Source organism: Giraffa tippelskirchi, chromosome 2, assembly GCF_054371585.1.
Source record: "Giraffa tippelskirchi isolate mGirTip1 chromosome 2, T2T-mGirTip1v1.2.pri, whole genome shotgun sequence".
Taxonomy (NCBI): Eukaryota; Metazoa; Chordata; class Mammalia; order Artiodactyla; family Giraffidae; genus Giraffa; species Giraffa tippelskirchi.
This window is the reverse complement of record NC_137276.1, coordinates 24132399-25285831: the sequence shown is the minus strand read 5'-3', so window position 1 is coordinate 25285831 and position 1153433 is coordinate 24132399. Positions and strand designations below refer to the sequence as shown.

The window sequence follows — 1153433 nt, the reverse complement described above, 5'->3', positions numbered from 1 at the left end:
GATGCCAGTGTCTGTTCACTACACCACTCTGTGCATTCAGCTTGGGAAGGCTAGACTTTCTTCAGCATCAGTATTTGTCCAAAAAGGCCTTCAGGGATATGTGCTTTGGCAAACAACTAGAGCAAAGGGATCATGAAACCACTTAAATCAATTAAATCTCTAAAACTGTTCAGAAGGAACAAAACAGTGGGATCTTTTTCATGATGTAAGAGCAAGAGAGTGATAGAGAGTGATGTGGAGAATTGACAGAGGGAAGATGAAAAGACAGAGGTGTGATGGTCCCAAGGGCAAGGGACAGAAGACCATAAGAATAAACTTTCAATACGTGCAAGTATAAATATCAAAAATGAAAATATTTAGAAGATGGACATCAGAAAATGAAGCCTCATTTGTATGCAGACCTAACCTTGCACAGTATTTTAGCTCAGTTCACCAATAAAGGGCTGAACCAGGAAAAAAATACCAGTATTTCATCTAGAGACCCAGATGCCCTTTTCTGTGCTGTGATATATAAGTAGAAACGACTTTATATTTATGCTTTAATTTCTTGTGTTTTTTCTCTGCTACTGACTCTGTCTATATTTTTTTCTCTTTCCTTTCTTTAGATCATGCTTCTTAGTGATCCTGAGATAGAGAGCAGCATATTGATCAGCTCAGATGAAGGGGCAACCTATCAGAAATACCGGCTCACCTTCTACATCCAGAGTCTTCTCTTTCACCCCAAGCAAGAGGACTGGGTACTGGCCTACAGTCTGGATCAAAAGGTGAACAAATACTGCTTTCATTCACATCCTGTCACCCAGGTACCACCCCGTGAAAAGCACTTGCCTATTTATTCAGTCCATATATATGAGGGTATTCAATGACATTACATTGTTCCAACTACATTGCTGTGTCTGCAGCATCTAACTTTCCTTTTTAGTCTTTCATATCAAAACATGCAGGCGGGTATATTTCATTAATGACAATGCCATTTGTCATTTCACAGGTTTAAGATGGTTTTTTGTGTGATTTTACTCATTTAACCTTTAAAACAAGCCCTGTGCTATAAATGGGAAATGTGTATTCAAAATAATATTATGGAGACTGAAGTAAGCAAAGGTACAGAAAAGCCAAGGTACTTGTTCAAAACCACTCATATGGTAGCTAGAGGAGCCAGAACTTGGAAGCTTATTGTCAGACTTCAAGTCTAGGCATATCCTATCACACCATGCTGCCTTGAATTAGAATATACCATTGTTTTCAGTTTAGCAAAGGGAGGAAAGCCTCAAACATGTCCATTTCATTGTTTTCTAAAAGTACATTCAAGATAGAGTACCCCAATGAGTCCTCACCTTTGAGCTTCAGATCCATACATATATCCAGCTGTGTACTTGACTTTGTCTACTATATGTCTCAGAAGCCTTTCAATTCAACATATTCCAAAGATGAACTCTTGACCTTCCCACATCTAAGCTGGTTCTCTTCAGTATTCCCTAATTATATTCATTCAGTTGCAAAAGTCAGAAACCTAGGAGGTATCCCTAATAGTTCTTACAGTATATGTTCGTCCTATAACTTGAACTATATATTTCCCAAATATAGATCTTTTGATTTCATGCCTTTGCTTAAATTCCTTCTGCATCTTCTCTTTGCTCACAGATTAGACCAAAGTCCTCAGTAGCCTGTAATAGCACCCACTTGGTCTGGTCCCTCCCTCTTCTTCTAACTCACTGTTAGTACTTCAGTGACCATCTTTAGTCCCTCCCCACAACTGTCTCCCTTGCTCCCTTTCCTGGGCCTGGGATCTTCCATACAGTAAACCTCTTCACTGTCAGGTCTCAGACATCACTTCCACAGGACATCGTCCCTAAGCTCCCTGACAAAGTTAAATCCCCCTTGATGTTTCTTACAAGGCTATGCACACTTCCTTTCAGAATACCTGTCATGGTTGAGATTTTTCTGTTGATTGATGCGCACTTGGCCTTATTTGCATTTCTCCCTAGATTGCAAGTTCCAGGACAGCAGAGTTGCATCTACTTACTCGCTGTTGTAGCACCAGTCTCTAAGATAGTGCTTGCCATTTAATAATGATCAGTAAATATTTGTTATATTTGAAAGTTTGGACTTCTTGGGGACTCAAATGGTAAAGAATCAGCCTGCAGTGCGGGAGACCTGGGTCCAATTCCTGGATTGGGAAGAGCTCTGGAGGAGGGCATGGCAACCCACTCCAGTATTCTTGCCTGGAGAATCCCCATGGACAGAGGGGCATGGAGAGCTACAGTCCATGGGATCACAAAAAATCAGACACAACTGAGCTACTAAGCACAGCACAAATATTTGTTAAGCAAATGAATTAGTGATGGATGCATTGCTATGGTAATGAGCCCTTTATAGTTGATCAATGTATATCTATGAGAAGAGAATTTAGTTTGTTCTTTGTATTTCCTGCTTTTTCCAGAACCTTAGGACAGTGTGTGACACCAAACTATTATGTCATAATGTTGTGGAATCAATCAGTGAAAGGGAATGGATACTTATGAGTACTATCTTACGTAGAGTTGTCTACAGAATAATGTTGTTTAAATAGCTCCTTGTCTCTGTTCTCTCAAGTCCTGAAACAGTTGCTCCTCACTGTGTGTTTAAATATGTAATTTGTAAATGTGAGTGTATGTGTATGAGGTGTCAGCACCTTTAAAGAATAATTTCAACATAACCTTTGTATCTCTCATTAATAGAGCCTCAAGGTGGGCATCAGGTGCTAAATGCAGTCCCCTAAGGACACCCACATGACATTTGCAGAGCGAAAACCATTGCAAATACACTTCTTTCATGGCATCAGGTGGATATTGTATGAAAGACTTAGCCAAATGTCAGATAGTCTCTGTTTAAATGCTTAGTATAGCCAGGAATTTTGAATATTATGTTGAAAAAAATAAATCATTTAGATGTTATTAAATGGCTGTATGATAATTTATTTAGATGAAACTCAGAACTCTTAAACCATGTTTTTACTTATGCAGAGACAAGCTAGGTTAGACAAGCTAGGCAGTAGACATCTCATGCCAAGAGGCTGATAAACCAAATGCAATATAGAAGTATTCCTTTTCTCCAGCTCCACAGCACTGAGAACATCTACAGCATTGCTCGTGAAGAACCCTTACAGATATAATGCATTCAAGATAGTTTCTGACTTGGTGGTTGCTTTTTCACCTGGTGAAAATATTTGCAAAGGTGTCAGTGGGCACTGATGGATTTTCCTAACCACACTGAACATTTCCGGATGCATTCTTCCTTAAGTTCTCTTTCTTGTTGACATCTTTTGTGTGAAGTGGCTGAATGTTCTTTAGGCCCATAAAGTTTCTAACTGGTGCCCTGCCACTCTTTTAAATAAATGGTGTGAGAAGGCTGATGATGCCCCCGGCAACATTGGTAGAGATGCCATAAAACATCATCCAGGTATTCAGGTTACAGCAGAATTTTTCTTTATTTGGGGGTAATTTATTGGTTTAGAATCAAGGAGAGGGATGCTCTGGAGCAGCAAATGAAGATGCAAGGGTAGCTGAGATTGATATACAAATGTCTCATTTCAGACTGCAGCCTTCTTTGACAGGCATGCATTGAGGCGTGGGCTTCTTCCAGAGAAAATGAAAAGTGCTTGTATTAAGGTAACTGCAGCATCAAAGGGAGATGTTTGTGGTGAGGAGAGAATCGATGTTTCCATTATTGTACCTTTGATGAAATGCACTAGCAATTTCTTTAGAATCTGTAAGGCTATCTCTTTACGTTGTATGTATTACAAAAGACCTAATTGAATGATATTTTAAAAGGACAATATCCAATTGCTCTACCTTCCAAATTGCTACCCCAAAGCTGCAGGAAACTTGCCAGGAGCTCTCATTCAATAAAGGCACTGCTGGAGAATTAAGGAAATACCTTCTGGAGAGAATAAAATTGTGTTTAGAAATTGAGAGTGCACATAATCTTGTGTTCATTGAGATGATGGCTGGCAGCTTGTGAATCTCCTGGGAAACTTGGCTACCTTGTGCTGGTCAGGGCCAGGTTGGCGGTGAAAGAGATCCAAGCCTTCCAACTTCCAAAGCTATGGAAGGGTGTGGAGGTAGGGCAAATGCACCTTGCACTTAACCCTGATGGGAGGATCATGCCTCTCCAATTCTGATGTGTCCCAGTCTCACAGAGTCTCTCTGTGTCCTTCTCAGTGTGACGTGGGCCTTTGATCAAGTCCTTCTGTTTTGGCTGTACTATGGGTCCTATTACCTCCTATGCCAGCTCCCCTCTGCCTTACAGATTCTCCCACCATCTTGCATTTTAACATTAACTGACTCAGTAAAGATGAGATTCTTTCTTGTGTAGAAGACTTGGAGATGTTTTTATAAGAATCTTGGAGGTTTAAAAAAAGCACAGCAGAAATAATAGGTTATGGTTGACCAAACTGGAAATAATAAACGAAAAGCTACTCCTCTCAGAACCAAAGCTCTAGAACATCTTACGACAGCTGTGTATTTACCAGTTATTTAGAAGGCAGGATTCTCTTTTGCCTCCATCAGACTGTTTCCTTGCTAACAACTGAAACAACTCACTTTGTGATATTTTGAATTAGCTGGAGGGCTCAATAATCTTACTGAAACTGAGAAATTTTGAAGATTTTGAAATAGGTTTTGAGGACATTGCAGTCCTTTAAAAAGATAGGTGTTATTCTCATAGTTACAGAAAGCTGATGTTTAAAAACAATCTCTCGTTTTGATAAGGAACTCAGTATAGTTATTTGAATGGGCACATGCTCGTGTATTCACAGATGCATACAACCTGGACAGGGGGCCTTCCACAGAGATGCAGAGTTGATAATAGCTGTTTTCCTGCATGAGAAGTGGGATTGTAGGGCTCTCTGTTATCGTTTGTCTTCTTGGCAGAATGCAACTTTAACACACCTAGCTGGCTTTGGCCATCAGAAATGAGAATCTCAATGGGATTTCAGACTTGATTGTTTTTCAGACGCTTCTGGGCTAGACTAGTCTAGGATTGCCTGAAATTTCAATGTAAAAACCACTTTCTGAAACACTAGCACACATAATGAAGGGTTGCTATATGGTAACTGGGAGGGAGGTGGGTGTGCAGCTATGGGTGTTTTGTTTTATTGCTGGCCACGCACCAAGTTCAATAGCAGCTGACAGAGTGACAAGCTGGTTAAGAAACTGATGCCATCTTGGGCATTGTTGTTTAGTCGCTAAGTCGTGTCTGACTCTTTTGTGACCCCATGACCTGTAGACCACCAGGCTCCTCTGGGCATGGTCATTGGCAAAACAGGGTCTGCAGTGGAGGGGATGGGCTGCCACACAGGAGCAGGACACTAGTGAGTTAGGGTGTATCTGGTGTGTAGAAGGCCTGAAAACTCAAGGGGAAGTTTAAATTTGTACTTCTGGAATACTGGTACAAATGAAGACGTTTCTTGCATTTATATTCTCATGAAAACCCTCTGATTAGAAAGGTAATTGTGTTCAGAGCCTCCAGATTAGCCGGAGATGGTAACTTTGCTCAGTAGCCTTTGACAGAAAGGCTTCGTGGCTCCGCAGCTGGTTGGGACGACATTGTCGGGAATTACCTTGGGCTGGTCGTGGTGTTGAAGCCTATTCCCTGTGGAATAAGACTGGGACAAAAGGTACCTTTTATTTAGAGAGAGACACTGCATTTTCATTGGGTCCTCGTCCGTGCCTATACAATCACTTGTGTATCACAGAAGAGGAGAAAGGAAAATCCATAGCCCCACTCACCTAGGGTGAGCCCACACCGCCCTCACAGATGTCTCATCCATACAATAAAAATATACTGAATCCGTCACCATAGAAACACCAGTTTCCAGGAGGCCACTTTCCTGAAGGTGAACACAAAAACTGGACTGAGAGAGAATGGCCCTATTTTGTATTAAAAAAAATGGCACAACCACCATATTATTCAAATGTTAGCATTAATTTATTTGAGCTGAGTTCTGAATGACAAAACTGGTTTAATGCACAGTATTAACTTGCGTTCAGTGAGGGTGGTGCAGTAAGAATCTCTAGTCTTTGCAACATTGCTCTAAGGATGCTGGCTCAAAGGAACAGACTTCAACAAAAGTCTTTATCTTCCCAAGCCTGCCTTTTCTATACCGTGTCCCCGGCTTCAGGTCCCTGCTTCTACCTTCTAGGTGTCCCTTTTGGTAACCTGACACCTTTCAGTCAGGAAAAGAACATTTGCTAAAATAATTAACAGAAGATGTAGCATATATATGTATGAAGAAGGATACGCAGGTATTTCTTCTCAGCAACACCTTTCCTGAAACAGTTATGCTCTCATGATAGAGATTCGGGTGTGGCAGTACTTTGGTGAAAGAGGTGACTATAGGAATAGGTGGGCAAGGGCTTGTGTGATGCGGTCTCTTCTGGTTGCCTGCAACCTTCTCTGGGTTCCTCCGCCCCTCCCTGGATGCAGTGACCTTACCTTCACATATACACTGGTCCTTTGTGCTCACGTGGCTGCCCAGTGTCCCTACCTCTCATCCCTTTGCCTAATTCTGACCCTAGGTTTCCAGTTTTCCAGTTGAATCTAGGCGTCCTTCTGCTTATTCCTTCCTTTGCAAGCCTCTCTGGGCTTATGATCTGGCTGATCTGACCTGGCCAAATCTCCTATCCTCCCTCCATTCTCTGCCTCTACCTTGAGCCCTCCCTCTGGTACCTGACCTTTTAAAGTCAGGGTCAGTCTTTAAACATTTTAAATCAAAGTATAATATATATACAGAAAAGTACACATATCATGAGCTCAATGAATTTTCATAAACTGAATGCACCTATGGAACCAGCCCCCTGATCAAGAAGCATAACATGACCGGGATCCCAGCATCATCCCCCTTATGCACTTTTTCAGTTATTACCTTCCGCCCCAAGTCCCACTGCTATCGGTAGGGTCCTCACCTCCTGCCCCAAGTCCCACTGCTATCAGTAGCATTAGAGAATTAGTGTAAGCCAAAGGCAAGAATTCATTGACGTTCAATAAGTCTAGTTAATCCATAGAATTCATGAGGAAACTTTCAGAAGATGCTCATTTAAAATTAATAAGTTTTAATTTAAATATATTTTCCATTCTGTGCCATAAGGAAGACACCCAATGTTGACAAAGTTTTGGTGAAATTCATATTCTGAAATTGTATTGGTGGTCGTGCAAATGAGTTTTCCTTCCTGGAACACGTCTTGGCAATGTATCAGAAGACAAACACGTTTTCATAACTTGATTCAGCTACTTCACTTCTGAGACTGAACCAAGAGAATAATACCAAAAGGCTTTAGGCATAATAATGTTTATCAAAATCACTCATAAAATCTGGATAGAAATTTGCTGAGTGCCCAACACTAAAGGATTTAAAATCAGGGTATATACATTTGCCCAAATATCATGCAGCCATTAAAATGGTGATTATGATGACCATGTAGCAACATGAATACATATTAATATCTATTTAGTACTTATATATCTGATAGACATTATATATATATAAATTCATACACAATTTGTAGAAAATTAAGTAGTATGCTTTGAGTATAAGTATGCAACAATAAGATAAAAGAAGGAAGGAAGGAAGCGAAGAGGGAAGGAAGAAGAAAAAAATTAAAAATGGTAGAAGATATTGCCAAATATTACCTGAGTTCTCTTAAGATGGTGAGATTGTTTGTAGGTTCTTTTTTTAATGCAATTTGTTTTTTATATTTTGTATTATTTCGTTAGATTATTTTTATGATTCAAAAAGTTCAGTTCAGTTGCTTAGTCGTGTCTGACTCTTTGCGACCCCGTGGACTGCAGCACACCAGGCCTCCCTGTCCATCACCAACTCCCGGAGTTTACTCAAACTCATGTCCATTGAGTCAGTGATGCCATCTAACCATTTCATCCTCTGTCATCCCCTTCTCCTTCTGCCTTCAATCTTTCCCAGCATCAGGGTCTTTTCAAATGAGTCAGTTCTTCACATCAGGTGGCCAAAGTTTTGGAGTTTCAGCTTCAGCATCAATCTTTTCAGTGAATATTCAGGACTGATTTCCTTTAGGATGGACTGGTTGGATCTCCTTGCTGCCTTGAATAACTTATGTTTAGTCCCAAATATAAGACAGTGATCTTTAAAAAAAGATTTTAAGTGTGAATAAGGTCAATTAGGTAAAATCACTTGAAGTCATAATTTAATTACATTTTCAAGAGGTGGTGTGGTGTATATGAAAATTTCCCTGGACTGGGAATATATCAAGTCTGAGGTTTTTCTTTTCTTTAGCTTTGCTTCTCACTGTGGTACCTTTTGAACTGTGAAACTCAAGAAACTATGTTTTTTTCTAACACAAATATATTCTTTTTGGATATAACCTCAAGCCATATTATTTACAACTCAGTGATGGATATATGTTTTATTATTTAGAAGCACCCACTATAGTTAGATATTAAGAAAGTGATTTCTTCTGGTGGTTTTTCAGATGAATTTTGTGACTGTATCCTAAAATTGACTTGGCATTTGGTTATTTTATTTGACAGCTTTAATGGAAACAAATACTCTGGAGCCAAGAGGTATAGACATATGCAGTGAATTGTATTTGCACTTAGTAACTCTTATATTCCTCTATTCCTCATGTTATGTTACTCGGTATTGAACATGTAAGTGCCTCTTGGAAACAGAGCAAATATGTCCTTAGGTATCCCTGTGTATGGGCACCAATGGGTGCTTTTATGTACATGGTTACATTGAATTCTCATAGGGATCTGCAAATTGGGTATTGTTATTTCCAAGTTACAGATGAGTATGTGACTCCTGAAAGCAGTATCCATTTGCTCAAGGTCACCCCGACAGTGAGGGGACTGGCCTGCTCTCTGCATCTGGCTGAGACCCTCAACTGTGGCCATCACACCTCACCCTGACTAGTAGATGGACAGACTTTCCGTACCTGGGGCAGAATCCCATAGGGGGCAGTTTACACTGAACGTTAGCCTTAGAGAACACTGTACTAGTGACACAACAAAATCAGCCAGGCAGAGACCAGATTTTCAGATGAATCCAGTTACTTCTAGCACATCCCTCAGCTGATGTCACTTAACCAAGGTGGCACCTTGAATAGGAAAGTCATCAAATTGCTTCCTGATAAGTCATAGGACTGAATAATTTCCCCCTGGCAGAAAATAAACAACAAAGCAGTTGTGTGTGTGTGTGTTTTCAGGTTTCATGCAATTTTGCTCACTTTTCCCATCCGTTTGTTCCAGTGTTTGAGTTAACATATAGATTAAATAAGTCTTTGCCATTCAAATAGGTAATACTATAGTCTCGGTTTTTTAAGGAAGTTTATAGAGACATCTTTAATATGGTAATGATGATAGAAGTTGAAATCATTTAACTTCATTTACAAACCATGAATATGTATTATGCTTTAAATGAAAAGGCTAAAACAGATATAGTGTTTGTTCAATTTGCTAAAGAGAAGACAATTTGTCAAGATTTTTTCCCCAAAACTCAAGCAATATGCAAATATAGGAAAATCAGACCCCCATGTTAATTCCATGGCATGATGAATATTTTTATAATCCTAATTAGTACCAGTCATTTAGTCTAGCAATTTCCCCCAATCTAACCAATTTGAAATTAAAATAGATGCCTTGATTACAAAACTCATTAGCAAAGAAGCACCCTTCTCACTAACCAGTTCATTTAAAATGCACAAACTGAATGAAGTGTGGAATACTTGTGTTGTCAATTGGCATAAGTGAAGTGAGTCTTAATTGGGACCATTGTGAAGTATTTGTATTGCTGCATGTTTCATTGCAGTATAATATATCATTCATTAAATGTAACAAAAGCAGCTTTTAAATGGTTTAATTAAGTGAAGTTGGTGTGCTTGGTAATTTTTATAAAGTCTAATGTCACAATTGTTTGCATTTGGAGTACTGATAGGTATTAATGTCAGGAAGATGAAGTCTGACTCTGCATTTATCACTCCGATTACACAAAGAATGGCAGATTTAATGTCAGAGGAGAAAATTAAATTATAGAACATTGACTTCTTACTGAAAAGTACCCACATGCATATTGTCCTTGTGCATTTGGACTTGGAAACTCCAGAAAGGCCTGATTTATGGTTGAGAATGGAGAGGAAGGGCTGAGGACTTGGAAGTGAAATGAAAGGAGAAAATAACAGTTGGGGATTTTTTTTTTTTGTAATTTCTTTTTTAATTTTCTTTTTTTAATGAAGGGAGGAAGTAGTAGGTGGAGGGAAACTCTATCCAATATATTTTTGTCTACTCAAAAGAGCAATAGAGATGCGCAGCACTGCAGATTGATGTTCTGTCTAAGCCAAATGTGGGAGTGCAAGAGGAGGGGGAAATTGGCTTTGGACCAGGGAAATACTGGAAACAGGGCTCTACAGAAGTCCTGAACCAGGGCCAGATAACAACGAGTTCCAGGCTGGTTTTTTCAGGGACGGAGACTGTACGATGAGTTGCAGCAGTGGCAGGTTTATAGGTATAAAGTATAAGACAAGCACAGAAGTCATTTTCTGTTGTTGCTTCTTCTCTGTGCAATCCAGATGTCAGCTGTTACCTCATATTTATGGACTATTTCAACCCCATATCAATAAGGAAGCAAAAGTCAGCCATGTCACTGATTTCCTTGAAAAATTTAATTTTGACAGTCTTGCCCATATCCATTTGGTGTTTCCACTGTGAAGGAAATGGTCTCATTGACTTCTGATTGCAAGATTTGCATTTCTTTGCTGGAGAGCTTTCTCTGAAGCCTTTTGAGGCTACTCTATCCATTTCTATAGAAGTGCCATGGAATTAACATGTGGGAGCAGCCCTCAGCCAATGACCAACAGAATTTGGTGTAGAGATAGCATAGTTTCTTCTCTTCTCATGTGGAACAACTCCAAAGAGTTTTACTTTTTTTTTTTTTTCCCCAGAATGTCCCAGTGGAATTAAGCTCTAGTTGCCCAGAGTTAGCTGACTTTATAACATATCATTTCTACACTCCATTGGCTATAATTTCTGTACTCCCATACTATTTCCCAAACACACTACTTAGTTCTTTCCTCAGTGTCTGCTCCTGGGGGAACTCTAACCAACTGTGACAAGCGTGTTGCGATTTTGGTAGTGGTATCTGAAGATTTCTAAAGGGAAGGACAGGGGACACAAGTAAGTCTCCTTTGACATTTCTGTGTTCTCAAGTTCCTTCTGGGCTGTGCCACCCTCTCATTTTCCTCATTGTTGCTAACCAAATAATATCCTCTCCCCCAAAATAATGCCCGTCTCTGAACCCTCAGACCTGTAAATACATTTCCATAAAGGGCAAAGGGGGACTTGGTGGATGGGATGAAATTAAAGATCTTGAGATGAGGAGGTATCCTGCATTACCAGGTGTGCTAAGTGTAATCACGGGGGTTTAGTTTTACAAGGAGGAGGCAGAAGAATAAGCATTTAAAAAGGAGATGTGACAATAGAAGCAGATGTTGAAATTATGCTTTCTGAAGATGGGGCCATAGGCCAAGGGATGCAGGCAGTCTCTAGAAGCTAGAAAAGGCAAGGAAATGGGTTCTCTTCCAAAACCTCTGGAAGGAAGACATCCCTGCTGACACTTTGGTTTTAACCCTGTCAGACTCGTTTGAACTTCTGACTTCCAGAAATATAAGATAATAAACTTGAGTTGTTGTAAGCCACTACCTTTGTGGTAATTTGTTACAGCTGTGAGAGGAAATGAACGCACTCACTGACCTTCCCCTAGCTTCAGTGCCTCTTCTGTCTGACAGCAGGCATAATCCTCTAGTTACCTGGCTCTGCTTCCTGGAAGCCCAGGTATCCACAGTTCCAGACACAGGTCATACGTTTGACTTCTCTTGACATTGATCCATGCCATCTTGAAATAAGAAAAGTTCCTTCAAAGAGGAATTACGGTGAAAAGAAATACAAACCTGTTCCCCATCTTGTCACATATTGTATTAGTTTTAGGTCTGCTGTAGCAAAGTACCACAGACTGAGTGGCTTAAACAGCAGAAATGTAAGGTCTCACAGTTTTGGAAGCTGGAAGTCTTAGATCAAGGTGTCAGTGTGGTTGGTCTCTTCTGAGGATGGCTTCTTGATGGCTGTTCTCTTTGTATTTCACAAAATCTTCCCTCTGTGTGTTTCTGTATTCTAATTTCCTCTTCCTATAGTAACATATTTTTTTAGGGCTCACTCTAATTAATTCTTTAAAAGCTTCATCTCCATATATAGTCATATTCTAAGGTACTAGTGATTAGCATTCCCCAAATGGATTTGGAGGAGATACAATTCAGCTGATAAATGCATGTCCAGGTTACTAAGTGATAAAGATCTTCTTGTGCTTTGGGTCTGTGCTGACCTGGAGAGTTTCCTCTGTGTAGCACCATTGCTTCTGAGGCAAATGGAATGTAACCAGCCACCAGGAAGAATGTGTTAGGAGGGTGGGGTGGGAAGTTAAGGAAGTAAGGGTGGGGTTTATCCCTGGAATGAAAACCAAATGCTCATGAGAGTTCCTGAGACTAGTCAGGAAGGTCTCAAACCAGTCTTTGGCTTTGACTCTGGATTAGGGAATCATGGAAGATATGAGAGGAAAGACGGTGCCCAGGCCATGGAGAACACAGGGGAACAGTTTGAAAGAAATCTCTACTAGAAACTTATTTTTGAGAATCATGGCCATTTGCTTGGATAAACTAGATTTGTTGTGTTTGATTTTTGGTTTTGATGTCAAAAGATTTTCGTTTTCTCTTTGCATTTGATACTGTCAGTAGATCTCAGAGAAAGAGGTTTAAATGACCTGAAGGTGTTAAATATGCTGTTTAGTCACTGAATCGTATCCAACTCTTTGCTACCCCATGGACTGTAGATCTCTAGACTCCTCTGTCCATGGGACTTCCCAGGCAAGAATACTGGAGTGAATTGTCATATCCTCCTCCAGGGGATCTTCCCAACCTAGGGATCAAACCCATGTTTCCTACATTGCAGGTGGATTCTTTACCACTGAATCACCAGGGAACCGTACACATCTTCTTACGATTCATCATTGTAATATGTTTCTCCATAGCTTGAAAGATAAAGTCAGCTCAGTGGAGAGGTCATTGTAATTTGAATGCTGTCTCATTTTCTAACCCTTTCCCCAAGGCTTTAGTTCACTCCTGTAATAGGGAAATGTATCCTCTTGGTTCAGCCCAGAATACCTTGGCATAGACACTTCCCTCTGGGAGTCCTTTTCTCCTTCTTTATCTAGTTATCTATCTCTATCTTTTACAACTCAATGCTAATATGACTTTTGAGAGAAAGCTTTCCCTAGACAACCTTACCTATGGAAATATAACTATCCTGACTTTTAAGAAAAATTTAGAAAAAAAGCAATTTTCATGTTAGCACACTCGAAAAGTTTTGATTTTATGATTTTACATACTTTAAGTGCATGAAGGGTGGAGAGGCCAAAATGTTTCTCAGTATTTAGGACACCCAAAGATCTTAAATTTTAAGTCCCTGGACAAGAGATAAAGAAGACCTGAGTTAAGGTAATAATTGTGGAGTTGAAAAAAAAGGAGACAAATTACAGAAGGATTTGAAAATAGGAGCAAACTTGGTGATTATGTAGAAGTCACAGCAAGGAGGGGTGCCTGATAACCCTGATGTGACAGGGATCAAAGGGACATCATTGATCTGATAGTCTGATTGCCTTCAAAAATATGTAAGGTCATAGGCTGTGCCCATAGCACATTTCTTTCCTGACCAAGAAGATGATTGTTTCTCAAACACATTGAGTGGAGAGAGAAGGCCCTGGTAGGCATTGCCACCAAGGTGTAGCTTGGAAGGGACAAAGACTGTCTTTAGTGGTTGCTTTTCCGTTTAGCTGCTTTTCTGACATTTTGCCCATTGCCTCCCTTGGCTGCACTGAGCACTGGAGGCAGCATCCAGCAGTATCTGTCTGAGAAAGTTACTGAAACAGTCTTTTTCAAATGGAGACTTTCTGATTTGAAGTGCTTGGTAGAGATAGCAGGGATCCTAATTCAGAGCTTTGTAATAAGCAGCTGGGGAATGAGTGAGGGAGAAAAGATACATTAACTTTTCTTTCTTCCAGTATTGTTGTTCTAATATTGGACTTGAGTGTTTTCATAATTGAGATGCTGGAAGGTGGCTGAGGTATCTACTCTCTCCTCTTTTTATCTCAGGCAAGGATAGTTTCTGGAACCTTCTAGCCCAGAGGCTCCAGCCCTGGAAGGGAGCTTTCCAATTTCACTAGTAGATCATTACCCTTGATATAACCTGTCTACCCTCAGGTTTATACAATCTCTTCTCTTTTTTGATGCTGAAAAATACCATTTTAAAAATCAGGTAAACAACTGATATTATTCATCTAATCACCATTACAGGTATCACAACTTAATCATTAAAAATAACTGAAAAGTATGCCATGACGTATGTCTTTTTTTTTTTTTTCCTCCCAAGTAACTTATTAACAGATACCACGGCCTAACAAATTCTTTCAAATATTCATGTTTTAGAATCTTGAAAGATTTTTCTCTCAAATGACTATTGACAGAATAAATGGGAAAATGAAGAAAAGCTTAGAGAGCAAAAACCATCTCATATTTTTTAGTATATTGAAAGTATCAACAACCTCCTCCTTAATCACCCAGATAACAAGTCAAAGATAGTATATTCCACAAGTACTTATTGAGCACATACTGTGTACTATGACCTAGGGATGCGATAATGAAGGATACTGATACTATCTCTGCTGTCACGGACAGAGAAGCATTGACCAAATGAGTAATTGATGGCAATGATGATAAGTCTACAAAATAGGGTTCTAGGTATTGAATCTTTTCCCTACCTTCATTGCAGGCAGTTTCACTGCATAACTAATTGAGCAGAAGATAATTTGCTCTAAAAGATAAAATAATGAAAATAAAAGAAGGGCATTAAAAGAACACAATGAAACATGGAAAAATAATAAAATTAGAAAAATATTTTATTGTGAAAAATGAAAATATAAAAAATATTGAATACATTTAAAATGTGTACACTGATGGTTATCATCATATTTGGGTGTATCTTAGAGAAAACTATGATAATTGATTTCTCAAAGTTGATTTTTAAGGCTTCAGGATCTAATGTTGGGCATAAATTCTTCACGATACAGAAAAATCTGCTGTAAATCTCTTCAGATTTCCCTGGAAGGAAAACAGAGGAGGGATGCTGTTATTTTTCATCAATATATGTAATGTGCATAACTGGCAGAACATATGTGGATTTCAGTTAAATGTTCCATCACATGCCCAGTCCTTATATTTCACCAAATCATCAAAGCCAATTTCCATATCAAATGCTGAAATTCTGTTGACATCATGTTGCTGCTGCTGCTAAGTTGCTTCAGTCGTGTCCGACTCTGTGCGACCCCATAGACGGCAGCCCACCAGGCTCTGCCATCATGTTATACACTATCAAATAGCAAAGAATTTTTATCATTTTCAAGAGACTTAAGTTCATCGGGAATCATGTAACGTGTCTTTTGGGGGGGAGTAGGGGGAGCTTGATTTTTCTTCCTTGCCTTCAGTTTCTCATGTTGTGTGATACATTTGGTAAAGATGACATGAGTGAACAAGCTATTGTATCTAAATCAGCCCAAGACTCCATAATTAAAGCTCCCAAAGCCTGTTGTGAATCATAAACAACCTCTTTTTCATTTGCCATAGCTTGGTTTTGACGAGTGGGAAACTGGCTGGGTTTCCCGAAAGATTTGCAGACTGTTTTGTTATTATTTTCTAGTAGTGTGCAGACTGGCTTTATACTCTCTTGTCTCACACTTCCTGTAAGTTTTCTTAGCACCATATTTCCTAAGACCAGAATTGTTATCCACTAATTTAAGGCCATCATGTCCACTCATCACAGTATAGACTATATGAGACTTAAATTTTATATAATATAAAAATAGGAGTAGCATGTCAATGATGAAATGAAACCAAATTGCCGACAGTTATTTTATCTTTTATGTCCAAATTGCTTTTCAACTAATTATTGAATAGTTGCACCGTGAAATTGCTTGTCCCAAAGGTGTTTATGGTGAAAACACTAGGCATGACAAAAATAGAACTCTAGATCATTATGAAAACATATTTAGGGAAAAGGTCTGAGCTAGCTTCAAAAATGGTTTATTTGGCATTTGAAGAGTGATATCTTGAAGATATAGGTATTGAAGAGTTAAGATATTCTTCTGAAGTTAAACATTTTTAAGTACTCATAAACATTAAAGTAAAACTAAGGTCACTCTATGAGTTGCTTTCAGATGTTTATAAAAAACTTTATTGAGGCATAATTGATGTACAATAACTGCACACATTAAAGTGTACTAATTTGATAAGTTTTGACACTAGCATGCCCATGTATTCATAACTAGAGTCAAGAGAATCAGCATATTCATCACCCCATTATGCTCCTTTGTAAGTCTTTCCTCCCACCCCACAGTGTTCACAGTTGGGGATTTGCTGACAGTAACTATAGGTTAGCATACATTCTCCAGAATTTTGTATAAAAGGAACAGAATGTACTCTGTTTTTGCATGGCTTTTTTCTCTTATCATAGTAGTTTGAGATCCATCCATGTTGTTGCATGTATCAGTAGTTTATATTACTTTTTCTGGGGAGTATTCCATTCTATGCCAAAATCGGCTTATCCACTCACCTATTAATAGATTAATCTAGGTTTTGGCTATTATGCATAAAGCTGCTATGACCACTCCTGCACAAGTATTTGTACAGGTATATGTTTTTATTTCTCTTGGACAACTACTTAATACTGCAATGATTGGATGATACAGTAGATGTAGGTTCAAATTTTTGGGAACATGCCAAACTGTTTTCCAAGGTGGTTGTGCCATGTTACATTTCCAAGAGTAGAACATGAGAGTTACAGTTGTGCTACCTCCTCATCAACACTTGTTATAATTAATTTTTAAGTAACTAATTAAATTGAAATATAATTGACATAAAATATTATGTTAGTTTCAGGTATACTGCGTAATGATTTAATGATTTGACATTTGAATATGTTATGGATGGACTTTTCAGGTGGCACTAGAGGTTAAGAACCCACTTGCCAATACAGGCGACATAAGAGACCCAGGTTTCATCCTTGTATGGGGAAGATCCCCTGGAGGAGAGCATGTCAATAGGCTCCAGTATTCTTTCCTGGAAAATCCCGTGGACAGAGGAGGCTGGCAGGCTACAGTTCAGTTCAGTCACTCAGTCGTGTCCGACTCTTTGCTACCCCATGGACTGCAACACACCAGGCCTCCCTGTCCATCACCAATTCCCGGAGTTTACTCAAACTCATGTCCATTGAATCGGTGATGCCATCCAACCATCTCATCCTCTGTCATCCCCTTCTCCTCCTGCCTTTAATCTTTCCCAGCATCAGGGTCTTTTCACATCAGGTGGCCAAAGTATTGGAGTTTCAGCTTCAACATCAGTCCTTCCAATGAATATTCAGGACTGATTTCCTTCAGGATGGACTGGTTGAATTTCCTTGCAGTCCAAGGGACTCTCAAGAGTCTTCTCCAACACCACAGTTTAAAAGCATCAATTCCTCATCGCTCAGCTTTCTTTATAGTCCAACTCTCACATCCATACATGACTACTGGAAAAACCATAGCCTTAACTAGATGGACCTTTGATGGCAAAGTAATGTCTCTGCTTTTTAATATGCTGTCTAGGTTGGTCATAAATTTCCTTCCAAGGAGGAAGTGTCTTTTAATTTCATGGCTGGAGTCACCATCTGCAAAGATTTTAGAGCCGAGAAAAATAAAGTCTGCCACTGTTTCCACTGTTCTCCCGTCTATTTGCCATGAAGTGATGCGACCAGATGCCATGATCTTCGTTTTCTGAATGTTGAGCATTAAGCCAACATTTTCACTCTCCTCTTTCACTTTCATCAAGAGGCTCTTTAGTTCTTCTTCACTTTCTGCCATAAGGGTGGTATCATCTGCATATCTGAGGTTATTGATATTTCTCCCAGCAATCTTGATTCCAGCTTGTGCTTCTTCCAGCCCAGCGTTTCTCATGATGTACTCTGCATATAAGTTAAATAAGCAGGGTGACAACATACAGCCTTAATGTATTCCTTACCCTATTTGGAACCAGTCTGTTGTTCCATGTCTGGTTCTAACTGCTGCTTCTTGACCTGAATACAGATTTCTCAGGAGGCAGGTCAGGTGGTCTGGTATTCCCATCTCTTTCAGAATTTTCCACAGTTCCTTGTGATCCACACAGTCAAAGGCTTTCTAGAACTCTCTTGCTTTTTTGATGATCCAAAGGTTGTTGGCAATTTGATCTCTGGTTCCTCTGCCTTTTCTAAATCCAGCTTGAACATTTGGAAATTCAAGGTTCATGCACTGTTGAAGCCTAGCTTGGAGAATTTTGAGCATTACTTTGCTAGTGTCTGAGATGAGTGCAATTGTGTGGTAGTTTGAGCATTCTTTGGCATTGCCTTTCTTTGGGATTGGAATGAAAGCTTACCTTTTTCAGTCCTGTGGCCACTGCCGAGTTTTCCAAATTTGCTGGCATATTGAGTGCAGCACTTTCACAGCATCATCTTTTAGAATTTCAAATAGCTCAACTGGAATTCCATTACCTCCACTAGTTTGTTGGTAGTGATGCTTCCTAAGGCCCAGTTGACTTCACATTCCAGGATGTCTGGCTCTAGGCGAGTGATCATACCATTGTGGTTATCTGGGTCATGAAGATCTTTTTTGTATAGTTCTTCTGTGTATTCTTACCACCTCTTCTTAATATCTTCTGCTTCTGTTAGGTCCATACCATTTCTGTCCTTTGTTTTGCCCATCTTTGCATGAAATATTCCCTTGGTATCTCAAATTTTTTTGAAGAGATCTCTAGTTCTTTGTACACTTTGGATATTAACCCCTTGTTGGATATATCATTTGCAAATATCCTCTCCCACTGAGTAGGCTGCCTTTTCATTTGTTGATAGTTTCTTTGCTTTGCAAAGACTTTTTAGTTTGATGTACTCCCATCTGTTATAGTTATTTTTTTTTAATTTTGATCATTCTAATAGGTGTGTAGTGATTTTAGATTTCATTCTCTTAGTGACTAAGGATGTTTTGATCATCTTTTCATGTGCTTTTTTGCTTTCTATATTATTTATTTGATGATATCACTGAGCAAATATTTTGCCTATTTAAAAATTTGGTTGTTTTTGTTTTATTATTGAGTATTGAGAGTACTTCTGTATTCTGAATAAAAGTCGTGTATCAGATATAGGATTTCCAGATATTTTTCTCCCATACCATAGTTTGTCTTTTAATCCTCTTAACAGTGTCTTTCCATGAAGAGACTCTTGTCATTTTGATGAAATGTAATTTTTCAGTTATTTGTTATTGGACCATATTTTTGGTATAATATCTAGGAAATCTTTGCCAAAGTCAAGTTTACAAAGATTTTCTCCTCTGCCCTTTTGTAGATGTTTTATAGTTTTAAGTTTTATATTTAGGCCTTATGATCTGTTTTGAGTTAAATTTGGAGATGGTGCGAGATATAAGTCAAAGTTTATTATTATTGCATGTGGATGCCAAATTATTCCAATGCCACTTATTGAAAAGATCATAATGTCTCCATTGAATTGCCTTTGAACTTTTGTCAAGAATCAATTGTCCATATACATACAGTTATATTTCTGGACTCTATTGCATTTTAACCATTTATTTGTCTGTTTGACACCAGTGCTACAATATCTTGATTATTGTAACTTTATAGTGTCTTGAAGTCAGGGAGAAAGTCTGTTAAAGTTCTTATTTGTCAAGGTTGTCATTGTCATTCTAGCTACTTTCAATTTCCATATGAATTTGAATATCTACTTGTTGATTTTGACTCTCCAGAAAGATTCTGGAATTTTCTATTAAGATTACAGAAAGTCTATAGGTCAATTTGAGTATAATTGGCATTTTACAAATATTAAGTCTTCTGATTCATGAACATATTATCTTTATTTATTTGGATTTTCTTTAATATAACTCAGCAATATTTTATATAAATATTTTATAGGTCTTGCATCTCTTTTGCCAGATTTATCTCTAAGCATTTCATAACTCTAATTTTTAAATGGTATTTTAAAATTTAATTTTTGATTGTTAGTTCATAGCACAAGTAGAAAGAAAAGTCAGTAAGGATATAGAATTAAACAACACAGCAACTTGGTCTAACTGATATTGATAGAATACTTCATCCAACAAAGCAGAATACATTCTTCCCAAGTATACATAGAATACTTACCAGGATTGGCCATACTGTGCTCCTTTGTGACCGAGCATACTTATTTTACCTCTTCACTTGTGAAATAGAACTATTTTAACTGGTTTCAGAAAAGTATGAAAATTACCTAGTGTAAGAGAAGATGCTTTGAAGCCATTAAAGGGACTTTGAGAGACAAGAATTAGTAATAGAAAAAAAAAATCCTTACTACTAAAACATAACATTAAAAGGTTAGGTAAGTACAAATTTCTGCCCTCACATCCCAGGGAAGAGATGAAAGTAAATATTTCAGTATTTCAGTGAAGGAAGATGCAGCCAAGGTGTATGGAAAATGAAAAACATGGCTTTTTTTCCAGAGATGGTCCCTGGAAACTGTTAGATTACCACACAGAGAAGATGTTACAGGTGATGCAAAAAGCCTAAGTAATCTTGCAAAGGTGATTTCTTGTTGACGTAGTTCACATGGAGGTTGGGAACTATCTATATTAAAATAGCAAAGGCTATTTGAGTGCATCATTTCTTTACCATAAACTATTCAAAACCTAGAGATAATCTTTAGTTTTGCCTTTCATCAGCTTCATGTAGACTTTCAATTTCATTTAGAATTTATTATGTGCACTTTTCTGTCCAACTCTTTCTCTCTTGGTCTGAGACTTGGACTTTCCATCAATAATCATATCAAGAAATCCAATCTTGATCAGACAGTGACCTGTCTTTATAGTCATAGGGAACAACCCTTTGTGGATGCTTCCAGTCTCTGCGAGGAGAAAGCACATCTGGAGTTGGAGGCGAGAGATGTATAGGTGTGCTTTTTGTTTTCAGGGCACTGTCCCTTAGGGATTATCTATGCAGTAATTAAAATCTGGGATACACAGTGTAGCATGTAATGATTTTTTCTTCAGTGTGTGTTTCATGTGTACAGCTTGGCTCTGTAAAAAGACCCTCATTTTCTTACGCCGGAGGTTGCTTTTCCATTCTACAAAACTTCACTGAGAACTTGAAGGGTTTAAATAATTGTATACAATGCTTATGTGGATATAATGATGAATCAGACTCAGACCTTCCCTGAAGTAGCTCAGTCTAATGAAAGAGAAAAAGTAATGAACTGTTAATCACATATGTTGACATAGGAATCTAAGAAACTAATGACTTTCTGAGACCACCAGCAGGGAAGGGACTGTGGAGACTACAGAATATTGGGGGAAGGAGTTAGCTGGACTTTGAAGGATGAGGGAGATTTCACCAAGGGGGAAACCCACTGGGGTACTTATTAGGTGCTTGACACATGTTGGTGACAGATCAGTTATGGAAAAAGTCTCAGTTAAGGAAACACTTTAGAGGACAATTCATAGTTAATAGTCGGATGAAAGTTGACCCTCTTGAGGGCCACAGAGTTAGGCTCTGCAGAGGATTGGACTTGTACTCAAAAGACCTGGGTTTATAACTCCATGCTTCTCTTTTTTTCCCAGGTGTGTAACCTAGAGTATGTGACTTGACATCTCTGAAATTACTTCATTTTATATAGATGAGAATCCTGATATAAAGCTTATGGGTGTACCGTGAGAGTCCTGTGGGTGGAGGATCCTTAGTTGTGCTAAATCCTTTCTCATTGTGAGCCCTCTGCTTGGCCCTGCAGTCAACCAGATGACACCGATCTCCATGTGATTTGGCCTTTGATTGTCTGAGCTAACTCAGATTCCTTTATCTTTCTTGGCAGGTTTTTTTTTTTTTCCTGTTTGTTTTCTTATTCTGTGTTTTTAAAAAATTCCTTTTCTACTATCTTGAGTTTTAACTTCTCTAGGACTTCAGAGGATATTTTCTCTTGAGTGAAGTTAGCTCCCAAGGTTCTTTGATCCTTCAATCTCCTTAATGCCTACTTCTCCAGACTCAAAACTAGAAAGGCCAGAGGTCTTAGGCCAACGGGGCCACCTGGGCCCCCTTGGGTAATAGGACCATATATCAGTGAGGACAGTTTCCCAGCAGAAAGCATCAGCCCTTGATTAGTATGGAGTGTGGATGGCTGTGATTGGGCTATTTTTGCTCGTTAAGCCACAAGCTGGGATTCTGACTCTATTTGCAATGCATCAGGGCCCATGTTTTCTAATTACAGGGTTGAAGACAGCAGAGCTCGATCCAGCTCTTTCTCATGGAAATATACACAGAGGAGGGAAGTGCTGACAGCGTGGGAACTATGACATTTTTAGCATTTCAGTTGTGCCGGTGTCCCTTGGTGCTGTTCCTTTGGATTGCATGTGTGACTGAGTACTCACCCTCTGTTACGAAACAGGAAAAAGGAAGAGAGGAAAAACACTCTTATTATCGTTTATTTAATTAAATTCTTTTTGTTTTCATTAATACTTCTAGATATGGAATTTCTTTTATATATTCTCATTGGTAAATATTTTTGCAGTGTGTTTGCTGCTGCTTTTAACCTTTTTTCTTTGCCTTTTATCTTCTTAGGCTCTTCTCATAGAATCTGTGAGCTGGACAGGTCTTTAGTCCAGCTCCCAAATCCTTTGTGTATTAGCTCTGACAGCAACCACAGAGCTTCTGTTTACACATTTCCAGTTTCAGGGAGCTCATTTTCTCAAAGCAGCCAATTCTGGTTTTGGAGAATTCTAATTATTAGCTAGGGCCTTATCGCATTAAAGTAAAATCTACCTCCTTTACTCTTCTATCTACTGGAAATAATTTCTCTTTTGATACCACCTCATTCAAACACTGTTTTCCAAAGCTCAGAAGTCCCCTTTCCCTCCTTGTGAAAACCATTCAAATAGGTGGCACAGCTTAGTACTTGCTCCCGTTACTGTTGTCCCTTCCAGGGTGAACATCTCTTGCTCCAGGAGTAACTTCTGAAAACTCTGAACTGTAGCCCTGTTATATAATGGGGGATCAGGAGGATTCATTCTTCTGTGGTCCAACTCTTGGCCTTTAAAACACACGCACAAAGTTTGGAAGGATGCTTTACGCTCCTAAGCTTGGGGACCCAACCCATTAGAATCCACTAGTGGCACTGAAGATTGCTCAAGTGGCTCCCTGCTCTATCCCACTAGCTCTTTCTCTCATACTTATATATATTTTTTAACCACATGGCTACTCTCTTGTTGTAGGCAGATAGATTGCCTTTCCCTTGAACTGCCTGCCTCTGTCTTGGTCCCTGATTCTCCATTATTGCCTTGAATTCTTTTATTCCTTTTTTTGCAATGGTGTATGAGTCAATTTGGTGGTAGCACAAAGGACAGTCTTCCTAAAGCTCAGGTCTGTGCATGGGCTCCTTTGCTGAATGAATGAATGAATAAACTATAACAAAATCAAAAATAAATGTCCCACACAAGGAGACAAGGGCAGACTTTTGGAAGCAATATTTAGGTATTTTAGGGTATAGAAGAAAAGAGGGTGGGGAAATTGGAACTGTTGAATACCAAATATATACTAAGCATTGTGCTGTTTTACTTATACTAATTTTAATATTCTAGCCTCTTTCTGACTCATTCATTAATTCCATTAATTTCAAATATAGAGTTTTATTTGTATGTGTGTGTGTTTGGGGGATGGGAATTATGTATGTGTTTTAAGTAACTAGTTTATCTTCACATGAAGTTTTCTATTCTGAATTCTTAGGAGGTTCCCTGGCTTGTAAAATGTCCCCCATAGGTGGTTTTGCATTTGCTTCTGTTTGATCCCTTAACATATGAATGGATATGCCATATCTATCTATCTGTATGTCTATCTGTCTATCTCTCATGCAGGTTGTATGAATTCAAACTCCAGATCCATAGCAGTAATTGGCCTGGGATTTTGTTATCTTTTGGTGGCTATTCCCACACACCCTAATCCAAGACTTTGATCAGTAGGCAATTTGTTGTTGCTTATCCAGACACTGACTAACATATTTTAAGGCTCTGCCTCACGTCTGATAACACTGCAAACTTTTTAAATGGGCTGTTTCCAACTATTTACCTTGTAGGATACAAAGATTTCTCTTTTCCTTGGATAGATCTTAGAACCCACCCCTCAGTTCCAAGAGCCTATATTTACCGTAGATCATGACTGAGACAGCCCCTGATTATAACTTTGATTTTGAGTTTTCAGTTTGATTTTGACACTTTGGAATTTCCTTCCAAGCTGGGAAACTATTTAAGATTCTGAGTTTTATTTTATTATGTTAAAAGTCTTGTAAAGAGATGAAATACCACCTAGTTATGGCCTATTTCTCCTATATAATCTTTGAACTAACCTTCTGAGGTGTAGGTATCATTACATTGATTTTGTGGATAGTGGTATCAAGGTTCAGGATGGTTAGGTTAGTTTTCAGAGGTCACATGGGCAGTAAGTAGCAGAACAGAGATAACAGCATCCAGCCAAGGAGACAAAGGAAGAATGTTGAATGTTCCTGAGACAGGAAGAAAACCAGAAATGTGTGATGCCATAAGGAAGGAGAGAGGTTCAAGGTTTCGATGAGAATCAAATGCTCTGAGGGATAAGAGCTGAGAAAGCCATTGGGTTTGGAGATTTTCTGAACAGAACAGACTGTGTCTAAGTGATTTTTTGAAATGTGCCTGGAGGGCAGGACTCTGTGGTCTTGTCCTCTTCCTTCATTACTACTTTTGAAGAGGCACTTAAGTGCTTTTTGATGGTGATGGTGATTATCCAAAATTTTCGCTGAACTTGCATTTGCCATTTGAAAAATTTATGCAAAAATATGGATCAGGTCCAGCATTATGCTCACTCTTTGAATATTCTTTTTCTTTGAAAAGTTGCCTGTAGAATCCCCTTAAGGGAAAAACATTGAAAGGAAGGATGGGCTAGTGACAGGCCAACTAGAGGAGGCGTTTGCCATAACTCTAACCTTGCAGGGAGATGTAGAACGTTGTTTCTTGAACAAGTACAACACATTGGGCATTGCACTAAGCTCTTCATACTCAACCTTTCTTTCCACCCTTTGGAGAAGGGCCCTGTTGTTCCCATTTTAAAGATAAGATGACTAAGATATTACAGCATCAATAGACTCAACACACCCAAGCTAGAAACAACAGAACTGGGATTCAACCAGAGGCTGGTCAGACTGCATGCTGAGGTGTCTTAATTTTTCAGGTCCCAGATAGAATGTAAGTGGATTGTAAGTGGATCTTGAAAGTTCTCTAGGCACATGGAGAGATATGTCTACCAGAATCAAAATGAGAGATCAGTGCATTCCAAATTCTCCTCGAGACACTCAACTTACGCCCAGGTAGGAACCAAGTGACCTTTAGGATCTTTATGGCCTCTGAATCTGGCACTTGTTTTTCCTTAAGAGCAGACAAAAACTGAAAGGCTGCAGGCTGAGTAAGGGGTGTCTTCATTATGACAGAGGAGGGGAGACCAGGAGACCCTCCTTGCTTCACATGGAGCCGTTTTCTACCTCACTGAGGTGGCAGTTCATTTATTTATTCATCCATTTTACAGACATTTATGGAATCATCTTAGTTATATAACCCTTTATAGAGGACAGCCTTGTGAAGACCCTAATGTCAGAAAGGTGAGAATAAGGGTTTATATCTCAGAGAGTGAATGGAGTGCCTCCCATAGGTCAGGTACTAAGCTAGGTGTAAAGACTCCAAAATGAGTAAGGTAGTGAAGAGGTCAGTTATTCGATACAGTAGTCATTACTCACATAAGGCTATAAATTACTTACAGATAAATAAGATTAAAAAACCCACTCCCCAGCTGCCCTTGCCACATTTCATAGTTCTCAGTAGCCACATGCAGCTGGTACCCAGTGTATGGGTTAGCACAACTGTAGACCATTTCCACCATCAGGGAATGTGCTATTGGGCAGTATCAATGAGAAGGAATGTTGGCGCCAGAAACAGAAGGCCTGGGTTGGAACCTGGCCTTGTCCTTTAGCAGCTGGGAATCTGTGTGTGTCCTTGAGCACATTTAAAAAATATCTCTCTGCCTTTCTCCCTTTATCTACAAAATACAGAATATAATTAACAACAAAATAGGGAACATCTTAAGAGCGCTTTCTATGTTTTAGGCACCATGGTAACTGCTTTATTTGATTATTACTTAATCATGCAAGCACCCTAGGATATAAATGCTATCATTGCCATTTCGTAGATGTAAAAGCAGGGACAGAAGCAGCTCTTTAATAGAGCTAGATATGAACCCAAGATCTAGAATCTGTGCTCTCAATCTTTTAAATTCCTAACGGGACGGGGGAGCCCGGTGGGCCCCCGTCTATGGGGTTGCACAGAGTCGGACACGACTGAAGTGACTTAGCAGCAGCAGCAGCAGCAGCAGTCCGGAGAAGGCAATGGCACCCCACTGCAGTACTCTTGCCTGGAAAATCCCATGGACGGAGGAGCCTGATGGGCTGTAGTCCATGGGGTCACGAAGAGTCAGACATGACTAAGCGACTTCACTTTCACTTTTCACTTTCATGCATTGGAGAAGGAAATGGCAACCCACTCCAGTGTTCTTGCCTGGAGAATCCCAGGGACAGGGAAGCCTGGTGGGCTGCCGTCTGTGGGGTCTCACAGAGTCGGACACGACTGAAGTAACTTAGCAGCAGCAGCAGCGTCAGTCTCATAGTGATGTTAGGAGATTCAATCATTTACTCCATGGAGATCTTAGCATCTGACTGGCATGGAGGGAGAGCTGACAGGATGTTAGTCATTATTATTCTGGCCTTCAAAGAAGTTAGAAAAACTCGAATTTGTATTCTCTTTAAGAATCTGGTACTGTGTGAGTGGAAAATAGAAAAAAATAAAGCAGGAAAAAGACCTAGTGGAGACTGGGACCCTTACCCCTTGCTCTTCCCCACTATGGACATATCATTCCCCTTCTCTGCTTTAGTTTCCTCACCTAGAACATGTAGGGATTTACTAGAATGTCCCTGGACTCTTGTTTCCTTTTCTAAGTTCTCCGATTCCTTGATAAATGGGGCCTAATTTGCATTGCACAACTACAAGTCATGTATAAATATTAGCTTATGCAGCTGGTTAATCACTTAATGTCAGATAAACGTGCAGAGCAAGGTGTTAATATGTTTACATAAACTGTACAAACCACTTTGTCATTAATTGTGCTTACCCAGCATCCTAGCATGGGTGGGCAGAGGTGGGAACTTGGGCTGGGCACCTATCCCCCACACTGTTCCTATTGCCCAGGCTCTGTTTGATGCTGAGGGCTCCTTCCTGAGGAATTGGGAGCTGGGGTTTGGAAAATGTTTATGCAAACAGTGCAGCCCTCAGAACTGGAGGCCCACGAGGTGTTATCTCTGTCTTCAGACAGCTAAGCACCTCCAGGGCACTTCATTTCTCATCCAGTCATGGAAAAGATGGGAATTACTGCTTGTTTACACCTGGAGGTCAAAACTTCTTCCTTCTTTTTCTTTTATTCATCTCTTTAAGTTTTGCCACAGGAGATCCAGGACAATTTCAGGGCAGTTATGGGAAATTTCTCAGGTGTGATAAAGATTCTCTGGGTTTTTGTTCCATTGATTTTTATGGGACTGCGGATGGCTGTAAAATCAGAGCGAGCATGGTACAGTGGGCTGCCTGACAGCCTGGGCTGTGCAGGGAGGTGGGAGGGGCTGGGGCCAGAGCCAGATGGCACTGAGAAGGGGTGTGCTTTGACCTCATATCAGCCAAGGTTCAGGCCCAGAGGAGGAGGTTGGCCCTAGCTAGAATTCCAGTGAGAACGGAGTGAAGGAACTCTGAAGAGGGGTGTGCAGCATGAAGGGAACAGTGCAGCACAACGAGCCCTAAGAGCCAGCAGTAGGAAGCAGCAGTAGGAAGCTGTCAGACCTCAGAGCCTGCAGGAACAAGCACACTTGAATTCCTGGAGTGAGCTGAAGTGGTCTGGGGCAGCATCCAACAGCTGAAGTCATAGGAGAGGGAGCACCTGCTGAAAATGTGGGGCCAGGCAGGCAGGAAGGAAGTGGGAAAGACAAATCCTGTCATCTTCCTCTTCCTACCTGCCAAACTCTTGCGGGTGCTTTCTTTTGGTTGAATCTACCTGGAAGGTGAGGAATCCAGGTGGGCTGATGCAGTCCACGGTGTGTGGGCCCTGTGAGATCATAAAACAGGCCAGAGAATGGCAGAAAATGGCCACAGAGTAAGGACAAATGGTGACCTTTTAACATAGACAGATGTGCACAGTGTGTAGTGTGTGAGGTAGTGAGTAAGTAAAGGTGGAGAACTTGAGGAGAGGTATGGGGTAATGACCTGGGAAGATGAGGCTTGAGCTTAACAAGTTTCCTCATTTCTTCTACCATTTGTAATTGACTACTTTCTAAAAAGACTAGCATCAAATACTAACTGAACTGCTATGATGTAGGGGCAATATGAAAAGGGCATCTGCTTGGAATTAGATAGACTTGTGTTTTCTTTTAAATCCTGGTCTAGTTGCTTATTAGCAAGATGGCTTTCAACCAGTTACTCAACTTTGTTGTCCTCAGTTTTCATGCCTGCAAAGTGGGAGTAATTTTGTAAACATCACAGTATTGCTATTACATTGAAATTAGATAATGAACATGGGACACCTAGTCAGGAGTCTGATGTTCATTCTTGCATTAATTCAATAATTGCACCCTGGGGTGAATGGGATTAGACTGTGCCCTTGTATGCAGAGGGCTTCCCTGGTGGCTCAGATGGTAAAGCGTTTGCCTGCAATGCGGGAGACCCGGGTTTGATCCCTGGGTTGGGAAGATCCCTTGGAGAAGGAAGTGGCAACCCACTCTAGCACTCTTACCTGGAAAATTCCATGGACAGAGGAGCTTGGTAGGCTATGGTCCGTGGGGTTGCAGAGAGTCGGACATGACTGAGCAACTTCACTTTTCACTTGCGTGCAGACAACCAATAGTCCAGTTAAAGGAGGATATTCATTGTGGTATACATGTAAACAAACATGGAATGTTACAAATTGTCATATCTAATTATATTAATAGAGAAATATATGCACAGACACATACCCAAAATGTTAAGAAGGCGAAGACCAATGTGATATGATTAGTAGGGAAAACTTTATATTGGGGATTAGAGAAGTCCTTTCTGAGAAATTAGTAAGAAGGCTGAGATTTGAAAGATGGATAGAAGTTATACAACAATGCCAGTCAAAAGTGTTCAGCAGGAGGAGGAGTGAGGGATGGTGGGTAATTATATGCAAGAAGGAACACTGTATCTTCTCGCTCACTGGCTCCTCCTTATCAGAAGCCTTTATTGACTCTACCTCATCTTTCTGACCTCTCAAGATACTGAAGAGCCCATGGGGACAATTCTTGGACCTCTTCCCATCTCTGTCCTCATTGATTCCCATTATGATCTCATCCAGGCTCATGATTTTAAATACCATTTATTTATCCTAATTATTAGCCCAGATCTCGCCTCTGTACCCCAGATTTGTTCATCTCCAACTGCCTACTAAACTTCTCAATATAGGTATCTCATAAATAGGTCAAATATTCCATCCTAAAATAAACGTAAAATTTCTATTCATTCCCCTTCACAAATTTGCCCCTCTCACCATTTCATTCTTCCAGTTTTTCAGGGAAAATACTTTAGAGTCTTGGAGCTTCTCTTTATTTCATATTCTACCATCCATCCCTAAGCAAGTCATCTTGGCTCTATTTCTGAAACATATCGAGAATCCTAGTGCTCCTCATGCCCTCCTCCACTGCTCCAGTCTACTCTGTGGCACCATCGTCCCTCCCTCACATTCTCTTCCTCTGTTGTCCACCTACCATCAATTTTGGTTTCATAAAGCAGCCAAATGATCTACTAAATGTAAGTATTATGTCATCCCTGATTAAAAATCTCCAAAGAATACAAAAATACTGATTCAAAAAAGATACATGCATTATTTACAATAGCCAAGTTATAGAAATGACCTAAGTGCCCCTCAGTGGATGAATGGAAAAAGATGTGGCATTTATACACAATGGAATGCTACTTATCCATGATGACAGCATGGATGCATCTTGAGGGTATTACACTAAGTGAAATAAGTCAGATGGAGAAAGACAAACACCGTGTGATTTCATTCATATGTGGAATATAAAAAAAAAAAACAAATGAGCAAACAGAAAAAAGTCATGAATACACTAAACCAAAGAAAAACAAACATTAAGGTATAGATAAGAGAGTAGTAGTTACCAGATTTGAAGGGGCCAGTGGAGGGAAGGGTGAAATGGGTAAAGGGAATAAACTGTATGTGATGATGATAGATGGAAATTAAATTTTTAGTGCTGAGCATGCTATAAGGTATACAGAAGTAGAAATATAGTATTGTACACATGAAACATATAACATGATAAACCAATGTTACTAATAAAAAAAACCAAACTCCAGTACATTCCACCTCACTCAGTAAAACCCTGAAAGTCTTTCACGGCCCAGGCGCCATATGTAGTCTTCCCTGTGTGCCTGCCCATCGCCTGCCCTGGCCCCATCTCCATCTCTCAGAGCCCCCATGACCCAGGCTTCCATTGCTGAGTACAATCCTAGCTCAACCCTCTTTCCTGTCACTCTGTTTGGGATGTAGGGTATTCGCTTGGCTTAGGTTCTTGTTGCCTTCAAGTCTTTGCTCAAATCCTATCTTTTAAAAATGCCTTCCCCAACTGCCTTATGTAAAATTCAGGTTCCTTCTCGTTTTTGCACCGGCACAGCTTCATCTTAGCATCTATCACTTCATATTATAAACATTCTTTCTCTTATTTATATATTTTTTTGCATAGACTGGGTGTACAGTGGAGAAGATCCTTGTCCCTTTGTGAATCACTAAGCATATCACCCAGTGTATACTAAATACCCAATAATCAGTTCTTGGACAAAGGTCTGTATTTTCCTGATGTCAAGTAGAAATTCCCCACGGAGGGATTTTTTTTCCCCATCATCAGTCCTGAATTTATTCCAATCTGGATGAACCTGAAGGCTGTAACAGTATTATGGGTGCATTTATGCTTCTGATGTACTTTTGACCTATCCTTTGATACCTGAATCATGGTTTTTGTTGCATTTGAGTTATCAGAAGAGGCTTGTGGTGAGTACTTTATAGCCAGTGTGTTTTTAGAGGATGTTGTCCATCTTGCTGAATGTTATTGACAGACTAATGGTGAGTAGTTTTGAGAAGTTAGGATTGGATCAAGTTGTGACTGCATAGTTTTTCTTTCTTCTTCTTCTTCTTCTTCTTCTTCTTCTTCTTCTCTTTTTCCCTTGAACCCTAAGGGCAACTATAAACATAGACACATGTTGTTTTATATTCTTGTGTCTAACACATATTTATTGAGCACTTGTTGTATACTAGGTATTATGCTAAGTGCTTCCATGTACTTTTTATACCACATTTACCCAATGAATTGGTAATTTTTAAAATTTTGAAATTGAAGAATTAAAAATAAGTCATAAAGAAGTATGTGATTTGTCCCTACACTGAAAGCTAGTGAATGCCAGAGCCAAAATGACGAGTTGACTTTATTAGGGAAATCTGAAAAAGAAAGAGGAGCTTTAATTGTGGAAGGACAAATTCAAGAAGAAGAACATACTAGAAATGTCTATTAAGGCTTTTAGTGTTACTAATAATAAATAATAAATACTGAGGCACATGTGAAGACGTGTTATTTAGGATCTCTGCCCTCAAGAAACTCACAATCCAGGTGGAGAGAAAAAGTATTCAAGAGGTGCAATATTTGCCCTAAAGAAGAACAAAAAGATAAACCTTCTTCCTTGTAAAAAATGGCAATGAGATAATATATCAGCATGGAAATGTATAGTTGTATGTTGAGGAGACCTGTCAGAGATTATGAGGGAATGAAAACAGTTGATCTATTGGGGTTAATTGGCTAATAACTGATCTTTTAAGATCTGATATTTTATGATGGCATTTTTCTCAGTATGTTTGAGAAAGAAGCAGGAGCGACATTGAAATAAATGCTACCTTTTTCCATGCTGCTGCAGGGTCCTCACAAGGAAGAAAACTAACCATTCTCCTATAGTCATGAAATAAAACTCCCTTTTCTCTGGTTTCCCATTTCTCAGTTTATGAAAGAATATTTAAGAGACTACTAGAATTTAAGAATTAAACGGATGTTGAAATATCCCCTCTGATTACAGAGAAAGAGACTAAAACCCAGAGAGGTTCCAGGATTTGTTCTAAAGCTGGTCATGACTCATGGCAGAATCAGAGCAGCCATCTTACTACAACTCTGTGGTGGTGGAAAGAGCACCGGCCTTGGAGCCAGAGGCATAGGTCTGGCACATCTCTGCTGTTTTCTGTGCCACTTGGGTACCTCATTCACCCTCTGCCTTTTTAGTTCCACAGTCAGAATGGGGGGTAATAACACTTCACAAGCCCCTTAGGAGGAATTCTCTGTATACCATAAAGTAACATGGATGATGGGAGTGTTAACAATATCCCAATCTAATTTTTGTGAAGATTGTAGAAACTGTCTAGCATCTGTCCTTTTTCTGCCTGGTTCTGTGTTTCTTCTAGGGGTGAAAGATGCAATCTTGGTGAGACAACAAGATGAACCACATAAGGTTTTTGGAAATAAACATTGTTTTTTCAGAAGAGACCTATGCAAATTGATAGAGAGCATCTCATCACACTGGACCACTAACCCTGAAGATTATCTGCCTCTTAAAAGCTCAAAAGATCAGGGATCTATAGTTTTAAGTTGCACTCTAGCTAATGTGTGAGTTTCCACTGCATTGCCCCAGCTACTCTTGCATTCAATAAACGTACGTGAGGAATTGCACTGTAATAGCAACCAATGCACCCAGACACACACTTTAATTAAAGGAATACATCACACAATAAAGTGCATTTAAATGAAAAATCTTTCAATTGGAACTATACTTTCTGTTTTTTTTTTTTTTCTTTCTGTGGTACTTTCCTGATCTTCAAACACTTCTAAGAGGACAGTAAGGGGAGGCTAGGGTCAGGGTGAATCTCTAGGGAGATGCTGAGGATTATGGCTGCCTTGGTTCAAACGGAGTGTTGGCTAAACCTTGTATGGTGACAAGTGGCACAAACAACATCTAGGGTGGCCACACAGGTACTGAGATGGATGGAGTGGAACTGTGCATGCTCATATAGAGTTTCAGGATTTCTTCATATCAGGAGGAGGAGTGATGGCTAGAACGGGGGGAAGGGCAAGTGAGAGAAATAATTGAGATTGCATATTGTAGATATCTGGACTGATGATTATACAGAGTTCTGGTTGTTGTTGTTCTTTGGATATAAAACCAAGCTAAAGAACCATCTGCCTCCCCCTGTGCTAGTTATGGTATTATTTTCCTTATCAACTTTATCGAAAAATATTTTATGTCTAATAAACCACATTTATTTAAAGTACACAGTTCAGTGGGGTTTGGTAGTCATAAAACCACTTCCACTTGACAGACTATAAAACCACTTCCAAGATGCAGAACATTTCCATCACCTCTGCCAAAGGTTTCTCATGCCTCTGTGCAGTCCATTCCTCCCTCCACCTATGGCCCCAGGCCAGCGCTACTCTGCTTTTTATCATTGTAGATTAGTTTGCATCTTACACAAATGGGATCCTACAATGCCCACTTCTTTTGTGTGCCTGGCTTTTTTCATTAAACACAGGGATTCTCAGATTCCATCATGTCACTGTGCATATCAGTAGTACATTCCTTTCTACTGCTTTCTATTGATTTTGGTGTTTTTAGGTTAACACAATTCTTATATCTTTAAATAGCTATTCTTGCTGGTTCTGTACTTGGGAAACTCTCTATGCATATCTGAGCTGAGGTCATTTGTCTCCACATTTTAGGAGTATAGACACTGCTCTAGTGACCAACAGTGGTGGTCAGCATGTCCCAATCCGGGTTGCACAGTGAGAGATTGAGGCCAACTTCAGACATGTCTGAGCGACTTCACTTTCACTTTCCTCTCCTTACCTCTCTCCATTCCAGTTTCCTTTTCTCTTTCTATAAGTATTCATGGCACAGTGACTAGGTCCCAGGCACTGCTCTAGGCACCGGGGTACATTAAAGAACAAATGAAAAGCAGACAAAAATTTTCTCCCATCATGAAACTTTCCATGTGTGTCAAATTAAAAATAAACTGCTATAACATTGTTATTGTTGGTTTGTATAGTTGGCCAACTCTTGATATAGAGTTGGCCCTTGAACAATGTGGGGGTCAAGCCGTGTATAATTTATTGTCATCCTTCTGTATCCTTGGTTCTTCTTATCTATGAATTCAGCCAACCACTGATTATGTAACCCTCCCTATAGTATTTACTATTGAAAAATATCTGCATATAAGTGGACCTGGGCAGTTCAAACGTGCATTGTTCAAGGTCAACTGTAGTTGGCTAACTATTGTTAGAATTAGTCTAACAATAATAACATGTGTTGTTAATTAGTGTCATAAGTGCTATAAGGAAAATAGCACAAGAAAGATTAGGGAGAGTCAGGGAGGGAGAGCTGCAACTTAGGGTGGCCAAGAGAGGGCTCATCAAGACAATGTGAGAGAAGCAAAGTTCCAGAGCAGAGATTCCAGTCAGTACTGTGGATCTCCAGCATACCATTAATGCCTAGAACATGATCTCTTGAGTGTGGGTAGGCTTTTAATAGCACCAAAGGGACAGAGCCTCTTGACACCCATTCTTGAATATCCCAAAGCATTTGCCTCCCTTGACCTAGGTTCTTTCCAGTTAGTTTGGGTTCTCTATGGTGTTTGGCTCTAGTGACTGAATTTAGAATAGGATGTGGAGTAACTGGAGTAGGTTGAGAAAACATACATGTTCAAAGTGAAGGAAAAACATGCTTAAGAGGAGACCTGAATTAATTTTTGGACATTGGATGGTTTGGTGAAAGCTTGCCAATTTTTTTTTTCAGTGAATGTCTTTTCAAACTAAAGTATTGAATGATTACAATGGTAAAGGTTCTGATGAGGAAGTGTGTTAGTGCAGGTGGGCTTGGGTAAATAGACTTGATGGATACATAAGTCTATTAATACATAAATGGAAAGAAGGAGATGAGGTCCTTCCCTTCCTTTTAAGATGGTAACCTGATAAACTTAGAATCATTCCCTTTAATAGACCTAAAAGACATTTTAGTCTGCATTTATAATCTTTCCCTCTGGTTTTGGAGCATGTTAATGCCAGAAGTTCAATCATCTGTTCCTCTTTTTACACTCAAACATCTAAAAGGTTGATTTTCAAGGTCCATCAGTTTAATTAAATTAGCCTGTTGGATCTTACTATTTCAGGAGCAAAAAACTAGACTAGTGGACACTATGCAAATGTATGTTGATGCACTTTCATGAGTTGTAGACTTCAAAGGATCCAAAGAGCTATGGCAGATGGTTAAAATCTTGGAGTTTGTGGCCAGACAGGCTTGAGGGCAAGTTCTACCTTTACCCTTGATTATATCACTACTAAATGACAATCTGCAAGGAGACTATAAAGCACCTACTTCATAATGTGAAGATTCAATGGGATAAACTGAATCCAGCAGTGTATGCAAAAGGGAATATATTATTCTAAAATCTAATTTATTTTTAGGATGCAATATCATTTAATGTTAGAAAAATGAAATTACCTATACTATACTAAAGGCTTAAAGAAAAAAACTACATTAACATTTCAGTTGACTCATGAAGGTTCTTGAATAGAATTCAACATCCACTAGTGATTTACAAAACAAAAACAAGAAACAAAACAAACAAAAACCTTTAGCAAATGAGTAGAAGATGAGTGCTTCTTTGACATGATAAAGGTTATCAATGAGACAATGTAATGAATGTTAATATTAAAACTATTTCTTTTAAAATCAGGACTAAGACAAAAATACCTACTTACTATACCTTTGAATTAGTGTTTCACTGGGAATCTTAAGCATCATAATAAGATAAGAAAAAGAAAGTCATCCTTTGATAATATGATTCTCTACATTTAAGACTCGGAACCGCAGATAATTTATTAAACTTAATAAAGCTTATCAATATCAAATGGATTTTTATTCCTCCACAATAATTAGTTAGAAAACATAATTAAAAATATAATTTACACCGTGTAACGTGTTTCACTTTCCAATAAGAGTAAAGTTGTGCAAGACCTTTATGGAGAAAACTTCAAAACTTTAAAAGAAAGTAAACTAAATGGAAAAATATACCATGCACACTTAATGGAAGTCTCAGTAGCATAAAAAAGGCAATTTCTTCAAGTTGCTTTGTTTTAATATAATTTGATCAAAATAACAACATATGCTTGTAGAAACTTATCAAGTTGATTTTCTAATACATGAAAAACAGCAAAGGCCTAAAAATAAGCCAGATTCACCTAAAGGAGAATAAAGTGTATGCTGTTGGGTTAAGGTAGAGAACTTATCAGATATCAACAGTTGCAGTTTTGTTCTGTGTCCGTGTTCGGTTTATACATGCATACACACACGCACACATACACATACATACATACACACAGAGACATGGGCATATTGACGAGTGCTTACAGAACATAGAGCTCAGAAAAGAGTCATGCAAAACATATGGCAAATTAATAATACCAAAGTTGGCAAAATAGAACAGTAGGCATAGAATGAACTGTTTAATGATTATGGCACAATTGTTTATTCAGAGGAAATAAATATGTTTGGATCTGAACTTCTTAACATACATAAAAATAAAATTCCAGATGAATCTAAGAATTAAATGTGAAAGAAAATATTAACCTTTAAGAGAAAATTCTGGAAGTCTTATTTTACACATTATTACAGGAAAGGTTTCTTAATTAAGACCCTAAAAATGCTAACCTAAAAATATATACATTCAAGTTATATTAATTAAAGTTCATAATAATGAGGAATAGTTTTTCACTAAAAAATACCAAAAATAGCATGTGAAAATACAAGCCACAAACTTGGAGGAGATATTTGCAATATCTCTATCAAAGGATAAGGATCTATTTTATATAAATAAAAATTGCAAATTTATAAGTGAACCACAGGCAAATTAACAAAATAATTGCCAGAATAAATGACAAAGCATAACATTTAAGGGGATACACTAATGGAAAATAAACATGAAAAAAATGCTCAACCTCATTAGTAATTAATGCAATGATAATTAAGATGACAATAAGATAGCAATTAATACCAACCAAATGGGCAAAATTATGACACCTCATCATTTCAAGTATGAGAGTGGTTGAAGTTCATTGGGAATCCTAGTACATCCTGGGTAACAGCTTAAATTTGAACAACCACTTTGGGAAACAGTCTGGCAGTAGCTTTGATACCAACTAAATGCAAATCCTATGACTGAACAATCAACTCCTGGTGTAAACCCTGGGGAAACTCTTGCCAGGAGACACACACACGAATGTTCATACATAATTGCTTTTTACAGCAAAAACGCTGGAAATAAGTATCCATTGATAGGCAAATGGACAAATAAATTGTGTTATACTCACACAATAGAATATTATTTAGCCATGAAAATCAACAAGCTAAAACTGCATTGAACAACATGCATGGATGGATCTTGGAAAAATATCCTGGGTAGAAAAAAAATCCTATCCAAGTAGATTTTAAACAGTAATGACTTCATTTTTAAATTTCAGAAAGAAACACTGCCTAACAATATTGTGTTTAGAGTTACATGCTTACGGAGTAGAATTACTTCTAAAATCAAGGGGACAATAAAACTCCAATTCTGGTGAGTGCTTACCTTTGGGGTTCAGGGCGAGCACATAGATAGCTTCAGTGCAATAGGGGAGGTTCTAGTTTTTAACTTTTGGTAGTAGGAATCACAGGTATTTATTCTGTTGTGCTTCAAAACTTAGATTTATGTTATATAATTGCATATTATAAATACTACATACATATTTTATAAGAAGAAAATATTTACAGGACTGTTTAAAAAACTGAAAAATAGCACTGGGAAGAAACTGTAAAGCGAAATAAACTTAGCACCATGTGTTTGACTAATTGCTGTCACTTTTATTATTGTAACTATTTTTGTAAGTAGTCATCAGTTTTGTTGTGCTCCCTCTTATATAGATTATTATCATAAAAGATAAAACCTTCTGAGGGCTCTGTCATGTTGTCTGGAAGGTGGACTCTGACTGCAGCCAGTGATATTCCTTCCTGTCTGCCGCTCCAATTTCTTGCCGTCCCTGGCAAAAGCTGTTTTTTCTCTCCACTCAGCATGTTTGCTCAAAGCTCAAAAAATAAATGTTATTTCAAGTTGGGGTGGGGGTGGGGTGGGGAAAGTTGCATAAAACAACATATACACTGCTATTAATCTTGAAAACTGTCTCAAGGAAGAAATTTTTGAACCAATTTGACTCTTCGAATCAGGAGAGCAGTGTTCTCATTTGGAGGACAATATTTTTAACAATGACTTAGATGTGGTGCTAGAAACTCCATCATATCTCATTTAAAGATTAAGTTGCTTGTTTTCTTTTGCTGGTAATATTTTTTTCTGCCACTTCTGGATAATTATCAAGCTTATTTGTTGTAATGAAAGGAACTTTTTTGAGAGAGCCCTCTGCTTCTTCTGCTGGTCTCTGCATGAAATCGTTGTACCGCTAGGGTGTGTGTAGCCAGAGGCAGGGTAGGGACAGTCATCCTGGCAGTGGTAGAAAGATCCTAACTTGGATAAGTACAGTGTTCCAAGAAGCAATCAAGCAATAGGAAGGTAGTTAGTCACTTCTAACTACCAGAAGTGAAATGAAGTATCAGACAAATGAAGGGTTTTTGCAGACTCAGGGGAGCAAAGAAGATAGATTAACCAAAAGGGCCAGTTGGATGAACCAGGCAGCAAGAGGTTGCTAGGTAGTATAGCTTACTGGTTAAAGTACAGATTTTAGACTAGCCCACTCTAAAACAAAATAGAGGAAGCAGTATTTATGGCTCATATTATTATTATTACTCATGCTTTTGAGAACAGAACTACAGAGATAGAGAAGTTTTAGCATACAGAATGTTGCTCAATAAATGCTTCATTTGAAAAAACACCACAGTCCTCCTTAATTTCACTTGTTTCACAAGGATGGGTCCTTCTCTGTTAGATTTCACTCTTCATCTCCTTAAGCTTTGTTCACTCATTTGTTGAGTTTGGCATGCAGCTGTTTCCTACATGAAATCATGAGGCCCCCAGTAAGCAAAAGCTGCACTGCGATAATTTTTTATATTCCCTGCAGTGCCATATAAAAATGTCATTAGCCAAAGCGCAGAAAACCAACCTCGAAGAACTGGCCTTTTGCATGAAGTATTCACTGACTAGCATAGCCTACAGACCACCTGCCTCTCTCTGGACTTAGTTTCTGTATAATGCAGTGTTACCTATGGATATATATTATATATAGTAAGGAATATTTTGTTTGGAAGTGATGAAATCCCATCTCAAACTGACATAAGCAAATGGAATTTGTGGATTAAGTAGGTATGACATTCAAGAGATGATTTGGCTTCAAGTGTGATTGAGTCTAAGAGCTCAAAACATGCTGACAGTGCTCTCTTTTCCTGTGTCTTTCAGCTCTTCTTTTTTTCTGACTTCATCTTTGTTCTTGAGAAGTACGCTTGCCCCTCAGAGTGGTGGCCAGCAGCTCCATGCCTCTGTCCTAGTCTCTTACAACCCTGGTGGAAAGAGTCTTAATATTAGCTCCAATTGCTTCTGGCTGTGCCACACACCTACCCCAAAACTAATCACCAAGGCTGTTACATTTGTCTTAGGTCTAGATCACATGTTGACCCTGATATCAAAATGAGAATGGGGAAATAGTCACACACAAATCTCATGAACTAGTTGGAGGACAAGTGGTGCCAGGGAATTTCAGGGTTACTGGAAACTGTACAAATGAGCAGAGTAGGAAAGCAACAGACACAAGTCTTACGTTGATTTGGCATTTTTCTCTACTACATTTGAAGGTTATTACATGTGAGGCTGTATTTTCCTCTTTTATCTCTTCTAATTTTAAAACAGAATATACAGTTTTGATCTAATGCAGACTCAACACAGTTGAGTTGAATTGCTTCTCTTGGTAGAGTCTAGAAGAGCCATAGCTATTCATCTAGATTCTCCCTTAACTAATTACAGTTACTATAAACTCAGTTTCTCTCTTCCTCTCTGTATCTTAAACTTCTCTTCATGAGAGCACCGAGGAACTATTTAATTCTTCCACCTTACCTGCTGAACTACAAACTTAATTTTGTTTCTTTTCGTCCCTTGTTCTACCAATGCCCCATACATTCTTCCTGTCACTTAAATTTGGGGCTTCTCTCCATGTCACCTGTGTTGAAATCATTGTATCTTACTGTCTTGTCATTATCTTCACTTCTTTTCTATTCCCACTGTTACCACCTCAGTTTTTGTCTTTGTTTTACAACACTTGTAGTGGCTTCCTAATTTTTCAGATGTCTCTCGGTGTCTCTACCCACTTCCTATGCACTGACCTAAGTTAAAATTCCTACAGAATAACATATTTGATCACTCTTTAGAAGTCATCTCTACCCTTTCCTCATTTTCCAGGCAATAAAACTGAAAAGAGATCAAGATAGCTGTAGAGTGTCATGAAGTCAGTGTGTGGTATTGTGCATATGTCATTCCCACACAGAAGAATAATCAGTTGTTCTCCATTGCTCATATTTTGCGTTAGCATTCGTGTCTTCCATTCTAGACTGCACCTCCTATCTCTACTTTTCCTCTTCATGTGCTTCACATTCTAGACACATATGGGTTCTGTTCACCTCTGTAAAATTTGTTGTTCTGCCTCTTTCCCTCCCTTCTCTTACCTCTCCAACCCACATGCTAATCCTTGAGCAGATGCCATTTTCCCAAGTGCTTCCTTTAGTCATCCCACAGAAAGTGGTCGTGCTACTTCTGAGTCTTGGTGTTCCTTCATCCTTTCGTCTAATACCAAGGGTAGCTATTTATCAGGTGTGTACTTTGTGCCACATCCTGTGTCAAGCCCTTACTTATTCTACCTTGCTCAAAGATGCCCATTAGATGTTGTATCTAATAACCATGCTGGAGTTAATCCATCTGATCATCTTTGTTACTTTTGCATTACTCAGAATAATACCCAGCATGCAGGAGATCATCAGTGGGCATTTGTTGAATGGATGAAAGAGGCAATAAATGAAGGAATGCAATTATTTCTAAATTAAAGATCAGCTTGATGCAAGGGTCCATTATTTCTGATGAAAGTGGCAGATGATCTTTCTGTTCTGTGTCAGAATGGGACTGGTTACCATAGAAATGCATTCCTTTCTCTTACCCGAATTTTGCAGAAGCACCAACAACTTGCATTTGAATGTCAAGGCCTTAGAGCTCTAATACTTCTTGACTTCACCTAAATCAAGTGACTAACGTGAAAGTGAAAGTCGCTCAGTCGTGTCCAACTTTTTGCGACACCATGGACTATACAGTCCATGGCATTCTCTTGGCTAGAATACTAGAGTGGGTAGCCTTTCCCTTCTCCAGGGGATCTTCCCAATCCAGGGATCAAACTCAGGTTTCCTGCATTGCAGATGGATTCTTTACCAGCTGAGCCACAAAGGAAGCCCAAGTGACTAAACCAGAGCCCAAATTTGCTCTCTTGGAAAATCCACTATTTTGTTTCAAGTGCCTTGTATCCATGATCTTATTGCTGTACCAGAGAGCTTTCTGAATCTGTTATTAGAATCCACGGGGTTGCTCATACTTACTTGTCACTGGATGTCCAGGATATGGGATTTGCTCTTTATGGAATGAGAATTTTTTAAGGCAAGGCTCTCATAAGTGTTGACCATATAAGATAGTTTCTTCCAAATGAAATTGCCAAATTTTAAATGGCTCTCCCTTGCTGTCAGGGTGAAGCACAAGTTTGTAACTGCAGAATTCAACCTTTATGCAGTTTATAACATATATGCATCATCCTCTGCTTCTTTCTGCAAACCCTATTCCTTAGATGTATCTTGGATACACAGTAAGTATCTCAGTTTTGGACTATAGTAAATTGATGTGAACATGCCCTGCTTAAAGATAGTCAAACTCATTGAAAAGCTATTTTAGCAAACAAACAAACCAAAGCAACTCCCTTACCTCCCCCAAAACTCTCCACATGAAGTAACAAAAGCTGGATTTGGATTACAGAGTTTGGGGTGAGACACCTGATCTTCAGCATTTCCCTCATCCTCTTTGTGCTGTTCTGTCACTATACCCTTGCTTATGTATGAGTTTCTGCCCTTGCTGAAGAGCTACCAGCTCAGGTATCAGTCAGTCAGAAAGCATCTCCCTTGTCTGAGTTCCCATTACACTCATCTGTACCTCTGTTACTCTAGCACATAATATCCAACATTGTAGTTAATTATTGCAAGCAATGCACTCCCCCAGGAGATCATATACTACTAGAGTGCAGGGCATGTGTCCATATGTCCAAAGTGCATTGCACGAAGCTGTGTCATTAATAGTCTTGGGTAACACCCATTGTCTGGCCCTTGATCCATCAGCATGTGTGTACACTAAAATAGAATTAACCAACCAGTTGCATGACTATCTCTCTGTGCTGTTTTACAGAGCTCAAACATTTTTATTTTCCCACCTGAACTCTGACACATTCTCATTTTAATAATGAATAATTCTAATAACTAGTAATTATAATAATGTTCCCTGAGATGGGATAATTTCAGTTGACTCACTTGACATATCTGTAAACACACTGGATAATATAAAAAGCATCTTTGTGAATTTGCCCTTAATAATGATAGGAAGCACTAGGCTTTTGTTTGATTAGATTTTCATGGTGTCCCCAGTCTGGTTCAGAGCTTACAGTTAAGAGAAGGGAAAGTTGGGAGACATTTATATTTTCCAATATGTATAAGCCAATTTGTATAAGCTACAAATCATAATATATAATTCCAAATATATGAAATTCTGTAAGAGGCAAAGCTATGGAGACAGTAAAAAATCAGTGGTTTACAAGGACTAGGGAGAGAGGAAGGATGAAAGGGTAGAGCATGGAGAATTTTTAAGGGCAGTTGAAACTATTGTGTGCCATCAGTGTATATATATCATTCCTTCTACATTTGTCAAAACTCATAGGATGTACACAAAGAGTAAAAACAATGAGCTTTAGTTAATTATAATCAATGTACCACACTAATGCAAGATATTAATAATAGTGAGAAGGAGACAGGCTGTCTGGGAACTCTATAATTTCCACCTGTCTTTCGGCAACCTAAAACTGCTCCAGAAAATAATCATTAATCATTAATTTGAATAATTAAGATACTAAAATATCCCAATTGTCAAGAGATGACTTCTTAGCTATTTTACCCAAAACAATCCTTTTTGGTCAATGTGGGAGGTTAAAGGCCATTGCAAGGATTTCTATGGTTAAGGAGATGGAGGGTAGACTAGGTAAGCCAAAATGACAGTTAATTCCCTTGAGCACTTTTTCCAAACATATAACTTTTAAAGCAATTATTGCTAAGATGTCATGAAGATCATTAAGTCTGTAATAAAAAGACTTTAGAAGAGACAGGATTAAAAAAAAATAATAGAGCATCTGTGGGTAGTTAGTCCAAGAATGGCCTTGTATTTAAAATGCTCCTTGTTCTACCAACCAATGAAACATATTACAGTTCCCTCTCTCTCCCCCATTCCAGGCTCACTTCTGGTAGGAGCACTGGGATAAGCTATTTCTACAAACTCTCCTGTTGAGTGAAACACTATCATGGAGTTGTCACCAGTTTCAAACTGACAGAATAAAAGTGAAACCAAAGCTAGTAGATAAACGGGTCTATTTGTTTTTATTTCAGCCACTGGTTTCATTTTTAATTATTATTACTGTGAGTAAACAAGGGCTAGAAATAGAAGTACATATGCAGATTTATTTTTTTATTCTCCCAATTCCTGTCTGCTGGCTGCTATTCCTGAAATTGCTTGGCCCATACCGGTGGCTGCCTCTAAGCTCCTGCCAGAAGAAAAAGCAGAGCGTTCCCAGTGTTGGAGTGAGGACAGTTGTGCTGGGGCCACTTTTCTGGCTTAGGAGAACAGCCCCTGGTCTTTCCATCTTTGAAACTGATGGATTGAGTCTTTGTTTTTGGTGCCGCAGCTTTTTGTGTGTGTGTGCCTGAGGCTGTCAGCAGAAAGCTGTTTGTGTCGGAGCTGTGTACCGTGCCATCTTGGCAATTCTGTGTTTTCAGCATTTCATCAACACAAACAGTAAGATAAATTGTAATTGAGGCTGCCTTTCTATAAATCATGCCACAGAGAATGAGCACATCCAAGTGATGGGTCCAGTAGGAACTTCTGTCCCTCGCCTGGGGACAGTGGTGGTGCAAGCGCAGTATTGGAAAATCAGTCTGAAGTATCTCAGTAGTTGATGAGCAATGCAGTGGGGAAGAAATAGAAAATAAATTCTAAGTTTCCTGGCAAAATTATGAATGCTGAACACTGATAGGACTGGGAGAGCAGGGGGCAAATAGCAATAAATTGGCAAACCATAAAATCCAGTTTCAAATGAGAGGAGGAGCTCACAGGCAGGGTAGTTCCTGTGTGCTTACCTAGGCAGACAGGAGCTGGGAAGTCTCCAATTAAAGGAATAGCGAGCCTTCCCTTTTCCTCATTATTTTCATTTTTGTAATTTGACTATGTCATGGCAACACTGTTGGAATTTAGTGTTCTCGGTACGATAATGTTAAAATCAAAAATAAAACAAAATGGCATCTGTATCTATACATGGCTATGTGATATACAGTAGCATAAAAAACCTGACCTCTGGGTGAGAGCTCATTGCATAGCCCCTTGTGTAACTGGTTTTCCTCAAAGATTATACAGACTTTCTTGTTCTCGTGTCTTCTGATGTAGCTGAGAATGCATTTGACTGTTGGTTGTCCGTCACTGTTCTTTGAGTACAAGATGTCAACAATGGAGGGGTATGGGGCCACTTTACCATCAGACAATAATATAATACTCCCATCCCTGGGTTCATAGGGTACTCCTGCATGGTTCCAGCCCTGAAATCCAAAGTTTTCATGAAACAGGATAGGGGCAGGAGAAGTGGAGAAGAGGGGATCCGGTCTTTACCTAACCCCTGTCTTAGCTGTCTTATGTTTCAAGGAATCTGAGTTTTGCCTTGTTCACTCCCCTTGAAGAGGGGCTTCAGCATTCTCAGTACTCGCATATTTTCCTGCCTTTGGACTAGAGTAAAAATTGAAGGCATTATCTAGAAAAGAAGTGGTCAAGGAGTGTGTATAAAAGTGTGTGTGTGTGTGTGTGTGTGTGTGTGAGCATTAAATAGAGCCATTTTCTAAAGCTAGAACTTTCAGACAGAATGTGTAACAAAACAGCCTGTGTGCCTGGTAACATTCTTAGCTATCATGGGGTTAGGAACCTCTGCTGTGTGAGTGCAACAATTTCATGGCTTTTATATTTTCTTTGTTTATTTCCCTCTTGCATTGCTACAGCCTCTACCAGCTGAACTGTGGGGTCTAAGGGAAAGGATTGTATCTTTCAGTTTGGTCTCTGCCAGCACTGAGACCAGAGAAAAAGATAGAAACATACTCAGAGGGAAAAGAATATGACTTACAGCAGAGCTTTTCCTCAAGAGAGCTTTTTTCCCTTTGCTCAAACTTTGGAGGAAATTGTGTTTTGCTTGGCTATGGGGGCATTTCCCTTGCTTGAGGACTTTGAGTTTCGTTGGCATCTCTCTCCAAAGGTTGCTCATGGTTACATATTAAAGGCAACAAACTCAGCAGGTGAATGAATGAACCTGAGGTTCCAGTTCTGGGAGCTGAGGCTGCCCTCTGAGCAAGGAGACATTTATGTGCCACTTGATGTCATGGCAATTATTGGCCTGCCCAGGCTTATCAGAAGCCTTTTCCCAAGGAGAACCTAGTAACAATTTAATCAACAGATGAGCTGAAAACTCTTCACTGTATTTATGAGACTGGCAAAGTCATTCCTTCTCTGGTCTTTCTTTGGAGAACTTGGTGTTTCAGAAGATTAGGATTTTTGAATCTCACTCCAGTGTTCTTTCTGTGTTGCTCTGGGCATTGCCTGTCATTCTCTGGTTTTAGAACCTTTATTGGAAAAAAAATTATTAACAGAATAATCATCTGTTTACTTGTCTGTTTCCCCCATCAAATTTTGAGCTCCTCCATGGTGGCTGTATTTTGCTTATGCCTATCCCCTGGAGAAGGAAATGGCAACCCACTCCAGTATTCCTGCCTGGGAAATCCAATGAGTAGAGGAGCCTGGCTGGGTACATTCCATGGGGTCGCAACATGACTCATGTTGTTATTAGTTAGATATGACTTAATGACTAAACCACCACCACCATCCCTAGTACTTAGCAGAGTATACCCAATAGGTAATATGTACAAGTTTGATGGGTACCTATTACTTCTTTGTAATTTCACTCTTCTCTCTCTCTCTCTCTGTCACATACACACACACACATAAAAATCCAAAGAAGAGTTAAGTTAATGCACGCAACTCTTGACACCCCCACATCCTCTTTCCTTTCCCAGACTGGAATTTTAATAAATGACACTCCTTTCTAAAGGCTTAACATTTTAGAATTGTCTCTTTCTCTCAAGCTCAGCTCTAAGTACAGCAGCGAATCTTGTCAGGTCTACCTGCAAAATATATCCTGAATATGATCATTTCTCTCATCTTCCTCCACTACTCAGTTGGTCGGAGTCCACAATTTTTGAGTTGTCTGTGATGCCTCTTTTATTCTCAGATCTCACAACCCTACCATCCCCAAATCTTATTGACTTTACCTCCAGAATATTTTGCAAATCTCTCACCTTCCCAGTTCCACCACTCACAGGCTAATTCAAGGCAATGTTCCTCTTCCCCGAACTACCTCAATCATCTCTTCTCTGTGGTTCTCCCACTTTCTGCTAATGATCTTTAAAACTTTATTCAAATTTATGGCAGATTGTTCCTGAAGTGCTTCCGTACACTTCCATCATGCACGTTAAGACCCCAGATCCTATTAAAGACAGACATGCCTTATACATGAAGTCCTCCCTGCCTCCTCTCTGACTTTGTCTCCTGAAGCTTCTCTTCTGTGCTCACTGCTCCAGCTACACTGGCCTGGATTGTTCCTCCCACACACCACTATGTTCCCACTTCACGACCTTCACCCTCGCTCTCCTTCCATCCTAGGTCACGCTTCAGATGTTCTTATCACCTGCTCTTACATGTCACTCAGGTTTCTGGTCAAATGTTAGCTATTTGCAGTGGTCTTCCTTGACTGCCTTCACAGAAATAGTACCACTTGTCTTGTTTTAGCCCTTATCCTGCTTTGATTTTCTTCTTAGCAGTTATCTTTGCATGATGTTCGACAGCTGATCGTCATTGTCTCAGATTCTGTATTTGTGAATTTATCTACTCACTAAAATTCATTTCTAACCCCCAAATCAACACTCCGAATTTTGGACATTAGGAAACCTGTGCTGAGTGGCAAAAAAATTGAGTCACCTGATATGCGTGTTCCCAACAGAGGTTGAACAAGGTGATGCTCTGCCTTCTTGTTGAACTCTCAGAGTATAAACAACTGTTTTGTGCCACATTTGTGTGTATTTTTGTGCTTTTCTTTGGTGGTTTCACTATTTACGATGGCACTCAAGCAGAGTACTGGGGACCTGTCTGCTGTTCATAAGCACAAAAGGCTGCTGACCCCTCATATCATGGAGTTTACATGGTAGTGGAAAAAAATGGGCAGCAGGTGGGTAAAATATGTTTAAAATATATCTTTACATGTAGGATCTTATTTCAAGGATTGAACCCACACTCACTGCAATAGAAATGTGGATTCTTAACCACTAGACCACCAGGGAAGTCCCAGTATTTATTTTTTAACAACTGTGTTTTCCAGCATCTTGTTCTTTGCTGAATCCTTAGAATATGGAACCACACATGGTTGAGGTTAAGTGTTCACTAAATTACTGAGTGATTCAATGGATGAAGATAATTAATGAAATATTGTCAAGAATGTCTCCAGAAAAAAGTCTGAAAAAAATGTTTTGGTCTTCCAGATATCATTTTAGTAGGCAGCGATCATGCTACCCCTAATCTTAGCATAACTCTGTAAGACGCGTATTCTTAGAACTGCCCTACCTCTGCCCATGGAAGTGACCTGCCCAAGCTCATGCTGCTGTCTGGCTCAGAAGCTCCACATTTCCATGTTGTCGCTCGTGGCTTGTGTGTTTATTGAGCACACGGGCCATGGAATCAGACAGCCTGGTTTAAATCTGACCTCTACACTTACTCTGTGTTTTCAGACCAGCGACTTAGTCCTCTCCAAAGCTCTGTTTTCTGTTCTGTAAGGTGATGATAACCAGAATTCCTCTCAGGGTAGTTGTAGGATCTAAACTGATGCAAACCTAATCCCTGGCATTATTTGTTATTTTTATCATCATGTACTTTGGGTTCCTGGAGTTGGAAAAATAGGATTAAAGGGTGTGTAACCAAGGCGAGGGGCACTCAGGATAAAATTTCTCTATTGGGACCTCTTAACCCATGTGGAAGATCAGTACCTAAGAGCAGTGGTCAGCAGAGGATTGAATGGTAAATATGTTAGATGTTGCCAGCCATGTGATCTCTGTTGCAACACTCAACTATAGACAAATCAGTGTGGCTGGGTTCCAATCAGACTCTCTCTGTGAAAAAGTATGGATCATGGTTTGCCAATCTGTGCCTTAGACCAGTTGTATTCAAACCTGTCCTCACAATAAAGTTACTCGGAGAGCTTTAAAAATACCTATTCCTAGCTAGTCTATTCCTAGAGATTCTGATTTAAGTTTTCCAAGATGGGGCCCAGGTATTAGTATTGTTTAGAACTTTTAGGCAACTCTAATGAAGAGCTGAGAACCACTGACTTGGGTCACTAAAGCCAAGAACAGAAGAGCATCGGAGCAGTTGCTGGCTTCTGGCTCCATCCCAGCTCCCTCCTCACTCATTTTAGGACCCAGGGATCAGCACTTTTCTGTGCACTCTGGGAAAAGGTTGACTAGGCTGTGGTAAGTCCCCTTTGCTTAATGCCCAGACAGTATGATGTTTGGATCTAGAAGGAAGTCTAATTATCTGTGTAATAAATGCACTGTACTTTCAGGGAGCACAGTCCAGCTGTTACTGTGCATTTTAGCTGAGGCTATGCTGTTTGCTGTTTAATTGTGTTCCAGCACTGGCAGTTGGACAGAATCATTTTGAGTGGAAGCAGTCTGCCCATCTCCTTTTCCAAGGCTCTGATTTCTAGGATGGCGCTAGAAGGGGGTTTCCCAGGAGTCAAAATGTGTCAGACTTAAGGACAAATCACTCTTCTCTAATGGGCCATAGAGTAGTGGTGACACTCCTATTTCTGAGGAGCTCCAAATATTCAGCTGGGCATCATCTACCTGCGACAAAGGTAGAGGTTGACTAAAGACAGCCCAATGAGCTTAGTTACAAATGTCCAAGCTCTCATAAGAAAGACCTAGAACAGAGTTTCTCCATGTATCATTCCTCTGCATTTATGTTAGAATCATCTAATATCTTGGTAAAATGCATATTTTTGGGCTCCACTCTTGACTCTCTGAATCAGAATTTTTAGAGGGTGTGCAAAATATACTTTTTTTTTAACAAGACATCTGAGTAACTTAGCAATTTGAGAGCTGCTATTGTAGAGAAAGCTCTTCGTTATATAAGAACATTGAGATTGAAGAATTTAAAGTCTTCTTCAAAATAGCTCAGTTAGGCCATTGAGAGAGCCAAGACCTATATCTAAGGTTTGTGGATCAGGTAGTTAACGTTGTGTAACCAATTCTCCCTAAACTTATAAGTTTTCAACAGTAAACCTTCATTATTGACTCAACTCTGTGGATTAGTTGGGTGGATTTTTTTTTTTTTTTGGTCTCAGCTAGATTCATTCATGTGTCCATGTCCACTGTGGCTAAGTTCATCTTGGGTGGACTTTCTCTTCTAGTTAGAGCTCAGCTGACTGTATGTAGGTCTGAGATGGCTGTAGACTGGGTTCTGTTCTTTGTGGTCCTTCATCCCCTAGCAGGCCAGCCCAGGTTTGTTCACCTACGGTGGCAGCATTCTGAAAGATTGGAAATATTCACAGCTTCTTAGGGACCACGCTCAGAACTGGGACCATCATTTCTACTGCATTCTGATGCCAAAACAAGGGGTGAAGAAATAAAGACTAGTTCTTGAAGGGAGGAACTGAGAAACCTTTTGCAAAGGTTTTAGAAACAGGGAGGCTGAACGAATTCATCAGAGCTGCCACACAGAGTCCTGGCCTTTTCAACAACATTTGAGTACCTTTGAAAAATGGTCCTCTGCCAGCTTTTACAAATGTTTAGGGAACATCATAAGTGAATATTCCCTTGGGTTCTCTTCCATGATTTTGCTCATGAAATAAGAATCAAAAATCATGAATCTAAAGGGACCTAATAACTCTTTGGCTTAAACCCCATCTGACACTTTAATTTTCTGATGGTATCACCTTAATCAAAGTGATCATCCATTTTCTACTTAAACACATCCAGTAACTCCCTGGAGAACTTGTTGCCATGCGAGGCAGCTTCTTCCAGCATTAGGGAGTTCTTTCCATTAAAATATTATTTCTTATGTCAAGCCAACATTTACTTCTGTCTAGATCACCTCTGGTCCTGCTTCTTCCTTTTGATACAGCAGGGGGAAGTCTCATTGTCCTTCCACAGAACAACTTTTTCCCATATTTGAAAACAGTTATAAACCTCTTTGCTCCTTGGTCAGTTTTTTGTGTCACAAGCCCAAGTTTTGACAACTTTTCTAAGATAGAATTTGCCTCCTTGGTCAGTTTTTTGGGTTGCAAACCCAAGTTCCGAAAACTTTTCAAGGAAAGAGTTTGAGTTCTCTTACAATTCAGGTTGTTTCCTTGGTAATACTCATTTTTTTTCAATGGCAGTATATGTTTTGGAATGAACACTGGTTTTGGAATTAGATGGGTTGGAATTTACTTTGACATCTTGAGCAAGTCCATTATACCCATGGGGCCTTCATGTTCTCCCCCAGGAAGTGTGGACAGAAATAAACATCAAACAGTGTTTATTTTGAATCAGTCAGGCTGTATACGGAAATACCTGTCAGGGGCAGATCCTCCATAAATGTTGGTTTCTTTTTGTCTTTATTATTATTTTTCTGAAAGAATACTTTGAAGTACAAACTAATGTTCCCTTTAGTTCTTGAGTTTTAATGAACTCTTAGATTTTCTGGCCACATATTAATACTAATATCATGAACATCTTTAAATAGTCCACCTGAAGATATATTTCAAATGGTATTTCATATGGCAGGTATAGTGAAGTCTTCATTGCTTCCATGTTGAAAGCAGGTATTGTGTTTTGATACTTAAAGAAAGCAATTTAAATTAAATGACCTGAAACTAAATAATAATAATAATACGTTCTTCCCATCTCTTTTAGATTCGGGTTTTGGGGAAAGAAAAACAAATTTGAACTTGGAAAAGTGGTAAAGACAAATTGAATGCAGTGAATAGCCAGGAAAATAAGTGATAAAGAGGATATTCATTGTAGGATGTGATGTGAGAGCAAAGCAGATGAAGGAGAAAGAACACAGGTACAAGAGGAGAGTTGTGGGTCAGAACAAATGAAGTCTGTTAGAGGAGGAATATCAACATTTGTGTTCAAAAGGTACTGCTTAAAATGCGATGTTTCTGAATCATAATGCATAAAAATGAATAGAATCTGATTGCAAAGGAAAATGGTCAAGAGAATAAGACTATAGAGACAAAAGAATGGATTTTGGTAAATAATATGTGAATTGTTTACAAGATTTTCTTATATGACTGTTAGCTCAGAAAATACTCTTCAGCATAAAAGAGGATAAAATAAATTGTGAAAATGATTTGTAAATAAAAGTGCTGAATAGATTCAAGGCACAGTGTCATTCATGCATGTTATACTCAAATGAGCCATCATTCCTGTGAGGTTATGTGAACTTGTTTTGCTTTTAGATTAAACAGTTGCCACCACCACCACCCACCCCCTCGCCAAAAAAAAAAAGGTAATACAGCACAGTAATAAGAGCATTGGGTTGGGAGTCAAGACCCTAGGTTCAGATTCCAGCTTCACAACTAGCTAGCTGTGTGGTACTAGACAAGTCATGTAGGTTTTCTGAGCCTTAGACTCTCCATGTATAAACAGAATTGGCTACTCTCAGCTATAAAAGTAGTATTCTCTGATTCTGTGTTGTCAAGCAGCTCCGTAGAAGTTTTTTTACAGGGATCATGATTTCAGATGGCTTTCTGTCAGCCAAGGGCCTCTAATTTATTTGAAGAGATTGCATTAAGTGAACAAATGACCAGATTAGTGGTTAAATGGATTATATAAAAGCAATTTGAAAGCTTATAAGAGAAACCTGTTACTACCATTTCCTTCTCTAGGGGGTCTTCCTGACTCAGGCATCAAACCTGTGTCTCTTATGTTTCCTGCATTCTCAGGTGGATTCTTTACCACTCGTGCCACCTGGGAAATCCCCAGATTCCTGGTGGGGTGCTTTATTCCCTTTGGCCACTAGAGGTGTTCTGATGAAAAACTCTGGAAAGCATTGAGTCTTAAACTGTTCATAGGACATCCTGTGCTTTCCCCACTGACTTCTTAGAGTAATGAAATTTATGAACTTGCTTTTAAAAGTAGTCCTTCATTTTTGCTGTTGTAATCTTACCTCTTTTAAGTTTCAAGGGAGGATGTTTCAAATTTGATAAGAAAAGTGTGTATCTACTTACATCTGTCTGCTTTCATAGCCTTCACGCTCACAGCCCATCTTCAAGTCTTCATTTTATTCCTCACACTCACTCTTCTGGAATTGTTTTCTCCTCTTTTTCTTGACTCTTTTACATGACCTTGTTCAGCTCCTTTTCCATCTCTGCTTTCTCCTTTGAGATGTGACAGCTAAACCAATGTACACTGATCCACAGCCAAATGAATTTTACTTTTGTAAGAGGATGAGATAATGTTTGTTTTATTTCCAACATCTTTTCTAATGTCCAGAAATCTTCACCTTTGTTAGCTGCAATGTTTTGGGGGGAACTTATCCTTCAGGCCAACTCCTACTCATCTATTCTGACTCAGATCCTGGCCCAGCGTCAAGTCCGGCAGAACTGACCCCTCCTTCCTTTGAGTTCTCCCAGTCCTCCTCTGCCTCCACTGGCAGGAGTCTCCTTGTGTCCTGATGCACTTAGCTGTTGCCACATCCATTGTATCTTCCAGGCTTTGAATTTCACAGATCAGGGAACCTTGGGTTATTCACCTTTGTATCATCATACCTGGCACTGAATTTAGCACATGCTAGATTGGAGAAGGAAATGGCAACCCACTCCAGTATTCTTGCCTGGAGAATCCCAGGGACAGAGGAGCTTGGTGGGCTGCTGTCTATGGGGTCACACAGAGTCGGACACAACTGACGTGACGCAGCAGCAGCAGCAGTACTCAGTTAACATTAAATAGATAAAGTGAAATGGTTTGAATTAATTGATTTCAGGGAATATTTATAATAATTTTGAGATTCTTTTATTCACTTTCCTGGTGGCTCAGATGGTAAAATGTGTGCCTACAATGTGGGAGACCCGGGTTTGATCCCTGGGTCAGGAAGATCCTCTGGAGAAGGAAGTGGCAACTCACTCCAGTACTTTTGCCTGGAAAATCCCATGGACAGAGGAGTCTGGTGGGCTACAGTCCATGGGATCGCAAAGAGTCAGACATGACTTAGCGACTTCACTCACTTTATTCACTTGGTGGCATCCAGTGTTCAAGAGTAAAGAAGCCCAATGTAAGGGAATGCATCTTATAATCCAGACTTCTAGAATGGGAGGGACTTCAAGGTAAGATTGTCAGATAACTTATAGGATACACAATTAAATTTGATTTTCAGATAAATAACATTAAAAAATAGGCATATCCTTAATGTTACATGGTGTACAGTTACACAAAATAGTTGTTCATTTTTAACTGAAATTTGAATTCTCTGGTCATTCTATATTTTTATTTGGTAAATCTGGCAATTCTACTCCAAGGTCAAATAGTCCTACTCTCTCCTGCAGGCCACTCCAATATTCTTGGGTTTCCCTTGTGGCTCAGCTGGTAAAGAATTCACCTGCAATGCGGGAGACCTCAGTTTGATCCCTGGGTTGGAAAGATACCCTGGAGAAGGGAAAAGCTACCCACTCCAGTATTCTGGCCTGGAGAATTCCATGGACTACAGTCCATGGGGTCACAAAGAGTCGGACCCGACTGACTGACTTTCACTCCTGCAGGCAGTTGTAGGTCCACACTAAGATTTGGTTCACAAATTGGCAGCCCTCAGGCAGCACCTAGTCACCTGGCTTAAAACATATCTTTTTTTGTCCCGTTGTACATTTTAAATTTTTGCCAAAATATGGAAATTTTCCATTAAAAATATAAGAATTTTCAGGTTCTCTTAAAAGTTGTAAAACCTGAACACATTGGCTCAGCTAGGAAATAACTAACCCAATTTTCAGATGGAGCATGAGCTCTCAGGACTACCTGCTTCTCCCCAGGATTGTGGAGAAATATCACCTGCCAAACATCACATATGGTGTTTTCCTTAGAGTTAAGAGAAAAGTGATAATGCTCAAAATTCTCCAAGCTAGGCTTCAACAGTACATGAACCATGAAATTCCAGATGTTCAAACTGGATTTAGAAAAGGCAGAGGAACCAGAAATCAAATTGCCAGCATCCGCTGTATCATAGAAAAAGCAAGAGAGTTCCAGGAAAACATCTACTTCTGCTTTATTGACTAAGCCAAAGCCTTTGACTGTGTGGATCATAACAAAATGTGGAAAATTCTTATAGAGATGGGAATACCAGACTACTCTACCTGCCTCCTGAGAAATATGTATACAGGTCAAGAAGCAACAGTTAGAACTGGACATGGAACAATACACTGGTTCCAAATTGAGAAAGGAGTAAGTCAAGGCTGTATATTGCCACCCTGTTTATTTAACTTCTCTGCAGAGTACATCATTCAAAGTGCCAGGCAGGATGAAGCACAGGCTGGAATCAGGATTCCCGGGAGAAATACCAGTAACCTCAGATACACAGATGACACCACCCTTATGGCAGAAAGTGAAGAAGAACTAGAGAGCCTCTTGATGAAAGTGAAAAAGGAGAGTGGAAAAGTTGGCTTAAAACTCTACATTCAGAAAACGAAGATCATGGCATCTGGTCCCATCACTTCATGGGAAATAGATGGGGAAACAGTGGAAACAGTGTCAGACTTTACTTTTGGGGGCTCCAAAATCGCTGCAGATGGTGATTGCAGCCATGAAATTAAAAGATGCTTACTCCTTAGAAGGAAAGTTATGAACAACCTAGACCGCATATTAAAAACCAGAGACATTACTTTGCCAACAAAGGTCTGTCTAGTCAAGGCTATGGTTTTTCCAGTGGTCATGTATGGATGTGAGAGTTGGACGGTGAAGAAAGCTGAGCGCCAAAGAATTGATGCTTTTGAACTGTGGTGTTGGAGAAGACTCTTGAGAGTCCCTTGGACTGCAAGGAGATCCAACCAGTCCATCCTAAAGGAGATCAGTCCTGGGTGTTCATTGGAAGGACTGATGTTGAAGCTGAAACTCCAATACTTTGGCCACCTCATGTGAAGAGTTGACTCATTGGAAAAGACCGTGATGCTAGGAAGGATTGGGGCAGGAGGAGAAGGGGACGACAGAGGATGAGATGGTTGGATGGCATCACTGACTCGATGGACATGGGTTTGGGTAAACTCCGAGAGTTGGTGATGGACAGGGAGGCCTGGCGTGCTGCGATTCTTGGGGTCGCAAAGAGTCGGACATGACGGAGCGACTGAACTGAACTGAACTGATGGGACCGAATGCCATGATGTTAGTTTTCTGAATGTTGAGGTTTAAACCAACTTTTTCACTCTCCTCTTTCACTTTCATCAAGAGGCTCTTTAGTTCTTCACTTTCTGCCATAAGGGTGGTGTCATCTGCATATCTGAGGTTATTGATATTTCTCCTGGCAATCTTGATTCCAGCTTGTGCTTCATCCAGCCCAGCATTTCTCATGATGTACTCTGCATATAATTTAAATAAGCAGGGAAACAATATACAGCCTTGACGTACTCCTTTTCCTATTTCGAACCAGTCTGTTGTTCCATGTCCAGTTCTAACTGTTGGTTCCTGACCTGCATACAGGTTTCTCAAGAGGCAGGTCAGGTGGTCTGGTATTCCCATCTCTTCAAGAATTTTCCACAGTTTATTGTGATCCACACAGTCAAAGGCTTTGGCATAGTCAATGAAGCAGAAATAGATGTTTTTCTGGAACTCTCTTGCTTTTTCAATGGTCCATCGGATGATGGCAATTTGATCTCTGGTTCCTCTGCCTTTTCTAAAACCAGCTTGAACATCTGGAAGTTCACGTTTCACGTATTGCTGAAGCCTGGCTTGGAGAATTTTAAGCATCACTTTACTAATGTGTTAGATGAGTGCAATTGTGCGGTAGTTTGAGCATTCTTTGGCATTGCCTTTCCTTGTGATTGGAATGAAAACTGACCTTTTCCAGTCCTGTGGCCACTGCTGAGTTTTCCAGATTTGCTGGCATATTGAGTGCAGCACTTTCACAGCGTCATCTTTCAGGATTGGAAATAGCTGAACTGGAATTCCATCACCTTCACTAACTTTGTTCGTGGTGATGCTTCCTAAGGCCCACTTGACTTTGCTTTCCAAGATGTCTAGCTCTAGGTGAGTGATCACACCATCATGATTATCTGGGTCGTACAGATCTTTTTTGTACAGTTCTTCTGTGTATTCTTGCCACCTCTTCTTAATATCTTCTGCTTCAGTTAGGTCCCTAGCATTTCTGTCCTTTATTGGGCCCATCTTTGCATAAATGTTCTCTTTGTATCTCTAATTTTCTTGAAAAGATCTCTAGTCTTTCCCATTCTATTGTTTTCCTCTATTTCTTTGCATTGATTGCTGAGGAAGGCTCAAGGGTTTCAATAAAAATGTGAAAAATCTTCTTGGATAAGCAAAGAAATTTCTTTAGTGCCTTAAATGCCAGCATAATGAGCCTGCATCTAAAGAATACAAGTAAGGGTCTGTTTTTCTTATACCTCCCCTCACATATTCACACAAGAGACTTGAAGGCATTTGAGTTCTTGATCTCCACTGGAATGTATGACTCTTGACAGCAGAGACTTTTTGTCTTTTTGGTTCACTGATATACCTTAAACCCATGGAACAGGGCTGGCTCTTAATAGGTATTTGATCAATATTTGTTAACTGAAGAAATGGATGATGTAAACAATTTGAGAAAGAGAAAACCTTTTTGGCTAGAAGTCTTCAGAAAGTGAAGAAAAATGTTGCCATCTCCATTGGAATGGCATATCTAGGTGACTGTCTCTCTCTTTTTTAAATAAATACCTCTGTGGTGTAGATGCCTTGTACATCCCAAGAGCAAAGGAAAATGGTTGCTCAGGACAAAAATTCTTGTCTCTGTCCCCAGAGCTTAAAGGGGCATTAGGTGAAATTTTCCCCTGGTTATCAAGAAAAGATTTCTTTGGAGAATATCTGAAGAAGGAACCAGGGCACCTGTTGGAGAGGCCTGTCTCTTGCTATGAGATCCTGGTTTCTCTTCTGTCTTCTGCAAATATTGCCACAACCCAGGGGGGTTTTTTCTGTAGCCCTTTGTAGCCCAATTTAGCCCTCCCACTCGCTCTGTGACTACCAAGGAAATAGATACAGAGAACTTATTTTGAGCAGAAACCAGTCTCCTTTTATTAGAAAGACCAGGCTGTCATGACCACAATTCAGCAGAATGCTACATAAACTATGGGTTTTGAGAAAAAAAGTCAGAACAGTTACATACTAAGTTTGAGTTTGCCTATAGACTAGAGCTTCTGTGTAAATGTATTCCAAAGCATCCTTCCCTCTACATGGAAGATCTGCTGGCTCTAGGGAATCTGGCTGGAATACCAAAAGCTGCTATAAAATGTGTGTTTTGTTGCTTCTTCTGATTATGTCTGGTTACCGCCATATGGTCATTATGAATTCAAATATATTCTTAGAAAATACCCTTAAGGGTGTGGTAAAGATACACAGGACAGAGAAATATAGGCAAATGAGACTTTTGCTTTCAACCACAAATTCAACAATCTGGACCTAAACAAGACTTCTGGCCTTACAACTAAATACCTAGTAGTGGAGACAAGAAAACAACAGAGAAATTTAACATAATCTGTCATTATTACTCCTAGTATCAGGTGTAAGAGGCTGCTATAACAAAGTCTCACAAACTGGATGCCCTGGTGCAATAGAAGTCCACCGTACTGCTATTCTGGAGACCAGAAGTCCAAAATAAAGTTGGTAAAAGGATCATGGGCCCTCTAAAACCTATAGAGGAGTCTTTGATTCTTCTTTTCTTTTGGTAATTTGCCAGAAGTTTTTGACATCCCTTGGCTTGTAGATACATCACTAAAACTATCTTCACGTGGTCTTCTCTCTGGGCATCTTCTCATGTCTTCCCTCTGTGTCTGTCTGAGTGTCCAGATTTCTCCTCATGAGAATACCAGTCATAATGGATTAAGGCCCATCCATCCTGACCTCATTTTAACTTGATTACATCTGCAAAGACCTTATTTCCATATAAGGTCACATTTTGAGATACTGACGGTGAGAACTTTGACAGACCATTTCAGGGGAGGAGGAGGATGGGGCATAATTCAACCCATAACCTCCGAACACAATCTTATTATTCTTTGAACTTAAGCTTTCTGTATACAACATGTTGGTTCTGAGAAACATTCCTTAACATTGCTTAAATTGCCTTTTTAGTTCTTCAGCTATCAAATGCTTTTCCCTGGCAGGCTGATGTAATTAGGAAACGAATAACTGAATCAATAAGGAAAAGAACGTGCTCTCTCATATTTTCCAGCTGTGCTGATGATTCATTTAGGTCGTTCTGTGTGTTGCTACTGAATATGTACTTGTTAAGAGAGATGAGACTATGTCATATGGTGAAAGAAGGGAGAGAAGAGGATCTGGATTGTTCTTTGGTAAAAGTCAGGAATGACATCGTTGTAGGAAGAGGCCATCATAAGGCAAGAAAGATATGGAGAACACAATCTCATATGTAACTTTGTATAAACAAGAATGTTTTAAATATGTTTGCTGTTTGGAAAATACATTTTATTTTAATGTTGCATGAAATGCTTTGGGTTGAAGCCATGCAGGACTATATAAACACTAATACATTGCTTGTCCTAGGAAGGATTCACCACTATCTGTGATAATCTCACTGAAATACCACTTTATGGAAAATCCCATATTGCTCTGTCTAATTCCAGTTGCCTAATGGAAAGATTTCAATTTTAATTCTTGGCCTTTTGAAAAATAGGCAAATATATACATTATAAATAGAAAATTATAAAAATATAAATAGAAGAAAGCATAAGTTTATATTACTGTTGAAATATAACATGTATCTATTTTAAAGAAATTTAAAAATGATGAGAAGCTTTAAAAAGTATGTAAATTACCCATCATTTCACAATTAAGAGATAACCACTGCTAATATTTTAGCATAGTCTCTTCAAATATATTTCAAGATATGCAATATTTTAAATATAATTAGCATCAATATATGCATGTTTTGTAACATATTTTTAAAATATTATGAGCATTTTTATATTACTAAAAAATCTTTTAGCACTATCTATTGAATGATTGCCTGTGTACTTCGTCTCTCTGTTAGAGCTTTTAGTCTTTAAATTACTAAAGTAATAGATGTTTGAAATAATTTTAAAAAATCCTAGTAACCAAAAGAAGACAATATCAATTACTCATAATCTTACCATTGCAGAGATAAGTAGTATTAATATTATGACATATAATTTATAGCAGTGTAATTGTCTGATTTTCTGTCTTCCACTGTCCATGATATTTTTAACCTTTGCAATCTGAGAATTTAGTTTAGTGCTTAAAGTATAGTAGTTGTTTTAAACACTTTTAGTGAATGAATGAATGAATTGGAGAGGCTGCAAAGATCCAGCTTTTAGGAGAATAAAATTTGTTTCGGACTCAGCAACTTACTGTAGATTGAGAGACAAGGTAGATAATCCAAGGCCCTTAATGAATAGGAACCTACTGTTTCTGTTCATTCAAATCAGCCTTGAGGCAGAGAATTCAATTTAATTTTTCTCCCATCAGTCAAACTGAAGAGCTGAAAAAGCAAAACCAGAGACGGGGAGGCAGGAAGTGGAACAGGCTTAGATGAGGAGATCGGCAGCTGAGCTCTTGTTCTTTCTATTGGGAAGAGCATGAGATGAGAGGAGTCATGCTTCTCCTGAGGGTATGCTCGAGCAGGAGCTGTGGGGGGTTGCATTCTGCCACGTTCAAGGTCCCCTGTGATGGAAGGGCTGATGATTTCTTGGGGGATGAAGACTCCAGTGGCATCAGTGCAACCTCCAAGGTTTTTCCCTGACCTGTCACTAGATTTTGCAGCAGAGGAAGACACAATCATGCTAGGTTTTACTTGAAGGAATTTGGGGTTCTATTTGCTCATTTAGAATCTGTGTTGACAGAGAGTCTGGTTGATATCTTTGGATAGAAGGCACCAACTGAAGTCTCTTCTATTTTTAATTGAGAAACACCTGTTTTAAGTTTGAGCAATGCCATGAAAAAGAGGGTGGTCCCATTTCTTAAAACCCTGCATGGAATACTCGGTCCAATAAATTATGTAGGTGTATTCTTCCAAGTGGGATGGTGTGGTCCTCACAAACCCTCTCCTTCCACCCAAACACCTCTCCAATGTACAGATTAGATCCGATTAGATATGATAGACGAGCAGCTGAAGAATTATGGATGGAGGTTTGTAACATTGTAACATTGTACAGTAGGTGGTGATCAAAACCATCCCCAAGAAAAAGAGGCACAAAAAGGCAAAATGGTTGTCCAAGGAGGCCTTACAAATAGCTGAGAAAAGAAGAGAGGCAAAAAGCAAAGGAGAAAAGGAAAGGTATGCCCATTTGAATGTAGAGTTCCGAAGAAAAACAAGGAAAGCCTTCCTAAGTGACCTATACAAAGAAAAGGAGGAAAACAATAGAATGGGAAAGACTTAAGATTTCTTCAAGAAAATTAGAGATACCAAGGGAACATTTCATGCAAAGATGGGCACAATAAAGGACACAAATGGTAGGGACCTAACAGAAGCAGAAGACATTAAGAAGAGGTGGCAAGAAGACACAGAAGAACTATACAAAAATGGTCTTCATGACGCAGATAACCATGATGGTGCGATCACTCACCTAGAGCCAGACATCTTGAAATGTGAAGTCAAGTGGGTCTTAAGAAGCATCACAGGAACAAAGCTAGTGGAGGTGATAAAATTCCAGTTGAGCTATTTCAAATCCTAAAAGATGATGCTGTGAAAGTGTTGCACTCAGTATGCTAGCAAATTAGGAAAATTTAGCAGTGGCCACAGGACTAGAAAAAGTCACTTTTCATTCCCAAAGAGAGGCAATGCCAAAGAATGTTCAAACTACTACACCATGGCACTCATTTCACACGCTAGCAAAATAGTACTCAAAATTCTCTAAACTAGGCTTCAACAGTGCATGAACCAAAAACTCCCAGATGTTCAAGCTGAATTTAGAAAAGGCAGAGAAACCAGAGATCAAATTGCCAACATCTGTTGGATCATAGAAAAAGCAAGAGAATTCCAGAAAAACATCTACTTCTTCATTGACTACAATAAAGCCTTTGACTGTGTGGGTCACAACAAACTGGAAAATTCTTACAGAGATAGGAATACCAGACTACCTTACCTGCCTCCTGAGAAACCTGTATGCAGGTCAAGAAGCAGCAGTTAGAACAGACATGGAACAATGGACTGGTTCCAAATTGGGAAGGGAGTATGTGAAGGCTATATGTTGTCACTCTGCTTATTTAACTTATATGCAGAGTGCATCATGCGAAATGCAAGACCGGATGAATCACAGCTGGAATCAAGATTGCTGGGAGAAATATCAATAAACTCAAATGGGCAGATGATACCACCTTTATGGCAGAAAGCAAAGAGGAACTAAAGAGTCTCTTCATGAAGGTGAAAGAGGAGAGTGAAAAGTTGTCTTAAAGCTCAACATTCAGAAACTAAGATCATGGCATCCAATCCCATCACTTCATGGCAAATAGATGGGGAAAAAATGGAAACAGTGAAAGACTTTATACTTTGGGGCTTCAAATCACTGCAGATGATGACTGCAGGCATGAAATTAAAAGATGTTTGGTCCTTGGATGAAAAGCTGTAACAACCCTAGAGAGCATATTAAAAGCAGAGACATTACTTTGCCAACAAAGGGGCTTTGACTATAGTCAAAGCTATGGTTTTTCCAGTAGTCATGTACGGATGAGAGAGCTGGACAATAAAAAGGCTAAGTGCCAAAGAATTGATGCTTTTGAACTGTGGTGTTGGAGAAGACTCTTGAGAGTCCCTTGGACTGTAAAGAGATCAAACCAGTCAATCCTAAAAGAAATCCGTCCTGAATAGTTATTGGAAGGACTGATGCTGAAGCTGAAACTCCAATACTTTGGCCACATAACCTGAAGAACTGACTCATTGGAAAAGACCTTGACACTGGGAAAGACTGAAGGCAGAAGGAGGAGGGGATAACAAGGATGAGGTGTTTGGATGGCATCACTGGCTATGGACATGAGTTTGAGTAAGCTCCGAGAGATGGTGAAAGACAGGGAAGCCTGGCGTGCTGCAATCCATGGGGGAGCAAAGAATCAGATACAAGGGAGCAACTGAACAACAACCACAAAGGTGAAGATAGATATTGATGAGTGGATGAACAGGGAGACAGACAAATAGACAATTTCCATCTGCTTTTCACTAGCAACTGTCATCATGTCCCTTCTTTCTCTTAAAAGCTCCCCAGAACCCAGCTCAGGACCTTCACCATATTGACAACTTTCTTCTTAGTGTCTCACCCTGGAAAATCTTGATCTAACATGCCTCTTTTCCATATCGCCTGTTACAAAACCTAGCTCAAAGTACATTTCTCCAAGAAGCCTCACTGTTCCATTTTTACTCAAATTTATCTTTCCTATCTCTCATTTTCTAGTGCCTTAGCCTTTGCCCCATTTTCCCCTTTGACATGGTTCAGTTCAGTTAAGTCACTCAGTAGTGTCCGACTCTTTGAGACCCCATGAACCACAGCACCCAGGCTTCCCTGTCCATCACCAACTCCCAGAGCCTACTCAAACACATGTCCATCAAGTCAGTGATTCCATCCAACCATCTCATCTTATGTAGTCCCCTTCTCCTCCTGCCTTCAATCTTTCCCAGCATCAGGGTCTTTTCCAATGAGTCAGTTCTTCACATCATGTGGCCAAAGTATTGGAGTTTCAGCTTTAGCATCAGTCCTTCCAAGACTTTTCAAGACTGATTTCCTTTAGTCTATCCTTTAGGATAGACTGACTTGATCATCTTGCAGCCCAAGGGACTCTCAGGAGCCTTCTCCAACACCACAGTTCAAAAGCATCCATTCTTCTGCGCTCAGCTTTCTTTATGGTCCATCTCTCACATCCATACATGACTACTGGAAAAACAATGGTTTTGACTAGAAGGACCATTATTGGCAAAGTAATATCTCTGCCTTTTAATATGCTGTCTAGTTTGGTCATAGCTTTTCTTCCAAGGAGCAAGCGTCTTTCAATTTCATGGCTGCAGTCACCATCTACAGTGATTTTGGAGCTCAAAAAAATAAAGTCTGTCACTGTTTCCATTGTTTCCCCATCTTTGCCATGAAGTGATGGAATCAGATGCCATAATCTTAATTTTTTGAATGTTGAATTTTAAGGCAACTTTTTCACTCTCCTCTTTCACTTTCATCAAGAGGCTGTTTAGTTCTTCTACATTTTCTGCCATAAGGGTGGTGCCATTTGTTTATCTGAGGTTATTGATATTTCTCCAGGCAATCTTGATTCCAGCTTGTGCTTCATCCAGCCCAGCATTTCTCATGATGTACTCTGCATATAAGTTATATAAACAGTGTGATAACATACAGCCTTGATGTACTCCTTTCCCGATTCGAAACCAGTCTGTTGTTCCATTTCCAGTTCTAATTGTTTCTTCTTGACCTGCATCAAGATTTCTCGGGAGGCTGGTAAAGTGGTCTGGCATTCCCATCCCTTGAAGAATTTTCCACAGTTTGTTGTGATCCACACAGTCAAAGGCTTTGGTGTAGTCAATAAAGCAGAAGTAGATGATTTTCTGGAACTCTCTTGCTTTTTTGATGATCCAATGGATGTTGGCAATTTGATCTCTGGTTCCTCTGACTTTTCTAAATCCAGGTTGAACAACTGGATGTTCACAGTTTTCACATAGTGTTGAAGCCTGGCTTAGAGAATTTTGAGCATCATTTTACTAGTGTGTGAATGAATGTGATTGTGCAGTAGTTTGAACATTTTTTGGCATTGCCTTTCTTAGGGATTGGAATGAAAACTGACGTTTTCTAGTCCTGTGGCCACTGCTGAGTTTTCCTAATTTGCTGGCATACTGAGTGCAGCACTTTCACAGCATCATCTTTTAGGATTTGAAATAGCTCAACTGGAATTTTATCACCTCCACTAGCTTTGTTTCTGTGATGCTTCCTAAGACCCACTTGACTGCACATTTCAAGATGTCTGGCTCTAGGTGAGTGATCGCACCATCATGGTTATCTGGGTCATGAAGACCTTTTTTGTATAGTTCTTCTGTGTCTTCTTGCCACCTCTTCTTAATATCTTCTGCTTCTGTTAGGTCCCTACCATTTGTGTCCTTTATTGTGCCCATCTTTGCATGAAATGTTCCTTTGGTATCTCTAATTTTCTTGAAGAGATCTCTAGTCTTTCCCATTCTGTTGTTTTCCTTTATTTCTTTGCATTGATCACCGAGGAAGGCTTTCTTATGTCTCTGTGCTGTTCTTTGGAACTCTTCATTCAAATGGGTGTATCTTTCTTTTTCTCCTTTGCCTTTCACTTTTCTTCTTTTCTCAGGTATTTATAAGGCCTCCTCAGACAACCATTTTGCCTTTTTATATTTCTTTTTCTTGGGTATGGTCTTGATCAGTGCCTTCTATACAATGTCATGAACCTCCGTCCTTAGTTTTTCAGGCACTCTGTCTATCAGATCTAATCTCTCGACTCTATTTGTCACTTCCACTGTATAATCATAAGGAATTTGATTTAGATCATACCTGAATGGTCTTTTGCATTTCTTGTCCATGGGGATGGTCTTGATCCCTGTCTCCTGTACAATGTCATGAACCTCTGTCCATAGTTCATCAGGCACTCTATCAGATCTAGTCCCTTAAATCTATTTGTCACTTCCACTGTATAATCATAAGCGATTTGATTTAGGTCATACCTGAATGGTCTAGTGGTTTTCCCTACTTTCTTCAATTAAAGTCTGAATTTGGCAATAAGGAGTTCATGATCTGAGGCACAATCAGCTCCCCATCTTGTTTTTGCTGACTGTATAGAGCTTCTCCATCTTTGGCCACAAAGAATATAATCAATCTGATTTCCGTATTAGCCATCTGGTGATGTTCATGTGTAGAGTCGTCTCTTTTGTTGTAGGAAGATGGTGTTTGCTATGACCAGTGTGTTCTCTTAGCAAAACTCTGTAGCCTTTGCCGTGCCTCATTTTGTGCTCCAAGGCCAAATTTGCCTGTTATTCCAGGTATCTCTTGACTTTGTGCTTTTGCATTCCAGACCCCTATAATGAAACAGAAATCTTTTTTGAGTGTTAGTTCTAGAAGATCTTGTAGATCTTCATAGAACCATTCAGCTTCAGCTTCTTCTTTGACATGGTGGAACTGTATAGATATTTGAGTGCCAAATGTGGTTACCCTTTTCCTCTCCTCCTAAGTCGCGTCAGTCGTGTCTGACTCTGTGCGACCCCATAGATGGCAGCCTACCAGGCTCCACCATCCCTGGGAGTCTTCCAGGCAAGAACACTGGAGTGGGTTGCCGTTTTCTTCTCCAATGCATGAAAGTGAAAAGTGAAAGTGAAGTCACTCAGTCGTGTCTGTCTCTTTGCGACCCCATGGACTGCAGCCTACCAGGCTCCTCCGTGCCTGGGATTCTCCAGGCAAAAGTACTGGAGTGGGTAGCTTCCTGAATAATTAAATGTGATTGAGTGCTCTTTAATTTAATGGTGTAGATCTATTGCTGTTCAGTCACTCAGTTGTGTCTGACTCTTTGTTACCCCATGGACTACAGCATGCTAGGCCTCTGTGTCCCTCACCATCTTCTGAAGTTTTCCCAAGTTCGTGTCCACTGCATCGTTTTATTCACTATGTTGGTGAATGAAGAAAGAGACTCAGAGCAATGGGACAATAGTGTTGCCCATTTTTCATGTGCAGAGTTGGACACATATAGTATTTGGTACTTCCTGGGTTGGGAAGATCCCCTGGAGAAGGGAATGGCTAGCCACTCCAGTATTCTGGCCTGGAGAACTCTATAGTCCATGGTGTCACAAAGAGTTGGACATGACTGAGCAACTTTCACTTTGACAGAATGAAAGCCCAGTTTTAATGAAAACCATGAGAGCTGGTGGAGTTGGTGTGGTATAGTATAATCCTGGAATCAGCTCAATCAGCTTGGATATCCTGGCTTTCCATATTGTTGCTACAGTCCCTTTGTAGAACTGAGTTTCAGTGTTTTCAGTATCTTTCAGTGTCTTCAGGTTTTATATATACGTCACAGAAACATATCTATTCATTACTAAACTAAAAGGAGACTTCAAAAATGTAGTTCATGGTGACAATGTTCAGTAAATATTTGCTGAATGAAACTGAAATGGGACCAGGCTTCTCCAGGCCCCTCAAAACTTTGTTGAGATTACCAGAAGTTCATACAGAAGTTAATTGTGTATGCATTTTGAGATTTGGGGCTCACAACTTACCGGTGGGAACGTGACCGAGTGTGGTACGCCGGAGGGCACTGGGTCTGCAGCTACCTGTGATTACATGCATGGCCTTCACCTGACCCCTTTCCCATAAACCTGAAGGCCACCTACTTCTGCCTTGCTCAGTTTCCCCACTTGTAGATGTTTGTGGAAAAGTGTAAACATGATGGAATTCTCAGTATAAATTAGGCATTGTGAATCCATGGAAGGACATGTGAGCTATGGCCTCCAAAAACCTAAATCCTATTAGTAGTTCATTTGGCCAAAATGTAATTTCTCTAGGACTGTCTCATTAACTGTGAAACAGGTTTGTGTGCTCTTTGGTTATATACCAGGCATTGTGTAACCACAAAGGTGAATAAGGCATGATCACTGCCCCTCTATTGACTCTCCATCTAGGGAGCGGAGAGCTAACCAGTAATGAGTAAGTGTGAACAGCTTCTTGGAGGCAGATAGTATGTACAGTGGTGGCACTGTGAGGAAGTGGTTAACTGTGCCTGAGTGGATCAGAGAATGCTTGAGAGCAGGGTTTTCCATTAGTAATAATTGTCTTGCCTTCCCTTCCTTGTCCTTGTAAGGCTGAAAGATATGTGAAACAGCAACTCTGTCAGACATTAATAATATACAAATAAAAACATTAATATTATTTCCATTATCAGTCACATTCAGATATTATACTTTTAGGCATTCAATTAAAAATAAACACTACACTCCTGGTGAGTCTCTTACAGGGATGTTGAGTTTTCCCTTTTGTGTTATAAAGGATCAGACTCTGCATTCATAAAATAAGAGAATGTGCAGTCTGAGTCATTTGGCCTTGCAGAGGGTGTTTTTTTGTTTGTTTATTCCAAAGTCCTGGGGCTCTTCTGTTGTTTTTTCTCATTCCATGTGTTGATACCTGTCTTTACCTACCTGTTTTAATTACTGATTTAGGCAATAGATATTTAGTGAATACTTCTTATGAATTCAAGGAGTAAAAATACAACTAAATGATACAGTCAAATCTGAAAGACATACTATATTTTCCCCATGATAAGTGCTCAGTGGAAACAAGTGATGAGTGCAGTGAATTGAGAAGGAAAAATAGTGAATGGGCTAAAGGTCAGAAAAAGCTTTGTGGAGGAAGCCATGCTTGCACTGGCCCTGCATGTGCTCTGAGGCACAAGAGTGGTCTTAATCCTTGGCATCTTACAAAGACATGAGAGTGTGAGTGATCCTGATACCTTGAGTGGCATTGAAAGGTCCATTTCATTTAGATTATATTTAGGAAAGATTGATAAAGTAAGAGATAAAACTGAGAGTACAATATTTTGCATGTAATATTGGCTCAGGTATCAGCTGGTGAGCATTTTTACCCATGTGTCTTATTTTTCCTATGAGCACAGAATCTATCTCTTTCTTAACTTCTTATCCGTCAGAGTGCCTTTCATGTACGAGTTGTTCAGTAAATACTTTTAAAATTAGTGTTGCTGAATTATTTTAGATATAGCTAAAGACTTCATGGAATTTGAAGAAAATAGGAAGATATAATTTTACTAAAGGCTTTACCTCTAAAGGTGAGACATGGATGGCATAAGAAATAGTTTACACTCAGTTCAAAAGCCTCAGTTGATTGGGTATATATTGAGCTAGAAGACCCCATGATAAGCCATGATCATAATATTTTATCTGAATAAGATGGATGCCTACTTGAGTGTGTTAGGCACTCTGGTGGGTTGGAATGTTCATCTCCAGAAGGATGGCACATATGTTTTTGTTAAACAGTATCCCTTGATGCTTATGCTCTGCTTACTTCCTTGTTTTGCAGCTCTACAGCTCCATGGACTTTGGAAGACGGTGGCAACTCATGCATGAACGCATCACACCCAACAGGTTTTACTGGTAAGTCTCATCCACAGTCTCACCACTCTTTTGGATAGGAATCAGGCAACATGGCACTCTGGCAATTCCTGGACACCTTCAGCACTTGAAGTCATTTTGTGTCCTAGCCCTTTGCTACTCTGTTTGGTTCATGGACTGGCAGTGTCAGCATCACTTGGGAAGTTTTAGAAATACAGAATCTCGGGGCCCATTGAAACTTATTAAGCAGAACTCTGCATATAGCATAATCCCTGATGATTTTATGTGCACATTGAAGTGAGAAGCCCTGAGCTTGAGAGCTCCATGATAAGGTCATGACTGGGTGCTCTTAGCTATGTATTAATCTCCCCTCTTTTAGTAAAAAGTAGATATTTTATGAACCTATTCTAGAAAGCAAGCATTTCCTAAAATGTACTATGAAGAACACTAGTTCCATGCAGTGCTTCTCCTTCCAAAGGTGTTTCTATGGTCACATAATTTTAGATAACAGTTATCCAACTCTGCCCTCGTGGAGACTCAGGATTCACATTAGGATATTAGAGCCTTTGGAGAAATGCGGAGTAAAGGAAGCTGTCAAACATGAAGTAACTGATTCCCAAACTCCCTTTACTCTAGAATCCCTTTCTCATGTCATACCTGATCATCCTTTAGAACAACTTCTGTGGAGCACATTTTGACAAGCTTTTCAAGGAGTGAATACATTTCAGCTGGAAAATTAGCCCTTTCCTCTAATCAGAAAGTGTTGTTATTAACTGGCATTTTTTATACACGAATTCTGTTGTTAATTTGGTTGTAGCAGAGTAAACTTGGTTTGGTATGTTTACTTTTTACTCTTCCTAGCTATATGGAATTCTCCTAACATGTATCATGCTTTCATTTCTGCAGAAGCAATGGCCAAATATATCTAGGAATGTGTGTAGGAAGCATACACCAAAGTGTATAATATGCTTACTTATGTGCTTAATTAGAAACAGAAACAAAATTAACAGTACTTAAAAGTACCTATTCCATGTCTCATTTTCAATACTTTAGTTCAGCTTCCTTAAAACGTCATGAGATGGCCTTTCATGCCTTCCACAAGGTGGGGGTGGTGTATGTGTGGGAGGAGTGGTGAGGATGTACATATATGCTTCCTTGAACATATATACACAACCATGCCGGCATCTTTGGAAGCAACATTTCACCCTATCCCCTCTGCACCTACAGAACTGTGTTCAGAATTAAAATGATGATTGCTAAAGCACAATGTAAAAATCAACTGTGTCTTATTATATACAAAGTACTCGGAGAAAAAAGGGAACTGGTAGCCCTGCTTTTACCTCAATACCTGGACTATTCCCAGTCATTTTTCCCTTTGCAGACCAATATTATTTGGTCTATAACTACTATTACAATTATTATTTGGTCTGTATTTAGAATTATATTAAGATTTTTTCAATAGACTAAGACAGAAAAAGGAAATATTTGTTTTTCTGATGTGCTAGTTATATAATTACTGCCTTTTGCTCAGCTAAGATAGACTAGTTTCTCAGTGTACCATCCCTCAAAAAGAAAGTGAAACGTGAAAGTGAAAGTTGCTCAGTCATGTCCAACTCTTTGCAACCTCTTGGAACAATCCATGGAATTCTCCAGTCCAGAATATTGTAGTGGGTAGCTGTTTCCTTCTTCCAGGGATCTTCCCAACCCAGGGATCGAACCTAGGTCTCCTACATTACAGGTGGATCCTTTACCAGCTGAGCCACCAAGGAAGCCCAACCATCACTCAAAAGTCCCTCAAAAAAAAAAAAAAAAAAAAACCCTCTGCTATTTCTGGAACAAATTCTTGAGATGGTAAGGCAGTTAGCTGACCAGGAAGTCAAGTTGATGAAGAAGGGAAGTACAGTAGACTGGATAAGCCTTGTCATCATTCCTGAAGGAAATTAAATTAAGTGGATGAAGGGCAGCATTTTACTATTTGCAGAGGGCAAGAAGGGAATATTCCAGCTTCTGTCTGCCTTCCCCCTTCCTTTATGTAGCAAAAAGAATAAATCCCCAGGTCCTGATAATTATGTTTCATTTCTTTTCCACCCTGTGCTCCTTTCATATATGCCCCTATGGGGAAATATAAAAGTTAGTGCCTGTGCTGGCTAGCCAAGTAGTAGTTAAAAATTCCATTTTTGTAATTATCATCTCTGTTTCTGATGTATAATTGCCATGATTATTCTTTTAGGTGTCACTGGAGTTGTAGAGGAAGAGCTCATTTTACATAGACCTTTTTTTCCCCCAGTGATAGAATCATGATTGTGGAAAACTCTTAATGCTGAAAAGACTTGGCTTGTATGGGTTAGGAGTGGAAATATCAACTCCATACCTCCTTGAGGAAAGACAAAGTGTGCATTTGTCAGGGTATAGAACACAGCTTTGGTTAAGACAGAGCCTCTCAGGGCTCTGGTCTCTGCATCCATATAAACGGGAACACTATTCTTCCTGTCGACTTCATATAGTTATTGAAAGGACAAGATATCATCCTTTCAGAATTGGACTCTTGGCAATTTTAATTCTCTGTTTCAGATTTATAATATGTAAGTTATATCTTTAAGTACTATATTTATTAGTAGTTCTGAATTTATTCAGTTGCTCAGTCGTGTCTGACCCTTTGCGACCCCATGGACTGCAGCACGCCAGGCTTTCCTGTCCTTCACCATTTCTCAGAGCTCATTCAAACTCATGTCTATTGTGTCGGTGATGCCATCCAGCCATCTCGTCCTAGGCCTTACTGAGTTCTCTGTATAACTGGGCTGGCCTCTAAGTGCCTCTGATCCCTGATAGCATTTGCTTGTGTGGTATCATGAACAAGAGAAAGAATGTCTCCTATGTCTCTTTATTACTTCCTGTTAATTGTTCTCTCTCCTGAAAGAGCAGGGTCCCTTTGTTTTTCCTTGATGTCACTGCAGGAGAATATTCTGATAAAGTAATACACCCGAAGGTGCCAGGAACTTAAATTCTTACCCCTTTTCTGGGGTCTTTGGGCTGTAAAATGGACTGGTCTTTAGAGTAGGAGAGAAAAAAAGCCCTATAAGAAGTCAACAGGTGTGGAACAAGCTCTAGATCTGCCCACTTCAGGGCGCTCAAGGAGAGAGGGTTCCTAATGGATGGCTCTTTGGAGCTGCAACAATGCCTGGCTTCAGGCTGAAGAGTGGCTGGCATGCAGGGACAGTCAGGATGGGCTTCACATCTCTACTGTCCTTTGATTTAGTTTGGCTTACTCTTTGTAGATTTCTAATGATGGTTGTGCCAGTAGCTTCTATTTTCTTCTTTCAGAAAGGTCATTAGGGAGGATAGGAAAAATGCAAAAGCAAAACATGTCTCATCTGGTGTATCGAGCTAGAATGTCCTAGGAATATATCTTTTAAAGAAGAAAGGAAGGGTATGGACTAAAAACTCCTTTCATTACAATATTTCCTTTCCAATCTTCCATTGTTCTTTTTTTCCACTCTTTTTGTATGCATATGCTCTTTTATACATAGCTTAAACATTTTGCACGTGAATTTCTATAATCTGCCTTCTCCCCTTTTAATGTCCTATTATAACAATTTTATGATATTATAAAATCTTTACAATCATCATTTTGATTGTCTATGCAACACTTCATTATGTAAAGAGACATACTTTATAACTCTGTTTTTATTGAACATTGGAAATTTTCATATTTTTCATTGTCATAAATAATAGTTTAATATTTTATGCATATTTCCTTAATATCTAGGATTTTTTCCTCGGACAAGTATCCTTGGTAGCCCAAATAAAAAATTGTGTTTTTTCCCAATCTCAACAGAGTGTCACAGTCAAATGGAATGAACAAAAGTCAACACTGAAGCATTTTAGGGAAATAAAGTTTTTTATTGAACGTTTTCTTAAAAGAGTTGCAAAGAAGCATCACAACACACAGCACACAGTGAGTCGTTCTAAAACTTCCTTTGTTCATATCTAACAGCCCGAGATCCTGGTCATCATGGTAGTTACTGTCTCATCTTTTCCTTCTATTTCTATGGGCTCTAAAACTGTTCTCAGTCACAGAGGTTCATTGTCCACAACACAGCCCCTTCCAGAGAATACCTTGTACCCCACACACCTTCCTCCCCAGGTATCCTAGTTCAGTCGAGTCGCTCAGTTGTGTCCAACTCTTTGCGACTCCATGAACCGCAGCACGCCAGGCCTCCCTGTCCAACACCAACTCCCTGAGTCCACCCAAACCCATGTCCGTCGAGTCGGCAATGCCATCCAGCCATCTCATCCTCTGTCGTCCCCTGCTTCTCCTGCCCTCAATCTTCCCCAGCATCAGGGTCTTTTCCAATGAGTCAGCTCTTCGCATCAGGTGGTCAAAGTATTGGAGTTTCAGCTTCAACACCAGTCCTTCCAGTGAATACCCAGGACTGATTTCCTTTAGGATGGACTGGTTGGATCTCCTTGCAGTCCAAGGGACTCTCAAGAGTCTTCTCCAACACCACAGTTCAAAAGCATCAATTCTTCAGCGCTCAGCTTTCTTTATAGTCCAACTCTCACATCCATACATGACCACTGGAAAAACCATAGCCTTGACTAGACGGACCTTTGTTGGCAAAGTAATGCCTCTGCTTTTTAATATTCTGTCTACGTTGGTCATAACTTTTCTTCCAAAGAGCAAGTGTCTTTTAATTTCATGGCTACAGTCAGCATCTGCAATTACTTTGGAGCCCCCCAAAATAAAGGCAGCCACTGTCTCCACTGTTTCCACATCTATCTGCCATGAAGTGATGGGACCAGATGCCATGATCTTCGTTTTCTGAATGTTGAGCTTTAAACCAACTTTTTCACTCTCCTCTTTCACTTTCATCAAGAGGCTCTTTAGTTCTTCTTCACTTTCTGCCATAAGGGTGGTGTCATCTGCATATCTGAGGTTATTGATATTTCTCCCAGCAATCTTGATTCCAGCTTGTGCTTCCTCCAGCCCAGCATTTCTCTTGATGTACTCTGCATATAAGTTAAATAAGCAGGGTGACAATATGCAGCCTTGATGTACTCCTTTTCCTATTTGGAACCAGTCTGTTGTTCCATGTCCAGTTCTAACTGTTGCTTCCTGACCTGCATACAGGTTTCTCAAGAGGCAGGTCAAGTGGTCTGGTATCCCCATCTCTTTCAGAATTTTCCACAGTTTTTTGTGATCCACACAGTCAAAGGCTTTGGAATAGACAATAAAGCAGAAATACATGTTTTTCTGGTACTCTCTTGCTTTTTCGATGATCCATCGGATGTTGGCAATTTGATCTCTGGTTCCTCTGCCTTTTCTAAAACCAGCTTGAACATCTGGAAGTTCACCGATCACATATTGCTGAAGCCTGGCTTGGAGAATTTTAGGCATTACACTACTAGCGTGTGAGATGAGTGCAGTTGTGCTGTAGTTTGAGCATTCTTTGGCCTTGCCTTTCTTTGGGATTGGAATGAAAACTGACCTTTTCCAGTCCCGTGGCCACTGCTGAGTTTTCCATATTTGCTGGCATATCGAGTGCAGCACTTTCACAGCGTCATCTTTCAGGATTTGAATTAGCTCCACTGGAATTCCATCACCTCCACTACCTTTGTTCGTAGTGATGCTTTCTAAGGCCCACTTGACTTCACATTCCAGGATGTCTGGCTCTTGGTGAGTGATCACACCATCGTGATTGTCTGGGTCATGAAGAACTTTTTTGTACAATTCTTCTGTGTATTCTTGCCACCTCTTCTTAATAATCTTCTGCTTCTGTTAGGTCCCTACCATTTCTGTCCTTTATTGAGCCCATCTTTGCATGAAATGTTCCCTTGATATCTCTGATTTTCTTGAAGAGATCTCTAGTCTTTCCCATTCTGTTGTTTTCTTCTATTTCTTTGCATTGATCACCGAGGAAGGCCTTCTTATCTCTCCTTGCTATTCTTTGGAACTCTGCATTCAAATGGGTATATCTTTCCTTTTCCCCTTTGCTTTTCGCTTCTCTTCTTTTCACAGCTATTTGTAAGGCCTCCTCAGACAGCCATTTTGCTTTTTTGAGTCTTTTCTTATATAGAAAAGCTCATTTCACCATCTGTCACTCTCACCCTTCCCTCCAGGAAATTAATCTTTGTTGCACAGCCGTTAGAAAATGTAGGAGGGGGATCTGGTGATTGTTAGAGTTCAATAACTTTGGTTTAATCACTACTAAGAGAAGAATAGTTACATGAAAATATATACATTTTGAGTATCTTTAGTACCTTTCTTTAAAAATGTCAATTGTGTGCTATTGTATGTTCTCACCTAAAACATATGCAAGTGTGAGTCTACTTACAGTTAATATTGACTTCATTCTTGGGGCAGGCAGCTTCCAGATGGTCCCCAATGCCCTCTGTCTTCCGGGAATCTTCCCATTGAGCTTGGGCTGCTTTTAGTGACTTGCTTCTAGTGACTAGAGTGTGGCACAAGTGAAAAGATGACACTTCAGAGATTCATCTACAAAAGTTTTTGTCTTAGGGACCTTCTTGTGATTGCTTTGTGAGCTGCCCTATGGAGAGGCCCATATGATAAGGAACTGAGGGAGGTTGCAGTCAGTAGTCAGTGAGGGCCTCAGTCCAACAGCTCGGTTCTAGCGAGAACCGACTGAACCCTGCCAACAATCATGTGAGTGAGCTGGGAGGCAGGTCCTTCTCCAGTCAAGCCTTCAGGGGAGACTGCAGCTCTGGCCAGCACATCAAGCCTATGAGACACCTTGAGACAGAGGCCCCCAGCTGAGTCATGCCCAGATTCCCGACACGTAGGGACTGTGAGACAATAAACATTTGTTTTTTTAGCTGCTAGGTTTTATAGTGAGACTGTCTGAACTTGTTTCATTATATTCTGTTTTATTCTGTTTTACATTCTGATGGCATGATTTTGCTTTCTGAGTATACTCTTTGATGCCTGTGTGTGTATGTGTGAGGGTGAGCCCAGTGTGCACATTCCCATTCAGAGCTAATCTCACTTACAAAAATCCCATTTATCTCAGTCCTGGACTTACCTAGCTCAGCCTAGTAGTGGCTGTGAGAGTGGAAGGCATAGAGCAGAGAAGCAGTAGGTGAAAATGGCACATGGTTACCTTGAGATAATGGGGTTAGTACGCCTTTACTTCAATTTAAACTCTGAGATCTCACCTGTTCTGGAATGCGTTCTGTGTTTTGCTTCAAGGATAAGCTCCTAAACTATGGTTCCTGAGGAGCTGCACGGCGAGTCACCCTTAGTCTGTTAATACATTACCCACGACAGAAGGAGAGTTAAGGGGTAGGCAGAATGGCCTGAGATTGCTTCCTGGAAAATCAAGGTCTTTTCAAACAAAGTTACCATTATAGGCGGAATTTTTGAAGCTGCCTCTACAATTTTGTAAGCACAGTCATTTGCAATCTCGAATAATGGGATTTAGGCATCGACCTGATAGAATCAGATTTAGAGGCCCTTTGCAAACCAGGGTATGCCACAAATAATATTTAATTCAACTTTCCCTTACATTTTTTAAATGGTACAGCAATTTAAAAATGCATTACATTCAGAATAATACATGCAAGGTCAGAAGGGGAGATGTGAAAGCTCAGCTCACAAGGAGAAATCAGTTTCTACTTTACTGATGGGGCCACCCATATGCTGTATGTCTGGTTGCATCTTGGCCTTGGAAGGGCTATCTTAATGCTGGGAACAAATGCAGTACTTGAAAGCTATTCATGGTTGTCAGCCAGTGCACTGAGGAAAACAGAAAGCTCACCTCTTAGGGTGAATCAAGACCTGTTGGACTCATGTAATAATTATCCTAAGCACAGATGGGTTCTATGAAGGAGGGTAAACAAGGAGATGTAGGTAGCTATAGACTTAATGAACTCTTTACTGTGAAGAGAAGGTGTCATATTTGACCCTGCCTTGGGAACTCTGAAAAGATTTGTGCGTCAAACAGAGAAGTCAAACACTGAGTTAGGTAATGCATCCACTTACCTAATCCAATCTAAGAAAAATTCCAAGATACAAATGGGAAACATAATTTCTTCTTTTCCCAGCTTCTTGGATGGTTTCTCTGGAATTAGAGATGCATGGCTTCCAAATGCTTCTTCACCCCATGACTATGTGGAAAACATGAGAAATAGTTCTTCAGCTCAGAGACAGGGGGATCTCACTGATAAAATGTCAGAGGGTATGAAATGTGATTGTTCTCACAATGGGTGAGACTTCAGAGGTTACTGTCCTTTGAGGAGAGGCCAGGAGAGACCCACATGGAGTAAAGCACTTGGACTAATCTTCCTGAAACTCAAGTTGCCCATTTAGAGCTTCTTCCCCTATATGAAGAAGTGGGGACAGTGAACCACTGATAGTAATGAGCTGTGTTTAGTGGCCTTGACTAGGGCATCTGAGAACTGGAGGGTCAAGGAGAGGTCTAGAGAGAGAAGAAAGAAAAGGATATTGAGCTGAGCAGCCCAAGGAGAAAGCATCCAACTGAAGGGTTGGAGGTTGTTTAATATGCAGGTTGGAGACAGTGTTACAGGCAGGAGGAATCACCCTTTTCCTCACTGAGGAAATCTAAGCTTGCTCTGTTTCAGGTTGGGTTAAGAGTGTGTATTAACCTCAGGCTACCATAACAAACTACCATAGAACTGGGTGGCTTCAACAGTAGACGTGTATTTTCTTCTACTTCTGGGGGCTGGGAGGAGATCAGGGTGCCAGCAAGGTTTCTGGAGAGAGCTCTCTTTCTGGCTTGTAGACTTCTACCTTCTTGCTGTGTCCTCTCGTGCTATTGCCTTTTATAAGGACACTAATGTCATGATGAGGACTCTACCCCCATGACTTCATCTAACCCTAATTACCTCCCAAAGATCTCCTCTCCAGATAGCATTGCCTTAGGGGTTAGGTTAGGACCAGGTGGCTGGTTCTAACAGTAAAGGATCTGCCTGCAATGCAGGAGACCGGGGTTCAATCCCTGGGTCAGGAAGATCCCCCGGAGAAGGGAATGGCACCCACTCCAGTATCTTGCCTGGAAAATCCCATGGACAGAGGAGCCTGACGGGCTACAGTCCATGGGGTCACAAAGAGTCAGACACGACAGAGCAACTAACACTTTCACTTTTACTTCAGAGGTTAAAGCTTCAACATGTAAATGAGGACGAGTTGGGAGTCGGGAACACAGTTCAGTCCACAGCTTGATAAAGCAGGGAAGACATTGAGAAGAAATGCAAAATTTCCAGAGAACTTCTCACCAAGAAGAATCCTGGAGCAGAAGTGCCTCAGGCTTGTAGGAAAAGATGGGAAGGCAATACCGAAAATACAAAAACAATTTTTAAAAGATACAAACACAATATACTACTTTTTTTTCTGATTATAGCATCAATACAAGCTTCTTGTAGACATTCAAAAAAATGCAGGAAAATAAAAAGAAAATAATTACTTCTAATTTCACTGCCCAGAAGACATCACTTAAAAAACTCAAGTACTTTTTCATAGACTTTTCCCTTATTATAATGTAGTATAATTTTCAATATACTTGTTTGTTTGACAATTGAAATCATGCTGTTTATGAAATTTTGTATCTTATTAAAACATACTTGAACATTTTCCTGTACCATTCTGTACTCTCCCTAAACATAATTTAAAATTTGTATTACTTGAGTTGTATTTTAATTGGTGGCTATACAGTAATTTAATCACTCTACTATTATTTTACATTGTTCTTACTTCTAAACATTTACTATTAAGGAAGTTACTGGAATGTTACTTTGAAAGCCTTTAAGTAATTATCTTTCCAACATTGGTTTATTATGAATTTTAAGGATAGACTATGAAAACAATATATATAAATATTAGCATGCCAAATTGTTCTCTGGAAAATTTATACCAATTTTCACTCAAACTAGTGAAATGCCATTTCAACACCTCATAAAAATTTAATTTAAAAAAGTAATCTAATTTAATATGCAAAAATGGATTTCCCTTGTTTTAATTTGCATTTCTTATCAGACTGGTGAGCTTAGACAAGTTTTCATATATTTATTAGCCATTGTATTTCTTTTATGTGACCATCTGTTTTTGCTTCTTCTTTATTATGAGTTTTTTATATAGTCTCTCATTTTGTTTCAATGTTGTCTCCAGTTTGTTCTTTGTATTTTAATTGGCTTATGATATCAAACATACTTTTAAAAAAATTGATCAAATCTTTTTATTTTTTCTGTTATAATATCTCCTATTACTTTATGTTTAGATTACACCCTCAACTGTGATCATGCAAAGGTTAGCTGAAGTTTTCTGATTTGCAGTGCTCCTTTATTAAACAGTATGTATAATACATATATATTATACATTAGATTATATATATTAAAAGACTCTGTATTCTCCTATATTATGCTTCAGAAATCTCCTACTGATAATTGTCTACTTCATCTTATGACTGTATTATAATTTAATCATTTTCTAATTATTTTATGCATATTTTTAGAATTTAGATGGATTATTTAGATGGATAGATACTTTTAGAATTTGTAGGATTTTAATTTTTTTTTAAGTAATTAAAATCTACTGAACATCTTCCTACTTAATTCTGTGCGCATATTTCTGACTACTTCCTCTGATGGTTTCCTGCAGGAGAAACTCTGATCAGAAGTTAGGGACCAAATGTTGGTAACATTTGTCAACAGCCTTTATCGTGCTGGATTGGTCAGTCTTCTGTGCCCTGAGCCAGACCAGACTGTGTTTAGTGATTGTTTGAAACACAACATAGTGCCTAACTGGGCAAGTTTCCTCTCTTACAAAACATAATAAAACATAAAACAAAAATAGAACCTTTTCTTCTTTTCCCAAATATTCTTGGGCTTATTTTACTTATCTGTCCATCCAAATAAATTTATTTACTTATTATGATTTTTTTTTACTTTACAATGTAAATTTAGAATCACTTTGTCATGTTTCAAAATGTCCTGCTTCCCCCCACCACTATAAAGCAGCTGTTTAGATTATTGGTTAGAATTGTGGCAAAGCTATAAATTCATTTGGCAAGAACTGAATGTTTTTCAATATGCAGTTTTCTTTTTCGGCCATATGGTTTGTCTCTCCTTTTATATTACTTCTTTGTCCCTTAGTAAAAGTTGTATAGTTTTCTTTATATCAGACTTACATATTTCTAGTTAATATTATTTCTAGGAATTTTCACTTTTGGTATTATTATAAGTAAATATATTTTGTATGTAACATCTTTATTCAGATTGGCATGACTGAATTGGGTAACCAATTCAGATAGAGGTGTATCTATAATTTGTATACATATAAGAAGTGTATCTATAATCTATAACCAACAGAGGTATATCTATAATTTGCCTACATGCATATATAGTTGGTGCCCTAAGATTCGTTATATTATAAAGAAAATGTGTTTAAGATTTTTAAGTGATCAAGAGAGTGTGATATGACTACAGATTCATTCCTGTGGGAGTTTAGGGATTTAAATAGGAGGAGAGCTTTGCCCTTAATAGCTGTATGAGATTGGGCAATGGTACTTAATCAGCTGGTGTCCTTTCTGACTGGTGGGACATCAGTATACCCTGCCATTGCCTCCTGGCTAAATGTCAGTCTTTTTAGCTTGGAACATCATAAGTGCTCAATAAATATTAGATAGAAAATTAATAATAAAACAACTTTTGATAAGATAATTGGAAGAAATGACCATCCTCATTAATTTAGTGGCAGATAATACTTAGCATCTCTTTAAAACTGAGCAAGGTTGAGCATCTGCTTATCTTAGTTTTCTTCTACGTTCAAATCCCATTCATTACCTAATAGTCAGTGATCATATTTCTGATCTGTTTTTCCAGCTATCAGGATATGTCTTATTATTATACTTGTTAAAGCTATTTTTAGAGAAAAATATTTCTAGCTTGATGTTAATAAAATTCATAAAACCATAAACTAAAGATTGTATTGTATCTTATCCTGTGTACTTTAACAGATGTGATACAAATGTTGAGACATGTCTGTGCAGATTGTGAACGGAGCATGGCTAGAAATGGGAAGCACCAAAAGAATATGAGTAAGAAATGTCATGATTGCTCAGAAGTTGAAGGGTCCAGGTTAGCCTGGTATACCAAGTGAAAGTTTCTTAGAGGAAATGGGATTAATGAACCTTGAAGAGTGGGTTTACTTGGCAAGTAAGAAAGGGAGACAGGTTTTCTTGCAAAGGGAAGCTGACTAGAACAAAGCTGAAGTCACGGGATGTTTGGAGAGCAGTTAGTATATGTGCTGAAATAGCATTTCTCAACCTCAGCATTTCTACCATTTTGGTATGAATAATTATCCTGTGCGTTGTGAGAGATGCTTACAGTATCCCTCTAGTTGTGAAAACCAGAAATATCTCTAATATTCTGATACTGCCTGATCTTCTCTGAGGGGCATCTTCACCCCTGACTAGGAGTCACTGTGCTAGGAAAATAGGATTTGTGTTGAGGGGCAGTGAGAAATGAAGCTGGACATATAGACTAGGTTCAGACTGTGAAGGGCTTCAAATACCGGATAAGTGGTTTAGACATGTCTCTCTGGCTAATGGAGAGAATTCATCTTTTGTGCAGGGAAATGACATGATATTCATATTTTATGAAGATTTATTAACATTTGGCACTTTCCTTGCGATGCTTAAGTGCATTCTGCACAGCTCTCTGTCAATAGATAAGCTACTGATTTTTCTCAAGACAGATGCAGCTCCTCTAACGTATCTTGATCCCAAGTTTCCTTCTCTGGTGGAAAAAGTATGGAATTGTGGACTTTAAAAAATATAAACCTAGTATATATTCTTAAATAATTCATTTCTGTTTATACTTTAATCAATACAACAGCATTATAGATTTTTATTGAATTAATGATGCAATCACTTTAACACACGTTTTATTCTTGTCCTCTTCTAATTTTTGTACATATGAAAGTAATTTTTCCCAAAAATATAGTTGTAATATGTTTCCCCATTTATGTCTTTTTTTCACTTTTTCTTAACCTAAACAATTTTCTGTATATGGGCAGAGTATTTATGATTATATTCACGGTGGCAGAATATCATACTGAATTAATAAACTCTCTTTTATACTAATGAAATATGGAAAAGTTAAAGTAGAAAGGTCCCTAAAAGGTCCAGTGATTTGGGTCTAGTGCTCTTGGAAGTTCTAAGAGGTGATTCTACCTCTAAGGTGATTAGACATCTAAGAGGTGATTAGATCAGGACTAATCACCCTAGTCCAGTGATTTCTTCACTAGTGCTCTTGGAAGTTCTAGGTGCGTTCTGATAAATTGCCCCAGTCAGTCAGTTCAGTCACTCAGTCATGTCCGTCTCTTTGAGACCCCGTGAACTGCAGCACACCAGGCTACCCTGTCCATCACCAACTCCTAGAGCCTACTCAAACTCATGTCCATCGCTTCGGTGATGCCATCCAACTGTCTCATCCTCTGTTGTCCCCTTCTCCTCCCACCTTCAATCTTTACCAGCATCAGGGTCTTTTCAAATGAGTTGGTTCTTTGCATCAGGTTGCCAAAGAATTTGAATTTCAGCTTCAGCATCAGTCCTTCCAATGAATATTCCGGACTGATTTTCTTTAGGATTGACCAGTTGAATCTCCTTGCAGTCCAAGGGACTCTCAAGAGTCTTCTCCAACACCACAGTTCAAAAGGATCAATTCTTTTGTGCTCAGCTTTCTTTATAGTCCAACTCTCACATCCATACATGACTACTGGAAAAAACAGCTTTGAATAGATGGACCTTTGTTGGTAAAGTAATATCTCTGCTTTTTAATATGCTGTCTAGGTTTGTCATAGCTTTTCTTTCAAGGAGCAACTATCTTAATTTCATGGCTGCAGTCACCATCTGCAGTGATTTTGAAGCCCCCCAAAATAAAGTCTGTCACTGTTTCCATTGTTTCTCGATCTATTTGCCATGAAGTGATGGGATTGGATGCCATAATCTTAGTTTTCTGAATGTTGAGTTTTAAGCCAACTTTTCCACTCTCCTCTTTCACTTTCATCAAGAGGCTCTTTAGTTCTTCTTTGCTTTCTGCCATAAGGATGGTGTCATCTGCCTATCTGAGGTTATTGATATTTCTCCAAGCAATCTTGATTCCAGCTTGTGCTTCATCCAACCCAGCTTTTCACATGATGTACTCTGCATGTAAGTTAAATAAGAAGGGTGACAAATTGCCCCAGGAACTACATGATATACGGAGAAGCCTTAGGGGTATTTAGTGATCAGTTCTTTGGCTCCATCATTTTTCCTCAGTCAGAACTACTCAGCTTCTTAATGTTTTATATATTAGGCTATGCATAAGGTTGATTTTGAAGATAGAAGACTATTCAATAAAGAAGCAAAAATATTTATAAAATCACTGATCTGGATTGGTCTTTTCATTTTACACAAGCTGCATACTGGTATAATAGTCTAAAGGTTATCTTTCCTAAGTGCTTGCACCACCCTGAAGTGTTCAGTTCTGTAGTGCGGACACTTATTGAATGGTTAAAATTTTGCCAAAGTACCTAAGTTATTGTGCTAATGAGGATACTATCTGGTGACCCTCCACTCTATCAATGGGCTCAACGTATTTTGGCGAGAAGATAATGGTCCACATTCACATGGAAATGATTTTGACAAGTTAAGTGATAATTCATAGAGCCAGATGTGAGAGTGGGTGAAAGACTGGTGACTGAATTGGAAAAAATGAATACTTTCATTTACTTGGTGGTAAATGGCACTGATCCTAGGTGTTGTGACTACACCCTAGCGTGTTTTGTTCTCAAAGTGAAAGTGAAGTCGCTCTTTGCAACCCCATGGACTGTAGCCTACCAGGCTTCTCCATCCATGGGATTTTCCAAGCAAGAGTGCTGGAGTGGGTTGCCATTTCCTTCTCCGGGGGACCTTCCCAACCCAGGGATCGAACCTGGGTCTCCGGCATTGCAGGCAGACGCTTTACCCTCTGAGCCACCAGGGATGCTTAAAACAGGAAATTCCTTTAGTCAGTTAGGCTTTTTCAGCTGTCAACAAATTACTTTTCAAAGGCAGCAGTTTTCCTTCCATGTACATGTTTGTGTATTTCTGAATCTAGCAACTAACGTATGCTACCACCTTGATCCCCTTTGTTTACAAATACAGTGAGGGACAGAACTGTCATTCAGTTCCTCAATTCCTCCCAAATCAGAACACATTCTCCACCTTTGGGCCTCTTACTTGAATCTGCTCTTTGGAAAGAGGGTCTGGATGATAGATTAAGGGCATGCCCTGCCCCTTTTCATCTCCCCGCTGGCCAGCAGTGTCGTGTTCAGACATTCCAACCTTTTCCTGTAACAGTGTTGAAGACAAGTTGTCAAGTAATTTGGGCAGAACCGTGCACAATGGAGGCAGAGAGAGAGAGAGCCCCAGGGGGTCCCTGCTCTGCCCACTCAGCATTTCATAATGGATGTGGGGAGACTGAAGCTTTGCAAAGGTCAGACCCTGGAGTGAGTCTGATCTATAAAAAGCACCAAAGTGTGCAATAATTGCCAAGGAGCTGGGCCAGAAGCACTGGGGGATTTAAAATGGTGTGGTCATGCACTTGTCCAAGTGATGCTGGGAATGAGAGGTCCAGGATCCTGAGTTATAACCTTTCTTAGCATCACCACCCCCTTGTTTAACATGTGTTGGTAAAAGAAGGGATAGTGGAATAGAACAAATGGAGTTGGGTTTTATGACTATTTTCTACTTTCGTGGAAGAAGAGATTTGAAACATAAATGACATAATAGCGGGAGTGACGCTATGTCTCCTTCTGTAATTTCTTTTCTTTTTTATCCTTTTAATATGGGATTTCTTAGGATTTTCCAGAGCTGAGAGAAACTCAATACACTAGGAAGAGCAAATCTCTGACCTGTGAGGTGTAGTGGAAAGACTCTGAGAAGGAGTCAGGACGTCTGAGTATAATTCTATTTCTGCCACTGGATAGTGGCCAAGCCTGGGATGCTCATGGGATTCCTGTGACTTTCTGCATATTCATCGGTAAAATTCAAAGAGCTGAAGGTCTTGGAGGTTTGGTCCAATGCTTTCTTCCTAGGCATCGATGATCCTCTTGCAGCCTGAGTATTGATCTCCCACATTAAGTGGTGGCAGGAAAGGAGATCCTGTCGGTGCTCTGACAGAGACAATTTTGCTTCTCAGATGGTAGTCAAGGGAGAACCTGAAGTGCATTGACCTAAGCTGCTCATTAAAGCACAGATTCTTGGGCCCCATCCTGAAACCCTCAATTGGAATCAATAGACCCTGGCCTCAGGTATCTCTGTTTCAGCACTCTTTCCCAGCAGTTTCTTTGTATATTAGGTTTAGAAACCAGAGGAGTTAGTTAGGAAGTGGTTTTGAAAACAGAGAGGTTTGGTGGTGGGGTCCTAGGTGTTTTGTTTTGAGTCCTGCAGGCCAGGGTTACCAAAGTTCCCTTACCAGAACCTCTTTTCTTTCTCCTCAGTACTTGACATCCACAGTGAAAGAGTAGTTCCAACCAGTGAAGACATTGCCACCTCCAGGCATCTTTTTAAAATGCATACACTCCATATGCTAAATGAGATAATACATTTAAGTGTGCTTGAGAGCTGTAAGACATTATTAAAATGCTTTGTAACTGTAAAGTGCTGTATAGATGTTAGTCATTATTAAAATAATGCCTCTAGTTTTTGTTAACACTGTGGCATAAATGAGATTATGGATTTTATCTACGTCCATTGTACTTACTAAGGACTTCTATTCATGAGACTGTTTGGGCTCCCTAACACTGTGCATTGTGATACAAAGGACAGTAGATGTGGGTTATTGTTTCAATGCTTAATTATCTCTTAAGTAATAGAATTGCACTTCTAAACTCGTTGCCATGTAACTTTATGATGCCTTTTGACTACGCAGCAGGTACTTTCTCAGCCTGGCTGTGGCTCATCTATTTGACGTGTGTTGACAAGATTTAGCAGATGTAACACAGCAGAAGCTTTCAAGTGCCTTCCTGGTTGGGGCGTGTGTCTTTTGCCTCTGCCATCCCTGGTAGCTGTGACCCTCTCATTCCAGGTTCCATAATGAACAACGAGAGGCACACCTACACCTGTACCTCTGTGCAGAGCCCAGCTCTGCCCCAATCGCTAGTTTGGAGCAGAGCCTTCTATGCAGCCCAGTCTAGACAAATTCCCCATTTATCCCCTGGATGTATGAGCAAAATATATCATTGCTGTTGTAAGCCATTGCATTTTAGCATGGGTTATTATACAGCAAAAGCTACTGATACAGTAGAGCAAAGAAAAGTTGTGACAAATGGACAAGTGCCTGGTACAAAGGACAGTGGTGAAGTGGCACAACAGAGGTACCACCTGAGATTACTGTGGCATCAGTAAAGTCTTCATGGAGGAGGTGGCATTTGAGAGGAGCCCTGACAGATGGCTTCATAGCAGACCTATGTTTGTGCTTATGGGCCTTCTAGTGTGACATAATGGTGGCATTTCAGGCAGAGAAAGGAGCAGGAGGAGAGTCTGAAAGTAGGAGAGTGTAGGGTGTGTTTAGAAAATTGTTAACAGTTCAGTCTATCAGGAAGTTCAAGTTCTATGCTCATGAGAGAAGAGATGCTGATAAGGCTGGGAAAGAAGATTAAAGTGATAACTTAGAGATTTTAAATGCCAGGTTGAAGATTTTGCAGTTAATACAATTGAAGGGCTCTGCTCAGTGATAGGCATACTCAGATTCAGCCTTTAGGAAGGTCATCCTTGCAGTGGGATGAAGGGCAAATCATAAAAGGGAGTGCTGAGGACTAGGTGGCCTATTAAAAGGCTATTACTGGGAGTAGCAAATACTGGAAAAAGGAGGTGGAACTTCAGGAAATTCTGGAAGATGTGCTTTGCAATTAAAAAAGAAAAAGAACATCTTGAAGAATAGAAAATTAACTCCTTCTCCCATTCTAGATTGTTGTTTCCTGTCTTTATAATAACTAAAAACTCAAGTTCTACTTGGAAATAAATCAACAAGTTATAGTGACCACAGATTCAAAGACTTTACAGATACATTTTTAATGAGTATTTAAATTCAGCATGATAGTTGCACACTTCATGGAAAACCATACTCTGGACTTGGGTGTAATTTCCCCTAGTGTAAAAAGGCACTGAAGCAATATTCTCTGTTGTTTTTGTATTTGTTTTTTTGTGTAGTTTTTTTGAGGGGGTGCATGTTATAGGCAGTGCTCCCTTGACAACTAGACTTTGAGTCAGGAATTTGTGGCAGGAGGTTTACTGGAGCTCAGGAATAACACCTCTTTGAGGGGTGAGGGGAGCAGTGTTGGTCAGGGAAGAAGTGTACTGTGATGCAGGTGCAGTTGCTGATGCCGAGAGCTGTGGAGCTGGGATGGTCCTTCAGAGATGTCCAGCCTTGAGCCAAGGAATTGAGCCTTCCTACCTCCACCTTGACCGTCCATAGATGTGGGCTACCACTGGGGAAAAGTGTGACCTTGGTGAAGTGTTGTCATCAGCTGTGTTATATTCCAGAGAGGGACTCAGCTGGGAGTCACCAGCCATTCACACTTCTAGCACTGGAGAGTGAATGCCTGAAGAGAGTGGAGTCTAGATAGCACACCACTGTATCCACTACAGCAGGGGCACAGAGGTTACTCCAAATCCTGTCCTTGTTCCTAAAGGGAAGTGAATTTTGATAATAATAGCAGTAAATAACAAGGCAGTTCATAAACAGCATTGTGAAATAAGTAACAATGATAATCATAAATTATCATTTATTGAGGGCTTATGCTAGGCCAAGTAATGTGCTTCATCAACAGCACCTATTATTGCAATTTGTCTGTTAACAGGCCTGCAGGCAGAACAATGCAGTGGACCAAGGTGGGTGACTGACTGCAGACGCCCAGGTTGGAATCATGATTGTACTGTATATCAGCCGCGTGTTCTTGGGCACCCAGGGCCTCAGTGTCTTCACTTGTAAGATGAGATTAGTACCAATAGTCTGTATGGATGACTGTTATGAACTAGGAAAGGGTGGGGATGATCTTTCTGGGTTAAAATCCCACACTGTCAAGTTTAATTTTTGGTACTTGTGAGAGGATAGGCCAAAGATGGGTGCCACAGCTGGGACCCTGCTCAACGAGAGGGTGTTTGGTGTTTGTGGAGTGGGGGTGTCGGGGCTAAGAGGGCTGTGTGATGGCAGGAGACTGCTGGAGATGGTCAGCTCGCAGAGTCTACGTGCCTTTCCCACAAGAACCCTGCCCCTGAAGAACGAAACCTAGGGAGTCAACACTTCGTTCTTTTGTTTTGAATATCAGCCTTGGTTGTCCGAGGTAGCTCCATGTTTTCTAACTTTCCCCCATGCCACGGAATGTGTCTATTTATTAATAAATGCTTTCATTCAGCCCCAATATGGCTCCACGCTTCTTTGGACAGTTTTTGATGGAGATGAAGACATTTTAGGCTCAGAAATCAACGCTGGTTATAGAAAGAGGCTTGTCACTCCTGGTGTAATTGCTGGACTGGCAAGTGGGTAAGACCAGAGAGAAATAGCCGTAGGGGGAGGTGACCATGGAGAAACTTACTGTTGTATGTCATTAATCACTAATTGCTGAATGATTTTATTATACAGCAGCCATAAAATATCACTTGAGATTTTACAGCCAGTTCTTGCTTTAAGAAAACAATTTCTTATGTCAAAATGACTATTAAATTAAGTGATTCCATATTAAACATCCTTTGGACTCCAGATGATTGATGGGGGTATGTAATGAATAAGAACCTTTCCTTCCAGCTGCTCAGAAGAGATCAGCAGTCATTTCTGAAACAGCCAACGAACGACCTTGGGAACCCAGGCGAAACATACTGGTTTTCAAGATACACATGGAAAATTAAAGCAGAAAGAGAGTCTTGAGAAAGCAGACTTAGCTTATAGATAAGGAAACTGAGGCCCAGAGAGGTAGAGACTCACTAGGAATCATAGTATAGACAGTGGTACGGTGACACTGGTTATCTCATACCGTGGTTACTCTTAATTATATATTGTTCTCATTATTCCCAGTTGGACTAACTATCCCCATTTTATAAATGACAAACCGAGTCTTGGAAAACTCCCTTGTCATTACCCCAAGTACAGCCACTTCTGAGATAGATTGTGTTCCCTTCCAATGACACCAACTTGCATTTTGCCCTAAATTTGCTTGTACATGTGCTAGGTAATGGTAGACTCAGTACAGTGACCTAAAACTAAGTCATTTTGGCCTTTCTAGCTATTTCTACTGAAACATTCACGATTTCAGATTTGAGGTACTCTGGGGACAGTGACTATATACGAGCCTCAATCCCTTCCTTCAAAGAGCTTGTAATTAGCTGAGAGGTCTGATCATCAGGTGTTGAATGCTTCAGTGTTCACCTGTATGATCCGAATAATCTGTGCCTCAGGAAACTAAAGGGTGGGGTAGGTCTCACAGGTGGTGGCACTTGAGCTACATCTAGCGAGGTGAGACCTAGCAAAGCCCAAAGAGGGAGAACATTTCAGCCAGAGCCACAGCAGGAGCTGAGGGTTGGAGACAGAAATAGGGTGATGTTTTGGAGCTTTGCACTTTCTGATGCACCCCGAATACACCTTGGCCAAGTAGTATGCCATCTGATTGTGAAGGGCTCAGAACCTACGCAGAGGAGTTGAAACTCCTAGAACTCATATTGTCTTAATGTTTATCTTTGCTAATTTTTCTCATCAGCTGATCATTTGCGCTTCTCTCTTCCCCCATCTATATTGTAAACTTGCTCGGCAGACGTCTTGCTAGATAGTTTATCCCTGTATACATTGCCTCACACTGAAATAATTAAAGAAATAATTACAAGGAGGACAGAAGAAAGAAATGAATTGATAAAATGCCTCTTGAAATAAGCCTGGAGAAGTTGCTAGGCATGAAGAGCTAAGCTGCCCTGGAGAAAACTTAGCTAGGCTCAGCTCTAAGCAGTCCTAGCGCCCCTGTGGTGGCAGTTCTGGGCATCCTGCTAGCTCCCGCAGCGCCTGCAGGTGGCCCCAGAGTGCTACCCTAGCATGCTTCGCTACTCAATGAATTCTTTCAACAGACATGTGTTCATTAGCTGCTCCGAGTCAAGCACTATGCTAGGCACCAGGCGATGATGGTAGGCAAAACAGATGTGGTCTTTACCCTCTTAGTCTTCATAGCCTAACAGAGAAAACAGATAGTAATGAAATAATCAGATAAAGATGTAATTGCTTACTCTAGTAAAAGCAGTGAAGGACGAGTAAAGGTTGTAATATGAGGGTAAAACTGAGAGACCTAAGCTAGTCTGGGAGTCTGAAAAGCCTTCCTTAATCGTGTACATATAACAAGGAACCTGAACTTGTCAGATAAACAAATATATTTAAAATCAAACTATGTAGGGTGCAGGTAATGAGGACTCTTCGTGTAGGGGTCCATCTTTCTTGATCTCTGCATGAGTGAATATGAGAGATGCAGTAGTTCTGGCTAGCATCAGTCCTAACCTAGCTCTCCTGCAATGACATTCTGTGTTTGTGGTTAATTGCCTCTTCCTCTTACACTTCAGCTTTCTTATGTACATGAGGAAGTTTTTAGCAGCATCACCGCTACTCAAAGTATAGTGCAGGTACCAGCACTGGTCCACAAACTGCTCTGATTTGTGATCAGACAAGTAAAGATAAGCACATTCATTGTGAATCTTCAGAGACATATGGCAGTTTGATGTTCTGTGATTTTTTTTTTATTGCGTTTATAAATATATAATAGTAATAGTTTGGTAATAGTTCAGGAAAATCTATTCATTCACAAGTGGTTTGAAAACCAACTCTACATGATGACCTCTGAGGACCCTTCTGGCACTGAGAGCCTTTGATTTTAATTGGATGAGGGTAAAAACTTCTAGATCACTTTTATAAAATATCCAAGGTGAATTCTAGAGCCTGGAGTTGAGTGATTATGAGTGAGAAGATGTTATTCTAGAAAGAACTCTCCTTCAGCTAGATCTCTGAGACATTAGCCAGGCCAACTCCAGAGTATAGAAGACATGATATCTCTGGAGGCAGGAGTTGGTGGTCTAAGACACAGTCACAACATGTCCTTCTCTGGCAACGCACTGGATTTCCAGGCCAAAGCTCTGGTCTCAGAACTAACTCAGAGCATCTTCACAGAAGAGGTTAGAAGTAAAATTTTTGAAAAAAATCCAATAAACTCAAATGACCCAGTATGTTTGCTCTTTCTTAATCCATTTCACTCCAATCTAACTGCTCAAAAGCTACTTTGATTTATAAATGGAATTTAGGAAGTGAGTAGTTTGAAACATAAGCAATTTAAACTTTGAAAAGTAGCTCCCATGAAGCAGAGTAAAGGTACTTAAAGGATTTCTATTTCCCAAGACCCTGGAAACACAATGAATTAGAGTGTCTCTGTTTAACTACTGTTATGGATGGTCCCCTGGGTAAGCGTTGTGCTTTATAAAAAGCTAATACTCAGAAAAGGTTTTTAAAAATTAATATTCCGGGACTCTTCCAGTGGAACCATCCACTGTTGACATTTTGTGACCATGTTGCACAAAAGACCTGCGTTATTACTAAAAAGCAGCTTCTCTCTGCTGCCCCCTGAAATTTTCCCTGTGAACCTCAATTTCTTGGTTCTCTTCTCCAATATTTCAGGCCTTGGGGGATCTATTCTAGACTTACAGTCTTGCTAGGAAACAGTGGACTTGAGTAAGTTGAGATGGACAATAGAAGGGTCTAGGTTTAGAGGTTGAAAGAGCTGGGGATAAATTAAGGACAGCTTGGGGCTTCATCTCATTGGTCACAGAAGGCTGCTTTTTCCTTGCCAGGAGCAGAGCTGGCATGGGGTTGTGGATTTGCCACCTCACGTTTGGATCATTACTCCTAGAGACCTAACTGGCTTTGTCATTATTGTCTGTCATTCATTTGGTAGGCACCACTGCATGTCACTCCATTCTTGAACAAAGAGAATTATAATAGCTCAACACCAGCCATGAGTTGCTTCCTTCCACTCCTATTTGATTAGCCAAACAGCCCTTGCTCTTGCCACAGAGTGTTTTTTAATTTACTGTTCCTGATGTGGATTTGTCCAACTCTCTCCCATGCCTTCACCACTCACCTTCATTCCTATCCTTCCCTGTCCCTTACTTTCAGCAATCATTGAGCCTTCTGTTTCACCAAAAGCTAGAGACTACCGCATATAAATGCCTCCTACTTTCCTTTGCCCTTCTCCCTGTAAACTTTTCTCTTTCTCTGTATTTCTCTGCTGTGTTGGAAGAGTAACAGTACCTTCTTAGTGAACTTAAATTTCAATTACACCTTTAATCCTGTCTCTTCCAACCTTTTAGGAGTTTTATTTCATCAGTTACTCTCTGGGTCCAGTATCTTCAAAGTCTTGATTCCCTGGCATGTAAGAAGATCATTAATTCTCCTCCATCTAAGAAAAAAAGGGAACAGAACTGTCCTTTCCACTCAAGTGACTTTTCTATTTGTCTCTTTTCTCCATTGCCAAATTTTACAAAACCATGTATAATGAGTGTGGTTCCTCATCTTCAGATCACCTTTAAACCTGCTCAGTCAGGCCTCTGCACCACTACGCCTTGGACCATGGTCCTTGGGGAACTCTTAGTGTTGAATCCTGTGCTTTCTTTTCATTTCTCATTCTACCTCACTTCTGCAATGTTCTCACTGGTGTCAGCTTCCTTCTAGAGCTTGTCCTTCCTTGGTCGCTGTGATTTTCTTCTGTTTTTCTTTCTGACCATCCCATCTTTGTTGGTTCCTCTTAATCTGGGGACCCCACAAATGTCAGTCTTCCCAGGATGTCCTCACCATTTTATTGTCTGCTTTCAAAAAGATTCATTTCCCCAGAAAAGTATATCCACTGTCTTCAAGACTGTTAGTTCCTATAACGATCACCAAATCCTTCCCCTACTCTACTCTTTCCAGAATTTTGTGCTTCCCATGCCCCACTTAGACATCTCTACCCTGATATTGTTCAGACACTGAGGGATAGCCCTACTGAGATATTCCTCATAGACCTCAAAGCCCAAAATCTCCATGACAGGACATAGTGCATTCCTCCTTCCCCCAAGTTAGTTAAATCATTCCTCTTGAGTTCTTGGATTATCTTGGTAAGCAATCTCACCACTCATCTGTCCCAACATGGAAATCTTAAATCACCCTGGACACCGTTCATTCTCTCAATAATCCCCAGCCTCTTGAACCCATGCCAGTTTATGATACTTGCAAGGTATTTTTTTCAGCTGCATCTTCATCATCCCTATGGGCATTTTTTTAAAAAAGCATATCCTCATCATCTTTCACCTAGACCAGCTTCCCTTCTGTCCTCTCTGCCTTCCAGTTTTGCTCCTCTTGAGTAAGAATCTTAATGTTGCCTGGTAAGTTTTGAAATGCACATGAAATGATGTTATCCTTTTGGTTAAAAACTTCTGTTGAAATTAAAAGAGATATGTAAAAGAATTTTAAATAAAAGTGTAATGACACCCTGGTGAGTCATGATTACATGCGAAGTATGTCACAAAAATTTTGTGACCAATAATAAAACCTGATGTTGATGAGTTATCACTTCTTCATTTTTTTTTTTTTTGGGTAAATTTGAGGCAATTCAAGGTTACCAGTAACATTATGTCATTTTTACATACTTGCACTCCTAAATGAACAAAAATCAATTGAGTGACAGCTAATGTATCCCTAGTCATTTCTGTCTTACTGCCCATAGTAATCTGCCTTTTTGGACAAGCCAAAAAGAGATGCCATAAGCATGAATCATTGCTGGGCAATATTTTACTAAAGATTATTTGAGATAGTCTCAAAATCAAGGTATACCCACCAGATTGTGTCTTATATGGTAAACATAACCATGGAATCAACATTGAGAAAAACTAGCATAGAGATTTTTTTATTGAAGTATAGTTGATTTACAACATTGTGATACCTTCAGGTGTATAGCAAAGTGATTCAGTTATATATATGTATATACATATGTGTGTGTGTGTGTGAGTCGCTTCAGTCATGTCTGACTCTTTGCAACCCACTTGACTGCAGCCTGCCAGGCTCCTCCATCCATGGGATTCTCCAGGCAAGAATACTGAAGTGAGTTGCCATGCCCTCCTCCAGGAGATCTTCCCTAGCCAGGGATCAAGCTCATGTCTCTTATGTCTCCTGGACTGGCAGGCAGGTTTTTTACCACTAGTGCCATCAGTTCAGTTCAGTCACTCAGTTGTGTCTGACTCTTTGTGACCCCATGGACTGCAGCACACCAGGCTTCCCAGTCCATCACCAACTCCTGGAGCTTGCTCAAAGTCATGTCCATCAAGTCGGCCATGCCATCCAACCATCTCATGCTCTGTCGTCTCCTTCTCCTTCTGCCTTCAATCTTCCCCAGCTCGTTGGTCTTTTCCAATGAGTCCTTCGCATCAGGTGGCCAAAGTATTGGAGCTTCAGCTTCAGCATCAGTCCTTCCAATGAATACTCTGGACTGATTTCCTTCAGGATTAACTGGTTTGATCACCTTGCAGTCCAAGGGACTCTCAAGAGTCTTCTCCAGCACCACAGTTCAAAAGCATCAATTCTTCAGCACTCAGCTTTCTTTATAGTCCAATTCTCACATCCGTACATGACTACTGGAAAAACTATAGCTTTGACTAGGCGGACCTTTGTTGAGAAAGTAATGTCTCTGCTTTTCAATATGCTGTGTAGTTTGGTCATAGCTTTTCTTCCAAGGAGCAAGTGTCTTTTAATTTCATGGCTGCAGTTACCATCTGCAGTGATTTTGAAGCCCAAAAATAGTCTCTCACTGTTTCCTTGTTTCCCCATCTATTTGTCATGAAGTGATGGGATTGGATGCCATAATCTTAGTTTTCTGAATGTTGAGCCTTAAGTCAACTTTTTCACTCTGCTCTTTCACTTTCATCAAGAGGCTCTTTAGTTCTTCTTCACTTTTTGCCATAAGGGTAGTGTCATCTGCATATCTGAGGTTATTGATATTTCTCCCTGCAGTCTTGATTCCAGCTTGTGCTTCATCCAGCCTGGCATTTCACATGATGTACTCTGCATATAATTTTAATAAGCAGGGTGCCAATATATAGCCTTGACATAATCCTTTCCCAATTGGGATCCAGTCTGTTGTTCCATGTCCAGTTCTAACTGCTGCCTCTTGTCTTGCATACAGATTTCTCAGGAGACAGGTAAGGTGGTCTGGTATTCCCATCTCTTGATGAATTTTCCAGTTTGTTGTGATCCACAGAGTCACAGGCTTTGCCGTGGTCAATAAAACAGAAGTAGAAATTTTTCTGGAATTCTCTTGTTTTCTCGATGGTCCAGTGTATGTTGGCAATTTGATCTCTGGTTCCTCTGCCTTTTCTAAATCCAGCTTGAACATCTGGAAGTTCATGGTTCACATACTGTTGAAGCCTAGCTTGGAGAATTCTGAGCATTACTTTGCTAGCATGTGAGATGAGTGCAATTGTGTAATTGTGTGGTAGTTTGAACATTCTTTGGTGTCATTGCCTTTCTTTGGGATTGGAATGAAAACTGACCTTTTCCTGTGTGTGTGTGTGTGTGTGTGTGTGTGTGTGTAGTTTTTCAGATTATTTTTCCTTGTAGGTTATTACAAAATAATGAATATAGTTCTCTGTGCTATACGGTAAATCTTTCTTGGTTATCTACTTTATATTGAGTAGTATGGATTGTAGGTAGCACAGTTGTAAAGAATCTGCCTGCCATTGCAGGAGATGGAAGAGATGAGGGTTCAATCCCTGGGTCAGGAAGATCCCCTGGAGTAGGAAATGGCCACCCACTCCAGTATTCTTGCCTGGAAAATTCAGTGGACAGAGGAGCCTGGCAAGCTGCAGTCTGTGGAGTCACAAAGAGTCAGACACGAATGAGCACACACACACATATATGTTAATCCCAAGCTTCTAATTTAACCCCCACTTTCATCTCTGGTAACCATATGTTTGTTTTCTCTTTTCTGGATCTGTTTTGTGTATAAGTTCATTTGTATCATTTTTTTTTAAGATTCCAAGTATAAATGATATCATATTATATTTGTCTTTGGCTTGCTTCATTTAGTATGATAATCTCCAGGTCCATCTACGTTGCTGCAAATGGCATTATTTAATTCTTTTTATGGCTGAGTAATATTTCATTGTGTATATGTATCATATCTTCTTTACCCGTTTATCGTCAATGGACATTTGAGTGGCTTCCATGTCTTGGCTAGCCTAGAGATTAAATTCCAAACCCTTTAACATGGTGTAGACTGCCTTCTCACACCAAATACCTGAAACATCTTTCCAAACTCACATTCACCTACTGACTATATTCTACACCCATCACTCATCTCATACATACCAGGAGATTATTTACCTCCAGGTCTTCAGTCATGCCTTCCCTTTGCCAGGATAGTGGAAGCAGAACATTGCACTTCTAGACAAACTACTTAATATCTCCTAAAATTCTGCTCAAAAGTTACCTAACTTTTGAAACCACCTGAACTCTCTCTCATTTCATTTTCAGAGATGTTAAGGGCATGTTTCTAAGATGGGCATGTTTCCTGAGATAAGCATCTTGACTTCTCCATTAAAAGTTCTAATATTTTGGGCCATTTTTCTAAGCCTAAATTTCTTCATCAACCTAACGATGATAATCATGCTGTTCTCTACCTTATAGAGTTACTGTGGAGATGTGTCAGGTAATTAACCATGCCTGGTTGGGGGCGGGTATCTTCTGCAGTCCTTCTACAGGTTCAGGTCAGTTAATGTCTGCAGCTCCTTCAGACAGTACATGGTAATACTATGCTCATCTGGGATCAACCTCACTTTGCATCTCTCCAAAGCACCTCAAGTGTGGAGTAAATTAATTTTCAGCATGTTAGATGCAGTCTCAAGGTAATTTTCCATGATACTTCCCAGCAGGGAGGCTTTGAAATAACATCCCTCTTATAATTAGTACTATGTACTATGCTGCTCTCATCAGCAGATGGGATTTATCCTTGCACATTTGGACTTGACAGAGGTCAGCCCTCATCTCTCTCTACATGTCCTTGTGTGCTCCTGACAAGCTGGCTTCTTTCCTTTCCTTCTTTCCTAGCCCTTCTCATCATACCCTACCTCTTAGTCTAGCCAGATCCTTAGCTCATTGGCTGAAATTAATTACGATATCCGGCTGGAGTTTTGAGACTTGGAAGGACTTCATTCTCTGTTTAGATTTCATTTCTGACCAGAGTCATCAAGCCATCACAGTATCAAAGATGCCATATTTACTGCTCCCAGACAATGGAGGACATGGGAATAGGGACCTTCCCAACCTTTTCTCTGCCCCTTAGAGTCATTCTTGGGTTCAGTTCCATTAAAAAAAAATAATGTAACTAGGATTAATAGCATGAACATTTATTACTATCACTAGCATCTTTGCCTTTCATGTCATTATTAGACCTCTTTCACAGAAGAGAAAACTAAGCTTGAGAGGTTAAGTAAGCAGCCCATGTTCACACAGTTCCCAAGTGGCAGCATCAGAATCCAACCTAGGCTTTACTCCAGAGCTGAAATATTAACCATAATTCCTATACCACCTCTCTGTGTCAGGTGGTTATGTCCTTCAAGGTTATTTTCAGATTCAGCAGGAAGGAGATTTCTGGATCAAGTAGACCTGAATCAGAAATACATGACATCTTCACAGGAGGGGAGAAATCCCAGGACCTTTGTCTAAGGGCTGCTTCCCAGCCTGTGATCGAGGAGCTTCACATCATGTCTTTCAGTGGAACCTCCATCCCCAACCCTTTGGAGAACCCTGCATGGGAGGGAGGCAGCCCGTATTTTCTCCACAAACCACAGGACCCTCCCTTGATGGTTACACAGGATGATCTCAGCAAAGCTGACAAGATGTTTCCATATTTGTTAAACAAGAACCATTTGTTTAGCTCAGGAGCATCTGTTGAATAAACAAGATATCTGATGTGCCATTTGCTCATTGGAAATTAACAAACCCTTTAAAAATGGCAATTTGTCAGGAGTTATATGAGGCAGAATTCATTCTCAGCAAGTGCACAAATTGAAACTTCCTTCCTGGGCTTTCTAGAATCCCCCAGAGCTAGCTGTACAGAAAAAGTTCAATTTAATTCTGCCATCATTAAGGAAAATATGCAGACGTGTTGGAAGTGAAACAAGTGTCCTGTTAAGGAAATGAAGGATCCTGGAGAATGTGTCCTCCAGAACAGTTGGTAGGAGCTAGTCCCCTTCTGGTTTGTTTTTCCATTCGGAGAATATATGTCCTCTGGTTGGGAGGCATTTTTTTTTTTCCTTCTTCCATGCTGTTTCCAAGAATCATTTGGTAAACTTGTCATCAGCCAGCATTATTCCTGTATGTGGCTTCCTGTGGGGAGGGAATGGAGGAGGGGAGGGTTTAACTTACTATAAGAATAAAGGAGATAGGGAAAATAGTGAAATGAAAAGGCTGTCACATCTCTCAGGGATGTAGTGGCTACTACTAGAACACTGGCTAAAATGAAGTCTGAGTATAATCCTATTTTCCCTAAGAAACAGAAGTGATTCACAGTGTTGGTGCATTTTGAATTCATCCTTGAATGACCACAATGAGCTGGCACCAGGTGCCCCAAGCAGAAGGGACAGTGAGTGATAGTTGGCATTTACTAAGTGCAGGTGCCACGCTAAGCACATTACTGGCACCATTTAGTTATATGCCCACAAACCTGTACTCTTACTCCCACCTACAGATGAGGAAACCAAGGCTTAGAAAGATGTAGAAATGGGATTTAGACTCACACAGTCTGAATTCCCATTGATGTGGTCATGATGTTGTACTGTCTCTGTCAGTCTTTGAAGAATCAGAGTCCCTGGGATGCTAGGTGTGAAGACTGAGCAGGGCAGGCTCCATGCTCAGGAGCCCTGCTCTGGGCCAGAGCAGAAGTATATTCAGCAAGATCTTCCTGAGATTCCTGGGAAATGTTGGCTGGCTTGAGGCTGATAAGCTGTTCATAGTGCTTAGTCACTCAGCCATGTCAGACTCTTTGTGACCCCGTGGACTGTAGCCACCAGGCTCCTCTATCCATGGAAATTCTCCAAGAATAGTGGAGTGGGTTGCCATTCCCTCCTCCAGGGGATCTTCCAACCCAGGGATCGAACCTAGGTCTATTGCAGGCAGATTCTTTACTGTCTGAGCCACCAGGGAAGACCAAGAATACTGAAGTGGGTAGCCTATCCCTCCTCCAGGGGATCTTCCCAACCCAGAAGTTGAACTGGGGTCTCCTGCATTGCAGGCAGATTCTTAACCAGCTGAGCTACCAGGGAGGTGATGGAGTTCCAGTTGAGCTATTTCAAATCCTAAAACATGATGCTGTGAAAGTGCTGCACTCAATATGCCAGCAAATATGGAAAACTCAGCAGTGGCCACAGGACTGGAAAAGGTCAGTTTTCATTGCAATCCTAAAGAAAGGCAATGCCAAAGAATGCTCAAACTACCGCACAATTGCACTCATCTCACACGCTAGTAAAGTAATGCTTAAAATTCTCCAAGCCAGGCTTCAGCAATACATGAACCGTGAACTTCCAGATGTTCAAGCTGGTTTTAGAAAAGGCAGAAGAACCAGAGATCAAATTACCAGCATCCGATGGATCATCTGAACCGTGAACTTCCAGATGTTCAAGCTGGTTTTAGAAAAGGCAGAAGAACCAGAGATCAAATTACCAGCATCCAATGGATCATCGAAAAAGCAAGAGAGTGCCAGAAAAATATCTATTTCTGCTTCATTGACTATGCCAAAGCCTTTGACTGTGTGGATCACAATAAACTGTGGAAAATTCTTGAAGAGATGGGAATACCAGACCACCTGACCTGCCTCTTGAGAAACCTGTATGCAGGTCAGGAAGCAACAGTTAGAACTGGACATGGAGCAACAGACTGGTTCCAAATTGGGAAAGGAGTACGTCGAGGCTGTATATTGTCACCCTGCTTATTTAACTTATATGCAGAGTACATCATGAGAAATGCTGGGCTGGAGGAAGCACAAGCTGGAATCAAGATTGCTGGGAGAAATATCAATAACCTCAGATATGCAGATGACACCACCCTTAGACAGAAAGTGAAGAAGAATTAAAGAGCCTCTTGATGAAGGTGAAAGAGGAGAGTGAAAAAGTTGGCCTAAAGCTTAACATTCAGAAAACGAAGTTCATGGCATCCGGTCCCATCACTTCATGGCAGATAAATGTGGAAACAGTAGCTGAGTTTATTTTTCTGGGCTCAAAAATCACTGCAGATGGTGACTGCAGCCATGAAATTAAAAGACGCTTACTCCTTGGAATGAAAGTTATGACCAACCTAGATAGCATATTAAAAAGCAGAGACATTGCTTTGCCAACAAAGGTCCATCTAGTCAAGGCTATGTTTTTTCCAGTGGTCATGTATGGTTGTGAGAGTTGGACTATAAAGAAAGCTGAGCGCTGAAGAATTGATGCTTTTGAACTGTGGTGTTGGAGAAGACTCTTGAGAGTCCCTTGGACTGCAAGGAGATCCAACCAGTCCATCCTAAAGGAGATCAGTCCTGGGTGTTCATTGGAAGGACTGATGCTGAAGCTGAAACTCCAATACTTTGGCCACCTGATGTGAAGATCTAACTCATTGGAAAAGACCCTGATGCTGGGAAAGATTGAGGGCAGGAGGAGAAGGGGACGACAGTGGATGAGATGGCTGGATGGCATCACCGACTCAATGGACATGGGTTTGGGTGGACTTAGGGAGTTAGTGCGGAGAAGGCAATGGCAACCCACTCCAGTACTCTTGCCTAGAAATTCCCATGGATGGAGGAGCCTGGTAGGCTGCAGTCCATGGGGTTGCAAAGAGTCAGACTCGACTGAGCGACTTCACTTTCACTTTTCACTTTCAAGTATTGGAGACGGAAATGGCAACCCACTCCATTGTTCTTGCCTGGAGAATCCCAGGGACGGCCGAGCCTGGTGGGCTGCCGTCTATGGGGTCGCACAGAGTCGGACACAACTGAAGCGACTTAGCAGCAGCAGCAGCAGCAGGGAGTTAGTGATGGACAGGGAGGCCTTGTGTGTTGCAGTTCATGGGGTCGCAAAGAGTTGGACACAACTGAGCAGCTGAACTGAACTACCAGGGAAGCCCCGATTTTTACTGGATTACAATTCAAATTCTTTGTTTAGAGGGGCTTTGTGGATGGGAGGGGCTATTGAGCCAGGCGAGTTCTCAAGCTTTAAATAAGTGAGTCCCTGTGGACTCTAGTTAGAAGCTAAGGAATTAGCTGACTCTTGGCCCAGAGCAACTTGCTGCCTCATCTCCTCACATTAACCCTCTTAGCAATTGATCTTGTAAACTTTCTGAATCAGAGAAATTAAAGATGAAGAAGGGCCTATTAAATGATGTTGCTCCAGCCCTGGACTAAGCAAAATGGCTCCCAGGAGAGGAATTCAGAGCATCTGGTTCAGTTTAATTGTAATTGTCCCAGAGGGTCTGACTTCTTGCTCTTCCCCCAGGCAGCCCTTCTCCAGGCTGGCAGATGCAGGTGTGAGCAGTGTCTCAGAGGAGTACACTGTCCTGTGCCAGGGCTCTGAGTCCTCACTTCAGTCTCAGTTTCTAGGGCCTGGGAGTTTTCATGTGTTGCCTCTGGAATGTGCTGGGGTTTGGGAGGAATTCTGTTTTGAGTGTAAATGAAATAGCTCTAACTGTAGATAGAAGCTGGTGATTTTACCTGTTTCTCCTCTTAGCCACGAGATGTGCCTCCAGCAGTGTCTATGCAGGTAAAAGGGAGTGTGGGGGCTTGGAACAGTAGTGGGAGTCAAAGGCTGACAATACATTGGGAAGACCTGGCATGAGTTGTTGAGTATTCCTAAGCCTAGGAATGTCTTACTATCAAAGCCTTACTATCACAGACTTTGATCCTCACAACAACACTTAGAAGTAAGTATGTTATTATTCTCTTAACAGAGAAGGGGATTCTGAGGCTCAGAGAGGTCAGATGAGTGTCAAGGTCACGTAACTTGGTTGGGGAGCTAGAATCAGAGAGATCTTGGACTGCAAAGCCCCCTCTTTTCCCTGCTTCTTAGTGAAATGTACTGAACAAGATAGAAATGCGGACGAGGAAGAGGCAGGAAGGGACTGGTGCTGACTTTGAGTTGAAATGGCTGATTCTCAGATCAACCAGGTTTGGTGTCCCAAACTGGGAACCCTGGGCATGTGGCACTAGCTCTCTGGGTCTCAGGTGCAGAGATCTTAGAGTGTTTGCAAATCTGTTAGTACTTAGGCTGTGTTCCCTTCCAGGCCTAGGAAAGGGGGTAATTCACTCATACACCCTCTGCTTAGAGAATGAGGCTGCTGGGCAAAGGTGTTCAGTGACTGATCCTTGCATCTTAAGTGCACCTGGTTAGCCTTCATTGGCTCTGCTGCCCCTCCCTAGATCTCACTTGTTACTGAAGGAGATCTTTTCATTCTTTCAGTTACTTTTTTTTGGCTGCTATTGGCTAAGGGTCTGGACATTGCCATGAGCTGCTGGTGGTTGATTTTAGATCCCAGGATATTATTCAGGAAGGGCAGGCCTATGTAGATGACTGTCTTGGGTCCTGGCACACATGCGGGGTGAGAAGCACCCTGAATGTAGAAATCAGAGAAATACAGAAAGGGAACTGGGATCGGGGATGGGGGTGGGAGGGATCATCAGAGAATTTCCTGTGCCACAGTTTGTCCCCAAGTTGTCCCTAAAAGAGTTGTTTGAAGGAACAGGAGACCATACACTTTTATTTTTCATCCATCCATGCCTTGTGTTTCTAGGATTAGTTTGATATATGTCACTGCGTCACTCTTTGGGACGCATGCAGTAAAAGGAAGCTCTGTTGAGGTTAAATTATGGGATTATTTGAATCTTCTCTCATCTCCTTTTCCACCTGAGGAATCTTGGGCAAGCCACTTAAATTCTCAGGATCTCTATGCTTTTTTTTTTTTTGGATCATGCGGTAGTTCTGTTTTTAATTTTTTGAGGAACCTCCATACTATTTTCCGTAGTGTTTGCAATTTAATTCCCAACAGCAATGCAATAAAATTTTCTTGTTCTACATCCTTGCCAACACTTGTTATTTCTTGTCTTGTTGAAAATAGCCATTCTAACAAGTGTGAAGTAATGTCTCATTGTGGTTTTGATTTGTGTTTCCTGATGATTATTGAGTTGAACATCTTTTCATATACCTTTTGGCCATCTTTATATATACGTTTATGCATTTTCAATTTGTGGGCAATACATGATTCATAGATTTCTTTTTAGAATTAAATGATGTAATGATGTAAAGAAATGAGGTGCCTGGCACATTGTAGCTGATGAACACATGTTGGTCATTTTCTCACCTCCCTCCTTCTTTCTCCAGTGAAGAAAGGCAGGCTCTGTGGTGCATCATAGAATGTCCTCCAGGGCCAAGTCCAGTGGACCTGGGTTTAAATCTGAGAGCTGCCATTTATTAGCTGTGATGACTTAGACAAGTCACCAACCTAGCTTCTCTGAGCCTGTAGTCCCTGGCTAGTGAAATTCAGACAAAAATTAGAAGTTTTGATCATTGGTTCAACCTCATGATTAAGTACCAGCTTTATGCTAGGAAGTAGATTCACCATGGTGGACAAAGCAGGCAAGATCCCCTCCCTTTAGGAAACTTACATTCTCGAAGAGAGGCAGGCATTATTCAAATAACTACACCAATTATTATGAGTCTTAAATAGTATCACACGCAGTGCATCAAATCACAGAGACCATAACCTAGCACACACATACTAGCTATCAGTACATGAGCATCAGTGATGCTGTGGTTACTGTCTTCTTCATGAGGGTCCCATGTGATTACAGCCTATTTCCTCACGTAATTTCCTTTTGTCTTCCAGACCTATTTATACACATGAACCCATGTGTATAAAGCAGAGACCACTTTCTCTAACTATTCCTTTTAGCCCCAGTTAGGTCTGGCACAGCCATTAGTAAGGCTTTCCCATGAAGTGGGCTGTCTTTGTAGGCTCTGAGCAAGCATGTCCATGCTACCATAATGTACCAGAATGTGTGCCCCTAACAGTCCTGAGGCAAAGATCAGGAAATTCTGTTTTTATTCTCTTCAGAGCTAAGATACAATTAAAAATGTTACCACAGTAATTGGCAACATCCATTAACTTGATGAGAATTGCCGGAGGCAGCACATTTTTCCCCCTTCTGCACATTATTAGTCTATAAATATACCTGGTTCCTTTCTCTTTCTTCTCTAGAACTTGTACAAAATATCCACCCAAGCTCTCTCCTTAATGCCCTTTGCCTTTTTTAATTAACTCTCTCAGTTCCTCCAGCACTTCCAATCCATACCACACAATCTTGCATCTAATTACATATGCTGATGTGTGGGGAAGCAGCTGGGGAAAGTCCACAGTGTGAGAGCTCTGGGCTCAGAGTCAGCAGAGTCTGGTGGAAACTCCAGCTCCACCTGGTTATCTTGAGTGACTTTGGCTTGGGGTTTGATCATCTGCAAAATGGGAACAATACCTGCTAGGACTAAAGCAGTGAGATTACAGGAGGATGACGGGAAGGTGCTCTGTAAACTGTTACATGTGGGGCCCTCCAGCTCACTGGTCCCCAGCAGTAACTTTGTCTTCCTGCTCCCCCCTTGGTCTTCTGGTCCCCATGGAGATGCAGGGCAGATGTGATCTGGTGGCACAAGAAGAGCCCTCTTCAGCTGCAGCTGCACCCTGCCGGTGGCTAGCAACACCTCAGGGACCGTCCCAGCAGAAGGTTCCTCTCCCTTTTGATGCACTCACTTGATTAGAAAGACATCCCACCCCTGCCTCAGAGAAGTGGGGCAGAGCAGGATGGAATAGGGGCGTAAGAGCTCATGTACCTCCATCTTCCACAGCCACAGAGCCTCTCAGTGCCAGAGAGCAGAGGGGGAAGGGATCCCGGCATCACCCACCCCATACCTGGCAGGCCCTGTGATTTGCAGCGAGAGGAACTGTGCCCAGAGGGGTCAAGTGGCATAGCCAAAGCCACAGTGCTAGACTGAGACCAGAACTGACATCTTTGCCCCAGCTCAGTGCTCTTTCTCCTACACTCCAATGCAAGTTTTCCTTAGACACTTTCTATACAATCAGTGGTGTTCAGATGAGTGTGTGTGCGCACATCTTTGTGTGTGTCTAAATGTAAGATGCCAGGAACCCAGTGGGAATATTCTCTAAATATGTGCATATGCTATTTCAACTTCATCAAGACAAAACAAGGAAGTTTTGACTCTTATGGAAAATTATAGGTTTAGAGAGGCTAAGTAACTTGCTCAAAGTCACACAGCTAATAGATATAGAGCCAGGATTAGAACCTAGGATTGATGATTCCAAAGCTCCTAACCACTGGTCATAGAAGAGACAAGTTCTTGTCCTAAAAACAGACTATGAGTTAAAAATAATACCTAGTGTGATCAGGCAACCCCAATAAACACTGACTGTGTCATCCCAGACTCCAGTTTGGGAAATGTGGGACAGTGAGACTTCTTTTTTTAATAAGATAATGTGATTTTTCTCATTTAAAAAAAGTTATTTACTTTAATTGAAGGATAATTGCTTTACAATATTGTGTTGGTTTCTGCCTTGCATCGTCATGTATCAGCCATAGGTATGCATATATCCCCTCCCTCCTGAACCTTCATCCCAGCTCCCACCCCATCTCACTCCTCTAGGTTGTCACATAGCCCTGGTTTGAGTTCCCTAAGTCACACAGCAAATTCCCACTAGCTATCTATTTTACATATGGTAATCTATATGCTTCCATGCTACTCTCTCTATTTGTCCCACTCTCTCCTTCTCCAGTCCCCTAGCCCCCAGTGAGACTTTTGTTCCTTCTTAGTTGTTTTTGAGCTGTTTCAAATCCTAAAAGATGATGCTGTGAAAGTGCTGCACTCAATATGCCAGCAAACTTGGAAGACTCAGCAGTGGCCACAGGACTGGAAAAGGTCAGTTTTCATTCCAATCCCAAAGAAAGGCAGTGCCAAAGAATGTTCCAACTACTGCACAATTGTACTTATTCACATGCTAGCAAAGTAATGCTCAAAATTCTCCAAGCCAGGCTTCAGCAGTACGTGACTGGTGACATTCCAGATGTTCAAGTTGGATTTAGAAAAGGCGGAGGAACCAGAGATCAAAATGCCAGCATCCACTGGATCGTCAAAAAAGCAAAAGAGTTCCAGAAAAACATATGCTTCTGCTTTATTGACTATGCCAAAGTCTTTGACTGTGTGGGTCACAACAAACTGCGGAAAATTCTTGAAGAGATGGAAATACCAGACCACCTTACCTGCCTCTTGAGAAATCTGTATTCAGGTCAAGAAGCAACAGTTAGAACTGGACTTGGAGCAACAGACTGGTTCCAAATAGGAAAAGGAGTATGTCAAGGCTGTATATTGTCATCCTGCTTATTTAACTTATATGCAGAATACATCATGCAAAATTCCAGGCTAGGTAAAGCACAAGCTGGAATCAAGATAGCCTGGAAAATTATCAATAACCTCAGATGCACAGATGACACCATGTTTATGGCAAAAAGTGAAGAACTAAAGAGCCTCTTGATGAAAGTGAAAGAGGACAGTGAAAAAGTTGGCTTAAAACTCAACATTCAGAAAACTAAGATCATGGCATCTGATCCCATCACTTCATGGCAAATACATGGGGAAAAAATGGAAACAGTGGCTGCCTTTATTTTTTGGGGCTTAAAAATCACTGACTGCAGATGGCGATTGCAGCCATGAAATTAAAAGACGCTTATTCCTGGAAGGAAAGTTATGACCAACCTAGACGCATATTAAAAAGCAGAGACATTACTTTGCCAACAAAGGTCCATCTAGTCAAAGTTACGGGTTTTTCCAGTAGTCATATATGGATGTGAGATTTGGACCATAAAGAAAGCTGAGCACCAAAGAATTGATGCTTTTGAACTGTGGTGTTAGAGAAGACTCTTGAGAGTCCCTTGGACTGCAAGGTGATCAAACCAGTCAATCCTGAAGGAAATCAGTCCTGAGTATTCATTGGAAGTATTGATGCTGAAGCTGAAACTGCAATACTTTGGCCACCTGATGCGAAGAACTGGCTCATTGGAAAAGACCCTGATGCTAGGAAAGATTGAAGGCGGGAGGAGAAGGAAATGACAGAGGATGAGATGGTTGGATGGCATGGCCGACTCAATGGACATGGGTTTGAGTAAGCACCGGGAGTTGGTGATGGATAGAGAAGCCTGGCATGTTGTAGTCCATGGGGTCTCAAAGAGTCAGACACAACTGAGCAACTGAACTGAATTATTTTTGTTTAACTGATCTCTATATCTTTATTATATATTTATAACTATTTCTCTCTCAGATTATACCCTACCCCACTTTCTAACCCCTCCACTACCTCTGGCCCCTGACCCTCATTTTTCTGCTGGAGTCCATGCTGGACACACAAGAAGCATTTGGGAAGCTTCAGGTATTTGCTCAGGACCTCAATGAATGAGGCCATGAGAGGATCCCCACAATGCACTGCCATTTGTGGGTTCACACATGCTCCATGTTGTGATATCTTAAGCATATCCTGTAGAAACCAAAAATAAATAACGATAAAGCAACATTATTAGGTTGTTTTAAGTTTTAAAAAATTTTATTGGAGTACAGTTGATTCAGTTGTCCCTGGTGGCTCAGACAGTAAAGAATCTGCCGGCCATGTAGGAGCCCCAGGTTCAATCCCTGGGTCAGGAAAATCCCCTAGAGAAGGGAATGGCCACTCACTCCCATATTCTTGCCTGGAGAATCACATGGACCGAGGAGTCTGGGAGACTATAGTCCATGGTGTTGCAAAAAGAGTCAGATGTGACTGAGTGACTAACATTTAACTTACAGTTGATTTGCAATGTTGTGTTAGTTCCTGCTGGACAGCAAAGTGAATCAGTTACACATATACACATATCCTCCTTTTTAAAAGATTCTTTTCCCATATAGGTAATTACAGAGTATTGACTAGAATTCCCTTTGATGTATGGCTGGTTCTTATTATCTATTTTATACATAGTAGTGTGTATATGTCAGTCCCAATCTCCTAATAAAACAGTTTTAAAAAGTATAGACTTTTCTAAGTAACAGTTTATAAAAGATGTTTTTAATAGAAATTAATTTCTAAAGAAATAGAATGAATGTACCTACAGAAAGAAAAGGATTTGTCCAGTGTTATGGAATGTCACAGAGTTTAGTTTGCAGGAAGCAATTCATAATTCCTAGCATGGTGGCTTTTCGCTGACTTCAGATCCTTTCTTATTCTGTCTCCAAAGTGGTCTCTTATGACTGCTGCTCAGTATTCTCCTCCCCATCGTGTCTATTTGCACCATCATGCCTTGGGCCATATCATCCCTCTCTCCTTTCTGACTTTCCAATCCCACACATTCTTCAAGCCTGCTCCTTGTTTCCCCATCTCTGTGAAACCCTACCTGATCCACTGCACCTTTCCAACTAGACTGAAATTCCCTCTGTGTGTTACCCCATAAATACCTATTAAAGGTACTCCGAGGAGATAGGTAGTGGGGTCTGAGAATGAACATTCCAAAATCGAATGGCTGGGAATAAGAGCATTGCCAGTTCTCTGCAATCCTTCTACAAATGAGGCAGTGTGCTTGGTCTGTTTAATAGGATCAAATAGTTTTCTGTGAACAACCTTTTCTTAAGCTGTGATCATATGACATGATCTTGTTCTCTAGAGCTATGCTAATCTATAGCCCATGTGTATATAGAAAACAAATGGGCTGTGTGGTAGACTGGTTGGCAGTTTCCTAAGTGCTCACACATAGTGAGTATTCAGTAAGTACTTGCAAAGGGATTACTGGTTGTATTCCTAGCAGACCAGCTATTCAGTTGTATTCAGGTAAAACCTCATGGATTGTCACTATATTAGCACAATCACAAGCTCCAGTGACCAAAGCTTAGCTTCAAATTGCTACTGCCCACATGAGCATGATGTTAGCTATGGTTCACTGAGATTCTTCAGTTGAGTTCAAACTCCTCATCTGTTGCAAGTGACCTCCTGATGTGTGTATGCCTTGTCCTGAAAATAGTTCATGTGACTGCTGAATTTCATTCTAGCCATTTAGAATTTAGAAAGGTATTATATTAAATTAGACCATGTAGTTTCTCTTTCCTTCCTTCCTCCCTGGCCCCTCCCTTCCTTCCTCCTTCCTTCCCTCTCTCTTTCCCTTCCTCCCTCTTTTCCTTCAATACTGCTTCTCTGGTAAGGAATCCTACACTTATGACCCTGTATAAACCTATATCTTCTTATATATCTTTACATGTTATGAAAAATACTTAGTCTACCACATGAGATGCTCTCTGATGCTTCCATTCCATATTTTATAAAAAATAATTGGGATTTGATCCACTAGATGTATTTTATAATCCACCAGTAGAACACAGCCTATCGTTAGATACTGATATAGTAGTCAGTAGCCCTTTTAATTTTCTGGGAGAACCAGAATGCTGAAGGGACAGTAGCTAACCCTTATGTCCAGAAATGGCTCTGCACATGCTGAGCAACTTTTAGAGAGCATATTAATGACGATTCTGGGTATGGGAAACAGTAACTAATTTTGTTGTTGTTCACTTGCTCAGTCATGTCCGACTCTCTGTGGCCCCATGGACTGCAACATGCCAAGCTTCCCTGTCTTTCACCATCTCGCAGAGCTTGCTGAAGCTCATATCCATCGAGTTGGTGATGCCATCCAACCATCTCATCCTCTGTTGTCCCCTTCTCCTCCTGCCTCAATCTTTCCCAGCATCAGGGTCTTTTCCAATGAGTCAGCTCTTCACATCAGGTGGCTAAAGTTATTGGAGCTTCAGCTTCAGCATCAGCATCAGTACTTCCAGTGAATATTTTAGGGTTAATTTCCTTTAGGATTGACTGGTTTGATCTCTTTGCTTATTGAAAGAGAGAGAGAGAGAGAGAGAGAGAGAGAGGCATTATTAGAATCCCAGAAAGGGAATGCATTTAGACCTCACAAAGGTCTCTATCCCATAACATCACGAAGTGCCTTCTTTCTTTCTTTCTTTTCTTCCATCTCTGCTTTTCTCTTCTTTCTGGCTGAATAGTTGAAGGTGTCCCAGACACGTTTCTCTGAGTCTCATGCTACAGTTTCTCAAGGCAGTCTTAAAGTCTGGGAAACGTGTCTTTGAACCAGCTTCGGTGAGGATCTACCCTGGTCTAATCGGCTACAGACAGGGACAGAGCCATATAGTACAACATGGGCATAGGGTTCTACACCTAGAAATCTGTGGATCTGGGAGGATCCAGCAGCTGACAGAGGCAGGGATTATTGTGATGCAGAAAGAGAGCTCCCAGAGTGCCCACTGGAGGAGCCATGCTCATTTGAGCTAGATAAGATCCCTGAGTTTTTGTGGCCCTAGCGTTTTCAAAGGATGGTCGTGCATTTGTCAAGCAAATCACAGATGATTGTGTTTGACAGATCCAATATTGCTTTGAGGATAAATGGTGAAAATAACAGAATAATAATGGAAAATGAAGACTTTATTTACTTAATTGCCTAGAGATTAATTAAACAGATGAAATCTGTTCCACCATATTATGGAACCGTTTTCAACATTTATCCTAAACATACTGTTGGGGTTATTACTATCATTTGTGTGTTCATCTATCTACTCAGCTGATATTTAATAATACAGAGCAGGAAGGCACAATGCTAGGCACTAGTGGAAAAATAATTTAATCAGATCTAAATCCTATCTTTAAGGACAGTACAATAAAGAAGGAGAAAAAAATTGAGGTACACTGATAATTGATGGTGGCATAAAACAAATTACGTATGAATCTAAGATCCATCTCTTTCTCACTCGGTAGCAGTGATTAGGCAATTTGCCATCTCAAAATTTTCATTTCCTCATCTGAAAAAAATTATACTGCCAATTTCAAAAGTTTAAGAATTAAGAGAGATGACATATTAAATTAATAATAAAAGGAGCCTTTCCTCAAGGTCCAGTGATGAGCACTCTGTGCTTCCACTACAGGGAGTGTGGGTTTGATTCCTGGTTGGGGAACTAAGATCCCACATGCCACATGGCCAAAAAAAGTTGATAATAACATTTTTGGTACATTAGATGCTCAATAAATATTACACTTAAAAAGTATTAGTTCCACATAATGTGATCTCTATATTAGTAAGCATTACACAGATTTAGGTGTTGATGTATGGCTCTATTTGAAATGTTTACATGCATTTAGTTCTCATAGAAACAATGAGAAGGGTGCTATTATCATATCCCCAGTGTGCAGATTAGAAAAATGCAGCAAGGAGAGATTGAGTTAATTGCCTATGATCCCACAGCGACTGAGTGATGGAGCCAAGACTCTAACTTGGAGTGTCTGATTCCAAAATGCATGCTTTTAACTACCCCACTGATATATAAAAAGGAAAGGATATTTCAGCTTGGTTTGTGAAGGCTGCATTTCAGTCTCTAATGAGTGATTTTCAACTCTGACTGCACATCCTAATCACCCATGAGCATCTAAAAGCTATCGATTCCTGAATGATACTCCAGGGTAGTGGTTCTCAGAGTGTGTTCCCTGACCATCAGCCTCATATCATTTATGTGTTTGCTAAGAATGTAAATTGTTGAACCCCACCCCAGACCTCTCAAATACAAAACTCTGAGGGCTGAGCCCAGCATCTGTTTTAATAAAAATATTCTGATATAGCTAAAATGTGAGAGGACTATTGCTTCAGACCAATGAAACCAGAATTTACGGGATTGGGACCTGTGCATTGGTATTCAATATTTTTAGAAAGTTTCTCATGGCATTATAATGTTTAGTCAAGATCAGGAAACTTTCATGGAAAGTGGTATTGAGTTGTGCCATCAGTAGGGAATATGCAGAGTGGGGCAGAAGGAAAATTCCAGGTGGAGGGGCAGTTTGAGCAAAAACATCAAGGATGAGAATGTTGGTGTGAACTGGAGAAATGTGTTGAGACAAGATTATCTTGAAATTTAACAGTCTAGCAAATCAGTTTGTCAAGCATTTGTCCTTTGTCGCCTCAATACCTCCCTCATGCATACACCAATATCCAGTTTTCTTATTTCTGGGGAAGATTTTTCTCTTGAATTCATATCCACAAGGAGAGAAAAACACACCAGAATTTAGCTCCGTCACTTCCTCACAGCAGCCCATGTGCTACAAACAGGCAGTCCTGAAGTTCCAAACTGGATTTTAGAGCCAAGTGACCCTGGCTAACTGTGTGTCTTTGGACAGTTGTGTGAAGCTCAGTTTTCTCATCTGCTTAGTGAAGGGGCTGAATGAGATCGTGGTTTCACAGTTGTTGTGCCCAGCTTTCTTGGGCACTATTGTGTCTAAGTGAGATGTTCCTGGTTTCTGATAAGCTTATGCTTGACCTATTGCACATGTTAGAACTTGGAGACTGTGTATGAACAGAGAATTCAGTTGCTAAAAATAAGTTTGAAAGCCACTTGGCCTTTTCCAGGTACTTCCATCAGTAACATCTGCACTTACGTCATAGCATCTGTGAGCATGTGGTTCCAGGAGCCAGTTTCAGTTTCTTTCCTGGAGGCTTGGCTGTGGCTTTTTATGTCCTTTTGTCCCCTGTGTCCTTGGTCCTTGCTCAGATCAAGAACTCTCAATTTCGGAGAAGAATCCCTATCTTTCCCCTTTAGGGTTTCACATGATCCTTGTATGCTGATGCGGAGCTTGGTAATTGTTATAAAACTAAATATCCCCAGGAGGAAGCCACTTCACACATTATTCAGGTCTATGTAGATTTTTTTCTGTTTTCTCACCAGTTGAGCAATTGTCACGATAAAAAATTATCTGGGACGTAGACAGGAAAGTGAGATCTTGTTTGAGCCTAAGAAAAGTTTTAAGACCCAAAAGTGAGTTTGGGGCTTACTCAGGGCCTTATGAAGTTTTGCCTGAGTGAAAGTGTTGTAATCATTTATTCAAAATGTGTTTGTTGATGGTCTACCAAGGATGTTGCCAAAGATTAAAAAAAAAAAGTAGAATCCTACTTCTTTGAAATTTGCATCTAAGTATAGAAGACATACAAATACAATTGCATAAGTGATGTGATTAAACCATGCAAAGCCGTGGTTCTAAGACTTGGCTGTGCATGGAAATCACCTTGGAGCTTTAAGACATGCAGATGACTTGATCCAACCCCAAAGGTTTTGATTTCATTGGTTTGGGGAGGGTTTCAGGCCTCTGGATATTCCAAGGCTCCCCCAGTGACTCTTACGAGCATCCAAGTTTGAGAATCACCAAGGTAAGGAAGCAGATAAAGTTCTTCAGTGAAATGAGGGATACTGCTGGAGGGAAGAGGCCAACCAAGCAGTGAAGGAAGGGTGAGAGGTATCTGGAGAAGAAAAGGGGCAGGGAGAGAGTTAGATACAAGGGCGCTGCAGGCAGAAGGGATAGGAGTCAAGACAGCTGGGGGCTGCTCTCGATGGAGAGCTGTTAGTCAGTCTGTCTAGTTCTGGCCTAGTTCCTGTGTCATCTTAGACACATGTCCATTGCTCTTTGCCACAGTTTCCCATTCACTCAAATATAACTAATGATAACTGTTCTCCTTACCTTAAGTGTTTTGCTTTAAGGTCAAAGGAGATGAGGAAAAATTAAAAGATAGTATGTTGATGATCATTAGGTAAAAAATAAAGCACTAGAATAAAAATCTCTTTCATTCAGTTTCTTTGGGGAAAGAACTATTTCATATAAATGCACTTTCTCTGTTGCTGAGCACAGGCTTTCTCCAGTTTCAATGAGTGAGGGCTACTCTCTAGCTGCAGTGCTTGGGCTTCTCGTTGGAGTGGCTTCTTATGTTGTGGAGCTCGGGCCCTAGGGCGTGGGGCTCAGGAGTTGTGGTGCACAGGCCTAGTTTCCTGGCAGCGTGTGGGATCCTCCTGGACCAGGGACTGAACTCACGTTCCCCACACTGACAGGCGGACTCTCAACCACTGGACCACCAGGGAAGCCCACATAAATGAACTTTTTAAGTAACTAAGTTTAGCCATTCAACACAATAATCATTAACAAAAATCATTTTATTTTTCCTATCATAGGTCATTTGCAGCCCTATTTTCTTAAACTGAGTTAACTGATATCATTAGTCCCCTGCTTCCCGTTTTCTCTGCTTGCAGCCTCTTAGCGCAGATGTCAGATAGTGAACTGTGATATAATAACAGTTAGGGCCTTAGGACCAGAAGATGCATAATAGATTTATGGTGTGGAAGATTGGGTTTTGGGTTCTTTGGTCTGTTTTTCATAAGTTTTCTATTTGTCTTGCTATCTGGGTACCAGCTGTTGATTCTCATTGTTTTAAATTTGACTTTTCCTTTCTAACTTGCTGCCTCTTATCTATTCAGAACTGAAAAAACAGAAAACCAATCTTTGAATGAGATTGAAAATAAGAGTAGAAAGACTAAGTGTCCGATTTTGCTGGAGAGAGTGGGTTATGCAATGTCTCTAGTATGTGAATGTTTTCATGTCTGTGTTGCCTTTCTAAGCTGACTTTCTGGGTCCTCTTCTCGCCTGGATATCTCATGCAAGACTGGGCTCTATATGTGGAAGGTTGGAGGCCCGCAGGAATTAGATTGTAAAGATTCTCAGCCTTCCTTTTTCTGGCTGTTGGCCATAGAATTCTAAGGTTCCCCATTCCTTCCACCAGAATTGTGTCCTTGTCAGATCAGATATTGAATATTTGTTACCAAATATTTATTGTTTACAAGGTAGAGGTAAGGAAAAGTAGATAGGTTCAAACTCAGGAGGGCAGGAGTGTCTGGAAGCAAACAGCCAGAAGGGAGGTTTAACCACTTTCCCCAGGAAGAAGAAAAGTGGTATGGAATATGGCACCTCAGGTGGAAAGGAAGTGACAGAAATTATCGGGTGTGAGATGGTAGAGAGTCAATGACAGAAGTTTAGACCAGCTTTACTATGGGGTACATTACATTATTCTGTGCTCTTTTTGCTTCTACGTTTTTGAGAGTTACTGACTCCCTGGCTGTGCTCCAGGACACCTGAGTTGTAACCATTACAGGTGGCAGCTGCCAGAGGCCACCACTCTGCAGGGCCCGCAAGTCACCATAGTCTGTGGGTCCTCAGTACAAGACAGGCCTCCTTTAGAAAGTAGCTTTCTGAGTAATAACCCTGAATGCCTCCCCACCCTGTTGTCTGCTGTCCTTGTGGTCACTGAGCTTCTGACTCTCCTTTCCTCCCCAGGTCAGTGGCCGGATTGGATAAGGAGGCAGACCTGGTGCACATGGAGGTGCGGACAGCGGACGGATGTGAGTGCTGTGGCCACCAGGCTGGGCGGGGGAAATCTGCCTGCAGGCCTCTCTCCTCCACCCCCACCAATTTGCATTTTAATGACTTGGGAAGATGAAAAGCCCTGAGCTTCCTTACCGCCATATCCATCTTTATTTGCTAGAGTGGGGGAGAGGCCTTCAGTCCCAGGGGAGACGTTTCATTGAAATAAACTCTCAGGAATGAATTTTCTGGGGATGGGAGTTAATGTGATGAATTTTGAGGCTCCTGTTAGTAATTTCCTGGCATCTTCAGTGTAATTCGAATAAGAATGTCCATAGCTCATCGTGGTATTTTGCATTCATGTGGTGAATTGCAGGGATTGCAAGCTTTAAAAAACTAAACCTTTACATAGTCAAGATTACAAAAAAAATGTAACTGGAAAAATTATTTGCAAAGCTATTTGTTCATCTGTTCAGCAAATATTTAGGAATGGCCTACTGTGTGCCAGGCAAGTTTCTCAGCCCTGGAAATACCATGCTGAACAAGACCTCTATTGTCCCTGCAAATTAGTAATTGAATCCAGGATTTCACGCCTGTGACCCCTTTGCACCTATATGCATCTTAAACAGAATTTGACTGATAAAGTATCATTTTGCACCAATTTAAGACTAAACTGAAACTGAAAGTATCCACAGGGCCCTTTCCTGTCCAATTAAAAAAAAAGATCAACTTAAAATGTATTAAATATGTGAATATATGTGATATACATGAAATATGTAAAATATATGAAAACTAATTAGCATATTCTAGGTCATAAATAGACCCAAATAATCCATGAAAATAACAGTGACTTAGCAGTGCAGCAGATCAAAGTACCGTGCTGTGAGTTGAGGTCCTGGATGCTGCCACCCATTAGCTATGAGACCGAGACCCCCTAACCTCTCTGTTCTCCAGCTTCCTGTTATCTGGGGCACTCATCCTTGCCCTGCTCAGCTCAGGGTTATGGGTTGAATGTACAAACATAAGGAGATTGTGTTTGGCCTGTATGCTGACATTAGGGTATCATTCCGGATACATTAAGTAAAGAAGCTGCATGAGCTGTGTCTTTGGGAAATCTACTGCTTTTGAGGCCAAACACAGATGTGTGATAGAAACATGTGCTTTGGGGAATATATTTTATTTGCTTTATTTTTATTTTTAAAAGAGTTAGAAGGCAATTGACATGTTACTCTATGCCATCAGTCTACTGAGTTCCTTCCTTCCTGCCTTTCTTCTTTCCTTTTTCTTTTTTGATTCTTGAATAAATGTAAGTCTCTGAAGCATCCAAGGATGAGGGATGACCCACACTCTTTGTACCTTTTTTTTTTTTTTAACAGAAGAGCTATTTAAGATTTAGGGAGATAATGCCACATATTCAAATTCAGTGATCATAAGTGTGGTGAAACCTGAATTCTAAATTACTCTTACTGCTGAAGAGAAAAAAAAACAAAAAAACAAACAAAACTGGAACACTGGAGGAAGGATGAGATGGAGGGGTTTGAAGGGGTGTAGTAGAGGAGCCAGAGGGGAAGAAGACAGCAGCTCTCAGAAGATGAACCACAGACCAGTTTTCAGGACAAGCCCGGCCCTGGCGTTGATTGCATGTCAACCTTTTTAAGCCATATATGTGACCTGTGGTATCTGCCTGTGTGACCTTCTACCTGATACAGGAATCCCTTCCCAACAACCTCTTATAGTATGTCCTCAGTTTCCATGAGCTCAGGCTTAACACATATCCTTTTCTGTTGCTGGACAACTCCCTTTTTTAAAAAAGTAATTTCTTACCTTAAGCTTAAACTTATTTTCTGAAAGTTCAAGAATTCTGGTCCATATTAGAATAAGGCCTATAGTACAGGATTGCCATGAAATTTTATAAGATTAAAAATGCAAAACACATAGAAAAGTTCCTGGCCTCTTGTCAAAAATTGAAAAAAGCAGAGTCGACTTAAAAAATAGTTACAACCTAAAGTGAAGAGTTATGTTTTATTCGGTGGGAATTTTTAGGACTTCAAGCCTGGGAGACAGCATCTCACGTAACCCTGAGAGAGCTGATCTGAGGAGGTGGGGGAAGTAGTCAGGTTATATAGAATTCTGCAAAAAAGGACAGGTAGTCTGAACATCAAAAGTATTTTGTGAATTAAAGAAAAGCCAGATATCCCAAATTAAAGAATATAGCACTTTTATTCATATGGGAAGATGCAAGAGTCTGGGCTCACTGAAATCATTCCTTTCACATCTGGGGCCAGTATCCTATGTTTTTCACATCCTGAGTTCCTCAGTGTTCACCATAGGGAGTGGCTGCACCCTGGTGCCTGCCAGATCACAGGTATTCTCCTCCATCCTAAGTGTTCTTAGGGCTCAGGAATTCACATTTGGAGGGCAAGAATTGCTGATGATGTGAAATCATTGTGTATTGATATAGCAGGAAACACTCCATTTCTCAGCATACAGAAATATAAACAGGGATAAATGTCATGTGCCATACTTATATTAAAGTATAGTATATATTAATTCTGTGTCAATTTTTAGGTTTTATAAAATCAATTTTTCAACAGTTCAAAGAATCTTCTTTCAACCCAGTGAATTGGTTCTAACCCCCACTATGTTTAGAAAGTGCACATAAGACTGAGCTGAACTGGGGATGTTTTATTTTGCATACAGTAGTGAAATGCATGATTTCTTTCTTCTTTGGTGTGTGGTGAATTCTTTCTTACACACTCATGCATACACATATGTTTCTATCTTTTTGATCATTGCAACATGGTACAAAATATATTTTATTTCCTTCCCCCTCACTCCGACGTTGTAGTTTAGACTTGAATTTGACTTAGACTTGAATTTCACCAAATTCACATGGCTAGCCTAGTGAGAGAATAAAAACATGAACATAAAACTCTCAACACACTACAAATGAAAGAGAACTTCTAATAAAGATCAACTATGAAATAGCCAATGCTAACATCATATTTAATAATGAGATGTTGAATGCTTCCCCTCATAAGTGTAGGAAAAAGGCAGGGATGTTTACTATTAACTCCTCTTTTCAACACTATGCTGAAAGTCCAGTCAGTACATGAAAAGTAGGAAAATGAAATGTAATTCATATAGATTACAAAGGAAAAAACTGAGCTGTTATCATTCTCATTGACATGATTCTCTTTATAGAATATCCCAAGGAATCTGGGGGAAAAAGCTTCTATAACAAATATGTAAAGCAGGGTTGTAGGATACAAAACATTCAGTGGAGAGAGGATGATAATTTTTAATGAATGGCTTTGGAAAAATTTGGGCAACCATATGGGAAAAACAAACCTTTACCTGTGATTTACAACTTATACAAAATCTAACTCAAAATGGATCATATTTCTAAATGTAGACTATAAAATTATAAAGCTTTTGGAAGAAAATAGAGGAGAAAATCTTTTTGACCTTAGATTGACACCAAGAGCAAAACTGATAAAATAGAAGATTGATAAATTAGACTTCATCAAAATTAAAAAAAAAAGAATTGTTCTTCAGAAGACACAGTAAAGACAGTAGGAGAAACTATTTGTAGGTCGTATAACTAACAAAGGGCTTATGCCCAGAACACATAAAGAATATTTAAAACATAGGAGTAAGAAACAACCCATTAAAAAATAGGAAAAAAGGTTGAATAGAACATTTACCAAGGAAAATATAAAGGTGACAAATAAACATAAATATCTGTGTTTGTATATTAAATAATACCTAGATCCCTTGTGTCCTTTTGTAATTCATATATTTAAAAGAGCAATAATGTCTTTGAGAATCTTAAATCAAGGAGGCGGGGCTAAGATGGCAGAGGAATAGGACGGGGAGACCACTCTCCCCTACAAATTTATGGAAAGAACATCTGAACGCTGAGCAAACTTCACAAAACAACTGAACCCTGGCAGAGGACATCAGGCATCCAGAAAAACAGCCCATTATCTTCAAAAGGAGGTAGGACAAAATATAAAAGATAAAAAGAGAGACAAAAGAGGTAGGGACGGAGACCCGTCCTGGGGAGGGAGTCGTAAAAGAGGAGAAGTTTCCAAACACCAGGAAACGCTCTCACCAGCGGGTTTGGGGGAAGATTTCGAATTTCAGAGGGCAACATAACCAGGAGGAAAAATAAATAAAACCTACAGATTACGTGCCTAAAGGCAACTCCCAGCAAAGAACCCCAGATGCTTGCATCCGCCACCAGCAAGTGGGGGCTGAACGGAGAGGAGCGGGTGGCACAAAGACTGGCCCGAATGCCCTGAGGACAATCTGAGGGAGCTAATGTGAGATAGCAACCTAAACTGTGGGACAGCCAGAGAGAGAGAACTATCCCGCAAAAAGCCCAAATCTAAGGCACTGCCGGCCCGCTCACAGAACAAAGGACTGAGCAATACCAGAGGAGAGCTAGCCGGCTGTGGACCGCCCCATCCCCCGCCGGACACAGCGGGCAGGTGGGCCAGCCAGAACCGGAAAGGGGCAAACTCGGCCCCAGAGAGGGCACCCCCTACCAAACTGCAAACAGGCTTCCAGTTTCTAAGCAAAGATTGCCTGAGATCCCAGAGGGTTGACATCCGCCGGGAGGGTTGCAGCCAGAGACCAGCTTCCCAGAACTGACACAAGGCACACCAGAGCCCGGCGCGCCCAGAAACTGAGGCGGGGACCAGGGAGGTGATAAGTCGCACCGCCCAAACAGGGGAGAGCGCGTTCGCTAAACACCTGGCTGCCTGAGCTGCTCCGACCAGGATCGGCACAAACCGCGGGCCCAACCTAGTCTGCGCCTTTGTGGAGTACTCGGGAACCTGAACCTGAGCGGCTTAGACCTGGGAAGTGCACGCATCTCAGGGCCCACTCCCCGGCAGAGTAACCTGAAGCCTGAGCAGGGCAGACTGGGAAAGCACACACACCGTGAACGGGGGCAAACCCAGTGTGGCCGAGACACTGCAAGCTCTCCACACACACGCCAGTGATATTGGTTTGCAGTGTTCCTCCCTCCCCACAGCACGACTGAAAAAGCGAACCTAAAGAGACCACCTCTGCCCGTTTGTGGCAGGGTGGAAATTAGACACTGAAGAGACCTGCAAACAGAAGCCAAATAAACAGAGGGAACCGCTTTGGAAGTGACAGGTCAACAGATTAAAATCCCTGTAATTAACACCGACTACACTGAAAGGGGCCTATAGATCTTGAAAAGTATAAGCAGGAACAAGGATCTATCTGAAACTGAACTGACCCCACACTGTTCACAACAGCTCCAGAGAAAGTCCTGGATATATTTTTACTATTATCATTTTTTTTTTTAATTTTTTAAATTTTTTTCTTTTTTCTTTAAGTCCTCTGTTACACCTTTAATTTTCATTTTTATAACCCACTATTACCTTGCAAATAAAAAAGACCCTATTTTTAAAGCAAACTGCATACACATATCTTATACTTTTTGTGATTTTGTTTTTTTTTCTTTTATATTGTATTTTTTTTAAGAGTCTAACCTCTACTCTAGATTTTTAATCTATGTTTTACATATTTGATATCAATTTTGTACATTTAAGAACCCAAACTTTAGTACCCATTATTACTCAGGAGTGTGCTTACTGGCTTGATTACTCTCTCCCCCACTGATGCTCTTTCTTCTCCCCCAGGGAACCTCTATCTTCCCCCCTCCTCTTTCTCTTCTCAACCCAATTCTTTGAATCTCTGAGGGTATTCTGGGCACTGGAGAACACTTCGGGAACAGAATACTGCCCAGATCTCTCTCTCCCCTCTTGATTCCCCCCTTTCTACTCATGCTCACCTCTATTTCCTTCCTCCCTCTTCTCTATGTATCTCCGTGAACCTCTCTGAGGGTTCCAGACTGTGGAGAGCACAGAGGGAAGTGCTTACTGGCTAGACTGCTCTTTCTGCATTTGAGTCCCCCTCTTCTCCTCCTAGTCACCTCAACACTCCCGTCCCTCTTCACCTCTCCATGTAACTCAGTGAACCTCTCTGGGTATCCCTCACTGTGGAGAATCTTTTCACCATTAACCTAAAAGTTTTATTATCAGTGCTGTATGGATGGAGAAGTCTTGAGGCTACTGCAAAAATAAGACTGAAAACCAGAGGAAACATTAATTAATAAGAGGTCATCCAAAAGCCTCCATACATACACTGAAACCAAGCTCTACCCAAGAGCCAATAAGTTCCAGAGCAAGACATACCACACAAATTCTCCAGCAATGCAGGAATATAGCCCTGAGCATCAATATACAGGCTGCCCAGAGGCACACCAAACCCATAAACATCTCAAAACTCAATACTGGACACTCCATTGCACTCTAGAGAGAAGAAATTCAGCTCCACCCACCAGAACACAGACACAAGCTCCCCCAACCAGGAAACCTTGACAAGCCACCCGTCCAACCCTACACACAGTGAGGAACCTCTACAATAAAGAGGAACTTCAAACTACCAGAATACAGAAAGGCCACCCCAAACACAGCAATCTAAACAAGATGAAAAGGCAGAGAAATACTCAGCAAGTAAAGGAAAATGAGAAATGCCCACCAAACCAAACAAAAGAGGAGGAGATAGGGAATCTATCTGAAAAAGAATTTAGAATAATGATAATAAAAATGATCCAAAATCTTGAAAACAAAATGGAGTTACAGATAAACAGCCTGGAGACAAGGATTGAGAAGATGCAAGAAATGTTTAACAAGGACCTAGAATAAATAAAAAAGAATCAATATATAATGAATAATGAAATAAAGGAGATAAAAGACACTCGGAAGGGAACCAACAGTAGAATAATGGAGGCAGAAGATAGGATAAGTGAGGTAGAAGATATAATGGTGGAAATAAACGAAGCAGAGAGGAAGAAAGAAAAAAGAATCAAAAGAAATGGAGAAAACCTCAGGGACCCCTTGGACAATATGAAACGCCCCAACATTCGAATCATAGGAGTCCTAGAAGATAAAAGGAAAGGCCATGAAAAAATACTCGAGGAGATAATAGTTGAAAATTTCCCTAAAATGGGGAAGGAAATAGTCACAGAAGTCCAAGAAACCCAGAGAGTCCCAAACAGGATAAACCCAAGGCGAAACACCCCAAGACACATATTAATCAAATTAACAAAGATCAAACACAAAGAACAAATATTAAAAGCAGCAAGGGAAAAACAACAAATAACACACAAGGGGATGCCCAAAAGGATAACAGCTGATCTTTCAATAGAAACTCTTCAGGCTAGAAGGGAATGGCAGGACATACTTAAAGTAATGAAAGAGAATAATCTACAACCCAGATTACAGTACCCAGCAAGGATCTCATTCAGATATGAAGGAGAATTCAAAAGCTTTACAGACAAGCAAAAGCTGAGAGAATTCAGCACCACCAAACCAGCTCTCCAACAAATGCTAAAGGATCTTCGCTAAACAGGAAACACAGAAAGGGTGTTTAAACACGAAGTCAAAACAACAAAGTAAATGGCAACGGGACCAACTTATCAATAATTACCTTAAATGTAAATGGGTTGAATGCCCCAACCAAAAGACAAAGACTGGCTGAATGGATACAAAAACAAGACCCCTATATATGCTGTCTACAAGAGACCCACCTCAAAACAAGGGACACATACAGACTGAAAGTGAAGGGCTGGAAAAAGATATTTCATGCAAACAGAGACCAAAAGAAAGCAGGAGTCGCAATACTCATTTCAGATAAAATAGACTTTAAAATAAAGGCTGTGAAAAGAGACAAAAAGACACTACAAAATGATCAAAGGATCAATCCAAGAAGAAGATATAATAATTATAAATATATATGCACCCAACATAGGGGCACCACAATATGTAAGGCAAATACTAACAAGTATGAAAGGGGAAATTAACAATAACACAGTAATAGTGGGAGACTTTAATACCCCATTCACACATATGGATAGATCAACTAAACAGAAAATTAACAAGGGAACACAAACTTTAAATGATACAATAGACAAGTTAGATTTAATTGGTATTTACAGGACATTCCACCCCAAAACAATCAATTTCACCTTTTTCTCAAGTGTACACGGAACTTTCTCCAGGATAGATCACACCCTGGGCCATAAATCTAGCCTTGGTAAATTGAAAAAAATCGAAATCATCCCAATCATCTTCTCTGACAACAATGCAGTAAGATTAGACCTCAATTACAGGAAAAAAACTATTAAAAATTCCAACATATGGAGGCTAAACAACACGCTTCTGAATAACCAACAAATCACAGAATAAATGAAAAAAGAAATCAAAATATGCATAGAAACGAATGAAAATGAAAACACTACAACCCAAAACCTATGGGACACTGTAAAAGCAATGCTAAGGGGAAGGTTCATAGCAATACAGGCGTACCTCAAGAAACAAGAAAAAAATCAAATAAATAACCTAACTCTACACCTAAAGCAACCAGAGAAGGAAGAAATGAAGAACCCCAGGGTCAGTAGAAGGAAAGAAATCTTAAAAATTAGGGCAGAAATAAATGCAAAAGAAACAAAAGAGACCATAGCAAAAATCAACAAAACTAAAAGCTGGTTTTTCGAGAAGATAAACAAAATTGACAAACCATTAGCCAGACTCATCAAGAAACAAACGGAGAAGAATCAAATCAACAAAATTAGAAATGAAAATGGAGAGATCACAACAGACTCCACAGAAATGCAAAGGATCATAAGAGACTACTACCAACAGCTATATGCCAATAAAATGGACAACTTGGAAGAAATGGACAAATTCTTAGAAAAGTGTAACTTTCCAAAACTGAACCAGGAAGAAATAGCAGATCTTAACAGACTCATCACAAGCACAGAAATCGAAACTGTAATCAGAAATCTTCCAGCAAACAAAAGCCCAGGACCAGACAGCTGGTTTAGAGAAGAGCTAACACCTATCCTACTCAAACTCTTCCAGAAAATTGCAGAAGAAGGTAAACTTCCAAACTCATTCTATGAGGCCACCATCACCCTAATTCCAAAACCAGACAAAGATGCCACAAAAAAAGAAAACTACAGGCCAATATCACTGATGAACATAAATGCAAAAATCCTTAATAAAATCCTAGCAAACCGAATCCAACAACACATTAAAAAGATCATACACCATGACCAAGTGGGCTTTATCCCAGGAATGCAAGGTTTCTTTAATATCCACAAATCAATCAATGTAATACACCACATTAACAAATTGAAAGATAAAAACCATATGATTATTTCAATAGATGCAGAAAAAGCCTTTGACAAAATTCAACATCCATTTAAGATAAAAACCCTCCAGAAAGCAGGAATAGAAGAAACATACCTCAACATAATAAAAGCTATATATGACAAACCCACAGCAAACATTATTCTCAATGGTGGAAAATTGAAAGCATTTCCCCTAAAGTCAGGAACAAGGCAAGGGTGCCCACTTTCACCACTACTATTCAACATAGTTTTGGAAGTTTTGGCCACAGCAATCAGAGCTGAAAAAGAAATAAAAGGAATACAGATAGGAAAAGAAGAAGTAAAACTCTCACTGTTTGCAGATGACATGATCCGCTACATAGAAAACCCTAAAGATTCTACCAGAAAATTACTAGAGCTAATCAATGAATATAGTAAAGTTGCAGGATATAAAATTAATACACAGAAATCCCTTGCATTCCTATACACCAATAATGAGAAAACAGAAAGAGAAATTAAGGAAACAATACCATTCACCATTGCAACAAAAAGAATAAAATACTTAGGAATATATCTACCTAAAGAAACAAAAGACTTATATATAGAAAACTATAAAACACTGATGAAAGAAATCAAAGAGGACACAAACAGATGGAGAAATATACCGTGTTCATGGATTGGAAGAATTAATATAGTGAAAATGAGTATACTACCCAAAGCAATCTATAGATTCAATGCAATCCCTATCAAGCTACCAATGGTATTTTTCACAGAACTAGAACAAATCATTTCACAGTTTGTATGGAAATATAAAAAACCTCGAGTAGCCAAAGCAATCTTGAGAAAGAATGGAACTGGAGGAATCAACCTGCCTGACTTCAGGCTCTACTACAAAGCCACAGTCATCAAGACAGTATGGTACTGGCACAAAGATAGAAATATAGATCAATGGAACAAAATAGAAAGCCCAGAGATAAATCCACACACCTATGGACACCTTATCTTCGACAAAGGAGGCAAGAATATACAATGGAGAAAAGACAATCTCTTTAACAAGTGGTGCTGGGAAAACTGGTCAACCACTTGTAAAAGAATGAAACTAGAACACTTTCTAACACCGTACACAAAAATAAACTCAAAATGGATTAAAGATCTAAATGTAAGACCAGAAACTATAAAACTCCTAGAGGAAAACATAGGCAAAACACTCTCCGACATAAATCACAGCAGGATCCTCCATGACCCACCTCCCAGAATATTGGAAATAAAAGCAAAAATAAACAAATGGGACCTAATTAAAATTAAAAGCTTTTGCGCAACAAAGGAAACTATAAGCAAGGTGAAAAGACAGCCTTCAGAATGGGAGAAAATAATAGCAAACGAAGCAATGGACAAAGAATTAATCTCAAAAATATACAAGCAACTCCTGCAGCTCAATCCCAGAAAAATAAACGACCCAATCAAAAAATGGGCCAAAGAACTAAACAGACATTTCTCTAAAGAAGACATACAGATGGCTAACAAACACATGGAAAGATGCTCAACATCACTCATTATTAGAGAAATGCAAATCAAAACCACAAATAGGTACCATTTCACACCAGTCAGAATGGCTGCTATCCAAAAGTCTACAAGAAATAAATGCTGGAGAGGGTGAGGAGAAAAGGGAACCCTCTTACACTGTTGGTGGGAATGCAAACTAGTACAGCCACTATGGAGAACAGTGTGGAGATTCCTCAAAACACTGGGAATAGAACTGCCATATGACCCAGCAATCCCACTGCTGGGCATACACACCAAGGAAACCAGAGTTGAAAGAGACACGTGTACCCCAACGTTCATTGCAGCACTGTTTAATAGCCAGGACATGGAAGCAACCTAGATGTCCATCAGCAGACGAATGGATAAGGAAGCTGTGGTACATATACACAATGGAATATTACTCAGCCATTAAAAAGAATACATTTGAATCAGTTCTATTGAGATGGATGAAACTGGAGCCCATTATACAGAGTGAAGTAAGCCAGAAAGAAAAACACCAATCCAGTATACTAATGCATATATATGGAATTTGAAAGATGGTAACGATAACCCTGTATGTGAGACAGAATAAGAGACACAGATGCATAGAACAGTCTTATGGACTCTGAGGGAGAAGGTGAGGGTGGGAGAGAATAGCACTGAAACATGTATATTATCATATGTGAAACAGAACACCATTCTACGTTCGATGCATGAGACAAATACTCAGGGCTGGGGCAGTGGGATGACCCAGAGGGATGGGATGGGGAGGGAGGTGGGAGGGGGATTCAGGATGGGGAACACATGTAAACCCATGGCTGATTCATGTCAATGCATGGCAAAAACCACTACAATATTGTAAAGTAATTAGCCCCCAACTAAAATAAATAAATTTATTTAAAAAAAATCTTAAATCAAGCGAAATAGTGGATCTTAGATAATTATTTTTTTTTAATTTTTTTTGTTCCTCAGACTTTCCTTCATTATTCCACTTCTTTTGGCATATTGAAAAGTTTACTCATTAATCAGCCTGTTTCAGACCCTTTATTCTATGTTATACATTTGCCAATTGCTATTTTTAAAATTACAGTCGAAGGGATCTCGAGCAGTAAATTCTATTTCTCTTCATCTTCCTGCATCACAGTTCACATGGCCATTTTGCTCAACAGGTAGCATTCATGACCATCCTCTGGTGAGCAGTTTTTGTTGCAGATTCCTGGGGTCTCCCCAGAGGTTTTGGTTTAGGGGATCTGATACAGGACCTGGGAGACTCCATATTATGAAACACACACGCCCAGTGTGATTTTCATCCAGGTGCCTATTCAGGAACACTGCTGTGTGGATCCTGTACCTTGCACGGTACTGAAGTCACAGCCCAGGGACAGTCGTCCTCAATAAGCCTGGAGAAGGAGCCTTGGTACTGGGGTCGGGAATTACTCTGCTCTGTAGCACCCACAGAGCCACATGGCTGAAGTGACTGACCACAGCACAGCGTCTCCACTTGTGTGTCCATTGGACAGCACTGCCCTGGAATGAAGGGACTGCAGGTGTGGCATCAGGGGATGTGGCTCTTCAGTGCCGTGGTGTGGCATTGACAATCCTGTTTCTAAACTTGACCTCCACACTCTGGAACAAATCCAACATCAATAGGCCCCTTTTCTTCTTTTCATGTAAGAATCTCCACTCTTCCCCAGTCCTGGTCCTCCTCTTTGGCAGTCAGATTCCCAGATTAAACTAAAACCATTGAATTCTCTCTTGCCTTGGCACAGTTTAAACAAGGCAAAGCCAACCAATTTGGTTAATAACAGTGTGAAACCTGTTTCTGCTGTGAGATTAAAGATTCAAATGGCATTTTCTCCCATTCTCTTCTGGAAATCATCTCTCTCTGAATGTCATCAATGTCCCCTGTGAATATTCCTATTCATGTTCTCCTTCTCTTTCTTTCTCCTTCACTCACTCACTCAGTCACATACACATTCTCCATCCAAGAGACAACTGAGTGTCAATAGAGTATTAATGTGGTGCCCTAAGAGTTAGGGCTTCCCTGGTGGCTCAGCTGGTAAAGAATCTGCCTGCAATGCGGGAGACCTGGGTTCGATCCCTGGGTTAGGAAGATCCCCCGGAGGAGGGAATGACTACCCACTCCAGTATTCTGGCCTAGAGAATTCCATGGACTGTATAATCCATGGGATTGCAAAGAGTCGGACACGACTGAATGACTTTCACTTAGAGTTAAGTTGGGAAATTAACCCTGTCAGAGTCTATTTGACCTTGGACAAGCTTTTCTAACCTTTCTGTGATCTTCCAGTGTTTCACATGTTTGAAAACACAAATATAAGGAATATTTTTTTGGTATCATTTTTTCATCAGTTGTCTAACAAGGTTCTTATGTGGAGTAAGATTTACAATGAGCAGATTTCAATTCAGTGAACAAATGTGTAACTATTAAGCCAACCCCCAAATGATGCTGACTGCTTTGTGAAGTAGTGAGTTTCTCTTAATTGGAAATTCTCAAGCATAAGCTATGTGTGTGCCTTGTAGAACTCTGAAATAAGTGCACCTGTACATGAGCTAAGGGTTTTTAAATGTCAAGACTTCACATTTCTAGAATCAAAACCCATAGCATGTGTAGTACCATTCCTTGTCTTGGAACCATTATCAACTCTTCATGAATTACTGTACCTTTTCACTAAGCCAAGATTAAACCTACTACATCTTAACAGAGCATTCAGGCAGTCATTAGTAAGACAAATAATTTTGCCTTAAAGAATCCACCTGCAGTGCAGAAGAGAATGGGTTTGATCCCTGGGTTGGGAAGATTCCCCTAGAGAAGGGAAAGGCTACCCACTCCAGTATTCCAGCCTGGAGAATTCCATGGATTGTATAGTACATGGGGTCACAAAGAGCTGGACGTGACTAATTGACTTTCACTTTCACTTGATAAAGGATCTCAGAATTAAAAAAAAAAAAATAGTTGGACTGGATTTGAAGCTTTCAAATTGTATCACTATCCAAAAAGCACCAAGATATATAACAATTGGCCCAAGGTCACACGTAGATAGTTGGTGACAGGGAAAGAACCAGAATGTGGATTCTGGTCTGATTCTCAGCCTGGTTTTCCTTTCACAGTTTAAATACACAATGGTTAGGATTACTGGTTCTGGTGTCCAATTGCCTGGGTGCAAATCCCAGCTCTATCACCTTCTAGAGCCATGGAATTCAGGTACATTTACTTAATCGTTGCTTCAGTTCCCTCTTCTATGAAAAGGAATGATAATAATTGTAACTTCTTACCTGGGTTGCAATAATTCCTGTATGGCTCTTATGTTTTTGTAATAATCAGTTTAACACATATATTTTTTATAGAACCAGACAACAGAGTGAAGGCTCAAAAATGTTACTTATTGCCATCATCATCGTTACCACCTAGTCCCCATATTCACAGTCAGTGTATTTAGTGGGTGGAGCAGATAAAGAGCCTTGAATGGAGCATTAGGAATCCTAAGACATTCAGAATTGCTATGATTTCTAAACGTCTATAACTCTGTGAGATTACCCCCATGCCATAGGAAGGAAAAGACACTAGAATTTACCTGTGGGTACTAAGAAGTTTCACCAAAACTCTAAATCCATAAGCACAATAGGAAGGAATGGTAGCTATCTTTTCTTTTCTTGCTGTTTTGTAGTACCTACCTTGTCTCGGGTGCTGTATTGGGCATTTTTTCGATAATGTCAGTCTCTGTTGTTTTGCACTATGCCTACAAATAGGTTAGCCCCACTCCCCAGGAGAGAAAAGGGAGGCTTTTGGAAGCTAAATAATTTTTCGGAGTTGCTTGAAATCTGCTCCATTTCACTTATTTGCATTTGAGAGTTAATGCTGTTATTTAAAATAAATAGCTCCTCAGTATTTCTCTAAGAAAAGACCTGAAGAGCAGAATTGGCTTCTTGTTCACAATTTTAATTCACTTTTTAAAATTTTGACAATATGTGTATACCCAAAGGGATAGAAGTTGAGAGAATCATGGAAAGTTTTTTGTTTTTCTCTCTGAGATGGCAGGAGGCATGACATTTAGGATAGTTTGAATATTTAGTACTCTTAAAAGCAAAACATACTCGTAAATCTGAATGTAACAAAAATGTAATGTAATTCAGTTCAGCTTAACTTGCATTTCAGTTCAGTTCGGTTCAGTTGCTCAGTCGTGTCCAACTCTTTGCGACCTCGTGGACTGCAGCACACCAGGCCTCCCTCTCCGTCGCCAACTCCCGGAGTTTACTCAAACTCATGTCCATTAAGTCAGTGATGCCATCCAACCATCTCATCCTCTGTCGTCCCCTTCTCCTCCTGTGCTCAATCTTTCCCAGCATCAGGGTCTTTTCCAATGAGTTAGTTCTTCGCATCCGGTGGCCAAAGTATTGGAGTTTCAGCTTCCACATCAGTCCTTCCAATGAACACTCAGGACTGATCTCCTTTAGGATGGACTGGTTGGATCTCCTTGCAGTCTAAGCGACCCTCAAGAGTCTTCTTCAACACCACAGTTCAAAAGCATCAATTCTTCGGTGCTCAACTTTCTTTACAGTCCAACTGTCACATCCATACATGACTACTGGAAAAACCATAGCCTTGACTAGATGGACTTTTGTTGGCAAAGTAATGTCTCTGCTTTTCAATATGCTATCTAGGTTGGTCATAAATTTCCTTCCAAGGAGCAAGCATCTTTTAATTTCATGGCTGTGATCACCATCTGCAGTGATTTTTAAGGCCCCCCAAATAGTCTGTCACTGTTTACTCTATTTTCCCATCTAGTTGACATGAAGTGATGGGACCAGGTGCCATGATCTTAGTTTTCAGAATGTTGAGTTTTAAGCCAACTTTTTTACTCTTCTCTTTCACTTTCATCAAGAGGGTCTTTAGTTCTTCACTTTCTGGCACAAGTGTGGTGTCATCTGCATATCTGAGGTTATTGATATTTCTCCTGGCAGTCTTGATTCCAGCTTATGCTTCATCCAGCCCAGCATTTCGTATGATGTACTCTGCATATAAGTTAAATAAGCAGGGTGACAATATACAGCCTTGCCGTACTCCTTTTCCTATTTGGAACCAGTCTGTTGTTCCATGTCCAGTTCTAACTATTGCTTCCTGACCTGCATACAGTTTACTCAAGAGGCAGGTCAGGTGGTCTGGTATTCCCATCTCTTTCAGAGTTTTCCAGAGTTTGTTGTGGTCCACACAAAGGCTTTGGCATAGTAAATAAAGCAGAAGTAGATGTTTTTTCTGGAATTCTCTTGCTTTTTCAGTGATCCAATGGATGTTGGCAATTTGATCTCTGGTTCCTCTGTCTTTTCTAAATCCAGCTTGAACATCTAAAAGTTCACGGTTCACATACTGTTGAAGCCTGGCTTGGAGAATTTTGAGCATTACTTTACTAGCATGTGAGATGAGTGCGATTGTGCGGTAGTTTGAGCATTCTTTGGCATTTTGCATCTACTGAAGCTTTATAACGTCAGTGCTAGGAGAGAAGCAAAGATGACAAGACTTTAATCCAGGCTTCTAAGGAGGTGATCCTTTTGGAAAGGTTTGACACAGTGAGAAATGCTGGACTTCACCGTGAAACTCATTGATGTAGATGGATGAGAAGCTTGCCTTGCAAATCTCCTGGTGGAGATGCAGCCTACTGGGAAGACTAAAGATGCTGGGGTATCTTCTTCATACTCTTTCAGAATTCCTAAGTTCTCTGATTAGCCTCTATGCAGCACAGATCCCAAGGCATGTTCACTTGTGTAAATATTCTGTCTCTGTCACTGGTCTGGGATTCCTCTGAGGGCAAGAATCAGACTTACATTCTCAGATTTTTGGAACCTCAGGGAGTGTCTGATGCATGCGGCTTCTCTGTACACCATGACCAAATACAAAAGAAGTGAATCAGTGAGTCTAAAGTCACCCCTTCTCACCAAATGAGACCCTTGGTCCACCATCTGCAAGATGGGGAGGCATGAGGCTGGCACAGTGGTGTGATGGTATCACCTCACAGCTAGTCAATAAAGTTATGAAGCAGATCTCTATTCACAGTGCAAGGAACAAAGCTTTTGACTTTTAGTTTTTGTAAGTGGAGGAGTGACTGTACCAAATCTTAGAAATACTTTAGAAGGGCATTTGGTATTTAGAAATACACTAGTCATGAAGATTATGTGATTCTCAACCATTTGGGAAATCCCTGTCGGGTTTTACCGCAAGAGTAACCAAATGAGAATTTCATTCAGTCTAGTCTTTCTGGCTTTAAGTTCAAAAATAAGGATTTATCAATGTCCACCAATTATCATGTAATTATATAATACCTTCCAAGGGCTTTCCCTACCTAAACATCCACATACAGTTTTTACTCTCTTTTTTAAAAATTCCCTTCCCTCATATAACACTTCTCCATCCAGGCTAAACATAAGCACCCTCTCCTTCTTCAAGTCCTCCTTGATTATTCCAGCTCAGGCATGCTTTTTCTTGTCTGAACACCTATAGCATTTAGAGAAAATGAACAGTGATGTCAATTCAGAGTATGACTTTACTAGTAGGACTTGTGCTATCATGGTCTTTTGATTCTCCACAATAAAGCAGAACACTACTTGCTATTAATTGAATGTATGAAGGATACTGAGTGTTAAATCCCCTTCTTTCTCTCTTCATAGTAAAAAAAGAACTAAATTTTTTTGACCTTTTAAAATGTATTCAACTACGTACTAAGCATATTTCATACCTAATCTTATTTAATCCTGATGACAGTCCTGAGAGACAAATACTAGCTTGCTTGCACTTCACAGATGAAAAGTGGTACTACTGCTTAACCAAGGATAATCATCAAGTAGCAAGTTCAGGATTTGAATTTTTCACTTTTCCTTATAGCATGTTAAAAAGCAGAGACATTACTTTGCCAACAAAGTCCGTCTAGTCAAAGCTATGGTTTTCCCTGTAGTCATGTTTGGATGTGAGAGTTGGACCATAAAGAAGGCTGAATTGATGCTTTTGAACTGTGTGTGGGGAAGACTCTTGAGAGTCCCTTGCACTGCAAGGAGATCAAACCCATCAACATTACAGGAAATCAGTCCTGAATATTCATTGGGAGGACTGATGCTGAAGCTGAAACTCCAGTACTTTGGCCACCTAACTCAAAGAGCCAACTCATTAGAAAAGACCCTGATGCTGGGAAAGATTGAAGGCATGAGAAGAAGGGGACAGTGAAATGGTTGGATGGCATCACCGACTCAATGGACATGAGTTTGAGCAAGCTCCCAGAGTTGGTGAAGGACAGGGAAGCCTGGTGTGCTGCAGTCCATGCAGTTGCAAAGTGTCAGACATAACTGAGCAACTTAACAACAACTTTCTTCCTTCAGAGGCCTTTCTCTCACACCACAATATCCTTGAGAGATCTGGACTTCTTCCTTTTTATCAGGCATCTTGTGTTATTAAAACATACAAAAGTGCCACAGGCATGGGACTTCCCTGGTGTTCCAGTGGTAAAGAATCTTCCTGCCAGTGCAGGGGACAGGAGTTCGATCCCCAGTCCAGGAAGATTCCACATGTCATTGGGCAACTAAGCCCTTCTACTGAGCCTGTGCTCTCGAGCTGGAGTCACAGCTATTGAAGCCTGCACACCCTAGGGCCTGTGCTCTACTATAAGAGAAGCCACTGCAATAAGAAGCCCTCACACCACAACTAGAGAAGGCCTGCACGTAGAAACGAAGACCAGTCCAGCCAAAAATAAAATAAATGAATAAAATTTTTTAAAAAATGTCACAGTCATTAGAAGCCTATCTGGGGATCTCAAGTTATATGATAAATATCTGCTTTCAGTTTCATCATAGAATCTTTTTTCAATCTCATTTGGAGATAATGTCCCAAGTCCAAATTTAAGACCTTTGGCAAATTAGAGGCTTGAGCCAAGTGGTGACTCCTGCTCACCTTATGACACCCACAATCCGCTGTGACCTTTGGTCATTTCCACCTGGTAGCCTGGCCCGCCTGACTCATTCCTTTCCCCAGGCCCCCACTTTGGATTCTCCCCGGGCAGCGGGTGCAGTAGCACTTATTATTGTGTTTCTGTGTTTTGGAGAATAAAAGCGTTGAGACTTCTCAAATATGAGTCTGACCAAAGACTACAAGGCCCCTGACTTTTAAATCTCGTTTTAGTGCTGCTTTCCTGGTGACTTGGACCTTTTGTTCCATGCTGGGCATTGGCAAGCATGGTGGGAGCCAGCAAATAGGATAAGTTTGGCACAATAGCTCACCTACCAGGTGCCAAGGTTTAGGTAGGTTTCGGTTTTGTTTGGGGTGGCCTGGAACACACCTGATTCTTTTTTCAAAGTCTCCAAGTGTGGGAGTAAATAATAAATAGACAGGGAGGAAATGAGCCCGTGGGAGGGATAAACAGATGTCCTCCTGTGCACACCTTTGATTACTGGTATAAGGAGCTTTCCAGGGCACTCGCTGGCAAGAAAGAAGCGGGTTGTCATGTCAACACTTGTGGTTTCTTTACATGTATTTATGGCGTTTTGCTGGGTTTTAGTGCTTTATTCTAGGAACAAATTACTCAGGTGGTGTGGGGCCAAGAATATTCCTGGTGGACAGGCCATGTGCTCCAAACGGTAGCCTGGGCTTCTTGCCTTCCCCGTCCTCCCAGCCAGGCGTGCAAAGCCAGGCCACTCTTGGCTGTCTGTGTGGACAGAGACAAAGAGGAAGGGGCCTGCAGGCTGCACTCATGGAATAGGAAGCAAGCTGGTCTTGCTAATGATTCAGGCGTAGGAGGATGGGGCACTCTTTTCTCTGGAGGGTAGGGTGGGACCAAATCACAGAATCAAGATGCAAAATAAATGGCTCCTGGGCTTGTTTGGGCTGTAGGTTTATTTTGTTTGGCCTTGTACTGTTTGGCCTGCATCATATTTTAAATTTAAATTAGCTGTCAATTTTTTAAACATTAGGAAATTTCACATTAAAAAAGTTGAGACCTTTACCTTTATGTAGAAACTCAGCGCATCTTTTTCCTGCATGTCAGTGATGACTGATGCAGAGAAGCAGCTCCCCCATAAAGAGGCAAGTGTTGGACATGTAACTATAGTCCCAGCTGCTCCACAGTGATCCCAGACACTGAGGCCATGTGCCAGCTTCATTCATCAGCTTTCCCCAACTCAGTTTCCTCTTATACGTTATTCGCCTGGCCCCTTAGACATTTGATTTCAATAGGCTAGTTGTAAAAGACCTTCTATTTCACAGAAAAATATCTGAGCCTTGTCCCCTGTCAGTCAGAACTGTTGATGACCCAGGAGGGAGTAGCCGAGGTTAGAGTTGAGAGACGACGCTGGCTTCTTTCCTCAGGTTCACCCAGCTTCCAATTCATCCTGCACCTGCGTAGCAGTTGTGAAATGAATACAGCAAGCAACCCAGATGGGAAGGCCTTGTTGAGGCAAGTAGCAAGGGTCATGGATAGAAGCAAAGAGATTCTGGAAGCACTTTAGGGACAGAATTCAAGGTTTGGACCAGCTGGGTCGCATGTCATGTGGAAGAAAGAAAAGTGAAGAGGCTTGAGCTGCCGGGCAGATGATGAGACTGCTGATGGAGAGAATGAAATCAGTGTTTGATGTGTCTGGGTTGAGGATACCAAAGCAAATTGACTTTGCCCAGATATAGACATTTGAAAAGTAGGGCTGTCACACGTAATGAATTCATTTCCTACCAAAACACGTTTCTTTGTTAAATTAACAGTATGCTCATTAATAAATGTGTGTAATAGCTAGCTACAGATGTATGTGAACCCCTTCTTAGACAGCAGGGCCTTTCAGAATAGAAAATCTCTGCCTCATTCACTGCCATATTCCTGGTGCTTTTAAAATAATATCCACTACGTTATATACACACAAGAAGTACTTGCTGGGTCATTCCGTCAATCACTTAATTAAAGAACACGAGTTAGGGATAGTTGAAGGTACCCTTGTTATAAACTCAGTTATTATAAATTTTTGCTCATTTAAAGTTTTGCCTTCATTTGTCTCTCCTGCTTACCACTCCTTCCAATGTTGCCTCCAGTACTCATGCACACCTGTGTACATATTTAAGTGGGCAAGTGCATTAGGTGTGTGTAGTGATGCATGTCATTTTAGACAATAACAAAGAATTCTCTGCTTTTAATCCTGAAGTGATCTTTACTTTTTACTTTGACCCATTTATTTTTAAACACCATTATTTTTAAAGCAAGTGTATGCAGAGGTTTCTTTATAGAAACGCACCTGTAGACTCCTGGATTTCTCATTCAGTGCATAGATTTCAGGGGTTGATTGAGGAAGGTTCAGCTGCTAGGTCTTTAGAAGATTTTACAAATAATTATATAATAAGTAAATATATTCTTATTGTAGACAAAATAAAGATGTGTATAATATAAAAAGGAAAGGCCCCACTTCAACTCTGTCTCCTTAAGCCCATTCCTTTCCCCAGAATTAATCATAGCTCATTTGTGTAGGTATTCTTTAAAACATTTTATTTCTATGCAGTTATGGCACAAACCTATATTTATAAAGACATCTTTATTTGACTTTTTTGGTCATCAGTTGGATCACGCCGTGGGTGCACATGCGTGCTCAGTCACTTCAGTCGTGTCTGACTCTTTGCAGCTCCATGGACTATAGCCTGCCAGGCTCCTCTGTCCATGGGATTCTCCAGGCAAGAGTACTGGAGTGGGTTGCCATACCCTCCTCCAGGGGATCTTCCTGACTACGGAATTGAACCTGCGTCACCTGTGTCTCCTACATTGCAGGTGGATCCTTTACCACGAGACCATCTGGGAAGTCTCTTTTATTCACAGTGTGATGCTTTGCTACATCTGTACCTTTGATTATTTAAATGTTCTTTAGTTCATGGACATTTAGTCAGTTTCTGGTTTTTCATTGCTGTGAATAATGCCACAATGAACATTTTTGCCCTTACCTCTTTGTGAAGATATATGAGTATTTCTCTAGAAAACATCACTTGAGTTAGAATTATTGGTACAAGATATGTATATTTAAAATTCTGATAGATATTTCAAATTTGTTCTTCCAGAAATCTGTACCAATTTCTCTTTAACTGGTAGGATATAAAATTAACTCTTTGCTGCTCCCTTGCCTGAACTAGATATTCTTTTTAAAACATTATTACAAATTCTGTGGACAAGAAAATGCAGTATCATGGTTGTTTTAAATTGCATCACTGTTCCCAGGAGGTAAAGCTCTGTGTGCTGAGGGCTTTGCTGACCATTGTCCCCTCTGTCTAAGTGTCGTTCTTCCCTCCCCTTTCAGATGCTCACTACCTCACCTGCAGGATCCAGGAATGTGCCGAGACTACTCGGAGTGGGCCTTTTGCCCGCTCGATCGACATCAGTTCCCTAGTGGTCCAGGATGAATATATATTCATTCAGGTGAGTCCAGATGCACCATCACTGGTAGAGGAATGATGCATGGGTGAAGTCAAACTGCTCCCTAGGAATATGAGGATGGCTTTCCAGAGGCTGTGAAGATGTGGAACTTGGGTGCTGTCCCTTCTTTGCTTTGGGTACCCAGTCCCCTGGGGAAACCCCAGACTTCTGGGGAAAGATGAAGGTGTTATGGGTCATTATCATTTACAGGGAACTTTAGTGGCCCTCTGAATCCTTTGGTGGAATTGCCATTTTATTCTATCAATGGGGTGTTGAAATGACCAGGACTTGGGCTGGGGGTTGAGATTACTTGGAATCAAGTCTCATTAGAAATGAGTAATTAGAGATGAGATAGGTAATTTATCAAAGCCACATTCTATTTCTGTCCAAAGTGACTTGTCTAATGTGGGAATGAGAATTTCCAAGAAATTAAGCCTCTCTAGGATTTTATTACTGTGAAAATCTAGGTCTCACTAAATCTTCCCCTTCCTTTCCAGTGCCTATCACCCCCTCAAATGTGAAGCCCCAAATTCTTGACTCCAAGAACTCTATGACTTTTGGAGAAAACTGGATGTAACTAACATTTTTAGGCAGGCAAGGGGAGCCTTGGTTTAGATTTTGAGTTTCACTGGAAGGAGGTGCAAAATAGATTTAAAAATGAGGGAAAAGAAAAGAAGATGCTCTACTGAGTGATGGACTCTGTGTGTGTGTGTGTGTGTGTGTGTGTGTGTGTGTGTGTGTGTGTGTTATTGAGATAAATCATACTTGGATTTGAGAGCAAGTTTGATTCCTCCCAACCCCCGTCTTTCCACCTTTCTCCAGTCCATTGTTTTCCAGACTGCTTCCTTTAGGAAGCTTGACCTTTGAAATCTCCCTAAATTGTCTCTTCCTCACTCCTGGCCTCTCTGTCCATATCAGGACTATCTTCTCTGTGAGACCTTCTGTGAATTTCCAAGCTGGGTACGACTCTTCCTTGAAATTGTGAAGCTCTTATTATCTGCTGTTCCTCTAGCACATAGGCTATTAGGCATTGTTACTTCAGTCTTAGTGGAATTGTCTATTTCCAAATTGTGTTTTGCACTCTCTGAGAATAGGGACAATGTTTTATACACACATTTTACACTGAACCCTCACCCTAACAAGATGTCTTTGCAAATCAAGGATGCTCAATGACTACTTGTTTTATTGATTGACTCTACATGTAGCAGTTACTTTTTTTTTTCTTTTTTACAAATTAGCTGCATAGATTTTTGAGGTCTAATATGATACAGGAGAGGTTTCACAGGTGGCGCTCGTGCTAAAGAACACTCCTAGAAATGCAGGAGACATAAGAGACAGCAATTTGATCCCTGGATCAGGAAGATCCCCTGGAGGAGGGCATGGCAACCCACTCCAGTATTCTTGCCTGAAGAATTCCATGGACAGAGAAGCCTGGTAGACTATGGTCCATAGTGTTGCAAAGAGTCAGACACGACTGAAGCGACTTAGCACACATGCATGCATGCTATAGGAAAAGTAGCCAGCCATTCAAAAACCAGCTTGAAAGAAGGAGTAAAAGAGAGATTTTTGTGTTTACATAATCATTGGTTTCTCAGCTTGATTAAAAGCCAGAGTTTTAGAAATTGTTTTTCTAAATTTTGGCAGGTCATTGATACTACGATTTTCTTATTCATAGACATTTATTGAATACATACAATGCACAATACACAGTAGTAGGCACTACACTTGGGTATTCCCTAGCTTTCTGCCTTTGACCTTCTTAACCACCACCAGCTCCACCACCACCTACCCCTTCCACCCTGCCCGCCACTGTCTGGGAGATCTCATGGTTTTGAGCATCTTTTCCATGTTCAGATAACTCTTAAGTGAATGTGTTATGACCTCTATCATGTACAGCAGACCTACATATCTAACAGCTGTCTCAGTGTAGCTATTATGTAGATAAAATATAATTGCCATGTCCCCTTTGAATTTCAGCTACCCTCAGGGTAGGGTAGTTGAAGGCTGAGTTGAGTTACTCTGCCAGATCATTCAAGGTAGAAACCTGGATGTCATCAGTTAAAATGAAATGAACCCACAGCCTCTGCTAATATCACTGTTAGTTATTTCTCAAGTGTTTCCTTTCATTCTACTACCATTGTTATGGCCCCAGTTTAAGGTTTTATTATTGTTTTCTCATTGTTTAATTTTTCAAGGTAAAAGCTCAGGGATGATTTATGCATTTACCAATCTGATTGCCCTTTTCTTAATGCTAATACTGTGTAGAATGATGAACATGGCAGAATTGTTTCTGGGAAATATGACTTAGAACTTAAAATGTTCAGATTTTTTTTGTTTCATTTCCTTGTATTGCATAGTTTTCTGTAACTGCAGGCAGATATCTATATTTGTTTTCTAAATGTTCTGAAATACTCTTTTTTAAAAAAATATTATTGTTCTGGAAACCAATAGAGTTTTTTTTCTGTTTGATCAGTATTAAAATTTCTTTTGAAAGAAATATGAGTTCCCATTATTCAATAAAGTTTATTGATTCCCTACTACCTTGTAGACCCCCTGTTTTAGGTTCCGGGGTAAGATATTAAACACAATAGAGTTCCTGTTTTACAAGCTGATGGGAGACAGGAAAACTATGTAGATGATGTGTGTGTGTATATATATATATATATATATATACACACACATACTGATATATATATATATATACACACACACTGATATGAAAGGCCATGAAAGGTAGTGGCTAATGAACTGTAGTTTAGAGCCTGACAGCCAGCATTTATTCTGACTTTTGCCAAATAGCTGAATGATCTTGACCTCATTAGACTCATCTATAAAAAGAGGAAAATTGTAGTATCTACTTCATGGGTTGCTAAGAGGATGACATTTGTCAATTAAATCTATAAAGCACCAAAACAATGTTATATAAATGTTGCTTTCTCTTTATCTATCTTCTATATCATCTATTAACTTAGTTATAGACTATATCAGGTAATGGCAGTGTTATGGATCAAAATAAATGAGGGGCCATGAATTTGGGGTGTCTGTAGATACTTCTATTTAGGATGACCTGGGAAGACCTCTTTGGTTGGTGATCAGGGAGAGAATGGCCAGAGTCTGGAGTCAGAGGGGGACGAGGAGCCAAGTCTCTTGTGCTCTATGCTTTCTTGAGCCCCTGATGCAGATGTAGGGTAGGCAGGTAGAAATTGGAGGCTGAGTTTAGAAGCAGGAATGGTGGAAAGGTAGGGGCTGGGGATATAAATTGGGAGGGTGTCAGTGTATTGATATTTTTGAACCACAACATTGAAGTCACCAAAGGAGTAAGCGTTGATAGAAAAGAGAAGAGATCTAAAGACTGGGCCACTGGGTACCCCAATATATAGAGTTCAGGGAGATGAGGGAAGTGGCAAATGAGACTTGAAAAGTTTAGAGATGACATCAGAAAGGCATAAGCTGGTAGATTCCACAGAGTCTTGAAGGGTTTTTAAGGATTTATTATTATTACTAAATAATAAGAAAGAAATGGGAAACAAGAAAATAACAATGCTCCAAATAGCTCTTGAGCAAAACATTGAATTTCATTAATAATGAAGTAAACACAGATTAAATGCTGTTATTTCCAGCTATCAATCAGGTAAGATGAAATGAAATAAAGTCAATGCGTTACAGGTAAACAATAACATGCACTGCAGGTACGGATGTAAGTAGGTTGCCCATCAGTACTTAATCAGAGTCCTTTCCTCCTCATAGGTGGGTTTGAGGGTTGATTTTGATCAATGTGTGAGGTATATCTTAGTTCTGACGGTGTATGCTTAGTTTTTAGTTATAATTGTTTATTTTAAAAAAATTACGTGATCTGGTTCCTTTGCTTCCCTGCATATGTATTTCTTTGAGGATTTTGAACATTTGTTCTAAGACTTATGAATATAATGTTATACAGTGTAGCATATCTTCTGTTTTGTATAATCTATTGATTGCCTCTTGTGAGCAGTTTAAAAGTTAGTGCATTGTCATGCCTTTCTAGTTCCTCTGCTTTCTCTTTAATTCCTCTACCACCCAGTTTTGGTTGGTTACATTATCTTTTAGTGTTTGCTTTCCTATCTTGAAAGGCAATTTTCTATTAGTTTAAATATTTTATTAAGCACTGTTGAAAACAGGTAGAAAAAATAGTATGTATGTTTATGATCTCCTTCTGTCTCCCTTCTGTACAGCCTCAGTTTGCTAATTAAATCATTTGGAACATTTATATTCTGCTCAAACCAGAATTCCTGCATTTATTTTTATTTTAGTTTTATAGGTAAATGAATTCAGTGCTCACCATCAGTCCTTTTACTAGAGTTTCCCATTTATTTCTTGGTTGTCTGAAATTTGTCTTTTAGTAAAGTCTTCAAGAAAGATGAATTCTTGAATGCCGAAAATATGTTTGTTTATCCCCTTTATGCTTTAATATCATCTTTTAAGTATAAAACTTACGTGTTATTTACGTTCCATGAGAACTTTGTTTTGTTAACTTATTGAATGTTACTGTCTCTGGCTAGTCTCACATTTTTGCTTTCTATGCATCTTTATGTATTTTTCGCCCTTGATATGTAAAGATCATATATATATATATATTTGCATACTATTTTATTTTTATTGATGTATGTTTTTTAGTTGGTAATACTATGTTGATTCCTTCCACTGGAATATGTCTTATTTAATTGGCTCGATCTCTCCTTCCTTTTTATTTTCTCAAAAAGTTTCTGTGTTTTGGCTCTCTTCTAGACACTTAGAATGTGTACAATGGGCAAGAAAAACAAAGGGGAGACATCAATTTTTTTTCTTCTAGTATGTTTAACTCCCTGAGCAAAATGAGAGTTATAGAAACAGTTTTATTCATACTATCCTTGAATGAGTATTTAGCCATGTCCAAGCTTCCCTGGTGGCTCAGACTGTAAAGAATCTGCCTGCAATGTGGGAGACCTGGGTTTGATCCCTGGTTTGGGAAGATTCCCTGGAGGAGGGCATGGCAACCCACTCCAGTATTCTTGCCTGAAGAATTCCATGGACAGAAGAGCCTGGAGGGCTACAGTCCATGGGGTCGAAGAGTCAGACACAACTGAGTGACTAGCACACACAGGCTTCTTTCTCCCTTTTTTGCTGCTATTGTTTTTAAGTTTTTTTTCATGCACTTTGCCAGCTTATATTTTATCTATTTTTGTTGTCTCAGCATATCTCCCCTGAGCTCTTGTATTTAGGCTTTGACCTCTTCTCTTATAATGGTGATATCATCATGTGAGTTATTTTGAATCATTAAAATTAACCAGTGTAATTAATCACAGTTTTTATTTACTTCATGGAAACATTTTTTTTTTCTGTATCTGCTCTTTGTTTTTTCTTTTTCGTCTCTTCTTTAATTTTGTTGTGTTATAACTCATGTTTTCTTCCATCTTTATGTTTTTTATTGTTACCTTTTTTTTTTTTTAATGATATGAGCTTTTCCAGCTGAATTATTTGAGGAGGTTTATCTTGGGGATCAGGGCTCTGATCAAGGTTCTTTTTCAGCTTAATAAGAATCCCCCTTGGTTCTCAGTGAGTTTCTATAAAACTAAATTATTCCCCATGGACTATACAGTCCATGGAATTCTCCAGGCCAGAATACTGGAGTGGGTAGCCATTCCCTTCTCCAGGGGATCTTCCCAACCCAGGGATCAGACCCAGGTCTACCCACACTGCAAGTGGATTCTTTACCAACTGAGCTATCAAGGAAGCCCATAAAATTAAATAGTATTAGTCTTTTAGTGGATTTTTCTTATAAGGTAAAACCACCTGAGTGGTTCTCTATCCAGCCATACCTCTCCAGCTTCTCCTTGTCACCAATCAGTTCCAGGAACGTTCCCACTGCCAGTTCCTGGGCTACAATTCCCTTTGTTCCAAATAATAGGTTGTTAGTTTTGCTCCTTTGAAAATATCTTTAGAGAACTCTATTTCTGTAGCTTGATCTAAGATTGTAGCTGCAGGCATTTTTGCTCTGGTGCCTGTCTGTACCCTGTTTGTCCTTCACTGCCTTTGGCTTCATTTCCGCGTATAGTGTTTCAGGGTTATATTTTCCTTAAGTATAGAATTTGTATTTTTCTTTTTGCATGTTTTCTTTGTTGCTCCAGGATGATTTATGAAAGAATAGGGGGAAGCACCATTATTACTTGGCTATTAAAAACCATTTATAAACCCTTATCATATATTTTCTGAAAGGATGCAATAAATGATTTTCTTACTCCCAGATCAGCACACCTCCAATCAGTTCACAACACTACTTCCAAAGTAATTTGTTTAAAATAAAAATCAATGTCCTTGCCTTCAGTGGCTTCGCATCACCTATAGGTTAAAATCCAGTTTCCTTAACGTTGCCTGTAAGGTCTTCTCCGATCTGGATCCTGCCTACTGCATCAGCCTTCTGTGAATTCCTTTCCCACCACTGTCCCCCATGTACTTTCTTTTTCATATTTTACACTTCAGTAAAAATAAACTATTTTAGTCTCTATTCATGCACCACGTTATTTTTGCACTATTGTCATTTCTTGCCTTAATATGCTTTTCTTGTTTTGTTTTGTTTTTCCCAGCTTGGAATGTTCCTTTATCAAACAAACTCAGTCTTTAAAGTTCGACTTAAGCAATGCCTCCTATAGGTATCTTCCCTGACACCCTCAGTCAGATCCTATGCTGATTACTTATCTATGTGCATTAAGCCTCCTGCAACAAGTTCTGTAAACTTTAAGAGGAATGAGACTATGTCTTATTCATCATTGTTTTTCCTGCACTTGCCGTAATAACTGGTGCTCAATAAATGTTTGTTAAACTGAACTGAACTGAGAAGATAAGACACCCTCCTCATTCTCAGGGAGTGTAGTTAGTTATCTTTTTAAAAAGCAAGGGAGTCTTGTTTCTCCAACTAACAATAGAAGACAACTTAGGGTAATTGGCAATTGCTCACTGCATAAGAAATGACCATTTGTAGAATGTCTCTGTATCTTTATAGAACTGCTGCCCAGGAATTATCCATTATGTTATTCAGTGTCTTTTTTATATTCATTCATTTAAATGTATTAAAATACATTCAGCCCAGTGGGGAAAACAGACAATGAAACAAATATAATGGAGTGTGATAAGAGATGTATTTGTGGGAAGCACATGTTTCTCTCAGAGTGAGGAAGAAGAGCTCTTCACCCTGCCCTGGGTCAGTGCAAGCTTCCTGGCAGCTGGGCTGCAAGTATCAGTTAGACAGGTGAAGGACAAAGGGCATTGCAGGCAGGGGAGGCAGGGGTAAAATGAAGGAAGTGAGAGACTATAGTGTATCAGGACCTCTGTCTAAGGACAGTTGTAATTGTAGGAGGAAATGCAGTGGCTGGAAAATAAATTAGAAAACTGTCCTGGAGAGGCAAACCTTTTCTGTTTCCTGTCATTAGATATTGGTAGTTTTGTTTTTCCCTCTTTACAGCTGCTAAAAATTTCAAAACTGATTTTTGTGTCAATTTCAGCATCTTCCCATTAAGCTCTATGATATTGTTTTCCTTACCACTGGTCATTTTTGATGACTTGGCACCTCTCTTCTATTTATTCAGTTTTTTTTTTTTTTTTTTTACACTTTTGCTTGATAATTGAATGGGTAATCAGGAAGGGCTTTATGGAAAAGGTAAGAGTTGCACTTTAGTGAATGAATATCAACCTCTGAGGCAAGGAAAGAGCAAAGATTTCTCATTCTGTTTGTTGAGATAAAGCTGCTTCAGAAGACCTTTCTGTCAGAGCAGCAAACCCTCAGAGACCACAGCAGCCTCCAAAGTTTGAATCCGCAGATTTGTATCTGATCAAACTATCATAGGTTTGGGATAAGTTGTGTTCTTCCTACAGTGGCTAGATGTCTGCCAAAGAACAGTCTTGGGAGAAAAAGCTGTAGCTCACCCAGGCTTGGGTCCAGCCCAGCACTCACGGGTGCCATCCCCATGGAGTCTTCCTAAGGCAGAGCTGGACACTGAGGATTGTGCTGCCACTGACAGGGTCTACCCTCCTTCCATATATGACTTCTGAAGGGGAGATTTGTAAAAGCAGATTATTTACTTCTATGCCGATGACCCAAGGAGCTAAATAACAGCAGTACAGGTGTTAAGTGGCTTTGGTGGGTTTGGTTTTTCACAGTTCTAAGGGACTTACCACTTAAATTTGCTAGCTTTTTAAAGTATTGATATCTTTTATTTTGTTTAGTGCCACCAGAGGTAGAACTCCAAAGGAGGAAAACAAACAAAGCCTTGAAGAAAAGGAGACAAGTCTATCCCTTCACTCTTTCATACCTTTATGTGCCCAGTGGGTTTCTTGATAGTTTGTACATTGGCTCTTAGCATTCTCTTGATGCTAACAAAAATGGAAGAGGTTGTCTGGGAGGGTGGGGTTCCAGGACTCTTAGCCCCTGCTTTAAAGTGGGGCTTTAATCTGCTTTTGTTTGCTCTGTATATCATGGTTCTTAATACTTTTATTTTGCAAAAGGAATCTGCCACTGAGAAATGTTTGAAATCCACTGATGTTTTTGTAGCTGCTGACTGCATAGGTCAAGGTCAGGCATTTTTTGTGTGTGGACAACTGCACCACTAGGAATTCAAGTAATATCCAGGCCTGCATTTGTCTCTTCATATTCATAAATGAGGTGCATGTTTTTGAGGCATAATTATTTACCCACAAGTGAATCATTATATACAAATGTATAGACATTTGAGAGAGCAGGTTGAATAACCCAAAACCTAGCTTACTTCTTCATAATGCACGTCTCATAATATTAATTTTGCTTAAAATATTCACCCTCTCTCATTGCCCCTCTACAGGTAAACTTCCCATGCCCTGTATAATTTCCTTTTTGTAGACATATTATTAGCTTTGATCCTGTATGGAGAAGGGTCCATGTACTTACTCACTCAACTCCTACAGTTTCGAGAGACCCCAAACATTCTGCCTCATCTTGTACTTTTTCATCAACAAAGAGGTAAAGGTAGCCATCTTGATGGTTTTGCCTAGGGAACCTACTGTGTGATCTCCTGCTGTTGGGGAAGGTGAGCTGGAGATGTACAGGAAGCTGTGAAATGTGTTCATCAGACAATGCCTTTTCTGTGCAGGGGGCTCAGGGCCTGGGGTTTCGTAGTGAAATCAAAAGGAGTTAATCCTTCCAGAAGAGCCCTTGTTTTAAAGGGAAAGTGTCTGCCTGAAATGCCTTCGTTCCACATGGATAAAAGAGAAATCAGTTTTCCTCTGTCGGGGTGAGGGTAAAGAGAGATAAATTGATTTCTGTGTTCTGAGCCAAGATGGTTGGAAATCCTGTCTTTTCTCCTTATGGAATAGCTTTTCTGATGATTATCTTGGAGAATAGGTAGCTCAGCAGTGGTTAGCAGTAAAATCACTTCATTGATACGATTCATACCCTGGCTCTTAGGGAGTGTGTTAAAGAAACAGGAGCCACACCCTAATAAGTCATCATAAGAGATTTGTATGTTTCTTAACTTAGTTATATGAAACCTGGTCCTTTCCTCTCTTCTCGCACAGGAGGTAGCCTTGAATGTAATATGAATTCAGCCACTCACTGAATGCTTTAATTGTACATGCAATTGAATTTAAAAAAGAATGTATGATATTGACCTATCTTCAAATGTCTAAAGTATAAGAGAAAAAATCCATAATTAAGATACAAATAAAATACTCTAGAGGGGTGCACAAAGCCAAAACTTCAAAGGAAGGAAGACCACCCCAGCCCTGCCAGGTCCTTCTCCATATCCACAAGGAAACCAGTAATTTAGTGCAGATCCTTCTGCTACTTAATGCCACTTTCATCTTCTGGTGACCCTGTGTAGAGAAGACCCCTCTATAGCAAGAGAATCTGAGGGTGGAGCAATGCCATACATACGGGTGGTTCTTATATAATTCCAATAGTACAATGAAGCCAGGGGGTAGTTTGGATACAAGTTGCTGTTAGTTTTTAAGAGTTCTGTGTATAAATATAGAAAAATAGCACCATTGTATTATTCCTGTGTATTATTTTTGGAGATAGTATAGAAGTATTAGCAATTAACAAGTACAAGTAGCCAAATCACAGATGTTTGTTGAGCCACTAGAAATAAAAACAACAGAGCACGTTAGAGACAGAAGTTGTTGTCCCTCCTCTCAAGTACTTTATGATTTGAAAGCTGGTGGTCTGATATGGGGAAATGAATCCTGAACTCAAAGACCTGGGTTGTAATCAGGAACCTGCCACTTACTAGCCAGAGAACGAACATTGGGCAAATCACTTGGATGATCATAGCTTTAATTTCCTGATCTTTGTAGAATGGAATCATGCTAGTTGCTCTGCCTAAATTGGAAGGTTGTTGTGAAGATCAAACAAGATAATAATGCCTTTAAAATGCTTTGAAAACAAGCCCTGTAAAATGCAAGGTTCAAGAGACTAATCCACGTACAAAAATCAGTGTCACTATATTTTGTGTATGCACCTCCTCTTTGAAGGGTTTTTATAAGCCTATCACATAAAAGATTACTAATCTTTTCCTCATATTCATTCTTTAATTATTCATGGTTTCAACTCATGTATGGATATGTGTGCCTGATAAACTTGTCCCACATACCTTCCATACCCTTAAGCTCAAAGAAACCAACTTTCGTGTATAGATAACTGTAGATATTCTGGGACTTAATTGTCTTTCAAGACTCTTGAGTACCTTCTTGTAGCATCTTGGTCCCCAGATTGCTTGGGTTTTGATACTTTGTTTAAGAGCCTGCTTTATGTACCCACATGCAAGGTAGAAAAGCCTCTATGGTGTGGCTACTATATCCCTAATAAATTTTTGTCTTTCTGAAAGAAAAAAAAAAGCCCTGAGGCAGAAATTAATAGAGTGTAATCATTCAAAGAGAAACTATTTGGCAATACTTTAAATGATGTTAATCTTGTCTTAATGGGAAAGATTTTGAATGTTAGATAAATAGCAATTTCATCATTAGGGATACATTTACGACACAGGAGTTTAAAGAAAAATGAAAGAGTTTCCGAGATGATCTTCAAAAGAAATCCAATAAAGACATCTTCAGGTGAATGTTCTTGAAGCACTTTCAGAATAGTAAGTGTTTATAACAGGCAGCATGAAAGGAAGGTCTTTAGCCTGTATCTGGGATCTGTCTCCATACATAGAATAATTTTAGTGGCTTGATATAAAAGTTGTGGTTAGTATTTTAAACACTTCCATGAATAAACATAAAATAGTAACCTGATTGTGACGTAATAATATTTAATTGACCTTTGTGTAGAATATCCCATTTCCCATGCTTATTGCTCATGTTTGCTCAGCAGTTAGCTGTACACAGTTCAATTCAGTCTCTCAGTTGTGTCCGACTCTTTGGACTGCAGCACACCAGGCCTTCCTGTCCATCACCAACTCCCAGAGCTTGCTCAAACTTATGTCCATCAAGTTGGTGATGCCATCCAATCATCTTATCCTGTGTCGTTCCCTTGTCCTCCCACCTTCAATCTTTCCCAGCATCAGGGTCTTTTCCAATGAGTCAGTTCTTTGCATCAGGTGGCCAAACTATTGGAGTTTCAGTCGTCCCAGTAAATATTCAGGACTGATTTCCTTTCGGATTGACTGATTTGATATCCTTGCAGTCCAAGGGACTCTCAAGAATCTTCTCCAACACCACAGTTCAAAAGCATCAATTCTTCAGCACTCAGCTTTCTTTATGGTCCAACTCTCACATCGATACATGCCTACTGGAAAAGCCATAGCTATGACTAGATGGAACTTTGTCAGCAAAGTAATGTCTCTGCTTTTTAATATGCTGTCTTGGTTTGTCATACCTTTTCTTCAAGGAGCAAGTATCTTTTAATTTCATGGCTGCAGTCACCATCTGCAGTGATTTTGGAGCTTAAGAAAGTAAAATCTGTCACTATTTCCATTGTTTCCCCTCTATTTGCCAGGAAGTGATGGGACTGGATGCCATTATCTTAGTTTTTTGAATGTTGAGTTTTAAGCCAGCTTTTTCACTCTCCTCTTTCATTCTCATTAAGAGACTCTTTAGTTGCTCTGTGCTTTCTGCCATAACAGTGGTGTTATCTGCATATCTTAGGTTATTAATATTTATCCCAGCAATCTTGATTCCAGCTTGTACTTCATCCAGCCCAGCATTTCACATGATGTACTCTGCATGTCAGTTAAATGAGCAACGTGACAATATACAGCCTTGAAGTAATCCTTTCCCAATTTGGAACCAGTCTGTTGTCCCATGTCCAGTTCCAACTGTTGGTTTTTGACTTGCATACAGATTTCTCATGAGGCAGATAAAATGGTCTGGTATTCCCATCTCTTCAAGAATTTTCCACAGTTTGTTGTGATCTACACAGTCAAAGACTTCAGCATAGTCAATGAAGCCAAAATAGATGTTTTTCTGGAACTCTCTTGCTTTTTCTGTGATCCAGCGGATGTTGGCAATTTGATCTCTGGTTCCTCTGCCTTTCCTAGATCCAACTTGAACATCTGGAAATTCTTGGTTCATATACTTTTGAAGCCTGGCTTGGAGAATTTTGAGCATTACTTTGCTAGCATGTGAATGAGTGCAATTGTGCAGTAGTTTGAACATTTATTGGCATTGCCTTTCTTTGGGATTGGAATGAAAACTGACCTTTTCCAGTCCTGTGGCCACTGCTGAGTTTTCCAAATTTGCTGACATATTGAGTGCAGCACTTTCACAGCATCATCTTTTAGGATTTGAAATAGCTCAACTGGAATTCCATCACCCCACTAGCTTTGTTCGTAGTGATGCTTCCTAAGGCCCAGTTGACTTCACATTCCAGGATGTCTGGCTCTAGGTGAGTGATCACACCATCGTGATTATCTGGGTCGTGAAGATATTTTTTGTACAGTTCTTCTGTGTATTCTTGCCACCTCTTCTTAATATCTTTTGCTTCTGTTAGGTCCATACCATTTCTGTCCTTTATTGTACCCATCTTTGCATGAAATGTTCCCTTGATATCTCTAATTTTCTTGAAGAGATCTTAGTCTTTCCCACTCTATTGTTTTCCTCTATTTCATTTCATTTATCACTTAGGAAGCCTTCTTATCTCTCCTTGCTCTTTTTTGGAACTCTGCATTCATATGGATATATCTTTCCTTTTCTCCTTTGCCTTTCACTTCTCTTCTTTTCTCAGCTATTTGCAAGGCCTCCTCAGACAACCATTTTGCCTTTTTGCATTTCTTCTTTTGGGGGATGGTTTTGATCACAGTCTCCTGTACAATGTTACGAACCTCTGTCCACAGGTCTTCAGGCAGTCCATCAGATCTAATCCCTTGAGTCTTATTTTGTCACTTCCACTGTATAATCCTAAGGGATTTGATTTAGGTCATGCCTGAATGGTATAGTGGTTTTCCCTACTTTCTTCAATTTAAGTCTGAATTTGGCTATAAGGAGTTCATGATCTGAGCCACAGTCAGCTCCCAGTCTTATTTTTGCTGACTGTATAGAGCTTCTCCATCTTCTACTGCAAAGAATATCACCTTGTCTTGACTGCTCTTTGGACCTCTTGTTTTTTGTCCTAGGGCTGATTTGTCCCTAAGTAGGAGACTTATGGGAGACCCCTTAGTCATTCTGGTGTAGGTGCCTACCTTGAATTGCAAGGGTATCAAGATCCTCTGCAACGATTTGACCAAGTAGAGTCTTGGGCCAGTGGATAAGAACTCCACTCTTCCTGCATCAGAAGGGCAATTCTGAGCTTCATCCTCTGAATCTTTATAGAGTGCGCAGTAGAGCAGTCCCAGTGGCTTACAGTAATGACCTTGGGGTGGCTCTCTCTCCCTCCTTGTCTCCTGCTTTCTAGTTCCACCCTTCCTGTTCCCTAGGAAACTTGCTGAAAAACAACCAAAACCCAAACAACCTGCACAAAAGCCTTTGTCTCAGACTCTAATTTTGGGGGTAACCCAACTCAGGACCACTTGGAAAGACTCTTTGAGCCCCTGCTATGCATCTAGGATTGCAGATCGGGTGGACTATACGAGACAAGTAGAAAGAATCACCCTCATTCCTGTATAAAATTTCTCAATCCAAACACCCATTCCCATCTCTTCTAACTGTTCAGGGATCTGGATTTATTGCTGATTCTTCTGTTCCCTCTAACTTTATCTTATTCATTCCTCTTTCTGATTTTCCATCAGCCTTTAAATATTTTAAAGTATCTACTATCCTTAAAACAAAACAGAATAGCAAGGCTTTTTTGAACTCTATACTCCTTTCTATAAATGACCCATCTTTCATTCACAATCAGATTTCTTGATCGCAGTCCACATTCATTATGCCTTTTCCTCATTTTCCTCTTTTTTAAACCCACTTGAGTCTGACTCCTGCATCTGCCACTTCATTGAAATTACCTTTGCCAAGTTCATTAAAGGTAGTTTGGAATGGAATCTGGACAACACCCCTCAATAATGACATTGGTGGACTCGTCTGCAGCTTTGAAATCTGACTACTCCTTCCTCCTTGAAGCAGCCTCTCTCATTTGCCCGTTTGATAATGTGCAGCCCGTCTCTTCCCCATACCCCTTCAGTCTCTTCTTCCTTTCCTACACAGGTGCCTCTTCCTTTGCCCACCTTTTAAATGTGGTCTCTTTTCAGGGCCCTCACTAGGTTCCTTCTCTCAGCTCACTTCTTCCCTGCGATCATTCCCTCCCATCTATTCCGATAGCAGAGCATCAATTACCAACCAGATGTTGATGATTCCCCAGTGTCTCCTGCTGAGACAGAGTGGCTCTGGGGAGGGTTTCTTTATTTATAGGATGCCCATCAATCTTTTTGGCATGGCGATCTCTTCACTCTATTCAAAGCTTTGCTGTGCCTGTCTCTAATAAATGAATGCAGTTTGCTTCTTCCCAGGAGATCTGCTGAGGCCTCATGGAAGTTATTAAATACAGTGCTTGTTGCTTGCTAGACCAAAATAGCAAGGAGTGTTTTTCCTTAATCTCAGAGAATTGTTCTGTGATTAGCTATGCGTTAGAACCTAAGTATTTGCCTTTTTAGTAGTACGTGGATGGGATATGTCTGGTTTAGGGGTGTCATTTTTTTTTCATTTTGTGTGTTACCTCTGAGTAATTGGTAATAGCTGCATAGAAAACTGTGTTGCCGTGATTCTGTAGGAAAGACTGATTTTGTTAATTAACAGTATTTCCATGGGCATGAGAGGGAGGGGTGGTGACGTGTCTGCTGTGCAGTGCATCTTACAGGGAGTGGCACTCGGTGTCTTGTTATCCAGGAGCCTCATGGGTTGCATGCAACCTGTGTGTTCTGGTCTGGAAGGTTGGTATACTGTCCAGGGCCACAAACACTTCTAAATTCAGCTCAAAGGAATGAGATCAGCTCCACAACTTTCAAATCTCTTCCGCTATTTGGAAATCTGCAAATTCCTATTTCCAAAGCAGTGATTCTTCAGAATGATTTTCCACTGAGCCACCACACCATTTTTTACCCACCAATCAGAAAATTGGAAGAACTGTTGTCTTTGTGGGAAAAGGACCTCACGTTTATTTAGTGCCAAATTCCTACCTGGCATGTGTGCACTTTATTTTACTTTATTCTACTTTATCTTCATAAGGTCTCAGTATGGTACATAGCATCATCTTTATTTTGCAAAGGAGGAAACTGAATTTCAGGAAATTATAGAGACTCACCCTTTGTTTGTATATATAGCTTAATAAATGGTAGAGTGAGGAGGATCAGGGCTGCCTGGGTTCATAAAGGGTGGCAAAACTGAACCATGATCCTCTCATTCATGTCTCCAATCTGAAGATCTTCACATTAGCACTGTGTATGCTGGTATTCTCAGTAACGTTTCTGGATGATTGTAAAGGTGAAATAGACAGATGCTGCCCCTGTCTTGGTAGATAGCAGTGGCAGGAAAACTTCATTCCACTCCTAGTTCAGTGAGTGGCCTGTTTGTCAGGGTCTGTTTCAATTTTGTTTCAGATCAGAAATTTTCTGCATCATTAACCAAAGAAAGGCTTAATGGAATTCAGTACAAGGTAATCATGCCTGTATCTCTGAGAGTTGTCCCTCAGATACACTTAGAGGATTATTCAAATACTCCTCACTGGGGTGCCAAGGGGGTGAGTGACACCATGGTTAATCATCATTATCATCCCCAGCTCCACTCTTCTCCAGCCTTCCCCACTTGCCTTACACCTCTCCAATGCTTGATCCAATTTCCATGATATATTTCAGGAAACTGTGTCTCTTGTATTCCATTCCAGGGTGCAGAAGAACTGTGGAATCATGACCCGATCGGGTCTCCCTGTTACCCTGCCCTTTCAAGTTCCTGCAGGTCTCTACCACACACTCTGCTAAGCCCAGCTCCCAGGAGGATCCATTTTCTGGAGCCTTCTATTAAAGATAATTGTACTATTGTAAAAACAACAGTGTTGATAATGAAGGTAGTTGGACTGTTGACTGAGAAGCAGACTATTAAGTCCACTTCTCTCCCCATTACCATTCTAACTAGAATATATATTTCAGAGGTTCAGCTTTTAAAAATTTTAATCGCTCTTTGTGTAACTCCTTCACTAGCTAATGGGGTAAACAGACATTTTGGATTTCTGCAAGTAGCTTTTAAGGCTCAGATTCTGAAAATTCTCAGGGTCAGCCAGAATAAGATCTTCTTGGAGTTTTATAGTAGTGGAGCCAGGGGGTAAACAATTAGCTTGATTTGATTGAATGCTTACTATGTACCCAAGGCTGTCTGAGACTAAAGTGTTGTTTGGAGGATTCATTCATTCATTTTCATTTAACAGTCATTCATTGAGCAATTAAGATGCTCCTATTACTGTGCTCAATGAAAGGGGTATAATGGTAGACAAGACTGACAAAGTGGCTGTCTTCAGTTTTGTTAGTTTAGATAAAGAGGTAGGACTGGATGGCCTGACAGTTTCCATGAACGATGCTCAAAGCAGCTCAGTTATGTGAGGCTCCTTCCCAGAGAGAGAAAGACCCACGAGGCATGATATGATCAGGGACATTTCCTAGAGAATGCAAGGCTCAAGCCAGTTCCCAAAGAAGGGAATTGATTTGAGGAGTCCATCTTCAGGACCAGCCAGTGCTGCAAAGAAAAGAAACTTCATGGCAGGAGACAGTGTCCATGGTATGGAGTAGGAAGCTGGGGAAGGGGTGGCAAGTATTCCTGCCTTTAAGTCTGGTCTCACCATAACTCACTCTGTGACCTTGGGTCATTATTTTTCCTCCCTGGAACTCAGTTGCCTTATCACAAAATGGTAAGATGGCATCCAAGTAGAGCTTTCAAACTTTTTGTTGTTGCTGTTCTTAACAATGGGAACCACTTTTCAGACAACAATGTTCAAGGAATTCAAATGTGTAAAACAGATGCAGGTGGAATGGATCTAGTCCTAAGAGAGTGAAGAGTTTTATCAGCTCCCTCATCCACCCAGCCTCCTCTTCACCTTTTTACAGACACTCTCAAAGTATCTCTGTAGAATTCTAGAATGCCATAGAATCCAGTTTGGAAGGCAGTGGACTGTATGATATGACTCCAGAAGTTCCCTTCTATTGGTAAAATTCCACAAGACTGCTCACTCTACCAGGTGGTCCATTGATTCAGACACAGAGAAGGGACTGCTATTTGGAAGTATGTCCCAGCTCATTTCTCCAGTGTCAGAAAAAATTTAGAAAATTGGGATGCAGCTAATTCCTCAACAGAGTTGCTGAATCATTCTTCCTCTCTTTCCTTTCACATCCATTCACTGAGGGCTCAGTATGGAGATAGTGTAGCAGATCAAAAATTAAACAGCAGAAAAACCCAAAAGTTCCTGCCATGGCAGGGTTTGTATTTACTGGGAGAGAGAGAGATAATACATAAGCAAAACAATAAAGAAAAATAATTGCATATGTGAGAAATCTGTGCAGAAATAGGCATAACTGTAAGAGCCAATAATAGCAAGGAGGGGACTTCATTCTTTTTTTGATTCCATTAGTCCCTCAACACATTTTTCTGCAGTTACTACTACTCACAAAGCATGAGGACCCACTGTGGAGATGTTATAGTGAACACAAGACCAACCCTAGTCTTCTCATGGGAGGTAACGAAGTAGATGGATTCTCATCTCTGATAGTCATTAGGAGGCAAAAATAAAATAACGTAAAAGTATAAATTAAGAAAAAATGTGTATGTGTGTGCTTGTGTGTGTGTATAAAATATTCCCTGATTTTGCTTTTGAGGCTGGGACATGCGAAGTGTTTTCATGACAGGCGGGTTCACGCATCCTCGTTCTTCCCCCTTCCTAAACTGGGAGTCAGAAGGTCTGAACAGAAATCAATTCCTGCAATTTATTTTTAACTTCTTTCTCCTTAGCCGGGATTGATTTTTGTCTTTGTGATCAATGGCAGAGAGAATAGCTCCATGGCCTGAGCAGCTGTTGAAGCAGTCAGTCTGGTCGACCCCACATCTATCGAACGGAACTTTAGAAGCTGATTGTGAAAGTAATAGGATGAAGATGTTTAAAGGATGGGCCTGATTACCCCTGCCTTTCTAGTGAAAAATGCCTTCAGGTGGGGGGTAAGGCAGTGGGACACCCTGTCATTCCCAGTAGGTAAAACCTGTCATGGTGAAGCTGGGAAGAGGGGAGGCCTTGGGGATCAGCTTGTTGTTTGCCAACCTGACTCTCTCCCTCCCTTCCTTTTAAGCTCTTTCCTTTTCTTCCTCCTCCTATTTCATCCTTACTACATCAACTGCTGTTAGATTCAGAACTGCAAGCAAAACATCTGTTGCAAAAAAAAAAAAAAAGGAAATTGATTGGTTCTTCTCTCACTGTGTTTCTTGGGCTTTAAAATTGTCTAATTTCTTTAATCTCTGTTCTCTCCTCCTCCTCCCTTGTTTTCTTCTAATCCAGCTTGTGTGTAATGGGAGCAGGAAATTAGACACTTAGCCTCTCTCCCTCTAGCCTTGGAACCTCTCGAGGCTGGGCTAGATTGCTTCCACTTTCTTCTATGAAAAATGTTTTTGGAAGGAATGCGTACCTTGTGATCCTGTATGGTGGTAATTCCAGTGAATGCAATTAGAATGGAGAGGGAGCCATACCCAAGGCCTTCTCTCTGGTTCTCCAGAATAAACGCCTGCAGTTTTACTGCCTGCCCCAGGTGGCAACTGCTTCCAGACTGCAGTGTGGAGAATCATCCCAGGGCTCTTAGTACGTTGTGTTGATTATCTCAGAGCACTGTGTAATTGCTTCTTAGGTGCTCTTGTGGGGGCAGGGAGGGAAGGTGTAGAAGCAGTGACTTTCTTACTTCCTCTGAAATATCTGAGATGAGTCCTGTGAAGCGGACTGAACGTACCTCTTCTGTGTAAGCATTTTCTCTGCTAAGATTTGTCCTCGCCCTTCCTCCATAAGTTTTATCTCCTATTTAATTTTCTCTCTCATTGAATAATCTATAGTTCTTAGAGAAATAATTGCATATAAAGAATCAGCTACCATTTCTTGAGAGGCTAGTATGAGCTAGGCATATTATCAATGAATTGAATTATTCAGTTCAGTTCAGTCGCTCAGTCATGTCCAACTCTTTGTGACCCCATGAACCGTAGCATGCCAGGCCTTCCTGTCCATCACCAACTCCCCGAGTCCACCCAAACCCATGTCCGTTGAGTTGATGATGCCATCCAACCATCTTATCCTCTGTCGTCCCCTTCTCCTCCTGCCCTCAATCTTTTCCAGCATCAGGGTCTTTTCAAATGAGGCAGCTCTTCGCATCAGGTGGCCAAAGTATTGGACTTTCAGCTTCAGCATCAGTCCTTCCAATGAATATTCAGGACTGATTTCCTTTAGGATGGACTGGTTGGATCTCCTTGCAGTCCAACGGACTCTCAAGAGTCTTCTCCGACACCACAGTTCAAAAGCATCAATCCTTCAGCGCTCAGCTTTCTTTATAGTCCAACTCTCAACATCCATACATGACCACTGGAAAAACCATAGCCTTGACTAGACGGACCTTTGTTGACAAAATAATGTCTCTGCTTTTCAATATGCTGTCTAGGTTGGTCATAACTTTCCTTCCAAGGAGTAGTGTCTTTTAATTTCATGGCTGTAATCACCATCTGCAGTGATTTTGGAGCCCAAAAAAATAAAGTCAGCTACGGTTTCCACTGTTTCCCCATCTATCTGCCATGAAGTGAGGGGACCGGATGCCGTGATCTTAGTTTTCTGAATGTTGAGTTTTAAGCCAACTTTTTCACTCTCCTCTTTCACTTTCATCAAGAGGCTCTTTAGTTCTTCACTTTCTGCCATAAGGGTGGTGCCATCTGCAATTTAATTGTTATGACATCGTTATTTGGTGAGTCCTGCTCTTAATTCCATTTCACAGAAGAGGCACAGAGCAGTTAAGTCATTTTCCCAAGATCACACAGCCAGCAAAGAGTGGAACAGAGATTTGACTTAGGCAGACTGACACCAGAGCCTTCTTTCTCAATCTCTGCTCTTGTTCTGATGTTCAAATAAGAGTCACGACTTAAACTTCCTTGTTTGCCTGAAGTAAATTGGGTCAAGAACTGTGTAAGGTGGCATGAGTGGGGGTGGAAAGCTTAACACAGAGTAGATGCTTAAAACAGGTTTGCGGAGTCATTCAATGACGACAACAAAAATAAACTGACAGCAGTGGGCAAGGGTGGGGGAAGGGATAGTAAAGGAGTTAGATCACATGTACACACTGCCGTATTTAAAACAGATTACCAGCAGGGTCCCACTGTATTTCACAGGGAACTCTGCTCAATGTTATGTGACAACCTGGATGGGAGGGAGTTTGGGGGAGAATGGATATACACGTATATGTATGGCTGAGTCCCTTTGCTGTCCACCTGAAACTATCATAACTTTATTAATTGGCTATATGCCAAAATAAAATAAAAGGTTAAAAAAAAGAAACTGACAGCATAGGATCTTAGGAGATAGGAATTGAAGAAAGCATTCATGCTGAGGAAACCAGGACTAGGAAGTGAAATGAGGAGGCGCACAGAGATGTGACATTTTTGAGTCTCTGCTTTTTGTCAGGGGTGTGTTGGGCCTATATTTTGAGGGTTTTTATCTGCTTTGAGGTGAAACTGAGGTGTGGGGCAGTTAAGTGCTTTTTCCTAAAGAGTCCTAATTGCTGATGGTCTGGGGGAAGTTTGGGATCCATGTCTGAACTTCTGCTCTGATGTTTTTCATAAATTTTCATAACAAAGAACTGAATCAGTAACCCCAAAATATGCAGAAAGATAAAATCCCTGATAACCCAGCTGTAACTCGTGGATGTTTCCTTGAAGCAGAATCACATTCCTGACATGAACCACCTCTGCAGAGATAAACAAATAAAATTTTAATAAGGTTATTGAGCAGTGTAGTATAGACTTTTTATTGAAAGTGTCAAGTAAAAATGAAGCAGAGTGTTTATGTCAGATACTGAATGGCAAAAGCCCTTAATAAAACCTATACATACCTACTGTTTCTTGCCCTTCTCCCAAAGTGCCTCTTGTGGAACCGGTCAAGCACCATTGATCCACTCACTTGGATCTCCTGTCCTGCTGTCTCTCCAGCTCTTCTGGCCAGGTCCACCCCCATCTTTTCTCTCCCCATCTCACCTTGGTGTGTAGGTCAGTTCAGCCGTGATCTGGTTTCTCTAGTCTTCTATCCTCAAATCCATCTCCTCATTTGGCAAAGAAGATGTCCTTCAATGTGAGAATCCACTCGCCTCCTAAGGAAGTGGGAGTGTGAATAACACTTAGATGGTGAAGAATCAGCCTGCAATGCAGGAGGCCAGGGTTTGATCCCTAGGTGGGAAAGATCCCCTGGAGAAGGGAATGGCTGCACCCTCCAGAATGCTTGCCTGGAGAGTTCCTTGGACAGAGGAGGCTGGTGGGCTACAGTCCATGGTAGCAAAGAGTCAGACACAACTGAGCAACTAACACTTTTACTTTTCGTACACTTATTACTGGTGTGTGTGTACACACATGCACACCACACTGTGGAGGGTGATACGGAAGAAGGCTTATGCCTACATCTCTGGAGTCGGGCAGATATGGGCTGAAATCCAAGCTCAGCCCTCTACCAGCTGTGTCACTCTTCCATCTCCATGTCTCAGTCATGTTATCTATAAAATGATATAGGATGAGTATGGACTCCACAGTGCACAGCATTGATTTATTGTAATTCTAGAAGGATCATGAGAATAAGTTGAGAAAACTATCGTGGTTCTGGGGTAGGGGTGTTGTAGCCGCGCATTCCGGGAAACAAACTCACTCAGGACAATGCAAATAGTGGAGTGCAGTTTATTACACCAGCGGGCCCAAGGCAGAGTCTCCTCTTAGCCAAGGACCCTGACCAGTTTTTGTGAAAACCTTATATAACCTAAGTGTACGTGCTCAAACCCATCTCCCTAAATTCTCTGAAACTAGTCTGAACAAAGGAAAAGAAAGATACAATCAAAGTTAACCCATGAATCGTATGCCTTAAACCCATGATTCGTATGCCTTAAGCCTAGGTAGCTACCAGTGGACAATTATCAATAGGCCTGTGGTCATACCCCAATAAGCATAATAGAATTTATGATTCTATTCGGTTGCACAGATAATTAGGGTATTTTTTTAGGCGATAGAGAGTCTAGGTACGAGCCCTGGGGCTCTTCTATCTGGGGGGTCTGATTTCCAGTTTGTTTGTCGTTTCCATAGATACAGGGCACGCAGCTCCAAGTCCACGGTCCAGCCCAAGATGGAGTCCTGCTTTCAAGATGGAAACTGTTTTGTCTGTTTCCTCCTTCAGGGGTTTCTCTGTTTTATAATTCTTGGCTTTTGCTCTGCTCAGAGTACCATGGCATTGGCATTCATTCTGCATTGCCGTTGGTACATTTTACTTACATGTTTGGCTTATTTTTACAAAGAAATGGTGAACTCCATGTGGTCACAGCCCATGACTCCTGTGACATCTAACACAGCCTGGGCACAAAAGCGCTGAATAAGTAAATACGTTGATTGATTGATCAATGTAACACGTAGTAGAATTGGGGCTGGTATCCCTAATGAGATATCTGAATGTGATTAATGTTCGAGGAATGATGTGAATTTGGCCAGACCTTTCATTAATCTGTGGATTCGGCAGTGGATAGGGAAAAAAACATCTTGTAATCTGCTTCTTCATGTCCCACAGGAAAGCACTCTTTCTTATGGCCCCTAGTTTTCCATGTTGTGGTGTTGCCAACCACTCAAAGGAGTATTTGATGTAAAATCAAGACCCACTTGTAGAAATCCATGCGATTATCTCCACTTTGTGTTTTTCTAATCTTGATTTAGTGAACACAGAATGACGCAGCCTAGCAACGTGAAAAGAGCCTCAGGCTTCAAGTCAGAAGTTTGGAGGTTGGCTGTGAGCCTTACCTTTTGGTAGCAAGGTGACCTAGTGGGGCCTGTCTGGGCCTTAGGGCCCCTGAATTCTAACATGGGGATGTATTGATAATTAGACCTCCCTGACATGCTTGTGCTCCCGCCAAATGAGATTCAGTCCAGTGATGAAAACGAATGGCACAAAGCAGAATGCTCTACAAATATGAGTTGTGACATGGGTGCCAGGTACCAAGAGGCGGTCAAATGGGAACAGGACATAATGTCTTCCCTCACTGTGTAAGATACCCTCTTCTAGTAATCCCCTCAGCAGCTGATAAGTGCAACAGGAGAGCTACAGAGAGCCCTGAGAATCAGAGGAAGAAAGACTGGATTCCAGCTGGGAAATCTGGATCAGGGAGGATTCTTTAAGGAGGTAGCTTTTGATGTAAGGCAGTGTGAATTTCCTTAATGCTGGTATTTCTAAGGATCTGGGTCAGGATGAATCCCTCCAGGAAATTGGTCCTAAACTAGCTATTCTTTGGAGAGGCTCTGCAGTAGACTCTTTAGACTCGTTCAGGGTTGCACAGGGTAGTGGACATAAATTTAAAGACCCAAGTTCAAATCCAGGCTCTGCTGCTTTGAAGCTGAGCGACCTTATGCATATCATCAACTTCATCAGTAAAGCGGGGCTGTACAGTATCTCTCCACCAAGGTTGCTGTGCATGAGGGCAGACAGTGCATAACAAGAGCACCAAGTCTGACTTTTCAACAGTGATGCTTCTGCTGGTGGAGGACAGGACAGGAATGACACAGACAGTATAATGGGGAAGCTCCAAGAAATGGCAGTTGGCATTTTACAAGTATTCATGGCTCTCTTGGGGAAGTGGTGATGTTTTCTGAAGAAAACAGGTTGACAGATGGTTTAAATCCATCCACTGCTGTCCCCAAATTCACTCAGGAGGGATGCAAATCCCATGTCAGGGAAGTAAGGCTGTTATATCCAGCAGCCCACGTTATCTCCAAGTCTGCCTAGAAATCCCACATCTCAAACATATCCCTGCTTCTCTAGAAAATTAATGGCTTTGTTTGCCTCGCCCGTTTAAGTTCTTTAAAATACTGTGAACATATCAATAAAATTAGTCATTCTCTAAGCAACTATGTGCACCTGCCATTTATCCCATGCGGCTGAAGACACGTCTGTCCTATAGCTCTGCCCGTCCATTCCTTGCTTCTCTTCTCATATTCCATACTGCCTCTAACCTTTCAGTCTGCAGACAACTATAACCCCACAGGGTCTATGTAGCTTCTGCCCCAGCGGCAAATGTTAATGCCCTACACAGTCTATAGACTGGGCATGTCTGGATCATCAGCTTGGTTTCCGTACTAATGCTGCCATAAAAGCTGTAGACTAAGTGGTTTATGAAAAACAGAAGCTTATTTCTCACCAGTCTGGAAGCTGCAAAGTCCAAGATTAAGACGCTGACAGATTTTGTGGCTGTTCATAGATGGTCAGCTTGCTGTGTCCTCATGTGTAGGATGAGAGTGCTCTCTGGGGTCTCTTGGGTAAGAGCACTAGTCTCCTCATGAGGGCTCCACCCCCCTGACCTAATCATCTCCCAAAGGTCCCACCTCCAAATACCGTCACAGTGGGGATTAGGTTTCAACATATGAATTACAGGGGGATACAGAAACTCAGTTTATAGCAATTTGTTAGTGAAAATACTTCTAAAATCTTTGAGTTCCTGGATACATAAACAGGTCGATCATAACATCTTATTCATTGTTCTCATAAAATAATTTACAGATAACGTGAAAACATTTTACTATCTTATCTCATTTACTTTCTGTAAGAGAAGAGTAACTGTTATTTCCATTTTATAGAAAAATAACCTTGAAACTCCAACAGACTACTTACTATGCCTAAAATTGCATGTCTGATACATGATTGAGCTGAAACTAGAATCACTAATGTTACAGATACAGGTACCTTTTACCTTTCTTCTTCCTTCTCCTCTCCCACTCTTTTGTTTTAATTTTCTGAAATTATAGAATGTTATATTAAAGAGGCTGGTGTCTGGATTGGGAATATTTTAGCCAGTTAATTGACCTCATAATATCTACCAGTATAAAGGAAATAGCCTATGTAATATCTCAAAGAGAAAAACTTTTATATAAGTATAGGAAGACTATATAAGCTTGACTCCTTGCAATATCTTTTCTAGCCCTTTCTCAGTCTGTCTTTTATGAAACCATACTACACTCACAGTGTACAAGGAACAGGGACATTTGTGAAAGCGGAAGTCGGGCTCTTTTGATAGTAAGTTGTAATATTTGTCTTTAAGGTTTCCCTAAGTAGTGTTTCCTTTTTCTGTGAAGCTGTGGCATCCTGATTTGGAACACTCAATGTAGACTATCTGAGTTTTAGGTTTTTTTTTTAATCTATTACTTTATTAACTGGGAGTATTCAAATGCTCCCAAATTTTGTACTCCAGGATAACAATTCAAATCCATATCAATTTGATTTATTGATGCACTTACCATCTTTGCCTTTTCATCCACCAACAAAACTAGGAGAGGAAAGGCAACGAACTTCCATTTTTATGGGTAAAGTAGACATCCCAAGAACTTCTTTCTCTCCTTTTAAGTCATAAAAACTAGAACATGAAGACAAGATTTGTAACCATTCATGGTCAAATCTCTGGCACAAAACACATTGGGTTTGCAGTCTCTGTAAGTGAATCTTCTCCACAAAGTCATCCTTGCTGACGGCAACAAGAATTTCAGTCCTCTATCCTCGGTTGATTTTGACCAGGACACCACTTGGCTACCTCAGCACTTCCTGAAGCCTCCAGTTTGCATGTCAACTGTCACCATGGTCAGTCACGATAAACCCTCTGATATATTAGCTGATACAGGCCTCTATTTCAGCAGGGACAGGTAATATGCACTGAGTACTTAGCATGTGCCAGGTTTAAGGTTAAACTCTTTACATGGCATGGTGGATTCAATCCTCATGATAACATATCAAGAAAGTTCCAGAAAAACATCTACTTCTGCTTTATTGATGATGCCAAAGCCTTTGTGTGGATCACAACAAACTGTGGAAAATTCTTCAAGAGATGGTGATACCAGACTACCTGACCTGCCTCCTGAGAAACTTGTATGCAGGTCAGGAAGCAACAGTTAGAACCAGACATGGAACAACAGACTGGTTCCAAATTGGGAAAGGAGTACGTCAAGGCTGTATATGGTCACCCTGCTTATTTAACTTACGTGCAGAGTACATCATGCAAAATGCTGAGCTGGATGAAGCACAAGCTGGAATCAAGTTTGCCAGGAGAAATATCAATAACCTCAGATATGCAGATGACACCACCCTTATGGCAGAAAGTGAAGAAGAACTAAGGAGCCTCTTGATGAAAGTGAAAGAGGAGAGTGAAAAAGTTGGCTTAAAGCTCAACATTCAGAACACTAAGATTATGGCATCTGGTCCCATCACTTCATGGCAAATAGATGGGGAAACAGTGGAAACAGTGACAGACTGTTTTTTGGGGCTCCAAAATCACTGCAGATGGTGATTGCAGCCATGAAATTAAAAGACACTTGCTCCTTGGAAGAAAAGTTATGACCAACCTAGACAGCATATTGAAAAGCAGAGACATTACTTTGCCAACAAATGTCCATCTAGTCAAAGCTATGTTTTTTCTGGTAGTCATGTATGGATGTGAGAGTTGGACCATAAGGAAAGCTGAGTGCCAAAGAATTGATGCTTTTGAAGTGTGTTGTTGCAGAAGACTCTTGAGAGTTCTTTGGACTGCAAGACGATCAAACCAGTCAATCCTGAAGGAAATTAGTCCTGAATATTCATTGGCAGGACTGATGCTGAAGCTGAAACTTCAATTCCTGATGCAAAGAACTAACTCATTGGAAAAGACTCTGATGCTGGGGAAGACTGATGGCAGGAGGAGAAGAGGACAACAGAGAATGAGATGGTTGGATGGCATCACTGACTCAATGGACATGAGTTCGAATAAGCTCTGGAAGTTGGTGATGGGCAGGAAAGCCTGGCATGCTGCAGTCCATGGGGTCTCAAAGAGTCAGACATGACTGAGTGACTGAAATGAACTGAACATTAATATCTCCATTTTCCAGAAGAAGAAATTAGGAAGGTTAAATTACCTGTTCCAGGTCACTAAACCAGCATATGACAGAAGCAGGATTCAACACATGTCTGAGATCCCAACTGATGTACTATAACGCTTAACAATCAGAAGAGTCTTCCTTAAAAATAGATAATTGAAAGCTTATCAAGTCGAACCCCGTTACTGTATTTGAAAAACAATCTCAGAGAGCTAAGCCTCCTGATTCTTATTGTAGTGTTGTGTGTGGTCTAGACATGGTCTTGTAACATGCTTTTCTAACCCATCCCCTGTTCTGCACTTTGCTAGCATTCCCCATAGCTGGTGAAGGCTCCAAGAAGTCTCTTGGAAGGGCTTGTGATTGGGCAGTTGATTTGTCAGTAGTTTTTGGCCAGTTATGTGGTGGACATGCCTTTCCTCCAGCACTGCCCCTCCACATGCATGAGTGTACACACACTCATACACAGAGCAATACTGGTTTCACATCGACTGTCTTATCCCAAATCTATTCTTGATGAAGCTATTTTTGGGGCAACGTTAGGGCCCCCATAAAAATTTTTTATGAACATTCAAAAATGTCCAGACTCAGCAGGAGTGTTGTTAGGCATTAGATCCACTCCTTCTAGAAACAGGCAGATAAAACTGCATATTTCATCAGTAGCCCAGAGCCTCCAGGACACAAAACAAGCAAACACCAGTTTGACAAACATTAAATTCAACATCAAACAGTCTAGCAGGGGAGATGACTTGCTGATAGGTGTCGTGTTGTTCCAAATGCCATACCCAGTTCTGGTTCAGACACACAGTGCAGTGCCTTAGCAGAAAGCTTTCAGAAAATGAGCTCAAGGTGACAGAGGTGATGTAACCTACCATGTAGAAGCTCCCAGGCCATCCTGACACATAGAGCCACAGCCTAATGAGACCAGAGGCTACTTATTGACTCTTGTGACCTGGTAGTCAGAAACCTGTTTCTTTGTTCTTGAAGAAGAAATATGATCTTTAAAGGAATTATGTAGGAGGAGAAGAAGAGAAAGGTCTAACAACATCAAAATGTATTTTAAATAATCTGAATAGAATTAATGAACAAAGAAATTGGAAAAGTTAATTGTGCATCCTAACAACTCCACTGTCCCCTTTCATTTTTTAAGAAGGAGGAAATAATGCAAAGGCTGCAAGAGAAATAAGTAATGTATGCCCATAAAGGTGACCATTTCTCTTGTCTTAGATTCTTCACATCATCCTGGACCTAGCAAGGTCCTCTAGCTGGAGAAACTTCTAAATGTCAACTCCTATGAAGGTGACAGCTCTTGTGTAAGCTGAATTTATTTCCATTATAATCCCTCTCTGTTCACCAATTCCAATAGCAACACCATTGACTCCTATGCAACAATAGAACCTTGATTTCTCAGGGATAGGGAACTGACATGAAAGATCTGCCTTGTTGGTGGGTATTTTAACCAGGAAATTGGGAGTTGAGTGACCAGAATTCATTCCTTTCCATGGAGAGGTATGGAAACCCCACATAGTCTGAGGGACCAGAATAAGGTTTGCAGTCACATAAACTCCAATACTTTGGCCACCTCATGCGAAGAGTTGACTCATTGGAAAAGACCCTAATGCTGGGAAGGATTGGGGGCAGAAGGAGAAGGGGACGACAGAGGATGAGAGGGTTGGATGGCATCACTGACTCGATGGACATGGGTTTGGGTAAACTCCGGGAGTTGGTGATGGACAGGGAGGCCTGGCATGCTGCGATTCTTGGGGTCGCAAAGAGTCGGACACGACTGAGCGACTGAACTGAACTGAACTGAAACTTGGGTTCAAATTCCAGTTCCAGCATTTGCTTGCTGTGTGTCTTTGAGCGTATGGTATAAATTCCCCATGCCTCAGTTTCTCACCTGATTATAAATTGGAAAGCTGGTTCATACGGAATAGTGCTTGGCATATAATAAATGCTCAAAAAATTTATTAATACTTTTACCTTGTAAGGGTACTAATAATGGTTTTAACAATAATAACAGTAATAGTAATATTTATTGTGGATATTGAATAGTAAAATAAATCTGAAGCACTCATTACATGGTAGATATTTGAACATGTTAGTTGCTACTTCTCTTCTCAGAAGCCGTATGTCCACTTATGAATTCTAGAAACATTACAAATTTTCTTCTCTCTGTGACAGAAAAAGGTTCAATATGACTCAAGGCCTTCTGGTTCCAATTTTGAGGGGCAGATTTCTCTCTCTCCTCCAAGACAAGTCATCATCCAGAAGCAAGGAGAAATGGAAAAAATAAAGGATATGTCGGTTTAGACTTGGTTACAGCAGGCATGGGAACAAGTCAGAAGAGACAGCTGTGTTTAATGGCCAATGCATTTGTCCAAAGGAATCATTTTCACTGGCCAGGAGCCCAATTAAACCTGTAAAATGGAAATCCAGAAAATCAGATTAACGAGCCAGTCATTAGTGAGGAAAAGACCCAGCTAATTCTGTGTTTAGCATGACAGATGGGCCCAGAGCAAATAATTGGATGACATTCATCAAATGTAAAATAAAAGGTGTCACTGAAAGGGAAAGTGGTAATAATCTCTGGGATTTACAGTGCCAGCAAATTTGCTTGTAAGGAAGAGAAAAGTTCATCAAAGTAGATTAATAGTCGCTAAACTTTATTCCTTCCTTGTGTGATTGCCAGAGAACTACACAAATAATAGCGGAGAGGCAGCAAATGCACTAGGCTAGTATCATTCAGTGCTGGGAGGACTCTGCTCCCTAGGGGAAGCGCTAGAGCTTCTGTGTGGAGGTGAGTCCCTAGGACCAGCAGGGACTGGGCAGGGATGGCGGGTGCTTCTCTGTAGCCACTGTTAGTCACTAAACAACAGAGAAAATCGAATCTGAAGGCTCTCCGGTTAAGTGAATGGATCACACTTCATTGTTCAGTTGGTCAGTTACGTACTGACCTCCTGCCCTATGCCTGACATTTTTGGGGATGTGTTTATTCCTAGGTATATGTTCAAGCATAGGCTGGAATTGTGCATGGCTGGGTCAATGAAGGGCTGTGTGTTGTTGGACAAATTAGTGACCTCTTAGCCTCTATTTCCTGACCTATAGAGGCTATATCCTCTATGGGTCAGGAATATATAATATAATGTATATGTGTGTGTGTGTGTGTGTGTGTGTGTGTGTGTGTGTGTATGTATATATGTAAATGAAGTATGGTTTAGAAACTGCTTACTGTAGCATCTTCCATGTTATAAGTTTTCACTGCATGGTAATTATTGCTCTTCTTATTTTTATTAACTCATCTCTTCTCTTCTAAGAAGACATCATTTTTAAGATGCAGCATCAATGCCATGACATATTTTCTGGGAATGTAAACATAAACACACACGTAATTACAGAGATTTAAAAGAACATGTTTTAAAGACATTGGAATCAAGGATATGTAGTGCTGAAATTACAATACAGCTGTTGACATGAAGAAGATGAATAGAGGATTTGTCAGTCACAGGAGGAGGAGAGCAGGTTTAGAGCCAAACTTTACTAGGTTCATGCTTGTCTTATCTTGGGCAAGTCATTCCATAGACTCTGAAGGGTTGTCAGTGGGGTTAAACTATTAATAGATGATTTATATAAGGGCTATGTGTGGTTCTGAAGCATGGAAGATGAACCCAATTGATGACAATTTTATCATTATTTTTATCGTCATGCATCCACTGATTGCCTGCCATGAGACCAGCCTTATTTAGGAATTAAGAAATTATAACCTTATAATAAGACATGGAGGGATCACTATACCTATAGTACACCACAGGAGTAAATGTTGAAAGTGCTATAGAAATGGAAATAACAAAATTCAGGAATTAAGAGGAGGGAGAAGTTACAATGATGCTGTCCACACCAAGGCCCGTGAACTCCTGGGCCTTGCATGAGGTGTGAAGCCTCAGGTTGGTTTCTGCAATACAGCCAGTGGCATGACTGGGACAGAGGAAGGGCTGCAGGAGCCAGCTGGGTGTCTCTGGGGGATGCTGTGATGTCAGAGGTAGCAGATAGCCTCTGCGCTCCTTGGGCTTTGTGCAGCTGTTTAATACTTTAGATTATTTCATGGTATTTCTGAAGTGTAGTTCCATCTTTATGATATACTTAAGTGCAAACTCTCCCTGGTGGTATGTGTGAGCTTAACAGAGAGAGAGAGAGAGAAAGGGAGTCTGTGCTTGAATAGGGCTGTAACAGGCACAGCTGGGCTGAGTTCCAGAGTCAGTGGGACTGAACACACTCTCAAGTGGATCACTTTACTTTCCTTCAACCCTCGGTAATTTGAAAACCCCACCGGCCTTGGTCTGTGCTACTGATGAGAAGTCTGGTGGTGCTGTCATCTTGTTCCCTATGGAGGTGACTGGATCTCCTGGGGAAAGGTGTTTTTAGTTGCTGAGTTCTGGCCGGCATTAGTGCTGGGATTTGCCTCTTCTGATGCTGGGCTCATTCACTAAAGGTGAGGATGGTGAGGTTCAGGATGTCTTGTAGAGAACTGATTTTTAAGCAATTGATAGGTAACCAGAGGATGTATTCTGGGGTTTAAAAGCTTTATCACTAGGCAAATGGTCTTCTTGTGGGGATGATAAAAATGATTTAGAACTATAAGACGTGGTGGTAGTATAACACTGTGAATATGCTAAATGTCACTGAATTGTACACTTTAAAATGGTTAACTTTATCTTACATGAATTTCACCTTGGTTAAAAAAAAACAAAATTTTATCATCACTAAACACAAAATTCAGGAAAATAGGTGAGGAGCAGAGAGGCCCAGAGCTGTATGTCAGTTGGCATTAAAGTTCTGCTTCTGTGCTGCTCTAAGGGTGGTCCCCAGACCAGCAGCATCAACATCATCTGGAAACTTATTAGAAAAGGCCTTGGACCCCACCCAGACTGATTGAATCAGAGACTCCATGGACAGGGCCCAGCAGTCTGAGTTTTAACAAGCTTTCCAGGTGATTCTGGTGCATCCTGAAATTTCAAAACTACTGATTTGCTTTTTGGGTTTGCAGGTATGTTTGCATGTGTTGGTTTTACAATTAAAAGTAAAACCAAATTAAGCAAATAAATAGCAAATTAAAGAAGCAAATAATTGCCAGGATTAATGGTGACTGTTTAGAACCAAGGGTTACATTTTAACCAGATTCTATGCAATTGAGATTTATTTTAAAAAGAAAAAAAAAGTTCTATGCAACTCATTGATCTTAATCTGTCAGCATCCCACCTCTAAGCTGACATAGAACAACATAGATTCAGAACAGATGTCTTACCCAGAAAAAAAAAAAAGGTCTTGAAATACAAGACAAGAGTGATTCTAGTTAGAAAATAGAGATGTGAGTATAGCAGTGACCATCAGGCAGAAAGCTGGTCTCTCCTACCGATTTCCAGCCTAAGTCTTTGCACCCAGTTTCTTTCACAGTTCTGCCCTCACACTGACTCAAACAGCTGCTCCCCCTGGCAGCTCGTGGTGCCTGCTTTGTGGGCCTCCAATCTGCACAGGTTAAGGAGGAGCCATGGGAACCATGTCTCAGAGTGAGGAGCAATGGGTGGCTTTCTCTAGAAATGTAACCTCCTCCCACTCTCAGCAGCCGCTATGGATGGGCACCAGGGTTGGACCAGATTGGGGGACTGGCCTGTCTCCAGCAAGTGCTGGGGCCTTAGTGAGCACAGAGCCTGTGCCCCCAGTAATTGCCTCCTCAGCACAGAAGCTTGGTTGCTATTGTCTCCCTGCTATTTTCTCTGAACAGGCTATGTTGTCTTCTCCTGTGAATATTAATATCCCCTGAGTTAGGGTAATTGGACCAAGAGCAGCCATCTGCAGAGCTATGCAATTTGGCAGGCTTTCCAGCAAGTGCAGGCCAGCAACCATTTCTTGCTGTGGTTTCTGGGTTCCTCTAAGAATCTATCTTTCCTCTAGTGAGGTTTCAGACCTTGACATCATCAGTCATGAACTAGTAGAACTGAGATTCAGGCTTTGGATTTCTGATTTTCAAATCCAGAGTTCCTTCTTTGACTTTTGATGCCTTTAATTAACTTGTACATGGAAAGAATCAACAAGTATCTGCTCAGTGCATGGATTTGTAAAAATAAAGGGGAAAAAATTGTGCTCAGATGGGAAGTGAAATTAATTGGAAAGTAACAAGAGCTTTGAGTAATAGTAATTATCCAGATTCAGAAAAAAAGTTTGAGAATCATGTCATCATTGCAATGGATTAAAAACTGTTAAAAAAAAAAAGAATAGAATATGTAGATCATGAGTATAACCAATATCGATAGCTTCTCTGTTTTCTGTTAAAAATGTTTATTGTGTATGAATTCAGAGCATAGTGACCAAGTAGAGAGCCCCTGCTCCCCCAGATATCACCAGCCACGGGGAAAGACTGCTGGAATTGCTCAGTTATTATCTAAGTGCTGTGACAGGGGAGTAACTCAGGGTGCCATGGGATTGGAGGGTCAAAGGCAACAGGGAATATTCCCTTAAAGGATGTCACAAACCTACTGTGGTTATTGATGGAGAGGCTACTACTTTCCACCTTGCCCTGGATCTGTAGCCCCATCTGACCTTTCTGTGTTTCCCCATGATCCAGGTAACAACTGGTGGAAGAGCCAGCTACTACGTGTCCTACCGGAGAGAGGCCTTCGCTCAGATAAAGCTGCCCAAGTACTCACTGCCCAAGGTATTCATCACCTGCTGCCCTGGGTCCTGCCAGACAAAGCGGCAGGGAGAGGCTGTCTTGTTGGGCTGCAGAAGGTTTGATCTCTTTCTGGGAGACAGCAGGCATTCAGCCTGACTTACCACTGGGGGTTTGGCCTCTGCTAATGTCAGTGAATCTGGTTTCTGTGTTCCCCTCCCAGCAGGATACCCAGGCAAGAGTTTTGATTTCCTATGACTCAAACATACAGTACAACCTTGGGTCATTTCCCAGGACTGGTAGTGAAAGGAACACTAGCTTTTGAATATCTTCTGTGGGTCTCTTCTGTGGGTCACTGTCTGAGAGAGAGAGAGAGAGAGAGAGAGAGAGAGAGAGACTGTAGCTGATGGGTACATCTGCAACTGTGATCCTATACAATGGTCCTATAAAGTCAATCACAGATGTTACAGAAAATGAGAAATTAATGCCCGTGGCCCCTGGGGCTACATATACTTACATATATGTAAGGTGCACGGGTGAGTCCCATGTCTTTCAGGCTTCTCTCTACATTTTAATGCTAAATATAAATGCACTACTTGTACTTCCACTCCCTTCGGCCATTATGAGTAATTAAAAAGGAATAGTTTACTATAATGTTAATATCGAATCATGGCATTTTAATTCCTGTTTTGGAAAATAATGGCACTTACTCTGTGGACCTCATCCCTTATGAACAGTGGCTTCTGGGAGGAGACGGATCTTAGAACCTCAGTGTGGACATGGGCAGTCTTTAACTGCATCACGTATTGAGGCTGCAAAGAAGCAAAGTCTCAGGTTGGACATATATCAAATGTAAAGTTACAAAGACTTAGATCTCCAAGCCGGTGCTAGGAAGCATATCATGAACAGTGAAATGAGTACAAAGGTAGAAGGGATTATGGGATAAGAAGGTAGATAACCATCTACCCCTAGTTGCTTTTATCCATTTATTTATTCATATAATCATGCACATATTCATTCATTTTTTTCCTTCCTTTATTCACCCATTGATCTTGTGTTTCTTCCATTTAGGTTTTTACTCAGCGCCATGCATCAAACTAAGCTTTGTGGTTAGAGTGGTAAATAAGACATAAACTTCCCTACCTTCATAAAGCTTGTATTCTGGTAGAGATGGTAAAGAAGCAATTGTGGGTATGAAGGGTGTTATAGGCACAGAAGTTCAAGGTGCATTGTGACATGATAGTTGAAGCTCACCAAATATGGGTAGTGAGGGCTAGTTTTCTAAAGAAAGTGATGCTTAAGATGATTTAAGGAAGATGAGGAGTTAACCCTGCAAGTAAGTGTTCAAGAAGCTGGTAGAAAATACGTACACTGGCCCTATTTTAAGAGAAGGCTTCCCAGGTGGCGCTAATGGTGAAGAGCCTGCCTGCCAATGCAGGAGATGTAAGAGATGTAGGTTCGATCCCTGGTTTGGGAAGATCCTATGGAGGAGGAAATGGCAACCCACTCCAGTATTCTTGCCTAGAGAATCCAGTGAACAGAGGAGCCTGGTGGGCTACAGTTCATAGGGTTAAAAGAATCGGACACAACTGAAGCGACTTAGCATGCACACATGCATGCACATGATTTATTTAACTAGAAGGCCATGTCAAGGGACGGGGTTGCACAGAAGAGGTGGAGACATTGGCAGGGATCGTAGTAAGTAGCCCCAGGGGCCACAGGCATTAATCTCTCACTTTCTGTAACGTCTCTGTGATTGACTTTATAGGACCATTATATAGGATCATGGTTGCAGGATGTACCCATCAGCTATTCTAAACCCAAGCAGTAAAGAGGAACCCTGCTTGCAGAACATGAAGAAGAGGAAGTTGATGATCATGAGAATGACCTTTAGCAGCAATCTGGTGATTTCCGTGTATTGGCCCAGGAAAAGAGTTTCAGGAACTTTCTAAACCACATTCTCTGTGTAGCACCTATTTTGTTTCTTTATGCATGTGTATTGTATGTATTTTTAACCTTCTCAGGAAAACAAACAGTTTGCTCCCCTGGGCAGTATGGCTGCAGGTGGGAACAAATGAAGCCCAGCATCGATCACAACCCTAGAACACTCCATTAATGATTAGCAGCCCCATGGCAATTTACTGCAACGGACTACCATCCACGCGGCTCCTCTGATAGAACTTCATCCAGAGGAGCTTCTCATTAATATGAGGGCTGCTGTGAAAATAGCTGGATGGTTATTGATCCCCTTTATTAGTCGGCACTGACCCGAATTTTTGCAACCTCGGACTAGGATGTGAGGACAGAGTAGGTGGAAGGAGATTGGTTCTTTCCACTGTTTAAAAATTGAAATGGCTTTTAAACAAGTTGTTGCCATTCCATGTAGTGCCACAGCTGCTGCCGTGCATCTTGCTTACATACAAAAACACAGAAAAGCTCCCTGTCGTCATTGCCCTCACACTTCTACTCCCAGTCTGTTCAGAATATGCTCTCCTGGGGCACTCCTTGGCTTTGGAGTGTTTTGCAGGGAAGGAAATAAAGGCCATTAATAATGAGCAGCATTACTAGGGGCAGCGACCTTGTGCTGAGTCCTCCATAACCCAGCCCCTGGGCATCAAGTTGGCACTCTCAGGCCAGTGTCATGAAAAGCACGCACCAGCATTGGAGCCAGATGATGGGAGCCCTGGCAGCCTCAGGAAAAGACAATGGAGCTCATGAAAAGAATGAACAGAAACCAGGGCTTTCATTCCAGCTCTGCCACCTGCTCATCTATGAGCCCAGATCTTCTCATCTGTGAAATGGGTATCATAATACCATGTGGCAAAGTTCTGAGGCTGCAGCGAATGGCTTGTTGTTGATAAAGCATAAAGTGCTGGGAAAGTCTAAGCAACACCTGTGATCAGGGGAAGTACTACTGATGCTCTTAACCTGCCAAGTGAGTTCCTGGTGGGGTCATATCCCAGGCTTCCCTTGCTTTCAGAGTTGCTTGCCTCACTGGACCACTCTGAGTCTCATAGACCTCCACTTGTCTCTTAGATTCTGGACTTATTCTTGACTTCCTATTCTAACAGTCATTTCTGCAAGAGAAAAAATTGGTTTTTGCTGGTTTATTTTTATGTGGAACTCAGTTCATTGAGGGAGAAGGCAATGGCAACCCACTCCAGTACTCTTGCCTGGAAAATCCCATGGACAGAGGAGCCTGGTAGGCTGCAGTCCATGGGGTCGTGAAGAGTTGGACACAACTGAGCAACTTCACTTTCACTTTTCACTTTCATGCATTGGAGAAGAAAATGGCAGCCCACTCCAGTATTCTTGCCTGGAGAATCCCAGGGATGGAGGAGCCTGGTAGGCTGCCATCTATGGGGTCGCACAGAGTCGGACACTTCTGAAGCGACTTGGCGGCAGCAGCAGCAGCAGCAGCAGCAGCAGCAGCAGTTCATTGATGACAATGTTGAACTTGACTTGTGCTCCAAGTTCCTGGAAAACAGCAACATTTAGGAAATCCTCCTACCCTTTTGTGTTCCTGAACATGGTTTACTGCAAACCCCCCACCCCTGCCTTCTCTTAAATGTCCCTTGTGTTTACCTTTGGCAAGACCAGATTCCTGTCCTTTTTCTCATAAATGATTAGCTGAACCATTTGTCCCCACCGACCAATCTGGATAAAATGCTTGTTAATTCAACTGGACCAAACTTAAGTCTGACTCTTTTTCTGAGAATCACCTGACCTTAAGGAAAGCAATTTCCTGTCTACCTTATTCACCTCACTCCCCGCAGTTCATTCCAGCCTTGCTTTAGTTCTCCTTTTCTGCCCTCACTCTGGGGGTGCTTGCAGATATTTTGATTAGAGTGCTTTCCCTATTACAATAGTTTTTTCAAATAAAATCTCTCCTTACCTGAGCCTGGGTTTGTTTCTGACAGTAGAAACCCCACTGTTTTTTTCTAGTTTCCTTTCCTGGATCCCCTTCCCTTGACACCCTTAAAATGTTGACGTTCCTGAGTTCTGCTCACATAAATCCCACGGTTAGTCCCACTTTGAATAATGAAAGAGGAGGGGGGAAATAAGTTTCAGGTTATTTATTGTAATGATAGTGATGTTAACCGTTTCCTTGATTTCCTTAGGAATGTTTTCCTTAATGTTTGCATTTGCCCAAATGCTGATTTAGCCTTCCTTGCTGTGTCACAGCCTTATTTCCTAAAGAGTCATCTGTAGTTCTAACCTCTTTTCTCACTCTCACTCATTCTTGAACTTGCTGCTAGTTTTCCTCAGCTCTCCCACAACCATCTCTCCACTATTCCACTAAAAATCTGTTAGCCCTTGTTACTGCCTACATGCCAAATCCAACCAGACATCTCCATATCTTTATCTTTTGTTCTTTTTTTAAACCTCTGTGGAGCATTTGACACTGGTGGGAGAAAATTAATACTGGGTGTGTAGATTTCCTTTGGCAGTGTTTTTTTTCCCCTCATTTCCTTTCCTGGATCCTCTTGCCTTGCTATCCTTAAAATGTTGATGTTCCTGAGTTCTCCTTGCATCCTTCATGGTTCCTGAGTGACCTCACTTCTTCTCTTCATACCAATGAGCTCTATATCCTCAGATCCTATGCTCCTCTGTGCATTAAATTCTGAACTGCATTGTTAACTCCCTGTTAGAGGTACATCCCCTTAACGGTCCCATTTAACAACTGAGCTCAGAGTCTCTCCCTTTGGTCCCTTATGTCTCCTCCTTCTCACATGTTTACTGATTTATTCCATTTACTTAGTAAGCTTTTGTTGGATGTCTACCACATGCTATATACTCTGGTAAGTGCTAAAAATAAATAAGCGAGACATAGCTTCCGCTCTCTGGGAGCTTAGAGTCTAATGAGAGAGGCAGACATCACATAAATAATTATAGGAGTGATTATTAATCTTGATTGTAATGAGTACTCTAAGAAAAAATAGAAAATTTTGTAATTCAGATATCTGAGATATTAAAGATATGCCCTTCTGCCTTACCCCCTGTAGATGCCACCTCCTTACTACCTCACCAGTTCATTCCATAGGGTTCTTATAGGGAATCTACTTCCTCAGTTCAGCCCTTGTGCACTCCTGCCTAGATGGTTGCCATGACCTTTTAAACCTTCTCCTTGCCTCTAGCATTGCCCCATTTAAATCCACTCTTCGCAGTGCTTCCACACTGAGTATTATCATGTAAAGAACTTGATCATCTTAAACAAAATCTGTGCATTAACCAACTCTAACCCTCTCCTTCTGCTTCAAATCTTGTGTCAACTTTGTACCCTCTTCAGGGTAGAACTTCACTGTACCATACAGAACCCCTTGTAATGTGACCACGTCTCTAGCCTCATCTTTCTCAGAGGAAAATTACCTTCAGGCTCTTCTAGGTTCCATACATTCCCTTGAATGCTCCATCCTCTCCCTCACCTCTAAGCCTTTATACTCCTTTCACCATTTTCAGGATGTCTATTATAGTCCTTAGCCGAGTTCACAAAAGGCTACACAAGTTTGTGATGTCTCCACCACCAAGTGGGCATCTTCTTGAAGTCAGGTCCTATGTTTTGTTCTTCTCTGTATTTATATATGGTGTTTGGCACAAGAATGAAGTTATATTGGGCCCAGATTAAATAAAATGTTTCAATAACACAGAGGTATTTTTATTATTGTTCACCTAGGAAGTTGTAAGTTTAGATTTTTCAAAAAGCAACTATGATTCTTCCTAGTGACTGTATTTGGAGGGTGTAGGGGGAGTGTTATTTATAATCATTTAAATAAGGAAGTGACACATGCTTGGAAATTAGATTGGGGTAGCAAGATGAAAGAAATAAGTTTTATTGTCATTCAGATTCCTATTGGATCAATTTTAAGTAACAATGCTTTTTTGTTGTTGTTTTTCTGGAAGACTTAATATTCTGATTCTTGGTTGACCCCTGTTCAACTTTAAGACTTGTTAGGAGAGAGGACACATCGTTCAGAGTTTTTCAAAAATTGACGCCCCTGATTGCATGCACCAGCATCATCTGGAGGGTTGTTCAGGTGGTAGAACCCAAGGTTTCACACCAGACACTCCGAATCGGAATCTCAGGCATTGGGTCCCACGAGTCTGCATGCTATCAGGAGCTCCAGGTCATACTGATGCACTCTGCATTATACACCCATTGGTAAGGAGTTTAACTTCTCTAGGTAGTCTTAGGCTCAAACCTTAGTAACATAATTTACTAGCTAAGTGACTTTGATTAGCTAAGGAATTCTCAAGCAGAAATCCCATAACTCGATATACTAGAGAGTAGTCTCTCATTCTAGAGCCTGGAATTCCTGCTCACCAGGTGACACAGTCCCAGTGTAGGTCTAAACGAAGCTACACTCACAGCAAATCTGGCTGCTTCTAATCCTGACCATGCCCCAGTGTTTTAAGTTGCTCCCCCCCCCCACTTCTTTTACATTAGTTTAGTCTAAAATAACTTAGCTCATTCATTTTTATGACCAAAACATCTGGGGAAAGCCAAGCATTTCTATTGCATTTTTAACAGGGTAAGTGAATTTAATCCAAATTTCCTGCAGCTGCTATTTCCCCTCCTACTGGGTTCCTGGGCTTTCATTCCACACCAACACAACATGACTTCATCAGATGGTTTTTAAGAGTAAGCCTCATTTCCATTTTCAAGTACCTCAGCAGGAACCTGCAGTTCTACAAGGTGTGTAAACACAAACGGGCAGAGCAAGTGAGGTCTTCGTCAAGGTGACCTCGGAAGTCCAAGGCCAGAGGCTTAGGTTTCATAGAGCATCTCCAATAAAAGATCCAGAACTCGCTTTCTTACTTTTCCCACCTCCCAGCTGTCCAAATCAAATGACTTTGCCTCCCTTAAAAATCAGCTCAGAGGAGCTCTCCATGGTTCTGATATTACAGACATGGCTGCTCCTGTGTTATGTTGAAACCATTTCTGGGAAAGTTTGGTCAAATAAGGTAAAGGCTAGATACCCCCTACTTGTTTACTTACTGTCACTTCACTTGCCTGAGTCCCTGTCACCAGTGCTTTCCACATCAGTGAGAAGGATGCCTCTCTTTTGCTTTTCCAGCATGCTATTACTCCTTGGCATATACACTTGTATATTAATAGTTATTCATTTTAAAAATTACTCTTGTTTTGTCAAATGTTTATCCAGGTCAACATTTCCTCCTGGCAGTATAAGTTATTTAGGTAATGACTTGAGTTTGTGATAATATTTGTACAGTTCCTAGCCACATATGCAAACTGGGTTTTGAAAACTATTTTGAATTCTGAACTATTAGAAATGATTTTAGAAATGATCCAGTCATTTCTAAATAGAATTAGGAATTAGGAATACAAATTAAAGTGGCTTCAAGGATCAAGAAGGTAACATTAATATATAAAGGCAGATGATAGGAATCTTTGGGTATGCAAGGCTAAGACTTCAATGAGTACTGACTTCATCTAAAATATTGCATTTTCAGGTGTATGGTAGAGGCTTGGTCAAACCAAGGGCTTCCCTGGTGGCTTAGAGGTAAAGAATCCACCTGCCAATGCAGCAGATGTGGGTTCAATCCCTGGGTCAGGAAGATCTCCTGGTGAAGGAAATGGCAGCCCACTCCATATTTTTGTCTGTGAAATCCCATGAACAGAGGAGCCTGGAAGGCTTCAATCCATGGGGTTGTGAAAAAGTCAGATAGGACTTAGTGACTGAACAACAGCCACAATAATAGTCAAACCAAACAATTGTGATTCATATTCATTTCATGGGTCATTCATTTGCAACTTCTGATTTAGAGGTTATGTATACAACTAGTTAGAAGCTAACAATTAGGTTAGAGTCATGTGACAGAGGTTCAAAACATGATTTGGCTACTTATGAATTATGCAACCTGAAGCAAGTTGGTAAACCTCTGTGTGCCATATTTTATTTCTTAGTAAAATGGAAACCATCATACTACCTCCACTGTAGAATTATTTGGATTTTTTTAATTGAAATAAGGCATTTAGATGACTTAGAGTATGCCCAAACGTTAGCTGTTTTTATTGGTAGCTTAACCTCTTCACTCTGTTCAGTGAGAAAATGGAAGCCCGGGGAAGCTGACACATCCAATATCATACAGCTGACTTATAGTAGAACATTATTATGACCCAGAACCCTGAATTCAAGGTTAAATATCCTTTCCTCTAAAATCCTTGGTTTTCAAATATTATCCTATTAGCAGTAGAACCCCCCCTAACCTTTTACTCCTAAAACATTGCACAGAACTCCATGATATAACAAATCTAAGTAGTGCTGGTATGTTTGAAACAGATTTGGAAACCCAGAGCCCCACCTATTGGCTGTGCATCTGGGCCACCCTTCTTTCAATCCCCATCTGAAGATTCCCAAGAAAGGCATGAAAACCACTATCCTAAAAATGTTGAAACCATAAATTAAGATCGAGTGAAGGGAGAGGCCCTGTCTTTTTTTCATGTGTGGGTTTCCTCATGCAGGTTGTATGTCTCTGTTAGCACTAACACCAACTTTCAGTTATAAAAATAAAAAATGAAAGTGGATAAATCCCTGGAAGCCATGGAAAATGATACCCACCAAAGCCCCTTACACCCATCTTAGTGTCACTTAGCAAGGAGCGGAAATCTTGAAGCTCATAATTTATAGCCTTGGCCCAACACAGAATTGTTTAACGTTGCCTATAACTCAAGCTTTTCCTCAGCCATTTCGTAAGTCATGGTAATTACTCTGGGTCCCAGTGGGCAAGGAGATATGGAGATCTGCTGCCTTATGGGCTTTCCATCTTCTTACAGGACATGCACATCATTAGCACCAATGAGAACCAAGTGTTTGCAGCAGTCCAGGAATGGAACCAGAATGACACGTACAACCTCTACATCTCAGACACACGCGGGATCTACTTCACCCTGGCCATGGAGAACATTAAGAGCAGCCGAGGTCTGATGGGAAACATCATTATTGAATTGTATGAGGTATGTAGCCAACATTATCCTGCACTTGAATTTGCCTCTCTTTTTCATGAGTTCTAACGAGATGAACACAAGCATTGGCGTCATGAAGTCCTGAGTTCAGATATCAGCTGTGCACTTAGCAGTGGTGGTGATTTGGGGCAAGGGACTTAACTTCTCTATGCCTCAATTCCCTCACCTGTAAAATGGGGATAAAACATTTATCTAATAAAATTATTGTGAGAATGAAGGATAATGTTTGTAAAGCACCTTGTGTGGTAGTTGACTCAATAAGCCTTCAACAAATGGTAGCTAGAGACGATGTCTTAAATATAGTATGATTGCAGGCCAGAAGTGAAGGTGCTTGATGTCAGTGATATCTTAAATACCCTTTTCAAATCTGTGCTTCTTTCTATGAAGTCTAGGTGGAGGGATTAGTACTATTTATATGCTTTAAATTATTTGGAAAATCATGTTTTATGAGCAACTTTATAAGAGAAGAAAGCAAATATCAGTGGTAGGAGTGAAGATTCCTTTAAAATGCCACCAGATGCCAACACCTATGTGTGGGAAAGAACTGGCCTTGACTTAACATTGAAATTTTCTTTTTTTTAAATATGGTCACCTTCATTGAGTCTACATATATATATATATATATGTATATAGATAGATAGATAGATATAGATATACATATATACACACACACCAGTTAAAGAATAATTTATCTAGAAAACCAAGTGTCTCCATTTAGAGACTATATTAAGAAAGCAACCTAATTGTTTCAGTAACCTAAATGATACATTGCATGTCTATACTTCTAGTAACAATGTGTGTGATCTTTCTCAGAGAAAGAACTTGACTGACCACTTCAACTAGATGGATTGATTTGAGCAAAGTAGGTGTGTCACATTATCTCCAACAGTTACTAGTAACTGGTGGTCAGACCCATAAATACTGTGCTGGCGGAGGTCTTTGATTCACAGTTGCCTACCACGGTGGGGGGTAGCTGCAGACTGCTTGCTGAAGCTACTTCCATGTGAGTTTTCCCCTTTGAGAAGTGAGAGTGGCTGTCAAAACAGAGAGATGGGTGCATGAACTTCTGCTTTACAGTGGTCTCTTCTGAGCTTCTCATGTCGAAGTTCCAGTATCCCCTACCCTGGTATCTAAGTTGGTTGCTCATTTACTAACAGTGATGGGAATATATAAGACCCCAATTATTTTACAAGGTAGAAGGAGGATTGCAAAAAGGCATGGGGTGAATGGAAGTATATAAAAAGAAGGAGAGACATGAATGTCAGGGAAGAAATACCCTGATTTTCTAGGAAGTAGACCGGTGCTGAAATAATTCCCTTAGCAACAAGGTTCCAGCTTGGGAAATGACCTAGATTTCTTCCCAAAGTTGTAAAGACCAGTAGAGGTGACTAAAGAGTGTAAATGGCTTTGAGAAGCTTACATTTTCATGCCTCTAATCACACCAGGAGGCAGAACTATACCTTTGTTATTGTGCAGTAAGTCGCATCTGTGGGAAGGTTTGGATGAATGTTCCCAGGATGAAGGCCATTCCTGTTTGCACAAGTAAGCCTATAGAGGTAAGAGGATTATTCATGCTCCTGTGGTCAGAGCCCATTAAGAGAGGTAGACGTTGCTGCAGATGACCTTTAGTTGAGAAATCCCTGTTTCTCAGACTCTGCTGATATGGTATGGAGTGCATTTTGCCACTGTGCTGTTCGTTTTCCTAAAAAAAAAAAATGGTTCCTGAAACTCCTTGGTCATTTAGAACAATGAGACGTTCTGCTCTAGAGTATGAATCAAAATGAAGAATGTGCCAACATACATGTGATTTTTTTTTTAATCTTGCTGAAGTTGGTCTTGTTGAGGGGAAAAAAATTACGTGGTGTCATTGCATTCACATAGAAGCAAGATATATCAGGCAAGGTAACTTCTCTAGAACCAGTTCTGTTGTCCTTGTTCTTCCTTCATTTTTATCAGGGTTGTGTCCCTGTATTGTGTTCAAGCCCATGAGGAAAGCAGGAAAGACAAGGGTCCTTCCCCTCAGGGAGCTTGCAGTCTAGTTTGTTGGGCTTTGAAGGGGTCCATAAATGAATTTCCTTTTCTTCCTGCTCAAGAGTGAAAACAATTAAGATAGAAGCAAAGGGTGAGACAAAAGGAGATCAGATGCCAGCTTTATTGCTTTTAAAAGCATGAAGGAGGAAGTGTTCTTGGTAATACTGCTCTCCAGAATTGAACTCATCCATCCAGTCTTGGACAGAAACTGTGAACCAAAAGCTCTCTTATGGAAGCCTGTCTCCATAACACCACAGCCTTGTGATACAAAGGATGTGATCTTTGCAGGCAGATTCCAAAAATAGTTGAGTTAGGGATACGCTGCACCTGCCCAGTTCTTTTTCTCAATGTTACCAATCTGACTATCAGTACCTTTGCTCTCAGGAGGAAGGGAAGAAGTGGAATGTCAAGAATGACATAAGCCAAGAATTAGAGAGATGATATAAATTTTTAAGTCCATGAGCTAGCCAGTCTAATTGTGTAGAATAGATGGTTGTCAGGTACAACAATGAATGCTGGATAAGTAGTTGGGGTTCAGATTCTAAAAGGTGTTTAATACGAAGGGAATAAATTGTATCCTGACACTATCTGGACTATGACCATATTGAAGATTTTTAGAGGGTGATGCTGTTTTGCACCTGGATATGCATTCTATGATTTGGAGATAAAGCTCAATTTAATTGGTCTCTAGGGATCATTAGACTTTAACTTTCTTCACTGGAGATTCTCGTAGAAACTGAGATTGTGTACCATATGGCCAGTTACCAAAGAGACTACAATCTTTTTGGACTCTAGATGCCCTTGAGTAATACAGCTGGAAAAAAACAGCATGCTTTTACATTCAATTTCATTTAAATTAACACACTTTTGTGAAGTGTATTTTGTTTGATGAGGCTGGTGCATGAGACCATCTACTGGAAAGATGTAAGTGACTCTAATAAGGTTGTGATCATGGTCTAATTTGTATTAGAGGTGTAATTCCTGTATGTTATAGAATTACTGTAAGAGTAAAGCTAATTCTAACTTGACGAATCTGGGGAGTCTTGCAGATGAGTGGGTTTAAATGATGAATTATTAGAGCGTGGGAGTAAGGCCTGCCTGAGTCCCAGCATGAGAAGAGAACCAGAGTCTGATGAGTAGAGGTCCATTTTATTAGAATGTGAGATGACCTTGGAAAATAATGGGGATAAAATTTTAAAGATGCTAGGAAAGAGCTTGACTAAAGAGTTGGACATTTATTCTCCAAGCTACTATATCTCTGTTTTCTCCCTACATCTAGCAAATAAATATATGCATGATTTAGTCCCTGTGCCAAGTTAATTCAAAGATCTATATTATAGTGTAACAGGGTATCACATCTGTTTTTCCTTGTCTGAGATGCCTATAGTTAACAGAGATGTGAACTAAAGATGGCTTGAGCTGACCATGGCCACTTGAAGCTACTGGTGTATCATTCTGTCTTCTAAGTGAACCTTTTCTTGACATTGGAAAGGGAACAAAGAAAGTAAGAATTTATTTGAGAAATTTACCTTCTAGTCCTTGGCACTAAGAGACCTTGGAGACCAATGGGAATCAACCTCACCCAACTCCGTAAACTCTAAAGGGAAATATTGTTCATTTCCTGGTCTGTTGGAGCAGTTTACTGCTAAAGAGGGACTCTTGTCCAGTCCCTGCCTCAGAGTGCAGTATTTTCATGGCTGTAGTTATACAGCCAGGGGAGAAAATAATTCTTGAAGGCCAAATAATAATCTCTTCTTTAAGATAACAGAGCCCATTCCATCCAAGGTTGTTATTGACAATGAATGTAGTTCATTATGTGTGTTCACCATTACTCTTATGACACTCTTTTCATGCAGAGTTCTATTGTTGTTTTTTCATATCTCTAAATATAAACTACATTGCCTCTTAATTGTTCTCCACTGATAAATCAGGTAACAAGTATTATTTCCAACAGTCTCAATTGTATTATGGAAACATGCTTTGAGCTGCTGCATTTTCTTCAGTATTTTCCAACTTGTAAATCTGTACAGTAATAACAATGGTATACCAGATAATTCCTTAAATGCCCTTGTTGAATGAATATGTAACACAAGCTACACAGGCATTTTACAGTCAAGAAAAAAGAAGTAAAAAAGAAACAAGTGAAATTAATTACAGTGTTATATATTATTTAACTGAAAATCTAAAATACTATCATTTAAGTATATGCTTAATATGAAAAATTACTAATGAAATATTTTATATTTTTGTCATACCAAGTCTATAATATCCTGGGTGCATTTTACACTTCCCAAGCATCTCAATTCATATGCTAAATTTTCAGCATAAATACTTCATCAGCATTTACATTTCATAAAATTTATAGTAGAAAAGGTAGATTCACATACCCTGGTTATTCCAAGCATATTTAGAAGTTTGTCAGTAACTGGATCCGATATCAGTTTTAAATTTATATTTAAACTGGTTAAAATTAAATAAAACTAAAAGTCAGTTTCTCAGTCCTACTGGCCACATTTCAAGTGTTCAGAAGCCCTACTGGGCTAGTGGCTATGGTATTGGACAGTATAACCCTTAATAATATATATATATACTTTTTCTTATTTATCTATTATAGCATTTCCATGTGGTAGATATTATTCCCTATTGTGGCTGTGAGAGTACAGAGATGCAGAGAACTTGGTAACTTGACTCAGGTCACACAGCTTGTAAAAGGGAGAAGCTATCTGAACCAACTTATGTCCATTTGACCCAAAAGTTCAGCCTCTTCCTATTACACATTTTTCTTCACATTCATTTTTTTTAACTGAGGTATAATTCATGTGCAGTAAAATTTAACCTTTTTGGTTCTATGAGTGTTAACAGAGGTATGTGCATCTACCACATAATCAAGATATAGAACACTGAGTATATAGGATATTGTCCCAAAACATTCCCTCTTATGGCCCTTTTGTGATCACTCTCCTCCCATCCAAAGTCACTGGCAAGCCGATATGATTTCTCTCCCTCCAGTTTTGCCTTTTCTGCATTTTCATATGAATGAAATTGTGCAGTGGGGAGTCTTTTGAGTCTAGCTTCTTTCACTTATTATTTTGAGATCCACCCATATTACTGAATATCAAGAGATGTTCCTTTCTTTCTATTGCTGAGTAGCACTGCATTACCTGCGTGTATTTTTGTTTGTTCATTCATTTGCCGGTTGAAGGTTATACAGGTTGTTTCCAGATTTGTGTGACTATGAATGAAATTTCTGTAAACATTCATGTGAACATAAGTTTTTCTTTCTCATGGATAAATACCTAGAAGTAGAATTGCTAAGTCCAATGTGTGTGTTTGTTGTTGTTCAGTCGCTAAGTCATGTCCAGCTCTTTGCAACACCATGGACTCCTCTGTCCTTCACTATCTCCCAGAGTTTGCTCAAATTCATGTCCATTGGGTCAGTGATGCTATCTAACCATCTCATCATCTGCTGCTTCCTTCTCCTTTTGCGTTCAGTCTTTCCCAACGTCAGGCTCTTTCCCAATGAGTCAGCTCTTCACATCAGGTAGCCAAAGTATTGGAGCTTCAACTTTAGCACAGTTCTTCCAATGAATATTCAGGATTGATTTCTTTTAGGATTGACTGGTTTGATCTCCTTGCAGTCCAAGGGACTCTCAAAAATGTGTTTATGTTTATAAAAAGCCACCAAACCATTTCTTAAGTGGCAATATCATTTTGTTCTCCACCAGAGATGAAAACAAGTTCTAGTTGCTTCACATCTTTACCAACATTTGGTATTATCGGGTGTGTTTATGGCGGGGGGTGGGGGGAGGTGGGGAGTGTGTGGCACGCATGTGTGTTTAGACATTCTTTTAGAGGCCTAGTGGTACCTTGTTAGTTTTGTTTAGACTTCCTATTGACTAATTATATCTTGACCTCACTATACTTGGTTGGATTGATAAAATGAAACTCTGAACCACCCTTTGTGTTCTGGCCTCTTTGCCCATGTTATTGACGTTTCATTGCTTTCCTTGTCTCTAGTGACTGCCCTCCACCCACTGCTTTATCTTGACCTTACATTACCCTTCTTTGGACAGATGGACAACTACTTATAGACCCTACGGGGACATTTTACCCAAACAAATCTTCTTCAACTCCTCACCACAGGTCCAACTCTAGGGACAGCCCAAGGCACACCATGGTAATTGCTTTTCTCCGCAGAACCCTGGTTTCCTTGTCCTGAGGGCCCAGGGGAGCGAGCGACAGATGAGCATGCCACCTGGACTCAGTGCTCTGCCAAGGGGCTGCTGTCAGTGTCCCTTTGCACCTCAGATTGATTCCCAGGGGGAAAGTGGGTCATGCAGGCCTGAGATCTTGTATCAATACTACCCTCTTCTGTGGGGACTGCCACAAGCTGGTACCTTTCTCCTTGAACTTTTGGGGCCAACAGCAGCAGCTATGCTTCTGATTTCAAACCACAGTGGGACATAGCATGTTTAAGTTTATCAGATTCTAGATGCCTCCTTGAATGGAGAAGCTAAAATGTGTGTCTTATTCTCCAATTTCTTTATACTGCATGTAGTGAAGGAAAGTAGTGTTGCATGGAACTTTTGTTTTGGATATATATATGTAGCTACATGGGTATACATATATGCATATATGGTTATGAGTCTACTAGGTGGCAACAGAAATGGATTTCATACTTGGGCTGTGCTTGAAAAGTTTGAAAGCTATTGGCCTAGGATACAGATAGCAAAGTGCCCTCCAAATTTGCAGTCCATTTGTTCAAGAGATGGAGCCAAGAAGCAATTCAGAAGCAATGATGGGGCTTAGAAGAATCCAAATACAAATGGAAAGTGTTCCTTTCTCCCCCCAGACAAGACTGAGATTTCTTTGGCATTATGTGTAGCTGCAGGAGGAACACCCTCAGAGGTGCAGCTGGGTTCCCTCAAAATCTCTCCTTTCTGTATCTTTTCAGTCTCCATTCTCATGATTTTGCTCTCAGAATAAGTGGAGCACACAGAAAATACCCACCTAAGTGGTGGAGTTCTTAGGGGGAAAATGCTAATGTAATACTGGCATATATTTACCAAGCATGCTTATCCAGAAGGACACAAGCAGCAGCAGAGTGGCTAGTAATTCATGCTAGAATGCATCAAACTAGGAGGCAGGGGGTGCGGGTGACAGACAAGAGCCGGATTCTGACCTGTGTATGTTCTAGAAGTTATATGCCAAGGCCCCGGGTGCACGATGGAGAGGGGCAACTGGCTTAGGTGAGAGAGAGATATGGCATCATTAACTGGTAATACACCAGCAAAGGTACCAGCCCTGTGTCTAAAGAGAATAACAAAAGGCCTCCATTAGGCAGAAGGTTCTAAGGAAACTCAGATTCCATTCCCTGTGAAAAATGATAAGTAACTGGGCTTGAGACAGATACCTTTGCAGTTGGTTTTAAAGACTGAGGTGATCTGAGAGCCTCACAGACCTTGGATGAGTGTGTGAGATACCAGCCTTCCTGAAATGGCACTGTCTCTGAGCAGCTAAGGCAGGGAGGGTACCACTGGGAAAGGGCATAATGCTGACACCACTGCCCCTCACCCCACCCTGGTTTCTGTCCTTTCCCACCCTCTGTTCACAATAGGATTCTAATCAATTCCATCATTGGCCCTTTGTCAAATTCCCCTAGTGATATCCTTCCCAGTCTGTTCTCCTCCAGACATGCCCTGTTCATTTTTTGTTATTTACTTCTTTATTTTGTATTTGGGTTGGCATTCTTTATTCTCTTTCAAGGCCAGTCAGGTTACTCAAAAATAAAAAAAAAGCACTTCTCTTTTCATCAGCTAAATTATGTCATTAAAAAGCAAGCAAACAAACAAACAAAAAAAACAGAAGAGCTGACTTCTATGAAAGTCTTTCCCTTTGCTCCCACTGGGATCCTCTCAGAACTGCAATACACCTCAATTCACAATGACCCTCAAAGAATGGGGGTAAGTATCAATACAATTAAAATTTAGAGATATCTGAGCGTTATCTAGAAAACCTGCTGAAGTCTTGTTTATATGTATCTAAACAATTTGAATTACCTTTCCTTTGGAACTTGAACGGGAAGTCAAGGGAATCTTTCTTTGACATAGATTGCTGTCATTCTAAATATCTCTTCTTATTGCTCAGATGTGGGCAGAGAAGTAATAAAAGGGAGTCAAATCTGTGCTTACTCTTGAACCCTTCTGGATCTCCTCACTCTGTAGCTACTTGTGTTGTGGTGATGCTCTTCTTCCTTCAGAATATCAAGGGTATGCAAATCCCAATATGTGGGGTGCTCTGGGAAGAGTGGTCTACATTATCTGTGGTATCCTTTGCCAACCAACGGAGGTAAAAAAGAAAGGGAAGAGCTTATTCCACCTTTTTTAAAGTGACAATTGGCTGAGACCCAAGATAATATAAGAATTATCCAAAGTCCACAGTGAGCTGGTGATGCAGCCGATGATAGGGGCCAGGTCATCAAGCTGGGTCATCTGAGATGGAAAAATCTCAGTTCAGTCGCTAAATTGTGTTCAACTCTTTGCGACACCGTGGACTGCAGCATGCCAGGCTTCCTGTCCATCACCAACTCCCAGAGTTTACTCAAACTCATGTCCATTGAGTCAGTGATGCCATCCAACCATCTCATCCTCGTCCCCTTCTCCTCCCACCTTCAATCTTTTCCAGCATCAGGGTCTTTTCCAATAAGTCAGTTCTTCACATCAGGTGGCTGAAGTATTGGAGTTTCAGCTTCACCATCAGTCCTTCCAATGAATATTCAGGACTTATTTCCTTTAGGATGGACCGGTTGGATCTCCTTGCAGTCCAAGGGACTCTCAAGAGTCTTCTCCAACACCACAGTTCAAAAGCATCAATTCTTCGGTGCTCAGCTTTCTTCACCGTCCAACTCTCACATCCATACATGACCACTGGAAAAACCATAGCCTTGACTAAACAGACCTTTGTTGGCAAAGTAATGTCTCTGCTTTTTAATATGCTGTCTAGGTTGGTCATAACTTTTCTTCCAAGGAGCAAGTGTCTTTTAATTTCATGGCTGCAATAACCATCTGCAGTGATTTTGAAGCCCCCCAAAATAAAGTCTGTCACTGTTTCCACTGTTTCCCCATCTATTTGCCATGAAGTGATGGGACCAGATGCCATGATCTTAGTTTTCTGAATGTTGAGTTTTAAGCCAACCTTTCACTCTCCTCTTTCACTTTTATCAAGAGGCTCTTTAGTTCTTCTTTGCTTTCTGGCACAAGTGTGGTGTCATCTGCATATCTGAGGTTATTGATATTTCTCCTGGTAATCTTGATTCTAGCTTGTGCTTCATCCAGCCCAGCATTTCGCATGATGTACTCTGCATAGAAGTTAAATAAGCAGGGTGACAATATACAGCCTTGACGTACTCCTTTCCCAATTTGGAGCCAGTCTGTTGTTCCATGTCCAGTTCTAACTGTTGCTTCTTGAACTACATGCAGATTTCACAGGAGGCAAGTCAGGTGGTCCGGTATTCCCATCTCTTTAAGAATTTTCCACAGTTTGTTGTGATCCTTTATCCTTAATTATCTTATTGATTAACTTATTAATTAAGAAAACATCTACCTTACTACTGATCAGGACACTTCAACTTACCACCACTACAGATTTTACCTTGATGCCTTGAAAATCTGTCTACAAGCCCCCTCTGAGCAAAATCCTATGTTCTCTGTTTTTATTTATTTTTAATTTTTATTGAAATATAGTTGATTTACAATGTTTCAGGTGTACAGAAAAGTGATTCAGTTACATATATATATACACACACACACATATGTGTATATTTATACATATATATGTTAGTATGTGTGTGTGCATTCTTTTTCAGATTCTTTTCTATTATTATAAGTTATTGTAAGATACTGAATATACTTCTTGGTGCTATGCAGCAGGTCTTTCTAGTTTATCTATTTTATATATATATTTATATGTTTATATATATATAAATATATATATATATATGATATATATATATTTATATGTTTATATATATATAAATAAATAAATATATATGATATATATATATTTATTTATATATATATATGTCAGTTAATCTCAAATGTTCTCTAGGAGTAACTACTTCAGTTGTTATCAACCACTCCCACCCCAGAGGAAATGTTGCTAGTTAATTAAGGATAAAAATGTTAATAAAGGATAAAGTCCGCTGAACAAAGTACAGAGGTATGTAGAGAGGGGCAAAGAAGATGAGTAAGAGGAGGATTCAATATCGGGTTTGTGGCAGGAGGGCGGGGGGAATAGGGGGGTTGTGTAGAGGCCAGCAGAAATGAGCTTAAACTTCTCCTATAGACCATGTGGAGTATGACATTTCTCACCATGCTTCTCCTCTTTTCTTCTTCTGTACTCCAACGCACTGTGGACAATCCTGGGGTGTTTCTCCCTAGGCTTCTCCAAAACTATAGGCATTTTGGCCCAACATGGTTCTCCATCTCTCACCCTTTTTCCTAGGTAGCAGGTATCAAAGGGATATTCCTGGCAAACAAGAAGGTGGATGACCAGGTGAAGACATATATCACTTACAACAAAGGCAGGGATTGGCGCCTCCTGCAAGCTCCAGATGTGGACCTGAGAGGAAACTCAGTACACTGCCTGCTGGTCAGTGTCCCGGTCTCATGTGAGACCACAGGGCAGACTACTTACCTGGGGATGCTCCATCAGGGGTTTTATTCCATCAAAGAGGCCTTAGGAATGTGCCTGGCGCTGGGCAGGGATTTCCTACAACTCCTAGGGCATTGGTCTGTGGACTCAGACTGCCATATCATCTGGATGGAAAGTTCAGTTGGATTCCACAAGCTTTTACTGAGAATATACCGTGTGCTACAACTTCTAGTAAGAGAAAGAAGCAGAAGAGAAAGCCTGTGCCCAAGGGTCCCAGGCAGAGCTCAGTAGTGGTAAATACCTATTAGCTGATATTGATATGATACCATTTAATAAGTGCTTGATAACGGGCAAGGTAAGTAAAAGCTGCCTTAGAAGCCCAAGAAATACAGGTGGTATGTCCACATGGACAAGAGTTAATCTCTCAGCATTCCCAGGGTTGCTGCTGTATGGAATATTGACATAGGCACATAGAGGATCTAATGTATAAGACATTATCTCTGTTCTCAGACACTGCAACTCCAAATGAGGAGGGAAGACAGATAATTAACAGTGAAATTCACAACCCTCAGTGCCCTCTTAAAGAGGACATATGTGAGAAACATTTCTACAGTCCCAGAAATGATTATGTTTCCCCTTCGCAAAAAAAGTTGCCTTTCACTACTTAATATTCCAGACATTATGTTAAAAACTTGGAATATGGTGGTAAATAGGATTAACATGGCCTTTCCCTTTTGTAGTTTTCAGTCCAGCTCCATGTTTCTGGCTTGGGGTACTAGGAAGGTCAGAGACATATGCCTGCCTGTGTCCAAGAACTGGTCACAGCAAGAATTCCCCACCCCACCCCCCAAACCTTCCCCATGGATTCATCTTATTTTATTAACCTAATTTTCTCTTTTTCCCGATTTCACAATTTTTTAATATTTTTCTTATTATGTGTCTACATCTCTGTAAATCCCTAATCCTTTAAAAGAAACTCAACTAGGGATAAATAAGTAAAGAATACAAACTTATACAAGTTTCAGATAATGGCTTCAGACATTTTAAGTGAAATTCAAAGTAAAATTAGAAGCAGGAACCAAACACATGAAGCAGGAAGAGGGACCATCTGATTGAAGAAGAGGGTAGAGGGTCAAGACCATCTCTGTTCACTTCCCCCTCCACTGCTCCCAGTGGCCCCACAGAGCTCCAAGAAGCAGAGTGTGATGGCCACGGTCAAAGATGGGAGAAGGTCAGTGTCATCCTGTGAGTGGGAAGGAATGGTCAGGAGGCTTCATGAGGCTGACGATGAGCTGGACCTTGATAGACAGAGTGAGGGTGAGAAAGGGAGGGAAAGCATACAGTTGTGATGGGAGCAGGTTGCAATTGGGAAGGGGCCCATGAATGGTGCTCAGGGCAGGTTCTGATGTGATTCTATCAGCTCTTCAGGGAGAGATGACTCCTGCCCCAAGTCATCTCTTGGGGCAGTGAGTGAGTGACTCACATCTAACCCTTGCTGTTCCTGGAAGGTTGGCACCTGGGAGCCCTGTATCTGGTGGGGCAGGGATGCATGTCAGGAGTTCCCTGGAATGAAACTACTTTCTTCTTTTCCATTTTAGCCTTTCTGCTCCCTACACCTACACTTGCAGATCTCTGAAAATCCATATTCCTCAGGAAGAATCTCCAGCAAGGAGACAGCTCCAGGGCTTGTGGTGGCTACAGGTAAAGAAGACTGGGCTTCTTCCTTAGTGAGGGCTTCTGGTGTATGTCATGACCTCTTTATAATCATTTGAGCATCAGGCAAAAGCTGTGGGCGTTCATCCCAGAAAACAGGCAGAATTTGTGGAACTGCAAGGCCAATCTATAACCCAGGCAAAGAGCTCCAGAACCTTGTAACTTTTGGTAAATGCAACATTTCACATGGTCACAGAGCAGTTCCCTGTGTTAGCTAGAGGCCAGAGTTCCAGTCAACTGACTGATCAGAAACGTTGTTTGTAAAAGGGAATTCTTACTTTAAGAAAATGTGATATATGAAATTCTTAGCTCCTCAAGTATAAGTTGGGGTAGTTTTCTCTTTGCACAGAGGATTCTTTACAAAAGGTTTCACCCCAGAGCTGTTTTTAATCAGGAGGTCTCTGGTGTATGTAAAGGTTTGTTTATACATGATTAACCACTTGGCTGAGAGCCTGGGGGAAAGGGCAGAAAAACTCCAGGTTGCATTGTTGGAACCACTGTCCACTGAACATCAATCAGAAATGAAGATAAAACAACTCCAAGATGAAAATGAAAGTCTCCTGGGGAAAGTGTTCTCATTAGCATGCATTTGATTTCCATACACCTTTTCAGGAATACATTAACGGCATAAAGCAAAGCAGGCCTCTAATCTTCGAAGTTCGAGCTCTGGTATGAGGCAGTTTTTTCTAATGAAAGTAGATAAATTCACAGAGACTTGCTGAGATGGTAAACTCATCAACCTGAAGCTCCAGGCCCTGGAGTTACTGCTCTGCTAGCCATGACTTCCTTCTCCAACCCTTCAACCGCATGAACTTTTAAACACCACCAGTGACCATCCACTCGAATTGGGGTGACAGCTAGCATAGCCTTCTGAAGATACCTCGGTCAACTCTCCACCCATAGAAACTGGATCCACCATATTTAACACCACTGGCTTCAGGGAGCCCAGCACAGTGAGAGTTGAAGGGAGGCTCTGGTACTATGTTCCTGACTAGGGGAATGACCCCCACACTCCATCATCCATGCCTGTTGGACCTCCCAACTCTGGGACTGCTATACTTTGCCTCTCCTCCATGCCTACAAGAGGCCCTGGACTGGAATGGAAGGAACACTGGAGAACAGTAATCAATAATAAAAGCTACAGAGCACTGACTTTGGGTTCCCTGTGGGATGGAGTGGAACGCGAGGTGGCAGCGGAGTTCAGCAGGGAGGGGACACATGTATGCCTGTGGCTGATTCACGTTGATGTGTGGCAGAGGTCATCACAATATCGTAAAGTAATTATCCTCCAATGAAAATAAATTGTAAAAGAAGGAAAAAGTAATAATAAAAGTTAACATTATGTAAATACTAACTGTGTAGCCAGGATTGCCTTCTGTGGCTTAACCACTCTAAACATTGGTGTTTTCATCGATGGTGGAAAAATAGTACTGACATAATGGAATTGGAGTATTAAACAAAGCGATGGATTTCAAGTGTTCAAAACAGTGCCTAGGAGATATTGAATGCTCAATACCTGATACCTTTTATAATATCATCATTAATATTGCAGAAATTTAAAACTGCTCTTATTGCACCGGAAGACTATGATTTATACACCTCTTTCAATAGAATCCATAAATAACGTGCATTCAGTGTGCATCTACAGAATGAATGAATGCACTGAGGAACTCTGCAGGCCTGCTTTGCAAGCTGAGCTCTGACACTTAGAAGCCTTATGAATCTGACCCAGTTCCTTAACCTATGTGCTTCATTTTCCTCATCTGCAAATCAAGTTGTCTTTCCCAGTCTTGTGAGCGTGTTGTAAGAATTTGAGACTGGAGAGTGTGCCTACAAGATCCTGCTGAGGACTCAGCACATAGTCAGGAGGGTTAGTTGTGGCCGTTATCACCTATGACCATCAGGGGCCTCTAAATTACTCTAATACTAAGTCTTTATGAGCTGACAAACACAGACATTCAAGACTGGATTCTGAAACTTCTTTTGCCCATATGCATGCGAATCTACTAATACTCTCCCCTTTGTAACTCTTGTAACTTTGTATAGTGCATTGAGAGGGGCATAACATAACTGACAAGATCCTCATGAAAAGCCAGTGCTGGGTCACTGACAGATGCCCCTTCATTCCCAGCTTCTCCTTAGCCTGCTTGCTGGTTCTCCCTGAAGGTCATTTCACTATCAGAAAAATAATTACAAACTTAGCCCAGGATGGCTTCAGTGGTCTGGATGGACCCTTTTCCACACCCATTCATGTCTCCTGCCTTCAGGTGTCAGTGACCCTGGTCCCTCTCATCTTCACTCCTCACTGCCTCCTCCCATCTCTCACTGAGACCGGGGCTTGGGGAAGCTGCATGGATGACAGTGCCTGCAGGGATTCATCTCTTACTCCTGTTGAGACCATCTCTGAAGGCAGATGGAGTTCCAGTCTGGAGAGTTTGGCAATTGCTTTTGGCAGCAGAAGCACCAGGGTACTGAGTATCCTTACACTGTGGTATCAAGCTGGTCATCGAGACCATACATCCTCCAAGGGCCTTAAGGTGTACAAAGCAGTTTTCTGCCATGATTGCAAATGGCCCTGTGATGTAGATTTATGGGTGAAGAGGTGGAGGGCAGGAGGAACAGGTGTCTTGCCCTTGCTCACACTCCCTCTGGCTCCAAGTCTAGTCCATCCAGTAGCCATTTGGCCAGACCTAGTCCCGAGCCCCTTCACCTGCCAGCCCCACAGCTACTGCAGGCTCCCTGACATGCTTCCTGTATACTCTGAATGTTCATACCCTTGAGTTGTCCCCTCCATGGAGGTGCTTTCCTTTCGTGCGGTGACTTCTGTACTGTCTGCTTCCTCTTCCATTTACCCTGAGTGGACATCAGTGATGGTGAGAGAAGCATCTCTAATCTCAGAGCATGTTAAAATTCTTCCCCTGTCTCTTTTCCAGGAGTGTCTAAATAAAGGCTTGGGAGAAAGGTGCCTTGGGAGGACATGAGGCTAAAAGCATGTTGTTAACAGCTGCCCAGATGGGCAGCAGAACCCATGTGATCGACCAGCTAAGCTGTTGTTGAGAGGAGCTCCCTCTTTTCCATGGCTCTCCCCCTTTTTCCCTCCTATCACACCACTCCAGGGGGGACCAGCTGCCTCTTCCTCTAACCTGGCCTGGGGCCACCCTGGGAGCCCTCCTCCAGTTCCACTTTATCCAGTGAGGCACAGCATTCAGATCTTGCTTCTCTCACACCATAATCCAGACTCTCCCTCTCAGAGGTTTCCTTCCTATAGATCCAACTGGGGACTGAATGTGTTCAAAGATCAAGTCATCCTGGACACCCCTTTTCTGTCCTTTCCTATGGGAACTGACTTTTGGTCTCTGTGATCAGTAACATTTCTTTCAAGGATCCTTTCAATTGACCCAAGATATTTCTAAAACAATCTTCACTGAGAACCTTGGATTCTCATCCTCACCATGCCTCCAAAATCAATCTCATTGACCTTTGCAAGAGAGGTTTAAGATATAGGCAGGACCAGCTCATAAAGAGGATGCAACAGATGCTAAGCCCTGACAAGGCCAGCAGATTCCAGCTCTTGGGGGACTATACACCTGCCTCCCTGTCTCCCTACCACCCTTGGTAGATGTTACTAATCAATTTCCAAATTCTATTCTGTTGAAACCAAACATGGGCTCAGAATCTTTAGCACAATGCTCCAGGTGGCCGTGATTAAAGGACAAGTTGATATTCTCTCAAATTGCCAACATCCACTGGATCATCAAAAAAGCAAGAGAGTTCCAGAAGAACATCTATTTCTGCTTTATTGACTATGACAGAGCCTTTGACTGTGTGGATCACAAAAAACTGTGGAAAATTCTGAAAGAGATGGGAATACCAGACCACCTGACCTGCTTCTTGAGAAACCTGTATGCAGGTCAGGAAGCAACAGTTAGAACTGGACATAGAACAACAGACTGGTTCCAAATAGGAAAAGGAGTACGTCAAGGCTGTATATTGTCACCCTGCTTATTTAACTTATATGCAGAGTACATCATGAGAAACGCTGGGCTGGAAGAAACACAAGCTGGAATCAAGATTGCTGGGAGAAGTATCAATAACCTCAGATATGCAGATGACACCACCCTTATGGCAGAAAGTGAAGAAGAACTAAAGAGCCTCTTGATGAAAGTGAAAGAGGAGAGTGAAAAAGTTGGCTTAAAGTTCAACTTTCAGAAAACTAAGATCATGGCATCTGGCCCCATCACTTCATGGGAAATAGATGGGGAAACAGTGGAAACAGTGTTAGACTTTATTTTTCTGGGCTCTAAAATCACTGCAGATGGTGATTGCAGCCATGAAATTAAAAGACGCTTACTCCTTGGAAGGAAAGTTATGACCAACCTAGATAGCATATTTAAAAGCAGAGACATTGCTTTGCCAACAAAGGTCTGTCTAGTCAAGGCTATGGTTTTTCCAGTAGTCATGTATAGATGTGAGAGTTGGATGGTGAAGAAAGCTGAGCGCCGAAGAATTGATGCTTTTGAACTGTGGTGTTGGAGAAGACTCTTAAGAGTCCCTTGGACTGCAAGGAGATCCAACCAGTCCATCCTAAAGGAGATCAGTCCTGGGTGTTCTTTGGAAGGACTGATGTTGAAGCTGAAACTCCGATACTTTGGCTACCTCATGCGAAGAGTTGACTCATTGGAAAAGACCCTGATGCTGGGAAAGATTGAGGGCAGGAGGAGAAGGGGACAACAGAGGATGAGATGGTTGGATGGCATCACTGACTCAATGGACATGGGTTTGGGTGGACTCCGGGAGTTGGTGATGGACAAGGGGGCCTGGCGTGCTGCAGTTCATGGATTCTCAAAGAGTCGGACACCACTGAGCAACTGAACTGAACTGAACTGACATTCTCTGTCCTGTCCCTCTTTACCTTCTTCATTTCTGTGTCTTCCAAAACCTGGATCTGAAGAGTTGAGTTCCAGGTTCTAGACAGAACTCCTCAGAACTGTTCACCACGCCACTCCCCATTGCACTGGTACTGACTGCCTGAGCCCTGAGCCCTAGGGTTATTTTTGGAAGTCTGAGTGTCAAAACAAGTTGGCTAGCTGTGTGCTCCCTGATGCTGATGTGAGCTTGACAAGCTGTAGCCTGGTTTTAATTTCTCATTTTGAAGCATTAAATGTCAGGAGCTCAATTAACATTTTCATTATTGCATTTTTATTGTGCTCTTATTTAGGCTACAGATGTGTGGGAGCTAACATTCCCTTCCTGCTATTTTTAAAGAAAAAATATCAGCCTCAATGATAAATTCTTACATGTTTAGGGTACTTTCCTGCTTCTAAAGACCTCCCCAAACGCACATCAACATCATAACATAATTCAATCACGTGTTTCCTCATTCATCTGTTGTACAATTATTTGTTGAGCAGCTCACTTTTAAGTTTGGGACATTTGTTCTGGACCAGAGGTTTTGTGGGTAAACTTGGGCAATATGGATAGGATAGAAAATCTTAACTACTTTCTTGTTTTTACAAATATAACCACAAGGTGATGCGAAGGGAAGAAAAAGAAAGGAAGAGGAAAAAGGTGTGAAGGAATAAGATAGGAATTGTGGTCAGTCTAGGTGTAATCCCGGTGACTTCTACCATGCTTGACGACCAAGGTGGTGGCTTAGCTTTTAAGTTGCTCAGTCTTGTGATCCTATGGACTGTAGCCCACCAGGCTCCTCTGTCCATGGGATCCTCCAGGCTATAACACTGGAATGGGTTGCCATTTCCTTCTCCAGGTACTTGACGACCATGGTCTGCTGAATATTATCATCTTCTTCTGGAAACTCTATCACTTTGGTTACATATTCTACTGTTGGTTTATCCAATTGCCTGGCACACAAGAAATATTTTGACAGTTTTAAGTTGGAAACAGATATACATATGCGCACACACACACACACACATACACACTCACACATACATCAGTTTTTCTTAACATAAAATTACATATGAGAAGGAAGGTGTTCCTAGAATAGCATAGTTGTTTACTCTTCTGCTCTTTGCCATCAAGATCAATTTTGGAGAGATTAATGGTATACAGAATGAATAGTTCAAGAGATCCAAACCAATCAATATTTGGTCTGTGGGTGTTGCCTTTTAAACAGGCGTCCCTCTTGTGTTACTTATTTATTTGTTTTTTTCCATGTTAGGTTATCTTCCTGCTGGGGTTTTGATATGACACCAAGAAAAAGCTGCATAAATCTACTCTAAACATAACTTGGAAAACCTTCACTCTCTGCTCCCCCTTCCCTCAACCCCAAGCACATGTAATCTGTAAAGTGCCTGACATTTCCAAATAATCTGCTTCTGTTTTAGGCAACATTGGTCCGGAGCTCTCATATACTGACATCAGTGTGTTCATCTCTTCTGATGGGGGCAACACATGGAGACAGGTAACTGAGAGATTTGGGGACAGGGAAGAGATACTTAGGGCAAATTCTGCCAATATTTCTCTTAACTATGGATTCTCAGGTTCATTGTGACTTTTTGTTTATAAAAAAAAAAAAACAACAACTGAAACAGCAGTTCTGTTTGGTCAATGTAGCTGGAAGAATAGATGGGCAATGGGGTAAAATGGGAAGAGCTGGGCAAGGAATAAGAAGAACTGGGGTTTCCCTGGTTTGTTCATTCTTTCATTCAGCAATAGGTATGGAACAGCTACCAGATGCTAATTACCATTCCTGTGTGAGGTGATACCATCAATAAAATAATTTTGTATCATTAATGTGCCATAGGATCTTGGCAAGCAGGTCTCTTTACCTTTCTAGATCTGTTTCTTTATCTATAAGGTGAAGGGTATAGAATACTAAGACCAGCAAAGCCATGGAAGTCTGTGATGGCTTAAGTAATATGTGGTCCCAACCTTAGTTAGGTATGAGACAGCTTAATAGATATATGACCATATGAAAAATTCAATTTTACAAACATTTTTGTTTGCAGTGCTGTCCAATATAACTTCCAGCAATAAGGAAAATGTTCTGTATATATACTGTCCCTTGTGTTTGTTGCACACTTGAAATGTGGCTAGGTTGACAGAGGAGCTGAATTTTTAATTTTATTTTAATCAATATAAGTCTAAATTGTCTCATGTAGCTACTATATTGGACAACACAGATTTATACAATGTCAACTAGGTGTCAAGTATAAACCTGAGGAGACCATTGAGTACTTTTGAGTCCCTTTTCCCATGGAGCTCAAAATTAAGTAGAGGAAACAGGTCCATAAATAACTGTAGTTTAGATTATGTTATTTTAGTGTCATTATTAGCTTGCAGAGAAATGGGAGGGATTAATTCTACTTGGGCAAACTGGGAAAGACTTCATGAGAAGAGTTGACGTTTTACTAAACCTTAAAGATGAGAAGGTTTCTATCTGAGGAAAGAGGATGAGTATTGAATGTCTTAATGATGAAGATGAAGCAACTATCTGAAATCTATTTGCACAACTTTCTGTTTGGGTCCCTTAGTGAAGATTATTTGGAGAAGGCAATGGCACCCCACTCTAGTACTCTTGCCTGGAAAATCCCATGGATAGAGGAGCCTGGTAGGCTACAGTCCATGAGGTCGCTAAGAGTTGGACATGACTGAGTGAATTCACTTCCACTTTTCCCTTTCATGCACTGGAGAAGGAAATGGCAACCCACTCCAGTATTGTTGCCTGGAGAGTCCCAGGGACGGCGGAGCCTGGTGGGCTGCTGTCTATGGGGTCTCACAGAGTCGGACACAACTGAAGCGACTTAGCAGCAGCAGTGAAGATTATATCACCATCACCAACATCATCATCACCACCCCCATTGCCATCACTTTCACTACTACCATGTATCAAAAAAAAAAAATTACCAAGTGCATACTAGACACAACCCCTATATTAACTACTATAAGGCCTACTCCAAAGAATAAATTAAGATTTCTGCCCACAAGGGAATCAACTAGATGAGGAACAGACACATAAATAAGAACATACTTTCAAAATATAAGATACTCTCTTATAAGTGCCAAATGGGGTAGAAACTGGAATGTAAATTCTTCTGGTTCAGAAATTCACAACAGACAAAATATTGTCCCTGAATACAAGAGCTAGCTCACCTGACCAGGTGGCCACTGCAACATTCCTTCCTTGTGTTGTTACCTCTTTGGTTTCCTTGTCTCTTTTCCCAAACAACTAATCATTCCAGCTTCCACTACAGTGCTGGACAGGGCAAGAGTTAGAAGTGGCCAGAATCATATTTTAGAGAGGATAGTATGAAGAAAAATAACTTCTTTCTTCTCCTCAGTACTGAGAATCTTCTTGTAGTCCTTACTCTCAGACTTTGATCCAGTGCTTCTATTCATGGAGTCCACTTTTGAACTCAGACTGAGAGTCTATGTTTATATCTGGTATATATAAAAACAATAACCTTTAAGTCTTCTGTGCATGAAAGCTCACCATTAGTGTGGACATTTAAAGGCAAATATGAGAAAGAAAGCCAATTGAAAGGTTTAGGCCGGAGAGTCCATTTGCTTTTCTCTATGGAGTTCTCTGAGTCATATTTACAGGGGACACCATTCCTCCTATCCCCGCCTTTTTAACTCTGCTTATATCTTCTTACCCCTTCTAGTATGTCTCACTTAACTCACCATCCCAACCTCTCCATCCAGCTTGTAAGAGCCACCATTAGTGGTTAAGAACTGGAGGAATTCTCTAATTCCACTTTTCTCTAGAAGATCTAGAGGAGAGAACTTGTTCTCTGGTGGTGGAGAAAATGTTTTCTGTCTTAGGTTGAAGACTTAAAAGTCATAAATTGTAGAAGTGTTGCTGTATATGGAGTTAGGTCTGAGCTAAGGCTCTGAGACTTGCATCACGGTAGGTGCTTAGTAAATGCTTATGCAGATGAATGGATGGATCACTGAATAAATCAATGAGTGAGTGGAAGGATTGATAGGTAATGGACAAATGAATGAATCAAAGAATGAGTAACTCTGCATCTCAGGAAGCATGGTGTCCCATTGAACATTTAGCATAAGGATCCCCAAGCACTAAACTTAAGTCTTCATTCAACTAGCATAGAAACTTAGAATGTGGTGGTGAAGTCTGAGAACTCAGTTATCATGTAGACTTTAATGTCTACATGTCTAAAAGGGATTGTCCTTTAAGTTCCTAGAAAGTTTATAACCCTACTATAAGATACATCACCAACTCAATGAACATGAGTTTGAGCAAACTCTGGGAGATGGTGAAGTATAGGAAAGCCTGGTGTGCTGCAGTCCATGGGGTCGTAAAGAGTCTGTCAGACTGAATGAGACACAGACCATTTATAAATGAGCAAATGTCTCATTTGAAAAGATGAGAAAGAGAAAGCTGACTAGCAACACACTCAGATGAAAAAGTTTTTTGAAGCTGTGTTTTCCACTGGTTTATCTAGTTGAGCATGGGTCTTGTTGCCTGAATTTCTTGTGGCACACTCAACAGTACTAGGGGAAAGAACCCTGGAAATGCCATTTGAGTGGATTAGGGACAGTTGACAGTTATTTGTTCTCTGCTAGCCCATTTTTTCATCTATTAAACGGGGATGACATTGCTTGTCAAACTTCTTGATAGGATTGTTGGAAGGCTCAGAATCTAGATGAAACAATATATGTGAAAAACTTTGTAAACTTTCAAGCACCATGCAAATGGAAGGTGTTGCTATGATTGTTGTTGTTGTTGTTCCAGATCTTTGATGAAGAGTACAATGTCTGGTTCCTAGACTGGGGTGGCGCCCTCGTGGCCATGAAACACACACCTCTGCCAATCAGGCATTTGTGGTAAGGACAGCTTCCTACCCTATTAATGAAAAACTTTTCAGTGGAAGATATTGAGACAAGTTGTTATGCATGGTTTTATACCCATTTTACTCATTTCTTCATCCATTTCTTTATCCACCTCTTCATTTAATGTACATTACATCATCCAACTCTTAGGTAACAGGAGTAGACCAGATGATTTAGATAAGGAAGTATAATGAATAGTATTAAAATGCAAACATATTAAATACATTATTCAGCTACACAGCTAGTACCTGGCAGCACCAAATTGGGTTTCTATCATCAATATACTTCTCTTTTTCCTGCTAATTTTCCAGATACTTTAATAAGTACACAGAGTGTTATTACATGGTCTCTGTCCTCTGGGAGATCGTAATCAAGGTAAGGATTTTAGATTGTCCACATATTATCAGAAATCTAAGTAAAGCCTGCACAAGGATGCTGACTCTGTGCATTGCTGGAATCCTGAGGGTGGATGGAGCCCGCACAATTCCAGTGTGTGAGCAGGGGTGGAGGTCTTCATACCACAGGTGGCATGAGGGCCGATCCTTGAAGAAAGAATGCCGGAAGCAGGAGTAGAAGTGATGGGAGGAAAGCCAAGGGATGAGAAAACTCTGACCCAGCCTGGAATTCAGGAGACCTAGGGGGTGCTCTGAAGATTGTGTTTGGTTAGAGTCAAGAAAGTGAGTAAGTAAGGATGGGTAGGATTCAGAAGAACTAAAACACAAGTTTAAGGCATTTGAGTTGAATCTGTAGGTAATTCTTCTAGTACCAAGACCTCTCTCTCTGTGGTAGGAAGAGCTCTCTCTGTTGAGGACTGAGTAAGGCTTACACTTCTAGAGAGGACAGCTTGACTCTTAAGTTCATTAAGTTATTTTTTTTAACCAAGAAAAGTAACATCTCTTAGCCCTTATCATTGTAGTCTAAGCATTGCTATCCAACTTGGGAAAATTATTTAATATTCACTCAGGAAAATGTAACAGGATCAAATGTTGTTTCTCAAAGTCATTAATACAAAGTTTGATATTTCCCTTATTCCATGAAATATTTTTTTTGTTGTTGGGAAAATAAATATTTATAGAGCTCAGAAAAAAAAATAGCTACATTCCTATTGAATTTTCTCTTATAATAGTAATGATAATACTATCCTAATTTGTTCACCTGTTCACTTCAATTTACAAAGATTAAAGATGATTGTTCAAACTAAGTTCTTAAAATTTTTTCCACTTAGATGATGTTGATACTGTCGTCAATGCTACAAATATTTCCCTAAAGTTAGTTACCACCCATGGTGTCTGCTTACTTGCCTAGTAAGCTCTTCTGAATGCCCTTCTCTGAAATAGTCCCTGCAATGGTTAAATGCCAGCCACTGAGTGTATCAGCAGACAACAATGGGACTTAACTCATTCAAGAATTCTCTGCATTCCTCTTTCAAAGCTGAGTGAGTGTTTTGTCAGGGCCCGATAGCAGCAGCAGACCTTATCATCAATATTTCCTTATAAACTTCTTGACTTTGTCTCTGGCTGGCTTATGAGTTGCAAGTTTGTGAAACTCAAATGCAATTTCTTCATCACCAGTAGCTTCTAATTAAGTTACAACCTTCAAGGTAAACAAATAGCTTATTATAAGTGGAAGAAAGGTTAAGTAATCAGTCCATTGTTCTTTTCTGTAGTAGGTCTCAGACTGACATTATTTTGGGAGCACCCACAGATGTATATATATTTGCATAAGAAAAAGACATTGGCCTACCCACTCTCCTGCAAGGGTATAGTGGCTCTCAAATTTGAATAATAGCTATATCACCTTTCAGAAAAAATTGGAGCCATAATTGAAAAGCTGGGGAAACTTTAGCTTAGCTAACAAGGCATGCTGTTTTCTATAAATTGAAATGATAGGTAGCTAGATATGCATGGAGACAAAACAGCATACAGATGAACCCATCCATTTGTGACTGTGTACACTTAGATCCATTGAGATTAGAATTTAAGTGCTATTTCAGGTAAGCTGTCCATCCAGTATTATTAGTATTACCTTTGTACCTTAGAAGCATTAGAGTGAAATAAACAATGGAGCCCCATGGAATGCAATGCTTTAATGAAAACTTATAATAGAGTTACTCATCAGCGGGTAGACAGGGATCCTACTGTTTGCTTAGCCCTGACAAACTGTCAGTGTCTCCTTTCGGTGGAATGTTCTTGGAAACTGAAAACAAAACATCACCTGGCCATTTTTGTTCCTTTGCTCTTCTATAAGTGGTTCCGAGCACTGGTGTTTTTGTTCAGAGAAACATTCACATGAAAACAATAGTTCCAACCAGTATGTGCCTCTGTGAAGTGAAAGTGCATGTGCTGTTCTTAAGGACTTCCATGTAGCTTCATTGCCATAACCTCATGCGTTTGGGATAATGTAAAATGGAGCAATATACCTAACCGAAGGGAGGGACATTGATCATCGATGACCATTATAACTCTATTTCTGTGCTAGAGTATTCAGGGGAGGACTCTGATTGTTGTTGAAAGACTTTGTTCCTTTTAGTGGCTCTCATCTCAGTATGATAAAGTCACCAATGCATGGAGTTAGGAAGGGTCTTGGAGGAGACATAGTGTAACAGATACCTCTCTGACAACTCGTGAGACACCCACCTTACCAGGACAGCACAGAGCTGACCCACTTACAGATGGATTCCCACCTTGTATGTCAGCTTTAGTGGTTAGAAAGTTAGCTTTGTGCTGAACAATAATGAATCTACTTGCAATTCCTATCTGTCAGTCCTTGTTCTGCTGCCCAGACCTATGCAGAGTAAATCTGTTCTAGAAATGGGTGTGAATTTTAGAGTCCTACACTTGGAAAGGACCTAAAGAGATGTCTCTGTCTAGGCTTTCGAAGTTGTGGAAAGTGATCAGATATGCAATTCAAGACTGATTCCACACATTTGTTCATTTATTTCTCACATATTCATTGAGCCTATACTATTTCTCCAGTATTAGTGTAGGGGTTGGCATATGCCAAAGGACGAGACAGAATACTCATTTTTTTTTGTTCAAATATTTAACTTTCCTTTTTAGAACAATTATGAGAATACTAATCTTTTCTACCTTATTCTATCTGTATTTTTTAATTGATATTTTCACGCATCTATCCACATTCTAATTTCATTCACAGACATTACCCGTTTTCTGTAGGCAACAATTATTTTTGTGTGCTGAACTATTTGGATCTTTCTTACTTAAAAAGTTAAAAGGCGATGGTAAATTATTCAGCTCTTATTCTTCTTTCCCTTGGCTTGATTCAATTCATAGAACCTATTTCTAGAACAACTTGTTTCTTAATTTTAACCACATTGATTGTCAGTTTTCTACAATAATTGAAACTGAACATAGTGTTTAGGATCTGGTGAAAGGATAATTTCTTCTCTTATGTATGCTAGCTGTCTGTGAACACACCCTAGACTCACAATGACTTGCTTATAACAAAAGTGATCTTGCTGGAAAATATTGATCTTGTGATTGACAATCACCTAAGTTTTTTTTTTTTTTTTTTTCAGCTTGAGCTTCTCATAAGAGTTATTCTTTTTCCTTTCTCTGGCTATAGGAATCGTTGCTTTTTTTTTTTAAATAAAGTATTCTGCTTTAAGTTGGTCCTATCTTATAAGTGACAGCCAAATCTACATCCCTGGCTTTGATCTCTCTCCAGAAATCTGGATGCATCCATCCAAAGGACTTCTTGACAGTGTTGCAGCATGGAAATCCAAAGCACATCTCACCCTAGGTGGACTGAGCAGAACTAAACAACAGAAAGCTTTGCTTCTCCTATTCTTCCCATTTCCCTACCTCAGTTGCTTAACCCCCCAAATTCATGTAGTCTGTGATTTCTTTCTTTTGTTCAAGCAAAAGCCTGTTGATTTTATCTGTAAAAATATCCTAAAAGTCTTATTGACTTTACCTGTAAGAATAGCCTCAATCTCTCCATCTCTTTCTAAATCCACTATTATAACCTCTGTCCAAGCCCCTTCTCTTATTTGGTCTCTTACAATTACCACACCTCCCTTCCCCCCCCCCCCAACACCCCCTCCGCCCTCACACACACACACTGATTCATCTCCCTACATCCTGTTTGGGCCCTGACAGTCCACTCACCACAAAGGAATAAAAGTTATTTTGTAATGGTTAAATCAGATCCTCTCTCTCTCATTTCAGTTTGGAAGCAAAGTCATTTGTAATCTGCCCCAACCTTATTTTCTTGACTCCATTTCCTCCTATCAATCCCTCTTCCACTAATCTACAACCACCTACTGGCCTTCTATTCTTCATTTCACACCAGATCTGCCCTCCAGAATGGCTCTCACCTTGATCTTTGCATAACAAATTCCTTATTATCATTCAGATCTCAGTTTAAATGTCACCTCCTTCCAGAGGACTTTCTTAAATTTTCAATGCAAAGTAGCTTCACTCTCTAGCATATCACTCTATTTTAACTGTCTTCATGACACTTATTTTTAACATATATTTTTAGCCCATTTAGGTACATGTTGTTTGTCTCCTCAAACTAGAATATAATTCCAGTGAAACTAGGGCATTTCTTGTTCACTGCTGTATCCGTACACATAGGCTACTGCCAGACCAGGCACATAATTAAATATTTTTTGGTGAATTCTATGTTTTATAGTCCTGTCTTGTCACTATTTAGAGGTCAATGGAAACTTTACTCCTATCTCCCGGGAACTGGTGTTCTTATCATTTCAGCTTCCACCTGTAGGCCTAAAAGAATTCCCAGTTCCTTTGTCTTGCCCATTAATGAGCTACGAATTGAAAAGGAAAAGGTGGGTCCTGTGGGGTTACCATTTAATATAGTTACTTCAGAACATTAAAAACTCCTAGTTATCTGAAAGAATAGCTCTCACAGATAGACCCAAATTTCTGATACTCAAGAGATTAACTTTTATAATGTTGTATTTTGTGGATTTTCTTTGGGAGTTTTGGTTTTAATAATTATCTCAGTTTGAGAAATTTGAGTGCTAGAAATGACTGATCTCAGAAAGTCACTTGAATGGCACAAACTTGGGCTTCCTAGTAATACGCAGACCATAAATTATAGTCAGAGCATTCATCCCTCAGCCTGGCTCTGGAGATTGTCTCCTTGTTTATGCTCATATTATATCCTCTATCAGTTCAGTTCAGTTCAGTTCAGTTGCTCAGTCGTGTCCGACTCTTTGCGACCCTATGAATTGCAGCACGCCAGGCCTCTCTGTCCATCACCAACTCCCGGAGTCTACCCAAACCCATGTCCATCGAGTCGGTGATGCCATCCAACCATCTCATCCTCTGTCGTCCCCTTCTCCTCCCGCCCTCAATCCTACCCAGCATTAGGGTCTTTTCCAATGAGTCAACCCTTCTCATGAGGTGCCCAAAGTATTGGAGTTTCAGCTTCAACATCAGACCTTCCAATGAACACCCAGGATTGATCTCTTTTAGGATGGATTGATTGGATCTCCTTGCAGTCCAAGGGACTCTATAGACTTTGGTTATTGTCTATGTTAGCCTTCCCACTTGGATGTTGGTATTTCCTAGTTTTTTTGGCTGATTCTATCCTTCCCTTTAATCCGTGCTTTTGCTCCTTCATGTAGATTCAGTTCATGCAGCATGCTTTTATTTTCCAACAACCTATTTCTCCACCTTGAGCTTAGTTTTTCTTTGGAACTTCCATCTCAGAACTCAGAGCTCAGAAGGCTGAGAACAGTCCCTCTGTTTCTACTTTGTGGTATCTTATCTTCACGTATAAAGTAAAGATGGTTGTCCTCTGCCCTATTAATGGCAGTGATTTGAAGGCTTCTCCTTCCCTGGGATGCTGGTGGCACTCACTGCAATTTTTTTCTGCTGGTGTTAATAACTGACCTTCATCATTAAGGAAACTGAGAATGAGACCAGGACAGAGGCCTTTAATAACCACTTGACTTCTTCCTATCAAGACAATAATTAGTCAATCCAAAGTTGTCAAAATAAACCAGGAGCTAAATAAATATGTTTTTTTTACCTCCTGTACTTATCAGACAGAGTTAACTAGTTAGCGGCCATGACATATTTTGAAGCACCTGTGATTCATTAGGAATCAAACCAAGAGGATACATGGCAGGAAAGGTAAACCCATTCCTAATTATACTCTCACTTTCACTTTTAAAAAGAGAAACTCATTTCCATGAGATGCAGTTCAGATTTGCCCAACTTCTTCTGGTTCCACATCAATGATTATTTAGCCTCAGCCTATTAAAAAAATAAGCCAAGTCCATAAAAGTCGAAATAAGATTGTTAACTGTCATCATCATGCTGTGCATTAGATCTCCAAGAACTCATTCATCTTGCATAACTGAAACTTTGTACCTTTGACCATCTCTCCCTCCTGCCCACTCTCCACTCCCACCCCCTCAGAGACCAGCTTCATTATGACCAACCTTTCACTATATCTCTATCTATCTATCTATCAAAATATCATTTCACACTTTAAATATGTACAATTTTTTAATGTCAAAGATATCTCAGTAAAGTTGTTCAAGAGAAAATAAAAATCAAGACTGATGCTGATAATTTAGGAACAACAGAGGATGACATGGTTGGATGGCATCACCAACTCGATGGACATGAGTTTGAGCAAGCTCCAGGAGTTGGTGATGGACAGGGAAGCCTGGCATGCTGCATTCTGTGGGGTCGCAAAGAGTCGGAAACAACTGAACAACTGAACTGAACTGAAAATTTTTTATGACTGCTGTCTGATTTTGTTTATAAAAGCAGAAATATAAAACTTGTCTCGTGACAGATTAGTTTTTCTAGCTGAGTAAAGATATTGACTTTCTCATTTTTAAGATCAGTTTATTTGGGGAGAGAGAATAAAATAGACACATTTGCAGAGACTGGACTGAGTAGGTTGACTAGTAATGGGGATAGAGATTTGTATCTAGTTCATGGATGTTAGCATAAGTCATGCTTGAAAAGTGACTGGATAGATTAGAAGAGTTTTCTTAATCATTCCTTTTTTTAAATTTATATATTCATTTAACATTTATGTAGTACCATGTGCCAATGTTTCTGCTAATTACTAGGAATGCAGAAATGAATAGTATGGTCTTTGACCTCAAAAGATTACAGTTCAGTGAGAGAGTCAGACATAGGTTTTAAAACTGTATGTAACATCAAGTAAGAAGCATTATAATAAAGGTGATATCAAGTGGGTGGGGGAGGGTCAGACAGTGAACGAAACCTATGTGACCCCTGAATTCACACAATTATAATGTTGAACGAAGGGATTCAAGGTGAGTTAAGAATTCATCACTCAGCACTATGATAGGGGAAGGCCTGAATGTTGTAGGAAAATAGAGTTTCTACAGGTGAACTCAGAGAACTGTGTCTTGTGGAGTCAGAGAAGAATTAAGAACTAACCAGGCCAAAAGGATTGCAGAAAATGAAGCAAGTAAAGCTGCTTTGGGGAAGGAGGAATGTTGAAAAAAGCTTCTCAGAGAAGATGGTCTTTGAACTTTGTCCTCTAGTTAAATCACGCAACAGTTGGGAACTCCATAATATCAAGAAAGGGATATTTTAAGGAATTAGCCACTCAAGATTGCTCAAATCTTCTTCACTAAGCAGCATCCTTTTAAAGAGTTTCAGATGCTGTGTCCACAAAGGGCCAGGCCTTCCTCTTCTCACTGGTCGGAAGATGGAACAGTGTTGCCCAGAATGTCTCAGGCACTCAGTACTTGTCCCTAAAAGCCCCTTAAAGTGGCAGCAGGGAGGGAAAATGATACTTCATCCATTCTGAACAAATAGGAAATTGCTATTTTTGATCTGAAAGACACACACCTCCCTTCCCATAGGGTACACCCCACACTACTCAATTTATCTGTGTCAAAAACTCCAGAGACTGAATTGATTGTGTTGTAAATTGAACCTCAGGTTCCATTCTGAGTACTTGAAAGGAGACACTCCATCCACTAAGCCCTCCTGCCTGGCTTTTTTTTTTTTTTTCCAATTCTAAGATGTTGAAATATTTTTGCAGTTCTTAGGGCTGTCTCTGCCTGGGCCAGGAAATGCCGTTTTGATCAAATCTCATAATAATATAGAGAGATGTTGAAGATTAATGCCTATTGATAATCCAGACTGCCATAAAATGAGATAAGAGGAGAATTTAATAACCTGAAAAACAGTTGTGAAAGAGTGTGGTATTCTCTTCAGCTGTCTCTTCCTTGTACTTGTTTCCAACCCAGGGTGAGTTTTGACGAGGGCCACTCCTGGGACAAGTATGGTTTCACTTCGGTTCCTCTCTTTGTGGACGGGGTCCTGGTGGAGGCAGGCGTGGAGACTCAGATTATGACGTGAGTACTTCTTTGTGGCTGAGAGGAATCCAGGGGCTTGGTTTCTGCTTCCACGGAGGCCGTGGGTTTTCCCCAGGGAGGCTTACACCGGAGCATTTCAGACTCTGGGCCAAAGTTTCCTCATCTGTAAGATGCTCACACCCACCAATTCAAACGGCTACTGACGGGATTAGAGAAGCTGGGCTTCTAACAGAAAAGTTAAGTTTTCTCATAGAATTACAGTATTGTAACAAATTTCCATTTATCCAAAACCCAAGCAAACAGAAAACTTAAGGCTTCAGGTGTGTTTTCTCTTTCCAAAACAGCCCAGTAAAGGACTAAGGACGGGGACAGAGGGAATAAAACAGCCAACTTACTGAAAACAGGGACTGTTTGAAGGGAACCTCCTGGAGTCTGTGAGACACATACACACACAGTTACTGTTGTTCCACTTCAGATTCATTTGCTGTGAAAAATTTTCCATAGTCCTTTACAGTGAGAATAGATGGTGGGGATATATATCTGAAAGCTATATAAAGCCCCAAAGTACTTTCTGAATATTAAAGAAGATAACTTTATGTTTTCTAAAAATATATCAAAATCTAATTCTCAAAAAATGGATGACCCACGTGTGTTTGTGTGCACTTGTGTATATAGAGGAGTGTGGGGGAATAGTTATGGTAACACTTCACCAGTAATACCAAACTGCACCTCACCTCACCTCCCCCACTCCCAAGAGACTGGAATACTTTACACTTTAATTATTCGCTGGACACAATGAAGGGAGTCTTCTGAGCAAGATTAGGGGGAATTTGCTGTACTGTGGGGTTGTCACAGAAAGGCTTACAGAGTGCTTCTGGACTGGTTTGGGGGAAGGTTGTCTTTTTACTCTAAGAGACACTGCTGTTCTTTTAAGCATTAATTTCTTTATAGATTGAATCAGTATTCCCAAAGAGACTGATGAGCTTTGAGGAGGAGGCAAATGACTAATTCCTATGCTTTAATTTTCCCTGAGAGTGATGTTAAAAAATTATTTATAACTGTGGATATGGAGTTTCGATCAAATGTTATAATCTAGCCCCAGACTGGACCACTTTTACCATGTTCCTCACCTCCACTTCCATCCTCATATCCAGAGAGTTGTCCAGCCACTACTCTGAGCTTTCAGAAATACAGAAAGAACCCAGCCATGATGGAAAATGGTGCACAAATTTGGGAAAGCAAGTAAACAAAACAAATGGACAAAAGTCCAGTCCTAAGAAATTCAGCAGAAACACTACAAAGGGGTTTCTTGTCTATAGGATTTGTCTACAGCAAGAGTCTTATAGGATTCTCAATGTCCTCATTATTTAAAAAATGTTCATAACAGAAAATTTGGTGCCACAGTATTTCTTTAAAATTATTTGAAACAAATGTAGCAAAGAGCGATTTTAAATTACCTTTAACTCTCTCTGAATTTTCCAAATTGCCTGTACAGACTTCTCTCAAACTTTAAGGATTTGTGAAATGTGTCTTTTAAAGCCTTAACACTCATTTTTGAGCATGTGGTTTGTGTTTGGCACATAGGCCCTATGGTTGGAAAGTGAAAGACATGATGTCAGACCCTATGAGGAACTACTATAAATCTTCCCAGTGGATATATTTTGTTTGTAACTGGTGTCCTTATGTGCAAACCTTTGCCATGACAGGACTTCTCTGGACAGTTCTGTTGTACAGTGTGAGGATTTCCTGTAGAATTTGTTACTCAGGACGTACAGCTTTAATTTGAGTTTTTTCCAGCAATTTCTTTTCATTCTCCTAAAATATCCTCTAAAACAGATATCTTACCATCTAAATTTCTGATTAAACTTTCTATGATAACAAGTGAACTCTGTGGGTAAGCTGGTGAGTCACTTGATTAATTAAGAGTTAACAATATTGTATGCAAGTTTAGCTGTTCAAGCCATAGACAGTATTTAAGATATAGATGTTATTAATGCTTAGCATCTAAAGCTTCATCATTTGGTGAATACATAGCAATGATGTATTGCATAAACACAAGGATTAAATATTCAAAGACACTATCGTAATACAAATTTTATTTCTAAAATATAAATGATTTGAGAAATACATAGATATATTTGTATAGTGAATATATATGTGCAAGTATTTTTGTATATAGACATATGCACACATATACATGTACACATAGATACACATGTATATATGGAGAGATTTAGACAACAGAGATACACAAATGAGAGAGAAATTCCAAGGATCTAGGATTGTGGCAAAACCTTCATAAAGTTATACTACTAAAAAACTAGTGGTACCTTTCTGCCAGATACTCTTATTGATGAGCAAATCAAGAAGAAACCCCTGTCCTTGTGGACTTTGCATACTTGTGCATTAAATAAATATGACACAAATGACTGTCATGTTATGCAGAATACTCTGCCAAGAGATTAAAATATTTTTGTAGGAACTCCAGGAAGCATATCACAAAATACTAGGAATACCGCCTTCTTTTTTCTTAAGCTGACTTTTCCAAATTATTTCCCATACTTTACTTAGTCACTAGCTATGAAAAGAATGCCTTCCTCTCTAGAACCTCTTGTAATACAACCACTAAAGAGTTTTAAATTATGAGTTCCAAGTTCTATAAGGCAAAGGTACCTACACTGAAGAAGATGGTGCAATCTGCTTTGAATTTATCAAGCCAGATGTGGCTTTTCAGATCTGATGACAAGCCCTAGAAGATTGACACAGCTCTAGAAGATTGGGCAGTGACAATACAAGTGGTCCTAAGGTTAGCTTTTCCCTGTTTATGTAGCCAAGAGATATACTAGTCCTCCTTTTATTCTGCGTTCTCCTCATCTCGTTATGTGATTTATCCTGCATGCTCCCCTATGTGGCCACTCTGAACTCATCTCATGCTTCTCTTGGGCATTACTTTGAATAATAGTGCTTATACACCAATCTCTACATGACCTGGCATTCCCCAGCAAGTTTAAGGCCACAGTTTAAATTCTGTATTTATCTAATCATAAACAGTAATACTTTTTTTTTTTCTTAACTTCAGATGGGGTTTAGTTGGTTACATGGATATGAAGAAGGTTGACCTCAAGGCTAAACCATTTACTGAAAAGATGATATAGCCCTTCTGTTTTCCTTTCCTCCCCAGTAAGACTCCAAGGAGTGTGGTAGAGTTTTGTCCCCCTTCTACCTTGCTTATCAAGATCCTTTAAATGTTAGTAAGTAGAAAAGGAAGTAGAATAGTGCATAAGTTTCTTATATGGGATTTGAGATAGGCAGGTGTTTGTCTTTAATAGAATAAAGATGAGTTTTGGAAGCAAATACCCAACTGACTATAAACAATTCAAGCTTCCTATTTTTAAGTTTTCATTAAATTCAAAGTGTCTGTAGTATGAAAATGACCCAGGGCCGTTTAGATAGCAGAAGGGTAGTCTCTGGAATGATTGCCAAGAGGTAATTTCTGTCTCAATTTTAGGTTTAAAAAGGACTTTAAAACCAAGTGACCCACTAAGGATGACCACTGCTTTTCTTCAAGGAATGGCCATGCAAAGACTGAAGCAGGAGTTCAAAAAATTTTATATATCCCTTATGAATTTCAAGGACAGGAAGTCCATTTGGGGACAGGATTGCTAAACCTTGCCATTTAACCAAAAACTTACTAATGATGTAATTCGAATAATGATGTCAGTTATTTGAATTCTGTATCTTTCCTCTTTCTGTTTAACCCTGACTCTGATTCTCAACTAGAGTCACGCAGAAAGAAAGGCTAACTCATTCACACTGAGGTTTTATTGCCTTATCCTGTTACATTCATTTAAATATTTATAAGTTTGTGATGGTTAATCTTATGTGTCAACTTGACTGGGTCATCCGGAGAAGGCAATGGCACCCCACTCTAGTACTCTTGCCTGGAAAATCCCATGGATGGAGGAACCTGGTGGGCTGCAGTCCATGGGGTTGCTAAGAGTTGGACACCACTGAGCGACTTCACTTTCACTTTTCACTTTCATGCATTGGAGAAGGAAATGGTAACCCACTCCAGTGTTCTTGCCTGGAGAATCCCAGGGACGGGGGAGCCTGGTGGGCTGCCGTCTATGGGGTCGCACAGAGTCGGACATGACTGAAGTGACTTAGCAGCAGCAGCAGCAGCAGCAGACTGGGTCATGAGGTACCTAGATACTTGGTCAGACATGATTGTGGATGCTTCTGTGAAGGTGTTTTTGGGTAAGATTAGCATTTAAATCAGTAGACCCAGTAAAACAGGTCATTCTCCCTAATGTGGTGGAACTTATCCAATCAGTTGAAAATCTAGATAGAACTAAAAGGAGCTAAAAGGCTAACTCTTCCCTGGGCAGGAGAGAATGCTTCTTGCCTGGCTGCATTTGAAATGGGACATGGCTTTTTTCTTGCCTTTGACTCCAGCTGAAACTTCCACTTTTCCTGAGGTTCAAGCTTGGGATTCCACCATTGGCCCTCCTGTGTCTGCAGCTTGCTAAACCATAAACCACTCCGCAGGTCTTTGGACATGTCAGCCCCCATAACTGTATGAGCCAGTTCCATATAGTGAGTCTCTCTCTGTCTCTTTCCCATCTCTATCTCTGTGTCTTTTTCTATCGCTATCGCCTATTCATTCTGTTTCTCTAGAGAGCCCTGACTACTACATAGTTAATTGATTCAAAAACATTTAATGAGATTCTAATATATTTTAGACTCTTTTAAGGGGTATTAAAGAGGTAAATATAACTCTTTCTACCTTTAAGGAGCTCTCAGTCCAGCGTGTTAGTGTGGGGGGAAATGAGATACACAATCTTCAGGAAATCCTAGTTAGAAAAACAGGACATAAGTAGAAGGAAGTAAAAACTTCACATATACGAAAGGTGACAGCTGAGTCAGTCTGGAAGTTGCAATAGCAGTTCACCAGTAGAAAACCAATTTATAGGTAATAGAGTGTAAGTTCAAAGAAAGCACACATTTTTAATAGTTTTGCTGAGTACTGTAACTGCGGTGCCTAAAATGGGAGTAGGTGCATAGTAGAAGTCAGTAATTATTGGTTGAAAGAATGAGTGACTTCAAAGCAAAGGAAAGAACCATGAGAGCATATGACTGAGGTTAAGTGATATTAAGCAGTAGAACCTATGACGGGTCTTAGGTTATATTTAGGAATTTGACTTATATTCAGAGTGTTCTTGAAACTGAAAATATGGAAACACCACTCCTCTTCTCAAAACCCTTCTTCAAAACTCTTCTCCAAATTGGAAGGCTTTCCATTGCCTTTCAGATGAAGTCCAAACGCATTGAATGGTCTACGAATACCTACACTGAGTTCTTGTCTAGAACTCATTTCTGGCCCCCATGCTCTAACCTCCCTTCTCTGATTCACTGGTACCTTCCTGCCCCGGGGTCTTTGTCTGTGTATCCATCTGGAATATACCTGTCTTCCCCACTTGAATAACCAAGCTTCTAATTAAGTATCTTCCAGGTCTCAGCTTATGTATTAGTGTTTCTGGCACATCTTCCTTTAGCCCACCGGAAAAGGTTGAGGCCCCATGTTATATGTAGTCCTACTTCATATATTTTTTTCCTTCACAACACTTTAGGCAATACATACTAACGAAAGTGGCGGTTGCTTTAGTAGCTTCCCCTCCCTCTTCATCCACCCTTAAAATACAGAGATATGTGCGTACATGTAAACACACACACAGACAGACATGCACACAAGTGCGTGCACACACACACAGACTTCAAGTTCCCAAGAGGGAAGATCTCTGTGTACCTTATTCTTTGACTACCATTTGCATCAGTTTTGTACTAGCACTGAGGATTTAACCATATATATGTATTGATTGATTGAATGCAGAAATGAATGTTATAGACCCCAGATATTCTGAAGTGCTCTATGTGATCAGAATCCAAGAGTTGCAAATTATGGGAGCCTGGAGTTGGGGAGGAATCCGAGCAGTGCATGTCTCTGCAAATGTGTGTATTGGCAATGATGAAGCAGGGGGTAGAATGGCAGTGGGCATGGAAGGGCAGTTAGAGAATAAGGAACATCCTAGGAATTTCTTATTTCCTCCACCATCCTCAGACTCTTTCCAGCTTCTATTTCTACCAGAAGCCAAAGCTCAGGAGCATGCAACCTTCTAACAACGTGCTTTTATAGAGGAATTTGCGTGGGGGAGACAGTCTCCAGCTTGCAGGCATGGGATTTGCTTGCTTTTATTGCTCTCTTTTCCACTGTCTCTTCAAAGGTTATTATTTCAACATCCCCCAGGTAACCTTGACAGGAACCGTCTAGTCTAGTCTAATTCACAGTGAAATGTGACCATTCTTATTACTTAAGGCTGAGAACGGGGCTGGATGATTGACAAGCCAGAGGGCCTATTGCCGTCTCAGGCAGAGCCTTTCCAGTCGAAGAGATGCCTGTGGCTGTTAGAGTACTTGGGTTTCTTTGGTTCGCTATTGGCCCCCAAATTAGTGTTTTAAGGAGAGCTCTTTTTTTTTTGCTTGGCTCAGATGTGGCATCAGATGGAAAAACACTGCTTTTCTGCAGTCTCAAAGCAACACTTGAAATTCTTTCTTGATATGAAATATTTTAACCAATTGGTTGTGATTTAGTTGATCCTTTGCAAGGCCAAGGAGAACCTGGCAGCCTGTCAGGGGAAAAAAAATCCCTGAAGGGAGGGGTTTAGCTCCCTTGGAAGAAGACAGATAGTCCCTAGCGGGAGCAAGCATCAGCCTGCCTGCATCGGCTCAACTCCTTCCTTTGTGTCAGCTGTCGCGCTGAACTCTCTCTCAAGCTTGACTTCACTGACATCTTACAGTAATCCCACCAGGTAGATTGGATTATTGTCCTTGGGCCAGGGAAAACACTGAAGCTCAGAGAAGTTAAGCGCTCAGCTCATACATTCAGTAAGAGGAAAGCAGAGCAAGGAATGTGAGTTTCACACTTTGGGCTCAGAACTGAAATTTGAAGAAAGGTGCTAGAATTCTCCAAGGATTGTTCACTAAAGGATCACGGTGTTTGGGACAAGAAGGGCAAGGATGTTATTCACCAAGAATTTTACCCACTGTGCTGCCAGACATAAAGTCACAACAGGCCCATTCTTACACAATCTATCTGAAAAAATACGACAAACTCATGAAAACTAGAAACCAAGTAAATGGTAAAAGGGTGGGACAAATTGCAGTTGCCACTAAATATCAAAGATGTGATTAAAATAGAATAGATAGGGCTTTGTGTCTCTGAGGAGAGGGAGGAGCAAAGGAATCCAGGTGCGGGGAGAATATGAGCAAACATGGAAAAATAAGAACTTGTTTGGCCTGAAGAGGGGAAAGCAAGAAATGGGAAGGGCCAGAGATGCTCTCAGCAAATTGTCTAGGGCCAACTGCCTCACTGAGTCCCTGTATAAATCCAGTTCTAATTGGCATAAATCTCTGATCCGTTGTTCCACCAGCAGAACTAATAACCGAAGTGAAGGAGGAGAGATAACATTTTTGTAGAGAATTATGCAAACCCAAAAGCTGCAGAGGTTTTAAAGAAAAAAAAAAAAAAGCAAAGACCTTCTTTCTACTTAAGAGACTGTGACTGAATGCTTAGCAAGAAACATGTTCTCAAATACAGCCCTGGTGTAACACAGAGACCCAGCCCTGAGCTTAAATGTATTGTTTAGCCTCTAGTAACTGCATCCGATAAAGCCATTGGAAATGAACCAGCGCTGCTTCCATTGATCTGTTTTTCAATTCTCTGTTGTTTGCTGGAAGAATCTGATTTTACTTTGCCCAAAGTAAGTCATTCAAGTAATCAGCAAATCCAGTGGAACTCTTAAATCATCACCTCTCAGGCTGGTTGCTAGATTCAGGTCCTTCAGGTTGTCACCAGACTTGCCATCCATTCAGAGGCCTGCTGAGCAGGAGCCAAGGAATACAAAAGCAGAATGCATGCCTACATAGGGGCTTTGGATGATACTCCAAAAGGCTTTGGATGATTCTGGGAGATACTGGAAGCTGGCAGTAGTCTGGAAAGAAAAGGCTTATGTTGACCAGTAGATAGCTGTGTGGGATGAGTGGTGGCTGAGAGTGTGGATTTTGTGGAGTCACACTCCAGGGACAGGTCTCAGATCACCACTTACCATCCCTCTGACCTTAAAAGTCTTATTTACCTTTCTTAGCTTTGGGTTCCTCATGTGAATGTGAGAATTAAGTGAAATAACTAACACTGAGTGACATTTGAGATGCTTCCAGTCTCCATAGTCTAATGATCAAGAAATGGGTCACCTGCAGGAAGAACTTTATCCAACTAGGGGAGAGGTCAGCAGACTTTCTGTGTAAAGATTTTAGACTTTGCAGGGTCTTCCCTGCATCTACTTGGTTCTCCTGGTCCAGTGTGAAAGCCACCACAGGCAATATGCAGTGAATAGATATGCAATACGGAAGAGAGCATGCAGTGTCTTCCGATGAAAGTTCACTTATAGATGCCGAACTTTGAATTTCATACAATTTTCACGTGGTATAAAATGTGATTCTTCATTTTCCTTCCCCTCCAACCATTTAAAGTATAAAAATCATTGTTTGCTTGTAGGCCATCCAGAAGAGGCGTTGGGCCAAATTTGTCCCATTGGCTATAGTTTGTTGACTCTGAACAAGAGGGTACATGCAGTTTAATCTTTTGTGGCTATGTTACAAATATCATTGAATTTTTGAAATGATTTATACAAGCTTCCCTTATCCATAAACTATTTTAGTTGCTTTGTCTTATGAAGGAAGTGATCTCTTGGTATCCACTGGTGATTGGTTCCAGGACACTGCTCACACAGTGAGTATCAAAAATTCACAGATGCTCAAATCCCTTATATAAAATGACATAGTATTTGTATAATATCCTTCTACATACTTTAAATCATCTCTGGATTACTTATATAATATTTAATTCAATATAAAAGCTATATAAATAGTTCCCAGTGTGTGGCAAAGTCAGGTTTTGCACTTTGGAGCTTTCTGGGTTTTTTTCTTTTTTCTTTAATGTTTTGTTCTATGGTTGGTTGAAATTATGGATGTGGAACCAGTAGATATGTTGGGCTAACTATATTGAATTGAAAAATCATTGGAAATGATTTCCTCATTTCCTCATTGAGGAAGTTTCTTCATTTCTTATGTTAGCCATACAGACAAATGTCACCTCTTTCAGGAAGCCCTCCACAGTTCCTCCAGGTCTTACTTATTTTCTTTCGTTAAATTCCTATCTTAAGCTTCTGGGTTTGGACCACAGATAAATAGCTTGGTCTACATTTTTCTTAATGGAACTAAAATTTTCAATCGGAAACATCTTGTGGCATTGAGCCCAAATGCCCATCATCCGACAGGCTGCTGGAGCTATGTGGCAGCTGCCTACTTTCCACTGGTTGAGCTGTTTCTTGCCCGCCTCTCATCTGATGTGTACATCTCCTCCAGCTGTATCAGCTTACTCATTGTTCATTTAAGTTGAACCTCTGGCTCCTGTATGGTTTTGGGTTTGTGATTCCCAATATCGACTCTACATCCTTAATTTTATACCTTTACTTTTTTCCTAATAGTTCTTTTTTGAAAGTTTTTAAAATATAGTAAAGCACACAGAATAGTATTACAAACACTTGTGTGCCAACCCCTTGGAATTTAATACACACTAACACGTTACCATTTTAGCTTTATATTTCAAAAATAAATATGCAGGGTATCCTAGGTATGCTACAAAGTAATGCTCAAAATTCTCTAAGCCAGGCTTCAACAGTATGTGAACTGTGAACTTCCAGATGTTCAAGCTGGATTTAGCAAAGGCAGAGGAACAAGTGATCAAATTGCCAACATCTGCTGGATCATCGAAAAAGCAAGAGAGTTACAGAAAAACATCTACTTTTGCCTTATTGACTGCATCAAAGTCTTTGACTGTAGATCACAACAAACTGTGGAAAATTCTGAAAGAGATGGGCATACCAGACCACCTAATCTGCCTCCTGAGAAATCTGTATGCAGGTTGAGAATCAACAGTTGGAATTGGGCATGGAACAACAGACTGGTTCCAAATTAAGAAAAGAGTACGTCAAGACTGTATATTGTCACCCTGCTTATTTAACTTATATGCAGAATACATCATGCAAAATGCTGGGCTGGATGAAGCACAAGCTGGAATCAAGATTGCTGGGAGAAATATCAATATTGCTGGCAGATGACACCACCCTTATGGCAGAAAGTGAAGAAAACTAAAGAGCCTCTTGATGAAAGTGAAAGAAGAGAGTGAAAAAGTTGGCTTAAAACTCAACATTCAGAAAACTAAGATCATAGCACCTGGTCCCGCCACTTCATGGCAAATAGATGGGAAAACAATGGAAACAATGAGAGACCTTATTTGGGGGGGGGGGGGCTTCAAAATCACTGCAGATGGTGACTGCAGCCATGAAATTAATAGACGCTTGCTCCTTGAAAGAAAAGCTATGACCAACCTAGACAGCATATTGAAAAGCAGAGACATTACTTTATCAACAAAGGTCCATCTAGTCAAAGCTATGGTTTTTCCAGTTGTCATGTGTGGATGTGAGTGTTGGACTATAAAGAAAGCTGAGTGCTGAAGAATTGATGCTTTTGAACTATGGTGTTGCAGAAGACTCTCGAGAGTCCCTTGGATTGCAAGGAGATCCAACAATCCATCCTAAAGGAAATCAGTCCTGAATATTCATTGGAAGGACTGATGCTGAAGCTGAAACCAATACTTTGGCCACCTGATGTGAAGAACCGACTCATTGGAAAAGACACTGATGCTGGGAAAGGTTGAAGGTGTGAGGAGAAGGGGACGACAGAGGGTGAGATGTTTGAATGGCATCACCGACATGATGGATATGAGTTTGAGCAAGCTCCGGGAGTTGGTGACGGACAGGGAAGCCTGGCATGCTGCAGTCCATGGGATCGGAAAGAGTTGGACACGACTGAGTGACTGAACTGAACTGATCCTAGGTACAGCTGGTCTCCTTGGAGTTGCCCATTTCCAAACCCTTTCCCGTTGCTTCCTACACTGATCAACCACTGCTGTGAATTTGGTGTATATCCTTCTAGTAAGGGTATTGATACTTTAGTACATATTTAATTATCTATGGAAATATATGTGGTATTGTTTTATTTTTTACAAATGTCTAATTATCTAAATGCTATTATTCCTCTATATGTGTCTGTCACTGAGTATTACCTATCTTGGGACAAATCCATCTGATACAGACATAAATGCTGTGGCATTCTGTTGTGACATGAATATGCATAGTTTATTTCTCCATTCTCCTATCGATGGACATTTCGATTTTTTTCCAGTTTTGCACTATTGCAAACAATATTGTCCTATCTTTGTATATGTCTCCAAATGCATACACAGAAGTTCTCTGAGCTGCATACCTAAAAATGGAATTGCTGGGTCATGGTGAATTGGTGTTGTCATTTTTATTTTTCACCGTGTTCTAACTGTTTTACATATTGGTCATCTCTGCAGTTATAGTGTGAGGTCTTTTTTAGTCTGAAAGATTCAGGAGGTTGGCAACTGTCTTATTTGTCATCCTCCACAGCCCTGAATGTGGATGCCTGGGCTTAATTTGGCTCAGCAGTTATGTGAAGAGTGAGTAATACTATTATTGAACTGAACTGCAAACTATTTAAGGATAGGAGCTGATTTTTTTTCCTGATTCTTTTTACCCCTTGGTTCAGGATTTGACACAAAGTAGGAGACTGAGAAATGACAAAGGAAAACCAATCCCTCCTTACCCTGTTCTCTAGGGTTTATTTGATTCCCAGATATTTCCTCCTCTCTCAAATTTCATCTTGAACCCCCATCTTCTCCCCTTTGGTTCCATCTCTTAGGTTCTCCTTCATCACCAACTCCTGACTTATCTTTCACAGGTTCATGGAACACACTCCTAATGTTGTGGACTTTAAACATTCAAGCCCACTGAAGGAGCTTACTAAATTTTGAGAAAAGAGTCAAAGTTGTTTGGACATTGAATGATTTCTTTCAATGCATTTAAAAATCAACTTTCTTTCTTTTGCGTCTTCAGGTCCAAAGCCTTTTAGTCTCTTTCTCAATCTTCCCTTCTTCTCTCCCGGTACTTATTTTCAAAACTTTTAATCCCTGCCTCTTTTCACCATCTCACTCATCATCATGTTGTGTAACTAACACAGGCTCCGCATGCAGGATTCCTTGCTGCTGATCCACTGTCTGTTTCTATTAAGGTCTAGTTTGTGTCTCGCTTTTACTCAGTGCAATTCCTCTGTCGCTGCTGACCTCCTTTACCACTAATCCCTTCTGCACCCTAATGGGAAAACAATCAGGCGGCATGGAAGCACTCAGACAGTCAAGGATGTGGCCTGAATTTCTGGAGACCAACAACTGCTGGACTCCAAGCCTCACCTTTCTAGGGCACTGCTCTTTCTGCTTTGATTTGAAATTGGTCCTTGGCAGCTTCCTCCATGGAAGCAGAGAGGAGGGCTTATGGAGGCAGGAGGCAAAGGAGGTGAGGGAGCCTAGGTCTTTCAGAGAGAACTGAACTCTCTAGGAACCCCTGAAGAAGGGCACAGGAATCCACCTGTATCAAGTTGCTATACAAGAACATTGATTATTTCTTTATTCAGTGGTACGTACTGAGTTCCCACTACAAGGTAGACACTGTTCTAAGTGCTCTAGGAGTTGAGCTAAGGCATAAACAGGATAGTCAAGGTCTCTGCTGATGGAAAGGTGCTATGTTCTACAGCCTCTTCTACCCCCTATAAAAGAGCAAATTTGTATGAGGTTTATTTCAGCACTAGTGTTTATGGAATATTCTCCATAATCAAATTTTTAATGGTGGTGGTGATGGTAGTAGTAGCGGTGGTGGTGGTGTTTATGTGTCTGTGTTACAGAGAGAGAGAGAGGTGGGTAGGAGGAGAGAGATTTCAGGATTAATTCTAACTTCCAAAGTCTTTAACTCTAGTTGAGAACTGTGATTATTGCTTATCTCTTAGTCTGAGAAAGAAGAACACTGTCATTGAATGGAAGGAATATCACAGAATATTAAAAGTGGTTACCTCCAGTGAGGTTTTTATGTTCCCATCTATAGATTTTTATAGTTTTCAATTTTTATAATGAGAATGCATTCTTTTTATAATGAGAAAATGGAAATCATTTATCAAAATGTACTCATGAAATAAAAAGTAGCTTCCAGATAATGAAAGAATAGAGGCTGCATTTAGGCATGTGTAGATGATTGTTTGCATCACACTTACTCTACCTTTGAGGTCATGACTTAAAGGAAGGGAGAATCTTAACTACCCACCATCACTCCTCAGTGCTAACTAATGCTCTGACTAAATTAATACTAAGTCATTTCAAATAGGAAAGCTACTAGAACCTAATCAAAGATAAGAAGGAAAAAAGATAAATCCTATTTATAAAATAAAAATTCAGGAAATTACTAGATAGTGGCTTCGGATGAAGCAGTACTCTAAATAATTTTTTTCAAGGTCATCTGGTTAATTTATGCTTCATTTGTAAGTTATTGTGTATTTTAAAAATTAATGAAAGATTTAATTATAGCAGGGTTGCCTGTGACCTTTTGTGAAATGACTTCATCATAAATCTACAGGTATTTCAGAACTGTTTTCCAAGTTTCTAATAATTTGCTCTCAAATTAATGACATCCAGCCAGTGAAAGGTGTCAAGGCAGGGTAAAAGGTTTGAGTTGGGATTTGCGGTTTCCTAGCAATGGCTAATTCTGAATCCTGGACGGAGGTGGCATAGAAGATGGTATGTGACTCACCGGAATCCGCAGCTGGTTTAATTGTTTACTTAGAAGAATGAGAAATAAATCCAGTGTGTCAATAGGGGAAATTGCAAGTAGCCAGACTGTCATTGCAGAGCTTTTGACTTGAAGTGAAATAATAGTCGTTTGGTCGTGTCTGACTCTTTGTGACTCCATAGATACAGTCCATGGAATTCTCCAGGCCATAATACTGGAGTGGGTAGCCATTCCATTCTCCAGGGGATCTTCCCAACCCAGGGATCAAACCCAGGTCTCCCACATTGCAGATGGATTCTTTACCAGCTGAGCCACCAGGGAAGCCCACCTTTGACTTGGGGCATATTTATCTACATGTCAGTGTGGAGGCAACACCTGGACCAATGGAGCATCCTTCTTCCCTAGTACCTACAAGGATTCTCCCTCATTTGTGAACTGAAGGTCTATGCCTTCTTTCTAGCCTCCCCACCACCCATGAAGTCCAATTTATATTCCATCACCCTCTCTAGTATCTCTGACCTTCACCCACCTTAGAAGCTTGATGAGAGCAGCTAAACTGTCCCTGGAGGAGGGCTCATTTCCCAGACACCAGGGTACATCATTGTCTATGTCATTCTGATGACTCATTTGATCCATTAGACTATGCAGAGGAATGCCACATCTTAGCACATCAAAGATAATGCTCTCTTAGAAGAAACTAATAGCTCAGTTTATAGTTCCAGAGTTGCAGGCTAGAGTTTGGAAAACCCAAAACTCTCTAGATTCAAGAGCCTTAAGGAAAAGCCAGCAAAGTGTGGAAAGCAGGTCTTGACTGAAGCCTTCCCTGGTGAACCATAGCTCTGGATGTGATCACCTTTCTACCCTGTGTTCCTCCAGCAATTACTCGTGATACTATTGTCACATATGATGTTCCATGACTCATCCTGCAAGAAGTTTCCCATGAAAAGCAGTCAGTCAGCCAGGAGAAAGACTTGGGGTTCAGGCAACTTGGACTCTAGTACTTTATGTTCTTGAGCAAACCTCTACCTAGGCTTTGGTTTCCCCAGTAGCAGGTGAAGGGTTTCAGCCAAAGGTTTATCCCTAAGGACCCTTAGTCTCTAGCATTAAGACTTTATAGCTTGGTTTGTTCATTTTCATGCCCTAGGGACTTCCAACTAGAGGCCAACCCAATGAAGATTGTCATAGTACAGGTACAGGTACATAATTCTCCATGTAGTAAATGCTTTAGAACTTGAGACAAATTGGGCCATAATTGGAGCTCTCTAGATAACACCTTCTCTGCCTATTTCTCTTTTCTTATTTGCAACAACTGTGCTTTCAGTTTTATATATTTCATGGTGTTTCTGTCTTTTATTTAAGCAACCTAATAGACCCCCATACTCATACATCTGTGTCAAACAGTGCAGTCAGATGATTGCTAATGAGTCACAAAATGCTTGAAAAGGGATATGAAGTCTTGTTGAAAGCACAGTGCTGAGAACCATGTTATAACATCAGCAGCAATCACCTCAATTGGACTCCTGGCTCCAACACCTATTCACTGCATAACCTTTTTATATGAGCTATTTAGCTTCTTTGAGCCTTAGCTTCCCTATCTGTTACATGGGAGCAATAAATTAGATAATTCACACAAAGTGGTTAGTACATTATATGTTTCAATAAATGATCACTAATATTGGTGTTTTTTATCATTATTGCTGTTATTTGAATGACTTCTGCTAGAATACCTACTGTTTGCAAGGTCTTAAAGTAGAGATCAGTTCAGTTCGGTCACTCAGTCATGTCCGACTCTTTGTGACCTCATGAATCGCAGCACCCCAGGCCTCCCTGTCCATCACCAACTCCCGGAGTTTACCCAAACCCATGTCCATCGAGTCGGTGATGCCATGCAGCCATCTCATCCTCTGTCGGCCCCTTCTCCTCCTGCCCCCAATCCTTCCCAGCATTAGGATCTTTTCCAATGAATCAACTCTTCACATGAGGTGGCCAAAGTATTGGAGTTTCAGCTTCAACATCAGTCCTTCCAATGGACACCCAGGACTGATCTCCTTTAGGATGGACTTGTTGGATCTCCTTGCAGTCCAAGAGACTCTCAAGAGTCTTCTCCAACACCAACACCACAGTTCAAAAGCATCAATTCTTCAGTGCTCAGCTTTCTTCACTGTCCAACTCTCTCATCCATACATGACTACTGGAAAAACCATAGCCTTGACTAGACAGACCTTCGTTGGCAAAGTAATGTCTCTGCTTTTAAATATGCTATCTAGGTTGGTCATAACCTTCCTTCCAAGGAGTAAGTGTCTTTTAATTTCATGGCTGCAATCACCATCAGCAGTGATTTTGGAGCCCAAAAAAATAAAGTCTGACACTGTTTCCACTGTTTCCCCATTTATTTCCCATGAAGTGATGGGACCAGATGCCATGATCTTAGTTTTCTGAATGTTGAGCTTTAAGCCAACTTTTTCACTCTCCTCTTTCACTTTCAAAACCATTCAATATCACGGTAATCCAAGTCTATGCCCTGACCAGTAACACTGAAGAAGCTGAACTTGAACAGTTCTATGAAGACCTACAAGACCTATTAGAACTAACACCCAAAAAAGATGTCCTTTTCATTATAGGGGACTGGAATGCAAAAGTAGGAAGTCAGGAAACACCTGGTGTAACAGGCAAATTTGGCCTTGGAGTACAGAATGAAGCAGGGCAAAGGCTAATAGAGTTTTGCCAAGAGAACGCACTGGTCATAGTAAACACACAACACAAGAGAAGACTCTACACTTGGACATCACCAGATGGTCAACACCAAAATCAGATTGATTATATTCTTTGCAGCCAAAGATGGAGAAGCTCTATACAGTCAGCAAAACAAGACCGGGAGCAGACTGTGGCTCAGATCACAAACTCCTTATTGCCAAATTCAGACTTAAATTGAAGAAAGTAGGGAAAACCACTAGACCATTCAGGTATGACCTAGATCAAATCCCTTATGATTGTACAGTGGAAGTGACAAATAGATTTAAGGGACTAGATCTGATAGACAGAGTGCCTGATGAACTATGGACAGAGGTTCGTGACATTGTATAGGAGACAAGGATGAAGACCATCCTCATGGAAACGAAATGCAAAAAAGCAAAATGGCTGTCTGAAGAGGCCTTACAAATAGCTGTGAAAAGAAGAGAAGCGAAAAGCAAAGGAGAAAAGGAAAGATATTCCCATCTGAATTCAAAGTTCCAAAGAATAGCAAGGAAAGATAAGAAAGCCTTCCTCAGCTATCAATGCAAAGAAATAGAGGAAAACAACAGAATGGGAAAGACTAAAGATCTCTTCAAGAAAATTAGAGATACCAAGGGAACATTTCATGCAAAGATGGGCTCGATAAAGGACATAAATGGCATGGACCTAACAGAAGCAGAAGATATTAAGAAGAGATGGCAAGAATACACAGAAGAATTGTACAAAAAATATCTTCACGACCCAGATAATCACGATGATGTGATCACTCACTTAGAGCCAGACATCTTGGAATGTGAAGTCAAGTGGGCCTTAGAAAGCATCACTATGAACAAAGCTAGTGGAGGTGATGGAATTCCAGTTGAGCTATTTCAAATCCTGAAAGATGATGCTGTGAAAGTCATGCACTCAATATGCCAGCAAATCTGGAAAACTCAGCAGTGGCCACAGGACTGGAAAAGGTTAGTTTTCATTCCAATCCCAAAGAAAGGTAATGCCAAAGAATGTGAAAACTACCGCACAATTGCACTCATCTCACACACTAGTAAAGTAATGCTGAAAATTCTCCAAGCCAGGCTTCAGCAATACGTGAACCGTGAACTTCCAGATGTTCAAGCTGGTTTTAGAAAAGGCAGAGGAATCAGAGATCAAATTGCCAACATCCAATGGATCATCGAAAAAGCAAGCGAGTACCAGAAAAACATGTATTTCTACTTTATTGACTATGCCAAAGCCTTTAACTGTGTGGATCACAATAAACTATGGAAAATTCTGAAAGAGATGGGAATACCAGACCATCTGATCTGTCCCTTGAGAAACCTGTATGCAGGTCAGGAAGCAACAGTTAGAACTGGTCATGGAACAACAGACTGGTTCCAAATAGGAAAAGGAGTACGTCAAGGCTGTATATTGTCACCCTGCTTATTTAACTTATATGCAGAGTACATCATGAGAAACGCTGGGCTGGAAGAAACACCAGCTGGAATCAAGATTGCCGGGAGAGATATCAATAACCTCAGATATGCAGATGACACCACCCTTATGGCAGAAAATGAAGAAGAACTAAAGAGCCTCTTGATGAAAGTAGAGATAATGGGAATATAAAAGCATAAGATGTACTACTATCTGCCTACAAATCCTCAGGCAGCCACCAAAAGATATGAAATGAATTGTCATATTTAAGTCCTATTATATAAAATATGAATGGTAGTTTAAAGTATTCATTTCTTAATTTCTACTAAATATTATAAATATACAACACATTTAAACCTCAGAATTCTGCTAGGTCATGCTATTATCTTCATTTTGCACATGAGAAAACTGAAGTCTTATTAATATGTATACAGAACTTCCCATTGGTCCAGGACCGGGGCTCACATACTGGCTCATATGAAGTCAGCATCTTTTATGTTGGACCATTTCCCAGACAACATATGATACTGTGACAGGCAAAATTTGTGTAAGTTGAAGACTTGTAAGAGTTTAAAATCTAGTGAAGACAATACTATATATAGGGACACATTCTATGAATTATGATACCTGTTGGAAGTGCTAAGGATGATACTCAGAAAAAAAATGCTACAAAAATTCAAAGTGAAGAGATCATTTTTTCTTTATAAGAATGGAATAGAGGAAGAAGAAAGATACAGACAGCACAGTAGAAAAGTTAGCCTTTAAATTAAAATCAAAAAAGGATAATCCATCAAGAAGATAGAAAAATCTCAAAATCTGTAAAGTGCTATGATTACACAATACAAAAACCTGCAAAGACTCAAGGAGAAATGGAAGATTTAAAATATCATAGAGGAATAGTTTAATAAACCTCACATAGACCAAGCAGTCCCAAAGTTTATGTGATTTTGGGTATGAATAACACTATTAAGAAACCTGATTTAAAAGAACTGTATACACCCCTCCATACAACAAATAGAGAATACATTTTTAGAGATAACATTTAATACATTTTTTTAATTGACTACATACTGGGACGCATAGAAAGGCTGGACTAATTCCAAAGAACTGATATCATTGAGATTATATTCTCTTTAAACGTTACAAATTGATCAACATCTTTAAATGATAAGAAAATAGATTTTAAAACCTTCATCTGTTTAGTTTTATTTTTGAAAAGAGAAATCAATATGGTTACTACAAAATACTTAGATTTGAACAGTTTTCCTCCCCCTTAATCTCCCTCCCAAGAAACACTGCATATTATTTGCCTTGAGACTTGCAGAATGGGAAGGAGTTGGACATATAAGATAAGATGTTGGGGAAGGCATCCCAGGCAGAAAAAGAGCAGGCATTAGGAAGTCATGTTTCTTTTACTGGAACAAATGGAATTCTGTCTGAGCATGAAGAACACTATAAAGTAGCAGGACATAATACTACAAAAGTAGATAGGGAGGCTGTTATATCAAATTCACAGTTCTTAGTGTCATATTCATGACTAAATCTTGTAAGAGTTCAGGAACAAGAGTAGGTGCCTTGGGAGTTTTCTGCATAGAAGTTGAAGTTGAAAAGATGAATGTCATAGAGGGACATTAGGGGACCTCTTGACCCACATGTGAAGCACAAATGCCAAGTGTAGGGACAGAGAAAAAGAAGGCTTAAGCTACCAGCAGAGTGAAGAGGAGGGGTGAGGAGAGAAGTCCACTTAGAGAAGAGGAAGGTGGAAAGTATGGTGTTTGAAAAACTGAGTAAGCCCTCTGCCTGGAGGAGAAGATTACCATCTGTTCATACAGGAAATCAAAAGTTTAGAAAAGAGATCTTTTAGACTTTGACTAGATTAGGAACACTTTTAAGAGGAGATGGCCTTTAAGTCAGAGCTGTGTTGGTTTTAGAGCAAGCAAAGACCATAGGAGGATATTTCTAATGAAAAACATGGAAAAAAACAAGGTGTGTAATCAGGAGTATGTGTGGGTGTGTGTTTGTGTGTGTGTATGTGTGTATATGTGTTTGCTAGAGACTCTGATAAGCATTCCACAGCTATTATCATCAGCACATGTATGTACACACAAACACAAGTACCTATGTAGAGTAGGCACCTGTAGAAAGGGAAAGAGACCAGTTTGGGTAGGACAGAAAGGGGAGAAGGAAGAAAGTTTGGAAAGGAATATGATGGAATGGCATAGGATGAAATGCTAGTTCTAGGAATGTGGTTCCTATTCTATAACCTGCAATTTCTGAGCAGGTTTGTAGTGTCATTGAAATAATGCTCTAAGACAACAGTCTGGGAACAGGTGGGGGATAGGTTTCATGAAGATGTAGGTGTAAACTACTGGGACAGGAGGTACGGAGAGCCTGGGATATAGTCTTCAGCAGGAGGAAGCACAGCCAGTAAGAGCTTTGGCTTCACATGAATGTCAACTTAATTCCCAACTCAGTCTTGACCTTGAGCATGGTCCTAGGGCCACAGTTTTCCTCATCTGAAATGGCCGTACCTAAGATTCTCAGGTAGTCTCTGGAGGATTCAGGATGATAATAGCTGAGGAACATTCAGCAGAGTCCCTGGAATCTGATAAGCGTGCCATCAATGGTAGCCATCAATGGTAGCCATTATTAGTTATCAAGCCATAGGAGTGGAATACAGAAGTTGGTGGATATGAGAGATTTTGTAGAAGTGTAAGAAAAGGATTGAGTGCCAGGCTAGAGTTTAAGAGCAAGGGCAGGCTGAGGGCTAAGTCTCTGCTAATGCAGAGGTTTCTAGCCTAATATTAACAGAAAGAGGAAAATCAGGAAGAAACTGACAGAGTCAATTTTGGCCTTGTTCTCTTTCTTGAGGCAGATAGAGATGAGAGAGCTGGTGGTTCCAAGAATTCACGGTGCTAGTGCTGGAGTCACCGAGGGAGATAAAGGAAGGGAGTCCTGGGGCAGGTTGATGACAGCATAATATTATCCTAGTTGAGTTTGCTCAAATGTTTCCTCAAAAGTCAGTCTGCAGTGACATGCCTGCTAATCTGACTCCCCAAGAACTGTTCTTTCGTTTACATATTTCCAGTGGTTTCCTAGTAATGAATTCTTGTCTTTTTCCTCTTGGAAGAATTGTGGTCAACCAGTCTCTCCTTGAAATTTCTTTCAGCTTTTACAACTGCATATAAAGTTGGTACATTTGGAGGTTGAAAAAAGCACCCAGTTACTATGCAGGGGAGAATCAGGTGACCCAGAGTTGCTCTCCAGTAAAGAGGAAAACATCTTACAGAGCCTGCTCCTCTAATTACACTTAGTGTGGCATTGTTTCCACCTAAATTATAGCAATTATATACCAAGATCCCCTTTGAAATCATTTAATTAATGAGTAGCTAACCCTCTGTGTGGATGGAATTCTAATGAAGTCTTTTACTTTTATAAACTACCTCCCTCCCTCAAATTAATCACTTCCCTCCCCGCAAGGCCTACTCAGGTCTGGATAGTGGATTAGAGAAGGTGTGTTATTTAGTGTCCCAGCAAATCACAGATGTTTGTGGAAATCCTAGCGCAGTCCATGATAACAAGATGTAGAGATAGATACTGCTGCTATTTTTCCTGAGATTGTTTTTGTTTAAACCCCAAAGGACATACAACTCAACCATGTTCTTTGGCCCAGAAATAAGGCCAGATAAAGCTATCACCCCAATTTTGGAAGAAGTAGACAATTTTGATAGATTAATTCTACCCATTAATCAACCCAGAACTATTTATTGAGCATCTGTTATATGAAAGAAGTGCCAGTGGAGACAAAGATTAATGACTCTAATTGTTAAATCCTTTGTGTATGGGGTCACCAGGAGATAGTTTGTTCACTTGAAAGTAGACATAAGGATTAAAAGAAAATAAACTCTTGGAAATTGTTTTTAACAAGCCATGTTTCATCTAGACAATGTTTGCATCCTATCCTTTCAGTATATGTGTCACTGAATAAAAAATATTGTGTAAGGAAGCTGAAAGCTTGAGAGATGAAGTGATTTGCTCCAAGTCACCTAGCTAATTTAGTAGTAGACAAGGACTAGGGAAAGACAAGTCTTCTATTTCCTTACCTGGTATTGCCATGCCCAGACTTCCTGTATGTTAAAAGTTAAACCACCACACAAGAGCTTAGGAGGATACTTTGTGACCAGAGTCACAGCAGCACAGACACAGCAACAGAAGAGGTTAAAAAAGGAGAGAGATGCTCTCAGGTTTGTAAAGCCCAAGTAGAAGGTGAATCTTGAGTGGAGCCAAAAACTCTCATGAAAAAAAAAAAAATACAGGTGACAAGGTAAAAAGAAAAAGAAAAACAGAAGTAATAAATTTTAATTGATTTTTCCTGAAAATCCGTATTGTGAGAAATGGCTCTGAGAATTCATTTATTTGGTTTGGTGGTTGGGAGCAACTTCTTCAGAGGAACTAAAGGGTAGCCTACCCTTTCCAGACAGTCATCTGAATTTTTGTATGAATTATCTACTTTCTCCAAGGCTGTATAGAAGATGTCACACACACACACACACACACACACACAAGACAAAGAAAGCCCCTGCATTTGAAGTTAGTATTTACCTTGGAAAGAGGATTTTGAGCCAACCTTATTGAAACCTCTTGATGAGCAGGGCCTTGGGTATGAATCTGTAGGGGTCCCAATAATGAGAATGATGGAGATAGGAATGAACACTTATTATCAACTGGAGTTTTCAAGATATTTCCGTACATTATCTCAGGGTTTTGATTATGTTGATGAAAATATGCTTTGGGTTAAGAAGGGGGACTAGGAATACATTTCTGAAAAAAAGAGGTCAGAATAGTTTATCTTGATAATGGCAAGAAAGTATGGCTGTGGATGACCATGGTTTGGCTATGCTAGGAATTGGCTTTTTTTGGTCAAAGACTTGAAAATGAAGCCACACTCTAGAATTGCTTTGTTCCACTAGTACTCAGGAGTCAGCCATTATTTGTCAAGCAACTACAATTGCAAGGCTTTATGTGGTCCAAAGAAGTATAAGAACCTTTCCAGCTTTATGGAGCTTCCTAACTCGTTGATACAAATTTGACCAAAAATACAAGAAAATTAAATACAATTAAATTAAACTTTTTGTTTCCCCAAAAGTTACCACAAGTGGGATGAGTGTGCTATTCCTAGTTTATTGGTCATAAGCTTAGGGGAACGTTTCCTTAAGGAGATGAGGAGTTTTTATCTGAGAAATTTTGTTCTTGCACTATTATTTAGAAGCAGTCTAGGCTTTCTCTTTCTCCAATCCAGGACCAAGTAGATCTAATTAGTGTTTATCACCCAAAGTGAGGGGCTTGTTTTCTAATTCCTCTGACTTCTCTACTGGGTTCTCACTTCTACAGATCCTGTTGTGAATATTAACATATGGTCTAAGGTTAGATATGAAAAGGGTTGAGAAATGCTTGCACTTAAGTAAGTCCTTATTTTATCTCCTACTTAGTTTGCTGTGCTTCTGTCATTTCATCTTCCACGACTCTAATCAGAAGATCAGTGAGTGAATTCAGTATTGAACAGAATTAGGGAAGCCATATCTCTGCAAAAGAGAGACCCTGTATCAGAGTCACTCATGCCCCACAGGAAGGAGTCTACCATGAACTGATAATGGATAGAGAGATGGAAAATACATCAGTGAAAGTTGCCAAGAGATTTTACCCTACTAATCTTAGTTGGGGTCCAGTGAGAAAATGAACAAAGCTAGTAATGCTAGCATTAAATGTTTAAAATTTTGCATCTGGCACATGAAAGTGACCCCATGGGAGAAGCAGACTAGCCAGCTTTCAAATGGAAATATTAGTGAGTCAATTTAGAGTTTGGGGAAAGACCTAGGAAACTTGGTCCAAGGAAATCTGTCATAGAAACCAAAGAAATGTAGATGAAAGGAAGTGACCTGCCGAGATTGCAGAAGAGAAGAATCTGAATTAGTCCCCAAGCCCCGACTGGGCACCTATTGTGTTCAGTTCTGATATGAGCACCCTGGGATCAGAAACAGATATCCCAAAGAGTTGGGAAGACCAACACCATGGACCTGCTTAGAGGCTCAGTGTCAGTTCAGCTGTGTACTTGGATGTTGCCTGCATCCTCCTCAGCATCAGCCCTGGGAAATGATGAAGTCTGAGGGTGAGATTCTCTGGTTACTAACTCTTGAGCTATTCCTTTCCTGTGTGGGCAACTTTGTCTATTAGAACAATCTCTCCTATTTTGTAAACTTCTGAACTTTTATTTTCTGTTATTTTTTAATACTGAAGACATCTCCCTAGAGTACCTATTTATTGGTCTTCACTTCCCTGACCCTTCCTAAGTCATCTCCAGGTTAACCAGCCATAGTGTTTACACCACTCCTTGGATTGGTAGCTGAAAATTGGCCTTAAATCATAGCACCTTTTGTATTATTTCTTGTGCCTCCCATAACAAATTACTACAAATTGGGTGGCTGAAAAAAAAACAGAAATTTATTCTCTAGTACTCCTGGAGACCAGAGTCCAAGGTCAGAGTGGTAGCTGGGCCACACTCCCTCTGGTGCACTAAAAGAATTCAGTGTCCTTATTTTTAAGGTATTTGACACATGGAATTGTTGTAAAGAGTAAACATGATGTAAATGGTAAAGTTTCAGGTATAAAATATATGCCCAATACATATTATATCAAAGTAATGGAGTTACATGCATTTAAGAATAAACTTTAATTTAGATGAAACTGAAAAAAAAAAAGAGAATTCATTCTAGGCTTGTTCCATCTTTTGGTGGCGCCAGGTGTTTCTTAGCTTATGTCTGTGTAACTCCAGTCTTCACCTCTGTCTTCACATAGGATTCACTTCTCTGCATGTCTCTCTTCTTTGTATCTCTTATAAGGATTCTTGTCATTGGACTTAGGGCCAGGATGATTTTATCTTGAGATTCTTAACCCACATCTGCAAAGACTTTTTTGCAGTTAACCTGTCACATTCACAGGTTACAAGGAATAGAATGTGGTCATATCTCTTTGGGGATCCACTATTTAATCTAGTACATCATCTTAATCCCTCTGTTTTTCAATGGTCCTTAAACTTTGGGAACTGTGAACCCTTTTGAAAATCTGATAAAAGATATGTAACTTCTCCATAGATAAATAAACACATCCCAATAAATGCATATTTTTGTTTAAAATTTCAAGAGATTAAAAACTCCACCACCATCACCACCACCACCACCAAAGCCCCCAAGTACTCTGGAGATACTCAGTCTATTCTCTGCATTAAAGCGGACACCCAACACTAAGTACAATTTTCCTCTGTGATAGAGTTAATGTAAAACAGACCAGGACATTGCCTCTTTGTTCTAGACAATATACAAAATTCTTCATTCATTAATGCATTCTAAGATTACCTTAAGTATTTTTGGTCTCTGAAGTGTTTACTTATGTTAATCACATTGTATATGAAAATTCTTAAGCTACCATCCTCATTGTCACCATCATCATTATTTATCCTGAGCTGCAACAAGTCGCATTTCTTTTATCCAATACTTATGTAGTTGCCAGGGAAGAACCTGACAATTTTTTATGTTACGTCACATGTTATTAAATTCAGCCTGTCTCTTCAGTCTGTCAAGACCTTTTTGGTTCCTTATTCTGCCATCAAGCATATTGACTGTTTCTTCCAGTTTTGTGTCATCAGAAAATGCAATTTCCAATGATGACCATTATTTCCATGTCGTAAAGTCATTAATAAAAGTGATGAACAAGAAAGAGCAGACAGCTGCAGATAGCAGCTGAGTACACACCCCCTCCCTCCTGGTTGATTTTAATGCCTTAATTGGGTACTGTTCAGCCACATAATTTTACTAGCACCTGGCTTATATTTTTCATCTTTTCTTCAAGACTGCAACAGTAGACTCTGTAGATGCCTCATTGATATCCAGGTAAATCATGTGCCTCATATTTCCTTCTTCTGTCTGCCTAGTTATCTTACCATAGTAAGAAATGGGATTCATCTGACATAATGTATTTTGTGACCCGTACAATAACTGTAAACTATTCAGAGTAGGCAGAAGTGTTTATTTTTTGTTTAGCATCACTAATATCCTGTTACTCAGGGTACTCCAATCAGGGAAGACTTCCTAGAGGAGGTGGCATTCAAATGTGGGAGGATTTAGATAGGTTGGATAAAGAGGGAAGAAGACATTCATCAAAGTTTCTCCCACTGTTTGTTTTTTGATGAGCTCTTACCCTTATTCTCCTCTCTTAAAACAAATAGAAACTTTTTATAAAAGATAAGTGTTTTGTTAAAGATTCAAATTTGATTGACTCATGACCTTTCCATGAACTGAATCAGATCTATTAGTAAATGGTAGAAATACCTTAATATAGACTTGGCATGGATATATTATATTTGCTACTAAATGTAGCAAGAATGTGATAGAACAGAAGGAATGGCAGAGCAGGTACCCCACATAGTACTGGCCACACAATCTAGGATATTCTAACTCCTCAGCTCCTACTAGTCAGGAGTGAGGTAAGGTTCATGCAAAGACCATACAGTTTTACTAAAGGAGAAAACCAGTCTTTCCCTCAGTCTGTTTAATCTTTTTTTTTTTTTCAGACGAAGATCTAAAAAACTTTATTTAATGTATAAATGATTATTGTTGTTGTTCAGTCTCACCCAGTGGTGTCTGACTCTTTGTGACCCTATGGACTACAGCACACCAGGCTTCCTGGTCCTTCACAATCTCCCGAAGTTGGCTTAAGTTTATGTCCATTGAGTTGATGATGCCATCCAATCATTTCCTCCTCTGTCGCCCCCCTTCTCCTTCTGCCCTCAGTCTTTCCTAGCATCAGGGTCTTTTCCAGTGAGCAGACATTTTGCATCAGGTGGTCAAAGTATTGGAGCTTCAGCTTCAGCATCAAGCTGAAGCTGAAGCTGAATATTCAGGGTTGATTTCTTTTAGCATCTACTGGTTTGATCTCCTTGCTGTCCAAGGGACTCTCTATAAAGAGTCTTCTCCAGATCACAGTTTGAAAGCATCAATTCTTTGGCACTCAGCCTTCTCTATGGTCCAACTCTCACATCCATACATGACTACTGGAAAAACCATAGCTTTGACGATATGGACCTTTGTTGGCAAAGTAATATCTCTGCTTTTTAATACACAGTCTAGGTTTGCCATAGCTTTTAAACATTAAAAGTCATTTCCTACAGTGTATTTTAAGTTATATAATGTACAAAACAATTCTTACTGCATTTCACAGGTTTAATCCACTCCACCCCTCCCAAAGCTTCCTAATCTTTCAGATAGCAGAAGGAAATGTCTCTTGAGGGAAGTTAGTATTTTAGGTGTCACCATAAGAATATTTGAACTTGGGAAAAGGAGAATTCAGATCTAGGACTCTGATTAAGTCTTACTGGGATGGAAGCCATCCAATTCCTTGAAAGACTTCAGTGGGTTTTGGTTCCGGGCATGACCGGTCTCTCCTTTACATCACTGTGATAGATGCCTTGCATTGTAATTATGAGACATGCCACCCGAGTGGTATATGGGTGATCAGTCTTTTTTTCTATTTTTCTAGAAATGATTGATCATTCATATTTATAGGGCTATCAACTGCTGGACTTTGAAAAGGTCAGTATTGATTATCTAAGTCATGTAGACAGTGTGCTTCTTTGCTTTACATAAATATGAGTTCCTTTTATGAGAAGACTAATTTTTCAGGGAAGAGGGAGAGAAGGTGATATTCATGTGAGTTAAGTGATGAGAATTTCAACTAAAACATGCTTAGATTCAGTCAGAATTTTGGAGTTGGCAGGATCATACTTTAGATTAGCTAATCCAACCCCCCCCCGCCAAAAAGCACACATATAAAGTTTACTTTACAGATGAGAAAACTGAGGCCCTGCCTTTGGACATCAGTGGATATAGTAGTAGTGCTTCCATTAAGAAGAAGGCTGGCTATATGTCAAATTACTAGTAATAGTTCTACCTGTGTAGAAGATTATAGACAACTGGGAAAGTTTTTCCTTCTGTATACCTTTTTATACTTCATATTCTTCCTATAAAGTACATATATTAATTTTGCAAATATATATATTTAAAAGCAATCATATATTCATATATATATATATATATATATATAATTTTAAATCCACAGTGAATACTGTGTCAGTTGGCTGGAGTTGTGTGGGCAGTGGGCTTTCCTGTCAATGGACTTCCAACACTTGGCTTTGGAAGAATCATTAAAATCTAGGCTGTAATTCAGTCCTCTCTCTCTCTAGTCTTTGCATTTTAGTGACTGACTATGGGGCTCTCTGCTTGTCTTTCTCCTTCCTCCCATAAACACTTAGAGTTTTTGGCCACTTCAGCCTCCGCTCGGAATGGCAATTGGTGAAGGTGGACTACAAATCAGTCTTCAGCCGGCACTGCAGCAAGGACGACTATCAGACCTGGCACCTGCTCAATCAGGTACAACACCGGGTTGGGAATCCTGGCTCCTAGAAACAGGGGCCACTGCAAGCCCTGTTTGGTCCCATTGGGTCTTCCTATTTGCAGGAGGGAAGTAGTGGGCCATCTGAGGATAATGGTGAATTATGGGGGTGGGATTGGAATTCATACACCAGATTGAGCAGGGGCATATGATATTTTGGAACCACTGTGCACCCGGGAATCCTGATCTACTCACTGAAATCACCGAGCAGCCTGGAAGAGAGGCAACACTGATGACCTGGGGTTTTAGTGCTACCCATGGAAAATGAAGCCCAGAAAACCAGGACACCCTCCAATGGTTTGATCATCTTACCTTCTAATGGAAACAGTGGGAGCATTTCTCAGACCGTCCTGAAGTCAGGGCCCAGGAGCACTGGGAACAGGACTCCAAAGAAAGCTGAGGGTGAGGGACTGTAGCAAGGCAGATATTTAGTGCTATGCAACACAGGCAAAATTCTTTTGTCTTCAGAACCATTGAGTCCTTATAATTTGTACCAATTTCTTCTCTTTTTGTTCTTGACTAGGAATAAGGACTTGGGCATGGTTGTTTATCGTAGAGAGGGAACATATTGAGTCTACTTCAGTTTCACTCTGACGATGATGTGAAAAAGATGCCAACATGGGTTGGCATAAATCCACTGGAATTTATGGCAAATCAGGCAATTGCTAAGTGGTCTGTGTGGATGTCTGGAGTGTTTGCATTTTCTGTAGAGGTGGAGAAGCAGATATCACTGGCCAGGTTGGGTGGAGGGACAGTAATAGGCCAGTCTCCCACAGTGTCCCTCTTGCCTGGCAGTAAAAGATCAATCTTAATCTTGGATACACCTCAATGGTTCCTGGGAGGGAGATTTCTACATAAAGTGACCAAAAGAGAATGCAAAGGCAAATGCTGGCTTATTTCACTGTCTTTTGTGTTTTTCTGCCTCTCTCACTGTGGACTTTCTTCCTAAGGGGGAGCCTTGCGTCATGGGAGAGAGGAAAATATTCAAGAAACGCAAGCCAGGAGCTCAGTGTGCCCTGGGCCGAGATTCCTCAGGGTCAGTGGTCTCAGAACCCTGTGTCTGTGCTGACTGGGACTTTGAATGGTGAGTCTCTTTATGTCTCATCACCAGTTCCAGCTGGACACTGACTGGTTTGGGGGATGAGACTGAAGATGAAGTTGAGGAGGTAGGCATGACTTAGCTGGCCTGCCAGCCTGGCTGCCTCAGGTCCTGGCCAGATGGGATGTCTACAGCCCCAGAAGGAGGAGGGGGAAACTTTTCACAAGGAAGGTCACTGTCCTACCAGAGCGGTGTGTCCCAGGGGGCTTCTCGTCTTCAGTTAGCAGCTGTCCTGGGAAGTCCCCACGAGGCGGGGCTGGGCATGGAGAGCTTAGAGAGCTGCCACCATGGGCGGTCACCCCCACACCAGTGAGCTCGAACTGCTCTCTTTCCAGTGAACTCTCTTATCACCATTTCTTTTTTCCTCCCTCTAATGACAACCAGAGAGAATGACTTTGGATCTCCCCTCTTAGCTAATGACTCACAAATTTCCAAATATTTACCTCCAGCTCCAGCCTGTCTCTCCTCTTAGATAAAGACATTTGTGTCCATCTATTTACTCAGCATCCATCTTCCCTTGAATTGGTGGCAGGAATTTCAAACTTTATGTTGCCAAGCAGAGTTCTTCCTGAATGCCCACTATTAGAAGCAGTTTTTCAACTTCTCTTGAGCACTCCCAACCCAGACCAGGTTTTCCAAATTTAGTAAAACACAGACATCCATTCAGTCCAAATCCCAAGAGAGCTTAACTTTTCCCTTTACCCTCAGGTGCAGGCCACCCAGAAGTCCTTGCAAATCTCTATTTCCAAAACACATTCCAACACAAAGCACCACTACCCATGTCCATGGCAATCTGGATCACCCCAACAATTTACTAATTCACTCTCTATGTCCATTCTGGTCCCTTTGAAATCCATCCTTGTTGTTCAGTCACTAAGTCATATCCGACTCTTTGTGAATCCATGGACTGCAGCACAGCAGGCTTCCCTGTCTTTCACTGTCTCCTGGAGTTTGCTCAAACTCATGTCCATTGAATCGGTGATGCCATCCAACCACGTCATCCTCTGTCACCCCCTTGTCCTGCGCTCAATCTTTCCCAGCATCAGAGTCTTTTCCAATTAGTCAGCTCTTTGTATCAGGTGGCCCAAGTATTGGAACTTCAGCTTCAGCATCAGTCCTTCCAGTGAATATTCAGGGTTGGTTTCCTTTAGGATTGACTAGTTTGATCTTCTTGCTGTCCAATGGACTCTCAACAGTCTTCTCCAGCACCATCCATCCTTAGAACAAATAAAATTATATTTTAAAAACCTAAGTCAGATCTTATCATTCCTATGTTTTAAATACCCCAGTGGCTTCCCCTCTCCCTTAAAATATAATATAACCTTCTTTCTTTGCTCCACTGTAGATTATTGACCCAGTAGTACTGTTCCTTAACTTCTCACTATTCTCTCTTCATTCACCGTTTTGCAGCCATACCACTATCTTCTGCACCTTGATCAACCCAGACTCATTCCAAGCAAAGGAAACAGCAAGTACAAACATTTCTTCCAAATCTTAGTATGACTGGCACTGTTGGAGCACTGATACCTCAGCAAAAATTGAAGCTCCTCAGAAATGCCTTCTGAGACCATCTAACCTCACCTCTACCCTGGCACTCTCAGGCACATCACCATGTTCAACTGTCATCTTAGTATTAATCATAAATAGATTGTGTTTTTTGATTGCTTTATAATTTGCCTGTCTTTCCCCAGTAGAATGTAAGTGCTGTGAGTGCAGGAATTTTTAACTTTATTTTTGTATGCTCAGTGCCTCCCCAATATAAGGACAAAACAGTTGTACAATGTTGTTTCTTTTAGGAGAGGCAAAAACCTTCCCAAACGTGGAAATGAGTGATCTCATTAGTTATCGCAGAGTGATCCCATGCTAATCCCAATTGGATGAATTCTTCCTCTGTGTCATATTCAAAAGCTGAAGTTCAGTTTATATATTTTCATTATATCTATTATAGGTTAAAAGACAAAGCTAAGGGCTCAGGTAACAGCCAATAAACATGGAAGGGGCAGGACTATGACTGAGTTGCATTACTCAGTTATTTTGTTATTGTTTTTTGGTCGCTAAGTCATGTCTGACTCTCTGTGATCCTGTGACTGTGGCCCACCAGACTCCTCCGCCCATGGGATTTCCCAGGCAAGAATACTGGAGTAGGTTGCCATTCCCTTCTCCAGGGGATCTTCCCAACCCAAGGATCGGACCCATTTCTCCTGCATTGTGGGTGGATTCTTTACTACTAAATGATGTCTAATAGCTAAATTAAGTCCACATAGGCACAGAACGGCTGTCCCTGCCCAAAGCCTCATGCCCTTCATTCTCATTTCATCCAGCTTGTTTCTTGATTTTGTTTGGGAATCCATCTTTCATTTCCAGCTTTCTACTAGGGCTACACTGGTAATAGCAAGCCCAGTAGATGATCATGACTGCTCCCTACCTGCTCTTCATCCCTGCCTCGAAAAGCTTGACTTCAGGAAGAATTATCCAAATGGATTGTGCCAAGTTGAATTTAATTTGAATGACAGGATCCTATCTGTGATATTTTTGGCACTTTGGAAACAAAGGCTATTTTCATATTTGGGAAGAATAATTTTAATTTTTAACCGCAATCCAGAAGAATAGTCATAGCAGTATATAGAGTGGCCCACTCAGATTTATGGTACATGACATATTGATGTCAATCTGAGTGTTCAGAATGTCAGCATTAGGCTTCCTTGTGTCCTGCAGACTCACTCCACAGAGGAACACTGTCTTTCTGTATGTCATACCACATTTTCTCCTGTGTCCCTCTGAGTTGTTAGACCCTCACCCATTTTTGGGAAACCTCACAGTTGAGGGAAGAATTGTAACATAAATATTTTTCCTTCAGCAATCTGGAAAAAAAAAAAATCCCAGCTCTGATATTCAATTTCTTACCTTAGGAAATTTTTTAATCTGTACGACTTCACATTCTGAGCTGTAAACTGCAAACGTATAACATGTATCTCATTGGGTCCTAGGGAGGAATAAATGAATTCATATTCATCGTTAATGTAAATAAGGAATTTATCCTAATGGTGTACATAGCTTTTGCTGTTGTGGTTATTGTTAATCTTATACCCCAGGGTTAAGTGGTCCCCATGGTATTTTTAGCAAGTAAACTAGAGCTTATATATCCATATAAGCACTATGTTCAGAGTTGCACCTTTGGGTGTTATCCATTTATTTCAATGGTGATGGCTTTGCTTAAACTACTTCTAAATGCTTCTTTGGAAACTGCTGTCAAAATGCATCTGTAAGTGAAGCAGTGGAGGAAGGGAGCCCCTGGACCTAACACCCTATAATGTCAGCATCATTACTATGATATTTTAATGAGAGGAAAATTAGCATCTGGAATATAGGTTATTTGACTGAGATCACATAATCTGGGAGAGAAAGAGATGAAGAGCAAAAGCAAATCTAGCTAAATTCCACATTCTCTTCTCTATATTATGCCATTTCTCAAGAAATCAAACAAGTCTTTGTTATTTTAGATTTACTTTATTTTTCAAAAGAAATAGAGTCCCCAAATTTGGTTATTCTAAAATTAAAACTCATCCTCAAATGATCTAGGTTAACTGCTGGTGATGAGGTTTAATATAGAATGTGCCATTAACTCTAAACCAACGCCAAATCAAATAGTTTAGGCCATTGGTACTAGAATTGTAAAGTCTGTGGAGTTGCAAAAGAGTCAGACTTGACTTAGCAACTAAACAACAATAGTTAGAATTGTAATAAGTATATGGCATTCAAGTAGACTTTATAGAATTCTAAGAGGAGATATATAAGATATGATACATTTGCCTTTCTATAGCCCATCATGCCTCATTTTTTTAATTTATTTTTTTATTGAAGGACAATTGCTTTACATAAATATGGATGTTTCTACTTAATAGCCTCATAAATCCCCCAGCCTCGGGTTTACTGTAGAGAACCACTCTGAAGCATCCTCCATCATGGCACTGGTGAGGGGCCAGGGGCAAATCCTCCCTGAGAAGTAAGCAGACTAGTGGGTAGTCAGAAAAGGGAGAGTAAGAGGTCTCCTCTCAAGTCCTGTGGGGTCTCCTAGGAAGTAGTTGACCCCCGGGAGGTCCAAGTGCATTTGTTCAGTGACAAACCGGTGTGGGCTAGAAACTATGCCTAACAATTCTCTTTTATTACTCACTCATCCAACCGCTCACACAGCAGTAGTTTTGCTGAGCACCTACTGTGTGCCAAGATTTTTAGATGGATAATCTCACTTAATCTCTCAACCAGAAGGAGAGTCTGTTATTTTAGACATTTTATAGGTGAAGAGATGGAGATACAAAAAATGTTAATGTATTTACTCAAAATTATAATAGTCTGACTCCAGAGTCCTGTCTCAGTATGTCTTAGTGTTCACCTTCCATGTCCAGTATGGCTCCAGATCCACAGAGTGTGTTTATCAAGTAGTAATGTCAACGAGTGAGGGGAAGACACTTGGATATGCCATAGTACATAAATCCAGGCATGTCTGAAATCTACTCAACCTTATTATTCTGCATATAGAGTCTAATCAATTGTATTTTTTCTATAGACAACACATTGTAGAAAAATCGAAGATGCGTAAACCAGAGTTATGGGATGCAAAGAAAGCATGACAGCAAATAATAAAGAGTATAATTGAGTGTTGAATTTCATGATCCAGACCTATGCTGTACAGTATAGCATCCACTAGCTACACGTGGTTATTTGCATTAAAATTAAATATAGTGAAGCATTCATTTCTTCAGTTAGCCATGTATTAGGTGCTTAATGGTCACATGTGGCTAGTGGTTAGCATACTGGATAGCACAGATGTAAAGCATTTCTTTTATCACAAAGTTATTTAGTACAACATTGGTCCTACCTGAAAGTATTGGGAGTATTCAAAACAAAGAGACCACCAAGGACTGAAGTAATGATGGAAGACTTCCTGCAGGAGGTGGTGATGGAACTATGTAGACTTGCTGCTAAGTAAGTATGAGGAAAATGAGCAGCATATCTAAGAAAGCAGTTACATGAAGGCTGTTGATGCAGAGAGGGGTAAGGGCAGATAGGTAGCTTGGTGTTAGATTAAGAGAAATACTTGAGCCATGATTGTTTGGTTTTTCAAACCATTTCTAAAATGGTTTGGATATAATTATCTTTCTATTTCTATGGCTGCATTTAGGCTTTTGCCTTACAAAATGATGATTTGTTAATTATTAGTCCATTGTTTTTGTTGTGATTGCTTCTCTTTGCTGAGTGTTCATGCTGTGTCTGCTAAAAACCTCTATCTAATCCCAAATCAACCACACTCTATTGTCTCCTAAAATGAGACAGACATCTGTGAAACACTCATCCTAGAGCCTTAAATCCCAAATGGGAGACTGGAAGAACTGGGAATCAGTGAGTCTTGATGGGACTGTGCATGGTCTGAGAGTAGGATACTCCATACCCCTGGGCCAGCAGAGACCGTGACTTCTTGGCCAGCTCCAAGGAGCTCAGAATGACATTGGGCCTCAAAGCTGGCTTAAAACTCAACATTCAAAAAACTGAGATTATGGCATCCAGTCCCATCACTTGATGGCAAATAGATGGGAAAACAATGGTAACAGTGACAGACTATTTTCTTGGGCTGCAAAATGACTGCAGATAGTGACTGCAGCCATGAAATTAAAAGATGCTTGCTCCTTGGAAGAAAAACTATGACCAACCTAGATAGCATGTTAAAAAGCAGAGACATTATTCACAAAGGTCCATCTAGTCAAAGCTGTGGTTTTTCCAGTAGTTATGTATGGATGTGACAGTTGGACCATAAAGAAAGCTTAGTGTCAAATTATTTATGCTTTTAAACTGTGGTGTTGGAGAAGATTCTTGAGAGTCCCTTGGACTGCAAGGAGATCCAACCAGTCAATCCTAAAGGAAATCAGTCCTGAATATTCACTGGAGGGACTGATGCTGAAGCTGAAACTCCAGTATTTTGGCCACCTGATGTGAAGAACTGACTCATTGGAAAAGAGCCTGATGCTGGGAAAGATTGAAGGCAGGAGGAGAAGGGGATGACAGAGGATGATATGGTTGGATGGCATCACCGACTCGATGGACATGAGTTTGAGCAAGCTCCAGGAGTTGATTATGGACATGAAGCCTGGTGTGCTGCAGTCCATGGGGTCACAAAGAGTTGGACATGACTGAGCGACTGAACTGAACTGATAATTAAATGGGTATTTCATGGGCTTATAGTAATGCCAAGCCAGGGGTCAAGAGTCTCAGTTATCACCTTTGGACCCAACAACTGTGTACAATCTTTAACAAGTCATTTTTTCTCTTTTTCTTCTCCTTCCATTCTGTGAACTGAGGGGATTGGTTCCAAGTAATACTAGTGTCCCGTCCTTTTCTGACATGCAGACATTTTTTGGTTTCTGAGCCTTTCCTTATCTATCCCCTCTCTGGATTGTCTGAGGCTTCTCTCTGGGTCGGATTTTGAGGACACACACACCCCTGGAAATGGACAATTTCCCCCTCAACTTTTAGAAGTTCTCAACCCATTTACAAAGAAGACACAGATGTGACTTACTTCTTAAAGAAAACTACCTGTGTGTTTGCAGAAGCTGTGGAAGCTTCCTTCCCTGAGGCAAATCAAACTTTCTGGTACATTCTCTCCAAATGTCACAATTCAAGAGAAAAACACCTTTCCCCAGGAAGCTGGAGCGGCAGCTGGCACTGCTTATTTGCTGAAATTGTAAAAACTTCAGAGCTGGGAGGGGAGTTGGACAGGATGAGAGATTTTATTCAATAGTATACATTTAGCAGGAGGTAATGAAGAAGTCCACAGCTTGGGGGCAGCTAGTGATGTTTCCATTAATGCTATTGAATATTAATGTGATGCTTTTTCTCTTTGGGGCAAGGCAGCGTGGCTGATACACCTTCTTTTATTACTGCATCACTAACAGGCAACAGAGCTGAACATGACTGCTAAGATGGTTACACTGGACAAGGAGCATATGACATTTCTCTCCCTCATAAAGCTGCTTGGGAGATCACCCTTCCTTCAAAAATTACAAATATTTCTGGGATTAACAGGACATTCAATAGATTTACTTCATAAAGCTATCAGGGGATTTTCTAGTAGTGCAGGCCCATCACAGTCCAAATCCTTCTACAGGTAAATAATACTTCGAAATCAGATATTCAGTACTGTGCTGGAAAATATTTAACTACTGGCTCTCTGGGCTTCCCTTGTGGCTCAGCTGGTAAAGAATCCACCTGCAATGCGCGAGACTTGGGTTTGATCCCTGTGTTGGGAAGATCCCCTAAAGAAGGGAAAGACTACCCACTCCAGTATTCTGGCCTGGAGAATTCCATGAACTATGTAGTCCATGGGGTCGCAAAGAATTGGACACAATTGGGTGACTTTCACTTTCACTTTTCTCGGGAACAAAGAAGTAAATAAGCCCTTATTAATAGTGATTGGTGATTGCTGTAAATATTCCCATGATATACGATTTCATGCTGCCAACATGACATCACTGAGTGAGGAATTAGGAAACACAACATGTATTTCTATGTACACAGGTACACAGACATAAATGACCTCAAGAGCATATAATGATTATATCATGACATTTTATATGTAGTATTTATTGCATATAGTAATAACAAATGCAGCAAAATAATGGGGAATTTCTGTGTTTTAGGTATTATCTTTTGAATATAATGTAAGTAAAATTTTATATAAATTTTAAATCATTATTTAAACTCTATTTAACAACCTTAACTAACTCACAAAGTTCCTGGAATTTTAAGTAGGCTCTCATGGGCTGTTAGCAGCTAGCACAATACTAAGTCCATATGAACTCTCAGGGGGAAGATCTTGAATTATTAATTGGGAGGCATGGCAAAAGATTACCTTGACAAACATGTCCCATTCTCCTTTTCTTCCAGTTTCATTTAAACTCACCTTATTGAAGCTAGTATTGAGCTTCACCTTTCCGTGTAGCCATCTGCAGTGATTCAAGCTCATACTCACTCCACAGGCATGTTTTGAACTCCTGGGATGCTTTGTGGTACACACTGGGAAGTTAACCATGGGCTCACAGTCTCCCTGCAGAAATAGACCAATCAGTTCAGTTCAGTCGCTCAGTGGTGTCCGACTCTTTGCAAACCCATGAATTGCAGCACGCCAGGCCTTCCTGTCCATCACCAACTTCTGGAGTTTACCCAAACTCATGTCCATCAAGTTGGTGATGCCATCCAGCCATCTCATCCTCTGTCGTCCCCTTCTCCTCCTGCCCTCAATCATTCCCAGCATCAAGGTCTTTTCCAGTGAGTCAACTCTTCGCATGAGGTGGCCAAAGTATTGGAGTTTCAGCTTCAACATCAGTCCTTCCAATGAACACCCAGGACTGATCTCCTTTAGGATGGACTGGTTGGATCTTCTTGCAGTCCAAGGAACTCTCAAGAGTCTTCTCCAACACCACAGTTCAAAAGCATCAATTCTTTGGCGCTCAGCTTTCTTCACAGTCCAACTCTCATATCCATACATGACCACTGGAAAAACCATAGCCTTGACTAGACAGACCTTTGTTGGCAAAGTAATGTCTCTGCTTTTAAATATGCTATCTAGGTTGGTCATAACCTTCCTTCCAAGGAGTAAGTGTCTTTTAATTTCATGGCTGCAGTCACCCTCTGCAGTGATTTTGGAGCCCAGAAAAATAAAATCAGCCACTGTTTCCACTGTTTCCCCATCTATTTCCCATGAAGTGATGGGGCTAGATGCCATGATCTTAGTTTTCTGAATGTTGAGCTTTAAGCCAACTTTTTCACTCTCCTCTTTCACTTTCATCAAGAGGCTCTTTAGTTCTTCTTCACTTTCTGGTATCATCTGCATATCTGAGGTTATTGATATTTCTCCCTGCAATCTTGATTCTAGCTTCTGCTTCTTCCAGCCCAGCATTTCTCATGATGAAATAGACCAATGCAATGGGATAATTAGTGTGATTATTTAAAAATGCAATGAGAGTACCATTTACCCACTACATATTTATTCAAGACCTCCAGTGTCCTATTCTAGACCCTAATATTGCTGAGCAAAACCAACAGAAGTAACTGCCCTTTTTTAGCCTCAATGTTTCCCAAAATGGTAGAGTCACAAAGATTTAGTCTTAGAAAACAAGGATGGCTTCATCAGGCATAGCTGTTGAAGGATGCTTAGGAAACTACCTAATATAGAAAAGGGTCGAGTGCTTCAAAAGCTCCAGGGAATACTACATACAAAGACAAAGAAGGTTGAAAGATTGGTCTGAGTTTGGTTTGGAGGAAGGTGGTGAGAAGTAGGGTGGGATCAAACCCAGCAGATATTTATATAATCTCATCTGTCAGTTGGTACTTCTAAACTGTACTGCTTCATACTGTATTACACTGTGCTATGCTTCAGACTGTATTCCTCTGTTCTTTTTTTGGATTGGAGGCATGGTGTCTTCCTCTCTCCAAAAGACTGAAACCTCTTGAGAATAGGAATGATGGCCCTTCTTTCACAGGACAGGGCACATACTGAGTAATAAATAAATGCAGAATTAAACTTTTCTTCCTCTCTTCCTTTCATTCCTATCCTAGTTGCCTGCATAGATCATTTGCCTCTATTTTCATTGGTCTTTAATTAAATCATGTCTCAAAGAATATGAGAGTAGAAAAAGAAAGGGGGAGTGAGTCAGGAAAGAGTTATTTTCCTGTTGTTGCATGTTTCATTAACACTCAGTGAATCAATATTCAAAGGTCCAGTTTGCTCTGCACTGTCTGTGGGTTTCAGGAAACCCTTGGATGCTTGACTTAGAAAGGCATGACTTCTGCCAAGTGAAGCCACCTTCAATGACCTGGGATTGGTTGTAAGAGCAATAATGCCTACTTTCTTACTCTTTTTCTACCTTGGCATTTACAATTCTGGGAGTTTTATAAAACCTCAAGAAGTTAGGCAACACCATTTACATTTCCAGTGGGAGCCCTCCTCTCACACCACACACTGGTCTGTGACTCTCTTATTTTGGAGTGCTGAGGGAAGAATAAGGGGATCATACCTGAGCTTTCTTCATTTTATTATGGCCCGGCTTTTACAAAAACATGGAGAAGAGCTACAGTCTAACTTTTGTGGGGTTTTTTATTTGTTTATTTGTTTCCTAAAGGAAACAGGGGGCTTATGTTATAAATAGTTGGGGAAAGTTTGAATGTGAATGCAAATGTGTATATGTGTTTGAGAGAGAATTTCCAGAAAAAATGAAGATAAAATCAATGAAATCCATTTTGGAATAAAATATGGAACCATATCACATAAATAAATCTTTACTTTTAAAATCATCTTCTTGATTGTCATCCGTTTATTTCAGTAAATCCACTGTGACCCAAAATACGCTTTTAAGCTTATGACATCCCTCACACCCACCGAAGCTAGTGTACCTGCCACATCCACACCTTTTTAAACCTGAACTCTCCATTTGCTAATCCATTATGTCTTCTATACACTGGACTCCAAATAACTAAGTCTGAAAATCTGTTTTCAAAGCATGAATTTTGCCCCTACTGGGAATATTTAAAGCATGTGTTTGGCTTTGGGGATGGTTAGAGAGATAATGTCTGTGTTTATATGTGTCTGTGGATATTTTCACATTTGTGCATCTACAGCAGTATTCAATGTTTATTTTCCGGACAGTGACTATGGCTATGAGAGACACGGAGAGAGCCAGTGTGTGCCTGCTTTCTGGTACAATCCAGCATCTCCATCTAAGGACTGCAGCCTTGGTCAAAGCTACCTTAACAGTACTGGGTAAGCAGTTTACCTGAAGGAACCCCACTTGCTGTCTTCCTATCTCACTATTCACTAAGCTGGGACCAGAAGAGCTTTGCTAGTGAAGCAAGAAAGAACATAGATAGAGTCTGTTTATAGCAGGTGGCTTCTGAAGAAAGTCGAGGGCTTCTTTAGCTGAGCCTAGCTTTTTTGAACATGGAAGAGATTTCTGATTACCCAGATTTCAATACCTTTTGCTATTTGCCTCTGAAATATCATAGCTATTATTTTAGTCAGGTCTTCTCTTCTGGAAAGAGATGCCACCATGTTTTCCAGACCCTGATGGAAATAAATTAACACAAGTGGTGTGCAGATATTACGGTGCTCTTTAGTGATAGATGAGCTGAAGCTCTTGTGGACCAATGATGGAAACAGACTGAAAAGTCAAAGTCCCATCCTGGGAACTCCTGGAAGAAGAAGCTCAAGGCGCACTTTCTGTAATTGTCAAATTATGTATGTTTCTCTTGTTGTTACTTATTACTTACTCAGATGCTTGAAAAATTTGTTGTCTTTCCCCTTTACTTTGCCACTTCTGTGACCTGGTACAGATTTGGAAAGCAGATTGGTGGTTGAAGACAGTGTTTTTAAAATTTTTATGTGCTGTGAATCACCTGGGGATCTTGTCAAAAGGCAGCTCCTAATTTAGGCGATCTACAGTGGCATTAAGATTCTTTATTTCAACAAACTCCTACACATTGTCGTCTTTGTTGGTCCCAGCACTCATCTTTGAGGAACAGGGGACTCGAATCCAGTCTCAACTCTTCCAGTGGATGGATCTTCTAACGTCTCACACAAGTTATTCACCATCTCAGTAGTTTTACTTTACCTGTTGTAAAATAGTGGCCAGAGTACTACCTACATAACTGATGTCCAGAGAGGAAGAAAAAACATGATGGAAGCGATGTATCGAGTGGTCTGAGATACTCTGAGAAGTATACATTTTTTTTTTTAGCCAAATATTTGGTTCTAGGGAACTATTCTTGGGATCTGAGCTGAAGTTTAAGCACTATTGACGTAATTTTATTGTAGATGACTGTCTTGGGAGTTAAGTCACTCAAACTACAGATCCTGCAGAGTGAAATTTAAAGACACGAGGTGTTGGAGAATAAAGTGCTCTGAAGTTTGAGGAAGAGAAAGGTAACAGGCATATATGACTAACTAGGCCAGTTCTCAGCCAGAGCACTCCTGAACCTAGCAAGAAGGTAATTGCATCAGGGCTTCTCGTATGATCTTGTGATATGTGGACCCAATTTTAAGCAAGTTCATTGTGCCAAAACCACTAATAGCCAAACAAATAAATCAAGAAGATAAAAGGGAAAAACTACTTTTTTTTTTTTTTTTAAAGTTTCACTAAAAATGCCTACACATACCTCTAGGTTATTTAAATGTTGACTTCTATTACAAATCATCCACCAGCTGGCTATGGTTAAAGAGGAAGAGTGGATGATACCAAGTGTACATTAAGATGTGACATCCTCCAAAATGTCTATCACAGGTAAAGCTCAGTATATTCTAAATGAATAAAGTTCAGCAAGAAGCTATAGATTACAAAAATTTGCTTATATAGACCAGTGCTGACTGAAAGAACTATACTATGAGCCACATATATAACTTAAATTTTTCTAATATCCACACTGAAAAATATTTGTAAGTGAAATTAATTTAATAATACATTTTATTTAACTCAAACATTCTCATCATTTCAATAAGCACCACTAGCCACATTTTAAGTGCTGAATAACCACAGGTGAAAAGTGATTAGCATATTAGACAGGGCAGCTCTGGACCCACTGTGAACTCAGTTGGCAATTAAAATAACATGTGTCTACAAGAGGATATATTACAAGTTCACATTAGCAGTAACTACATATAACATTTGTTTGATATACTCTTGAGATCTCTAGATGAAGATGTTGGGCTAGTAGTTCAGCAGTGTGTGGGGGTCAGGGAGAGACAAAATATCAGGTACAGTGGAGGACCAATATCATTCTTACAGATATTTGCTTTCAAGGCCACCAGAAGAAGGCAACATGGATAGACCGGTTAATTACTCCTGACACACCGAGTGAAAGAAGACGTGACATGACAATGATGATGATGGTGGTGGTGGTGTCTGTGGTGCATTCATTTTATGTGCTTTTACCAGAACATTGATTTTATGTAGCTTTATGGATAGTGATGTGCCTGGAAGTAAAGTCTGTCATGCAGGTCAGGGCTGTGGGCAAGCTCTCGCCTTGCTTCATGTGCTTGGGTCACTGGTCAAGAGAGATGACATGTCATCACCGTGCCCAAAGATGCTCTTATCTTAGAAGATCACAGTGTTTATGGGGAGGTTTTCCCATGCAAGCTTCTTCTCTGAGACAGTTTTACCACAGCAGGATCAAACAGGAGTTTCACACTTGTGCTTCTGGTCTGGTGTTAGTGATGAATGGGAAATGAAATATTAGCAAGGACATAAAATCTACTGTAAAAGAGTCCAGTGGTTCCAGAGTAAGAACTAGTAGGTGATAGGGGATGTATTGGTGTCCTGGGGGTCAAGGGAAGACAGGAAGAGGCTTCCTGAGTAATCAGAGTTAGAAGAAGGCTAATCTAGCTGCTTTCTGGCCTCAGGGAGGTAGAAACAAGTCTCTGCCTCACAGGGAGAAGAACCTGCTTTTCTTGCTTCCCTAGACCAGCGGGTCTGCCACCTCCTGCCTCGTGCGTAAGTCAGACATTGATTTTTCTTGGCTGGTTTAGACACTGATTTGATCCGTGGTTCACCAGGTAGGATCGATAATAGTGTTTAAAGAGCTGCTCTTCCTGAGATGAAGGGATAGTGGCTTCTCAGCATTTGTTTAGCTTCCTAAATGTCTGTCTTCTCTGGGACTCAGACGTCAGGTGCAACTGTATGGAATCTCTGTCTCACTCTTGCTCTCTTGCACACTCTACCATACATGCTTCACACGAGCACGCATACATGTGATAAACTACACCACTGACAACGATCAATACTCTTTAGGTACCGGCGAATCGTGTCCAACAACTGCACAGATGGCCTGCGGGAGAAGTACACTGCCAAGGCCCAGATGTGCCCTGGAAAAGCCCCCCATGGCCTCCACGTGGTGACGACGGATGGGCGCCTGGTGGCGGAGCAGGGACACAATGCAACCTTCATCATCCTCATGGAGGAGGTAGGGGAGCCCCTCCTGGGTCTCTGAGGTCAGAACTCACAAATGGGTCATTTCCTACATCCAGATGGGAAGAGAAGAAAGATCTTGTGTTCCCACTAGTCCTTAAAACAAAGTCAATGGTGAGAAGCAACACTTGTGTGATAAGATGGAAGGGGTGAAAGAGGGCTTGGGATGTTTAGGGACCCTGTTCCCTTCATTCCACAATACAGACCTAGGCTGAAGGGGGTCCCCTTGTCTCTGAGCAGGTGCAGATCTGAATATATTCTTTGAGGTATCCCTTTAGGGCCTGATCATTGAAGGACTCTTAATTATCATTAGACTGTATACTATAAACATTGCCAGAATAGAATTCACATTTTTCCTGTTTGTTCCAGGATCCTTATTTTTTTCTTTTACACTTAACTCCACTAATTAGAAAAGCCCACAAGACTTCTAGAGAGTCTTGAAAGTATGAGTGTGAGGATAGGGGAGGGTGATCCCAATCCTCTAAACTTATTTTTCTAAAGAATGTCAAAGATTGTCGTATGAGTTGACTTTCCATCAGCTGCCTGCTCCATTAGTTCACTTTTTAGGTCGTTTGCAGTCTGGGGAGTAAAACCAGACCGTATTCATTCATTCTGAATGAATAAAAATAGCTCTGCTGTATGCTTCTTTGCTTCCTATATGAGTTGTTTCATCTGTTTCCAAACCAGGGAAGTTTTCAGGCACTCCTTGCTGAGGTGCTGGAGCAGGGAAGTTTGCCTGATTTACAAAGCCATCTAAATTTAAATGCAAATTACTGTGTGCTCTTGAGATCTTGGACAGAGACCAAAGCAGGCCAGGAGTGTTGCCCCCCCCCCCCCCCCCCGCCAACTGTGAATATTTTAGAAACCTTTAAAGTCTGGCCCACACTGGACAGGACAGTGAGAGCTCCTTATCCTGGGCTGACAGATTCTTTTGCCTTCATCCACGCTGGGTGCTTGAATGAAAGAACTTCAATATTCAGAGGTCATTATCGCATTCCCACTAGGGAGTTTCCAGGATCAGCTCTATTAAAACCTTCTCTTGAATGGATGTGAAGAGCCATGATCTTATCCATTTGAATTGCCTTCAGTTCATTTCCACTTTAATTTATATTCATAAACTCAAAGGTAGTTGACATTGTGTTGGGGGCAAGGTAGCACCTATCAATATTTTACTCCCATCTGGGTTGCCACCGGGGAAAGAGACAGTGAAACTGTGATGAATCACATTCACTGGGCAGGAGAACTGGCTCATAATTCCAAAATGATGTATTTCTCCTTTTTCTTCTCCATCAACAATCTTTGTAAATAAGCAGAGAAACCTGATTCTTGTTTTTCATCTAGAACCCTTATCTTATGGTTAGGTTCAGTTGAATTTATCCAAAGTTTCAGCCCAATAAAGTGGGATGAAGTACAAGAAAGGATAGGGTTCAGTATCAGCTCTGAAGGTGCTAAGGATCAACTTGGGATGGTAAGATGCACTCGACTAAACCATTGACATCACCTCCTCAGGTGGACCCAGTTGGCTCTTAGCATCCCTTGAGGCAGAAATACCTGTGAACTGAGATGGTCAAAAAATGCTTCAGGGAAGAGGGGGCTTAGGGAAGTTTAGGGAAATCCAGGATCAACAGAGCACAGGTATATTTTCAGCTGATCTGCAGTATTTATCTGTAGAATGTAAATAATCATCCTATCTCATAGAGTTGTTCTGAAGATGGTATTATATAATATGTGTTAAGCAATTAGCATAATGCTTGGAACCTAATGATAAATACTAAAAAATAGGAAAATTTTAATAATAGCATGGTGGTTGAGAGTACTGACACTGGACTGCTTGGGTTCAAAACTTGGCTGTTCCACTATTGGCTACAAAGACTTTGGTCTAAATACTTTATTTGTGTCCTCATTTCTAAAATGGAAACAGTGATACTTTCTACATTTTAGAGTTATGAGGGGACTAATTACTTGGAACTGAAAAGAAGCTTTATCAGTGTTAGCTGTTACTACTACTATTATTATCATCATGAAACAAGAGAGGAACGATTAATGTGTATGATAGAGTGAGGGAGGCCCTTGACTTCCCCACTTCAGAGCTTCATAGAGGCTCTACCTTCTCCATAATTCCTAATATCAGCCACATCAGGCTACCTGAGTTTGGAGCATACAAGGGCAATAGACCCATAGTACCTGTTCGCAGTGCCCAGTAGCTATCAGACGGGAGTCTGATGATTGTGTTGAGAGTGTTTCAGGAGGGTGTTTGGGGGAGATTCAGGCCTCAAGGGGTGATGCCGGAGACAGAGGACCAAGCATCAGAGAGGAGTCAGGCTGGACCATGCAAATGGGCCCAGGCCAGCTGCTATTCCCCTTTGCAGGGTGATCTCCAAAGGACAAACATCCAGCTTGACTTTGGAGACGGGATTGCAGTGTCCTACGCTAATTTCAGCCCCATTGAGGATGGCATCAAGCACGTGTACAAGAGTGCAGGCATCTTCCAGGTGACAGCCTATGCGGAGAACAACCTAGGCTCAGATACAGCGGTCCTCTTCCTGCATGTGGTTTGTAAGTAGCTTGAGCCACCCCTCCCTTACTGTCCTCCCGGTTGACTACTTCTTCTGTTCAGACTGCCCGAGATCCCTCGCTGAGCTGGAATTGGTATGACTACTACCACAAATGATAACCCCAGTCAAAAGACAGATGTGAGTTCATCCGTGTTGGCGTTTCATGATGCTGAGGTAGACAGATTATTTTGAAAGTTTGGAAAATGTTACCACCTAGTCTCTCCTTTTCAGCTCCACTCTGTTCTGATATAAGTGTGCACATGCAAACACATATTCAGGTTCAAGTCCCTTGCATTGGAGGCTGCTAAAATAGTGGGAGAGAGAAGTCATCTGGATCACAGCCACAGGCTCATTTTCAAGCTACTCTGAGTGAAGGCGGCACAGATCAAAGTAAATTGTTCTCTCCGTTGAAAGAGCCAAAGATGGATTAAAGACACACATGCCCAAATTGTTTTAAATGTAGAACTGAACACACAAAATAACTTAATTCTTACACCCAAGGTTACTTCAAGTTTATCCCAAAGTAAATAATTCTAATAACTCCCCAACAGTTTTGTTGTCCTAGAATTTGTTTCACGGCTGTTGGCTGTTGCTTGAAAAGTGAAAGTGTTAGTCGCTCAGTTGTATCTGACTCTTTGTTACCCCAGGGACTGTAGCCTACCAGGCTCTCTGTCCATGGACTTTTCCAGGCAAGAATGCTGAAGTGGGTAGCCATTCCTTTCTTCAGGGTATCTTCCCGACCCAGGGATTGAACCCGTGTCCCACATCATAGGCAGATTCTTTACTGTCTGAGTCACTAGGGAACAAACCAAGCAGTTGAAGTTCCAAAGTAGTGTGTTAGTCCTGGATGTATTTTGTGTCTTTGATATCCTGGAACTTGACTTATATAAATTGAAACTTAGATATGATTTAAAATGTTGGGTTAAGGAAATGTTGTTTGGGGACTGTTATCGGTTTCCTATACTTTATAGGGATAATCATGGGTCTAAGCACTTCTGTGGTTTTTACTTATATACCCCACAACAGTTTAGAGGCTATGCTACATCTGATGAGCCATCCCAGGTGGCTCAGTGGTAAAGAATCCGCCCGCCAATGCAGGAGTCACAGGAGATGCAGTTTCGATCCCTGGGTTGGGAAGATCACCTGGAGGAGGAAATTGCAGCAAAACGCCAGTATTCTTGCCAGAGTAATCCCATGGACAGAGGAGACTAGCGGACTGCAGTCCATGGGCTCTCAAAGTTTCGGACATGACTGACTGAGCACACATGCCCATACGTGCTACATATGGTGAAAATTAAATGCTTTAAAAGAACCTAGATGGACATAAGAGACACTTTTTCTATTAACAACTCAGTAAAAATAAAAATAACCTACACTTAAAAAGTCCCTGGCAAACAGTGACCTAGCTGGTCTCCTAGCATTCTGGTTACACTAATAGCTTAAGGACCAGCAGCAATGAGGGAAGTGCATGGAGAAAGACCTGGATGATATATCCTTAAAGACACCAAGCTACAGGACCATGGGATAAATGATTTCTTCTCTGAATCTTCTGAACTTCAGTTTTAAAATGGCTTAATTCTAACTGGTACCCTGCTTCATAGGTCTCTTGCAACAATAGTAAATAGGAATTACAGATAACACATCCAACCATTCACTTATTTATTCAATGACTATTTGTTGAGTTCTTAATATATTGCTAGACACTGGGGACGCAGTAACAGAAAGATGGCCCCACCCTTGCAGAGTTTACATTCTGATGAGGGAGGGAAAGCACTGCTAGAAGTGGGCCATCAATAGCCCAATGGTGATAATCACACCACACCATCTATAATCTTTCTGTGCCAGCAGCACCAGGTCAGAAACCCAGGTGGGTGGTGTGCAGGGTGTTTACAAGCCAAGTTTAGAGCAAAAAAGACCTGTATTTGAATACTGATCATATCCTTTTGTGAAATGTTTAATGTCTGTCAACTTTATTAGTCTTTATAAACTTCTGATCCCTCTCCTGTAATATTTAGATTATAGTGAGGCTCTGAGAATCAAATTGGATTATGTGTATGTGTCAGGGTCCCCAAGACATCCTCTCCCAGGTTTAGTGATTTGCTGGAAGGACTCGCAAGTCTCAGCATATAGTCATACTTCAGACTTTGATTCGTTACACTGGTCAGCAGAGCAAGATCAGCAAAGAGAAAGGGCCTGTGGGACAAAGTCTGTAGGAAACGAAGTGCAAACTTCCAAGAGTCCTCCCCTGTGGAGTCACACAGAACATGCATAATTCCTCCAGCAATGAGTTAGAGCAACACATATGAAGGGCTGTTTCCCAGAAAAGCTCATTGCAAACTCAGTGGCCGTGGCTTCTACTGGGGACTGATCAAATAGCCATCCTCTGCCTAGTGTGCACAAAATTTCCAAACTCCCTGCGGAAAATGCTTTTTTTCAGAATAAACCATGTATGTGTGTGTGCTTAGTCTCTCAGTCATATCCGACTCTTTGCCACTCCATGGACTGTAGTCTACCAGCTCCTCTGTCCACGGAATTCTCCAGGCAACAGTACTGGCATGAGTAGCCATTCCCTTCTCCAGGGGATCTTCCTGACCCAGGGATCGAACCCAGGTCTCCTGCATTGCAGGCGGATTCTTTACCATGTGAACCACCAGGGAAGACCTAAAATAAACCATGTCATTGCTTAAAAAAAAAAAAAGATTCTAGGTAGAGTGAACCAGTCCTATTAGCTAGCTGTTGACTGGAAACACTCTCAGAGCCGAGTTCCCTTATGCCAGAAAAGGGCGTCTTACACACAGGTCTTTTTAAAAAACAAATTTACTTTCCTCTGTTCCAGCGATCTGCCCCATCCATGTTCCTAATTCTCCCAAGATTGGACCTTGTCTGCTGGGCACAAAGACCAGTGTACTTCAGTGGCAAAAAACAACAACAACAAGGAACAGGTTTATATTGTGGGTTATGCGCGTGAAGGAGGAAGTGTTCCTTGAAACTTTTATCGTGCTCATAATTCCCTCCAAATCAATCATGGCTGCATTTACCAGACAGTTATTATAGTGGAAACTGCTCTTGGCCTCACCTTGGGCCATTAGCTAACAAAAGTAGCTGTTAGCCGCCCATAATAACCAATCTCGCACAGATTATTAGATTTTTATTAAAAAGAACACTCTTTGACAGTGAGGATTTTAGGAGTTTCCTGTATTCCCTTCTGAATCCTCCCAGCTGTCTTCTCTCCAATCCATGGTTTATCTGTAGGTTGAAGCCTAGAGCTTCTGGCTCAGGTTCTTTGCTCTAAAAAGCTGTTTAGTGTTGTTCCTTGAGATTATGTTTACCCCAAAGTACTTGTCCTGAAACTGGCATATATGTGGCTGTGCTTGATAGTGTTCTAATTCATGGAAGCTCCACCCCTTTTGTGTTTGGCATGAATTTAGTGCGAAGAGGGCTTCCCAGGTGACAGTAGTGGTAAAGAACTCACCTGGCAATGCAGGAAACGTAAGAGACGCAGGTTCAATCCCTGGATCAGGAAGATCTCCTGGAGTAGGAAATGGCACCCCACTCGAGTATTCTTGCCTGGAAGATTCCATGGGCAGAGGAGCCTGGCAGGCTACAGTCCATAAGGTCACAAGGAGTCAAATAAGACTGAGAGACTGAGCACAGTAGGGACAAAGAGCTCTCATTTTATATTTGGGGGCATCAAAGTACCCAACAGTGTGAGTCTCAGATGAGTGGAGGTGTCTGAGTGGCAGAAAACTGAGAAGCCATTCCAGTGCTGCGAATCATAGCAATGTGGAAAAGCGCAGGGTTCCCAGAAGCTGGCCAGCAGGATGGGCTCTGTACATTTTGAAGGAGAGAGCGAAGAACTGGAGCGTTATCTAAAAGATAGTACAAATGAACTTATTTACAAGACAGAAACAGATTCACAGACATAGAAAACAAACTTATGGTTACCAAAGGGGAAGAGGGTGGGGGTAAATTAGAAGCATGTGATAACAGATGCACACTACTGTATATAAGATAAATAAGCAACAAGGATTTACTGTACAACACAGGGAACTATATTCAATATCTTATAATAACCTAGAATAGAAAAAAGAATATATGTATGTATGTATAACTAAAGGTATGTATGTATAACTAAAGGTATGTATGTATAACTAAATCACTTTGCTGTACACCTGAAACTAATGCAATATTGTAAATCAACTACACTTCAATTAGAAAACAAAACAGAAGCATTGACCTTGAGGATAAAGGGACTCTATTCCCATCATGGGGAGAGTGAGAAGTCTGAATGTGGGCATGAAGAAGGACTCGGAGGTGTTAAAGTAAGACGCAGGTTTCTCATCTCCCTCCCAGGACACGGCCTGGTCAGGGACCCCTTCCCATTGCTGTATTCTCTTCTGCAAAGATCAATAAAACACAAACAGCAAAGACAGTTTAACCAGATGAACTCCTAAAATTGAGTAAGGAAATGAAAAGTAGCCAGTATTTTCTCACACCTATATTTTTGAAATTCTAGCCCATAATCAAACCATACAAAAGTAATTAAACAGACTTACTAATTGAAAATAATTAAGCCTTTAGCCAAATGTGTATCTGAAGTGACAGGTTTGAAATTATTTGTTGGAAGAAATCTTGAAATGCTGTATGCCTGGGGTCAGCTGGGAGAGCTGCAGGCAGACAGTGTTTTTGCACTGTGGATACACAGATTCTTGAATACTTTGTTGATTGTTCAGAAAAATACCATCTGGACAGTGGCAAGCAGGCCTGGCTGATCTCATCTGATCTTAGTTCCTGTCCAAACCCCTTTTCTCCCAATATAAATTAACCTATGACACAGGAGGTATGAATGAGATTCACAATAATGCCCACTCTTGTAAGAGAGACTTTAACCCAATGATAAACAGGAGCCACGATGCTGTGGTGGTGGAAATAGTGTCAGCCCATAATTAATCATATGATACTTTTAATATCCCCAGATCACCTTCATATGTTCTTATTACTATAAGGAAGGCAAAGGACAGATAGAAGAAAAGGTCATACAGCTAAAATTAAATAGGAGCAGAAGTAAAAAGTATCTTTCTGCTTTCTTCCCTTTAACCTGAGCCATCTCCAAAATAACCAAGGATGTCGTAAGTGAAGGCCTGGTGGCCTGGAAAATGCCCCATCCATGAGAAGAACTCAAGGTCCCAAGGATAAAGAGATGTCCTTGCTACAGCTGTGACCTTTAGTTACTTTAGCTCATCGCCATTATCATGTTGGAAACCAGAAAATGTGTTCCAGCAAAGTGTGGGCAGATAACTAAGAACATTTTAGTTGGAGCTGGTGAAGTAGAAAGGATGTAAGAAAGGGAAAAGTGGAGGAAGGGAGCAAAGGGAGGAAAGGAAGTGGGTAGGGAAAAAAAAGAAAAGGAAAGAGAAAGGGGTAAGGGTTGGGGAGAAAATCCCATGGAATTAATAAAGAACATATCTGCCCCACAATGCAGTGCTGACTCATTAACATTTTTCTTCAGCGTTTTCCTCCTCTCATGTTATTTGGAAAATGAATTAAATTAAAATTCTCACTTATTATGCATAGAATGGATTCCAATCTATTCTCTCACTTGCTAGTTTAGAACTTGAGACTGCTTACGTCAGTCTTCTGAGGAGCAAAAAAGAAAAGTTTGGTCACCTTTGGCAAACAGCTTTTAAAATTATTATTATTTGGGAACCTGGCATTTATTTCTCTTCAATTTAAGGAGACAGGCTTTTTCCTTTTTATAATACAGCCCTGCCAGCTTCTGAGTGACACCCACTGAGTGTTGCAGATGACAGGCACAATGGCTGATTGTTGAACAAGATGGGACCAATTAACAATTGAGGATAATGGCAGAGCCCTCCATACAATGCAGGCTAATCGGCAGATATGCAAGAGATTGCTCTTTATCTTCCTATTTATTGGCTTAGTGTCCAGTAAACTAGCTTTGTCCTTGGATTGGAGGTTCATAAGCATTCGTGGTTGGGATCATCAGATGGAAGTTAAGTTCAGATGTCACTCAAACAATCTGAAGCCCGAATTGAGTTCCCTGTTGTTTGCAGTGCTTCATTTCAAGCGCACACACACACACACACACACACACACACACACGTACACACACACATATCTCAACATCTGTGAGTTTGCGATTGTTGTTTTATTATAGGTGATGGTAATAAGAGCTAAGATAAAGAATCTGGGAATGTGAGCTTTTGTTTATTTTGGGAATAGAAACACTGACATTGTTTTCCTTGTTCCCTTAGGTCCTGTGGAGCATGTTCATCTCCGAGTTCCATTTGTTGCCATAAGAAATAAGGAGGTCAACATCAGTGCAGTTGTGTGGCCCAGCCAACTGGGGACTCTTACGTATTTCTGGTGGTTCGGCAATAGTACAAAGGTTTGGCCCTTATCGATTAGTATCTGCTTAGATTTGACCCTTTCTGATTGGTATCGGCTTAGATGTTCCCACGTTCTAACTTCTGTTTGATTCTGGGGGCACAGGTGAATGTGGGCAATAATAGATACTCAATGAAGCTTGGAATCCATGTCATACCTTCCCACACCAATTTCATTGCTATAATAGGGGAACTTCAAATAATCCTAAGGAAGAAAAGGTTATACAAACCTGGTTGTTCTTGCTCCTCTGATCAATTTTTCTAATATTCATTTTGCTCTGTTTTGTTTTAATCCTAGCCTTTCTACTCATTAGGTGTATAATATCAAGAAAGTCATTTAATGGTAATTAATCTGCCTGCAATGCAGGTGACCCCAGTTCAATCCTTGGGTTGGGAAGATCCCCTGGAGAAGGGCATGGAAACACATTCCAGCATTCTTGCTTGGAGAATCCCATGGAGAGAGGAACCTAGAGGCTACAGTCCATGGGTCACAAAGAGTTGAACATGACTGACCCACTAACACACACACGTACAAACACACACACATCAAGAAAGTCACTTCAGTTCAGTTCAGTTCAGTTGCTCAATTGTGTCTGACTTTGTGACCCCATAGACTGCAGCACACCAGGCCTCCCTTGTCCATTGCCAACTCCCGGAGTTTACTCAAACTCATGTCCATTGAGTCAGTGATGCCATCCAACCATCTCATCCTCTGCCATCCCCTTCTCCTCCTGCCTTCAATCTTTCCCAGCATCAGGGTCTTTTCCAATGAGTCAGCTCTTCGATCAGGTGGCCAAAGTATTGGAGTTTTAGCTTCAACATCAGTCCTTCCAATGAACACCCAGGACTGATCTATAGGATGGACTGGTTGGATTTCCTTTCAGTCCAAGGGACTCTCAAGAGTCTTCTCCAACACCACAGTTCAAAAGCATCAATTCTTTGGTGCTCAGCTTTGTTCACCATCCAACTCTCACATCCATACGTGACTACTGGAAAAACCATAGCTTTGACTAGACGGACCTTTGTTGGCAAAGTAATGTCTCTGCTTTTTAATAGGCTGTCTAGATTGGTCATAGCTTTTCTTCCAAGGAGCAAGCGTCTTTTAATTTCATGGCTGCAGTCACCATCTGCAGTGATTTTGAAGCCCCCAAAAATAAAGTCTGACACTGTTTCCACTGTTTCCCAATCTATTTGCCATGAAGTGATGGAACCAGATGGATGCCATGATCTTAGTTTTCTGAATGTTGAGTTTTAAACCAACTTTCTCACTCTCCTCTTTCACTTTCATCAAGAGGCTCTTTAGTTCCTTTTCGCTTTCTACCATAAGGGTGGTGTCATCTGCATATCTGTAATATTAATAATACTGAAAATCTTGATTCTAGCTTGTGCTTCATCCAGCCCGGCATTTCCCATGATGTACTCTGCATATAAGTTAAATAAGCAGGGTAACAACATACAGCCTTGACGTACTCCTTTCCCGATTTGGAACCAGTCTGTTGTTCCATGTCCAGTTCTAACTGTTGCTTCTCAACCTGCATGCAGATTTCTCAAGAGGCAGGTCAGGTGGTCTGGTATTCCTATCTCTTTAAAACTTTTCCACAATTTTTTGTGATCCACACAGTCAAAGGCTTTGACATAGTCAATAAGATGCACAAAGGCAAAATGGTTGTCTGAGGAGGCCTTACAAATAGCTGTGAAAAGAAGAGAAGCGAAAGGCAAAGGAGGAAAAGAAAGATATACCCATTTGAATGCAGAGTTCCAAAGAACAGCAAGGAGAGATAAGAAAGCCTTCCTCAGTGATCAATGCAAAGAAATAGAGGAAAACAATAGAATGGGAAAGACTAGAAATCTCTTCAAGAAAATTAGAGATACCAAGGGAACATTTCATGCAAAGATGGGCACAATAAAGGACAGAAATGGTATGGACCTAACAGAAGCAGAAAATATTAAGAAGAGGGTGCAAGAGTACACAGAAGAACTGTACAAAAAATACTCAGTTGCCATGTAATAATTCCTTTTAAAAAGGAATGGAACAATGCCAGTTTTTTTTGTTTGTTCGAGATGAACAAAGAGAACTTCAGCTCTTGCATGATAAGAGTAGGATATCATTCATTCCTGCTCTTATTTTAAAGTAAAAAAATGTTTTTGTATTGAAGTAGAGTTGATTTACAGTATTGTGAGTCCTGCTCTTGTTTAGGGAGGCAGCATTATATGATGCTAAGTAAAACGAAGCACTATATAATGGTGCTTAGTAAGAAAACTAAGATCATCGAAAAAGCAAGAGTGTTCCAGAAAAACATCTACTTCTGCTTTATTGACTACTCTAAAACCTAGGCTGTGTGGATCACAAAATACTTGGAAAATTTTTCAAGAGACGGAAATACCAGACCACCTTGCCTGCCTCCTGAGAAATCTGTATGCAGGTCAGGAAGCAACAGTTAGAACTGGACATGGAACAGACTAGTTCCAAATAGGGAAAGGAGTACCCTGCTTATTTAACTTATATGCAGAGTATATCATGCAAAATGCCGAGCTAGATAAAGCACAAGCTGGAATCAAGATTGCCGGGAGAAATAGCAATAAGCTCAGATACACAGATGACACCACCCTTATGGCAGAAAGGAAAGAACTAAAGAGCCTCTTGATGAAAGTGAAAGAGGAGAGTGAAAAGGTTGGCTTAAAGCTCAACATTCAGAATACTAAGATCATGGCATCTGGTCCCATCACTTCATGGCAAACAGAAGCGGAAACAATGGAAACAGTGAGGGAGTTTACTTTTGGGGGCTCCAAAATCACTGCAGATTGTGATTGCAGCCATGAAATTAGAAGATGCTTGCTCCTTGGAAGAAAACTTATGACCAACCTAGATAGCATATTAAAAAGCAGAGACATTACTTTGCCAACAAAGGTCTGTCTAGTCACGGCTATGGTTTTTCCAGTGGTCATGTATGGATGTGAGAGTTGGACTATAAAGAAAGCTGAGCACCAAAGAATTGATGCTTTTGAACTGTGGTGTTGGAGAAGACTCTTGAGAGTTCTTTGGACAGCAGGGAGATCCAACCAGTCCATCCTAAAGGAGATCAGTCCTGGTTGTTCATTGGAAGGACTGATGTTGAAGCTAAAACTCCAATACTTTGGCCACGTGATGTGAGGAACTGACTCGTTGGCAAAGACCCTGATGTTGGGAAAGATTAAAGGCAGGAGGAGAAGGAGATGACAGAGGATAAGATGGTTGGATGGCATCGCTGACTCAGTGGACAGGAGTTTGAGTAAACTCCGGGAGTTGGTGATGGACAGGGAGGCCTGGCGTGCTGCAGTCCATGGGGTCGCAAAGATTAGGAGATGACTGAGTGGCTGAACTGATTGTGTGGTGGAGAGAGTACGCACTGTGGGTTCGGAGAGAAAAGGGTTAGGCTTCCCGCACTGCTGCATGTTGTCTGTGTGAGCTTGACCCAGTGGTTCAACCTAACATTTAATGCACTCAGCTGCAAACTGAGAGACTAATGCCTATGTCATCTTGATTTTTGTGGAAACCAAGTAAGATAATCTGTGTTTCCCTGGCATAGATTAGGTACTCACTAAATGATGCTTTTTGTTTTTTTTTTTTTTGGTATAAAAAATGGCAGTTAGGATGGGTTGATAAAAGACAATTAGATTTACGGGACCCCCAAGGACAATTTTCTGTTTGTATCATTTGTGCTGTGTGCTTTCAATTTCTTAGTATAGGCTATGATGCTTTTACATTTCTGGTGTCATTGTTCACTGGGACAATAGGTAAGGAGGTTAGTTAATAAGATGCTCATTTGGTACATTAAATGAGTCTGAAGCTCCCTCTGTGAGATGAGCGTTCTAAGGGCAAACATCTGGTTCACTCTTGAGCCAGATCCCAGGTGTCCTCCCATCTATACCAGTACCATTCCCAGCCCCAGGATGCTTTCTTTGCATCACTCAGTTTGTCTGTGGGAGCTCACAAAGTGAAGTGAAGTGAAAGTTGCTCAGTCATGTCCGACTGTTTGCAACCCCATGGACTATACAGTCCATGGAATTCTCCAGGCCAGAATACTAGAGTGGGTAGCCATCCCCTTCTCCAGGGGATCTTCCCCACCCAGGGATCGAACCCAGGTCTCCCACATTGCAGGCAGATTCTTTACCAGCTGAGCCACAAGGGAAGCCCAAGAGCTCATAAACCCTAAAATTCTGCTTCAAACACTAGCAGACATAAACATGGTGAAAGAAAAAGAAAAGGTTTTTTTTGGAGGAGAACATCTGAAAGAGAAGGATTTTAAGTTCATTTCACCTCAGAGGATGTGAGGTTTGGGCTGTCCAGCCAGGGAGTTCTTTTCTCATAGTGTTGGTTCACCTGGTGGACTTTCCAGAGAGATGACTGTGTACAGAGGGCAGTTCTTGGCAATCATAAACACAATGATTTACTCAACTGCCCACAAGGAGCTGAGGACAGTGCTTCTCTGTGGCACCAGTTTTTTCCTTTGTGTGTTGATTCTATGACCTGAAATACCAGACAGTGTCTAATAAATATTTGATCAGTGGAGAAGTGGACAGTGTGATTGGCGAGTCATTTCTATTTCTCAGATAATCATCTGTGTTAGTTTGAAGCTCAATGTACTTTTCTCTAAGTCAAGGATAATAACATCTAATCCATGAACATCACTGAGTTATTATTTGAAATTATCTGCCTCTCTGTCTAATTTATATTGTGCCATATTATGAGGGGGAAATTTTAAAATTGCAGAATGCCATTATAGTTTCATTTTTTTTTAATGATGATGACCTGAAGTATTCCTTTGGTTAGGAATTCCATCTATAATGAGCATAAAGTGTTGTAAAAATACTTAGATATCAAAGATCCTACTGGTTGGTTTTTGTTTCCAAAGAACCAAGAGGATGAGAGTACATTAGAGGCATTCAAACAGGGTGGTATTGAGATGAGACAAGCCTGGCTTGGGGTCCCAATACAGGTTCTTCTTTGTTCTATGTCTTTGATCAAATCAGGTAATTTCTCTGTGCCTCAGTTTTGTTCATTGTAATGTCAGAGTAAGACTAGCAGAGCGTATATTCTAGTATTGCTTTGAAGATTAATAAGGAAAGGTACTTAAGTACTTAGAACATATCTAAGCACTTGAATATATCAGTCACTATTGTGCTCATCCCTTGTATCAATGGGATATACCTCTTGGGGGGCAAATCTGATATGGTTCCACAGATTTCTCTCCAACCTCTAAGCATGGTTATTCTGCCTGGTTTAAAAAGGTATATTTTCAGTGCTTTTGCCAGCATCAATATGGAAATACATTAAGGTGGCCATAGTGCTGAAAAATTGATCCAGTGAGAATTTTCCTGGCAAATGAGTTTCTTTGGGTGCTTGGTGAGTGCTCTGAGTGTCAAGCTATTTGGCTGCCTTTGATAAACAAACTGATCTGTGAAAGGAGCTAATATTAATCTTGAGCATTTATTTCCACCATTGTCTTTATATACATTATTGTATTTAGTCATTAGAATATCACTGATGAAAGAGAAATTGGCTTGTGTGTGTATATCTGTGTGTTGTGACCAGGTGAATTGGACAATTTCACCCCAGTGGTTGAATTAAGTCAACCTCCCAGTAAGAATCAGTCGAGGGTCTTCCCTGGTGGTTCAGTGGCTAAGACTCCTCTTTCCCCATGCAGAGAACATGGGTTCCATCCCTGGGTGGGAAACTAGATCCCTCATGCACAAATAAGAGTTCACATGCCACAACTAAGACCTGGTGCAGGCCAAATAAATAAATATTTTATTAAAAAAAGAATCAGTTGACTTCCCCGCAAACATTTATAGTGAACCCTCTGTTTGGTGCCCTTAGGAAAAGAAGAGTGTTCTGTCTCTACCTTCAAGGAAATTACATTTCTGATAAGAAGGCATGATGAATACACACACAGTTATTGATGATCAAGTATGATGATATATACATAAATGGAAGAGATCAAGTGTTCCTAAAATCTAACTGTAGGCCCGTATACCTTTAAACAGATGTGAAAGCAGATGTGAAATTATATCAGTAGTTCCATGGATCATTTTCAAGAACTTGTATTTTGTGCTAGCTGTTATAAGGAACACAAAAACAGTATAAATTTCATTTGTTACCCTTAAGAAACAATCTATTTGAGAATATGAGGTTAACATCCAAGAATAGATACTATAAGCTATGGTAATAGGAATATAACATTATTGGCCCAGCCAAGCAGCTTAGAGGGTGATGGATGCCGGGCTTCTTGGTCTTAGAGCAAGTCGTGTATGGAGCTGGTCCTAAGCTAGCATTGAAGGAGCAGTAGAATTGGGGCAGAAAGGAGGGAAGGGATTTGTATGCAGTGGTAAGGCTTTGGGTGTGTTTTTGTTCTGTGTAGACTGATTCTACCCAATGGAATTCATTTGGGATGAATTGCATAACAACTAAAATTGGAGAGGATAGGTGACAAATGGCTTTAAGTGACATAAACGAACACATTTTATTTTGTCATAGAAATTCAGATTTAGAACAGGATTTTGTAAGATAGCAGGCTTTACAGGTGGCTTAGTGGTAAAGAACCCACCTTGCCAATGCAGGAGACTTAAGAAAAGTGGGTTCGATCCCTGGATTGGAGAGATCCCCTGGAGGAGGGCATGGCAACCCACTCCAGAATTTTTCCCTGGAGAATCCCATGGATAGAGGAGCCTGGCCGGCTGCAGTCCATAGAATTGCACAGAGTCAGACATGACTGAAGCAACTGAACACATGTGCACATGTTATTGTGGAACCTGCTGAAACTTTTAAGGGAGATAAGCGTAGTGATTGCACAGTCTGTCTAATTTGGGAATGGTAAGCTTTTTATCAAGGTATGCATTTGAACTGTGGACATTTTATAATATTCTATGTTGACTTACTGTGATTGGGAAAATGGTGTAGGCTGCATCCACACATTTCCTTGAAGCTCCCGGATCCATTATTCAAGTGGATATCTTCTAACTATGTAGTTGCTCAAGAGCTTTGCTGATGTCTTGCTGGGCTTACTGGATAGTATGTGACCTGTTACACATGAGGGACTCTTTGTGGGCAGGGATGTAACCCACAACCTATGCAGGCCACGAGCCTTGCCATGGGCTGGCCCTGCAGCTTGGACAAAACACGGAGAAGTCAATTGGCTGCGTGTTGGATTTGTGGGGCTCTAAAAGGCCAATTTGCTGGGATTAACAGAGGTCTGGCTTAATAAACGTGTCTGCTTGCCTAATAGATTTAGTAAATGAACCTTAAAATACTTGATTTAATTTAGCGTTGTGTACTAGACATGGGTGGCCAGTGAAGAACTCAAGAATTCCGTGGAGTGTTCCAGCTTTGCAAGGGAGGTGAAATCAGCCATGATGCCATAATAGCCGATGAAAAACAAAAGCAATTTGAGAAACAAAATTAGTTTCTGCCATCTCTCTAGCGTGGAAGCCTGTGGTCTGCTACCCTGGAGGCCAAGTGTGCTCATTTAACACAGTTTGCTGTGGCTCAGAGCCCTGACTGGCTGATGGGATGGCATCCTCCCTCCCACCTCAACTGGCATTTCCTTGCTTGGTTCATGGATCTGCTAGGGAAGCAGCCAGAGGACAGAAAATCAGATCTGCTGGAATGGGAGGAATCCCTCTCCTCTCAGTTTGCCCAGCCCAGTCACCCAAGTCTAAGACAAGAAGAGTGTGCAGAGAAAGATGAGTGGGGACCATGTAGACCCCTGAGAGCTGAAGATGATGTGGGAGTAGTGCAGATTCCTTGGGAAAAAAAAGTGAAATTCGCTTAGTCGTGTCTGACCCTTTGTGACCCCATGGACTATACAGTCCATGGAATTCTCCAGGCCAGAATACTGGAGTGGGTAGCCAGATTCCTTGAAGGGACCACCATTAAGGGAGAAAGGATCCTGATGGTGAGAGGTGGGTAGAGATTAGAGATAGCTGAGGACAGTAACCAAAACAGAAGGGTAATGTGATATAGTTATGGTCAGAGAGAGCAATTTATGGAAGCAAGAAAAAATAAAAACGCATCAGTTATTCCTTTGCTGTTTTGTTTCTCTCCCATCATTTTATTATTAAAAACTTCAAACACAAATTAAAATTGAAATAATTTTACAGTGAATATCCATATACCCACCACCTATAGTCTATCATTGGAGGAGGGCATGGCAACCCACTCCAGTATTCTTGCCTGGAGAATCCCCATGGACAGAGGAGCTTGGCAGACTTCAGTCCCTGGGGTCACAAAGAGTCAGACACGACTGAGCGACTAAGTACACATAGTCTATCATTAACATCTACTATGCTTGTTTTATCATGTCTATCTGTCCATCCTTCTATCCAGCCATCAACTGATCTTAATTTTTTAAAATTCATTTCATAGTAAATTTCAGACACCTATATGCTTTATCCTAAATGCTTCAGGCTATATCATTAGCTAGAGTTCTTTACTTGTTTACAATTTTTCCCCCACGGAGGTATGAAATGAATCAATCATGAAATGGACAGATCTGAAGTCTGTACTTCCTGAGTTCTGACAAATACACATACCTATAACCCAAACTCCTATCAAGATATATATTATTAACATTGCTTCCAAAAGTTTTCCATACCCCTTCTCAGTAAATTCCCACCCCAAATCTCAGAACCAACCACTATTTTTTCCCATCATGAATTAGGTCTATCTTTTCTATTAATAGAACATCATATTCATACCATATGAATTCTTTTATATAAGGTCTCTTTAATTTTTTATGGTTTTGGGACTCATCCATACTGTTATGTATATCAATATTTGCTTTTTTATTTTGTTGAATGCATGTACTTTGGCTTGTTTATTCATTTTCCTATTGATAAATTCTTCTAGATTTGTTTCAGTTTTTGGTTTTTATGAATGCAACTGCTATGAGCATTTTCTTCTGTTTGTGGATACATGTTTTCTTTTATCTTGTCTAAATTTCCCAGACTGCAATTGCTAAGCCATAAATATAAAATAGCATAATTACCTTAGAAAAATTATTATAATTTCTTATAAAAGTGAACTTTTTCCTACATAGTTGCACCATTGTACATCCCATCAAAAATGTATGAGAGTTCTAGTTACTCCACATCCTCAACAATATTTGTTATTATTTTTAAAGAAATTTTTGTCATTCTGTTGGGTATACAGCTGTATCTTATTTTCCTTCCAAAGAATATGACTAAGGTAATGAAACAATTGAAGGCATTCTGACAGACAAGCCCTAATGGGTTGACTAGTATGAACTAGAAGATTAGCCGAAAGCCATTCATTACTTCTGTGTGTTCTTATTACTGAATAAGTCCTTACAACTTTGAGCTAAGGCCCACAGTGGGGAAAGACTTTTCCCAAGGTCATTCATTAAAATAGTAACAGAGCCAGAGTTTCAAGTCTCTGCTCTTGTTACACCAACGATGGCACACAGTGGCACACAGTCTTCCTTTATTCCATGTCCATGGCCAATGTTGCTGTTAAGCCCAGCTTGACTTCTCAACACAGGACACTAAACAGCCCCATTGGTCTGTTGGAGTTGATGTCCATCACAGAACCTACTTGTACCTCATTTGTGGTTAAATTAATGAGTTCACATCCTTGTGCATATCATCACAGAACCATAAGTATGAGGAAGCATGCTTGGACTCTGGGCTTACTCCTAGTTAATAAAAAAAGTGTAACTCTTTCCACACTCACTTCCTTCTTTCATTTAGCAGACAGAGAAGAAAGGGTGTCAGCAAGCTTAGGGCAATGTCTAATCCTGTCTGACTCCAGCCATCAGCTTGGTCATAAAATAGAGCAATAGAATTTTAAAGCCAAGAAATCAAATTATTGTTTCAGAGGCCCAGGTGAAAATTCTGAGCTAGAAAGGGATTTCAGTTTTGCAGAAGGGATGCTGTAGTCTGAATGCTGCATCTCTCAGCCTCTGCAGCATCTAGGTGCACAGATGTGCTGTGTGAACACTGGCTGGTATCCACATTCTTAAGAGGCAAGTCTATGCATCCTCACAACTGGTGACATCATTGCTCTATCCTATTGTCATCCTAACCCACAGAGAGGAGATGGGGTCTGCTCATCTGCACTCGTGACATCTATTCATGAGCTGCCTTAGAAAAGCCTCCTACTAGAGTGCCTTACCTTGCAAACACCAGATAGCTTGAGAGGACATGGGCCTCAAGATAACCACTGAATAATGACACTTTAATCTCAGAATCTGCATTCTCTTCTGTCCAATAAGCCCTTGCTTCTACTAAGATCCTAATTTCTAAGGGAAAGCATATGCTTATTATCTGTCTCTACCTTTGGCAAGTCCCTATCTGTTATGATCAGGGAAAGAGAACAGAAAAAGAAAAACGATTAAAAAGTGAGCACAGATATGCATGTTTATCTGTTTCCCAACTTATTTAAATTGTTAGAAATGCCTTGCAATGGAACACACAGATATGATAAAACAAAATCTCAATAATATGACTGTATATACAACTTATATATGGATTCTGCTAGATGTAAGACAACATGCCAAAGGCAGGTGATTCAGAAATAAATAAAATGAGGTCACTTCTCTGAAAAATCTTACAGCCCAATGGAATACATGATGAAAATATAAGTCACACAAAATATTAGAGGAAAAGAGAAAGTTATTACCTATTCCCAGAGCCAGTAGGAATAGATTACAAAAGGTGCTTCTCCTTTGCTCCAGGAGAAGTAACAGAATGATGGGCAAAGTCCATGGTGCCCAGTCTTGTCTTCATCTCTTAGAATTAGCATTTTACAGTGCATTTCAAGGATATTAATATGCTTCCTGGGTACTAGATATATAATTTAGAAAGCGGTGCAATTTTTTTTTTCCTTCTTCAAGTTAGGATCCCTTGGGGATATGTAAATGCTATGCAGATTGGTGAGAGTCTGAGATTTACAGGAAAGGAGGGAATCTGACATTCCCCTAAAGGACTAAGTGAGTGTTTCTGCTTCTCTCTTTTAGCCCCTCATCACCTTGGACAGCAGCATTTCCTTCACATTCCTAGCAGAGGGAACAAATACCATCACTGTCCAGGTGGCCGCTGGGAATGCCCTCATCCAGGACACAAAAGATATTGCTGTTCACGGTAAGCCCTGTAATGCCCCTTCCTGCCCAGTGATCCCCTCCAGCCACCCTAGCGGCATTCACTGACTGCTTTGGAAATTGCCCAGGCTGTGGGAAAATTGTGTAGGTCCACAAAAGGTATCTGCAGGTACTTCTGTCCTTGTCCTTGAATAGATACTGAGATTGTTAGAGAAGTAGGTACAGATAAACATTATTTGTCTTCCATGATATGTCTGCATCACAACCTGATGGTCTCATTAGACAGGGATAAATCATAAGTTGAAAAGATGCTGAGCTGAAAAGACTATCATCAAAGCATCTTGATCTGTTGAACTGCCAAGGTATCGATAACACACATGTAGCATCCATTTTTTGTGAGGTGCGAACCAGTGATTTCAAAAGCTGGAGGAGTTACAGTACCTGCTCTTGAGGAACTCATAGCTTAGGTACTGAGATGAACTATACATAACTGATGTGTTTTGTTTGTTGTTGGAGACTCTAACATCTTTGGCTGCAAAGGATAAGAATAAGGCTAAGAATATAAGGATAAAACAAGGCAGGAGAGTGGTAAACAGAGTCATCATTCTGTTCTCAATCCTGGAGGACCATCCTTAATTATTAAGTTAATTTTCAATCAAACTGTGCTTCTACCACCATTCAGTGAACCTCCCTCAGACCCCAAAAACAGCCACTATAGGGAAAAAAAGGCCTAGAAGAAAACCCTGGAAAACAGGGTTTACTAGAAAGTTATACTAAGGTATGTGATCCTTTGACTCAGTTTATATCTTACACTTCACCCCAGATGAGTGCCTTTTCCTACAGTTCTGCAACCTTGAGGTTCAGGCTCTCTCATTGGGCACCTGGAAGACTTTAAACATTTTTATTGGAGTGCAGCTGGGAGTTTGGGGTTTGTAGATGTAAACTATTACATTTTGAAGGAATAGACAATAAGGTCCTACTGTATAGCATAGGGAACTATATCCAGTCTCCTAGGATAAACCATAATGGAAAAGAATATAAAAAAGAATGTATATATGTATAAAACTGGGTCACTTTGCTGTATAGCATAAATGAGCACAACATTGTAAATCAACCATACTTCAATTAAAAAAATTAAAATATAGAGAAGTACACAGATCGTGTTTCAGCTTCATGAATTACCACAAAGTGGACAGACCTGTGTATCTACCAATCAGATCAAGAAACCAAATGTTACCCACAGCCTAGATACACATTTTGACATATTTTCTAACCCCCTGAGGCAGTTTCTAGCAGTATGGAACAAAGGGAAACACAAGAAAAAGCTCCATTCTAATCTAGCTCAATTTATAAATGCTTTATTGTTGCCTCTGCATGATACCACCTGTAGCAGCAAAAGTCTCCTTTTCCTTGAGTTTCACAATTATCTTGCATTTTGGATGTTTATTTACAAGAAGAAATTCTTAAGATTTTAAAAACAAAAAAAATTGGTAGGAGCACAAACCTACTTCCAGTAGGTGACTTCCAGTCACCAAATCCCGAAGCCAAGAGACAGGCTGAAAATACAGAATTAGAGATGAGGCCACATGGAAGCCCTTTTCCTAAAGTGTCAAAGATGATGGAGTCTCCCCACCTTATCACATCCTTTCTCAGCCTCACTCACACGTGCTCTCTCCTTGCAGAATACTTCCAGTCCCAGCTGTTATCTTTCTCTCCTAATCTGGATTACCACAATCCTGACATTCCAGAGTGGAGGCAAGATATTGCCAATGTGATCAAGCGGGCTCTGGTGAAAGTAAGTTGACTTGATCTTTGCTTAAATCTTCATGAATAAAGAACCAGATGGTGTGGTCCTGGAGGCATTTTCATGGATTCAGACCACCATTCTACAGTTAAATAAAGATTATTGCTCTGCAAAAAGAGAGAGAAGGATAGAGGAAATGAAAGATGGAAAAGAAAGATGGAGAGATTCAGAAGAGATAAAGACAGAGAATCAATCCCATGTTTGAGGATGGGAAATTGACAGCATCTTTCTCCTACATTTTTCTAAGACAGGAGATTGACCCCTTTAATAAAATGATTGATGGACCACTGCTTAAGTATATACTTATGTCATTCACTCGTTTGGCCCACCAAAGTTTAGAGAGTTTTTGTTTATTGTTTTTGTTGCTGTTTTTTTTTAATTTATTTGTTTTTTAATTGAAGGATAATTGCTTTACAGACTTTTGTTGTTTTCTGTCAAACCTCAACATGAATCAGCCATAGGTATACATATATCCCCTCCCTTTTGTTGTTGCTTTTTAACCAGACAATCAGACTTCAAGATTTCCATTGACCATATGTCGCAGTCAGAAGGTGACAAGCTAAGAAATAGAGCATGCCAGCAGACTCTAGGGTTATAGTTAGCACCAAGCCTGGCATACTGCAGTCTGTGGGGTCACAAAGAGTCAGACATGACTTGACAACTGAACGACAACAGAATATTTTCTTTAGAGCAAGTTGAAATGGTTTTGTTAACCATTTGCTCAGACCTAGGCTCTAGAATACAATGATAGATAAAACATGGTCAATTCAAATTTAAGTCTAATGTGCAACTAGTTCTATGAGAGAGGCATGGCCAGCATTTCAAAGGAGCATGGAGAAAAGTGCAATTCACTCTATCCAGAAAAGTTCAGGCTTAACACATATTTGTGATTCAGTAAATAATTGTGAACTAGTAGAATAGTCTTTGGAGGGAATACTTGAACTCTGTTTTAAAGGATAAATGGTAGTTTACAGAGAGAGGATGATGTCTCTCAGGTACAGTGAAAGCATGTGCAAAGCCATGGTCTATGGTAAGTACAGCATATTTGATAAATGGCAGTTTATTTTAGCCAATCTATAAGTTATAAGGGCAGGTGTGACTGATGTTATGCTGGGATGGATTGATCATTTTGTGAAGGGTCTGAGCAGCTAAAAGGGGTTTGGCATACATCCTGGAGGCTCTGGGAAGTGTGAAAGGTGTTCTTTCTTTATTATTTAGGTAAAAAAAAAAAATACTTTATTTATTTATTTATTTATTTTGCTGACAAAGCAAGTGATTTTATTGGGAAGTGGTGCCTGGGTGGAGAGCAGTAGGGTAAGAGAACCCAGGAGAACTGCTCTGCCACGTGGCTTGCAGTCTCAGGTTTTATCGTGATGGAATTAGTGGTTGTTTATATTTCAGACACCCAATCTTGTGGTAATACAGAGGATGGTCTCTAGAGGTGGGAAGTGAATAGGGTAGGGGATGATTTCACAAGAGATGCCCTGTTAAAAGACTACTGCATTTGTCTAAACCAGACGTAATAATAAAATCCTGAAAAGGAAAAATCCAGAGGCTAACTTAACCTGTTGAGCAATAGAACTGGTGACTAATAAAATATAGTGTGAATGAGAGGGGAGGAGAAGCTTTCTGATTATAAGAGTAGGAAGGAGAGGATTTTCCTTGCCATTGATCAAGATGGCAACTGTGTAGGAGAAACATACCTGGGGAACAATGATGATTTGGTCTTGTATATGAGTTTGGAGTATCTGAGAAACAGCTGGGTAAAGATAACCAGGAGACTCAAAGATATGGATTGGAGATCAAGTGAGGTTTCTGTAGGAGGTAGTGATGCTGGAACTGAGGCCATGGAGGTCTTTAAGTCTGCCCTCACCCCCCAGCCACCCTGAGGGGGAGAGGGGGCAGGGCAGAGATGGATGCTGATGCTCTCCAAGGTAAAGGAGAAAGATCCAGGGAAGGACACGGGAAAGAATCTGCCAGAGAGGAAGAATAGATAAAAGATACTAATATAAGAGCATCCCTGTGAGGAGCTGTCTATAAGGACTATACCTCATATCTGTTTACAAAAACTTGTTCGAAGAGAGGGATGAAAATGAAATTGATCTTGTATGCCTTTGACTATGAGACATCTAGGACTGTGCTGGATTTGTATGATTGGAGTTAGGTCCTTCCACGTTCCCTGAATGGTGCACCCTGTGACCCCTCTTCCCTGGGAACACCTGCCAACTCTTGGGCTTATCCCATTTTCTCGATAGGGTGATTGTCTGACCTCTGTCTGTTCTCTGAGAATTACTTCCCCTGCCTAGTTAGAATAAATCCATCTTGCCTCCCAGCAGGAAACTGAGGCATCTGGCAAAACCTCCTCGAGCTCCCTGGAGATGCCTCCCCGCTCTGTGGGGCTTTACAGGCTTCTGACTGCCACTCACTAGTTCTCTGCAGCTTGGCACTCTCTCTTTCCTTCATCACATCCCTGAGAGTTAATGCCAGTCTCTAGTTCCAAATATGAATTGGAGCTGAGCTAATGGGAGACAGCCCCTCCACTTATATTCAGTCCAGTGTCTATTTATTCTTTCCTCACTGTCAGGCATCATTTGGAACAGTGAGGTAGCCATAGAGACCACCCCCCGCCCCCCCTTTGCCACTGAATATCTGGGCAGACATACAATAAGAACCTATTAGAGAAAAGACTATAGCAGATAGACATACCTTACTGTGGGCATGATCTAAATTCCTTTCATGGAAATCTGAAGTGCTAGGACCAAGAGGCTGACATGGAGCAGGTCATTGAAGGTGAGATAGTCAGGGGAGACTTCTAGGAGGAGATGCGTATTTCTGCCAAATCAAAAACTATATTTATATATGTGTATATCACATTTGAATTGACAAAAGCTTTGTTCTGGTTAAAAGACTTTCAGGAGACACATAGGAAAGAATAGGACTACTCTTTACAGGGAAGAATTCAGAGTTTTATTTTCCTGAGAATTTTACCTTCGGATGGAAGCTTACATTTAGTTTTTATCAAAAAGTAATATAATCCTTTTACTAAACCCTCAGGAATAGAAAAATTCATTTAAAATTTCAGCATCTTAACTCAACTTTTAGCATCTTGTTTTATTTTTCATGTGTATACATTTTTATTTTTATAGAGTTGTAGCCAAGGAAATGTAAAGAACTAGATCAGAATATAGCTCTCATTAAGCGTTTTTCCATTTTGTCTCACTGTGCTAATTATCATCTTTATGGTAGCATAACCATTATTTACTTAACTTTTTTGAATATTTAATATTTCCCCATTTATTTGATATTATAAGTAATGTTATGAGTGTTTCTTCCTCCAAATGGCTTTTCCTGTATTTTGGATTATTTCTTTAGGACAAACACTCCAAGTTACAGTTTCTGAATGAAGGGTCTGAATATGTTTATGACTTTACAGTAAGCCTTTTGAAAAATAAATTGGCAACATGTATCAATTTTTAGCGCTGCCAGCAACAGTTGAGGAAACCTCTTAATTGAAGCTGCACCAGTATTAGCTATTTTAACTTAATAAAAAATCCTGCTTTAGTAAGTGAAAACAAGAACTGCTTTGCTCTTTTTTTATTTGCATTTTCCCGTGTTTGTTTATAACTTCTTATTCTTCATTTACAGCCAGTCTGTTCATGTTTTAGCCAGAAGCTCTAGTCTTCTTAGTGTAGAAAAATGGAAAATATGGGAGGAGCTTTTGCCAATGTTGCCAGCAAACAATATTTTGCAGATCATTCATAGTAGTGTTTTAGTTTCATGAAAGATGTATGTAAGAGCAGAGGAGGTAGAGAAACTAATTCTCTGCTTAGCAGTTCTAGGGAAAGCAAAAGGAAGGCCTGAATGTATATTGGAAACTGTGCTTAAATGCCGTATTAAAAATGCCTAATCAATATCCTTGTTATTGACTTGGGGAAGGCTGGATCCTCCAGGACCCCACTCTTCAGTCAAAATGTCTTTGCAGGTAACCAGTGTCCCGGAAGACCAGATCCTAGTTGCCGTGTTCCCTGGCCTCCCCACTTCTGCAGAGCTCTTCATCCTTCCCCCCAAGAACTTGACAGAGAGGAGGAAAGGCAATGAAGGGGACCTGGAACAAGTGAGTGAAAGAAAACTTGGCTAGGACACTCTCCTGCACCTCACCCTCTAAGGGAACACAAAGTATTTTTAGCCCAAAAGGTAAACTGAACCCTTTCCTATTTGTCCACCAACCTGTCACTCATTGTCTGGCACCAGGGCTTTGGAGAACAATCAGCTTTACCCAGAATAAACACAAATGCACACACACTGGAGCATTTAGCCACACAGGAAAGAAAAGCACTCCTGAAATCATTCATCCCAACAGTTGCCATTCCTGCAGCTTGCTCATGTCTCCCAGCTAATGAGTTGTCCTGGCGAAAAGAGATGGGGGGTGGGGGATGAAGAGAAGAATTTGAATTTCCCTGTCTATTTCTCAAAAAGGTGCTTCCTGTCTTGAAAAATCCTGGTCAACAGAAGTTCTGCTCCTAGGAAGAAAATGAACTGCTTTTAAACGTGTGTCTTTGGAGAGAGATGGATTGCCTCGTATTGCTTTGACTAAGGAAGCAGCATTCCCCAAAGGGATCATGATTTACTGTCTTTATCAAATGGCATATAGCTCTTATGATCTGCATACCAGCCTAGAAGTGAAGGCAGCTGTGGTCCCGTGTCTCCCTCTCTCACTCCCTGCTCTTGCTGGGGTCTTACTTGTCTGGGCTTTGCTTTACCTTCCCATGCTTTCCTGTGATGAATTAGAAACAGAAATAACTGCGAAAGAAGCTGCTAAAAACCAGCATGAATCAAACACATTTGCTCCCTTTCGAATTAATCATTGTATAGACATCTTCCAAGACCCTCTGCTACTCACCTAGCTGTCACCCCATCCCACGCTGGGCACAGTCCACCACGGGCTGCACAGATGCCATCATGGTCAGTTTCTCTGGAAATGAAGTGGATCCTTGCATTACAGGGCTGCATATTGAAACTGGCCAGATATAAATTCAGCTTTTCAATGCGTACATCACTTTTACAAGACCCCTTTATTCTGAAATAGCAAGTGGCATGTGTGAACTATATTTGGAAGCTACAATATCCATCCATTTAGATAAATAGGTAATTACGGTGATGAATAGCAGCTGTGATATTAAGGCGCGTACAGCGAGATAAGAGTTAGGGACAACAGCCTCAGTCTGCCTCAGCTTTCATGTGGGAATTACACAGTGATTAAATCGATGTTATGTGTTCTGAGACTTGCTGGGGAAAAGTAAAGAGGAAAAATTATCCTATAAAAAGGCAGCTTCTGCTTTGATGTTTGCCTCCCATTGTCTCTAAAAGAGAAGCAGCAGGGGAGTGGGCTGTGGTGTGCCTGCTTTAACCCCGGCAGGGCCTCTATCCTGTGTGTGTTGCTTGTTCACATTAAAGAACTAATGGTGGGTTGACTTTCTTTCACTGGGACCCATAACACGTCTCTCTATGGAAAGTTATACAGGCTTGGATGAAAAGACACTGAGCTGGGAGTTGGATGAAGCATCTATGTCTGTTGTCAACTCAAATTCCCTAGGTGACTGTGGACACACCTCTGTCTCACTCTCCTCTCCAGCAGGAGCAAATAATACCAACTTGTCCTTGGCTTCACAGGGCTCTAGGGGCTGGGAGAACCAAATGGATGAAAATGTTCCAATAGCCTGTCCTCTCACTGAATAGGTTATTTTTTGCCGATTGACCCCGGTTTCTTTCTCCATGAGGGGGCACCATCGCATGACATTTCTTCTCATGTAGCTTCTCTCTCTCTTTTTTTCCTCCAGATTGTAGAGACTCTGTTTAACGCTCTAAACCAAAACTTGGTCCAGTTTGAGCTGAAGCCAGGCGTTCAAGTCATTGTGTATGTCACACAGCTGACCTTAGGTAAGTGCCTGAAGGCATATGGGGTGGGGAGATGGGTATGGTGATCTGATATCCTGGAGATAAGACGGAGGAGATGGTTACCAAACACTTTCCAATAAATGCTCATGAATGGCTTTGTGTAGTGATGGCAAGGAAAGATTAATCACATCTTTCTTGAGGCCTCCTGTTAGGGTGGCAAGTAGACATCTTTAGAAGTGGCTTTGCTATTGAATTCCTGGATGATCTCCAGGAAAACCTACAATTTCTTTGGGCCTTGAATTTATTATGTTCCTTATGTATAACAGTTTCTTATCTATAATGTAATTCTCAATCTCCCTTAATTTCTACAGTTATTTGATTCAATGAATCTTGATTCGGAGATCAGATCAAATAACTTTAATACTCCCTTCAATTTAGAATGTTTAAATCTAAGTGAAAAGAGGGACTAGCTCTGGGTGGTTGATTAATGAGAGAAATTCTAAAGAGGCATGTCCCATTGGACACCCACCTTTGGCTCTCTGGAAAAGCCTATTTGCTAACTATTTCTAATTAATGAAAGCTTTTCAGAGGTAGAGGTTCCACATGTGCCCATCCAGCCATATTTTTACCAGAATAGAATAAAGGAAGAAACAGTAACACTCTATCACCTATAATCACATTGACAAGCATTCAGCTGTCTAAGAAAAGGAACATTCATACCCTGTTCCTGCTCCCCTTGGCTGAGTACAATTTATAGCAGGAACAGCAGGTTTCCCCAGGCAGAGCAAGGAGTTTACTTTCCCTAGAAGCTGTGATCAAGGTACCATCATCATTGAAGCCAAGCTTCCTCTGCCCAGATAGCATGCAGGGCAATTGGAGGCTGTATGTAAGGTTGGAGACCAGCTGGCTTCGTTCTCCAATGGATACTCCCCCCAGCTAATAGCTTCCGAATGAGCAAGTCTGTTCTTTCCTCCTAGCTCCGCTGGTGGACTCTAGTGCTGGGCACAGCAGCTCAGCCATGCTTATGCTCTTGTCAGTAGTGTTTGTCGGCCTGGCTGTGTTTTTGATCTACAAGTTTAAAAGGTATGTGCTGCCATCACTCAATTTTAGGCATGGGGCTAGGTTCCTGGGGGCTGATTCTTCCTGTAACTTACATTGCTAAACTCATCCCAACTATGTGATATTAACTTTCCCTGAAGCTGTATTTGGCGTTGGGGAAGAACAGGAATGTTTTAGGGTCAGAGAGTAAATGGACTTAATATGAACTCTCTCTAGTTTATAATCATGTTGAATTGGAAAAATGAAGTGGCTTAGATGGTAAAGAATCTGCCTGCAATGAGGGAGACCTGCATTTGATCCCTCGGTCGGAAAGATCCCTTGGAGAAGGGAATGGCAACCCACTTCAGTATTCTTGCCTGGAGAATGCCAGGGACAGAGGAGCCTTGCAGGCATCGTCCATGGGATCGCAAAGAGACATGACTGAGTGAATAATACAACACTAGGAAAATGAGGGGTAGCCTATGAAGTCAGTTTATTTTCTTCAAGAGAAGTCTGAGGGGTTTTCAGACCTCATCTAAGTTTCTGTAGTATGGTCTCAAATATTTAGGAGATCTTTTTCTACAGCTTACCACTCATTTAGGGTGACTAAGTAGAGAAATGTATGTGTGCGTGCTCAGTCGTATCGGACTCTTTGCTACCTCAAGAACTGTAACCTGTGAGGCTCCTCTATCCATGGTATTTTCCAGGCAAGAATATTGGAGTGGGTTTTATTTCCTCAGTTCAGTTCTGTTCAGTCACTCCGTCATGTCCGAAGTTTTGCGACCCCATGGAATGCAGCACACCAGGCCTCCCTGTCCATCACCAACTCCCAGGGCTTACTCAAACTCATGTCCATTCAGTCAGTGATGCTATCCAACCATCTCATCCTCTGTCAGCCCCTTCTCCTCCCACCCTCAATCTTTCCCAGCATCAGGGTCTTTTCCAATGAGTCAGCTCTTCGCATCAAGTGGCCAAAGTATTGGAGTTTCAGCTTCAACATCAGTCCTTCCAATGAATATTTAGGACTGATTTCCTTTAGGATAAACTGGTTGGATCTCCTTGCAGTCCAAGGGACTCTCAAGTGTCTTCTCCAACACCACACTTCAAAAGCATCAATTCTTCAGCGCTCAGCTTTCTTTATAGTTCAACTCTCACATCCATACATGACTACTGGAAAAACCATAGCTTTGACTAGACCTTTGTTGGCAAAGTAATGTCTCGGCTTTTTAATATACTATCTAGATTGGTCATAACTTTTCTTCTAAGGAGCAAGTGTCTTTTAATTTCTTGGCTGCAGTAACCATCAGCAGTGATTTGGGAGCCCCCCAAAATTAAGTCTGCCACTGTTTCCCCATCTATTTGCCATGAAGTGATGGGACCAGATGCCATGATCTTAGTTTTCTGAGTGTTGAGCTTTAAGCCAACTTTTTCACTCTCCCCTTTCACCTTCATCAAGAGGCTCTTTAGTTCTTCTTCACTTTCTACCATAAGGGTGGTGTCATCTGCATATCTGAGGTTATTGCTATTTCTGCCAGCAATCTTGATTCCAGCTTGTGCTTTATCGAGCCCAGCGTTTCTCATAATGTACTCTGCATATAAGTTAAATAATCAGGGTGACAATATACAGCCTTGACGTACTCCTTTTCCTATTTGGAACCAGTCTGTTGTTCCATGTCCAGTTCTAAATGTTGCTTCCTGACCTACATACAGATTTCTCAAGAGGCAGGTCAGGTGGTCTGGTATTCCCATCTCTTTCAGAATTTTCCACAGTTTATTGTGATCCACACAGTTAAGGCTTTGATGTAGTCAATAAAGCAGAAATAGATGTTTTTCTGGAACTCTCTTGCTTTTTCCGTGATCCGTTGGATGTTGGCAATTTGATCTCTGGTTCCTCTGTCTTTTCTCAATCCAGCTTGAAGATCTGGAAGTTCACGGTTCATGTATTATTAAAACCTGGCTTGGAGAATTTTCAGCATTACTTTACTAGTGTGTGAGATGAGTACAATTGTGTGGTAGTTTGAGCATTCTTTGGCGTTGCCTTTCTTAGGGATTGGAATGAAAACTGACCTTTTCTAGTCCTGTGACCACTGCTCAGTTTCCCAAATTTGCTGGCATATTGAGTGCAGCACTTTCACAGCATCATCTTTCAGGATTTGAAATAGCTCAACTGGAATTCCATCACCTCCGCTAGCTTTGTTAGTAGTGATGCTTCCTAAGGCCCACTTGACTTCACATTCCAGGATGTCTGGCTCTAGGTGAGTGATCACATCGTCATGATTATCTGGGTCGTGAAGATCTTTTTTGTACAGTTCTTCTGTGTATTCTTGCCACCTGTTCCTAATATCTTCTGCTTCTGTTAGGTCCATACCATTTCTGTCCTTTGTTGAGCCCATCTTCGCATGAAATATTCCCTTGGTATCTCTAATTTTCTTGAAGAGGTCTCTAGTCTTTCCCATTCTATTGTTTTTCTCTATTTCTTTGCACTGATCACTGAGGAAGGCTTCTTATCTCTCCTTGCTATTCTTTGGAACTCTGCATTCAATGGGTATATCTTCCCTTTTCTCCTTTGCTTTTTGCTTCTCTTTTTTTCACAGCTATTTGTAAGGTCTCCTCAGACAGCCATTTTGCTATTTGTATTTCTTTTTCTTGGGGATGGTCTTGCTACCTGTCTTCTGTACAGCATCACAAACTTCTGTCCATACTCCAGGTCATTTTCCTGGCCCAGGGATCGAACCCGTGTTTTTTGCATCTCCTGCATTGGCAGGTGGACTCTTTAGCACTGCACCACTTCAGATGTTAACTAGAGAAAATACAGCTGATATCTGGTTACACACATACACATACACACACATACTTGTATAGTGGTTATCCAGTATCTCTGTAAAAATCTGCATGCAGAAGTATACATTTTTTAATCCTCCTCCCTATTTTTCCTGTTTCTAAAGGTAAATCGATCAGAAAAACCAAACCCCACATGTATTCAAAATTTATTTTTGAAGACCAGAGGAGGGGTGATATAATAGGATACTCATTAAAAACATGAAATTGAAATCAATAATTCTGTACCATTATTTAGATAATGTAAGGCATCTACCAAGCATACGCTGGTCAAGAGCGTGAACTCAAAAACTAGACAGACTCAGTTTTTACTTTTAGCACTTGCAGCCTTAGGCAGTTGAATCTGCCTCTCTAACCAAGCCTTCATTTCTTCACATGTAAAATGGAAGAGCAATAATACTTTATAGGTTTGCTACATGTTTTCAAGGTAAAAATATCTATATCTAGTACATAATAAGAAAATCATGAAAGCTAAGCTATTATGAATAACAGCATGTCTCTGGAAGGTGCCTCCTATGTCACAAACTGGCACATAGTAGGCTCATATGTATCAGTGGCATAGAAAGGTGCTTCACAGGAAGTCTGTGTAAAGTAAAAGTATCATTATTTGTTGTCAGGTGAATTTTGAGAGTATAGCTTTGGAATTTTTCTAAACTCCAAAGGTAATGCTTTTAGATTTTGGAAGAGATCAGTGGTAAACATGCTTCACTCTACTTCCCCTTCCCCCCAGCCCCTGTCAGCTCCCTGCTAGTGGATTTCTCAGGCTTTACAAACAAAAAAAGTTTTACTCAGTGTACATCTAAGCACTAGCCAAACAGCAGAAATCTTTCAACACTCTCCACTAGAAGATCAAAGCGGGATTTACCTTCCTTCTCAGTATATAGACTAATACTTGAGTCCATGTCCTCTTGGATCATGATGTGTCAGCCTACCTACCGTGTTCCCTTTGAAGAAGGGAAAATCTTTCATATCCAATTAGCAAAGATTCAATATATTAATAGAAATGGCAGGGTCAGAGCAATACCCATTTATGGAGATACTTCAGTTACGTACAAAGCACATTCTCATTCATTCAAGAATTAGGTTTTGGGGACGCCTGGTGGTTGCTGAGGCTTGAAGATCAGCTAAACCAAATTTATCACCTTCTGGCTCCTAGAACTCCATGTTTGCTGATGACAGGGACCAGTAGAAGTCCTGCAAAGAGGTTTTTGTGTCAAGTGTCTCTAAATTAAGGCCAGAGGTATCCTGTGACTTAAGAAAACTTTCTCTTCTCTTGTAAACATTGTTAAACTCCCTAGATAGTCAACTTATTAATGTAGCTATCTCTTAATGTGCAGACTTTAATACTTGAATCTGTGCTAGGCAATGGCATCTCTGAATTATTCTACCTCTGTAGAATAATTAAATACCAGCCAACCCTTTCTTAAATACCAGCCAACCCTTTCTATGTCCCTGACAGTAAATTAGGATACAGGAAACAAATGCTAGTTAAACTGGATAAACAGTTTGAGTCAGTTAAGAGTAACCAATCATCAGTTAACTTTTCTTTTCTAGTCACTTTTTCTGGAAGCTTTCCTCCCAGTGCCCAAGCCCATTGGCTGAGGTCCTGTTGGATCTTCTTGGATCTCCCTTTATTTCTTTGTTCTCCTTGCCCTCTCACTACTACCTGGAACTCCAATGATAGCTATATGGAGGGTACCTGGCCTGCCGGCAAGTAAAGGTCAGATTCTTATTCATGGTTCCCAGAGTCTCCTTTGCTTCTTTCCTTTCTGTCCAATAGAACTTTCTGCAAAGATGAAAATTGTTCGTGATCTCTACTGCCCAATACAGTAGCCACCGGTACAGTGAAAAAACTGAATTTTCAATTTTATTTAACTTTAATTAATTTAAATTTAAATAGCTACAGCTGACTGCCAAACACGGGGACAGCAGAGGCTGGGGGAAGTGTCCTTCTCTGTCTGTTCCCAGATCACTCACCAGGCTCTGTTCTCAGACCCCAAACTCTCTCTCTGCCATCTCCATATTAACTCATTAAGCCAGTAATTCATTCAGCAAACATTTATTGAGTGCCTACTCTGTGCCAGGCATTGTCTACAATCTCCGCATCCCAAGTGCTCACTTAATAGAAGGGGAATCAAATTATTTAAAGGAATCTTGGAGATCATATTAACTCTTTTCTCCTTCCTCTGTTAAGGGACTATATTTGATCTTATTCTTGGATCAGTTCAGTTCAGTTCACTCACTCAGTTGTGTCCGACTCTTTGCGACCCCATGAATTGCAGCACGCCAGGCCTCTCTGTCCATCACCAACTCCCGGAGTCTACCCAAACCCATGTCCATCGAGTCGGTGATGCCATCCAACCATCTCATCCTCTGTCGTCCCCTTCTCCTCCCACCCCCAATCCTACCCAGCATTAGGGTCTTTTCCAATGAGACAACCCTTCACATGAGGTGGCCAAAGTATTGGAGTTTCAGCTTCAACATCAGTCCTTCCAATGAACACCCAGGACTGATCTCCTTTAGGATGGATTGATTGGATCTCCTTGCAGTCCAAGGGACTCTCAAGAGTCTTCTCCAACACCACACTTCAAAAGCATCAATTCTTTGGCACTCAGCTTTCTTCTCCGTCCAACTCTCACATCCATACATGACCACTGGAAAAACCATAGCCTTGACTAGACGGACTTTTGTTGGCAAAGTAATGTCTCTGCTTTTAAATATGCTATCTAGGTTGGCCATAACCTTCCTTCCAAGGAGTAAGCGTCTTTTAATTTCATGGCAATTAATTTCACCATCAGCAATGATTCTGGAGCCCAAAAAAATAAAGTCTGACACTGTTTCCACTGTTTCCCCATCTATTTCCCATGAAGTGATGGGACCAGATGCCATGATCTTAGTTTTCTGAACGTTGAGCTTTAAGCCAACTTTTTCACTCTCCTCTTTCACCTTCATCAAGAGGTTCTTTAGTTCTTCTTCACTTTCTGCCATAAGGGTGGTGTCATCTGCATATCTGAGGTTATTGATATTTTTCCCGGCAATCTTGATTCCAGCTTGTGTTTCTTCCAGCCCAGCGTTTCTCATGATGTACACTGCATATAAGTTAAATAAGCAGGGTGACAATATACAGCCTTGACGTACTCCTTTTCCTATTTGGAACCAGTCTGTTGTTCCATGTCCAGTTCCAACTGTTGCTTCCTGACCTGCACACAGGTTTCTCAAGAGACAGGTCAGATGGTCTGGTATTCCCATCTCTTTCAGAATTTTCCACAGTTTATTGTGATCCACATAGTCAAAGGCTTTGGCATAGTCAATAAAGCAGAAATAGATGTTTTTCTGGAACTCTCTTGCTTTTCTGATGATCCAGCGGATATTGGCAATTTGATCTCTGGTTCCTCTGCCTTTTCTAAAACCAGCTTGAACATCTGGAAGTTCACGGTTCACGTATTGCTGAAGCCTGGCTTGGAGAATTTTGAGCATTGCTTTACTTGCATGTGAGATGAGTGCAATTGTGCGGTAGTTTGAGCATTCTTTGGCATCACCTTTCTTTGGGATTGGAATGAAAACTGACCTCTTCCAGTCCTGTGGCCACTGCTGAGTTTTCCAAATTTGCTGGCATATCGAGTGCAGCACTTTCACAGCATCACCTTTGAGGATTTGAAATAGCTCAACTGGAATTCCATCACCTCCGCTAGCTTTGTTCGTAGTGATGATTTCTAAGGCCCACTTGACTTCACATTCCAGGATGTCTGGCTGCTATTTTGTGATATCTTAGGCAATATAATAAAAAATCATTTTGTGAAGGCTTTTATTTTCTGAAAATTCTGCCTAATAACACCTTCTTTCTGGACTGTAGATTTGTTTTTTTGTTATTGTCTAAGAAAACTTTTTGAGTTGTTGTATTTTCTAGACTTTTTTTTTTTCCAGTAAGGCTTTCATGATAGTGTGAAGCCTACTTTGCTTCTTCTAAATTCTTCTCACAAGCTTCTAACACTTAATCATAGTTGGAACAAACAAATAAAAGCTGAAATTCATATAGATGACTTGGAATGATCCATCTTACTCCTCTTATTAAGATCCTCTTATTAAAACTTATATGAATGTATAGCCCAGGATGTGCCTCTAAATTTCATTTCCCACCTTTCTTTTCTGCAAAGTGAGGTTAAGTCTTGACTTATAGTCTCAAAAGTCTTACAGGTGGATGTATTAAAAAAATGAACAGCAATTTGAAAAAAACATTTAAATGCTGCCAATTGTGACATAAAATTCATTCTCTTCCAACCATCTATTAAAAATATTGAAAAAAGGTGCATTTTCAGAGACACAAATAAAGGGAACAATCTTTATAAGGGCAAGTATACCCAAATTTGGAGAAGGCAATGACAACCCACTCCAGTGCTCTTGCCTGGAAAATCCCATGGATGGAGGAGCCTGGTAGGCTGCCATCCATGGGGTCGCTAAGAGTCGGACACAATTGAGCGACTTCACATTCATTTTTCACATTCATGGGTTGGAGAAGGAAATGGCACCCCACTCCAGTGTTCTTGCCTGGAGAATCCCAGGGACGGGAGAGCCTGGTGGGCTGCCGTCTATGGGGTCGCACAGAGTCGGCCACGACTGAAGCGACTTAGCAGCAGCAGCAGCAGCATACCCAAATTCTCACAGGTATCAAACATTAAAAAAGCAGGAATGGGGAGACAGTGATCTTTGGCTAAAGCTCTGAAGCACCCAGACTTGTGTGATCAGGAGTGGTTTGCCTGCCCCTAGCACCTAATAAATATTACAGTTGATCCCAACATTCATGAGTAATATGTACATTTATGATTAGAAGAAATCTAAGTCGTTAGGCTGCCTTTCTATTTAGATAAGAAGAAAGTAAGGTCTAGCATGAAATTTTAATTACATTTAGAGAGCCTTTGGTTTGCTGGCTCACACATAATCTATTCATTTAAGGTTCTTGTAAATTATATTAAGCTAGTTTAGACCAGTAGGAGTCAAGGGACACCTCCCTTAATGTATGGAAAGCAGCCATTAGAAACATGAAAATTGGATGTCAGTGAAAGGTAGAAACTGTCCATGTTTCAAACATATTTTGAGGTCCTTCCAAATTAGCTACAGAAGACATTATTAAATGCCCCATGTTCTACTTCATTGTGGGGTTGAAGCAGGGAAGGGAATGTAGATGTTTAAAAATACAACTGGTTGGCACTAGAGCAACAGAGTGATTCTGCTTCACACTTTCACAGAATGTTCTAGATTGGGATGGGTGTCATGTGTCTTGAGTTTTAATAGCATCTATGCCAGTAATCAACTTCATGAAATGTCTGAACTTCAGGCCAATTTCCCCACCATTTAATGAGGTAAGACAGGGCTCTTCTACCTGTAAAATTCTAAGATAGAAGTGTGGTCTTTTGTTTGAGGGCATAATAAATGAAAATAGAGCATTGGCTTTGAGGTCATTTATCTATTTATTCGACAAATACTTACTGACTATAAACCACATACCAAGCATTGAAAAAGCAAGAGAGTTCCAGAAAAACATCTATTTCTGCTTTATTGACTATGCCAAAACCTTTGAGTGTGTGGATCACAATAAACTGTGGAAAATTCTGAAAGAGATGGGAATACCAGACCATCTGACCTGTCTCTTGAGAAACCTGTATGCAGGTCAGGAAGCAACAATTAGAATTGGACATGGAACAACAGACTGGTTCCAAATAGGAAAAGGAGTACATCAAGGCTGTATATTGTCACCCTGCTTATTTAACTTATATGCAGCGTACATCATGAGAAACGCTGGGCTGGAAACACAAGCTGGAATCAAGATTGCCGGGAGAAATATCAATAACCTCAGATATGCAGATGACACCACCCTTATGACAGAAAGCAAAGAAGAACTAAAGAGCCTCTTGATGAAAGTGAAAGAGGAGAGTGAAAAAGTTGGCTTAAAGCTCAACGTTTAGAAAACTAAGATCATGGCATCTGGTCCCATCACTTCATGGGAAATAGATGGGGAAACAGTGGAAACAGTGTCAGACTTTATTTTTTTGGGCTCCAAAATCACTGCTGATGGTGATTGCAGCCATGAAATTAAAAGACACTTACTCCTTGGAAGGAAGATTATGACCAACCTAGATAGCATATTAAAAAGCAGAGACATTACTCTGCCAACAAAGGTCCGTCTAGTCAAGGCTATGGTTTTTCCAGCAGTTATGTACGGATGTGATAGTTGGATGGTGAAGAAAGCTGAGCGCCGAAGAATTGATGCTTTTGAAGTGTGGTGTTGGAGAAGACTCTTGAGAGTCCCTTGGACTGCAAGAAGATCCAACCAGTCCATCCTAAAGGAGATCAGTCCTGGGTGTTCATTGTAAGGTCTGTTGTTGAAGCTGAAACTCCAGTACTTTGGCCACCTCATGCGAAGAGTTGACTCATTGGAAAAGACCCTGATGCTGGGAAGGATTGAGGGCAGGAGGAGAAGGGGATGACAGAAGATGAGATGGCTAGATGGCATCACCAACTCGATGGACATGGGTTTGGGTAGACTCCAGGAGTTAGTGATGGACAGGGAGGCCTCGTGAGCTGTGATTCATGGGGTCGCAAAGAGTTGGACACAACTGAGTGACTGAACTAAACTGAAGCACTATGTTAAGTGTATAGCATTGAAAATGGAAAATGTTGACCTTGCAGACATGGGTCTTTGGTGGGAGAGAAAGACAGAAAACAAGTCCACACACATGGCCTTTTCCATCACCCTAAACCAACACCCTATTCATTTCTTTCATAGACACCATCCTGCTATTACACATTTATGGTGGGAGAGTTTGGGTGGCCAGGAGCGGCCTCTGAGAGTGGCCTATAAGCCAAATTCTGAAGGGAAAGAAAGACTCTATCACAAAAAGAGTAGAAGATGTGTTACAGAGGCAACAGTTTATTCAAGGTCCCCAAGATGGGGACGAGCCTGATGTATTAGAATGTTGAAACTCAAAGATTGGGTTTCAGACTAGTGGCATCAGCATCAGCTGGGAACTAGGCAGAAATGTAGAATTTCAACCCATCCTGTTCAGACCTCTAGAGCAACAAATGCATTTTAATAGGAACATGGTGAGGCATAAGCACACTGAAGTTTAAGGAGTGTGGGATTAGAAGAAATCAAAGGAGGCTACAGAAGCTGGTGCGCAGTGGGTCAGGAAATAACAGAGATGAGTCAGGAGATGAGTACTCCTATAAGATTAGAAGTCTTAACCTGCCTGCTTCTTCAACCTTGAGTCTGTCTGCCTTGTTTCCAAACCTACTACTTTGGTGTCTTTGAAGGAAGTTACTTCTCTTAATCCTTGCCTTAGATAGCATCACTGCCTCAATGGACATGCGTTTGAGCAAACTCTGGGAGATAGTGAAGGATAGGGAACCCTGGCGTGCTGCAGTCCATAGGGTTGCAACGAGTTGGACACGACTTAGTGACTGAACAGAGAACAGCAATCCTTGTCTTAATCCTCTCCACAATCCTAAGAGAAAGCTATTGTTATTCCTGTTGAACAGATGAGGAAACTGACTATGGAAGTATTTAAGATACTTCGTCCAGGGATGGTGTTCTGAAAATGGTAGCAGTGGTTATAAGTCTTTTATCTCCTCTCCTTTTTATAAAGGAAACCAATGTGAGTTAATTAAACTGATGTAAACTTAGAAAAAGCTGTCTTTTCACTATGATGCCACCTCATAGTCTCAAGGTTCAGCTCCTTTATAAATGTAATAACTGGTAAATATTTTAAGGGTTTTAGTGCACAGCTGGTCAATAGTATTGCCCTTCTCTTTACACTTGCTGGTTTTGCCCCAGAAAAAGGTGAATTCCTTGGGGAGTTCTGTGGTTTACAACTCCCCTGGGCATCTGGTTCCCTCCTTGGGTTCTTTGACCTCATGAGGACAGTATCTGGGTGGCCAGTATCTGGGTGGCCCCTTTCCCTGACTTTGATCCTGTAGCTTCCTCCTCCCAGTTATCACCCAGGATTTCCAATTGCCTCAGTGTGGCAAGCCCTGTGATTATAATCTGATTTTGCTCCTGCCCCATGTAGGAAAATACCCTGGATTAACATCTATGCTCAAGTCCAGCACGACAAGGAGCAGGAGATGATCGGGTCAGTGAGCCAAAGTGAAAACGCTCCCAAAATCACACTCAGTGACTTCGCTGAGCCCGAGGAACTGCTGGACAAAGAGCTGGACACCCGGGTCATAGGTATGTGTGCTGGAATCCCCAAGCTCCTGATTCCTCTGTCCTCCAGACACTGAGTCAGCCAGCCCATGTGGTCTTTCCTTCAGGTAGAACTAGTCTGGAGGGTGGGGAAAACAAACAATTGCCTCATGACATAAAACCTGACATAATCAGATTTTAAAGTGTCTGCCTCCTCTGACCACATGAAATTGGCAGAACTTTTTCTCTTGAAAGTCGATCAAGATCCAGAGTGCTGGAGTCTGAGTGGGAGAGGGCTGAGGCCAACTATCCATTACTATTGGACTTTTTATTTTTTCCTTTAAGGCAAAAACATTATGCACCCTAATAATCACACAAATAGGGACTCTGCCATCAGACAGCCCTGGATTCATTTTCTTGCTCTGTCAGTCTGCTAGCTCTGTGATCTCTCTGTGCCTCATATTCCTCATCTGTGAAATGGGAATAACATTACCTGCCTTGTAAGATTGTTGTGATTATAAAGTGGCATATGTCATTAGCGCAGTGCCTGCCACATAATAAGTGTTCAATTCCTATTGGCTAGTACTATTGCGATCAGAAGAGTATAAGATGGCAAGATATTGATGCTACCTTGTGTGCTGGTGTGGGAGAGGGCAAACGTTAAACATAGATTAGCTAAGGCAGTGAACTGATAGGATAGACTGCCCTGTTTGATAAACACACATCAAGGTGGCTTGGTATTCAGCAATAAATAAAGCAAAGATCCATCCTCCTGTGACATGCACATCCTTACCTTCCTTTGTCTTCTCTCCCCTGCAGGAGGCATTGCCACCATTGCAAACAGTGAAAGCACAAAGGAGATCCCCAACTGCACTAGTGTTTAATACCAACAAGCCGCGTGGTCAACCATCTTTCTGACTTTTTATTTTTGATGATTCCTATTACTCTTATTATGGAAAAATGAAAGTGTCTTTTTTACCTATTGTTTACCAAGGGCCCCATGAATAGCAGGCAGATGCTTAGCTTTGGGAGGCAAAGCATACTTAGCTGATTATGAGCCACAGAGAATAAATGGCTGTTTTTGTGCTAAGGGCAAAGGATGCGTCTTCCTATGGCTTTCTTACTTCATTCTGCCATTTATAGTGCAAGAAATCTTGTTTCCCCTGTGGTCTGTCTTTTTATTCTTTAAGTTGGGTTGGTTTTCCACTAACTTCCCATCTTCCCCCTGCCCCCTACAACACCAAACCACCAGTACCCACCTTCTCCCTCCCAGCACACCCACCTAAAACATAAACCATTTCCCAGTTAGATCTGCAGGAGGTAGGTTGGTGGGGAGTGAGCGTGGCTGCAGAAAGTGCACACCTGTCAGAAGAGACCCTGCCTCATGCATGTCCATTGCGAGGCTGCAGATGGCTTATTGTATATAATTACGATGTAAATAGCTTTTTATTTCCTAAGAAATAATTTAATGTTTAGTAAAAAAGAAAACTGAAAAAAGAAAGATGCATCTGTTGGCTTATGCACTCACCTTCGGAGCTGACCCACCCCCAGGCCTGCTTGATGTGTTGGGTTCTGGATGCTCCCCAGTTGTCTGTCGCACTTAACTCTTGCATCTCTGTGTCCCTGCCATCACTGGTTTCTATTTCTGTATATAAAGTGGGGAGGGGGAGTACTTCTTTGAAACAAACAACTGGTAAAGGGAGGACAAGAGTGACATCATAGAACACGTGGGTTTTGGGTCCCATCTGTGATGTGGAAGAAGTTGCAAGATGAAGTCCACTGGAGACTTCAAACTGAAACCCAGATGGGCAAACAAGGCTTCCCCCTCCAGAAGAATGAGGTTGAGGATAGTTATCCGTCTGAGGTTTTCTCTAAAGAAGCCAGGCAATGGATCTAAAAGAAATGGCATTCTGTTTTCTGGTTGGATTCCATGGAATTGTATAATGCTTGCAGGGGATTCTCTAGCTATTCGTAACTCAGAAAGGTCCCTTGGGCTCTAGGTTAAGTCCAGTGAGTGCCTCGGCCTGGGAGAAGTTAGAGGTGGGAAGGGAGCCAGCTCTAGTGGAATCATGTGACCACGCAAACCCTGCAGGCCAAATAGGGGTCTAGCCTTTAATGATCTTAGTCCAAGTTGATTTTAGCAAAGCTGTGCTACTTGCTTGTCAGATGTACACAACTTCCTTAAAGTCAAATGTCTGCCTTCAGTTCTCTTAAGACAGTTCTTGCATCTGGGGCGAGTAACTTTCAAAGCCGGTGTTCTCTTCTCCCGCACCCCAAGCCCCTTCACACATTTCACATGTCAGTTCTTTTTAGGAGGGTTGCTTGAAGCCATGCTGTAGCATTGTTTTATTTTGGACTCAGCCTGAGCACACTTGTTTTAAAGAAAAGATATGTATATATCTATGGAAGGAGAGGCTAAATTTTGTACCTGTCCATTTTTGTGGGATATTGTTCACATCCTTCTCTGTGAGACACTGAGAGAATGTGACCTCGAGAAATTGGACTGGCTACAGCATAGAACTAGGACTATTTCTAAAGATCCCGCTTTTTCATTTCAAGGGTTAAATGGGGCAGACAATTGCAATACTTGTACTAAACACTGGAATACAAATGCATGAGTCATATCTATATATACAGTATATGTACATATACTGTTCTTGGTTTTATTGTTCCATTTGAATATTTCTACTGTAAAAAAAGACAGTGGTTTTGAAATTGTTGAAAATAAATGTATTTTTGTACATCAAAGCTATATACCTGGCTGAGAGTTCTCTTTGGGCAATTGTCTTGACTTTTTGTATCATTCAACTATTGCTACAATAATTCTCCATGGGTAAAAGAATCTGACAAGTATATAAGAGCAGATATTGATGTTTTGCTTGTGAGTCTTCAGGTTGGCTGTGATTTGGCTGAGCTCACTTGGGGTTGACCAGGCTTTCCTGAATGCATCCTTCAGTTGGTTCAAGTCTGCTTATCATTCTGAGACCAGCAGCCCCCTGGGGTATGTTATTTTCATGGTAGCTTACAGAATTCAAGTGAGACCAGCAGCATACTCTATCCTCTAAGGCCTTGGCTCAAAATGGCCCCTCTATTACTGTCACTGATCTTCCATTAATTGAAGAAAACCATATGGCCATGTTCAGTATTAAGGGGCAAGGGAAATAGACACTGGTGCAAGGCATTACTGAATTACATGGCAAAAGGTGTGGCTATATAGTTCCAATCTAGGGAGGGTAAGAATAATTGAGAACAATAGTTCAATTTAGTCTACCTATTCATTTTCTGTGACCTCATGGGGAGCTTTCATTAGATGGCCCATTTGAATCAGGATCCAAGTTTCCCATCCCAAATATTTGTGGCCAAGGCCTTTGAGTCTGACACAAGCTCCCAGTAAGTGGTAGAGGTGGGACTCCACCTCAGGTCTGAAAGATTTCAGCAAGAGAAATGAAAAGAGAGGAAACCAACAAGATACATATCCTTTTCATTTTTTAATTTTAAAAAAATTGGCGTATAGTTGTTTTACAATGTTGTACAACAGAATAAATTAGCTATGTACGTCTATATCTATATCTATCCCCTCCCTCTTGGCCCTCCTGCCCACCCATCTAGGTCACCACAGAACATAGGCATCCGTGTTCACTACAGCAGTATTTATAACAGCCAGGACATGGAAGCAACCTAAATATCCATCAGCAGATGAGTGGATAAAGAAGATGTGGTACATATATACAATGGAATATTACTCTGCCATAAATTGGGTCATTTGTAGATATGTGGATGGATCTAGAGTCTGTTATACAGAATGAAGTAAGTCATATATCCCTTATTAAAACCTTTTTTATTCTGATTGATGCATCAAACTAGCAACAAATCTCTTTCCCACACTGAGTGAGGAATTTGGAAGGCGGAATGAATGGCTCTTCTGCACATTAGGTAGTAAGGAGTGAACCAAAACCTAGAATAAGGGCTATAGTTAGATGTTTTAATGTTTTAGTAATCAAAATATGTGATAAATTTCCATGGATCCCAGAAACCCAAGAAACCAGAAGTTTTGGTCAATAGTATCCCATATTTTGGATATAAGTGACTATCCTGGAATTTGTATTTTCTGAACTCACTTGAAGATGTAGGATAAAACAAAGATGGTTTTCTTTTGCTCTGTGAATGCATTTTAAAATTATGTATTATTCTTGGTATAACTTTTCTTGAGTTATACACACCTTTAAAAAATTACAAATATTGAGAATGTCATTTATGGTACCTCTAAAGAAGTGGTGAGTTTTGGGGTCTAACTTCAGTGGTTCATAACATAAAGTGGCCCCCATCTTTAAGGGATTTTTAATGGTTTTGAACTTCTCCAATAATGTGAGGTGTCTAATAGTCCTATCCTAAGTCAAAGGAGAATTTCCTAAATGAATTGGCTTTTGCTTTCCATGAGATCTGAGTTCTTCCCATGTTAATTTTATGTCCTGGTTGATGAAATTGTCTCACCAGATTAAAGAGGATGAAGATGAAATACAGTGGTAAAACGGAATGAGTCAATTGGTTCATTTGAGCAAAGTCATGCTAATAATATAGTCTCCATACCCACCACCAGCATGGGCCTGTCAGATTGCTCGGTGGTAGACAGGGAAAGGCAGACGGCAGAGAGTATGATTGGCTTTGTAGCGAGTTCTATGCAGGACCTCTCATTGGTGGTGAGGGTTCTCTGTGCGTGGGAATTGTCTTCTCTAAGGCAGTTCTAGAGAAGTAAGCCTGCAGAAGTCTTCTGGAGCCAGAGCCCCAGAATCAGCACCATAAGCAGATTCTCTGAGGATCCTCATGTGCACTGAAGTTTGAGAATCACTGCTCTGTCTGCCACTAAAATAGCTTAGCAAGAGTAAGAGTCACCTCCCCTAGCCCCTGTTACCATGATACAAGGCATCTTAACCTATAGAAGTGAGAACAGTTTCCAAATTTGCTCATTTTCTCCTGGGCAACAGCTGCAACTCTGGGCAAGTTCCCTGATTGAGTTAACTGATTGAGTCAGGGTGGTGATGGATTGTGCCCTGCAACAAATAGTAAGCCAGGAATTAGAAGAGCACTGACTGTCAGCAAGTCATTCTAGACCACAATTTCTACATTTGTAAAAGGAAAACACCTTATGGTCTGCCTCGCTGGCTAGTTTTGGTTTCCACAGATGTGAAAAACACACTGCCAATTCCACAATTATCAAGAGACTGGTACTTAGGAGTGCTTAGGTGAACTCTCTTCTTCTGTAGAGGGATAAACTGAGACTCAGAGAGGAAAGTGACTTCTCTAAGGCTACACTACAGATTAGTGCAGAGCTGAAGATAGAATCCATATCCTCCTTATTGTAGGGCAGTATTATTTCTATCACATACCTCCTCAGCAAATGCAGAACTGACCCAACTGCCCTTGTCAAGAGTCAGCAGAGTCTGACTGGGTATGCAGTATGGCCCCCATATTCATAATGTACAGAATGCTTTAGAATCTGACTTCCCAGGTGGGCTCATCACTCAATGGCTCATCTCCACTTGCCATTTCCCTGCTGACCCACCTGTTTAGCAGCCTATGGCCTGATGTCCTTGCTTCCCCCGCTGGACTGAAATAAGCTGCTCAACAGACAGCTACCAGGCTCCAGCTTCACACACCCTGCTGCTTGCCTTTCAAAGCATTTGGCTTTGTTCAGATGGCCAGAGAGCAAACATAAGCAATGAGAATACCTCATCCTGACACACATACCAGATCCTGCCAAATTCTCTTGTCTGGTCCAATGTTACAGCCAAAGGGGACCAGATGTGGCCCAACACTTACCTCCCAAAGGACTACTGCATTCCCAGGTCTTTAAGCTTAGCTTCTTTACCATTAACTTTACAGTAGCAGAGTTAAATTGCTCTTTGCCTCTGTGTTTTCAGACCACATTATCATTATGAGATATCAGTTCATTCAAAGAGAAACCAATGGGACATTGTATACAAAACAGGAGAGTCTCTGCCAGTGTTCAATTTATTCAGAGACTCAAAATCTCAAAAATACTTGACAGCACTGCTTTTAAATTATCTCAGACCTGGAGGGGTAAAATGACATCATTGGAGTCTGGTTTCCCTATCTATAAATTGGCAATAATGAGGTCTACCTCGAAGTGCTGGAACAGTGATCAAATAGAATAATTAGAGTCCTCATGCAGAGTCATTAAGTCATGTCTGACTCTTTACAAACCCCATGAACTGTAGCTCTCCAGGCTCCTCTGTCCATAGGATTCTCCAGCAAGAAAACTGGAGTGGTTTACCATTTCCTTCTCCAGGGGATCTTACTGACCCAGGTATCAAACCCACATCTCCTGTTTGACAGGGGGATTCTTTACCACTGAGCCATCAGGGAACCAATAATTGGAGTAAACCCACCTGAAATAACTGGACCTTAGCAGAAAATAATTGAATCTGAGAAGCTCTAGTTGTATTGTGCTAGATTCTTCTCCTCTGTCCTTCCTGGCCTCAAGTTATAAAAGTTAATGACCAGTCTCTTGCCAAGAGCCATTATGCTAGAGAAAGAATTCAGAATTACTTGACATGTCATCATCCCCAGCTGAAAGGAAGAGATTTTTGGTTAAAATCCATTATTTACACCTTGATCCCTAAAGTCACTCCTTATTTTATTGCTTTTTGTTATTGCTGTTAACATAACTGATCTAATTTTACTTGGACTAAATGGTGGGGACAAGAAATGGACACTTCCAATCAGGGCTGCCAGAAATGCCTCATAAAATTGAAGACTGGAGGCTCTCAGGTCCTGAGCCACACTTAGACTCGCAGAATGCACTGATGCCCTGGAGAGAGCCACTCTACTGGAGATAAACCGTTTGGCCATGCTTGTTTATGGTTTTGATTCCAACCTTTATAACATAACTTGCTTCTTATTTACATTCTCTTCTCATACAAAGCTTTTTTGATCTACATTTCTAGGTCCTGGTGTCCCTCGAAGCCTCTCTGAGGGTCACTGATTGAGTTTATCTCCATGCATTGAAAAATAATCAGATAAAACGATTATCTGTAAAAAACATACCGTTTATATAAATGGAGGTACCAAAGAAATGGTTTCTTGCCTTTGACTCTGGTCACGGCTTAAGAAGAACTCTTTCAGAGAGTGAGCACAAGACACAGATTCTTCCCAAAATGTCAGCAAAGACGGAAGAAAATAGATCATGACAGGCACACATGCCATCTGTCATTATGGCTTAGTCTCTGGGGAATGGCGCTGTTTGCAGCCATTGGAAATGAGCTAGAGAAAGTGGGGCCTCCAGTGATTTGCTCCTGAGAAAGCATGTGGTCCAGTCCGTGAAGAACAGAAACTTCTGCTGAAATGTCTGTGGCAGAGTGCCCCATGTGCTGAAGGCTGCTGGACTCCAGGGATTTCGCTGCACCAAGAAAGCCCTGCTTCTCCTCCTGGAGCCTCTCCTAGAAGCCTCTTCTTACACAAAAGGGTCTTTTCTTGCATATTCTCTTTTGCAAAGGGTTGTCAGCTATTAATTGGCACTTGCCCTGGCTGCTTGCCATTTGCCTCTACAAGGATTAAATCATGTGCTGCTGCAGCTGCTGACCGACAACACCCCCTGAAAGGAGTTCAGGATGGAGAGCAGAAATGATGTTGTCTGTGCTCTGGGAAAACCTGGCAGAACAGGTCTTCAGATAGTTAGATGTTTTCAGGAGCTGATTTTGTGAGCCCAATTCTTATATTGCCTCATATCTAGAAAAGCAGTAAAATCCTTCATGGTGATGACTGATCCTCGTGATGAGCAGAAAACCCCTGCAAAAAAAAATGTGTGCTTGAGTGCATGTCCTCCCCCTTTGCCAAAGTCAGGTACATACTAACCTTCTCCTGTCTCTTTGGAGAAGTTTCTCAGAGCTATCTGAGATGCTGTCTCCCAGGCTAACATCCTCATTTCACCCCAAATAAAACTTAACTTACAACTTCCACGTTGTGAATTTTTTTTTTTTTTTTAAGTTGCAGGGTTGTCGCTGCCCATGGTCCAGGACTGGCTGCCATTAAGACTGTGTTCAAGCATGGTGGGTGTGAAGAGAGAGGAGGCCATGCAGAAGCAACAGAGATAGAACAGAATTGTTTTTCTTGTCACTAATCTGTCTTTCTTGGTTTCCAGGTAGAATCACCTGGGAAGCACATAATTGTCTCCATAAACAACACACCTGGTCCTTGGAACACCAGAATGGTTTTGTTACACTGACCTTCCAAAATCTTATGGTTCAATTAGAGAATTGCTGGGCTTCTTCCATTGGCAGCTGGGATATTCTGAGGGTGGGGTGCCAAGAGAAGAGGAGGAGAGAGATGAGGTGAGAGAAATAAAGTTAATCTTTGTCAATTACAAAGCTCTCCTTGACACATTCTCATTTCAACCTGTCAATTTCAGATTCTTCTCTGTGAGGGGAGAATACAGATGCTCCCCATATTTCTAATCTATTTATAATGGTAACAAGACAACTCTAGGCAGCAAGTGCTCATCACGAGCTAATCATCCTCTGCTACGCCTCATGCCTCCTAATTTGTGGCATGTTGGTTGCCTAGTGATCAAGTTGGAGCCTCATTCAGGTGATAGGGAGGGCAGGTAGGGGGAGGAAAAGCTCCAAGTCCAGTGGAACTCAGATCTTGGTAGGCTTTTTAACAACGGGTGGGCTTCATACCTTCCCTTCAAATGCATCCCTTTGAAAGAGGCAGCCACCACTTCCATGGGTGCTAACAGGAATATGGCAGGTCTCCAAACGTGTGTCTCCTTAACATTATTGTAAGTATTCAATTTTCTATAGCACTTTCTCATGGGACAAAATGCTCTGATAATTTAGAGAGAGTTGGTAGAGTGATGGAGAGAGGTAATCCTTCCATCCAGAGGAAGGATGGTGGTAAAAACTGAGAAAGAATTAGCGAAGTAAATGACATTTACACTAGGCATTCAATATGTTGGCATTTGCTCACATTTTTCTCTATCTAGCATTTTCCTTTCCTTTCTTTCTCTAGCAAAGTGATAGAGCCCTAAAAGTTGAGGAAGTAACAGAACAGGAGGATGAATGGGGATGGGGGAGTGGTAGGAAATAGGCGAGAAAAACAGCTAGGAAATAACAAAAAAGTCACAAGTTTAGAAAAATGTTGACCTTGTTTGCATAGGATAGTTTGTGTTTTCTATATGAACTCCAAATATTTTTGATGAGCGTATGTTCACTTCATAACTTAAAAAAACAAAGGAGAAAGTGAAAATCACATTAAATGTTTATAGTGGTTTTCCAGATCTAGTAGATTTCCAGGTATTTCATTAGAGTCCTTTTTAATACACTTTAAAAACAATCGTAAGAGCTTGTTCTGCAATACTGACTATTAAGCATAGTTAAAGTAAGAACGTTTATAGGTCAAAGATGCACAATAATTTCAAGAGACTTGTGGTAGCCTAATATCTACTAGAGAATGGTTTATTGGTCTTTATAAATGGAAAAAGAAACTAATTACTTAGGTCTTTCACAATGAGTATTAAAAAGATACAGGAAATCATTACTCAAGATTCTTGGCAAAAGAAATGGGCTCTTATGTTGCTCTGTGCTATTCTTTTGTCTTATTCCTTTCACAAAAGTAAAAAAACTTTTTTGTTGAGCAATTTTGCTGGCACCATCCCATCTGTAAGTAATTTGCCATTGTTAACAAATGTTGGAACCAAACAACACCAATTAAGGTTTTAAGTGGCTATCAAACATGGTGAGAGATTCTGTGTGAACTGTGAGGTGAAGAACTCAGCTTGAGGGAGGCATTGCCTAGTGCTAGAAGACATGTTGAAAAGAAGGGAAACTTGGAGCAAATTTCTTCCTTGAGATTTAGCACCCACCTGACCATCTGATACAAGGGTGACGGCTAGAGGTTCAGAATTGAAGCTATAGAAGCCATGGACCTGGATGCAGTCACCCATGGAGACATCAAATGGAAGGTAAGCACGATCAAACTAGCCCCAACAGCTTTGGAAGATAGACTGCTCTTTGAACAATTTTTCATTTATAGTATATGTTTTTTATGAGCACTTATCAGTGTATCACATAACTTCTCTTTGTTAAAATGAAGTGAAAGTCACATCAAATGTTTATAATGGTTTTCCAAATCGAGTGGATTTCTGAATTCTGAGCTCTCAGAATTCAGAGATCGTGTCCCACCGCAGACACGGCTAGGGCATTGCCTCCACATTTAGGGGCAGATTCATGATACTGAAAGAAGGATTTAGCCTTTGAAGGGCTTATATGTTGGTTCAATTCCAGCTTCTGCCTTTCTTCCCTGTGTGGTCTTGGGTGAAATGCTCATCTTCCCAAGCCTCAATTTTCTCCTTTGTCTTAGGAAGAAAATGTAATAGGAAACATCTAGAGTATGACAGTTTGGGCCTAAATGAACATACCCTCTGCCTCACCCTTCTGTGCTTTCCTAGGACACATGGCATCTGGTCCCATCACTTCATGGCAAATAGATGGGGAAACCGTGGAAACAGTGACAGACTTTATTTTCTTGGGCTCCAAAATCACTGCAGATGGTGACTGCAGCCATAAAATTAAAAGACGCTTGCTCCTTGGAAGAAAAGCTATGACCAACCTAAAAAGCATATTAAAAAGCAGAGACATTACTTTGCCAATAAAGGTCCGTCTAGTCAAAGCTATGGTTTTTCCAATAGTCATGTATGGATGTGAGAGTTGGACTACAAAGAAAGCTGAGCACCGAAGAACTGATGCTTTTGAGCTGTGGTGTTGGAAAAGACTCTTGAGGGTCCCTTGAACTGCAAGGAAATCCAACCAGTCCATCCTAAAGGAAATCAGTCCTGAATATTCATTGGAAGGACTGATGCTGAAGCTGAAACTCCAATACTTTGGCCACTGATGCAAAGAACTGACTCATTTGAAAAGACCCTGACCCTGGGAAAGATTGAAGGCAGAAGGAGAAGGGGATGACAGAGGATGAGATGGTTGGATGGCATCACCGACTCAATGGACTTGAGTTTGAGTAAACTTCCGAAGTTGGCGATGGACAGAGAGGCCTGGCATGCTGCAGTCCATGGGGTCACAGAGAGTTGGACATGACTGAGTGACTGAATTGAGGACACCTGCATGTCAGGGCCCAAGGGGCTCCTTGCTAAGGCAGAGGCAGTACAGGGAGGCTCAGACCCCCAAGAATTGTTCCTCTGTCCCCTCAGCCATCGGGTCCCTGCTGCAGCCTATTCATCAACCCAGCCTGCCTCTCCTCCCTAGTGTAGGAAGCAATGGAAAACAATTAGAAAAGACAGCCACTAACCCAACACCCCACCTGTTCTTTTGTCCAATCTCAGAAAAGAGCCAAGATAGCAATAATTTTGTAGAGGCAGACCGAGGGCTGGGACAGTGAAGGAGACAAGCGGCCCTGCCAGTGAGGAGGCTGGTAGGCTGTTGGAGGATGAATGCTGCATTTCTAAACACAGCCCCGCCTGCCAGCTGAACAGTTCCTTCTCTTTATAAAAAATCTGAGACCAAGCAAGGGCCTTGCAGGAGCCTATCATTAACTTTGTTATTATGGTTATTATCAACAATGTGCCAATTTTCCTGCATCTTTTAGGATCTTTCAATTATGGCATGCTGAGTTGTTTTCCCTCCCCTTCTTTCTCCTGGCCTCTCCCCTCCCCCTCCCTCCCTCCCTCTTCCGCAAATGCCAAGGTTTCTTTTCTTTCCTCCTCCCGAATTGTTCTCCTTAGAAAAGAATGGCAGTGACAGGGCTGGAAATTCAGCAGGATTTGGCATCTCTCTGACTGTGGAGAAAGAAATATTTGTATATTATTCAACGTCCTCCAAGTTATTCATCAGAAGTTTCATTTTTCACTAAAGTCTTTTCCTTATCTTAAAGCCACTGACATGAATATATATCATGAAGTTAAAAAGATTGAATTACACTTCGCTGGCTCCTGCTAAGATTCATGGACGCTCCAAGCCCCAGCTAGTCCCTGGGTGTACCAAGCTGCTGCATTTTACGTCTGCCTTTTTTTTTTCCTTGCTCAGCGAACACACATTAACAGGGTTTGTCTCTTCATTGTGATATGAGGATGATGGAAAATACACTCAGCATTGCTTGATGAAAGACCTTTGACAAAAAGGAGAATGTCTCTGTCATTTGAGTATATTTCCCAGGGGCCCTGAGATGTGCTTGAGCTGGGTTTAATGGGATATTTTGGAGCCCCAGTGCTGCCTGGGGGCCAAAGCAGAAGCTTGTGTGTGGGGTGGCTGGCCCCAGAGGGACTATGGAAGCCCCCACATTTTGGTGTAGGTTACAGTGCTGATTGGTAATCCGATGGCTGGGGTGCCTGGGCAAGTAGCATCCTGGTGGTTCATCCATCTACCCACACCATTGTTACTAAGGTATTCCCACAGAACATCACCCAACAGGCTGTATTCCTTTCCTTAGGGCTGCTCTAACAGGTTATCATACACCAGGTGACCAAGGACAATGGAAATGGATTCCCTGTCAGTTCTAGGGCCAGAAGTCCAAAATCAGAGTGTGGCAAAGTTTGGGCTGTTTCTGGAAACCCTGAAGAGAACTTCATCTCCTGTCTCTCTCCTGGATTCTGCTGCCTGCTGGCAATTCTTGGCATTCTTTGGCTTGTACCTGTATCTCTCCAGCCTCTTCCTCCATCTTTGCATGGCTCATTTGTGTGTTCTCCCTTCTGTCTCATAAGGACATTTGTCATTGGAGTTAGGGTCCGTCTGATTAATCTAGGGTGATTAATCTCATCCAAAGATCCTTAATTATATCTTCAAAGATCTCTTTTCCAGCTAAGAAACCTGTCACATTCACAGGTCCCGAATGGTTATGTCTTTTGGAGGGTCACCATTTCAACTCACTACAAGACCCATCCCTAAAAGTAAAGATGAACAAAGGTATAGGTAGAAGAATGAAAGTTGGGATAAGCAGAATATCTGTATAGAAACTCCCAGCACCCAATACCAGGCCCCGTGATCCACTTCTTTCCCCTAACGCTTCCTTCCCCATCAAAACTTACCATGCCAGGGTCCCTTTGGCTTTCTAACATGAATCCAGGTTGTCCACTTGGGTTTGTTTTTCTGATCTGCATGTTGTGAACTATTGTAATTACCTGGTGTCTTAGCTTAGCCTAGTGGTTTCACATTGACAGAAACTTCCCATCGATACCCCTGTCCCTATTTCTCGATACCCCTGTCCCTATTTCTCTTCAAAGAAGGAGAGAAAGTGGTCTGATTGCTCAGATTCTAGAACACAAGTTGGTTGAACTTCCTTGGTTAGTTATTGGGGTCATTGTGCTGCTATGAGGTGGCTGGCCCTCAGCAAAGTTTTCTTTTGTATTCATTCTTGTAGTTTTCTATATTTTCATAAAATAGATTGAGCCATTATATCCTGTGATTTCACTGGTGCTTACAGGAAAGGTTGATAGGCTTCATAAATATCTAGGCTAAGTCACAGGTATCACTCAGGTTTCTTAAAACACGCTGCATTTAGAGTTTGTGGCCCAGGTCTTAGGAACAAGAAAGTAGTAATTGGTTTCCCTTTGTCTTTTCCCATAAGACTCTTGGGAACCTCTCAGGTAGGAGTGTTTGAGACAAGAGTGGGGCATTTTTGATACACTGTCCTATTCTACACCATCTTATTTCTATAAAATCCTACCAGTGCTCCATAGCATCTGCATCTTGAGTTGAAAGAGCTTTATTCCTCTTATCTGGTGGAGGGAAGCAATTTCATGCAACTCTCCACCATGTAGGACCAATTATTCAGGAGTTAATGCAACCAGAAACTACAGCTGAATTTAGAAGCTAGAAAAGGGCATGCTGTGGGTACCTAGATAGGTGAGAGGACAGACCAGCTACAGCACTCTTCCCAACACATACGCACAGCTGAACGAAGCTTCTGAAAATCTAGCGCTTTACCAGAATGATCCACATGCCATACCCCAGATGTACCCAGGGTTGTTCTAGTCTCTGGACTACCTGAGTCTGAGAAGCTCTCAGATTCTCTCCATCCATCTAAATCCAGCCCAGTTGTGACTCCTTCAGCAAACCTTCCTAGCAAGTCCAGCTCAATTTTCCTCATTTCCCATGTGTTTGCTCTACAACCTGGAACTGTACTATCGCCACTTTTTTCTCCCCTTTCACCATGAGAGGGGCAAGAGACAGAGAGATGTAGCAGAAATGGACAAAGAACTGAGGTCAGATGTCCTAGATTCTAGTTCCAAGTCTTCTCAAACTCTTCAGTTGTCTTTGGCTAGTTATTCCATCTATCTGGGCATATTTCCTTTTCTATAAAATAGGATTCAATTTTTGAAGAGAAATGATGTCTGCCCTTTGTGTCTTATCAGGCCATTGTTTGTATCAAATGAGATGCCCCATCCTGTAATGCATTTAATATACTAGCTCAGAGCTACTATAGCAGTAGGCTGAGTATGAAAGCAATTTCCTGGCTTTTCCCTGTGTCTGTTTGCACCTCTTTGACTACAGCAGTGCACCCAACACCAGCCTCTGTGAGTGCTGGCTGCTAATGCCGCACCATTGCTCCTGCCCCAGAAGGGTCACCGTCTCTCAGTAACACCCCACCCTCCTCTTGGATGGGGCACATCTGTAGTGTAATGGCTGTCACAGCAACAGCCCTGCCTCTACTAGGAGTTTTCTTCTGTGGCTTCTAAGCCCTCGATCTCAAGAATGATTACCGACCACACAAGCTGAGCTTTCTTGAAAGTGATTGTTTACTGGGAACATCTGGTGTGTGAATGGAGCGCTTATATTTTTTCTCTTCCCTCCCTCCAGTCAACACTAAGTGATACTTTCAAAGGCTGCCCTGCTTCTCTCCCAAGGACTGGAGACCTGCTTCATGATTTAAGTCCAGATTTTCATCACTGCACAAACTGTTTTTGTGGAGCCCTTGTCTGGAGAGAGGAGGTATGACCCACAACTTGAGAGATTTTCTTGCTAATTAGGTTTCCAACATCTCTGTTTGCCAAAGAAAACACTACCATCTTACCTTATTCAATTACTACTAATTAAGTAGGATCAGCTCATTGTTCCTGACAATAATTGTTATAAGTCCTATGAATTTCTATGTTTTTGCATCAATAGGTCTGAATATATATTCACACATACATACACACCCAGAGTCATGTTTTTATGTATATACATGGACGATATTACCTGGAACCTTTATATTATAAAGAAATTATCTACTCATACATTATCTTTTACTTAATTAAATCAAGGCTTTTCTAGGTTTTTCTTTGCAACTGTTCTTCCCAAAGCCTATAACTACTAAGAGTGTGACTGGTGAATGTGTAACTTTAGCTATTGATTGCCTTGCTCTTGCTAGCAGTCTGGATCAGTTTGGGTTGGAGGGGGGTCTTCTATATTATGCCTCTTCTTGATGTAATGATGAAGACCACAGAAATCTCTCACCTTTGCCTGGTGACTTTGGCAAGTGAATTCACATCACTAAGCCTTACTTTCTTTTCATCTCAAAGTGTAAATAACAATAATAGTAGGTGTTCCATGGTGCTATTTGAGGATTATATGAGAGAATTCTTGCACCCCACTTAGCTCCCATTTATCAAATGCTAATCTGAGTGCCTCTGGTCTGTACATTATTCTTGTGACTTGGTTTGGGGCTCTCAATGAAGAAAAATATATTTTATAAGAATTATCCAGACCAAATCAATATATCCCTCTAGTTACAACCCAGAGGTAGTAGACAAACTATGGCCCTGTAGCAGAGAGAAACCAGCCTTTCAAGTGGGCTAAAATATGTACACTACCTATAGTGATGAACCAATGATTAGAAACACAGGTAAGCTGCAAGCACCCTGTGGTCATCTATGAGAGTCCAAGCTGCCCTTCATTTGCTGACAGAAAACCAGGCTGCCCTTTGATTATTGCAGAAATGCTCTACCCCCAAACTGTGACTTTCGCTGCTGTTTTTAATTCTCCTTTTCTCCCATTTGCAGTGAACCCTTAACACAGATTTTTCTTTTATTTTTCCCACTCTGAGAATTATCTGGGGACAGTTAAAATAGGGTCTTAATCTCTATCATCTTGCATCTCTGATTTCCTCTGCCTGCTCTTAGCCCTCTGTATTTTCACTTGCTTTTCCAGTGCATGCTCCTCCAACTGTAAGGGTCCTAGAAGAAAATTTCTAGCTCCTGCAAGCTAAGAGTCCTAGAAGGAAGTTTTAGATAGAGGGAATCTTGCTATTGTAGTTTGTTTTTTTTGAACCAGCCAGGTACTGTCTTTGTGCAGATTTTGAGCGATTGTCCAACTCTAGCCTCATCAGCTGAGACCTGGCTAGTGGAGTATTGTGGTGTAGAGATGACCATTCCTCCTGGTGTACATGGAGATGAGGCAGTTCCTCTGAGAAGGTGGTGGGATGGCTACTGCTAGACAGACCATGTAAGTTTCATTCTCTTCTTCCTTCCTGCCCCAAGCCTGCTGCATCTTTTATGAGTTAAAAATGAGCAGAGAAAATATTCTCTCTTGGAGCATATGTTCATGGGTAAGGGCGAGGTACTCCCTAAGCATGAAATTTAGATTCCCTTCCAAGCCAAGAGTTAGGAAAAATTCAACATGCAGGAAATGAAATTAGCCATCTGTAGAAAAACCTACCCTAAATGATAAGCAATTGAACTTCCAGGTTCAATGATTTGGGCCTCATCCATCTTAGGAGAGTACGATTGCTTAGCAGAGCTAAAGTTGCTGCTTTCTGCATCCTCCATGTAAAGATGGAATGTGCTAACAGAGGGTAGTTTCTGCATGAAGACAAGGGAATGAGGGTCCAAGCAGTGTCTTGGAAGAAGACTATCCAGCTCTCCCCTTTCTGGAAGGGAAGGGCTTCTCATCAGACTTGAACTCTCTGGTTCGTTACACTTGCTATTTGTGCTTCCACCCCCATCAACTTTTGACTTTTATGCATCTAGCTTTGTTCCCCATTACTCTTTGAAAGTGCTTAGTCCAAGTGTATCAGTGATTCACCTCATCCCAGGCACCAAAATTCCGGGACACTTTCTAAACTAAACAATAATTTTAAAAGATTAACAGAGCAAACTGAAACTCTTCCTTCTGGAAATGCCTTATTACACTTTCCTTTGTAAAACTCCTTCCTGATACTTCAAACCAATGTGTTCAAATCTCTTTGCCTTGCCCTTGTTTCTCCCTTTCTCCTTCCCTAACCACCGCCTGTTGTTTTGTGTGTGTGTGTGTGTGTGTGTTCTGCTTCCCTAACCACTGCCTGTTGTTTTGTGTGTGTGTGTGTTTTAACCTCTTTTCTCAATCTTCTGCTTTCATCACTCTGCCCTGGGCTAGTGTATTTACCCCAAGACTTTTATTACCATCTGTATTCTATTAACCTGGAAACTTCACTACAGGCTCTAGAATGCTAGGAAGTCACAGCCTCTCTCTGGTCTGTGTATCCATCCTCTGCTCCTCTACTCAGTGATGCACCAGTAAATCTTGACCAACCAGCTCTCATGGGGAGAGGAAAGATGTGCTCCAGTGTGAAGTCTGCCAATTTCCATGACACAAATATACTGATCATGGTTGATTTTTAGCTACCAACTGACATCAACCAGCTCACAAAATGACTGAAAATTAAACAATTGGCTCTCAATTGTTAGACACCTCAAACTCTACCTAGTCAAAGCTAAATGTCCTGTGGCCTGTGTGACTGTTTTCCTCCCAAGTAGCAACCCAAATCATCAGGACTGACACTGTAATCACCATGACAGCAGTCCCTTTGCTGCTCATATTTTCAGTTTTATCCTCACTGTCTAGAACCACTCTGGCACCTAGGACACAATAAATGTTTGTGGAATGGATGAGTCAGTATAGCCAACATTCCTCTCTGTTTTTTTTGTGTCTACTTAGCGATTTAAATAATGAATTAGAATGCTTACTCATACATCAGATTCCTGTGCACTTAGAAAATTATTTTCTGATGAAGGATAAAATTGAGTTCTGAACCTAAAGGCTGAGAACCTAAAAATGGACCATGGGAATTCCCTGAAGGCCTGTGCAGCCAGATGTCACCTGACTGTTTTAGTGCCCCAATAAATGTCCTAGAGAAAATAACATGAACTTGTTTACAGAAGTGCTATAAATCAGGAAGCATCATCATATAAAAATCACTTGAAAGAGACTGAGTAACTGACGGAGGTGCCTGATAGAGTGGAAACTGCATGGATTTGAGATATTTCTAAATTTGTGTCAAATTATTAAACTGAGAGTTTGGATGAATTCCTTAACCTTTGTTTTGCCAACTGTAAAATGCTTATTATAATACCTATCTTGCGTTATGAGGGAGCGAATCGTGTCTGGAACATAGCTGGTACATGAAAGTGTTTCAAAGATGGCAGGTTATAATCTTAATGATGTAAAGAAATCATTGTTCTAATTTCTAGCAGATCTAGATTTTAATTTTGTTCCCTACCAATCATTCCTGAAGGACCTATACAAAGTAGGTATCCATTAACCATTTATTGAATAAATGAATGTGAAAATGATGGGAAAAATGACCAAGTGAGAGGATAATGCCTTATCCTACTTCAGAGGCAATGAGTTGCTTTTTCTGGAGACTAAGGATTTCTTGAGGCAAACAGGAATGATGTCACATGAGGACCCTTATCTGAGGTACCTGCTGATCTGGCTGCCAAGGACAGAGAAGAGATTAAGTCCTCTTGTTTTCCCAGCTGGTACTGCTTCTGTTAGTGGAGGAAGGATCAACATCTCTGCATCTGGCTGTTCTCTGCGCCAGGGATGAAGCACATTGCAGGAAGGGTGGAGACAGGTCTGCCTTGCTCTGCTGCGATGCTTCTATCAGGGGGAGGCAGATTCTCCCTGGCACTGACAGTTCCTTGGTTTCTGTTCAGCAATCAGCTATGCCTTCATTGGACCCCTGAGCTGAGAAACTAGCCCTGCCAGGCAGAAACGGCAGATACAAAGGCCTCTAAGTAGGCTCTGGCATAAAAAATTCAGATGTGATTAGAGCAATTTTCTTTCTTTCCCAGATGTGATAAAGTCCTCTTGTTACTCTGGGGCTGGCTAGAAAATTCCTCAGGGAATTTCCTTTATCTTTTAAACCAAGGGAGTCCCTGAAATGTGGCTCTAGCTAATTCTGTCAGCCACCACTAACAAACTCAAAGGCAATGCTTAATAACAGCAGGGTCCCAGATACAGTCCTCTAGAATCCTAAGGACTAAGTCCTGTACTTGAGAAATCCTCCTGACTTCACAGCACCTGGTGCTGATTAAAGTTCAGTGGCTCAGGACAAAGTGGGTCAAGGGAATCAGCCATAGCAAATAGTTTTTTAAGAGGCTAATTTTTCTTGTTACCTATAGAGATGGGGAAGAGGAGATCCCTCTTTTCCCACCTGCTTCTCAGAGGTATCCCAACTTGGATCACTCTGTGACAAAATCCTAATTACCTCAGTGTCCTTCTGACTTTTATCATGTTCTGAGAATTTAAACTACTGGACCACAGCCAGGCCTCTCTGTCTGGAAGATGTGTTTTGTGGGCCATATAATTGTTTAAACTGCTTTATGGAGACATAATTGAAGTACAATAATTCCAAATGTTTAAAGTGTACAGTTTGATAAAGTTTGACATATGTACATACTTTTTAAACCATCATCACAAAGGTAATAAATATTTCCATCACCCTAACATTCCTCATGCTGCTTTATCATCCTTCTCTTTCTCCATCCCCATGCTCAGGCAAGCACTGACCTGCTTCTGTCACTACAGATCTGTTTGCATATCATAGAATTTCATGTAAATACAATCTGATATGATGTACTTTTTGGGAAGGTCTGGCTTCCTTTACTTAACATCACCCTTTTGAGATTAATCCATTTTGTTGTGTATATCAATAGTCCATTATCTTTTAATTCCTGAGTAGTACTCCATTGTATAGATATACCATAATTTCAAAATTAAAATCCATTCACCTGTCAATGGGCATTTGGATTTTTCCCCTAGTTTTGACTATCACCAACAAATCTTCCATGTATGTTTGCAAACAAGTTTTTGTATGAACATTTGTATGTTTTCAATCGTCTTTGGCAAGTATCTGAGAATGAAATAGCAGGATGGTAGTTCTCTGTTTACCTTTTTAAGAAAATGGCAAGCCACTTTCCAAAGTGTGCTTTTTTCTTTTCTACTAGTAATGTATACCTATTCCACTTATATCATGATCTCCAATCCATGGTATGGCTAGTCTTTTAAACTGTAGCCATTTTAATGCATATTCAGCAATATCTCAGCATGTGTTTGATATGAATCTTAATGATTCATGAGGTTCAACATGTTTTCATGGTTTTGTTGTTCATTTACATATTGTCTTTCATGAACTCTATAAAATATTCTGTTTAAGTTACTTTTTAAAAATGTTTATTTATTTTATTTTTGACTATGCTGGGTCTTCATTGCTGCATGGGGTTTTCTCTAGTTGCAGTGATCAAGGGATACTCTCTAGTTGTGGTGCACAGATTTCTCCCTATGGTTGCTTCTCTTGTTGCAGAGTGTGAGCTCTAGAGCACATGGGCTTCAGTAGTTGTAGTTCAGCCTCTAGAGCACAGGCTCAATAGTTGTGGCACACAGGCTTAGTTGTTCTGCAGCATGTGAGATCTTCTCGGACCAGGTATCAAACCCATGTCTCCTGCATTGACAGGCAAATTCTTTACCACTGAGTCAACAGGGAAGCCCAGTTCAAATTTTAAATTGTGTTGTTTGTTTTCTTATTAAGTAATTGCAGGAGTTCTGTATGTATTCTTGATACAGGTCCTTTATTCAATTTATGTCTTGCTAATATTTTCTTCCTCTCTGTGGCTTGTCTTTTCACTTTCTTAATGGTGTCTGTGTTAGTTTTCTATTGCTGTGTAGCAAATAGCCATAAACAGTGTGGCCTTAAACATCACCCATTTATTAACTCTCAGATCTGTAGGTTATAAGTTTGGCACTGTGTGGTTGGATTCTCTGCTAAGGGTCTTACAAGACCAAAGTGTTGGCAAGGCTGTGTAGCTTTCCAGAAGCCCTGGGGAAGAATCTGTTTCCAAGTTCACCAAGGTTATTAAAATTCAGTTCCTTGTGGTTGTAGGACTGAGGTCCCTATTTCCTTAACACATGGTCCTATCCATATCTTCTGACCAGCAACATTAAATCATTCTTGCGCTTCAAATTTCTCTGATTTTTCCCTCGGGTTTTCTCTTCAGCTTTTGAGGGTTCATGTGACTACACTTTGTCTATGCAGAAATTCAGGATAGTCTGCCTATTTTAAGGTATGTTGATTGTTAACCCAATTTAGAAACTGCAAAGTTCCCTTTGTCATATAAGGTAGAATATTCACAATCATTCTGGGGATTTAGATATGGGATTTTTTGTTGGGGATTGGGGCATAATTCTGTCTGGCATTATGATGAAGTTCAGTCTACCAAAATTATTTTGTTTGTTCTTTTGTGTGCTATGAAATCCTTGCCTACTTCTAGGTTGCAAAGATTTTTCCTTATGTTTCCTTATAGAAGTTTTTTATAGATTTAGGTTTTGCATTTAGGTAGGTCTATGACTCACTTTGGCCACCTTATGCGAAGAGTTGACTCATTGGAAAACACCCTAATGCTGGGTAGGATTGGGGGCAGGACGAGAAGGGGATGACAGAGGATGAGATGATTGGATGGCATCACCGACTCGATGGACATGGGTTTGGGTAAACTCCGGGAGTTGGTGATGGACAGGGAGGCCTGGCGTGCTGCAATTCATGGGGTCGCGAAGAGTCAGACACGACTGAGCGACTGAACTGAACTGAATGACTCACTTCAAGTTAATTTTTGCATGTGGTATAATATGGCAGTCAATTTCCTCCCCTCCCCCATATAGATATGTGGTTGTTTTGGCGCTATTTGTTGAAAATACTCCCCTTTCCCACTTGAATTGAATTGGATTGTTTGTTTGCTTGAATGGTGATAGTTCTTTATATGTACTTGGAATAGATGAGTTTTTTCAAATATTTTTATGCCAGTCTGTGGCTTACCTTCTAATTTTCTTCATAGTAACTTTCAAAGAGCTTTAATTTTAATTTTATGATGTGTAATATATCTGTTTTTTTCCTCTTATGGTTTATGCTCTTTGTGTCTTATCTAAGAAATCTTGATCTAATACAAGGTAACAAAGATTGTCCTCCCTGTTATTAGGAAAAGTTTTATATTTAAGACTATATTTCACTTTGGGTTAATTTGTGTGTTAGTGTGAGCTGTGGACTCAGTTTATTTTCTTTCTCATTTATTTTAATATGGACTTCAAGTTGTTCCATATAATTTCTAAGTTGAATTTTCTTAACTCCTTTGTCAAAAATCAATTGAGCATACATGTATGGGTGTATTGCTGGACTCTTGTGTGTTCATTTAATCTATGTCTTGATTACTGTAGCTTTGTAATAATCTTGAAACTGGATAGTGTCCAACTTTGTCCTTCTTTTTGGAAATTGTTTGGCCTATTTTAGTTCCTTTGCTATCCCATATAGATTTTAGCACATTCACTTCTAGGCGATTGCAATTGCTTTGAATCTATTAATCAGTTATGGAAGAATTGACATCTTAACAAAATTAACCTTCCAATCCATTATTGTGGCATATATCTCTGTTTAAGTATTCTTTGATTTGTCTTAATAATGTTTTATAATTTTTAGAGTAAAAACATTGTATGTATTTGGCATATTAACACCTAAGTGTGTGTGTAAGTCAATTCAGTCATGTCTGACTCTTTGAGACTCTATGGATTGTAGCCTGGCAGTCTCCTCTGTCCATGAGATTCTTCAGGCAAGAATACTGGAGTTGGTCCCCTCCTCCAGGAGATCTTTCTGACCCAGGGATGAAACCTGCATCTCTTATGTCTCGTACGTTTTATGTTTTTGTCAATATTACTCGTTTTCACTATAATTCCCTGATGTTTGCCAGTATAAATGTATATGAAGCTTTTGTGTAGATTCTTTGTAGCTATCTGAGCATAGCTCCCTCTTCCTTTCTGATGGCTCACACTGTATATTTCAGCCTTCTCAGTTCAGTTCAGTTTAGTTGCTCAGTCACGTCTGACTCTGCGACCCCATGAATTGCAGCACGCCAGGCCTCCGTGTCCATCACCAACTCCCGGAGTTTACCCAAACTCATGTCCATCGAGTTGGTGATGCCATCCAACCATCTCATCCTCTGTCGTCCCCTTCTCCTCCTGCCCCCAGTCCTTCCCAGCATTAGGGTCTTTTCCAATGAGTCAGCTCTTCGCATGAGGTGGCCAAAGTATTGGAGTTTCAGCTTCAACATCAGTCCTTCCAATGAACACCCAGGACTGATCTCCTTTAGGGTGGACTGGTTGGATCTTCTTGCAGTCCAAGGGACTCTCAAGAGTCTTCCCAGTTCAAAAGCATCAATTCTTCTACACTCAGCTTTCTTCACAGTCCAACTCTCACATCCATACATGACTGCTGGAAAAATCATAGCCTTGACTAGACAGACCTTTGTTGGCAAAGTAATGTCTCTGCTTTTTAATATGGTATCTAGCTTGGTCATAACTTTCCTTCCAAGGAGTAAGCATCTTTTAATCTCATGGCTGCAGTCACCATCTGCAGTGATTTTGGAGCCCAAAAAAATAAAGTGTGACACTGTTTCCATTGTTTCCCCATCTATTTCCCATGAAGTGATGGGACCAGATGCCATGATCTTAGTTTTCTGAATGTTGAGCTTTAAGCAAACTTTTTCACTCTCCTCTTTCACTTTCATCAAGAGACTTTTTAGTTCCTCTTCATTTCTGCCATAAGAGTGGTGTTGTCTGCATATCTGAGGTTATTGATATTTCTCCCGGCAATCTTGATTCCAGCTTGTGCTTCTTCCAGCCCAGCATTTCTCATGATGTACTCTGCATGTAAGTTAAATAAGCCTTCTCATCTCCCCCCAATTCTTATCTCTGCCTTTGCAATTCAAAAGGACTGTGACAGCCTGCTTTGACTCCAACCCTCTGTACCTTGTCAGGAAATTATCCTCAGGTAGATGGTTGGACAATTTGCCCTTCACCTTTTTAGTTTCCCTTGGCTCCGGAATCCCAAACTTATATGGTCCATTATCTAGTGCTCAAAAATATTGCCTCATGTGTTTTGTATATCCTTTTAGTGTTTATGTTTAGAGAGTTAGCTCATACAAGTTACTCCATCATGGCTGGAGGTAGATGTTCCTCCCATAGTTCATTTAACCAGGAGCTATGTGTGTGTGTGTGTGTGTGTGTGTGTGTGTGTGTGTGTATAGTTTCCTACCTTAATTTTACCTATGTTTCAATGAAGGTCTTATGTTGTACATATGTGAGTTTGTCTGTAAGATAAATACATAAGAATGGAATTGTCAAGAATACTTAATTTTTACTAGATATTGGCAAATCACTATATGCATTTGTAATTCCACAATCATCATAAGTGGGCACCCATTTCATAGCTCCCTGCATAAGTTTGTGGATCTTTGCTTAATGGAACAAACATACTCATAGAAAAAGAAATACAGATGATTCTCCAACATTTGAAAGATGATCTATCTTACCCATATATTTACATACTCTAAAAATACTATTTCTCACTTATATAAGATTAGTAATATCATGTGAAATTTTCTTATAAAAAGAAAATCTGAATATAGGTGTAGGAACAATAAGCCAAAAAAAAAGTAGCAAAATCTAGACAGACTAGGGGAATGGCAGTCCCATTTTTCCCCTGCCATGTGCTGCTAAGAGTTATCTGAGAGGAACAGTAACCATAGCCAAAGTACCCCTCAAACCTCTATAGGTTGCTGCCAACCCATGGCTACCCATTCAGTACCATTGTCCCTTACTGCATTCCAAGAACTGACTTGCGTCACTGGCATTGCCAAGCGCAAATGACGGATTGCCTGAACTGCTTCCACCAACAACAAATCTGCAGAGCAAAAACAGAACCAAGTCCCAGGCCAAATTCTCAGCACACTTCTTAATTACCCCATTAAATCTTGTGCAGGGCTGCAGTGAACTCGCTCTGATCCTGGCAGCCGACTACTAGGAGGGAGAAAACCTTTTGGGGATTTAAAAATGGTGTCTTATTTTAGATATGGGAATTTGGATTCTTTCCACCTACTGGTTTTCAAGGTCCCTTTTTGCCATTAGACATGTTACGCTCAGTAGAACACAAAAAAGTTTAAACTCATGATCTGTAAGGTAGATGGTCCTTATCCTCAACATAATTATGCATCACCAAATATCTCTATTTAGATTAGAGTGCCCAAAAATATTTTTTTACAAAAATATAGCTTTTCTTCCTTCAGCCCTTAGTGGAAGATCTCCTTATCTCATAGAAACTTGGGAACCAAGACTAGACAATCTAGATTTGGGAGACTCTAAAGTCATCATGCATACATTTGAATATCAGCTCTATCCCTAATGGGTACATTAGCTTGGGTATTTATTTATCCTTCTATGCCTCAGTTTCTTTATAAAAGAATAGTGAATATTAATAAATATTAATAAGTAAATATAATAAATATTGAAGATGTTGAATAGTAATAACTTATTTATTTGAAGTTATTATCATTATTTTTATGATTATTAGTTATGCTTTGATAACTGTGAATAGAGACACCATGGAGAATGGCTCTGATAACAGAGGGACAGTGACTGCTTATATATTAGCTAATAAGTTAGCCAAACATTTTGAATAGCAACTATATCCTCAGTACATTGCTAGTCTGTGATCCTCAGCTTTGTGTGTTCAGTGGTCCATTTAAAATACAGTGGATAATATATGTGAAGATCTGATGAAAGGAGGAGGAGATCACAAAAATATCACTATTGTTATTAATATATAACAATTCAAGAACTGCATTCTTAATCAACAAAGTCAAGAGTAGGTTTACACTGAAGTCTGTGTGTTCCTTTGCTTTACTTGGACCGTTTCAATAGACTCGTAATGTCCTTTGGAAGGAATTAAAAGGGCAAGGCTTAAATCATATCTTCAGCAAGATCCTACTCCAGTCCATCCTACTGCTCAGACTGACAGATGTGTCCTCTGAAATTCATGTCTGATCTTGTCAACCCACACTAAGCACCTTTAAAAACTTAGCAGTGACTTATGTGACTACATTTAAATTTCATGGCATATTTGGTGTTTGTCTGGCTGCATTCTTATACTTCATGCTCACCTACACCTTTCTCATGTTAAACCAAACTACTCACTGTTTCCCTGGTAAGCTGGTGTCAAATGCCATGAATCTTACATCAGACGAAGTTATTTTGCTTCTGTCTGAAATCTCACAGCTCCTTGCCACTACATATGACATTTGAAAGATGAAATATCACCATACATTTTCCTGCATGACTGTATACACACATATACATGTACACGTAAGTGCCTACATATAACATAATACAAAATGCTATAACCTAATGGTCAAGGCTTTATTTCTGGAGTTAGTTCTGGGTTTAAATCCTGTTTCTGTCACTTACTAGTAATGTCATGTTTAATGAGTAAAAGAAAGAATATGATTGATTTCTGATAATACGTGCTCCAGACTGTAAAGTTCTTTGAATTCAAGGGAAAGAGCAGAATGTGGACTGAAGGAGTGGGCGAAGTCTTTCTAGAGCATTTGAGAGAACAGAGTTGAGTCTTCAAGACTGAGAAGGATAAGAAACATTAGACAAAAGGGCAAGAATAATGTAGACAATGTGTTTTGTTTATGAAGAGAAAACACGGAGGACTGAAACAGTCTTGAATCTTTGGCTGTGATTTGGCTAAATGAAGCAAACATTCTTTAACCATACAACACTCTCATATTCCACACTTGAAAAAGCAAACTAGCTACAACAGCAGCTGTCAGTCCCAATTTAGATATTTCGCAATGAAAATGGGAATCTCAACTTGAGAATAACTTTGCTCCCTTGCAAAAGCGTTGTCACCGCAGTGAAGTCAGAAACCTTGAACGTCATCTGGGATTTTTTAGGTTGCAAGTCAAATCTTAATGGGGTGAAAGAATTTGGAGTGAAGTAGATGGAGTCCTGGACTCAGTGGCCCATTATTCATTACCTGGAGACTTTTTAGCAAATTACCTACCTAAGTTCCTCAGCAAAATAAAAGGATAATATCTGACCTATTTTCACGGCAAGTTTTTTGTTTTTGTGGTTTGTTTTGGTTTTTAGTATTTTAGGTGTAAATACACTTGAAATAATTAAAACTGTTTGCAAGCTTATTTGAGGCGATAGTGGGGGGGGAGTGGTGCTGTATCATTTAGAGAGCGGAAACAGAAAGTACAGTCGTCAGCACCTCTAACAGATGCTAATGCTGAAGAAATACCTGCATTGGCTGTGTTTCCAAAGTTAAAGCTAAGAGGTTGATACTGAGTCTATTCTTACATCTGAATGTCTGTGTGTTTAATTGTAGAGGTGTCCCTTATGAAAAACTCAGATCTCTTTGAAACCACTATGGAAAAGAATACTATTATTAAAATGGTCAGTGTATTGGACTGAAGGTGCTCATACTTCGTTCACATTCTTCTCATTAAGAGATGGACCTATTTTTCTTTCCCTTGAATCTGACCTGGCTTTGCTTTGACCAAGAATAAAATTAAAGTGATATTGAGCTTTTTCCAGGTGCAGCCTTTAAGAGAACTGCCAACTTCTGTCTCAGGCTTTTCAAGTCTGAGGTCTTCATGTAATAGTTGAACTCCCTGCTGGAGAGACCAATGAAGAGACCAGAGACTGAATGGAGCAGGACTCAGATGAGCCCAAACTTGTCAGGGTTAGATAACTCTGACTAAGCACTGAGCATGTTTAAAAAAAAGAAAAGCAAAACATGGCTATCTCAGATTTTCAGAGCCTTCCAAGCACTAGCTGACCCTATTCTGCATCATGTGGAACACAAGAATTTCCCAGTTGACCTATTACCAAATTCCTGGTCAAAAAAATCATAAGATATGATAAAGTGATGGTTGTTAAAGCCACTAGATTTTGGGATAGTTTTTTTTTTTTTCCCTTCCAAGGAGTAAGCATCTTTTATTTTTTTATTTTTATTTTTTTTCATAAATTTATTTATTTTAGTTGGGGGCTAATTATTCTTTTTTTAAATGAAGCCTTTTTTCACAAGCAAGGTGCATGCAAAGAAACTCATATAGCAAAATTAGGAAGTGATGGACCAAATAGATCAATATCCTTGCCATGTCTGTAATTAGTAATTGAACTATCAGTGAAAAGTTTATTAATGCAGTTTTAAGTGAGAAGTTTGCTTTGTTAATTCTGAAGATCATTTAAAGTGATAAAAAGAGGGAACATATTCTATAACTCAATCAAAGCTGGTTTCTGACAATAGTTTTCTTGTTAAATTTACACCAGATAATATCATAGTATAAGGAACGTATCATGCCCAGATTCCACTTTGAGGCAAAGGTAAATGCAGAACTCTTTAAAAATGCTTAATAATTAACGTCTACCATCTTTGTTCTAACTTGCCTCTCGGAAGCTGTACACATTTAAATTAATTAAGCTTCAGAATGCCTCTGTGATGCGGAAAAGGAATAACAAGGAATCATTTTACCTAGCACTGAAACACAGTCACCTCTTGGGTTGAACACAGCAGCTGTTTAGCAGCTGTAAGGGAATCCTGAGCTATCATTCTGGGCAGCCATGCTAAGGAGGATAACAGATCTGATTGAAATTGCAAAGGAAATTTGAGTAGACAGGATGCAATTACCTGAATTGGAGCCCAGCCAGCTCACCAGGGCTAAGTGGCAAATGACTGGAGCTGAAGAGCATGTCTTCTGCATATTTTACCAGATTACTGGGACCATTCAGTGCCCTGTGTGGACAATAATCAGAGGCTGTGTAAGCCTGTGATCCTGAACCTGCATTACAGCTCCCCTAAACACATATCTTTCTAGAACGATATCGCTATTCGGTTAAATCTATCTGGGAACCAAAGTTCATATGGGCACTGAACATAAATGTGGACAGCCAAAATTAAGCAATTGGATGTTAAACTGTTAAATCACTCATTGTAACACAGTTTGAAGCACATATTTTAAGGATCTGAAAACTAGTGAAGTGGTGTCTACACTAATATACTTACAAGATATCAATATGATGACTATTTTCATAAACCATAAGTATACAAGATAAATGACATTTGTGTTTAAATTCAAGAGGCACTGAGGATCACATTTCCCTTTAAAAATTCAAAGAAAGACTAAAGATAAAGGAACTAACCATAAAGTCTATCTCCTTACAGGAAAAACAAGAGTTTTTAGATGATACACATTCTAATAACCTGCTCAACCTAAAATCTTATAAGTCTCCGCGTCTGAAGAGCAATTGCTGGCTTTTCTTTTGTTATTTATTTTTGATATGGACATATATTTGATTTACACTGTTATGTTGGTTTCAGGTGTACAATCATGGTATTTGCTGCCAAGTCACTTCAGTCGTGTCCGACTCTGTGCGACCCCATAGACGGCAGCCCACCAGGCTCCACCGTCCCTGGGATTTTCCAGGCAAGAACACTGGAGTGGGTTGCCATTTCCTTCTCCAGTGCATGAAAGGGAAAAGTGAAAGTGAAGTCGCTCAGTCGTGTCTTTTTTCAGTTTCTTTTCCAATGTAGATTATTACAGAGTATTAAGTACAGTTCCCTGTTCTGTACAGAAGGTCTTTGCTGATTATCTATTTTATATGTCAATTTCACCCTCCTATTTTATCCCTCCTCTCCTCCTTCCCCCTGCCCCATTAACATACATTGTTATCTAAGTCTGTGTCAGTTTCTGTTTTGTAAATAACTTCATTTGTATCATTTTTTTTAGTTTCCACATTTAAGTGATATCATATGATATGTCTCTTTGTATGACTTACTTCAGTTAGTATGATAATACCTAGGTCCACCCATGTAGCTACAAATGGCATTTTTCCATTTTTTATGGCTGAGTAATATTCCATTGTATATATGTACCACATCTGCTTTGGCACATTCCTCTGTTGATGGGCATTTAGGTTGCTTCCATGTCTTGGCTATTGCAAATAATGATGCAATGAGCATTGGGGTGGATGTATCTTCTTGAAGGATGGTTTTCTCCAGATACATGCCTAAGAATGGTATTGCTGGATCATATGGTAGCTCTGAAGGCTATAGTCCATGGAGTCACAAAGAGTCAGACACAATTGACCACATGCACACACACACACACACACACACACACACACACACGATAGCTCTAGTTTTAGTTTTATAAGGAATCTCCATACTGTTCTCCATAGTGGCTGGCTTTACTCTTGAGTAAAACAACTAATTTTCTGAAAGCATTTTTAAACAAAGTCACTGATTAAACAGTATTAACGAAATAAAATTAATTTACCTAAAGAAAATACACTACTCAAAAAGTTTTTAAGCCAGCCAATTACAGGACCCGTATGCCAACATCAGGGAACTGGGGTTGTGGAACTCTATACTTGACTTCCCACGTAATATAATGCACAAATACTCTAATGAAAAAGGCCCCCTACCAAGTGCTTAGAGGAAGTGAGATAAGAAAACAAACAAGAGGTTAGACTTAAAGGGTCATCCTGCTTAGTAAAGGTAAATCATACGTTCAATAAAATAATCTTTGAACTTTTCTCCTTCTTCCCGTAAAAGATATGCAAAATCAAAAATGTTACATTATATCTGTTCAGCTTTCTCACATAAAGCTTGGATGCAATAAAGCACTTTTTTACTCCAAATGTGGTCCACAGACCTGCAGCACTGGTATCACATGGAAAATTCAGAATCCCAGGTCCCACCCCAGACCTATGGAATTGGAATCCAGATTTTAACATGATCTACAAGCAATTCATAAGCACGTGAAAGTTTGAGATGCTCTGCTTTAGCATATTATGTTTTTGAAGACTTCTACACCCATATACATCATTTAACCTTGTTTGACTCAGTATGTGTCTTTGAATATCATCAAGGACCTAGACCTATATATACAATAATAATTTACCCCTCATCATATTCAGTTGAGGCTTCCCTGGTGGCTCAGATGGTAAAGAATCTGCCTGCAATGCAAGAGACCCAGGTTTGACCCCTGGGTCAGGAAGATTCCCTGGAGAAAGGAATGGCTACCCACCTCAGTATTGTGTGCTGGAGAAGACTTTGAGAGTCCCTTGGACAACAACTGAGCTATCAGGGAAGCCTCGATATGCAGATTACACCACCCTTAAGGCAGAAAGTGAAGAAAACTAAAGAGCCTCTTGATGAAAGTGAAAGAGCAGAGTGAAAAAGTTGGCTTAAAACTAGACATTCAGAAAACGAAGATCATGGCATCTGGTCCCATCACTTCATGACAAATAGCATGGGGAAACAATGGAAACAATGACAGACTTTATTTTTTGGGGCTCCAAAATAACTGCAGATGGTGACTGCAGACATGAAATTAAAAGACGCTTGCTTATTGGAAGAAAAGCTATGACCTACCTAGGCAACATATTAAAAAGCAGAGACATTACTTTGCCAACAAAGGTCCATCTAGCCAAGACTATGGTTTTTCCAGTAGTCATGTATGGATGTGAGAGTTGGACCATAAAGAAAGCTGCTGAAAAATTGATGCTTTTGAACTGTGGTATTGGAGAAGACTCTTGAGAGTCCCTTGGACTGCAAGAAGATCCAACTGGTCAATCCTAAAGGAAATCAGTCCTGATTATTCATTGGAAGGACTGGTCCTGAAGCTGAAGCTCTAATACTTTGGCCACCTGATGTGAAGAACTGACTCATTTCAAAAGACCCTGATGCTGGGAAAGATTGAAGGTGGGAGGAGAAGGGGATGACAGAGGATGAGATGGTTGGATGGCATCACCAACTCAATGGACATGAGTTTGAGTAGACTCTGTGAGTTGGTGATGGACAGGGAGGCCTGGAGTGCTGCAGTCCATGGAGTTGCAAAGAGTTGGACATTACTGAGTAACTGAACTGAACTGGACAGCAAAGAGATCAAACCCATCAATCCTAAAGGAAATCAACCCTGAATATTGATTGGAAGGACTGTTGCTGAAGCTGAAACTAAACCTCCAATACTTTGACCACCTGACTCGAAGAGCCTACTCATTGGAAAAGACCCGATGCTGGGAAAGATTAGTGGCAGGGGGTGAAGGGGGCAACTGGGGATGAGATGGTTGGATGCCATCACCAACTCAATGGACATGAGTTTGAGCAAGCTCCTGGAGATTGTGACGGACAGGGAAGTCTGGTGTGCTGCAGCCCATGGGATAGCAAAGAGCTGGACACAACTGAGCAACTAAACAACAAATATTCAATTAATATTTTCAACAGTTATGTACTGTTCATTTTTTTCAGGTAAATATTGGAATAATTATTTTATTGTTGATTCTTCAGGGTGTTCTTTTAAAGGTATATTCAAATTACAAGTAATAGCTTTGAAAACCAAAAATTCAATAAACTGAAGACCCTTTTTGCTCGGCTTTCAATTTTTCAACCACAGCAATTATTTCTCTTATGCTAAAGGACTTATGTGTTTGTGATACATCACCATGTTATGTAGGCCTATAGTGGGTTGTAATTTTACATAAACCTATTCCATTTAGCTTAATAGTATTCATTTATAATTCAGTTTATAAAACACCCTTCACTAGAGAGTAATAAAATTGCATTTTGTTAACAAAACATCTGTAATTTAGTTTTGTTACTGAGTCATATTAGCATCATTATTCAAAATTAGTGAGGCTTTACCATATAAGTCATGGCTGCAGACATCAGCCACAATTGTGTATATAATGCAAACACTGATTTTAAGATGTAGAATTTGTTTAGATGTGGCGCTCTCTAGGGGTACACAAAGCATGCTTCTTCAAGCCCAAAGGACCTGATAAACTCTTGGACCTGCTGTGTCCAGAGTATAGAGTAAATCTGATTCGAACTCTTCTTTGGGCTGGGCTTCTGCATCAACTGTCATTTTAAGAAAGCATTCTACGTGAAGAAGTTTGAAAGTTACTCATTTTTGTCTAGTTTATCATCTACCAAGAACACGCCTTGGTGAGCAGAGACAGTGACTAATACAACTGGCAGAAAAACTAAGATTATTCATCTTAAGTTTGTGACAGACATGTTTTTAAAAAGAAATGCAGCAAGTATGTCACTCCAAGGAAAAGAAGTTAGAATAGATGTTACCAATGAAAAGTTTAAGAAAATTGAATCTGGAGAACTTGCTTAAACCACCATGACCTAAAAGATTAACAAAATTTTAAGACTTTTCTGATTAGATCTGTGGTGATATTATTGAATGGGATTCATTTGATGCTTTTCAATGAAATGTGTCCATATTTAGAATATCTTCATTACCGAGTGATCCAATATTTTCCATTAAATGGTATAAAAAGAGCTACCAAAATGTATGGTAGACTAGTTAGCTGATTTTAATAGAGTAGTAAAAGTTTACTAATATAGTATCAGATTCCACATTGTAACTAATTTTTTAATGTATGTGTGCTCAGTGAAGTCCAACTGTTTGTGGCCCCATGGACTGTAACCTGACTGGGTCCCCTTTCCATGGAATTTTCTAGACAAGAATCCTGGAGCAGATTGCCATTTCCTACTCCAGAGAATATTCCTGACCGAGGATCAAAGATGCTATTTTTTAAAAAAATAAACTACTACTTCTCCAGTTTTGATGTAGTATCAGAAAATAATATCCACCATTAGCCAAAAGACTGTTAAAATACTCCTCTCATCAATATGTGGCCATTTTTTCTTATATTTCAAGCTAACAATATATCACATCAGAAAAAATGCAGAATCAGATATGAGAATCTGGCTGTCTTCTGTTTAGCTGAACATTAAAGTGATTTGCAAACCTGTAAAAATGTCGCTCGTCTTACTGCTTTTTGTTCTGTTTTGGAGACATATAAGAAGAGACATAGAAGGAAAAACAAAACAAACAAAAGCAAGTGTCGTTAGGTTTCCTGGAAAAGTCAGCTGCCACCCAGTTCATGTTGCTGTCTTTGGTTCAGGTCCTGAAGGTTGTCAATGATGAGACTTCTCAGGGGAGGGGGTGGCCCCTGCTCAGAGATACTAAGAGATGGAACTAGCTTTCCTGAGAGGTAGTGTGTTTTCCATCACTGAAGATGTCCAGGGGTCTGTGGGATGACTTAGACCACACACCTTAAGGATCAGCTGGGGGTCATCTTAAAATGCAGATTCTGATTCAGTGATCTGCCCTGGTGCCTGAGATTCTGAATTTCTAACAAGTCCCTAGATGCTGCTGCTGCTGCTTCTGGTCCATGGAACACACCTGAGGGCTTTCAAGTAATTAGGAAAGATGAAGCTGAAGCAAGCTTTCTAGGTTATAAGAATCACCTCATATCCTTGTTAATCCAGCTTTCTAGCTTCTTCCCCAGGAGACTGTGACTTAGTTGATTTTGGTGGAAGTCTGGAAACTGTGTGCTGTAAAAGGAAATTCTTATGATCAGTTCAATTGGAGAACATAAGTAGATGATCCTCCATGATCTTTCCACGTGTAATTCTTCTGTATTTCCCATAGGGCTAGCTATTGATTTTATATCTACATTTTTTTGTTAGTTTTTGCCTGTTGCTCTTGTCTTTTTTGTCTCAGAATCAATCAGATTTCTACTAGAGGGAATCACCCCCTTTTATCTTTAATAACCAAGCATAAGCTCTCCGTATGTGAACCTGCTCTCATGGTTTGGTGTTAAGTGATTTGGGTAAGTGATATAATTTTATTTGTATAACACCTCTGTGAGTTTCATATTATTTCCCTCATTTGTGTGGATTAAAAACTTGGTAGAAGCCAAGTGACTTGCTCAAGGTCATACAGATGCAAGAAGTCATGAAGTCAGGATTTGGTTCTCATCTCAGTCTGTAGCCTGGTTACTCAGACACTAGACCCCGGATCACCTGCAGTGCCATCTCCCTCTCTGTGCTTGCAAGTCACAGAGCCTGCACACTGCTCACATCCTCTGCTCTCCTCTCCTTACCACAATGTCTCCTTTTAATGTGGCTTTACTTCTGCTCCTCAGGACTTGATGTTCTTACTTTAGTCTTTGCTCTCCCCAGTCTCCCAGCCCTGAATAAACACCAGCCCTGATTCTGGGGGTCAGGGTCGCTCTTTCTAATCTCTCTCTCTGGTCTTTGTGAACATCCGCATTCATCGGGGTCTGGACAAAAGGCCAGATTGTGATGCAGTGAGGTTCTGATGACAGGCTCCTCAAAACAGCAGTAAAATGCGTTGCCTGAGCTCTTCCTCAGTCAGAACCAACTATCCTGCATAGAGCTATGTGGTGGGCTTGGTAGGATGGGGAAATTAACCCTCATAGGTGGTTTATAGTGACTTTGGCTAATTTTCTTTTCTGGATCTTGGTGAAAATTAGTATAAATTCCATCGAGCTCATTTTTTTTTTATTAACTTAATACAGATGCATTGAGCACCTACAATATGCCAGGCACTATCTGGTAGCTGGAGGTACAATACTGTTCTAAAGCAGACAAGGATGCTGTGTTCATGAAGTGATGATCCAATGACAGTCAGATTTTAAACAAATAATCACAATAATGACAGTGTAATTACATGCCAGTAGTAGAACCATGAAGCAAAGACATCCAGTTCCTTGAGTTATAACTGTGGAAATGGAATTAATTTAAATGCTCAGAAAATAGTAATAGATAAACATATATACCTGGTGCTTTACTATGTGTCCTACACTGTATTAAGTGGCTTTTAATCAAAATGTATTATTAATATTTTATGCAATTTATAAAGATTACTTTCCATTTGCAGTTTGGACTATATTCCCTATGCTGTCCAGTACATCCTTGAGTATTTTGCACCCAATAGTTTGTACCTCTCACTCAACATTGAACATGAGTGATCTCAGGCTCTCCTAAAAACAGCTATATGAGCAAGTTACGTCATATTATTGGTGAGAAAGCTGAGGCTCAACAGTAAATGCTTAATCTCAGTATGTGCTTCCACTGACCACTAAAGCTCCCTGCTGGCTGCTCATTCCATCTGGTCAGAGCAGAGAGAAATCCTGCAGGATTTAGTGCAGAACAGACTGCTCCATCCTGCTCCCATTTGAGGTTCTCTGCCAGGGTTCCCAAGTGCTAGTTCTCCTTGAGGCTAAAGGTTGTTTATCTGAGATTTTTAAGGCAAGGTTTGCCTGGTTTGAAATTGTATGTAGCAATTGCTACCCAGGAATTAAGAGGTCCGTAAGATTGAACCATTTTGTGCAAAGGAGGTGGGAAAGGCAATGGGAGCTGGTCGCTAAATCAGTAAAGGCTAAGCCTTGAGGAAATTTAAATGCAAACTAAAAATGTTTAGCCTCTTGATCCCCAAATCCAAAAATAGAAGCACTACCACTGAACCAAATCACCTCACTTCAGGGGCCTGCTCTGCCTTTGTTCATTCTGAATCATCACAGGAAGATTACAAGTCGAGTCCGCTTAATACTAGGTACACTTATATCTTCCTAATTCTTTAGTTAGTTTTCATGAAATGCATAGCTTTTCATTTGTATAAAACTTTGACATTTTTCTCAGTGGGTTTGCATGCTTGCTCAGTAGCTCAGTCGTGTCCAACTCTTTGCAACCTCATGGACTGTATCCTGCCAGGCTTCTCTGCCCATGGGATTGTTCAGGCAAGAATACTAGAGTAGGTTGCCATTTCCTCCTCTGGGGACTCGTCTCAAACCAGGGATCAAATCCACGTCTCTTGCGCTGGCACCTGGGAAGCCCATTTCAATGGATTTACTTAGGGTCGAATCTGATACCCTGAGTCTTGTGATTATGACTTTACATATTGTAAATCTAAGCTGCTGAGGATTGAAACCAGTGGATCAAAATTCCAAAACTCATATAGCCCATCGGTAACCTAGCTAGGATTGCCACAGACATTGGGAGTTTTGATCCTGTGTACTTCCTTACTAAATAAAAGACCATCATTCACTGTAAATTAATGAGACCATTTTATTACCTAGAACTAGCTTATGCTGTAGACTTGCTTGAAAATGCAATAATTGTATATATGACTTTAGGTTATAAAATGTCAACAGATATGTAACAGAATGATACATCATCATATGGATTTCAATGTATGTCAGGGTAAGTTGTGTTCACTGTTATAAACAACTGCTATTCATTGACCTTGAAATATCAGAATAGCTGATTTTCCTGTCCTATGTGTAGTATAAAGTATTATCATGCAGAATATTATCTTAAACTTAAATATGTATGAATATGTGCTTCTATACCATAAAGGTGCCATGTTTTAAAAAATAAGCACAGTTAACGCAACAAAATTAACCATAAATTATTTGACTTTTTAACTTAGATTTCTAGAATGTCGTGCAAGTGACTCATAGTCCCATTAATATCGCTGAAAACTCCCCATGTCACATTTCGACTGAACCACTCTCTGAAAATACACAGCCCTCCTGCCTTTTCACCTAATTATCCACTACAGATATTGCAAGAATTGATCTGGGCCATCAGAGTTCCCTCTCATATGGTGAAATTAGAAAGATAAAGTCTAAGCTCAAACGACTTAATTCAGGACAGAAAAATGGCTGGGATCAGTACCAACTGATTCATTTTTTACACCATCCCAAGTATAATTCAGGCCTCCCTGGGCATAGTGCACAGCTCTATCCGATGGACTCCAGGGACTCAGCGTGTTGGACAGTGCTCTGGGTGACAACTGGGGGAGAGCAGGTTGGCCAAGGAAACCCACTTGCATTCAAGTTCAGAAACATCTAGAAATAGTGATGTTGAAGAACCTTCTCAATATTTCGTAGCGTTTGCAGCATATTTCTCTTGCCTTCATTCTTCACTCTTTAATTCCCTAAGAATGGATTGCACTCTACAGTAGCCGAAGTTCCTTGTGAGTACTACTGGGGGTGTCTTGAATAACTGTGTCTACTCCTTGATGTCACTGCCCCAGTCAGTAGGGGGTCTGAGACTCTCTGTGTTTCCCACTGGTCTTCTGGTAGACACTTCACCAGTCCATGCTCACTAGATAGGCGTGTGCTTTGAGTGGTCTCTTGCAGGAATTTAGTGTTTTCTGAATTACAAGTAGTTAGATCATCTGTTCTATGTTTTGTTTTTAAGCTGCCTCTTAATTTCTGTTTTTATCCTTGTGACCACTTTTTGATTTATTAACATATGCTTGTCAGAATTCCCAGAGACAGATGCAGGTTACTGTTTAGAAATGCCACTGTTTAAATTCCAAAGGATGCAATTAAGCAACCAGCAAGAACCTAAGCACAGGGCTCTTGTCTGGTCAGAAGCCTGTGCCTGCGTATATGCTCAGTCATGTCTGACTGTTTGCAACCTTATAGACTGAGCCTGCCAGGCTCCTTTGTCCATGGGATTCTCCAGGCAAGAATACTGGAGTGGGTTACCATGCCCTCCTTCAGGGCATCTTCCCAACTCAGGGATTGAACTCGTGTCTCCTGCATTTCAAATGGATTCTTTACCACTGAGCCACTGGGGAAGCTCTGGTCTGAAGTCTTTAAATCTCAGTAAATCATCTAACATGACTGACCATTCTGGTTTGCCGTGGACTGAGCAGGGCAGAGTAGGATTGGGGACGGATAGTCATTGCAGATTGAGGGACTTGCTGTGATAAAACTGGGACAATCCCAGGCAAACTGACTTGATTGGTCAAAATATAATTGGCTGCAGTTATCACAAAGGGCCCTAGGCTAAATTTACCCCTTCACAGTTCTCATATTTCTGAGAAGAGGAAGCTGCTTTTTGAAATGTCCTGGTTCTGCTTCATACTCTGCTATAGTCACTGCAGACCAGAGGGGATCTGCTCTTTAAACTGTTGGGACTGTAATAGCGGTCCCTACTCTTTGCTTATTGCTCCCGTGAAATTTACCATGTAGATTCTTATTCACGCAGAGGAATCCATGAGAGAGAAAAATGCAAGTCAGCTCGTGCACTAACTAGTCCAAGAAATCATAGTCGTTACTGTGGAATGCAGACCACTATAGGGACCTTGCTGGAAATCTCAGGGAGAGGTAAGCTCAGGGGATCATAAAGCCCATTTTTCTCATCTTTTTAGACTTGAGATTGAGTGTGAGCCCTCCCTGTCCTGGACACAGAACAGATGTAGATCTCTAGCACTTAGACAGAGAGCTGAATGTTCATCTTGACTCTGTCACTCTTTACGTAACTTGGAGCAAGTCACTTCCCTTGGGCCCCTGTGTCTTCATTTATCAGATAAAGATGTTAAAGTAGATCATTCTTAGTTTATGTCAACTCTGGACTTATAGATAAGACTTTCATGGGATCAGGATCCATCTCAGTACTTTACATGTTTTAATTCATGTAATACTTGCAACTGCTTTCAGAGGTAGGTACTATTATCATCTCAATTTAATAGATGCACATTTGTTTTCAGATCCACCCTCTATAATTTCCCATTCTATTGGAATACTTGGACGGCCAACTTCTGTGAATGCTATTCCTTTTTTCTGGCTTCTGTTTCAATTCTGCCACCAGGGAGCAGGAAATTGTAGGAAGGGGAAAGAGTGAGGTTTGGGTACTTATTCTCCAGCTTCCTCACTGTGGGGTCCCCTTTGGATGGATGCATCTCTTGACTGAAACTTGCATCTTCTGCCAGCCAGCCATCACCACACAGCTCTCCTTTCTCTGTGTCTTCCACCTTCTCCCTCTTCAGCCCTGGGGAGGGAGCAGATCCTGGTACTGTTAACAGTTGAGATACCAAGTCTTTCTGTGTGGTTCCCAGGAAACTTCCCACACTTTTGTGAAAAAACCTATTATTAAACTCTCCTCAAATTCCCTAGTCTTTATCCTAAGTGGTTGAAGTAGGATTCAAAATCCAAGGATGGATTTCAGAACCCATGGGGGTAACATCCATGTTCTGTTGCCCTATAAATCAGCAATTACTGGATGTAGAACCAGGTTTAATTTATCTCTTAGTCTCTGAAACTGTTCTGACACTCTATGAAAAGTAACATTAACTCTTCAGGATATTGTATTAGACCCCACCTATATATGAATCTTGTACCATTAACAATTCATACAGAAAGTGATGAAGAAGGAAATGGCAACCACTCTAGTATTCTTGCCTGGAAAATCCCACGGATAGAGGAGCCTGGCAGGCCACAATCCATGGGGTTGCAAAGAGTTGGACATGACTGAATATGCATGCATAGAAAGTGAAAAGTGCTATAGGCTTTGGAATCAGACAAACCTACATTCTAATCCCACACTTACCTAAAGGTGAGGTCATGGTAATTTACTTAATGCAATTAAGCTTTTCTGCATCAAAAGATCTGCATAGTTTAAGCTCCTTTCTTAAACAAAAATATGATAGTGTTGAAGCATCCAGCTCCACACCTTGGACAGGGTAGGGATTCAGCAGACATTCATTGCTTTTCTCTTCTCCTAAACTTTTATTCCTGAATTTCTTAGTAGGCCATCAATATGTCCCATTTGAGATTTTTGCTACTATTCTTTTTGGTTTTCTGCATTTTCCCATCTGAAAGCAAAGACTGAGACATTTCTCAAACTGCTTGCTGAATAAATACATAAATTAATTTTTGGACAAGGCTTCTTTTTTTAATATTTGTTTCTATATTTGTCTGCACTGGATCTTAGTTGTGGCATGTGGGATCTCTTTTAGTTGAAACATGCAAACTCCTAGTTGTAGCATGTGGGATACAATTCCCTGACCAGGGGTCCAACTCAGACCTCCTGAATTGAGAACATGGAGTCCCAGCCATTGGACCACCAGGGAAATCCCTTGACAAGCTTTCTTACCAGTATCCAGATCTCAAGATTTCCTAGATCATCTTCTTTTCCAGAAGGGACTTTTTTCAAATGAAGATCACTGATATATTCCTCAATGTATTCGACCCTCCCCCTCTGGATGTCTCTAGTACAGAAGAGGTAGAAGAAAAAGTAATATGTTCTTACATATACAAAATAGTCATTTGAAATACAAACTTGTTTGCCTACTAATATATGTTTCAACAGGCTTCCCTGGTGGTTCAGTGGTAAAGAATCTGCCTGCCAATGCAGGAGACAAAAGAAATGCAAGTTCAGTTCCTGGGTTGGGAAGATACCCTGTAGAAGGAAATGACAACCCACTCCAGTATTCTTGTCTGGGAAATCCCATGGACAGAAGAGTCTGGCAGGCTGCAGTCCATGGGGTTGCAAGAGTCGGACACAACTGAGTAACTAAACAACAACACATGTTTCTACAAACCGCTACTTCATACCCTGAGGCTACAGACTAATAAGAAAGAATGAGACAAATTTCAAGTCAGGTCATCTGGGTGGCTGCCATTTTTTATCTTGTCTAGGAAAGGCCTCTAGAAGGTTGTAATTTGGTGGGTTACTTTTTCATCTCATATTTGTTGGTATGCTGATGAGAAACCCTTCAAAATCCTTGGCCTTTCCATAACTATTGTCATAAATGGGGATTGCACATCTTGTTTTGTTTCTAAGTAGATTAAATTATTTCAAGAATCGGTGGTTGTGTACTCCTAATTTACTCTGTTCATAATTTCCCCAAATTTGGGGTGTTATAAAGATGATAACGATAACCCTATATGCGAGACAGAATAAGAGACACAGATGCATAGAACAATTTTATGGACTCTGAGGGAGAAGGTGAGGGTGGGACGTTCTGGGAGAATAGCATTGAAACATGTATATTATCATATGTGAAACAGAACACCATTCCATGTTCGATGCATGAGACAAGGGCTCAGGGCCGGGGCAATGGGATGACCCAGAGGGATGGGATGGGGAGGGAGGTGGGTGGGGGGTCCAGGAAGGGGAACACGTGTAAACCCATGGCTGATTCATGTCAATGTATGGCAAAAACTATTACAATATTGTAAAGTAATTAGCCCCCAACTAAAATAAATAAATTCATAATTTCCCCAAATTTGGGGTGTTATAAAGGCAAATTGAATGAAAGAAAATAGAAAAAAAAAAGTAACTTGTGGGTGAATCAGTGTATCACTTGTCTCTTTGTGGTGACTATGGGATTTATGGGCAATAAAAGTATGAAGAAAATCTCTCCCAATGTACTTACAGTTTGATAATGTGTGAACTGAGTTACCCTCTTTGAGTGTCAGTTTCCCTTTATAAAATACAGGAGTTTCATTGAATGGTCTATAGCATTGTCCTCAACTCCCATTTGGAGAGTGGATGATTCTTTGAGATGCTGCCCTGAGCGAATTGTTAGAGTACCATTAAATAAGCACAATGAAGGCCCCCTACCAACTGGCTCTGCAGATTAAAGAGCCTCAGCAGTAACTTTCCTTGAAAAATGTTAAACATTTAAAATAACCACCCTTGTGAGGAGAGTTGTGTGGCTCTGTGATTAGAGGCTGGAGGGAAGAAATCAGACCCCCTACAAGCATGAAACTGCTCTCTGCAAGAGAAAACCAATGGTTGTTAACCATCACTGTGATCTTCTCTCTTAAGGTACTCTTTTGAGTATTGGGACCAGGCTAGGATTCTTAAAGAAACCTTTTCTTATTCTTCTTAGGCTTCTTCTCTCCCCTCCCCCTGCCCCCCGCCCCCCAAAGCATCTCATACTCTAGCTTCTAATGAGAAAGTTAATGTTTTTGCAAGCTGGTGGCATCTGACATGTAAAGGTTCCACTGAGGGTGTATTTCCAAATCCTTTACAACCTTAGGGAGTGGTGTGTAATTGTTGCTATAAAGTAAGGTGTGACAGTAACCTTGGGGATTTAAAATCACTACAGGAAATTGAAGAGTAAATTCCTCTTAATAAAGCAGTGCACAGCAAGATGCCAGGGAGCAAGAAATTAACTCACATGGCAGCTGTTGCTTAGGAGGCAAGAGAGAGTTCCACTGCCAGGACCCATCCTGGGAGGCTCAAGATACTTTTTCTACCAACAGCCCCCTGCCTGTTTCAGAAGTGGCCTTATGACATTCTGGATGAAAAATGCTGAAAGCAAAATGATTCCTCTGGCTTAAGTAGCAGAGACAGCAATCTGGGGCAGTGGGTATGGGGGCAGCAGGGGAGATAATGGCCTTGAGAAGCAGAGTCTAGTTTAGGGCTTCCCTCTATGACTTGGTCTTTGATGTTGAGGACTCAAATCGTATCCCACCAGCCTCAACTTCCTCAAGACTGAGTCTAACATTAGAAAGCATGGTGACCTTTCTTTCCCCAGCACCTGGAGAGAAAGATAGTGTCTGTTGCCTTGAACATGGAGAAGTCTACAGAAAGAAAATATGAGAAGCTTGGGCAGGAAGTCAGGACATCAATATAAATTACAGTATCAGTATGGTAGCCCTGCTGTTCGAAGCAGTTTGCATTGTGGTAGTTGTTAATGATTTCTTTTCATTAAAAACTGAGTGTAGACAACCTATCAAGGCAAAAGACAGTGAAAACACCACTCAATCAGAGTGATATTGCCCTGAAAGGACAGGGATGTGAGGTCCTGCAGGATACAGGACCTTTGTCAAAAGATTTGATGTGGTGAAAAACCCAAACTCAGGGAAGGTTGATATTAGCTGGAGTTGGTTCTTGCTTTCCAGGGACTGTCACTCTCTTGTTTATTCTAGTAACTCATGATTATTCATATTACCACTCCCCATCCACACCCCTGCATCTTCACCCCAATATCTTACTAGAGTCTGCCAATTGCTCCCCATGATCTGACACCTCCTTTTCCTAACCCTGATGTCCCTTGCCGTTATCCCCCAACCTCTTGGCTTTCTCCTGTTCTAAACTATATTAGAAGCAACAAAGGGTTGAGTATTAGTATAGGCTCTGTAGTCTGACCAGATATGGCTGAGTCACAATTCTGCTTTGTATAAGAAAATTACTTCATCTCCTCCAGCCTCAGTCTTCTCATCTTTCAAATGAAAAAAGGATTGCTAGGAATATTAAATGAGTCCAGGTATAGAAATCATTTAATAGAGTGGCTGGTATAAAATCAGAGCTATGCATTTTTCAGTTCAGTTCAGTCGCTCAGTCGTGTCCGACTCTTTGAGACCCCATGAATTGCAGCACGCCAGGCCTCCCTGTCCATCACCAACTCCCGGAGTCTACCCAAACCCATGTCCATCGAGTCAGTGATGCCATCCAACCATCTCATCCTCTGTCATCCCCTCCTCCTCTTGCCCCCAATCCTACCCAGCATTAGGGTCTTTTCCAATGAGTCAACTCTTCGCATGAGGTGGCCAAAGTATTGAAGTTTCAGCTTCAACATCAGTCCTTCCAATGAACACCAAGGACTGATCTTCTTTAAGATGGATTGATTGGATCTCCTTGCAGTCCAAGGGACTCTCAAGAGTCTTCTCCAACACCACAGTTCAAAAGCATCAATTCTTCGGCGCTCAGCTTTCTTCACCGTCCAACTCTCACATCCATACATGACCACTGGAAAAACCATAGCCTTGACTAGATGGACTTTTGTTGGCAAAGTAATGTCTCTGCTTTTAAATATGCTATCTAGGTTGGTCATAACCCTCCTTCCAAGGAGTAAGCATCTTTTAATTTCATGGCTGCAATCACCATCAGCAGTGATTTTGGAGCCCAAAAAAATAAAGTCTGACACTGTTTCCACTGTTTCCCCATCTATTTGCCATGAAGTGATGGGACCAGATGCCATGATCTTAGTTTTCTGAACGTTGAGCTTCAAGCCAGCTTTTTCACTCTCCTCTTTCACTTTCATCAAGAGGCTCTTTAGTTCTTCTTCACTTTCTGCCATAAGGGTGGTGTCATCTGCATATCTGAGGTTATTGATATTTCCCAAGCTGCAACTTGATGTCATGCCACCTCTTCCAGGAGAAATGCTACAGACAGCTCATCAATTTCCCTGAGTCGTATCTGCCCTAGAGTAAACAACCTAGTTTTATTTATTCATTTGAGTTTTAATTGCTCCTCATATGAAATTATTTCCTAGCTTTTAGCATCCTGGCTTTTCTCTTTTAAATGATATGATTGGCTCATATATAACCAAAGACACATGGAATACATTATGCCATAAATGGTCAGCTCAGATAAAGCAATACTGTCTCTGATAGCCTTTATTTTTCACATTTTTTCTAAACTTTGCACATCTCAGAGTAAAGCACAGATCTCATTAAAGTTTTTACATGTCACCTTCTATTGTTTCCTCATCTTGAGTATCCTACCCACAGAAGTTGATATCCCTAACTCAAAAAGCAAGACATCACTTACATCTGGATTAAATATCACATTTAATGTGATGCACATTTAATGAGAGGCAGACCTTCATTTCAGTTGGTGGGAATTTTTCTGAATACTAATTTTGTCAATCAACATATTAACTCCCAGCATTTTTCAGCCATAAATGTAATGAACCCTCACCTTTCATATGTTAACCTAGATCCAGTGATAAAATATTTTAGACAGGGCCAAGATATTACAGGTGGCACTAGTGGTAAAGAACCTGCCTGCCAGTGCAGGAGACATAAGAGACGCAGATTCAATCCCTGGATTGAGAAGATTCCCTGGAGGAGGGCATGACAACCCGCTCCAATATTCTTGCCTGGAGACTCCCATGGACACAGGAGCCTGGCAGGCTACAGTCTACAGGGTCACAAAGAGTCAGACATCACTGAAGCAACTTAGCATGCACACAAGATATTACAAACCTTCTTTCTATTTGTTAACCACCAAAAAAAAATCACCTTTGGTTCTATTTTTTCAACCAATGATTCTTCTACCTAATTGTTCTTAAATCTTGCCACAATCCCTCCATCCGGGGCCCAATTACTGTATGACACAACTTGTTACTGTTCCTACTGGCTCTCAATACACCACATCATCATGTTTCCTTAAGGCAGTAACTAATCCACAGTTGTTTATAAACTTGAGCACTAGAGTCAGATAGACTCGTGTTGAATTCAGCACCTACTACTTACTAGCTGTATGACTGTGGGCAGGTTATGTAAGGATTCTGTCCAAAAGTCACAAAGGAAGAAACTGAAGTGAGCAGGGATACCCTATTTTATAGGGCTAATATGGTATCTGTGTGGATATAATATGGTGAAGCATATCAAGTACTTATAAGAAGCTATTTGCATATAATAAGGACTCTATGAATGTTAGCTCTTTTTACATCTATAAACATTACAACTTCACTAAAGAGGATAAAAGAAAAAATGAGATTAGATCAGGTCTTTAGATTATCAGAGATCTGAGATTATCAGATCTTTAGATTAATCTTTAGATCAGATTAGATCTGATCTGATCAGATCTTTGCTGATTTCTACTGTGTTTGTAGACTTTATGTCTATATTCCTTTGCTTAATAGCCCTGGTCTCTATTTGTAATCACACATGGGTTGTTGTGATTAATTACTAGGCTGTGCCAGGGCTTAGTTGCAGCGTGCAGGATCTTTAGTTGCAGCGTGTGGGGCTAGTTCCCTGAGCAGGGATCAAATCCTGGGCTCCTGTATCGGGAGCCTGGAGTCATAGCCACTGGACCACCAGGGAAGTTCCTATTGTGGTTATTTAATTACAATTATCTTCTTCCATGTCAGCTGGGCTCAGCCCTGCATCTCCAAGTACCTTGTGCAGTGTCAGGCAGGTGTTCAATGTATATCTGTTAAATGAATGATCACTGTGTAATTTGTACTAATGATGATTGAGGTACAGAGAAGAATCAGCAATAGTCATCATTAACCACCTATAAGGGCTAATTTCCCCATCCACCAAGCCCACCACATGACTCTGTGCAGGATAGCTGGTTCTGATTAAAGAATAGCTCAGACAATGCATTTTACTGCTGTTTTGAGGAGCCTGTCATCAGAATCTCACTGCATCACAATTTGGCTTTTTGTCCAGACCTCATGTATGTGGATGTTCACAAATACCAGAGAGAGAGATTAGGAAGAGTAAATCTGACCCCCAGAATCAGGTCTGGTCTTTATTTAGAGCTGGGAGACCTGGGGAGAGCAGAAGCAAAGGTAGGACATAAAGTCCTGAGAAGGAGACATAAGCCAAGGTAAAGGGAGACATTATATTAAGGAGAGAAGAGCAGAGGATATGAACAGTGTGCATGCGCCGTTCATCGCTAGCAGGCAGAGGGAGATTGGCATTGTATGTGATTAGGTGTCTAGTGTCTGACTGGGACCAGCTTCAGACTGAAATGAGAGCCGAATCTTGACCTCCCGAGTTCCTACATCTGTATGATCTTGAGCAAGTCATTTGGTTTCTATTAATTTTTTAATCAACACAATGAGAGAAATAATATAAACCTCACAGTTACACAAATCAAATCATATCACTGAATAAAATAGCTTACCCATCAAATGATGAAAGTGGATTCACATATTGGTTGCTTGTTTTGGTTATTAAAAATAAAAGGTGGCGATCCTTCTTATAGAAATGTGAAGGTCCCCGAAGCAGCACATTGAAAGATGGAGCTAGGTATCCACTGAAAACTAGTCTAGCGCTAACCCTACGAGGAGCACGGAGAAGTAGGATCAGGGAAAGCCACTATTGAAAACCATCTTAAAGATTATTCAGTTATTATTTCCCCCAATTTGCTGGTTATAACAATCACAAAGCTGAAACAAAAATTCCAGACTCCTCGTAAAGAACAAGTAAGGCATCATCCCTAGGGCAGAAGCCTAGATATTGATGTTAACAAGAGTACCAGGTGATTCTTATGATAACATGAACTTGATAAATCCTGCCTTTGATAAATTACCTTCGATAATTACTTGACTTTCTTTAAGCTTTCTCTTGTCAAAGTGTGACCCTTAAATCAGCAGCATCAGCATCACCTGAAGAGTATAGAACTTTGTAGAATCTCAGATCCCACCCAGAAGTACTTCATAGAAATTTACAGTTTAACAAGCCTCCAGGTGGGTTGTACGTGTGTTAAATTGTGGCTGCGCCTGCCCAGGATACCTCCACTTCCTCTTGGACCCAGTCAGGAGTAGGGAGATCTCTTTGCCAGGAAGGTTTTTGCAACCTCCTGGCACTTCTAGCTGTTTAAAAGTATAGCAGCCACAACCTTCCCTACAGAGTCAACATCACTGAGAGTGTTTTGGAGTCTGAGACAAAGGTTGCACCATGGGCTGATAAAAGCTGACAATTCCAGACACCTAAAACAGGTAGGTAGTAACTCTCTCCTACAATATGAATCCTCAGATCAAAAACGTGTTTGTGTTTGGGGGGGATTTTAAAAATATGGTAAAAAACATAATGCAAATTCGCCGTCTTAACCAATTTTAAGTATACAGTTGAGTAGTGTTGACTCTGCACATTGTCATGCAACGGAGCTCTAGAACTCTTTGCATCTTGCAAAACTGAAATGCTAACCTCACTGAACAGTACTTCCCTTTCCCGCCTCCCCTAGTCCTTTGCTGTCTTTGAATGAGTTGTCCTATTGTGACAGGGGCTGTGACAGGCCACCTGACAATAAACTGCAGGTATCTTCCAAAGGCATGCAGCCCAGAGACCCCTTGATGGCGGTCTTGGGAGGCCCCATGTTGCATATTGTGTGCCATTTTAAGATACTAAGTTTTGGGGAATTCCCCAGTGTTTCAGTGGTTAGAACTTGGCAATTTCACTGCTGAGGCCTTGGGCTCAATCTCTTGTAGGGGAACTAAGATCCTACAAGCTGCATGGCACAGCAGAAAAAGAAAGAAAAAAGCCATGTCTGTGGTAATTTGTTATGCAACCACATAAATCAAGTACATCTGTGGAGTGTTTGCTTTTTGGAGTAATACTTAGAAACTGTGTAAATGCCCCATTCTCTAATTTTTTACCAAACGATTTTATTATCTTATTTCATTTACATGAATGTTGAAAAAATTATTCTTTCTTTTTGGTTTAATTTTGTTGAAGTATAGTTGATTTACAATATTATGTTACTTTCAGGTGTAAGTAAGAGATTCATTTATATATATATATATTTTTCCAGAATATTTTCCATTATAGCTTATTATAAGATATTGAATATAGTTCCCTGTGCTATACAGGAAATACCTGTTGTTTATCTACTGTATGTTCAGAAATTTGTATCTGTTAATCCAAGACTCCTAATTTATCCCTCACCCCTTTCCCCTTTGGTAACCATACGTTTGTTTTCTATGTCTGTGAGTCTGTCTCTGTGTTGAATATAGATTCATTTGCATTACTTTTAGATTCTTCATATAAGTGATAACATATGTCTTTCTCTGCTGACTTAATTCATTAAGTATAATATTCTCCAGGTCCATCCACGGTGCTGGAAATGACAATATTTCATTATTTTTATGGCTGAGTAATATTCCATGGAAACCCACTCCAGTATTCATGCCTGGAAATCTCATGGACAGAAGAGTCTGATGGGCTACAGTCCATGGGGTCACAAGAGCTGGACATGACTTAGCGACTCAACAACAAAAATATTCCATCATATATGTACGCATGTATACATATATATATGTGTGTATATATATATACACACCACATCCTCTTAGCCAATTGTCTCTTGATGAGTTTTATCTTCTCTGTACCACAACCATTATTACAAATTGAATGGTGATCATTGAGACCTATGAGCGGTCTCAAGGCTCCATTTCCCTTGAGTTCATGCCCTGCCCCAAAGGAGGTGATTCCAGAAGCAAGTGAGGCCCTTGCCATCACAGGGAACCTGTGTAGGGGTCCGCAGTTCAGCCTAGAAACAGCCCAAGATTGCATCCATTTCTCTGTTGTGTTCTTCTAGATCTAGTGTAAGCCTGTGGTGTGGAGTAGATGGGGGCTGGCGTGCTGTGGCTGCAAGAATTGAGGTGGCTGTGCTGTCACCTGGGATCAGGGCTCTCTCTGCCACAGACGTCTCCCAGGACCTATCTGCCCCAGATCCAGCACCAAGCTGTGGTGTGGAGTGGGTGGCTCCAGGGTGCTCTCACTGGGAAGGGGATTGCTGAGTACTGCCCAGGGCCTGTCTGCACTGAGCCCCTATGCATTCCTGTGGTGCTGTGTGGTGAGCACATTACCAATGTCTTCCACAGCTGGACTCACTGCCACCCTGCCTGCGTGCATTGACAGTGGGCTCCGGCCCTCCCTGATCACACCCCAGGCCCTCTGGGTTGTCTCTGAGGAGCTGGACTGAGTCCCCTCCTGGGGCCTGCCTGCTTGTGACTCGGCGCTTGGCCACTTCGGTGGTGCCGCCTGCCTGGTATGCACACTGACAGTGTCTCGCTGCCCGCATGTGTGTGTGCTAACCCTGGTCTCCACGATTCCATGTGGATCACCCTCCAGGTGTCCCTGTCCGTCTCTGTGCAGCTGGACCAAATCTTTTCCCTAATCTCCCTCCAGGCTGTGATGTGGAATGAGCAGGCTGGGATGTTTGCCTGTTTGGATTGGGAAGTGAGGTGAAGAGGCAGCTTCTAGTGCAAGGCTTTTTCTGCCCTTGTTGTTGGCAAGCCAGCATGGGGACACTCCTTGCAAGTAGAGTCTAGGCTTCTCCAGCCCTTCTGCTGGTCTCACTGGATTTCCCAGCAGGCAAGGGGGCTTGCCTTCTCTGTACAGGATCCCCGGACTGGGATGTCCAGACTATGGGACTATTTGCTCCCTCCTCGAGGTAAGGGTCCACCCGTGTGTACCTTCTGTTTCTTTCAGATCCCTGCCAAGGGTGCTAGTCCTGACCTGATGCCTTTTTCGCCATCCTACCTGGTTATGTGAAGGTCATTCTTTTAGCTTTGGTTACATAGGGGAGCTGCCAGGTTCCCGTTAGTTTTCTGGAAGAATTGTTCTATATGTACATGTATTTTTGATGTATTTGGTGGGGGAGGTAAACTCCATGCCCTCCTGCTCTACTATCTTGACCCCCTCTCCTAGTCTATGTTCTTAATTGCCAATTTTCAGTGTGGAATTGGTAGTTATCTCAAATAGCAGTAACTGGCTATTTCCTTTTATGGTTACTATGGACTCATGGGTTTTTAATCCACTAAATATATTGCAAACAGTCATTCTTGTTGTTCCAGATAGCTTTTGAAGCATCATATCAGTTACTTACTTTACGTGATAGATTTATTTAAAGAAAACAGTAATTGTGCATTTTGTAAATGAAGCCAAAGGTCTTGTACTAATTTATCTTCTTAGAAGAGAATGATGTACATTTTCTATTATTTAGGAATTCCAAGATTCTGGGCTCCATTTGACCTTCCAGAACTCCTCTAAATACAGGCAGACTTTTGGCTGATTTAGATGTGAATCTGGCTATTTTGCATTTGGTAATGCAATCCTTAGTGTTGTTTTTTAAGGAACGCAAATAACTGGTCAGATTATCTATAGCAAATCTATAGGTTAGAAATTCTTTTAACACTTGTTTCTTACAGCAAAAACATTCCTACCTAGTTTTATGAAGCATAGCTTCACTTTCAAACACACTAAGTTGAGGATTGATTCCTGTAGTACTGAACTTTCCAGTGTTTTCTTTTCATAAGAGAACCCCATTCTCAAGCCCTGTGTGGGTGCATGTTTTCTGAATTATCTTCCTTAGACTCTTAGAAACACTGGCCTTCCTTAAATGCACTCTCACCTGCTCTTTCATGAAACTGATGAACACTTTGTTTTTGTGCATTCTGTCCAAGGAAGTCCTCCATGCTGGAAAAGGGAAAAACTGGAAAACAGAAAACTCAGCGTTTGCAAGTAGACTAGAAAACATCATGAATCATTAATGCTCAAAATGCAGTAGGCGATTTTGCACTAAACACAATTACCATGTGCCTTGGGAAGCAAGCCTATTCTATTGTTAAACTAAGAAAACATTCACTTATAGTTTCCATGACAGTAGAAAGTAAACACTCTACAGGCTCAGAAGAGAGAAGTTTCCAAAGAGATCTGAGAAATACTTAGAGAATAGAGAAAAAAATAAATAAATAAATACATATATATATATATATATATATATATATATACACACTATCTTCACAAAATGTAAAGTCATTAAGAAAATGGAAAAGGAGATTCTTGTGACATTTAAGCGATTTGTACTTTCTTTTTTCTCTGAAGTGCAAAGAAGTTTGGAGACTCAAAGAGCTCAGCAATGCCCCCACTGTTGACTAACTCTTCTAAGAAAGAGTAGAAATGGTAGAAGTTATCCTGGGCTGTGATCTAGGGATCTTAGCCTGAGCCTTGGATTCCTATCTCTAGTTTGATATTCGTCTTTTTATAGAACAAGATTTTCTTCTCTTCCCTGTTCATTTTCATAAGCCCACATGGAAATTATTTTGATACACCTGTCAAAATAGTAAAGCAAACAGAATTTACTGTGGAATGATAGAGCATTAGAACTAGAAGAGTTCTAGATAAATCCATGAGTCAAACACTTGATTCCTATTGGTATTTTAATAAAAAAAAATGAGTAAAGCAGCTTGGTTTATTTTATGGTCATCACTTAAATTATATTACTTCATTGCCTACCTACACATATGAAAGTGTTCTTTATTTCAGAGACATGCTGAATCTGACTTTTCTTGAAACGTATGGTCACTGAGACCTGTTGTAATTTTCTTTCTTTGAATTCACTTCTGGGAAAAGAGCCAAAATACCTTCCCTTGTATTAAATGACCATTGGTGTGCAGCCTCAGAGTCTAGGAGACAATCAAGGCACAAGATATGATAAACCTAGAACATAGGAAAACTAAAGAGAGCAGCAGCTTCTTCTTAACTTAGAAAAGTATAAAATTAGAGCCAGAAGTCCAATACGAATATAAGAAGACCAGATTTTAAAATGTTGACAAGTATTTCACTTTTTAAAGACAATGGATAGGCTAATACTGCTCAAACTGGATCCCATCCAAGGGCAGTTAATTAGCCATCTGATTTAATTCGTAGGTTATTATTCCATTTCTGAAAAGGAAATGTCCTAAACCAGTTAACTACAAAACTTAGAGCAGAACCTGCTTCTCCAAACTCTTCCTGCAGGAAAGTATGTGAATACAAACGCCCCATCAAAGGAAACATCATAAACTGCGTCCCCCTGGACTCTAAATCTTGCTGATGATTTGTTCGTCCACTTTTGTTGTTGTTGTTCTGAGAGAGAATCTGGTCAATCTTGGAGCAGAGCTTTTATTCTGTTTTTAAACTTTAATGTTGGTTAAAAAATAATAATGCATCTTTAAGGCCTGTGTTATGGTGGTAAATATTTAAAGTCTCATAAATCCACCATGATGGAGATTCCCAAGTCAATAAACATGGAGAGCAACACTGAAATGTGCATATTCCCTTTGGAAGGGTGATCTGAGAATGGACTGTACTCGTTCCAAATCCTCCTTTCCCTTTGCCTTAGGTCAGAATTCCTCATTTTTCTAGGTAGAAGCAATTTAGAATGTTCATAAGAAAGCCTCCTGCTATTTAAAATTCTCCCCAGTTTGTGGATTTTTTTTTTTCATGATGAAACATAGTAGGTGAGGCAAATGAAATATAAGCCACAGGAACGATTGATAGTCATCAATTGCATTTCCCCTCATGCTTTTCATCTGGACTGAAGGACACTCACATTACCTTTCTGCCTCTTTTCAGCACACTGATCTGTATATAAGTTATGGTTTACTTCCAATATATCTTGGCTTAAGTTAAAATGAATATTGTGTATATATTATATAAGCATACATAATATGATTTATATATAGCTTATATACTTGCATATTTTATTTGTAAACATGTGAGATATTTAATATATATTTGTATATTTTGCTCTAATTTACCTGTATAGAGTGCATGTCCATGTGTCTTTTGTAGTATTTCTCCAGTACCAATGTGAACTCTGATGGTTGTGGGGTACACTTATGGAAGGGATATTACTTTCTGGCTTATTGACCTCCATACATGGTTCTGTGCATACTTAGAATCTTCTTGGAAGGTAAAGTTATTAGAAAATATAACAGAATAAAATGTAATTATTGCAGACAACTTTTGAGATATCTGCACAGCTTATAGAAACCATCTTCTTTGGAAAACAGTCCTACCATACCCTGAGCTGACCTCATCTACCAACAGGGATGAACGGGCGCAGCCACATATATTGGCCATGAGTGGATATTGAACCAAACTGTTAGAGAATTTCTCACTTTGGAATTCTGAAGTGTGCTTACTTCAATAGCAATTATATATACTTAGGATCTGTAGAGCATTACTCTCCACCATGGTAATGGAGGAGAGAGAATAATGAAGCAGACACTCAGAAGCACAGACCAGAGACCCAAATGTGAAGCTGAGAAGCTGCTCCAGCTTGTTTTATATTTTTCCATTCCATGCTTTAGTTATTTGCTTAGGCTGGCAGTATTCTTTGTCCTTGGGCTTTGTGAGATAATCCCTTTATCTTTAACACATAAGCACAAAGTATATTTATTTGCTTAAAATTCCTTGAAATCATTTCTTCATTTGCAACCAAAAATACATTAGGCAGAAATTATTGTACATACTATATTTTATTTTTTAGGCCATGAAGACTATAGACTGTCATTACAGGTTTTCATATCTGAATTTGAAAAATATTCAGAACCTTGCCCTTTCAAAAATGATGTAAGTTTAAGAAGAGGGGAAAATATGCTGGGAAAGAACATGACATCAATTTAATATTTATATACCAATGTGTGGCTTAAAAAAACAATTGTTTAACCCTCCCTAAATCTCCATTCTAACTCTTAAGTGTTCAAAATAGTTATTTCCGTTATATAGTGGAGAACATTATGGCTCAAGGATGTTATATGAATCTCATTGCATCATAGCTGCCCCTGTGCAGAGTCTGATACAGAGAGAGGGTCAACATATACTGAGCAAATGTCTAGCAAGCATTCTGTGTATTAAGTAGTTTATTGCTTTTAACAGGGGTGGGGAGAGTCAGAGGTAAGATGATGTTATTCAATGGTTTTATTGTCAGAGAGTCAGTTGGATGCAAGAAATAGACAAAGTAGCAAAGAAAGATTTTTTTTTTAAATCCTGTAGTGCATATCTATTTGTAAATCAATAACTAATCAAATAATTAAAAAAATATATAGAAACTTGTTTTCTTCAATTACTTGGTACCAGGTCCTGTGTGCAGAAAACCACTTTAATAGTCACAAAAAATAGTAAAACATACATGGCATCATAGGTTAAACAACACAGCTGAAGACAGAAGTAAAAAGCTACCCTACTTCAGACACAAAATATTCTTCATGCATAGCATTGTAAGTGTAAATTCAGGTCTACCCAAACAAAGCTTTTCAAAATAGTGTTAAGTCTGCCCACTGCATATGCTTAAATCTGTCCTTATGCAGAACTGGCCGGCAAATGCATTTGCTGGGAAATCCAGTGTTCGCGTATCTTCTTTATTGTAAGGAACACATTAACAACTGTGTGCATGTGAATGACGTTGGGCCTTTTCTGGCAATGTGGCTTTGGCTCTGAGAATCCATGTAAGCTTTTTGGAAGTCTCCTTTTTGATGCGTGGACTCCATGTGCTTCTGCCAGTCAGCCATTCATTTCTCTGAAAACAAGAGAAAAGACGGCAAGTACCTGGTTATGTTTGAACAGTGTGGAAAATACAGTGGGTACTTAAGTATTCAGTCAGAGCAGGTTTAATCCAAAACTAACAAGAAAAACAGAAATGAAGGAAAACAACAATTAAAAAATCCCAAAGCACAAGAAGGAATGAGTGAGGGAATATTATATAATCTATGTTGTCTTCCAAATAGTAAATACCAACTGAGAGTCCAGGAATTTGAATTAATGATCTCTGTTTCCCACCACACACACACACATGCACACATGCACACGCGCGCGCGCACACACACACACACACACACACCCTAAGAACTCAGTGTGTATATGAGTGTGTGTGTGTTCTTTGAAACATGGCTAACTTATAAACTGCAGGGGCTCTGATCGTGGGAGATACATGGTAGTAGAAATAATGGTAGGACTACAGGTAGGCATAATGCCCAACGATCCCATCAAGTTGACTGGATATGGCTTAGAAAGGGAATAGGGCAGAAAATGCAGAGTGAGAAAAACCTCCATTTCCTGGGTAAACATAGATTCTCTTACATGGTGGAGAGTCTGAATTGGAAATTAATGCCTTTGAAGATATTTTTCTAAAACCGAGCCCTCTTCCTATTTGAAGTTGAGAGATTAATGAACTCTAGAAAATGAAGTTAAGAGTTCCGTTAGATGAAATGATACAGCTTGACAATAAAACATCTCTCAGTCAGGATTAGTCTTGTCCCATAGGTTTGTGGTACTTTGCACTTATGTTATAAAATTCATCATAATCTGCCATGTATTATATACAAAAATGGAACTGTTACTTGTTTGAGAGGCCGTGATATAGCCTACACTTTCTTATATTGTCTCATTATAAGTGACTCATAATACAGGATATTCTGTTTTATAATTTGTATTTTACAGAGAAAGAAATTGAAGTGTGAGAGGTTAAATATTTTAATTAGTAAGAGTTCCTTCCAAACTTGAATTCAGATGTGTTCATTCCCACTGTTCTGCATATACATACCTATCTAGAGAGAGACAGTTCACGTCTTTGTCAGCTTAAATGAATTACTGTGTAAGGTAGATGCTTAATAAGTCTTGTGAAATTGACTCCAGTGAACACACAGCAACTAGGTGTGTCATTTTTCAAGCTTAAGACTCAAATTATAACCTTTAGAAGCTTTATTCAAATTGCAAGGCAGCAATGAACATCAAATTAGGATCAGTTCATTTTTGAAGGATAGAAAATTTCCTGAAAGTTCACAAGAGAAATAATTATTCACAACTTCTCAATATTTAAATCAAGAATGAACTTGCCTTATAGATTAACAGGTGGAATATGTTTCCTAGTCACTCTGATAAGTTTTTGAAATGTTTATCTGTCTCAAATTCCCTTTATCTCTGACCCTAACACCAGTGGAATGCCTAACATTTCCAGTGTTGGAGCTAATGCCTTATGTAAAATTATAGTCATCCAAAGACTTCAATTAAATTGCACTAGGAATAAATAAAATTTAAGCCTCCATTTTTTTTGGGCAAGGATACTGGAATGGGTTGCCATTTCCTTCTCCAGGGGATCTTCCTTACCTAGGGATTGAATCGGTGTCTCCTGCATTGCAGGTGGATTCTTTACTATCTGAGCCACCAGGGAAGCTCCACAGTAACACATATACACATACACCAAAGATTAATCTACACTAAAGAAGATCCAAGGATCAAGGGAATTCTACATGCAGATTTGGAGGGGAGAAGATTGAAAGGGTTAGACACCAAAGAGAAACTTCTGAACCTCATGATGTTGCCCAAGGCTCGTTCTGAATTAGAAGTAGCTTTACTATGTCTGAATGATGTAACTAAATAGAATCTAAACCAATATGACTAAACATAAATGGTGTTCTGTGCCTCCTATGTAATATAATCAGAGTGCTAGGCCAGACAAGTCTCCAGGGCTAGCAGACCTGTTGGGTTCCTGAATCATCTTTGGGCTGGAGAACCTACTGAGAAATAAAGCTTTGGAGGTTAGTAAGAACTGGGACTCTCAATGTTTCAGTATTCAGCAAGTCTGCTTTGCAACTGATATCCTAGCAAAGATCACAAACAAAGAAACATTTTGAAAGTTGTGAGAGAGAGGAAAAAAAGGAAGAGACAAGGATAGCCCTGAATTGAGACATAATCTAATTTGGTACAGACAGAGAATGAGAGGTGTAAAAAATATTGGGACAGCACCTTAAAATTGCAGAATTCTTTTATGTTTCTTCATTGGATGTTTGAAAGAACCTCAAGAGAAAACTATTGTTATGGCAGAAAACTAGATCCAGGGAAGTCAAATTCACCCAAGACAAACAGCTAGAACATGGTAACCCAAAATACACTGTCCCCTCCTGGGTCTACATCTCATATTTCTGGTGGCTTATGCTTGCTGCTGCATAGGAATGAAGAACATAGAACATTCTGTAATGTAGGTGCTCATTCTGTCATGTGGAACATAGAAAGGACTAAAGTAGTCAAGACTGTCTACCAGGAAAAAGTGAGACTTGAGTTGACTTGTGCGGAAACTGGGGTCAGAGGAGGGCATGGTCGAGAGTGGGACTTTAAACTACACTGCTTGAATTTTTAACTTCACCACTGCCAATTTGCAGCTGTATGAACTTGGCAGATTAATTAACTTCTTTGTATTTCTCATATTTCTCCACACTGTAAAGTGTGGATAACTACTGTTTGCAAAAATGGCTTAAGATTGGTAAGTGTATAGATTAGCTTCTGACATTGTACACGCTCCAAAAATGATAGCATCATTACTGATCTCTAAAGAGAGAGGCAACTCCTGAAGGGAAGTGTTTGTTTACCCACCCACTCAGTTCTATAGTATTTATTGAGAGTCCCCCTGAAGGATTTCCCAAGTGGTGCTAGTGGTGAAGAACTCACCTGCCAATGCAGAAGACATAAGAGATGCAGGGTCTATCCCTTGAACAGGAAGATCCCCTGGAGGAGGGCATGGCAACCCACTCCAGTGGGTTTTCTGGAGAATCCCATGGACAGAGGAGCCTGGTGGGCTACAGTCCATAGGGTGTCAAAGAGTCAGACACGACTGAAGAGACAGAGCATGCACACACGCATGCACGCATGCACTTGAAGGGTAGAAAAACACTGTCCATGGTACTTTACTTAATCTAGGTAGGGTTAGGGTTGTGTTGTGTGCATGTTCAGTCATGTCTAATTCTTTGTGACCCCATGAACTGTAGCCTGCCAGCCTCTTCTGTCCATGGGATTGTTCAGGCAAGAATACTGCCATTTCCTATTCCAGGGGATCTTCTCAACCCAGGAATTGAACCTACGTTTCTTGCGTCTCCTGGATTGGCACTTGGCTTCTTTACCACCGAGCCACCTGGGAAGCCCCAGGGTTGGGTTTGAGGAGGAAATAGCATGAGCAAGGTTAAGAAGATCACAGGCAAGGGGTGGGCGCTGTTCTAGTTGCTTTATTTATTTAACACAACAATACCATAGAGTGTGTATTAGTCTCACAATTTGGAAACTGAGGCACAAGATAATTTAAAAACTTACCTAAGATCAAACAGCTAATAAGTGAAAATATAGGACTCAAACCCAGGTTTTCTTGTTGCATAAACTGCACACCCCATCGCTAGATTGTCACAGCCAAAGGGTGTCTTAGATATGGTACTAGCTCATAATCAGGCTGCCTAATATAGTGTGATTTAAATCTTAATTTTAGTCTTTGATTTTCTAACCAGACTGCTCCCCATCCCTGCCCTCGTGAGTATTCATTGTATGGCATTCTACTATCTAGGACAAGGCAGAGCATGGGTACACAGTGTCATAAAGGATAAATCAAATTTTGTTTCTTCAGCAATCTGAGAGAAGACACAACTGTCTCAAGTATAAAACCTTGGAATGTCAGGGTGAAAATGGACTCAGATAATATATAGTCCCTCTTCTTCTTTTAACATGAGAACTAAGTTCCCAATAGGTAAAGGAACTTATTCAAGATTATGTGGCAAGTTAATGATACAAATTTGGTGACAGCCCATGTTTTGTGACTTGTGTACCAAGACATTTCCCCACAGGGCAGATAGATTCTAGTTTAATCCTTAATCCTAAATTTCACTGTTAGAGAAAAAAGAACTGTATCATCCATCAATTTCACTTCTGGGTATGTATTCAAAAGAATTGAAAGCAAGGTCTCAAAAGGATATTTGTTATATCTATTTTTGATAACAGTGTTATTTTCAATAACCAAAAGGTAGAAGTAGCGCAAATACCCATGGATGCATGATGGAAAAACAAAATGTGGTGTGTACATACAATGGAAGGAAATTCTGACATGTGCTAATGTACAACATGGATGAATTCTGAAGATATTATGCTATGTCAAAGAAGTCAGTCACAGCAGGACAAATACTGTACGATTCCATTTATATGGGGTACTTAAAAGTAGTCAAATTCATAGAGACAGAAAGAATCGTGGTTGCCAGGGACATGAGTGAAGAGGTAATGGGGAGTTACTGTCTAATAGAGTTTAAGTTTTGCAAAATGCAAAATGTTCAGTGGATAGATGTTGGTAAAACTTGCACAACAATGTGGATATACTTAATGCCACAGAACTGTGCATTTAGAAAGAACTGGGATGGTAAGTTTTATGTTACATATATTTTGCCACAATTAAAAAAAAAGAAACATACAAGACTAGGAACTCCAAAAATGTTAAGGCAGCTTAAAGTTAACACATTTCAAGAGTGTAACCATAGTCAACTATAAGAATTCTGGCTTTGTCCTGATCTCTTACCTTGATTGCATTCAATTGCATCACAGAAACAAAGATTCTATGTTTAAAGAACTATAGAAAGTAATTCAACATCTGTAGACGATATCTGCCTTTGGTCATCTCTAGCCTGAAAGCTAATGTGTTACCTTTTAACAAATATCTACAGGCTTTCAAAGGTATTTTTTCCATTAATTGGAAGTCGCTCCTTCTATTTTGAAATGCACTCTTGGGAAAAACATACAAAACCACATTGTCTGTTCAAAATCACTCAAAATGCTACTTAAAGCCTTCCAAATCTTTTCTGAGAAATCAGAAACATTCATGATTACTTGCCCCAGAACAGAGAACTCTCAGCCTGCCCTGTGCCTGCATTAATCTTTTAATTTATTATTGGCATGTTTGCTTCAATAATTACACTGTGTGCTCTCTCAAAGTAGGTACTATCTTTCATGTCTGTATCTCTTGCATTTAGAATATTATACCTCATAGAATTAGTCTTAGCACATTCATTGAGTGACTATATGAAGGAAAATAAATTCTGAGGCTGGGCATTGCATGTCTCCTTAGTCTGGCACTCACAGCGCTTAGAAAGCTCTTGTCCCTTGAATCAACCCACCGGTGTCAGTTGAAATTGTCTTTGACATCTAATAAACCCAGCATCCTGTCCTGGGCTCACTCAGGGCTGCCTTCAAATATGTAAAAATGTCACGAAAGATGGCTTGCCTTTATAGAAGAGGATGGTTAAGTGCATAATTAAAAATTGATGCGATTTTTTCTTTGATGCAACAGTATTTTGCTGTTTCTCTCCCTGTAGCATATAAATGGAGCTGAACACAGAAGATTGATTGGTTCCCAATTGTTGGCATCCTCTTCCCTCCTTTTCTATGCTGGAGGTACAAGAGACCTCGATTTCTATCTCTCCACCTTTGGAATGAACCCCGCAGTTACTGGTTTGCAAGATCTCTGCTCAAGCGCAGTCTTATTCTGTACATGTGTCATGAGATGTGAGGTTTCTAGACAAGCATTACGTTATTGACAAGCCTCAAAGAGATGGGCAAGCTTCTCAATGGGCAAGGTAGAAAAAGCACAGTTTTCTGTCCGGGTAGCCCTAATTTTTTGCAAATAGGTGTTTTTATAGTTTGAAACTGGTCAATCAAATGCTGGAAATGGTAATCCCAATCATATAAAAATGTAGTAAAGGTGGGATCATTTAGGCATAGACATTGTTATTAAGGGGCTTCCCAGGTGGCAATAGTGATAAGTTACACTCCTTTTGATTACCACCTATATTTTCTTCTTCAAGACCAGGTTTTTACCTACCAAATTCTTTTAAAAAAGAATATTTTTGGCTCTTGGAATGCTCTAAGCTAGATAGGCAGGGAGATGGAAAATAAGGTGTGGGACACAATAAATCATTACAATGAAAAAGTAATATTGGAATTAATTGAAGAGGTTGGAACCTGACCCATGAGATTCTGCCAGTGAGTTTTACATTCATTGTCAGCATGGGGTTTCCTTCCTGCCTGCCTTCCTTCCTTTCTTCCTTCCTTCTTTTCCTCCTTCCCTTCCTTTCTTCCTTTTGCCTTTTCTCTTGATCACATTTTTTTTGGTCTATGTGTGTTTTAAATATCCTTCAGGCATGAGATATCCTTGTTCATCTCATGCTGTTTGTATAAGAAACTAAATGAAACGCATAAAATGATAGAAAAATAGAGTTAGACCTCAAGACTGATAACTCCAAATCTGGACAGATTTTGTATGACTCCAGAAAATGTATGGAACCCTTTTAAGCCATTTTCCTTCCCTGCCAACTGTTGAATTCCATCTTGCTTGCACATATGATGGGTTTTGGTGATAGTCTCCGTCTGAGAACACAGATTCCATGGAAGCTCTGGGTGGCTGTGGCAGAGGAAGGGACAGCATTTGCAGCTGGGAACCCCAGGAAATGCTTCACAGGGAGACCAGCAGGGGAACTGGGCTTTCTGAGGTCAGGGTGGGGGGTTCAGCCTAACAGAGGTGAAGGTAAGATAGGGGAGCACCCTTCAGGCACTGGAAGAGTAACTTAGGATACCACTGAAAGTAGGCAACCTAGGAGGACGTCTGAGAAAAAGTTTTAAAAAATTCTTCCTTTGTGGCTCACCTGGTAAAGAATCCTCCTGCAGTGTGGGAGACCTGGGTTCGATCCCTGGGTTGGGAAGATCCCCTGGAGAAGGGAATGGCTATCCCCTCCAGTATTCTGGCCTGGAGAATTCCATGGACTATATAGTCCTTGGGGTCACAGAGTCAGACCTGACTTTCACTTTTCTAATCCCATGGAGAGAGGAGCCTGGTAGGCTACAGTCCACGGGGTCGCAAAGAGTCGGACATGACTGAGCGACTTCACTTTCACTTTAAAAAATTCAGAAAAGGATGCTATACATATTTGCATGCCAATTTTTCTTCTTATCTATTAAAAAAAAAACCCTCACTGTAGCTATGAAAGAATATCAGGCAGCTTTGTTATTAGTTCAATGTATAAGGAGGAAAGAAAGAATGCAGTTAAGTTGTCAATAGAGCCTTCCCTACATTTGGCCTTTCAATACATCCCTCCCAGGCCTGCCTCCCTTGGCAGCATTGATTGGGTATTGTTAACCTTTATCTATCTCTTGTTTACATTTCTCTATTAGAGCCAAACATCAATAGGAAACTTTTAGAGAGGACAGTGGCAACCAACAAAGAGACATTGGGAAAAGGTCAAATCTTGGAGATGAGGTGGGCTGTTCTCAGCCAGGCCTGGGAAAACAGGCTCTGGCTGAGAGAGCAAGGTCAGGGCTCAGCAGTTGGCAGTACTTTCGGGAAGAAGTACTATGGGCAGTAATTATTAAGGCCTTCTCCATCGGGGCAGGTATCAGAAGCAAATGCCCTGCCTAAAGAAGAGGGGAAGGCAAAGAGGATTCATTGTCATGAATGGAAGTGAAGGCAGTGAGAGCACTGGATGGGGACTCAGGATTCGGGGAGGGACAGCAGGTGAGCCGTGCCTACCACTGCCTGTTGCTTTACCTCTGCCCCCCATCATCCCCCACCCAGGCTCCCTTCTGCAAGGCTGGAATGCCGGCTGTCATTTCAAATAGGAGGAAACTAAGGCCATGAGAGATTAGGAGACTCATGCACATCCAATGGCAACAATGCTACATTTATGTTTCTATTTGCGAACAGACATCTGCATCTGAGAAAGGCAGGAAACACCTCCCCTTCTGCAAAATCTGGTCTATGCCATGTCTCCCCAGAACTATCTTTTCCTCATTCAACTTTTGTTGCTGTTCAGTTGCTAAGTCATGTCCAACTCTTAGAGATTCCGTGACCATATGGACTAAAACACACCAGGCTTCCCTGTCCTTCACTATCTCCCAGAGTTTGCTCAAACTCATGTCCGTTGAGTCAGTGATGCCATCCAATCATCTCATCCTCTGTAGAGCTTTCTCCTCCTGCCCTCAAATATTCAACCTTGTTAGAGGCAAAAGCATCCCTTTGTTACATGGCCTTTGCTGAGATGTTTGCTGCCATGGGACCATGCCTTTGTCTGCTAAGCCTTCCTGTGTGGCTAACAGCACACAGCCAGACTTGTCTGTCCAGGGTCTAATCTGGTCAGATAAAGGCAGCTTCTTTACCTTCATACAGGTACAGGAGAATCTCATGTCCAAGCTTTTCTAGTAAAGTCTACATTTCAATTATCCTGCTCCTATGTCCCATAAACCCGCTACTTGTCAGAAGGCATGGTCTGATTCTGAGTCTGTCTACATTCATGGTTGCAGTGAAGGCACTTCCTGGTAGGTGGCCTGGGTCATCGGAGGACCATGTGTTTGGTTACTGGAAAAAAAAAAAAAAGATCAAGAAGAGCTTTCCCTCCAGCCCTCACTTTATATGGACAAATTTCCAGATACATCTCATAGGTGTATATTTCAAGTAGACAGGGGTGTGCTACAGCTTGGTAACTGGCTTCTTGATCAAAGAAGGAATAAAAGAGACTGCTTATAGGCTTTTTATAGATGTTCTGACTTATAAATTATTTTATCCTTAAATGTCTTGGGGACAGGTGGGGTTATGACTGCTCCATAATCTAGATAGATACAGCTTATAAATGCTGAACCCTGAAAAACCACTTTCATATACCCATTTTTTTGACTAAGGCACTGATTAAAATGCAAATATCTCTAAATGGAAAAATATAATAAACTGTGCTGGTCATTAGCGATTTAATGCTAACGTGGCTGTGAGATTGCCTTTTCCTTTCCTTACCTAGACAGCCAGCTGCCATTAGATTTCTCTTAGGAATAAGACATATATCAGGTCTGATGACTATGAGGAAGAGAAAGTGAGAGACCAGAAATTCAGCCCTGACTGAGAAGCTCTGTCATGAGCATATTGATAGAGTATCCTGAGACGATATTAGAAGGAAGGACATTCATGTTATTCATGTTTTTATCCAGATTATATTGGTGCTGAAAAATGTACTGGTCTCTTTCTCATCCATCTCTACATTCAATATGTATTTTTGAGTATTCTTAGTTACTATGTTAGTCATAATGCATTACTTCATTTAACCTTCACACTAGTTCTATATGGTAAATTTTTAACCTTTTTTTTTTACAAATAAGGACATCCAGGCCCAGCTAGCATCCGTAGTTATAATACACAGAACTGCCCTTCTTTAATTACCAGACCCATACCATGTGTCAATGAGATTCCTAAAATTACAAGGCCAATAAGAAAGTCTAACTTTAAATTAATGATATACTTGCCTCTAAATGAATACTTGATTACCTCAATCTCTGCTTTGAAGAGGACAGTGAAAGGGAATTAGAGAAAGGAGAGGAGGCTGAACCAGAAAGAAGAGGGATCATCTAAGGTCATCATCATTCTTTAGTCCTAATGATAATCTTAATGAAAAATATGGACAAAGAGGACTTATCACTACTCATCTTTGTGCAATGTCTCTTAAACAAAGAACACGGTAAGATCACATTTTCAAAATGTCACCGATTCCCTAACCACCCTCCCTCTGGCAAGAGCTCTGCTATTTTCCTTCATTCGGTAAGCTAATTTCCTGATTGGGGCTGGTTTCCCTGCTCCTTCATCTTCTCAGCTAAAGGGGCCAGGGGACCTGCCTTTTAAAGTCCTTGAGATAAGGATTGGAAGGAGATATCATTTCTATCCTTGATACAGAAGACATTGATTCAGTAAACGGTTCGAGAGTGTTCACATGCCCCATGGACTACCCCAGACCAGGCACAGGAGGCTCTATATTAAAGAGGTTTTGCTGAGATCTGCCAAGAAATCTTAGGGATACAATTTCTCTCTAGGTTGTCAAGAATTAAGGCTCAGAAGAACAAAGAACAGAATTTCTCTAAGAGGATTTGGGAAGCATAAGGGAAGAAAACCTGACCTTCCCTTCTCTCTGAATTCAAAGGAAGCCCCATCTTTGTAAATAGCCCTGCCTTAATGGCTACTGATGAAGGAAGTGGGATCATTAAATCAGGTCTTGCTGTCAGAGGTGGGATGGCAATACCCGTCTTTTTGTGACTTACTGGCTAGTTTCTGCTATGTGCTTCCTCCCCAAACCAGCAGTTTGCCAAGGGTGCAGTTTTGCAAATCACAAGTAAATAAACACAAGACTTTCATCCAGGAGGCTGAACAAATGGAGTTTGAGGATGGTGACACAAGTGGCTGTGGACTTGCAGAGCTCGGTCCCGCCCTCTTCATCACAGGCATAGATCACGCTGCAGGCAGGCATACTGGGGAAGCTCAGCTCTCATCCCCCCACCCCCTTCCCACCCCTGCCTCACTGTTGCTCTGTTGTTCTGCACTGCAAAAAGTCATGAAACAGGGCCAGGAAGCTCATTTTGGTCTTCCTTGAGCCTGAAAAAATCACCTTGATTGCAAACACATCTAATAATTGTTTTAAGTCATGCATGGCCAGTCTGAGGACTGCAAAAGCAATTAAATATCAGGGTTGAGGTGTCTTCATGAAATTATGGGAAGCAGCTTTGTGCTACCCCAGGCTGCTGGACATACTTAGGAAGAATGTCACTTTCAGCCTGGTGCTTTCATTAATGATAACATAACAGACAACATCAAATATAATACAGGGGCCTACAAAAAGGGATCAGTGTGGAGGATCTTGAGGCAAATGGCTAGACAGATATTGCTCTCTTTGATTTTCTGAGTACCATCCTTCCCTCTTTATTTCCAAATCCAAAATCCAATTAACAGAGAGGCAGAGGCAGCTGTTGGGTGGAAATCATGGAAGAGGCAAGAGCAATGACTAAGGTATACATAGTTACTTTCTGAAGTCATGTAGAGGTGGGGCTGTGTCTGCCTGAGATGAGAGAAAATATGCAAAGATTGACGATTTGGTAAACGAGAAAGGGGTTGACTGTTGAGAAGATAAACCAGGAAAGAAGGCTGCTTGCCTCTGGTTTCTCCTGATCAAACAAAAACATCTTGCTAATGAGGTTAATACTAGATTTCTCTCCTAGTGCAGAATTAGAAAACAGGAAGTTTTTCAAGCTAAGTCAATGTTTGCAAAAGTCATGAATATAAAACAATCAGATTCATAATGCATTGAATATATATAGCCCTTTTATTTTGAGGTGCTGTATAAAGTCACAGAGTGTCTCCTTAATCCTTCCTTCTCTCTTTTGTGAAATAAGGTGATTAGCAGACACAGGGCAGAGAATTGAAGATCAAGCCCGTGTAAGTGTCAGAAGAGGAATCGTCACTGCCCCCACCTCCATGGCAAAAACAACTAGAAAAGTGGTTATTCTGGGTTTTGCACTTTTGCCCAACATAGGAAGCGCTTGTATTCATGCCTCAAAATAAATGCATTTGCAGACATATTTCTCCTGCCCTATCATATTTTCGTCAAACTGTGGAAAATGGAATAAATATATTGCTTTATAAACTATAAAATCCTAGCATTTCATGAATACGTTCTTAAATATATGCAGTGTTTCTACAATAACCAAGGAAAATAGTCCGTAAGTGTTTCTTGCCGTAGGAGAATGACAAATGTACACCTTTCAAAGCTTGGAGGCTTTCTTCCCACCACTTCCTAAAAGAATGTTTTTAAACAACTGTTTAAAGAATTGGAACTGGTATATCCTGAGAGTCAAGATAAAAAGAGATAGGATTACTTGACACAAGGGAAAGAAAGATAGGAGAAATGTTATAGTGCAGATCTTATGCAGAGAAAGATCTTACAGAATTAACAGTAATCAGGAATCCTTTATCCCAAAGGGAGAAGAAAGGTTTTTTCCATAGCTGTTTAAAAGACTCAAATAGCAATGAGTTTTACCACATTAAGATTGTCCATTTTGTCCATCACCATTGAGACATCCTGAGGTTCGAACCACCACCATTGCTCTCCTGGATTGCATTAACCTGATAACTGGCCACTAGATTTTCAATTTTTTCCTTTTCCAAGTCAGTTCAGTTGCTCAGTCATGTCTGACTCTTTGTGGCCCCATGGACTACAGCACACCAGGCTTCCCTGTCCATCACCAACTTCCTGAGCTTGCTCAAACTCATGTCATTGAGTCGGTGATAAATAGCAACTGGAGTTGTCTTTTGAAAACACAGTTCTAATGATTTTCTTTTTCTTAAAATCCTTTAAGTATTCAATTATTTTCAGTGCTTGGGCCAACTTGTTGAGTTACAAATGGCCTGTAAGATCTGATCTGTGCCAGCATCCTCTCCATCTGAACCTAGCACTTTCCTCTACCCTTCTTCTCTGTACTCTAATCCGATTGTGTTTCAGTTCTTCAAGTATATCATAAATCTTCCTTTTTCAACTGCTTTTCATATGTTGTTCCTTCTTCATATAATTCTCTCCTATTTTTCAACTGACCCACTGCGGCTCACCCTTCATAATCCAGATAGACTTGATATTCCCATCATATGCTCCCGTCATATCCTTCCATAGTATCCTGCCTTTATCTTGTCTAACATTTATCATACTTGTAATTACCTGTCCAATTAAGTAGAAGCACCTTGAGGGCAAAATTGTCTTATTTGCCGCTATATAGCCTTGGAATTTTGGTTGGTGTCTTGTCTTAGAATATGATTTTGATAATTATTTACTGAATCAAAAGATGAGTCTAGTTGGTGCTCAATAAATAGTTGTGAAATGAGTGAATGGATTAAAAAATGAGATTAGCGGAGAGAATCACAAAAAATCAGGTCAGTTGGATACCCTCCAAATATGTGAACTTGAGGTCATTCTATCTAGTTCTCAGTCTTACATTTCTATCCCAAATTCTGCATATGGGGTTCAACATGGGCTGGTTACTGGGTATAACTCATAATTGAAAAATAAATATGCAGTAAAGCTACATTAATTTCAAATTAGCTAGTTCAAATTTTATGATGATCTCAGCCTTTTCACCATTTGTAAAAGGAAAGTTTCCTGGAGGGTTTCATGGACTGTAGCCCACTAGGCTCCTCTGTCTGTGGAATTTTCCAAGCAAGAATACTGGAGTAGGTTGCTATTTCCTTCTCCAGGGGATCTTCCCAACCCAGGGATCAAATCTGAGTCCCCTGTGTCTTTTGCATTGCAGGTGGGTTGTTTACTGTTGAGCCCCTGGGGAAGCCCATGAGTTTCATTAATCATGCCCTTTAATAAACTGCTGTTGGGAGTTTGGATTAGGGATATCAACAGCATTAAAGAAGTGGAAACTGATAACCCTATTTTGAGGAATATTTCCTAGTAAATATTATAATAGTAAAAATGCAGATAAAGGTTTTCACATTATTGTGCTCAGTGCAACCATTTTTACAATGACAAAAATGTTGAAACCACTGAAATGTCGAAGAATAGTAGGTTGTTTGAGTAAATTATGGCACACCCACACTGTGAGTGTCAATAAAATAGTGCATTTAAGTAATTTTCAAAGATAGAGAATGCTTATGATACAAATATTAAGTGAAATAAGAATGCAGCATTATAATCAGAAAGACTTTGACACTGCAAAAATTATATTTGCAATCATAGAAAATATTTGGAATGAGATATACCAAAATGCTTATATTTGTGTGGGAGTGTTTATGGGTGCATTTGACTTCTTGCTTTTAGATTTTCCTGTCTCCACTTGTCAACTCCCACACCAGCCATTTCCTGACAGCAGGCATTTAAAAAACGAATACTCTGTGTCTGACACTGATGGAAAACCATCTGTGTTAATTTACCTCATCCTGACCACACGCAGCCTGGCACGTAATAAGTGCTCAAAACACAAGTGTTGAACAACATATTAGAATATGTATCATTACTATCCTTCCTTTAAAAATGAGGAAACTAAGCAGAGTTTAAATTAACGATATACAGCAAATGATGGATTTGGAATTCATAGCCAAGCAGTCCTATTTAAGCGCCTACTCTTGGAAAAATGTGGTGGTCAAAGAAGTTATTAATACAGAGGTGAGTATCATTCGGCAAGCTTGTTGCTACTGCAGATTCAGGGGTCTGCACAGAGGTTCTGATGAATGGGTCCAGAATGGAGTGTGATAATTTGTATACTAACTAGTCCCTTCAAGTGATTGAGAATCAGCCGATCTGTAGGACTAACATCTGAAACCAAGAGCACTGGTTTGGGACTTAGACAGATGCAGGTTTGAGCCCTGGACACTTACAGGGTGATCGGGAAGATTGCATAAATTTTCTAATTTTAGATTTCTCACCTGTAAAATGGTGACACTAACAAACTCTCCTAGAGAAATTGTGAGGCGTCAGTGAAAATAACATGTTGCTTACTTAGCAGAATACCTTGCCAATAGTAGTAAATAAATGAATTATCATAGAAACAGATGCCATACTTGTTAAAATTTGTATTCTTAATACTAATGATAAATTATGGTTTGTTGAGGTATAGTTAATGTACGATATTATATAAGTTATACCACATGGTGATTTACAATTTTTAAAGGTTATATGTCATTTGTAGCTATTACAAATTTTGGCTATAATCCCTGTGTTGTATATCATTGTAGCTTACTTATTTTATACTTAATAGTTTGTGCCTCTTAATCCTGTACCTCTGTCCTGCCCCTCCCCCTTTCCTCTACCCACTGATAACCACTAGTTTGTTCTCTGTATCTATGAATATGATTCTTTTTTGTTATATTTATTAGTTTATTATTTTAGATTTTTACATGTAAGTGATATCATGCAGTATTTGTCTTTCTCTGTATGACTTATTCCACTTAGCAAGATACCCTTCAAGTTCATCCATGTCATTGCAAATGGCAAAATCTCACTCCCTTTTATGGCTGAGTAATATTCCATTTTGTATATGTGTAGCTTCTCCATCCACTCATCTGTTGATGCACGCTTCAATCATCTGTTGCCTCTGTATCTTGGCAACTGTAGGCAGTGACACCACAAACATTGGGATGCATATATCTTTTTGAATTCGTGTTGTTTTTTTTTTTTCCAAATATATACCCAGGAGTGGAATTACTGGATCATATGGAAGTTCTATTCTTAGTTTTTGAGAATCCTCTACATTGCCTCCCATAGTAGCCATACCAGTCAGCATTCCCGCCAGCAAGGTATGAGAGCTTCCTTTCCTTCACATCCTCACCGACACCTGATCATCTTTTCACATGCCTGTCAGCCACCCACACGTCTGCCCTGGGAAATGGCCATCCATGTCCTCTGCTCATTCCTTAATCGAGCTCTCTATCTTCTGTCTTCTTGCCCTTGAGTTGTATGAACTGTTTATTTACATATTTGTAATAGTAATGATTTCTCAGTCATATCATTTGCACATATCTTCTCCCATTCAGTAGGTTGCTTTTTCACTTTGTCAGTGGTTTCCTCCGCTGTGCAAAAGCTTTCAGGTTTAATTAGGTCCCATTTGTTTGTTTTCCTTTTGTTTGCTTTAGGAGACAGATCCAAAAAATACTGCTGTGATTCATGGTAAAGAGTGTTCTGCCTATGTTTTTCTCTAGGAGCTTTATGGTTTCTGGTCTTACATTTAGGTCTTTAATACCATTTTGAGTTGATTTTTGTATACGGTGTTAGAGAATGTTTAACTTTCTTTTACATGTAGCTGTCCAATTTTCCCAACACCACTTATTGAAGAAACTTTCTTTTCTCCATTGTATATTATCTCATCCTTGTGGTAGATTAACTGACCATAAGTGGATGGCTTTGTTTCTGGGCTGTCTATTCTGTTTTATTGATCTATGTGTCTGTGTTTGTGCCAGTACCATATTGTTTTGATTGCTGCAGCTTTGTAACATAAGCTGAAGTTAGGGAGCATGATTCCTCTAGCTCTGTTCTTCTTTCTTAAATTTATGTTGGCTATTTGGAGTCTTTTGCATTTAAAAAATTTTTTAAATTAAAAAAAGTTAATTTTTAAGTTATAAATTAAAATTAAAGTACATACTTTAATAATAACAATCTATTTCTAAAAATTGTCAAAACAAATACTGACAAATATCACTGATCACAGATCACCAAAACAAATATCATAATAATGAACAAGCTTGAAATATCATGAGAATTATCAAAATGTGACAATTTTAAAATTATTGTAAATGTAATTTACAATGGTGTAATTTAAAAATGTACCAATTTAAAAATTATTCTAGTTCTTTTAAAAAATGCCCTTGGTATTTTGACAAGGATTGCATTGAGTCTGTAGATTGCCTTAGGTAGTATAGTCATTTTAACAATACTGATTCTTCCAATCCATGAACACAGTATATCTTTTCATTTGCTTGTGTCATCTTCAACTTCTTTCATTAGCATCTTATAATTTTCCAAGCACAGGTATTTTACCTTAAGTAGATTTACTAATGATGAATTATTAATCAATACTAATTAACATTATTAGTAATAGGATGTTAATTTACTATAGACATACCTTATTTTATTGCTCTTCATTTAGTTGTACTTCTAGATACTGAATTTATTATGAACTGAAAGTGTGGCTTTCTGTGTTGAGCATATCTATCAGAGTCATTTTTCTAATAGCACGTGTTTACTTTGTGTCTCTGTGTCACATTTTGGTAATTCTCATGATATTTCAACCTTGTTCATTACTATGATGTTTGTTATGGTGATCTGTGATCAGTGATCTTTGTTACTACTTGTTTTGAAAACTTTTAGAAATAGATTTTTATTGTTAAAATACGTACTTTTTTTTAGACAAAAGGCTATTACACACTTAATAGACTACAGTATGGTATAAACATAACTTTATATGCACTGGGAAACCAAAAATTTTGTACAATATTTGCTTTACTGTGGTATTCTGCAACAGACCCCATAGTCTCTGAGGTCTGCCTATATGTTAATTTATCATTATTGTCATTATGATTAGTGTCATTTTTACCTTTGTGAAAGCCTGCTATTGGCTCCAAGTGTCTGTGGAACAGGATTCTTATAACAGTGACCTGACCTAGCTTAAGTCCCAAGGAGCACCACAGAAAATTCAGTCTGCAGCAGAAATAACAGACGGGGCTATCACTTGTTTACTTACAGCCCATGTAACAGGCTGCCAGCGCAACCTCACCATTATCAATATGGATTTTGAAATCACCCTAGGCTAACAGCCCAAATTAATAGCCTCAGGGTGGCTCCAGAGCAATTGAGAAAGAAAATCCATAACTTCACTAAAGACGCCAGCAGATGTTCAGGGAGAGAGGTCTATATTAATTAAGAGCTATGAACACTGTAAAAAGTGATGCATTCACGAGAGAGAGACAGACAGTTATAATTAACCAAACACAAGAATCCCAGAAGCCGTCCAGGTTAGGAAGCAGAGGGAGCCTTCACTGGAGAGCCTGGGCTGGAGGCAGCCCTGCCACACACAGCAGGAAATCCCCCCAGGGAATTAGATGCATTCTCCTGTTAGTCCTGCATCCCACTGCTCACAGCAACCTCTAGGGTAAGCCTGTCCTTCTAGCATCAGCAATAAACTTTAGGAATATTCAACTTCGGGATGTGTGTAAAACTCTATGGTCTTTTCTTTCTGCAACAAAATCATTCAGCTGCAATGGCCTCCTTTCTTGAGGTCCCTCCTGGGTACTTTGCAAGGCAGGGAACTCGGTGTGGAAGGAAATGGGCTGAGGATGTTAGAGCAATGATCCTTATCCTTCAGCAGCCTCTCTCAGATGCTTTGCACACAGGGGGATTAGTACCTAAGAACACTTCCCAACTCAGGTGAGAAAAGTACGCACACTTAGGAGAAGCTGCTGTGTCCCGAGCACACAGTGATCAATGTATTTACACTGGAGGAGTGTGGTCTGAACGCGGGTGTCTTGGATCTGAGACTCATCTTGTTATTTCCTACTTGAATTAGCTTAGATAAGTCACTCGATCTTCCTGCATTTCTCATTTGTAAAATGAGATGCATATCACTTGCTTTGCAGAGATAATGTAAGATTCCTTAAGCTAATGTATATTAAATACATTATTCACATTTTAATTATATTTTCTTTTGAAGTACATTTCCCCCATGCAATCTTATTTTGTGATAGCTTTAAACGCTATTAGTGTTCTAAAGAAAAGACATTTTTATTTCTTGCCAGGACCACTCTCCTAAAAGACAGACTATAAATAACCTTGTCTACTCAACACCTCCTTTTTGATATCTGATAGGCATATCAAACTTAACATGTCCAAAACTGGGCTCTCAAATTCCGTTCCCCATCACAGATGGCTCAGGCCAAAAACTGTTGGATGATCTTTTTTCTCCCCCTTTTCACAGCCAGTCCACCAGCAAATCCTATCATCTGTCTTCAAAATATGTCGAGGGCTGACTCCTTTTTACCACCTCCATCTCCACCCCTCTGGGCCAAGCCACCTTCATTTCTCATGTGGATCATCACCATAACTTCTTAACCAGACACGTTGTTTTCTGCCTTCACCCCCTCCCAGTTTGGTAGCTGCTTCTCAGCACAGCAACCATGATGAGCCTATTGAAATGTCAGATTCTGTGACCACCCTGTTCAAAACTTTCTGGTGGTTTCCCAAATGAAAGTAAAGCCTTTGACGTACAAAGCCTCAGGTGATCTCCCTGCTTCCCCTGCCATCACCTCTTTGGCCTCATTTTCTCTTACCTGTTCACTCTGCCTTCTGTATCTTCCTTGCATAGGATAAGTAAGCTTCAGCTTCAGGGCTTTTGCACCTGCTGAAGTATTAATACTTGTTGGAATGTTTTTTCCTCGGGTAAGTATATAGGTTAGCCTTTTGTTGCTTTCAAATTTCTGCCTAAATATATCAGAAAGATAGGCTTTTCCTGACCCCCTGTTAAAATAGCATCTTGCCGGTCTCTCCTGCATTTCTTTTCGCACTTACCTGCTTGCTTTTCTCCGTGGCATTTATCATCATTAGCCATATAATTAATTATCGACTCAGGGATTGAACCTGGGTCTCCCACATTGCAGGCAGATTCTTTCCCATCTGAGCCACCAGGGAAGCCCAATTAATTATCTTGTCACCTCCCAACTACAATATGAGATCCAGGAAAGCGTTACAGTTCCTGTTTTGTTCCCCACTGTAATCCCCCACACCCAGAGCGGGCTCTGGTCCCTGAATGATAAACAATCAAAACATAATTCAAAATCAGTGAATGCAGGAATGAATGACTCTTATCATTTGAATTGATTTATCCATGAAGTCTTTGCGGAAGTTCTTACAAGTCCAGAAGTACTGAGGATGCATATACTGTGTATTTGTTTTATATGCTTTGTGTTTATTCTCGCTTGTTTACCTGCTCACATAGTGGGGTGTCAAGATGAGGGGAGAGAAGTACAAGGCATCTTGTCAGTGTACTGGAATGAGGGACCTCAGCACAACTCTTGATAGTCATACCCCACTCATTCAGAGTAAGGAGGGAAGCCAGCAGTTTTTTGGCCAGGGCTGGGCCTGGAGAGGATGGAGAAGCCAGCTGTACCACTCACCAGGAGACTTGCTCTGGACCCAGAGGACTTTCTGAGCAGTGTCATACTCAGACGCCCACTCCTCCCAAGGTGACCTGGGAAGAGGGACTCCACTTCACGCCCCTGTGAACTGTACACACATTCTTTGTTTCTGCAAATGAAGCTGTGTTACCTCTGGCAAATTATTATACCTAACCCTTTAAGACTTGGGCTTTTATTTCTCAAACTAATTTCTCAAAGTTAGTTATAAATGGAGATAATGCATACAATGGGTCTAGCTTTAGGTCAGTCACCTAATAACATGCTCAATGTGTTTATTTTTGATCTGATCATCTTTATTAAAAAGCTCTGCAAAGTCCTTGATATCTGAATTGACTCCTAGAACTTCCTTGTGAGGCATAATTTAGATTTATAACTCAATATAGTGCCCTTTTTTCTTGACCTATAAAAAAGATAAGTGATAGAGTTATAATTCTAAATTATTTCACAAGAAAAATATAAAATATATATGTATATATATGCATATACATATATACACACATATTTCTGTCATAACATCTTTACTAGTTGCCTCTAGTTGCCTCAATAGCACCCTAAATAAATACATCCCAAACTCCATTCTTTCTAAAAAAGGGAGTTGCACGTGGTGATTAAGAGCCTAAGCTCTGAGAGCTTAAATAACTTGCTCTGTGTAACATCACTAGCTGCAAAAAATTTAATTTCCATGTCTGGAAAATGTGGTAACAATAATATGTAGGACTGGCTACATAATTTATGGAACTTAGTGCAAAATGAATTCAAGGTCCCTTGTTCAAACAGCAGGATAAAGGCCTTAAAGGTACTAAGATATAAAGCTTTCTTTCTTCTGCAGTCTGTCTCTTGAATTGTCATGACAGTATTTTTGTATGTTTTTGATTTTCTTTTTTGCTCTTTCTTCTCATGTACCCTCAGGGATGGAAGTACATAGATTCTCACACATGGCCTGGGGACCCACCCTGTGAGGGCAGGTGGCAGTGGGTCAGTCACCTGCCAGACCAAGGCAATATGCCCCAGTCAAACACCTGCCCAGGGCCTGCCTTCCCAGCCCTGGGCCAATGGTGACCTCCAAAAGTTTTCATTCTCTGCCAGGATGTGTGTGGTGCCTGGGCTGCGGGAGATGAGGGCCTTGTGCCTCACCCTTGAAGCACCCCATGGTGCTGCCAGCCCTGGACAGTGGGCAGGGACGGCCACATGTGCCCTGGCTCCGTCCTGTACTCATGCAGAGGGGAGGTCCCTGCTGGGGGCAAAAGATGATGGTGAAAAGCAGGCCTTTCCAGGTCAACATGACCAGGCCATCGCAGTGGTCATGGAGCAGGGATGGAAAGAGGGAGGCCTGGTGGGACCAGGGTGCCAGGGGGCTGTGAGAAGACAGCTGAGAGCCCATCTCAGAGAGGCAGAGAGGCCAGGGGAGGCAGGACTGTGTGAGCTGAGGCTCTAAGCTCCAGGCATGTTCCATTGTCCCATTCTTACATCCAGTCATACAATGATCAAATTACTAGGGATTTCAAGACAGATGCCACAGAGCCTTAAACCCCCAGTACAGGGCTCTTCTGACCTATTGTCAGAGCTGGTCCTTTGCAACATGCCTACAAAACCAGTCCTGAATCCCAGCCACACAGAGTCAGGCAGAGTGAGTTCAAAGACATCAGGGGCATTGCCTGTCATATAGAGCGCTCTCAACACAAACCATCACCGAGATTATGTTTCAATAGCCCCTAACCCTGCTCTTCTACCTGTGACCTGTTCCCCAAAGAGGGCATCTTTTAAAAAGGCAAATCCAGTTGTGCTATTGCTCAGTTTTGAATGTTGAAGTTGCTTGTCTTTCTCTGATAATAAAGCTTGAATTTTCCATGTAGTCTGTGAATCCCTGGTGTGGTCCTCCTGAGACCCACCCCACTCTCTCACCTCAGGCTCTTCCCTCCTGCCTCCCTGTCCTCTAAGTTTGCTACTCTTCATTCTGAGGATCAGCCTTCTTCACACTTAGGTTCTTGGCCATAATAAGGGAAGGGAGGAGTTCCAGGCAGAGGGAACAGCCGGTGCATAGCCTCACTCATGTTTAGGTTTGAAAATATCACTTTCTCAGGAAGATTTGCTTTGAAATTTCTGGCTAGCTGAAACAACCTCCACCCCATGACATGCTCTATTAATATCCTGTAGTTTTTCTTTATAGAACTTCTAACATTTCGAAGTAGAAGAAACTATTAAGAGATTATTTAATGTGTCTCTTTCTAATTAAACTTTAAGCTTCATGCAGGCAGGTCCCATATATCTCTTGTTCACTGCTATATCCTGGTGCCTAGATGAAGGCCAGACATACTGTAGATTCTCTGTAAATATTTGTTGAATTACTTATACCTAGTGCTTAAAAAGGATGGCTTTGATAAAGAATGATCTTTTATACATTAGGTTTTAGAAAGAGGGTTACCTTGGTTTCTTTTGATTCTTGTTTGCTCTCCTGGACATTCTAGATGTCACCACTTTTGGTATTAAAACCTTGTCTTCAGCTATTTCCAGTACCCTTTCCCCCATTCCCCTGTATTATCTTTCCTCAGCAAAAGATATGTATGTGTTTCTTCTCCATCATTGATTCTCAACTTCTTCCCCCTGTCATTTATCCAGTCACTAACCCCTCCTTATTTATTCAGTTGCTAATGACAGATGATGAGATGGTTAGATAGCATCACCGACTCCATGGACGTCAATTTGAACAAACTCTGGGAGACAGTGGAGGACAGAGGGGCCTAGCGTGCTGCAGTCCATGGAACTGCAAAGATTTGGACATGACTTAGTGACTGAACATAGTGTCTTTACAACAACATTTTCTATAATTTTCCTGTAAACTGTCTCATATTATTTTGAAGTAGAAGGGGTCCCATGATGCAGCTTGTAGAAGAATCTCTACAGAAGGAAATTGTCTCATAAATAAAGGAATATACTGTTTTTTTTTAATAACTATGTCATATAAGCACTGCTGAATTGTGAATTTCAGCTGTCTGTATTACACAGTTTGATAATCACAGAACAGGTGCAGAAAACAAGGCTCAGGATATATAGCCACTGAGTTTCAGGAGTATTTTGAGATGGTCCAGAATATATTTGTCATTGTCTACAGCCTAATAAGAAAATAAGCCTTCATTTTTCACCTCTCATTTTATCACTGTCTATAATAAAGGGATGTATTAATTTCATCTGTGAATACAGATATGATGGTTTTATCCTATGGCTATGAATGGTGCTTTGAAGTAAAGAATCAAAATGATAAACCAGTGTAGTAATTTACCATAATTACAGCCCTGAAATATTACTTGGAATTAGTCATGGCAGTAATACATGGCTCGGGAAGTTTTTGTGAAATCTGTGAAGTGAGAGAGAACCAAAGATGGGAGGAAGCAAGATCTGAGGACATGCAAAGTTTGTAGCCACTAATCCAGACAGTTGGGGGAAATAAATGCAAGCTAGAGGGCTCTGGGAAAGCTCTGCCCTGGGAGGAAATGCCCTTGTTTTCTCTGCAAAGCCCGCCAAGTTTAGGAGACTTGCCACAGTTTAATTAAAGTCTGCAGCTGGTGTGAAAGCAAAGGAGAAAAGAAATTAGGGCAGCACAAAAACTAATGAAAGTCTAGGATCTCATTTTAAACTTTTCTCTCCATTATGAAAGAAATATGACTTGTCAGCAGTAGCCCCATTCACCGTGACAAAGCCCTCAGGGAAGGAACGTTCTGGGCGACAGAGAGAAAAGACTTGTAGTCAGGTCTCTTTGGACTTGACTACCACTGCCTTTTTTCAGTAAAAACTCATCAAAATCCTTTGTTTGATTTTTTGAAAAACAAATTAGTGAAAGAGGGCAGTGCAGATTGAACAGCTTTTAATGACAGGCAAGTCCACTGAAACTCTGAAATGAACAGCTAACCTTGGCAATCAGAGCTCAATTCACATTCAGGCTTTATCGATGGTATTAGTCAGGGTCTCCAAAAAAACAAGACCAATAGGATATATCCTATTATGGGGATTTATGAGTTCAAAATACATATGGTAAGCCAGCAGGCTGGAAATACAGGTGAGAGGTGACCTAGTCTTGAGTCCAAACTCTACAGATCAGGCCAGGCAAGCTGGAAACTCAGGCAAGTTTTTTTTCCCCCCCTTAAATTATTTTTTAAATCACTTGAATTTATATTGGAGGATCACTTCAGTTCAGTTGTTCAGTCATGTCTGACTCTTTGTGACTCCATGGACTGCAGCATGCCAGGCTTCCCGGTCCGTCACCAACTCCCAGAGCTTGCTCAAACTCATGTTCATCGAGTCGGTGATGCCATCCAACCATCTCTGTCATCCCCTCCTCCTCCTGCCTTCAATCTTTCCCAGCATCGGAGTCTTTTCCAATGAGTCAGTTCTTCACATCAGGTGGCCAAAGTAGTGGAGTTTCAGCTTCAGCATCAGTCCTTCCAGTGAGTATTTAGGACTGATTTCCTTTAAGATTGACTGGTTTGATCTCCTTGCAGTAAAAGGACTCTCAAGAATCTTCTGCAACACCACAGTTCAAAAGCATCAATTCTTCTGCACTCAGCTTTCTTTATAGTCCAACTCGCACATCCATACATGACTACTGGAAAACCAGCTTTGACAAGATGAACCTTTGTTGGCAAAGTAATGTCTCTGCTTTTTAATATGCTGTTTAGGTTGGTCATAGCTTTTCTTCAAAAGAGCAAGTGTTTTTTAATTTTATGGCTGCAGTCACCATCTGCAGTGATTTTGGAGCCCAAGAAAATAGTCTCACTGTTTCCATTGTTTCCCCATCTATTTGCTATGAAGTGATGGGACCAGATGCCATGATCTTTGTTTTTTGAATGTTGAGTTTTAAGCCAACATTTTTACTCTCCTCTTTCACTTTCATCAAGAGGCTCTTCAGTTCCTCTTCATTTTCTGCCGTAAGGGTGATGTCATCTGCATATCTGAGGTTATTGATATATTGGAGTATAATTGATTTAAAATGTTTTGTTAGTTTCAGGTGTATAGCAGTGATTCAGTTATACATATACATCCATCCATTCTTTTTCAAAGTCTTTTCCCAGTTAGGGTTATTATAGAATATTGAGCAGAGTTTCCTGTGTTGTGTAGTGGGTCCCTGTTGGTTATCTGTCAGATATCGTGGTGTGTGTATGTGAATCCCAAACTTATAGTTACCAAAGGGGAAATGTTGGGGAGAGTGATGAATTGGGAGTTTGGGATTGACTTCAGACTGGGTTTCTATGTTGCGGTCTTGGGGCTGAATCCTTTCTCCTTTAGGAAACTTCAGTCTTTGTCTTGGCCTTCAACTGATTGGTGAGCCCACTCACATTGTGGAGAGTAATCTGCTTCACTGAAATCCTACTGATGCAGATGTTAACACCTCCACAGCAACATCTAAAAAATAACCTCCATGGCATCTAAAAAATACTTTCACAGTATCTAGTCTGACACTTGCCCAACAAATGGGTACCATGGCCTTACCAAGTTGACACATGAAATTAACTATTAAACAAACTGATATTAATAATAATATACTAGTTTATATTTATATAACACTTTCATTTGGCCAGGCACAATGAACTCATTTAACTTTCAAAAAACACTATGATCTGGGTAATACCATTATTCTCATTTAATGGATGAGATAACTAAAGTAAAGGGAAGTTAAGTAACTCCCCAAGTTCACAGATAATAAGAGGCAGAGATGGAATTTGAACTCATGTAATCTTACTCCAGAATTTGGGTTCTTAAACACCACAATATAATGAATCTGGGCAAGTTAAATAACTTCCTTGAGCCTTTGTTCCTTTATGAGAAAACACATGTAATAGCAGATACTGTGTGGTTTGAGGGGAAGATTAAATTAGAAAATGCGTGTAAAGTTTCAACCATAATATCTAATAGAGACTGGGCTTTCAATAAAACTTAGCTCTCTTCCCCTGACCTTAAAGTTGATTGCTTTTATATTGTGTCTTAAGTTTAGAAATCTCTTCATTCTAGAAAGCCCCAATAAACATTGAGGTCTTAGTGTTATTTGTTGTTTTTTAGTTGCTAAATTGTGTCTGACTCTTTTGCAACTCTCTGAACTTTAGCCCACCGGTCTCCTGTGTCCATGGAATTTCCCAGGCAAGAATTCTGGAGTGGGAGAATTTCCTTCTCCAGGGATCTCCTCATCCCAGAGATTGAACCCACATCCCAGAGATTGAACCCACATCTCCTGCATTGGTGGTGGGTTCTTTACCACTGAGCCACCAGGAAAGCCTGTTAGTGTTATTACATGTAATTATTTTTGTAATTATTTTTTTAATATTAGTTTTTCTTGGTAATTCCAAAGATTCATTTAAGCTAGAACCTATGTTATCCCATGCAGTTCTTTAGCACTAAACCTGACACTTGGCATATAGTAAAGTCGTCAATTCATGCAGTAAATCAGTAGATAGATTTAGAAATTAATGTCTTCTATTGTTAGTTGATAGATAAACTGAGTCACAGGGTGATTGAATGACATGCTCAAGGTATATGCAATCTATAGACTTGTATATCCAATTCTCCAGGATTCAATCATTTTTGTTTGTTTCCTTTCAAAAAGCAATGTTGGAGGTAATTAGAGGCATATGCAATCTTAAGGTTCATCACCTCCCTGCCCAGTTGGCATGTGAGAAACTTTAAGTAACCCCCATGCTTGCTTTGGGTTGTGATCAGTATCTGAGAGTTGTTGACACTGGGGGACCTCATTTGGAGAGGGCTTCTTCTGATCAGGCAGATGAATAGCTTTAGAACTCAGTAATCAAGGGGTCAGCGATTCATGCAAAGTGTTCTACAGTTAGACACAGATAATTTGCCCTTTGAAAAAGAGAGAGGAAACTCTCACCTTTAACCAACTTTCATTCCTCTTGCTCTCTCACTTTCCTGGAAACTGATGAGAAGTACCTCTGTAATTTAAGCCTAATGACAATTAAAATGCAAAGTCATTACCTACTTTTATTGAATTGTCTTCTCCTTTACAGACTAACTGATGGAGTTACACGTTGCTACAGAAAGCTGTGTGCTCATTCCCCACTCATCTCAGCTTTCTTCTGGCTAGGAGTTGCTGTCTTTGCTATAGGAGACTGATCTTGGACTTGAAACACAGCAAGGGACCAGTTCTGGCTTGGCCCTTTATACTCCAAGTGGCCTCAAGTACATGACTGAAGAAGCTCTCTCTGCCTCACTTTTCTGACATAGAAAATGTGGGTGATAATTTCTATCCTAATCCCTTCATGGATAAGTGAGGTTTCAATGAGGTAATCTATGTAAGAGTCTTTTAAATAAGACAATAAAACCTATAAATGAAAACAGAGTATATAATCATAAGCTATTATTATTATCACCATGGATTTTTTTGAAAGGAAAATACATTCTACTTGGTATTGTTTCCTTTACACTGTAAATTCAATGTCCAGATTTTAAGTATAAGTAAATAGATGAGCAATTCACAATCCTCCAAGTGTTACTATCTTCTAGTCATTCTGAATTCTTTCAAACTGCCAATACTCCAGTCACTCTTTACTTTTTGATCGTCTATAGATTCTTGATTCCTATTTTATTATACTTTCTTTCACATTTCCATGAACAACAGCTGAAACCAAAATCGCATTGTTTTCTAATAGAGATTTCTTTTTTCTTTCTCTCCTAAAATGATCTTCATAATCGCTTTCCCTTGCTGGAGAAAATTCCAAACCCCTTAAAACTACAATTCTGAACTGCCAAGACATCATTGTTTTGTGTTTCCAGTTTTCATAAAGAACTGCTCTGCCCCCAAATTTGCTAGTTTTAATATTTCCTCAAAAACTTGATGTGGCTTCCTAGAGTCCTTCATAGGCTCATTCATTTCTTGGCCTACAAACTATTCAACACACTGGGGTCTTATTCATCAGCCTCTAAGGTCATAATTTCTCTCCCTCTCCTAAAATTTCTGTAGGACCACATTGTCCTTAGACCAATATCCCTGAGAGGATCTTAGAGGTCTTTCATAATGTTCTTAGTTTATGAACGCCAACCCACAATTCTTCTCCAGATAAGACATTCTTACCAAATTTGAACATCCCTCATTTCCTGATACTGCTTCTGATCTTTTCCTGATTCAGATTCTCTTCCTGCCCCTTCTCTGTTTATCAAAATTCCAGCAATCTTGATGAAAACAGCTCATGTAAAAATCTCCCCACAAAATTTTCTCTGTTGCTGCATGTTCTCTTTCACTGACCTCTAAGAATACAGAGGAGGTAGGATGGTGTAGGAGAGGCAATGGGGTAGTCTAGAAGCAGAATAGCATCTGGGATCACACAGACCTAGGGTTGGAATCCCAGTTTGGCCTTTAATATTGGTGAGTCCTTGGGAAAGTCACGTAATTCCTTGAGTTTCCTTTTCCTTATCTGTAAAATAGGAATAGTAATTATAACCTTGCTTGGATTGTAGTGATCGAATGAGGCAATTTATATAAAACATCTGCCGCGTAATAGTTATTCAGTAAGCGGTAGCTACTATCATTATGAACACTGCCTCTGTCGCTCGTTTGGTATCTACCATATGCCACCTTGTGTTATTGCTCAACTACTTTATGAGTTTATATCTGTCTCCTCTTCAAGTGGCTTTCAGAGACGTGCTGTGTATTCCACTTATTTTGAATGTCCTGGAGGGATAAGCAGAGTGATGGTGTCCTCTCATTTATTAGAAATCTGAGAAGCCCATCTCTTGAAAAATTCATTTCAATAGTATGCCTTGCAGTTTTAAGTACATACAGTTAAATGAATATTTACCAAAGCTTATAAAGAGTTGCTAGGTGGAAATCCTTTAGGGTTCATGTGGCATGTTCATTAAGCATCACTTTGTAGTCCTTTTGTCTTGTCGGGATGCCATCATTTGAAGCTTAAGAAGGGACTCAGACCATCTCTTGGGGTGATAACAGATTGTTGAGTCCCCTCACCGCAACCATGCTGAAGCAGAATGTTTTATAGTTTATATACATAATGAACACTTTGGGTGCTTCATAATGACTCTGATCTCTGAGAGCTTTTGATATAGGGGAAGCTGAGCAGTTTTGAGCCACATTCTACCTCTCTGAAACTTAATTTATTTTTTAAATGTGAAGTATCATAGTTCTTCCTCAAAGAGCTTGTACCAGAGAAGTTCTTAGCTTATTGTGTGGTATATAGTAGCTGCCTATATCGAAAAAGCCAGAGAGTTCCAGAAAAACATCTATTTCTGCTTCATTGCTATGCCAAAGCCCTTGACTGTGTGGATCACAATAAATTGTGGAAAATTCTGAAAGAGATGGGCATACCAGACCACCTGACCTGCCTCTTGAGAAACCTGTATGCAGGTCAGGAAGCAACAGTTAGAATTAGACATGTAACAACAGACTGGTTCCAAATAGGAAGAGTACATCAAGGCTGTATATTGCCACCTTGCTTATTTAACTTATATGCAGAGTACATCATGAGAAACGCTGGGCTGGATGAAGCACAAGCTGGAATCAAGATTGCCAGGAGAAATATCAATAACCTCATATATGCAGATGACACCACCCTTATGGCAGAAAGTGAAGAAGAACTAAAGAGCCTCTTGATGAAAGTGAAAGAGGAGAGTGAAAAACTTGACTTAAAGCTCAACGTTCAGAAAACGAAGATCATGGCATCTGGTCCCATCACTTCATGGCAAATAGATGGGGAAACAGTGGAAACAGTGGCTGACTTTACTTTTCTGGGCTCCAAAATCGCTGCAGACAGTGACTGCAGCCATGAAATTAAAAGACGCTTACTCCTTAGAAGGAAAGTTATGACCAACCTAGACAGCATATTAAAAAGCAGAGACATTACTTTGCCAACAAAGGTCCATCTAATCAAAGCTATTGTTTTTCTAGTAGTCACGTATGGGTGTAAGAATTGGACTATAAAGAAAGCTGAGCACCAAAGTACTGATGCTTTTGAACTGTGGTGTTGGAGAAGACTCTTGAGAGCCTCTTGGACCACAAGGAGATCCAACCAGTCAATCCTAAAGGAGATCAGTCCTGGGTGTTCATTGGAAGGACTGATGTTGAAGCTGAAACTCCAATACTTTGGCCACCTGATGAGAAGAGCTGACTCATTTGAAAAGACCCTGATGCTGGGAAAGATTGAGGGCAGGAGGAGAAGGGGACGACAGAGAATGAGACAGTTGGATGGCATCATCGACTCAATGGACATGAGTTTGGATAAACTCTGGGAGTTGGTGATGGACAGGGAAGCCTGGTGTGCTGCGGTCCATGGGGTCACAAAGAGTTAGACACGACTGAGAGATTGAACTGAAAAAGATGTAGCTATTATTATCCTTGTTATGTCAGAAGCTGTGATGACTGTGTACCCAGGAAGGTGGCTCATGCTGTACCAGCTAGATCCTTCTCAAAGACTAGTCTTGAACCAGAACCATGGATGTCCTTTGAGAGTATATCGTCTCAGGCTCTCTGGCTGAACAACTAAATTCAAATCTGCATTTCAAGAACTCCAAAGTTATTGGAAGGTACATCGAAGTTTGGGAAGCCCCAGTCTAGATCAGATTCTGAACTAGTAGGTATAGGAATGGCTCCAGCACGCTGCATTACTGACAAGTTTCCAGCTAGTACCAGTGCTGGTCATTCCACATGAGTTACCCATTTGGATCACTGATCCCAAACTTGGCTTCACATTAGAACAATCTTGGGAGTGGGCTTTGGAAATATGGATGACTGGTTTTCACTCTCAGAGGTTTCACTGGAATGAGATGCAGCCTCATCCCCCAAAATTCTAAAATGAACGAGTATATTCTAATATATGGAAAAGTTTGAGAATGACTGCTGTGGATTAATTTATTTGGAACATTTTTTTCATACATTAATTAATCAAAAGCAGCATTTCAACCAAGATACTGCATAAATCAATTATTTAAAAAAAATCCATCACTGAGATTTTACTAGAGATATTTTTGACATAAAAAATGTAAACATGTATGTGTACTAACAGGAAGACATATAGATCAATTTAAATCTTTTTAACTTGCAACTTGTTCTTACATGACAATAACAAAACAAGTTTGAAAGCTAGTGAAAGATACCGTTGCAAGATAGAGTTAGGGTGTGGATTGAGTTGAAGGATTTTGGAAGAAAGCATCACAGAGCACTAGAAACATTAGAGAATCTGGGCACAGTATTTCTGCCAGCTTTTCACTTGTCAGTACATCAGAATTAAGGTTGAGCCACATAAACTGTTAGCAATGTCAACTCTGATTGTTGCAATATGTTCCTAATCATGGCTGCCAAGGGTGGATCTTGCTGACTTTTGCATCTTCCTTCCCAAATCTCCAAAGAATGATAGATGGACACTTTCTTTCCAACATGTAATTGATACATTTATTTAGAAACAAGTGATACTTTAATGGGAGGACTTGTGTGTAAATATTCCACCTACTGGTAAAACCTGTGAAAAATCTTACTGAGAGTTTCATCTTTAGAAAAGATTGTAGTATCTCATCAGGCTAGATATATTTTCCCAAAAGTGATATATTTTAAATAAATCTATTAGATGCATCATGATTCTAGACATTTCAGTGGTTGACATAACTCCAGCTACGCCCTTCATGTTAAGAAAACCCTGAAGTTACAAATAAGTCCCTAAATTTTGTTTGTTCACATTAACTAATATATCAGAAACAAGAAAGTGCAAGTGTTAGTCACTCAGTTGTGTTTGACTGTTTGTGACCCCCTGCGCTATAGCCCCCTGTCCATGGAATTCTCCAGGCAAGAATACTGGGGTGGGTTGCCATTCCTTTCTCCAAATATATCAGAAGGCAACTTTGAATGCATATAGTATGTTTTCACTTTTTAATAATTTAATTGATGCTCACACTACAGGAAAAAAATGCAAAATAAGTTGTAAAAAAAATTTAATCTTTGGGGAAAGCATACTGGAGTGAGGTTTGAGTTGTAATTGGTAAAGAAGCAGTGTCACTCATTCAGGCTGGGGTGGAGGAGGGGTGTTCGACATTTTGTGGGTTATGAGGCAGCCTTATCTTGTTGGCATACACACAAAATTATAAAGTGACCTTGTTTTGTCTCATTTTGTATTCGTCTCAGAGTTAGCTTTCTGACGTTGGTGTTTTGTAAGAGTGTTTGTATCCAACAGGTCAATAACCTGGCCTAGCTATGAGCATCCAGCCAGCTCCCACGGACACAAAGGCCTAGCTGTCTCAGACCAGTTCCTATATGTCAAGGGCTGCTTTGTCGTTGTGTTGTTTTGTTTTCTCGGTAGTGTATTAAGATAGATAAGATCCCTCAGTCCTAATTCCTGGTATCTTCAGGACAGCAATGTATTGGGTTGGCTGGAAAGTTTGTTTGTTTGGGTTTTACCATAAGATGGAGAAACCAGAATGAACTTTCTGGCCAACCCAATAGAACAGATCATGTGTCTAATTCCATGCCTGGCAGAGAATAGAGAATCATCACTGGGCGTGTGTGTGTGTGTGTGTGTGTGTAACTTACTACACTATGGGTATAACTCAGAGAAAGAGAGAATGTCACTCACCAAAAGCAGACATAGACCAGAGAAGGCCTGTTATTTCCAGAAGGACGGAGAATTGTGAACAGTAGTGGTTCAGGAATTCTTCTTAGATCAAGCGGAAAAGACTTGAAACCTTAAAATGGGAAAGAACCTTTGGAAAAAGCACAAGCAGATCGATTGCTTAATTTCTTTTTCCTTAAGTTTCTTCCTTCAAACAGCTCTACTTCCTTTGTCAAAATAAGGGCCTGGTTTATCGTTTTCTCTCATGAGCCATTCAGGTAAGCAGTCAACAAGTTCTGTAGCATCTACCTCCACTATAACTCTTATGGATTTAATGATGAAACAATACAAACATATATAAATGCACAGGAATAGTGTAACCAACAAAACATTCTCCTTTTTTCAGTCCCCTCATCTAAATATATTAACCTTCAGGACATAAAAATATCTATTGTTTTCCCCCTTAAAATTTTTTTTTACTTTTTCCAAAAATTATTTATAAATATAGAACATGTAAATTAAGAATCAAAAATACTGTAAAACTGTCACAGAACACTTTCTGTTTACTAGCCCCCACTCTGCCTTATTCCTGAATCTCTTGTTCTGCAGAGTCAATTACTATCAATGATTATATATATATATATACACATGCATATACACCCATATTTCTCTTTGTAACTCTTTATCTCTATTTCTTTCTATATAAATAAAATTTGGATTGATTTCCATATTTCTAATAGTATCCATGATGCTAATTATATTAATGATTATAGTATCTATGATACTATTAGCAATTGTTGACTTGTGCTTTTGAGCATTATTTCTTCACTTGATAGTGTAGTAAATAAGGATTTAACATCCTTAGACCCTGTCTCAGCCCCTCCCACACCTCCCCTTTCCCTCTTCTCTTCCCTCCATTTATAAAATATAATTACAATTCAGTTTGGGTTAAATATATGTTGATGTGTTACATTATATGATTATGTAAGTATTATTCAATAGTAGGGTACTATGATTATATTTTTAGTCTGGCATCACTTTCTAGATTGGAGTTATTGATTGCTTTTATATAAAAAATTGCTTGCTTTTCAGTACATAATCATTTTTTTCAAACTCTACAAAAGGTGTATAGATTTCTTTAGAATACCTTTTCCTACAGCAGCTGAGATAATATTTAGTTATTTTTCTTTGAAATAGTCTTCCCTCCTGGGCCCTCCATCCTTCACTTCTACTCCAGACTGTCTGCATTCTGAACTGTGCAGCTAAACTCTTGGGACTTTTCTTCACTTGTCTTTTGGTTGAACTAATGTTTGCTGGATGAAGTGCCTTTGTCTTTCTTGGTCTATTTCCTTGCTTTGGAGAGACACAGCTTCAAGTAATGTTCTGCGAATGATACATGAGAGGAAATCATGAGACTTTGTATTTCTGAAAATGTACTTTGCTTCCCTCATACTTTGATACTTTGGCCAGGTATGGCATCTTATGTCAGAAATACACTTTCCCTTGGAGTTTTGAAGACACTGCTTCATTTTCATTCAGCTTCTAATGTTGCTACTGAAAAATCTTATAGTGTATTAAGTTTCAGAAAGATAGAAAATCGTGAACAATAGTGGTTAAGAGATGCTTCTTAGGTCAAGTGGAAAAGACTTGAAACCTTAAAATGGGAAAGAAGTTTTCCTGTTCCTTTGTGGGTAATCTTGTTTGTTTGCCGGCTAGGATATTTTAGGAACTTATTTTTATCCCTGGTGTTCTAAAATTTATATTAGAGAACAGGCACTGAATAGTTGATTAGAAGATCTGGAATTGGACATCATTCAGTGATTGTTCAGTCTTAGACATTGCACTGTGGGGATTTCAGTGGCTATATTTTGAATCTGTATTTTACATATTCTTTTTTTGAAAAGAGAAAACAACAGCTTTATCTTTAGCCAAGTCCAGGTCGAGGGTTTGGTGTGGATAGCTGATTGTTAGATAGGGGAGTCAGTGCCAGCGTTCTTGGGAAGAATTAGTTGTGGGTGGTGGCTGGGGTCACTTCAATTCAACTTTCTTATTCTTCCCACTACATACTGTGCCTCCTGTCCCTATAATGGAACTTCTCTGGATTATATTCCTTTATAGAATTAAAATGAAGCTCCTGCTGGGGTGAAGAAAATGTAGTTTCCTGACTGGGTGGAATAGATCATAGATCAGGGTGCTGACTCCTACCAACATCTTCCCCTTTTGTCTCTTCCAGTGCTTCTGTGATTGATGCTGAGTTCTGAGTTCTGATTGGCTCATACCCTACAGGCCTTCCTCTGCTAAAGCACTCAGGTTTCTTAGCAAAACTGATTCCTTCATCCACTTGCCTTATTCCAAAAACTTCTCAAAATCCCCTCTCCTTGCTGCTCCTTTTATGTGTTTACAATTTATTTTTATTTATTCTCTTACATTTTTATGGGGTTCCCTGGGGGTACAAAGATAATTCATATGTGCAGTTAGAAGTCTTTAAGCTTCTCTTATTTCTCAGTTGTCATTTGTTACATAATTGTCCAGCCACATACACAGAGTCCTTTACACTGATGTTAATTATAGCACATATAACAAGATATATTTTAAGTCAGTAGAGAGAATACTCTGGTCATTACCAATAAAAGCCATCTCATTACAGTGCATAAAATTTCACTAATGATAAGCTCATTTTTTTTAATCATATAAGCTTTTCTAAAATAGTCTAATACTGTTCTCAAATCTTTTGTGGAATATGTAGTAGGCAATATATAAATAAATAAATATATAAATAAACAATAAATGAATGTCTGTTATTTATTAATATAATACAGTAACAACAACAACAAAAAACTCCCAATCAGATGCAGTATGGTCTTTGGACAATCTGTTTGAGAAATAAAATTTTTTGACTCCAAAGCTTTGTGGAGCCTGTATTTTCAGAATGCTCAGATAGCTTTGAAAACTGACCAGAATGGAAGACCCTCTGGTGTTCTCCACATTTAGTACTATGAAATTATCATACAATGTTGCAAAAATGAGGCTGGATTTCTCAGGCTTCTGAGCACAGTTAAGTTTTGATGGTGGTGTGCAGGAAAATGAGAAACAGAATGAAAAACCCCCATGCACTTAGCAAATATTCATCCTGCTCTAATCTGCCACAGAACCTCTGGATTTCTCCCGTATTGATAGCCCTCTTTATACAAGTGAATTCTGAAAGCTGTCTCATTAATGCACTGAATGGATAGTGGTGTTTAACTGATGCCATTTTCCAGGTCTCTCTTATCAATGCATAATGGTCCATCACGGAGGTCAATTTCATTCCTTGACATTTCTCACAGCTGAATGTTTCTTCTAGAAACCAAAGCTGCCCTTCCATTTCCCTTTATCATCACTCTTCCCCTCTTTCACAGAGGAGTTGTTCCTGCCTTGTCTCTCTCCCTCTCTCCCTCTCTCTAAATTAATGCCCTCTGGGCTCATCTTTATATCGCTTATGATGTGTTTGACAATCACCAATTCCTCCTTGGGCTTCAGCTCACAGGGTAAGCGATGGAAGGAATGAGCTTTGCCGACAGATTAGAAGGTGCTTTGTAACAAGGGGAAAATAAAATCAAATGCCTATCTTCGGGAATTCCAAGCTACGTTGGAAGGCAGAAAGGGCAAGAGAGAAAAGGAATAGCTGGGACAAGGTGAAAATACAGTCTAAAACATAAGAAGCAAACACCTGAAAAATGGCATCAATTGGTAAAACAAAGGAGACACTGCTCTAAGGCTATTAAAGGATGTTCTCTACTTCTTGGTAACCCACTGAATTCCAGCAAGAAAGCTATGCAGATTTAGTAAATGGAGAAGTGGTTAACAAAATAACAGGATCACCAATGACAGCATCACTAGTAGTCATGTATAGATGTGAGGGTTGGACCATAAAGAAGGCTGAACACCGAAGAATTGATACTTTTGAATTGTGGCGCTGGAGAAGATTCTGGAGAATTCCTTGGACTGCAAGGAGGTCAAACCAGTCAATCCTAAAGGAAATCAGTCCTGAATATTCATTGGAAGGCATGATGCTGAAGCTCCAATACTTTGGCCACCTGATGCAAAGAGCTGACTCAGTGGAAAAGACCTTGATGCTGGGAAAGATTGAGAACAGGAGGAGAAGAGGATGACAGAGAATGACATGATTGAAGAGCATCAACCAACTCAAGGGACATGAGTCTGAGCAAACTCCAGGATATAGTGAGGGACAGGGAAGCTTGGCATGCTGCAATCCATGGGGTTGCAAAGAGTTGAATACGACTTAGAGACTAAATAAAAACAACATTACCAATCAAAGGAAGTTTATGCAGCCATTAAAATATTAGCTATGAAAAAGCATCATAGTATGAAAAATGCTTACTAGATTGTGATAAGTGCGAGAGTGGTATAAAATTACAAAAGCAGTGTGACCACAGCTAGGTAAAACTACTGCACAGAAAAAGGATGAATCTATAGCAACAAATTCAGTCTAGCATAGTTAATCAGTAGAAATTCATATATGTTTCTGTTTTAAATTTTTCTGTATTTTTCACAGTTATTAAAGTACATGCCACCATAATTCTTTGGGGGAAAAACGTCTATTTTTCATAAGGAAGAAGTCAAAACAAGCCTCTGATCCTAAAGGAAGAAATTCAAACTACAAAAGCATGAAGAAATACAATTGAGTGTGTTAACTGTTCTGGGCCTTCTGTCTAATGAAAATGGAACCAAAGAAAGAGCTAAAATTGATAAGAAGGGCAAAGACCCAGTAGAGGTTTATAGGAATAAAGTCTAAAAGCTAATGGAGTAAGTTAGATGGCAGTTCGTAAAAAATATACATATAAAAGAATTGAGGGGGAAAATCTCTTTGAATGTCAGAAATATATGATCATTTTAGGAAAATCATTTTCCCTTAATTTTCATTTTTATTTTAAAGGGTCATAGGTGCTCCAGAAACATGGAAGGACCATGAAATATATTGAAAAGGGTCTAGGAACCAATTTGGAGTAGGAAAATGTATGGATAATATATCTATATCTTAAGTAAGAATTAATTAAACTATGATACATGAAACTGTTAGTAGTATACACCCATAAAAATGACAAATACCAAAATTATAGAAGCATGAAAATGCCTATAAAAGATATAAATAAAAATGCCAAACAACTGTATGTAAACACTGATTGCAACGATGTGAAATTTTATGTGTATATAGAAAAATGTAAATAGTTATGCTAAGGGGGATGAATCTTTATGAAGTTTTTCTTCTGTACAACTGTTTCATATTTAACAGTTTTATTTTGTAAAAAAGATGTATGGATATAGGCCAGATGCATACAAATACTGGGGCTCAAATTATTTGCCCCTAGAATGGCAAAGGAATCCACATACAGCATTTTGGAATATTTAGGATTACTTTAAGGATGCTTTAATTATGGGACTTACAGCAAATGACTTCAGGATATTTGCTTTGTTAGAAGATATGGGAAAAGAGGGAAGGGAGCATCTTCAAAATACTATGCTATGTCCTGGACATAGGAATATATCACCTTCTTGAATCCATTGGCTGTAACTAGTTTGCCCAGCCTGTATCACTTTCTTAAAATTAATTTTTAGTGGAATATAGTTGCTTTACAATGTTGTATTAGTTTCTACTGTACAGCATAATGAATCAGCTATACATGTACACATACATATACATATACCTGCTTCCTTCTGGACTTCCTTCCCTTTCAGGTCACCACAATGCGCTCTTTGCTATACAGTAGGTTCTCACTAGTTCTCTATTTTTATACAAGTATCAATAGTGTATATGTGTCGATCCCAACCTCCCAGCTCCTTCCACCTCCCCTTTACCCCTTGATTTCTCTCCATTTGTTTTCTATGCTTGAGTCTCTGTTTCTGCTTTACAAATAAGATCTATACCATTTTTCTAATTTCCACATGCATGTGTTAATATATGATATTTGTTTCTCTCTTTCTGACTAACTTCACTTTGTAAAACACTCTCTAGGTCCATCCTTAAGAAAGCTCTCTAGGTCCATCCTTGAGAAAACTAAAAATAGAACTGCTACGTGGCCCATCGATCTCACTACTGGACATATACCCAGAGAAAACCATAATTTAAAAGGATACGTGCACCCAACTGTTCATAGCAGCACTACGTCACTTTTGAGTGCTCTTTCAATACTGCTGGATGCTGTCCTCCCAACTTGAGAAATGTTCCTCTAACAATCAATTAAAGCGTCAATGTCTTCCCGTGGACCTTAGAAAGATAATCACACTTCATGCCACCAGCTTGCAAGTTCCCACCTGATGGGGTCCTGGTGTCCTTTCAGACTCCTCTGAGGCCCCATCTTCTGCCGCCTCCCACATCACCCTCATTCCAAGGTGTCTCCTGCTTCAGAACTTTGTTGTTTCCTCTGTAGATTTTGTTTCCCCTGGCTCTTCATGGCTAGCTCTTCATCTTTCAACTCTATTCAATGTAATTTCTTCAGAGAGGTTTCTCCCATTATCCTCTCTGAAATATGCCTCCATCCATCCCCATCCATCTACTTTGCTGTGATATTCCCAGGTACCACTGGGTTTACTCTCTTTACCACACTTATCATGAACAGTACATACTCTTATTGTCTGGTAACCATTTATTTATTGTAGCTTCTATTTCATGACACTGAGTTCTATAAAGTCAGGGATATCTATTGTTGATAACCATTTTATCTGGAATGCCAAGTAGGAACTCTGGCATATAGTAGGGTCTCAATAAATATTTTTAGAATTAATGAGTTCCTGATTGACTGATAGAGTAAATGAATGAAATGAAATATTTTCTCCCTTCCCTTCCCTCTCATGAAGTGTTAGGAAGTCTTGTGCCTAGAGATGCCACAAGCTTTCTGAAACCATAGAAATGACTTCTCCATTATTTGTAAGCTATTTACATTTTCTCTGGATAACTGAAAGGCCAAGGTAAGACAAGATAACAGGTTTAGGTCATGCAGATATGTATTCAAACTTGTGTTAGCTGTATGACTTTTGGTCTCATTCACCAGTAGTTAATGAATTATCAGTAAGCACACAGTATTGTAACAGATGATATTATTATATGATCAATATCATTCTTCCAATACAGCTTCCATTTTAAAATGACTTCAGGTGATGATTGACATAATCAGTCTATGTGGGATTACTTTTATTCATATAACTACTTGGTATAGAGTATAGTCAGATTTTATTATAATATTAGCTATCAAATGTGCTGTAAGACTATCCAACTTTAAATTCCACTTAAGCAGGTTTTATTATGTGCAAACTCAAAGAGTCTCTAATAAATTTTCTCATAACACAGAACTCAGTAACAAAACTGTTGATGTTTAGTCACTAGGTCATGTCTGATTCTTTGTGACCCCACAGACTGTAACCGGCCAGGCTCCTCTGTCCATGGGATTTCCCAGGCAAGAATACTAGAGTGGGTTGCCATTTCCTTCTCCAGGAGGATCTTCCCCACCCAGGGATCGAATACACATCTCCTGCATTGGCAGGTGGATTCTTTACTGCTGAGCTGCCAGGGAAGCCAAACAAAACTTTTTAAAGTTTTGTTTTAAGTTTATGTAAAAGAGTAGGAAATGAGAAACATGGAAAAATAAGAAACTCTAACCTGGAATGAACTTGAGTGTTTCTATCTCAGTGACAAAAAAATCCCACAAACTTCATGCTAAGCATGCTAACGCAGCATCAGATTTAATTGGCAAGTAGGTCTTAACTTCTGCCCCACCCATTCTCAAACAGGAAAGGTCAAATATTCTTCTCTTATTATGGAGGAGAGGAGGGAAAAGGTAGATCGGTGGAGGCCTGAGCATCTCAGTTATTCTTGCAAGAATTCAATGTCACACCTGATGTAGAATTTTTTTGGATACCACTTACTGATGGATGACAGATTATTACTGTATTAATGAGAAAGAATAGCATTCACCTCTCCTGAATGTATGTTGCAGGTGAAGCAAAAGCCACACTCCTACATTAGCCCACAGTCTCCTAGAGAATCATCTAAAGAAATGGTGACTGAGCATCATTTTCTGTGTAGTTGTTTGTGGCTCTTTAGTCTGCTCTTAAGAAATGATAGCTCTGTTAGCTTTGGCATAGCCATTTGAAGTTCATTGCAACTGGTTTGTGTTAAGATAGTGTGACAATCAGGACAGGCTAGATTATGGTGTGATAGCAAGTAATACCCAGACCTCTGTGGTTTTAAACAACAAAGGCTTATTTCTTTCTCTCATGACACAGAGTCAGTTGGGGCTCTGCTACTGCATTGGCATTGTCATCGCTTTGAAGTAGAGGCTGACAGGGCAGTTGTCATGGGAGAAAGAAGAAAGAGAACGTGGCAAATCATGCAGCGGCTCTTAACATTTCACACAGGAGGGTCTCACATCTGTTTCCTTGTATTTCATTGGCCAAGGCAAGTGACACAGTCAAGTCTGACTTCAAGGTGGCAAGAAAGTAAAATCTTCCTACAGAAAGGAGAACTAGATCATGGTAAATAGCAATACATCTACTAGGTTGTTAAATGGAAGTTTGGAATCCTAACTCCTGGGCCTCATTTGTGAAGCCACACATACATACATACATGAATACGTGTGTGTGTGTGTGTGTATAGTATGGATGTGTGTGTATGTATAAATCCAAGTACATACCCATGGCCCAGTGAACAATTTTGTTGCTATGTATCTTCTTTTTGTGTATCCATATTTTCAAAATTTTCTATAGCATAGCTTTACTGTTGTTTTACGTCTTTAAAAAATTGATTTTGTTGTTATTTCTAAACAACTGGTTACATAGTTGAACCCAAAGTCTAAGCTTAGGTTCCATTATCCCCATAACTGGAACTGATTGGCTATGTGGTTGCTAGGATACAGCCATGCAGATAAATCAGATCAGCACCTCACAGGATCGGCCATCTTTGAAACAGATGTCTTTCCCACACAGGGCAAGAGGTATTTGTACAAGCTTGGTTTGAATCAGGTCTCTTAACGCAGTTTAAGCCGTGTACTCTGGGGAGTTGCTACTAATGGTTGCTCAGGTTTCCACACTCTCATAATACACCCAAACAACCAAACAAATGTAACAAGGAAGAGTAAATAGGACAACTACTAAGTGTTCTCTGGAGAGAGATGCTCACATAAATGAAAAGTGGTCATCATATTACTCACTGTCATTGCAATCTCTAGATCTCAGTCTCAAGGTCCATCCTGAACCCTGCTAAGTGGAGTGAACTTTGGAAATGTGGTTTACATTACTATCTTTTATTTATCTATTGATGACAAACTGTGCTCCTGGCAAATCTTCTCCCCTGCAATGCACTGCATGCTAATTGCCAGCTAGGGTTAGAGCTCTCTAGTAAAGAAGGTATGTTTATGACTGGAACTCACTTCTGGCTCATTTTCATAATGATATTTTATGATGATGCAGTTGGATTAAAAAAAGGTCTGCTGCAGATAGGGAATGTATAAGAAGTGCCAGAGCTGCAATATGTTGTTACCTTGCCACCTTATATTTGTATGACATATGCACAGCATAACAATAAAAAGTAAATTAAAACTGATGAGACACAAAATGAAGCAAAATGAGGCAAAAGGAAAATAAGTAAAAGTGTCAGATGGAACCACTTATAAGTTGGTCTACCACACGCATGCCTTCTGCACATCTGCTAAGCCAGCCTTTGGGCTGGAGCTGTTTGTGCACCAATGGGAAGAGAAAAACAAACTCATTTCACAAAATACAGTGAACAAAGTGGGTTCCCCAACTGGCTAGTGGTAAAGAACCTGCCTGCCAACACAGGACACTTAAGAGATGTGAGTTTCACCCCTAGGTTGGGAAGATCCCCTGCGGGAGGGCACAGTAGCCCGCTCCAGTTTTCTTGCTGGACAGAGGAGCCTGGCGGGTTACAGTCCATAGGGTCACAAAGGGTAGGACACAACTGAAGTGACTTAGTATAGCACACAGTGAATCAAGTATTAAAAGCATTTAGGAGTCAAGTTATTTCTGGTAGAGGAATACAGAGAATTATTCATCATGGATTGTGTTAGACATTGAATTCATGAGGTGTTTGCAAACATGAGCCCAGGAGTCAAGCTGCTTGGGTTTGAAACTAAACCTCTAAAATTTCTTCGCTGTGTTCTCTTGGGCCAAACTATACAAACATCTTCAGGCTCTTTTCCTCATTACTAATTGTGAATAACAGCACTAGCCTCATAGGATTGTTTTGAGGATATGTTGGATAAGCTATGAAAGAAATTCAACATTGTGCCTATTCATAATAGTAGCTAAAAGTTACCGTTTTTCAGTCACTAAATTGTGTCTGACTCTTTGTGACCCCATTGACTACAACACGTCAGGCTTCCCTGTCTTTCACCATCTCCCAGAGTTTGTTCAAACTCATGTCCATTGAGTCGGTGATGCCATCCATCCCCTAGTGAGTTTATTTTTAACATAAGCAAAATTTTTCATAATTTTTGCTAACCAAAACAACATGATTCAAAGTGCATGTGTATATTGTGATGGTGTCAAGACAGATTTCAGTTTAGTGACTGTGAAAGTTGCTCAGTCGTGTCCAACTCTTTGCAACCCCATGGACTATACAGTCCATGGGATTCTCCAGGCCTGTAGCTTTACAGAATAGCAGGTGGGTGGGCAACACAGCAGGTAAGAAGTTTTGGGCATGTAAACTAGCAGTATATTTAGGAATAGCTGGAGAAGCATTTCTGTCCTGAGTATACAACATCAGGTTTGGCTTAAAAAGGTTCCTTACAAAATAGATTGGGAAAATTCTAGGTTAGTAAGTCAAGGCGTTTTTCTTTACTTCACAAAATCTCATATATTTTTGTACACTGCTGTGCACTCTGAATAAATGGAAGGGAATATAATGTAATATTTGCCAAACCTGGTTGACCAAAAAATTCTTTCTTCACTGGACATCTTGCAGATTTGTGTCCCAAAAGACACAGGAAATGCTGATTGAGGGAGGTGACAGATTTGCACTTCATTCAGGCAATGGATCATAAATACCGTTCCTGTGAACTGAGATTTTGAGCTTGAATTTAGGATTTGGGCACAGCTACCATCTGACTCTAGTTAAACATGTCATTTCTCAGCCTAATTGGAAGAAGTGATTGACATTCTCCAGTCAATATCGACGAAACCGAGGAAGATGTGTCATTGATTAATCTATATCCTTTTAAACCAACAAACTGGTTTTGGTTAGGTCTATAAATCACTTCTCCTCTCCTCCCCTCTCCACCTCCCTGCCTCTGTGTTCTCTGAGATTTCAGGTGGAATCTTACAGAACTGTGAGATTCATCCATCAGTCAGTTCAGTCGCTCAGTCGTGTCCGACTCTTTGCGTCCCCATGGACTCAAAGCACGCCAGGTCTCCCTGTTCATCACCAACTCCTGGAGTTTACTCCAACTCAGGTCCATTGAGTCAGTGAGTTATTTCTCCACTGATCTCCAGTAGCATGTTGGGCGCCTACCGACCTGGGGAGTTCCTCTTTCAGTGTCCTATCTTTTTGCCTTTTCATACTGTTCATGGGGTTCTCAAGGCAAGAATACTGAAGTGGTTTGCCATTGCCTTCTCCAGTGGATCACATTTTGTCAGAACTCTCCACCATCACCCGTCCGTCTTGGGTGGCCCTACACGGCATGGGTCATAGTTTCATTGAGTTAGACAAGGCTGTGGTCCATGTGGTGAGATTCATTACTGCTTTTTAATGTTTCTTGTTAATTATATCCATCTATATAATTTTATGCCATGAATACCTGCAATATATGCTAACTGTAAAAAATAATCCCAAAGTTTGCAGTATGAGAAGAAAAAAGCTAAAAAAGAAAACTTTTGTTTTTATTAGGCCCTGTAATTTTTCTGTCCATTCCTTTAACTGAATGAGTATATAAACATGTACTTTAGAAAAAAAAAAAGCAGAATTGTGTGGTATATATCTTTCTATACTTGGCTTTTGGACCTTGAAATATTTCCTGTGGACCTTTCTTTGTCTTTGTCTCTTTATTTCCTTTGATCATAGACAAAGAGAGGACCCGTGGAACTATAAAACATGATTTCATAAGGAGAAGTTTGCATAGGGAGGCATGAATTGAATAAAATTCTAGGTTGAGGATTTGGGGGTTTTATAGGAAATGGAAGTTACCAATAATTCCTAGACTGGCAAAAAGCATCAAGCAGCAGCATTTTAGATCAGTCTGGCGATGAGAGGTGTGACGAAATAGCATTTGTTATGATACTTGTTCATCCTTTTATGCACTGAGGATCGTAATTTTTAAAATAAGTAAACACAGTTGTAAACTGTGATGATGGCCATCAAAGTCACCCTTAAGTTTTGGTTTGTTTCTTGCTTGTCTGGGAAAATGCTCTCAGTTTTGAAAAACATTAGAAAGTTACAAACTTTCATGTTCTCTGGAAGTTAGCTACCATGTCAGTCTTTTCTACCAGAGAAAGTTCAGCTGGGGAGTTTTCTGGGAAGGATCTTACTCTTCCTGGACCAATGAGTCCCCCGAGATGTCCAGGATGTTTACAGATGTTTACCTTCTGAGTTCATGCTTGGGGAAGTAATATACTTACATTTTGTTTGCTTATTTCACCTCGTCCAAACATTAGGACGTTTTGTCCTCCCCGATGCTGTTTGTGGCCAATCACATTTTCTGCCTCTCCAGCATTTCTCCGTATCTCACTGCCTGTCATTCCTGATGAACATCAGTAAAGGCAATGCCTTGCGTGCTGCGTGTCATGTTTGAAGAGGTGCATGTTACTCTGGTTACCATTAAATGCAGAAAGGGAAGACTTGTGTGCACGCCAGCTAATTGGTGTCAAATCACATCATCTTGCAGTGTGGAGACAGGCACAGATCAGAGTGGCCCAGGATTGTCCCAGTACCCACTCCACCAGGACCCAGCTGGTATTTCAAAGTTGCCACAATTTAGCATTGAGGACCCCCATGCCCAGCTCCATACCAAAACAAATTTTGCTTTAAATTGCCTTAATCTTCAGGTCAAAAACATTTCAGGTACTCGAACAACTGAATCTATCTAATTACTGCAGATACCCTCCTCTTTTTGGTAGCCGAGTCTAGGAGGAATTGTGCTGAATGTCAAACTTAACATGAAGGTTAATTATGACCCTGGAACATCTGTGCCCCAACTGAGTCCCTTTCCACTGGCGTTTTTTGTTAGGTGCCTTGATCCTCATGCACTCAAGCTACTTGTATCTTAAACTTACAAGAAAAGAGGATAAATGAGTCACTTTGAAAGCAACCTCTTCATTTCAGAGATTTCTTGTGAAATTTCTACTTAGCACTCTTAGAAAATGTGATTTCTTATTGAAAGGAATGTCAAAGAATAGAGCCAGTGGTCTCAAGAGACAAATAATTTCCACTTGAATTCTTGGAGTACCACCCCAGGAGCCTTTCTGCCAGGAACACTTTCTCTAGGCTTCTTGCTCCTTCTTGGGTTACATGCCTCAGTTCCAAAGCACTCCTGACCAACTCCACCCTATGTAATGTTCCTTGTCTTATCCTCTGCCACAGGAGAAGATATGAACAAAATAGAGGGTTCTGCTTTGTTCCTTGATAGCATGTGTACACTCTTTAATTATTTTTGTTCTTTCATTGTTCTAATTGTGTGTGATCTGTTTCCTCCACTGGAATACAATGTCCCTACTGGGATGGGGAATTTGCCTGTATTGCTAACCACTGACTGATCAGAGCCAAGCCCATGGTAGGTTGCCAATTAATGTTTAAGTAAAGGGGAAGAAGTAGTATAACTCAGCTCAGGTCCAGAGATCTCAAGCCAGGAGAGCTGGTGGTGTAAGTTCCAGTCCAAATCTGAAGGTCCAAGAACCAGGAGTGTCAATATTTAAGGGCAGAAAAAGAGAGATGTCTCAGCCCAACCAACAAGAGCAAATCTGCTCCTCCTCTTCCTTTTTATCCTATTCAGTTCCTCAGTGAATTGGATGATGCCTACCCCTAGCTGGTGATATGGATCTTCTTTACTCATCTACTGATCCATATGCTAAACTCTTTCTGAAACACCCTCTCAGACACACCCAGAAAAAAATGTTTTACCACCTCCTTGGGCATCCCTTAGTCCAGTCAAGTTGACACATCAAATTAGCCGTCATAACTGATGTCAATGGAATCTCAGGACCACTTCTTCTTCTGATGCAGGCAGTCCTCTCTGCTGCCATTGGCCTGAAAGCTATGCCTTTATCTGGTTTTGGATGATGAGATTAGCTGCAACTGTTCATGCTGTTAGGCTTGTGAGTGGAAAATGGCCAAGCTTCCTTTTCATCGCTCATGCATTTGTTATAAGTTTTATATAACAGAAAAAAGAAAGTCAGCTGCAGGATGCAGGGATGAAGCATCCAATAGGGAAGGTCTTGGCAGCCAGTCCTGTGTGTGTGTCTTGAGAGGTGAAGGAGTGGGCAGAAGAAAAACAGGCTGGCTTTTCTCGAGCAGAATATTCTAGCTTCTGTTCTAATTCCACCATCGATGTGCAGCTTGCCGCATGGCCTCCTGTGTCAGGTTGGCTGCCAGGTTTAAACACCAGCTTTAATTAATTTAGTCAGAGATTTACAAGAAGAAAAATGAAGGAGAACTAAGCCAAGTGCTTAACTTTAATTCAAAACGAATTACCTGATTTCTTTGAAGGAAAAGCTCCTTAAGCTTCACAGAAGCATTGGCAGCTTTTTCTATTTTCAAAGAACATCTTAATATGTGGTTATTTCCATGTGACTTTTAGAAGCTACAATTCCTTCAGTGCGAGCCTAAAAAGCTTACATGAGGACTTTTTTGTTTTTAATTGCTGTGGAGATAGGAAGTGCTTCTTGGAAATACCAAAACCCCCTGTTCTGAGCAAGTGTTGCTTTAGAGCTGATGCAGTGTGTTTTGAATTCTGTGTGTGAGATGTTGGAATGCATTCAGATTAGAATCTACCATGGCAACCCGAAGAGATGGTCTGAAAGGTACCTATCCAGTTTGCTCTGAGATGATCTGGAGGTACCTTGCTATTTGTGGCATATAAAACTTGATTGAGATACTTGTTGAACTGTAGATCACTTGGTCGCACTCTAGGAACTCTGATAGAGTATGTAAGCAAGGGCTTCCCAGATGGCACTAGAGGTAAAGAACCCACCTGCCAATGCAGGAGATGTAAGAGATGCTGGTTAAATCCTTGGGTCAGGAAGATCCCCTGCAGGAGGTCATGGCAACCCACTACAGTATTCTTACCTGATGAATCCCATGGACATAGGAGCCTTGTGGGCTACAGTCCATGGGTCAGAAAAGTAGGACATGAAGCAACTTAGCATGTCCAATGTAAACAAGGAAGCCCAGGAATTTTCATTTTTCAATATGTCAGAGCTTCATGATATGATGTATTTTAGAAACATTGCTCTTAGAGGTTAAAAGAAAACAATATGATACAATCCTTAGTGTGTTTAAATGTAGTAAGTGTATTACTGAACTTGCCTTCTAAATGGCCCCCAGCCAGGCAACTTCTTCTCAACAAGTGGACTTTGTCTTTCTTCTACTTAAGACCTTCAATCACTACCAATATTGTTCAAGATTCCTCTCAAATGTCTTTGCTCAGCATTTGCTTTTCATTGTCCAGAACAATGACAATATTGTCACCCTGCTATATATTGTCACCCTTCTTATTTAACTTATATGCAGAGTACATCATGCAAAATGCTGAGCTGGATGAAGCACAAGCTGGAATCAAGAATGATGGGAGAAATATCAATAACCTCAGATATGCAGATGACACCACCCTTATGGAAGAAAGTGAAGAAGAACTAAAGAGCCTATAATGAAAATGAAAAAGGAGAGTGAAAAATTTGACTTAAAACTTAACATTCAAAAAACTAAGATCATGGCATCTGGTCCCGTCACTTCATGGCAAGTAGATGGGGAAACCGTGGAAACAGTGACAGACTTTATTTTCTTGGGCTCCAAAATCACTGCAGATGGTGACTGCAGCCATGAAATTAAAAGACGCTTGCTCCTTGGAAGAAAAGTTTTGACCAACCTAGACAGCATGTTAAAAAGCAGAGACATTATTTTGCAGACAACAGTCTGTCTAGTCAAAGCTATGGTTTTTCCAGTAATCATTTATGGATGTGAGGGTTGGACCATAAAGAAAGCTGAGCGCCGAAGGATTGATGCTTTTGAACTGTGGTGTTGGAGAAGACTCTTTAGGGTCCCTTGGACTGCAAGAAGATCCAACCAGTTCATCCTAAAGGAAATCAGTCCTGAGTATTCATTGGAAGGACTGATGCTGAAGCTGAAACTCCAATACTTTGGCCACGTGATGCAAAGAGCTGACTCATTTGAAAAGACCCAGATGCTGGGAAAGATTGAAGGTGGGAGGAGAAGGGGATGACAGAGGATGAGATGGTTGGATGGCATCACCGACTCGATGGTCATGAGTTTGAGTAAGCTCCGGGAGTTGGTGATGGACAGGGAAGCCTGGCATGCTGCAGTCCATGGGGTCACAAAGAGTTGGACATGACTGAGGGACTGAACTGAACTGAAACCTGCAGATTACTGGCTACAATGAATCATATTTCCAGGACCTGGCCAAGAAACTTCCTTAGTAAATTCCCTAGCTGATTTTGATGTATATCAAAGTTTCTATTTGAGATTTTCTCTGGCCTGTTTCCCACAATTGATTGTATGCATTTTCTGTAGCAACCATACTAATTAGCTTAACATTTCTTCAATATCTCAAACTGTTTCAAGTCTTCTGGGATGTCCCACTATATCTCCCAACCAGGGAACTCTTGATGTCGTTCACAAACTTAGCTGAGGCCCCATAACCTCCAGGAAGACTTTTATGCCTCTCCAGTCTGAAACCCACGCATCTCTTCTGTGTTCTCATAGCACCTTCTAAATATCTCCAGCTGAAACTTATCCTGTTGGATAGACATTGTCAGTTTACTCAGACAGAATTCCTTGAGATCCCAGAGCATTTCATTTACATGTGTCTGAATCACCAGTAATCAACACAGAGATTGTATGCATATGCAAGTGTTTAGTTTAATGGCTGTGAAATGAATGAACTATAACTATAATGCAGAACAGTAGACCAATAGCTGTACATAGAAAGATGTGGTTTTACATATAAAATTTATTCTTGACTGGAAAAAATTTTTAATGGGATGGAATTGATTGGAGATGATTATCTGAAAGGGGTGCATGTCAAGCCTGACCTTGACCAAAGTATATCATGAGAAGAAAAGGACCAGTTGGCATAATCAATGGGAGGAAGGTTGAGGAGTCTAGCATGTGGATATTCCAAGAACAGCTAAGTATAAATGAAGTAGAGAGGTCAGAAATTGGAGCAGAGGGTCAAAGGTCTAGAATAAGACTTTATTTAGACGATGGATGCTGAGGATGCTGGCTTGCTTTAGAAGTCTTAGTTTCTGCTCTGAGAATGTCATCTGAAGGTTAGCCTTATCTGTGCAGCCTTAGCTCACAGGGTACTTCACATGAACTGTATGATTGCTGAGCAGAAATTAGTGACAATGATCTGTTATCCTATAAATCTCCTTTTCCTCTTGCTCACCTTGAGGTAACTCAGCTCCATGATTTATAGCTGCTTTTTCTGTAGAATGTCAAGGAAAGATGTCAGACTATGAGGATTTCAGTTTGTTTATACTGTAAAGAAAGCAATTATCTTGTTCAGAAGAATGAGAGAGGGATTGAAAGAGAGATGGATAGGAGAGGCAGAGATAAAAGTAATGAGAGAAAGAGAAGTTTAACAGACTCTTGGCAGTATTTATTTTAAGCATGTTTACTTCTTAAAGAAAATTACAGGTTCATGTCTTTCACTTTTCATTGAGAAACCCCAAACTTTGAGATGAGAAGTTTTGAGAGGGAAAGAGTAGCTTTTGAAGAAAGAAAAGAGAAATGTATAGTAAAGATGGTCAAGTAAATTAGCAAGTGAATCCATAATTTAAAGGTGGATTATTTTCCATTTTTCTGTAGATCCATGGTACCATTCTGCATCTTTGGTTGTGAACCAACTTAAACTGCATGGTTTCTTTTGCCACCCCTTCAAGTTCTTCGTATCATTGTTTCTGCTTCATCTCTAGGATTTCTTTTGCCAGGATCTCTCAATCAAAGCTCTCCATCAGACCACTTATGGATCATACCATTCTAAGCAGCGCTGATTATTTGGACCTAGCCTTACTTTTGGGCTTCCCAGGTGGCTCATTGGTAAAGAATCGGCCTGCCAATGCAGGAGACATGGGTTCAATCCCTGGGTTGGGAAGATCCTTTGGAGAAGGAAATGGCAACCCACTCTAGTATTCTTGCCTGGGAAATCCCATGGACAGAGAAGCCTGGTGGGCTACAGCCCATGGTGTCACAAAAGAGTCAGAAATGACTTAGTGACTAAACAGCAACACAAAACAACAACCTTATTTTTAGATTAGGTCTTAGTTTTAGATTAGGTCTAGCAAAACTGAAATTTTTGAGAGTCATAAATGTTGAATTTCATGATAATCAGAAGATTAAGAAAAAAATGAGATATCAACTAGCTTTAGCAAATAATCCTTGAAATTCTGCCATGTTGGATGGAAGACCATCTGGCTTGTAGAATAGACTTAACGATAGGTAATGGGTTAACATTCCTTCTCAAGCCTTCTATATCTTGATTCCAATCTGTCATTCCTCTATTCATCCAGATTTGAAAACTTGAAATCAATTTTGGTATTCTGTTAACCTATCCAATTTGTCACTCAGTTTTGTCCTTTTCAACTTCTCCAAAGCTCTTCAAGTCTCCCCTCTTCCCTTTAGACTTTCACTGAGGTCAATGCGGATGCCTTTTGACAGTTCTCCATGCCCTCTATTCCTCTGCCTCAACGTTTTTTCCCCCCACTGTTCCTAGACTTATATTTATTAATATATAAGTATGATTATGCTATAGCTTTTAGTGTTTTCCCATAATAAGCCATTTTCATAATCTTAAGTTTTAGTCTTGAGGATCTAGTCTTTGTACCTACCCAGCCTCAAGTTTCTTTTTCCTCCTTATCACATACCCTCCTTTTTGTGGCCAGAACTACCTATAGATCCTAGACTGTCACAAGCTTTCTTGTCTGCAACATTGTCTTCATGCTGTTACAATTATTTGCAATGTGCAAGTCAATCTTCATTTGGCCAATGCCTAAGCATCCTGCAGAATTTAGCTCCTCCAGGAATCCTTTAGGTAACACCACCTCTGATTGGCTTTCATCTGTGCTCCAAGGCTACCCTGAGCTAAGAATATTCAGAAATTACCACATCAAACTAGAGTTGTCTTTTGTCTGCTTCCTTTACTGTCTCCAAGCTCCTTACAGACATGTCTTTCACCTCTGTATGCCCTGTGTCTAATAAAATGACTTGTCCGTTTGTAGTGTGTTGCCTAGAATCCTTTCTTTCAGAAATCACATAGGTATCATTTTATATGATTCTGGTATGTCTGATCTTGGGCCCTTTAAATTTAGTGATGGACATAAGACCAGGCCAGGTTAATCAGTTGCTTCCCCAAGACTGTTATGAGAGGGCTTTGGGAAAGACATGCTCCTCTTCTAGACTCTAAAGTTTTAAGGACATCTAAGCCAAAACTCTGATGGCTGTTTTCCCCTTTTGAAAGGAGAAAATCATCTTTAATAAGACAATGAGGCCCATACTCCAAAAGAAATAGAACCTGCAATCATAGGAATTAAGAGAAACAGAGAGAGACAGAGAGCATTTGAGCTTTTTATTCAAGACCCTGTACGGAGGCATAGATGAGATTATCCCATATCCCTATTCTTCTCAGTTATATAAGCTAATAAACACTTCAAATACTGTAATTAGAAAACAAAATAAATGAAGAAATCTATTGTTTGCAGAATGGATGAATTAAAAAACTATCTTTCATAAGGTGAAGGGAGGGGAAAGACAGAGAGGGTTAAGAAAGATTAGGGCATCAGAAGGCATATGGTAGTCAATTAGGATAGAATCCAGACCCTAGGATAGCTTCTAATACAGGCAGAAAGATGGTGCACACACAGAAGGAAAGGACATGCATAAATCAGTGGCTTATGGACTGAGGATTTATTGCTGAAGAGAGCCAGAGAAATACGAGCGGCATGAGGTTCTGGGCATGAGGTTCAGTGCTCACAAACTGACAAGTCAATCGTTCTTCTGAAAAAGGGAAAATTAGGATTTAGCATCATAAAATGCATTTAGTTAATTTATCTCCTAGTTCCATTGATAGCATGCACCTAATTTAGGGTTAAATTTGTAACATCTCTGTAGAAGTGTATCCTGACAGATATATATTCAGAGTTGCACTTTTGGTCAAAGAACAAAATGATGAAACCCGCCAGGAATGGGTTCAGAATACAGTGAGCCTGACCAGGTCCCATTTGTCATGGTGGGTAAAATGTTGTAAAAAGGGGCTCAGGCATTATACTCAGAAGCTAACTTCAATTTCTGACCCTCTGTGACTGAAAACAGCTGAAGGAAGGCCATAGCCACAATGCAAGGGACAGCACCAGTCATGGGAACTGTGTCCTCTGTCTGCCCTCCACGTGGCAGTTCTGGGAATCCATATTCACTTCCTGCCTCTGTCAACTTAGATTTTGTACACACAGAGGATGGGAAAACCCTTTTCCCCCTTTAATAAGGCTGATGATAGATAATGCAAATGAGTTGGTTCTAGCGGATTCTTACTCTGCATGTGGAAGTCAGTTTCTATCTTAGGACAATGATGTGAAATGTGCTTACAAATCACATAGGGATACTAATTCTAACCGTGATTCAACTGGTTACAGAACTAGTTACATTACTAGCAGAAATATATATCTTTCCAACTAAGAACTAATCATGCAAAAAGGGGATATCTCTGAAGGACCAAAAAAAAAAAAAAAGGGTAGTTCCATATGTAAAGAGCAAATTAATTCACTTTTAAAAATCATAAAATATTCCATCATCAGCTTGAAAAACATAGTAAGGAATACAAGCATTTGTTTATTAAAAGAGAAAAGCAATAAGTGTATTTTTCTAATGTATGATCAGTTGATCTAATGAGGAAGAAGAGGGTCCTGAAGCAGAAAAAATATTTGAAATTTGTCAAAGTTTTAAGTGATAAAGGTATAGCCATCCCCTTCTCCAGGGGATCTTCCCAACCCAGGGATGGAACCTGGGTCCTCTGTATCTCCTGCATGGTAGGCAGATTCTTTACTATCTGAGCCACCAAGGAAGGTCCCATTAAGTATCTGACACTTGTCTAATACCACCCATTTCCCGGGGGAGAAAAACAAGCAAAGAGTAACAACCACTGCTCCACAGATAAAGTAAAAATAAACAAACTTTCAGCATGCAAAGTGAGCAAGTATTTTATTTTCAAACATATTTTAACTTTTCCCTAAATTTAAAATCTGTAAATATTTATTATTTTCATAATTTCATGGGAGAAAAACAAAATGTTTTCCCATTTACTAAAGGATTCTACAATATATACAGTTGTGAAGATAGAGTTATTTTCTCATCAGGCAATCCTTGCATCTTTTAGAATTTTTAGGATCTTAACACGAAAGACTCATTTCCTCATTAGCATCCCTGGGTGTAAATGGTTTCACACAGTTGTCCATCACCCAAATGATAGAAATTTGAGAACTGCAATGTTGATATCTGTCTTGTAAACTGAAGGTAGTGATGGGGGTCTCTTGTGATGGTAAAAGTCCCCTACCACTCTCCAAACAGCACCAATTCAGATCTTTTCAAATTCTTTCTCTAATGAGGTACCGATCATTTAACTTGCAATTTGTTCTTCATAAAAATCTCTCTATTTTGCAGACGTTTGGAGAGCTCTATGTCATCCTCCTTCAGGGAAATAAGGTTTGGAAATTTACTACTAAGTGTAGATGAAAAACTCCTGGAGATTTTACTTTAGGATATACTAGTGCTTGGAAGGCCAAGTCTGTCTTGGTAGTGGTTGCTTTTAGTAAAGCTTCACTTTTTCCAGAAGGTGACTGTGCTCTGAAGGAGACATTAGACAAAATATTGTTATAGCATCACAGTCTGCATGTATCCCTCATACACTGGTCCCTTCCTATCTGCCACCAAGATAACATAAGATCTGAATCCCACCCAACTGATATTATCTGTTATTCCTTCCTATGAGACTTCCCTTGCAGCTCAGTCGGTAAAGAATCTGCCTGCAATGCAGGAGACCTGTGTTCAATTCCTGGGTTGGGAAGATCCCCTGGAGAAGGAAATGGGAACCCACTCCAGTATTCTTGCCTGGGAAATCCCATGGACTGAGGAGCCTGGCATCTGTCCTTGGGGTCTCAAGAGTCGGACACGACTTTGCGACCAAACCACTACCACCACTTCCCTACCTGGAGGAGGGCATGGCATCCCACTCCAGTATTCTTGCCTGGAGAATCCCCATGAACAGAGGAGCCTGGCAGGCTACAATCCATGGAGACTGGCAGGCTGCAGTCCATGGGGTTGCAAAGAGTTGGACATGACTGATCAGCTATGCACAGCACAGCGTCACCTCCCTATGAAGATTTCTTTCTATTCACTGTTTCATTAACATGTGAACACCACCTCCAATCCTGTCATTTCCAAGTCATGGAGATCTGCCTTGTTTTCTGAAGAGCTCAACATGTGTTAGATGAATGCTAAAACAACCAGAAAATATTTCAAAGCTTGGTGTGTATAGTATATGTGCATGGAGCATGAGTGTGTGTGTGTGTGTGTGTGTGGGAGGGTGCTTCAATTCTCTCTACCATTTAAGTCATTGCAACCTTTGAATGACAGCTAGAAGCATGACAGAGAACACTTGCTAGGAGTAAGAGCGGAATTATATTACTTTGTGGGTAGAGTTACAAGTCACAGGACAATCATTAGAAATCACTGCAAGGTATAATTTTTAGGTGTGTACACGTAAGCACACATTGTTGAGCACTGCAGCTAGTTGGCATTGCACTTTTGTTCCATTTGTATATTCATTTTGCTCTGTAGGAAACCTGGAGGACAAAACATTACCACTAATTTGTTAACATTATTGTGATTTATGCTGCAATACATAGAGTGAGAACAAGCTTCAGTGCTGAAGAAAATGCATCATTTGTGCAACAGGTGTTTTAATAACAAGAGGTGCTCAATTTAAATGCCCAGAGCCGCAAGCTGAAGGCAAATTCTTATCTCTGATGTGGGCATAGCCTCTCCCTCACCACATAAATGGCCACTCACTGTGTCCAAGGCTTCTTCTCTATTCATGGTCACTTCAACCCAATGAGGGACTGTGTGGCTGGTTTATCTATCAAAAAATCCCTAACTTTTTTTTTAAGATGTTGTTTTTATGGATAATCCCAATAAATATGCCTTAATAATTAATTTTCAGCCATTTAACATAAAAAGATGTCATTAAAATTAAATTAGATGCCTAGCCTCAGATCTTAATGGAGCTTATTACCCCCCAAATGTAAAATCCACTTTCAATTAGAACTCTTTGCAGCTATAAATGTAATAATAATTGCACCACCAACCCACTTATATTTCTCTCTGATCATCCAGAACATGTCTCTCATCTTGGCACTGTAGGAAGTCTTTGTGTTGGCAGGATATTAGCGAAGTGTGTTGTAGTTAGCACTAATTAATTCATGTTGGTCTCTTCACGATCTAATGAAACAAAATTAAACCTGTATTTTGTTCGTTTGGTTCATAGTTTCCAAATGAGACACCCAATGGAGACTTTGTGAAGGGCATGCAAACTCTTCATAGTTAGTTCTTTGTAGCTTCTTTAATTTTTCCAAAGGGAAAACCCTGAATACCATGCCCAAAGCAGTGATAATGATTATATAACAAAAACAGAATGAACTTTCAGAGTGGCTAAGATTTTTCAGAACCCATTTCTAGCTATGAATTTAGAACTAGGCAGTAGTTTCTCCTTAGAACTGACATTTAAAGAATTAAATTAAAGCACAAAAATTGTTCAAGGATTGTGTCTTTGTATAATATGGGAAGAGTGATATCTACACTGCCAAAATCACTTGGAAAATGGAATAATTATTGAAGTAATTTAAAAATCTGACTTCTATTGTGAGAATTTGCAAAGTTAATATACATTTGGACATCATGAAGGCAGTACTTGCCATTTTTATTTGCTTGGTTTTTCATTTTTATTTGGTTAGGGGAGAACTTTCTTGAAAATAGCAAAAGTTAAGTTGGTTATAATTTCATAGATCTACATACACATTAGATCCTGCAAAATGTAGTCAAAAGACAAGTTAAAGTCGATTTCTTTTCCTGGTTTATTTTTACCTAGCATAATTGTATCTATAGTTTGGAAACTGCTCTGTAATATTTCCCAAGTCACTTTCTGGCTATATTTTTCTGATTTTTCTCATGAAAAATAAGCATGTTGATCCTGTGGTCTCTTAAGACTAAAGTTCAAAATTATATAATTTAAAATGCAGCCAAATAATAAGCAGCCAAAATTTTATTCAGAGGAAAATTCATAATCCTATAGGTTTAGCACTTGTTACTAAAAGGCATAAAAATTACTAATATTTATATCACATTTATTGTGCACTGGTAAGAAATTTCTGATTCTATACAGAAATTCCTTTAGACAAGGAGAGTAGCCTGCTTTCTTCCTTAAACCACAGGCCCAAGTGCAATGCCCAGATAGTGAATCAAGAAGAAAGAAAGGAAAAGATGGACGATGGACTATCATCTGAGATGGTTGGAAATAGTCAGATTTAAGCAAATAGTGCAGATTTTGAGGCCTTGTCCCTGGACAACTGTCAAAAATTTATATATAAGATAATTTTTGCCATCAAAAGTCTTCACGATATAACCACAGTAGTGTATAAACATTGACTATTTTCTAGGAATAAGGATGTGTGAGATTCGTATTGTGTAGAGAGTTCAGAATATTATTGGGTATTGCCTATCACTTCCAGTCAAGCACAATCCTCTATATTTTTTATAATGAGTCCACTATCTTATTCAGTGTAATGACATTACTCCCTTCCCATGACTAATGTAGGAAATCAGAAAGTTATTTTTACTTCTTCTTTTTCTCTAATTACTCACATCTCATCACTCACCAAGAGCTTTTGTTTGTATAGAAATTTTAACTTCTAAATCATTTTTATGACAACTTCTATCCTGTTTTGGTCTCAAAACTTTTCTCACATATAGGAGATAAGTATTGGTATTGTTATATATTTAATTGCTGATAAATAAAAATAAGACTCTAAAATGTAGTGATTTGTGTCATACCGCATTTGATATCAGATAAGAAATTTGGATCCAGGCTGCAAACTTCTTATGCATGACCTGAAAAGGTTTCTAATGCTTTTTATTTCTCCCATCTGCTAACCTACAACTGCTAGTTTTCCTGGGATTCTATTAAGAACTTCAGACACTCTGAGAATAGGAAAGAGTATAAGGCCATAAGTAATTCAAAACAAAAATAAAACCAAACCGTAAAATAAGATGAAAGAAGGCCAATATAGACCTAAGCTTATCTAGGAAGTTTTAATGCCTAAAATATTGAATATTATATTGTTTTTATCTTTTCCTCATTTATTTTATATTCCTGTTTTACTGGTACTATAAGAACAGGGTTCATCTTTCTATCAATTAACCTATTAATCATACAAATACATTGATATACTGTCCCTTTGGACTTGAAGAAAGAGTGAAATATATATATATATATAGAAATATATATATATATATAGAAATATATATATATATAGAAATATATATATATATAGAAATATATATATATATATATATATATCTTCCCAGGTGGCACAGTGATAAAAGAAATCACCTGCCAAAGCAGGAGATGCAAGAGATGCGGGTTTGATCCCTGGGTTGAGAAGATCCCCTGGAGTAGGAAATGGCAAACCACTCCAGTATTCTTGCCTGGAAAATTCCATGGACAGAGAAGAAGCCTGGTGGGCTGCGGTTCATTGGGTTGCAAAGAATCAGACATGACTGAACACACACACACACACACAATACATATTAATACATAATTATTTTATATATTATATGTGTATGTGGGTGTATGCAAGAAGTTTTTACACATATGAACTCCATTGATATCTTCTATATTTCTCTCTGACTCTGTCTCTCTTCCCCCTTCTCACACACAAACACAAAAAACAGCATGCAATTTACCAGTATGTTTTATCAAATTCTCAGGTGGCATTTTCAAAGCCACCCAATTCCTTTATCATCACTTGTCATATATGTTAAGAAAAAGTCTTAAGTCCCTAGAGAAAGAAGCCTTAGACAGCTGGATTTTCCTAAACAGGAAAGTTCTGTCGGAGGTTGGTCCAATTCAATATTTGTACTGCACACTCTCCAAGGACTTAATTTTCACTTAAAGATAGAAAAGGTTTGGAAATTCCAGTCTCAGTTGCTTCATCAAGTGTGTGCGTGTGCGCTAAATTGCTTCAGTCGTTTTCAACTCTTTGCGACCGCATGAACTGTAGCCTGTCAGGCTCCTCTGTTCATGGGGTTCTCCCAGCAAGAATATTGGAGTGGGTTGCCATTTCCTTCTTCAGGGATCTTCCTGACCCAGGGATCAAACCCTTGTCTCTTGCTTCTCTTGCATTGTCAGGCGAGTTCTTTACCACTAGCGCCTCCTGGAAAGCTTCATCGAGTAGTTGCTGTTAATTTCCAGAGGGAAGGTTAGAACTAATTTCCAAAATTCAGCAGCTCTTCACTGAATGCCTCGGGTATCCAGTACTGTGCTGACCATGTTGATGGATAATGAAACAGGCAAGAGCTCTTTTGGATTTACAGTACAGTCATGGAAACCAGGTTTCAAGCAAAATGAAAACAGTAGAAAACAATGAGAAATAAAAAATGATAATCATAGTAATCATAATCATCAAGAAATAAAAAATGATAATGATAAATTTTAATTATATTGACTATTTTACTAATATGAATTCAGAGAAAGAAGATGCTAGGGATTATAGTTAGTAATCAAGGAATCCCTCCAGAAGGACTTTTACAAAGGCAGCCACGCTCACTCTTGTTCCTGAACAATATACTGCGATTACAATCAACCAGGCATTTTAAATTGTCTATTTGTGCAAGTTACTGTGCACACTGGATTTGATCACCATCATCACAGAATCAGTATTACCTACCCACATAAAGCAAACACCAATAGAAAAGTATATGGAAAATCATCAAATAAAGAATCTATAAAATTGTGGCCTTTAGGTCAAGTGATGTTCTTGAACCTTCAGACTAGATGGTTTTCATGACCCATAAAAGTCCTTCTGTATTGGCCAGCAAGTGTGCCTGACTCCCTAGTAGGGAACCAGCTTATTACCATTGCTCAGATTTCCATTTATTCTCTGAAGCAGAAGTACAGATGATCAGGCTGGCTACTTCTTATAGAGGGGATTCCATCTCCCCCAATGTCTCTAGCAGCCTGATGAACTGAGTAGATGCTTGAATAGGAGTCTGGGAAACCAACTACATGAGAAACTAATTCTATTCTATTTGACGGAACTGACTTCACTTATCTATGGAACTCATCTCAGATGTGGAAAAAGGAATTGGTCAATTCTGCCATCTTCAAGTAGATGTAAAGTCATTTCACGAAACCAAGTAAAAGAAAGTATAGGGTTGTGGTGCTGACCAAATGCTCCAGGACCTGGATTCCTAGTTGCCAAGTGCCTCTGGTTTTCACTGTGTTGTTAATCTAAATAGGAGGAAGTTTATCACTTGAGAACTTACTAGTAGTACAGAAGTTTAGATTCTACTTCACCTCTACTGAAACAGAATTTGCATTTTACAAAATCCTCAAGGATTTTGTATGCATGCTTAGGTTTCAGAAGTCCTGCACTAGTGAATATCTAAATCCATGCCTTCATGAACTTACTATCTAGTGTGGAATACAAACAATAAAAAGAGTTATAGGAATACTCATAACAATGGCTGACATTTCTTGAGCAATAATTAATTATCAGGCATTTTCCTAAGGGTTAAATTTTTGCTCATTATGTTAACTTGTTTAGCCTTTATTTTAAACTAATGGTAAAGTACTATCACTCTAATTTTACAAGTAAAGAAATTGAGGCACAGCAATTATATTTCAACCAGAGTTAGGATTAGTAGCAAATGACGATGCTGAGGTTAAAACTGAGGATTATTGGGTACAGAGTGACCTCCTAAACTTCTACACTCTATTAATAATTTCTTAGAGAACAAAATCAGGCTTCTGACTGAAAGAACAAATAACTCAGGCTTTCAAGAGAGGTAATGAGTAAGGTGAGATACAGGAATGAGGAAGAATTAGCCAAAGCAGCAGTGTCCATTTGACAGAAACCAGTCCTTCCTTTGTTCCACTAACCCAGGTGACCAGTTCCAAAGTCATTTCTCTTGCATCTTCTCTTTCATTCTCTCTACTTGTGAATAGGATCACCCTTTTCTCAATCTGTCCCTCTTTTCTTCTGTCTCCTCAAGGATGCTTGTTCCCAGCATTCAGTTGAGTCGCTCAGTCGTGTGCGACTCTTTGCAGCCCCGTGAACCGCAGCACACCAGGCCTCCCTGTCCATCAGCAACTCCCGGAGTTTTACCCAAACTTATGTCCATTGAGTCGGTGATGCCATCCAACCATCTCATCCTCTGTTGTCCCCTTCTCCTGCCCTCAATCTTTCCCAGCATCAGGGTCTTTTCAAATGAGTCAATTCTTTGCATCAGGTGGCCGAAATATTGGAGTTTCAGCTTCAGCATCAGTCCTTCCAATGAACACCCAGGACTGATCTCCTTTAGGATGGACTGGTTGGAACTTCTTGCAGTCCAAGGGACTCTCAGGAGTCTTCTCCAACACCACAGTTCAAGAGCATCAGTTCTTTGGTGCTCAGCTTTCTTTATAGTCCAACTCACACATCCATACATGACTACTGGAAAAACCATAGCCTTGACTACATGGATCTTTGTTGACAAAGTAATGTCTCTGCTTTTTAATATGCTGTCTAGGTTGGTCATAACTTTCCTTCCAAGGAGTAAGCATCTCTTAATTTCATGGCTGCAGTCACCATCTGCAGTGATTTTGGAGCCCCTGAAAATAAAATCAGCCACAGTTTCCATTGTTTTCCCATCCATTTGCCATGAAATGATGGGACCGGATGCCATGATCTTAGCTTTCTGAATGTTGAGCTTTAAGCCAAATTTTTCACTCTCCTCTTTCACTTTCCTCAAGAGGCTCTTTAGTTCTTCTTCACTTTGTGCCATAAGTGTGGTGTCATCTGCATATCTGAGGTTATTGATATTTCTCCCAGCAATCTTGATATGTAGTGTAGTCTTCCTCAATATGAAGTCCTTCACAAAGAATTGAGCAAACATCAAAGTAAACCAAAGTAAACACAAGTTTATTTCAGAGGAGAAGTCAACATTTATAGTTGGGAATGAATCCATACAAATTTGAATCAATGCTGACTAATAGGGAAGGAAGGGAAGTCGCTCAGTCGTGTCCAACTCTTTGCGACCCCATGGACTATAGCCTACCAGGCTCCTCCGTCCATGGGATTCTCCAGGCAAGAATACTGGAGTGGTTTGCCATTTCCTTCTCCAGGGGATCTTCCTAACCCAGGGATCGAACCCAGGTCTCCCACATTGGAGGCAGACGCTTTAACCTCTGAGCCACCAAGAGCTGCTCAATTTCCTAGCAGTGGCCAGAGGTAAACTTCAGTCTAATTTGGGCTATCACCAGAAAAAGACAAAGAAATTTCTCCTTTTCAGCTGCAAATAAAAGAAATTAACTTGGCCAAGCAGAAAGCTCTTAGACAAGGAGACAGGAACTGAGAGGAGGGCTGGTTGGTAAAAGACTGATGGAGAGGTTTCTTGGGGGTGTGTGAATGCTTTTTGCAGAAGTATGAGCACTTCCAGTTCAGTTGCTCAGTCGTGTCCGACTCTTTGCAACCCCATGAACCGCAGCACACCAGGCCTCCCTGTGCATCACCAACTCCTGGAGTTTAATCAGACTTATATCCATTGGGAGAAGGCAATGGCAATCCATTCCAGTACTCTTGCCTGGAAAATCCCATGGATGGAGAAGCCTGGTCATGCTTAGTGACTTCACTTTCAGTTTTCACTTTCATGCATTGGAGAAGGAAATGGCAACCCACTCCAGTGTCCTTGCCTGGAGAATCCCGGGGATGGCAGAGCCTGGTGGGCTGCCGTCAATGGGGTCGCACAGAGTCAGACACGACTGAAGCGACTTAGCAGCAGCAGCAGCAGCAGCAGCAGCAGCATATCCATTGAGTCAGTGATGCCATCTAACCATCTCATCCTCTGTCGTCCCCTTCTCCTCCTGCCTTCAATCTTTCCTAACATCAGGGTCTTTTCCAATGAGGCAGCTCTTTGCATCAGGTGGCCAAAATATTGGAACTTCAGCTTCAACATCAGTCCTTCCAATGAACACCCAGGACTGATTTCCTTTAAGATGGACTGGTTGGATCTCCTTGCAGTCCAAGGGACTCTCAGGAGTCTTCTCCAACACCACAGTTCAAAAGCATCAATTCTTTGACGCTCAGCTTTCTTTATAGTCCAACTCTCACATCCATACGTGACTACTGGAAAAACCATAGCCTTGACTAGATGGACCTTTGTTGACAAAGTATGTCTCTGTTTTTTAATATGCTATCTAGTTTGGTTATAACTTTCCTTCCAAGGAGTAAGCGTCTTTTAATTTCATGGCTGCAAGCACCATCTGCAGTGATTTTGGAGCCCAGAAAAAAAAAATCAGCCACTGTTTCCACTGTTTCCCCATCTATTTGCCATGAAGTGATGGGACCAGATGCCATGATCTTCCCAGCGTTAGGATAATGATTTAAATCTCTTAAGCTTTGCAGTCTATGTCTGTGAGCTTTCAATTTTACCCTGGCAATGTTTACACCTTTGAATGAAAGAACCCTTTCAACTTAAATGTTGGCCTGACAAGGCACATCTCTAGCCAATGATCAATGAAATGTACTCACCGCTCCTCAGATTAACATGCTTTCCCTGTGAGATCTGCCTATTTTGGAGTAATCAATAGCTTGTTTAAAAAGGAATAAACACATTTTGTATTAGCATTCCCAGAAGGAATGCCTCCAAATGAGGGAACCGAAAAAAAGAGAGCTGTTTGCTGGGATCAGATCCTGGGTCACAATGGCTCCGAGTCCTGTCTTTTACTCTCTGGCCTTTCCTTTAACGAGTCTGACGTGCCGCAGCCTCTTCTGATTACAATCATTGAAATTGATCTTGCCTTAAAAATGAGTGATTCGTACAGACACGTGATTGTCCTCAAAATAATTCGGTTACTATGGAAAGGCCTCATTTCTCTATTTACCTTCTCCCCCTAGATCAGAGGAACTCTAAAATGTGCTCACCCAATCCCTGTCTTTCTCTTTCAGCATGTTACATTGGGTTTAATGTCCTTCAGAACTTGAGGTATGCAGAACATGCCAGGCACCCAATTGTACTCAGTGAATGAAAGCTTGTGCTCATCCTCATGCAGCCCAATAAAACACTCAGCCTTGGTTATCCAAGCCAGCACCTGAAATACTAAACCATCTCCAAGTGATCCCTCCTTGGATTTGCCCTGCAACATGTTAGTGTTTTTGTTGTCATTACTGTTGTTGGTTCACTTTGTGAGTAAAGTTTTCTGTCTTAGAACATAGGCCTATATCCAGGCTCCAAATTCTAATAAAATAGGAAACTGACCTGACAATAAAGATTGGTAAGTTATTTCATATTAGCAGGGAACTGATTCGTCAGTAAATATTAATAGGAAAACGGGTTATCAAATTATAAATAGGATGATTTCTAACTTATAACATAATCTAGAATTATTTTTAAAAGTTAAAAATAAAATAAAGCCTCAAATGAACCAGAATAATAAAATAGAGATCACATTTATCTGATTTCTGGGTGGGGAAGATTTTTAAAATAATGTATGCTAAGGGAATGTATTTGAAGGTAAGGTCCAAGAATAGGGGTTCTGGCTTCAGATAGATCTTCAGTAAGCCAGACCTACCTCCTACTGACTGTACAACATTGGAATAACTGTTTAATCTTTGTTATCTTAGTTTTGGAATTAGTAAGATGGGTGCTATAATAATATTTACTTCACGTATCTCTTTTTTTTTTAATTGACCTACAGTTGATTTATAATGTATTGATTTCTAACATACAGCAAAGTGATTCAGATACACATCCACGTATATTCTTTTCCATATTCTTTTCTGTCATGATTTATCACAGGATACTGAATATAGTTCCCTGTGCTCCAGAGTAGGACCCTGTTGTCCACCCATCCTATGCATAACATTAGCATCTGCTAATCCCAAACTCCCAGTCTATCCCTCTACCACCCCCACAAGTCTATTCTCTATGTGTGTGAGTCTGTTTCTATTTTGTAGATTAGTTCATTTGTTATATTTTAGATTCTACATATAAGTGATACCATGTGGCATTTGTCTTTATCTCTCTGACTTAGTATGATTATATCCAGGTCCATTCATGTTGCTGCAAATGGCATTATTTCATTGTTATTTTATGGCTGAGTAATATTCCATTGTGTGTATATATATATATATCTGGTGTATATATATATATATATATATATATATATATCTGTTGTATATATATATATCTTCCTTATCCATTCATCTGTTGATAAACATTTAGGTTGTTTCCATGTCTTTGCCATTGTGAGTAGTGCTGCTATAAACATTGGGATGCATTTACTTCATGTATTTCTTAAAATTAAAAAAGTAAAGCATGTAAACAGTTCAGTACATTACCCCACATATAGTAAATGTAAATAAATATCACTGTCTCATCTCACTTTTTAAAATGATTATACGTCACTTTATCTAAAATTACTAAGAATAATTCAAATAATTCAAGAATAATTCAAAAGCAAATGTAAGCTAGGCATGGCATTTGCTTTTGAAATGCAATCAAAATGTATATGAAAGGCAAAAGGTTAATATCCTTAACCTCCAATATCTCTTACAAACAAGAGAAATATACTCTGATTAAAAATGAGCACCAACCATCACAGATAATTCATAAATAACAAACCAAAACTTGCATATACTAGCCAACAATTGTATGTCAATACAGTCAAACTTACAGGTAAACAGGCAAATACAAATCATATAACAGTTTCAACTATAACATTGAATAAGCCCTATTTGAGTGTATAAAGTAGCAAGCTATCCTACGGTGTGTGGAAAGGACTATAGGGTACACACTTTTCCAGGGTAATTTGCTAAGATATGTCAAAATTCCTAAAAATGTTCATACCATTTAATCCTGCAATACTCCAGCTAGGAATTAATCATAAAGAAATCATCAGAGATGTGTCCAAATACTTAAGTTGTTTGTTTAAGACAGTTCTTAACTGTGAAAATGTTGAAACAACCTAAATGTTCAATAATACGGTACCAGTCATTAACTCAAACTATATTTTATGTTGTTTCAGTAAGTTATATCTATATGAAAAATAATTTTATAAATAATTTTAGTAGAGTAGAAAAAAATAGTACTTATTCACACTTCTAAAAGGTTACAAAATGGTACATAAAACATCATGCCATTACTTAAGTATAAAGAAAGTGTATGTAGCATGTTATCAGTTTAGTTTTACTAAAGTACACAAACATGTTTATAATGAGATATAGTAAAATTACAGATCATTTTTCAATGTATATGCCTTGTGTTTTTTTTCTTTTTATGCTTTAAGTTTTTATACTTTTCAAATTTTACTCAATAGTCTTTTTAATCAAAATATAAGACTGAAGATTATAGCATAAACATGTTGCCCTAGAGAAGCTTCATGCAGATAAGAAAGGACTGTGCATAATCTTACAGTGGGAGAATCTTTATCTGGAATGAAATTTAGTGATGTTGACCTTGTCTAACACCAATATTCTGTTTGAGGATCTTTCTAGTATAGATCATAGAGTTTTGAGAGGGTGGGTTGTAAAATCTCTAGTTTTTGCAGATCTACAATGCTTGCTCCTCTTGGTGGTGACCTCTAATATGAAGAAGGATTGGAGAGGCATATAATTGTAGAGCTGGAAGGTATTTGAGAGATCAGCTTTCTCATGACCAGCTTCATTAACAGAAATTTATTTTCAGGACCTCTCATTCTTTATCTGAAACTGCCCCCCATGCCTAACACAGTGACACAAGAAAGTCACTCAGTAATACTGCTGAATGATTCAATAAAATTCTTTCCTTCAGTGGCATTTGTCTATAGACTACTATTATATTAATACTTTCCCTGGGCTTCCCAGGTGGCACTAGTGGTAGAGAACAGTTGATTGTTGATCAAATGGGTCAATTGCATTGTGTCAAGATTCCTAGAAAATCTGGAACACTTTTCTCTTTACCCATATCTTATACCTATGTAGGCTATGTGGGCAGACAAACCTTTCCTTGTATTTTTTTAAACCAGATTATAAAGTGCGTTTTCTACCCAAATGTCTTCCAATGCCTCTACCTCAGAGATAATAGATACTGTGGGAGTAGATGAATATTATTACTGGAGGTAAAATAAAAATATTAGGAGGATCTTACATGAAGAATCTGAACAGGTTATTGCTTTCCTTAATTTCTAGTGGGTAGGAAATCCAAAGATGAGGATATCATAATTGTAATAGTCCAATGCGCCGAAGAATTGATGCTTTTGAACTGTGGTGTTGGAGAAGACTCTTGAGAGTCTCTTGGACTGCTAGGAGATCCAACCAGTCCATCCTAAAGGAGATCAGTCCTGGGTGTTCATTGGAAGGACTGATGTTGAAGCTGAAACTCCAATCCTTTGGCCACCTCATGCGAAGAGTTGACTCATTGGAAAAGACCCTAATGCTGGGAAGGATTGGGGGCAGGAGGAGAAGGGGATGACAGAGGATGAGATGGTTGGATGGCATCACCAACTCAATGGACATGGGTTTGGGTAGACTCTGGGAGTTGGTGATGGACAGGGAGGCCTGGCGTGCTGCGATTCATGGGGTCGCAGAGAGTCGGACACGACTGAGTGACTGAACTGAACTGAATAATCAGTAAGTGGGAGGCACTTAGAAAAAATAGACTAAAAGATTCCACTTTTACCAGGGAATTAAAACAACACATGAACCTTTAAGGAAGAAGCAAGTTAAAAAGCCAGAAACTGTGTCTTTTTATCTTAGACTAATGCCCTATTATACATTTACCAAAAGGAGAAAGTCTTCTGGGATATTCTGGAGCACAGTGCCCTAAAGCATTTAGTTTTACTTGTAGTCAAGTCACTAGAGCTAATTATTGTTCTTTGGTATTTTCAGATGTAGTGGAATTGTTTCTAATACTTTCACTATTACATAAAGAGAGTAGCATTTAGTGCCATTCAATGCTCTGAAAATAAGGGTTAAAAACGTATTTAAATGAAGTGGGTTTGAACTAGCCCTCTCAGAGGAGCTGTGCTATTTACAAATGTTTCATCTCTCTCTTCACTTTTATTATTAATAATATTTTCTGCTTATATCTTTCTAAACCTCTTATAATATTTTAAAAATATTAAATTTCTAGCTCCTAACGTCCTTGCAAGGTACCATTATATTTATCCTATATGTTTTAACCTGAAGCTGCTGGAAACAAATAGAATAAACATTACAACACTTCAACATAGTGAGGAGAAGGACCAGATACAAGAGGATGGTATCCTTATCATTGCTGCAGGATTTGACATCACCTTGTTCAGAATCATTCAAAAATGACAGAGAAACTCCAGACAAAGCACTAAGCCCAAACTAAGCATGGAAGAATGTTTGGGTACATGTATAGGCTGACTCTGGGACAATCTGGGAAAATAAATCCCTATACCATAATTCTTGTATTTATAAGGAAGATCTTCAGAGATAAAGGAAGAGTTTTGAGGCAAGCAGAAGCCTTGGGTCACTGGATTATTTTATTAAAGGGCTAAGAATAGCCGTGAGCTTCTGAGAATAAGAATGTGTAGTTTTGATAGAGTTCTAATGTTGTCATCTGAAACCAATAGTATTGGAAGATGTCTTGGAATAAGGCATTTTTCCTGACCCATGTGTTGGAGGCAGATGAACTCAGAGCCATCAGTGATTGTTTGGTAGTCAATACATTAATGACTGCCTCTATGAGTGCAGGTCATGCAGTGGTAAGGAATCCCCCTGCCAGTGCAGGAGACTCAGGAGACACGGGTTTAATTCCTGGGTGAGGAAGATCCCCTGGAGTAGAAAATGGCAACTGACTCCAGTATTCTTGCCAGGAGAATCCCATGGACAGAGGAGCCTGGTAGCCTATAATATAGCCCATGGGGTTGCAAAAGAGTCAGACATGACTGAGCACCCACACACGCACACATTTCTTCCTTCCTATGAGTGCTGGCTCCATTGGCTTGGACATTTAGAAGAATTAAGAAGCTCAGTTATATAAAGCATCCAAAATAAATGCCACCTACTCTGGAGTTTAATTTTATGAACCTTGATTCTTTTGTTCCATAATCTTCCTTGCATCAAAGAACCCATGTATCTGCCCAAAATTTATTTGGAATTTTCTTGAGTTCTCAGTTGACAAGTGGTCTTCAATCATTTCATAAGTTTTTACTTGCCTTCCTTGATAGAGTGCTGCTGTCAGTGTTCATGCTTATGATGAACTTCCCTGAAGTCCTGTTCATCATAAATAAAAGGAAAGTGAAATAGCCTTTTAACTGCTGCCTCCATATTTCCACCTGGTGAGGGTCTTGAGGTGACCTTAAGTACTCTTTTACTACTAAATAAAAGAAAGCCTTCATCTTTAGGCTGATGATCATCTTCTTGAAACCATCAGCTGCTGTTTCCTCTATTGGAAACATTTTCTCACGGTTTTCTCTTACACTGAAAAATTCCTGCTTATCTGGTAGAGCTCAGTTCTAAAGCTTCCTCTAGGAATACCTGTTGGATCCTCTCTAGAGTAAGTGTCATACTTCTGGTCTTTCATCCATATCAAGCCCCATCATAATTCTTATCACATTTTACTATTACTGATAATTTAATTGATTTATGTCTCTTCTTGCCTTTAACTCCTGAAGGCAGACATATATCTACATTATCAACCTCTAAGTCTCTGGTACCTAGTTCTCATCCCTTGGTATATATTCAGCAAATACTTATTCCAAAAATGAGTGGATGGTTGGATAGATGGATGAATACTGGCTGACTTAAGATATTTTTGCTTAGACAGTATGAACAAAGTAGAAATAATGTCTTGGTTTGTGAAATAAACTTCATATTGTACATTAATTAACTTCCTAAATCTGCAACTTTCTGGATACTGGGAACTTCTGAATAGTAGGCCCTGATTATCTTGGATATTTATGTTGGACTCAACTGTCTGGATCTACCAGACTGTATTGGTTAGTGGAATTCTCTTTTACAATTACTATTAGATTTTTTTGATTAATCTGGTCACTTTGCTTGTATATCTTAAAGGGATAATAAAACATTTCCCCCAAAACCTCATACCTCCTCAAAATATGAGCTGTTTTTATTTCAAAAATAAAAATATCTGTGGCTTTTACTATTTTCCTGTAGTGTTTTTCCAGCATATATTTATCAATTATCTAAAACATTCTAGTCAAAATATTATGAATATATTGTTCTGATCCAGTGAAACTTATGTAATAACCAAGATAAAGCAAATATAGATATTATAACTCCTAATTAGTTGTTGTTTTTTAAATCTTATTTTAAGAGTTGTGTATAATTCAATACCATTGTGAAATTACTTGATTTAGCATGAACCAAACTAGAAAGGTGGAGAAGGCAATGGCACCCCACTCCGATACTCTTGCCTGGAGAATCCCATGGACTGAGGAGCCTGGTAGGCTGCAGTCCATGGGGTCGCTACGAGTCGGACGCGACTGAGCGACTTCACTTTCACTTTCCACTTTCATGCATTGGAGAAGGAAATGGCAACCCACTCCAGTGTTCTTGCCTGGAGAATCCCAGGGACGGGGGGAGCCTGGTGGGCTGCCGTCTATGGGGTCGCACAGAGTCGGACACAACTGAAGCGACTTAGCAGCAGCAGCAGCAAACTAGAAAGGAAAGAGAAATTCTTTCTTCCCACACGGCTAAGAAATAAGTAAATCATTTTAATGCAATGTGTAGAATTCTAGATTTTATATTATAAAATAGTAATCTGAGTCAAACCAACCACTTGATCAATATTATTTAAACTAACTCAGGTGTTATATGCTAGGTTTTACTGTTTTATGTACTCTTTAGTACAGATTTGGTTGAGAAATTTTTCTCCCCAAGTATAAGCTTTGATTCACTTGAGCCTTCTACCTTCATGCCTTTTCCTCTGTCCTCACACCTTCCACAGAAGTTCACTGCAGGCAAATATTTGTTAGACACAAAATAGAAATTTCTTTATTAATTCATAAATTTTGGGACCATGATTTTGCAAAGTTTAGAGATGTTTGGACCACAAGACTAATTCCTGGAGCCTTTAATATTGCAATACTGTGGAATGTGAGACTGCAAACCATGAGATTCTGTGTCTGTGAAACTGCACAAGTGTAAATTTACAAGACAGAAAGACTTTGAAATTGTGAGAATTTGAAATTCTAGATGTACACGTAAGAGCCCTACTTCTACTTTTTAGTTTTGCCTTCACATTTGCTTAACTCTCAAAAAAAATTCCGTTGTAAGATAATTACTTGGCAGAGTGAATTTATTTTTGTGTTTGATTGCCAATCTATAGTTAATACATATGTTCATCAGAAGTTCTGTCACGTATAGGCTTTCATCTCCCCTGCAGTCCCCCAACATTAGTAACTTGCCGCAAGCATAAAAATGCCCTTTGTCTTGCTCACCTAGAAAGAGTTCATCATTATAAACTTCAGTTTTTTAGATTCTTTTTGCTCTCTGATCTTCCATGGTTCTAAAGGAAAGCGTGATTTTTTTTTCCTCCTGTTGATTTCTTGACAGTTTGGTGAGACTGAAAGTCTTTAATCTACCTCCTAATCAGAAGTTGAACTTTCATTGAATTCTTAATTTCAGTTATTATGCTTTTTAGCTTCCATTTTATTTGCTTTCATATTTGCCAGTTATTTGCCAAAATTCTCTCCATTTAAATTCTTGACTAGATATTTTAAAATTCAAAAATCACAGTTATTTTAAAATAATCACTTCACAACTCCAATATCTGGATCCCCTTTGATTCTGTTCTTTTGTCTGCCTTTTCACTTACTCTTGATCAATCATATGTCTTTGGAAACTTGTTAGAGCAGTTACTGAACTATAATTTCTCAGTCTCCTAATCCACTATTCTCTACCCTACTCTGAGGAGGGAATCTGAGAAAACTTGGTTGATTTGGCCACTTTCTTCCTATTAAGTTGAGTTCAGTTCAGTCGCTCACTCATGCCCGACTCTTTGTGACCCCATGAACCGCAGCACACCAGGCCTCCCTGTCCATCACCAACTCCCGGAGTCCACCCAAACCCATGTCCATCGAGTCGGTGATGCCATCTAACCATCTCATCCTCTGTTGTCCCCTTCTCCTTCTGCCCTCAATCCCTCCCAGCATCAGGGTCTTTTCCAATGAGTCAGCTCTTCGCACGAGGTGGCCAAAGTATTGCAGTTTCAGCTTCAACATCAGTCCTTCCAATGAACACCCAGGACTGATTTCCTTTAGGATGGACTGGTTGGATCTCCTTGCAGTCCAAGAGACTCTCAAGAGTCTTCTCCAACACCACAGTTCAAAAGCATCAATTCTTTGGTGCTCAGCTTTCTTTATAATCCAGCTCTCACATCCATACATGACCACTGGAAAAATCATAGCCTTGACTAGACGGACCTTTGTTGGCAAAGTAATGTCTCTGCTTTTTAATATGTTGTCTAGGTTGGTCATAACTTTCCTTCCAAGGAGTAAATGTCTTTTAATTTCATGGCTACAATCACCATCTGCAGTGATTTTGGAGCCCAGAAAAATAAAGTCAGCCACTGTTTCCACTGTTTCTCCATCTATCTGCCATGAAGTGGTGGGATTAGATGCCATGATCTTAGTTTTATGAATGTTGAGGTTTAAGCCAACTTTTTCACTCTCCTCTTTCACTTTCATCAAGAGACTCTTTAGCTCTTCTTCACTTTGTGCCATAAGGGTGGTGTCATCTGCATATCTGAGGATTGGTATTTCTCCCGGCAATCTTGATTCCAGCTTGTGCTTCCTCCAGCCTAGTGTTTCTCATGATGTACTCCGCATATACAAGACCTTAGGGGGAGATAGTAAGGTTGCAGGGAGATGGGACTTTCTCCTGCATGTTTGCTTCCTGTTTCTAGCAGTATTATCATAACAGTGTTTCTTCAGTTCGAAGTAGGTGTTTCTTAAGTAGAAGCAATTGGTCCCAGTTTCTAACTCTGCAGACAAAGAACCAGCCATAATATTGCTGCTCAGAGACTCCAGCCCTGGCCAGGCATTGTTACTTCCTAAGAAATCTGAGTCTCAGTCCCACAGGAGTCCTCCTCCAAGCTCAGAGGCGATGCTAGCCAAGAAGCATGCATGTGTGGTCAGTCACTCAGTGGTGTCTGACTCTGAGACCCCATGGACTGCAGTGAAACAGGCTCCTCTGTCCATGGAATTCTCCAGATAAGAATACTGGAGTGGGAAGCCATTCCCTTCTCCAGAGGATCTTCCCAACCTAGGGATCAAACCCAGGTCTCCTGCATTGCAGGCAGATTATAATTTCAGCCACCAGGAATTTAACAGCAACCCCCTCTTAATGTCTTGGTTTCTCTCTTTGAGGAGCTTCTCTTCCAAGCTTTGTTGAAATATTTCGAACTTCTTTCTTCTGTTCATCCAGCTGTAAATAAGATGGCTCCTTCCATATCTGCTACCTTTGTGACATTTTGACATCCTCCTTTCTGCCTTCCAGTTCTTACATTTCCATTAAATCATTGCTACTGAAATACATTGTACAATTTCTGCTTCCTGAGTGGACTGTATCATAGATACTCAGTTTTGGGGTTTTTTTTGGCTTTTTTTTAGTGGACACTAGACATTTTGCATTGCATGGTTTAGAGATGAAAGATCAAGGAGGCCTTTTGCTAGAGGAGCTCAGTTCAGTTCAGTCACTCAGTTGTCTCTGACTCTTTGCCACTCCATGGACTATGGCACACCAGGCTTCCCTGTGCATTACGAATTCCTGGAGCTTACTCAAACTCATGTCCTTCGAACTGGTGATGCCATTGAACCATCTCATCCTCTGTCATCCCCTTTTCCTCCTGCCTTCAGTCTTTCCCAGCATCAGGTTCTTTTCCAAGGAGTCAGTTCTTTGCATCAGGTGGCCAAAGTATTGGAACTTCAGCTTCAGCATCAAATCCTTCCAATGAATATTCAGGACTAATTTCATTTAGGATTAACTGGTTTTATCTCCTTGCAGTCCATGAGACTCTTCAAGAGTCTTCTCCAACACCACAGTTCAAAAGAATCAGTTCTTCAGTGCTTAGCTTTCTTTATGGTCCAACTCGCACATTCATCCTTGACTACTGGAAAAACCACAGCTTTGACTAGATGGACCTTTGTTGGTCAAGTAACGTCTCTGCTTTTTAATATGCTGTCTAGGTTGGTCATAGGTTTTCTTCCAAGGAGCAAGCGTCTTTTAATTTCGTGGCTGCAGTCACCATCTGCAGTGATTTTGGAGCCCAAGAAAATAAAGCTAGAGGAGCTACTTTAATCTAATCAGGGTTTGAGCTGATTCAAAGCTGAACTTCAGTCTTTATAGCAGTAGGTCTAGATCTGGTTCACGCTTAAATTTACAAGGTGGCTTGACAAATTCCCAACTAAAGTCTCACTTGTGAATAAGAGCCCCTCCTTTATGAAGGCTCCTAGACTCCATTTGTGCCCCAAGACCTGTGAGACTGCCAATCATTTTAGCTTTGACTTTATGCTCAGATTTTTTAGCTTCTCAGTTGCTGCTTTTTTGAATTAGCAAATTCTTCAGAGGAAAGCATTACTGGATATTGGACTCACCATTCTGGGCTTCCCTGCTTTCTGAAATGTTGGCCTAAAAATTCTGACTTTCTTGGTAGCTCTATTATGACTCCAGAAAGTTAAAATAGATTATCGAAGTTGTATATTTTTTCTCAATGGCAAGTTTAGCCTAAAACAAAATGACATTCCTTTCCCCTTTCCAACACCAAAGGGGATTTCACCAGTCCTACTTTCTTTTAACTGCCCCCAGTCCTCTGTAATGACATTATTTTTCTAACAGGGCTATTAGGTGAAATTTAGAGATTAATCCTCTGGTCTTGTCATGATTTCCTGTTGATCCATTTTAAATTATAATCTCCTTAGAGAAAGCAATCAAAGGAATCCACCTAGATATCAAATGTAATTTGAATTGTACTGATAGAATATAGGTTAGTAATTCAAATTCTCTTTATTTTTGGACAAGGGAAGATATCAGGCAAAGATATTGGGTTGGCCAAAAAGTTTGTTTGGGGTTTTCTCTAAGATCTTTTGGGAAAAACTAAATGAACTTTTTGACTAATCCTACACAGCAGCAAACATCATCTTTGTTTTTATGGTGTAATAAATTATCTATTTCAGTTATTTATAGTTATCACCAAAACTTCAAATTGTAAATCCCAAAGTGACATTGAAATTATGAAGTCTGCATTTATCTATACAAGTGCCAAACTAAGTAGCTTTTTAAAATGATGTTTGAAGAAAATGTTTAAATTGTACCAGCTTAAAATGGAAACATATTGTGGGTAAATGGTAGGAAATGCAATATACCATAAAAATCTCAAATATGTTTTAAAATTGTAGAACAGACTAATTGACTCTGAATAAAGAAGAGAGTATAAAATTTTATTTTTGACATTGCAGTACTTGTCTATAGTTTCACAATGCCTATAATAAGTATGTATAATTGTGATAATCAGAAAATAGTTTTAAAGTGGAATAAGAGAGAGGCAGAAAATGGAATGGGTAATTGGCAGGATTGGAGGAGGGGGAGACAGGAATTGTTATTAATGGATATACAGTTTCGGTCATGCAAATGAAAAGTTCTAGAGATCTACTCTACAACACTGCATTTATAGCTAACAGTACTATTGTTGTTTAGTTGCTAAGTTGTGTCCAACTCTTTTGCAGCCCAATGGACTGTAACCTACCAGGCTCCTCTGTCCATGAGATTTCCCAGGCAAGAATATTGGAGTGGGTTGCCATTTCCTTCTCTAGGGGATCTTCTTGACAAGAGATTGAACCCACATCTCCTCCATTGGCAGGAGGATTGTTTACCACCAAGCCACCTGAGAAGTCCCATAGTACTAAACCGTACACTTCACAATTGTTTAAGAGGATAGATCTCATGCTACTTGTTTCCTTACCACAATAATGAAAAATGAAAAGCACTGTATAAAGACACATGTGTAGAGACCAAACAAAACAACTTTTCCAATTTTATTTTCCTCTTTAGTGTCATTGTAAAGTGGTTTTTCCATAATCACTTGAAACATTTGCAATGAACTTATTTTTAATGTGGAAAAATGAGAAAGAGAATGAGACCCTCTTCAAAGTGTTAATTAACAATCTACTTAGCTTATCTGATTTCCATCAACCTCGTTAATAATTATAATATCCTCTCTGTATTCACACATCATACAGCTAAATCTACCCCAATTGCTTCTCATTGATATCTGAGCCCCTGTCAGACCATTTGCATTAAGTAGATTCAACTGCATGTCTGCTGGAAATGGACAAGGCAAGCCAGTTGTAAAGGTGATATTTGTTGGTGAAAGTAGACAGCACATATTCATTGGGGTGAGAATATAGAACAGTGTGAGATCATCATGGCAGTTACTTCACTAAATTACATACACAGATAATCTGTGACACGACCATCTATGCTTTACACAGGTTCATATGGAACTATGGATCAGTATACTTAGAGTTGGAGGCAATCTATTATTTAAAGAAAGGACAATTGTAATGTGAATGCAAATTGTGGAATATTTTGTGGCAAGTAGAAGAAAAATCATACATACACAATAAAAATGAATTATCTTAAAAACAGGGCTGAGTATAAAAAACTGATAAATCGAAATAATTCTGTTATATGACATTATAAACATTAAAATATATATGAGAAACATAGAAGTTAAATATATAGATATAAGGGTAAAATATTTTAAAATAAATTACAATTTTAAAATATCCTCTAAGTAAAAGTGAAAGTTGCTCAGTTTTGTCTGACTCTTTGAGACCCCATGGACTATAGCCCATGGAATTCTCCAGACCAGAATACTGAAGTGGGTAGACTTTCCTTTCTCCAGGGGATCTTCCCAACCCAGGGATCGAAACCAGGTCTCCTGCATTGCAGGTGGATTTTTTACCAGCTGAGCCACAAGGGAAGCCCATGCATTTTACAAAGTTACATACAAATTTACAAATATATTTTAAAAACGTTAAAATAATTGTCTGTAGCTTGGAGAAAAATGCTATCCAGGATGGGAATACATGGGAAAAATAAATGAACAAGTTAAAAATGGAGGAATCCAAAGATGAGAGTGTTCTGGGGCAAGGAATCTGAGTAGCTTTTCATTTGTACTTTTCAAAAAGAAAAAAGAAAACTCAAATGAACAAACCAAAGAGAAAATAAAGGAATTTGGTCACATTACAAATCTCATTAGGCTGAAGGCAAGCTAACTTTTTTTCATGATTTTGTCAACTCATTTCATATTTGGTTCCAGAGTTTGGTTGTCTTAACTGAAACATGTTCTTGCAATTTTGAATATGTTAGGTAAAGATACGGGGCTTAAATTATTGTTTAGTTTTTTTAAATGACTAGTTCCTCTCAATAATTATGAGCTATAGCTTCTTTTCCAAATTGCCGTTGGATATGATTTTAAAACAATTTTTCCAAGCAGCAGTCTAAGTCACTGAGCATACTATCCAATAGTGTTTAATTATATTTATTCAGAAGGAAGTTTGATTGTAATTTTCTTTGACCTCTCATTTTCATGACACAGCTGGCACAGAGCAAATACAAGTTGAGACTAGACTCACTCTTCAGTATTTATTAAGCTGTAGCCAAACCAATCCTGCTCCCCCTGATTATCACTGCAGTGTCAGGACCATAGCCCAGAGTTGTTTAGTGTAGGTTGTTTGAATGTGCACAGACAAGAGAGTAGTGAGGACTGAAATCCAACCTGCATCCTGCTCACCTGGTTGAGGCTCATCTTCTCAGAGTGGAAATTCTTTCTCTGGTTCATCGGAGGGAGCCATATGAGCAGCATCTGTATAAGTGCCTTCTGTCACCCCATCTCTTTGTACCCTTGTTCCTTCCCACCGCCTTTTAGCTCCTGACTGGGGAACGGAAAGAGCATGTAAAATATTTTTCTTCCCCATGGAGGATGGAGGTATTTCTCTTCATCCAAAATGAAATGAGTGGAGCTTGGAATGTCCACATGTGAGCACACTGGGGTCTCACTCCCACCCTGGTAGGTTGTTCAGTTATGGAATTCTAAGGCACTGGGAAGGAGAGGAAGAGTTTTAAGTGTTTGGTAGAGCCTGACACTTGTTCTCTGGAGGTGGGGAGAATTCCCAAAGACAAGGGACTGCTTTTTCCCTGGAGATACTTGAAAGCTTAATCACCCAGAGCAACAGAGCAAGTTGGAATCACTGAATAGTGCGCTTAGCATGAATGGGATAGGGAGTCATACCTAATTCTCACGGGGAAAAGTTAAAGGTTAATTACCCTAAACCAATCACAGTCCAGTTCTATGGCAGAGATTGAGCAAATCCTGCCCAAAGCACATAGATGCTACACAATGATTTGAGAGGAACTGTTTCCTGAAGGAAAACCTGGGTGATGTCAGCAAGAGGATATGGGTGGAAATGAATGCCAGGGGGAGTGCCAGGGCCCTACACTTGCAAGGTTTGGGTTAATATATGAGCAGCCCCTTGTGCTTTCAAGTGAGGTGAAATAAGTCTTGAATAGAGTCAAGGCAAGGGATGTGAGATGGTCTATCTACTTGGTTTCCAAGGTTGGAGGGAACCCACCTGGAAAAATGAATGGATATGTGGAAATTTCAGAGCTGACAAAAGATTCAGCTGTTCCTATCTGTGCCTTCAGTATTGGAGGAGCCAGAGTGAAATAACATCAGCCTCAAAAAAACCACTCACATATTTGCAGAAATCACTATCTTGGTGGATATGTCAGCAACAATGGAGTTAGCTGAATCATGGTAAGATCGTGGATACCTTCCTGACACTTAGACTCTTCCTTCTTTTCTAATCTTCCCCATCCCCTGCCCCTACAAGGAGGGGCTAAACGCAGAGGTGGGAGGAGAGAGGAGGGATTCCAAAACCAGCTCTGTACCCTCCATCCCTAAAATATTGGAATCTTGATTCAAAATCAAACCACAGGTTCCATTCACATTCCAAGTCCTCTACAATGAGGCCCATTGAAAGGGAAGGAGGAGTTGATATTTGAAATGTATTTGAGACAAGAGTCTTAAATCTATCCAGGATGAGTGTTTAAGGGGTCAGAAAGAATTGTTTGACAGAATATGGTTGAACACGGGGAATCAGAAAAGGATAATTAAACCATTTTGTTTTTATACTCAAATTTGAAAATGTTCAATAAAATTGAAAATGTTCAGTATCAAGTAAACCTGTAAATATAAATATTTCCACTTGAACCTTAAGAAAAGACACAGAAAAATGAAGGTGCTTTAAATTTGAAGACGGTGTATTACATTGGAGGGTGTTTCTGGCCTTTAAAAGCTTTCCCATCAGGTGTTTCCCTGAAGAAGGTCCTTTACAGGATTGATGTAAGGGGAACATGGGCCACTTTTCAATCCTTCTGTCACCTGTTTATCCAATAGGGATTTTTCATCACTCTGTGTGGGCCCTGGCAATAGATACCCTGTATGTTGAAGTAAGGAAGAGATTCAATATGGTAGAATAAAGCTGTCATACAAAGAGACTGGAGTTCAAAAAGTCAAAGCTGAACCAAAAGTCAATACTCAGTGAGTGAGCAATAAACAAGCTCCAAATGGCAAGAGGAGATCATGCCACTCTTGTATTAAAGCTGTTAATAACATCCAAACGCTTTTAGAATAAATGCATCCATGGTGCAATTATCTTGAGTGATCTGGCCCTTCTAGCCAGACATCTAATTTGTGTCCTTTCCTTTTCCTGTGTTCATCCTACAATGCTCTCATGGCACTTCTTAGGAAATGTTTGGTTCTTTTCTGCTTTAGCATTTTGTCCTCGAAGTTCACTTTCCCCCAAACCCTCTTTGCTGGCTTCCCCAGATGATCAATGCAGCTCAAAGTTTACACAGAGTGATCAACTCATCTTGGTTTGGCTTGGACTGTACAAGTTTTAGCTCTCAATATCCCCCTCCCTAGAAATGTCTTAGTCCAGGATGGTTGGTCACCATATGTACCTTCAGGTCTGTCAGACCTAATGTTACCTCCCCAGAGACACAAGTCCTCAGCACCTTATTTTAAAATAGCTTCTAAATAAATCCAAATTGATTTCATCATAATGAAACAAAGTGTCCAATAAAAATTCACTGTAACCAAAGCAAAAAAAAAACAGATGATGTAGTGGGAAAAAAATGGCAACTTTTGTCATAGATAAGAGTTAATATTTAAGGAACTTCTAAAAAGATAAAAGATAGTTTACCCTATAGGATGATGAGCTAAGGAAATAAACTGAGTTTATGGGGAAAAAGCTAACTGAAAATAACTCTTAATCACAAGAAACCACACTCAACCTCACAAAGGAGATGCAAATTAAACTTCAGTCTGATGCAATTTTTCATGTATTGGCTAGAATTCTAAACTTTGCCAGAATATCCTGTTTTTGAGGTTATGCTGATGATGATGCAAAATGATTTAATACTTACGGTCAGAAATTTGGCAATATCTAGCAAAATAGCATATTTATTTCCTCTTCCACTTGTTGATGCCAGTTTTAGGAATCTATTCCTAAAATAAGATGAACAAAAATATAAATCCTAATTATTGAAGGATTGTTAGTAACAGCAAAAGCTTAGATACAAAGGTGGAGCTAGTGATGAAATTGTTGATTCAGTAATTTTTGAAAGTGAGTATCAGGTATAATTCGTGAAGCATTTTTCAATGAAAACAGCAGTCATTGATTAGGTTAGGCTACCAACGCATGTGCCAGCTTTGTGCCCAGTCTTGTCAGACTCTTTGTGACCCCATTGACTGTAGCCTGCCAGGACCCTCTGTCCATGGAATTTTCCAGGCAAGAATACTGGAGTGAGTTGGTTGCCATTTCTTCCTCCAGGGGATCTTCCTGACCCAGGGATCAAGCCGTCGTGTCTTGTGTCCTGCATTGGGAGACAGATTCTTTACCACTGTACCACCTGAGAAGCCCAATGTGATAGCAAAAACTAAACTGAACAGTGGGTAAGAAAGTGGAAATTTATTTGTGTACAATCTTTTGCATGCTACCAACTGGAAGGAGGAAGACAGGGTCACTTTCAAAGCACAAGGCATCTTTTAATTTCCGCTGAGTGAAGCAAGACATTCTAATGTATGATAAAATAAGAAATAGAAACTTCTCACCCAAGGCTTCTTCCATTCCTCCCTTATATATGCAGAGTTAAATATAATGTTCAAGCTAAATGAATCCATCTCCAGAGCAGGGGAATTGCTGGAATATTAAAACTGGAAGGGAACTTAGATGTTATGAAGTGTTTTATAACTATTTTATAAAACTATTAATTGTATAGAAGGGAAAATTGAAGCCCAGAGAAGTCGAATACTTTTTATAAGATCATACAGCTAGGGTTGCAGCCAGATGTATTTAGACTGAATCAACTGTCAGTGAGCATTTTAACTACCACTTCTACCTGATGTTAGGAGAAAACTGAGAAACAGAAATAGAGCAAAATAATGAGAAAGTGGGTGTAGGCAGAACATGAAAGGTCACCAAAGATGAGACCCCTGGCCTCATCAATTTATTTCAAACTACTTCTTGTCTGGTTCCCATTCTCTCTCCCATTTCAAATCTTGAGTTTATAGAGAACTAATGTACATTTACAACCCTCTTAATCCCCAACTATGGACTGTATCTCCTATGTTCTAGATCTATGTATAGCAGCCTTTAGCCTCTATTCTATTTTTGTTCAGTGAATGGCTCATTTGGAGGTAGAATAGGCATTCATTTGTGACCTTTCCAGGTCACATTTCCATTCACCTCCGTTTTCAGTAACACTCAGATTTTCCTTTGTGGAATGACTCCTGCCCCCAGCACTTCTAGTTTGTGTTTGGGTAAGATTGACGTCAGAACTGGACTCTGATTGCTCTAATGCAGTCAACAATAATTTATTTGCCCTAGTGATTGGTAAAAATAAATGGGCATCAACACTAGTTGAAATTAATCAGTACATGGTAATGTCTTAGTCACAGTGCTTGGGTAAGAAAAGTACATTTAAATTACATTGGCCCATTAGAACTAAGCCAAGGACTTGTGTTCGTAACTTTCTCTCTATGTTGTAGTTCCTTTCCTCTCCTCCTGTGGTTGTCTTTCTATCCCAGAAGTTGTTAATAGTTATGCTGTGATATAGTGTGAAACGTTCTTAAACAACCCCCCCCCCAAATTACAAAGATAGAGTGAAAAGATTGGAAAAAATTAGGTGATATTTCCAAAGTACTGCTGCTAAGTCGCTTCAGTCGTGTCCGACTCTGTGCGACCCCATAGACGGCAGCCCACCAGGCTCCGCCATCCCTGGGATTCTCCAGGCAAGAATACTGGAGTGGGTTGCCATTTCCTTCTCCAGTGCATGAAAGGGAAAGTGAAAGTGAAGTCGCTCAGTCGTGTCTGACTCTTAGAGACCCCATGGACTGTAGCCTACCAGGCTCCTCCGTCCATGGGATTTTCCAAGCAAGAGTACTGGAGTGGGGTGCCATTGCCTTCTCCAAAGTACTAGATCAAACCAAACAACCAACCAACCAACCATCATACCCATCTATCTACATTTGAACTTATGATGTACATAAACCAATACATTCTGTTATTGTTTAAGTCCATTTGAATTCAAGTTTCAGTTATATGAAACTAAAAGCATTGAAACTGATGGTGGAAGCAATATGATCTAGGGACAAGAATTCTCATCAAATCCAGATTCCATGCTAGCAACTGACTGTGTGACCTTGGGGTAGTCATCATAGCTTCCTATACTACATTCTTGTTAGCTGTAAATTTGTAATGGAATATTTCTCTTGCCTGATGTTATGAAGTATCATGAACACCACATGAAATACTGATTTTGAGTGGGAAACCTGAAAACTCTGTGCAATTCAATTGTAGGTGATATTATTACCATCAGAAGATCTTGCAACCACAACACGCTTATTATAGAACATTGTTTCTTTTTTCTACATTGCTGGAGACAGGAATAATTTATCAGGATTTGCACTTCTACAAAGCACTTGATGAAAACAAGAGTGGAAGTTTCTAAAGCAAAGCGGATTTCATTAGGCTGCTTAATATGGGTATTTATAGCCAAATTGTTTCCCAATTGACTCTGCAATCCTCATTTGTGATTCATAATTCTTGGTGAATAATTGCAATTATCATCTGCTTAATGAGACTGATTCCCTTTCTCCCCCATCTTTATTTTCCTTTTGGTAAAAGCTTGCATTCAATGCTGTGTAATGTCATAGAGAGTCAGTCCATTAGGAAACTGAATCCCTGCCAAACACACAGAACACCAGGCCGAGAAGCAGAAGAGAAGTTCCAAGTATGAAGCAGGACAATGCATATCAATTAATCCATAAGTGATGTTTCTCCTTTCAGATACATACACTAGCAAAATTTTTTATGACTAAACTGAGTACAGGGATGTCTATATTTATGATTGAATATGTGTGTTCACCCACCCCAAATTCGTGTTGAAACCTAAACCGAGTGTGATATTTTTGGAGGTGGGGTGTTTATGAGGTAATTAGATCATAAGGGTGGAGCCTTCAAGAGTGGAATTAGAAGTCATGTGTATGTACTTCTAGTGGCTCAGATGGTAAAGAATCAGCCTTCAGTGCAAGGGACCCAGGATTGATCCCCTGGAAGAGGGAATGTGTACCCAGTTCAGTATTCTTGCCTAGAGAATTCCAGGGACAGGAGAGCCTGGCTAGCATATAGTCCACGTGATCACAAAGAGATGAATACGACTGAGCAACTAACATAAGCATCTAGCATATAACAGGTTCTAAGTAAATGGTCTACTTATATTCAACCACAAACAAGTGAGCAGCTCCTGTTTTTAAATACATAGCCAGGAAAAGGAGTTGGAAGAGCTAATCGATGATTCATTTCAGAGACTGGTTAAACTCATAACTCATTCAGCTAAAAAGATGAGTCAGCATCATTATCATACACAAGCCTTAAACAAGGTGATTATGGGTTTGTTTGTGTTGCTTTGCCAATGAACAGAAGAATATCCAAGGCCAGAGAAATAATCTACCAAGGAAACTGGTCAATCACCTTGAAACAGCCAGTGATACATCACTTTACTTTGCTTATTGACCTAATAGAGACATACAGTCATAAGTGAAAGAGCTGGATTTTGATCTTCCTCAGTAAGTTTCGTAAGTTGTATTTATTCTTAAACAATGTTATTTCCATTACCTTATCTGAGGTTTACAGTCTCCACAGACTTTAGGAAAAGCAGTACCCCAAGCCCCTTTTCACAGATAAGAAGATGAGGCTCAGACAAGCAAAATGACTGGGTTAATCTCCCAGAGCTAGAATCTTCACTCCTTTTCTCTTTTTAGCTCTACACTATTCTGTCTTCTTGGAAAAAATTCACGTAGTTATGCTAGAACGGGGATTCCCAGGTGGCACTAGTGGTAAAGAAACTGCCTGCCAATGCAGGAGACATGAGACACGGATTTGATCCCTGGGTCGGGAAGATCCCCTGAAGAAGGGCATGGCAACCCATGCCAGTATTCTTGCCTGGAGAATCCCATGGGCAGAGGAGCCTGGTGGGCTACAGTCCATAGAGTTGCAAAGAGTCAGAAACAACTGATGCGACTTAGCACATACACATGCTTTTAACAGCCAGAAGTAATTGATTAATAAAACAAAACTATACTAGTGGCATATGGAATGAAATGGCCAAGAAAAACCCACACAAAACCCTGTATTTCATTTGTGAGAAAGGGAAAAAGAGAATCATTGTAAATTCTGATTGTGAGAAATAGTTAAAACAGCTAGCATTTATAGGGAACTTGCTATGTGGCAAACATGTTAAATTTTTTTTTATATTGTTACTTCAATAAAATCATACCACTATGTAAAAAAATGGAATCCATTACAATTTCTTTACACTAGGTCACAAAGATGTTAAAGAAATTATCCTAAGTCACAGGGCTGGTCACTGAAAGAGTGTAAATTTTAACCTGAACTGCCCATCTCGAGAACATTCATTCTTAAACATTCATCCATTGAGTCGATGATGCCATCCAACCATCTCATCCTCTGTCACTCCCTTCTCCTCCTGCCTTCAATCTTTCTCAGTGTCAGGGTCTTTTCCAATGAGTTGGCTCTTCACATCAAGTGGCCAAAGTATTGGAGCCTCAGCATCAGAATCAGTCTGAAGTATTCAGGATTGATTTCCTTTAAGACTGACTGCTTTGACCTCCTTGCTGTCCAAGAGACTCTCAAGAGTCTTCTCCAGCACCACAGTTAGAAAGCATTAATTCTTTGGCCCTCATCCTTCTTTATAGTCAAGGTGTCACATCTGTGGGTTATCCTAGGTGGCACTAGTGGTAAAGAACATGCCTGCCAATGCAGGAGACATGAGACACGGGTTTGATCCCCGGGTCCGGAAGATCCCCTGGAGGAGGACATGGCAACCCACTCCAGTTTTCTTGCCTGGAGAATCCCATGGGCAGAGGAGCCTGGTGGGCTACAGTCCATAGCATCGCAGAGTCAGACATGACTGAAGTGACTAACACATATACACACACTCACATCTGTATATGAACACTGAAAAAATTATAGTTTTTACTGCACAGCGAAAGTGATGTCTCTTTTGTCAGCAAAGTGATGTCTCTGCTTTTCAATACACTGTCTAGTTTGTCATAGCTTTACTTCCAAGGAGCAAGTGGCTTCATTTCATGGCTGTAGTCATCGTCTGCAGTGATTCTGGAGCCCAAGAAAATAAAGTCTATCACTGTTTCCATTTTTTTTCCCATTTATTTGCCATGAAGTGATCAGATGATGCCATGATCTTAGTTTTTTGAATGTCGAGTTTTAAGCCTGCTTTTTCACTCTTCTCTTTCACCTTCATTGGGAGACTCTTTAGTTCCTCTTCACTTTCTGCCATTAGGGTGGTGTCAGCTGCATATTAAAGGTTATTTTTATTTCTCAAAGCAATCTTGGTTCCAGCTTGTGCTGTATCCAAACTGGCATTTCCCATGATGTACTCTGCATAAAAATTAAGTAAGCAAGGTGACAGTATACAACCTTGACGAACTTCTTTGCCAATTTTGAACCAGTTTGTTGGTCTATGTCTGGTTCTAACTGTTGGAATATGAGGTCACCAAAAGCATGCATTGAACATATACAGACTCACATATATGCACCTGACTTCCACATGGCACAATGGTAAAGAATCCACCTGACAATGCAGGAGACACAAGAGAAGTGGGTTTAATCCCTGGCTCAGGAAGATCCCCTGGAGTATGTAATGGCAGCCTATTCCAGTATTCTTGCCTGGAAAATTCCATGGACAGAGGAGCCTGGTGGGCTACAGTCCATGGGATCACCAAGAGTTGGACATGACTGAGCATGAGCGTAGACGAATGAACTTGAGATAGCAAGGGCAAGCATTAGAAGATAGCTCAAACTGTGATCAACTTTGCCTACTGGTTTGGTCAACACTCATCATTAGCTATGACCCAGGTTGAACATGGTTTTGTGGATGTGAGTCTACGCTCCCTGTTGATTCCCATGGGCCTTTGGTAGGCGAAAATCCCTCTCCAGTTATCTATTATTCCACCATTCAAGACAAACATTTTATTCACATAAACTGTTTTACAATTAAACTAACTATTATACTTGTTCCTAAACAGTTTCAATTCCAATATTAGAGGAAAAACCCAGGATTGTTTGAGTTTTTTTTTTTTTTAATGTGTATTTGAAAGAATTATAGATTCAGAAGAAATTACAAAAATAATAAGCCCCAACTCTTCACCCAGTTTTTCTCCATGGTTACATCTTACCTAATTATAGCACAGTATCCAAACCATGAAATTGACATTGGTATAATACAAGTGTCATTTTATCACACGTGCATTTGTGTAACCACCACTGCAATCAAGATATATAACTCTTCCACAATCACAATAACCTCCCTCACTCTGCTCCTTTATGATCAGGTTTTATAGTTTGGTTTCCCTAATGCTTGGCAACCACTAATCTTATTTCCACATCTCTAATTTTGTCATTTTGAGAATGTTATGTAAATGGAATCATACAGTATGTGACGTTTGAGATAGGCTTTTTTCACTTAATAGTGCCTTTAAATCCATAAAAGTTGCTGCGTGTATGAAGTGTCCATTCTTTTTCATTGCTGAGTAGTAGTACATGTTAATGTTAATCATGTGGTGTCACATACTACATGAACCACAGGTTAACCATTCACCTAAGGGTTAGTTTGGTTGTTTTCAGTTTTACAAACTGGTTTAAATTTTTTTTTCATATGTCATGTTCATTGTTAGTGTATAGAGGCAAATGATTTTTGTATGTTGATTTCATATCCTGTGACCCTATCAATTTTAGGGCTTTTCTTTCCGTAGATTTCTGAGAAATGTACACCACTTCCATATCACAACAGAATGCTGCTTGGCCCACTTAATCTTGTGACTTGGTTGATCTGAAAGGATTCAGTTCATGATGGACAGCTGTGGCCCTGTCATCATTTGATGTCTCATGTTCAAAAGCTCAGTGTCTGTCAGGGCCAAGCAGCATGCCTTGTACCTTTTGAGCAGTATGTATTTCTCTGGTGCAGGAGAGGATGATCACCACATCTGGACTTGATTAATTCTACAGCAACATCCTTTCCCATCTTATGACCCATACTGCATTTTGAGAGCCATAGTGATGAATTAAATGAAGATATGACAGGGACTAATTTCCTTCTTTCTTTATGTCTTTGAGTGTGGCACTATATGTGCCATTTCACCTACTGAAACCGTGCATATTGATTAGACAAATCTGTTTCACCTGCCTTCACTAATAAGGTCATTTTAAGATTTGCATTTCTGAGGGACACGTAGCCTAAACAATATATATTTGCCAAGTTGTTTTCTAGGAATCTGGAGACAGTTGCCTCTGGTTCAAGCTAAATTGCTTGAGACTGACTAGGACCACTGACCCTTCAACTGGGCATGCGCTAGTGTCCTCTGGGTGACCTTTTGAATATGCGTATGCCTGTTGATAAGTTACGCCTGCGCAGAACGATTACCACACCTGTTCCCAATCACCTTTCCCCATGCTCATCATGCTTCAGACTGCCCTGCTTCTTCCAAGCTCCTTTTCTTCCGGGAGGCAGATTTGAGGTTGTTTTCCACTCCCTACACTTGGCAGCCTTGTGGATAAACATTTTCCTGGCTGCAAACCTTGGAGTCTCTGCATTTTTGCTTGCTGTGGATCCAGCATGACGAAACTGGTTAAGTAACACTATCATTTTTCAATCGTTATCTTTTTTGGTGGGTGGGTGGGTGGTGCTATATATTGAAAGTATCCATTTAGTCTACCCAATACTATGCTTCTTACCCTGTCTAGTTATTAAGATTCTTTTTTTTTTAAATTAATACTGATTGGAGTATAGTTGCTTTACAGTGTGGTGTAGGCTCCTCTGTCCGTGGAATTTTCCAGGCAAGAATATTGGAGTGGGTTGCCGTTTCCTACTCTAGGGGATCTTCCCAACCCAGGGATAGAATTTGTGTCTTTGGTGTCTCTTGCATTGGCAGGTGGATTCTTTACCACTGAGCCACTTGGGAAGTCCTGTTAGTTTCTACTGTACAGTGAAATGAATCAGCCATACACATACATGTATTCCCTCTCTTTGGACCTCCTTTCCATTCAGGTCACCACAGTGCATAAAGTAGAGTTCCCTGTGCTATACAATGTGTTCTCATTATAGTTGTAATATTGACATATATACTGTTGGCACTATGTACAATATTAGGATTCTGACAACTACAAGTATTTCCATTCCAAAAATACATTTAAAGACCAAGAAAATGATCACCGAGTTTGTGTGTGGGCACAGTGGATCCATTGTGAGTCAGACCTGACCAGAACTTCATTTATTACCTGCATCTCATATGCTCCCACTCTAACTGGAGGTCATGGGATTGATGTCCATTCAGATCATGTGTCTGAGAATCCCTGTGTCTAATATTCATAATCCTGAATGTTTCTGTTTGTCTACTGTATGTTTATCTGAGTAAGTGACCAAAGAGGTATCTGAGAAATTATTACTCCATTAACTTGTAGCACTACTTCAGAGTCCTTAAAAAACATCCTCTTCTTCAATTCTATGGGTTCTAAGTATGAAAAATGGCTCAGGTCTGGATACTGGTTAAAGGTCATACATTTTTACTTGGTGTGTCTACCCTCAGCCTTAAGTTTTCCATTGTGACTTCATTTGATTGTATAAATTAAGCAGTATCCTTCTTGAATGGTCATCTGTGTTGCCTCCAGGTAGACCATATTCTCTAACCATCTCCATAGCTCTTTGTAGGTTGGGCATCTGTGCCACTGATCATGATGAGTATTGAGGTCATTGTAACCACTTTATTTAGATGGTAAGGCACTGCTTTGTTGTTTAGTCACTGAGTCATGTCCAACTCTTTTGCAACCCCATGGACTGTAGCACGCCAGGCTCCTCTGTCCATGGGATTTCCCAGGCAAGAATACTGGAGTGGATTGCCATTTTTCTACTCCAGGGAATCTTCCTGTCCTAGGGATCTAACTCGTCTCTTCCATCAACAGGCAGGTTCTTGACCACTGAGTGCCAGGGAAACTCGAGGCACTCCTACCTAGCCTCTCTTATTTGGGGACTTTATCATGCTTTATTGCTATCAGGGTACCCAGTTCTGTGACAGAATATCATACCAGAAGCTCTTCTATTAGTGAGATTCTCAATATTCTGATGCTCCTCTCATCAGCACAATCATTGTTACTTTGGTAAAAATGCATCTTTTGAATTTTCTCACAGAATATCATCAGCTGGTGTAGTATACAGTTGGCCCTTTGTATCCATGGGTTCTGCATCTGTTGAGCCAACCAACCACTGATCAAAAATACTAGGAAAACAAAATTCAGAAAGTTTCAAAAAACTAAACTTAGATTTGACACACACTTGAAACTATTTACATAGCATTTACATTGTATTAACAACTATTTACATAGTATTTACATACTAGGTATTATAAATAACCTAGATGTTATTTAAAATAGAGGAGAGGCTGTGGTTAGGTTATATGCAAGTGCTGTGCTATTTTATATAAGGGGCTTTTGGTATTCACTAGGGTCCTAGAACCAATGCCCTGCGGATACCCAAGAAAGACTGAATATACTGTAGAATGGTCACTTCTCAGAGAATTTTGCTGTCTTCTGTTATCAGTGAGGGGCTTCTGGTAAAGAATCCTCCTGTCAGTACAGGAGACTCAGGAGACACAAGTTCATTCCCCAAGGCAGGAAGATCCCCTGGAGGAGGAAATGGCAACTCACTCCAATATTCTTGCCTGAAAAATTCCATGGACAGAGGAGCCTGGAGAGCTAAAGTTCATGGGGTCACAAAGAATCAGACTTAACTGAACTGACTGAGCATGCGCTCACCATCAGTGATGGCTTATAAAGCACCTGGTCTAAATAAAGCCTCTCTTTATTCTTCAAGGAAAGAGAAGCTACTGTCTTTTAAGAAGACATTATAATCCATTTACTTTTTGTTTTGTAAACAAAAAAAGAAAAAAAAATTAAAAAAAAAAAAAAAGAACCCTTCAGAAGACCTTGCAGATTGAGGGTAATCCTGGAGTTAAAAGCTCTGAACTTCATTTCCTAATGCTTTTAGGGTCCTGATATTGGTATCAGGGACTTCACGGGTCTTAGAATTCAGCCTTCTCTGAGATCAGTCCTGGGTGTTCATTGGAAGGACTGATGTTGAAGCTGAAACTCCAATAGTTTGGCCACCTGATGCGAAGAGCTGACTCATTTGAAAAGACCCTGATGCTGGGAAAGATTGAAGGCAGGAAGAGAAGGGGACAACAGAGGATGAGATGGTTGGATGGCATCACTGACTCAATGGACATGGGTTTGGGTGGACTCCGGGAGTTGGTGATGGACAAGGAGGCCTGGCGTGCTGCGGTTCATGGGGTTGCAAAGAGTCAGACACGACTGAGCGACTGAACTGATACTGAAGCTCTATTACTCTTAATATTATGCCTTGTTCCTGATTATGGGGGAAAATATTCAGTCTTTGAACGTTATAATGTTAGCTATAGACTTTTTTGTAGATGTCTTTTACCAAGTTCAGAAAGAAAGAAAGAAAGTGAAGTAGCTCAGTTGTGTCCGACTCTTTGCGACTCCATGGACTATAGCCTAGCAAGCTCCTCTGTCCATGGGATTCTCCAGGAAAGAGTACTGGAGTGGGTTCCCATTTCCTTCTCCAGAGGATCTTCCCGACCCAGGGATCAAACCTGGGTCTCCCACATTGTAGGCAGACACTTTACTGTCTGAGCCACCAGGGAAACCAAGTTGAGAAAGGATCTTTTAATTCCTAGTTTTCTGAGAATTTTTATCAGAAATGAGTGTTGGATTTTACTAAATTTTTTTCTGAATCTATTGAGATGATCATATGACATTTCTTTATTTTGGTGATAAAGATGAATTGTGTATTAAACCAAACTTGCCTTTCCAGGATAACATCTTGCTTAGTCATGATGTACTATAATTTTTAAGGTTTCTGAGCAGTTGACTTTCATTTTTTGATTTTTACTGGAATATAATTTTCATATATTGTTAGAATTGATTTGCTAGATTTCAAAAGAGAATTATTGAGTCTGAATTCATGAGGGACACTGGTATTAAGTTTTGTTATATTTTTGTAGTATCAGGATAATTCTGGTCTCATTAAATGAAGTGGAAAATGTTTTAAAATCTAATTTGGAGAATAATTTATCTAGATTTTCATTATTTCCCCTTAAATATTTGTTGTAATTCACCAGTGGCACCATCAGTGCCAGTGTTTTCATAGTGGAAAGATTTTTAATTACTAATTCAATTTATTTAATAGATATATGCTATTAGTTTATTTCTACTTGATTGAGTTTCGGTAGTTTATATCTTTCAGTGAACTTGTCTGTTTCATCTAAGTTGAGGGCTTCCTCAGTGGCTCAGCAGTTAAGGATCTGTTTGCAATGCAGGAGCCTCAGGGGACGTGGATTTGACCCCTGGGTTGGGAAGGTCCTCTGGAGGAGGAAATGGCAACCCACTCCAGTATTCTTGCCTGGAGAATCAGAATCCCGTCAGCGGAAGACCCTGGAGGGCTACAGTCCATGGGGTTGCAGAGTCAGACAGAACTAAAGTAACTTAGCAGGCAACTCGTCCATTTTACAGATGTTAGGTTATTTATAATATTGTTTTATTATCCTTTCTACTTCTTAAGACTCTTCAGTAATATCCCCCCTCTTCTTTATGTTGATATTGGTAATTTGTATTGCCTTTTTTTTTCATGCCTCATCAGTCTGGCTATACATTTATCTATTGCATTGATTTTTCTCAAAGACATAGCTTCTGGTTTCTTTTATTTGTCTCTGTTTGTTTTCATTTATTTTTGCTCTTGCCTTTTAATTTATCTTTATGTTGTTTACTTTGCGATTAATTCTTTTTTTCCCTAATTTCTTGAGATAGAATACTAGCTCATTGCTCTGCAGTCCTAGTTTAAACAATAGGCAATTAGTGTTGTAAAATTTTTTCTAAATGCTATTATACTTGCATTTCATAAATTTTGATATATTGTGTTTTTAATTTCATTCAGTCCAAAATATTGTCTATTTTAATTTCCTTTTTGACTCAATGGATATATAGAGATATTTCATTTAGTTTCTGTATTTGAGGGATTTTCCAGGTAGTGTTGCTATTGATTTCTAATTTACTTCCATTACTGTCAGAATATACTTTTCTCATTTAGGTTATGGTTATGATTGATTATGTTTTGGTAGAATCCTGAACATTTTAGATTTTATGTTAGGAGATTCTAAATCTTATTTAAATCTTCTCTTTTAGCAAGCAGAAATTCTGTTTAGTTTTAGCAGATATGATGTCCCACTTTTGTGTTCTATAGTTTCAATGACAATTTGGTTTTGAACCCTTGCTGTGCTATCATGGTCTGCTTTGTTCTCCTGCTGCCCCTGGGGCTTCTGCTTGATCCCAGCTGATGCTGCCCATAGAGTTGAAGTGCACTTTCCTGTGCCTGGTGCTGCCTGGTGAGGGGTAGGAGATGCCTCACCTATGTTTCAACGGCTGCTTTCTTGGGTCAGCCTGCCTAGTGCTAATGAAATTTGTACCGGATGCCTGCTGGTGTCAACTGCTGGGACAGAAGGTGCTTACTTGGGTCTTTTTTTTTCTTCTAGGGGTGGGGAGCTCAGGTCATCCTCTGCTCTTAGGTAGAGGGCCAGGAGATGTCAGTCTTCTGTCTGCATCTGCCACAATGTGTAAGGAAGCAAGACGGGGGCATCTGCTGTTTACCATGCAGGTATCATGTGCTCAGTCACTCAGTCATGTCCGACTCTATGACCCCATGGACTGTAGCCCACCAGGCTCCTCTGTCCATGGGATTCTCCAGGCAAGAATACCGGAGTGTGTTGCCATGCCCTCCTCCAGGGGATCTTCCCAACCCAGAGATTGAGCCCAAGTCTCCCACATTGCAGGCTGATTCTTTACTACTCCCACTTTGAGGAATTTTAGGGAATGCTGTTCTTTCCTGGCAAGTTGTTGCCCTGCTGGTGTAGCTGTAGTGGGCCACTTGAAGGGGCCGAGCAGAGGACAGGGAAAAATGAGTCTATGTCATCTTCTCTGAGACCAGACGTCTAGGTTTCATTTACTTTTTTATTTATTATGAAACAGACAGTGCATTGTTACTATTTCTGCTTTGGACATTTAATGATGTTTAAAAATAAGAGAAAAGTGATGTGTTTAGTTACATATTTACCATTTCTGGTGATCTTTATTCCTTAATATGGATCCAGATTTCTATCTGAGATCTCCTTTCTTTTGCCTTAAGGATTTCCTCTAATATTTCTTGTAGTGAAATCTCCTCGTGGCACTAGGGGCAAAGAACCCGCCTGCCAATTCAGGAGACATAAGTGACGCAGCTTCGATCCCTGGGTTGAGAAGATCCCCTGGAGGAAGCAATGTCAACCCGCTCCAGTATTCTTGCCTGGAAAATTACATGGACCGAGGAGCCTGGAGGGCTACAGTCTATAGAGTTACAAAGAGTCAGACACAACTGAAGTGACTTAGCACGCATGTAGTGAAATCTGTTAAATTCTTTCAGCGTTTGCGCATCTGGGTATAGAACTCTTAGAATTCTAGGTTCAGAGGGTTTCTTAGTTTATTTTTCCAGCAGAACTTTAAATTGTTCTCACTGTCTTCTGGTTGGCATTGTTTCCAATGAGAAGTCTGTTGTCATTTGCATCTTTGTTCTTTAGTACATATGTATCTTTTCTTCTCTAGATCGGATTAAGATTTTCTCTTCATTACTGGTTTAAAGAAAATAGATTATAATGTTCCCTTGTGTAGTTTTCTTCACGTTTCTTTTGCTTGGAGTTTCTTAAGCTTCTTGATTCTGTGGGTTTATATTTTCTATCAGTTTTGGGAAACTTCTGGAATTAAATTTTCTTTCCTAATCCTTCCTATTCTCTCACTCTTGGATATCACTTATGTAGTTTGGGACACTTGAAATTGCCCCACACTTTATTGATGTCTGGTACATGTTTAAGTGTCTTTTTATTCTGTGTGTTTTAGTTTAGATCATTCCTATCGCTATGTACAAATTCATCTTTTCTTCTTCAGTCCTTTTCTTCTTTGCTTTTCACTTATTCCAATGTACTTGTCATTTCTGAAATGTATTTTCATCTATAGAAGTTCCACTTGGTCTTTCTGTTACATATTCATATATGCCCTTAAAATATTCATATAGTCCTTTCAGTTCAGTTCAGTTGCTCAGTTGTGTCCGACTCTTTGTGACCCCGTGTACTGTAGCATGCCAGGCCTCCCTGTCCATCACCATATAGTCCTTTACCTTCTTTTGTATACAGTATATAGTTATGTAACTATTTCCATGCACTGTCCCATTAATTTTATCATCTGCATTATTTCCGGGTCATCTGCATTATTTCCGGGTCATCTGCATTATTTCCGGGTTAGTTTTGATTGGTGTATTTATCTCCTCATTATGGCTTGTATTCTCCTGCTTCTTTTCATTCCTATTATTTTTTCTCTAGATAGTATTATGAAGTTTACATTGTTGGATCTGGCTATTTATGCACTTATTCAAACATTTGGAGGTTTATTCTGGAATATAGTCAAGCTATTTGAATAATGACTTATGAGATTTGCCTTTAAAGTGGCACCAGAGCAACCTATAGTCTTGAACTTATTGTATCTTCATATGAGAATTATATTAAGCATATATATATGAGAATTATATTAAGCATATATATATGAGATTATATTAAGATATAATAAGTCTTGAACTTATTATAACTTCATATGGGGCAGTCTTCTTCTGAGTATTCTACCAAATGCCCACTATGTTATGAGAATTTGATAATATGGCCGGTTGCAACATCAGCTATTCCTCTCCCTTTGTGAGCACTGTAAATTTCTTTGCCAGCTTTTTCCTGATCGTACTTTCCCAAGCCTTGAGCAATTGCTTCAAATATATGCTCTGATCATTGTTTACCTGAAGACTTATAAGTGGGAGGTGGGGCATCTGTTTGTCTCAGAATATGATTTGTTCTCTATCTTTGCATCTCTCTCTCTCTCTGCATCTCTCTCCTGCCGGGTACTCTTTCTTATGATTAGTCTTACTCTATTGACCTACTTGGAAACCCGACATCAGTACTGAACTCAGGGAGGCCAACAGCCTCTGCCCACGTTCTTCTTCCCTGCACTTCAGCCTAGAAACCTTCTCTAGGTGTAAGCTGAGGTGCAGTTATACGTCTTACTTCGTTTGTTGTTCCTCCCCTGGGGATCTCTGTCCTGCACTGCCTGTTTTCTGATACTTGAAAATCTTTGTCTAGTTTTTTTTTTTCTTCCCCCTCCAGTTTTCATTATTTGGCTAAGACAGTTGTGTAAATCCAGTTCCAATTACTTTATCATAGCTAGAAACCAGGATTACAATTTATTGTTTTCTTTTGAACAGCTTGAATGTTTCTTTGGCCAATGTCTAGTTATTGTATATGTCTTATTTTACTGTGAATAAGAACTCATTTTTCCATTACGCTCCTTGATTTGTTATTACTGGCGTAAAGGAAGGGCTATTCATTTTTCATGTGTTACCTTTAAGTCTGAGTGTGCTGTGCTTAGTCACTCAGTTGTGTCCAACTCGTTCTGACCCCGTGAACTACAGCCTGCCAGGCTCTTCTGTCCATGGGGACTCTCTAGGAAATAATACTGGAGTGGGTTGCTGCGCCTGCCTCTAGGGAATCTTCCCAAACCAGGAATAGAATCCAGGTCTCCCACATTGCAAGCAGATCTTTACTTACTGAGCCACCAGGCAGGCCCAAGAATATTGTATGGGTAGCCTATCCCTTCTCCAGAGGATTTTCCTGACCCAGAAATAAAACTGGGGGCTCCTGAATTGCAGGCAGATTCCTTACCAGCTGAGTTACCAGGGAAGCCCTATATCTGGGTAGCTTACCAAAATAAACTTCTTCATTACTCACAGAATTTTTCCAATGATCCTTTTCTGAAGGAGTGTGTGTGCTCAGTCATGTCCGACTCTTTGCGACCCTATGGACTGGAGCCCACCAGGCTCCTCTGTCCATGGAATTTTCCAGGCAAGAATATTGATTTGGGTTGCCATTTCCTCCTCCAGGGGATCTTCCCGACCTAGTGATCAAACCTGTGTCTCCTGCATTGGCAGGCATAGTCTACCATTGAGCCACCTGGGAAGCCCTTAGATTTTCTAGGGCAATAGTTAATATTTTTTATAGAATATACATATTGCTACTTTCTAAAAATATTATATTATCTCACATATCCTTTTGTTTCTTTGACAAGATATTGTTATTGAATAATAATAGTTTTGGGCAAATAAATTTTTGTCCTTGATTTTAAAAATCCAGTGATTTTTCATTAAATATGATGTTTGCTCTAGATTTAAGGAGGGCATTATTAAGTTAATAGTGTTTTTCTGCTCCTAGTTACTAAAAATTGGTGAATTTCATCAAAATATTTTAAACATTATTTGGGTTGTCTTATGTTCCTTCTCTTTTAATCATTAATACTACGAATTGCACTAATAGATTTGCTAATGATAGCTTATATTTGCTGTTGTTGTTCAGTAATCCTGTCAGACTCTTTGAGACCCCATGGACTGCAGCACACCAGGCCTCCCTGTCCTTCACCATCTCCCAGAGTTTTCCAAGTTCATGTCCATTGCATCAGTGATGTCATCCAGCCCTCGAATCCTCTGATGCCCTCTTCTCTTTCTGCCTTCAATCTTTCCCAGCAACAGGGACTTTTTCAGTGAGTCGACTGTTCACACAAGGTGACCAAAATACTGGAGGTTCAGTTTCAGCATCAGTCCTTTCAATGAATATTCAGGGTTGATTTCCTTTAAGACTGACAGTTTTGATCTCCTTTCTGTCCAAGGGATTCTCGGGAGTCTTCTTCAGCACCACAGTTTGAAGGCATCAATTCTTTGGTGCTCTGCCATTTTTATGGTCCAGCTCTCACAACCGTACGTGACCACTGGGAAGACCATAGCCTTGATTACAGGGACTTTGTCGGCAGGGTGATGTCTGTTTTTCAACACACTGTCTAGGTTTGTCATAGCTTTCTTGCCAAGAAGCAATCGCCTTTTGATTTCATGGTTGCAGTCACCATCTGTGGTGATTTTAGGGCCCAAGAAGAGGAAATCTGTCACTACTTCCACCTTTTCCCCTTCTGTTTTCCATGAAGTTATGGGGCTGGATGCCGTGATCTTAGTTTTTAAAATTGTATTTAGTTTTATTCCAGCTTTTTCACTCTCCTCCTTCACCCTTATCAAGAGTTTATTTAGTTCCTCTTCTCTTTCTGCCATTAGAGTGGTGTCATCCACATACCTAAGGCAACAACCTTGTTTCTCCCTCCATCTTGATTCCACCTTGTAACTTATCCAGCCCAGCATTTCTCATAATGTGCTCAGCATATAAGTTAAACAAACAGAGTGACAACAGAGCGCCCTGTTGTACTCCTTTCTCAATCCTGAACTAATCAGTTGTTCCATACAGGGTTCTAACTCTTGCTTCTTGACTTGCATACAGTTTTCTCAGGAGACACGTAAGATGGTCTTGTATTCTTATCTCTTTAAGAGCTTTCCACACTGTGGTGTTGGAGAAGACTCTTGAGAGTTCCTTGGACTGCAAAGAGATACAACCAGTCCATCCTAAAGGAAATCAGCCCTGAATATTCATTGCAAGGACTGATGCTGAAGCTGAAACTCCAATACTTTGGCCATCTGACGTGAAGAGCTGACTTGTTTAAAAAGACCCTGATGCTGGGAAAGGTTGAATGCAGGAGGAGAAGGGGACGACAGAGGATGAGATGGTTGGATGGCATCACTGACTCAATGGACATGAGTTTGAGTAAACTCTGGGAGTTGGTGATGGACTGGGAGGCCTGGCACGCTGTAGTCCATGGGGTTGCAAAGAGTCAGACTCGACTGAGCGACTTAACTGAACTGAACTGACAGTTAGTTATGATCTGCACAGTCAAAGGCTTTAGCATAGTTAATAAAACAGAGGTAGATGTTTTTCTGGAATTCCTTTGCTTTTTCTATGATCCAGTGATATTTACCTTCTTTGTAAAAAAAGTCCTTATTAATCATAATATGTCACTTCTCTAAAGTATAGTTGGATTCAGTTGTATTTTAGTTATCTAGAATATTTGCATATGTATTTATATGTTACATTGATTTCTAACTGTTTCACAAACTGAAACCCAAGGACACCAACATTCTATAGATTTAGTCTCATTGTAAGATACTTACATATAGTGCTCTATTTTGATAGCATTCTAAAATTATACTCATCTAAGCATAATGTTATGTGTGTCATGTGGATCAGCACCCTACAACTGAGAACTTTTATCAAGTCCAATGTCCTACTTTGCTCTTGTGCTTAAGATGGCATTCTCACCAAGGTTAGATTGAAAAATGACAAGGTGTATAGGCAACAAGGGATAGAAAAAAGTGAAGAACTGGGTCATTCTTAAAGAACATATTAATATGGGCATACCACACCCAGAAGAATTTAATCATGACAGTTAATGGTGTCTTAAAGTTACATGTATATACATTGTGTGATTAGGAAGCCCCCAGCACTTCTTATACAATCTTGGACCTGACTCTAGATTAAACCAGAATCCATGAAGTTGAGGCTTGGACATCAGTTTTTGGTTTTTTTTTTATAAATATTTCTAAAGTGCAGCCAGAAATGAGAAGCACAGATACAGTCTTTGCCTCAAACTATTAATTTGTAAAAGTAAATGAAGTTATAAATAAGTAATGAAGATTTTATCTACTTCTATTCCAGCAATGAAAGATAAAATAGCCATTTAATGCCTGCTTTCAAAGTACCACAATGCTAATTTATTTTCAAGTGAATTTGGCATATCTACAGACTTGTTGTATGGCACCTGATTAAAATTGATGTTTGAAGAGTGTAAGATTGCTCATTAGCAGAGTTTTTGAAAATTATTAGTTCTGATGATTTGTAACTAGTAAACCGAACCTTGAACTTTTTAGTAATTTTTTAAAAAAATATGTATGTGAACAGGCATACTCATTATTGGTTTTATTAAGCTTAATGTCTAAAAAACAGAAAAATAGGCCTTTCCTCTATCAAGTCCTATGCCACTTATTTACCTTAATGTAATAGTTGAAATTGGGTAACTATAAATACATTCTATAATCTTTCATTTTTTATAGGTATGCATTTATTTCGTGTGTAGTTTTTCTAGGGTTTAAGGTAAAAAAGCTAAAACTAATATGGAATTGGTGATTCAGATGGTAAAATGTCTGCCTGCAATGTGGGAGACCCGGGTTCGATGCCTGGGTCTGGAAGATCCCCTGGAGAAGGAAATGGCAACCCACTCCAGTACTCTTGCCTGGAAAATTCCATGGACGGAGGAGCCTAGTCCATGGGATCCTAAAGAGTCAGACACGACTGAGCGATTTCACTTTCACTTTTCAACCTACTTTTAGCTTGTACATACATAAGTAATATGTGAATCAAAATGTTGCTCTGTAAGACTTATTTTTCTGAAAAGGGGCTCATATATTCATGTTCATGTGTTTTTTTCCAAGCTTATCTTTGACTAAAATTCTTTCTGATTTTTACTCAGTTGCTATAATTTTAAATAAGACAAAAACCAGACCATCCTTAATGCTATGTGTTGCAAATCTCTGGTAAAATAAACAGGGCCTAGTTCCTTTGATGGAGTGTGCTGAAACTATCTCTATGACATCCCTACATTTATCCATTCAGGTTTCTATCTTCTGTGGCAATACAGCCTGTAGATTTTCTAGATTATAAAATGTAATTCAGGATTTACTTATAATTTTTCAAAGAGCTTATGAATCTGTAGTCATATTTTCTTTATTATTCTTAATGTTATTATTTCATGTTCTTGCTCCCTTTTTTCTCTCTCTCAAACCATTTTTGGGAGGTGGATCAGATTTCCCAGTTTTATTTTGAAATATATAATCTGTATAACTAGGTCATGCTTTATTTTAAATGATTTTTGTCTTTTAATGAGCATTTTTTGTATGTACATGTTCTGTTATACATGTTACACAGCAAATGGAGAAGGCAATGGCACCCCACTCCAGTACTCTTGTCTAAATGGTATTTATTTTCTTTCGCTTTAAGTAAGCTCTCTAGTTATTAGATTTGTAATGTCACTGACTAATTTTATGAGATTTACAATAGTTACCCTGATACCTGTATTTAAAGAAGAGGAAAAGGATGAAGGAGGCAGATACAGATGGAGATGTAATATTATTACTGATCAGGAATGCTTGGTTCAGAAATGTGGAAAGAGAACCTAGAGGAATATAAAGTTGTAAAAATGAAGTGAAGCATTAGGAAAAATAATGCACTTACCCTTTATTTGTTCAAGAGAGTCTTCTTAAATGCCTACCCTTGGCGGATGGTTATATCAAAAAGCCTTTAGATGAATCTCCATGATAGTAAGAAATTTATAAAGTAGGATCACTGCAGACAGTGATTGTAGCCAAGAAATTAAAAGATGTTTGCTCCTTGGAAGAAAAGCTATGACAAACCTGGACAGCATATTAAAAAGCAAAGACATTACTTTGCCGACAAAAGTCAGTCTAGTCAGAGCTATGGTTTTTCTAGTAGTCATGTATGGATGTGAGAGTTGGACCATAAAGAAGGCTGAGCAGTGAAGAACTGATGCCTTCAAACTGTGGTGCTGGAGAAGACTCTTGAAAGTCCCTTGGATAACAAGAAGATCAAGCCAGTTAATCCTAAAGGAAATGAGTCCTGAGTAGTCATTGGAAGGACTGATGCTGAAGCTGAAACTCCAATACTTTGGCCACCTTATGCGAAGAACTGACTCATTGGAAAAGACCCTGATGTTGGGAAAAATTGAAGGCAAGAGGAAAAGGGGGAGATAGAGGATGAGATGGTTGGATGGCATCACTGACTCAATGGACGTGAGTTTGAACAAGCTCCGGGAGATAGTGAAGAACAGAGAAGCCTGGTGTGCTGCATTCCATGGGGTCACAAAGAGATGGACACGACTGAGTGAACAACAACAAAATTATATTTTATTTGCCAAAATACATCAAAATTTGAATACCAGAATGATAAGAGTTTTGGAATATGGAAATGGAAAGTCAATTTGAAAAAAAAAATGGCAATTTTCATAATTAGAAAACATTTTGGAAATATTAGGAGTTATAGGTATATATATTTATACATATTTAAAGGAAATACCAGGGTTCAATATCATTTGAATACCAAAATATCCATCTGTGTTTTTCTTTAACAAATTAATTATTATGAAGTGATTTACAAATCTTATGTGCCACATGAATACTAAGTGATTAAGCTCAAAAGTGGAAGTAGAAATATAAGTATTTATGGAGTTATATAACTTAGAATATTTATAGGGTTGGAAAAGAAATTAAAAGTGCCAAAATGACAACCAGTTGAAAGTTTCGAAATATCTCTTTGATCTGAAAACAATAGAAAGTTTGGGTGCTGTATTTTTTAAAAAATCATTTTGTTTGTTGGCTTCAAATATCCTGGGAATTTAATAACACTTTAGTGCCCTCAAATGGCCCCACAAGAGAAACTGAAAAACACAAATATATGATCACTCTTGATGAGACAAAAACTGATCCAGTTTATTATTACCTTCACAAATATTTGCACCTGCACATAATTCTACACTAAGTACTAAACTAATATTGTTGATTAGATTGTTAATCAGGAAGGAGCAGAGTTCAGAGTAGCAAAAGGGTCATCTGTGTTTCTAATTGTTTCCCTACAGAGAGTAACCTGCAAGGATTCCTAGGAGTCCCTAAACTTATTTTGAATAAATTGATCAGATTGTGTTCCTCTAGGCTAGGAAAGCCAACTCCTAAAACTATGCCTTACATAAAATAGGCACTTGATATATATTTACTAATAGATGAGTTCATTGATGCAGACAGTAGGAGAGGTCTATTAGGACAGCCATTGAAGGAACAGCAGAGAATACCAATTGCAGGAAGAAATTTCACTCTTTCTGTGTATCCCACAATTGAAGTTTGCTTAAAAGATAAGTTGATATTTGACTTGAGAGTTATTTTCCCCTAGAGTGAGACAAAATTCCTGAGGGTCTATCTCCCAATTTTCCACCACTCTTTGGGTGCTTATACTTACGTTTTTAAAAAAAATCACAGTAGCTCAGAGCTTCATGGACCCTTCGTACGGTTTCTCCTACCAATGAGGAAACTGTGGCCCAGAATTGGTGAACTGGCCAAGGTCACGTAAATCAAGCTCTGATGTCCTTTCCACTGCACCTATAAACACACTCTGTCAATCACTGATCTTATCAATGACTCTATCTCAGCCTAAAATGTTAATGATTTTAATACAAGGAAAGCATAAGTATCCAAAGCATAAAATGACTTAAAATTGCCCAGTTAACTCTTTCCCTCCTTACTGCACAGATGAGGAAACTGAGGGCTGGAAAAGAGTAGTAATTTCCCCATGGATATATAATAATTTATATGGGTAATGATGCAGTCATGAATGAAAAGTGAAATTAAGATCCATGTAAACACTTAACTAAGGCTGGGACGTGTTAATGCATTTTTAAATTAGTGTTCCCATGGGTCAACTATAGATTTAGAGTTTTTATTTTCCTATCATGCAAAGACTTAATTATTCAGATCAAGCTACCCTAAGAGACATGCAATGAATAATAGAATGGCTGACCTATTCATTGAGGAAATTACTGAACACGAAATTGTTTCTCAACAAATCTACAGTGAGATAGCAATTCAACTTAAAACTGCCAGTGAAATAGCCTTAAAAGGCTGAATTTTCCATTTTTTTCATCAAAAGCATTAAACACTGTACACTTCAGGCACATTTCTTCTCTAGTTACCAAGTTTTTCCTGAAATCTTTCAAATAACAGTAGCAAAATTAGCTCATTGTGTAATTTGTCCACTTTTTTCCAGCTTTATTTCAGTCTCAAGGAATCACTCTTTGACACAGATTCATCAACATCCTTTTTTTTTTTTTTTTACAATATCTTCTTTGTACCATTAAATGTGTTAATTAACAGTGCTCTATTATTGTCTTCCAAATTTTTTCTTTGTTGCTAATATCTAATCATTAAATTCTGGTGATGGTGCATTATCAGAAAGGGATAGTGTAAGGTTTTTATACAATAATCATCTGTTGGAAAGCCAACAATATACTCCATCTTCACGTGATCCTTAAATAGCTTCTTGACTGATATATCAAGGGGTCTAGTTACATCACAAGGAATTTCATCCAAGTCTGTGCATGCCCAGTCAATGACTGCCACCACTCTGTGACCTCTCATAGCTTATAGAAAATGTAAGTTTTCACCAAGAATTTTTAAGATGTTCGTATTTGAAAGAGGAGCAAATGATCATCTCTGAATTGAGGAAATACACTGCATTATTTCAGACATCAAACCATCTGCTTTCTATCCTCTATTAAGGAGAAAAACAAATATAGTGAAAGCAAAACACTCTCTTTTTCACCCTACACCCCCTAATATCCCTGGTGCTTGCTGAGTCCAGTGTATGCCCCCTGCTTCAATTTCCATGAATTCAAGGATGGACAGGTGTTTTTGTGTAATATTCAAGTAGCCCTACATTAGACTTTTCATTTGAATCCAATTTTATGAACTGCATCAAGGCTTTTACTCCAAATTTTCGGTCATCTCAAGGTCAATGCCATTTCTAAAGAAACCACCTGTACATTAACAGTGTAAAGTACTCTTATCCACAGTTCGCCAGAGGTGAGGTTCTAAGTAATTCCAAAAAATGGCATGATTTTTTAAACTTGCAAGCTCCAGGCAATACAATATCCTCCCCACTCCTCCCACCCCCTGAAAATGACAGAAAGCTCCTTCAAACACGAGGTTACTCTTTGCTATAATCCAAATGCCTTCTCCCTTTGCCGTTGGAATGGCAGTTCTAGAACCCTCTGACTCTTTCAGATAAGCTGTTTATTGGCCACAGAAGGTTTGCTGAGCTGGGATTGGAATAGGCTTAGTGGTGAGAGGACAAAGATATTGACAGACTGTATGTACAGTGTCTGTTCATTGCACATGGTGCATAGACAGATGAGATTTATAAGCCCTGTTCTAACCATATATATATTCCAAAAATGTCTCTTCTCTCTGCCTTCCCAGTTCATCTATTTGGAAACTTTTCTGGCATTCGGCAGGCTCAATTTTACCATTTTCATTTACAAAATGTGGGGGAAGGGATTAGACAACTTGATTCTGTGTAAACAGTACGTACTTCATTTTTTTTTTCATTGACTCACTGAGTAAGACATTGTTAAATTATTCCATCATCGTTCAATCAGTGGAACATGATTACTGAATCTCCACTACTTAGAATGGCTTTTTAGGAAATGGATCCTAAGCACAACACCCAACTTATATACATTTAGAATAAAAGACAAATGAACATGCGGAAGGAGCCTGGGACCAAAAAAAGAAGCATCCTTTTGGGGGGACGAATTTCGTCCTTTCTCATGGATGTTTTTGTTCTTTGTCCCATAGAACTGCTTACAGCTTTGGCAAACTGGCCACATTTCCTCCCTGTGGCTACCATACCATTTTAAGTTCTATATAACTTCAGTTCCCAAATTTATTCCTCCTTGTGGTTTACACTTTTCAAAAGTACCAGTGTACCTCCCTGACCCTGACTGAAGTGACTTAACACACGCACACCTCACTGACCTCTGTTCTTCCGTAACTCTCCTATCTACACTACATGTCTCAATTCTCTACTTTGAATCTTTCATCATTTTCAGATAGAGATCTCTTCTCTATTCACCATTTCCAACTCCCTAGTGATAGGCAAAGTGCTTAGGATCGAAATAGTTTTAGAAGGCACTTGCTTGTTCTCAAGTAACTAAAAATACAGATTGTTAAAAACAGAGATGCTAAGTTGTATCTGACTCTTTTGACCCCCTGGACTGTAGCATGCCAGGCTTTCCTGTCCTTCACTATCTTCCAGAGTTTGTTGAAACTCATATTCATTCAGTCGGTGATGCCATCCAACCATCTCATTCTCTGTCACCCCCTTCTCCTCCTGCCCTCAATCTTTCCCAGCATCAGGGTCTTTTCCAGTCAGCTCTTTGTATAAGGTGGCCAAAGTATTGGATCTTGAGTATAAAATATATCATAAAACAGAATAAGTGAGGTTGTACCAAGTTATAATTCTTCAGTTGGCTCTGCTGAACTCTGTTTTATTTAAAAATTTTCATGGCTAAATATATTTTGGAAATACTGCATTATTATATTTTGCTTTTTCACATTCACAGTGTACATTAATGTATTAAAAAACCTAAGAAATGCTTTATTATAAACACCAAATTAGCTTGAGTTATTATCTAACTTTTGGGTCTTTTTTAATGTGTGCTGAGCTGTGTTTAGTCTCTCAGTTGTGTCCTACTCTTTGCAAGCCCATGGATTGTAGCTCACTAGGCTCCTCTGTCCATGGGGATTCTCCAGGCAAGAATACTGGAGTGAGTTGCCATGCCCTCCTCCAGGGGCTCTTCCCAACCCAGAGATCAAACCCAGGTCTCCCGCATTGCAGGCAGATTCTTTACCAGCTGAGCCACCAGGGAAGCCCATGAATACTGGAGTCGGTAGCCTATCCCTTTTCCAGGGGATCTTCCTGACTCAGGAATTGAACCAGGGTCTCCTGCATTGCAGGTGGATTCTTTATCAGCTGAGCTACCAACTGTTAATATTTGAGATAATAGTCATATAAGAGCTTTTCAGACATACTGTGTGTAATATGTGCCTTGTACTTTTACAGAATTATTAAAATCTAGGATACCTCTTTTTCATAATAGTTAGGTTGTTCCCTATCATTTTCTTGCTGCCAACTACCTTTTCAGGCTCATCTCTAACTCCACCCCTCTATATGTGCTGCAGTTCATTCTCATTCCTGCACATCTCCATCATTCCATCCCACTCCAGGACCCAGGATTCTGATCTACACAGGTGATGCCAGCTGAGCTTCCAACTGGGTTTGGCCAATGGGAGACAGCAGAGAAATATCAGAGTACTCTAGGCTAGGGTCATTGTTCCATGAACTGTCTGTCTCTGTTAGGCTCTGTTGGCAGTGGGGTTATTTCTCTTCCAAAGGCCAAAACTCCTATCAGGTGTTTTTCTTCCCCTTGCCTCTTCCTGTCTTAATTACTTCCTACTATTTCTGTCATGGCATGTTCTATAATTTCATGTAACCCTTCCAAATATCTTGCAAAATCCCCATTAGACTCTCTTTAATTGTACTTTTTAGCCTGTTGAAAGCAACTATAGGCCCTGAATGAAGTCACTTGTGCTGAGCCCCATATTAGCAAACCAACACTTAATACCTAACCTAAGTGAAAACTTCAACTTCTACCAAGAATACAGTGTTAACCCAGTTAGTCTGGAATTTCCTGGTTAGCAGTGATGAGGTAACCCACCTTAGTCACCCCTTCCATCCCCTTTTCTATTTGCTAGATTGGACCCTATCCAATTCATGAATCATGGCTGTTGTTCAGTCACTCAGTCATGCCCAATTCTTTGTGCCCCCATGGACTACAGCACACCAGGCTTCCCTGTCCCTCACAATCTCCTGGAGTTTGCTCAAACTCATGTCCATTGAATTGGTGATGCCATCCAACCATCTTGTCCTCTATCATCCCTTTCTCCTCCTGCCTTCAAACTTTCCCAGCATCAGCGTCTTTTCCAATAAGTTGGCTCTTTGCATGGGGTGGCCAAAGTATTGGAGCTTCAGCTTGAGCATCAGTCTTTCCAATAAATATTCAGGGTTGATTTCTTTTAGGATTGACTGGTTTCTCCTCGCTGTCCAAGGTGCTCCCAAGAGTCTTGTTAAATAGAGTTAATTAAATCTTAATTTTACTTGGGTGAATTTTGCCTGTTTTTTATTTCCTTCTAGGACCATACTTGCAGACTCCCAAACTGTTATGTTATCCTTCCAGCAACCACACAGATTTTCACTTCTTTCTTCACACTGATCTCTGAGGTTGGAATGCCATTCGTTCATCTTCTAATAATAGGCATCCTCATAATCAGTCAAGGTCTATTCTGACTGCTGTTTTTTTCCTTTCAGTGTTTCCTTCTTTTGAAAATTACATCTACACCTTGTTCCAGATCCCACTCAGACTGACCAGATTGTCCCACTAGCTTGTAACCTCCCCATCAGTTCAGTTCAGTTCAGTCACTCAGTCGTGTCTGACTCTTTGTGACGCCATGGACCACAGCTCGCCAGGCCTCCCTGTCCATCACCAACTCCCAGAGTTTACCCAAACTCATGTCCATCGAGTTGGTGATGCCATCCAACCATCTCATCCTGTGTCTTCCCCTTCTCCTCCTGCCCCCAATCCTTCCCAGCATCAGGGTCTTTTCAAATGAGTCAGTTCTTCGCATCAGGTGACCAAAGTGTTGGAATTTCAGCTTCAACATCAGTCCTTCCAATGAACACCCAGGACTGACCTCCTTTAGGATGGACTGGTTAGATCTCCTTGCAGTCTAAGGGACTCTCTAGAGTCTTCTGCAACATCACAGTTCAAAAGCATCAATTCTTCGGCGCTCAGCTTTCTTTATAGTCCAATGCTCACATCCATACATGACTACTGGAAAAACCATAGCCGTGACTAGATGGACCTTTGTTGACAAAGTAATGTCTTTGCTGTTTAATATACTGTCTAGGTTGGTCATAACTTTCCTTCCAAGGAGTAAGCGTCTTTTAATTTCATGGCTGCAGTCACCATCTGCAGTGATTTTGGAGCCCAAAAAAATAAAATCTGACAGTGTTTCCACTGTTTCCCCATCTATTTCCCATGAAGTGATGGGACCAGATGCCATGATCTTAGCTTTCTGAATGTTGAGCTTTAAGCCGACTTTTTCACTCTCCTCTTTCACTTTCATCAAGAGGCTCTTTAGTTCTTCTTCACTTTCTGCCATAAGGGTGGTGTCATCTGCATATCTGAGGTTATTGATATTTCTCCCAGCAGTCTTGATTCTAGCTTGTGCTTCATAGAGTCCAGGTTTCTCATGAGGTACTCTGCATATAAGTTAAATAAGCACGGTGACAATATATAGCCTTGATGTACTCCTTTTCCTATTTGGAACCAGTCTGTTGTTCCATGTCCAGTTCTAACTGTTGCTTCCTGACCTACATACAGGTTTCTCAGGAGACAGGTCAGGTGGTCTGGTATTCCCATCTCTTTCAGAATTTTCCACAGTTTATTGTGATCCACATAGTCAAAGGCTTTGGAATAGTCAGTAAAGCAGAAATAGATGTTCTTTTGGAACCCTCTTGTTTTTTCGATGTTCCAGCGAATGTTGGCAATTTGATCTCTGATTCCTCTGCCTTTTCTAAAGCCAGCTTGAACATCTGGAAGTTCACGGTTCAGGTATTGCTGAAGCCTGGCTTGGAGATTTTTGAGCATTACTTTACTAGCATGTGAGATGAGTGCAATTGTGCGGTAGTTTGAGCATTCTTTGGGATTTCCTTCCTTTGGGATTGGGATGAAAACTGACCTTTTCCAGTCCTGTGACCACTGCTGAGTTTTCCAAATTTGCTGACATATTGAGTGCAGCACTTCCACAGCATCATCTTTTAGGATTTTAAATAGTTCAACTGGAATTCCATCACCTCCACTAGCTTTGTTCGTAGTGATGCTTCCCCATCACTGAGTGCTATATATTTGACTTAGCAAAGTCTCTGTATGGGTTTGTTGAATTGAATTGGAGGTGAGACATTGCATAGAGATGCTAGAAGGAAATACATTATTAGGTCTAACTCAGGTTTTCTCAGATTTCTTAACTCCCAACCACATGGGTTCACTTTCTCAGTTAAGTGTTTGATGACAACAAAAGTAAAAAGCCCAAACTGTCTGTCACTTAAGCACTTGAGAGAAGCAAATATATGACTTTATCAACAACACTTATTATAGCAAGATGACTACATGTCAGCAAGAGATGGTTCACAGAAGCTTTCAACACCCTGCCATATAAATACAGTGTACTTTGGAGGACCATTCTTCCATCATTCCATTGTAGTCACTTTCAATCCAGATGATGATGTTGTGTATGCTACTCTTTTCGTCTCCATCTAGGGTGTAGGTCATGACACAGGATAGGACTAACCAGTTAAATCAGTCAGTCACAGTGGGCACAGTGATGGTTCAGGAGTGGTCATTTGACTCAAACAGGACCATCCAAGATGTTGCTGAAACTATTGGGCAAAATATTCTCTTGATCTAGGATTTGTAAGCTAGAAGGCTGATATTCTTCATTTTAGTTAGGAGAAGAGAAGTTATGTTAAAGTAACAAAATCCACCAAATCACCTGATGAACTAATCAAAGATTTATTTCTGTATTTCTCTTTCTCATTGAGTCCATGGTAGTAGCAAGCTACTCTCCTTGTGGTGACTCAAGTATTCAGTTGGATTAAACATTCCATCTAAGAGTGGCACCATTTGGGACTCATGACCTCGTCTCTCAATGTTGCAGGTAGAACAAGAAACGAGACTGGGAAGGCTTGAGCATGAACTTCCACTGGGTCGCCTTGATAGTGTCACATGTCACCTCCTCTCTCAGCATGCCATCCAGAACTAGTGACAGAACACGCTAACTGGAGGAAGAAGGTTGGTGAGTGTTACCACCTCTATCAGAGCTTCTAACTTTTTGAAACCATCCCAAATCTATGTAGAGACTGTGTGACGAGGAAGCCAAGCTTCAATTAGCAAAGTCCAGAGTCATAGATTAAAATTTCTGAGGAAAACTGTTGAAACTGGCTCCCACAGAGCATCCCAAATGGCAAAAGCTATGCTTATGTATTTGTGTGTGTGCATTTGTGTCTTATACACATTAAGCATAGAAAATAGACATGCACTTTATGGCAGAAAAGTCATTAAAAAAAGAAGAAGAACAGAATGACTGAGAAATCTAATTTAAAAAATTGTCATGGAATTCATGCTGCTGATGTAGAAACTTATCTACTTGTAGCTTTCTGTTCTCTGCCACATGGGTGAATAAGCAAGGCAGGCGACAGGAAAAGTAGACCTTTATAGTTAATTAGAAAAACTAGAAAAGCAAAGCCAGAGTTACCCTTAACTTAAAGTTACGAATCTTCTAGGGAAACAAATAGGCTGTGGTTTGTTGAAATATACAATAAGCCGTCAAAAGGAATTTATCAACAAGCTATTCTCTGCCTTTGAAACCAACTTAAAGAGTGTTTGAATCTATGTAGAGTAAATCATGGGCTTCCCTAGTGGCTCAAGTGGTAAAGAATCTGCCTGCAATGAAGGAGATGTAGATTTGATCCCTGGGTCGGGAAGATCCCCTGGAGAAGGGAGTGGCTACCCCTTCTTTATTCTTGCCTGGAGAATCCTATGGATATAGGAACCTGGAGGGCTACAGTCCATGGTGTTGAGAAGAGTCAGATACAACTGAATGACTGACACACACACAGAGTCAATTGCAAAAGGAGTTTCTAATCTGTAAACTCCAGTAATAAAAACAGTTGGCTTTTACTGAGCACCTACTGTGTTCTAGGCATGTGCTAAATGCTTTACTTAAATTATATCAGCTTCCATTTATAATAACACTCTGAGTTTGGTAAGATTATTGTATTATACAATTCAGAATATGGAGGCAGAAATAGGTTTTATAATTTGTAGAAAACTGATGAGAAATTCTGAGTTTACTGAAACAAAGTAAGTATTTGTAGGTAAAATCAAATTACACCTAAGTATTTATATTTTAAAAATCTCAGTGTTTATCATGTATTATCAAGAGTATCTGAAAAATACCTTTTTGAAAACATTATTCTTGAATTTTTAAATGCAGAATTCTAATTTTTTGAAATAAGAAAGACAGTGACTGGAAACTGCTAATTTCTTCCCCAGATCTAACCCAGTGCTGAAGTCTTATAATAAATTCTAATAGTGAGCAAAATACCAGAAAAGGAAATAAGTAATTTACTGTCTGCTAAACTCTGCAAACTTAACATATTCAAAGACTTCACCAGTATCAAGCTCACTTTGAGAGAGGTTTCCTTGGCCTGAGGTTAAATAGAAGATATTTTGAGTTGAATAGCCTGAATTTGAATTCTGGTCTACCCATCAATTAGCTACAGGATCTTTGGCAAATTAGTTAACAATATAATCCTCAGCTTTCTCACCCATAAAATAGAAATGATAGTAATACTAATAGTATCTCTCCTTTGGGCTTACCACAATAAAGAGACAAAATGACCCATGGAAAAAGGATTATCAACCTGCCTGGCATACTACAGGCATTTACAAAATATGAATTATCCTCATCATTAATGTCATCACCATTCATTGTCATCATCAGAATTGTCATTATCAGCCATAACCTCTTTTTCAATTAGACACACTGAAACCACTAACTTGGGTCAATGATCATCTTTTCAGTGATATTTTTTCAGTTTCTGAGGGCTGCCTGAATTCAAATTCCCTTTGTTGTCAGTTTTTTGTTAGCTAATTTTTTTTCCGTCCTCACTTTTATAATTAGGGACTGAAAAAAAAACAGTGATTCCAAGCTAAGACACTTAACACTAATAAGATAATTACCATTTAACAGGCAGAAGTTAGTGCTTTTTGAGTTGCAAGCACAGGATAATTGGAACACATGATTCAGAGTTTGGACAGTTCTGTTGCACTGAGTAAAGCGTCAAAAAAAAAAAGGGAAACTTTTGTGTTATTTTCTATCAACAAAATGGTATTTAATGTTGTTTATAGGTATGCTTGAAATTTCAACTTTATTCAACTGCAAATCTACTTATTTGTTTGGAGTAAAGAGTTCAGTAGGCAATTAAACACAAGAAGGGAAAAAAAGTAAAACATGGCCATGATAAACTAAACAGCAATGAATTTACAGGCATAAAACTCACTTAGATATCAATATATTGTTTCCTTGGAGATAGTCTTATGCTGAGATGTTGTTATAGCATCCTTGCCTTCATCTTTGGTTTCTTCTACCATTTCTCTTTCTTCCCTCCCTCGTTCCTTTCATTACTGAGCAGGACCCAGTCCAATGCTGGGGACACATATATGAGCATGAATGGTATGGGTCCTCTTTGCTATTGGTCATGAATATTTACGTAGTGAAGAACACAAAGTAAATCAGCGGTGACAAAGTAGATGAAGTGGGGCAGGTCACTGAGCACATAATAGAGTTATCATATCCAAACTTGGATGTGTGGGAAAAGCCTTCTGGAGGAAGCAACTTCTGCACCAAAACTAGCAGGATGAGAAGTTACTTACATTGTGTGTAAAAGTGAGGAAAGGGAGATTTTAAAAGATGAGCAAATAGCGTGTATGGAAACAGGAGACCCTAGATGTATGCTGAGTTCTTGACATCATCCGTAACGGTGAGAGCATGGAGGCTGGAGACAGATCAAGTTTAGAGAGGTGTGGAAAGCATTGACAGGTATAAAGTGTTGTTCTGTCATGACCACACTTATGTTCTAGGAAGATCACCTTAGCTATGCTATGGAGAATGATTTTGAAGAATGGGAAGCAAGTTCAGCAATAGCAGAATCAATAAAGAAGCTATTGCAGTGATTCAAGTGACATTATGACCCAACCTAGGATAATAGAAATAGGGAAAAGAAATGTATATGGAGTCAAGAAATGACAGCGACTGTAAAATCAACAGAACTTAGTGGTTTCTTGGTGGGAGAAGGCGTCATTTTTGAGTAAGAAGAATAAGACTTTAAGGAGGCTGCCGAGGTTACTGGCCTAAGGAAGTGGATGAACCTATTGATGGAGATCAGGAACCCTGGAAGAAGCATAATACTCATAAAGAAAAAAAGTAGAACTTTGAGGATCTCTCATAAGGATGAAACAGGAGCTCACAAAAGAGACTGAGAAGGAACAGTCAAAGAGGCAGGAGGTAAAGCAGAAAACCATTTTGTCACAGCTTCCAAGAAAAGAGGGTGTTTGAGGAAAGAAGATTTTATGTGGGTGTGCATATTGGGAGTCAAGGTTTTAAGACATTTGCTTGTTGAGAAGCAAACAGAGTATGAGCAAGCAGAGCAAATGAGTACAAATGTCTCTTTCCTCTCTAATTCTAAGTGGTATGTAACAAACAAGAGATGTCTGCCTCTGCAGGCAATAGTCAGAGTTGGGGGCCTGTCCTTGCCAACAAGACTCAGAGAAACTGAGAGCTCTTTGGAAGAAAGATAAACAGGGATTACTTAAACCTGGTATCAAAGTTCCTATTAATAGTAAATACCTATGTACCCAATGTATGATAGAGACAGAGGAAGGGAGAAGGGAGAACAAGTCAGGACTGAGAAACATAGTTGTGAATGTCCATGAAAATATTCTTTTCAATCAAATGACTGACCACCCTACTGGCAAAGTGGCATCTTTTTCCCAGTGGCAGAGGAATGCCACTTGATTTGTTGCTTTAGGAACTCAGCATTGGGACTGGCTAAAACCACTTGAGTGGTTAAGGAAAGCTAGACAAAGATGCGACAGAGATGTCTGTTCTTGTTCCAAAAGCATTATATTGGTTATAACAACAGCAATAATAATCCTACTCATATTCCTAATAAATTTTAGTGATAATATTTATTAAGTGCAGTATTATAAATCAGACTTTGTGCCAAGTGTTTTACTTGCATTAGTACTTAATGCTTATAACTATCCAACAAAGTTACTGTGATTAGCCTAGTTTTAAAGATGAGAAGATAAGAAACTGAGACATCAGCGAATGTGCTTGAGTACACACATCTGCTGCCTGGTAAAATGAGGACTTGAATCCAGTCCATTCTGCCTTTTCACTTTGAATGGAAATGAGAAAACCTTGATTATTATAATAAGAACACTATGAGACAACTCAAAATTGCATAACAATTATTATGCTAAGTGCTTTATTGTTATCATTGCTTTTAATCCCCACAATCACAGCATAAGGCAGGCACTATTGTACACCCATTTTATTAGTTTTTACAATTTTTATTTATTTATTTTTGGGTGCGCTATGTTTTCTTTGCTACGTACAGACTGCTTTCTCTACAACTTTCTCTAGTTGTGGAGAATGAGGGCTACTCTCTAGTTGCGGCGTGCGAGGTGGTATCTCTTACTGCAGAACACAGGCTCTAGGGTGCATGAGCTTCAGTCGTTGTGGCTCATGGGCTCAGTAGTGGTGGCTGGCACACAGGCTTTGTTGCCCTGTGGCATGTGGAATCTTCCCGCACCACAGATTGAACCCATGTGCTCTGCCTTGGCAGACAGATTCTCAACCACTGGACCACCAGGGAAGTCCTGTATACCCATTTTATAAAAGTAGACTCAAGTCAGGTAACTGTTGAATGTTACAGAGTTAGTGTACTGCAGAGCAAAAGCTATCCAAGTTGTCTGACCTTATTAGATCGTATGTACTCAACCATCTCCCTGTTGCTTTTTAGCTGTGATACATATCAAAGATGCCTGGATCTGAACTGGACAGAGGCAGAGTGTAGTAGTAATAAAAAAATCGATTTTGGCCTTCATTTTTGCCTCTCTGAAAGGTGATGTGCATTTGGTGCATTGTTTACCTCCTTAAAAGAAATAAAGTGTGGTCACAACTCATCTGAGAACCTGAAATCTATTGCTAAGCCTATTGCTATTCTTTTTAAGAAAAATGAATCAGAGAGCTCTGAGGGGAAGAGAGGGCATTATACTTTTTAAAAACAATTCAGAATAAGTTTCCAGCTGAAGATGTTGTGAAATAAACTTAGCATCCAGCCAAGAGGCTGCCAAATCACGTCTGTCTCAGGGTTTGATCCTACAAAGTGAATGTCTGTCTGGATTGGCAATGGGGACCAAGGAAAGGCTTGAGACATCCTTTCAAGATTATTTTCCTTCACTGAGTTTTGAAGAAGGGCACTGCTCTCTTGATCCTCGATCAGGACATATTTCCATCATGAGCAATGTTATCTGGCTAGTCCTTACCACTAGAGAAAAAGAAAAGAACGCTAGAATTCCTCTAAAATCCCCACAGCTTGCTGAGAGCTACTAGAGCCAGGCAAGAAATGCTTTTTATCTCAAAGCTGAAGCCAGCAGGAAAAGCTTTTAAAAAAGCATCACCATACAATTTATACTAAATAATAAATGTGCGAGGGATTCTGTTTGGGATGCATATTAGAAATTTCATTAGCTTTGTTACCTGGGATTTCTATGGATACAGCCCATAGATATTTCTTCTATAAAATAATAGTAGCTTCCTGTACCCATCTCTGCTATATTACCACCTCCACATGGTTCACAAGAGACGTGGGCATAGGCATTCAACATGAATGTAGACTGATGTTTGCCTTGAACATCATACAAATTCACACACACAAACACACACACACTTTTATCTGCCCCAGGTAAAAGTGAAAAAAATCCAAACAAAAATAACTTTAAGGACATTTTGTCACACTTTCTCTTCATTTGTTTTCTATCATTCATGTAAAATTTATTAAGCATATTCTTCTCATCAGGTACTTACCAGGTGCTATGGGTGATGAAATGGTGAATAAGGTATGGCACTTAAACTCAAGGAGTTCATAATTTATTGAGGCTAACTGTGGAGTATATACTTTACAATAGTACAAAGCAGACTGTGCTATTTGTTACTATAATAAAGGTATAAACAACATTCTTTGCGGGGCACAGAGGAGGAATAAATACAATTTGAATGGAATAGTTGGTTACATTAAGCATTTTGATCCCATGTCTCTAACCACTTTACTAGTTCTGTAACTTTGAACACATCCTTGGCTGCACTAAACCTCGGTTTTCTCATTTGTAAATTGAAGATAATAAGAGAAAGTTTTCTTGAAGATAATCTGAGGAACAAGCAGTCAATTATTATTAGGCATTGTGCTTATAAAGGGGGAGGTAGGGGAGGCATTTCTGGGGTGGTGACATTTCAGTTGACTTTTGAGAGAGAGCAGTGTTTTTAATAGGGAGGCAAGCCTCTCATAGGAGGCTGTGAGAAAGATTTCCCAGCTGAGGGACAGCATGAGCAGACTGACAGTTGTGATCAGCTGCAGGTAAACAAGTCAGTACATTCTCTTATTTCTCCTGCCCTGCCTGGCATTTCTCACTATTAGGATCACCTCTTTGGATTTGTGCAGAGAAACTACTTCCAATGACCAGAATCAAACCTGACATCTAATGTCTAAATGTGTGGGAGGTCTAGTGCTCATTTTTTAATTCATTGCTAACCATTAACGCTCAGTCATTTTATCCAGTTAGCCAACAAGAGCCTTAGGAAGGTGAGTTTGAGGCCAAGTGGAAGTGTTCAGGACAGCACTGGGATGCGGGCAGTGCCCCAAGGGCACCCCCAATGATGTAAGGCCACTGCAGACCTGGTGGACTTGGTGGAAGGGCTAATAGTAAATGAGCTGCCTTCACATTCTCCTAAAGGCCAGTTCAGGCTGTGTCTATCAGCCTTGTCTAAATGGACAGAAAGCGTGAAGAGAAGGGTGAGCTGGGAAGAGCTGGTACTGAAGGCCAAGTCCTTAGCCACAACCATAAATTACTTTCACTGACTTTCAGTTGAATTTCTCTTATTCTGATGCTGAAAATCAGCCCCAAGCTGGCTAATACCCATGTTTCCTTCTCACTGTTGGCTATCTCATCACAAGAGCTTTCCAGTCTAGCTGTGGTTATCTAATTGTGTCTTTTGGCTCATGTTTCTCCTTAACTTGGCATACTGCATCCCTCTTCTCATCTATGACAAACTGAATCATCCTTCCTTTCCTCTAGGGCTGAACTTCACTAAGACTCTTTCCCTTGTCCCCTCTTTGTCAACTTCTGAACTGAATGTGCCTGTCACTTATTGGGTTTGAGGATACATTACCTAATAGAGGATATTACTTGTTTACCTTGGAAGCTCTGTTCCATTTCTAATATTGGAATCTGAGTCTCTTGAAGAGAAAAAACAGGGGCAGAGATCTGTTTTCCTGCTTATAACATCTAGCCTAGAGCCCTAGGTATGTCCTTTGAAGATTTTCCTATTAATTACAGATATGATAAAAAAAAAAACAGCACAATAAGCAAAATTCCATATCTTCAAATCCTGTATCTTCCCCCTCATTGTCCCCAATATGTTTTATATTTAAAATGTTTTCAGGCCAAGGTATACCTATCTCCATTAATTTAGAGCTCCTTCCCTCATTTCTCACAAAACCAGGAAATGAAAGAAAATAAATTAACAAGAAAATGCTAAGGTAAATGAGTGCCTAGCTCATGCCTGTCTTCTGCATGTAGAAAGTTGTCCATGTATGAACACCCTGATTTGCTCTAGTCCATAAGCTTTTCAACTAGCATGCATCATATATGTTCCGATATGTATTAGAAGGAGAAAACAAAGTCCAGAGATGCTCATTAAATGACCTAAAACAATTAAATTACCACAGCTGAGCCTGCAACCTAGGTCTTTCCAACTCCCATTTCAGAGTTCAACCCATTATGCCTTTAGTAAGAAAGGATAGCATTGGGGACAATGGCAGTGTGACAATTGACAGAGTGATTCATCTATTCTGTGAATAAACCTCTCTTTTCAGCCAGATAAACAGGAACAGGAACAGTAACACGTGCTCTAACACCAGATTCTCAGAGAAAGTTCTTTCTGATTCCGATGTCTAAGCCCTGGTGTCCACATGCAGCCTGTTCATTCTTTCCTAAATGGCCTCACACACATTGATTGCCAATGAGGGCTTTGTTGCCAATAGGGTAGTCAAGACCTAAAATTAGCCCCTCACTTCTTATGACTCCAAGGGACTCAGCCAAAGTGATATTTATGACTGTTACAGACCAGTGAACTAAAGACAGCCATGACATAGAGTGAGTCAAAACTGCTCTTTGTTCTGGAGACACTAAAGTGAAATGAACTCTCTTGAAATAGATGAAGAGGCTTTTCACTCAATTCTTCTCTCTGTACACTCAAAGGTAATTATGAAAGACAAATAATGAAGATAATTGTTGGTTTTATACCATATATTATAACTTCCATATGTGGTTCTATAATTCTTAAACAAAGCTAGCCTATTTTTTGACATTATCATGTATCAAGTCCTTATCAAAACAAAAGGTAAATAAGTTCAGTTCAGTCACTCAATCATGTCCGACTCTTTGCGACCCCATGAATTGCAGCACGCCACGCCTCCCTGTCCATCACCAACTCACTGAATCCACCCACACCCATGTCCATTGAGTCAGTGATGCCACCCATCCATCTCATCCACTGTTGTCCCCTTCTCCTCCTGCCCTCAATCTTCCCCAGCATCAGGGTCTTTTCCAGTGAGTCAGTTCTTCACATCAGGTGGCCAAAGTATTGGAGTTTCAGCTTCAACATCAGTCCTTCCAATGAACACCCAGGACTGATCTCCTTTAGGATGGACTGGTTGGATCTCCTTGCATTCCAAGGGACTCTCAAGCGTCTTCTCCAACACCACAGTTCAAAAGCATCATTCTTTGGAGGTCAGCTTTCTTTATAGTCTAACTCTCACATCCATACATGACCACTGGAAAAAATATAACCTTGACTAGATGAACCTTTGTTAGCAAAGTAATGTCTCTGCTTTTTAATATGCTCTCTAGGTTGGTCATAACTTTCCTTCCAAGGAGTAAGCGTCGTAATTTCATGGCTGCAGTCACCATGTGCAGTGATTTTGGAGCCCCCCCAAAATAAAGTCAACCACTGTTTCCCCATCTATATGCCGTGAAGTGATGGGACCAGATGCCATGATCTTAGTTTTCTGAATGTTGAGCTTTAAGCCAACTTTTTCAGTCTCCTCTTTCACGTTCATCAAGAGGCTCTTTAGTTCTTCTTCACTTTCTGCCATAAGGGTGGTGTCATCTGCATATCTGAAGTTACTTGTATTTCTCCCAGCAATCTTGATTCCAGCTTGGGCTTCCTCCAGCCCAGTGTTTCTCATGATGTACTCTGCATATAAGTTAAATAAGCAGGGTGACAATATACAGCCTTGACGGACTCCTTTTCCTATTTGGAACCAGTCTGTTGTTTCAGTTCTAACTGTTGCTTCTTGACCTGCATACAGGTTTCTCAAGAGGCAGGTTAGGTGGTCTGGTATTCCCATCTCTTTCAGAATTTTCCACAGTTTATTGTGATCCACATAGTCAACGGCTTTGGCATAGTCAATAAAGCAGAAATAGATGTTTTACTGGTACTTTCTTGCTTTTTCAATGATCTATCAGATGTTGGCAATTTGATCTCTGGTTCCTCTGCCTTTTCTAAAACCAGCTTGAACATCTGGACGTTCACAGTTCACTTATTGCTGAAACCTTGCTTGGAGAATTTTAAGCATTACTTTACTAGCGTGTGAGATGAGTGCAATTGTGCGATAGTTTGAGCATTCTTTGGCATTGCCTTTTTTTGGGATTGGAATGAACACTGACCTTTTCCAGTCCTGTGGCCACTGCTGAGTTTTCCATATTTGCTGGCATATTGAGTGCAGCACTTTCACAGCGTCATCTTTCAGGATTTGAAATAGCTCAACTGGAACTCCATCACCTCCACTAGCTTTGTTCGTAGTGATGCTTCCTAAGGCCCACTTGACTTCACATTCCAGGATGTCTGGCTCTAGGTGAGTAATCACACCATCATGATTGTCTGGGTCGTGAAGAACTTTTTTGTATAATTCTTCTGTGTATTCTTGCCACCTCTTCTTAATATCTTCTGATTCTGTTAGGTCTCTACCATTTCTTTCCTTTATTGAGCCCGTTTGTTATTTCTGTTTTTCTAATTAAAAAAAATAAAGCAACATTAAGTGGTTGAATACTTGGTGAAGGTCATAAATATTGCTGAGAAGGCCTGTGCCCAAACTCACTTCTGTCTCCTAATGTCATGTCTTCCCTGCCCCTCTCTATTGCAAAGGCCAACAGATTGTCACTCTGTTCTATGAGATCCCATAAAAATTGGTCAAGTTCTGTATTAGAAAGGTTAACATTATTATTTTTAAACATTCTCTTTGCATAACTGTCTGCTTCCCTTGAGAATCATGGAGCTCTAAGTTCTGTCCATGTCACTTATGAGCTTTATATAGGTGGCCAAATCATTGGATAATTTTGTACCCCACTTTTCTTGTCTATAGAACAGAAATGTAAGTTTCCATATCTTAAAGTTTTTGTGAATAACTAAATGAGTACTCAGCTTGCTATTCTGTAAGTGCTCAAGCAGCTATCATTATCCAATGGACTAAAGAGAATGAGCAATTGATGGCAAATCATGGATGTTCATTGTGGGCAAAGACCATGTCTCTCTTATGCACCACTAGGATTGTATCCAGCAAAGAGTAAATATACACATATATGTTGGTTCACTAAAGAGGTGAGCAAATCATTTGAAAGTCTGAATAAAGTAGATATAACCTCATTTGTTGTTGTTTGGTCACTAAATCATGTCCAGCTCTTTGCAACCCCCATGGACTGTAGCCTGCAAGGCTCCTTTGCCCATGGCATTTTCCAGTCAAGAATACTGGAGTAGGGTGCCATTCCTTCTCTAAGGTATAGCCTTGGTGGTTCTCAACCTATCAACCATGGACCTTGAGGATTAGCAGATCTACTGTGAGAGATCTGTAAAACAGTATCTGCTAACAAATAAGTCCCACACATAGAACTGTGTTATTTTCTAACTGTATTTAAGTACTCTTGTGATTTCTGAAATACAAAATTGTTTGAAATGTTACTTATATCTTAGTAGTTTCTTATCATTTATTTTTCCATTCAATGGCTGATACAATTATGACTATATTATTGGGGGAGGTGTCCATGAAATTTTGAAAAACAAAGGAGAAAGGGCATATACATGAAAGATTGAAAAACACTCTACCAAGACATTCAAAATTGCTTGCCAATAAGAGCTATGGTTCCTTCAGACTGTAACCGCATACAGTATGTCTACAAAGAATTTGCTTTTTTCTCATAACATAGAATAGAGGTTTCCACTCATTTAAACAAGGCCAGAGTAGAAAGAACCGTCTCCATTTTGTGTTAAACTTGTCCTTATTTGCTACTTTTCTTTATATCATAACAAAAGATTATGAATGTGAGCTTGGAAAATACCTTGATACCTAAGAAATGAACATTTTCCCCACATCCATAAGAGTGAATGCCTGTAGCCTTGTTTTGCCTACATGGTCCTTTTCCTTTGGCTGTGATTGGTTGCCCATAAGAGGCTGGGAGCACTTTATCCCAGGGTTGGCCAATCAAATTCTCTCTCCCAGAAATTTGGAGGTTGAAAGAATCTAGTAGAGTTCTTGGTGGGAACTGAGGTAATGAAAACTCAGTAATCAGACATTGGATCAGTGACCATGAGGCCTCAGAGTTGGTGAGGTAAGTCACACAGAAAGAGGACGAGAAGATCACGTAAGAGAACAAATGAATCCGTTGCTGCTGCTAAGTCACTTCAGTCATGTCCGACTCTGTGCGACCCCATAGACGGCAGCCCACCAGGCTCCGCCATCCCTGGGATTCTCCAGGCAAGAATACTGGAGTGGGTTGCCATTTCCTTCTCCAGTGCATGAAAGGGAAAAGTGAAAGTGAAGTCGCTCAGTCGTGTCTGACTCTTAGCGACCCCATGGACTGTAGCCTACCAGGCTCCTCCATCCATGGGATTTTCCAGGCAAGAGTACTGGAGTGGGGTGCCATTGCTTTCTCCGAATGAATGAATCTGTAAAGGGAAGCTTTCTAAGCTCCTAAGAGCTTCCTAGACATTTGTGTATCCTGGATTTATACCTTGTGTTGCAATTCCGTGGAACATGATTGTATCTTGATTCTTTAATTCATTGATTACTTACTGAGCATTTGCTGTGTCCTAGATACTATTCTAAGCACTGTGGATACAACAGTGAAACAAATTAATGAAAATCCCTGCTCTTCTGAAGCTGATATGCAAATATAAGAAATACAAAATAAACAAGGTAAATGGTTAAAATCTACAGTGATATGTACTAGGAGAAAACTAAGTTTGATAACAGGTTTTATGGGTGGAGGTTCAGTTTTGGTTAGGTGGCTCATTGAAGCCTCAGAGAAGGTGGTATTTGAGTGATGTGAAGGGAAGGAACTTCATACTAGGACAAGTTTAGGAGCAAACCTATGAGAATGGAATGGAGTAAGAAGAAAGGCGGGTGAATAGATAATGAGATTCAGGAGATGGTGTTCCAGATTACGTATGTTCCAGATTATGTACAATTTTACAATCATACTAAACTCTCCTGCTCCGTTTCACTCTGAATGTATTAGCCATTGGATCATTTTGAGCAAATGAATGACACAAACTGTTTCAGTTTTAACAAGGTCACTTTTAGAGCCAACATTTTCCATTTCTTCGATTAAGTTAACATGTGATGGTCCTTTTTGCTTACAGTAAATCAAAAATTCTTAACTAAGACACCCACGGTCTGTGGAATTTTTCAGGCAAAAAAAAAAAATTATTGGTAAAGAGATCTGATAGAATGTCTGAAGAACTATGGACTGAGGTTCATAACATTGTACAGGAGGCAGTGATCAAGATCATCCTGAGGAAAAAGAAATGCAAAAAGACGAAATGGTTGTCTGAGGAGGCCTTACAAATAGCTGTGAAAAGAAGAGAGGCAAAAGGCAAAGGAGAAAAGGAAAGGAAATATATATGCATTTGCATGCAGATTTCCAAAGAACAACAAGGAGAAATAAGAAAGCCTTCGGTGATCACTGCGAAGAAATAGAGGTAAACAATAGAATGAGAAAGATTAGATATCTATTCAAGAAAATTAGAGATACCAAGGGAACATTTCATGCAAAGATGGGCATTATAAAAGAAAGAAACAGTATGGACCTAACAGAAGCAGAAGATATTTAGAAGAGGTGGCAAGAATACACAGAAGAACTATACAAAAAAGTTCTTCATGGTGCAGATAATCATGATGGTGTGATCACTCACCTAGAGCTAGACATCCTGGAATGTGAAGGCAAGTGGGCCTTAGGAAGCATCTCTATGAACAAAGCTAGTGGAGGTGATGGAATTTCAGTTGAGCTATTTCAAATCCTGAAAGATGACTCTGTGAAAGTGCTGCACTCAATATGCCAGCAAATATGGAAAACTCAGCAGTGGCCACAGGACTGGAAAAGGTCAGTTTTCATTCCAAATCCAAAGAAAGACAGTGCCAAAGAATTTTCAAACTACCGCACAATTTCACTCATCTCACACGCTAGCAAAGTAATGCTGAAAATTCTCCAAGCCAGGCTTCAACAGTATGTGAACTATGAACTTCCAGATGTTCAAGCTGGATTTAGAAAAGACAGAGGAACCAGAGATCAAATTATCAACATCCGTTGGATCAAAAAAGTGAGAGAGTTCCAGAAAAACACCTAGTTCTGCTTTATTAATTATTCCAAAGCCTTTGACTGTGTGGATCACAATAAACTGTGGAAAACTCTTCAAGAAATGGGATTACCAGACCACCTGACCTGCCTCTTGAGAAACCTGTATGCAGGTCAGGAAGCAACTGTTAGAACTGGACATGTAACAGCGGACTGGTTCCAAATTGGGAAAGGAATACGTCAAGGCTGTATATTGTCACCCTGCTTATTTAACTTATATGCAGAGTACATCATGAGAAACGGTGGGCTGGATGAAGCCCAAGCTGGAATCAAGATTGCTGGGAGAAATACCAATAACTTCAGATATGCAGATAACACCGCCGTTATGGCAGAAAGCGAAGAAGAAGAGCCTCTTGATGAAAGTGAAAGAGGAGAGTGAAAAAGTTGGCTTAAAACTCAACATTCAGAAAACTAAGATCATGGCATCTTGTCCCATCACTTCATGGCAAATAGATGGGGAAACAATGGAAGCAGTGAGAGACTTTATTTTGGGGGGCTCCAAAATCACTGCACATGGTGACTGCAGCCATGAAATAAAAAGACGCTTACTCCTTGGAAGAAAAGTTACGACTAAGCTAGACAGCCTATTAAAAAGCAGAGACATTACTTTGCCAACAAATGTCCATCTCGTCAAAGCTATGGTTTTTCCAGCAGTCATGTATGGAAGTGAGTTGGACTTATAAAGAAAGCTGAGTGCCAAAGAATTTATACTTTTGAACTGTGATGTTGGAGAAGGCTCCTGAGAGTTCCTTGGACCGCAAGGAGATCCAACCAGTCCATCCTAAGGAAATCAGTCCTGAATATTCATTGGAAGGACTGATGGTGAAGCTGCAACACCAATACTTTGGCCACCTGATGTGAGGAACTGACTTGTTGGAAAAGACTGAGGGGATGCTGGGAAAGATTGAGGGCAGGAGGAGAAGGGGATGACAGAGGATAAGATGGTTGGATGGCATCACGGACTCAATGGACATGAGTTTGAGTAAACTCTGGGAGTTGGTGATGGACAGGGAGGCCTGGCATGCTGCAGTCCATGGGATCGCAAAGAGTCAGACACGACTGAGCGCCTGAACTGAAAGAGAGCTTGCCTCCACACCTTGGACAAGCTTCTCTTTTTTTGATTGGTGTTTTGCACTCTGGTTGTCTTATGCTCCTGATGATACTCAGCAGCACAGAATTTGGTGATGGGATTTGAAAGAGATTGAGGAGCAAATGAGTTAACCTTTGACAGCAATGGGAAAATCATGTTTCTAGTCTCCCTCAAAGTCCACTGGGTTCATAGGAAAAGATGATATAGGAAGAAATTGCATTTAAAGATTTACAAACCTTTTAGTAGAACAAAAACTCCAACATGTACCTATAAAATTCAACACGTACCTATAAAATTTCATTAGAGAGCACTAGTTAAGTCACAAGAAAAACATAGAGTTGACCATTGAACAAAAGGGAAGTAGGTGTGCTGACTCTTTACCCAATCAAAAATCCAAGTATAACTCATAGTTGGTTTTCGGTATCCAAGCTTCCTCCATAACCTCAGTTCTGCATCCACAGATTCAATCAGTTGCTAATTGTGTGGTTCTATGACACTCAAAAACGACAGAATGATCTCTGTTCGTTTCCAAGGCAAACCATTCAATATCACGGTAATCCAAGTCTATGCCCCAACCAGTGACGCCGAAGAAGCTGAAGTTGAACGGTTCTATGAAGACCTACAAGACCTTCTAGAACTAACACCCAAAAAAGATGTCCTTTTCATTATAGGGGACTGGAATGCAAAAGTAGGAAGTCAAGAAACACCTGGCATAACAGGCAAGTTTGGCCTTGGAGTACAGAATGAAGCAGGGCAAAGGCTAATAGAGTTTTGCCACGAGAATGCACTGGTAATAGCAAACACCCTATTCCAACAACACAAGAGAAGACTCTACACGTGGACATCACCAGATGGTCAACACCGAAATCAGATTGATTATATTCTTTGCAGCCAAAGATGGAGAAGCTGTATACAGTCAGCAAAAACAAGACCAGGAGCACACTGTGGCTCAGATCATGAACTGCTTATTGCCAAATTCAGACTTAAATTGAAGAAAGTAGGGAAAGACACTAGATCATTCAGGTATGACCTAGATCAAATCCCTTATGAGTATACAGTGGAAGTGAGAAATAGATTTAAGGGACTAGACCTGATAGACAGATTGCCTGATGAACTATGGACAGAGGTTTGTGACATTCTACAAGAGACAGGGATCAAGAAAATCCCTATGGAAAAGAAATGCAAAAAAGCAAAATGGCTGTCTGAGGAGGCCTTACAGATAGCTGGGAAGAGAAGAGAAGTGAAAAGCAAAGGAGAAAAGGAAAGATATTCCCATCTGAATGCAGAGTTCCAAAGAATAGCAAGGAGAGATAAGAAAGCCTTCCTCAGTGATCAGTGCAAAGAAATAGAGGAAAACAACAGAATGGGAAAGACTAGAGATCTCTTCAAGAAAATGAGAGATACCAAAGGAACATTTCATGCAAAGATGGGCTCGATAAAGGACAGAAATGGTATGGACCGAACAGAAGCAGAAGATATTAAGAAGAGGTGGCAAGAATACACAGAAGAACTGCACAAAAAAGATCTTCATGACCCAGATAATCACGATGGTGAGATCACTCACCTAGAGCCAGACATCCTGGAATGTGAAGTCAAGTGGGCCTTAGAAAGCATCACTACGAACAAAGCTAGTGGAGGTGATGGAATTCCAGTTGAGCTATTTCAAATCCTCAAAGGTGATGCTGTGAAAGTGCTACACTTTATATGCCAGCAAATTTGGAAAACTCAGCAGTGGCCACAGGACTGGAAAAGGTCAGTTTTCGTTCCAATCCCAAAGAAAGGCAATGCCAAAGAATGCTCAAACTACCGCACAATTGCACTCATCTCACATGCTAGTAAAGTAATGTTCAAAATTCCCCAAGCCAGGCTTCAGCAATACGTGAACCGTGAACTTCCAGATGTTCAAGCTGGTTTTAGAAAAGGCAGAGGAACCAGAGATCAAATTGCCAATATCCGCTGGATCATCGAAAAAGCAAGAGAGTTCCAGAAAAACATCTATTTCTGCTTTATTGACTACGCCAAAGCCTTTGACTATGTGGATCACAATAAACTGTGGAAAATTCTGAAAGAGATGGAATACCAGACCATCTGACCTGTCTCTTGAGAAACCTGTATGCAGGTCAGGAAGCAACAGTTAGAACTGGACCTGGAACAACAGACTGGTTCCAAATAAGAAAAGGAGTCCGTCAAGGCTGTATATTGTCACCCTGCTTATTTAACTTATATGCAGAGTACATCATGAGAAATGCTGGGCTGGAAGAAACACAAGCTGGAATCAAGATTGCCAGAAGAAATATCAATAACCTCAGATATGCCGATGACACCACCCTTATGGCAGAGAGTGATGAAGAACTAAAGATCCTCTTGATGAAGGCAAAGGAGGAGAGTGAAAAAGTGGCTTAAATCTCAACGTTCAGAAAACTAAGATCATGGCATCTGGTCCCATCACTCCATGGGAAATAGATGGGGAAACAGTGGAAACAGTGTCAGACTTTGTTTTTTTGGGCTCCAGAATCACTGCTGATTGTGACTGCAGCCATGAAATTAAAAGACGCTTACTCCTTTGAAGGAAGGTTATGGCCAACCTAGATAGCATATTTAAAAGCAAAGACATTACTTTGCCAACAAAAGTCTGTCTAGTCAAGGCTGTGGTTTTTCCAGTGGTCATGTATGGATGTGAGAGTTGGATGGTGAAGAAAGCTGAGCGCCGCAGAATTGATGCTTTTGAAGTGTGGTGTTGGAGAAGACTCTTGAGAGTCCCTTGGACTGCCAGGAGATCCAATCAATCCATCCTAAAGGAGATCAATCCTGAGTGTTCATTGGAAGGTCTGATGTTGAAGCTGAAACTCCAATAGTTTGGGCACCTCATGCGAAGGGTTGACTCATTGGAAAAGACCCTAATGTTGGTTAGGATTGGGGGCAGGAGGAGAAGGGGACGACAGAGGATGAGATGGTTGGATGGCATCACCGACTCGATGAACATGTGTTTGGGTAGACTCCGGGAGTTGGTGATGGACAGAGAGGCCTGGCGTGCTGCAGTTCATGGGGTTGCAAAGAGTCGGACACGACTGAACGACTGAACTGAACTGATGACACTCATTTCTTGAAAAAAAAAAAATCCACATATAAATGGACCCATGCAGTTCAAGCCCACATTGTTCAAAGGTCAACTGTTTACCTTGCTAGAAAAAAATCTCAATTCACTTATGGAAACTCATACCTTCAATTATCTATTAAAAACACATTCCTGAGTCAAATTTAAATATCTCTGAGCAGAAATAACTCATTTTATGCTGGTTAAGATTTTAAACTGGATAAATCTTTAATATTATACATTTGAAGTATTGCAGAGGGATTAACTGCGAGAACAAAATATTCTGTCTTTATTTCTTAACAAATTCCTTTGAAGCACCAATGCACGAACACAAATAACTTATCCATATAACTCTAGCTCATTGACTTTGGGATTAGAAGGCTGAAATAATCTCCCAATAAAAAGATATGATAGCTTCTTTGAAATTACAATGAATAATTACTAAAGTGTGACATGCATGTTAAATTGGAAATGGTTTAGGGACCATTGGATGATTTTTCTTTACAGACAGAAAACCAAGTGAATATTGCAGAAAGGTAGCTGGGGAACAGAGAGGTTGTGACTCTAGTTGCTTTATTATTTTATCCAATTTGATGCCTTCTTCTTTCCTCCTCACCTGGGGCCCTCCACTGTGACGTGTGCAATTTTAAAGAAAACTGAAGGGTAAAATGAATCAAACGAGGCTTTTGCTCCTAGGACCCTGATCCTCTCCAACTGAGAAATCGCAGAGCGAAGTTAGTCTTATTAAAGGGCAGTGGGTCAGACCACAGAATCCACAAAGCTGCTCTTAAGGCTCAATGTTCTTCCTGGGTATCATTACCATTGAAACCAAATAATCGTGCAGCATATCTGTTGCCAGAAAACAGTAGTAAATTGGGTTGCTGGGATGTAGAAAACTTAAAGCATCCAAAGAGACAGTGCTATTGTCAAAAGCAGATCTCTTTGCTCTTCTCTATCATCTTCATTTTCCACTTTGTTTAATCTTTTCCTCCCATGAGTTTTGCTACCCCAAACTGAGCCATCAGGTAGATGTTTAAAATTTATACCATTTCCTTAACCCCTGCTCAGGTAGTGACCTGGTTCTAAAGCATAGTTTCTCAGTGTTGGCGGAATTGACATTTGGGGCAGCATAATTATTTGTTGTCAGGGTCATTCTACACATGTAGGATGTTTAATAGCATCTCTGAGTTCTATATAGTTGATGTTGGTAGTATCCCTGAGCTGTGACAAGCAAACACATCTCCAGATATTTCCAGATGTCCCCAGGTAGTAGCAAAACCAACCCAGGTAAAGAATCACTGCTTTGGAGGTTGAAACTGCTGGACCCAACAATTCCCTATGCAAGACAGCTCAGGCTAGCCACTGCTCCAAAGCTTTTCTTCAGCAACAGAAGAGGAAACATAAAATAACTCACACAGTATCCCAGGCTGAGAGAAACTCCATTAATTAGTGTGGAAATTTGACATTGACATGATAGATTTATCTTCTTGGAAAGCATGTGGTTTAGAAGTTGGACCTGTTGTACCAAACTCTCAATCCGTAGTATGGTACTAGGTATGGTATATCTGTTCCTTGATTCATTGGGTGACTTGACAATGCCTCAGTCTTCTCTGTGTCAGTGTCTGTAAGATGCCTGATGCCACATAGTGACACAAGACAATACTCATAAAAGGGAATCAGGTGTCATAGATGCAATCATGGCTAGCCACCTGCCCAAGCACTTCAACCTGTCAGCAGCAGAGCAAAATGAATTCCAAGGACAATGATATAGGGAAGAAGAATTTCTTCAACTTTACTACTAATAAAACTATTTGTAAATAGTTATTGAACATTTGTAATGTGCTGGACTGTCTTCTGTACACTTTACTTGTATGAACTCATTTTATCCTGATAGCAATACTAGCTGCATTTATTATTTAAAAATAGTATTTGAAACAGTATTAGAAAATTATTATTTCCTCCCATTTCACAAGGAAACTGAGACACAGAATGATTAAATAACTTAACTATGTCACATTGTATCAAGTTGTAGAGTCAGGACACAGTCTTGCCAGTTGACTGTTAACCACTACAGTGCAAATGTTAAATCAGCAAACATGCATTGTACTCTTTCAACATGCCAGGTGGTCTGCTCAGTGTTGGACAATCACAGATGAATGTCATATTTCTGCTACCAAGTTGATGACAATCTAGTGTGGATTCAGTTGTATAAGTGAAGCATTTCCTATAACAGAGGTTAGCGAGACGCTCTTAGCATAGCAGCAGATGCAAACTAAGCACAGGAACAAAGGAGGGATGATGACCTTAGCCCTGAGGGGAGCAAGGAGACTTCAGAGAGTCAATGGAGCCAGAGGAAGGTTTTAAAGGATAGATAAGAATTCACCTGAAAGACCTAATGTGTGAAAGACCCCTGGGAAGAGGAAAACAGCCTGAGTGGTTATCATCAGTCTGTCTGCCTTTGGGTCCTAAGCACCCATTGTAAACTAGCCCATTTTTCAAAGTTCAGTTGTCTTCTATCTCCTTCATCTGAGGTCTTTTAGAATATACCTATGCTTATTCCTGTTCGAGATCTTGATTTTCATTTACTACCTTCTGTCCTGCGTTGGTTAGCTGAATTCACATCATTCTCCCTGACTGACTTCAAGCTCCCTGAAGAAAATGAATCTGTTTTTATTCTTTGTTATGTAGTCATGGATGCTCAGTATTGCTTTATGCACAATGAAAATTAAGTAGTGAGATGAATGAAACTTATCTGTACATAATGTAGATGTCATATCAAACAACTCATCACAACTATGGGCAATAAATTAGAATTCTTCCCTGAGGATTTTCAGGTCTTCATGAATGGGGTGAGTGGGAGTGGAGCCACTAATTTCCCCCTGGGTGAAAGAAAAAGCTGGTGTCTGAGAGGAGGTGGGTGATTGAGGCAGGGCGTGAGCTATTTTCAAGTGAGGAAGGCTTTTCTGAAGGCAGAGTCGCTGCGGAGGAAATTACAGCTGTGGCTGAAACTCCAAAACTGGCTGGTTCTTAACTGCTATTTGTGGCTAATCACTTCCAAATAACAAATGAATAGCATAGTAAATGTTAGCACGATAATTTTCTATTAATCAAGAATAATGAGTGAGTAGACTATTTCCCTCTTCAAACATCCCTAATTTTAATGCTGTTGCATGTTGCTGCTTCAGATTGATTACACGGTGATTTAGAGGGAGCAAGGAGGTAGGAAGACTCAAAATAAAAGGCAGATTATTATTATTTCCTGCTATGTTCATGAATAATATTCCCTCTCCCACATGAATTCTTATAGGAGATGAACACTGCCTTTCTAAAAATGACCTTAACCTAGAGACATGATGCCCAGATTGAAGCTCATGTGTGTATATGTGTGTGGGCGTGGGGGAGGGGGGCAGGGGAAGGATTGAGAAAGGGAGGGAGAGAGGAAGGAAGTGTCCTAATCAGAAACAGACAAAACCTAAATGCATAAAATCTGGAAGAAGTCTAAGTGTTTTCTCAACCCCATTCACTGTGAAACTTTGGACAATTTGCTAAATTCTTTTGACATTTCATTTATATACTCAAGCTAAAGAAACATTCAGAGTTTGGTTATTTCACATTACATAAGACTGACCTCAATGGTCTGGGTCTTGATCCTCCACAACAGCAGACTTTCAAAGAAATTATGTAGCTGCAGCCCTTCCAGGAGTGTCTAACGTGGGAAAATCAGCTACATATGAAACAAATGTAATGGGTTAGAATATATAATCAACCTGCAATAGAGTGGGGAGAAATGTCTTTCTTGTTACAGTAGTTCAAAGAAAGAGGGACTAGTGATAGTTTACGGTGAATGATGTTGGATCCGTGATCCCCGAGGAAGAAGATTTGACTTCGGGATCAGGGACCAGCCTTGATCACTCAAGAGTTTTTGTATAGCAGAGTTTTATTAAAGTGAAAAGGGACAGAGAAATGATGTCTATGATATCTGTGTCAGAAAGGGGATGGAGAATGCCCCGCTTGCTAGTCTAAGCAAGGGAGTTTTATACTTTTTAAATTATTTATTATAGTAAATCAAAAGAATCTCTCAAGTTTGCAAATATTTTTTACCAGACACATTCCAACAATTTACATTTTAAGATAACAGGATTAGAACTTAACAATAGAAAGATCTTACTGGACCCACTCCCATAATATACATTTTACAGTAACAGGATGAGTCAGTCAGGAAGGAGAAACTGTCCTCAAACAGGATACATTGTTGTTGTATAATCCTTAGTACAGGGTTTAAACTGAGTTGTTTTGTGTGTGATCATCAGTTCCAGGGCTTAAAGAAAAAAATGTTTTATGTGACTAAGGAATGTAGAGGGAAAAAAAGACATTTGTCCATTCCTCCTTCTTGAGAATTCCAGACCCCTATCTCCTCCTTGAGAATCCTAGACCCCTCTCTTCTCTTCGGGGAACCTGGACTTCTTATTAACCTGCCTAGGAATTGACTCTCTCATTCCCCCCGTTTTGTTTTAGGAGAATTATGCTGCCAAGGGAGAAGCGTGTCATTTTCATTCCATAACTACTTCCTGCTGCAATGGGGCACTGTCCCTACATTGTTGAGGCAACATATTCTCCTAACCCTCATATTGAGGGTCTCTGATCCTGGGGCCCCAAGTAATAGTTGGAGGAGTTTGTGGCACTCATAGGAGCCTGGACAACCATTTGTAACTTAAAACCTTACAGATAGTTAGAAACAAACCCCATTATACCATCACAGATGTAAGGCAAAATAGTCATTAAACCAAGTTAAAACGTATTAAAAATTAAAAGTTACATTATGTCCATAGTTACATCAGTCCATCTTAACGGTTGCTAGATGTCATCAGATCAAGAAGAGGCATCATATATGATTGCTGTTGGTGAGGGTATTCGCAGAGCTGAACAAAGTCCTTTCCTTTAAGCAGAGAAACCCACCATGAGAAGCCTTCAGCTTATGAGGAGATTGAAAATCTGAAAGCTGAGTCACAGTTAGTTCTAAGGCTCTAGGATCTATGACAATATCTGTGCACAAAAGTGGTCTGTCATTGAGATAATCCCATTTTTGGGGGGCAGTTCAAGCCCTCATTAAAGGTATGGGTAAAACTTTAAACCAACTCTCTTGAGTTTTCTGAGTTAGCTTACACATATGTCTTTTAATGATGTCATTAGCTTTTCAACTTTTTCTGAAGAGTGGGGTCTCCAGGAACAGTGTAAGTGATATTCTATTCCTAGAGCTTTCGACACACCTTGAATTACAGCAGCTTTAAAAATGGAGCATTGTTGCTCTGAACTTTAGAGTTTAAGATCCCATTTACATCATGAGAAGTCAGTAGAGTAAAATTTCATTAGTATACTTATGAGCTTTAGGCATTAGCAAAACAATAGTAACAATTACCCTTAAGCAATGTGGCCATAGCCTGATTTTTTTTTTTTTTTTAGTAACAAACTCTGATCCTGTGGGCAAGCTCAAAACAGGAGCCTGCAAGAGAGCAGTTTGAAGAGCCTTAAAAGCCTTTTGAGCCTCTTGGGACCAAACTAGCTTGTTGGTTTGTGCCTGCTGAGTCTCAGTTATAAGTTTATATAAAGGCTGGGCAAGTCCCCATAACCTGGAATCCAAATGTGGCAATAGCCTATAATGCCCAAGAATCCTCTTTATTGTCTTAAAGTCATAGGTAGAGGATGATCTAATATGGGTTTAACTCTAGAAAGCATCCATCAAATTAATGATAGAAGAATATTTGGCTTGTTTAGGAATTTCAGACAATAAACTATAAAGATTAGGCACTTATTATTCATATATCTTGAACTAGTCTCCATTTATCATTTGATTTCTTTATACCCAAAATAGGTGTGTTGCATGGATTGTTACAGGGAATTAATAGCCCCTGCTCCTTTAAATTCTCAATGATGGATTTTAACCCTTCCTTAAACTCGGGTTTTAGTGGGTACTGCTTTTGATGTGGAAATAGGTGAGGGTCTTTGAGTTTGATAAAGACATGAACAGCATTTTGTGCTGGACCCAGAGTTTTTCCATAAGCCCACACTTTAGGATTTACATCTTGTTCAATTAAAAGGGCAGGTTCCATATTCATGAAAACATAGGCCTGAACCTCGTTCAGTATATCCCTCCCCAGAAGGGATGAGAGAGACTTCGGCACGAATAGAAACTCAGAGAAAATAGTACAGACTCCCAGTTGCAGCTTAAAGGATGACTGAAATAATAACATGTGGCTCATCCAGACAGTACCATTATGGTAGTGGACCAGGAGGAAAGTGGGCCAGGGGCTTCAGTGAGGACAGAGAAAGTTGCCCCAGTGTACAAAAGAAAATTGACTGATTGGCCCTCCACAGTTATTAATACCCGGAGTTATTCAGATGTTATTAGGACAGGGGTTTGTGTGGGGACCCCCAGGCACCTTCAGTCCTGATTGTCCTGAGAGTCCGACCCCTGGGGCCTACGCCTCAGAGGGCTGTCTCTTCTCCAGTGTGGTCCTTTACAGACCAGACATGGAGCTGAGGGTGGCTTAGATGCCCGAGGGCAATCCTATTTGAGATGCCCCGCCCTCCCCTTTCCACAGTAATAACAACTCCAGCCCTTTTCATCTGGGTCCCTCTGGGTATTTTTCTCAGGTTGTTTCAGAGCAGGTCTAACAGCGATGCTGGGGCTTCAGTCTTTCCCTGAACTTTTTTTGCCTCTTATTTTCCTCCTCATATTCTCTACCATAATATACCATCTGAACCAGTTGCAACAGTTTTTTAAAGACTGATTTGGTCCAAACGCCTGTTTTTGTAACTTACAGCAGATATCTGGAGCTGACTGAGTGAGAAATCTATCTTTTAAGATTATTTCTCCTCTGCACTTTCAGGATCAACATCAGTATACTTGTGGAGAGCCTCCTGTAGTCTATCTAGGAATTTACCAGGAGTTTCCTTCTCTCCCTGTTCTATGTCAGCCTACTAAGCATAGTTTAAAGTCTTAGTGAACACTTGCTTAAATCCTTCAAGAATACATCCGGCAAAGCGGCTCTGTTGTTGGAACTGCTTGGCTTCCAGTAGGAAGGAGGGCTATTTCATGTTCCCTCTTTCCCCTTGTCTCATGTTCAAGCCATTCATCTCCAAAAAGTAATAGCTTCCCCTGAAACTCGAGTTCTCAAGTCAAGAGTCAGCGTCTGTCCCCAGACATACATTACATCTCTCCAAGTAAGCTCATAAAGTAAAGTTAGTCCCATAAAGTCTTCTATGTACTTTTTGGATCCTCTCAATAGTCTCAACCACAATTGGTACTGTTTGAATTTCTACCAAGACTGAGGCAACCCCTCCAGGAAGGGTGCCCTAATTCTCAGTCTGTTCAGTTGGGAGCCCCAGATACAGGGGCAAAGTAAGAGAACAGGATGCAGCTGAATCTGCACACCCAAATCTGAACCTTTAGGACATAAGTCTGGCATGTCTCACAGAGAGATAAAGAGCAATATATATGGTACTTTTACCCATTTCTCTTGTTTTCTACAGAACTGGTCTAATTGTAAAACAGTATTATAATTGAGACCCTTCAACTGGCCAGTGTTCCCCATCTTCCAAAGGATACTGTGGGTGTTCAGTATCATAGAAGAAGATCAGGCAGGTCTTTTTAAAATTCTGAGGATCAAACGTGTCCCAGTTTTTTAAAATACATTTTGAAGAAGTGGTCCTGGAACTGTTAGCTCCTATCTGTAAGAGAGAAAAAAGTGGCATCTATAGCTGTGGCTTCTTTCCACCAGAAGCATCCCTCCCTACTCTAGATAAGGGTGTAGACAAACTTTACATCATAGCTTTCCTTCCCTGGTTGGACTTAGTCTGTCCCTTACTGACACAGGCACCATACTCATCCCTCCAGGTTCTACCACCAAGACGGGGTGGAGATGCACCAGGGATAGACCTGATGGCATCCCAGATTGATTTTCACTTCCTTACCACCAAGACCTTTGTTTGATTTTCCCTTTTCTCTGATGCCCCCCAGAGTGTAACCAAGTAGCTTTCCAGAATATTTCCCAAGCTAGGACCACTAGGGGAAGCATCCATCTTATGTGTGCCCTAGAAATGTTCCCTGGTGAATGTGAGTCTGCTAGATATAAGTTGATGACAAGATGTATTGGATATTGTATTTGCCCCTCCCAGATTCACTCTTCACCCTCCTTTATCTGTTTCTGACCCAAACGGTTGATCTGTTCTGATCACATTAATGAGCTTCTTTGCCATCCAGCCTCCTATGGCTTTTGCCCAATGAGGAGCTTACGAGGAGATCAGAGGGAGGGAGTGTGAAGTTGGACACTCATCTTCCCTCTCCTTCTAAAATTTCAGGACCACTTCCTCCCTTTTCACCTAGAAGTGGTGACATTGGTGGGGCACCACTCACACCCTGGGATTTTCCCAAGCACTGCCTACATATTCGGAGAAGGCAATGGCACCCCACTCCAGTACTCTTGCCTGGAGAATCCTAGGGACGGCGGAGCCTGGTGGGCTGCCGTCCATGGGATCGCACAGAGTCGGACACGACTGAAGCGACTTAGCAGCAGCAGCCTACATATTTGTAAATAGTCTCTAGGAAATTCTCCTTTAATTATTCCACTGTGAGAGGATCATCTGTTTCCTTCTGAGTTACTAGCTAAGACACAGACTGAGAAATGGGAAGGTGGCCATATCATGCAGTGGGAATAACTGTGAAGACACAATTAATTACAGCCAGTTTACATAGTAGAAGGTACTAGCTCATTGCTGTATAGAAAGTCAATGGCTAACTTGAAGATAAATAAGATGTAAAAATCAGTTAATATGTGGTCACTGAGATGTTACAGATGCAAAGTTTGGCTAGATTTGAACCTACCTTTGCTCTTTTTTTCCAAAACAATAGAAGTGAGGAGATATCCCTACTTAAAACTTTTGGTTTGAAAAGAGGTGATGGCAGCAGAGTGTTGGAAAAGACCATGAGACCATCATAAAAAAAGAGCCGCCTCCTTTTAAAAATTTCTGTTCACCTAAACAGTCCTACTTGAGCCCAAAGTGTGTAATGTCATCCTACCTCTCCTTGCAACCCTAGAGGGTATGAGAATCAAGCAGAAGTTTCCATTGATGAAAGTCACTCTACAGCTTACCTTTCGGCAATGCTTATTTGGAGATGAAAGCAAAGGAAATTTTCTGAGGTCCTGATGATGTATTTACTTACTCATTTATTTATTCCTGTATTTATGCATTCACTTATGTATTAAGGAACCCATCTAAATGGATTTGCATGTGGCAATGATACCTATTTCCTCAAAGGTCAGAAAGTGAAGTTGCTCAGTTGTGTCTGACTCTTTGCGACCCCATGGACAGTAGCCTACCAGGCTTCTCCGTCCATGGGATTTTCCAGGCAGAGTACTGGAGTGGGCTGCCATTTCCTTCTCCAGGGGATCTTCCCAACCCAGGGATCAAACCCGCGTCTCCTGCATTGCAGACAGATGCTTTACCATCTGAGCCATTTAGTTTGAGAGAACTAAAAGTTGAACTAAATTTACATTCATTGCTATAGATTTTACAAAAGGATAAAAGCAACTACAGACTGGTAAGTTTGCTGATGGAGAGGACTGAGCAGCTTGTTGAAGGCCCATCATAAGCAGCTTTTAGCTGCTCAACCCCCAAAGCATAAGACCTGCCCACCTTGTGGGCACCCAGACAATTCAGTGCCAAAGGTCAGGAGGATGATAAGAGTGTGTTTAGGGGTAGACAAGTCCATTGTTTTCCTCCAGTAGTTCTAACAAATTTGTTTAGCTTGATGGACAGAAGCAGGGTGATAACTCCCTGTCACATTTCTCAACAGAAAAAAGGAAACAGACAAGTTGATGAATGAAAAAAGGAAAGCCCTGTGTGATGCTAAGCAATAGGAAAATGTGTAAAACTAATTGCAGAAGGAAGGTCAGGTTCAGCAGCCCCAGCATTCTCTAAGTTAACTCATACAAGATATCATTGTGAGTTAGGCAGATTCCTCACATGGAAAGGTTCAAATATTTTCTACTTTAATTTTTTTCCCCCAAGTGTTTTGAGACCTTGGACATCTTGATCCAAGAGTTAGATTTTCATTTGAGTAAAATAGATCCAGATTAGAACCCCAGCTTTAAAATGTTCTCAATTAAGATGCCTTTTCCACTCTTTAATTAATTTTTCTCATGTGAAAAATGGGACAATAAAACAATCTTTCAGGCAAATGCTAAGGACTAAATGTGGTCAGGTTTATAAAGTACTGAGCAAGCCAGGTATAATAAAGCATAGAGGCAACTGCTGATATCACTGTTTGAAACAGATATACATGCAGCTTCTAGTGATATGACCACAACAATGGTAGCAAAAAGAGACAAACACAGGACACAGATACGAAAGATTTTGCAGAAGTTCAATCTCCATTCTCTGGGGACTTCTCTGCTCCTGCAGGCTCTGGCACCTATTTCTGGTGATAGAAAGCTTTTTGACTCATTCAGCCACTGATGGAATTTTTTTTTTTTTCAGCAGTTCTAGGCATGAGAGTGTTCTTAGAGGTTATCGAGATAGAATGATAGGAAGAGAAGAGTATAAGTTTTAGAGTCAGTCATAGACAGATGAATATCTGTTACACTCTTCACTGTCTGAGTGGCCACAGCAAAGAAGCCCCATAAACATTTCTAGTGCCCTTCTTTTCCAAGTGTAATATGACAACTTTTAAGGGCAAATGAATGAGATAAAATATCAAAATTTTAAGTACAGCTGTTCACACATAATGGGTACTTAATTTTTTTTTTCCCTTCCTTCTGTTGAGGCAAAAGCTGCCTTCAGGCAAAAGCTGCCTTCTTGTATCTCAGTCATTTATCTTTCATCTAGGTCTGGATCCATATAGATTATGTTGGGTTCCTCTTTCATAATCAGACAGTTATTCTATTATTTCTCTCATTAATGGTTAATAGCTTTTGAGTTCTATTCCATTCCTGTAGGACATGATTTTGAGAGCTCTAAGGGAAAGAGATGCAGTGTCTGTGTATGATTAAGGAATATAAATGGATTTCAGATAATATTCAAGTATCAAGGTTTGGGAGGCAAAGGGCCTTTCAGTACACTTTTAGCAATGTATCTCTGTGGCCTGTATTCCCAGAACAGTAGATATCACATTAAGATGGAAGAGAATATGATTCTAATTCTTACAATAAATCTTTCTCATATAACTAAGGCTTCTTGGAGCACAGGCTCTAAAAGACAGCACATCAGATTATTATTTCTGCCTTACAAACAGTGCAGGCTAATTTTAGTGACCCGTTTTGTCTGTTTTCATCCTCCATTTGTGTATTTGGCCTTGCAGATAGAGTAGCTGAATAAATATTATAGCTATATTTATGGGTATTCTTGTTAAGTGCTTCTCTTAGTGATGCATTACTACACATTCAACATAAACACAGAGAGGGAGTTGTTGATCCTTGTTAGCCGGGCAAACAGAGAGAAGTTCTTTTTACCCACTATCCTGGGCCAGCAGGAACCTTTGTCTAAATCTATGGCAACACAGAGAGAGGAGTCCCCAGCTGATGAACTAGGAAGATATGCGGAAAAATAATTTAAAAACCTGTGTGTGATGGCTTTTAATAGCAATGTTGAGAAGAACGTCTTGGCTGCCAAGATGCTGATATTTACTGAGTGTCTACACTATGCCACGGGCTTCCCTGGTAGCTCAGTTGGTAAAGAATCCGCCTGCAATGCAAGAGACTCCAGTTCAATTCCTGGGTCAGGATGATCCTCTAAAGAAAGGATAGGCTACCCACTCCAGTATTCTTGGGCTTCCCTGGTGGCTCAGCTGTAAAGAATCTGCCAGCAACGTGGGAGACCTGGGTTTGATCCTTGGGTTGTGAAGATCCCCTGGAGAAGGGAATGGCTACCCACTCCGGTATTCAGGCCTGGAGAATTCCATGGACTGTATAGTCAATGGGGTCGCAAAGAGTTGGATATGACTGAGCGACTTTCACTTTACACTATGCCACAATCTAATTAGATAATTCCCGTGTATCATGTTCTACAGCATATAGATGTATAATGTGATGTTTAATTGAAAGATAGGTGTTACTACGCTTGTTTTGTAGATGAGTAAGTAGAGGTTCAGAGATGAAGGGTTTTGTCTAAGGACAGGGAATGCACGGCAAAGTTGAGACTTAACCCTGGATTTGCATGAAACAAAGTCCATCTTTGCTGTATTAGCTAACTTTGCAGTGCCAGGTGGGCAGAGAGAGCAGCATTAGGTATAAGTGAAGACATCCCTGCGTCTGTAGGAAGAACTATCTAGAGTCAGCAAGGGCCTAGTCTGCAGGCTTCGAGAGAACTTTACCCCTCAAAAAAGGGGATACTTCCCTGGTGGTCCAGAGGTTGAGACTGTGCTTCCAATGCAAGGGGCATAGGTTCGATCCCTGGTCAGGGAACTAAGATTCCACATTCGATACAGTGAGTCAAAGCAAAACCAGCAAACAACAGCATAAAAGGGGAGGAGGGCCTCCTGATAACCCCTGGGAGTTTATGGGAAGAGATAGAAACTGCCTATGTGTACCACTGGAACCACAACAAGAACAAAGAATGGGAGGAGAAATAACCCTTCAGGGGCAAGTAGAGGAAGGAAATGGAGGGTGAGAGTGAGAGAGGAAGATGATATTGAGTGGAATGGGGGCGTAGACTTTATTCTTTTTCCCAGTGCTGCTGTGCTTTGTATGTTGTTTGCTCTTGCTCTAGAATGACGTGAATGATGATTTTTATCTTTGCAAAACAAAGTGTTCACAATGCCTCTCTGATCATTTGCAGTATCTTTAAGATCAGTTTTAACGTTAAAGTGTGAAAGTGAAAGTGTTAGTCACTTAGTTGTGTCTGACTCTTTGTGACCCCCATGGACTGGAGTAGCCTGCCAGGCTCCTCAGTGCATGGAATTCTCCAGGCAAGAATACTGGAATGAGTAGCCATTCCCTTTACCAGGAAATCTTCCTTACCCAAGGATGGAACCCAGGTCTCCTGCATTTCAGACAGATATTTTAATGTAGGCCATGTCTATTAAGAAGGAAGGAAGGGAGGGAAAGAGACAGGTTTAATAGAACACTAAAAGATTGTCTGTGACATCGAATAATGGCTAAGCTATCTTGTAAAGGCAAGCATGGACCTTTGTATACAGCCCTAGTCCTTGTGCCATGATGAAACCATGCTTTGGTGAAGACCTATGGAAAATAGAGTCATAGATCTCTGCTTCTTCTGTCTTGTGGCTTTGGAGCCATTTGTTACCTGTCATCTGTTGTTCATGTCTATAGTCAGCACCCTCATCATGTCTGAATAGAAAGGAAAATTCCAATTCTGCCTGGTCATAATACATCACCCATAAAATTGAATGTAACTCCAACATCCAAAGAAAAGTAGTCAATAAATCCATGCAGAACTCCTGGTTAAAAAAAAAAAAAAAAAAAGAGCTTCTGGTTGTTACTTTTTCCTTCTTAAACAAGTACAGTTTGTCCATAATGACACTAATTCCAGTGTATTTAATTTCTTAATTCTGTCTATGATTAGTCATCCCAGGAGATAATCACTAGAAAAGTAGCTTGGGATTAGGTTTCTCATTAGGACATTAATGCATGTTGTGAACTCTGAGAGGCTAATGCTTCCATCTCCAGGTAACCCACTTTGCTCATTCAGCTCTTTTTATGGTCCTGCCAGTCTGTTCGCTAGTGTTTGTGTTGTCGCTGTCTCCCCAATCTACAGCTCTATTTCACTTATATTTGGCATTTGGATAGCTGGTTGGAGACTTAGACTGCCTCATTAGTAATTTTCCTATTCAGTCATATTCTATAGCAACTGCCACTTAACATTGCAGTGACTCCACCCCACCCCGACTTTTTTTTTTTTTTTTCATGTTCAGGCTCCATTATACTTGTAATAAATTGTCAGGGATAAGGGTCAACTCATGTTTTTTCCTGCAGTTGTGGTTTTCTCTCATTCTTAACTCATTTGAATCACTGTAACCCATTAAATGTTGCAGAAAGAATTTAATACAAATTTTGGGTGTTTGTGTGTATGTTTGTGCATACATTATTTTTTAAAAATATTTGCAATGCTTATTTTACTAAGAATCTATAAAAATACTATAAAAATCTAGTATAATTCATAAGTGGACAGTATATTAAATGTTTCCCAACTAGATAAATTTAGAAAAATGGAATGTTTTTTAAACATACTCCTAGACATACTCCTAATTAAAAACATTGAAATTAAAATCAAAATGAGATAAACTTTTCCATTTAATCAGCTGGAATTTTTTGAATTTTATAATATTGATACTGAAAAGATGAGAAATTATGAATTCTCTTCAGAGGGAAATAAAAAGCTTAGTGCTTAAATTAGTTAATTTTGATCTCTTTATTTATACCTAGAAAAGTTGGTCTAGTTACTAGAAGTAGAAAGTTCACCATAGCTTTGTTTATGATACAATTGTGCATACCCTATTGACAGATCAAATTTACATATCTTTCTTGGCTCAGGAAGAAGATCCCCTTTCTATGTGTTTGTATGGTATAAGTAATATCAAAGTTTCTTCAATCTTTATTCTAAAACTAAACCACTATAACTTGATTAACCCACCACATACTGGCTTCTTTCTGTACAATCTAGAGCAGTTTAGTAATTTTGGAGAGACTATTCTGAAAAGCTATTGTGGTTTTTTTTTTTTTAATTAATTTATTTATTTTAGTTGGGGGCTAATTACTTTCCAATATTGTAGTGGTTTTTGCCACACATTGACATGAATCAGCCATGGGAAGCTATTGTTATTTTTCTGGATATTGGGAAGTGTATGTGTCAGGATTAGTAATACAGCTGCTTCAATAACAAGTAAACTCTGAAATCTCATGGCTTAACCAAATTAGAGTTATTAATTCTTGTTCCCATAAAGTCCAATGTGAATGTTCTAGATTAGGCAGTTTCCTTGGCAGCCTCAAAAGCAAGAAGTCTGAGATCTGGGATCCCTTCATCTGCTCTAGGAATTCTGGGCTTCCCTAAATCTTTGGAGTTCTTCCCTTCACCTGTTTAGCCAAACTGGAGGTGAGAAGGGAGGTCAGGAGAGTAGAAGAGAAGAATTCTGTAAGAGAATTCTGTTAAGTAGAAGAGAAAGATTCCATAAGAGATTTTAGAGGCTGTTATTGGAGGAATCATGCCATTATACTGGCATTTCTTAGTCCACACCTGAGTCACATTGCGTCACCACCTGTTACGCAACTTGCAAAGGTAGTTTAGCTGTGTGCCCAAGAGAAAATGAAACGGTATGGAGGGTACAGAGCAGTGTTTCAGCTATGCTATTCCCATGCATGGGACATATTTAACACCACCCCAAAGGAGACACCCCAGAATTCCATCCAGCAGATTCTCTAGGTAATGAGCTACTTTCTCCATCTCACTAGAAGTGGCTCTTTGTGGTCTAATAGCTGTGACTTATAGAGACAAGCTATTTCCTTTCTCCCCATACAGTTAGTGTACCATGGTAGAGTAGGGACAGGCTAATCATGGTGATACTGGCATTTGGAAAATCAGAGAAAAAGAGCATAGAGAATTTACTGATTTACGTTGCTTTCTTCTCCTTGTATCTTCCCATGGGCGTCCTTGTATACAATCTGCCTCAAAATGTCCTTTTCCTATAAGAACACCCACTGTATTGGATTAGCATTCACCCTACTGATCTTGGCTCAACTTGATTATCTCTGTATATGCCCCATATCAAATAAGGTCACATTCTGAGGTAGTGGAAGCTAGGATACCAACAGATGAATTTAGGGAGACACAGTTCAGCCTGTACCACTATAATTTTTGTGGTTATTATTAGTTCCTGATGCCAACATCACCATTCAAATTTCTTTTCTAAACTTATTTTCATATCTGCCTCATTTTGCTGTTTCTTCAAACTTAAGGTTTTCTCACCTGAGACGAGAGCTGTTAGGGCTTGAGTGAGAAGTCAAGTTAAACGTTTTATTAATCTGTTTCATTAGGTCACTGACCCTTAAAACCATTTTAACATTCCATGTTTTATTGTTTTGATCTAGAAGCAAATAGCTTTTCTGAAAATAAGGCCATTTCTTTCTGACTTTTTCTATTTCCTTTTATTTCTGCTTGCAAGCCAGCCAGATTTTTCCTGAGTTCATCTCTTTCTTGCAATGCCTTGTCAAAGCAGCCAATGGTATCCAACAGACACTAACAGTTCAATGCTTTTAATTGCCAGTGGAGCTGTTGGCTCAGGAGGCATGTGGTTAGCCGTCTATACTATTGTGGGTGAGAGTATACCAAGTACACTGCAACTAAATGACGTGTGTTCCTATCTTTTGAGCCTCTATTATCAGTCTGCTTACTACCTATTACCCAACTTTAAGACAAATGCTACATCTTTAGACTTTGTATTACAACAGCATCTTTTTTTTCTGACTCAGAACTGCTATATTAGGCTGGTTAAATAATCTTAGCTTCTGCAGCAACAGTAATGAAATCTTAGTCCCTTAGCATTATTTAACTTCATGTATTCTTCATGTAAAAGTTACCAGTGGATATAATTACCATCAGCCTCCCTGAGTGACTTTCCTCCATAGAATCCAGGCTGTCTTCATCCAGTGGAGTCAAAAAACTATCCTCTGGATCCTCTCCCTCCAGCTAACCAATGAGGAAAGAATAAGAGAGAGAGCTTACATGTGAGAATTTCAGTGGTGAGCTCTGAAAATGGCATGCATTATTTCTGCCCACATTTTATTGACCATAACTTAGTCTCATGGTCTGACCTAACTCCAAGGGTGTTGTAAAATACATTTCTCTTAAAAGGAACAATTTGGTGAACACATAATTCTAAGACACAGGAGAATTACATAAAATAACATGTGTAGAGTCCTTGGCAGGATGTCTGACACACATAGGAGGCTTTCAATAAATATCGGTTACTAGTAGAGAAGGCATTTTATGTACTGTCTGATCTCAATAAACCCGTGAAGAATCTCTATCACATATCTGCATGGCTTAATCAAATATATCATTAGAAGTAGGATGACATTTTCACTTATTGAAATTCTGACAGCTCATAAATCCTAAAATTCAGGATCTGCTGTGAAGAGCAAAGAAAGTGAGATGCATTCATTTTTATGTGTATCTGCTTGCAGACTTGCATGCAGTTGCACACATATGCACATATGCTGAGATACCAGGTAAGAAATTACCCTAATTTTCTTTCGTTGCACTGTAGTAAGCCTTTCTAGGCACATCTTCAGTTAACTGTGTGATACTGTTTTCCATTTAAACTATAGACAAGTAGATGCGACATTCATGAAATGGCTCTTAATGTCCTCAGATTGAGGAAGACCTAGTGGCCAGAGATGGAGGCATTTCCTCCTTCTCTCCTGTTCTAAAACATTTGTGAGTGGTATAGACTGTCACGACAAACATGGCAAACTCTCTCTGCCTGGGTTTAGAAGAACACACTCTCTTGACATCTACTTGATCTACAGTAGGTTGTGTTCACGACCTCATCTGGGCTTCCTGTGTGGTAAATGTGTGTACAAGGAAGAAAATTTTTTATCTTTGGAACAAAATGCCATCTGATATTTACAGGATGAGGCAGAGAACAGAGTGCCAACCTAAAGCAATAATAATGTTAATGAAACCAATGGTTGTGGATAAATTCCTAGTGAATGTCAATCACGAGGGAAAATGTCAGAAAACAATGTTAATTCTTCCCTTATAGAGGAAGCCTCAGATGGAATTGGCATTTGAAACAGCTGGCAAAGGGCCAATTTTTTCCTATAATACTGTTCCATTTAAATCAGATCTGATGTAGGCACACAAGGTATCCTAAAATGTTCAATCGAGTTCCCTACTGATTTCCAAACTGAAGATTCCAGGTTAAGTTAACATCAGGTGTGCAGCAATTTGTTCTAAATCCCAGGAAAGAAAGAGATGCCAAAGAGTGTTGCTTGTGTCAAGAGGTTCTTCCTCGTGTAAATATAAGAACATACTTCTCCTTTCTTAGAAGCAAGGCATTTGACTCTGCTTCTTCTGTTTTCATTCGATTCACTTCATCTCCTTCTGTTCTTTGCTTTATTTCTTTTGACCTTCTGATCCTGGTTATAACCCTTCCTCTTTCTTCATTTTGACTCCTTTCCTGATGCCCTGAGTTTTATTGATCTCAAGCAGTATTTGTGATTGTCAATCAAATGAAAAAAAAAAACTATTCAGAGCATTTTTAGTGTGCAACCAAGTTTCTGAATATTGGATGGTCCGTCTGTACCTCTCAAGGCACTGGCTTGATGCCAACCATAGTCTTCATTGTTAAAATTACTGACTTCAATCCATCAAATGCCACTAGGACCTCTCCAATCAACAACTGAAAACATCTCCAGATAGTACCAGATTGCCTCCTAAGAAACAAAATTGCCCTTGTTTGAAAAACACCAACTTAAAGGAATTTTATTTTCCCAAAAGGAGAATTGCTGGACAATTCCTTCCTTTTTTTCTCAGTGTTTTTATGAAATTCCTTTTTTGTCCAAATAGGTTCTCTTAACTCAATTTGCTACCACAAGTCACCATGAACCAATTTATAATTTTCATCTCCATTTTCTAATGCCATTTTCATGATTTTTTCCCCAAAGTTACCCCATATTCTTTCTCCCAACCATCATTTAAGATTAAGATATCTTTGTAGCCATATTCCTCCTATAGTTGTTGTTGTTGTTGTTTTGGTTACAACTAACTAGGCTTTTAGTCCTTCTCTACACAATGGCAGCCAAATCAATATTATATTTGATGGAACCTCTCAGGTTCCAACCTGTCTTGTCCAATATAGAAACTGTAACATATCTTTATAGAAATAACAGTCATCTGAGACTGATCAGTTCCCAGTCACAGATTCTTGCGTGACTGAACTCTAAGAACATGTGCAGTCTTCTGAAGAATTCAGTACCACATTCCATGTTCCTACACCCAACTACTTTGTCTCGGCTCAGGTTGTCTTCATGTCATCTTGAGGTTCTGATTGGACATTTTGCCTGATCCACATGCATTTTGTCCTTAAACCCTCTCCCTACATAATCTCAATTTTATCAGTATTTTCATTAGCCTTGCTACTTTCAGTTCTCTGCTTACAAAGTTGCCTAGGTTATGCAAATTTCCCCTGTTGGTGCTTGATCTTGCAGAATGTGAGGAATTCTTTCCAGAAATACACTTATCACTTTGTAATAGAAATGTCTGAACCTGAAAAAGACCTAAAAAGTGATTTCATCTAACTCATCTCTGACTCATCTTGTAAATAACAAAACTGAGACCCATGGATTATGATAATGACGCAACTTGTTTCCTGTTTTGCTCTGTAGCCATGGAACTCATAGCAGCATTTTGTGCTCCATTACAACATATTCTTTTAGCTTAGATTTGCTGCTATAACTATTTATTTTTTAATCTCAGGTTATTACCTCATAAAAGAGTTCTGATACATTAGTGGTTTTTATTGAAAGCCACCTCCAATCTGTTTTGGAAATAGGCAAGGTATAAATAGCAAATAAATAATGAACCTAGGAGCAGAGAGGTTTTTACAGCTTGCTGCCAGCAGAGCCAGACCAGCCCCTCTCCATAGCATTCTGTCTCCCCATGCATTGGTGGATCTCCCATTTTATGGAGAGCTCCCATTCTATGATCATGGCCTTGCAAACTCAGTAAATGATCACCATGTCATTGGCAGATTTACTCCCAAAAGTTTCATTTACATGCCAAGTTAGGCCAAAGTTTAAAATCAGAGATATCTATGTCACCATCTTTTGGTAAACATTATTAGCGAACCTCTTAAGCTAAGGTAACCATCTTAGGTTAATTTTGTCAAAAAATATAGGTTATATAATACATGGTGATTCACAATCTTTTCAGTTCTAATTAGAGACACATTTATTCATTGAAAATTTATATAAAAATAAAACTTTTAAGCTGGATTTTATTAGCACCAAACTCTAATCTGCCCAAGCAAAGGAACCCCTTATAGATTTGTCCATAGTTTCTCCCCACTAGCTCTCTCCCCATTAATGTTCATTAGTTCACACTCACTGGAAAAATATTCAGCAAACAAAATGAAGAAGGATTGAGAAACATCTTTTTTTTTTCTTTTTAAAGAAATTTAAAATCATATTAAGGGTCCAAGAAAATAAAATCAATGAGGAACAAATATTGCAGCTTGCCCTGAACCACGTTATACATGACCAAAAAATAGGAGGAAAGTAATAAAAAATGAATGAGCATAGATCAAACTTTGTAAACATGATCGCTTCAGGCAGAATGAGGACCCTAGTTGAGCTTTGCTTGGTAGGCATGGAGTTGGCCCACAAAGACTTCATAAATTTGAACAATAAACAATATAACCAGAAGATTTCACATAATAATCTAAATTTTTGGCTGTTCTTAAGAAGTATGAAAAAATGTACACAAAAGCCCTCATTTTCAGCATGGTGACTGTTAGCTGAAGCTGAACACCTGAGGATGCCTTCTTGAAAAAGCACACAATCCAATTTTCACCTGATTGCTGATGGCTCATTGCATCCCAGTAACGGTATTTTTTTTTTTTTGATCCCAGGTACTTATATGTGTGTATTGGGTAATGAAGACTTCTTGGATTCATTAGAGATATGCTTTCCTAGTGTCTTATTCACCTACACAGTATGTCAAATGTCAACCTATAATTATACCTGAAAGTCCAACTTTCAAAGATTAAACCAAAAGTTTCAAGATTTACTCTAGTTCATAAAGGCTTTCAAAATTTTACCTACTACTCCCATACACCTTGTTACTTTCCTTTGATAAATCTCTTACTGGCCCTAAACTGAAACATGGAGTGCCGTACAGCACAGGCAAGGCCATAAATTTTTACTCAAGTGATGGGCTTCATTTGAACTCCTCCTGACATCATTGCTGCCAGCTCCAGTTCCACAGCCTGGCTTTCATTTCTTGATATAGGGGGCAAAATTTGAGACTAGTTTAACAGTTACCATTAAAAGGGGGAAAAAGCTATAGAGAATAATTTTAATAAATTATTGGAGATACATTGCTTTTGAAAAAGAATTTTTAAAAAGCCTCTTAAGAAATCATGGTTAAATTCCAAACTGACTTTGCAGTGTTGGTTATAAAACTACACTTAACTATTTGCAATTTTAATTCTACAAAGCATCCTCTCTGGTTACCTTTGATTCTCAAAACTCTTCACTTTGCTGCTTTTACCACATTTGTTTTAGGTCACAAAGGTGGTTGATTATTTCAGTTTCTTTCCTTTTTAAAAAATTAACTTTCTGGTCTCTATCATGACTCCTTTTAGATCCTGCAAAGATTTTGCTGACTGTTGGTGAAGTCATTGATCTGTTGCTGTGTTGGCATTTTATGCCTAAACTTTTTTCCCTAAAAATTGTGCTTGTTTTGTTTAGCATTTTATTATGGAAATTTCAGAAGTATACCAAAGTACAGAGATTAGTATAATAAATCCCTAGGTGCCTATTATCCAGCCTCAACAATGAACAATATATGTAGCCAATCTTATTTTGTCAATCTTAGATTATATATAATCTAGTTTTATTCATCATACAGATATGTGATTTTATATTTCCAAGAGAAAATGACTCCTACTAATTCTATACCATCATCTTACTGTTAATATTAACAATATTCAGTTCAGTTCAGTTCAGTTGCTCAGTCATGTCCGACTCTTTGCGACCCCATGAATCGCAGCATGCCAGGCCTCCCTGTCCATCATCAACTCCCGGAGTTTACCCAAACCCATGTCCATTGAGTTGGTGATGCCATCCAACCATCTCATCCTCTGTCGTCCCCTTCTCCTCCTGCCCTCAATCCTTCTCAGCATCAGGGTCTTTTCCAATGAGTCAACTCTTCTCATGAGGTGGCCAAAGTATTGGAGTTTCAGCTTCAACATCAGTCCTTCCAATGAACACCCAGGACTGATCTCCTTTAGGATGGACTGGTTGGATCTTCTTGCAGTTCAAGGGACTCTCAAGAGTCTTCTCCAACACCACAGTTCAAAAGCATCAATTCTTCGGCGCTCAGCTTTCTTCACCGTCCAACTCTCACATCCATACATGACCACTGGAAAAACCATAGCCTTGACTAGATGGACCTTTGTTGGCAAAGTAATGTCTCTGCTTTTAAATATGCTATCTAGGTTGGTCATAACCTTCCTTCCAAGGAGTAAGCGTCTTTTGATTTCATGGCTGCAATCACCATCAGCAGTGATTTTGGAGCCCAAAAAATAAAGTCTGACACTGTTTCCACTGTTTCCCCATCTACTTCCCATGAAGTGATGGTACCATATGCCATGATCTTAGTTTTCTGAACGTTGAGCTTCAAGCCAACTTATTCACTCTCCTCTTTCACTTCCATCAAGAGGCTCTTTAGTTCTTCTTAACTTTCTGCCATAAGGGTGGTGTCATCTGTATATCTGAGGTTATTGATATTTCTCCCAGCAATCTTGATTCCAGGTTGTGATTCATCCAGCCCAACATTTCTCATGATGTACTCTGCATATAAGTTAAATAAGCAGGGTGACAATATACAACCTTGACATACTTTTTCCTATTTGGAACCAGTCTGTTGTTCCATGTCCAGTTCTAACTATTGCTTCCTGACCTGCATACAGGTTTCTCAAGAGACAGGTCAGATGGTCTGGTATTCCCATCTCTTTCAGAATTTTCCATTTATTGCTAATTTTATTAGAAAGCATTTCAATTAATATCAAAATATCAATAAGTATCTTATAAAAGTTGTTAAAAATTAATATGTGTTTATTTCCAGTTTTAATCAAGCAGCTTTAAAAACATTGTAAGAACATGTAACATGAAACCTACCCACTTAACAAATTTTTAAGTACGAACTACAATTTCACTAACTATAGGCACTATGTTGTACAGAAAATCTCTAAACTTTATTCATCTTACAAGACAGAAACAGTACTCACTGAATAGCAACTCATCACCTCCCCCTGCCCTAAATACCTGGAAACTACAATTTTAGTCTTTATCTCTGTGAGCCTGACTATTTTAGACATCATATATATGGAAACATGCATATTTGTCCTTCTGTGGCTGGCTTATTTCACTTAATATAATGTCATCCAGGTTCATCCATATTGTCACATATTGCAAAATTTTCTTCTTTTTAAAGGCTGATAAGATTCCATTGCATGCATATATGATGTTTTCTGTATCTATTCACCTGTTGATGGACACTGGGATTATTTCTCTGTCTTGGCTACTGTGATTAATGCCACAGTAAACATAGAAGTACGCGTCTCATCAGTTCTTGCTGTTATATACCAAGAGCAGGATTGCTGGATCATATGGTGATTCTATTCTTAATATCTTGAGGAATTGCCATATTGGTTTTTATAGAGGCTGCACCATTTTATATTCCTACCAAACATTTACATGGATTCCAGTTTCTTTACATTCTTTCCAACACCTAGTATCTTTTGGTTTTTGATAATGTCTTTTTTATGGTTGGTTTGAATGAGAATGTACACAATGCACTTGGTTAATGTTCATTATTTATTTTGCACTGTGACTGTCCCTCCTTTTTTTTTTTATAATCTCTTTGCAGATACTATGTGGAAGGACCTGAACTCTGTAGAATTTCCTATAGAGCACCTTATAGAATTTCCTACCTTCTGAATTTGACTGAAGGCATTTCTGTGATATTATAAAATAATTTTATCTATCTCTGTATTTTCTGTAAACTATTAATTAGACATAGAGCCTTGATAAGAATAAGGCTTGATTTTGGGGGGGCTGTGGGGTAAAATATAGCATAAGCCATGCTAGTTACTGCCTATTGCACCACGTCAGTAAAAGCAACAAAGTTTGACCAGACAGGAGATGAGTGGCATCTAGGGGCAAAAGCAATATTATATGCAAAGGTCCTGTGCAGGAAAGAAACTGGTCCATCAAAGGAGAGTGAATAAGGAGAGTGTTGAATAAATTAAGGGTATATTGGCATAATTATGACAGAACATGTAGGACTGTGCTAAAACTTAAAAAAGAAAAAAAGAATCCTAATAGAAAAAAGAAGCAAGCAAGAATTTTAATAAACATGACTTGGTGTGATGAAAACAATCAGAAAAGTCGTATAAAGAATCACTGGGTGTAGAGGGTAGGGTGGGGAGGTATTAACTGAAGTCAACTAAATAAATAGCAGCCAGGGGATTATTTGACATCAGACAAAAGGTCACATTAGAGTTCTTTGGAAACTTATTTTCTTGTTGGGGAGATCTACTTTGGACAAATGTAACTCATAACCAATAATGAATTAAGGTAGAAGACATGGTATTATTCAAATAGAAGAGGGCTTATTATAAGAAATATCAGTGAGATTCAGAGAAGGCAATGGCAACCCACTCCAGTACTGTTGCCTGGAAAATCCCATGGATGGAGGAGCCTGGTAGCCTGCAGTCCATGGGGTCGTGAAGAGTCAGACACGACTGAGCACCTTCACTTTCACTTTTGACTTTCATGCACTGGAGAAGGAAATGGCAATCCACTCCAGTGTTCTTGCCTGGAGAATCCCAGAGATGGCGGAGCCTGGTGGGCTCCCGTCTATGGGATCACACAGAGTTGGACACGACTGAAGTGACTTAGCAGCAGCAGCAGCGAGATTAATTTGAATCTAGTGAGCAAAATTGTATTTCTGAGTCCTAAGCCCTCCTAAACTTTCTCCAGTGCTTCCCAACATGGAAAATTATCTTTTTATGGTACACTGGAATGAACAGAGGAGTCTGCTGCCAGGTAGAGAAGATCTACTCCAGGGAACTCAGATTTCCTGGGCCCTCCTGGCAGCTGTAGGGAATCAATACTTTAACACATCTTTGAACATGTGTGGCACCTCACTTGCGAGGCTAGATTCCGCAGGATCAGACTAGAAGCACAAGTGAGTGAGTGAGAGTCGCTTAGTCATTTGCGACTTTGCGACCCCATGGACTATAGCCTGCCAGTTTTCTCTGTCCAGGGAATTCTCCAGGCCTGAATACTGGAGTGGGTAGCCATTCCCTTCTCCAGGGATCTTCCCAACCCAGGTCTCATGCATTGCAGGCAGATTCTTTACCATGTAAGCCACCAGGGAAGCCTACTATTAAGAGATATTTGTAAGTATAAAGACAGGTCCACTTAAAAAGTATCAGCAGATACATGCTTAACTTATAATCTATAGACAATTCATTAGAATACCTAATGAATCCGTACACCTTTTCCAAAGGAATACCCAAGACAGAAGTAGCAATCATCAATCAGATGAAATAATTTAGGTGAAGCTTATCTTTCTCAGTAGTCATGTATGGATGTGAGAGTTGGACTGTGAAGAAAGCTGAGCACCCAAGAATTGAAGCTTTTGAACTGTGGTGTTGGAGAAGACTCTTGAAAGTCCCTTGGACTGCAAGGAGATCCAACCAGTCCATCCTAAAGGAGATCAGTCCTGGGTGTTCATTGGAAGGACTGATGTTGAAGCTGAAACTCCAATACTTTGGCCACCTCATGCGAAGAGTTGACTCATTGGAAAAGACTCTGATGCTGAGAAGGATTGAGGGCAGGAGGAGAAGGGGACGACAGAGGATGAGATGGCTGGATGGCATCACCGAGTCGATGGACATGAGTTTGGATAAACTCTAGGAGTTGGTGATGGGCAGGGAGGCCTGGTGTGCTGTGATTCATGGGGTCCCAAAGAGTCGGACATGACTGAGTGACTGAACTTAGAACTTATCTCTCTCAAAGAGATGGGAACTGGGAAAGTGGTCAGGAAGGAAATACAATGTGCTTTTAACTACACATGAAAAGGAGAGAGTAATTTAGGCTAGTTCTGTAGCTCTCAAAGTGTCCATGAGAGTCCTTTTGCCATCAATCTCTGGGATTGTCATGGTGAAGCTGACTTGATCCTCCAATTCCCATATAAGCACCATTTCTATTGGCTATTTTATTTATTATGTATCAATATACAAATGCCAGATTTTATGTGAAAAAAAATGATTTAACAATATAAGCCACTAGTCTTATAGAAAAACCTTAGGTCTGGAATGAGGAGGTTTGATTGCTTCTCTTAATTTGCCATGAAGGACTGGAGCATTCAATAAGTCACTTACCCCCTGGGATTTCAGTTTCTCCATCTGTCCTACTAGGATTGCATATCTATCCTGCATAGCTTGCAGGGTTGTTTTGAGAACCCAGAAGTGTAGCAGTTTCAAAGTGTTTTGTACAACAGAGACGCAAGCCTTTTTTCCCTCCTCTTTTAAGTTATAAACATTGCTTATAACACAGAGGCTTAAAGAGGATCAAAAATCACTTAGATATCCCTGGAGAGAGAATGTGCTATTAAGGGCAAAGCGGATATTAGACATTAAAAAAATAATAATGGAAAACAACTTACTTTGCAACTTCGGTACACGATAGCAGCTAAATACACACTTCTGAGGAAATATGTGTGTTAGGCTGAAATCTGTGTATATCTACAAGGATCTATGGACAAGACAAGACTCTCATCAAGAGGGTGTGGCATATCTGTTTCTAGCTAGTATGTGGCCATCAGTGAAGAGCTCTGGACTCCTGAATTGGACAGTGTTTAAGAGCAGATTTTTATAATTGCTTTTACCTACAAAGTCCAGGAGGAGAGACACTCAGAGCTTCCCTTGCTGTAGGCCATTGGGATGGGAAACTGATAATTTCAATATTATATTATGTAACAGAAGTTTTGTGGGCGTCATGAAGTTTTCAGCTCAATGTATTTCTCTTTCGATTGAGCCCAAACCCTTATCCCCAAAAGTCATGGCCCCCACCAAAAATTCTCACGGTATTCCAGAATTCATTAGAATGACCTTATCAACTTATCTCCCACGATTTTGCCCATGAGTAGAAAGAGCAAGTTATTCAGGTATCCCACTGTTGTTGTTGTTGTTGTTGTTGCTTAGTTGCTAAGTTGTGGTCAACTCTTTTGTGACCTCATTAACTGTAGCCAACCAGGCTCCTCTCTCCGTGGGATTTCCCAGGCAAGATTACTGGAGTGGGTTGCTATTTCCTCCTCCAGGAAATATTTCCAACCCAGGGATCAAACCCACTTTATCAAAAAAAGTCAAAACGGATTATTTACCACTGAGCCACCTGGGAAGCCCAGATATCCCATTACCAAGACAAAAATCCTCTCTTTATCACACAATAACTATGAGTTTGGTCTCCCTCTCTGTTCTTACCTGTAAAATATTTATAAATAATAATTGTATTATGTGATTATGAAATAGATTAAAAAACATCATCATCATCTATCTAAAAGAGTTATTGAAAGGATTAAATAAGATGATTGTTTTAAACTGTAAAGACCCCTATAATGTACCATACAATTGAACTTACTTCATATGCTAGCAAGGTAATGCTCAGAATCCTTCATGCTAAGCTTCAACAGTGCATGAATCTAGAACTTCCACATATACAACCTGGATTTAGAAAAGGCAGAGGAACCAGTGATAAAATTTTCAACATCTGTTGGATCATAGAAAAGCAAGGGAATTCAAAAATATCATCTACTTCTGCTTCATTGACTGTAAGAAAGCCTTTCTGTGGACCACAACAACCTGGAAAATTATTAAAGAGATGAGAATAATAGACTAGTTTACCTGCATCCTGAGAAACCTGTATGCAGGTCAAGAAGCAGCACTTAGAACCAGACACGGAACAATGGACTGGTTCAAAATTGGGAATGGAGTACTTCAAGGCTATGTATTGTCACCTTGCTTATTTATATGCATAGCACATCATGTGAAATGCTAGGCTGGATGACTCACAAGCTGGAATCAACATTGTTGGGGGAAATATAAACAACCTCAGATATGCAGATGATACCACTCTAATGGCAGAAAGTGAAGAGGAACTATAAAGCCTCTTGATGAGGGTGAAAGAAGAGAGTGAAAAGCCTGGGTTAAAACTCAACATTCAAAAAACTAGGATCATGGCATCCAGTCCTATCACTACATGGCAAATAGATGGGGAAAAAGTGGAAGCAGTGACAGATTTTGTTTTCTTGGGCTCCAAAATCACCGTGGATGGTGACTGCAGCCACAAAATTAAAAGATGCTTGATCCTTGGAAGAAAAATTATGACAAACCTAGACAGTGTATTGAAAGCAAATATATCACTTTGCTGACAAAAGTCTGTATAGTCAAAGCTATGGTTTTTGCAGTAGTCATGTATGGATGTGAGAGTTGGACCATTAAGAAGGCTGAGTGCTGAAGAATTCATGCTTTTGAATTGTGGTGCTGGAGAAGACCCTTGAGAGACCCCTGGACAGTTAGGAGATCAAATCAGTCAATTGTAAAGGAAATCAACCCTGAATATTCACTGGAAGATATGATGCTGAAGCTGAATTTTTGATATTTTGGCCACCTGATGCAAAGAGCCAACTCATTGGAAAAGACCCTGATGCTGGGAAAGATTGAGGGCAGGAGGAGAAGGGGACGACAGAGGATGAGATGGCTGGATGGCATCACAGTCTCAATGGCCATAAGTCTGAACAAATTCCCAGAGATAGTGAAGGACAGGGAATCCTGGGATGCTGTAGTCCATGGGGTTGCAAAGAGTCAGACACAACTTAGCAACTGAACAACAACTACAGTGTTACATACCAAGGCTGTTCCCAGGTCATATTGCCCTGCTTTTGGAAGGTGCTAGACTATAATCTGAGTGTGTGTTGCTCTTTTGTTTAGTTGTTCCTCATAAAATGCTTTTGTTATATGAGTGTATGTGATTACAGCTTGACTATCTTATTTTCAGGAAAGATATTTATGTGTCAGGATGAATCCATGAGGGAGATGGAAAATATGTAATAAAGGAACAGCTGGAGATTCATTTAACAGTTTTGGGGGAAATGAGCACCAGGAATGTCTTTTTTTTTTTTTTTTTTAATCATGGAATATCTTGGAGGGGACTCCTGTAACTTCCTTTTTCCCCAGATGCTTACATTTAATGTATTTATTTTACCTGTTTCTTTCCAGTCACTTTTTTTCCCTCTTTTTTTCCAGTCACTTTTAAAAAATTAATTTTTATTGTAGTATAATTGCTTTACAATGCTGTGTTAGTTTCTACTGTACAGCAAAGTGAGTCAGCTATACATATACACATATCCTCTCTTTTTTGGTTTTCCTTCCCGTTTAGGTCACCACAGAGCACTGACTGCTATACAGTAGTTTCTCATTACTTACCTACTTTCTTTAGGGAGTTTATTCTCCACCATGCTAATCAAGTGTCTTCTGGGGCTTCAAATACTGTTCTCAGACTAACTGGTGCTTTTGGGAACCAGCCCAGGCCTATCAAAGACCATACTCAGATCACAGGATCAGTGCAGAGTGGGCACATACTTCAAGTCAGCAATTAATGTTTTCCCCAGTAGACTTTGTTTTGGGCTCAAGGAAAGGCACCATGCCTTTACGATTACATTATTAGGGCTATACAGATAGGGGAATGAACAAAGTAATCTTCCCCACAAGTCATGGGACTTGCAAAACAAGCACACAGAAAGAAGAGGGGGTAAGGATCAATCCTGAGTTTGTACACTGCTGCAGCTGCTAAGTCACTTCAGTCGTGTCTGACTCCTTGTGACCCCATGGACTGTAGCCCACCAGGCTCCTCTCTGTCCATGGGATTCTCCAGACAAGAATACTGGAGTGTGTTGCAATGCCCTTCTCCAGGGGATCTTCCCGACCCGGGGATTGAACCCGTGTCTTCCGCAGCTCCTGTATTGCAGACAGATTCTTTACCACTGAGCCACTGGGGAAGCCCAGTTTGTACACTAGTGCCAAAAACAAGATCTTGCCTTACATTTTCTGGTTTCAAAATATATTAATGCTTCTCCCCTTTCAAGCTAAGCCTTTCTCTTGCAACCAAAAGAGTCCTGAGAAATCAATTTCTTCTAGATAAGTATCAATATTAAATGCCAAGAAACATGCTCTTATAATTCTTACACACTGATACTTTTCAATATCTTATATATACATATTGATTTTAACTCTAAGCATCTGATATGAAATGGGGAGAGCAGGAGAGAATAAGGGCAGTTGACAAGAAAACACACAATTAAAAAAGAGAGTCACTATAAATTATAAACTCACTTTCAGTCATATCTGTAAGAACTTTAGCCTCTATCTGGAAAGAAAAGACCTAATGCTTAAGATACCTGTGCTCATTACAAAATAGAGGTCCAGCAACCTGATTTGCGAGCTCTGTTTCCTTAGAGGATATTATTGCATTTTGAAATCAGTCAATACATACACGTATGCTATGATTCTTCCTTTCAAAAATAGCTAAAGGTCTTTATCATTTCCTAAATACTTTTTAGATGCAGTCTCAGATTTTATTTACAGTCCTCATAATTAATTCCCATAAATCTAAAGAGGAAGGATTTGTTAGATGGCATTAAATAGTTTATAACATTTTCCAGGATGATGAGGGAATTATGCTTGGATGATATACAGATAAAAAGAATAACTAGGGGAAATGGGATGCTAGGGGAATACCACTGGCCCCTAGTCTGCTGCTCAGAGCCTGTGATACCCTGGATCAGATGACCAGAACCTCGACTACAGCCCTAAGAGCATGTGCCTGTACTCCCCTGTCTCGCGAGGAGAAACCATCTACTCTGTGAAGCCACTGATGCCCACTCCTTGCTTCTTCCTTACTAACCTCATACAAGTAGACCGTGTGGCAGAATGTAAGCTGTATCTGCAGGTTTATCTGCAAAGGAGTCTCTGAAATAAAGTTTTTGATTTTTGCAGCTCTGTGGTATCGGAAGCCTGCTGGAAACCATTTAGATATTAGATATACCAATCTGCAGGCTTCCCAGGTGGCTCTAGTGGTGAAGAAACCCCCTAACAATGCAGGAGACATAAGAGATGGGAGGGAGTTTGATCCCTGGGTTGGGAAGATCCCCTGGAGTAGGAAATGGCAACCAACTCCAGTATTCTTGCTTAGAGAATTCCATGGACAGAGGAGCCTGGAGGGCTACAGTCCATAAGATCGCAAAGAGTTGGACACAACTAAAGCAACTTAGCACGTACACACGTATACCAATCTTCAGTGTCCTCTGCATGTTGTATCTGATTTTTGTCTCATTATCAGCCTTGTGACATAGGTATTTTGATTCCTATCTTAGAGCTAAAACTGCTAAGACTCCGTTATGGTGGGGCTGGAATGAGAAATTCTTTTACCCTTAACTCCTATTGCTTCCTCTTGCCCTCCTACAATACTTTTCCTGATCATTTCTGAAACTTAAGTACGTGTTCTATTAATATTTCTTTCTACTACCACTTCAACATAGACCAGGATAGTTGTCAAATTGTCACATTTAAAAAAGCACTTATCATCCACATTAGCTGCTGTTCAGAGATTAATGTTTTAAGAATGGAATCAGCAACTGGGTGAGGTCTGTCTCAGCTCTGTGATTTGGGAATTTTCTTAAATGATGTCTTCTAGGACTGTATGCCATACAAAAATTCTTCACGTTTGTCCTTTGAATGAACCCAATTTGACATTTTCAACAGGCTTATTGTCAAAATAGTTAATACCAGCCATAGTCTTCAAAAATGTGATGATATATATACACACACACACACACACATATATATATACGTATATACACACAGTTAATGGCCTATAGAATATCTTATAATCATGTACTATGATTTGGTGCTAGAAAAAGAGCCATAATTTTTTTTAAAGGATAAGTAGAAGGCACATAAGACAAAAAACTGATTTACATGATTGAAAACCAGCTTCTCATACATTTACTGTTTAAATAATCCACCCACAGATGATAGTCAATACATGATTACAGAAATCTCTAAGAAATTGGGAGAATTACTGGAAGAGTTGGCACATAGCAGAATTTCACCTGGATTCAGCCTTAGCACTAAATTCCTTGGGTTTAAAACTCCCCCATGTAAGGCGGGGGAGGGAAATAGGAAAATGAATATCAAGCAAAAAGTCTAGGGATTGACAAGCTGGAATCTATATGTCAAAAGTCAAAATTTAGCCTTTAAATAAAGCTGGCAACATTTGTGACCTTAATTTGAATTTTTATTCCTGAGAATAAAAGATTACTAAAATTTAAGGGAAAGATGGTATAGAGAACAGGACTTCAGCCTGAATCTATTAAAACACTATGGGATCAGAAGGAAGAAGACACCACTCTTGTTTCAAAAATCTATCAATTCCTATTCTAAATGTCAGGACACCAGCCATGACTTTGGAAAGATAGCCTGTCAGCAGAAAAATAGTGGATTTATGGATCTGAATAGTACAAAATGTTTATAACTGGAGTAAACACAAGATAAAATGGGAGTTTATGAAGGGATTTATGTAAGCTCTGCTAATTGTGTGATCATTGTTTAATTGTCCTAAGTGAGTGCTAATAGGTGTACATCAAGATTGTAGTGAGTTAGACATTTTATAGTCTATGCTTCATCTACTTGTCCTCTGCCTGTTGGCTATAAACTCAACCACTGACCTTCTTCATACCAGAGAACCCACATAAGGGAGTTTGCTGTTGAGCAAATATCAAGGTTTTTTTGGTGATGGTGACTGAACTCCAGTGTTGAGGAGGGAGGATTATTATGTCTAATAAAGCAATATGTTGAGCAAATCTTGAATACCCAAACATCCATTAGAAAATTGGCACAAAAATACGACTTGTACTGTATGTCAGCAGTTCCAACTCTCTGCCCTGGCATATGCACCTTGCATAGAAATCTCTTTCCAAGGTGGACACAATGAACTCTGATGGCAGGATCAGCTATCTTGGTAACAGAGCTAAGTGGCAGTGTCATGGATGAGGTAGAGGGAACTGAAGCCAAGAAAACCCCAGAACTCATATTAACTCACATTAACACCCAATGAACTTTGCTGGGTCCTAAACTTCTTAAAGGTTGGTAGAGCTCATACACCCTATCTAACCAAATTCTAGATTCTCACATCACTAGCCTAATTTTAAAAACTCTCTGGTGTGGATTTGGCAAAGATATATGAAGCACCAGGTAACCACATCTGAATGTATCAGTTCCTGCTTGTGGTAGTTCATTTGCTACTTAAAAACCCTTGGAGTTCCTTGAAGTTTGCATTATTGATGAAAGTTCAGCTTTTAACTAACTGGCTCAAGGATATAGATGAATATGCCACAGAGTGCAAACATGTCTCACTGTTTATACACATTTATTTGTAAAGTAACTTAACTGCAGACAATATGACACAGACATACATCTTCCTTTGTGCCATTTTTGGAGTTGTTCCTTCATGTCCAGAATACTTGCACTGTCTCTTTCTAGTGTAATAAAGACTGATCTTCACCATTAAGGCATTGTTCCCTTGCCCTGGAACCCACGGAAAACTCTCTCTTGAACATCGACCACTGACTACCTTTTATGGACACTCAATTCAGTCAAATGTTTAGATCTTGTTTCCCCATGTAGAGAAGGGCCAGTTGTCATTTCTCTGTAGCTCTTTATTCATCTACTATAGGGCCAAATAACTTGGATACATTAAAAGTATACTGAATGGATACCTGCTGAATAAATGAATGAATGATGATATGAAGTAACCACTAAGGAGGGCTCTAATATGCCTTACTATTGTTTCTATACGGAGAAGATGTTGTGGTCATTTTAACTTTGTGATCCATATTTCTAGGGTAGAAGATGTAAATGATAATATTTGATTCTGGTAGCAGAGTTACTTTGAGGCATCCATTTTGATGGCTAAAACCAGGTGTCTTAACATTCCCCAGCTGTACCCTGCAGCAAATGCCACCATGAGAAGGCTGATGGGGACTGCATTATGGAAGTGTGTTATGAATCTTATGCTCTAGGTGTCTGCCAACCCCCATTCCAACACACACACATGCACTTGCCACATACACACACACGCCACATACACGCCACACACTGCCCTATGATTTAGTTTGTGGCTTGACATTTACACAGCAGCTGATGTGCTGTAAATAGACATGCAGCAACAGGGCTGGCATACCAATGGACCCAGAGGTGAGACATCTGGTAAAACAGATGCAGCGTGGCAGGGGGATGCAGACTGCCCAGAATGTGCTCATCTTCCAAGATCAGTGCCAAGGGTCTGACCAGCGCCTGTGTGGGCATTGTGCCTTCCAAACAGATGGGAATAGATTTGTGCAATAAGAGTATATGGAGAAAGTTGTCAGCTCGCCTGTAAGTTGGAGGGGGCTGGTGACAGAAAAGTCAGAGCAGCCCTTTTCTTTTAAAAGTCAGCTCTTCACTGTCACCCGGGCCCCACACATTCATCATGCACTGTCAAGCAATTTTTGCCCAAGTTTCACCACAGCAGAGTGAGCCTTTAAATAAATGCCTTACCTTGTTCACAGAGATGACAAGAGGATTAATTAGTTAATGTTAGCAATGCTCCTACAAGATCAATGGATGAAAGAAAACTCACAAAGTGCGTTATTAATAATAGAATGAGGTCACACTCCATGAAAGCCCTGTAAAAAGTCCCATTTACAGGATAGAGCAGGCATTTTGTATTAAAGTCCCACTTTTTATTGAAATATTTAACAAGCATAATGTAATGTAATTTGTGTTCTTAACTAGAAAAAAAAAAGTATATACAGGAGAAATGTTGGGGGAAAAGCAATGAATCCACTTGTTTTTTACTTCTGTGTGGTTTAGAAGCAAGGTCATTTTTCCCCTGAAAGGATAAGCTCACTTATTCATGGCTTTAATACACTTAATCTTTTGCATCCATTCAATTAACTTCTATGATACAAAGAACTAAAACTAACTGTAAGGAACATTTGAATTTTCAGATATGTGAAAATAAGGTGTTAGATGTTTTTCTGTAAAATAAAAGCCCTGAATAAATATAAATCTCTTATTCTCAGGTGCATTTGGCACCAGAATGAGGCAAACAAAGTCATGTCCAAAGTGGAAGTCTCCAAGGAGTCTGTATTCAACAGGAGCAAATGTGAAACAAAGAGCAATGAACTTAGATACAAGAATTTGAAACTGGCATAATTTCTCCCACTGAAAACTCTCTTTACTTCTAACTTCCTAAGCCTCAACTTTCTATCAATGCTCCTTGAAGTTCATCCCTTCATCCTCCTTTGTGAGACAGACCAAATCATGTTAATCTAAAGCTGTCTTGCACCTTACATCCATTACCATATCTTTTAGTGTATTTACAATTTTTATCATTGTATTTTACTTAGGTTACATATACTTTGTTTTACCCAGGTGATCATAAATTCATATTCTCCAGAATCTCAACTACATTATGTTAATGTAGCATGTCCTTCAGCTAATACCTATTGATTGATGCTTAAAAACTAATAGAGATGATATAAATAAGCATTCTTAGTGTGCCAGCCATTGCTCTAACTGCTTTCATGCATTGTCTCATTCTAGTCAAGGCTGAGAAAACAGTAGCACCCACCTTGTGGAGTGTTGTGATGACTGGAATGAGACAAAGATGGTGAGTCTCAAACATGTTCAACCTAGTTGCCTAAACAAGTAGAGCTGGAAATGTAAGGGCCAGGAGTTGAATTCGGTTTGGTTGAATCCAGCTATCCACTATGTTATATCACCTCTAAAATTCTTCCATTCCCTGGAACAGTCCCCACCCTCTGACAGTACATCATTGAATGTTCAGTTAGAAAACTTTTTATTGCGTAATACCTTACTGATAAACTCCAGTTTCTAAAATTAAGAAATACAAATAGGTGAGGACACACTCTACTATTTGGCCAGTGAATATAAGCTAGACACACTGAGCACAAACACACAGAGGTCTAAGAGGGAGAAGATAGCCTGCTTTTTTTAAAACATAGTCTCACTCATACATTAAAGCACCCATGATGATGTCTCTCTCCGAGTCTTTTCAGTTACCTCTGCTCCCAACCTAGAATTCTGTGGGGACTAATTAGATATCACCCACGGAGTGTAAAGTAATAATATAATGATGATGGGCCATCTCTGAGCTCTTCTGCTATTATGAGATCATTTGAATACAGCCAACTCTATGGTCCAAAAGCAGTAAATAACATGCAGCCAAATGGCTTTGACATTCAAGTTCCAGGCATTCTAATGCATGGGATAATTCAATGCTCTCTAATGGCTTGAACTAGAGACTGGCTTTCTTGATTGACTCTCTATTAATGGTGGATTGTTCAGTTAGTTAACAGGATAAGTGCTGGAGAATGGGAAGTAAAATCATAATGGCATATGTTTGAAGAAAATGGCTTCTCTGTAGTAAAGATTTATAACCTTATGCATTCATTCATTCAGCAAACATTTTTTTCATCACTATCTCTGTACCAGGCATTTTAGGAGCTGCAGGTACTGACATAAACTATACAAATTCCCTGGTTACATAGGCTCTAGTAAACAAGACACAAAATGCATATATTTAGCTGCCTTACAGCAACCCCCTCTGGTATTCTTGCCTGGAGAATCCCATGGATGGAGGAGCCTGGCGGGGTATAGTCCATGGGGTCACAAAGAGTCAGACACGACTGAGTGACTTCAGCTACCTTATCATCTAACTTCAACTAGTGATAATTGCTGTAAAGAAGGAATACAATAAGAGTACAGAGAGGAGAAAGAAGGTGATAGATGGCCAGGAAAGGACTCAGAGAAACTGACATGAGCAGATACCTGAAGTTACAAAGGAGCAAAGAATGAAAATCTGTGAGAGGAGCTCCAGGAAGAGGGAACATCAAACAAAAAGACACTGAAATGGGAACAAAATTGATCTGTTTGAAGAATAGTAAACAGCCATGTTGGCTACTGTAAAAGGAGTGAGGAGGAAGTTCCAGGTGAGGAGAGATTGGAGAGATAGGAAAGGGCAAACCAAACAGAACCTTGGTGGCCATCTTTAAATTTGAATGTGAAGCCATTTGGAAATTTTAGCAAAGGAATGGCATGGTTAAATTTACAGTTAGACCACATTCACTGCTATGCAAATAATCTCTATAGGTTGCAACAAAGATTGGAGAGAGACCAGTTAAGGGACATGACAGATTTTGTTGTTGTTGTTTTTTAGAGTATTGTTTAGGGAGGTAGAAAGTGAGACTATTCAGATTCAGGATAAATTCTTCAAGCTACAGCTTTCAGGATTGGGGGTTAAATAGATTATAGTATTTGAGAATAAGAGTGGAATCCTATATTCAAGGGTTAAAAAGAGACTTAAAATGCTAAAATACCAGAGACAGTTTTCACAAATTGTTCTTTCTTCTCAGCCACATTTCTGTAGTTTAATGGACTATTCCCAGTGGGAATTCCTCAGAATAGAACAAAAAGCTTTTACTCTTTTAAAGCTCAAAAACTAGTGTGATGAAAAAGTCCTTGGGTCTAGTCATCTAGTCCAAGTTCTGCTGTTAATTATTACTGGTGACCCAGAACAGGCTGCCCTAACTCTCTGCTTCTCAGTTTCCTTTTATTTGAAAAGAGTAAGTGAGAAGCAAGAATTAGAAAATATCTAAAAATACTTCTATCTACATCCTTTAAGCAAATGTTAAGCTTAATAGGTTGCAGGTTTAATTTTAACATCAATGAAAGTGAAAGTCACTCAGTCGTGTCTGACTCTTTGTGACTCCATGGAATAGTCCATGGGCTTCTCCAAGCCGGAATACTGGAGTGGCTTGCCATGCCCTTCTCCGGCTTATCTTCCCAACCCAGGGATTGAACCCAGGTCTCCCACATTGCAGGTGGATTCTTTACCAGCTGAGCCCCAGGGAAGCCCTTCACAACAATAAGCAGCCTGTAATCAGATGTACAGTACTTTCTAAAACAGAAAATTATCATTGATGATAGTCCTATCACTAAAGTTAGAACAGATCCTAGAAGCTGTTATGGTTTGGCAAATACAATCTGAAGAATGAAAAGCTGTACCTATAAGAGTCCTGGAGAAGGAAATGGCAACCCACTTCAGTATTATTACCTGAAGAATTCCATGGACAGAGGAGCCTGGAGAGCTACCATCCATAGGATCGCAGAGTCAGACATGACTGAACAACTAACACTACCTATAAAGAGCAGAGTCAGTGAGTCTTTGAATTCTTCTGATGAACCTACTTTAATTTGGAATCTTTGCAGTGAAAATATTTCCCTTGAAGTTCATCCACTATAAGTACTAAATCTACAGAACTACTATTCACTCTTCTTCCTCCATAAATAAGTATTATTGGGATAGAAACATCTCAATACTAAAAATAATTGTCAAATCATACAGTTTTCAGTTAGTATTATAATGGTCAATGCCTTATATATTTGAAAATCCTTTACTTTTTAAATCAAGCATATGAAAATGAAAATAAGAACAAATATTCTAGATGAAAGAATCTCTTAAAAATTGGAACACTTCAAATCTAAAATAGAGTAAACTTTCGAGAGGGAATGTTAATGTTAACATTCTCTAATTGATCTTAGAGAATCCCTCAGAAAGCAGAGTCTGAGCCCAAGGCTTATATGTCACTAGTATTTTATTAAGAAATAAAACTAGAGAGACAAAGATGAGCAAAAAGGAGGGGGAGACCAGCAGGAGGGGAGGCCAATTCAAGGTGTTTATTGAGCTGGTACCACTGAAAATGACTATTTGATCTTCTGGAACTATGCACAGATAAGTTGCATAAACTTCATCTTAGGTGATTTATCTGGGGGAAGACTTTATCCATCAATGCCGGTACCCTATTGGTCAAAATTCATTGCATAATGTATTAACTCCTTCACATTCCTGACCTGCACAAACAAGGGGACCAAGTGAGACCCATCCCTCCATGTCAGTGGGAAAATCCTGGGGGAGAAGGGAGAGACAGGGACACAGGTGAAATGCCCTTGGGCTTGGCTGACCTTCAGGTGTAAAAACCTCCACAGCAGCAGCTGCAGGCACTGAGTGTCTGAAACAATGCATAAAAGGTGTCTGATTCAATATATTCCCCCATTAACTGTCCAAATGTAGACTAGAGGGAAGAATGTCTCATTAGCAAAACACACAAGAATGACTTAGAAGACTCAGCCCACAGTACAAGGAACAGGAGTTAACTATGTGATGCATCTACCAAACAAAACAAGACAAAAAAATCCCTTCCCTGTTGAACAGCATTAATAAGAGCAGAGTGTTGAGAAATTGGTGGATGCTAATACTATTCTACTCTGTACTATTCCTTTTCCACATAAAGCAGAATATGATCAAAGAAGGTGTGTATAATAACTAAGAAAACTATGAATTGTTCTTAGGAAAGAATCATAGATAAAGGAATAGGAAAATTATAGAAGAAAAAGAAATAACAGTGCTACTTATTCTATAGCCTAAAAAAGTTTAGTCACTCAGTCATGTCCGACCCTTTGTGACCCCATGGACTGTAGCCTACCAGGCTCCTCTGCCCATGGGATTTTCCAGGCAAGAATACTGGAGTGGGGTGCCATTTCCTTCTCCAGAGGATCTTCTGACCCAGGGGTTGAACCCAGGTCTCCCACATTGTAGGCAGATGCTTTACCATCTGAGCCACCAGGGAAGTCCTCGACATAGTTTGGCCTCAGGTCAAATAACAGGGAGGGAACACAGCCCCGCCCTTCAACAGAAAATTGGATTAACAATTTACTGAGCATGGTCCCCCACATCAGAACAAGACCCAGTTTCCCCCTCAGTCAGTCTCTCCCATCAGGAACCTTCCACAAGCCTCTTATCCTTCTCCATCAGAGGGCAGACAGACTGAAAATCACAGTCACAGAAAACTAACCAATCTGATCACAAGGACGACAGCCTTGTCTAACTCAATGAAACTATGAGTCATGCCCTGTAGTCCCAGCCAACATGGACACGTCACGGTGGAGAGTCCTGACAAAACGTGGTCAACTGGAGAGGGGAATGGCAAATCACTTCAATATTCTTGCCTTGAGAATCCCATGAACAGTATTAAAAGGTAAAAAGATAGGACACTGAAAGATGAACTCCCCAGGTCAGTAGGTGTACAATATGCTACTGGAGATCAGTGGAGAAATAACTCCAGAAAGAATGAAGAGATGGAGCCAAAGCAAAAACAACACCCAGTTGTGGATGTGACTGGTGATGGAAGTAAAGTCTGATGCTGTAAAGAGCAATATTGCATAGGAACCTGGAATGTTAGATCAACACAAATCAAGGCAAATTGGAAGTGGTCAAACAGGAGATGGCAAGAGAGAACATCGACATTTTAGGAATCAGCAAACTAAAAGACTGGCATGGGTGAACCTAACTCAGATGACCATTATACCTACTACTGTGGGCAAGAATCCCTTAGAAGAAATGGAGTAGCCATCATAGTAAAAAAAAGAGTCCAAAATGCAGTATTTGGATGCAATCTCAAAAATGACAGAATGATCTCTGTTCATTTCCAAAGTAAACCATTCAATATCACAGTAATCCAAGTATATGCCCCAACCAATAATGCTGAAGAAGCTGAAGTTGAACAGTTCTGTGATGACCTACAAGATCTTGTAGAACTAACACCCAAAAAAGATGTCCTTTTCCTCACAGGGGACTGTAATGCAAAAGTAGGAAGTCAAGAAATACCTAGAGTAACAGGCATATTTGGCCTTGGAGTACAGAATTAAGCAGGTCAAAGGATAACAGAGTTTTGCCAAGAGAATGCACTGATCATAGCAAACACCCTCTTCCAACAACACAAGAGAAGACTCTACACATGGACATCACCAGATGGTCAATACCAAAATCAGATTGATTATATTCTTTGCAGCCAAAGATGGAGAAGCTCTATACAGTCAGCAAAAACAAGACCGGGAGCTGACTATAGCTCAGATCATGAGCCCTTTATTGCCAAATTCAGACATAAATTGAAGGAAGTAGGGAAAACGAGTAGACCATTCAGGTATGACCTAAATCAAATCCCTTACGACTATACATTGGAAGTGACAAAAAGATTCAAGGGATTAGGTCTGATAGAGTGCCTGAAGAACTACGGACAGAGGTCCATGACATTGTACAGGAGACAGGGATCAAGACCATCCTCAAGAAAAAGAAATGCAAAAAGGCAAAATGGTTGTCTGAGGAGGCCTTACAAATAGCTATGAAAAGAAAAGTGAAAGGCAAAGAAAAAAGGGAAAGATATACCTATTTGAATGCAGAGTTCCAAACAATAGCAAGGAGAGATAAGAAAGCCTTCCTTAATGATCAATGCAAAAAAAATAGAGGGAAACAATAGAATGGGAAAGACTAGAGATCTCTTCAAGAAAATTAGAGATACCAAGGGAACATTTCATGCAAAGATGGGCACAATAAAGGAAAGAAACAGTATGGACCTAACAGAAGCAGAAGATATTAAGAAGAGGTGGCAAGAATACACAGAAGAACTACACAAAACAGATCTTCATGACCCAGATAATCACGATGGTGTGATCACTCACCTCGAGCCAGACATCCTGGAATGCGAAGTCAAGTGGGCCTTAGGAATCATCACTAAGAACACAGCTAGTGGAGGTGATGGAATTCCAGTTGAGCTACTTCAAATCCTAAAAGATGATGCTGTGAAAGTGCTGTACTGAATACGCCAGCAAATATGGAAAACTCAGCAGTGGCCACAGGACTGGAAAAGGTCAGTTTTCATTCCAATCCCAAAGAAAGGCAATGCCAAAGAATGCTCAAACTACCGCACGATTGCACTCATCTCACACACTAGCAAAGTAATGCTCAAAATTATCCAACCCAGGCTTCAACACTACATGAACCGTGAACTTGAGATGTTCAAGCTGAATTTAGAAAAGGCAGAGGCAGCAGATATCAAATTGCCAACATCTGTTGGATCATCAAAAAGCAAGAGAGTTCCAGAAAAAACGTCTACTTTTTCTTTATTGACTATTCCAAAGCCTTTGACTGTGTGGATCACAACAAACTGTGGAAAATACTTCAAGAGATGGGAATCCCAGACCACCTGACCTGCCTCCTGAGAAATCAGGAAGCAACAGTTAGAACTGGACATGAAACAACAGACTGGCTTCAAATCGGAAAAGGAGTATGTCAAGGCTGTATATTGTCACCCTGCTTATTTAACTTATATGCAGAGTACATCATGAGAAACACTGGGCTGGGATGAAGCACAAGCTGGAATCAAGATTGCAGGGAGAAATATCAGTAACCTCAGATATGCAGATGGCACCACCTTTATGGCAGAAAGGGAAGAAGAACTAAAGAGCCTCATGATGAAAGTGAAAGAGGAGAGTGGAAAAGTTGGCTTAAAACTCAGCATTCAGAAAACTAACATCATGGCATCTGGTCCCATTACTTCATGGCAAATAAACGTCGAAACATTGGAAATAGTGCCAGATTTTATTTTCTTGGGCTCCAAAATCACTGCAGATGGTGATTGCAGCCATGAAATTAAAAGATATTTGCTCCTTGGAAGATAATTTATGACCAACCTAGACAGCACATTAAAAAGCAGAGACATTACTTTGCCAAGAAATGTGGATCTAGTCAAAGCTATGGTTTTTCCAGTAGTCATGTATGGATGTGAGAGTTGGACTATAAAGAAAGCTGAGAACCGAAGAATTGATGCTTTTGAACTGTGGTGTTGGAGATGACTCTTGAGAGTCTTCTTGGACTGAAAGGAGATCCAACCAGTCCATCCTAAAAGAATTCATTGCTGAATACATTGGAAGGACTGATGTTGAAGCTGAAACTCCAATACTTTGGCCACCTGATGCAAAGAACTGACTCATTTGTAAAGACCCTGATGTTGGGAAAGATTGAAGGTGGGAGGAGAAAGGGACTATTGAGGATGAGATGGTTGGATGGCATCACCAACTCAATGGACATGAGTTTGAGCAAACTGTCAGAGATAGTGAAGGACACAGAAGTCTGGTGTGCTGCAGTCCATGGGATCCCAAATAGTTGGACATGACTGAGCGACTGAACAGATATAAATACTGGGAGCAATTCTAGTGGAAGATCATTGAGACTTTTTCTGTGAGGTACAATCTGTAGAAGTAGAAACAATTGGTTAAGTCATTGGAGACACAGATTTTTAGTAGTAATGAAGTCAAGTGAAAGTTGATCAGTTATGTCTGACTCTTTGCGACCCCATGGACTATACAGTCCATGGAATTCTCCATGCCAGAATACTGGAGTGGGTAGCCTATCTCTTCTCTGGCAGATCTTCCCAACCCAGGGATGATCTGGGGTCTCTTGCATTGGAGGCGGATTCTTTACCAACTGAGCTATCAGGGAAGTAGTAATAGCTGTTCCCATATTGAATGTGCGCCTTGGAATGAGGTAGAAAAGCACTATAAATGTTAGTGTACCTTAGGGGGGTGGAGAAACTGAAGGGGTTTTTTCAGTCATGAGGTATGTGTTTGTATATAAACTCTCACATTTCCAGCTGGGTGATGACTGACAAGTTGCCTGACATCTCTGATCTCAGTTTCCTCAGAAGAATAATAGTAATACTCTCAGGCTTAATACAAATATTATAAGATATAGGCTAGGAAAATGAGGAGAAGTTGCTTAAAGGGTACACAGTTCAGTTATAAGAGGAATAAGTTCTGAAGATCTAATGTACATGAGGGTGACTATATAAAATAATACTGTTTGCATATGTGAAATTTACTGAAAAATTAGATTTCAAATGTTCTCATAAAAGGTAACTATGTGAAATGAATAAATGGAAGCATTTCACAATGTATAAATATAGCAAATCATTACATCATATACTTAATTTTATTTTTAAAAAACTTTTTATTGTGATATAGTTGGTGCACAATGTGTTAGTTGTGGTTGTACAGCTAAATAAGTCACTTATACATGTAATGTATATACATTGTTTTTTAGATTCTTTTCCCATATAGGTCATTATTGAGTACTGAATAGAGTTCCCTGTGCTATACAGTAGGTCCTTATTTGTTCAGTCACTAAGTCATTCCCAACACTTTCTGACTGCATGAACTTTTGCACCCCAGAATTCCCTGTCGTTCACTATCTCCTGGAGTTTGCTCAGACACATGTTCATTTAGTCGATGATGACATCCAACCATCTCATCCTCTGTCACCCTCTTCTCCTCCTGCTCTCAATCTTTCCCAGCATTGGGGTCTTTTTCAACGAGTTGGTTCTTCACGTCAGCTGACCAAAGTATTGGAGCTTTAGCTTGAGCATAAGTCCTTCCAATGAATATTCAAGACTGATTTCCTTTAGGATTGACTGTCTCTCCTTTCTGCCCAAGGGACTCTCAAGAATCTTCTCCAGCACCACAGTATGAAAGCATCAGTTCTTTGGCCCTCAGCCTTCTTTATGGTCCAGCTCTGTCATCTGTACATGATTACTGGAAAAACCATAGCTTTAACTACATGGACTTTTGTCAGCAAAGTAATATCTCTGCTTTTCTAATGTGCTGTCTAGGTTTGCTCTAGCTTTTCTTCCAAGGAGCAAGCATCTTTTAGTTGTGTGGCTGCAGTCATGGTGTGCAGTGATTTTGGAGCCCAAGAAAATAAAACCTGCCACTGTTTCCACTTTTTCCTGATCTATTTGCCATAAACTGATGGGACTGAATGCCATGATCTTCATTTTTTTAATGTTGAGTTTTAGGCCAGCTCTTTCACTTTCCTCTTTCATCTTCATCAAGAGTCTCTCTAGTTCCTCTTCACTTTCTGCCAAGAGTGGCATGTCTGAGATTGGTGATATTTTCCCCAGCAATCTTGATTCCAGCTTGTGCTCAATACAGCCTGGCATTTCGCATGATGTACTCTGCACATAAGTTAAATAAAAAGGGTAACAATATTTTGCCTTGACGTACTTCTTTCAAAATTTGGAACCAGTCTGTTGTTCCAGTTCTAACTGTTGCTTCTTGACCTACATACAGATTTCTCAGGAGGCAGATCAGGTGGTCTGGTATTCCCATTTCTTTAAGAATTTTCCAGTTTGTTGTGATCCACACAATCAAAGGCTTTAGCATAGTCAATGAAGCAGAAGTAGATGTTTTTCTGAAATTCCCTTGCTTTGTCTATGATCCAATGGATATTGGCAATCTGATCTCTGATTCCTCTGCCTTTTCTAAATCCAGCTTGTACATCTAGAAGTTCTCAGTTCTCATACTGCTAAAGCCTAGCTTGAAGGATTTTCTAGCATGTGAAGTGAGCATAATTGTATGGTAGTTTGAACTTTCTTTGTCATTGCCTTTCTTTGGGATTGGAATGAAAACTTAACCTTTTCCAGTCAGGTTGCCACTGCTGAGTTTTCCAAACTTGCAGCATATTGAGTAGAACACTGTAACAGCATCATCTTTTAAGACTTGAAATAGCTCAGCTGGAATCCCATTCCGTCCACTAGTTTTGTTTGTAGTAATGCTTCCTAAGGCCTGCTTGACTTCACACTCCAGAATGTCTGGCTCTGGATGAGTGACCACACCACTGTGGTTATCCTGGTCATTAAGATCTTTTTTTGCACAGTTATTCTGTGTATTCTTACCACCTCCTCTTAATCTCTTCTGCTTCTGTTAAGTTCTTGCTGTTTCTGTCCTTTATTGTGCCTATCTTTGCATGAAGTGTTCCCTTGGCATCTCCAATTTTCTTGAAGAGCGAACATCAACACTTTAGGAATCAGTGGACTCAAATGGTTGGGAGTGGGCAAATTTAATACAGATGACCATTATATCTACTACCGTGGCCAAAAATCCCTTAAAAGAAACGGGTAGCCCTCACAGTCAGAAAAAGAAACCAAAATGCAGTACGGGGGTGCAGTCTCAAAAATGACAGCATGATCTCCGTTTATTTCTAAAGCAAACCATTCAATATCACAGTAATCCAAGTCTATGCCCCCAGCACTAATGATGAAGAATGTGCAGTTGAACGATTCTATGAAGACCTACAAACCTTCTAGAACTAATTCCAGAGAAAGATGTCCTTTTCATCATTGGAGATTGGAATGTAAAAGTAGGAAGTCAAGAGATACCTGGGAGAGTAACAGTTAAGTCTGGTCTTGGGAGTACAAAATGAAGCAGGGAAAAGGCTAGCAGAATTTTGACAAGAGAATGCACTGGTCATAGCAAACACCTTCTTCCAACAACACAAGAAATGACTCTGCACACGGACATCACCAGATGGTCAGTACTGAAAGCAGATTGATTATATTCTTTGCAGCCAAATTTGGAGAAGCTGTATACAGTCAGCAAAAACAAGACTGGGAGCTGACTGTGGCTCAGGTCATGAGCTCTTTATTGCAAAATTCAGGCTTAAATTGAAGAAAGTAGGGAAAACTACTATACCAATCATGTATACTCAAATCCCTTACAATTATACAGTAGAGGTAACAAATAGATTCAAGGGATTATATCTGGTAGATAGAATGCCTAAAGAACTATGGACAGAGGTTTGTAACTTTGTACAGGAGGCAGTGACCAAAACAATCCCAAAGAAAAAGATGTGCAAGAAGGCAAAATGGTTGTCTGAGGAGGCTGTAAGGCTATTTGTAAGAATAGCTGAGAAAAGAAGAGAAGTGAAAGGCAAAGGAGAAAGCGAAAGATATACCCAACTGAATGCAGGGTTCTAGAGAATTGCAAGGAGAGATAAGAAAGCCTTCTTAAGTAAACAATGCAAATAAATACAGGTCCTTAATAGTTATCTATTTTGTATATAGTAGTGTTGGACTTTCCAGATGGCCCAGTGGTAAAAATCCCCCTGCCATGCAGGAGAAGCAAGAGACATGGGTTCAATCCCTGGATCAGGAAGATCCCCTCGGGTAGGAAATGGCAACACCCTCAAGAATTCCTGCCTGGAAAATTCCATGGACAGAGGAGCCTGGCAGGCTATAGTTCATGGTGTCACAAAGAGTCAGACACTGCTCAGCAGGCACATCACACATGCAGGTGGTATGTCAATCCCAAGCTCCCAATTTATTCCTCCCCTCTTCCCCCCCTGGTTATATACTTTAAATATATTATGACTTTTTTTGTCAATTATACTTCAACAAACCTGGAAAGAAAACAAGAAAGTTGCTCAGTAAAGTAAAAAAAAAAAAAAAAATACACAATATAACATACGGCGGCATATGAATCTCTAGGAGTATTAAACATGATATACTGATATCAATATTTACTTTCATTGTTGAGAGCCAGGAAACATATTAAAAGAAAAGAATGGAAGGAGAATTTCTTAGGTTAGAAGGGTGAACTTTAGAATCCCACACATGGCTGACACTCCCAGGTCCATAAGTGGCATACACTTGATGAAGAAAAGTCTGTGTTATCCAGAACCAACACTCAATTAATGGCAAGAAATGCAACATTTTTAAATGGGGCTCATTTGAATGGAAAGAAAGAAGCTCAAATTGTAATGAGCCTCCAAGGCATTTTATAAAATTCTCATTAGAAAATAACACAGCCAACAGACTGTATGGGTACCAAATCTAAGAACAAATAACATGAATGAGATGCTAAATGTTTTTTTTGTTGTTGTTTAAAAGCATAAATTCAATTGGTCCTATTCCAAATTAAATGTAAGAGAGACTAACAAAATATTACCATAGTAGAAAACATTATTAGAAATTAAACAAATGAATAAACATCCTCCCCTCTGGTGAATATTTGTAGTAATTATTGAAAATTTTTGCCAGCATGTGGTATTTTAACAAACCTTAGCATTATTTGATGTGCAATTGTAAGTGAGCAAGCTCTGGGGTGTTGTGCTCTGAGAATTGGATGGTGCTCTGGCCTTGTTCCTAATGAGAGGTAAATAAATAATGTACAGCATCAATTTGGCACATAGATGAGCAGCTAAGGAATGAGCAGCACAAATAGCCAGCTCTTCTAGGTTGGGACAGGTGACTCCATGTGTAGCAAGTTTCTGGAAACTAATGAGAGATTAGGCTGTCTAACAACTTAATGAGGTGTAGACGCTTTAGAGGAGACATCACTGCAACTGGCCCGTTTGAGAAAAATCAGTATTTGTTTAACATCATTAAAATCAGCTTGGAACCAAAAAAGTTTCGAATGAGCTGAAATTTGTTTGATATCATCTAAAAACTAAGTCTTATATTTATCCAAAACCATTCATTTATCCAGAGGGCCAGCCAGCCAATCATTGGTCATTGAAAGCAGGGGACCCCAGCCTCCGGGATCTAATGTCTAATGATCTAAGATGGAGCTGATGTAATAATGATAGAAATAAAGTGCACAGTAAATGTATTGTGCTTGGATTATCCTAAAACCATTCCCCCATCCTAGTCCATGGAGAATTTGTCTTCCACGAAACCGGTCCTTGGTGCCAAAAATGTTGGGTCCTTGGAGCTTTTCTGCCTGGTTTCTGAATCCTGAGCCTCAGCTTAATAACAATATAACCTTGGGCACATTATTTAACCTTCCTAAGCTTCCTCAGTTTCTTCATGTATAAAATGGATCCCTCATAGATTCCCCATTATGAATTAGAGTTAAAATTTAAAACTCCTAGCAGTGGGTCAGGAACATAGTAAGTGCCTGGTTTTTGTTAGAAGTTTTTGTTTCATTCAAATTTGAATCACATGCCTGCTAGCCACTTGTATTTAAAAACTGTTCCCCAAAATCTTTCATCTATTATGCTTTCTTCCTCAGTTATCTTCCATGTTAAACAAGAGGAAATCACCCGTGCATTGAATAGTGCTGATCTCTAGAAAGCAGGATGGTTCTACAAGGCAGGATGGTTCTACAAAATGCAGCCCACAGTTTGAATCAGATTCTATTTTCTTTACTCAAAAAAGCCTTTACACTACTTCCCTTACCTCTATGACATATACATACTACAGCTGTCTCTATTCTCTGAGATGTACTGTCCCAAGTGAACTAAACCTAGTATCATACTAATTTAATTAATAAAAATAAAAGTCCCTTGGACTGCAAGGAGATCAAACCAGTCAATCCATAAGGAAATCAACCATGCATATTCATAGGAACGAGTGACGCTGAAGCTGAAACTCCAATACTTTGGCCACCTGATGTGAAGAACTGACTCATTGGGAAAGAACCTGTTGCTGAGAAAGATTGAAGGCAGGAAGAGAAGAGGGCAATAGAGGATGAGGTGGTTGCATGGCATCACTGACTCAATGGACATGAGTTTGAGCAAACTTGAGGAGATAGTGAAGGACACAGAAGTCTGGCATGCTGCAGTCCATGGGGTTGCAAAGAGTCAAACACAACTTAGTGACTGAACAACAACAATGAATGCCATGGAAAGAATTAAACAGGGTGGTATGTTAGTATGGGACTGGGGTGGCCCCAGAAATGCTGTCGGAGGTCTGACATTTGAATTGGGGCTAAGTCACAAGCCGGGGTTAAATCTGGAGATGGCAGGAAGGGCAGGCTCAAGGAGCCAAGGCAGAAATAGATAAGTGGAAGGAAACTGAGTGAGATAGTATGGGGAGGCAGGCAGGAATCTGGTCATTAAGAGCTTTATGAGAGGCTGAATTTTATTTAAGTGTGATAAGAAATAATTGGAGGTCTTTAAGTCTCCCATTTTCTCATTTACCTGATTTTCAATTGTTCATGTAGCATTTGTTTTTTAATGATCACATATTAGGCCAAACATCAGCCTCATTAGGTTCCAAATAACACGAATTGTACAGGTCACATTCTCTTTTCATAGTGATGTAAAAATAGCAATTAATAAAAAGAAAAAAAACCCCTATTACCTGGAAAGTAAAAAAAACCAAAAAACACCTCTATTATGAAATCATTAGATCATAAGAGTGTCAAACTATAATTTCAGGCTGTTTAGAAAATAATGAAAATTAAAATACACTTTCATTTCTAGCTGTGAGCCAGACTTGGTATCTTGCACTTCTCTCCTATTAAAAGCAACCAAAACTCCTGTATAAATTTGTGGTAGAAAGTGGCTAGCTGTTTACTACATGCCTCCTTTCTCTAATTACACAGCTAAACTACACTCCCCAAGCATTCTTGTATCTAGGTGAAATGCTATGTGGTTCTTGCCTGTGGAATGTGGAAGTGATGTATCACATCCAGTCCAAAGCAGTTGGTGCACCCTCTCCAAATTCTCCTCCCAACCACCCGCTCCAAACACACATCTATTATCTGAAATAAGTCAGGATGACCATGAAGACACATGTTGAAATGGAAGATCCATAGCCAGGAAGGACCCTGTATCTCTACACTATTGAGTGAAGTAGAATCTGCCGAACTATCGATCTACATTAAGCCAATATAAGTGAGAAATGAAACCTTGTTGTAGTCAGCTATGTATGGAGAACTGGGGGTTGCTTATTTCAGCACCTGCTACTACTCGTGCTGTGTTAACAGAAATTAAGATCTCTATATAGGACACTGGCCTAATGATCGTTCAGTGAACAGGAAGGAAACTGATATCAGAGGCTATAAAGGTAAAGTCCATGTACTACAGTGGCAAAACACTTAGTAAAACAGGCTCTGGCACCTGGGAAATACATTATATGCTTACTGAATTGAAAGCTCCAGGAGAGGGGGTTGAAATTAATCAACTTTAGAGTATGTTGGCCACTATTATTTCTTTTTGGCAAAGTATTCCAAGACAGATATTAACTCAGGAAATAAATGGCTGATTTGAAAGGGAAAATAAAAAACACTATAGAAAGTGCAGAAATTTAAGAGCTTTAGATTTTGAAGAGAACCTACTATTTATAAACCACAGAGATCAGGCAACAATATTGAGGGAATCTTTGTACAACAAATACTTATTAAGTCCCAGTCTTGCAGCACATAGCAAATGAAGGGTATGGCTTGAGAATGTAGCCACCACTGAGAGAATCAAGAGGATGAGAAAGCAAAGGAAGACAGCTTATCTGTGAATTTAAGAAAGAATTTCCAGTTTACTTGTTGGTACAAAGGTCCCTATAGTCAAAGTTATGGTTTTACCAGTAGTCATATACAGATGTGAGAGTTGGTCCATGAAGAAGGCTAAGAACTGAAGAACTGATGCATTTGAATTGTAGTGCTAGAGAAGACTCTTGAGAGTCCCTTGGACAGTAAGGAGATCAAACCATTCAATCTTAAAGGAAATCAGCCCTGAATATTCATTGAAAGGATTGATGCTGAGGCTGAAGCTCCAATACTTTGGCCACCTGATGTGAAAAGCAAACTCACTGGAAAAGATTGACGGCAGGAAGAGAAGGGTGTGGGAGGGGATGAGATGGCTAGAGAGTACCATCCACTCAATTGCCACGAATTTGAGCAAAATCTGGGAGATACAGGAGGACAGAGGACTCTGACTTGCTACAGTTCATGGGGGTCACAAAGAGTTGGACATGACTAAGCGACTGAACGACAACGAGAGGTTGACTGGAAAGACATAGACCAGAAGCCAGCTAAATGCTAGAGGGATTTCATTGCCAAAAAATCAATCAGCTCAGACAAAAAATTATTTGACCAAGAGTTAAAACAAGCTTTAGACCACCTTATCTTCATGAATAAGAAGCAGGCATTATAAAGTTATACAGTCTCAAAGGGAGACCTGCTCTCCCAAAGTCACATCAATATGGTCATGAAAAACAATCAGGAAACAACTACCTGATGCTGAAGCCATAAAGAAAATATTGGCAAAGGCGCCCCTCCCAGAGCAGAGAACCAGAGCTTAAAGGAGGAACATCTCCCGTTTCTAGGTCTTCAGGATATCTTCCCAGCAGGATTTCAGAATTACTAGACAAGTCATTTTTTTGTCTCACATTCTGAACTCAGCAGTGGCTACAGGACTGGAAAAGGTCAGTTTTCATTTCCATTCCCAAAGAAAGGCAATGCCAAAGAATGCTCAAAATACCACACAATTGCATTCATCTCACATTCTAGTAAAGTAATGCTCAAAATTTTCCAAGCCAGGCTTCAGCAATATGTGAGCCGTGAGCTTCCAGATGTTCAAGCTGGTTTTAGAAAAGGCAGAGGAACCAGAGCTCAAATTGCCAACAACCGCTGGATCATCAAAAAAGCAAGAGAGTTCCAGAAAAACATCTATTTCTGCTTTATTGACTATGCCAAAGCCTTTGACTGTGTGGATCACAATAAACTGTGGAAAATTCTGAAACAGATGGGAATACCAGACCATCTGACCTATCTCTTGAGAAACCTGTATGCAGGTCAGGAAGCAACAGTTAGAACTGGACATGGAACAACAGACTGGTTCCAAATAGGAAAAGGAGTACGTCAAGGCTGTATATTATCACCCTGCTTATTTAACTTGTATGCAGAGCACCTCCTGAGAAACGCTGGGCTGGAAGAAACACAAGCTGGAATCAAGATTGCTGGGAGAAATATCAATGACCTCAGATATGCAGATGACACCACCCTTATGGCAGAAAGCAAAGAAGAACTAAAGAGCCTCTGATGAAAGTGAAAGAGGAGAGTGAAAAAGTTGGCTTAAAGCTCAACGTTCAGAAAACTAAGATCATGGCATCTGGTCCCATCACTTCATGGGAAATAGATGGGGAAACAGGGGAAACAGTGTCAGACTTTATTTTGGGGGGCTCCAAAATCACTGCTGATGGTGATTGCAGCCATGAAATTAAAAGACGCTTACTCCTTGGAAGGAAGGTTATAACCAACCTAGATAGCATATTTAAAAGCAGAGATATTACTCTGCCAACAAAGGTCCGTCTAGTCAAGGCTATGGTTTTTCCAGTGGTCATGTATGGATGTGAGAGTTGGACCGTGAAGAAAGCTGAGCGCCGAAGAATTGGTGCTTTTGACCTGTGGTGTTGGAGAAGACTCTTGAGAGTCCTTTGGACTGCAAGAAGATCCAACCAGTCCATCCTAAAGGAGATCAGTCCTGGGTGTTTATTGGAAGGACTGAAGTTGAAGCTGAAACTCCAACACTTTGGCCACCTCATGCGAAGGGTTGACTCATTGGAAAAGACCCTAATGCTGGGAAGGATTGGGGGCAGGAGGAGAAGGGGACGACAGAGGATGAGATGGTTGGATGGCATCACCGACTCGATGGACATGGGTTTGGGTAGACTCCAGGAGTTGGTGATGGACAGGGAGAACTGGCGTGCTGTGATTCATGGGGTTGCAAAGAGTCAGACACGACTGAGCGACTGAACTGAACTGAACTGAGACAAGTCATTTTTTTTTGTCTCACATTCTTACCTTTTCAAAAAGAGGCATCTTTTGTGGTTATGTTGACTATGTACCACACCACATTTTGAGTATAGAGGGAGCAGCTGACTTGTATTTTTAGTTTATTGGTCACTAGAAAATGAGAAGCCTGAGTGAACTTGACAGTATTGACTACACCTCTCTGAGAGATCTTGAACCTTGACTTGGATGCAGTGATGGGTTGGGGCATTAGCAGGGGCTATAGGATAAAGATGGCCATAAATTCTTTGCTACTTCTGGCATTAAGAGGTAGAATTTATCCCTCTGCCCTGACTTTTTGCTGATTTAATGATGTTCTCAACCAGTAGAATCTGGCAGAAGTGATATTCTTAGACCTCTGAGGCCAGGCCATAAATGTCTACTGAGACCTCTTAAAACACTCACACCTAGAGCCCTGAGCTTCTTTGTAAGTCCGCCTACTCTGAGACCAACATGCTTTGAGAAGTCCAAGCCTCCTTCAGAGACCATGTTGAGAGACTCTAAGACCACATAGAAGCAGAGAGGGATCGGGCCGAACCCAGACTTCCAAGATCGGAAGGCATCAGCACATTAATCAAGTTCCCTGACCAAGCAATCTGCTGATCTGAGTGATCCCAGGGGAAGCTGTCAGAAGCACAAAACTGCCTGTGAGCCCTTTCTGAATTTCTGACTCACAAAGTGTGAAATGTAAAAAATTGATTATTGAGAAAGTAATAATTACTACTCATCAAAAATCAGTAATTAAAAAAGAAACTAGCATAACCCTAAAATTTTGAAAATAAAAAGAACTTATTTCTAAATAATTAATGTCAAAAAGAAATAATACTATGAATTAGATAACTTAGACTGAACAATAACAAAAATTCTGTACCTACAAAATATCTTGAGATGAAACTATAGTAGTTCTCAGAGGGAAATTTATAGCCTTAAACACTTAAATCTTTATTTTGAAAAAGAAGGTAGGTTTAAATTAATACACCAAGCGCTAGACTTATAAAGTTAGAAAATGAATAAAATGATCTAAAAGTAGGTAGATGAAAAGAAGTAATAATATTAATAGAAGTTAATTTTAGAAAAACCCTTATAATAGAGAAGATCAAAAAAAGACAAATATTTGTCAAATTGTTGGTTTTGTCTCTGCAGGGGACTGATCTCTTGCAAGACTGAGCAAGGAAAAAAGGTCACAAAGATGATATTAAAAATGACAAAATAGACATATCCAAAAATAATTGCATGGAATGTCAGCTTGTTTTGAAAACAATTTTCCAATAAATTTGAAAACATAAAAAATCAGAAATTTACTAGAAAAGTATACCTTACTTAACAAAGCTGACCCAAGAAGTGATTAAAGATAAATGTATCTTGTGATAGGAATGTAAATTTGAATACTTTAGAAAACATATTTTTAGAAAGACATACTTTAGAAGGGTGAGGGTGCCCACACCTCCCATTTTCTTTAGGACAGTTCCAAGTTACAACTGTTGTCTATGCCTAATCAAGATGAGTACTCCCTTTCTAATGTCAAGTGATTCCAGAATTCAAGTCTGATGACTTTCCAACAGCCTCACAATTCTGCTCTCAGATATTCACCCTGAACATAATTCTTGACTGATAAAAAGAAAACATGTTGAGGAATATCATAGCAACATCATAGGTAGGAGAGAAAAAGAAGACTGGTACCAAATGAACTCTTCCTCTGAGGTATTTTCTGTGGAATATGATAGAAAACCATGCAACAGAGAGAAAGAATGATCTACGGCTCCATGAGTCAATGTAGTTGGGCTTAAGGAAAATAATGTTGTGAGGGGGAAAAAAGAAATTCATTGCAGAATAAATCATGATGATTTCATTTATATAATGGTCCTTAAAAATACACACACATGTAGTTAAAGAAATCTTTAGGGAATATAGCAGGGACAAAAACTTCAGGACAACAGTTATCCCTAGGGTACTGGGAGAATGAAGGTTGGAATCAGTGAGAGAGCTTCCAAAGTGCCAATTTGTTTTCTGTTTCTTCAATTCTTGTTGAAGAAACTTACCTGTAGTAATACCAGTTGGGGCTTCCCTGGTGACTCAGTAAAGAATCTGCAAGCAATGCAGGAGACCTGGGTTGGATCCCTAGGTTGGGAAGACCCCTTGGAGAATGGCATGGCAACCTACTCCAGTATACTTGCCTGGAGAATTCCATAGAGCAGCCTGGGCTACAGTCCATGGGATGGCAAAGAGTAGGACACGACTGAGCAGCTAACACACACACACCATTTATTGAGTACTTACTCTGAGCCAGGAATTATCCTAAGAGCTTCATGACTCCCAGGCACAAGAGCTTTAGTTTTCATCACAACTCTGTGAAGGAACCATTATTTTCTCTTTTTAGAAATTAAAAAAAAAAAACACCTGATTCATGCACAGGGATGTTACTTAAAATACAGGTTAAACCTCTCATAAATGACAGCGCCAGGGTGTTTTAAACACTATGCTCTAGTGCTTACATAGCCTGGCTCTACAGTTTTACAGTTTTTCTGCAATAACTATACATAATGCTTATATGCAAAACAAAACAAGCATTATAAAACAATCTTCAGCCTGGCTACAGAGCTTGAATTAATTTAGGCTAAGTTAAAGATGTTTTAATGTATAACTGGAAGAACTTTGAAGCACATTAACAACTTACAGGGCAATGCTATTTACATTGAGCTTTCAATTTTAAAAGCATGTTGCCATAAGCCTTCATAAATGCCTAGTAAAGTAGGTTTATATCATCATTTGCATTTTATGGGTATGGTACCATGTCATGTGACCGAGTCCTCATCATGGACACAGACATTTTATCTGTTACTTCTTAGTCACAGTTAGTCACATAATATGTGTCACACTGGTCCAGCGTAGTCTTTTATCTCAATGATGATTCTAAGGTATAGTCTCTGGATTATGCTGCCCTGAAGACTTCACTCTTCTTCAAGGAACTAGTTATGAATCAGTGGTGCTCAGAGAAAATTTAAAAGAAAATTAAAGTATTAGACTGTGTCTGGGAGGAGATAGGGTCTCAAGGCACATACACTTTTATTAAAATGATGATTCTATGTACATCTATTATTTTCCATAGGCTGGACTTGGTTTAGGTGATGGTTTAGGGTGCCTACCTCTTGGCAAAAATGTGAAGTTGGGAAAGTTCATTTCTCAAAATCTGTTCTCTTCCTTTTCATTTATTTTATTGCTTTTGATTTCATATTCTTCAAGCACCTGGATCCCGTTCCTGCCTCATTCTTTTCTTAACTAACAGATCTCTAGATTAATAACTGATGAACCTGGTATTTTGCAAAGGAGATTCATGTAAAAATCATTAGGCAAGATTGGTGCCAGTCCTTCAACTAACTCACTTAGAAACTTGAGCATTTCATCCATCTTCTCTGAGCCTCAATTTCTCTCTCTGTTTTATAGAGGATGAACTAATAAGTTCAATAGAAGAGATGCTGTCAAAATCTAACAGTTTTGTCTCTAGAGCTATAATGTGTAATTAGAGAACTACTTTAGCTATTACTCCGTCTGGAAATATTTTCAGTTATAAAGAATATATACTTCAAATCTCATTGGTTTATTCAGTCTCTTATTATCTCTTACAGATGACTCTTAATACTCCAAATTTTCCTTACTTTAGCCATCCTCACCTCCAATCTATTTTAAGTGCTATTGCCAAAATGTGCTTACTAACTAGTGATAAATCTACTCTTCTTTTTTCCTGAATTTCTTCCTCTCATCAACTGGTTGGACTTTTGATGAACAACAGAAGTGTAGTTTATATAAATGAACCAGTTCGGCAATGGATACATCTTGGCTGTAATACCAAGAATTTCCTGCTCATGTTTAGTACATTCATTTGCATTTTAAAAATGAGTCCAACTGATATTTCTTATTCATTTGTAACGCACTAACCCCTTTCAATGGAGAAGGCAATGGCACCCCACTCCAGTACTCTTGCCTGGAAAGTCCCATGAACGGAGGAACCTGGCAGGCTGCAGTCCATGGGGTCACTGAGTCGGACACGACTGAGCGACTCCACTTTCACTTTTCACTTTCATGCCCTGGAGAAGGAAATGGCAACCCACTCCAGTGTTCTTGCCTGGAGAATCCCAGGGATGGCGGAGCCTGGTGGGCTGCCGTCTCTGGGGTCGCACAGAGTCGTACACGACTGACGCGACTTAGCAGCAACCCCTTTCAAAATACTCTAGTCCTTCCCCTAAGGTGGAGTTACCTGGACCACACTTTGCTCTCTCCTTGGTCAGTGTTTTTGTTCTGTTCTGTTTCCCCTATTACAGTATTAACATGAGCAGAAAGCACTGTTGATAAAACAATAAGCATGTGAACCGCGGGATGGTTGCCTTCTCTGAACCACTTGCTCTGCTTGCTTAAACTTTGAACTCATTTCACTCTTAAGGTCATAGGGATGTAAATATTTTGCCGTTTTCCCTTTCTTGTTTTTGACAAGGTCTTTCTGATATAACATGTCCCTCTAAATTTATATGTAGTTTCTCAACTTCAGGTATTTCTCTCTACCAACACCATGGAATTCTCTTCTTTGAAATACAACCCAAGTTGAACATACCAAGTCACTCGTTAAATTTTAATGGCTTCTCATTGCCCTTAGAATCAAAACTCAGACCTTCATAAGCTGGCATTGAAAACCTTTTACAATCTGTCTCCAATTTAGCTTTCATTCTCATCCCACTTTCCTCCCTCTCTTCTTGTCATCCAACATCCTGAATTCTATTGAATAATTAAAGCTAGTCACCTCTTATCACTCTCATGAGATAATCCTATGAATAGTTTGATCTTTCAGAATTTTTTGGTGATGATTAAGTAGTTTAAACATGTAAGGGCCTAGAAAATTTTAGACCACTTGTAAATGATTTATCAACAATACTTGAAAAAAGAAAAGATACTTGCTCTTATTTGTTGTGGCCTTTATTTGTATTTGTGTCTTTGCTCATGAAGTTTCTATAGGATAGACTTTCTTTCACTATTCTCTCTACTTGTTAAAATTTCCTTATTTTTCAAAGGTCAGCTCAAATGCTACAAATCTGGAAAGTCTTCTGTTATAATCAGGGTTAGAATTATTTGTTCCCTTTTGTGCATTGTCAAAAAGCTTTAGTCTTACTTCTTAAAGTTATTTATTTCTGTCTCCACAATTAGATTGTAAAGTTAATGAGGGCAGCGATGAAGGACCATTTGGTGCTCTTCTCCATGATCCCCAGAGAGCCTGTGACTGATTATTCAGCCAGGAAGTACTTCTTAAAGTGAACTTGGAAACTGAAAACCCTTCAGGCCACTAGGAGATAAATTATAATTACAGAACAATGAGCATTTAAAAAATACTTTGGAGCAGTGGTGGGAATGGTCACCTTTCCAAGGTCAGCTATATACATTTGCTCTTTTCAGAACAGCTAGACAAAATTAGAGTGTGGGGACAAAACAGGAATCAATAATTATATATATATATATATATATGTTTATATTTGTTTATAGTGCCATTTCTAGGAATTATGTAAATATTAAGATGATATGCATTGACAGTCAACGAAGTTATATACTAAAGAGAGGAATGACATGTACAAACTAATTATAATTGAGGACAAAGGTAATGTCTCTAATGATGATAATAATGATAATAATTTTGAATGTTGATTGAATGATTCTTCTGTGTAAGTGTTGTCCGAATAACTTTACATAAAGAAACTCATAAACCTTCACTTAACCCCTCTGAATTGGTAGGTAGTATTGTTTTTCCTGCTTTATAGATGAAAAAGTAGATGATGATGAATATGAAGGGTGAAGAAACACTTCCAACTCAGTTTGGGCTGCTTTGTAATAGTAACTTTCTTCTAGAGAGCAAGAGTATGGAAAGAGGATAAAAGTTACTTTATAGGTGGAGAAATCTAATAAACACCTTTCTCAAGCAGGTAGTCAAACTTAACAAAAGCAATATCATGTTGATAGTATATGTCCTTGAGTGTTGTAATTAAATAACACTTGTGGTCTTTCAAAGATTCTGTGATCTCTCTCCGTAAAACCTATAACTCAACTCTGTGAGGAAAATTTTGATAAATTTTTTCTTACTCATACTCTTCAAAACTATCAAAGTCATCACACATAATGTCACAAGGACATAGTCACAGTCAAGAGGAGCTTGAGAAAACGTGACAATGAAATGTAATGTGATATCCTGGTGGGAATCCTAAAACAGAAAAAAAAATATTAGGAACATTAGGACATCAGGTCAAAGGAAATCTGAATAAATGATGGACCTCAGTTAATAATAGTGTATTCAGATTTCCTTTGTCAGGATGAAGATTATAAGAGGCACAGAGGCAGAGAAAAGATGCCATGTGAAGATGGAAACAGAAATTGTAGAGATGTAGCTATAAGCCAAAAAAATTCTAAGAATTGACAGTAACTGACAGTAGCTAGGAAGAGGCAAGGGAGATTTCTTCTCTAGAGTCTTTCGAGGGAACTTGATGCTGCCAGTGCTTTAATTGCAGATTTCAACCCCTCAGAACCATGAGACAATAAATTTCTATTGTTTTAAGCCACACAATTTGTGAAAATTGTTGCAGTAGCCCTAGGAAACTAATTTAGTAGCCTACTACTATAAGACATTAATAATTGAGGAAATGTATGGTCTAGGGGTTAATACCAAAATTCTCTATACTAGCTGCTCAGTTTTTCTGTACTTCTAAAATAGTTGTAAAACATGAAGTCTGGTAATTAAAAACGAGCAAGCAAACAAAAAGTGATTAATTATCAGTTCAATTAACAAGGGTGACTATAGTTTAATAAAAAAAAAAAACTAATAACAACTGTTAACAAGGATGTAGATAAATTGTGTGTCTCACAGACTGCAGGTGATAATGGAAAGGGATGTGACTATTTTGGAAAATTTCTCAAGAGAGTAAATAGATAGAACTGGACGGCCCAGAATTTCTATTCCTAAATATATACCCCCCAATTGGAAACACATGTCCACACAAAAGCTTGCACATGGATGCCCACAGCAGCCAAAAAGTAGAAGCAACCCAAAGTCCACTGACAGATGGATTAACAAAAAAGTGGCTCAGCAGTAAAGAATCTGCCTGCGATGCAGGACACAGGAGACACGAGTTCAATTCCTGTGTCGGGACGATGCCCTGGAGGAGGAAGTGGAAACCCACTAGAATACTCTTGCTTGGGAGAATCTCACAGATACAGCGGCTTGGCACCTACCATCCATGGGGTCGCAAAGAGTTGGACATGACTGAGTGAGAATGCACAGTAGACCCTAAATGGACCATTATTTAGAACTGATAATGCTACAGTATAAATGGAATTTGACAGTGTTATACTAAGTGAAAGAAGCCAGTAACAAAAGAATATATATTGAATGATTTCATTTATATGAAATTTTCACAAAAGGCAAATCCATAAAGACAGAAACTATGTGGTTAGTTGCCAGGGACTGGGGGAGGGGTGGGAGGAAATAGAGAGTACTGCTAACGGATACAGAGGAGGGGGCGCAATTGGGGTGTAGGTGATGAAATATTCTAAAACTTATTGAGGCAATGGTTGTACAGCTATCGATATACTAAAAACCATTGACTTATAAACACACATGGATAAATTATGCTGTGCAAATTATATCTTGACAAATTCTTTAAAAGCGTATCAGAGATAGAATGATGAACTTTTCCAAGTTCCCATAGCTATTAGATGGCAGAGTCAGGATTGGAGCCTAAGATGTCTCACACTAAGGGTGTTGAGTCTTAGCTGCTCCATGCATTGCATCTTTTGTAGAGGTTTCACCGATATTATATAAAAGTATCAAGAATGCTGAGCCTAAGACAAAAGAGAAAACCATCACAAGGGTGACTTTCCTAGGTTTCCTGGCTCAGAATAGCTCCTGGTAACAGACAAGGGAATTTTTGGAGGAGAAATGTCATTGAAGTCCTGATTACATGCACAACCTCTTGCAGAGAAAGAGGTGTTTGGTTTTTTTTTTCCCTTTGCAATTCTGAGAAGGGTTATATTTAGGGGAGCAAAGGAGACTCATTCCAAGCCATACGGATAAACCCATTCCTGGTACCCACTGAAGTTCTTCAGATGCATGGCAAAGCATCGTTTAAAACCAACTTAAAATTAGCTCTTCTGAGGCAGTGTCGCCTTCCATTTCATAGCCTGTTGCACATTTGCTTTTCTTTCTTGAGAGGTGCTGCATGTCTGTCAAGCAAATTTGAGAATTTTTCCCCAGTTGCTACAAATGTGTGCATATATGATGTTTTGAAGGTATATTCTATATTATCATGATTTAAAAAAAATAATAATAGCGGACTGACCACCTTGATCACCTGCACTGCCGAAGTAGCCTCCCTTAGGCCAGTGTGCTAGGCCGAGGGTCAAGGTTGTTCACTCTTCTAGTTCTTAATGACAAGCTAACCTTCCAGCCACCAAGCCTGGGGCAAACCCCAAAGGTGGCCGAATCCAGAGGAAGACAAGATCTTCAGAGCCTATTTAGTGAAATGAGTGGATGCAGAGGAAGAGGCCTGAGGCATTCAGAGAGGCAGGATCCTGGTAAGGAATTTGTGCATTATCTGCAGGCCATGGAGAGCCTCTGAAGGGATTTTGGAATGGGGAAAACATGTAATATTTGAAAGTTCTCTCTGGTTGTGTTAATGGAATTCTGATTGGAGGGGACAAAAGAGAACAGTATAACCTAAACAGATAAGTGCATAGGCTGCTGCTTATCATCACCTTATTTGTTGTAGAGCTGTATAGTTGATCTTTTTTGAATTTTTATTTTTAATTGGAGGATAACTGCTTACACTGTTGTGTTGACTTCTGCTGTACAGCTATGTGAATCAGCCATAAGTACACACATATCACCACCCTGTTAAGCCTCCCTCCCAAACCCCCATCCCACCATCCCACCCCTCTAGGTCATCACAGAGCACCAGACTGAGCTCCCTGTGTTGTATAACAACTTCCCACTAGCTATCTGTTTTACATGTGATAATGCATATATTTTAATGCTACTTTCTCCATTTGGCCCACCCTCTCCTTCCCCTGCTGTGTCCACAAGTCCATTCTCTGTGTCTGTGTCTCCATCCTTCCCTGCAAATAGGTTCATCACTACCATTTTACTAGATTCCAGACATATGTGTTAATATAGATTTTTTTCCTCCTTTTGAGTTACTTCACTGTATTCAATAAGCTCTAGGTTCATCTACCTCAGTCCAACTCATTCACATTCATTCTTCTAATGGTGGCTGAGTAATATGCCATTGTGTATATATATATATATATATATCACAACTTCTTTATCCAGTTATCTGTCTATGGACATGTAGGTTGCTTCCATGTCCTGGATTGTAAATACTTCTTCAATGAACACTGGGGTGCATGTGTCCTTTTCAATTATGGTTGTCTCGGGATATATGCACAGTAGTGGGATTGCTGGATCATATGGTAACTTTATTCCTAGATTTTAAGAAATCTCCATGCTATTCTACATAGTGACTTTATCAATTTACATTCCCAACAATAGTGCAAGAGGATACTTTTTTCTCCACATCCTCTCCAGCATTTATTTTTGTAGATTTTTTGATGATGGCCATTCTGACTGGTGTGAGTTGATACCTCATTGTAATTTTCATTTTAATTTCTCTAATAATGAGTGATGTTGAGCATCTTTTCAGTGTTTGTTGGCCATCTGTATGTCTTCCTTGGGGAGATGTTTGTTTAGGTCTTCAGCACATTTTTTGATTGGGTTTGTTTTTCTAATATTGAGCTATATGAGCTGCTTGTACATTTTGGAGATTAAGCCTTTGTCAGTTGCTTCATTTGCAATTATTTTATCGCACTCTGAGTGTTTTCTTTTAATCTTGTTTACAGGCTCCTTTGCTATGCAAAAGTTTTTGTCTGATTAGGTCCGATTTGTTTATTTTTGTTTTTATTTCTGTTACTCAAGGGGATGGATCAAAGAGGATCTTGCTGCAATGTTTTCCTCTTTTTTTTTTTTTTTAATAGTTTTTGGCCTTACATTTAGGTCTTTAATCCATTTTGAGTTTATTTTTGTGTATGGTGTTAGGAAGTTGATCTAATTTAATTCTTTTACATGTACCTGTTCAGTTTTTCCAGCACCACTTATTGCAGAAGCTGCCTTTTCTATAATGTATATTCTTGCCTCTTTTGTCAAAGATAAGGTGCCCATAGGTGTGTGGGTTTATTTCTGGGCTTTCTATCTTATTCTGTTGATCTATATTTCTGTTTCTGTGCCAGTACCATACTGAATTGATGACTGTAACTTTGTAGTATAGTCTGAAGTCCAGAAGATTGAGTCTTCCAGCTCCTGTACAGTTGTACAGACTGTCAATTACAAAGGCCTGAGTTCTAACCTTGACTCTGCCTCTGACAAGCTGTATGAGTTTAAACAACTTTTTTTTTTAAGGTAATCAAGGCTTAATTTTCATACCAGTGGCTTCCTGCAATCCAGGAGACCCAGGTTCAGTCCCTGGGTTGGGAAGATCCCCTGGAGAAGGGAACGGCAACCCACTCTAATACTCTTGCCCAGAGAATCTCATGAATAGAGAAGCCTGGTAGGCTACAGTCCATGGGGTTGCAAAGAGTTGAACCCAACTGAGCAATTAACAGACAAAATAAGAATAAAATGAAACTCCCTTCTCAGGGCTTGAATGAAAGCAAAATTAGATCAGGTTTATATAAAGATATGTATTTACTCCTTATCATTATGTATTTTTAATAAAAGAAAGAATTAGGAAATGTCAAGAGTTCTTGTTGGTTCCTAATGAGTTAGGTGCTTAATGATGGGGAATCTAATGATTTATGGACCTGTGAAATGACAGAAGTGAATTCCTCATGGTGGCCTTCATGATATCACTGAAGAATTTGTGAGGCACTAGCACTGTTGCAGAAATGCAATTTTTATGTGGTTATATCATGATGAACTGGAAAAATCCAGGAATTCCCAGCAACCTCAGAAATCCCTAGAATACCAGGAAAGTACACTGAGAAAGCTCTTTCAATTCACTCATCAATCAAATAGGCCTTGGCATCTTATTTGGTCTTTATTCTCACAAATTTTCATGAGATCCCATTTGGATCTGGGCAGTAGTAACAGATGATGAATAAACAATGAGCAGCCAAGATTAACTTTGGAGAGAAAGTGAGATGCTGGTCAGTGGGAGAGTCTGAGTCAAGACTCTGATGGAAGAAATTATGAGGCATGATCAGCAATAGTGAAGAAGTGTGCTGGATAGTAAAGACATGTGTACTTAGAAAAATAAACTATGACCCCAAATGCCAACTTGTAACTTTATCTCATGTATAACATAGGTCATTGAGAAATATTAGAAAAGTCAAATTTCTAATGAAAAAACTACTTTATTTTTTGCAAAAAATACTCAGGATTGGAAGAGGTGATAACCTGAGCCAGGGAGTTAAGCAGTTATTGCAATGTTTCAGGAGTGACACTCTGGGGATGTAAACTAATGCAATAGAAATAAAAAGGGAGAATCTGTGAAACTGAGTACAAAGGAAATACTGATATATCATGAGAAGAAAAGGAGATGGCAGGATGATCAAAACTTTACTAGTGATAAAATTATTTTGTAAACCATAAAGGGTTAGGCAAATGTATTAAAATATACACATCCTTTCATTGTTTTCAGTGAAAAAGACACACTGGTGTAAAACAAAATACAGTGGATACAACTTGTCTTTCTTCAGAAATAACAGCTCACAGAGGTCAATCAATTTGTCCAAGGTTATACCACAGAGTGAAAGTTAGAACCTGAATTTTCATCAGTACCTCTTTATACTACAGTGCAGGTCTCTATACAGGTGTGCTTACACAAGATCTAGGTATGAAACAACGCTAGTGTTGGTGTCACTGTACACCACAGAATTTGCCTTTGCTGCCAGAGAGCTCCCTCTGAGCATACCTCATGCATTTGTCTTCTTTTGTTCAACATATGGTAATAATCCAGAGCATCTCTTTGTGATATTAAGAGGTCTCAGTTGCAAGTCTCTTGAAGATATTGACATACTATGCCCCCAAATTTGGAAACATAGAATGTGTTTGCTATCCCTGTGTACCGAAAAGTGGAACTCATTTGGAGTACTAGTTGCTGTAACCTCTCCCATAAAATATCTTGTTTCTTGGCATTTATGTGTTTGACAAAATAAGCTCCTTGAAGGTATACAACTTTATTTTATTCAGTGACATATCTCAAGTGCTATAATGGAAATTGATATGTAGTACATACTAGATACAGGCTTTTTAATGTATGAATCCCTTCCTTCTGAATAACAAAGATGAAAAATACTTAAGGAGTTAGGGGCTTAAAGAAAGTGAAAGTGAATGTCGCTCAGTCATGTCCGACTCTTTGCAACCCTATGGACTGTAGCCTGCCAAGCTCCTCTGTCCATGGAATTATCCAGGCCAGAATATTGCAGTTATTCTGAGATACAATTCCCTTCTCCATGGGATCTTCCCAATCCAGGGATCGAACCCAGGTCTCCTGCATTGCAGGTGATTCTTTACTATCTGAGCCACCAGTGAAGCCTTAGGGGCTTAAAAAGCAGTGTATTTCCCTGCCAGGAAGCAAACTAAGGTTTCTTCATTACTATATCACGCTGAATCTTTATAACCAGAGAATCACTGCAAGACTATTCCAACCATGGCCCTTGACTTTATTTACAAGTACTTTCTTTACAGCTTGGTTCTCTGATGGCAGAAATGGGAACATGAGCAGAAAGACTCTAGGGCGACTTGAAAATGAGGGAAACTCTATTCTCTCCCATTCCTCTCTGTTATCATTATCAGCCTGAATGATTTCTGGGGAAGGGCAGCATAGTGTGATGAAAAGAACACGAACCTGGGTCTAGGCAACAAATCCTTTGAACCCCAGCCAACTCTTTATGAGCTGTATGACCTAGGACAAATGATTATACATCCCTGAGTCTATTTACAGCATTCTCATCCAGAAAATTGAGAATAGAAAATTGCTAGAATATCTGCACTAGCTCACTTCTGTTGTGAACATAAAGATCAGCATAAACCAGATATCTAATAAATACTGTTTTAAAATATTCTTTTGCATATGTTTATTCTTTCTGTTTGCCCCTGTATCTGTGAAGATAAAGATGAAAGGTTATCTGGGAGGAAGAATCATGTGTCAGCATCTTGTGGACTCAGGGAACCCAGGAGAACAAATGTCTGGTGGTAAAAGAAATCTTCTGGAGTCTCTCTGGGTCTGTTTAATGAGTCCTGGACATGGGACCTTCAGGCCGCCTCCCTCTGTTCATTAAAGCCCAGTGGTGTGTAGAATCCAAGGCAGGGGTGAACAGTCAGAAATTCACCTTTAAAAATAAGATTTGCTGTGATTCCCCCCAGGGACTGTGGCCTGGGGAATAAGCTGCCTGTTCGTGGGGCTGCCTGCTCTGTGGGGGAGTGACTGTCAGTGACTTTCAGCTTGTCAAATACATTTCTTAGCCATCAGTATTTACTCCTGAGGGAGCCACCACTGGGAGTATCAGAGCGGAGAGAAGTTAAATAGACCACACTGGTTTTGTAGCATCACGGCTCACGCAGGCCCAGCAGGAAGCTCCCCATTCCTGGAATTCACAGGTGGCATCCTCTGATTCTAAGTGCATCCTCAACTCCTTCCATTTTAAAATCCACTGGATTTAGCTGCTGCTTAATTCATGCCGACTTGGTGGCCTGCACTGGCAGTGTACACTAATGTTGGCTTTTACAGCCATCCAGTCAAGAGGGGATGAATGAGTAATTTGAATTTAAAGATAAAACTGAGGTTCAGAGAAGTTAAATTACTTTCCCATAACCACACAGAGAGTTTTGCAAAACAGAATCCAAACCTACACTGATTTATAATGCTCTAGGTGAAAATCATCAGCAAGGGAGTATGATCTGAATTTAGGGGTCTGAGACCTCTTTATCTGACATGTTCTCAGGATCACCCTGACACTAAGCACATTCACTCTTTCTGCATCTATTGGTCTCTATAAAAAGCTTCTCTGACCAAATCTGTTCTGCCCACTTCCCACTAAGTTCAGTTCAGTTCAGTGGCTCAGTCCTGTCCGACTCTTTGTGACCCCATGGGCCGCAGCACACCAGGCCTCCCTGTCCGTCACTAACTCCCAGAGTCCACCCAAACCCATGTCCATTGAGTCAATGATGCCATCTAACCATCTCATCCTCTGTCGTCCCCTTCTTTCCTGCCCTCAATCTTTCCCAGCATCAGGGTCTTTTCCAATGAGTCAGCTCTTCGCATGAGGTGGCCAAAGTAGTGGAGTTTCAGCTTCAGCATCAGTCCTTCCAAAGAATATTCAGGACTGATTTCCTTTAGGATGGATTGGTTGGATCTCCTTGCAGTCCAAGGGACAAAAGCATCAATTCTTCGACGCTCAGCTTTCTTCACCGTCCAACTCTCACATCCATACATGACCACTGGAAAAACCATAGCCTTGACTAGATGGACCTTTGTTGACAAAGTAATGTCTCTGCTTTTTAATATGCTGTCTAGGTTGGTCATAACTTTCCTTCCAAGGAGTTGCTGCTGCTGCTGCCACCAAGGAGTAAGCATCTTTTAATTTCATGGCTGCAATCACCATCTGCAGTGATTTTGGAGCCCAGAAAAATAAAGTCAGGCACTGTAACCACTGTTTCCCCATCTATTTGTCATGAAGTGATGGGACTGGATGCCATGATCTTAGTTTCTGAATGTTGAGCTTTAAGCCAACTTTTTCACTCTCCTCTTTCACTAAGTAGATAGGTCTTATTTTGATTTTTTTTATTGGAGTGTAATTGCTTTACAATATTTTGTTAGTTTCTTTTGTACAATGAGTGTACACATGTGTAGATGCTATATGTATACATGCTATATGTATACATGTATCCCCTCCATCTTGGACCTCCTTCCAACCCCTCCATCTTACCCTTCTAGGTCATAACTGAACATTGAGCTGAGCATCCTGTGCTATCAAGCAGGTTCCAACCAGCTATCTGTTTTATACATGATAGTGTATATGTGGTGGTTTAGTTGCTAAGTACTGTCCGACTCTTCTGACCCCATGGATTATAGTCCACCAGGCTCCTCTGTCCATGGGATTTCCCAGGCAAGAATACTGGAGTGGGTTGCCATTTCCTTTTCCAGGGAATCTTCCTGACCCAGAGCTTGAACCGGGATCTCTTGCATTGCAGGCAGATTCTTTATCGATTGAGCCACCAGAGAAGCCCTAATAGAGTATATATATTAGTCCTAATCTCCTAATTCTTCCCACCCTCCTTTCCTCCCACAAACAAGACCAAGAAGTGTGCAATGGACAAGTGTAACTTGGATTCCATTCGCCCATACCCATGGTAATAAGAACCAGAATTTATGGAACACCTACTTTATATCTGCTGCATCTGTTCCCATTCAAGGTTGTTTATATATACTGACTCCTTAGAGCCTCACAATAGACTCGGGAAGTAGGTATTATTATCTCATACTTACAGATCAAAAAAAAAAAACAAAAACAGAGAGATGATGCAACTTGCTCAACAGTGTACAGCTAATAAGCAGTAGAACGAGGATTTGAGGCCAGGGAGATTGATTCTAGGGGTGTGCCTAATGATGAACCAGACTGGCTATATTTCTATACTATCTTTAGAGCAACGTTAGAAGGACAAAGGCACATAAAGAAACAATAGCCTTGTTTCACTTTTTAAGAGAAGACGGTGAGCAAAGATGCAAGTAGGAGGAAAATACCTTAGAAACTCATTGAGACAATGGAGTGCCAGCCAAGGAAAGGTTATTGAGGCAACATCACTGGAAATAATTTTAAAATAGATTAGAAAAGCATATTAATGGAAAAGACAGAGAAAGGGCCTGAAAGAGCTGCCAGGAGTCATGTTGATTATGCTTAGAGGCTTCCATTTTAAAGGCTTAGGATACATCGAATGATATACCCCTGTCTCTGATATTGAGTGCATGCCAGGGAAAGAAAAAAAAAAAATGCAATGATGAGAATCAGAGCATATACTAGAGATACTGAACAAAAGTGTTCATATGCCAAAGAGTGTCCTTGAAGTGCAAATTCTTCTCTGCCATTGGACCAGAGGTCACTGAGTCATTGCTGAGATGATGAGCTTATGCTGGTAAAAACCCCAGGGGTAACCAGGATTTCATTTGCTGAATCACATTTACTCATATCTGCATTTTGGTTCAGGAAGCAGAAAGTCTATAGTTGGGAAGGAAGGTTACATTCCTTTATTTGCTTACACATTGAAAGGATAAATAAATTCATGAGAGCTTGAGATAAGCTTTTGTGGTTTCAGACAATGTATGTGTGTATAAAGAACCTGGAAGAATTTGTTAAATGTAAATTCCCAGTCCTCCTCTCCAAAAAAATATAATCCTGGGGGTCTATAAGGAGGCTTAGGGATCTCCACTTAATAAATCTGCTTAAGGCGTTTCTTTTGCCAGGGGTCTTTGCATTTCACTTCAAGAAGACCAATTTGTGGTTCTTAACGAGACATACCTTAAAGTTGCCTGTGGGTGTTTACAAAACTGTGCCTGTCTAGAGGGTCAAAGCCACTAGACTCAGAATTCTGTAGAAAGAGGCCAGTTGTCACAGACTGGGTTTCCCAGGAAGCTAACTCTGAGACAGAGATGACCTCTGAAAAGAAAGAGATTGGGCAGAGAAAGAAAATGAGCTGCAAGGCATTCTCAAAGGAGGCCTCTACTCCTCTGAGAGACTGAGGTGCTAGCATGCCTCTGCAGTGGTACCCTTATGTGGGGTGAGGCAGTTGGGACTTTGTATCCCCAAGGTTCATGATTCTTGGATGCTGGCTGCCCTAGGGGGAAGGAGACCTTAGCCATTAGTCTTGGTGTTCCCTGTTGGATTTCAGGGGGGAGAGTCATCTGCCAGCCTCCAGAGAACAGATCTGGGCAGAGCCTCACAATATCCCCCAGGCTGAACGGGCATTTGGTTTGGTTTTCTCTCAGTTCCATGGGTAATGCTCATGCACTGCCAAGTTGAGAACTAGGAATGTGACATGTCACTGGTTATGAGGAGAAAGAAAGTAGATTGTTTTCCCTACAGGGCAAGCCCTATTGCTACCGCCCAGAGAATTCTGACTCATCCTATGGAATTCTGATCAAGTGTCATCTACTCTTTTGAAGACTTTTTGACTGATTCAGGCAGAGTTAATCACTCAGCTCTCAGAGCTATCACTCATATGAACTTCCGTTATAATATATCTTTGCTCCCTGTTAGCCTGTTTATTTTACCATATCATGTTCATTTTTATATCCCAGCATCTAACAGGGTCTACATGTAGTGGATGGTGAATGAATGAGTGGATGAATGGATAATCTGCTTATTGGTAACTGAAAGGTTAGAAGAAGAGGCATTGAGGAGATAACACTCCTAGTAAGTATCTCTTGGTAGGGTGGCTCAGTGGTAAACAATCAGCCTGCCAATGCAGGCGACATGGGTTTGATTGCTGGGTCAGGAAGCTCCCCTGGAGGAGGAAATGGCAATCCACTCCAACACTCTTGCATGGAAAATCCCATGGACAGAGGAGCCTGGTGGGCTAGAGTCCATGGGGTTGCACAAAGTCAGACATGGCTGAGCATGCATGCACATGTCTCAAAAAAAAACTTTGGATAGACTCAATAATATTTCCACCTTCTTGTGGCAATTCTGATATCACAGAACCTCTCAATCTGCTTGGTAATCAGGGACTATTCGGAAAAACTTTTTAGACTAACCTCTAGAGTGAATTTCACATTAAAAAAATATTTTAAAAGTGGGGCAAATTCTAGTGTGATCCTGAATACCTTCTTTGTCTCCCTAGGACTCATGGCAGCCTTGTCACCTTCTTGCCTGTTAGAGGAGCATATGTCAAGTGAATGGGATGACATGAACTAACCAGCTGGTAGCAGATTTCACAAAGCCTCTGTTTAGCGGTTTTTACAAGACTAAGACTTTCTTCCCCTTTGCCAGTAATCCACATCCCCAGTAGTTTCCCTGAGTTATCCAGTATCCTATGAGGTATGTCACCAAGAGCAGTCAGATATGCAAAGCCAAGTAAATTCTCAGCCAAATAGCCCTTGGCTTGATTAGATTGCAGCCTGTGCTCTCTCCAGTCACTTGCATGAACAACCCTGAGTCGGAACCACCAGTGACCAGGCACAAGAACAGGTCACTGAGGACTCGAAAGGGAAGGAAAACACAATGAGTTTCACAAGTTCCTTATCCATCCTGAGAAATGCCTGTGGACACAAGTTGCTTGAGAGCCAGCTCCATTACCGGCTCCTGACAGTTTATCTGACAGTTTATTTTAGATTTGTCCTCAGGGACAGAGTATCAAAATTTCCTACTGGTGGCTTGAATAGGTGAGTGATGCTGCCAGTTGCTCAAGCAGAAAAGAAGAGCTTAGGAATATAATAGGAACTTTGGTTTCCCATCAGTGCCTCTATAGCTGGAAGTTTTCTGGTGTTTTCTTACCTACAAAATCCAGTGCTTGAAACCTTCAGGAGATGGCACAGGGGGTGGAAGGGCATTCGTCCTGGATCCCCCATCACACCTGACTTCACAATAAATGATTGCTTTGCTTCAAGATAGCATTTTAGTACAGCTGATTTTCTGAGAAGAAACCTTAACCCTTTTGGAAGTCCTGTGGATACCTTATAAGTACATCTATAGGAAACCCTTAATTTTTATGAATGTAGGTGACTATGAAGACAATAAAGCTAAATGTTAAATATGAGTAAAATAGTCTAGATAGTTGCACCAATGAGTACTTCAAAGGCAAAGAATAAACTGGCAATAGGAGAAAGGAAGCTAAATACTGGCTTCCATACACCTATCTCCTCACCTTTCCTTGCAATGGAATCATGGCCCTCTGTGCTTTAGAGATGAGGAAACTGAGGCTCAAAGAATAAAATCAATTACCCGCTGTTGCACCTGTAGTGAGGAAAGATACCAGGTTCCTGCTCAACCTTCTCATCTCTGATGCTTCCTGGTAGACTTGAGAGGAACAGAAACTAGAGAACAAAGAGGAGGAAGAACATGATGGAAGATGGTGGCAGTAGTGTTGGGTTGACCAAGAAGTTCTTTTGGGCTGTTCTGTATGAAAAAACTGGAACAAGCTTTTGGCCAATCCACTGAAATGGACTAATAGATTATATTCTGGAGTAGTGTCATTAGAATTACACAGGAGCTTACTGAAACTGGATGTCTTTCATTCCCTATTGATGCATAACACACCTACTCTACAACTTAGTTTAAATAAAAACAAGGCATTATTTTTCTCATGAGTCTGTGACCCAGTGGGGGCAGTTCTGTCTCAGGTGGGTTTGGCAGAGATCCTGGGTTGTCTAATAGGTCCCCAAGGGCCTCACTCACTTGACATTCTCTGCCAGCGATAAGGTCAGCTGGGGCTTTCAATGACAGGTCTCAGTCCTTCCTGTGAGCATCTCCAAGTAGCCACAAGGCTTCTTTACAGTTGGCAGGTGGGTTCCGAGAAGGAGCACTCCCAGATAACAAGCCCCAACAGATAAGCACTTCTCAAACTATTGCTTCCTTCATATAATGCCTCACTAGCCAAAGCCAATCAAATGGACCAGCCCCAACTTAGGGGAGAGACCTCTCCAAGGGCAAGGAGACTACTTACCACAGAGAGGTCTCCTTTCCCTGCTATAGAGATTATTTTTTGCTTGAAAATCAAAAGAGGTTGTATGCAGGCATCTAGTTTTAATAAGCTTTCTAAAGTATCTCTATACTCTATCTTCCTAACTTTCCTTATCTACCACCTACTTTCTTTCTTTAAAACCTGTTTGCTGAAAATCTTGGTTAATTCACTAATCTGCAAGGCAATAGGTTTATTGATTATGAGAGAAAGAGATCCATTGATCTGGAGAGAAAACAGCAATAACGACAACCACAAAATTCCACTAAAAAAGCAATTTGTAGTCACCAATGACCTCCATGTCACTATGAAATGAACATTTTTCAATTGTCATCTTTCTTAGTTCTTTACCAGCTCTCAATGGTGTTGATTGCACCCTCCTTCTTAAAATACTCTCTTCCCTCACCGTTTGTGATGCATCATGCACACCTCCTTTTCTTCTTTTCTGTTTGCTACCTCTAGTCTCTTTCTCATTCACTGTTTTCTTTCTAACTTCAAATGTTTACATTTTTTAAGGCTTGGTTCCAAGTGCTTTTCCCCTCTTAACCTGTATTCATTCTCTAGGCAATATCACACCAACCAAATGCTTCCATCATCAACTATCATGTATATGCACATGACTCCCAAGTTTATGAGACTAGTCTGTATCTTTGCACTGAGTTAGCCAATAGGCAGTCTTATACCTCCAACTACCCCCCCACACACACTTCTCCTAGGAATTCAAATTAAAAATGTCCAAAACTGAATTCAATCCCCCCCTCTATCTAGTGTCAATCTGTTCTTCTATTGTTCATTATGTTAGTAAAGCATGCAATCATCTAGGTCATTCTTCAATGAGAGTCTGAAGAGTAATTCTGTCACTTTACTCTCCATCAACCACCCACATACCTCATTCAATCTACCATGACATTTTCATCTTACCTCCTCTAATATATCAGCTTCTCTCCAGCTTCTTCTAGTATAGCAGCCTCAGCCAGACTGCCATCATTTCTCATCCAGAAAGCAATTTTAAAAAAAATCTTTCTAAGTGGTCCCCCAAAATTGTCTCATTCCATTTCCTTTCACCTTTATGACCCACCATTCTTTGTCCATGTGTCAATCACAGTAATCTGTTTAAAAAAAACCACAATGTCTAATTATGTCATTTCATTTAAAGCATTCATTATTTTCCCAATCCTTTTAGAATAAAAAGCAAAATCTTACCATGATTCACAAGATCTTGAATGATCAGTTTCTGCTTCCTATCCAGCCCCTTGTCCCAATCTCCCTCCTGTTTTCTATAGTTCACATGCCCTGGCCCTCTCTTCATTTCTCAAATGTAGAAATATCTCCTACCTGACAACTTTGAATGCCTCCTCGACCCCATTTTCTTGTTGATTCTTCAGATCTCAGTTCATACATCCCCTCCTTAGAGAAGTTGGTGAGTATTCACCATACCCAGCAGGCTACATCAGGATTTCTTACCACACTCACAGACCCATGAATTTCTGATAATTAAAATTAATCACAGTTCATGATAATGCATCTGTTTGTGTATTTAATATGCAAATGTCTCACCTATTAGATAGTAAGGTCTATGAGAGCAAGAAATACATTTGTTTAACTCATTATATCCGTAATATCTGTCAAATAAAATACCTTAGTATGTTTTTGCTTGAGTGAGTAAATGGAGTGAGGAAGGAAAGAAAATGCTTTATAGGACTGTAGTCTTGCCCAAGACTGCCACCTTTAATGTTAATTGCCTGCTTCTTTGAACCGTTTTTGTCATAGCCTCTCATTTTCTCTGGTGGACTACTCCTGGCCAGGACTGCTTCATTTTGTGCCATAACATTTGTGCTCTGTGGTTCAGATCAGTTCAGTTCAGTCACTCAGTCATGTTCAACTCTTTGCGACCCCACGACCCCATGAGTCGCAGCATGCCAGGCCTCCCTGTCCATCACCATCGCTCGGAGTTTACCCAAACTCATGTCCATCGAGTCGGTGATGCCATCCCGCCATCTCATCCTCTGTCGTCCCCTTATCCTCCTGCCCTCAATCCTTCCCAGCATCAGGGTCTTTTCCAATGAGTCAACTCTTCGCATGAGGTGGCCAAAGTATTGGCATTTCAGCTTCAACATCAGTCCTTCCAATGAACAACCAGGACTGATCTCCTTTACGATGGACTGGTTGGATCTCCTTGCAGTCCAAGGGACTCTCAAGAGTCTTCTCCAACACCACAGTTCAAAAGCATCAATTCTTTGGCGCTCAGCTTTCTTCACAGTCCAATTCTCACATCCATACATGACTACTAGGAAAACCATAGCCTTGACTAGACAGGTCTTTGTTGGCAAAGCAATGTCTCTGCTTTTTAATATGCTCTCTAGGTTGGTCATAACCTTCCTTCCAAGGAGTAAGCATCTTTTAATTTCATGGCTGCAGTCACCATCTGCAGTGATTTTGGAGCCCAGAAAAATAAAGTCTGACACTGTTTCCACTGTTTCCCCATCTATTTCCCATGAAGTGATGGGGCCAGATGCCATGATCTTAGTTTTCTGAATGTTGAGCTTTAAGCCAATTTTTTTACTCTCCTCTCTCACTTTAATCAAGAGGCTTTTTAGTTCCTCTTCACTTTCTGCCATAAGGGTAGTGTCATCTGCATATCTGAGGTTATTGATATTTCTCCCGGCAATCTTGATTCCAGCTTGTGCTTCTTCTAGCCCGGCGTTTCTCATGATGTACTCTGCATATAAGTTAAATAAGCTCTGTGGTTAGCCTCCCTCAACACCAGCATCTGGAGCTTCCCTCCCTGGAATGAATCCTACTTCTTCCAGACATGTTCTAGTCTCATACTAAGTACTAATCCTTGGAGTCTGCACTTGCTAGAAATATCCTGGCTCTGGTGAGCAAAGCCTCAAGATTACATAATACCTCTCAAAGTTGGCTGCATGATATATATATAAAGAAACACAACCTGTGTGCTAATGCTAAGATGAAATCCACCTATAGCTGGATTGAATGATAGCTGAAGAGTATAGGGTATTGTTGCTAAAGGGGACAAATTTCTGCAAGTAAACTGACAATATTAATACTAGGATATACGCATATACATTGTTTGACATCTGCAAGGTACCTACTTCCTGTTTCCAAGCAAGCTTGCCCTTGAGAAGTATAAGTTTGGTTGGTTTCGCCACTCATTTGAATTTCTGAGAAAACAACCTGTGGTGCAACCAATCAGACCAAGCTGCTTTGACACTCTGGGACGTCTGAAGCATACTGAGGGCAATTGATCAGACAGCATTACTATCCATTCACCTTCAACTAACCCATTCTGCCTTGACCTACTCTAGGGAGGATTACTCAGAACTTTGGTTTCTGCCATTTGTGAGAGTTAAGTTGTATAGGCTCCTAATCATTACTGCACTTTGCATCTTTAATGGATATTTTCATCTTGATATTCACTTTTCCTCCCCTCTGCACACCCTCTGAATTGATTTGTGTATAGACTAGCTTTGCACGTTGATGAATTGGAAAAATGGTGCTCAGCAGTTTTGCATTGGGAAAATTATCTGTATTTTATTAAGGATGAAAATGGTTATTAATGGTTATTTAAAGGTGAGAGTTCTTAGAATGTTTTCCATAGGGCCCTAGTGGACATGGTTAGTTCATTTGATAACTGACACGTTAACTTGTCTCCAGGAAGGCCTCTTGTTTGCTGAGTTATACTAACCTCTGTATAATTATACCATCTGCAAAGAAAGACAGATATTTTGCAGACATTTTTTGCAATTCATGGACTAGAAATTCAAGTGTTTTGCTTTTTTTTTTTCTTCCTGATTTTGACAATAGAAAATGACCTCAAACATCTTACGTTTAACATACACCAAACAAAGATGACTGGTGATTTTTTAAAAATGTATACTCACCCATCCATTAATTAACCCATGTTCCATTCAACTCCTTATACAAGGAAGGTGTACTGCACTTGTACCATGTCCTACCGTTGAGTTAGATACTAGGGATATATTGATAAATAGCATAAAAAATTAAAAAACAAAACAATATATAGTGCTTGGCCTGTGGAGCTAATGCTTGTAAAAAACAGAAATCAAAAAATCACAGACCAGATGTGCAATTGTATCTACGACCACTGCCATGAATGAGAGCTATATTATTTCAATGTAAGCATATAATATAGATCTCTTGCCTATGCACATACAAGTATAAAGAAAGATTTGTTAACCTCTGACAAGGTAGAATCAAGATTGCTGGGAGAAATATCAATAACCTCAGATATGCAGATGACACCACCCTTATGGCAGAAAGTGAAGAACTAAAGAGCCTCTTGATGAAAGGGAAAGAGGAGAATGAAAAAGTTGGCTTAAAGCTCAACTAAGAAAACTTAAAGCTCAACTTCAGAAAACTAAGATCATGGCATCTGGCCCCATCACTTCATGGGAAATAGATGGGGAAACAGTGGAAACAGTGTCAGACTTTATTTTTTCTGGGCTCCAAAATCACTGCTGATGGTGATTGCAGCCATGAAATTAAAAGATGCTTACTCCTTGGAAGGAAAGTTATGACCAACCTAGAGAGCATATTTAAAAGCAGAGACATTACTTTGCCAACAAAGATCCGTTTAGTCAAGGCTATGGTTTTTCCAGGAGTCATGTATGGATGTGAGAGTTGGACTATAAAGAAAGCTGAGTGGAGAAGAATTGACGGTTTTGAACTGTGGTTTTGGAGAAGACTTTTGAGAGTCCCTTGGACTGCAAGGAGATCCAACCAATCCATCCTAAAGGAGATTAGTCCTGAGTGTTCATTGGAAGGACTGATGTTGAAGCTGAAACTCCAATACTTTGGCCACCTGATGCGAGGCGTGAATCATTTGAAAAGACCCCGATGCTGGGAAAGATTGAGGGCAGGAGGAGAAGGGGACAACAGAGGATGAGATGGCTGGATGGCATCACCGACTCAGCAGACATGGGTTTAGGTGGACTCCGGGAGTTGGTGATGGACAGGGAGGCCTGGCGTGCTGAGGTTCATGGGATCGCAAAGAGTCGGACATGACTGAGTGACTGAACTGAACTGAATTAACCTATGGATTTTAGAAGAAATAAAAACAGAAATTATAAAATACTTTGAGATAATGAAAAGGAAGTTTCAGCATAACAAAACTTGTGAGGCATAGCTAAGAACTAAGAATTTAGCATTTCCTTGAGTGAAATTTATAGTTGGAAATGCCTGTATTAGGAAAGAAGAAAGATCTGAAATAAGTAACCTAACCTCTACATTAAGACACTGGGGAAAAGAGCAAAACTAAAGCTAAAGATGACAAAAGAAAACTAAATATCAGTGTGGAAATTAATGAAATAGAGAATAGGAAAAAAAAAAAGAGTATAGAAGAAATAGAGAATATAAATGGAACCAAAAACTGATTCTTGAAAAGATCAACTAAATTGAGAAAAGTTTAGTTAGATATACCAAAAAAGGAGAAGACTCAACTAGAATCAGAAATAAAAGAAAGAACATTAATATTTCATACTAATACCGATCTTCTAGAAATAAAAGGGCTATAAAGTGAGTACAATGGACAATTGAAAGGCAACAAACTATATAACCCAGAGAAAATGAACACATTCTACAAGGACATAGCTAAAACTGTCTCGTGAAGGGATTGGCTAAATGGATTCTATAATAAATAAATTGAATTAAAAAAATAACACAAATATCTATCTAGACCTAGATGTCTTGATTGTTAGATTTTATCAAATATTCAAGGAAGAATTAATCTCAGTTCTTCACAAACTGTTCTCAAAAATAGTACGGGAAGAAACACTTCCCAAATTATAAGACCAATGTTACCCTGATACTGAGACTAGAGAAAGATAACACAAGAAATTACAGAATTAAACCCTACCTGACAAAATAACGTGGAATATATAATGATGCTTCTATTGGGAAGTGAGTACCCTATGACATTCAGCTCCATAGGTAGGAAAAACAGAAGGGCCATGTTTAACAATATCACAAGAACAATAAAAATCTTCCCCAAGAAAGTCAATTTTTTTTGACGCCTCTTTTCCTAGAAGAAAAATATCGTCTCCAGTTCAAAATAGGTTTTCATAATTCAAGGAGCTCTAGAGTCTCCTTGTTACATTTTATCATTTGAGATTTGATTAAATCTGAATATTTTTACACTTATATATTCTAATCCTTTAGCTACTGAATAATCTACCTGTATCTTGCTTTCTGTTACAACAGAGAAACTGCCACTCCATCCGCACTCTAATATAGCAGCCCTGTATACATACACAATTATTATTTGACCTCCCAGTGGTGTGTGTATGTGTGATATCCTATGAATTATATACAGTATATACATAAGTAAAAAGCCTGCTCCTTTTTGAAAATTCTTTCATTGGTTGCAACACTACACTTAATGAGAAAGACATGAGATTTTCTCTAACCCTTAGTCACTCTTTCTAATGCCAGCATGCCAAAGGCTTTGGTGCCAGTATAAATCCACTAAAAATGCTGCTGAGTGCCAGTACTGTTAGCACTGTTCTGAGATCAATGATCCATGGATATTTAGAGAGAGATTGTTTTAGCATTTTCTTTTTTCTGTGCTCCTTTCTCTTTACCCTAGGCAAATGTCCCCAGTGGCTAGACAACAAACTATTTACATGAAAAGTAGTATGCTAAACTCAGCATCATCTGTGATGATAAAGACAGGGTAGTAGCTACAGATCACTTGCCCTAGGAGGAGTTCCTTCCAGAAATTTGCTTGTACCTCCTGTAAACAGAGTTCTGGTGATGTGACATATACTTACCCAGCTATAACCAAATCCCTGGACCTCCCCTGATAAATCTCAAGAAGGATTATGTCTTGTTAGTGACATTAAATCATTTAATTGAAAGGGAGTAGAGCATGCTTCATAAACTTTTGTTTCTCTAATTAAGATACTATTTTAATTAATTCAATCACTTTAAAGTTCAGGTATCATTTGCCAGTTTTCCAGGGAGTCAAAACCACATACACCAAAGGACTAATAGGATACACAGGAATCTCACTGAAGCTGAGCAAAGACTTGCTCTAAAACCATACCTACCTATTTACCTTAGATATGTGCCACTGCTTATTTGGCAATGCTACAGAAAGACAATAAGTATATCTCTTTGTGGGATTAACCTTTTTCTCCTTCAGAATCAAGTTCTCCACTGTAGATCTCTCTTATTCTGGCAGCAAATGGCAACCATATTCATTCAGCTGAGAATTTTCAAAATTTCACTTTTGTTTATTAGTGTCACCCCATCTGCATTCTTATCAAATTTTGAACCTGTCTGATGGGCATCTGGCATTTCTTGATCCTTCCGGTCTTAGCTAGCCTACTGAAATAGGTTGACCAGCTGTCTGTTTTGTTTTTTTTTCTCAATTAACATCCATTTACATAATTGAATTCAATATCTCTGATCCTTGATAATAGATAAAATCCTCCCACCATACTAGAACCACCTAGCACTGGCTTTCTCTGTTCCATTAAGGCAGGACATCTTTTCTCCTTAGATGGTCTTGGCTCCAAACAATGGACAAAAGAGATTTGATGACCTCCTGACTTGGGGCAGAAAAATCAACACTGAAGTTCTGGATTCTGTTTTACATAATTCCTTATGAGCAAAACACAGTGTATGTTTTTCCCTTTAAAGAAGGCAGCTAAACTCTTATAAGCGTGATTATTAAGTCTGAATATAAGAAGATGAAGTCAATAGTTGGAAATTCCTGTTTGATGGTATATAAAATAGATGAAGCGTTAAATAAGGTATGATATATAGCAACTGTAATCAAATGTATTTACTGTTGATAATTTTAATTAAGGAAGTTGTTAATGGAGTTGTGTATACTCAGGAAAGATTTCATGGCTTTATTTTTAGAAGCACAGACTTTCAAATTTACAAGTCATATAAATTAAATGAATCCAATGATCTACATGTAACTGAAAGCTATCCTTCCTCTTTGCAACCCCATGAACTATATAGTCCCTGGAATTCTCCAGGCCAGAATACTGGAGTGGGTAGCCTTTCCCTCCTCCAGGGGATCTACCCAACCCAGGGATTGATCCCAGGTCTCTCACATTGCAGTCAGATTCTTTACCAGACTCTTTACCAAAAAGGAAGCCCAAGAATACTGGAGTGGGTGGCCTATCCCTTCTACAGCAGATCTTCCCAACCCAGGAATCGAACCCATGTCTCCTGCATTGAAAGCAGATTCTTTACCGGCTGAGCTATCAGGGAAGCCCTAAAATTTTATTTGGCTGCCCTAGGTCTTAGTTGCAGCATGTGGAACCTAGTTCCCTGATCAGGCATCAAACCCCAGGCCCCCTGCTTTGGGAGTGCAGAGTCTTAGCCAGTGGACCACCAGGGAAGTCCAAGATGAAGGTACTGGGGATTGAACCCAGGGCCTTATGCATGCTAAGCATTTGCTCTACCACTGAGCTATACCCCCAGCTATATAAAGTAGGTGAAACATTAAATAAGTTATTATGATATATAGCAACTATAATCAAAAGTATTTACTGTTGATAATTTTAATTAAGGAAGTTGTTAATGGAGTTGTGTATATTCAGGGAAGATTTCATGGCTTTATTTTTAGAAGCACAGACTCTCAAATTTACAAGTCATATGAATTAAATGAATCCAATGATCTACATGTAATTGAAAGCCGTCCTTCCAGTGCCAAAGGATAATTTTAATTGCAAATGTTATTAAACTGTCCTTGTGAATTTATTTATGTGAACAAAGTCCCCCATAACAGTGCCAGTATTTGGTTGTTTTAATGTGTGTCATACAGTCATTAAAGGTCTCCAGAAGTTAAAATAAGTACCTTTCTCTTTTATTTATTTCTTAAAATATTGATACTCACTTCAAATTAGTTCCCTGGAAGCTTACAATGTGGGTTGGTGATGTTTTTGTCTTAATGACATCGACATTTATTTTTGTGAGGGCTTAAGTCCTTCAATAAACGGTAATCTGAGATTTTAAAGAAAAATGGATCTCCCAAGTTCAACATAGTACCTATGTATAATAGAGAGTAGAGGGACTCTGGTTTTCAGATCCATACATGTCCATCTACTTCATTTTTGCTTTTGGGTAAAATGCAAAATGATACACTCTTTAACTTGAATAATGCAGGTAACATGTTAAGAGGAAAAGCTGGAGAAAAATTCGTAGTTAGCTCTCTTTGAAATCATTGTTCATTTTCAGAAAGGTCAGAGAAGATGTGAACAAAGATTGTAATGCTGAGCTGAAGAAATCAGCCGTTTATTTATTTTTTCATTCATGTAATGTATACATATTATGTGACTGTATAAATCTTGTTTTTCATTTTCTGTCTTTTATGATGCTTTGACATCTTAGGAACTTGGCTGACTGGGAAAAGAGAGGCTCTGCCAGGGCTAGCTAATTCCTAGAGATAGCAAATTAGTCCCTTTTGAATATACTGTTCATGTGCAAACCAATGACCCAAAGTTCATATCTCTCAATCACCTTCTTTATTGAATGTTTATATGTGAAGCCAATATTCCTCTGACCTGACCTGATCAGCCCAGGACTAGGTACAAGACAACTCAAGACAGCCCCTACTGAAATTGCAGCCTGATGAAATTATTCAGACTAACCAGTTCTCATCCTGTTTACCTTGCTTTACCCATTTCTTGCCTTGAAAACCATAATCATTTTTTCCCCATACTTTTCTCTAATCCTTTCTGCCTCCTGACCAACCTTGGTACTATCCTGTGTGGCCCTGCATGACATAGCATGTTCAGTTCTCTTAGGAGCTGTAACAAACCATATTTTCAATGGCAATTAGAATACAGAGTTTTCCTCTTCCCACATTGTGAAGCTTATAGTAGTTAAAATGATATGCACTCATCCGTATACACAGGTTTCCTTTGGAAAGTTTGTGATAACAGTTGCATAATAAAAAATACACAGTGTATAAATATCCCTTGTCTCAAAGAAAGCACAAGACCTTTCTGCTCCTATCAGTAATATAACAAAATATTCTCACCTTTAGCAAAAAAATTTTATAAGAAAACTTGGAAATCATTAAAAATCAATGATCCAGAATTAAAATGGCATATATTTTTAAAAGCTTTGTTTATCTTTCCTCATTAAAAATATCTTTACAGAAAGCAGTAATCCTGGTGCTATGAATTAATAACTGCATTTTGGAGTTTCATTGCTGTTCTTGTTTTACTCGTGGTTCACCGGTTTCCTGGGCCTGTTTTGGGTACAATGCTATTTATGTACGCACTGGATTATTATCTGTCTTCAAAAGTGACAGCAAAACTCTAGGGCTTCAGGGAGCAGTGGGAAGATTGTTTGCATATAGAAAATGTAATTTTTTTTAGGAGAACAGATTCCAGACAGTATGAAAATCAGGGTCAAGAAGTAACAAGGACAAACTGATAGAAAAGTACAAGATAGGGGGGATCAAACACAATTTCTTTTAAAGTAAAACTGTGAGAAACAAACCAGTATCAGATTACTTCATTCAAATCACTTCTTCAGTTCCCAAGGGACAAGGAGCATATTTAATAACATATATGCTCAGAGAGTCCACATGGCACCCAGGAAGGAACAGGAAATTGGGACCTATGTGGATAAGGGCTGGAATTCCAGTGCTACTTTGTCAGTGCCACAGATCCATAAGCAAGTTATTTTCTTTCATTTTCTTATGCCTAAAATGGAGACTGTAATACCTACCACAGTGGATAGTTATTAGAATTAAATGAACGTGAAAGAACTTGGGTAATAGTTGGAACATGAGAAATGCCCCTTTTCTAAATGGCACATGTAGCCTAATAAGTTTGGGACCTGTCACCGCACTACAAGGGATTTCTGGTTTTATAAAACTATGGTACTGTGTTCAAGTCAATTACATGAATAAAAGTCTGGCTGTGGTTTTCAGGAGGGTCTGTATTTTAAGATCTTAGTTATAAAGTTCAGCTTAACAATGAATAATGCATATGAAGGAAGCTGCTGTATAACTCTAGAAGGCAAAATTGTGTATTGTATTTAAACATGCTTTGAATATTGAAGAGTTTTTGGTTAAGTCATGGGAAGACAATCCCAAGATAAAATATAAGAAAAGCAACTGAAATGGTCGTAAGTTTCTATTGAATTTTGGGTTCTGAAATATATGAAGGATGCTTTTTTCTTTCTTTGGTTCTGCTATAATCACCTGTGTAATGGTCTTGCCATCAATTCAGACCCTGCTGTGCTTAGAATCTCTTTCTCTCTGAGAAAACATCACTCTGATATATGCATAAAAAGTTTTGGAGGATAATTTTGTGAGCCCATTTGACTTTATCTAAGATGGGTCTCTTGAAACTTTGTCTTGCACAAGATTCATATTAGCTGCTGGAAATATGGTGCTTCATTACAATTCTGACTTGCATTTTCTTTGAAGGCAGACTAAAATTTCCAAATACGGCATCACCCAAATAAGACCCTGAGATTAAAAATCAAACTCAATGCTGTGTGTGTGTGTCTGTCTTTCTGTGACTATTTCGAATTATTTTCAACTGCTTCCCAGGTGGCTCAAAGAATTCACCTGTCAATGCAGGAGACACGGGAGATAGGGGTTCAATCCCTGTGTCGGGAATATCCCCTGGAGGAGGCAATGACCACCCACTCCAGTATTCTTGCCTGGATAATCCCGTGGAAAGAGAAGCCTGGCAGGCTACAGTCCCTGGGGTCACAAAGCGTCGACATGACTGAGCAACTGAACATGCACGCATGTACATCCTGAAAGAAACCTCAACAGTTTTGTGCTGTAAAAGTGTGTAATCTTTTGCAATACAAATTTCTACCAAGAAATTTCTTCACCAAAGTTCTTTTTCATGATGAGAGAGTCTCTTGCTGGATGGAGTAAAGAAAATGACAGGATGGCGGGAATCAGTCAAAGCTTAAAAATAAAACACGTTCAGCCACTCACTTTCACTTTCCACATGTGAGAACAAAATCTCTCCGGATTTCTGAGTTTGTTTTGATTACATTTATTCCAGTTGGGGAAAGATGTCAAATAGCAAATGTGTCAGATAAAATATCAAGTAACTGGTTTCAATGGTCTGATTCAATGTTATGCTTCTGACCTGGTTCGTATAAAATTCTAGTTCTTGCATTAATGGCTACAGAATATATACTCGGCCGACTTGCAAATTCTAGCTCCAATGCAAAGACTTCTTTTTTTCCTCAAAAAGAAGGATGAGGACAAAAGAACTGTCACTGAAAACCAACTAAGCCCCCAGGTACCCTGATGTTTAAAAGATGAACCTAACATCTTGCTTAATGCATTCTCAAGAAAGTGTCTGATTTATGGAGCTTAATGTGCACTTAAGATATATCTGATTTGCAAAGCTTTCTTGATTAAAAAGGAATCTTTTCTTGGTCTATGATGATAGGTTTGTAAAACTCAGATTACCCACTAAGTGCAGGCTTTCCAAGGAAAATATGTACTCTGTGGCAATTAAGAGCCCAGTATCACACAAAACTCATCTTATAGCCTGTCCCTCAGTAACTGTGTGGTCTCGGACAGGTTCTTACATCCTCTAAGCCTCAGTTTCTCTTTTCTAATATGAGGCTAACAATGATAACTACCTAATCGGAAGAATGTGAGGATTCAATGAAATATTGTTGCGGAAAACCTTTGCAGAGGTTCTCAACCATATTGTGGGTTCAATAAATGATAGGTGTGTTTTAGCTGTTATTAATCCAATGATGTTTTATATGTACACAGAGAGCAACCACAGGAAGGGGAGCAACCACTCAAGGAAGGAGAAGATGACCTTCCCACCTCAATTTTCTCTGCCTCATATTATCCCAAACTTTTCAGTCTTTCTCCCCCCCTCTCTCCTATCCTTTTCTCTCCAATCTCTTCTTTTAACTCTCTCATTATAATTCTCTTCTTTTTCACCCCTAATTATTTTCATTTATAATAGCTACAATCTTCTGAGGATCAAATGCTTTAGTGGTGTCATTTATATCCCTTAGAAACAATACAAATGTGGATATTATATTATTATTACTAATTTTCAAATGAGGAAATTAAGTTAAGCTTTTCCCTAGCCTAGTCATTGGCATGCTACAACCAGAATGTGAGCACCAGCTGATCTAATTCAAAAGCTTATTCTATGTTTATCATTGGACATATTTTGGTTAGTTATTTCTGCATAACAAAGTACCCTCAAACAAAATTGCTTTAAAAATCTCCCATTTAATTGGCTCATAATTCTACAGTTTAATGCTTCAAGCATGGCTCAGTGAGCTGATTCTTTTGGTCTGGGCTAGATTCGTGAAGAGAGACCCCATGTCCAAGGTAAGAGAAACCCAGGTAAGACAGTAGGCACTGAGAGAGGGGATCAGGGGGCAGACAGGCTGAACCTACAGTCACAGACAACTAGCCAATCTGATCACATGGACCAAAGCCTTGTCTAATTCAATGAAACTAAGCTATGCCATGTGGGGCCACCCAAGACGGACAGGTTATGGTGGAGAGGTCTGACAGAATGTGGTCCACTGGAGAAGGGAATGGCAAACCACTTCAGTATTCTTGCCTTGAGGACCCCATGAACAGTATGAAAAGGCAAAAAGATAGGACACTGAAAGATGAACTCCCCAGGTCAGTAGGTGCCCAATATGCTACTGGAGATCAGTGGGGAAATAAATACAGAAAGAATGAAGGAATGGAGCCAAAGCAAAAACAATACCCAGTTGTGAATGGGACTGGTGATAGAAGCAAGATTCGATGCTGTAAAGAGCAATATTGCATAGGAACCTGGAATGTTAGGTCCATGAATCAGGGCAAATTGGAAGTGGTCAAACAGGAGATGACAAGAGTGAACATCAACATTCTAGGAATCAGTGAACTAAGATGGACTGGAATGGGTGAATTTAACTCAGATGACCATAATATCTACTACTGTGGGCAGGAATCCCTTAGAAGAAATGGAGTAGCCATCATAGTCCACAAAAGAGTCTGAAATGCAGTACCTGGATGCAATCTCAAAAACGACAGAATGATCTCTTTTCATTTCCAAGGCAAACCATTCAATATCACGGTAACCAAGTCTATTTCCCAACCAGTAACGCTGAAGAAGCTGAAGTTGAACAGTTCTATGAAGACCTACAAGACCTTCTAGAACTAACACCTAAAAAAGATGTCCTTTTCATTATAGGGGACTGGAATGCAAAAGTAGGAAGTCAAGGAATACCTAGAGTAACAGGCATATTTGGCCTTGGAGTACAGAATGAAGCAGGGAAAAGGCTAATAGGGTTCTGCCAAGAGAACGCAGTGATCATAGCAAATACCCCCTTCCAACAACACAAGAGAAGACTCTACACATGGACATCACCAGATGGTCGACACTGAAATCAGACTGATTATATTCTTTGCAGCCAAAGATGGAGAAGCTCTATACAGTCAGCAAAAACAAGACCGAGAACTGACTGTGGCTCAGATCATGATTCCTTATTGCAAAATTCAACTGAAATTGAAGAAAGTGGAGAAAACCACTAGACCATTCAGGTATGACCTAAATCAAATCCCTTATGAGTATACAATAGAAGTGAGAAATATATTTAAAGGACTAGATCTGATAGACAGAATGCCTGATGAACTATGGATGGAGGTTCGTGACATTGTACAGGAGACAGGAATCAAGACCATCCCCAAGAAAAAGAAATGCAAAAAAGCAAAATGGCTGTCTGAGGAGGCCTTACAAATAGCTGTGAACAGAAGAGAAGCAAAAAGCAAAGGAGAAAAGGAAAGACATACCCATTTGAATGCAGAGTTCCAAAGAATAGCAAGGAGAGATAAGAAAGCCTTCCTCCCTGATCAATGCAAAGATATAGAGGAAAACAATAAAATGGGAAAGACTAGAGAGCTCTTCAAGAAAATTAGAGATATCAAGGGAACATTTCATGCAAAGATGGGCTCAATAAAGGACATAAATGGTAGGGACTTAACAGAAGCAGAAGATATTAAGAGGAGCTGGCAAGAATACACAGAAGAACTGTACAAAAAAGATCTTCACGACCCAGATAACCACGATGGTGTGATCACTCACTTAGAGCCAGACATCCTGGAACGTGAAGTTGAGTGGGCCTTAGGAAGCATCACTATGAACAAAGCTAGTGGAAGTGATGGAATTTCAGTTGAGCTATTTCTAATCCTGAAAGATGACGCTGTGAAAGTGCTGCACTCAATATGCTAGCAAATCTGGAAAACTCAGCACTGGCCACAGGACTGGAAAAGGTCAGTTTTCATTCCAATCCCAAAGAAAGGCAATGTCAAAGAATGCTTAAACTACTGCACAATTGTACTCATCTCACACGCTAGTAAAGTAATGCTCAAAATTCTCCAAGCCAGGCTTCAGCAATACGTGAACCATGAACTTCCAGATGTTCAAGCTGGTTTTAGAAAAGGCCGAGGAACCAGAGATCAAATTGTCAACATCCACTGAATCATCGAAAAAGCAAGACAGTACCAGAAAAAAACATCTATTTCTGACTTATTGACTATGCCAAAGCCTTTAACTGTGTGGATCACAATAAACTGTGGAAAATTCTGAAAGAGATGGGAATACCAAACCATCTGACCTGTCTCTTGAGAAATCTGTACTCAGGTCAGGAAGCAACAGTTATAACTGGACATGGAAAAACAGACTGGTTCCAAATAGGAAAAGGAGTATGTCAAGGCTGTATATTGTCACCCTGCTTATTTAACTTATATCCAGAGTACATCATGAGAAACGCTGGGCTGGAGGAAGCACAAGCTGGAATCAAGATTGCCGGGAGAAATATCAATAACCTCAGATATGCAGATGACACCACCCTTATGGCAGAAAATGAAGAAGAACTAAAGAGCCTCTTGATGAAATTTAAAAAGGAGAGTGAAAAAGTTGGCTTAAAGCTCAACATTCAAAAAACTAAGATCACAGCATCCGGTCCCATGACTTCATGGCAGATAGATGGGGAAACAGTGGAAACAGTGGCTGAGTTTATTTTTCTGGGCTCCAAGATCACTGCAGATGGTGATTGCAGCCATGAAATTAAAAGACACTTACTCCTTGGAAGGAAGGTTATGACCAACCTAGACAGCATATTAAAAAGCAGAGACATTACTTTATCAACAAAGGTCCGTCTAGTCAAGGCTATGGTTTTTCCAGTGGTCATGTATGTGAGAGTTGGACTATAAAGAAATCTGAGCGCCAAAGAATTGATGTTTTTGAACTGTGGTGTTGGAGAAGATTCTTGAGAGTCCCTTGGACTGCAAGGAGATCCAACCAGTCCATCCTAAAGGAGATCAGTCCTGGGTGTTCTTTGGAAGGACTGATGTTGAAGCTGAAACTCCAATACTTTGGCCACCTGATGCGAAGAGGTGACTCATTGGAAAAGACCCTGATGCTGGGAAGGATTGGGGGTAGGAGGAGAAGGGGAAAACGGAGCATGAGATGGCCTGATGGCATCACTAACTTGATGGACATGGGTCTGGGTAAACTCTGGGAGATGGTGATGGACAGGGAGGCCTGGTGTGCTGCGATTCATGGGGTCGCAAAGAGTTGGACACGACTGAGCAACTAAACTGAACTGAGACTCATTCAGGCAGCTGCTGTCAGCTGTGTATTGACAAGGCAGCTCTGCTGGTCTTAGAAGGCCATTCTCCTGTCTTTTCAGGTTGGGTTGTTGCAGGATGCTTTGAAACAGCCTTAACTGGAACTGCTAGTGTCTCTTCCATGCCTTCTCTCACATGCCTACAGAAGAACACTGACATGTTTGTGTTACCATGGCTAGGTTCTGGTAGAGTACTGATTTTAGACCATAAGATCTGTTGATATCTAGGTTCATAACTGGCTCCATATATTATTGTTGGCCTCATTCTATTAAAGTAAGTCACAAAACCCACATTCAAGGATTGAGGAAATAGTCTCCAACCTCTGATGAAAGGAACTGTGAAGTTCATATTGCAGAGGAAATGAGTATGGGAAGGATGAAAAATTGAGGATGTTTTTGCAATCAGTTTCCACACCAGATATTCTGGTACCTTGGTTTCTTCCCTGCACTTTGAGTGCCTAGTTTATTTTCATTTCCCTTAAATTCTGAAAAGCATGACAGGGTATCAAAGTGCTTAGTCACTCACTAATAAAAGCATCTTGTCTTTCTTAAGGGAAAGGATGCCAATTGGTTTTCAGGAGAGCAGAAAACTATGACAAAATCTCAGCTTAAGATGAGTGCCATTGAGTATCTCTAATAGTTGCATTGCAAAAAACCCAAAACAGCAAAAAAAAACAAAAAACAAAAAAAACCTTCAGGATTATTTCCTTGCCATCTGTCTTTATTTTGCTAACTGACTCTGTTGACATCCCCAGGAAGGCCATGCATGAGGTTGCAATGGAAAAAAATCCACAAAGTAATTTGCAAACACACATTTCTATTTTTTTATGGCCTAAAGAGGAATACAGTTTGGGTTGCATAGCCCTATGGCAACAGAGTGCAAAGCCATAGCAGGTACCCACTTCCAAATTTATCTTTGCCTAGAGCCCCATCTAATTTACTTTTAAGTGTATTTCACCAGGATGCCCAAAGTCAAAACGTTATTTACAGCGTGAGGCTAGCAACAGAACACACTGCATCAATTTCTGCAGAAGAAAGGAGCCCAGAAATCCATTCTCATGAAGGCAGGAAAACACAGTCCCCTTATTTACTTATTTACAGCCCTCTTCCCCCAGGAAAAGGGCTTAAGGTAGTTACACAGTTGGTTGCAAGTTAAGCCACATGTGTTTGGAAATGAGAAATCAATTCTTTTGTAACAGTTCTGCTTTGATCAAGCAGCAACTGTATGTTTAGGGAGAAGAAGGAGAAAGATTCAGCAGGTATTGATCCCAAAGTCATTATCACCCGTATTCCATGATAACAAACCAGCTTTCTGTTTCTACTCAACATTTGTTTGAATTAACCAGAGTACCCAGATAAAAAGCCTAGTAGTTCCATCTGTAGAGAATCTTAGCCTAGACCATTGAATCTGGATCTTCCAAGTACTCATTTGTTTCTCTAAATTACACTAGGATCCACATACAGACACAATTAACCAAGGAAATTCTCTTCATCATTGCCAAGTGGTTAGCGTTATATGACAAAGGAATTTCAATCTTGTCAGAGGCAAGGCTCTGAAATTGCAAAAAGCTGACTCTGAATACCAGTTTTTAAATTCTTCATTTTCAGTAGCTATTCAATAAATGTTTATTAAATTCCAGCAGAAACTTGATGGAAGTTTCACTGCACACAAAGAGGTGTGTATGATAAGTATTTTTAAATTTTCATGCTAAGAAATTTGAGTGTAGAGAGAGAGATGAGTATAATTTTCTTTATAGACTTCATTCTGACCTACAAGAAAGAACCGGTTATTAATATAAGTTCAGTAAATCGCTTGTTGAACACCAAAATGCATCAGACACAATCCTAGCTGCTATTGATCATATCAAAATGTAAAATTAGATACTATTCCTGAGCTCAGAGACTTCTCACAGTGGCTTAGAAGATATGGCAACATGAGACATAGTGCTGGTGGTAAATATCACTAGAGAAGTGGAATCCAGATACGACTGAGCTCAGAAGAGGTAACATTTGCTTCTGAGTAGGAGAGCAGAGACATTACTTTGCCAACAAAGGTCCGTCTCGTCAAAGCTATGGTTTTTCCAGTAGTCATGTACAGATGTGAGAGTTGGACTGTGTAGAAACCTGAGCGTTGATGAATTGATTCTTTTGAACTGTGGTGTTGGAGAAGACTCTTGAGAATCCCTTGGACTGCAAGGAAATGCAACCAGTCCATCCTAAAGGAAATCAGTCCTGAATATTCATTGGGAGGGCTGATGTTGAAGCTGAAACTCCAACATTTTGGCCACCTGATGAGAAGAGCTGACTCATTTGAAAAGACTCTGATGCTGGGAAAAATTGAGGGCAGGAGGAGAAGGGGACGACAGAGGATGAGATGGTTGGATGATGTCACCGACTCAATGGACATGAGTTTGAGTAAGCTCCAAGAGTTGGTGATGGACAGGGAAGCCTGATGTGCTGCAGTCCATGGGGTTGCAAAGAGTCAGACATGACTGAGTGACTGAACTGAACTGAACTGAGGAAGAACCAAGAAAGACTTCATGGCAGAGGGGTTATTTGAACATGGACATGGTTAATATCAGTATTGTCTACACTTGTTGATTGATATGGCTCTTTACATATCATGTTGTGGTGTCTTGACCTACCCAAAGTTCTCCTACTGTGTAAAGTATGGGTACTATTACTGTCTTTTTTTACTTTGGAATTTCCCTTAACTACCCATTCTTACTGTGATACATCTCTTTATAAAGAAGGTCTTAGTGGAATTGTATTTAAGTGTTGCCCATCTTAAAACCAAGGTGGGTGGTAATAGGGGCAGATTAAATAAAACTCTTCCACCTTTACTCTCCTATATTCAATTACAGATTTATATTTCACATTTTTTTTCAAATCTCTAGATAGAGCGTCCAGATTTGTTCTCTTTACTGTAAGATAAAGTATAAATGCATTTTTATTGTATAAAGTGCTGTTTGGGGTGTTTTTTGTTGGCTTGTTGGATGTTTTTTGTATCTAGCTTTTTCTGAGGAACACACCAATATATCAGGCTTTGATTCCCAAATAAAATAAGGGAACTATAAAAATAGAATACAGGCATGTCCCCATCATACTTCTGTCCCTATGAAGGTACTATAAATGTTTTAAAACTCAAATACTTTACGGAATTCAGTAGTCTCACAGAAGCCTCCAGGATTAGACTGGAAGCAAAACCCCTTTGTATTTACCACAGCTACCAACCAATCCACAACGTTTGCAACTAACAACAAATGTTCTCCTTACCATTTTTGACGGAGGATTAAAATTTGGATGAGTTGTTTCTATACTGTAGCCCAGAACAGGAAATTCTTCCAAATTTTCATATTTATTCAAAGAGAGTTTAGTAAACTATTATTTCATTTCATAGTGCTTCAAATCATCTTCACTAGGTGCTTCTTTGGTGGCAGATGCTATGCTTAAAATGGGGTTCACACAAATGAGTAAGACATGAAACCTGCCTTGGAATAATGCACAGCCTAGGTGATGACTGCAGTAAAGAAGTACAAGAGATTGCATTATGTGCTATAACAATGGATATAAGTGGAAGTTAGGATTAGATCATAGAGGAGAGAGCTCCCAGTTCTGCCTGGGAGGGACAATCAGAGAAGCAATGGTGATTGATTTGCTTGAGACAAAAATAGGAGTTTGATCACGAAAGGCAGAGAAACTCATCCATGAAAAAAGAGGAATGCAAGAATGCAGCATATCCCTGGGAGGTTAAGTGGTACACTATTACCAGTACACAGGACAGAGACAGAGCATATTATCAGAAAACATGAAGTTAGAAACTGGGACCACATTTTGAAATGAGTTATTAAATGTTAGTTTAAAAAATATAGAAATAGAATTAAATACCCAAGGAGAGCATGTTGAATGATGAGTAGGTGGTGATGGAACTTCATGAATACCCACACTGAAAGAAGCGATATTAGAGAGAACCTTAGGAGGTAAAATGAGAACCATAACAGATGATACCATGAAAGTCAAGGATGGGAAGAACTTGACAAAGCAAGTTGTGGTTAGTGGGAAAAAATATAACAGGGAGAGCAAGAGTATGTGAATTAGATAAAAGTATGTGAATTAGATAAAACCTGGATTCAATAGCTTAAAAGTCATTAAGTATATTTTGGGTGGGCTGTGAAGGCAGATACCGGGTTGAAGTGGGTTAGCTAGAATAAGTACTGGAGTAAGTTAGCAGAATAAGTACTAGAACAAGTTAGCAGAATAAGTACACTCCTCCATATGTATTGGAGGTATGTAAGCTTCCTTTATCGTGTGACTCTGCCATCATCTCTTGGATCTAGCCCCTTTATCCTCTGAATTCAGGCAAAAGCAATGCAAGATAGATTACAGGATCAAGCAGGATGTTTTACAGGAGCAAGGTCTGAAATCATGGACATCACATCATTTACATTCCAATGGCTTGAACCTAGCTGCATGGCCTCTCCTTCCTGCAAGGGCCACTAGAAAACAACATAGATGTGCACACAGGAGGAAAAAGAAGTAGGAATAGCTAACACTGTGATCATTTTGGAATATATGATTTTATCAAATCAACATGGTATACATTTTAAATTCATACAATGTTGTATGTCAATTATATTTCAAAAACCTGGGAAAAACTTGATAATAAGAAGAGCCATAGGAATAGTGAATACATATCAGTCTCTGCTACAGCTGTTTTTTTCTTATTCTTTCATAAAAATACAGAAAAAATAGTAAAAAATAATTTCTAAGCTAAAGAAACATTTACCAGAGGATTTTCAGTCTTGCATTTCTTATTCCTTATTGCACCTTATCTCTTGGGAGAGACACGAAAATCTTTCTTCTTAAGAACAGAAACAGTCAGTTTTTTAAAAATTCCATTTGCTTTCCAGTTTGAGGGAAAATCTTTACATACGGCTGTCAAGAGTCTCAAGCCCTGCACCTGGTATGGTGTTTGGATAAGGTTAAAAGTAGAGAGAAATGGACAATGAAATTACTAATGATGATTACTAAGGGACATTCTGATCAGGGGAGGAAAAAAGTAAAACAAAAAACCCGAACATTTCCAAATACCATGGTACTAGCAGACATCAGTTATCCAGTTATCAGCTGGAAATCTCATCCAAGTCAAAGTGAGCATCTGACAGTGTCAGCGGTAGAGAAAGCAGTGAATGTAACTACCCCTCTGGATACAGTTATGAAAGATGGAAGAATGTGCTGGTGCTCTGGATGCTATGAAAACCCTTGGAGAAAGTGACCACACAAGGGAGGACTTTATAATAGGTAACAGGGAGAGGTAGACCAGATTTCAAAAGATTCATAGAAAAGAAGGATTTTTAAACTAGTGGCTCAGAAAGGATGTGGCTCAAAAGGGATAGAAGATTGAACGCTGAAAATCTGACCATACAATCCTTCGCAAGTATTCCAGAAGGGCAAGGAAAGGGGATAATAACTAAGGAAACCAGTGTCGCACCTTGGGGTGCTGACAGTGAGCTCCATGAAAAATGAAGGGGGGATTATGTGAGATGAAAGAGACCCAACCCAAACAAAGGGCTAAATCAACTGAGAATTTTGAAACAGATAGGACAACTAACTGTTTGCAACTCTGTGAAAACAAACAGGAGACAGCACAGTCCTTTTGGGGCAAATAGTATATTTACTGTTACAGAGACAAACCTGCAATTCCTGTTTTTCCAGTCTTTGCCAAGTACTTCTGTCCCCAGTTGAAAAAGACAGAACAAACATTGCTTCTCATTACCAAAAACAAAACAAAAATTTAAAAAGCCCCAAGGTCCAATGTAGAAGGAGGAATACATTTTATTTTCAACAATAGTCAAATGAACTTGTACCTCTATACCCAGGCAAAGTTAATTCAAGGGTCTACAGAAAACTTAATAATTTCATGTTGAAACTATCAGTAACCTTTGAGAAATTTTAGAGACTTAAAGAGAAGCCCCAAAATTTAAAATAGAAAAACAAAAAGATGTTCATTAATAAAGAATCAGAAAAATAGATTGTAGGGGAGAAATACCAGTCAGTTTGCTAAAAGCCTGCTGCTAAATTTTGTAACTTATAAAGAGATGTTTATATGTACCTGAAAAAGTAAGTCACACTTATTTCAATATAGCATAATTGTATTCAGGATAATATGTGCCAAACTATCTTCATTTCAGTTAAGTAGTACTAATAGCTATTATGGTTGTATTAACCATACATAAGTCTAATATGCAAACAGAATTTTCAGGGCAATTTCCACATATGTAGCAAATGTGTTCTCTCTTTTTATTTTTAAATTTAAAACAATTTATCAATCAAACAAGGCATGAATATGATTTTGTTGAAAAAATTTACATTACACATAAAGCCAGAGACCACTTAGACTACCTTAAGCAATTCTGTTTTCCTCTGATCCTTCCTGAAGATGACCACTACTATTACTGTTTTGTGCATTCTTCCAGACCTTTTCCTGTTTATTTATACATGTACACACGTACACACCTATGCAATGTACATATACACAAGTGGAAAAAATAAATATTCACAGTTTGAATATATTTCCATCATAGAAAACATTCAATTTTCTTAACTACTCTGAATATTTTACTCAAGAATACTAACAAATATTTCTCAAGCCATATAAAGATCTATCTTATTCTTTTATTGAGAGCTTCAGAATATTCCATTGTATAAAATACCACAGTTTATTTAGTCAGAATACTTTAAAATTTATTTTGTAATTTTCTTTTTATGTGTGGAATTCAGGATTAGATAATTTTCTTCAGACAAATTAGCCTCGAATAGCCCAGTGTTTATGTTTGTACAATGGTGTTTCATGTTTCCTTTTGCGAGCTATTGAATTGCTTTTCAATACACTTGCTAGGTCCTATTCTTAGAATTTTTCCCTTTTTATTAGATTGATGCTCCTCCGTTTTGAATGTAACTGTCTTCTTTCTCTCTCTCCTAACCTGACACAGATATTTGAGGAATACTCAGATTTAGAACTCAGATTTAGAATACTCAGATTTAGGAATACTCAAATATATAACATAGATCCCTTTGATTCCATGAAGTCTAGGATGGCCAAAAGCTTCCCAAATTCAAAAATTTGGAAATGCAGTTAGTGTTTTCATAGGACAGGGAATGCGAGGGATATGGTAATACTCTGAAGCCTGCCTTTCATTAATTTGTTCAAGAATCCCTTCATTTAACTGATAGTATTGACTGATTACTTTGTGCCAGAGGCCATTCTAATCAATGGGAATACAGTCATGCAGAGACAGAAGTGCGTTTTTATGACATTTACCTGTCAGGTTGAAGGTTATTGAAAATCAACAAGTAAATAGGGAATGGCAGTGAACAGTAATTAGAGATAATATTATAATAATGCTTTGAAGAAAATCCGTAAGTTTGTTAGACTGACTGTGAGGATGGAAAGCAGGTGCTCAGTTCAGTTCAGTCACTCAGTCGTGTCCGACTCTTTGAGACCCCATGAATCACAGCACGCCAGGCCTCCCTGTCCATCACCAACTCCCGGAGTTTCCCAAACCCATGTCCATCAGGTCAGTGATGCCATCCAACCATCTCATCCTCTGTCATCCCCTTCTCCTCCTGCCCCCAATCCTTCTCAGCATTAGGGTCTTTTCCAATGAGTCAACTCTTTGCATGAGGTGGCCAAAGTATTGGAGTTTCAGCTTCAACATCAGTCCTTCCAATGAACACCCAGAACTCATCTCCTTTAGGATGGACTGGTTGGATCTCCTTGCAGTCCAAGGGACTCTCAAGAGTCTTCTCCAACACCACAGTTCAAAAGCATCAATTCTTCGGCGCTCAGCTTTCTTTACCGTCCAACTCTCTCATCCATACATGACCACTGGAAAAACCATAGCCTTGACTAGACGGACCTTTGTTGGCAAAGTAATGTTTCTGCCTTTAAATATGCTATCTAGGTTGGCCATAACCTTCCTTCCAAGGAGTAAGCATCTTTTAATTTCATGGCTGCAATCACCATCAGCAGTGATTTTGGAGCCCCCAAAAATAAAGTCTGACACTGTTTCCACTGTTTTCCCATCTATTTCCCATGAAGTGATGGGACCAGATGCCATGATCTTAGTTTTCTGAACGTTGAGCTTTAAGCCAACTTTTTCACTCTCCTCTTTCACTTTCATCAAGAGGCTTTTTAGTTCTTCTTCACTTTCTGCCATAAGGGTGGTGTCATCTGCATATCTGAGGTTATTGATATTTCTCCCGGCAATCTTGAATCCAGCTTGTGTTTCTTCCAGCCCAGCATTTCTCATGATGTACTCTGCATATAAGTTAAATAAGTAGGGTGACAATATACAGCCTTGACATACTCCTTTTCCTGTTTGGAACCAGTCTGTTGTTCCATGTCCAGTTCTAATTGTTGCTTCCTGACCTGCATACAGGTTTCTCAAGAGACAGGTCAGATGGTCTGGTATTCCCATCTCTTTCAGAATTTTCCACAGTTTATTGTGATCCACACAGTCAAAGGCTTTGGCATACTCAATAAAGCAGAAATAGATGTTTTTCTGGAACTCTCTTGCTTTTTCGATGATCCAGCAGATGTTGGTAATTTGATCTCTGCTGCCTCTGCCTTTTCTAAAACCAGCTTGAACATCTGGAAGTTCACGGTTCACATATTGCTGAAGCCTGGCTTGGAGAATTTTGAGCATTACTTTACTAGCATGTGAGATGAGTGCAATTGTGCGGTAGTTAGAGCATTCTTTGGCATTGCCTTTCTTTGGGATTGGAATGAAAATTGACCTTTTCCAGTCCTGTGGCTACTGCTGAGTTTTCCAAATTTGCTGGCATATTTAGTGCAGCACTTTCACAGCATCATCTTTGAGGATTTAATATAACTCCACTGGAATTCCATCACCTCCACTAGCTTTGTTCATAGTGATGCTTTCTAAGGCCCACTTGACTTCACATTCCAGGATGTCTGGCTCTAGGTGAGTGATCACACCATCGTGATTATCTGGGTCATGAAGATCTTTTTTGTACAGTTATTCTGTGTATTCTTGCCACCTTTTCTTAATATCTTCTGCTTCTGTTAGGTCCATACCATTTCTGTCCTTTATCAAGCCCATCTTTGCATGAAATGTTCCCTTGGTAGCAATAATAATAGTGGTAATGGTAGAGTTGATTATGCGAAGTTACTGTTCTAAGAGTATTACATTTTAAATCATTTAATGCCCAAAAAAGCTCACTGGAGGAGGTAGTGTTTTAGCTTTCTTTCCTAGAGGAGGAAACAGAAGCCCAGAGACATAAAGTTGCTTTCTAAATCCCACAGCTTATAAGAGACAGAGGAACAGTTCCTTGAGGAGGCGACATTTGAGTGAGACTAGAATATAGCAAAGAAGTCACCTACAGAAGCCCCAGGAAACATCAAGCTCAGATTTCTTATGTTTAACAAGCATGACCTATTTGTGGAACTGAAAGACCAGTGTGAGAGGTTTCTGATATTTTCTTTATCAAAATGTATTTCATTGAAGCAATTTGGGGGCAGTTCTTCTTATATGAAGTTCTGTGGGAAAATGTTCTGATTTTCTCCATGAAGGCTTAAAATGCTGCAGGACCACAGGTAGGGGAGAAAGATAGGTCCTGGAAGCAGTCATGCTTTGTTTTGAAGATTCAGATATTGGATTGGAGCACCAGAAAAATTTTGAGTATCCAGACTTCAGCAAAGTGCGCTATGCTCAAAGAACAGCTGGGGATAACTTCCAGCTATTGGGCACATTTAAGTGGTGTCGACTTAAAAAATAATCACAACCTAAAATTTGAGAGTTACGATTTATTCAGTGGGAAGTTTTAGAACTTCAAGCTCAGGGGATAGCATCTCAAGTAATCCTGAGAGAACTGCTCTGAGGCAGCGAGGGGAGGAGCCAGGGTATATAGAAGTTTTGTGACAAAGGGCCGATAGTCTGAAGATCATTAAAGAAAACCAGATATCCCAAGTTCAGGAATTAAACCAGATATATATTTCTTATTATAAATCACATTATCACAGATGATATGCAGCAAATCTCTCAACTGGGTCTGTAGTTAGGCCAAATGTTTGAGGCAGCCTTTTCTATTATTGTATTATTTTATGCAAAGTCAGAAGGAGAGGTGGTGGGGAAAGAAGAAAAAAGATGTGAGAGAGACTGAGAGAGAACTCAAGAGTGAGAGAGAGGAGAGCCACTAGGGCACGAGGACAAAAAGAAAATAAGCAAGAAGCATGTAAGTAAAGGAAACTTACTAAGTGTCCAAGAGATGTTTGGAGCAAACAAGACTCTAAGTGATGGCTCCACATTTCATAAACTTATCAGTAACAATTACAATTAAATGAGGTGTATCCTGGGCAGCTGTCTTGATGCATCAGGCAACCAACTGGAAGAATGAAACAAACAGATTTCTTCTGTTTTGAAAAACCACCACCAACTCCTAAAGGTTGTTGTCTTCTTAAGGGTCTCAAATCAATTTAGCTGAAGTATTTTATTAAAAAAAAAAAATCAAACCATGTGTGGCCCAGGATGGATTAGTCTGATCTATTTCTGTGCATTATAATTACATAACAGTTTGTGCATTACTTATTCTCCTTAATAATAAAAGCCATGAGGGCAAATAGATTTAACTTCTCTGTTCCCCTTCTTTGTTTCTTAGGTAGTCCTTAGAGGACTCAGCTGTCCCTTACAATCAAACTTCACCGAACTGTTTCTCTGTGGCGTTTAGAAGAAAAAAGCAACAGTTCTGTTTAGAGGCTCTGAGACAATGAAAATCTATGCAGATTCACAGAAGAATGGGAGGAAAAGGGAAGAGATAATTTCCAAAAAGTTCAGTTTATTTCCTTCCTGTGTCTTCCTGCTGCACATTTTTGAAAGTTCTTGAATTGAAAAGCCGTAACTTCTGAGTTTGTGTATTGCCTCTCCTCTTCACCTCTCTAAGATAATCATGTAATAGAGAGAGAAATATATTGAATGCTGCTCTTTCTGACATTTTCCTAAATTACAGTTAAGACTTCCTTACATTCCCATCATATGTTGGAGGAACGTGTTAAAAAAAAAAGATGCATTCCTGGGTTCCTTCTTTAGATCTACAAAAGCAGAATGTCATGAGAGTGTAGCCTGAGATGTGTGTCTTAAAATTTAGTAGACGATTCTAATGTCCATAGATATGTGACAATAATACAGAGTGACCTTTTGTTTAGAAAATGTTCCAAGCTTCTGTTAAACAGATTGGAATAATCACAAGTAGCAATGTGCAGGATAGTTGGAGGATGTCTATTTTTGGTTGGTTATAGCTGCTGAGAGCTCTGGAGGGAATTCCCAGTTTTCAGTGTCCTTGGTAAATAAATTGATTGCAATTTGGTAGGCAGTGGAGAGAGGAAGGTAAAGTTGTTTCAGACTTAATAGGCAACTTAGCATATTCATGCTCTGCTTGATTGTCAATTGAAGCTACACTTATTGGAAAAGCTTGCTCTAAAGCCACCCCAAGCGTGACCTGGGAAAAGCTTACAGCACCTCTAGTCATGCCATTCAGGGAAGAAGAGAAATGTAGGTGTTTCTGGGCAGGGAATTGAGTACCATTCAGCAGTACTGAAAATAAGAAAGAATTATGACACAGGTAGTAAAGCATGATGGATGGTTTGGGAAAGCCTGGTTGGCATTTTTATTTACCCTTTCCCATAACAGAACAACAAGAGGGCACTCATTCAATTGGGGAAATCAAAAAGCAGTGCATTTAAAGCAAATGAAAGGAACTTCACAGCCTATAATGAATTCCAGATACTGTGGCCACAGATTGCCAAGGAAGATTACCAAAGCAATTAAACACTTGTGTGCAAATAATGATAGTGTTTTACAACCTAAATAGGTAGAAAAATAAATCCTGTCCTTTCAGCTAAAGTTAGCTTCTTTTTCTTTAAGAGATATCTATCTTTCCACTTGCAGAAAAAAAAAGCTGATCTTCAACTGGATACAAAAAGTGGTGTTTCTTTCTTTAACAAGTGATAGGATGCTGTGGCCCAGAATCATTAAATCTATGAGAAGAATGGGGCTGTGATGGAGGTCTCTAAGACAGGATGATCCTCAAGTATGGAGGCTAGTTGAAAAGAACTCTTAGACTCAGCATGTTGGTATACTCATGGCTAAGATTTATTACAGCAGTATAGTAGTAGTCAGGATATATAGCTGTATCATAAGCGGGGAAGACACAGGCAGAGGATGCAGGGATCCCTGTGTGGGCTTCCTTATACTGTAGTCCTACCATGAAGGGTCACAAAAGCACATTCTTTACCAACAGTGTACGTGTGTGTGTGATGTTTCTGCCCAGAAAACCCGTTAGAGAATGAGCACTCAAGGTTTTTATTGGGGCTGATCACATAAGCACTGTCTGCTTAACATATACCAAAATTCCAGGCTCTGAAATAAAGCAAGTATTTGTCATAAACCATATTGTTTCCAAAAACAGTCAGGTATAGTGTCCCACTCTTCTCAGTGACCTTTTGACTTGGAACATTCCAAGAGCTAAGTTATCAGATCCAGCCAAGGGCCAGCATGACAAGCAAGTGCTTCTAAGAAGAGCAGTCTCAGACCTCCTGAATTAAGTCTTCTTCACCAGGGCAGATGACGAAGCTGGGGTGACAGTGGGGTTAAAAGGATTTTCAGATCTAAAGTAAGCCAATGGCAATTACTATAGATTTCACACCATGGCAAAATGAATCACTGAATGATCTAAGAGAGGAAGTCACTTTATTGTATTAAGGTATGGATAAACACATGATCAACCATTTCTACAAAACTTTGCTTCCTTATCTTGACCTTTATCAGTTGGCCAATCCATTTCCCTTCATAAAACATTCATAATCTGAATCCAAGATTAATTTCACTAAAAATGTTGGAACAATTTAGAAACTCCAGAAACCTGGGGCTAGTATTTATCCACTTATTTGTGGCTTCCTTATTTTAAAGCTAATATGAAAGGTGACCTTTAAAATTGCTTGATATGCTATCATAAGCATAGAGATAAAAATGCTTCATAAATTTCCACTTTCTAAAAGTATCCCAAATTTTCAGGTCTTAGTATTTAAGTCAACTATATGCTGTACTCCCAACTGGAAGATGGATACAAGGGAACTGGGGAATTGAGGGTAGAGGTGATAATCCATTACCTCTAAATATAATTTGAATGGTGACATTGCACATTGAGGAATAATGGTTCATTAAAGACCTTAAAAATAGCTATGTCTCAATATAAGCAGTCACCTATAGTTACAAATATATTTACCTGAGTGAAATCAGGAGCACTACTTGGAATGCCTTATTAGCTTGCATCAGGACTTAAACATAGTTACTGTACTTTGGAAACTGGTATATTTGAAATCAATGCATGATTTGAAAAATCTTTTTTTTTTCTATTTTTCACACTTTCAATTCTAATTCAAGATCTAGATGCCTCAAACCTCAACTATTCCAAAAGCCAATTTTATAATCTTCCTTCCTCTAAGATCTACCCATTCAAAATATATCATTGCCAAATGAGTCTTTCCAAACATTCTGCTAATGTTATTCTTTGCCCCAGAATCTGATTGATTTCTTTCAGCTTGAGAAGTCTCTAAAACTACCACCATCACTAATTTGGTCCAAATTTAGCTAATTTAAGAATGAATCAATTATATCACTATGGCAGTCATGTTGGAATTGTAGATAGAGTTTGTTCTGTTGTGCTTCCAACAGAAACAAATAGACTACCTTCTTCACCCTCCATTAAAATCTTACACATCCTAGGTACATAGACTGTTGAGGTCTTCCATCATGAATGCCTGTGTTTTCCCAATTTGATGATTAATTTTATGCATTAGTGTGACTGGGCAAAGAGATGCCTGCATAGGTAGTAAAACTTTATTTTTGAGTGTGTCTGTGAGGGTATTTCTGGAAGAGATTAGCATTTGACTTTAGTAGGCTGAGTAAAGAGATCTGCCCTTACCAACATCCACAGCATTGTGCTAGTCTTTTTTTTTTTTAACTTTTTATTTTGTATTGGGGTATAACTGATTAACAAACAGTGTTGTGGTAATTTAAGGTGAACAGCAAAGGGATTCAGGCAAACATATACATGTATCCATTCTTTTCCAAACTCCCTTCCCATCCAAGCTGCCACATAACATTGAGCAGAGTTCCATGTGCAATACAGTAGGTCCTTATTGGTTATCCATTATAAATATACCAGTGTGTACATGTTAATCCCAAATTCCCTAACTATCCCTGCCCACCATCCTTCCCCCCTGGCAACCATAAGCTCATTCTGTGAATCTGTTTCTGTTTTTTCAAGTGAGTTCATTTGTATCATTTCTTTTTAGAGTCCACATATCATATGTCATATGATATTTCTCCTCTCTGCCTGACTTATTTCACTCAGTATGACACTTTCTAGGCCCATCCATATTGCTGCAAATGGCATTATTTCATTCTTTTTAATGTCTAAGTAATATTCCTTTGCATATGTGTACCATTTATCCATTCCCCTAGTCTGTTTTCAAAGTCCTGAATAGAACAAAAAGGCCACTTCTCTCTTTCTTCTTGAGTTGGGCACATTTTACCTGCCTTTGAACATCAGAATTTTTAGTTTTTGAGCCTTTGAATTCTAGAACTTATATCAACAGCTGCTGTAGTTCTCAAACCTCTGGACTTGGATTGAATAATACCACTAGCTTCCCTCATTTTCCTGTTGGAACTACAGATTGTGGGACTTCTTGGCCTCAGTAACCAGACGAACCAATTCCTACAATAAATCTCCTCTGTCTCTCTCGTCTCTGTCTCTATCTTTCTATTTCTCTTTCTATCCATCCTAGTGGTTCTGATTCTCTGGAGAATGCTAATACACCCACCAGGTTTCCCATATGCTTTGATGAAAAATGATGTTTGTAGAGTCTTCTAGAGAATCTTGCAAAGTGTTTTTCTCTTCTCAGGTAATCCATTCTAATATTCCCACCCCACTCCCTATGTTTTCTGACCCATTCTTAATACTCTGCCAAGGCTGTTGCAGTGTCTCTGCCCTATTTATCGCACAAACCATCACCCCACTCAACAGCAACAGCATGTTTGGATTGATTCCAGATATTAATCCTGTGACATTAAATCCTGAATCATGAAAGAATGTTGCTCTGGAATAGTCTTCCCTCTTCACCCTTGTGACCCACTCCCACACCTGTCCCTCTGGTTCCTTCTTGTATACATGAGCCCAGTTCTTCAGCTATTTGGGGGAGCAAGCTATTCCCATTCCAAGTAGGGATTATAATGTCCTGTTCAGGTTCTGTTGAAACCTGTCCATACTTATTTGGCCTGAATGAACATCTTGAGTAGCAGCAACAGAGCAGAATATGTATCATCTTGAAAGTAAGATGCTTCAGATGTGGTCTTTTGCAAGCCTTCTAAGCAAAGTAGGACCAATTTTCTCTGGCATGGAAATAAAAGCTGCCTCTGCCAGCCTCCTGTTTTCAGAGAAGTCTATAATTCAAGATTCTCAGGTTTGTCACCCAAATGTTCTCAATTCAGATCTCAGGTACTGTGCCCTCCTATTAGATCTCTAACTTTAATATAAGGCCTGTTAAGTTTGTATGTTTAGTATCCTTTGCAGATCTGATACCTTTACAATTAAATCCTGGCATGAATTTTAGCCCAATCTATCCTCTTGCTGTGGGAGATAAGGGTCACTTTAAATACCATCACAGATGCCTTTTGACTTCCATTGCTTGTCATTTTTTAAATTGAAGATTTCCAAAGCAAAGGCCTTGGAATTAAGTCAGTGCTCTGCACAATTCTTTCAGTTATTGGTGTCCTCAAAGTGTTTATATACCTGATTTACTATGAAGGCTAGTACTTCACCTTCCACTGGTATAGCATGCCAGTCCATCATCAATAAGAGTCAATAACTTTGTTTCTCTGGCTCACCAGGAGTTATCATGGTGAGCGGGAACCTGGAGGGTTAAAGTCCATGGAGTCGCAAAGAGCTGGACATGACTGAGCCCATAAAAGCACACATACAAATATCTAAAATAAATATCTGTGGAAAACCGATTTTATACTAAAACTGATAGTGGGGGAGGAATTTTATATTTAATCTCTGAAATGGAGATTCATGAATATTCGTGAATACCAAATATCAACACTAATATTGTCTTTGTTGCTGCATAACATTAAATGATCCCTTTCTAGAATCCCAGGACTAAATAGACTATAACTTGCAAACTTTAGAAAAATGCAGGAAATACTTTGCTCAATCTTGAATTGTTGAATATTTTCTGCAAATTACAGTATCTCCTTTTTTTTGCATAGTAGATGCTCCATGAAAGTTTTATATTAAATAAAATAAGACTCTGTTATTTGCTGTCCACTCTGAATTTTCAAGCAAACTCAATGATTTTATATGAAAGATGATTTGAAAAATAAATATTCATAAAACATTCATGAATCCCCATTTCAGAGATTATATATAAAACTCCTACCCCACTATCAGTTTTAACATAAAATCAGTTTTCCACAGATATTTATTTTAGAGTCAGATAAGATTTTCAGAAACAAATCTGAGATAGATATATTTGTGTGTATATGGGTGTGCTCAGCCATGTCCAGTTCTTTGAGATGCCATGGACTGTAGCCCACCAGATTCCTCTGTCCATAGGATTTTTCAGGCAAGAATTATGGGTGTGTTTCCATTTCCTTCTCTAGAGGATCTTCCTGACCAGGGATTGAATCCCACATCTACTACATTGGCAGGCAGATTCTTTACCTCTGACCACTAGGGAAGCCCCGGATATATTTGGAGCCCCTTTCTCCATTATTCCACCCTTGTTCATGAAGTTGGAACTCTACTTCTATAGGCAATATTGAAAATCTTACTTCTATCCCCTTTTCAATGACTCATCTCCGCCCAGACGAGGAATGGCTTGTGTGGTAGGCAAGACAGGGAAAAAAGATCTGAGTACTTGCAGCATATACTTCTTGCTTCTCTATTTGAAGTGGTGGGTTGGAGGATGGGCTAGTTGGGGAGTTGGGGCAATTTCCCACTTTCTGAGCCTGTGACTGAGGGTGACTATGTCACCTAAATAGACCAACTAACTCCCCACTTAAGCTGGTCCCAATATCTAGATTACAACGTGCCAAAGCAGATTGAGCTTCCACTTTTTAGCCAATGAAGTTGTATTTATAAACTGTATTTATAGAAGAGGAAAGTGCCTTTCAACATACTTCCAATTTTATTAAGAGACTACACAGACTTTTTTGTATCTGTTTGAGTTAGTGAGAGCTGGATACTGATGTTATGGAAATTTAATTATTACCAAGGTTTTGGTTAGTAAAATCAACTTCTAATGATGAGTATAGATGGAAAGTGTAAATGAACATATAGTTTACTTTGTAAACATTTTAAGAGACCTTTGATGAAATTTTTAATCTTAAGTTTATAAATCAATGGTACAATTTCAGGTGTCTTTTTCTATTCAAACAAACCAAGGTCTTTGTATTTCTTAGTCAACAGTCAGAGAGAAATATGCTTATATTAAGTAAATAGAAATTTATCTGAAACGGACTTGTAAGTATATACTTTCCTTAATTGATCTAACAATATACTATACCAGCTGGGTATTTGCTTCCCTAAGCACCTGTGTTAACAGTCTCCCATTTTTTCCTGGCTTCAGTAACAGCTTCTAAGCCAAGAACTGATCACCGATTTCAGATATATTTTTCTATCCAGAGATAAATTTTAAAATATTGAGCTCATAAATTTCTGCTTTTACAGAGGCAGCCTGATTTTATTAGCTATTTTAAATAGCATTTTCCAATCCAGGATTTCTAGCGATAAAGACTATTTCTTAAATGGTAAAAATTTCCTAAGGAATGGGGGTCCAATTAGCAATCAGAGAATCTATGAACATGTTCCTCATAATAATAACAACCAAGGCCTCTTTGACTAGAGAACTATCTCATCATAAGTAATTCTTGTTATTGAGGTAGCATAGTTGTATAGGACTTTGAGAGAATTTCAGACGTTTGTGACATTTTTAAATGTGTGAATTTATCTCTGCCATTTTCGCTTTATTGTTCTTCCCCACTATGACTTTTGGAGTGGGAACAAGTTTCTGATTTGTAATGATGTGTCTAGTGATTACATTTTTCTCCATGGGGATTAGAAAAGCTAGTAAAATAGAACTACAGTGTTGTGGATAAGTGTCACTAGGTATAGTTAGGAGGCAAACATCTTGCAGTTATAACTTAGGACTGTAAAATAGAAATTAGACTTCCGTGTACCCTTCATGTACTTCTAAGATTGTACACTGAAGTTATCCTGTTACAAGTAGGCTGGTATCTCAAAGGTAACAATGCCTTTGTTGATAAGTTCAAGGAAACTAAGAACTGGAGAACGTGGCCAAAATAGTAAAGTAGGAAGACCTCCTTCCACAGGCACAGAAAAATCATAACAATTTGCAGAGCAACTGTCTATGAAAATGACCTAAGACTAGCAGAAAATATTTTCCACAACTAAAGGGATAAAGAAGGAACCACGGGGAGACTGGTAAGAGGGATGGAGACACAGAATAAACAGGACCCACACACTTGAGCAGATGACTCACAGGGAGAGGATGATCACATTGCAGAAGTCTCTACATGGCACAAGGGTCTGAGCACCACATGATTGCCTAGACCTAGGGGTCCTGCATTAGGAAGACTGGCTTTGAAGACCAGTAGAACTTGCATTGAGGAAGGCATGGAAATCCAGCATTCTTGCCTACAGACTCCCCATGGACAGAGTTGCCTGGCAGGCTGGAGTCCGTGGGGTCGAAAAGAGTCGGATGTGACTGAGTGACTCAACACAGCACAGCACAGGACTTGCATTAGGGGAGCTAGAAGGCTGCGGGAAATAGCTCATAAGTGGAATATCCTGCCTTAAGGGTATTAAGGTATCACCCGCCTTAAAGGTTTCCCTGGTGGCTCAAGCAGTAAAGAATCCGCCTGAAACACAAGAAACTTGGGTTTGATCCCAGATTGGGAAGATCCCCTGGAGAAGCGAATGGCTACCCACTCCAGTATCTTACCTGGAGGGCTACAGCCCATGGGATTGCAAAGAGTCGGACATGAGTGAGCAACTAGGTAAGCAAGTGGCATACACAGAACCCCAGATGCTCCAAGTCCCAATGGGGAGCTAATAATTTGAAAGAGGCCCAAGTCAGAGCCCCTGGCTTAACTTGGAGAGCCTCTCAGAGAAACAGGAGGAGATTGGGACTCCCCCTAGGGACACAGATGGCTGGTGGCAGCCATTTTGGGGGCCCCATCTATCACAGGGCCACTCTTTCAGAAACCTCCCTTTAGCATATCAGTGCCGAGAGCTTACTCATCTACCAGTGGGCCAGCACCAGCCATGGAACACCCTGGGTTGTGCAACCAGTCATGCCAGGACTAGATCTTGTCCACCAGTAGGCTAGCAGCCACCACTTGAGGCAGAGTCTGGCAGCCAACTGGACTGGGGGCCAGCCCAGCCAGCCAGTATGACCACATTAGTCAGTTCTGCCCATCAGAAGGGCCCATACAACTCACAGAGGGGCCACCTCTGGAGCATACAGCTCTGGTTACCAGAGTAGAGTACACTGCTGAGTCCCATAGGACATCTCCACACAAGGCCTGTGTTCAATAAATTAATCTCCGTCTTAATGTTCTTTGCATAAAAAGACTCCTTCATAGCTACCATACCTACAGACTTTGAGAATGAATGTGTAAAGATACAGAAAACACACAAATGCAGCTTTCATGGGTTTCTGGATGGGTCTAAATTGAGGATCTAGGATGATTATGTTACTAACAGTGAAATGAACTCAGGAGGCAAGCTTGGATTGGGAGGGACTATCTTGGATCTAGGTCCTATGGCCAAAATGTGATAATGAACTGTCTCTTCCAAGGCTTCTGCCAGGAAACAGCTCTGGGCCTGATAATATTGGGTACCTGCTCTCAGTATTTTGACTGAGAATAATAAGCAAGGTTAAATTTCTCATGAAGCGATGAAGCTTAGGAATTAGAGTCCTTGAACAGCATGGACCCCTTCCAAGACCCTCAGAAGAGTACTGACCACATAGTTACAAGATCATTTACTTCTTTTATAAAATTTATAAACATAAGATACTTGAACCGATAGGTGAAGACCACTGTATTTCTCTACTCTGATTCCCTTCTCTTATACTCACTTTCTTCTCTCACCAGTTAGTTTGGAATGACCAAATGAGAATGAGACTTTGAGGGATCTAATTAAGCTAGGAAAGTTGAAATGAAGATGTGTTTAATTTTGGTTTAGTGGGATACATCTATGAGGGTTACAGTTACCTGTGTTTAACTATCTCTTTGCTGGTCATTCTAATCTAGGAATAACGTCTAGAAATAGCCCTACCATCTGCTATGCCAATAACTCTATTGTTGTGAAATGACTGTGGATAGCCAGAGGCCATAGAGTAATGTAACAGTGCTTTTGCTATTTGGCCATGGAAACACATATATAGTAGAAGAGAATCAGGATTTGAAATACACAAGTCAGAAACTAGTCTGTAGAACATTCTTCTGATCTTTATACATTTTCAAGTATAAGTGATAAATTCATCTTTCAGATGTTCTCATTTATGAAACATAAACTCAAAAACTGTAGACAATATGCAATTATAAATACATCTTACTTGTTACTTTTATTGGAGTCACATGAAATAAAAAATCAAAATTTGTGTCTATTAGGACATGAATAGTATGAAAGCTAAGTATATTTATATATATTCACAAGTTTTATGCATCCCAACATATAAGGCCTTGTCTAAGTGTATCTGATATATCTTGTCTTGAAGAGAATTCTGGTGGTTTAGGAAGAGGAGTACATGACATCACTAGCAACATGGGGAAAATGTCTGGAAAAAAAAAACATGCACATTTACAAAATTTTCACATATATTCATCAGTAAGTCAATGTATGTAGCATAAGGATCATTTGGTTATGCAATTATGTGGTTCAACACTATATAATGACAATTTTGAATGCATTTGCGTTGCTTTTGTGTGCATCTTATTTTTAGATTAAAAAAGAAGTTTTCAGAATAATTAAATGAATGAATAAGCTCTTGAAATGTTTGATTGTTCAGTTAATGAAGAGTAGAACATAAAAATATATTTGAAAAAAGCTTACATTTCTTGCTAATTTTAAACAATTATTGACAAAAAGTTAAGATAAAATGTATAATACATTATGACAGCCAGATGTCACTGAAAAATTGATTAGAGTGATCATTTTAAAGATTATTTAATATTAGTCACTCATAAGAAAATTTGAAGTTACCTAAAATCTCATAGGTCATGTATGAAAGAAGCTTGATAGTAATTGTAAAAATGAACATGGGTTTTAAATCTGAAAGCACCTTTTTAAGTCTATCAACAGACTTAATAGTAGAAAAGTAGTTTGATCAACCGTGATAAAAGAAAGAGTAAATTATCTCTCTATTCTTCCTGGAGAAATGATATTATAAAACAATGACCATACGAGAAGAGGTATCAGAAATGCAGCCCAAGTAGAGAAAAATTATTACACATGCATGAGAGAGTAGATTAATGAAAACATTAACAGCTTCAAGGAATATTCCCAGTTAAATGTCCACTGTGAAAAAGTTGATTGGTATAATTCTGATTTATTTTCTCAAAAATCACATTCGTATCAAATAGAGTTCAAACTTTGTAATCTTTCTTTTAAGAAGGGATCCCCAAAGTATTTAACTCCTAGAAATTGAATATACAGTATGAACAGTGTATTACTCTTCAACAGATATCCTGGGAAAATTCTCATACAAAGAGAGGCAGAGTGTCAGTCGTGCGTGCTAGGTGCCTGACAGCTTCTTGTAAGGAGGATCATGGACGCACTCAATCCTGGATCAAATACGAAGCTCTGATGAGATTCTTCATTCCATATGCTTGTGCCTCATGTGTCATCTCAGTCTTTAAAATTTCTATACTTTCATTTGTTTGTAATTTTAGGCTTTTCTTACAAGCTCCTTCAATACTCTCACTGCTTTTACTCTTATCAGACGTGATGGTGTTGATAAGATTTATTCTTGAAAGGACCTAAAACTAAGCATAAATTCAGAAACACCCAATAAATTAACAATAAATCGACTGAGACTAAAATGATCGCATGACATCCAATGCCTTCCATTAATCATAGGCAAAGAGGACACCCTTTAAGCAAAACTTGAACTAATTTTTAATAAATATTAAAAAGTTAAAAAATATGACAAGGAGCTTTTCATTATTTAGATCATGTAAAATGAAGCATCTGCTCATAAATTCAACTCAACCACTGTGGTATCTGCTTTAGGTTATCTGAACCTCTGTTTACTTTCATCATTGACTATGTTCCTTTTTTTTCCTGCAATAAATACATGCCAGAGAATATCTGGAAGGGTATGGAGGAAATTATTTTGGATTAATGGGGGTGAATATAATTAGATATCATAGAAGAAACATTAACTCATACAATATACTATACGTATACATATATATGTGACATTTCCTCATTTCTCCTTTTAAAAGAAGACTCCTAGATTATTTCAAAACCATTTGAGAGAGTTAAACAGTAGGTTGACTTTCATCCTTTTAGAACTTCGTGCAAACACATTTAGTGACAGTTCTTAACTCCTGAGATTGTCAACCCTCTTCGTGTAGTAGGTAGTCATAGGGAGGGTGGTATATAGGAAGGAGGGAGATGCTATTTTCAAATTTGAGACAGGAGTGCACTCCGATTTAGGCGTTGTATTAAGAGATAAGGATATAGGAAATGCCTGAAATGGATACAGGGGGTTGACAGTCAAAGCCAAATTTTATATAATTTGCCTCTAATTTTACAAAAGGACTTTTCTTGGACTCTACTTTTCCAAATCTTTTTTGCTTGCTTAGTCACATCATCCAAGTCTCTGAACTTTTCTCTACCACCTCCAACTGCAGGACCTCTCTTCTAGGTTTCTTTTACTATATTTTACTTAGAAATGTCCCTTTCTGAAATTTTGTATTATTATTGATGTATAGTTAATTTACAATATTATGTTAGCTTCAGGTGTACAACAAAGTGATTCAGATATGTACATAGTTTTCAGTTTATATTCAGTTATATATTGAATATAATTCCTTGTGCTATATGGTAAATCTTGTTGCTTTTCTAATGGTAGTTCATATATGTTCATCTCATCCTGTTAATTTTTCCCTCCCTCTCTTTCCCCTTTGCTAACCAGGAGTTCATTTTCTATGTCTGTGAGTCTTTTTCTATTTTATATATCAATTAGTTTGCATTATTTTTTAGATTCCACATATAAGTGATATCATACTGTATTTGTCCTTCTCTGTCCTCTTACTTCCCTCATTATTAATAAGGTCCATCCATATTGCTGCAAATGGCAATGTTTCGATTTTTATGGCTGAATAGCATTCTGGTGTGTGTGTGTGTATGCAAGAGTATGTATGTATATATACATACACACCTATATGTGTGTATACACACACACACACACACACACACATCTTCTTAAGCCAATCATCTGTTGGTGGCCACTTGGGTTGTTTCCATATCTTGGCTATTACAATAAAAATCTTCAAAAAATGTGTTTATTGCCTATCTCTCTCACTAAAATATAAACTCTCTCAGTACCAGTTTTTTTCTTTTGTTTCTATACTGAGTCCTAGGCTCATGCCCAGAACATAGTAGATGGGTTGGAAGTGTTTTTAGTTCTCACAAATTCTAAAAGTTTAACAACTTGCTGTTTCAGACACATAGATATGCTAAAGACTCAATATATGTGTTAAATGCTGTAGTTCAAAAACATTATAATTTATTGTAGACAGAGGCCAAAAATGCTAAAAATATAAAATCAATATTTTACATACATAAACATTCTATACTCCTTTAACATAAATGCATATTTAATCACTGTCCTAGTTTTAAGCCAGTGTGTTCTTTTTAGCATCACTAATCATCAGGGAAATGCTGATGAAAATCGCAATGAGATGTCACCTTACATCATGCATCTCATAAAGACAAAAGACAGCAAGTATTGGCAACAATGTAGAGGAAAAGGAGCCCTTTTGCATTTTTGGTGAGAATGGAGAGCAAATAGGAAAAACAGTGTGGATATTCCTCAAAAAATTATAAATAGAATTACCATATGACCCAAGAATCTCACTTCTAGGTCTATATGTGAATGAAATGAAATCACTATCTTGTAAAAATATCTGCACAGTCCTCTTCATGCAGCATTATTCACAATAGCCAGGGCATGGAAACAACTTAAGTGTCTGTCTATAGATGAATGAAAAAAATATATGTGATATTTAAAATCTTTTGCAATAAGAAGATGAACCTTGAAGGCCTTGTACTAAGCAAAATAAATCAGACAAAAAGAAAGACAAACATTATGTGATCTCCCAAAGCCAAAGTCTTAGAAACAGACTAAAATGGTGATTGCCAAAGGCTGAGAGTAGTGAAAATAGGGAGATGTTAGGCCAAGGGTAGAAACTTCAATTTATAAGGCAAATAACTCCTGGCAATCTAGTGTACAGTACGGTGATTGTAACCGGCAACACCATATTTTCTACTTGAAAGTTTCTAAGAATGTAGATCTCAAACGCTCTCATCACACACACACAGACATATGCATGGGTGTGTGCTCAGTTGCTCAGGTGTGTCTGACTCTTTGAGACCCCATGGACTGTAAGCCACCAGGCTCCTCTGTACATGGGATTCCCAGGCAAGAATACCGGAGCAGGTTGCCATTTCCTCCTTCAGGGGATCTTCCCAACTCCAGGATGGAACCCACATCTGTGTCTCCTGCATTGGCAGGCAAATTCTTTGCCACTGAGCCATCTGGGAAGCCCTCATAAGCACACACACACATACAAACACACACACACACAAATGATAATTATTTGAGATGATAGAGATTATTATTATTCCTTTTTGTAATAATTTTGTAATGATATGTATATAAAATCATCTATTTCTACATCTGGAATTAGAACAAGGTTATATGGCATTTATATCTCACTAAAGCTGGAAAGGAAAGGATATACTGGCTATATATTAAACACTTGAATTTATGGGTTTTAAAAATAAGACTTTTTAATGTTTTATAATATGAACAACTTAAGTGACTTTGTATTGTGTTTTTTTAAAAAAAGAGAGAATTTAATCCTTATCCTTCTGAGATAAAAAATATATGTAGCAGCCCCTTACTGATACTCACTTGTACTTGATCCTATGTTATGTTATCAATTTAATCAAATTCAGTATTTTGCTAAAATGCTGATACACTATTTTTTCTACTAAACACAGCTGGATCCTGTAAAATGATTAATATTAATACGGGAAATTAAAACATGAATGAAGTGGGGAAAAGGGAAGCAAATGAAATAAGTGCTGAGAACACACATTGTTTACTTAGCTGCTAGATTAACTTTTCTTATATCTAGAGGAAAAGAGAAAGAGAAATTTTAGGCAGTCACTGGGGAGTCACCTTAAGTGGCAGAAAGTGAATTGGAATACCTACTCAGAGGTTCTAACAGTCCCAGCTATAGCATTAAACAGTTGTGAGATTGTTAGCAAGTTTCTCTGGCATCTAGCCTTCAATCTCTCCATTGGAATATTTCTTTCAACTCTGATTTTTTATTCACTTTCACTTTTCACTTTCATGCATTGGAGAAGCAAATGGCAACCCACTCCAGTGTTCTTGCCTGGAGAATCCCAGGGACGGGGAAGCCTGGTGGGCTGCCGTCTGTGGGGTCGCACAGAGTCGGACATAACTGAAGCAACTTAGCAGCAGCAGCAGCAAACTTACAAATTATATTTGATTGCTCTATTTTTTCCTTATGTCCTACATCAGCCAAGGATTTCCCCTTGGCTTTAATTACAACATATATTTTGAATAGACATGCTTTTACTAACTCCTCTGCTGTCAACTTAGTCTAAGCCATGGCTGTCTCCCTCCTAGACTTCAAAAATAGTATCATGAATGGTTTTCCTGCTTCAAATCTTACTATTGTCTATAGTTTTTGTCCACATAGCAACTGGTATACTTAAAAAGAATGAAGTTTTCCAATGTATTTCAATTATAATTGGAATAAAACCCATGTTCCTTACTTTGCATTCAAAGCCTTTTATGCCTTAGCATTTGCCTGCCTCTCTCTCTCTACTGTATCACTTCCTTTACTGACAATAACAGATTCACACAGGTCATCTTTCTAACCTCCAAACACATTGGGAATATCTTATCACAAGTACGCTGTTGTCTCATCTGCTTAGAACATTCTTTTCCAGGAATTCACCTTTTTATCATGTCACTATTACCATCAGGTCACTTTTTCAGACAGATTTTCCTTGATCACACAATCATATGTTGCCACTGTTTTACTTCCCATTATACCCTAACCCATACTCATTTGAGGTCCCTCATGGCACATACCAGTATCAAATAATAATCTATGCGTATACAGGTTTATTTTAACCTCCTCAACAAAACAAGAAACTCATTGAAGACAAGAAATTTGTTGTTTACTATTATTCTTTGTGTCCAGAATGAATGCCACATGACAGGTACTCAGTAAAACTGTTCTTGAATACAGAGTCAACGAGTCAGTAAAAAACATTGATAACAAGACTTTGCTAGCAAGAGATGAAACTAGATTTCCTTCTAACTCTCAGAGACTTTTCTATTATCTAGCAAAATGTAACATCACCTTGACATGATAGTCAAGATTCTTTTCAGTTCAGTTCAATCACTCAGTAGTGTCCAACTCTTGGTGATCCCATGGAATGCAGCACGCAAGGCCTCCCTGTCCACCACCAACTCCCATAACTTATCCAGATGCATGTCCATTGAGTCGGTGATGCCATCCAACCATCTCATCCTCTGTTGTCCCCTTCTCGTCCTGCCCTCAATCTTTCCCAGCATCAGGGTCTTTTTGAATGAGTCAGCTCTTTGCATCAGGTGGCCAAAGTATCGGAGTTTCAGCTTCAACATCAGTCCTTCCAATGAACACTCAGGACTGATCTCATTTAGGATGGACTGGTTGGATCTCCTTGCAGACTCTCCTTGAGAGTCCAAGACTCTCAAGAGTCTTCTCCAATGACACAGTTCAAAAGCATCAATTCTTTGGTGCTCAGCTTTCTTTATAGTCCAACTCTCACATCCATACATGACTACCGGAAAAACCATAGCTTTGACTAGATCGACCTTTGTTGGCAAAGTAATGTCTCTGCTTTTTAATATACTGTCTAGGTTGGTCTTAACTTTGCTTCCAAAGAGTAAGCGTCTTTTAATTTCATGGCTGCAGTCACCATCTGCAGTGATTTTTGAGGCCCTCAAAATAAAATCTGACACTGTTTCCACTGTTTCCCCATCTATTTCCCATGAAGTGATGGGACCAGATGCCATGATCTTAGTTTTCTGAATGTTGAGCTTTAAGCTAACCTTTTCACTCTCCTCTTTCACTTTCATCAAGAGGCATTTTAGTTCCTCTTCACTTTCTGCCATAAGGGTGGTATCATCTGCATATCTGAGGCTATTGATATTTCTCCCAGCAATCTTGATTCCAGGTTGTGATTCATCCAGCCCATTGTTTCTCATGATGTACTCTGCATATAAGTTAAATAAGCAGGGTGACAATATACAGCCTTGACATACTCCTTTTTCCTATTTGGAACCAATCTGTTGTTCCATGTCTAGTTCTAACTGTGGCTTCGTGACCTGCATATAGGTTTTTCAGGAGGCAGGTCAGGTGGTCTGGTATTCCCATCTCTTTAAGAGTTTTCCACAGTTTATTGTGATCCACACAGTCAAAGACTTTGGCATAGTCAATAAAGGAGAAATGGAGGTTTTTCTGGAACTCTCTTGCTTTTTTGATGATCCAATGGAAGTCGGCAGTTTGATCTCTGGTCCTCTGCCTTTTCTAAAACAAGATTGAACATCTGTAAGTTCACGGTTCCAATATTGTTGAAGCTTGGCTTGGAGAATTTTGAACATTACTTTACTAGTGTGTGAGATGAGTGTAATTGTACCGTAGTTTAAGCATTCTTTGGCATTGCCTTTCTTTGGGATTGGAATGAAAATTGACCTTTTCCAGTCCTGTGGCACTGCTGAGTTTTCCAAATTTGCTGGCATATTGAGTGCAGTACTTTTACAGCATCATCTTTTAGGATTTCAAATAGCTCAACTGGAATTCCATCACCTCCACTAGCTTTTTCATAGTGATGTTCCCAAGGCCCATTTGACTTTACATTCCAGGATGTCTGGCTCTAGGTGAGTGATCACACCATCATGATCATTTGGATCATGAAGATCTTTTTTGTACAGTTCTTCTGTGTATTCTTGCCACCTCTTCTTAATATCTTCTGCTTCTGATAGGTCCCTAGCATTTTTGTCCTTTTTCGAGCCCATCTTTGCATGAAAAGATCCTGATGCTGGGAAAGATTGAGGGCAGGAGGAGAAGGGGACAACAGAGGATGAGATGGTTGGATGGCATCACAGACTCAATGGGGATGAGTTTGAGTAAACTCTGGGAGTTGGTGACGGACAGGGAGGCCTGGCATGCTGTGATCCATGGGGTAGTGAAGAGTCAGACAAGACTGAGTGACTGACCTGAACTGAAGTTGCATAAATGTTCCCTTGGTATCTCTAATTTTCTTGAGGAGATCTCTAGTCATTCCCATTCTATTGTTTTCCTCTGTTTCTTTGCACTAATCACTGGGGAAGGCTTTCTTATCTCTCCGTGCTCTTCTTTGGAACTCTGCATTCAAATGGGTATATCTTTCCTTTGCTCCTTTGCTTTTTACTTCTCTTCTTTTCACAACTATTTGTAAGGCCTCCTCAGACAGCCGTTTTGCTTTTTTGCATTTCTTTTTCTCGGGGATGGTCTTGATCCCTGTCTCCTGTTCAGTGTCGTGAACCTCCTTCCATAGTTCATCAGGCACTCTGTCTATCAGATCTAATCCCTTGTATCTATTTGTCACTTCCACTGTATAGTCATAAGGGATTTGATTTAGGCCATACCTGAATGGTCTAGTGGTTTCCTCTACTTTCTTCAATTTAAGTCTGAATTTGGTGATAAGGAGTTCATGATCTGAGCCACAGTCAGCTCCTGGTCTTGTTTTTGCTGACTTTATAGAGCTTCTCCATCTTTGGCTGCAAAGAATGTAATCAATCTGTTTTCGGTGTTGGCCATCTGGTGATGTCCATGTGTAGAGTCTTCTCTTGTGTTGTTGGAAGATGCTGTTTGCTATGACCAGTGCGTTCTCTTGGAAAAACTCTATTAGCCTTTGCCCTGCTTCATTCTATACTCCAAGACCAAATTTACCTGTTACTCCAGGTGTTTCTTGAATTCCTACTTTTGCATTCCAGTCCCCTTTAATGAAAAGGACATTTTTGGGGGGTGTTAATTCTAGAAGGTCTTGTAGATCTTCATAGAACCATTCCGCTTCAGCTTCTTTAGCATTACTGGTCAGGGCATAGACTTGGATTACCGTGATATTGAATGGTTTGCCTTGGAAACGAAAAGAGATCATTCTGTCTTTTTTGAGATTGCATCCAAGTACTGCATTTCAGACTCTTTTGTTGACTATGATAGCTACTCCATTTCTTCTAAGGGATTCTTGCCCACAGTAGTAGACATAATGGTCATCTGAGTTAAAGTCACCCACTCCAGTCCATTTTAGTTTGCTGATTCCTAAAATGTCAATGTTCACTCTTGTCACTTCTGTTTGACCACTTCCAATTTGCCTTGATTCATGGACCTAACATTCCAGATTCCTATGCAATATTGCTCTTTGCAATATCGGACCTTGCTTCTATCACCAGTCACATCCACAACTGGGTGTTGTTTTTGCTTTGGCTCTGTCTCTTCATTCTTTCTGGAGTTATTTCTCCAATGATCTCCAGTAGCATGTTGGGCACCTACTGACCCGGGGAGTTCATCTTTCAGTGTCCTATCTTTTTGCGTTTTCATACTGTTCATGGGGTTCTCAAGGCAAGAATACTGAAATGGTTTGCTATTCCCTTTTCCAGTAGACTACATTTTGTCAGAAGATTCTTTTATAAAATAATTAATCCAAAATTTATCCCTGAAAGTATATCTTTTGAATTGTTTACTTACATTACAATTTAGATTTTCTTTGTCTCTGTTTCACTGCAAGTGTAAAATTATAAAGTTCTAATTACAGTAAATATTTACTAGTATTCACCTATATTTTGGGGAGCTCACTCATTTTTCTCGTACTTCTTGCCATTTTCTGCAGCATTCAGTGCCATTTTCTCCATTTCTGCTCTTCAGTGACTCACAGTATCCTTCTACCTTAAATTTGATTTAAGGTGGTGGCTATTAAAAGAAGATAGAATTTGTTAGCAAGTTTAGGACAGTCCAATAATTCATCTGCTTTCACTTGAAAGCTGAGCCTCTCTTTTTATACAATGAAAAGGGTGGGAATTAGGCACAGATGACAGGAAAGGACAAGGTGACCTAGAGTAGAGAGATGGATCACGATTCTAGATATAACAACTTTCAGACAGGAGACTAGAATAAGCTTTAAGACCCAGGGCAAGAGAAATCTCTTTAGATTTCCATCTTTTGACTTAACTCTGACTTGGGTCTCTGAACAATATGTACTGGTCTTTCTACAGCTCAAGCCAGGCTGTGCTTGGAGATAGAACTTGTGCCTATATTTACAAAAACTATGAGGATTATTTCTGTATTGAGTATCTACTGGTTTAAGATAAAGGAACTCAGACTTCATTGTGCACTAATGGTCTTCTTATTCTATTTATCCCTAGAAAAGGGGAATAATTTCAATATGAGAGCTGTATACGAAAGGGGCCACAGTGTCTTACTCAAAGAACTGTCAAGATCTAGCCTGCCATGACAAAAACCTACTCTAAAATGAAAACCAAAATGACCATCTTCTCATTTCCTTACACGGTTTGATAAAATGACAATTTATACTTATGAGCAAATTATTTCAGAAACAGTCCTTTGCTAGAGACAAATACTTGAATTCTGTTAGAACAGAATCCATCAAAGACAAATTTCAGTGAGCTTTCATGTTATAAGCACCATTTTTCTCACAACAGATAAGGAATTTTTCATAAGGCTGTTAAGGTTTATTGAGTAAATAATGCCTGCTTTACTATGATTTTAACTATATATTCATCTGACAAATAGGAGGAAATATATAGAGGAGCTGAATAACTACATTTTGGTAGCAACCTTCAAAGACATCATTCTACCAGGAAAAAATGCATTAAGACAAATGATACCTTAATATTTAAGTGCTTATCATAAATATTTAAATTCAATGATATTTTGCAAACAAAAACTTTAAGTTAAATAAACTTTAAAATAAATTGAGTGCGCACAGAATGGGTAAGAGTGAGTGGCTTGAATATGCCACATGCTTATTTTTATATCATTTTTATGTTAAAATATTGATACAGTCTTCTAAAATATGTGTCCCCTATGCAGTTAGAGCTAGCCTAGACAAAGAATTTTTCTACCTTAATTAAAATTAAGAAGGAGTTGGTGAACTAAAGAGTTCAGAAAGGTGCTAAATGCTGATTTCACTGTAACATCCTTAAACATCTCATACGATAAACTTATACTTGGAATTATAGAGTTCCCTGATGTAACTGGTGTCATATTTGTAGTCATCACTAATTTTCTTCTGCAGTTTGGGTGGAAAGTTTAGCTTTCTGCATCTGCTAAAACCTGCACAGTGCTTAGAATGATACAATTTCATCTGGATTCACAAATTCCAATTTATTCCTAAATGACTTTGCTGTGCACAATCTGAAAATACAAGCATATGAATTCATAGGGACAGTTGAAAAATGTTGGGGTAGACTAGCAAGCATATGCACAAACACAAAAACAATCAGGGTCATCCTGCTGTGCCCAAAGGTGGCATGCATGAACATGGGCTACACAAATTTATTAGCGGTTACACATCTCTACAGACACTTTGCAAGTAAAACGTCTTGACTGTTTTCTAAACCATTATTGTATTGCTAGTAATCTTTGGCAACTAGTCAACTACAGCAATTTCATTAATTAATGTCCCATGTATGCAATATTCGGAGAAGGCAATGGCACCCCACTCCAGTACTCTTGCCTAAAAATCCCATGGACGGAGGAGCCTGGTAGGCTAGTCCATGGGGTCGCTAAGAGTCGGACACGACTGTGCGACTTCACTTTCTCTTTTCCCTTTCATGCACTGGAGAAGGCAATGGCAACCCACTCCAGTGTTCTTGCCTGGAGAATCCCAGGGACGGCGGAGCCTGGTGGGCTGCCGTCTATGGGGTCGCACAGAGTCGGACACGACTGAAGCGACTTAGCAGCAGCAGCAGCAGCAGTATGCAATATTTCTATCTAGCTTCAGAACTGATAATGAGAAGCATGCCTGATCACAAAATATTGGTTTAAAAACTCTAACGATGGCCATGATTTATTAATGCACTTGTCTACATCTGCTAGAGGGAGCTTTCTGCATGCCTCAATGGGAATCTTGATTTTTTGAATGTGAATTGAGGAGAAAACAGGCATGTAAGTTATTGCTTTCCTATATGTCATCCTTATAATGTCTTAGGGGAGCTATGGCTTTGCTATTCCCAGGTGAATTTGGCCTTCCCATAAAACTTAATTAGTGACCAAAGCAAATACTCCTGATGTAATTTACTTGGGATAAATCCAAGGCTTGTATTTTATATGTACAACAGTCTTTACAAATTTATGTGAGGCTTATTTTTATAGCACTATCATTGATGTAGGGATACTGGCTTTATTTATGCATCTCCCAATTGCATGCATAGTGAGCAACGACTGTGACTCAAGGCTCAGCCAAGACTAATTACATTGCCAAATTCACTTGACTTTCTCTTCTTTTTTCACTGTAGTAAAAAGTGAATAAAAGGGCACACACCATAGAGATTGTTAATAAGTAACTTCATTAGGTGATGTAATGATGAGGCTGTTGCATTTTGCGACATTTAGACACAGAAAAAAAAGAGAATTGACTCTATTTTCCCCGCAAATGAGGATACAAAATTCCATAGCAATTTTTGGCATGTCTATGCAGGAAACCATAAAAGGTACCAGAAACCTCCTTGGAACTATTGGGAATAACTACAACAAAATTTAACAAGACACTTGGACATTTTAATCCAGAAAGAACAGATGTTCACTCAACTGGTAACAACTCAGGAACTGGTTCCTGAGTTCCATTTACAAATAAGACTATTTAATTATTTTAAGAATGACTGAAAATGCTGAGTAGTGAAAGACTGATCACAGAAGAAAATTTTTTATTCTTAACATATGATTTAGTTGTTATTGAGGCACCTGGAACTTCCATTTTTAAAGTGCATACTATATAATTAACTGTCTTAGAAGCATATGTCATGAAAATATTTCACCTTGTCACTTTGAAAATCAAAAAATTGACAATTATTATTTCCAAGAAAACATGAGGGCTTTGCCATTTATTTTGTGGTTGATAATATAGTGCACTACCTAGATCTCCTTTTAGGAATGTCAGCTTCTGCTGCCAGTTCATTACAGAGACTGCTTCTGATAAAGGAGCTGTCTTACTCAAGATCTTGCTCCATGACAGTAGCCCACAATCAATGACTGCATGGCATGGGAATATAAAACTGTACTCCTTGTGTCCCATTCTGAATAACTCTGAAGGATAGGCCTTAGAACTCCTTTCAGGATTTGCTGAATCCTCCTTTAATACTTCACCACTTGAACGAAGGCAAAACACCCAAAGAACATATAAAGATGAGAAGAAGTTTTAAAATAATAATTGCATAGAAATCAAGATGGTGAATTAGGAAGATCTTCTGCTCACCTCCTACACACACTTCAATATGACAACTATTTACAGAGTAACTATCTCTGAGAATAACCTGAAGACTAAGCAGTAAAGATTTTCCACAGCTAAAGATAAAAGAAGGAACCACAATGAAATGAGTAAAAGGGACAGATATGTGGTCTAGTCAGGACCTGATCCCCAGCACAAGTGGGAAACATTACCCGCAGAGATTCTTCTCTAGGAGAGAGGAGACTGATCTCCACACCAGACTTGCCAACCTGAGTGTTCTGTACCAACAAGATTAATTCCCAAAACATCTGGCTTTGGAAACCAGTGGGATTTAACAGTTGTGAGAGTCAGAGGGCTGTAAGAAACCAAGACTCTACTCTTAAAGATGTCTTCAAAAGGTCTCTTGTTCTAAGTCCCAGCACAGAGATAGTAGTTTGAAAGGTACTGAGGTCAGGCCAACTTACTTATGTGAGAGAGCCTCCAAGAGTCAGTTCTCCAGGAACTGTCTGTGTCCACTTTTGTGATCTCATTCTACTGCACTGACACCAGTACTGGTGGGTCCCTTTCTGGAATCTTCCCTCTAACCTGTTAGTGCCGGGGGCATGCTCCATCCAACTTCACACGACCAGGCCTCTTGGTCAGCCATGCCAGAGGTCTGCTCCCACCAGCACACCCACAGAAATTGCATAAGGCATGGTCTCACAGTCAGCCAGATTGGAAGTCAGTCCTGGATCCCAGAGTACCCACAGCACTCAGCCTTGCCAAAATAAAAAGTTCATGCAGCCTACATAGAAAATACCCCTGAAACATCTGACTCTAATGTCCAAGGGGAGTGTGCTGCTTGGCCCGAAAGAACTTCTCCTCTATAAGGCTACTTCTCCAAAATTTGGAAATGTAATGGACCTATCTAATACAAAGAAATAAACACAGAGAATTTGGCAAAATGAAAATATAGACAAATATATTCCAAATAAAAGGATAAGACAAAAACCTTAGAAAAAATCAACTAAAAGAAACAAAGATAAGCAAATTTCCTGTTAATGATTTCAAGGTAATCATCATAAAAATGTTCAGAGAACTTAGGAGAAGAATGGATGAACACTGTAAGGACTTCAAGAAAGAGTTAGAAAACAACAAAGAATCAATCAGTGCTAAAGAATACAGTAACTAAAGTGAAAATTCACTAGAGGGATTCAACAGTAGATTAGATGCTATAGGAGAATGGATCCATAATTTAAAAGATAGAATAGTGGAAATCACCAAAGATGAATTTTAAAAAAAAGGAATAAAGAATTAAGATAAAAGAGGATAGTTTAAGAGACCTATAGTACAACACCACGTGTACTAACATTTGCATTTAGGAGTCCCAGAAAGAAAGAAGATAGAAAGGAGTGGATAAATTATTTGAAAAAATATAGCTAAAAATTTTCCTGGCCTGGGGAAGAAAACAGACATCCTAGTCCAGAAAGGACAGAGATTCCCCAACAAGATGAACCAAAAGAAGTTCACATCAAAACACATTAAAATTAAAATGTTAAAATTTAGAGATATGAAGAGACTCTTAAAAGCAGCAAGAGAAAAACAATGAGTTACATATATGGGAACACGCATAACACTGTCAGCTCACTTTTTAGCAGAAACTTTGCAGGCTAGGATGGAGTGGTATAATATATTCTAAGTGCTAAAAGAAAAAAAATCTGTAACCAAGAATACTCTTGTCTGATAAAGACATCACTCAGACTTAAAGGATAGGTAAAGAGCTTTGCAGACAAGCAAAAGCCAAAGTAGTTCATCACCACTGTCAGTCTTTTTTTTTTTAATATAAATTTATTTATTTTAATTGGAGGCTAATTACAATATTGTAGTGGTTTTGCCATACATTGACATTAATCCGCCACGGGTGTACATGTGTTCCCCGTCCTGAACCCCCCTCCCACCCCCCTCCCCATCCCATCCCTCTGCGTCATCCCAGTGCACCAGCCCCGAGTACTCTGTCTCATGCATCGAACCTGGACTGGCGATTTGTTTCACATATGATAATATACATATTTCAATGCCATTGTCCTGAATCATCCCACCCTCACCCTCTCCCACAGAGTCCAAAACACTGTTCGATACATCTGTGTCTCTTTCACTGTCTCACATATAGGGTTATCATTACCATCTTTCTAAATTCCATATATATGTGTTAGTATACTCTATTGGTGTTTTTCTTTCTGGCTTACTTCACTCTGTATAATAGGCCCCAGTTTCATCCACCTCATTAGAACTGATTCAAATGTATTCTTTTTAATGGCTGAGTAATATTTCTTTGTGTATATGTATCACAGCTTTCTTATCCATTCATCTGCTGATGGACATCTAGGTTGCTTCCATGTCCTGGCTATTATAAACAGTGCTGCAGTGAACACTGGGGTACACGTGTCTCTTTCAATTCTGGTTTCCTCAGTGTGTATGCCCAGCAGTGGGATTGTTGGGTCATATGACAGTTATATTTCCAGTTTTTTAAGGAATTGGAAATACGAAATAGCATCTCTAAGTGAAAAAGAAAAGATCATAACCAGAAGCAAGGAAATTATGAAAGAAAAAAACTACCAGTAAAAGTAAACATATATTAAAGGTAATGGATCAACCACTCATAAAGTTAATAAGATTAAAATACAAAGGTAGTAAAATCATTTGCATCCATAATATGTAGTTAATGGACTCACAAAATCTAAAAAAAAAATGTAAAATGTGATGCCAAAACCATAAAATTGTAGAGGGAGTAAAAATGTAGGGGTTTTAAAATGTCTTTGAACTTAAGCAATCAAGTTAAAATATATAACTATATACTTAGTTCATTATGTATGAACTTCATGGACATCACAAACTAAGAACAGATGCACAAAAAATAAGAGAAATGAATCTAACCTATCATTAAAGGAATTCATCAAACTACAGTGGAAGAAATCAAAGAAGACAGAAACAGAAAAGAACTGCAAAAGCAACTAGAAAACAGTTAACAAAATGGCAGTAAATACATATCTGTCAATAGTTACTTTAAGCATAAATGGACTAAATGATTCAAACAAAAGAGATAGGATGGCTCGCTGGATTGAAAAAAAAAAAACAAAAACAGCAATAGATCATATCCCTGGTGGCTCAGATGGTAAAGAATCCACCTGCAATGCAGGAGACCTGGGTTCAATCCCGGAGTTTGGAAGATCCCCTGGAGAAGGGCATGGCAACCCACCGTAGTATACTTGCCTGAAGAATCCCCATGGACAGAGGAGCCTGGTGGGCTACAGTTCATGGTGCTTCAAAGAGTCAGACACAACTGAATGACTAAGCACAGCATAAAGACTCAATTCAGATCTAAAGACACACACAAACTGAAAGTAAAAGAATTAAAAAAGATTCTCCATGTAAGTGGAAGTAAGAAAATTGAAAGTATGCTTTAAAACAAAGACTGTAACAAGAGACAAAGGGCGTTGCATAACCATAAAAGGATCAATCAAGAAGCAGGATATTAAACTTGCAAATACAACATGTGTGTGTGTGTTAGTTGCTCAGTTGTGTCTGACTCTGTGTGACCCCAGGGACTGTAGCCTGTCAGGCTCCTCCGTCCATGGAATTCTCCAGGCAAGAATACTGGAGTGGGTTACCATTTCCTTCTCCAAAATACAACATAGAATACATAAATATATAAAACATATATAGGCAGACATTAAAGGAGAAATCAACAGCAATACAGTGATATTAGGGAGCTTAAAGGAACTAATTGCATCAATGGATATATTGTCCAGACAGAAAATAAAAAAGAAATAGTAGCCTTAAATGACACTTTAGTTCAGACAGACTTAAAAAATACCTATAAATCATCGCATCCTTAAACAACAGAATTACACTCTTCAAATGAATGCAGGATATCTCCAAAATAGACCACATGCTAGGCCACAAAACAATTCTCAACCAATTTTTAGAAGATTGAAGTGATATCCATCATCTTTTCCAATCACAATAGTATAAGATGAGAAATCAATTACAAAAAATAAAGTGGGAAAAAAAACCCACAAATAGAGGCTAAACAATATGCTACTAAATAATCAATGGTTCACTGAATAAATCAAAGAAGAAATTGGAAATTACCTGAGACAAATGAAAACAGAAACACAATATATAAATTCTAAAGGATGGAGCAAAAGCAGTTTTAAGAAGGAAGTTTATAACAAATGCAGAACTACCTCAAACAACAAGAAATATCTCAAACAGTTTAACATTATATCTAAAAGATCTAGGAAAATAAGTAAAAACAAAACAGTAAAATTAAATAAGTAAAAACAGTTAATTAAATAATAAATTAGTGTAGTGTAGCACTCAGTCGTGTTCAACTGTTTGCAACCCGATTGACTGCAGCCTACCAGGCTCCTCTATTCATGGAATTTTCCAGGCCAGAATACTGGAGCAGGTTGCCATTTCTTTCTCCATGGGATCTTCCCAACCCGGGGATCAAAACTGCATTTCTTGTGTCTCCCGTAATGGCAAGCAGATTCTGTACCATTAGCCCCACCTGGGAAGACCAATGAAGATCAAAATGGAAATAAAAGAAATGGAGACTAAAAAGGCAAGAGAAAATGTCAATGAAACTAAGAGCTTGTTCTTTGAAAAAAATAAAACTGATAAACCTTTAGCTAGACTCATCAAAATAAAAATAGAGAGAGCCCAAATAAACAAAATCTGAAGTGAATGATGAGTTGTAACTAACAGATGAGGGATGGAGAGGAAGCCAAAGAAGAATATGTGTTTTATCAAGCAAATATCAGTGTGAGCAATGGGAATTTACTCTTACTAGGGACCTCTAGGAGACAGTGTAGAAGATACATCCAGAGTAGATTCAGTCATTTTTTAAAGGCTTCTACTAGAGGTATTAATCCCAACTTCCAGCCTTCTGTGTTTATATATGAGTGTGTGTTTAGGGAATGGGGTGTTGACCAGCTCTAAAGGTCAGAGAAAGACCTCATGGAAAGGACCGAAATAGAACCAGGTGGTTATGGGTGGAATACCAAGAGCTTTTGCCCTATCCTAATATCCAGATGATCAATTTTTAGATATACATCTTTAAAAAATGCAAACATATGTAGACTAAAAGTCATGTGCAAGTATATATAGCAGTAGTATTTTAATAGTCCCAAACTGAGAAAAATCCAAATATCCATAATAGTAGCATAGATACAGGAGAAGGACATGGCAACCCACTCTGGTATTCTTGCCTGGAAAATCCCATGAACAGAGGAACCTGGTGGGCTGCCGTCTATGGGGTCGCACAGCGTTGGACACGACTGAAGCGACTTAGCAGCAGCAGCAGCAGCATAGATACATAAATTGTATTATTTTATAATAGAATATAAACAAGGAGAATGAATGAACAACTGCCTTATACAACAATATGGATGAAATTTACAAACATCACATTGAGGGGAAAATATCTAACAGAGAAGAATATATATATATATATATATACACACACATATATATGAAGGCAAACTCAGGCAAACTCATTTGTGATATTAGAGCTCAGGATAGCAGTTGTTGCCTTAAAAAGGGTGATGTGTGTAATGGTCAGGGACACCAGGACACCATTTCACAGTGTGTGGAATGTTCTGTTGCTTAATGAGAGTAGGGATCATATGAATTTCCATTCTTCGTGAAAATTCATTGACTTTTCCATTTACTATTTGTGGCCTTTCAGTATGTATGTTTGCCTCCAATAAAAGGTTTACCTTAACAAATATAAATCTTAACCTGAGAACTAATGGCAATATTGATTTCATATTTCTTCAGAGAGATTCTAACTCCTGTCAGAAAGTTAATGCTGGGGACTTTAATTCCATTTTTCAGCAGTTCTGTTGCAGGGTGCTAGAGGATTCAGCACCTCTGTCTGTGATTAGAGGAGAATACTCTGGAGAAATGACTAGGACATGCCAAATGTTAAATCTTCATTATCATATGTTCTCTTTTACAAGTTCCTAGCTTCAAGTCTATTTTTATATTTCCGTTAACAGTTCCATAGTTCTGAGCAATTGGCTGGTTTTTGTGAAATCCATCTCATTATGAGACCAAAAGAAAATATCTTTATTTCTTCTAATCAGTTCAGTTTTTAGGAATCCTTTGTGCACCCACTTCCCCTGCCCCTATCCTCCACACACACACACACACACACACACACACACAAACACACTTTTTAAACATATTAAACCTTTCTCCAAATACTGATGTCTAGCCAACTATGGCTGCACTTCTCTCTGTTTTTACAGAAACATAATATATGTCTTGTCCACTATCTTATAAATGGATATGGCCTTCATTATCCTCCTTAGAACAACCCTAAACAGAATAAGCAGACTCATCTGGGTTCAAATAAAAATGGAGACAGAGCTTAAGTATTTTTAGATATGTAGTCAAAGCCAATAGGAGCTGCTTTAGAAATGCAAATGAGAATTGCATTGCCAGAAGGCAGATGTTATAAGAAAAAAAGTATGGGTATATAGCATGTTGCCAGAGGTCATATTTGTGATTTTTCTCTTTTCTTAGAGAGGGGTAGTGGAAAATCTTTTTAGACTAGTGAAAGTGTTCTTTCATCACACTCTCTAAGTCTCTGAGTTTTTAAAGAGTTGCATAATAGTTACATATATAACTGTCAGTCATGCTATGGTCAAGTACAGATTTACACATTCTTTGCATAACAAAATGGGCTTCCCTGGAGGCTCAGCTGGTAAAGAATCCACCTGCAATGTGGGAGACATGGATTCGATCCCTGTTTTGGGAAGATCCCCTGAAGAATGGAATGGCTACCCACTCCAATATTCTGGCCTGGAGAATTCCATGGACTGTATAGTCCATGGGGGTAGCGAAAAGTCAGACACAACCAAGTGACTTTCACTTAACTCCATAACCAAATACAATAAGGATTAGCAAGAGTATACATATAAAAGGGAGTAAGTAAAGTAAGATCAACCCACAGATGAGAGAAGATCAGTCGGAATAAATTGTTTGTTTGTATAGTGATAGAAAAATCAGGGTTGCTGGTCTATAAGACTTCTTTGTCTTTAGCTGCTATGAAGAAAATCAAGCACTGAAAATAATGAATGGATAGTCAGCAAGGAAGTCTATGTCAAACTGCTTTTTATTTAATCCTGCACAAAGCTACTCAAAGGTCATGATGTCTGTGAAATTAATGTAGCTTTGTGGTTTGTATTCCAGTATAAGCTAATGATTGACATTGTTAAACATGAAAATATCTTGTTTGTTCTAAATGCTGGGAATTGAGATAAAAGAGAGAAAATAACTTTCATTGGAGAGACTTGGAGAAAAGAGAGGGAGAGGTGGGGAGAAAATTGACTTCGGGGAGTGACTTTTCATGGAGATTGGTTGAAATTTTCCACTTATGATTTATCTATTGGGGGATATTTAAATATGCAACACTATCTCTTCTTTTATTCTGATGCAGGCTCACTTTAAATTTCTCTTTTAAAGGAAAAGGGAGAGGTGAAATGGGAGCTTTGCAAAAGAGATGAGATGGGGACATTTCCAAAAAAAAAATACATAAGGTTAAAATAATTTGTGGTACTGGTCCAATAAAAGGTATCTTCTAGTTCCTCCCCTGGGCAATGTTGGGTGTTACCATCTGTCAACTGAGAAAAACCAGAAAATGAAAATACACAACATAGAAGTTGAGAGTTATATTTTTTGAGAACTTTACTTAGGACTAAAACCTGGAAGACAGCCCCTCATATAGTTCTGAGGAATTGTTCCAAAGGGGTAAGGGAAGAGCCAGGTTACGTAGGAGTTTATGCTGAAAAAAAAAACATGTAAGTCAAATCTCAAAAGATTACTGTTAATCACAGAAAAACTGGACATCTCAAGTTAATAACTTGAATGCTTTTCTGTGTATGGAAAACACAAGAGTCTGGGCTCATTGAAATTGTTGCTTTGACATGCATCTTAACAATCTAGGGCCAGGAATCCTGCTCTTCTCAATTCTAAATTCACCTCAGGGTGCACCTTTGGGGATGGGATGGCTTGACGGTGGACAAAATTTGTTGTTTGCTAGAATGGCAGGCAACATTCTTTGTTCACATATCTCAGGTGGTGGAAATAAGAAACCAAGACAACCATAAGGGCTGGTCCTCTCAGTTTGATTAAATTTTAAATGGGTTTCTTCCTGACTGTAGGCCCCTACCTCCCTGTTCTTAGAGCATTTAGTTTAGAAACTTGGAAATGTAAATTCTCTCTTTGCTCCTTTGAGATGTAAATCTTCTACCAACTTAGAATGTCAATGTCGTTTTCAAGGGCCTGGGAGCAATCCCTTTGAAATGTAATTATCAAGAAAGATAGCACCCCTATTTTCCAGTCTCTGTGAGAGGGTTGGAGCCTAACTTTGATAAGTGCCAATTAGCAAGTATAGCTGGCTTAATCACATAGACCAACCTCCCTCTAATATCCTCCAGCACTTTTCCAGAAGCTCATCTCAATGCTTAAAAATTGGATTTGAGTTCAATCTCCTTTCCCTATTGCAATAGTCTTCCTTGCCTTTTTAAATGGTCAGGTGCAGTTTGCCTTTTACAAAACCTTAGCAACTGCTGCTGTTATAATGAGTGCATCTAAAGAAAGCAGAAATATTACAAATTATGCAATTGCAGTTTATGCTGATATTGGAGATCTCCTCCCCGACAATGTTTGTACAATATAGGGCAATGGCACTATGCAATAGTTAGCAACTCCTAGAAATTCAGAGTGGGAATTCCCTGAAGTTTTGGCCAGAGAGCTGTCTAGAATTCATACTGCTGACCTCAGAAAAATGTACTAAAGAAAGGAGGAACTGTCTATAACTGAAGTAGGTTGAGAGCAAATTTGGCAAAGTCTTTTTTGATTCAATAGATGAAGCCAATTTCAAGAGTTGATTCCTTCTAGAAATTCAAATATCTTCCCTACTACTTGCATCAGTATTAACAGCCCATCTTCTAATCACTTCTTTCATGTACATGGAAAGAAGCTGGTCTTCAGTCTTACTTGGTATTCCCATATAACTCAGAGTCCAGTCTTAATCTTTCTCTTTTTTTTACACTAAGAATCCTCAAAAACACTTTTCTATCTATCAAAGAGTAAAAAAAAAAAAAAAAAAAAAAAGAACACAAAGAAGGTGTTGTCTTTTTCACAGTACCTTGGAAATGATCTACAGGTAATGAATATTTATTGAATAAGTGAATGAATTCCACATTTGAATAGTCTCAAATTGGTTTTATTCCTTTATTCTTGGCTAGCATAAATGTCAATTCCTTAAATTTTCAATTGCTAAAAGCATTTTACTTTTAAAAATGTACTTGTTGGGATTTAAATGAGCTGTTACTGCATATTCAAATAGGAGGTTGTCTTTTCAGTAGAGGGTAGTAATCTGTTCCATCTCACTTATTTTCTACTTTCTTCCACATCTTATTTAAAAACCACACTGAGAAGAAAGGTCTTTTAAGATTGGTGATGCAACTTTCATCTATAAAAGAGAGAAAGTTAATGGGCTCATAAGAGATTAGTCTGAGTTCAGACTCAATCACCAATGAGCCTGTAACAACAAAAGCATTTAAAAGACTGTTTACTCCCTAGTTGTTTTTTTCTCTCTAATCATTGAGAATGCTATTATTATGTACAAATACGTATATATATCACACAAAAATTCTCACACCCTCAAGGTATGCAGTATTGTACTTCTATAGCAGTTGGATTGTGTTGGCTGGGAGTATCAGAAAACGCCACTACATTGATTAAATAATAGCAGTATTTTTCACTCATATAGAGATAGATAATCTAGTGTTACTGCAGTAGCTCAATGATCTCATCAAAAACTCAGACTCTTTCGATCTATCTTCTCTGCCTTTCTTGGTATGCAGACCTCTGTCCTCTTACCTCTTCCTGGTGACTGAAGAGCTACTTCTCTTGGCAGTATAGGCAGGAAGAAAGAGAAAGGTAAATGAGAGAGGTCCAGGCTAGTCATAGCTATTCATTTTAACAAATTAGAAAAACCTGTCCTGGATTACCCACACAGAGTCTCCCACTGACCATCATTGTCCATTCCTACAACAGTCACAGGCCAAGTATTAGGGGAGCAACAATCTTGGATTAAAGCACCATGGTTTGTTCCCTGGGGCGATGATAGAGTCCTACCATCCTGAGATCAAAAGATCTCGGTAACCACCTGAATAAACCTGGACTTTATTAGAAGAGAAAAATGAGAGTGAGGAAGTTTGGATCTTGTTTAAGCAGTTCAGTTCAGTTCAGTCGCTCAGTCGTGTCTGACCCTTTGCGACCCCATGAATTGCAGCACGCCAGGCCTCTCTGTCCATCATCAACTCCCGGAGTTTACCCAAACCCATGTCCATCGAGTCGGTGATGCCATCCAACCATCTCATCCTCTGTCGTCCCCTTCTCCTCCCGCCCTCAATCCTACCCAGCATTAGGGTCTTTTCCAATGAGTCAACCCTTCGCATGAGGTGGCCAAAGTATTGGAGTTTCAGCTTCAACATCAGACCTTCCAATGAACACCCAGGATTGATCTCTTTTAGGATGGGTTGATTGGATCTCCTTGCAGTCCAAGGGACTCTCAAGAGTCGTCTCCAACACCACAGTTCAAAAGCATCAATTCTTCGGCGCTCAGCTTTCTTCACCGTCCAACTCTCACATCCATACATGACCACTGGAAAAACCATGGCCTTGACTAGATGGACTTTTGTTGGCAAAGTAATGTCTCTGCTTTTAAATATGCTATCTAGGTTGGCCATAACCTTCCTTCCAAGGAGTAAGCGTCTTTTGATTTCATGGCTGCAATCACCATCAGCAGTGATTTTGGAGCCCAAAAAAATAAAGTCTGACACTGTTTCCACTGTTGCCCCATCTATTTCCCATGAAGTGATGGGACCAGATGCCATGATCTTAGTTTTCTGAACGTTGAGCTTTAAGCCAACTTTTTCACTCTCCTCCTTCACCTTCATCAAGAGGCTCTTTAGTTCTTCTTCACTCTCTGCCATAAGGGTGGTGTCATCTGCATATCTGAGGTTATTGATATTTCTCCCGGCAATCTTGATTCCAGCTTGTGTTTCTTCCAGCCCAGCGTTTCTCATGATGTACTCTGCATATAAGTTAAATAAGCAGGGTGACAATAAACAGCCTTGACGGACTCCTTTTCCTATTTGGAACCGGTCTGTTGTTCCATGTCCAGTTCTAACTGTTGCTTCCTGACCTGCATACAGGTTTCTCAAGAGACAGGTCAGATGGTCTGGTATTCCCATCTCTTGAAGAATTTTCCACAGTTTATTGTGATCCACACAGTCAAAGGCTTTGGCATACTCAATAAAGCAGAAATAGATGTTTTTCTGGAACTCTCTTGCTTTTTCGATGATCCAGCGGATATTGGCAATTTGATCTCTGGTTCCTCTGCCTTTTCTAAAACTAGCTTGAACATCTGGAAGTTCACGGTTCACGTATTGCTGAAGCCTGGCTTGGAGAATTTTGAGCATTACTTTACTAGCATGTGAGATGAGTGCAATCGTGCGGTAGTTTGAGCATTCTTTGGCATTGCCTTTCTTTGGGATTGGAACGAAGACTGACCTCTTCCAGTCCTGTGGCCACTGCTGAGTTTTCCAGATTTGCTGGCATATCGAGTGCAGCACTTTCACAGCATCACCTTTGAGGATTTGAAATAGCTCAACTGGAATTCCATCACCTCCACTAGCTTTGTTCGTAGTGATGCTTTCTAAGGCCCACTTGACTTCACATTCCAGGATGTCTGGCTCTAGGTGAGTGATCACACCATCGTGATTGTCCAGGTCGTGAAGATCTTTTTTGTACAGTTCTTCTATGTATTCTTGCCACCTCTTCTTAATATCTTCTGCTTCTGTTAGGTCCATACCATTTCTGTCCTTTATCAAGCCCATCTTTGCATGAAATGTTCCTTTTGTATCTCTAATTTTCTTGAAGAGATCTCTAGTCTTTCCCAATCTGTTGTTTTCCTCTATTTCTTTGCACTGATTGTTGAGGAAGGCTTTCTTATCTCTCCTTGCTATTCTTTGGAACTCTGCATTCAGATGGGAATATCTTTCCTTTTCTCCTTTGCTTTTCACTTCTCTTCTCTTCCCAGCTATCTGTAAGGCCTCCTCAGACAGCCATTTTGCTTTTTTGCATTTCTTTTCCATGGGGATTTTCTTGATTCCTGTCTCCTGTACCATGTCACGAACCTCTGTCCATAGTTCATCAGGCACTCTGTCTATCAGGTCTAGACCCTTAAATCTATTTGTCACTTCCACGGTATACTCATAAGGGATTTGATCTAGGTCATGGTCTAGTGGTTTTCCCTACTTTCTTCAATTTAAATCTGAACTTTGCAATAAGCAGTTCATGATCCGAGCCAAAGTCTGCTCCCGGTCTTGTTTTTGCTGACTGTATAGAGCTTCTCCATCTTTGGCTGCAAAGAATATAATCAATCTGATTTCGGTGTTGACCATCTGGTGATGTCCACGTGTAGAGTCTTCTCTTGTGTTGTTGGAATTGGGTGTTTGTTATTACCAGTGCATTCTCGTGGCAAAACTCTATTAGCCTTTGCCCTGCTTCATTCTGTACTCCAAGGCCAAACTTGCCTGTTACACCAGGTGTTTCTTGACTTCCTACTTTTGCATTCCAGTCCCCTATAATGAAAAGGACACCTTTTTTGGGTGTTAGTTCTAAAAGGTCTTGTAGGTCTTCATAGAACCATTCAACTTCAGCTTCTTCAGCATTACTGGTTGGGGCATAGACTTGGATTACCGTGATATTGAATGGTTTGCCTTGGAAACGAACAGAGATCATTCTGTCGTTTTTGAGATTGCATCCAAGTACTGCATGTCGGACTCTCTTGTTGACCATGATGGCTGCTCCATTTCTTCTAAGGGATTCTTGCCCACAGTAGTAGATATAATGGTCATCTGAGTTAAATTCACCCATTCCAGTCCATCTTAGTTCACTGATTCCTAGAATGTTGACATTCACTCTTGCCATCTCCTATTTGACCACTTCCAATTTGCCTTGATTCATGGACCTAACATTCCAGAAAAGTCATAATATACAGTATCTACTGCTTAAACTTTAAGCAGTAGATACTGTATATTATGACTTTTCTTTTAAAAACCAACATCAACTGGGAACTTACTTTGTATAAGGTATTATTAACTCTACCTGATTAATTTGTCTAATGTGCAAAACAACTCCATGAAATAGATACTTGTATCATTTGCACTTTACATATGAGGAAAATGAGCTGTAAAAGCTCCAGTAATTTGTCCAAGGTCTTACACCTAGAAAAGAACAGTGCCTGGACTTGAACCCTAGCACTTCAGCTTAGTGCACACCAGTTTTCCATGTTAACTAATCTTACTCTAAATTTATTTGAGGCTTAATAAAGCGTGTATAAAGTCTAGGCTAATTTTGTGTTACATGATTTTATTGAGGACTGTTTAGGGCTTCCCTGATGTCTCAGTAGTAAAGTATCTCCCTGCGAATGCAGGGGACACAACTTTGATCTCTGGTCCAGGAAGATCCCACATACCGTGGGACAACTAAGCCCCAGCACCACAACTATTGAGCTTATACTCTAGAGCCCAGGAGCCACAACTACTGAACTCACATGCCACAGCTACTGAAATCCATGCACCGTAGGGACTGTGCTCTGCAACAAGAGAAGCCACTGCAATGAAAAGCCCGCGCACCACAACTAAGAGTAGTCCCATTCCACTCAACTGGAGAAGGCCACATGCAGAAATGAAGACCCAGCACAACCAAAAATAAATAACTAAATCTTAAAAAAAAAAAAGAGTACTATTTATAACAGAGAAGCCAGCATCTTGCCAATCTAATTTTGATTTCTGTAGCACCTGATGGAAATTTTAAAACATCATTATATATGAAGTGTTCCTTCTTGTTAGTTTCAAGTGTTGAAAAACCCCAGATCTAAAATACATCTCTTGGCTTAAATTGAATTCTACAAATCTTTATGGACTGCCCACAAAGAAACAGAAACCATAAGTTTAGAGCTTGATAATAAAAATACTTTGGTCAGAGAAAGAGGCTCATAAACACATAATTACAATTATGACATGATATATGTTATCAGAAAGAAATGTACAATTACACTAAGGTTGACAGATTTGCCTAAGGCCAAATGTGGGAGTCAGGGAATGCTATAAGGGGAGGTAATTGAATTGAGCTTTGAAGGAACAAAAGTATGAAACCTATTGGAATCAGTAAAGATGATCAAGTTTTATAGAAGCAGAATCTTAAAAAAAAAAAAGAAAGCTGTAGTAGGTTTAGATACCTTTTAAAGCATGAGCATATTCAGTTCACAATCAAAGAAAACTGATGAAAATGTCATGATCTACAATGAATCTTTTGATTTGCAGGAAAATTATCCAAACATGAATCACTATCAGCATCAGAACTTCAGTGCTAAAAGCTACTCCCCTAGAGCTTTAACATTCCAAGCTTTGAATGTAAAATGTATGTAGAGTTGGATGATCAAATTTTATTTAGCTTGTGAAAAGAGTTGGAGAATAAATGCATTATAAGTTCATGCAAATAAAATTGATTTTAGAAATATGTTAAATTTTGGAAACACCAATATTTTATGTGCTCTTCAAAAATTAATGCAATGGATAGATAGCTAGATATGTGAGAAAGCATATATAACAAATTGTCAGTTGTGGAAGTACATGATGGGTATATGAACGTTCATTTTATAATTCTTTCAAATATTCTTCATGTTGGAAAAGTGTCATAATGAAATCTTGAAAAGATAAAGCAGTGCAATATGTCTCCTCAGGAAAGCTGTGGGTTACCAGGATACATAATTTAGCTATGCAGCCCTTGCAATGAGGCAACGCTAAATGTTTTTCTGGCTCTAGGACTATAGGTCAAGCCACTTGGCTCAGGTTTAAATTAATCAGATAATCCAATCTCTTAGCCATAGTTATTGGCTATGCAGTCAAGGACATGCATACAAAGATGGACTATTAAAATTTGAATGAAATTTGTTGAAGTGTTCTGAGGAAGGAAGGAAGCTTCCTCAATCTTTTGAGAAACTTCTGGAACCATCTTTCTCTCTTGGGTTGTGAAAGAAGTCCTGCTTAGAAGAATTGTTGAATGTCATTTTTTAATGACCGGGGCAAAGCTGGCAGAAGAGTAGGTTCTTAGAACTGCTGAATCAAATCTCTGTATGTTTTCTTTCCAGTTAAACATACGTATAAATCCCTCTTTAATTTATTCCAGTGTATATTCTGTTGAATGCATATAGTTACAGATTTCACATGTAAATACAGTGCTCGAAATAAGGAGACAGATTAATGATGTTCACATTTTACAAGGATATAGACATGTGTGCATATATGTGTATATTCTAATGTATTCAAATGCATAAATCTTCAACTGTAAGAAATATCCATACAGAAAATGGGTAACGCCGAGTATATATCAGAAGCTAATTTGATTATCAATGATCACTTTTTAAGCTTAGAGCATTATATTTAGGCCTAATGTTTTGGAAATTTCCAGAATTATCTTTCTGATGGCCCTTGCTTTATTGGAAACAAAATAGATAGCATCCAATTATTTCAGAAAACTACTGAAATTTTTCCTGGTCACACAAAACCACACGTTCACACATGTTCACACACACGTTTATATGTACACACTCATACATACATACACATATGTTTGTGTGTGTGTATTACTATACTTGAGTTTCTATATAGAATACCATAGACAGGGTGGCTGAAACAGCAGACATTCATTTTCTCACAGTTCTGGAGACTGAAAGTCCACAGTTAGGCGTCAGGAAGCTTGGTTGCTGGTGAGACCTCTCTCTCTGATTTGCAGGTGGCTGCCTCCACGTTGTGTTTTCGATGTCCCTACCTCTGTGTGTGAGGAGAAGTGTGAGGAGAAAGAGCTCTCTGGTGCCTCTTCCTCTAAGGATACCAGTCCTTGTGGGATTAGGGTCCCACCCTTTTAACGTCATTTGGCCTCAATTACCTCTTGAAAGTCTTATTTCCTAATACAGTCACATAGAGTGTTCGGACTTTGACATATGAATTTTGAGGAAAACAATTCATACACTATACACACATACACTTATATTTCCATCATCAACCATTGGAAATGTGTGACTTTTGAACTGAAACGTTATAAGAGATGAGTGAACCTAGTGTTACTTACTCCTCCTCGTGCCCGCTTCCTCTATCTTCCAAGCTCCAAATGGCTACCAGGAAAAGAGCTCAGAAACACCTACTAGGCAGTAATGAATAGGGTTGCCTGATTCAGCTAGAAAAAATAGAGGATGTCAATTGCATTTTAATTTTAGACAACAAGTATTGCATAGACTATATTAAAAGACTATTGCTCATCTGAAAATCAAACTTAACAGGGAGTCCTGTGTATTATATGGATAGAGGATTTTTTTTTTTTTGGTCATTGTTCTTGATGGAAGGACTGTAGCATTACTTTTACACTCAAAAAGAAGTGCAGTTTTTGATTCTACTCAATTCTTAAAGTCTTACATCCTGGCCAATTCTGGGGGAACCTGTGGCTGACTATATGGCATTACATTCCTATTTGATGTTTAATTTAAGGAATGTCAACTGATGTTCTTGGTACAGTCAGATGGGTAGCTGAGTGACAGGATGCAAACACCATACAAGATAAGACACGGGTTCTAGTTTTAATAAGTATATACTTCTGCAAACATCTTGAGAGCAGTACATATTTAGTAGAGACCTCCATTAGTGCTCAACAACTATTTAGCACTGCACTGGCAGTTGATGTCTTTGTATTGTTGATTTTCAATAAAGATTGTGATGTAGTTGATTGTATCTCCCCAAAAAACCTATGTCAAGGTCCCAGTCCTTGGTGCCTCAGAATGTGGCCTCACTTGGAAATAGCATCTTTGCAGATACAATTAGTTGAGATGAGATCATACTAGACCATAAGGGTCCCCTACTCCAATGTGACCAGTGTCCTTATAAAAAGATTGCCATGCGGAGACAGACATACACTGGGAAAACACCATGTAACAACCAAGGCAAAGAATGGAGTTATGCAGCTGAAAGCCAAGGAGCATCAAAAATTGCTGGTAAACCCCCAGATACTGGGAATATGCAAGGAAGTGTCTCTTCATATGTCTGAGGGAGCACGACCATGCTATAACCTTGAGTTTGGGCTTCTAGCCTCCAGAATTATAAAGCCATACATTTCTGTTGTTTTCAACAGATTGTTACAATCATTTGTCATCAGAATACCAGCATATCCAAGGTTTAAGATCTATCTTGGAGCCTACTTCCATATGTTGGGAGAGAATCATCAATTGGGAGAAAAAGTCTAACCCTATAGAAAAGAGGACACTTTAACTATGGACAACTCAGAACTTCTTTTTCTTTCTTTTTTAAGAAAAAAGGGGATTTAGAGAAGAAAATTTTTTTTCATTTTCTTTATAGTACTCCTTATTTCGTTTTACTGCAACAATTCCAATGAGAAGTGCAAAAGGCTTTTTATTGTCATATCAGATTTACATGGTAAAATTTAATGTACTTCTTGTCAGCTTTAAACATTGGAAATATCAATAAAATGTCAAATTATATTTGACTTCAAACCCAAGTGGTTATAAAAATGCAATACAAATTTACAATCATTTAGTCTTCCCCTTTTCCCACAATAAAACACCCCGTTTTATTCTTTATGGGAAACTAAACTTATTTTGCTCAAAGCTGGTAATTTATTAGAGGTTACATCAGATCTGAAGCGTGTTTCTCTTAGAAATCAATGGCAGGCCTGGAACTAAGAGCAAACTTTTTAATTATGGCTTTGAAGTAATGTAATTGTGGTTTTTAATGTGTTATACATCTGCTTGAAGGATTATATGAGTTTGTTCAAAGTTCTGGAAGCAGTAAAGTTAATTTTTTGGACAGTGAGCTAGCAAAGGTATTCCAGTGATGCTAATTGGAGTGTACAGCATTATATCTCTTAATGCATTTTGTGATCTATCTCATACAAGGAATGTCTTGCCCAGGGTGTCAGCAGGAACCGCATCAAGGAACTCGGTCAGCCTTCTGTTGCATCATTTTCTCTGTTTCTTTTTCCAGGTTCCTGGCTTTGAAACAACTCATCCTCCCTTCAGTGAAAGATTCAATGGCATGCAGCTGATGTTGTTCAATGTTATTGAGGATTTGAGGCCAAGCCTGTTTTATAGATTTGGGTATGTAGGCAAGGGCTATGTCAGTGATCGGGAAGTGTAGTCATTGCTTTCAAACCAGCATAGCTAATTACTGGAAGTGAATTGTAGGACAGGAAATTCAACAGAAGCTGGAAAATGCTAGAGAGAGCAAAGAAGGAGAAACCCTTCTTTGCGTTTCTGTTCTGGAACTTTTTCTTGGAATCCCCCCTAAAAAACATTTCTTTTCTAGTTCAAGATACTCAGATCTCTGGATCATAAATTTCTCAGAATTAAAAATCAAACTTGAGCCTGTTCCTTTCCCATGCTTTCTTCCCCTGTACACATATATGTGTCTCTTTTTTTTATTTCAATTTTATAATTATGTGGCATCATGTACGTCCTTCTAAAGTCTGTTCACTTCAGTTCAGTTCAGCCGCTCAGTTGGTTATAGCAAGGTTATTGTGACCCTATGGACTGCAGCACACCAGGCCTCCCTGTCCATCACAAAAGCTAAAGTCTGTTAGCTTTCTCTAAAAAACTCTCTCTTATCTCAGTGCTTTACAAAGTTAAGGTGTATTTTCTGTATGTATTAAAGTAAACATCAAACTTAAAAAGTTTGTAAAATTGTTCCTCTGGTTGTGGTGCTTGATCGGAATCAGCTCTTTGGTTTTCTGCAAACTTCTGTTTCCTTGTTTGTTTCTCTGCCTCTTGCATTTCTCTCCAGTGATGGCTCCACTTTCCTCGGCCATCTGAGCCCACTCTTCCACTTTCTTTGCTTCAACCAATGGCTTGACTTCAAGTTGCATGAAGAAAAGAGAAACTATCAAATGGCAGCTTCCCCCTACCACTTATGCTTAGAAATTGTATCTTGGTAAGCATCGTTTTTCAGATGAGGCAGACCTAGTCTTTGATTATCCTTTTTCTCATGTTTTTAATTTCTTCCTTTAAATGACTCATCAGCACTTATATTTTTGTACCCGGCACATAAAGGTTTTGGTGGTGGAAAGAATTATGCCTCCCCCAATATCTGTATCCTAATCCTTGAAACTTGTGAATATATTAGGTTATATGGCCATGAGTTTACCTAGCAGATGGAATTAAAGTTACTAATTAGCCTACTTTGAAATGGGGAGATTATCCTGGATTATCCAGCAGACCCAGTACAGTCACAAGAGTCATTGAAAAAGAACACAGAAAGCAGAAGGGGTCAGGGTGATACACTGTGAAAATGATTCAACATGTGTTTGCTAGCTTTGAAGATAAGGGGAAGGGACTCTGAGCCAAGGCATATGGGTGACCTCTAGAAACTGGAAAGATGAAGAACAGGTCATACCCAGAATCTACAAGAAGGAAGGCAGCCCTGTGTTCATCTTAATTTTAGCCTGATGGGACCCAAGTTAGATACCTTACATACAGAACCTAATACATTTGTGCTAAGATGTACTAGTTTGTTAGTTTAAGTTTATGACATTAATTATTTGATGAAGTTTGTGGTAATTTTTCATGGCTGCAAACAGAAATCAGCTATCAAACCAATAAGGCAAACTAAATGAAATAAATAAACTCAAATACAGCCAAATGAATGAATGTTCCCAAATACCATGTATTGTTTACTTTCCCCTGCCTCAGTCTCTCCCTCAGTTGTCTCTTAATCGCAACCTTTCTCATTCCTTCTCCTTTTATAACTAAATTGCTCAAAATAACTGTATGAACATACCTACCCTGTCTTCTCCCTCTCATGGCTATCTTCTACCTACTCTAAACATGACTTCTGCCTTCACTATGGCAGAGTCAGCCATTGCTAAAATTGTCAATGACATCCAAGTTACCAAGTTCAGGAGACCTTTACTTCTCATTACCATTTAATGCCTTTTCTTCAAATCCCTTATTGAAATAGCGCTTTCTCTCAACTTCCATGACACCAAAAACTTTAGATTTTCATTCTCGGACTTTCTCCACGCCTTTTCTGGCTTTCCTCACCTCATCTGATTTGTGTGTGTGTGGCAACACCTCTGTGCTCAAACCTAAACCTTTATCATGAGCCCATCATAAAACAGATGCCACCGTAGCTATCTTGGTCAAAGAAAACTTAGTATATTGACTGATTACACAGATGATAAATAAAAACAGAGGAGCCAAATGGAGGATGTCAAGGCAATCCAGAAACTAGTAACAGTGAGAAGCTGCAGTCATTCTTCCAAGATCCTAATGCATAAAACACATTGCCTGCCTTCTACCTAGTCTTTATATTTTCCCTGAAAATAATTTTTAAATGTGACAAATTTTCAGGATCCTCACAATCACTATTCTGGTACAAACCACCATCATTTGTTATGGAACCACAGAAATGCATCACAATTTTCTATTCTTTTGCCAAAGAACTACTTTCTAAACGCAAACCTGATAGGTGTACCCTGTTTCCAAATTATATTTACATCCAGGCTACAAGAAAAAAAAAATCTTAACCTAAAAGGTACTGGTATGATTTGGTGTAATTCCCCACTTGGCTCTCAAACTACTATTCATCCATCATAACTGTGACTTTCTGCAAGGAATCTTCTTTTTCTTGCCAGCTCCTCATTTTTCTTTCCCTGGAATGATGTTCTCATTGCTTCTGTTGCCTCACTCATTCTCTCCTTGGAGTGAAAGATGTATTTATCTGATTGGTAAATTTGAGAGAAAAAACTGGACTTGTGTCGTGTGACTTAACCATTCTTTCTGCCTTTGTCTTTTGGGATTTACCCTTTAGTAGAGGCCACAGACCCGCTTTTCTCTGTCCACTGAAACACTGATCTGTAACCATAGCACTAGGATTTTTCTATTATTTAACATAATTTAATTTTTTTTTTTCATCTTTCCAACTCTTAACCTCCCTCAATTGCACTTACTCTCAGGCACAGAGGGAGAGGTTTTTATCTAGGGTGCCCACTAAACGCACAATGTCCAGCTTAGTTACATCTCTCTTTCCCAAGGGTCTCTGTAGCACTCCCCTCTCCCTCTCGCCCTCTGTTGGGGCATTTGTCACAATGGTCCATGTATCATTATTTGAGTGTCATCTGTGAATGGTCTCTTGCCCTGCAAAAAGCTGTACTGTGTGAAGCAGAAGTTGTATCTTTATCACTATTGTATTTCTAGTGCCTATCATGGAGCCTGACAGAGAATGAGCAGTCTGAAATGATCGTTGATAGAATCCATGGAAAAACTTACTCCTTTATACAAGAATGGCAAGGGAGGTGTCAGAAGGCAGCCACTACAGGCAGGCAGTATCCCAAAAGGAACCCTGAAGCTTTAAGGCACAGAATAAAACTCATTTCCCAGCTTTTTACAGAAAAAGAATATATATAAAGACATTCTTTTCTAAAAAAAAGTTAAGTGAATTTTATTTGTAATATGACAGCAAAATCTCTCAAGTGTATGCGAACAGAAAAAAAAGCCAACAAAATCTGAGTGAGGTGAAGTATCTCAGACTGAAAGTGTGATTTCTGGGCTTTAGTCTGGATTTCCTTTTACTGTATATCTCAGTATTTACTCTACCACTTGTGATATTTAGGATAGATGTATTCAATCAATGAGCATTTTTAAGTATCTCTGATAGATACTAAACTTTTTGATTTTTACTGGGGTTGTAAGTCCGAGTCCAAATTTTAGAGTCCTCATGGAGTTTATGGGCTTCCCTGGTATCTCAGATGGTAAAGAATCTGCCTGCAGTGTGGGAAACCTGGGTTCAATCCCTGGGTTGGGAAGATCCCCTGGGGAAGGAAATGGCTACCCACTCCAATATTTTTGCCTGGAAAATTCCATGGACAGAGGAGCCTGGTGGGCTACAGTCCATGCAGTCTCAAAGAGTCAGACACGACTGAGCAACTAACACTTTCACATGGAGTTTATGATCTTAGCAAATACCTAATAGCAGGCTGTATGCTTTAAATGTTCTGGGCTTTGTTGTTGTAAATGTTTATTTCTTTTATAAATTACTCTGGCCCGGCTTTCCTCGAGTTTTCTAGCATCTGTTTTTAAGGTTCAGTGTATGCTTTTAGCCACCTAAAACACTAGGGGCAACATACAAGAAAAATGAGTTCCTCCTTTGGGGACTCTAGCAATTCTATTAGAACTTGCCAATTCTCATGGGGAAATTCTTCACTGGAAAATAGCTCATACATCAGTATTATAATACAGTGAGACTGGGCTCAAGTCACAGTTCTGCTCCTCAATTGCTATTTGACCTTGGTAAGCCTCTCAAACTTTTCAGTCTCTGTTTTCATAACTTTAAGTGAAGGAAATAAAAAATGACGTGGAGTATTTTTCTGACTTTTTTCCTTAAATAATGTTTTAAAAATTTTACAATAATTTTAGATTTATAGAAAAATTATAAAGACAGTATGGAGTCCTATATATTTCTACAGATGGTTCCCCTGTTATTAACATCTTGTATTACTATGGTACATTTGTCACAATAAGTTGGTTAATTACAATTATTAATTACTATTATACATTATGTGCATTATGCATACATACATACATTACTAGTAACTAAAACCTATATTTCATTAGTAGTTTCTACCTAAAACTCCATTTCTGATCCAGGATCCCATCCAGGATATAACATTACCTTTAGTCGTCAAGTAGTTCCTCTTGACCGTGATATTTTCACAAATTTTTCATGTGTTTTCTGGGTGTTTGTTTTTTTGTTTTTTTTTTTTTTACTGTTTTTAGGGATTGTGGTAAACACTGTTGTCTTCCTGCTATCTGTTCTCTCCTTCCTTTCAAAAGGTGGTGGTTGAGAGTAAGGGCTCTTTGTTCTGCATCTTCCTCATTTATGAGATGGGGATAATAGTAGCCACCTCCCAGGATTGTTAAGAGTGTTCATCGAGGTCATATTTCTAAAGCACCTCAGCAGTGCTTGGAACACATTCAGAGGTCTACTGTGAAGAATGGGATGATGGAGGGATAAGTACCTTTCCAAGTTGTGCTCAGGTGCAGTTGTGTGAAAAGGGAATTGCTGAATCAAATATGTCAAACAAGAGTCACTCTAGTGGATACCAGTCTCACAAGCCTGAAATCAAGGTGTCACCCAGAGCTATGATCTCACCCGAGGTACAAGATCCTTGTCCAAGCCTGTTACTTATTAGCAGAATTCAGTTTTTTTATAGTTGTAGGAGCTGAGCCCTCACCAGGGGCATCCATTGTTCCCTAGAATGTGAACCTTTTCACAACAGGGCAACTCACTCCTTCCAAATGAGCAGATGAATTTCTGATCCTTAAATCTCCCCCTTCAGGAAGAGCCCAGGTCTTTTGAAGTATTCACCTGATTAGGCCAGGCCCACTTGGAATAACCACCTCTGATAAACTCAAAATCAATTGATTTGAGACCCTAATGTCATTTGAAAAATCCTTTTACTATTTCCATACAATGTAACTTAATCATAGGAGTGAATCTCATCCTTTCTATTCTGCTTGCCCTGGAAGGGCAGAGACTATACATGGCAGATATATCAGGGAACAAGCATCACTGGGTCCATCTTAGAATTCTGCCTACTGCAGTGCGCTCTTCAGCCCTTGGAGAGCATCACTGCAGGTTGAATAGAGATCCATCTGGCTCTGGCTGTAATGTAAAGGACTTACTGGGCAGTGCGTCAAGCAGGAATAAAAGTTGGAAGGATAATACCATAGTGAAAGATGATGATGGCTGACAAAGGTGGTGGCAGAGGTAGTGAAGAAAAGTCAACCATTTTTAGATATATTTGGAGAAAAAAAATATTCAGGCCTTAATGACAGAGAGGTGGTACATGAAAGTTGAAAGAAAGGATGAGTAATGGATGCTGCATTATTATTTATAACTGTGTAACAAAGTTTCACCAAATGTATCAGTTTTAAAAAACAAACATTTGTTGTTTTGATCTCTGTATGACTTAGGAATATTGATATGACTTAGCTTGGTTGCTATTAAAATGTCAGCTGAGGCTCCAGACATCTGAAGACTTGACCTGTACGGGAGGATCTTTGTTCAGGGTGGCTCGCTCACATTCTTATTGGCAGGAAGCTTTCTATTTCTCAGTATATGGACTTTGCTTCAGGGTTGCTTATGTGTGCTCTCAACATGACAGCTGCTTTTTCCAGACAAGTTATCTAAGAGAGAAAGCCAATTAGGAGCCATAATGTGTTTTCTAAACTAGTCTCAGATTTCATATGCTGTCACTTTTGCCATATTCTATTCATTAGCAATGAGTCACTGAGTACAGCATGTACTCAAAGGGATTGGAATTTGGTTCACTATTTGAAGAGAGGAATGTCAAAGAATGTGACTATCAACACCTTTGTGTAAGAGTTTAGAGAAGAGAAAGGTGAATCTGAGCTGATATGGCCATGAGAGATTTAAATTTGAGCTAGGCATTGAATAAAGAGTAGGATTTTCATAGGGAGATACAGGATAGTTATCCAAGTAGAGAAACCAGAATAAACAAGAGCAGTTTGTGATAGTTTTCAAAGGAAAATAAAATTGTTGACAGCACTTCGCCCTAGCACAAACTTGGCACAGCCAAGTGATATTTCTGCTCCAGATCCAAGGCTTGTTCCTCAAACTCAGTGATACTCAGGAACCTAGTATTTTGTGTATTGAAGGGACTGATTGTGAGTCAAATTATTCATCAGGTTTAGAAGGATTTATTGAAGAATCCTGAAGGAAAAATCTCCTGTCACCAAAGCAAGATTTAAACTGCTTAAGTGCACATAAGTCAAGCAGAAATTATGGTAATTGGACTTAAACCTGCTTTCCTTTCTGCATACTGTAAATAAAAGCAGACAGTTTAAACAAAGGAGTAAGATGTAAATACAAGAGCGAGATCAAAGCAAATCTGGAATTTAATTCTGCACAGAGAAAACAAAATCCAAGATATACGACCAGCACTTTGTAAAGCATTTTGCAGCAGTAAAAACTGACAGCCTAAAATATGATTTGTTCAGCATGTCTACACAGAGTTTGCGAAACAATTTAGAATTCACCCTTTTTTGGTATTTCCCAATTATCTTGTATTTAATGAAGTCATTTACTAATTCTTTGTTGAAATATGCACAATGACTATTGCATTTGCATACAAATGGACTACCCTCATTCCTAAAGTTTTCTTTATCACTGAAATCACCCATAGTCATGATCTTTATGTGTTATTGTCTTTAGTAATACTGTAATTCTTTTTGAAAGCCAATGAACTAAATGAAATGAATGGACATTTTTAGGTGTGGAATTAGACTGATGATATGATTGCTTATGGAATCACTAAACCTTATCAATTTATTCTAATAATGAATAATTTGAAAGTAGGTCTTCAAGTAAATAGAGCTAAGAATAAAGACTTTTTGAATAAGGTAGTAAGGATGATGGGAAAGTTTAAGGCAATATTGGAGCAAAAGAAAAAGGCAAAATCGAGAAATGGGTCAGGAAAATAAATTGTGTAAGGACAGGATGCTAACACAAACATTACTAATTTATCATTTTTAATCAAGACAGTGACAAATGTACAGAACTAGTATTTGCCAAGTCTCCTCCTAGATAAGTTCTGACCAACCATTTCTAAATAGAAATTTCTCTTTAGATCACAAGTCCCTACATGAATAGCCTACATTCTCAATGCAAGTTCTCTTCCCTCCAGTGGGGTGAAAATTGGGGTGAAATGTCTTACTTGTTTAAAACACGGATATACATTCAGCACCTAAACAGATACACAGCTTATCTATGGTATTTAAATTTTATGAAGGGAGCAATTAGATTTTTAAAAAAATATCTAAAGGGTTTTATATATGTTTGTTGAAGAGGGTCATGAAAAAAAAAGTTAATAAATATTGTTCTATATCACACTTCCCTAAGTCTCATGTAGAGATCCACTAGAGTTTAAGCTCCTTGAGCATACAGATTGTTTTTAAATTAATTTATTTTAATTGGAAGCTAATTACTTTACAATATTGTGGTGGTTTTTGCCATACACTGACACGAATCAGCCATGGGTGTACCTGTGTCCCCCATCCCGAACCCCCTTCCCACCTCCCTCCCCATCCTATCCCTCTGCGTTGTCCCAGTGCACCCGCTTTGAGTGCCCTGTTTCATGCATCGAACTTGGACTGGCGATCTATTTCACATATGGTAGTATACATGTTTCAATGCTATTTTCTCAAATCATCCCACCCTCGCCTTCTCCCACAGAGTCCAAAAGTCTGTTCTTTATATCTGTGTCTCTTTTGCTGTTTCACATATAGGGTCGTCATTACCATCTTTCTAAATTCTGTATATATACTTTAATATACTGTATTGGTGTTTTTCTTTCTGACTTACTTCACTCTGTATAATAGGATCCACTTTCATCCACCTCATCAGAACTGATCCAAATGTGTTCTGAAAAATAAATTGTGTAAGGACAATTTTATAACAGCTGAATAATATTCCATTGTGTATATGTACCACAACTTTCTTATCCATTCGTCTGCCGATGGACATCTAGGTTGCTTCCATGTCCTGGCTATTGTAAACAGTGCTGTGATGAACATTAGGGTACACGTGTCTCTTTCAATTCAGGTTTCCTCAGTGTGTATGCCCAGCAGTGGGACTGCTGAGTCATGAGCGTACGGATTTTTAAACATCTCACTGCTGCATCCTCAGTGCCTAGAACCATACTTGACACACAGGAGGTATTTATTAAATCTGTATTAAATAAATGATTCTTCTTACTTACAACAGAGATACCCAGAGTGTTGATAGCAGTACCTGATATCAATTGCTTTTATGATCAAAAAAGAGCAATCTAATACTTGGTCCAGGCCCTGGCTACACGTCCATTTCCATCAATGACTAGCACCTCCTTTAAGTGACTTCAGTCCTCCACCCCTTGCCCCACACCAGGCATCTTTTATATTCTCTGTGCTCCCTCCTCCAACAAGACCTTTGTATATAATGTTCTTTCTACTCTAAATTGTCCCACTTGCAGCATAATCAACTCCAACTCATCCTTCAATGACACTCTTGACAGACTCAAATGCTTTCATAGCTCCCTATATATATATATATATATATTTTTTTTTTTTCCCCACAACATTTAACTTAGGGACACAGTAGCATGTCCATGTGTAACATATCAATCATGCCTGTTTTCCTGCTGGACTGTAAGGTCCATCATGGCTGTTTGAGCTCATTGTTTTATCCTCTGCACATAGCACTTTCCCTAGTACAATGCTCAATAAGTATTTCCAAATAGCAAAACATTATTAAGTCTTCTGCAAATCCCAAAATTAAACAGACACAAGTGTCTCAGGTGTGTGATCAGGATAAAACAAGAACCATACTAACTTCAGTTAACATAAGAAGCAGCTATTTTCTACCAATTAGTCCCTCATGAGTCACTCGGAAGTGAGAATGATTTAACCAGTGGATAATAATTGAGATATTACCTTGTGCCCAGCATTGTACTAGAACCTATATTTAATCAGATTCTTACTGTTTATAGATATCAGAATCCTGCTCATTTGGCATGTGTTAGAGTGTGAAGTTCAGCTTAAGAGAATGCTGTCTGAGGGTTGAACTCTCTGATAAGGATTTTACATTATCTAGAGAAATCAGATGGGAAGGGTTCAAGCAAAACAAACTCTTTGCTCAGCGCTTTGTGACTGAAACATTGACAAGCACTTCACATCCACTCTTATTTGTTGTCGTGTTCAGTCACTAAGTCGTGTCTAACTCTTTGCAGCCCCATGGACTGCAGCACAACAGGCTTCCCTGTCCTTCACTGTCTCCTGGAGTTGTCTCAAATTCATATCCATTGAATCGATAATGCTATCTAACCATCTGGTCCTCTCCTGCCCTCTTTACTTACTGCCTTCAATCTTTCCCACCAGCAGGGTCTTTTCCTATGAGTCCACTCTTCCCATCAGGTGGCCAAAATATTAGAGCTTTAGCTTCAGCATCAGTCCTTCCAATGAATATTCAGGGTTAATTTCCTTTGGGATTGACTGGTTTGATCTCCTTGCTGTCCAAGGGACTCTCGAGAGTTTTCTCCAGCCCCACATTTCAAAAGCATCAATTCTTTGGCCCTCAGCCTTCTTTATGGTCCAACTCTCACATCCATACATGGCTATTGGAAAAACTATAGCTTTGACTATATGGACTTTTGTTGGCAAAGTGATGTCTTTGCTTTTAAATATGCTGTCTAGGTTTGTCATGGCTTTCCTTCCAAGAGCAAGAGTCTTTCAATTTCCTGGCTACAGTTGCCATCTGCAGCGATTTTGGAGCCCAGGAAAATAAAGTGTGTCAATGCTTCTACTTTTTCACCTTCCATTTGCCATGAAGTGATGGGACTAGATGCCATGATCTTACTTTTTGAATGTTGAGTTTTTAAACCAACTTTTTCTTTTTTTCTTTTTTTTTAAACCAACTTTTTCACTCTCCTCTTTCTTCACCCTCATCAAGAGGCTCTTTAGTTTCTCTTCACTTTCTGCCATTTTAATCCTCATTAAGTCTACAAGATAGGTATTATTTATTATTATCCTATTTTAAAGATAAAGAACTTTTGGTTTAGAGTGGTGCTTTGACCTAGTTATCCTCTCATGGAACCAGGAGAGTTCCTTTTAGGTAATGTCTGTAGCTAAAAATAAATACATAAATAAAGTAAAATTAAAAAAAGCAATATGGCATTGTTATGCTTCCATAGAGAACAAATGAGAGACAGTAAACAGACCTTCTACAGAGAGGATTGGTAATCTATTTCTGTAAATGACCAGATAGTAAATATTTAAGGCTTTATGGGCCATACGGTATTTGTTGCAACTACTCAACTCTGCCATTGCAGCTCAAAAGCAGCCACAGACAATTTCTGAACCAATGAACAGGTTGAAATAAAATGATCTGTGAACACTGAGTCTGAATTTCATATAATTTTTAATTGCCACAAAATATCTTCTTTTCTTTTTTCCAATCATTCAAATGTTGAAATTATGTTTAACTCATGGATTATACCAAAATGAGCAGTGGGACTGTTTTGACCCATGGGTCGTAGTTCATGGACCCCTGCTTTGTATAGAAGTAGCAGTGTTAGTGTACTGCTAATACTATTGTCTCGGTACTGTGTCCCAAGGACTATGCTAAGCAGCTTATGTAAAAAAGTATTTAATATTAGCACATCTTATCAGACACATGACAATAATATTAGTCCTACTTGCTCAAGATCACATAGCTAAGGATGATGAAAGAATCAGGATACAAACCCAAGTCTTTTATATTTCAAACTCTAAGTTAATAATATATTTATGAATAAAAACTTATTTATGCAAGTCAGAAATATGTAGCACCTAGTATGCATAATAGGAGTTTGAGGATGAATAAATCCATAGCAGTGGGAACAGAACATGGAAGAACTGAGCTTTGAATTTGGCCTTGACAGATTTAAGAATTTTCTTTATCTACATTTTAGTAAGAGGTAGTGAGTAGGGTAGGGATAGCATAAACAAAGTGAAAAATAAATTCAGTTTAGCTTGGCTATTTTATGTATAATACAAAGCTTGGTTATTTTATGTATAATTTTATGTGCATTCATATAATGTCTATATTATAATTTATATAATGTCTGTAGCTTCACAGTGTATTTTTAAAAGATTTTGGAAAAAAAATTAAAACTGTTCAAATATATCAGTGTTGTTTCTTAGTTCTAACAAACATTAGACCAAGATGTTAACTTTAGATAAGAACAGAGAGCATCATTCACCACTAAGTATCACAAAGATTAAGTCATTTTTAAAATTTATTTTAATTTTTAAATTTTTATTGAAGTATAATTTACAATGTTGCATTAGTTTCTGCTGTACAACCAAATTAATCAGCCATGCTTATACATATATCCACTCTCTTCCAAACTCCATTTGCATATAGGTAATAACAGAGCACCAAATAGAATTCCCTGTGCTATACAGTAGGTTATTTGTTAAGGGTTAAGTCTTAGCTCACTACCGTCTCTGATTAGCAGTGCACTCTGAGAGGAAATTAAGATAACAGAATGAGGTGCTCTGTGCTTTGACAAGCAGGACCCTTAGATAGTTAGATGTGTACTTAAGAATTTTAATGACTTCATATTCTTGCATCTTTAGTACATAGAAAAGTACTAAAATTATTAATTTGAGATATCTGTTCTTAGTGATTAGCAGTAGTCTTTACTAAGAAGTATGCTTGACTGCATCTATTCCCTAGCCAAAAATCATACATAGACTGGCTTCTCCCTACTCTCTTTAGGGCAGTTTCCTCTGAGCTAAGTGAGTGTCTCACCAGCTATAGTTTTCAGCAAGACCCAGAATAAAGTTTCAACTCACAACACATATGTCATGTGCCTTACTTTAAGTTCACAAGGGAAAACTTGGTGAGGGGTTTCTAGAAACTCTATATGATCTTTGCAACTTTTTCTGAATCTAAAATTATTAGAAATAAAAAAATGACAAAATACTCTGATAGTTTTCAAATGCAACTTTGAGAAGCCTACCAGTTGAGAATATCTCCCAACTCAAAAAATTTATTTGATTTTCTCTGTATATGTCCTGGGCTTAATCTGAGGATTTGAGTTTCCCACAACTAGCCCTGATTTATTTCCAGAGGAGGAAACCTTAGAGTGATTTAGAGATGAGCATTCAGGATGTAATACTCCATCTGCTCCTGCTGTCATTCCAAAACTTTTTGATATCAGATCCATGGCATGGCAGCTTTTTGATGTTGGATCGATGATATAAACAACAATCTTGAGTGACAGCTTAATCAAGTTAAAACTCCAGCAATTGTACTTCAAAGGTACAGAAACATCTGCTAGAGATCTACTGAGAATCAAAGAATGAACCTGAAAGAACTTAATTTTATAGAAGAGGCTTCCCAGAGGCCTGCTTTCCAAAGGGTTTCTTTTCCATTAGAGAAGATTGATGATAAGTCAACAAAAGAAAAGCCATTCTCTTTGAGCCAGGTGAGTTTGACGGTAGTGAGGTATTGGAAGAGAGTTTTGAAATTATCTCCTTCTATAGTTTCTTTGGCACAATAAATATAAATAGTCAAATATTATTTAACCATACCCAGAATCTACTCAACTGCTTTATAGTATTGCAGTGACCATTGAAAGGAAAGCCATTGAGTAGAGATCCTTTAATTCAAGTGAGTAAATGGAGTAATAAATTAATCATATTTTCACTGGCTATAATATGTTCATATTTTCACGTTAATTCATTTGTCTGGAATTAGAATGTGCCTTAAAATCAGCAGTATCTAACAATTGCTGCCTGCCTTCTGCCTGAATTGAAATTGCTTCGTTTTTTTCAGAGAGAATTTACACTGGCTTCTGTCAGTCCCTTAGGTTGGCCACTACCCACTTAAGGGATGTCTTTAAATTAAATTCAGTCTTTGGAACTACACTGTTAGTCTTCAGACTTTAGACTTGAATGAATATATACTTGGCTAGAAAAAAATATTCAGAGGAGATTTTCCTTTCCTATGTTTGAGACATGCAGGCTTCCTTGCGTTCTCTTTCTGCATGGTAGGTTTCCTGCCAGTTACTCTTTCAAGGAGCATAAAGTCCTTTTATATTATGGCTTTAAGCACCATTTCTTACTAATCTCCCCATGTGGGGCAGTTTGGGTTTTCTTCCTCAAATATATGGAACACTGGTGCATCTCAAAATCAATGTCTTCTCTTCAGTGAAATATGAAAACCTCTCAAGTTTGAGCATTATTTTTACTACCTGCTATGGTAAATGTTTACATATATTATATCATCAAATGCTCCCTAGAACTATGAGTAGCATTCCTTGCTTTGTAGTTCATCTTTTCTTGACCATGACAGTGCAGTATTATGTGTGTATGTATGTTTTTGATACTATATGTGTGGCTTCTTTTTAAGCAGCAACTTGGTTTCTTTAATTTCAACAGGAATTCATATTCTCAGAGTATTGAGCTAACCATCTAAGCAGAAGTGCATTACTTCAAGCATTTTTGTTATTCATATTCCAGCAGAAAGCAAATGCTTCACTAATGAACAATTTCAGAAATAAATTTTATTGATTAAATTGCAAACTTGTTAAAGAACATGATAAATGTTAGAAGTGGGCTTTCGTTGGTGCCATTAAAGATTTCTACATAAGTGATTGTTAAAATATAGCGAGTCTCCCTTCTTTTGCACAGCTGGGTATAGAAACTTGATAGATCCTCCTCTACCCCTGGTGCTGGCACCTGAGAATTTAGGCAGAACTGTGCCATTGGTCTGGAGAATTTCCATCTGCCTGATGCCAAATAATAGGAAAACAGTATCTTGCCTCTAAATATTGCTTTATCCATCTTAAATGAACATTTCATGCAAGTTATGGTTGGAACATGTAAAAGAAGACAGAGGTAGACTATTGGTTCTGTTTCTCTGGAGAACCCTGGTTCATACATTAGGTTTAGATGAAGTCATGAGGGTGGGGCCCTCATGATGGTAGTAATGCCTGTATAACAAGAGATACCAGAGAGGTTTTTTTCTCTTTTCTCCTTCTCCCTCCCTCACGGAATGCCTGGGATCCAACCCAGGCTATACCTCATAACATCTGTTTAATGTTAGCTTAAACCTGTTTCCTGATCTGTAAATGGGCATAGAAAAATCATTGGTCTTATCGGCTAGTGAGCATTAAAGACCAAAAAATCATATTCAGCACTTAAATGAGTGCTATGAAGACAGTATGTACTTAATAATGATTGTTGTCTTTATCACCATCATCATCATCAAAGGAAGCAGATGACATGCACTTTGAGGATAATCTCACTTCTGATGCCATTTTACCATACTATATTATATAGCTATATACAGGGCCACATTTTACGTTCACAACAAGTTAGCGTCACTACCCGAGAAGGAAGGAGATGAGAATATCCCACTGACTTATGTAAGGTACCCTTTTTCACTACTTTGGACCAACATGGAAATAAAGGTCACTTCTACATTTACTAAGAGGACCTCATGAGTTGAAGTTCAACTGTCTTTTCCCCAATATTTATTGCAGTTTTTATTGGCTCTAATAGGAAATAGATTAAACTTACTTGAGGTATGATAATTATAGAAGGCATAACAGGTGTAGATTTTAGAAGCAAAGGCTCTCTGAGTCTATGTCAGTCACAACAGGGTCCTGGAAATATCCAGGACAAAATGAGAGCAGGAAAAGCAGCCAAGCTTCAGAATTTGTTCTTGCTGAGTACGAAAATAAAAAATAAATCAAAGTCACTTAGGAAGCAAATAATTATTCATCCTCCCTCCTCTCACTCTACTATACTGAGAAATATTAATTTTCCTGCCTCTTCTAAGTGGTGAGTTATCATTTGACTTAGCTCAGGCTCAAAGTTATCATAGACTCTTGCTTGGAAGAAAAGTTTTGCTGAGTACTTTAGTATAAGTGATATTGTATAGAGATATATTTAACCCACTAAAAGGAACCAACTATTTTTAAGGATTCAAATTCACTAATTAGTTGCATACAAAGTACTGTTATTTATAACTAGTTATCAAGTAATTAGGATCCACCAGGATTTTACCCAGAAATATTTGTTTAAACTTAGTTACTATAGGTTTTTGAAAGTAATAACTTTACTTTTTTATGTTTTTGAAAATAATAACTTCAAAATTTATTTTATAGCTATTATTTAAGCCTAGTCACATATATTCAAAGCAGTGAAGCTGATACTGATACTTCTTATAAACTGGTGAGTTTCAGTAAATATTGATACTTACAGCAGGGAACATTTGCAGACATCTTGAGCTTGGCATTTAAAAAGAGTGTGAATTCTCTGAAACCACCTTATTTACATTATTATCTGCATTATTCCTCTAATTTTTCTGTTCACTGATGATTGCTTAATTTGCTTGTGAAAGCCACATTTTACTTGGTAAAAATTCAATGATTTTGATTTAACAGTTATATTCAGAGTTTTTACTGAATCTTAAAAAAACTTGATCATTACACCTTTATTTGTAATACTGAAAATAAGCAAAAATATATGTAGCAATGCATTTTGGAATACTGTATAACCATTAAAATAACCATTACAAATTTATAACAGACTAATGCCTGCAAGATGGCAGACTGGGAGGTCTAAGCCATTCTACTCCCATAAAAATAACACTTGACTATTCACAGATGAAAATAGCTCTGAGAATGCTTCAGAATATGATTAAAAATGGAGCACAAAACCTGAGGTTGACCACACAGAATAGTGTGGGAAGCATATTGCCTTTGTCTTTAAGAAGAGGTAGAAGATACCCTGTATCATGTTCTTTTTGCTTAAGCCTTGATGGAAACTCTGCTAGTGGAAATTTCTCTTTGCTTTTCTATGGCAGGGACATACACACACACACACACACATACACACACACATTCAATTATAAGTACCATCTCCAAGTGTTTGACAATCGGCCGGAAGCTTTTGCCTGTTGTTAGCACAGGTTTCAAACTCTCCCCAGGGATGCCCTTTACTGAGCAAAGCATGAGGAATGAAGAATGACTAGCTGCCTTCCTGCCAGCAGGGTGGGGGCAGCAAACGTCAGCCCAAGTACTAAAGAGCCAGACTGCCCTTCTAGGTCTCAATTTTAACTAAATGTTTCTTCTCTAATATCCCTCAAAACTTTATGAATCCAAAGCTTCTAGGAATGGTGCCACAGAATGAATGGTATAGAAGGTCCTGACAATATTTCATAGTATTCATCAACGTGTGTGAAAGAGTTCTTTTATTAGCTCTTCATCATAATACCCAAGGGATAACAAGATAATTCCATGGGAGTGGGAGAAAACCAGATTTGGCTTTGAGGAAGGCACAGAATGTGGGATGTTGCTAAGAAAGACATGTGCGGATCTTTCAGTACATGAATGGTGTGGCTACAGGGTTGTGTGTGTGCGTGCATGTGAGCACTCACTCGCACTATTGCAAATGTTGGGTAGCATACATTCCTGGTGAGCATCTCTTGACATGGGAGATAGGGTGAGATGGGTGTATTCATGAAAAACAGGAGGTCACCAAAGATGCTTTCTTGGATTGCCTTCTTCATCTAGTGCTGCCTTATAAATCAGTGGCCTCAGACCCTAATTACTAAACTCTCTCCCACCAATGCCATTCCTCCTTATTACAGAATACTCTATATCCTTCTTACTCTGATTGTAGGAGGGAAAAAACAACTTGTAAGAGTTGCAACTGTATTTTATGTGCATTTTAAGAACAGAAGCCATGACTTTTCACATAGAATGAATTTGCCCTGACACAATGAAATATTGAAAAACAAGTCATTGAAGCTGTGTGTCTTGGTTTCTAGTTAGCACATTTGCCACCCAATAATACATTTGTATCCTTCCTATAGGATTATTGGAATAAAAATTACAATAATGCTAACTTAAATACTTGGGGATACACCAAGGTCCTGCTGATCTCAGGAAATAAACATTTGAGAAAATTTTAAAAAATTAACATTTAAGGGAAGAAAGAAAGGAAGTTTAGATACAGAGATTGTGGCACCTTTAGAGCATCCTCCTTGGCCTATCAAAGAGCTTTATTTTCCACTTGAGATTTTGGCCATTATCCTTCAACTTGATTATAGCTTAGCAAAGGTGCTAATGATTTCATTCACAAATGGTAAGGTACATCTGGAGTTTGAGGAAGTGACTGAAGGTGGGAAAATACCAATTAGAATTTTTACTGGTGTTGTCTCATAGCCTACATCCCAGGATTGGGGAGTGTGTGCTCCTCCCTGGAGGAGGAACAGCCATCTGGGGCTTTCTTCTTTGATTTTATATGAAAAATCAGAGAGATTAGCAGTATGGGCAGAGTCGTAATAGGCTGGGCTGCTTACACTACTATTAACAGTCCATTCAGGTCAAACTATAGGCAAGTCCACAGACAGCGAACAGTGGCTACATACATGTAATGCCCCCCTTCAGTGTATATTGGAATCTGATGACTTAGGTTAAATTTTGATGCAAAGATCCCTAGGAACAATGCACTTGATAGTAATCCTGCCCATAGAAGGACATAGATCATTGGTATTTTATCATCTCAAACTTCTGGGGACATCATACATACAACAGATTAGTGGACTATCTAGCTATTTGAAGCTTCAAAACCTTGTTCTTATGATTTTAAAGTTGTTACCTATAATCTTGTTTTTAGTAAGTAGAATGTACCGAATATAGATTTTTCCCCATCTCTATAACTGATCATTTTATGGATATGAAAGAATAACTTTGGCAAGGAATCTTTTCTCTCTTTTTGCTTTAGTTCTATCTTTTCTGCCTCTCTCTATTTCTATCTCTCTGCCATTCAATTCTCTTTCTTCTTTGGACCTAAAAAGGGAGGGATTGTGGAAATGATTCCCCAAGTCCCATTCGGCTCTAGTGTTATATGATTCTCCCGTTCAAATCCCACCCCACCCCCACTCCTCAATGCATGTACTCTATCCCTGCTTCTGCCCTTAGAAATGCAATGACAGCTTATTAGATATAATCCCTCAAAAAACTCAAAAGCAATACTGTCACATTGGGAGATTTTCTCCCCAGAAAGCTGTTTAATTTGATGGTTATCGTTTGTCAAAGCCCACTGTTTATGCAGATTAATTAAAACCTGTGGTTCCAGCTGCTGCATGGTAGCCTTCCTTATAACAACAACAACAAAAATTTACAGTCCTAAATTCATCAGTCTACATCTGATCCCCTTGGAAAGTCTTTACCCTACTGTGTAAGACAACATCACTCAACCTGCCCCCAGACCTGTGTCAGTACATGGGAAAACAGAATCGTTTAATACGTGTCTTTTCTTGTTGAAATCTTAATGCATAAAATTGTTAGAGATGCCTGCCCCCACCAAAATTGAGATCAGTAAATTGAAGGCCCCAGATGAGATCTCAATTAGACAACAGGAAGTGAAACTGAGCTGCTAAATCCAAAACTCATTTAAAATATCATGTTCTAGCAAATGATATTTTAAAAAGTGTTTTCTGTTTTGATTATCAAGAGTCCTTATGTGTTATGGATTAGCAGATGCTATCATTTCCCAATAAATAAAGATACTTAATAGGAAATAGCTATTTGATGAAATGAGCCTAATTTATTTTCGTTTGTAAAATCCACTGAGACCAAATACTGTTACCTGCAGTCAAGTTTTGCTTATCCAAAGTAATCTCCATATAATTGAAATCCCCAAATTTAAAAGTTTAACTGATTCACATCTATAATATTAAAAATTGGTTTCCAGCAAACACAGACCTGCTGAAGAGAGGAGGAAAATAAAGAAGTTATTTTCCACCTATGTTTTAAATTGAAAATACATCTTAAATCCTCTAAACCAGCTCATTGTTGCACAAATGAACTCAAAATACTACAGAGAAAACCATGGGCCTCTAACACTTCCAGATATTCACAGCATTCCACCTTTGATGCGAGAGAAGTGTAAAATATATAAATTATATATAATGACCAAAAGCCTTCTCCATTGTGATTGCTGTTGGCAACAGTTGGTCCTGTCGTTAAACTACAAAGCTATTTAGAAGAAATTTCTTAATAAAATCCATGTATATATTCTAAGGTTGGTTGGTTGAGTGCTTTTTTTCCTTCTTGTTTTAGCTAGCCTGACTAGCTACCTTAACTTTGTATTTGCTTCCATTCTCCTACTTCGGTTTCCAGACTAAATGGACCAGTGACTTTATTACCTGAAATGGTCCAATGGTTAAAATAACTAAACTAGGTCTATGCCTGGGATCTACTAAAGCAAAAAATGTTTAAAGCAAGATCTCAACTATGACCCTATGACTGGGAAACAAAAATAAGCCCACATAATACATCAGTTATTATTACTATTATTATTATTTTCCCTGTGGGCTTCCCAGATGGCTCAGTGGTAAAGAATCCGCCTGCAGTGTGGGAGATGCAGGTTCGATCCCTGGGTCAGGAAGATCCCCTGGAGAAGGAAATGGTAACCTACTCTAGTATTCTTGCTTGGAGGAAATCCCATGGACAGAGGATCCTGGTGGGCTGCAGTCCATGGGGTCCAAAAGAGTTGGACATGACTTGGTGACTTGACAACACAACACCACCCTTTAATCCCTTGCCCTTCTTCAAGTCTGTTCTTCTAAATGCCACTTCTACTACTGTGGCAGGTCTTCTGTCTCTACTTCATCTTCAGTTTTTACCTCTGATCTTCCCTATATGGGGCTTTGGTGTCCTTTACATAATTCATTAGGAAACTAATCTGCAAACACTGACTTTGGGAGGATATAGATGTCGACTGAACAACAACAACAACAAAGAGCACAACCCAAGAGGTGGGAATTAAGTTTTATTTAGTGGACTTGCTGAGGATTTATGCCCAGGAGGCAGCTTCTCAGATAGCCCTGAGGGACTGCTCAGAAGAGGTAAGAAAGGAGCCAGGATATATAGGAGTTTTCACAACAAAGATCATGTAGTTGGAGCATCAACAGATTACCATTAATTAAAGGAAACCAGATTTCTCAAGTCAATGAATTTGGCATTATTCTATATTGGGGAACATACAAGAGTCTGGGGTCATTGAAACCATTCCTTTTATATGCGCCTTAGCCATCTAAGGCCAGTATTCTGTTCTTGCCCATCCTGCGTCTCCCTGGGGCCCACTATCAGGGTGACTGTAGTTGCCGACTGCTGCAATATCCTTTGTTTACTGATATGGCAGGCAACATTTGTAATTCACATATATAGATTTAACAAACTTAAAATGAGTCCCAGCATGCTTTGATTACCATCTTTTCTTCTAAAGAACACCTTGATTAGCCATCTTTATCATCCCATAAAATTGGATTTATTCTGGGGCTTTATCCTTCTCCCCAGTAATTCTTCCAGGGTTTTGTTGCAGGGGCATCTTTCCTCCCTTTCAGTAATACAAAATAAATAAGCAGCATTGTGACTCTGCTCTCCCAAAATAGGGGCAGGCCTTCCTGCCTGACGTATATACATCCTCATTTCATGTGGGGAGTTCATTACTGGGAATGTTGCAACCTAGCCAAGGATAAGAAGCCTGGGGCCCTTTGCAAAACAGCACTTTAAAAGAGCAAGGCTAAAGGAATGATTTTTATTTTAGGAAGCTTCCTTTTAACCCAGGCTCTTATTCATCTGTCAGGGGTCACTCTACCTCACACAGCAGGGGAGACCAGTAACAAGTATTTGACCAGTTCAAGAGGCAACTGTTTCACACAGGCAGCTTCTCGCAAGAAAACTATTAAAGCACATCAACCCTGACAGCTGCACAGACACCCTGAGGGCTGTGCTGCAGAGACTAAGCTTTAATGCATCCACAGGCTTTCCAGGGGCCTGTGTGGCTGCTTGTTTCAATGAGATGAGATTCAGGCAGCTCCAGACAGTGATGGGAAGACCATGGAAGTGGGGGATTTAGAGAGATGGCAAGGGAGGAGGGGAGAGTTGAACAGCAACTGAACACTGTAAGATGACTTGATGATGGTTTTGAAGGCCTAATCTGAGAACATGCATACATCTCAATCTAAAATGACCTCAAGTCTTTGTTTGTAGCACCAGGTCAATACTTCCAGGAATTGTCCACCATGTTTGCAGAAAGTTAGAATGGGTTCTGGTTACCAGCACATCACTCCACCTGTAACTGTCTTACAGCATTTGGCTTTTTGAGAAATAATGCAGTGTATCATCCAATGGTCTGGGGATGCAAGTGTTAAAAAAAAAAAAACAAAAAAAAAACAATGCTTACATGATAAGGCAAGGAAGCTTTTACAGGAAGGAGGATCCCTTTCAGCGCCCGAGAGCGGGTTTTTATCTAATACTCAGAAATGAATTGTCCGAGGAGAAACATGTGTTGACAGAGTAAGAGATTTTATTGGGAAGGGATTGCCCAGGCAGAGAGCAGCAGGGTAAGGGAACCCAGGAGAACTGCTCTTCCACATTGCTGAAAATATCAGGTTTTGTGGTGATGGGGTTAGTTTCAGGGTTGTTTCTGGTCAATCATTCTGACTCAGGGTCCTTCCTGGTGGCGTGCGTATCATTCAGCCAAGATGGATTCCAGAGAGGAAGATTCTGGGAGGTTGGTAGGACATATGGTCTGGTATCTCCTCTCTTCTTTAGAACTTTCTTGAATTTTTCCAGTTGGCGGCAGCTTGTTAGTTCTACATTCCTTACTAGGACCTGTTACTGTAACTCATGCAAGTGGTTACTATAGTGCCTGGCCAGGGCAGACAGTTTCAGTCAATGGTTCCCCTAACAAAGGTGCTAACATGAATGATTTTGGAAGTGTTAAAAGTGTTAGTCGCTCAGTCATGCCCAACTCTTTGCAACTCCGTGGATTGTAGCTTGCTAGGCTTCTCTGTCCATGGGGATTCTCCAGGCAGGAATACTGGAGTGGGTAGCCCTTCCCTTCTCCAAGGGCTCTTCCCGACCCAGGGACCAAACCCAGGTCTCCTGCATTGCAGGCAGATTGTTCACTGTCTGAGCCACAAGGGCAAGCTGTCCCAAGTCTTACTCTTTCTCTCTAAGTCCTAACTGTGTATATCTGTTCAGTCTTTGTGAGATGTCCTGAAATCCAGGAGGAGAAAAGCCAGTTGTAATGGTCTCAACATTCTGGTGTTAGACTAGGAGCTTTGGCTAATAGAGAAGGCTTCTTGTTGCTGGTACAAACTAAAAAAATGTACACTGCTCAGCCTTCATCTGACAATGGTAGGAGACAGTGGGGCATGGGGAGCCTCCAAGTCTTCTGAGGAACATGCTAGTCCCTGTTGCAGAGTCCTGCCTATTCCTAATTTAGAAACTTTCCAGCCAGCGAATGGGTAACAAGGGAACCTAAGTGATAAGCCCTGGAGATGCACAAAACATTTAATAGTAACATATTAAGTTAATCATTATAATAGCAATAATTTCATTTCACAGGTGCACAGGTCTAACTGCCATGTATATATGTATTATTTTACCCAATCATAGCCCTATGAATAGCCCTACTTTTCATGCCACTACATAGATTAGGACTTGGGTATCAAAATGAGATGAAATGGTTTGTCTATAGTCAAATACAGTAGTATGACAGGGGGTTATAAATTGTGTCATCACGTTGATTTAACTGTGAATTCTGATTTTCTTGTTTCCAAACTGTGTGGTCTCCTTCAGGGAACTTACCTTCTGATCCATATATTAATGGTTCATCTCACAGTAGGATTATTATAGGGACTAAAAATAAGATAATAGCTCTGGTTTCAGGTAGATCAGGTTAAACAGGTAGCCGAAGGCTTGACACAGAGGAAACACAATGAATTCAGATTTAAAAAGTGAGCAAATGGTGGTATTCTCAATTTAAAGAGAGCAGTTAATGAAATTCCAAGAATCTAAGGAATTCATTCAAGTCCACTCAGAAGTAGATCACACTGAATTAGAGACTAGAATTTCCAGCTAGTTTAGTATTCTTTATACATTATCACAAGTATACTACTTTTGAGAACATCAAGATATATGTTGTCAGTGGAATACTACTCATTAGAGAAGTCAGATAAAGAAAATTCACTTTACAACTTAAATCTGTTGAGCCAAGAGTAATTAGAATTATTTTCCATTGTTGGATAAATGGGGCAAATCAGCTTTGTCAGATTAAAAGTCAGTAACCTTCAATTTCATGAGAATAAACTTGGGAGGTCTATTGTCAGGTGGATAGATGCAAAGAATGACCTCTTAAGAGTCTTCAGTTCCCTACGATCAGGGCTAATAAGATCTTGAACTCCAGAATCCCACTTCTATCCATCTTTCTCTCTCTCAAGAAAGGCCGTAGTAGAGCAGGTCAGACTACAAGTAGAACATCTTAATTGCCTCCCTCCAAAATAGTTGTCTGACAAAATGAATTACATTTCTTCATAGATACTCATTTATTTTCCCAACTCTAAGAAATGTAGTGAAGACATTCCTATAGTCCCAGGGAAATAAAACAGGACAGAAAAGTGCTTAATTTTTTTTTTCAAATATTCACAAGAAAAAAAAAGAAAAACGTAAAGCCTTCTTTCCAGTCTCCATTCCACAATTAGGCTTGAGTGACATCTGAGTCAAATAAGTTGTAGTTATGAATATTTTATCAGATTTTTGACAAGACATCTATCTCACTGTAGAATGAGGCCTGATCTTAAATCACCTTGGACAGTTTTTGTTCCTAATTAGACGGTCAGTACACTACCAGTTGGGAGACCTGGGTTTTATTTGGCTTCTATGATTGTGAGATGGCTGAGATAATTGAGAACTTGGATCTGGTCCAATTAATTCTCTTGGTAGTTTACTATCTCTTCAGCTCTGCTAGACACCTGGCTACTAACACAACACACTGGTATTAATTTAAAGTGAAGCTCTAGAAAGGCACAGTGAAATAGCATTGTTTCCAGTCTGAACCAATAATCCCATTTAAAATGGTATTGAATCTGTATATATACACACACTGTAAGCTCAACACAATCCATTCTTTCATTAAGACTGAAGATTTTCTACTATCATCCAGCTTCTTCAAGCTTCAGTTTCATCAGAATGATTATCAGTCACTAAGTTCTTGGCTGTATCTCAGAATTCTAATTAAATTTGAGGCTTTTGTCTTGAAACCAGTGGAAAATAGTTAACCACTGATTATATGTTAGTTAATACAAAACAACTAGTTTTATAATACTTTTCAATTAAAAACTGAATATCTTATCTTCTTCAGGAAGCAATTTGGCTGGAACAAGATATACCCTGCCCTGAAATATTTGGGTCAATAAGAATATAGTATAGTATACTTTATTTTACAGAAAATGTGCTTTTTTTTAAACGATTGGGAAGAAAAGGTATCAATAGAAATGGGCATTTGAGAGCAAAATGTGTTAGAATTCAAAATACTAAATGACTCAGCAAAGTAAAATTTATCCTTTTATTAGCCAAAGGTGGAAGCATATGAAGTAATTGGAGGGTAAGATGAGTTATCTTATATTAATACAAGAAGAAAATGGCTAAATACTCTATCATGATTCTGGTTAAAATGGTGACTTAAACAAAATGCTTTATATGTATATATTCCATTTGATATACCCTCCAAATGACAGTTAAAAACACAAAGATATTAACACCACAGCATAAGCAGAATGGGAGAGGAGACAAGATAAGAAATGTCATCAAGGTTGGGAAAGATGAAAAGAAGAAAAGTAACTCATATTGAAGAGAAAAATCCATGTATTAAATTGTGAGAAGTGGATTTCCCATAGAACCCTGAAAAGCCTAGATTCTGTTTCCAAGAATCATGCTATAGAAAAATGGGAAGGAAGTATTAATCTCATATTAAAAGCTTGTGGATGGGCTTAAAATTCATCTCCCAGATTTTCCTTATCATGCCTTTCAGCCAAACAATTACCCTATTCCTACCTCTCAGAAGACAGAATGTTCATTCCTTTCTGGAGAAACTGATCCAGGCAGAGTGGGGGACAGTGTGTGTGTCTGGATCACGTTCATGATTGTACAACCTGTATGATAAGAGAATCCCATACTCACAAGGGCCCCTTGTTTAATACTTTGCTGCTATAACATTGAAATTCTTAATAATATTTTATTTAAACAATGAACCCTATTATTTTTTTTCTTTTTCTTTTTCTTTTTTTACCATGGGTCTCACAACTGTAGTGAGTGGTGTTGAGGTACCAGAGAGAAAATATGGGCATTTAGGAAAGTATGAAAAGTGGATCATAACTCACCCTATCCTGTTTCTAGTGTAAGATCAGTGAGATATATTACCCACCCATTACACCCTCATACACTCAGGCAAAAGACTGAGACATTTTCTTACGAGATATAGAAGAACTCTAAAGAATACAGATATTTGTATTTGAAGGAATTGTAGTAAGAATTAGACTGGCTACCCAATCACTCTCCAGTGAAATCCTCTAGTTAGAAAGAACTCCCCCGGCATCAGCATCTGGAGATTCTATTAGCTAGAGATTCTATTAGCTATTGTAATGCCTTACTCTACAGTACAAACCAAGAGCCAAGCAGTACCAGATACTCCAGGAGAACCTTCAATAGAAACTGATAAAAAGAAAGCTGAGAAAAATTGATTCAACACAGGGAACAGAATGATATGTCAAAAATATTGTCCATTTTAAATTATTTTAGAGAGTTAAGAGAACATGCTATAGCCTTGAAATTAAAAACAGAGTGCTATAAATGACAGTAAGGATAACGAAAATAAGCTTAAAAAAAAAAAAAGGAAGCCCTTCCCCCAAACAATAAAGGGATTGGAAGGCAGAATTTAAACAAAAATCCCCCAGAAAGAGAATTGATGAAATAAAGCCTAAGGAATTATCCAATAAATCATAAAGGAAATTCCCATAATAAGAAGGTACGTGTCCTCATCACTGAAAGAGATCATTGTGTGAAAAAAAATCCACACCAAGCTCCCTCATCATGCCTTATTGCAATACCAGTAGCTGAATGAATTTCCAAAGGTTCAAGAGTAAGAATGGCATCAGACTTGCAGCATTGCATGCCAGGAGACTGAAGAGTTATGCCTGCCAAATGCCGACAGGAAGTTATTTCCAAACTTGAATTCTTCACCCCACCAGCAACCACTATTGGTTCAAGGTATAAATGATATAGTTCTATATTGAAAAAAGACTCAGGAAGTATACTTCCAAGCACTCTTTCTTAGAAAGCTACTAGCTAGTGCAATGCAGGAGACCCCGTTTCGATTCCTGGGTTGGGAAGTTCCCCTGGAAAAAGGATAGGCTATCCACTCCAGTATTCTTGGGCTTCCCTTGTGGCTCAGACAGTAAAGAATACACCTGCAATGTGGAAGACCTGGGCTCAATGCCTGGGTTGGGAAGATCCCCTGGAAGAAGCATGGTAACCCACTCCAGTATTCTTGCCTGGAGAATCCCATGGACAAAGGAGCCTGGTGGGCTACAGTCAATGGGGTCGCAAAAACACAATTGAGTGACTAAGAACAGCACAGTGTACCTAGCAACACAAAGGAAAAAGAATGGTCCTTAGGATCTAGAGAGGAAATCTCAACCAAATGAGAGGCAAAAGATTAATCCCATGTCCACTGAGAAAGCAGCCAGTTTAGATCGAAGCAGGAACTTGAGGAACAGCAAGAGGGTTGACTTCAAGGAAAACAATAAATGGGAACTGAGAGTGTTTTTGGAAATACTGAGCATTTGTACAAAAACATTTATAGGGATTTGACAACTCTCTCAGAATATTTTTAAGATAAAACAAAGACAAGTCGGTAAGAGAACATAGGAAGTTAAGTGGGGAGATTATTGAACAAAGGAGAGATAGAAAGGATTCCATAAAGAAATGTAATCATAAACACTCTGGTTTTGCAGTAAATGTGTGAATAATTATAATAATGAAAAATCCAACATTTGGTTAAATCTCTCCAAAAGTGATGTAATTTTATTGGGAGGAATTCAGCAGTGGTGGTATAAGAAAGATTGTAAAAAGTTTTGGGGTGTTTGAGGAATAGAACTAAAAATCCTTAGCTGTTTAACTGTAAGAAACCAAATATGTGTAAAATTTTAAAAGACACTAAAAAAATCACAGTAGACTATTATTATTTATATAAAGATGGGAGAGTATAAAATAAACAGGATAATTCTACTCTAGATGGGTAAATCATCTTGATAAAAAATAAAAAGTAACTTAAAGCTGTTAGGTGATAGAAAAATTTTTGCATCATTCATTGAGGGAGTTCCTTTAACACTGACAAAGACTTGATTGTAGGGTATTTCGTATGGCTTTTAAAAATATAGTCTTATTGGCATCATTTTTGTCTGTTGGATGGTGTTCAAATGGCCCTAAAAGAAAATGTAGCATATCTCTATTCATAATAATAATCAGATATAAGTCTACAGTGTTCTGTTCTCCCACAGTTGACCCCTGTCATCATGAAGAGATTGAAACTCAGAAAAAAAGCCCTTCTCTGCATTTTTTATCCTTTCATTGTCCTCTTGGTTAATGACTGTTTTGTTCCTCTAGGAGTAAAATGAAGGCTTCCAAAATCTAAGAATATTCAAAGACTTTCTCTGAGAGAGTCAATCATGAAACAAGGGTTGCTACAATGTGAAAATTGAACAATTTATGTCTGATATAAACTTCAAAAAGAAAGATACTCAAGTTTCTAAAAGTGTTTAAGGTGGATGTTTGCAGCATTTTGTGTTACAGTAGAAGACTTGGGAAAAGACTGATTAAAATACAGTCCATACAGTGTTTTATTCTATACCACTGAAAATAATCAGAGAGCAATAGGTAGGTATGAAATGATGTTCAAGACATATTGTTAAGATCAAAACAAAACAAAACAACAGCAAAACAAGTATCCAAACAAAGCAACCAGTTGCAGAACATTGTGTATGGCACCCTCATCCCTACATGAACTTATCATGAAAGTATAATTTTGCTTGCTTTTAGACAAAGTCACTGAGGTTGGAATCCAAGGATGATTACTAGATATACTATATTGCTTTATATTTTTCTTCATATTACTTTCAATTTTATAACAACAATAATATTAAAGAAAGAATAATTTTGAAAAAGTCAATAATATATAAATAATGAATTGTATTAGTCCATGCGATCAGCAACCTATACCTTAATTTTAGAAGATTCACTCCTACTTCAGCTCAGGAGTTAGAGATAAAGAGGAACATTGCCTTAGATATTTAACATGGTAAGAGCAGAGAACATGGGATTTAAGTCAGGAATTCAAATCCCATTTTCCCATGTAAAAATCTGGGCATGTTTCCTTTTATCTTTTATTCTGTTATATGATAAAATATGGATAATAATGACCTTTCCTTTTCTCTCAAAGTCTGGTGTGTGAAAACAAAGTCAAGCAGAAGAATAGGTTTTGGGCACTGGAAATAACCATATTCATTCCGGTATTCATTGTTTTGCAGAAAACTGGTTCTTGCAACTTGATACGCATTATACTTTGCATTGGTAATAGCAACTAAAAAGATCAATAACATCTTTGAGCACTTATTGTTCCATGTGCTGTTTTAAGGGTTTTACATGTGTGAACTCACTACTCACAACAACAAATGGGTTAAGTGTGTACTATTGTTGTCCCTTTCATAGGTGAAGATGCTCAAGTAAAGTGGTGGTGCTGGGCTACACAACTACACAGTCCACCATGCTTTATGTCTTTTGATAGGAGAGTATCTGTAAGTGAATGCAGCTGAAAAACTGATGGAGACTTCTTGTACTGTGTAGTAGAAGAAAGTTTTGTTTCTTGAACTAATTCAGGTTTTGCTTTTTTTCTTTGTGAGTTTTTTTTCCAAAGTTTCTCCTCCAGTTTGCTTTTAAATTATTTCTCCTTATAACCTACCAGAGCATTGTACAATGTGACCTACAATATAAGTCACAGAATTACAAATGTACAAGAAGAAAGTATCTGCCTCTGAAACTGCCAAGCTCTTTTTGTCTTGGTTCATCTCCTGTAGAAGGCTTAGAATTCACTCACCTAAATTACCCTGAATCATACAATACCAATATTGTAGGACTGGGAAGCACCAGTGTTCTTTCATAAGTATTCAATCAAAGTTAAAAATGATGACTTGCATCAAAAAGAGTATAAAATTTAAAATGGAATTAGAAAATTCAACTAATAGGAGTCTTGAGCCTGAAGGCAATGCCTTAATGATGCTGAGGTGCTGAAGTGATCAGCAGTAGCGACTGGTTTGTGGTCTTGGAAAAGTTGTTTACATTCTCTGTGATACACTTATCAAATCTGTAAAGTGAAATGAGTGGTGTAGATGATCTATAAAACCCTCTATGAGTTTACTTTTCACTGATTTCCTTGGGTAGTGTTATTTTGTGTCTGAAACATATGATTTCCGTCAGTGTTTTGGGGGAGAGAATAGTTAGAAATGGAAATGAGGAAACATTAGTTACATTGCTGGGAAGAAATAACTTCCCATGTGTATTTACACACACTTCCTCATGTTGTTTTCCAGGTGACACTAAGAAGAGGAGAGCAAGCTCACAGCTCATTCTTGAAATGAATTCCACTTTTGAATTCTCCTGCCTGCATTTATGTGACATTGTATGTTTTTGCCACTTACAGGCATTTGCACTTATAAATAATGTTGTGGGATGCTTCGGTGACTTCTAGTAGAAAAATGCAAATAAATGTAGATTTCTGTTATTAGCTTCATCAAAGCAAACAGGCAGAAGCAGGAACATTATTGGAGTTTGATAAGTGGTATATTTGAATGATTTCCCCAGAGGACTGGGAAAACACATCTTGTTCCACTTCCTATTATAGATGAGCATCAGTTACTTCATGCAGAGTTACCTGCATATACCACTCTCAAACCCCCACCCTCACTTTTTTTTTTTTTTTTAGGGTGAGAGCTGCTCTTTTGGTTTCTGAAACGTAATTGCAATAAATGGTAGGCTTGAATCAAGACTCTTAGGCAGAAGCAGGTAAGAAAATGCATGAATAACAGAGCATTGGAAGAATCATTTCAGAAGGCAATGTTTATATCATAGAAAAAAGAGAACTTACAGTCTAGTTCTCCAATTAGAACCAAGTGAAAATAAGGACTTCTAGGGACCTCTTGCTGGATTTCCAGTCTAGACCATATCATTTATCTTTGGATATAGTTTGGAATATCTTCTGACATTTTCCCCCGCTGCTGCTGCTAAGTCGCTTCAGTCGTGTCTGACTCTGTGCGACCCCATAGACGGCAGCCCACCAGGCTCCGCTGTCCCTGGGGTTCTCCAGGCAAGAATACTGGAGTGGGTTGCCATTTCCTTCTCCAGTGCATGAAAGGGAAAAGTGAAAGTGAAGTCGCTCAGTCGTGTTCGACTCTTAGCGACCCCATGGACTGTAGCCTACCAGGCTCCTCCATCCATGGGATTTTCCAGGCAAGAGTACTGGAGTGGGGTGCCATTGCCTTCTCCGCATTTTCCCTTAAATAAATCCAAATTTCTTGGAAGGCAGAGGTCTTGTGTTTAGTTATATGTACTACTAGGCCTGGCACATTTCTGGGAAGATGGAAGGCTCTTAATAAACTAATGTTGATTGAGTGACTGTTAATCCACAGCAGGGTCAAAACTGGAAATGGCCATTGGAGAGCAAGCCAGTATATGTGACTCGGCTTGTTCTGAACATCTAATTACTCATTCTAGAAAAATATAGCATTTACTTTGATGAGACAAAAAATAAAAATCAATTAGATGATTGTCTCCAAAAATGTATAAAACCCTGCATCATTCCTAAGTGCCTATTATTATAGAACAAAATGCCTAAAATGAAATGAAATCTCTAATTGTATTTTAAGACGCAGTGGGATTTCAGGAGCACTTCCATAACGGATGAGATGCTTAAGAATGATTCCTCTATTTTTTCTTATGGACAGCCTTCACTTAGTGTTGGATTAGACTCATCAAAAGATCACTGGACAGGAAGCAGGAGCCTTGAATTCTGATTTTAGCTCTGTATGTAGTTCACTTGCTGGGTTAAGTCTTCGATTTTTCGCAGAGAGAGGAAACTCTCTCAGGGGGCTGAGTTTATTCCCCAAGGCAATTCCCCAGCTTTCATTTGCATCAGAGTCACCTGGAGGGTTGGTTAAAACTGATTGCTAGGCTCCACCTCCAGAATTTCTGATTTAGTCCATCTGGAGCTGGGGGATGCGGGGGAGGAATGTACATTTCTAATGAGTTCCCCGGTGAAGCTGCAAATACTGACCCTGTGGTCTCACTTTGAGAACCGCTGCCTTAGGCGAAGACCAGATAGGACCCTGCTAGGCTCCAAGGTTTTTCTCTGCTACCTCTTACGTTTCTAAGCATTCGTGTTTCTTTCCGGCTGGCTCCATGTGCACAGCTGGGCTCTCTCCGAGGGCCTCTTTCCTGCAGGATCCCCCGGTGATAACAACAGTAACAGCAAGCCTCGCTTCTTCCTTGCATTCTTTCTAACGACGCCTCAAGTCTCAGGAGCCACCTTACACTGCTCTGCCCAGCTCCACCCAATCATTGCGCAAAGTAAACTGTCAGACCTCGCAAACAAAGACTGAGAGTGCAGGGCCAACCCACAGCTGAGTCTTTGCCTTTGGCGCTTCCTCTCTTTACCGCCAGTGGAAGGCTCTTGGCTCGCCTGGGAGGTGGTGAGTAACAGGGCTTGTTAGCTGGGTAACACATTCACTCGAGGGGCAGTTTCACCGGTTCTCTCTTATGTGCTTGTGAAAGTGAATTTTCTCCAGCTCTCCGGGAAGAGAACAAATTTAATGGTATCAAGCAAAGGAAAGGGTAAATCTTTGTACAGGGGAAAATAGAAAAGGAGCAGTGTTCCTCGTTAGTGATGCAAAAAGAGACTTAGCTTGCCTGTTCAATAATTTAAGCTAATCGTTGAACCCATGAAGTATGGTGGAGGATGGTTTGCCAGTGGATGCCTAGTGGATGTGCCCCTTTGGAAGTGAAACGGAATAATTAGAGGATAGATCAGCAAACCTGGCCCTGTCAACCCCTCCCTCTCACCCCTTGCCACCCCTTTCCAGCGTCTTCCCTTCTCTAACCGCCATCTTAGGTGGCTTTTACTAGAATCTTCACCACATTGAAACAGTTAATAAATGAGGTTTACCTATTCTGACGCCAGACTCTACTTTCTTACCTCCTTCCTCCCCCATTTTAGGACTTTCTGCGGCTCTGAAATTTATGTGGCTTCAAATACAACCCCAGCTGCCTGACTCCCTGCTAATACCTAGATGAAGTCTCTACTTCAGCCTTAGTGACTTTTCCCCTGAACCCAAGATGTGCAGCTGTTTTCTTTTTGATGCAAGGTCTTCATCCATGCTCTTCATCCTATCTGCAACAGCTTTCTAAACCTTTTTGGTTTCTTTCAACCCTCCCCTCCCCAGGTGTCATCTTTTTCATGAAGTCTTGCTTGACTGCTGCAATCCAGTGATCCAACTTTGTTCTTTGCTAGATACCATATATGCAATGCCAATAGTGTTTATTTGTCTCTGATTTTGTTGCATGAATCAGACTTGTTTTCTTTTTCAAAGAAACCCAAGGGCCAAGATTTAATATCATGCATTTGTAATTTAAAAAGTTTTGTCCTGTGTTTGTCTTTCAGTAGTGCCCTATGTGCGAATACAGATAGTTAACTTCTTTGAATTCATCTTCCAATAGTCTTCTGCCAGTGTTTCTGTGTGTACATGATGCACAGTAAATGATAGTTAACTTCTTTGAATTCATCTTCCAATAGTCTTCTGCCAGTGTTTCTGTGTGTACATGATGCACAGTAAATGCTGTAATAATAATAGCTACTCAATCTGTTGGTATACATGTTGCCTCATTAATATTCATTAGACACCCATTATCAGCCTACTCACCAGCCTATTCATCTAAAATGTACAACCAAAAAAGTGCCAGAGAAGTTAGGTAAATTGCATAAAGGTACTGAGCTATTAATTGATGGAGTGAGGGTTACAAACTCAGGTCTATCTGATTTTAAAGAGTATACCTCCCTGCAGACTCCACCCTAGTTCTATATTATGGGGGTAGGAGTGAACTTACTAAGGATAAACAGCTTGCCCAAGGTCACGTTACAAACTGTTTGCTGAAGAAATAGGTAAAAATGTATAAACTGAATCATTATTCTTTTTTCATGACTACGTTATACAGATGATAAAAACTAGAAAATCACTCTCTCTTGCATTTGTGTTGGTGAACGCTAACCCTAAATTGAGGGCCCGACTTCCCTGTTGGCTCTTGTTTTCTCTCCCCTCTAAGTCTATCAAAGATGTGTGAGGTGATGATAGTTTAGCTCTTCTCAGCAGCTGAAATAAATTTACTTTAAATGAACAGAGGAGTTTTATAATGCCTGCCGTCTTTCTGGTCTCCATGGGAGAAATTTCCTCAAACATCCTGTCTGCTGTCATCATGAAAGCCAGGGCTTTATGATTATGTATAAGAAGTTTCTATAACTGCTTTAGCTAATAACATTTTATTTTAATGCATTTCCTATTTTCATATTTATTGTGCTCCAATAATATTTTGTGAGGAGACAGAACATGGAAACCTATGTAACTGATGTTTAGTATGTATGCATAGTGTACTTTCCTCAAGAGGTTTTCCTGCTGAGCATAAATGTAAAATAAATACAAATAAATTAAACTCTTTGATAGGCTGTGAGAGTGCCCCAGTCTAGCTGATCAAGTCGTCCCCTTCCTTCCACTTAAATAACTCTCTGCAGAAATGAATAAACTGATTAGAACCAAATCCCTTTGCAAAATAGGGTTTCCTCTTTCAAGTTTACTAATCTGGCTCCACTCAGAGTCATGTTACTTGCCAAACAGAACCTGAACGATGATTCCAACTCTCCCACCTTCCAGCTGATGAAAAAATCTTTGTTTGGAAGGATAGAGAGGGTGAAGGGAAAGAATGCTGAAGTCTCAATCTGTTCACTGTACAGCTGGTGTCAGAAAGAATCGGATTTGCAAGGAGAAGACTGTGGATCTTGTACCACGTCCAGAAAGGGACCATTAGGAAGTTGGGAAAGAGAAGATGCTTTAAAGTTCCAAAGACTTCCAATGAAACTGGAGGATGCATTAAGGTAGGATTGCAAATTCTCTGACCAGATTTCATTTTGTGATTACAAAGACAATGATGAGAAATGAATATTTCACACCAGTTAAACTGTAGTGCTGTGTCTTGTAGTCATGTCATAGGTAATACTTTTATATCCACTCTACTTTCATCTCTTAAGAATTAAAATGCATGCTCTTTTTCATTTCCAAAATTTGGATACTTCTGGAAAAGAAAAACAAAAAAAAGTCTCTTTCTTCCCCTTCATTGAGAATCTTTTCTTGCTAAGATAGAAAAACAGGTAAGCAGTTTTTTTTTTTCAAGTTAAAAAATTCAAAATAATTTTTAGACATTGAAAGTGAAGCATTTGGGAAACTGACGTCTTTCATGCTAGATTAAAGCAAATATAGTTTAGAAGCAAGGATGGATATCAATTGATATTAATATCATTACCTTAAAGATATCTGTCTTAAAGAGTAAACACCTGGAACAAAGTTTTTCCAGTTCATCAAAATCTTCAACATTGCCAACAAATTCTGATGCTTCACATGCAGCAGATGGGTGTTTAGGGAGTAAAGGGGCAAGAATATTATTCTTCCAAGTGTCTCTATGATGAGTTAATAAGTCTCAGCTTACAATTCTTCCTGGAGAGTCTTAGGGCTGAGTTCATAGCATCATCATCCTGAAATCATTTAAGAAAAAAATAAATGCCCTGGGCTGAAAAGACCTAGGGAGATGCTACTCAGGGGCTTGATGGTTTTCAAATTTCTTGCTGGTCCTGGGACTCTGTTAATTTACTGCCTTATCAGTTTGCTGTTATCAGTATATATGAATTGTCAGATTCTGTGGTGGGGTATTCTAAGCATCAAACAAGAGAAAGGGAACGGAAAATGGAAACAAATGTAAGTTGCCTGCTGTGTTCTAGGAACTATGCCATTATATCTTGTTTTATTCTGTCCCAAACTCTAAGCATTGTCACTTAAGCCATTTTTCATTGATGTGGAATCTAAAGCTCTGAGAAGTTAAGTCACTAAGCTTGTCAGTGGTACAGGTGGTGTGTGTCAGCATTCTCTGCCTCACAATACAGCACCCAGAGCGACAGGTGGAGGTGAAGGTTAGGAAGGCCAGAGGGATGCTCTAGAATTTAATAAAGGAAGTAGAACTTTAGTTGAACTTGAAAGAAAGTGGCACAATGGCCATTGAAAATCCAGGGAAGGCAATTTAATAGGGGAAGGATATGTGCAAATACTTGTACACGTAATGAACTGGCAAAGTCGATAAACTAGTTTGGTTAGAATAGAAACTCTATAGGAAATATGAGACAAGAAAGACTAGAGACCAGATGGTCCTTTTTTGATTCATCTGAATGGGACTCAGAAATGCCCTTCAAAGTCACTCCTATCATTTCTCAAGATTGGTGTCATTGGAGGAAGTCAAATCAGTTCTCTGCTTGCTTGACCCGCTTTGGAGAAGGTCAGCATGAAAGGTGTTTCTACAGAGGTCATATTTAGATAAAACCTAAAAGAAAATCAAGAGTAGCCATGAATGCAAATGCACCAACAAGGTAAGATCAGCATACTCAAGAACTCAAGTGAGCTGAGTGGAGAAGTAGCATGAGGGCAGAGGGGGGAATTGTGCAGGGGCTGGATCACATTCAGCCATGTGGGCCATAGTAAGGAGGCTGATTTTGTATGGAATTGAAGGGGATGCAACCAAGGGTTTATATGCAGGGAAATACAATGATTCACTCAGAATGAGGAAAAGGTTGAAGAGGATATGTGTCCATTCTAGTCAATTGGATTAACCCAGGCCAGAAGTTAGGTGGTAGAGCGGTTAAGAATCCGCCTGCTAATGCAGCAGACACGTGAGATGTGGGTTTGATCCCTGGGTCAGGAAGATCCCCTGGAATAGGAAATGGCAACCCATTCCAGTATTGTCTGGAGAATTCCACGGTCAGAGGAGCCTGGTGGGCTACAGTCCGTGGGGTCACAAAGAGTCAGACATGACTGAGCATAGCACACGCAGACCAGAGATCTAGGTGTCCTGAAAAACAGTGGTAAAAGTGGGGATGGAGAGACATGTAAGGAGCTTGAGACGTATCTTGAGGACATAGATCTGTACCCACTTGTTCATGAACTAGATTTTGGCAGCAGGTAGAAGAACCCATCAGGGCCTGGGTAGCTTACTCTCCTGGGTAACTCAGGAGTTCAGTTTTTGATTTATTAAGAAGAGCCTGTGGGTCATTTAAGAGATGTATAGTTGACAGCTGGATATTTTTCCATCTTGGACTAGAGCTCCAAGTTTTCATCACTTGTTTTTGCCCTTAGATCACTATTAAGATCAGATTCAATAGTCATGTATAGATGTGAGAGTTGGACTATAAAGAAAGCTGAATGCCAAAGAATTGATGCTTTTGAACTGTGATGTTGGAAAAGACTCTTGAGAGTCCCTTGGACTGCAAGGAGATCCAACCAGTCCATCCTAAAGGAAATTAGTCCTGAATATTCATTGGAAGGACTGATGTTGAAGCTGAAACTCCAGTACTTTGGCCACCTGATGCGAAGAATGGACTCACTGGAAAAGACCCTGATGCTGGGAAAGATTGAGGGCAGGAGGAGAAGGGGATGACAGAGGATGAGATGGTTGGGTGGCATCACTGACTCAATGGACATGATTCTGAGTAAACTCCAGGAGGTGGTGATGGACAGGGAGGCCTGGCGTGCTGCAGGCCATGGGGTCGCAAAGAGTTGGACAAGACTGAGCGACTGAACTGAACTGAACAGAATTGTCCAATAAAATATTGGATGTCCAGCTACATTTGAATTTCAGGTAAATAGTAACTTAGGGGAGGAACATTTTATTGTTCAGGACATACTTTCACTAAAAAATTATCTGTTGCTTATCTGAAATCCATGTATGACTGGGTATCCTATTTTGGTATGTGCTGAATCTGGGACCCTGTATGTGAGCCTCACCACTTATCATCTGCCTGTCACCCTGTTCCCCTCCCTACCTCTGTTTCCACGTCAGATCTCTTGTCCTTACTTCTTTTTAGAGGAAGAGGAGGTTTCCATTCTCCTTGGCAAGCCTGATTCTGTTATCTGTGCTACTTGCTCTTGGGCCCTCCTGTCACAATTATCTTTCTTCCCCTTGTGAGATTATTAGGAGGCATTAAAAAGAGGTGTTGTGTGTTCTGCTTTTTGACTTTCATTGGTTGACCTGTAGTTTTAATCACTTCATATTTTTTTCTCTTCATTTCACTGCCAAAATGATTTTAAAATTATTTTCTTATTCTCTTTTATTTTCTCTTTTTTTCCCCTACAGAAATTGATTTTATTGAAGTGGAGTTGATTTACAATATTATATTAGTTTCAGGTATATAATATAGTGATTACAGATTTTACTCCATTTAAAGTTATAAAATATTGGCTATGTTCCCTGTGCTGTACAGTATACCCTAGGATATATGTATGTGTGTGTTAGTTGTTGAGTCGTGTCCAACTCTTGACGACCCCATGGACTATAGCTCACCTGGCTCCTCTGTCTGTGGAATTCTCCAGGCAAGAATACTGGTGTGGATTGCCATTCCCTTCTCCAGGGGATCTTCCCGACCCAGGGACCAAACACAGGTCTCCTGCATTGCAAGCGGATTCTTTACTGTGTGAGCCACCAGAAAGCCTGTGGTGGTGTACAGTATATCCTGTGCTCAGTTGTTCAGTCATGTCCGACTCTTTGCAACCCCATGGACTGTATCCCACCAGGCTCCTCTGTCCATGGAATTCTCGGGCAAGAATCCTGGAGTGGGTTGCCATTTCCTACTCCAACAATATATCCTAGTAGCTTATTTATTTTGTACGTCTTAATCTCCTACTCCTATCTTGCCCCTCCACCCTTCTCTCTCCCCACTGGCAACTACTAGTTTGTTCTTTAAATCATTGTGTCTGTTTTGTTATACTCATTCAATTGTTTTATTTTTTAGATTCCACAATTGGTAACTTATAGTAATTGTTTTTCTGTCTGACTTGGGCTTCCCTGGTGTCTCAGATTGTAAAGAATCTGCCTGCAATGTAAGAAACCCATGTTCAATCCCTGGGTTGGGAAGATCTCCGGGAGAAAGGCATAACAACCCACTCCAGTATTCTTGCCATGGGCAGAGGAGCCTGGCGGGCTACTGTTCCTGGGGTCGCAAAGACTTATTTCACTAAGCATAATATCCTGCTAGTCCATCCATGTTGTTGCAAATTGCTAATTTTATTCTTTATCTTATGGCTGAGTAGTATTCTGGTGTGTGTGTGTGTGTGTGTGTGTGTGTATGTGTGTGTGTGTGTGTGTGTGCGTGTGTGTATATCTTTATCCATTTGTTGATGGGCACTTCAGTTACTTCCATTCCCTGGCTATTGTAAAAAAATGCTGCTATGACCATTGGGGTTCATGTATCTTTTTATTAGTATTTTTTTTTCTTCAGATATATACCCAGGAGTGGAACTGTTGGATCTTATGGTGGTTCTATTTTTAGTTTTTTGAGGAACCTCCATACTATTTTCCATAGTGGCTGAATCAATTTACATTCCTACCAATGCTGTACTAGCATTCCCTTTTCTTCACATCCCTGTCAACATTTGCTGTTTGTAGACTTTTTGAGAGTAGCCATTCAGATAGATATGAGGTGGTATCTCATTGCAATTTTGATTTGCATTTCTCTGATAATTAGTGATGTTAATCATCTTTTCATGTGGCTGCTGGTCATCTCTATGTTGTCTTTGAAAAACTGTCTATTCTGCCTCTCAGCTTTGATAGCAAATCAGACACATTAATAAACACTTGTTTATATTCTCTTCTTGTTCAGTAAGTATCAAGAAAGCTGGATGCTCAAAAACTAACAATGCCTTCAATTTTTATATTGTTTATTAAATGCAAAGTGTTCTTTAGTCAACATTCAAAACATTTGAAAGATAAAATTATGGTAGGAGGAAAACTTAGGACTAAGTCACTTAGGCATTCATCTCACAGATGAGGAAATTGATCTCAAGAGAGTAAGTAACTTGCCTGAAGTTTACAACTAATTAGCATCCAGATTGGAGTTTGAATCTGAGCTTCTCACTCAGGCAATCTAAAACCAGATAAGTATAAAGCTGGTGGTAGAAAAGGCCGAAGAGTCAAGTCTAGTGAATACTTACAATGGGCTTCTCAGATGTAACTTAGACCTAAACTGCCACAGGTTTGGGCTACACAGATGAGCGGGAGTTCCCATTCCATTCATTCCACAAAACATTTTGTTAATTTGTTTTCTTTCCTTGAAGAAGCAAATTTCTACTTGGAGGCCAATATTTACCTTGTAATTGCCGGGTAGGCTCTATTCCTGAAGTGACATTGTCAAACCTGTGTATGTGCTCACTCAGTCGCGTTTGACTCCTTGCAACCCCATGGACTGTAGTCACCATCTATGGGATTTTCCAGGCAAGAATACTGAAGTGAGGTGTCATTCCCTCCTCTAGGGGATCTTCTCAACCCATGGATCAAACCCACATCTCCTGTATTGGCCGGCAAATTCTTCATTGCTGAGCTACCTGAAAAGCCCAATTGCTATTTCTGGATACTGAAAAGAGTCTACATGCTGAACCAGGCATCCTCATCAGATCCCTGCCCTCCCTCCAACACCATTTCTCTCCATATCCTTATATGTCCTGAGTAGTCAATCTACACTGGTGTCCTGAATAGAGATTTTGCTCTATCCCAACACTGCCCTTAGACGCTTGTCACCTGTCCATCCCATTTCAGAAACCCGGATAACTCCAGCATTATCTTCCTTGAAAAGTTTCTCTTCATCTCTTTAGAAGGAATGAATAAATCCTCCTTCATCTCTATTCCCTTGTCATCAGGTTTGCAGTTTTTGCAATGACAATTTAAAAACACTTTTAGTACATGAATAAAAATGTGCAAAATACAAACTGTATATTTTGAAAAAGAGAACATCCATGTATCATTACAAAGTTAAAAACCAAGTGCCATATTTGCAAAAATATTTGCCATAAAAGTAATATACAAATGTACCAAATATATAAATAATCCTACAATTCAACAGGATAAAAATCAGTGAAACAGAATTTAAAAATAATCTAATATACAATAAGGCATTTCACAAAAGGGCAAATACAAAAGGACAATAAACGTGAAAGATGATTCATTTCCCAATAAGAGAAGTTCAAATAATACCAACAATAAGGTAAGATTTTACTCATTATTTGGCAAAACTTTATTTAATATGAAGTGTTAATAAACCTCTGGGGAAACAGGAACTCTTGTGCTGTACTGGTAAATATGTAAGACACTTTGGAGAGGAATTTGTCATAATCCATTAATATTTTAAATGAACATGCTCTTCACTCTAACAATCTTGCTTCCAGGTATCTGTGTATCCAACAGAAATAAATCATGTGTATGTGAACATAAAGATACTCACAATTTAGAAATAGTATAGGGCTTCCCTCGTGGCTCAGATGCTAAAGAATCTGCCTACAGTGTGGGAGACCCAAGATTGATCCCTGGGTCTGGAAGATCCTCTGGAGAAGGGAATGGCTTCTTCTTCTTGCCTGGGGAATTCCATGGACAGAGGAGCCTGGTGGGCTATAGTCCATGGGTTCCCAAAGAGTTGGACATGACTAAGCAACTAACACTTTCACTTTCATTTTAATTGTTCATCAATAGGGAAATAGTAAGATAAAGAGTAGTATATTGGGTTATGTGTGTGCGTGTGCTCAGTTGTGTCTGCCTCTTTGCAGCCCCACAGACTGTAGCCCATCAGGCTGCTATGTCCATGGAGTTTTCCAGGCAAGAATACCAGAGTAGGTTGCCACTTCCTGTTCCAGGGACTGTGACTGTTGTGTCTCCTGCATTGGCAGAGAGATTCTTTACCACTAGTGCCACCTGGGAAGTCCCATATTGGGATAAGGATCGGTTAAATAAAATGAGGCAGGTTTATATCCTGACATGGAAAGATCTCCAAGTGAGAGATCTTTCACTCCAAGAGTTCAACAAAAAAAGAAAAAAAAGAAGTATGCATATTAATATGTAAACATTTCATATATATAAATTTGGCCAAACTCAAAGATAGCAAATGAGACAAAATTGTATATTTTTATAGATCCATTTATTGGATGAATGTGATTAAAAAATATAACATTTAGAAGGATAATACTAAACTCACAGAGTAACTGAGAAATGACTGGGATCGGAATAGGTGATCAAGCAGAAGCTTTATTTCTAATATTAGATTTTTGTATTTTTTAAAATGAGGATTGTTCATTTATAACCTGTAAATTCATTTGAAAGTAAAAGGTACTTTCTTCACCCTAGAATCCCATTTTTCCCTGAGAGATATTTTAAAACAAGTATAATTTTGGATTTATTTCTTCTTACATTTCTACCACTGTTTGCTTTATATATTTTAAATCCACACTGTTAGGTTCATTAAACACTCATTTTTGCATCTCTATGACAAATTTAATTTTCATCAAATAGAATAATCTCTCTTTGTTCCATTTAACACATATACCTAAAATTTTGTTTGGTTGGATGTTGATGTTACTATACCTCCTTTTTTTAAATTTATGAATTTGCCATATTTTTATCCATTCTCTGATTCTCTGATTCTTCATTTTTCTCTCACTTTTTTTGTGTGTCATCTGTTACCAGAATGCACCTGAGTCTGTTTTTAAAATTTACTCAATTTAAAAGTAAATAAATTTTACTTTGTCTTTTCATTGTGATCACTCTTCTGTGTTGAACTCTTTCAATCACATTTTCTGGTCACTACATATTATTATGGGCTTCCCCCACCCCAGCCTAATCTGGTTTCTACTGGATTGATTGGCACTTTTTGTAGTTCATTTTTTCTTTACTATTATTTTTCAAGTTGTAAATTCTCTTTCTATTACTTGAATGAGGAGTGTCTCACATTTCAGAGTTCATCAGAATTACCTGAAGGGCTTGTTAAAACAGTGGCTGCTAGGCCTTGCTTTCAGAGTTTCTGATTCATTAGTTATGGGGTAGGACCCAGGAATTTTCATTATTAATAAATTTCCAGGTGATAATGATGTTGCTGGTTAGGGCACATGATTTTAAGAACTACTATTCTAGTGGTGACTCAATTTTTTAATCCATAATCACTTTATATTTTCTTTCCACATCTATGTGGAATCATTATTTTTATGTTACCTGCAAAAATGATAAGGTCAACCCCTTTGGGGGAGAATCATTAGTTCAGTTCTGTTCAGCCACTCAGTCATGTCCGACTCTTTGCAACCCCATGGACTGAAGCACACCAGGCCTCCTTGTCCATCACCAGCTCCCGGAGCTTGCTCAAACTCATGTCCATCAAGTCAGTGATACCATCCAACCATCTCATCCTCTGTCGTCCCCTTCTCCTCCTGTCTTCAATCTTTCCCAGCATCAGGATATTTTCCAATGAGTCCATTCTTCTCATGAGGTGGCCAAAGCATTAGAGTTTCAGCTTCAGCATCAGTCCTTGCAATGAATATTCAGGACTGATTTCCTTTAGGATGGACTGGTTGGATCTCCTTGCAGTTCAAGGGACCCTCAGGAGTCTTCTCCAACACCACAGTTGAAAAGCATCAACTCATTGGCGCTCAGCTTTCTTTATAGTCCAACTCTCACATCCATACATTACTACTGGAAAAATCATAGCTTTGGCTAGACATACCTTTGTTGGCAAAGTAACATCTCTGTATTTTAATATGCCGTCTAGGTTGGTCATAGCTTTCCTTCCAAGTAGCAAGTGTCTTTTAATTTCATGGCTGCAGTCACCATCTGCAGTGATTTTGAGCCCAAAAAAGTCAAGTCTCGCACTGTCTCCATTGTTTCCCCATCTATTTTCCATGAAGTGATGGGACCAGATGCCATGATCTTAGTTTCTGAATGTTGAGCTTTAAGTCAACTTCTCCACTCTCCTCTTTCACTTTCATCAAGAGGCTCTTTAGTTCTTCTTTGCTTTCTGCCATAAGGGCGGTGTCATCTGCATATCTGAGGTTATTGATATTTCTCTGGCAATCTTGATTCCAGTTTGTGCTTCCTCCAGCCCAGCGTTTCTCATGATGTACTCTGCATATAAGTTAAATAAGCAGGGTGACAATGTATAGCCTTGACATATTTCTTTCCTGATTTGGAACAAGTCTGTTGTTCCATATCCAGTTCTAACTGTTGCTTCCTAACCTGCATACAGGTTTCTCAAGAGACAGGTCAGATGGTCTGGTGTTCCCATCTGTTGAATAATTTTCCATAGCTTTTTGTGATCCACACAGTCAAAGACTTTGGCATAGTCAATAAAGCAGAAGTAGATATTTTCCTGGAACTCTCTTGCTTTTTCAATGATCCAACAGATGTTGGCAATTTGATCTCTGGTTCCTCTGCCATTTCTAATCCAGCTTGAACATCTGGAAGTTCACCATTCACGTATTGTTAAAGCCTGGCTTGGAGAATTTTGAGCATTACTTTGCTAGCATATGAGATGAGTGCAATTGTGTGGTAGTTTGAACATTATTTGGCATTGCCTTTCTTTGAGATTGGGGATTCCCTGGTGGCTCAGATGGTAAAGCATCTTCCTGCAATGCAGGAGACCCAGGTTCAATCCCTGGGTCAGGAAGATCCCCTGGAGAAAGAAATGGCAACCCACTCCAGACCTCTTGCCTGGAAAATTCCGTGGATGGAGGAGCCTGGTGGGCCACTGTCCATGGGGTCACAAAGAGTCAGACACAACTGAGCGACTTTACTTCACTTCACTTTCTTTGAGACTGGAATGAAAACTAGCCTTTTCCAGTCCTGTGGCCACTGCTGAGTTTTCCCAATTTGCTGGCATATTGAGTGCAGCACCTTCACAGCATCATGTTTCAGGATTTGAAATAGCTTAACTGGAATTCCATCACCTCTGCTAACTTTGTTCGTAGTGAGGATTCCTAAGACCCACTTGACTTCGCATTCCAGGATGTCTGGCTCTAGGCGAGTGATCACACCATCATGGTCATCTGGGTCATGATGATCTTTTTTGTACAGTGTTTTTGTGTAATCTTGCCACCTGTTCTTAATATCTTCTGATTCTGTTAGGTCCATACCATTTCTGTCCTTTATTGAGCCCATCTTTGCATAAAATGTTCCCTTGGTATCTCTAATTTTCTGGAAGAGATCTCTAGTCTTTCCCATTCTGTTGTTTTCCTCTCTTTCTTTACATTGATTACTGAGGAAGGTTTTCTTATCTCTCTGTGCTATTCTTTGGAACTCTGCATTCAAATGGGTATATCTTTCCTTTTCTTCTTCAATTTTGGCTTCTCTTCTTTTCAGGCTATTTGTAAGGCCTCCTCAGACAACCGTTTTGCCTTTTGCATTTCTTTTTCTTGGGGATGATGTTGACGGCTGCCTCCTGTACAATGTCACGAACCTCCGTCCGTAGTACTTCAGGCACTCTATTAGATCTAATCCCTTGAATCTATTTGTCACTTCCACTGCAGAACGATTATACCAAATAAATCATCAAACTGTTAAGATCTAGGACCCACAACATATTTCCCAACCTGGGGATCTGGCAAAGGGACTGAGAACCCCCAGGGAATTTGACTTTGGAGGACAGTGTGATTTGATTATAGAACTTAACACAGGAGTAGGGAAACAAACTCTTGGATGGCACAAAGAAAACCTGTGCACACCAGATCCCAGGAGAAAGGAGCAGTGACCTCAAAGGAGACTGACCAGACTTGCCTGTGAGTGTCCAGCAGTCTCCAGTGGAGGTGTGGGTTGGCGGTGGCTGCTGCAGGGTCGAGGGCACCAAGTGCAGCCGTGTGCATGGGAGCTTCTGAAGGAGGTGGCAATTATCTTCATTACCTCCACCATGGTTTGGTCTCAGGTCAAATAACAGGGAGGGAACACAGCCTCGCCCATCAACAGAAAATTGGATGAAAGATTTACTGAGCATGGCCCCGCCCATCAGAACAAGATCCAGTTTCCCCCACCGTCAGTCTCTGGAACCAGGATGCTTCCATAAGCCTCTTATCCTTATCCCTCAGAGGGCAGACAGAATGAAAAGCACAGTCACAGAAAACTAATCAAACTGATGACATGGACCACCGCCTTGTCTAACTCAGTGAAACTATGAGCCATGCTATGTAGGGCCACCCAAGATAGATGGGTCATGGTAGAGTCATTAGTACTCTCCCCCAGTGCCTTTTCCAATACGTTGATACCATATAAGATTTTACTGATAGATGTTATAATATCTTTATATTATTCAGTACAACAAAATCTTTCTTGAATTAATTAGAAGTCTTACTTGCTCACCACCATTTTGAGTATCATGCTATGCTATGCTATGCTATGCTATGCTAAGTAGCCTCAGTCGTGTCCGACTCTGTGCGACCCCATAGACGGCAGCTCACCAGGCTCTGCCATCCCTAGGATTCTCCAGGCAAGAATACTGGAGTGGGTTGCCATTTCTTTCTCCAGTGCATGAAAGGGAAAAGTGAAAGTGAAGTCGCTCAGTCGTGTCCGACTCTTAGCGACCCCATGGACTGTAGCCTACCAGGCTCCTCCGTCCATGGGATTTTCCAGGCAAGAGTACTGGAGTGGGATGCCATTGCCTTCTCCGTTTGAGTATCATAAGATACAATAATACTGAAATACTAATGATTACAATACTACCTGAGTCTTTTTCATTTTTAAATTCATTTTTTAAATCTTGTTACAATATCTCCTGGAATATATGTATTTCCCAAATGGACTGATGGGTAATATTCCTTCTGAGGCTTTTGATGCCCCCAGTTACCTTATTATTCTCTCCCATGTTAAAACTAACTGGTTAGAATTTAGAGTGGTTACAGATTTTATCTTGTATTGCATAGTAATTGTGTTGCTACTTTGATGTGTATTGTTTTTGTAAGTAAATGTTCTTTTTTGCTTGATTATTAATTTTTCTTCTTTGGAAACATTCAGCGTGTTTTTGTTCTTTTGGGATATCATCATTATGTTTCTCTGTATTAGTGTTTTGCACCAATCCGTGGGTGTTAGTTCTTCCTCTTGTTGAATGAATTACCGTTCCTTTGAGTTACTGGTTCTTTTCATATGTGCGGTTATAATTTCCATTTGCAATCCCAGCTCTCCTTTATGTGAATGCCAGTTCTGACTGCAGAAGCCTGTTTCTGGAATCTTGGGGAGGATATACTCCTAACGAAGTTGTGCCTAATGCTTTGTATTTGTGGCAAAGAACCTCTCTGTTCCTCCTGGGGTAGTCACCTGAGACACTGCCCTACTTTTTATTCCCAATGGTACAGTCCCTGTTCAGAAAAACATGAAACAGAGAAGATTCAACCAGCCTGCTGCTCTAAGAAGAGTTTCTCAGTTTAAGCACCTTGTTGAAGTCCCCAGAACCCTCTTATTTTCTCTAATCAAATCTGAACAACCTCTGAAATTACGCCTTCCTTTTGTAACCATCTTTTTCCCTCTATTTTGGTCCATTATGTGGTCTCCTCCCTTCGTTCAGTTTATACCTGTCCACCTTTTAGAAAGTCTTCAATATATTTAGTTTGTTGATTACTCTGACTTAATTTTCAGCTTTTATAAGTTCCAAAATGACAGTGATTACAATTTGAAACTCACCCAGGTAATCTTTCTTGAACTAGGCTCTCACACCACAAACATACATTTATTAGAATTATTTTCTAATTGGACTTTCAACTTCAAGAGAACAGAAATAGTCATCATACCCTATGGCCCCATCAAGGAGAACAGCCTTATACTTAGTGGCTCTTCATTACATTGCACACCAATTAAGAAATAAACAAATAAATGAGATATATTGTAACAGTTATGCTGTACACTGTTTGGGGTTATAATTATTTGGGGATTATATCTGCATAATTAATTGGTCTATACATTTTTATTCGTATTCAATAAATTGGGGTAGAAAAGGAAGGAAAAAGTTTAAAGAAGCAAAGAGGTTTCTATTCCCTGACCACAATTGTACAGAAGAGAATCTTCCTGTAATGTTCCCTCTCCCCCATCACACTGTTCTTATGACTCTGGACTCATTGGCTGTGCACTGTGGAGATATGGCCTAACATTTCCTCTTGCTTTGTTTTTGCTGCCTTACCTTATAAAGGACTTTATTTTTCTTCCTCTGGGTCAAAGGCAGATATTTTCAATCTGAATAGGCTGACTGCTCATCTAGCCCCACTCAGTCATGGGGCTGGTGCAGAGAAAGCAGTGTGGGTGCTGCCTTGTGTACTGTCTGTCTAATTTATATCTGTACTGGGTTTCTATTCAATGATCTGCTGAAGTGACCCTCAGTATCATACTCTTTGGTCTGTGGAAAAATAATGGTAAATCTTGTAAGAGCCCAAATGCTTGTTTCTTTGCTTCTCTCTTTTCCTTCTCCTCCCTCCCTTTCTTTCTTCCTTCTTTTCTGATCTATATTTCTATTAATTTAAGAAAGTATACAGCTGTTCTACCTTTCAAAGCCTTCTGAAGTGAACCATGAACTTCTATTTGAATAGTCCAAATTATTGAGTTACTTTAATTCATTTTGCTGATCTTCATAAATTTAAGACATCTTCACCCAATCCTTAAGGACCTTCTCAGAGGCCGTGATATTGTGAGTATGTTTTAACCTAAGACCAGAAGCTTAGCCAATTTTCTTTAAAGACTTTAATGTTTGAAAGCATTTAAAAATATAGTAACCAAAATTTTGCAAAAATTACTAATAGTACTATTCTTATTATATTTTTTAATTAAGATAAAACTTACCTTAACCTTCAAAAATAGAACACTGAAGTTCAGAAATTAAAATGTGGTTTTGGCTCTGCTGAATCTCATTAGAAAAGTTAAGTAATATCCTTAACCCTGTTTTCAACCTATGAAATGGTTGTATTAACTGCATATTTTCTAAAATCTGTATTAGCTCTAAAATTATTTCATCTGTTGCATGAACCTATTATGCTCCACATATTTAAGGGATCTAAGGTTTAAGTTAAAATAGATTTATATTGCCAAATGTTGGCCATTTAAGAGTGTAATGAAATGTTGTTACAGTGGGGGCAGGGAGCAAGAAGGTGGATATTATACTCAGTGAAAGCAGTCACACTGAATAATACAGCAAGTTTCAGCTATTTCGTTAGCTGTTCAATTAAAGAAAATGCTTAAAAGCAAATGAGAAGGTCATCACAAATCTCACGTATTTTGCTCTTCTATTAAGACCAACCCACTGAAAATATTTTGAAATGGCTATTTCCCCTGTGGCAGGTTTACAAAGTAAACTAGTAATATGTCTTCGCTGGCAAAGGTAACCCAGGAACCTGCAGCAAATCAATTTATCATGTTGGGATGTTTTATTTTAGTTAGATGTAACCTGGGGAGAATTTTTATTAAAAAAGCAAGAATAATGTTACTGAGTGTGATTGGAATCTGTTTGGCTCTGAGCTACCACCACTGGAATTACCAGGTCTTAAAATTCTCTCTAGCAGTACAAGACTGCAGGGCCCTTATACAGTCTCTTTGAGAGCCATCCAAATGGTCGAGATAGAGCTGGTTGATTGGCCTCCATTGTGACACCTCTTGGCCTTACCCATTAATGCAGTTCAAGAGCCTCTACCGTTAGCTGTGTCATATCTCCAGCCTCCAAATCCTAGTCATGATGGATTTGGGGTTTCATTGCCTGCAGCTAGGAGAAAAAGGGACATCTCCCCATCATTGCTATAACTATTAGTGACTTTCCTATGACTTAGTCTTAGTGTTGCCTTTTTCTATATCCTTAGTGAACTGAGATTAATCAATATATTATGTGGGGATCAGAAGACAGATCACTGTTATAGCCAAAATAATATGTCCTACTAAAAATCAGCCTTCAGAACTAACTTCAAGCATCGTGCCAATCATTTTCTGGATAAATCTCTTCTGTCCCCTTATTTACGTGGAGTCTTTGTCCTTGTGTCCTGGGTACTTTGTTATGAACTCTACTATTTTCCCAGAAGCTCTCTGGGTCATGTGCAAAACAACCTGAGCAGCACTTACCAGTGCCAAGTTTCTGAAAATAGTTATGCAGATCAACCCCTTCTGCCCCTCATCAAGTCCCACGCAACTCCACCCCCACTCTGGAGACCACACTGCACAATAAGGCAACACTTTTTAAGCACAGTATGAGCTTGCTAACAACCTCACACCAAACCAGAAAATTGACTCACTCTAATGATTTATGAGCTTGCTGTAAAACTTCAAAGTTTTCCAAGCTTCTGGAAAAGTACTTCAAATAGTTCTTTCTAATCCCTTCACTTCTCCCCCATATCAATTCCTAGAATTAAATACAACCTTACCTTTGCTTAGTCTCCATACCCGTGCCCTAGCTCAGAATCTGATTTCTGTATTTGGATGATTATTATAAAAGTATGGAGTAGAAGAATAGATAAAAAGATACATTGGACATATAGATATATTTGATACATCTCTTGCCATAGCAAATATCTCCTAAGGATATAAAGATTATTAGAATCCTAAAATCTGCCTCATTTGCATATCATGGCAGGTAGAACTCTTAGGCCTATAGCCCCCTCTACTGGGTGGATTTTCCATATTTATCATGCATAAACAGAAGATTATACAGTGGAAATGACAAATAAATTCAAGGGATTAGGTCTGATAGACAGAGTGCCTGAAGAATTATAGACGGAGGTTCGTGACATTGTACAGGAGGCAGGGATCAAGACCATCCCCAAGAAAAATAAATGCAAAAAGGCAAAATGGTTGTTTGAGGAGGCCTTACAAATAGCTGAGAAAAGAAGAGAAGCTAAAAGTAAAGGAGAAAGGAAAGATAAACCCATCTGAATGCAGAGTTCCAAAGAATAGCAAGGAGAGATAAGAAAGCCTTCCTCAGTGATCATTGCAAAGAAATAGAGGAAAACAACAGAATGGGAAAGACTAAAGATCTCTTCAAGAAAATTAGAGATACCAAGGGAATATTTCATGCAAAGATGGGCACAATAAAGGACAGAAATGGTATGGACCTAACAGAAGCAGAAGATATTAAGAAGAGGTGGCAAGAATACACAGAACTATACAAAAAAGATCTTCATGACCCAGATAATCATGATGGTGTGATCACTCACCTAGAGCCAGACATCCTGGAATGTGAAGTCAAGTGGGCCTTAGGTAGCATCACTACGAACAAAGCTAGTGGAGGTGATGGAATTCCAGTGGAGCTATTTCAAATCCTAAAAGATGATGCTGTTAAAGTGCTGCACTCAATATGCCAGCAAATTTGGAAAATTCAGCAGTGGCCACAGGACTGGAAAAAGTCAGTTTTCATTCCAATCCCAAAGAAGGCAATGCCAAAAAATGCTCAAACTACCACACACTTGCATTCATCTCACACACACTGGCAAAGTAGTGCTCAAAATTCTCCTAGCCAGACTTCAACAGTACATGAACTTCCAGATGTCCAAGCTGGATTTAGAAAAGGCAGAGGAACCAAAGATCAAATTGCCCGCATCCACTGGATCACTGAAAAAGCAAAAGCATTCCAGAAAAACATCTATTATTGCTTTATTGACTATGCCAAAGCCTTTGACTGTGTGGATGGATCACAGCAAAGTGTGGAAAATTCTGAAAGAGATGGGAATTCTGGACCACCTTACCTGCTTCCTGAGAAATCTGTATGCAGTTAGAAGCAACAGTTAGAACCAGACATGGAACAACAGACTGCTTCCAAATAGGAAAAGGAGTACATCAAGGCTGCATATTGTCACCCTGCTTATTTAACTTATATGCAGAGTACATCATGAGAAACTTTGGGCTGGATGAATCACAATAGGAATATGGAGCTTGCAGTAGGTTTCGTCCCAGATCCATGGGTTATATAGGTAGAATAGTTAGAAGTCACTGGATAGGAAAAAGCCAATCTGCACAATGAAGGAGTTTTAGAGATAAGCTTTTTATTTCTCTCCCTCCTTGCCTCCCTCTGTCACCCCACTCCCACTTCCCTGCCTCTTTCTTTTCTTTCACTTTGTTCCCATGAAACAACTGTTAAAAACCTTTGGACCTTCTCTATAATTTTTGACTGATACCTTGTTTGCTTCTAGGATGAGTATTACTTTAGACATCATAACGTGGATCTGTTTGCTCTTGAATTGTTTTTCTATAAACCAGGAGCCACATCTGAAGGCAAAAATCACACCCCTTGTTAATAATTCTTTTTTTTTTTTCTTTTTTTTTATAAATTTATTTATTTTAGTTAGGGGCTAATTACTTTACAATATTGTAATAGTTTTTGCCATACATTGACATGAATCAGCCATGGGTTTACATGTGTTCCCCTTCCTGGACCCCCCACCCACCTCCCTCCCCATCCCATCCCTCTGGGTCATCCCATTGCCCCGGCCCTGAGCCCTTGTCTCATGCATCGAACATGGAATGGTGTTCTGTTTCACATATGATAATATACATGTTTCAATGCTATTCTCCCAGAACGTCCCACCCTCACCTTCTCCCTCAGAGTCCATAAAATTGTTCCATGCATCTGTGTCTCTTATTCTGTCTCACATATAGGGTTATCGTTACCATCTTTCAAATTCCATATATATGCATTAGTATACTGTATTGTTGTTTTTCTTTCTGGCTTACTTCACTCTGTATAATGGGCTCCAGTTCATCTCAGTAGAACTGATTCAAATGTATTTTTTTAATGGCTGAGTAATATTCCATTGTGTATATGTACCACAGCTTCCTTATCCATTCATATATTATATACAAAGGGACTAAGAATAGGCCATTGTGAAAAAGGCCATGTAAGCAGCATTAAACAGATGTCATAAACACCTTTTTAGCGGTCAGGGGTTATTGTTAAAATACACATGGAGGCAGGGCAGAGATGTTTCAGTCTTTATTCTTTTCTAATTCTTTTTAGGATTAGATTTTCTTAAATTAGTCACACTTCTCTGAAGGCCAGTATGAAAGCATACATTACGCAATGCCAGGACCAAAACACCACAGTAGCTTCCCATCTCCCTTAAGCTTGAGGCTCTTTATATTGGGTACTAGCTCCCTCTGGTTCTTATCAAAGTCAACCTTAGGAGAAGAGCCAGACATAATTGTCCTGAATGTGATGATGACTGAGAGCTGAAAATTAATCTTTCTCTTGTTACTGATATTTGTATTTTGATGGAAAAATATTTTATAGAAAAGGATCAAAACTTTCATCCTGGAATTTCAAGTCATCTTGGAGGGTTTGTGGGGAGTGTATAGTAGTGGATATAGATGGGACATTGTTTCTGCCCCCCTTCTTCCCTTTTTCTCTTTCCCACTGAAGTCATATTATAAAGACATCTACTGATACTGCAAACGACTGAATTTGAATCCTGGATCAGTCATTTGCTTGAAATATGCTTTTGGACAAATTAACATATCTCTGAACTTCTGTCTGTGAATTAGTAAGGGTTAAATTAAATTGTTTTTTATATATGGTTACAATTGGCCCCTGATGTTATTTGTTTATGTGTGGTAAGCATTTGTTTTCCAGAAATGAATTGAGTGACTGTAAACTCTATTCTAGGAGAAGGCAATGGCACCCCACTCCAGTACTCTTGCCTGGAAAATCCCATGGATGGAGGAGCCTGGTGGGCTGCAGTCCATGGGGTCACTAAGAGTCGGACACGACTGAGTGACTTCACTTTCACTTTTCACTTTCATGTATTGGAGAAGGAAATGGCAGCCCACTCCAGTGTTCTTGCCTGGAGAATCCCAGGGACAGGGGAGCCTGGTGGGCTGCCGTCTATGGGGTCGCACAGAGTTGGACACGACTGAAGTGACTTAGCAGCAGCAGCAGCAGCAGCAAACTCTATTTTACAACCTAAATAAAACCACACATACAACCATTAATTCATTCTCTCACCTGCATGTTCCATCCACTTGCAACATGTCTTGTGTTAACTGTTGCACAGAAATCAAAGTGATGAACATTTGGGATGTTATTCATGACTGTAAATATTAATACCAGAAAGAAAAGGACCTTATAATTAGAAGATTATTATTACACCAAATCATAGAATGTCATTTAGAGGGTTATTAATAAGATGTTGTGATCAAAACAAAAAATATATTGAATAGTCAATGACACATGGAAATAGGGATAAAATAAAAAAAAGTACGAAGATAACAAAGGAAAGCAGAGGATGCTTAAAGATGCTGAGTGACGAGGACAGAAGCAGATCCATGTATAACATCACTGATCACATTTGAGCCTCCAGGTGATAGGTAGCAAGGCCTAGGAAGCTACGCTTGGTATAAAGATAAGGACTTCCACAACTGAGAGGACTGTGAGGAAAGTGAAAAAACAGACATTGCTTTTCTACTTGCTCAGACTGTTTCAAAGAATGGTCTTCTGAGCACTTCTGATCTAGTTGGTACAAAAGCAAAGCAAATTAACAACAATGGTTGCACATTTTGATCTGAGAGTATATTTCTAGCATGGAGCACCAGATCATTGTTTGATTTAGTATCGCTTTGATCCAGTATGTTTCTTTTTTTCCTTCCCCCTTCCTTTTCTTCCTCTTTCTCCTTCCTCTTCCTCTTCCCCTCCCCCTATCCTCCCACTCCTCTTTCTTCTCCTTCTTCTTAAAAAATCCCAGCCTAGTCTTCCCATTCTAGGATCTCATCAATCACTTTTCAGAATCATGCTATCTTATTTTTCTCACATGAAACATGTAGGTGGTGGGTCTTTGTGATAAGGCACCATCTCTAGCTTCCTTCAGTTCAGTTCAGTTCAGTTCAGTTCAGTCGCTCACTCGTCTCTGACTCTTTGTGACCCCATGGACTGCAGCACGCTAGGCCTCCCTGTCCATTACTAACTTCCGGAGTTTACTCAAACTCATGCCCACTGAGTTGGTGATGCCATCCATCCATCTCATCCTCTGTCGTCCCCTTCTCCTCCTGCCCCCAATCCTTCCCAGCATCAGGGTCTTTTCAAATGAGTCAGCTCTTAGCATCAGGTGGCCACAGTATTAGTGTTTTAGCTTCAACATTAGTCCTTCCAGTAAATATTCAGGACTGATTTCCGTTAGGATGGACTGGTTGGACCTCCTTGCAGTCCAAAGGACTCTCAAGAGTCTTCTCCAACACCACAGCTCAAAAGCATCAATTCTTCAGTTCTCAGCTTTCTTTATATTCCAGCTCTCACATCCATACATGACCACTGGAAAAACCATAACCTTGACTAGACAGACCTTTGTTGGTAAAGTAATGTCTCTGCTTTTTAATATGCTGTCTAGGTTGGTCATAACCTTCCTTCCAAGGAGTAAGCATCTTTTAATTTCATGGCTGCAATCACAATCTGCAGTGATTTGGGAGCCCAAAAAAATAAAGTCTCTCACTGATTTCCACTGTTCCCCCATCTATTTCCCATGAAGTGATGGGACCAGATGCCGTGATCTTTGTTTTCTGAATGTTGAACTTTAAGCCAACTTTTCACTCTCCTCTTTCACTTTCATCAAGAGGCTCTTTAGTTCTTTACTTTCTGCCATAAGCATGGTGTCATCTGCATATCTGAGGTTATTGGTATTTCTCCCAGCAATCTTGATTCCAGCCTGTGCTTCATCCAGCCCAGTGTTTTTCGTGATGTACTCTGCATATCAGTTAAATAAGCAGGGTGACAATATACAGCCTCGACGTACTCCTTTCCCAATTTGGAACCAGTCTGTTGCTCCATGTCCAGTTCTAACTGTTGCTTCCTGACCTGCATACAGGTTTCTCAAGAGGCATGTCCAGTGGGCTGGTATTCCCATCTCTTTCAGAATTTTCCACAGTTTATTGTGATCGACACAGTCAAGGGCTTTGCCCTAGTCAATAAAGCAGAAATAGATGTTTTTCTGGAACTTTCTTGCTTTTTCGATGATCCAGTGGATGTTGGCAATTTGATCTCTGGTTCCTCTGCCTTTCCTAAAACCAGCTTGAACATCTGGAATTTTATGATTCACGTATTGCTGAAGCCTGACTTGGAGAATTTTGAGCATTACTTTACTAGCGTGTGAGATGAGTGCAATTGTGCGGTAGTTTGAGCATTCTTTGGCATTGCCTTTCTTTGGGATTGGAATGAAAACTGACCTTTTCCAGTCCTGTGGCCACTGCTGAATTTTCCACATTTGCTGGCATATTGAGTGCAGCATTTTCACAGCATCATATTTTAGGATTTTAAAGCTCAACTGGAATTCCATCACCTCCACTAGCTTTGTTCGTAGTGATGCTTCCTAAGGCCCCTTTGACTTCACATTCCAGGATGTCTGGCTCTAGGTGAGTGATCACACCATCATGGTCATCTGTGTCGTGAAGATCTTTTCTGTATAGTTCTTCTGTGTATTCTTGCCACCTCTTCTTAATATCTTCTGCTTCTGTTAGGTCCATACCATTTCTGTCCTTCACTGAGCCCATCTTTGCATGAAATATTCCCTTGGTATCTCTAATTTTCTTGAAGAGATCTTTCGGCTTTTCCATTCTATTGTTTTCCTCTGTTTCTTTGCACTGATCACTGAGGGAGGCTTTCTTATCTTTCCTTGCTATTCTTTGGAACTCTGCATTGAAATGGGTATATCTTTCCTTTGCTCCTTTGATTTTTGCTTCTCTTCTTTTCACAGCTATTCATAAGGCCTCCTCAGACAGCCATTTTGCTTTTTTGCATTTCTTTTTCTTGGGGATGGTCTTGATCCCTGTCTCCTGTGCAATGTCACGAACCTCTGTCCATAGTTCATCAGGCACTCTGTCTATCATATCTAGTCCCTTAAATCTATTTGTCACTTCTACTGTATGATCCTAAGGGATTTGATTTAGGTCATACCTGAATGGTCTAGTGCTTTTCCCTACTTTCTTCAAGTTAAGTCTGAATTTGGCAATAAGGAGTTCATGATCTGAGCCATAGTCAGCTCCTGGTCTTGTTTTTGCTGAGTGTATAGAGCTTCTCCATCTTTGGCTGCAAAGAATATAATCAGTCTGATTTCAGTGTTGACCATCTGTTGATGTCTAGAGTCTTCTCTTGTGTTGTTGGAAGAGAGTATTTGCTATGACCAGTGCATTCCCTTGGCAAAACTCTATTAGGCTTTGCCCTGCTTCATTCTGTACTCAAAGGCAAAATTTGCCTGTTACTCCAGGTAACAGCTACTCCAACTTCCTTACTTTTCTCCTTCTTGCATGGGGGAGGGGGGTACATCAATAAATCATCTGCTATTTGTGCTGTAGATACTTACAGTCCCTTGAATTTGTATTTTCTAATCTTTGGCATACAAAGGAAAAGATAACATGAAACCAGTTCTTTTATCATGGCAAGATTTGCTCAGCTTGCAGTATATCGTTCAACTAATTGCTTGTTCAGTATGAAAATGGTAGGGTACATTATTGCTTGAAAGTTGGGGCAGAGGATAGACAGCGAGGTTGCTGCACGCTTTGCTCTAAGTGGAAACCAGATGTGGAATGATTAGTTTTTCTTAGGATTGTGTTGTCAGTCACTCAGTTCTGTCTTCCTTTGTAGTTAACAGCCTCAGTGTTTGTGCCAAGGGACTGTGTGGTATATGTAATGAATGGTCTCTAGGAAAGAAGTAGATCTGGCTTAGTGTGTAAGGCTTTTCACAGAGACTAGAGCAGAGATCTTCATTATCAGAGATCTGCATTTTCAGACCTAGAAACTTTGTTCAAGAACACCAAACCCACCTAAAATATGTTGGGTGAAACCAGTATGATCTAGCCTGAAAGAATTGCCCCCACTTTACACTGTGTACACACAGGCATGAGGCTCAGAGATCTCAGCCCAGCTACAGTTAGGACTAGATCTCTGACTGAAGCCTTTGCCTCAGTCTAAGCTGAACAACTGAGATTTCACTGCACTAGGCTGACTCCATACAAAAAAAATTATCTTGGTGCCAGATTTTGTACTGGGAATTAAGAAAGATCAATAGCAGCACATTTCTGAGTCTTGAGTCTGCAAAATTTTGTAGCCAACCATTTCCTGGAGTCATTGGATAGTCCTAGGAAGTTAGGAGCAAAATTATAGTGTCTTGATCCTGCAATGGCACCCCACTACAGTACTCTTGCCTGGAAAACCCCATGGATGGAGGAGCCTGGTAGGCTGCAGCCCATGGGGTCACGAAGAGTCGGACACGTCTGAGCGACTTCACTTTCCCTTTTCCCTTTCATGCACTGGAGCAGGAAATGGCAACCCACTCCAGTGTTCTTGCCTGGAGAATCCCAGGGACGGCGGAGCCTGGTGGGCTGCCGTCTATGGGGTCGCACAGAGTTGGACACGACTGACGCGACTTAGCAGCGGCAGCAGCAGATCCTGCCCTTACTTTATATTTTCTCTGAATTTTCTAGCGAGCATTTTGGCAATATTCTTTTATGGTACTTAGTTCTGGCTTCTCCGTTTTCCCCCTAAGATTCTCTGAAGTTTGAGATTAGGTACTTGCATCTTCCCTGTGTCCTGCTTGCTATTAGTGACATATTAAATTCTTGTGAAATGATTTAATGAATACCTGAATGCCTTCTAGGTCAGAACACAATACTTACTGAATTCCCTCACTGAAAATACAGGAAAAAAAAATAAAGTGATTTTCTTAGAGTCAACCAAGGTCTCCTCCCTTATTGATTCATTTGTTCATTAACCAAACATGTATTAGGTGCCAGAAAGAATGAAAAGATTGATTAATAGATGCTGAGATCTTTGCCATATTCAGGGCACATTTGAAAGGTGGTTTGAAGTAAATACAGTGAAAAATAGAGCATCCTCTGCATTTTTAAAGAATTGTAGTCCAGTGAACTATGCAATGAGGTAGATACAACATTATTTTAAACTGTATTAATTATTATAATGGAGGTATACCTGTGGTGCTGTTGAACACAGAGAAGAAGAGATACCTCAGTCTGAGAGGTTTGGGGAGCTGCTAGGAGAAAGCAAGATGAGCGTTTTAGTCTTGGTTTTTAAAGGAAAGCTAACTCGGCAGAGGTGAGGGTTTGAGGCAAAGAGACAAAGTGGGCAGAAAGAGAGAGGCACAGAGGGTCAATGTTCAGTCTGACACAGTCCACCATACCGAATGAATGAATCAGGAAAGATCTGCTTTTCATGGCTAATTAAATTTCCAACGATCCCCTGCTATATATGCACACCCATTAGAGAATTCTTTTCAGGGTGTTTCCCTATTATAACCATTTGGAGATGTGAGAAATTACATTCAACAGCCCGGAAAACTACCCTCAGAGCTTTCATTAGCATCTGTGTATCATCTCCTTGTACTGGTAAATATCCAGATTCCTATCTCCAGTCACTGCACCCTGATTTTAATGCTGGCAAAGAAAACCCAAGCACCCATCAGGAAATAAAATATTTACCCTGCACCCTATCATAAACAAAGCTGTTGGAATGGTGCAAATTTTAATGTGATGAGATAAATATCACAGGAGTGGGATAAGATAAATAATGTATTTTCCCCAGGACATAAAGATGTACTGGCGGTGATCAGAGGACATGTGGGGATTTCTCCAGCAGAATGCTTCACAGGAAGGTGGGTGTGATCTGCTGATGTATTTGGCGGTCCTTTTCCTTCCTTGCTATGTATCAGCAGTGCCTGCTTTCAGGAATCTGGCAATGACTTTATCCCGTGTGCAGGACCCCAAGGTAATCATGGGGGTGAGAGGTAATCCCCAGGAAAGAGAAGTTCTGGTCCCTCCCACTCTCATAATGTATGTCATTTACTATCTGCTGCTTCTGAAGCCAGAGTGGGCACAGAAGGAGAGTAGATATCTTTTTAATTCACTTGGGGCTTTAATCTAGAGCCAGTGAAAAAGCTACAATGAATTCATGCCAAGATATGATTCTGCAGTGCTCTGATTTCATGGGATTTTGAAGCACTCCATGAAAGGAGTCTTGGCCACTTCAGCCCTGTTTTTATCTTTGAATCTCAATTTACATTTCCTTAAGTAACTCACATGGTTTCCAAATGTCATGCTTTTGTGCATCCTGTTCTTTCCTGGCAAACTCCTATTCATCCTGTGAAACCTGAATCCCAGAGGCACAGAGAAAACTAAACTCCTCTCCCGTTCATGTAGAGCATTCTTTTTTTTTTTTAATTATTTTTTTAAATAAATATATTTATTTTAGTTGGGGGCTAATTACTTTACAATATTGTAGTAGTTTTTGCCATACATTGACATGAATCAGCCATGGGTTTACATTGTGTTCCCCTTCCTGGACCCCCCACCCACCTCCCTCCCCATCCCATCCCTCTGGGTCATCCCATTGCCCCAGCCCTGAGCATTTGTCTCATGCATCGAACATGGAATGGTGTTCTGTTTCACATATGATAATATACACGTTTCAATGCTATTCTCCCAGAACGTCCCACCCTCACCTTCTCCCTCAGAGTCCATAAGACTGTTCTATGCATCTGTGTCTCTTATTCTGTCTCGCATATAGGGTTATCGTTACCATCTTTCAAATTCCATATATATGCATTAGTATACTGTATTGTTGTTTTTCTTTCTGGCTTACTTCACTCTGTATAATGGGCTCCAGTTTCATCCATCTCAGTAGAACCGATTCAAATGTATTTTTTTAATGGCTGAGTAATATTCCATTGTGTATATGTACCACAGCTTCCTTATCCATTTGTCCACTGATGGACATCTAGGTTGCTTCTATGTCCTGGCTATTGTAAACAGTGCTGCAATGAACGTTGGGGTACATGCGTCTCTTTCAATTCTGGTTTCCTCGGTGTGTATGCCCAGCAGTGGGATTGCTGGGTCATATGGCAGTTCTATTCCCAGTTTTTTAAGGAATCTCCACACTGTTCTCCATAGTAGCTGTACTAGTTTGCATACCCATGTGTGGAGCATTCTTGACTGAGGTATGGATGGTAAATGAGGGCAGGGGCAGTGCTTACCCTGTGAATGGCTCTAACCTCCTGCACTTAGATGAGCTCTGGCATAGATTCGATGTTCAATAAGTGCTTGCTGAATTAATGAACTGTCTGTGTTGGTGTGCTAAGTCACTTCAGTTATGTCCAACTCTTTGCAACCCTATGGAGTGTAGACTGCCAGGCTCCTCTGTTCATGGGGATTCTCCAGGCAAGAAGACTTGAGTGGTTTCCATTTCCTCCTCCAGGGGATCTTCCTGATCCAGGGATCGAACCTGCATCTCTTGTCTCCTGCATTGGTAGGTGGGTTCTTTACCACTAGCTCCACCTGGGAAGCCCTATCAATGATAAATTTTATCCTAAACATGGAGTTTTACACTTGCCTTTGTGAATAAGCTGCCTTGCCCTTGATGGTCAGGCTTAGGCCATATCAGAAGCAGGAATGTTTCGTGGAGTTGCCCTGATCTATTCCCAGGTCCCTCATTTATTAAGTTTGCACAGACTTGGGCATCTGAGTGCTCCCCCTGACATACTGCTGAGGACTATAACAACACATGATCCTACCTCCTCCCCTGCCCCCTCTTCCTGGTTTTGAGGAATATTGGCCGGATAAAATGTTGCTGCTTGCAAAATGTTGGGAGTGAAGTATCAAAGTCTCTGAATGATGTTCAGAGGTCATTCCCCCACAACAGAAAGAAGCAAGAACAGAGACAAAAGCAAAAATAATATGCTCCCTCCAGAAAAGACACTCAACTGCACTCAGACACTGCAAAGGGCAGCAAGGTGACTGGAGTGTGAGACCTTGTGCCCAGGTGGGTCAACGTCACCAGGGGTGAGACAAGGTAGGAAAGGAAGGGAGTGAAGCCTGGGGTTGCAGGAAAGATTTCTGGAAAAGGAGATGGGACAGAGCCAGGCTTGAAAAGAAAGGAAAGCCTCATCCATAGACTGATGGGATTTTTCTATAGGATGGAGTGAAGTCTGGGAACCAACTCTGAAGGCAGGCAGGGTGGTAGGATTTGTCCCTAGGAGAGGGTTGGAGCATGAGTCCCTGCCAGCAAGCAGGAAAGAAAGTTAGAGGTAGAGACCAAGGCTTCAGATGCCAAAGTGAGCCTTTGCAACTTTACCAAGCACAAATCAGACCCCATTCTGGGCTGCCTTAGGCTCCTGTGCTCTCTCTTAGATGGGCTCTTCAGTTGTTTTGGGAAATATTTCCCAAATTTTGGGGAATATATTTGCAGTTGCTTTTTTTTTTTTTTTCCTGAGTCCTTCATGTATTCTTCCCTAGTGTCCCAGGAAGTCAGTGTCCTCACTTATTTAGGAACAAACACCAGTAACTGCTTCAGGATAAACCTTCGCTGTAACAGCCAAAGCCAGTTTCTAGTCTTCAGTATCTAGAGAAAGCCCATAGTTTTGTTCTTCTTTCTACCAAAGCTCAGAAATGACCATGGCAGTTCTGGTCTGGGTCCTGAGAAGAGTGACTGGGTCTTAAGCCCTGTTTTGATGAAAGGAGATAAGCATACAGATTTATCCACTCTGAAGGACATTTTCCTGGCCCAACACTGAGATTCTGTGCTGATAGCAGTGTCCACAGAGCCCCTGCCTGCTAATGCATGATACAGCTGAAAAGTGCACGTTGTGAAATGCATTTTCAGATGTGTAGTGTTGTGTGAAACATTATTAAGCACGTATTATTACCTCTGTAGATCTCAGTGGCGGTTTAACTATTAGAGAATTTCACAGCATATATAATATTATCAAAATGAATCAATACCTTCACCTCGAGGCTGATTCCTCAATTACTGGAACTACCAGTTGCTAATTGGAATGCTTTTTACACTCTGCCCTCCCTTCAGACTGTCCGCGCTGCCCATGTGAAGGCAGCCAAGGAGCACAAATAAATTGAGTGTGGACAATTAAACGATTCAACTTTGGGTGATTTAAAGAGATACAAGATGCCACTGCCTGGCATCATGATTTTGAATCTCTGGGCTGAGGAGTGACTCTGGCTGACTGAATCTCTTCCTGCTAGCAGGAGTGCAAGATGGGTTTTTGAAAGACCTGAAGCAGTTCTAGAGCCTCCGATGTTTTCAAATGGTAATGAAAAGTTCCACCAAGATGCTTTACATAGCATGGTTACATAGCACCAAGATGCTTTACATAGCATGGTTACATAGCACCAAGATGCTTTACATAGCATCAGCCTGGAAATTACTCAGCGGGACTGCCATTTAATGCTGTTCTCCTTAGGCAGGAAGGATCTGGCTTTGAATGGTGATTGAAGGATCCTAACCTTTGTGACTCCTGGGAGAGATCTCACTTTACGCTGGCCTGTGGACCAGTGCTTCTAGCCAAAGGTTCCCCTGTGATCAAACATGGCTGCGGGGGCCTGGAGAGCCCTCTCTTTTGCTCTGACTTAACTTTTACATTGAGACCAGTTTCCTGCCCTTTGAGGAGGAGATTACAATTGCAGTTGCAAAATAACTGAGCTCCAGTAAACAAATAAATAATGTGACAGTTTTCAGTGAGTTTCTGAAACAAAGCAAATCTGAGATCCTTCACTGACTAATAACCAAACGTGTCAATGGCTTTTACTCGTCCACTATTATGAAGTCAATTTTTTCTGGCAGGTCACAAAGAAACTAGATACTCAAAATATAACCCAGGCTGGTGAAAACTAAAATTTTGTCTATTAGGATTAACAAACTGGGAATAAAGGTTTAAGTTTTTATTTTTGATGTCCTCATCATATTCCTAAGGTAATTTAAACTCAGGGAAATAGCAGTGTTTGTTGGGCTGGATTAGGTGGCTCAGTGGTAAAGCATCCACCTGCCAATGCAGGAGACACAGGTTGGATCCCTGTGTTGAGAAGATCCCCTGAAGGAGGAAATGGCAACCCACTCAAGTATACTTGCCTGGAAAATCCCTTGGACAGAGAAGCCTGGCAGGCTACAGTCCAGGAGATTGCAGAGTTGGACATGATTGATCACAGTATACAGCAGTGGTATAAACTGAAATGTTAACCAAGGTTAAACCAGGAAAAGGAATGAAGGCTTCCCAGTTGGCTCAGTGGTAAATAATCTGCCTGTCAATGCAGGAGACCCTGGAGACTTGGGTTCCACCCCTGGGTCTGGAAGATTGCCTGGAGAAAGAAATGGCCCCCCAAGTTTTATTTTACTTTCTTGTGTGTGTGCTCATTGCTTCGTCACGTACAACTGTTGCAACCCCACAGACTGTAGCCCACCAGGCTTCTCTGTCCATGGGATTTCCCAGGCAAGAATACTGAAATGGGTTGCCATTTCCTTCTCCAGGGTATCTTCCTGACTCAGGGATTGAACCTGGGTCTCCTGCATTGGCAGACAGACTCTTTAACACTGAGCCGCCAGGGAAGCCCTTTATAAAAGAATAAAACTGCCCAATTCTAAAACTTTGGAGAAAAATGTAAACTCTGAGCCATCTGATTATCATAATTGAGAATTCCAAATGGTTCTTTCAAAACCCAAATGGGAGAAAATGCACAGGATTCTTTTCCAGGGAAAGAACACGGGCATTCATAAAACATGTGAACAAGAAAGCTGTTCCTTGGTCATTTCCTGGGTGCATCTCAATTAATTACTCTGAACTGAGACCTGGGCTCATTATGAGCATGAATAAGATGTTGACAAATGATGTTGTTGTCTCTCTCTCTCTCTTTTTTTTCTTTTCCTGTCATCGGCAGCAAGGCCAATTAGTGCATTGGGCTACATCAGGGAAGTGTGAGCTGAAAGAGGAGTGACATTCCGAAAAGATTTCTTTTCAAGCTCCGTGTCTTTAGGAAGCTTCCGTACAGTGACCTGATAGTTGGAATTCAGCTTTCAGCTGGTATATCCAGCATTAAAGGTGACAGGGAAAATAAAAGTCTTCCTTCGAAAGATTGTGTGTGCCTTTGGCAAAGGTTATAGATGTGATGTCTTTGAACATCCTTCTTCATGATGGCTCTGTTGCTGAAAATGGGCAGAGAAGAGAGAAGTCTGCAGTGAGCTAAAGCTGTTTTCAGGGTAATGATTGTCAAATCCTGTACCTCTGAAATGCAGAACAGTATGAGTTTTGTATTTACATCTAAATACCTGGTTTGTTCACTATCTTGTTCTTTCCATCTCCCACCCTGTCGGATCTTTGTCGACATAGGATAAGCAGAAGAAAACATGTTAAAAAAGTGAAATACCTCAGCTTCATCTAAGCTATTGATTTCTGAGGCTAGAAGCAACTCATTAAATCTTGCTGGTCCCAGAATTCCCCCCTCTGCTCACCTTGTGTTTTTTTAGCCAGTAATAGTAGAAGGCAGAAGGATGACATGTGCCTCTTTCAGTCTCCATCCCTATCCGAAGGGATCCAGATGTCTCGAAGCATGACTGGTTACAGATCATTATCATCATTTCAGCAATTATACATTCGCTATCTGGGGTGGTTTGGGAACTGGAGACAGGGACAAAAAATGCTCAAAAAATGTATTTAGGTTTATCGTCCTTCAAATAATTTGCTGCTCACCAGCGTGGTCCTCTCTGATTACTCAGGTCATTTCTACGATATTCATAGTGCTACCATCTTTCCATTGACTAACTCTAGTTGTATCTCCTCCTTGAGGCTTTTCATGGCTACCTAGGCTAGCTTTCTTGTGTAGTTACATAATTCAGTAGAACACATGTTAAAATGAGACCTTTGTGGATGCATAGGGGACATGTCTGCTAATAATGACTTATTATTAATATATGCCTGTAAGCAAGTTTCTCACACTTATAAACATAGTTCTGAATTTCTGTGGTCAGTTTGGCATCATTACCAGCTCATTCTACATTGTCCTCTTTATAGAAGGAGAATAACATGAGCTAGAAGTCTTTCCCTGATAATATTCCAAGTTCAACTTCACTCCATTTGTAAGATTTGGACATTCAGTAATCTCATTCAGGGACTTCCCTGGTGATCCAGGAGTTAAAACTCCACACTTCCAATGCAGGGGGCCCCAGTATGATACCTGATTGGGGAACTAAGATCCTACATGCTGTGCGGTGCAGCCAAAAAAAAATTAAGACATTGAAAAATCTCATTCAGTGTTCTTAGTCTCCAGTGGCAATTACAGGCAGAAACATGGGCAGATGTGAAGGTCATAGCAGCCTTATAGGGTGCTAGAAGGAGCCCTTAGAAAGGGGTAGGGTAGTGGGTAGCTTCAACAGGCTCTTTCCTGTGATTGCTGATGTTTTTAGCTCCTTTGGAGTGAACATCTTTAATTTCTTGCTTTGGCACCACAGATGGTGAGATTCTATGCACAGGTTTTCTGATTTGGGGATTTTGCTAATGATTTCCCTGCTTTTCTTTCCTGTATTTTTTTTTTTCCCTGTAAAGATATCCTAATGGTTGTACAAGCCTCTAATTTCTATGTACAAATATTTTTGCTTGGAGAAGTTAGAGGGTCTTTAGTTCCTTCACCAAACCTTGAAGGGTACAAAGCCTGGATCCCTCCCTAGCAAAATAGGGATTAAAAACCTACCAACGCATAAGGCAATTGTGAGAACAGAATAAAACTGTGCATATGAAGTGCCTGGCATGACACCCAGAACTCCACAAACAGCAAATTCTTGTTTTATTTCATAGTATAAAAAGTCCTAGCGCTAGTCCACAAAGACTCAGTTTATTAATACAGTGCTCATTTCAGTTATAGTCAGACCATAGCACTGAATAAATATTTATTGATAGGGTAATTCCTGAGTTTGGCTAAGGTAATTTCTAGCATATCTGCTACTGTCTTTCATGTCACAGGGAAAGAGTCCTAGGGGAGTGTTACAGTGACTCATTGTAAAGTACTTTGATAATTCTTAGATTTTGGAACAAATCATCCTACATTAAGGCTAATAATATGTTTCCTAAAACCAACAGCATAATTACTTATTGCAATCTTCTAACATAAAACGTGGGATATGTGTTTAGTTTCTCAGTCATGTCCGACTCTTTGTGACCCCATGGACTCTATGTAGCCCACCAGGCTCCTCTGTCCATGTGGATTCTTCAGGCAAGACTACTGGAGTTGTTCAGCATGCCTTGCACCAGGGGATCTTCCCAACCCAGGGATCGAACCCAGGTCTCCTGCATTGCAGGTGGATTCTCTACAATCTGAGCCACCAGGAAAGCCCTCAAAACATGGGATATAGCTGTGGATTTAAGCTGTGTGCAGGATGACGGGAGCTGGTCCAACAACCAGTTTGGAGATGGAGGTGGCCTTTTGGGCATTCACAGGCATCATTCTATTATTCTAGTCATTAGTCAATAAAGAGAACAGTAGAAATAAATTTTGTTACTTTTAATTTCTCTATAAAAGTGATTCCTTTGTGTTTTATAAAATGTAACAACTATGATTTGAACTAACTTCTTTAAAGGGTCTGCATTTAGGAGTTATTAATGGGGTGCATCAAAGCCAAGTGTTGGGGTTAAGGTACCAAGAATAAAAATGTCTTTGTTGGGAGTAGACTTTTTGGCTTGTTTATTTAAGTTGAGGTCAAGTTCCCCTGGAGTAAGCTCTCTGATGGAGAACCGCCTTTCATTTCTCGATATGTGTGTGTATTGTTTGGCCTTGATGTACTGTCCTGAAAGACATATCATCTCTGATCAGCACCATTCTCTGTCGGCTGTCCTGCACAGAAATACCATGTCTAAAACATCGTCTCTGGAGTCAAACTGACTTAGTTTAAATACTGCCTTTGCCAGTTAACAGCTGTGTAACTTTGGGCAAGCAATATAACCTCTCTGTTAGTAATCTAGAAAAAAGAGAATGTGAAGATAAGGAAAGCAACCATGTCAGAGGGCTACTGAGAAGAATATAGAAGATATTTATTGAAAGTCTTTAGCAACATCTTCTACATAATAAGTCCTCAAAAAGTATTAGTATGTGTTATTATGGTAGACACTACATTTAAGAAATAGCTTATATTCTTTTATAAACATTTGACATGTTCTAGGCGGAGCCAGGTGGGCTGCCGTCTATGGGGTTGCACAAAGTCGGACACGACTGAAGCGACTTAGCAGCAGCAGCAGCAGCAGTAACTTTGCCAGTCATGTAGGAAGATAAAATGTGGGTAAGTGTGGTCCGCAGTCTTTGGTCTTCTGGGCTCACATTTACTGGGGAGGGTGTGTGTGTGTGTGTGTGTGTGTGTGTGTGTGTGTGTGTGTGTGTGTGTATGCCTGCTCACTCAGTTGTGTCCAACTCTTTGTGACCCTGTGGAGTATAGCCCACCAGGCTCCTCATCCAGGGATTTTCCAGGCATGAATATTGGAGCAGGTTGACATTTCCTACTCCACAGGATCTTCCTGACACAGGGATCAAACCCGTGTCTCTTGTGTCTCCTATATTGACAGCCATTTATTATTTATTTTTCTACCACTGCACCACCTGGGAAGTCCAGGGAGGATATAAACTGCATGTAAAAACTGAAAATACAAGACAGAAAATGTTAACTACTTTACATTTTTATAGGGAAACAGAAATTTGGGTGCATGTCAAGAAAAAAATCAATGGAGGAATGTCTTGAAAGATGGATATAGTTTAGACACGCAGAGATGACCTATGGTACCGAGACAGGAAAAGGCCTTTGAGCAAAGGGATTGGAGGATTTAAGTGCAGAAACACATAGAAACAGGGGGAATGTTCATCTGGAGAGCCTGACTCCTTCTGAAGGGCAATAGGACAAAAAAAAAAAATGCACTGGAAAGATCAAATAAGTAGCAATGGATTTTAGGTGTTAACTTTGGAAGTTAGGGCTTCCCTGGTGGCTCAGATGGTAAGAATCTACCTGCAATGTGGGAGACCTGGGTTCAATCCCCGGGTTGGGAAGATCCCCTGGAGAAGGGAGCGGATATCCACTCCAGTATTCTGGCCTGGGGGATTCCATGGACAGAGAAGCCTGGCAGGCTACAGTCCGTGGGGTCACAAAGAGTCGGACATGACTGAGTGACTTTCACTTTGGAAGTTGAAGAACAGGCTGCTATTAAAGTAACCCAGAAATTATGAATATTACTGATCAAAAATACAGTGGACACAGTGCCTGACGCAAATGAGTACTCAATAATGTGTACTTTTCATCACTGGGTCTAACTGCTTTACCCTTGGGATACATGAGATGGTTAATCTTGTATGTCAACTTGACTGGCTGTGGGAAACCCAGTTTAAACATTATTTCTAGGTGTGTCCTTGAGGGTGTTTTTTGGGTGAAATTAACATTTGAATTGGTAGATTCAGCAGAGTAGATCCCTCTCCCAATGTGGGTGAACACTGTCTAATCCCTTGAAGACCGGGATAGAACCGAAAGACAAAGGAGGGATTTTCTTCCCTATTTTCTCTCCTTGCTGCTTGAGCTGGGACATCTCATCTTCTGACCCATGTCTGGAATTGATACCGTTGGCTACCCTGGTTCTTGGACCTTTATATTTGGACTGGTTTTTCTGGGCTTCCAACTTGCAGATAGCAAACTGTGGGAGTTCTCAGCCTCTAAAATGAGGCATGAGCCCATGCCTCATGATAAATCTCTAGGTAGAAAATAGATGACAGAGACATAGATAGATCTAGACACAAATATATATATAGATTTACATAGAAATCCATAGACATTCTATTGGTTCTCTTACTCTGGAAAACCCTGACTAATACAACCACATTATCTCATTAAGTTATCCTACTTATCCTGTGAAGTAGATATTACATCTGTCTCCATTCTACAAATAGGAAAATGAAACTTAAAGACCTTCCTTACATGCACAGGTAGTAAGTCATGGAGATGATATTTGAACCCAGAAAGTCAGAAAACATCTCAGGATGCTGTGTATGCCATCCCATGATCTCAGTACTTTGGGAACCAGCAGCCTTGAAAAGGATGGACATGCAGACTATGTTGTGTGCACGTGATAAGAGCTACAAGAAAGCTCTGCATAAGGTTCCGCCAGAGAACACGAGAAGATAACGGGTACATTTCCGAATGAGGTGAGAGGGGCTTCCCAGGAGCAGTGACACTACAGCTGAATCTTGAGGACTGGTTAGTTCTTGGCAGCTGTGAGCATGAAGGAAAAGGATGGGGCGAGAAAAATAAATGTCAAGGGGGCATGCTCATGCATCCTTAGTAGCAAACTCAGTCACCGTGTATCAAAACATCCATGATCTGTGCCTTTGGTATCTATAATTTCATAGCTGCAAAAGGGTAAAAGAAAAATGCACAAAATGCTTATCTGAAACAATGTCTTAAATTAGGGAAAATAGAAATTATATAAAGTTACAACAACATAATTTGTATAAAGTAACACCTATTTAAGGCAGGAGGAGAAGGGGACGACAGAGGATGAGATGGTTGGATGGCATCACCGACTTGATGGATATGAGTTTGAGCAAGCTCTGGGAGCTGGTGATGGACAAGGAAGCCTGGAGTGCCTCAGTCCATGGGGTTGCAAAGAGTCAGACACAACTGAGCAACTGAACTGAACTGATAGTCATTAAAAGGGAAGATGGATACACATCTACAGACCATCACTAAGTGACAAAGAGGTAAAGAAGCTTGTGAATGTAAAACTGAACACAGAGATGCTGTTGGCACAGAGAATAACCTGAAAGGATTTCACCAAAATATCGAAAGTGGTCATCTCCAGATAGTGAAATTCGGTGGGGGTGGGGGTGATTTTAGTTTTCCCTTTCCTTTTCTGAATAGCTTGCATTTTTACAATAGACATGGATCCCCAAAATTCAAGTATAGAAAAAAAAAGAACAAACCAAGAAACTTTAAAGACCAGACAACTTAAATGTTAAGCAAAAGAATTACAGAATAGGTCTGTTGGCATGAGGCAAAGAAAGTGGAAAAAACAAAGACTGAAAGAAAAATTGCACTGCTGTGCTCCATCTCCTTTTTATACATGTAACTGATGACTTTGGCGACAATGGGATTTAAGGAGTTGATGTGGTTCAAGGCTGTGAAAGAACATCTGTTCAGGAAATTGCAGAGCTGCACTCCCACCAGCTTTTAATTCTTCAAGGCAGTGCTACTCTCTTGTGGGCCCAGTCATAATTGTTGAATCACCATGTGTTGTAGGGTGGCAGGTGTATCCATCCTTTAGCCTTCGGGTTGAACATGCAAGGCTTGTGAGATCAGAAACCCTAGACCAGGAAACACTGGCAATGGATTGCCTCATCTCTTTGTACCTAAATATACCATTAAACCATTCTCTTCATTGTAAACTGGGAAGTGAACAAAAATTGGGAGCCCTACCTAAAGTCTTTACTTTATATAGTCCACTATTTTTTGAAAAAAGTAACTGGCACTCAGAGAAGTTTAAAGATTTTCCAAAGTCATATAGCTCATTGGATAAGTAAACCAATCACTTATTAAAGTATAAATAAGATGAGTAGACTTAGAGATTATTATACTAAGTGAATTAAGTCAGACAGTGAAAGACAAATATCGTATCACTCATATGTGGAATCTAAAAAAAAAATGATACAAATGAACTTATTTACAAAACAGAAACAGACTCACAGACTTAGAAAATAAATTTATGGTTACCAATGGGGAAAGAGGAGTGGAGGGAAGGATAAATTAGGAGATGGGGATGAACAGATATACACTGCTATGTATAAAATAACAGGGAACTAATGTATAGCATAGGAAGATATATTCAGTATCTTGTAATAACTTATAATGGAAAAGAATCTGAAAAAGAATATACATATATACCTTTCTATATATATCAAACTGAATCATCATGCTGTACACTTGAAACTAACACAACATTGTAAATCAACTATATTTAAATAAAAATAAATTAGAAATAAAAATATGGGCCCAAAAAGCAAAAATAAAATTCAAACATGGACTTACAATCAAAATAGAAGAGCACAGAGCAAAGAAATTGAATTCTGGAAATGATGTACTCTGGCAAAGTATGTCGCCTCACTGCTTTTCAAGGAAACTGTCTCTCTGTATCTGACACTGGTTACTAGCCATAGAATTATCGGCACCTATAAAATGAATATTTAGAAATTCAAAGTGTTAGCCTAGGGCATCCAATATGGTAGTTTTTACCTACATGGTCATCTAAGTCTTGTTTTTTTGTTTTGCTTTGTAACCGTCTCTCTGTGAAGAATCTTAATCTTCATGGCATTGTCTTCTGTTGGAAGGTTCAGTTCCAACAACTATTGATTAGTTGTGATATTTATGTCTGTGTTTGTCTTCAGAACAGCACTGGGATGTTGCGCTCATGATGGCCTTACTTCGGGCAGAGCTGCCAGTCAGTGACACGGATTAGACCACTCAGAGTGAGGCAATTTGAGAGATAAAGTGCTCACTTTGAGAGGCAGCTAGTGTGTTTTGTGAGGCTCAAGTTCATTTTCCGCTCTATGACTTATCCATCTTCCACATTGTAGGTCACTCCAAGTCTCTATTAGAGCTAAACTACGCGTTGGCCCTCTGTCTGCCTCCTCATCCCACAACTGCTATGTCTTCTCATTCCTACAAGCTGCGTGGCTGGGCTGCATGTTTGCCCACTGTGTTTCTTTGACTAGAATGATGAAGAAACAGGGAAATGGCTCCTGTGGGAAACTGGCTGATGTTCCTCCCACATCCTAATCCCTAGAACCTGTGAATGTCACCTTAAATGACATGAGGTTAAACTAAGGATCTTGAGGTGGGGAGATTATTCTGGACTATCTGGATGAGCTCTAAGTGTAATTGCAGCTGTCTTCATAAGAGGAAGCAGGAGATGGAAGTAAGAGGTTGGAGTGATGCGAGGAACGGTTCATGGCAAAGGGATACTGTTGGCCTCCAGAAACTAGAAACGGCAAGGAACCAGATCCTCCCCTAGAGCTTCTGGAAGGAACACATGTGCCAATACCTTGGCTTTACCCTAGTGAACCTGAACTTCAGACCTCTGGCCTCTGTAACTGTAAGAGAAAACAGTTATGTTGTTTCAAGCCTCTCAATTTGTGGTATTTGTTCACAGCAGAAACAACGGGAAACTATCCCAGGTCCTTTACAGGACAGTGCTCCCCATACTATCTGTATGCACTTCTAACCTGGCAGAAAAGTACATTTGTGGTTAATTTCCACCTGCTACTGGTAGCATATCTTTGTTTTTCTCTCTTTATTTTTATTTATTTTTTTGGTCACGAGATTTTAGTTCCCAGACCAGGGATTGAACCTGTGCCCCCTGCAGTGGAACACACAGGAGGAGAACATGGAGTCTTAGAAAGCAATGCTATTTTCTCAAGGATGCATCAGTAGTAAGTGATAGGATATTGGGGGGGGGGCAGGAATCCTGTCTTGCTGCTGCCAAAACTGATGGTCTCTCTCTTACACGAAGCCCTTTCCCTAAATCTGAGCATCCCCCTCTGTGGTGAAGGAAAAGCAAGGAGTCCCAAGACTCCTCTCTAGTGTGTATTTAACTGTGTAAATGTCAATAGGACCATGACTCTAGTAGTGATGAGCTGTTAACTTAGAAATGCTGGGAGATGAGGCTGCTTGGAACCTGTCAGTGCCCCACTCCCTAATGATGGAAATAAAATCAGGAAGACAGAAATACTATCTGAAAACATCGTTTCACTATGTGACCTCTAAGGTTGCTGAGAACTGGATGCATAAAAGAATCTTTCAAGAGATCTGAGTCACTGCCACATTTTTATAATGTTTATGGGGATATTTTCATGTTATTTAGCTGTATTTTTTTCCTTTTTATACTTTTTGTTTCCACTTTAGGTAGAACTATCCTTTTTAATCTCGCTCCTCCATGCCCAACCACAAAGTAAAGTTGGTATGAATCTATTATTGGTATTGATAATGATAATGCCTAATATTTATGAAGTGCTTATTAATGTGCTGGACTTGCTGTTATCTTGCATAAACCGTGTATTTTAAGCTTCGCAGCTTTTCTGAGAGAACTACACTCCATCTCATCCACTTCTAGGAAGTACTACCTTCCAGCTATTTTGTTTCTCCTTAAAAGTCATATGAGTTCTCTGGAGATCTATAAATTCCAGTGCAACTTCCTAATCGTGCTAACCCTTTTGGGCAGAATCAGGTACTTCCCAATTATCCCAACATCTTCTTCCTGTTTTTCTTACTGAAGTATAGTTGATTTACAATACTATGTTAGCTTCAGATGAATAGCACCATGATTCAGTTATACATACATACATATATATATATATATAAATGTATATGTCTATATTCTTTTTTCCCTATTCTTTTCCATTGTGGTTTATTACAAGGTATTAAATAGAGTTCCCTGTGCTATAGAGTAAATCCTTGTTGTTTATCTATTTTATATATGGTAATATGCATCTGTTAATCCCATACCCTCGATTTATCCCTTTCCCACCCTTCCCTTTTGGTAACCATAAATTTGTTTCCTATATTTGTGAATCTGTTATGCTTGTAAGTAAATTCATTTGTACTATATCTTAGATTCCATATATAAGTGATAACGTATGAGATTTGTCTTTTTCTGATTCACTTCACTTAATACAATAATCTCTAGGTCCATCTATGTTGCTTCCTGGCCCCAAGTCTGTTGGCACTCCCATTTCCTGGGATAGTGCAGCCTTTCCAAGAATAAAGGCTTGGTTCCCTCAACCGCATCAGTGTGTGAACTTTCCCTGAAGATCTATAAAGTCAGACTTGACATTCTCAGGCTAGTGGAGAGGGCTCCATATGGATAGAGACTTGTGATGTTTCCATCTACCATTACAGCTTTGCTTTATTTTTTAATAACTTCTCAAGACGTACCATCAACTGTCTAATCTTTAACAGTGCACTTCCCTTCTCTATCCCTCACTCCAACCCCACTGCAAAGACTGGAACTCACTGGATTAAACAGAATGGGATAAAAAAAAGTGACTTGATGATTGATATTTAGAAACTGCATTCTATTCCTCTTAGAAAACTGGCCCAGTTTTCTAACCCTTGGGAACCCAGGAGTTCCCAGAAGTGTGATGTGAAAATAATGCAGCCAAGGTTTTTCTGATGAAGGGCAAAATCAAGACTCAGACTTGCTTGTTGAGTTGAGGGGGGTCTTAAAGACCCCATTGTCCTCTACAACACATAAATGTTCTTTTAATTGAGCCCCATGTTCACTATCAAGAAGAGTGAGTGAAAGATGAGAAATAAAATGCTTCCATTCTTTTCCACTGGCTATTACCTTGGTAATGGCACTAATAAAAGTGGCATTAGAAAGAACTGGGAGAAAAATCATCATTACTCTTGGACCCATAAGAAACGAAGATTCAAAAGGTTATTACAGGTAATAGAGCCACATTTTAGTATGTGAAATGATGGTGGGCTTAGATCACATACTTTTGGCTTAGAGATGATTTTCTGGTGGGAGTCCCAGGCTCGGTGACTAGAAGAGGATCCTCTGGGTCAGGGAGAGAAAGTGGGGGCTTTGTTCCAATCCTGGGCCTTGGAGCAGGGTCACACTATAAACAACAATTCCTCCTCAAATGTGTTCTGAAAATCCCAGGGAAGATCACTTTCTGCTCTTGCAGAATCTCAGAGGACAGAAAAGAAAGATAGTGCGAGATGAAGGCAAGGTGAACAAATGAAATCCGTCTAGCCTGAGTGAACACGCTGTACAAAAGCTGTTTCAGGAATCTGAGTGCAAGCTCGCTTTAAATGCCTCTGTTCACATCCAGACTCAGGCTGATGCATTATGTTTCTGTTAAAACCTGAGTTTACCAAGTCATGAGTTTAAGTAAGCAAAATATTTTCATTCTTACCACAGAAATGAAGGGATTTTAAAATGGCTGCCACCACTTAACCAAAAACATACATTTCAGTGGTTCAATTTATGTATGAAATTGTTATTGCCTCTCTGGGGGTTTTAGGTTATGATTACCTTTACTCTGAATTCTAAGAGAGGAAGAAAAGTAGGAAAATAGGAAATCCCTCCAATGGATTTTTTTCTAATTTATTTTTTTATGAAGGATAATTGCTTTACAGAACTTTGTTTTCTGTCAAACCTCAACATGAATCAGCCATAGGCATACATATATCCCCTCCATTTTGAACCTCCCTCCTATCTCCCTCCCCATCCCAACTCTCTAGTTTGATACAGAGCCCCTGTTTGATTTTCCTGAGCCATACAGCAAATTCCCATTGGCTATCTATTTTACATATGGTAATATAAGTTTCCATGTTACTCTTTCCATACATCTCACTCTCTCCTCCCCTCTCCCCATGTCCATAAGTCTATTCTCTATCTGTTTCTCCATTGCTGCCCTGTAAATAAATTCTTCAGAACCATTTTTCTAGATTCTGTATATGTGCGTTAGAATACAATATTTATCTTTCTCTTTCTGACTCACTTCACTCTGTATAGGTTCTAGGTTCATCCGCCTCATCAGAACTGACTCAAATGCATTCCTTTTATGGCTGAGTAATATTCCATTGTGTATACGTACCACAACTTCTTGATTCATTCATCTGTCGATGGGCATCTAGGTTGCTTCCATGTTCTAGCTGTTGTAAGTAGTACTGCAGTGAACAATGGGATACATGTGTCTTTTTCAACCCTGGTTTCCTCAGGGTATATGCCTATATAGGATTGGGATTGAGTTGTATGAGCTGCTTGTATATTTTGGAAATTAATCCTTTGTCAGTCATTTCATTTGCTATTATTTTCTCCCATTCCAAGGGTTGTTTTTTCACCTTGCTTATAGTTTCCTTTGCTATGCAAAAGCTTTTAAGTGTAATTAGGTCCTACTTGTTTATTTTTGTTTTTATTTCCATTATTCTAGGAGGTGGGTCATAGAGGATTTTGCTTTGATTTATGTCATTGAGTGTTCTGCCTTTGTTTTCCTCTAAGAGTTTTATAGTTTCCGGTCTTACATGTAGGTCTTTAATCCATTTTTAGTTTATCTTTATGTATGGTGTTAGGAAGTGTTCTAATTTCATTCTTTTACATGTAGCTGTCCAGTTTTAACACGATTTGTTGAAGAGGCTGTCTTTGCGCCACTGTATATTCTTGCCTCCTTTGTCAAAAATAAGTTACCCATAGGTGCATGGGTTTATTTCTGGGCTTTCTATCTTGTTCCGCTGGTCTATACTTCTGTTTTTGTGCCAGTACCATACTTTCTTGATGTCTATAGCTTTGTAGTATAATCTGAAGTCAGGAAGGCTGATTCCTCCATCTCCATTCTTCTTTCTCAAGACTGCTTTGGCTATTTAGGGTCTTTTGTGTTTCCTTCCAAACTGTGAAATTTTTTGTTCCAGTTCTGTGAAAAATGCCATTGGTAATTTGATAGGGATCGCATTGAATCTGTAGATTGTGTTTGGTAGTATAGTTATTTTCACAATATTGATTCTTCCTACCCAGGAACATGGAATATCTCTCCATCTGTTTATGTCGTCTTTGATTTCTTTCATCAGTGTCTTATACTTTTCTGTGTACAGTTCTTTTGTCTCCTTAAGTAATTTTATTCATAGATATTTAATTCTTTTTGTTGCAATGGTGAATGGGATTTATTCCTTAATTTCTCTTTCTGATTTTTCATTGTTAGTATACAGAAATGCAAGTGATTTCTGTGTATTGATTTTGTATCCTGCAACTTTGCTAAATTCACTGATTGGCTCTAGTAATTTTCTGATATTATCTTTAGGATTTTCTATGTACAGTATCATGTCATCTGCAAACAGTGAGAGCTTTACTTCTTCTTTTCCAGTCTGGATACCTTTTATTTCTTTTTCTTCTCTGATTACTATAGCTAGGACTTCCAAAACTATGTTGAATAATAGTGGTGAAAGTGGACACCCTTGTCTTGTTCCTGATCTTAGGGGGAATGCTTTCAGTTTCTCACCATTGAGAATAACGTTTGCTGTCGGCTTATCATATATGGCCTTTATTATGTTGAGATAGGTTCCTTCTATGCCTATTTTTTTTTAAGAGTTTTAATCATAAATGGGTGCTAAATTTTGTTAAAGTATTTTTCTGCATCTATTGAGATGATCATATGGTTTTTATCTTTCAGTTTGTTAATATGGTGTATCACATTGATTGATTTGTGTATATTGAAAAATCCTTGCATTCCTGGAATAAACCCAACTTGATCATAGTGTATGAGCTTTTTGATGTGTTGCTGAATTCTGTTTGCTAAAATTTTGTTAAGGGTTTTTGCATCTATGTTCATCAGTGATATTGGCCTGTAGTTTTCCTTTTTTGTGTTGTCTTTGTCTGGTTTAGGTATCAGGGTGATGGTGTCCTCATAGAATGAGGTTGGAAGTGTTCCTTCTTATGCAATTTTTTGAACGAGTTTTAGAAAGGTAGGCATTAGCTCTTCTCTAAATGTTTGATAAAATTCTCCTATGAAGCCATCTGGTCCTGGGCTTTTGTTTTTGGGATATTTTTGATCACAGCTTCAATTTCAGTGCTTGTAATTGGGTTGTTCATAATTTCTATTTCTTCCTGGTTCAGTCTTGGAGGATTGAACTTTTCTAAGAATCTGTCCATTTCTTCCAGGTTATCTATTTTATTACCATATCGTTGTTTGTAATAGTCTTTTATATTCCTTTGTATTTCTGCATTGTCTGTTGTAACCTCTCTTTTTTTCATTTCTAATTTTGTTGATTTGATTCTTGATGAATCTGGCTAAAGGTTTGTCAATTTTATCTTCTCAAAGAACTGGCTTTTAGTTTGATTAATCTTTACTGTTGTTTCTTTTGTTTCTTTTTCATTTATTTCTGCTCGGATCTTTATGATTTCTTTCCTTCTACTAATTTTTATTTTTTGTTCTTTTTCCAGTTGTTATAGGTGTAAGATTAGGCTGTCTATTCAATGTTTTTCTTGTTTCTCGAGGTAGGATTGTATTGCTATAAACGTCCCTCTTAGGACTGCTTTTGCTGTATCCCATAGGTTTTGAGTTGTCGTGTTTTCATTTGTTTCTAGAAGTTTTTTTATTTCCCTTTTGATTTCTTCAGTAACCCATTGGTTATTTAGAAACATGTTGTTTAATCTCCATGTGTTTGTGTTTCTTACAATGTTTTTCTTACGTTTGATATCTAGTCTCATAGTGTTGTGGTCAGAGAAGATGCTTGATACGATTTCAATTTTCTTAAATTTACTGAGGTTTGATTTGTGACCCAAGATATGGTCTATCCTGGAGAATGTTCCATGTGCACTTGAGAAGAAGGTGAATTCTTCTGCATTTGGATGGAATGTCCTGAAGATAATCAATGAGATCCATCTCATCTAATGTATCATTTAAGACTTGTATTTCCTTCTTAATTTTCTGTTTTGATGATCTGTTCATTGGTGTGAGTGGGGTGTTAAAGTCTCCTGCTATTATTGTGTTACTGTCAATTTCTCCTTTTATGTCTATTAGTGTTTGTCTTACGTATTGAGGTGCTCCTATGTTGGGTACATAGACATTTATAATTGTTATGTCTTCCTCTTGGATTGATCCCTTGATCATTATGTAGTGTCCTTCCTTATCTCTTGTAATCTTTATTTTAAGGTCTACTTTTTCTGATATGAGGGTTGCTGCTTCAGCTTTCTTTTGCTTCCCATTTGCATAGAATATATTTTTCCATCTTCTCACTTTCAGTCTATATGTGTCTTGAGGTCTAAAGTGGGTTTCTTGTAGACAGCAAATATATTGTTCTTGTTTTTGTTTCCATTCAGCCACTCTGTGTCTTTTGGTTGCAGCATTTAATCCATTTACAATGAAAGTAATTACTGACATATATGTTCCTATTGCCATTTTCTTAACTGTTTGGGGTTGATTTTGTAGATCTTTTTTCTTCTCTTGTGTTTCTTGACTATGTACGTCCTTTTAACATTTGTTGTAAAGCTGGTTTGGTGGTACTGAATTCTCTTAACTTTTGCTTGTCTGAAAAGCTTTTGATTTCTCTATCAATTTTGAATGAGATCATTGCTGGGTATGGTCATCTTGGTTGTAGATTTTTCCCTTTCAGTACTTCAAATATATCCTGCCATTCCCTTATGGCCTGCAGAGTTTCTGCTGAAAGATCAGCTGTTAAGTGTATGGGGTTTCCCTTGTGTGTTACTTGTTGCTTCTCCCTTGCTGCTTTTAATATTCTTTCTTTGTTAGTCTTGGTTAGTTTGATTAGTATGTGTCTTGGCATGTTTCTCCTTGGGTTTATCCTGTATGGGACTCTTTGTGACTCTTGGACTTGATTGACTGTTTCCTTTTCCATGTTGGGGAAACTTTCAACTATAATCTCTTCAAAAATTTTCTCATACCCTTTCTTTTTCTCTTCGTCTTCTGGGGCCCCAATAATTCAAATGTTGGTGCATTTGATATGGTCCCAGAGGTCTCTGAGACTGTCCTCAGCTCTTTTCATTCTTTTTACTTTATTCTGCTCTTCAGAAGTTATTTCTACCATATTATCTTTCAGCTCACTGATTCGTTCTTCTGCTTTAGATATTCTGCTATTGATTCCTTCCAGAGTATTTTTAATTTCAGTAATTGTGTTGTTAGTTTCTGTGTGTTTATTCTTTAATTCTTCTAGGTCTTTGTTAATTGATTCTTGCATTTTCTCCATTTTGTTTTCAAGGTTTTTGATCATCTTTACTACCATTATTCTGATTTTTTTTCAGGTAGTTTGCCTACTTCTTCATTTATTTGGACTTCTGTGTTTCTAGTTTGTTCCTTCATTTGTGTGGTATTTCTCTGCCTGTTCGTTATTATTATTATTTATTACTAATATTATTATTTTTCATTATTATAATACATATATATTCAATATAATAATATTCATTATTAATATTACTCATTATTGTTATTATTATTTTTAACTTATTGTGTCTGAGATCTGTAGGGTCTTGGAGTCAGTGCTCCCACTCCAAAGGCTCAGGGCTTGATCTTCAGTTTTACGTGGGTCTATATATTCTTGTCTGCTGGTCAGGTACTCCTGTCTGCTCTCAGCTGGTGTTCTGCATGCACTTCTGTGTCTGAAGGTGTATTCCTGATGTGTCTGTGGAGAGTGATGTATTCCATGTCCACCTACTCCTCTGCCATCTTGTTCCTCTCCTTTTTTTTTGCTTTTAAATTTAAAATGAAGGAATACTTATTAACCATAAAATTCCACTTCACTATTTTCCCCTGAGATTCAATGATAAGAATTCCTTTATGGCCTCTACCTACCATTGAGGAGCAATAGAAAGGTCCCTGGTTAGAGTTGAGGTCTCTAGAATAGATCTATTCTGCTTAAATACCCAGTTATTCAGACCCCAAATCTCAATATTGCTCTTTACTTATTTTGCGTTAATACTTTTCATCCATCCTTTCAGCAAATCTAACCATCTTTTAGCATTTCTACTATGATTCTGCCAAAGTCCATGCAATCATCATCTTTTCACATAGCTGCCAGAAGGTCCTTTTTAAAATAAAAGTCAAATCAACTCTCTCCTCTTTCAAGCTCTCTGATAGCTTCCTAACCCACTTAGAACACTCTTTAAAGCTCTTACCATGTTCTACAAAACATGCCTCCTGTATAAGTGTCACTTTATTGTCTAACACTCTTCCCCTCACTTACTGGGTTCCAGCCACACTGACCCCCTTGCTCATCCACAGATTTTGTCTCAGTCAGGATGTTCTCCATATTGGAGACTCCACCTGGTTCTCCTTCCCTGGGCTCCTGCAAGGCTTGTCTTGGACAATAGCCTCCTCAGAGAGACCTTTTTCACCACCCTGTTTAAGGAGACCACCCCTTGACACTCTTCATCCCCTATCATGCTTTACTTTCATCTCTACCTGCCACTATGTTTTATTTTAGTTGTTACCATCAGTCTCTGTCATTAGATTGAGAGCTGTGGGAGAGGAGGGATGTGGTTTTTAAATAATTATTTATTTTTTGCTGTGTTGGGTCTTTGTTGGCATGGTGGCTTTTCTCTAGTTGTGGTGAGCAGGGGCTCTTTTCTAGTTGTGGTCCATGGGCTTCTCATAGCAGTGGCTTCTTGTTGCAAAGCATGGAATCTAGGGCATATGGGCTTCAGTAGTTGTGGCTCCCAGGCCCTAGAGCACAGGCTTAATAGTTGTGGCCCATGGACTCAGTTGCTCTGTGGCATGTGGGATTTTCTTGGATCACGGATCCAGTCCGTGTCTCATGCATTGGCAGGTGGATTCGTTACCACTGAGCCACCAGGGAAGCCTGCCTTTTGTTGATTTGATTGTTATTGTTTACCATACATTTTCAGTGCCTGAATAGTCTGGCAGAGAAGAAGTACTGCATGGATAAGTTAACTGGGTCATTACACCTCATTTGGTCTTAGTTGTTTCATTTTTAGTCTTAGATTTTAAGATTTCTAAGGTGCAGTTTTGATTTGATGTTCTGGAGCTCTGTAGCCTTCATATTGTTCACTACTCTGTGATGCACAGACATTATAAAAATATAACAGGTACAGATTACTAAAAGGAAAAATTAACCCATAAAATCCTAGTTCCAAGAGATAGACGTGGTTAATGTTTTTGTGGATAACTTTTGAGGGGTGTGTGTGTGTGTTTAGGAATCTAGTGTTGCTGATAGATGAAGTATGGACTGAAGAGCTAGAATGCCTGCTTTTGGGGTTACAGCTTTTTCACTTTTGGAATTTATTATATGTAACTGTGGGTGAGCTATCTACCTTCTCTCTTCCTTAGTTTCCTTATATGGAACATCATAATCATCATCCCTAGAGAACAGGAAGTATCTTCTATTTCCTCTGCATTACCCAAACCATAGAGGACAAGATTGAACACGTGAGGTCATTCAAATTCTGTGTGTATGTATACATACATAGAAGTGTGCAAGTCCCTGGGTAGGGAATGCAGAAAGATTACAAATATCAAATTTCAAGAGCCTTCTCAGTCGAATGTTCTTTGATGTCCAAGGAATTTATAATACTGGGATAACTTTGTCAACTGATAAATCTCCTCTTTCTGAAAATACTGAAAGATGCAAAAGATGATTTCTTCTTTCCAGTTTTTGCAGCCAGGCCTCAGTTTCTCCTGGCAGGTACGTCTTTGACTAGGCATTATTCAGTCCTTCCCTGGTGGCTCAGACGGTAAAGCATCTGCCTACAATGTGGAAGACCCAGGTTTGATCCCTGGGTCGGGAAGATCTTCTGGAGAAGGAAATGGCAACCCACTCCAGTACTGGAAAATCCCATGGAAGGAGGAGTGTGATGGGCTACAGTCCATGGGGTCACAAAGAGTTGGACACGACTGAGCGACTTCACTTTCACTTTCACTTTCACTATTCAGTCCTTAGGGCCACTGCTTCCTCTCCACATGCCAGTTAGTGCCAACTCTTGTGTGGACACATATGAAAGCAAACCTCACAGGGGCTGCCAGCTGTATACCTGGAAAATGATTACCAGGCTGAGATTGACTCCAGATAGAAAGATAGTTCTGTTTAATTTGAGGGCTTTTTAAATGGTGCTCAGGGAACGATAGACGGCTAATAGAGAACGTGAATTTATTAATTTTTAACTTTCTTAAGCTGTATCTCCTTCTTAAGAACTCCCTTATGTAAAGTATGCTGGGATTGTTTGGAGATGGCAAAGCATCCTTGCACTGATGATCTTTGCACACTAAGTGCTCCTGGTGCTGGGGCTTTATGGCAGATCCATGCTGTCCAACCTCAACTGCAAGAGGTCTCTCAAATCACCCATGACCATTATTCTTCTGATCTTAGCCCTGCTGCTTAAACACTGGTCTCTGCAAAAGACCCCACTCCTCACTTCCTAGTTCCTTAAGGATATATTTAGTAAGTACCCATCTTAAGCTAGATATCATGATAAAAAGGACCCAAATGAATAGTACACAGTCCCAAGATATACTTCAAATAATCTGCATATTTATAACTTTTGCTTCAGTTCTGTTAAAAATATATCCTGGAAGCCTCCTCTTCAATTAAAAGAAAGAAATAATATATGTTCCTTTTGGGGCAATTTTTAAAATTGCATATATGAATTAACGACAGAGACCTTAATACAAATGTGTCAGACTCTGTCCTAGGTCTTTGGGATAACACAAGGGTGAAGAGAGGCCAAGCCCCTATTTTTTAGAGATTAAATTTCAATTATAAAGAGATATATTTTATTTCAAAAATATAGCTGAGTAAGGTGATTATGGAGAATAATAATAATATTATAAAAAACTAAGTTCTATCATGAGAAAGAGAGAAAAAAGCCGCGTGTGTGTGTGTGTATGTTTAGTGTCAAATAGGGTTATCAGGAAAAACAGTATTTGAAGAGTTGACACTTGAGCCAAGTTTTTAAAGACCAAGCCATACGGCTATTTTGGAACTGAATATTCTGGAGAGTTAAATTAGTGGGTGCAAAAGTCTTAGGCTTAGCATATTCTAGTGAACAAAATGAAAGCCTAAGCATAAGAGTCAAAGCATAAGAATGAGGTAGGAAAAGAGATAGGAGAGGACAAGGGACAGAAAATGAAGGCAGAGGTCATGACACCTTTGAGGATTGTGTCAGGAGTTTGGATTTTATTCCAAAGCTGTGAGAAGGCAATGGAGGGTTTTGTGAAGATAATAAAATTATTAAATTTTAATTTCAAATGTGATTCTTAACTTGCGAAGAAGTATGGCTGTGTTGTTGTTGTAGTTCAATCACTAAGTCATGTCTGACCTCTTGAGACCCTGTGGACTGCAGCACACCAGGCTCCTCTGTCTTCCCCCGTCTCCCAGGGTTTGCTCAAATTCATGTCCATTGAGTTGGTGATGTTATCCAACCATCTCATCCTCTGGCACCCCCTTCTCCTTTTACCTTCAATCTTTTCCATCATCAGGGTCTTTTCCAACGAGTTGGGTCTTTGCATGAGGTGGCCAAAGTATTGGAGCTTCAGCGTCAGTTCTTCCAATGAATATTCAGCACTGATTTCCTCTAGGATTGACTGGTTTGATCTCCTTACAGTCCAAGGGACTCAAGAGTCTTCTCCAGCACCACAGTTTGAAAGCCTTAATTTTCTTTGGTGCTCAGCCTTCTTTATGGTCCAACTCTCACATCCATACATAACTACTGGAAAAACCATGGCTTTGACTATACACACCTTTGTCAGCAAAGTGGTATCTCTGCTTTTTAATACACTTTCTAGGTTTGTCATAGCTTTTGTTCCATGGAGCAAGTGTCTTTTAATTTTGTGGCAGCAATAACCATCACAATGATTTTGGACCCCAAGAAAATAAAACCTGTCATTATTTCCATATTTTCTCTTTTATTTGCCATGAAGTTGTGGAGCTGGATGCTGTGATCATTGCTTTTTGAATGTTGAGTTTCAAGCATGCTTTTTCACTTTCTTCTTTCACCATCAAGAGGTTCTTCAGTTCCTCTTAACTTTCTGGTATCATCTTCATATCTGAGGTTTCTGATATTTCTCTCCTGACAATCTTGATTACAGCTTATGAGTCATCCAGCCTGGCATTTTACATGATGTACTCTGCATAGAAGTTAAATAAGCTGGGTGACAATATACAGCCTTGTAGTACTCCTTTCCCAATTTTGAACCAGTCAGTTGTTTCCTGTCTGGTTCTAACTATTGCTTCTTGAACTGCATACATGTTTCTCAGGATACAGATAAGGTGGTCTGGTATTGCCATCTCTTTAAGAATCTTCCCCAGTTTGTCATGATTCACACAAAGTCTTTAGTATAGTCAATGAGGCAGAAGTAAATTTCTTTTTTTAAATTCCCTTGCTTTCTCCATGATTCAACAAATGTTGGCAATTAGAGCTTTGGTTCCCCTGCCTTTTCTAAACCTAGCTTGTACATTTGGAAGTTCTTGGTTCACATACTGCTGAAGCTGGAAGAATTTTGAGCATAACATTGCTAGCATGTGAAATGTACAACAGCACAATTGAACTGTTGTCTGAACATTCTTTGGGATTGCCCTTCTTTGGGATTTGAATGCAAACTGACCTTTTCCAGTTGGGTTATTATCAGCAAAATGGGGAACAGACAACCAATTTCCATGAGATCACTGGAATTAGTCTGTGAAACAAATAATTATAATATGGTCCAGCATGTTATAAATGAAGGCAGAGAGGTTCAAGATGTGTATTGGGTGTAGGACTAATGAGAATTGCTGATACATTCAATGGAGGAGATGAAAGATAGAAAGAATGACTCTTAGGATGTTAGCTTGTATCCCTCTATGTTGATACCATTTACTGAGATGTGAAAGACTGCAGGAGAAACACATTTGATAGTGGTAAAATATGTAGTTTTTCTATGGAGGCTATAATTCTGAGATGCTTGTTAACTATCTAAGAGGAGGTGTCAAGTAGTCAGTAAGTTGACGTTTGGAGCTCATTCAAGTGGTCAGAAATAGAAATTATAAATTTGAGCTTCATTATTATACAAACGGTACTTGGTTGAATGAGATCAACCAAAGAGGAACAGAGAATGTATTGACAAAAGAAGTGATACAATAGAGGACAAACATATTTAGAAATTGAACAGAGGAGGAAGAGCCAGCCCAAAATAGAGAATTGGAAATGGCCTGAGGAAAGAAACTAGTGTGATGTCATTAAATTCAACAGAAGAAAATACAGACAGTCCCTAATCTTTGATCTTGTTGTTTTCTCAACCCCTCAACAAGTCTTTCCTTTCATACTGTACCATGGTTTCTTGCCCTCAGCACTATGGTCCTTTGAGCTGCATAATTCTTTGTTGTATAGAGCTCTCCTATGCACTGTAAGATGACTAGCAGCATCCTTGGCCTCTAGTCACTAGATAATAGTAGCAGGCACTCCTCTCCCCATTGTGACAACAAAATATGCCTCCAGATATTGTCAAATGTCCCCTTGGGAGGAAAATTGCCTCATTGAAAGCTACTGTTCCGTGCTACCTACTTTCATTATCCCCACCCTCTGATTCCTAAATTCTATAATTTGGTTTCCAGGTCATTAGTGAATAGTTCTCTTTCTGTGAAATTTTCTTTAACCAAATGCAATGACTATTTGGCTTATCTTTATCATTTTTGTTTCCATCCAATTTTGAAAATCTCTCTTGAAACTACCTTACATTGGCTTCCAAAATATTCTATCTTCTGTTATTTCATCCCATTTCCAAAATTTCTGCCATTTTCAAATCTTTTCTCCTTCTGTACTTACCATGTAAAAGCTCTATAAACCTGGCCTTAACCACATCTATTTCTGTTATTTCCTCACTTAATCCCCACAACTTCCATTTTGACCTCTCTGTAAATAGGAATCAAATATTTATAGAACCTTAGGCTCTCTTCCAGGCTAAGAATTATATTTCTTCCTGTCTTCTTTTTCCTTATGTTTATAAATTTATCTGGAACTTGAAAGTTCAAACTCAGAAACTGATCATTTCTCTCAGCCATACAGGATTTTCTAATGTAGTTATTTATGTTAATGATACCACAACATTCCTAATAGTTTAGTGTCAGAGTGCTAGTATAATCTTTGATCCTATCTCTGTAGCATTCTTAACTACTGTCTGATACTGGCCTAATTCCTTCATCTACACAGTCATTGCCCAAATTTAATCATTCATTCATTTGCCTGGAATATTCCACTGGCTGATTTTATGATCTCCTGGTCTACAATTTATTTCTCTTCTAATTAGCCCTCGACACAGCTTTTCTACTTGCTTCCCTAAAACAAATACATAAACATGATGCCATGACATCCCTCTACACCATCAATTACATTTCATGTTAAACAAATATATTTCTAAATTGTTTAGGCTACCATCAGGTTCTCTTTTATCTGGTCCTAAACTGTCTTCCCAAATTGAGTTCCTTTGCACAAATCAAATGTGACACAGACATGTCCCTCCTGTGTAACTCACATTTTTTTTTTTTTCATTTTAAGATTGCTTATGATTCTCACACATGGAACAACAGACTGGTTCCAAATAGCAAAAGGAGTACGTCAAGCCTGTATATTGTCACCCTGCTTATTTAACTTGTATACAGAGTACATCATGGGAAACGCTGGGTTGGATGAAGCATAAGCTGGAATCAAGATTGCCAGGAGAAATATCAATAATCTCAGATATGCAGATGGCACCACCTTTGTGGCAGAAAGTGAAGAAGAACTAAAGAGCCTCTTGATGAAAGTGAAAGAAGAGAGTGAAAAAGTTGGCTTAAAGCTCAACATTCAGAAAACTAAGATCATGGCATCTAGTCTATCACTTCATGGCAAATAAATGGGGAAACAGTGACAAACATTATTTTTTGGGCTCCAAAATAACTGCAGATGGTGACTGCAGCCTTGAAATTAAAAGATGCTTGCTCTTTGGAAGAAAAGTGATGACCAACCTAGGCAGCATATTAAAAAGCAGAGACATTACTTTGCCAACAAAGGTCTGTCTAGTCAATGCTATGGTTTCTCCAGTAGTCATGTATGGATGTGAGAGTTGGAAAATAAAGAAACCTGAGCACCAAAGAATTGATGCTTTTGAACTGTGGTGTTGGAGAAGACTCTTGAAAGTCCCTTGGACTGCAAGGAGATCCAACCAGTCCATCCTAAAGGAAATCAGTCCTGAATATTCATTGGAAGGACTGATGTTGAGGGTGAAACTCCAATAATTTGGCCACCTGATGCACAGAACAGACTCATTAGAAAAGCCTCGGATGCTGGGAAAGATTGAAGGTGAGAGGAGAAGGGGACGATAGAGGATGAGGTGGTTGGATAGCATCACTGACTCAATGGCCATGAGTTTGAGTAAACTCCGGGAGTTGGTGATGGACAGAGAGGACTGGCATGCTGAGGCCCATGAGGTCGGAAAGAGTCGGACATGAGTGAGCAGCTAAACTGACTGACTGACTATATAATATAGAGACAGTGTAGTGTGCATCTATACTGTATGACTATATATGTATATATATGTGTGTGTGTGTATACACGTGTTCAGTTCAGTTCAGTCGCTCAGTTGTGTCCGACTCTGCGACCCCATAAACTGCAGCATGCCAGGCCTCCCTGTCCTTCACCAACTCCCGGAGTTTACCCAAACACATGTCCAGTGAGTCGGTGATGTCATCTAACCATCTCATCCTCTGTCATCCCCTTCTCCTCCTGCCTTCAATCTTTCCTAACATCAGGGTCTTCTAAAATGAGTCAGTGCCTCGCATCAGGTGGCCAAAATATTGGAGTTTCAGCTTCGACATCAGTCCTTCCAAAGAACACCCAGGACTGGTTTCCTTTAAGATGGACTGGTTGGATCTCCTTACAGTCCAAGGGACTTTCAAGAGTGTTCTCGAACACCACAGTTCAAAAGTATCCATTCTTTGGTGCTCAGCTTTCTTTATATTCCAACTCTCACATCCATACATGACTACTGGAAAACCATAACCTTGACTAGATGGACCTTTGTTGACAAAGTAATGTCTCTGCTTTTTAATATGCTGTCTAGGTTGGTCATACCTTTCCTTCCAAGGACTAAGTGTCTTTTAATTTCATGGCTGTAATCACCATCTGCAGTGATTTTGGAGCCTCCAAAAATAAAGTCTCTCACTGTTTCCCCATCTATTTGCCATGAAGTGATGGGATCAGATGCCATGATCTTAGTTTTCTGAATGTTGAGCTTTAAGATAGCTTTTTCACTTTCCTTTTCACTTTCATCAAGAGGCTCTTTAGTTCTTCTTCACTTTCTGCCATAAGGGTGGTGTCATCTGCATATCTTAGGTTATTGATATTTCTCCCGGCAATCTTGATTCCAGCTTGTGCTTCCTCCAGCCAGCCTTTCTCATGATGTATTCTTCATACAAGCTAAATAAGAAGGGTGACAATATGCAGCCTTGACGCTGCATCAGAAAACAATGAACTAAATGGCAGCATGAAATTCTTATCGATCAGTGATTACTTTAAATGTAAATGGACTAAATTATTCAATTACTCCTTTTCCTATTGGAACAGTCTGTTGTTCCATGTCCAGTTCTAACTGTTGCTTCCTGACCTGCATACAGATTTATCAAAAGGCAGGTCAGGTGGTCTGGTATTCCCATCTCTTTCAGAATTTTCCACAGTTTATTGTGATCCACAAAGTCAAAGGCTTTGGCATAGTCAATAAAGCAGAATTAGATGTTTTTCTGGAACTCTCTTGCTTTTTCGATGATCCACTGGATGTTAGCAATTTGATCTCCGGTTCCTCTGCCTTTTCTAAAACCAGCTTGAACATCTGGAAGGTCACGGTTCACGTATTGCTGAAGCCTGGCTTGGAGAATTTTGAGCATTACTTTACTAGTGTGTGAGATGAGTGCAATTGTGCGGTAGTTTGAGCATTCTTTGGCATTGCCCTTCTTTGGGATTGGAATGAAAACTGACTTTTTCCAGTCCTGTGGCCACTACTGAGTTTTCCCAATTTGCTGGCATATTGAGTGCAGCACCTTCACAGCATCATGTTTCAGGATTTGAAATAGCTCAACTGAAATTCCATCACCTCCACTAGCTTTGTTCATCGTGATGCTTCCTAAGGCCCACTTGACTTCACATTCCAGGATGTCTGGCTCTAGGTGAGTGATCACACCATTGTGATTATCTGGGTCATGGAAATCTTTTTTGTATAGTTCTTCTGTGTATTCTTGCCACCTCTTCTTAATATCTTCTGCTTTTTTAGGTCCATACAATTTCTGTCCTTTATTGAGCCCATCTTTGCATGAAATGTTCCCTTGGTATCTCTAAGTTTCTTGAAGAGATCTCTAGTCTTTCCCATTCTATTGTTTTCCTCTATATCTTTGCATTGACTACTGAGGAAGGCTTTCTTGTCTCTCCTTGCTATTCTTTGGAACTCTGCATTCAAATAGGTATATCTTTCCTTTGCTCCTTTGCTTTTTGCTTCTCTTCTTTTCTCAGCTATTTGTAAGGCCTCCTCAGACATCATTTTGCTTCTTTGCATTTCTTTTTCTTGGGGATGGTCTTGAGCCTTGTCTCCTGTACAATGTCACGAACCTCTGTCCATAGTTCATCAGACACTCTGTCTGTCAGATCTAGTCCCTTAAATCTATTGCCCACTTCCATTGTATAATCGTAAAGGATTTGATTTAGGTCATACCTGAATGGTCTAGTGGTTTTCCCTACTTGCTTCAATTTAAGTCTGAATTTGGCAATAAGGAGTTCACTATCTGAGCCACAGTCAGCTCCTGGTCTTGTTTTTGCTGACTGTATAGAGCTTCTCCATCTTTGGTTGCAAAGAATGTAATTAGTCTGATTTCAGTGTTGACCATCTGGTGATGTCCATGTGTACAGTCTTCTTTTATGTTGCTGGAAGTGGGTGTTTGCTACAACCAGTGTGTTCTCTTGGCAAAAGTCTACTAGCCTTTGCCCCGCTTCCTGTTCAGTTGTGTACAGCTCTTTGATCCCATGGAATGTATCCTACCATGCTCCTCTGTCCATGGAATTTCCCAGGCAAGAATACTGGAGTGGGTTGCCATTTCCTTCTCCAGTATATATACATATATGACTTTAATAGGTATTTCCAGTTTATAGGTAAGGAAATGTAGCACAGTGAAATTAAGTAACTTATTTTGCTTCGTATAAATTTAGATTGAAAATCTGTGTTGTCTCCCTTGATCTGTGTGGATTAAGACCAGGGCTTCATCCACTCTAAACATGACTTCAGAGGTAACACTACTCTCCTCTAACTGCTCACTACTCTTTTTCTAATTTTCTTTTTCAACATTTGACTTTCAGTATTATGCAACAGTTATGTACATAGATATTTCATTTTTCCTTAAGCTCCCAAAAGGTCTCTATTTGAATTATGTATATTCTCCAAACCACGTAACCCAGCACTTCACACATTCAGCTGAGTTTTGCAGAAAACCTCTCTGACTGAAAGATGCAGTTTTGTTTTGTGCATACAGTACTAAACTGACATCTAGATAACAGTTCCAATTCCAGACCCAGTGCTAGTGACTAGTACTTTCAGTCATCACAACTTGAGCTTTAGACCCCTACCATCTGAAGAGGCATCAATATGCCTAGTGTTATATTAAAAGGAACTAGGGTTCCTGCCTCTAATGGGCTTCCCTGATGGCGTAGCAGGTAAAGAATCTGCCTGCAATGTAGGAGACCCAGGAGATGCAGGTTCTATCCCTATTCAGGAAGATCCCCTGGAGAAGGAAATGGCAACCCACTCCACTATTCTTGCCTGAAAAATCCCACAGACAGAGGAGCTTGGTGGGCTACAGTCCAAAGAGTCACAGAGAATCAGACATGATTGAGCGACTAAACATGCACATCTGCCTTTTAATACTGCAGGTCCCCAAGTTTTCACCAGACTTAATTTATTTATTGGAGGAAAAAATCATTATAACCTGTAAAGTGGAATCATATTTGGTTGGAAAAACACATTCATTTGTAATTACTGATGATTACAGGATATGTTTCTTCTATTTTACAGCAGATCCTAGGTAATATAACATGAGTGTAGAGGAGAGTCTAAGTTCTAAACCCATCTCTAATATTTACTAATTATGTTGATGTGGTCAAGTTTTCTAAACATCCTGAGCCTCAGTTTCCTCTTCTATAAACTGAGGGGTTTGCTAACACCTATTAGGGTTGTGAGGGTTTTGATTGGATAACATATAAAATATTTAGCAGAGTACCCAACACACACTGAAAACCCGTGTGAAAATAATAATAATATTCATATGTGAGGAAATTTGCACATAACAGGGCTATGTGATACTGTAAATGTATATATACTTATATGTGGGACTGTACGTGTGTATACTTATTTGTAGAAAAAGATAGTGCCTTTGTAACTCACAATCATACAACATTTCCTCTGCTTCCACCTCATGGGAGGACGATCATTTGTCATCAAATCAAATGCAAAATAATGATGTCAGAAAATAAGCCTAAATATCTGTGGAGTAGCCTAACTCTCACACATCTCATTTTTTTCTTCTCTCTATTTCGTATATATTGATGTGAATAACAAGTTCATGGACAGCAGTTTGGTTCTAGCCATTTGAAAGATCTCAACACTAGTAGCAATTACATAAGGATATTTGATCTGACACCAAGTAGAAGGACATTATTTGGGGCTGCTTTCAGCCATTCATAGGGGCATTTTGTTTGCTTCTTGTGACAGATAGTAAAACCTTTCCACCTCTTAGGAAAGGTTTTACCTCTCAAGCTGATCTGTTAGGGGGTATAAATTAAATGCTGATCCCAGGTAACCAAAGGGCTGGGACTAATAGCTTGCTTGTGAATTGATGATGACATGTAAATTCTAGATTGAGGAGGAGGGCCAAAGTGAGCTGTAATTAGATTTCAGGATAAGGTGCCAGTAGGCAGTGGCCACAGAGATGTGAGGTCATTACCAAAGCAACTTACTGACCTAGAGTCATGTCTCACAGCTTTTCTGTGCCTTATTTTCTCATCTATACAATGAGAATGATAATGTAAACCCCATGGTAGTGTTGAACTGTGAAGAAATTAGATATGTAAATGTGCCATGTAAGTCATTTGTATGACTCTTGACCATAACAGATTGGTGTTATGATTTTCAGAGCCCTGGTTATCATTCTGTGAGAGCCAATGCTCTAATAGGCTCAGTTTCCATGCACTGAAGATTTTTTCTTGCCTATACCAAAGGCATTTGAGTTCTTGATTTGCAGGTGGGATTAATACCTTCCAAGGATATGAGAGGCTGGGCAAGAGAGTCCTGATTCTCTCCTTCATTGAATAATTTGTCCCTTGGATAAAATTTTTTCCTATATTAGGAGAAAGAACATATATCAGAGACCAGAAAGTAGATGCCTATAGTTGTGGTAATTTTTAGAAAGGCATAGCAATAGGATAAAAATAAAGCATCCTTAAATTCTCACTAAGTTTCTTTCAGTGTGGAGCTGTATTTTCTAAAGTAAAGCTCCTTTCTCTCCCCTCTATTATTTTAGAAGCCTTGTGCATTGGATAAAATATTAATCAGTCCATGATAACATATGACCATGATAAAAAGACAAAGGTTTTAATCATTCATTTGGCAGAAATTTATTTTGTGCCTACTGTAGGCTGGACTCTGTGATCCTCACAATCTGGAGGAAAGGGTGGAGGTGATGTGAAGACAAAGAGGTGTGCAGTGAAGTACAATGATACATAGCAGGCAACTAACTCAGATGTGGGGACCAAAACCTCCTCAAAGGAAGTAATGAGACCTGAAGGATGAGACCAAATGAAGACTGGAAAGGAAATGTTTTCAACTTGGAAAGAGCCATATGTGCTAAGACAGTGCATTTGTGCAACTCTCTTCTTGAGTGAACCATATTTGATCACTGAAGAAGCTTGGAAGGTGAGATGAGGGGAGAACATATAAAATTATGCAAAGCATGTTAATTTGAGCTTTACCTTAAGAGCAAAAGATAGGGTGGCATCAAACTATTGTACCAGGTGTATGATTCTAGTTTTAGTAAGGCTGAGGCTTAGAAGAACTGAGGTATCCCATCAGGTACCCAGAAGAGATGGTGGTAGCTGGATTTAATGTACAACTATTTAGCAAGTACATAGCACACACATGCTGTGTCACTAGTTTTGTCCTGGGTCATATTGGAGAAATAAATTTGTGTTGGTGCCTTCCTACAAAGGAAATCTGTTTTCTACTTTGTTAAAATTTCACCAAACAGCTCTATGGCAGAAGGGAGGACATTTATGTCCTAGGATTTTCTTGGACCTCAAAGCAAAAGTTGCACTTGACAAAGTTAAATATGCAAGGAAGACTTTTTCAACACTATTGCAACAGGAGAGAGAGACCAGATTGCAGTCTGAACTCAATATTGCTGAAACAAGAGGCTGGAGAGATTTTAAGAGCTAGAGTGGGGAAGCTCTTGGGCCATCTGTGTTTGCTAATTGGCTTTACCCAAAGGAAAAATAAACTTTCTCTTATCTTCATGACAGCAGGTAGTTTTATAACAAAACCCCCACAGAAGTTAGACCCCTACTCTCCCAGAGATTTGGTGATAGGGATACTATTTTTCCTTGGTGATTATATTTCAAATAGATAGCTCCCAGGTCCTTGAGAAAGACATTCCTGGGTTATAAAACTGGCAAGAGACTGGAAGAAGATTTACATCTCAGAGGAGCAGATAAAGAATTTGTAATTACAAGTTTCTAAAGTAAATGCTCTTAAAAAAAAAAAAAAAGGAGGTCAGGAGCTTCGAGACAGGAAAAACTTGTCTAAAATTCAGTCAAGCTGAGGGAAACATTGAGGCTGACTTGGTCAGAAGCAACCTGCCATCATGCAGTATATTGCCCAGAAATACAATTTTATGTTAGAATCATATAGTGTGTATTGTATTTCACAGTGTATGTGTTTATCAAATGTAAAGATGTTTGGTTTGGCTTGGATTCTGCCAAGAACAGAGCTTGAGATAAAGACTTGATTTGGGGTGGTGTCTTTAGGAAATCATTTCAAGAAGCATCATTGAGAGTGAGGTGAGAGAGACAGGGAAGGTAGAAAATTCAATAAAGGCATATTATAAAGGTGTACTATTGAGTTGTTGATGTTGGCTATGAGACCTGAACGTGGCAAAGACCTCTGTGGGTAGAACAACAACAAAAAAAGGAATGCAAGGAATTTAATAAAATGCACTACAAGCTTTCCTCCTGAAATTGGTTCTGAGAATAAAATTGATATACATTCTGTTCCTTCCTCATCACCCATGCTAGATTTTCCTCACCTTCAAGGAGAAATTTAGCCCTGAGGTTATTTACTCATTCTCATTGCAGTGACCCAGTCTTTCTTCCTTAGGGATAATCCCTTGATTTTCCTTCACTTGTCAGGCTGTGTTGGCTTTAATTTCCTACTTAAAGTACAGACCAGACATAAAACTCCAAAATGCACATTAGTAAATTCCCATAGTTCCAAATGTAATCCTTCTCATCTCATGATGTAACAGCAACCCAGCTTTCTGTGATAAGCAGCGTTGAGAACACCAATCATTCTTTGCCTGCTGGCCTTCCTATGTGTAGAGCACAAAGTGACATGGCAGCATTTTTAACTTTGGGTCCAGTGGAATTTTCACTGCATCTTTCAGTGGGAATATTCTTTGCTTGAAAACAAGAATCTTAATCCAACAAAACTTAAAATTGTGGTGCCAGAAAGCACAAAGTCTCTGGACTGGTTTCCGGGAATAATGAAAATAAAGACAAAGCATATATCTATCTCTAGCTTTCCAATCTGATGTAGCCTAGCTTTTGACTCTGTTATTACTGTAGTGCATATACAGCAGTCTTGAGAACAACTTCTATCCATTAGCATTTCATCCACAAGCTGGTGCCTTAGCTGCTGCTGCTGCTAAGTCGCTTCAGTCGTGTCCGACTCTGTGCGACCCCATAGACGGCAGCCCACCAGGCTCTGCCGTCCCTGGGATTCTCCAGGCAAGAATACTGGAGTGGATTGCCATTTCCTTCTCCAGTGCATGAAAGGGAAAAGTGAAAGTGAAGTCACTCAGTCGTGTCCGACTCTTAGCGATCCCATGGGCCCTTAATAATTTATTAAAATTCTATCAGGCCATCTGCTTTGAGATGATAAAAGACATGGTAGGAAGAATTGATACTCTGGTCATGAGTCCATTGTCATATCTTACTGGCTTTAAAAATGAATTTCTTGGTCCAAAACAAAACTTGATAGGATTCATGCCACTAAGTCAGGCTCATCTTAACAATCCTGTAAGCCCTTGGATAATAGGGCTGGCAGAATACTCTAGGATGAAATGCCAAACCCATATCTGAATGAATTGTTCTTTTTCATAAGGAAGAATAAGTGCTTCATCAGGGTTGAATGAGTCTAGTGGAGTCACCTTGCCACCAAGTGGCTGTCTGGTTTTATTGAAGGATATTCCCATATTGAGCAATCAGCCACTGATATTGATGGGCTGGATATGGATCAGCAGCAGTGGCTAGATCAGCTTGGATGAGAAAGAGCCCGTGTTGAACCTCCATCCCTGCCACCATGGCTGCTTCCTTCATCGCCCATGGTACAAGCCCTGGAAAGGCTGAGGACAGAAACTGGCTGACATCCTCTGGATGAGCCATTCTGTCTACTATATATTTGAATGTCTCATCCACAGTTGAAGTTCTCTGTTGGCCATTGAAGTGAGACACAAAAATCTGCACACTTTGTGCTGTGTCTTTGGATCTATCTATATGTTTCTTCCCTAGAGTTGCTTTTTTGTGCATCCCCTACTCAGCTTGGAAGTGAAGTCTATGGATTCCTTACTTAAGTCCACCTTTTCCTCCATATCAAGTTGATGACAGTATAATGAACTGGGGAAATAGCCACTTCATGAATCCACATACTTATTGGATACGCTGTTGGAAGAACTTAGGCCAGGCTTACATTTATCACTTGCCACGATTTTGAAAAAAAACTGTCCTCTAGCTTCAGGAAATGGAAGTCTTTTGAGTGTTGCCAAAAAAAAAAACCAAACACCTTGCTTTCATGGTGTGCCCTGAGGCTATTGATGGAATCCTGCCATTGTCTTCTTTAAGGTGCCTAAAGCTGCCAGCAATGCAAGAGAGCCCAGTTCAATTATTCCTGGGTCAGGAAGTTGCTCTGAGAAGGGATAGGCTACTCACTCCAGTATTCTCAGTCTTCCCTGGTGGCTCAGATGGTAAAGAATCTGCCTGGGATGAAGGAGACCTGGGTTTGATCCCCGGGCTGAGAAGATCACCTGGAGGAGGGCATAGCAACTCCCTCCAATATTCTTGCCTGGAGAATCCCCAAGGACAGAGGAGCCTGGCGGGCTACAGTCCATGAGGTTGCAAAGAGTCAGACATGACTGAGCTACTAAGCACAGCCCAGCACGAAGCTGTCAGCAAAAGCCAACCTACTCCACTCTTCTTTCAATGGCTATTGCACTCAAACTGTCCAAATGCTAGAGGTGTTACATCCACCAACGTTTGCCCTTGCATCTGTGTTGTATCCTAATCTACCACAAGCTGAAATCATAGTAATTGTGATATTTCCACACATCAAATGTTATCATGACTTCACTCACTATTAGCAATGGAGCTCTGTTGGCATCAGAGTGATCCAACGTCATAATTGCCATCTAAGTGTCTGTTTCCTGGCCTCATTTCTATAGTCCTGATTCTATAGTCCTTGTGATAGGGGTCAGGTACAAGTATTTCACTTGGATAGTGATCCTTCAAGGCAGGAATGAGGGAATAGAGAAGACTGACATAATGAAGAAAGAGAAACCTGTGTGTTTTTCATGATCAAGTTTGCTTCTGTAGTAAATAGAGGTTCAATTCCATAGGAAGCTTTGAAAGGTTCCTCCCCAAATTACCTGACCAAGAGTGAGACGCTCAAGAACTTGTCTGTTGGGTCTTGTCCCTCATTGTTTGAGAGTTGCCCCCTCTCAAGGGTTTGAATAGTCCATCGATTATGGGTTCTACATTCACTTGGTGAGCTGGATCCCTGAGCCATGAGGCAGAAATGCAGAGATTCACAATGGCTTCGGTGAGAGGTAGTGCTGCAAGCCTGCATGACTCATTCCCAGCCCTGTGACTCAGATCAGAGGTGGGCCAAGAGGATGTGATGCTGGACACCAAAAGCACATTACAATATTCTTTTTTCAGCCATCTAAAATGAACACAAACAAATAACAAAACCAGCAAACCAACAAACAAATAAAGCTCTAGGATGATGAATCATGAATATCTCATGGTTCTTGGTGATGCCTGATAATCAGCTGCATTGCATTGAGCTTTTGCATAGCCAATCTTGACAAACATGACCAGAGGAAAATAACTTTCCCACATAGTTAATATTTTAACATATAAATGCAACAATATTTATTGGTTGAAAAAAAGTAAAAATATTAGTTGCTCAGTTGTGTCTGACTCTTTGTGACCCCATGGACTATATAGCCCACCAGGTCCCTCTGTTCATGGAATTCTCAAGGCAAGAATACTGGGGTGGGTAGCCATTTCCTTCTCCAGGGGATCTTCCTGACCCAGGGATAGAACCCATGTCTCTTGTATTGCAGGCAGATTCTTTACCATCTGAGCCACCAGGGAAGCCCATTTATTGGTTACCAGATGCCAATACAAGTAGCTCAGGAGATACTGTCACAGAGAAATTTCCAGTCAAATTTGGGAAGCTTCTATATGTAGGCAAAGTGAATAGGATTCAATTTAAAAGAGAGAAGAAAAAATAGGATGTAAGACTCAGTGAGGAGGGAAAGATTAGCTGAGAAAATCAACATGGCTTTATGGAAAAGATCAGTTGATTCAGACACTGAAGGATAGAACATTGAAATTATTGAAAAAGGATAAGGTTATTTGAGATGCGTGCTCTAATGGAGAGAACAGTAGAAGCAAAGACGGTGTATGGTCAGTGAATACCAAGTAGTTCTATCTGGGATGGTTCCAAGATGAGTTAATTCTTTCTCAAACTGAGAAGCTCAGGAAAATAAATGCTGTCATAATATGAAGAAAAATTATTTTGTAAGTTGTATTAAGTCCTAATGAAGTCACCTTGTGATCCACACCAGAAATGTCACCCATTGAGAATGAACTGCCAAATCCTGAGTTTCTAAAGCCACACGGTCCAGATGCCAAACTCAGAGGCTTCTGTGCCACAGCCATTAAGGATTGTCTACAGTCTGCACTGCATAATCTTGGGAGGAAAAAATAGACCATGGTTTCCAATAATGTCAAGGTCTCGCCAAGGAGAGCACAGAAATGGAAAAAGCAGCAAGGCAGAACTGTGATTTTCTCTAATTATTCACTCTTGAAACTTGAGATTTTTCTCAAAGCAGAACAGAACTGCTCTTTTTAATTTATTTTTTTGCCTTAGGGCTGGGCTGAGGTTTCAACTTTAAAGTGCAGGTGGGCTTTCAAGTTATAGCACGACAGGTCTCCCTGTTACCAACAACAAAATTTCTTTCATCAGTGCTCCTTGTTCAAAGGGAAGCAAAGCTTCAAATGCATATGTTTTCAAAGGAACTAAAGGGACTGATCATCTCTAGAGCCAGTCACAACTGTGATCTCATGCCAGCTACAGTCAATCTATAAACATGCTTAGGAAAAAAAAAAAAAAAAAAGAAGTCATCTCTTAAAGGGCAAATACTCCATCTTTTTTGGTGTCTGATGCCTTGCAGGCACTCAGCTCCAATGTGTTGATGAGAACTAGGGTCATGAAATCTTTGTTTTCTGTATCTTTTCTTTTAAAATTCATTATTATTGTTATTATTTGAGGTGCCTGGACACAGTGAAGGAGACAGAATAGAGGAGAAACAGAAGTTTCCCTTCTAACCAGAGCTGGTGCTGCTATTGTCAGATTCACTTCTGAATGCGGGCCAGTGAACAGTTAAACTTTTCTCCCAATATACTGAATACACCACATGGTATCTGACACTGGACTCAATCCCAGAGACAAGCACAGGTTCAGTAGGAAGCCAGTTGGATTCTTGCCTAGCAGATAACAAAGTCTCCTCATTAAGATATTTCCACTAGGTATGTTTCTATCAAAAGGACACATTCAGAGGGGCAGTCCATTACACTGCATTATCTGGGTCGGTATCGGTCATCTTGCTCCACTGTCCATTTCTTCCCTGTCATCCTGTAACAATGCTATCCTTTGAGATAACATGAAAGGCTCTTTGAGAACTGCCTTTATGTACGCATTTCCAGAAGTAAATGATGAAAGTGTTCTGATAGAATAGAATGGTGTAATTAATTCAGCAATTAATCTGGACAGCACCCATGTTGTTTGCTACTTGGAGCATCTTCACTTACCTGATTCATGGGTGGGGGGAGATGTGACATGAATAGAGGCTCAAGCAGGGGCTTACAAAGAATCTGCTTGTAATGTGGGAGACATGGGTTCGATCCCTGGGTCAGGAAGATCTCCTGAATAAGGGAATAGCTACCCACTCCTATATTCTTGCCTGGAGAATTCCATGGACAGAGGAGCCTGGCGGGCTACAGTCCATGCAGTTGCAAAGAGTCGAACACAACTGAGTGGCTGTTTTTCACTTTAGCCTTATTTTAAGGGAATCTGACACACAAAATATGCAAATCAATTAACTAGGACACTATGTTTACTATATTTAATTTGAATTAGGGATTCTTTACATGTTAGTTTTATAAGGATTCTATAGTATTACTTGAGTAACACAAATTTGTTTATACTCAACTATCCCCCCTTGAGACTGGCACATGTGTAGGTATGTCAAGTAGAAATTCATCTGTATATTCACAGAAGCTAAAGGAAACTGTATTTTATATACAACTACTATGAAGTCATAATTTATTTTATTCTTTTGTTTGTGTGTCTACCTTTCCTTTAAATTCTGAACAACTTGAAGATGGAAGTCAGGTTTTTTTTTTTTAATTTAGCTAATTTATTATTATTATTTTTTAAATTTTAGCCTAATGTTTGTCCATAACAATAGTAATAATAGTAGTAGATAGTCACTTAAAATTGTTTGGTATTTGCTATGTGCCAGATACATAGGGTGCTTTACATGCATTATTCTATGGGATAATCACATTTGTCTATGGAATAACCACAGCTAAATTTTACAAAGAGGAAGATACATATATTACCCAAATCACACAGCTACTGTAATGGATACGAAGACTTGAACCCAAATATTTTGACTCTAGAATCCATATTCTCATCCACCTTCTGTATAGTCGTCTTCTGCCTTTGACTTGGGTTCCCTAAGAAGGGGGACCCTGAGGTAAGTATTTGATTGCAAATTGTTTGGTAAGTGATCCAAGGAACATGGGTAGGAGAAGTGGGGGATGAATCAGGAAAGGTAAGGGAGCCAATGACAGGGTGCATTAATAATGAGCAAGCTACTGCTCCCCTTGCTGGGGCTCTGAGGGAGATGGTGTAGGTCACACCCAGCATCTTCACCCAACCAGCAAGGGAGCTGATCCACCAGCTCCTATTTACTGAGAGTTGCCCCTACGGTCGGAGAAGGCAATGGCACCCCACTCCAGTACTCTTGCCTGGAAAATCCCATGGATGGAGGAGCCTGGTAGGCTGCCGTCTATAGGGTCGCACAGAGTCGGACACGACTGAAGCGACTTAGCAGCAGCAACAGCCCCTACAGTGTCAGCTCTTCAACATGTCTGGCCTTCCCTACGTGGGGAAGAACATAGTTCCATGGCCCAAGAAAGCTCTCAGCAGACAGTCATGGTGGGCTAGGGATGATGGTAGCTTCTTCAACACAAGCATGCATTTTTGTACTGGAAAAAAGAAAATGATTAGACACGTGATATATTCATCAGTTCTGGGCCCTTTGATGATCAGTTAAGAAAAAAAAAAAACAGTGCAAGTTCCTAATGGGGCTCTCCAGTTGCCATGCCAGTTTTGTGGATCCCAGCCCTGTTCTGAGAGGAAGTTTTTTTTTTAGTGACATTTTAAAGCTGTTCAGACAATTACTACATGGTCATTTTCCTTTACCAGATATAGTGCAGCCAGCCTTCCCTGGCACCAATTAAGTGAAGGGAAAAAACAAAAAAGGAAAAAATTTAGAGTTTCCTGTACCACTTCATTGCTTTACTTAATTGACCTGTTTGAGTCTGTGCCAGAACTGAATCTTGTTAGAGTGGCAACGTTTAAAAATCAACTCAAATTTCAGTTTCATGCTGCTTTCAACATAGAAAAGTTTACAGTTGTTGTTGGTGGGGGTTAGTGACAATGAGCTGGGTTGGAGAATGTGTGTTTAAGAAAAGGAAACAAATTAGTAGCTTCATGTGCTGAAGTCTTTAATAATATGGTAATCTAAGGCTGAGTTATTATGAATTCTGAATAAGCGTTGTCTGCTGTTTAAAATTTCCCATGGCTTACTGTCAAATATATTAAAATGGATTTGGAAAGTCTGTAAGCCTTCTAATCATGGATAAAATATATTCTTTTACGGGACTCTAAATTTGTGGTAATTATGTGCCATTTAGTTAATCTCCCTACATTATTTACTGAGCATATTTTGTAGTCAAATACTTGAAGAGTTGACAGGGTAATGTTCAACAGCAGCTATAAGCAGAAATGAAAGAGAGAGGTTAGGGGAAAAAAAGCATCTGAATGTAAAAATGATTTGTTTTCATGTTAGTTATTTATGGATTATTCCATTCAATGAGTAACATAGTTAACAGAGTCACCTGTGTTCCGTTAAACACTCCGCTTTGGGTGTGTGTGAACACATGTTAAAAAATAGAGTCTTAGGAACACAGTGACCCCCAACACAAAAAGTGGATTTAATGAGACTAAGTATTAAGAATCCAATTGTAGCACCCACATCACAGATACTGGTAAACAGCCGAGGCATGTGAGGACATAGCAGCCAGTTAGATATTCTGGAGCCCCTAAGTAGTTGTTCACAATAAATAGCTTTTCTGAAGCTGCTCAGAATTGGAAGGGATTTATTTTCCCAAATCATAATGGACAGATATTGAGAATGATGTTGTAACATTGCATTTGGCCACCTAAGTATTTTCAGATCATCCTTGCTCAGATACGGTAGCTGAAAATATCTTGATATTTATAAGCTCTCCTGCTGATGCACACTCTGGTGGGAATATTCAGAGTGGCCCTGGAGCTTTCTGGAGATCCCATGGAAAGAGAATTAAGACTGCCGTTTTTCACTTACAGCTGTAGAACATATAAGAAGATACCACTTGAAAAGGGGGATGTCTGGGCTGTTGGCATACAGAATTTCAGTTTTTACTTTTGTGTGTGACATGAAGGTCCAATGTAAATCTTAGGCAAACACAATGCTAACCACATATCCTCAGCAGGAAATTTTTATACTGAAAGTAATGTGTTACAACAATATGATACATAGGTGATCACTTTAAACCAGAACCTCAATCATTGGATATGGTTCTCTCGTATTTTGCATTTTACAGAGCAAATAATTACAAGCATAGGAAAGGAAATAAAATGCTTTCCCCCCACACCCCCACACCCCCCATTTTAAGCTACTAAGTTAACAAGATGAACGCCTATTTGTATGTGTGTTGATCCCAGAGGGACTTCACTCCGTGCCTAATGCCGGTTTTCTCTGTCTTTATGTTCCCTCTGTCCCATTCATTGCCTTGAAAAAAATTTGTCAGAAGCTGCTACCTTTCCATCCCCTTCACACAAGTTCTTGTGTTTGCTTCTCTTATCGTGTGGGCTCACCAGGTCTCAGCAGGTTTTATTTATTTTAAAATACAGCTAATGATGCTGGGTACAATGAATATTGGACTTCCCTGGTGGCTCAGATGGTAAATAATCCACTTGCAATGCAAGAGACCTGTGTTCGATCCCTGGGTTGGGAAGATCCCCTGGAGGAGGGCATGGCAAGCCACTCCAGTATTCTTGCCTGGAAAATCCCCATGGACAGAGGAGGCTGAAGGGCTACAGTCCATGGGGTCACAAAGAGGTGGACATGACTAAGTGACTAAGCACAGCACACAATGAATACTATTCTGGAAACTTCCACCTTCTTCTTGACCCCCACATGAGGTCTCTGCCAGACTACTTCTATGTTACAGAGCCTTTCTGTGAGACCAAGAATAGCAAGATTAATTGTAATAGACTGGAAACTCTTGGAGGGTGTAGTCTTACTCTATTTTATATATTCTCAGAGCCCAAACACAATGCTTTTTTTTTTTTTAAATAAAATCACTGCCCATATGAAAAGTGAGCATCTGTTGAGATGAATGGACATATATGCACAGACAGGCAGCTTGCCTCAGTTTTAACTCTTAAACATCTTAAGCTTTAAACCAGCCACAGGAGGTCAGGCACTGATATGGCAGAGTAGGTGACTTTAGCTACCTTACATGCTTTTGTGGTTCTATGAAGATATACTTGGAATATAAACTCCTCGATTTTCGCCTGGTTACCAAACTGCTAAAGGAAATTCTCTAAACAAGTGGAAACAATAAACACAAGACTATTTTGCTAGAAACGCAAACAGACGAAGTGTTCGAGGGAAAGGTGGTGAAGACACATCTGTCTGTTCTTAAGGAGAGAGTTAGGAGATAATATCAATACCACCATTTGAATTGAGAGATTTCTTGACTTCAGAGTTGCCAAAATTCATCTTACTCTGTTTGTGAACTAATTCATTAACATGCATAGGGTAAGGGCAGTCACATTATTCTACAGATAGCAAGACTAATAGATGTATAGCATGTAGCTTTTCAAAGTCACTCAGAGATGGTGATGAAACAGTTATCTATCCTCTACTGATTCATGAGTTCAAGGTTTTCCCTCCCTAAACCTATTAACACTGAATATCCTGTTCTCCCCACTTCTGCTCTCCAATTGTTAGCCAAAGTATGTGTTGGCACTGAAGGCAGGCTTGAAACATGCAGCCACATATGAACGCCTTCACAGATCAAATGAGTGCATCTTGAAAAAGAAATATGCAGTGAATCTAAACATGTATACTGCATTCATTTTGTATACATGATACCAAAGGAACTTTTCAAAGCTTGCTTATTCTGACTTTTAACAGCACATAAGCCAGTCTTGTAAATAATGACTAGCCAGTACAGAGTGCTTTATACAAATGGGAGCAGATCCAGGGGATATGATAATTGTATGTGTGTGCCAAGTAGCTTCCGGAGAAGGCAATGGCACCCCACTCCAGTACTCTTGCCTGGAAAATCCCATGGATGGAGGAGCCTGGTAGGCTGCAGACCCTGGGGTCGCTAAGAGTCGGACACTACTGAGTGACTTCATTTTCACTTTTCACTTTCATGCACTGGAGAAGGAAATGGCAACCCACTCCAGTATTCTTGCCTGGATAATCCCAGGGACGGTGGAGCCTGGTGGGCTGCTGTCTATGGGGTTGCACAGAGTCGGACACGACTGAAGTGACTTAGCAGCAGCAACAGCTAAGAGCTTCAGTCGTGTCTGACTCTTTGCCACCCTATGGACTGTATCCAGGCAGGCTCCTCTGTCCATGGGATTCTAAAGGCAAGAATACTTGAGTGGGTTTCCATGCCCTCCTCCAGGGGATCGTCCCAACCCAGGGATCGAACCCACTTCTCTTAAGTCTTCTGCATTGGCAGGCAGGTTCTTTACCACTCACCACCCAGGAATGTATGCGTGCAATTGTGTCTGCCAATTTTTATTATTTGTAACAAGTCTGCTTACTCTCACCAGAGTAAATACTGGATTCCCTGGTGGTTCAGATTGTAAAGCATCTGCCTGCGATGCGGGAGACCCAGGTTCGGTCCCTGGGTCAAGAAGATCCCCTGGAGAAGGAAATGGCAACCCACTCCAGTACTCTTGCCTAGAAAATTCCATGGATGGAGGAGCCTGGTGGGCTACAGTTCATGGGGTCGCAAAAAGTCAGACTCGCAACCTGGGAATGTATGCGTGCAATTGTGTCTCCTAATTTTTATTATTTGTAACAAGTCTGCTTACTCTCACCAGAGTAAATAATAGAAATGACTGAATCTACTGATCTTTTATTTTCTAGAGATAGAACATAATTCTCCATAGATAACAAGCAAATTATATTTTTTAATGGCAGATCTCAGCTGCTCTAAAAAGAAAAGCACATTATTTCCTCTTATCATATTTATTATGCTTTTGAAAAAATACTTTTACCAATAGCACTACTTAGAGGGCAGTTCAGTTCAGTTCAGTTGCTTAGTCGTGTCCGACTCTTTCTGACCCCATGGACTGCAGCACGCCAGGCTTCCTGTCCATCACCAACTCCCGGAGCTTGCTGAAACTCATGTCCATCGAGTCGGTGATGCCATCCAACCATCTCATCCTCTGTCGTCCCCTTCTCCTTCTGCCTTCAATCTTTCCCAGTATCAGGGTCTGTTCCAATAAGTCACTTCTTTGCATCAGGTGGCCAAATTATTGGAGCTTCAGCTTCAGTATCAGTCCTTCCAATGAACATTCAGGACTGATTGCCTTCAGGATTGGCTGGTTGGATCTCCTTGTAGACCAGGGGACTCTCAAGAGTCTTCTCCAACACCACGGTTCAAAAGCATCAGTTTTTCGATGCTCAACTTTCTTTATGGTCCAACTCTCACATCTATATATGACTACTGGAAAAACCAGAGCTTTGACTACACAGAACTTTGTTGTCAAAGTAATGTCTCTGTTTTCTAATATGCTGTCTAGGTTGGTCATAGCTTTTCTTCCAAGGAGCAAACGTCTTTTAATTTCATGTCTGTAGTCACCATCTGTAGTGATTTTGGAGTCCAAGAAAATAAAGCCTGCCACTGTTTCCATTGTTCCCCTGTCTATTTTCCATGAAGTGATGGGACCGGATGCTCTGGTATTAGATTTTTGAATGTTGAGTTTTAAGCCAACTTTTTCACTCGCCTCAAAAGGATCTTTAGTTCTTCTTCACTTTCTGCCGTATGAGTGGTGTCATCTGCATATCAGAGATTACTGATATTTCTCCCAGCATACTTGATTCCAGCTTGTGCTTCATCCAGCCCAGCATTTCACATGATGTACTATGCATAGAAATGAAATAAGCAGGGTGACAATATACAGCCGTGACGTACTCCTTTCTGATTTGGAACCAGTCTGTTATTCCATGTCCATTTCTAACTGTTGCTTCTTGACCTGCATATAGATTTCTCAGGAATCAGGTAAGGTAGTCTGGTATTCCCATCTCTTTAAGAATTTCCCACAGTTTGTTGTGTTCCACATAGTCTAAGGTTTAGCATAGCCAGTGAAGCAGAAGTAGATGCCTTCCTGGAATTCTCTTGCTTTTTTAATGATCCAACAGCTGTTGTCAGTTTGATCTCTGGTCCCTCTGCCTATTCTAAATCCAACTTGGACATCTGGAAGTTCTCAGTTCTTATACTGCTGAAACTTTGCTTGGAGAATTTTGAGCATTACTTTGCTAGCATGTGGGATGAGTGTATTTGTGTGGTAGTTTGAACATTCTTTGGCATTGCCTTTCTTTGAGATTGGAATGAAAACTGACCTTTTCCAGTCCTGTGGCCACTGCTGACTTTTCCAAATTTGCTGGCCTATTGAGTGCAGCACTTTACAGCATCATCTTTTTGGATTTTAAATAGCTCAGCTGGAATTCCATCACCTCCACTAGCTTTGTTCATAGTGATGCTTCCTAAGGCCCACTGTACTTTGCACTCCAGGATTTCTGGCTCTAGATGAGTGATCACATCATCGTGTTTATCTGGGTCATTAAGATCATTTTTGTATAGTTCTTCTGTGTATTGTTGCCACTTCTTCTTAATATCTTCTGCTTCTGTTAGATCCATACCATTTCTGTCCTTTATAGTGCCCATTTTTACATGAAAATTTCCCCTTTTATCTCTAATTTTCTTGAAGAGATCTCTAGTCTTTCCCATTCTATTGTTTTCATCTATTTCTTTGCATTGATCCCTTAGAAAATCTTTCTTATCTCTCCTTGCTATTCTTTGGAATTCTGCATTCAGATGGATATATCTTTCCTTTTCTCCTTTGCCTTTTGCCGCTCTTCTTTTCTCAGCTGTTTGTAAGGCCTGCTCAGACAGCCATTTTGCCTCTTTGCATTTCTTCTCCTTGGGGATGGTTTTGATCACAGCCTTCTGTAAAATGTTACAAACCTCTATGCATAGTTCTTCAGGTACTCTGCCTATCAGATCTAATCTCTTGAATCTATTTGTCACTTCCTCTATATAATTGTAAGGGGTACAGTCAACACGGTAAAGATTATGTCAAATGATAGCTATATCCAGGAGAGGCCATATACCTTAAAAAAGTAAAAATTAGTATGGCCTAAAATAATCTAACTAGTTTAGTCTGATACATTTTATAAGAAGATAATATACTACACTTTGCATGCCCTGGGATACTAAAAACATTGATGTTGTAATAAATAATAATGAATGCATCAATGCATTCCAAAAAGTAGAAATGGCACAGATGACAGCCTTTAGTCAAAATTAGTAAACCAGTGTATAAATAAACTAATAAAACTATAAAAGAGAACATGGAGAGAATAAAAACTGAAAGCACAGATTTTATAGAAAGTAAAATTTTAAAAGGCTTATATTCTAGCATATGAAATTAGCAAAAGCAATGAAAAAATATAATTTTATTTAAATAATAGAAAGTAAAAACAAGTAAATTAAGCATTCATATCATTAAGTTAGGAAGTGACCAGCTATAAAATGTATAAAAAGGTGAAATATATTAATAAAGATATAAAAAAATTAGTTACTAAAGAGAAAAGCAGTAAAAATAATAAATCTATTTACTTATTGGAAAAATAAAAACAAAATAAAAATAGATTATACCTTGAATTAAAGATAAAATAGGGAAAGCACACACACATAAGTAAGAAGTGGGATGGGGATATAACTACTGATACAAAGGATGTTAGTAAATTAAAATATCTCAGCTCAAGCCTGTGCAAATAGATCTGCTAGCCACATAAACTAAATGTATTTTCTCGCAAATATAAATTACTAAATCTATCCAAAGCAGAGAATAAAATGCAAAGCCAAAGAGAGCAATAGTGGACAATTATTCAAGTGCTATTCTTAAAAGAGTACAAGGATCAATGGTTTTATAGGTATATTTACTGAAACTTTAGGAAGAGATAAATAAGTGTATTTAAGCTCATTGAAACACAGATGATAAGGAATATTTTTATATTCTTTTAAAAGATAAAGTTGGTGTAATACTATTCCTAAAACTTGATAAATGCATTAAAAAACCACTCACAGGCTAATTTCTCTTGTGAGTCAGTGCAAAAAATTCAAATAATACCTAGAAACATATTACAATAAGGCTTGATCATTCATATACGTTTCAAAACAAAAACACAATGACCTTTCAAAATCGAATCAGTTACGGTATTTCATGGTTTTAGTCCAAAAAGGAAGAAAGCCATTTCCATAAAAGTTGAAAAGGAATTAAAAATTCAACAGGGTATAGCTTCCATCATCTATTACTAATTTAATGTTCATCTTTATAGACTAAATGCATCTCTATTCCAAAAATATATGATCTTTTTCATACTTAAAATCTTTTATGTAGATAACATTAAACTATGCATATCTCTTTGTAAGTTTTTTACTTCCACACTATATTTGTGAAATGAAATATATGAACCTACCAAACTATGTTGATATTTATAGCTTTAACTTAATTATTTCAAATGTAACTTATGGCACTGTTGATTTATCTTATTTTTTGTTGATAGATATTTAAGTGGTTTCAATGTTTTTCTTTATAATAGTAATGCTGAAAATATGCCTTTTGTTGTGGTTTAGTTGCTAAGTCATGTCTGACTCTTTGCAACCCATGGACTGTAGCCTGCCAGGCTCCTCTGTCCATATGATTTCCCAGGCAAGAATACTGGAGTAGTTGCCACTTCCTTCTCCATGGGATCTTCCTGACCTAGGGACTGTCTCCTGCATTGCAAGCAGATTCTTTACCACTGAGCCACCAGGGTAACCCAAAAATACCTTTTCATGTCTTTTTACAAGCCAATGTGAAAATTTTTGTTATATTCCCAAGACTTTAATTGATTGCTTGTACTGTAAGTACATCTTAATATTTATTAGAATGTACTAAATTGTTCTCCAAATCAATGTTACAAATTTATCTTCCTATTAGCAGAGTGCAAGGCTCCACATCTTTCCCAAACCCCAGAGCTGATAGATTCTAATTATTGTTTTCTCTGATATGTGATAAATGATATGCCATGGTTTTAGTTGCATTTCCCTGATTCTCTGTACCAGAGCATAGAAAAGGAAGAACTTCCTCATTTCTTTGTTGAAGCCCAGTATAATAAAGATAGTAAAACTCAACAAATATATTACATGAACCATAGAAACAAAAATCAACTTTCCATACGAACAGAAGAATAGAATTAATAAATACAAAGTTATCAAAATAATTCAGAACACATTGAAATAAAGCAATTTAAATAACTATGTGTAATATTTTAATTAAAAATTTTTGACATACAAAAACTATATATATTTAATATATGTTGATGAACTTGAAGATAAATATACAACTGTGAAAACTTCTTGCAAGCTATGTCATGAACTTATCCATCACTTCCAAAAGTTTCCTCTTGTACCTGTATTTATTGTCATTATTATTATTATCATTTTGCTAAGGACATTTAACATAAAATCTAATATCTCAGAAAAATTTTAACTATACTACATAATTCACTATTGGGACTTTAGGCAATATGCTGTACAGTAAGTCCAGGACTTACTCATTTTATATAACCAAAGCTTTGTGCTCTTTGACTAACACTTCCCCTTTCTCCTTTGCAATTCAGGCCTGGGTAAGCACTTTTCCATTCAGTGCTCCTATGAGTTTGCCTATTTTAAATTCCTAGTATAAGTGTTATTGTGTAGTATTTGTCCTTCTAGTTTATTAACTCAGTGTAGTGTTTTCAAAATTCATTTTTATTGTTGCAAATATCATGATTTCCCTCTTTTTAAGGCTGAATAATATTCCATTGTATGCATATACAATAGTTTATTTATCCATTAACATACATGGACAGTCAAGTTGCTTCCATGTCTTGGCAATTGTGAATAATGCTGCAGTGAACATGGGGGGTACATATAATCTTTTTGAGATCCTGATTCCAATTCTTTTGTATTTATACTGAGAAGCAAGATTGCTGGATCATATGTTAGCTCTATTTTTTTCTTAAACATTTTCAGGAACATTTTTACAGTTTTACATAGTGGCTACATCAGTGTGCATTCATAGCAATATTGTGCAAAGGTTCTCTTTTCTCCAAATCTTCATCAACATTTGTTATCTTTTGTTATTGTGGCAAGAGCCAACCCAACAAGTGTAAGGTGATATCTTGTGGTTTTGATTTTTGTTTCCCTGATGATTAGTGATGTTGAGCACCTTTTAATATATCTGTTGGTCATTTGTATGTCTTCTTTAGAGAAATATCTATTCAGTTGCTTGCTCATGTTTTAGTTGAGTTATTTGTTTTTTAATATTGAGTTGTAAGAATTCCTTATATTTTTAAGATACTAACCTTTATCAGGTATACGGTTTGCAAATATTTTCTCCCTTTCCATAGGCTGCATTCTTATTAAGAATGCATGCATGCTAAGCTGCTACAGTCATGTCTGACTCTTTGAGGCCCTATGGACTATAGTCAGCCAGGCTCCTCTGTCCATTAGATTCTACAGGCAAGAATACTTGACTGGGTTGCCATTCCCTTCTCCAGGGGATCTTCCCAACCCAGGGATCAAACCTGCATCTCTTAGGTCTTCTGCCTTGGCAGACAGGTTTTTTTTTTTTTTTTTTTACCAGTAGCACCATCAAGGAAGCCTCCTTTTACAGAATAGGCGGTATTAAAATTGGGGAAAATAATTAAAAACTGTCATTTACTACAGAGGATATAATTATACACATGGGAAACAAAGTAATGCAATTAAAAATATTAAAATCAGAATGATATTGTAGTTTCACCAAAAATTAATCTAAATGTTCCACAGATTTCTGTTCACAAATGGTACCTTAGCAACAGAATATATGTTTACTATCTAGAAACAAATTTGTGAAGAAATATACAGTATATGTTTATAAATTAATAAAAGTAGAGTAATGATATCAAGCATTAAGTGTTAAAAAAAATTATATAGTGACAATAATTAAAAGAGTATAGTCAATTAGTATACCAATGGCAAAGTTTAGAGATTAAAAAGGGAGTCAGAAAAGTTTTTTTTCTTTTTATTTATCTGATACAATTCTAGTTTAAAGAGGGTGATTGATTCAAAAACAATATTGGAGCAACTTCTAACATTTTTGGCAAAAATTTTTATTCTTACAAAATATATGCATATTCCATTTCTTCCATAAAAAAAAATAATTTGGCTTGGATGCCTGGGTATGTGTTTCTGCCAAAAACAACTTTAAAACTGTATACATATATATATATACATGTTTCAATATATATTTTATATATACTGAAAACCAAAGATAAATAGAAGACACTAAAGGCAACCATGAAGAAAAATGATATATTACATACAGGAGAAAAGCAATATGAATGATAGTTGACTTCTCAGTAATTATGAAGACTGAAAGACAAGAGAATGACATCTTTATCTTGCTATAGAAACAGCTAGTACAGAATTTTATATTCAGCAAAAATATATTTCAAAATTAAAGATAAATTAATAACATCATTAATCTTTCTGAATTCTCTGATATAAAATATGCATGATTTTTTTTAAAAAGCCCATTTCATAATCGATTAATGGTATCTGTGCTACTAGAGGATTTTGTTTTCAAATGACTTATTAACATTCAAAATTAAGCTAAACTCGAAGCAATAACATTTGCCACTCTCTATCAATCAGTGTACTGGGTATGCTCTTTTCCTTTATTTCTCTACCATTTTCACCCTTCTGTCCACCCTGTGTTGCTAATTTTTATGGATGACATCAACAAGCTCATTCACCTTAATAGCGTTCAGTTGAGTTTAAACAATGGAAGGTACCAGTAGGACAATGGGTTATGAGTTTCCTTGTCTGTATTCCTCCACCATCAGGCTCTTTGTAGTCATCTCCTATAGCTATAACTCTTGTTCATGGAACTGGTGATGTTTCCTGTTCTGTCCTCCTCGGAAGACTAAGGGTGATAATTCCCTGCTATGGCTAGCTGCAGAGTACTTCACTGTCCTCTGCATCAGCAGTTTTCTCTTGATACTGCCCACAGCTTTATGAACAGCATTTCTTTAAACTACCCTCAGTTATCCTATTGATTGCATAACATATTTTCCATAAAAACCTGAAAGGATATAGTCAGTGTTCTAATTTACAAATAACAGAGTGGCAGTTGCGTGGTGCTGGAGCGGCCGAGAGGAGATACCCCACGTCCAACGTCAGGAATGGGGGCTTGTGAGGAAATACCCTATGTCTAAGGTTAGGAGCAGAGGCCATGGGGAGATACCCCATATCAAAGGTCAGAGAAACCCCAGTAAGATGGTAGGCGCTGAGAGAGGGCATCAGAGGGCAAACAGACAGAAACCACAATCACAGAAAACTAACCAATCTAATCATATGGACAACAGCCTTGTCTAACTCAATGAGATTATGAGCCATGCCATGTAGGGCCACCCAAGATGGACGGGCCATGGTGGAGAGTTCTGACGAAATGCGGTCCACTGGAGAAGGGAATGGCAAACCACTTCAGTGTTCTTGCCTTGAGAACCCCGTGAACAGTATGAAAAGGCAAAAAGTTAGGACACTGAAAGATGAACTCCCCAGGTCGGTAGGTGCCCAATATGCTACTGGAGATCAGTGGAGAAATAACTCCAGAAAGAATGAAGAGAAGGAGCCAAAGGAAAAACAAAACCAGCTGTGGATGTGACTGGTGATGATAGCAAGGTTCGATGCTGTAAAGAGCAATATTGCACAGGAACCTGGAATGATAGGTCCATGAATCAAGGCAAACTGGAAGTGGTCAAACAGGAGATGGCAAGAGTGAACGTCAACGTTCTAGGAATCAGTGAACTAAAATGGACGGGAATGGGTGAGTTTAACTCAAATGACCATCATATCTACTACTGTGGGCAAGAATCCCTAGAAGAAATGGAGTAGCTAGCCATCATAGTCAACGAAAGAGTCTGAAATGCAGTACTTGGATGCAATCTCAAAAATGACAGAATGATCTCTGTTCGTTTCCAAGGCAAACCATTCAATATCATGGTAATCCAAGTCTATGCCTTGACCAGTAATGCTGAAGAAGATGAAGTTGAATGGTTCTATGAAGACCTACAAGACCTTTTAGAACTAACACCCCAAAAAGATGTCCTTTTCATTATAGGGGACTGGAATGCAAAAGTAGGAAGTCAGGAAACACCTGGAGTAACAGACAAATTTGGCCTTGGAGTACAGAATGAAGCAGGGCAAAGGCTAATACAGTTTTGCCAAGAGAACGCACTGGTCATAGCAAACACCCTCTTCCAACAACACAAGAGAAGACTCTACACATGGACATCACCAGATGGTCAACACCAAAATCATATTGATTATATTCTTCGTAGCCAAAGATGGAGAAGCTCTATACAGTCAGCAAAAACAAGACCGGGAGCTGACTGTGGCTCAGATCATGAACTCCTTATTGCCAAATTCAGACTTAAATTGAAGCAAGTAGGGAAAACCACTAGACCATTCAGGTATGACCTAAATCAAATCCCTTACGATTATACAGTGGAAGTGACAAATAGATTTAAGGGACTAGATCTGATAGACAGAGTGCCTGATGAACTATAGACAGAGGTTCATGACACTTCACAGGAGACAGGGATCAAGACCATCCCCAAGAAAAAGAAATGAAAAAAAGCAAAATGTCTGTCTGAGAAGTCTTTACAAATAGCTGTAAAAAGAAGAGAAGTGAAAAAGGAGATAAGGAAACTTATACCCATTTGAATGCAGAGTTCCAAAGAATAGCAAGGAGAGATAAGAAAGACTTTATCAATGATCAGGGCAAAGAAATAGAGGAAAATAATAGAATGGGAAAGACTATAGATCTCCTCAAGAAAATTAGAGATGCCAAGGGAACATTTCATGCAAAGATGGGCTCAATAAAGGACAGAAATGGTATGCACCTAACATGCACTGGTTTACTATGACCAGTGCATTCTCTTGGCAAAAGCGAAAGATATTAAGAAGTGGAAGATATTAAGAAGAGGTGGCAAGAATACACAGAAGTACTGTACAAAAAAAGATCTTCATGACCCAGATGATCACGATATGTGATCACTCACCTAGAGCCAGACATCCTGGAATGTGAAGTCAAGTGGGTCTTAGGAAGCATCACTACGAACAAAGCTAGTGGAGGTGATGGAATTTCAGTGGAGCTATTACAAATCCTGAAGGATGATGCTGTGAAAGTGCTGTCCTCAATATGCCAGCAAATTTGGAAAACTCAGCAGTGACCACAGGACTGAAAAGGTCAGTTTTCATTCCAATCCCAAAGAAAGGCAATGCCAAAGAATGTTCAAGCTACCACACAATTGCACTCATCTCACACGCTAGTAAAATAATGCTCAAAATTCTCCAAGCCAGGCTTCAGCAATACGTGAACCGTGAACTTCCAGATGTTCAAGCTGGTTTTAGAAAAGGCAGAGGAATCAGAGATCAAAATTGCCAACAACTGCTGGATCATCATAAAGCAAGAGAATTCCAGAAAACATCTATTTCTGCTTCATTGACTGTGCCAAAGCCTTTGACTGTGTGGATCACAATAAACTGTGGAAAATTCTGAAAGAGATAGGAATACCAGACCATCTGACCTGTCTCTTGAGAAACCTGTATGCAGGTCAGGAAGCAACAGTTAGAACTGGATATGGAAAAACAGACTGGTTCCAAATAGGAAAAGGTGTACGTCAAGGCTGTATATTGTCACCCTGCTTATTTAACTTATATGCAGAGTACATCATGAGAAATGCTGGGCTGGAGGAAGCACAAGCTTGAATCACGATTGCCAGGAGAAATATCAATAACCTCAGATATGCAGATGACACCATCCTTATGGCAGAAAGTGAAGAAGAACTAAAGAGCCTCTTGATGACAGTGAAAGAGGAGAGTGAAAAAGTTGGCTTAAAGCTCAACGTTCAGAAAACTAAGTTCATGGCATCTGGTCCCATCACTTCATGGGAAATAGAAGGAGAAACAGTGCAAACTGTGAGAGACTTTATTTTTTTGGGCTCCAAAATCACTGAAGATGGTGCCTGCAGTGATGAAATTAAAAGACTCTTACCCCTTTGAAAGAAAGTTATGACCAAACTAGACAGCATATTAAAAAGCAGAGACATTACTTTGCCAACAGGGGTTCATCTAGTTAAGGCTATGGTTTTTCCAGTAGTCATGTATGCATGTGAGTTAGACTATAAAGAAAGCTGAGAGCCAAAGAATTGAGCTGTGTTGTTGGAGGAGACTTTTGAGAGTCCCTAGGACTGCAAGGAGATCTAACCAGTGCATCCTGAAGGAGATCAGTTCTGATTGTTCATTGGAAGAACTGATGTTTAGGCCGAAACTCCAATATTTTGGCCACCTGATGCAAAGAACTGACTCATTTGAAAAGACACTGATGCTGGGAAAGTTTGAAGGCTGGAGGAGAAGGAGAAAACAGAGGATGAGATGTTTGGATGGCATCACTGACTCAGTGGACATGAGTTTGGGTAAACTACAGGAGCTGTTGATGGACAGCGAGGCCTGGTGTGCTGCAGTCCATGGAGTCACAAACAGTCGGACATGACTGAGCGACTGAACTGAGCTGAACTGAATGATGAAAGTTTGAAGCAAAGTAGTAATGACTAAGCTTGCCCAATCAGAGTGCTAGAATGGCTAAACAGTAAGAAGAGTATCCACCATGCTGCTGATAAATTCTTGAAAATTCTTGTGATACTGTTTCTTAGCTCATGCACACATGCAGTGCTGATAACACTGATGTCAAAACCTGGACATCGCTAACCATTGACTCAGAGCTAGGGAAAAGAGGTTAAAGATGCTGTCAGTCATCTGTAAAGTATGCCATTTTGGCTAGCTGCACAGCTTTCTTTCCAACTTCTGGTTCTTACAAGAGACACAAGAAAAGGCAATTCTTACCTAACTTAATGTATCATTCTTCATAGTACTCTCTTAATTCCTTATGAAAAAATTTAGCCCAGAGAAAACGTATCTGGTGGTCTAGTGGTTAAGACTGCAGTTCCAATGCAGGGGACACAGGTTGGATCCCTGGTCAGGGAAGATCCCACATGACATGTGGTCCAGCCAAAACAGACAAAAAACAGCCCAAAAATTCATCAGTTATTGCATCTACTTCTAAATCCAGGATCTCTGTACCATATTTATCCTCCTTACTCTGTGATGATTATAGTAGTTTGGAAAGCAGAGAACAAGATTAAATATGCATTGATTTCAAGCATATTAAAACATTCAGGGTATAAAATGCAAGGAGTTTCCAGAAAACTCTCTGTAAAATGAGTGAGACACCTGGGAGAGGTTAGGAGTGATTAGGAGAAGGGGTCATAGTTAACTCCCAACTCCCCATCCATGGAAGGAAAGAGGCAAGGAAGGTTGGGTGAAGGCACCCTGAACTGATGTGCAGTCTAAAGAAAGTTCACCAGAGCTATTGAGGATTCCTGAGCTGAATTTCTACCTTAGAGGAGACCCATGTCTCCTAGGAAAGGGCCTATTTTAGTATTGCTGCCATAGCTGTCACTGGCTTGGGGCAGTCCATGCAAAGTATAGCCTCAGCACAAATGCAGTTTTGGATTTCAGAACACAGCAGCTGGGGACGCTGGTTAGTTACATTCCCCATGCTTGGGAATGTATGGTGCATGTTCTTATGGCCACTATAATGATCCTGTTTTAATGTTCTATAACCTGTGAAATATATTGTATAGTCTGTCATCAGTATACCGTCATATGTCAAATAATGGCACAAAGGAAGAATGAAGAGGAAAACTAGTTTAAAATAATGACTATTTTAACTAAATGTATGTACAGGAAGAACACCAAAACAAACCAAAAAAAAGGTCAGTGTCACAGATCTTGTTTCTGTAACTGGCCCCAAGGGCATAATTAGTACTTCCAGTAACCTTTTGCCGCTCCTGACTCCACATTCAAATTGCCCTCAGCAAGTACATCAACTGGAAATTTTCCTGAGGAAAGTGAGCTTTTGATGACTTTGTACATACAGGATTCCTGTAGTCTTCCATTAAAATTTATGCCTGAACAAAGCAGTATTAATGTCTGTGGGGTTCTTCTAAGATGCATTGCAGTCTTTCTTGCTCCTGCTGTGTAACAGCAAGCCTAAATCCATTGGTGAAGGGAATCAACCATCCTGTGTAGTACTGTACATTCTCCCATCAATTTTGTCTGTATTTTCTGGTTGAGAGTGGCTTTCCTGATGCCTCAGCAGATAAAGAATCTGCCTGTAATGCAGGAGACAAAGGAGACATGGGTTTGATCCCTGAGTCAGGAAGATGCCCTGGAGAAGGAAAGGCAGAGAACCTGGCTGGGGGCAATCTCAGCTTCAGCTTCATTTCAGTGGAAACTTTTTTTTTTTCCTCATGGTAGAAGAGTTTTTTTTCTCTCCAGTATGGCTGTTTTTAAGCCAATCAGTTCAGTTCAGTCGCTCAGTCGTGTCAGACACTTTGCGACCCCATGAATCACAGCACGCCAGGCCTCCCTGACCATCACCAACTCCCGGAGTTTACCCAAACCCGTGTCCATCGAGTCAGTGATGCCATCCAACCATCTCATCCTCTGTTGTCCCCTTCTCCTCCTGCTCCTAATCCTTCCCAGCATTAGGGTCTTTTCCAATGAGTCAACTCTTCGCATGAGGTGGCCAAAGTATTGGAGTTTCAGCTTCAACATCAGTCCTTCCAATGAACACCCAGGACTGATCTCCTTTAGGATGGACTGGTTGGATCTCCTTGCAGTCCAAGGGACTCTCAAGAGTCTTCTCCAACACCACAGTTCAAAAACATCAACTCTTTGGCGCTCAGCTTTCTTCACTGTCCAACTCTCACATCCATACATGACCACTGGAAAAACCATGGCCTTGACTAGACGGACCTTTGTTGGCAAAGTAATGTCTCTGCTTTTAAATATGCTATCTAGGTTGGTCATAACCTTCCTTCCAAGAGGTAAGTGTCTCTTAAATTCATGGCTGCAATCACCATCAGCAGTGATTTTGGAGCCCCCCAAAATAAAGTTTGACACTGTTTCCACTGTTTCCCCATCTATTTCCCATGAAGTGATGGGACCAGATGCCATGAACTTAGTTTTCTGAACATTGAGCTTTAAGCCAACTTTTTCACTCTCCTCTTTCACCTTCATCAAGAGGCTCTTTAGTTCTTCTTCAATTTCTGCCATAAGGGTGGTGTCATCTGCATATCTGAGGTTATTGATATTTCTCCCGGCAATCTTGATTCCAGCTTGTGTTTCTTCCAGCCCAGCATTTCTCATGATGTACTCTGCATATAAGTTAAATAAACAGGGTGACAACATACAGCCTTGACGTACTCCTTTTCCTATTTGGAACCAGTCTGTTGTTCCATGTCCAGTTCTAACTGTTGCTTCCTGACCTGCATACAGGCTTCTCAAGAGACAGATCAGATGGTCTGGTATTCCCATCTCTTTCAGAATTTTCCACAGTTTATTGTGATCCACATAGTCAAAGGCTTTGGCATAGTCAATAAAGCAGAAATAGATGTTTTTCTGGAACTCTCTTGCTTTTCCGATGATCCAGCGGATGTTGGTAATTTGATCTCTGGTTCCTCTGCTTTTTCTAAAACCAGCTTGAACATCTGGAAGTTCATGGTTCACGTATTGCTGAAGCCTGGCTTGGAGAATTTTGAGCATTACTTTACTAGCATGTGAGATGAGTGCAATTGTGCAGTAGTTAGAGCATTCTTTGGCATTGCCTTTCTTTGGGATTGGAATGAAAACTGACCTTTTCCAGTCCTGTGTCCACTGCTGAGTTTCCAGATTTGCTGGCATATCGAGTGCAGCACTTTTACAGCATCACCTTTGAGGATTTGAAATAGCTCAACTGGAATTCCATCACCTCCACTAGCTTTGTTCATAGTGATGATTCCTAAGGCCCACTTGACTTCACATTCCAGGATGTCTGGCTCTAGGTGAGTGATCACACCATTGTGATTATCTGGGCTGTGAAGATCTTTTTTGTACAGTTCTTCTGTGTATTCTTGCCACCTCTACTTAATATCTTCTGCTTCTGTTAGGTCCATACCATTTCTGTACTTAATCGAGCCCATCTTTGCAAGAAATATTCCCTTGGTATCTCTAATTTTGTTGAAGAGATCTCTAGTCTTTCGCAATCTGTTGTTTTCCTCTATGTTTGCATTGATCGCTGAGGAAGGCTTTCTTATCTCTCCTTGCTGTTCCTTGATACTCTGCATTCAGATGGGAATATCTTTCCTTTTCTCCTTTACTTTTCGCTTCTCTTCTTTTCCCAGCTATTTGTAAGGCCTCCTCAGACAGCCATTTTGCTTTTTTGCATTTCTTTTCCATGGGGATGGTCTTGATCCTTGTCTCCTGTACAATGTCACGAACCTCTGTCCATAGTTCATCAGGCACTCTGTCCATCAGATCTAGTCCCTTAAATCTATTTGTCACTTCCACTGTAAAATCATAAGGGATTTGATTTAGGTCATACCTGAATGGTCTAGTGGTTTTCCCTACTTTCTTCAATTTAAGTCTTAATTTGGCAATAAGGAGTTCATGATCTGAGCCACAGTCAGCTCCCGGTCTTGTTTTTTCTGACTGTATAGAGCTTCTCCATCTTTGGCTGCCAAGAATATAATCAATCTGATTTCGGTGTTGACCATCTGGTGATGTCCATGTATAGAGTCTTCTCTTGTGTTGTTGGAAGAGAATGTTTGCTATGACCAGTGCGTTCTCTTGGCAAAACTGTATTAGCCTTTGCCCTGCTTCATTCTGTACTCCAAGGCCAAATTTGCCTGTTACGCCAGGTGTTTCCTGACTTCCTACTTTTGCATTCCAGTCCCCTATAACGAAAAGGACATCTTTTTTGGGTGTTAGTTTTAAAAGGTCTTGTAGGTCATCATAGAACCGTTCGAGTTCAGCTTCTTCAGCATTACTGGTCGGGGCATAGACTTGGATTACCATGATATTGAATGTTTTGCCTTGGAAACGAACAGAGATCATTCTGTCGTTTTTGAGATTGCATCCAAGTACTGCATTTTGGACTCTTTTGTTGACCATGATGGCTACTCCATTTCTTCTAAGGGATTCCTGCACACAGTAGTAGATATAATGGTCATCTGAGTTAAATTCACCCATTCCAGTCCATCTTAGTTCGCTGATTCCTAGAATGTCGATGTTCACTCTTGCCATCTCCTGTTTGACCACTTCCAGTTTGCCTTGATTCATGGACCTAACATTCCAGGTTCCTATGCAATATTGCTCTTTACAGTATCGGACTTTGCTTCTATCACCTGTCACATCCACAGCTGGGTATTGTTTTTGCTTTGGCTCCATCCCTTCATTCTTTCTGGAGTTATTTCTCCACTTATCTCCAGTAGCATATTGGTCACCTACAGACCTGGGGAGTTCATCTTTCAGTGTCCTATCTTTTTGCCTTTTCATACTGTTCATGGGGTTCTCAAGGCAAAAATACTGAAGTGGTTTGCCATGCCCTTGTCCAGTCGACAACATTCTGTCAGACCTCTCCACCATGACCCAATAAAGTCCAACAAATAAAAATAAAGCAGAAAAAAATTTTTAGTATTGTAAGTCTATTTTTATCTAGAATAATGAGACCTACATTTTCTTTTATGCTTGTATTCTGCCTTCGAGAGAAATGGTACCCAATACCTTACATCTTTCATGGTGATTTCCTTGGTTATAGCAGATGGAGAATTGGATATTATGATGAGAAGTTATTCTGCAATTTCATAGAAAATGATATTGACAGAAGAGTGGCAGTCATAAAGGAGATGACCAGTTTTAAAAATATGTCTCTTCTGAAGACAAACAGTTCAACTCTTCAGGATGGAAAGGGTCTAATACAATACTCTTTCCAATATGGCTCAAGGGTGCAATATTATGAGTATTCTGGTGTTGATTGCTGCTCTTGCAAAATCCGACATTTGAGTAGGCTGGGTCCATCATATATATCTAAGATGTTTTGTGTAACTCTTTCTGCTTGAGAGTCATCCAGTGACAAGATGTTTTAGAATAACTAGAAGCAATGTTCTAGAACTCTTATATTCCTTGGATTCTTGTTAGATAAAAGCAACTTCAGGATTTGAGGGTGAGGTTTAGAAAAAGCCATGTCATAAATGCAAAATAAGACAAAAATCAACATAAAGAAGAGGCTGAAACTGGTCTTCCTTAAAAGGAATTTACATAACAAGACTTTTTTCTCATTCATTTAAGGAAGATCAGAGATTAGTTACAGGGGCACTAGTTAAGCAGTTAAATATGTTGTTGATGAATATTTATTTTAAAAATCTGTGCTGGATTTAGCTATACGATCTTGGTACAGTAGCCTTTCCCAAACTCTGTTTTCTTATTAGTAAATGCACAAAATTACAATTCCTTCCTTACAAGATAATTATGAGATACTTAAGATAGTTACTGTAAAGTACTTAACACAGAGCATGGAACATTCTAAGTATTCAGTAATGGTGACAGTTGTTTTTAATAAATTATAAATTCTCTGAAAAATGTATCAAAACTGAAGTTTTTATAACTTAAAAAACACATTAATAGAATAAGAATGGCTGGTATATAATCCAGAAGATAAACTCTGAAAGATTAAATTCTCTCCTTTCAAAGGTGAGAGGCATTCTATTTATTTATTGATTTTGGTTATTGTAGATGTATATTTTATCATTGAAAGTGAAAGTGTTAGTTGCTCAGTTGTTTCTGAGCCTTTGCAACCCCGTGGACTGTAGCCGGCCAAGCTTCCCTGTCCATGTAATTCTCCAGGCAAAGGCACGTCAGCTTTTACATAGTTAGGATAAAATTTCTCTAAACATTTAAATGTTCCTTGGTATTCCATACAATATTCTGTAAGTCACAAATTTTAATTTGAAATACTCCAAAATCTGAAACCTGAGTTCTCACTTTCTCCCTCTCTCTGGCTGCTTTCTTTCCTCCCTCTCTCCGCCACTTTCTCCCCTTGGTAATTTTTAAGGTCCGAAATGCATTTATGTGAAACTCTTGTTAGTCATTATCCCTCTCCCACCCAATCCCTGCCACAGAACTCAGAGGGATGTTGAGTAAGTTACATGAAAGGTATTACTTCACCATTTAAAAAACCCTAAAAATTCTAAACTCTGAATCATATCTGGCATCAGGGGATTGGGACAAAGGTGCGTAGACTCGCGTGCCTTTTTAGGTGCCATGACACTAAATTTGGTGTTTCCTGCAAAATAGATAAAATTATTTTAGACCCTAGAAATGTAAGGATTCTGTTTAAACAGTGGGTCTTAATTCCTGATCAACTATAAATTTCCATTTTTGATTCTGCCAAATCGAGAGCCCTCACTTCAAGCTTTGCCTCACTCAGGTACTTTCACATTTGCTCTTCCTAGTTGACTGGCAGTTCCACTCTGCATTGAGTCTGTATAGCCAACCTTTACCCTGGAGGCATTCTCCTCATGGTTCTCTACCTCACCCAATGGCAAGGTAGGAGCATCAGTCCTGAGGCTCTTGAAACAACTGAGTGATCCTACAGGTGGGATGATGCCAATGGTATCTGCATTGCACCCGCAACAAGATCACTTTGGTTTTCTGTGTTGGCTTTCTTTATATTCTCTTTACTGATAAAGCTAAACTACTCACTTAAGTAGGATTTCTAGAATTCTGAAATGTAGCCCTGTAAAATTAAATCTTCAAATTGGTTCTTTGTTGAAATTTTAAACACATATGTGCACTTGTATATCATTTGTATATGAATTTTTATATTTCCTTTCAAATGGATGGGCAATGAATGGAGCAACAAATCAATTAAAATCATAATTGTAGTAATGAAAGTAGTCATGATGCTTGGAATATCAGCACCAATAGTAGTGACAATAGTGACAACTACCATGACCGTCATCACACTGGTTAGCATGTTCTCAGTGTGTATGCATGTGCCAGATACTGTGAAAATTACTTTACAGATATTATCCCTGACCCTGCTACATAAACAATTCAGCCCATTTTACTTGTGAGAAAATGATGTTTTCAGAGTACAAGTAAATTTCTCAAGTTCACGTGGCCATTAGATAATGAAGTCATGTTCTGAATGCAAGTGTAGGAAAATAAAGCTGATACATACTCACCCTGCCATTTTATTTGGTCATTTTATTCCAGCTTGTCTTAAGTAACTTTGATTTTGGTTATGGGGATTTATAAATCATTTTCCCCATTCTTGTCCCCATGCCCCCACCTGTGGAGTAAGCCTCTCAGCACTTCTATTTTGTTTCCACTGCCTTTCTGTCCATTGAGCTTTTGGACACAGGGTTCTGAGCACAGCAGTTGTTAAGTAAATATTTGTTAACTAACTTTCCCTTTTTTATTCATGTAAAACATTTCCCACAGAGTTCACTACTCTGCCAATTACCTTGTTTCAAGTCTCAAAGTTACTCTATAAATTAAAGTTTAACAGAATGCTGACACAATCTACCAAAGCTTTGTTCATTTTCCCAACTAAAAATGGTAAAATGCACCAGTGAAGTACTTAAAGTGAAAAAAGAAAACAAAGAAAAAGATTTGGGACTAAGTAGGTAAATACAAAACTTAAAGCTTACAGACATCTAGCCAAAGAAAGGAAAGAAAAACAAGTAAATAGAAGATTTCCAAATGAAAATATGCAGTGAAGGATTAACAGTTTGACATTTCTCAAAGTGAAAATTCTGTTGGTCTGTTATATCAAAGGAAGAAGGTAAATATACATTTTCTTCATTTCTAGTTTTTAGCTAATGTTGAGAAATGAAATTATATTTGCTGAAGAACTTAGAGACTGCTGGCAATATTTTCACTTGAGCTATTAAAAAAAAGAAAAAACTCTTCAAAAAGAGAAGATTTTTACCCCTGCAATGGCTCTTTTTAGAAAACTTCAGATTTTAAAATGAAAGCTCAACAAATTATTTCAAAGTTTGAAATTAATTTTTAGAGTTATATAATTTTTAGTGTCTGTCGACTGGTATTTCCACTTAGGATGAGAGGTTAAGGAAAGGTGTCACAAGGCAAACAATAAATGACACTCTGGAACAGCCAACTCTGATCAAAAAGAAATAAGAGAGAGAAAAAATCTGCTTTGGCTTGTCTGTACAGCTTGATCAACACATCGGTCCCCAGAAGCTGGGGCTTTTAAGTCAGACTAGGGGCTGGCAGTTGACCTATCAGTCCCACTGTCTTCAAAGCTAAGGCCAGCTCTTTTAATAAGTCCCACTTACATTCAACTCTCTCCCATACAATATAGAGTAAGATAAAGGGCTATAAAGTGAAAGAGCTGTGCAAGAAAATTTTATATCTAAGCAAGAAATAACCAAATGAAAATAAAAATTATCCCACACTTAATCCTAGGTCTTTACAAAACCACAAATCCAAAAACCTTACTCGTCAGTTCAATTACTTAGTCTCTCTCTTTCACTTGGAGAAATGGCAAATGATAATAATGAAGCCAAAAAGCTTCTGTTTTTGAAATTGGAAGAAAGTTGCACTCTTTGGGTGGGTGCACAAGCCTCTGTGAATTGAACAAAACATAGACCGGACTATTTGAAAGCATTGTGAAATGTCAGAGTTGTACCTATGTGTGAGTATACAAGGTGTGAATCATTAATAAAATAAGGCACATACATTTAATAGGAGAGCCAATGAAACATAGAAACATAGAGAATTTTGTATGTAGAAATGTAAAGAAACCACAGAACACAAATACATCCATACCAGCTGCACTGTCAGGTACATTTCTGAACCTTGAGTGTAACCTAGGTGATGTGTCTTAGACCAGTGGTTCACAGCAGTGGCAATCTTCCATTGTCTCTCCCCTCCCATCCCAGAAACATTTTTGGCTGTCAAAACTGGCGTGGGGGAGGGGGGGAGGAATTGTCTGCCATTGGCATCTAATGAGTTGAGGCCAGGGATCTTTCTAAATGTCTTACAATGCATGGGGCAAACGACCAAATGAAAAATTTATACAGCTCAAAATGTCAAGAGTTATGAGTTTGTGAAACTCTCGTTTAAACAAAATTCCAAATAGGCTGGGAAAAAAAATAACAGAAAATCATTGCAATGAGGCTTGCTTCTCCTTCTACTCTCCAGCTTCTTTGCAATATAAGTAAGAAAACTGTGTCAAGACATCAGAGGCTAACAGACACAGAGTCAAAAAAATTCAAGTCCTGTAGGTGCCCCAAATGAATTCAGGGCATGTGAAGTTCAACCTAGATAAATCTTGCCTAATCAGCCAAGGAGTTAGGAGGTGTCGGAAATCGTCTTTCCCCGGAAGCTCTGTAGTCCTCAAACTTCTGACTTCTAAGCTTCTGTAGAAAATACTCTCTCAAATCCTTTGGACTACATGTGTTATTTTGCATTTTAGCTGACCATCCACATGCTCAGGATCAAGGAATTTCTCACCTTATTTGAAAATATACAAGGAGCATCGCCTAAGTTACCACCTGCCTATTTCCGTTGTAGACCTACTTTGGGCTTCCCTGCTGGCTCAGACGGTCAAGAATCTGCCTGTAATGGAGGAGACGTACTATGCGAGGAGATGAGAAGCAGTGAATAACTGCAGTGGAGTAAAAAACACAGTGAGTGCTGGTGCACGGTTGATTACGCTGCTGTGGCGTGCTCTCTCTTGGTGAGTCCCACTGCCACAACAAGCCATTATTTTCAGCAGAAATAATGGAATTGCCAATTAATTCAGCCAAAATCCTGACTTGAAGTGTCTCTTCAGTACAGAGCAATTAGCAGATGCCCTTTGCTGCTGAAAGTGTATGAATATTTTCTGGGAAGGGGGCTGTCACCCTCTCTATATCACACAGCAGTAACCTCAGTGTCTTTGCTTGACCTCTGTCAGATCCAGCACTGAGCTCAAATAATGTGCATCTCTATAGTGGAAAGAGTATAGAAGAGGAAGAGGCAGGAATAGATCTTTCCTAAGAGGGATTTCCATCTTTTTACACTGCCCATTGCACAAAACACCGTAAGAAAACCATGTCACGAGGATATCAAGTGGAATTTTATATTCCACTAAGTTTCTTGTTTAAAGCTGAGAAGTTGAGAAATTTATTAGAGTGGGTCCGGCAAACTAAGTTCCAAAGTTAAGGAAAGCATCACAGTCTATTCCTGGAAAAGTAAGGAATAAGGTGAGAACAAGTCTAGCAGTGAGTTGAACTCATATGACTTTATGGTGGGCTTCTCTGGTGGCTCATCTGGTAAAGAATCCGCCTGCAATGCAGGAGACCTGGGTTTGATCCCTGGGTTGGGAATATCCCCTGGAGAAGGGAATGGCTACCCACTCCAGTATTCTGGCCTGGAGAATTCCATGGACTATTCCATGAGGCCACAAGGGTGGTTCTCAAACTTTGGTACACTTTGTAATCACCCAAGGAACTTTATAAAACACTGAGTTCCTAGGACCAGATATGAGGATTGTGATTTAATTGGCCTGTGATAGGACCCAATTACCTGCATTGTCCAAATATTTCCCAGATGATTCTAGTGTGGAACTAGACTTGAAAATCACTGGAATAGTGTGGGCCCTGGTAGAGAGCAAGGGGACCACCTGGGAACTTGTTAGAAAAGAAAATTATTGGGTTCCACCCCAGACCTGCTGAGTCAGAAACTATGAGTTGGACTCAGCAACCTGTGTTTTATCAAACACATGAGGTCATCTTGATGCATACTAAAGACATGTACATTAGAACAATGAGTTGCTTTGTTTCCTTGACTTTCTCTACCCTCCTATCCCACCAGTATCCAGTATTAGTATTGGTGGCCTCCTTTTCTTAGAACTATTTTTTTTTTTTTTAATTTTACTGGAGTTTAGTTGATTTACAATGTTATGTTAGTTTTAGGTGTACAGCAAAGTGATTCATATATATGTATATGTATACATATATATATTCTTTTTCAGATTCTTTTTGCATATAAGTTATTATATAATAGTAAATAGATTTCCCTGTGCTATACAGTAAGTCCTTATTGGTTATCTATTTTATATATAGTAGTATATATATGTTACGGAGAAGGCAATGGCACCCCACTCCAGTATTCTTGCCTGGAAAATCCCATGGATGGAGGAGCCTGGTAGGCTGCAGTCCATGGAGTCACTAAGAGTCGGACATGACTGAGCGGCCTCACTTTCACTTTTCCCTTTCATGCATTGGAGAAGGAAATGGCAACCCACTCCAGTGTTCTTGCCTGGAGAATCCTAGGGACAGCGGAGCCTGGTGGGCTGCTGTTTATGGGGTCGCACAGAGTCAGACACGACTGAAGCGACTTAGCAGCATATATATGTTAACCCCAAACTCCTAATTTATTTTTTCCCACCATGTTTTATTTTTGGTAACTATAAGTTTGTTTTTGAAATCGGTGAGTCTGTTCCTATTTTGTAAATAAATATGTCATTTTAAAAATTAGATTCCAAATATGAGTGATATGATATTCATCTTTCTCTATTTTACTTGGTATGATAATCTATAGGTCCATCTGTGTTGCTGCAGATAACATTATCTTGTTCCTTTTAGTGGCTGGGTAATATTCCATTGAATATATGAACCATATCTTCTTTTTTTTTAAAATTAATTAATTTATTTTAGTTGGAGGCTAATTACTTTACAATATTGTAGTGGTTTTTGCCATACATTGATATGAATCAGCCATGGGTTTACATGTGTTCCCCATCCTGAACCCCCCTCCCACCTCCCTCCCCATCCCATCCCTGTTGGTCATCCCATTGCCCCAGCCCTGAGCATTTGTCTCAGGCATCGAGCCTGGACTGGTGTTCTGTTTCACATATGATAATATACATGTTTCAATGCTATTCTCTCAGATTGTCCCATCCTCACCTTCTCCCACGAGTCCAAAAGACTGTTCTATGCATCTGTGTCTCTTTTTCTGTCTCACATATAGGGTTATCATTGCCATCTTTCTAAATTCCATATATATGCGTTAGTATACTGTATTGGTGTTTTTCTTTCTGGCTTGCTTCACTCTGTATAATGGGCTCCAGTTTCATCCACCTCACTAGAACTGATTCAAATGTATTCTTTTTAATGGCTGAGTAATATTCCATTGTGTATATGTACCACAGCTTCCTTATCCATTCATCTGTTGATGGACATCTCAGTTGCTTCCATGTCCTGGCTATTATAAACATGCTATGATGAACATCGGGGTACATGTGTCTCTTTCAATTCTGAACCATATCTTCTTTATCCATTCCTCTGTTGATGGACATTTAGGTTGCTTCCGTATCTTGGCTATTGTCAGTAGTGCTACATTGAACACTAGGGAGCATGCATGTTTTTGAATTACAGTTTTCTCTGGATATATGCCCAAGAGGAGGATTTCTGGATTTTATTTTTAGTTTTTTAAGGAACCTCCTTACTAGTACCTCCTTACTCCTTACTATTCTCCATAGGGTTTGTATTGGCCCTGTTTTTTCAAAGCCCCCCAGAGTTGTAACCTGTTTCTCTAACCTTTACAACTGGGACCATGTAACCCTAACTATATGTTAATTCTGATATCATATTTGAGCCAATACCATCCCTATATCCAGCTTAAAATAAATAGTAATAACAATGGATAGTTAATAAATATTAATTGCAAGGGATCATCACTTTCAAGAGAAAGCTTCATACCAACCGTATACAATGGTCTCATCAACTTCATCCTCCACTTTTCCTTAAGGGGAATTACTTGGAAGGAGACAAAATTCTTTCAGATAGAAAAATGACTATTTGCTGTTCACTAAGGGTCAATGCCAGGCCTGGAAGTTATAGCTAGCCTAATCTTCTTGATCCACAGTTTAAAAAAATAAAAATAAAAATAAATAAGAGACAGATTGCCCACATCACCATGTGTTGTGGCCGAGTGGAAGAAAAATAGCCCGAGATTTGCATGTTGAGGGAACTTCCCTGAAAAGTAGAACTCCATAAAATAAAAGCTGAGTAAAAATATCTCCTTTTATATTCAATGAGGATTATTAAAATAATGCCTGAGGCTCTTGACACTGGACAAAACCTCGAGACTCACCGGGAGGGTTTTTAACTGCGAGGACAAGAAGATGTGTTTCTCACTATTGGCTGGGGGGTCAGTGAAGTGGTGATAGGAGAGCATATCTTCCTAGGCTCTAGATTAGAAAGCCAGAGGTGGCAGAAATGCTGGTATTTGGCCTGGGTTAAGTGATGAGAACTGTACTCTTTAAGTAGAGCATATTTCGCCTCTGGGTTCCTTATAGAATAGATATGAAGCTCCAGGAATCAGTGACTGCATCCTAGTAAGAGTCCCAATTACTGCTGTGTATGGAGTCAGTGCAGTCACAAATGGTTCTTTGGGGAAGTGCGGGTAGACACATTGTGTGTTTGTTACTACACACCTGCCACCAGATTGCAGAAATCTGATCTCTAACAGATTAAATAAAAATTAAATTAAAACAAAACAATCTATGAGTTTGCTGCCTGGCATTAAACTTTTATGAAAACAGATGGGTGAGCATAATCTCTCAGAGGAACTCATCCAGGCTGAGGCACTTTCTTCAAGCTGCAGGTGTAAACATTTCAAGAGCCCCTTGGGGTCTCCTTTTGAAGAACAGATGCAAAAGCAAAAATCTAACAGAGAGAATTGTACTGTATATGGTTCCCAGCACTAGGTACTTGCAACTATTCTAACGATGAATGAAGAGAAAGATAATCCATGTATATTTCTGTATTACATGGATGGAACATGCAGATTCATGTCTATTTGATTCATTGATTCTTCATGTCCATCAACAAAAGTTGTAATTGTGCTTTAAACTTTCTTGTACATGTACAGGCTTATATGCCACTTCTTTGAACAGTCCACAAATTATAAGAGGCCATCAAAGAAGAAAGAGGATTCTAGTAGATTAAGTCTGTTTCATAGATTGTGGGCTCTGCAAACAGGAAATTATCTCTAAATGCTGGCTTTATAATTTAACTTTACTACATTGGGTGATATTCAAATGTCTGTTACTTTCCTCATCTACAAAGTTGGTACTGTTTTAAGAATTATATAAGCTAATACCTGTAAAATAGTCAGCTCCATGGCTATCATATAAGTGTGTAAATACTGTTGATGGTGATGACAATTTGAGGGGATTAAATTAGAGCTTTCAAATCCTTAAGCATCCACCAAGAATTAAGATGATAATCAATTTTATTTACATTAATATAGATGACAAATCTCCTGAGGATACAATAATCTAAGTCAGCACAAGTATTTTAATAATTGTACTTTCAGGAACTTAGACATGTTGCAGGTCTGGTTAAGTTTTCTGGAACTTAAACCTATAAATTTGAATGGTGATCTAAAACAGTTAATCTAGATTATGTGCAGAGAACAATTCATGGACGAAAAAGACACAAGATCACTTTTGAAATAACATCTATCTCTCTTCTCTACATAAGTTATTTCTGGGAATCTATTTTTAATTTGTCATTTTAATCTTCTTATTGTTGCTTGCATTGAGTAATGTGTTATTCCCACATGTTCATGACTTGTGAAATATTAACTACTATTCTAAACTGTATCCTTGCAGGACCCTAAAAGGCACTATTGTTTCTAATTAATTCAGTCCAGATTTATTGAAGTCTTACAAATGTGCAATATACTGGAATGTAAAAGGATGTTGGGCCATGGTTCCTTTCCTAAAGAAACTTATTTCCTAATATACATATAATACAAGACAGAATAAGATCAGAATTATAGATGGAGAGAGTGCTGGAAATTTGAAGGCAGGACAAGTGGCTTCAACCTGGTGATATTAAAAATTGCAAAATGAAAGATAAGAAATTTTAAGGGGCTTTGAAAAAAGAGCATAGATTGTTCTAGGTGAGACAGAGGAGGAACACAGGTAATTCTTACATCGGGAAGAGCAAAGGTATGGCAGTGGGAGAGAACAGTCATATATTCTAATAAAACATTCCAGTTTGCTGGATATGGATGTAACATTTCAGACCATCCAAGCTGAGATTAGATTTTAAAAATTTTGGTAAATATTATTCACCCAAAGCCAGCAAGTGATGAAAAAACTTAAAGATGTAAGTGGGAGAATGATCAGTTTTGCATTAAGATGATGAAGAAAGCTAAGGATAGGATATCTTGTGTCAAGTGCCTTGTTTCTTCAGGCAATAGGTAGTAGGGATCAAGGCTAAGGGAATAATATGGAGTCAGAGACATAGAGAAGGACTAAAAGCCCTATGTTATGATGACTGAAAAAGGATTCAGTGAGAAGAGAGTGAGAAATAAGACAGCTTCCAAGTTTCATTAATGACCTTTTCTTCCCTATCCAACCTTGTGGTCAAGAACGCTGAAGGTTATGTGAAGGAGGGAGAATACATGTGAAAGTCCTTCTGGGCACATTCAGGGATGCATAGCAGAAACAGGTTGAAAAAATGTGAATTTCAGGGAAGAGTTGGAAGCACTACAGATTTATTAAATCCATTTAGGGTTTCACAACAGACAGAGGAGAGCTGAAGCCAGAGAGGACTCATCACCAAAGGATAGTGTGTTTGGCTACCTTTCTTTATTTTCTTGGGCTCAATGATCACCACGGATGGTGACTGCAGTCATGAAATTAAAAGATTTTCTTCTTGGAAGAAAAGCTATGATAAACATAGACAACATATTAAGCAGAGACATCACTTTACCGACAAAGATCCGTCTTGTCAAAGCTGTGGTTTTTCCAGTAGTCATGTATGAATGTGAGAGTTGGACCATAGAGAAGGCTGTGGCCAAAGAATTGATGCTTTTGAACTGTGGTGCTGGAGGAGACTCTTTAGAGTCCCCTGGACAGCAAGGAGATCCAGCCAGTCAATCCTGAAGGAAATCAACCCACTATTCATTAGAAGGACTGATGCTGAGGCTGAAGCTCCAAAACTTTGACCACCTGATGCAAAGAGCTGACTCATTGGAAAAACCCTCATGCTGGGAAAGATCGAAGGCCAGAGGAGAAGGGGACAACAGAGGATGAGGTGGTTGGATGGCATCACTGACTCAATGGACATGAGTTTGATCAAGCTCCAGAAGATGGTGAAGGACAGGGAGGCCTGGCATGCTGCAGTCCATGGTGCCACAGAGTTGGACACAACTTAGTGACTGCACAACAACCTTTCTTCTTTTTTTTTTTAACAACCTTTCTTATATGTTTTGAAAAATGAGGCTCTCAAAGGTCTAGTGAATAGTTCTCAAGGCTGAAGAGTGAGGGATGATATTAACAGAAAACACATGTAAAAATAACAACATTACACTAGTGCTGCAAATCAACAAAGGCAACCAGCAGCAGATCATTTATTTTGAGTAAATATTGGAAGATAGGGAGCAAATGAAGTCAGATTGAAAGGTAAAATGAAGCAAGGAGAACTCATAGTCACCCAGTGAGATGCTAAGCTTCAAGTCAGCAAACATACAGAGCAGAAGTGGGCCTTGGGCAGTGCTCAGGGTAACTAACTGTGAACTGTTCTCAAAACAACTGAGCTAGTTGCATGCATGTTCCTCTCACTACTCACATGCATACAGGAATCTGGCCCCTAGAGAGAAATCTATAGTACTACTTGCCAAAGAAAAACGTGTGATCTTTCTGGAGAAGAGTCCAAGTGTGGGTGACAAGGTCTGAGACAACACATAATCCAGACCTTATATCAGGCCACAGTGAGAGAGGGGGTTGTTGACTCCACAATCCAGAGTAAAGTATACCTTTTAGTCTAGAAATTCTGGGCACCTGCCTGCCTGCCTTTCTTTTCCATACCAAGCCCATACAGGGAAAACTGGTTGTGGTCCTGTCCAGCTATAAAAAGCAATTAGACTTCTGATTCACTTAATGACGCCTCAAATCAGCTGAGTCAAAATAACAGAAAAAATGAGGGCGGGATGAAGGAGATGGAGGGGAAGTGAAGATAAGGTGATAGCACTGTGGAAACGGGAGGGAAGGTGAAGATTGAAGAAAAAATGGATGGAATTAGAGAAGCAGCTATCAGAGTGTGCTTGTGCTCATCCTTTGACACACACCAGAATCACCTGCATGGGTTGTTGGACCAGCCCCACCCACAGGCAACTTGATTCAGTGGGTCTGAGTTAGGATCTGAGAATGTGTTTCCCTAAAAAGTTCTCAGGAGATGCTGATCCAAAGATAAATTTTGAGAAGCAAAGGTCTAGAAAGTTGGAAAGTTTTAGGTTGGGAGAGATCTGTGAGCCAGGAGTAGGGGTTGCTGATTTAATAGGGCTTCATTGGAATGACTGATGCTGAAACTGAAGCTCCAATCCTTTGGCCACCTGATACGAAGAACTGACTCATTGGAAAATACCCTGATCCTGGAAAAAAATTGTGGGTGAGAAGGGGGCGACAGAGGATGAGATGGTTGGATGGCATCACTGACTCAATGGACATGAGTTTGAATAAACTCCAGGAGATAGTGCTGGACGGAGAAGCCTGACATGTTGCAATTCATGGGGTTGCAAAGAGTCAGATATGACTTAGTGACTGAGCAACAAGAATTTAAGGAGCTGGTAAAAGTTGGTCAGAGGGCCAGAGTAGCTGATAAAGAGTAAGGAATAGGTAGCCCCTTGAAACAGTGTATATGTTTCCTGTTTCTGCTGTAACCAATTGCTAAAATGTAGTGGATTAAAAACAACAGATTTATTCCCTTAATGGTTCTGGAGGTCAGAAATCGAAAATCAGTTTCACTGGGCTAAAATCAAGGTGTCAGCAGGACTGGCTCCTTCTAGAGGGTATGAAGGGAGGATCCATTTTCTTGCCTTCTTCAGTACCTAGTGATCATCTAGAAGTATTCCTTGAATCGTGGCCCTTATTTCCATGTCAAATGCATCACTTTAATCTCTACTTCTGTCATCACCTATCCTCCTCCTCTGAATCTGTGTTGAATACACTGGACTTTGGGTAATCAAAGATAATCTCCCTATTGCAAGATCCTTAACTCAATCACATCAAATAAAACCCCTTTTCTCCAGTAAGGAAGCATTCATAAGTTCCCAGGATTAGGACATGGACATATTTGATGGAAGGAATTAGTCAACCTGCCAAAAAAGATGTTCAATATAGTGGCCTTTCCTTTGTGCGGCCCTCTGGGTCTACACTATTGCCCTGAACTAAGAAGTGAAATTAAATTACATCAAGCTCAACATCCAGAAGTCATCTAGTTCTCTCCCCACCTTACCTCAAAGCCTGTTTGTTCTTAAATAATCGAAGTGTCTCTTCTACATTTCAGAGTAGCAGCGTCTGTATGCTATTCAGGTGTTCCCAAATATTGATACAATGCAACTTTAATCCAGACTGGCTCTAACTGGAACACTCATTTTAGACAGAAGTTTTCCTTCTCTAAATAAAGGGTAAATGATAAACCAAACAGACAAGCAACTCTCTTTGGTGGACTTTATTAATACCTTTCAGGGCTCAGTTCAAAAATAGCCACCATTAATGATAATAAAAGGGACATGGCGGAAGAGAATGCTTAAGGGTTTGGAAGTCCACAGATATCATTATTGAACTTACTAAGGCAAGAGTAGGGAACTCATCCAGTGATCACCAAATCTCCTCCTTCTTTTGGGATCATTATTTTCTGCAGTTTGTTTCATGTACACATCAAACTGACTTCCTTTATTCCAGGTACATAACTGGCCATGACATAATTTCATGCTGTTTTTTCTCCCCTTCTCTATATATCCTGACTTGTTCTTACTTCTCAGACCTACTCCCTGAGTTGGGTGCTACATTCTAGGTAACATATCCTTTTTTGTCTAATCCTGTTTTTTGAGTTTGCTTTCTCCTAAAAGAAGACACCAGAGTAGCTATATAAATGTTTTGTATAATATAATCTCATATATAGACTATTTGACTCCTATATTCTGTCAGAGGGTAAAATGTGGCTGCTCATGAGAGGCTGTGTCACACAATGGTTAGGAATGAGGCTCTGTAGTGTACTACTGTCTATTTTGAATTCTCAGTCCCTTGAAAGCAATGCCACTTTAGACAAGTAATAACCTTACTTTTTCAGGCCTCATTTCCTCTCCTGTAAAATAGGGATAGTCACCGTAGTTACTTCATAGAGTTGTTGTAGGGATCAATGAAATAAACCATAAGAACTGGCACATAGCAGGTGTTCAATAAATATTAACTCTGAATTTTAAAGCTGGGGTGGACGTCTTTTGAACATCCTGAGACTGCTATAACTGGTACAATATGTTAGCTAGTAGCCTACACTGTGATCATCACTATCTCTAGAGTAACAGTAATCAGTTCATTTCACATAAGAGCACATTTTAAAATATTGCTCAGATTCCCCAAAACAATTTACAGAGAGATAGTTGCCATCATTTAAAATGACGTGATGAGTTCACACTATATATATATATTCAGAATGATAAAGTATGCTGCTGCTGCTAAGTCGCTTCAGTCGTGTCCGACTCTGTGCGACCCCATAGACGGCAGCCCACCAGGCTCCGCCGTCCCTGGGATTCTCCAGGCAAGAACACTGGAGTGGGTTGCCATTTCCTTCTCCAGTGCATGAAAGGGAAAAGTGAAAGTGAAGTCGCTCAGTCGTCCGACTCTTAGCGACCCCATGGACTGCAGCCCAAGGCTCCTCCCTCCATGGGATTTTCCAGGCAAGAGTACTGGAGTGGGGTGCCATTGCCTTCTCCGTGATAAAGTATAGTCTTTGTAAAATAATATAAAACCCTTAGTTGCATCTCCTCACATATAATAAGCAAGCCTATACTTCAGTATCTTATATGAGAAATATATTTCACCACAACAAGATAAAGATACAGAAAATCTAGGAGGGGGAATTAGTATTTAAATGGTAGCTGTCATTCAAAACTATCAGAGCACACCATAATTCCTTGACATTTTTTTTAGTCTATAAGTTATGACAATATTTTATTGTTTAAAATGAAACTTTTAAGACTGGCCTCTCTCAGTAGAATCAAGAAAAGGAAGTAATCACATATGATTTTCTTTACCTTCCTAGCAAGAAAATTGAAGACATGGTGAAGTTATCCATCCCAAACAAGACAAAAACTTTTCATGGTATAGCAATGCACCTTTAAAATTGAAAATAGGTATTATCAATGTAAAAACAGTGAAAAATGTATTTGAATGATGAATTTAATGAATTTCCTTGCTCTCAATTCATTTATAGATAAATATAACCTCTTTGTTAAGGCTTATAGAATGTTTCCCTTTTATTTTTCCAGTTTAAGTTCAAGTGATCAACAAAGGGATTTAGATAGATTTTCATTGTCCACAGTTTAAGAGGTGGGGAAAATAAAAGAAGTATTTGGTGTTGTTTGAATCCATTTCTTGATCTCTAATAAATTCCCCAGTGGCTTGACATCTTGAATTACCACTATTATTCTCTTGGTTTTCTAAAGTTGAATGAATATAGGACTAAGAGAAAACTAAAGTGTTTCCCAATTAAGTGACATCAGAAACCCATGCCATATTTTGGGGAGAAAAATCTTATAAACAACTATGCCTGAATGTCAAGACTATTGGTAAGTAGTTTTATGAGTCTTTCCCCTCCAACATGTTATATCGATTCCCAGTGTTATTTAATTGGAAAATACTTAATCCAGTTTTCTTGTGATTCCAGATTAGCTCAATTTCAGAAAATACCAAAACTCAGGGCATTGTAATCTGACATCACTGTATTGTCTCCTCCCTGCTTCCATTTCCTTGTTCTAATGTTTAAGAGCTACCATAAGAATCTATGCTTCAATACTTTGGCCACCTGATGCAAAGAGCCGACTCATTGGAAAAAACCCTGATCCTGGGAAAGATCGATAGCAGGTGGAAAAGGGGGCAACAGAGGATGAGATGGTTGGATGGCGTTACTGACTCAACGGACATGAGTTTGAGCAAACTCCGAGAGATAGTGAAGGACAGGGAAGCCTGGCTTGCTGCAGTCCTTGGGGTCACAAAGAGTCAGGCATGACTGAATGACTGAAGAACAACAACGACATATGAATCTGTATCCCTCATATTATAGACGAATGGAAAATACATAACTTAATGTAATGGCAGATACATAAATTAAACATTTTAACTGTAAGTAGCTCAGTGTGTCACCCAACCCAGGGGCATGTACACCTGATAATCATCAGAACACAGTGCTTATACTGAAGTCATGAATAAGAGAGGAGAGAGTTTAGGCATCAGATTCACGACACAGTGGAATGGTGACAAATTCAGTGGAATCAGAGTCAGACCCTAGGTGTATCTAGCCCTAGTTTCTCTCTTGCTAGCCATGTACCTCAGGATGGTCACCATATTCTCATGATCTTTATATTTCAATTCTGAAAATAAAGTCTCATCTTTTGTTCCATCCTATGTGCATAATCATTTTATACAAATATAAATGTAAGTATTTATTGCATTTAATGTATATTCATAAATAACTATTATTGATATAAATGTACTTCTAAATACTTATGACTGTCATGTTATCATTATACTAGTTAAGAAATGTACTCAAACAACCTCCTATACCAGTCACTTTGTGTGTGTGTGTGTGCACTCAGTCACTCAGTTGTGTCCAGTTCTTTGCTACCCCATGGACAGTAGCCCACCGGAGTCCTCTGTCCATGAAATGTTCTGGCAAGAATACTGGAGTGGGTTGCCGTTTCCTATTGCAGGGGATCTTCCCGACCAAGGGATTGAATCTGCGTCTTCTGCAATTGCAGGCAGATTCTTTACCACTGCTCTGCCTGGGAAGCCCCTGTGCTAGTTACCTAATACAAGACAAAAAAATTATTGTTGTTGTTTAGTTGTTAAGTCATGTCTGACTCTTTTGTGACCCCATGGGCTGTAGCCTACCAGGGTCCTCTGGCCATGGGATTTCCCAGGCAAGAGTACTGGACTGGCTTGCCATTTCCTCCTCCAGATTAGAAGAAGAATTCAAGGTAAGAGTTGTGAATCTAAATTATGATAGATGAATGGCTGGAAGAAGTGAGTGCATTGTAGGTAGACAAAGAATATGAGCAAAGGTAATGAGACTATAAAGAGACTGAACATTCAGGGGGCAATGAAGAGTCAAAACAGATTGGGGCATAGAGGTTGCACACTGAACAGGTGAGATGTAAGGAAAGATTAGGAACTCTTCAAGTTGGGGGTGGGGGTCATGCTTGCATTCGGTGCTATAGGGAATCAGGTGGTGATCATTAGTGTTGGACCAGTGTTGAGATAGCTAGTCCACTTAGGCAACAACCTAAGGATGTGAAGTTATTAGACCCACCTGATACCATGGTACCCCCAGTTACCTGCAGTTCTCCAGGAAGCCCTCTACATACCAAGTAGACTTTTTCTGGGAGAGGATTGGCCAACTTGTGATTTTAAACAGGATGAGTGCAGATTCTGTGTGTTTATTCTCATTGCCAATTGTCTTCTTGGACAGTAGTGGTTGCTTCCAGGATTCCTTTTCAATGCCTCACTGGTACTTTTCACATAATGGGGTTGGTTGATAGATATTTTAGTGTGAGTGGCCCAGAAGCAGATTCTGAAACTATGATTGATGGACAAGCTATTTATTAAGGAAGTGCTCTCTGCTGCTGCTGCAGCTGCTAAGTCGCTTCAGTCGTGTCCGACTCTGTGTGACCCCATAGACGGCAGCCCACCAGGCTCCCCCATCCCCAGGATTCTCCAGGCAAGAACACTGGAGTGGGTTGCCATTTCCTTCTCCAGTGCATGAAAGGGAAAAATGAAAGTGAAGTCGCTCAGTCGTGTCTGACTCTTAACGACCCCATGGGCTGCAGCCTACCCGGCTCCTCCATCCATGGGATTTTCCAGGCAAGAGTACTGGAGTGGGGTGCCATCGCCTTCTCCGAGTGCTCCCTAGAGAAGCTAATAAAAGAGTGGAGAAACAAGGGCAAGGAAAGGGAAGAAGTCAAGTCAATAAGTGACTTCAGGGAAGGCACCAGCCTCAGCTGTATCTTATGGAGGAAAGAACTCTGGGGTATGAATTACACCTGAGTGTATTCTGAGTTCAAGTTTTAATTGCCATGTACTGATTAGTCATTGGCTAGGAAATGCTTGGGGGAGGGAATAAGGCAGCAAACTTCCAGGTACTTCGAGCTCCCTGTACTGGCAGGCAAAGCAGCCCTCCTCAAAAAAGAAAACTAGAAACAAGACTCAAAACAGCACAGAAACCAGGAGATGGAGGCCCAGGACGTTATGAGGGGATCCAAAATGAAAACCAGCAGTAAGTGCTTCTCCCTGCTGGGGTGGGGTCCAGGGATGGTGGGACTGGTTGTAAAGGAACTTTATTTTTCGCCCTCTTTCATATTGTCCCGAACTTGCAATTTTATTGCTATTACTTTATCCCCCCTGAGAATCTGAAACATAGATTTTGGAGGTTCCAGATTTCCAAGATACAGACTACCTCTTTCACCTCTCCAGTAAAAGGGTTCAGATTTAATCCTGCGTCACAGGAAATAATTAGGTCTTTAAAATCTATAAGTTACATATGTCAGCAGCAGAGGAAACAAATGGAGTTTCTGGTCCTCTGGTGGCAATGATGAATGGCACATTGAGCTTTTGCTATAAGAAACTTGCATGGACCTAGGAACTTGTTTATTGACTCTTAACGAAAAAACTATTAATCTAGACTATTTTATATGGTGGTGGCCAAGCTCTGTGTATAATAAGGATGTGTGTGTGGGGGGGTGTCCTGCTGGATTGGGAAGTTTTACATGGCTGACATCCCTCTGACGACAAGAGAAAATGCTGCCCAGACACCAATTTAGAGTAGAATATGTGGCAAAAGGATACAAATTGGATAACTCATTAACTAAGATTTATATGATGCTAGTAGGTGTTAATAGCGTTGATAGTATCTGTGCAGGACATCGATTTCTGGCTAACATTCATGATGTAAACCCCTCAGATTCGAGTCCATAGGGCAATTTAATGGCAACATTTCAACGTTTAAGGTAAGATGTAATTGATTAAAAATCATTCTAGAGGTACAGAAGGTGTAGGCTGCGAAGAAAAACTGACTTGGCCAAAACAACTGCTAATAGGATACTAAGAACAACCTGTGCTCTGTGTGGAGTTTTGGAGGAATATGGTGCGTGGAATGGCCCTGTGTGCTAGGGGAAGTGGGCACATTCAAGGCCTAGGGACATGGTAAAGCAGGTCACTATGTTTTGCATTTTGAAGATGCTGAAAATAGGACACCCGCCACCCCAGTTCTTCTCCTACAGCAATCATTAACTTGCTGTTAACCAGGAAGGTACTATGGTTGGGGTTAGCTAAAAAAACAGTCCTTTTTCTCCTCCCTTCTCTCCTGTCTTAAGGAAGGAACTTATAACAACTGACTATTTAGGTAAATATGTGTATGCAAGAGTTTTCAATCAAAGCTGATTTGCATCCCGTAATACCATGACGCTTGCTATTGAAAGAAAAGCTATGACCAACCTAGACAGCATATTAAAAAGCAGAGATATTACTTTGCCAACATAGGTCCATCTAGTCAAAGCTGTGGTTTTTCCAGTAGTCATGTATGGATGTGAGAGTTGGACTATAAAGAAAGCTGAGCACAGAAGAATTGATGCTTTTGAACTGTGGTGTTGGAGAAGACTCTTGAGAGTCCCTTGGACTGCAAGGAGATCCAACTAGTCAATCCTAAAGGAAATCAGTGCTGAATATTCATTGGAAGGCCTGATGGTGAAGCTGAAGCTCCAATACTTTGGCCACCTGTTGTGAAGAACTGACTCATGAAAAAGACCCTGATGCTGGGAAAGATTGCAGGCAGGAGGAGAGGGGACGTCAGAGGATGACATGGTTGGATGGCATTTCACTGACTCGATGGACAGGAGTTTGAGTAAGTTCTGGGAATTGATAATGGAGAGGGAAGACTGGCGTGCTGAAGTCCATGGGGTCGCAAAGAGTCGGACACGACTGAGCAACTGAACTGAATATCATGAGTAGGAATCACATTGCTAAATACAATAACAGAAAGGCAAAATAGAACAAAAGAAACACAGCTAAAACAAATACTCCACCAACATCTCAGCTTGCTTCTTAGCAATACACACAAGCAATCAGCAGAATAATCTTAACTTGTGGAAGATGTTCTCTTGGCTTAGTGCTCATAGAAAAGGGAAAATCTTTTCAAGGTCCCTGTTCAGTATGGTTCAGGGGGAAAAAAGTCTTTTTGAATTCAAGTTTTTGTACAATTCAGATAACTGTTTCACCATCCGGAAATCTACATTTGTATTGATAAGTTAGAATTATTACTATAAAATGCAGGAAATGTCTCCAGATTCTATGGGCTCAGTGAAGAAAAAACAATTCTGATGCCTTTGCATCCATAAAAGGATATGTATGGTAAAGTTGTCTAAAAAGCACTTTAGGCTTCCACCTAATTTCTACCCAATTTCTCCCTAATTACTCCCTGGAGAGAACTGTGCATGTGTCAAGCATTCATTTAGCCCTCCAGTGTGGAAAGGAGAGTTCTGCGTTCTATGGAGACCACAGGCAGGCATGAGGTTGGTCTCCATTTCTCTAGTGGCTGTTCCTTGAGCTTAAGAGTCCAGACATATACAGAAATAATTGCTCTAACAGACATCCTGATAGTTACCAGCCACACACACAACTGGAAGCAACATCCTGTGCTTAGAATAGGTGGCCTGGGAAAGACAGTATCACTTAAAATAGGCAAAATGTTGAGTGTTGCAGCAATGCATCCTGTATAAACAAAGGTGGCCAAAAATACAAAGCAGCCCCAAGCAAGCTGATAAATGAGCCCCTTCTCCAAAATAAATATTTCTTAAATATTTATTCAGTGTGTGTCAGTGAGGTAGAGAAAGTGATTTTTTTCTTAAGAAAATGTTATACAAAAACTACTATAAATAGAAACAGATTCCTTCTCATTACATCACAGCCATTTGCCAAGGAAGGTTCTAAAATCTGTGAGCAAAACAATTTCTGCTTTCATGCAACATTTATTTATATTTTAATTTTTACTTTATATTGTTGCACAGTTGATTAACAGTGTTAGTTTCAGATGTACAGCAAAGTTACAGTATTCTCTAATAACCTAAATGGGAATAACCTATATGTGTAACTGAATCACCTTGCATGAAACTTTTATTTATTGTTAATTTTTTAGAATATCTCTTCTTTATTTAGATTTTTAACTTCTCTCAGGAAAGTGTTGTAATGTTTAGTGTAAAAATGTTGCACTTCTGTTGATAAATTCTTGCCTCTGTTATCCTATTTTTTGTTCTTAAAAATTAAGGTATAGCTAATTTACAATATTAGTTTCAGATGTACAACATAGTGATTCAATATTTCTTACAAATTAGATTCCATTTAAAGTTATTCCTCCAGCTCTGCTCTTCTTTCTCAAGATGGTTTTGACTATTCTGAGTCATGTGTGTTTCCATACAAATTTTTTAAAAATGATCTAGTTCTATGAGAAATTCTACTGGTATTCTGATGGGGCTTGCATTGAATCTGTAGATTGCCTTGGGTAATACGGTCATTTTAAGAATATTGATTTTTCCAATCCAGGGACACTGTGTATCTTACTGTCTGTATGATCTTTAATATATTTCTTCAGTGTCTTACAGTGTGTGGATTGCAGGTCTTTTGCCTTTTTAAGTAGGTGTATTCCTAGTTATTTTATTTATTGATGCTATGATAAATGGGATTATTTCCTTACATTTCTCTTTCCGATGGTTTGTTGTCAGTGTACAGAAATGAAACATATTTATGCATATTTATTTTGTATCCTGAAACTTTACTGAGATCATTGATGAGATCTAGTAGTTTTTTGATGGTATCTTTAGGATTTTCTGTGTATATATGTTTTATGTCATCTGTACACAGTGAAAGCTTTACTTCTTCCTTTTCAATGTGAATTCCTTTGGTTTTCTCTGACTGCTGTGGCTGGGACTACCAAAACTATGTTGGATAAACATGGTGATAGTGGGCATCCTTGTCTTTTTCTTGATCTTAAAGGGAATGTTTTCAGCTTTTCACTGTTAAGTATAATATTAGCTGTGGTTTGTGACATGTGGCCTTTATTATGTTGATGTATGTTCCATCGATGTTCACTTTCTGGAGAGTTTTAAATCATAAATGGATTTTGAATTTTATCAAAAGTTTTTTTCTGCATCTATTGACATGACCATATGATTTTTACTCAGTTTTTTATGTAGTGTATCACGTTGATTGATTTGCAGATATTGAAGAAATCTTTGCATCTCTGGGATAAATCCTACTTGATCATGGTGTGTGGTTCTTTTAATGTATTGCTGGAGTTGGTTTGCTAGTATTTTGTTGAAGATTTTTGAATCTATGTTCATCAATGATACTGGTCTGCCATTTTCTCATTTTGTGACATCTTTGTCTTGTTTTGGTATCATGGTGATGATGGCTTCATAGAATGAGACTGGAAGTATTCCTTTCTTGGCAGTTTTTTTTGAATAATTTGAGAAGGACAGGTGTTAACTCTTCTCTAAATGTTTGATAGAATTCACCTGTGAGGTCATCTGTTCCTGGGCTTTTGTTTGCTGAGAGTTTATTTTTATATTATAAATTCAGTTTGACTTCTAGTGATTGGTCTATTCAGGTTGTGTGTCCTCTTGATTCAGTCTTAGAATGTTGAATGTGTCTAGAAATTTGCCCATGTCTTATGTATAGTTTATTGGCATATAATGTTAAGTAGTATTCTATTATGAATTTTTGTATCTCTGATAATGGTTGCTATCTCCCCTCTTTCCTTTCTTACTTTGTTTACTTGGATTCTCTTTTCTTTTTGATGAACTTGGCTAAAGATTTATTGACTTTGGTTCTTTTCAAAGAAACAGTTCTTGGTTTCATTGATATTTTCTATTATTTTTGGTCTTTATTTTATTTATTTCACCTGTGACTTTTATTATTTCCTTCCTTCTGTTTACTTTGGGACCTATTCTGTTCTAATTCTTTTAGGTTGAATGTTACACTGTTTAAGATTTTTCTTGTATTTTTGAGGGAAGCTTGTATCACTTAAAGCTTTCCTCTTAAAATTGCTTTAGCTATATCCCATAGATATTGGAAAGTTGTGTTTTCACTTTCATTTGTCTTAAGATACATTCTGATTTCTTTTTTTACTTATTTATTGACCCATTGGATTTTTTAATACCGTGTTGTTTGCTTTACATGTGTTTGTGCTTTTCCCATTTTCCTTCTGGCAATTGATTTCTACTTTCATACCCCTGTGGTTAGAAAAATATTTGACATAATTTCTGTCTTCTTAAATGTGTTGAGACTTACACTGTGGCACCATGCAAATATAATAAATTCATCAGTATTACTTTTCTAGATTCCATATATATATGTTAATATATGATATTTATTTTTCTGACTTCCTTCACTTTGTATAACAGGCTGTTCACTCCATATAACAGGCTATAGGTCATCCACCTCACTGCAATTGACTCAAATTAATTCCTTTTTATGCCTGAGTAATATTCCATTTTATATGCATACCACAACTTCTTTATTCACTCGTGTAAATAAACATCTAGGTGGCTTCCGTGTCCTGGCTGTTGTAAATAATGCTGCAATTTACATTGGGGTGTATGTGTCTTTTTCAATTATGGTTTTCTCCCAATAGTGGAGTTATTGGGCCATGTGGTACTTTATTCCTAGTTTTTTAAAGGAATCTCCATACTGTTCTCCATAGTGATAATCTCAATTTGCAGTCTCACCAACAGTGCAAGAGGGTTCCCTTTTCTCCACATCCTCTCCAGCATTTATCATTTGTAGATTTTTTGATGATGGCCATTTTGACTGGTATGAGGTGATACCTCATTGTTGTTTTGATCTGCATTTCTCTAATAACGAGCAATGTTGAACATCTTTTCATGCCATATTATGTATTTTTATGTCATATTTGATCCTCAGCCTTTATAATATTTTAGTCTTTACTAGTGGATTTGTTCCCTTCCTATAGATACTTCTTGTTATAGCCTTTAATTTTTCACTTAGAGATGACTATTTGGCATTTCTTTTAAGGTTTTAGTGTTGATGAACTCTATTTTTGCTTGTCTGAGAGGTTTTTTTGTCTCTTCTTCATTAGTTTTTCAGAATTTTTCTCTAACTCTTTCAGTTGAGACAAATCACTCTGTCTTTTCATTTTGCTTATTTTCCTATGTCTCTATGAAATTAGATGAAGCAGTTACTTACAGAAGTCTTAGAGGGTTATCCTTGTGTGGTGAGCATCCCTATACACTCAGCCTCTGCCCAGGGGCTTTGTTGGGAGATCTGGATTTGGCAGGAACACAAGTCACGTCTTTCCTTTGGGTGTGCAGGCAGTTATCACTTTGGTAGAGGGTAGAGCTGGAGAAGGAGGTATTAGGGCCAGAGCCAAGTGTAAGGTGGGGCTCCTTTCTGCCCAATGGCCATCTCTGCCCTTGGAATTGGGTCAAGTTCCAAGTTGCTGGAGCAGAAGTCATGCAGGTTGGGTCCCAGCTGCCTCAGTTCCCTTTAAGGGTGTGAGCTCTTCTCTTTCCCACCAGCACAATTAGCCCCATGAAGTGAAGTGAAAGTCACTCAGTTGTGTCCGACTCTGCGACTCCATGGACTATAGAGTCCATGGAATTCTCTAGGCCAGAATGCTGGAGTGGGTAACCTTTCCCTTCTTCAGAGGATCTTCCCAACCCAGGGATTGAACCCAGGTCTCTGGCATTGCTGGCGGATTCTTTACCATCTGAGGCACAAGGGAAGCTCCTAGCCCCATAGAGGGACCCATTAGGTATTTGTTGAGGGTTAGGGCACTGGAGTGTGGTGATCTGGCCACCATCAGAGATCCAGACCGCCTCTGATGGGCCACCTGTACAACTGCTAGTAATGGCTCTCTTCAGTTGCTGCTTAGGGTTTTACCTGCCACATCATCTCACAGCCTAGTCTTTTTCTCAATTGTGGCCACTCACATTCTAGTATGGAGCTGTGATGTGAAGCCAACTGTACTGGAGCATTCACTCAGCTCAGTCTAGAATACTCATCGGGGCAGTAGCAGGAAGCCAGTCAGTAATGTGATCTTGCCTAAATTGGGATATGTTGTGAACCTTATACTAAGAGGAATCCTAGTGATTCAAGCTGTTTCACAGACTTGTGATGAAGGATCAACTCCCTCTAGACTGTTTCATCACAGCACCTGTCACTCTGGCATTTTCTTATGTGTTCACACATGTGTTGCCTTCAACTCTCCAACCTCTTAAGTATGTACCTTGTTCAATGTGTTCACCACCACTGTACCCCAGAACCTGGGACTATATTTGGAACAAAAGAGGCAATTTTTTGCTTGAGTGAAAGAGAAAAGAAATGGATTTTAAAGTCTCTGTACAATATAAAGGGCTCTTTTATTACTAAGATTATTATGCTTATCCTCTTCATAACACCTCAAGGTGGTTAATTATTGTTCACTTTCCCAATGAAAGATTTGGGCTTTGACTTGAATTGGTATCATTTCCTTCATTTTAGTTCATAGTATCTGGAAATTTTAAAGACTTCTTTTTTCCCATCAAACACAGATTCATATATGGACACATAGATATTTGAGATAAAAGATTAAACATTGGAATTCCTCATTATAAGAAGAATCTATTAGGAAGAACCAGACATGCTGTAAGTGGCACACTTGTTATCTAAGAGATACTAGACAAAATGTAGCAAAGTTTAGGTGGATTTTGTTACTTATTTTGTTTATGGCAATTGACTACTTCTCCTCCTTAGATGGAAATGTAATTTCATTGTTGACACTGAGCCTCCAGGCAGCCTATGGGCAGATAGCTTAACAGTGAGAAAGAGAAGGACAAAGTCCTGCTTTTCCCTTTGATGGCTCATCTCTTTCTATTGCCTCCTGAAACTGTGGTAAAACACTTAAAATGCAATTAGTTTGCTGGGTTGTTAGAGTCACTCTAGGTCCATCTTTTTCATCAGGCTCTCTCTGCCAGGAACCAAACAGTTTGGAACAGATTTACTAGAACTCTGTTGCCAATATCACAGAAAACTAACCAATCTAATCACATGGATCACAGCCTTGTCTAACTCAATGAAACTATGAGCCATGCCGTGTAGGGCCACCGAAGACGGAAGGGTCATGGTGGAGAGTTCTGACAAAATGTGGTCCCCTGAAGAAGGGAAAGACAAACCACTTCTGTATTCTTGCCTTGAGAACCCCATGAACAGTATGAAAAGGCAAAAAGATAGGACACTGAAAGAGGAACTCCCCAGGTTGGTAGGTGCCCAATATGCTACTGGAGATCAGTGGAGAAATAAGTCCAGAAAGAATGAAGAGATGGAGCCAAAGCAAAAACAACACCCAGTTGTGGATGTGACTGGTGATGGAAGCAAGATCTGATGCTGTAAAGAGCAATATTGCATAGGAACCTGGAATGTTAGGTCCATGAATCAAGGCAAATTGGAAGTGGTCAAACAGGAGATGGCAAGAGTGAACGTCGACGTTTTGGGAATCGGCAAACTAAAATGGACTGGAATGGGTGATTATAACTCAGATAACCATTATATCTACTACTGTGGGCAAGAATCCCTTAGAAGAAATGGAGTAGCCACCTTAGTCAACAGAAGAGTCCGAAATGCAGTACTTGGATGCGATCTCAAAAATGACAGAAAGATCTCTGTTCTTTTCCAAGGCAAACTATTCAATATCATGGTAATCTAAGTCTATGCCCCAACCAATAATGCTGAAGAAGCTGAAGTTGAACGGTTCTATGAAGACCTACAAGATCTTTTAGAATGAACACCCAAAAAAGATGTCCTTTTCATTATAGGGGACTGGGATGTAAAAGTAGGAAGTCAAGAAACACCTGGAGTAACAGACAAATTTGGCCTTGGAGTACAGAATGAAGCAGGGCAAAGGCTAATAGAGTTTTGCCAACAGAATGCACTGATCATAGCAAGGAGCATCTTCCAACAACACAAGAGAAGACTCTACACATGGACATCACCAGATGGTCAACACCGAAATCAGATTGATTATATTCTTTGCAGCCAAAGATGGAGCTCTATACGGTCAGCAAAGACAAGACCAGGAGCTGACTGTGGCTCAGATCATGAACTGCTTATTGCCAAATTCAGACTTAACTTGAAGAAAGTAGGGAAAAGCACTAGACCATTCAGGTATGACCTAAATCAAATCCCTTTCGATTATACAGTGGAAGTGGGCAATAGATTTAAGGGACTAGATCTGATAGACAGAGTGCCTGATGAGCTATAGACAGAGGTTCATGGCATTGCACAGGAGACAGGGATCAAGACCATCCCCAAGAAAAATGCAAAAGAGAAAAATGTCTGTCAGAGGAGGCCTTACAAATGGCTGAGAAACGAAGAGAAGCAGAAAGCAAAGGAGCAAAAGAAAGATATACCCATTTGAATGAGTGTTCCAAAGAATAGCAAGGAGAGATAAGAAAGCCTTCCTCAGTGATCGGTGCAAAGAAATAGAGGAAAACAGTAGAATGAGAAAGACTAGAAATCACTTCAAGAAAATTAGAGATACCAAGGGAAAATTTCATGCAAAGATGGGCTCAATAAAGGACAGAAATAGTAGGGACCTAATAGAAGCAGAAGATATAAGAAGAGGTGGCAACAATACACAGAAGAACTATAAAAAAAAGATCTTCATGACCCAGATGATCATGATGGTGTGATCACTCACCTAGAGCCAGACATCCTGGAATGCGAAGTCAAGTGGGCCTTAGGAAGCATCACTATGAACAAAGTTAGTGGAGGTGATGAAATTCCAGTGGAGCTTTTTCAAATCCTAAAAGATGATGCTGTGAATTGCTGCACTCAATATGTCAGCAAATTTGGAAAACTCAGCAATGGCCACAGGACTGGAAAAGGTCAGTTTTCATTCCAATCCCAAAGAAAGGCAATGCCAAAGAATGCTCAAACTACCACACAATTGCACTCATCCCCCACACTAGTAAAGTAATGCTCAAAATTCTCCAAGCCAGGCTTCAGCAATACATGAAGCGTGACCTTCCATATGTTCAAGCTGGTTTTAGAAAAGGCAGAGGAGCAGAGACAAAATTGCCAGTATACGCTGGATCATCAAAAAACCAAGAGAGTTCCAGAAAAACATCTGTTTCTGCTTTATTGACTATGCCAAAGCCTTTGACTGTGTGGATCACAATAAACTGTGGAAAATTCTCCAAGAGCTGGGAACACCAGACCACCTGACCTGTCTCTTGAGAGATCTGTATGCAGGTCAGGAAGCAATAGTCAGAACTGGACATGGAACAACAGAAAGGTTCCAAATAGGAAAAGGACTACGTCAAGGCTGTCTATTGTCACCCTGCTTATTTAACTTATATTCAGAGGACATCATGAGAAATGCTGGGCTGGATGGAGCACGAGTTGGAATCCGGATTGCCAGGAGAAATATCAATAACCTCAGATATGCAGATAATACCACACCCTTATGGCAGAAAGTGAAGAACTAAAGAGCCTCTTGATGACCGTGAAAGAGGAGAGTGAAAATGTTTGCTTAAAGCTGAACATTCAGAAAACTAACATCATGGCACCTGGTCCCGTCACTTCTTGGTAAATGGAAGGGAAAACAGTGGCAGACTTTATTTTTGGGAGCTCTAAAATCACTGCAAATGGTGACTGCAACCATGAAATTAAAAGACTCTTACTCCTTGGAAGGAAGGTTATTACCAACCTAGACAGCATATTGTAAAGCCAGAGACATTACTTGCCAACAAGGGTCCATCTAGTCAAGGCTATGAGTTTTCCTGTAGTCATGTATGGATGTGAGAATTGGACTATAAAGAAAGCTGAGGGCCAAAGAATTGATGCCTTTGAGCTCTAGTGGTGGAGAAGACTCTTGAGAGTGCCTTTGACTGCAAGGAGATCCAGTCAGTCCATCCTAATGGAGATCAGTCCTGAGTGTTCATTGAAAGGACTGATGTTGAAGCTGAAGCTCCAATACTTTGGCCACCTGATACGAAGAACTGACTCATTGAAAAGACCCTGATGTTGGGAACGATTGAAGGTGGGAAGAGATTGGATGACAGAGGATGAGATTATTGGATGGCATCATTGACTCAATGGATATGAGTTTAAGTAAACTCCAGGAGTTGGTGATGGACAGGGAGGCCTGACGTGCTGCAGTCTGTGGGGTCGCAAGGAGTCGAACACAACTCAATGGCTGAACTGAACTGATTGCCAATAAGTACTATTTGAATTCTTGACTTTCCGGAAACCTCTAAGCATAAGCATAAGGGTTTTATTTAGATAATGATCATGCCATCTCTAGTATTTTATTAATATGTGGTCCCTGATAGATAAATGGAAGATTTTTTCTCTGTTTTCACATACACTGGAAATGCTAAAGCTGGGACAATCTCCAATTTTTTTTTGTTGTTGTTTTTCATAAATATTTATCAGAAGGTTGTTTTTGTAATAGAGGGAGTGAATCCTTGAAACACACCGTGGATCATCCTGCATGTGTGTTGGGGGATCGGAAGAGATTTTACCTAAAAGATCTTAATTCCCACCAAGATGCACCTGTACCACATAAACGCCAAGTTAACTTTAAACTCATAACTAGAGGAAAATATATTAATATTGTTTCCTTAACTATCAATAGCATAATAACCTTTACTTAAAACTATCTTCCCATCCATTACCCCATTCCATTATCAAAATTTTATAGAGTCAATTGTTGTAGCATTGAATCCCCTGTGTTTTCAAGTTCAGCAAACTGACTTACAGTGTCTAGGTCTTGAATTTTTGCTCTGAATTTACATCAGTGATACCATTTCAAGTACAAAGAAGGCTAAAATAGTTAGGTTAGATAATATGATATGTCAAAATTTAAAACTTTCTTAACTTTTAAAACAGAGATTCAACTAAATAGAAAGTAGTTCCATTCTAAGACAAGCAGTCCCATTCTAAGACAAGCAGTCCCATTCTAAGACAGTGTGTTAGAAGCAAATTAAATATCTTTTAGAAATTGAAGTGACTAATCACTTTACAGTTTGCAGGGCACTATCACATACAATAAATCACCTAAGGTTTACTACAGCTTTGGGGGAAGGGCTGAGGAAAGAGTCTCTTTAGGTAGAATATGGAGTCTTAATATGTTTCAGTGGGTTCAAATGACTTACTCCAAGTCCCACACCAAGTCCCAGGCCAAGCTGAGACAATACCAAAGATCCTTTGTTTTTCATAAGGATTTATCATGAAGTTCTTTTAAATAATGAACGCTCTTGGTGCATGTCAAGTGGAATTTGGTATGCAGATATTTAATTTACATACCACACTTCCTAGACCTTCTTTTGCTTAATGTGTTCCACGTGTATATGTTCTGTCTCTGAGTCATGTCTGACTCTTTTACAACCCCATGGACTGTTCCTCACCAGGCTCCTCTGTCCATTAGGTTCTCCAAGCAAGAATACTGGACTGGATGGTCATTTCCTTCTCCAGGGGATATTCCTGGATCAGGGATCAAACCCATGTCTCCTGCACTGGCAGGTGAATTCTTTACCACTTTTGATTATTCAGTAAAGACACTTGTGATTACTCAGTAATTCCTGTTCTCAAAGGATAAGCAAACTGCTTCTCACTCTCCAAAGAAGCCACATTTCTGATGATGTTACTGAGGTCCACACAGCATAGAGCCCTGAGTTTTTCCATGGAGCCACTTGGGGCCTCCATGACTGTGTTACTCAGTCTAAACTAATTCCAGAATCTGCAGTGAGGCTAAGTTTCTTAGCCTTCAGCCCACTCAGGCATTGCCTTTCCTCTCTCTTCTTGACATTTCATTCCAGCATTTGCTTACTGTACAATATCCTGCCACCCTATTTATAGTCATTTGATTTAACACCTTTGTGTTCTTCTGAGGCCTTTGGATGAGGACGTTTGAGGGCCAAAGTCTCTTTCTCTCACTTGTGCTCTGATTTCTCCCACTACTATTCCTCTGGAGGTGTTAATTATATTGTTTTATATTTAGGATGTTAATTTGTATTGTGCCTCCAGATGATAAATGCTGGATGAATATCTACAAAATAAGCATTTTCTTTTCTGACCTACCCATTATCAATGAAGATATATTCCCTAACATAGGAAATGCACAACTGGTGACATATGTGTATTTTTAAGGATGCCCAAGCATGTAATTTTAGAGAATATTTATTCCTCAAAAGAATCTTTGGAAAACCATCTATGATTGTTGCAGTTTTAGTATTAGTACTTAATATTTAGTATATATTAAGTGCTTACTATGTGCCGGGTAACTGTTGTAAATATTCTATGTCCATTAATTCATGTAATCTTCATGAAGATGCAGGTTGTAAAACGATTAAAGAGGTGTGCTCTACCAGACAGCCCTAGGATATTACCCTGTATGATTCCAGAATGAATTCCTTCAACATAGGAATTTTGTTTTGCTACTTAGCTCCAAGCACATATTAAATGTTTAAGTATTTAATGACTGGAGTGTTTTCTAAATGAACATCAATATTGATTGAAACCTTTGTTTTGAGTGCCATGTTGGAAATTGTTGTGTAAATCTCATCAGTCCTTGTTTCAGTCTAGGAATGGTATTTTCCAGCTTGAAAAGTCACCTTAAAAATCATACTTAGCTTCAATAACCCTTAGATAATTCTTCAAAATTAGCCAAAATTTCCCTTGAAGAAAACCAGTACAAATTAGATTTTCTCAGCCTTTGGCACTATTGATATTATGGATTGGTCAGTTCTTTACTGTAGGTGGTTGTCCTATGCATTGTAGGGTGTTTAGTAGCCTCCCTGGTCTTTACTCAGCATAGGTGTCAGTAGTACCTCCCCTATCCCCACTCCCACTTGTGAAAACCACTGGTCTCCATGCCTCAGGGGGTGAGTGGTGAGGACTGGAACAAAAGTGCCTCTGGTTAAGAACCACTGTCGTAAATCATTAACAAAAACCTTTTTTTTCCTTTCTTTTTTTTTTTAAATGAGCTGTATTTGCTTTTCTGACAATTTTCCTAGATGTCCAGACAGGACTTAAGAAGTAATAACATCTTTAAAGTAAGTAACATGCCTTCTTAAGAGAACTATTTTGAAAGGAACAACACATATTTTGATTTTTTTTTTTAAGTTCTTGTGAGTCTGTATACTCTAAAAAATATTAGACTCCTTATTTCACTCTGATGTTGTGCATCTTCCTCTCCCAAGTCCACAGTGTTGCTTAATGAATCCTTGAATTTATTAGATAGAAAGGGGAGCCTGGGAACATACAGCAACTTGGCTGAGTTGATAGAACTCCACCCCAGACATCTTGCCCTTGAGAGGCCTGAGTTCTTCCTCTGACTTGTGTTCCTTCTTCAGTGGCTTCTACTTTTGCTCCAACCTCTGTAGTTTCCCTCCAAATGTGTGGCCTCCAAGAATTCTCACAGCTTCTCCAAAACTGCATCAGTTTCACAGTTCACCTAAGATGCCTCACTGCCTGTCACCAAGGATAAGAACATCTCCCCACGCCTGGTAGCCTCTTGCCTTTCCAAGGCCACAGCCTGGTAACCAGCCCCACAATTAGGAGTAACCACCCTGACAGCCCTGGGGATGTGTCATGACAAATTGACCAAAATTCCACGGTAAACCACTCCTCTTCTCAGTCTTGAAGCCCCAAGTAAAAAGAGCAGAAGGCTAAACAGCTCATAGCCTTTAGCTATCAATTTGATTTAGCAACTGTGAAGCTACTCCAACAGCCTGGCAGGCAATTAGTGGCCCACAATCATCAGCATTAATTTGTTCACATTTCCCCAACAAATGGCTAATTGGTTAAACTTAGCAGTGGTTGGGCAGGGCTGCTGGGAAGGAAGAAGGAAGTTGGAGCTGTATCCTTTTCTTGCTGAGTAGATATTTAGATTAAAGGGGATGTTCAAGGACAGACTGCTCCTGAACTCTTTTAGCAACCTAGAATGACAGTATAGCAAGTTGTTACTCTGTATAGTCTGGTATTCCAAACCTTTTAGGTAAACCAGCTTCTTCTCTATTGGAGTTTCTATTGGAGTTTCATAAAGAGAGAACAGATTAAGGCATCCTATTTCCACTCCTTTATCAAGTCTTCCCATATATTTCCATTGTATTTTTATAATTACATATCAAGAATACCTTGCTTGATAATATCAGCGTGTTGATTATTCTCCAATTTCTCCTTCCCTAGTTTCTGCATATTTGTTCTCTGCCTGCTTTGGCACCTGGGAACTGATTCCTATGAACTGTGTTATTCACTCTTACCTTTTGATTTACTGCGATGCATAGCTAATAAAAATCACAAGGAAATTACAATTCAGAAAGAGAGGAAAAAAATGGTTCTTGCATGCCTCCTCCCTGCTTTGTTGCAGATTTCTGGTTTCAGCTGTTGCCCTCCATAACTCCATTTCCTTCTTTGTGACAACTTTTCTACCGCTCTGTTTATCATCAGGTTTCAGAATACTGTCACTCCCCCTTGCTTTTCTGAGCCTAGATATAGTAATGGCTTCCCAGGGCTGCCAGTTTCTAGGTATCTTAACAAAGATATTGAAACATGCCCACAGTTTTGATGGTAGTCATTTCATTAAATTATCTTTAAAATACCATCTGATTGTCTTATCAGTTATTTTATGTGCCCAATATTTTCCATGTGCTTATTTAACAAACGTTATTTTGGCCGTACTATGCAAGGTGATGGGTGTTCAGCTGTGAACAAGACAGGATTGTTGCTCCCATAGAATTTGTAGTTTAATTGAGGTGTTCAGTTCAGTTCAGTCGCTCAGTCATGTCCGACTCTTTGCGACCCCGTGAATTGCAGCACACCAGGCCTCCCTGTCCATCACCAACTCCCGGAGTCTACCCAAACCCATGTCCATTGAGTCGGTGATGCCATCCAGCCATCTCATCCTCTGTCATCCCCTTCGCCTCCTGCCCCCAGTCCTTCCCAGCATTAAGGTCTTTTCTAGTGAGTCAACTCTTCGCATGAGGTGGCCAAAGTATTGGAGTTTCAGCTTCAACAGCAGTCCTTCCAATGAACACTGAGGACTGATCTCCTTTAGGAAGAACTGGTTGGATCTCCTTGCAGTCCAAGGGACTCTCACGAGTCTTCTCCAACACCACAGTTCAAAAGCATCAATTCTTCAGTGCTCAGCTTTCTTCACCGTCCAACTCTCACATCCGTACATGACTACTGGAAAAACCATAGCTTTGACTAGACGGACCTTTGTTGGCAGAGTAATGTCTCTGCTTTTCAATATGCTATCTAGGTTGGTCATAACCTTCCTTCCAAGGAGTAAGTGTCTTTTAATTTCGTGGCTGCAATCACCATCAGCAGTGATTTTGGAGCCCCCCAAAATAAAGTCTGACACTGGTTGCACTGTTTCCCATCTATTTCCCATGAGGTGATGGGACTAGTTTTAGAGATAAAATAATTGGAAATGAGATAGCCCAGCATATAGGAGATTGTAGCACAGGAATTCTAGAAACAATTATCATCCAAAGTTCATACTTTACAAGAAGTTTCGATCTTGGTGTTGTGCCTTATATGGATTTTGACAAATGTATAATAATGCATATCTACCATTGTACTATTGTACAGAATGGTTTCACTGCCCTAAAAATCCTCTGTGCACTCTTTTTTCATCTCTCTCTCCTAACAACTGCGAACCACTAATCTTTTCACCATTGTCATAGTTTTCTGTTTTACAGAATGTCTTCTAGTTTGAACCATATGGCTTCTTAGCCTTTTTAGATTGAGTTCTTTCACTTTGTAATGTTCATTTAAAGTTCATTTAAGGTTCATTTAAGCACAGGCAGATTCTTTACTGTCTGAGATACCAGGGAAGTATTATCTCATTGCTTAAATTTTTCAATCCCCTAATTATATATGAGATTTAACATCTTTCAGTGTGCTTACTTACCAACTTTCTATCTTCACTGAAGTGTATTTTAAGGCCTTTGGCCTATTTTTTAGTCTGGTTGTTTTCTACTTTTTTTTAATTGGAGGATAATTGCTTTATAATGTGTTTTGGTTGTGTAACAATATGAATCAGCTATAAGTGTAAAAATGTACCCTACCTATTTGTTTTCTTATTGTTGAGTTTTATGAGTTCTTTATATATTTTGAATAACAGTCCTTTATTAGCTGTGTCTTTTGGAAATATTTTCTCCCAATCTGTGGCTTACCTTCTCATTCTCTTGATACTGGCTTTTGCACTGCAGAAGTTTTTAATTTTAATGAAATGCAGCTTATCAATGACTTCTTTCGTGGATCTTGCCTTTGGTGTTGTATTTAAAGAATTCTCATCATACCAAGCTTCCCTTGTGGCTCAGCTGGTAAAGAATCCACCTGAGATGCAGGAGACCTGGGTTTGATCCCTGGGTTGGGAAGAGCCCCTGGAGAAGGGAAAGGCTACCCACTCCAGTATTCTGGCCTAGTAAATTCTATGGACTGCAGTCTATGGAGTCGCAGAGTTGGACACGACTGAGCGGCTTTCACTTTCATCATATCAAAGGTACTTGAGGTTTCCTTCCATATTATTTTACAGGAGTTTTTATAGTTTTTCATTTTAGATTTAGGTCTATGAGAAATTTTGAGTACATTTTTTTGTAAAGGATGTTAGGTCTGTGTCTAAATTCATATTTTACATGTGGATGTCCAGTGTTTTGTTTTAGGAGTGATGGATTATCCTCAGAGACTGAGGCTGTCTTTGCCAATATTTTATTTAACACAGATTCGCCGTGGGAATTTTACATGCCAGTAGCATACAGGGAAATGACTCTTAATAAGTCAATAAAGAAACAACATACTTCAAACAAATGATATATTAATTACACTATTGTTCTAGGCATGAGGAGATAACAGAAACAAAGTCCAAATTAAGTTGAGGTGTACCTTTTATACGAGGTTGGTTTCTCAGGTGAGCTGGCTTAATCAACCCAGAGCTGACTTTCAGCTGCTGGAGCAAAAGGAAAGTTCCTTGTTGCTAGAGCATGTTGCTAGGGAACCAAGTTGCTGATGTTGACAGGCAGGCTTGAATACTTTGAGGGTTATCACTCCATGTACCATTTCATGGCTTGTGCTACTGCCTATGAGGAGTTCTTCATCAAGGCAGGGGCATATGTTCCTTCTCTTCTTGAGACCACTGCATGGTTTAACACCATTGCCAACCAATAATAGCCTGGCCAGGAAGGAGCAAGTGCCTCAGGATCTTAGAAGAGCCAGATCAGCTAAAGGTAGCTTTTGCACAGACCAAAACTCTAATGTATTCTTCACAAACTCTCAGTATTTATATTCTAAATGTGCCCTTGTGACAGTTTTTTCTCTATGTATTCTTACTGATGATCTCCCACTTGAGTACCTTATTAACTGAACTACTGAGTTCCTATCAACAACAACAGATGAGATGATGACATCCTGACAGAGGTCAATTTAGTCTTGATCAAAAACAACTTTACTTCTAAGAAAAAAAATTGTTTTTTGTCTTTGTCACAAACAAGTGGATTAAAAAGGCTTCACTTAAGTCATAAACAAGTGGGTTTGAAATCATATCAAGCCAATACATGACAGTCCAGTTGTTCCAGCATCATTAGTTGAAGACTGTCAGTCCTCCATTGCATTGCCTTTGTTCCTTTGTCAAAGATGAATAGACTTTATTTATGTTGGTCTCTTTCTGGGTTCTCTACCTGTTCCATTGATTTAACTATTCTTTCACCAATAACATACTGTCTTGATTATTATAGCTTTATGGTATGTCTTGAAGTTGAATAGAATCAATCCTCCAGCTTTTTTCTCACTCCGTACTGAGTTGGCTGTTTAGGTTTTTTTCCCTCTGCAAATCAACTTTAGAATCAATTTGTTAATATCCATAAAACAACTTACTTAGATTTTGATTGGAATTGCATGGAATTCATAGGTCAACTGTGAAGAAATGACATGTTGACAATACTGAATCTTCCTGTCAATGAACATGCTATATCTCTGCACTTATTTAGCTCTTTGGTATCTTTTGTTGTCAGTTTTGTAGTTTTCCTCATATATATATATCTTGTGTATATTTTCTTAGATTAATACCAAAGTATTTCATTGGAGTTGTGTTCTTTATTTCCATCTTCACTTGTTCATTGCTGGTAAATAGGAAAGTAATTGATTTTATATATTAACACTGTATTTTGTGAAGTTGTTATGCTCACTTAGTTCCTTTTTTTTTTTTGGTCAGTTCTTTCCAATTCTCTACATAAATGATTATATCATCTCTGCAAACAAAGCCAGTTTTATTCCTTCCTTTCCAAATGGTATACTTTTAATTTACTTTTCTCCTCTTATTGAATTAGTTAGGACTTCTGTACAATATTGAACAGCAGTGGTGAGGGGGCATCCTTACTTTATTCTTGATCTTAGCGAGAGAGTTTCTTAACATTGAGTATGATGTTAGTTATAGGGTTTTGTGTTTTTTTTTTGGAGATATTTCTTATCAAGTTGAGGAGGTTCCCCTCTATTTCTAACTTGCTGACCAAGTTTATCATAAATGGGTATTGAATTTCATCCAGTGGTCTTTCTGCATCTATTTAAATCACAATGCCATTTTTCTGTAGGCTTTTGATATAATGCATGTGTGCTAAGTTGCTTCAGCTGTGTCTCTTTGTGATCCTGTGGATTGTGGCCCCCCCCAGGCTACTCTGTCCATGGGATTTTCCAGGCAAGAATACTGAAGTAGGTTGCCATGCCCTGCTCCAGAGGATCTTCCCAACCCAGGGACTGAATCCATGTCTCTCAGGTTTCCTGCATTGGCTGGTTGATTCTTTACTACCACTGCCACCTGTGAAACCTTTTGATACAATGGATTATATTAATTTTTGAATGTTGCATATTTGGGATAAATTTCACTTGCTTGCAGTACATGGTTCTTTGTATACATAGTTGGATTCAATTTGGTAATATTTTGAGCATTTTTGTATCAATGTTTATGAGAGATATTGATCTGAATTTTTTTTGCTTGTAAATAGCTCTGTCAGTTTTTGGTATGAGGGTGATGTTGGCTTTGCAAAGTGAATTCAGAAGTATTCTTTCTGATTGTATCTTCTGGAAGAAATTGTAGAGATCTGACATAATTTCATCCTTAAATGTTTTATAGAATACACGAGTGAAAGCATCTAGGCCTGGCTTTCTGTTTTGGAAGGTTATTAATTACTGATTGAATTTCTTTAATAGTTATAGGTCTATTCAGATTGGCTATTGCTTGTGTTTGTTGGGAGACATGTGTCTCAAAAAAATTGGTCCATTTCATCTAAGTTATCGATATTTTAGACGTAGTTTTTCATAATATGCCTTGTTTTCTGTTTAGTGTCCATGACGTTTATAATAATCCCTTCTTTCACTTCTGATATTAGTAATTAGTCTCACCTTTTTTTTTTTTCCTTTACCTGGCTAGAGGCTTATTGAGTTTACAGATCTTTAAAAGAGCAGTTTTTGGTTTTGTTTCTCTGTGAAAAGCCATGTCTGGATACAAATGAGCCCACCAAAGGCATTATTCACTTCTGTTAGAATTGTTTGATGTCCAGCATTTCTCTTTGATTCTTATGTATACTTTTCCTCTGTCTTACATTATCTGTTTGTTCTTTCATGCTGTCTACTTACTCTGTTAAATCCCTTAGAGTATTAATCATAGCCTTAAAAAAAATTCTGCTCTGATTATTCAAACATTCCTGTTATTTGACTCTGGTTCTAATGCACGTTCAGTCTCTTTAAACTGTGATTTTTTGTCTTTCAGCAATACCTTGTAATTTTTTGTTGAAAAGCAAACACCATGCACTGGATAAAAGAAAATGCAGTACACAGGCTTTTCATAATGTAATGATAAGGTATAGTGTGAGAGGAAGTCTTCTATAGTCCTGTGATTTAGTATCCGTTTTGGGTACCCGTGGACAGTGAACTCCATCTGTGCTTCTCCGTCCCTACACCAACACTTGAGTGAAACAGGAAGGCTGAAGGGGCTGGCGCTGTGTTTCCCTTCCCCGACATGGGAGGTTGGAGCGAGCAGACTGGAGTTGGTTATTCCCCTTCCCTCAGTCAGTTTAGGCTCTACTATAATTCTTACTGGTTAGGTTCTGTTAAAACCGGTTTTCCTGAGGGCAGGCTTTTTTAAGAACAGAATGTTGTGGTATATTTCAAAACAGTCCCCTCTCCCCTCTCCCTACTGGAAACATGAGGTGATGTTTCTCTGCCATTTTTTGTGAGGAGCTGGTAAATCTCTTGGAGGTAAAACTCCCAGAAGTCTGAGAGCCTGAGAGATTTTGATCTCTCAGCTTTCTCAACATTGAACCTTCAGCAGTTGGCTAATGAGAATTCAGGTTTTCCTGCTTTCATACTGGTTTGCCAAGGAGGTTTCTGCTCTGGTAAATTGTGAAAGTCTATTTTTTGCTTGTCTGTCTCTCTAATTTTAGAGGCAGTTATTTGTCCTGTGTCCCTCCTTCTCAATATTTATAGTCAGAAAATAAAACTTGCTAAAGACAAAGAATGGAATGAAAAATGTTATGTCATATACAGTGTGGGGTCTTGTAAAAAGCCACAGGTGGCCTAGGATACATACTACTATCCTGGAAGAGTTTTAAATCTGCTTAGAGAAACAAACCCAACACATGAAACCGAAGACTAAGCAAAATGGCACATGGGGAGGGAGAGGGCTATGAACTAGGACCTGGAGTATCTCTCATTTTGATTCTCCTGTCACTTCTTAAGTATACCATGTCAGGAATTCTTTATTCTTCTCTTCTCCTTATCTCTTGCATCTTTAGTTTTTTTTCCCCTCTCAACTGGATTATTGCCGGAACTCAAAAACACACTATATATCTGTTTTTATTTTTTTATTTTTATTTTTTTAAATAAATTTATTTATTTTAGTTGGGGGCTAATTACTGTACAATATTGTAGTAGTTTTTGCCATACATTGACATGAATCAGCCATGGGTTTACATGTGTTCCCCTTCCTGGACCCCCCTCCCACCTGCCTCCCCATCCCATCCCTCTGGGTTATCCCATTGCCCCAGCCCTGAGCATTTGTCTCATGCATCGAACATGGAATGGTGTTCTGTTTCACATATGATAATATACATGTTTCAATGCTATTCTCCCAGAACGTCCCACCCTCACCTTCTCCCTCAGAGTCCATAAGACTGTTCTATGCATCTGTGTCTCTTATTCTGTCTCGCATATAGGGTTATCGTTACCATCTTTCAAATTCCATATATATGCATTAGTATACTGTATTGGTGTTTTTCTTTCTGGCTTACTTCACTCTGTATAATGGGCTCCAGTTTCATCCATATATCTGTTTTTAAAGATGAGAGTTATGTGTGTGTATCTTTTTCCCACTTGCTTTTTCAGCTGCTTCAACCGCTTCACTATTTCTTTATTCCTTTATGTCAGCTCTCCTTGAGAGAGTTATTTATGCTTTTTATCCCCAAGTCGTCTTTTCCAGTTCTCTCTGCAACCCATTTTATGAGTATTTGCATACTCACTAAACTCCTTTGTTAAAATACTATGAATTCTATTTTCCTAAATTTAACTATGAGTTTCCATATCCTATCTTACTAATCTATAGGAGCACTTAATGTTATCGATAGCATGCTCATTGTTAAAATACTCTTCGCTTGACTTCTGGGACACCAGTTCCTTGTTTCTCCTTGTCTATGCTTGGACATTTCCATCTCCTGTATTGATTTCTCTGCGTCTTTTTGATAGCCGCATATTGGGGTTATGCCAGATCTCATTCTTTAGACAGTATTCTTCCTCTTTGTATAAGTATCCTGTGTCATGACTATATATACACTATGTATAAATTTACAAATGCAAGACTTGTATCTTTGATCTAAATGTATCTCATAAACTCTACAATCTTGTATATACTGCCTTTTAATTATCACCACTTGGGTGTCTAAAACGCATCTCACACTTCACCTGTTCGCAAAGGACTTCCCAGACTCTCTTCCAGTCTGCTCTTCCAGCAGTGTTAATAAATGGCTACCCACCTCTCGTGTCACTCAGGTCAGACATCTTGGACTTATCCTAGACTATCCTCTTTTCTTACACCTCACAATTTAGCAAATCTCGTTGCCACTTTCAGAATGTACTCATAATTTTGCTCTTCTTTAGCTCCTTTAATCCTACAATCCTGATGCAAGTTACCATCATTGTTTACTTGGTTTATTATAACAGCCTCTCTTTACGCCTTGTCCCTCTGCAGTCTACTCTCAATACGGTAGCAAGAATACACCTCTGAAAATACAAAATGAATCATGTATGTCTCAGCTCAAAACTCTCCCTTTTGTTCTTAGTTATCTCAGAGTAAATGCAAAAGTTCTTACAACAGCCCACTAGGCCTCTTGTGTTCCAATACCCTCATATTTTTTCAAATCTCTTGGCATTTATCAAACAAAGGAAGAAAGCTTACACCTCAGGGCCTTTGCTATTCTTCCTGTTTTCTGCATGAACCTCTCTAGATAGCTGAGTAGCCCACTTGATTACCCCTTTCAAGTCTTTTAAAATACTACCTTTACTAATATCTTCCTTTATTACTATTTGTTAATAGTGTGCACTTTCCTTCCCCCCTTACTCTGCTTAAAGGGTGTGTGTGTGTGTGTGCATATGTATATGTGTATATGTGTGTGTGTGTGTATGTGTATGTGTGTGTGTCTGTATAATCTCCTTAGAATGCCAAGTTCCTTGTAGATAGGGATTTGTCTTACTAGTGGCTATATTCTCAGCACCTACAGAAGTTCCTGAGACACAGTAGAAACTTATATTGAATGGATGAATATACTCAAGAGTGCACTTTGAACTCTGGTATCAACACACATCTATTTAGTGCCTTCTATGTGTCTGAGAGGAGGGACTAACACATGAGGGCTATACCTTGAAGTTTGCGTTGAGCTTTCCCAGGCTGCTTCCTTTAGTCTGCCCGTTCTTCCCTACCTTTCGTGATATATTTCTGCAAGTTTTGTTTCAGTCCTAACTCAAGAGGCCTTTCTTTTCCTATTTGCAGAGTAAGAAAGCATGAGAACTGAGACCCATCTGTTTCCAAATATACCCAGGAGACCACATAGAACCAATGTTCTGACAAGGTTGTAGTTCCAAAGGGTGCTCTCTTGAACAGAGATATAATACAGAGAACACTTCTGTGAGATTTAACAGTCAGTAAGTCAGCCTGGGGGAAGCTCTGATGCCTTACAAATGTGCCTGGTACTCACAGACCCACCCACCACCAAAACAGTTTCCAGGAAATACTATCTGAGGCTGTTACTCAATTTGATAGCTCTGATAGGATACAGGGAAAAGTTAGCAGTAGAGTCTGTATTGTGGAATTGAATGGGCAGCGGGGGTCCCTAAGGAGACTGATGACCGTGGAGGCTCTTGTTGCTGAGTAACAGGAAGGTGTATCAATCAGGAAAGCAAGACCCTTTGATGGAGGGCTTTGTGTGTCAGGTGAAGGTACTTATGCTTGATGCAGTAGGCAGTAAATGGGGAGTCGTTGTATTTTCTTAGCTGGGACAGAGGTGGTGACATAGTGAAAGCATTGTTTAGAGTGATTGAGAAACCTGGCTGTAAACCATATTAGAATGTAGGCTGTGAACAACCTGCATCACAACCGCAGGAGGATGCATGCTTTAGTCATCTGGAGTAGGGCTCAGTAATCTACATTTTAATCTGTATCTCTGTGGGAGAGGTCTGAGAATTTGCAAACACCCTGAGTTAAATGAATGCACACTAGGTTATGGCATGCATTGTAGCATTTTTTTTCTAACTGTATGTTGCAGCCCATTAGTGAGCTATAAAATAAATCTGGTGGAATGCATCAAGTAACACAAATGAGAACATACATATGCTTCCATTTGTGTAGAGTTCATGAACAGGCATGATTAATCTATTGTGAAACAAATCGTGATAGTAGTTTCCTGGGTGGGAGAGAAGGCTGACAGAAAAGGTGCACAAGTCCAGTGTTGGAAATGCTCTGTATCTCGATTTGGATGATGACTACCTGTAAGTATATATCTATCAAAATTGATCCAATTATACACTGGGAATCTGTGCTTTCTGCAGTATGTAAATTATTCCTCAATAATAACAAAAGTCAAAAGAATGTAGAAATATCCTGGCATCACCCCAAGTAAGGTTAAGGAGTATGCGTGTGTGTGTGCATGTGTGTGTGCATGTGCACACACATACTAGGTCATGACTGTTCAACCTAAGAGGGAGTATTGTTTGAGGGTATGTATTTGTGTGTGTGTTGGAAGCACCAGAGTAGAGTATACTGCAGTGTTTGTTTACTCTGCCTCCCTTTGCTTCCTGTAGATTGATACTTTGATCCCTTTCTAATCTTGCTACTAATATTTCCAGTATGTTTTTATCCTTATAAGGCAACTTGATATTTTGGTAGCCTTTCTTCCAAATAAACTCAATATGATTCTAATTTCTATAAAGTTTCAGTGCAGCATAGTATTTTTTGTTTTTGATGTGTGTGTAGAGGTAAGACCTGGCTATGAAAGAGTTTGGTCATATTTGTTCAGTAGGACAATTGACTGCTTTTGAAAGACTTTTTTTTTAATGGGTTGTAGATTTATAGCAGATCCATAGTTATCACCAATAAACATTGCATTGTAAAGCAGGTAATACACTGCCTGTTCAAAGGGAGCTGTTTGGAGGCAGTTCATTTCCTGTTTATGGAATTGGAAAAGGGAATATACATGAAAGCACTGATAATCTGAAGATGCATGTAAATAACTTATGCTTACCTTTGCTTTCTGTTTAGTCTGTTTTTCTAGGAAAAGATCATAAAACTTATCATGTTCATTCTCTTGAGGTATTGTGTACTTGTGCACAGAACAGAGTTTTTCTCTGACAACTCTGGATATTACTGATTTTCAGAATGAAAATTCTCAGTTTATAATGAGAACTAATATTTCTGGATAGAGGTATGGATTATTTAAATGAGACTTTAAAACAAAGAAAATCAAATTGTATTAAAATGAGTCCTGCTCACAATTCATCTTGTAGGACCAAGGGTGGGTTGCTGCTTAGAACCTACTTTTCTCCTGGCTTGAAATCCGCCTGGGATAAGACTCATTCTCTAACCACCTACATTCTCAGGATGTTTTTTTGGATCTTTTTGTGTACTTGAAATCTAATTACAATTCTATGCCTTATTTGCATTCTGTTTTCTGTGGCAGACTTGTATAATGCTGGTCCAGTCTTAAGTTCATGTGAAGATACTTAGAACTACTATTGATTTAGGGAGGGTAATTTTCTCCAAGATACTGTATGTATCCAGATGAATCTGAACAGTTTAAAAGTTCTGGTGCATGAAAGAAAGTCAGGAGTATTAGAGACATATCATTGGAGAAAAATAAGAAAAATTTTCTTTCTGTCTTTCTTATTAATGCCTTTACCTGTGAGTTGTGGGATGTGAGATGAGATGTGCTGATAAGGGGAGGTAGGAGGTGTGTTGTTGTTCAGTCGTGTCCAATTCTTTGCAACCCCATGGACTGCAGCACCCCAGGCTTCCCTGTCTTTCACTATCTCCTGGACTTTGCTCAAACTCATGTCTGTTGAGTCAGTGATGCCATCCAACCATCTCATCCTCTGTCATCCCCTTCTCCTCCTGCTTTCAATCTTTCCCAGCATCAGGGTCTTTTCTAATGACTCGGCTCTTCTCATCAGGTGGCCAAAATCTTGAAGCTTCAGCATCAGTCCTTCCAATGAATAGTCAGAATTGATTTCCTTTAGGATTGACTGGTTTAATCTCCTTGCAGTCCAAGGGACTCTCAATAGTCTTCTCCAACACCACAACTCAAAAGCATCCATTTTCAGCACTCAGCCTTCTTTATGGTCCAACTCTCATGTCCATACATGACTGCTAGAAAAACAATAGTTTTGACTAGACAGACCTTTGTTGGCAAAGTAATGTGTCTGCTTTTTAATATGTTGTCTAGATTTGTCATAGCTTTTCTTCCCAGGAGCAAGTGTCTTTTAATTTCATGGCTGCTGTGGGTGAAGGTGACTAATTAGATAACTGGAATATTAAAGAAAGTCTTTTTTTAAAAGGGAATAAGAAATCATTTTCTACCTTTGAGCTTGACTAAGGCAACCACATTGGCCACTCCCATGATGCTAAGAGGTGCCATAAGATCGACAAATTTTCATGGCATACTAGGAAAAAGACTAGCTTTTTTGTCTTTTCATTACTTTAAAATCCCAAGGAGCTCATGGTTAAAATGAGAAATCCATAAAGGAAATGTACTCCACTCAGAGATCTCAGCTTATTTTTAACACATTCCTCAATATGATCCGTTTTTTAGTCTTTGCCTCAACAACACCATCATCTCCCAATTAATTAAAATATCTAGACAGTTGTCTTCTAGTTATTCAATTTCTATAGATGGATTTTATCCCTGTTAGGAGTGTTAATATAGAGACACTAAATGTTTTAAGAAGTAATGTGAATACTTTAAGAAGAATTTCAACTTATACTAAAGGAATATTAAATCACAGGATAAGGTAACACCAGGTCTGATGAGAATATATAACAAGGAAGTATATCCTAGTGATGAAATTGATAGGGGTCCTTTAAGATTCTGGGTTACAAATAAGGGAAGCCAACTTTGTGTAGAGAAAAGGATTACTGGGATGCCATAGGATGATGAGAATTTGGAGAAATGGTCTTGGAAAGGGGTGGAATTAAGGGATGAATAAAGTATGGGATGAAGTAATCTGGTTAGGACATGGCAAACAATATGCCAGATGCATTGCACACAACCACATCTGCTAGACATCACCTCTGCCTCAACTACATCCCTTCCGAGCGTGACATCACTCGGCCACTATAAGTCACTGCCTCCCTCATTCTAGTTTCCCATCACTCAGCGGCAATATACAACTATCCACTCTTAGTTCATATGCTTAGATCCTGGCTGAAAGGAACTGAGGAGGGGGAAAATCTCTCAGTTTCCATTACTATATTGAGAAATAATGTTCACTGCCTCCTACTGACTTTCCCACATCCCTACCCAAAGAAGAAGAGTTCTTTATCATTCTGTGTGAAGAAAATAAACAACAATAAAATCAATGCCTACTAAAATGTGTCTAGTAACTGGGAATTTTTATGTAGAAGTTGGGGGTAACTAGACATAATACTGTGCATTGTGTTGCTATATCAAGAGAACCGTTAGAAGATAGTTTCCTATAAGCCCCTGGTCTAATTTGAGGCATCTACGAGATAAGGGAGTTTTTGAGTTATGCTGGTGTGATTGCTGAGTCGTGAGATAAAGCAAGGCACTGTGTGTGCCCTTTCTCTGGAAGTTTCACATTGCTTTATAAGGAATCCATTTCTACCCCCTTGAGTTCAGAACTGGGTCTTAATTAACTACTGTAGATTTGGCCTATTACCGCTAGAGGTCATTCTTTTACATGTGTCATTCAAGACCATCTAAGAGGAGGTACTGATTCTGAGACAACTTTAGAGGTTTGTTCTTTCCAAAAGTTTTAACTTGAGAGACAAATTGCATTTGGTAAATCTGTGGTTCCAGTGACTAGGTATAGAATTGATTGCTATGGGGCTTGTGCTGCCATTCAAAAATAAGTAAAGGTCTGATGAATGAAACTGGCAATGCTTAACATTCTGTGTGATTTAATTTTTAACCTAGAATTCCTTGCACTTTAAGCCCTTCCCTCTCTGCTCAGTATAAACACATATATGGGGCATTTCAATTGAGTTTAATTTGGGCTAATTAAAATCTTAAGGTTTTATTAAAATGTGAGGCAGTAAAGACACAGAATTAAGACATTAAAAATGTTAAACATAACATTCCATAAATTAACATGAGAATGATGATTCCATATATCAAGCTCTTTGGGTATAATGGTGTATGTCTAGGTTTCTTTGCCAATACAGGATGAGACACTTATACCCTGCACCCTATTGCCCCCATCCAGGATGGGTCCTGCATGCTGGAACATCAGTGTGTGTGTATATATATATATATATATACACCCAACCATGCACATTCACTCCAGGATACTGGGCTTTATCTCAGACCTTGAAGGATTTGGTCTTTGGCTGCTCCCTTTGTGAGGATCAATAATAGTTAACACGTAGTCTCCATTTTACAATGAAAGTTACCTTTCTGTCCTTAGTGAACATTATTGATAGTCATCATAATTAGAGATGAGGTGGAGTCAGTTAAGTGCACCCCAGCATGGTAGGCACTTCACGTGGTACTCTCACACACCCTGAACTCTGCCGATGCTTGCCTACATGCTGATATTTTGTTTTTTGTTGCATTGCCTGTTTAGATTCAGTTTGCAAGTTCGATTATGAAACAGATCACTGAGTTCAATCACAAAAGAAGGGAGAGCTTTCCTGATGTTGTGACTGCAGACTCCAAGTGCTCAGAGTTCTGTGTCTGAGGAATAAAGCCTGATCTGAACACGTGGGTTTGTTAGGGCTTCCAGGCTGCCCTGCCACTCTCATGCCTCCCTTTCATCTTTCCCCAGATACCCAGCATTAACCCTCTACTTGTCCACTCCCCTTGCCTTCAACATCCTTCTTCTTCCTCTTTCATTAGTCCTTCTGCTGTCCTGTCTCCTTCTTCTCAGGGCATTGGTGGGGGGCAGTGGCAGAGCAAGACCACACAACAGCACTTGATTTGATGCTTAAGAATACACACGAAGACGTTCTTCTGAGCATTTTAATGAGCTCTGTTTCTCTGGAATGGCAGAGAGGAAAAATAAAAGAGAGTACACAGAGTTCTTGCTTTTTTTCTTATTGCTGCTATGTGGATAAAGATCAAAGTCTTTATCTGTGATTATCCATCAGACATGCAATAAAATGCCCAATTTGCAGTCAGAGCTAACTATGTTTTGTCTTTCAGAACACATTCATCTCTTGAAAAATCTTTCGTCCCTGAGGCCCCACGGGGCCTCTGAGAAAATATCCTTGCCACCAGCAGCACCAAACTCTGTAATATTGTTATTAAATAATAGACTCTTTTGGGGCAGAGAACTGGCCATGTCCTAGGCATTTGTGGGAACTCAATAAATGCTCCAGGAGCATAGATATTTATGGAGTCCCTAGGGTGTGCTGACATGAATCCTTATGGAAAGGAGGATTCAGCAGTCAGCCAATATTGTGCATGGCCTTTAGGAACTTGCTGTAAAGTTTGGGCTCAGAGGTGGGGTCGTAGATACATGAATCAGTCAGTCAATAGTGCAGAGTAAAATAAGAGAAAGTGGCCCCCAGGTTTGGGGCTGTGTCTAAACTCAACTTGGTTCCAAGGGTTCTGACCACCCTTGCCTTTATCAAGTGAATTCCTAACGAGTCTCACTTACATGAAAAGCTTTGGAAATAAATGGGAAACTATCTGGCACACACAGAGAATGAGGAGCCACAAGGTGAAGAAGAAAATTCAATATTTCCCAATATCAGATGTTAACAGGAAGGAAAATGTTGTTATGCAACTAAGAGCTTGCAAGAAAAGCAAAGGTTAGAAGTAGTTTTTGTTGAAGAAGAATCTTTATTTTCAACTCTTTTTCATCCCATTCTTTCCTCCTGGATGGGTATGCGGGGTGGGGACATCTGGTGTGACTGAGTCTAGAGAGAACCTTCGAGACATTAGTAGGAGGCAGGTGCGCCACCATCTGAAACCCAGACCATGTGGATCAGCTCTCTTTTGATCTACTTGAACTTGTTTTCTCTTTGCTTCTGGGGCCTCCTGCTCTCAGGAAGGGAGGATTTGCCTTGGTTAAAGTGATAAGCAAATCAAGCAGACTTTGCTTGTGGGAGCAAGCAGGTCACTTACTTCTCTCTTAGTTCCAGATTCTTTACTTGCCACTGTTTGCTGAATTTGGGCTACATTCAAGTCTAAGTTGAGGATGGAGTCATAAAGGCTCACTGAGTCCTTTGACCAGCTTTGCTAGTAGTAAATCCCTGTTGGAATCTTCATGTCTTTTCCCAAATGTTTGTTAAAACACAGAGGGGAGAAGTGGGTGATTCAACTACATCTTAACTGTAGTGACTGATAATTGGGATCATAATATGTTATGCATAGAATAAAGGGCCTTGAGGATATTCTGATCCATGCTTTATCATTTTCCAAATAAAGTGATGACAACCATTTTTACTGTGGTAAGATACATGTAACATAAAATATACCATTTTAACTGTATACATGTGCAGTGCATTGGCATTAAATACATTCACATTGTTATGTAATCATCTCCACTATCCATCTGTGAAATGTTTTTATCTTCCCAAACTGAAACTCTGTACTCATTAAACAATAACTTTACCTTCTTCCCTCCTCCTCCCAGCCCCTGGCAATCGCCATTCTATTTCCTGTTTCTATGAATTTAACTACTCTTGATATCTCATAAGTGGAGTTACACAGTGTTTGTCCTTTTGTGACTGGTGTATTTCACTTAGCATCCTGTTCTCAAGTTTCATCCATGTTGTAGCATGTGTTAAAATTTCCTTTCTTTTCAAGATTGAACAATATTCCATTGATGCATGTGCCACATTTTGTTTATCCATTCATCCATCAAGGTATAAAGAAAGTGAAATCAATTTTGAATGTTCGTATTTCTTTTTTGTTCAGAACGCTATTTATGCTGATGGTCTCAGCATCACTGATGTTAACAGCATCACCTCTCACTCAAATTGTCCCAATTCAGATAATGAGTTTTGTGGTTATCCTCTGAGGACAACTCCTCTAGAATCTCCATATTTCTTATAATTGATCTCATGTTCAAAGCAAGTTTACAGCTCTTCTGAAAACATTCACTAAACTTAGCACTGACAAGTCATACATCTTTCAAATACAAGTAGGACATGTCAGTGGGTGGTATTTTCCTAAATGAAGGAAGAAGATATGATTGGTGATTTTCAGGCAGCTGGATAAATATTTTATTGACATCACAATTCAGGAGACCAGACTAGCCCAAGTCTGCCAAAATTGGAGAGCATTCCCAGCAAGTCTTAGAGGCAGCCAGAAAATCACAAGCGTGTCTCTCATAGCTGGGTGAAAACAATGGCGAATATGAATGTCTTTCTTGCCACATTGATCTGAAGCCTCTGTTAATAGCTGTTAAGGGAGAAAAGGGCTGTGTGATTTTTTTCCCCAAGGAGAATTTGCATCATTTGCTTAAGTAGGAGAAGCCGTCTGATGGTATAGTGGTGGAGAATTTACTTCAGTGCAATTGATGAAATAGGCAAAGTGTAAAGCTTGGTAGCTGGAGAGAACCAGCATGAGCTGATCACTCAGGATCTTCTGAACTTCCAGGTTGATGACCTGAATTAGTCTTCACTTTGTCAGGAGGAAGCCTTCCTAGGATTACAGTTCTCTCTGAGCAGAAAACTTGTCTGGCTTGTTCACTGGTATATCTGCTGCATACAGAGGATGACTGCCCCATGGTAGATGTTTTGATAAATATCAGAGCAATGGATGAATAAATGACTAACTTTGTGCCTGTCACTTAGTTTCTCAAGAATCGAGTCATTTCATCCGTAAAATAGGGACAATACCACCTTCTCTGATGTTGTTTTAGGATTATACTGTTTAATTTCCAGTTTGTTTTCATAGGAAGGGCCATTTGACCTTCCCCTAAGGGAAGCATGGAATAAGATGACCCCAGACATCACCGACTCGATGGACATGGGTTTGGGTGGACTCCGGGAGTTGGTGATGGACAGAGAGGCCTGGCATGCTGCGGTTCATGGGGTCGCAAAGAGTCAGACACGACTGAGTGGCTGAACTGAACTGAGACAAGGAGTATTTTGTACCATCAATACAACTGTATAATTGAATTTTACAATTAAAGAAGCCAGAAAAACATATCTTAGTTGAACCATTGTTAAATTTTAACAACTCCCTCTGGTCTGTCTATTTTATCATTTTAGAACAAAACCGTAATTGAAGTAATGGGCTATGCATGCCCTTAATTTAAACAGTTTTACAAATTGTGGCAGGAATAATAACTGTTTATCAAAATCTGTGTCCTCCTATTTTTCCTTGAGGCACAGCTAGGCTCCATTTCGCAACCCCTGTATCAGTTAGGAGTGGCCACGTGCCTGAGTTTTATTAGGTCAGTTGGGATGGAAGTGGTATGGCTCTGTCTTGGCATGCTTCTTTAAACTCCCCTGAGTGATCCTCCATGCTCTTTGACAGCCTTGCATAGTGATAAATTTGGCTTAAAATTCAAGTTGAAAAAGGTGAATCTTCTTCCTGATTGAGTTCATGGAAGAGAGTGATATCCGCCATCCAGAAACACTCACCTTGGGCTGATAAATGAGTGTGAAGACACTTGTGTTGGAGGCCAGTATATATTCTGGAGTTTGTTTGTTTGCAGCAGGTAGTGTCAGCTAAATAATAGTTTCACTGCCTTAGTACTCTCTTGCCACCTCCATTATCTGCTTCTCAGAGTCAAACATTTTCAACTTTTTAAATTATTTATTTTGGTATTTACATCAAAATCTCTAAATAACAAAACTTATATTGCTAGTCCCTTTTAGTTTAACTGGTTTATTGACTTCTCACTCTGGAAGATAAAAATGTATCTCTTTTTCACCACTGTCCTTTTAGCCCTGCCCCTCATTGCTATGACATAGTTGTAACATAAAAATAAGTCAGTATTTCTTATTTAAATTATTCTTAGCTTATTAACACTTTTCATAGCTGAGATATGTTTCACTTCACATGATGTTTTTCTTTACTTTATAAGAGATTCGTTTATCTGGAATTAACAATTTATTCACTTACTCTTCTTCCTCATCTTCTTCATCCTCCCCTCCCTTTCCCCACTTGCTTGGTTTTCTATGTACTAATCATAATGTATGCATGCTAAGTCACTTCAGTTGTGTCTGACTCCTTGAGACCCTGTGGTCCTCAGCCTGCCAGGCTCCTCTGTCCATGGGACTCTCCAGGCAAGAATACTCGAATGGATTGCCATACCCTCCTCCAGGGGACCTTCCCCACCCAGGGATCGAACTGGTGTCTCTTATGGCTCCTGAATTGACAGATGGTTTCTTTACCACTAGCGCCACCTAGGGAACCCACTAATTATTAACCCAATCCCAAATTCTTCACCAGCTGAGTGAGTCTTCTCTCAGTACCCTCAAAGAAATTAAAATTTTTATCAGTTTCATTTTCTTAAAGAAATATTTCCCATCCAACTGCAACCAGTCTGAAAAATAGTTCTCTTAACCTGTTGAATAACTGTCATTATGCAGACTCTTTTCAATATCATAAGGAAAATTTTTATCTGTCTTTTTACTGACTCTCTATTTCACATATTATATTTTGTTTTCTCTTGTTATTTCTCTCATATTGCTACAGAACCTTTTCCAGTATCTTTCTGGCATAGAGTACATGACAGATACATTTTGGTGTGTGATGGCTGAAAATATCTTGACAATCTGATAATTCTGTTTTGAAAAAAAAAAGTCCTCAGAATTTTGAAGTTATTTCTCTTCGGGAGTTGCTATTATTGGACTAATCCTAAGCCATTATTGAGAGAGATTTATTGTAATACTTGAATTTTTGTAAATGATTATTTGTAATTGAATTAATTTGTAATGATCTTTATTGAATTATTTATTCTTTATATGAATCTTTTTTTTTCCTTATCTGGAAGCTTCCAATACATTTTCCTTTCTTCTTATCACTTATGTCTTCAAACTTTTAGTAATGCTCTTTGGTTTCTATTTTCTGGAGAATCATATCTCTCAGTTCTGGAAAAAATAAATTGAATTACATCTTTTATATCTTCCATTCATTGTCTCTTATTTTTTGGGTCATTTATTATTCATATACTGTACTTCCTGAACTATTTTAGCTTTCTGTTGTTTCACAGATGCAATGTATCTACTTATCTTTTTGAGAATATTAATGATAGAAACTATTCGGTTTACATAAAACTAAATAAACTAAAGTTGAGGAGATTGGTTTATTTGGTTTCCATCTCTGTTTCTTGTATTCAGTGTTTGCATTAAAAAGTCCAGTAGGCCTTGATTTTACTCACATTAAAGGGAAGAATAAGAACTGATCAGAAACACTATGCATTTGGTTAGAACTACTCACTATGTTTCTAACATTATCTGAACAGGCAGTTTCTTTGGGAGAATTCTTAATGTCAGTATCTTTAGGTCTTCTAGCTGTAGTTGATCAGATATCCAAGTTGAAAACTGCTTCAGCATTGCCTTATGAAGGCTGTAAACTGATATAAATTTTTGGGGAGCCATGTAGAAGAAGAATAAAATGAAGGGATTTGACATTCACTGTGAAATTTTTGCTTAATTCTTTTCCCCCCAGAAATGAAGTTCTCTCCTGGAATGTTTCGGGAATCCCAAATCTAGACATATTCCACTTTACTCTGTCTAGAGAATAAATTCCTAGTCATTAGCTCAAATGGAGAGGGTAGATTATCTATGGATCTGACTTTCTCAAGAGATCTTTAGACACTCTAATTATTCCCATGTTAATCCTCACTCCCAAGGTACCTGTTTTCCCCAAGTCCTAAACCTTTTAGGGATTCATACTAAAGCTTCCTCTTGGCTTTTCCACTTTAAGCACAGAACTAAGATTTCTTGGATCTGGAAAATCATATTGTTAACATATCCTGTCCATTTGCTTCCAGCTTCCAAAATCTTATTGTTTCATCACCCAGTCTTTAATTTCACACAGTTTCATGCCTGAAAACATTTCTAGCATCTTTGTAGGGCTTAGGGAATGAATTAAATAGAAATATATGTTTTCAATCTGCCACCTCTAGTAATAAGATGCATGTAATTTAACTTTTCATTAACAACACATTAAATCATAGATTTCTAATGTAAAATTATTCCTTGAGTTATATGAGCTCTCAATCTATTACCAACATAGAAAAATTTCTCCTTACTGACAGCAAAGCTATTCATGAGAAGGTGAGTATATGAACATTTAGAAGACAATGTAAAGTCACTTAGCACGCATCCAACAAATAATTATTTAGTGACTATGACAGATCAGGTATTGGAAATACAAAAGTAAGCAGCACATCATCCTAACTTCAGGAATTCACCATGCTGGTGAGTAATTTTTAAAAAATTAAATATGAATAGAATATTAAGAGGGCTTTGACAATGTCAACAAGGGGAATTCAGAGGTGGGGTATCTACTATCATCTGAATGAATAAGAATTAAAGGCATATTCAGTGTTAATATTCCAAGAGATGGAAAGAAACCCAGTCAGATTAAATAGAAATAATGAAAGCTTATAGATAAGAAATATGATACATTTAAATAACAGAATATGATGCTAGAAGAAAATAAGAATAGAAAGTTTCACATGAATGAGAGAGTAAGGGGCTATACATGGCATGTTAAGTTGTTTAGAACAATGATGAACCATAGAATAGTCTTAGTTGGGGCATGACAAGTGAGTAGGGCCATGTAAGAGAAAAGTCATGAAAAATCCACTGATGATGATCCACAGTACCCTTTCGTACTCTGGCCCTTACCATCTAACTAATTTTTCTTGTACTCCCACGATTATTTAGCTAATTGTGTTGGAATTAGTACAGCTTCCTTCTAGTCTTATTTACAACCATCAGAGCTTCTTCACTGATACTTAGTGTACTATCCGGAGAAGGCAATGGCACCCAACTCCAGTACTCTTGCCTGGAAAATCCCATGGATGGAGGAGCCTGGTGGGCTGCAGTCCATGGGGTCGCTAAAAGTCGGACACGACTGAACGACTTCACTTTACTTTTCACTTTCATGTATTGGAGAAGGAAATGGCAACCCACTCCAGTGTTCTTGCCTGGAGAATCCCAGGAATGGGGGACTCTGGTGGGCTGCCGTCTATGGGGCCGCACAGAGTCGGACACGACTGACGCGACTTAGCAGCAGCAGCAGCAGTGTACTATCAACTCTCAGAAATTGCGAGTAAAACCTGTGTCTTCCGCCACTGCCCTGAGAAAAGAGGGGGCACTGTCATGAAGCAAATGATTTGCTCTGGTCCTTTTCCAGGCAGTAGAACGTGCTAGTTCTGTTCTAGTGCTAAATCATTAGACTCTAGAGCTAATGATTTCAATCTCAATTTAAGCCATTTTCTCTCTAGCAGCTCTGTGACTGCAGATCATATGTTAAATCATTTCCCACCGTCTAACAAATGAGTAACTTTTTTCCTGTCTAAGAATCATCCCCTCTGCCGATGTCATTCAGAGTTTGGGGCCTTTGAGAGAGTCCTCTTATTCCTGAATTATCTAACATTTTCTCTACAAGATGGATTACAATACCCAAGCTGACTGGGGACAGTGAACATATAATCCCATATTCTCCAAGGAAGATAGTACAGTGTTAAAAACAAGGCTGGATTGATAGAATCAGACTGACTAGGACTGAAATGCTAGCTTCACAACTTGCTTATATAACTGTGGGAACTGAGTCTCTGATTCCTTTCTATAAAATAGGAAGATATATATATGCCCACAGGGTTATTCAAAGTATTAAATGAAATAATGTAAGTAGAACAAACTATTAAAATTATAAATACTATTGTGGGCTTTTTAATATAGAAAATTTCTAGATGGCTAATTGTGTATTTTAATTTCTGTATTTCTATTGGCTTAGTCCATGGTAGAAATTTTTTTCTTCTATATTTTTATTATTGTAAAATACATGTAACATTTACCATCTAACCGTTTTTAAGTGTGCAGTTCAGTAGTTTTAAATGCATTCATTATGTTGTGCTACCATCACAGCCATCTATCTCCAGAGTTCTTTTTATTTTGTAAAACTGCAACTCTATACCTATTAAACAATAGCTCCTCGTTTCCCCCTTGACCTTCAACCCCTGACAAATATCATTCTGCTTTCTGTCTCTATGATATTGACTATTCTAGATACATGGCAGGGATTTTTTTAAAAAATCATTAAATAAAAGAAGCAGGCCTCTTGTCTAGAGCTAGCTCGATTTAAAACAGCTCATAGGAAATTATGAATTCACTAAGGTTTGCTTTCAGCTCTGCTGGCCTCTACTTTCTGTGACCTTTCAGTTCTCCTGTCCCTGTCCTCTCTCATGTCATCCTGGGTCCTTATATGTTGTTTTACTTTCTCTTCTTCATATTAAAATTTAATTGTAGGAAATAAGGAATGGTTTCTTAGTATTCAATGTCATTTCTTTCTCAATTTAGGAAGATTTTGGCTACAAGTATAAGGAACACCTTCTCTAACTGCCTTAAATGTTATAGAAATGAATTTTTAAATATACTAAGTCCTGTATCAGAGCAGGATTCAGCTATGCCAATTCCACTGCTCAGTAGCATTATTAGAGGTCAGTTTCCCTGTTCTGCCAGTAACAGCATTGGCTTAATCCTCAGGCTGGTTGCACTTATCAAAAGATAACTTTTTATAATAATTCAGTCTACCTGTTTCTTCTTTCACATCAATCAGCCAAATATAAGAAATGAAAAACTTTTTTTTCCATAACTATGGAGTAAATGATCTTCCCTTCAGCCCTCTTGGACCCAGTTAAATGCCCAGTACTAGATCAAACACGGTTTTTAGAGTGTCACCTCCCCCTGCCAATCAGCCCTACCTTTGGAACTCTGAATGAGAGTATCTTCCTCTAGGCACAAAGGCTACCTAAATGGCTTTGTTTAGGAAAGAAAAATGGAGCTGTGATACTACCTAGGCTATTCACACCTAATGCACATCCCCTTCTTCCTCTAAATGACCTGTGTCACCAAAGAGCCTTCATGGTCCAGTGACCAGGTAATAGGATTCATTGGGACGATGATATTCTCTCCCAGATGTACAAACATCTGCCTAAAGTCCCACCCAGAAGAGAACCAGGGGCTTTTGTGTCCTTCATCGTGAATCCCCATTTTCTGTGGGCTTGAATGGCTATGAACACAGAAAGACAGTGTGTGTGTGTTTATTTATATATATCTTCTGCTAGTCTTCTAGCCTGAATCATCCTCAATTTTGTCCCTTATCAACCAGTTAAGTCACCCTGCACTCCCTTCCCTCTCCCTACTCTCTGAGTCCCTTAGAAAATACAACAAATGAAAGCTAGCATGTTGATGCATTTTGAGGAAAATGTTTTACAAAAACCCTTCTGGAAACAGTGGCATCTAAATCCTCTAAATATAAGAATAAAATTCCCTCCCTCTCTGCTATTCTCTTCGAATAGGACTGAGGCTTGAAGATGGGATTTGCTAATAATACAGATATGTGCATATCCATTCCATTCGGTTTCCTCGTAGTCTTGAGGACAATTATTTGGTTCCATCAGTTTACTACTGTCAGTCACTACTTTTGATTCTTTCTTGAGCTAATTTCTCTCTCTCCCTCCTTCCCTCCCTCCCTCCCTCTCTATCTCCCTCTCTCTCATTTTTTTTTTTTTTGGTACAGAGGAATGTGAAAGATGGATTCTTTATGGACATGCTTGTTAACACAGTTCTATTCCCCCCAAATTATATATTAATAAAAAAAGGGAAGATCTGTGCTTTTGTAACTTCTAGGGATAAAGAGTTTGTTTTTATGTTTGGTTTTATTATAAAGTGACAGATCTGTAGCAGAGAGTAAAATTAGGGAGTTTAAAAGAGAACAAGGATGAAAAGGAAAACCATTTATCTCTGTGTGACTTGTGTGAAGGACCATCCACATAGAATTGGGATCTCAGGGATCTTAAACACTGTATTTGCATGAGCCCACTTGCTAATACAATGGACAAGACCCTAACTCTAAATAGATTAAATAGATTACAGAGAAATTGGGAGATATATTAGAATAGCTCAGTGTTGAATAAGGAATACAAAAGTCAAATTTGAGAGAGACCAGAACTGGGGCAATGATTATAATTTGTTTATCAAACATTATTATTGACAGATATTATTCTTAGATAAGTGAAAGTGTTAGTCGCTCAGTCATGGCCGACTCCCTGTGACCACATGGACTGTACCCCACGAGGCTCCTCTGACCATGGGATTCTCCAGGCAAGATTACTGGAGTGGGTTACCATTCCCTTCTCCAGGGGATCTTCCTAACCCAGGGGTTGAACCCAGGTTTCCAGCCTTGCAAATAGATTGTAACACAAACTAGTCTGGCTCTAAACCTATATTTTGAAACACTTGATGGTTTTTAATCACTTTTAGAGGTAGACATTCTCATACAAGGAGGCTCTTACTACTTCTCAGAGGCTGACTTGCAGCTCTGCTTCCTTCCTTTGGCAAAGAGCAGGACCACTGCAGCTTCAGACTCAGATAAAATCCCGGATATTAATTTTGAAGTCCTAGGGAATGCCTTGTCTGGGACAACATGGGTGATGACTCTATTCTTGGATCAGTAAATATGGTCAAGGGGTAGAGGTATTCCCTTTGGCTTAGACTAATTTATGGGTAGCCTGCCTAACCAGGCAGACTTTGTGTGTTGCCAGAAAGACAGAGGAAGGGATACAGGGCAGATAAGCACCACTGTGGCTCAGGACAATGGCTGTGTAACCAGCATGTTGACCTGATACTTGATTCATCCCTCACTCTCTGCTTGAGGGAAATGCTTAAATAGCTTGGTTTTCGAGAGAACTCATTGCCTCCCAAGGACGCCCATTACTGTTTAAAGAGTTTCAAGCGTCAGAGAACAGATGAGGAAAGTGTTTTGGAATACTAAGGTCTTTCCCAGCCTTTGCATTAGCATTGTGCCACAAAAACCTATAAAGAGAGTATCTGGTCTACTTAAACCTCTATATGTTTTCACTAGGATATCCCCAGAGTCTAGCACAAACGGATGGATGGGTGAACAAACCTAGTTCAATGCAATTTAACAAGCATGTATTGAACCATCAGGTTGATTGATTATCTCCCTAGGAAGGCTGATAATTTGGGCACTGAAGGTAATAACACTTTCAGGACTTATGAAAGAGTCCTTAGGGAAGTGTGATTTCCAGAGTCAACAATGGCTATGCAAACTCTGCAAAGGAAGAGAAAGTCTGTGCAGAAAAGTCAGCAAGTTAGCCTTAGCCCAGGCTACACCTCTCTATGTATGTGAACTTCCCTAATAAAACAGAAGCTATCATGTCAAAGTTTCCAGAGGTCAGAGGAATCTGGACTGTTATGTATTCCACTTTTTAAAGTACTTCTTCTCAGAGCTAAAATGTTAGATTTTAAGCTATGTGATCAATAAGGTCTCTCCTAACACTGTCAATGATTTATAATTTTAGTGCTGAAAAGGACCATTTCCTGGAATGTCCTATATGATTTTTTTTTTGGAGAATTAAGTTATATTGTCATTGTACTTGGGTAATGTAATTTAAAGGAACTCTATCATGAAATCCACAAAATGAAGAATTATTTTCTATTATTTGTCCATTATTCACCATTTATGTGAACTTGGATTTTCACAAGTCAGTTTTGCCTTACTACCCCTCTTTCCACAAGCCAGACCTTTCTGGATTCTGTGTGGCCACACAGAGAGCCATGAGGAAGCCCTTAGCTGCTGGTCTGACAGTGTCACCTCTATCTGTTGACATCCAGATAGTCTAAGGAAATATATCACACTGGTGTTCCAGATGGATTTGGACCTAACACAAAGGGGAGTCAGCCCTTTCCAAACACCCCCACAGAGGAGATGAGCTTATTGATAGATTTCAAGCACAATGAGACTGGGCATTGTCACAGACTGAAATTATGGTGGCAGAAATCACACCCATTGTTGCATTTTGGGCATGTGGTACATATACACTGGCTTACTAATATGTACAAAAAACTGGCACTAACCAGAGCCATAATATGGAATTTCAAACTTAATTCAGTTTCCTCATAACAAAAAGAGAATAAATATTCAAATTCTTGAAAATATTGCCATTAATAATTCTTAAAGATAATGACAAATACGTATGTATGTGCTGTGCTGTGCAAAGAGTGCCCCAAATTTTGAGGATCGCTGCTCTACCCCACTGATTAAAATTTAAAATGTCTCTAAAGAAAGTGAAAGAAAAGTGAAAGTCGCTCAGTCAAGTCTGACTCTTTGTGATCCCATGAACTATACAGTCCATGGAATTCTCCAGGCCAGAATGCTGGAGTGGGTAGCCTTTCCCTTCTCCAGGGGATCTTCCCAACTCTGGGATCAAACACAGGTCTCCCACATTGCAGGTGGATTCTTTACTAGCTGAGCCACAAGGGAAGCCTTGTGCTAGACATTGCCAAATGTCACTTGTTGGACAGATTGCTTCTGGTTGAGAAGCATTGGTTTAAAATGAAGACCCAATTACCTTCCATTATGACTATCCTAAACATTCTTATTTACTATGGGTATTTCTATGAAAGACTTATCATTGAGGCACTTCATTTAGTTCTGTCAGCTTAATGTTTAGTGTGTCTGCCTTAGGTTTTATTTCTTAGAAGAGCCTGCAACAGGGATTTGTGTGCAAGCAGTTTGTCAAAGGAGTGCTCCAAAAAGGAATCATCTGTGAGCGAGGGAAGCAGATTAAGGAAGGAGGAGGAGGAGCAGCAAATACATGGATTCAGATGAGATCTAGCCTCAGGCTGATCCCTTGGGAAGTTCTGAAGTATAAATTGCACCATGGAATTAGTCTGGTGTCAAATTGAGGGTACTGGACTTCTGTATCCCATGCTGGTCAATCATTGCCGTGAAGGTTGAGACTTTGCGAACTGTATCTGCTATCGGATTTCTCCATAATAAGTTTGAATGAAGTTGATTGGCTTAAAATATTTTCTCTAGAGGTGGATATTATGAAAATGGAAGTACACGGTGAATGGTCCAAATTGGCATTAACTCTGGCCTAATATAAAACTTCTTCATTTAAAATTAAGATTTTTGAAGAAGATATTTTACTAGTAATTAGTAACTTTGAATGCCTTTTTACTATAATTATGCCTCCAAGCATAAACTTAACAAAACATTTTTAAAATTAGCATTGTGTTTTCTCTACAGTGGGAAAAATTATATATACATATATATGTATATATACACACATACATACAAACACACACATACTTTATCAGAATTGCAACAACGAAGATCTCCAGTATACACTTAAAATGCGTCTTCTGTCCTTTTTCCCTATTTGTTTGCTTCTGCTCAGGGAAAGTGAAAATGGTAATGAGAATGGCAAGAACAGGAACAACATTATCATTACTGTAAACAAAATGAGTCATTTAGATTGAGAGAGGTGAGGGAAAATTAGAAAGTCATATGTGTTGGTTAGTTGCTAAGTTATGTCTGACTCTTTCATGACCCTATTGACTGTAGCCCACAAGACTTCTTTGCCCATGAGATCTTCTCATCAAGAATACTGGAATGGCTTAACATTTCCTTCTCCAGAAGATCTTCCAGACCCAGGGATCAAACCTGCATTTCCTGTATTGTAGACAGATTCTTCATCACTGAGCCACCAGGGAAAGTCATATACTTCATTTTAAAAGCTAATGCAAATGACTCTTTGATCATTGTGTGGGGTTGTTGTACCATTATTTCCCTGTGTACATGTGCGCACATACACTATGGAAAGATGAGTTACTGGTAATAACACTTGTTTGAAAAAACTTTAAACATATCTCCGTAAATCTCCATGGAAATACCTTTTTTTGGACTTCGGGAACAATTGAAAATATCTTTTAATGTATCTGTCATTTATATGCGGCTCACAACTGGATATATATAACATTATAAATATACATGTAAGTATAATATGTATATATATAACATTATAAAGATGAACAAAAATAAACCTGACAGGGACATGGTTACCTTTGTTTAGAAAATGACAGTGTATACACTATTCCTACAAGTCCATTAAGTACTCTGCTAATTGCTATCATGGGAACCTTAGTTTGTCAAAGTTTGCAGTTTAGTTGTGTAGGCAGAATAAACACGTGGAAGATGATGACAATTAATTCCAGGTCATAAGTAGTTAAACAAGTGGTACCTATAGAATATGCTATAAGTATTTCTGGAGGGAAAGAGGCTGTTTTTGTTTTGAGATACCTAGAACCCACTAGGGGCTTCCCTAGTGGCTCAGATGGTAAAGAATCTGCCTGCAATGTGGGAGACTTGGCCTTGATCCCTGGGTTAGGAAGTTTCTCTGGAGGAGGGAATGGCAACCCACTCTAGTATTCTTGCTTGGAGAATCCCCATGGACAGAGGAGCCTGGCATGCTGCAATCAAGGGGTCATAAAGAGTTGAACCAGACTGAGCAACTAAGCCCAGCACAGAACGCTTTAGGGATATTTACATTAGATTTTGAAGTTGTGTGAGGTACTTCATCTATTCTTAGGTAACATTTAGCTTTTGCAAACAATTCACAGTTTTATTTGTGATGTTCTAATTTCAAGTAGCAGTGTTGGATTCCTTAGGTTACCTAAAGGAAGAGTAAGGGTTTCTCTTTAAATCTCATATTTTTTCTGTTTAAGAAATTATGTTGGCTCTCTAAAGAATTCAGAAAGTCTGAAGAAGAAATGAAAGGTAATCCATAACCCCAACATGTTTTGCCTTGTGTAAACCACTACTAAAATATTGATAAACAGGAATAGATTTCTTTTCGGAGTCTGAGATGTAAAATTGCCTTACACAACCACAGGTGGTCTAAAAGTGATGTGAGAAGTTGTCGTCTAGACTGTATTAGCTGCTTTAGGACCCACTTACCTACTAATAGCCATCTAATGCCATCTCAAACAACTCTATGATAGGGAACTCTAACTCCTGGAGAAAACCAGACTATTTTCAGAGACTTAACATAGTCTGAAAATGCTTCAACATATTATATCTAAATCTTCTGCCTTTCATTTTCCATGTATTTTACTGATATGAGTGTCCCAAGCATAAATTAAATCTTCAGTTCTAAGGTTTTTGTGGTGACTTTGTTCCTTTATCTATCTCCTGACCAAGTCCCTGTTCACTGACTGCTGAATACTCTGGAAGATATTCACAAGTAAACTTTGCAGCAATAATATTATGGAAGAAATTCTAGGTACTCTCTAAATTGTGCGCAGAGAGATCAGAATTGTTCTACCTTTTTTTTTTTTTTAAGAATGAAGTAATAACTAATAGTTGTCACACAGTGTGAACAGCAATATTGCTATTATGCAGGAAAGTCTTCATTACTTATCTGTCTTCTTTTGTCATGCCCCTCCTCTTCCACCAAACAGCCTCAACAATATCTCCTGGGCTTTTTTTTACTCAATATCTTACAAGAAATAATTATGTGTGTCAACTTTCAGCTGTCAAAGAGAAATAAGATGATTTATAACAGAAAATTGAAATTCTAACATTTGGCATTTTCATAAATTCCTTTATTTTTAAAGGAGCATATGTTATTAAGGAGTAGGTTGAAGCCTTTTGATATCTCTCTCTGACTATACCTCCCCATTCTCTCAGTGGTCACCAAAGGTGTGTGTTTTGTAAGAGAGACAGAGACAGTGAATTCTTTTAGTATGAGTGTCCCCTGAATAATGTTAAAAGAAAAAAAAATGGTGGAAAGATAATCTTATGGTAGGGGAGTTATAATCAGTGGGGAATTTTACATCACTTCCAAACTATCCTATCTAAGGGTCTGTAACTCATTTAGGGACTAGGCAGCTACCATACATGAGTAATAAGGGACGGGTGAAGATGGTGGTAACTGAAGAGGTCACGGATCACCTAAAGGCAAAGGGTTATCTCAGCGTCAAATTATTATTGCTCTTTGGGAGTTTGGATCCACCTACTGTTCCTGGATGCTCTGACATTTTTTAAGAAGTGAAGTGAAGTGAAGTCACTTAGTCGTGTCTGACTCTTTGCGACCCCATGATCTGTAGCCTACCAGGATCCTCTGTCCATGGAATTTTCCAGGCAAGGGTACTGGAGTGGGTTGCCATTTCCTTCTCCAGGAGATCTTCCCAACTCAGGGATCGAACCCGGGTCTCCCGCATTGTAGGCAGACGCTTTACCATCTAAGCCACCAGGGAAGTCCCTCAAATCCTTCTTTTGGTGCAAACTTTCTTGCCTTTTTTCACAATTGATAATTAACTTTTTAAAAAGCATTATGTAGGTCAAACAAAAATAGTTCTGTGGGCTGAATTTGGACAAAGGCAGCGCTGTTTGAGACCCCAGACATAGAAGTTCTTTTAACGCTAACTGGTAAGTCTAATAAGCTGTTCATTTAAAACAGTTGAAGAAAGATTCACAATGCCTCTTCAAGGCTGAATAGAGTTGAAGTTAGTGAAAGGGAATGGATACATTCCACCTGGAACAAATAAACCTGTCTGAAGATAGATAAATGGGAATAACCATTACCATGAGGATGTGATAGTTGAATGTCCTAAATGTTTGGCATACATGATACTAACTGAAGAGGTAAAGGGAATTGTTGGATGAGTTATATGGACTGAGATCAAAGAACATATTTTATGCCAACCAGAGGGAAAAGATTCAATGGAAATGCTTGGAAGCAGAGAGACAATGAGAATATTGCAGCAAGAGAATAGTACAATACAAGCAGCAGTTAATAGAGGTTTTTAGGGGTCTGTGTTTGAGGGCGTGTCCAGGTTAATGCTCTGGACCATTCTGGAGGTGGTGCCCTTGTCTTTGTTGACTACTCACTATTGAACCAGTGGAGCAAGTTCAGCCTAGGGAAGGCTGGGAAACACGCTGGATGGTTGTAATAAGAAGAGAGATATCCCTTGGACTGTTGACTTACAAGTGTTTTCTACTTCATTTCCTTCAATTCTTCCTTAATTTATGCCACTAATATTTACTGAGCACCTGTCTACATCCAGTTCAGTTCAGTCTGTCAGTTGTGTCTGACTCTTCGACCCCATGGACTGAAGCACGCCAGGACTCCCTGTCCATTGCCAACTCCTAGAGTTTACTCAAACTCATGTCCCTTGAGTCGGTGATGCATCCAACCATCTCATCTTCTGTCATTGCCTTCTCCTTCCGCCTTCAATCTTTCCCAGCATCAGAGTCTTCTCCAATGAGTTAGTTCTTTGCATTAGGTGGCCAAAGTATTGGAGTTGCAGCTTCAACATCAGTCCTTGCAATGAATATTCAGGACTGATTTCCTTTAGGATGGACTGGTTGGATCTCCTTGCAGTTCAAGGGACTCTCAAGAGTCTTCTCCACCACCACAGTTCAAAAGCATCAATTCTTTGGCACTCAGCCTTCTTTGTAGTCCAACTCTCACATCCATACATGACCACTAGAAAAACCATAGCCTTGACTAGATGGACCTTTGTTGGCAAAGTAATGTCTCTGCTTTTTAACATGCTGTCTAGGTTGGTCACAACTTTTCTTCCAAGGAGCAAGCATTTTTTAATTTCATGGCTGCAGTAACCATCTGCAGTGATTTTGGAGCCCCCCAAAATAAAGTCTGTCACTGTTTCCACTGTTTCCCCATCTATTTGCCATGAAGTGATGAGACCGGATGCCATGATCTTAGTTTTCTGAATGTTGGGCTTTAAGCCAATGTTTTCACTCTCCTCTTTCACTTTCATCAAGAGGCTCTTTAGTTCTTCTTTACTTTCCGTCATAAGGGTTGTGTCATCTGCATATTTGAGGTTGTTGATATTTCTCCCAGCAATCCTGTTTCCAGCTTGTGCTTCATCCAGGCAGTGTTTCTCATGATGTACTCTGCATGTAAGTTAAATAAGCAAGGTGACAATATATAGCCTTGACGTACTCCTTTTCCTATTTGGAACCAGTCTGTTGTTCCATGTCCAGTTCTAACTGTTGCTTCCTGACCTGCATACAGATTTCTCAAAGGCATGTCAGGTGGTCAGGTATTCACATCTCTTGAAGAATTTTCCTCAGTTTGTTGTGATCCTCACAGTCAAAGACTTTGGCATAGTCAATAAAGCAGAAGTAGATGTTTTTGGGAACTCTGTTGCTTTTTTGATGATCCAGTGAAAGTTGGCAATTTGATCTCTGGTTCCTCTGCCTTTTCCTACATCCTGCACTATACTAATGTCTAGGGAAAATTTCACCCTCTACACTTCTTGAGCTCTTATGACTGGGCTAATAATAAAATTGATACAAGATAGATTAACAAGAAATAAAGAATTTGTGCACAAAGAGGTCTCATTGAAATGAGACATAAGAAGTGGCGAAATCAGGCAGCCTTTATATTACTTTAGAAAAAAGGACATTTGTGAGAAGTTGACGGGGCAAAGGCACTGAAGTTTGGTGTGATCAGTCAGTGAAGAAAGTGAAGTTTGGGCTCAGGGTAGTAAACTAAAGAAGTAACGAAGTTTGTTTGTAAATCCTGCTTGGCCTGAATTCCCTGCCTCTGGCAACACGGGTGTTCTTTTTCGCTTTTAGTTGGAGGGAGGGCAGCTTTCATATGAGAGATTCATTTCCTGCTTTCGGGGAGACAAAAGGGAGGGGCAGCGTGTCCCTTTTGCAGTGCCCATTTCTTAAGCAACTTTAAATCAAATTAACAAGCTACTGAGGTATATTTTGGCGTGGCCTATGATAGGCCTCAATACTAAGAACTAAAGATTGCCTGAGAAATATAATGGAAGTAAATAAATGCATGTCACACTTGCATAAAGAGTAAGAGCTGAGAGAAAGGAGCAGAAGGAGCTGCAGGAGCACAGAAGACAGGCACCTATACAGGCATGGAGTATTCAGGAAATGCAGTCCAGAAACAACATCAAAATTGAAATGTTGAGGATCCAGAGAAGTCAAACAGGCCAAGCACAGGGACAAGAGGTTCATGGAACCTGGGCAGAAGCAGATGTTGGAGCTGAAATGGGAATTGAGAACATTTAAACATGCCTGGAATATAAAAAGAAAGGGGAAAATTGGCAAGAGGTGAGTCTGAAAAGGTAGTCAGGAACCCCATTCAGTGGGTCTTGAAAGCTTTAGGAATCTGTACTTTGCTCAAAGAAGTTAAATATTTTAAATTGAATGTTAATAATTTTCTATGCTTTCAAAAAATCCAAATTTCATTTTAAAAATGGATTGGCAACAGAATGCCTGGAGGCAGGGAAACAAGGATTTGAACTTGTTTATGTTCCCAGAGAATTGACCCTATCAAGCAACTCAAAAAGGCATTACTATTGTTTCGACAATGAGAGAAATAAATACAAACTCTGAGATGGAGTCTAGCACAGTGCAGACAAGCAAGAAAGTGTCTTGGTTCCACTATCACAACTCTGGATTGTTGGAGATGGAGGACTCTTCAGTTCAGTCCCTCATTCATGTCCAACTCCCTGCAACCCCAGAGACTGCAGCATGTCAGGGTTCCCTGTCCATCACCAAGTCCTGTAGCCTGCTCAAACTCATGTCCATTAAGTCAGTGATGCCATCCAACCATCTCATCCTCTGTCCTTCCCTTCTCCTCCTGCCTTCAATCTTTCCCAGCATCAGGCTCCTTTCCAGTGAGTCATTTCTTCACATCAGGTGGCTAAATTATTGGAGTTTCAGCTTCAGCATCAATCCTTTCATTGAATATTCTGGACTGATTTTCTTTAAGATTGTCTTCTTTGATTGCCTTGCAGTCCAAAGGACTCTCGAGTATTCTCCAACACTACAGTTGAAAAGCATCAATTCTTTAGCACTCAGCTTTCTTTATCATCCAACTCTCACATCCATACTTGACTACTGGAAAAAACATAGCTTTGACTAGATGGACCTTTGTCGCAAAGTAATGTCTCTGCTTTTTAATATGTTGTCTAGGTTGGTCATAGCTTTTCTTCCAAGGAACAGGCATCTTTTAATTTCATGGCTGTAGTCACCATCTGCAGTGATTTTGGAGTCCAAGAAAATAAAGTCTGTCACTGTTTCCATTGTTTCCCCATCTATTAGAAACCGTTGTATTTCTTTATACTAAAGAGGAAACTGAGGCAGTGAGGGGGAGGGTCATGCTGACGATCACATGGTACTGGTGGCATAGATAGGACCCAGATCCCAAGAATACTGTTTTCTTTTTAGTATGAAAAATAAATAGCTTGTGACATTAAGGTAGGTGAAAAAATCCTCAAAGAATGTAAGAATTTTAGTTATTGGTTTCCACATCCATGGAGAAAGTAAGCAGCATTCTCAGTCTAGTCCCCAGAGTGAAACACAGACATACAAAACAAATAATTATATAAGTGAGTAATTTTCAACACTCTGAATTTATCTATCTTCCAACTATGACTTTTTCCTAATGAACTAGACTCAGGGACAAAGTCCAGTCTATGATGTTGACATCTATGTTTTTAAATAGTTTTCCTGTCTAAAATTAGGAATTGCACAATCCTAGGAGAAAATATTCTCACGTTTTCAGAGAAAATTCTGTAAGAGGATATAGAAGAAGTTCCGGGGTTTTCAGCTTCTTGTCTGTCCGGCCACTCCTAGAAAGAGAGGGTGAACTTGAAGATCTTTGAGGGCCCTTCTACCTCAGAGATTCACTGAACATGGATAACAAAAAGCCAAACTTCTTACCCTTTTTAATATACATGATTTATCAAGCAAATAAATTATTTGGAAGAAATAAATTTTTTATATATATCACTGAGTAGGAGTGGCTATTAATCATTTTGGGAAATAGATTTCAGTTTACTCTCCAAACATAAAACTAAAGCAGCACTCAAATTATTTATAAATGAACCAAGGGGGATGAGGAGGTAATTCCAGGGAATTGCCAGTTGTTAAAATAGTTGATAAATTGGGTTTAAATGAGGCCTACTCTGTCTCTATACCAGAGAGAGTTTCTACATATAAGGTTTGTACCTGGATCCTGCTCTGGCAGTAGTAAAATGAGCTAGATTTTTCAGGGGAAGGCATGTCCACACCAACTAAGAATATCATCTTTCCACCAGTTCAATACTTGGCATGTCATAGACAATGTTAGTTGAGTAGACCAACACACTCAACAAGCTGTTAGCAGTAGTGTTTTGTCCTTTTTGTGTGATACGTACTTTTCATGGGGGAACAACAGTGCTTAACCAAGCAAACCCATCTTAATGGTAAATGTCCAACTGTTCTTTAAAGAGAAATTTGGGGATTACAGATACCTTCTGGTGCTGTTTACAGAGGCCGCTGATTTACAAAAACAAAAAATAATAACTGTTTCTCAAATAGTGTTGAACTGCTGATAGATTTTATCTGTAAGATCATTTCCATTTATGTGAGAAAGACATCCTGGTGGACCTAGAATTTAAGAAGAGCTAGGTAGGAATTTAGAAGATGTTAGAGTCACATATGCTTAGAATGATGAGCTAACATCTTCTGGCTCATCTTCGTATTCCCAATCTACTACTCTTCCAAAAATTTTTATTTCCTGTGAATTTTACAGAATGACTTAGGTCCAGCAAGTGTAAAATCTAGACACATTAGCACATAAGCATATTGCTTTTTTGTTACATGAGTAGTAAGAATAAATACCTCTATTAAAATATTTTTGGCATTTGCTGATCATATTTTTAAAGCAGGGCTTCCAAGCCTGCCTGTAGATTAAGACATCCTGAAGACATTCACCTTTAGTGCACAAAAGTAATATTACAATTTGTAAAGGTGGATGCACAAGTCTGAATTATGTTAATATGAAAAGACAATTATCTACATTGTCTGAAAGGCAGTTGTTTCCCTCAGTTGAGACAGAATAGCACATTATAACAAGAATCATCATTACAAATTATAAAATGCTTTGTATCACATTGAATATGGCAAGGATCCAGTACAACTGACATCCTTCAAGTTTTAAAATCTAAGGCTAGACCTAGAGCAACTATGCTGACAGGCTGCATGTAACACAGAGTAATGTGGAAAGACAGAGCATTTGTATTTTTAGTTACTTTACCCTCTATCACCTGAAAATGTCCAAGTAGGCTATCTATTTCATTTGTAGACCTATGGAATAATGGTTGTTGGCAATTATGCATACAAATCCAGAGAATGCTAAGAGAATTATTATTGTTTAAACACACCCCTTCTAATATAGACTATTTTGTAAAGTGGCAATAAAATTCTATAGAGTAAGATAAAACAGGGCTTCCCAGGTGGCTCTAGTGGTAAAGAATCCACCTGCCAATGCAGGAGATGCAGGAGATGTGGGTTCAATCTGTGGGTCTGGAAGATTCTCTGTAGTAGAAATTGGCAATGTGCTCCTGGAAAATTCCATAGGGGAGCCTGGTGGGCTATAGTTCATGGGGCTGCAAAGAGTCAGACACGACTGACTGACTGAACATAAGATAAAAGTTACTTCAAGCTTTTCTTGCCCACCAACTAATAAAATGTTTAAATAGCACTATTCTAAAACATTGGGCTTTTGCGTTGCAAAGTTGTGGGAATAAACATAACCCTAAGAGAGATCAGGCCATCAGATTTGTTATTCTCTAGAAAAATCTGTTGATTGGCACAAGGCTTCAGCTCTGAGACCAGTGATCAGTAAGGAAGAAGGTTAATTGCATGGATGTTCACGAGTAGACGTGGTTCAGAGTCTGGATCTGAGAATTAGAAGAAACTTTAAAGCTCAACAAGTCTCACAGTGACTTGCCCCTCTGGTTCTCCCCCTGGACCTGGAGGAGTAGTTTTAGGTTTGTGGATCAAGACAGTTAGAAAGTGCCCCTTCGGGGATCTGGGAGTATATTCCAACAATACTTCACAGCCATAAATCTTACGTCTACACACTGCCCGAGAGCCAGCTGAAATCCCAGAGCATGATCAAGTAGGCTTCTCATGTGGGATTCTCTAGGCAAGAATACTGGAGTGGGTTGCCATTTCCTTCTCCAGGGGGTCTTTCTGATCTAGGGATTGAACTCAGGTCTCCTGCATTGCAGGCAGTTTCTTTACCATCTGAGCCACCAGGGAAGCCCCACGTGGGATTAATAGAGCTCAAAGTTACTATTGCATTACAGTATCTGCTCAGAATAGAGTGTTGCAGACTTGCATCCAAGGTCTATAACATGTGTAGGTCAAGTTCTTGTGTATGGATTTCTAGGCTACTAGTTTAATACATCTGGTGAATATAGTAAGTTTTTTGAAAAATGTGTGAAAATTATGTGGTATGTGGTTATTTGGGGTTTTTGGTAGCTCAGACAGTAAAGAATCGACCTGCAATGCAGGAGACCTGGGTTTGATCCCTGGGTTGGGAAGATCCCCTGGAGGAGGGCATGGCAACCCACTCCAGTATTCTTGCCTGGAGAATCCCCATGGACAGAGGAGCCTGGCTGGCTACAGACCATGGGGTCAGAAAGAGTCGGACATGACTGAGTGACTAAGCACAGCATGGCACGTGTGGTTATTTTATATAAACTTGATTTAATTCTCATAATCCTATGAGATAGTTGCTATTTATGCCCCCATTTTACAGATGTAGCAACTAAAGCATAGAAAAGCTCATGTATCTTGGTAAAGATCACATTCAGTGAAGCCAGAATTAAAATACAGGCAGTGATATTCCAGAGTCTGTGATCACAAACATTCACCTGACCTACCACGTGGTCTCTCTTATGCCCCTTCCCTATATGAATTTCCCTTATTTTAGGAACATTGAAACTGAAGCTTTGAGTGAGGTTGCTGAATCATGTCAGCAATGGTGTACAGAAAGGAAAAACACATCACTTCCTTTTTTTTCCCATCTCATCAGTGAGCTAGGTAATAATGAGGGATAGACGTCTTTTGAAATTTTGCAGTAGAAGGTTTTGAGTATTCAACTTACCTGTGTCAGTTTTTAGGCTAACGGTCAAGACCAACAGCAAAAAGATGTTTTGAATGGGAAGCTTTAACAAAGAGGGTTGTTGGAATTTAGGGAGCAGGATTTGATGACTATGGCCTGAGAAGCCCCAAGGAGAAGACATCCTGTGGAGGTAAAATATCTGTGGCCCTTCGTCTTCTGGGTTTACAAACCAGGTTACATCGTCACAAAAGGAGCTCCACATCTTGTGAAAAAATTGTTAGATAAGAATGCTAATGTATTAATTTGCAATGAGAACTATAGTCCCCTGTGCACTGGAATACTTGCATCAGCATGGACAGCACATTCTCTCACTGTAGGCAGGCCAGTGCGGGAAACCAAATTATAATCAGATAGAAGGTTGCTTGATTAGTATGGAATTAGAAAAAGGAGAATCAGTTCGATGATTTTAGACTTAATGGAGTGGGACAAAAACAGCCTGATATGTCCATCTCCACAGCAGGGATAGCTTTTTAAATAGCAATACAATATTCACACTGCACTGACCTAAATTCCCTCTCCCCTGGTGGAGCTGGGAGAAGCACAGCCAACTTTTCTCTTGTCATTATGATTTTCCTGTAATTATTTTCTGACCAGTTTCCTTTCTGTTGGGATGAGTTATCTTTTTTTTTTGAAATATGTTGAATATTTTTAGTTTAATTTGCTCAAGCCAAAAAAACCACCATCCTTTCTTTCAAATTATTTCTACTAGCTTTTCTAATTTGTCTTTGGATTCCTGCTCAGAGAACAGGTTGAGTTCTAAGTATTTCCATTTATTCTTAGCTTAGCAGAATAAAGTCTCAAAGAAGTAATATATGATAAGTATGACGTCTCATTTACCCTCTCTGATGCCTATACATTTTGCTTATTAAAAAGTAAGCAAAAGTCAATAAAGGAAGATTTGATAAGGAGATGTTAAAAACTGAGGGTATATCCTGGACTTAATTCATACAATCACATTCAGCTCAAGAGTCCCATATATTTTTTCTGTCCTTTGTTGTTGTTCAGTTGCTCAGTCATGTCTGACTCTTTGTGACCGCATGGACTGCAGCACGCCAGGCTTCCCTGTCCTTCACTATCTCCTGAAGTTTACTCAAACTCAAGTCCATTGAGTCAGTGATGCCATGCTACCATCTCATCCTCTGTTGCCCCTTTTCTTTCTATCCTTATCCCGTAAACTAAAATAATTTAGTCTCAGAAAGGGTACATTACTGCCTTACAAGGTCTTAAACATGAAACAACTATTCATTCACATACTGGACTGTTCTTATTCAAACAAAACAACTTTAACTCTGGAAGATTATTTTTATAAGTAAGTGCTAAAACCAGAATTTTTAACTTATTTATTGTTTAACTTGAAAATTCTATTAACCGGAATATCCTATTTCCAAGTCTTTGGCTCAATTGGTATATTTACATTTATATCAACTCTGTAATATAAAATCTCTTATGTTTCCAACCACAGTACAGTATCCAGAGCATACTTTAGGCTTGGTCAACTCCTAGAGCAAGAAGCTAGGTTCTTAGACCTATTCTTCCATTGCATTCAACACTGTTAGCATGATACTCTCCCCAAGGTGTAGCAGTTACTGTTGATGATGACCTGTTTTACATCTTCTCATCCACTTCTAAGTTTACCAGTATCTTTGGGGTACACATCCTGAACACCCTTCTAGCATCTCACCATAAGAGTCTGTATCTTTGTTTCTCTGACTGGTAGATTTCTTCAGTTTCAGGAAAGCAGGACACCCTAGAAATCCTGGAATACAACATACCCAGGGTAACCTCACTGAATTTGGAAGACAAATATTCCAGCTTCCCAAACTTCTATGAGATAATTGGGTAGTATAATACATGTTACTAGATGCCTGAAGAGTCCCATTGGAGATTTAGCCCCAGTTCCCTAAGTATCGCTTACTAATTAACACAACTTTTATTGACTCTCTGCATTCACAGTCTCACTTTTACCACTCCTCACTTATGCTTCCTGGCATTTGCTTTCAGATAAATTGTGCCTTTTTCAAGACCTGATTTTGTGAGAACCCAAGAAAAGCAAGTCACTCACTTATGATTTTCTATCATGATGAACTCACTATGTTGTTAGTTAATCACATTTTACTATTAAATGTAGAGAACGAGTCTCTACTTAGACTCACTGAGTGACATAAAATAGAGCTCCTTCTTCTACTTCCCTAGGACTTGACAATGGAAGTCCTTATTTCTGAAGATTCTCAAGAACTATAGGTGATTTTTAACTTTGCAGATGGTCAAGCATGATTCTTTAGCAAGAATTCAAATTTTTGAATTATTATTTTGCTTTGAAAAAGAACTTGTTAATGTATTTAATACTCTTAAGAGTCCCTTGGACTGCAAGGAGATCCAACCAGTCCATCCTAAAGGAGATCAGTCCTAAATATTCTTTGGAAGGACTGATGTTGAAGCTGAAACTCCAATACTTTGGCCACCTGATGCAAAGAACTGACTCATTTGAAAAGACCCTGATGCTGGGAAAGATTGAAGGTGGGAGGAGAAGGGGATGACAGAGGATGAGATGGTTGGATGGCATCATCAACTTGATGGACATGAGTTTGAATAAACTCCAGGAGTTGGTGATGGACAGGGAGGCCTGGCTTGCTGCAGTCCATGGGGTCACAAAGAGTCGAACACAACTGAGCGACTGAACTGAACTGATCAATGGTCAGAGCCTTTTACCCATTAATTCCACTTCTAGGAATTTACATCAAGGAAAAACATTTCAAAAATGGTGTATGCACCTGATTATTTTTCTCAAATACCAACCAGTAAGATCCCAAAGAACTTGAGAAAAATTGTTCCCTGATGTGTCCACTTTTGGTGTTAAAGTTTTACTTACCTTTTTAGTACTCTCTATGTATATTATATGTATAATTTTATACAATTAAAAGTTGATTTTTGTCTAGTGGAAAAAATGGTATATATATATGTGTGTGTGTGTGTGTATGTGTCAGATGTGAAAATAGGCATTTCAGAACTGCTTAGAATAACAGCTAATAAAAAGTTGAAAATAATCTTAATGTCCAACTATGAGGAATAGTCAATTGGATTATAATGCATTAACTAGTTGTAAAATTATGTAGTCAGAATAGATGGGACTAACAAGTATAGTACTGATGTGATGCTAAATGAAAAGAAGCTATGGAAAAAAATTTGTGTTACAGTTACCTTGCAAATATAAGATTTGCATATGGACAGGAGATGGAACAGAACTGGTTAAAGCTAGCTGTAATCTACCACAGTCTTGTCCTCTTTTCATCTAATAGCAAAAAAAAAAAAAAAAGAAATGAAAAGGAAAGAATGTTGTTAGGGCTATAATTACAATGTGTGTAGAATTCAAAGGTTAAGATAGTGTCAAATAATTATAAACATTGACAGCATATGCCTTTATTTCCTCCCCATCTCAATGAGAACAGAGATAATGGGCAATGATATCACAACTATACTATCAACTTAGAAATCTAAGATTAAAATGTTAGGATTAAAAGCACACAGGAAAGGAGAAAATGATCTCAGGGAGATGATGTGATTTACTAAATTTAATTAGCTGAAGAGCTAGAATCAGCTCTGGTCTTCTGAACATTAGTGTAGAGCTCAGACAATTTCTTTATCTGTAAGTGGAGTAATAGCTCCTGCCCATAAAGAAAGCTGAGCACCAAAGAATTGATGCTTTTGAACTGTGGTGTTGGATAAGACTCTTGAGAGTCCCTTAGACTACAAGGAGATCCAACCAGTCCATCCTAAAGGAAATCAGTCCTGGGTATTCATTGGTAGGACTGATGTTGAAGCTGAAACTCCAATACTTTGGCCACCTGATGTGAAGAGCTAACTCATTTGAAAAGACCCTGATGCTGGGAAAGATTGAGGGCAGGAGGAGAAGGGGACGACAGAGGATGAGATGGTTGGATGGCATCACTGACTCAATGGACATGGATTTGGGTGGACTCTGGGAGTTGGTGATGGACAGGGAGGCCTGGCGTGCTGCAGTTCATGGGGTTGCAAAGAGTCGGACACGACTGAGTGACTGAACTGAACTGAATTGCAGGTCTTTGGCTCTTGTAGGAATTATATGGAAGGGAGTTCATAAGGGAGCTCTGTAGATTGCAAATCCTGTCAACAATGAAGTAATGCAGAGTTTAAAAGAAAAGTGAAGTGTTATAGTGGTTGGTGATTCACAATCTGTAGACCTCAGAGGCATAAACTCTTGAAAATAAGGTCATTGTCTAGCATGGGAGGTGCAAGATGTTGTCTACTCCTGTGATAGCTCTGAAGAATGAGCATATTAGTCAGAACTGTGGTGGATCAAGTAGAAGTTGCTGATGCCTGGTTCTCTTTCCCCAAACATGACAGTGCCCATGCTTTGTACTTGTACTACCTGGGGGTGGTTCAGACAAAAAGAGCTAGAGCTGTCAGCTTAGCTCTGTCTCCTCTCATCCTCATTTTCAGGTACACTACACGCTGTCTGCCTTAAGACTTGAACTCTGTTTTCTCCAACTAGGCCCCCTTCCTGGGCTCAGCCAAGGGCAGCTCAGCTTGGGCTTTCAGAAGAACCCATGCCGAGCTCCTCCAGGTCTCTGTAGGGTCTTTACAGTCAGGTAGGTTGATTTAGAGCTTTTAGGGATATGAAAGAACAAATCTGCACATAGAAGATACCCAGCAAGTGTTGAAGTGCTGAGAAAGGATGACACTCTGCTAAGTAGTATAAGGTTCAAATTGTGAATTAGTACTTTAAACATTAAAAACACTATTATTTTCAAGTACTACATTTTTATGAAATATATTTATGTATATATATGTGTGCATATATATATGTGTGTGTGTGTGTATATATATATATATATATATATATATATATATATATATATAAGATGTACTACAATAAACTCAAAGAAATCAGAAAAAAATCAAGGGGGTTTCCCTGATAGCTGGTAAAGAATCCGCCTACAGTACAGAAGACCTTGGTTCAATTCCTGGGTTGGGAAGACCCCCTGGAGAAGGGAACAGCTACCCACTCCAGTATTCTGGCCTGGAGAATTCCATGGACTGTATAGTCCATGGGGTCACAAAGAGTCAGACACCACTGAGTGCCTTTCACTTTCACAATAAAAAGGGGCTAGATGTTTTAAGATCTAGATTCTAGTCTTGGTTCAGTCACTAACTTGTCTGTGACTGCAGATCGTTACTCTAGTCCTGTTTATAAAATAGATTTTTCTAGATGATTCCTAAGATATATTTTAGCTCTAATGTTCTATGATTATATATGAACAACAAAAACAAGGAGGAAACCGAACATGTTTACAAATTGGCCTCCCTTTCAGGGAAATAGTACAACAACAACAACAAAGTCAAGTTTTTGACACATATCACCCAATACTAAATCACCTATAGTGTATATATCAACACAGGTTTTAATGAATTTTCAATCTGGCTGCATAAAGACAAATATTCCAATAAATAGTATAATTCTGAAACTTTTTACTTAAGGGCTCTTTCTTTCTCCATCTTTCTGCCATCCCCACCTTTCTACAGAATTCTGTTTAGTTGCTCACTCATATCCGACTCTTTGCGACCCCATGGACCGCAACACACCAGGTTTCCCTGTCCTTCACCATCTCCCAGAGCTTGCTTAAACTCAAGTCCATTGAGTCAGTGATGCCATCCAATGATCTCGTCCTCTGTCATCTCCTCCTCCTCCTGCCTTCAATCTTTCCCAGCATCAGGGTCTTTTCTAATGAGTTGGCTCTTTGCATCAGGTGGCCAAAGTATTGGAGCTTCAGTTTCAACATCAGTCCTTCCCTTGAATATTCAGGATTGATTTCCTTTAGGATCGACTGGTTTGATCTCGTTGTAGTCCAAGGGACTCCCAAGAGTCTTCTCCAACACCACAGTTCAAAAGCATCAATTCTTCCGTGTTAGCCTTCTTTATGGTCCAACTCTCACATCCATACATGACTACTGGAAAAACCATAGCTTTGACTAGATGGACCTTTGTTGGCATTGCTTTGTTGGCAAAGTAATTTCTCTGCCTTTTAATATGGTGTCTGGCTTTGTCATAGCTTTTCTTCCAATGAGCAGGCATCTTTTAATTTCATGGCTGCAGTGATTTTGAAGCCCAAGAAAATATAGTCTCTCACTGTTCCCATTGTTTCCCCATCTATTTGTCATGAAGTCATGGGACTGGATGCTGTGATCTTCTTTTTTTGAATGTTGAGTTTTAAGCCAGCTTTTTTCCTCTCCTCTTTTACCTTCATAATGTAGATTTTAAGAACATACATTTAGCCAGGTTGAGTTCAGAGTCAGAGTTTGCTAACATATAGCTGATGACTTTAGAAAATTATTTAGCTTTTTCGAGTCTCATTTAAAATAACTATAATGATATTACTTACCTTGAAAGGTAGTTGCAAGGATTAAATGACATTATACGTAAAGCTCTGAGAACACTTAATGTGTGTTAACTTTTAAGAGTATAGTTTATATATATGATCTATATATATACAAGTGGGATATCATATCTTCAGAAAACAGTAACTTGTTATGGGAGCTTGTTGAGTACCTACATGCTGTCCAGGTGTCAATGCCTAGTAGTAAGTTTAAAGCTTCAGCTGTAGTTCAGGAAGAGGTCTAGCCAGCCTTGTGGTTTATATTTATCAGGTTTATATTTACTCACATAGGCAGAAATTTCACATCGGTAAACAGCTAACATTATTTGTGAACAAAAATTGTGTGAGGAGAGAAGAGGGTGGAAGAACAGGACTTTCTTTTGACACCTACTCTTAAGAAAGAGGTTGCAGTAAAAGACTGAATGGACCATACGACAAGTAGCCAAAGAACTAGGAGTTATTCCATAAAAGTCAAAGTACAGAGTTTCAAGCAGAAGATACTCAAAACAGTCAAGTTATATAGACTTGAGACCAGATAAAGACTGTCAAAAAAATCATTGTTTCGGACAATTCAAAGGTTATTTCTTGGGGGAATGATGAAGGAAGAAACTAGATTTCAGGTGACTAGGGAATATATAGGAGGTGGAAATACAAGTGAGGGCATGAAGGTTACCATTTCAATACGGTGTCAGGTAAATGGAGTTCATACCTGATCCAGCTGAGAACAAGAACACAAAAATCCGGTCATGCGCTTTTAAGATATAACTTAGTATTTTGTATAATTAGTATTTTAGTATAATTTACTTAGTATTTCAGTATAATTTACTACATATAGTAAGTTATATATGTACACACAGATATGTATATGTGTGTGTATATGCATGTATATAGGGCTTCCTCGGTGGCTCTGTGGTAAAGAATCTCCCTGTAATGCAGGAGAAACAGGAGACACAGGTTCAGTCCCTGGGTTGGGAAGATACCCTGGAGGAGGACATGGCAACACACTCCAGTATTCCTGTCTTAGGAATTCCATGGACAGAGGAGCCTGGTGGGCTATAGTCCATGAGGTTGCAAAGGATCAGACATAACTGAAGCGACTGACACACATGCATGCATGTGTACACATAAACACACACACACACACACACACACTCTTTCTACACTATTTAGCATTTATCAGTCTTACTTATTTTTTTAAGCTAAAATTTCTGCTGATACTTAGCATTCTGAGGATAGCAATTTTATGTTTTCTTCTATTTCCCAGCTTTATTTAAGTCAGAGGATACTGACAAATTAGTATTTATAAAATTCATTCTATTTAAGGTGGTAGAAAGTGAGGGAAAAGATAGTAGAAAGAAAGGAAGAAAAGTGCTAAGGACTAAGGTTGTAAGTAAAAGAAAAAATCGAGAAAAGAAAGCTAAAAAGGAATAAAGCAAAACATTACTTCTGCAAATCAGAAAGAAGCTAAAAGCAACTGCAGAAGTTCTTGCTGATGAATTCAGTTCTTATCCTGGGTATCTTTTCTGACTATCAAGGCAAGACATTTTGAGGAAGATTTCTGGAGTCATAGCTGAAATTTTCACATCAGGATTAGTTTAGATCTCCAGATCTCTGACTCATGACCTCCTAAACAGAATATAAATTTGCTCTCAGAAGAAGGAGGGCAAGTTAATCTAGCAGAATGCTTTAAGTAGGTCTCCAAAAGAAACATTTTTATCAATTCTACTGAAATTGGAGAAAAGGCTAAATTTAGCTATGATAGCCCTCCGAATTGTTTACTAAATGCCACTGTGAATGCTTTTAAACAAAATAACCTTGTGCTGCATAGGAGAAGCCAATGAACACAGAATGAATGCTGTTGTTATAAACAATTAATTCCATGTCTGTCACCATTTTAGATTATTTCAGCAAGGAAGAACCATAATGTTTATTGGACATTTGTTATTAAAACATTTTCTATGAAAAAAAAAATTACTCTTTCTCAAAGTAGATTTTGAAAAATATATATGCTGTTAATCTCTGGCATGGTCTTGTCACAGGGAAATACGGTTGGTGAATAAAATTCAGGGGTGAAGGCAGACTCCAGCTCCCAGAAATGCGAGAAGATGCTAATGTGCAAATGGAAAGTTTCCCATTTTGTGTTTATTCAAAAGAGCAAAACACACACATACACGAGCAAAAGAATACAGAAACTCCAAGAGCAAGACTGTAAAGGAGACCAAGCTTAACATAGGTACTCTCTTACTTTCTTTTTTCATACATTCTCCTTCGTCTATCAAAATTAGGTGCTTATTATGAGTTTTGACTTTTAAAGATTCTGTTCTCAACCAGGAGTCAATAAAGCTGTATTTTAACTAAGAAGCTGTCTAGAATTAGTTCCTCTAGAGCAGCTGAATTTTAAACAGTCAACCAACAAATACTGTATATATCTTATGTGTGTAGCACTGTGGGGTATAGAAGGCCTAGATATTGCTTGAAGCATATTATCTTTGTTAGGCTAATAAAAGATGACACAGAACAATAAAGATGACACTTGCTAAAGTGCTGTTGATGGAGCTACTGTCTTATATTAATAGCATTACCCATTCCAAACAATGTAGTAGTATAAGAGAGAGTATAGCCTTCCAGTGAAAATTACAGAATCTGGGGCCAGTTTACTAGTTCTGCCATGTATTAGCTGTGTGACCATGGGCAAATCCCTGAAAATACACTTGCTTCAGTTCCATGTATTTATCATGGAGGCAAATCTAGTATCTTCTTCATAGAGTTCAATTTGTCATTTCCCTCTTCTCTCTGAGAGGTGCTTGGCTGGGGATGAACACTGCCAATCATGTTTCTCCAGCATCATTTTCAGGTTTAGTAGGTAGATAGTAGATGTGAATACAAAGGATTCATCACATCCAATTTAACATTTCTGGGCTTCTGATAGTACTATAAGTGCCTCGTTATTCAATGACACTAATGAATTCTCTTCTTCATTGGAACATGAACGGCTATAGAAGACAGGCTAGAAACCACATGGAAAGCCTGGTGTCAGAGTCCCAGAGATGGTAGGAAAACTCCTGACACTAAACTACAAGGCAAGGGAAGCCATTTAGCTCAGTGACACCCATGGACACAGTCTTGCTCACCAGCGGAAAGGGACATGGCTCAGTGGGTATGAGTGATTCAGACAGCAGGAGTCACTTGGGGGTGAGGAAGCCAACACAAAGCTTTTGTTCTGAAGGGAGGTCAACATTCCAGCTGCTAATTGGAGAGCAGCAGGGTAGTGGCCTGACACTGAGCTTGCTCTGAACTTACCTACGGTTTTCCCACTCTTTCTATGTCTTTCTCTCTAACTCTCTCCGTGTGCTGACATTTGACTTGTTCTTAAAGCCATATAAGTGAAGAATATAGATGGGATTCTGTTACTTCCCACAAAAAGGAAAATAAAGTCAACGAACACTTACAAAGAAAAATACATATGGACTTACGTAATTAGATTACACAGGAAAGTCCAGCACATAGGCTTTGCTTCAAGCATAGCTGGGCTCAGTGCTTGGAAGATGTCGTTAATGATAGTCATGTGACAATGGAGCCTAGATGCAGAAACACAGCCAAGCAATGGGAAGGTACTAGTCTTACAGAAAAGGGAGATGGCTAACATGTTGGATCAGAGCCAGAACTGACCTCTTCGGCCTGATTGCTGTAGATTTTGTGTCTACTCTTCACCCAGCACTGTGGCCAGGAATGTGGACTCTTTTGACTGGCCTAGATTTTCCCAGGTCCTCACAAATCCCCAGAGGGGGCCAGCACCACCAGACTACCAGGGCTGACACTGAGGAGAGGAAGTCCCCAAGTGAAAAATACGATCATGAACTTCTGTTACAGCAGGAGAGGAATAAATGGTTGATTTATGGAATAAAAAAAAGTCACTGCCACTACTAAAAATCACCTACAAATCCCACTGATGAAGCCTTGTTTATATTTTATTTCCTTCAGGAACTTTTTCCTGAAAATTCAGGAAATTTTCATCAGCCAGAAGTGAACCCTTCCCCTGCAAGTTCTGTTAAGCAATTCTGTTTATTTGCCTTGTCATATTCACTTGTATACATGCCTTCTCTCCATTTATAATTCCTGATTAAAGGCACTGGTTTTTTTGCACCTGAATTGAACATAGAGTCTAACACAACATGTTGCATATGGAAACTGTCATTAAGAAAGATTGGCTACTGTGTTTATACATAGATTTCTTTTTGATTTGAAAAATAGATGTATCATTTTTAGAAAAATGAAATAGCTGTAAATGACTAAAGACCCATGAAAATCAGTTATGGATAGCTTTTGGGGATTTCTCATATTATTATCTGCAGAGTTTATTTACTGCTTGTATTTTCATCAATCTTTAATCATCCACAATTATTTCACTTTTCTAAAAAAATTATATTAACCAATATTAGTTGAACACCTCAATGCATAGAAAGTGAATAACATGATGTTACTCTCTAGTCTGTTTCTCATGTAAGCCTAGTATTGTAATTTTTGTTGCACAGATTATGACTGAAATATACAGAGGTTACAACAAGTAGCTGATCTATAGAGCTTGAGATGGAGACTAGATTTGAATTCAGATCTGACTGAAACAAAGAGTGCTTTCATCATACCACAAATATCATATGCTTTATGTTTTAACATTTATGTGTCCTGGATTTCATCACATGGGAGTGAGCTGTTGCTTTTCTGTGGCCTTTACTAGAAGGTGAGGGCGTGTTTTCATTGTTTTCTTCATTTTCAAGCCCCTAATACCAAGTAATAATATTTTTCCTTCTTCCCTTCTTTCCTTTTCTCCTTCCTTCTTCTTTTTTTTTTTGTTATAATCTGTGAAGTAGTTGTGGAACATTCTGCATTTAGAAAGATATAATGGCATTGTGGTCCCCTGCTTGGCTTCTTGGGATAAAGAAGTTTAAGCTTAATCCTTGCTTCCACCAGTAAAAATTCTATCATCTTGAATAAGATTGTAAACCTTTGTCTCCTTTTCCTTAAAATGGCTAATAATAATAGTGCTTATTTTATAGGGTTCCTGTGAGACTTAAATGGAATACTTTATGAACACCATTAACCGTGAGCCTGGCACATAGTAAACACACAATAAAATCTGTGCACTTTTGGCTACTATTTGTTTTATGAAGTACATTTGATCTTTCAGAATTTATGACCTTTGAATTATTTTAAAATTTTGAATATCTATTTCCAAAACCAGAAAGTAGAACTTTTCAAAATAACCAAGAGATAGCAGTCAAATAGAGGTTAATGCAAATCATGCATGCATGTATAGCATTAAATATATAAAACCATAATAACAATTCTGTGGCATCAGATGATCCAGGGAATTCAGAATCTTATAGAACTGTCCCTATGTTATTATCTCATGAATTGAGAAACTCATAGTGTCAACTTCTAATGAGGTCAAGCTAATCTCAACAAGCACGAGAATAGCTCCAAAATCTGACTGCAAAGTGAAAATCAGCCAATGGAACTGTTGGAAATATTTTGTTTTCAGTTAGTTCTTTTCTTTTCCTCCCCTGAAAAATCTGAGAAAGATCAGAGACATAATGTCCAAACAGGTCATTATTATTTTTAACCATAACCCTCCCTTGACTCTGGGATAGACTCCCCTTTTTTTAGTTGGGTCAGATTGTTGCCTTGAAGGGTAGAGGACAGACTAGTGAACCTTGAGACCTGAATCAGAAATGACTGATGGGTAGCACAAAAAGGAAGAAGATAGGGGATGGCTTAATCCATATTTAACATCTGCAGAGTTAATGATAGTTACTTCTTTCTGCAACCTGCTCTAACATCTCCCTCTCACCAATGTCCTGTGGTTGCTAAGCAACCTCTCCTAGAAGTAGTGGCTCGAGCAGAATCTGTCAAGTTCATTATTTTTGCCTTAAAGAGGCAGTGGCTATGATGAAAGTAAAGGTACTATACTTGATCTCTGCTTGTACTTCACCTCTGTTTCTCTCAGCCCCATTCCTTTCTCACTTCTTGCTTTTAGGTACTCCTGGAGATCTAGAAAGAATTGGAGGTAGTATTTTGTCTGAGAAGGAAGTGAGCGAAGGGGGAAAAAAGTTGAAAATGTGATGTTTATCTCAATTTCCATTTCTAGTTACTCTGTAAGCAGGTTACAAAATCAAACAATCTTGAAATTCAGCAAAAAAAAAAGAGCAGGAATAAAATTAATGGCAGCTCTGTCCAAGGGATGATATACTTCAAGGGGAGAAGAAATCCTAGCTTCTCCGATCCACTCATTATATGTTTCGCTATGTGTTAACTATGAATCTAAGACAAAGTTAGAGTCAGGCAGTGGTGACAGAATATTTAAGACCAAATTGGCTATTACATGCAGGACCTCTATTTTGCATGTAGCTTCTAAATACTATGTTGGGATTGGAATTTTTTGTGTTTGATTTGTTCCACTGAAATTAAATTTTCTTTTTGAGGGGGAGACTAAATTGGTCTGTATTTCTTTCTTCCACAGAAATTTGATGACTCTCTTTGACATAAAGTTATATTCTCTTCCATGGAATAATTATAAAAAATAAAATACTGGCTAAAACGTTCATTTTGGAAGTATTCATTTGGAAATATGAAGTCATAACTTAATTTCAGTTTAATAGTTACATAATCCTGAATCCTGGATGGATCACCTAAGTCTTGCTAACTCTTGGTTTGATCATCTATCAAATGAGGATTCTAAGTGTACTCCCTGAGAGTAGTTGCGTAGATTAAATGAAGTAATTCATGTAAAGTGCTTCGAAGAGTGAATTACACAAAATAAGTGTCAATTAGGTAGGATGTCAAGATTGGTTTGTTTTTTTTTTTAAATAAATTTATTTATTTTAGTTGGGGGCTAATTACTTTACAATATTGTAATAGTTTTTGCCATACATTGACATGAATCAGCCATGGGTTTACATGTGTTCCCCTTCCTGGACCCCCCACCCACCTCCCTCCCCATCCCATCCCTCTGGGTCATCCCATTGCCCCGGTCCTGAGCATTTGTCTCATGCATCGAACATGGAATGGTGTTGTATTTCACATATGACAATATACATGTTTCAATGCTACTCTCCCAGAACGTCCCACCCTCACCTTCTCCCTCAGAGTCCATAAGATTGTTTTATGCATCAAGATTGTTTTTTAAATTTTAGTTATTCCCAGTATCCTGCATTATTTGTATTACTATGCATTACTTCTGTGACAATGCTAAGGACAATGTTAAAATAATATCAAAAGTAAACATCTTCATTTAGAGTTAATATTTGAAAAAGATAATATTAAAAAAGAAAAGCCTTTTTTTTAGTTCCATTGAATGTCAGCTTTTTGGTGAGAGGATTTGGTTCTGCTGAAAATCCATACATATGTTATTGATCAAGGATGGTGACCTAGTATTGCTTTCTTCTACCGGACTCCAGTCCTTCAGAAGAGCTAGGCGGTACATCAATGAATGCCCTTACAATTAAACACTAGTTCAACAGAAATAATTTGAGATACAATTTGACAGACAAATTAAATCTGGGAAGATTTGTCTGAAATGAGATGAAGAATTCTCTGTCTTCAGAAATTTATTGTATATTCAATATAACTAGATCAGTTGCAAAATCCAGAGAGTCTTAATTTAATATCTAGACTCTCTTGAAAAAGTTAAGCATTTCATTTCCATTCTCATGGTTTCATACTAGCATTTTGCCTAAACTTGTATTTATTTTCTCTGTAGCCACATGTTGCTAGTAGGTGTGCTTAAGAAAGGTGCACAGTAATTTAGTGATCGTTTTGAGAATAGAATAATTTAGAGCTCAAATAAACATTAAACAGTGAAGAGTGTTTATATGTGCATAAGTATCAATTGCTCAGTCATGTCTGACTCTGCGACCCCATGGACTGTAGCCCTACTGGCTCCCCTGTCCGTGGAAGTCTCCAGGCCAGAATACTGGTAAGTGAAAGTCACTCAGTTGTGTCCGACTCTTTGTGACCCCATGGACTGTATAGTCCATGTAATTCTCCAGGCCAGAATACTGGAGTGGGTTGCATTTCCTTCTCCAGGGCATCTTCTCAACCCAGGGATTGAATCTGGGTCTCCCGCATTGCAGCCAGATTCTTTACCATCTGAGCCACCAGGGACGCTCATATATGCATACTGCATATATTAAATGTGGCATATATAATTATTTGTGAGAAGATACCTAAATTAGAAAATGATGGGAATTTGAGTAATTCAGTAGATATCTCATCAGTGACCCTAATCATGTTTTCTTTTTTTTTTCCTTCCTGTTTCCTCACCTAATAAGAACAATATCACACTGTCTGGCTTTCAAGAAAACTTATTGATAAATAAGAACATGTCTGATTCTTTGGAAGAAAGAGCATCAGGAAGAGGATTTCTGAGGATATTCCCAATGAGTCAGCTGGACTTGAGGATAAGGACTGTCTCTCTCTCTCTGATTTCCCCACTGGAGTAGCAATATTTTCTAATGGTGTAGGACATATAAATCACTCATATCTGGATTTAGAGCTGGATCCTAACATGTGCTTACTTAACCTTTCTACATCTTGGTTTCCATTGTAAACGAGAAGTTACAATAGAGGTTGTGCGATGACTATGTGCTTAACATGGTGGCTGGAACATATGTTTCATTATCAGCATCTTCATCAGCATTAACTTTCCCTCATTTAAGTCCATACATTCAAGCTTTTGTGAATGCTTCATAAATGAGCAAATATTCTAAAGGTATTCCTAAGCCCATGATGTCTCTGTCTATAGGTAGGCCTATAATTCTAGTTACAGAATGGCACAAAACTTCTACAAGGAGATTGACTCCCACAGATATAAATTCCAGTGGCTTAAGATAGGTAGAAAAGGGAATAGAAGTTAGGTGAGAATGAGCAGTGGGCTTACAAACATGCCTACTGACCAAGAATCTTGAGAATTTTGCCTCCAAGTCTTATGGACACTACTGACTCTGATTGCAATTTTCCAGTTCAGAAATAAACACGGTAAATACGTTTTGAACAAGAAGAAGTGGGCTCTAGGCCTAGACTTGATTTTTTTGTGAGCATCAATTTCCTTACTTGCAAAATTAGGCTTTAACTGAGAGTTTTTTTGGTGTCAGACATAATATGGGTATAGTATATTAAATAAACTGTAGTTCTCTTGTAATCCTAACACATATCTTCAGGTTATAGGTTCTTACTCTTCCTTTCTCTCTCGACTTGGACCAATTCTAAGAAACCAGTTCAGTTCAGTCGCTCAGTCATGTCCAACTCTTTGCGACCCCATGAATTGCAGCACGCCAGGCCTCTCTGTCCTTCACCAACTCCCGGAGTCTACCCAAACCCATGTCCATCGAGTCAGTGATGCCATCCAACCATCTTATCCTCTGTCATCCCCTTCTCCTCCTGCCCCCAATCCTACCCAGCGTTAGGGTCTTTTCCAATGAGTCAACTCTTCGCATGAGGTGGCCAAAGTATTGGAGTTTCAGCTTCAACATCAGTCCTTCCAATGAACACCCAGGATTGATCTCTTTTAGGATGGATTGATCGGATCTCCTTGCAGTCCAAGGGACTCTCAAGAGTCTTCTCCAACACCACAGTTCAAAAGCATCAATTCTTCAGTGCTCAGCTTTCTTCACTGTCTAACTCTCACATCCATACATGACCAATGGAAAAACAATAGCCTTGACTAGACAGACTTTTGCTGGCAAAGTAATGTCTCTGGTTTTAAATATGCTATCTAGGTTGGCCATAACCTTCCTTCCAAGGAGTAAGCGTCTTTTAATTTCATGGCTGCAATCACCATCAGCAGTGATTTTGGAGCCCCCCAAAATAAAGTCTGACACTGTTTCCACTGTTTCCCCATCTATTTCCCATGAAGTGATGGGACCAGATGCCATGATCTTAGTTTTCTGAATGTTGAGCTTTAAGCCAACTTTTTCACTCTCCTCTTTCACTTTCATCAAGAGGCTCTTTAGTTCTTCTTCACTTTCTGGCATAAGGGTGGTGTCATCTGCATATCTGAAGTTATTGATATTTCTCCTGGCAATCTAAGAAATCAGTGAATGTCATACCAAAGCATTGAGAGTCATCATCCCATTTCTATAAAGAGAACAGTCATCTATTCAGTGAAATATGTTGGTGCTGGTGGGATCATAGTTATAGAAATTGTCTGCGGTTATGCCATTAAAGACTTTTTAAAAAGCGAACAGAATCTTATATAAGGATGAATAATATAAACACCTAGCATCTCATCAGAATCTTCTTTAAGCTACAAGGCATAGGTTTTATTCAAGGCACTGATTTCCTATTTATTTATAAGAATGTGATCATAGCAATTGAAATTTTTGCTCTACAAATGGTTTTCAACTACTGACTGATCTATATTCCCTTTCTGGGAAGTTACATCTTTCAGGGCCAATTCCCAGTTCATTGGCAGTGCCTCTTTTACAGAATTTAATAAATTTTAAGGAACTCCCCCCAAATGTATGTATTTAGTTTAAACCAATGCAATTTTACACCTTGAACATAATTATTCACCAGATAAATTTTATTTCATTCAGCTATCATTTGTTTTGTGCTTCCTGTGAGTCTGAATGAATACCTTTCATAGAACAAAATTCTAAGCAAAATCATCGGCATCAATCTTTCCTATGATCAGCATACAAGTGTGTGAGTTAAAAGTTTCATAGATGTTATCATGAGTTGTCCTTAGAGGGATGGTGTTTGAATAGCTGGGAAGCAAAGCTTCCTTCCTGTCCTAAGTGGGTTTGTCTAACTGGTACATAGCCATTATCAGATGCAGAGCCATATTTTTTATAGAGTCAGTTCCATCTAATGCAGAGTCTTTCTCTGTCTCTGTCACTATCTCTAGTTCTTTCTCCATATGTGAAAACCATTCCTTTCTCCCTCCAATATTATGTGCTGAACACATCAGTCTGTGTAGCTTTTATGTGTTTCTACCATAATTATGCAGGTTTAACCTTTACACATGAATAAGTTCCTGTGTGGGTGGCAGGATGAACAGTTAAAGAGCACTGCTGTTGCAGAACAAGGATATGGAAAATAGAACAGCACAATGACTTTAAAACTTTATGCTCTCTTAAATAGCTTTCTGTTGTGGTTACAATAGAGCAGTCTTAAAAAGCATTACCAGAGTGTTTATTTATTCAGCATTGCATTTCTTCCAGCCTTAAAGAAATCACAAATTTCTTAATCTTGTCCAGGAAGGTTCATGTAGTTGAAAGATTCCCTCTTTTCTGAATCAGCTATTTGCATCAAGGCTTGCATTCATCTTTCTGATCACTGGTTGCTTTAATCCTTCCAAATTAGAGAAATGACAAAGCTACTCTGTAGTGTTTATAGTGTCTTTAAATAGAGGTTTTAAAAACTTCTTGGATCATGATCTCTTATAGATATAGAAATCAAGAATCTGCAGGAAATATAAATAGTATAATTTAAATAGTGTGAATAACAAGTCAGCAATTTTTTTTTTATCATTCTATGGTATTTTACTCTGTGTATGGGTGTGTGTGTGTGTATTAGTATATGTATGCAGTGGGGTAGAGTTGGAGGCCTTAAAAGGATATTACTTATCAAGTAACAAATACATCATGTTCCTTTGTATGCCTTTTCCATTAAATGGCTTTAGATGCAGAATGGATGCTTCCAAGAGATGGCTGAAAGCTTGTTCTGAAACACAACACTTGGATTCCTTTCTTCATGACTATGCTATTATAAGCACTTACACGGGGTCCACAGACCTGATAATATGCAAGGGATCTGAATAGAATTTAGGAAATCAGTATATCCTTTTTATCTCTAAAATCTTACTGAAGGCAATCATGTTCCACAGAAGGCAGCAGGGAAGGTCAAAGTGATGGATAGAATTAAAGAAAAGGCTGGGGAGAATGGAAGCAATAGTATATGAATAAGAACAAGCTGTATATTGTCACCCTGCTTATTTAACTTATATGCAGTGTATATCATGAGAAATGCTGGGCTGGATGAAGCACAAGCTGGAATCAAGATTGCCAGGAGAAATATCAATAACCTCAGATATGCAGATGACACCACCCTTATGGCAGAAAGTGATGAAGAACTAAAGAGCCTATTGATGAAAGTGAAAGAGGAGAGTGAAAAAGGTGGCTTAAAGCTCAACATTCAGAAAACTAAGATCATGGCATACAGACCCATCAATTCATGGCAAACAGATGGGAAAAAGGGGAAACAGTGAGAGACTTCATTTTGGGGGGGATCCAAAATCACTGCAGATGGTGACTGCAGCAATGAAATTAAAAGACACTTACTCCTTGGAAGCAAAGTTATGACTAACCTAGACAGCATATTAAAAAGCAGAGACATTACTTTGTCAGGATCTAGTCAAGGTTATTGTTTTCCCAGGAGTCGTGTATGGATGTGAGAGTTGGACTATAAAGAAAGCTGAGCGCCGAAGAATTGATGCTTTTGAACTGTGGTGTTTGAGAAGACTCTTGAGAGTCCCTTGGACTGTGAGGAGATCCAAGTAGTCCATCCTAAAGGAAATCAGTCCTGAATATTCATTGGAAGGACTGATGCTGAAGCTGGAACTCCAATACTTTGGCCACCTAATGTGAATAACTGACTCACTGGAAAAGACCTGGATGCTGGGAAAGATTGAAGATGGGAGGAGAAGGGTACAACAGAGGATGAGATTGTTGGATGGCATCACCAACTCAATGGAAATGAGTTTGAGTAAACTCCAAGAGTTGGTGATGGACAAGGAGGCCTGGCATGCTGCAGTCCATGGGGTCGCAAATAGTCGGACACGACTGAGCGACTGAACTGAACTGAAGAACAAGCAAATCCACAAATCAAGTTAACTGAACTGTTTTTAACTGAGCTGTGCTTTATCAGAGGTGTTAATGAATTGAACTATCGACTCAACCTCAGTTCAGTTCAATTCAGTTGCTCAGTCATGTCTGACTCTTTGCGACCCCATGAACTGTAGCACGCCAGGCTTGCCTGTCCATCACCAACTCCTAGAGCTTGCCCAAACTCATGTCCATTGAGTCGGTGATGCCATGCAACCATCTCATCCTGTCGTCCCCTTCTCCTTCCATCTTCAATCTTTCCCAGCATCAGGGTCTTTTCCAAGGAATCAGTTCTTCACATCAGGTGGCCAAAGTATTGGAGCTTCAGCTTCAGCATCAGTCCTTCCAAGGAATATTCAGGACTGATTTCCTTTAGGATGGACTGATTGGATCTCCTTGCAGTCCAAGGGACTCTCAAGAGTCTTCTCCAACACTACAGTTCAAAAGCATCAATTCTTCGGTGCTCAGCTTTCCTTATAGTCCAACTCTCACATCCATATATGACCACTGGAAAAACCATAGCTTTAACTAGATGGACATTTGTTGACAAAGTAATGTTTCTGCTTTTTAATATGCTGTCTAGGTTTTTCATAACTTTTCCTCCAAGGAGCAAGCATCTTTTAATTTCATTGCTGCAGTCACCATCTGCAGTGATTTTGGAGCCCCCAGAAATAAAGTCTGTCATTGTTTCCATTGTTTCCCCATCTATTTGCCATCAAGTGATGGGTCTGGATGCCATGGTCTCAACTTAGATGCTATGAATAATTACTTATGAAATCAGTCACAATGATTTCTAATTACAACTGGTGGATACGAATTGCTGTGACCTGCACAGAAGCTTTCACAAGCAAAATTCAGGTACTACCTCTCTCAATGAGCAGGCAAACAAGCACGCCATTTATTGCACACCATAAATATAAATTAAGCATCAGTCTTTCATTTTGATGTTTATGGATAAAATCTAAGATAATTTGAGTTTACCAATTTCAGAATTTTACATGGTGGACTAATATTTAGTCACGCTAAATCATAAGGCTCTACTATGTATTTTGACCAAATAAGGGTCTATGAAATATTAATAACTGTTACTTTCTAAGACTGAATGCTACGGTAGGTATGTGTGAGAAAGTGAAGAAGAGGTAAGCTGATTGTTTATTTTGATTTATGCTTTAATTAGCAGTTTAGGTGTTTTATAATGTTTGTTCTTTCTAGTTGGGCAGTAGTTAGTCATTTCTGGTTCATATTTAGAATGCTCACTCATATTGATAGCAAGCAGAGTTTGTGTTTCAGTGGGAATTTATCAAACGAAGCTGCTTCTCACAGCTCCTGGAATCTCAGGGTTAATTGGAGCGTTAGTTTTTGATGCAATCACAACAGATCAGTTTCCTGTTCATGTAATCAGAACAAAGGCTTTGCAGCACACTTATTAAATTCTTCCAACACCAAAGCTGTTATTTAAGAAACAAGGCAAGCACGTTTGTAGTTAATGCCTCTGGAGGCTTGGATAGAAAGAGAAAAATAAGTTGTCTTCAGTCTAGAGCTGGCAGATTTTAGGAAAGAGGTATACAGCTGTTTTTTTGTCAGACTAAGAATTTGAATTTAAAATCATCTTTCAGATCAAGAAAGAAACACCTGCTATCCTAATCAATTAATACCAGGGAATTTAGGCTGATGAAATGAGGAATTCTGGGTCCATAGTACAGCTTTAATGTGCTCTAGGTAGCTGCTATAACACTGTACTATGGGTAAATGGTGACATGTAAAAGAATGTTCATTGATGCAGCTATGGGGAAGGGAAAGGCAAAGACACCAAAGAGTCCTGATTTAACGTGACGGTGGTGTCTTTGATAACCTGTCAGTTACCTGTAAACTGAGTGATTGTAGGAGATAAACTCTGGGATAATACATTTTCCATCCTAAAATCTAATTTGCTTATGTATCACTAAGTGAGGGTTGGTTTTGCCCCAGTCACAGAGGAGGCTGAGATCAGAGGCGGAGTAATGTCGCCAGGCACCTGCCTGTGGCTCAGGAAGAGAGGCCTAGGACCAGGTGGCAAGCTGCTCAGTGCCTTTGCCAAGGACACATCGCTGCTTTTGAATGCGCTGAGCCTCAGCCCGCATTAATTACAAGCCCACCCCCTTGCTGTTTCTGTGCTCTCAGCCTGATGGCCACCCCCTCACCCCACCACCTCCCCACCCCTAGCCCCATTTTTAGGATTCTGTTAAAGAGAATCTGTTTTGTTTTGTAAAAGTGCTTACTTGGCACACAAGTTCCTCCTCTGCTCCCTTCTCACAAGTGCCATAATAATAAGCAGCACCAAAAGAGGCTAATTTTGCCAAACTTGGATTCCATCAGCCAGCGCTTTCCAAAGATCATCATGTTATTGCAAAATTAGACTTTTTATTACAGGAATAAATACTGTGCAGTCTTTGTAGCCAGCCTGTAATGGATTCCTCTGCGAATTCCACTAAATAACAAAGATTCCTTGTGAAAATAAAAGGCAGACAAGGTAGAGTAAACCGGCAATTACATATAATGCGCTGTTGTTTGCCTGCCAAAGCAGTTCATGAACCTGGCAGGGAGAGACTGGGGCATTTTTCAGGATTTTCACCCCAATTGCCTTGCTGCTTGCTTCCCTCTTGAGCTATTTACATGAAGGTGAACAGATTCTGCTGCTGTCTCTTTCTGTGGCCTCGTAGGACATCTTTATTATCTTCTTTCCCTTGTTCCCTTTCCTTTCTCCTGTGATAATTCAGTTTCCATCCTAATTCCTTATTTGTTTATGATCCAAATATCCATTAAAGCGAGAATCATGAAAGAAAACTACACTCTATCAGAGAAGGATGAAAGAGTGTACTGGTTGTGTTGCTTGCAGATTATATTGATTCAGAGTATGAGTTTTAGAAGAAACTTCTGAGTCCAGATGTTTTAGGCACCACATGCAAGCTGAGTAACTCTAGGGTATGTTATATAACTTTCCTCTTCTTCAGATTTCCTGTCTTTAGGATGGATACAAGGCACTGATACTCTATACTTCAGCATGTGTGGGAATCACCTGGAGAGCTTGGGTCAAGTGTACCAGGCAATTGCTGGGTTTCTGATTTAGAAATACCAGAGTGGGGGGCAAAAATTTGCCTTTCTAACATTCTGTCACGTGATGCTGTCAAGGGGAGTCGCACCGTGATCTGTAACACAGTGGTATTGTGAGCATTAATAAGGTAGTGTATTTAAAAATGTGTTTTTCACACAGTGCTGCCATTTACTCATCAATCAATACACTATATGTCCATGCAAATATCCACCACCTGATTTCTTGTTTTCATTGAGAAACTTCATGGTTACCCTCTTGTTACTCCTCAAACTCTCAATTCATTTCAGCCTCTCTTCCTGAAACTTTGTGGACCCTGTTGTGTTTTTTTGTTTGTTTGTTTTATTTGAGAATTGTGAATCTGAGTGGTCCTCCTTACTTTTCCCCTTTTACCACATAGCAGTAACTGTTTTATTCAGGCTCTTTATAGTCCTGATGTACAAATCAAATTTAATTTGTCAGTCATAAGTTTAGCTTGTTGACATCTGTGAGTAAAAGCAGTAAGACTTTCTCTTCTTCCTGGAAGAGGAAAGAGGATGACCCAGTTTGTTTCTGGCTCAGTTCCTCTTATCATGTGGCATATGTTCTGGAGGTTTCTATAGGATCTTGGCCCCAGAAGGCAGTTGCTTTCCTGACAATGCAGTGTGAGCTGTTCTAAGAGGTGATGGATAGATGAGCTACCTGTAGTGACCTGGGTTTTCATTCCTAGTTCAGTCACTAGCTACCTGAATAAGTTTGGCTAAGTTGCTTACCATTGCTAGGTTTGGTATGTCATTCCACAATCCATCAGAGTAAACATGAAGGAAATGGTTCTCTAAGATCCCTGTTAAGTCCTTCAATTCTGTGATTTTTTTTTCCTAGAAATCTCACACATCGAAGACTACTAAAGGTTTGGGTAACTTTATTTTTCCTAAACTTTTCAGGTTATATGACTAAATACAAAAAAGGTAGTTTGAGGGGAAAGTGGGGGCTTAAATAGCATTTCCCAATGTTTTAAGGAATGATATTCTAGGAAATCATAAGAGATGCCATTCTTGCCCTCTCTCAATGCTGGTGGTTAGTAAACACCTAATATTATAGCCTTATTTGGGAAATCTATATTATGTATTAACACATGAAAGCCTCTGATAAGTTGTGCAGTAAGTAAATGCAGTGTTTTCAGCTCTTACTTGCATGAGAGGAAAACATACATTTGCAACACACACACAGTTTTGTTTTTTGTTTTTTCCAATATCACCCAATTTTTTTCCTAAATGTTATACCACAAGTACCCATTTAGAGGAAGCTGACCTGGAGTTGAGTTCTGAACAATTATTTTTTCAGAAATTCAGAATGAGGAGAGATCATTGCAATAGCTAGAGAAAGCAACATTTTCATGAGGGCACTGACCCTGAAGAATGGCCAGAACTGCATCCCTGAGCCATGTATAGTGGCCCATCACGATCCATCACACTTGTGGGTGATGAAGTCTGGAACTTCTCCTCAAAAGCAACTTATTCCAAACCACTTGGTTAGGAAATAACAGAAGTGGTAATGATGCAGAGGATTCCAGCCCAGTGTTCTTTGTACTGATTTCTGTCCTATGTCCTCTCACCTTACACACAAAATACCTGCTTCACCAAGGAAGCAATTCAACAAGGTGTCAAATTCCAATGTCCTTTAGTGATAAATAGTACAAGTGTCAACAAGGCAGCAAAAGAGATATTTTGAAATGTTGTGACCTCTAGATCCCCTGCCATGGGACCTTGTGGCAACTGAGTTTGTATATTTGCACAAAACTTGTCTAAGACAGCATGTCCAGGTCCGGGTACAGGGTATATCACATGCTAGCAAATACTCATTCAAGGTCTGAAGTTGGTAAACATATAAGATGCACAGTAGGCAATATATTGAATATGCCAGGATGGCTTTCTCTAAAACAGCAATATGACCAAGTGGCTAAGTTAGTGATTCTGTTTTAGCTGGTTTTCTAAGTATATATCTAGGCAAGTCACTATTTTTCTCTACCCATTGATGTTAAATGGGGATAGTACTTGGGACTGTTCACACTCTGGTCTCATGGTGGGGTGCGGGAGACCATAGACCAATTCTGTGTTCTGGACCATAAAGCTAACTGGGGCTACCCTGGTGGTCCAGCAGTTTAGAATCCACCATGTAATACAGGGGACACTGGTTCCATCCCTGGCCCAGAAAGATCCCACATGGCTCAGGGCAACTAAACCCCTGTGTCACCCTGTGGAGCCCTTGCACTGCAACTATTGAGCCCACACACCACAACTTATGAAGCCAGAGAGCCCTAGAACCTGTGTTCCACAGCAAGTGAAGCTGCCGCAATGAGAAACCTGCATGTAGCAATGAAGACCCAGCACAGCCAAAAAAAAAAAAAAAAAAAATTCTCAACTCGATATTGTTTAAAACAAAACAAAAAGCCAACACTGGAAGCAAAATTTTTTTAAAAAGTGAGAAATATAGTCATGTCGGAATTGTTCTGTGAACTACTTGAGGTGATGAATATGCTTATAAACATTCTATATAAATGAGACAGCATTACTATATTGATTATATTAATAGAGATTTATTCCTCTGTATTAATCAAAGTTTTCTGCAGACACCTGTTTGCAAATGCACATTTCCCAAGAGTATTAATGTTTGAACTTTAAGCATGAGGCATTGAGTATATTTCATAGGAACAAACTGAAAGTGAAAGAAAGAAGGACTAAAATGCCAGAATTCCAAGGAGAATTCCTTCTTTTCTCCTCCATGGCTTTGCTAAGGAACAGTCTTTGGGAGGTCTCTGAAGTGAGAGAGGGACTACAGTCTGATCTCTCAAGAATGGTCTTGTGATGTGTTTGTTAAGATTCTTTGGCCGCAAGTAACAGAAATGCATCAAATTGACAATACCAAAAAAGTGGAGAGAGAATATATTGAAATAATCTGGGGAGTAGTTCAAATAATCCAGGGGTAAATTAGTAAATATCAAGTCATGAGAAATTGAATCAACAAATTAAGTGTTGGGAGCAAGGGTTAACTTTTCACTTTCTTTTAAGGCTCCATAGCCTCTCATCTCCGATTTCAGTATGAGAGAGTCATATTGGTTTTCTCTAGACTGGCTTTCTTTGCTTGGCATGAATACTCCAAATATGGTCACTCTCATTCTGATTTCGTAAAGCTTCCAATTGTAGAGCCTGCCCACACTGTCCAGAACCTCTGAATTCTGCTTCTAAATGCTTTGGCTAAATCACATTGCCTATATTGGGTGAATGCCTGTTCTTCATCTGTCCATGGCTAGGACACAGGCCATGCAGAGAATGCAAACATGGTGAAGAGGGTCCCTTATTTGGAAAGGAACTTCTCAAATTAGGGAGCTTGTGCCAGACAGAAATCCCAAAAGACATGCACCACACTTTGTGAATAGTACAGTCGATGAAAAGATACACAGATGGATTTTTGTGCATTTAGAGCCTGTGGGAATGGAAAGTGAAGAGACTAAAGATTACAATTTAAGAGACGTAAAAGGTAAAGGAACAAATACAATAAAGATGTATAGGGTGAACCTGTGCATGTCAGGTAGACATGCTGTCAGAGATACACACTCACCAATCTTCAAGACTAGTTTTATTTTTGAAGGGACTTTGCCACTTGTTTCTGCCTACTCCCCTTAACACACTAACGAAGAAGTGGGAAAAAAGAGTTTGAGTGCAGCATATTTTCTCTAGGCTACATCCTGAAAGTGATACTTGTGTCCTCTAAACACTGCCCATGCTTTTGTGCCTCTGTTTAGTCATAAGTAACAGATGGATGGGATGTCTCTCCTGTGAATTTTTGGAAAGGATTGAGTGAGGTATTACCTGTAAAGTACTTAAGATAGTTCCTGTCATGTGGAAAAGAATCAACATTTTTGTTACTTAATATTATTGCTGTTATTATTATTATTGTATAACAATATATGAAAAGCTTATATAAGCATAATCACTTAGCAAAAACCTTTAGGAGAGGGGAAAAGAGCACATTTGTTCAGGAAGAATTTTAAAGATGAGGTAGAGCTTGTGATTTTGAATTGATGCTTTTGAACTGTGGTGCTGGTGAAGACTCTTGAGAGCCCCTTGCACTGCAAGGAGATCAAACAAGTCAATCATAAAGAAAGTCAGTCCTGAATATTCATTGGAAGGACTGATACTGAAGCTGAAACTCCAATACTTGGGCCACCTGATGTGAAGAACTGACTCATTGAAAAAGACCCTGATTCTGGGAAAGACTGAAGGCAGGAAGAGAAGGGGGATGACAGAGGATGAGATGGTTGAATGGCATCATTGACTCAATGGAAATGAGTTTGAGCAAGCTCCGGGAGTTGGTGATGGACAGGGAGGCCTGACATGCTGCAGTCCACGAGGTTGCAAAGAGTCAGACATGACTGAACAACTAAACTGAGGGCTTGTGATTGACATGTAGTTCTTTACCAGACAGAGTGCATGGGGATGGGGCATTAGTTTAAATAAGAAATTTTGTTAATCAAAAATATACCATAGTAAGTCATAGAATGGGATTGATGCAGGAAAAGATTTGCCAAAATATAAAAAGAACTACACAAATCAATAAGATACAGGAAAAGAGACCAATAGAAATGAGCAACCAGCTCAAAGAGACACTTCACAAATAAAGATATCCAAATGACCAAAATACATTGAAAATGTTCTCAGATTCACTAGTCATCAGTTAAGTGCACATTAGCACCACAGTGCATCAGAATTGCATTACCTACCTGAATCAGTAAAATGTAAGCAGATGATACTAAGCATTAGTGAAGACACAAGGCAACTGGGAGTGTTATATTCCTTTGAAGGAGTATACACCCAAAAAAGAATATGCATGTTTACCAAAAAAAAAATGTTTATATATATACCACATCTTTTTTACCCATTCATCTTTTGGTGGACTTTAGATTAAAAATAAGAATATGCATGTTTACCAAAAATAAAAATGTATATATGTACCACATCTTCTTTATCCATTCATCTTTTGGTGAACTTGAGGTTCTTGCCATATCTAGGCTGTTGTGAATAGTGCTGCTATGAACATACGAGTGGATGTATCTTTTTGGATTTGAGTTTTGTCTGGATATACGCACAGGAGTGGGATTGTTGGATTATATGGTGATTCTATTTTTAGTGTTCTGAGGAACTTCTATACTGTTTTCCACACTGGCCATGCCAATTTACATTCCCACCAACAGTGTAGGAGGGCTCCCTTTTGTCCACATCCTCTTCAGCATGTGCTATTTGTAGACATTCTAAGGATGGCCATTCTGACCAGTGTGAGGTTGTACCTCATGGTAGTTTTGATTTGCATTTCTTTAATAATTAACAACTTTGACCATCTTTTCATGTTCCTATTGGCCATCTTTATTTCTTCTTTGGTGATATGTCTATTTAGGTCTCTACTCATTTTTCAATTGGTTTTTTTTTTAGTTGGTGGTTGTGAGATGTATGAGATGTCTGTATGCTTTGGAAATACAGCCCCTGTTGGTTGCACTGTTTACAAGTATTTTCTCTAATTCTTTAGGTTGTCTTTTCATTTTGTTTGTGGTTTCTTTTGCTGTGCAAATCTTGTAACTTTGATTACACCCCATGTGTTTATTGTTGTTGTATTTCTGTTGCCTTTGTAGATTGACCTAAGAAAACATTCTCTGATTTATGTCAGAGAATGTTTTGCCTTTGATCTCTTCTAGGAGTTTTACAGTGTCATGTCTTGTGTTTAAGTCTTTAAGCCATTTTTACTTTATTGTTGTGTATGGTGTGAGGATGTGTTCTAACTTCACTGATTTACATGTGGAAGTCCAACTTTCCCAACACCATTTGCTGAAGAGACTGCCTTTTTTCTATTGTATATTCTTGTCTCCTTTGTCAAATAGTAATTGACCTTATAACTCCCAGTCTGAAGAAAACTCAAATGTCAAAACAAAAAAAAATAGAATGGATAAATTGTGGTATGTTCATATAATAAAAAATGGATTGAATTGAAAATGAGCTACTATTAAAGCAACAATATACATGAATCTCACTGTGTTGAACAAAATAAGTCAGATACAAAACAGGACATGCTACATAATTCCATTTATATACAATTTCAAAAACAGGGAAAGTTAATCTATGGTATTAGAAGGTCAGTATTCTGGTTATCCAGGGGGAGGAGTAACAGTAACTAGGAGAAATGAGGGGGGAGCTTCTGGAGGGCTAATAATTTTTGTTTCATGATCTGTGTATATCATGGAGGAGTGTGTTTCCTTTTTTGAAAATATATCTGGCTGTAAACTTGTGTATCTATTTTATAGAAATATAGATTTTATTTGAAAGAAATGCATACTTAGCCAAATAAAACCTCCCCCAAAAAAATTCTTGTTAAAAAGAGTTCCACAAAAATAACTCTTCTGTGGTTGGAGCCCCTGTCTGCTTCACATAGCACTGCTTATGTTTACATACTCTTAAGACTTGTAAGCTCTGGGCACATGAATTGATTTTGAGAGGACAGATGCTTTATTTGCAAATGCTTACCCTCTTGTGCTGCAATTAATGAGCCTGCTCAACAAGCTGCATACAGAATATACTGAGATTTACAGCTGAGCTGTACACATTCACAGAAAGCTGGAAAATATGGGAATAACCAACTATTGCATGGTGATGAAGTGAAAAGACATCCTGAAGTCATTCAGTGTTCAAAAAAAACATAAGAATAATGTGGGAGTCCTTGGCATTGGACCCGCAGGAAAGATGGGCCCAGAATATTCTCTTCCATGACATTTGTACTTCTATAAGTAGGACTTAAAGATTGAGGTATATTTCCAAATCCTCCCCTCAAAGAGAAATATTAAATTCCTTTTATGTGATCATTCCTGGAAAGGTACTGTGGAATGTAAGAGCAAAGACTGATATGGTAGAAATACCCTCTGACCTCAGGAGCCTCACCAAGATAATCTTACTAGCCTTGAAAGACCAAGCCTCTTTCTTTCTACTAAGTTGAACTTCAGGTTTGAAGCATGATAAGAAATAAGTCACACAGAAGTCATCCTCATTTCAGGCTTCCAGGATAAGTTTAAGAAACTTTTGCCAACATTTTCCTGACACTATATGCATACACACCTTGAATTTTACACTGAGTGTTTATCTTAGTGAATTTTCTCTGCACTCTTCCTTAGTTTGTGGAGGGTCTCAGAACATTGAACACTCCTTCTCAGAAGCAGTGGTCAAATACAGGGGAAGGGTTGGACTAAGATAAAGGTATGGATCCGGTACATTTACCCTTGACTTCCACATTCATGATGTTGTTCAGCTATGTTTGTAGCTCCCACCAAGGCTTCAGTGACAGCAGCCAGCACTGACCTGCAGTGTGAAGACCTCACCACAGCTGACTCTTCCCTTCCTGCTCCTTTTTGATTAATGCTGTAGAACAGTCCCAGCTGACAATTACACCAGACAGTGGGTCCATGGTGGAAGCTGGGGGTCAAGTGAGTGCCATTTTTATTTTATTGGCATGTTAAAATACAAGAAGAAATTGAGAGTTGCTAGGTCATGGAGGTTTAGCTGAAGGTTACACGATCAATAAAAACTCCAAATCTCATAATTTCCTCAAATTGTATACATATGAGAAATCTGATACAGAAGCAATGATGATGCACTAACAGAAATGAAAGCAGATTGGGGCAGGGGGTGATGGTCCTTCTCTTGTACAGAGTAGCAGATGTGATTGTTTTCATTGCACAAAATGATATACTATATTTCTGCTATGTAGTATTTATTCTACAAAATTTAAATGGTATTTTTTCTTATGTAATGACTGGAAAATGAGCTATCCCACACCACCAATGGAGGCTGCACTAAACTGTATAGGACATACACTAACTCGGATTCCTGGGCTGACTAAATCCCCAAAGGGGTGAATAGAAGTTAAGAGGACATACTCATACTTTTGAACCGAAAAACTTCAAACAGTGTCATTCAGGATCAACTGATTCTGGGACTTTGTCCTTTAAGAGGAAGCAGTAAAGAAAAAAACTCAAGATAATAATAAACTCCTCAGACTTAGAGGTTTATAAACTTTATTTCTCTAACATTCCACTAGACAGACTGACTAAACTTGTCTATCTGTAGAGTTTCTCTGAGAGAATAATCTATCAAACTTGCTAATATGTAAACATGTTATATATACAAATGTATGTGTGTATATAAAAAGTATAAAACACATATAAAAAACTTGAAATTTAATGTCCATTAAAAATTGATTTTGGGTGAAGTGAACAGATTCTCCGTTACCTATGTGTGGAACTTTCTGCATAGGGAGACAGGACTAAAGAATCAGAAGGAAATAGTGTGTATTTAGTTGAGTAGGCTATACTGAACTACATTACAACAGTAGCACAAAAATAATGGAAAGTAAGAATAGAAGGAACTGAGGACTCTGTATAGACCGAACACTATCCTTATGGAGGAATTCAGATAGGCCTCTGTGTGATCTTTCAGACTTGGATCATAGGCAATTACAAGGATTTGCCTGGCAAGACTCGTGGGAGTAGCGGCCTTCGCCACATCAAGCCTGGTGAACAGCCAGTGCATGCAAGTTTCCTGGAGGGAGTTCCTTTTAAAAACTCAGCCTTCCCTTCAGAGGCCTCTCACTGAGGGCCTCAGGGGAGGTACTTCCCAGGCACCTCTGCCAAGATCACTTTATTAGGAGCCTCAGCTGAGACATTTTTCTCCACTTGGACTCAGAATGTTCCATTGCTAGCCCCCACCCTTTCCGGCTATCAGTCCATTAAAGATTGTTCCAGGCTCCTCTGTAGACAGTTACCCCTGTCTGTGCTTCATCCACCCGACCCCTTCGTGGTGCTGTTCTGTGAGGATAAATGGAACACTGGGGAGCCAGAGCTTCATTTTGCCTCTTGCTTGTACTGTTATGATAAGTGAATAAAAGTTTGATTGTTACATTCACTTTGGCCCATTGTCCTAGTTGAACATCCTGACACCTGATTGCGTGACAAAATTAAAAAGCTTACAAGTGACTTTCGCTTTCAGCTAACGCAGAGTACTTTTATCAATTTTTTCTACAGTGAACAACTATCAAAGCTGAATGAAATCAAATGTGACTCTTTGAAGGCATCAGAACGCAGCTGAGACCGTCAGGATTTGATGGTCGCAAACCCCCAAGAGATTGGCAGCACAATGAGGTAAGCCAGACATGCTTCATCACTTTTCCTCTTAAGGCATTTACCATTCTTAAGCATCACTGGGCTGAGAAGATAATCAAAATTGGATGATGCGAGCTTTCAGTAGTCTCACAGAGTGGGGATATAAAAGTTAGAAACTGGTATTACCAGGGCCAAAATGTTGGAGAAGGGGGAAACCTGGAGAAGGATGCTTGATATTTGGCACCACTTTTCTCCTCAGGGCTTTTTGTGATTCCTAATCTTTATGAGACAAAAGGAGTAGAAGTCAGCAGAATGTGGAAGCTGAGAAACTAAAAAATTAAGCTGTGTTTTTATAGTCTCATAGGGCTGGGAGGACAAAAATTGGGGCACAGAACAACAAGGAGTTGGACCTAGGGGTTCAGTTGAGAAAGTGAATGTGCTAACTCCAAACAATATAGAATGCCATAAAGACCAGCCTTCACCAAAAATGAGACCCAAGACTGAATAATTTGAAAAGCTAAATGGATTAAAGCAATATTCTCTGACACTAAGTCTCTAACCGAGCAATAAGTGATCATCTCTGGATACTCCAGAGCCTTTGAAAGTTGTTATCCATATGGACAGAATTCAATTTAAAACTAGAACATCAGATATACCTGGAGACAGGACCAAGATACAATAAAGAAAAGTAAAATAAAGCAAAAGAAGCAAAAAATCAAACCATCTTCGTGATAGAAACAGACCCAGATCTTGAGATTTCAGATAGAAATGATAAATAAATGAGAATTAAATTTTTTAAGAAGAGCGATAGTAAGATAAAGAATTTCACTGAAGAACTAGGATCTCTGAAAACAAATGAAAATCTTGAACTACAAAAATACCATAAGTTAAACAAAAATTAGCTTAATAGGATAATAGATACAGCAAAAGAGAAGATTGATGAATTGGAAAAGAAGTCAGAACAAAATATCCAGATTGAATCAGTGGTACAACATGGATGGAAAATATAGAAAAGAGAGTAAAGACCTATGGACTGCAGTGGAAAGATGGAACACATGCCCTTTTGGAGTCTTGATGAGAGAAGAGAAAGAATGGGGTAGAAGAAATATTTGAAAATATGGTGGCCTAGAAATTTTCACAACTGATGGTAGATTATGGGCCCAAGCCGAGTAATCTGAAAAAATATGCATAAATGCACATGATACAAATAAGTTAAAAAAGTGATGATGGATGTTCTGACTTGTATGTGGTGATACCACATTGTAGTTTGGATTTGCATTTATTTAATAGTGATGTTGAGCATCTTTTCATGTCTTTGTTATCTATCTGTATGTCTTCTTTGGAGAAAGCTCTATTTAGAACTTCCACCCATTTTTGATCAGGTTGTTTGCTTAATATTGAGCTGCATGAGCTGTTAGTATATTTTGGAGATTAATCTCTTATCAGTAGCCTCATTTGCAATTATTTTCTCCAATTCTGTGGATTTTCTTTTTATTTTATTTATACTTTGCTGTGCAGAAGCTTTTAAGTTTAATTAGGTCCCATTTAAAAATCTTTGCTTTTATTCTCATTACTCTAGGAGGTGGATCAAAAAGTTATTACTGTGATTTATGGCATAGAGTGTTCTGCTTGTGTTTTCCTCTAAGAGTTTTCTAGTATCCAGCCTAACATTTAGGGCTTTAATCTATTTTGACTATATTTTTGTGTGTGGTTTTAGGATTGTTCTAACTTATTTCTTTTACTTGTAGCTGTCCAATTTTCCCAGTACCACATATTGAGGAGAAAGAGAAAGATTTTAAATAAAAGACATAGAACAGAGGATTGAAAAACATAGCTCGCAAATACCAACAAAAGAGAACTCGGGGAGTTATACTAATAAGAGACATATTACTTAACTTGTTAATTAATCATTAATTTACTCAAATTTATTAATATATAAGCATTAACAAACTAAATACTACTAGAATTATGGATGGGTATTTGAATTTAATGACAGAAAAGTCAGTCCACCAAGGAGATATGATAGTTCTAAATTCGTTGAATTTTGAGACTGACAATACTGTTTGATGAAGATGTGGGGCACTGGAAATCTCACCACGTTCATTGCTGCTGGGAAAATTAATTTTTATAGCACTTTTGGAAAACAACTGGAAATTTCAATTAAAGTGAAATATATGCTTACCTTATGACCCAGAAAATCCACCAGTAAGTAAATTCCCCCAATAATTAAAAGCATAAGCTCACTGAAGGACAATTGCAACAATTTCTCCAATAACCCAAACTAAAAAAATGTCTACAGACATTTTATGATAGATCTAAATGTCTATCATCTAGAAAAATGAATAAATAAATTTCATTTTATTCATACAATGAAATACTATAAAGTAACTAAATTGAACAATCTAGAGTTATGTTCAATGACAAGGATGTATCTCATAGGCATTGTATGGATGAAGGAAATTACAGATAAAAGTACATGTTATGTGATCTCTTCTGTACAAAGATGAAGAATAGGTAAAATTATTCTGTATAACAGGATTCATAGTATTTGGTTGATGGCTGTATATTTCTTGGAAAGAGGTACAAGGGAACGAAATGGAGTGCTGGAGATTTCTGTGTCCTCCATCTATTTGACAGTTACATAGCGGTGTGTGTGTGTGTGTGTGCATGTATGTATACGTGTATATATGTGTGTACACACACATGTTTTCAAGCTCTGTGGGCTTTTCTGGTGGCACAGCAGTAAAGATTCCGTGTGCCAATGCAGGAGATGCAAGTTCGATCCCTGGGTCAGGAAGAAACCCTGAAGAAGGAAATGGCAACCCACTCCAGTATTCTTGCCTGAGGAATCCCATACACAGAGGAACATGGCAGGCTATAGTCCATGGGGTTGCAAAAGAGTTGGACACAACTAAACAACAACAACTCCAAGCTCTACATTCAAAATTTGTGCATATTATGATATACCTCGATTAAAATGTAAACAGAAAAATTAGGCAACAACAGTAAAAAAAACAAAACCATTTTTTAAAAATACATGAACCATTTTAGCCCGAAACACATTCAGAGTTTATATCCAATGCCATGTAGCACTGATCTTCCTGAATGAAAATCCTTGCAATTCTGAAGGATCTCTAACTAGCAAGGTCCAGTTTAAGCTCCCTTTCTCCATATGATCTTCCTTGAATCCTCAGACTATTGTATTCCCATTCTTCACCTTAAATTTCTTTAACACTTAGTGACATTCATCCTCCTTAATTTTACTATTGATACATACTATTTTACAAATTGCAAAGCAGTAACAAAACAACCCCCAAAATGAATATATCATCCAGTGAGGCAGAGGATCAATAATTCCCTCCTTTATCCAGTAGTGAACTAAAGGAAAGGCACATTGGGCATCACACCAAATTTAACAACTGCAGATAGGCCCCTGTGGATGTATTCTATTTAGATGCCTAAGCTGAACAACTCATCTTTGGACTTTTGAAGCCTCAGTGATAGAAACTATGTATATATACACTTTCCAATTAACATGTTTCTAGCTCTCAGGAAATGGGAATATCATTGGTCCTTTAAGAAAGATTGTATCTTTCTATTTGAAAACAGTGTAAAGAAAACAAAAATATGTCAATATTTTTAGTCTAACAAATAAAATGCTAGGTTTTGAGCTAAAAGTTCTTTTTATCTCCTTGGATGCACAACTTCATATCATAAAATGTAATTTATTATGCAAATAGAAGCCACATGACATCTGCATGCTAGGTTGCCTATGTGCTCAGTCTGACTTTTTGCAACTCCATGTACTAAAGTAGCCTGCCAGGCTCCTCTGTATTCCAGACAAGAATACTGGAGCGGGTTGCCATTTCCTACTCCAGGGGATCTCCCTGACACAGGGATTGAACCCATGTCTCTTGCATCTCCTGCATTGGCAGGCAGTTCTTTACATCTGCACCACCTGGGAAACCCGAATGCTAGGTTACAGTTACAAAAATATGTCTTCACTAACTGACAAATTAAGGAGGTTGGAAGAGCATGCATCCTCTTTTGCACAAGGTCTCTTAGACTGAGTTTATAAGTGAAGGACAAAGAGATCCTTGGAGCTTTCAAGAGAGGCTTTGTTAGATCCAGGTATCACTGATCTGCCTCTGGAGGGTAGAGCTGGTTGATGCCCTTCTTCCAAGTTGCATTTAGAACACAGCTCTCTTCTAAGACTGAGGATTTGTAGTTTCAATGAATAATGCTTTGTTCTAATATATATTTTATGAGGGTATTTATGGTTTCTAGGAAAAAAACTGATATTTATCTGTAATAAAGTGGGCCTTAGAAAGCATCACTACAATCAAAGCTAGTGGAGGTGATGAAATTCCAGTTGAGCTATTTCAAATCCTAAAGGATGATGCTATGAAAGTGCTGCACTCAATATGCCAGCAAATCTGGAAAACTCAGCAGTGGCCACAGGACTGGAAAAGGTCAGTTTTCATTCCAATCCCAAAGAAAGGCAATGCCAAAGAATGCTCAAACTACCACAAAATTGTACTCATCTCACACGCTAGTAAAGTAATGCTCAAAATTCCCCAAGCCAGGCTTCAGCAATACATGAACCGTGAACTTTCAGATGTTCAAGCTGGTTTTAGAAAAGGCAGAGGAACCAGAGATCAAATTGGCAACATCCACTGGATCATCGAAAAAGCAAGAGAGTTCCAGAAAAACATCTATTTCTGCTTTATTGACTATGCCAGAGCCTTTGACTGTGTGGATCACAATCAACTGTGGAAAATTCTGAAAGAGATGGGAATACCAGACTACCTGACCTGCTTCTTGAGAGACCTGTATGCAGGTCAGGAAGCAACAGTTAGAACAAGACATGGAACAACAGACTGGTTCCAAATAGCAAAAGGAGTATGTCAAGGCTGCGTATTGTCACCCTGCTTATTTAACTTCTATGCAGAGTACATCATGAGAAACGCTGGGCTGGAAGAAACACAAGCTGGAATCAAGATTGCCTGGAGAAATATCAATAACCTCAGATATGCAGATGACACCACCCTTATGGCAGAAAGATAAGAAGAACTAAAGAGCCTCTTGATGAAAGTGAAAGAGGAGAGTGAAAAAGCTGGCTTAAAACTCAGCATTCAGAAAACTAAGATCATGACATCCAGTCCCATCACTTCATGGCAGATAGATGGAGAAACAGTGGAAACAGTGACAGACTTTATTTTGGGGGCCTCCAAAATCACTGCAGATGCTGACTGCAGCCATGAAATTAAAAGACACTTGCTCCTTGCAAGAAAAGTTATGACCAACCTAGACAGCATATTAAAAAGCCTAGACAGTACTTTGCCAACAAAGTTCCATCTAGTCAAAGCTATGGTTTTTACAGTAGTCATGTATAGATGTGAGAGCTGAACCATAAAGAAGGCTGAGTGCTGAAGAATTGATGCTTTTGAACTGTGGTGTTGGAGAAGACTTGAGAGTCCCTTGGACTGCAAGGAGATCCAACCAAGCCATCCTAAAGGAAATCAGTCCTGAATATTCATTGGAGGGACTGATGTTGAAGCCCCAATACTTTGGCCACTTGATATGAAGAACTGACTCATTTGAAAAGACCCTGATGCTTGGAAAAATTGAGGGCAGGAGGAGAAGGGGACAATAGCGGGTGAGATGGTTGGATGGCACCAGTGACTCAATGGACATGAGTTTGAGTAAGCTCTGGGAGTTGGTGATGGACAGAGAAGCCTGACATGCTGCAGTCCATGGGGTCACAAAGAGTTAGACATGACCAAGTGACAGAACTGAACTGAAATGAGTGTAAAAGAAAGAAAATATATAGACTTCAGACCTGAAATATATGGTCTAATTTAAGGTTCAAAATCTGACAAATAACTGGAATCAATTCTGAAATTTTTTTCAGGGCAGGTTTCTGAACTTACTCAGATTTTATAATTCTTTAAAATAGATTACATAAATGCACATATAAAAGTTCTTGAATAATTTGAATGATAATCCAAATTTGAGGAGTGCTGCTCACCTTAACTATGACTAAAGAATTTTCCATAGCTTTATAGTCACTAAAATGTATTTATTAGGAAAGAGTTTAGTGGAAGAAAATTAAATTCCCAGTTAAAAAACTATTCTAAGAATTTAATTTTGAGAGAAATTAGTAGATATTTCAATTATTTTCTATAGTTCTATTTTTCACTCTTAATTACCAGTAAAGCATCTTACAGGCATTTATATCTGTGTGTTTTACTTTTAATTGTCAATGTAGCTTTGCAAATGCTATTTAACTTGCTATTCACAGCCTGAAAATGAATAGCCAAAGTTTATTGAGGATTTATGTATAACTTCATTCTATGAGGAGCGCTTTGCATGCATCACCACATTTAATCCTTACCAGAACCCAATAAACTGGTATAATCAGTGTCCCTGTGTCAGACCAGCAGATTCTACCACTGATGCTCACAAAGACCAACAAATTGTCCAAGATGACAAAATTAACAAATGGTGAAGTCAATATTCAAGTTCCTAGAATCTATTACAAAAACAAGCTGTGGTCATTATACCAGTTACATACCCCATATGCTTCAGCTGGAGAGCTGGAATCAAGATTGCTGGGAGAAATATCAATAACCTCAGATATGCAGATGACACCACCCTTATGGCAGAAAGTGAAGAAGAACTAAAGAGCCTCTTGATGAAAGTGAAAGAGGAGAGTGAAAAAGTTGGCTTAAAGCTCAACATTCAGAAAACTAAGATCATGGCATCCGGTCCTATCACTTCATGGCAAATAGATGGGGAAACAGTGGAAACAGTGGCTGATTTTATTTTTCTGGGCTCCAAAATCACTGCAGATGGTGACTGCAGCCATGAAATTAAAAGACGCTTACTCCTTGGAAGGAAAGTTATGACCAACCTAGACAGCATATTAAATAGCAGAGACATTACTTTGCCAACAAAGGTCTGTCTAGTCAAGACTATGGTTTTTCCAGTGGTCATGTATGGATGTGAGAGTTGGATTATAAAGAAAGCTGAGCGCCAAAGAATTGATGCTTTTGAACTGTGGTGTTGGAGAAGACTCTTGAGAGTCTCTTGAACTGCAAGAAGATCCAACCAGTTCATCCTAAAGGAGATCAGTCCTGGGTGTTCATTGGAAGGTCTGATGTTGAAGCTGAAAAACTCCAATGCTTTGGCCACCTCATGCTAAGAGTTGACTCATTTGAAAAGACCCTGATGCTGGGAAAGATTGAGGGCAGGAGGAGAAGGGGACGACAGAGGATGGATGGATGGTTGGATGGCATCATCGACTCGATGGACACGGGTTTGGGTGGACTCTGGGAGTTTGTGATGGACAGGGAGGCCTGGCATGCTGCGGTTCATGGGGTCGCAACGAGTCGAACACGACTGAGTGACTGAACTGAACTGAACATCTAATGTGTTCTTTATGGTACACTTTGAGACCAATGGTACAATAAGAAAACAATGCAAGTAAGATTCCTTTGTTTTTATCTTTCATCTCCTTGCAGTTCACTTGGTAGATAATACCATCCACATGAACAAAATCAATGCACTTCTCACATTTTGATATTTTCAAATATTTAGTTCTCTGTCCATGAAATACCTGTTCTTGCCCTGTGGATGGGATGAAAGTCATCACATGCTTCAGACTTCTGGCAAAGGAAGGAAGATGATGGTCTGGGTGTGTGTGACCAGCTTCCTCCAGAGAGTAAAGGGCCTGCAGTTGCCCTAACACGATGCAATTTCAATGTCAATGGAGTAAGGCTGACAGTGACTGTATCAAGGGCTCTATTCCACAAGGACCTCTTATGGAAGCCTAGGTGGTGACTCTGTGTGTGGCTTTGAGGCCTCAAGCAGTCTATACTTGCATAAACCTCCTGGTATTACTAAAGATAAATAGCACATGGACCACCTGCTGCAGCCCTTCTTCCCCAAAACTTTAGATCTTTCTTGGCCAAATCTATTCTCCTGTCCACAGGACAAACAGGCCTTTATTCTGTTATTAGACACAAACAGCAAAAGAGAAGGGAGTTGAGCATTAATCTGATCTTGTGATCTATCTGAGCCCTAGTACCACCTCTTATTAGTAATTCTTGTGATATCCTATATACAAAGAATCTGTCCTCTCATGACTACCTGTTAAAAACATCAGGAAAAAAAAAAAGAAAAACCAGAGTGTCACTTAGACACCAAGAAAAATATCTGTGAGTTCTCTGAACTAAGTAATAAATAACATTGATTGGGTGCTTTCTCTTTTACAGGCACTGTTTCTTGCAAGCATTTTGGTTGTGCTGTTTTATTTAAGTCTCATTACAACTCCATAAGGTTAAAATTACAATTGACTCTTGAACAATGTGTTAACAGGTTAAGGGGGCTGACACTTTGTACAGTTGAAAATCCACATAGAGCTTTTGACTCCCCCAAAGCTGGTCAATAGCTTTCTATTGACCAGAAGCCTTAACAATAATGTAAATAGTCAACTAACATATATTTTTGTATGTTATAGGCATCTACTCTATTCTTACAAGTAAGCTAGAGAAAATCATAAGGAAGAGAAAATACATTTATTGTAGGTATAATTGTTTATTGAAAAAGATCCATGTCTAATTGGACTTGAGCAGTATTTATGTGAAAATATGGGTGTCAACTGTACTCATATTTTCATTGCACAAATAGGAAAGAGGTAAGAGTTAGTAAACAGCAGCCACACTTAAAAACAGGAATTGTGTTGCTAGTACAAGTTGTCCTAACCACTCCTCTGTAATTCTCATCCACCCCAAACTTTACATTATGTTTCAGCTCACTTTAGCATACAGATAACATCAAATGTTTAAACACGTTGAGCTCTCTCTAACAGGGCTTTTTCTGCCAAGTGCTCGGTATTAGTGGTTTTCAGGCTACTCTAAAGTGAAGGAAATTAATATAGGTAAGGGCATTAGGGATATATAATCAGTCTCTATCAACTTCATGTATGAACCCCTGATAGATAATAGAGAAACCTTGATGTTACCCTGTAGAACATCCATGCTCTCTGAACACTCTCAGAATGTCCATTCATTATTAATGCCCTGGTCTGCCTGCACTTGTTTTCCCAATCCCATCAAACAGCTAATCGCCACAGTTGTTTTAACTTATTTTACTTAGTTAAAGCATTTAAAGGCAATAGAATTCTTAAAAAGACACAGTCAAATCAATAAAAGCCCTAGAACAAAATCACCATTCCCAAATGCAATAGGCAAATACTTCAGCTTCTGTTCTATTGGAAGCAATTATCAAATGAAAAGCATCCTTTAATACTGAAAGTTGGCCCATGTAGGTACAATTCCCAGTTGTATCGAGTTTTACTTCTTTAAAACATGTAGGTAAAGAAAAAGCCCTCAAGCCTGATCAGAGGCATAGATAGAAACTAATTTTGCTTGCATTTCCATCAAAGCTGCTATGAGGGTAACAACTTCACATATGCCAAAACACAGTCAAGCCAGATACCCTTTTCTTGTATACATTATGGTTCCAGTCATTTCTGGAGATAAAATATATGGTGTAATACCATGCTTAGTGTTCACGCATACTTTCTACGGTGTCATCTGTTAAAGATGTATATTTAAAGGTATATCTGGTATACCCTTATTGTATACCAGGTACTAGACTTTAGATGTGTGTGTTATTGAAGTTCTCTGTGTACTCATGAAAGAAGTGATGACATGACTTTTAAATGCTTAGTGATTGATGAGTGTCTAAAACCAGAGAACTTTCAGAAGACCTACTTTGACAGCCCAAAGAAGCAAGAGTATAGAATAGAATGCATTGGAGACAAGAAATGTACACAGAGAGACTAGGGTTGAGTATCGAAGGTAAAGTCTCAAAACCAAGTTTCATAGTATTCAGTTTCCAACAAAGCAGTGACTTGTGTGGGTAAAAGGCACAGGCTGTAGGATCAAGAGGAGGCAAAGCCTCTGTATACTTGCTATGGTACCTGGGAAAAGTACATCATCTCTCCTAACCTTAGTTTCCTTATCTTAAAGTGGAGATAATAACACCTTCTCACTGAGTTGCTGGGAAGACTGAGAAGCTACCCTGGTAGCTCCTCCCATTAGTCAAATGCCAATTATTTTCATATAGGGCATTCTGCCTTGGACGATAAAGAAAGCTGAGCGCTGAAGAATTGATGCTTTTGAACTGTGGTGTTGGAGAAGACTCTTGAGAGTCCCTTGGACTGCAAGGAGATCCAACCAGTCCATCCTAAAGGAGATCAGTCCTGGGTGTTCATTGGTAGGACTGATATTGAAGCTGAAACTCCAATATTTTGGCCACCTGATGCTAAGAGCTGACTCATTGGAAAAGACCCTGATGCTGGGAAAGATTGAGGGCAGGAGGAGAAGGGGAAGACAGAGGATGAGATAGATGGTTGGATGGCATCACTGACTCAATGGACATGGGTTTGGGTGGACTCCGGGAGTTGGTGATGGACAGGGAGGCCTGGCATGTTGTGGTTCATGGGGTCGCAAAGAGTCGGATATGACTGAACAACTGAACTGATTCTGTCTTGTAAAGCATTTTTCTTAATATAAGCATGATGGTTATGATGTTGATGAGGGTGATGTAAAGTCATAATTCGGGACAATTCTCTCTGTTACTGCAGAACATTTTTGTTTATGTTTTGGTTCAAAGGCTGTGGCACTATGTTTAAGATATCTTTGCTCCCTATGATACAACCCAAAGAAGGAAGGCATCAGAATCAAATGTCTCCAGGTCCAGGAGTAGATGAGGAAGGCTATGTAGCATGAGACCTGAATTCTGATCTTGTCTCTGTCACCTACTAGCTCTGTATCCTTGGGTTAGTCTTCTGCTTGCCCTGAGCCTCACAGTGTCCTCATCTCTAGATTGGGGATGGAAACAGGCCTCATTCAGAATTGTCATGATGATAATGTAGTCATAAAATCCCATGTCACATTTCCTGCCGTGTGAGGCTTTCTGATGGCCCTGCTATATGGTCAATACCACAACTTGCTCTCTCAGTCTGGGCACACATAGTATTACAATGTCATACCCAGATGCCTTGTTTTGGTAAGTGAAATGTAAGCAGAAATGTCCTTTCATTTGTATGTAGAAACTTTAAGGGTTAGGGAGCACTGAATTTTGATCTCCTCTTTCCTCTGATACAACGACCAGCACGTCATTGAAAGATGGAGACTTTCCATTAGGTTAGAATCAGGCAAGAGAAAGGTGGTGGAACAAAGCTTCCAGCTGACTCTGAAGACATATATTTTTGTCATTTTAACCCAAAGAGATTTGAGATTTGTTACTAGCCTAAACTAGCATACACTGTCTGATGTTGTTGTTGTTAGTGTTGTTATTATCTTTGCTAGTGATGGACCACTCACCTTCATTTCTGAGTTCTTGTTAAAAAGAGAGTCGATACCTGTTTGGTGAGGTAAAATGTCTCTTGAATTACCAGTTAGTAACAATGAGAATGGTATTAGCTTTTGAAGACTGTTATGCAGTAAGTTTTATTGTATGCATTTTTCTTGTTTAGTAAGACTGAGTTTTTGCAATGATCCTGTGAAGGGAGTACCGCTACCCTGTTTTACACATGAGGGGCTAGAGCTGAGATTTGAGTTTGAATCTTGACACATCCACCTAACCCCTTACTTGTGTGAACTGGTCTAAATTACCAAAAGTTTCTGTCCCATTGCAAATCATGTTATTCTCTGAGAATGTAAAGAATGACTTTCACAAAACAGCAATGTGGCATGGGTTGGACATGAGAAGGTCAAAGAAAGTAAGGAAATGTAAAACTATTTAGAAACTTATGTTTAGTTTCTTCTTTCTTTTTCTTTTTATAAATTTATTTATTTTAGTTGGGGGCTAATTACTTTACAATATTGTAATAGTTTTTGCCATACATTGACATGAATCAGCCATGGGTTTACATGTGTTCCCCTTCCTGGACCCCCCACCCACCTCCCTCCCCATCCCATCCCTCTGGGCCATCCCATTGCCCCGGCCCTGAGCCCTTGTCTCATGCATCGAACAAGGAATGGTGTTCTGTTTCACATATGATAGTATACATGTTTCAATGCTATTCTCCCAGAACGTCCCACCCTCACCTTCTCCCTCAGAGTCCATAAAATCTTCTTTATTTTTCATAAAGTTTGAAGATTCATCTGCTTTTATTTCCTTTTCCATTTTCTGTTATTTATGTTTAAGAGTTCCTTGTTTGTCAGGAACAGCGAGTTAATTCTTGCTCTGGGCCTGGAGTGGCTAAACTGAAGGTAGGTGTTTCTAAGTGGAAGATGATTCATATTGATTTTTCTATTATCTGCCTCTTCCTATCTATGCTGCTTCTTTTGTTTCAGATCATTCTTACCTGAAAGGTAACAATTTAGGAGAAATAATGGGAAAACTTTTCTCTGTCTTAACTTACCTCCACAGGGATGTCAGAAGTTAAAGAAGAGTAGTTTTTATTTTTGACAGACTCTGTACTATCCCCAACTTCCTAGTTACAAAGATGTACATTCTTATAAGTGTGAACCATGCTCTGCTATCGATATGGGCTGAGTGGGGCTCAGTGCAGCTCAAAGGGTACTTATACAAGTATCTCCACTGGAGGGAATGCTTACAAGAAAGTGGAACTATCATGGAGCATTCCAGGTTTCTATAATTCAGAAATTAAAACCATTGGTTGTCTAAGATACCCTAGAACCTATCTTTAGCCATCCTCATTGGCATCATCATCTATCCATTTCACATCTTTAATATTTTCCCTGCAACACTTTCCCTTCCCCAAGCTTAAACAGACTTGACTTTTGTACCCTAAAACAATATGACATGTTAAATTGGTGGCAAAAGAAATTGCAAAGGTGAAAAGTGGGCCTGAGTAAGACATATAAGACAGTGTACCAAGCCTGGCTTGAGTGAAGTATTTAATAACATCTATTGTTTAAAAGAAAAAAAAGAAACCTAAATATTTATGAAAGGTCTAGCTTACTGCTCTACCTAAGATATAAAAATACAGCTATTTTAATCTTTCTAAAATAACCTGAGCCACTACAACAATAATGGAATGAAAAAATTCTTTTGTGATTTGAGGGAGGTAGAGAATATTATATACACAACCTTTCTGAACGTCCAGTCTCCCTGAGAGAAGTGAAGTGACTTTGATCTCGGCACATCCTTTTCCTTTTTCGCCTTGAGGAGAGTTGCCTTCCAGCTAAAGGAAAGGGCGGTGTTTTCTGGATGGTTATTCTCTAGAAACAGAGCTCAGCTAGAATGCTTCAGCAGAGTCCCACTGATTGTACAATTGCTCCTTGTTTGTAGGCTGTGACCTTGATCTTGCTCATGAACCTTCTTCTACATGGCCAGGGAGAGCAGTGTACACCATGAAACTGAAGAGGGTAACCCCAGAAGCTGGTCAGGAAGACTTTGTAATGATCACTTTGTCCTCTTTGGTTTTTCCTCAGAACAGAATCTGCCACAGAATATTCACCAGGGAGAGAACATTCTCTGGCTGAAGGCTGTGTGCACAATGCTATTACAGTCATTTTAGTTGAGTGAGGCTACACAGAAAGATAAAAATCTCTCCTCCCTTGAATTTCACAGTAAGCAAAAATGGAGCAGTTCTTGCCATTTGAGCTTTAAAAACTCTTTAGGAGAGTCTACTGCATGGTTCCATTTAGTAACCAGTGACACAATCTAGTCTTATACCATAACCATGGATTTCTTTGATCATTTTATTAAAAGTGGTCAATCTGGTACATTTTATTTTTGGAAGATACACTTGACAAAAAGTCTTCCTTTACATGATGGAATGATACTTTTGAAGTTATTACCTAATGAAATTGAAAGAGGCTTGCTCCTTGGAAAAAAAGCTATGACCAACCTAGACAGCATTTTAAAAAGCAGAGATATTACTTTGCCAACAAAGGTCCGACTAGTCAAAGCTATGATTTTTCCAGTAGTCATGTATGGATGTGAGAATTGGAAAATAAAGCTGAGCACCAAAGGAGTGATGCTTTTGAACTGTGGTGGTGGAGAAGACTCTTGAGAGTCCCTTGGACTGCAAGGAGATCCAACCAGTCCATCCTAAAGGAAATCAGTCCTGAATATTCTTTGGATAGACTGATGCTGAAGCCGAAGCTCCAATACTTTGGCCACCTGATGTGAAGAACTGACTCATCTGAAAAGCCCCTGATGCTGGGAACGATTGAAAGTGGGAGGAAAAGGGGATGACAGAGGATGAGATATTTGGATGGCATCACCAACTTGATGGACATGAGTTTGAGCAAGCTCCCGAAGTTGGTGATGGACAGGGAAGCCTGGTGTGCTGCAGTCCATGGGGTTGCAAAGAGTTGCACACGGCAGAGTGACTGAACTGAACTGAATGATTTTTACACTCGAATGTGTTTTGAGGAAGATGAATTTTCAAGTGCATTTGAGAAATAAAGTGAAAGCGAAAGTCACTCAGTCGTGTCCGACTCTTTGTGACTCCATGGAGTATACAGTCCATGGAATTCTTCAGGCCAGAACACTGGAGTGGGTAGCCTTTCCCTTCTCCAGGGGATCTTCCCAACCCAGGGATTGAACCTAGGTCTCCCGCATTGGAGGTGGATTCTTTACCAGCTGAGCCATAAGGGAAGCCCTTTGAGAAATTAAGTTTCTATGAATTTCTCTCTGTGTCAATCTCTGGAAGAAATCAGTGGAGTTAGTTGAATGTGATACAAAAAGCAGAAAAAGGCAACCCTGAAACTCCGTGTCAGTGTAATTTCAGAGACAATCAGCTTCTCCTGTGGCCTCTAAGAAGGGTTTAAAGGTTAACTGAGAGAGAGCTGACATCTGCAAAATGGCTGTATCATAGCCGAAAGGCTGTCTGGGTCATAAACTGAGTACCAGATAAAGATACAGACATTTTGTCAGACATACTCATTCATTGACCAGAGCCTGGTGAAGACAAGTTAAGTCTCAGTAGATATCCGCTTCAAACAATGGAAAGGCCATGGAAGAGATGTATTTCCTGAAGCAAGGATTTTTTACATAAAGCGTGCAAAGTCTACCTCTTAACCTAAGGTAGAGAAGGGAGATGGAAACAATTCTGACTTCACTGAAGTTTAAACCTGAAAACAAAGAAGATAATGAAGCACCTGGGTTTACCCAGAAATGGCAAGGATTATAGGTTATGACATCAACTAAAATGAGGGTTCAATAGAGAGGTTGAGTTTCAGAAAAATAATAAAATAATGATAGCTGCTTTTCTTTTTTTAATTTTGTACATCTGAGTATATGTCTTAAAAATGTTATACCTGTTATATATTGAATTGAAACTGACCTCTCCAATTTCTCTTTATTGATCTTTATTGTACCTTCTGGAATCATTAAAATATCATTTTCCACATGACAGCTCTATAGAAACTGAAGCTAACTCTAATGTTTTCACTAAGTCACTTCTCCGGGATGAACATGGGCAGAATAATCCAGCTGAGAATCTAATTTCCTGATTCCCAAAACCTTCACCATTTTTCTCTTCTGCCTACATACAGGTTTTAGTCAATCCTCTTAGAACAAAGGATACAAAATATTTCCCAAGGAGTTTTAAAAGCAATCCCAAGGCTTTGGACCTGATCCTTAAGAGTATCTGACTCAGTTGTTCTGGGGTAGGACCCAGATCTGAGGCCATGATACTAACATGCAAATGCCCTTAGAGATTAGAATACAGTTGTTGATGTTGTTTAGTCATTCAGTCATGTCCAACTCTTCGTGACCCCACGGACTGCAGCACACCAGGCTTCCACGTGCTTCTCCGTCTCCCAGGGCTTGCTCAAACTCATGCCCATTGAGTCGTTGATGCCATCCAACATCTCATTCTTTATCGTCTACTTCTCATGCCTTCAATCTTTCCCAGGATCAGGGTCTTTTCTAAAAAGTTGGCAATTCACATCAGGTGACCAAAGTAATGGATCTTCAGCTTCAGCATTGGTTCTTCCAGTGAATATTCAGGATTGATTTCCTTTAGGAGTGACTGGTTGGATATCCTTGCAGTCCAAGGAACTCTGAAAAGTTTTCTCCAACACCACAGTTCAAAAGCATTAATTCTTTGGCCCTCAGCTTTCTTTATGGTCCAACTGTCACATCCATACATGACTACTGGAAAAACCATAGCTTTGACTATATGGACTTTGGTGGTAAAGTAATGTCTCTGTTTTTTAATATGCTGTCTAGGTTGTTCATAACTTTTCTTCCAAGGAGCAACCATCTTTTAATTTCATGGCTGCAGTCACCATCTTAGTGATTTTGGAGCCCAAGGGGGAAAAAAAAATTGTCAGTGTTTCCATTGTTTCCCACCTATTTGCCATGGGGTAATGGGACCAGATACCAGGATCTTCATTTTTGGAATCCTGAGTTTTAAGTAAACTTTTTCACTCTCTTCTTTCCCCTTCATCAAGACTCTTTAGTTCTTTTAGCTTTCTGCCATAAGGATGGTGTCATCTGCATATCTGAGGTTATTGATATTTCTCCTGGCAGTCTTGTTTCTGGCTGGTGTTCCATCCAGCCTGGCATTTTGTGTGATGTACTCTGCATATAAGTTAAATTAGCAGGGTGACTATATACAGTCTTGACGTCCTCCTTTCCCAATATGGAACCAGTCCATTGTTCCATGTTTGGTTCTAACTGTTGCTTCTTGACCTGCATACAGATTTCTCAGGAGGCAGGGAAGGTTGTCTGGTACTCCCATTTCTTTAAGCATTTTCCACAGTTTGTTGTGATCCACACAGTAAAAGACTTTAGCATAGTCAATGAAGCAGAAGTAATGTTTCTTTGGAATTCTCTTACTTTTTCTATGATCCAATGGACGTTGGCAATTTGATCTCTGGTTCCTTGCTTTTTCTAAATCCAGCTGAACATGTGGAAGTTCTCAGTTCATGTACTTTTGAAGCCTGGCTTGGAGAGTTTTGAGTGTTAATTTAGTAGCGTGTGAGATGAGTGAAATTGTGTGGGACTTTGAACATTCTCTGTCATTGCCTTTCTTTGGGATTGGAATGAAAACTGACCTTTCCCACACCTGTGGCCACTGCTGAGTTTTCCAGATTTTCTGGCATATTGAGTGCAGCACTTTCACAGCATCATCTTTTAGGATTTGAAATAGTCAACTGAAATTCCATCACTTCCACTAGCTTTGTTCATAGTGATGCTTCCTAAGGTGCACTGGACTTCTCACTCCGAGATGTCTATCTCTAGGTGAGTGACCACACTATCATGGTTATCTGGGTCATTAAGATCCTTTTGTATAGATCTACTGTGTATTCTTGCCACCTCTTCTTAATATCTTCTGCTTCTGTTAGGTCCATACCATTTCTGTCCTTTACTGTGCCCATCATCTTATGAAACATTCCCTTGGTATCTCTCATTTTCTTGAAGAGATCTCTAATGTTGCCCATTCTGTTATTTTCCTCTATTGCTTTTCATTGATCAGCTAGGAAGGCTTTCTTATCTCCCCTTGCTCTTCTTTGGAATTCAGCATTTATACGGGTGTATCTTTTCTTTTCCCCTTTGCCTTTCACTTCTCTTCTTTTCTCAGCTATTTGTAAGGCCTCCTCAGACAATGATTTTACCTTTTTGCATTTCTTTTTCTTAGGGATAGTTTTGATCACTGCCTCCTATGCAGTGTCACTAACTTCTGTCCATAGTTATTCAGGCACTCTGTCAATCAGATCTAATTCCTTGAATCTATGTGTCACTTCCACTGTATAATAGTAAGGGATTTGATTTAGGTCTTATTTGAATGGCCTAGTGGTTTCCCCTACTTTCTTTAATTTAAGTCTGAATTTTGCAATAAGGAGTTTATGATCTGAGCCACAGTCAGCTCCCGGTGTTCTTTTTGCTGACTGCATAGAGCTTCTCCAGCTTCAGCTGCAAAGAATATAGTTATCTGATTTCGGTATTGACCATGTGGTGATGTCAATGTGTAGAGTCATCTCGTGTGTTGCTGGAAGAGAGGGTGTTTGCTATGACCAGTGTGTTTTCTTGGCAAAAGTCTTTTAGCCTTTGCCTTGCTTCATGTTGTACTCCAAGGCCAAATTTGCCTGTTACTCCAGGTATCTCTTAACTTCCCACTTTCGCATTCCTGTCCCCTATGATGAAAAGGACAACTTTTGGGTGTTAGTTCTAGAAGGTCTTGTAGATCTTCATAGAACTATTCAACTTCAGCTTCTTCAGTGTTAGTGGTTGGGGCATAAACTGTGTTTACTGTGATATTGTATGGTATGCCTTGGAAAAGAACAGAGACCCAGTTTACCTACCATTAGGATACTTTCACAAGCCTCTTATCCTAATCCGTTAGAGAGAAGACAAAATGAAAACCACAATCACAGAAAACTAACCAAACTGATCACATGGATCACGGCCGAGACATACTTTGTAGGCCCACCTGAGACGGATGGTTCATGATGGAGAGTTCTGACAAAATGTGATCCACTGGAGAAGGGAATGGCAAGCCACTTCAGCGTTCTTGCCTTGAAAACCCCATGAACAATATGAAAAAACAAAGAGTTATGACACTGAAAGATGAATTCCCCAGGTCAATAGGTGCCCAATATGCTACTGGAGAAGAGTGGAGAAATACCTCCAGAAGAAATGAAGAGGCTGAGCCAAAGTGTAAACAACGCCCAGGTGTGGATGTGTCTGGTGTTGAAGTAAAGTCCGATGCTATAAGAACAATATTGCATAGGAAACTGGAATGTTAGGTCCATGAATCAAGGTAAACTGGAAGTGGTCAAGCAGGAGATTGCAAGAGTGAGCATCAATATTTTAGGAATCAGTGTCAGAATGTGCCGGAATCAGTTCAGTTATTCAGTCATGTCCTAATCATTGTGATCCCATGGACTGCAGCATGCCAGGCTTCCCTGTCCATCACCAACTCCTGGAGTTTACTCAGACTCATGTCCACTGAGTCAGTGATGCCATCCAACCATCTCATCCTCTGTCATCCCCTTCTCCTCCCGCCTTCAATCTTTCCCTGCATCAGGGGCTTTTCAAACCAGTCAGTTCTTTGCATCAAGTGGCCAAAGTATTGGAGTTTCAGCCTCAGCATCAGTCCTTCCGATGAATATTCAGGACTGATTTCCATTAGGATGGACTGGTTGGATCTCCTTGTAGTGCAAGGGACTCTCAAGAGTCTTCTCCAACACTATAGTTCAAAAGCATGAGTTCTCCAGGACTCAACTTTCTTTATTTTCCAACTCTCACATCCACACATGACTACTGGAAAAACCATAGCTTTGACTAGATGGAACTTTTTTCTCAAAGTAATGTCTCTGTGTTTTAATATGCTGTCTGGGTTGGTCATAACTTTTCTTCCAAGGATCACATGTCTTTTAATTTCATGGCTGTAGTCACCATCTGCAGTGATTTTGGAGCCCAAGAAAATAAAACCTGTCATTGTTTCCATTGTTTCTCCATCTATTTGCGATGAAGTGATGGGACCGGATGCCATGATCTTAGTTTTCTGAACGTTGAGTTTTAAGCCAACTTTTTCACTCTTTTCTTTTACTTTCCTCAAGAGTTTCTTTAGTTCTTCTTTGCTTTCTGCCATAAGGGTGGAATCATCTGCATATCAGAGATTATTGATATTTTTCCTGGCTATCTTGGTTCCAGCTTGTGCGTCCAGCTTCTGATTCCAGCTTGTGCCAGAATGGGTGAATTTGATTCAGATTACCGTTATATCTACTATGGTGGCAAGGATCCATTAGAAGAAATCTAGTAGCCCTCACAGTCAACAAAAGAGTCCAAAATGCTGTACTTGCGTGCAATCTCAAAAACGACAGAATGATCTCTGTTCATTTCCAAGGCAAACCATTCAATACCACAGTAATCCAAGTCTATGCCACAACCACTATTGCCAAAGAAGCTGAAGCTGAACAGTGCTAGAATCCAGACTTAGGCACAGTAAACCTGATGAGAGGAGTGTAGGCCTATATAAGCATTTTCCTTTCACTAGATACTAGTTCTTCACATAACTGCCCAATGTAGCATGTTTCCTTGGCAACCCCCTAGCTCACTGTATCATCCACTCATCTGGTCTTTCCTCCTCTACCCATTTCTGTTAGTGAATATATTGGTTCACTTAAGCCAGTATTTATTGAGTACTCTTTGTGTCCAGTGTCTAGCACACTGTGTTGCTGTTAGTGTCCCACACAAAGATGATACAGGTAGAAATCATATTGTGAAGGAAGTTGTGCTCTGCTCTGAGGTAATGATGAACAGATAACTTTATTGCAGGGATGCAAGTGCTATGAATAGTTTTATCTAAAAAACAATCCTAGGATTTTGGACGAAAACAAAATGGCAGCTTATTATAACTGGGAAAAAATAATGTAGGTACATTGAAGAACAAGCATGAGACAAGGCGAGAGAAGAGGTGGGTATGCATCTGAAGCTGGGAAAATTCTGGGCTGGAGTCTGAAAAGTGCAATCTAGATTCTAATCATTCCCAGAAAAACTGACCATCGAAGACTGTCTGCCAGTCCTTATATCTTCAACACAAGAAAAAATATGGTCCCAGGGTAATTCAGCTTAGCATTACAATCTGGAACTCCTGGTCTAGTTAGCCAACACTCGTATAACTACTAGATCTGTGTTTCACAAACTGTAAACATGAGTAATTATCTAGAGATCTTGCTTAAGTACAGATCCTGATTCATGAGGTCTAGGATGGAGTCTAAGACTCTACATGTATGACAACCTCCCTCACAGTACCAGTGTTGCTGATCTGGGGACCACATACTGAATGGCAAAGTACTACAGAAATATTGTGTGAGAAAGATTCCCTGTTTCAAATCTGGGTAGCCAAAAGGTAATTTCTTAGAACACAAATCAACAGAGTTGGAAGCCTCATCAACACAATAAGAGAGGAAATTTTCACTAATTGATTCTAATTTGCCACCAAATCATCAACAAAAATTATTAGAGAGACTCACTGCATAAAAGAATGCTCATTGATTTGGTAATGGAGCCTGTGCAGGCTTCTGAGCTCCCCATCCATCAGTGGCTTCTCTTGTCATGCTATCTAATGTACAGTTATAGTGATAGGCCCACATTTCTCCGATTTCACACATGAGTCTGTTTCTATGAGAGAAGCGACAAATAGGAAGTGTAAATATGGATCTGGTACATGATTCAAAAAGACTGCCTGCCAGTCCTGCTCACTCAGCTCTTATTCTCTCTGGCTAATTTATCCTACATGGGGATTCATGTGCATGTCAGGGAATACTGGAATGGATTGAAACAAAGTCTTCCATCCAATTTCACTGTAGATTTCAAGTAACAGTGTAAGAATAGCTTGGGCAAAATGCTCCCAGAAGCCTGCATCAGTTCACATTGGGAAACCTACTCAATTTTAGATATATTGAATGTTTAACAATATGTCACTGTTTGAAACTCAAAAGGACTGCTTCCAGGGTTTCACAGGCTCCTTCTGTTTCTCTCTTCCCTTTGCCACAAACGATAATGTTATTTGTATTATCCGTTTGTCAGCCAGACTTTTCCTGTGCCATGTGGTAGAATTCTACTAAAATGTGGACCTAGGTTCTGAGCATAGTGAGACTGGTTTAATTAGTGCTCTTTACTAGGTAGTGATCCCCCAAAGCACGGATGGAATATCTTAGAAGCATAAAGGTAAGCTCCTCACCCTCTATATGCTGCATAGAAATCTCTTGTCAATTAAAAAAAAAAAGAGACTTGTGGACACAGTGAGGGAAGGAGAGGGTGACACAAATTGAGAGAGTAGCATTGAAACATATACATTATCATTTGTAAAATTAGGTAGCTAGTATGAATTAGCTGTATGATGCAGGGAGCTCAAATCCAGTGCTCTGTGACAACCTAGAGGGATGGGATAGGGTGGGAGGGTGGCTCGAGAGGGAGGGGACATATGTAAGCTTATGACTGATTCCTGTTGATATATGGCAGAAACCACCACATTATTATAAATCAATTATCCTCCAATTTAAAAGAATTTGTTTAAAAACTCAGATGATTCCAATGGAGAACTTGGGTTGAGAATCCTTGGATTAGATAAAATAAGAATTTCTTAGGAATACGGGTTGTTGGATATGAGAAGAGCAGACAGAGAACTTCCTTTTCAAGAGTATAAGATTTAAGCAGAGATTGGGAGATATTTTATATGCATTGTAGGATTGGAAGTTTAAGGTCAGAATTTTGGATTGGCAGTCTATAGATTCTTGGCCGTAGAACACACTCAAACAAAAAGGGATGCAATCACAAAGCAAATTTATATAGAGAGGCTATCTTGTCTTTTACCTACAGAATAGAAAAGGACAATAAGCAATAAAAAACATTCCTGAGTGACCAAATTAAAGTTCCTTTATGATGGCTGTCTGAGTTTTGGGTGCAGATTAAATGAACTATGTAGATGAAAACTTCTTGCCTAGGGCAAAACATATAATAACTCCATCAATGCTATTTTCCTTCCAGGCATTTAAAACCAAAAAGAAAATGTAAATGAAACTCAAACTAGCTCCAGAATTTTTAACTGTATCAATCCGACTAACCGGGAATAAAATAAACAGCATGTTATTTTACATTTGAGTCCAAAGTGAAAACAGAAATCAAGGAGGCCCTAAACCTAATGAAAGTTTTACTTCATGTTTGTTTCCTTGTTGTGCAGAAATGGCTATTCAAAATTAAGTGGCAACATTATGATAGCAAAATAACAACATTTTAACAAAGATTGCTAACATAGGAAATAAAAATTCTCAGGCCAAGTACATTGGAACTCAGATCATATATCATCTCTTCAAGCTGCAGTTCATGGCACATAATATGTGATCTAGAAAAGAGTAACCTCATGAGGTAGATAAAAAGGTCATGGGAAAGAGTGTGTTTTGATGTGACCCTGATAATGGTTCCCTTCTCCATCCCTCCAGCCTTTCCCATTTCTTCCTTTCTCTTTATGAACTTAATTCTCACTCCTATTATTTTAATGTTTTGTTCCTATTTAACTCCTAAATAATACTTAGAAATACTGTCCTTTCTTGTATTACTGAGAATGTCAGTTACTCTAGAAATAAACAATGTTAAATATATATCTATTTTTTCAGTTACTGATAAAGTGTTAATAAATAAATGTATTATATGTATATATATATATTTTATATATATGTATATCTGTATACATATATATATATATATATATATAGCTAACTGGTGTCTACTACTTTGAATGTTAAGGCAGTGTTTCCTAAAGTGCTGAAATATGGCCTGGAAATGCTCTGTGAATACCTGGCTTACTCATCATATGTACCTGGAACTGGTGGTCTCTGGATCATCACAAAGCAGGGAGGCATAGCAAAAGCTTATCTTGGTTTCACTCACCATTTTCCAAATTAATTTGACCACGGAACTCTTTCTCTGCAAAATATCTGTTGGCATTATATCCTGTGATATGCAAATCATGCTTTTGGAAATGCTTGCTCAGGGGTCAGATAAAGATGGATTAGATGATGAATTCTCCTGTAATTTAGAAGACCTACATGAATCAGGATATTCTTCTCAATTAACCCTGTTCTTTTTCAATGATCTCTAAACAGAGAATAATAAAGGACAGAAATGGTATGGACTTAGCAAAACCAGAAAATATTAAGAAGAGGTGGCAAGAATACATAGAAGAACTGTACAAAAAAGATCTTCACAATCCAGATAATTGTGTTGATGTGGTCACTCACCTAGAGCCAGACATCCTGGAATGTGAAGTCAAGTGGGCCTTAGGAAGCATCGCGATGAACAAAGCTAGTGGAGGTGATGGAATTCCAGTTGAGCTATTTCAAATCCTAAAGGATGATACTGTGAAAGTGCTGCACTCAATATGCCAGCAAATTTGGAAAACGCAGCAGTGGCCACAGGACTGGCAAAGATCAGTTTTCATTCCAATCCCATAGAAAGGCAATGCCAAAGAATGCTCAAACTATTGCGCAATTGCACTCATCTCACACGCTAGCAAAGTAATGCTCAAAATTCTCCAAGACAGGCTTCAACAGCACGTGAACTGTGAACTTCCAGATGTTCAAGCTGGTTTTAGAAAAGGCAGAGGAAGCAGAGATCAAATTGCTAACATCCATTGGATCATTGAAAAAGCAAGAGAGTTCTAGAAAAACATCATTTTGCTTTATTGACTATGCCAAAGCCTTTGACTGTGTGGATCACAACAAACTGTGGAAAATTCTGAAAGAGATGGGAATTCCAGACCACCTCACTTGCCTCCTAAGAAGTCTGTACGCAGGTTAAGAAGCAACAGTTAGAACTGGACATGGAACAACAGACTGGTTCCAAATCAGGAAAGGAGTATGCCAAGGCTGTATATTGTTACCCTGCTTATTTAACTTATATGCAGAGTATATCATAAGAAATGTTGAACTGGATGAAGCACAAGCAAGATTGCTGGGAGAAATATCAACAACCTTAGATATGCAGATTACACCACTTTTATGGCAGAAAGCAAAGAAGAATTAAAGAGCCTCTTGATGAAAGTGAAAGAGTAGAGTGAAAAAAATGGCTTAAAACTCAACATTCAGAAAACAATGATCATGGCATCTGGTCCCATCACTTCCTAGCAAATAGATGGGTAAACAGTGGAAACAGTGAGAGACTTTATTTTCTTGGGCTACAAAATCACTGCAGATGATGACTGCAGCCATGAAATTAAAAGACACTTGCTCCTTGTAATAAAAGTTATGACCAACCCAGACAGCATATTAAAAAGCAAGGGCATTACTTTGCCAACAAAGGTCCATCTAGTCAAAGCTATGGTTTTTCCAGTAGTCATGTATGGATATGAGAGTTGGACTATAAAGAAAGCTGAGCACCACAGAATTTATGCTTTTGAACTGTGGTGTTGGAGTAGATTCTTGAGAGCCCCTTGGACAGCAAAGGGATCCAACCAGTCCATCCTAAAGGAAATCAGTCCTAAATATTCATTGGCAGGTCTGATGCTGAAGCTGAAACTCCAATACTTTGGCCACCTGATGCGAAGAACTGACCCATTTGAAAAGATCCTGATGCTGGGAAAGATTGAGGGCAGGAGGAGAAGGGGATGACAGAGGATGAGATGGTTGGATGGCATCACCAACTCAATGGACATGAGTCTGAGTAAACTCTGGGAGTTGATGATGGACAGGGAGGCCTGGTGTGCTGCAGTTCATGGGATCGCAAAGAGTGGGACATCACTGAGTGACTGAAATAAGAAATAGAGAATAGAGAATATTATGAAGCAAAGTGAAAGTCACAGTTGTATCTGACTCTTTGCAACTCCATGGGCTATACAGTCCATGGAATTCTCCAGGCTAGAATGCTGGGGTGGGTAGCCTTTCCCTTTTCCAGGGGATCTTCCCAACCCAGGGATCAAACCCAGGTCTCCCGCATTGCAGGTGGATTCTTTACCATATGAGCCACAATGGAAGCCCAGAGAATATTATAATAGAAATCAAAAGATATTGTTTCATTTTCATCATTCAGTATTGCTTTTGAAAAGTCCAGTTGTATACCTGAATATTATAAACTGTGTGTTGATTTGCTTTACTCTGGGTATGTTTTTCATTCACTGTACCTTTCTTAAAAAAATATTTATACCTTAAATTTACATAATTATTATGAATATAGTGCATATTCATAATATGCAGAAATAGTCATAATGTGCAGAAAGTTCTATGTTCTACAGCCAGTATTCTGTATTACTTTTTACAAATTTATTCTTAATTGGGGGGAAATTGCTTTACACTGTTGTGTTGGTTTCTGCCGCACAACGTTGCAAATAAGCCATAATTATATATATATCGCCTATCTCTTGAGCCTCCCTGCCCTCCCCGAATCCCACCCCTCTAGGTCATCACAGAGCCCTGGGCTGACCTCTCTGTGTTATATAGCAATTTCTCACCAGCTTCTTTACACATGGTAGTGTATATATGTTGATGCTACTTTCTACATTCATCCCACTCTCTCCTCCCTCTACTGTGTCCCTATCATTTGCATCATTTATTAGTATGGTACTTTCGTCATAATTAATGAATCAATATTGATACATTCAGTTCAGTTCAGTTCAGTCGCTCAGTCGTGTCCGACTCTTTGCGACCCCATGAATCGCAGCACGCCAGGCCTCCCTGTCCATTACCAACTCCCGGAGTCTACCCAAACCCATGTGCATCGAGTCGGTGATGCCATCCAGCCATCTCATCCTCATTACTTTTAGCTAATGTTCATACATTATTCAGGTTAACTGAGTTTTTCACTAGAGTTCTTTTCTGTTCAAGGATCCCATACAGAACACCACATGCCATTTAGTCATCAGAACTCCTTAGAATTCTCTCCAGTCTGTCAGTTTCTTAGTCTTTCCTTGTTGTTTATGCCCTTGAGAGTTTTGAGCTTATGACCTTGAGATATTTTGTAGAATGGCCTTCATCTGTGGTTTGCCTGATGTTTTTCTTATGGTTAGAATGAGGTATTATGTTTTCTCAAAGACAGCCACAGAGGTAAAGTGCTATTTCATCAGATCGAATCAAGGGTTCATACTGTGAGCATGACTCATCATTGTTGATATTAACTTTGATCACCTAGATAGGTATAGTGTTTGTCATGTTTCTCCACTGTAAGTTTATTCTTTCTCTTCTTCCTTTCCATACCATACTCTTTGTAATAAAACTGCAATACTCAGCCCATACTTGAGGACTGGAGAGTTATGCTCCACCTCCTTGAGAGTGAGCATCTATATAAATTATTTGAAATTCTCTTTCATGAAAGATTTGTCTGTTCTCCCACTTTTATTTATGTAATCATATATACATACAAATGAATTTATTGAATTCATTTTATACTTTGGGTTGCTGTGCTGTGCTTAGTCGCTCACTCATGCCCAACTCTTTGCAACCCCATGGACTATAGCCCACTAGAGTCCTCTGTCCATGAAGATCTCCACTCAAGAATACTGGAGTGGGTTGCCATGCTCTCCTCCAGGATTATGATCCTTTAAAATGTTTAGCTATTGGGAGCTCCTTCGGTTGGCTCCTGTAAACCTTTGGCAAACCCCCATTATTGTATTAGTGTGTATTTGAGCATTTCTTTACTTCTTGGCACTACCCAAATTTCCAGGCACATATTACTTATTTCTCACCCAGTCTTACAACCATCCAAAGAATGGTATTAAAAACCTGGATCTGGATACTAAGTGTACTTTTGCCAGCTAGTGTGAAATAGTTTTTAGGTGCTCTCAGCTGACAGAGCTAGGGGATATATGCATGAATAGTAACATGTATGCATATGCTCAAGCACAAACACATATCATGATCTATATATATCTTAAGCTAAGTATAAGTTCATAATGATGTCTTCAACTCTAAGGCATTACTACTATGATAATTTAGCCTTCTCCTCTTATTTAGCTGTAATCCTATAATCTCCAACTTCCACAGTGAGAATCCTGGCTCCTAATATACAGTATTATTTACCTATATTCTATTCCAGTATCCATGTATAGTGATTTTAGAAGTGTTAACATGATCTCTGTGGGGAAAGAACTTTATCATCTTATATACAGTTATTAAATGCAGTTCCTTTTATGTTTAGTCTTTTGGAATCCAGTAATTTCTAAATTACTTTGGTAAGTTCCTTGTATCTTTAACCGCTTCAGTAAAGTGGTTCAGTGTATTTATTGAACATAAGTGATTTTTTTTATCAGATTCTCTCTTTCATCCTGCATCGTTAACATTTACTCTTAGTGTTACACATTTAAATCATGCAATGCATGTGGTCGTATAGTTTCATACATTTAGTTCCATTACCTTAAACATTCCCTTGGGGCTTCCCTTGTAACTCAGTTGGTAAAGAATCTGCCTACAATGCATGAGACCCAGACTCGATTCCTGGGTTGGAAAGATCCCCTGGAGAAGGAAATGGCAACCTATTCCAGTGTTCTTGCCTGGAGAATCCCATGGGCAGAGGAGCCTGGCAAGCTACAGTCCATGGGGTCGCAAGAATCAAACATGACTTAGCAACTAAGCCACCACAAATATTCCCGTGTGCTTCAACTATTCAACTCTCCCAACCCGTTTCTAGTTGTGCTTTTTCAGAATGTTATATATTTGGAGTCATACAGTATGTAGCCTTTGCAGACTAAACTCCTTAACTTAGCAATATGCATTTAAGATTCTTCCATGTCACTTCATGACTGACAGCTCATTTGAAAAAAAATTCTCGAATGATATTCTTTTATAAGTATATGCCACATTTTGTGTATCCATTATCCTGTTAAGGATATCTTGGTTCTGGTTGCTTTCTGTTATGGGCCATTATGGATAAAACTGCAATAAACATTCAAAGGAAGGCACATATTTGGACATACATTTTCAAGTCTGGGTAAACCTAGATATATGATTGTGGATCATATGGTAAGATGATGTTGAAATTTGTTAAGAAATTGACAAACTGCTTCCCAAAGTAACTATATCATTTGCATTTTAACAAGAGAGTAGTAAGAGCCCCTGTTGCTCCACATCTCACCAGCACATGGCTGTTAATATTTTATGTTTTAGACATTATAATAGATATATAGGAGTATCTTATTGTCTTAATTTGTAATTCCCTAATGACAAGGGATGTTGACCATGTTTTCATAGGATTATTTGAAATATGTAAATCTTTGGTAATTATCTGTTCCGATCTTATGCTCATTTTCCAAGTAGCTTGTATAGATTACTATTGTTCAGTTTTAAATGTATTTGGTATCAGTTCAGTTGCTCAGTCATGTCGAACTCTCTGCCACCCCATGAGTCACAATAGGTCAGGCCTCCCTGTCCATCACCAACTCATGGAGTTTACCCAAACTCATGTCCATTGAGTTGCTGATGCCATCCAGCCATCTTATCCTCTGTAGTCCCCTTCTCCTCCTGACCCCAATCCTTCCCAGCATCAGGGTCTTTTCCAATGAGTCAACTCTTCTCATGAGGTGGCCAAAGTTGAGTTTCAGCTTCAACATCAGTCCTTCCAATGAACACCCAAGACTGATCTCCTTTAGGATGGACTGGTTGGATCTCCTTGCAGTCCAAGGGACTCCCAAGAGTCTTCTCCAACACCACAGTTCAAAAGCATCAATTCTTTGGTGCTCAGCTTTCTTCACCATCCAACTCTCACATCCATACATGACTACTGAAAAAACCATAGCCTTGACTAGATGGACCTTTGTTGGCAAAGTAATGTCTCTGCTTTTTAATATGCTGTCTAAGTTGATCATAACTTTCCTTCCAGGAGTAAGCGTCTTTTAATTTCATGGCTGCAGTCACCATCTGCAGTGATTTTGGAGCCCAAAAAATAAAGTCAGCCGCTGTTTCCACTCTTTCCCCATCTATTTCCCATGAAGTGATGGGACCAGATGCCATGAACTTAGTTTTCTGAACGTTGAGCTTTAAGCCAACTTTTTCACTCTACTCTTTCACTGTCATCAAGAGGGTTTTTAGTTCCTCTACACTTTCTGGCATAAGGGTGGTGTCATCTGCATATCTGAGGTTATTGATATTTCTCCCGGCAATCTTGATTCCAGCTTGTGCTTCCTCCAGCCCAGCATTTCTCATGATGTACTTGCATATAAGTTACATAAGCAGGGTGTCAATATACAGCCTTGACGTACCCCTTTACCTATTTGGAACCAGTCTGTTGTTCCATGTCCAGTTCTAACTATTGCTTCCTGACCTGCATACAGGTTTCTCAACAGGCAGGTCAGATGGTCTGGTATGCCCATCTCTTTCAGAATTTTCCACAGTTTATTGATATCCACACAATCAAAGGCTTTGGCATAGTCAATAAAGCAGAAATAGATGTTTTTCTGGAACTCTCTTGCTTTTCTGATGACCCAGCAGATGTTGGCAATTTTATCTCTGATTCCTCTGCCTTTTCTAAAACCAGCTTGAACATCTGGAAGTTCATGGTTCATGTATTGCTGAAACCTGTCTTGGAGAATTTTGAGCATCACTTTGCTAGTGTGTGAAACGAGTGCAATTGTACGGTAGTTTGAGCATTCTTTGGCATTGCCTTTCTATGGGATTGGGATGAAAACTGACCTTTTCCAGTCTTGTGGCCACTGCTGAGTTTTCCAAAATTGCTGCCATATTGAGTGCAGTACTTTCACAGCATCATGTTTCAGGATTTGAAATAGCTCATCTGGAATTCCATCACCTCCACTAGCTTTGTTTGTAGTGATGCTTTCTAAGGCGCACTTGACTTCATGTTCCAGGATGTCTGGCTTTAGGTGAGTGATCACACCATCGTGATTATCTGGGTCATGAAGATCTTTTTTGTACAGTTCTTCTGTGTATTCTCGCCACCTCTTCTTAATAGATTCTGCTTCTGTTAGGTGCATACCATTTCTGTCCTTTATCGAGCCCATCTTTGCATGAAATGTTCCCTTGGTATCTCTAATTTTCTTGAAGAGCTCTCTAGTCTTTCCCATTCTGTTGTTTTCCTCTATTTCTTTGCACTGATCCCTGAGGAAGGCTGTCTTTTCTCTCCTTGCTATTCTTTGGAACTCTGCATTCAGATGGGAATATATTTCCTTTTTCTCCTTTGCTTTTTGCTCCTCTTCTTTTCACCGCTATTTGTAAGGCCTCCTCAGACAGCCATTTTGCTTTTTTGCATTTATTTTTCTTGGGGATGGTATTGATCCCTGTATCCTGTACAATGCCACAAACCTCCGTCCATAGTTCATCAGGCACTCTGTCTATCAGATCTAGTCCCTTAAATCTATTTCTCACTTCCACTGTATAATCATAAGGGATTTGATTTAGGTCATATCTGAATGGTCACATGGTTTTCCCCACTTTCTTCAATTTAAGTCTAAATTTGGCAATAAGCAGTTCATGATCTGAGCCACAGTCAGCCCCCAGTCTTGTTTTTGCTGACTGTATAGAGATTCTCCATCTTTGGCTGCAAAGAATATAATCAGTCTGATTTCGGTGTTGACCATCTGGTGATGTCCATGTGTAGAGTCTTCTCCTGTGTTGTTGGAAGAGGGTGTTTGCTATGACCAGTGCGTTCTCTTCACAAAACTCTAGTAGCCTTTGTCCTGCTTCATTCTATACTCTAAGGCAAATTTTTTCTGTTACTCCAGGTGTTTCTTAACTTCCTACTTTTGCATTCCAGTCTCCTATAATGAAAAGGACATCTTCTTTGGGTGTTAGTTCTAAAAGGTCTTGTAGGTCTTCATAGAACCTTTCAACTTCAGCTTATTCATCGTTACTAGTTGGGGCATAGGCTTGTATTACTGTGATATTGAATGATTTGCCTTGGAAACCAACAGAGATCACTCTGTTGTTTTTGAGATTGCATTTTGAGTACTGCATTTCAGACTCTTTTTTTGACCATGATGGCTACTCCATATTTAATATAAATTGTTAGTCAGAAGATTATCTTGCAAATATTTCTACCAGGCTTTTCATTCTCTTAACTGAGTCTGTCCCAGAGCAGAATTTTTTGATTTAATAAAGTCTAGTTCACCATTTTTTTTTCGTGGATTGTACTCTTGATATTATGTTGAAAATCTTATCACCTAACTCAAGGTGATGGTGGTTTTCTTCTGATTTACATTTACGTTTATCCTGCATTTTAAGTTAATTTTTGCACCACGTCTAGATAGACTCTCTCTCTCTCTTTCTCTCTCTCTCTCTCTCTCTCTCTCTATATATATATATATAATATGATATATATGTATATATATAATATGATATATATGTATATGTATATATATATATATATATATATAGTTCCAAGAACTGTTTCTTTCTTTCTTTTTTTTTTTTATAAATTTATTTATTTTAGTTGGGGGCTAATTACTTTACAATATTGTAAGAAACAAGAACTGTTTCTTAAAAAGACTGTTTTTTCTCCACTAGACTGACTTTACTTCTTTCTCAGAACTGTTGACTCTATTTTTATTGGTCTATTTCTGAACTTCTTACACTGTTACATTGATTTATGTGTCTATTCTTTGCCAGTTCCACAGTGTCTTGAGTTCTGTATTATTATAAATATTGAAATCATATAAGTCTTCCAGTTTATCTTCTTCAATATTGTGTTAGCTAATCGAGACCTTTTGCTTCTCCACATCAACTTTAGAATCAGTTAGTCAATATCTACAAAATAGACTGCTGCAATTTTAATTAGGATTGTGTTTAGTTTATAGATCAAGTTAGGAAAACTTGAAATCCTAAAATATTGAGTCTTACATTCCATTAGCATAAACTAGCTCTTCATTTACTTAGATCTTAATTTTGCTCATTAGAGTTTTGTAGTTTTCTGCATTTGTTTTGTTAGATTACAAATTTAGATATGGGTACAACCTATATTATATACATTTAATATGCCTAAATATTTAATGGGTTTTGTTACTAGTGCATATGGTATTGCTTTTTAGATTTAAAATTTCAGTTTAACATTACTAGTGTTTTTATAAAGCAATTTATTTTTGTATGTTAGCCTTATATTCTGTGATCTTGCTGTATTTACTTATCAGTTGCTGGAGATTTTTATCAGTTCTTTGGAGGGTTTAATTTTTCCCCCATCTGTAAAGAGAAACATTTCTTTTTTTTTTTTTAATTAGTTTATTTATCTATTTTTTAATTTTAAGATATTGTATTTGTTTTGCCATACATTGACATGAATCCACCATGGGTGTACATGTTTTCCCCTTCCAGAACCCCCCTTCCACCTCCCTCCCCATCCCATCCCTCCGGGTCATCCCGGTGCACCAGCCCTGAGCACCCTGTATCATGCATCGAACCTGGACTGGCGATAAGTGTCACATATGATAATTTACATGCTTCAATGCCATTCTCCCATAGCATCCCACCCTCACCCTCTCCCATAGTGTCCATAATTCTATGCTATTTATCTGTGTCTCTTTTGATGTCTCACATACAGGGTTATCTTTACCGATTAACTAAATACCATATATATGTGTTAGTGTACTGTATTGGTGTTTTTCTTTCTGGCTTACTTCAGTCAGAAGAATGGATAAGGAAGCTGTGGCACACATACATAATGGAATATTACTCAGCCATTAAAAAGAATACATTTGAATCAGTTCTAATGAGGTGGATGAAACTGGACCCTATTATACAGAGTGAAGTCAGCCAGAAAGAGAAACATTTCTATTTCTTTCCATGATTACCTTTTATTTCATTTTCTTGTCTTATTGCACTAAGACTTTTAGTATGATATTGAAAAGAAGAGATAGAAAAAATATCCTCCTCTTGTTTTCAGTTCTAGAGAGATGGTGCCTAGAATCTTAAATATAATGTATGTTTTATGTAGATGTTCTTATTTAAGTAGGAGTCCCTCTCCCTAGTTTAGCAATAATGTTTATTATGAATTACTGTTTTTTTAGATATTTCCCCATGTTTTTCCTACATCAGTTGATATGACCATGTAATTTGTATTCTTTAAGTCTTTGATCTGGAGAATTGCAGTGACTGATTTTCTAATATTCAGCTGAACAATCCTTATGTACCTGGAATATATTTCACTAGATTGTGGTGTATAATTATTTTGCTTTCATTATTGAATTCAGTTTGCTAATATGTTGCTAAGGATATTTTTGTCTATGTTCATCAAAGACGTTGATTTGTTATTTCCTTTTTTTATAATGCCTTTGTCTGGTTTTGATCTTAAGTAAGGTTAACCTCATAGGTTTATTTGGAAAATGCATGCTTTGCTTCTATTTTCAGGTAGAGATTATTGATCATTCTTAAATTTGTAGAGTTAACTAGACATTCCTTAAGTATTTGATCTGTGTTTTCTTTTTTTGGAAGGTTATTCATTATTGATTTGATTTCCTTAGTAGACAAAGAGTTATTCATGCTATCTATTTCTCCTTTTGTGAATTTTGGCAGCTTGTGTCTTTCAAAGAATTGGTCCATTTTGTCTAAATTAATCAAAAGAACTTGGTATAGATTTGTTTGCAGTGTTTCTTTTTTATCATTTTAATATCTATATAATTAGTAGCAATGACTTTATTTCCTTTGTGAAGCTGATAATTTCTCTTTTTCTCTGTTATTCTTCAGTCTAGCTAGATGTTTGCTAATTTTATTAACATCAGTTAAAGAACTAGCTTTTTGTTCAGTTGATTTTCTCAACTCTTTTACTCTTTTCAGAACTACTGATTTCTGCTCCAATTATTACTAGCTTCTTTTTTTTCTTTTATAAGCCTAAATTTCTCTTCTTTCTCTAGCTTCCTAAAATGGAAACTTTAGTTTTTGATTTTAGATATTTATTCTTTTTAAATTATGAATTTAATGTTGTATATTTCCCTCCAAACACTGTCTTCTCTGTATCCCTCAAATTTTGATGAGTTGTGATTTTATTTTCATTTAGTTAAAAATATGTTTAATTTTCTATTGACAATTCTTTAACTCATAGGTTATTTAGAAGTGTGTAGTTGTATTTCTTGGCAAATATTTGAGTGTTTTCAGCTCTCTTTCTGCTATGATTTCTAGTTTATTTCCATCTTGGTCTGAAAATGTACTTATTATTCCTATTCTTTAAATTTGTTATGATGCATTTTATGGCCCTGAATACAGTTTATCTAGAAAAACATCCCCTGTGAGCTAGGGCTTCTCTAATGATTCCTTCTCAGAGAAAGTCTGTTTTGTAGTCCTTTCAGCTGTAATCCATTATAATATTACTGGAGTCCTGTTGCAATAGTGATAAGGTACAGGAGAAAGGAAGTAATTTATAATCTTATGCTTAAAGTTCAGTCTTTGACCTGTGACCTTTGTGTTTCTTCTTGGATAGTTTCCCAATATTCCTTTAGTTAAGACAGGAAGACATAGAGAGCTGAAATGAGAGGAATTCTCTTTTTCTGCAGCACTGGAATAGGTTCTGGTACCCTGTACACCCCCTAGAGATTTGACTTTTGTTATCGAGAAGACCATGAGCATATTTCACAAGGATTACTCTTCCCCTCCCTCTGCCAATACTTTAGGCTTTATCAGATCAGTTCAGTTGCTCAGTTGTGTCCAACCCCTTGCAACCCCATGGACTGCAGACACCAGGCCTCCCTGTCCATCACCAACTCCCGGATTTTACCCAAACTCATGTCCATTGAGTCAGTGATGCCATCCAACCATCTCATCCTCTGTTGTCCCCTTATCAGATCTTCACTAGTCAAAAAAACCTGATGAGGTTCTTGGAGACAAATGCCAAGAAAATATGGGGGCTCCATCTAAGAGTGAGAGCCCAAGGTTTCTGATTCTCAGGCTAGTCCACACTCAGATCCAGTAGTTTATTAACATTACCATATAAGCATATCAACCAGTTTATGTTGCCGATACCTGCTCTACATAAACAGATCTCCTCTGTGGTTTTCTGATTTATCTGTCTATACAGGTATCAGTGTCGCAGTTAACCTGGTAAACTCAGTTTTCAGATTAGTCTAAGAAAGTCATTGATTTTTAGTTTGTTCAGAGTTTTCTTTTATCTAATGGTAAGAGTGATGGCTTCCATACAGTATGTGTTTGAGCTAACATGGAAAGTAGCACCTTTCATTTTGAAAAGTCACACCCATTTAGTTCTGAGAATTTTCATGTATTTGAGAAGTTTTAGCCTTCTATTTCTCTATTCCTGCAATTTCTAATAGATGCTAAGCCTCTTAAACTGAGTTTCCAAATTTTCCTTTACTTTTTCCTCCTGTGTCCTCCTCCCTGTGATTCATTGAATGGTGCCCCCCCAAAATTATGTCCATATGGTAATTCCCAGAACCTATGACTAGGAACTCATTTGGAAAAAGATTCTTTATAGAAGTAAATAAATTAAATATTTCAAAAGATGATTATCCCAGATTATCCAGGTAGGCCCTAAATTAAGTGACAAATATCCTTATAAGAGACACAGAAAGGAAAGATACTGGGAGAAAAGGAGGACATGTGAAAATGGAAGCAGAGATTGGCATGTAGTCACAAGTCAGGGAATGCCTGTAGCCACCAGAACCTGGAAAAGGTGTGGGAGGATTTGTCCTGACAGCCTTCAGCGACAATGTGACTCTGTTGACCCTTTAATTTCAGATTTCTAGGTTCCAGGAGTAAGAGAATAATTTTTGTTATTTTAAGCTACAAAGTTTGCCCTGACCATCCTAGGAAAAAAAATACACTGCCAATTATTCCATTCTTAATAATATTTACTCAACTTAATCTTCCAATAGTTCTATTCACTTCTAAATTTCTGCTATGCTATTTTTAACATTTATGATATTTTATTCCTTATTTGTCCTTCTATATAACTTTTGGCTTATTTTACTTGTACAAATTATCTTATTTTTGAAATTATCTTTCATTCTTTTCATTGACACTATTTTCGCCAATTTATTTCTATTTTATTGGTTGGTTTCTGTCTCTCTCATCGAAAGCTTTACTCAAACATTGGGTGTAACCTGGCATATACTCACAGTTAATAGTGAATTTCTAAAAAGCTGTTTGGAAGCTCCATGTTTGTTGATGGTAGGTCACACTGTTGGGTGACCAGGTGGTCATTTCATTGGAAAATTCTGAATGTCCATCTGTGGGATAGTTTCTTTTGGACTAATCAATTTCTCCAGAGAAGAGTTCTATAATCTTCTGCCTAGATATTTATACCTCAAAGCCAGTGTTCTTTGAGTTGAACAAAAGCAGGGAGATGAAAGTCTCAGTTGTCAATATATAGACTGTTAGTCAATTCCTGAATGTCAGTGACATTCTTTGATGTTCCCAACTCAGGGATTGAACCCATGTCTCCCTCATTACAGACGGATTCTTTACCAGCTGAGCCACCAGGGAAGCTCACTCAATTCCTGAATGTCAGTGAACCACAAAATCCTGTCCTCCAATGTTTGACCTCCATCTAACTCCAAGGACACTCTGCTTATTACTCTCCAGTGAATAGATCTTTCCTCCTGGTATATGAAGAAGAGATCTATTTGCCTCAGTAAAGTGAAGGAGGATATCTCTAGTAATTTGATAGCTTCCTGGTAATTTTACAATCTTTCAGAAATTCTTTTTAGCCATACTTCTCACACACGCCTTAAGAATTTCAAAATGCTACCATATCTACCATCTTTTCAAAATAGTACATATGATTGGGCTTCATGCTTGTTGGTATTATTCCTCTGCTGACTCATGTGTCAACTTTTCTTTTCTATTAAATTATTTTCTCCTCTTCCATCTGCTTCCCATCTATTCCAAACTGTTTAAATTGCTCACTTGCTATTGTCTAGTCACTTGTTCCGTTATCTATTTAGGATTTAATAGATAACATTTATTAAAGTTGATTTATTCATTGCTACTATCATATTAACATAGTAGTAGAGGTAAATGTGTGTGTTCAAGCTGCCATATAATGCCCAGAGGTGCAATGTAATTGTGGTAGACAGGATAATGCTTACCTCTCCAAAGATGTTCATGACCTGTGGATAGGGAAAAAACAATTCTTAGATATGATTGAGTTAAGGGTCTTAATATGGTGAAATAAGCCTGGATTATGCAGGTGACATGAATGAAATTATGAGGGTTCTTATAAGAGGGAGGCAGGAGTGTCAGAATCTGAGGCAATATGATAATGGGAGCAAATATGTGTGTGTGTGTGTATATGTGTGCGTGTGTGTGCACATATGTAAGAGAGACAGAAAGCAGTGGTTTCAGGCATTGCAATTAGAGGAAGGAACCACAGCCAAGCAATATAGGTAGCCTCTAGAAGCTGGAAAAAGCAAGGAAAAATAGATCCTCCCTTAGGACCTACAAAAGAAGTTGTAGCTGAGCCAATATTTGATTTTAACCCTATAAGACTTATTTTCAATTTCAAACTTCCATAACTATAAGATCATAAAGTCAGTTGTAAGCTGACATGCCTATGGTAATTTGTGCCCATCCAAAACAAATCAATATTAAATTTATAAAAAGCTGCCATAAAAGTGTATATGCAACATCAGAATTCTGTATTTGCTTAAAAATCAATATATGCCCAAATATACATAAATATCTACAAATGCATATGCATACATGTATACACAACCACAAATACACAATTGGAAAGAAGATAATCATATTCACCAAAATATTAGTAATGGATAAACCTCTGAGATTATGCAGGAGTGCACAGGATTTTAACTTTATTCTTGTTACTTCTCTGTAATTTTTAAATAGCCAAAAGTGAACAAAGATTAGTTTTCTAGCTAATATCTAATTTTAAGAAGTTAAGGATTTTAATTTAAGCTATTATGATATTTCTTGCTTTGGAACTAAGGCCATTTATGTTAACAATGAATGCTTCTTAGTTGTATATTCTGTAGAGCAACTATACAGGCATTAGGACAAACATTTTTAACTTAAGCTCAAGACTCATACAAAGAAAATAGAGGAGTCTAGTCATACACATTTGGCATAAAGTTCCCCATGTCTACGTGTAGTCAATACATAATAAAATCCTTAAGACGCAATTTCCTAATGCAAGAGAAAACTAGCAAATAGTGTGTTTCATTGCCTCCATTTTCCAGTTTGCTCCCATGGCATCAATATTATCTGTGACATTTATAATAGATCTTGGTCCTGTTTTGCCCAGGCTACACGTTAGAATATTTTTCAACATATTTCTCTGGGCAGTCATTAACAGCCATTTTGAATTTGGAAATGAGATGACACTTAACTGTCATGCTAGTTCTAGATAAGTCTGATAAGTTCTTGAGATCAAATCTGGCAAATATTCTCTCCAGTGCTTTGCCTCAGTACTCAGGTCTTATAGAAATTTCCTCTATGCATCTCTCTGTCCCCAAACGTACTTGAGCTTGGAATAGTTTCTATGTCTTCTAATTTCTTTGGTTCTTACTACTTCAATTCATATCTGTCCAGAACTTTTCAACTTGTGTGAAAATGTTCATGTGTGCTTTCAATATGCCCTGATCCCTGGATCCTCCACCTGAATTTTCTATTTTAGGTGAGGATTGAGATTCACTGAGATTAAGCAACTTGTCTATGGTCATCCAGCTAATGAAATTTGGGCTTAAGATTTGATCCAGATAGTTTAACTTTAAAGCATGTAAAAAAAAAAATGAAAAAAAAAAGATAAGGAGGCTGGATGTGAATTGTGGGAAAGCTCCTGGAGATTAAGCCCCAAATGATAGAGTTTTGAGGCAAAACAAGGATATCTCTTATCAAGACCAGATTTGTGTAGACCTCTGAAGGCACACACAGACAGTCCACCAAAATCTGGAAAAGAGTAAGTTGGAAAGTTCTGTGATTCTATGTCTATGATTCTGTATTCCCAGCCTGGTAAATGAGCATTCAACTCTTCCCTAGCATACACTACCTCAAGACAATGTTACAAAAACTGGAGAAGAGGATCTAGCTTCTCAGGCTTCCCAGGTGATGCTAGTGGTAAATAACCTGCCTGCCTCATGCAGGAGACATAAGAGACATGGGTTCAGTTCCTGGGTAGGGAAGATCCCCTGAAAGAGGGCATGGCAACTCACTCCAGTCTTCTTGTCTGAAGAATCCCATGGACAGAGGAGCCTGGTGGGCTACAGTCCATGAGATCTCAAAGAGTCAGACATGACTGAAGCAACTTAGCATCTAGCTTATAGGGGCTTAAAAAGTCATTGCCTCCTGTTTCACTGGAAAATTGGATTTCAACTTAAAATTTTAGAGTCACGAGAATTCTGAAGTTTTGGAATATATTTTTTCCCTGCCTGGTCATTCCTGGAAAAGTTCAACTCTGCAAAAGAGATTTTCTTTGATGACTTAAGAACAAAATGCACATTTCTTGGCTTTGTGTGCGTGTGTATTAGATTTTTTGGCTAGAATTGAACAATCACAGTGTCACTGCCAGTTTTCCCCCGCATGACAATCATTGCCCTGGTAGTAAAAGAAACTCAAATCTCTGGTGTGCCTTGTGCCATAAAACTTGTTGTTTCTATTTCTAAAGGGCTTATTACAGAGATTCAATCTTAAAAATTTGTTAAGATTTTGAGCAAACTAGGAGGAAAGAAGCTAAATCAAACTTGCCTTAAAAATTTTACATAAATAACAATGGATAATGCAGGATCAGATTGGATGACAAAAGATGCCTTCTGTGTCCTAATTCTAAACCAAAGGAGTTCTAAGGCAAATGTGTTCTAAACCAAAGGCAAGAGGATTACAAAGTCCTCAAGCTGGGAAGGATGATATCATAGACTGAAATTATAGCCAGATTTAAGTCCCCAGGATATTCCTACCTTCACTCAAACTCTTGGTGTGCAGTTTGCTTTCAGTAACTCATGCCCGAAGCCCTTATTCTTCCTTGATATCTCTCTCACATATACCCCATATCTAATTCATTGTTGTATCCTGTCGGCTCTAATTAAGATACATAAAATGTCTGCATTTAGCATGTCTAGCCAGCTTCATTCACCTCTTGCATTAGATCGTATCACTGCTTGCCTCTTATTCAGAATAAAAGCTGAAGTGCTACCATGGCCTGCAGGATTCTATGTGATTTATCCCTGGTCTGTCTTTCTGACTTCATCTCTTGTTCTCTCCCTCACTACTTTCCAGTTATTTTGATTCAGATCTTTGTTTTTCTTAAATACTCCAAGTGTGGTCCTGCCTCAGGGCATTTGTACTTGTTTGTTCACTCATTTCATTCAAATCTTTGCTTAAATTATATGCTATGAGAAAGACCTCCTAAAGCATGTTGCCAAAGCTACCGCAAACACAGCCTTAACTCCTCACTCTCTGTCCCAGTCTGTGGTCTTACACTTCTCAGTTGTACTCATTGCTACCTAAAAATATGTTCATTTCTTTCTTAGTTTTTTGCCCCACCTATTGGAATGCAAGCACCTTAAGATGCTGCTTCATTTCATCCACTGCTCTAGTCTCAGCCTTTGTGAGTACTCATAAAACATTTGTTGAAGAAAGGAAGGGTGGGGGAAAGGAAATAGACTTGGAAAATATCTATCCATATTGACAGAGGAAAGGACATTTATTTTACCCTACTGATTTTATCAATGCTTTCCTCCAGTCTTGAAAATAACATTAAAAACCAGAGACATCACTTTCTGACAAAGGTCCATATAGTCGAAGCTATGGTTTTTCAAGTATTAAGGTACAAATCTGAGAGTTGAACTATAAAGAAGACAGTGCTGAAAAATTGATGCCTTCAAATTGTCGTGCTGGAGGAGACTCTTGAGAGTCCCTTGGACTGCAAGGAGATCAGACCAGTTCATCTTCAAGGAAATCAACCCTGAATATTCATTGGAAGGACTGATGCTGAAATTGAAGCTCCAATACTTTGGCCACCTGAGGCAAACAGCTGACTCATTGGAAAAGACCTGATGCTGGGAAAGACTAAAGGCAAAAGGAGAAGGGGATGGTAAAGGATGAGATAGTTAGATAGCATCACCAGCTCAATGGACATGAATTTGATCAAACTCCAGGAGACAGTGGAGGACCGAGGAGCCTGGCGTGCTGCAGTCCATGGGGTCACAGAGAATCAGACATGTGTGAGCTACTGAACAGCAACAGGAATATTTGGTTTCAAATCCTGCTGGCCAACTATTAATTAGGATATCATGAGCAAACTAACTTCTTTCACAAAGTCTTCTTTACTATTTTTTAAATTAGCATATTTAATAACATACCCTTAGAATTACAGGGAATAGCATATGTGATGGTGCCTGGCAGAATGCCTGGCACATAACAGGCATGGCAAAGATTATAGTACTTTCTTTTTTAAATATGCCATTTCTCTCCTAGTTTTTTTTTTTTAATTTTTGTTTGTTTTTTCTTTCTTGATTGAGCCGTGCGAGATCTTAGTTCTCAGTCTAGGAATCAAATCTGTGCCCCCCCTTCAAGGGAAATATGAAATCTTAACCACTGGACTGCCAGGGAATTCCCTCTCTCCTAATTTTAAATGGTAGGGAAGCAGTCACACTTTTTCTCAAACTTCCAAGTTTACTTGGCAAGACTAAAGTCATTGTATTTACAAAGACAGGAGCTAGAGTAAATGAAAGAACCAAAACAAAATGGTAATGGAAAAGTAGTCTGTCTTCCCTTCCCACTTCTCAGTGGTGTCTGACTCTTCATGACCTCATGGATTATAGCCCTGCTGGGCTCCTCTATCCATGGGATACTCCAGGTAAGAATACTAGAGTGGGTAGCCATTCCCTTCCGCAAGGGATCTTCTTGACCCAGGAATCGAACCCATATCCCCTGCATTAAAAGTAGATTCTTTACCATCTGAGGCACCAGGGAAGCACTTTAAATGAGACTATTCCTCATCAAGTATATTAAACAGATAAAATTTCCTGGGTACCTTTCTAATTTCTATTACCACTTGCATCATCTATCTCTGGCCAACATAGGATCTTTGTCCTATGAGCTAATTGACAGTCTCTTCTGTCTTCAACAGAATACGCTCGGACTTGGAGATTAATATGTCTCCAAACTCTCAAAGAAAGAGACTGAAATGAGTCAGCAACGTATTGCCTTGTACACTTGGGATCTCCATCAGGCACTGTATGGGAGAAGAGCTATCTGTTCAGTGTCCTTTGCTTTTTGCCAGGGAGATGCTTACCTGTGGAAAAAGGAATTCCTTCTCTTTAAGGCAAATAGTGCATTTTGTGTGGCCTTGAACAACCATTCTTTCCCATTATAATAAACAGTTCACTCTGAAATGATGAAGAAACAGTCATTTGTAGCAATGATATCATATGCACGAAGTCACATTTGTCAGGTTTTTTGTTTGTTTGTTTGTTTGTTTTATCCATTTCCCCTCACCAATCAGGGGGCTTCCATTTGCCTCTGCCCTGAGGCATTTGAGGCCACTCTGTCTACATACAGGTAGTGCTAATCATAAATCTCACTCACACTAAGATAAGTGTTTCAGGGATTCTCTTCTTGTTCTTTGTTTCATGTTTGACAGTTTCTTTCAGAATATAGCTTGCAACATTCCTGGAGATGTGTTACAATTATTCAAATTGACAAAGCCCCTTTTCTTTTCTTTGTTGCGTGTGTGCTGCACCCCTCCCCAAAGCTTACATTCTAATATTGCCACTGAATGCCTTCAATCTTAATGGTACTTTTTCCTGTCTTTGGATGAGATGGGTTTTTTACTCTTATGATTATTATTTTGGAAAGTAGGTATTATTCCTTTAGAAGAAAAGAAAGAAAGCCAAATCAAATCAAACACAAACCTCCAGGCTCTATTATGGTATTAGGCTTTATGTCCCAGAGCAGGTCATAGCATACCTTTGATATATGAAAATTTGTCATTCCTGGGTACATTTCATTTACTGAAATGCTGTTTGAGAGCAACTTTATTAAAGATGCAAGACACTGGTACAATGCCGCTTTATTTTGTGTCACTGCTTTCATATAAAATCCTTTCTCCAAACACTTTGGAGAATTAAATAATACAAGACAGGAGAGAGTGTTCTGTATAAATTATACAATACTGTGGCATAAGGAATAATTCAAAGAATCAGAAACCAATAGCTAAGGCTCAGAGAAATTGAAAAAGAAAAAAAAGAGGACAGATTTTCAGATGTTTTTTAATGCCAAAGGAGAGTTTTGTTTTGTTTTTTTTAATAGAGTGCAATTGAAATAGCGAGAAAAAATGGAATTCTTTCTGGAGCATGGGGATCGATGTTTAACTACCCCAAAATGCAACATTTTCATTGCTTCACTTCTACCAAATCCCTTTCTAAGTTGCCCCCAGTGCTTTTATTTTGTGAATAACCTATGAGTAATGCTGACAGATATTAATAACGTATTCTAACTTACTTTGCTTGAAAATCCTCTAACGTTTATTATCACACAGAAAGGTGAGACTCACAGAGGTAAAATGATCTATACATGTGATCAAACAGCTGCCAAATAGTGGATTCTTGAGTCAAGTCCAGGTCTAATTGAATCCAAAGCCTGTGCTTGCTGCCACCCCTGTGCATTTAGCAAGAACTGCAATTAAAAAGCCACCTCTCTCACTGAACATATTCCTATAGTTTTCTAACAATGCTGGGCAATCAAGCACTCTCAATCTTTGTTCTGACATGACTCAAGAGCCTTAATTCATTAAAAACAAACAAACAAACAAAAACCAATAGCTAGAATGAATGAACATCTAGGAAAGGGCCCAGTAAACAATTTTCATCATACCAAAGAGCATTCTGTTCCCATGTTCTTATATCGATAATTGGAGTGAGTTGGGCAACAGGCCAAACATCAGATACATTGAGTTGGCATCATCTTCCATCTCATGACCTGGAATAAATGTGAATAGATGGTATGACAACTATATACTCATTCTTTCTTCCTTGTTAGCAGAAACTCTGATTTTGTTCTGGGAGAGAATATGCTCACTTTCAAGTGATGGATCTGTCTTAGCCAATTGTGAAAATTGTGGTTTGCAATTTCTCAGTGTCGCTTGCCCTGAAGAGGGGGCAGAAGTCACAGTCCTGGCCAAAGAGACTGAAATGAATTCTGCTAGTACTATTGCCCTATCTCCCTTCCTTTTTTGTACTCTAAGTATGGCTGTGATGACTAGAGCTACAGCATTCATTTTGCAGGCACAGTGTATCCAGCATAAGAATGAAGATTATGATAAGGACCAAAGACAAGAAAGTACCTTGGCTTCAAAAACATCCTTGAGTGGCTACTTACCTCTAAATATTTGCTACATTAAAAAAAAAAAAAAAAGACAGCTATTTGTTTTGGCCATTGTTAGTTTTCTGGTGGTTGTTATTTACAGTTGAACAAAATCCTAACAGATACACATAGATCATCTCAGCAGATATGTAGATTTACATGGGGAAAGAGATTCAGGTTGCATTATAAAGAAGTTAATGCACGACAGTGGAGCAACAGAATAATTCCATCTGTGGTCATAGTTTTAGACTAGGTTATGCTTCTCCATGACATCTAAATCGTAAATATGACTACCAAGGTTGGCAAGGTCATACAAGATTTCTAGTGGCCAACTGACTAAGCAGACATAAGTAGCACTTATGTAACACATGTAATTATGGCCATATTTCCTTGACCACACGTGGTTGGGCAAACACATCAGTATGTACTTTTGTGTGTAGCTTTATGTTATAGGCTAAGAACTAGGCTATATGTAAGTAAATGTGAATTCTGCCTCTGGAAACTCCACTTGCTAGATGAATATATCAACCAGTGTAGGCTTGATTGTGCTTCAATAAAAAAAAAAACAAAAACAAAAAACATAAAGAGTCCCTGAGTTTAAGTGACTTAAAAGAGTGAAAGGCTTACTATATGCTCACACTAACCATCCATCCTGGGTCAGCTAGGAGGCTTTATTCTATGTTGTCCTGACTCAGGGACCTAGGGTTGGGAGAAGCTCCATCTCACTGCTTCCATATTTTCTCTGATAGGAAAATGGAGAAGGTTACTTAAATGATTCCTTTTATATTAAGCATAGTTAGTTTCCAATGTTGTGTTAATATCTGCTGTGCAGCAAAATGATTCAGTTTTACATATACATTCTTTTTCTTATTCTTTTCCATTATGGTTTACCATAGGATTTTGAATATAGTTCCAGAGTAGAGCCTTGTTTTTATCCATTTTATATATAATAGCTTACATCTGCTAATCCCAACCTCCCACTCCTTCCCTCCCCACCCCACTCTGGCAACCAGAAGTCTGTTCTCCATGTGTATCTGTTTCTGTTTTATAGATAAGTTCATTTATGTCATGTTTTAGATTCCATGTGTAAGTAATATCATATAGTATTTGTCTTTTTTTGTATCAATTATATCTGCTTTATTGTAAATATATTCTATTGGTATATTATCTAATTTGAGGTATATAATCAAGATTTCAGTAAACTCTTTAGCTTTGAATGCTATTCATCAAACAAATGGATATAAATCAATTTCAGAAATTTCATAGACAAGATAAAGGTAAACAGAAAAATTGATAGTTATAAAAGTAGAGAAAGAATGAAAAAATCACTTAGAATTTTAGAGCATGTAAAAGGCAGTAGGTTTGTTGCAACCAATAGTTATTTTTCAGATATTCCCATAAAAATGTCTTACAAATTTTTTCCAACCATCATCATGCTAGCTGTCTGCCACTTATTTAGTTCTGTTTAGTAACTTTAGGATGGGAGAAGGATCAGAGATACTTTTGTTCTCATTAAAATTCCTCCTCAATAGTTGGAGACGGAAGACTAAGAACAGGAAACAAAAGGAGAGTTTTAAAAGCTCAATGTATTTTATTGCAATATGAGCTACTGTGTTATAGGAATTAAGAGGACAGCGAGTCCAACAGGGCTGAAACAGACCAAGACCTTGTGGAGATAAAAATGAACTGCCTCCTAAAGGTGTTGATACAGAGGTGAGAAGAAATGACTTTGATCAAGAATGTGAAATTAAGTTGAGACCCAACTTAAAATTGAAGTGTAACAGAAACATTTGGATCACAGTTAAGTAGCTGTTAAAAATGGTCTTGGTGAGAGTTTCTACGTTGTTTGCATGAGAAATACCTTTCAAATATTGTCTAACTTTGTAACTGACATTTGATTTCACTCCTGAGGTTCTTGAAAATTATAATAAGCATTATAAATGACGAGAAGATTGAATGATGGGGTTGCGAGTCAGCAATGGCAGGTTTTTTTTCTTGAATTGAAAATAATGGTGAACAAAACCTTTGCAGATAATGTAATGTTTGTGCCTGAAGCTTTGCTCTGATCTTCCTTTATTTTTTTTTCTTTATCTTTTTGTTTAAATTTTTTAATTGAAGTATAATTGCTTTACAGAATTTTGTGGTTTTCTGTCATACATCCACAAGAATCAGCCATATATATACCTGTGTCCCCTCCTTCCCAGACCTGCCTCCCATCTCCCTCCCCATCCCACCCTTCAGCCTGTCACAGAGCCCCTGTTTGAGTTCCCTGAGTCATACAACAAATTCCCATTGCCTATCTGTTTTACACATGATATTGTAAATTTCTGTTACTCTCTCCATACATCATCCCTTCTGCCTCCTCCCCTCCCACCTTGTCCATAGGTCTGTTCTCTATGTCTGGTTCTCCATTGCCACCCTGAAGATAAATTCATCAATGCCATCTCTTCAGATTCATATATATGTGTCAGTATATGATATTTATATTTCTCTTCCTGACTTACTTCACTCCGTATAATGGGCTCTAGTTTCGTCCACACCTCATTAAAACAGATTCAATGTGTTTCTTTTTATGGCTGGGTAGTATTCCATTGTATATATATGTACCACAGCTTCTTTATCCATTCATCTGTTTATGGACATCTAGGTTGCTTCCATGTTCTAGCTATTGTAAATAGAGCTGCAGTGTACATTGGGTTACATGTGTCTTTTTCAGTTTTGATTTCTTCAGGGTATATGCCTAGGAGTGGGATTGTTGGGTCATATGATGGTTTTATTCCTAGCTTTTTAAGGAGTCTCCATACCATCTTCCATAGTGGCTGTATCAGTTTACATTCCCACCAGCAATGTGAGAGTGTTTCCTTTTCTCCACACCCCCTCCAGCTTTTATTGTTTGTAAACTTTTTGATGATGGCCATTCTGACTGATGTGAGGTGATATCTCATTGTAGTTTTGATTTGCATTTCTCTGACAATGAGTGAGTTTGAGTATCTTTTCATGTGCTTCTTAGCCATCTGTATGTCTTCTTTGGAGAAATGTCTCTTCAGGTCCCTTTCCCACTTTTTGATTGGGTTGTTTGCTTTTTTGATATTGCGTTGTGTAAGCTGCTTATATATTTTGGAAATTAATTCTTTATCAGTTGTGTCCCTTGCTATTATTTTCTCCCATTCTGAGGGTTGTCTTTTCACCGTACTTGTAGTTTCTTTTGCTGTGCAAAACTTTTAAGTTTAATTATGTCCCACTTGTTTATTTTTGTTTTTATTTCAATTACTGTAGGAGGTGGGTCATAGAAGATATTGCTTTGATTTATGTCATCGAGTGTTCCGCCTATGTTTTCCTCTAAGAGTTTAATAGTTTCTGGTCTTACATTTATGTCTTTAATCCATTTTGAATTTATCTTTGTGTATGGTATTAGGTAGTGATCTAATTCCATTCTTTTGCATGTAGCTGTCCAGTTTTCCCAGCACCACTTATTGAAGAAGATGCCTTTGCCCCATTGTACATTCTTGCCTCCTTTCTCAAAAATAAGGTACCCATAGGTGTGTGGGTTTATTTCTGGGTTCTCTATCTTTTTCCATTGGCCTATATTTCTGTTTATGTGCCAGTACCATACTGTCTTGATGACTGTAGCTTTGTAGTATAATCTGAAGTCAGGAAGGTTGATTCCTCCAGCTCCATTCTTCTTTCTCAAGACTGCTTTGGCTATTTAGGGTCTTTTGTGTTTCCATATGAACTGTGAAAATTTTTGTTCTAGTTCTGTGTAAAAGCCATTGGTAATTTGATACGGATCGCGTTGAATCTGTAGATTGCATTTGTTAGTATAGTCATTTTCACAATATTGATTCTTCCCACCCAGGAACATGCAATATCTCTCTATCTGTTTATGTTGTCTTTGATTGCTTTCATCAGTGTCTTATAGGTTTCCATATACAGGTCTTTGTTTCCTTGCTCAGTCTCAGTCACTTCAGTCATGTCCGACTCTTCTGCGACCCCATGGACAATGGCCTGCCAGGCTTCTCAGTCCATGGGATTCTCCAGGCAAGAATACTGGAGTGGGTTGCCAGTTCATTCTCCAGTGATAAAGTATGAAGTGAGTGAAGTGAGTGGAATGAAGTCACTCAATCATGTCTGACTCTTTGCGACCCCATGGGCTGTAGCCTACCAGGCTCCTCTGTCCATAGGATTTTAGAGGCAAGAGTCCTTAGGTAGATTTATTCCCAGATATTTTATTCTTTTTTTTTTTTTTTTGCAATGCTGAATGGTATGGATTCCTTAATTTCCCTTTATGATTTTCCATTGTTAGTATATAGGAATGCAAGTGATTTATGTGTATTGACCTTGTATCCCACGACTTTGCTGAATTTGCTGATTAGCTCTAGTAATTTTCTGATAGTGTCTTTTGGATTTTCTATGTATAGTATCATGTCATCTGCAAACAGTGAGAGTTTTACTTCTTCTTTTCCAATCCGGATTCCTTTTATTTCTTTTTCTTCTCTAATTGCTGTAGTTAGGACTTCCAAAACTATTTTGAATAGTAGTGGTGAGAGTGGACTCCCTTGTCTTGTTCCTGACCTTAGAGGGAAAGGTTTTATTTTTTAACCATTGAGGATAATGTGTACTGTGGGCTTTTCATATATGGGCTTTACCATGTTAAGATAGGTTCTTTCTATTCCCATTTTTTGAAGAGTTTTAATCATAAATAGGTGCTGAATTTTGTCAAAGGCTTTTTCTGCATCTATTGAGATGATCAAATGGTTTTTTTCTTTCAACTTGTTGATATGGTGTATCACATTGATTGATTTGCATATATTGAAGAATCCTTGCATCCCTGAAATGAACCTGACTTGATCATGGTGACTGAACTTTTTAATGTGTTGTTGGATTCTGTTTGCTAGAATTTTGTTGAGGATTTTTGCATCTATGTTCATTAGTGATATTGGCCTGTAGTTTTCTTTTTTTCTTGTTGTCCTTTCCTGGTTTTGGTATCAGGGTGATTGTAGCCTCATAGAATGAGTTTGGAAGTGTTCCTTCCTCTGCAATTTTTTGGAAGAGTTTCAGAAAAATAGGCATTAGCTCTTCTCTGAATGTTTGATAGAATTCCTCTGTGAATCCATCGGGCCCTTGACTTTTGTTTTTGGGAGGTTTTTTATCACTGTTTCAATTTCAGTGTTTGTAATTGGGTTGTTCGTGATTTCTATTTCTTCCTGGTTCAGTCTTGGGAGGCTGATCTTTTCTAAGTATCTGTCCACTTCCTCTAGGTTGTCCATTTTGTTAGCATATAGTTGCTCGTAATATTGTCTTATGATCCTTTGTATTTTTGTGTTGTTTGTTGTAACCTCTTTAATTTCTAATTCTATTGATTTGATTTTTCTCCCTTTTTTTCTTGATAAGTCTGGCTAGTGGTTTGTCAATTTTGTTAATCTTCTCAAAGAACCAACTTTTAGTTTTATTAATCTTTGCTATTGTTTCATTTTTTCTTTTTCATTTATTTCTGCTCTGATTTTTATGATCTCCTTCATTCTGCTGACTTGGGTTTTTTTAAATTCTTTTTCCAGCTGCTTTAGATGTAGAATTAAGCTGTCTATTCAATGCTTTTCTTGCTTCTTGACGTATGATTGTATCACTATAAACCTCTCTTTGAACTGCTTTTGCTGAGTCCCATAGGTTTTGGGTCATTGTGTTTTCATAGTCATTTATTTCAGAAATCTTTTGATTTCTTTTTTTTTTTAATTTCTTCAGTAACCTCTTTGTTATTTAGAGGTTTAATCTCCATGAGTTTGTGTTTTGTGCTGTTTTTTTCCTGTAGTTGCTATCTAGTCTTATAGTGTTGTGGTCAGAGAAGTTACTTGATACAATTTCAATTTTCTTAAATTTACTGAGGCTTGATTTGTGGCCCAAGATGTGGTCTATCTTGGAGAATGTTCCATGTTCACTTGAGAAGAAAGTGTATTCTACATTTGGATGGCAAGTCATGAAGATATCAGTTAGGTCCATTTGGTCTAATGTTCCAATTAAAGATTGTGTTTCCTTATTGATTCTCAGTTTTGATGATCTGTCCATTGGTGACAGTGGGGTGTTTAAGTCCCCTACTATTATTGTGTTGCTGTTGATTTCTCCTCTTATGCCTGTTGGTGTTTGCCTTATGTATTGAGGTGCTCCTATGTTGGGTGCATAGACATTTACAATTGTTGTGTCTTCTTCTTGGCTTGATCCCTTGATCATTATGTCAAGGCCTTCTTTGTCTCTTATGATATTCTTTATTTTAAAGTCTATTTTGTCTGAAACAAGGATTGCCTCTCCAGCTTTCTTTTGGTTTCCATTCATATGGAATATCTTTTTCCACCCTTTTACTTTCAGTCTGTATGTGTCTCTAGGTCTGAAGTGGGTCTCCTGTAGGCAGTATATATATGTGTCTTGTTTTTGTATCCATTCAGTCAACCTCTATTCTTTTGGTTGGTGCATTTAATTCATTTACATTTAAGGTAATTATTGATACATATGTTCCTATTGGCATTTTTTCAATTTCTTTTGGGTTTGTTTTTGTAGGTCTTTCCTTTCTCTTGTTACTGTCTGTGTTAGTCCCTTTAATATTTGTTGCAAGGCTGGTTTGGTGGTGCTGAATTCTCTTAATTTCTGCTTGTCCATAAAGGTTTTGATTTCTCTGTCAATTGTGAATGAGATCTTTGCCCAGTATAATAATTGTGGTTATAGGTTTTTCTCTTTCAGTACTTTAAATAAATCCTGCCATTCCCATCTGACCTGTAGAGTTTCTGCTGAAAGGTCTGCTGTTAATCATATGGGTTTTCCCTTGTGTGTTACTTGTTGCTTTTCTGTTTATGCTTTTAATATCCTTTCTTCGTGCTTAATCTCTGTTAGCTTGATGTGTGTGTCCTGAGGTGTTTCTCCTTGGATTTTACCTGTAGGGGACTCTATGTGCTACTTGGACTTGATTGATTATTTCCTTTCCCATGTTGGGAAAGTTTTCAACTATAATTTCTTCAAAAATTTTCTCAGTGCCTTTCTATTTTTCTTCTTCCTCTAGGACCCCTATAACTCAAATATTGATGTATTTAATATTGTCCCAAAGGTTTCTGAGGCTTTCCTCAGTTATTTTCATTCCTTTCCCTTTATCTGCTCTTCAGCAGTTATTTTTTACCATTCTATCCTCCAGCTCACTTATCTGTTCCTGTGCTTTAGTTATTCTCCTATTGGTTCCATCTGGTGCATTTTTAATTTCAGTAATTGTGTTATTGATCTCCATTTGCTTATTCTTTATTTCTTCTATGTCCTTGGTCATTGTATTAATTGCAGCTTACATTTTCTCCATTCTATTTTCAAGTCTTTGGAGCATCTTTACTATCATTATTTTGAATTCTCTTTTAGGGAGATTACTTAATTCCTCTTCGTTTGTTTGGTCTTGTGAGTTTCTACCTTGTTCTTTCATTTGTGTTGTATTTCTCTGTCTTTTCATCATCGCTTTTTTTTCTTCCTAACTTGCTGCACTTGAGGTCTGCTTTTCCCAGGCTTTAGGGTGTATTACTTATTCCTTTTGATTTTTGCCCTTGGATGGAAATGTTTGTTGGGTGGTTTGTGTTGATTTCTTGTTAGAGGTGATTTGTGCCTGTGTTCTAGTGGGAGATCAAGTAGGCAATTACAGAAATACTGAGACATATACACACACACTTCCACACATACAGTTATAACCAAAGTGTTCTAAAGAAAAGAGTCCAGGAGATTGACTTGGTGAAGAAGGGAAACCAGAGATGACATTAACCAATTGAAAATAGAGTTAGCTAATGGTCAATCTGGAAATCTGAGCATGAGCAGAAGGCCAACTGGGAAATATAGCATGGAGAGCTCAACAGTTTAACTTACTTGGTGAAGGAAGAAAAAGTGAAGGGAAAAAAAGAGAGAATAAGAAAAAGATAGAGACAAAATAAAGGGAGGAAGAGAGGGGAGAGAGGGAAAAGAGGAAAGGAAGGAGTGGAGAAGAGGATTAAAACAATAAAAAAAGACAGAAAAAATACAAAAGCAAAGATGAATAGACCTGTGTGGAAAAGATTTATGTATATTCAGGAATAGCTACAGCTGATAAAGAACAGTAGGAAAAGCAGTTGAATATATCCAAAACAAAATCCAAAAATCATCAGGAAAAAGGAAAAAAAAAGTGAGAAAGAGAGGAAAAAAAAAACCTAAAATGAATTTTTTTCTTGTTTTTTTTGGACAAGAATCACAAATAGGAAAACTCTACAGCAACAAAAAAGGCTAATATGGAGGTGAAAATTTGTAGAGAGAATGAACTGTGTGATTTCTAAGAAAAAAGAAAAAAAACTTAAAATGATTTTTTTTTTTTTTAATGTAACAAAAAAACAAAGAGGAAAACTCCACAGCACTGCTAAATGCTAGTGTGAAGGTGGAGATTTGTTGGGGGAATAACAGTGTGATTTATAAGACAAAAAAAATAAAAAAGGAAAAATATTTTTAAAAGGGTTTATCAGGTCCTAATTCTTGGTTGTGGAGTCTGTCCCTGTGGATGGGGTTAGGTTAGTGTCCTGTGATGTTTTCCTGGTAGGCGGAGCTTGTGCCTGTGTTCTGGTTGATGGAGCTGGCTCTCATCCCTCTGAAGGGCAGTGCAGTGTCCAGTAGTAGGTTTTCGAGTGCTTATGGGTTCAGTATGCCTTTGGGCAGTCCTTCTAGTTTTTGTGGTGTTCAGTTCAGTTCAGTTCAGTCGCTCAGTCATGTCTGACGCTTTGTGACCCAAGAATCGCAGCACACCAGGCCTCCCTGTCTATCACAAACTCCCGGAGTTTACCCAAACTCATGTTGGCACCCCACTCCAGTACTCTTGCCTGGAAACTCCCATGGATGAAGGAGCCTGGTAGGCTCCAGTCCATGGGGTCGCGAAGAGTTGGACACGACTGAGCGACTTCACCTTCACTTTTCACTTTCATGCATTGGAGAAGGAAATGGCAACCCACTCCAGTGTTCTTGCCGGGAGAATCCGAGGGACGGCGGACCTTGGTGGGGTGCCATCTATGGGGTTGCACAGAGTCGGACACAACTGAAGCGACTTAGCAGCAGCAGCAGCAGCAGCAGCAGGATGTCCATTGAGTCGGTGATTCCATCTAGCCATCAAATTCGCTGTTGTCCCCTTCTCCTCCTGACCCCAATCCTTCCCAGCATCAGGGTCTTTTCCAATGAGTCAACTCTTCACATCAGGTGGCCAAAGTACTGGAGTTTCAGCTTCAACATCAGTCCTCCCAAGGAACACCCAGGACTGATCTCCTTCAGGATGGACTAGTTGGATCTCCTTGCAGTTCAAGGGACTGTCAAGAGTCTTCTCCAACAATGCAGTTCAAAAGCATCAATTCTTCAGCGCTCATCTTTCTTCTAAGTCCAACCCTCACATCCATATATGACTACTGGAAAAACCATAGGCTTGACTAGATGGACCTTTGTTGGCAAAGTAATGTCTCTGCTTTTTAATATGCTGTCTTGGTTGGTCATAACTTTCCTTCCAAGGAGTAAGCATCTTTTAATTTCATGGCTGCAATCACCATCTGCAGTGATTTTGGAGCTCCCAAAAATAAAGTCTGCCTCTGTTACCACTTTCCCCATCTATTTTCCATGAAGTGATGGGACCAGATGCCATGATCTTAGTTTTCTGAATGTTGAGCTTTAAGCCAACTTTTTCACTCTCCTCTTTCACTTTCATCAAGAGGCTCTTTAGTTCTTCTTCACTTTCTGCCATAAGGGTGGTGTCATCTGCATATCTGAGGTTATTGATATTTCTCCCGGCATTCTTGATTCCAGTTTGTGCTTCTTCCAGTCCAGCATTTCTCATTATGTACTCTTCATATAAGTTAAATAAGCTGCTGCTAAGTCGCATCAGTCATGTCCGACTCTGTGCGACCCCATAGACGGCAGCCCACCAGACTCCCCCATCCCTGGGATTCTCCGGGCAAGAGTACTGGAGTGGGTTGCCATTTCCTTCTCCAGGGCATGAAAGTGAAAAGTGAAAGTGGAGTCGCTCAGTCGTGTCCGACTCAGTGACCCCATGGACTGCAGCCCGCCAGGCTCCTCCGTTCATGGGATTTTCCAGGCAAGAGTACTGGAGTGAGGTGCCATTGTTAAATAAGCAGGGTGACAAAATACAGCCTTGATGTACACCTTTTCATATTTGGAACCAGTCTGTTGTTCCATGTCCCGTCTAACTGTTGCTTCCTGACCTGTATACAGGTTTCTCAAGAGGCAGGTCAGGTGGTCTGGTATGCCCATCTCTTTCAGAATTTTCCACAGTTTATTGTGATCCACACAGTCAAAGGCTTTGGCATAGTCAATAAAGCAGAAATAGATGTTTTTCTGGAACTCTCTTGCTTTTTCAATGATCCAGCAGATGTTGGCAATTTGATCTCTGGTTCCTTTGTCTTTTCTAAAACCATCTTGAACATCTGGAATTACACGGTTCATGTATTGCTGAAGCCTGGCTTGGAGAATTTTGAGCATTACTTTACTAGCGTGTGAGATGAGTCCAATTGTGCGGTAGTTTGAGCATTCTTTGGCATTTCCTTTCTTTGAGATTGGATTGAAAACTGACCCTTTCCAGTCCTGTGGCCACAGCTGAGTTTTCCAGATTTGCTGGCATATTGAGTGCAGCACTTTCACAGTATCATCCTTTAGGATTTGAAATAGCTCAACCAGAATTCCATCACCTTCACTAGCTTTGTTCATAGTGCTCCTTTCTAAGGCCCACTTGACTTCACATTCCAGGATATCTGGCTCTAGGTGAGTGATCACACCATCATGATTATCTGGGTCATGAAGATCTTTTTTGTATAGTTCTTCTGCGTATTCTTGCAACCTTTTCTCAAAATCTTCAGCTTCTGTTAGGTCCATACCATTTCTGTCCTTTATCGAGTCCATCTTTGCATGAAATGTTCCCTTGGTATCTCTAATTTTCTTGAAGAAATCTCTAGTCTTTCCCATTCTATTGCTTTCCTCTATTTCTTTGCATTGATCCCTGAGGAAGGCTTTCTTATCTCTCCTTGCTATTCTTTGGAACTCTGCATTCAAATGGGAATATCTTTTCTTTTCTCCTTTGCTTTTCCCTTCTCTTCTTTTCACAGCTATTTGTAAGGCCTCCTCAGACAGCCGTTTTGCTTTTTTGCATTTCTTTTTCATGGGGATGGTCTTGATCTCTGTCTCCTTTACAATGTTATGAACTTCCGTCCATAGTTCATCAGGCACTCTGTCTATCAGATCTTGTCCCTTAAATCTATTTCTCACTTCCACTGTATAATCATAAGGAATTCGATTTAGGTCATACCTGAATGGTCTAGTGGTTTTCCCTACTTTCTTCAATTTATTTTTGAATTTGGCAATAAGGAGTTCATGATCTGAGCCACAGTCAGCCCCTAGTCTTGTTTTTGCTGACTGTATAGAGCTTTTCTATCTTTAGCTGCAAAGAATATACTCAATCTGACTTCGGTGTTGACCATCTGGTGATGTCCATGTGTAGAGTCTTCTCTTGTTTTGTTGGAAGAGGATGTTTTCTATGACCAGTGTGTTCTCTTGTCTCTCTATTAGCCTTTGCCCTGCTTCATTCTGCACTCCACGGCCAAATTTGCCTGTTATTCCAAGTACACGTCTATTTCCACAGCTGCTTCAAGGTTGTTCTCTCTGCATAACTCTGTGCCACCAGTCCTTTATTTGTCCCTGGGATCATTGCTGGTGCTTCTGTTCCCTTGTCCTGCCCTGCACTGCTGGCCAAAACTTGCTAGGTAGGTGCTTTTGTGGATCTTTCTGCATTGCAGTGACTCGTGTGGGCTTCCCTCAGCCCCCTTTGCTCACCCTCTTTGTCACAAGGCTGTGTGCACTTGGCTCACAGTTCCCCGAGGTCCACCCTCTATGTCATGGGCTTGTGTGCACTTGTCTCAGCTTTGCAGGTGCACACTCTGCATCATCGTGGGGCTTGTGTGCACTTATTTCAGCTCCCTGGGCTGGTGTCTGCATCGCAGGGTTTATGTGCACTTGTTTCTTTTCACTACTTGCACTCTTTATCACGGGGATTAATTTTTCTTTTGGCTGTCCCCGGGGAGAGTTGTGTGGGCTGCCCAAGTTTGTATGCCTCCCCTCTATCAGCACCCCAGTCCTGCCCTTTGAGCTGGCTGTGTTTGTCTGCCGGCTATCTGGGCCTGCCCTCTGTGCTGCAATTGTTGTGCACACTGGCTGGGTTTGTCTGCCCCATCACACTCAGCTACGTGGGCCTGCCCTCTCTGCTGCAAGGTTGTGTGCACTGGTTGGGTCTGTAGGCCTTACATTCTTGGTTCCCTGAGCCCACCTGCTGTTTGGGGCCACAGTCCATGAGCTGTTAACAGATTGAGAAGTACAGCTTTCTCTCTTTACTGTCCTCCAAGTCCCTGCTTTGCCTGGTTTTCCAAGACTTTGCTGCTCCCCTTTGGGCCCACCTGTGAGGGAGTTTCCCTGGGCACAGGAACTCCTGTTTCAGGGCTCCCTCCCTCCTTTAGGGCACCAGCTTCTGCCCAGAAGTTCTCTGTCTTTCCCCTTTTTATGTCTCCCTCCTCTCTCTCACCTTATTTCAGGAAGCTTAGCCTGTCTGCCTAGAGGCCTGGGGTCTTCTGCTGTCACTTAGAGGTTGCTTTGTAGGAGTTGTTCCATACCTTGATGAGTTTTTGATGTATTTGGGGGGAAGCTGGTGATCTCCCTGTATTACACCTCCACCATCTTCTCTGTCACCCTTGTCTTTCTCTTTCTGGACTGACCTAGTGTGATAATCCCTAGTTCCATCCATACTGCTGCAAATGGCATTATTTCATTCTTTTTTAAAGGTTGAGTAGTATTCCATTGTGTATACCTCTTCTTTATCCATTCATCTGTCAATGGATATTTAGATTGTTTCCATGTCTTGGTTATTGTGAAAAGTGCTGCTATGAACACAGGGTGCATGTTCTTTTTAAATTACAGTTTTCTCCAGATATATGCTCAAGAGTGGGATTACTGAATCACATGGAAACTCTGCTTTCAGTTTTTTTAGGAACTTCCACACTGTTTTTCATAGTGGCTATGCCAAATTACATCTCCATCAACAGTGTAGGAGGGTTCCCTTTTCTTCACACCCTTTCTAGCACTTCTTGTTTGTTGACTTTTTAAAGATGGCCATTCTGTCTGGTGTTAGGTAGTACCTTACTGTACTTTTGATTTGGATTTCTCTAATAATTAGTGATAATGAGGATCTTTTCACATGCTTTTGGCCCTCTGTATGTCTTTTTTTGGAGAAATGTCTATTTAGATCTTCCACCCATTTTTAGCTTCCATTCCAAGCTACCAGTTGGGTTGCTTGGGTTATTTTTTATTGAGTTGTATAAACTGTTTATATGTTTTGGAGATTAATCTCTTGTTGGTTGCATCATTTGCAAATATTTTCTCCCATTCTGTAGGTTGTTTGTTCATTTTGTTTATGGTTTTCTTTGTTGTGTGAAAGCTTGTTAAGTTTGGATAGGTCCCATTTTTTTTTTCTTTTCTCTTATTTCTATTGCCTTGGGAGACTGATCTAAGAAAAGATTGGTACAATTTATGTCAGAGAATGTTTTGCCTATGTTCTCTCCTGGGAGTTTTGTGGTATCATGTCTTATGTTTAAGTCTTCAAGCCATTTTGGGTTTATTTTGTGTATGGTATGAGAGAGTGTTCTAATTTCATTGATTTACAAGTGGCTGTCCAACTTTCCCAACACCCCTTACTGAAGAGGTTTTATTTTACCCATTGTATATTTTTGCTTCCTTTGTGGAAGATTTATTGACCATAGTTGTATGGGTTTATTTCTGGGCTCTCCATTCTGTTCCATTGACCCATATGTCTGTTTTTGTGCAACTTGATACTCTGTTTTGACTACTATAGATTTGTAGTATTGTTTGAAGTTTGGGTGGGTTATGGCTCCTGCTTTGTTCTCTTCCTCAGATTTGCTTTGGTAATTCTGGAATCCCTATGGTTCAATATAAATTTAAAGATTATTTATTCTAGTTAAACTTACACATGACACTTAAAACTTCTGACAGAAAGTAACATATATTATTTTGCTAATTTTCACTGGACAGAACAAGTCGCTTATCCATATCAATCATCATGAAAGCAGGAAAAGAAAATCTTGACATCAAACCTTGAGGAGGAAGGTACATTCAGGGAAAGGTACTAAACAGTTCCTCAAACAGTATGTCTATATATGCCATTTCCCTTCTCCAGAGATTCGTTTCCTTCATTTCAAGTGAATTTTTTTTTAATCCTTAACTTGACTGCTCTAAACATACATAATCCTGAATATGGATTTGTTTGACTTTTCACCCCTCATTCCCTAAGCTTTGGGGCTAAACTAAGCAGATGTTTGCCATCAAGAAGACAGAGCCTCAATTACTTTCTTTATCCTTAGTTCTTAGTAATTTAAAAGAGCTTGGACAGCTACCAGAAGAGCTTTAGGTATGGACATCTGTGCCTTCTCTGTGGCAACAAAGTAGTGCAATACAGTGCTTCTGCCTAAACTCAGTGCCTCTGGCTTCCTATTATATGATGGAAATAAAACACTAATCTTTTTGGACTCTCAGTGCATCCTCTCTAGAACACTCATTGGCAAACTGTACTCTTAGGCCATTCTGTTAATAGCACCAGGTGTGACAAATGGGAACAAAGTGACTGTACTCTGTATTCAGTGTGTTGAAAGCTGATTTGTCCTCAATTCAGTTCAGTTCAGTAACTCAGTTGTGCCCAACTCTTTATGACCCCATGGACTGCAGCAGGCCAGGCTTCCCTGTCCTTGACCAACTCCCAGAACTTGCTCAAACTTGTGTCCATTGAGTCGGTGATGCCCTTCTTTGGGATTGGAATAAAAACTGACCTTTTCCAGTCCTGTGGCCACTGCTGAATTTTCCAAATTTCCTGGTATATTGAGTGCAGCACTTTCACAGCATCATCTTTTAGGATTTGAAATAGCTCAACTGGAATTCCATCACCTCCACTAGCTTTGTTCGTCGTGATGCTTCCTAAGTCCCACTTGACTTCACGTTCCAGGATGTCTGGCTCTAGGTGAGTGACCACACCATCATGATTATCTGGATTGTGAAGATCTTTTTTGTACAGTTCTTCTGTGTATTGTTGCCACCTCTTCTTAATATCTTCTGCTTCTGTTAGGTCCATACATTTCTGTCCTTTATTGTGCCCATCTTTGCATGAAATATTCCCTTGGTGTCTCTAATTTTCTTGAAGAGACCTCTAGTCTTTCCCATTCTATTCTTTTCCTGTATTTCTTTGCATTGATCCCTGAGGAAGACTTTCTTATCTCTCCTTGCTATTCTTTGGAACTCTGCATTCAAATGGGAATATCTTTCCTTTTCTCCTTTGCCTTTAGCTTATCTTTTTTTCTCAGCTATTTATAAGGGCTCCTCAGACCATTTTGCCTTTTGCATTTCTTTTCCTTGGGGATGGTTTTATTCACTGCCTCCTGTACAATGTCATGAACCTCCATCCATAGTTTTTCAGGCACTCTATTTATCAGATATAATCCCTTGAATGTATCTGTCACTTCCCCTATACAACCGTAAGGGATTCGATTTAGGTCATACCTGAATGGTCTGGTGTAGCTTCCCTGGTGGCTCAGCTGGTAAAGCGGCTGCCTGCAACACGGGAGACCTGGGTTCGATCCCTGGGTCAGGAAGATCCTCTGGAGAAGGAAATGGCAACCCACTCCAGTACTCTTGCTTGGAAAATTCCATGGATGGAGGAGCCTTGTAGGCTACAGTCCACGGGGTCGCAAAGATTCGGACACGACTGAGTGTCTTCACTTTGAATGGTCTGGTAGTTTTCCCTATTTCCTTCAATTTAAGCCTGAATGTGCCAAATAAGGAGTTCATGATCTGAGCCACAGTCAGCTCCTGCTTTTGTTTTTGCTGACTGTATAGAGTTTCTCCATCTTTGGCTACAAAGACTATAATCAGTCTGATTTCGGTATTGATCATCTGGTGATGTCCATGTGTAGAGTCTTCTCTTGTGTTGTTGCTGTGACCAGTACATTCTCTTGGCAAAACTCTGTTAGTCTTTGCCCTGCTTCATTTTGTAGTTCAATGCCAAATTTACCTGCTAGTCCAGGTATCTCTTGACTTCCTACTTTTGTCCTGATTATTCCTGGAGGCACATATTTCCTACAATTATCAGTAGGCATTCTGTCTCCTAAAGACCACCAACAAGAACTTGCCTGCCAATGCAGGAGAGGTCAGAGATGCAGGTTTGATCGCTGAGTTGGGAAGATCCCCTGGAGAAGGAAATGACAACTCTCTCCAATAGTTTTGCCTGGAATATTTCATGGAGAGAGAAGCCTGGTGGGCTACTGTCCATGGGACCACAGAGAGTTGAACCTGACTGAGTGTGCGTGCACACACACAAAGACCAGCACTAGTTGCCATCATTGTTGCCTGAACACCTGTAATTTTGTACTGAGAGAAAGCCTCTGTCTAATATTGATACAGCATATCACCATTGATTAGAGAATATAGACATCACTTCTGAGTGTCTCCATAATTCTGTGTGAGTCTTCAGAAACATTTTTCAGGCAAAGTCTCATGCCATTCCAGCACACAAATGACCTGCCTAAGATGAGGGTATAAATCACTCTGTTGCTGAACTTTCACACTGAGGACATGTCACAGACGTCACAGACTTCAGGCCAACTTCTCAGTTTCCAAGATGGAGGCAAGAGTTCTGAATAGCAATTTCACCTGGACCAAACTTTACTACTAGTGTGAAGTGATTATTTTCCATTTATTCCCTCAGGGGAAATAAAATCACCATGTACATGTTTAGAGGGCATGAGGTAACAACTTGGCCTTGCCATTTTTGTATCTATCTGTATCTATCTTGGCTCAGTCATTTGCAACCCCATGGACTGTATCCTTGCAGGCTCCTCTGTCCATGGAATTCTCTAGACAAGAATACTGGAGTGGGTTGCCATTGCCATGTTTAGGTCAGAATTATTCAGGAGTTTGTTTATTTGAGAGTTTAAACAAAGCCCAGAATGACTCTGTCTTCATACCTTTGTCCTACAAGCTCATCACTGCCTTTTCTCCTCAGTTAAACATAGGGGATGCTTCCAAAGGCGAATGACAAAGCTGCCAAAACGGTGATGAACATTTCCTTCAAAGCTGATAAAACATTTTCCCCATATCATCAGCCAACGATTCACTGAACACTTTGAATGTTACTTGTATTATGCAGGGTTTTATTTGTTTCAATTTACAATGAATTGAGTTTTTCAGATAGAAAATGATAGCAAAAATTGTTTTATTTTGAGGCACCATGCTGAGAACAGGAAGAAAAAGAGTCTTTCTCCATCTTTGGTTTTTGTTGTAGATTCCTTGGAGAGTGACAATTCTTTCTTAACATGTTATTGAGCAGATCTGTGTTATAAATTAAAATGAAAGACATGAACTCCTGATAGCTGAGACCCTGGGAGGAGATCAGTGCTGGTAAAGAAAGACATAAGTTATAATCTAATGTCAGCCAGTAACACCTCTTGTTCTACTTTTTGTTACCTCCAATTGAACAGTTCTTGTTTTTTTTTGTTTGTTTGTTTTTCATTTGTTCATCCCAACATTCTTTTTTGGAAAATACTTATTTATGTATTTGACAGTGGTGGGTCTTAATTTCAGCACCCAGGAACTTTGTTGCATCATATGTGATCTTTCATCGCAGTGCATGGACTCTCTAGTTGTGGCACTTGGGCTCAGTAGTTGCACCACATGGGCTTAGGTGCTCCACAGTGTGTGGGATCTTAGTTCCCTGACCAGGAGACCAGAAATAGAATCCACATCCCCTGCATTACAAGGTGGATTCTTAACCACTGGACCACTAGGAAAGTCCCCCTCTCAGTTTTCTTGACCATTCCTATTTCCCATGTGATATACTCTTCCTGGAGAGTATGTTCCTATTCATTTTGAGATTTTTGAGGGGCATACAAAGAGAGAGTTCATGTTAAACATATTCAAAACTGAATGTAACTTACTTTGCATATTCCTACCCTCTTTCCTGTTTTGGAGAATGTTACCATCATCTTTTTTAAAGCATATACCAGAAACCCAAAGAAATATTTTAAATTAAATATGAAAAGTGAGGGGAAATGTGAATCAGCCTACAAATCTCTAAAATTTTAACTTAAAAAAAATAATTTTTTTGTCCTCTCCTCACCTCCTCCATAGAATGCCTTGCCTTATTCAAATTCCATCCTACTTCCTAAATCCTTAAATCATCTCCCAGTTGTCTTTACCTCCAGACATCACCATTTAAAAGCTGTAGCTCACATCATGGCATTTGTGAACACTGGAAAAAAGAAATCTGTTCATGTCTCCTCCCTCCATAAAAGTGTTCTTTGTCTTTCCAGTGCTTTGGGGATTAAGTTTAAATTCCATTGTTGATCATTTCAGTTCAGTTCAGTCACTCAGTCATGTCTGACTCTTTGTGACCCCATGAATTGCAGCACATCAGACCTCTCTGTCCATCACCAACTCCCGGAGTCTACCCAAACCCATGTCCATCAAGTCGGTGATGCCATCCAACCATCTCATCCTCTGTCGTCCGCTTCTCCTCCCGCTCCCAATCCTACCCAGCATTAGGGTCTTTTCCAATGAGTCAACCCTTCACATGAGGTGCCCAAAGTATTGGAGTTTCAGCTTCAACATCAGACCTTCCAATGAACACCCAGGATTGATCTCTTTTAGGATGGATTGATTGGATCTTCTTGCAGTCCAAGGGACTCTCAAGAGTCTTCTCCAACACCACAGTTCAAAAGCATCAATTCTTTGGAGCTCAGCTTTCTTCACCGTCCAACTCTCACATCCATACATGACCAATGGAAAAACCATAGCCTTGACTAGACGTACTTTTGTTGGCAAAGTAATGTCTCTGCTTTTAAATATGCTATCTAGGTTGGCCACAACCTTCCTTCCAAGGAGTAAGCGTCTTTTAATTTCATTGCTGCAATCACCATCAGCAGTGATTTTGGAGCCCCAAAAAATTAAGTCTGACACTGTTTCCACATCTATTTCCCATGAAGTGATGGGACCAGATGCCATGATCTTAGTTTTCTGAACGTTGATCATTTAAGAGGGTTCAAACCTGGGTCTCCTGCACTGCAGGCAGATTCTTTACCTTCTTAGCTACTAGGAGAGCCTATATCATATAAGAGGAATTTATAGTAAATAAAAGCATGCTTCATTCCTTTATGGAGAGTCGAGAGTCAGTTGGAGGGAAAATAAGCAACCATTACATCCCAGTGTGATGAGTATGCTGATGAAGACATTCATTCATGCTATGAGAGTATAACAGAGGGATTGCTAAATCAGACTGGGTGTCAGGAAGGAATATTGGAGATGGAAATGCTGGGACTGAGTTTTATAAAATGAGTAGAATGGTAATAAACAGATGGATAATAGGCAAACAGCATACAATATTTGGCATATGGTAAATGTTTGCCAAGAAAAACTGTATGTAGGCTAACTTATGTATGTATGAATGAATGAATGAATAATTTTGCACTATATCATAGACATTTATTTGATCTGAGTAGGTCATCTCTTAAACACTTATAAAATCTCTTCTCTAAAAGCAAAGAGTTAGATGCAATGATTGTTCTATCGTTGAAATGTTATCACAAAAGAATAAATATTAATGCAAGGGCCAGATATTTATTTGCAGGTAGAGAAAGGCAAGCTACATATGGATAATTGAAACAATCTGTATGAATTTTAATAATATAACTAGACGTTCCCTCTTAAGCAATGACAGTCTGAAATTACAGTTGTTCCAAACCATATATTAACCATATATTAAATTCCTGTCATTTTGCAGGAAGTAATTTCAGAGTTCTCCACCCTGTGTCTCATTATCTATCACACATAGCCCAGCGTGACAACCTCCCCTTCTGTTGTCTTAGAATAGTTCATCGTTCTTCTGCTAGATGTGTATTATCCATGACATTCTGAATATTTGATTTCTCAACTTGAAGCTTCAGTTGTTATGGTAGTTTTCAAAGAACCTAAGAGCTCAAAAATGTATGTGGATTTCCCAGAGTTAAAAGTTAAAAGTGGATTTGGATATCAGATATAAAATGTACGATCTTGACAATATTTTATTATTTTTATTTTATTTTATTCTTCTTTCCTCATCAGCAACCTATAGACTTTTTATGAGGTAGGTGTTATTGGTGCTATTTTTGGTAAGGGGTTGGAATGAGAAGAGATAGAGAGATGCTGGGCAGAGAGACGAGATTTCTTGTGAGCTCCATAAATTTTAGACAAAATTAAGCCCCTGTGAGACTATTTTATGTCCCTATCTACCTCATTGGCTGCACAGGTGAAAATAAAATTTCTCAGGTGGCATATTAGCCTGTATCAACCCCCTAGGACTCTTATGGGCCAGATAACTCAAAAGGAAGTCAGTAATATAAGACATGGTTTGATCTGTTATAAGAAGGATGTTTTGCTTCCTTATTAACATACCTGCCTCCTTTTAAAGCTCTTCTAGAATTATCTGGCAGGCAGTAGTGCTCTCAGCTCTGGTCTTTCCTGATGTAACTAAACTCCTGTATGTTTCCCCAAATCAATTATTTTATATTAAATGTGTCTGCCCTCTCTGGAATGATCATATCACTCATAAAGTATGTATACTTCACACTGAAGCAAAACATAGGATGCACACATAAACTACTTATTTCTGCTTTTCTCTCCTGCCTGGGTGACTGGTAACCATGTATCAGTGTCTCAATTTATCTGCCAATTGATAAAATACTCACTCTAGAATGCAATAATATTTGAACAGCTAATATTTGTATTTGACCAGAGCCTTGTCTACAGTCATCTCACATGCTAGTAAAGTAATGCTTAAAATTCTCCAAGCCAGGCTTTAGCAATACATGAACCATGAACTTCTAGATGTTCAAGCTGGTTTTAGAAAAGGCAGAGGAACCAGAGATCAAATTGCCAACATCTGCTGGATCATCGAAAAAGCAAGAGAGTTCCAGAAAAACATCTATTTCTGCTTTATTGACTATGCCAAAGCCTTTGACTGTGTGGATATCAATAAACTGTGGAAATTTCTCAAAGAGATGGGAATACTAGACAATCTGACCTGCCTCTTGAGAAACCTGTATGCAGGTCAGGAAGCAACAGTTAGAACTGGACATGGAACAACAGACTGGTTCCAAATAGGAAAAGGAGTCTGGGAAAGCTGTATGTTGTCAGCCTCCTTATTTAGCTTCCCTGCAGAGTACATCATGAGAAATGCTGGACTGGAAGAAGCACAAGCTAGAATCAAGATTGCCGGGAGATATATCAATAACCTCAGATATGCAGATGACACCACCCTTATGGCAGAAACTGTAGAAGAACTAAAGAGCCTCTTGATGAACATGAAAGAGGAGAGTAAACAACTTGGCTTAATGCTGAATATTCAGAAAACTAAGATCATGGCATCCGATCCCATCAACTTCATGGGAAATAGATGGGGAAACAGTGGAAACAGTGGCAGACTTTATTTTTTGGGCTCCAGAATCACTGCAGATGCTGATTGCATCCATTAAATTAAAAGACACTTACTCCTTGGAAGGAAAGTTATGACCAACCTAGACAGCATATTAAAAAGCAGAGATATTACTTTGTCAACAAAGGTCCGTCTAGTCAAGGCTATGGTTTTTCCAGTAGTTATGTATGGATGTGAGAGTTGGAGTATAAAGAAAGCTAAGCGCCAAACAATTGATGCTTTTGGACTATGGTGTTGGAGAAGACTCTTGAGAGTCCCTTGGATTGCAAGGAGATCCAACCAGTCCATCCTAAAGGAAATCAGCCCTGGGTGTTCATTGGAACGACTGATGTTGAAGCTGAAACTCTTATACTTTGGCTTCCTGATGCGAAGAGCTGACTCATTGGAGAAGACCGTGATGCTGGGAAAGATTGGGGGCAGGAGGAGAAGGGGATGACAGAGGATGAGATGGTTGGATGGCATCACTGACTTGATGGGTTTGAGTGGTCTCTGGGAGTTGGTGATGGACAGGGAGGCCTGGCGTGCTGCGGTTCATAGGGACACAAAAAGTCGGTCACGACTCAGTAACTGAACTGAACTGAATATTTGTAAAGGGCATTGAGGATCTAAAAATAAAAATTGAAAGTCAGGTTTATTGTTCCAAATTTTGAGAAGGAACAACAGATACAAAGTAAAAAATCATTCTCTGGTCTGTTCATTGTTAAATACAGCAACAGCATACATAAATGTTGAGTATTATTTCCTAGCCATATATTTCTTTCTTCCCAAAGGAAACCAAAGAGCTTGACAAGCATATCATAATAACATTCTGGATATATGACAGAGCGTGAGAAAAAAAATGTAGGGATGTTGATTGACTTCATCATTTTTGTTGTATATGTTTATAACCCAAGAAAATCACATTTCTCATTAAAATGCCATATTTCATTTTGCTGGAACATAATGTGTACTAAGTCTTACCAGTATTTTTTTTTAAATAAAAAGCCATGTGATTTTAAGTCTTAATGCCAACTTGCTTTGATTTTTCAATCATTCAAAATATATCCTTAATGTTATTTATTTTACCACATTTAGAAATGTAGCTTTATGCCTCCCTTGAAGATGGAACTAACAAAGAAAGCACATCACCCTTTCTACTGAGGTGTTAAATTGGATCCAAAATCAATTCTACTTGCTTCTTTTCCCTTCCATTTAATATTCCTTGTCATTCATAGAACAATCAGCTTCATAAAGTGAAAGACCGTGTACATTATTATTTTCTGTAACTGGGCTCATACCATTCTGTTGGTAAAAATGAGTCTGTGTCTGACAGACACATGAGACTTCTCAGGGCCTCGTGATACGGTACAAGCAGCCTCTGTGTGACACCCTTCTCACTCAAGTGTGAAGCTCAAGTCCTGACTGTCACACCAGGGTGGTGCATGCCCTGGCTGCTTTGTATTTGTCTGCTTTGTTTTCTATGTCCCCCTTTCCTCACCCTTCTTCTTCCATATTGTACCCTTTTCTCTTCCTTGAACCTTCCCATCACGTCTGCCTCAGGCTTTATATCATGCCCTTCGTTCTGCTTACAATTTCATTCCCTCAGTCACTCTCAAGACACTCTTATGTTTCCTTTTCTCAGTAGTCACATTCTCAGGTATTTGCTAATCGACCTCAAATTTCATGCCCTACCCTACCACCAAAAAAAATCTTATTGTATTTACCCACTTAATATTATCCTTAATGTATATCAGTATCTAGCTTAATATGTACTTACTTGTTTTTGTTATTGCTTGTTTCACTCATTAGAACAGAACTTTCATGAGAGCAGAGTTTTCTTTTGTGTTTTGTTCTTTGCTATATGCCTATACCTAAGATGTAAACTGACATATAGTAGGTGCTCAGTAAAAAAAAAAAAAAAAAAGAATGAATGAATAAATGGATGTATGAAGAAGTAAATACACAAATAATTGAGTGGCTAGACAGAGTGTTCTAAACTGATAAAAGTCAGAAGAATCAAATTCCAGAGAAGTCTCAGACACAAATTTACTCTGTGACCTTGATCAAGTCATTTAATTTCTCTGGACTATACCCTCATCTTTAAAATATTAACCTTTCTAAATCAAAAGAAAGACTAAAGCTGTATAGTTTCATGATTCTAAGAGCGAAAGGATGATCTTGTTTGAGATAAAAGTCTAAACAATATGAATTCTGAATATATCTACTGCATAATTAGCCCAGTCAGTTACACATGTCATTGGGGATAATGTGAAAGTCTCTGAATTCTGCTAATAGGGAGCAGAAATAAATGTTAGGAGCAAAATGCTGCTTTTCTGGTAACCAACTCCACTTTTTCCTAAATCTTTTGTTGCTGTTCTTCAATGCTAAGTTGACAAATCATTTTTGGTGGTGGTCAAAGTGTTGTTACAGCAGTATGTCTATGTAAGGGACTGTCAGATCAGTGAGTGTATTGGTGTGTAGTTTAGTTTTTTTGTTTTTGTTTTTGTTTTTAAGAAATTGGAGATTCTTGTGGAGGGACACATCTATATCAAGAAAAAATTATCTAAGCACCTTATCACTCCATTTCTCTCATATTACTTATCACTTGTGTCATATGAAAATTGTTACCTGTGAGATAGGGCTATTTATACCACCAACCTCTTAGACTTTTTGTGAGAATTGCATAATGTATTAAATATAAAATATCTGGAATAATGCCTGGGATGTGGTAAGTTCCCAGTTTATAGTATATTAATTATTATTATTCTAACTATTATTATGTCAATCTAATTGGCCTTCTCACCCCACTAGAATCTGAATTCCTAGAGAATATGATGCATTGCCAGCATCCCCTGTGTACAATTTGTCATTCTCTGGAACACATAGATGCTTTCTAAATGCAGTGGGAATCCAAATTTATTCAATATGTTTTTGCTTCCATTTTGTTTTAGTTTTTGCATTTCTACAAAAAAAAGGATGGTGCTCTTTGATTCTTAGAGACATGACATGCTGTACATACAAGATTTAGCATTTTAAACTTGACAACTGATTAACTACAAAGCCCTCTTCAAAGACAGCTTAAAGAAGATTCATAGTAAATATAAGAGGGCAGCCTATTTACATTTTGAAGAGGATATGTGGTACATAAGTCATTCTCGGGATTATCATAGAGTCCATGTCTGGACCCAAACATATAAATGATAGCAATAATAATAATATCATCCCCTTATGTTTGTATAATACTTTTAAACTTTCAAACTTTATTCACATCTATTGGCTACCAATCTCACAGATTTGTTGGGAAGATTTAATGAAACATTTTAAATCTTATTGAGAAGCCTGTTATATATTAAACTTAATAAACAGATATGTTTCCTTTTGTTCCTTTGGGGCTTCTCTGGTGGCTCACATGGTAAAGAATCTGCCCACAATGCAGGAGACCTGGGTTTGATCCCTGGGTCGGGAAGATCTCCTGGAGAAGGGAATGGCTACCCATTCCAGTATTCTTGCCTGGAGAATTCCATGGACAGAGGAACCTGGCTGGATATAGTCCATGGGGTTGCAAAGAGTCAGACATGACTGAGCTACTAACATTTTGTTCCTTTGAATCTCATTAAAACAGGATGCACATAGCATCACATGTAGGTGTCCTTTTTCCTCATCTTCACTGTTACTGGCCTCATTCAAGCCAGCATCACAGTTTGCCTGGACCACATCATAGCTTCCTATATCTTCCTGTTTCCTTTATGGCCTCCTTCAAGTCCCTCTTCACACAGTGGTGGTGGTGGTTTAGTCACTGAGTCATGTCCAACTCTTGCGACCCCACTGACTGAAGCCCACCAGGCTCCTCTGTATATAGGATTTTCCAGACAAGAATACTGGAGTGGGTTGCCATTTCCTTCTCTTCACATAGTAGTGATGTATTAAAAACTTAAGCACAGGACTGTCTTGCTTAGAACCGGTTAATGCCTATCTATGGAACTTAGAATAGACTCGAAGCCTATTTCAGCTGTCCTAGAATGTCCTGCATGATCTAAGCTGGCCTAGACTGAAGTTCCCACTGCTCACTCAGCACTAGGCTCTTTGGGCTTCTTTCTGTCTCTCAGTCAGTCCAGTAGGACTTAGGGTCCTGCCAGTTGTTTTATCCTCTGTGTGCAAGGTTCTACTCTCAGCTTGTTACTTGCCTGCCTCTTTTGCAACATTCAGGTTTCAGCTCAAACGTCACTCTCTGCCAACACAAGCTAAGATAACCTATTGTTCTCCACTGTTGTCACAGAATCCTGGTTTCATTGGATCTTCAGCAAATATTTGATTTTTCTTTTGCACACATAAGAATAAAATGTAGTCCAGAGAGATTAAATGGCTTGGCAAGCCTCTGAGTGTATGCTTATATAGAATTCAGGTCTCTAGAGCCCTAAAAAGGAGTTCTCTTTCCATACTCATGCATTCCCTTTCCTAATACAGTTTTGAGTTCCAAGATATCCAAGAAAATGTCAGTGAAACTATCAGATGATGCATATTTTTCTTCTTTATTCCGGGAAAATCCTCTAAATTTGATTTAAGAATGACATTGGCCCATCTTTGGCTGTTGAGGAGTCTCCATCATAATCTGTATGAATGTACAAAAAAGATCTTCACGACCCAGATAATCACGATGGTGTGATCACTCATCTAGAGCCAGACATCCTGGAATGTGAAGTCAAGTGGGCCTTAGAAAGCATCACTACAAACAAAGCTAGTGGAGGTGATGGAATTCCAGTTGAGCTATTTCAAATCCTCAAAGATGATGCTGTGAAAGTGCTGCCCTCAATATGCCAGCAAATTTGGAAAACTCAGCAGTGGCCATAGGACTGGAAAAGGTCAGTTTTCATTCCAATCCCATAGAAAGGCAATGCAAAAGAATGCTCAAACTACTGCACAATTGCACTCATCTCACACGCTAGTAAAGTAATGCTCAAAATTCTCCAAGCCAGGCTTCAGCAATACATGAACCTGGACTATAGGTTCAATACATGAACCTGTGAACTTCCAGATGTTCAAGCTGGTTTTAGAAAAGGCAGAGGAACCAGAGATCAAATTGCCAACATCTGATGGATCAACGAAAAAGCAAGAGAGTTCCAGAAAAACATCTATTCCTGCTTTATTGACTATGCCAAAGCCTTCAACTGTGTGGATCACAATAAACTGTGGAAAATTCTGAAAGAGATGGGAATACCAGACCATCTGACCTGTCTCTTGAGAAACCTGTATGCAGATCAGGAAGCAATAGTTAGAACTGGACATGGAACAACAGACTAGTTCCAAATAGGAAAAGGTGTACGTCAAGGCTGTATATTGTCACCCTGCTTATTTAGCTTATATGCAGAGTACATCATGAGAAATGCTAGGCTGGAAGAAACACAAGCTGGAATCAAGATTGCTGGGAGAAATACCAATAACCTCAGATATGCAGATGACACCACCCTTATGCCAGAAAGTGAAGAACTAAAGAGCCTCTTGATGAAAGTGAAAGAGGAGAGTGAAAAAGTTGGCTTAAAGCTCAACATTCAGAAAACTAAGATCATGGCATCCGATCCCATCACTTCATGGGAAATAGATGGGGAAACGGTGGAAATAGTGTCGGACTTTTTTGGGGGGGCTCCAAAATCACTGCTGATGGTGATTGCAGCCATGAAATTAAAAGATGCTTACCCCTTGAAAGGAAGGTTATGACCAACCTAGATGGCATATTTAAAATAAGAGACATTACTTTGCCAACCAAGGTCCGTCTAGTCAAGGCTATGGTTTTTCCAGTGGTCATGTACGGATGTGAGAGTTGGACGGTGAATAAAGCTGAGCGCCGAAGAATTGATGCTTTTGAACTGTGGTGTTGGAGAAGACTCTTGAGAGTCCCTTGGACTGCAAGGAGATCCAACCAGTCCATCCTAAAGGACATCAGTCTTGGGTGTTCATTGGAAGGACTGATGTTGAAGGTGAAACTCCAATACTTTGGCCACCTGATGCGAAGAGTTGACTCATTGGAAAAGACCCTGATGCTGGGAAGGATTGGGGGCAGGAGGAGAAGGGGATGCCAGAGGATGAGATGGTTGGATGGCATCACCGACTCAATGGACATGGGTTTGGGTAAACTCCGGGGGTTGGTGATGGACAGGGAGGCCTGGTGTGCTGCAATTCATGGGGTCGCAAGGAGTCGGACACGACTGAGCAACTGAACCTAACTGAACCCAAAATATAGCTGAAATTTTTGGGTTTGAAAAATTGTTTGCATTTTTGAAAAGTTAAAAAAATATATCCAGGATCAAATACTGTTAATGACTAAACACTGTGAAAAGTGACAGTGAAAGTCACTCAGTCGTGTCTGACTCTTTGAGACTCCATAGACTATACAGTCCATGGAGTTCTCAGGCCAGAATACTGGAGTAGGTAGCCTTTCCATTCTCCAGGGGATTTTCCCAACCCATGGATAGAACCCAGGTTTCCCGCATTGCAGCTGTATTCCTTACCAACTGAGTCACAAGGGAAACTCAAGAATACTGGATTGGGTAGCCTATCCCTTCTCCCGTGGATCTTCCAGGCCCAGGAATTGAACATGGGTCTCCTGCATTGCAGCTGGATTCTTTACCAACTGTGCCATCTGGGAATACTGTGAATATACTAAAAAGCACTGAATCGTATACTTTAAAGGTGTGCAATTTAAGGCATGTATGTTATATCTCAGTAAGCTATTATTAAAACAATCATGAAATGGGATATTCTCCTTTCCCTACCCTTTCATTTAAACACAATTAAATAATGTGATTTCATATAATTTATTGGGGCTACTGAAAACCTGTGAGACTGTCTCCTTTTCTATAACCTTGACTCCATTAATTAGCTCTTGTGGCTGGGAAAACTTTTTTATGGTCATGCTTGTTTGTTGGAAAATTCTCCCTGGATTTCCTCATTATAAGCCACCATCACATACATTCTACTCTTTGGGGAAAATTTTACATATTTTGCATGGAGTGTCTACTGTTATGTTTCTTTGTTAGGCAGCCAGAGAAATTGTGGAATTAGAATTGCATTTTTGAGATCCCCAAAGGGAAAAGAAGATACTTATTTACCAGGCAACAGTGATAAGTCAGGGCCTATTTGAGGACAAAACTCGTTAACAATCTTAAACAAGGTACTTTATTTTCAGTTGGGGTGTGCCATCCATGGGCAACATCCAGAATATTAGCTTCTGGCTGGCAGTGGAGACTCTCCACAAGGTCCTGACCCTTATCCTTTCCTGTTTCTGAGGTCTGTACATCTTCCTTGCCTTGTGTGCTTGTTCTTGTCTGCTGTGAAAGAAATAAAGCACCAAATTTGTCTGAGAAAGCCTACAATAATCTGGGCTTCTTTTTGAATAAGGCTGACTCATATGAGAAATCTGTAGAGCCAGGGGATGTTTATTTCCTGAAAGATCATTGCTGTGGTTCCACGGCATCTATTTTCCTATAATTTTATTCCCCTTTTTATTTAGCTAGGAAATGGTATTATCATATAGTTCTCCAAGAATCTGAAACATTTCCTTTCTGAACAAGCAGATTAACTCAGATCCATTCATCATTTCCATAAATAACAGCTGCAATAACTAGAAACCAAGTCCTAATTTCAAATTAGATCTTGGTTGTTATAGAGAAAACTAAACAATAATGGGAAACCATCTAGTTACATGTAATGGTATTTTCCCAATCCTAAGCAAACCCTCCACCACCTATACTTCTGCAATTCTCACCAACCACATACACACTCAAAACACAGTGCAAATCCTACTTTCCCACAGACTGCAATTTCTTCTTATTTGTCTAGATTATCATTTTCCCTTCTTGGGCAAACCAGATTCCCTTTTGCCTCTCAAATACAGGTTCCAGGATGTGAAACGTATTACATAAAAACGCCAAATTGAGTGTAATGAAAAAAATACATAAACTGCCTTTAAACATGTCACTGCTTAGCAACATGCTCTTTTGCAAGTTGCTTCCTGTCATTCCTTTCACAGGCTACATTATTCTCACAGGCGAGGCATCTTCCACCCAGTAAATGGATGGTTTTCCTTTGTAGGTGATCACTTAGTCTCCAAAGATACTCCAAGTTTTATACCACCAGTACCATATTATATTCAAATCAAAGCCCCACGAAACTGATTGCCAACCTTTTGCATTGTAGATAAGAACTCTCAGAAACAGGGTTCCCTAAATAATATCAAATAGAAAAAAAAATCTATTGATCCTGCAAGATTCTTAGTAAATGGCTCTTAACTCAAAGGGGAATCATTTCATGAAGCATTTAGTCAAGAATAAAGGTCTGTTGGGAAGAGAATGACTCAACTGCAGATTCTTCTCAAACAATAACCAGGAGGACACTTTCCCCTTTCATAGAAAATCTCTTTAGTGGGTTTCTTCTCAGTAAGACAGTGATTGGCTTTGGTTTTCCTATTCTATCCTTCAAAATCTCTCAGTTCACATACCAATGGATTCCTCTAATCTCGTTCACTGATTTCCTTTCTTGCAAAATTAACATTTTGATTTAAGCGTCCCCTTAATGCTCTTTTCTCCTGTTCTTAGCCACAGCCCACCTGGAGAGTCTAAAATAACACACACCATATTAACACTTCTCTGCTGAGATTTTGATAACAGACACCTGTGCAGTCTAAGTAGCTCTTGACTTATTTCTTCCAGAATGTGTTAATAATTGTGGCCACATTTATTTTCCTCCAGATGTGAATTAGAAATGCCACAAGGGCTAATTTCAGTGCAAACCTGGAAATGGTTCAAGCTGCTTTCTCTCCTTCCCTCTCTCCAACACCATTTTGCCATCTTTCAAGTGTAGCATAGAGTATACCCATCAATCAGAGAGCTGCTGGGAGTCCCAGAAGCAAACTGCAGGTGGCAAGTTTCACTGCACATACCTTAAATGGCATCCTCATGCCAATAAATATTCAACTGTTTAAACAGCAACCACTGCCACATGCAAATATAACAATATCAGTGCAACTTACGTATTCAAATTTGTCCCTGAAGTGTGTGTCACAAAATAACCAGGCAGGACTGGAATCCACTCTGCCATTTTTATCCTTTAGAAACAAATTTTTAATCAACATTTTCAGCCTTGCCAACATTTCTCTTTCTCTTGGTTAATATTTAAGAGAGCTAGTCAATTTGTGAGGCATTGGAGCTGTTGTTAAAATAAGTTACACTCTGGGTTTTCAAAATCTCTTTGATGCAGCCCACCCCTAACCACTGGGGCTGGCTCTGTATTAAACATTTCTTTTACAGGTATTTTTCATTTCTTGGAAGCAGCTTTGCACTTCTCTGTTCACATGAGATCAGATCTCTTTTTGCGGGTTAGCTCACAGCCTGAGCCTCTATTGATTTTGAAAGCTCATAAGGGAAGATATTCAGAGAAGCATCTTGGTGGTTAAACCAAGACACTTCTTTCTCGGTTGTGTTGCTCAACCAGCATCTATTTACTTATATTAACTCACATGCATATGTCATGTAGCTCCCCTAACCTCCTTACTACACACACACACACACACCACACATACACAAGTTGCTCTAAATATTATAAAGCAATGCATAGCCATATGAACTGAATGCTGAACCATATAATAGCAGGCGTCCAGGAGGAGCCAGTTAAAAGCAGCAGTAATAAGGGATTAAGAAGAGAACGAATTGCTCTCTTTTTTCCTTTGCCCTTTTTAGTGCTACTGGGTTCCATTTAGCAAATGACCTCCTCCTGGAAATGAAAGAAAAGTAATGACCAGGGCCCAAAAGTATAAATTATGTCTTTCACTCAAGAAATGCTAAGAACTCTGCTTGCCTCACGCTATACATAGGAGAGAAGTGGATGCACGGCATTATATTTTTACAGCCTTTCTTACTGTTGTGATAACAGAATGATTTTTATAATTTGCTATTCCATTCTCACCTTGCGAAAGAGAGTCCTGAGCTCTGAAGAGAGTTTCTCTGCTCTCACTAAAGCTTCTAAATTCAGAAAGGAGCTGCATTAATATAACTATTGGATGTTATATTCCCCAGCTTTTCTACAGAGCTGACTGTTAGGAGGAGATACTTGTTCCATGAAAAGGGAGCACCATCTGGCAAAGAATATCATCTACATCTATGAAATATGGCTGAAAAGAATTCTAAGGTAAGTAGGGTCAAATTGAGTTTATGATGGTGTTTAATGGTGCAGAATAAGCATAGAATTAGGGTTGTTTGACTCTTTAAGATATCTTTGTCCTGTTGAAAAGTTTGTATATGTGTGTGTGTGTGTGTGTGTGTGTGTGCATGCAGTCATGTCTGACTCTGTGGCCCCATGGACTGTAACCCACCAGTCTCCTCTATCCATGGGATTTCCCTGGCAAGCATATTGGAGTGGGTTGCCATTTTCTTCTCCAGGGGATCTTCCTGACCCAGGGATCCAACCTGCATCTCTTGAATTGGCAGGTGGATTCTTTACCACTGAGCCACCTGGGGAGCCCAAAAAATTTGTACTCTAGGTCAATTATTCTAAGAACCTTGGCCATCCTCATAGACCATAGTCATCTCTTAGGAATCACTTGGAACAACAGCTCCCTCACTGGGCCCCTTTAATCAGCGTTGCCCCTCTCCAATCCTAGCTGCACCCTGTAGACATATTAGTATTTCCACTCTCTTCAGCTGATCATGTCAATCTGTGGTTAAAAGGCCATCTGAAGGAAGATTCATAAAGGTTGAGGTTAAGATTCAAATTTCTCATTTTTGTGTATCAGGAGCTTCCAAGCTCTTTTCTATCAGTTTCACCTTTTATCATTTGCCACCTTGTTCCTAACACCCCAGCCACATTGAGCTTTGTTTGTGGGAGTCAAAAAGGTCCCGCTCATGAAGGATTCAGTCCCTGTATGTTTGGCCTTGTGATTACCCACTCATCCTTCAGATCTGAGGGTTGTCCCGATACCCCGAAATCCCAATGGGTTTGTCTCAGATGTAGCCCCTCCCCCAGCCCACTGTACACATATTAGCATCCTTATCACATTTTAGCCTCATTGTCTTTCTTTTGTTTTTGCCTTTTCCACTGACTGGAGGTTGGCTTGAGGTAAGGCTTGATCTGTATTGCTCAAGGAATGTATCTTTTGTGTATGGGTGTGTGTTTTGTTATTGAAGTTAATTAATATACAATATGATGTTATTTTCAGGTGTTCAACATAGTGATTCAACATTAAGTACTGTGAAATGATCATCAAGGTAAGTGTAGTAACCATCTGTCACTACACAAAACTGTTGCAATATTATTGACTATTTTCCTTATGTGGTATATTACAGCCTTATGATATTTATTTTCTAACTTAAAATTTGTATGTCTTAATCCCCTTCACTTATTTCACCAAATCTCCCACTCCCTTCCCCTCCCCCCTCGCCTTCCTTCTGACAGCCACCATTTTTTTCTCTATAGCTATGAATCTGCTTCTCTTTTGCTTTGCTTGTTCATTTGCTTTGTTTCTCAGATTCTACAAATAAGTGAAATCATATAGTATTTGACATTCTCTGTATGATTTCTTTCACTTAGCATATTACCGTCTGTCCATCTGTATTGTCACAAATGTCATGATTTTAGTCTTTTTCATGTGTAACATTCCATTGTATGGATGTACCACATGTTTTTATCCATTCATCTATCAATGGATACTTGTTTTCATACCTATTTGTAAATAATGCTGTGATGAATATAGGGCTGTGTACATATTTTCAATTTAGTGTTTTTGTTTTCTTTGGGAAAATACTCAGAAGTAGAATTGCTAGATTATGTGGTAGTTCTGTGTTTAATTTTTTGAGAAAACCTCCACATTTTTCCATAGTTTCTGTTCCAGTTTATATTCCCACAAGCAGTGTGTGAAATTTACCTTTTCTCAACTTCTTCACCAACTCTTGTTATTTGTCTTTTTGATGATACTTCTGGTGTGAGGTGGTATCTCATTATAGTTGTTATTTGCATTTCCCTGATGATTAGTGATGCTGGGCATCTTTTCATATGTTTTTCAGCTCTCTGTCTTCTTTGGAGAAAAGTCTATTTAGATCCACTGCTAGTCTTTTAATCTGATTGTTTTTAGATGTTGAGTTGTATGGCTTCTTTACATAATTAGGATATTAACCCTTTATGTGATAAATGATTTGCAAATAGCCTCCCCTGTACAGCAGGATATCTTTCTCTTTGTTGATGAATTCCTTAACTGTGAAAAAGCTTTTTAGTTTCATGTAGTTTTTTGTTGTTGTTGTTGTTGTTATTATTGTTCGTGTCTGAGGAGACACATCCAAAAACATATTGCTAAGACAAGTGTCAAAGAGTGTATTGCCTCTGCTTTCTTCAAAGAGTTTTATGGTTTCAGGTCTTACATTTAAGTCTGTAATATATTTTGAGTTTATTTTTATGTGCAATGTAAGAAAATGGTTGTTTTATTCTTGTGCAGGATTGTATTGTTTTGTTCTATATATCAGTACGTGCATATATGATGATTAAATGCATGCATAGGCAAATGAATGAATAAACTCTATTAGAAAAATTGGGGAAAAGTAGATGGAGCTATTGTTGCAGTGTGGAAGGACTGACTTAGTATTAATAGAAAAATTAATACCTCCCTAGATGAAGTCAATTCAGGCATCACAAAAAGCATCCCACCTCAAAATTCCAGTTTTATTTTCCCCACTCTAAATACCTTTCCTATAAGATTTCTAGCATCTGAAGCCTTACAATTAGATATACACATTCAGTTCAGTTCAGTCACTCAGTTGTGTTCGACTCTTTGCAACCCCATGGCTTGCAGCATGCCAGGCTTCCCTGTTGATCACCAACTCCCTGAGCTTGCTCAGACTCATGTCCATCAAGTTGGTGATGCTATCCAACCGTCTCATCCTCTGTCGTCCCCTTCTCCTCCCACCTTCAGTCTTTCTCAGCATCAGGGTCTTTTCAAATGAGTCAGTTCTTCGCATCAGGTGGCCAAAATGTTGGACCTGCAACTTCAGCATCAGTCCTTCCAATGAATATTCAGGACTGATTTCCTTTAGGATTGACTGGTTTGATCACCTTGCAGTGCAAGGGACTGTCAAGAGTCTTCTCCAACACCACAGTTCAAAATCATCAATTCTTCGGTGCTCAGTTTTCTTTATGGTCCTGCTGTCGCATCCATACATGACTACTGGAAAAACCATAGCTTTGACTAGATGGACCTTTGTCAATGATATACACACTACTGTTTATAAAATAGATAACCAACAAGGACCTACTTGTTTAGCATAGGGAACTATACTCAATGTCTTATAGTAACCTTTAAGGGAAAATAATTTGAATATATATATATATACATACATACATATATATATGTGTCTATCTATAGGTATATATATATATACATATATGTATGTCTGAATCACTTTGTGGTACATCTGAAACTAACACAACATTATAAATCAACTGTATGTCAAAAAAATCAAATAAAATCTTACAATTTGAGATTTATTGTGGGCCTTATGTTTTCTGTCTTCTCTGAAATGCCCAAGGGAAGTAACACTCTACACACTTAGAAATATTCCTGGGAGCAGTTCTGAGAAACAGTGGAGAATTATTTTACCTCATGTCTGAAGCCAGCAGGGAAAACTGAAACGGTCCTGGTTTTCAAGGGCCATAAATGAAAGTGCAAGACAAGAATAAACATTACTTTCTTTATGTGCCTAGTAAGGAATCCTCAAGCTCTAGAAAGAAATATTTCATAATCTTTTCTGACTCCCTCTTCTATATCATCTTCTACTCCTCCAAGATTTACATTCCAAGTACAGAGACTTCGGGAAATTACTATCAGTTGCTTAGTTCCACCAGTATTCCATAATGTGAAAAATCCATCATCCCTTGCCTAGATTTTTGGCTCATTCCTTCAACAAACGATTACCGAGTACTTACTACATGCCAGACACTCTTCTGGTTTGAGAATTCATCAGTGGCTTTTTTCTCTGAGCCTCCTAGCTTCAGGGAGTTTATATTCTAGTAGCATTCTTCTTAGATGTAAAGTAGAAACGCTGGCAGTTTAGTGACTAAGTGGCTTAATATGAGCTTGAACAATCTGACCCTTTGTGACCCCATGGACTGGAGCCCACCAGGCTCCTCTGTCTTTGGGATTCTCCAGGCAAGAATACTGGAGTGGGTTGCCATTTCCTTCTCCAGTTAATAAATAACAACTCTAAAAATATAATATTTTTGTTTCATCTCTCAGATTTCCTCTGAGGCAATATGGTATCACAGTTAAGAATTTGGGTGTAGAGTCAAGAGATAAATCTGGGTTTCAATTTTGTTGCACCCCTTACTATCTGGATGAACATGAGCAAGTTATTGTTTCTTTGAACCTTGCTTTTCTCTCTATACCACAGGGTGTTTTTTAGTAGGACTTTGACCTTACATGATTGTAATGGGAGTTAAAGGAGAATACCTGAAGAAAGTATCTGGGAAATGAGACATTGGCCCCATGCCTGACGCATAGAAGGAGGATTCAGCAATGTTAGTTATTAGTCCTTTTCCCCTGTTACTAACCTGAACCAGAAAGAGGATTAATTTTAGTGTCTTTTGCTTTTTATAAAAATAAATCTACATAGTCATAAGGAGCAAAATTTTCATTTTTTTCAATTCTTAGATCTGATTTTCAAGGCCAATCACAATAACTCCTCCAACCTTCCTATTGACAGCACCCTGTTAACCAAAAAAACTCACTTTCGGGGGTATGGGACAAATCAGCCTATTTTCAGATGGATACCACTTCCCCAGCATGCCTGGAGGGGAGTCAGAATGCTCTAGAAATAGCAAAAAAAAAAACAATGCATGAACGCCCTTGGAAGATGACTGTATCTGTGCTAAGTGGAAATTATCCTGTCACTAGGAAAACACAAAGGCATTCCTGAAACAAACAAACCAAACACTCTAATTAAGTGATTATTTATCTTAAACTACATTCACCTCTTCCTTTAGAAGGACATTTGTTTCTCTTTACTAATTTTACACCTGGAAAAGGCATGTATGCCTACACAAATATATATGTATATATTATATATATATATATATATATATATATGTATATATTATATATATATATATATATATATATATATATATATATATATATATATTCCCCTTAGGGCATAATCGCAGAAAAGAAACTTTTTTCCTGGTAATGAAAGGGCTTCAGAGAAGTTACTTCTATTAGTGATGCATGACATCTGAGTTAGAATGGTTGTATGATACTGACCAAGATTTTTCATAAAGTTTCATCTTCCTAGAATCCCTCATCATTCTTAAGGCAGGAAGGCTTATGGAAGACAAGTTCCCTTTTAAATATGATTTCCTTGTGGTTCCCATAGAACTCTTCTTATGTATTCTATTAAGATGTCTTCTTAATATATTTTATTCATAATACATATGACAGAGAAAGAGAGAGAAAGAGAGTTCTACTGAACCTAAGAACCCAAAGTTAGTTCTGTGCTCCTTTCTTCTAGGGATTTTCCTGGAGTAGGTATATAAAACTCGAGGTACAAAGATGACCTTTGATTTACAGATGAGATGGAAAGTACCAAAATTTCTCTAGTGGGTTGATTTGAATAAAATAAATGAGCAGTGGGTTCATGAGTTTTCTGCCCCTAATCCTGTACTATAGAAAGTTCAGTTTATTGTGGAATTTAACCTGTGGGTAGAATTTCAGGTATCATTAGAAAATTATTTTCCTTTGTAGTAATTGTCTTAAATGTTTAAATACTAGTTTAGTCTCCATTCTACAACATTTTAGCAAGATGTTTCTTGCCAAAGCATCTTTCCAAAGAACTGAGAGAGAGACCTCTGTTCATGAGGACTTTTGGAACTTTACTATCTCACCCAGCCAGACAGGCCAACACACTTCTCTGTTTGTCCTATGTGAGCAGAAGGTGATGGCTGGTCAACTTTCAAGTTTGTTTCCAGCTATTAAAATCCAGCAGCTCAAAAGTTATTATCCTGAGAGTTCTTGGATATTATTTCATGTTTTTGTTTATTTGTTCATAGTGCAATGTTCACATCAATTACATTTATTTTTTTTCTCCATGAAATAAGCCTAAATGAAAGTAATATGACTTGGCAAACAGTGCTGTTAAAAGATTTATAACGGACTCTGTTGTATTCTTAGAATGTAAACCATTCCAAAACACTCAAGGGTAACTTGAGATAAATCCAGGGATCTGTGTAGGTTAGAAATACTACTGAGGGAGATCAAAACCACAGAATTTTTAAATTAGACATACTCAGAATATTAAGGATTCTTAACATTTTTAACCAAGGTAACCAGGCATTTGGACTAGAGTTATTGTGAGGCAACAATGATTTGTACTGATGAGTATGACCATATCACTACTAAATTTATTGGGCCAAATCCCAGAAAGATAAAGATTTATGTCTTTTCTAGTACATCATTTCTACTTCTTTTATGATTTTGCTTTTTTATAAAAGTTTTCTCAACTATTACTCTACAAAACACTCTTTTGGATGATTTTAATAAATAAACCTTGAAAAAAAACTTTAAATGATTCAAGGTCAAATATGTTTTGGAAATATGACATACCTGATTTCCTTTGGAACTGCAATTCCTGTTAACAGTTATTAATTCCTGTTAATATATTAAAAACTCTGAGTAGCCCTAAAGTAAGAAAGCTTGCTCATTATTGAGTCTGATGGTTTTTAAGTTACTTGATCCTTAAGTAAGTGTTTTCTTGAGATATCAATATTTCTGGGATAATTGCTTTGGAAAACGGGAAATATACCAGGAGAAAAATATGGCTAAGACATATTGACATGGGTTTAGTATCTCTTAACATAGCACATAATTATTTTTATCATGTGTTCAGAAACAAAATTGGAAGATGGATAATTTATTAGAAAAGACACCTGCAATGCTTGTGGCAGATAAAAGATTAGTATCACTGAAACACAAAGAGGTCTTATGTGTTAATTAGAAATAAAACCATGAATACATGAATAGGCTCCATGAATAAACACCTAGAAGAAAATCTTAAAAATATAATAATCAGTGAACATAATGAAAAAGATATATAATCTCACAAATATGCAACATAAAATGTCTGATATTAACAAGACTAACAAATTTCACTGTTGCTGAGGATGATATAAACTGGGCACATTTATTCACTTTTGCTTACTGTATAAATTGTTTATTGACTATAAATTTGTTCATTGCACTACGAACAAATAAAAGCATGAAACATTTCTGAAAAAATTATAGAATAATTATCTTGACATATGCATACACACAGATTCAGCAATTTATTCTAGATAAGGTACCAAAAAAGTACATCAAAATATGTTCATGGCACTAATGTTTACAATAACAAAAATCTGGAAACAACATAAATGTCCATCAATAGGAAAACTAGACAAATTAATTATAGCACATACATAGTGGGATATTATGCAGCTGTTTAAAATTACAGTGATGTGTTTTATTCAAATGGATGTCTAAGACATTTTTGAGTGAACTAATATGAGCATATCACAGAAAAGCACGGCTAAGTGAATTTATTGGTAAGTGACTGGAATGCCAGTTTACCAGAATGTTGAGAGTGGTTAGTCTCCCATGAATGGTGATATGGTGTCCTTAGCAGATGCTCTCAGTACTTTCCCCATACTTCTTAGCTTTTACCTTCCTGTACAAGCTTCCTAGTGTTCTGGCTGAAAGTGTCTGAAACTCTGCCTTCCATTTTTCTCTAATCCCATATGTGGAACAATCTGGAATCATGCTAAAGTGAAGGCATGGGGGGTAGCCATAAGCCAATGAGAAGTGTTATTTAGAAAAAAAACATTCCAGCTTACTCCCCTTGGGATAGAGTGGTTACAATTCTGAGGCAAGATCCTCACTCTCAGATCTCTAGCAAATCAAGGTCTAGCTGCTCTCAGCAGCAACATTCTCATTGAGACCTTTACTGGATATGTTTCCTTGTCTCAGTTCCACACTCCCCTAAGAGTGCTGCCTGCAGTCATCTTCCACATAAGTCAGTGACACTCAAGTCCTTACAATAGCTGCTGCTGCTGCTGCTTGGAGAAACCCCCAGAATGAGCTATTTGTGCTTCTTTTTTTAATACTCTTTTGTACTGGTGACATCTTTTTTTATAGGTATGTATGTGAGTGTATACACACACACACACACACACACACACACACACATAAAGATTTTGTAGTCCTCAAAATGACTCACTCTCTTAGGTCTACAATAGTCATTCTTTTATTTTTTTGCAATAGATATTCTTGACTCATAAACACCACACCAGTAAATAAACTGCTCATATCACACTGCCCTGAAATTCTTCTGAGCCCTCAACTATTGCTTCCTAGAAGTGCCTACCTCCGCACTGACCTGCTGGAAAGACATGTGAAACAGCTTTCAACACATCTCCTTTTCCAAGACTTTATTCAACATTAGCACAGGCTCCGCTCAGTAATAATTTAGTAACTGAATGAATGGATTAATGATGCCAAAGCTAGAAACTGCAACCTTTAAACATCTGCTTCTGGAATCCCCTATATCCTGGGAGTGATGAAATTTTACTTTGGGTAGGATATCTTTCATAAAGGTATCCTATGTCAAATGTCTACCTGAACAGGTTGTTGTTAAACACCTGGGTTGGTGTCTGACCTGGGCAAGCCATTTATACTCTCCAAAACTCTGTTTCCTGTGCTTTACAATGATGTAGTGTTGACACAAGGATTACGGGGGACTTTTATGTAAAATGGAGTGTGTAGTAGAAGTTCAAATGACATCAGCTTCTAGAGGAAAGAGATTTATGGATACATCCAATTCTTTGGAGATGTATTGGGACACACACAACCTTTGAAGACAGAACAATTCTATATTGCACTATGTGATATAGTCCTTTGTAAGGAAAGGCTGCTGACAAGGCCAGAGGTTGGAATTTAGGATCACTGATAATCTGGGAACTGCCTCTGTAGTCTCACAACTAACCTAGAATTGTGAAAGCTTTTTGTTCTTTGGATGTTCCAAAGATGGATTCCCTGTTTGCAGATTCCAAATTCTCTATTCTGTTTCTATGAGATTCTTATTGTCCTAGAACTCTATTTTTAAAAGGAGAATTTTTTAAATAATGTCCCCTTTGCTTTGGACTATAGAAGATCAAACTTTTAACTACTTTGTGCCATAAAATCCTCTTCAGTTCGGTTCAGTTCAGTCGCTCAGTCGTGTCCAAATCTTTGTGACCCCATGAGCTGCAGCATGCCAAGCCTCCCTGTCCAACACCAACTCCTGGAGCCCACCCAAACCGTCCTCTTAAGGAGATACAAGTATATGTAAGTCACATAATTTCAAGAAGCTTCTAAAACCATGTTTATCCCCACTTAGAAAAGGCAGGAACATCTCTACTAGATGAAATTACCATCAAATAACTGTTATTAAATGGTGCTCTTCTCTTTACAGTGTATTTAAACTGCTAGATATGTCCTCCATAATATAAAACTGGCTTGTCTAGAGACTTAACATTATTTGAGAAACTCCATTGGGGGAAAAAGTTCCACATACATAAAGATAAATTGGAGCTCAGAAACATGCTTTCTGGGTGACAATAGGCTTTTTTCATTTGCCTTTTTGAATCTCAGTTTCTCTTTCTCTCTCTCTCTCTCTCCCCCTCTCCCTCTCTCTAATTTCTTCTCTTTCCCATTTGTTTGGCGTCTATGCCTGTCTTTCTATTGTCGCCTATTTTGAGCTCTCTGTTTAGAAATGAAAACATCTTTGTCACTGCAGATGTGTGACCTTTAGAACTGATGTACTAGGCTTTTTTTTTTTTTTAAACATTGACTCTACCTGCATTTTTCAATGTTCTTCTCCATTGTCTCAATTTCTGTTGAAAACACACACTCACGCACACACATACCTGAAAATGCTATATTCATTTCAGGGAATATTGATTTAAACATAGACTAGATGATTCTTCAAGGTAAAACAATAAAATCATGTGTAAGAGGAAAAGTTAGCAAAAACCTTATAAAGCACAATTACACAGCTCTCTACAATGATAAAATGATTTTTATTTTAGGATTGCAAAATATTCCTGCACTTCATTATCAAGTCCATATCAGTGTCCCAGAAATATGGAAGAGCACAAAAGGTTTGGAAAGGATTCAGAAGAGATTATTAAGATGAGCTGAATTTTCAGAAAAGAAGCCAGATGGCTCATCTAATATTGGCAATGGGGAGGTAGAGCGTGGCAAGTGATGGGGAACAGGGGTCACCTCAGTTCCAGTTTCACTATTGACGAAGTGGAGACAATATCAGGAAAAGGGAAGAAAACAATGTCCTGATATTGGTAATTATAAGTCTTTAAATTTGATTTAGTATTTTTTTTCTTAAATTTTTAAGTTTATTAGGAAACTGGATTAGGCCTGCTGAAAGGCAGAGGGACAGATTAGTTAACACGTTGGCAAAATACCTGGCTCTTTGAACCTTAAAACTTTGAGACTGTATGAACACCAGTATAAACAGGTAGGAAATATCCAGGGCAGCCACAGGACCTGAGATATGCTATTAATCAGTTCAGTTCAGTTCAGTCGCTCAGTCGTGTCCGACTCTCTGTGACCCCATGGACTGTAGCACGTCAGGCTTCCCTGTACATCACCAACTTCCAGAACTTACTCAATCTCATGTCCATAAGTTGGTGATGCCATCCAACCATCTCATCCTCTGTCATCCCCTTCTCTTCCTGCCTTCAATCTTTCCCAGCATCAGGGTCTTTTCCAAGGAGTCAGTTCTTTGCATCAGGTGACCAAAGTATTGGAGTTTCTGCTTCAGCATCAGTCCTTCCAATGAATATTCAGGACTGATTTCCTTTAGAATGGACTGGTTGGATCTCCTTGCAGTCCAGGGGACTCTCAAGAGTATTCTCCAACACAACAGTTCAAAAGTATCAGTTCTTCAGCACTCAGTTTTCTTTATAGTCCAACTCTCACATCCATACATGACTACTGGCAAAACGATCGCTTTAACTAGACGGACCTTTGTTGGCAAAGAAATGTCTCTGCTTTTTAATATGCTGTCTAGGTTGGTCATAGCTTTTCTTCCAAGGAGCAAGTGTTTTTTAATTTCATGGCTGCAATCACCCTCTGCAGGGATTTTGGAGCCCAAGAAAATAGTCTCTCACTGTATCAATTGTTTCCCCATCTATTTGCCATGAAGTAATGGGACAAGATGCCATGATCTAAGTTTTCTGAATGTTGAGTTTTAAGCCAACTTTTTGACTCTCCTCTTTCACTTTCATCAAGAGACTCTAATTCTTGACTTTCTGCCATAAGGTTGGTGTCATCTTCATATCTGAAAGTGAAAAGTGAAAGTGAAGTCACTCAGTCGTGTCCGACTCTTTGCAACCCCATGGACTGTAGCCCACCATGCTCCTCCATCCATGGGATTTTCCAGTCAAGAGTACTGGAGTAGGTAGCCATTTCCTGCTCCAGAGGATCTTCCCAACCCAGGAATCGAACCCTGGTCTCCTGCATTGTAGGCAGATACTTTACTGTCTGAGCCACCAGGGAAGTTTTTTTTTTTTTTTTTTTTTTATTGCTATTTCTCCCAGCAATCTTGAGTCCAGCTTGTGCTTCATCCAGCCTAGCATTTCGCATGATGTACTCTCCACATAATTTCCTTATTGCCAAATTCAGACTTAAATTGAAGAAAGTCGGGTAAACCACTAGACCATTCAGGTATGACCTATATCAAATTCCTTACAAGTATAGATTAGAAGTGACAAATAGATTCAAGGGATTAGATCTGATAGAGTGCCTGAAGAACTATGGACCAAGGTTCATGACATTGTATAGGAAGCAGTGATCAAGACCATCCCTAAGAAAAAGAAATGCAAAATGGCAAAATTGTTGTCTGAGGAGGCCTTACAAATAGCTTAGAAAAGAAAAGACACAAAAAGCAAAGGAGAAAAGGAAAGATATACACATTTGAATTCAGAGTTCCAAAGAATAACAAGGAGAGATAAGAAAGCCTTCTTCAGTGATCAATGCTATTAATAGCCTTTGCCCTATTGCTGAAGAAGTAAATGTTTTTCCTCCTTCAGTGCAGTTCAGTTCAGTCACTCAGTTGTGTCCAAGTCTTTTGTGACCCCATGGACTGCAACACACCAGGCCCCCCTGTCCATCCGCAACTCCTGGAGTTACTCAAACTCATGTCCATTGCGTCAGTGATGCCATCTCATCCTCTGTTGTCCCCGTCTCCTCCCACCACACCTATTTTAGATCAACTTACAGGAAAGATGTAATTAGTGAATTTCATGGTATTTCATGTGGTTTGAATGTGGCACATGAAAATGTCTATGTCCATGGGACCTTGCTAGAGACAGAGCCTCGTGGTCTGAAAGTTACACTACAGATTCATCTAGACTGAATTTGTCTTCATTTGACTGAGACAAATTAAATAGCAACTGTATGAGACAGTCTTTTGTCCTCATGGAGAACTGAGATGTCTTTTATACATGAACTGCTGTTTTATTATCTTATGATCTTCACTTTAAATTAATGACCTAGTTAATTATGCTTGAATTCAAGTCACATTTCTATACAAATGCTAGTGAGTGGCATTCATATTAACTCTAAAGAGTTCATCAGGATTTGTTTTCTTAAATACCAAGAAAATTAATTATCATGGGGCCAGCAGCAGCAGCATTATTTTAAGGTGTCCTAACTTCAACATTTTTCTCTTCTGCAGAGTTGTGTTTTATAAGAATTGGGTAATTTCAACATATTTGCTCGAGTCTTGTAATCATAAATTAATAAAATACTAGTGAAGGGCATGGAAATTTCCACATTGGCAGACAATCTAATATGCATGTTTTAGAGATAGCTGGGGTTTGAGGAACTTTAGATCACTTTAGTTGACATACCCATGGATTAAAAACATTCTTAAATGGAAATCCATATCATCCAAGTTAGAATCATTGTTGGCTGGTACACAGACAATAGGCATGGGGAAGAAGATTTAAGAAACAGTGTGATTACTCTAGAAACTGGTCTTACAGTAAGTCCCCCCAGGGCTAACTGGGATCAGACTGCTGAACTTTGCCTCTCCTGTAAAGAGTATCTGGAACTGCCACATTTAATAGAGTCACAAGGAAGCTAAACACTGATGCTTCCACTAACATTTTTGTAAAGACTGCTTGTGAGTATCCATCAGTCAAGTGTGCATTTAGCATTGATTTTTTGTGCATAGGCAACTTTGGGAATGACGTAACTTCAGCTTTCCATGCCATGACTATCATCACTTAATGCTCTTTATACCTACACCTTTTATTTGTACTCCTTTGCTGTGGAAATCAGCCACTAAGAGAGATGTGTACACTGGGAGAAGAGGGGAGAAGGAAGCCAAGATGGTAAGGCTCTGGGCTCTACTTCCCACTGTAAACAGAATGTCAATTTTATGCCTCATCATTCTGTATAAAATTGCATTTGGAAAAAAATTTCACTGCTAATTGTAATGGTATTTCAAGTATAGTACATGTAATCATGATTTTATTTATAATATAGCATAAATTTAGCATACGTTTAAATATATATATTTAAATATATATTATGTATTTAAAATAAAATATAGTATAATATGGCATAAAATAAATTGCGTATTATACTATATTATTTCACTATTTCAAATTACTCATAAATATATTCATTAAGGTGGAGTTAGCAGTCTTAGTACATATGGTTTCCTTTACCCAACACAAGCCATTTAAAATAGCAGATAAAAAAAGGTATCTAAAACTAATCCAGCCACAACACATGGGTGGGTGCGGATTCACAATGCTATCAATAGAACAGAAATTTTTGTAAGACAGAGGCAAATTGATAAACTTATCCTACCAGTAACCTGACGTGAATTCTTATTACTCTAATGCTTTATTCTCTTGGCTCAGCTAATAGAAAAAATATGATGTATTGTTGTTATTTTATTTGGCAGGTTTCTTTGTTACTAATTTCTATTTCCTATTTATTCCTTTGACCATTTTTAAAAAATGGAATCATTGATATTTTCTTATTGATTAATCATAAAATTATCATTATTTGGCCACCAATGATATTTGACCTTTTTTCTAGCTATTTCTCTGTTTGCACTTAAATTTTTTCTTTGTAGTATTTGTGTTTTTAATCTGTAAGATGGGAGAAAGTGTTAAACATATATTGTCTGTAATTTTAAAACACCTCAAAAGTTAAAAGCAGTGAAAAAGATTCACAACTTCATGGTGGGAAGCTATATTCTAAATTCGTAGTGTATATAGTCATGATATCAATAATGTTAATGAATTCCAGTAATACTTATTATTGCATTTGATTCCTAAATTGTATAGAAAGATTAAATTGATTATCCCCTCTTTCAACATTTTTAATTGTATGTTACTATCCAGATTTTGAATACCTCATATATCATAAAGAAATAGATTTAGATTTTTTGAACCTTCAATTTGACAGTATCTTTCATTTTTTAAATGAATGTAATTATCTTTGGCTATGAAGTGTGATAATTCACTCATACTGTTCTTTGGAATTAAAGGCATTTCAGACAATTTTGGGCAGCTCATTGGTTATGAGTGGGATGTTGTTATGAGGAGTAACTTCGTTTAATTATTATTATTTGAATTACTGCATGTAGATTGTATTATTCTTCTGTGAAAAGAGCTATAAAAAGCTTTCAGTTTTTAAGGAAGCTCTGAAGGAAATATTAAAGCATATTTTCATGTTAAGGGAAATTTTCACGTATTTAGAAATAGATAATCTTACTGAGCTTTACAGTTACAACTATGTCAATGGCCAAAAATCTGGGTTGAATCTATGCTGGAATCCATCCAAAATGATAATGATAACTTAAATTGCATATTACTATTATAATATACATTACTTATAATTATCTATCAATGTTATATAAGTATATATTATGTATATTATTATATGATGTATTATGCATGTTAATTAATTCAGTCATGTCTAACTCTGTTCACCCTTATAGACTGAAGTACTCCAGGCTCTTCTGTCCATGGGATTCTCCAGGCAAGAATACTGGAGTGGGTTCACTCCCTGGGTTGAGAAGATCTCCTGGAGAAGGAAATGGGAACCCACTCGAGTATTCTTGCCTGGAAAATCCCATGGATGGAGGAGCCTGGTGGACTACAGTCCATGGGGTCGGAGGAGAGCATGGCAACCTACTCCAGTATTATTGCCTGGAGAATCCCATAGACAGAAGAGCCTGGCGCGCTTCAGTCTATAGAGTTGGAAATTATTTTCTTTACACTTAGATTTCCTTTATATGTATATTATTCAATTAAATATCTGATATTTGTAGCTAAAATGATCCACGTCATTTAAATGAAAATGAAATTCATTGGTTCACAAATTTCATTTGGATTCTCACTCAATACAATCAGAGTATTCTTTGCCAATTTCTTCACTTTTTTTATTCTGTTTGCTGGCTTTATTCTCAGACAAGCAAGGTGATCAAATAGCTCCAAGCTTTTATCTAACCTTTTAAGCAATCTAGAGGAAAGAGATCACCTCACCTTGGAACTTTTAGGAAACATCACAGGAGTGGCTTTGATTCACATGACTGTCCTAAAACAATCACTGTGTTCAAGGGGATGTGGCACTTCGATCAGAAAAACCTATACTTTTGTCTATATCTGAAGCCAAAGAACGACTTCATGTGCAGAATGAGTTCTCTAAAGGGAAACCAAAGTCCTGATATCAGAAAGGGGAATGGATACTGAGGAAACAAAAGCACTAGATATTCTCAGTAATCAACCAGGAGACTCCCACTAGGTACCATGTGCTTTATTTAATTCTACTTCCCACCCCACAAATTGATGAGAAAATGTATTGAGATATCCTATCCAGGACTAAAGTTACACACACATCTGTGTCAAATACAGATAATATGTAATTTATATTATCTGAAAGTCTTAATAAATATTATTACAGATACATTATTTAAGACATCAGTATAAATAGGATCAGATAACTATGATGGGAATGATTCTCTACTGCAGAAAGCAGAGGCTCCAAAGACAAAGGTTTACTTGGATGAGAGGAGACCAAGTTCTCACTGACACCATTCACAGCATGAAGAGCTGGCCTAAAAACTAAATGCAAACTAGTACAGCCACTGTGGAGAACAGTGTGGAGATTCCTCAAAAAACTGGAAATAGAACTGCCATATGACCCAGCAATCCCACTGCTGGGCATACACACTGAGGAAACCAGAACTGAAAGAGACACGTGTACCCCAGTGTTCATCACAGCACTGTTTATAATAGCCAGGATATGGAAGCAGCCTAGATGCCCATCAACAGATGAATGGATAAGGAAGCTGTGGTACATATACACAATGGAATATTACTCAGCCATTAAAAAGAATACATTCAAATCAGTTCTAATGAGGTGGATGAAACTGGAGCCTATTATACAGAGTGAAGTAAACCAGAAAGAAATACACCAATATAGTATACTAACACATATATAAGGTATTTAGTCAATCGGTAAAGATAACCCTGTATGTGAGACATCAAAAGAGACACAGATAAATAGAACAGTGTTATGGACTCTATGGGAGAGGGCGAGGGCGGGATGATATGGGAGAATAGCATTGAAGCATGTAAATTATCATATGTGAAACTTATCGCCAGTTCAGTTTCAACGCATGATACAGGGTGCTCGGGGCTGGAGCACCGGGATGGGATGGGGAGGGAGGTGGAAAGGGGGTTCTGGAAGGGGAAAACATGTACACCCATGGTGGATTCATGTCAATATATGGCAAAACAAATAAAATATTGTAAAGTTAAAAAATAGAAAATAAACTAATTAAAAAAAAAAAAAAAAGCCAAAAAAAAAAGAAAAAAAACCTAAATGCCCGAAAGCCTGGTATCAGGTCTAGACCAGAAAGGGAAACATTGATAAGTAGAATTTTAAGTAGAATGAGATTATTATAACTGAAAACGTGTGACCTAATATGTAAAAATTTCCTGATAAGATATTTGTATCGGTCTTTAATTTTAAAAACTAGAATTTCAATCTTAAGTGGTTTGGGACTTGAAGTGTTTACAGGATTTGAGGTGTTTAGTCTTCCCTTCCCTCCTGGGCTAGTCTAATTTGGCTGTTTCCCATTCTCTAAAGTTTCTACACTCCAGTCATTGAGCACCTTTTCTGCAGGTCATTGATTCTGTTCAACTTTTTTCTTTTTTTGAATGATAATTGCTTTACAGATTTTGTTGTTTTCTGTCAAATCTCAACATGAATCAGCCATAGGTATACATATATCCCCTCCCTTTTGAACCACCTCCCATCTCCCTCCCCATCCCACACCTCTAGGATGATGATACAGAGCCCCTGTTTGACTTTCCTGAGCCATACAGCAAATTCCCATTGGCTGTCTATTTTATATATGGTAATGTAAGTTTCCATGTTACTCTTTCCATACATCTCACCCTCGCCTCCCTTCTCCCCATGTCCATAAGTCTATTCTCTATGTCAGTTTCTCCATTGCTGCCCTGTAAATAAATTCTTCAGTACCATTTTTCTAGATTCCGTATATATGCATTAGAATACGATATTTATCTTTCTTTTCCTGAATCACGTCGCTCTGTATAATAGGTTCTAGGTTCATCCACCTTATCTGAACTGACTCAGATGTGTTCCTTTTTATGACTGAGTAATATTCCATTGAGTGTATGTACCACAACTTGTTTATCCATTCTTCTGTCGATGGACATCTAGGTTGCTTCTATGTTCTAGCTATCATAAATAGTACTGCACTGAACAATGGGATACATGTGTCTTTTTCAATTTTGGTTTCCTCAAGGTATATTCCTAGGAGTGGGATTGCTGTGTCATATGGTGGTTTTATTCCTAGTTTTTTAAGGAATTCCTATGCCATCTTCCATAGGACTGTATCAATTTACATACCCCCCAACAGTGCAAGAGCATTCCCTTTTCTCCACACCTCGCCAGCATTTATCGTTTGTAGACTTTTTAATGATGGCCATTCTGACTGGTGGGAGATGATATCTCATTGTAGTTTTGATTTACGTTTCTCTACTAATGATCTATGTTGAGCATATTTTCATGTGTTTGTCAGATCATTGATTCTGAATCTTACTTTTTCTTCCTTGCTATTGGTGGCATTGTATTTGTAGGTGTTCTTTGCCCAGAAAGTATCTACACCTTCTATGGCAACTTCAAGAATCTATCCAATCTCCTACCTCTGCCCCATATAAACCCTCTCCTTCAGATAGTCTAATGTAGTTACTGACACCCTCCTAACACGCACACACAGACACACACACCCATTTATTTCTTAGACTAGAGTTTTTCTGGGCATGGAGAGGAACCAATTGGATTTTCTTTTAAGAACACTGAATAAATTCACTTTAAGTCAGAACCCCTCCCCCTCCAAGTTTCCAAGTATTTGAGTGTTGATTTTAATGATAAAATTTATCCTCAGAGCAGTCAGGGCACATTAGCCCCTCTTTATGGGCCACATTATTCCCCTACATTACCACATAAAGACCTGATTTTCTTGCATTTTTCCCCAGAGATATTTGGGTTGTATCCATTATAAAATTTTAAATGTAGAGTAAATATTTTTCTTTCCATAATGAGGCTCACAGATTTCAGGAATCTAAATAATCCAGAGGATAATCAATCATTCCAATTTGGTTTTAACAAGAACCACCTTTAGTGCCTATTGATTTTCATCTTGACAGTCAGTTGCACATAGGGAAGGGGGATTGGATGCCATCATGGTTCCCATGCTGGCTTCCTGAGCCTCAGGAAAAATCTATACTGCACACCTTAGAAAAGCAAATATTATATAACATGCCTTACCTTCACGTCTTCTTCAACTTGACCCCAGTCTTCCTTTTCAGTCACATCTCCTATGCCTGTCCTACGTGAACCCTCTCCTTCAAACATTCTGGCCAACATACTGCAACACCAGAATGTTATATTAATTTCCCAGGCAGATACTTTATTGCCTCTCTCAAGACTTTCCTAAACATTCCAAGTAACATCAATATCTTATCCTTGACCTTCTAAACCAGAGAGAACAATATACCCATGGGGTACAACTCCCAGCTCCACAAGTCACTGCATTCTTTCTGTTAAACTCAAATATATTTGTTACATTATGTGTTGTACTACTGATTGGCTTGTTGACTCTCTCACTAGAATGAAGGTGGGGCCTTTTGACATTTTTGTTCACAGGTATATCCATAGCATTTAGAATAGTGCCTACATATAGGAGGCTACAAAATCACTGCTGATGGTGATTGCAGCCATGAAATTAAAAGACACTTACTCCTTGGAAGGAAGGTTATGGCCAACCTAGATAGCATATTTAAAACCAGAGACATTACTTTGCCAACAAAAGTCCATCTAGTCAAGGCTATGGTTTTTCCAGTGGTCATGTATGGATGTGAGAGTTGGACGGTGCAGAAAGCTGAGCGCAGAAGAATTGATGCTTTTGAAGTGTGGTGTTGGAGAAGACTCTTGAGAGTCCCTTGGACTGCAAGGAGATGCAATCAATCCATCCTAAAAGAGATCAATCCTGGGTGTTCATTGGAAGGTCTGATGTTGAAGCTGAAACTCCAATACTTTGGCCACCTCATGCAAAGTGTTGACTCATTGGAAAAGACCCTAATGCTGGGTAGGATTGGGGGCGGGAGGAGAAGGGGATGACAGAGGATGAGATGGTTGGATGGTATCACTGACTCGATGGACATGGGTTTGGGTAGACTCTGGGAGTTGGTTATGGACAGGGAGGCCTGGCGTGCTGCAATTCATGGGGTCGAAAAGAGTCAGACATGACTGAGCGACTGAACTGAACTGATAGGAGGCACTCAATAAAAGTTTGGCAAATAAATATGGCTCAGAATCTTTCTCAAGCCAGAATTACTGTCTAGCACTGTCAGTTAACAAGTGTTAAAATTCAAGATGGAATTATCTTTTCCACCTGTATTTGCCACTTGTCTTAGGCTACAATGTATTCCATTTTCTCTCATGAATGTGTCTTATCTCCTCGATTACTAGACAACTGAAATTCCATAATTATATAGTATTACCTATAATTACTTTTTTAAAAAGGAGGATGCATGATGAATAACACAGATGCCAACAGTTTTCAGTTCCTGGGTTTCTACTGTAGTGCTTTTATAGTGTGTCCTCTTAGCTAGGTTGAAGTACATCTCCAGACTTCTCTTTTGTGTGTGTTTCTGGTTTGGGTAGGCCAAAAAAGAGTTTCTCCTGTGAGATTTGGAGGAAAGACATGAAGCAGCAGCTATTTGATGGTCTTTCACATCCACTTGCTTACCTCACTGGCCTGAGGCAGAGATTTGGGTTGACACAGCCCCATCTTTCTCTGACTTTCTTATTGGACTCCTGAGCCAGTTGTGTGTTTTTAGTTCTAGCTTCTGAGGGACACTCAGACCACCAAGGCCATTGCCAATAGAAACTAACACAGGGTTTAGTTTGTCTTCCTAAATCCAGCTCTTGCTTGTGGATACTAGCGTGCTTTTGTTCTCCAGAACTAGATACCTGTCTGTTCTTCCTGCCTGCCTGAATTATGGGCTTCAAGCTCTAGCACGAGTCAGGGGACAGCAGTCTTGCAGAGAGTGTTTAACCAGCTCCCAGAGGTGCCTAATGTCAAATCCTTGTTCAAATGCCTGTCTATCCACCCATCCATCCACTTGGACCCTTACTGATACACCTTCTGTATGCCAAGAACTGAGTTTGGCAACTGTATCTTCAGTAATTTCAACAGCAGTATATGTTATAATTATCCCCATGTTTTCAGAAGATTGAAAACCACATCTGCTTGGTTCCCAAAACTGTTATCTTTTTGTACTCCCTACAGTCTTAACTGCAAATTCTTTTCTCAAAATATTTATAAAATAAAACATTTCTGCATCATAAATATATTAACATGATTCCACTAGCTCCTGCCAAATTATTTTGAGGCCAAAAAAAAAAAGTCAATGAAAAACAAAACACATACAGAAGAATGTTTCCCTTCACTGAGGTCCATCTCAAACTTTTCCAGTGTGAGCTTTGAGAACTTGGATGAATTTTGATTGAGGCACCAATTTTAACATTGGCTCAGCATCTTAAAATTGAAAGCCTGATCTCCAAGATTGCCCCTGACTGTATAAAACAAATAAAAACCTTAAATGAATAAGGTCACTATTTATACTTGCATCAGGCTTTTAACCTGAATGTGCCCTACTTGGTTTTTAGGAAGTATTTATTTCTGAATCTTCACTTCAAGAATAAAATAACATCTCTCTTTTGAAGGTGATGGTTTTAAATTTATGCCAAACAAAATATTCTGTATATTTTTTTATTTTTATGAGACTAAACAATGGCTTCTTTCCTACCCCAGCTCTCACCTCAGATTATTATGATTGATTATCAGCCGAAGAGAAATCTCTGCATTGGGAAAATACATGTAAAGTGCTTTAAAATCATGCTTAGAACACAGTAAGTTTTAGCTCTCGTTATTAGTTCTTATTATTTTCATGTTAAGTATCATCTTATACCATTATTTTGTTGGAGCTGCTTAGATACTTTTTGGGCTTTCCAGGTGGGACTAGTGGTAAAGAACCTGCCTGCCAATGCAAGAGATGTAAGAGACACAGGTTTGATTCCTGCATCAGGAAGATACCCCAGAGAAGGGCATGGCAAGCCACTCCAGCATTCTTGCCTGGAAAATCCCATGGACAGAGGAGCCTGGAAGTCTATGGTCCATAGAGTCACAGAGTCAGACATGACTGAAGTGACTTAGTGCATGCACACACACAGACTTTTCACTTAATCTCAACCAAACAAATTCTGCATTCCAAAGTCCCCACTTGATTTCCATATTTAGATCTTTAAGAATAATGGGGAGGCGTCCAGTGTGTATGTTGTACTCCACAGGGCTAGTGGAGGGCACAAGAAGTTCTTCTATTTTGTTTCATTTTTCTTTTTTAAAAATTGTAGTCACAGTTGCTTTACACTGCTGTGTCAGTTTCTACTGCAGTTTCTACAGCAAACTAAATCAGCCATACATAGACATATATCCCCTCTTTTCTTAGATTTCCTTCCATTTAGATCACCACAGAGCACCAAGTAGAGTTCCTATACAGTTGGTTCTCATTAATTATGTAATACATAGTGTTGTGTATATGTCAATCCCAATCTCCCAGTTCATCCCACACTCTCCATTCCCTCCTAGAATCCATATGTTTGTTCTCTACAACCATGTCTCTATTTCTACTGTGCAAATAAGATCATCTATACCATTTTTTTTATTATACCCGTATGTGTTAATAGATGATATTTGCTTTTCTCTTTCTGACTTATTTCACTCTGTATGACCAACTGTAAGTCTATCCATGTCTCTGCAAATGACCCAATTTCTTTCCTTTTATATGGCTGAATAATATTCCATTATATATATATATATTTATATTTATACACACACACACACACACATCTTCTTTATCCATTCCCCTGTTGATGGACATTTAGATTGCTTCCATGTTCTGGCTATTGTGAATAGTGCAGCAATGAACACTGGGGTATATGTTCTTTTTGAATTGTGATTATCTCTGGGTATGAGTTCAGGAGTGGGATTGCTGGATCATATGATAGTTCTATTTTTAGTTTTTGTAAGGAACCTCCATACTGTTTTCCATAGTTCTTTATAAGGGTAAGCTTCCTTTCTGCCTCAAACTGACAAATGGGAGGTAGAGTGTTCATCCTTGGAATAGGTCAGCATCACACAAACTAGATTCCTAGAGAACTAGTGTTTTCTAGTTCCACTGTGGAATGAAAACAACAACATGTCTTTTGGTTTCCAATATTATGGGCTAATGCCCCCTCTCCATAGAAATGATTGACAAATTGGGTTTACCGTGAATGATTTATTGCTTCAATAGCAAACTCATTCAGCTTGCAGATAAGTTATTCACTCATTCATTCATTTGTTCATACAGATAGACATTTAGCTAAGACTTATCAGACCCTAACTCTATAGTTGAAAATGCAAATCATGTTTGGAGGGGTAAAAGGAAGATTAAGTCAAATAATGAAAAAGAACAGAAATTAGAGAGGTTTGGATGTATCTTTTGGATGGCAGTCTAAAGCCAGCTCCAATATGGTGCTAACAAGCCATTTAATGATACGATTTCTCATTAGTGATAATTCATTAGCTCATCAATATTATGCATGTCTGTTAATCACTTCCTGGATATGTCTCCCTCTGAAGGACCACAAAATGAGATTTTCAACTTTTCAAAACAGTTTTCACCCTTTTCCCCTTGAATTTATCTAATGTTTTATGCTTCTCAAAAAGAGTTGACACAGATAATCAGATAAACAGATTTTCTCCATACAGTGGACCTAAGAGGCCCAAAGAGTCATTATTGTTAACTTTTTCTACACATGAGTCATCTGTTATCCATCAAGTAAAGGGAGGTTAAGGACAGGTCGTTATGAAATAAAGTGGAACTGGAATTAAGGGTCCTGATTTCCAGCCCCATTTAATATTCATGATAGAACTATCCAAAGTAAGTATTTAGTAAACATTTGCTGATTGCACGCTCTGCCTCACTCTGTGTTAGTGATAGACTGTGATACTTGCTGATTGTCAGTTAAACACAGAGAGAGTCATAAAGAATCTAGTTTTAGGGAATTCCCTGGTGGCCCAGTGGCTAGGACTTTGCCTTCCAATGAAGGGGGTGTGGGTTGGATCCCTGATCAGGCAGCTAAGATGCTACATGCCTCACAGCCAAAAATCCAAACATAAATCAGAAGCAGTGTTGTAGCAAATCCAGTGAAGACTTTTTTAAAAAAAAGAATCAGCCTGGGCGCCACCTCCAGAGCCTCTGATTCAGCAATTTGAGGTGAGTCTTAAGAATCTGCTTTTCTAGGAATTCCCTGGTGGTGCAGTGGTTAAGACTCCATGCTTTCACTGCCAAGGGTCAGGGTTTGAATCTGAGAATCCCACCTAAGGTGAGCTGTACAGCCAAAAAAAATCTGGCTCTAAAAACAAATCAGGTAATGGAAAAGTTCTAGAACTAGACAGTGGTGATGGTTGAAAACATTGTGAATGTATTTAGCAGGACTGCATTGTAAGTCTAAAATTGTAAATTTTATGTTATGTTCATCTTAACACAATTTTTTAAAAAAATGGTAAAAATGCAGGGTTATTTTCATTCTGAGTACAGAAACCACCAAAGAGAGGGAGGAGTACAGATGTCCAGGTGGCTACTGTGAAGTGAAAATGTTAGTCGCTCAGTTGTGTCCGACTCTTTGCGACCCCATGGCCTGTAGTCTGCCAGGTTCCTCTGTCCATGGAATTCTGCAGACGAGAATACTGGAGTGGTTTCCCATTTCCTTCTCCAGGGGATCTTCCTGACCCAGGGATCGAACCCAGGTCTCCTTCATTATACGCAGATTCTTTACCATCTGAGCCACCAGGGAAGATATCAGTCTCCGTAAGGAGGAGTCTTATTGTGGAGAAGAGGTGGCAAAATGATACCTCATAGTCCCTTCCAAAGCTTCAGTTTTGTGTTTCTGATATTCTAGCTGATCAGCATCTTGGTTTAGGTTGCATTTCTTCTGAGAGACAATTTCTTTTCATTCGACTTCAACAATTTTTATCAAAAGACTAGCACATGGACTTGGTTCTCAAAGAGATCACAGTCCTCTGGGACTGAGAATGTATTCCATATAAGTGTTTAAATAAAAACAAAAAACAGAACCCATTAGCAGTAAGGCATTTTCAGTGCAGTTTCCCTGGTGGCTCAGACAGTAAAGAATCTACCTGCAATGTGTGAGACCTGGGTTTGATCCCTGGGTTGGGAAGAAATCTGCTGGAGAAGGAAATGGCTACCCACTCAAGCATTGTTGCCTGGAGAATCCCCATGGATGAAGGAGCCTGGTGGGATACCGTCCCTGGGGTCACAAAGTCAGACACAACTGAGCAGCTAGCACTTTTCACTTACTTATTCAGTGAAGACTTAAGGTGTTTTTGTTGAAAGTTGGCTCCTAACTTTGTTGAGAGTTCTTATATTGGGCCCCAAGCAGTCCTGACAACCATATCAGAAGTTAACTCATTGGTGCTGAAATAATCTTCATTCAGATGTTCAAAATATTTTGAATATTTCTCTGTATCCAACTAGGAGAACACTTCTTTTTCCTCACCACACTTTAATCCTCAGCTTTCTTCTGTTCTCTTTTGCCATAATGTATTATAGGCAACCTAGTTTACAACCTATAATCAGCTTTCTCTGTATTGAAAAAAGAAAAAAAAAAAATGATGCCACAAAAAAAAAAGGGAATCAGCATTGGCTGTTTTATTTAATTTTCCTCATCGATGAGATTTCCTGCTTTAATGATGTAAAGGCCTTGGAGCAACTCCCTGTAGGGTGTTTGAAATGTTTCCTGTTTTAGGTTCATCACCATCTGCGCACTGTGCCTGTGGTGTGGTCTGTTCACGCACACAGCCAGACTCATTCCTGAAGTCCACTGGTGGTAGGGGTCAGGAGAATGGCTTCTGATACTCACCTGTGACCCTAACTGTGAGAAGTGAGCCAGAATGAATTAGACAGAAACAGATCGGTCTGACTTTATTTCATTAACAATCTGTTTAACTTGCTAACTCTGTTCTTTTATTTCGTATGGAGAATTACTGTTATTTTGTGTATCATATGTTTGGAGAACAGTATGTATTTAATGTCACATAATCTTAAAAACCCTTGCAGTCTCCAATAAGGAGACAGCTTGCTGGCCTATTAGACAGACAGCTTGCTGGCCTATTAGAAAGTATGTTCCTGGAAGGGAAGGTATTTAAATCCATTTTTTCTGCATCACCACATTATGAGCCAATACGAGCTCATTTCCTCAGATACTTGAGTGCTGAGATACTTAGCAACAGATGGAGCTTACCAGTGGACCTCACGTTGCCTGCTAGGTTTTCCATGGTCCTCCAGGAGCTTAACTGTGACTCTCAGCCTGATTCAAGAAAATTCTGGCTTCTCTTTATGCAGCAAGTCCCTCAAGATTCAACCACAGGCCTAGGATCTCATTAGCCACATGAAACTACCTTTCTTCTTATACATTTAGTTACAGCATTTCTGTTGGATTAAATAAGAGGACAGAAGAAGAGTAAGTTGTGGATAATAAATTCTGTAAAATTTAAAAATGAACTAATCAGCCTGAGCAAAAAAAAAAAAAATGGTCTAGGAGAATGTAAAGGGGCCAGACTATTGATGAACATGTTGGGAAGCTGGTGCTCTTGTTCTGAACATCACAGGATCACACACTGGCCATCATTTATTCTGACTGGTTGGTGCCTTTGCCATAGGATTGGTGAATTTTCTTCTACTTTTTCTAATTTTTAACTCCTTTTATTTATTTTTCTAGTTTTATTGAGATATAATTGACATATATAACATTGTGCATGTTTAAGATGTACAATGTGATTTGGTACACATATAGATGTATATATATAGTGAAACAATTATCACAGTAAGTTTAGTTAACATCCATCATGTCAATAGTGATATTTTTTCTTGTGATGAGAATTTTAAGATCTACTCTTAGCTCAGTTGGTAAAGAATCTGCCTGCAATGCAGGAGGCCTGGGCTCAATCCCTGGGTTCTTAGGAAGATCCCCTATATGGCTGCCCACTCCAGTATTCTGGCCTGGAGAATTCCATGGACAGTATAGTCCATGGGGTCTAGTCCATGGGGTCACAAAGAGTCGGATACGGCTGAGACACTTTTTAGCAACTTTCAAATATATAAACAGTATTGTTGCCCTATGCTCCCTCATTCCCCGCCACCCCCACCCCCACCCTCTGTCTCTGGTAACCACTTGTTACCAAAACTCTGTTGTCTCTATAAGTTTTGTTTTTTTAGATTTCTCACATAAATGAGACCTATGTAAATTGTCTTTCTTTGTCTGACTTATTTCACTTAGCATAATGCCCTCAAGATTAATCCCTGTTGTTGCAAGTTGCAGGATTTCCTTTTTTATGGCTGAATAATATTCTGCCGCTATATACACACCACATTTTCTTTATCCATCTCTCTGTCTATGGAAGCTTAGGTTGTTTCCATGCCTTTGTTTTTGTAAATAAATCTGCAAGGGACATAGGCATAGTTTGTTCACAAACTTGGGAATTTCCTGGGTAAAATCTGAAACAAGCTCCCGTACATAGAAGGCAAGGAAAGACTGAAGATGCAGAGAACTCCATGTTGGCAAGTGTCAGGTTTAATAAGCAAACATATATGAGACTTATCTTGGGTGACCATAAGATGAATAATCTCCATACCTGCCTGCCAGAATCTTAAATTTTTTGTTGAGTCCTTAACTCAGTTCAGACAAGTATGCAGTCTGGGTGGCCTCAGCAACACATTACTCTCTCAAGGCTACATGCCTGAAACAGCTCCAGATACAGGAATGGTGGGTAGAACATACATTCCAAAGACAATGATGGGAGTAAAAGTCTTCTTATTGCCTCTTTCCAGCTTGTAGGATTACTAGTGGTCACCTCTTCTTGATTATCTCCTCTAACAGAGATATAGATACTCAGTCTGAGGTCCTGGTTTTATTTCCTTAGGATATACCCCCAAAAAGTAGAAGTGCTGAGTCATGTGGTGGTTCTATTTTTAATTTTTTGAAGTACCTCCTTACTATTTTCCATATTGGCTGCACCAGTTTACATTCCCACCCAACAGTACACAAGGATTCGTTTTCTCCATATTGAAATAAAAAGAAATATCAACTCAGAATATCGGCAGAATTGTCCTTCAGAAAACAAAAACAAACAAACGAGAGATAAAGACTTTCTTGAACAAACAAAAGCTGAGGGACTTCATCACCACTACACCTGCCTTACAAGAAGTGCTTTAAGTAAGTGAAAAGCAAAAGATTCTAATTAACATTGTAGAAAACATAGACAGTATTTGTGAAACTCACTGATAATGCTAGATATATAGTCAATGTCATATTCTCTAATACTGTAATAGTTCTGAGTAATTCATTTACAACTCTAATTTAAAAGTAAAAAAAAAACATATTAAAATATAGCTACAATAATTTGTTATTGGTTAAGTAATTTGAGTGGTCACCTTAACTATTAATACAATGGTTTTGTTGAAATATTGCCCATCATTTTGTCATCTTCAATACCCATAGGAAACCTTTTCTAAATGAAGTTGAACAACCTAGAATCAAAGTTTGTTCTGGTTTTGAATTAGTTATGTGCTTTGGGACAAGTCATTTTCTCTCTATGTGGTCTATTTTCCTAAACTGAAATGTAAGAGGTAAGATTAGATAACATTGAAAGTTGAGTCCAGGTCTAAAGCAATGTTTCTTTGGTCAAGTATTTACCAAATACAAAAACAGTCTACTTCTGCTTGTGGAAGGTCCGTCAAGTTGGAAAGGCACTGTGCCCAATTCCCTCCCCGACCCCAGGAGGAGATGCAGGTGCACAGAAGTGTTCATCCCTTGCACAGCCATTTACTGATATTGAAAGTCTCCTAAGTGCCAGGCACCAAGTTAGGTGATGGAACTTAACAGTGAGCAAAAGCATCTAAGAACCAAATTTAGTTGAGTTTAGAGGATACTGGGCAGATTCATACTCTAAAAGAGACCATGGGTTTGGGGGCCAAATAGATCTGACCCTGAATTCTAGGCCTGCCCCTTACTAACTGGTATTTAGACCATGATACCATGCACGGTTTACATGGTGTTATTTGGTCTGTTTGAAGGAATAAGATTCTGCATACGTGGCTGTAGTAAGACACTTGTTCATTTGTATATTGCAAAGTAACTCTTCTAGTGAGGAATTTTCCTAACTAGTCTCTTCCTCATGGGAAAAATCACCCATTAGTTCTAGTAGATTGGTAATTGCATTATGCCTTTAAGCAGAATAAGTAAGTTAATTGTATTTTTGATTTATAGAGCTGTTAACATTTAAGTCATCATTAATTTGAGCACACTTTAAAATGAGTATTAGAACAAGGGAAGAACAGCGGAAAGAGGAGGGACTGTTTGTGAGCAGGTGGTAGGAGCATGTAGGAAGGAATGTGGGATTGAGTCCATAATGAACAAATAGTCCTTTTAATTATCTATTAACAAGAATTCTATTTTTATTGAAATAATTGCCACTTTTATCCCTGTCTTCTGGTTTAATAACTGAACTGATCATTGCTTTAGTGATAAGCTGTGTCAGGAAACAGTGGTCCCGGAATTTCAAGAACTCATGATTGAAGGGTTAGAATAATCAAGAATAGGAATCATGCGTTCTAGTGCATCCCTCAGCAGTGATCTCTGCGCAGAAAATAGAGGTGAAGAGGAACAGGAAATGGTGGACAAAAGGAAGAGAGGAGGAAAAAAGCAAACATTTTATGCTGGAAAGTATTGACACAGAAATTTATGGCTGAGAGAGACAGAGGCAGGGAGAGGAAGAGAGAAAAATCAAGAGAGAGAAGGGGAGGGAGAGGAACAGAGGGAGATAAGGGGGGAGAGGAAGAAAGAGAGATAATTTTGTACATTGCTTTTGTATCCTGAAACTTTCCTAAATTTGTTGATTAGTTCTAACATTTTGTTGTTGTTGTTGTTGTTTGTCTAGTGTTTTCTCTGTGTGTGATCTTATTGTCTATAAACAGGGAACATTTCACTTTTTACTTTCTGATTTGTATGTCTTTTACTTATTTTTCTGCCTAATTTCTCTAAGACTTCCAGTACTATGTTGAATAAAAGTTGTGAGAATGGGTATCCTTACCTTGTTCCAAATTTTAAAGGAAGCACTTTAATATTTTTAAAATTGATACTAGTTTTTAATGATGCTGAAAGTGAAAGTCTGTCAGTCATGACCAACTCTTTGCAACCTCATGGACTGTATCGTCTGTGAAATTCTCCAGGCCAGAATACTGGAGTGGGTAGCTATTGCCTTCTCCAGGAGATCTTCCCAACCCAGGGATCGAACCCAGGTCTCCCACATTGCAGGTGGATTCTTTACCAGCTGAGCCACCAGGGAAGCCTAACTGTGGGCTTTTCCTGCACAGCCTTTACTATATTAAGGTAATGCACTTGTATTCTTAGTTTAATGACAGGTGCTATCATGAGAATGAATTTTGTCAAAAATGTTCTGCATCTTTGAGATAGTCACATGATTTTTCATCCTTTATTCTGATAGTTTGGTGTATCGCAGTAGTTAATTTTCATATGGTGAACCATCTTTGCACCCCATGGAGAAATCACACTTTATCACAGTGTATGATCCTTTTAATGTGCTATTGGATATGGTTTGCTAGTATTTTGTTGAAGATCTTTGAATCTGTATTCATCAGGGACATTGATTTGCAGTTTTCTTGTGATGCCTTTGTCTGGCATTCATATCAAGATAATGCTGGCCTCATTAATTGAGTTTGAATGTGTTCCATCCTCTTCAGTTATTTGGAAGATTTTAAGAAGGACTGAAATTAATTCCTTTTTAAATGTTTGGTAGAATTCACCAGTGAAGCCATCTGGCCCTGAGCTTTTCTCCATTGGGAGGTTTTGATAACTGATTCAGTCAGTTTTGTTTTGTCTTGTTTTTTTTCTTTTTTTAGCACTTTGAAAAAGCATAGAAAAGTAGAGCTTGAGGAGATATTAAAGTGTATTAGCATGAAATCCCTATAGAACATTAAATAAATGTTTTGGAATGAAATATTAGTGTATGTCCAGATGAATGGATGATGGGTGATTCTAGCATTGTCCTCTGACCTCCTCCACCACAGACACACACACACAGACACACACACACACACCACATACTTGCTTCCTTGTAACATAGTACGGACCTGATGCAAAGAGCGACTCATTGGAGAAGACTCTGATGCTGGGAAAGATTGAAGGCAGGAGGAGAAGGGGACGACAGTAGATGAGATGGTTGGATGGTATCACGGACTCAATGGACAAGAGTTTGAGCAGGAGATGATGAAGGACAGGGACAGGGAAGCCTGGCATGCTACAGTCCTTGGGGTCGCAAGGAGTCAGACATGACTTAGCGACTGAACTAAACTTAAATGAAATGAAACTTTGTGCTGAATTTTCAAGGCCATCTCTTCCAGTTAATTCTCTAGGCATAGTACATAGACCCTTGCTTTTCTCTATTTCTAGATCAGTCACAGACTCAAAGTGAAAAAGCAGGACATACACACCTAGGAAAGCCTTTGACTCTGGAGAAACCTATATGCATCCTAGATGGACATTCATTTTACTTCCTTTAGAGCAGATGTGAGAAAATGCTTCCCCCTGTCTGCGAGGGTCCTTTCTGATTTTCTGCAGAGAGATGGGGAGTAGAGCATGTCCTTTGGGGTAGGTACAAGTGACCTGAAAATCAGCACTCCTTGATCCCCATCATCACTGTAGGAGTGGAAGAGAAGTACAGTGAGATTAAGCCACTTGTTCAAGGCCACACAGCCAGAGGGTAGAGTTAGACTCAGTCCTTTCGACTTGAAACCCTGTTTTGGTTTTTCCATTATGTTATTTTCAAGCCATAGAGAAATAAGTGATGTGGGCTGAGTCCCTAATCTACTTCAATACTTTGGCCACCTGATGCAAAGAGCCAACTCATTGGAAAAGACCCTGATGCTGAGAAAGATCAAGGGCAGGAGAAGAGGGTGACAGAGGATGGTTGGATGGCATCACCAACTCACTCCATAGACATGAGTTTAAGCAAACTCCAGGAAATAGTGAAGGACAGGGAAGCCTGACATGCTGCCATTCATGGGGTCACAGAGAGTCAGATACTACTTAGCAACTGAACGACAATGAAGAAGAACCTTGGCTCTCAAATGTGCTGGCATGCCAAAAGTCCTTATTAGGCTTGCACCCTTCAACATGCAAAGATCCCATTAATGATCATGGGCATGTAGAAGTACCACTTGAGGTTTTGTCTAATGCTGATCACATAGCTACATAAAGCTGCCTGGAATTGTTTGTTCAATCTCTGGAGCGGTCATAGATCCTGGCTGCAGATCAGCCATCTAAAGGAAGGGGTCACGATACACAGAAGGGCTTTATGATGAGTTCAGGGCCTCAGCTGGGAGTTAAAACATCCCTCCTTGTCCCTTGTTAAATGTTTTCCGATGTAGGTTTTGGAAATCAGTGCAAACTGTGGGCAATACTAGAGAAAGATAACTGCATCTAGTATGCCACTACATCAAAAGAATTTCACAGAAAGGGCTATGGGTCAAAACTGAATGGGAAATAGGGAGAGAGCAGAGATTTAGGTAGCTTCTCAGGATGCAGTCAGTACAGGTCTGGGTTTAGATTGCCTGGGCTACATTGCGCCTCTGCCACCACTTTAGATAAATTGCCTGGGAATCAGACCCTGATACAGAGGGGATGATTGCACTGTTGAAACATAATCTGTAGGAGAGTGAAGGAGTGATGCAGAAGAAGGTGGTGAATAGATGTGATGCAGGTACAGCAGTGGGTCCCACAGGTTGCTCTGGAGTCAGAATGCTCTCCGAGAATCACTCCATGAGCCAGGGATGCAAGTCTTTACATTGCTATAGTGAACAGTCATCTGATACAGCAGTTCCTGAGGAGGAGCCTCCCTGGAGTTAGGTGTTCTCTTTGCTGAGGAAACTTCCCAAGAAGGTCTCAGCTGAAAATTGTCAGCTGTCAACCCTTCCAACAGCTGGGGGATGAGTACCTCATTCCTGAATGGGGAATCTTGGTGAGGGACACAGGCTCCTCTATCGTCTACCACTTGTGCCACTCAGATCCTATTCATCCATATAAATTGTGGGAACAGCACCATTAGGACTCTGTTACTCTCTTTTATCAGGGAAACTTAGAAAGTTCAGTGGGATAAACTATAGCACCTGCTTCTGAAGCTGAACTTGAAGTTATAACTGAAACTCATCATTGTCTCTCTTGCACTGTCTATTCTGAGTTCTTGACACCCTCAGTGAGCACTTCTGTTGGTACTAGGAGGTCCTTTGGTGATGTAACTAATACCATGATCAGATCAGAGGGATGTGAATCCTGAGTCACCTTGCTTTCTTAGGCCATGACCACTGCTCTTGTATATATTTATTATCAAAATTAGCAACAGACTCTCTAGTGGATGCTCTGGAGGCAAACATATTCTTCTCTGACCGTCGTCTGTAACAGCTACGCTAACTCATGCCAATGATCAGAATCAGGTGCTCCTCCCTGCCCCCTTTCCTGTGGATCTCTTGGTACAAGGAGACCAAAAGAACATGGAACCTCATGACTGGAAGTTTATTAAAACCTTTTTCTCTGTCCCGTGGTGAAAGCATTTCCCTCTGGGATGTAGGACCTCTAAATCTGCAAAAGCCCAGTGTGGTGAGGCTGAGAAGCATAAATTCTTCAAAAGTGTCACCTAGAATGATGGTGAGCAGCACCGCTGCAATGCGATTTCTTGATTACTAGATGGATGTCTTTGCCTACAGGGGAAAAGAGCTATTAAGTGGTTGCTGATTTTGTGTGTATTCTGCATATTTGATAGTGATACTGTATCTCCAAGTGCACACCTTTAAGAAACATCCTAGATGCTTGTGGGTGGTATGGCATGCGATAAGGCCAAGAGATCCCACTATCATGTGCCAACTGCTACATCTTTGCTATAAAGTGGGACTGTTGGCCTGATGCGATGTATATAGGGTCTTGTATCAGCAAAGAAAATACTTTGTATCCCCAGAGGTTATGGTGCTGGTTGGAACTCTGAGAGCAGGAAAGGCAAATCCGCACCCAGCTTATGTGTTTATTCTAGTCAGGGTGAACCCCTGTCCTTTCTTGGGTTTAAAAAAAAAAAAAGGTCCAGTTGTAATCAGGGCTTCCCTGGTGGCTCAGATGGTAAAGAATACACCAGTAATTCAGAAGACCTGGGTTTGATTCCTGTGTTGGGAAGATACCCTGGAGGAGGGCAATCAACTTATCATCAAGTGACTGGTTGGTCTTCTTGAGAGCTGGTACTATTCTGGGGACTTGGTAATGCTTTCTGCTGATGGAGCTGTGGACTTCTGGCATTCGTAGTAGCTGAGTTTTCTTATATTGTTGGACCAAACATATTCTACATTTCTACTACTATGTCTACTTTTTTTGTAAATTCATTGTGCCAGCCCAAGAGTGGCCAGTGACAGAGACGTTAACCGGCCAAGTTATTCTGCCTGCTTCATTGTCTGGTGTCTCTTTTGCAATAGATGCCCTCTGGTTAGTGTTGGCACTAACATGTGCCAATAGCAGGAATTTTACATTTTGTATCTGTTCTCACAAGGCCATTCACTGTACTCTTATGTGAATTCATTGTCACCAACTTTTCAGTACTTCTTATTCAAAGTCCTAAGCAACTATCCAAGCTATCAATCACTGTATTTATTCCTTTGCCAGGCCTCTTCTCTCTCTGAGGAAAAGGTACACTGGCCAAAGCTTTGCCCATTGGAAGTATTCCGTGACACTGATACCTTTTAATGTCACTGCTGGGTGTGGCTACAGCTTAGCTTTGTTCCTTCTCTGTCAGGAGGTCATAAGTGACTCTCTTCATACATATAGCCAAAGGAATGAGCTAAAGGAGAGAAATCCATTTAACAGTAGTGGTTGACAGGGGTCTGAATGGCCTACATATTCCACTTACTTGTGTCCTCTGCCAGATTATTATGTCTTTTTTCCCCATGGAAACTCCAGAAGTTTCCTTTAAGAAACTTCTTACTTTACCACCTTGCCATATTAGTTGGTTAGCATTTAGAGAAGAATATAGGTATATATCTTAGCTTAATTTTACATCTTATAGACAATTCCCAGGCCAGAGGTTATAAGTAAGGATGGTTGTTCTGGGTTCTAGGCAGGGTGAGAAAGTTTAGAGAAAATAGATGAACCAATTCAAAGAAGAGATGAGTCTGAGGAGTTATGGCCAACCACAGTGGACATTGAGAGGAGCAGTAGGAAAATATATATTGACGATTGTATAACAAATAGAAGCAGAATAAAGAGTTCTGGAGTAAGGCTTGTTTCCGAATCCTGAGTCAGGTCTTAGGTGTAGGAGTTAACTGGCACAAGTTTGCTTCTCATGAATTGTGAAGGAACATAATAATCCTGCCTAAGTCAGAGTCTTGTTGTGAGAACTAAATAAAACGAAATATTTAAAGTGCTCAGCACAATGAGTGGTAGAAGGTGAATATAAATATTTATTGGTTATTAGAATTATTACAAGTTAGAATTATCAAGGGCAAGGCAATCAATTTGGGCAAGCAATGGTAGTGTTAATGAAAATAAGTAATAGAGCATGTAATTGAGGACTACCTAACTACCTCTGTCCTCAGGGAACTTTTCTCAGATAGTTTATAGTGCTCAAAATAGATTCTGAACTCACCTTGATAAAAGTTCATAGTCAAGCTCTGTACTTGAAACCTAGGAAAAAGGAAATTAGTGCATTTTTCAGATGCAGAAAGTTGTTTCAGTGGCTTGCTTTTAAGCCAGTTCTTTCTAGAACCATACTCCCTCTCTTGTTTGTCTCTTCCTTTAGCAAAGTGTTAAAACCCTTTTCTTTTCATGACAGGCAGTGAAAAGGGCACTGTGTTTCTGCTGGACCCAGCTAAGATTTGCTGGCATTGAGCTGAAATTGGATAATCCATTCATTATTTATAGACCTGTTCACATAATGAAAGATGTTTCTTTTTCTTTTCCTTTTTTTCCCAACAAGTCACACAATAAAAATGTTTAATTAATGGCATGTGCAAGTCTTAAGTAAAGATTTACTTATTTTATGGGTTTAGCAAATTCTTTCTTCTGCTTTCTTCCAGATGCTGACAAGTCTGTTGGTTTATATTCATTAGCTTTTCTAAAAACCAGCCAAGTATTAAGATTAATTTTGAAGTAGCTCAGGTAATCTCTGAGGTAGGGAATGGATGTCTTTATCACCTCACCCACATCACACAGAACCTTTATAGAGCATCTCCAGGTCCTCAATAGATGTGTTAGATGAGCCAGCTCCAGTTTGCTGGCACATAGAGACTAATTCTCCATTAAATCGAAACTGCTTACTATGAACTACTTACGTGTGTGTGCTAAGTCACTTTAGTCATTCCAACTCTGTGCGACCCCATGGACTGAAGCCTGCCAGGCTTCTCTATCCATGAGATTCCCCAGGCAATAATACTGGAGTGGGTTGCTGTGCCCTCCTCCAGGGAATCTTCCCGATCCAGGGATTGAACCCACATCTCTTTTGTCTCCTGCATTGGCAGGTGGGTTTTTTACCACTAGCGTTACAGACACACCAAAAAAAGTATTTTTAAAATCTTCAAGTGGCTTCTTGCTTAAAAAAAAATTCCCTTATAAGAGGCGTACCTCTCTGATAGAGGATTCTGACAATGGGGAAGTTGGGGGGGGGTGCAGGAAGTATAATGGGAAATCTATAACTTCCCCTCAATTTAGCTGTAAACATAAAACTATTCTAAAAATTAAGCTTTATTTTTAAAAAATGTAGACTGACATTATTTGCTTTTCTTAACTGCTTTAAAATTCTCTAAAGACAACATCCTCCACTCCTACTGGGATGGGCCACTCTCACTATTTGCCCTTGGTACCCAGCCACTGCTCTGCTTCCTTCTGGGTCTTCACCTCCTACCGTCTCAGAACAATTCCCCGTAACCTTAAAGATCTTGTGTCACAAATACACCAGGATTAATATGATCTACTCTAAGCCATTCTCTACATTTTTTGGTAAATTTGTCAAACCAAGTAACCATGAAGGAGGACTATGGGCAATTTTATTTTTTTTTAAAGAAAATGAAAACATTAGGCCTGGAAGCAATGGAAGGTAGATGAGACTCAACGACAAATCAGAGACTGAAGTGCCCCAGCTAATTCTGTCAGAAAGAAGTAAACAAGCAGAGGCTTGATTCAGACTATTACCTTTAATACATTAACAGAAAGAGACAGAAGAAGGAAAATGACTAAGTGATACATTTGAATTTAACACTTCACACATTGTCACTTAGCATAGCTTCTGCCTTACTCCTGTCATCCTGGCACTGATATAACATCTGAACAATAGAGAGAGACAGGAATGACGGGCTCCTTTTTGGGGATTAATTAATTCAGTGAGACATAAATAAGTACATTCTTCTAAAAGAGATTCAGAAGCAAATACATAGAAAAAAAAAAAGAAAAACTTCAGCTAGGAGGGGCAACAAAGAGGCAAACACTGGATGAGGGAAAAGAGGATCTGAGTCCTTGACCATGCATTTAATACATGCATCTATTCACTCCTTTCATCAGAACAGATTAATACTTGATTAATGTCACATATTTTCCCAGCTGATGAAAAAAATTCAAGTGTAAACTAATCTCTATGATCCATGCTCTGACCCACTGCTGAATTCAAACTGTCACATTTACACAAAATATAAAATCTTAGTGTTGTGTACCTCTAGCTATTTCATTAGGACACAGTCCAGTTTTCCCAAGGAGACCTCCTCCTTTGTCTTTCTCTCTACACATTATTGAGATGGAGTGGCCATGATGGATTGTCTGCGATTATGAAGTCTGTTTTCTTGGAAGATTAAGGATCATAAATGTTTTTCATGCCATTCAAAGGAGTATGGCATACTTAGATAATGGAGAACAACTGAAGTGGCAAAAGCAAATTTATGCTTTTTGAGGGATTTAGCACTGCTGTAGTAGGTTGAATGGTGACCCCTCCATCAAAGACATTTATACCAAATCCCTAGAATTTGTGAATGTGATCATATTGGGAAAAAAGAGAGTCCTTGCAGATATAACTAAGGATCTTGGGATGAGTTTATCCTGGATTATCTGGGTGGGGGAATATATCCAATGACAGGTGCTTTATAAGAGACAGAAAGAGAACAAATACAAGGGAAGTCAACATGAAGACTTCAAAGAGGGGTGTGTCTGTAAGCCAAGAGACAGAAAGCACAAGAAACTAGAAGAGATAAAGAAAGGGTTCTCTACTAAGAGTCACAGAGGAATGTAACACTGATAACACTTAGGCTTCTGACTTCCGGCCTCCAGAACTGTGAGGGAATAAATTTATCTTGGCTTCTCTAGTGGCTCAGTGTTAAAGAATCCGCCTGCAAATTGAGGGGAGGTAGGTCCAATCCCTGGGTTGGGAAGATCCCGTGGAGAAGGAAATGACAACCCACACCAGTATTCTTGCCTGGAAAATCCCATGGACAGAGAAGCCTGGTGGGCTCCATGGGGAGTCCATGGGGTTGCAAAAGAGTTGAATATGACTTAACGACTAAATAACAACAAATTTGTCTTATTTTGAGCCACCAGCTTGTAATAATTTGTTGTGACAGCCGCAGGAAATGAATGCAACTGGTGACAACATTAAGACTGTGTTCGGTATAAGAGTAGGTTCTGGGTTGGAATATAATGGAAGAAAACTACTACTATAGAAAATATCTAGAAGAATATAAACCAAAATGTTGACTTTGGATGGTGGATTATATAACTTTTATTTTCCTCTTTATTTTTATTTATGTTTTTCAATCTTAATAGTTTAATAGAACTGTATGTACATATTACTGTATGATTATAAATAAAAACAAACCAAATGAAGTAATAAGCACTTGAGCTAAGGCAGTGGAAGAGAGCATTGAGGAGATATTCCTTACTTATCTTTATCTCTATATATCTGGCAAATTTATTTTGGAGTGCTCACTGTGTGCTGTTTTAGACATTGTAGAGACAATAGTGAATGTTACAAAGGAAAAAAATAAAGCTCTGCCTTATGGAGAAAACCATAGTTTTGACCAGAGGTAACACGGATTTAAAAGGATCACTCTGGAGGCTGTGTGTAGCCACTACTTTGAATCAAGTGAAAACAGGTGGAACAGTTAGGGGGTTATCCCTGTATTACATTTGAAATGATAATGGCTTATGCTAGGGTAGGACTTCCCTGATAGCTCAATTGGTAAAGACTCTGCCTGCAATGCAGGAAACCCCAGTTCAATTCCTGGGTCAGGAAGATTCACTGGAAAAGGGATAGGCTATCCACTCCAGTAATCTTGGGCTTCCCTTGCGGCTCAGCTGGTAAAGAATCTGCCTGCAATGCAGGAGACCTGGGTTCGATCCCTGGGTTGGGAGAATCCCATGGAGAAGGGAAAGTCTACCCACTCCTGTATGCAGGCCTGGAAAATTCCAAGGACTGTATAGACATTGGGGTCGAAAACAGTTGGACATGACTGAGTGACTTTCACTTCACTTATGCTAGGGTATGATCTGGAAGGCTAGGGTTTCTTCTGGTAACTGAAGTGAAGAGAGCCAAAGAAAGTAATACAATTATCTTGCTGTTTTCAAGGCACATAGTCATGGTGAGGTTATATTTTGGGGATGTTAAGGAGGGCTCCTTATCTGAAGCTCAGCTCTTCACTGGCTTATATGGAGGCTTGGTGTCAGAGGGGGAAGAGCTGATCTTATTCTGTGTATTTGAGGTTGTCTCCTGGATTCTGTTAGGATTTGAAATAGCTCAACTGGAATTCTGTCACCTCCACCAGGTTTGTTCAAAGTGATGCTGCCTAAGGCTAACTTGAGTTCACATTCCAGGATGTCTGGCTCTAGGAGAGTGATCACAGTATCGTGATTATCTGGGTCGTGAAGATCTTTTTTGTATAGTTCTTCTGTGTATTCCTGCCACCTCTTCTTAATATCTTCTGCTTCTGTTAGGTCCATACCACTTCTGTCCTTTATTGAGCCCATCTTTGCATGAAATGTTCCCTTGGTATCTAATTTTTTGAAGATATCTCTAGTCTTTCCCATTCTGTTGCTTTCCTCTATTTCTTTGCACTGATCGCTGAGGAAGGCTTTCTTATCTGTCCTTGCTATTCTTCGGAACTCTGCATTCACATAGGTATATCTTTCCTTTTCTCCTTTACTTTTCACTTCTCTTTTTTTTTTACAGCTATTTGTAAGGCCTCCTCAGACAGCCACGTTGCTTTTTTGCATTTCTTTTTCTTGGGGATGGTCTTGCTCCCTGTCTCCTGTACAATGTCATGACCCTCTGTACATAGTTCATCAGGCACTCTGTCTATCAGATTTAGTCCCTTAAATCTATTTGTCACTTCCACTGTATAATCATAAGGGATTTGATTTAGGTCATACCTGAATGGGCTAGTAGTTTTCCCCACTTTCTTCAATTTAAGTCTGAATTTGGCAATAAGGAGTTCATGATCTGAGCCACAGTCTGCTCCCGGTCTTGTTTTTGCTGACTGTATAGAGCTTCTCCATCTTTGGCTGCAAAGAATATAATCAATCTGATTTCGGTGTGGCTATCTGGTGTTGTCCATGTGTAGAGTCTTCTCTTGTGTTGTTGGAAGAGGTTGTTTGCTATGACCATTGTATTCTCTTGGCAAAACTCTATTAGACTTTGCCCTGCTTCATTCTGTACTCCAAGGCCAAATTTGCCTGTTACTCCAGGTGTTTCTTAACTTCTTACTTTTGCATTCCAGTCTCTCATAATGAAAAGGACATCTTTTTTGGGTGTTCGTTCTAAAAGGGCTTGTAGGTCTTCATAGAACTGTTCAACTTCAGCTTCTTCAGTGTTACTGGTCGGGGCATAGACTTTGATTGCCTTGATACTGAATAGTTTGCCTTAGAAACTAACAGAGATCATTCTGTTGTTTTTGAGGTTGCATCCAAGTACTGCCTTTCAGACTCTTTTGTTGACCCTGATGGCTACTCCATTTCTTCTAAGGGATTCCTGCCCACAGTAGTAGATATAATGGTCATCTGAGTTAAATTCACCCATTCCAGTCCATTTTAGTTCACTGATTCCCAGAATGTCAACATTCACTCTTGCTATCTCCTGTTTGACCATTTCCAATTTGCCTTGAATCATGGACCTAACATTCCAGGTTCATATGCAATATTGCTCTTTATAGCATCAGACCTTGCTTCTATCACCAGTCACATCCACAGCTGGGTATTGTTTTTGCTTTGGCTCCATCCCATCATTCTTTCTGGAGTTATTTCTCCACTGATCTCCAGTAGCATACTGGGCACTACCGACCTGGGGAGTTCCTCTTTCAGTGTCCTATCTTTTTGCCTTTTCATACTGTTCATGGGGTTCTCAAGGCAAGAATACCGAAGTGGTTTGCCATGCCCTTCTCCAGTGGACCACAATCTGTCAGACCTCTCCACCATGACCCGTCCATCTTGAGTGGCCCCACGCAGCGTGGCTTAATTTTATCGAGCCAGACAAGGATGGGAAAAGGCAATGGCACCCCACTCCAGTACTCTTGCCTGGAGAATCCCATGGATTGAGGAGCCTGGTAGGCTGCAGTCATGGGGTCGCTAAGAGTTGGACACGACTGAGAGATTTCACTTTCACTTTCCACTTTCATGCATTGGAGGAGGAAATGGCAACGCACTCCAGTGTTCTTGCCTGGAAAATCCCAGGGACGGGGGAGCCTGGTTTGCTGCCGTCTTTGGGGTCGCACAGTCGGACATGACGGAAGCGACTTAGCAGCAGCAGCAGCAGACAAGGCTGTGGTCCGTGTGATCAGATTGGCTAGTTTTCTGTGATTGTTGTTTCAGTCTATCTGCCCTCTGATGCCCTCTCTCAGCACCTACTGTCTTACTTGGGTTTCTCTTACCTTGGACGTGGGGTATCACCTCACAGCCACTGCTCCTGGCCTTGGATGTGGTGTATCTCCTCTCGGCCACCACTCCTGACCTTGGATGTGGGATATCTCCTCTTGGCTCCTGCTCAAACTACCGCACAATTGCACTCATCTCACGTGCTAGTCAAGTAATGCTCAAAATTCTCCAAGCCAGGCTTCAGCAATACGTGAACCATGAACTTCCAGATATTCAAACTGGTTTTAGAAAAGGCAGAGGAACAGAAATCAAATTGCCAACATCTGCTGGATTGTTGAAAAAGCAAGGGAGTTCCAGAAAAACATCTATTTCTGCTTTATTGATTATGCCAAAGCCTTTGACTGTGTGGATCACAATAAACTGTGGAAAATTCTCCAAGAGCTGGGAATACCAGCCAATCTGACTTGCCTCTTGAGAAACCTCAGGTCAGGAAGCAACAGTTAGAACTGGACATGGAACAACAGATTGGTTCCAAATAGGAAAAGGAGTATGTCAAGGCTGTATATTGTCACTCTGCTTATTTAACTTATACACAAACTATATCATGAGAAACACTGGACTAGAAGAAGCACAAGCTGGAGTCAAGATTGCTGGGAGAATTATCAATAACCTCAAATATGCAGATGACACCACCCTTATGGCAGAAAGTGAAGAAGAACTAAAGAGCCTCTTGATGAAAGTGAAAGAGGAGAGTGAAAAAGTTGGCTTAAAGCTCAACATTCAGAAAACTAAAATCATGACACCCAGTCCCATCAGTTCATGGCAAATAGATGGGGAAACAGTGGCTGAATTTATTTTGGGGGGCTCCTAAATCACTGCAGATGGTGATTGGATACATGAAATTAAAAGACACTTACTCCTTGGAAGGAAAGTTATGACCAACCTAGACAACATATTAAAAAGCAGAGACATTACGCTGTCAACAAAGGTCCATCTAGTCAAGGCTATGGTTTTTCCAGTAGTCATGTGTGGATGTGAGAGTTGGACTATAAAGAAAGCTGAGTGCCGAAGAACTGATACTTTTGAACTGTGGTGTTGGAAAAGACTCTTGAGAGTCCCTTGGACTGCAGGAAATCAACCAGTCCATCCTAATGGAGATCAGTCCTGAATGTTCATTGGAAGGACTCATGTTGAAGCTGAAACCCCAATACTTTGGCCACCTGATGGGAAGAGCTGACTCACTTGAAAAGACCCTGATGCTGGGAAAGATTGAGGGCAGGAGGAGAAGAGGACGACAGAGGATGAGATGGTTGGATGGCATCACCGACTCAATGGACATGAGTTTGGGAAAACTCCAGGAGTTGGTGATGGACAGGGAGGCCTGGCATGCTGCAGTTCATGGGATCACAGAGTCGGACATGACTGAGCGACTGAACTGAACTGAACTTGGATTCTGTTGGTGAATTACTCAATGGTACTCAAAATGAAGTGATCAGAATGCTGCTGGAATAGGGAAGAGGACCTCATGAATAAGTTATATTTCTAAGTCTTAACTCCACAGGTCTATTTCTGAGAATTATGCCCAATGCATATGCCTTGCAAAAACTAATCTCACTGGATGGCATCTCTTTTCACAGAAGACTCTTTTGTAATAAATTAGGTGGTGAGGAGAAATAATTTTCTTTGTTTATTTCTAAAGTTGGGGACTATCCCCAACAGTTCCTTAACAAAATGAATGCATGAGAGTCACTGATGATATTTTGTGGTTAATTATCAGGAACTACTTAGGAAACAACTTTAATTACTGGAAATTCTCTTGCCTACTGACAATGCGGTTCATTGAGTCAGCTAATGAAACTCACTTGCCCTCTTTTCTCAGAAATAACTTTATAATTGAGAAATAGACTAATTTTATAAAACCTTTTTCCTGCAGAAATCTTTTCAATTATCCCAAAAAAGATCTGCCATTGACTTAAGTTTAGTCCAATTTCTAAAATAGCGTAAGAAAATTAAAACCTTATGTAGAATGTTAGAAAGTGAGACTGATCAATTTTTTTTTTTTCATTGAGAACTGTTAACAGAATGAAATGATCAAATAACTAGCATGAGTGAATGCCTCAAGCAGCAGAGAGATGTTTTGAGTTTACCTCAGAGGACATCTGAGGATCCCATGCCAGAAGGGTTGATCAGGTAAATAATATAATACTCTCAGCTTCTAGAAATCACCACCCTGCTTTATGAATAAGTTTATTTGCCTATGCAAGTATCCTCACCCCAGCATGTTTTAAAATTAGCTCAAATGCCATTAACCATTGGAATTTTTATTTTTTATTTTTCAAATTCCAGTTCTGTTGAACACACAGTCACAGTCACAAGGTATGTTAGAGGGATTACTTGCATCTTCTATCATTGTCTCTTTAGGACTCCAAATCATTCTAAATTGTCAAGGGGACTCAGATTATCCTCTAATATCTGTATTTAGGATAACTCATTTTAGTTCTTATGGACAAGCAATTGAATTAAAGTTTTGCCTCTGAGAAAAGAAAGTCTTGTGGCTTGCCTTTCCAAGAAAGAAATAGAGAAGCTATCCTGGAAAGGACGATAAAAGAAATAGATTTTACATCCATAGAAAGGAAGGCTAGCATGAAAAAACACATTATGTGCATAAATATAGCCCAGTACCTGTGTTAAGGGGGGCTTCCCAAGTGGTGCTAGTGGTAAAGAACCTGCCTCCCAATGGAGGAGGTGCCAGAGACTCGTGTTCAATCCCTAGGTCAGGAAGATTCCCTGAAGGAGGGCATGGCAACCCATTCCAATAATCTTTCCTGGAGAATCTCACAGAGGAGCTTGGCGGCTACTGTCCATGGGGTCCCAAAAAGTCAGACCCGACTGAAGCGACTTAGCACACACTCATGCACCTGGGTTAAGGACTAGATTATAGAGCGTAACAGGCTGTAGTCTGAAGAGGTTGGCTATGGGATTAGGACGCCTGTGTGAATCAAAGTCCAGGGTCATGGGGATTAGCTGGAAAGAGGAAACTATACAATCTTCTGTTTCTGAATCCTGGGCCTAACTATCTCTCCCACTAATTATGGAGTCAACAAGAATAGCCATGTAATTGATTTCATTGACACCATCACCCATGGTTCCTGTCTCTTTGAACCTTGAGTTCAAAGTGATTCTTTGGAGAGTCAGAGTGATTCTCTTAATAAAGGATTATTGTAAGATGAAAGCATAATATGACTTCCTCAACGTTCTTCAGATAGTATCTTCTGTACCTCTCTCTGCGTGTTGATGGTATTCTACTACACTTTGTAATCTGATAGGCATCATTTTAACTTAAAGTAGAAATTTACATGTTCTACTTAATTTTATATCAAACAAAGGATCTGGTACAATGTTTTGCACACAGTAGGGACTCAGGTTGTATCTGTAAAATTGATAAAGGAAAGGAGGACGAGGACGGGGGAATAAAACCATTCTATGACAAAGACTGCACATGGAAAAGTATCAATATCTCTTCCCAAATTGCTTGAATACCACAGATAAATGGTACACCTGAATTCTATTTGTCCTGCCACCCTCAGCCCAGAAATCTCTCCTTAATATGTGCTCTATTTCTGTTTATATTTATGATAGTTCAATTATCAAGCTATGATTGCATATGCTAACATCAGTTCCTCCATGAAAGATGTGTGGTCCATTCCAATCATCCTAATTCTTCATGCAGATGTTCCTAAATGATTTCATTCTTCTTAATCACATGGTCTCAAAGGGCTCCACCTGTGAGGGGAGGCAAGCCATATCTATACAGTTTGAAGAGAACTATCTTTCCCTGGGGTCATCTCCCCAAGTGTTAGGGGATATAACTGATTATTTTAACAAGCAGAATTTATTTCCCCTCAAGTTATGACGTGTTTATATCAGATAAATTCAAAGCTTCTGGAAAAGCACCTTAAGGCCATATCTTTTTTCCCTCTCACAAGTTTTTGGCTGTTTGCCTTGAAACTGTAAGTTGGCAGACTTCATCCTTTAAAAGCTTAATAAGCTGAAAACCCACTGGGCACCTAGAATACCTGTAGTTCTCAGCCACAAAGTTGGAGAATGGATGGAATAAAAATCTAATGTATTTGACCTTCTCACCTCCTGTTTATAGCCCATGCCTCCTGTTATACCCTCTTCAGTCTTCACTGAAGCCAGAAGTACAGAAAACTGTGCTGATACACATCAGCTGCTGTTCATCCCACTGGCAACTGGACCCTCTGGTTAAAGGTCCTCAAAGTGTAGTTCCCATACCTATAATGGACTTCCCAGGTGGTGCTAGTAGTAACCTGCCTACCAATGCAAGAGATGCTAGAAGCACAGGTTTGATCCCTGGATTGGGAAGATCCTCTGGAGGAGGGCATGGGAACCGACTCCAGTATTCTTGCCTGGAGAATCCCATGGAGAGAGGAGCCTGCTGGAGTACAGTCCACAGGGTCACAAAGAGTCTGACACAACTGAAGCAACTTAGCACACAGTCCAGATCTCCTAAATTAGACACTCTAGGGACGGATTCCACCACTTTGTGGATTAATAGGCCCTCCAGGTGATTCTAATGCTTGCTAAAGTTGGAGAACCACTGCTCTGGGAAATTGAACCAATAGCTTGCTGTAAGCCACAGGGTAATTTATAACACTAGGGAATGATCATTACCCTTGGTCTCAGAAATTTGGGGAGCTGGTGAGCTCATTTCAAAGGCAACATACTCAGCTTTGAAGGTGCTTGGATAGCTGGCTTTGTATATTTGGAAACATACAGTATTCTCCTTCCATGTGATGCAAGAAAGATGAAGAAAATCAGAGAATTCCAATGTGAGTTGGTAAAACCTAGGACTGTCAAAGGAGGGACTGGAGTTACTGTATCCTTTTAGATTTGACTATCCATATTCAGTTATTTACCTCCTTTCATTTTTTATCACATAGATTTTGCTTTCTAGTGTTTTCCTCATCAAAAGTGATTTAAAACAAGGATTTTGTCTTGCTGTAAGGTATAGGGGCCTAAGTGGTGGCTCAGATGGCGAAGAATTCACCTGCAATGCAGGAGACCTGGGTTGGATCCCTGGGTTGGGAAGATCCCCTGGAGGAGGGCATGGCAACCCACTCCAGCATTCTTGCCTGGAGAATCCCCATGGACAGAGTAGTTACAGTCAATGGGGTCACAAAGAATAGGACATGACTGAGTGGTTAAGCACAGCACAGCACTGTAAGGTACACAACAAAAGTAAATACCTCATTAAAAAAAAAAAAAAGCAGAAGAAACACAGGGCTTAACTTTAAGACAAACAAGAAGTTGCCTGTGTTCTATGCCGTTTTTAGTCACTTCAGTCATGTATGAATCTTTGCAACCCTATGGACTCTAGTCCTCCAGGCTCCTCTGTCTGTGGGATTCTCCAGGCAAGAATACTGGAGTCAGTTGCCACGCCCTCCTCCAGGGGATCTTCCCAACCCAGGGATTGACCCCATGTCTCTTGCATCTCCTGCATTGGCAGTCAGGTTCTAGCACCACTTGAGAAGCCCAAGAATTTACCTATCATATGCAAATATGTCTCAGGGAAAGCTTCTTTTGAATCCAACCTCCCAAATAAGAATGAACATCTTCACTTGACCCCCTTTTTCTACTGCAGAAGCTACACAGTGCTGGCATAGTTATCCTCCTAAATTGTGGGATATTCACTCGAAAAACTGGGCAGCCATTTTAAGTTTCTGTTAATCTAAGCACTTAAGCTCATTAGAGGAACTCATTCTCCAAAGTAAAGTTCCAGAGAATCTGTTTGAAATGCCCTTAATGGTGTATGTTTTAGCAAATTTGAGTTTTCATACAACCAAGTTTACGTAAAGTAGGATTCAATTGAGTTAATAATTAACAAGAAAGAGGCAAAGTAGATGGATGCATGATTGGGGGTTTATGGAAACTTCTTCTGGGAGGCTGCAGTTTGGGAAGGCAGACAATATAAGTGAAATTAAAGTCCAAGTTAACCAAGCATTATATTAGAAGTAGAGAATTTGGGTTCTAATCCCTAGAGAATCTCTCTCTCTCTCTCTCTCTCTCTCTCGCTCTCGCTCTCATATACATATGGGCTTCCCCGATGGCTTAGTGAAGTGGAAGTTGCTCAATCGTGTCCAACTCTTTTCGACCCCATGACCTATACAGTCCATGGAATTCTCCAGGCCAGAATACTGGAGTGGGCAGCTGTTCCCTTCTCCCAGGGATCTTCCCAACCCAGGGATCAAACCCAGGTCTCCCACATTTCAAGTGGATTCTTTACTGTCTGAGACACCAGGGAAGCCCAAGAACAATGGAGTGGGTAACCTATCCGCTCTCCAGTGGATCTTCCTCACTCGGGAATTGCAGGTGGATTCTTTACCAGCTGAGCTACCAGGGAAGCCCACCCTGATGACTTATGGGTGCACTTACTCAGAATTGTGTTCATCACTGAGATAACACTGACAGGTTTGTCCTTTCTTCCCTGAGATTGGATCCTATTCAGGTTGCCCTATGATGCTGAGTTAGCTCTGGTACCGAGATTGGATTCTGTTCTAGGAGGAATTATAGGAAACCAGTTTAGATGAGAAATTGTTATCCTCCCAAGGATTGGTGGCTCAGTCAGTAAAGAATCTACTTGCAGTGCAAGAGACATGGGTTTGATCCCTTGGTTAGGAAGATCCTCTGGAAGAGGAAATGGCAACCTACTCCAGTATTCTTGCTGGGAAAATCCCATGGACAGAGGAGCCTGGTGGACTACAGTCCATGGGGTATGTATTAAATATATATATATATATATTTATATTAATATATGTGTGTGTGTGTGTATGACATCACGTGGTATTTGTCTTTTTCTGTCTGACATTTCATTTAGCATAATGACTTCATGATCCATCCCTGTTGTTGTAAATGGCAAGATTTTCTTCTTTTATGGCTGAATAATATTCCTCTGTGTGTCACATTTGCCTGTCCATTCATTCATTGGTGCATGAGGGTTGTTTCCATATCTTGGCTATTGTAAATAATATTGCAGTGGACATAGGCTGCAAATATCTATTCAACATGGCATTTTCATGTCCTTTGGATAAATACTCAGAAGTTGAACTGCTGTATCATATGGATCTACTATAATTTTTTGAGAAATCTCCATAACATTTTCTACAGTTGCTGCACTAATTTACATTCCCATCAACAATACACCATAGTTCCCCTTCCGTCCTTGCCAACTCTTGTTATTTCTTGACTTTTTGATGATAGCCATTCTGACATGTGCGATGTGATATCTCACTGTGGTTTTGATGTGCATTTCCCTGATGATTAGTGATATTTAGTACATTTTTATATACCTGTTAGCTCTCTGTTTGTCTCTAAAAAAATCTATTCAGATATTCTGTACCATATTTTTGAATTAGGTTGTTTTTTCTTACTGTTAAGTTGTATGAGTACTTTATATATTTGAAATATTAACTCCATATCAGGAATATGGCTTGTAAATATTTTCTCCCATCCTATAGATTGCTTTTTGCTTTGTTGATGATTCCCTTTGTGGTACAGAAGCTTTATATGGGCTTCCCTGATAGCTCAGCTGATAAAGAATCCACCTGCAATGCAGGAGACCTGGGTTCTATCCGTGGGTTGGAAAGATCCCCTGGAGAAGGGAAAGACTACCCACTCCAGTATACTGGCCTGGAGAATTCCATGGACTGTCTAGTCCATGGGGTCACAAAGAGTCGGACATGATTGAGCAACTTTCGCTTCACTTCACAGAAGCTTTATAGTTTGATATAATCCCACATGTTAATGTTGGCTTTTGGTGCCTTAGATTATGGTATCAAATCTAAGAAAAATTGTCATCAAGACTGGTTTCAGGTCTTATATTTGATCACTTCATGAATCCGTGTGCATCTTGTCCAAGGCCATGCTCATCTTCTCTTATCATTCCAGTTTTAGTACATGTACTACTGAAGCAAACAAAGAAACATTCCTTTTAGCATCTCAATGTATGTGTGCACTTATGTGTATATGGTTGGAGGCAGTGGGGATTAGAGTAAATCTGATATATGACCTAGTGTACTGAATGTACTGCTACATAAGACATAAGCTATTGGGATAAAGAGCTGTCAACTAGTAAAAACAATCTAATTTGTGAAGTGCTGAGCTATAATCACAGCATAAGCAATGGCCTTTGTGTGCTTTCCCATAATGTACACTTTCCCCCCAAGTAGAGATTTGAATTGGTGGCATCCTCTACTGGTCAAAGTTGAAAAACATGGGTTTGTAATTGGTTTGCTCCACCTAAACTAAGGGCTGAAGTTCAGAATCATTTTCCCAAAAGAATGTTTTCTCCAACCATATTCTGCCACTTGCTCTGTACAAGAATGTGTGGGACTGGGGACAGGCTGACAGTCCAAGCACCCTCAATTTGGTTGACCTCTGTGCCTGGCATTTCAAGGGTCCAAACCCTTCACTCCTGGGCCAAACCAATAAAAATAAATACTTCATAACTTCATTGTGGAGATCACAGTAAAAATGAGTATTGACCTTGTTCCCATGGGTTGTTACCCTTGCTGTTTTCCATTCACAATCTGGTTCTGGGCAGAGCAAGGAAAACAGAATGAGACTGTACTCAGGCTCAATTATACATTCAAACTGCCTGTATTTAAAAACCCCTAAAATTTGTAATGGCTTAATTAAGATGGTAACTTTATGGCATGCTTCTACTCACAGCCTAACCCTGAAGCCTTTCTCTTTCACGAAGTCAGGAGCAATTCTGCTTTGCTGGGATATCTGACTGCTGGAAAGAGGTGGGGGCGGGGAGGGGGGGGAAGGCGGAGCTCCAGGGCGGGAGAAGGAAGAAAGTGGATCTTGGGAAAGCTAAATTCCTCTCGTGGCAGATAGTCTACAAATCTCTAGTGCTTTGGAGTACATAAAAGAGAGCTCTAGGGAAAAAGTAGGCATTAATTTAGATTTAGAAAGAGCAGGGTGAGTTTTCACTTGGTGAAGCTCGCCTCTGGAATCCATCAACTAAAACACTATTTCATAGAAGAGGAAAATTTAGGTTACGACTTGCATTTTCCCTGAAAGCAAAAGTGTACGTATGTGCTCAGTCATGTCTGACTCTTTGTGACCCCATGGACTGTAGCTTGCCAGGCTCCTCTGTCCATGGAATTTCCTGGGTAAGAATGCTCAAGTAGGTTGCCATTTCCTCCTCCAGGGGATCTTCCCAACCCAGGAATCAAACCCATGTCTCCTGTGTCTCCTGCATTGGCAGGAGGATTCTTTACTACTGCAGCACTGAAAGCAAAAGAATACTTTCCTATTTGAAAGCCCCATCTCCTGTGGAGCCCCATCTCTTGTCCTAAACTAAATGGCATCCTTCTTTCTTTTAATGCCCCCATGGTTTATAACCTTGGAGGAGCATTAAATAATGTCATTGAATGGACTTTCCACCTTCAACTGGAGGTGGCTGACCTCTGCTGAGGGGTGGGCTGTTCTGAGTCAGCACCATCTGCTTTCCAGAAAGAGCTTCTTAGGTCTGTAGCAGTTTCATTATTGAAACGTTCAGATCTCTTGATGTTGTTTGAGAAATCCTTATCTAGAGAAGTTGGGGAATTTGTCCAGTGCAAGAATTAATAAAATTAATTGCTGATCACTTGTATTTTTTCAATTGCAGTTAAAGATGTGGGCTAAAGAATCAGACTATTTTTTCCCTAATGCCCCCTCTGTCATTCACTTGTATGGAGACTTAGGTGAGCAAGTCGAATAGAATACTAGACTATTAATAGTTCCTGCTTCCCAGGTGGCCCGGTGGTAAAGAATCTGCCTGCCAATGCAGGAGATGCAAGACAGGTGGCTTGGGTCCTTGGGTTTGGAGGATCCTCTGGAGGATGAAATGACAACCTGCTCCAGTATTCTTGCCTGGAAAATTCCATGGACAGAGGAATCTGGTGGGCTATAGTCCATGGGGTCACAAGCAGTCAGATAGGACTGAGCACATACACACACTAATTCCTACCTCATAAGTTTGAAAGTGCAAGTAAAATTCACTCAGTCGTGTTGACTCCTTGTGACCCCATGCGACCCCATGGACTGTAGCCTGCCAGGCTTCTCTGTCCATGGAATTACTGGAGTGGGTAGCCATTTCCTTCTCCAGGGGATCTTCCCAACCCAGGAATCAAGGCCAGGGTCTCTTGCATTACAGGCAGATTCTTTACCAGCTGAACCAGGGAAGCCCACCTTTTAAGTTTAGTAGAATTTAATGAAATAATACATATAAGATATATGCATTACTATACATATGTTACATGTAGACATATATTATACATATGTTATACATATATTATAATAATACATATAATACATATAAAACACTTAGCACAGTGCCTGCTTCTTAATCACTAAATGTTTATGCTATTCTTATCACTTTTGTTATTATTAATTTCACTAAGCTCACATTCCATAGAATTTATACTTATGCCAACACCTAAAAGTTATATATCTGATCATGGATCGGATAAAGAGAGAAGTAGACATATTTGCCACCCTGAATCTGCAGGGTTACAGGAAGGCAATTGGTGACCCACTTTCACTGTCTTGCTTATTTGGAATTCTGGCATCTATTTTTATTTCTCCCTTAAGAGTGCTTGCATTAGCCTTTTGGGCATTGAGAAAAAGAGTTTTTCATTTTTAGGAAGCCACATGTTCTCTATCTTTGAATCAAAGGTGAATGCAGCGTGCCATGGCAGTCATCCAAAGTTTGGAGGCCACATGGACTTTCTGCTTTAAACTCATTTTCTACGAAGTCAAAACTCATCCTTTGCTTTGGAAAGCACCGAAGGTGATTAGCTGAGACAGCACTGAACAGACATGAGAAGGAGGCCCCTGGTGGCTGAAAGGAGGCTTCTTCCTCTCAGTTTTTTAATGGCATGCGAAAGGCATTAATCCACACTTCATTTCCTATTAGCCAAATAGAAATGTCTTCAGATAATGTGAATACCTTATGGCATAAGTGACTTTCTAAAGTATCTTATTAGAACTCCTTATCTGTGTAATTTAGGCAGCCTTGGGGCTTGACAGCCAGGAACATTCTTCTTGAACACTGACTCTTGGGAGCAGCTCACAAAAAGTTAGTTAGATGCCACTGAGGAGATTTCTAGGGGACATGTAATCATAGCCTTTTCTCAAGCACTGGGCCCTTCTGTCTTGCCACATGCAAGTGACTTCTTTGTGTGGCAGCTTCACCAGATTTCCCAAAGATCTCTCAAGAACCATTAGGACAAATCACACTGTCACAAATGGGAGTTGGAACATTACCACAGAAAGCAAGGTGAGAAACTCCATCCTTGTAGGGTGTTCAATATGCTTTTGAGGATGATGTCCTAGGTTTCAAAGGCATGCTTGTACAATAGGAGGTTGATAGACTACCTAGGCTGCTTTGCTGTTTTTAATGTGAAAGAGGCTAATGTGGATTGTTACAGGAGAAAATTCAAAGCAAAATAATGCCCAAATAATAGCCCTAAACCCAGGCAAACTGAAACTCCCTCCAAAGTGCTTCTGTCGCTTCCTAATGGAAGATTATGTTTTATTTGAAGAAAGTGGCTTAGCTGAGGATGTGCATTCAAGAGCCAGGACTTTGCATTGCTGAGTTCCAATCTCCAACTCTTTTCACTAAAGACCTCTTACTATTCTGCTCAGATTTACTTGAAATGAAGAGTCATTTTCTTCATCTCCCCAGAAGACTGCCCGAAGCCACAGTGTCCACCATCTACAGTGTTCTTTTTCTATTGAAAAATTAATATTTTACCGTTTTTTTATTTTGATAAAAGTCACATAATATAAAACATACTGTTTTAACCATATTTAACTTTACAGTTCAGTGACACTAAGTACCTTCAAGTTGTTGTCCAACTCTCACCATCATCCATCTCCCAAGTTTTTCTCCTTCCTAAACTGAAACTCTGTTCCTATTAAACACTAACTCATCATCCCCACTTCCCACTGGCCACAGCCCCCAGCTCCACCCCTGTCCTTGGCATCTACCAGTGTACTTTTTGACTATGAATTTGACTATTCTAGGTATCTCATGTAAGTACCGTCTGCAATGTTTTCCTTTATTTTTCAGTTTATCCTTATAAGACTGACTCTCGGTAAATGTGTGTTTGCTTATATGAACAGGCACCGTGTCCTTTGAAAATTGTTTGACTTATTCCATAGATTCACTAACCTTAATTGTAAAGTTCAGCATACTGTCCTCATAACCACAAACTTTCTACATTCATATTTCTGTGGGTGTATTTTTGGCATCTGAGTGTTATGATTGAAGCTTGATTCCTAAAATGCAAGTGCATTGGATTTTTTAGATGCTGCCATTTATCTTGCTACATGAATCAATTTTTTTTTCCTACTCCTCTTCTCACCAATATTGCTGCTTTTCAATTCCTCCAACGTATTTCAGGTAAATGGTTAAATCAGTGTGTCTGCAGTTAAAGACGTGTCAGATGTTTCCTGCCGAGGCAGAGAAGATGAACACAGCTAATGGGTAAATGGTAGGCCAATGATGAGGTCAATATCTACCCCATGCTACACTAAATCCTCATAACAAGATGTCAATACTCAGTGTGGTGTGCTTCAGCCTTCCAGAATAGTTTCATTTGAAAGGTATGGAGATTCTGGGAATAAAGCTTCCCATACTTTTGTGGTATGCTTTTGGTCCTAAAAGGAAATCATCGTTTATATCAGATTGAAGATCTAGAACCCCATTGGTTTTTAAACTTTAATATACCTCAGAATAATTTGGGACACTTTTAGATAAATACAGATTCCTAGATTTCACTCATATTCTTGAGAGAGTCAATTCCTAGGCAGGTTGTTAAGAAGTCTGAGGGTCCCTGAGGAGAGAGGGGTCTGGAATTCTCAAGGAGGAGAAAAGGACAAACATCTTTTTTTTTTTTCCTCTACATTCCTTAGTCTTAGTCACATAAACCTTTTTTCTTTAAGCCTTGAACTGATGATTACACAACAAACAACTCAGTTTAAACTCTCTACTAAGGGTTATATAACAACAATGTATCCTGCTTGAGGACAGTTTCTCCGTCCTGAAAACCTTCTGGCTAATCCTGTTATCCTGAAATGTAAATTGTGGGAGTGGGTCTGGTAAAATTTTCACAAACTTGAGACATTCTTTTCTTCTTCTGTGATACTGAATGGCCCCAGTATCCTTTGGAAGATGAGTGAAGCTGACCTGTTGAAGGATCTCAATTATTACTGTTTTACAACTAGACTGGTTTTGTAGAAAATAAGGGAAATTGGTAAAAGTGACATATGTGTTGCTCTTTATCTCTCTGCAAGACATGCCAGACTTGTGCCCTAAGGGTACTGATTTGGGTGTGGAACCTTCAGCTCCCTCCTGCCCTCTGCTTTGCCCCTTTGCCTGGGGCTCCTAACTGAACAGGCTGAGAATTGGGGCACCCTTCTAGGAGGGGTTACCTCAGTCTCAGTAGAATTTCAAACAGTCCCAATTGCAGTAGAGACTATTTAGAGGGTCCAAAAAGTACATAGAAGCCTTTACAGAACTAACATTACTTTATGACCTTACTTGGAGAGATGTAATGTATGTCTCGGGACAGATGCTGACTCCTGACTCGAGAGCTTGAGTTTTGGGGGAAGCTATTACTTTTGGAGATGAATGGCTTGAACGTGAGACGAGGGGAAAGAGGGAACACGAAATAGCCCTCCTTCCTACCGGGAGCCAAGTGGTTCCAAAAACAGAGCCGCTTTGCTGGATGTCTTTTTGAAGGACTTAAGCAAGCGCATGCTAAGACTTTAGACTATGCTAAGTTGGCTGACATAGTATAGGGAGAGAAGGAAACTCCTGGTAAATTCCTAGATAGACTATGGGAGGCTCTCCACAAGTTTACTCATGTTGACTTTTGAAAGTGCAAAAGAGGGAATGATCTTAAAAATTTCTCACTCAGTCAGCTCCAGATATCTGCCGTAAGTTACAAAAACAGGTGTTGGGACCAAATCAGTCTTCAGAAAAACTGTTACAGATGATTCAGATGGTATATTTTGGTAGAGAATATAAGGAAGAAAATAAGAGGCAAAAAAAGAACCATGTGAAAGACTGAAGCCCCAACAATGGCGGTTAGACCTGCTCTGAAACAGCCTGAGAAAAATGCCCAGAGGGACCCAGATGAAAAGGAATGGGCTTGTTATTACTGTGGAAGGGAGGGGCATTTCAAGTGGGATTGCCCTCAGGCATCTGAGCCGCCCCTGGCTCCATGTCCAGTCTGCAAAGGACCATACTGGAGAAGAGACTGCCCTCCAAGGTATAGGCCCCAGAGGTCAGGCTCTCAAGACAATCAGGACTGAAGTTCCCCAGGGATCCGCACACAAACCCCATCCTAGTAACACCTGAGGAACCCTGGGTATTAATATCTGTGGAGGGCCAATCAGTCGATTTTCTTTTGGACACTGGGGCAACTTTCTGCTCACTAAAGCCCCCAGTCTACTTTCCTCCCAAACCACTACCATAATGGGACTGTCTGGATGAGTCAAATGTTTTTCAATCATTGATTTGAAGGATGCTCTCTAGAGTTAATTGATTCTTCCTCAATGATCAATGCAAGGAAATAGAGGAAAACAATAGAATGGGAAAGACTAGAGATCTCTTCAAGAAAATTAGAGATACCAAGGGAACATTTCATGCGAAGATGGACATAATAAAGGACAGAAATAGTATGGACCTAACAGAAGCAGAAGATATTAAGAAGAGGTGGCAACAATACACAGAAGAATTACACAAAAAAGATCTTCATGACCCAGATAATCATGATGGTGTGATCACTCACCTAGAGCCAGACATCCTGGAATGTGAAGTCAAGTGGGCCTTAGCAAGCATCACTACGAACAAAGCTAGTAGAGGTGATGGAATTCCTGTTGAGCTATTTCAAACCCTAAAAGATGATGCTGTGAAAGTGCTACACTCAGTATGCCATCAATTGGGAAAACTCAGCAGTGGCCACAGTACTGGAAAGGGTCAGTTTTCATTCCAATCCCAAGAAAGGCAATGCCAAAGAATGCTCAAACTACCGCACAACTGCACTTATCTCACACGCTATCAAAGTGATGCTCCAAATTCTCCAAGCCAGCCTTCAACAGTATGTGAACTGTCAACTTCCAGATGTTCAAGCTGGATTTAGAAAAGGTAAAGGAACCGGAGATCAAATTGCCAACATGTGTTGGATCATCGAAAAAGCAAGAGAGTTCCAAAAAAACATCTACTTCTGCTTTATTGACTATGCCAAAGCCTTTGACTGTGTGGATCACAATAAACTGTGGAAAATACTTCAAGAGGTGGGAATACCAGACCATCTGACCTGCCTCCTGAGAAATCTGTATGCAAGTCAAGAAGCAACAGTTAGAACTGGACATGGAACAACAGACTGGTTCCAAAATCAGGAAAGGAGTATGTCAAGGCTATATATTGTCACCCAGCTTATTTAACTTATATGCAGAGTACATCATGAGAAATGCTGGACTGGATGAAGCACAAGTTAAAATCAAGATTGCCAGGAGACATATCAGTAACTTCAGATATGCAGATAACACTGCACTTTGGGCAGAAAGTGAAGAACTAAAGCACCTCTTGATGAAAGTGAAAGAGGAGAGTGAAAAATTTGGCTTCAAGCCTAACATTCAGAAAACTAAGATCATGGCATCTGGTCCCATCACTTCATGACAAATAGATGGGGAAACAGTGGAAACAGTGACTGACTATTATTTTGGGCTCTAAAATCACTGCAGATGGTGACTATAGCCATTAATTTAAAAGACATTTGCTCCTTGGAAGGGAAGTTATGACCAACCTAGACAGCATACTAAAAAAGCAGAGACATTACTTTGCCAACAAAGGTCCATCTAGTCAAAGCTATGGTTTTACCAGTAGTCATGTATGGATGTGAGAGCTGGACTATAAAGAAAGCTGAGCCCCGAAGAACTGATGCTTTTGAACTGTGGTGTTGGAAAAGACTATTGAGAGTCCCTTGGACAGCAAGGAAGTCCAACCAGTCTATTCTAAAGGAAATCAGTTCTGAATATTCATTGGTAGGACTGATGCTGAAGCTGAAACTCTAATACTTTGGCCACCTGTTGCAAAGAACTGACTCACTGGAAAAAACCCTGATGCTGGGAAAGATTGAAGGCAGGAGGAGAAGGGGACGACAGAGGATGAGATGTTTGGATGGCATCACCAACTCAATGGACATGAGTTTGAGTAAACTCTAGGAGTTTGTGATGGACAGGGAAGCCTGGCTTGCTGCCGTCCATGCGGTCGCAAAGAGTCGGACACGACTGAGCGACTGAACTGAACTGAACTTCTAGAGTTAAACTTATTTTAGATCATCCTCTACCTATGACTTTAAGACAATTGAAAGATTCTTGGGCATTACAGGCTACTGCCACATTTGGATTCCAGGTTATGGAAAACTTGCCCAGCCCTTTATATAAACTTATAACTGAGACTCTGCAGGCCCAAACCAACAAGCTGGTTTGGTCTCTTGTTACTCAAAAGGCTTTTAAGGCTCTTCAAATTGCTCTCTTGCAGGCTCCAACTTTGAGCTTGCCCACAGGTTCAGAGTTTAGTTTGTTACTGGAAAAAGGCTTTGGCCACATTGCTTAAGCGTAATTGTTACTATTGTTTTGCTAATACCTAGAGCTCATAAGTTTACTAATGGGTGAAATTTTACTGTACTGACTTCTCATGATGTAACTTTAAACTCTAAAGTTCAGAGTGACAATGGCTCCATCTTTAAAACTGTTGTAACTCAAGGGGTGTCAAAAGCTCTACGAATAGAATATCACACTGTTCCTGGACACATCAATCTTCAGAAAAAGTTGAAAAGGCTAATGACATAATTAAAAGACATCCATGTAAGCTAACTCAGGAAACACAAGACAGTTGGTTTACAGTTCTACCCATAGCTTTAATGAGGGCTCAAACTGCAGCAACCCCCAAAGAAGGGACTGTCTGTATGATAGACTGTTTTTGTGCACAGATATTTTCATAGATCCTAAAGCCTTAAAATTAACTATGTGATTCAGCTTTTAGCTTTTCAACAGACGTTATTGGGAGGCTAACTCCTGACCCAGTCTTTGAGTCAAACAAGCCGCTGTTTGAGCCAGGAACCAAGATGGGCCTGAGAATCTGTGTGGGCTTGCTTCTGCTGACTCCAAAAGTCCTGAGTCTGCTGTTTGACTCTCAAAACAGTGCCTTCCTGTCCTGTCCTGGATTCATTTCTACGCTGCATTCCACAATCAATCTAATTGCTGGGTCTGGGGAGCACTCCCCCTCATCAACTGAAGACTTCCCATGGTGGGTTTCTCTGCTTCATGGAAAGGACTTCCTTCAACTCTTTGATGACATCTAACAATCCTAAGATGGACTGACGTAACTATGGACATAATGAAACTTTTAATTTGATTTTTAACTTGGTTTAATGACTATTTTGCCTTACATCTGTAACTGTATAATGGGGTTTGTTTCTAACCATCTGGAAGGTTTTAAGTTACAAATGGTTGTCCAGGCTCCTGTGAGTGCCACAACCTCCTCCAACTATTACTTGGGGCCCCAGGATCAGAGACCCTCAATATGAGGGTTAGGAGAATATGTTGCCTCAACAATTGAGGGACCACACCCCTCAACACAGGAAGTAGTTATGGAATGAAAATGATGCCCCTTTCCCTTGGCAACATATTTCTCCTAAAAGAAAAGGGGAGAATGAGAGAGTCAATTCCCAGACAGGTTGATGAGAAGTGCGGGGGTCCCTGAGGAGAGACGGGTCTGGGGTTCTTGAGGAGGAGGAAAGGACAAACTTTTTTTGTTTTTTCTCTACATTCCTTAGTCTTAGTCACATAAACCTTTTTTCTTTAAGCCTTGAACTGATGATTACACAACAAACAACTCAGTTTAAACTCTACTAAGGATTATATAACAACAATGTTTCCTGCTTGAGGACAGTGTCTCCATCCTGAAAACCTTCTGGCTAATCCTGTTATCCTGAAATGTAAATTGTGGGAGTGGGTCTGTTAAAATTTTCACAAACTTGAGACATTCTTTTGATTTATTGTAATAATTAATTAAAAGGTATATAACTCCCTTGCTAACACTAGAGAGTGGGACACTCTCCATCCCCCTTCTGATGTCTATGTCAGAAGGTTTCTCTGTCCCTTTTATACTTGAATAAAACTTTGCTACTGAAAAGCTCTTGAGAGATCAAGCCTGGTCCCTGGTCCCGAAGCTAAATCTTCTTCTTTGGAGATCAGGAATCTGACATTGTTCACCTTAAGCTATCATTCTGATGAATAGATATGGTTTTAGGCCCATCCAGTGTTTCAGGAAGCACTAGGTGAATATGACACAGACAAGCTAGGGAATATACTTTGAGAAACACTGATATAAATTGTACTGCTATTCATTGTGCCTGGGAGGTAACTGATTACTTAAGTAATCAACTCATCAACTAATCAACACTTACCTAGAGACTTACCTATGACCTAGTTAGGTCATAGCAATATGTGCATATAGCCTTTATGAAATATTTATACTTTTTCTCTTCCTACCGTATTTTATTTAGTAAAATGGTAACTCTTGATTCTTACATATGCAGTTGAATAAGGTAAGAACAAAGCTTATTGGCATAATTATCAATGATGATTATAAAAGAATCTCTTAAAATAATTATTCCTGGAGACATAGTTCAGTCTCTCAGTCATGTCCGACTCTTTGTGACCCCATGAATCGCAGCACGTTAGGCCTCCCCGTCCATCACCAACTCCCGGAGCTTACTCAAACTCATGTCCATCGAGTTGGTGATGCCGTCCAACCATCTCATCCTCTGTTGTCCCCTTCTCCTCCTGACCCCAATCCTTCCCAGCATTGGGGTCTTTTCAATGAGTCAACTCTTCGCATGAGGTGGCCAAAGTATTGAAGTTTCAGCTTCGACATCAGTCCTTCCAGTGAACACCCAGGACTGATCTCCTTTAGGATGGACTGGTTGGATCTCTTTGCAGTCCAAGGGACTCTCAAGAGTCTTCTCCAACACCACAGTTTAAAAGCATCAATTCTTCGGCACTCAGCTTTCTTCACAGTCCAACTCTCACATCCATACATGACTACTCACTATATAGCCTTCACTATATGGACCTTTGTTGGCAAAGTAATGTCTCTGCTTTTTAATATGCTGTCTAGGTTGGTCATAAATTTCCTTCCAAGGAGTAAGCGTCTTTTAATTTCATGGCTGCAGTCACCATCTGCAGTGATTTTGGAGCCCAAGAAAATAGAGTCTGACACTGTTTCCACTGTTTCCTCATCTATTTCCCATGAAGTGATGTGACCAGATGCCATGATCTTAGTTTTCTGAATGTTGAGCTTTAAGCCAACTTTTTCACTCTCCTCTCACTTTCATCAAGAGGCTTTTTAGTTCTTCTTCACTTTCTGCCATAAGGGTGGTGTCATCTGCATTTCTGAGGTATCCTTCTCCTAATTGCAAAATAAGGAAAAATACATTTTATGTGGTAAACTCAATGAAATTGTGAAGTATTGGCAAACTTTTCAGAGGAGACTGAAATTTTATATATATATACATATATATATGTACATATATATATAAACTAAAATCAGTTAATATATAATTTTGCATGAAATTTCAATATTTTCTTCGTGCATACCAACAAATCATAAGTGTTATATTCTCAACTGTCCCAGTAGCCTTGTATGTCTTATCCAGTTTGTATGTTTTGATTGGCTTTCTCTTAGATGTCAACTAAAGTACTTGGTCAGCACATAATTAAAGGATCAATAATTCTCTAAAAGTGAAACAAGAATGTTCTTTTTCAGTTATGACATTAGCTGATGTTTCTCCAAGCGTGATTTTTGGTTGGTACTTTCCAGGTACAATGTTAAAAGAGTTTTTAGGCTACCTTACCCTCAAATGGCAGGGGAAAATGTTTTAGTGGATAGACTGTCCTCAATTTCAAGTTTGTCCATCATAATTTGTATTTAAACCATGGTTCTCTTGGTAGTGCTCATCTATTTGATTATCTCCAAAGTATACATGCACATCTCAGGAACCTGTTTTGATTTTGTTGTAGGTTGATGTCATTGATTGTTTACAACTCATATTGAAATTTCTTGGAACACCTAGAGGGTCCCCTAAGGGTCTCTAACCTCCCTGGCTTCATTGAGTACTTTTTCCAGTGAACAATTTGCAACATACATTTACAAGAGCTTTCAAAATTGATGTTCAAAGGAACCATGTACAGATCTTGACAATATAGATGTGTACTCTTTGAATCTGAAACAGGAACTGAGTCCATGTACTTCTAACAAGCTCGCAGGCATATGCTTGATGCTGCCAGTTTGTGAACCGAAAGTTCTGCACTGCACATTTGGCTCTTGCCAAGTGCTACAATCTGCTGTCGGTCACATTTCCAGACATATACCCTATATACTCAACTGCATATACTTCTGTTGAGTGTGGCAATGTCTTCAGAAAATTCTCATTGATGATGACGATAATGTACTTGGCTTCAACTCTGTAGTCATTAAACATTTTTTATCTCTAAAATCTATTTCCAAGAAAATATCTTGTAATTATGATTTGATCTTGGAAGACTGTCAGCACAGTAAGTGTGCCAAGTCTTTGTCATCCTTCAAAAATTTTTAAAGAATATCTTAGAAATTATTGTTGTTGTTTACTTCTGAGAGCATTCATGGAAAGACAAAAGGAGAATAAGATATAGCATACTCAAATTATATTCACTGAAATGTGCAATAGAATATTTCTTAGAGGTGTTACAACAGCAATTTTATCTTTTTCATTTAAAAATATATGTTTTTCTAAATGTTTTAGTAATTATATATTAATTTTATAATAATTGTTATGAATTTTCAATATCCTAGAATAACTTGTCTCTTTTCTTAAACCTCATGGAAAATACCCATAATCTGCCATGATTTCTTACTCCTCGTTTCCTTGTTATTTAACACATTTTGCTTATTTCTCTAGCAGTACTTCCTGGAGAGACTTTTTTTTAAACTTTTTATTTTGTATTGGAGCATAGCCAATTAACAATGTTGTGATAGTTTCAGGTGGACAGCAAAGGGACTCAGTCATACATATACATGTATTTATTTGAGAGACATTTTTATAACTCCACATTTCTTAACACTTTGTTAGTGACATGATGTATACTCAGGATCTACCTGTTGATTGATTGCCAGTTTTCTAGCTTTACTGAATTTGTATGTAGACTGTATGAAAAGAAATTTAACACATCAAATAGCTTAAAATCACCAAGGTGTTTGATATTATTATACAAATTTTTATTAAATACTGAAGTTTACATCCCACATAAGGGTATAGTTCTGTGGTTTAGTACATGCCAAGAGAAAATAGATGGCAAGATATCAATGAAAACCCATGTAGAAGAATTTAGTGGCTAATACTCATAACCTCAACTCTTAACTCACTTGTCTGCACACATGGAAATGACTAATTCTGACCAGTCTAGGGTATTGATGAGCTGACACTGAGGAGGTTCTGGGATGACAAATTAAATGGTGTTCCCACTCTGGAGAAGATGCTAGAGAAAAGATTGCAATTACTTGGGGTAGCTGCAAATCACATTAAATATCATTTGCTTTGTTTCTGCCAAAGTTCTGCCAATTCGTTTAGCTTGATTTAAAGAACATATGATGAAAATGGAGAACAGTTTCTAATCACAGCGATTAATTACCCAGGACTAAATTCAAAGAGATTTCCTAATTAAAATTTCAAAGTATCTTAAATCTAGTGTCATGCCCAAATGATGAGGCAACACAAGGCAATTTTTAGAACAGCCTATAAGACATCAAGGAAGAAGAGATATTCCCAAGTATACAGAAAAGTAGATTCTTGTTTAAAATGTTCTCAGAGTCTCAATCCATTGGGAGAAGCCATTCTTATTCTAGTTGTAAGTACAAAATCAGACATGGAACTGCTGTGAGTGATCCGTGAAACTGGTCAAGACCCATGTATTGTGCAGAAAACAAATGTAAACTGGCAGAACATGATGAGATCCAAGAATAACCAACAGGGATGAGCAGTAAATAAGTTGCACTTACATATTCATTCAACAAATATTTACTAGCTGCATATTATATGTCATGTACTCTTCTAGGTACTGGCATATATCAGTAAATTAAATAGACTTATCTCTACCTTTGTGGAGTTTATATACAAGCAGATACAGAAAGATAGGAAATTATGTAACAAATAAGTAGTTTTACTATATTGTTGTATGCGAGAAAATAAGTGATACAGATAAAAGGCAAGTAGGAAGATGAGAGTACTAGTTATGGGATGGAAGTGAGGAGGGTTGCAATTTTAAGTAAAGGTGTCAGGGTAATCCTCATTGTTGTTGTTTAGTTGCTAAGTTGTGTCTGACTCTTTGTGTACAGATTCGTGTACTGTAGCCCACCAGCCTCCTCTTTATGAAAGAGTATTATTTGAAAAAGACTCAGAAAAAGTGAGGGAATGAGTCATGTGGCCCTTTGGTTGAAGAACCTCCTCTTCTCTAGTGCAAATCCCTAATGCCTAGAGTATGCTTGACACATTCCAGGATCGTCAAAGAAACTTGTGTGTCTAGCATGGAGTCAGCAGGTGGGAGATGTCATAGGATGTGGTATTATTGATGTGATGGGCTCAGATCATGTAGATCATTATAGGCCAAAATAAGGCTTTCGCTACTTGATACAGGCTCACATTTCAATAGTAATCCTAGTCTTCATTATCTCTATACTTCCTTCTAGCCTACCTTTTAACATACGTTAATATCTTCCAGCCTGTTTATACGGTGTCTTTTCTTACTACCTGTGCTCTTGCAATAAGACTAAACCTGATTTATGTTTTTGCATATTCCAATTCATGCTAAACTCTATGGGCTTATTTGTTTTCCTATGGTACAGGGAGTTTTTCTCTGTAAAAACATCATCTATGCTTGTCATTGCTTCTAGAATTAAGTCAAAATTTCTCTCTTGACCTTGCAGGATCTGACTCCTATCTACTTCTCAATCTAAAAGTTTCCTGTGCACCATTCAATTCATGCTGCATGTTAAGTCGCTTCAGTCATGTCTGGCTCTTTGTGATCCTATGGACCATAATCTTTAAGGCTCCTAGTCCATGGAATTCTGCAGGCAAAAATATTGGAGTGGCTTTTCTTCTCCAGGGGATCTTCCTGATCCAGGGATAGAACCCATGTATCTAAGGTCTCCTGCATTGCAGGCAGGTTCTTTACCACTAGCGCCACCTGGGAAACCCTTCTTGTATCCAATTTCTATCTCTTTGCTCATGCCACTTTTTAAACATCTTCTCTCCTCAACACCTTTCCTTTCTTCATATCTTCCCAAATGCCAGAGCCATCTTTATCCTCACCCCTAATCTCAGCAACAAGTGACATCTCATGTTTCCAAACCTCCAGCACTTTACTTTTACTTCTTCTAAGACAGATCCTAGGGTCTGAAATATTCATTGTTAAGTGGACTCAAAATCTGTTGGGAGTTAAATCTGTGTCTTATTCATGTTTTTATTGCCCACAGAATGTGGAAATATTAGTGCACTTATAAATATTGATAGAATGAATTTCAGCACTCAGTCTGTAATCATAGGTAGGGTTTTAACATTATTGACACAAACCCGTTCTGGACATAGTGGTCAGTCCCCCATCTTGACCCATGGGCTTTTAACTTTGGATTACAGATACCTTTGTACTCTTTATGGCTGCCCATGCTTCAAGCCCAAAGCAAGGAATACAGGATTAATTTAGGAATCCATCATATCTTTAAAGCCATGACAACTTGCTGTATCATAAATATAGCAGATCACCCAGAAGCATAAATAATGGAAACGCTGCCTTGGGGGCAATAAAAGTGACTGATGCTCTGAGTTGCTGTTAACCCTGGTTATCCTTGTACCATGTGGATCTTTGTTGCCTTCCTCTCTGCCTGAGATTGGAACTGCAGATGCAACATCTGTGAAAAGAATCTGATGTCAGACATCTGCTGTGCTTTTCTAGTCTGAATTTGCAAATGAGGGTTAAGGTATCTGATTCAGAATAAACTAGGTGCACATATACAGATGTGTTCTGATTGTATTCACGTTATTAACTGAGGAGCACTGAATAGAGGTAGGATGTAGGATAAGGAAAATTAGGCCACTCTGGTTTTACTCTTATTTACATACAAAAAGCTTTGAAAGAACTTGTCCTTCCCTTGAATGTCATAGATAAGGGTGCCTTTTTCCCAACAGCCATATAGGCAGATGTTGAATGAATTCCATTTAGGTTCTGATATGCTGAAAATGGATATTTTGCTGAAAACTTGGTCCAAGAAGCATCATGTTAGAAAGGAAAGAATGCTATCTGAAGATAAGAATACCTGATTCGCATTCTATTTTTGCTACTAATTATTTTCATTCGCTGATGTGAGTTTCTCAACCTTCTCCATCATGTCTCTGACTCTGTATATATGCAATCATGGAGAGAAGAGAGACAAGCCTACTATGAATTATGTGCCTACTTTATGCAAAATGCTTTACAAAGCTTTTCTGATTCTAAGCTTTTCAATGATCTGCTATTATGTCCATTTTACAGATGATAAGATTGGGGTTCAGAGAAGCTACGTCACTTTCTCATGATTATGTGAAGATAAAAGGAAAATCTGAATTCTAGCTAATTCTAGCCAAAGGTTATAATGAAAACTGAATACATGAAAGTTAAAAAAAAAAAAAAGAGCTTCTTCCTGTTCTAACATTCTTTGATTGTCATGCGATAGTACCGTGGAGTTTTTATACAATGGTCAGTACTAAGACTAGAGCAATGATTTTGCTAACTCTCGATCCCTAGTCAATCTCTGAAAGAGAACAAGTCTGCTCTTTAGCTTCCCAAATCAAGTCACACCAGAAGGGGTAATTATTGATTGGCTAGCCAAGAAGAGCGCTTCCGTTTTGAGTTAAAAAACAAACAAACAACAAAAAAACAAAGATCACGTCAAAATAATATTCAGTTTCATCAGTGTGAATTCTTTCACTGGGACCTTCTGCAGATTGGAATTCTGATTGGGGGAAACTTCTATATCTAACACAGTGGGGAGCTTGATCTTTGTTTTCTTGGAGGTCTTTTAAAATGAGTAGTTTTATTTTTCTCTGTTAGAGCAGCAACAAAGCATGTGCTTTTCTATCTTTAGGTCTGTGTTCATATTAGCACTGCCTGAACTGTGGTGCGTCACCCCCTCTATATCCAAAATGTTTGTTCATCTCTTAAGATCCTGTTCAACGTCTTCTTTTCCAGGAGGTTTTCTATGGGCACTAAACCTATGATGCCATTCTAGCCCCCATCAGTTCTGTTTTTCATTAGAATTGTCTATGTACCTTACTATAACAAATAAATCCTTATATTCCCAAAAGGCCCTAATGCAGTATTTTATAAAGAGTATCATTTTAATATTAATTTGTGTTAGGAATCAATGAATCTATTATGTAATTCACAATTTATGAGGATTAAATGGTGAAGGAGGGAAGGTACTGCCTTAGACTGGCTCACTCATAGATAAACCCATCAGAAGTAGAGTCCAGCTGGGCTCAAGCCTGACCTGCTAAGTTCTTTCTCCGTTTTGTTTTCTATGACTCCCCCACAGCATTCACCCTCCATCACAGTGAGTGCAACTCACAAACAAACCTACTGGGAAATTAGACAATTTGTCATAAAGTAGATGACTGAGAAAGACTGGCAGGCAGGCACATGGACATATCAGTTCCCTGACAGGGTAATTGTCTGGGTGTCTACAGAGTTACTTACGCTAATCACTCATCTCTCTTAAATGGGGAGGCCAGTCTGCTGCCAGGAAGCCTAGGGGAGAGCATTGTTTTGCTAGAAATACTTTCCTTTCCAGAAGGGGGGATGTCAATTCTCCCTCTCCTTTAGGATCCGAGGTTCAGTTTCATAGCATTTAGAGATGATCCAAACCAGTTTGGACAGAGTCACAGCTTCTCATCTGCATTGTACACTCAGGCACGTGAGACATGGTATTCAGCCTTTGAACTGTATTTAGCAACACATGGAAACATAGAAACACAGAGACCAAAAATGTCTCTTTGAGATGAAAGTGGGGACAACAGAAAGAAAGAAGAGGTGACTCAAACAATGTGGGATGTTCACCTCTTGCTCGTATCTCAGCTTTAATGTGTTTCCTAGAGAGCCCACTTACTCTCCACATTTTCATCTAGTAATTGCTCAAAAATTTTCTCTTAAGAAATGATTAAGATCCTCATGCCATTCTCAATTAAACCATGTGGGCAAAAAGGCAACAGTTAGTCCAAGTATAAATAAGTACTTCAAAAAGTTTGGCAGCAATATCTTTTAGACAACTGCCTGGTTCAAAAGCTCTGAAGTGGGACAGAGCAAACCCTTGTGAATTCAGTCCAACAGTCTGGAATGAGCCTCCCCTGACACTGACAGTTGTTTTCCTTCTTCCTGATGGAGTTCATTTTGGTCTTACTCTGACTCCCAGAGGAGATCAATCCAGAGACCCAGTGTGCCCCATCAGTGTGTTAGAGCTCAGAGATCAAGAAATGAACACTGTTTCATGTATCGTGCAATGATCACAGGAAGTCCCTTCTTCACAGCCCTTCCTTCTCTCCTGCGCCAGTGAGAGTCAGAAGGACAGCTCTAGAGAGGAAAGTAGCAAGTGGCTGTTTGAACACATGTTTGTAACCTTGGGGATAATAGAGGCTCCTGTTGTGGGTGAGCAACTAGGGATTCTATTCCTGGCTTTCAACCATCTTCTTGGTCTCAGAGGAGTCCTGAAAATCCTTTACAGGGACAAAAGCAAGGGTTGGGGGTAGGGAGAGTCTCTTTTCTCAAACCCACAACAAGGAAAAGTTCTATGGTAGGGAAAGGCTCTGCTAGTCATAGAGTCATGGGTAGCTAAAAATAAAAAATAAAAAATCTATGCCAGTCAAGCCAGGATTCCAACATGTATTTAGATGTATGAGATTTTCTTGGTTTTCTTTTTTTCTTATTTTTTTTTTTTTTTAATTTTCGAAGTTAGAGCGTAGATGTAGTCCACAATCACCCATAGTAAACCTACCTGCTAGTCCAGATTTTCTGGCTTTCCCAATTTGTAAGGTCTAATTAAAAGCAATAACCTTTTTTTCCAGAGGGACTTTCTCTACATGCCAGAGGCTGAGTTGCAACAACTTGCTTGACTAGTTTTGCAACTTTACAAGAGTCTGGGGAATTCAGTCTCCCCCAAAACATGCTGTGTTACTGTGTGATTAAAGTGTTTCCAGACTTACACTCAGAGCTGGAAACAGAAACAGGCTTCCACTGCCCTCCCTGACCTTGAACAGAGGTCCATTTACTGGGGAATGAGTCTTTCCCTATAATAGAACTTTTCCTTGTTATAGGTTTGAAAAAAGAGACTCCCCCCACCTTGTTTTCGTCTCAATAAAGGACTTTCAGGACTCCTCAGAGACCAAGAAAATGGTTGAAGGCTAGGAATAGAATCCCTAGTTGCTCACCCACAACAGGAGCCACTGTTGTCCCCAGGGTTACAAACAACCACTTGCTACTTTCCTCTCTACAGCTGTCCTTCTGAGTTTCACTAGGGTGAGAGAGAAGGAAGAGCCATGAAGAAGGGCCTTCCTGTGGTCATCACAGGACACATGAAACAGTGTTCATTTCTTGATCTGTGAGCTGTAACACACCGTTGGGGGCACACTGGGTCTCTAGATTGATTACTGTGGGGCTAGGGAGGAAAATCCAACATTCCTTGATGAGAGATTTAAAGGATATCCTTGCAGTACAAATACATTGAATTCCACAAAAGCATTGCTTGTTTTAAGATTGTGTGTGGGTGCTAAGTCGCTTCAGTCGTGTCCAACTCTGTGCAACCTTATGGACTATAGCCTGCCCAGCTCCTCTGTCTATGGGATTCTCCAGGCAAAAACACTCCAGGAGTGGGTTTCCAAGCCCTCATATAGGGGATCTTGCTGGTCCAGAGAGGGAACCCACATCTCTTACATCTCCTGCATTGGCTGGCGGGTTCTTTACCGTTAGCACTACTTAAGACACCCTTAAGATTGCATAGAAGCAACTTAAATTCATCATTAAAAGGACATATTCTGCAAGAGGAAAAGGAAAATATTAACAAATGGGAAACAAGCCTATTAATACAAAGGTTATAACCAAAGTTGTTGAATAAACTACTACTGTAGAAGATGGATAAGTCAAAGAATGGGAATTCTTTGCCATGTAGGTAGGGATAATTTCTTGTTGTGCAGGGGGACTTTTGGAGATGATCAAATCCAATAGTTTCTCATAGAGCAAGCAGTTGCAAAGATGTTTTAGTGTCTTGTTTGCTCTTGTGAATATGTGACTCTTGGTGTCTTGAGGATAACCTGGCTACTTCCTGATTCACTCCTTAATCCACCCCTTGCTCCATAACCTTGAGCTTTTGTTACATGTCCTGAAGCATCAATTTCTCATTACAAAATAATGGGATCTACCAAAGTGATCATTAAGTTTTCTTAAATAGTGCTATTAAACTATCTTTATTAATTTTGTTCTATAGATGTGTGTCATGTACTATATGTGCAAATACTTCTCTCTAAACCAGTTCATTTAAAAATAATCTAAAATAATACTTGAGCCTCACCTCAAATACAATCTAGAGAAATACGGGTTTGATGAGCTGATTTAACTTTTTAAAAAGATACACAAAAATAAATATTGAAAAAAAGTATTTATGCATCCCCAATTATCTCATGTGTCACATTAATATGTGACAGCAATTCAAAAGGAAAGCAACTAAATCCTATAATCAGAATATTAATTTTGTATAAGATTTTTGACTTTTCTCAATGTTTTTAAAGTAACATGCAAGTATTCTAATTATAACATGAAGTGACATGAGGTGGTTTTATAGTAAGTTGCTTTCTTTCAATGGACCAACAAACCAATGTAAACCAATGCAGTTATAGAGTCTTATTTTCTGTGAAAAAGCTAGAATCTTAACATTTTAAGAGATAAGATTTGACAAGAGTGAATCATAGAAACTTAACCTACCCTTTCCACTGCTCTTCCTGAAGGAGATTTGAAAGGAGAATTACCAAATTTCAGCTCCAAATTTTAAAACAAAGCAAAACATGATGTTTCAGATTGAAGTATTATGAAAAAATAAGAAGGAAAAACACGTGCCCTAATAACAAGGAACATATAATGAAATTGCTCCCTCAACCATAGCTTTAACAGAGCTCCTGAGATGCTGTAATGAATCCTTTATCTGGAAGGGCCCACCTATAATTACCTAAAGTAAAGAGACCATTTTCTATAATAATTAAAACCAATTACCTTTACTTTGGAATAAAAACAAACATTACTGGGCTTATATATCCTAATTTCCATAAATCTAACATTCTCTAATATCACCATAGTAATTACTGGACCCGTGGTTACTACACACACACCAGAAGAAAGAAATTAAATCATGTTCCGTCTGGATGCCAGGTGCCTGCCCTCCTGAAAAGCACTAAAACTTGCACTCAGTCTGAGGTGAATAAAAGTAATTGGACCTTCCCTCTCTGTAATTAATTTATACTTTTATAGAGGAAAACAATGCATAGAACTCTGAGTGAGGAGAGAAATAGAGCTATTGGTGACAATATTTTTAAACTGAAAAGTATAAACCTTGTTTTCAACTTAACAACCTGGCATGTTGAGTTTAATATGCCTACTTATAGTTTTAAAGATGTCTAGAAATTTCTGATTTTGACAAGGATAGTGCACTTATCCATGTTTAAAAGACAATTTACCTTGAATGTATGGGTGATCTTGCTGTATCAAAGCAAACTCTCAGCTTATTAAAACATTGGAAGGCTGTATTTTTTGCAAATAGATAGAACAACATTCATAGAACTACTGGATACACAGGAAAGAAAAGTCAGAAGGATGGTAGAGAAATCTCCAGAGTTATATCACCCACTTGTTTTAAAGGTAGATGTGTGATGACCATGTTCATTCAGGGCAGAGGCTTCGGTCCTTCTAAAAAAAAGTGACATTTCACAGATAATGGATTTTTAAATGATTTTACAATGGATAGGTATGAAGATTTCTGTTGGTTAAAACTAGGACTGTTAGGAATGTAAAGATGATGGTCTTAAGCATTTAGTTCTGGATGGAATAGAGAAATCATTTAATCCATGCAACTTCTTTTAAGGATGAGAAAACAGAAGCCTGAAAGGTTTGGTAAATTGCCTGAAGTCTCATGACTTTGCTTCTGAAGTCTCATGCTCTTTTGCTTTGATAGAGCCAAAGCAAAAACAACACCCAGTTGTGGATGTGACTGGTGATGGAAGCAAAGTCCGATAGTGTAAAGAATAATATTGCATAGGAACCTGGAATGTTAGGTCCATGAATCAAGATAAATTGGAAGTGGTCAAACAGGAGATGGCAAAAGTAAACATCAACATTTTAGGAATCAGTTCAGTTCAGTCGCTCAGTTGTGTCTGACACATGGCAGAAAAGTGGGAAAGGGTTTGAACCCAGACACAGTCCATGGGTCACAAAGAGTCAGACAAAACTTAGCAACTAAACAACAACAGCATCCCTGACAAATGATGTGCTTTTTAGAGTTCAGCATTCTCACTGCCCTTGGATTTCACTCTGGTTTAATAGAACCAGAAAACACAATGCAACAAACCAACACATGAGTGTACTGGAAAGGCATGAAGTTTTTACTGCTTGATTGAATCTAAAGAAAAACACTTTGTTTCCTAAAATGTGCTTAGGAAAAATATTCACTTTCTCTGATTAGAAGAAAAGCAACATCAGTGCTTTGGCTGTGATTGATATATCCATAATTAACAATATAAATATGATAAAACAGGTTTATATGCTTACTGATCCCTCAGAAATAATATTCCTAACAGATAAGCACTTTTTTCCTTTAGGGTAAATTATTAGCTTCATTCCTCTGCTGGTCTTTCAGAAAAACCCTATGATCCAGGTGCTGGTTCAATGAAAATGTTGACCTAGAGCATCAACTTAGAAATCCATAATGTGAATCTCATTTTAAAAATTTGCATGTGTGTTCATTAATGTGAACATTAATGACAGAGCCAAAGCAAATACAACACTCACTTGTGGATGTGACTGGTGATGGAAGCAAAGTCCGATGGTATAAAGAATAATATTGCATAGGAACCTGGAATGTTAGGTCCGTGAATCAAGATAAATTGGAAGTGGTCAAACAAGAGATGGCAAGGGTGAACATCAACATTTTAGGAATTGGCTCAGTTCAGTTCAGTCGCTCAGTCGTGTCTGACTCTTTGCGAGCCCATGGACTGCAGCACGCCAGGCTTCCCTGTCCATCACCAACTCCCGGAGCTTACCCAAACTCATGTCCATTGAGTCAGTGATGCCATCCTCAAATTCTGGCGTCCCCTTCTCCTCACATATTGAATCTTTCCCAGCATCAGGGTCTTTTCCAATGAGTCAGTTCTTTGCATCAGGTGGCCCAAGAATTGGAGCTTCAGCATCATTCCTTCCAATGAATATTCAGGACTGAATTTTTTAGGATTGACTGGTTGGATCTCCTTGAAGTCCAAGGAATCTCAAGAGTCTTCTCCAAAACCACAGTTTAAAAGCATCAATACTTTGGTGCTCAGCTTTCTTTATATACTAACTCTCACATCCATACATGACTACTGGAAAAACCATAGCTTTGACTAGACAGACCTTTGTTGACAAAGTAATGTCTCTGCTTTTGAATATGCTGTCTAAGTTGGTCATAGTTTTTCTTCCAAGGAGCAAGCGTCTTTTAATTTCGTGGCCACAGTCACTATCTGCAGTGATTTTGGAATCCAAAAAAATAAACTATCTCACTGTTTCCATTGTTTCCCCATCTATTTGCCATGAAGTGATGAGACCAGATGCCATGATCTTTGTTTTCTGAATGTTGAGTTTTAAGCCAACTTTTGCACTCTCCTCTTTCACTTTCATCAAGAGGCTCTTTAGTTCTTCTTTGCTTTCTGCCGTAATGGTGTTGTCATCTGCATATCTGAGGTTATTGATATTTCTCCTGGCAATTTTGATTCCAGCTTGTGTTTCATCCAGCCCAGCATTTCACAGAATGTACTCAGAATATAAGTTATATAAGCTGGGTGACAAAATACAGCATTGACATACTCCTTTTCCAATTTGGAACCAGTCTGTTGTTCCACGTCCAGTTCTAACTGTTGCTTCTTGACCTGCATACAGATTTCTCAGAGGCAGGTAAGGTGGCCTGGTATTCCCATTTCTTGAAGAATTTCCATAGTTTGTTGTGGTCCACACTGTCAAAGGCTTTGGTGTAGTCAATAGAGTAGAAGTAGATGTTTTTCTGGAACTCTCCTGCTTTTTCTATGATCCAGCGGATGTTGGCAATTTGACCTCTGGTTCCTCTGCCTTTTCTAACTCCCAGCCTGAATGTATGGAAGTTCACGGTTCACATACTGTTGAAGCCTGGCTTGGAGAATTTGGAGCATTACTTTGCTAGTATGTGAGATGAGTGCAATCCTGTGGTAGTTTGAACATTCTTTGACATTGCCTTTCTATGGGATTGTTTGGAATGAAAACTGACCTTTTCCAGTCTTGTGGCCACTGCTGAGTTTTCCAAACTTGCTGCCATATTGAGTGCAGCACTTTCACAGCAGCATCTTTTAGGATTTGAAATAGCTCAACTGGAATTCTATCACCTCCACTAGCTTTGTTCAAAGCGATGCTGCCTAAGGCCAACTTGACTTCACATTCCAGGATGTCTGGCTCTAGGTGAGTGATACACTATCGTGGTTATGGGGATCTTGAAGATGTTTTTGTACAGTTCTTCTGTGTATTGTTGCCACCCCTTCTTAATATCTTTAACTTCTGTTAGGTTCATACCATTTCTGTCCTTTTTTGTGCCCATCTTTGCATGAAATATTCCTTTGGTATCTCTAGTTTTCTTGAAGAGATCTCTAGTCTTTCCTTTCTATTGTTTTCCTCTATTTCTTCACACTGATCACTGAGGAAAGCTTTCTTATCTCTCCTTACTATTCTTTGGAATTCTGCATTCAAATGGGTATATCTTGCATTTTCTCCTTTAGCTTCTGTTCTCAGCTATTTGTAAGGCCTCCTCAGACAACCATTTTGCCTTTTTGCATTTCTTTTCCTTGGTGATGGTCTTGATCACGGCCTCCTGTGCAATGTCAGGAACTTCTGTTTGTAGTTCTTCAGGCACTCTGTCTATCAGATCTAATCCCTTCAATCTGTTTGTCACTTCCACTATATAATCATAAGGGATTTGAGTTAGGTCATACCTAAATCGTCTTGTGGTTTTCCCTACTTTATTCAATTTAAATCTGAATTTGGCAATAAGGAATTCATGATCTGAGCCACAGTCAGCTCCCAGTCTTGTTTTTGCTGACTGTACAGAGCTTCTCCTTGGCTGCAAAGAATGTAATCAATCTGATTTCGGTATTGACCATCTGGTGATGTCCATGTATAGAGTCTTCTCTTGTGTTGTTGGAAGAATGTGTTTGCTATGACCAGTGAGTTCTCTTGGCAAAACTCTATCCATCTGTGCCTTGCTCCATTCTGTACTCCAAGGCCAAATTTGCCTGTTACTCCAGGTATCTCTTGACTAACTACTTTTACATTTCAGTCCCCTATAACGTAAAGGACATCTTTTTTGGGTGTTAGTTATACAAGGTCTTGTAGGTCTTCATAGAACCATTCAACTTTAGCTTTTTCAGCATTACTCATTGGGACATACACTTGGATTACTGTGATATTGAATGGTTTGCCTTGGAAATGAACAGAGTTCATTCTGTTGTTTTTTGAGATTGTATCCAAGTACTGCATTTTGGACTCTTTTGTTGACTATGAGGGATACTCCATTTCTTCCAAGGGATTCTTGGCCACAGTAGTAGATATAATAGTCATCTGAGTTAAATTCACCCAATCCCATCCACTTTAGTTCACTGATACCTCAGATCTGCATATGATACCACCCTTATGGCAGAAAGTGAAGAAGAACTAAAGAGCCTCTCGATGAAAGTGAAAGACAATAGTGAAAAAGTTGGCTTAATAGTCGACATTCAGATGACTAAGATAATGACATCCAGTCCCATCATTTCATGGCAAATAGATGGGGAAACAATGGAAACAATGAGAAACTTTATTTTCTTGAGCTCCAAAATCCCTGCAGATGGTGACTGCAGCTATGAAATTAAAAGATGCTTGCTCCTTGGAAGAAAAGCTATGACCAACCTAGACAGCATATTAAAAAGCAGAGACCTCACTTTGCCAACAAAGGTCCATCTCATCAAAGCTATGGTTTATTCAATAGTCATGTATGATGTGTGATTTGGACTATAAAGAAAGCTGAATCCTGAACAATTGATGTTTTTGAACTGTGGTGTTGGAGAAGACTCTTGAGAATCCCTTGGACTGCAAGGAGATCCAACCAGTCAATTCTTAAGAAAATCAGTTCTGAATATTCACTGGAAGGACTGATGCTGAAACTGAAACTCCAATACTTTGGCCACCTGATGTGAAGAACTGACTCATTGGAAAAGACCCTGATACTGGGAAAAGTTGAAGGTGTGAAGAGAAGGGGACGCCAGACTATGAGATGGTTGGATGACATCACAGGCTGGATGGCCATGAGTTTGAGTAAGCTCCGGGAGCTGGTGATGGACAGGGAACCCTGGCATGCTGCAGTCTGCGGGGTCACGAAGAGTCAGACATGACTGAGCAACTGAACTGACTTACCTATTAATGTGTTTTCATGATATCTGACATATTCAAGAACTTCTGGCTAATTTATAGAATGATACATCTTCAATATGTTTGAGCACAGCAAAACAAATATATTTTTGTGTTACTAACTGTTCAAGATAAATAAAGCTGTGCTGATAGAAGTTTTCTGAAAGGATATTCCTTTTGGTCTCTGGTTTGTCTGGTATTTATTGATATCCATAAGTATGTCCATTGTTTGATTTTTTTTTCTTTCATAGCATTGAAAACTATACCATTAATTGCTTTCTTTTCCACATGAAAATTTATCGATGGTGATCATACAGTAAGAACAGAAAAAGGGGTCTCCTGACAAATCTCACATTTTGTATGGTTTGGAACTTACACTTGAGCCTCCAGGCTTGATGTGACAAGTATACTTTGTAAGACTGAAGTTATCAGCAAAATGCCCTGGAGGATAATAAAACTCTGGGAGAGAGGATGTTGTGTACATGAGATGATGGATCTGTGACCTGCAAAGTAGACTCTATAAATTTTGACCATCAAAACCACAGAAGGAACAATTCTCCTTCCCTAATGAGCTTGGCACTCTGTTATGAAATAGCTGGAGCTGCAACCCCGTTAAGCAGTATTGAGGCCACTGGAAATGTAGTTTACACAGGTGGAAGCAACTTACTTACCCATGGGACAGAAAGATCTGCTGGGAAAGGATAAGAAAGACTCATTTGGCCTAAAATTTCAAACACCCTAAAAGAAGGGGAAGAGGAGGCTGTAAGTGGGTACCATAGCAATGAGGCACAGAGGAATAACTAGGATTCCTCAAATTAAAGCAATGTTGTAAAGAAATTACCTGGAAACATAAGTATTAGACACTGAATTAAATTATGTCTTCCCTATAGGTCTTTGAATATATTCTGCCCAAGCCAGCTGCAACTCAGCCATCAGCATTCTTTAACACCTGTACAGCAGGAAAAACATCACTTTGGTGCTGCTAGATAATCCCTGGCAAGAGTCAGAGAAAGACTTACACAAAAGGTAAGCCTTGGGCTAAGAACTTAAGAAAGCATAGCGATTTCTGTGGTGCTCAAAAGAGGAGGGAATGCTTGGTAAAGGTAGAAGAGACTAAAAGTGGAAGCAAAAGAAGTTTACTAACAGTGTTAAAGTAGGAGAATGACCAAGTAAGCAAAAGCTAAATTTTGAAGTACCTTGTTTGTCATACATAAAAAGGTGAGCTATTAAAGAAGTTTGCACATGTATATGAATATTCATATATGCATTTGAGAAAGTTTACTCTGATAAACGTGGGCTTCCCATGCGGTACTAGTAAAGAACCCAACTGCCAGTGCAGGAAATGTGAGTAAGAGGTGTAGTTTCTATCCCTGGGTTGGAAAGATTCCGTTGAGAAGAGCATGGCAACCTACTCCAGTTTTCTTGCCTGGAGAATCCCTTGGGCAGAGGAGCCTGGTGGGCTACAGTCCACAGGGTCTCAAAGAGTCCGACATGACTGAAGCAATAGCACGCACGGGTGGAACATGGGTCTCCTGTGTTGCAGGTGGATTCTTTACTATCTGAGCCACCAGGGAAGCCCAGAGGGTAGTATGGTAGACAGAATAATGGGCAAAGATGTCCACATCCTAGTCCCCTGAACCAGTGAGCATGTTAGCTTACATGGCAAAAGAAACTTTGCAGCTATTCTTACGTTAAGGACTTTGTATTGGGGGAATTTTTCTGGACTATCCAGGTTGGAAAAGAGGATATAAAAGTGACACGATGTGAAAATAATTCAGCTTATTGTTGCTGGAGTTAAAGAAGGAACCAGAGAGCCGTGAGCCAAGGAATGTACATGCCCTCTAGACTGTTGAAATGGTAAGGATAGAATGTCTTTCCTAGAGGCCTCAGAAAGGAAGCAGCCTTTTGAAACCTTAAATTAAGCTCAGTGAGATCCAGGGTAGACTTTAACCTAAAGAACTGTAAGGACATGTTTGTGTTTTTTAAGCCTTAGTTTGTGGTAATTTGTTACAGCAACCACAGACAGCTAATGCTGATGATGAAACTGCTGGCAGAGAGATAAATGAGGAAGCTACTATAATCCCTATTGGAGTAAATATTTCATTGAAATTGGTCATTCATTTTGACAAATGTAAGGTTTCCTCAGAGTAAATACAGGCAGAATTTTCCCTAATGATTAAATTTTCCAGAAGGACATGAAACATAATTTGCTTTGAACAAAGATGAATTACTCATTTGCGGTCAATATCCTTCAATGAAGAGCGATGCTCTTTTAGACCTAGAATGAATGGGGCAACAGGAAAAAAATGACAAGCTGTCTAGATCCATGAGGCCTAGAAGAAAATACATTTTAATCAAATTAGTGGGCAATTTACCTGATCTTTTAAAGATATAATTCTTTTAATTAGCTATTAAGCAAAGGCATGTTGTTGTTGGTTAATAATCAGTCTGTGTAAAGGATAATATTTTCCATTTGCTTGACTTCAAAGGAATTTCCATATATTTTGTGTCAGAAACCTTAGTTTAAAAACTACCAATTTAATTCTGCCAAAAACTACTTTAGAGATTCAACTTACAGATTTTAAGGAAAGAATTACAATAAAATTTAGAAATTCTGACAACCTGAGTTCAAATTCTGGCTTTACTAAGTAGTAGCTTATACATTATAGCTGGATCTTCTCAGGCTGTGATCTCATTTGTAGAGTAAGAATAGTGATATCTTCTAACATGTGGGATTGTTGGGAGGGTTAAATAAGATGGTCACTTAACCTATTGGATGTGATGTCAAGTATGTGTAATACATATTCAATAAAATTTAATTACTATCACCATAATGTTTAATACTTACATGCACAAGCACAACATAGGGAGGCAGTGGCACAAAACATTGACGGGAGATTCCTGAAGCACGTGTGACATTCTGAGTGTTGTGTTGTAGTTATATGTGACACTGCTGCCCTCCTGTGCTAAATTTAGTGTCCCTAGGCAGTAGACAGAGGCTACATGATACCGTATGGTTTCCTAGATAGCCCAGAAAGATAAAGTTCTTGCTATGTTGGTACAAAATGTGAGGTAGAGAAAGAAGGACTTCCAGAGGGTCTATAATTAGAACTTGAGTTTGAAAGACAGTAACCAGGAGATGGTGAAGGACAGGGAAGCCTGGTGTTCTGCAGTTCATGGGGTCACAAAGAGCTGGACACGACTGAGAGACTCAACAGCAACAAGAGCAAACATTTCAGAGACTGAAGGGAGTATTCAAGATAAAGAAAATAATTTGGGAAGAAAAATTAAAATGTTTTTAAAGGTGGGGATAGAATTTACTTTGAACAAAAACGTAGAAAGTTCTTATGATGGTGAATGATGAGACCCCAAACTGATCGTTTTCAGAAGGCACTGAATCTTTTTTTAAGGACTTATTTATTTTAAACTAGAAGTTTGTAACTTTTGAGTACTTTTGCACATTTTGCCCATTTCCTGCCCCTGCTTCTGGAAACTACAAGTCGGTTCTCTAAAAGTTTGCTGATTTGTTTAGAGCCCACACATGAGATCTTACGGTGCTTGTCTTTTTCTTTCTGGCTAATTTCACCTAGCATAATGTCCTCAAGGCCTACCCATGTACTTGCAAATGTTAGTATTTATTGCTTTTTTTTTCATCTTGGCTGAGTAATATTTATGTACATTCACGTTTTCTTTAACCGTTCATCTATCACAGGACACTTAGTTTGGTTCTATGTCTTATCTATAGTGAATAATACTGCAATAAACATGGCGGTGAAGATAGTCTCTTGGGATAGTGATTTTATTCCCTTTATATAAATACCCAGAAGTGAACTACTGGACCATATGGTACCACTGTTGTTTAAATTTTTTAGGAACCTCCATAGCGTTTTCCATAATGGATGTACCAGTTTACATTCACACCAACAGTGCAGCCATATTCCCTTTTCTCCACATCCTTGCCAACACTTATTATTTCAGATCATTTTGAGGAATGTTTGTTTAGGTCTTCGGCCCATTTTTTTGATTCTAAGAAGTGTTGGGTGATACCTCGTGTTTTCATTTGCATTTCCCTAATAACCAGTGGTGTTGAGCACCTTTTTTTTTTTTTTCATGGAAAAGCACTTTATCTTAAATATAGCAGTGTGTACATTTCAACCCCAAACTCCCAACTTATCACCATCCCCCAGCCTGCACACTCCCTGCTTTGGTAACCGTAAGTTTGTATTCTAAGTCTGTGAGTCTGTTTCTGTTTGTAAATAAGTTGATTTGTATTATTTTTTACATTCTGTGTATAACTGATATCATGAAATTTGTCTCTGTCTGACTTACTTCACTTACTGTGATAGTCTCAGGTCCATCCATGTTGTTGCAAATAACATTGTTTCATTCTTTTTAGTGGTTGAGTAATACTCCGTTGTATATATGTACATCTTTTTTATTCATCTGTCAATGGACGTTTAGGTTAGTTCCATGTCTTGGCTGTTGTAAATAGTGCTGCAGTGAACACTGGATTGCATGTATCCTTTCAAACTATGTTTTTCTCCAGATATATGCCCATGAGTGTGATTGCTGGATTGTATGGTAGTTCTACTTTTAGTTTTTGGTTTTTTTTTTTAAGGAAACTCCATACTGTTCTCCATAGTAGTTGTACCAATTTACATTCCCACCAACAACTTAGGAGGATTCCCTTTTCTCCATACCCTCTCTAGCATTTATTTTTTGCAAAATTTTTGAAGATTGCCATTCTTATTGGTGTGAGGTAATACCTCATTGTTGTTTTGATTTCCATTTCTCTTATAATGAGTGATGTTGAGCATCTTCTCAGGTAACTCTTTGTATGGCTTCCTTGGAGAAATGTCTCTTTAGGTCTTCCACCCATTTTTGATTGGGTTGTTTGGTTTTTTTGATATTGAGCTGCATGAGCTCCTTGTATATTTTTTTAGACTAATCCTCTGTCAGTTGCATCATTTGCAAACGCTTTCGCTCATTCTATGTGTTGTCCTTTCATTTTGTTTATTATTTACTTTGCTCTCCTAAAGCTTCTGAGTTTAACTAGATCCCGTTTTTTTTGTTTGTTTGTTTTTATATTCATTATTCTGGGAGATAAGTCAGGAAAGATACTATTATGATTTATGTCAAAGAGTATTCTGTCTGTTTTCCTCTAAAAGTTTGATAGTATCTGGTCATATACTTAAATCTTTAATCCATTTTGAATTTATTTTTGTGTATGGTGTTAAAGAGTGTTCTAATTTAATTTTTATACATGTAGGTGTCCAGTTTTCTCAGCATCATTTATTAAAGAGACTGTCTTTCCTCATAGTTTTGACTCCTTTGTCAGATTAATTGCACTTGTTGGTCATTTATATATCTTCTTTGGAATAACACATATTCAGATCCTCTGCTCATTTGTTAATTGGATCATTTGTTTGCTCGTTTGTTATTGTATTAAGCTGTGTGAGTTTAGAAGGCACTGAATCTTTCACTATGGGTGTGCACTTCAGTTAGTGATGACTAAGGAGTCCTTGATTAGCCTGGAGTGCTATACCATGCCCTCACTAGCTATAAGCAGGCTAGATTTCAGAGGTCAGCAGGAAAAATTCTAGTCCATACACACTTGAGGTAATCTGCTCTTAAAATAATGCTGGCCTGAACTAGGAGCTGAATATAGATTAAATCTAGAGACATTAAAATGTGAAAAAGAAAAAAATACATCAATAAGGGTCTTGTAAAATTCATGCATTTATTACAAAAAGAAACACTAGTCAGTCATTAAAAATAGCAAGAGAATTCCATCTATATTCATCATTTACTATTAAGAGAAGAAAAGCAATGTGCAAAATAGTATGTATCACACAAAACCATTAGGATAAACACCATTATATAAACATTTAAAAAATTACTTATGGGAATAAAGATAAGGAAAGAGCTGTTATTTTTAATTTTATAATGATGTACTACTCAATTTTTTTTACAGAAAACATTATTTTAACCATAACATTTAAATGTTAAACAATAATAATGTTTGTAAATTAGATCATCAGTTAGAACATAAATACCCAACACCCCTAGAAGGCTAAGTAATTTGCACATGGCACGATCTCAATAATTACTTGTTTGACTGAATAAATGACTAAAATAAGAGGCAATACATCTATATAATTCTGAAATAATGGATCAAATTTTTAAATTACTCTGAATCATGGGAACTGAGAATTGATCTATGATTCCCCATAAATTATGAAAACAGATTGTAGTCATTACCTTATTTTTCTTTCCACCTGTAAAATGACACTTGCTTTTGCTGTTTCATTCTATTGAACACATGTAAGATAAAAATGCTGTTTCTTTGATAAAATGATATTGAAGGTTTGCCTACTCTAACGTTGTCATGTATAGCTGCTTAAAGTACAAGATTTGAGAACTGGTAGTCTGTTATTCAATCTGTTGTTTAATGGTGTGATTTAAGTCATAAACCAAGAGCTACCATAGTAAATGTACTACTCTGAAGCATCATACCCAGGCATGGACTTGCTACACTGCAGTAAACCCATGTCCCTCCTGGGTACCAATGCAGAAAATCTGCAAACAGGTGCCTTTTTCTTTTTTACACATTCGTGTTATTACAGCAGGAGAACAGAATTGTAATTATTTCAGTAAATTTTGCTTTACTGGATACCAGTGTCTGAAGCTACAGCCATAAAAAAAATTGCATAATTAAAGATGCAATTTTTATGATTTCTATTACATATATCTGAACGTGAGGACAGGCATCCTTATTGTAAGTTCTGCAGACATACTCCTGGCACCAAGGCTGTAGTAATGTACATCATGCATGTTGCCAAGAGTCCCTCAAATACATTCTTGAAAATTAATCCTTTGACAACCACCCATCACATTTACTAAAAATCATTTTCTTTTTGTCTGTATTCAGAATGATAGGTCTTCTCAAACCTTATCAGTCAACCTTCTTAAAATGTCTGGAGGGCAATTCTACTGTACCAAAATACAAGTTTAAAAATCCTTAAAGAGAATACCAGATTGAATCTATCACAAAATTACAAAGAAAACCATTTTTTCCCTCAAGAAAAAAAAAAAAGAAATCAGAAGCAGCCAGCTAAATTAAATGCAGTGTTTTCCCCATCTGTCCCCTGCAGGAGAAAGTGAAATGGACTCCTGGAGAAAGTGGCTTACTTTCTTATCTGCTGTAATACGTACAAGCAGTTGTGAGTTAATGGAGTCCATTCATTTGTCAGTAAGCACAGAATGAATATCTAAGAAAAGGCCTTGTACTCTTGAAGTTTACTGTCAGGCAGCCAGGAGAGCCATCGATACACATAAATAAGACAGTGGTTCTTACCACTGAGAACTCTTTTACAAATTTAAGAGAAAAGACTCTTTATCCTTTTCCTTATTGTCATCATCCTCACCAGTCATTCTCATCATCATGTCATTATCCTTTTCTTCATCTTCCCCATCACTGTTATTATCGCCACCTTTGTCATCTTTACTACTTTTGTTACTATTATTCCCTCCTCTTTGTCTTCCTCATCGTCAGCACAACCACAATAACCCCTTTTGTTTGGGGTTTTAAAGACACGATCTTTGAAATCTCAACAAAGTAGGTATTATTGTTATCATTTTAAAGATAAAATAATAAAACTGAAGCAGAGCAGTTGACTAATTTGTCTAAGTCCACACAGAAAATTAAGTACCAGAGCCAGGCCTTCTGACAGCAAAATAGTATTACATCTTGAGCTATTCAAATCCCTTTGAGAAAACTCCTGATTGGAATTGACCCTTCGGAACCAAAACTGCACATCAGTGTATCTTTTACCAAGATAGAGAAAAGACCCCACCTTGAAAAACCTCTCTACATGGGTGTCTTTTTTATTCCCTCTGATCTGCTGCCCACCTCCACAACTTTTATGTGTAAATCAAATCTTGATCCATACCTTGTGGCACAGCCTTCAATTGCAATTGTCATATCTACTCAAAAACTGGCTGCAGTTCAGTTCAGTTCAGTCACTCAGTGGTGTCCAACTCTTTGCGACCCCGTGAATCACAGCACACCAGGCCTCCCTGTCCATCACCAACTCCCGGAGTCCCATGTCCATTGAGTGGGTGATGCCATTCAACCATCTCATCCTCTGGCTTCGCCTTCTCCTCCTGCCCTCAATCTTTCCCAGCATCAGGGTCTTTTCCAATGAGTCAGCTCTTCACATCAGGTGGCCAAAGTATTGGAGTTTCAGTTTCAACATCAGTCCTTCCAATGAACACCCAGGACTGATCCCCTTTAGGATGGATTGATTGGATCTCCTTGCAGTCCAAGGGACTCTCAAGAGTCTTCTCCAACACCACAGTTCAAAAGCATCAGTTCTTCGGTGCTCAGCTTTCTTCACCGTCCAACTCTCACATCCATACATGACTACTGGAAAAACCATAGCCTTGACTAGACGGACATTTGTTGACAAAGTAATGTCTCTGCTTTTTAAATATGCTCTCTAGGTTGGTCATAACTTTCCTTCCAAGGAGTAAGCATCTTTTAATTTCATGGCTACAATCACCATCTGCAGTGATTTTGGAGCCAGGGAGACTTATTTAGCAGTTTTTCATCTAACTGCCCTTTAGTTCTGCAATAAGAGTCCAGAACTTCTGGTATTATAATTCAGCTCTGCCATGAAATCTGTGAAAGATATAATGTCCTTTATTGGAGCTTCAAATTATCTCTCTGTAATTGGTGTGTGTGTGTGTGTGTGTGTATACACATACACGTACATAATTAGGCCAGTATTATCATTTTAAATTTTTTCAGAGTTCAGATTATAAATGTTACCAAATTAAAAAAAAAACACTTTACATGATAAAAGTAGACTTACTTATTTACTTCACAAGTGAATTAACTGCTCAAGAAACATTTAAGTTCTCCCCCACCATCAATTATAGTAACACTAAAATGGAAAGACATCAGCCATGGTACCATCTTCTAAAAGCAACTATTGCTAAGATTTTATAGGTCTTTTTTCTTCTCTGTATAGATTTTTATTAATATTGGATATACTACATATACAATTTTATACTTTTTTAACTTGATGGAACAGTATAAACAATTACTGTGATTTTACCATATCTGTAGCATCCTAGATCACTGGCAGCATAAAAATAATTTCATGTAAATTGAAGAGTTTTTATTTTTAATGTAAGTGATCACTAGATCGGAGAAGGCAATGGCACCCCACTCCAGTACTCTTGCCTGGAAAATCCCATGGACAGCGGAGCCTGGTAGGCTGCAGTCCATGGGGTCGCTGAGAGTCAGACATGACTGAGCAGCTTCACTTTCACTTTTCACTTTCATGCATTGGAGAAGGAAATGGCAACCCACTGCAGTGTTCTTGCCTGGAGAATCCCAGGGACAGAGGAGCCTGGTGGGCTTCCATCTATGGAGTCGCACAGAGTTGGCCACGACTGAAGCGAATTAGCAGCAGCAGCAGCAGCAGCAGATCACTAGATACAGTTATTTAGGCCATTTTCAGTGTTTCTTTGAAGTGCTGCAGTGAACATCTTAATCTGTAGGTACTGTTGGAAATATTTTATGATCAAAACTGTAGAAAGTCTTTCAAAGCTTTTCCAAAACACATTCACATTTCACTGGATCATTTAAGTAACTGAGTTATCAGGAATGTGACTGTGGTTGACTCTGTCTGTGAAAAATATAAGGCCAAGATCTCAGAGCTAATTAATAGCAGAACCTGGCACTCAAACCTGGGCTTTCTGAGAAAGTCATACTGATGATGTTCTTCCTTTCTGCTCTCCCTGGGGACCCCTATTCCCTTCACTGGTAACAGTAAAATCAGTGACTCCAGGTCCCAGCCATCTCTGGAGTTCCACCTCCAGATTTCTAACTGCCTAGAATATATTTTTTCTATAGATGTTTGTATAGAATTGCAAATTCCATCCTTCTACAACTGAACTATCTTCTATTTCTCTTTTGGTTTTCCCTGTGCCATTATTCCTAGCCCCAAATAGATCTTTCTCACAATAAATCAGTGTAAACCCAGAAGATTAATTTCCTGAATACTTTCTTAAAAATATGGTCCTCTATTCTCAGTTCTAGGATTCAGGCCAGCATCTTTTCCCGTCTAGATGATTAAAACAACCTTCATTTATTACCCTGTTTCATTTTTTTCCTTCTTTAATCTACACTTCCCATTTTAACACTGTGTATCTGAAACTAATCTTAAAAAATAATGTCTAGACAAAAACTTTGATAATCTGCTACCTCCTATTCCTATTCATTACATATGTGCATGTATGCATAGCTCTTCATAATCCATCCCCCAAACTAATATCTTGGTTTCATCTATTTTCATTCCTGGCTTCATTAATCACACTGAAAAACAGTTGAGAACCCCAAACTTTATAAACATGCAAGTCTCCAGGCTTTTTTTTTTTTTTTCACAGACCTCTTACTAACTCTATGGTTATTTTTCTTCCTTAGTGAAATTTTCACTCTTCTTTCAGTTATCAGCTATTATTTCATGAAATCTTAAATTTCCCATGTAAAGTTGAGATGTCTTCCTATAAGCTTGTGTCAATCTGTGCTCCTGTATATTAAATCATAAATTATACTCTCACCTATTCATTTACTCTGTCTCTCCATCTATCCTCAGCTTTCCTCAATGATAAGGCATGATTCATTCATTTGTGTGACAATAGCAGGTAGCATTTTCCCCAGAACATGGAAGTTAATAATTGTAGCTAGTGCTTCTCTCTGCTACCACTTTGTCAATAATGTAAAGTTTGCTTCAAAACTTTACATCCAAACTTTACATCATCCAAAAACGAATCCATTATAAAGTGGATCCCTTGGCTTGTGACAGAAATTGTGTTACCCACAATGACATATTATACAATCACATTGAAAAGGCAAACTAACTGTGGCTCAGAACACAGAGAGTTAAAGGTGTCAATAAAGTTACCAATTGAAATGGTATCAATAAGTGACACAAACCTGTTTTTTTTAGCACTCCTTGTTTTTAAAGAATTCAAGCCCTAGATTATTCCTGATAATTAAGCTATTTTGGATGTGAGCAGTAGGCATGATTTGAGCTATAAAGAAAATGAGAACAGACTCCAATGCCAAATCATCAAACCAGCCACTTTTTGTAGGTTTTTATAACTTGTTTAATCATTTCTCTCTGAAGGCAGTGTCAAATATATTGTGTCTGGTTGTTCTTCTTTTTGTGGGAGGTTTGTCTTATACTCCTGAATATATATAAATGAATTTTTCTAAGCAGCATCTAATATAAAATAAGGAGGCTTCAGAGAATTGATAGTTTAATGTTTTCTTTAAAAATATTGATTTGTTCTCTAATTCTAGGTTTTGATATCTCTCTTCATCTAAAAACTAGAAGGGGACAATGAGAGAGTGTGGGTTAATTTTACACTTACATAAGTTTTTTTAATTGGATAAAATCCTGGATAATACAGCTTCTGAATCATCTATGACAGTAATGATTGCATCCCAAGAGAGCAAAACTATTTGGGGTAACTTTTGTTGGTATTGGAATTTCAAAGGTGAAGGGAATTCTGGAAGTTACTTGTCTAGTATTATCTTCTTAAACCAACTTTTATTTGAAAATATTTAGACCAATAAGGATCATGGATTCTGACATATTTGTACTTGTGAAACAGCTTTCTAGACCGTGACATTTTTTTTTTAATTATAGGGGGAAAAAAGGCTGAAAGTTACAAGTGCAAACTTCATCCCTAAGATCTAGTCAAATGTAAACAAATCACAAAACACATATGCAATTCACATTTTACTCTGGAACTATAATCATAAAGGAACTGTCCACTAATTAAATTTATGATATGTGGGTGAAAATGGAACCTAGTTTCTGGAAAATCAGGAAGGATTATTGAAATATGAGTTGACTATAAGTATAGAGTAACAAAATTAATAACTAGATGGAAATATGGTAAAAAAAAAAAAAAAGACATTTCACTCTTCATTTTATGCCAAAACCCATATAGTATAAAGGAGGATTAAAATTAATTTTAAAACATCAATAAAATATACAGTGGGATATTTATCAAAGTTACAAAGAAATAAAAATATTTAACACAAAAGAAAAAAATCTCAAAGAGAAAGTATGACAGATTATAACACATAACATTAAAAAACCTCTTTAGATAAAAACCAATAAACCAAAGCAAAACAAGGACCATGACAGTTTAGAAAAAATATTCTTATTAAACATGGAAAATGTGATTGTTTACAGCCTACAAAAATGTCCACATTTGATAGGAAGAAATCAAGATAGAAATAAATTAATGTGTAATAATTATAGTCAAATTATCTGAGGAGAAATATGGACAGTTAATGCACACATAGGATGATGCCTTGATTATTACGCCATATCATGTTCACAATCATATAAATATGTAGTATAGATAATATAGAGTGGTCCAAATATGCTTTCACCAAAGTTATGATAATGGTTGCAACTGGGAATAAATATGAGAATTAAATTGGAGAAAAAGAACATAGAAAAATTTAAATTTAACTTAATATCATTATAGTCACAGTAGCCATTGTTTATTATTTATTACACATTAGACCTCTTTCTAAATACTTGTCCATAGTATCTCATTTGATTTTCATAGTAATCCTGTTAGAGAATTATTAAAACTATCTTCATATTATGTATGAGAGAATCAAGGGGTAGAGAAGTTAATTTCCCAAGGCTACAAACACACAATGAATATTCAAGCCATGATTTAATTACATTTATTAATGTCATTATTAAACTATATTTATTCATATTTCTTTTAAAATTACTTCATTTAAATTTATACAAATAGAATCGGCAAGAGTAATTAATGCTATTTCAGATTTTTACATTACTTATGCTTATTAGATATTAAAATTTATATCTTTATAATAATATTTTCTAATCTAAAATCATCAGAAATATTGATTATGTAGTATATAGTTAATATATTTTGTTACAAAGAACTCTATTGTAAGGAAACTATGATAAATAGTAAATAACAGCAAGTTGTACATACTGTATAATGTTATTTTTATACATCTCTGATCATGGTAAAGAGTTATAGATATTGAATTTTTAACAAGAGTGTTTAAAATCGTTCTATGAACAGAACAATAAAGCTTAACCACAACCATTATAATTTATGACTTCAGAATAATAGAAATATTTAATGATTTATTTCAGTTCTTCTAATCTTGAGATTATAATACTTGGTGAATCCAGAATTCTGAGAATCTTAAAATTTTCATCCATTTAAAGTATATATCTTCAAAGTATTCGGTAATATGTTAATAGTTACTCAAATATGGGAACTGAACTAAGCCAAAAGTTTGTCTCGTAAATCCTCTTTTTATTATATAAATTTCACGTGTGTTGTTGTTCTTCACTCACTAAGTCCTGTCCAACTCTATGAGACTCCATGAATGAAAGCTTGCCAGGCTCCCCTAGCAAGGTATCCCCTCCAAACTATCTCCTGGAGTTTGCTGAAATTCATGTCCATTGAGTCAGTGATGCTATCTAACCATTTCATCCTCTTCCGCCCACTCCTACTTTGGCCTTCAATCTTCCCAGTGTCAGGGACTTTTCCAGTGAGATGGCTCATCACGTCAGGTGCCAAAGTATATGAGCTTCAGCTTCAGCATCGGTTCTTTCAATAAATATTCAGAGTTGATTTTGTTTAGGATTGACTGATTTGATCTCCATGCAGTCCAAGGGACTCTCAAGAGTCCCTTGCATCTTGGACGCTCAAGCATCAGCTAAATATTTTTTAACACAATCAACCACATCAATATTACTTATAATAGCTTCTCCAGCACCACAACTCGAAAGCATCAATTCTTTGGCTCTCAGCCTTCTTTATGATCCAACTCTTACATCAATACATGACCAGTGGAAAAACCATAGCTTTGACTATACAGACATTTGTCAGGGAAGTGATATTTCTGCTTTTTAATATGCTGTCTAGGTTTGTCATAGCTTTCCCTCCAAGTGACTTTTAATTTCATGGCTGCAGTCACTGTTTACAGTGACTTTGGAGCCCAAGAAAATAAAATCTGTCACTGCCTTCACAAAAATATCTAATCATACCTTATGCTTAGTTTTAACCAGTTTTTTCCTTGTTTGGTTGTATGAGTTCTTTATATATTTTGGATATTTTACATACACACACACATACATACACACATACATATATAATCCCTTTATTGGATATTTTCAAATATCCTCTTGCATTCAGTAGGCTTCTCTTTCACTTTGATGATAGGTTCTCTCATGTGCAGAAGCTTTTTAGTATAATGTCTTATCTGTTTATTTCTGAATTTGTTTCCTTGCCTTTGGAGTCAAATTAAAAAAAAAAAATCATTGAGGCCAATGTTCAGGAGGTTATCTCCTATGTATTCTTCTAGGAATTGTATAATTTCAGATCTTATAGTCAAATCTTCATTTTGAGTTCATTTGTGTGTATGATATAAATTAGTAGTCTAGTTTTATTCTTTTGCATGTAGTTGAACAATTTTCCTAATACCATTTATTGAAAATTCTGTCCTTTCTCTACTGTATGCTCTTAGCCGTTTTGTCACTGATGGATAAGGATTATAACTATGGTCCCCTGAACCTGCACTCTCTACTTTAATATTGTGACAATATGACCACCTTCTGTTTATACATGTGGTCAGAGAAATCAAGTCTATATGTAAATGGATAAATGAATTTATACCCTCTGGAGAGCTTTCACATCAATCTACTCCATCACTTTTAAATTATGCCTTAAATGATATGCCTTTATCCATTATATGTAATGACCAAAATCATGTCTTTCTCAGAAGTTCTACCATTGCACAATTATCATAACACTATCTCTTAAAGAGCAAATAATTCTTTCTCCTTTGAATTCCCTTTGCCATCAAATTACATTGTTCCCATTCTTGTGAATGAATAATCCATGAATGAACTTCACATGAAATCTGACTCTTGACCCTCTCTGTATTCCATGTTCATTATGGAAGAAATGCTTGGCTAATAACTTCCACTATTAATTTTATCATTTTACCTTTTTGCATAGAAAATATTCTGACCAATTTTAACATTTTGAATAGAAGTAATTGTTTCTGACTATATCCTTGGTTCAAGACTGGGGAGAAATTTGCTAATAGACATGGTAAAAACTTGTGTTATATTTCTTTTTTTACTCAAACAAAAAATATTTCCATTTGGCTTAAGAATGTTGGATTTCACTCTCGAAAACAAATAACAAAAAAAACTTGATAAGTTTTTCATTTTAATTGATTTTCAAAAATTGGCATAAATGAAGTTATAGTGAAAAGATATGAAATATTCTTAGGAGTTCTATTGCTGTACTGAAGTGTTTACTAGTTGTTGTTCTTATACCAGCTCATCGAAGGTTAAAAGGTTAAAAAATAATTGTTCGGGCACTGAATAAACTGATAAGAAACACAAGTAAAGGAGAAAGAAACAATATTGAAATGTCTAAATCCTATGTTATTTCTAAAGGTTAGGAAAGAATTCATATTTTCTTTGTAAATGTCAGTTTAATCTGAATGGCATTGAACCTTGAATAACATTTGAATTTAATGTAGAACTTTTGAAAATGAAGCAATTGCCTAGCTAACTGCCTCTTTTGCTTTTGGGTGAACATCACATTTGGCTTTCAACTGATGGATAGCTGAAGTATCATTTACATTTGGAAGTATAAACATAATAGTTGGCAGTTATTAGAAGAGAAGAAAGAAGCTTTATTGTTGGCCAGTGATCATTCTGGGATTTCTGAGGCTCAAAGGGCTGGGTAATGAGTGGAGTTATGCAATTCTTCTGTTGTTCAGTCGCTAAGTCATGTCTGACTCTGCGACTCCATGGGCTGCATGGTATTAAATTTATCCTCAAGAATTTGATTATCTTTCAGTCTGATTTCCTTATCAGTACAGATAGAAAATGTATAGGGCCTACTTCAGGCTCTATAAAGAAAGCTAAACACCCAAGTGAGAACACAATCTTTGACTTTATCCATACAAAGATGCTAGAATAAATAGCCACTTCCCACTCTCCTACCTATTACACAGTCAAAATCTCCAAACTGTCTTAAGTCAGATCTTCCTAACTGCACATTCAGAGAATAATAAGAATTACATAATAAGGCATTATGTTATCACAGTCAAATTTTTTGGAAGTGAGTTATCAAGATGACTTTCATACATTCTTTATTAGATATTTATCAATGACAAATATGCATTGCTGATAGATTCTTAAATGGAGCCAACACATCTTTCATTCTTATATCTTTTGATATTATCCTATCTCATCAACGGCCTGTCTTCTCTAGGTACTAATGCATTAATAACATACCAATATGATTATATTTTATGGTTTTCTTTTCTTCCTCTGACTATTCCAAATCTCACTTTCTGCCCTATCCCACAGGAAGAGAAAAATACCCTGAGGCTTGTCTCAGTCTGGTCTGCTCTTTGGAATATTTGAGTTTTCCTAGCATGCTTCCAATAGGAATAGATCTGTGAGTTCGGGTTGGAATTGATAGCCAAGTGGCTGTAACTTTTCCTCCTGAAATATCAATTGCCTGTCATCTAGTTTGCATGACTCTGCTTGTCATGGTTACTTCTCTAGCAAGCCTGATAACAAAAAACTGTTTCTGGTCATCTCTCCTGAGTAAAGAAACCTAAGCTCAGAACAAAATTAGGATCATAATGTATCTCCACTGTCTGAATCTTTGTATAAACTGATATTCAAATTACTCAGAGTTTAGATGTTTCATTGAGCTAGTGCTGGCAGAAAGCCATCTATGGCCTGTTCCTCCTCCCTGGCTTTTGCCTGTCCATATAGATTTACTGGCCAATTATATTCCAGCAGAATTCTTAGAAATAATTTGTAGCAAATCATCTAGTACTTGGTTATTCTGGAATACAACTCTGTTTTGATTGCTTATCCAGCTACCAAAGTTTTTGTGGTGTTTAACAGTGTCGTGAGCTAGAATCTCACCAGCCTGTTCTTATGGCTCAGTCCCAGGTGAATGTAATTCCAATGATTTGAGAATTTTTCTTGGGGATATAGCTCTTAGTGAATTGATCTATCAGTCTTTAAAGATTAATAAGCTATTTTAAATCCTTAAGCCTCTAAACGTAATTGAGATTTTTTTTAATTTTAGCTTTGTACAAATCTACTGTCTATGTTAAAATAGACAAATAAAATAAACAAATAAAATTCAATAAACAAATAAACAAATAAAATTCAAACAAGAAGCTGATGTAATGAAAATAAAATGATTTCAATTAAAGTATAAAACATCAGTCCTTTTAAGGCCATATAGGTAGATTGATACTGAGGAAAATCTTACACTGACAATTTCAAGAGATTTGAGTTTTATGGCCGTTCGAACACCAATTACCCTTTAAAAAGTTCTTCAAAACACAGAACAAAAGGCCCAAGGAATTAAACTTTTCCCTAAATCATGAAGTAGGTATTTTGGTAGTACATAGAATTAACATGGTGACCTGGAAAAAATGCAGGTCTTAAAACTAATTGCAAGCATCTATCAACTTATGTTTTGTTAGGTCTGTTTGCCCTCAGAGCATGAGTAAATTGTCCCTGCTTCCTCTGCTTTGGGCAATATCTTTTCCAAGCTAGCTTAAGCTTCTGGCAGCTGTCCTTTTGTGGTTCCATCTTCTACTCAGTAACTTCAGTCTGTTCAGTCGCTTAGTCATGTCCAGCTCTTTGCGACCCCATAGACTGCAGCACACCAGGCTTCCCTGTCCATCACCAACTGCCGGAGCTTGCTCAAACACATCTCCATCAAGTTAGTGATGCCATCCAACCATCTCATCCTTTGGCATCCCCTTCTCCTGCCTTCAATCTTTCCCAGCATCCAGGTCTTTTCCAATGAATCAGTTCTTTGCATCAGGTGGCTAAAGTACTGGAGCTTCAGCTTCAGCATCAGTCCTTCCAATGAATATTCAGGATTGATTTCCTTTAGGATTGATTGGTTTGATCTCCTTGCAGTCCAAGGGACTCTCAAGAGTCTTCTCCAACACTACAGTTTAAAGGCATCAATTCTTTGGCACTCAGCTTTCTTAACAGTTCAACTCTCATATCCATACATGACTGCTGGAAAAACCATAACTTTTATTATATGGACCTCAGTAACCTAGCTAAACCCTATCTCCTTTCTTGATCCTTTTAGCCTAGGAGTGAGAGTGACTTCCTGTTACTGCCAACATCTAGGCTTCCTCACTGCCCTCTGACTAACCTTTTGTTATCTGTGTGATCCTTTTCTTGTGTTAAAAATTATCCCCACCTCTGTTTTCCTAGTGGAACCATGCCTGATACACTAGCTGCATGATTCTGAGCAAGTTACTAAAGGATGTTCTGATTCAATCTTTTTTTTTTTCCTTCCTTACTTTAAAAATGTAATTAATAATAATTGCTTATGGTACTACTGTAGAAATTTCTAAGAGAACTTTCTATGATATATATTAATAATTTGAACTTAATAACTCATGACTATTAGATGATTGTCATTATGATGGTGTTAGTTTTTGTTAGTTATTAATATATATTCTACTGTCATCACTAGGATGCAGATTAAGTTTCTGACTGAGTTTTTCTCCTCTGCCACATCACTGTTGGGTCCAAAAAAGCAAAACTGTTTTCCCAACCATTTTATCCTTTGAAAACTCAGTAAAAAATGATGCAAGCAGACTAGCTTGTGTATATTTTTTCAACCAGTTAAGTCATCTGTGAACCTTAAATACTGCTTGTAGGTAATTTAGGGTGCAGGAAAATTAATCAAAGGAAATATATGTTATGCCTATTAAATCCCAGAGAAATCAGTTACCTACAGGGAAGGCGGAATTTTGTGAAAAGGGACAAACTTTGTTTTCATTCTCAATTCAGTATTGATTATATTTCTAGAGAGCAATCTATTGTTGTATTTTCCGGATGAACTTTTCCCAGTCTGCTCTGTTTACCACATGAAACACCAGGTTCTGAAGGATTTTAAGTTTTTAAATGTCAGTTTCTAAGGTGAATGTGAAACACAGGTCACACTGTGTAAATAATACCTGTTTTTAAGAGTCTAAGATAGTGTAACTCCATGAAACTCATTTACTGGATCACAGTCCTTCAGTTAATACTAAAAGTATTTCCATTTCCCTAGTTAATTTGAATAGACTGGCAAGTTTTTAACAAGCATCACGTAGTGGAAAGATCTAAGATGTTGAAATCAGGAGAGCTTCGATTCTAGGCTGTTATGCCACTTTCTAGATGCGTGATTTGGGGCAGTTCCCCCATCTATCTAAGCATCGCTTTTCTCATTTGTAAAAAAAGGACTAATAGTAACTGCTATAGGAACAACAGGGTGGCAGTGATGGCGTGTCTTCAAAAAATTGGAACTGGAAATAATCTTCTCCTGTGAGAGATAAGTAATGAAATCAGCTCATAGTCATCTAAATATTAAGCAGTCAGGCTCTAAAGACACATAGAGCTTGATTTTTGCCCTGACTTCTGCACATAATACACTGTGTTCTTGAGGAGGGATTTTTAACATTCCTTAAGATCAATTTTCTTATTTGTAAGACAGAGATTAAAAAAATATCTATTTCAAAGTTTGTCATGAAATTTAAATTAAAACAGGAAATATTTGGTATACTAGTTAGCTCATTAGCTCATGACTAGTAGTAAGCTCATGACTAATTTAAATATCAACCCACCGTTGTTGTGATAGTTTACAATAGAGAAGTTTGAAATTGACCATCTTAAGAAAACTCCTTAGTGACTGCAGACATGAAAATAAAAGACGCTTGCTCCTTGGAAAAAAAGCTATGACCAACCTAGACAGAATATTAAAAAGCAGAGACATTACTTTGCCAACAAAGGTCCATCTAGTCAAAGCTACAGTTTTTCTAGTAGTCATGTATGGATGTGAGAGTTGGACTATAAAGAAATCTGAGTGCTGAAGAATTGATGCTTTTGAACTGTGGTGTTGGAGAAGACCCTTGTGAGTCCCTTGGACTGCAAGAAGATCCAACCAGTCCATCCTAAAGGAAATCAGTCCTGAATATTCATTGGAAGGACTGAGGCTGAAGCTGAAACTCCAATACTTTGGCCACCTGATGCAAAGAACTGACTCGTTGGAAAAGACTCTGATGCTGGGAAATATTGAAGGCAGGAGGAGAAGGGAACACCAGAGGATGAGATGGTTGGATGGTACCACCCGACTCGATGGACATGAGTTTGAGCAAGCTCCAGGAGTTGGTGATGGACAGGAAGGCCTGGCGTGCTGCAGTCCGTGGGGTCACAAAGAGTCAGACATGACTGAGTGGCTGAACTGAACTGAAGGAAACTCCTGGGCACCAAAATGAGAAAGTAACCTGAGTGAAAATATGAATATATCAAGAGAAATACTGCAACAATTCTAAGGAGAAAGATTATCAATGAAGGAATAAAAATAGAAAAAGTAAGTGACAGTGTAAAACATTGGCAATGAATATTCAAACTAGTCAGCAAGAGAAGATACCCTACCAGATTGAAATTAATACCTGGGCTGCCTGGCAGGCCCATCAGAATTCAGTGCCATTAATTATATAGAAACTCTGAGTCTCTAATGAGACTATCAGTGAAGACAGCTGGATTTAAGATCAATTGGCATAAACCATGTGGGCTTGACATTTATTAACTATTGAATATTTGTCAGTTTAATAGAACTCAGATCATAGATTGTTATAAAAATTAAATGCTTCAAAACACGTAGAATAATAGCACTAAATACATGCTATTTAATAAAGTTAACAACCACAAAATTGTGATGCAATGCTTGCACCATATGAAATAGAAGTACTCTGTGCTTGGAATGAGAGAGATGAACGAAGACAGATATCTAGTTTTTGATATTTTAATTTTTCTGCTTGCTTTTTTTTTTTAAATTTTTCATAAGGTTCTCTGCAGATAAGCAATATGGTCACTGACAAAAGATCACATATTTTAAGCTTTTCTTCCTCAAATAAAAATGTACCTTTGTTAATCTTGTCATACTTTCCCTTAGAATCAAATAGTTATTAATAACCCAAATTCACTCTTTACTTATTATATCAGTCAGCACATCATTAAGTATGTAACTTAGTCATTTATAACTCAAAGAATACATGTTGGATGAGAAGTACTATCATAGGACACTGAGACTGTAAAAATAATGATACAGTACTGCTCTTTGTCAATAAAGGTCGAACTAGTCAAAGCTATGGTTTTTCCAGTAGTCATGTATGGATGTGAGAGTTAGACTGTGAAGAAAGCTGAGTGCTAAAGAATTGATGCTTTTGAATTGTGGTGTTAGAGAAGACTCTTGAGAGTCCCTTGAACTGCAAGGAGATCCAACCAGTCCATCCTAAAGGAAATCAGTCCCGAATATTCATTGGAAAGACTGATGCTGAAGCTAAAACTCCAATACTTTGGCCACCTGCTGTGAAAAACTGACTCATTTGAAAAGACCCTGATTCTATGAAAGATTGAAGGCAGAAGGAAAAGGGGACGACATAGGATGAGATGGTTGGATGGCATCACCGACTCAATAGACATGAGTTTGAATAAACTCGGGAGTTGGTGAGTTGGACAGGAAGACCTGGCATGCTGCAGTCTATGAGGTCGCAAAGAGTCGGACACGACTGAGTGACTAAACTGAGCTGAACTGCTCTTTTAATAGTCAATCTAGTAGGGAAGAAATATAGAATAAAATTCTTATAAAAGACAAATATTATCTACAGAAAACTACAATATGAGATATTCTATAGTAGAAGAATATATTGCTTATTATGGAAGAAAAGAGAATAATAAAAAGCAAGAACACAATGTGACGTTTGAACCGGATATTAAAACTGAGTAGTGGACAAGAACAGGATGGATATTCCAAGGAAAAACACGTGACAAAAAGAAGTGGCATATACCTACTTAGAGAGTTCTGTGAGGGCACCAAATGTTTGGAATAAGTCATAAATTTCGGTTTTTTAGATTGCTGCATTTTCAGGCAAAAACTTCAGGTGAGGGTAGACAAATAGGCCAAGATAAGCTTTACATGGTCCTTTTCTATGCCGTGCATGCTAAGAAATTGAGCTTTATTCCCACAAATAGCCGTGTAGCAGAAAAGTGTTTCTAAAATATGGCCTATAACACATTATTTTTATTATGCACGTAGATATTATAGTTGGCTGTGCAAAGGCATATACAGAACAGGAAACAAAAATTTTGTTTTTGTTATATTTCTCTTTGTATTACCCAGATGGGAATCATATTTCTGAGTTTAATCTTACTATCACCATTCTTTAAACAAATTAGACTAGCCAAAATTGTTTTAATGCAAGTATGGTAACATGATCATCATTTGTTGCTATCTTAGTATTTAATGTCAGCTAATTTTTTAATTCCACATAAGATGGAGCAAATTGCAATGAAAGATTACAAAAATAGCCAGAAAAAGTCAATTGGATTTGTTATAGTCTATGCAATAGTGTCAGGGCAAAAGAAAGATTAGATATAAATTAATGAACCATTCAACTAATGGGAAAATAACATTAGATGTAATCTGTCTGGATAATTTATGTAATTTTAACACTTATACCCAAATTAGAAAGTTAAGTAACCAAAATACTTCTATGTTCATACCAGTCTATTAGAAAACATTGGATAACACAGAGAAGCTTCTCCAAGGATATCTCATCACCATCTTTTGCAAAAGCTATACTCCCATTGCCATCATTAATCTTGGCTTTCAACACCTCAGCACAAGAGATAAATAGACTATGTGAATTTGGAAGTGATGATTGATTAGACTAGTATTCTGGACAGGAAGACCTTGAATAGTAGTTGTGTATAGATCTTCTTTTCTCATATATAATTTTTAAATTATCCATATATATTGTTCCACCTGCTTTTTCTTTTGCCACACAAAGAAAAAATCATTCACACATGAGATTTGGAAAACATCAGAAACAGCCAGGGAATTGCCTGTCACAGTGGCTGTTCTAATAACTAACCACACTCAGGCAATGTGGGATTCAATTAAACAAAGCAGTCCTACAACTAAAATTTAAAAATGATATCCAGGCTTTGCAAAAGTTGTTTTGAGGAAATTATAAAACTAGAAATGGGACAAAATAGAAAATAAATTGCTGATTATTAACAGAAATGTAGAAAGGGAAAAGGAAAAAACGGAAAGTAAAGTCACTCAGTCATGTCCGACTCTTTGCGACCCCATGGACTGTAGCCCTACAAGGCTCCTCCATCCATGGGATTTTCCAGGCAAGAATACTGGAGTGGGTTGCCATTTCCTTCTCCAGGAGATCTTCCCAACCCAGGGATTGAACCTGGGTCTCCCGCATTGTAGCCAGATGCTTTACCATCTGAGCCACCAGGGAAGTCCAAGAAGTAGAAAGGGAAATGTGTGACTTAATTCAAATGGTTTATATTTTTATATATGTCTCAATGTGAATTCCAAAGGACTTAAAAACAGAACTGAATAGTTATAAAATGTGTAATATGAAGTGGGGTGTATGGTCATTAGTAAATTCTTTCTTCTTTATTATAATCATAAAATTTACAGAGCCCAGGATCCCATACTAATACCACATGGGGTCTCATTTCACTAGGAGAGAAGGTAATTTATTTTTTTCTTTGATGGTCTTGCTGAAAAATAGTTGCCTAAATGTGTGTGGGTTTATCTCTGGGCTCTCTCTTCTCTTCAACTGATCTGTGTTTTTATGCCAGTATCTTGCTATTTTGGTTACTGTAGATTTATAATATAGTTTGATATCAGGAAGTATGATGCCTCCATCTTTACTCTTGCTCAGTATTGTATTGAATATCTGGAGACATCTGTGGTTTTCTATGAATTGTATCATTGTTTTATTTTTTCCCATTTCTGTGAAAAATGTCATTGGAATTTTGATAGAAATTGATTGAATATGTAGATTGCTTGAGTATTTTTGACATTTTAACCATATTAATTATTCCAATACATAAACATAGGATATCTTTCCATTTATTTGTGTCTTCTTCAATTTCTTTCTTCAGAGTTTTACAGTTTTCAGAATAAAGATTTTTCACTTCCTTGTTGTTGTTGTTCAGTTGGGAATTCATGTCCAACTCTCTACAACCCCATGGACCTCAGCATGCCAGGCTTCCCTTTCCTTAACTATCTCTCTCAGAGTTTGCTCAAACTCTTGTCCATTGTGTTGATGATGCTATCCAACAATCTCATTCTCTGTCTCCCCCTTTTTCTCCTTCCCTCAATCCTTCCCAACATCAGGGTCTTTTCCAAAGAGTCAGGTCTTTGCATCGGGTGGCCAAAGTATTGGAGCTTCAGCATCAGTCCTTCCAATGAATATTCAGGGTTGATTTCCTTTAAGATTGACATTGACTGGTTTGATCTCCTTGCTGTCTAAGGGACTCTCAAGAGTCTTCTGCAGCACCACAATTTGAAGGCATCACTAGGCCTTCTTTATCGTACAGCTCTCACATCCATACATGACTACTGGAAAAACCATAGCTTTGACTATATAGACCTTTGTCATCAAAGAGATGGATGTCTCTGCTTTTTAATACACTGTCTAGGTTTGTCATAGCCTTTCTTCCAAGGACCAAGCGTCTTTTAATTACATGGCTGCAGTCACCATCTGCAGTGATTTTGGAGCCCAAGAAGAGAAAATCTGTCACTGCTTCCACTATTTCCTCTTCTATTTGCCATGAAGTGATGGGACCTGATACCATGATCTTAGTTTTTTGAATGTTGAGTTTCAAGCCACCTTTTTCACTTTCCTCTTTCACCCTCATCAAGAGGCTCTTTAGTTCCTCTTTGCTTTCTGCCATTAAAGTAGTATCATCTGCATATATTTGAAGTTATTGATATTTCTCCCAGCAGTCTTGATTCTAGCTTGTGATTCATCCAGCCCAGCATTTTGCATGCTATAATCTGCATAGAAATTAAATAAGCAGGGTGACAATATATAGCCTTGAAGTACATCCAGTCCGTTGTCCCATGTTCAGTTCTAACTGTTGCTTCTTGACCTGCATACAGCTTTCTTGGGTATCAGGTAAGGTGGTCTGGTATTCCCATCACTTAAAGAATTTTCCACAGTTTGTTGTGATCCACACAGTCAAAGGCTTTAGCATAGTCAGTGAAGCAGAAGTAGACATATTTCAGGAATTTCCTTGCTTTTTTCCTATGCCCCAATACATGCTGGAAACTTAATCTCTGGTTCCTCTGCCTTTTTAAAATCCAGTTTGTACATCTGGAAGTTTTTGGTTCATGTATTGCTGAAGCCTAGCTTGAAGGAATTTGAGCGTTACCTTGGAAGCATGTGAAATGAGCACAATTGTACAGTAGTTTGCACATTCTTTGGCACTGCCTTTCTTTGGGATTGGAATGAAAACTGACCTTTTCCAGGCCTGTGGTCACTGCTGAATTTTCCAAATTGCTGACATATTGGCTGCAGCACTTCAACAGCATCATCTTTTAGGATTTTAAATAGATCAGCTGTAATTCCATCACCTCCACTAGCTTTGTTTGTAGTAATACTTCCTAAAGCCCATTCGATTTCCCCCTCCACTATATCTGGCTCTAGGTGAGTGATCACACTCTTGTGCTTATCTGGACCATTAAGACCTTTTTTGTATAGTTCTTCTGTGTATCCTTGCCACCCTTCTTGATCCCTTTTTTTTCTGTTAGGTCATTGCCTTTACTGTCCTTTATTGTGCCCATTCTTGCATGAAACGTTCCCTTGGTTTCACTTCCTTGGTTATATTTATTCCTATATATTCATATTGAGTTTGCCTGGTGGCTCAGACAGTAAAGAATCTGCCTGCATTGTGAGAGACCAGGGTTCAGGTCCTGCATCAGGAAGATTCCCTGGAGAAGGACATGGAAACACACTACAGTATTCTTGCCTGGAGAATTCCATGGACAGAGGAGCCTGGTGGGCTACAATCCATGGGTTCACAGAGTCAGACACGACTGATTGAATAACACATATATTCATACTAGATCTATGTCCAAAGGAATTGTTTTCTTAATTTTTTAGATAGTTTATTTGTATGTGTATATAAACACAACTGATTTTTGAATGTTGATTTCACATCCTTCTATTTTACTGAATTTATTTATTAGTTTAAGCGTTTTGAGGTGGAGTCTTTAGTGTTTTATATATATAACATATTATCTGCCAACAGTGAAAATTTTACTTCCCCTTTTCTTATTTGAATGCCTTGTATATGCTTTTCTTGTCTAATTGCTCTGGTTGGAATTTCTAGTATGCATTGAAGAGAAGTGGTGAGAATGGGCATCCTTGACTTATTGCTGATATTAGGGGGAAAAAAAGCTATAAGTTTTTCATCATTGAATGTGATGTTAGTTGTGGACTTCTTATATATGGCCTTTATAATGTTGAGGTACATTTCTTCTATACTTAATTTAAGAGCTTTTATCTGGAAAATATGGTAAATTTTGAGAGTGTTTCTTTACCTATTGAAATGATCATACAACTTTTTAACCTTCATTTTGTTAATGTGATGTATCACACTTATTTATTTGCATATATCAGATCATCTTTGCATCTCAAGGAATAAATCCCACTTGGTCATAGTGTATAAGGGTATCTATGTCCTACTGAATTCAATTTGCTAGTATTTTACTAAGGATTTTCCTCTATATTTAGCAGGATTATTGGCTTACGATTTTGTCTTCTTGTTGTAAACTTTTCTGACTTTGTATCACAATAATGCTGGCCTCATAAAAGGAGTTTGTAAGTGGTTTCTCCTTTTAAGCTGAAGAGGTAAATAGACAGAAATACAACAACAGTAAGGACTTCAATACTCCACTTTCATACCCATCTGTATGAAATTGATCTAACAGACATGCACAAAATATCCCTTCATGCAGCGGCAGAATACACAATCCTCTTTAGCAAGCATGGAACATTTTTCAGAACAGATAAAATGTTAGACCACAGAACAAATTTTAACAGATTAAGAAGATTTATATTTTATTAAATCATATTTCTGACTATAATAATATAAAAATAGAAGCCAATAACAGAAAGGTAATTGGAAAATTCAAAAATATTTAATAATAAACAATACATATAACTGATTCTCAAATGCATTACACTAAGTGAAAGATGTTGGACTTGAGTGTGAGCATAATGTACAATTTTACATATATGACATTAGGAAAAGCAAAACTATAGGATGTAAAACATATTAGTCATTTTTAGAGTTGAAAGTTAAGTAGGAAAGTAAGTATAAAAGGAAACAATGAAAATTTAGAGACAGTAGGAGTGTTTTATGTCTTGATGGTTACCAGGCTATTTGTAGAATTAACTGAGTTGTAATATGAAAAGCATGAATTTTACAATATGTAAATTTTATCTTGGTAAATCTTACTTAAATGCACACACAATTATACAGTTACTGGACACTGTACTCAGGATTTCTAATTTAGTAGATATGTACTTAATCACTCAGTCATGTCTGACTCTTTTCGACTCCATGGATTGTAGCCCACCAGGCTCCTCTGTCCATGGAATTCTCCAGGAAAGAATACTGGAGTGAGCTGCCATATCCTCCTCCAGGGGATCTTTCTTACCCAAGAATCGAACCCAGTTCTCCCACATTGCAGGTGGATTCTTTACCATCTGAGCCACCAGGGAAGCCCCTTAGTGGATATGAGTGGAGCTCAAATTTTCCATTTCTACTAAGTGGCTTGATGATACTGATGCTCCTGGTCTGAGGTCACACTTTGAGAACCATAACCTTAGACTAATGCTCCTGAGAATTAACTATATGCTGAATGATCAGAAGCACTCTTAAAATATGTACACTGATTTAGGGAGCCTGAAATTCTGTTTATCCAACAAGTTCTACTACTGTTGGTCCTTGTGCTGTTGGCACATTATATATAAGGTCTTAGGTATTTTGGGCCTGTTATCCTAAATTCCTAATGGAAACTGAGGTACATACAATGCTAATAACAACCACTGAGTGAGAAATCAAGGACTGACATCTAATTTTGTGACTGATAGTGTAATGTGTTTGGCTGATGTGAGGACAATTACAAAGAATATTAAAACTATCACACAATTGCACTCATCCCATACGCTAGCAAAGTAATGCTCAAAATTCTCCAACCTAGGCTTCAAAAGTATGTGAACTGAGAACTCCCAGATGTTCAGGCTGGATTTAGAAAAGGCAGAGGAATCAGAGATCAAATTGCCAACAGGCGTTGGATCATAGAAAAAGCAAGAGAATTCCAGAAAAACATCTACTTCTGCTTCATTTACTACACTAAAGCTTTGACTCTGTGGATCAAAATAAACTGTGGAAAATTCTTCAAGAGATGGGGATACCAGACCATCTTACCTGCCTCCTTAGAAACCTGTATGCAGATCAAGAAGCAACAGTTAGAACCGGACATGGAACAATGGACTGGTTCAAAGTTGGGAAAGGAGTACATAAAGGCTGTATATTGTCACCCTGCTTATTTAACTTACATGTAGAGTACATCATGCGAAATGCTGGCACAGATGACATCATCCTTAGGGAAGAAAGCAAAGAGGAACTGAAGAGTCTCTTGATGAAGGTGAAAGATGAGAGTGAAAAACCTTGCTTAAAATTCAACATTCAAAACGGCAAGATCATGGCATCTGGTTCCATCACTTCAAGGCGAATGGATGAGAAAACAATGGAAACAGTGACAGTCTTTATTTTATTGGGCTCCAAAATCACTGTAGATGGTGACTGCAGTCATGAAATTAAAACACGCTTGGTCCTTGGAAGAAAAGCTGTGACCAACCTAGACAGTGTATTAAAAAGCAGAGACATTACTTTGCTGACAAAGGTTCATATAGTCAAAGCTATGGTTTTTCCAGTCATGTATGAATGTGAGAATTGGACCATAAAAAAGGCTGAGCACCAAAGAATTGATGCTTTTGAACTGTGGTGTTGGAGAAGATGCTTGAGAGTCCCCTTGGACTGCAAGGAGATCAAACCAGAGTGAATCCTAAAGGAAATCAACCCTGAATATTCATTGGAAGGACTGATGTTGAACCTGAAGCTCCAATACTTTGGCCACCTAATGAGAAGAGCTGACTCACTGGAAAAAAACCTGATGCTGGGAAAGACTGAAGGCAGGAGGAGATGGGGATGACAGAATGAGATGGATGGATGGCATCAGTGACTCAATGGACATGACTTTGAGCAAACTCCGGGAGATAGTGAAGGACAGGGAAGCCTGGCATGCTGCAGTCCATGGGGTTGAAAAGAGTCAGCCACAATTGAGAGACTGAACAACAACAGAGGATAATTACAAATTTAAAACAAAACGCTTAATTCTATTTGTTGAAAGTAAGAAAATAGACTTCATCTCACTCTCTTTTCTTGAACTGGTGGTGTTAGTTGCTCAGTTGTGTCAGACTCTTTGCAACCCTGTGGACTGGGTCTTGTTTAGCTCTTCTGTCCATGGGATTTTCCAGGCAAGAATAGTGGAGTGTGTTGCCATTTCCTTCTCAAGGGATCTTCAAGCTTGTAATGGAAAACTCTTTTCTGGTTGAAATATACTGTAAATGTTTTTAAAAAGCTAATTAATCCTCTCACCAGCTTTAGGATCCAGAAATGTCTTTTCAAAGATTTAGCAATAACATCTTTCAAATGTGACCATCAAAGAAGGTAGCACCCTTACTTCCCAGTTTCTATGTGATAAAGGCGTAGTAGCCCACCTTTTGCAGGGCTGAAGTGTTTTTCCTAAACTACTTTCTGCATAAACATGCAAGAGAAAGCCATGTAGCTAATATAGATGGCCACCCCAACTACAAAGTGGATCTAGGATAAACTATGAGTGATAAACATAGCACTGTCAAGGCTTCTTACTTGGGACTAATTATTGTTTATCTTGAGAGCATGTATGCAATGGGTTGTTATCTGCTTGACTATATAAAAAGGTGAGATTTTTTTCCTCCGTCTTGTCAATCTCTTTATTAAATTGCCTGTAATGCACATCTGGCTTAATGTTTATTCAATATATATATTTTTTCTTTTGAAAACCTCTTTGAGGAGAGTGGTTTTCTGAATTGGAAGGAGATACTATTTTTAATTAAATATCTCTAACACTGACTATTTCCTTCCTGTTTATCAATAAAAACCCTACTGATAGATACTTCTCCATGAAAGTGGAGACAATATACTAAGGGAGAAAGAAAAAATTGAAAAAGGAGAAAGATATCAGAAAATGTACCTTAGTAATTTTCACTAAGTAAGTAAAATAATTAACAAATAAATAAGCAGAAGAATATACATACATACAAGCCCAAACTGGCATGGGCAGAGAAAACAAAATAGCCCTCACATTTTACAGAGCACAGTGAGCAAAACAGGTCGCTTTAAAGTCGTGTGTTTCCCATACCTTCATATATTTAATTCCCTACAGGAGATAAGAGATAGTGAAATGGAGTGGGAGAATGACCCCCAGATTTATTACAGCAATCACTTCATGCTTCCCAATATGGCAGCCAAAATATAAGCACACAATAATTTCAAAGACTCTCAATTTGGGAAAGCAGGTATTTACTCTTTTAAAAAGTTCTCGTATTAGATATTTTTTTCTTCCTTCTCCTGCCTCAGGAACTGTCAAGAAGGTCTAATTAGTACACTTTGTTCTATCACTGGACGGTGTAGACTCTGACTGATGTATACTGAAATATGGATTGGACTTTTCAAAGTGAAAATTCCAATAAGAAGCTAATACAGTTCCTGTGGATATTTTTTTGACAATGTCCTTTTAGAAACTCCTTGAAGAAGACTGTTTCTGAACAAAAAGACATGATGAATCATTCCAAACTGCAAAGACTGCAGCTTACAGAGAAATGTGGGCTAATAATATTATAATTCAATGAAAATACTATTTTTTTTTATTTCAAGGACAGAAATATTAGATTATGTCCCCAAAAAGTATCTAAAATGAATATTATTATCAGTAATATCTTAGAATTTTACTAACTTCACACTGAAAGAGCAAAGATTTATAACAAAGCTGTAATCTTACAGAAATACAATAAAGTTAACACACAAATGAACAGTTTATTAAAGAAAGAACACCAAATTGTAGAAACATTTCAAACATAAAAAGTTAACTGAGAGACTTACCTGAGTTACACTGCTCAACTCTTTCCCCAACATCAAACAATTACATCTTGACCACTGCTCTGCACAATTGCCTGTGGCACAGTCCAGGCTACTTGGGGGTATTCACAAATCCCTTTACAATCTGGCTCCCATCTTTCCATTTGGCCTTATCTCCAAAACTTGGATGCTTTACCAGGGGTTCTCAAACTTCATCATGGCTCAGAATTACCTGAACTCTTTGTAAAAACACAGATTCCTTCTTGATGGTAGTCTTTCTGACAGGTGTGAGGTGATATCTCCTTGTGGTTTTGATTCCGTTTACCTGATGATTAACAATACTGAGCATCTTTTTATGTGTCTGTTGGCCATGTGGATTTTCTCTTTGAAAAAATGTCTAGTCAAGTCTTCTGCCCATTTTTATTTCTTTTTATGTTATAAGGGTTTGAAGTTTATAGAGGTATACCTGCCAAATGTTTTAATGCTTACAAAGGAAAGAATCCAGGGTCTTGCTTGGAAGAACTAACTTGAGGTGACTGATGAAACAGCAGAACACTCTAATATGCTAAAAATATGAATTCTCTTCAGCCACTTATTGTAAGTGAAATATCTGCATGATAGATAATACTGATTGGGAAATATGAAGTATGTCTGAGAACGAGCAAGCTTTCTAAGCTTTCTCCTCCCCTGACTTAGATCATTAGCCTCACACATCCCCCAGTATAGCTGTAGGATAGCCCACATGAGAAAATGTGAATTCTCTAGAGAGGTTCTGAATCACTATACTTAAATGGTTGAGGGAGGAGAGGAAAGAAAAGAGACCACATCTTCAGTGCTCGCTGCCTTATAAGAAAATTAGCTTTTCCTAATTGAGAAAAATGTCCAAGTATTCACCCACAGTGGGCAGTTTATAGGTGAAGAAGTAAGGTATTAATAGACGTGGAGGGCTAAGCCATATATGTTGGTCTCTGGAAGTTCCTACACATGGAAACAGTTTGGAGGAGAAGAACACTCTCCCAACGCTAGTTGATAATTATCCCTTGCGCCAGTTTCTAGCTTTGAAGCATATGTTTGGCTACTGATGTTGAGAGTACAATGAAAGTCAGTTGCTCTCATTTATGTGACTGTAGCACTATGATTCTCATGCCGTGTTGATTAGTAATGTGCATTGATCTCTGGGAGTAGGCTGAACCTGGATCTCGTGACATATGCAGAGCAGCGCATGACTGAGCTCATTCAGCAATAAATAGCCCTTGGAAACTCCCTTTATGTTTATTTTCATCATTTGGGTTCCACTTGATGTTTCTCTTTTTTTGCCCGTCTTTTCATCATTGTAGGCAACAAAGCCCCAAGGGAGCATCTAAAGAGCTTCATAAGGAAAGGAAAGTTTTCTCAGAATGTAGAAATGAGAGCTATACATCAGAAGTTGTGAGTTCTCGGAATTGACCTGCCAGTAAATGGAGGTATTCCATTTGTCATCAATGTGCATTTCATGCAGATATAGCATTCAAGGGGAAACAGAATCATTTGGCAGAGCTCTTGGATTTGTTTACTGACTTTATATCTTCATTTTCTCTCTCTCTCCTACCCCTTCTGGGGAAATCAGCTTACAAGCTCTCTGCTTCCAAGAACTAAAGTTAGGCCCAAGTGTACAAGTGCTAAAATTGTTTACTTTCATTTATTTTTATTTAAATCAATATGTAAACCGAGTAATGGCAGTGTTTGCTATTTCAATACAACTATTTCACTCCACTGGCCATTGCCAATTTTATTTTTCCTCCAGTGTCAAAGATGATATTGGTCAGTAGGGTAGTTTAGATTATGAAGTCTACCCCCAACCCAGTGAAGTTTCTTTCTTCTCAAGAGTGAAATCTAGAATTTTGTGGTTTACCTGAATTTTTAGAAGACCGAGAGCTGTAGTAAAAAAACAAACAGACAAAGAAAACAAGGCTTTACTGGCTATAGGAGGAAAACATCTAATTTTAGTGACATCTTGGCAACTTGGCAGGTATGGTATTTTTGGTAACATCTGGCATCTCATGAAAAATTCCAAATTTTTGGCCAGGAATTCAGTGCCCTTTATAACTAAGCTTATCCCCTCTTTTCATCCTTATTCATCTTTTTTCTCCAGCTTATCTTTGTGGATATACTTGCCACTCCCCAAACACAGCAGGTCATTTGACTTCCCAGTGTATTGGTGTATATACTGTTCTTAGAAAAATCTGAATCCCTTCTGTCTCATGTCCACTTAGCACACTTCAATGCAATCTTTAGTGCCCAGTTCAGTGTTAATTACCGCTTTCTTCCTGTATAAAATTTCCCATTCCCTCTCATCTTCAGGTAAACTTGATTTTTACTTTAGTTAGCTTTCCTAAAATTATCATTTATCTTTATAATAACTTTGCTTGTGTGATAGAAAGGTGTACATCTCTGAAAAGTGTACATCTCTTCTTTCAGTAGATTATGAGCTCTGCAAGGACAGGTACATTGTCTTCTTAATCTCTTCTCCTTGCAGTAAAGCACATTTCCTGACACAGAGCATATATTCAATATAGGTTTGTTGAATTAAATCAAACACAAAACAGTGTCATATAAAATAGTGCATGGACAGGTGAATAATCACTGCTGAGATAGATACACAGATTTTTAAATCACAAGAGGGTCAGTCACTTCACAAAGGCTATTTGGCAAAGTACTATATCAATCAGGGACCTATTTTCAATTGGATGGTGATAGATTTACTTTTTGGCTATAAGGATATGAAATACGTTGTATGTACAATTTATTGTTTCATAAAAACTGAAGCCCAAATTCCCTGACAACAAATGACACATTTGCAGAGCATCAAATGGACTAATATGAAGGATGCTTACAGTGAAATACTTCAATGCAGGTAATGTTATTGGGAAACTTTTGTCAGTTGAAAAATTCCAGAACTAACATAAATGTACTTTTAGATTTGTCCCAACTTTTAGAGTAGAGAAAATGTGTTGCAGTTTAGGCTGAACAGAGAATTACAATTATACTCTATGCAAAGGAGATAAAATTCAAGTTTTCCTATGAAGGTCCACCAATCATCAAAATTCCCATATCATCCAGAGGGGGAATATAGTAATGTTTTAATCTCAAAGGATATAGTGAAAGAACTTAGTGAATAACTTTATATGTTGTACATCCTACCTGACTTTCCATCTTCCCAGTGAAATTTCTGTCCCTTGCTCCCGCTCCATGGTATCAATCCTTCCTCTCCTAAAAGGGGGGAAAATACTTACACTTTTGCCTCAGAATCTGCTTTGGAGAATTTCTTCTTTTAAATTTTTGTTTGTTTTTATACCTTACTAGCTCCTTCACTTGAATCTGTTCTCAACCTGTTAAAGGAGATGTTTTCAACTTTTTCAAAATCACAACTCCCACCAAGGTCTTACCTAAGGGTGCCCTTACTCAGGGTTGTGCTCATCACTGAGATGAAACTGACAGGTGTGTCCTTTCTTTCCCGAGATTGGACCCTGTTCAGGTTGCCCTATGATGCTGAGTTAACTCTTGTACTTAGATTAGATTCTAGATGAGTTATAGGAAACTTCAGTTTTGATGAGAAATTGTTATCCACAGGAGGTTTGCAAAAATCTGCCTGCAATGCGGGAGACTGGGTTTGATCCCTGGGTCAGGAAGATCCCCTGGAGAAGGAAATGGCAACCCATTCCAATGTTCTTGCCTAGAAAATCCCATGGACAGAGGAGACTGGCAGGCTATATAGTCCATGGGGTCACAAGAGTCGGACACAACTTAGTAACTAAACCACCACTACCATGAGGTCTTCCTAGTTACTGTGACATCAAAAATGTTTTGTATTGGATGATTCTTAGAACAGTTTGTTAGAATGTATACCTTAGGATTCTTCTATTTGAAAGAAATATATAAGGCATCTCGTGTATTTCCTTTGTTCTTGGTGGGACTGTATTAAAGCACTATAGATACCTTTAGTTCAAGATGAAATAGATCTCCAAATGTGACAACTGTCATCTTTCTTATTAAATTGTGTTTACAGCTCAGTTCAGTCGCTCAGTGGTGTCCAACTCTTTGCGACCCCATGAACACAGCACAGCAGGCCTCCCTGTCCATCACCAACTCCCGGAGTTTACCCATACCCATGTCAATTGAGAAGGTGATGCCATCCAACCATCTCATCCTCTGTTGTCCCCTTCTCTTCCTGCCCCCAATCTTTCTCAGCATCAGGGTGTTTTCCAATGAGTTGACTGACTCAACGTCAGTTCTTCCAATGAACACCCAGGACTAATCTCCTTTAGGATGGACTGGTTGGATCTCCTTGCAGTTCAAGGGACTCTCAAGAGTCTTCTCCAACACCACAGTTCAAAAGCATCAATTCTTCTGTGCTCAGCTTTCTTTATAGTCCAAATCTCACATCCATACATGACTACTGGAAAATCCATAGCCTTGACCAGATGGACCTTTGTTGACAAAGTAATGTCTCTGCTTTTTAATATGCTGTCTAGGTTGGTCATAACTTTCCTTCCAAGGAGTACACGTCTTTAAATTTCATGGCTGCAGTCACCATCTGTGGTGATTTTGGAGCCCAGAAAAATAAAATCAGCCACTGTTTACACTGTTTCCCCATCCATTTGCCATGAACTGATGGGACCGAATGCCATGATCTTAGTTTTCTGAATGTTGAGCTTTAAGCCAACTTTTTCACTCTCCTCTTTCACTTTCATCAAGAGGCTCCTTAGTTCTTCTTCACTTTCTGCCATAAGGGTGGTGTCATCTGCATATCTGAGGCTATTGATACAAAAGCTCATTTCTTTGAAATGTTAATGTATATAGAAATAGAAATATTCAATTTAGCAGCACTTTGACATTTTGTTTTTGTTGTTAATGACATCTGTAGTAAAATAGCAACAACAAAAACAACAACAAGCGTCCTAAGGGTGGGGAAAGGGCAGGTACTCTCCTCTCCTCAACTAAGACCCCCATCTCCTTTTCCTCAAGGGAACTGAGATAAGACATTATGTGTTAAAGACTGAGCTCTTCCTAATCCTGAAAAGAAAGGGAAAAAAAATCAATCATTAATGATTCAGGTGTTGGTTCAAATGAGAAAATATTAAGAGAGTAGAAAAGAATGGGTCTTTTTTGAGAAGGGATACAATTGTATAATAGGGAACACTTAAGCGAATGGGAGGAAAAAAAATTTCAGCAATTTAACTTTCTGATTGGAAGTAGAGGTTATATGGGACTGAAATAGGTGGGCTGGGAACTTTCAAGGGTGAAGTTACCGAGTGTTATTTCATTTTAAATTCCTGCCAGCAGTGCATGAGAGTTTCTATTGGTACACAGCATAGTACCATGGTATTTGTATTTGTATTCTTTTTAATTTTAGACATATAATGGACTTGCAGTTGCATCTCATGGTTGCTGTTTCTCGAATGATTACCAATGCTGAGTATTTTTTCATGTGCTTCTCTGGTGCCCAAATATCCTATTTGGTGAAGTATCTATTCAAATCATTTGCACATGTTTTCATTGGATTGTCTTCTTATTTTCTAGTCAAAGATACCTTCATATATATGTATATATATATATATAATTTATATATAAATTTGTATTTACATTTATATTTATAAATTTATATTTATATATATAACATATATATATAAATGTTAGAAATAACTCCTTTGTCAGATATGTTTTATATTTTTTCTTGCTCTTTCAATTCTTTAATGGTGTTTTTATTATATTTGTGCAGAAAAACATGTAAAGTATGGTTAGGAACTGTGAAATATGATGTTTAAAGCAGGATAATATTAACTCTAAGTAGACTTTAGTAAGTTAAAAATGCATATTTTTAGCCCTAGGACAATCACACACACAAAAAGAAAGAAATTATAGCTAAAATTCCAATAAAGAAAATAAAATGAAACATTAAAAAATGTTTGATTATCACCTTGAAAACTCAGAAAATGAGAAACAAATAAGAGGTAGCATTAAAGAAAATAATAAAATGTTGACTGAAACCTAACTATGTCAATAATTATATTAAGTGTTGATTTAAGAAAGATTATAATCTTAAGGTGAAGATTATTGAACTGGGTAAAAGTAAAAAAGCAAGACCAAAAAACAGATGTGTTTCTAAGAGATACATTTTAAGTAGAAAGAGACAGACAGGTTGTAATGATGAAAAATATATACCTGCTCTCCGTACACAAAGTATATATCAATATCAGACAAAGTAGACTTCAGGATAAAAATATGACTAATCATAGGAAATATTATTTCACTAATGATAAAAGAATGAGAAATCTGGATGATATAAGATTTTAATTGTATTTACATCTAATAACAGATCCTCAAAGTAGAAACTGACAGAAACTAAATGGAGAAACAAGTTAAAAACCATAATGAGCAATTTTAACCCTTCTCTCTCAGTAATTAATAGAATAACTTGAAAACTATCAGTAGAAAATAGAGGAATTCTGGGTCATATTATCAACCAATTTTACCTAGTTGGTATTTACAGAACAATATACCCAACAAATGTAGAATACATAGTTCATTTTAGTGTACCTGGAACATTAGCCAATATAGTCTATATAATGAATCTTAAACCTCAAAAATTGAAATACTACAAGGTATGCTGCTGTGCTGCTGCTGCTGCTAAGTCGCTTCAGTCGTGTCCGACTCTGTGCGACTCCATAGACGGCAGCCCACCAGGCTCCGCTGTCCCTGGGATTCTCCAGGCAAGAACACTGAAGTGGGTTGCCATTTCCTTCTCCAGTGCATGAAAGGGAAAAGTGAAAGTGAAGTCGCTCAGTCGTGTCCGACTCTTAGCGACCCCATGGACTGTAGCCTACCAGGCTCCTTCATCCATGGGATTTTCCAGGCAAGAGTACGGGAGTGGGGTGCCATTGCCGTCTCCGACTATAAGATATGATCTCCATCTAAAACTTCACAAAACTAGAAATCAGTAACATATAAGAGATATGTACATGTGTGTGTATATATATGTATCTATATCTATATAAATTTTAATACTTGCAAGTTATTCAACAGATTTATAAATAATAAATGAGAGAAAAATAAAGATTAGAAAATGATTAAAATGGATGATAATATAATGCAGTATATCAACAATTTTTTAATTGAAAATATTATGTTGTTGTTGTTTAGTTGCTAAGTTGTGTCTAACTCTTTGTTATCCCATGGACTATAGCCCCCCAGGCTCCTCTGTCCATGAGATTTCCCGGGTAGCAATACTGGAGTGGGTTGCCATTTCCTTCTCCAGATGATTTTCCCAACCCGAGGACTGAATCCACATCTCCTGCACTGGCAGGTGGATTCTTTACCACTGAACCACCAGGGAATTACTATAGTGCTGAAACTACCATAGTGCAGAAAGAAAAAAAATATAGTTCTAAAGAGTAAATCAATCGTTTATATTTTCTGAATAGAGAGCATGAAAATAAGAGAGCAAATTAAACCTGAGATAAGTAGAATACAAGAAATAATAAAGACAATCATAAATCAATAAAATGAAAAAGGTCAAAGAGTAAAAAGATTCAAGACATTATTATTTGAAACTATTACTAAATAAAATTGACATTTAGAATTCTCAATGAAAAGAAAACCCAAGGAACCTTAAGAAAACCCTAGGGATCACTGTGAGACAAGTCCCGCCAAGTCAGCCTGGATCTTTTCTGGTGTATTATAATATTTTTTAAGTGCTATGACTATTGTGTGCTAATCATAAGTCCCATTTCATCCTCAGTTCTCTTTGCTAGGAGTCTGTGGGGATGAAGTTTTGATCACTGTAGCATCCACTATAATTGTAGCCAAACCAAATGCATTAGGGTTTATGTTACTCTGGGCAAGACTGACCAGGAATCTTCTTAATATTTTAGACTGTATTTAGTCCTCTTTGTGAGCAGTAGGTCATTTTTTAGGATTCAAAAAACCGTGATCATTGTTTCAAGTGTAATGCCAACCCCTCAATCTAGTTAGCCGGTTATTGTGTTAGTTGCACCCAATGGATTTATGGATTTTTAAAGCTCTTCTCATCTCCTAGGCAGCAGCATCTCCTACTCTAGTTCTAGTTTTCTAGAGCTAGGTTTAATAAGAAATCTAAAGGAAACGAGGTTCACTGGTAAGCTTTCATATCATTGCGTTGCATACCAGCTTATACACACAATTGCAACAGGTTCCTTTTTCATCTCCAGGAAAGCTGTTGTCTTATAAAGTGCTCGGTTTCAACAGTTGCATTTTCCTCTACATTTGAGTCAATTTTCATAATGCCTTTGAATATATATAAGAAAATCTGATCAAGCTCTCAGATTTCTGTGATGATCTGTGTTCATAGGTACACTGAAGTTTCCATGAATACTCAATTTATTCCTGACAGGAGATTTATTCAGTGTCATCAACTAAAATAGAACATATTTTGCCAGCCTTACCCAATTACATCAGTAATACTCCACTCCATGCACCGAACAAATCTATTTTCTGATTTTGCAGAAAGGCATATGTCACTTAGAGACAAAAATTCATAAAACTCTCAACTTTCTGAATCTAATTCAGTGTCTCTCTAAATTGTATTTGGGACAGTCTCATGGGGAATGCATAAGTGTAAAAACAGACTGGAAATAGGAAGGGATTTCTATGAGTCCTTTCTATTGTTATGTTCTGTCTGTAATTATTTTCTTAGAGTTTTTTTTTTTTTTTTCATTTCCGTTCACCACATAAAGTCCCCTAATTTGGAATTCCATGCGCATATGTGTATATAGTTGGTGACTCTCAGAAGTACAATCTTTAAAAGTAGACCAAGTTATGGATTGTTAGAGTTAGATGAGCCCCTGGAGGCTAGTTGACCAACTCTTGGCGTTTCTGAGATGAGAAACAAAGGTCTGGAGAATTAGGGATTCATCTAACCAGTACTGCAAAGATAAAAGCAGAGTTGATATAAAAATCAGAGGAGCACCCTAATAAAAAATAATGATGTTGAAGATCATAATATTTGCCAGGGATGTTGTAACCACATTAAGTATATAATTATTAAGTACTATAATGTAGTTTTATTATTCCTATTATTATTTCATTTTAAATCTCACAATAATCCTATGAAAAAATACCATAAATGTGCCAAGCATATAGATGGAAAATAAAATCCTGGAGCTTAAAAGTGTTGTGGGATGTGCCCAAACCATATGGGTGAAGTGAAGCAGGGAGTAAAGCTAAGGCTGCATTCTTCCCAAGTCTGAGTTCCTAATCACTCACTCTACCTAATTCCTTCTTCTCTGCTCTAATGTTTCTCCCTGTGTTTCCTCACCTAAGTCCTCTAATCACACCTAAGCAGAAGCAAGCCAGGATCAGTTGTCCTCCCTACATTGACTCCCTGTCTTGCTCGGCTCTCTCTTGTGCTAAGTGAAGCTTCAAAATGCAGTACATTTTCTGAAAAAACGGCAGTATGAGTCAACACCACGCTGTGCTGTGCAGGGATGTCCTGCCTTTCTCTAGTGACTCGCAGTGGACCTCATTTCCTTATGAGTTAATACAGGCTTCATTCAAGGAGCCCCAGAAATCCCTTAAAGCTCAGATCATAAAATCCCAAGAAACATTTAGAGATGAAGCAAGACAAGGAGCCTGGTGGCATCATGGCAAACTCGCTTATATGCCTGGAAAATAACCAGTATTGTGGAAGGAGTTACTATGAGAATAAATTTTCTTGATGGGAATTGAGCTGAGCTGTTTCTTTCATATTTTGTTCAATTCCCAATTTTGAATTCATAGTCCCCATGGACATATGGTGCACAGAGATGCTGAGAGGATTGTAACCTGATTCTGTTGTTCCAGAAATTTGTCCGAGGGACACTGCATCTGATTTACATCTTGCAGTAGTTGGCAGTGTGGAAGGTAGTCAAAGAGAAGCTAGGAATCATTGACTTTGCATATTTTATGAAAAAAAAACTGAACTCGTTAAATTTCTCATATTAATGTAAAGAATACAAGTGGAAATAAAAGGCATATCTATCTCTATTTTTCCAAAAAATAAATACCTTTAAAATGTATGTATAAAGTGGAATGATAACTTTATTTTTCAAGATTTTTCCCCTGACTGCATGTAAGAAATATCCTTCCCCCCGACCCTTTCAAATTACAAGGATGTCTTCTCTCTGCCAGTGTGAATCATGCAGAAGCCCTGTGCTGCTCTCACAGAATTAATTAATCTTTGACATTCTCCTTTCAAAATGCACAGTATTTCATATTTAAGGTTCCTCATGGGTTTCTACAGTAGGGTACATGTTTTTATGTTTGACACAAAAAAAATTATCTGCCCAACAAATGTTAACTTCTTTATTAGTGTGATGTTGCTGAATATACCAATTGTTGTTCTTGTGAGACTTTCAGTCCCATGATGCTGAATCAAATAGTTCATATTAGCGTCAGATAAAATATTCAAACATGTACCAACCTCCCCAAATTCCCAAATTCAGCCCATCATTAGTTGCAAAGCACCTGTCACTTCTGATGAGTTCATTTAAATGTTAAATGCATTTGTTATCTTGAATACTTCACCCAATGAAGTCAGTGGGGCGTTTTACTTCAAATATGCATGAAGGCATTGTTTTCAATGAACATTATATGAACCATGAAGGAAATAAAATATGCAGGACCCACAGACATGGTGTATTAATATTCCCTGGTTTTTTATTCATGTTAAGTGTTTCCTTGGGGGATTTTAGTTTTCTCTGCCTAATGTAGGAGATCCATCAGCCTCATTGTAAGCCATTTAAAACTACTGTGTAAAACTTTTTTTTGTCTCTTTAAATGAAGCTTGATCCAAAAGCTAATACTAAAGTCATTTTGATACTTAAAAATCTCTCACCAGCTAAAAGACACTGATTATTCTCAATTTTCATGTAGTTGATCTAGACTGTAAGAGAAATGTGATTTTGCCACTACTGTCCTAATCATGATTGAATCAATCCCTTAGGTATGTATAAGGGTTCTTTTAGTACTTCTAAGAGTAAACAAAAAAAGTTCTGAAATCTAAATTATGATTACTGTAAAAACTATTACTTGATATAAAACACCTCTCCTTTGTCTCTACTTACTAAAAGAGAACTTAAAATGAACCATCATAATTTAAACATGAATCTATAAGGGAAAAATGAAGATAAATTCCCTGAACATGTTGTTTATATTTTTTTCTTATAAAAGCCATTCAGAAGCAGCAAGCCTTTCTCTCCTGATATGCTCAGTGTCTCTACTATAACTTTCTCAGACCCTTATGCATAACTGTTTTAGCCATCATCACATCACATTGTAGTATTTCATGCATTTGTCTGTCATCCCAAGTAGGCCCCATGAGAAACCAGAGTTTACTTAACTCTGGATCTCCAGAGCCCAGTATAATATATAGCAGGGTCTAAAATTGGTAAATACTGGAAGAAAAGGGCAAATGAAGAGGGGAAAAGAAGGTAGGGAGGGAAAAAAGAAAGGGGGTACAGAGAAAGAGAGGACATCAGTTGGCAGTTTATGTAGAGAAAAGGAATTCCAAGTTTTAAGAAAATTAAAAATACTAAAACACATCACTGTAGTAAACTGATTTAATATATTAGTAGATAGTTTCCTATTACAAAACAAAACATTCAGGCTGATTCTAACATTCGCTGGTTTCCAGTGAAGGCTGTCAGATTTGCTGACTTTAGGTCCAATTATTAATTTTAATAGTGAATGAGATTAGTGGTGTTCATAAATTAACAATAAAACCAAATTTCTTAGTTGGAATTTGGTTAGTTTTAAATCAAGACAAAAATGTTGCAAATGTGAACTGACATCAGCATAATGTTTTTGCTTGACTTATCTTTATTTCAGTGTATATTTACTTTTAAAACTACACAATATTACATGTCAATGTAAGAAATGTAGAAAATGTGATGAGCAAATATAAAAGAAAAAGATAGCCCCGGGCTCACCACTAAAACACAACCACTCAATATTTTACTGAAAAATCCCTCCAAATCTTCATTTCTGTATGTGTGTGTATGTTTACTTAGAAATTTTAAAAGGCATTATATATGGAAAACACTTTTGAAATATGATTAATAATATATTAATATATATTAATAATTAATGATCTATTGCCATTTATTTAATTAATAATATATTGCCATCAAGAAATATATGTCTCTGATTCCAAGTACCAATGGAATAGCTTCACTAACCTTCCCACAGATAACATTTATATAATCTAGCAAAAAATGCACAGCACAGTACTTAAGGCTGAAACTTTAGTGTTTACTACCTGTGTTAGTCTCCACAGTCTGCCAATGAAAATAGCCATTTTCATCACTCACAAGTTCTAGTTTGCATAACACATTCAGTTCAGTTCAGTCGTGGCCGACTCTGCGACCCCAGGCTTCCCTGTCCATCACCAACTCCTGGGAACTTGCTCCAACTCATGTCTGTCAAGTCGGTGATGCCATCCAACCATCTCATCCTCTGTCATCCCCTTCTCCTCCTGCCTTCAATCTTTCGCAGCATCAGGGTCTTTTCCAATGAGTCAGAAAACACACTAGAAGATAGTTTAACAAAGTTCTCTGTGATTTTATAAGGACTCTATTTTCTCCTGTTTCCAGTAACGTGTTCCTCATGTCCATCTGATATCATACCGGAATTGCCTTTAATGTCCATATTTCTAGCATTCACCTCAAGACTCTTCTAGACTATACCCATGACTGAGTGGCAAAGTTGCATCTACATTTTTAGGTATTTGTTACAAAACATCCCTCTTCTTAGGAGTTTCTAGGGTGACTCAGTGGTAAAGGGGCTTTCCTGGTGGCTCAGATGGTAACGAATCTGCCTGCAGTGCAGGAGACCTAGGTTTGATCCCTGGGTCTGGGAAGATCTCCTGGAGGAGGAAATGAAGTGAAGGCATGAGTGCTGCTGCAAATCATGCTTGTCAGTGACCTGCTAGCTCACCGGCAGAGTGAGGCAGTCCACGGGATCACAGTTCCTCCAGTTTCTACCCGACTTCTTATTTACCTCTTCTGAATCCAAGAACAGCTATATATGCAACAGTGTACTGAAAGGTACAAGTTTATCTAGAGTTCGTCATCATCAGTAAGACTGGGGAGGTGAGAAACAGACACAGTCCTCCTAGATCCAGATTTATCCTCTGGCCTTTCCCACTCCATTTCCATTTCCTCTTCTTGACAGCTAGACTTCCTGACTTCAGCCTCAGAGAAGACAGACTTATATAGACTATTCAATCAACTCTCACAGTAGAGTTAGGTTCAAACTTTTAAATTTAATTTCATCGAGAAAATAGGGAAAAGGATATCTGTGCTGATTCTTAAGGTGGTTTTAGAAATTGTTGTTGTTCAGTCACTGAGTCGTGTCCGACTCTTTGCAACCCCATGGACTGCAGCACGCCAAGCTTCCCTGTCCTTCACCTTCTCCCAGAGCTTGCTCAATTCATGTCCATTGAGTCAGTGATGCCATCCAACCATCTCATCCTCTGTCACCCCCTTCTCCTCATGCCTTCAATCTTTCCCAGCATCAGGGTCTTTTCTAATGAGTTGGCTCTTGGCATCAGGTTGTCAAAGGATTAGAGCTTCAGCTTCAGAATCAGTCCTTCTAATGAATATTCAGAATTGATTTACTTTAGGTAAGATTGACTGGTTTGATCTTGCAGTCCAAGGGACTCTGAATAGTCTTCTCCAACACCACAGTTCAAAAGCATTGATTCTTTGGCACTCAGCCTTCTTTATGGTCCAACTCTCACACACATATGTGACCACTGGAAAAACCATAGATTTGAATATACAGACATTTGTGGGCAAAGTGATGTCTCTGTTTTTTAATATACTAAGTTTGTCATAGATTTTCTTCCAAGGAGCAAGTGTCTTTTAATTTCATGGCTGCAGTCACCATCTGCAGTGATTTTGGAGCCCAAGAAAATAAAGTCTCTCACTGTTTCCTCATAAAATAAAAAAAAAAATATTTTATTTTCTTGTTTTCTCATCTATTTACCATGAAGTGATAGGACAGGATGAAGTCATATCTTTCTTAGTTTTCTGAATGTTGAGCTTTAAGCCAGCTTTTTCACTCTCCTCTTTCGCTTCATCAAGAGGCTCTTTAGTTCTTCACTTTCTGCCATAAGGGTGGTGTCATCTGCATATCTGAGGTTGGTTATTCTCCTGGAAATCTTCATTCCAGCTTGTGTTTCATCCAGCCTGGCATTTCTCATGATGTATTCTGCATATAAGTTAAATAAGGTGGTTTTAGAAGTTAAATATCTTTAATTATACCAACTCCTTTTCCAAGCATATTTCAGATTACACTTTGCTGTACACCTTCCCACTGCAGTGGACTGCTCATCATTATTCCCTATGTACAGACCAGACTGTCCTTCTTCTATATCTTTTACATGCCAAGATATGAGATATGGCATTCTGTTGAGGTTGGGAGACTTAAGCAGGGACCTATCCATGTTTAAGGTCAAGCTCAAATACCAAAACATTTAGAGAAGTTTCCTTAAATGGTTCTTGGCCATATGCAATCTTTCTTTTCCTCTGACTCACACTTTTGCAGAAAACAAATTAAAGATTTCACATAATGCTAATCACCATAAGGAAGCTGAATTGTACCTAATTTTGCTACTGGATTATGTGCTTAAGGAAGACAAGAACTTACTTTAATCCCTGTTTTTCCATGCACTGCCTAGACTGTATCTTTACAATCCCTGGCACTCCAGAAAGGTTTCTTGATTTGTACTGGGTTTATTAGATTCCCATAAATATTTTGAATACATGAAAAAAACCATTAAGAACAAGATTTGATTTCTTTCATCTTATTTATAGTTTTGCCAATTATGCAGGAGTGAATATAGTGATTTTTAAAAAAAGATTCACAAAGTAAATACTATTTCAAATATAATTTGGGTCACCCAAATAACAATTTTTAACCATAAGATTAAAAAACATGGATTGTTTGTATTACAATGAGGATATTGTATGGACATGTGTAGGCAAAGCACCACTTTGGATGTAGAATTTTACACAACTCGAATTACTTTAATTCTGTTAGACAACTATCATCGTGGGAACATAAACTGTTACAACTGAATTCTTGACAACCTGATGCATTTCTCTATATTATGAAATGAATAGGTCCTCTCGCCTTGCTCAGGTTTTATTATTGGCACCATCTGTTCAAACCCCAGAAACAGCTGTTCTATATTCCATCTCATTCATGTCAGCAGGGCCAGGACTTCAGGAGTGTGTGTGTGTGTGTGTGTGCGCGTGTACACGCATGTGCAATATTAAGCACTTGTTACATCAGTCAATTTTTCTCTTAGGACTGTGATGTTGACAGGATTATTTTATATTCCTTGGGTATAAAAATAGTACAGTAAAACTTCTATTTTTGGCTCTTCCTTCTTACAGGGAGGTATGTCTCATACTGTAATTTAGAAAACAGTGATAGTGGTAAAACTTGAAGTCAAGGCATGGCTCCTCTCACATGTTTATCTCAACCTAGGAATGTTCCTAATGCACTCAACAAAAATTTGAGGGTACTTAATTTGGGATCATAGCCTCTCCTGTAAACCTGAATGAGTGCACTCTGTCTCTTGCTCTCTCTCTTTCTCCCCTTCTCCCCTCTTAATATGCCATCCCACATCTGTTGAAATAATTCATTTATTATACTTTTTAATGCACAAATATGAAATGCAAGAAAGACGATGTTTTGAAATTCTAGAAGCCAAGCCTCTTCCATGCCCTTATGCTTTGGGGAGTATAACTGATGACAAGTTTAAGATAATACATAGCCTTTTTTCAGTTACTTGCCTAGGCTGAGTTCATGCCATCAGTGAGTTTAAATATTCTGTTTATGCTTAGATTCACCATGATACCACTATAAATGGAAAAATTACTCTGATTTGAGAAAATCTTACAAAAGAGTAGTTTATCCTAGCATGCAAGTACCCTTTTGACCCAGCCTTAACTGTACCATTAAAAGAGGCATGACTGTAGCCCTCCCAGGAGAAGATTCTTTTAGTGAGAGTGTGCATAGTGGATAGAGGACTGAGAAGCCTGCAAGCAAAAACAAAGCTTTGATTCAAATAGAACTGAGTAAACATTCTGTGGCCATGTAAACTAAAAGCAACTTAAAACAAAAGCTTTTCAAAAGCAAAATGAATAGTTAGAAAAATGGATATAATGTATAGGAAAAAATGTATGTTGGCACAGATGAATCAAGCTTGTAGCATGTGGTTTCAATTTTTGATCTCTTGCTTAAAGATGAGCCACGGCTTTTTCTTTCATCCCCCAGTTCATTGTAAGGGAAGCAGGCCAGTACCTTGATTTTATTTGCTTAAATACTGTGGTCATTAAAGGAAACAGGTATTTTTAAAATCCATCTGTATTATGAGAAGGGGTACAAAATATTGGAAAAGGACCCTTAGCATATGACTTCAAAATTTTAGTCCAAGTAGATATTTTAGCCATCAGTTCCAGCCCAGTCATCGCATCAGTATTCTTCCCAGTCAGTAGTACTGGAGCTGTCACTGCTTGAACTTTAATGATGAATCAAACCAACAAGAGACTAACTTTGACTAGACAATGTATCTCTGACTCATATTGGAATGTGAAATTGGTAGGTCTCTTCATAATGGCCAAGAAACTTCATCCATAAGCAATGTGTTCATTTTATGTTTTATTCCTTTTAATTTTCTTCTTATAGTTTTGGAAATTAACTTGCTTAGGATTTATGTATTCCCTGGTGGCTCAGATGGTAAAGAATCAGCCTTCATAGAGTTGAATATAGTACATATCCAGATTGATAATAATCTGGGATTCCCTGGCAGCTCAGAGAGTAAAGAATCTGTCTGCAATGCAGGAGAACTGGGTTCAGTCCCGGGGGCGGAAAGAAATAACCACTACTTCAACTCATACACTTACTGGGTGAAACAGGAGAAAGTATCTCCAAAATTGGCCAATGCAGGAGATGTAGGTTCGATCCCTGGGTTGGGAAGATCCCCTGGAAAAGAAACTGGCAACCCACTCCAGTATTCTTTCCTGGGAAATCCCATGAACAGGGGAGCCTGGCAGGCTACAGCTCATGGGGTCACAAGGGTTGGACATAACTGAGCAACTAACAGTTTCAGTTTCAGGATTTAAGTATAATTGGGTCTTATAAAGTTATTTATTTACCTCACATGTGTGATTTTGTTTATAAGACAGAGGGAGGTCAGGAGGGAGATTTTTAAAATAATTTTGAAGATGATGTTGTTGTTTAGTCGCTAAGTTGTGTCCAACTTTTTTGTAACCCCATGGACTGTTGCCTGCCAGGTTGTTCTCCTGTTTCACCCAGTAACTGTATGAGTTGGAGTAGTGGTTATTTAAGTGCTAAGTATACACGAACCATGAACTTCCAGATGTTCAAGCTGGTTTTAGAAAAGGCAGAGGAACCAGAGATCGAATTGCCAACATTCACTGGATGATCAAAAAAACAACAGAGTTCCAGAAAAACATCTACTTCTGCTTTATTGACTATGCCAAAGCCTTTGACTGTGTGGATCACAATAAACTGTGGAAAATTCTGAAAGAAATGGGAATACCAGACCATCTGATCTGCCTCTTAAGAAACCTGTATGCAGGTCAGGAAGCAACTGTTAGAACTGGACATGGAACAACAGACTGGTTCCAAATAGAAAAACGAGTATGTCAAGGCTGTATATTGTCACTCTGCTTATTTAACTTATATGCAGAGTACATCGTGAGAAACACTGGGCTGGAGGAAGCACAAGCTGGAATCAAAATTGCCAGGAGAAATATCAATAACCTCAGATATGCAGATGACACCACCCTTATAGCAGAAAGTGAAGAAAAACTAAAGAGCCTGTTGATGAAAGTGAAAGAGGAGAGTAAAAATGTTGGCTTAAAGCTCAATATTCAGAAATCTAAGATTATGGCATCCGGTCCCATCAGTTCATGGCAAATTGATGGGGAAACAGTGGAAACAGTGGCTGACTTCATATTTTGGGGCTCCAAAATCACTGCAGATGGTGACTGCAGCTATGAAATTAAAGGACGCTTACTCCTTGGAAGGAATATGACCAACCTAGACAGCATATTAAAAAGCAGAGACATTACTTTGTCAACAAAGCTCCATCTAGTCAAGGCTATCGTTTTTCCAGTAGTCATGTATGGATGCGAGAGTTGGACTATAAAGAAAGCTGAGTGCCGAAGAATTGATGCTTTTGAACTGTGGTGTTGGAGAAGACTCTTGAGAGTCCCTTGGACTGCAAGGAGATCCAACCAGTCCATCCTAAAGGAGATCAGTCCTGAATATTTATTGGAAGGACTGATGTTGAAGCTGAAACTCCCATACTTTGGCCACCTGATGTGGAGAGCTGACTCATTTGAAAAGACCATGATGTTGGGAAAGATTGGGGGCAGGAGGAGAAGGGGATGACAGAGGATGAGATAATTGGATGGCATCACCGACTCAATGTACATGAGTTTGGGTAAACTCTGGGAGTTGGTGATGGACAGGGAAGCCTGGTATGCTGTGGTTCATGGGGTCACAAAGAGTCGGACACGACTGAGTGACTGAACTGATACATATAACATTAACATTCACCTAAGATGTGTTAGAAATCAAATTCTCAAGACCCCGCCCTTTCACCCAGTGAATCAGAGTTGATGTGGGTTATGAGGTCCACTAGGGGCTGGGCCCAACATTCTGGGCTTTAACTAGCTCTCCAGATGATGCTGATGCATGAAGGGTTTCAGAGTCACTGACCTGGAGTAAGCAGGTGATTGAGGATGTCAGTCAACTATTGCCTCAGTCTTGGTAGCCTTATTCTATCGTGTGAGCTGCATGTGATTCTTCATTTGAAAACCAACTTTATATTTCCAGGCAACATGGTTGTTACACACAAGCCAAACTATTTTGAGTAATATTTAAGCAATGTAACAACAGTGTGTCAAAATTTGGGTAAGAAAACAACTGTATACTTCCTAAAGAAAGGTACTGCACAATTAAAATGATATCCAAGGGAACTTCTGACTTTATGCAATTTTCACCTTTGAAACTGACTTTAAGGCTTACTACTGTCATGCACAAAAATGGTAATTTCATGTAACTACCCCCTATGTTTTCCTGGATAAAATTCATGACAGGTTTGGAAGAGGGAAGAAAAGGAGATCAATGAAAATATTTTTGACATTTTCATTCATGTGATATAGTAGATAGTCATGATTTCATTTAATAGAACTCATTTAAGGCTCCCACCAAGCTTGCAAAGTTGTTACAGAAAAGAAAGCTGAGTTTCCAGAGAGCTTAAATACAGGTTTTAGATACTTTTGGTAATCTTTTATTATGCTGAAAATCACAGAGCATAAAACTTAATATACTAACCATTTTAAATGTACAGTCCAATAGTGTTATGCATATTCACATTGTTGTGAAATAGAACTTTTTCATCTTACAAACCTCATAGTCTATAACTCATTAAACAATAGCTCCCTTCAGCTCCTAGTAATCACAATTAGGTTTCTGAGAATTTGACTATATTAGAGATGATGATTATTTAATCAGCCTGTGAATCTAAATCTTTCTGGTCCCAAAGACTGTATTATTTTTCTTGTATAACATATTACTTATTGAATTAAGTTAAAACAATATTCTCAATATTTAATTCTTATTATCAATCTGGATATGTACTATATTCAATTCTATCAAGGCTGATCTTTTGACAGTTTCTCATAAGCACAGCCTACTTTTTTCCCCATGATCTCTTTTTGTTATTCTTTAGTCACCAAGTCGTGTCTGACTCTTTGTGACCCCACGGACTGCAGTGTACCAGGCCTCCCTGTCCCTCACCATCTCTTGGAGTTTGCCCAGGTTCATGTCATTGAATCGGTGATGTCATCCAACCATCTCATCTTCTGTCACCCTCTTCTCCTTCTGCCTTCAATCTTTCCTAGCATCAGGGTCTTTTCTAATGAGTCAGCTGTTCACATCAGCTGGTCCTTAAAGTGGACTCAATGTTCCTTTTTATCTAAGGAAACTCTAACCTCCATTTACATTCCAGTTCTCCTAATCTCTCCACAGTGGTTTCTCCATTTCTTTGTCCTGAATTCCCGATAGAAATCATTGCTTCACTACACATATTGTCAATAAGAATAATGGATTCTCTGTGCTTATAAGGACCTTAAATCTAAACTAAATCAATTCACCCAGTGTATCAACAATGCACAATAATGTTTAGACTTGTTCACCTCCAGAAATGTCTGGAGCCCATTCTATTTTTGCACATCTCTTTTAGAAATCTTGTCTTCATTTGGAGTTAAACTTTTTGCCATTATAGCTTTCACCCATTTGCAAAGGGCCCACTCGTTGGAAAAGACCCTGATGCTGGGAAAGATTGAAAGCAGGAGAAGGGGATGACAAAAGATGTGATGGTTGGATAGCATCACTGATTCAGTGAACGTGAGTTTGAGCATGGTGAAGGACAGGGGTCGCAAAGAGTCAGACATGACTGAGTGACTGAACAACACATTCTCTTTTTGATTCTCTCCCTTGGTGCTATATGGGATAAACCTAAAACACTTTCCAAACGATATCTCATAAAATATTAGTACTACCATGAATCTTTTTTTCTCCAATTTAAAATTTTTCCAACTCTAATCAATAACTTTCAAGGGTCTCCTTTGCTCCAGCTACAAGCTTAAAAATATGACCAATTGCTTTCTCTAACTAAACCAGTTCTGTGTGTTCTACTCAGTAGAGCTGGGGAAAAAAACATCTCCTCATATTTGCATTTTAATAAAAGCTAGGTAGTATTATCATTGTCATTATTATTGGCACTCACTCTTCTCTGATGTCGTTCAGTTCACTGTTTCTATAAACTCATTTCTGGTAGAAACTCTTAGCTCTGTGTCGAATATGCCACTAAGACAGGTGAGGAAAATCCTGATTCTATTCCCTTTTGACTATTTTCTCTACATTTTATATGGGTATGTCTTTCATATATGCGTTCCTAATGAAATCAGTGTGTTCTTGCCTCATATAGAAGTTATAAACACAACTGTTGTAACTCACACAGGAGAACAGGGTTGAACAAACTCAGTAAGCATATGTGGGGGAAACTATACACACATTTTGTTATTCTATTCTTTGCAAGTGACCTTGTTTATTACAAAGTTCCTGTCCTACAAAATTGACATAAAGCTCTAAAACATTTCATCAAAACGTGTCCAACTTTGGAAATTTCCATCACTGAAACCAGGTGTGTTTTAAAATCTTCCCTAGTCAACAGTTCCAGAAACTCTTGTCATTAAATGTATTTATAAGCAGAAAGCTCTTTCTCATGATATGAACCAGGATGAGAAGAGATGAAGCCTTGGTATCTATTTCTGGCTCTGTCACTGACTCACCCTTCATTGCAGCAAAAAGCCAATTAACCTCCTCCAGTTTCCCCATTTGTGACATTAAAAAAAATCACTTGTAGGTTGAGAAAGTGGAGGTTGTGGAAACTTTCAATATGCATAGATAAAAGGTGTTGTATTAAATGAAATACCTAATTTTTCAAATGATAGAAGTAGACTCAATTTAAGTAGGAATTATTGATAACCATCTAAGTCATTTTTAGCAGGCAGCACTTAATATTTGTTTGTACTTCTATTCAACATTTACACTGAAAATCCAACCATTTTGTATTTACTTAATAATCACACTTCTTAACTCTCTTATGAAATGATGAAATAAGGCAAGATTTGTTATTTAGCATGCCCAGTAAATGCTTTAACATCATAATGCCTAAAACCTGGTGAAATTCATTTAGAGGAGTGGCAAGTAAAATATTCCAGTCTCCTAAATTCAGAATCTAGAGAGTTCTGACAATGAAATGGCAATTCAAATCTAGCAGCCTAAGTGAGGAGAATATTATGACTAAAATGTCATTAGGAGGAATGGATAAAGCTGTTTGTATGGCAGAACATGGTTAAAAAAGTCTGTCTTTTATTATGTTCTTACTAAACAGTCACGTTTTTAAGTTGGCTGAAAAACCTTGGCCATGTAGTTTCTTTGATACCATCTCATTTTATTAGTTATTTTCATGATCTGTGAGATTTAATATCTAGATTTAACAATGTGTAAATAACTACTGATGGGTCCTTATCAAAATAATTTCACTTTTGAATGTGTCTTCATCCTTTCAGAAATAAGCAAAACTCTATCACTGTATTGTATGTTAGAATGATTCTTCAAATGAATGTATCTCTTTAAAATACAACCTTAATATACCAAAAAGCCAGATAAATTTCATTTACCACTAAGTTGAAAGTTTTATGAAATTAAAATCTATGAATAGATAAAATGAAAATGATAAAACTAGAAGATTCATTCAAGGCCATTAATATGGTATTTTTTATATTGGTTCATTTCAGTTCTAGAGTATTTGTATGATATCACATAAAAACTCTGGTAAGTTGACTTATGATTAACCAGTGTCTAAAGGGGAACTGCTGGAAAATTATGAGAGCTCCCTCACATATTGAAAGCTAATTTCTTTAAAAACAAACAAACAGATGCAACCAACAGCATATGATTAAATAAATTTATCTTGGATGAGCACACCTCTCTCCCCCTCTCGCTCTTCTCCCCGCCCTTTCTCTCTCTCACACACACACACACACACACATACAGCTCTAAGCAGAAAGATCTACAATCCCTAAAAGTAAGATCATAGCACACATTAAATCCAAGGCAATAGTTAATTAGAAATACACACCATTTAATCCTGTGTCCTTAGTAAGTTGAGTTAAGAATAGTTCAGATTATGTAGATCCAAATGGTCTAGTAAAGCTTCCAATTGAGGAAACCCTACTTCCACCTTGTCTCTCTGAAAGTTTACATGAAAACATACCAATTCCTGAAAAATTTTCTTGATGTGAACATCGAGTAGTCATGGTTTCTGAACCATTACACAATTGTACTTATATATCCTTCAGGAATAGAGTTTTGCTTTATATATATGATAGAAACTTTATATTAATACATGTTTCTTGTCATACCAATTTAAACTTCAATTTTAACTTTTGTGAGAGTCACCCACATTAAGCTCTGCATAGGTGACTACCGTTAAGGCAGATAAATGTCAATGAGTATCTTCTGGGGAGCTTTGAGGAAAACATGAGTGATAGAATGATTAGGTGAAAAAGGAGTTAAAAGTTAGAAAATAGTTGGAGTCATCATTAGTCAGGACTCAGTACAGAATTAATTGAAGCCAGGATTGAGATACTGGAATGAGATATTGAGAAAAATGAAAGGTTAAGAGAAGAATGGTCTAAATTAAGAGAAAGGGGGAAGGAGAAGGTTTTGAAGGCTGGGAGAGAGTTAAAGATCCTAAATTTTGATGAGCCTGTTATAAACTCAGAATCCTTCTCCATCGCACACTCCAGGCAGTCACTACTGATTGATATGTGTGCATTTGAGATGAAAAACTATTTGGTTTATATTCTTGGAGTTAGATACTTCAGTCAGTTCAGTTCAGTTGCTCAGTGGTGTCTGATTCTTTGCAACCCCATGAATTGCATTCCCTGTCCATCACCAACTCCTGGAGTTTAACCAAACTCATGTCCATCGAGTCAGTGATGCCATCCAGCCATCTCATCCTCTGTCGTCCCCTTCTCCTCCTGACCCCAATCCTTCCCAGCATCAGGGTCTTTTCCAATGAGTCAACTCTTCACATGAGGTGGCCAAAGTATTGGAGTTTCAGCTTCAACATCAGTCCTTCCAATGAACACCCAGGACTGATCTCCTTTAGGATGGACTAGTTGGATCTCCTTGCAGTCCGAGGAACTCTCAAGAGTCTTCTCCAACACCACAGTTTAAAAGCATCAATTCTTCGGTGCTCAGCTTTCTTCACAGTCCAACTCTCACATCCATACATGACTACTGGAAAAACCGTAGCCTTGACTAGACGGGCATTTGTTGGCAAAGTAATATCTCTGCTTTTTAATATGCTATCTAGTTTGGTCATAACTTTCCTTCCAAGGAGTAAGCGTCTTTTAATTTCATGGCTACAATCACCATCTGCAGTGATTTTGGAGCCCCAAAAAATAAAGTCTGACACTGTTTCCACTGTTTCCCCATCTATTTGCCATGAAGTGATGGGACCAGATGCCATGATCTTATTTTTCTGAATGCTGAGCTTTAATCCAACTTTTTCACTCTCCTCTTTCACTTTCATCAAGAGGCTTTTTAGTTCCTCTTCACTTTCTGCCATAAGGGTGGTGTCATCTGCATATCTGAGGTTATTGATATTTCTCCTGGCAATCTTGATTCCAGCTTGTGCTTCATCCAGCACAGCGTTTCTCATGGTGTACTCTGCATATTGTGATCCACACAGTCAAAGGCTTTGGCATAGTCAATAAAGCAGAAATAGATGTTTTTCTGGAACTCTCTTGCTTTTTCCATGATCCAGCCAATGTTGGCAATTTGATCTCTGGTTCCTCTGCCTTTTCTAAAACCAGCCTGAACATCTGGAAGTTCACATTCACGTATTGCTGAAGCCTGGCTTGTAGAATTTTGATCATTATTTTACTAGCGTGTGAGATGAGTGCAATTGTGCAGCAGTTTGAACATTCTTTGGCACTGCCTTTCTTTGGGATTGGAATGAAAACTGACCTTTTCCAGTCCTGTGGCCACTGCTGAGTTTTCCAAATTTGCTGGCATATTTAGTGCAGCACTTTCACAGCATCATCGTTTAGGATTTAAAATAGCTCAACTGGAATTCAATCACTTCCGCTAGCTTTGTTTGTAGTGGCTAAATATTCTGCTTTTGATGGCAATATCTTGAATGACTCGTTTCTCTACAATGATGTCAAGTAATGGCTTTTATGAACTTGAGTGATTATATCTGCATCAACTGCCTCATATGCGAGAAAACAATACTACAATGAGATCATTGAAATCAAGACTGTTGCATTTAGCGAGCAGCAGGAACATACTGCTTTGTGACACATTTCATTTTACTAACAAGAACATGCTGGATCATGTGTCTTAGTGATAGACCAGACTCTAGTATCTTGAAGGAAAAAAATTTCCTTGGGATGATTATTGAAAGTGACACCCATGTTATTGGTTCCTACCTCAGATGTGTCAGCTAATGAAACGTGATTTGCTAGAACACAGCATGGGTCACCATCCACCCCACCAACTACAAAGAATATGCCCATGTTAATTAGAAACAGGTACTCTTATCATTGTATGCAGAGTCTTTTATTTGCATGGGCTGGCAGGCATATGCATTTTTGGACATCCCTCAAAGTGCACCTCCAAAATTATAGTCTTCAATTTAGAGTGATGGGATATGTACTGGGGAAATATTTAGATGTCTTCCTTCAACAAAGACTTCTTATTTACCAAATGAATAGCAGAGTTGGTAGCAATATAAGATAAAAATACAAAGTATATAAAGCCCTTGTCTGCATAAATTCAGTTTACCAGGGAGAATACTTGTATTCATTCACTCTTCTTATCTCAACACAAAGTGATTTGAGATCAGATTTTTCATTAGTTCTTATGCACTTATGTTTAACAGAACTCTTGAAATTGTCATGTCTTTCTCCCGTTGACTTGTGAAATTTGAGTGGTCATACTCTGAGTTACTTTCACCATTTGTAAATCTAGTATAGTCTGACACATAGCAGGTGCTCAATAAATAATGTTTCAATAAACAGATAAAATCAATATTGAAAGGATAAACCAAAACTTGTGTTTTGTTGGCACAAATTCAATGTGCCATTGAAGTTTGGGGGAGAACAGAGTTGTCTCTGACAAGATATATCAGGAAAATTACCATGAAGCATTTTATTTATTTATTTGTTTTAAATATTTACATTATGTTGCTATATAATCAGTTTGCAATGTTGTGATAGTTTCCAGTGTACAGTAAAGTGATTCAGTTATACATATAGCTACATCTATTCTTTTTCAGATTCTTTTCCCATGTAGATTATTACAGAGTATCAATTAGAGTTCCCTATACAGTACTATACTGTGCAGTGCTTAGTCGCTCAGTTGTGTCCAACTCTTTGAGACCCCATGGACTGTAGCCCTCCAGGCTCCTCTATCCATGGAATTTTCTAGGCAAGAATACTGGAGTGGGTTGTCATTTCCTCCTCTAGGGGATCTTCCCAACCCAGGGATTGAACCCAGGTTCCCACATTGCAGGAGGATTCTTTACCATCTGAGCCACCAGGGGAGCCCTCTGTACAATACTATACAGTAGGTCCTTATTGAATATGTATTTTATATACATTAGAATATATATGTTAATCTCAACCTCCTGATTTATCCCCACCACCACCACCTTTCTCCTTTGGTATCCACAAGTTTGTTTTCTGAGTCTGTTTCTTAATGATACAATAAGTTCATTTGTATCATTTTTTTAGATTCCAAAGTGATATCATAAGATATTTGTCTTTTTCTGTCTGACTTACTTCACTGAGTATGATAATCTCTAGGCTATCCCATGTTGCTGCAAATGGCATTATTTCATTCTTTTTTAAGGCTAAGTAATATTCCATTGTATATATGTACAATATCTTCATCCATTCATCTGTAGATGGACATTTAGGTTGCTTCCATGTCTTAGCTATTGTAAATAATGCTACAGTTATCATTGGGGTCCATGTATCTCTTTGAATTATGTCCTTCTTCAGATATATGCCCAGAAGTGACATTGCTAGATCATCTGGTAGCTCTATTTTTAGATATTTAAGGAATATCTATAGTGTTCTCCATGGTGAATGCAAAAACTTAGATTCCCACCAACAATGTAGAAGACTTCCTTTTTCTCCACACCCTATCCAGCATTTATTGTTTGTAGACTTTACGATGGTCACTATGACTGGTATGAGGTAATAACTCATTTAGTTTTGGTTTGCATTTCTCTAATAATTTGCAATGTTGAGCATCTTTTCATGTTCCTGTTGGCCATACATATGTCTTCTTTGGAGAAATGTCTATTTAGGTCTTCTGCTCATTTTTTTTATTTCATTTTTTTTTAAACATAGAACTGCATTGTATATTTTGGAGATTAATCCTTTGTCAGTTGCTTTGTTTGCAAGTATTTTCCATTCTGAGGGTTGTCTTTTCATCTTGTTTATGGTTCTTTTGTCTTGAAAAACCTTTTAAGTTTAATTAGGTCCCATTAGTTTATTTTTGTTTTCATTTTCATTAGTCTAGGAGGTGGGTCAAAAATATCTAGTTATTATTTATGACAAAGAGTGTTCTTCTGATACTTTCCTCTAGGATTTTTATGGTGTTTGCTCTTACATTTAGGTCCTTAATCCATTTTGAGTTCATTTTTGTGTATGGTATAGGGAGTGTTCTAGTTTCATTCTTTTACATGTTCAGTTCAGTTCAGTCACTCAGTTGTGTTCAAGTCTTTGTGACCCCATGAATCGCAGCATGCCAGGCCTCCCTGTCCATCACCAACTCCTGGAGTTTACCCAAACTCATGTCCATCGAGTCGGTGATGCTATCCAGCCATCTCATCCTCTGTCGTCCCCTTCTCCTCCTGCCCCCAATCCTTCCCAGCATCAAGATCTTTTCCAATGAGTCAACTCTTCGCCAAAGAGTTGAGGTGGCCAAAGTATTGGAGTTTCAGCTTCAACATCAGTCCTTCCAATGAACACCCAGGACTGCCACTTATTGAAGAGACTATCTTTTCTCCATTGTATACTTTTGTCTCCTTTGTCATGGATTAGGTGACTATAGGTCAGAATACTCACTGCTGCTGGAGAACTTCTGCGATATAATTATTTTCCAGTTTGTGGATTGCCCGCCTGGCATGTGTGGGATTTGATTGTATGTTGAATGTGCTCCTCCTACTCTCTTGTTGTGGCTTCTTTGCTTTGGACGTAAAATGTCTTTTTTGGTTTATGCTATTCTCTTTTGTCAATGATTGTTTAGCAGTTCATTGTGATTTTGGGCGTTTTCATGAGAGGAGGTGAGCTCGGGTCCTCCTACTCTGCCATCTTATCAAATGACCTTATGAAGCATTTTAAGTGAACTTTGAAAAGTAGAGTTTATTTAGATTTATAGAGACAAGATGTGATAACAGAAAGTGGTGAAAATTGGGTACAAAATAAAAAAGAAGAGTAGCTTTATCTATTTATTATCTAGTCATCCAAATATATGTTGAATAAGGCTAATGGAAATAGAAACATGGAAGTGAGTGTTAGGTTCAGGTCACAGAGGAATGATGATCAAAGAAACAATTGAGCCTCTTAAAAGATATAACCAGTGTTATGTTTCACTTTTATTAAGTCATCAGTGTCATATAAATGGTAAACAGACTGAAGACAGTGAAATCAGGTAGAATGCTAAGCAGCAGCAGCTGTCATAATATAGATAATAGGATCTGACAATGAGAAAGCCCCAGTTCAAAAGATATGAAAATACTTTGAAGCCCTTGAAAATTAATTGAATGTGGACATGGGAATTCAAGGAATAGAAAGGAGTTTATAAAGGTGTTGTCTTATTCATTTTTTTTTTTATAAATTTATTTATTTTAGTTGGGGGCTAATTACTTTACAATATTGTAATAGTTTTTGCCATACATTGACATGAATCAGCCATGGGTTTACATGTGTTCCCCTTCCTGGACCCCCCACCCACCTCCCTCCCCATCCCATCCTTCTGGATCATCCCATTGCCCCGGCCCTGAGCCCTTGTCACATGCATCGAACATGGAATGGTGTTCTGTTTCACATATGATAATATACATGTTTCAATGCTATTCTCCCAGAATGTCCCACCCTCACCTTCTCCCTCAGAGTCCATAAAATTGTTCCATGCATCTGTGTCTCTTATTCTGTCTCGCATATAGGGTTATCGTTACCATCTTTCAAATTCCATATATATGCATTAGTATACTGTATTGTTGTTTTTCTTTCTGGCTTACTTCACTCTGTATAATGGGCTCCAGTTTCATCCATCTCAGTAGAACCGATTCAAATGTATTTTTTTTAATGGCTGAGTAATATTCCATTGTGTATATGTACCACAGCTTCCTTATCCATTCGTCTGCTTATGGAGATCTAGGTTGCTTCCATGTCCTGGCTATTGTAAACAGTGCTGCGATGAACATTGGGATACACGCGTCTCTTTCAATTCTGGTTTCCTCGGTGTATATGCCCAGCAGTGGGATTGCTGGGTCATATGGCAGTTCTATTCCCAGTTTTTTAAGGAATCTCCACACTGTTCTCCATAGTGGCTGTACTAGTTTGCATTCCCACCAACAGTGTAAGAGGGTTCCCTTTTCTCCACACCCTCTCCAGCATTTATTGCTTGTAGACTTTTGGATAGCAGCCATTCTGACTGGTGTGAAATGATACCTCATTGTGGTTTTGATTTGCATTTCTCTAATAATGAGTGATGTTGAGCATCTTTTCATGTGTTTGTTAGCCATCTGTATGTCTTCTTTGGAGAAATGTCTGTTTAGTTCTTTGGCCCATTTTTTGATTGGGTCGTTTATTTTTCGGGAATTCAGCTGCAGAAGTTGCTTGTATATTTTTGATATTAATTGTTTGTCTGTTGCTTCATTTGCTATTATTTTCTCCCATTCTGAAGGCTGTCTCTTCACCTTGTTTATAGTTTCCTTTGTTGTGCAAAAGCTTTTAATTTTAATTAGGTCCCATTTGTTTATTTTTGCTTTTATTTCCAATATTCTGGGAGGTGGGTCATGGAGGATCCTGCTGTGATTTATGTCGGAGAGTGTTTTGCCTATGTTTTCCTCTAGGAGTTTTATTGTTTCTGGTCTTATATTTAGATCTTTAATCCATTTTGAGTTTATTTTTGTGTACGGTGTTAGGAAGTGTTCTAGTTTCATTCTTTTACAAGTGGTTGACCAGTTTTCCCAGCACCACTTGTTAAAGAGATTGTCTTTTCTCCATTGTATATTCTTGCCTCCTTTGTCGAAGATAAGGTGTCCATATGTGCGTGGGTTTATCTCTGGGCTTTCTATTTTGTTCCATTGATCTATATTTCTATCTTTGTGCCAGTACCATACTGTCTTGATGACTGTGGCTTTGTAGTAGAGCCTGAAGTCAGGCAGGTTGATTCCTCCAGTTCCATTCTGCTTCCTCAAGATTGCTTTGGCTATTCAAGGTTTCTTATATTTCCATACAAATTGTGAGATGATTTGTTCTAGTTCTGTGAAAAAATACCATTGGTAGCTTGATAGGGATTGCATTGAATCTATAGATTGCTTTGGGTAGTATACTCATTTTCACTATATTAATTCTTCCAATCCATGAACACGGTATATTTCTCCATCTGTTTGTGTCCTCTTTGATTTCTTTCATCAGTGTTTTATAGTTTTCTATATATAAGTCTTTTGTTTCTTTAGGTAGATATATTCCTAAGTATTTTATTCTTTTTGATGCAATGGTGAATGGTATTGTTTCCTTAATTTCTCTTTCTGTTTTCTCAATATTGGAGTATAGGAATGCAAGGGATTTCTGTGTGTTAATTTTATATCCTGCAACTTTACTATATTCATTGATCAACTCTAGTAATTTTCTAGTAGAGTCTTTAGGGTTTTCTATGTAGAGGATCATGTCATCTGCAAACAGTGAGAGTTTTACTTCTTCTTTTCCTATCTGTATTCCTTTTATTTCTTTTTCAGCTCTGATTGCTGTGGCCAAAACTTCCAAAACTATGTTGAATAGTAGTGGTGAAAGTGGGCATCCTTGCCTTGTTCCTGACTTTAGGGGAAATGCTTTCAATTTTTCACCATTGAGGATAATGTTTGCTGTGGGTTTGTCATATATAGCTTTTATTATGTTGAGATATGTTCCTTCTATTCCTGCTTTCTGGAGGGTTTTAATCATAAATGGATGCTGAATTTTGTCAAAGGCTTTTTCTGCATCTATTGAGATAACCATATGGTTTTTTTCTTTCAATTTGTTAATGTGGTGTATTACATTGATTGATTTGCGGATGTTAAAAAAACCTTGCATTCCTGGGATAAAGCCCACTTGGTCATGATGTATGATCTTTTTAATATGATGTTGGATTCTGTTTGCTAGAATTTTATTAAGGATTTTTGCATCTATGTTCATCAGTGATATTGGCCTGTAGTTTTCCTTTTTTGTGACATCTTTGTCTGGTTTTGGAATTAGGGTGATGGTGGCCTCATAGAATGAGTTTGGAAGTTTACCATCTTCTGCAATTTTCTGGAAGAGTTTGAGTAGGATAGGTGTTAGCTCTTCTCTAAATTTTTGGTAGAATTCCGCTGTGAAGCCGTCTGTTCCTGGGCTTTTGTTTGCTGGAAGATTTCTGATTACAGTTTCGATTTCCATGCTTGTGATGGGTCTGTTAAGATCTTCTATTTCTTCCTGGTTCAGTTTTGGAAAGTTATACTTTTCTAAGAATTTGTCCATTTCTTCCAAGTTGTCCATTTTATTGGCATATAGCTGTTGGTAGTAGTCTCAGAGATGAGGGAATTCAGCACCACCAAACCAGCTCTCCAGCAAATGCTAAAGGATCTTCTCTAAACAGGAAACACAGAAAGGATGTTTCAACACGAACTCAAAACAACAAAGTAAATGGCAACGGGATCATACTTATCAATAATTACCTTAAATGTAAATGGGTTGAATGCCCCAACCAAAAGACAAAGGGTTGCTGAATGGATACAAAAACAAGACTCCTATATATGCTGTCTACAAGAGACCCACCTCAAAACTAGAGACACACACAGGCTGAAAGTGAAAGGATGGAAAAACATATTCCATGCAAACGGAGACCAAAAGAAAGCAGGAGTCGCAATACTCATTTCAGATAAAATAGACTTTAAAATAAAGGATGTGAAAAGGGACAAAGAAGGACACTACATAAAGATCAAAGGATCAATTCAAGAAGAAGACGTAACAATCATAAATATATACGCACCCAACATAGGAGCACCACAATATATAAGGCAAATACTAACAAGTATGAAAGGGGAAATTAACAATAACACAATAATAGTGGGAGACTTTAATACTCCACTCACGCATATGGATAGATCAACTAAACAGAAAATTAACAAGGAAACACAAACTTTAAATGATACAATAGACAAATTAGATTTAATTGATATTTACAGGACTTTCCACCCCAAAACAATCAATTTTACCTTTTTCTCAAGTGCACATGGAACTTTCTCCAGGATAGATCACATCCTGGGCCATAAATCTAGCCTTGGTAAATTCAAAAAAATTGAAATCATCCCAGCCATCTTCTCTGACCACAATGCAGTAAGATTAGACCTCAATTACAGGAAAAAAACTAGTAAAAGTTCCAACATATGGAGGCTAAACAACACGCTTCTGAATAACCAACAAATCACAGAAGAAATCAAAAAAGAAATCAAATTATGCATAGAAACGAATGAAAATGAAAACACAACAACCCAAAACCTATGGGACACTGTAAAAGCAATACTAAGGGGAAGGTTCATAGCAATACAGGTGTACCTCAAGAAACAAGAAAAAAATCAAATAAATCAACTAACTCTACACCTAAAGCAACTAGAGAAGGAAGAAATGAAAAACCCCAGGGTCAGTAGAAGGAAAGAAATCTTAAAAATTAGGGCAGAAATAAATGCAAAAGAAACAAAAGAGACCATAGCAAAAATCAACAAAACTAAAAGCTGGTTTTTCGAGAAGATAATTTTTAAATGATCATTTATATGTACAGACAATAGAGATTATAAGCTAGAGGGATAATGAATATGGTAGAACACTTTTTTTTAGTTTTATTGAAATATAATTGATACATAGTATTGTATAAGTTTCTTTTATTATTGTATAAGTTTCAGTTCAGTTCAGTTCAGTCTGTGATATTGAATGGTTTGCCTTGGAAACGAATAGAGCTCATTCTGTCGTTTTTGAGATTGCATCCAAGTACTGCATTTCGGACTCTTTTGTTGACCATGATGGCTACTCCATTTCTTCTAAGGGATTCTTGCCCACAGTAGTAGATATAATGGTCATCTGAGTTAAATTCACCCATTCCAGTCCATTTTAGTTCACTGATTCCTAGAATGTCGATGTTCACTCTTGCCATCTCCTGTCTGACCACTTCCAATTTGCCTTGATTCATGGACCTAACATTCCAGGTTCCTATGCAATATTGCTCTTTACAGCATCGGACTTTGAGTCTATCACCAGTCACATCCACAGCTGGGTATCATTTTTGGTTTGGCTCCATCCCATCATTCTCTCTGGAGTTATTTTTCCACTGATCTCCGGTAGCATATTGGGCACTTACTGACCTGGGGAGTTCATCTTTCAGTGTCCTATCTTTTTGCCTTTTCATACTGTTCATGGGGTTCTCAAGGCAAGAATACTGAAGTATAAGTTTAAGTTGTACAATATAATGATTTGATATACATATACTATAAAATGATTACCATAATCAATGTGGTTCACATTCATCATCTCATATAGATACACAAAGAAAGAAAAAACAATTTACCTTGTGGTGGGGACTCTTAGGATATACTCTCTTAAATTTCATGTATACCACATTGAATTGTTAACTATAGCAATCATGTTGTACATTACATCCTTAGTACTTTTTTAATCCTATAAGTAGAGGTGTGTACATTTTAACCCCTTTCCCCTCTCCCCACCTCTAGCAATGGTAACCACAAATTGAATCTCTTCTTCTGAATTTTTAAAAACAATTTCCATGTAATTAAGATCATACAGTATTTGTCTTTGTCAGACTAATTTTGCTTGGCATAATGCCATCAAGTTCCGCTCATGTTTTCACAAATGGTAGGATTTCCTCCTTTTTATGGCTAAATAATATTCACCTGTATACAGATTCCACATCTTCTTTATCCATTCATCCATCACTGTACACTTAGGTTGTTTCTGTGTCTTGGCTGTTGTAAATAATGATGCTATAAAACATGAGGGTGCACATTTCTCATCAACATAGTATTTTCATTTCCTTTGGATATATTTTCAGAAGTAGATTGTGTGGTTTTTCTATTTTTAATTTTGGATACTAACCCATTATCAGAGATAGGGTTTGCACCATTTCTTTTGCTATGCAAAAGCTTTTAAATTTGATGTATTCCCCACTTGTTTATATTTTATCTTGTTACTTTCACTTTAGGTGCCACATCCAAAAACAATCCTTGCCAAGACTCATGTCAAAGAGATTTTTCCTATGTTTCACCTAGCAGTTTATGGCTTTTGGACTTAAATTTAGGCCTTTAATCCATTTCAAGTTAACTTTGCTGAATAAGATAGGGGTCTAGTTTTATTCTTTTTACATGTGAAAGAATTCTGCCATATAATTTATTGAGAATACTGTCATTTTTCTCCATTGACTATTCTTGGCTCACTTGTAAAATATTAGTTGACATTATATACTTGAATTTATTTCTGGGCTCTTGATTGTGTCCCATTGTTCTATTTGTCTGTTTTTATGCCAGAGGTACTGGTGGTTTAGTCACTAATTCGAGACCCCCATGGACTGTACCCTGCCAGGCTCCTCTGTCCATGGAAATTCCTGGACAGAAATACTGGACTGGGTTGTCATTTCCTTCTTCAAGCAATCTTCCTGACCCAGGGATCCAACTAGCATCTCATGTATTGTCTCCTGCATTGCAGGCAGATTTTTGACTGTTGAGTCACCAGGAAAGCCCTTTTATGCCAGAACCATACTGTTTGATTACTATAACTTTATAATTAAGCTTAATATCAGGAACCATGATATCTCTCACTTTGTTGTCCTTTGTCAAGATTGCTTTACCTGTTCAGGTTTTTTGTAGTTCCATATAACTTTTAGGATTGCTTTTTTCTATCTATATAAACATGCCATTAAAAATTTAATACAGATTGCAGATTATATATATATGGATTTTGGTAAAATGGACATTGTAACAATCTTGATTCTTCCAATCCATGAACACAGAGCACCTTTAATTTCTTTGATCAATGTCTTATAGTTTTCACTATAGAGAACTTTCACCTTAGTTAAATTTATGTAAAAGTATTTTATTGTTTTAGATGCTGTAGTAAATGGAATCATAGTCTTTATTTTCTCAGATAATGTACTGTTAGTATATAAGAATACTACTAATTTTTGTATGTTAATTTTGTATCTTGCAACTTTACTGAATTCATTGATTTGATATATATATATATTTTTTTTTGGTGGGAGACTTTAAGAAATTTTAATATATAGAAATCATGTAATCTACAAATAGAGACATTTTCCTTTTCATTATTTATTTATTTTTGCTTAATTGCTATTCAGATTTCAAGTACTATGTTGAATACTAGTGCCCAAAAGTGGGCACCTTTGTCTTCCTGATCTTAGAGGAAAATATTATACCTTATCACCACTGAGTATGATGGTAGCTGTGGGTTTGTCATATGTGGACTTTATTGTGTAACAAATGCCAGATTTGTTAAGAATTTTATCATTAATCAATGTTAAATTCTGTCAAATGATGTTTCTGCTTGTATTCAGATAATCATGTTTTGTTTTTTTTTTATTTCATGCTATTAATGTGATTTATCACATTGACTTGGATATATTCAATCATCCTCAATTCCCAGGGATTAATTATACTTGGTCATGATGAATGATATTTCTATGTGATGCTGTATTCCATTTGCTAGTATATTATTGAGAATCTTTGCATTTATATTTATCAGGCATATTAGCCTATAATTGGAAGAGGGAATTTTATCTGTTTGTTTTCTGGTAGTGCACTTTTCTGGCTATGGTATCAAGGTAATGCTGATCTTATAAAGTGAGTCTGGAAGTGTTTCCTCCTCTTCAAGATTTTTGAAAGAGTTTGAGAAGATTGGAATTAATTCTTTAAATGTGTGGCAAAGCTCACCTGTGAAGCCACCTGATTGGTCCTGGGCTTTTCTTTGTTAGTATATTTTTGATAGTTGTTCTGTTCAAATATTTTATTTCATCTTGATTCAGTCTTCTTAGGTTGTATGTTTCCAGTAACTTTTCCATTTCTTTTAGCTTGTCCAGTTTGTTGGCATATAGTTATTCACAGTAGCATCTTAAGTTCCTTTGCATTTTTATGGTATCAACTGTAATGTCTCCTTTTCATTTATAATTTTGTTGATTTGGGTGCTCCTTTTTCCTTGATTTGCCTAGCAAGATTTTTGAATTTTATCTTTTTAAAGAACCAAGTCAGTTTTGTTAACCTTTTAAAATTTGTTTTCTAGTCTATATCACTTATTTCTGCCCTGTTATTTATTATTCCCTTTATTTTGCTAACTTTGGCCTCAGTTTGTTTTTTCTCTAGTTCAAGGAATAGAATTAGGTTGTTTGAAGTCTTTCCTGGTAATGTAAGCATTGATTGCTATGAACTTTCCTCTTAAAACTTCTTTTTACTGCATCCCATAAGTATTGGTATGTTGTGTTTCTATTTTCACCTATCTCAAGGCACAATTTTATTTCACCATTAACTTATTTGATTAGCTGTTTGTTGAGGAAGGTATTGTTTCATTTCCATGTATTCATAATTTTTCTAAATTTCCTTTAGAAATTGTTGTTGATTTCTAGTTTCATACTATTGTGGTCAGAGAAGATACTTGGTAAGATTTCAGCTTTGAATTTGCTAAGACTTGTTTTGTGACCTAACACATGGTATACCTAAAAATGCACCATATACACTAGGTAAGAATATATATTCTGCTCTTACAGAATAGAATATTCTGTTTATATGTCTCAGGTTCACTTTTTCCATAGTGTTTTTCAGATATGCTCTTTTATTACTGATTTCTGCCTGTGTGATCTACTCATTACTAGGTGCAGGTTTTAAAATCTCCAACTTTTATTATATTGCTGAGTGTTTCTCCTCTTACCTCCTGTTTTTGCTTTATCTATATTGGAGTGTTCTGATATTGGATGCATATTTACAATTGTTTTATCTTCTTGAAGGATTGACCCCTTTTCTCGATATATAATAAGCTTCATTGTCTCTTTTTATCATTTAGCTTCAAGTGTAATTTTTATCCAGTAAGTATAGCTACCCCTCCTTTTTGGATGTCATGTGCTTAAAATACCTTTTCCTATCCTTTCACTCTATGTGTGTCTTTAAGGTTAAACTGACTCTTTTGGAGGCCACATTTTTGGATCTTGTTTCTTGGCTTTTATTTTAATCTACTCAGAGATTCTAGAGCTTTTGATTGGATAATTTATTTACATTAAGGCAACTATTGACATCTATGAACTTACCATTTTATTTTCTGGATGTTTTTTAGACCCTTTGCTTATTGTTTCCTATACTATTGTTTCTTAATACTATCTTTTTGTGTATTTTGATGTCATTTGGTATAATTACTACAAGTTTCTTCCTTATGGTTACCATGAGGATTACATGAAGTATCTTAAAATTATAACACCCTATTTTTAACTGATAATAACTTCAACAGTATCCTTAAACTTTACACTTTTACATTTCCTTGCTCTCACATTTCAGATTATTAATGTTTACATACTATTTATATTATGTTACATAACAGATTATTAGTAAATTTCACTATATTTAATTTTTAACCTAGAGTTGAATTTCACATCACCATTACCATATTATAGAATCAAATTTTGACTATACATAATATTCACCATTGAGTGAGCTTTATGCTACCTTCTTATGTTTTTTTTTTAATGTTAATTAGCATCTTTTCATTTCCTGTGAAAGAATTCCCTTCAGCACTTCTTGTAAGGCTGTTGTAGTGGTGATTAACTCCCTCAGCTTTTGTTTGTTTGGGACAGTATTTATCTCGCCTTCATTTCTGAAGGATTGTTTGGCTGGGTATGGGATTCTTGGTCAACAATTTTATCTTCCAATACTTTAAATGTATCTTCTCATTCTTTTCAGCATGAAATGGTTCTGTTGAGAAATCTATTGATAGTCTCATACTGGTTCCCTTGTATACAGTTTCTCTCGCTGCTTTCAAAATTCTTTATTTTGTTATTTTGACAATTTAATTATAATCTTTCTCAGTGTAGCGCTTTGGGTCCTTTGGACCTCATGGATTTGGATGTTCATTTCTCTCCCCCATATTTAGGAAGCGTTCAGCCGCTGTTACTAAATACACATTTCCCCCTTTTTCTCTTCTGAAATTCCCATTGCATGCATATCATTTCTTTGATCGTGTCCCATAAGTCCCATAGATTTTCTTCACTCTTTTTTTAATTTTTGTTCCTCTGACTAGATAATTTGAAGTGCCCTCTTTTCTAGGTCACTAATTCTTTTTTCTTCATGGTTGAGTCTGCTTTTGAAGGTATCCATTGAATTCTTCCATTGAGTGATCATGTTTTTCAGCTCTAGGATTTTTGTGTGGTTTCTGTTGTCTGTTGATGGTATCAGTTTCTTTGTAGAACTTCTTGTTTTGTTCATGCATTTTCATAAACTCATTTAGTTGGCTCTACATTTCTGTAGGTCACTAAAATTCTTTAAGAAGAGAATTATTCTGAATTATTTGACAGTTCGTTGATCTCCATTTTTTTAGAGTTGTTTATTGAAGTTTTATTAGTTGTTTGTTTGTTTGTTTTTGGTGATGTCATTTTTACCGGATTTTTTTGAGATCCTTAATTTCTTATGTCAGTATTGGAACATTTAAGTAAGTGGTTTCCTTTTAGAGACTTATAGACTTGCTTTGTCAAAAGCAGTTCTTTACCAGTCAGCTCAGCTTAGTTTTTCTAGATATGCCTGTTGATAATGCCTTGTGCAGATAGAGTTTTCTATCAGGGTCTATTTTGGGGTGAGGCCACTTCCCAATTTAGGAGAACCTAATCCAGTCAAAATTGAGTACTGATGCCTTGGCCAGATGGAACCACTGATTCTGCTTAGAAGACAGAGAGAGGCAATGGGCTTCCCAGGTGACTCAGGTGTAAAGAATCTGCCTGCCAATGCAGGAGCCATAGGAGATGCATTTCAATCCCCGGTTAGTAAGATCCCCTGGAGGAGGAAATGGCAATCCACTCCAGTATTCTTGCTTGGAGAATCCCATGGACAGAGGAGCCTAGTGGGTTCTAGTCCATGGGGTCTCAAAGAGTAGGACATAACTGAGGGACTAAGCACCCCACCAAGGAGAGGCATGGGGTGTTCTCTCTGTTCAAGTGCCACTATAAGAAGGGTATTGGATGGGCTATGGAGCTTCCTATGTGCTCCTAAATTCCCTGGTTGGGCAGGCTAAAGATGTATTCAGCAATGGACAGGTTTACAAATCATTTTCCCTCTCCAATACCAATAGGAGAACAAGCTCAAGGGCAGTAAGGTTCTGTGTTTGTGGTTTAAAGCCAGTCCAAGTAGGCAGATTTGTACCCTGCTGAGTTCCCTGGTCAGACCATGCCACAGACCTGGTTCTACAAATGAGCAAAGCTGTTGGTCAGAATTTATACTTGGTCATTGCAGATAGGAAATATCTGCTGAGATTTGAGTGCTAATTGCTGCAAGCTCCTCTCCCTTTCTCAGTCATATGAGATTCCTAGTCAGGGAATCCCCTGCAGTTCCTGTGGGGTTTTGAATGGGGGTGATTATGGTAAGCTACATTTATTTAGGGAAAACAGAGCAACTATTTACATTTTTAATGCAGATGTAAACTAGTCACAACAGAGTAAGGAAGGGGAAGAGACAGAGATAAAAAGATCTTCAGAAATATTTGGGAACCCACTTTTATTTTCTTCTTCCCTAACACTGAGGAGGAAAAAAATAAATAGTCTCTCCCAGAGTTTTTCATCCAAGCTCTAGACTTTCTTTGTTCACTGGGGACAATGTCATCTTTTAGGACAGAAGAGTCTTGAGGAACTAGGTCTAGATTCACTTTATCATATAAAATGTATGATAGTGCAATGGTTCAGAGCATGAACATCTCAATAGGTAAAGATAAAAAGAGATTCTCTAAACCCTGTCACTGCTTATTTGTTCGGTAATACTGAGCAATTTACTTCCAAAACCCAAGCAATCTCTTCTGCAAAACAGGGATAATAATACTATTATGTGGTAGATGTGAGAATTAAATAATTGCTAACATTTATTGAATTTTTAATGTTTCAGATTGTGTGCCAATATGTTAAAATATAGAAAAATAAATAGAAGTACATTTTAACTTCCTAATTTGATTTTAAGCATCCACAAATGTAGGCATTGTAACTTACATTTCTTTGTAGGCTTTACTGAGCTTAGCACAGGCAATTGTACAGAATGAGAGATTTAAATATATTCAGTTCACAATTTTGGTAGCACATCTTTTGGTCAGTCTAGTCTCTTTACTACTAAAGAGGTTTTTTGGGGGGGAGACAGTTATACCAAGGAATTTTTATTGGAAGAGACCAGTTACCAATAGCATATACTACAAAATTATGTAATTTTAGAGTATGTCAAAAACATCAACTGTTGTCTAAAAGTCCAAACTATTCATTACCAACTGAGCCACAAGGGAAGATATAAATTATTCAGAAGCCTAAGACACATCTATACTTTTTTCAAAGCTTAAAGGCATTTATTTCTTAAGTTTCTACTATTTGTATAAGGTATATTGTTATTTTATTTGCCCCAAACTTAAGTTCTTCATGTCTATCAGTGTGTTAGTTCTTTGTTCTTTCCTTAATTTTATGGATTCTAACCCTGCTTATTTAACTTATATGCAGAGTACATCATGAGAAACACTGGGCTGGATGAAGCACAAGCTGGAATCAAGATTGCGGGGAGAAATATATCAATAATCTCAGATATGCAGATGACACCACCCTTATGGCAGAAAGTGAAGAAGAACTAAAGAGCCTCTTGATGAAAGTGAAAGAGGAGAGTGAAAAAGTTGGCTTAAAGCTCAACATTCAGAAAACTAAGATCATGGCATCCAGTCCCATCACTTCATGGCAAGGCTCCTCTGTTCATGGGATTTTCCAGGTAAGAGTACTGGAGTGGGTTGCCATTGCCTTCTCCGGCATCATAGCCTAGCTTACATTAAACATGCTCAAAACATCTACATGAGCCTGTAGTTGGGCAAAATCATTTGACAAAGTGTTAAATATCTCATGCAATATTGAATACTGTACTTAAAAGTAAAAAAGCAGATTGGTTGTATGGGTACAGTAATGATTTTAAGTGTGTCAGTTATTTTCCTTTATGATCACCTGGCTGACTAAGAACTACAGCTTGCTGCCACTGGCCAGCATCAGAGGGAGAATATCTCAGTAGCCTGGGGAAATACATTTGAAGTATGGTTTCTACTGAATGTGTATTGCTTTCCACCATCATAGGTTAGGGACCATCTGTACTTTGAAATCCAATAACTCATGCGAAGAGTTGACTCATTGGAAAAGACCCTGATGCTGGGAGGGATTGGGGGCAGGAGGAGAAGGGGACGACAGAGGATGAGATGGCTGGATGGCATCACCAACTCAATGGACATGGGTTTGGGTAAACTCTGGGAGTTGGTGATAGACAGGGAGGCCTGGGTTGCTGCGATTCATGGGGTTGCAAAGAGATGGACATGACTGAGCGACTGAACTGAACTCTTTTCTAACCTTTTAAATTTTATAAATGGCTTAATAGGCACAACAATGAGGACTGATTTTTAATATGCTACTTATTGAGCAAGTTGGACTGAAGTCCAGGTATCTTGGCATTTAAACCAGTGTCTATTCTACCAAATTAGAGTGATTCATTGCCTGAATTACCCTCAGTAACTCCTTTTTTGTTTAAGACGTGGTCTTATGAACCAATTTAGGATTGTTAAGAAGGAAGAAGTGGGAGTCATGGATGGGTATTGGGTAGACAATGAAGAGTGTCTATAATGAAAAACCCAGAACCCAAGGTATATCACTCTTGTCTTAACTTAGTATACACAGCTTTTATAGTTTTTCCAGTATTTTCAGGCTTTCTTCATTTAACATATGTTCAAAAAACCCAACTGTCCAATTATAGTCAATGTAAACTAAGCACAAATTCTATGCATTAAATTCCTAAGAAAATATTTTACTCCTGATTACAAAGTATAGATGCAGTTGGCATTGATCTTTTCTCCCATCCTCCTTCCTCAAACATAGGACTATAAGGCAAAATAGCATTCCTTCAAGCATCGTAGAGTGGAATAAGAGAGATGTCTTGGGCTTTGACATTATTGGCTGACATAGGTAAGTAAATAATTCTATTTAACTGTGATAATCCAAGTTTTTATTGTTGTTGCTATTGTTACTTGGGGCCTAATAAATTTCTAACTGACATGTAACATACATTCTACTGAATTTTCATTTCTCCAAAGGGAAACTATACCTTGAGAGGATGTTCTTCAGTTATCAATACCTCCAATACTGGCAAGTTCTGTGTAAGAAAAACTCATGTGTGATACATATGCCTCCTTGTATTTTGAACTGAAACTTCATATATCCTATTCAAAAACTTATTCAACTTTAACAAAAACTTTTTAAAAGCATTTCTTGTTGTTGTTCAGTCACTCAGTCGTGGCTGACTCTTTGCAACCCCATGGACTGCAGCATGCCAGGCTTCCCTGTCCTTCACTGTCTCCCAGAGACTTGTTCAAACTCATGTCCATAGAATCGGTGATGCCATTCAATCATCATAAATATGTTTTATTCTGGATCTCTTTGCATATCTCACTATACCTCTCTACACTGTACCCCAAGCATATATGATGGACTTTGGATTGTAGAAAGTATTGTAAAATATTTATTATAGTGAATATATAGGTGAAAACTCCAAAAAAATGAAGACTCCAAACAAAAAAAGGATTTATATATTCACTATAATATTTTAAAATACTTTATATGATCCAAAGTCCATCATATATGCTTGGGGTACAGTGTAGAGAGGGATAGTGAGATATGCAAAGAGATCCAGAATAAAATATATTTATATATTAACTATGATACTTGGGGAAAAAACTTTACCAATAATTTTTCAAGAAAAGAAACTATAAATGCCATATATAGTGCTGTGATGAAAAACATATATGCATATATATATAAAATAGCTAGTACCTCAGTGTTTTAATTGGTGAATTAGTACCAACAAGTCTTCACTGTCTTTGCCCATACATGGACCTTCCTAATTATATCTACATGGATTATATTTAAGCTTTTCATATACACTATGTAATATATTTTACTGGTCAGGAGTTTTTTTTAACCTGTTACAGATATATCTACAGTAGAAGTCAGGAAGCTTATTGGCCAAGTCTTTGATATTATAAACCCTTAAAATTCTAATATTTAGGCATATCTTTCTTTTATTGTTTTTAGGAAATCTGTTAATATATCTTCCCCTAAAAAGCATTCCTCAAGCACATTTCAATTAAGAAAAAGTCCAGCATTTACAAAGCCAACTCTGTCTCCTGCCTACATTAATCCATGGTTAATAAATAACAAACAAACCATTTTATTTATTCAAGCACTAATTTTGATATGGATGGCTCCCCATAATCTACACACCTTGGCTAGTAGAGACTCCAAACAAAAATAATTTAGCAATTATGAAGATTTACTGTAAGTAATTGTCCTGAAACTGACTGAATAAGGCTAAAGGAAGAAAAATGATTCATTTTTAACTTATTTATCTCATACTGACTTTCTGTTCTAAATAATCATGCTCTGGCATATTGTTATGAATATTCAAAAGGTTTTTTAATGGCTTAATAATTCTTCTTCCTTTGTTTCTAGGAACAGAAATCATAACACATGTTGAAATAGAGGCTCGCTTGTCAGAAGCAGATAAAGTAGGGTATCATTTGATGATCTCTCTATTTTCCATAGCTCCAACAAAGGCAGACCAGCCATCAAAGGGGAAAACACCACTCCCATCTGGATTTTAATACAGAAATTAACATAGAGCTGGCCTAGCTTGGACTTTCTTGATTAAGAGTTAAAAATATACAAAGTAAAAGTTTGCTTACCAGGAATCATCACAATCCAGAATATGTCGTTTGGAAATAGATAATACGTGAGCTCCAGATTTTCCCAGCATGATGTGTTTGCTCACTTCTTTCCCTTGAGGACAAAGAAAGTGGCCGTTGGCAAAATTCCCCAGAGGAAAGAGGCAGAATCTTATTTTTTGCTTCACGCCTAATGAGGTAATGCTTTTGTTGTTTACGCTCCCTCTTCCTCTCGGACCCACCTCTGCCCTTCTTTGTCTGCCTTGTGTCCTGGGATACTGAGCACTGTGGACTATGTCACATGGCCTTCTTTCCAAATCTCTCACTTTCAGCTGAGTTTGCCAATGAGAGGAACTGAAAGACACACTTTGGGATGTTTACTTCCTCTACTCCTTTACTCATTGGATGCACTCCATATTTACACATCCTATGGGATGATATCTCTTTCATGGCTAAACCTTTTCTAATGGTTCCAGTTGTATAGTTCCTTCATTTCCCTCCACTGGGCTGAAGGGTGGTACTGGCTTGCCTTTGTTGCTGGTCCCTGGGTACATTACCATTTTTTGTTGTTGTTGTTGTTTAATTAACCTCATCCCTAAAATCTATAAAAGTTACCTTAACTTTAGAACCAGTATATCAGTAAGTAGCCCAGAAAGAAACAAATAGCAAACTTGAAGGGTTTACCCAAACAGCCCCCCAAAAACATTGAAGCTTCCTGATGCTTGTTTATGTTTAAGGTGCTGTGTACAGTTTGTCAAGAAAGGAAGATTACAGAGGTTTAGTCACTAAACTACTACTCTCCCCATTGCATTCTCAGGATGCATAACTACAATTTACAGGCAAATACATCACAACTTTTTTTTCACTTTATGACACATACCACATAATATTCACATAATTAATTCAGAACTATGTACAAGGTAAGGCTAATATTTGTTTGAGGGAAAAATCGATTCTTGCTGATCCTGCTTAAGAAAGCATATCATAAAGCTTGCCTGTGAGAATAAGGTTGTTATAAGTAAACCTTGAAACTGCAATCTTTAAAGAAAATTATTTTCAAGCTTTATTAATAATAATCTACTAATAATAATTTGCATTATACCAGATTCTCTTGCAGGTCATCTATGCCACAATTAAAACAGCTTTTTATGAGACCTGGATGGAAAGATACCTTTCTTTCAGAATCTTCTATTAGAAGGTCAGTGACAAATTGTCCTACTTCTTCCATCAGTTATATTAGTCCAGCCCTTTATCTAAGTCACACAAATATGAATTGAGTAGCACTGATACAAAAACAAATGCAATAGATGTTTCAACATGCTTTAACTATGTTGAGATGATTTAGCTATCTGGGATAAAATGAAACTCAGAAACTATGCATATCATTAGATATTTAAGATGGAGAAGGAAATGGCAACACACTCCAGTACTCTTGCCTGGAAAATCCCATGGACGGAGGAGCCTGGTAGGCCACAGTCCATGGGATCGCAAAGAGTCGGACATGACTGAGCGACTTCACTTTTCACTTTGATGCATTGGAGAAGGAAATGGCAACCCACTCCAGTGATCCCAGGAACAGGGGAGCCTGGTGGGCTGCCATCTATGGGGTCGCACAGCGTCAGACACGACTGAGGTGACTTAGCAGTAGCAGCAGCAGCAGATATTTAAGAAGATTTTTAAAAGTGAGAAAAGATATCTAGATTCCTTTCTTTAGACATTGATAGCTATTATAACATTTTTTAATTGCATACTTTTCCTTGCTCATCACCAAAGCCTACTTAAGAGAGAAATATGCATTGTAGTGAGATGAGCAACAAGAACTAATACCTACACAGAAAGAGAATAACAGCAAATAATCCTCAGTCTCACTAGCAAAGGTAATGCTGATAGATTTTGATTCTTCTTAACCAAGAACCAGAAACCATAGAGAATTGAGTCAATCCATAAATATTTTGTAAAAGTTCCATATTTCAACCTCATATTTTTTACTTTACTTGAAATCATAGCACCCTAACATGTTCAGAAATAGAACTGTGCTTACACATTTATATTCTTAAAAGGTTAATATATAGCTCCAGGTAACCATACAGATTTATATGCATTCTTCCTCTAAAATTTTAAATTATACCATCTGTTAACCATATTATGACTAATTAGCAAAAGCATTGCATACTATGTCTTTCAACAACAACAGGAGATATTTAGAGCTATTATATAGGACTGGTTCTTTAATAAATGTACTCCCTTTTACAATAAATAATAAATAACTTTGTGAATACTCATAATTTTAGAATTTCTGTTCCTTGCTTCCACAAAGATTTTAAGGAAAAATTAGTTCAACTGAACACTTGCTTATCCCTATGTTTTCCTCACTGTAACACATACAAGGTCTCAAAAAGTTCCAGCACCACTAATGTCATGGACCAACTACTTTAAGTGAAAGGTAGTCTTACTAACCCCATTTTTCAGATGACACAGCTGAGATTTGGAAAGTGTTGGTATCTGGTTTGTGTACTTATTGAGCTCATAAGCGATGGAGTCAAGACTTGTTACATCAGGTTCAAATCCCAACTTACTTCTAATGTAGAATTATCCAGCCAGCATTACAGGGCAAAGGAATGGCAGACTGAGAGCGCTGGAAAGTGTTAAAATGATTTAATAGCATCAACTTACATTCAGAATAAAAAGTGCTAAAGTATGAATTTTCATTAGTTTCAGATAACTGTTTTACAAATGTCAACCAGTAAAATTATTATGAAAGAAGAATGGAGGTTAAATGCAGGTTAAAATGCAAATTCCTTCATCCTAGCTCTGAGATTCTGGTTCAATGGGTCTAGAATACCATCTAGAAATCTGGGTTTTTGGCAGTCAGACTGAATGATAAGATACAGGGTTCAAAGGCAAAACTTTAAGAAAAACATTGTCATAGAGAATAAAAAGAATTATTTTGAATTTCCTATTGGTCATCTAAACATAATAACAGTATTTCTAATGTCAAAAACATTAGATGGGCTCAAGTGCTAATCATTTACATTTATTAAATGATTCTAAAATTATTCAATTAAAAAGTCATATTTAAGAAAGACTGGGTATTACTAAGAGATTTAATAACAGGTTCTTACAAATAAATGCCATCAGCTAGCAACAGTTCTAATATTATTACCAATGAATATAGTCAATGTGATAAGGCAGCACCAATTTCTGGCAGAATTCTCCAGAATCGGTGAAAGAAAAGTTTGTATCCAACAAATCAGACATACATATTCATAATGTATCTCTCATATGAGGAAAGGTAGATAAAGGAAGGGCTTCCCAGGAGGCGCTAGTGGTAAAGAACCTGTCTGCCGATGCAGGTGGATGTAAGAGATGCAAGTTCGATCCCTGGATTGGGAAGATCCCTTGGAGGAAGGCATGGCAACACACTCCAGTATTCTTGCCTGGAGAATCCCATAAACAGAGGAGCCTGGCGGGCTACAGTCCATAGGGTCACAAAGAGTCAGACACAACTGAAGAGACTTTGCACAGATAAAGGAATCCCACAGAAGTTGAGAAAGGTCGTTTGGGTCTCTTTTATCTTTATGCTCAGTTAAAATTTTCAGTTAGTACTGTTCCTAACCTTAGTGGCAACTCTAAAGAGAGAACAATGACATTTCAAATATCCCCCCACAAACCACAGAGCCTTCCCTATGTTATCTTATGAAGGACAAAGTTCCTCCAGGCAGTCACTAATTGGCTATTAGGATAAGCTGGAGAAGCCAGTTTCACATATGTCACCTTTCACCTAGCAGTGTCTTGCAAGTACTAAAGGGATCACTAACACAGTAATTTCAGGTAGTTCTCTTGGTTTTAAGTGCAGGTCATGAAATAGAGGTTATCATAGGATGTGTAAGATAAAGAATGGAACTAAACAATGATTTACAAAAAGGAAAGCTCCATAATAGAGATATGTATTTTTTTGTATACATATTCTGAATATATATGTATGTATCATGTTCAAGTGAGACAGGATATATATATGCTGGTGCATATAACCGATTTTAGTATTTCCAAATAAAATGAGCTATTGGAAGGTCATCAATGGGTAGGTTTGGTATGAAGAATATGAGCTTTGTGGATCAAGGAATAACAACAAAGTAAAACCTCAGATTCCAGAAACGGTGGTAGAATGAAGCTTTAAAATCTGTACAGTTACTCAGAGATCTTTGCATTTGAATCCAAACATGAAGATAACACTCGTTCAGATGTTTCTGGAAGAGGATATTTACAACTGCATTTTCTCTTTTACTTCAAAGTTTCCAGTACTTATTATAATGATCAGATCATCTAGAACGTTTAATGTATGCAGTTTGATATCATTTTTGCCTAAGGATTCTTTTTAATAAAAGCAAAAAGCAAAGCATGGAGCAAGTGTATTTCAAAGAGACCTTGAGATGTTGGTACTTTCCACTCACACTAAGCCAACACTGAGCAGCCCCATATTACTTGATTACTTGATTGTTTCCTCAAAATCACAGTAATAAAATTTAAGGCTATTTTTCTTTGAAAAAGGATCAAGCATAGGCTGTTCATTTCTCCTCCATAAAGAAGTTAAAATAGGGATTTCACCTAAATTTGGCCTAAGAAAGTTAAAAGCTCTTTATTTAAAGGGAATTCTGGCAATGTTATAGAGACTCATGTTAATAAAAATTTTACCTTAGTGATCAGTCCTTTCATGATGCACATTTACCTACAGTTACTACTTACTGCTCAGAGATAAAACCCCACATGGAGGGTTAGCTCCAGATGTAAGGTGAAGATGCTCAGTCATATTTTGCAGTTTTGTAAAGCAAGTGAAATGCCTTTACCCCTACACTGTCATAGTGCCATAAAATCCTGTTTTCTTAAGCCTGAGCCATTTTCTCGCGTTACAGAACACAGATGCAGATATGAAACATAACAAACCAGGAGCACCCTATACTCCCTACTGTGAGTCACCTGTTAGAATGGAATCCAACAGCGGTGAATTCTGATTGACAGAATATCAGGGGGAAGAATACTGAAAACAGTAACAGTCAGAGGCTGGAGGAGGGCAGGTGTGAATTCAACACCAGAGCAATACTTCCGTGGCAGGACAAACAATACAAGACACTGATGATGAGGTCAGGGTTGTATTGGGAAAAGCTCCAAGAAAGAACAAAGTAAGAGATGGAGCCATAATTGAATATAAGTCTAATGAAGAGTGTTTTAGGCGGCAAAATTATATCTAATAAGGTGGGCTTATAATAAAGTACAAAAAGCTGATACAAATGAAAGCACACAGTCTGCTCTCACGTTTGTAAAAAGAACTGTGGAACAAACTATTTGGAGGCCTTTGACCAACTAGAATAATAATTTTATTAGATAAATGTATGCCTTTCTCTCTTGTATCTGAACTAGAAATAAAGAGAAATTTAAGCATGCAGTTTTTCTGAATAACTTTTTGGTTTTGATCCCTTTATTTAGAGATTTACAAAAATGGACAGTTTTCTCTTGAAGAGACTGATTTACTGCTGCAAAGACAGTGAAAGTACCAGCTCTCAAGAGCACTACCTGATTCTGAATAATAATCCAAATCCCAAGAGGTTTTTCAGGCTCTTGGAAGATTTTGATCTCTGTTTTTCCTGACACTGAAGAATGTTCTGTATTACTGCATGACCAGATGATTTGTGCTCAGAGTTTTTAACTTTACATAACCCTCAAATTCTTCTTAATCTCTCCTCCCATTTTTTTTTTATTTCCCAAGTGAATATTCCATACATCAAAAATCTTACATAGGTGTGGAGTTAATTACTAAGTTTTTCTCCATAGATAGAGATGATGCAGGTAGACATGTACATGATGTAGATATAGACATGCATATATATGTGATATATATACACACATATATGATAAACAGACATATACATGTCGGGTAAGTAATACCAAGTGCTGATAAGGATATGATGCAATGAGAGCTATTATAAAGAGAAATGCAAATTGATACAGAGACTTTGGGTATTAATTTGACATTATTTTGTAAGGTTGAAAATGCACAATCTTACTCATTATTATTATTATACTTTCACTTTTAGGCATTTATGCTTTGGAGAGAAACTCTAGCATCAGTGCACCAAAAGACATGATAAACAAATGTAACAGTATGGCTTATAACAAAATCTGAAAACAAACCAAATATTCAGTGAAAAGAGGAATGTATAATCAGTTGAGATATATTTTGATTCAGCTTTGGTAATGAATGGACTAGGGCTATTGTACTGATGAGAATAAATTGTATCAACAACGTTGCTTGCTAAAATGAAATCATATTAGAATACACCGAGTAACACCATTTATATAAAGTTTAAAATAAAAAAAAACTAAAGGTTATTTTAGATGGGGATATTGTCTATATTTAATGAAGAGAATGATAAATGCATGCTCAAAGTAGTGGTTATCCCTGTGAAGAAGGGAGGAGCAATGTGAAAATGAAGGGATGCAGAGCTTCAACAGTGGTCTGTTTTATAATCTGTGTGGTGGCTACATATGGCCATTTGATTATCTTTTATATACTTTATATATTTTTTCTATATATTTTGAAATTTTCAAAATAAACATCTTCAAGATATTATAGTCAAAAAGTTTTAAATTGCATCAATAATCTCAGTGCTTTAAACCTAAAATGTGAATAATAACATACATGGTATTTGACTATGAGAAGTGTGGTACTATTGACAGAAAATACTGGATATTGCTTATATCTTCTGAAATTTCCTCTTCCTCTCCATTGTCAAAATAAACATTTGGCTTTCGAGTAATAATCCAGAGGCACTAGAGCACAGTGATTAAGAGTATGAGTGTACCTGCTATTTAGAGAGTCTGGGTTTGAGTCTCAACTCTGGGTCACTAGCTATATGTCTTGTCAACTTTCTACTCTGTGCCTCAGTTCTTTATTTTTAAAACTAAGATAATGATAATACTGATTAGTGTTATTTTTGGAGTTAATGAGAAAATCAGAAAAAATACCTAATGTTTATTCAATAATTCCCATGCATCAGGTACTATGTGGATGCCTTTGATTAAATCAATATAAATAAAAAACTGCAGCAGTATTAGTTTCCTGGATGATTCTACTCATGCTTCAATTTTTCTGTTGTTAATGAACTAAAGAGCTAACTCTAGGAAAGCTAGAAGTTAGTGCTTGTGTGTGCTAAGTCACTTCAGTCATGTCCAACTCTTTGTGACCCTATAGACTGCAGCCTCAGGCTCCTCTGTCCATGGAATTTCTCCAGGCAAGTCATGGGTTGCCATGACTTCCTCCACGGGACCTTCCTGACCTGGGAATTGAACCTGCATCTCTTATGTCTCCTGCTTTGTCAGGTAGGTTCTTTACCACTAGCACCACCTGCAGAATCCCAATAGAATTTGTTAGTATCTATCAATAAAACCATCTGGTTTTCTCATTTATAACCTAGAATTGCTTTGTTTTTATTGAGAAAAAAAATTGAATCACTGTTCTAGTGATTAAAAGTAAAAGCAAAGAAGATCTTGAAAGAACAAAGATCACATGCATATTCCTAAAATTATACAATCAGATTAAATGCCAAACCAGATTTCACTTGCAATATTTTAGAACAAGGAAGATTGTAGTGAGGCTAGCTTAAGGTCTAAATACTCACTGTACCAGAAAATAGGAGTCTTCATCTCAGACAAAATTCATATATGTTTCTTTATAAAAAACAGATCATAACAAATAGACCTAATGTCAAGTTCAAATAGGAATAAGTGTTAGTCACTCAGTCATGCCCGACTCTGCAACCCCAAGGACTGCAGCCTACCAGGCTCCTCTGTCATGAGATTTTCTAGGCAAGATACTGGAGTGGGTTGCCATTTCCTTCTCCAGGGGATCTTCCCAACCCAGGCATTGAACCCGGGTCTCCTGCACTGCAGGCAGATTCTTTACCGACTGAGCTACAAGGGAAGCCCTCAAATAGGAATAGACATGCATAAAAATCCCCACTCAGTGTGGTTTTGTTTCCTCAAGTGAGTACACTACCAAATACTTTCTTTACTTAGATAGGCTTTAATAAACATTTGAACATGACTTTCTGGATGCTTCAAATGAAGTAAACTAGACTTGAAAAAACACGTTTTAATTTCATCTTAAAATTTTCTTAATTTTTCAGTTCAAATACATCTTGCCATATATTAAAAACAAAGAATAAAAGGAAAAGAACAAAGGTGGAGGGCTGACTTTACCTGAATTTCACAGTAATCATCACAGTATTGTATCCGTGAAAGAATAGAAAAAAAGATCAATAGAACAGAATATAGAGTCCAGAAATATACTTCTATAAATATCACTAACTGACCTTTGACAAAGAAGCAAAAGTACTAAGATGGAGCAAAGACAGTCTCTTAAATAAATGATGCTGAAACAATTGCATGTCTTTCCGAAAAAAAAAAAAAGAATTTAGACACAGACTTTACATCTATCACAAAAGGTGATTCAAAATGAATCATAGACTTAACTGTAAATTGAAATACTATAAAATTCCTAGAAGGTACCATAGGAGAAAACTTGGATGCCCTGCAAATGATGATGCTTTTTAGATACAACAAAGACACAATCCATAAAAAATGATTGGTAAGGACTACATTAAAATTAAAATTTTCTGCTCTGTAAAAGACTCAAGAGGACTAGAAGACAAGCCATCACATAAACAGATGCAAAGAAGTTCCACATCATATGTCAGAGAAATATATATTAAAACATAAGAGATAAGATTACACATCTATTATTAATAGAATATCCTAAAACCAAAATACTGACAACACCAAAAACTGGCAAGACTGCAGAACAACAGAAACACTCATACATTGGTGCTGGAAATTCAAAATGATAGTCACTTTGAAAGACAGTTGGCAGTTTCTTATGAAACTAAATGCAATCTTACCATCTGATCCAATAATTGTTCTTTGATATTCACGTAAAAGAGTTGAAAACCATCAAGCTGACCAATATTCACATTGTAGAAGGTCACAGAAGGAGAAGAGAAAAAGGGGCAGAAAGCTTAGTCAAAGAAATAATGGCTGATCAATTCCCTAAAGTGGAGAAAGAAACAAACATCCAGATGCAGGAATCCCAAAAGGCACCAAATAAGATAAAATTCAAGAGACCCACACTGAGACATTACAATTTAATTGTCAAGTTAAAGACAAGGAGATAATTTAAAACAGCAAGAGAAACAACTTCTCACAAAGAAGGTAACTTCCATAAGACTATCAGCAGATTTTTTTAGGAGAAACTTTATAGGCATAATATACTGTAAGATGTGATATAAAAGCCAGTACAAACTTCTCAGCCAACCAACATTTAGAAAACCCTAAAGGATCCATGCCCACCCCCCAAAAAATGTAGGTCTAATAAATTAATTCAGTAAAGTTGCAAGATACATAATAAATTTGCATTCCTATACACCATCAATGCATTTTGAGAAAGAGAATTTAACAATCTCATTTATTGGGTTTATTTCCTAAATAATATACTTAGGAAAATGAAAACTAAAGATGTGAGACTTATACACTGAAAACTATGATACTGATGAAGGAAACTGAAAAGGACACAAATAGATGAAAAGATATTTCATAGTAAACAATTAGAAGCATTCATTTTGTTAAAATATACATATTACTTAAACTATCTAGACTTAATGCAATCCCTATCAAAATTCCAATGGCATTTTTCACAGGAACAGGACAAAAATCCTAAAATTTGTGTGGAACCAAAACAGAGCTGAAAGAGCCAGAGCAATGTGGAAAAATAAGAGCAAATCTGGAGCTATGAGATTATATAGCGATGCTACAGTAATCGAAACAGAATGCTATTGGCATAAGGACATATAAATCAATGAAACAGAAGATGAAAAGTGAAAGTGAAAGTCGGTCAGTCACGTCCCACTCTTTGTGACCCCATGGACTCTAGTCCATGGATTCTCCAGGCCAGAATACTGGAATAGGTAGCTGTTCCCTTCTCCAGGGAATCTTACTGACCCAAGGATCAAATCCAGGTCTCCTGCATTGCAGGCAGATTCTTTACTGCCTGAGCTGCCAGGGAAGCCCAAGGATACTGGAGTGGGTATCCTATCCCTTCTCCAGTGGATCTTCTCAACCCAGAAATCAAACCAGGGTCTCTGGCATTGCAGGTGGATTCTTTACCAGATGAGCTACCAGGGAAACAGAGATATAGGCCCAAAATAAACCCACAGTTACATATTCAATGACTTAAAACAAAGGAGCCAAGACTATCCATATTCAATGGAGAAAGGATAGTCTCCAATAATGGTGATGCGAATTCCGGGTAGCCACATAGAAAAGAATAAACCTGTATCCCTGTCTTGGACCATAAACAAAAATCAACTCAAAATGGCTTAAACACTCGGATGTAAACCTGAGACAATGAAACTCCTAAAACAAACCATAGAAGAAATCACAAGAGATAAGCTCCTTGATATTCATCTCAGCAGTAATTTTTTTACATTCGACACCAAAGGAAAGGCAGTGAAAGCAAAATTAAACAGGTAGGACTACCTTAAACTGGAAAGCTTCTGCACAGGGAAGGAAATTATCAATGAAATCAAAATGGAACCAATGGAATGGGAGAAATATTAGCAAACCAAATATCCAATAATCAATACTCAAAATATAATAGAACTCATGTAACTCAATAGCATTATATATTTATATATAAAAATATGATACTGATGTGTCTGCTATATAATCTCATAGCTCCAGATTTGCTCTTATTTTTCCACATTGCTCTGGCTCTTTCAGCTCTGTTTTGGTTCCACACAAATTTTAGGATTTTTGTCCTGTTCCTGTGAAAAATGCCATTGGAATTTTGATAGGGATTGCATTAAGTCTAGATAGTTTAAGTAATATGTATATTTTAACAAAATGAATGCTTCTAATTGTTTAGTATGAAATATCTTTTCATCTATTTGTGTCCTTTTCAGTTTCCTTCATCAGTATCATAGTTTTCATATATATATATATATATATATATAAATATATATATGGCCAAAATATCTGAATAGACATTTTTCCATAGTATACATATAAATGACCAACAAGTACATGTTAAGTACACTATGTCACTAATCATTAGAGAAATGCAAATCAAAATCACAATGAGATATCACCACATACATTTTAGAATGTCTACTGTCAAAAAGAAGAGATAACAAATGCTGGGTATGCTGTAAAGAAAAGTGAAATCCTGTTCACTGTTGTTGAGCTGATACAACTACTATGGAAAATTGTTTGGAGGTTTCTAAAGAAATTAAAATATAACTACCATGTGACTGAGCAAACCTACTTCTGCATATATGCTCCCCCAAAAAAACAAAATTATTATTTCAAAGAGATATCTCTACTCTGATGTTTATTGTAGCATCATTCACAGTAGCCAAGGTTTGAAAACAACCCAAGTGTCCACTGATAAATGGAAGGATGAAGAGAATGGGATGTGTCCCACTCTTTGTGACCCCATTGACTACACAGTCCATGGGATTCTCCAGGCCAGAATACTGGAGTGGGTAGCCTTTCCCTTCTCCAGGGGATCTTCCCAACCCAGGGATCAAACCCAGGTCTCCTGCATTGCAGGCGGATTCTTTACCATATGAGCCATGGAGGAAGCCCAAGAATACTGGAGTGGGTAGCCTATCCCTTCTCCAGCAGGTCTTCCTGACCCAGGAATCAAACCAGGGTCTCCTGCATTGCAGGTGGATTCTTTACCAACTGAGCTATCAGAGAAGCTACATATACACAGTAAAATATTATTAAGCTTTAAATCTTATCATTTGCAAAATCATTGGTGAATCTTAGGGGCATTATGCTAAGTAAAATTAATCAGACAGGGGAAGATAGCACTGCCTGATTTCACTTATATATGTAACATAAAACAAAAACTCAAAACAATAGAGAGGAGTCGAAATGGCAAAGTAGGAAGATGCTGAGCTCACCCCTCCCCATGAACACATCAGAAATACATCTGTACACATGTGGGGCGGGGCAGTTCTCACTGAAAACAACCTGAAGACTCTCCTATAACCAAAGCTGTATGGAAAGACCCACACAGAATCAGGTAGGATGAAGAAAAAGCAATCGGGTCAGGACCTATGACCTAGCCGGAGAGACAGAAGAGGAGGTGGATATTATGGGCTCCAGAATCCTTTCTGCATAGTGAGGGGTTAAAGCCATAAACTATGTGCCCCAGACCTGGGGTCTCACACCAGAAAGTTGAGTTTCCTTAGTTGGTTTCAGAGGGACTTACTGGAAGGCTATGTGAGACCGAGATTCCACTCATGAAGAGGATGCAGATACGCTTGCTCACCCCTGGAACAGCATGGAAGAAGCATACTGAAAGCTGCCTTGGGCTCTGGCTAGTTTCCCATAACTGCCCCAGAGCGTACCCCAGGCCATACCAAGCAACTTGGCTAACCCCTCTTGTTCTCACACCGCTCTCCTGCTCTCCTCTATGGCAGAGGTAACACTGCCAAGGAGAGTGCACACACTTAAAGGGAATGAGGCCAACCTGGACCCAAGCCTGCCTCTGGCAGAACTATGACAGACACTTATTATGGAAGAAACTTGAGCTCACACATATCTCTGGCCCTAGCTTCCCTCCATCTTCAGCTCTACCTCCCACCAAAGGTGGTGACTGCCAGTACACTCTGAGAAAAGCCGTGACTCATGCTCAGGTCAGATTTAGCTCCCCTGCCAATATTGTTAAATCTGTAGAAGCACTGAATTATTTTGTTGTAAATTGGAAGCTAATATAATGTAAATCAACTATAATTTAATAAAAATAAATAAAATAATAAATATTTAAGTAAGCTGAACTCATAAAATCATAGAATAGAAAAGTAGTAGCTTGGGGTAGAAGAAACAGAGAGAGGTTAGGTAAAATATAAATAAGTCTGAGTATCTAATGTATAACATGGTGACTATAGTCCACAACACGGTACTGTAAAATATAAATAGAATGGAACATATATTATCACTAAACAAGCAAACAATACTAGAGGTAAATATGTGAAATGTTTAACTTGATGGGGTAATTCTCATGTTGTATACTTATTTTATTGTCAGTTATACCTGAATAATATAAAGGTCAAGAATAATTTGAGACTTCCTAGGGGGCGCTAGTGGTAAAGAACCCACCTGCCAATGCAGGGGACATAAAAGACATGGGTTCAATCTCTGAGTCAGGAAGATCCCCGGAGGAGGGCGTGGCAACCCACTCCAGTATTCTTGCCTGGAGAATCCTCGTAGATGACAGAGGAACCTGGCAGCCTACATTCCATAGGGTCATAGAGTTAGATAGGACTGAAGTGACTTAGCAGGCATGCAAGCATAATTAAAAATTGCTCCCCAGGTGGCACAATGGTAAAGAATCCTCCTGCCAATGCAGAAGATCCAAGAGATGCAAGTTTGATGTCTGAGTCAGGAAGATCCCCTGGAGTAGGAAATGGCAACCCACTCCAGTATTCTTGCCTGGAAAATTCCATGGACCAAGGAGCCTAGAGGACTATAATCCATGTGGTCATGAGAGTTGGACACGACAGAGCAGAAACGCACACATACACACACACATAATTAAAAATAGAAATATCAGTGATTGGGGGTTCCAGGAGTAAGAAAGATAAATTGTCAGAGTGCATAGGATTTTTAGTTCAGTTCAGTTGCTCAGTCGTGTCCGACTCTTTGCGACCCCATGAATTGCAGCACGCCAGGCCTCCCTGTCCATCACCAACTCCCGGAGTCTACCCAAACCCATGTCCATCGAGTCGGTGATGCCATCCAACCATCTCATCCTCCATCGGCCCCTTCTCCTCCCGCCCCCAATCCTACCCAGCATCAGGGTCTTTTCCAATGAGTCAACCCTTCACATGAGGTGGCCAAAGTATTGGAGTTTCAGCTTCAACATCAGACCTTCCAATGAACACCCAGGATTGATCTCTTTTAGGATGGATTGATTGGATCTCCTTGCAGTCCAAGGGACTCTCAAGAGTCTTCTCCAACACCACAGTTCAAAAGCATCAATTCTTTGGCGCTCAGCTTTCTTCACCGTCCAATTCTCACATCCATACATGACCACTGGAAAAACCATAGCCTTGACTAGATGGACTTTTGTTGGCAAAGTAATGTCTCTACTTTTAAATATGCTATCTAGGTTGGTCATAACCTTCCTTCCAAGGAGTAAGCGTCTTTTAATTTCATGGCTGCAGTCACCATCAGCAGTGATTCTGAAGCCCCAAAAAATAAAGTCTGACACTGTTTCCACTGTTTCCCCATCTATTTCCCATGAAGTGATGGGACCAGATGCCATGATCTTAGTTTTCTGAACGTTGAGCTTTAAGCCAACTTTTTCACTCTCCTCTTTCACCTTCATCAAGAGGCTCTTTAGTTCTTCTTCACTTTCTGCCATAAGGGTGGTGTCATCCGCATATCTGAGGTTATTGATATTTCTCCCGGCAATCTTGATTCCAGCTTGTGTTTCTTCCAGCCCAGCATTTCTCATGATGTACTCTGCATGTAAGTTAAATAAGCAGGGTGACAATATACAGCCTTGACGTACTCCTTGTCCTATTTGGGACCAGTCTGTTGTTCCATGTCCAGTTCTAGCTGTTGCTTCCTGACCTGCATACAGGTTTCTCAAGAGACAGGTCAGATGGTCTGGTATTCCCATCTCTTGAAGAATTTCCCACAGTTCATTGTGATCCACACAGTCAAAGGCTTTGGCATAGTCAAAAAATCAGAAATAGATGTTTTTCTGGAACTCTCTTGCTTTTTCGATGATCCTGTGGATATTGGCAATTTGATCTCTGGTTCCTCTGCCTTTTCTAAAACCAACTTGAACATCTGGAAGTTCACGGTTCACATATTTCTGAAGCCTGGCTTGGAGAATTTTGAGGATTTTTAGAGGGAAGAAAATACTTTGTATGATATTATAATGATGTATATATGTCACAACATATTTGTCAAAACCCATAGAATATTAAACACTAAATTAGAGTGAACCCTAAGGCAACTTGTGGACTTTGGGAGATCCAATTCTCAATGTAGGTTCATTCTTGGAAAAAATTTTACCATTCTGGTAAGTTATTTTGATAATGAGGGGGTATATTCATGTGTGGGGTGTAGGGTATGTGGGAAATCACCATACCTTCCTCTCAATTCTGTAAACTGAAAATGGCTCTAAAAGTCTTTAAAGAAAAAAAAAGAGAGAACAATAAAAACCTTACTAATCACCAACTTGAAAATGCTTCTACTCTGCAATAAGTTATATCTTATGAATTTGAGTGACCAGGGATGTCTCAAGTAGTCTTAATATAGATCCACTTAAAAAGAGTGTCGTAATAGATATTTCTTCTGTGAATAGCCATAAAAACCAAGAAAAGAGCTTGATACATGGTAATAAAACACCACCAATCTTGCTCAGTTTTAACTCTTGCATTTTCTCCTTGGAAGGAAACTATAACTGTTTTCTGATTGTAAATTAAATATAATTGATGGTCTATAAGTGACATGTATTCATTGTGTATACTAACTGTATCAATGCAATAGACCTCAGTAGAAGCATTCTGTTGGCATCTATCTCTATGTTTATCTGGTATGACTTGCCTCCTAGACCCTACTTGGGCATTAAGAAGCTCCAGCCACCACTGTCATATTACCTAATACTTCCAAAGTGTTTGGACCCCTGAAGTGAGAGTCCACTCTTACATGGTTTTTCATCATGTGTGTTATGATGTAAGCCAAAGCAGCTTTGGTAATCAAGCTTGAATAAAGAATACTCACAGAGGCTACAGTTCTGTCCAACTGTAGATTCAGAAAAATACCATGCCATTAAATATGAGGTCTAGTTAACACAACACATATCCAGAGAGGCCTGATGACACAGTTGGAAAGGTAAAAAATTAAAGCCCTGTGGTCACTATAGTTAACAGTACTTTTTTGTATACAGTTGACCCTTGGACATGAGTGTGAACTATGTGGGTCCCTTGTAAATGTTTCTATTTTTTTTTTTAATTAATAAGGACTACACTCCTACATGATCTGTAGTTGTGTGAATCCATGAATGCAGACCTATGAGTGCATGCATGCTAAGTCACTTCAGTCATGTCTGACTCTGCAACCGCATGGACTGTAGCCTTCCAGGCTCTTCTGTCCATGGTATTCTCCAGGTAAAAATACTGGAGTGGGTTTCCATGCCCTTCTCCAGGAAATCTTCCTGACCCAGGGATTGAACTTGCATCCCTTATGTCTCCTGCATTGGCAGGCAGGTTCTTTACCACTAACAGCACCACCTGGGAAGCACTATGAGTAACTGTGAATAAGGAGGGTCAACTGTTAAGTTATACACAGACTTTTCAAGTGCATGGGAGACCTACTTCCTAACTACATAGTTACTCTAGGGTCAACTACACTTTAAAGTTGCTAAGACAGCCTTAAATGTTCTCACCTCAAAACAACAACAAAAATGGTAATTATGTGAGGTGATGAATGTGCTAACTAACTGTATGGTGGTAGTCATATCATAATATAAACTTGCATTATATTGTACACCTTAAACATACACAATGTTATATGTCAGTTCAGTTCAGTTCAGTCGCTCAGTCATGTCCGACTCTTTGCGACCCCATGAATTGCATCACGCCAGGCCTCCCTGTCCATCACCAACTCCCAGAGTCTACCCAAACCCATGTCCATCGAGTCGGTGATGCCATCCAGCCATCTCATCCTTTGTCAACCCCTTCTCATGCCTTCAATCTTTCCTAGCATCAGGGTCTTTTCCAATGAGTCAGTTCTTCACATCAGGTGGCCAAAGTATTGGAGTTTCAGCTTCAGCATCAGTCCTTCCAATGAATATTCAGCACTGATTTCCTTTAGAATAGACCGGTTGGATCTCCTTGCAGTCCAAGGGACTCTCAAGAGTCTTCTCCAACACCACAATTTAAAAGCATCAATTCTTAGGTGCTCAGCTTTCTTTATAATCCAACTCCCTTCTCAGGGGATCTTCTCAACCCAGGGGATCAGGGGATCAAACCCAGGTATCCTCTACTGCAGGCAGATTCTTTTACTGCCTTAGCTACCAGGGAGAGTCCTCATCATCTAACACATTATATATTCATTTTTAAAGATTATTTTCTGTCTCTTCTCTATGGGGCAGGCATTTTGCTTACTCAACAATATACTCCTAGTGCTCAGAAAAAAAAAAAATTGAAGAGATATTTTATTAGTTTAGCATACCTTTGTATTATTTTTTTTTAGTGGATATGCTAGCTTTGCATACTTTTCTTATTACTGTCTAACTTAAATAATATATCCACATCTAGAATAGTACAGAAAACTTTAAAAAGCTTAACCCTATGTAATCTCTCCTTTTTGTGTTTTTCCTCACATGGTTTCCTTCTACATGTTATAGAAAATAGTGGTTGTTTTATATGCTCGTTTTCAATCATATCTTACTCCCATTTTTATCCTTTATTCTTTCATGTAGTTCAAAGCTTCCACTTGAAATTACTTTTCTTCAGCCTAAAAAAATGTCCTTTAGAATTCATGCAGTGTGACTCTACTGGTAATAAATTCTCTCAGCTTTTGTGTGTCTGAGAAAGTCTTCATTTTGCATTCACTGTTGATGAACATTTTCATTAGGTATAGAATTCAAGACTGAAATTCTTTTTTTTCTGCGCTTTAAAAAAAGTGTCATGTTATTGTTTTCTGGATTCATAGGTTCTGTTGAAACATCAGGCATCGGTTTTAGTGTTGCTTCTTTGAAGATAATGCACCTATTTTCTCTTGCTGCTTTAAGATTTTGTTCTTTAACTTTGATTTCAGCAATTTGACTATGAGGTGTCTTATGTGCGATTTTCTTTGTATTTCTCCAGTTTAGGTTTCACTGATCTTCCAAAATATGTGGGTTGAGATCTTTTATCAGTCTGGGAGAATTCTCAATTATTATCTTTTCAAACGTTGCTTTTCTTCATTCCCTCTCTCCTTTTTGGGACTCCATTACACACAGGTTAAAAGATTTGACCATGTCTTACGTGTCTTTTACAACACTGTTCTGTTCTTTCCATTTTCTTCCTCTCTGTGCTTCGGTTTACATTCCAGTGATCTGTTATTCAACTCCCTAACCCTGACTTCTACTCTTCCCACATTCTGTTCGTATTTTTTCATGATATTTTAATTTTGTATATTGTATTTTAAATTATAAAAGAGCTATTTTATAAGTACTGGGCTTCCCTGGTAGCTCAGCCGGTAAAGAATGTGCTTGCAGTGCGGGAGACCCTGGTTCGATCCTTGGGTCAGGAAGATCCCGTGCAGTAGGAAATGGCACTCCACTCCAGTATTCTTGCCTGGGGAATCCCATGGACTGAGGAGCCTGGTGGGCTACATTCCACGGGGTCGCAAGAGTAGGACACAGTTAGCGACTAAACTACCACATAAGTACTACTTCTCTATTCTACATGTTTCTAGAAGACAGAAAAAAAAAAAAAAGAAAAACCCACATGCAAACATAGATTAAAAGAATGTATGTGAGACTCGGTTTCTTTTTTTTCTTTGTACGTCCTCTTTGAAGATTAATCATAAATGAAATTGTTAGCTATTTCCCCAAACTTCAGTCACTATTCAAAATGCAAATTTTATGCTGGTTAGAAAAGAGCTGTGTGCCTCTACATGTGTGTATGTATAATTTGTGTATGCTGGGGAGGAAAGTGAGGCATGCTGCTCCTGCTGCTAAGTCGCTTCAGTTGTTTCCGACTCTGTGCGACCCCGCAGACGGCAGCCCACCAGGCTCCCCCGTCCCTGGGATTCTCCAGGCAAGAACACTGGAGCGGGTTGCCATTTCCTTCTCCAGTGCATGAAAGTGAAAAGTGAAAGTGAAGTCGCTCAGTCGTGTCCGACTCTTAGCGACCCCACTGAACTGCAGCCTACCAGGCTCCTCCGTCCATGGGATTTTCCAGGCAAGAGTACTGGAGTGGGGTGCCATTGCCTTCTCCGAAGTGAGGCATGACTTTCACTTATAATCTCCTCAGGGTCAGTCTATATAATCCCAAAACAATCTGTTAAGAAAGATAATCAAACAAATTTGTGTCCGGCTCAATAAATATGCCATAATACCCCAGTGCCTTTATTTTTACTTGTCAGACTTTATTAGAGTGTGTAAACAGGTGCTCTATCCTCCATTTTCATCTTCGATATAGCACTCATTTTCTTTGCTGCTAAAGTTTCTTTACACCTGACAAATCAATTTTCATCACAGGATGAACCCAGAAGATGTCTGGAAAATAAATCCCACCTCATGTACAGAATTCCAGGATACACTATAGCTCTCTTTTGCAGAACTTTAAATTACCCTCAATGTTTTCCTCCCTTTTTATATTCATCTCTGTGTCTTTTAGGTGGCTGAACTAACAACTTATTCAGCTGACTCAGAATGCTGCAGCAATATCTATATGTGACTTTCTCAACCTTCTTTGATGGAAAAATAAACAATGTAAATATTAAAACTTGTCTGGAGGAAAAAAAATCCCATGAGGAAATTCCACTGTCCTATACTGCTGTACTTCTTTACTGAAGGTCCAAGTGTGAGTGCAGAAAAGACAGACAACAATACACACATACTACATAGAGGATCTTAAGAGCCAAAATTGCAAAAAGAGTACAAGAAAAGTCCAGGTAATTATGATTAAATGCAAAATATTTTAAAACATAAACTGCACCCCAAGCATTGACAAAATTACATGGAAAACAATAGAGATATGATAAAATAATTTACACTTATTTTAACCTTATTCTGTATGGTAAATACAGCGTGAGTATTTTTCTCCCCCTTTTTTTTAAGTGGAAGAGTTTGCTACACAAAAAAGAAGGGGCACTATTTTATTTGCAAATTTCTGCTACAATCATTTGTTTCCCCTTAATATTTTCTAGGGTTACTTGAAATTTGGACTATTTAAGCATTTCAAGTTGAAATACACTGCTCTTAATCAATCATATGCACCTTGAAGAACAGTCAACAAGATCTTTATAGTCCCTGCCTTAGAACTATAGTAAGCAAAAGGGAAGAAAGCATTAGAAAACAATGGCTTGATTTCATTACTAAAAGGTCTTTTGTCTTTACCTACGAGCTATTTCCTTAGTATTCACTTATTTAAATAAAAAACAAATCTGACAAGTTGCCTTTATACTTTTACTACTGAAGCTGGAATCTCTGAAGCGGAACAGAATACAAGGTACTGTAGACTACAAGCCTGGCATTTTCAGCAACAAGTTTTCCAAAAGACACTGTATTCTTTCTACTAAATGAAAAAAAAAAAAAAAGAGCGGGTGTTTGTTGTATCAATTTTATCAATGTGATAAACTATTTATTGTGTATTCCAATTCTAAGGGTTTGGCCATCAGAAAGAGCAAAGTATTTTTTTTTCATTTAAAATAGTGAAATAAATTAAATAGAAATTAATTGACACTAATAAACAGTTAATGAAAGCAACATGCATCTATTTACTTTGAGGTTACCCATCAATGTTCTGGGCTGCTCTATAAAATATTGGAATTCCTTTAACTATTATGGGAACCTTCCATATACTCTGAGAAGCAGAATAGCTTGAGTAAAGAACAAACTGCCTTTTAATTATATAGTAATTTAATGGAGCTCCCAGGTAGACACTTGGTAAGTACATTGTAATTATGTATTCCTGCAGACAGAAATTGCCTGCTCTCTAATTTCATTCCACACTGTTATGTTGGCTGGACAGCATGGAGGATATTGAATGACTTGTCAAAGTAAATGTTCATTTATTTACAGCCAGTGGTGAAATCTATTGATGTCTATAATAATATAACCCAAAACACAGATGTTTAAGGAGTTTTCCCTACACCCACTTTGATCTTTCAAAGGAGAGTTTTCTCTCTTCTTGTGGGTGGTGGGAGGGAAAGAGCACTGCCATGTTTTGGGAAATAATTTGAGTTCTAGAATCACCTCACCAACATCTTTTACATTTCCATTTAAAATAACAAGGATGGCTTTCACTTATGGATTTCTTTTTACCTGGAGATCTCAAAACACTTTACAGACACTGTCTCATTTTTGCAGCTTTACCATCAGGTGTAAGGAAGCAGGCAGTGTCATCTGTATTTGTCTTTATAAGACAGGTCACCTGGGGTATGACACAATAGTGCAGATCCTGAAAGGGATGGGGCCTTTTCAATACTATGAAATCAACTAGGTGACACAGAATGTTTTTAATGCTTATTTTAGTAACTTGATTCCAGTCAAGAAAAACAGAATAATAAACCACCTATGCAAATTGAAAATTTTTTGTATGAGAGTCACAAAGTTCTCTGGTATAGCCAGAGAACACTCACAAACCTGAAGAAGTATTGAAATATTTTTGAAAAGGTGCTTGTTTCTCAAGGATTTTGAAAACAAAATATTAATAAAAGATAAAATTCACCCCATTTTGACAAAGAAAAACCATCTCTAGGAGGGCTTCCAAGTACAATTGCTTGGAACAAAAAAGTGAAACTGAAAGGAGTAAAAAAAAATATTTCCGTGAGAGATAATGAGATCTTTTTAGAATGATGGTAACATGGTTTAAATAATTTGGTATACTTTTCAACCTGAACATATAATTAGATAAAGCCAAGAATATCCCATTCCTCCTAGATGGAATAATCATATTTGACATTTGGAAGTTAAAGATGCTAAAATATTATTGTATCTATTCTAAAGAAATTATAGTACCCAGTTTGCTCCTAGAACCTCATGCAAAATGAGCCACAGCAAAGAATAGGAGTTATCTCCCATACTGTTTTGCTGTAAGGATCACCTCCTCTGAATGCAAATTAAGCAATGCAGATTAATATTCATTATGAAAACTGTGGAAAAATGAGCAAGAACTTGGATGTAAAGAACCATGAAAAAAATAACAGACACTAGGGTCACTTAATGGACATGCAATTCTTCCACCAGATAAATTTAAAAGTGTAGTTTCTCCCATCATGGTTCATTGGCTATTGACTCAATTATAATGTATCAAGTAAAATACTGGTTTGCTTTTATATTTTATACCACACAAACTCATAGACTTTCTACTGTTTCCACTAAAATATGAGATTTGTAGGTACCAAGTTGATCAATGAGATAGTAAGCAAACTTATTAAGAATCTGCCCCTTGGTGGACCTAATTTTCCATCCTTATCTACTTATTTGCTCCATTATATATCTTCACTCCTAATTATCTAATTTCTAATTCAAACTTTCTTCTCACAGATTAACAGTTTTATGTATCTATGCAGGTCATCCCTAGACAATTTTTCTAAGCTTAATCCCTTAGTGTTTAAAATACGTACACCATCGTGGAAAATGGGAAAATGCAGAATCATTTAACATGCACAAATAGAAAGATTTTTGTCAGGTCTTAGAGACCTGCTCTGCACATGCCTAAATGGAATAAGTGGAATTTCAAATTGCATGAATATTTGAGTCATTTAAAACTTTATGTAAAGGTTTTGGATATAAATTTGAAATAATATTCACCAGGCTTCCAGTATTACCCACTAGGTAAATGAGTTATGTGTGCCCATCTCACTGCCATTTTTATTCATCCTCTTCAGACAGAAATGCATCAGTTTGGATAAATTCTATCTAAATGTTAAAAAGAGATGACAATGCACCTAGATACTCTGATGATTTTCCAAGCACTTGGCATCTACTGGCACTGGAATGAGCTCCAAGTATCAGTGGATAGTCCAGTTCTCATGCCCCACCTTGTTTCCTAGGCGAGGACAACTCTCATTGAAGAAGTCAGTTACAGTAAATGCCACTGGCCATTGTAATTGCTGATTTTAGAAACACTATTTAATGGTGAGATACCAACATTGGGTCTAACTTTCCAAAGACAGAAATATGGAAATCTAATATATATGAGGAGAGTCATAAGGTAGCATTAAGCAAAAAAAAAAAAAAAAAAAAAACCCAAATACTTATGGACCCTGAGACATGGAGTCATGGAAAATGATGTGATGTTTCTAAGAGATCAAATAAAGTTCTCATCCACGTCTCAGAAAAATGGTGATGGACAAAGGGTACATAGTCATTATTTTATGATCGAAATAATAAGCAAAATCAGTGCTTCTTTAAAAAAATAAAATATGGGTGAATGAAAGATATTTGGAATAGCCAGCCTGGCTTGCATATAAAGGAGCTGCTTTTACATCATCAAGTTAGGTTGACTTCAAGTTCCCCTCTGCCAGTTTTTACTTTATATCTTAGATTCACTCTCCCTCTTATAATCTCACCTTTCAGAGGGTTTATAATCTCTTCTCAGTCTGGACTCACAAAAAGTGGGATACATCACAACACTGGAAAACACTACAATTGCCAGCAAAAGTCTGTGGTTCAAGTCAAGAACGGCACTAAGTCTTACCCAGGAATTCATACAAGCATGGGATTCTTGGCCATTAGGACTGTTGCTGCCACTGTGGTTTCCACTGTTGATGTGTTTGCAGGCCCATCCTAAATTCTCCCACCTTTCTTATTTTAGATTTTCATTGCAGTATAGCTGATTTACAATGCTGTGTCAGTTTCTGCTGTATAGCAAAGCACATCAGTTATATACGAGAATGTATCTACTTTTTTAGATTCTCTTCCCGTATAAGTCATCACGGAGTATTGAGTAGAGTTCCCTCTGCTATACAATAGGTCCTTACTAGTTACCTGTTTTATATATAGTAATGTGTATATGTCAATCAAATCTCCTAATTTCTGAGACAGAGCCAGGGCTCCCAACCTGGGAAGCAAAGACTTCTGCATTGACACTCAATCTCAATAAGTGATAGCAACTTTCTTTCTGGGCTTCTAGATTGTCAGCTACAAAAACAAGGTTCACAGCATAGTAAAATACAATGCCATTGTGCCTTACAAAAGGGCAGCATTACTGACAGCATTTTGTTAGCTCTGGTCAACTCTGAAAGGACACTAGTGTCTACTCTGTCCAGTGCAACTCAGATTGTGAGAAAGTCAACTATGTGGCATTTTGGGAGAAGTCATATTTATGTCTCCCTTAAGTCATGTCATAACACTGACATTTCTTTAAGGTTTTAGAATTTGTAAAGCAATTTTAAATGTGTCCTTTACACTCATACAATCTCTAAGAGTTAGACCAGGGACAATTGTTGTGCTTCAAAACCCAAGTTTTTGTAATTACAACAACGTATGCATAAACAAATCTGATCCTGCAAAATAGATGTTCTCACTCTCCAACTAGACTGTAAGCATTATGAAAATAATAATATCATTTTTCTTTTTAATTTTACCGCTATATCATTGCATCAAACAGATGTCTAAAGAACAAACGTGATTGATTTCATCTTCTGTAAACTTTGTTTCTGCCAGTTTTATCCTTTTCAATATTTTATGTGTTTTTCAAGTCAAATCACTATTTTACATAAAAAGGTGTTTCATATCAAGCTAAGTCTTACATTTTCTTTCAAGCAAGCTCATATTCCACCTTATCCCAGATATCTTTCCATCAGCTCCGACTCCTCTGTCCATGGGATTTTCCAGGCAAGGATACTGGAGTAGGTTGCCATTTCCTTCTCCAGGGGATCTTCCCGACCCAGGGATCAAACCCGGGTCTCCCACATTTCAGGCAGGCTCTTTACCATCTGAGCCACTGGGGAAACCCTTTTTCTATCAACTCTACTCAGACTTAATCTCCTACTCTCATAATATATGGATTGGGAATCAGATCCCTTACCTCTCTCTGCCATCTAGAAGTGCTATTTGTGTAGCTTTCTTTGTCATCCTTCACTGGATCATGAGCATCTAGAGGGAAGGTCATTAATTTTGGGGTCCTGGAGTCTAACCAGTAGCTAACACATAGTCGAGCTCAATAAACATTGGATTACAAATTTATCCCATTTTGTCATCTTAGGAAATAGTATTATATAACAAAGCAAGAATTATGTGCTAGCTCAGAATTCCCTTGAGGTTAAGGACCATTTTTTAATGATTTTCACAAGACAATAGCATAGTGCTTTGCCTGTTGGTAGGTCTCAGTATATGTATTAATTGTATAACTACAAATGAACTATAAATTTCATGATACTTAAATTACTGTATGACTAGGTTGGCATTTCTGTTTACTCTTTTAATGATATGGACATTATGTACGAAAGAAAAATAGCCGAGTTGAGGAGTCCTCACTAGAGAATAACAATTGCAGGGCAGAAATATGCCACCATTTTTTAAAATGCCCTTTCTCATTGTCTGCCTGGAAACACACAGAAAGAGCATCATAGATTAAAAAATTACCTTTGTGGCTTTCCTTTAATAATAAATCACACTACCGGCTGCATCTGCTGTTAGTCAACAATGCACACCCCCACGTTCATTGGGGAACTTGTAATTATTTGAGTAGTAGCCGGTTTAGGTAATACCAGGGGAGCCATAAATAGTAATTAGAGGTTTCTATAAAAGCTTTTTAATTTGTTACCCCACAGCTCATTTACACTGTATGCTATATGTCACTGAAAATGCACCTTCTACAATGCAGAAACTAGAGAGAAAACATTATGCACATCATGGTGTATAAAAAGACACTTTTTTATCTTCTCTAAAAGGTTGCTATAGAAAGCAGGCAGCAAAGGACTTTAAAGCCACAGTGCATAATTCAGAACTCTGTGCAGCTGCTCCGGGACTCGGTGGATTGTGTATGTGTGCTTTAGACCATTGACAAGAGGACTGGCGTTAGGCTTTGGTGAATAATTGAAGCAATTCTGTAGGCTTGAGGTGAACATGAAAAGCATGCTACCTTAGCTGAAAATGTTTACTGCTTCCCCTTTCTTTCTCTCAACTCTAATGAGAATATAATTAGTTTTTACATACTTAAGATCATGTCTTCTTTAAGGGACCACCCATATTCATGCTTTCACAGTGGGAAAATAGAACTCCCAAATAAAACAAAACAATCTCTTTAAAGTATCTGTGTAAATCCCAGAAACATTTTCTTAATAGTGGATCTATAACTTTATGGGTGCTTTATTTTACAAACCCACAGAGGTAAAAAATGGTTTTGAATTCTAAAATCAAAGAGCTTTTTTTTTCTCTCTCTCTCTGTAAGGAAAATAGTTTTCAAATCTTCCAATGTTCAGATTCTTAAAAATCCCACACTGTTTACATAAATCCTTCATCCAACATATATCAGTCTTACAATGGTTTGACTCGCTTACAATAGATTCATACTTTGTTCACTGGTCACTAATTATGCCAGTGCTTCCGTGGTTACATCCATTACCTCATAAGTCATTAGCTTTTAATTAACATCTAAGCAGCTCCTAAAGAGGGGACTCAATTTCATGGCATATATAAAGTTCTTATTTCAGTTCCTCTGAAACAGAGCCTTGGCCATGTATCTCCAAAACTGAATGCTTGTTACTATTTGCTTAACACTTAAACCAGAATTTTGCAGATTTGCTAATAATAGACTCATTTACACATCTTTCCTTTTTTAATCTGCAATGGCAACAGAGTGATTCTTTGCTGGAAACCATATGGCTCCGTTGGTAAAGAATCTGCCTGCAATGCAGGGTCGAGAAGATCCCCTGGAGGAAGAAATGGCTACCCAATCCAGTGTTCTTGACTGGATAATTCCATGGACAGAACAGCCTGGCAGACTACAGTCCATGGGGTCACAAAGAGTCAGACATGACTGAGTGACTGACACACACACACAGTGACAATTATATGCAAGGAATACTGACTAAAGTAGTAAAGGTTGCAATTGTACCCCATTGTTCGACCACCTTAGACTTTAAATGTATTTAATCTTTTAAGATTTCAAACATGACCTGAGAATTCACAGCTTGTTTAGAGACAATCTTTACTGTTTTAACAGAAGATTAACTGGAAAAATGCCAGATTTATGGCTCAGTTTGCCCAAGACGATCACAGCAAACAACGAGTTCAATACTCTTTATTTCCTTTCACTGTGGTGCTAAAAATTGGGGTTCAGATCTTGGAATTCCTTTCAGTTAGGTTGCTCAGACGTGTCCAACTCTTAGTGACCCCATGGACTGCAGCACGCCAGTCTTCCCTGTCCTTCACCATCCCCCGGAGCTTGCTCAAACTCATGTCCATTGAGTTGGTGATGCCATCTAATCATCTCGTCATCCTCTGCCATCCCCTTCTCCTCCTGCCTTCAATCATTCCCAGAATCAAAGTCTTTCCCAATGAGTCTGTTATTTGTGTCAGGTGGCCAAAGTATTGGAGCTTCAACTTCAGCATCAGTCCTTCCAATGAATATTCAGGGTTGTTTTCCTTAGGATTGACTGATTTGATCTCCTTGCTGTCCAAGGGACTCTCAAGAGTCTTCTCCAACACCACAGTTCAAAAGCATCAATTCTTCGGTGTTCAGCTTTCTACATGGTCCAACTCTCACATCCATACATGACTACCGGAAAAAACATAGTTTTAACTAGATGGACCTTTGTTGGCAAAGTAATGTCTCTGCTTTTTAATATGCTGTCAGGTCGGTCATAGCTTTTCTTCCAAGGAACAAGTTTCTTTTAATTTCATGGCTGCAGTCACCATCTGCAGTGATTTTGGAGGCCAAATAAATAGTCTGTCACTGTTTCTGTTGTTTCCCCATCTATCTGCCATGAATTGATGGGACTGGATGCCATGATGTTTGTTTTTTGAATGTTGAGTTTTAAGCCAGCCTTTTCACTCTCCTCTTTCACTTTCATCAAGAGGCTCTTTAGTTCCTCTTTGATTTCTGCCATTAGGGTGGTGTCATCTGCAAATCTGAAGTTATTGTTATTTCTCCCGGCAATCTTGATTTCAGCTTGTGTTTCATCCAGTCCGGCATTTCACATGATGTACTCTTCGTATAAGTTAAATACGCAGCCCCGTCGTACTACTTTCCCAATTTGGAACCAGTCTGTTGTTCCATGTCTGGTTCTAACTGTTGCTTCTTGACCTGCATACAGGTTTCTCAGGAGACAGGTAAGGTGGTCTGGTATTTCCATATCTTTAAGAATTTTCCAGTTTCTGTGATCCACACAGTCAAAGGCTTTAGCATAGTCAATGAAGCAGAAGTAGGTATTTTTCTGGAATCCTCTTGCTTTTTCTACTATCCAGTGGATGTTGGCAATTTAATCTCTGTTTGCCTTGCCTTTTCTAAATCGAACTTGAACATCTGGAAGTTCTCAGCTCACATATTGTTGAAGCGTAGCTTAGAGAATTTTGAGCATTACTTTGCTAGTGTGTGAGATGAGTGCAATTCTGCATCACTGTTCCCCAATTCATGTAAATAAAATATTATTTTGTTTTAATAAAAATTCTTATGTTTTAATTTAAAACCAAAATCTAAAAGAGTGTTAGAAATGTTATCTGTTTGTTTGTTTGTAATATGAACCAAACACCTTGAGTGAAGCTCCTGAAACCATGGGTATAGCAAATTTTGTGCTAAAGATTTATCCACTTTTCTAGAAAAGAAATTCTTACATTTTTCAATCATTGTGGTAGTGATCAGCAACAAAAGACTTGCAGGCCAAATCTTGCCCTCCACCTGTTTCTCTAATAAAGTTTTGTTGGAACATAGCCATACCCATTTGTTTACATTTATTTTTTGAATACTTTCACCCTATATTGGCAGAGTTGCAGAGTTATGACAGAAACCATATGGTATACACAACCTAAAATATTTATATACTGTCTGGCTGTTTCTAGGAAAAAAACTGTCAAGCCCTGGTTTAAGTAACTTCATTCTACGTAAATGCATCTGCCACCAAAATGTCATAATCTTTTGAATATCTAAACGCATTAGAAGTCTTCAGATAACACATCCTGGAGAATGGAAGACTTCCTCCTCCTCTTTTTATCATCTTTATCATACTTCTCAATACAGACAAAAAGGAAAGGATATGGGATCTCTGATGGAGTTGGAGGAGGAGAAGGAAGAAGAGAGAAACCATCTTTCCTTGGCTGTCTTATAACTAGACATTTCTTTTTATTTTTGTTTTCCCTAGTATAGCTTTGTAAATATATACTTTTCCAGAAGGGTTCTTAGCTTTCAATAGCTTTCCTCCACAAATATTTCAGTGAACTTTTATAGTAGTTCTTTGTTTTATGCTGGCACTTAACAATTGACCTCTGCCCTCAAAAGTTATAACAACAGGGTGTCTTCCAGAATTGTAAGTCCATCAAGAACACTTCTGCTTTACCCACTGGCCTTGCTAACCTCTAAAAAGGCAGACTTTGTCTTGGCTAGAATTCACTCCTGATTCAGAGGTGTATGATTCTAGAGATGTCAAAATGTTTTCTTCTCAATTATACAAAGCTTCTGCTTTGCAAATCTTTTAGTTTCTTGTTTCTAAGTTACTAATTATTTGTAGAGAGAAAATTTTGACTTAGAGACCAACTCACTTTCATGGAGGAACAGAAAATGTAGAACATGACTTAGTGAATGAGTACGAAGGTATTTTGAGTCAACAAAACCCCTGTAGCCCGCTACAGACTGTAGCCCGCCAGGCTCTTCTGCCCATGGGATTCTCCAGGCAAGAATACTGGAGTGGGTTGTCATTTCCTCCTCCAAGGGATCTTCCCGACCCAGGGATCGAACCCATGTTTCCTGCATCTCATGCATTGGCAGATGGATTCTTTACCACTGAGCCACCCAAAATGCCTTACTTCAGTTATAAGGATTTCTGGCATTCTATGCATCATTATTTCATTTTCTTACAGAAGAGTGAATACATTTACAAATTTGGAAAAAAAAAGAAATGGTTATGATACAGATGTTTTCTCCTGATTCTACATGCTGACTGATTAAGTCGTATTACCTGTATTAGCTTTGACCTCATGCTTGATGCTATGGAGTCAGTTGTCAGCTCTTCATAAATAAAAATTGCAGTCACTATTGTAGTGATTTTAAATTGAAATGAATTCATAGAAAAGAGATATATTAAATCTGAAATTTGCTCTTATTTCTTTCAACTGTTATAGTTTAGACCCATTTTTTTTGAATATCCTCATTTGCTATGCATGGTCCCTACATTAAACATGCAATATAAAAATGTAACAAAAATTAAGAATCCAGAGAAGCCTCCTTGGTAGGATAGTAAATAAAATGAGACCAAAGGTAAAGGAATAAAGGAGACTGAAGTAGATGGAAGAACATAACATTCTGTTTCCCACTAATATTTTCCTATAGAAACCTGGCCAAAATTAGCTCTCCATTTTGTACAATATAGAAAGAAATTAAGAATAACTATAAAAACAAAATTCTGTAAAGCAATTATCCTTCAATTAAAAAAAAAATAAAGTGACCAAAAAAAAAAAAAAAGAATAACTATAATTTGAAGTGAAAAATGGAGCAGTGAGATGGGAAAGGTAAAGGAACATATTTCAATGGAAAATTGGGATATATAAATTGAGATGTGTAAATGTATTAATATTATATTAGTTTTCATTTTAATCTCTAGATCCAGAAATCAAGGGCAAGCACATGACTCTTGCTTCAAATCTAAGAGTCATCAGAATACTGAGAGTATTTCTAGCTTTGAAAATATATGAGATACTTAGAAATATATATAGTGTATCAAAATAAGAAAACTCAACTTCCCAGCATTCAAAATGAGCAACTGTGAAAGAACACTGAGAAGAAATCTGGGAGAACTAACTGAGCGTGATCCCACAATCCCAGATAGGTTTGCCATGATAGGACAAGAGAGAGAGCATGGTACATGCCACAGAGAACTGTGTTAAATGCTGCTGCTGAGAGATAAAGCTAGGTTAAATAAAGAAAAATGACCGTTGGATTTGACCATGAAAAGAGCAATGTAGTAGGTGTGGGAAAAGAATAGAACAAACTAAAGAGTAGTAGGAAATAAAAAAGATAGAACAGAAAGAGTAGAGAGTTGATAACTATTCTCAGACCATTTTCACAGCATCAAGATTAATCTAGATCCCTCTTCCCCTTAAGAACAAATTTATCAAGCAAAGAAAAATGCAACCCATATATGTTTTGGCTGACTATTTAAATTCATGTCCTTAGCTGTCTGGGTGGTGTCTGGAGTCACCAAAACCCTCTTGACTGGTGCCTAAAGGGAAAGGAATATGTCAGAATAGGACATGGTATGATAATACATGAACTTTCCCTTCTTGGAAGGATGAGATATATCATTGATAACTTGTGGAAGCAAGACAGTTTACCTTTATAAAGCAAAATTCCTTTCCCTGGTACATCATCATACACTAAGACCAGGGCCACAGACTTGGTGAGCACAAGAGTCAAAACAGGCAATTCAAGAAGGGGGTATAAACTAAAGGCTTTAGGTACTGCATTAAAGTATTGAAGGGTAAAGGCAATTATAGGCAGAGACTGTAACATGAAATAACGTTACTGTAACATTTAAATATGTTACTCTGCTGGATTCTACCAAGGGAAGTTCACATGTAAAATCAGCAAATAACCTGCTGAACACAGCAATTTAGGTCAAATGTTTAAGCAGATTACCACTAAATCTGAATTTTAGAGAGAATCAGTCTATTTATTTTAAAAAGTACCTAGAATGCAAAGAAAACCCAAAACATAGCAAAAACTATATGATAAATGAACAGAATTTATGAACTTGTTTAGCCATTTTTCATACATTAAATGCAATGAAAAAATTCTAAAATTCAGGAATATTTGTTAGGAATTTATAGTTCCCCAGGGCTCTTAAGGAGGTAAATCTACTTTGTGTCTGTTAATGAATTATGTGTGCACATGGGCTAAGTCATTTCATTCATGTCTGACTGTTTGCTACCCCATGAACTGTAGTCCGTCAAGCTCATCTGTCCATGGGATTCTCCAGGCAAGAATACTGGAGTGGGTTGCCATGCCCTCTTCCAGGGGATCTTCCTGACACAGAGATCGAACCTGCATCTCTTATGTCTCTTGCATTGGCAGGCTGGTTCTTTAACATTAGTGCCACCTGGGAAACACCTTTAATGAATTATGTCAACACATACATTTGCTTCTCACAAATCAGATAATCTACTTCATAAGTAAAATTCTTGATTTGGTGCTATACTTTGTGAAGCTGATTGAAACCAGGTAGAAAACTGAAGGAACACTAGCAGATAGGCTATCTCTGTGGTCAATAGAGAGGGCAGGGATGCTATTTCTTTGCTGATCAGAGCATATATTTAAAAGCACTATTTTATGCCTTTATTGATCATGAATATGATAGTTGGTGATGATGAAGTTTATGATGATGTTATTGAACTGCTACTTCTTTGAAAAAGGAAAGATAAATTCAAGAGTGATTTCAAATAACGTGTTCTTGCAGGAAATCTTGTCTGTGGCTTGCAAAACACTTAACTTTTACCATATTGCTACATTTTTTTTTTTTCGGCAAGCCTTTAACAGAATTTTTCATAGGGAAACTAACCAATTTATTTGGAGGAAATTTCCCAAAAGAATAATAGTGGTAGGTGTTAGAATAACAGGTAGCAATTACTGATTGTTTACTTGATTTTACCAAGTACATGCATAAACATCTTTAATCTTTACAAAGTTCCTACGAGATGTGTACCTTTCTTATCCTTGATTTACAGATGAGGACACTGAGGTTTAAATAGATTGAACAATTTATTCAAGGTCACAAACTAATACAGAGTAGAGCCTGGAATCCGGGGTACCTTTTATTCCAGAGCCTATACTTTTGCCACAATTAAACACTCACAGTCTGAACAAAGACTATGTGGGTCTGAATCTTAGGTTAGCCCCTTACTATCTCTGTCCTTGGACAAAGTAACTTACTTTCTTGTTATTTCAGCCTTCCTGTTGGTAGAAGACAAAGAAGACTAAGACATTCCTATTATTTTCATATAACTATAGTTATGATTGAGTAAAACAATGCATGTACAATATTCAGAATTATCCCTGGTACTTAGTAAATGCTTAGTACACAATAGGTTTTAACCACAACAAGAACTCTGCTGTGTAATTGGAAATTTTTCCTCAATCATTGAAAAATGAATACCATTGGCAGAGAGAATCACAGAAAGACATTTTAAAATTTGGAAATTGGTCAATAATATGGATTATAAAGCTCAAATTAGAGCTTGTTTATTAAAAAATAAAAAGCTTCCCATAATTCTGTCAATAGTTTAAAAAGGATAGATGAGTTTCCCAAATTCACTATTGTCACCATGGGCTTTCCTAACATAATTTCAGTTAAATCCTTTCTAAAAGGATTACACTTGTCAAAAGTAAAACACATGGAGTGACAATAGTTCATGCTCTGAATACATCTGAAGTGGACAGAACACTGGGATTTTATGAGAGCAGACTTATCCTACATTCAGAACTTAGCATAATCCAAGTTAGTCAATTTTTTTGATCATGAAATCAAATAAAATCCCAACCACTTCCTTCTCTAAAATCACCATCCTTGACTCTGTAATCTTTAAAAATTTCTTTGTCAACAAATGTTGAAAGGGTGTAGAAAAATTCAGGTCACCTCTCCTCTTATTCCCATCAAAAGTTCGAAGGTAACTTCTACATGTCAAATTGATCTTGAGTCATACATACAGAATCAGTTCATATGGTGGAGCTACTCAGGAGCAGCAAGAGATGAGAAATTCTTGATAAATGCCCTATCAACTCATTGTTCACTTTGGACAATAGAAGAAGATTGGTATGGGGGCCAATTTAACAGGGTGGATTGCATTATCAAGGAGGTTGAAAACAAAAGATTATTATCCTCAAAGGGCCATGTTAGACAAAGCATTAATGTTCTGAATTCTTTGTAAATATCAAACAGAGACTGCTTATGCTTTCATCTAGCTATCATATATATATATATATATATACACACACACATATATATATACATAAAATATGCTAATCAGTCATGCGGAGGGGGTTTTGAAGGTAAAAAGAGATTATTTCCTTGAACAAAGTATGAAATACAATAAGATATAAGAGCCCACGTTGTGAACACTCACGCAAACAAATGCCTAGAAGGAAGCCATTAAAATTTAAAAATGAGCTCTATGGGCAAACAAGTTGAATCTGGATATTATAAATCTGTCTTGAAGATTCATGATGCACATTTGCAAATAAAGTGTTTAGAATGAAGAACCCCAGTTGTTTTTTGCTCTGTTCCCCAATGGTCCAGAAGTCAAGAACTTTTCTTATTCTGTTCTCCAATACCCTGATGGTACGTACACAGTCATGGAAAGAGCAAGATAGGCAGAGTGTCTTATGCCCCACATTTCAGGCCAGAGAAGAGAGAAGGTGGAATACTGGGGACCTGGAAAGTACAAGGGAAGTTTTGGAGAGGCAGGAGTAAAGGAATGCAAGCCCATATAGTTGTTTGTGGACTATTTGGAGCTACATAATCTTAATACACTAACAGAAAAAGAGATTGACGAAATCGGTTTTAAAAATCAACTGCACGTCATGGTAGCTACAAGAAACTCATATCAGCTTAAAATTAAATGGATGGAAAAATATTTACCATACAAACACTAATCAAGAGAAAGCTGGGGCTGAGACAGGAAGGAAGGGGGCAGGGCACAACCATTAAAAGAATAACACAACTATTAAGAACAGGATCACAAAAATACCAGTTGGAATCGAATAATATCAAGACAACTGGAGATTCGACTTCCAGTAGACCTTGAGCCTCATTATATACTCATTGTAATATATTAGCATGCTAAGTGACACACCCACAGGCGCTATAACAGTTCCAAAGCTAACCATAAAAGGCCCCAAAATGGGCAGTGGCCTAATTCCTGGCTTTCTCAAAATACTTGGAATAACCCTCCTACTCATTAGCCTATGAAGTTACCCAGCCAACAAGAACTAACCACTTCCATACATCGGTGCCATTCTTGCCTTCTGAGATAGCCCACATCCTGTCTATGGAGTGTATATCTAAGTAAACCTGCTTTGGCTTTACTATGGCTCACTCTTGAATTCTTCCCTGTGTGATGCCAAAGATTCTCACTTGGCAGCCCTTCCCAGAGACTCATCCAAGACCTGGGACATGACCATCCTCTCACACCCCATTTTTACTACAACAGGGTGAATACATTAACATTAAAATAGACTTCAGAGCAAAGAAAATTACCAGAAGTTAAGAGAAACTACACTACAAAAGACAAAAAGTTACATATACCAAGAAGCCATAACAGCCCTAAATGTGTATGAACATGATAAGTAAAAACTGAAAAAAATGAATGAAGTGTAAAAATAAATGAAAATGAAAAGTGAAAGTCACTCAGTTGTGTCCAACTCTTTGCAACCCCAAGGACTATACAGTCCATGGAATTCTCCAGGTCACAATACAGGAGTGGGTAGCCTTTCCCTTCTCCAGAGGAGCTTCCCAACCCAGGGATTGAACCCAGGTCTCCCGCATTGCAGGTGGATTCTTTACCAGCTAAGCCACAAGGAAAGCCCAAGAATACTGGAGTGAGTAGTCTGTCTCTTCTCCAGCTGATCTTCCCGACCCAGGAATCTAAATGGGGTCTCCTGCATTGGAGGCAGATTCTTGACCAACTGAGCTATCATGAAAGCCCATAAAAATAAAGTCCCCAATTAAAGCAGTAGAATTTTTATTCGTGATAAATGGAACTAGTAGAAAAAATCAGCAAAGATACAAAAGAACTGAACATCATCAACTGATGGGTTCTAACTGATATTTATAGAATATCCCCACCCCCGCAACCCAAACAGCAAAATACACATTGTTTTTAACTGTGTATGCAACATTAACCAAGACAACTCTAACCTGGTTTATAAAACAAACCCTAACAATGTAAAAGAATTGAAATCATACAAAGCATATCTTCTGACCATAATGGAATTAAAGTATAAATCAATAAAATAAAGATTAGAGATAAATCTCAAAAGAAATGTGAACTAAACAAGATATGTCTAAATAATCCACGGGGCAAAGAGAAAAATCTCAAGGGAAACTAGTAAATATTTTCAACTGAGTGAAAATAAACATACAATGTATCAAAATTTATGAAATACTGCTAAATCAGCTTCTTGAGAAATAGAACTAAATTCTTATTTCAAGAAAGAAACAAGTTCTCAAATAAAATAGTACAGCCATTTTGGAAGAGTTCGTCAGTTTCCAATAAAGTTAAATAAGCACAATGTTGCCTAGCAATTTCACCACTAGATATTTAGCTAAGAGAACTGAAGCATTTCCACACAAAGATTATTTGAGAAAGCATATAGCAGCTATATTCATAGTAGTAAAAAATAAAACAAACCCAAATGCCCATCAACTGGTGAATATATAATCTAATTATGCCATATTCACACAATGAACTAGCATTCACCAATAAAAGGAATGAATTATTGACACATAAAACAATGTGCATGAATCTCAAAAGTATTCTGCCAAATGAAGCTAGTCAAAAATGGAGACACCCTGTCTTTTTCCCAAAGTCAAGGGACAGTGTTTAATAATTTATTTAGCTGTGCTGTTGTGCTGTGCTAGGTCACTTCAGTTGTGTCTGACTCTTTGCAGCCCTATGGACTATAACCTGCCAGACTCCTCTGTCCAGGGGATTCTCCAGGCAAGAATATTGGAGTAGGTTGTTATGCCCTCCTCCAGGGGATCTTCCTGATCCAGGGATCAAACCCCCACCTCTTATGTCTCCTGCACTGGCAGTCAGGTTCTTTATCACTAGCACCACCTGGTAAGCCCTATTTAGCTATGAAGAATCCTAATATCTGATGCCTTTGTATCAAAACTTTATCAAATTAAGGAAGTTTTCAGCTATGTTGGAAATGTTTACCATGTGTGCTTGTTTAATTCTATTCATCTTTATCCATTGAGAAAAAATAATTTTTAATAATAAATTATTGATTACTAAATCAGCTTCGCTTAACTGGACTAAACTTCACCTGATGGTATCATATATGACAAGATTCAATATGCAAATATTCTGTTTAATGTTTTTGAGTTCATGCTCTTGAGAGATAATTTTCTTTTCTCACTGTATATTACTTAGGTGGTGTTATGATGAATTGTGACAGCTTATTAGATGAGAAAAACTTACTGTTTTCTCTTTTATCTGAAAGCACTTTTTCCTTACCTAAATGTTTTGTTCACCATAAAGATACTGGGGCTTGAAGGTCTTTTGTGAGATGTTTTTAAATTTCAAGTTTATTATTTTGAATACATATATAGCAATACATTTTTCTTAATTTTTTTCTCTTTAGCTTTCATTAAGTTTCATTTTGTAAGACAAAATATCAACTTCATCAAAAGTATTAAATTTATGGACATGAATTTATTCATAAAAACCTTATAGTTCATTTAACATTTACAGGATCTGAAATGATGTCCCTAGTTTCCTTCACTGTCCAATATTCATCACAAATCTCTTGGGAAGAATCAAGTCAACAGGCAGGAAAGTTAGCCCTGTATTTAGTTTTATAGGTTCAATTCTGCAGGACAAGTCATACACAGTCAAAAAATTCCTCAGCAGGATACTTTGCCCATCTAAGCAAAGAACTGACAACTGCCTTCAGTAGAAAATGGTAAACTTCTCTCTTACATAGAAAGGGCTACCTTCCATTTTGATTTGGTCCTTTTAGATTTCTTTACATCCCTTGTTCTCTAATGGATTAAAAACTAACAAAAGCACACCTAGCATCCAGATCTCAGTTTCAAATATAAGACTCTAAGAAATGGAAAAATGGCTTCTTGGAGAAATGTCTGATTCTTGCACTGGAGTGGGAAATACATTAATAAAAGATGAGCTGAAGCACTTTATAGTACCAGAAAGTAAGCAAGTGCCAAAAAAAAAAAAAAAAACAAACACAGATCAAACCAGTCAATCCTAAAGAAAATGAACTCTGAATATTCATTGGAAGGACTTATGCTGAACCTCCAATACTTTGGCAACCTGATGCAGAGAGCCGAATCATTGGAAAAGACACTGATGCTGGGAAAGATTGATGGTAGGAGGAGAAGGAGACAACAGAGGATGAGATGGTTGGATGGCATCACCAACTCAGTGGACGTGAGTTTGAGAAAATTCCAGGTAATAGTGAAGGACAGGGAAACCTGGCATGCTGCAGTCCTTGGGGTTGAAAAGAGCCAGACACAACTTAGCGACTGAACAACAACAATTCCACTTTGATGGGGGTAAGTCAAAGGGACACAAAGTGAAGTCACTCAGTTGTGTCCGACTCTTTGCAACCCCATGGATTGTAGCCCACCAGGCTCCTCCATTCATGGGATTTTCCAGGCAAGAGTACTGGAGTGGATTGCCATTTCCTTCTCCAGGAGATCTTCCCAACCCAAGGACTGAACCTGGGTCTCGCGTATTGGAGGAAGACGCTTTACTGTCTGAGCCACCAGGGATTAGTGAACACAAAGGGACACAAGAGCCAACTAAAAGAATTTCCAACGGATAAAACTAGAATAATTTTAACAACAAAATCCACAAAGTAATATTGTATTACTAAGCAAGGTATAAAATAAATACCCTTGAGTCCACAGTAATACCTATAAATGATTAAATAAATAAATGGAGAAGAGACAGATTTCCCATGCAGGATAATTTTGCATGATTTATATAGATTCTCTACCATAAAGGAGACGGAGATAACTCTCCACTCTTCAAGCATGGGCTGTGCATACTCACACTGGTCCAAACAGTTTGGGAAAGGGGCAAAATGAGAAACTTTACAGTGGAGAAATTCAAATAATACTACCTTCTCCAGGTTCTCAATATCACCATCAACAGTGATGTTGATAGTGTGTATCCTTGATATAATGTTATGAAATGGCACATGCCTCTGAGGTTTTCCTCAAGGAAGTGCCTATAATAACCACAGCCTAATTATGATGAAAAGTGTCAAAGTCCAGCAGAGGACCATCTGACAAAACACCTGAACAGTGCTCTTCAAAACTGTCAAAAGTAATCAAACAGATGAAAAAATATGAGAAACTGTCTCAGCCAAGAGGTGGCAAAGGAGACATTACAACTATCCTAAAACAGAAAAAGGTCATAAAATGAAGGAAATATAAATAATCTATACATGCTAAATACTAATATCAATATTAGTTGTATTGATATGGTTCATTAGTTGTATCAAATGTATCATAGGAATATTAGTCATTAACAATAGGGAACAACAATAATAACACAAGAGACAACTCTACACATGGATATCACCAGATGGTTAATATAAAAATCAGATTGATTATATTCTTTGCAGCCAAAGTTGGAGAAGCTCTATACACTCAGCAAAAAGAAAACCAGAGCTAACTGTGGCTCAGATCAGGAATTTCTTATTGCAAAATTCAGATTTATACTGAAGAAAGTAGGGAAAACTACTAGATCATTCAGGTATGGCCTAAATCAAATCCCTTACAATTATTCAGTGGAAGTGACAAATAGATTCAAGGGATTAGATCTCATAGACAGAGTGCTTGAAGAACTATGGACAGAGGTTCATAACATTGTAGAGGAGGCTATGATCAAAAACATCCCCAAGAAAAAAAATGCAGAGAGGCAAAATAGTTGTCTGAGGAGACCTTACAAAGAGCTGAGAAAAGAAGAGATGTGAAAGGCAAAGGAGAAAATGAAAGATATATCCATCTAAATGCAAAGTTCAAAAGAATAGCAAGTAGAGCTAAGAAAGTCTTCCTAAGTGATCAATGTAACAAAATAGAAGAAAACAATAGAATGGGAAAGACTAGAGATCTCTTCAAGAAAATTAGACATACCAAGGGAACATTTCATGCAAAGATGGGAACAATAAAGGACAGAAATGGTACGGCCCTAACAGAAGCAGATGGTATTAAGAAGAGCTGGCAAGAATACACAGAAGAACTGTATAAAAAAGATCTTCACAACCCAGATAGCCACGATGGTGTGATCACTCACCTAGAGCCAGATATTCTGGAGTGTGAAGTCAAGTGGGCCTTAACAGCATCACTACAAACAAAGTACTGGAGGTAATGGAATTCCAGTTGAGCTATTTCAAATCCTAAAAGATGATACTGTGAAAGTGCTGTACTCAACATGCCAGCAAATTTGGAAAACAGCAGTGGCCACAGGACTGGAAAAAGTCAATTTTCATTCCAATTCCAAAGAAAGGCAATGCCAAAGAATGGTCAAACTACTGCACAATTGCACTCCTCTCACATGCTAGCAAAGTAATGCTCAAAATTCTCCAAGCCAGGCTTCAACAGTACGTGAACTGTGAAGTTCCAGATGTTCAAGCTGAATTTAGAAAAGGCAGAGGAACCAGAGATCAAACTGCCAACATCTGTAGGATTACAGAAAAAGCAAGAGAGTTCCAGAAAAACATCTACTTCTGCTTCATTGACTACACTAAAGCCTTTGGCTGTGTCAGTCCACTTCAGTCGCTCAGCTGTGTCTGACTCTTTGCAACCCCATGGACTGCAGTGCATCAGGCCTCCCTGTCCATCACCAACTCTTGGATTATACTCAAATTCGTGTCCATAGAGTCAATGATGCCATCCAACCATCTCACCCTCTGTCGTCCCCTTCTCCTCCTGCCTTCAATCTTTCCCAGCATCAGGGTCTTTTCCAATGAGTCAGTTGTTCGCTTCAGGTGGTCAAAGTATTGGAGTTTCAGCTTCAACCTCAGTCCCTCCAATGAATATTCTGGACTGATTTCCTTTAGGATGGACTGGTTGGAACTTCTTGCAGTCCAAGGGACTCTCAAGAGTCTTCTCCAACACCACAGTTCAAAAGCATCAATTCTTCGGCGCTCAGCTTTCTTTATAGTCCAACTCTCACATCCATACATGACCACTGGAAAAACCATAGCCTTGACTAGACAGACCTTTGTTGGCAAAGTAATGCCTCTGCTTTTTAATATGCTGTCAAGGTTGGTCATAATTTTTCTTCCAAGCAGTAAGCGCCTTTTAATTTCATGGTTGCAGTCACCATCTGCAGTGACTTTGGAGCCCCAACAAATGTCTGTCACTGTTTCCACCGTTTCCCCATCTATTTGCCATGAAATTATAGGACCATATGCCATGATCTTAGTTTTCTGAACGTTGAGCTATGTGGACCACAATAAACTGAGGAAAATTCTGAAAGAGATGGGAATACCAGACCACCTTACCTGCCTCATGAGAAACTTGCATGCAGGTCAAGAAGCAACAGTTAGAACCAGATATAGAATAATGCACTGGTTCAAAATTGGGAAAGGAGTATGTTAAGGCTGTATATTGTCACCCTGCTTATTTATCTTACAGACAGAGTACATCATGTGAAATGCTGGGCTGGATGAAGCACAAGCTGGAATCAAGATTGCCAGGATAAATCAATAACCTCAGATATGCAGATGACAGCACCCTAATGGCAGAAATCGAAGAGGGACTAAAGAACTTAAACAAATACAATATTGTAAAGTTAAAAAATAGAAAATAAATTAATTTAAAACAATTTAGAAAAAAAAAAGAACTTCTTGATGAAAATGAAAGAGGAGTGTGAAAAAGTTGGCTTAAAACTCAACATTTCAGAAAATGAAGATTATGGCATCTGGTCCCATCACTTCATGCCAAATAAATGGGGAAACAATGGAAATATTGAGAGTTTATTTCCTTGGGCTCTGAAATCACTGTTAATGGTGACTGCAATCATGTAATTAAAAGACACTTGCTCATAGAAGAAAAGCTATGACAAACATAGACAGCGTATTAAACTGAGACATAATTTTCTGAAAAAAGTCCATCTAGTCAAAGCTATGGTTTTTCCGGTAGTCATGTACTGACATTAGTGTGGACCATAAAGAAGGCTCAGTGCTGAAGAACTGATACTTTTGAATTGTGGTGTTGAATAAGACTCCTGAGAGTTCCTTGGACAGCAAGGAGATCAAACCAGTTGATCCTAAAGGAAATGAACTCTGAATATTCATTGGAAGAACTGATGTAAAGAGCTGACACATTCGAAAAGAACCTGATGCTGGGAAAGATTGAGGGTAGGAGGAGAAGGGGGTGACAGTGGATTAGATGGTTGAGTGGTATCATCTGCTCAATGGACATGAGTTTGAGCAAACTTTGTGAGATAGTGAAGGACAGGGAAGCCTTGTGTGCTGCAGTCCATGGAATTGCAAAGAGTCGGACATGACTGAGAGACTGAACAACAGCAATCTATAATTTTGGGGCTTCCTTGGTGGTTCAGTGGGCTTCCCATGTGGTGCTACAGGTAAAGAACCCATCTGCCAAAGCAGGAAACGTGGGTTTGATCCCTGGTTGGGGAAGATCCCCTGGAGAAAGAAATGACAAATCACTCCTGTATTCTGCCTGGAGAATCCCATGGACAGAGAAACTTTGCAGGCTACAGCCCACAGGGTTGCAATGAGTTGGACATGGCTTAGCAACTGAGCACATGGTGATTCAGTGGTAAACAATCCATCTGCTAATGCAGGAGACACGGGTTCGAGCCTTGGATGGGGAAGATCACCTGGAGAAGGAAATGGCCAACCACTACAATATTCTTGCCTGAGAAATCTCTTGGACAGAGGAACCTGGTGGCCTACAGTCCACAGGGTCACAAAAAGAGTTGGACATGACTTAGCAACTAAATAACAACAACATTTCTAATTTTAACTGTGTAAGTAGAATGAAGACAGAAGTTTATTCTTTTTTTCTCTGTTAGGGTGGTGATATACATGAGAAGGAGGTACAAACTTAGGTATTACAGGATTAAAGAAAAAGAGAAGAGTCTTTGCAACTCAACAGCATCAACAAAATTAATTTACCCACACTAGCTTGTTTTCCAAATTTTGCCACTTTTCTGCTAAGGTAGGAAGCCATGCTTGATGGATGAGGTTTCTATAGGAAATCATTGAAGTTTAACCACTTGAATATGACTGGGTTTGCATTTTCTGCATCTTAAATCAGATCACAGGGAAAGACTAAACTTTTTGGTATGTGAAGTTGTAAATCAGGATGGAATTCTGATGATATGAAGATGTTATTAGCATTCCTTCACACAAAGTTCCCAAGGAATGTGTGTGTGTGACAGAGATGGGATTTTTTTCCTGTTTCTGCATTCTACACAAATCCAGAGTTTTCCAGAGTGCCTTCAATTTAGATTAGGACATTTTTATGTTTTCCCAGTTATCATCTTTTTATATGGCTCAAGAATATGAGGTGGGCTCTAACTAGACTTGGAGTAAAATACTTATGGTTCCCTATAGATATTGTTTCCCAGAGGAATGAAGAAAATCCTGCCCTGGGACATAATACAAGCAACCTTATGGGACTTCCCTGGTGGTCCAATGGTTAAGACTCTGTGCTTCCAATGCAGGGAATGGGTTTGGTCCCTGGTCAGGCCATTAAAATCTTGCAAGCTGTGTGGCCAAACAAACAAAAGCCTCACTTGCTATTACTATAGCTATAATGGTTCATTTCCTATTCCTGCAGCAGTGCTCTTTGCCAAAAGTGACCCTTCTGATTTTGGTCATTTTATTATATGTCATCACCTAAAACTCAGCAGATAGGAGAAAGCAATTGAGATAACACTTGCTTCACTCAAGTCAATATTTCTTAGCTTGCTGTTTTCCAGTGCTTTCACCTCTATCGTGGACATGGGAATTTAGAGCAGTGTTAGGCATATCTCTGAGCTCTAGAAGCAGAGATGATTTGTAGACATATCAACCAGATAATAAAAGATTACCTGCCATCTTTTTTGGAGTATATTTTTTTAAGACTAAACCCAGGAACTTGGTTTCCTATTAAAAATTGTATTAACAAATGGATGCCATGTTTGTTTCCATCCACCATTTCAATGACTTATATAACAAATGTATTAATAATAAAATGGGAATGGAATGCTTGTGCCTCCTGATCAAAACCTTCACTGATTCTGATGAGTCCACCTACAGAAATTTTAGAAAATCCTGAAGAAAAGATCAAGTTCAGTAAAGCAGCTTCTCTCTATAAACGAAAGCAGTGGTACTGGTACCAAGGCTCAGATCAAGGATAAGAAATCAATTTACCTTAAATTGCTTGATTATGTCATTGACATGATTCTGTCCTCAGTATTGGCTTGATCATTGGTCATATGTTCCTGGACTTATTAGGTCCTGAAGACCTTGATATATCTTTAGGTAAAACTACTAACATATCTAATAAAATATCTGTTACTAGGATCCAAAGCAAAATACAGTTCACCAAAGACCATAGCTTTCAACAAAGTGCAATTACATATTTGTTTGATGACAGAGAGTTAGCATCAAGATGAAAGACAAACTGCTGACAATTTCTAAACAGGAAAAACAGAAATGGATTCAATTGGGTTTTTAAAATTAGAATAGAAAATATGATAGGGCAGAGAATCCAGACTAATCATAGCCACAAAATGTCCTGAGGGCCTTCTGTAACTGATACATTCTCAATCAGAGAACGCAGTTCAGTTCAGTTCAGTCGCTCAGTCGTGTCCGACTCTTTGCAACCCCATGAATTGCAGCACGCCAGGCCTCCCTGTCCATCACCAACTCCCGGAGTCCACCCAAACCCATGTCCATCGAGTCAGTGATGCCATCCAACCATCTCATCCTCCGTTGGCCCCTTCTCCTCTTGCCCCCAATCCTTCCCAGCATCAGGGTCTTTTCCAATGAGTCAACCCTTCGCATGAGGTGGCCAAAGTATTGGAGTTTCAGCTTCAACATCAGACCTTCTAATAAACATCCAGGATTGATCTCTTTTAGGATGGATTGATTGGATCTCCTTGCAGTCCAAGGGACTCTCAAGAGTCTTCTCCAACACCACAGTTCAAAAGCATCAATTCTTCGGCGCTCAGCTTTCTTCACTGTCCAACTCTCACATCCATACATGACCACTGGAAAAACCATAGCTTTGACAAGATGGATTTTTGTTGGCAAAGTAATGTCTCTGCTTTTAAATATGCTATCTAGGTTGGCCATAACCTTCCTTCCAAGGAGTAAGCATCTTTTAATTTCATGGCTGCAATCACCATCAGCAGTGATTCTGAAGCCCCAAAAAATAAAGTCTGACACTGTTTCCACTGTTTCCCCATCTATTTCCCATGAAGTGATGGGACCAGATGCCATGATCTTAGTTTTCTGAATGTTGAGCTTTAAGCCAAATTTTTCACTCTCCTCTTTCATCTTCATCAAGAGGCTCTTTAGTTCTTCTTCACTTTCTGCCATAAGGGTGGTGTCATCTGCATATCTGAGGTTATTGATATTTCTCCCAGCAATCTTGATTCCAGCTTGTGTTTCTTCCAGCCCAGCGTTTCTCATGATGTACTCTGCATATAAGTTAAATAAGCAGGGTGACAATATACAGCCTTGACGGACTCCTTTTCCTATTTGGAACCAGTCTGTTGTTCCATGTCCAGTTCTAACTGTTGCTTCCTGACCTGCATACAGGTTTCTCAAGAGACAGGTCAGGTGGTCTGGTATTCCCATCTCTTTCAGAATTGTCCACAGTTTATTGTGATCCACACAGTCAAAGGCTTTGGCATAGTCAATAAAGCAGAAATAGATGTTTTTCTGGAACTCACTTGCTTTTTCGATGATCCCCTGGATATTGGCAATTTGATCTCTGGTTCCTCTGCCTTTTCTAAAACCAGCTTGAACATCTGGAAGTTCACGGTTCACGTATTGCTGAAGCCTGCAACTAGGGATCTGCAAATCACTAGACTCTCTGCCAACACCCCTCTTAACTTCCTGTCTCTCATAAAATCATACATGAAGCTTAGGGAAACATGTTATACTTGTGAACCACAGGTCTCTGACAGCAAACATGTCCTGAACTCTCCAGGGAATGGCTGGCCATTGAACTGTGGCACCAACTTGAGGTTCTATCAGCAACCAAAGAGAACAAGGGGTAGTTGAGAAGGACATTAAAAGTGTTTACAGCTGGATTGGGAAGGAAAGGTTTTCATGGCATGTTGACTCTTCGTGACTTTATGGATTATAGCCCACCAGCATCCTCTGTCCATGAGATTCTCCAGGCAAGAATACTAGAATGGGTTGCCTTGCCCTCCTCCAGGGAATCTTCCCACCTCAGGGATCAAATTCATGTCTCCTGTGCTTCCTGCATTGGCAGGTAAATTTTTTACCACTATTGCCACCTGGGAAGTATTGTTACCCTCAGATTATACAAATAAACACTGATGAATGTAAGTGAATATTAGATTGCTAAACACCCATATGCTACAGAAAAAAATCTGCCTCCATAATCAATACAGTTCCAGAATACAACTCCAGGTTCACAATATCAGAGACAAAAACCTCAGTTTACAAGGAAATCCTTAGGGTTATGTGTGTGTGCTCCCTCATGGCTGACTCTGCAACCCCATGGACTGCCAGGCTCTGCTGTCCATGGAATTTTCTAGGCAAGAATACTGGAGTGGGCCATTCCCTTGAAACAAACATTGTATCTTTATCATAAATTTTGAACACTACACTTTTGTGAACCAAATTTCTTTGTATTCAAAACATGTAATAGAATGTGTTTATTTAATCTAAGTGTCTGTATGAATAGTACAGGGAACAAGATCTCTCACTTGGATGCCTGAGTTGTCAGTCATGTTTTTTGAATAAGTTGTCTACTTATAAACCTTAGTAGGAATCTAAAGGTACCTAATGCTTTTCTTGTAGATCACAAAGAAAGAAAGAAAATATAACCAGCAGAATCTTGATTATAAGAAGTAATGCTTATAGTTTCTAGAGCAGGACTTAGCAAACGTTTTTTGGTAAAGGTTCTAACTAAGTTATTTCAGACTGTGCTGGCCAAACATTCTCTGTCTGAGCTACTCAACTCTATTCTAGTAGTGTAAAAGCAGCCTGTGCAAACAATGAGTCTGGCTGATAAAACTTTATTTAAGAAGCAAGCAAACAGCCAGATTTGGCTCAAGGGCATTCACTAACATTCACCAATTCTTGAATGCTATAATACCTCCAATAATATCTAGTCTAGTGATTAAGTCTTGTCTACGTGAAACAATTAAATACCAAATGAAAAGTTCACCTAAACTTGCCTACTTTTGATGTATTTGGAGAGACACAGGAAGGAATGTTTTAATGACAGCACTTAACCCATTAAAAGTAGGTTTAAGTAAGAGGGATGATGTATCTAGTGTTTTAAATCTTTTCCAGGAGAATCCCCTGAAACTTATGAAAGAAGAAAATAGACTAAACTAGAGGTCAACATGTTTGGATTCTATAACTGGCTTTACTACTAAGAGTTCATATGACTTTAACTTCTTTGTGCCAAAAAAAAAAGGAAAAATACCTAAACTCAATGAACTTTGAAATTATTCCAAACTACAAAAGTTGTTGGTACTATGAATGAAAGGGCTCTGTGATGGTATCACCAATAGTAGAAAATCAGTGTAGAAGGAGCCAATGGCAACTAAGAGGCTACATATTCTATCAGGAAGATCTGCTGTTAGCACTGGAAGCTGAGTTGCCAGGTATATTTTAATGAAAATTACATAACAATGATGGAATGCCTCATACACACGTGCATACATTGCAGGCAGACTATGTTCAGCACCCAAACAATCAGATAGACAAATATGCTACCAATAAGCTAAAATATTTCATTGCTTGCAAAATAGAAGCAAGTGTAGTTCACCTCAGAGCATATGGACCATAGCCTCCTACCCTGATGTATTAGGGGCCATCCCTCATAGCTCAGTTGGTAAAGAATCTGCCTGGAATGCAGGAGACCCCAGTTTAATTCGTGGGTCAGGAAGATCCTCTGAAGAAGGGATAGGCTACCCACTCCAGTGTTCTTGGGCTTCCCTTGTGGCTCAGTGGGTAAAACTCTGCCTGCAATGTGGGAGACCTGGGTTCAATCCTCAGAGTTAGTTACTCAGTCGTGTCCAACTCTTTGAGACCCCATGGACTGTAACTCGCCAGGCTCCTCTGTCCAAGAAATTCTCCAGGAAAGAATACTGGAGTGGGTAGACGTTGCCTTCTCTAGGGTATCTTCCCCACTCAGTGATCAAACCCAGGTCTCTGCATTGCAGGCAGATTCTTTACCTTCTGAGCCACCAATCCTTAAATGTCCTTAAAATATGTTAGTTTGTAGTTTATCATATTTGATTACTAAGGGGTGAGATGCTGCACTTAACTGTGAATCTAGAATAGTCTCAATGCAAGTAGTTTCCAAGAAATGTAATCTCAAACTCCCAGAAACTCAGCTATTAAACTCAAAAAAGTGAAAGTATTGATAGAGGCCTGCCTTAAGAATATGCTGCCTGTTAATTACATAGAAGTTTTGTTTCTTTTTAAATTTTTGGAAGTATAATTGGTTTACAATATTAAATTATTTTCAGGTATACAACAGAGTGATTCCGTATTTTTGTAGTCTATAATCCAGTGAAAGTTATTACAAAATAATAGCCATATTTCACTGTGCTGTAAAGTATATCTTTGTTGCTTATTTATTTTATACATAATGGTTTGTACCTCTCAATTCCCTACACCTGTACTGCTCCTCCCCACTTCTCTCTGCCGACTGGTAATGCCTAGTTTGTTCTCTATATTTTGATAGGATTCTTTAAAATTGACCTTTCTATTAACTCAGACCAGCTGAAAACCAAACTTCCAAGGTGCATTATATTGTATATCCCACCCCTCCCATCTCATCTGCTCAGCATAGAATTGCTTTTACTGACTAAGACTTTGCTGTGATGTTATAAACATAAGTTGATGATCCTTACATGCTATGTGGTCATGTTCTCTGGTTTGCCTATGGTCCTAGCACAATGACTAATAAGTCCCCTCTAGGCACTCTTTTTTTCCCCCTAAATGAAGAAGACTTAAACAGTTAATACCTTTTCAAAAAATCAGAGGGAAAAAATAAAAAGCTTCACTGTTCTCTCATTTTCCCAAAACCAGTTGGACCCAGCGAGAACGATTGTTAACTGATAGCCTTTCACCATTGTAGAACAAGTATGGCAACTGTTGAAGGAAGACTAATGACATCCTGCTTCTTAGTCACAAAGGAAGTTTGATCTGGAGCTGTGGGAGCACAACAGGAACACCAGGCAGTGCTCAGCAAATGGATGGCAACTGTCTACACCAGGTAACAGCTTATACCATTGACTCAGATCGCCTGGAGAGATGACCAAAGGGCTCTCAGTTTTTGAGGATCAGCCCTTTTGGTAAGTTGCCAAATATTTAGAAGCTAGGATGTCTAAGCAAAAATGAATCATCAATCCTTTTAGGATGCATCACTCTCTTGAAAGCAATCCTACTGATATCTACTTGCAGATATACAATCTTCAAGTTTTATCAGTCTGTTATATTTTTAAAATGCACAAATTTCAACTATACGGGACACCAAGAAGATCAAGTGAATAAAGCAACATTTGTTTTGGAGAACTGGGTCCCCCAAATATTATTGTTTAAATCTCATTTTCTCGCTTAGTTTACATTTATTATTGCTTCTTGACTGAATTTTTATATCATTTTAAATCTTCATTGGAACAAGACAGATGATAAATAAATGAACAGAGAAGTACAGATGAAGTGGTGACATCGTACAATATTTCTCAGGCTTCTTCTAATCATGCTGAGACTTTCCAAGGATAGAATGGTAGTAATTCAACATTAGAGAAGATATCACTATATCAACCTTTCAGTATTATAATGTATTTTTATTCTCTTCCTTTCTTTCTCAAATAATGGAATACAGTTGTTCAACAAGCCCCTCTCTGCTATCCATCTTTTTGTGAGAATGAGTGCTAAGTTGCTTCAATCGTGTCCAACTTTTTATGACCCTATGGACCATGGCCCTCCAGGCTTCTCTGTCCATGGAATTCTCCAGGCAAGAATTTTGGAGTTGGTTGCTATGCCGTCCTCCAAGGAATCTTCCTAACCCAGGGACTGAACCAGCATCTCTTACACCTCCTGCCTTGGCAGGCAGATTCTTTACCACTAGCACCACCTGGGAAGCCCCCTTTCTATGAGCACAGCATATATTTTCTCAATGGACCAGCAGAAGGAAATATGAGACAGTGGAAGATTTTGTCCTACCCACTATTTTATTTTAAATATTTTGGCCTCTTTCACATCCTACATGAATTATGATACTTTGTCAAGAGAGGTGAAACTTAAACATAACTTTTTAGAGAATCATGGCTTAAAAGGAAAACAGAATGGTAGTGTTCTGTGCTGTAAATCATTTCAGTCACATCCAACTCTTTGTGACCATATGGACTGTAGCCCTTCAGGCTTCTCTGTCCATGGGATTTTCCATGCAAGAATACTGGAATGAGTTGCCATTTCCTCCTCCAGGGTATTTTCCTGACCCAGTAATCGAACCCATGTCTCTTACATCTTCTCCTTTGGCAGGCAGGTTCTTTACCACTAGCGCCACCTGGGAAGCCCTGGTAGTTTTCTTGGTTAAATTATATTCCCCCAAAATGTAAGCTGAAACCCTGACCTCTAGTTCTGCGAAAGTGACCATGTTTGAGGGATAGAGTCTTTGCAAATAAGACTAGCTAAGATGAGATTATACTTGATTAGGGTGAACCTTAAGTCTAATGCATGATGTTTTTACAAGAAGGCCATGTAAAGACATACAGACAGAGGGAAGAAGGCCACGTAACAACAGAAGCAGAGATTGCACTGATGGAGATGCAGGCCAAACATGCCCACATCCTTATATCTGTCCACTGCTCTATTAAGTGTGTGTCCACATTCCTCAGCTAGAAAAGGCTTTCTTTACAGCCCATTACACTTCTACATCATAGCTGATGAAATCATACTCATAGTTGGTTTGAACCTAAATCCTAAACTGAGAACTGGTGACTACTTCATCAACATAATGGCTGGCATTAAATGAACATATTCTATACATCTAGAAATGTTTACCTATATGATCACATTAACCCAACCAGCCTGACCCATAGAAAACAATCATTAATGTTGAATAAAATGAATGAATAAACAAATTAATATCAACATGTCATCAAATTAAATAAAGACATAAAATTAGAGGAAAATAAACATTTGAAAATTTCTGTAACAACAAAGGAAAGCAGACATTTCATACATGATAGTGACCATTGAGACACTGATGTTCTAAAAATATTAGGCTTCTGCAGAATTCTTTTACTTCATTATATTAATATATATTTTTAACCAGAATATTAGAAATTCTACTCTTAACCTTTGTGCTGTTTTATTGTTTTTTTAAGTTCTTTGACTTGTATTTCAGAACTGCTCCTGCACTGTTATACCCAAGACTCTCCTCAGGTAGAGGTACTGCCTCGAGAACCAGGATGACAAAGGTTCTCTGGAGCAGGTCTCACTGTTCAGAATGAGTCTGTAGGAAATTGTCAGATTTTTTTTCTCCCACTGAATTTTGTGGAAGAGCTGACTCATTGGAAAAGACCCTGATGCTGGAAAAGAGTGAGAGCAGGAGAGGGTGGCGGCAGAGGATGAGATGGTTGGATAGCACCATCAAGTCAATGGACACGAGTTTGAGCAAACTCCGGGAGATGGTGAAGGACAGAAAGCTTGGTGTGCTGCAGTCCATAGGGTTGCAAAGAGTCCGGCATGACTTAGCAACAGAACAATAACAACAACAACTAGCAAACATGAAGCACTCCTTCTCTATAGGTCAATGATTATGAACTTAGCCTCTGGATTTAGACTACTGAGGCTTACTGTTCACACCACTTAAAATCTTGCGAACTTTGCAAATTTATGGAGCCTCAATTTCTCCATCTGTATAGTACCTAATTCAAAGTTTTATTCTAATGGTTTAATTTGTAGTTGAAAGCTCAAAGCACAGTAATTGTAATGATTTGAGAACTGCTATATAAAGAAGGGTGATAATAAAATTGTATCCTAACTTTCTCTTTCTCCTTCCCTACCATATACCATGCCCTTACCCTTTCCCCATGATCACTTTACACAAATAAACTCTGAATATATGCTGGTATTTGAGAATCTTGCCTTCCCATGGAAGGTGTGGCCATGGAAGATCCCCATGGTACCAAGACCTGGGTGCAGATGCAGTAGCCTGGCATCTGTGTGGATTACACTCCTGCATCTTAGGCCCAGTGAATTCCTTGCAGTTAGAGGATTCCTCTGTGTCTGATTGGTGGTGTTGGCAGTGATGATGCAAGGGCAGGGAGAATCATGGGTAGAGAGAGGCTCAGGATATAAAGACAGGACAGAAGATTAAAAATGGAAGACGTTTTCTAGATCAAGACATTTATTTAACAGTTGAAGTCAATAAAGCTAGAAAAGTGACATGTCTGACTAAAGTATGTATTAACTAAAATTGTTGGGTATGGCTTGTCTTTGGGCTCCCTATTTCTGCCCTATTATCTACCCTCAAACCCCTAGAAACTTGGAGTCACGCCAACCAGAAATTAGCAGAGAAGAGACTCACAAACTGGGATCCACTTTGGGAAACAGGATGATTCTGCATGATTAGCTGATTAAATGAGACAAAGTCCAGTGTAGCATTTCCCTTTCTCTCTCATCCCTTGGAGGAAAATTTGAGGAAGAAAGAAAACTGGTACTATAAATATTAAGCATTTCAATAGTCTAGTTTTACAGTCTATTTTAGTGTTTTTAAGTAAGAAGAAAAAGTATGAGTGCTTTAACTGAGGACCCAGTTTCCCTTTGTTATTTTAATTTCAAATTTTCATTAGCTACACTATGTCATTGTTCTGGCTATATTAATTTGAATCCATCTAGCTCACAAAGGGTAACATATCAACAGCTTTCCATAGTATGAGGAAGGGATGATCTTAAGAGGAAAGGGTTTCTTCATGCCTCCAGGTCTTCAGATGTATTTGCAAATAATCATCAAGTGAGACGAGGGTGGAGTATTATGTATCATTAATCAAATTATAACAAAGCACCATTTTAAAAATGTGCATTGAGTCTGTACTGTGTCAGTAATCATACAGGTTACCAGGGATATGAATATAAGACTTAGAGCTCATTCTCAAGAAACATAGTCTAGTAGGAAACCCTAACATGTTAATTATTGAAATAACTGACAGTAAATGTAATGCTACAGATACAACCTATGTATTAGTCTTAGAAGTGGTCCCTAAATCACACTGGAACTAAAAAGACAGATATCCCTGAGGAGCTGACTCTTGGCGGACAAATTGATTGCGAAGGAAAAACCCCTTGAATTAAAGAACAGGGATTTAAAAGCTTTGATTGCAAGTTAGCAGATCACTGGCAAAATCTGGTTCATCCTCACCTCATGTTCCATTTTACAGTTTATGAAAACCAACTGGGGATGCTCATTAAAAACTTGAAAATTCTCCATAGAATCTTGCATTAATCAAAGACCAGATGCAGCCTTACGGCCAAATATGTAAAGAACAATTGAGGAACACTGATTTTTCCTTACATCAATTGCCCACTCCTGTTCCAGTAACAAGATTTATACTTATAATAAAAAGACAGGAACTATGAGTGTGTTTATGGCTCTGAGCAGATCTTTCTCAGGGTGCTGGCTTTCCCCTGATCTTCTGCCCAGGTCCTGATCTCAGTAATTATTAGCAAATTAAACAAACTCTGTATGTGAATTCACCTTTCCATTTTATGGGTTTGTTAAAATAATAACCTAAGTACTTGATACTTAAACAACAGGATATTTCTTATTTTTAATATAAAGGGCACTTGTTTCATTAGAAAGATCATACATCTTGACAAAGAGTTTGAGCTGTGATGGGTTTCACAAATAGTCATGGAGTCACAGAGCTCCCTGCTCTTGTCATTGCCTCACATTCACAGGAGGTTTAAATTTAATCTCCAGGGTTCAGTTAGGAAAGGGAACTTAGGGGCTAAGGCTCTGATTGGGAATCGATATTTGGAGTTTTAGCCTTTGATTACAGACCCTTGGTTTAGACCACTTTGACAGATTCATGCAGTCATTCAACAATTATTTACTGGACATTTGCTCCATGTCAGGCACTATTCTGAGCTGGAATATACCAGTAAATAAGATAGCTAGAACTGCCTGCACACTGTGATTGTTTTTGCAGAACTGGAAAATTGTCCATCAAAATGAGAACAGAGCACTTACTTGTCAGTCCAATTACTTGTCAATTCTATTGCTCCTCCAAAGTTATAGTGAATTCAACTCCCATTTGGCCTTTGGGAAATAGGAAAAGTTTGAAATTGGCCATTTCCATTGCATCAACGACTGGTGTAACAAATGGACATGGATGAGAGGGGAAGGAAGTTATGATAAGAAGAAGATGCAGTGTTAAAATACAGCACACTCTTATTCATTGTGTCACCTGTTTAAAACCTAATTTTAAAAACTATAAAATACATACAATATGTGCACAGATCATAAGTATACACTTATAGATGATTAACACCTTATTTTGTATTTTTTAAATTTTCTAATTATAAATTAACATAAACTTGCAATAGTTGTAAGACTCAGTTGATGTGTAACCCCAAACCTTAAACTTGATAAATATAAATTTAATGAAAATAAATTTCATATTTGAAATATAAAAGGTGAAGTAGGAAAATTTTAGGACAAGATACAAAGAGCAGTCTCTGAGAATGAACAGTACTCACTTTTCTTTTTCATTAGTAGAGTTTACTTTTTGGAACAGTTTTAGGTTTACAAAAAAATGAGCAGAGAGCAGAGAGTTCCTGTACAGACTTCAACAGTTTCCCTCATCATTATTTTTATGTTGAAGTATAATTGATTTATAATATTTAAGTTGTTTCAGGTGTACAGCATAATGATTCAATATGTTTAGAGAGTCTATTCCATTCCAAGATATTATAAAATAGTGGCTATGTTCACTGTGTTATACAATGCATCCTGGTAGCTTATTTTAGACATAATAGTTTGTACCTTTTAACCCCCAATCCCTTATTCCTCTATCCCCTTCCTTCTCTCCACTGATAACCACAAGTTTGTTTTCTTTAAGCCTGTTTCTTATACTCATTAAATTTCATATATAGTTTTCATATACTCATTAAATTGTTTTTAGATTCTATATATAAGTGATAACATACAGCATTTGTCTTTCTGACTTATTTAATTATGTGTAATACCCTCCAGTCCATCCATATTGTAGCAAATGGCCAATTTCATTATTTTTATGGCTGAGTAATATTTCATTGTATGTATCAATATGTATATCACTTATTTATCTATTCATCTTTAACGGATACTTAGGTTGCTTCCATATCTTGGCCATTGTAAATACTGCTGCTACAAACATTGGGGTGTGTGTATCTTTTCAAATTAGTGTTTTTGTTTTCTTTGGCTATATACCCGGAAGAGGCATTGATGGATATATGGTAGTTGTCTTTTTAGTTTTTTGAGGAACCTCTTACTGCTTTCCATACAGAGTGTACCAATTTACATTTCCACCAACAGTGTACCGAAATTTCCTTTTCACCACGTCCTCACCAATATTTGTTATTTGTAGTCTTTATTTTTATGATAATCATTCTGACCTTTATCTAACGATTGGCAGTGCTGAACATCTACTTATGTGCCTATTGGCCATCTGTATGTCTTCTTTGTAAAACATGTTTATTCAGATCTTCTGCTCATTTTTAATTTTTTTTAATATCACGTTGTATGACATGTTTATTTATTTTGGATATTATCTACCTATAAATCATATATCTTCAAATAATTTTTTTCATTCAGTAGGCTTTCAGTTAGTTTTGTCAATGGTTTCTTTTCCTATTTAAAAACTTTTGGTTTGATTAGGTCCCATTTATTTATTTTTGCTCTTGTGTCCATTGTGTTAGGAGATAGAGCCAAAACTATACATATATATATATATATATATATATATATATATATGGCTACAATTTATGTCAAGAGTGTCCTGCCCAATATATTTTCTAGGAATTTTTTGATTTTCAGTCTTACATTCAATCTGTAATCCATTTTTAATCTACTTTTCTATAGGATATGAGTGAATATCTTAATTTTATTCCTTTACATATAGCTATCTAATTTTCATAACACCACTTACTGAAGAGATTTTTCTTTCCCTGTTGTGAATTCTTGACATATTTGCCATAAATGAATTCATCATAAGTGTATGTATTGATTTCTAGGCTCTCTATTCTGTTCCATAGATCTATTAGTCTTTTTGTGCTAGTGCCATACTATTTTGATTACTGTAGCTTTATAGTATAGTCTAAAGTCAGGATGCATGATACCTTCAGCTTTAGTTGAGGTTTACATCTCCTCCTCATTAATTCTTTAAAGTGGCACTGTAGCAGTCCAGTATAGGGTAGTGAATAGTGATCAGTTCTGTATATGACCCACAACACTGGAGTTCTGTATTACTGATCTCAGAAGGTCAGAGAAAGGAAAAAGATAGCCTCCCTATCATACAAGTCAATCCTTTCCAGTAAAAAAAGAATAAAAAGTTGTTCTCATCTGTTATCTGTCCAGAGCATTGAATGTAAAGTCAAACAAAGCATCAACCGTCTAAGTCCAGAATTGGAATCCAAATATACCACCACCTGATGTGAAGAGCTGACTCATTGGAAAATACCTTGATGATGGGAAAGATTGAAGGCTAAAGGAGAAGAGGGTGGCAGAGGATGAGATATTTGAATGGCATCACTGACTCAATGGACATGAGTTTGAACAAACTCTGGAAGATAGTGAAGTACAGGGAAGCCTGAGGTGCTTCTGTTCACAAATAATCACAAATAGTTGGACATGACTTAGCCACTGAATAGCAAAAACAACACTGTATGAATTAAAGGATGAGAGCTATTGTTGAAATAATTTCAGGCTTATTAAAAATTTTCAAGCTCCTGGCTAAAAAAATCCAGATTTCACCAATTATACAGAAACTACTATAATTGAGCATGAACAAACTCCTACAGGAAAATGATTCCTACCAAGGATAATCTCAAATAAAAAATTCTCAAACACATGAGGAATATGTTGGATAGTCTATTGGCATAACACCAAAGAATGAGTATCAAAGAACTTGCTATAAGTGAGCAATCTGAAAAAGTTCTAAAATAAGTATGTTAAAATGAGACAAAGAAAGATTAAAATAAAATAAACCACAATTTAGAACAAGAGTTTGTGAATAATCATCCTAGAGTTAAAAAAAAAGTAGAATCCCTATAAATAAAGATGAATCTTTGAGACTTAAAATATAGAGGATGAGTTAAATATCAAATCAGTACTGCTGAAGAGATATTTGTAAACTGAAAGATAAATTTGAGGAAACCATCTGAAATTCAGCAAAGAGATACAAGAAATAGAATGGCAGATCTCAAAATGTAATCTAAGGGTCAGAAGTATCAGTATCACCTAAAAGCTTGTTATATATGAAACCTTTGAACCCCACCCTACATTTATGGAATGTGAGATTCTGGGGGAGTGGATCAAGCATCTATCTTTTAAGAAATTCTGCAGATGATTCTAATACTTGCTAAATTTGAGAATATCTGAACTAGAGATTATGAAAAAGTCATAAGAGCTATGGAGACATAGAAGTTGTTTAATATACTTCAAATATTCCAGGATAGAAAGGGATAGGATATTTTTAATGCAATACTATAAACCATAATGGCTATGAATATCATTAAATTGGAAAAAAAACAGAACTTGCAGATTGGAGTAAGAAAATGATCCACTGACTTTTTAACTGAAAGCAAATCCAATATACATATCATGGTGAAACTGCTGAATATCGAAGACAAGCTATTATCTTAAAGGCAATCAGTGAGGTTGACGTGAAAAAATGGCAGTGTGAGGAGCACAGTGGAGTCTTTCCCCAGTCAAGCAAACAAAATATTTAATTGAAATTGATAATTTAAAGTCTATGGAAGTTCTCCTGAGGATGTACAACAAATGGGCAAACCTCTATTCAAACAAATTACTAAATATAGGTAAGAAAACCAAAAAAATATGACATTTAAGATATGATTCACCATCCTTTTTTTCACCTCCATTTCAGAGTAATGAAAGCTCTACTCAGGCATTTGAAACCAAGAAGATGTGGGCACCCACATTCCACCCCAGATCTGAAGGAGACTGGTCTCTTCCTTCATCCAATGGCAGAAGCTCTATTCTAAGTACAATAGGGCAAGAAAATTGGAATCCAACACCCCTGCCTAGCTTGCTTATAGTGTAGAGGTTCCATGTCAAATAGGGAAAGTCCAGAATGTCAGGGGCAGCTTCCCTGTCCACAGTCCCACTTCCTGAGCAGGATGTCACTCTGTAAAAGTGGACCATCCTCTCCACCCTCAACACCAATGCAATGGCACAGAAGTGCAATAAAAGAGGGAGCAAAAAACAGAGTTCCCAGCACTGCCTAATTAAGATTAACTTACTTTGGAAGAAACTGTGGGAAAGTTCATGTCTAAGAGCATTGTTGAACACAATGAAGATCATCAAATGAGCAATTAAGAAGAGATTGGCAGCTCTCTGACACTAATAACAGAAAGGAAAACTGTTAACAAAAGAGAAGTTTAACAGAAAGAACCAGGAAAAGAATCAATTAAGGAGAGCCTTCAGGGAGTCAGAGTAGCCCCAAAGACTGGCAAGCCTTTACGCAGGTAGAGGGGCCTTACTTTATTAGATCAGCCTGTGGAACAGTTTATGCCACAGGATATGGCTGCCAACAACACCGTCATCAGCTAATACTGGAGACTAACAATTGGGTGTGGTACTCATAGAGGTAGACCATTCTAGGTGTTCAGAGAGACTGTGCACACCCAAGGATGCATTCTGTGAGAAGAAACATAAAAGACTTCACGTGACTGGAAAAGTCAAATTCACTAAACTAGGGCTTCCCTGGTGGCTCAGACAGTAAAGAATGCTCCTGCATTGTGGGAGACCTGAGTTTGTTCCCTGGTTGGGAAGATCCCCTGGAGAAGGGAATGGCTACCCACTCCAGTATTCTTGCCTGGAGAATTCCATGGACAGAGGAGCCTAGCAGGCTACAGCCCATGGGATCTGAAGAGTTGGACATGACTGAGCAACTTTCACTTCATCCCAGTCCAGTCATTAAACAAATAAACATGCAAACAACAACAGGATATTCCCCAAAGTATAAGGAATATGGATCCAGAGTCATTACAATATATTACCTAAAATGTGTAATTTTCAATAAAAAGTCATGATTCATGTGAAGAAACACTAAAATGTGACCCATAAGCAAAAATAAAAGCAAGATTCAAAAAAATAAATGCATTCTAATGTTCATTGCAGCACTGTTTACAATAACCAAGACATGGAAGCAACCTAAATGTCCATCAACAGATGAATGGGTAAAGAAGAGTGGTACATATATAGAATGGAGTATTACTGAGCCATTAAAAAGAATGAAATACTGCCATTTGCAGCAACGTGGATGGGCATAGAGATTATCATACTAAGTGAAATCAGACAGAGAAAGACAAATGTCATATGATATTGCTTATATGTGGAATCAAAAAATATATATACAAATGAAGTTATTTACAAAACAGAAATAAACTCACAGGCTTAGAAAACAAATGTGTGGTTACCAAAGAGGAAAAGTGGGAAGGGTTAAATTGGGAGTTTGGGATTGACATATACACATTATTTTATTTAAAATAGATACTGTACAGCACAGGGAACTTTGCTCAAAATTCTGCAATAATCTAAATGGAAAAATAATTTGAAAAAGAGTAAATATAAGCATATGTAAAACTGAATCACTTTACAATTCAAAAAATAGAAAGCAAATGTTCAAAGCATCAAAGACCTGAGGAATACTATTAAACACATTAACATGTGTGTAATGAAAGTACAGAAGAAGAGAAAAAAGAGCAGAACAATATATTTGAAGAAATAATGACTCAAAAAATTAATGAAAAATTTATCTGAACACTCATGAAGCACAACAAATTCCAAGTAGAATTAATTCAAAGAAATTTCAGATTCCAGACACATCAGAACAAGAATAATGAAAGCTACAGACACAGTGAAAATTGTGAAAGCAGCAAGACAAAAATGACTTGTCATGTACAAAGAAACTCCCAAAAGATAGAGGGGGAAAAAAAGACTTTTTATCAGAAACAATAGAGGTCAGGAAAGAGTGGGTGACATATTCAAAGTACTGAAAGAAAAAAAAAAGATTATTCAACTAAGATTTGTATATCTAGCAACATTGTCTTTCAAAAATGAAGATGAAATAATTGTATTTTAAAATAACATAAACAGAGAATTCATTGCTAGCAGACCCATGTTAAAAATAAAATACTAAGGGAATTTATTTTGGCTGAATGCAATAAGAGATGGTAATTCAAATCCACATGAAAGAATAATAAGCACCAATAAACATAATAATTTTTAAAGAAAGTATAATGTATAATTCTCCTTACTTCTCTTAAGTAATTGAAAACATAATTACATAAAGTACATAATTGTATTGGCTATGTTAAGCATATGGCATACAGAAATCTAATTTATTTGAGAAGAATAGCACAAAAGAAGCAGGTGAGGACAAAATTCTATTAAACTATAGAAATTGCACTGCAATTTGAATTCATAGGAAATCGAGAAGCAGAAACAGTAAATAAGAATAATATAAAACTGTAAATTTATACTTCTCTTTATTTCACAGTGTTAAAAATAAACATAAAACTATTTAAAATAATGTATCATTGTGTTTACATCATATTTAAATAGAACATGTATAACGATCACAGCACAAAGAAAGAGAGAGGGAATTAAGCTATATAGGAGTAATTTTTTATATCTCATTGTAAAAGTTACTATAAATCTGAAATAAATTCTAATGACATGTTTACATTAAGCTCCAGACTAGTGACTAAGAAAATAAAAGCTTTTTTAATTAAGTAACTAATATGTTATAACTAGAAATCTTAATGCAAAAGAAAATAGTAAAGTAATACTAGGGAAGAAAAAAATTATAATGGGACATATAAGCACAAAATGAAAAATGCAAGACCTGGTGGCTCAGACAGTAAAGAATCTGCCTGCAATGCAGGAGACCTGGGATCCATCCCTCGGTTGGGTAGAGCCCCTGGAGAAGGGAATGGCTACCCACTCCAGTATTCTGGCCTGGAGAACTCCATGGACAGAGGAATCTGGCAGGCTACAGTCTATGGGGTCACAAAGAGTCAGACATGACTGAGTGAGTTTCTCATCACAAGATCAACTATATCAATAACAGCATTAAATGTAAATGGATTAAATAGTATAATCAAAAGGCAAAGATTATTAGATTTGATAATATTATAAAATGAGAATGGAAAATATACTGTTCTAAATGCTTTAAAGTCAATACTTTAGATTCAAAGATACAAATAGTCTGGTCATAAGAGAATGGAGAAAAATATACCAGGAAAGAGAGCAACCAGAGAAGAGCTGAGGGCCTATAGTAATACTGGACAAAATAAACTTGCAAACAAAAGTGTCACAAGAGAGATATTATGTAATGGTAAAAGCATCAATTGAACTTGAAGATGTAACAATTTTCAATGTACCTAAAACAGAACTCTAAAATTCATAGAGTAAAAAAATGACAGAATTAAAGGGCAAAATAGACAATTCAATAGTACAGTTAGACACCTTAATACCTCAATTTCATTAATGGATAGAAAAACTAGACAGAAGAATTACAAAGATATAGAGGCTTGAACAACAGTAAACCAACTAGACCTAACAATATCTATACAACGCTCCACTCAACAAAGTATAACTTCTTCTCTTATGAATGTGTAATATTTTCCAAGGTCAACCATCCGCTAGATCACAAAACAAGCCTCAATAAATTTAAATAAATTAAAATCATATAAAATAAATTTAGAGCCACAACATTGTTAAATTTGAAGTGTACAGAGAAAAATTGTGAAACTGACAAATATGTGGAAATTAAATGATACATCCTTAAAAAAAATCAAAGAGAAAAAAAAATCACAAAAGTGATTAGAAAACTCTTGGAGATAAATGCAAACAATAAACACAGCATACCCAAACTTATGAGATGAAGCTAAAATAGTTCTGACAGAGAATTTATGCCTGGAAACATCTATATTTTAAAAAAGAAAGATATCAGATTGATAATCTACTACTTTAAGAAATTGAAAAGGAAAAAACTAAACCCAAAATAAGCATGAGGTAGAAACTAATTTAAATAAGTAGAAATTAATGAAATTAGCAATCAAGAGAATAGACAAAAAGAAACATAGGCTTTTTAAAATATCACCTAATTGACAAAACTTTAACTAGAGTGTTCAAAAATAAAAAAGAAAGCAAAACATTTAAATTCCTAACTCAGGGATGAATGAGAGAACATCACTACCAATCTCACAGAAATAAAAAGGATTATAAGAATATAGCAACTATATAAAAATAATTAAATAACTTGCATAAACTTGGGAAATTTCTAGAAAGACACAGGTTGCTAAAACTGACTCAAGAAGAAATAGAAAAGAGGAGACAAAAGTTGCCAACTCCTTCTATAAGGCCAGTATTACGTTGATACAAAAAACAAACAATGATATCACAGGGGAAAAAAGTAAATACATCAAAAAATACAAGCCAATACTGCTTATGAATATAAACATGAAAATCTTCAATAAAATATGAGCAAACTAAATCCAGCAACACATAAAGATTTACACTACGATCAAGTGGGATTTATCCCAGGATTATAAGGCTGGTTTAATTCCCCAAATCAATTAATATATGACAGCATATTTTGAATAAAGGTCAAAAATATATCATCTCAATAGATGCACAAAAGATATTTGGATAAAAATCCAATATCATTTCATGATTAAAAAACATTCAGCAAGATAAGATTAAAAGAGAACTTCAATCTCATAAGGACATCTATGAAAACACATAGCTAGCATTATACTGAAGGGTGAAAGGCTGGATGAATTCCCTAAAAATCAGAAGACAGACAAGTAAGTCAACTGAAATTATAACACATGGAAACAAAGATATAGGCACTCAAAACATGATTGATTTTAGAAATATAAGAAAATTACTTTTAAAATTCATGACCATTAGGAGATCATAAAAAGCAAGAATATAAAGGCTACTTTTAGGTTTATGAATTCTTCACAGTCTTAAAACAACATGTTCACTACCCAATTCGATAAACTGTAAAACTTCACTAGCACACATTTTGTTTAGTTGCTCAGTCGTGTCCAGCTCTGTGACCCCATGGACTGCAGCCCACCAGGCTCCTCTGTCCATGGGGATTCTCCAGGCAAGAATACTGGAGTGGGTTGCCATGCCCTTCTCCAGGGGATCTTCCCAACCCAGGGATCAAACCCAGGTCTCCTGCATTGCAGGAGATTTCTTGACCTCTGAGCCACCAGGGAAGCCCAAGAATACTGGAGTAGGTAGCCTATCCCTTCTCCAGGGGATCTTCTGTACCCAAGAACTGAACCAGGTCTCCTGAATTGCAGGCAGATTCTTTACCAGTTGTGCTACCAGGGAAGCCCAGCACACATTAAACAAGCTCAATAAATGAAGGAAAAATGCCACTCATTGTATGGAAAAAATCCCCTAGTGTGTACATTTAACAAAAAATAATTAAAACTTTAACGGCATTTTTAAAAGTTTACCTTTGAGTTCACTTAAAAAAAAAACACACTGAAATTCTGGAGATGTCTGAGATAATACTGTGGTGGGGGCGGGGGTGGTGGTTTGTCTTAGCCTAGCCGATATTAACAATATTGTAAGGCTTACTACTAAAAGATGTGCCAGTAGAGTAAATTGATCTTCTCCGTAGTGAGTAGAACCAATCACTACACAGTACAGACTGAAGTTACTGATAAAAAATCAACTTGAATTCACAATCATTTTCCTTGGTTGTTGCAAAGTACTAGCTCTGCTTGTCTATAAAGTGTGTGAGAAAATACACACTTGGGGGATTAAGGAATACTTTGGCCACCTGTGCAAAGAGCCAACTCATTGGAAAAGACCCTGATGCTGGGAAAGATTGAAGGCAGAAGGAGAATGGGGCACCAGAGGATGAGATGATTAGATAGCATCACCAACTCAATGGACATGAATTTGAGCAAACTGCAGATCCTTAGCTGCTGTGGGGGATGATGCCACACCAGTATCTGTGTTAGGGATGTGCCCAGAACTTGGTTCATCTTCTGTCCTTTGGACAGAACATCCCAAGGCTCTTTTCAGCTCAGCTAGGGCAGAGTCAGCCTGGTCAGCCTCACTACAGATATTCACAGACACTATGGGACTCCTGAACAAATAGCAAGAGAAGACTGTAATCTTGAGATGGATGGATTTCTATATCCCAGGATTTTCTATCAAGTTAGAAGAGTTGAGAATTTGTACTGTCCTGTCACTTACTTATAAGAGAATGTCTAATTTTTTCATGAAAAAATGGGAAGCATATCTCTATACACGCATTCTCAATCTCATATCATTTCTATACAGTCAAGTAAGCTTTGTTAACTCTCTCTTTCTAACATATTGGTCAGTTTGCTCCTCCTCAGTTTTATACCTAATGCAGACACATAAACACACACTTCTCATTTTAGAGAAAATCTATCTTCAAATCAAACAAAGCCAATAAATATACATTGCAATTCAGAATTGCTGAGATGCTCAGTGAAATTTCTCTTGCTCTCAGGTCTCCTATATCAAATTTCTCAAATGCCCCAGAAAACTCCTCTTCATTTCCACAATACTAAAGAAAAATTTTAAAATATTCACAGTATCTGGGGGATAAAAAATAGTTTTTTCCTAGAACTTTTGAATCATTATCTAGTTATTTAGCTCAACTCTGAACCTGATCCTCAATGATATCTTGGAGGGTCTGTTTGAACACATTCATTGATAAGGATCTGATTAGACCTTTCACTTTTGGACTGTTCTCGCTGGTAAGAAGAATTTTTCTTTTTGCTTTGCTTTTGTATTATGCTGAAATCAGCTGCCTTATCACTTCTCCACCTAGTTCTTAATGTGTTATCCCAGGAAATGCAGGATAAACAGAACCTTTGTCTCCTAGGTTCTGTAGCATTTGTCCTTCATCTCAGTCTTGCACATGTATGTGTACTACATTGTGGGACTTTGAATTTCCCCCTGAAATGTCTCTCCCATACTACAGATTCAGATTTGGTCATGCAGTTATGTGCTACCTGTGGCACCAAGTGACAGGATGCAGCTAGTGAAAAAAAGTGGGGGTTTCAGTACGTATACCTCAAGTAATAGATATAGTCAATATGTAATTCAAGTTATTTCCCACTTTTTAAATTTTCCTGCCTCAGCTATGACACATCTAGATGGCATATTAAAAAGCAGAGACATCACTTTGCTGACAAATGTCCGTGTAGTCAAAGCTATGGTTTTTCCAGTAGTCATGTGTGGATGTGAGAGTTGGATCATAAAGAAGGCTGAGCACTGAAGAATTGATGAGTTTTAGAACTGTGGTGCTGGAGAAGACTTTTGAGAGTCCCTTGGATAGCAAGGAGACCAAACCAATTAATTCTAAAGGAAATCAACCCTGAATATTCATTGGAAGGATTGATGCTGAAGCCCCAATACTTTGGCCACCTAATGTGAAGAGCCAACTTATTGGAAAATACCCTCATGCTGGGAAAGATTGAGGGCAGAAGGAGAAGGGAGTGGCAGAGGATGAGAAGGTTGGATGGCATCATAGACTCAGTGGACACGAATTTGAGCAAACTCCGGGAGTTAGTGAAGAACAGGGAAGCCTGGCTTACTGCAGTCCATGGGGTCACAAAGGGTCAGACACGACTGAGCGACTGAACAACAAAATAGACATAACCAATATGTACTTCAAGTTATTTCCCACCTCTTCAATTTTCCTGCCCTGTGTACTTTATCGACTACCGTAAACTGAAATATTCATGACTTCTTACTCATGGAGCTATCATGTGATTTCCTGAAAATCAGGAAGGATCAGAGAAGCATGGTGCCAGAAGTTTGAACATAGAGACTACTTTTTCAACCATTTTGCCACACCCTAAATTATTTATATGGTTTACTAATTCTCATTCTGTTTGTTTGTCTCAGTGCTTCAGTTTGAGTTACTTAATATGAGTCTTGATTTCTGCAAGGCAGCGATATGTTCTCAACTGCTAGTTATTTCCCAGGAATGTCATTTCTTGTCATGCATTCAATTAGTCAATTTTTAAAATACATTTATCGCTATAAAGCAAGGCTAGGTTATTGCTGACCTATTTCTTTCTATTGAATTAGTGCATTTTTCCTCCTATTTGTGCCTCAGCACATGAACCCTGTGTCCCTTTGTTAAGAAAAATTAAAAAAATAAAATAAAAAAAATTATGTTGGCCAACATCACTGAATTTTGCTCAATGCCATTTATTTCAAAGATTCGATCTGTGCTCTGATCAACACTATTCATATCTGAAGTGGTCATCATATTGTTTAATAAGACTTCTCCTACTCCATTTGGGATCTCCTTGGTCTAAACACTGTCACGCATCAAAAGTTTGTCCTGCTTATTAATTTATCTTGTGGTGAAACTCAGATTCAGAAGTGCTATTCTCAAATAAATCATAGCTGATTGCCAAAAAGTCAAAGTTACTTCCTAAACTGTTTCAGAGCTTTAAGATGCTAATAGGATGCCTGTTGTATTTTGGTAGACTTTAATGATTTCTCTGGAATCAATGTATTTCTTTTCTCTTGAGAGGAATAAAATTGAATATTCTCATAGATAGTGGAGTAGTCCATGTGTGGTATGATTCTTTCACTAAAATAAACCTAATTGAGCCTATACTAACAATATCTGACTCCTTTTCACCTATGTATAGCATCTTAGAGATAACAGCTGTCTAAATGAACACCAAATCTTGCCCAGAGGAATGGGCATTGCTCTCCACGCATTGCTCTTCCTGTATATATAGAAATTTCTCTTGGCTTTTCTACTCACGCACATCTGCTGGGTGTCATGGCTAGCAAAAATGACAACAGCGCTTACTGAACACCATGAAAATCAAAAGTAGCCTTGGGACATTTTTCCATATAGAACCCTTGTTCTGGGTTAAAGACAAAGGAACAGAACCTTAAGAGATGCTCCTATCAAGAAAATCAGATGCTAATAACAACCACTGACTTTTGTATGGCCCCTTATGGTTATATAGAGGATATTCACTGATGCCATTTTATTTTAGCTTTACCATCAGGTGAGGTAAAACAGCAGGCAATTTTGGTTACCTCCTTAGCATCTACTTGGCTGTGTACCCTCCCCAGCATCTCCTGTTTCTCTGTGGGAAATTACATGGGTCCCAAGACGTTGCTTCCTTTCTCTGCTCTCGGGTGAAACCAATAAATCAATCTAAACTAGTCAGCATATATCATTTCTCTTGTCACAGTGATTGGTAACAGCATGAACACAAAAATTCATGCCAAAAGTTTCTAAGCATCACAGGATAAAAGTACTGCCTCTTTCATATCACATGTAAACAGCAAAATATCTCCTCTGGAGGCCACTGAAACCCATCTTGACACAATGAAGGAGATTAACCACAGAATGAAGCTGGTACATTGGAAGTCTAGGTAGAATGATGAAGAGAAGGCAGATGTTTGGAATATGATAAAAGTGCAAGAATTAAGAGTCATGTGAAACTGAACCTTCCTCTGAAAGTTGTTCTTGTATAAATCAATAAAATCTTTTTATTGCTTCAGTTTTAATTTAGTATTGGGTTACTTAGCTGAAAGCAGCTTAATAAAGAAGGTTGTCTTGGATGAACTCTCCTAAGAAACAGTGCTTAAGACAAGGACTTGAGTATAGTAGTCTATTTATTACAAAATTCTAAGTAAGATGATGAGAGGATAGTGGAGAGAGAAAGTCAGGGAAGGGTTTTCTGGGACCTGAGAGAACATGAGTATTATTTGTGAAACAATAAATAAAAATACAGATTTATAATATTCAGTCTTTTAAGAATGATTGAGTATCAACCTTGGGTCAGATACTATGTAGTCATTAAAATGGTGGTGGTTTAGTTGCTCAGTTATGTCTAACCCTTGCGACCCCATGAACTGTAGCCTGCCAGTCTCCTCTGTCCATGGGATTTTCCAGGCAAGAATGCTGGAGTGGTTTGCCATTTCCTTCTCCAGGGGATCTTCCCAACCCAGGGACCAAACTCTGGTTTCCTGCACTGCAGATGGTCTCCTTCATCATAGGCAGATTCTTTACGGACTGAGCCACCAGGAAAGCCCTAGTCATTAAAATCTCTCTCTCTCTCTCTCTTTAGTCATTAAGTCGTGTCCAACTCTTGCGACCCCACGGACTATAACCTGCCAGACTCTTCTGTCCATGGGATTCTGGACAGGAATACTGGAGTGGGTTGCCATTTCCTTCTCCATGTCATTAAAATATCAGTCATCAAAAACAAAAGGGGATAAAAAGATAGCCTCCAAAAAGTCAATGGCAAAAAGAATTCTATGTTACTAAATAAAGTTTTGGAGTTTCTTCCTGCAATAGGACAAAGGTAGTACTCTTGCCTGGAAAATCCCATGGACGGAGGAGCCTGGTAGGCTACAGTCCATGGAGTCGCTGAGAGTAGGACACGACTGAGCGACTTCACTTTCATTTTTCCCTTTCATGCACTGGAGAAGGAAATGGCAACCCACTCCAGTATTCTTGCCTGGAGAATCCCAGGGATGGCGGAGCCTGGTGGGCTGCCGTCTATGGGGTCGCACAGAGTCGGACACGACTGAAGCGACTTAGCAGCAGCAGCAGCAGCAATACAGGTAGAATTTAGGAAATAAAAATGAAAAATCCAATTCTAATTTCCATGTTAGTTTTTCCCAAATGTTAAAGCTGGCTAGACATTTGTCTAAGAGATTAAAAAAAAATACATGAATCTGTGCATATGTACATATGTGCCTGAACACATACACACAACTATAATGTGAAAATGTCCTACCATAGTACCCTCTAAGGAAGCAGCATAACCTAGTGGAAAGACCAATGATTTGGGAGTGAGGTGGATTTGAGAGTGAACCTCACCAGAGCCTTTCTCTAACTGAGACAACACCTCTCTAAACTGGAGTGTTCCCATCTTTTGAGAAATTTGTTATAACTGGAAATTTTTCAGCTGGCGTTGATTTATTTATAGCATCTGATTGAGGTACTTAAATATAGGAATAATAATAATTATTATTAAGTGGACTCCCTGGTGGCTCAGCAGGAAAGAATCCACCCGCCAATATGGGAGACCCTGGGTCAGGAAGATCCCTTGGAGAAGGAGATAGCAACCCACTCCAATATTCTTGCCGGGAAACCCCATGGACAGGAGAGACTGGAGGCTACACTCCACAGAGTTGCAAAGAGTCGAACACAACTTAGTGATTAAACAAGCAACAACTGCAACAACAAAAAAATAGGTACTTTAGAAACCATTTAAAATAAGACTTTTGAAAAACCGTTTCCTTGAGAAATATAGCTTATTTAGCCCAAATCATAAAGTGAATTGTAGTTTTTTAAACATTCTAAATTCTCAAATGAGTATACATTATTAATGACCACCAAAAAGATTTTTAAAATAATCTAATGAGTGATTCTCCCTGGGACCCCAAAATTAATTTAAAAAGTAACTGGTACTCAGAATAAATTCATTTAAGCGTAGGAACTGTTTTTGTATTTCAGCAGCCCTCACTTTGTTTAATCAAATAAATGTTTAAAAGTAAAGGACTGAGAAAGCTTACTCTTCTGAGCTATAAAATAAAGCTGTTATACTTTTTTTTAATCCCTGAAATCAAAGACTGAAGCTTACATTTTGGAAAATCATAGATACTGAAACGGAGTCATCTATATATCTATCATTCTATTGACACCTCAAACTGCTAATTCTTAGAAATCAGATAGTTGTACAGGAAAAAATTTGTCTAAGAATGGATTTAAATGATCTAATTTTTCCCTTTGTGTTGGTGATACAGTCATGTGATGTGTCTCGCTGTAATTCTTCATGTATTATCATCTTGTGACATTTTTGTTGCATTATCTTTTCTGTTAATGTTTGTATTAAAATCTAGCTTTATGTGCTGACATCTTTTCTCCCCAGTAAGAGTACACGATTCTTGGTAACAAGGGCTGTGTCTTTACTCTGGTCCTGTTTTAGCCCCTGAGGTCACGTAGCACACATTCTTTATGCACAGCAGGGGCGCAGTGTATAATTTATTTAGTGTTTGGCAGATTATTTCACTCGTCTCTACACTCAACTCCATTTCTTCATGCTGATTTGTTTCTGCTCTGTAACCCCTGTTCTCAAATTTGACCTCTTCATCATGGTCTGTGTTTCATCAAATTCCCTCCTCATTTTAAATCAAATCAAGTTCTTCTGCTTACTTTCCACTTACACTACTGACTGCAAATGTCTATCAGGTGTACTTATACCTAGATTATTTATGCTAGAGCTGTAATGCATTTCACAATACCATATGCATCAAAGATGCCTCCCAGAGCAAAACTCTTTTATATTACACCTACTCAATTTTGTAAGCCCATAACTCCTCCCAGTTGTCATTTCTGCAGTAGTGCCAGGGAGGACACTGATTGTGTGAACATTTTACAGGATGCTTGTCTAGTCCATTTTTTTAGTTAATCGGTTTATTTTTTTTGCTAGTCCCTGGTAATCATCACTCACTCCACATTCTTCTGTATTTGAGAATTTATACAGGCTCTTCCTCTTTTAATTTAAATTCAATTCATTTCAGATATGAGTTTCTCTTCATGGACATTTTAATAAACTGCTCCATGTGCCATGGAAATGTTTTGAAACATAAGCAGAAAGCATCATTCACATTAACAGAATGTAGTTTATCTGCACCTAAGTAGTGGGTATAGATTACAAAGATAAACTGTAGCTAATCTGTTACAATTACTTTACCTATTGGGCTACACTAACCTGTCACAGTGATAACTAGTAACAGTGTAACTTTCAGTAAATCCCAGGTCCTCAATAGACCTTGGTTTCCCTGTATATATGTAAAGGAAGGGGGTACCTGATATTCTTATTAATAGGTACTACCTAAACAGTGTCAGTTGCATGATGTAAAACATATTTAGTTTTTTTTTTCCCCACTGACAAATTGTTTACAAAATGATTCAGTGGTGAGAGAAGAGACTCTAAAAAATTCTGGCTGGAAGAATCAGAACATAGAGCAATGGGATAGTTTTTGGTGGGTGTTCTCTCTAATTTTTGAGAGCTTAATTTCAGATGAAGTATATCAAGCCAAGGGTTAGGACATACCTACTCCTGAGACAGCTGTAAGAGAGACGGTAAAAGCTGATAGAGAGGGCTTGCTCCTAAGATTCAGCTGCCAAAGCCAAATCTTTGTGCCCATGTACCCTGGCCCATGAATAGAACACCTCCCAGGGAAAATACCTAAAGAAGGGACTGAACATCTGTTTTCATGCTTTTGATGGGTGCCATGCACACTTGATTAAAAAGTAAGTCAAGATTGTCTTTAAACTATTTTCAAATCTAAAAATAGCAATGAATTCCAGAAATGTAAGTATGTTCATACATAAGGTATTTAAAATGATTTTTGTCCATAAAAATTGGGGATATATGTTCATTCAATGAGTCCCATCTCCTTCCATAAACTCCACCTGCTGGAATGTATTTATAGTCATCCTAAGAAGCAATCCTGAATAGAGGGGTTTTAACACTAATCAGATTTGGTAGGGACTATCCACTTTCCTGTTCATACCACGAGCAGGGATAAAAATCAGACCTAAATGAACTGATTCAGAATTAAATACTTTATACATTTATAATATAAACAATGACACCTTGCTAGCGACTTATGTGACTTATTTAACCACGCTATTTCTCCAAAGTGCCTTAGTGAATTCACCTGGCTTTTGGGGAATGCTGTTAACCAAAGAAGCTGGTTGGAGATTTCTATTTTGGTGCATCTTTATTAAACAGGCTTGAATTTAGATGTATCCAGAGAGTGCCACCTTGTGGACAAAATGCAGTAGAGGTAGGTGGAGGAAAGCTCATTTATAGGACATGTAAATCCATATTATTTGTTTGGTTACTCTCATTATATAAGCCTTGACAATCCAAATGTTTCTTCAGTCGTATCCAGAGATCAAAATCTAAGAGAAAGTGATACAGACTAACCTAAAATTACAGATAAACCATTTCCCTTATGTAAGAAAAAAATATAGTGTATTATGTAAAAGAAGAAACACATGTATCTATATTTATATAAAATATCACTTTGGTGGCATTCATAAAATACAAAGAAATAAAATCAGCAAGTCTTACTTAAGATAGAAATATTAGATTTACTTTCTACCTTGACATTTTGGTTAGTCAGCCCACCAGTCCACCCTCAATCCCATGTAATTATTAATTCTTATGTACATGGATTCCAAAACTCAACAGGCACCATTGAATTGTTTCCATTGAGGAAAAATATGGTTATGGAAAAGATACAGCACTGCATCAGGTTTCCATTGGTGACAACCTCTCCTTCAAACATCATTTTAACACCATGTAGTTTAAAGAGCTAAAAGAAACTCATCTCAATTCTGGGGAATACTTGCTTGATCCAGATGTTTATAATATGAGAACACTATACTAGTGTTCATTTATTGTTACTTAGTGTTCACACTGTACTAGTGTACATTTAATCTAGAATGATAAGCTGGAAAGAAATAAAACCAAATCCTTCCAAATAAATATTAGCATTACTGTTGATATCTGTAGCAGTTTATACTTGACTCCTTTGTATATCTTAAGATCACCTCTTAATATATAATGGCTTTGACCTCTCCAGAAGAAAGAGGATCTGGATGCACAGACTTTCTAGTAATAATTATAAAGAAGTCAATGTCTTCTTGGTTTACCAACTACTTTATGAATTCTGACTTAAAGGATCATGAATAAGACAGCTGAACTATATTTCAACCCCTGACAAAAATATCAGAAGGTGTATTCGGCTAACTTGTCTTGTAAAAAAAATACTGTCTTAGTTCTTTGTCTTTGAAATGTCCATACTTGGGTCTGTTCCTGCTTAGATACCCTAACACTGAACATCCATGTCTCTCCTGGCCAAGTTCCAGAGGTCCATGTCACAGGGAAAGAGCCAGAGAAGGTACTTTTGCTAGAAAACACTTGCAAAGCCCTTGCTTGTTCCCCTTTGTTTTTTCCCATCTCTTCCGTGAAGTCACCCTTGACTTCTTCATTCCCTCATCCATCTCTGTCCCCTTGCTATGCTGTGCTTAGTCGCTCAGTTGTGTCCGACACTTTGCCTCCCCATGGACTGTAGCCTGCCAGGCTCCTCTGTCCATAGGGATGCAAGAATACTGGAGTGGGTTGCCATGCCCTCCTCCAGGGCATCTTCCCAACCCAGGGATCGAACCCAGGTCTCCTGCATTGCAGGTGGGTTCTTTACTGTCCAAGTCACCTGGGAAGCCCAAGGATACTGGAGTAGATAGTCTATCCTTTCTCCAGGGGATCTTCCCAACCCAGGAATTGAACCGGGGTTTTCTGCATTGCAGGCAGATTCTTAACCAGCTGAGCTACCAGGGAAGACCCCTCCGTGCCCTTAAATATCTATAAATCTTCACCACACAATTAAAGCCTTAATTATATAAAGTCGTGTTTCATTCTCTAATTGTTTTACAAGTATTCATCCTGATTCCTCATTATACGATGAGAAACTTGGGAATGGGGAAGATATATTTTGTTTTTGTTTTGTTTTGTTTTAAGTCCTGCACAGCATCCATCATGAGACTGAACACAGACAGCCCTCCATAAATATTTTAAAACAGAATGAATTTGCAGTGTGGCAGGGTGTTGGCCTTGTCCTATTTAATATGTTGGGAAATGACTTCCAAGACCTGGAGAAATGCTTTTCACAGATGTCTCTCAGTTAAGAATAAGACCTCATAGTCCAGTGGGAGAGACAGATATGGATTCAATTAAATTACCATGTACAGTCAAATATTAGAGAGATAAAAAAAACACTGGGGGAAAATTTAGAAGAACTGCCTGCCTGGGATGTGTTCAGTAAATAGTTAGAGGGGATATTTGAGCTGGGAGAGATGAACATTTTGAATATAGGTGGCACGCACAAAGCAACAGAATAGAGAATGATCCTGAATTATTTGAAGAATGGTATATTCAGAAGACAGAAATATAGGTAAGTAGGTGGGTTTTGAAATATGCTACTGCAAGTGAGGGAAATTAAACAGATTGTAAAGAACCTAATTCATGTTGCAAAATACCAGAAATCAACCCCTGGGTTTTGTCAATTCTGTCTTTTTCTCCTTTGTATTTCTTATACCGCCACTCTATTAATGAAATTCCTTTTTCTGTCTTGAATGGAATAGTAAGGGACCACTTAATCAGTCTCTTCATCCCCAGATTTTTTCCTATAGAAATCAAACCTCCAACTCAGTTGAATAATTTCAAGCCATTGTAGTTTTCTAGTTCCTACCAAATTGAGAATAACCTCTCTGGCAGTAAGTGCTCTCTGCAATAGGGCAATGACCTAAGTGTCTGCATCATCTACACTATACCTTACGAGACAGTCAAATCCAATTTCCCCTGGCTTCCAGAGATATTTCTGATTTGGAAAATGAATCATGCTTTCTAATTACTCAAGCCTTTCATTTTGCTTCAAGTGTCTTCCTGTCTGCTTACTAAATTCTATCTTCCTCAAGTCCCGCCTTGAGTGATAAATCCTACATGAATTATCCTCACAAACCCACTAAATCATGACTTCTACCTCCTTTGAATCTCACAAGCCTTCATTTTTTCTAAGTATGACAACTTGACATACATCTTCTGTCCTACATAATAGTTATTTGTGTTCTTGTCCTCACATATCACCGTATCTATCTCACCTTGTCCTCTCTTGAAGGAAAAGATGTGGATTACAGTCGTCTTCGCTGACCCTAAAGCGGTTGGCAACATACCTTTTTGATGCCAGTTTTTAGCACTGTACAGTTTCATTTGCTTGTTTTTGCTCTTGGTCATGGTGCAGTGTGTACTGTGCTGACACTAAGGATATATTGCAGGATCTGACAGTATATCCTCCACAGAGCCCACAGTCCAGAGAGAGCTTGCCATGTGTACACATAAAAAAAAAAAATAAGGTGAAAAAATGAACTGAGGACACTGAAGGAATTGCTCAGTGAGAGTTCATTATGGAAGTAGTAAGATTCTACCATCCAAATTGAAATAATATGGACTGGTATAGGCCTTGAACCTTATCTCACAGGTCCAGTCAGTGGATTACAATGATTTTCTAGGAAATCCCACGTGAAGGTATACATTTGGCAAAGGAGATGAGGGCCACCTTACAAGTCCAGGGCTGGGTGGGTCCAGTGACAATACTTTCCAGTATCCATAGGCTGAAAAAAGGGTCAATGGAACCCCCTTTCACAAGGGAGTAGTAACTGATTTTCTTTAAGTTTATAAAGAAGTACATACTCCTTGTAGAAAATTTGGACAGCAGAGAAATATATCAACATAGGATTTTAAATCATTGTAATTGTATTATTTGAGATTATACTACATGCTGTTATTTGAATCCTGTCTTTTCAGCTAATGATATGTTGGAAAGATTTCTCCATGTCATTAAACAGTCTTTTAAAATAACAGTGGTATCGTACTATACTCTATGCACCATAACTTATTTAACCAATTGAGTGGGACCACTTTTGAATACTTCTGGGTGTGTAGCAAGGGGTAAACAATCAGTTGCGTTTTCTAAATTGTGTTAAATGGAAAGCAGTCATTAGGGGACCATGGCTGCTTAGTACCATTCCAAATTCACCTCAAGATGACTTAGTATTATTGGAGAATATTGCACTTATTTTTTTATCTTGTATTCTGGAAACATCACCAAAGGAAGCATATAATGAGATGGGTTGATGCGGTGTGCGGTGAAATAACTTTGTTAGTTCTATTCTTTTTCTGTAGTGAAATAACTTTTACCTTCAAAGGCAAACAGGTAAAGCAGAGACTTCCCAGAGAAGAGAGAGAAGATATTTTTCCATATTAATCACCAGGTGCTTTGCCAAGATGGAGCAGAAATAGGAACAAAAAGGAGCATTTGCCAAGGAAGCAACTGGAAAAGTGAAAATTTATCTTAATGACATTAGCTTTCTTCCTCTAAGCTTTTCTTTACCAGGAAAAAAAATACAAGAGGTATGACATGAGTTTTGAGTCACCCATTTGTGGGGTCTATTCCACAAGCATTTTCTTTTATCTCCATCAATGAGAATAATAACTCTTCTTATTTATAAAGTACAACAGTTAATATCCATTTTGAATAATCAGTGTGGAGCTTGTAAGCTAATGATAACAAAAACATTATCCTTAAAAATGATGAGGGAACCATAATAATATACTTCTACAGAGCCTGCCAGGAGAAGATTTTTTGGGGGGAACAAAATGTTAATTCTATCTTCATCAGGAAGCCAAGGAAATATATTTTTAGGAGGAATGGGGGCAAGAAAAGTTAAAATAGACACAACCTCAAATTTATCCTAATAATGGATTTTATGATTCCTTTAAAATCCTAAGGTGTAATTCCATATGTCAGATAACTATGTATAGACATAGAAATATTAATAAATATATACCTATGACCATATGTACAGACATAAAATTAAGGGGGAAAAACTCTAACCACAGGGATAAAAAACTCTATTAAGTGTTTGATATACATTCTTCACTCAATTTAGGGACCCAAGGAATCTATTATATATCTCATTCTCTAAAAAAAAAAAAAAAAGAGTCCTCAATTAGCTACTGATCTTATACTCAGTGTAAGTAAAGATAAAGACCATGCCATTCTCATAGTAATAGTGTTATTACTGCTGCTTGATACGATATTTACCCTATGTGTGCTATCACAATTTATTTCACACTAAGATCTAGTTATTCTTTGCATTAGGCATTCAGTTCAGTTCAGTTCAGTGGCTCAGTCATGTCCAACTATTTGTGATCACATGGACTGCACCACAAAAGGCCTCCTGTCCATCAACAACTCCCAGAGTTTGCTCAAACTCACGTCTATTGACTCTGTGATGCCATCCAACTATCTCATTCTATGTCATCCCCATCTCCTCCCACCTTCAATCTTTCCCAGCATCAGGGTTTTTTCCAATGAGTCAGCTCTTCACATCAGGTGGTCAAAATATTGGAGTTTCAGCTTCAACATCAGTCCTTCCAATGAACACCCAGGACTGATCTCCTTTAGGATGGACGGGTTGGATCTCCTTGCAATCCGAGGGACTCTCAAGAGTCTTCTCCAACACCACAGTTCAAAAGCATCAATTCTTCGGTGCTCAGCTTTCTTCATCATCCAACTCTCATATCCAAACATGACCACTGGAAAAACCATGGCCTTGCCTAGACGGACCTTTGTTGGCAAAGTAATGTATCTGCTTCTTAATATGCTGTCTAGGTTGGCCATAACTTTTTTTCCAAGGAGTAAGACTCTTTTAATTTCATGGCTGCAATCACCATCTGCAGTGATTTTGGAGCCCCCCCAAAATATAGTCAGACACTGTTTCCACTATTTCCCCATCTATTTCCCATGAAGTGATGGGACCGGATGCCATGATCTTAGTTTTCTGAATGTTGAGCTTTAAGCCAACTTTTTCACTCTCCACTTTCACTATCATCAAGAGGCTCTTTAGTTCTTCTTCACTTTCTGCCATAAGGGTGGTGTCATCTGCATATATGAGGTTATTGATATTTCTCCTGGCAATTTTGATTCCAGCTTGTGCTTCCTCCAGCCCAGCATTTCTCATGATGTACACTGCATAAGTTAAATAAGCAGAGTGACAATATACAGCCTTGAGGTACTCCTTTTTCTGTTTGGAACCAGTCTGTTGTTCCATGTCCAGTTCTAAGTGTTGCTTCCTGACCTGCATACAGATTTCTCAAGAGGCAGTTCAGGTGGTCTAATATCCACATCTCTTGAAGAATTTTCCACAGTTTATTGTGATCCACACAGTCAAAGGATTTGGCATAGTCAATAAAGCAGAAATAGATGTTCTTCTGGAACTCACTTGCTTTTTCGATCATCCAGTGGATGGTGACGATTTGATCTCTGGTTCCTCTGCCTTTTCTAAAACCAACTTGAACATCTGGAAGTTCATGGATCACGTATTGTTGAAGCATGGGTTGGAGAATTTTGAGCATTACTTTACTAGCGTGTGAGATATGTGCAATTGTGCGGTAGTTTGAGCATTCTTTGGCATTGCCTTTCTTAGGGACTGGAATGAACACTGATATTTTCCAGTCCTGTAGCCACTGCTGAGTTTTCCAAATTTGCTGGCATATTGAGTGCAACACTTTCACAGCATCATCTTTTAGGATTTAAAATAGCTCCACTGGAATTCCATCACCTCCACTAGCTTTGTTCGTAGTGATGCTTCCTAAGCCCAACTTGACTTCACATCCCATGATGGCTGTCTCTAGGTGAGTGATCACACCATCGTGATTATCTGGGTCGTGAAGATCTTTTTTGTATAGCTCTTCTGCATATTCTTGCCACCTCTTCTTAATATCCTCTGGTTCAGTTAGTTCCATACAATTTCTGTCCTTTATTGAGCCCATCTTTGCATGAAATATTCCCTTGGTATCTCTAATTTTCTTGGAGAGATCTCTAGTCTTTCCCATTCTATTGTTTTCCTCTATTTCTTTGCATTGATCAAGGAGGAAGGCTTTCTTACCTCTCCTTGCTATTCTTTGGAACTCTGCATTCAAATGGGAATATCTTTCATTTTCTCCTTTGCTTTTCACTTCTCTTCTTTTCACAGCTATTTGTAAGGCCTCCTCAGACAGCCATTTCAATTGTTTTGCATTTCTTTTTCTTGGGGATGGTCTTGCTCCCTGTCTCCTGTACAATGTCATGAACCTCCGACCATAGTTCATCAAGCACTCTGTCTATCAGATCCTGTCCCTTAAATCTATTTCTTACGTCCACTGTATAATTTTTAGGGATTTGATTTAGGTCATACCATATGTGAACTGTGAAATTCCAGATGTTCAAGCTGGTTTTAGAAAAGGCAGAGGAACCAGAGATCAAATTGTCAACATCCGATGGATCATCAAAAAAGCAAGAGAGTACCAAAAAAACATGTATTTCTGCTTCATTGACTATGCCAAAGCCTTTGACTGTGTGGATCACAATAAACTGTGGAAAATTCTGAAAGAGATGAGAATACCAGACCACCTGACCTGCCTCTTGAGAAACCTGTATGCAGGTCAGGAAGCAACAGTTAAAACTGGACATGGAACAACAGACTGGTTCCAAATTCGAAAAGGAGTACGTCAAGGCTATATATTGTCACCCTGCTTATTTAACTTATATGCAGAGTACATCGTGAGAAACGCTGGGCTGGAGGAAGCACAAGCTGGAATCAAGATTGCTGAGAGAAATATCAATAACCTCATATATGCAGATGACACCACCCTTATGGCAGAAAGTGAAGAAGAACTAAAGAGCCTCTTGATGAAAGTGAAAGAGGAGAGTGAAAAAGTTGGCTTAAAGCTCAACATTCAGAAAACTAAGATCATGGCATGGTCCCATCACTTCATGGCAGATAGATAGGGAAACAGTGGAAACAGTGTCAGACTTTATTTTTTGTGCTTCAAAATAACTGCAGATGGTGATTACAGCCATGAAATTAAAAGACGCTTACTCCTTGGAAGGAAAGTTATGACTGACCTAGATAGTATATTAAAAAGCAGAGACATTACTTTGCCAACAAAGTCCGTCTAGTCAAGGCCATGGTTTTTCCAGTGGTCATGTATGGATGTGAGAGTTGGACTATAAAGAAAGCTGAGTGCCAAAGAATTGATGCTTTTGAACTGTGGTGTTGGAGAAGACTCTTGAGAGTCCCTTGGACTGCAAGGAGATCCAACCCGTCCATCCTAAAGGAGATCAGTCCTGGATGTTTTTT

General features: G+C 39.1%; 2 protein-coding genes, 5 long non-coding RNA genes and 1 other non-coding gene across 19 annotated transcripts in view; 5 read left to right on the top strand and 3 right to left on the bottom strand.

The window, feature by feature from the left end:
• Positions 1–297398, top strand: part of SORCS3 (sortilin related VPS10 domain containing receptor 3) — a 626056-nt gene extending 328658 nt beyond the window's left edge. For 4 of the 5 annotated variants that reach the window (XM_081543145.1, XM_081543168.1, XM_081543157.1 and 1 more), the window contains 24 exons: positions 606–764; positions 69037–69110; positions 115401–115465; positions 137476–137594; positions 171727–171816; positions 180569–180748; positions 191291–191437; positions 193039–193141; positions 199501–199577; positions 202875–202966; positions 211215–211322; positions 239598–239715; positions 240688–240821; positions 251530–251643; positions 254663–254834; positions 257209–257395; positions 263670–263803; positions 274814–274937; positions 276577–276689; positions 280681–280812; positions 282536–282635; positions 283571–283676; positions 294533–294693; positions 295468–297398. In XM_081543145.1, coding sequence (XP_081399271.1) covers positions 606–764; positions 69037–69110; positions 115401–115465; positions 137476–137594; positions 171727–171816; positions 180569–180748; positions 191291–191437; positions 193039–193141; positions 199501–199577; positions 202875–202966; positions 211215–211322; positions 239598–239715; positions 240688–240821; positions 251530–251643; positions 254663–254834; positions 257209–257395; positions 263670–263803; positions 274814–274937; positions 276577–276689; positions 280681–280812; positions 282536–282635; positions 283571–283676; positions 294533–294693; positions 295468–295532 — 2874 coding nt within the window. In that variant the 3' untranslated portion in view covers positions 295533–297398. The remainder of the gene's footprint in view (positions 1–605; positions 765–69036; positions 69111–115400; positions 115466–137475; positions 137595–171726; positions 171817–180568; positions 180749–191290; positions 191438–193038; positions 193142–199500; positions 199578–202874; positions 202967–211214; positions 211323–239597; positions 239716–240687; positions 240822–251529; positions 251644–254662; positions 254835–257208; positions 257396–263669; positions 263804–274813; positions 274938–276576; positions 276690–280680; positions 280813–282535; positions 282636–283570; positions 283677–294532; positions 294694–295467) is intronic. The other variant, XM_081543160.1, reaches the window with a different exon arrangement.
• A 4840-nt stretch (positions 297399–302238) lies between these two features.
• Positions 302239–336228, top strand: LOC145526766 (uncharacterized). The gene is made up of 4 exons (XR_014069160.1): positions 302239–302714; positions 302807–302996; positions 309471–309602; positions 335737–336228. It is a non-coding gene; the product is annotated as an uncharacterized LOC145526766 (long non-coding RNA).
• Positions 336229–391408: 55180 nt separating this feature from the next.
• LOC145539478 (uncharacterized) lies at positions 391409–1093667 on the top strand. 8 transcript variants are annotated; one of them, XR_014077848.1, is made up of 17 exons: positions 391409–391471; positions 460164–460297; positions 650368–650447; positions 654439–654579; positions 746597–746762; positions 845289–845405; positions 921695–921806; positions 922834–922882; positions 943127–943224; positions 999117–999252; positions 1070187–1070445; positions 1071588–1071674; positions 1073310–1073626; positions 1074534–1074626; positions 1080675–1080802; positions 1092895–1093171; positions 1093427–1093667. XR_014077848.1 is itself a non-coding variant. In XM_081573566.1 (6 exons), exons 3-6 carry the CDS (start codon positions 460232–460234, stop codon positions 845289–845291), a joined length of 303 nt encoding a protein of 100 aa, XP_081429692.1. In that variant the 5' UTR covers positions 391409–391471; positions 404371–404412; positions 460164–460231; the 3' UTR covers positions 845292–845405. The 8 variants fall into 8 exon arrangements, 1 of the variants encoding a protein (XP_081429692.1); XR_014077852.1 differs by having other exon boundaries at positions 460164–460301; XR_014077853.1 differs by lacking the exons at positions 391409–391471; positions 460164–460297; positions 650368–650447; ... (1 more) ...; positions 746597–746762; positions 943127–943224 and adding exons at positions 778157–778366; positions 1071803–1071865 and having other exon boundaries at positions 1073217–1073626.
• Positions 486378–491707, top strand: LOC145539481 (uncharacterized). The gene is made up of 2 exons (XR_014077857.1): positions 486378–490041; positions 491211–491707. It is a non-coding gene; the product is annotated as an uncharacterized LOC145539481 (long non-coding RNA).
• On the bottom strand, positions 489657–505228 carry LOC145539482 (uncharacterized). Its single transcript, XR_014077858.1, has 4 exons — positions 505145–505228; positions 504700–504788; positions 494830–494922; positions 489657–491680 (listed from the first exon to the last, which is right to left on the bottom strand). It is a non-coding gene; the product is annotated as an uncharacterized LOC145539482 (long non-coding RNA).
• LOC145539479 (uncharacterized) lies at positions 518384–525443 on the top strand. Its single transcript, XR_014077855.1, has 2 exons — positions 518384–519452; positions 523857–525443. It is a non-coding gene; the product is annotated as an uncharacterized LOC145539479 (long non-coding RNA).
• On the bottom strand, positions 559549–559620 carry TRNAA-AGC (transfer RNA alanine (anticodon AGC)). Its single transcript has one exon. It is a non-coding gene; the product is annotated as a tRNA-Ala (tRNA).
• Positions 1024841–1033240, bottom strand: LOC145539480 (uncharacterized). The gene is made up of 6 exons (XR_014077856.1): positions 1033168–1033240; positions 1032790–1032823; positions 1032636–1032704; positions 1027710–1027897; positions 1026833–1027134; positions 1024841–1025108 (listed from the first exon to the last, which is right to left on the bottom strand). It is a non-coding gene; the product is annotated as an uncharacterized LOC145539480 (long non-coding RNA).
• Positions 1093668–1153433: the final 59766 nt, after the last annotated feature.

Excerpts from the sequence above, each read along its gene's own strand:
- LOC145539478 (XM_081573566.1), top strand. The coding sequence starts at position 460,232 with ATGTCACCTCCTCTCTCAGCATGCCATCCAGAACTAGTGACAGAACAC. Across the intron at positions 460,302-649,975 it reads TAACTGGAGGAAGAAGGTTG|GTGACACTAAGAAGAGGAGA; the intron begins GTGAGTGTTACC and ends GTTGTTTTCCAG. Across the intron at positions 650,065-654,438 it reads GCCTGCATTTATGTGACATT|CTGGTGTCAGAAAGAATCGG; the intron begins GTATGTTTTTGC and ends TTCACTGTACAG.